At 42.0% G+C, this 1,153,433-nt stretch overlaps 39 protein-coding genes, 6 long non-coding RNA genes and 2 other non-coding genes across 120 annotated transcripts in view; 24 read left to right on the plus strand and 23 right to left on the minus strand.

Annotated features, from left to right (window-relative positions):
- Positions 1 to 23,170: 23,170 nt before the first annotated feature.
- TRNAL-UAA (transfer RNA leucine (anticodon UAA)) lies at positions 23,171 to 23,254 on the plus strand. Its single transcript has one exon. It is a non-coding gene; the product is annotated as a tRNA-Leu (tRNA).
- Positions 23,255 to 24,133: 879 nt separating this feature from the next.
- On the plus strand, positions 24,134 to 105,412 carry LOC124221491 (uncharacterized). Of its 2 annotated transcripts, none has more exons than XR_006883832.1 (3): positions 24,134 to 24,694; positions 45,184 to 45,300; positions 105,248 to 105,412. It is a non-coding gene; the product is annotated as an uncharacterized lncRNA (long non-coding RNA). The 2 variants fall into 2 exon arrangements; XR_006883831.1 differs by having other exon boundaries at positions 24,134 to 24,690.
- Positions 47,304 to 148,088, minus strand: LOC124221490 (fibroblast growth factor 18). Of its 4 annotated transcripts, XM_046631555.2 has the most exons (6): positions 101,272 to 101,935; positions 100,323 to 101,172; positions 57,816 to 57,861; positions 55,941 to 56,073; positions 48,996 to 49,102; positions 47,304 to 48,812 (listed from the first exon to the last, which is right to left on the minus strand). In XM_046631555.2, exons 2-6 carry the CDS (start codon positions 100,340 to 100,342, stop codon positions 48,441 to 48,443), a joined length of 678 nt encoding a protein of 225 aa, XP_046487511.1. In that variant the 5' UTR covers positions 100,343 to 101,172; positions 101,272 to 101,935; the 3' UTR covers positions 47,304 to 48,440. The 4 variants fall into 4 exon arrangements, with proteins under 4 accessions (XP_046487511.1, XP_046487513.1, XP_046487510.1 ...); XM_046631557.2 differs by lacking the exons at positions 100,323 to 101,172; positions 101,272 to 101,935 and adding an exon at positions 147,840 to 148,088; XM_046631554.2 differs by having other exon boundaries at positions 100,323 to 101,935.
- A 17,930-nt stretch (positions 148,089 to 166,018) lies between these two features.
- On the minus strand, positions 166,019 to 214,448 carry LOC124222494 (uncharacterized). Its single transcript, XM_046633520.2, has 10 exons — positions 213,884 to 214,448; positions 213,042 to 213,117; positions 190,440 to 190,471; positions 189,323 to 189,410; positions 185,804 to 185,883; positions 174,786 to 174,829; positions 170,833 to 170,893; positions 170,388 to 170,434; positions 169,667 to 169,793; positions 166,019 to 168,499 (listed from the first exon to the last, which is right to left on the minus strand). The coding sequence occupies exons 1-10, from the start codon at positions 213,952 to 213,954 to the stop codon at positions 167,707 to 167,709; spliced, it is 1,419 nt and encodes a 472-aa protein (XP_046489476.1). The 5' UTR covers positions 213,955 to 214,448; the 3' UTR covers positions 166,019 to 167,706.
- A 7-nt stretch (positions 214,449 to 214,455) lies between these two features.
- LOC124222343 (protein DPCD) lies at positions 214,456 to 215,675 on the minus strand. Its single transcript, XM_046633163.1, has 4 exons — positions 215,612 to 215,675; positions 215,199 to 215,404; positions 214,647 to 214,880; positions 214,456 to 214,560 (listed from the first exon to the last, which is right to left on the minus strand). The coding sequence occupies exons 1-4, from the start codon at positions 215,673 to 215,675 to the stop codon at positions 214,456 to 214,458; spliced, it is 609 nt and encodes a 202-aa protein (XP_046489119.1).
- Positions 215,676 to 215,897: 222 nt separating this feature from the next.
- Positions 215,898 to 241,999, minus strand: LOC124222493 (uncharacterized). 10 transcript variants are annotated; one of them, XM_046633513.2, is made up of 10 exons: positions 241,731 to 241,999; positions 228,131 to 228,482; positions 227,983 to 228,062; positions 227,142 to 227,376; positions 222,783 to 222,900; positions 222,220 to 222,367; positions 221,476 to 221,635; positions 219,492 to 221,132; positions 218,845 to 218,990; positions 215,898 to 218,636 (listed from the first exon to the last, which is right to left on the minus strand). In XM_046633513.2, exons 2-8 carry the CDS (start codon positions 228,440 to 228,442, stop codon positions 219,945 to 219,947), a joined length of 2,241 nt encoding a protein of 746 aa, XP_046489469.1. In that variant the 5' UTR covers positions 228,443 to 228,482; positions 241,731 to 241,999; the 3' UTR covers positions 215,898 to 218,636; positions 218,845 to 218,990; positions 219,492 to 219,944. The 10 variants fall into 10 exon arrangements, with proteins under 10 accessions (XP_046489469.1, XP_046489467.1, XP_046489475.1 ...); XM_046633511.2 differs by having other exon boundaries at positions 228,131 to 228,487; XM_046633519.2 differs by having other exon boundaries at positions 228,131 to 228,203; positions 241,731 to 241,988.
- Positions 231,832 to 238,255, plus strand: LOC124222495 (uncharacterized). The gene is made up of 3 exons (XR_006884020.2): positions 231,832 to 231,898; positions 237,068 to 237,259; positions 237,864 to 238,255. It is a non-coding gene; the product is annotated as an uncharacterized lncRNA (long non-coding RNA).
- Positions 242,000 to 245,654: 3,655 nt separating the features above from the next.
- Positions 245,655 to 457,258, plus strand: Kdm3 (Lysine demethylase 3). Of its 4 annotated transcripts, none has more exons than XM_046630450.2 (18): positions 245,674 to 246,835; positions 295,706 to 295,957; positions 298,444 to 298,557; positions 304,702 to 304,896; positions 306,650 to 306,734; positions 307,129 to 307,217; positions 319,656 to 319,761; positions 374,968 to 376,831; positions 434,642 to 434,804; positions 444,816 to 445,307; positions 445,564 to 447,888; positions 449,373 to 449,589; positions 450,041 to 450,456; positions 450,564 to 450,789; positions 451,659 to 451,807; positions 452,040 to 453,477; positions 453,697 to 453,952; positions 454,050 to 457,258. In XM_046630450.2, the coding sequence occupies exons 1-18, from the start codon at positions 246,680 to 246,682 to the stop codon at positions 454,363 to 454,365; spliced, it is 8,859 nt and encodes a 2,952-aa protein (XP_046486406.1). In that variant the 5' UTR covers positions 245,674 to 246,679; the 3' UTR covers positions 454,366 to 457,258. The 4 variants fall into 4 exon arrangements, with proteins under 4 accessions (XP_046486410.1, XP_046486406.1, XP_046486408.1 ...); XM_046630452.2 differs by having other exon boundaries at positions 444,831 to 445,307; XM_046630453.2 differs by having other exon boundaries at positions 245,675 to 246,835; positions 451,677 to 451,807.
- On the plus strand, positions 449,878 to 449,947 carry LOC124222586 (small nucleolar RNA SNORD36). Its single transcript, XR_006884047.1, has one exon. It is a non-coding gene; the product is annotated as a small nucleolar RNA SNORD36 (small nucleolar RNA).
- A 1,469-nt stretch (positions 457,259 to 458,727) lies between the features above and the next one.
- Positions 458,728 to 461,121, plus strand: LOC124220971 (uncharacterized). The gene is made up of 2 exons (XM_046630475.2): positions 458,728 to 459,054; positions 459,118 to 461,121. Exon 2 carries the CDS (start codon positions 459,449 to 459,451, stop codon positions 460,550 to 460,552), a length of 1,104 nt encoding a protein of 367 aa, XP_046486431.1. The 5' UTR covers positions 458,728 to 459,054; positions 459,118 to 459,448; the 3' UTR covers positions 460,553 to 461,121.
- LOC124222344 (uncharacterized) lies at positions 460,666 to 463,609 on the plus strand. Its single transcript, XM_046633164.2, has 5 exons — positions 460,666 to 460,671; positions 460,787 to 461,015; positions 461,560 to 461,637; positions 461,835 to 461,967; positions 462,033 to 463,609. Exons 1-5 carry the CDS (start codon positions 460,666 to 460,668, stop codon positions 463,552 to 463,554), a joined length of 1,968 nt encoding a protein of 655 aa, XP_046489120.1. The 3' UTR covers positions 463,555 to 463,609.
- Positions 463,610 to 464,932: 1,323 nt separating this feature from the next.
- On the minus strand, positions 464,933 to 478,524 carry prom (prominin). 2 transcript variants are annotated; one of them, XM_046630459.1, is made up of 17 exons: positions 478,388 to 478,524; positions 477,380 to 477,772; positions 477,256 to 477,311; positions 477,015 to 477,190; positions 476,386 to 476,573; positions 475,333 to 475,428; positions 473,986 to 474,188; positions 471,107 to 471,242; positions 468,428 to 468,598; positions 467,788 to 467,887; positions 466,936 to 467,130; positions 466,529 to 466,748; positions 466,167 to 466,466; positions 465,928 to 466,086; positions 465,677 to 465,807; positions 465,542 to 465,592; positions 464,933 to 465,105 (listed from the first exon to the last, which is right to left on the minus strand). In XM_046630459.1, exons 1-17 carry the CDS (start codon positions 478,401 to 478,403, stop codon positions 465,081 to 465,083), a joined length of 2,616 nt encoding a protein of 871 aa, XP_046486415.1. In that variant the 5' UTR covers positions 478,404 to 478,524; the 3' UTR covers positions 464,933 to 465,080. The 2 variants fall into 2 exon arrangements, with proteins under 2 accessions (XP_046486415.1, XP_046486414.1); XM_046630458.1 differs by having other exon boundaries at positions 466,529 to 466,751.
- Positions 466,012 to 543,262, plus strand: LOC124220970 (trace amine-associated receptor 9). 7 transcript variants are annotated; one of them, XM_069137176.1, is made up of 13 exons: positions 466,012 to 466,150; positions 466,221 to 466,509; positions 467,700 to 467,907; positions 484,515 to 484,646; positions 484,741 to 485,741; positions 501,897 to 502,305; positions 505,819 to 505,944; positions 514,361 to 514,477; positions 522,185 to 522,339; positions 523,622 to 523,769; positions 537,080 to 537,334; positions 537,617 to 537,716; positions 539,714 to 542,231. In XM_069137176.1, the coding sequence occupies exons 6-13, from the start codon at positions 502,090 to 502,092 to the stop codon at positions 539,875 to 539,877; spliced, it is 1,281 nt and encodes a 426-aa protein (XP_068993277.1). In that variant the 5' UTR covers positions 466,012 to 466,150; positions 466,221 to 466,509; positions 467,700 to 467,907; positions 484,515 to 484,646; positions 484,741 to 485,741; positions 501,897 to 502,089; the 3' UTR covers positions 539,878 to 542,231. The 7 variants fall into 7 exon arrangements, with proteins under 7 accessions (XP_068993277.1, XP_068993278.1, XP_046486427.1 ...); XM_069137177.1 differs by having other exon boundaries at positions 467,714 to 467,907; XM_046630471.2 differs by lacking the exons at positions 466,012 to 466,150; positions 466,221 to 466,509 and adding an exon at positions 467,089 to 467,220 and having other exon boundaries at positions 467,367 to 467,907.
- A 4,492-nt stretch (positions 543,263 to 547,754) lies between these two features.
- Positions 547,755 to 554,117, plus strand: LOC124220963 (cytoplasmic dynein 2 intermediate chain 1). Of its 2 annotated transcripts, XM_046630456.2 has the most exons (17): positions 547,757 to 547,992; positions 548,423 to 549,226; positions 549,297 to 549,413; positions 549,502 to 549,680; positions 549,938 to 550,091; positions 550,170 to 550,310; positions 550,426 to 550,566; positions 550,652 to 550,960; positions 551,056 to 551,228; positions 551,339 to 551,445; positions 551,541 to 551,653; positions 551,724 to 551,875; positions 552,000 to 552,148; positions 552,227 to 552,285; positions 552,463 to 552,617; positions 552,700 to 552,832; positions 552,952 to 554,117. In XM_046630456.2, exons 1-17 carry the CDS (start codon positions 547,981 to 547,983, stop codon positions 553,072 to 553,074), a joined length of 3,021 nt encoding a protein of 1,006 aa, XP_046486412.1. In that variant the 5' UTR covers positions 547,757 to 547,980; the 3' UTR covers positions 553,075 to 554,117. The 2 variants fall into 2 exon arrangements, with proteins under 2 accessions (XP_068993271.1, XP_046486412.1); XM_069137170.1 differs by lacking the exons at positions 552,000 to 552,148; positions 552,700 to 552,832; positions 552,952 to 554,117 and having other exon boundaries at positions 547,755 to 547,992; positions 552,463 to 552,601.
- Tsf3 (Transferrin 3) lies at positions 553,939 to 561,653 on the minus strand. Of its 6 annotated transcripts, XM_069137171.1 has the most exons (17): positions 561,390 to 561,651; positions 560,942 to 561,025; positions 560,363 to 560,845; positions 558,662 to 558,770; positions 558,426 to 558,559; positions 558,185 to 558,318; positions 557,926 to 558,070; positions 557,663 to 557,820; positions 557,458 to 557,579; positions 557,230 to 557,381; positions 556,898 to 557,144; positions 556,673 to 556,821; positions 556,398 to 556,568; positions 556,163 to 556,261; positions 555,957 to 556,072; positions 555,728 to 555,883; positions 553,939 to 554,124 (listed from the first exon to the last, which is right to left on the minus strand). In XM_069137171.1, exons 3-17 carry the CDS (start codon positions 560,427 to 560,429, stop codon positions 553,939 to 553,941), a joined length of 2,145 nt encoding a protein of 714 aa, XP_068993272.1. In that variant the 5' UTR covers positions 560,430 to 560,845; positions 560,942 to 561,025; positions 561,390 to 561,651. The 6 variants fall into 6 exon arrangements, 5 of the variants coding, with proteins under 5 accessions (XP_068993272.1, XP_068993273.1, XP_068993275.1 ...); XM_069137172.1 differs by having other exon boundaries at positions 560,396 to 560,845; positions 560,942 to 561,651; XM_069137174.1 differs by lacking the exons at positions 560,363 to 560,845; positions 561,390 to 561,651 and adding an exon at positions 561,197 to 561,289.
- On the plus strand, positions 554,181 to 557,869 carry LOC138191151 (isoaspartyl peptidase/L-asparaginase). 4 transcript variants are annotated; one of them, XM_069137178.1, is made up of 4 exons: positions 554,181 to 555,107; positions 555,201 to 556,286; positions 556,631 to 556,835; positions 556,962 to 557,869. In XM_069137178.1, exons 1-2 carry the CDS (start codon positions 554,370 to 554,372, stop codon positions 555,699 to 555,701), a joined length of 1,239 nt encoding a protein of 412 aa, XP_068993279.1. In that variant the 5' UTR covers positions 554,181 to 554,369; the 3' UTR covers positions 555,702 to 556,286; positions 556,631 to 556,835; positions 556,962 to 557,869. The 4 variants fall into 4 exon arrangements, with proteins under 4 accessions (XP_068993279.1, XP_068993281.1, XP_068993282.1 ...); XM_069137180.1 differs by having other exon boundaries at positions 555,207 to 556,286; XM_069137181.1 differs by having other exon boundaries at positions 555,225 to 556,286.
- On the plus strand, positions 560,498 to 570,071 carry LOC124220967 (major facilitator superfamily domain-containing protein 6). Of its 3 annotated transcripts, XM_046630468.2 has the most exons (13): positions 560,498 to 560,850; positions 560,937 to 561,047; positions 565,376 to 565,446; positions 565,519 to 565,820; positions 565,926 to 566,322; positions 566,632 to 566,819; positions 567,220 to 567,356; positions 567,552 to 567,667; positions 567,759 to 568,004; positions 568,096 to 568,248; positions 568,320 to 569,685; positions 569,790 to 569,897; positions 570,040 to 570,071. In XM_046630468.2, the coding sequence occupies exons 3-11, from the start codon at positions 565,380 to 565,382 to the stop codon at positions 568,403 to 568,405; spliced, it is 1,692 nt and encodes a 563-aa protein (XP_046486424.1). In that variant the 5' UTR covers positions 560,498 to 560,850; positions 560,937 to 561,047; positions 565,376 to 565,379; the 3' UTR covers positions 568,406 to 569,685; positions 569,790 to 569,897; positions 570,040 to 570,071. The 3 variants fall into 3 exon arrangements, with proteins under 3 accessions (XP_046486424.1, XP_046486423.1, XP_046486422.1); XM_046630467.2 differs by lacking the exons at positions 560,498 to 560,850; positions 560,937 to 561,047 and adding an exon at positions 562,745 to 563,857; XM_046630466.2 differs by lacking the exons at positions 560,498 to 560,850; positions 560,937 to 561,047 and adding an exon at positions 564,374 to 564,657.
- On the plus strand, positions 569,698 to 571,519 carry LOC124222345 (F-box/WD repeat-containing protein 4). The gene is made up of 7 exons (XM_046633165.1): positions 569,698 to 569,897; positions 570,040 to 570,318; positions 570,405 to 570,543; positions 570,658 to 570,818; positions 570,914 to 571,042; positions 571,139 to 571,286; positions 571,376 to 571,519. The coding sequence occupies exons 1-7, from the start codon at positions 569,698 to 569,700 to the stop codon at positions 571,517 to 571,519; spliced, it is 1,200 nt and encodes a 399-aa protein (XP_046489121.1).
- LOC124220962 (uncharacterized) lies at positions 571,515 to 584,349 on the plus strand. 3 transcript variants are annotated; one of them, XR_011177458.1, is made up of 9 exons: positions 571,515 to 573,387; positions 573,959 to 579,450; positions 579,640 to 580,123; positions 580,219 to 581,188; positions 581,398 to 581,631; positions 582,727 to 582,948; positions 583,227 to 583,409; positions 583,497 to 583,977; positions 584,090 to 584,349. XR_011177458.1 is itself a non-coding variant. In XM_069137169.1 (9 exons), exons 3-9 carry the CDS (start codon positions 574,334 to 574,336, stop codon positions 583,790 to 583,792), a joined length of 7,506 nt encoding a protein of 2,501 aa, XP_068993270.1. In that variant the 5' UTR covers positions 571,515 to 572,850; positions 573,268 to 573,387; positions 573,959 to 574,333; the 3' UTR covers positions 583,793 to 584,349. The 3 variants fall into 3 exon arrangements, 2 of the variants coding, with proteins under 2 accessions (XP_068993270.1, XP_068993269.1); XM_069137169.1 differs by having other exon boundaries at positions 571,515 to 572,850; positions 573,268 to 573,387; positions 583,497 to 584,349; XM_069137168.1 differs by having other exon boundaries at positions 574,013 to 579,450; positions 583,497 to 584,349.
- Positions 584,350 to 584,870: 521 nt separating this feature from the next.
- On the minus strand, positions 584,871 to 629,891 carry LOC124220972 (transmembrane protein 230). 3 transcript variants are annotated; one of them, XM_046630477.2, is made up of 5 exons: positions 611,865 to 612,197; positions 611,334 to 611,499; positions 585,862 to 585,977; positions 585,568 to 585,690; positions 584,871 to 585,500 (listed from the first exon to the last, which is right to left on the minus strand). In XM_046630477.2, the coding sequence occupies exons 2-5, from the start codon at positions 611,353 to 611,355 to the stop codon at positions 585,363 to 585,365; spliced, it is 399 nt and encodes a 132-aa protein (XP_046486433.1). In that variant the 5' UTR covers positions 611,356 to 611,499; positions 611,865 to 612,197; the 3' UTR covers positions 584,871 to 585,362. The 3 variants fall into 3 exon arrangements, with proteins under 3 accessions (XP_046486433.1, XP_046486436.1, XP_046486434.1); XM_046630480.2 differs by lacking the exons at positions 611,334 to 611,499; positions 611,865 to 612,197 and adding an exon at positions 628,423 to 629,891; XM_046630478.2 differs by lacking the exon at positions 611,334 to 611,499 and having other exon boundaries at positions 611,865 to 612,195.
- Positions 613,641 to 630,404, plus strand: LOC124220968 (uncharacterized). The gene is made up of 4 exons (XM_046630469.2): positions 613,641 to 613,995; positions 616,765 to 616,893; positions 621,899 to 622,018; positions 623,662 to 630,404. Exons 2-4 carry the CDS (start codon positions 616,777 to 616,779, stop codon positions 624,757 to 624,759), a joined length of 1,335 nt encoding a protein of 444 aa, XP_046486425.1. The 5' UTR covers positions 613,641 to 613,995; positions 616,765 to 616,776; the 3' UTR covers positions 624,760 to 630,404.
- Hsc70-5 (Heat shock protein 70 cognate 5) lies at positions 629,932 to 635,819 on the minus strand. Its single transcript, XM_046630465.2, has 11 exons — positions 635,539 to 635,819; positions 635,163 to 635,224; positions 634,458 to 634,603; positions 634,221 to 634,344; positions 633,825 to 634,133; positions 633,466 to 633,628; positions 632,698 to 633,154; positions 632,202 to 632,498; positions 631,940 to 632,127; positions 631,554 to 631,694; positions 629,932 to 631,418 (listed from the first exon to the last, which is right to left on the minus strand). Exons 1-11 carry the CDS (start codon positions 635,629 to 635,631, stop codon positions 631,329 to 631,331), a joined length of 2,070 nt encoding a protein of 689 aa, XP_046486421.1. The 5' UTR covers positions 635,632 to 635,819; the 3' UTR covers positions 629,932 to 631,328.
- A 1,480-nt stretch (positions 635,820 to 637,299) lies between these two features.
- Chi (LIM domain-binding protein 2 Chi) lies at positions 637,300 to 748,453 on the minus strand. Of its 8 annotated transcripts, none has more exons than XM_069137108.1 (11): positions 748,279 to 748,453; positions 742,279 to 746,643; positions 740,894 to 741,551; positions 659,368 to 659,443; positions 648,587 to 648,689; positions 648,195 to 648,367; positions 647,663 to 647,908; positions 647,362 to 647,494; positions 646,413 to 646,537; positions 646,059 to 646,301; positions 637,300 to 645,675 (listed from the first exon to the last, which is right to left on the minus strand). In XM_069137108.1, exons 2-11 carry the CDS (start codon positions 742,301 to 742,303, stop codon positions 645,574 to 645,576), a joined length of 1,884 nt encoding a protein of 627 aa, XP_068993209.1. In that variant the 5' UTR covers positions 742,304 to 746,643; positions 748,279 to 748,453; the 3' UTR covers positions 637,300 to 645,573. The 8 variants fall into 8 exon arrangements, with proteins under 8 accessions (XP_068993209.1, XP_068993208.1, XP_068993203.1 ...); XM_069137107.1 differs by having other exon boundaries at positions 659,368 to 659,461; XM_069137102.1 differs by lacking the exons at positions 740,894 to 741,551; positions 742,279 to 746,643; positions 748,279 to 748,453 and adding exons at positions 690,255 to 691,409; positions 691,885 to 693,493 and having other exon boundaries at positions 659,368 to 659,461.
- A 3,257-nt stretch (positions 748,454 to 751,710) lies between these two features.
- LOC124221236 (uncharacterized) lies at positions 751,711 to 846,511 on the minus strand. 2 transcript variants are annotated; one of them, XM_046631008.2, is made up of 7 exons: positions 845,182 to 846,511; positions 825,806 to 826,057; positions 760,373 to 760,874; positions 758,222 to 758,494; positions 757,126 to 757,276; positions 756,768 to 756,987; positions 751,711 to 756,681 (listed from the first exon to the last, which is right to left on the minus strand). In XM_046631008.2, the coding sequence occupies exons 1-7, from the start codon at positions 845,194 to 845,196 to the stop codon at positions 754,507 to 754,509; spliced, it is 3,588 nt and encodes a 1,195-aa protein (XP_046486964.1). In that variant the 5' UTR covers positions 845,197 to 846,511; the 3' UTR covers positions 751,711 to 754,506. The 2 variants fall into 2 exon arrangements, with proteins under 2 accessions (XP_046486964.1, XP_046486963.1); XM_046631007.2 differs by lacking the exon at positions 845,182 to 846,511 and adding an exon at positions 831,578 to 831,634.
- A 1,304-nt stretch (positions 846,512 to 847,815) lies between these two features.
- LOC124221243 (phenoloxidase-activating factor 2-like) lies at positions 847,816 to 855,916 on the minus strand. 3 transcript variants are annotated; one of them, XM_069137109.1, is made up of 7 exons: positions 855,767 to 855,916; positions 852,311 to 852,626; positions 850,622 to 850,930; positions 850,032 to 850,300; positions 849,484 to 849,647; positions 849,194 to 849,409; positions 847,816 to 848,600 (listed from the first exon to the last, which is right to left on the minus strand). In XM_069137109.1, the coding sequence occupies exons 2-6, from the start codon at positions 852,604 to 852,606 to the stop codon at positions 849,212 to 849,214; spliced, it is 1,236 nt and encodes a 411-aa protein (XP_068993210.1). In that variant the 5' UTR covers positions 852,607 to 852,626; positions 855,767 to 855,916; the 3' UTR covers positions 847,816 to 848,600; positions 849,194 to 849,211. The 3 variants fall into 3 exon arrangements, with proteins under 3 accessions (XP_068993210.1, XP_046486997.1, XP_046486995.1); XM_046631041.2 differs by lacking the exon at positions 847,816 to 848,600 and having other exon boundaries at positions 848,705 to 849,409; positions 852,350 to 852,626; XM_046631039.2 differs by lacking the exon at positions 847,816 to 848,600 and having other exon boundaries at positions 848,705 to 849,409.
- Positions 855,917 to 858,572: 2,656 nt separating this feature from the next.
- On the minus strand, positions 858,573 to 861,237 carry LOC124221244 (phenoloxidase-activating factor 2-like). Its single transcript, XM_046631042.2, has 5 exons — positions 860,682 to 861,237; positions 860,117 to 860,422; positions 859,765 to 860,027; positions 859,493 to 859,677; positions 858,573 to 859,408 (listed from the first exon to the last, which is right to left on the minus strand). The coding sequence occupies exons 1-5, from the start codon at positions 860,903 to 860,905 to the stop codon at positions 859,202 to 859,204; spliced, it is 1,185 nt and encodes a 394-aa protein (XP_046486998.1). The 5' UTR covers positions 860,906 to 861,237; the 3' UTR covers positions 858,573 to 859,201.
- A 735-nt stretch (positions 861,238 to 861,972) lies between these two features.
- On the minus strand, positions 861,973 to 865,055 carry LOC124221242 (phenoloxidase-activating factor 2-like). The gene is made up of 6 exons (XM_046631036.1): positions 864,901 to 865,055; positions 863,518 to 863,871; positions 863,077 to 863,457; positions 862,722 to 862,990; positions 862,469 to 862,632; positions 861,973 to 862,369 (listed from the first exon to the last, which is right to left on the minus strand). The coding sequence occupies exons 2-6, from the start codon at positions 863,808 to 863,810 to the stop codon at positions 862,172 to 862,174; spliced, it is 1,305 nt and encodes a 434-aa protein (XP_046486992.1). The 5' UTR covers positions 863,811 to 863,871; positions 864,901 to 865,055; the 3' UTR covers positions 861,973 to 862,171.
- Positions 865,056 to 867,294: 2,239 nt separating this feature from the next.
- On the minus strand, positions 867,295 to 872,296 carry LOC124221238 (uncharacterized). Its single transcript, XM_046631024.2, has 7 exons — positions 871,733 to 872,296; positions 870,358 to 870,710; positions 868,909 to 870,224; positions 868,635 to 868,794; positions 868,261 to 868,532; positions 867,933 to 868,150; positions 867,295 to 867,823 (listed from the first exon to the last, which is right to left on the minus strand). Exons 2-7 carry the CDS (start codon positions 870,675 to 870,677, stop codon positions 867,704 to 867,706), a joined length of 2,406 nt encoding a protein of 801 aa, XP_046486980.1. The 5' UTR covers positions 870,678 to 870,710; positions 871,733 to 872,296; the 3' UTR covers positions 867,295 to 867,703.
- A 144-nt stretch (positions 872,297 to 872,440) lies between these two features.
- On the minus strand, positions 872,441 to 879,172 carry nanos (protein). The gene is made up of 3 exons (XM_046631044.2): positions 878,718 to 879,172; positions 876,702 to 876,918; positions 872,441 to 876,064 (listed from the first exon to the last, which is right to left on the minus strand). The coding sequence occupies exons 1-3, from the start codon at positions 878,857 to 878,859 to the stop codon at positions 875,917 to 875,919; spliced, it is 507 nt and encodes a 168-aa protein (XP_046487000.1). The 5' UTR covers positions 878,860 to 879,172; the 3' UTR covers positions 872,441 to 875,916.
- Positions 879,173 to 879,528: 356 nt separating this feature from the next.
- LOC124221237 (uncharacterized) lies at positions 879,529 to 917,948 on the minus strand. Of its 13 annotated transcripts, none has more exons than XM_046631011.2 (12): positions 917,061 to 917,461; positions 901,921 to 902,401; positions 891,959 to 892,190; positions 891,545 to 891,813; positions 887,966 to 888,115; positions 886,992 to 887,288; positions 886,796 to 886,879; positions 886,468 to 886,516; positions 886,115 to 886,370; positions 885,759 to 885,854; positions 885,461 to 885,529; positions 879,529 to 885,263 (listed from the first exon to the last, which is right to left on the minus strand). In XM_046631011.2, the coding sequence occupies exons 1-12, from the start codon at positions 917,387 to 917,389 to the stop codon at positions 884,717 to 884,719; spliced, it is 2,859 nt and encodes a 952-aa protein (XP_046486967.1). In that variant the 5' UTR covers positions 917,390 to 917,461; the 3' UTR covers positions 879,529 to 884,716. The 13 variants fall into 13 exon arrangements, with proteins under 13 accessions (XP_046486967.1, XP_046486966.1, XP_046486973.1 ...); XM_046631010.2 differs by having other exon boundaries at positions 886,983 to 887,288; positions 917,061 to 917,460; XM_046631017.2 differs by lacking the exon at positions 917,061 to 917,461 and adding an exon at positions 916,032 to 916,175 and having other exon boundaries at positions 886,983 to 887,288.
- Cog7 (conserved oligomeric Golgi complex subunit 7) lies at positions 915,996 to 921,615 on the plus strand. 2 transcript variants are annotated; one of them, XM_069137028.1, is made up of 11 exons: positions 915,996 to 916,280; positions 918,470 to 918,559; positions 918,686 to 918,871; positions 918,946 to 919,077; positions 919,152 to 919,335; positions 919,411 to 919,610; positions 919,700 to 920,194; positions 920,276 to 920,396; positions 920,471 to 920,644; positions 920,758 to 921,216; positions 921,295 to 921,615. In XM_069137028.1, exons 1-11 carry the CDS (start codon positions 916,011 to 916,013, stop codon positions 921,465 to 921,467), a joined length of 2,484 nt encoding a protein of 827 aa, XP_068993129.1. In that variant the 5' UTR covers positions 915,996 to 916,010; the 3' UTR covers positions 921,468 to 921,615. The 2 variants fall into 2 exon arrangements, with proteins under 2 accessions (XP_068993129.1, XP_046486981.1); XM_046631025.2 differs by lacking the exon at positions 915,996 to 916,280 and adding an exon at positions 918,020 to 918,304.
- A 10,807-nt stretch (positions 921,616 to 932,422) lies between these two features.
- cnc (NFE2 like bZIP transcription factor cap-n-collar) lies at positions 932,423 to 1,051,995 on the minus strand. 8 transcript variants are annotated; one of them, XM_046632526.2, is made up of 13 exons: positions 1,051,627 to 1,051,995; positions 992,258 to 992,440; positions 986,725 to 986,812; positions 967,470 to 967,780; positions 967,156 to 967,362; positions 957,137 to 957,377; positions 956,640 to 956,867; positions 935,284 to 935,572; positions 935,033 to 935,181; positions 934,717 to 934,896; positions 934,468 to 934,566; positions 934,002 to 934,366; positions 932,423 to 933,829 (listed from the first exon to the last, which is right to left on the minus strand). In XM_046632526.2, the coding sequence occupies exons 1-13, from the start codon at positions 1,051,735 to 1,051,737 to the stop codon at positions 933,662 to 933,664; spliced, it is 2,619 nt and encodes an 872-aa protein (XP_046488482.1). In that variant the 5' UTR covers positions 1,051,738 to 1,051,995; the 3' UTR covers positions 932,423 to 933,661. The 8 variants fall into 8 exon arrangements, with proteins under 8 accessions (XP_046488482.1, XP_046488481.1, XP_046488480.1 ...); XM_046632525.2 differs by lacking the exon at positions 1,051,627 to 1,051,995 and adding an exon at positions 1,048,971 to 1,050,490 and having other exon boundaries at positions 957,137 to 957,338; XM_046632524.2 differs by lacking the exon at positions 1,051,627 to 1,051,995 and adding an exon at positions 1,048,971 to 1,050,490 and having other exon boundaries at positions 956,640 to 956,840.
- Positions 948,275 to 951,180, plus strand: LOC124222007 (uncharacterized). The gene is made up of 3 exons (XR_006883916.2): positions 948,275 to 948,489; positions 949,069 to 949,209; positions 949,306 to 951,180. It is a non-coding gene; the product is annotated as an uncharacterized lncRNA (long non-coding RNA).
- On the minus strand, positions 951,235 to 953,759 carry LOC124222006 (uncharacterized). Its single transcript, XR_006883915.2, has 3 exons — positions 952,253 to 953,759; positions 951,818 to 952,167; positions 951,235 to 951,573 (listed from the first exon to the last, which is right to left on the minus strand). It is a non-coding gene; the product is annotated as an uncharacterized lncRNA (long non-coding RNA).
- Positions 952,058 to 956,275, plus strand: LOC124222004 (ATP-dependent RNA helicase vasa). The gene is made up of 4 exons (XM_046632531.2): positions 952,058 to 952,255; positions 953,143 to 953,198; positions 953,625 to 955,442; positions 955,618 to 956,275. The coding sequence occupies exons 2-4, from the start codon at positions 953,151 to 953,153 to the stop codon at positions 955,699 to 955,701; spliced, it is 1,950 nt and encodes a 649-aa protein (XP_046488487.1). The 5' UTR covers positions 952,058 to 952,255; positions 953,143 to 953,150; the 3' UTR covers positions 955,702 to 956,275.
- Positions 1,051,996 to 1,054,633: 2,638 nt separating the features above from the next.
- On the minus strand, positions 1,054,634 to 1,072,547 carry LOC124222002 (endoplasmic reticulum aminopeptidase 2). 3 transcript variants are annotated; one of them, XM_046632519.2, is made up of 15 exons: positions 1,071,713 to 1,072,547; positions 1,066,690 to 1,067,499; positions 1,060,335 to 1,060,487; positions 1,060,038 to 1,060,123; positions 1,059,873 to 1,059,969; positions 1,059,636 to 1,059,718; positions 1,059,357 to 1,059,562; positions 1,059,092 to 1,059,272; positions 1,058,530 to 1,058,755; positions 1,057,875 to 1,058,437; positions 1,057,537 to 1,057,768; positions 1,057,041 to 1,057,446; positions 1,056,818 to 1,056,960; positions 1,056,381 to 1,056,733; positions 1,054,634 to 1,056,261 (listed from the first exon to the last, which is right to left on the minus strand). In XM_046632519.2, the coding sequence occupies exons 2-15, from the start codon at positions 1,066,814 to 1,066,816 to the stop codon at positions 1,056,106 to 1,056,108; spliced, it is 3,012 nt and encodes a 1,003-aa protein (XP_046488475.1). In that variant the 5' UTR covers positions 1,066,817 to 1,067,499; positions 1,071,713 to 1,072,547; the 3' UTR covers positions 1,054,634 to 1,056,105. The 3 variants fall into 3 exon arrangements, with proteins under 3 accessions (XP_046488475.1, XP_068993130.1, XP_068993131.1); XM_069137029.1 differs by lacking the exon at positions 1,071,713 to 1,072,547 and adding an exon at positions 1,068,091 to 1,068,411; XM_069137030.1 differs by lacking the exons at positions 1,066,690 to 1,067,499; positions 1,071,713 to 1,072,547 and adding an exon at positions 1,062,527 to 1,063,436.
- A 513-nt stretch (positions 1,072,548 to 1,073,060) lies between these two features.
- On the minus strand, positions 1,073,061 to 1,075,890 carry LOC124222346 (sodium-dependent nutrient amino acid transporter 1-like). The gene is made up of 12 exons (XM_046633167.2): positions 1,075,726 to 1,075,890; positions 1,075,545 to 1,075,656; positions 1,075,355 to 1,075,486; positions 1,075,029 to 1,075,290; positions 1,074,834 to 1,074,966; positions 1,074,635 to 1,074,772; positions 1,074,313 to 1,074,544; positions 1,074,134 to 1,074,246; positions 1,073,897 to 1,074,025; positions 1,073,628 to 1,073,828; positions 1,073,422 to 1,073,565; positions 1,073,061 to 1,073,228 (listed from the first exon to the last, which is right to left on the minus strand). Exons 1-12 carry the CDS (start codon positions 1,075,888 to 1,075,890, stop codon positions 1,073,061 to 1,073,063), a joined length of 1,929 nt encoding a protein of 642 aa, XP_046489123.1.
- A 415-nt stretch (positions 1,075,891 to 1,076,305) lies between these two features.
- On the plus strand, positions 1,076,306 to 1,077,447 carry LOC124220973 (high affinity copper uptake protein 1). The gene is made up of 4 exons (XM_046630481.2): positions 1,076,306 to 1,076,426; positions 1,076,596 to 1,076,729; positions 1,076,820 to 1,076,882; positions 1,076,966 to 1,077,447. Exons 1-4 carry the CDS (start codon positions 1,076,418 to 1,076,420, stop codon positions 1,077,162 to 1,077,164), a joined length of 405 nt encoding a protein of 134 aa, XP_046486437.1. The 5' UTR covers positions 1,076,306 to 1,076,417; the 3' UTR covers positions 1,077,165 to 1,077,447.
- A 1,690-nt stretch (positions 1,077,448 to 1,079,137) lies between these two features.
- LOC124221046 (uncharacterized) lies at positions 1,079,138 to 1,080,723 on the plus strand. The gene is made up of 2 exons (XR_006883718.1): positions 1,079,138 to 1,079,748; positions 1,080,398 to 1,080,723. It is a non-coding gene; the product is annotated as an uncharacterized lncRNA (long non-coding RNA).
- Positions 1,080,724 to 1,088,343: 7,620 nt separating this feature from the next.
- Positions 1,088,344 to 1,098,583, minus strand: LOC124222413 (prion-like-(Q/N-rich) domain-bearing protein 25). 2 transcript variants are annotated; one of them, XM_046633337.2, is made up of 13 exons: positions 1,097,919 to 1,098,583; positions 1,092,563 to 1,092,742; positions 1,092,363 to 1,092,503; positions 1,092,149 to 1,092,289; positions 1,091,903 to 1,092,067; positions 1,091,655 to 1,091,783; positions 1,091,369 to 1,091,491; positions 1,090,983 to 1,091,270; positions 1,090,242 to 1,090,358; positions 1,090,045 to 1,090,167; positions 1,089,733 to 1,089,903; positions 1,089,514 to 1,089,651; positions 1,088,344 to 1,088,530 (listed from the first exon to the last, which is right to left on the minus strand). In XM_046633337.2, exons 1-13 carry the CDS (start codon positions 1,097,920 to 1,097,922, stop codon positions 1,088,457 to 1,088,459), a joined length of 1,794 nt encoding a protein of 597 aa, XP_046489293.1. In that variant the 5' UTR covers positions 1,097,923 to 1,098,583; the 3' UTR covers positions 1,088,344 to 1,088,456. The 2 variants fall into 2 exon arrangements, with proteins under 2 accessions (XP_046489293.1, XP_046489292.1); XM_046633336.2 differs by lacking the exon at positions 1,097,919 to 1,098,583 and adding an exon at positions 1,094,100 to 1,094,367.
- Positions 1,096,262 to 1,097,839, plus strand: LOC138191191 (uncharacterized). Its single transcript, XM_069137396.1, has 2 exons — positions 1,096,262 to 1,096,507; positions 1,096,621 to 1,097,839. Exons 1-2 carry the CDS (start codon positions 1,096,423 to 1,096,425, stop codon positions 1,097,268 to 1,097,270), a joined length of 735 nt encoding a protein of 244 aa, XP_068993497.1. The 5' UTR covers positions 1,096,262 to 1,096,422; the 3' UTR covers positions 1,097,271 to 1,097,839.
- LOC124222414 (uncharacterized) lies at positions 1,097,952 to 1,101,941 on the plus strand. The gene is made up of 4 exons (XM_046633339.2): positions 1,097,952 to 1,098,873; positions 1,099,427 to 1,100,692; positions 1,101,001 to 1,101,147; positions 1,101,265 to 1,101,941. The coding sequence occupies exons 1-4, from the start codon at positions 1,098,849 to 1,098,851 to the stop codon at positions 1,101,561 to 1,101,563; spliced, it is 1,737 nt and encodes a 578-aa protein (XP_046489295.1). The 5' UTR covers positions 1,097,952 to 1,098,848; the 3' UTR covers positions 1,101,564 to 1,101,941.
- Positions 1,101,942 to 1,103,260: 1,319 nt separating this feature from the next.
- On the plus strand, positions 1,103,261 to 1,112,634 carry sosie. The gene is made up of 5 exons (XM_069137398.1): positions 1,103,261 to 1,103,345; positions 1,105,432 to 1,105,617; positions 1,109,342 to 1,109,491; positions 1,110,157 to 1,110,291; positions 1,110,833 to 1,112,634. Exons 1-5 carry the CDS (start codon positions 1,103,276 to 1,103,278, stop codon positions 1,110,910 to 1,110,912), a joined length of 621 nt encoding a protein of 206 aa, XP_068993499.1. The 5' UTR covers positions 1,103,261 to 1,103,275; the 3' UTR covers positions 1,110,913 to 1,112,634.
- A 53-nt stretch (positions 1,112,635 to 1,112,687) lies between these two features.
- On the minus strand, positions 1,112,688 to 1,114,643 carry LOC124222416 (EEF1A lysine methyltransferase 2). 2 transcript variants are annotated; one of them, XM_046633345.2, is made up of 5 exons: positions 1,114,499 to 1,114,643; positions 1,113,757 to 1,113,822; positions 1,113,569 to 1,113,667; positions 1,113,075 to 1,113,493; positions 1,112,688 to 1,112,992 (listed from the first exon to the last, which is right to left on the minus strand). In XM_046633345.2, the coding sequence occupies exons 2-5, from the start codon at positions 1,113,807 to 1,113,809 to the stop codon at positions 1,112,898 to 1,112,900; spliced, it is 666 nt and encodes a 221-aa protein (XP_046489301.1). In that variant the 5' UTR covers positions 1,113,810 to 1,113,822; positions 1,114,499 to 1,114,643; the 3' UTR covers positions 1,112,688 to 1,112,897. The 2 variants fall into 2 exon arrangements, with proteins under 2 accessions (XP_046489301.1, XP_046489300.1); XM_046633344.2 differs by lacking the exon at positions 1,114,499 to 1,114,643 and having other exon boundaries at positions 1,113,757 to 1,113,925.
- On the plus strand, positions 1,114,280 to 1,116,913 carry FeCH (ferrochelatase, mitochondrial). Of its 2 annotated transcripts, none has more exons than XM_046633342.2 (8): positions 1,114,280 to 1,114,820; positions 1,115,011 to 1,115,209; positions 1,115,276 to 1,115,497; positions 1,115,560 to 1,115,661; positions 1,115,750 to 1,115,915; positions 1,115,992 to 1,116,099; positions 1,116,168 to 1,116,332; positions 1,116,545 to 1,116,913. In XM_046633342.2, exons 1-8 carry the CDS (start codon positions 1,114,778 to 1,114,780, stop codon positions 1,116,740 to 1,116,742), a joined length of 1,203 nt encoding a protein of 400 aa, XP_046489298.1. In that variant the 5' UTR covers positions 1,114,280 to 1,114,777; the 3' UTR covers positions 1,116,743 to 1,116,913. The 2 variants fall into 2 exon arrangements, with proteins under 2 accessions (XP_046489298.1, XP_068993498.1); XM_069137397.1 differs by having other exon boundaries at positions 1,114,281 to 1,114,445.
- A 1,503-nt stretch (positions 1,116,914 to 1,118,416) lies between these two features.
- Positions 1,118,417 to 1,153,433, plus strand: part of Invadolysin (leishmanolysin-like peptidase, invadolysin) — a 206,404-nt gene continuing 171,387 nt past the window's right edge. Inside the window, exon 1 of the mRNA XM_046633335.2 lies at positions 1,118,417 to 1,118,639. Within this exon, the coding sequence (XP_046489291.1) occupies positions 1,118,472 to 1,118,639 (168 nt within the window). The 5' untranslated portion in view covers positions 1,118,417 to 1,118,471. The remainder of the gene's footprint in view (positions 1,118,640 to 1,153,433) is intronic.
- The window catches only part of LOC124222419 (uncharacterized), a 174,541-nt gene continuing 163,193 nt past the window's right edge, over positions 1,142,086 to 1,153,433 (minus strand). Inside the window, exon 3 of the long non-coding RNA XR_006884008.2 lies at positions 1,142,086 to 1,142,392. This is a non-coding gene — a long non-coding RNA (uncharacterized lncRNA). The remainder of the gene's footprint in view (positions 1,142,393 to 1,153,433) is intronic.

Below are 1,153,433 nucleotides of genomic sequence, written 5' to 3' on the forward strand. Positions count from 1 at the left end.
CCGCTGAAAAATGTCGAAAATTCAGGTTTTCGTTTTTTGGCTGTAACTTTCGATGCGTCGATCGCAGCATATTGGGACTGCGCCCAATCGATTTCTCTCGCAAAATTACGTCGAAATAGTGCCTGAAAGAATTGATTCCAGCACTTCCGAAAATCGCGAAAATTTTCGTTAAAAATACAAAGGGGTTAACCTTCCTTTTTTTTTGACCATAAAATTTTTCGTCTCAGAATTGATTCGTATGACTCTTTTCCGACCAATTGGACGCCAAGGAACTCAGAAAACGCAGCAAAAAGAGCGTGGGATCAACGGGAGAGCAGATACAAGGAAAAAAGCACCCGCTGAAAAATGCCGGAAATTCAGGTTTTCGTTTTTTGGCTGTAACTTTCGATGCGTTGATCGCAACGTATTGGGACTGTGCCCAATCGATTTTTCTCGCAAAATTACGTCGGAATAGTGCCTGAAAGAATTGATTCCAGCACTTTTGAAAATCGCGAAAATTTTCGCCAAAAATACAAAGGGGTTAACCTTCCTTTTTTTTTGACCAAAAAATTTTTCGTCTCAGAATTGATTCGTATGACTCTTTTCCGACCAATTGGACGCCAAGGAACTCAGAAAACGCAGCAAAAGGAGCGTGGGTTCAACGGGAGAGAAGATACGAGGAAAAAAGCACCTGCTGAAAAATGTCGAACATTCAGGTTTTTGTTTTTTGGCTGTAACTTTCGATGCGTTGATCGCAGCGTATTGGGACTGCATCCAATCGATTTTTCTCGTAAAATTACGTCAGCACAGCGCCACAATTGATTGATTCCAGCACTTTCGAAAATCGCGAAAATTTTCGTCAAAAATACAAAGGGGTTAACCTTCCTTTTTTTTTGACCAAAAAATTTTTCGTCTCAGAATTGATTCGTATGACTCTTTCCCGACCAATTGGACGCCAAGGAACTCAGAAAACGCAGCAATAGGAGCGTGGGATCGACGGAAGAGAAGATACGAGGAAAAAAGCACCTGCTGAAAAATGTCGAACATTCAGGTTTTCGTTTTTGGCTGTAACTTTCGATGCGTTGATCGCAGCGTATTGGGACTGCGCCCAATCGATTTTTCTCGCAAAATTACGTCGGAATAGTGCCTGAAAGAATTGATTCCAGCACTTTTGAAAATCGCGAAAATTTTCGCCAAAAATACAAAGGGGTTAACCTTCCTTTTTTTTTGACCAAAAAATTTTTCGTCTCAGAATTGATTCGTATGACTCTTTCCCGACCAATTGGACGCCAAGGAACTCAGAAAACGCAGCAATAGGAGCGTGGGATCGACGGAAGAGAAGATACGAGGAAAAAAGCACCTGCTGAAAAATGTCGAACATTCAGGTTTTCGTTTTTTGGCTGTAACTTTCGATGCGTTGATCGCAGCGTATTGGGACTGCATCCAATCGATTTTTCTCGCAAAATTACGTCAGCACAGCGCCACAATTGATTGATTCCAGCACTTTTGAAAATCGCGAAAATTTTCGCCAAAAATACAAAGGGGTTAACCTTCCTTTTTTTTGACCAAAAAATTTTTCGTCTTAGAATTGATTCGTATGACTCTTTCCCGACCAATTGGACCCCAAGGATCTCAGAAAACGCAGCAAAAGGAGCGTGGGTTCGACGGGAGAGAAGATACGAGGAAAAAAGAACCCGCTGAAAAATGTCGAAAATTCAGGTTTTCGTTTTTTGGCTGTAACTTTCGATGCGTCGATCGCAGCGTATTGGGACTGCGCCCAATCGATTTCTCTCGCAAAATTACGTCGGAATAGTGCCTGAAAGAATTGATTCCAGCACTTTTGAAAATCGCAAAAATTTTCGTCAAAAATACAAAGGGGTTAACCTTCCTTTTTTTTTGACCAAAAAATTTTTCGTCTCAGAATTGATTCGTATGACTCTTTCCCGACCAATTGGACCCCAAGGAACTCAGAAAACGCCGCAAAAGGAGCGTGGGATCAACAGGAGAGAAGATACGAGGAAAAAAGCACCCGCTGAAAAATGCCGGAAATTCAGGTTTTCGTTTTTTGGCTGTAACTTTCAATGCGTTGATCGCAGCATATTGGGACTGCGCCTAATCGATTTCTCTCGCAAAATTACGTCGAAATGGTGCCTGAAAGAATTGATTCCAGCACTTTCGAAAATCGCGAAAATTTTCGCCAAAAATACAAAGGGGTTAACCTTCCTTTTTTTTTGACCAAAAAATTTTTCGTCTCAGAATTGATTCGTATGACTCTTTCCCGACCAATTGGACGCCAAGGAACTCAGAAAACGCAGCAATAGGAGCGTGGGATCGACGGAAGAGAAGATACGAGGAAAAAAGCACCTGCTGAAAAATGTCGAACATTCAGGTTTTCGTTTTTTGGCTGTAACTTTCGATGCGTTGATCGCAGCGTATTGGGACTGCGCCCAATCGATTTTTCTCGCAAAATTACGTCGGAATAGTGCCTGAAAGAATTGATTCCAGCACTTTTGAAAATCGCGAAAATTTTCGCCACAAATACGAAGGGGTTAACCTTCCTTTTTTTTTGACCAAAAAATTTTTGGTCTCAGAATTGATTCGTATGACTCTTTCCCGACCAATCGGACCCCAAGGAACTCAGAAAACGCAGCAAAAGGAGCGTGGGATCAACGGGAGAGAAGATACGAGGAAAAAAGCACCCGCTGAAAAATGCCGAAAATTCAGGTTTTCGTTTTTTGGCTGTAACTTTCCATGCGTTGATCGCAGCGTATTGGGACTGCGCCCAATCGATTTCTCTCGCAAAATTACGTCGAAATAGTGCCTGAAAGAATTGATTCCAGCACTTCCGGAAATCGCGAAAATTTTCGTCAAAAATACAAAAGGGTTAACCTTACTTTTTTTTTGACCAAAAAATTTTTCGTCTCAGAATTGATTCGTATGACTCTTTTCCGACCAATTGGACCCCAAGGATCTCGGAAAACGCAGCAAAAGGAGCGTGGGTTCAACGGGAGAGAAGATACGAGGAAAAAAGCACCTGCTGAAAAATGTCGAACATTCAGGTTTTTGTTTTTTGGCTGTAACTTTCGATGCGTTGATCGCAGCGTATTGGGACTGCATCCAATCGATTTTTCTCGCAAAATTACGTCAGCACAGCGCCACAATTGATTGATTCCAGCACTTTCGAAAATCGCGAAAATTTTCGTCAAAAATACAAAGGGGTTAACCTTCCTTTTTTTTTGACCAAAAAATTTTTCGTCTCAGAATTGATTCGTATGACTCTTTCCCGACCAATTGGACGCCAAGGAACTCAGAAAACGCAGCAATAGGAGCGTGGGATCGACGGAAGAGAAGATACGAGGAAAAAAGCACCTGCTGAAAAATGTCGAACATTCAGGTTTTCGTTTTTGGCTGTAACTTTCGATGCGTTGATCGCAGCGTATTGGGACTGCGCCCAATCGATTTTTCTCGCAAAATTACGTCGGAATAGTGCCTGGAAGAATTGATTCCAGCACTTTTGAAAATCGCAAAAATTTTCGCCAAAAATACAAAGGGGTTAACCTTCCTTTTTTTTTGACCAAAAAATTTTTCGTCTCAGAATTGATTCGTATGACTCTTTCCCGACCAATTGGACCCCAAGGAACTCAGAAAACGCAGCAAAAGGAGCGTGGGATCAACAGGAGAGAAGATACGAGGAAAAAAGCACCCGCTGAAAAATGCCGGAAATTCAGGTTTTCGTTTTTTGGCTGTAACTTTCGATGCGTTGATCGCAACGTATTGGGACTGCGCCCAATCGATTTTTCTCGCAAAATTACGTCGGAATAGTGCCTGAAAGAATTGATTCCAGCACTTTTGAGAATCGCGAAAATTTTCGCCAAAAATACAAAGGGGTTAACCTTCCTTTTTTTTTGACCAAAAAATTTTTCGTCTCAGAATTGATTCGTATGACTCTTTTCCGACCAATTGGACGCCAAGGAACTCAGAAAACGCAGCAAAAGGAGCGTGGGTTCAACGGGAGAGAAAATACGAGGAAAAAAGCACCTGCTGAAAAATGTCGAACATTCAGGTTTTTGTTTTTTGGCTGTAACTTTCGATGCGTTGATCGCAGCGTATTGGGACTGCATCCAATCGATTTTTCTCGCAAAATTACGTCAGCACAGCGCCACAATTGATTGATTCCAGCACTTTCGAAAATCGCGAAAATTTTCGTCAAAAATACAAAGGGGTTAACCTTCCTTTTTTTTTGACCAAAAAGTTTTTCGTCTCAGAATCGATTCGTATGACTCTTTCCCGACCAATTGGACGCCAAGGAACTCAGAAAACGCAGCAATAGGAGCGTGGGATCGACGGAAGAGAAGATACGAGGAAAAAAGCACCTGCTGAAAAATGTCGAACATTCAGGTTTTCGTTTTTTGGCTGTAACTTTCGATGCGTTGATCGCAGCGTATTGGGACTGCGCCCAATCGATTTCTCTCGCAAAATTACGTCGGCACAGCGCTACAATTGATTGATTCCAGCACTTTTGAAAATCGCGAAAATTTTCGCCAAAAATACAAAGGGGTTAACCTTCCTTTTTTTTTGACCAAAAAATTTTTCGTCTCAGAATTGATTCGTATGACTCTTTCCCGACCAATTGGACCCCAAGGAACTCAGAAAACGCAGCAAAAGGAGCGTGGGATCAACGGGAGAGAAGATACGAGGAAAAAAGCACCCGCTGAAAAATGCCGAAAATTCAGGTTTTCGTTTTTTGGCTGTAACTTTCCATGCGTTGATCGCAGCGTATTGGGACTGCGCCCAATCGATTTCTCTCGCAAAATTACGTCGAAATAGTGCCTGAAAGAATTGATTCCAGCACTTCCGGAAATCGCGAAAATTTTCGTCAAAAATACAAAAGGGTTAACCTTACTTTTTTTTTGACCAAAAAATTTTTCGTCTCAGAATTGATTCGTATGACTCTTTTCCGACCAATCGGACCCCAAGGAACTCAGAAAACGCAGCAAAAGGAGCGTGGGATCAACGGGAGAGAAGATACGAGGAAAAAAGCACCCGCTGAAAAATGCCGAAAATTCAGGTTTTCGTTTTTTGGCTGTAACTTTCCATGCGTTGATCGCAGCGTATTGGGACTGCGCCCAATCGATTTCTCTCGCAAAATTACGTCGAAATAGTGCCTGAAAGAATTGATTCCAGCACTTCCGAAAAACGCGAAAATTTTCGTTAAAAATACAAAGGGGTTAACCTTCCTTTTTTTTTGACCATAAAATTTTTCGTCTCAGAATTAATTCGTATGACTCTTTTCCGACCAATTGGACGCCAAGGAACTCAGAAAACGCAGCAAGAAGAGCGTGGGATCAACGGGAGAGCAGATACAAGGAAAAAAGCACCCGCTGAAAAATGCCGGAAATTCAGGTTTTCGTTTTTTGGCTGTAACTTTCCATGCGTTGATCGCAGCGTATTGGGACTGCGCCCAATCGATTTCTCTCGCAAAATTACGTCGAAATAGTGCCTGAAAGAATTGATTTCAGCACTTCCGGAAATCGCGAAAATTTTCGTCAAAAATACAAAAGGGTTAACCTTACTTTTTTTTTGACCAAAAAATTTTTCGTCTCAGAATTGATTCGTATGACTCTTTTCCGACCGATTGGACCCCAAGGATCTCGGAAAACGCAGCAAAAGGAGCGTGGGTTCAACGGGAAAGAAGATACGAGGAAAAACGAACCCGCTGAAAAATGTCGAAAATTCAGGTTTTCGTTTTTTGGCTGTAACTTTCGATGCGTCGATCGCAGCATATTGGGACTGCGCCCAATCGATTTCTCTCGCAAAATTACGTCGAAATAGTGCCTGAAAGAATTGATTCCAGCACTTCCGAAAATCGCGAAAATTTTCGTTAAAAATACAAAGGGGTTAACCTTCCTTTTTTTTTGACCATAAAATTTTTCGTCTCAGAATTGATTCGTATGACTCTTTTCCGACCAATTGGACGCCAAGGAACTCAGAAAACGCAGCAAAAAGAGCGTGGGATCAACGGGAGAGCAGATACAAGGAAAAAAGCACCCGCTGAAAAATGCCGGAAATTCAGGTTTTCGTTTTTTGGCTGTAACTTTCGATGCGTTGATCGCAACGTATTGGGACTGTGCCCAATCGATTTTTCTCGCAAAATTACGTCGGAATAGTGCCTGAAAGAATTGATTCCAGCACTTTTGAAAATCGCGAAAATTTTCGCCAAAAATACAAAGGGGTTAACCTTCCTTTTTTTTTGACCAAAAAATTTTTCGTCTCAGAATTGATTCGTATGACTCTTTTCCGACCAATTGGACGCCAAGGAACTCAGAAAACGCAGCAAAAGGAGCGTGGGTTCAACGGGAGAGAAGATACGAGGAAAAAAGCACCTGCTGAAAAATGTCGAACATTCAGGTTTTTGTTTTTTGGCTGTAACTTTCGATGCGTTGATCGCAGCGTATTGGGACTGCATCCAATCGATTTTTCTCGCAAAATTACGTCAGCACAGCGCCACAATTGATTGATTCCAGCACTTTCGAAAATCGCGATAATTTTCGTCAAAAATACAAAGGGGTTAACCTTCCTTTTTTTTTGACCAAAAAATTTTTCGTCTCAGAATTGATTCGTATGACTCTTTCCCGACCAATTGGACGCCAAGGAACTCAGAAAACGCAGCAATAGGAGCGTGGGATCGACGGAAGAGAAGATACGAGGAAAAAAGCACCTGCTGAAAAATGTCGAACATTCAGGTTTTCGTTTTTGGCTGTAACTTTCGATGCGTTGATCGCAGCGTATTGGGACTGCGCCCAATCGATTTTTCTCGCAAAATTACGTCGGAATAGTGCCTGAAAGAATTGATTCCAGCACTTTTGAAAATCGCGAAAATTTTCGCCAAAAATACAAAGGGGTTAACCTTCCTTTTTTTTTGACCAAAAAATTTTTCGTCTCAGAATTGATTCGTATGACTCTTTCCCGACCAATTGGACGCCAAGGAACTCAGAAAACGCAGCAATAGGAGCGTGGGATCGACGGAAGAGAAGATACGAGGAAAAAAGCACCTGCTGAAAAATGTCGAACATTCAGGTTTTCGTTTTTTGGCTGTAACTTTCGATGCGTTGATCGCAGCGTATTGGGACTGCATCCAATCGATTTTTCTCGCAAAATTACGTCAGCACAGCGCCACAATTGATTGATTCCAGCACTTTTGAAAATCGCGAAAATTTTCGCCAAAAATACAAAGGGGTTAACCTTCCTTTTTTTTGACCAAAAAATTTTTCGTCTTAGAATTGATTCGTATGACTCTTTCCCGACCAATTGGACCCCAAGGATCTCAGAAAACGCAGCAAAAGGAGCGTGGGTTCGACGGGAGAGAAGATACGAGGAAAAAAGAACCCGCTGAAAAATGTCGAAAATTCAGGTTTTCGTTTTTTGGCTGTAACTTTCGATGCGTCGATCGCAGCGTATTGGGACTGCGCCCAATCGATTTCTCTCGCAAAATTACGTCGGAATAGTGCCTGAAAGAATTGATTCCAGCACTTTCGAAAATCGCGAAAATTTTCGCCAAAAATACAAAGGGGTTAACCTTCCTTTTTTTTTGACCAAAAAATTTTTCGTCTCAGAATTGATTCGTATGACTCTTTCCCAACCAATTGGACGCCAAGGAACTCAGAAAACGCAGCAATAGGAGCGTGGGATCGACGGAAGAGAAGATACGAGGAAAAAAGCACCTGCTGAAAAATGTCGAACATTCAGGTTTTCGTTTTTTGGCTGTAACTTTCGATGCGTTGATCGCAGCGTATTGGGACTGCGCCCAATCGATTTTTCTCGCAAAATTACGTCGGAATAGTGCCTGGAAGAATTGATTCCAGCACTTTTGAAAATCGCAAAAATTTTCGCCAAAAATACAAAGGGGTTAACCTTCCTTTTTTTTTGACCAAAAAATTTTTCGTCTCAGAATTGATTCGTATGACTCTTTCCCGACCAATTGGACCCCAAGGAACTCAGAAAACGCAGCAAAAGGAGCGTGGGATCAACAGGAGAGAAGATACGAGGAAAAAAGCACCCGCTGAAAAATGCCGGAAATTCAGGTTTTCGTTTTTTGGCTGTAACTTTCGATGCGTTGATCGCAACGTATTGGGACTGCGCCCAATCGATTTTTCTCGCAAAATTACGTCGGAATAGTGCCTGAAAGAATTGATTCCAGCACTTTTGAGAATCGCGAAAATTTTCGCCAAAAATACAAAGGGGTTAACCTTCCTTTTTTTTTGACCAAAAAATTTTTCGTCTCAGAATTGATTCGTATGACTCTTTTCCGACCAATTGGACGCCAAGGAACTCAGAAAACGCAGCAAAAGGAGCGTGGGTTCAACGGGAGAGAAAATACGAGGAAAAAAGCACCTGCTGAAAAATGTCGAACATTCAGGTTTTTGTTTTTTGGCTGTAACTTTCGATGCGTTGATCGCAGCGTATTGGGACTGCATCCAATCGATTTTTCTCGCAAAATTACGTCAGCACAGCGCCACAATTGATTGATTCCAGCACTTTCGAAAATCGCGAAAATTTTCGTCAAAAATACAAAGGGGTTAACCTTCCTTTTTTTTTGACCAAAAAGTTTTTCGTCTCAGAATCGATTCGTATGACTCTTTCCCGACCAATTGGACGCCAAGGAACTCAGAAAACGCAGCAATAGGAGCGTGGGATCGACGGAAGAGAAGATACGAGGAAAAAAGCACCTGCTGAAAAATGTCGAACATTCAGGTTTTCGTTTTTTGGCTGTAACTTTCGATGCGTTGATCGCAGCGTATTGGGACTGCGCCCAATCGATTTTTCTCGCAAAATTACGTCGGAATAGTGCCTGAAAGAATTGATTCCAGCACTTCCGGAAATCGCGAAAATTTTCGCCAAAAATACAAAGGGGTTAACCTTCCTTTTTTTTTGACCAAAAAATTTTTCGTCTTAGAATTGATTCGTATGACTCTTTCCCGACCAATTGGACCCCAAGGAACTCAGAAAACGCAGCAAAAGGAGCGTGGGATCAACGGGAGAGAAGATACGAGGAAAAAAGCACCCGCTGAAAAATGCCGAAAATTCAGGTTTTCGTTTTTTGGCTGTAACTTTCCATGCGTTGATCGCAGCGTATTGGGACTGCGCCCAATCGATTTCTCTCGCAAAATTACGTCGAAATAGTGCCTGAAAGAATTGATTCCAGCACTTCCGGAAATCGCGAAAATTTTCGTCAAAAATACAAAAGGGTTAACCTTACTTTTTTTTTGACCAAAAAATTTTTCGTCTCAGAATTGATTCGTATGACTCTTTTCCGACCAATCGGACCCCAAGGAACTCAGAAAACGCAGCAAAAGGAGCGTGGGATCAACGGGAGAGAAGATACGAGGAAAAAAGCACCCGCTGAAAAATGCCGAAAATTCAGGTTTTCGTTTTTTGGCTGTAACTTTCGATGCGTCGATCGCAGCATATTGGGACTGCGCCTAATCGATTTCTCTCGCAAAATTACGTCGAAATAGTGCCTGAAAGAATTGATTCCAGCACTTTCGAAAATCGCGAAAATTTTCGCCAAAAATACAAAGGAGTTAACCTTCCTTTTTTTTTGACCAAAAAATTTTTCGTCTCAGAATTGATTCGTATGACTCTTTCCCGACCAATTGGACGCCAAGGAACTCAGAAAACGCAGCAATAGGAGCGTGGGATCGACGGAAGAGAAGATACGAGGAAAAAAGCACCTGCTGAAAAATGTCGAACATTCAGGTTTCCGTTTTTTGGCTGTAACTTTCGATGCGTTGATCGCAGCGTATTGGGACTGCGCCCAATCGATTTTTCTCGCAAAATTACGTCGAAATAGTGCCTGAAAGAATTGATTCCAGCACTTCCGAAAATCGCGAAAATTTTCGTTAAAAATACAAAGGGGTTAACCTTCCTTTTTTTTTGACCATAAAATTTTTCGTCTCAGAATTGATTCGTATGACTCTTTTCCGACCAATTGGACGCCAAGGAACTCAGAAAACGCAGCAAAAAGAGCGTGGGATCAACGGGAGAGCAGATACGAGGAAAAAAGCACCCGCTGAAAAATGCCGGAAATTCAGGTTTTCGTTTTTTGGCTGTAACTTTCGATGCGTTGATCGCAACGTATTGGGACTGCGCCCAATCGATTTTTCTCGCAAAATTACGTCGGAATAGTGCCTGAAAGAATTGATTCCAGCACTTTTGAAAATCGCGAAAATTTTCGCCAAAAATACAAAGGGGTTAACCTTCCTTTTTTTTTGACCAAAAAATTTTTCGTCTCAGAATTGATTCGTATGACTCTTTTCCGACCAATTGGACGCCAAGGAACTCAGAAAACGCAGCAAAAGGAGCGTGGGTTCAACGGGAGAGAAGATACGAGGAAAAAAGCACCTGCTGAAAAATGTCGAACATTCAGGTTTTTGTTTTTTGGCTGTAACTTTCGATGCGTTGATCGCAGCGTATTGGGACTGCATCCAATCGATTTTTCTCGCAAAATTACGTCAGCACAGCGCCACAATTGATTGATTCCAGCACTTTCGAAAATCGCGAAAATTTTCGTCAAAAATACAAAGGGGTTAACCTTCCTTTTTTTTTGACCAAAAAATTTTTCGTCTCAGAATTGATTCGTATGACTCTTTCCCGACCAATTGGACGCCAAGGAACTCAGAAAACGCAGCAAAAGGAGCGTGGGATCAACGGGAGAGAAGATACGAGGAAAAAAGCACCCGCTGAAAAATGCCGAAAATTCAGGTTTTCGTTTTTTGGCTGTAACTTTCCATGCGTTGATCGCAGCGTATTGGGACTGCGCCCTATCGATTTCTCTCGCAAAATTACGTCGAAATAGTGCCTGAAAGAATTGATTCCAGCACTTCCGGAAATCGCGAAAATTTTCGTCAAAAATACAAAAGGGTTAACCTTCCTTTTTTTTTGACCAAAAAATTTTTCGTCTCAGAATTGATTCGTATGACTCTTTTCCGACCAATTGGACCCCAAGGATCTCAGAAAACGCAGCAAAAGGAGCGTGGGTTCAACGGGAGAGAAGATACGAGGAAAAAAGAACCCGCTGAAAAATGTCGAAAATTCAGGTTTTCGTTTTTTGGCTGTAACTTTCGATGCGTCGATCGCTGCATATTGGGACTGCGCCCAATCGATTTCTCTCGCAAAATTACGTCGGAATAGTGCCTGAAAGAATTGATTCCAGCACTTTTGAAAATCGCGAAAATTTTCGCCAAAAATACAAAGGGGTTAACCTTCCTTTTTTTTTGACCAAAAAATTTTTTGTCTCAGAATTGATTTGTATGACTCTTGCCCGACCAATTGGACCCCAAGGAACTCAGAAAACGCAGCGAAAAGAGCGTGGGATCAACAGGAGAGAAATTGAGAAGAAAAATACACCTGCTGAAAAATGTCGAAAATTCAGGTTTTCGTTTTTTGGCTGTAACTATCGATGCGTTGATCGCAGCGTATTGGGACTGCGCCCAATCGATTTCTCTCGCAAAATTACGTCGGAACAGTGCCTGAAAGAATTGATTCCAGCACTTTTCAAAATCGCGAAAATTTTCGCCGAAAATACAAAGGGGTTAACCTTCCTTTTTTTTTGACCAAAAAATTTTTCGTCTCAGAATTGATTCGTATGACTCTTTCCCGACCAATTGGACCCCAAGGAACTCAGAAAACGCAGCGAAAAGAGCGTGGGATCAACAGGCGAGAAATTGAAAAGAAAAATCCACCTGCTGAAAAATGTCAAAAATTCAGGTTTTCGTTTTATGGCTGTAACTTTCGATGCGTTGATCGCAGCGTATTGGGACTGCGCCCAATCGATTTCTCTCGCAAAATTACGTCGGAACGGTGCCTGAAAGAATTGATTCCAGCACGTTTCAAAATCGCGAAAATTTTCGCAAAAAATACAAAGGGGTTAACCTTCCTTTTTTTTTGACCAAAAAATTTTTCGTCTCAGAATTGATTCGTATGACTCTTTCCCGACCAATTGGACCCCAAGGAACTCAGAAAACGCAGCGAAAAGAGCGTGGGATCAACAGGCGAGAAATTGAGAAGAAAAATACACCTGCTGAAAAATGTCGAAAATTCAGGTTTTCGTTTTTTGGCTGTAACTTTCCATGCGTTGATCGCAGCGTATTGGGACTGCGCCCAATCGATTTCTCTCGCAAAATTACGTCGGCACAGCGCCACAATTGATTGATTCCAGCACTTTTGAAAATCGCGAAAATTTTCGCCAAAAATACAAAGGGGTTAACCTTCCTTTTTTTTTGACCAAAAAATTTTTCGTCTCAGAATTGATTCTGTGACTCTTTCCCGACCAATTGGATCCCAAGGAACTCAGAAAACGCAGCAAAAGGAGCGTGGGATCAACGGGAGAGAAGATACGAGGAAAAAAGCACCCGCTGAAAAATGCCGAAAATTCAGGTTTTCGTTTTTTGGCTGTAACTTTCCATGCGTTGATCGCAGCGTATTGGGACTGCGCCCTATCGATTTCTCTCGCAAAATTACGTCGAAATAGTGCCTGAAAGAATTGATTCCAGCACTTCCGGAAATCGCGAAAATTTTCGTCAAAAATACAAAAGGGTTAACCTTCCTTTTTTTTTGACCAAAAAATTTTTCGTCTCAGAATTGATTCGTATGACTCTTTTCCGACCAATTGGACCCCAAGGATCTCAGAAAACGCAGCAAAAGGAGCGTGGGTTCAACGGGAGAGAAGATACGAGGAAAAAAGAACCCGCTGAAAAATGTCGAAAATTCAGGTTTTCGTTTTTTGGCTGTAACTTTCGATGCGTCGATCGCTGCATATTGGGACTGCGCCCAATCGATTTCTCTCGCAAAATTACGTCGGAATAGTGCCTGAAAGAATTGATTCCAGCACTTTTGAAAATCGCGAAAATTTTCGCCAAAAATACAAAGGGGTTAACCTTCCTTTTTTTTTGACCAAAAAATTTTTTGTCTCAGAATTGATTTGTATGACTCTTGCCCGACCAATTGGACCCCAAGGAACTCAGAAAACGCAGCGAAAAGAGCGTGGGATCAACAGGAGAGAAATTGAGAAGAAAAATACACCTGCTGAAAAATGTCGAAAATTCAGGTTTTCGTTTTTTGGCTGTAACTATCGATGCGTTGATCGCAGCGTATTGGGACTGCGCCCAATCGATTTCTCTCGCAAAATTACGTCGGAACAGTGCCTGAAAGAATTGATTCCAGCACTTTTCAAAATCGCGAAAATTTTCGCCGAAAATACAAAGGGGTTAACCTTCCTTTTTTTTTGACCAAAAAATTTTTCGTCTCAGAATTGATTCGTATGACTCTTTCCCGACCAATTGGACCCCAAGGAACTCAGAAAACGCAGCGAAAAGAGCGTGGGATCAACAGGCGAGAAATTGAAAAGAAAAATCCACCTGCTGAAAAATGTCAAAAATTCAGGTTTTCGTTTTATGGCTGTAACTTTCGATGCGTTGATCGCAGCGTATTGGGACTGCGCCCAATCGATTTCTCTCGCAAAATTACGTCGGAACGGTGCCTGAAAGAATTGATTCCAGCACGTTTCAAAATCGCGAAAATTTTCGCAAAAAATACAAAGGGGTTAACCTTCCTTTTTTTTTGACCAAAAAATTTTTCGTCTCAGAATTGATTCGTATGACTCTTTCCCGACCAATTGGACGCCAAGGAACTCAGAAAACGCAGCAATAGGAGCGTGGGATCGACGGAAGAGAAGATGCGAGGAAAAAAGCACCTGCTGAAAAATGTCGAACATTCAGGTTTTCGTTTTTTGGCTGTAACTTTCGATGCGTTGATCGCAGCGTATTGGGACTGCGCCCAATCGATTTTTCTCGCAAAATTACGTCGGAATAGTGCCTGAAAGAATTGATTCCAGCACTTTTGAAAATCGCGAAAATTTTCGCCAAAAATACAAAGGGGTTAACCTTCCTTTTTTTTTGACCAAAAAATTTTTCGTCTCAGAATTGATTCGTATGACTCTTTCCCGACCAATCGGACCCCAAGGAACTCAGAAAACGCAGCAAAAGGAGCGTGGGATCAACGGGAGAGAAGATACGAGGAAAAAAGCACCCGCTGAAAAATGCCGAAAATTCAGGTTTTCGTTTTTTGGCTGTAACTTTCGATGCGTTGATCGCAGCGTATTGGGACTGCATCCAATCGATTCTTCTCGCAAAATTACGTCGGCACAGCGCCACAATTGATTGATTCCAGCACTTTTGAAAATCGCGAAAATTTTCGCCAAAAATACAAAGGGGTTAACCTTCCTTTTTTTTTGACCAAAAAATTTTTCGTCTCAGAATTGATTCGTATGACTCTTTCCCGACCAATCGGACCCCAAGGAACTCAGAAAACGCAGCAAAAGGAGCGTGGGTTCAACGGGAGAGAAGATTCGAGGAAAAAAGCACCCGCTGAAAAATGCCGAAAATTCAGGTTTTCGTTTTTTGGCTGTAACTTTCGATGCGTTGATCGCAGCGTATTGGGACTGCATCCAATCGATTCTTCTCGCAAAATTACGTCGGCACAGCGCCACAATTGATTGATTCCAGCACTTTTGAAAATCGCGAAAATTTTCGCCAAAAATACAAAGGGGTTAACCTTCCTTTTTTTTTGACCAAAAAATTTTTCGTCTCAGAATTGATTCGTATGACTCTTTCCCGACCAATCGGACCCCAAGGAACTCAGAAAACGCAGCAAAAGGAGCGTGGGTTCAACGGGAGAGAAGATTCGAGGAAAAAAGCACCTGCTGAAAAATGTCGAAAATTCAGGTTTTCGTTTTTTGGCTGTAACTTTCGATGCGTTGATCGCAGCGTATTGGGACTGCGCCCAATCGATTTCTCTCGCAAAATTACGTCGGCACAGCGCCACAATTGATTGATTCCAGCACTTTTGAAAATCGCGAAAATTTTCGCCAAAAATACAAAGGGGTTAACCTTCCTTTTTTTTTGACCAAAAAATTTTTCGTCTCAGAATTGATTCGTATGACTCTTTCCCGACCAATTGGACCCCAAGGAACTCAGAAAACGCAGCAAAAGGAGCGTGGGATCAACGGGAGAGAAGATACGAGGAAAAAAGCACCCGCTGAAAAATGCCGAAAATTCAGGTTTTCGTTTTTTGGCTGTAACTTTCCATGCGTTGATCGCAGCGTATTGGGACTGCGCCCAATCGATTTCTCTCGCAAAATTACGTCGAAATAGTGCCTGAAAGAATTGATTCCAGCACTTCCGGAAATCGCGAAAATTTTCGTCAAAAATACAAAGGGGTTAACCTTCCTTTTTTTTTGACCAAAAAATTTTTCGTCTCAGAATTGATTCGTATGACTCTTTTCCGACCAATTGGACCCCAAGGATCTCAGAAAACGCAGCAAAAGGAGCGTGGGTTCAACGGGAGAGAAGATACGAGGAAAAAAGAACCCGCTGAAAAATGTCGAAAATTCAGGTTTTCGTTTTTTGGCTGTAACTTTCGATGCGTCGATCGCTGCATATTGGGACTGCGCCCAATCGATTTCTCTCGCAAAATTACGTCGGAATAGTGCCTGAAAGAATTGATTCCAGCACTTTTGAAAATCGCGAAAATTTTCGCCAAAAATACAAAGGGGTTAACCTTCCTTTTTTTTTGACCAAAAAATTTTTCGTCTCAGAATTGATTCGTATGACTCTTGCCCGACCAATTGGACCCCAAGGAACTCAGAAAACGCAGCGAAAAGAGCGTGGGATCAACAGGAGAGAAATTGAGAAGAAAAATACACCTGCTGAAAAATGTCGAAAATTCAGGTTTTCGTTTTTTGGCTGTAACTATCGATGCGTTGATCGCAGCGTATTGGGACTGCGCCCAATCGATTTCTCTCGCAAAATTACGTCGGAACAGTGCCTGAAAGAATTGATTCCAGCACTTTTCAAAATCGCGAAAATTTTCGCCGAAAATACAAAGGGGTTAACCTTCCTTTTTTTTTGACCAAAAAATTTTTCGTCTCAGAATTGATTCGTATGACTCTTTCCCGACCAATCGGACCCCAAGGAACTCAGAAAACGCAGCAAAAGGAGCGTGGGTTCGACGGGAGAGAAGATTCGAGGAAAAAAGCACCTGCTGAAAAATGTCGAAAATTCAGGTTTTCGTTTTTTGGCTGTAACTTTCGATGCGTTGATCGCAGCGTATTGGGACTGCGCCCAATCGATTTCTCTCGCAAAATTACGTCGTCACAGCGCCACAATTGATTGATTCCAGCACTTTTGAAAATCGCGAAAATTTTCGCCAAAAATACAAAGGGGTTAACCTTCCTTTTTTTTTGACCAAAAAATTTTTCGTCTCAGAATTGATTCGTATGACTCTTTCCCGACCAATTGGACGCCAAGGAACTCAGAAAACGCAGCAAAAGGAGCGTGGGATCAACGGGAGAGAAGATACGAGGAAAAAAGCACCCGCTGAAAAATGCCGAAAATTCAGGTTTTCGTTTTTTGGCTGTAACTTTCCATGCGTTGATCGCAGCGTATTGGGACTGCGCCCAATCGATTTCTCTCGCAAAATTACGTCGAAAGAGTGCCTGAAAGAATTGATTCCAGCACTTCCGGAAATCGCGAAAATTTTCGTCAAAAATACAAAAGGGTTAACCTTCCTTTTTTTTTGACCAAAAAATTTTTCGTCTCAGAATTGATTCGTATGACTCTTTTCCGACCAATTGGACCCCAAGGATCTCAGAAAACGCAGCAAAAGGAGCGTGGGTTCAACGGGAGAGAAGATACGAGGAAAAAAGAACCCGCTGAAAAATGTCGAAAATTCAGGTTTTCGTTTTTTGGCTGTAACTTTCGATGCGTCGATCGCTGCATATTGGGACTGCGCCCAATCGATTTCTCTCGCAAAATTACGTCGGAATAGTGCCTGAAAGAATTGATTCCAGCACTTTTGAAAATCGCGAAAATTTTCGCCAAAAATACAAAGGGGTTAACCTTCCTTTTTTTTTGACCAAAAAATTTTTCGTCTCAGAATTGATTCGTATGACTCTTGCCCGACCAATTGGACCCCAAGGAACTCAGAAAACGCAGCGAAAAGAGCGTGGGATCAACAGGAGAGAAATTGAGAAGAAAAATACACCTGCTGAAAAATGTCGAAAATTCAGGTTTTCGTTTTTTGGCTGTAACTATCGATGCGTTGATCGCAGCGTATTGGGACTGCGCCCAATCGATTTCTCTCGCAAAATTACGTCGGAACAGTGCCTGAAAGAATTGATTCCAGCACTTTTCAAAATCGCGAAAATTTTCGCCGAAAATACAAAGGGGTTAACCTTCCTTTTTTTTTGACCAAAAAATTTTTCGTCTCAGAATTGATTCGTATGACTCTTTCCCGACCAATTGGACCCCAAGGAACTCAGAAAACGCAGCGAAAAGAGCGTGGGATCAACAGGCGAGAAATTGAGAAGAAAAATACACCTGCTGAAGAATGTCGAAAATTCAGGTTTTCGTTTTATGGCTGTAACTTTCGATGCGTTGATCGCAGCGTATTGGGACTGCGCCCAATCGATTTCTCTCGCAAAATTACGTCGGAACGGTGCCTGAAAGAATTGATTCCAGCACGTTTCAAAATCGCGAAAATTTTCGCCAAAAATACAAAGGGGTTAACCTTCCTTTTTTTTTGACCAAAAAATTTTTCGTCTCAGAATTGATTCGTATGACTCTTTCCCGACCAATTGGACGCCAAGGAACTCAGAAAACGCAGCAATAGGAGCGTGGGATCGACGGAAGAGAAGATGCGAGGAAAAAAGCACCTGCTGAAAAATGTCGAACATTCAGGTTTTCGTTTTTTGGCTGTAACTTTCGATGCGTTGATCGCAGCGTATTGGGACTGCGCCCAATCGATTTTTCTCGCAAAATTACGTCGGAATAGTGCCTGAAAGAATTGATTCCAGCACTTTTGAAAATCGCGAAAATTTTCGCCAAAAATACAAAGGGGTTAACCTTCCTTTTTTTTTGACCAAAAAATTTTTCGTCTCAGAATTGATTCGTATGACACTTTCCCGACCAATCGGACCCCAAGGAACTCAGAAAACGCAGCAAAAGGAGCGTGGGTTCAACGGGAGAGAAGATACGAGGAAAAAAGCACCCGCTGAAAAATGCCGAAAATTCAGGTTTTCGTTTTTTGGCTGTAACTTTCGATGCGTTGATCGCAGCGTATTGGGACTGCATCCAATCGATTCTTCTCGCAAAATTACGTCGGCACAGCGCCACAATTGATTGATTCCAGCACTTTTGAAAATCGCGAAAATTTTCGCCAAAAATACAAAGGGGTTAACCTTCCTTTTTTTTTGACCAAAAAATTTTTCGTCTCAGAATTGATTCGTATGACTCTTTCCCGACCAATCGGACCCCAAGGAACTCAGAAAACGCAGCAAAAGGAGCGTGGGTTCAACGGGAGAGAAGATTCGAGGAAAAAAGCACCTGCTGAAAAATGTCGAAAATTCAGGTTTTCGTTTTTTGGCTGTAACTTTCGATGCGTTGATCGCAGCGTATTGGGACTGCGCCCAATCGATTTCTCTCGCAAAATTACGTCGGCACAGCGCCACAATTGATTGATTCCAGCACTTTTGAAAATCGCGAAAATTTTCGCCAAAAATACAAAGGGGTTAACCTTCCTTTTTTTTTGACCAAAAAATTTTTCGTCTCAGAATTGATTCGTATGACTCTTTCCCGACCAATCGGACCCCAAGGAACTCAGAAAACGCAGCAAAAGGAGCGTGGGATCAACGGGAGAGAAGATACGAGGAAAAAAGCACCCGCTGAAAAATGCCGAAAATTCAGGTTTTCGTTTTTTGGCTGTAACTTTCCATGCGTTGATCGCAGCGTATTGGGACTGCGCCCAATCGATTTCTGTCGCAAAATCACGTCGAAATAGTGCCTGAAAGAATTGATTCCAGCACTTCCGAAAATCGCGAAAATTTTCGTCAAAAATACAAAGGGGTTAACCTTCCTTTTTTTTTGACCAAAAAATTTTTCATCTCAGAATTGATTCGTATGACTCTTTTCCGACCAATTGGACGCCAAGAAACTCAGAAAACGCAGCAAAAAGAGCGTGGGATCAACAGAAGAGAAATGACGAAGGAAGAAGCAACTGCTGGAAAACGTCGAAAACACAGGATCTCGTTTTTTGGCTGTAACTTTTGATGAGTTGATCGCAGCGTATTGGGACTGCATCTCATCGTTTTCTCTCTCAAAATTACGTAGGAATAGTGCATGAAAGAATTTATTCCAGCACTTCTCAACATCGGGAAAATTTTAGCCAAAAATGCAATAAAGTTCAGCCTTGCCTTTGATTTTGCTGAAAAATTTCAGGCCTTCGGTATACTCTGTGTAACCCTTTATTCATCAATGGGACCACCAGGATCTAAGAAAACTCCATGAAGTAAGCATGGCACCAACAGCAGAGAAAGTACTGACGAAATCTGATGCCTCCAGACGGAAACTTCTGATCTCTTGCTCGCAGTACATTTAAACGTCGCACAATCGATTTTCCTTACAAACTTCCGGCGTTATAGCTCATCACAGAATTGTTTTCAGCATTTTTCAACGTCGTAAAAATCTTCTACAAAATTCAAAGCCTTCGCTATTTTTCATGCATAAATTTGTTTCATGCAGAATCCATTTTTCCACTTTCTGAAACGAATGAGACCTTCAGCCACGCAAAAAAGACAGATGCCACAGCGAAAGGTAAAAAGCTGATAAATACAAATGAAACATGCGAAAATTCAGTCAAGAATTTATTTTCATTCATTTCACATAAAATAGTGACAATACAATTTTACACATAATGAATTGTACTCTGCTGATCTGCATTGCGCTTGTACGCATGTCGCAACCTGAACTGTACTTACAAACTACGATAATCATTCATTGATACAATATTCTTTATATTTTGTTAACGATACTATATACTTCTTCTATCTGTTATGCAATAATCAGATTTCTTAAGTTACGTTTAATTGTATTTTTACATTACTTTCGTCTTACATTTTTTTACTATTTGGCAACTTGTTAAGTCACAACACACTGACACTTGCTCACTTGTATCAGAATTCAGTCATACGAAATATATAACTTCGTATCGAAGAGTTTAAGAATATTTTCCTCCTTATTGAAATCCCTCCGTAAATTTCAGGTATTTTGGCGGTAACTTTCGATCCGTTGTTCAACTGGTTGAGCCATACTTTTTCAAGATTCATGAACCCAGAAATTTTTCCAACCAGAATCGATTCACACGATTTTGATTGGACTGATTGGACCCCTCGATATATATAAAGAAGACATCTAGAACAGCGTCGAACCAACATCTGATACAATATTGAAAAATTTTCTTGTTTCACGCTGTCTCAATGTCATGGATTGCGAATCGACTTCAATGGAGTAAAAAATCCCTAATCTAGAGTGAAAACAGCACAATTTGAAATTGGATGAATATTTTATTAGAACAGAGTGGATATTCACTCTAATCAAGTGAAATTTAGAGTCACTTTATGGAGCATCAAGGAATTGTTTACTCTTATTAGAAACCAAGAATTGCAAGAAAAGCATTTTATATCATCGTAGGATCAACAGCTGCGAAAATACCGAGAAAGCACAGTGATATTTTTCGGTTTTTGACCGTCTATTCAGAGTTGTTGATCGCAGCGACTCAAGACTGCGCGCAATCGATTTTAGAATATATTTTTAACTTATTGTCACTCCGGAATTCGAAAAATACGCCCAGAACATTATGACAAAATACCGTAAATTTGTTTCCATTTCGGTTTCTCCACAGCCTTCTAGCGCATAATTTTTCATTTTATCATTCCGAATCCGAAACTAAAGCTTGTTCATCGAAAGAACTCTGCAGAATTCCACTACGCCACTCCACTTTCGGACGATTAGTTCACATGGTGTCACGTTACTCCAGTCGTGTGCAGCGCGAGTCCCAGTCGCATTGTTACAAGTTTGTTTGCCTTATTAGATTTAGATTGGCCGGCACGTGTCTGCTCATGGTCGGTGGCGATGGAGGACTGGGACAATACAGAAGACCCTGACAACCCTCTGAATTTTCCCGTTCTACATCGATCGACCAGCACGTGGCAAAAAATAAACCTGATTTGAACGGGCACTTAGTCTCGCGGTGCTCTTGCGTGTTACACTCGCACGTAAATATGAGACGTTAATAAGCTGTAGCCACGGCCTGTCTGGAAACAATTGAATCGAATATTTTTTGAGAAATTCTATGACCCTTGTGCCTGCTAGCAGCAATATATCATAGTAGGATCAGCCGCATTTTAACTCAAATGTGCAACCGATTGTGAAACTCGTTGGGTGTGTTTCATTGTGATTTTATTTTTGTTTCTATTTCGCATCGGCTTCATATGCGGCTAAATAAAATTGATGACTGTACAGTGAGCGGAAGTCTCACGATTGGTTTGTAAAAAGAGCGTGAGCACCACCTTGTTTCTCTGTTTTGGATTTTTTTATTACTAATCTGAGTAGATAAACGCATCCCGGCATGCTTTTCAGTAATCCGTGTACTGTGTACCGAAATTTGATCGGTACTCCGGAATGTGTCGATTGTAAACACAAAAACAGTTGACCTTTTTTGAAAAAATTGTATTTGCAATAGATTGCGAAAAAGTTTGTAACGGAACGCCATACATACAACCTGCAATGTAATCACGGATGAACCGCAGGCTGCATTGAACCCTGAAGAGGATTAGTTTCTGGGAACGCAACAAATTTTCTTCTGCAAACTCAAAAGCCAAACTGCAGGAGGGCTGTCGTGTTTCATCTCTCGAACCCGGCTCGGCGCCCTTCCGTTGATCCCGATCAGTTAATCCACCGCAAAACGTCGGCTTACCTCCCAGCACACGTGCATCGCCACCCTACTTATTACCAAAACTCATCACATGTCGGTAGGAGTAATACGTTATAGATGCAGCGGAGCAAACGCCGAGCCTGTAACAAATTTCGAAAAAAATTAGGGACAAACAGTACTCAAAATGCCCGAAATCAACGGCGGTCAAGCTGCTCTTAGCCTAGAGTTATAAGAAATCTAAACGAACCATAATTACTTATCCAAAATAACTCGCCCGCGGGGAAATGAGGGGAAATTATTAGGCAGGGGATGAAACGAGTGGACTCGATGCATCGGCTGTATATGACCATCCGAGATATGAGCTGCACCCCTGACGAGGGCCGATAAGATCTGAGTCGAGCCGTCAACCGAAGCTGGTTCGAATTCTGTTTGTGAGATGATGGGTATGGGAGCAGGGGCGTCGCCTTTGAGAGCTTTGTGACGTGGAGCTTTGGGGGATTGTTACCATCTGGTGATTACTGGTAATCTTTATTCAACGATCTCGTGATGCAAGCCGAGCCGTCCTGCGGGCTGCATTCGCTGTGCCCTATCCTTCAGCCTCAATCTGTACTTCGTACGCAAAAATAGATGAGGCGTTGACGGTCGCTAGGTGAGACTTTTCAAAGATTTCGAAGTGCATGCTGCGTATTAGCACGTGGTTATATGAGGATGACGGAAAGGAGGTCGATATTCGCATTGGCAACTTGTTTTATACGGAAAACAATGCAAAGCTGTTGTGAAATTCAGAATAAAAATCGCCCGAGAGAAAAAAAAAACAGGATTATAAATAACGAGTTCGTACAAAAATAGAAAAACGAATCGTTGTTAATATGGTCGAATTCAATCTTCTTGAAATTTGAAATGCAGGTCGAGATTCGTATTCCAATACCTAATTAGTAATTAGCTCTGAAAGTTGATTTTGAACTGGATTATATGTATAAAGAGCAACACAATGTACATTCAGTAATATAAACAAGAAATTATGAAAGTTTACAAATTTGATAACCAATAATCGTAAATCGGCACTTTTGACGGTATGATTAAAAAGCTAACACTCATTATCGTTAACGATATCAGTCGGTTCGTATCGGTTGTAAACGCACGCGGCGTAATCAATAAAAATAAACGCGTTGTTTCCGAATTTGCAATTGCGTCAATAGTCGGCACCGGTTATCTGTGACGTTTGCGGTGGTATAATAAACCATTCCAAACAAAGACATCGAACTTGGAGCTAAACATACACTTACCAGTCTTGACAATGACTGCGGAATGAGATGAGAGCGGCGCTTGAGTATCTGTACTACATCGATTTCCCTGAATCCACGCAGCTAGGTTGGCCGAGCGGTCTAAGGCGCCAGACTTAAGTTCTGGTTCCCGTCTGGGAGCGTGGGTTCGAACCCCACACCTAGCAGAGTTTTTTTTCTGACAACCATCGTAAACACACTTTTTTCGAAACCAATTATCTCCCAATTCTGTTCAAACGTCACCGACTTCTCTATTAAGGTACGTGCAATCATGATATCGGAGATAAGCAAAGCCTGATTGCGAAGTACTCCGGCGATTTATGATGACTGAAGCTTTGAGTCTTGCAATCTAGAATCAATCGATACTACCATATGAAACCATTACGTTGGCATCGATTGCTTATCGACATACTGTCACCGAAAATGCGCATCTCGTTAAGCCGTTTCAACAGTCTTTGACATCTCTAAACTTTTCGTCGGAATATTTAATTTATACAGGTAAGTGACCACTTCCATGACGATGCAGATTTTTTTTCGTGCAACATTCAGCATCTCTTTCGCGTGTCAATCACGATGATATGAATATTTGGATAACATTGGGTTTGCGGCAATCGAGGATTTAAATGTTTTCACCGCGTTTCGGAGGATAACTTGCAATTTGGCAACAAAGACAGAATCAAAAATTATACAACTTGCGTTGGACCACAAGCGAATCTTTATCGCGAATTCCAAGAAGAAAATCTTCGCCGTTTGCAATCGAGGTTTGAAATTCTCACAATTCAATTATCTTGAAAATCTAATCTACTTGCAACGTTTCCGAATATCATAGCTAAACGGTAGCTCTGATATAAAATCTGAGCACTTACCGGAGTATTTAACGAATGTACGTCATCGTCAATATGGACCTGAGTGGTGGGGGGAAAACATCTACGTGTGAGTATACCCGTAATTTTTTGGCAATGACAGTATTGATATTAATACGGTTGACTCAACCGTAGATTTGCGATAGCGAAGCTGATACCGATATCGACGAGGCAGAAGTATACAGTGCGACTTAGAACTTCGCCGGGAGCTTGCAAAAATTTCTCGGAAAGAAATGAGACCCCCGGTCTCAGAGAGGAGGAAAACTCGTCCCAGAGTACATCGCACTTCCGGGAACTCCGGTAATCCTTTGGACCGTTAACAATTAGCTTCGTTATTCTCGGAGGCTAGAAACCGCTAGTCTCTGCTCCTGTCGCACAAAAATTTTTGCAAGCCATAATTCGCAACCAAGAATCGCACGTTTGCTCAGCCGGAGTTAAACGTCCACTCGAAATGCAAGTCAGTCGCAGTTCGGGTTTCTCGGTGCCAACTTCGAGTCGCTTATGCAGCAGTCGTTTATAAAGATGTTCGCTGGAACCGGAAACCGGAAGCCGTGCGTGAAAATCTCCGTTGTGATAATGTGATAACGCGATTAGTGCCAGAAAATCGATCAAATTTTTTCAAAACTCCAGTGCAGTGCGGTGAAGTGAGGTTCGCGAATTTCTCCCGCGGCTGCTGCAACCGCGTGCAGATTACTGCACGAGATCGGATTAGGTCACCGCTATCTTAGCTTGGCCAGCTCGTAAGTAAGTTGTGTATTATTTAGAACACGTTCCACTAGCACTTTCAGAGCTACACTTGAAAATCATTTTCATTTCCAAATCAATTTGTGGGAAACAAATAAACGCTTATGATTACTCGTTGTACCGTTCCACTGAAATTTCTGCTTGGTAAGTTCATCACAACTTACTTACCGTGAAACTCTGTTTTACGATTGAATTCGTAGATTGAACCTACCCGCCATTATGAAGGTACGGGCTTAAGCCATTGAAGGTAACTGAACCATCTACAACGCAGATTCCCAGTGCGCCGGTAAAAAAGATACCCATATTGCCAACAGCCACCACGTGACACAGAAGAAGCTTATTTCCACGTAACCTGCACAAGATGCGTTACGCGAACTGAAGTTCCTTCTCTCTGTTATAGATGGCGCTGTCTGTTCATTTACCTGGCCTTACACCGTGTTGCCTTCCGCATGTTTAAAAACTTAATGTTATCGGTTAAATAATAAGTATACATTGAATTTTTATTTATTTTTTCTACAAACACAAAATTTACTTGACTAGATTAAACCTTATCGTCTACTTTGAAACCAAGAAAATCTGGTTTGCTTAGTCAGTTGACTGAAATTCAGCATTAAGAAAATCTGTAATCGCTTTATTTGAAAGTGACCACAAATATTAATACGTATACATAGTTCAAATTACTGCATCTATCTATATATCTAGTTATGTGAATAACAAATCTTATTTCATACACCTGAGCAATGAATTTTGTATAAGAGTAAAACTTAGAATTGAATTTACCTGTAAGATTCTCTTGTCCCGATCTTATTGAAACTGTTCAAATCACCTGCCAGTCGGGTAGCCATATATTTAGTGAAATAGATCGAACAATTTTGTATTAAATCTGTTTGTGAAAAAAATATTTTTCATACGTATCCTCAAAGTGATTGAGACACGAATCAATTCGTTCCTTTGTCGAATTTTTATAAACGAAATTCCCTGACCGGAGTTTCGTGATTGAAACATTAAATTTGTATTTGATGCAATTTGAAGCAACGGCTTGGTGAATAAAGGATCTTCGAATTTTATATTTTCCCACTATTCCGCAAGTATTCGTTACGAGTTTTAAATCTCCGTAGGTATTTTCGTGTTATTTTTGTCTTAAATTTGTCCGCCTATTTCCCTCGAGTCTCCCCAAGCCGGCGAGGTGCTAACTAGGCGTGGGTGGGCGATTTCCAACGAAACCCAAACCCCCATTTCATAAATATATATACGCGCCCATGAGTACATGCGGTATAGTAGTTACACGCATACATACGCGGTCGCAGGATCGTAGTCGTTTATAACGCGTCATTAGTATGGATCGTAAATAAATGATACATAAAAGAGAATGAGGAAAAAAGAAAATGTACAAATAAATGAATGGAAGAAAAATTTGAGGAAATAAAGAATGAACGAAACAAAACAAACGAAAAAATGAATATAAAAATTAAAAAAAAAAAAAAGGCACAAGGAACATAGTCGAAAATGATAATATTAAATGTATATATATATGTACATACATGTACGTATGTACGTATGCATGCACGCGTGCGTAGCTACGTTCCACCGGCTATTAACGGGTCGACGCGACGCTCGCACGCGGCGACGTACATATGAGGCAAAGTTGTGAAGGGAAACCTCTTTGAATACAAATTGCATTCCACTGCCATACGTTTGTTCTCTCAATATTCTATACTTACATACACGTGTACCCGTTTCACATATACAAACACTCGGGTTCGTGTGCGCGCACAAATTTCCGTACGTGAACGCGTGCGTATAACACGCGTTAAACGACACGGGCGTTTATACCGTACCATACCCGTGCATGGGATAACGAAGCAGTGGGGATGGGGAACGGGGAATAAGGAATAGGGATAATATAATACGTATCTACACGTATAGGCTGGCGGTACGCGGCACGGGCACGTGGTAAAGATCGCAGCTCGCAGCCGAGTAATTAGTAATTATAGTAAATTAGCCGTGAAATCGCTCGTTAATGAGAAGGTTATTCTTTATAACAACGTGAGCCGAGGTCCGGATCGCCGCATCGGGCCTGGCGCTCAGATCTCCGGACTCGGAATACGCCTGACTACTGCAACGAGGAATTAGTGGTCCAAGGCGAGCGGGTGGCATCCCCGAGTCCTGCGGGGCCGCTTGGCTTCGGGCCTCTTTATTATGCCTGCGCCTAGGCCTAGGCACCGTTTATTCTACAGGTACATACGGCAATGTGGATATATCTATATATATATATATATATTTATACATGTATATCTGAATATCTGAATGTATGTACCTGTGCTGACGCAGAGTCGGTATACCAAGTATAATACGCTCCTAGGGGCCTTCTAAACCTTGGACAAAAACCACCGATGGGCATCAGGATTTACCTGCTGGTCAAGAATGACATGACAAAAGACGAAATAAAGAATGATTTTTCGTCATAGAGTGAAGAAAAATTTTGGCTGTTGTGTTTGTATTGCGAGAAAAAATTCTTGTAACATCGGTACATATCGGTTCGGATTTCATTGAAATTATGAGATGATTGTATTCAGTGTCTATATTATATTTTTTCGGGCGAGGACCTTGACATCGATTTATTGTTCTACCAACATCAAATTGTTATAATAGTTGACATGCCTATAGTACAAGTGACCGTGACCAAAAGGAATATTAATACATACCACAAGAACGCATTTTCATTCTGTATAAAAAACTATGCCGTTTGGTTATGCTGAAAAATCGAAATAGTTATGGAGAGTTTAGCTATGAGAGGTTGAGAATGCAAGTAGTGTAAATCAGTTTGAGCTAAATTTTCAGGACGAAGGAATTCGGACCTTGGTAAATCTCAAATGCAAATTTCTATGCCCGGAAAAATTATATCACATTAGGTCAAAGGTTGAATTTGAGATTCGCCAAGATCCAAATTTCTTTGTCCTAAGAAAGGAGGTCAAACTCGCTTATACGATTTGCATTCTCTTTTTCTGTTTATGGAGAATGAAGTATACCTACTTACGCTGTATACCCATGTCAGTAATGTATAGAAATATCAAGCAAACACGTTTTTTCTTTAAGGTTCACGTGCAGGCAAATGATATAACCGAGAGGCAGCTGCACTTGCTTGGAAATCCCTTGAATATCGTCAATGTTAAAGAGTAGCTCAACGTCGACCGATTTCCCTTCGAAGAATCTTCGAATCGTAACTTAGTGCGGGATGAGGAATAGCTAGGATCGATTTTAACAACTGGATGTCGAGTCCCCGGAACCACGAATTATGAATAGCTCCGTGTTCCCGGCCGGCATGATTCCCAATCTCTAATTCAATATAGCTGATAAATCGTATAATTTGACCGTGCAGTAATCACATGGTTTCTCTCGGTAGTAAGTTGAGCCGAGTAGTGCCGAGTGCAGGCCGTTGTCTCGGTCGAGAAACTCCTCGGAAGCGCGGGAGAAGAGCCGGCAGAAGAGGCTCCCTGACCCAAAAGAGTGAAACTCCGACTGTGTGAGGTCCGTTTGGGCCTCATCGACGCGGCCACGTCTCAGGACCGTCCGTATCCTCGTCCAACGTCCCTCCGTTGGGCCAGCCGCGGTCAACTGCCTCGTTCCTTTCGAATTAAAGGGTCTTTTAAATCCGTATAACGTTTCGCCAAGGGGAGAGAGAGGAGAGATAATCACTCTGAAACGTAAAACCAAATTAGCGCTTCGGTACTCGCTCGGCTGCACGGTGGCGTGCATAACACTCCTATTTTCGACTTATGTACACGCTCGTTCCGTCTCATCTTACCCCGCCCTACCGCCAGCTACCACCTTTCTCATCTCGGTATTTTTATGGAATTTTTATTCTCGTTATTTACGGTCATATTTCTGATACCGATACTACCGTCACATACCTGCCGTCCTCCGACAGGGCATAAGACTACCGTCCGACATCGGAGATCGGTTTTGCACTCGAACGCGTCTTATCGGCACCGTTCCATCTCATACCACGGTCTTAAGTTTCGGTAATTTTCAGATAATTGGTATTTACATCTCTTCCGAGGATGACGTTGAGCGTCCTTTTCCTTGTCTAATTTGGTACCTTTAAGAAACACTTTTCGAATCGATATTGTCAAAGATACCGAAATTCCAGGCGTATTGGAAACCTTAAGATTCGTGGCACCTCATCAGCTCCGATACCAGCAGGAATTCGATCGGCTACGAGGCGTCAATTGCGATTCGGGGTGTTAGAAATTCACAGTTTCACGCATCGAGCGGAACTTGGCACTGCACCGAGTGTCTGGAGTTCAGGGTTCACTTCGTGCTGGTTGAAATCAGGAATGACAAACTCACGGACGGCAAAGACTCGAGGCTGGAGGACGCGCGAGCGAGCTTACCGAAGCCAATCCGATCTTCACACGCAATAAATCAAGACCTGGCATGATCCACGCTGCGTTCCTATCCAAGATGGTGTAATTACCGTTGCAACTTCGACCGAGAGTCGACCAGTTTATCGCCGCACAGACGAGCGTGTCACGCGGTGAATCTTGCGATCATCCAGCCCTTCGCCGAAAGGGAATATCGCGAGGAAAGGACCAACGGGATGACCCAACTTCCGGCGGCGTGTGGAAAGAGCACTTAATCGGTACGAAATTCGAAGCCGGGACAGTCGTTATAGGCTCGGAGAAATTTAAGACTCGATAGTAAAAATTGATCGTGACATAGTTGATTTCACCGAGTATATTTCAATGTTTTTTCTTCCACTTCTCTCGGTCTTACCGCAGGCATGGCGCTTGGCTGGTGGTGCCGGGCGTCTTGAGTACATCGGATGAAACTGGTTATATCGTGATAATCTGAAGAAGGATGAGACGGACATAAAAATAAGATATTTTTACGGGAGAAAGGTCGTCGCTAATATACGGTAATACTAGACGGTTGACCATAAAACAATGTCGAATACACACGTGTGTATGACGAAAGAAAAACGAGGAAGAAGAAACAATTGAGAAAAATAAGGGGAAACGATATCGAGAAACTGAAAAAAACCGAAGAAAGAAGTCAAACACGAGCAACATTCTTGATCGGTTGTATATAGGTCCGCGTGGGCGGAACAACCGTGGCGGCAGGTAGAGCCGAAACTCTCGGAGAGGCTGCTGGCCCCTGCTTATCGTGTAAATATACGATCATAATACGTACATAAGTTTGTGAATGGGTACAGGGTGATTCAAAATCCCGTAATGCCTAATAGGATTGTTTGCCTTTCGGTTCGATTATCGGCCATAATAATCGGTAAATTCGAGGCCCAATCGCGGCTGCGCTCCAACACAGATTCACTCCAAAGTGTTTCGAGATTAATCTTTGGCGTGTCATTAATTTCGTCTCTTACCGTATCTCTCGTGGAATGCACGACTCCCGGTCTTCCTTTCCGAAAACAACCAGCTCGAAAAATTTCCAAAAAAACGTCACCAATGACTAGGATCTACAGACCGAGTCACGTGTTTCGCTGCACGTTTGTCCTTCGGATTAGCACTGGATTCGTCCGTACGCGATCAGCGTTACCGTCGCGGAACGCGGATCAGAAGCCGGTGGTTTTACCGCGGAAGACGACTTTTGGATCACGCTGTGCCCGCCGAAAAGGGAGGTCGTACAACGTAACGGCATGGCGCTATACACCGATAATCCAAGATCCGAGACAAGATCGAGAGATCGATAACCTCCCCTTAAAGGGACACGGTACAGTCGGACGCGATTGCCGATTCGAAGCAGCGGCGCGGTCCGAGGCTCAAGATGGAAAAACTCCTGCCCCCCTGCGCCTGCTTTTGTTAAAAAAAAAAAAGAAGAGGATTGATAAAAATTCATCTTCTCTGAACTCCACGCACAGCCAGGCTGAAAGAGTTACGCAAGACAAAAGTGGATGCATGCACATATTAAACATATATTATGTCCGTGGCAGGTATTATACCCATATACGTGGATCTCCGATCCTGGAGCTTGGGCTTCATCTCGATGGATAAATCAAAGACGAACCTCTGGCCAGGTTGTAAAGTCTCGAAAATTGATCTTCCCTCGAGGGCACCTCGCTCCGGGGTGTAAAACCCACCGAGCGATAGTCAAGTCGGGGACCGGGTATGTGACCGTAATTTACCCGCACCTACGGACAACGCGGATTCGAGATCGAGGCCGAAGCTGGAAGAAATAATTGGCGAACTTTTGTCGCGTATATTTGATACCGGTACCGAAACTCGTAGCTCGCGTCCCCCGCTCAGATGGACGCCGATTGCAGGGAAGGTTTAAGGTAGGTATGTAGGCACGGTACCCCGGCCAACCAGCTGCCTTAAGCCGAGAGGTTCAACTACCGACCATCACTTCTTCTCCCCACGGCCGGAACGATTTCGTTTTAACTTTTAGAACTCGGAAATAAAATACTGGCCACCTTATAAGGCCTGCGCACGCGGCATTCCCGGTAATTTATAGAGCTGGGTGCCGGTCGACAGCCCGGTGGACACTGCCGGGAATTTTGGGTGTCGACTACCGAGCGCGCGCTGCGCTGCTGCTCCTCAAAAGAGCTACTAACGAAATTTCGTTTTATCGCGTCGTACAGTGCGTTATATGCCTCTGCTCGCAGGACGCGGGGGACCCGAGTAGACAAAGCCTGTGTTTCGTTACCCACAAAAATACCACCCGCGTCATCCGAACGCCTCTTCAACGATCCAGAAATTCAATTCCATCATTCACCGTCGTTCGTTCGATGATGTTACACGCTATAACGCCTCTTGTTGGACTTCCGAGTCCTTTCCACACCAATTTTACCGTTGCACCGACAGACATTGACGCCGCTGGTCACAACCCAGGTACTACCGCACCGTAAAATTATTCTTATTCCCGAGTGTAGCGACGAAACTTTAACGAAGGTGACACTGAAGTGATACAGCCGGACAGTGCTGTTCACAATCCAGGCACACCCCTATAAAATTACACGTACACAACACCAAGTGTCGGGCTGCGGTGTAGCGTACCATCAAGATTGTAGCGCGTACTATCAATTTCCTCAAGTACCTAGACGAAATAATCACGTTTCCCTATCGCAACGTGGATCGTTTTGCACTCTCGATTAGCTTAAGCGAGGAACTCTTAGCGAGCCGCAGGGTCACGTAAAGCGAGTATTTTAGTGCTAAACTTTGCCGCGATTACCAAGAACCCGTAAGCCATAACCGCAATCACCGAGCGAGCTGATGATGTCTTAATTAAACCTTGCTGCCGACGCTTTCAAAGGGATTCTTTTCGCCGCAATTACTTTATTACCGCGGTGCGTACAGCCGTGGGATGTAAACGGAGGCGTATGGCGTGTACCAACTCCCTGCACTGCGCTTACTTCACGGAATCTTAAACCGCGGTGTGGATACCTCGGTGAACTAACGATACGGACTTGGAGACTTGGAATGGTATCGTTGACGTAGCTGCGTTGGCCAGAGAAAATTACAAGAGAAATTATAACTAGGTACGCGCGTGTTATATTTTTGTTCGCACCTTGAAGCAAGGCGGGTTTTTAGGCTGCCAAGCTGTTACAGCGTGATTGAGACACCACGTAGCCATATTTAATTACCGTACCCCAACCGTAAAATCCCCCGGGAGAATGCCGAGACGTCAGAATTACATGTCGAGAGGATATTAGGGGCGGAACTCTACCAGACGGGAAATTCGAACGACGCCGTGAAATTTCCTGATCCCGGTATAAGGCGCGGCTAACGCCTTTCTCACATCCCTTACGCGCCCCTGATGAAAGCCGAATTAGATTCGCAGGTACGCGCGAGCGAAAACACACCCGATCGCAAGTCCGAGCTTAACGAGTTACTCCAACGTCCGGTGACTCGTACATCTTCATCTCAACACTTCCAGCAGTTACGGCGACAGAAAAAGACGCACGAGACACGCTCCCCGAGGTTCCTGTCACTCTCTTGTACGATGCAGGTTCAATCCTATTAATAACAATGTGACGGCCTCCAAGTAGGAAGAGATGCGGAGTATGAGGAGCAATTCGTTCCTCGGTGTAAAAAATGAATCTTCAAGTTTGACCGCGTTGTCTCGACATCGACGAGAGCACCAGTGTTCCAAATGACAAATTGTGGCTGTCTGTCCTAAGCCCTGAAGCGGTTTGTTCCGCTTTTCCGGTCCGGAACGATATCTAGATGAACGAGTGTTTCACGCGATTATTCGAACACCCTGTAAGGTTTGTGATGTCCGACGGTGGATTCTTTGGGAAGGTGTTACAACGTTCATTTTTCCCTCGTCTTTCGCGGCCAGTATGAACGAAGTTCCCAGTAGCGAACGGATACCAGGTCGAACGTAGCAGGACCAAGAGGTTAACCGCCCTGGCGCTGCGCAGGGTCGTAAAGCCCGGTTTGGGCCGTAGACTCCGAGCAGGGTCCTTCAATCGGTGGCACGGTCGCGGGTTTGAGATTATTCCCCTTTGTTGACGGTTGAGGAGCGGCTGGAACCGCGGGAGAGACACTGACTCCAAGTGTATCACATTAGCGGCAGTAATTAGAAATCGGTGTGGGCCACCGCCGCGCAGCTCTGCACCATGATGCCCCATTAAACCAGCTCCTCCGAGAGTGAAATGCTTCTCTCGCAAATCTCATTCCGCAAGGCCGACTTGCAGAAAATTGAGCCCCAACCACCGTGTCGCTCAGCTCTTCTCCGGTTGGAGATTCACGTCTTACCAGCTCTAATGCCGGACACGATTCGAGGCTTGGTCTGGGAATTGATAAAGTAGATATTTACCACGACTGCCTTCGGGCTCGGGATTCCTATGGGTGGACCTGCTCCTAGGCTCTGACCCACGTCCCAATCCTAGCTCCGCTTGGACAAGCGAACATGCGCGTAAGCAGGGCCGTGACAAAGGTGATCCAAGTATCGGATCCCGTGGTATATTGCTCGTATCGGTGTTCCAACGATATCACGGCGGTATTTCGTTGCCGGAGGATTGTTCTTGTCCGAACACACAGGCTCGGCCGGTGGTCCGGAGTTACCGTCCGGATTGGTTTATGCGCTGCTCTTTGTACGAGGATAAATCTAGCAATCACGATCGACGTTCGACTCTGGGTAGGTACGCGTTTTCACTCCAATGTTTCGACGACGATCGGGATGGAGAGAGAAGGCTTCAGAGCTTTCAAATTTCCGCCGCGCCAGTGGCGATTTCAGGGAAGAATGATCGGGTAGACTGAAAAGGGCATCCCGTGCACCGGGTGAATTTCATCAGACTTGATCAGACGAGACGGGAGGACGAAGGCCCGTTCCGTAGTTGTGCGTGAAACGAGTAGTGCGAAATTTGGATAGTTAATTTTAATCTGCAATAAAAACGGGAATAAAGATAAACGAAGCGGTCGGCATTGATTGCGAGTGACGTGAGCGCGGCTTATACTTCGTGCACGCGCGTTTTACCTGCCAATAAGGTTGGCTACTCGTTCACTCGTACTTGGCCGAGTAATGCTAATAAATTATCTTGACGGATCCTCGGCGTAGCGTTTCCGTTGGCCGGTTCGTGCCTTCCAGAACAACGCATATCTGAGGAGAATAACAAGTTTATGTCTTCATCTGGACAGCCGTGGGTTAATCAATAGCTTATTACATAAATCACGTACAGCCCGTTAAATTATACCGCGGATTACAATCCCCGCTCTCTATCGTCGAAACGAAAATAATAAGAAATTTCGGGAACGTGGGTGCAGCAGCAGCAGCAACAGCGCGAAGAGATCGATGGACTACCGTACCTCGAACGTTCGTCAAACGGATATCGCTTCAATCATCGAACGCCTCAGTTATAATCAAGATTGAAAAAAATCGGACAATCAATTTGATCGCCAAATTCGTGATGAACCAATTTTCTCACTTGTCAAGGAATCGTTAACCGTGGGCATAACCCGGTTATCAAATGAGTCTCTGCAATTTACGGCCGGTTGAATTCGCCTCCCAATTCCTCCCGCAGGCGTCGGCTTCCGACAGCGAAATACGGAAATGGGAATTCGCAGATGCAGGGCGTACCCCTTCTTTTCCAGGAACTACTCCGGAGTGGCAAGAACGAGTCGAGGGAAAGGGCGAGAAGTCTCGACGACAATCTGGTCAACTGATCCGGCGCCCTACTTGGTCCAGATTTTACGCGTCGAGTCGTGGGCGCTGACCAACCAATGGGAGTCACACCTAGTGAAATAAATAACAATAGAGAGACCATTGAATTCGGCGGGAGCCAGGCGCCCTCACACCGTCTGTGACATCATACAGCTGCCACGCCTCGGAAGGGTCGCCGCCGCTCTGGTCCAGTTATTCTCTCGGTAGACAAGTCGATTCGCGCTGGACTCCGTGACCAATCCATTTAGAAAAAGTAAGATGAAACCTCGGAAGACACCGGGATGAAATTCGTATTCGGCGTCTTCCTCTCAGGACAGAGATATTCGTGCGGATAGAAGGGGGCAGAATTGGAGAACGAAATAAATCGCTGAGTCATTTTTTTCACACGACTGCAGTCACTGGTTGAAAAGTGATGTGTAAATATTCCTCACTACCCTGACGTGGATATTATCTTAACGATCGATCGACCCTACCATCGTGTTTACGCTCGGGAACTCTTCTTTCGATTTTTCATCCTCATCTCGTCCCGGAATTTCATTTGCGCCTGACCTTTGATTCGAGATTTTAATTGTGAGTTATACGCTGCTTTTCGTCCTCATCATCATCTTTCAATCTGATCATTATCACTTTCACTGGTATCTCTGTACCGCGATGTTTGCCGTACCGTTTCCCTTCTATATTCATCGGGTTTTCATAGTGCCTACTTTACAAGCTTTCTACAACTGCATGTTTCAAGCGTAATACTCGTGAGTGCTTTCAGCGCGTGATTGATCTAGAATAGAGTAAATATATTCCTCTTCTTCACCCGGCCGGAGTGTCTTCACTTCACCGGCAAAGATTCTACGCTGAATTATGAGGAGAAGTACCGACGCTTGTTAGGTAAATATTTGACTCTCAAGGCACGCTCGACCGGAGGGATAATTTTCGAATATCGATTCCGAGGCGATGGAGAATTGAAATATACGGCGGGTTTCTTGACACGCGACGACTTCGGCAAGGTGAGCCGATAGACAGGCAGATATACCTGCCTCTATTTCATGCACCAGCGGATGGCTATGCGTACATATTTTGACAGGCTCGATGAAGACGGCACAATACTCACAACTTTGGTAACCGTATCGTCGTTTCATCTTTCGACATCAAAGCCGGCGGCTAGCGTCGAGATGAAATTCTGCATCGCCTACCGGCGCTAATCTCGCGCGTAGATCTCGTTCGGCCTCTCTGAGAGAAGGAGAACCGTGTACCTATACCCAAGACTGCAGGCACTGCCGACGAGGGATTTTTAATTGGAATTTTTATTGGCTGAGTTTAAGAAATGTTGATGAAAATTTTCTTAATTTGTCGCCGGTTAATGGACGCGTGTGTTAAACGCGGTGCTGTACACACGCGGGTTCTACAAGGTAGAACCTACGTAGGTACTCCAGGCAGAGCGCGGGTTCTTCTCCTTCGCCTTCGAAATTGACGTCTCGAGGATATTCTTATCCCCGCTAGCCGGGATTCTCCCACAGTGTTCTCCGGCACGCTATAATTTTATTAATTTATAAATTTCTCCCATCCACTATATTACGTCAATTCGTCTCTGATCCCCGCGGTATGTGCCTAAGCTATATATGCGCGGCGCAGTGACTTTGGCAACTCCTCGGCTCCGTCGCGTGCCGGTTTAATTGACGTTATCTAACCCGAAGACCCCGTCTGATGTATTCGTTTCGTCCCCGAGGACACCGGGCTCGCGTTGGTCAATTAAAATTTAAAGAAACGGGAGAAAAGCACGATGCCGAAGAAAAGAAGTGGAGGAAAAAAAAAAAAACGCCTACGAGATATACGCATTTAAAAAATTATCAACCCAACCTAGCGTAACTCCTACAAATGGGACTCGACGCGTCTAGAAGTCGCTACCGAAATTTATCTACCCTAACCATCTTTTAGACGCACGCACGCAAGCACCGCGCATGCATTAAAGAGTCTTTTGAAAAATCGCCACTCCCGACGTTCTCTATCGAATTTCCTGAATCTGCTTATATTTTCAGTAAAAGGAATTCGTCAGCGATCACGCGCTTGATACTCAACTACGATTCGAGATAAAAAATTGTACATACGTTCCTCTTTTCAAGATGTACCTTCTATACGTGTCTGTCATTTTTTTCCATTCTTCACATTTGACCTTACAACAAAGATGAAGGGGAAAAAAAACGTATAATCAACAATTTGTACTCTTTTTCTCCATTCTTCATCACGTTGCGACAGCCCGCCACGTCCATCCTCGAAGTTGACAACCGGAATTTCGGAAGGGAGCCCCTTAATTAACAGGGCCCAGCCCACCCCCAAAGGGTTGCCCTTGTTTCTCCCAGGGATTATTATCCGACGTCTTAGCGCGCGCACGATTTCCTCGACATTGTTGCATCGCTTTGGATTGCCTCGTGGCCGAGGCCGTTGTCTCCGACAAAAATCTGTGGGAACCCGCGCGTCCCCGGCACAATGGCGGGCTTATTAAAATTCCAGGTTGTATTTTATGTGCACGAGAAAGAAGGAGTTACAAGGGGCCCTAGCTGGGGCAGACCCGGGTTTCGGGGGCGGAGGGGGCGCCACGCGACTCCGCGGAGGAGAGCGTAATCAAGCCGCATCTCCGTACGCCCACGCGATCCGAACCGGGTCTCCTCTCCGATCTTCCTCGTTTTCGATACGATGGTGGATTTGAACAATTGTTTTGATATTCCGTTGTTTCGCTTCTTGTTTTTTTCCTCCATTTTATCTGCCAGAATACGAAGAACGGTGATGGCTGTCACTGATTAGTTTAGCACTGGCGATCGTTGGTCATAAAACAGCCTGTTCCGAATCCTGAACCTCTCGAGCAAACGACCTCTGTAAGGAATCGGAGGTATTTGGGTTGACGCGATAAGGAGAAGCCTCTCGGGTACTTAGGTGCCGTGCGTACGCAGGTCGGTACACAGAAAACGTGCGGTTCATTACGAGGAAGATAGTAATCACCGAAATTAATTACCAACTTTCATGAGCTGCTGCTCAGGTTCAAAGGCTAAGAAGACATGCGTTTTGTAGCCTACAGAAGTTACGATACGTACTTCGGGCGGGGTCAAAATTCCACTGGATTCTACCTCCGCACTATTCTACTTTACAGGCGCATTCGTGTATTCATGTAATTACCCCAGATCGTTCGCCCTGTTTGCGGAAAAGCCAACCGACAAGATGGAAAAATTTTAGCATAGCAATCAAAAGCTGATGAGTTTAGAATACAGAATACGATACCTATGCAGGGAAATTCTGTACGAGTCGTAGATAAATTTTTATCCCGCTAATTAACCAACCCACATCCATGTTACTTCTCCATTCCGAACTTGCTCAATCAACATCAGTAGCTGATACCGGATGCTTAAGTGCATCGCAGGTTTGGAGGTACCGAGAAGATTGGAGCACGCCAGTTACAGTGCTTCTAGTTTTCACCGATGTTCTTATTTTATCTCTGATGTAGCGGCGTGTCGCCCAAGCTTTTAGCGTCACGGTGCTGCGCAGGATTGTAGAAGTAAAAAGAATCAGACATTCATCGTATGCATCCGTCTCACCTGTCGATGGTGTTCCTAATTTCCACCTCAAACGCTGAAGCCCATTCTTCCTATCTAAGCCCGAATCTGCGAGCTCCGTGCACGTTTGTTACGCTTGGTTCCCAATCTGATAAACTGTACCATAAAATAGACAGCTCAAGTACCGCTTCTGGGATAGACTGTCGCCAAGATTCCAAAAGAAAAGAAAAAAAGCGAAAAAAAAGATGAATGTAAACACATCGAAACTTTCCTAATCAATGATTAATCGCATCTGTTAGCACTCGCGCATATGTGCTAATAGGTACGTGCATGCGTATACGCGAGATCAGGCTTGCGGTCGGAGGATGATGGCACCAGGCGGATATTCCGGAAACGCAGGAATGTCGTGGTGGCGCCTCCGCAAGGCCCACGCGACGCTGCGGTCCACCGCAAATCAATTCACACTCGGTCCTCTCGTGTCCGTGCGGCTAAAAGGCGCGGCGGCGACGGTCTGACGTACGCAATGCGGCGCGGCTTTGACAATGCCTGCAATGCACATGTGCACGTAGAAAGGTTGTTATTCCGGAAAGCGTTTTATCTGATCCACTCGACGGGAGATGTCGGAGCCTCCTATGACCGACCTGCCTTGATCAGGCTCGACACGCTCGACGATTGCTTTGTAATTTCATCATCGACGTCATTCACGTCGCTCGATAAACGGACCTTATTCGGTATTGTGACACAAAAACGGCTCCCGAGCCTGATTGCGAAATTTAAATCGAATACGTCCACCTTGACGCGGATCGAGGACCCTCTTGAGCTTACACGCTACGGGAGGATTCAAGGACCGGCTTTCAAGCCGAAGTGGTACTTGATGTGAAATTGGAATTTCGGGGTCGGTCCACCCTCTAGCCAAGGGAGATCTCCAGGAGTTCGCGTCCCGCGGGCGAAGAATTCTGACGAATTATCCAGGTTCGAAAGAGAATAATTCGACAGTCCCTCCCTCAAATCACGATGCCCGCAACCCTTGACGGTGCCAATTACGATTTCGTCTTCTTCTTTCTTCTCTCGCTGCATCATGCATCGATTGTGTTCGTGAAAATTAATGCGAACTGGTACATAAAGGCGCTGCCTGTAACGCAAGGTGTCCGCGAAAAGGTACGACGGGGTTACGGGATAAGGGACAGGCAATTGTGCCCCGGTTTACGACGACGAGAACTTAAGCCAGCGCAAAAACTAATACCCTGCAAATAACAGACATTACTTATACTTGCGTACGCGCGCTTGCCGTCGCTGCTGTTCATCTGCTGAACCATGGTTTGGACATGCCGGACTTGACATTGGACCGCGGATATTACATTAGCCGGGCACGATGTACGCGTTCATTTATTTTACACGCACCTTTGATGACCTCGCCTCCCGAAAATGTTTCACACCGATCCCCGTTTCACTTACACAGCTGAATAAGTAGTCGCATAAATTGAGCCAAGCGAGCATTGTTTCACGTTTCCGCACCGCGATTTCAGTCCCTGCGTGACGCTGCAGAGTACAGAGAGTAAATTGTTCGTTTCACGAGTTATCCTCGAGGATTTTTCTTTGTTTGAATTCGGGCAGCTTGGGAACAGGGGGCAAGATCGGTGTGCAACCGTTTAGGATCGATATAGCATAGCGTTTCCGGACGTTCGAAAGGTCGCCATTACGGATAATGGTCAGATAAAGAACGATTACCAAAATCGGAGCATTTCATTCCGTTCAACCAATTAACTCCCGGCGGGCCTCAATCAGGAAATTCCTACGTCAAGATTTATCTGTCCTCAGGACTTGCCGGGCCACACGCAAAATCAATAGTCCTCATCCCTCGCCTTTTGCGTCTTCGAGTTTCGAGCTCTCTCTCTCTCTCTCACTTTCTCTCATTCTCTAAGATTTCTCATCCCTACCTGCGGCCTCGCGTTTGGCGATGTCTTAATTTCACCCCCGAATCCTCAATTTCCTAATTGAGATTAATGGAGGATGAGGTTCCGAAAATTGGCGGTTTCGAGTCAACGGCTAACCCGAAAGAAACACCGCTGTCGAACGACAATCACTTACGTGCCTGCGGGTGGAGGGAATCTGTCTGTCCGTGGTAGCCAAATTTATTTCACGCGAGTACCTTATAAAACAGATTTTCCCTCTTCCACGTACCTACGTGCCTAGAATTCGAACGCAGAGCGGCGAATGTACAACCAGCGCTGGGCAAGTTCCGAGCTTGTTCTCGCGTCGTCGAGCACGCTTCGTGACTTCAGGCAGCCGACGTGGATGTCAATCCGTCGAAGATGAGAGAGAGATAGAGAGAATAGGACATATTAGCATACCCCGTTCCCCACTTGGTATTCATCTCACGAGAACGTGGTACGTCTCAATTTAAGCACATTTACGGGTCAGAGTAAAAGAATGCGACGCTACAGTTTAGGCATGCGAGCATCATCGTGCACGTCAGTCGAATATCCCTTTTTTTCGGTCTTCATTTTTCCTCAGCGAAGAGCGGAGAGCGAAGAATTCGAGGAATCGGTATCACGATTATAATACAGTTCCAATTAGTCCCATCAAACATCCCACCGGCTACCTTCCATGTGATTTTTAATTGACCATAAACGCACGGTGTCCTCGACGTTTCGTTGCTCTCGAGGAAGATCTGTGTCATTGCGTCATTCCGGATGATTAAGGAACGTCCCCCCTGGCAGGGAATCGGCTCGACGATAATTGATGGTACGCGCTTGATCGGAATCTCTGACAGCGTCGTAAGTATCCTCACCTAAAAAGTGGCGGCGATGTAAATGCGACTTGCAAATCGTTTAACGTTACGTGGGGCGACTCGAAGAGCCATAAATCGTCCATTCAAGTCGAAGGCTGCATATAAACTAACACTGAACCGAATAGACCCTGTTTTCTCAATTCACCCTGAACAAAAAACTTCAGAGTGTAAAAAATCTTCTATGCTGATCTCGTTGCATTGCGTCTTGACAAGGATCGACAAGCTGAGAAGCAAAGAACCGAATAAAACTCTCTTGGAATACGCGATTTCAGATTCTGTGCGGTACGCCTTACATTACTTCCTCGACTTTGCTACTTTATTAGTTGGGCAATGCGGTCTCGACGGCAGTTCCAGAAGCGAATAATAAATTCAGCGGTGCGTCACCGTCATTACTGTTATCTTCTATACGTATAGGTACGTGTGCATCGTGGAAACTGGCGTCCCATGCAGCTTGAGAATCCACGAATTTAAAAATTGTACTTATTCCAGTTCTTGCGAGCATACAACGCAGTTAACCCAAATTCTTATCGCGGTTGGAATTGCACCGACAACTAACGACTGGTGCTTTGAATTTGAGATACTCGAAATGTGGAACTCTTGGAAACGGCACAATTTCTTCACCGCCGAATTTCACCTACTAGACTCCCTTGCAAACCCATTCATTGAATCAGGGTCAAAGAAACTCTTACAGCTTTGTTCTCAACACGATGCTTGAAAAGGCTTTTTTACCTTGCCGACTTCCGACGTTTTCCGAAGTCCATAAAATCTCAGGCACTGCTTACCCGTATTGCGTGAATGACGGGGTGTTCGGCCTCAGGAACGGTAGCTGAGGCTCTCTATTCTCGATATCGCGATACACGCAGCTAGCTAGACAGCCGTCGCTGTGTCCAGCAGGAAGTTGAGGAGGAACACAATGGAGGGGGTCCAGGGATCAGGACAATGCGTCGTCCTGACCGTAAATATTCGGCGACAGCCCGCAGCATTGTCGTCCGGGGTTTTTCTCTTAATTGTCACAAATTCGTTGGTTGGTATATTTATGAAGGTTTTGGGTGGTCCAGACGGCCCCGCCGAATCACCGGCGCAGTTACATATTATTCATGCTTCGCCGCTATCGAGCTTGCCGAAAAACCAGAAACCAGGTGCCGATTTCGGTGCGAGTCTTTGATTTTTTCGAATCGCGTTCGGGCAGCCAAAGAGGACGCATTGCAACGACGTTTCGACGGCGCGGCGGTTCGAAGCGACCGAGTCCAGGGCGGTGCAGAGGGTGAGAAAGTAAGTCCGTGGGATAAGGGATCGGGATGAAGGAAAAAGATGCCAAGATATACCTACACGTATATCCTCGACGATTGTACCTACATCCACGGATGTCGGTACGGTATAAGACTCGGTATAATGCCGCAGGTTGAACAAATAGCAGATAAGATAAACTAATTGCCAGCCTCTTAATTGGAAGCAAGTCGGCCTGTGTCACCAGGCATATTGTACCTTTTGCTCCCGGTCCCGTTGTCCTCTTCTCGTCCCGCACCGCATCCTAAATTCAGTCGGTCGGTGAGTCCGGCCCCCTTCGGTACAACTCGGTGTCTCGGATCTAAACTAAATTTAATTAAACTTATAATCCGGCCGCCGGTCCGGGCCGCTTTTATGCCCTCGAATTAAGATATGGAATACAGAGGCAACGAGAGAGCCGAGTCCGTTAACAATTCGTCTTACATGAACGAGAATTCTCCCCCGAAAGCTAATTGCTGTCGGTTACCACGAACCAATGACCGTAATTATCGTAAGTTTAGAAGAGGAACGAGTTATCCCGAGGTCCTTAGGACGCGGAGCACGTTTTACTCGGTTTCTTTTTTCTTGTTTTTTTTTTTTTTTTTTTTCTTTTCCTTTTTCTTCCATCTTTTGAACCTAGAAAAGAGGCGAACCCGAGTCTTTGAAAGTGTCGGGAAAACCAAAAACCGATTTACTCGGCGCGGTGTACTAAAAATAAAATCAAACAGGCCTACTCCTCTCTTATACCGCAGCCCCGATCCCTGCAGGTCGAGGGGACATTAGGGCGCTGAAGGGGTTGGGCACACACCGCGGCCCACGCAGACCGACGCCGCGACGCCCTGCGCCGGGCACTCCAATTCCAACCGTTGATTTCCTCCGGAGTGGGTCTCGAGGGCTCCCCAAATAATGTCAAAACTCACCCGAGCTTTTCACCTCCTCGTTGGACCCGGCCGCCCAGGACGGGCATAAGCACCGGCTCTCGGCCCCTTCGCTTCCTTCTTAACACGCTCGAGTGTTTGATCTGGAAATCATGAGTGCAAACCGGCGCGGCTGATGCGGCGGCGACCGTTAAACTCGATGCCCCGTGCATTTGGTTCCTAATCTCTTTACAACGTGACCAAATTTCCTTCGAGCATTGTCGCAGCTGTGTACGAACGGCGGATTCGACTTGATCACAAAAATCGATTCGAGCTCAACGTTTCGATCTGAAGTTACGAAAAGAGAAAAAAAAAAACTGTTTCAATACCCCCAGAAATGTTAGTTGAGGCAATTGTAATGAAGATGAATAAAATAAAATCCCTTTTATACGATAGAAATAATCATATTTAATAATAAAGGTACCGTAATTGCTGGATATCTTTTAAACGGTATTCTTCTCTTTCTCCATCTTTTTATACAGATAGTCCAGCCCAGTCATACTGAAATTTTCAATCACCGCCGATTTTTTTTCTCTTACCTTCGCGATGACCGTTCCGATTTACAAGGATTGGGACGAAGGGTTGCAGAGAACACGATAAATAAGACATCAAACTAGCAGTGTATGAGCGTGTATTTGACAGTGTTTCGTTTTATCGTTTTGTTATTTGCAAATTTTTCCTCTTTCGAGTATATTATTATTATATATAGTGGCACACATAACACGCACGCGCATCGCGATTCGTGTTGGAATGTTATATGATTATCGTTATTGCTAGCACCGAGAGGAATCGCGCCGATTCGTACGTGTAATTAATTTCGGCAAAAGTCTAAATTTTTCAACAACGAAGCGGTCCGCGTACCTCGATTATCGCGTTACTCGCATTTTCATCCTGCAATTCCTCCGCTGTCGAGTGATTCTTGCCCAAATCGAACCGCATCGCGTTCCCTCCCGTTTATCGTTTGGCGCGTTGCTCGTTTGCATCATACGTCTCTTTCTTGTATTATAAATTTATAGATATAAAATGCGCTAAATTCTACTCCAACTTTTTTGATTCCACGGATCCGTAACCGCCGTTTAAATGCATCGTACGTTTTCGAATAAAAATTGAATCACGTTGAAGCAAAAGTTTGAAAAAATAAAAACTTTACCCATAATTACGCACGACCCGCACGCAGTACGACTTCGACGAGCAATCGCGCCGCTATTTATTCATGACTCAATCTCCGTATATAATATATTGGATAATATACAACGCGAATAAGTTATTACTTTGTTATCGATAGTGTGCCCCACGTCGGTATTTAAATATCTTACAATACACATCTTTCTATAATATTTCAATTTCAATTTATTTTTACCTTTTTTTTTGTTGCTTTTTTGCTCCTCGATTTTTTTTTTTCTCATTCTCATTATAAGGTATAGGTACTATCTATCTAATGTAGTCAGATTCATAGGTTCTTTTTTTTTATCCTTTTATTATTAGTATTATTTCGTTATCGAAATTCGCTGATTCATCGTGACGAACGTATAAAAAAATGATATAAATTTACCTTTATTTAATTTAAGAAGAAAATTTGAAAGTAAAAAAAAATAATTAAAAACAAAAAACTTTAAAAAAAAAAAAATAATAATAAAAAAACTAGATGATGGATTTTCTAACGTCCGAGTCGTCGGCTTGCGGTTCTCTTCTTTCCCGGGTATAAAATGAGCTGTTATCTCTTCCTTTTACTCTCTCTCTCTCTCTCTCTCTCTCTCTCTCTCTCTCTCTCTGTCTATACGTCAAGAGATATTCTTATGACTTGATTATCTTTAAAATATAAGAAAGGGCGACTACCAAGACTTTTGTATGCAATTTCAGACAAATCCGGAAGTAAACAAAATTACCTGAGAATCCGAGATGTAGAACGCAACGATGTCCCCGAAAAAGAAGCCCGACCGCAAAACTCCGAAGACCCGACCTTACAAAGTCTACTTGGTGAGTGTGAGATTATGCATACATATACAAACGATTTGGGGTTAATTTTAAAGGGAGGTTGGCGTTACAATACCATTATTACAATACATAATACATTACACGTTATATTAGTTGTCTGTTATTTTTTAAATTCATTAAATTATAAGCGTCGAGTTTAGGTTTTTTTTCATTTTTTTTTCATGTTTTTTTTCACATTGTGGTCAGCTGGACTTCTAGCGCGACATTAATACATATGTATGTACATATATAATATATATATACTATATGTGTGTGTGTGTGTGTATATATTATACGTATATAGCTCAGCTTGCTCGAGCGTGCTGAAATCGGTGACGTTGAAATTTGAGCACGTTTCTTTCTCTCCGTCTGTTTTCGATTACTGCTCTGTATTTTTGACGCGCAGTACGCTATTTTTCTTTTGTGAAGCCCGACTCTAACACGACGATCTTTGTTGTTACAGCAAAAAGAAAGAGAGAAAGAGAGAGAGGGAGAGAGAGAGAGGGCAATCAAAGTGTCACTGATTCTAGCACGGTGTTTTCTACGCTCCGCCATATGCATGGATTCGTTTTTCTATTTTTAATTTTTATTTATCATTCACTCCGTAATATTCATACAAACACCTCGTGTCCCATGGCCCTCGACGCACTTTTAAATACTTTCAACGATTCACGATATAATAATTATAGGCATGAATTTGTTATTATTTATTATTATTGAGTATTATCAGATTCAAACGAAGAAATAGAAGAAAAAAAACGAAATGAAGATAAAAAATGAAGTTGAATAATGTTCGTGAGAATAACTAATAACGGATAGTTTTCCGTTTGTAGTTTTGTTTCGGATTTTTTTCTTCTATCCTCAATGAATGTGTATGATTTTTGGATGACGGTGAACGGACCTTATCGTTACAAATACGCATTATATCTTGCAATGAATTACTTTTTTTTTTTTATATATATATATATAAAAAAGAAAACAAGAAACTGAACGTAATACAGATGCCGTGCGGGGGTCACCGGGGTATATAAATTTACATAATAACGTCTATATGATTATGAAATGTGGAGGACGGGATAAAGTAGAGGATGATGAAGAGATATATCTATAGTGAGAGAGAGAGAGAGCGAGAGTGCGAAGAGAAAAGTGGGCGGCAAGGGGGATATAGACATCAAGAGAGCAGCCCTTTTCACTTTTATACACATACAACGTCGTTACGAGGATGAGTAGATGGAGAGAGAGAGAGAGAGAGAGATAGCAGGCGGGAGGGAGGAAATGAGGCTCATCGTACCTGTCAGGTTAAGAACTAAACATGATTTCAATAAATAAACTACCTAGGGGAGCGTTTTGTGTATACGGTGCAAGAATTCTCCTTGCGCGACGACTACGTGAAACATTGTACAAGACTTGAGAAAAAAAAGAAGGAAATAAAGAAAATGAAATGACACGAGATGAAGAGGGAAATTGGCGTACGGTGTCGTTCGTTATATTCTCCACTTCTAGCTTTTTCTTTTATCCGTTTGTTATATTTCTATTTTCTGGAGCTCTCGTTAAAACCGCGATGAATTTAACAAGGATTTTAAATTCAATTCGTAACCATCCGATCGAAAGTTTGCTGCAAAGATTCATCGCGGTACGTTGTAACACCAACGAATGAATGAAGAAAAGAGACACACTGGTTTCGATTGGATGGAAACTAAGTGGTGATGGGATGAGAAGTAGAGTTAGGGATGAGGGGGGGGATTCATTCCTCGAGTCGCCACCGCGTCACAATATTACATAACGTACCTATAACCTAGTAATACAGTCTGCAGCAGCATCCTAACAATTAAATTCATTATCGTTATAATAATGTAATATAATATATGTAATAATAATATTTTACACGCACTTTTGCATCTGACACAACGTAACAACAAACACGGCATTCACCATCGTCATACAAATATTCTCGTTTCGTATTTATCCTAAGTGTACCTAATCTTTTTCGTTTTTTCAATTTCGCGTTTATACTCTCCTTCTTGTCTCGTTTTTCGATTTTGAATTCATTTCAATGTATTTTTTTTTTCTTTTTTTCTTTTTAGTTCATCGTTATTACTTAATACTCATTTTCCTGTCACTGACGACTATATCAGCGACGTCGTATCAAAGCTCGATATATATATATATATATAGTCGAAAAACAAGAATAAACCAAAAAAATAAACAAAAGAATAAAGAATTGACAAAAGTTAAATATATTCTCCAGGGTTTCGGTCTTACACACTTCCTCTCGATCCTGAGTCACAAATTCTCATCTTACAATCAGCAGGATTTCAGGTAAAAACTGAATTTCGATTCCGTGCGGCGGGAGACCAATCGTAACGATTCATACCGTCATAAGCCATAATCATATATCCTGATCATCGTACGGTAATCGAAACCGTCGTTAGGGTAATCATTCATATTATTATGGCATAATTTTTTTTTTTTTTCTCCTATCCTTCTCGTTTCACAATCAATTATTACAATAATAATTTTATTTCCAATTTTCTTTTAAGCGCGTTTACATTACGCACGCTGGCACGCGGTCTAAGACGACGATATATGTATATATATATTATTATATCTATAGAACGCGAATGTAGCACACTGCAGCTTGGAACAGTACAGCTATATATGGGATTTAGAAAACGAGTTACGAGAGAAGAAATAATAATAATAATAATGATAATAATAATAATAACAACAATAATCAAAAAAAATTATTCGAAAAAAAAAACAACACGTTAAAACGTGAAAAAATACTAAAATGAAGAAGGAAAAAAAAAAAGAAGAAGGAAAGAAAGAAATGACAATATATCTATATGTATGTATATATAAATATATCAGTCAGTCGTCTGATCTGTAAGAGCGCGCGCGCGCTGAACACAGCTACTACAACTTTTTTTTTTTTACTTACTTGGCAGCGACACGACATTATAGCACGACGCGGCATTTTTAAAGGGGCGCGGGCGGGAGGGGGGGGGGCACACACGGGGGGAGGGGGGAAGAGGGGGAATTTTGTCCCCCCACGCGTACGACGTAAAGTGTCTCTATGGCTCGAAAACCTCCGTTGAAAAAAAAATAAAAACGGTAGGAGTCGGGCGACAGTCTTCGGTAGCTCAGTACTTCTTGGCCTCGCGAATTCTACCCGCGAGTCGTCTCCGAAGTAACGGCTGCTCGTGCATCTTGCCGCGATTGTGTCGATGGTGGTGGTGCCCAGATTGGTACTTTTTGGGCGTCCTGTGCATCACCGGTTTCCTCAACTCGCCGCCAAAATTACCGCCGACCATTATGTTGTGCTGATTGATGTTGAAGAGCGGGTTGTACTTTATGAAGTTTAAACACTGGTCCCGTCCCTGGGCGTCCTTCAGCGGCATTCCCCGCTTGTTGAAACCCAGGTAGTGAGTCTTGTCCACCGCGCTTCTGTACCTCAGGTACGAACCGTTGTCCTCCTCGTAGAACTGGCACATCGGTCCTTTTCGTTTTCTTGGCTGAAAAGGGGACCCGGTATCGGTCATTCTCACCTTCGATATCGAACGGGTGAAGGACTCGGGTGTGAAGACGCGTTTAGGAAATAATTCAGGATCTCTTTACCACGCTTGGCTTCATGCCCGGTCCTCTTAACGTTCTTCGTTCATCCCCTCGCTCTTATTACTCACGTAGCGAATACTCACCAAGCCTACTAGCTTCCATCGTTTGTTGAAACATATATATCGCTCGCTTTCCTCTGCAAAGATGTACAGCTTCCCGCTGAAGTCGTCGGACTTTGTCGTTAGCTTTTCTGTAATCAGAAATAAGACGGAAGGATAAGAATTACGCAGGTGGCAGAGGTTGAAAGGGTTTCCAACGGCCCGTACGCTTCCGAGAATGTACGAACCGAGGGTGAGAAATTGAGAGAGCCGATCAATGATGGAAACGGTTGAAATACCGAGGAAGAAACGACTGCAGCGGGCCGGAGGAAACGGTATTGAAGGTATTTCGTAACGCGGCGACAAACGATGCACCGGAGGTCGACCGGGGTCCAACGGCATCCGCTAAGTGGCGAGGCACACAGAGTTCGTCTGTGTCTCCATGGTTTCTCTTGGTTCATCTTCATTCTCCTTCATTAGCACATCAAGCGAGCTGCAGACTCTTTCTCGGCCGTTTCTCGCCGGTCCGGCATCACCGACGTAGGTAAAACACTCCTCCCGCCATAAAGTTCCGGGAGGAGGTAAGCCTTCTCGGAATAACGGAGGAGCCACGGCTGCATCCTGAAGGGGTCGGTAAAAGGTGCTCTTACATCGGAAACCATGGGCAGCAGCAGCAGTAGCCTGAGAGACGTAGGAAGCGGAGCTTCCTCGAGGAGCGAGATATTGGGAGGTACCGGTGAACGGTTGCAGTCCTCACCGTCTGCGAGATCATTCTGAATGTTTGGTGGACCGTCAGAGCTCTTCGCCCACACAAATCGTCAACCGAACCGTTGATTGGATTGCGACAGGCCCTCACGAGTGCCCGCCTCTAGCTATAAACGACCAGATGGGGTGACGACCGTTCCTGACGATGGTCGGCGATAGTAAAACTAAACGTCGCTGAGCGATACCCGGCTGCAGGTGACTCGCCTTTCGCTCCGAACGAGGCGGGACTGCAGGGACCACCTCTTGTTTCTCCCAGCCGAATGACGAATCGTCACGTCGCGGCGTCGCCGAGTCTCGACGTTGTTGCGAGCAGCCGAGGTACGAGCGAGGAGAAGAGGCCCTCGATCGCGATTCGAGATTTAATTAATTAATGAACGCGTGGCGATTAATTGGTGCGGTCCTCGGCTCGGCTTCGGATTGAGACCTCCCGTTGCGGGGTTTACGACGCGGTTCGGGGACATTCTTGATTTCGGTCCCAGAAGAGCAGGCTCTCCCTCTGAGCCCGAGGACCACTTCACTTTAACGAGCCACCCGGAACGGGAGAGCGGCCACCCTAGGTTGGTTCTGACTCCGGTTATTTTTCCCGTCCCTGCAGACCTCCTCGCCGATGGGAATCGCGTTTGCACGTTACAGTTGTGCCGATTATGAGCACACGCGCGTGTTGTGCTCAAACTAACGAGACAAGACCTCCATTCGCTGAATACAAGTTCGACTATGAGAGAATTCCGACCTTATCCACGCCAATGAACAGATAGCGTTTCAATTGTGAACAATTCTCCTCCTTTCGGACAGGGTACCTTGTCACGTTTGTCGAGTATCGGAGCGAGTATCCCGAATCGATTCGGACGGGTCATCGTCCGCTGCCTGGGGCTAGGATAGGTATCTGATTAACTCGGATCAGTTGTGTTTCCATAAGTCGGTGATAAATAAATTTAGATAGGGAGTTATCTCGGGTACACGTCGAGCGTCCCCTTTTCTGCCTCCCCAAGCCACTATCGCGTCAATTTTCTCACCAACTTAGTTTCCCATATCCGTCGGATAGGCAATGCGCCACGTCTATATTTTACACCAAAAGTCGAGTCGGTTTCGGATGGCGTACCTACTCAGCCTTCTTGATCCCTGTTCAATGCGCGTGGCAAAATAAACTACGAAGAGACAATAGACGGGATAAGGGTGAGGCGGCGAAGGTGGATCAGGGGGGCGACGATGAGATGCGAGATCTTTGATCGGGGAAAAAGGCAATTGCCATCTCCTAATTGGGATTAAGCGGCCATTAAGATGCCGCAGAGGTGACGAGCGGCGGCTCGAAGCGTCGCCAAGGACTCGCCGTTCCTCCTCGAGGGGCGGAGATCCCATTAAAGGACAGACCGAGAGGGGGGAATTCCTTACCCATGCCACCTACTAGGTATTTAAATGGTCCAGATAAGGACGCCGATTTGAATATCGAAGCCATTGTTCAGATCCATTGAGATTACAAACCTCGGCACGCATGCGATCGAACCCTGTCATCCACTGCGCAGGGCAGACAGGTACCCCATCCGTCAACCGATCGTAATTAACTTGGCAGACCCCGACGCTTGACCCCGGTAGACGAGACCTAAACTCTGCCCCGGAAGACCTCGACGCCAAGTTATATCAATTCAGCTAATTACGTTAATATCAGAGAATGCCGCGACCATAGCTGCTAGATTTTAACCTCCATACATATATGCATGCGTAAAAGCAGGCTCGAACGTCTCTGGGCAGGCCGAGCTGGATGATTTATTCCACGTAGTGTCATTCGCTGCTAAACGACGGAGATCAACTATCCCGGTATTTCTGACCCGCCAAGACCCCAACGGTTTCTAATGACTGACAACCTGACGAGGCAGAACAAAGACAAATTAGGTATACCCGGAATCCGATTGGTTCTTTCGTTCTCGAAATCGATAGAGCTTTGCAAGTTCGGAACAAAACTTTTCAACATATTCCGATTTTGAAAACCTCGATCAGAATTCAACGCTAGGCACAATTGCCAACGTTTAGAATATACATATGATCCGAAAATACCGAAAAATTACGGAGAATAAGAATGGAATTCCCGCGCGCTTGTCATCTGGATGAGAACGGAGCTGTCAGAAAAATGTGTCTAATAAAGCGATACAGGGACAAACCAGACATCGCCACGTGTTAGGCGAAGAAACTCAATTGCTGTGAATCATCCGCGTTATATATAAATGTAAATATAAATTTTTCCATCACAATCGCGCAGAATGAAACGAACGACACATGTGTCACGTAACCGACGATGCCACATTCCATTACACGTTGTAGACTTAGGAAAAGACAAGTGTACGTAATGTGTGTATTACGTGATAAATAAAACGAACGTCGAGAATAATTCTGAAAATACATTTCACTCTCTATTTCTCGCTTGAGTGACAAATTGACAACCGCAAAATGCGTCATAGTAGGCCAGCAGCTCGCCATATTGTGAATCGAGATACTAGAAGCATGGTCGCATTCCACGATTATTATTCACTGTGTCAGTGCGGTCCGAGTGCAGACGGACTCTGGTTGCTCCCCGTTCTCCATTCCTCGATCGAGAGGTACCGATGGTCCCCGAGACCGCGTCAGACGTATCTGTACCAGGGTATATAACAGTGAAGCAGTAGTTGGTCGACGTCGTCGGCCGATAACGCCCAGTAATCGCGCATGTATAGGTGCACAAAAACCCGTAAAGTGCGTAACGTACATGCACAATATCAGTTATACGATTCCTCGCTCCGTCTGGGAAGTTGCCAGACACGCGACGCCGTCCCCCGGCCTGCATTCAAGCACAACTTTTGCCCCGGTACATGCACGCATCCTCCTTTGGCTGCACCAACAGAACACCACCGCCTGTACAGTAATGTGTGGAATTTATTCCTGAGAGTATAAAAAAATATTGTGATTATACTATCGGCACTAGTTACGAGACGACGATAAGAGATTCCGATCACTTCCCGATTGATTATCAAATCAATTTCCGGAGAAAAACATGCTACGGTTTTGATAAGCCAAGTTTTCACTCGGTACCCTTCCAAGCCAACGTTATTCCACGCAAGTATTATTACTCACCATTCGGATCCTGGGTAGTTCTGAATTCAATACAAGTCGATCAACGTGATAAATGATTTTTGCAAACCTTTACAGCTATATGTTTGTTTACCGTCCAACTAGTGACTTCAGTCCACTTCATTGGTTCTTGACGGATTTACTGGACCAGGTCTTGCTTTGTCCTGATACTTTATCCTGATCGGGGTGTTGGGGCAGATCGGAAAAATGCGTAAGACATTCGTACAGCGTCAGCAGTAACTGGTGGCGGATCTACCTCCGTCTTCAACCACAACGGTGTTACTATGCTAATCAGGAGGTATTTTCATGACTAGAAGAGTGTTATCTACCTGCTCGAAAATGCATGTTCCGTGATATATTACAGGGTGCGTGCGCATATGACCAGCCTGTCGACTAGTTACAGTCATGGACACTGGTTGACTGCAGGCGGCGGCGGAGGAGTTAGGCGTTTGGAGTTTGAGCCGCGTCTATAGCAAGGTGAACGCGGTGTGTGATAATTAACTGTGACCTCCCGAGGTAGATGGTCATCTGCCACGGAGTAATGGCACCACTAATTGGTTGTAGGGCGACGATGCTCGCGTCTTCATTATGCCCCTGGAGTCGGTGGCCTGCTCCATTACCCGCCGAGCACTTGAGCGCCTCATTCGTCTGTCCTGCACCTCAACCCACGACTGTCCCCCACATTATTAAGAGATGGAAGTGAAGCCGGCCATGATCGGGGGTGAGGAATAGTCTTGAGAAGAGAATCAGCCGCAGCTGCTATTGACGCGGGAGAAAAGCGCTACCGCTTTGGTGGCTAGGGGCTGTTGACCAGTCTGATGAATGCGCATCGCTGAAGATCATCGGAGGGCTTCCAGATCAGGGGATCCAGATAAATGAGGAGCAGTGAGGCGTTCGGGTCCGGATCCGTTTTATTACACCGTACAATTTTAGAGGCGTCACCAAATATTTAGAAACTCTCACCTTAGGACGACGAGGTTGATGATGATGATGATGATGGTGATGATGATGATCAGCAGAGAAGGAGGAGGAAGTTGGCATTTTATCGTATACCACTTGGAATTTAATTATTCTCGTTACAGGCTGTGATTATCCCGTCATGCTGTAAACTAGGCTTCACCTGTCCCCGCCACGTCACGACGATGGGATGATCTCGAGAAAGAGATACGGAGGTATAACTTTTCAACCTACGTACATACCTACGTACGGGCACGGGCTCCAGCTTTTTTCCTCATTCTCGCCTGCTTCTCATTCTTCTTCACTTCATCCCGACGCTACTCAACATCAGTCTCACTGTTCCTTCGACCACGAACTAACCGACTACCAATAGACTGAACAGAACGCCCGGGCCAATCATGCATTTAGGTGTTAATCATAGGGTCAGGTTAGCGCGGGTTACAACAAGAGCAACATCTCTCGCTTACGTATATTATACCTTTCATATAACGCCGACGCTCTTTGAACTGAGGGTTCTCAACTGGCATCGTCTCATCACTCGCCTCTAATTATCCAAGAAAAAGTGTCTCGTCTCAGGATTGACAAACAAAATCGTACAAAAAAAAAGAAAAAGGCAGTCAGCGTATTTTCGTAGTTCTCGTCAATATTTTTAATTTTTTTGCTTATTGAATTTCTTAAACTACACTCAAACTGAGTAGGTATGAAGAATAATTCCTCGAGCTGTGAACTGATCACGTGTCGGCACTTCGCGCGACTGAAGTCGAGTTTTCTCATTGATCGTGTAGCGGTATATCGATATTGGATACATGGTCGGTGGTACTTACTTTGTAGCCAACTTGAACGGAGCCACTGATATACGAGGTTCGTCTCTCTCTCTCTCTCTCTCACAGTCATATCCAATAGCCTATCGCGCCTGAGTCTCCGCACCCGTTATTACCGACAGTAATCGGGTCTAAAAGGCGCACAGCGGTGCCGGTCTTGATTAAAATTGGCTTTTAATTCATTTGACGGCCTCTAATCTTCCGCGGCACTATTCGGCACTCTTCTTTTCTCTTACCCAGACCCCATCTGCCCGCCTTGACTCTTCGTTGTGGCAAGGTAAGAGAGAGGGGAAGAGGAACAGTGCACGTTATGCATAAATAATAAATTCCACTTCGCGTTGTGGTGTAATCATTTTTAACGGGTACACATGAGCTGCTGTACTTGGAAAAATATCAACGAATTTCCGGGCAAAAGGGGACCACTGCAAAAAGACCCGCGGAGGGTCCGCACCCCAATTTAACGCAGCATAGCGTGAGAGTCTTCCTCCCACTAATTGGTGCCGCTCATATTATCAAAAATATGCAAGGGCACGAACGGGAGGATCAGAATTCTGACTAATGGAACTTCCAGCCTTCCAAAAACTCATCACAAATTTGATGCTTCATCCTTTTTTCGCTGCCTGACAAATTGTATTTGAGTATTTTCACTTTTATCCGCAAATTGGGCGCCTGATTTTCAACATGAAGAAAGAGACAGAGTTGGGCAGCAGCCCTGGAGAGCTAAGATCACTTGATACACTGAACATATCCCAAGCGCCAACGGTATGTGTGTAATCTTCATTGATTTACACCAGCTGAGAATAATATAATATGTCTACTACGTACTGTGGCATTGAAACGGATATGGGAGTCTGCTGAAATACTTTGCGTCTGGCTTTTAACGGACGAGAGCTAGAAGGCGGTATGAAAGTGCCGGCCGTATAAATTGTGGTCTGAATAAGGCGGGCTTGGAGTTATCAGTAATATTGGGATAAACGTAACGTAGCGCAGTCTGGTCGAAAACAATTTCCATGTATTGACATCGTAACTCACGACTAACGCGAACGCACCTCGGCATCAGGGAAGAATCTTACGAACGAGATAACGCCCGGTTATTAGTTCATAAATTTTGGAATACCAATGATCTTCGAGTAAGGCCTGGTAGCGGTCTCGCCAGATAACCGTAAACGAGGGTAGAGATACCACATCCCGTCTCGGACCCCATAACTCAGGCACTTGGGGAGGCCCGACCTATAAACGGGCTTCTTTATATTGTGCTGGACCACTTCGTCAAGTTCATTTCATTCGTCGGGTCTCTCGGACTGCATGTTTGTCACGTTGGGGATTTTGAAAATGATCGATATATACTTACGGTAAGCTGAATTTCTTTCGGTTCGTCCTACTGCCATGACGGAGCGGTCTTGGACAGTGACATTTCCGCTGCTGCAGGTCGAGTAGAGACTCACGGAGCGCACCATCGCCGGCACCGCTCCGCACATCACCACCTGGGAAACACAAAAAGCCCATAATTAGTCATTCAAAGCTGGATCCTCAACCCCAGAGCCGATTCAGGTGAAGGGGCGTCGGAGCTTGTCAAGAGTTTCACCTGAACACATTTGTAGAAGACTCGGAGAGACTTTTGACAAACATGCAGTGTAATGAATACTTTGTGGTTTCGAAATACACAGACTGCCTTGGCTCGAAAAGTCGTATGGAATTCCAAAGGTTCCCCACATTTCATTCCATAGCTTCTTGAGTCTCTTTTTTCGTGACAAGTATGACATTTTCACAGCTCCTTGACGAATTTACGGTTTCGAATAAAAGCGCACGTCTTGCACTAGTAGTTCAAGATCTCGGGATCGCGGAAAGTGGCGAGTTTCGCAAACCATTTTGGACGATTATCTATCCCGTTCATCTGACCTTTCGGACCTCGCAATATGCAGATCATGCAAATTGCACTCCGAGGCCGAATAAAGGGCTCATGTATTTTTTCGGTACGGTCGGAGGTCGGTCGTACAAGCGTAGTGAAAAAGGTATCACAAGCGACCCATTTTTCGCTGTCCGGCACGTGGGTATGAGAAAAATAATATCAAGGGAAAAATCTCTGGGGAATCAGTTTGAGCTCGGTGCAAGCACAGCAGCAGTAGCAGTCGTAGTACAGATCTGCGGAATCAGCGACGAGGCTGATGCGAAAATTATGCTAACGAGAAACGAGGAACCAGCCGCTCCTTATATACTAAACTTTATAATCCCGGACGGTTAAGAGGTTAATATTTTGCTACCGAGAACTGCAGCTCGCTCTTTCCTTCTCTCCTTTTCACGTATGTAAAATACACATGACTACTTGTCGACTTCACGAGGACGATGATCGTTCCCCGCACATTCAATTGCTTCACTCTTATATACAAAATCGCCGTTCTCTGTATAAGTTTAATTATATTCACGTTTCACTCGCGATTCCATATATATGTATATATTACAAATTTCAAGGAGGTCTTATCACGGGTACGTTCGACGAGGCGCATTTTACGACACGGAACTAATTAAGCTGCAAGAAAAATCAACGATCGACGGAAATGAATTTATAGAAAGTACTCGTTCCGATTTCAAATACCGACGGTTTCGGAAATCGAAAAAAGAAACTGCTTCTTCATTGGGCAAACCGATATAACGACCACCCCCGAGCTGGTGAAATAGATGCATAGAAACGGCGTGTAGATAGTGCGTTTGATCGTTTCGACTTGAAGAGATACACCATGTCAGGTATTCGTAGAATACGAGGTAAGAAATTAACAGGTTTGGTTTTAATAGCGAAAGAGGACGCGATATTGTTATCACGTTGTGCTATCTGACCCCGTCACCCTAGTTCATACCTATTCTTATACTAGGAAAACGTCGAGAACGAAGTGATCGTCGTTATTGGGTTTAACAATTTCGAAAAACAATTTCGAGTAAAACCTGCGTATTCTTGCGATAATTATTATTGCTGAAAATCAATTAGAGAAGGTCCCAAGACTCAGAATCCGCCCAGAACACCGTAATTGTCGTTATAAGAACAAAAAGCTGATAGGTGAATTTACGTATGGCATAAACAGCGAGACCGAGTGAAAGATGCGAGTCAAGAGGAAATCGATAAAAAAAAGATGGGACCAGGTTTCGAAAAGGAGCTGCAAAGTGACGTGTGAAATTTATTTTTTCCTTCTTCCGGAAGGAGATATGAAAGTGAATAAAAACAATCGTGACTTACCATCAGGAGGCACAAAATCTTCGCTAAGACGGCAAGCTGTGGTAACCTGAAACAGTCCGTAAAAGAGACTCAATTAATTTGTTGTTTCCGTATAATGCAAGAAAATGGTATATTATAAAAAAAAATACACGAGACGACCACTTTATATGAGAACAGGTAAGATGAAATATTCAAGAATTCAAGAAAATGAATTCGTAGGCTGAAACACATCGACTTTTTCTGAATAATGAGACTCTGGTGTGTTATATTACCAAAATGAAAAGTTGGTCAATTTGCAAACTGTCCGATGACATCGTATGCATATCTATTTATATACATACGTACGTATATATATAAAAGAAATTATTTTATTCCTTTAGGTAAATTCTTAAACGAGTTATTGGATAAACTCGTGACGCGTGACTCGGCATGAATTTAACATGAGATATACATATATGCTAAGTGTTTTGGGGGGACACGGTGTTAAATGTCCACCTATAATGTCACCAGAACTCGAGGAGGAGTCCAGACGGGTATACGGTCGACGTTGCATCCCATATCTTGGATCCTGATAGTTTCAACGCAATGATTTTTCCTTTTTCGATAAAAGTGAATTGTGAAAAAAAAAAAAAAAATTACGCGACGTGAGGAGATTACGGAATTCCATTTGCCTGGGAGTTTCAAGGAAGCAACCTCGAGCAAGTGGCCGATTTTCGGTATACCAAAGACCATCGTTTGTTCCGAACAAAACTTTAAGTGATCGCGCGGGATTTTTCCTCTATCAAAAGTGTCGTGGGTAGGTGTATCTATGTACAATTCCGAGCTTGACGTCCGCCGACGAAACGATGATCGTGGGTCGCGGTAGCCGGGGATATTATTAAAATTCCAATGTTCCTCGGCAGATAGGATCGCACCAAGCCTAGAGCCTAGATACCGTGTTCTATTCTCGAAGCAGCAGCAGCAGCAGCGGTAATGAGCTAGTTATAATTTGTCCCCGGCGTAATTACGTCGTAGATTTAGTTTCATGAGGGGCGCTCGCTTCTTTCCCGCGTTTACATCATCTTCTCCTTCCTCCAGCAGCTTCTCGAGGTTCCACGATGTGTCCGACTAAACGGGCTGGTACCCCCAGCGTCCTCAACCTTCGCCTCATCCTCGCCTCGAAACTTCCTCTACAGCCTCTAATTTGTGCCGCGGGAGCTGCTGTGAGTTTTTCTCGTTAACCAACCACTCCCGACATCCGATACTCCTTTATTATTCCCCCGGACTTTTGTTGTCTTCTACGGGTTGCTCGAGCCTCCTCGAGTCCGGTAACCCCGCAGCTGGAGTGCCGATCCACACGGGGTATCACTACCGTAGGATGTTATGAAATACAGCTAGCCTGCTCCACGGGGAGGTACACCGCTGTCGATAACGTCTGTTGGACAACGATGCTTGGATCCCTTAGCTCACGTGGTTCTCCTTCGGTCTTTGGGAGAGATCTTCTTGCAATCTGGATAAATGATCGTTATCATAGCATGACGAGTACCGGGCTAGCGAGTGCATTGGTACTCTTTGCTCTAACCCAGTTAGAGTCGAACCTGCGTCCTGCGGTCAGTCCGCAGCCGCTGCCGTGACGCAACACGAATCCATCTCACGTTACAGAATCCTGGACGACCGCAGCCAACGCTTTCAGTCACACTCATTAACCATTCGGCTTGACCCGACTTGGCTCTCGTCCTCCGAGTTGCGTTTCGTTTGAATCTGACGCAACCCGCGGCCACGCGACCATGCAGTCGTGGAATCCACTGCAGGGTTGAGGGTGAAAAAAACATTCCAGCGTCGTGGAAGATGTTCTATCGAAGCTGAGAACGGAAATTCTTGCTCGTGGAAAATAGTTTGTTTTGTAATCATACCTAACAAGTAATCATAAGCCGTTCGAGAAATAGTTTGACGCGCACATTAAACGCGCAAGCTTGCGCAATATGGGGAGCTAGAGGCGTAAGCGGGAGTTTCAGTTCTCATGTTACAAGAATTTAATTGCGTCGGTCAGCTGAGGCAGGGTTGAACGTGCGGAGCTCGGCCAGCGCTCGCCGTGTGGTGCGCAAGCGTTTTTTGAACCTTGTTGCAGCGCTCGGCAGTTAATCAGTCTAATTTGCGAGTGCAGTGTTCGAGCCGGCTGCCCGTTCCCGAGGCCATACACTACGCGTTACACCTCAAGAAATTTTCTCACACTATGATGAGGAGGAGTGGGAAAAATTTTATCATTAGTCAAACAAAATAGTTGCTTATAACGAACCACGGCACGTGTCGTACAAAATTGTCACGTTCCGTAGGTGCGCAGTCGAGCTGAGGTCAGATATATTCGCTGCGCATGGAACGGGTAAAAATCGTCAAAATTGAGCAGGAATTTAGGCGACAAATAAAGAGTGCATTTAGAGGAACACGTTTCCGACTCACCTGCCACGAGCACAAAACATTTCTTAACTATTCGCGTCCCAGCAGACTGTTTGGATCATATTTGGAGCGTCTAAGGATACATCCACCGATTTGAGATGTCACCGGTAAGCCACTGCGTCGGAAAAACGAAAACACTACCGATCATGGAGATTTTCACACCCGAATCAACACCATTGCTTTTCGGAATTCGCACAAAGCTGTAACACCGGGACAAGACTCGGTTCACAACTTGGCGCAATATAAAATAGTGTCGGCGAGGCAGAAAAGATTAGATAACGAGTTGCGCGGCATGAGGTTAGCAGTTGGTAGTAGGTGAGGCGAAAAAAGTTGACTGAACATTAAAGCGATCAGGAACGGAACTGTAATAGGATGATTCCTTCGCCGTGGGAAGTCACGAATGGAAATGGACAATTGTCAATAGCGAATATCCTCTGATCCTACGATTTCGGTATGCATGGGTGGGGGAAGATTCGCTCCCAGTTCCCGCGACGGCGGGCCTCTGGCGAGAAAATCCAATGCTGACCACGAGGATGGGCCGGAATTCTGGCACGAGGTCGTAACGTCTCCATTCAGGGAATTGAAAACCGCAAAATTTACTACCATTGTGCGGAGGCGACACGAGCCGCAATCGATTCTCGGCCGCGTGCTGCCCGCTCGCTCCGTCCCTCCTTCTCCCTCTTTTTCTCTCCGCAGAGAGGGAGCCGAATCACCTGGAACACCACAAAGCCCGTCGGAATAACCATCGTCATCACCATAGTCGGGCATCGTCGCCAACCCCCAAATGTTTCCCAAACAGGCAGAACAAATCGCGACAAATCACCCATGCTCAATAGATTTTCCCCCCAACCCGCCGAATTCCCGCAACCGCCTCCCTCTACACCGGTGGATCCCCTCACAGGACGATGAGAAGAAAGACCTAGAAACGACCTGGATACACGTACAGAGTGCGACGAGGAACGAAATAGAGAAGGGGAGACAGGGGAGACAGGGGTGAGTCCGGCATACAACCAACGGCGTGTAATTGCCCCGATTTCGCATCGACCCACTAAGCTGCCTAAACGCTCACTAACGACCGTCTCGAATCGCGTCCGTCTCAATCGTCTATTTTCACGGATGTCAGAGCGCCAAATTATTGCGATTCACACACGGCCCGCTGCGCCGTCGATTTCGCCCCTCTTCCTCTCCTTCTTACGACAGTCCATTTTATACCTAAGCCTTTCAGCTGGATCTTTATTTGGCTAAAAGTTGAACGAGAGTCAGTTGGGTGATTTTGGATTCGACTGTCCGAGTTACGATGGTTTCATAGATTGTTTGATGACAGTTATTTGTGCCCAATCACAGAATTGAAAACAGCTGTTACTCATCGAGTCGCACCAATGATCCCCGATGTAGAAGCAGCCTTTCCTGAAGTGGTATAACGAGGAAACGTTCAAGTCCAATACCTTTCAGATGACTTTCGACCCCGTACATTGAGCCGTGTACTACGGATACGCAATGAGAAAAGGTGCATGCGCATAAAAATGGTAACATCAATCACGATCGGGGGGTAACGGACGATAAGAGGTGAACGCGGTTGGGTACGTGGAGTAAGTTTGCTCGTGTGACTCTCCGCTTCTCGGTCGTCGACTTATCGGTGGAGTCAAGGGGGATTGAAAGTGCGAGCAGCGTTGGAGGCGTCGGATCACAAGCGTAGCGCGTTGCAACGAACGCGCACGTAGTAGGTACATTGTATGCACGTTGTATACATACGTCGGTGGTGGTGCATGCGTACCTAGCACTTGGGAAAACGGGTAAATCGGCGTCACGTTTTTTGAACGAGGAAGAACAAGAAGTCCCGACGTCCGGACGGCCGTCGCGGCGGAATTGCAGCAGAGGGAAAAACGGGTGCAACGGAACTATAAGAGAATGGAAACACTGCGGGGAGGATCGAACGGGGATCGATGACGCACTGGTTCGCCGGAACGACTCGTACTTCAAAACACTTCAGCCGCGGGACTTGATTATCGAAATGAACTCTTCGTTCCATTCGCGTGTCCTTAAGCAGCGGTAGCTTAAAGCGGAACAACTTAACCACTCGTCTGAAGAACGGTGTCACATTTCATTCCATTCATTGACAACTGGACTAGAGCGGTGGGCGGAATTTTTATTTTTGTCAACACCGGTTCTTTTCTCTGTCGTTATATCCTGTTCTTCCTTATCCTTGAGGAGCTTTAGTGGATTGTTTTCTGTAGCTCCATCAAGAGTGAGCTCACGATCAGATGATGCAGCCCCGAGGATGCTGTATGAGACACGTGACGGTGGGTGGGCCAGAGCTATGGGTATTTAAATACCCATAGAGGCCATTAGAGATTAGGTTCGAACAACAAATAGCGGGACGGATGGGACGAGGCGAAGATCGGCCACAAGAGAGTCGGTGAAACAAAACGTCCCCTCTCTCGGATATTCTCCCGGTGGTTTAGTATACGTGAAAGAGGAAGAAAGAGGGATGAATCGGAATGAAAGAGCGTATACATTTCCCTGTTCTCTTGATCCTTTTTCCTTTCTTTCGGTTCACTCGATCTCTCCGGTTAGGGAATAATGCAGACGCTAACGAAGGTGGTACGTGATCCGTCGGCCAAACAATGGAAGATGCATTATCTCCCCTCGGTGTGCATCTCGAGGTTTCTTATTTTCTCCTTTATTGCTTTCCTACCACTTTTTTGTTTACGCCTGTAAATCAGGGGACCACTTAAACAGGTTTAAATTTTCCTTGGAGTAATTTCTCGAAACTGCCACAGTCAAACGCCCCGAGTTCTTTCATACAAACAAATCCACGGACTGTGCAGCAGCACAGCTTCGAACGGGAAGCGAACCAAGACAAATTGCCGCTACATCACCCCGTGCAGATGTCACTCCGCGACAGGAACGTTTAACCGTGCAACGTCCACGGGGTCTTTTGTTCGAAACCATGGCCGAGGTGCGCGTTGTACGTTTTTATGCGGAGGACCGACATCGACTTTGACGTCACGACGGTGCGTGAGAAAGCGAGAAAATAAGAGAGGGAGCCTCGGGGCGAGTGAGACGAACTCGATGCGATTGGCGCCGCGCGGACACCATTTAGTGATAATCTCGTAGACGACGACTTTACTTTGCTTCACTTTTCCATTCTCTTCTCTTTCCTTCGTTCCTCTACCGATCCTCTTCTTCTTATACCACCGACCTGACTTACGTGTTCCGAGATGATGTCAACGATTCGGTTGACACGAGACAGCACGATAAACTTCCACCACAACAGCGTCTGTCAAATTTTCAACCCTTTTCCATCCTCCAGCCAAGGTGAGTCATTCCGAGGCTCTACGCCAAGGAATCGATCCACACCGCTGTTGTGGTCCGCGCCATTTTCTTACGCTGTCTCGTGATGCAACCAGTGTATAAGGTAATATACCACGCGTGGCGTAACGTCAATGCGGCGGAGGATCGATCCGTTCTGTTGTTCTGTAGAAATAAACCATGGTCTGCAGTCAGGAAACAAAGCGCCCGGAGTGTCACGGCGTATCTAGACCTTGCGGCGAAGAACGGAACTCCATTCATCGGATGGGGACGTTCATGGTCGATTAATTCACCTACATTCTCTTTTACCTTTCAACTTCTTCTAAAGAGGTGGATTCTAAAGCCAAGAACGAATCGATGATAAGTTAGGAAATGGAAACCGAAGTAGAATTTTAACAGATTAAGATTGAGACGGGGTTAAAGGAAAAGTTTGATAATGCGTCACCCTGTATACTTTGCTCGTCGAGCATTCCTGGCGTTTTACTTAAATCCAACTACTTAAAAGGGTTGGATGGCCGGGACCTTTTAAGCAGGATATCGCGTTGGCAGACACGCGCAACGGGAACTGGTCGGTATAATGACAGAAAAGCCGATCTTCGGGGTTCGAGGATTCATTACGCCCAGCTCTTATTTATTTAATGCACTTTTGAACAGCTGCGGTTAATTGAGTTTTAGGAATTCATTTTGGGCGCCGATAGCGCAAGGAGTAGACCGCGTGGGTACCGGTATAATTTGTCTGGGAATTCGTCGGTCCCAGGGGCCAAAGACTGGCGTACAGAGCGCCTAATCGGAGGAGCTTTCAAAGATCCGAGATTCAACATTGAGAACCAGAAACCCAGTTATGACTCACGGCGAGTCGGGTTGTTGAAACCACGGTGGTCACCCGAAACCGACCGGCGTCGCAGCGAGCCCTCTAAAGTGCCGCTGCACTTCTAGGGCAACCCTGATGAGCAACCCGATGTCCGAGACCCGCGGATGCGAATCGATCATCCGAAGAGCCCGTACTCATGGCGCTTCCTAAAAACACCTAATCCGTCTCTCATCCACTTAACCTCGCGAGGTCGATTGATCGGCCAGAATTGAACATGGACTCGCGAATGTCCGTTTTCCAGACACTCTCATCATCCAATCTACCGTAGGAGACTTTTGTATTATCCCGGTCTATCCACGTAATGGGAAAGGAGGAAGTAAGTAGAGTAATAACGAAAACGCGCGTACATTCACTGCCCACGCAGATACGTCCACGCGTGTAGGAGTTGTGGGTAGGAGATGTTTGAGAAGCCGGCGACGATTTGTTCGTATTTATACGTACACGAATAGCGGCGTAGCTACTACCGAGATGACGATAAGCTGCAGTCAGTCCTCTCCTCGCTGCACAGCTACGTTCACGAGCCCTCAAAGTTGAGCTATCAGCTCAGCTCTGACCGTTTTCTGGGTTAAGCAAACAGTATTTCCCTCCTGCATATACCGAACCGAACCAAACCTGCATGATTTACCACTCTGTCAACATGTCGCGATGCTCATTACATACCTGGACAACCGTGTATTACTATATGATCCGCCCCTTCTTCTTCATTGCGTCGTATCTGTACCAGTAAACTACATCATGCGGTACATCATTTCGATACCAACGCTACTACTGGTCATTTCACCGTGATACGAGTATACGTGAACACACGATCGAAACGTCTCAATAACCAACGTTGACAAGTTGTCCGGATGAAAAAAATAAAGACAAAAATGGGACCGTTCAGTGATCGATTCTTTCGATTATCACTACCACGTTCAGAATTGCTAATGCTGTAACTCTGTCACTAAAATTGCACGATGATCGATATTTTTTCGATACATGCAAAGCTCTGTATAAGTTCCGGGAAACACTTCCAAAATTGTGATCTCTGGAACCTCTAAACCAGCAGTATTCCTCACTGTCTCACGTGGTCCTTCATGCCTTAAATAATGTATGAGGTGTAGATTTTCTCTTACGGTGCAGTGAACCTCGAAGTTCACCATGGTCGACCATACAGACCATGAGGGTCCGCGGCCCCGTGGCTTACCTCCGGGCATCGAATGGCAGGTAAATATTTTGCTTCACGGGTTTCTCCGTCCGTTTTCCTGCCCGTTTCCGGTCTCGAGTGTCACTCGTCTTGATCCGACTGGAGGCAGGCAATGCACCACCTCGTCGGCGGCTCTCCCTTTGAGTCTCGGGCTTGCGTGGCGAATGGGATCACACTCGGCTTATACGAGTCGCGTCGTCGTCGTGGTCGTCTTGCCGTGCTCACAGCCTCGCCTTCCATCGAATCCTCGCTCGTGCGTGCGACCGTGACAAGACGCCATGTGTGTAGGTCCACAATGAGCGTCTGTCAAACAAACCTACGCGGCGCTCGAAGCTTTCAGACTGACGGCGCGCCTGACAGAGACACCTGAAGACTCGATTCTACTCGAGAAAACGTCGCGTCACCGGACTTTTGACGATCATAACTCTCCTCTTCTCATCAAGAATGGGAAGACGACAGGTTTCACATTGATCTGACAAATCGCACTTAGCGGAAGGTGTGCACCTGGTTTGGTATCCACTCGAATTAGTTTCCTTCCAAATTTCAACAAATTACGATAAATCGTAGTCTCTTTTCGAAATGCTGCAGCTAAGTAACGAAAAACAGGGCTCATTCGAATAAGATAGTGACGTTTGAAAATTAAAATTTTATGAAATACCTTGAACCCCCGATACTATTATAGAATTATGAGGACACGACTGAACTCCATTTTTCAATTTGCAAGATAGTCATCAGATTTGGCTGCTAGCTCTGACTGCTAGCTTCAGTTTCGTAGTTCGCGACGATTGGACCTATGGAATGGATCAGCTGATGGAGGACGTAGGTGGATATACAGGCGCATATGATGTCGGCTACCTCTCACGCCGTTGCCGCGATACTTTGGCGAGCCCAATTAACCAACCGCTCTGAAGAAAAAGAAATTCCATTCCGGAGCGAATGCTGCATGGCAATAATGGAGAGCGCTTAATACGAGTCAGACTGGTTAATTAAATAAGATACGTTTATTGCTAATTGGTGCCAGTAACCTGCGAACCAGCCTTTCGCCCGTGCTCAAACCTGCATCGCCGGAGACCGACGAACCCGATAAGCATCGGTTATAGATTGATAACAAAAATTGCCCCCTTTTTCCATCTGACTTTTTCGCGCATTTCTGCGGTTTTCACCACAGCGAAACATTCCCCGTCAATGAATGGAAAACCGCACTACTACTTCCCAATGTCCGTTGTTGCGAACGTACGGCGTAGCAGTTGCATTGATATTTACTTGCGGTAGGAAGATAAGAGAAGGTGTCAACTGAAAACTTCATCTTCTGCAATACTAAATTGATCGCGTAAAGGGTCGTCAAGCGCTTGCAGCCGGTCGATCAATCGACTATAGTTTCATTGCAGTCTGAAGACTTCAGAGCGATACTTTGCTTTCCAGAGGCACGTGGTGTTACTCGCAAATTCCATCGACGACAGGTCAGCTTTACAAAGACCCGCTCAAGTGTACCGCCAGGTGCTGTTTGATTCAGTTCTCTGTACGAAACGAACGGGGGTTGCCAACCTCGTCGATTAACGGCCACTTACAAACGATCGATCAATCGATCGATAGACCGATCGATACCGCCAATGGGTTAATAACCACGAACGCAAGAAAAAGGGATACAAGGCCAGTCCAGCAAACAGGATGCAACATTGAAGCTGAAAGGATAAAAGGAAGATCAGAAATAAGCGGACAAGTTAGGTTACTTACCTACCTACGCACACCGAAGAATGAATCATATTATATGCAACGGCAGGATAATAAATAATACGTTACGCCGCGTCTCCCGAGATAGTATCTCACTAGGAAGAATGGACTCGGTGTCCTAGTTATCACCCCCGGGGTTTGTTCCGCTATTTAGCAACAATCTTACCACTATCTGTATACGTTCTTCGTAGTATTCTATAATTTTTCACCTTCAGCAGGAAACGTTGCATAGCATAAATTCCACAACTAGGTGTTGGCAAAAAACTAGTTAACGATCATCACCGTCATTCTCCTTATAAAACGATGATCAAACACGTAGACCCAGAAGCTGTGCAGAGATAACCATCTTTCAAAATAGCACGTACGTTGCAAAAAAAAAAACAAAAAAATTAAAAAAAAAAAAGAAAACCAAGAAACGAGTCGCACATCGGTAACTAGGTATACATAAATTACCCAACCGACGACTAGCGCCAACTTTTCTCAAATAAATAGGTACTCGCCATCAGGCGGACGACGAAGGGATCCTGTGCATTCGTTGAGCCAGTATAAGCTGTCGGATCTGCTCGTGTGCGGGCTTGGCTGACGCAGGAATTATTAAACGTCGCGGTGAGTCCGGGGAGTCAGGCTAGGCGCCCATTACACGGAGGCAAGATTATAATTATACCTGTACTCCCTGTTGGGTATATATCGCCGGCAATTAGCAGCAATCTGTATCAGGATTGGAGACGGTTTCGCATGGGTTAATCCGCGCGATCGAAACCGGGATCCAGGGCCGCGTTCGGAGTTGTTCAGAGTGCGGAACGAGAGGCGGAGGCTCAAGTTTCCTCCTCCGCAACCGGCAAACGACTGACTTACTGACTGCGGCCTTCCTAGCCACCTAGATGACCGCTGACGGACAAGCGGGCTGCGCTTACGCGAATCATTACTCACTCCGGCAACTCACGCTCAACTCGCTAATTACATCCAAAACAACTCAGCTGGCTAACTGCACCTCGCGCTGCGCTCTCCCTGCGCGTAGGTATTGCAGTTGCGATTTGCGCGCACGCTGCTCAGCGCTAACGCGAATCTGGGCCTGCTCTGTGGACGCAGACGGGTGGCCGTTAACGGAGCGTGCTAATGGCCCCTCGATTATGTATATTGATGACCGACCGAACCGACCGAGAAAACGTCGATTGATTCCGGCGCTAATTGTGCCTAACCATGCATTCGTTATTCCTCAATGCTGATTTGTTCACGTTTTGCTGAATTTTGTTTTTTTTTTTCACATCATTTGGGCAACCCGTTCACCAGCGACGTTCGACGATTCGTATTTTCGTAAATGACTAATTAAATTCACGGGGAATTCACATGTTAGCAATCATTTTTAATGAAATTAGTGATCGCATTCTTAACTAATTTCATTTTTTAATTACTATTTTCAAGTTTTGGCAAAGTAAGAGCAATTGCGAGACTAGGAAAAATAATATCACCTTAGGATTGACGATATTGGCAAGTTTTTATCCGATTGCAGACTTAAAACGTCAGTTCGGAAAACAAAATGTGGACGGAAAAAATATCGTCGCAACTTGGACGAGAGCGATCCTTGTGACCACGGTTGATTTCCGGGCCGAAATTGTTTGTACGATGTGTTGCAAGCTGTCAGGCGTAGCGATTGGTGGAGAATGATAAAGAGGAAGATGATGAGAGGGATCACTTAAGAAGACAAACAGGTGAGTAGAAAAGAGAAAAAATTGAAGAATACAAAGAAAAAAAAAAAAAAAGTAAAACGAAAAAGAAGAATAATAAGAAATAGGTAAAGTGAAATAATATACAGCCTTTCGAGTTCGCGTAGGCGGTTCAAAAATTAATTCGTTGACACGTGCGATGTGCGCTGATGACAGACAGGCGTATAATGAATACCAGGGGAAAGGAGGGGAATCACGCAAAAGTCTCTTTCAGTCGCGTTTTAGCACGTCACGTGCCGGCGGCGCCAAGAATTCATTTTGTAAATAAAATTTAAATTTTCAAGGGGACAAGGTACACTACATCCTACATCCTCATACATAACGTTTACTACGTAGGCATGTGGCACACGTACACGTGACTATCATTTTAGGTTATTCTTGAGGTTATTGTTTTTTTTTTTTAGATATAACAATTAAGCGTCCAAACAGACGAAGCATATCGACGACGTTGAGATTTACTTAATCGATGCTATCTATAGATACATGTATAATCCCAGAAAATATGTAGGTATAATTATTCAACGGTTTAAATTTAGTGTCTTTTAATTATTTCGCAATATTTTAGTGGCCCCCTCTTCCCGGCATACACAAAATTCTGGAATTTTATAAGAGAGAAAAAAAAACACACACACACACACAAAAAAAAAATAAAAAAAATAAAATAAAAATACTGGTTTATGCACAGACACGAGACGCGTGTGGACATATTTTTATATTTCTATATACCATGTAGATATAAACCCAGCAACGAAATCACCACTCATCATACTGTATCCTCCTTGCGATAGCATGCCTCGCGTCGATTAATTTCGTTTTACTGTAATAATTTTCTCGTTTTATTATTAATTGCCGTGCGCGTGGTGCATGGCACGGGGTACGGGTTCGTCAGTCTTCCCATAACGAGATGGGTATTAAAAAGAGCTATTAAATGATCAACAAAATGTTTAAAGAGACAATCTCGTGTCTAATAGTTTTCTCCGATTATGATTATTAACGCTTCAAGTTCCGAAACTACTTGGACCACCCGCGATGCTGAGCAGGCGGCTTGGATATTATCCTTATATATGTATATTACAAAAACAAATCTTGAATCCTCAATCAAGCCGAGATAACGCCAGCGCCTAAGTCGCCATTCTTCCATCTCAAGTTCTCCGCAAGTGTATACGAGCAGAAACAAAACTGTTAAAAAAAATTAATTATCGCCATTCGATGAAATACCAGGATATCCGTAAGCAACTCTACACTTTTATATCTATTCAAATCGTATTAATACACGGGAGTCTATAAAATTATTATACGATCGTACGTCAGTTTAAATACTGATGAAAATTTACTACCACTGATGAAAAAAAAAAAAAAAAAAACGAGAGAACAAAATATTTATTTAATTCAAATTTGTATCATACCATAAACCTCAAGTAAAATTTGAAAAAGAAAAAACAGGTAAACTTTCTTACCGAATACCAAATCGTAAAACGGATCAGGAGCATAGCGTCGCCTTGTACATTTTCCAGTCAGTTTTCACATTCAACATTCACGCGCACATTGCAGTTTTGCAGCCGCAAACGACGCTACAGAAGGTTCGAAAATTCCTGGCGTGGCCGCGAATGTATGAATTAAACATCCGCGTTTCGGGTAAAATTTGCATCGTCCCGAGATTCGAGTGGCCATCATTCTGACAGCAAGTACAAATGCCCGAGATTTGTTTACGATCCTCTCGTCATCATCCTCCATCGAAGACTACGACGACTACGATATGCACCCATACATCGGTTACAGATGTACATATAAAGTGCCGGTGAAACAACGGATCACGAATCCGCAGTGACCATGGACGAAGGATCAATTTTCGCAAACGCAACGCAACGCGCTGACCGAAGTGATCGTATGAAGTGCATTACAGTTTCGAGTTAGGTATACGTATACATTTTTCGCAACGTGCGCAAGTAACCACAAAGAGATCTGCGAGAGGCTCGACATGCACGCGGAGAAGAAGTGAGAGAATATTTTTTCAGCTGAATGAAAAAACAATTAGCTGGGGGAAAAAAGAAAACAACAAAGAAACGAGTTAATGAGAAGCATAAAATTTATGAAAATCAGAAGAAAAAGAATTCGTCTGCGCACGCGCGAACGAAGGAGGAGGAGGAGGAGGAGGAGGAGGAAGAGGAGGAGGAGAAGGAGGCGGCAGTTGACGCGTGATAAATTATAAGCAAGAGATTAGGCATACATGAGTGGTGGTCGTCGGTCTCGGGTTACATTAGCAAACAAACTAGACATCGAGACACGCAAAATATTTTCGACCAATTAGCATATATTTAATACAAGCCTATTGTATTTGACAAACAGAGCCGCTTCTTCTTTTCTCTCTCCTCTCCTTCATCGCCGCGCCGCTCGGATTCGTTGACGTCAAATTATTCCCCGCGGATTACATATCATCTCCGCCTCATCTTCGTCGTCGACGTCTGCAGTGTTTCTACGTCTGACCGCGTGTGCGTGTATGTGTTGCGTGGAAGACGTAGACAAGTATTTCGCTCTTCACCTCGATAATAATACATCATAATCATAATTTCACGTCAAGGTTTTTCTCCGCTGCAACAGCATCAGCGCGCACATCGGTATCTCTTTTAGCCATGCATGTGCTACTTTACAGACGTACTGGAGTGTATACGCGAAGTGTGCGTCTTGCATTGCGTCAATCCCACAAAACTCTATTCTTACGTTGTATACGCGGGCACAATTAGCGGCATTGTTGATCGTTCGTTTCTCAATTTTTTTTTTTTTTCAATTTTTGTTCTATTTGTTTGTTCTCTTCTCATTAGTTCGTTTCGCGATTTCGTCAAGAAGTTATGATACAAAGTTTTTAAGCAACGCCGGCGTGCTGTGTGAAAAAAAAATGAATAAAATACGAAACGCGAATGGATTGTGACGCACCAATGTTTACAATGATGAGAACGCATCGAGTGGTTCTGAGTTTCCGTTGAACGATTGCAATAAATGTGGATAGGTATCTAACTGCGATAAAACGTGGTAGTAAAAAAAAAAAAAAAGAAACTTTGATGATACGAAAATCGAGGCAGCGCGGTGAGGAATCGAGAAATAAATCACAGCTCATTCCTCAGCAGCCGAAGCTTCCGTACGAGAATTTATTGATCGATATCGCATTAATTGCATACCTATAGTGGTAACTCCAGTTAAATGTATACATATAATTCCTTCTTACGAATGCGCAAGGAATGCTGAATCGAAGGCAATGTATATGTACAGGTATGTATACATACTTATATATATATATATACGGTTCAACGTGCATAAAAATTGGCATCCGAAGCACGCGGCTGATGTAGGTATAGGTATAATATAACATGTATGTACAGCGATTCCGAGATTCGCGACATCGGCACAAATCGAGGCAAGGAATTCAAAATAATGTGAGAAAACGACGGAGCGTAAAATAAACATTTTTATAATCAATTAGTATTGCGGAGCATGGATTCGAATGTTGTTTTTTCAGTGTACATATATAAGGGAGACGGCGTTGCGCGAAAACAAGAAAAAAATATAACACGAAGCGTTTCACGACCCTTCAGAGACTGCTTGCGGCAGTGCGGCGTTCAAGGGTTGAATCGGAGGAAAGCTTTTCGCCCGAAGGAGGCACTCAAAGGCCAATTACGACGTTGGTCACAGCTGTAACAGGTACTTGGTACCTGTATATATACCGTGTATAAAGAAGAACTGAATGAGGAGGACGGTGAGAGCGGTGGAAAAAGGCGAGTGCCCGTTTCTAGCCGTACAAGCATCTTCCATGATCCACACACAGATCAGACACGCTGCAGCACCTCTCAGCTTAGAGTATATAAACCAAGTGGGAAAAAGAGGAAGAAGGAGAAGAAGAAGAAGAAGAAGAAGAAGGAGACTGAGACACGTATAGAGAAATAAATGTAAGAAACAGGAAGAAAGTAAATCGTAAAGACAAGAGAAAAAGGGAAGAAATACTGCGGCGAGCGGTAAGAGAACATCGACAACGAGAATGTGTAACAAGAGGTAAAGAATGAGCTGGCTGTAGCAGCAAGGATCGAAAAGAAGAAGAAGAAGAAGCGAGATATGCCGCAGTGTATGAAAAAGAAGAATTACAAGGAAGGAAAAAAAAATCGTAACTCGAGTGTATAAAAAAAAACGTTAAAAATATAAAATAACTATACGCAAGGCTGAGAAAAAGGTGAATGGGCGGAGCGGCGGGCAGTCAAAACAAATAACGAGGGACGTTTCAATCTCGGTGCACGTGAGAAGTAGGGTTGAGAGATAAAGAGAGGCAGCAAAAATCACCGAAACCCCAAAACTGGCTAATTGTTATAAATTACACCTGATGGAAAGAACAAGGGGCATGGCGGCGTTTAGGGGTGTAATTGATTGCGGCAACTCGGTTTAAGTGAAAACCCGAAGAACGACGACGACGAAGACGAAGACGACGAGGACGGCAGCGGCGGCGGCGAGTTCGAAGGTATAAATTATAATTGAATTAGCTTGAGCTCTTAATTAGTTGAGGGTCCCGCGTTAATGCTGCTGCAGGTAATCACGCTTGTACAACACAGCTAAAGGCACGCACGCACGTATGTATGTAGGTACATCGTACAAATAAACAACTTGTAAAGTAAGTTGCAGAGTTAAATTGAAAGAAGATGGAAAGAAGAAGCGGAAAGAGGGGACCAGGTATTTAGAGGCAATTGCGACGGCCTTTCCACTTCCTGCGGCATTTCTGTCCGCGCAAAGACTATTTTTTACGAATAAATTATTGCATATCCAGAGGCAAAAAAAATTTCCGCGACGAATAAAGATTGGCTGTACAGATTTCGGAATCTTGCAAAATATTTTGTATTCCTTGTACAGGAAAACCCATGTTTCAGGAAGTATGTTCACTTCTGACGCATGCATGCCGTAGTTTGAATACATTGTTCGAAAATCGTAAGCATCCTCTTACGGAATGAAATTGTGTGTTCGAAAAAACAAAAAAAAAAATAAGTAAATAAATAACTTTAACGCGGTAAAAATCCACATCTACTTCTAATTCGCAGCGCTATTAATAGCCTGCGGAATTTCGATGGTTCGGGGATCAAGTTTCGCGCAGACTCCTCTCGGATATCAAATTCCACGATATGCATATATTTCCCGCAAAAAAGTTCGGATGACAACTGAACGAGGAGTGAACACCCAGCGCATGACCCGCTGCGCGTTTCTGGTTCTCCAGCTCGTTCTTTCGAAAGCTGCAGGATGCAGACGCCGGCTGCTGCCTTGCCTGCGTAAGGACTTGAGGAGTTATTCGTGAGGTGGGCATAACTTCTTGAACCGATAGCGCCGCGCCGCGCCGCATCGTCTTTCCTTTAACTCTCCTTCGCGTTCGTTCGCCTTACCTCCCGCAAATGTAATTTACAACGGGGGCGTCGCCTGCATCGCATGTCTTATACATACGCTGGTAAAACTTTTCCTCTGAAGTTTGTGCGGCGCGGCGCGTTACAGCTTCGGGAGAAAATAAATAAAACGAATTACGCGTATATCTGTTATCATGTTTTAACACGTATACGCAGAGTTACGTTGTTTGAAAACCCTCGTTTAGCAACGAACACGAGTAGAATAAAGTTGTAAAATTTTCTGATAGACGATCGCTACAGCTTCGATTTCGATTTTGGATCTTCAAGTGTGATTGTCTTCGAAAGATAATGAGAATAAAAATTATCCTTCAAGTTAATTACCTTATACCGATACCGATAGCACAGTCTCTCTGAGGAAAGAAAGGATCTTTTTAATCGGACCGATCGCTCCGGTCCGTAAAAATTTTTTCGGGAACTCTGGATGTAGGTATGCGGAGGAGCAGCACGCGTGCATCACTCGCAGCCATATGCCGGTGTCGAATGATTTGCATAAATTGCCACTCGCGCAACTAGTAGAGACGACGGAGGAGAGTCTCGATGTTTGCATAATCGTTTAGAGCACGCGCGCAACAGCATCGGCATCGCGATTATACGGTTCTTTTTTATCTTCTTCTTTAAAATATACACATGTCGTATATACCTACATGTGTTTGTTTGTTTGTTTGTTTGTTTGTTTGTTTGTTTTCAAGGGATTATTTATAGAGATATTCTAAGCGAACGATCGTGAAGCAAGCATCGGTACAGCGAAGCTGTCGCGATTAGGTAATCGGCGGGGGTGGCTGCGCGGTTTACCCGCGATATTTATCGCGATGAAACAACGCGTGCACAGTGTGTATAAAACGCAAGTAATCGAGAGAACCGGTCGATGCGGTATAATCGCGGGCATAAACCACCGCCGACACATGGCTCGGAAAACCCTGCAAGACGAGCCGAGAATCAAGGCTGCAACAATCGCCTAGATGATCAGTATAACCTGCATCGACGCACGTACGTGGTGAAATTCGATACTTGTGTTTGTATGGAAATGCATAGGTATCTACGACGCTGTCGACGTATACGTACAGGACGCGGAAATCAGACCGGAGAACTACTTTCCGAAGGACGTTTAAGAACCGATTGCGTACATTGTGCGATTCGCAGCTTGATTGGGACTCATTTGCAAATGTCGGATTAGTCCGGAAATCCTTTCGTTTTTCAACGTCATCGAGATAGTTATCAAATTATATATATATATATAAGTACAATTCAACGACTTGACGATTCGTTATTGTTTATCGATATATATACTTTGGAAAATTTTTGTTTTAGTGTAATTAATTGATTTTTTATAAAAATCTCTGCACAGATGATTACACCGTTTGACGCATGAACTTGGAGATTTGTTTTAGAGCATTTCTACGGAGAGGCTGTTCACTTCTTAAAATCGTTGAAAATTGCTTGAAATTTTTCAAATCTTGAGCAAAAATAATTAACAATACAACGAAAAATCGCTTGAAATCGTTTGAAATCACCGAATATCTTCGAAATCGATTTAGAGTTCATGAAATTTTTAAAAAATCATTGAAATCTTTTGTCCCTTGATCTGCAAGCGAATAGCTTTTGGATTTCTACCTTCGTCCACCGCCAGTCAGGAAATCGGCATGTCGTAATTTCGCGCAGCCAGAAGATCGTCAACCCGAATCGATTTAACGTCGTTTTTGGCGGTCACCTGTGAGACTGAGATACCTGTAAAGGAGAAGAGAGGAGAGGAGAGGAGAGGAGTGGAGACGAGACGCGATCGAGGTTGGCCGAAGAGAAGGTTGGGATCTGTACGGCGTGGTACCCTCTCTATAAATACATTACCTTGTTTGAGGAGCACTCAGGAGTCAACGGCGTTTACCGCAGGGGAATGCGGTTCTTACTGGACTCGAGTAAATTTGAAAAGCGAACTGCCGTGCGCCTTTTTTCGTATCGTCCCGATTATTTCACGATGACGGTACAGGAGCATAAATTACACATCGTAAACCCGCCCGGCGTGTCCCACGGTCAATATCGGGAGTTTCCGGAACTCGATCACCGACACTATTTAGCGAGGTGGACTGCCGATGAGTGAATCAATCGATTCTGCCGATCCGTGAGTTAAAATGAAACACAGTTCGTTTGAAAATCGGTAGAGAAATCGGCGAGGATCTCACCGTCAATGACGAGATATTATTTCGTGCAGGAAGGTTAGCTCGAGGTTTTTATTTCGAATTAACTGCAGATACGATTGTCCTAATACACGGTTCATTTCTGGTGCGCTAAAACACGTTGCACGAACCGATTTCCGACGTAGGAACCGTAAAGTTGATCCGAATCATTCTGATCGTTGAACCTTGACTCGAGATCCTTGAAAACGAGATGATTGAACACAGTGCAAAGGGTGTAAAGTAAGTGTATATATTGGTGAATTTTCGTGAGCGGTCATTGAAATGTATAACGTATATTTTCGTTAACGTAAAGTAAGTATACCTACTGTGAGTTTGCGGGAGGTATTGAAGGACCTTCATCGAGACGTCCATCTCCAGGACTCGAAATATCGTACGAATTGTAAAAAAATCTCGAAAATCGGTGTCGATAACCTGTGTAGGTACATCAATCACGATAAATGAGACGCTAATTTATGTGAGCGTGTACGTACAACAACGTACGTGGAAATTCCGATAGGCGAAACACGTCGGTGTTGCAAGATAGCGGCATCAGAATCGGCATCGGTATCGGCACCACCAGCAGCAGCAACAGCAACAGCAGGAACAACGAACGGCGATAAGGGCACGAGGCGTCAAGATTTCGCTAAAACATTATTGCCTTGAGAACGCGAAACCGATTCACCGATACGATTGTTTTCGCGCGTATTATACGTGCATATTTGTAACACGGCATATCGCTCTTATAATATTATAACCGTATGATTGTCCAGGTGGTCAGCCTCTTGTTATATGCATTTTTACGACCATATTCCACCCGCTCTACCGACTACCGATTAATCCGTACTACATACAATCGTGTAACGTGCGCGTGCGGGTGTGTGTGTGTGTGTATTTAACGCACGTGAAACCGCGGTTGCAAACCACGTGACCACCGTCCGTTCCTATCAATGGAACTCGCCAATTATTATTCGCTCAATAACTCGGTGCGTCAACAGCTGAGCAGCTAGAGGTGCAGGTGAGAAGAGTTCTCTCTTGGTTTTCTTTTTTAGTTAATTTCTTTTTTTTTTATTCCTCTCTTTACACACAGATACTCAACGCTAATCGTTAACGCGCACTTGATGATATCGCGGTGCCACCGAAAAAAAAATTACCATTTTCAAATTTGCACAAATTCTTTTAGCCGTGAAGTGATCGTCGGGATGTACGCGAGCATTGCGAAGGTTATTATACCGATTTAGTCAAGTTTTGCCGGTCTCGACGTTCAACCGCGTATGAACGTCACTGAAGGTGTTATATTGACTGTCGCAAATTGGTGACTGCCGTAATTATAGCTGCACTAAAATGACCGAATGACGTTTTGTCGAGAAATCGCCTCCGGGTAGAATAGGAATTTTTTTGTATAAGTCGTTGAAACGCTTCGAACTGAATTGAGACTCTACTTTATCGACATGAGGAATTGAGAGAAAAAATAGGAACAGGACAGGCGGTTCTCCTTCTCCTTCTTCTTCTTCTTCTTCTTCTTCTTCTTCTTGTTCTTGCTTTTCTTCCGGTGCAATAAAACGATAAAACTCACCGCTAGCGTGAGGAATAAAAACAATTTTTCATACCACCAAAGAAGAAAAACGAAAAGCCTTCTCCCCGTACTGTATATCCTGACGAATCACGTCCTGCAAGAACCCAGAATCTCTAATCCTTGGCCCACGCACCCTGGTTCAATCCCTGCCTACGTAACCGCCATTTTAGCCTACAAAAACGACAAAACTGATGCGCTTGTTACAAAGAAGACGAATTTATAGAGTACAATAAAAGTGGCGGTGACTCGAAAGTGAAAGTTTCCGTTTGTAGGGTTGAGGAATTAGGTACACGTGAGATAGATTTTCTTCGTGCATGGTTTTGTGAACCAAGTTCCGACCTTGTTTACGTCATTTTTTACTACCAGGCAACAAGAGTGTACGATAAAATTTCAATCCAAAATCAGTACCATATTAGCATACGTTACGTACCTGACAATCTCGATGAATCGACTACCTGACAATTAGCTATACCGCGTGCGTTTCCGTTGTCGAAAAATATCTCGATAAGAGGTATGTATGCATTATATAATACGTGTATATATGTATGTGTGTATATATATATATACATATGATTAATTACATATCTTTATATAACGATTATAATTGCGGTCCGTAGAATTATCAAAACCAATAGAGCAGCATTGATTACTAATTAGTGAACTCGTCGGTGAATGACAGTTGTAAATTCTTCTCTAATTTCTTTTCTCTCTTCATCTTTCCATCGTCGTCGTCTTCGTCGCCCTGTTGTCTATGAGACGGAGAAATATAGACGTTATGCCTATGCAAGAGGGGCGGGAGGGGGGCAGGAAGCGGCGCCGGTTCCAGGCAAGCTGAGGAGGACCATGGGGAGTGTGGAAAAGAGAATGCTCGTCTTCATCCATCATTCGTTTAAGCCGGGTACGTCAATCATCAGGGAAAAGTGACAACGCACGCGATACACGTGTGACTCCGTAGGTATATATACATATAAAAATGTATATGTATAAAATGATATGTATATACACGTACACGTATTCGGTATACGAGAAGACGCAGAGATAGCTGACAATTACGGCTCAATTAGCCGACGCAAAGAGAGAGTGTGATGAGATATCATTCTGGAATGACCGTAATGGAACCGATTATATATTGCGTAATATAGTGCAGGTTCTATACAGGTACATGGGTACAAGTATGTGATATTAAACGACGTCGGATAAGCGGGACCACGTGACTCTCTATACTCGATAATTCCCGGACCTAAAAATCGTCGCGCAATTCTCTCGCATAGATCTAACGTGATTAACCTCTATCCTGAGATTTATTTTCGACTGAAAATATGCGCATTTGGTGATGCGAGATGAAACAATTGTCACGTATTCTTTTCTTTTTTCTTTTTTTTTTCTTATTCAAAGTTACAATTGCTAATGTAATATGTGTAATTTAATTTTAGGTGTTTCTGCCACGATACATTCCTTCGTAACTTTGTCGTTTTCGATCAGACGTACAAGCTATTAATAAATTTTTGTTGCAATTGGAAAAGGATAAAATACGACCTAATTAATTTTCCGTCAACTATTCGAGTGCGTGGTAAAAGAGATTGCAGAAAAGAAAAAAGAGAAGAAAAGTAGAGGAATGAAACAAGTAGGATACGACCCAATTACGCACACGCGTTAGGCGTGCCGCAAAATTGTGGGCCAAGAGCAAGTTCTGCATAGCGAATTCCTCGCTTACGACATATCCCGGTATTTTTACATCTCGCCGAGTTCTGTCTATCGATTTGCAGATAAGATAATTGTCGCTAGCTCCTCGCCGCCTTCGACAAACCGTCATCGACACGCTTCGTACACAGTAGAATATACGTAGATATAACTTTTGTATCTATCTTCTCGTTATATGTATATTATATATATACCCCGATCAGGCGCCTACGATTAATCAATTATCAGACAATTATGCCTATGTGTGCGGCAAGTCGTCTCGCAATCTATACACGAGAAGAATCGACGAGAGTGTGAGTGTTTTATTCGCGGAAAAGAACCTGCAATTCTGCAAATGATTAATGCATAAGTGGAATTTATATCGATCGAATCGAAGCTGGAGTTTATATCTATATACTTTTATACGACGCGAAAGATTTGACAATGAGATCGATTCACGAACCCGGCGAAATTGTAATTTTCATAAGCTAAATCGTCATATATTTAAAGGACAATGATCGATAATAAATAATTAGCTAGCTCCTTGTGCAGGCAGCCGATTCCGATTCAATCATATCGCCGGAGGCGTCGTGACGACGACGCCCGGACGCTTCTTGCAAGATGCATTCGGAGCAGTTTTAACGAGCAAAAAAGATCCTTTGATTTCTTACTTTGTTTTTTGAGTCTTTTTTTATGGTCTAATTATCAATTTTTGGTATTTTTCATACGTATATATATATTTATATATATTTTTTTTTTTTTGTTCATGTTTTAATTTCACGCGTTTCACAATATAACCAGTGGATTCAGAAAAGTGTTGGAAAAAGAAACTATACGAGACCTACCTAAGGCTACGTATTTTTCTGGCTCTCGAATCGTGGGTTTCGAAAACACATGTATACCTAGGTGTGACAGTTTTGACAGTGGGCAAACGGCTTGATCGATTATATACGCTTGTTGGTCGGGGGAGAGGGAGGGACGGATTACGTGACAGTGTTGAAAAATGAAAAAAATTTAATCGATCGTTATATGTCAATACTGTACATTATACTAGATTGCCCTTTGTTACACTTTTTCGCACATTATTTTATGCTGTGCGATTTCTTTGACTCGAAGTTTAGTCATTACGAATGGAGAACACTTTCGTTCTCTTAAGAGGGAATACCTACATTGCCCTGCATTACAGTATGCAACATAGAAAAACTCTGATTAACAACAAATTCAAGATCCATTAATCGGGTACGAGATAAAAATTATTAATTCGAAAACAATGTATAAGACGTAGAAACGTCGACTGTTTAAAAAATGAGAAAAAAAAATACTGCTGTATTGATCCCAATTTTAATTAATAAAAATTAATAATAATTTATACGAGTTTCGAAAATTTATCACCATCCTGTCCGATTATACGGATCCAAAGTATTTTCCATTACGTTCAGTGCAGACATATCAAGAAATCAATATACATATGTATAGCCGTATCGTAAATGATCAGCCGCTAATAGAATGACTGTTGTAACAATTTTCAAAGTAATAATCAAGCTCGCAGGTTCATAACGGGGACGTGAGAAAAGAGAAAGAAAATGATATCGACTGCTACTGGGTTATGTTTTTCAAAGCCTGAAAGAGAAAATGGGCCAATCTGGAGACTGTTGCAGTGCCCACCGATGTAACAGTAAACTGAGAGACCGGAAACCAATTAATTATTGGAAACGTGTTTATGGTTACAGATGGGCGGGATCGTGATCAATCAAGCTCGCATTGTCACGCCGTTATCATCCTCAGTTTTCATGCACTCACTATCCAATAGCACCGATCGTACGAGCCAGACGCGCGATTTGAGAAAAAGAAAGAATCTGGGACATACCTACTCTATCTCTTCTCGATAATATGCAGCATCCGAAAGCATATTGTATATTAACAGTACCTGTGCATCAATTAACCAATTAACCACCAGAATTTGTGAGTCCCAATATTTAATTTTGCGGAAAAAATGTGAAACCAAAATTTGAATACATTCTTTCAAAATCTTTTCTTAAATATATGCAAAACAAGAAGAAAAAAAATTCTGTTACCGGTAGTATAAAATTTTTACAAAGCGACGAGAACGAATTGGTTTTTTTTTTTTTACAGTCTAGCAGTTTCGTTTCAGTTGAAAGGATAGGGAAAAAAAAATCTTAAAAAATGCGGCCGACTCAAGTCCTAGTTTTAAATCTTAGCCAGTGTTGTAATCGCGACTCTTTTTTTATTTTCATCAGAAAGTTGTGCACCACGAAAAAGCTTTTTTTTTAACCAATTGCCATGACCGTAATTTTAAATATCTTTAAAGAGATAAAAAAAAGTCACCATACCATTTTTGCTGCAATTAAAAAAAAAAGTACGCTTTCAAATTTATTTCGCTAAAAGCTTCGAACACAGGTACACGTGGTGGCCGATGGCGGCTTGGCATCGAGGGGTTGGCGGAAAAAGGCCCGAGGCTGCCGGCTCCCAAAGTGATTGTAATTACCAGATATTTTCTGCTGATCACACTTTGCATAACTTATATATACGGTACACGATATTTATGTCCGAATTATGTTCGGAATGTTAATTCCGTCTCGCGGAGCGAGGCTGCGCTGCACCGGCAGCTCATCTCTAAGCCCTGTAGCAACTCTTTCGCAACGCGGCCGAACGCCGCTCTTCCTCGTCTCAAAATTCTGAGTCTCGAAACACCTCGACCCTTTCGAGATTCATCGTCCGGTATTTCCTGCACGCGGATACTCCGCTGACAATTTGCAGGAGCGATTTCACACCGTCAAAATTCCCCGCAACAGCATTTTCGATTGCGAGTATGTCTGACCCAGATTGTGGCAGTAAAAGGACCAGTCATAACGTATCGCTCTAAACCCAGACGCATGCGGAACGGTTTGAATTCGCGCGCGCGAAACGCGGCTCCTCCGATCTCGGGATTGAAACAGTACTTCAAGTATAGATCTATTTCGATAAACATTTGTTATTGATAATGTACTGTTCATTTTGAAAGTTAAAATCAAAGAAGGCAGCGAGCAGAAACATCGACTTACCTAAAAGTACCAGTCCTGGAACTTTTGGGTGTTCCAGTTATGTAGTTTCGAAAATAATGATCGCACAGAGTTCAATATTACGTTAAATAAGAAAGAGAGAATGTAATTTCTAGTACTAGTGCAACATTCGTGAATTATACGATTCGGTTGCCGGTAGTGTTTATTACCTCTTACACTCTCACCGTATACTTATAACATCCCGATTAAGTACAACGCGCACGTGTGCAGCAGCAGCGGCAGCAGCAGCAGCATCAACGGGAGAAACGGCAGTTGATTCGAATCGATGGACGTGGTAATTACGTCGAAATCAATTACTTCTCCTGCCAGCATCATCTCGCCGATCGTTCGATGCGTTCGTGTATCAACGTATCGGCGATTCCGTTGGAGAATAAATTCAGTAAGATCGGAGAGGTGGCGGAGGTTGTTCGGCTCGTAAATCTTGCTCGTTGAAGTAGGAACGAGAAGCGGTGTGCGAGAGATCCAGAAGAAGGAAGAGAGATCGGAGGAGAAGAAGAAGAGCCTGCCGGGCAAAGAGATCTGATTCATCAAGACACCCCGACCGGGTTGATTACCAGTTACTGAACCACGACGAACCCCCGATCGATCGATCCATCGATCCCGATCCTCGCACGGGGTTATTATTTCTGTATTATCGGCATTCGCGGCCTCCGATTGAACTCTTGTAATTGCCACAAAATAACACCAATTACGAATGGACCCGTCGCTCCAACGCGTGAGCCATGCGTACGAAAGATCCAAGCGCGCTAGATTTTCAGAGCCACAATTCACCAAATTGATTGCTAACTATCCGATGTATCAATAACGCCTCTCGTGCCAAGACATCTATCACCTCGTGTCCGTAGTGGGTGGTCACCGTTACTTCATCCTCCAAACCTCGTTCGAGTGTATGCGCTGCGATTACCGCTGTCTGTCTTTAATAAGAGCGACTACTCGCCGACGACTAAATGTGAAGATTCGCGATTTCGATCATCGCACACTCGCCGCACCATCGCGTGACCTTCGTCGAATATATTGCTCTGGCAAAACGGACCGAACCACACTAAGGGGGGAAAAAAAGAAGTAAGATGAGAGCTGACTGATTGCGAAGAGATCAGTTTTACATGCGGCTGTGTCGAACGTTATAATATATGTGGCGTAAAGCACGTATAATCGACTTGTTTTCGTTGATTTTGCCACGCTGCCGTTTGTACAGAGCTCGGAGATATCGTTCCGGCCAGCGTGACGCCCCAGATAAGAAAGAACCATTCGCCCATCGGTATGTTATAACCTACTCCAGCAGACTGCGAGCCTGCAAGCAAAGCGCGAGCTCGCGATTTACGTCAATTGATTTCGCGTTTGTCAAAACGGCTTAATCACTGCCCACTCGATACTCCTGGAGGCATGATATATGTATAAATAGACGCTACAGTGGTGGCGACTGTTCAAAGTTTAAATCTTTTGCGATTAATTCAGCTCCAAATGACATGGTCGAGATAACCGGTATTCTCAACGGCCCTGTTCATTCTTTCGAGTCGAGACTTTGCACTCCTCGGAAATCTCGAGTGTCGAAGGTTTTTAGGAACGCTAGAAACCGGGAACAAGAAGACACCTGTGCCTACTATAAATCAGGAGTCTTGAAGCAAGTGTCGGGACCATTTAACACCAGCACCACATTTTCTGAACCCTGATTGAACCGTGCACGGTGATTCCGTATAGCCCGCTCCACCACCACCCCAGTCATCCGTTCGACCCGAAAATACGGAGTGCGAATTGACTTTGCCGAACAGTGAAAGAATGGGTTCGACGTCGCCTCGACGCTCTCTATCAGCCTGCAGTCGCCAAGAACTTGGACGACGGCGCCGTTCCGTTTCGTCTCGTCTGGTTCCGTTCTATTCCGTTCCGTTCCGTTCGATCCGCGAGAGAAGAGAAACTTTTACCGCTGACCGGCAACTCGTGTCGACAAGAAGTCGGATGATAAAGAGAAGAATCGCCGAGTCCGTCTCTTTACTTTGTCGCAGTTAAAGCTCGGCGGTTCCGCAGAAAAGACGAATCACGACGGCGTGACGGAGAAGGAGGAGGAGGACGTCGAACTCCCGATACTCCGTTTCTCTTCACCGGGAGGAGGAGAAGGAGGATCAGGACGCGAGACGATCGCTCGGATCACATGTCGAGATCCGGTGAAGCAAGGAGACGACGAGGAGCGAACGGACGCCGCCTTCACGACTACGAGTAACGCTAGAATAATGGCGATAAGCCGTAACTCCTATCCTTGTAACCAATATGCAACCATCTCTTTCTCCTCCCCCTCAACCTCCAGTCAACCATTGCAAATGCGAATGGGGTTCGATTCAATCGCGCTGAGCCGGGCGCACGGATCCCAGTGACGTAATCGGAACGAACGGATCACCGTTCGCGCGTTTACCAAGCGGCAAAACATTGGGGCAGGTTAGTTCTCGAGGTCTAAATATTTAGAAGACGTTCCCGCACATCTATGGGCGTAGTCGCCTTTGATACACACCGACCGTCTCGTTATCCAATCGCAGTGGACGCTACCGCAATCACGGAATGAACGCCGTGAAAGAGTAAAAGGAAATGTTCGTATTTTTTTTGTTTTTTTCTTTTTTTTTAACCAATGTTGCGTTTGCTACGATTGATAAGGATGACGATGAAGCGGCGTCGAGTGATGTTAAGGAAATGAATTATATATGTAATTATTATTTTCCTGCTGTAAGGCTGGGTTATGTTGGGAAATACGGAAGAGGCGATAGGGAGAAGGAGAAAGAGAGAGAGAAGAACGAGCTGAGCGAACTGTTGGCGAGAATTAATGGCGGCGAGGAGAAGCCGTCATGTTTACACGCTCGCTAATGTCCGTCCATTTATCCGAGCACCACCGATCCTTATTTTCTCTTTGCACGCGGTTTAACTTGGTCTCTCTGTCGCGCGGTAGGCGGATATACATCATATGACGATGATGAGGTTGATGCTGGTAACGTTACTGCAATTTGATGGATGCTTACGAAAAATCGTTACTTCGTTGATTCGCACTTTTAGGATTGTCTGAATTTCGGTAAATCATAAAGAAAAGAACATGCTCATATTTTGAAAATTCAACTCCTGTCATTTGTCATTTCTCCTGATCTTTTTTCAACAGTTTCTTGTTCCCACGTTAAAACCGTCAAAATCCACTTTTATAGCACTTGTTGAAAATAGTGTTAGAAACACCGTGAAATTCCATGAAGTGCTCATAGAAATATCACTTAAAATCTACCATAAGTGTAAGGTACACAAGAGTTGAATCTCTTTGCAATAGATATCTCTAATGATTCTATGAAACCTTCTTCACTATGGAAATCCCACTAAATCAAATTGTAAATTCAAAGTACGTGACTTCTCAAAAATCATTGAATTCACTTGAAACCACATTCGCAGTCACGTTTAAACGTTGAAATCTAAAAACAAAAATAGAATATAAGCCTTTCGTTCAAGACTCTTCTGATTTACAGTAGTAGCACAGAGCTACGTTCATTCAGTCATCTCATTCGGTATTTCCAAGTCAAAAATCGCCGAGCCTAGTTGACATTGATCCGGGGAAAAAATGCCAACGAAAACGTCTCGCATGATCTCCGAATTCCGTCGATATATCCCTGTTATGTGTGTGAGTGGAAGCTGTGTCAGACGGGCGGGTCGGTTGATTGACTTTTTAATTGAACCGTGCACGAGAGCGAGGAGCAATTATCTCGACCACCATGCCGAACAGAACGAGACTACCATCCTCGAGCAAGGTACGAACGATCAAGCGACTCCCGCGCGACTCGCCAATCGCGTCCTGCGTCCACTAACTCCGTCGCGTACCTTGTACCACGATAAGTATGTAGGTTTTACCAATCAAGATACGATCCGACCGATACACGCGTGTGTACGAACGTGTGCAAGCGACGCGTCACATCGAAACTCGCTCGCCTCTCAAGAGACGGGATATATATTCGACAAGGGATTGAAATTAATAAAAGGAACAGAAAATGGGAAATCAAGGTCCAACGATCGTCCAGGAATAGACCAGAGCTGAGACATCGTAACGCAAATTACTGCACGCATTGGGTCATATAATGAGGCGAAACTATCGGCACCGATATGAGAACATCATGGGGAACGATTTGTTTAGATGGGATTGGTTTGGGGCTACGATAAGAGAGGACGACACCATATGCTGCGTAGATTGGAACGATCAGTGACGGTGTTGTCACCGATGAAGAAGTCAACGAATCGTTGATCTGCTCCGTGAGCATCGTTTCCGCTTTATGGTTCCCAGCTGCTCGGTCTTCGTATCCCTGTTCAAGCCATCCGTTGAATCGAATTATATACGAACTAGGCGTGATGGTCTAATTTCATCCAAAGATATCTAGATGCTTGCTCTTCGAACTACGTGCGGTTGGGATTTCTTAATTGAATCAAAGTTAAGTGGGCTCGATCAACCAACGATAGGCATCAGCGGACTGGTCAACGAGTCCGTCGCCTGAACGGCGTACCTTCGGGTACTTTATTCCCGATACTATGAGTAAAGTGACTTTATAAGTGTTCGTCAAACGGTCCGAAATCCTCGTTACGTTCCGGCTGTTCCTCGATTCTCCAAGTGACGCAAGCACTGCTCGTGTTAATTGTGGGGTGAAGGAACCGGTAAATGAACATTTAGAGAAGACGAAGCTCGAGTGATCCGAACGCGACTGTATAAAAGTGTCAATTATTCACCGGCTAGTATCATCTCACTGGCGCCTCAGCCCGAAACTGATTCACATCGAATCATTATCGTTCCGACGCCGCAGGTCGCCGCCTCGGTCCGAGCCTACGATCACTATCTCAACTCCGAAAAACCCATGACCAAAGACAGCCAGAGGCTAGAGATGAGGAGCCCGTTCACCAGCGTGCGAAATTGCGTGGGTATAACAGTTGATCCATGCAGGTATAATCGACATCCATCGTCCGCGGTCAATTTCATTTGGCATTGCGTAATTCTGGTAGCGCCGGCGGTATAAATGAACGGTGTTTTGCATATTTATCTCGTCTCTTCGCGCTCTTCGAATGGCCTTTAAGAGGCCATGCGCTACTCAGGTGGTGAGAAGAGAGTGGGAAATTCGGTGAACGCTTGGCGGATCCAAGAATAATCGCGCGGACGGCGTGGGTGCGAAATCACAGAATCTGCACTCTAATCAGTCTCGACGATACGAGAACGGAGATAAGATGGCGAGTCACAGACTCCCGGTTATTATCTTTTTCTCGAACGAGAATCGCACGCTTCTTTCTCTTCCTGGCTGGGTCTGTCTTGTTAGCGACATTCCCATGACTCCCGTGTATCGCGTCGAGTGCGCTAACCACGTAAGTGGTTTAGAATTGATCCCATCCGATCCTCTCTTAGAGTATTTCACGTCAAAGATTTGTCCAATCCACTTTGTCAACAGTTAGACTTCCTTATCGTGCAAGCGCTTTTTGCGACACTTGATGATTATTATCATTGCTTGTTGTTTGTTCTTTGACTTGCTGTCAGTCTTCCAACTCTCTTAAGGCATGAGGAACACTGTCTTAAACCGCTCTGATGTTACGTACTGATTTGCCAAATCGCAAAGTAGGCGTATAACATTACAGCGAGTGATTTCTTAATGTTGAATCAGCAAATTGTCGGCCGTATAACAGGTATTACATTTCGATCCTTCGCGTGCAGTGCAAATAATTTATCGCAATCGATCCTCGCTCGGACGTTACTTGTTCATATGCGAACCGAGGACTACCTTGTGACATCGATCTATAACCACACACGCAATCGTCTAGCTTTTATACTGTGACAAGCACGCATGAGAGAGTTTTCTCATAAATCTTACAGTAATTTGCCTCATTGTTAAGATTCTAATTCCATCATCATAAGTCTCGGTGATTCGCCGACAAACAATAGAGAAATAAATTACAATCTCTACTTGTGAATAATAAAGCTCCTTTTTACCAAACGTCATAAAACGTGTAAAAACAATATATCTGTACCGTTTTATTACACTACCGGACTAACCCTGAGGCCGATTTTGAGCCATAGTAAATCGCACAGACAACGTTAATGTTGTCAAATATTTGCAATGGCAATAACGAAGGATTTGTCTGTCATATCCGGCACTCTTAATTCCACGGTATTTCACTCATCTGCCTCTTTCTTCTCTTTAACATTTTTTATTCTTCCAATATTTATTTGCCTAGTTTTTCTTTATGAAATTTTATTTTCTAGTGGCTTCAAGAGACGGATACGCGCGAGTAAGCGTACTTAAAATTTGGCAAGTAATTGGGAAAGGTAAGACAAAGCCCGCGGAGACGAGGTAGGTGCCTGGAAAAAAAAAACTACACAATATTTGCACGCGCAAATTTAGTGCTGTACGGAATTACGCAACGAAGTGCGAAGCAGCACCAATATCGTTAATCTGCACCGTCATGCTACGCCTCTCGCGAACCACTTTCATCACAGCCGTTATTGGCAAAAATGACTGCGTGCGAGAATCGCTGATTCTGATAGCGAGAAAAAAACAGGGAGATCATAGAAGATCGCATGCCGGGCGACACTCTGCAAATAATTCAGAGATAGCTTGAACGATGTAACGATAAATAATGTAAACGATGAATAAAGTAGACAAGCACAACACGGTGCAACTACTGCAGGAGAACCACTCGCTGCAGTCTGCGCAAAGCTTTGAGCGCGAGACTGTACAGCGAGAAACGAAACGAAATCCACACCGGATACGCGTGCAGAAAATGCGCGAACGCAGCCAATTCTCATCAAGAAATTTTATCCAACGATTATGGAAGTTCGTCTAACAGTGCAGTTCGTTATATTTATATTACACGTATAGCTCTGCAGAGCGTGAATTTAAATTTACTTTTTTATTGCACATCTTTTGCGTTTTTACAACAAGTATTTTTATACTATAATTACGCATGGAAAACGTTCGTTGACCGTTGCGCCTGGTTATTTTCATACCAAGAATGCTGGTTCGAAAAATTCGTTACGGTGTTGGAATTCTGAAAATCTTTGAACCGCGCGAATTAATTGAATTATCACACAGCTTGACGCTTGAAACCGCGAATTGGACGACAAGATTGTAAAATCGCGCTTTGCCCCTCTCTCTCTCTCTCTCTTATACATATATTAAATATCTTCCTTTTTTTTTTTATTATTTGAGCGCGCGTAAAAGGCGCCAAGTAAGGCGGTGGGTCAGGTTGGTTCGAAGAACCTACGGGACACGTCCAATTTCGCAAGTATACGCGAAAATATGTGTTGTAAATAAAATTATAATTTGTTGTGCGTATGTACATATTATATGCGTCGATAAATTGCCGAGTAGACGAAAATAAACGCATATGAAATTCTTGTCAATTATACCCCGAACGAAGCGGTTTATAACACAACACACATGCAGCCAACCAGCAACGCTTGTAATTAACATTAAACTATTCGGTGTGTATAACGAATCGTCGCCAAACATAATATAACGACATCGCCGAATCCGTAATCATCGGGCCCGTTACAACGAAATCTCTGCGATCCAGCGTACCGAATAGAACGGAATATCCCAAAAATTAACTGTCGTCACTCTCACCTAGCCGGCCGTTTAACTGCTTCGATAATTACCAGCAGACGGCGTAATAGCTTCACGTCTGAATCGACGCTATACACGTATAGCTAATTGTTATCTCATCGCAGGGATTCCCGAAATTTCAGGAATGATTGATCAATTGAACAGGAATTATTTCACTTCGCGCCTCCCGGATCTATACAAGCGATAATTAATAGATAAATTTTGTACTACAGGTGATAATGATTCAAACTAAGGTATTATATATGGGCTATTCCGCGTCAACCGGATCAGTCATCTCTCAGATATTTTTTTAATTTGGCATGTGGATTGTGTGGGACGAGTTAGATTTTTGTGCCAAAGCGCGAATCTCATAATGCAAAATTCGATTTTTTATTAACAATAACAAATTAGACTCCCATTTTTTTCAAAAATTCATAACTTCGGCAAAAAATTAGATACAATATATTTTTTTTTTTCAAATTACGCGGAAAGCTCCATAGAATTTAAAAAAAAATACGAAATGGTAAAAACAAGTTGTTATCAATTGTTTATTTAACAATTAATTTTTCAAAGATTTTCAAAACAGTGACTGACACGATCAAAAAATTTTTTTAAAATTCTGACATGTTCCTTGAACTGTACTACAACCTGTGAATTAATTCCAGAGGGGTGTTTTTCTTCGTTTTCGAGTAAAAAATCATTAAAGGTGTCGATGCGCATGAAATTGCGGCCCGCCGAGTCTCTACGTAATGGCGGGCGGCCGGTTGCCGTCCACCGCTACACCGCGGTGGCGTCGCAGCGTTATTTTAGAGTCATTTTCACGATGTAGGACATGATTGAAGAATCTGAAAAAAATACTGTACCTTCACAAGGCCTGCTCAAAGCGATAAGTGAAGTTTCAAGAATGTGTTTTTATTTTAAAATAAGTAGCAAGTTATGTAATTATTATCATTTATGTGCACTCTCATGGTGTGTAACCGTTATTTTGAATCTCTGTAATAAAAAAACGGTGAAAAACACATTCCTGAAACTTCACTTATCGCTTTGAGCAGGCCTTGTGAAGGTACAGTATTTTTTTCAGATTCTTCAATCATGTCCTACATCGTGAAAATGACTCTAAAATAACGCTGCGACGCCACCGCGGTGTAGCGGTGGACGGCAACCGGCCGCCCGCCATGACGTAGAGACTCGGCGGGCCGCAATTTCATGCGCATCGACACCTTTAATGATTTTTTACTCGAAAACGAAGAAAAACACCCCTCTGGAATTAATTCACAGGTTGTAGTACAGTTCAAGGAACATGTCAGAATTTTAAAAAAATTTTTTGATCGTGTCAGTCACTGTTTTGAAAATCTTTGAAAAATTAATTGTTAAATAAACAATTGATAACAACTTGTTTTTACCATTTCGTATTTTTTTTTAAATTCTATGGAGCTTTCCGCGTAATTTGAAAAAAAAAAATATATTGTATCTAATTTTTTGCCGAAGTTATGAATTTTTGAAAAAAATGGGAGTCTAATTTGTTATTGTTAATAAAAAATCGAATTTTGCATTATGAGATTCGCGCTTTGGCACAAAAATCTAACTCGTCCCACACAATCCACATGCCAAATTAAAAAAATATCTGAGAGATGACTGATCCGGTTGACGCGGAATAGCCCATATGTATAGTAATATTCTGACACAGAATCGTTGAACTTCAATATTTTATCAGGCTGAAGTTTGTAACGTTACTGTAATGATGCACCCTTGGAAAAAGTCGTTATTTTGCAATTTTAGAATTATACGAAATTTGTCAAACTGTTAATACAGCATCAAAAAACTCAGATTTTGCAACTTCGAGTTCTTCAAATATGCCAAATGTGCAAAATAGTAATTTTTGTTTCAAACTTTCGCTACACGAACGTTACCGCCAACTTCAGTCTCGTAATTTTTTCTGTCAAACAAAATTCTCCGAGGGTCCGCATGTGCGAGGCACGAAATGCAATCGTGCAATCGCAATCCAATCAGGAAAACGGAGTCGGCGTAACGGAATTATCCAAATCGCGTCAAAGGCCGATGCTACTCGCAATCAAAGCCGCGCAGAGCTTCCAGGTGCAGGTACGGTAACGAGCATCTATCTCTATCCGTCTATAACCCTTCGTCAAGATAGATCGGAAAACTGATATTCTCGAGACACGCGGTGAGATGAATCGAATCGAGTGAATTTTCGTTTCGTTGAATTACGGGATATCGGCAAAAGATCCTCGTGATTTTTCTTCCCTTTTTTTCATCGACGGAAAAAAGAAAAACAAGAAAATCAACGCAGCGTTCGTCAATGTTAGGTCGTATCTGCTACTGATGTTGCTCTTGCTCTTGCTGCAGGCGGAGAACCGCTACGGCAGGTATTTGTGTCAAATGCTTCCTAGAAAACCCAACAACGACAACGACGACGACGACGAGGATCGCGTTGGTTCATTCGTGCAACGAACGAAACTAACCTGGGAAACCGAGGAGAACGACGGAGTAGGTAAAACGTAGGTATATAACACCTGCGGTACCTTGACTGACCTCGGGGCACACCGTAGTCCGGCGGTTCAGCATCGCTGTGTTGCTGCTACTCGGCTCGACACAGGTAAACGCGTTATTACCTGCAAAGGCGTTCTATCCGAGTGCGAATCATCGGAGAGGATGATGCGAGAAGCGTCAAATGTTCGCAAATTATCCTGCATTATGTCGCGCAAGTGTCTGCGGAAACAAGACATGCGGGAAAAATATCTCGAAAAAAGGCTCGTTGGATCTAAAAAAAAGAAAATTTACTTTTGAAACGAAATTTTAGGTTATTAAACAGAATCGATTTCGAAAAGATGATATTTATTTCCTAAAAAAAAATGTCGAGAAAGCAAATAAGACAAACAGACTTCGTGTTATGGGCAAATAGAAAAATTCGGTAACATCGTCACGACTAGTCAAGAATTTCGATCGATCAAATTTTTGACAAAAAGTAGAATGATATAAAAACTTTGTCACTGAAGAAAAAAGAGGAAACAAAGAAAGTGATTTTCAACGTCGGTTTTCTACTTGAAGCAATTCGAAAAATTTTCTTTCTATTCTCCCAATTTTAAATTTCAACCTGTCATGCTGCATCTGGCAGCTTTCACGGGCAAAGTGGCATGGCATAGTGCAAGAGCGGAATAAGAGGTAGAGAAGCATGTCTAGGCGGGGCCGATGATCACGACTATCGTCTCATGCGTGCGCCTCAACCGCGACGATGGGGAAATTACTACTGCAGGCGTTGTTCGATTCGGTGCCCGATTATTATATTATACCCAGGCGCGTGTGAGATAGGTAGGTGCAACATTTATCGATTACGGTCGGGGATATTTGACAAGGTGCCAGTATTGTATATACATACCTATATTATATACCGTGTATAACTTGATATGATAATGAATCGTGCTGCGAGAGCGTTTACGCTTTTACGTACAAGGTATGTATATGAGGATAAGGGATAAGGGATAAGGTATAAGGTGCAAGGTGCAAGGTACGAGGTATAGGGTATAGGGTATAAGGTAGACGCTGTACCTATACGTAAATCTGTACACCCGTGTGCTGTAAATGTACGAATGTGTTAACCCGCTGGTTTACTTTACGCCTCGATATCACGTATACATGCATGTAAAGCAAATTATTTTTCTACATTACGGGTTATTACATGGAAACGCCTGTGGTATACTTATAATATACCTATATGAGAAGGCGTGTGCATACACCGTTCAACAAAATACATACAGATTACGTTGTACATATTAATGCGGTGTAAAACCTGCGGCACCTCCTCCGATACATTAAACCCTCGAGCTATTTGCTTCGGATAGTCTAATCTCGAATAGAAAGTAGCCGGGGAAATTATTTTATTACAAGAGTTGAAAACCGCACCGATCGATCCGTGATTCATGATTACGTGATTATACGTATCACTTTCGTTATAGCGAGTAGTTTTATTTTCTTTTCTCCGACAGGGATAATTAAATTAAATTTTCTTCCTCTTCTTTTCGCCAATATTGCCGCCGGAAAAACATATTTTCAATTTCGAATTATGCAACAGATCTGACGTCTGATTCTTTTTCTCGAATGTTCGATCTTTAGTCAGATTCATTAATTATTTTATCACACCCTTGAAAAATTCACAGTATAATTTCGCCAAATAATACATCGGCCGGAGATGAAGTACGGAGGTAATATGCGTGTAGAAGGGTAATAGGTGTAAGGTTGGTTCTTGAAAGGGAGTGCAAAGCGAGAGTGACCGCAGAGTGCAAACACGCGTGAAGGTAATTCAACGCCCGGTTGCAGCAGATCGCGACTCGGCAAATTTTTCTCTACCTCCTAGAAGTCCGTAACAACTAAAAGAGGTTGAAGTTAGTAACGTTGTCGCAAAGAAGCATTGAAACAATCTCTATTTACTTCATTATTTTAAATATAAGTGTGTTTTGTTTTATTACGATTTTCCTGAATTTCAGGCAATTCCAAAATCGCGAAACAACGCATTTTCCTCAGCATGAATCGTTACGATAACTTCACTAACTTCAATACGATGAATAACTAAACGTAAGGTGATAATAATTTTCGCATTTGCGATTCGCTGAAACCTCAACGTGGATATTATTACCTGCGCGTAGGTACGACGATCAAGGAGTTACGCAAGACTGAGAAATCTCTCCAAAGCGAGAAGTCTCGGTGAAAAAAATTGGCGTGAGAAAAACGGCGGAGAAACTGCGGCGTTTCAAGCTGCTGTGATAACAGCGACGCTGAATTTAAACATGCGTCGTGTTGAATGTAATTATTGTATTCTTTCTTGCTGTTGTTTTTTTCTCTCGTTTTATTTGCTTTTTTGCTCCCACGTTTTTTTTTTTTTTTCTTCTTTCCAAGTACGCAAGCGCGAATTCCAGAGCAACGTGGACGCCTTGCACCCGTTTTGCGCAGCGTGCGGAGCTGCGGAACCGTGCGAATGTAAATATAATTAATCTTGAACCACGTATACCGAGTCAACAACCACCAACCTCCCTGCCCGCTGCATTCTCCACTTCTGTAACAGCGGAGACATTATAAAACTGCAACACCCGCCGACAAACTATAAGTGCAGAGAGAGTACATAACGAGTGTAGGTACTTCCGATGATAAGAGACGCGACCGTGCGTTTCAGACGTGTCTGAAAGCGTCCCGAAATTGTAGACCGAAGCGTGAAGAATGTTCAAATACGTGTGAAAAACAATAAAACTTCCCACCTACGGGAGTGATAATTAATAAAATCATCTAATCGGAACGAAAGTAACAATGGTGGAGAGACTGTGAAAATTAATAATCATAAGTGAAATGGAATGAAAAATGTAGACATATTTTTACAAAGACAGACGTACTTGAAGGATAGAGGAAAAGAACTCTGAATATATGTACAAGAGATGAAATCTTTTACCTGCACGAGATTCATGCAGCAATATTATAACGAAACTTGGCGACTTGTCTTCTTGCGATGTCGAGTGGAAGCCGCGGTTTATCAAGCAAGAGAGGAGAGAAGGAAGCAGCAACGATGACGAACATGAAGAGTATAAACGTAACGCTAAGATATTTCTTGTGTTCGTTGTTATTATTCATCATATATTAGCACATGTGTCCAGAATTTACAATGTTTGCTTCTTCATCCTGACATGGTGGCACGGCGTAGGTCGAGAGAAAACCGTACCTACGTTGTTATTATACCGTTGTTGCTGTTGCAACGTTGTCGGCGGTTCACTTTGACCCTCCGAATGACGCGCGACGTTCGCCAATTTTCTTTTCAACATATTTGTGCAATGGAAACATCGTCTTCTTTCTCGGGTAAAACTGCGTTTCAAAATAATAACGAACAAGATATTACGAAACTCATCAAATTCGACGAGATTGAAGGGAGTAACGTTGACGTAACAAAAAGATTAAAACAGAAACCATTGATTTACAATTTTAGAACGATTTTCAAGGGGTTCAGTCTCTGTAATGTGAGTCGGTAAGTTTTGCTTTAATTATAAATTACGGAATTTCAGACGATCCTGAAGTTGCGAATTGACAATTTTCTCTTGAAAAAACAAATACAAACTTCACGCCTGTTAAATTCGAGAGTTGGCAATAAAAAACGGTATAAACAAAACACATCCAGTTTGGTCGAAATTTGTTTCAACCAAGTGAATTTGACGATACGTGATATGCGACAATTGCAATTATGTACTATTTGTTCGATTTCGACAGCGTGTTGTATAATTAAACACTAATTTCCTTTCAAGAGTGGTAACTAAAAAGCATACAAAAGAATAAAACTAAAAAAGTCTTTCGACGACCGATTGGCGACTCATTCTCGAAATCTAACACCTGTAATTCCGCGATGATTTCCGAGGATTACAAACGTCAATCACACACTTACAAATCTCATTGCCATCTGATTTTTCGATCGCGATTTAAAACGAATCAACGTCTCTCACGATCTGACTAAAAATAAGTCGAATAATCATTACTCTCGTATGGAAAAAAACAACAAACAAGCAAACAACCGAGTACATAGTTTAATTCTAATAATTCACTTACACTGAAGAATATATTTCAATCGGGTTTTAAATATGTCAAATTCAAGTGTCACAAAAATGTATTCAATTATAAATTTTAAATACATCTCAATATTAATATACGCTTGAAAAAATTAAATAAAAATTTCTTTAATTATATTTCTGTCCTGCGTAAAAAAATCAGGCTACTTTCTGTCGAAATAGAACCGTAAAATACTTAAACCGAACGACATACGAGTGGATAAAATTTCGGACCACCGTGCAACGACGACGTTTATCTGCAAAGAATGTCACCCCCATTTTCCATAACTTTGAAGTAAGCGAAAGCGCTCACCTTCGATGCAGCGGCTGTGCAAGAGCAACAGAGGCAGCAGCAGCAGCAGCAGCAGCAGCAGCAGCAGCAGCAGGTGCATTGCGGCGTGATTATAGGAGGTACAAAGCGCGGCAAGAGGAACGTTGAGGGGGGGGGGGGGGGGGGGGTGGAGGCGGGGTACCAGCAAGCGTCGTAAAGTCGCACGCCATGGGAAAGTACCGCGGCAGGGGGTTAGTAAAAGTAAGTTGAGCCAATCTGTTTGTTCACGTACCGCGCAGCCTGTATATGCATAGGTACAGGCAAGCTGGCTGGTAAGACACTGATTCTGAGTCCTGTAGGTAGGTATGTAGAAGGTAGGTAGGTTGGTAGGTACGTACCTACGTACCGGACTGCACGCGGCCAGCGAACGAGGCTCTGCATCCTCACAACCTCGGGGCGTGGGCGGAGTAAACTGAGTAAACTTCTTTCCGTACACAGTGGCTTACGTGCCTCTCACAATCGAACTGTCATATGTATTGTATATACGACGCCTCGATCCTCGCCTCTTTCCTTCCCTTCCTCGCGAGCTTTGAAAGTGCTTTTTAATAATTCGGTAAATTTCCTACCAAGTAATATTTGTTGTATAATAATGTGGTAAGATTTAATAAGGATTTGGTTTACACGATTCAACGCTCATTTTGTATTAGCAGATTAAACACACTCTTCGCTCTTCGATGATTAAAATTTCTTATTATCGTACTTCGGCATCGTTGGATTCGCAATGTTTTTTTCCATCATTTGACGGGAGGTATTTACTCTCCGTATTATAATACTTCCATCGTCTACAGCGAGATAGCAGTAGTAATATAATTCGGTAATTGTGTACATGTTTTTTTTCTTTACGAAATCCAGTTTACGAATCGATTAACACAACGGGGGATTATTGAATTCTGCACGTGTATCGTCGCAACATTAGTTTCATTCAAATTTCGATGCAATAATTGAGCAGAAGTGCATTGTTTAGTTTAACCGACTCGGCTTATTAAAGCTGGAAATTTTTACACGACTTAATAATACTGGCAATGTACAGGTGTTAAAGTAAATAATGAACTACATTGTGATAATAGTAATAAATGATTCGTCAAAACCAATATTAACGAATGAATAAACGAATATAACAAGACTCCGACACGTTACACGATCGAAGAATTGCAACGAATTGTTGCGTCGTCCGCAAAGTGCAACGTCCGCAATATCGGTGAGAACCTTGTCGAAATGAGCCAGACCCTTTTCAGAGTATTTTCGAAGGGGTTGTAATATAACCGCGAGAACTGCAGTCAGTCAGGTCGACGAGTGAGCGAATGAATGCGTGAATAAGAGAATAAAAGAAACGGCTTTGTCTCGGCTCAAAGGAGGCTGCGTGCGGATTATCGGCAGATCAAACACACGGCTGGGGGATTACGATCCTCGATCAGAGCTCGAGCAGGAGTAAAAAATCGAGGATGGGAGCTTGTGGGAGAAGACTAATGAAATTCACGAAAAAAATTAATGAAAATTGCGTGTCGAGAAAGAATAAATTTCGCTGTAATTTAGCTCAGATACCTATAACTCAAATATTTCACTTCCGGCGTTTTCTTGTCTGGTGTTTTGCCTTGCTTTAAAAATTTTCGCAACAATTCACCATCCTCGAATAACTGGGAGGAAAAAGCAAAGTGAGACCAGACTGTAATAAAGATTTTCAAACGCACTTGGAAAGTTTCGATCCAAACGACTACAGGGTACAACAAAAACAGACAGGGTGTCGTTCGAAATGCAAGGGATGAACTGAGGGAGGGAGGGAGGTTGGTCGAGGGCTAAGATCTTGATGTATGGTGAGAAATAAAGGGGTGAATGAGAAATGCGGCTCCCCTGCACGATGCACGCATGGATGCATGAATTCGAGGCATGAAATTACGAACGATAGAAAAGAACGGAAAGGCTCGCACCCCGACTTCTGGTTTCGTAACCCGAAGAAGAAGCGGATTAAGAGACGACCGGCTGCTATTTTTCCTTCTCCTCTCTTCCTTCGACTTTCATTCACCGTGTAATTTTTTGCCTTTTTCCTCGTGCCTACTTTTATTCTCCCAGTGTTTTGTCCGATTCTTTTACGTCTCCTCGTCTCCGTCTTTTATCGTATGATGCAAAAACTGCAAGTAGCACGCCTCGTTACAATCGCATCCCCCGATATGTTTTCTCTCCTTTCTTTGCCTCTTCGGGACCTGAAATCACGCGGGGTTGCTCGACCCGACTTTCGTCTCGGTTTACAGGCTCGAAAACCGTCGTTGAGAACCCCTGCAGTCCGCAAAGGGTACCGTTATGCAACCACTGCATTCAAATTCACACCGTAAAAGGTGCATTTTCAATGGCGGACGGAAACACGTTGAAAATACGCAATCGCGCAAGTTTCAACAGGCTTAAACTCATTGTGGGTCTCAACTTCGTCAAAGATAACGAAGATTGAATTATTGTCTTGGAACTTTTTTGTCACGGATAAAGCTGCCCGTTACATTACCCGTTGATTTACCCTTAACAGACGAGTGTGACTTTTCACACTTACAGAATAGTTAAGGGAGTGAATTGATCAAGTTTCGAAGAAGTTGAGGTTAGTAACGTCAACGTCGAAATATCAGTGCATACATCTTGCTTTACAACGATTTACGAAAATTGAAGTAGTTAAAAATCATGTAACCAACTTCAATTCCACAAGCCAAAGACTTGGCGACTTGGCAGAGAAACAAACGTCTGTACAACGCGAAAATGGAGAAACTGAAAAAGTAGCCAAGGTTGTTTGCCGTCTTCCTCGTTTCGTAATCCACGGCCAATTGTACCTACGTAATAAAGAAAGAAAAAAAAAGACTCACGTGCTTAGAGTGAGACGCATCCAGGCGCGTTGCGTCAGCAGCGTCGACGCATTGCGTCGGGCTGGCCTCCAAGCTGCTTTCAAAAACCGCACATCGATGACGTACCGCCCTTATTCTCCGTCGCCCTTCCGGGTAGCAGTGTGAAAGACGTCGCGACGCTCGCACCTCCGACGGAGAAGCTCGGGGGGGAATGAAAAACTCGGCTCGAAGCGAACCTTTCGAGCTTTTTCGGAGAGTTTCTGTTTCTCCTCACTGTCGGCTGTTAGCTCCTCGCAATTCGTAATAAATAATTATCCGTCGGACTTGTCTCACTTTATCCTTTTCGTTTTTCTCACTTCACGCACTGTTTCCGGTCGACCGAACGAAAGACAATCGGATTTTTCCCTCCCATTTTCCGCTCTACATTAATTTCCACACCCGCGTTCACCGACACGTGATTCGCGCCTGCGTAATACCGCCTAGCAGTGTTCCTATTTACCCACCGATCCGTTTCGCCGTTTCATCCCGATTCCGCGCGTCAGCGGAGTGAAGTTGAACGAAGAAGGGTGCGGAACGGATATATAATCGATTTTCGTCCCTATTTTAACGCGGAAAATCCTTCCGATTTTCCTTCTTGAAAATTCTCTCGCACGTGTTCGGCGGGTTTCACGATGATAAATAAAACTTCTCAATCGTTGCACGTGATCTCTCTTATCGCAAAGAAATTTCGATAATACTCGATAGTAATAAACACAACGTCGACGTCACACTGTTCCCTCATTTTATATTTTGTAATACCAAGTTCGGCGCACTATTATCGATTATTATTTAACTTTTTTAAATCACCACTAGTATCCTTTCACTGTCAGAACTGTAACGGAAAATAATTCAATCCCAGGTATGCATGTGTGTGTGTGTGCACAAAGCTGCACGTGATACGTTAATTAATCCACATCGAATCGGGGCTCACATTTGCACAATATCGAATCGAAGATCGATATTATCTTTGTAACACGTTCCTCGTACAACTTCTCCGTTTATTTTCCCCGTCTTCGCCGTCGTTCACAAACAATGTAGTTTTAGTACAAGCAGCCACGAAAACAAGCCACTCGATAAAGAGAACGGTAAATACATAAAAAGAAATCAGCATCAATCACTGATCGATGTTTCTTGGCATGTTACTCTTTTTTTTTTTTTTTTAAACGAATAATTTCACAACAATATTAAACATCATTCCAACATGTCAATTTATATACTCGTTGAGTGATTACTTTTTACCAAAACAACCAAAAGAAACCACTACCACGATACAATTATTTCACGTACACGAAACATTTCTATAGCAAATGCGTAAAATTTTCATTCACCGTTTACGTGTCGCATGTTTCTCTTTTTACTTATCTTTTCTTTGTCTTATCAAGCACCGGATCAACTCCGTCCGTGACCAACAACCACCGATTTAGTTGCGAACTTTTCACACACCGTTCAAACGCGATCTAAAATCGCGCGGTAAGCTGACGGCGAAGAAAACGTGATAGAAAAAAGGATCGGGTCATTTAGACACTGGGAGTGGAAAGGGCATGGTAAAAAATATCCGAAGCGTACGACGGCACTCGCAAAGTGTTGGAAAAAAGATATAACAAGAAAAAAAAAAAAATAAATAAATCAAAAACCACCAGTAAAATGAAACGAAAATTCGAGTAATCCTTTGAGAGAAAAGGAAGTGAAAGGTTAAAAAAAAAAAAAAATAATAATAAGTCGCGAGAAAGAATTTTCCTTCCTTCCGTTATTCCTTCTTTTTTTTTTTTTTTTTGTTTTATTTATCTTGTCGCGTTTTTCAACCACGGCTGTCGAGTCGCGAGGAAGGAAACAAACCGACGAGGCACACACCACGCGACAAGAAAAGGAAGAAGAAGAAGAAGAAGAAGAGGAAGAAGAAGAGGAAGAACAACAACAACTCTCGGCGACGACGGCAAGGACTCTGTAATTCCCGGTGGTGGTAGTGCTGCTGCTGCTGTGATCACGGTTGAACGCGTACTGACTCTCCCCGGGCTCCGGTGGGGATCACTGATTTTCGGTAGGCGCTCTAGCGAGGCTAGGGTTAGGCGAGTGATCGGTGAGCCAACTGCCAACCAGTAAGTTTGCCGGCACACACGGCACCCACCACTAAACTCGGCGCTGGCCAGGCGCGCGAGTCCGAAACCCCCCCCTCCTTACTTACTACCTACTACAACCTACCGTCGACGCAGTGCCTTCGCTCTTTCCACGTCGATGCCGACTCCACTCCGCGCCGCGCGGCTCGACGAGACGCACGCTTTCGCTCCTCTTACCAACGGGGTCCGAATCGGGAACGAGATCGAGATCGGGATCGATTTTCCCCATTATCATCGGCGCGTATACTTGCTTTCAAGTTTTTTGCTCCCAGATTTCTCTGCCCGTGCTTAGACTGCACCTCGTCTCATGTACACACCCGTTGGTGGCTATTTTTTATGTTTGATGCGGTCCACCGATTCCACCCTTATTATTATCGTTGTTGTTGTTGTTTTTATAACGAAGTTTCGTTTTCTTCTTCTATGCTGGCGCGCAGTTCATGGCCGGCATAGAGCACGGAGTTCACTGAGTCAGCGGACTCTCCGTCTTGATTATGTACTCTTAACTTGTACAGAAACTGGGGGAAAACTTTATCGATGCTCTTTAGACTGCTTTTACAATGCTGTTTTAACGACGAGAATCCTTTGCCACGGACGGATTGACGAGGCTTTGAAAAGTCGCCGAGTCGCTCCGTTTGCTGGGGATCACTGAGGCCGCGGTATGTGAGATTATCAAACATTTGAATAAACAAAGTAATTATAACCGCAACCATTTACGGTCTGCTTCTTTTTTCTTTCCTGCCGTTCCCTTCCCTCGTTTTTATTAATATTCCTTATTCTACGAACGAGAATGTAGATACGCAAGTAAACAAATATAATTTCCGTCGCACGTGGATGTGACGTTTCATAGCAATCGTCGCGGAATTTTTCACAACAATCATGAGATTATTCCTAATTTCAGATAACCTAAATACGTGTAACGTGATTACGGATATCCCACGGGTGAAATTTAAGACGACAATATACAACTACGCAAGAATCATTAAAGAAGAAAACGGAAATATATAAGGAAGAAAAATTTATAGCTTTGGATAATTTAATGAAGATTTCATATCGCCTAGACGCATTGACAATATAATCACACCGTTGCGTCAGAGTCAGTGTATACATAAATATTATATGTGAACCGTTTACTCAGCCGCGGCAGTGAAATCCATAATTATTTATTTAACGTCACTTACACAACAACATTAGAGATGAAACGGTTGTCTATTACTTTGCCGGGGGAACTAACGAGCCGAATCAAACCCCGGCCCTCGGAGCAATGCGTATACGACTCACTCTCGCACAAGCACCGACGCACGTGCAATTCGCGTAGTGATTTTGCTACGTCTCGCGATGTTATTCGCACGTACGAATATGGCACGCGAGACGCCCGAGACGTTCGACACGCAACGCCCGCCGCCGCCTGTACTTTGTTCGATCCAGAGAGAGAAGAGAGGCTGCACGCTTAGGTAAAAAATCGATTGAACATTGCCGCGAAATTGATTGTGCATGCATTGCGAAAGGGGGAATGATAGCCGAAGTGATGTTGGAGACGTGGAATTGGCGTGCGATAAGACAAACGACAACGAAAAAGCACATCCCGAAATATTGAAAGCATTACACGGTAGATAATCAATTATTCCATTACACAGGTCTGCAAAAAAGAGATTTTAAATTACATGTTGTCGAGTGTGCTGAATCCAAAAATTACTTCCATTTCCCTCTATCACGTGAAATATTCTTGCAAAATGCAAGGTGTTTGCATAAAAAAAAGTATAATAATGAAAAAATCACCGTTTTGCACAATGAACTAAACAATATCTCTTATAAAATTAAACGAACAATTTCTTTATGAAACGTATTTAGCATTTCGTGTTCATTCTTTTCATCTACGAAACGTTTTCTTCTTCTCTTTGATAGACTTCCGAACACGCTTCCGCTTTCCATTTTCTGTTTCCCTGTTTGTATTTACTCTCGAGTCTAACTCTAATACATATTAAACAACAGGAAGAAATCACTTTTGCATAGGATTTTTAGAATCAAGAACAGGATACCAGATTTCGAATTAAACGGGATTTTCACTCTAAATGAGAACTTTTTGAGTGTTTTTACCGTTTTCGGTAAAATCTGTAAGAAACAGTATGAAAAAAAAAATAAGGAGCGCGATTTTTTTGTTGCAGACCTGCGTTATCATCATTATTGACTTCCGATTATTACCTTTCATCGTTCTTTCTGTCTTCGAACTGCTGCACGATATCCGTTGCATCGTCTGAGCTGCACGCCTGCGTGCAATTACGTGCAATTTTATACACGTGGACAAGTATTGCACGACCAGCGGAGCTATTATATTACCTCAACATACCTTGTATTATTTGTACCACCGTACGATACGAATAAATTGCTGTCTCAAACTTCCAGTCCCCCCCCCCCCCCCCCCTCTCAATTCGTGCCTCGCCTCCTCCCACGCACGCATACAGGCACGCATGAAACGCTGCACGACGAATGCACGCGTGCATGGATACACAATCTACCTACGTGAGGTATAACGTCACACACGTAAATCGGCGCGCATTTCACATGCCTTGCGTCGCGAGCGTAATACTTCGTTTTATCACACTTTGTTAATTAGTTTCAGTTTTTTCTTGGTTTTATATTCATTCGTCACATATTTTCGTTTCTTTTTTTACGTGTAGTGTGCGACATGCGAAGCGTTTCACGTACGAGTTTCTATTCCGTTCCATGACGACGTGTAGCAATATTCTTGATTACAAATGTAAACTGAAATTCAAGATTGTCTTTTTGACTTTTCAGATTTGCCTCGGATCGTTGAAAACTTCTGGACCTGGGTCGGCTGTGTGGGCTTAGAGTCTTAAGCTCAGGATTAATCGCAAAATATACAGACTTGACACCAGTTCGTAACATTTTTGTCCATGATGAAAAATTGTTTGATTAATTAATAAACGTTTGTAAATTGTATCCTGAAAATGTAAAACAAAGTTTATCCTCATTCCAGTCCGCGTATACACATTTTTTCCTCCTTCTTTCCAGAAAGAAACATAAATTTATTCTTCCCTCTCTGTGGACCGAATTGGATTGATAGTGAAAAATAGATCCGCCCACTTTCTCCATAATATGAAGAATTCAATTCCGATGATGTGACCGAACTACCCGAAGTGTAAAATGTTTTATCGGTTCGCTCGATCGTTTTCAAAGCATGTCACGGACGTCGTATCGCCACGGATCTAGACCAAACGAGTCTAGTCTGAAGTTTCGGCTCCCTGCGGAGAGTGTCGCATGCACACATACATACCTAAGTATAATAATAATCTACTACAATATAGACAGACGAAAAACTTGAAAAGAGGCAAAATTAAGGTCCGCAGACTCGGAAGCCGAGAAGAGAACAACAAGAACACGAGGAAGCCGAGGAGGGGTTCGAGTCGAGGTATAAGATAAGGTCGGGCGGTCTGCAGGTACGCGAGCTATGCGGTTTTGCAGGGGTGAGAAAGGCGGGAATTAGGGTCGAGTTTAATTACCGAAGGTGACAACTGTCGGTACTTGGGAACTTGTTGCATGGTCAGGAATAAGGGAAAGCTTATTTAAGGTACCATCGGACTATGCAAAGTTGCGCAGTATTGGGTACCTGCCGTATACCTTTGAGCGTGGAAGAGGTGCAGTTTGCGTAGCAACTACCTGCCACCGAGGCGGTAAGCGTTATACCTCCAAGTGTAAATCATAGAAAGACGCCTGGCATCCTTTGTTTGCCTGCAACTCCGTAAGCCCTGCAGCTCGGAATCCCGACGCGCTACGGTTCCCGACGAATCAACCGACGTGATTATCGATATTGGAATACGATTTGCGTCAAGAAATCTGACGATATTTTCGAAAGCTCGATTATCTGATGATTCCCGATTCGGTTGCGCCCTTTGGAGGGGCGAAAGGACCGCGAAAATAACGAAATTAGGGCACAAAACTGCAGCGCAGAACCGCAACTTGGACGAGACGGTATCGAAGAATATTCTGAGCGTTATCTGTAACCAAAAAGTTGTTTTTGCTTCTCCTGCTCCTCGTCTTCTCCTTCTTCTTCTTCTTGGCACCAGCTTCACCTGCGTTTCTTTGTATCGTTTTTCACGAATTTTCAAAAGACATGTAAAAACGTGTGTACAAATTGCAGGCAAATCGTGATAGCATTATACGAATATCTATCTTTCATTCTCTGGTGTAAAAGTTTCTAGTCGAGATCATTCCTGCCGGGAACAGGATATCACGGACAAGTAAAGAGGCGCAAGTTCACAAGCCATCCTTTAAACTCGCAGTCGGTTAAGAGAGAATGTACTTTTATATTATGTGCACGACCGGCCGCAAGCTCTTTCGCAATTACATTACACACATGTACAATATCGTGAGCTATGCACCGAATGTGGAGGAACTGCGCGTCAGGCTTTTCTACATACAATCACGGCTGTGACACACAACTGTACGAAAGCGAGTCAAGTTCCATTACTTCGTAGCGTAGTTATTACAGGTCTACGACGTAACTAACGGGGTGTAACGTCCGTTGCGGTGCCCTGAGACCTCATTTAATCAGCTTGCGGTCGGGAGAGAACAGCCAAGTTCAGGCGGCGCAGAGTCGTAACGTTACATAAATTGAAAGAATTGAAACGGAAGAATAATTATATAATTATATTATATAACTTAGAAGAAGCAGAGAAGGTATAACTTGCAGCGCTGTTAACCGATGCGCCGATTTTTTGGTAACGTAAACCCGACTTTCGAAACGCGTGATAGGCACGACGATATTTCGTGGAAAGCGAATAAGAAGCTGCGGAGAAACGAACGAATTTGAAATAAAGTTCGAAATCCCCCCGATCTCTGGTGAAATAATTCGAAGGAGGATAGGCGGACCACACAGGCGTAGGTTGCTGGGTCTCATCACCTCCTGGACCGCGTTATGACGTAATAAAATGTACCTGCAGGACCCCGTCCTATTCGAGACAAGTCTCCGGACCCTCGAACCACCGCTGCCATCAGGACCAGGAGACGGCCGCGTTATGCAGCGTGTGTATACCTTCCTATATACCGTTAAATACGGAGCGCTATTTAATTAGGCATACCGAACCTGCACCGAACCCCGATTCAGGGGACGACTGGGACGTCGATCTATGCGCAGCTGTTCCATCGTGCAACGACTCACCGAATCCCCGTCGAAATCCATTGCCGGAACCCTTTTTACCTAGCCAAGGAGCGAAGGTTACCAGGCGTTGAAAACTCGTGTGAAACACGTGGGAAGCAAAAACAATTTTAAAAAATAGTAAAAACTAAAATAAGAACATCGAAGATTATTATAAATAGATATGCGCTTATCGTCAGGCTTTTTTGGACTGTAAACTTTCACGGGTGTACACTGAAAATGTAAAATTATGTGCGACGAGATTGGGAATGAAGAATGAAATTGAGAGCAGAAATTTTTAAGGACGTTGGTCAGCCAAAAATCGATACTTTTCACTTTTTTTACATACAAAATTTGGTAAAATATTTTTTTCATCATCTTCGTATCGTTAAATAATCAATTTTAGAGCACTGAACCGATATTGATTATCACCGACAAACGGTAATATCGAAAATAGTCTCCCCAATGTAACGATGTCATCGTATAAGAGTAAAATTGAATTAATTGAAACGTGTAATTGTCAACTCTTGTTGATACAATTTAAACATTTTATATTTTCAAAGTATTCTTTGTAACTTAAGAATATAAAAGATTTGATAAATATTCGACAACCGATTATCTCGTAACGAAATTAATGAAAAGAATAGATTTCAGTTCCCCCAACCCGAGTAATCTACAAATCAAATCAAGCAGAGAAGTTTCGTGATTTGTGGTCAATTGAGTCACGGCTCGAGTTTAAGGGTACAAGGATAAATAACGTAACAGGTGCACCGATGCAATTGAAATCAGATGCGCAAGGGCTGCGAGGATGCAGGCGTAGAGAACACACCGAAGATAATAGAGATAATAGAGATCCGTGCAAGTATACGAGCGATAAATCGTCGTTAGTGGGGGCTGTCGAGTTTTGATCGTAACTGGTACCGACGGCGGTTAGAGGGTTCATTTTTCAGTCGAATTCCATTCACGGAATCAGGGGTGAGACTCGCGAGGACCGCGAGATATTTTAATTATAATCTCGAGAAGACAGAGGTGTTAGTTTTCACGTCGACACCTCAATTTCATTGGTAAGTCATGCGTGCCATGGGAAGAGAACAGCCTCTCCGCATGCGGGTCCTAAAATCAAAGACTCGAAACGATCGCTCGACCTAGCCGAGTAAACCGGTGACCCGATCCCCCGATCCGCGCAGCTATCGCTCCTATTAATCGCCGTACTAAACCGCACTCTTTATGCCCCACTAAATACTAATTGATTTACCGCAGATCGTCCTGCTCAACCGGAGACTCGTAATCGGAGGATGCGTCGTCTTCTTCTATTCTCATGGCTCGGAGAGAAGAGAGAGAGCAGATTTTACTCAAAACTGCAGGAAAAGAGGGAAACGTAAAAGGGCTTTTGGTAAAAAACTGTCGACTAAATTTTTTACCATAAATGTAGCAGGTTTTAATCTGCATAGAGCGGTTTTCACTGATTCCAAGGTAAATTCTTCGTTTTGCGAATTGTATTTTTCTGCAGCTTTGAGGAAAATCTACTAAATTTTATTCTCTCCGTGTTTGGGTACGAAATTTAAGTGATCTGTCAGTCCTCCTCGCTTTCCTGTCACTGGATTTTTCCAGGATCTCGAATATGTGAGAATGCTTCTGGACCCACCGCGATGCTCAAGTTTTCCTTACAACACACCTCGAGGTAACCCTGCAATAATATTTGCGTCTCTGCAACTATACGACAACAGTTCGCGGGTTTTTCGATGCGGCGCGTCTCGAGAGAGACGATCCAGGTAGGATGATCCTTCGAGACGTTCTCTTCGTTGCTACAAAGCATCTCTCGCGCAATAATAACACTTGTACACTGCATGTGTGGTCGCCTTTTGCATAGTGTTCAGCCTTCGGCGCGTTGCAGTGGTTTTCATACTACGTCGCGTCAGCTGTTGCGCAAGAATATGAGAAAACCTTGCGGGGTTTAAACGAGGAATTGAAATTCACGGCAGACCTTTCGTTTTTGGACAGTTCAATGTGAGAACTTGAGTGTCGGGAAAAATTTCGCTTCTAGGTACGCGAACCTATTCGCGTTTTATACGCTTCAGAAATAACGATGAGAATTCAGGGTCGCTAAACCGCTATCGTCGATTTCTGTGTATTACATACATTTGATATATTTTTATAGCTTCGGAAGAATCTTACATTCACTGGGATACTTTCATTTTTTTACAATCATACATTTGTACCCGCACCTTAATTGTGCCCTTTTCATTCCTTCTTACGCATCGACCTTCGGTCGTTGCGAAAAATCGGATGATCGATACATTTTCTGGAACTCACGCGTGCGAATAAAATATACCCAAATACATAATCGCATTCTCCGAAATCATAAACAGGTTTAGTAAAAGAATTTCAATCAACTTGACTACATTTAATATTATTTTAGTTTCATATGCTGACAATGTAACTCTGTATTCGTAAATTTCTTTAATTTTTACTTTGAAATACGTGTATAAAAGTTTATCACACGTTTCGTCGATGAGTGACAGAGTCTCAGAATAAAAAATATCGTTATTCGCAATACCTGTCTAGATTAATCTACATGTAATAAACTAGACAAGAGTATTTGAGGAAGTTTCCTTATGCGGAATCGTCTTATCTCGCGTCACGATTTCGGAGGTTAGACAGAATTACGCACTGCAGCCCAAATATAACTGACGTAATTTTTATAGCTGTCCCTCGTTGTCAGAGCCACCGGTAATTAGAGATCGAGTCACCGTATTTTGGATACCGACAACCGTGCGAGTTCCGCAAAATCGTGGCGTTAAAGATTAGAAATCGACGGATATTGGCCGAGATCGACGATCGCGAGAAAAGCCGACCGCGAGGAAATTTCCGTTGGTCAGTTGAAAATTGTGTAAAGCTTATACTTAGTTTTTACCTCGCTCAGCAGCTGTTCCCATTCCAAGACAAACTACTTCTTGCCTTCTAGTCTCGCAAATATTAACCCTGTAAGTTAGCAACTTCGTAATCGGCTACGCGTACGTGTCGCGATTTTTTAAAATAAAAAACCGCAGTTTTCATATCGTTCTAGTCACGCCACAGACAACGCAACGTTATCGTAGCAGTGAACCTCTAATTCCGGTTCCGCGAATCGTGGAGTTCTTAATCCCGATTCTTATGATAGTTTATTCTTCCGATTAATGTACCTACAGCTTCGACGTCATCGTTTCATTGGATAGTGAATCATTCGAGTATTAACGGGAACGGGGTCAAGTCAATTTGGAAACTCGGTTTTTCTTTTTTCTCCACTTTCGTTTCAGCTATTTTCAGAAACTGCTTTCGCGAGTCGGTCAATGGCATTCCGCTCAATTGACTTTCGCGTATTTTCGCAATTCATCCGCTGTGCACTATTCTTTCTGCCGGCTTGAATCGATCGACAACGTGCTGTGTAAAAAAAAAAAAAGAAAAAAAAAAATAAAACATCAATTTGAGATTGGCGGTGAACGATTGGAACCAAAGGAAGGTTAAAGAAGTCAAATTGAATAACAAGAAGAGGAGATGTACGTCTAACGATAAGCAAGTGAGTATGTGACGAATTAAACGGATGCGTGTCGTATAAGCAAGAAAAGCTATAACGGTACATTGTTTTCGGATTTTAATAGCTTAGGCAGCAACATGACGTGTCAAGTAAATATCATTTCACAAGAAATTTTACATAATTTTACCCAATCATATATAATACCGCTTCGAGAAAAGCAAAAGATATGCAACATAAAAAAAAAAAATGGAAAGAAAAAGAAAAGAAAGAAGAAAAATAAATAAATAATAAAAACGAAAAATGAAATAAAACCAACGCAATGTTTTCATCGTACGTACATAATTTAATCGACCACCACGCAAACGACAGCGAGTCGTAGGACGATACCAGGTCTTTTTTATAAACTAAACAAGCCTTTCTAAACGGCAGCTGGTGAAGTTAGAACGCGAAAGACTGAAGGTCCCAAATGCCAAGCCAGAAGTTCGTTGGCTATTCAAATCGATTCATTAGTCACTTTGTACCGGATGATTTACGTCGCGGCTCACTCCACACTACCCGGCATCTACATCGCAGCTCCATCGACCCGTATTTATATAGGCGGACGCGAACTCTTCCTAGAGAGTAAAAATCCAGTCCTCCTCCGCCTCCGTCGGACGTCCGAACGATCGAAATCGCCGAGCTGATGAAGCGCCGGCGTTTTATTACCAATTTTTTGAAAAAAAAAAAAAAAAAAACAAACGCTAACGAAAGATGAATAACACAAAGCATGAATTTCATTCGAATTTCTAGGTAATTAGACCGCTTCAGCGAATCGGCAAAAAATCGGTGTCCTATTTAAATGTTCAATTTTATTCGGTTTTTCTTATCTCGGGAGTTGTTACATACGTTAATTAATTATTTGGCCAATCGCCCCGCTTTAAATCACTCAGAGAAAAGTTCGGACGCAAAAGAGATGCGATTTACGATGAAAGAGTTCGCATATTAAGCGATAATCTAGACCGATAATCAGGAGTTCCGATGTCGTATATCGTCCGGTCGTAAATTAGGGGATGAACGTTGGGTTGTCAATTAAAGTTTAACGTACGTTGGCTGCCATGCCTGCAATCAGCGGCGCCGCGTTGCCATGCTTGTGAATTATACACCTTCGCGTCGGACTTTTTTCTCCGCGCATGATAGAAACTTTGAATCGAGCTGTTCGAGAATTCGAGAGACCCGGTCAGCCAGCCACCCGAGCAATAAGGCCGCGTCATAATCCCCAATTAAATTGTTCTTACCGATATCTCTGCGGCGCGTGAGATAACGCGTTCTTCGTCTTTGCCCGCAACGCAACAGACTCGTACATACATAAGTAAGTAATATGTATATGTATATATATATAGGCGTCAGTATCCGCCGGCTTGCGTAAACACGGCTATCAATTAATTATTCGAAATCCACTCGGTCGCTCTAATTCCACGGATCACAATATCAAGTCACGGATCCTCTCTCCTTTAATTTATTTTCTTTTCTTTTACATCTCGTTATCTTCTTCCCGCAACACTCCGCGCGAATCTTGAATCGTTAGAAAAAAATCGGGTGCAAACTAATATATGGTATATATAATGCATGTATAATGTTATAACGACTGATCACAATATCGTTTTTCTTTCTTTATTTCTTTATTTCTTTTTTCACTTCACGCAATGGAAAATTATTTTTACAGCAACGATCGGCTCTGGCGATAATTGATTCAGTCCAATCAACTGTAATCGGGACAGCTGTCCGCCTTGTTCTCGTATAGCGACAAAGAAACGTTTAGTTACCGATTAGACGATACCCTGTAGCCGTGTGTATTATAAATACCGACTCGATAATATTTATCGCTAGAATTTTTCAATCGTACCTGCAATAATCGAGCTCGAAGGAAATTCCGCGACGTGCGATTTTGATTCAGACGGGAGCGAAACCGCGGTGAAAATATCCGAAAAAAGAAAGGCCTTATCGCGTTCACGTAAGGTCTTCTGGCGCCTCGAGAAACCCGATCGTCGGAATAATCGAGATCTAGGTGTGTACACCGCATACCATCGCTATCAGCAAGCCGATGGTATTCCATCGGCTCGCATCTTATCAATATACAACAGAGTCGAGTCTTTTTCATAGTCGATCATCCGGTACGTCAAAACAATTACTTTCGATGATCGTCCGATACGTACAACTAATTGCGGGAGTGGGCTCGAGGATGATAGTGCCCGGCTTTATCGTAAGGGCCGTTTTCTCTCTTCGTTTCTGTCCTTGTTCCTGCAGCTCGTCTCTTAAACGTTTAAGGCACCAATAAATTTCCCCAGCAATTTTTCGATCGATCAATCGATACATTTTCGTCAACCTGGGACAAGATACCAGCGGACCTGAACTCGGTTCTGTAAGACCGAGAGAAATGACACTAGGTTTCGAGTAGGTTGCCGGTAAAAGTGTGCATCACTCACACCGTGCACACAAATGACCGCGAAGCTGAGACGACGCTTCTTTTGAAACACCTTCACGGGACAGAGAAGGGCTGTGCACGTTGTGGGAACTCGTTGGCGAACCGGTGCTAACGACGCGCTCTGAGAATCCCCTTCGAGAGGCCTTCTTCGCCCTCTTTCCCGCGGTGAACAAGGTCGCCGCGATTTTCAAGGTATCGTAGCTGGCGGTTGATCGAGTTCAATTATTTGCGATAATTTTTTCCCACCTCGAACCGCGAATTTTCAAGCATCGATTAAGAATGTTCGGTAAACCGCCCTTACGTGGTACATATTTCCCGCACAATATCCCGCGTTCTCCAGGAAGAATAATATAATCTTACAACTATGGGAATAAATTCGATATAAATCTAGCGAAGTTTCAGGATGAATTTTACGAGGCGCATTCGTCGCCGGTTACATGCAGCGTCAACTTCACCGAGGAGTTGCGTCGACAGTAAATCGCGGTGAGAGAAACGCAGTTAAAACCAAGTGCAGCAATCTGCGGTACCTACAAAGTATAAAAGAGAAGAACTCGTTAAAATTATACCTACTTTAAAGGTCTCCGGTGGCGCAGTGCGTATGAAATGAAAGTACGGTTATACGTTTTTAAGAAGTTTTCCTTCTCCCTTTGCACGTTCTCCACGCGCTTCGCTCGCCCGTGACAAAGTACTTGGTAGAACGACGACCCGCAGGTGCATTTCGGAACCTCCAGGCTGCACAAACACCCCGGGGTTATTATTCCTGAATGCCTCTGAGAGACCGGCCGGCGACAGTGACGAATTTTCTACGTATATCAATACACGAGTAGACTCACGGTACGTATTCGCACCCGCTAATTTTCGCGGGTACGCCAAGATTCGAGATCCAAGAAACAAGACACTTTTTTCACGGAAATACGCGATGCCATGAGTTTGGAATTCGTTTGCCCAGCACTCCGTGTTGCGAATACCGAATTCGGCGGTAATTACGTGTATCGTATCCTTCTGGCAAGGTTCGTGCGGCGTGGGAATGCGACCTTGACCCAGTAATTCAAGGATCGCAGGCTTTCGTTCTTCCGGCGCAATATTAACTTCGCTAGCGTTGATCGCGGAGTTTCGGTTAACGACTATTTATTTTTTCCCCTCTTTGCTTGCAAAAGTATTTCAAACATTTGCACTCTCTCACGCTGCCGGAACGTGAAATTATACAATATTTTAGAGAAAATGAGACAGGCTCGAATCGCTTTTGGCGCCGTTCAAACTCCCACGCGTCTGCGCGCAGTTCTCGCTCGTGACGTCAGCCCGGCTCCAGCCAATCGTGATAGAGGGTAAAGATGGCGCCGAGGGAATCGCGAGGTCGGAAACACCGCGGCGGGAAGTTCAAAAAAAAGACAACAAACTCTGAAGGGAAATGAAAGAGAAACCTGGGATTCGAATAAACTCCAAACTCCTCGCACGTTCCGGTTTACTGAGAGCCGTATACGTGCACACGTATACCGGGGGGGAGGGGGGACAAAAAAATGTGTGTATACACAAAATAAAATTAATGTGTGTCTAATGCCGAACGAGAGAGTGACTCCGGCTTTTGTCTTTTGCTGACAAGGAGGGCACATAGATGAAGGGATCGGGGAAACGGTGTCTGGAGTCGGGGTGCCGGGGAACCGAGGGACGAGACCGGGCGTCACGGCGTGTGTAAACACTATTAACCGGGCATCGCGCCTGTAGTCTTGGATCTTGACGCGGGAGTCCCGGCGTGCACCGGACCGTCCGACTTCTTCGGGGCCGACGAAGACCTCCCTCCTGTTTGTCTAGATGCCCGTGTTTGCCGGAGACATTCCTTCTACAGTTGTACGGTTCTCGGTCTTGCTCGCCGAACCTCCGGGCGTCAGCGCCGATTTCCGTGGCCGCGGCGCCGTGGCTCCTTGATCGGCTTGCCAGAAGAGCCGTCGAGAATGTAAAATCGACGATGTTAGACAATTATACTTGACATTTGCGAGGCGTACGGGTTACGGGAATCAATTTTCTTGTACGATTTCTTGCGACGAAATTCCCCGGCCTTCTGATGACTTTTCGTTTATGCTCAGGCACGAATCTCTGCCCACGCAATTCTCGTACATTTGGATGCATACACGGTGGCCCGTGTTGAACCGTAAATCGGTAATTTCAGACAGCCTTGTTTTCGGAGAAGATCTTTGTTTACGGGATTGTGATATTCGAAAATACGAGTACGATGTATAAAAAATGGAGGCGGTTTCTGCACAGCAGTTTAAATGGTGTGAAAAATCGAGCGTCTCTTAGCGTACCATGTGAATGTAAACGCAAAATTTTCACCCCGTATAGTTAACATGCGGCTGTACCTGATCGTTCACCAAGCTACCTCGTGTACGCGGTCACCTAATATACACGGTGGATCGTTTTACGACTTATTGACTCTTCCTCGCGTGTTTACCGGAATCAGTGTGACCAGCAACGCGGCGCCAAGGAGAATGCGGCCACCTCCGACGCAGTTTGCAACCGTCAGCAGTACTGGAATTAAGTAATCACTAGCTATAATAGGTATCTGGAGATTTACGCTCGAACGTAGAGTAGGCTCAAGAAAATGAAGTTTCATTCTCATCATAAAACATCATGGGCAAATTGTCACCCCTCAGCTGAATATGAGACTACAGACTATTTATCCACAGACTTCTACAAACTCTGCGAGAATAAGAAATTTCGGAAATACTGATCTAGAACTTCCGGTTCAAGGTGCATAGCTCCAAAAATTCGTTACTGAAGCGAGCAAGAACTTCAGCATGACAGCTCCAAAATATGATGTGAAGTGAATTTCCATGGATTTGAATTGTTTGCTGATTTTTCCGGAAATTCAAAGAAAGGACTGAATTTCGAATCATTCTGTTCTTCAGAAATGACTCAAATCAGCTTTCACCGATCGCTTACACCAACAATTGCTGAAATCGAGATTCCTGCTTTTACAACGTTACTTTTCTCGGAACGCACGATGCACTGAAATGAAATCGCGCAGTGCATCTGCTGCAGGACGTGCGTCACCATTTGCACAAGCGGGGCTTTTGCGTTCCCGTGATAATTTCAACCGCCAAAAGATTAGTCGACATCGCATTATTATCGTCGCGATAATGATTACTCGGCCCGATTATGTATCTATCGTTCAGCAAACACGCGCTGAGCATGTTTCCCCCACTTTTTTTTTTGATTCCTTTTTTTTCATTTACATACCTCTTATGCACTTCAAATTATCAATGGAATCCCTCTTCGACATCACCGGAGCACCGGAAGCTCTTTGGTATTTTTACGCTATTCCAAGTATACGGGAAAGTTGCGGTTCAATCTCAAAGTCACCCGAAACTCCAATGAACGGCATGTAAAGAGCGACGAATTGAGTGAATTGAAATTAGCCAATAGGTTAGAAAGATGGAAATATTTGACTAGACATTCTGTATATTATCTCAACTAAGTCCTCTTGATGCGGAGGTGAAAGGAAGGTCCTCGAAAAAAGAACAACCTCATTTTCCACTTGGCATCGTCAGCCACCTGCAGTCGGTTCTTTTACGTATTCTGCAGTACGCGAGGGTTTGAAACCTGTAGAGGAGAATGGATGCTGAAGGAATTACGGGCGCGTTCAACAAAAAAGAAAAAAATAGCAAGATCGCAAATTTGTTGACAGTGAAAAACAGTTGTAGTTGTTCCTCGTTATTGCGGGCAAGGAAGAAATTTTGAAATATATACTCCGTGGCCTCTTCCCTTTATTTCGTTCCCCGCATCGCGCGTGTGTATTTCTCTCCTTTTTCGGCACCTTACACGTCCTTTAAGTGGACATAACGTGGGCCTGTACGTAAAGAGTGTTGGGAGAATTCGAGTTGATGGCGGCGATAAAATTGTCGCGGTTGTATATTTTTCAATTTGTTTTTTCCGGGAAGAAGTACAAGGGTCGCCGACTTATAACAGCCCGCACGGCACGGCATGGCTCCGGAGCCTGCAGAGAACGCAGAGATCGGAGAAGAGTGCTCTGAAACTTTAGAACTGTAATAAAAATGACACCATGGCGAATACGCCGTCAGTCCTGGCTATAAGCATACACCTATAGCCACTCATATGCACGGTCGCGTTATTATTCCTCCGGGGAAAACGGCGAGTGCGACTGATGTGAAGCTGCCCATAAATTTCGCCGCGTTCGACAACGCCTTAGATGCCCTCAAAAAGCATTCCTCGGACGGAGGGTTGGAGTCGATTTGTCGATTTTTCGATTTCCGAGATCCACGATCAGCCCAGGCTTCGGCATCGGGTTCTTTGACGAGACGCCGGATGGTCGCTGGCGCAGGGTCGACGACCATGGTGAACGAGGAAGGTAACTGCAGTGGGTGGATGTGTTATTCGCCCGGCAAGCCGCAGGTCCCCGGTGAAGAAGGAAATCGTAGTGAGATACGAGTTGTAAAATTCAGCAAACGCGAGGTACATGGTCCGTGACAGAAGCGAACACAACACATTAGTCAGGAATGAGTTGCGCCGAGGAGAGGAAAAGGCGGGCGGTCGTCTCTGCGGAGTCCCGGTATACATGTAACGTCCACCTGGGCGCCACGCCGCTGGTACGTTGGTATGTTTACGACTATTCGCGATCTGTCTGCCAATTTGTTTCATAGTTTGATAAATACCTATGTCAGAACGCGACTCCCGCTGCACCGCGGTTCAACAAACTCACTCCGTGCGCTCTACGCGTTTCGAAATCCGACTGGTGTGTAAAACAAACTGGGCCGGGTGCAGAACCGCGACGGAATATCCACTCGAAAACATCTCCTCCACTCAGTCAACCGGGACACACGAGCGATGAGATTTGGTTTCCGCAACCATTTGGGTTACTAAAATGTAAACAAATTTTGGCTGCATTCGGAGCATCGGATCGATCACTGGGACAGCTTCAGCATCCCCTCGCAGACTTCGGTGGCTTTGAGCTTTTCGGAACGTGTTGGTAAATTTCTTCAGCTTCGTCATCGACGGAATTTCAGATATTCTCTCGGTAGGTAGATACTGACGTGAAGGTAGAACAGTAAACATCAATTGCAGTCGTCGTGACTCACGGGGAGATCTGCCTAACACGTAGAAGGACAATGTTGGAATTGACGTGCGGTCGATTTCAAAACCTTAACGACTATTTGCAAATTTACTCAGTCTCTGCCATAGGTACCGACTGCATTTATAGCGCATCATCGTGACTCGGGCGAAACCCAGATGTTTCGTCACTGCAGCAACGACGCGTGTAATTCTTTTTCCTCGGAATGACGATATCGGTGTGGACGACTCATCCGCGATAATGGGGCCTGCATGTCCCGGAACCCGGGACGCGGTGAAGGAGAATATTTGTGACGCGGTCCGGGAACCGAGTCCCCGAAGTCAGCTGGCAACTACCACAGTCGCAACTCCTTTTCTCCCAATGGGAATAAGGCGCTGGTTCTCCGCCCTCTTTGAGCTCCGAGAAGCGGGCGAGGATCCGGCGTATCTTAATTGTAAACCAGACATGATACCGAACCGCAATTTGTCCCCCCGTCGAAGGAGAAAAGAGGGCCGCCTCACTCCCCCGTCGAGGTGAACCGGCCACTAAGTCTTTGCTAATGGAACGCCAGTCGATGCTGGAGGCAGTTTGGCCCGTTCTACTATCTTAAACTATCTTAAAGGGGAACTGGTTCCGTTTTAATGGGAACTCGAACTTCTTGATTGCCTGATATACTCTCAGCTGGGTCAAGTGAGAACTTTGAGCTTTTTCCCAGGGATGTCGTAAGGACGTTGCGTCCTTCACAGGAAGCTGAATCCCGCCCCGACCTTCCTCCTCTTTCACCGTACCTGCAGGATCATGGCTCTGCGTTTCCCCCAAAGCCGGAAATCCCGCCGCTTCCAGAGGCCGGTTGGTCCCAACTGCGTTAATGCTCTGGCAACGAGGACAATTGACAAAGAGCTGCCATACCGGAATGGGCGGGTGCCACAGCCGTGTGGAAGGATTTCCTCGACTTAAGCAGATTAAATTAGCCACCGCGTTAAACGTAGTAGGTATTCCGCGGGACTTAATCCTGCACCGACAGAGGGACATTGTGACACTCGCCGACAGCCGTGGGCAGTTAAATGTGCTCACCGCCCCCGTAGAGGACGGTTTATACTCAGCTGTATTTCATAGCTATAAAAGAAAATCACTTTGTCACATTCTCAACGATAAATTGATCGCTAATAAACGTTTCTCATCTGCCTGCGACACTCGGGAACTATCATCCTCGAATCTCGACACTCGTGCCCGTTTTGGCCACGATTACCACTTTGGTTTAATGTTTCGGTCGGAAGGCGTGAGAAATTGGTCTCAAATCTGGCAGAAGAACCTTGAAGCGTTAATCACGAATCAGGAACAACTTGTGCGCTTGATGAGGGTGACGTATGAAATTTTACGCCAGTTGTTAAGGAATGCCTGCTAATTTCTCTTCCAACGTTGACAAAGAAACTTTCTTAGTTCTCTTCTTGTCGTACCTTACCAAATGACCGTTTCGACTCGAGATGATCCGAGAGCATTGAGTCTCGGTTAGTTGTCAACTGTATATCACTCTACGATGAGCCGTCAATAATATATGTGTACACTCGCTATTGTCACGTATGTATATAATCCTGTCATAAAATAGGATTGATACGTCACGAGTCGACTGGTCGTTAAGGGTACTAGAAAACAGATATTATTATTTATTACCAACCGCATTGACTCACCTCGGCGGTAAACACACACGAGTTAACCGATGTGCAACACGGGACGAACTCGCATCTCTATAATAATCCTCCCGTTGGTCTTCTCTCTCATACACCAACGACGATTTAACGGGATTTCTGGGTTCCACCTCACGGTTTCACCTCGATCCGATTGGCCGACCGGAGATCGTAGAAAGTTTGGAGGTAAAGAAAAAGAAAAAACAAAAAAGAATATGCGCGGCAACTAAAAAATGCGCTGCACAGTCGCAGCTGTTGGAGATGTTGAGGTTCCGTTCCGTTTTCCTCGTGCGGTTAAACACAAGGGACCATCGCATCGAGCAACTGCTTCGTGGGTGGTCCAACTCGCTTCTCCAGGTCCAGGTAGGCTCGAACAATCACCGTTCTCGTGTAGCACACCCGTTCAATCCGATCCCTGGAGACTCAATCTCGACCTGTACCAAGGCACTGCTCTCCCTGAGAACGAGGAACAATTCGCCGAGCTGTAGCTGCGCTCATTTACTCGCTAACAAGCAGCGTGCCGAAATTATGCACCGGTGTGCAAGAGCAAAAAATGAATTCTCGCAAACATAGAGCCCCTTCAACCTCGGAGCCTGCTAATAACCGAGCTCTAGAACCGCGGTGCAAAGGCCGCTGCTCCTCCCTCGGAGGTCCACTCCAACTCCCGAATGCATAAATTCGCTAATTTAGACGCGAGGTGAGCTCGGGGACGTCGTCGGCGCCGGTCACCGCCAAAGAAGTCACAGTAGCCGTACCGAAGCTGAGTGAGCAGCCTCGACGAGGCCCAACTTTTCATTAATCAACGACTAAATTGTTTTCGCTCCCACCCGGCCATGAAGTCAAACTCGCTTTGTCCCTCAGGAGTTCCCGAAGAATTTGAAAGACGGTTACTGCTTTCGAAGTTTCACCTTCCCGCACGTTTTTTGCCAATCGTCTAGACTGGTACCTTTGGTCGATATTATCGTTGTCAGTACTCTGAGACCCTGAAGACACTGTAACAGGTTACACAGATGTGACGAAACCAATTCTTGACAATAGCACGTTTTCTATCAATGCGCCAGGATTGGTAACGAACGGAAATCTCATTTAGAACGAAACGTTAAAAATCAGGATTGCAGCAGGTGCCGATTTCAGTTTCGAACGTAGACAAATGAATCCACTAAATGGCCATAATTCCGTATGATCAGAACGACGAACGTTACCATCCCATGTGAACGTTGCTGAAATTCGAAATTTGAACGATTCAAAATATTGGCCATTTGGAGTTTTAGAGATTCGGAATTACGACCGTTCGCGTTCGGTCCAATGGTCTGTCTGAACTTTGACCGTCCGAACCTTCCACTGTCGCTCCATAACCACTTTCGGCATGGTAATCGGCTACGAAAGCAGATGGTACACGACGGTGCGGGAGCTCGTTTGAAAATAAAAATCGGTGTTTTTGCGCGGTGCTCCGGATGTCCGGCACGTGTCGGTGTTCGGCCCGAGGCTGACAGAAACCTCGCGTGCCACAAATTGCTATATAACGGAGTACACGAGACGTTCACGCGCGCCTCTCTCCGGTCCCTTCCTCGCCGCTCTCCCTTCATCTCCGTCGATGCGGAGCTTTCAGCATGTGGCGGTGGTGCCGGCGTGCCTCGGTATATTACACGACCTTCCCCCGCCCCTAACAAGATAGCACCGCAACCTTCCAGCACATCGGTTTATTGCACACGGTAGTCGAGCGCTTCATTGCGTTCTTCGATACCTACACCGACGACGGCGCCGCCGATGCGCCATCTCCTGGTCCCGTCCTCCGGACGGCGAGGAAAAGGAGCGGGCGATCACGGGCCCACCGAATCGGGAGTTATTTGTTTGTTTTCGAAGGAACCAATTCCATCGCGTCGCGGTTCCTTCCTCCCACGCTGCAGCGCGGTGCTCACTTTCTGATCGATTGGTCTCACCCCGGAAATCCCGACGTTGAGTACACATTCCCCGTTCACTAGGCGCCGTCTGTCGCGATATTGCCAGCTCAAAGCTGCCGGCGCATAGCGAGCGTTCGCCACCCTGTAGCAAATATACGAACGCTCCGAGTGAACGGAACAGGATCGAATCGGTAAATGGTTGACAGGAGTTGATGGCTCCTGCAGGCCAATGCAGGGGTTTCTATTAAAAGAGGCACCCAACTCATCGCCGTAACCTCATGAATATGCAGAATGCCACACGCTGATCGATCAGTCATTCATTCCCGCACAAAGGGTTGGCGAGGCGCTCAAACACCGGAGGTGTTTATCCATCGTCGGATGATTTCGTTTTTCAAACAATTAATCAGAGCCGCCTGAGAACCGCTGCAGTCTGGTCGAGAGCCGAGTGGCCCAGAGCAGATAGCAAAGGGGTTTCATTATTTCTGGTCTGGCACCTCGCTATGATGTGCGAACTCTTTTCACAGGCGTGAATGCGTAGACCTGCACCGGGCCACGGGAGTGCCGTTTCAATGAACACGCTCACTCGACGATTTTTCAAAGCCTTAGAAGGCCCGGTAATGATTTGAAATTTGCGAATTGCTATCGGCTGCACCGTTGGGACCACCATTCTTTCCACTATTATTTCAACGATAGCGTGAGGGAAATGTGAGCAGACAATACATTATGCAAATTGACGAGCAGTTACGGATACACCAAAGGAGAGATGAAATTGCAGCGGGTTATTCGAATCGCGTTTCATCTTTTTCTTTTTCTTTTTGCTCTCTTTTCTTAAACAGTTCCAGTGGAATAATAATTCGCTTTGCTCCAAACACCTCGCCGCACGACGCAACGCACGTACGAAGCTCGTTGCATTTAGGAAAGTCGCGACCTTAGCGAGTAGAGGCCTCCTGCATCGATGAAAAGCGAATATTAAGCGTTAAGAGGGACTCAGAACCAACGCTGCAACCGCTGCTAAGCGATCATTACCCCGATCTCACGGAGCCCGGTAAACGTTGTGATTACCTCAACTTAATTCGCCAGATAATAGAGACGTAGGGCCCTCAGCATTACCGTCGCCCTCCACACTGCGTCCCGGTGGGCTGCGAATATCTCCTAATTACTATATAAAAACCCCGTTGGAAAAGAATAGAAAAGGAGAAAAAAAAGCCGAAGACATGAAAAAAAGAAATGGAACGAAAACGGCGCAAAACGACCATCCTGATCCGCAGATGGCGCCTGCGATCCTACGCGGTGAGACCCTTTTAGTGACTGTAACGATCGGGGAACTTTCGGTGCGCTGAAGATGGACGTTTATGAAGGAATTAACTAATTGGCGATGCGTGAGCATTCTTATTACTTCGTAGAGCTGCTGACCACGGTTATAGCTTCTAGCGATTTTGTGGAATGATTGCCCAACGACGCGAGACTGGAAAGATGGGAACAGAATGAACACTGTTGCTCGCTATATAATTTCCACACCGTACAATGTGCGTCAGAGAGTTTGCTCAACGTTAACTCGTGAACAAATCGAGTGCATAAGAAATGGACGTGTCCACCAATCAATCCGTTACTGTTCGTCATGCACAGTGAGAAACGCGAACGTTGACCATTAACCGTTTAAACATGTCCCGTTTCCGGCTGCTGATCATTACATGCAGCGTGGCACTTCGAGGTGTTATAATTCCACATGCCCTTCCCGCTGTCCAGGGTGAAGTCGTAACGAAACCAAAGTACCATAATCAAGCCAAGCTCAGTCCAGCGTTCAATTACACCTCGAGCGCTCCAAGATTACCTGAAATATACCCACATTCGGATCAGCGTTCCTCGAAGTCTGGCCAACATGCGAGGATGCAACTTCTGCTAGCCCTCCGGTAGGCGGTACAGCGGGGCGGCTTTCATTTCAATCATTCGCCAAGCCTCGGGCAGACTCTAGGAATAACGAAGCATACCCGTTGCAATCGGCTTCCCGGCTCTTCAACGCTCGTCTTCGAACCGGACAGGATGTTCACGCTGGTCCTGGTCCGGGGGCGTAGTTTGGCAACGGTAAACAACGATTTTTCTTCGATATAGTTTTTTACCGAGAACCAGAGATTCGCGATACTCTAAACTCTACAGGGTGGAACTCTGGGGCTATAGAAGAACCCACTCGGCTATTACGAAACGCTGAATCACGGTCTTTCCGAACTAGCATCGGGAGTCAAAATTCTGGAACTTTGATCGACCCCTCCGTGTGAAATTAAATCGATACTCCCATACTCTTTCAACCTCTTCCAGACACGCTGCACAGTCGGTTCCGGACACCCTCTATACACGCGGCTGCACGCTACGTTCTTTGGGAGCTCGAGGTTTGGCTTCGCCGAGGTGATCTTAGAGATTCGCGTCCCGCCCACGCAACCTCGCACGACCCTTCATGCCCCCGAGTCCAAAGGCACCGCCGAATCGCAAAGTAAACGCTACCTGCGAAATCGCTCAATTTATCGCAGGCCTTTGAACCACGACACGTATAATAACACCGGTCGTTGGGTGGACCAAAATGGGTTGCAGAATCCCTCTTCTCTTTCCCTCCATACCTCAAGTGACATTTCCGAGACAGGTTCGACCTTCGTTGCGGTTGATCACTGCTTTTCTCAAGTTCACAAGTCGGTCAAGTCACGATGAAAGAAGACGGAGAGACACGAATTCCAAACGAACTGTTCACGAGTGGCGTTCGGCCGGCCGAGACAGACTAAAAAGGAGATCGAGGTAGTACTGTGGTATACTTTTTGGATCGCAGCGGTAGTACAACCGGATCAATTTGTACATGAGATGGTATAAACGGCGCGAGTACACGAGGAACAGAAGGTACGTGAACCGCACGTGTGTACAAGAGCTGGTCGTATAAGAGCTGAGAAATTGATTGCTTCGGTTCGCCTTCTCCTCTCTTCTCATCTTTTCTTTTCTTCTTAGTTAGCAAAGCCATAACTAACCGCTCTCCTCTCCTTTCCTCTCCCCTCCTCTCCTCTCCTCTTTCCTCTCTACTCTCTTCTCGTCGCTCCGCGCGGCGCTCTCGCAAGATTCGGCCCTCCCTGCGGAGCTGCTTGTAAACATTTTGGCGCCACAATACAGCACCGTACCTTATTACCGGTCCCTGCATACATCGTCGGCTCGCCCTTTGCCGCGCTTCTCGATACTACACACTTCGCCTTGATATCCTATATTTACTACTTTTTATGATTAATCGAACCGCCTCACGTACCTACCCGTAACCCATACACGCTTTACTCCTCGGATTTAATCTACCTTTGGATCGAGGCAGATAAACCAGTATTCAAAATCCCATCCAACCTGTAGGATTTAAAAAATTTACCCATTTCCTTTTCAATCCAACCGGTAGATTAATTCTTTCAGGGATCGAAGCGATTTCACAGCGGTCCACCGCGTGCGTGTACAAATTTCACACAGGCTTCACCGATTTCATGGAATGACGGATATGTTGAAACAGTTTCGACTTTAACGATATTATCGAATTTCAATGATTTCAAGCCAGAATTTGTGAAACTTCACGGGATTCAATTGAAATTTCATCACCCGTTTCCAAAAATTTTATACGAATCGTGTGCGTTGGTTCACCGATTCCATGAAGTCACTTCAGCAAGTACCAGATTTTTCAACCAAACAGATCTTCCAAGGAGTATATATCGATCAATCCGTTCCCCCGTATCAATCCATCATCTATACTACGATCCCGAATCGACATCTGCGCAAAGTGATTGCGCGTGTTTGACAAGCATATAAATCCTCAGAAGCAGCGCGAGATTGTCTTTAAGCCAAATTCTTCCAATTTCCATGCACTTCGTTTACCGATAAAAAAACACCGCTCGTAAATTTCACGTGAACACCTACGCACGCGTATCGAAATCCTATTTGTGAAGGCGATACTGCGGCTGCGGTCCGGCGGCCCGGAGCGATCGAAATAGGTACAAGAGTGAATTGCAGGGCGTACGGCGGGGAAGGATGATCGGTGATCGCCGATCGGATCGGATTTCAATGAAGCCGCGATCTCTTCATCGCTTCTTGGCACACGCGCGGCGTTTGCTCTTGAAGCCAGCGATCTCTCGATGGATCCGACAACGACACGTCGTCGAGGCTGCGGAGCGCAGCGTACGGCCTGCCGTGCAGCAGGAAACCTCGCTATCATTACAGCTCACTATACAACTTTCTGAATAAATTTCATCGATATTCTTCGATTAAATCTTCAACTGAAGCCAAGCTGGAGTCCATGCTTTCTCTTGTAAAAATAATTACGGTCTATACGCACGCCCTGCTGATTAGCCCATAATCATGTTTATTTTTACCTCTAATTTCTTTTTTCTTTACAAACTCTCCGTTTCAACCGTTGATATTTCCCTCCAAGCACGAGGATAAACCGAAATCGTTTGAACCCTATAAGAGATGAAGAAACAAAACCACAGGAACCGATATTAGTACCCCGCACGCTCTGTTCGTTCCACTTTACACCCTCTTCCAAAATTCATGACGATCCCGTCGATTACCGTGACCCGAGTGATCCAAAGCTAACACGGCCATAGTTCAATGCGTTCGGTATCGTTGGTTACAACGCGTCCCACATATATAAATAGTTAATTATGCATTAATTAGCCTCGAATCCCGGCCGGTAGGTTGTTTTGGGTCGTGTTGATCCGGGGGCGATTAGTTTGCGCGGTGCGGAGTCCGGATTACCGAGGTGGACGGTAATGGGTGATGAGGATTCTCACCTATCCCCGCGGTGTGTTTCGGAATTTAAATCCGATTCGAAACTGTCGTTACCCGCGGTCAGCGGGCCGTGGACGATCGGCGGTTTATACGTATCGTGGAAACGGAGCCCGGCCGCAGCCTCTCTAAGAGCTGCAGGGGCAATTGGCTCTGCATGGGAGTTCGGGCCGGTTCCCAAAGGTCGCGCCATCCAGCCGGGGGCCCCCGACCGCTTATTAAATTTAATTATTCCCCCGACAAATGATTCGGTATTAATTGGTCGTAGAAAGCCGGCCGTTACGGGCAAACAACCCAAAAACTGTTATACCCCGAAGACACGCGCAGGACGCGTCTTAACTCTGACGATGAGCGACAGGAGGGGAGGGGGGGCAAAAATCGTTTGAAAAAACAGGCCGAGGGGAAGGGAAAAAATGAGGCAGGTAGGGTTATGCGTGCGCCGACACACGCCTCTAACCTACAAAAGTAGGTACGGGACCCGAGACGCGAGAGATCCCCGGGTGTTATTATTTTTAAGAGTGGTTGGATTGAATTTTTATAGGGTTGTTGGCATATATTAACGGCCCCGAGCGGTTCTCAACCGGGGTAAAAAGTGTCGAGGGATTGTCCGAGGTGAGGGGCGGCTGATGAATCGGGGTTTGAACACCTCGGCAGCCGTCGCGTATAATGAGATCCGTCCTACGTTGGCAACCCTTCCGCCACCTAGCAACGATATCCTCCCCACGTACCACGGTGCGTGTATACGCTTTCTCAGCCGCGTTAGCATATGAATACCCACCCCGGCAGCCCCGCGCCCCGGAACGGTGAAATACAACTAATAAAAAGTTGAAAGGAACCCGGCGATACACCACCATTATACTCGGACGCATCGGTGAACGCTCGGCACCGGAGCAGGGGCCTGAATCGGCTCGTATAATAAGCTATTCACTCGATGATACGGTGTCCAAGGGCGTTGAAGGGTGTTGTTAACAAGATGACCACCGCAAAGGGTTGCCTTGTACATCCTTGCCGAAACACCTTGGGACTTTACGGATTTCTCCGTAGAAATCGGACACATTTGCAGGCTTCGACTTTACAGACGCTCGTCTTCACTTTCAATTTTTTGCATACCTCGCTGTGGCAAACGGCACAATATGTATACTTCACAACTGCGAAATGGGACTAAAGTTCATTTTCTTCAAATTGAGTGGTCCTAATTCTTATCACGCAATAGTAGATTTTCTCATTGCTTCGCGGTCAGAACTTATCGAGATTTGAATAAATTCTACCTTCACAGACCATTCCTATTTTCCTATATTATTGAAAGTTCCTGAAAGCGTTTGAAATCGTGCGGCGCCACGCGGCCTCTCGAGTCAGGGTATAACGAGGCCCGACGTCATTATCTTTCGGAACACTATATGCTTTCGGGTGATATAAGAGGTCACGAAGCGCGATCAGCTGGTACGAGTTCCATTAGGTTTCGACATTGAACGTGAATGATTTGCGCGTGATGTCCAGGGGTTAATAGCTGCGCTTAAAAATTAATTTGGTTGATTAGCCGAAGATAGTAGAGCTCGACGAGGGTCAGAAGGTCACGGGCAGAGCGACTGGGCTGATCGTGGCAACGGAACTTGGCCTAGAACGACACATTTAGATAATACGCCGGTTGTGGTAACGGACGCTGCGTCGTTACGGTCTACGCTACAGAGAATCGCTCTCTTGTATTTTTTCCCCCCTTTTTTTATTCTATCAGCTTCGCTTTTCCCTCTCTCTCTCTCTCTCTCCTACCACCAGGCGGCAGTGCCCTTCGATAACTGCGCAATTTGTGTAGGAATTCACGCGCTGCTCTCGCTCTCGAGTGTCCGTGACGAGTGATGCAACGCCCGACGTCCCCCTTGGCCCTTTGCCTTTCAACGGCACAGACCTAACGCGATAATCACGGACCCGGTCCTTTCCTTATACCCTGCAAGCTGCAATTTAAGAAACTCGCGTACGTCGTCGAAGGTACATACCTACTTGTGTAGGCATGTTGCACCTTACATCTCGGACGGTTTTCAAATATGCCGCGCTCCTAACGCTGGGAATTGCTTTGCGTTGGTAACCAACGGTAATTCATACCTGGTAAAAATATGACTCGATCAATTTTCGACGTCAGGAAAAATTCAAAGCGTATCACGATAGCCTGAACTAAATTGACAGCGGTAAGTATAAAATTGAACCAATTCACATCGAAATTTGTTTTCCTTCGGTCATTCCTTTGACCACTTAAGGTGCGGGAACGTTTTCCCTCCGTCCGCTGGTAACGCGCGTGTATAAAGACGAAGGGAATAAAGAGCCCAGCGACGATCACGGCGTCTCATTGGGAGACCGGGGCGGATAAAGGGGGTCTGATTGAGCGGCGTCTGACGGAGGCGCCGCCTCCACCTCCGTGTCCGATGCGGACGATTATTAGTAAGCATTACTCAGGCCCGTCGACGTCTCATTGACACTCGTCCCGGCGCTTCAGGGCTGACTGCGCAAAGTGGCGCAAAGCAGCTTCGTGTGGTTATTGTGCAGCCGGGTATATAATTTCGCCGGAATGCGGCCGTGTGATTGATTTAAACGCGGTGGCGCGCGCGCGCCTTTCTCGTGCACGAAGAGCCGGCTGTCATGTCAAAATATATGTTGGTACCCCGTAGGCGGGGTGCGGGGGAAGGAGATCGGCGGCTAGGAGAACGGGGATCCCGTCCGAGGATCGCCGCTGATAGAGTCGTCGGTTTCTTGTGCCACAATTTCGCCCGTTTACGATCGCGTATATCAGAACCGTGGGTCCGCGGAGGAGACGCGAAACCGAGGTGTCCCGGACACCGCAGTAAAATGCATTTATGCATAACCCGACAACGCCCCGGTTATGAAGAGACTCTCTGCTCGCTCTGGGGCGTCGCAGCCCTAGAACGTGCGTCGATAGTGAGCTCGATTTTTTAACGACCCTCAAAGAAACAGCTCGCCGGACTCAACGTCGTCTTCGAGTCGTTACCGGGATCCCGGGAGGTCCGTTCCCGACTTTTGGGTGCAGTGCGCGTCGCGTAAATCACCGTCCGCGTATACCCGTGTATTTGCTGTAAGAATCGGCGGATTTATCGATCGCTGAGATTCGTCCCCCGCGATGAATTGTCAGGCGATCGGCAGAGCCGAGATTCGAGTCGCGTGGCTCGGGGGCTAATCAAAAATTACTGATCGTCGTGCTTGGTCTCGGTTCGGTACCTGCGACGAGCCAGGTCCAGGTGATGCGGGATGGATATGAAAGCGCCGGTTGTTCGGTCATTGTTCCAAGTCATTCGACAGCTCGCCCGCTCCTACACGCGGCCTGTAATTTCACGGACCGGCGGCAGCCGAATCACCTCGGTTATATTATATAGAGAGATACCGATTAAATTTGATGCGAACGAGAGTGCTGACAGAGTGAATTGGGCGAGGTCAGGACCCACCGATCTTCGCCACTCCCCCGCCGATCGATAGATCTCGGATAACGCGATGCCACCGAGAAGCGATCGCGCGTATTGATCTCGGCTAACCGAACAGGCACGTTTTAATCTACGAGTATAATATTTCAGGTGGCTATCGACCGAGAATAATTCTCTACGTTCTTACCGATAGATATGCGTTCTCCGGATAGTCCGACGGGGCCCGGGTTGGATTCTAGTCAAAAAACACTCTGGTTAGACTGCGATTCTGAGCCCCGATTCGATTCTGCTGAGGAAAACACAAGCTTGAAGATATTTGGAAACGTGGAGAAACGCATCTACAGCACAGTGTTCACGGTGTTCCAGCAGTGGGTTGAAAAAATCCGAGAGCTGGTGCGATGATTGATACTTAGTTCGTAGTACAAACACAGCGAACGATGGTAAACCACTCGTCTGAATAGGGGATAAGTGTGTAGATGACAAGTCGGGGGTTAGGTGACGGGTGGACCCCTCGACCGATGTAAATGGTATGCAGCGACGTCGGGGTAGCGAGATACCGCGGCCCGTGTACGGTGAGACAATGCGTCTAGGTGACGGGGCGAAAAGACGTAGTCCGTAGTTTGTTCAAGCTCTTGCCGACTACTTGGGGAAGAGGATTAAAGCGAAGCTGCGCGCCCGGCGCCTTATTGGGAAATTCTCGAGGCGGAAGGACCGGAGACAATAACTCAGAAAGGCGAAGCTGGGAACTGAGGCTAGGTCAGGGCGGCGGTGATAAGGAAATATACGGGCCAGTGTCCAGGGGTCCGATAAATCGAACGAATTGAACGCGTGAGAACCTGCCTCGAAGACGTCATCGGTATGTGATTAATAGCGGGCGGCACGATACCGCGACGATGTACGAACAAGGCTCCCTCCTGTCCTGGTCCTGTCCTCCGTGTCCTGTCCCCTGGTTCATACACGGTGTCTCATAACCGTCCTGCGTGACAGCATTAAGGCCCCGACGTTATCGGTCTCACATCGATCACAACCTCGCGTAGATATGTTTTATGTAGTAATAGTGTGTTGTACTATCCGAATGTAAGTCCCGGATGTCGTGCCTACCTCGTTCTCTTCGTGCTGGCCAATGAGATGTACGTACGAATTTTCAAGTCCCGCGATTTATTACGGCCACACGCCACCCAACTCTCGATCATCGACGAGGTTAAACGGTCCACCGTTCTCATATCTAATCACACACGCACTTACTACTTGTATTTTAATACTGTTTGTTGTTATACGGTAAGAGCAATCGTAATAACAGAACTATAAATGAAAGTAAGTGTGACGTAATAACGACAAGTCACTTGGCCTAAAGGTATGAGGGTAATCCTACGTGAACTTAATTTCGCCAAACTTAATAAAAATATCAGTGTTTGTCCGTATAATTTCGGTCGACGCGAGGCACTGGGTCTTTCCTGGACTTTTTCAGGCGCTGAGCCGCCCGGTAAGGACAGACCTACTAATTGAATAAGATCACATTACCGAGATGTGTCCAGAAGATCGGACTCTCGGAGCGGTTCCAGAGTGCGTGGGCGAACGTTCACACGCCACGAAGGCTCGCGGTGAGGATGAGAGGAAGACGGTCCGCCGCGGAGAGAGAGAGAGAGAGAGAGAGAGAGAGGGAGAGAGAGAGAGAGAGAGAAAGAGAAGGGAAGAAAGGGACAGAAGAAGTGCAGGCGGAGAAGGAATCCCAAAGCCGAAGATTCCAGCTCGCGCTAGTTCCTTCCCTCTTATTTATGCTCTTGTTTATTTATTACTTGTCAAAGAACGCCATAAGCTCGTCTTGAAACGCAACGCTGCTGCGGCTGCTGCTGCACCGATATGCAGCGCCCTGCAGGACGTGGCGTGCGTGTGAGGCTGCAGGGTTGAGCGGCCGTCTGCAGACCGGAGATAATGAAAATTCTTATTATAAATTTGAATATAATTCGCGGCCATCGCGCATTTGGGCTCCGGGTGAAGAGGTCAGGCCTCGAGAAATTCCCGTTTCGGCATAGTCCGGCGGAACGCGCCGCAAAGGCCGGGACGAGCTTTATTACAGCGATACCGAAGCCGCGGGACAGGGTGAAATTTAATTTGTTGTTTCGGAAGTGTTCCTCGTATCACGCTTGCTCGGCATCTCCTCGGCCAAGAGTCGGCTGTCCGTCGTTTCCAGTCGCCAAGGGCGGGTTTCGGCCACCTTCGGACGTGGCGAACCCAGCGACGCGACGCGTCTCCGCCTCGGGCTCGACCCAAGAGCAAGGTGCGCTCCGGCGGGACGGAAGAGGAGGCAGCCAGTTTTGTAACTTCGAATTAAATTTCACAGCTCGTGAACCAAGTGTCGACTCGCGACTGCCGGCGTGATGAACAAGACGCGCGCCGCCCGCCGCAGCCTAGCCGTCCAGACGCGCCGCGCCGCGACGACGACTAAGGACGCTCTATACTCATTATACACATGCCCAAACGAATGACTGACACTCCGACAGACTTACGGCATGGTAGTTGGAACGGTGCATGGACGCGCTCGGTGAGAAGATCCGCCGACACCTTCCAATTCCAGAATCACCTACGTTCCGGAGAATTTTTACGATTATTATAATAACCCGCGTATATCTTCTCCATCCAGGCATATTACACGTCCGCGTATACGTGCGCATGTATGTCACGTGTGTGACGAAATTTAATCGGCATGGAAAAGATGGCGCGAAGAGAAATTGAAGATAAGAATCAGGAACGGAGACGATGGCTCATATTTTTACGCCATTGGACCAAGGCTTGTGCAAATACGTTAAATTGGTTCGCTTCGGTTATAAAAAATTCAACTTGACTCCAGATATAATAAATACCCTTTGAGGCTTGTTAGTATCTTCGCTTTCCGGTAACGGTAAAAAACTGAAATATGGTTCAATTCTACATAACAAATAACGTCAATGGACGGTGAGAGGCACGGCGCGATACATCACGTCGTTCGTTGCAAGCACTGCGATTGTCTCTTCGGCCATAAACGTAATCCGTGTAGAGTTGAACCAAATTTCAGTTTCGACCCGATAGTACCGGAAGCGAAGACTGACGTTAACGAACATCGCTGTACGCATCACGGTGTTTCTGAACCACTGTACTCTGCTTAAACCAACGGTACAAACTTGCGGGTGAATAAAGAGAGTAAACTATCATGCGGTGTGTCACTTTTTGGTATTTTTATCGTTGAACCAAGACGCGATGTAAGAATTTCAATTTTCTTAAGCGAACATTCCGCCACCTCTGTCGTTGCGATGATACAAAAAGAGACCGTAAACCCTGCGGAGGAATGGGCGGACCTCGGTTGTCGTGTGGTACCCAGTTGATGCGCGTTTCGCGTTTCTTCTTATACGAGTTTCGGACAAGGAGGGAAGCTGACTTGGCGTGGAGTATACATGTACCTACGTTCGAGAAATCGAAGAGCAGCGAGAAGTGAAAGAGGCGGAGATAAAGACAGAGAGAGAGAGAGAGAGAGAGAAAGAGAGAGAGAATGCGCCGCGGCGTCATAGGGACGCTTTAAAGTGTAATTCCCTGTTATTATATGGCCGCTCTCGCGCGACTCGTACGGTGTATACGCGCATCTAATAAATAAAATGGAGGCGAAGAGGTCAAGAGGTAAGCCGGGAAACCCATCGCGGGAACGAGCCGAGTTCCGATTATCCCAACGTTCGATTGGACGCAGCCGTGTCGCTTGAAAATTTTAATCGCGGCAACGTTCCGATCGGCCAAAGAAGTCGCGAAATTATATAAATGCTCGTCCTTGACGAAGAGGGGCGGGAATGTGGCGCACGACCAGTTTCGTTCACGGCTATATCGTGCATTCCAATCGATGGAATTCTGCGAGGAGAAGCATCCAGTCGACAGTAAAGTGTTGAGCCGATTCCGTCCGACGCGCAAGGCACGCCTAATAGTTTATGCTCGTGAGAATAGCGCGGCCACGGAGGAATTTCCGTCCCTCTCCACCCTCTAATGTCGCAAACTTTATTCAGCTTATCATTTTTATATCGGCACCGAACGCCGAGAAGTGACGCCCCTTTTTAGGGCCCGCAGACGTCACGCGATTTGCATACGAAGCCTGGCGCCGAAAGCACGCGGAGGAAAGGAACGAGGCGAGGGGTTCGACGCGCGGCGAGAAAGACGAGTCGGATTGATTTAGGATCTTCGATATCCGCACCTACTCATCCTCGAGGAAGTCGGGGGAGCCGAGTTCACCCGGTTCATCCAGGATGGATGGATCGCCCGGCCGCCGTGAGCGGGGGCGAGTGTTTTGATACCGGGACCGAAATCAATCACCGATGGAGCGGAGGCACGCGGCGGGTGCAGCCAGAGGTCAGCGAGTCGAGAGAATCGGGAGAGAAGAGAGGAAGAAACACATCGGTCCGGAGGACTTTGATGTATGTCGACAAGCGGCGAAGCTCCCGACCGAAGCCTCGGCTTAACTGCGTTTCGAGATCCGACTTCGTGAGGAAATCCTCTCTAGCTTGTCAAGAACTTGTTTCAAGCTTCTTCGCGACACCGCCACCTGGACGATTTTCGCCTCCGACGGGGTTACTTTACGATTATCGCGTGGAGTTTTCTCACGGAGGCAGGAAGGACGCGAGACAGGTCGAAGTAAGACCGTTACGCGGTAACAGGATTAGCCGGACGATGAACATTCGGGAAAACTCGATACCGTGGTAAATTGAATGGTAAGCCGGTGATCGTTGCGAGTCCTCCACCCCGTATCGCAAGACCCGATCTCACCCTAATTGTAACAAATTGTCGGACAACAGTGTCGACTTTGTGGAACGGCTCCATTGGAATCGGATCTCCGGTCGTCTCTCTCCGGCCGGGAAGAAGAAATCGAGTCGTTTTCTGTTTTACAGGAAAAGGAGCGATCGACCGACGCGCGGGATGAAGTCGTGGGCCGGCCAAAGAGCAGAGAGAGAGAGGAACGCGTCGGACGGCCACTAAATTAATAAGTAGTAAACGACAGTCAGACAAAGGCCGCGCGTCACGCGTCGCTCCGTGAGTGAGCAATATTTCAGTTTTTCGGGTAAAGGAACACGAGAGTGGAATCGTCATTTTTAGTAGAACCAGAATTACGACCACCTCCGAGACGCTATTGCGACGATAGTTATCTCGGACGGATGGGACCCGCCACCCGACCGCCGCCTCACCTCGCTGTGATCAGCGTCCATTCAGCTCCGGATTTCAGCCCGACTCGGGCGTCCGGAGGGAATTTATTAACCAACGCCACGGAGTGCAGGGCCTCTCGTACCCACCGTCACCTTTCAAGGCTTGCTGCCCCTCCCAGGCCCCCGGGCGTTACTCTTCCTCCGATATCTTTACCCGAAGAGCGTATAACCCGCTTCTCACACTTTCTTCGTCGCATCGCATCGCGGATGATTTTTTTCTCGAGTAGCCGGGCGGTAGCCGCGCGTTCGTCGCAACTGTTCAACCGTTCATTTTTCGCGCCTATTGCAGACGCAAATTGCCCCCGAGCAAACGCGCGTTCCACTCGAGCGATAACGAGGTGACGGGGTGAGAAACGGGGCCTTAAACCGAATCAATGATAATATTTCAAGCGGGGCTGCTGCCTCGATGCACGTGCCCTCTCAGCCGGCTCGCGAGGGAGGCGGAAAGGGAGTCTCTTCTTTTCTGGTGTAGGTACGCGCCTTTACGAGCGAGCCGATCCTATCTCGGTCATAATCCCTCGACGCTGACAGACCGACTTAATTCCACGACCGTTTCGTCCAAACTCTATTTAAACGGACTCGCGAAAAGTCAGCGTAAATAACTGCCCCGTCTCGGGCTTAAGGCTCGCCTTACACTCGTTAAGGAGGCGTTAAGCTCTCGTTAGGATTCCCATAAATACCCGCTCGGCAGATCTTCGCCATTCGTTGACTCCACCAGCAATGAACAACAGGTTGCTACATGCTGCCGGAAATTGATAAAACACTTCGCATTCGCCTTGTTTTCACGCTTCGAGACTCCGACTATACGCACCGGATGAGAGGTGGTGCATGGAGACGGACTCGGGATTGAGACTCGAGTTTTGGAAAGGCGTGAACCACAGTGACTTAGGGTCCACCTTGGTTATTTATTTGCTATTGCCTGATTTGACGCTCTTTCTTACGTATATACCCGATGTTATACGCACAGGCGGTAAATTAATTAAGCCAAGGTAGGCGTTGTTAATTTATGCACTCTCGTGCCTTGGGGATCGATTTCGGTTTTCTGTTTTTATTTTTTGTTTATTCGTTTATTTTTATTTTCATTTTTATTTCTCTCGCAGCACAGCGCACGTGGGAACAGTTTCTCATTCCCTCGACGATCATCCCGCGACAATCTCTGACCTATGAGACGTTTCTCGGTTCGCTTTTGACCGGGCCAAAAAGAGAGAGTCGTGCACGCGACGACGTGGTGGGAGGATAATTAAGTGGAATAGACAGCTGCAGTTCATCAGATCCGTTGCGAATTTCAAGCCTACAGGCGTCAAGCCGCCTCTCTCGCGTTTCGTCATTCATAGGTATAATAGGTACAAACAAAATTCCATCTTATTTTTACTTCCAAGTAGATGCTTCGTCTACGATGATAAAGAGGCAGCAAAGTCGTGAGCTGATAAATTTGTCGCACCTTGACCCAAAATCCTAGAGCGTTCTACAATCGCGGGTAAAAATTAGGAGCGATTACAGTCTCGAGGTTTGTTGCGGGGTCACGCGAGGTCGGCGAAAGAGGTCGAGACGCGGCGCAGATCGGTTTGCGCGATTAAGCGATCCTCGACACCCGGAGGAACGCCGCCTCCTCGGCTTCGTCCTGGGCGTCGAGACACGGATTCGGGATTCGGTAGTCCTGTCCCGGCACAAGCGCGCTCCTGTAACCCGATACCGGGCGATATCCATTACTCGAGCTGCACCGGGGAGGAGGGTGCGGGCGAAAACCGGAGGATATGACAAGCTCACCCCGTGCGCTTCGTGGGCGACCCTCGTCCTCCTTCTTTCGGATGAAATTTAACACCATCGAGGAGGAGAACTGCGATTCCCGTTGTCTCGGCACGTCGCTCGTTACCTGCGAGCAAAAATTTCGCCGAATTCGTTGCCCCTCGTGATATTTTCACAGTTTCTCCCGTGGAACGAGCATATAATTCGGTTGCGGAGGCCCCCGATTTTGTTCTAACTCGATCTCGAAACCCTTTTCGAAAGATAAACCGCTCCCGTAACTTTCTCATGTCTACGATTCCGTGTCGCATTATCACCGAAGGCTGCTTGTTTACGAGCAGCAGCTCAAGACAACCGCGGATGCGTCGCTGCAGTCTCATCGTCTCGTTTATCAGAATGGGGAAAGTGTTTTTAAAACAAATTCAACCTCCGGCCTGATCGAGTAAAAGTCTTGTTTAGTCAATGGCTGGAACCCGATGAGTTTGCCCCATTTTAACGACGTATCATGCGTACAGTCCACTAAAAAAAGCGGTGAAACGGATGACTGAAGGAATAAAGGTTTAAAGATTCAGTTACCGAATCAATTTTTCAAACAATTGGAAATGTGATTTTTCATTCGAATAGTTCCATAATCAACAATCCGAGACTAATTACACTGTCGAGTACCGCTCGTTGAGGCCAAGTTCGTAAATTTCCAACAAGCCTTCTTCATGAAAATTAGTGTTTTTTTTCAATCAATTTATCCATATTCAGAGGTATGGTTTAAACCTAGTTCAACGCGACTAATTGACCTCAGCTACACTCGTTCAATTAGCTTTATTTCGTAACTCTTTCGTTCGAGAAATATTTTGAACGGACTGTATACCCGATACATCCTCAACTCTGTCCGTTTTAAGAAATTCAACGGTATGGTTGTCTTCTGGACCCGACCGGTCGTACATCGTTTAACTAGAGTAATGAAAATGTAAAGGATATCCTCGCTAGGCAGTGACGAAAAAAATGTCCAGGGCCTTTACGACCATAATGAGTTGCCACCTCGAAACCCAAAGAACTAGCCATGAAAACGAGCTAACGTGAGGGGAAGACGACTCGAGTCCCGATCGAAGGGTGTTTCGGCAGGAGAGGGTGAAGGATGGACCTGTGTTCCAGCCACGGCATTGTCGTGGAAGTGGACGCGTTCGGTGCGGGGGTATGCGGGAGGATTGTCCGAGTTTCGAAGTTCCGAGAGGACATCGAACTCGCGGAGGATGGGTCCGGGTGTTTTCGCATACCCGGGGTGTGCAAACATTTGTCTAAATTTGCGAGATCGAGTGGGGAATCGATAACAAGTGGTTTCAACCTGGAAGGAGGTCAGTAGTCAGGCTGCGGACGCTGCAGAGCCGAATGGAGGACCGGTTTGCAGGAGATTCGGCAGGCGAAGAAGGAGCGACGCCGCGTCGCCTATTTGCGTAGCAGGCATAGAGTGTCTGTGCAAACAATTTTCGCCATCCCCGTTGCGGGACGGCGAGGGTGTCAGGACGCGGCGAGGACACGCGTTGCGAGGAAAAGGAGCGGGCAACGCGCGGAGAATGTTTGGAGACGATGTTGACACGGACGTGAAAATTTAAAAATACAACGGTGCGCGGGTAGCCGGCCACCGAGTGCCGGAGAGTGAGTAGCTTGTACATACGTCTACACGTATACAAATACGCGCGGGGAAAACGCGTCGGTGAGTTTCCGTCCGTCTTGCCCGTGGTGCACCTCGTGTCTCGGTATTGGTGTATCATGCGCAAGGTGATCGTAAGTTTTCGAGTCCGCGGAGGCGAAGCAGCAGCAACAGCAGCAACAGCAGCCAGCAGCACACGGGTGAAAACTTGTTCCCACTACACCGAGCACACGTCTGACTTACGAAACCCGAGGACATAATTATTGATATTAATTTGAATATTCCTATTTATGTTATTTTTTATTAATTTTCTTCCCGACTTCTTGTCGCTCCTTTTTCATTTACGTTTCTTGTTTTTTTTTTCTCATCTCCACCTTATACGTTTTATATGGGTGTACACCTCTACCGCGGCATGGCAGTGACATTCCGGCAGCGGTTCTTCTCCCTTTACTCAATATCTTCAAACCGTATACGTGCCACGTTATCCGTGGCTCGATATTAATCGTCGATTTAGAACTCGTTCGCGGACGCCCAACGATATGATGCGCGCGCTACTTGAGCGTCGCTTCATCCATCTAGTGTTGCAAGCCACGCTCCACGCCCACGGAACAGCTCCAGGTGCGTACGCTGCCGCTCCGTTTCGGTACACCGAGGAGAAGACCAGACTCGGACAATCACCATGCGAGTGGTACCTGCTCTCCTAATTAATTGGATTCCAAAAGTGCAGCCGGTTAATGTACGATAATGTTTGATAATCGATAATTCGCGTTTTAGAAAATCGTAGTACCAAGGATCATTGTCTACTCGTCAAAAACAAGGTCGTCCAAATATTTGTTTCGTATATTTTTCCAAACGGTTTCATTCCGAGCGATTAACTACTTTTGCAATCGGATGCGCAGTTTACAACAAGTGTTTCGAAGTCACTCAAACAAGTACTTCAATTTGACGAATATATAAGCACGTTCCGCGTAACTTGAAATTCATTGTGATACAATTCGCTGTTTCCAAAACCTTCCAATAGCCACAACTGTTAATGACGATTGCGGTGAGAAGCCGCGATCAATCCGTTCTCCACGATGCTGGTACCTCGTGCGAAATGAAACATGAATCTAGATCCCGAAGCAGGGCCGACACCTGTGCTCTAGTCAGGGTGTAAACGAGGAGAAGGGGCCGCGGGAGGCGTAACACGCACCAGAGATGGTGCATCGTACGGCAAAGGTGAGAACGGAATGCGTCGGTTTGTGCTCATTAGCTTTCGTCGAGCGAGTTCAATCAGATTACGAGGGCCGCGACGACGTGCGTCTGGGCAGAGTTGGCCGGTTGTTTGGTCGGGTCCGCGCAGCAGCCTCACCTCACCTATGGTAAGTATTTTATCTACCGGTCACCGATCAAAACGCATCGGGATGATTTTATTATTTGGCGCCTCGGAGCTCGGTGCGAGCCGGTTGTCATTGCTCATGGTCTCTCATTCCTCCCAGCTCCGGGACCCGAAGGCAGCTGGCCTCGTTTTTACGATGAATTAATGGACTCGCACCCCGAGCTGCCCGGCGCCAGGGTGCAGCGTAACCTGGAGTACCTTTGTAGCGGGGCAAGGCGTAGAGCTTGCGTGTGCAGCACAATATCACAGCGGCATAGCGGCAGTAACCGACGCTGAGAATTAGCCTTAGGCAGCCATAAACCATCCGGGATGCTTTTACGGCCTGTGTTGTGGTCTTACTCGTAATACTCTTCGTTCCATATCGAGCCCGAACAAGGGCGTGGTGATGGACGCGGAATAAAATAGAGAAAGACGTAAAAGGAGTAGCCGGCCGCGGCCTCGGCCCCATGAAATCAGCTCCGGATCTTCGCAGGTTGATCAATTATGTCTTGTATATATACGTATGTGTATATGCCGGATTTAATAGACAAGTCACGACGGCGGGAGAGAGGGAGGAGAGCTGATTCCGAACCATAAAAAATATATCCCAACGAGGGAACTTCCATCTCTCGCTTTAACGTCAGCCACTGAATTATTCACTGGTTAGAATTACTGCCACGGGATGACTCGGTTCAAATCGTTAAATACCTACAACGAACGGCACAGTCAGCCTGGCTCGAAATATGTATACCGAAGTGAATATGACGAGGTGGGATAGAAGTTGGGAAAAGCCTTAAAGAGGAAAGGTGGCGCCCCTCCCTCGTCCCGATTTGACAATGTCGAAATCGCCTAATTACCTCACGCGATCAATTACACTGGAACGACGAGACGCGGTCATGGGAGATGATTGTGAGAACCGATATACGCAAGGAACCAAAACACACGCGTGATAAAGAAAAAGTAAAATAAGAAATACAAGATGAAAAAAAATAATAAATATATCCTCTGAAATATTTATCGCTCGGAATAACTGCGGAAGAACTCGGTATAAATCGTTAAAGATGAACGAGGAGACAGGTTCGAGAGTCTCGCCCAACAGGCTGCACCAGCCAAACCAGCCCACAATCCACATACTAGGCACCATTTACCAACACCAGGCCGAAGCACGACTCCGTCTCTTTGCCGAACCGCTCTTCTTGTATGTCAAATTGGTGCGTCGTCGTCGTCGTCGTCGTCGTCGTGAGGAACGGAGACCGTGAGTTGCACTCCGGAGACGGGGACCGAGTATCGGGAGAATAAGTGAGAACCGATCAATCGCTGCCGAGTGACGCTATCGCTGGCATCAGCCCGGCGACAAGTGCAGCCCATCCCGACGCCTCGACGATCCGAATTGCCCCTCGGGGGACGTGAGCCTCGCGACCGGCGCTATGCGATACGCACACGTGTTCTACGCGGTACCGGTCCACCACTCCGAGGCGTTCGGTTCCAGGGTGATCCAGGGTCGCCTCGAGGGGGGCCCGGGGTCAGAACCCGAAGATATAATTGAAGGGGGTCCATAGGTTTGTTTGAAGAGTGGTTTTTTAATCGACCCGCGACACCTGCCACATCTATAAGAATATTGTGAAAGTTCAACTGGGACTTTACGATCGTCAAATATGCGTACGAAACGCGTAAGAAAGGGACTTACACTCCCGTTGCTTTGACGCACGGAAGGTTATTACGAGAAAAGGGCTTACTCAATTATGATGCATCGACTGCGCGGTAATGCTTTCCATTTCCTCCAACGATTGAAAATTTACACTCGCAATAGGGGTTTGACTCGAATAATGGCCTGTCGTTGTGCTTGTCCAGCGACAAGCCACGGCTCTGACACAAAGCGACATCGACTCCACGAAAAGAAGATAAAAAAGAAAAGGAAAGGTGAGGACATAAACAACATTTTCCGTAACTCGTAGTTCTTCCTCGAAGAGTTCGAAGTGTGACAACCGGTTGTGTGACGATGCGAGAAGAAAAGGACGCCAATGGAGAAGCGGAGGACCACTTGAAGTGGCCATTACTCGATGCTATGTTGCTAGGATAAATCTATCGATGCACTTGTATCGGTACATTTAGTTTGATCTACGGCATATTCTCGGCCAATTTTATACTAGACAATGTGGATAGGCCTCCCACCGAAATGGCTAACTGCGGTAGCCAAGTTGTCGAAACAATGCGATGCATTGTAGGCTCGCGAAAGACGCCGCGCTACTTTTTCCTTTATTTATATTATTGGCAGCAGAAGTCGTAAAAGTATCCTCCATCCTTCCGGAGGGCTCGCTTTAACCTCGGTTGTCTCTCCTCCCATAGACGCGCTCTTTTCCAACCACCTCCACGGTTCGGGGTCAATGCTCGGAGCATCGGGAGCGTGTCCAGGGTGGCGCGGGATCTTCTTATACCGCCCCTAGAACCGAGCTGGGTAATTTTCGGTCAACCCTGGTACCGCGGGTCCAATTAGAGACGGCCGCACCGTGGCCCGGGATAAGTTTGGCGAAAATAAAACTCGGCAGACGCCGAGTCTGGTACCAGACGGATTAATGCAAAGGTGCCTCAGACCTAACAAGCGAATCATCTTTCCGAGATATATTATGTCGCTTCACGGGTGGTTAAGCCTGGAGAGTGGCTACCTACCAAGAGCTCGACAGTGCTTGAGAAGCTCGAGAGAAAGGAGGACGGAACGAGGAGACGAGGGCGAGATTCATCTCGGCGAGTCAAGATCCAGGGAGAGGGGATGATGCTGCTGCTGCTGCTGTGGCGACGAGGACGTCGGCGTGCCTCTTCGGTAATGCCTTGTAAGCCGCACTAATCTCCTTGCCTCTTATTCTTACCTCTTTACCTCCGCGTAAAACTTTCTCCCTCGCCCTCTCTCTCTCTCTCTCTTCTGATTTACCGAGATGTTTTCATTGTCTCTGTTCCCCGGACTATATACCCATACTCGTGATGATAACAATCTCGCCGACTCTTTTTGGTTCTCCTTCACGTCTACTCGCCTTCATCCGGCTCTCAGGCTCCAGCCGGGTTTTTACAACCGGGAACGACTCGCTAGGCGGATAGATATGCGCGTAGTTGCGATGGCAAAAATTACCCGAAGCACGATCACCGCGGCTGCCGTTGGCCGAGATTGGATCGGGAATTTCCCACAGAGAGCACGAATAACCGGAATCGCCTGCTGCAGTTTCTGCGGAAATAAACTTGGAAAATTTATGAAGCCCGGGCGCAGGGAAAAGGGTGCGGAAAATTAGCAGTCCCTCATCTCAGCGGCAATTAACTGATTATCCTTTCAGGGAAACTGACCCATTTTAAGGTGAACAAAGTATTACAATAACGAGTTTCGTCGTCGACAACACTGCAGCGGAGCGCCGAATAAAGCCGGGGGTGACAAATTTCCCGGGTAAACGAAAGAGAGTGAACCGTGGACCCATGGAAAGAGGTGGGCCGGAATAAAGCTCTGTCCTTAATTGGAACAGTGGCTTAGTGAGCCGGGTGTAAACAGGAGCTTAGCGCGAGGGACGTGCCGCTGTCGACTTACAATTAGTACCAGATGTTGACGAGCCCGCACCCGGGTCCAGGAAACCCCGAGACTCCGCAGGCGGCTGTACGTTCGCCCCATTATATTTTGTCAGGAATAAAAGTAATTCTCGATCGACAAAAACCCCTTTCGAAATGCAGACTTGACGCTGTTTCAATGCACCATTAAAAGCCCTGTCGCTCCGGGCGATGGCTGCGAACCCCGGGGTCAAATGCCCGCGTAATGATCAACCGATTATCAGATATTTCCACACAAAGAGGGGAGCGTCTACAGTGATTGCCGCCTCGAGCCTCGGCGACATTGTTGCCTGAGTCTGAGGTGCCAAATGCACCTGTAGCTTGTTAGCGTCCGTTGTAATGCCTCGCAATTTGCATTCTAATTCGTTCCTCGGAGTCGTTCGTGTTGAAGAAGAAGAGGGTACATTAACGAAAATGCACATTCCGCGGTGCCCTTTGGCATTCCTCGAAGAAGTTTGCGGTTCGCGAAGTTCCTTTCGCTTACCAATCGCGGGCTGAAAGGCAGACGGGTACCTTGCAGTTCGAGTTAAAGTAGAATACGAAGTAAAAGGAGGTGCAGTGACCCCGGTTCGGCGTTGCGTTCAGTGCTCGATAAATCGGGCAATCAGGAGGGATCCACGCTCGGATAAACTTTAAGCATTTTACGTGATTAAAGTTTTCCTACATGCGGACAAGTTTTCCTTTCGGCGTACGGCGGCGACTCGATTCTACCGGCAGAAAAATATGCGACACTCCCACTCGCCCGGCACTTCTACCAAAGCGATAGATACCCCCCCACCGACCCGAACCGAACGGACCGACTTTATCGAGTTCGACCCGCCGTCAGGACAAATCGCCCAAGTTTTAAGTATTTTCAAAAAGAATTCCACCCGCGAAAATACGCCGGTATACCTAGACGTACCAAATACCTATGGGGACATGGGGGTATAAGGTACCTTCGAGGCAATAAAATATGTCTGCATGGATGCGTTTACGGATGGACGGACTGACTCACCGAAAGGGTGTGGTGGGGGGATAACTTTCAAGGGGTTGCATCGCACTTGTAGATATTTGTACGTCCGTGGACCGGCAGAGGAAAAGCTTCCACCCCTCTTTGCGGATCACGTTGAACCCGGTTTAATCGCAAGTATCAAATTGAAAATAACAGTTAACAGACTTGAACGCGGTATTTCACAGTTGTAGAAAGGTTACGAAAATTCGAAGGAGCTTGAGAAGAATTTGAGAACAGGAAGGTAACGCTGCGATCACCATTAGTTTCTCACGTCCAACGATGACGAGGTGATTCTGGAGCCTCTCATTATTCCGAAAGCTCGAAAATGGGATACCAAAAATTGCGCTAATCCCTTTAAAGTGAGATCTCTAGGGTCGAGGGGCGAAAGAGGGAGGAAAAGGCAGGTCCGTCTAACAGGTAGGTTACCCGGCGTCGGATCCACGCTGTCACGATGCACCCATGGAAACTTCAAAGAAGCAAAGAACAAAAGATTTCTTTTCCACTCAAGTTCTACAGGTGCTCCGCACCCCCTCCGTCACTCCCCCCCCCCCCCCCCCCCTTGTCGCTTTCTCTCTCTTCAGTTCTCGCGGAGGTTTTCAGCGGTTTGGATAACCCTGCACGGACTCTAGGTGTTAAAGTAAACACCGAGAGCAGCCAGACTTTCTAACGTCATTCGAACGCCGACGGGCCCGCGGCTGCCGTTGCCGCTGGAGCGTTCCGAAATCTTCCGCGTTTCCTGAAAGGCAGTTTGGACAAAAAAGGTGAAAAGATTCCCGCGTCGCTACCCGTACCTGGCGGCTTACTGCTCCTCCCGCAAGTTTCACCCCTGGAGGCAGCTGGTAGCGCAATGCCATTAGCACAACTCCTTTTCTATCGCGTTTGAATTTATCTCGGCTCGTGGAGTGGCGATCAGCTTCGACAGCGAGGGGACCGATAAGTCATTCTCTGATGTAGCCCGGCGGCGTTTGCGTTCACGGTGCTTCAAGTCTAGGTCTGCATGAATTATACGCCGGATTATGGGCCCTCAAATTGCCGTGCATTACAAGGAGTCGGTACCACGCTGGCCCGGCCGATGCGACGATGGTAGCGTTCCTGAACCACGGAAGCAGGCTTCTTTTACGACTGCCTACGTGACGGGGAATCACGGATCGACCGACGATTATCCTACGCCGATCAATGAACCGGGGTATGCGGAGGGTTCGTTGGGTTGCGGGATTTAAAACCCGCGAGTATTTCCCTGCCATGCATCGAAAGCAACTCCGTTTTTACCAAGTTTAAGGAGCAGCGGCTGCACCTCTTTAATCCTTGCTAAATATTCGTTTTATCGTTAACTCTGACAGCCTCCAATAGCTGTTTTCATTTTTTCAAGATTTACGAATGAAAAATCGGTGGAGCAAATCCCACCAGATTCACGGTTTGCGTCTGCTCACTTAACCCAACTCGAGTCGTATATTAATTTGAAAATTTATTACGCTTGTCATCTCACGAATATGCCGACGTAAAATTCCTCCTATTTTCAGCCGAAGGACAAAGTCTCGTGACGCATTTTTACCGTCTTATTTTCCTACTACGACTACCAACCTGCTTTTGTTTTATGTAGGTACCGAGAAAAGTATGATGGACTGAAATGTTTCTTAGCGCGTAGCTCTTACGCGAGACGCCCACCATTGCGGGCTACGAAATGTGCACGAAAATATAACCTGATGAATATTCAAAATTTTCACCGAATGTATATGCAGTGGTGTATGAATAATTGGCTTATATCTTCAACGTCATGTCAATGATTCCACACCAAATTTATGCTCTGTCGGCTCCAGACAAACTGCTGGAATTTAATGGGACCGTCTATAGAATTGAGTTGTCAACCGCTACGGCGCTTTAAATACCGCCGATTTGAACCCAGAATGAGATTACCTATCGTTCTCAAATTTTATTTGTCGTCTAACTTTAATTCACAAGAAACGTGAATCAACTATAGAAAAAATTGTAAGATTAGTCTTACACCGTTCGAGGATATGGATTCTATAAAACAAGCTCCCTGATCACTGATCAATCTTGGATGGTGTAACCGTTCACTCAATTGTCCAGTTTTATAAATCACCCGTCAAAAGATCGGAGGAGCAGGAATTATACCTACAGCTGTTTCTCTGTAATCAAACGGTTGTTTTTCCGCGCGGGCAGAGCTAAGCTTACACATCGATCGATTTTTCCCCATCCCAACTGCTTACGTAAAAGCATTCCGGAGCATTCTTGAGGTTGAATATTTTTCAACGAAGGAATGCAAATCTCGAGTGAATACACTCGACGTATTTATAGCCACGGTGGTGACACGGTACTGAGTTGAAAAAATTCAGCGCTTTCGCGATGAAGCTGAGGGAAAGAGAGAGAAGTAAGAAACAAGGAGAAAAAGAATTAGAATAAGAGGCGGATGAGGAAAAAGGACGAGCGAAGCGGAGGAGGTCCTCCGCGAGGACGCAACGACGGCGACGTAACCGCATTTGTCCTGTCGCGCGTCGTCGACGGAGCCGTCCTACGGTTGTCCACTTGTCCGATGAGCCGGGCTTCAAGCGACAAAAAGTAAGTGTCAAGTGGCCAATGACGCCGTACAACTGACGCCGGCGTCTTCTTGTAGGTGCGCGAGGATGAAAGTTATCTCTAAAAGTGTTACACTTTTTACAATTGTTTTTCTCCTAACATTTTTTGCTCCCGATTAAAAAGAACATCCCTGCCGCTCGCCCCAATATCGTAACACCCAGAAACCGGAACTGATCCGCGGTACTTCGAAAGTATCTTAACCATCGGCGAACAGCACAAGTCAAAATGGGAAGGATGTCAAGAACGAATGCGTTCAACGAAGCTTTTCAGCACTGACCTTATAATGAACATGTGTATCCCGTGATCTCTGGATGGGCAGTCATTGGTCTCCGGCAGTGAAGGGAGACGAAGTCAGTTCCTGGAGGGTCCGGCTGCGGGATTCCTCGATTACGGAGGGTGAAAACGGCACGAAAACTACCCGGACACGTCGGCGTTAAAAAATTCGTTTCGCAAGGTGAACCGGCCTCGTGGTCTCGCGCGGGTCTCGTGGTCTCTCGTGGTCCCGTCACTCGGACGCTCGTATCTCGTGGCGGTGGTCGATAGCGCGGCGCTCTACTGACGTCGCGACGCCTCGCTGTGTCGTGCCGGCCCGTCGACGCTCCTGCCGCCCCCGACACCCCCGGCGTCCTCGACGCCCCCCACGGAATCCGGAACAACCCGGAAACTAACGAACACCCACACACGCGACCGACCAACCGACCGACCGACCGACGCCCGGCGCCAAACTACCCTTGCCTCTTTCCACCCCTTTCCGCCCCCCACCCTCAGACTACGGCCCACGCCACGCGCCACGAGCCGCGACGTCACCGTCGGCGGGGACTTTGAATTTCGGGGATGATTCACCCCCGAGTGATGTGAGAAACCAATTGACCAATTGACCGAATCGCGGAGCGTGCTCCGGTCTTCGCAATGACACCGAGTTTCTTGTGCGTGAGATCAGTGCGTACGCCTCGACAGTGCAGCGGTCCACGTGGGTCCCCCGCTCGCCTCTGCAGCGGGTCTGCGGCCACGTGCCAAATAACTGAGTTGGCACATGTAAACAGAATTGCCCGACAGCAACTGGCCCCTGGTATAATATTCCATTTCATCCTCCTTCGTCAAAACGTCGTCGAAACGAGCTGCTGAGCAAAGCTGCCCGTCTCGTCATAGTAAAACCCGTTCACTCACTCACTCACTCACCGGACAACGCACGATGTCTAATTCCGACCTCCTCGTATCTTTCTCTCGGTCTTTCCGCCTCTCTCACTCTCTCGAATTATCATTTTACTCACCGTGTTATCGTTCGCCGGATTGTCTGTCGTAAATTATACGCTGCAAAGTGGAAGCGAAAGAGCGGAGGAAAGAAATGGAATGAAAAGAACGAAAAAACAAGTTCGAACCAGTTTAAAGCCGCGAGATTAGAGGTCCCCCTGCTCCCTGTAACCGCGCCGAGTTCGAACGACTCGTGCCCGATGTTAATTGAACGACCGGAGCTGTTTGCTTGGCAGTGCAATTTTATATGCGTGTTAGCGGTTGCTTCTCCCTTCGAGGCCTTGTTTTCTTTAGCTTTATGTACAACGCCACCGCCGCGTCGACACCGAAGCGTCGAGTCTAGCGGGGCACTTGGCTTCCGTATAAGAACGCTTCAAATGGGAACACTTAACTCGCACCAGAAGCGAGGGGATAATGTCGCCGAACAAGTTGAGCAGTTTGTGTAAGAGACAAGCGGCGTTAAATGTCACGGGCGTTAGCGGACGGCTGATTGAATGATAAAAATAATGGTAGTATTTGTATAATATAATTGCGGGAGGGTAGCGTGAATGATATGCAAATGGAGTCGCAAATCGCTTCGGTGATAATTCGAGCGGGACCCGGGCCACCCGTCTAGCTCTTCTCCATTCCGTCGAATTAAAGGCCATGTCTATCACACTCTTGTAGATATCTATATGTATACAATACGTATATCGTGGTATTATTTCGACATTGAATCGAATTTTTTAAATAAATTCGTCCCAGGCCAACGCAGAGCTGATTTACGATTCGACTGATACCCGTGGACGCGTTGATTAATGCCCCGCTGTTAAAATATCACTCGTCAACGTGACTAATAAAATAGGATAAAAACAAACGAAAGAATAAAAAAAAAAATAATAATAATGCGTTATAATTAAGACCCCGCCGGAGCCTGGTGTCAAATGCACCTGGTAACGGTCTTAATCGCGTGTTTTTTGAATTGACCTACAACTTCTTTTTTGTCCTTATTTGTTTTATTTATTCACACTTGATGAATTCGCCGTGAAAGTCCTGAGAGTCTATAACGGATAAAGTGATTAAAATGAATCAACGTTATTAGATATAGCCGTAATGGGCGACATGGTTGATTTAATAAATTAATACTATTAAGTCGAGTGTATACGGCGTAAGCGTCTTCTTCGTTGTATTTATAATCTTGTATGGAAATGAAACAACAACGAATATATGTATATGTAGAATACGATTTAAGCAGTTGCAGAGTAGAAAGCGTCAAGGTTGGTATTATAATAATTATTTATTGACCAAATCCCCTGAACTCTATCCTCCGATGCATGTACCCCTATACCTTATATCGCCGTAATGATATTCAATGCTATTTTTCATCGGTAGGTACCTCACCTATCTTTTTATGGGCTATAGATAAGGTGATATAACGAACCGTTCGGTATTTAGGTCCGAACATAAATGGATCTCGGAGTTTTTTTTAATTACTATCTAATTACTTAATTAACATGTCATTATAGAATATTAATAACGTAATAGATTATAGATTCGTAATGCCGAACATACTTCAAGAATATTTCATAACTTTTTAACCGGGCAAACCATCTCTTCTTACTTTTCCTTTTAATTAATCCTTTTCTTTCTACTCGGAGAACGCCACCCGTTCCCCGTCGATCCTGAAGATGAAAACTCCTCAAACTCAGACTGTACAGGGCGCTCTGAATAAAATATACGAGTACGATAATGATGGGAGGATATCGGGGAAAACTCGGAATTGGCACACCGCCAATCCTATTAAGGCATCACTGATTGGCACGGAATTCTTCGGTGGGTCGAGCACTCGGTTTCTATTGTCAACAAGTCCGAGTTCCCGGTAAGAGGTTCAAAGAAAGGCGATGATCGGGATGTATCGCTCCTCACCGCACAATACAAACTAATTTGTTGAATTTCTAAGAGTGCAGCCCACGAGTTCCGCCTCCGCGACATCAGCCACCGTATCGCGGACCCTCGGCTCGTGGAATCAGTGTTGTAAACTCTGTTATATTGCCGAGGCTAAACTTAGACCGAATCGGTTCACGAATAGACTACAATACCACGCGATAGATACGCCTGACGTAAAAATAGAGACAGCTTGCTTAGAAAACAACACCCGGAGGTTGCGGCCTTCTTCGTCCTCCCACACTTTGCCGCATTCCTCTCATGGCCGGCTCTGAGACGAACCGAGGGAACGAACCCGCTTACACGTTACACCCTGCCGAGAGCTTCGCCACTTCCATTTTCCCTTCGGACACAGCCGCGATCAAGAATATCGCATATTTACAGTCGGTGTACCGATCTTTCAATCATTCTTCATTAATATCTGTGGGTGAGTATCTACGTAAATTAAAAACTCTCATCTCACTGGTAGATTGACACGAGCTGTTAGACTTTGCAATTTTTGATTTGAATGAATTCAACGAACTCGTCTAACGTATCCTGTCTAATTCCAATGAACATCTTCTGCGACGGAGGATTTGGCAAATTTTTCTGGTCCGACAGTCACTCCAAAAAAGCGAAAGTTGTCCAGCGGGATAACTTTATTTGAATCCTTTCATTTCTTGATCGTTGATTCGGACTCTCACTTTCAGCCTGTGAGAACACCGACTGGTCGGAGCTTTACTCTAAATGCAAAACAGTTGCGATTTCGTGAGGACGCACCGTGTATTCGGCAGATACGGTGCCCACCGTCACCGAGAGGAAGGGTTCGAGCCACGTGTAGTCTGAAAAGAGAGAAGGAACGGGTCCTAGGGAGCGGATACGTACCTATCGGGGCGTGCGATCGTCAGGAGGACAACAATGCAAAGGTTATTGACGATGGCAGGGAGCCAAAAATAGCAGACGTAGATACGTAGATACAATACCGTATCCATACCGCCGCGTACCACCGTCATATACGATAAAGCCATACACACGTGTACCTACACACTAACGTATCCCCCGGCAAAATGGGTACGCGAACGAGTCTAAGGAGTCTTTTATGGTCTCGGAGACTCTGACGTAGACGCCGCTTTGTGCTGATACCAGCCACGTGCTCCCCGAGGCGGCGTTCCTCCGTCAACCGCATCTTCCCAGACCCTGTGCCGCTGGATCGAACAAATCTGACGCAAGTTCAATTCCGGAACGTTCGTTATCCGCGAGACGAGCAGCGGAACTCGCCATTACAGTTCGTCGATATTAAAGTGTTCGTAATTTGGACAGTGAATTTAAGGTACCGAGCAGAACCCCATGGTCGTAAATGCCCATGGTTCTCCTGCTGTTACGCGAAGAATAGGTTGGACGTTTGAAAAGATGAAAATCCTTCTTCGCTTCATCCGCACTCCTCTGTTTGTGACTTATGAGGGTGTCACAAGCGACACATTAAAGCGTACCAGGCTACCTCGCCCTATCGCTTAATGTTCACGTACCAATAACCGCTTTCTGACTTCGTTCTATTCGCGCCATTACCTGCCCCATTTCTTTATAGCCCTGCAGTTGACGGTTAATTGGGGACGTCAGATATAGAAGCTCAACGCGTAAGTAGGTAGCCGATGATGCAGTTACTCTGGAGCTACCGTCCTACAAAGGATGACCATGACAGTCGTTAGAATTGTCGCGAGCTAACGCGTTTTACGGCCGATAAAATTAATTGCTCGACGATCTCTTAATTCTACGAACCGTATTAGTCTCATTTATCATCCATCCGGCTCCCACCAAACTCGTGACACACATTCGGGCTCGACTACCTTCACTAATCAGACCCTCTTCCCTCAACAATGACCTTTATATGGACATTACAGGAGACAAGGGGAAGAAAAATCGCTGCTCCCACCCTCCGTCTGCACTGACGTAGATGAGAAACTTTACCTTCGGTTCGAGCAGAGCTCGACATTCCATTCTAAGAATCGATTCACTCTTCCCCAACCTCACCGCAGTTTCCAGCGTGACTGTTTCAGAGTTTTTCCAAACCTCGGATGATGCATAAAAGTGATAAAAATATCCAGTACTTTTGATAAGCTATTGTTAGATGTATACAAGATCGCGATCAATAATTTATAAATCAATTCTCTTTTTAACCCTGAACACACCTTGTAGTGTTTTTTGCCAAGTGATCTGCCGTTGGACCTCGCAACGATTTCCACAGGCGCAAAATTTTCTCTCGCACGTACAGGTACGCACATAAAAGTACATGCAATACTTAGCACGAAAAGCCGATGGACGACTAGCGTCGACGGAGTGCATAGGCATTGTGCGGCATTCTGCTATTATATTCTTTTTTTTTCTGTTTCAATTTTTCTTCACTAGTGAGGCGGCATAACGAGTCGCGACGTCGAAGTATAATGGCACACGGAGCGAGCATAAAATAAATGCACGGGGTTCTAGCGTTGTGCAGGCTCACATTGCATCCCTCGCGCACGAGCGCGAGGCATGCGCTCGCAAATAACAACACTCGTTCCACGCCTAGTGTCGCTGAGGCGCCGTGTACGCGTCTGCTTCACCGAGGTGGTCATGTATACTCACTTATGTTAAGACGCCTAACTATGGGAAATCCCCCTGCAGCCACAAGCCCACCCGGAATCGAATAAGATGAGATTATTTCGCCCAGAAGTACTTGTTACCCAAACATGGTCTATGTCAATGTCCAACTCCTCAGTGATCGTTGAACACATCTCAGAAAAGTTGCTCCTTGTTCTTAGGCTGACCGGAAGTAGAGTGAATTCTTGGCGATTTTACGTCTGGATCATCGGCTGATCCGCCCACTGCGAGGCTTGGTACTTTGCGACCTTGAATCACCCTCGATCATTAGAATCGGTGCAAAAGTCACGTAGACTGCATCGTAGCTGTGGATATTCCTAGATCACCGCGTGATTCCGTACCGCAGGAATTCACCACGTGACGTTCGAATAATAGGTATGGATCCTGAATGAGAATAGAATCTCGCAATCATAGAAAATAAACGAAGCCTCTGATTTATCCATCTCTGTTGCCAGAAATAGATTCTCGTCTATTTCACGGCCGGTCTGGAAAACAATGAACCAAAATGTCCGACTGAGTCACTCTCCTGATATTTTCTTCGGGCTCCAACACAGCTCTGCCTCTCCAACCGTCTTATTTCGCTCCAGTCAACGATTCCATATTCGGTTGGGAGATATTGTCTTCTTGGCCTCTGGTTGTTTTTCTCTCTGGATATTCCAACTTCCGCTGAAGTTGCGTTCGAGTAGCTCGTTTCCGCAGCCCCTCATAGCCAGATTCTCACTGATTTCATTGACTGGCAAGCTTTCATTGAGAAGCAGGCCCGATCAATGGGCACTATTTTTGGCAGCGGTACTTCGTGTCCACAAGAAGACGGTATTATACGTGGCCTCTGTGTGCTTATGCAAAAATCCCATCTCCTCTCTGTAGGAACAAACAGAGCGACGAACAAACACTCGACTCGGTCCCAGGCTAGACGTGCACCGCGTTATTGAGAGGTTTCTACGAAATATATTTCCGCCTCGCTTCATTTCAAGACCGTGTTCGGTTAAGCTCCTCTTGCACGATCCTTGGTACGACGATAATACGAATATAATAATAAGAACGAGCGAGAGAAATAACATTGGATAACAGGAAATGCGAGCCAGCTGCCGGGCTGAGTATTTTCTACCAGGTTAAGCGCTGTTAGAGTCACGTGGATTTTGAAAGAGCGGCAAGCAATCGGCACCTGCAGCATTGAGAGGCGACCGGAGAAACTCGCACTCTTAAGAGCGGAGCAAAAAGCGACCCGAGTTAATTGATAAATCACCGGCTTACATAATTTCACGGGCTTCAGCTGCGAACGGAGCTCAAGAAGGAGATAGCGACTTGTCTACTACCACGGCGGAATGCCTAGGAGGAAGAGGATGAACCCTGGACCCGTGTCTTGGACCCGTCTGGCCGCGGTCTCGCACGACCCGCGAGTGTCATTTGTTTGTACCACTGCCCTGATAGCTCTTAATGAGTCTGCAGCGGCGCTCAAGGCGTCAGGACTTCGGAGAAGGGTCCGGTCCGCTGCTCGATTGCCATCCGCATCGATCCTCGGCTGAGAACACCCTCGAACATGTCCCCTATAATGGATAACTACGCACAATGACGCGCTCACGTATCTCTCGTATTAATAACAGAGGAATGCGTCTGCTCTTTCCTTACACAGGCCTCCTCGGCAATGCACGGACACGAAACCCGTGTAAAGACGAAATAAGTACCTACACGCCATCCAGCCGAGCCTCTTCGACGCTCGGATGCGCGTTGATGCTCCTTCGTCTGGAATCAGTTGTGGACAGATGTCTTTCGGGCATGTACAGTTAGTCGAGAAATATTGTCGAGAGCAGGTTCAAAGACGCGTTCAAAGATTGACAGAAGTGGTAAATTACCATACACGGTTCGAAGGGCAGAGGCTACGACGTGTTTACTCTGCCGCCCAGACCAGACTTCGGTGTTCAAGATACAGGGTGACCAGCGAAACACCGTGCTGCCTCGCTTTCTACCGTAATGTCGTGGTTATTTGAGAAAGTATTCGTCTTCGTGATTACTCTGCAACTTTATTATCAAAGTTAACCATATTCTGGGACATTATCCTTGCGATGAACCCGGGCGAAGACGACGTCGCCAGAGTCTTTGTGTCCGCAAGGGTAGAGTTTTGATATGCCTCTACCTGCCAGGTTTATCTGCCTGCGTCTTCATTTCATAATTATTCAATTCAGTCGGTTAACCAGTCCCTACCGCTAAGACTAATGTATGTACCTGGCTGCCCGTGCACGCGTTGTGGTAATTTAGTGCCTGTTATATCGTGTGGCTTTTCAACGGGCTCTCCGTGGACTCGAGGGACCAACGAACGAGAGGACTGTTATTTTTTCTCGAGTACAGCGCGAGCTAGAAACGATACTCGATCGAACAGTTTCGAACAATTAGAATTGCGATAGTTTCTTCTAATCAATCCCATCGCGATTCGGTCGGACGCGATACAAATTTCTTCGGCAATCATCCCCCGTGTGAAAGACAACCGGGCTTGGCAGTTCGTTTGGGATTTTTCTTCTCTTTGAACGCGTTTGCTGTCAGCTCGCACCTTTCTCTACTCCAAGAAGCAGCGCAACCTCTGACTAAACCTCAGGAGTGGAGACCGGAGGCTGGGGGCGGCATCGCGTCTCCAGGTTCGGGGAGTTGTTTCCATTGTCTCAGAAGGCCGGTTCTCAGTAGTGTCGCATCATCCCTCGAGGTGTGCACTCCCCATCTCATTCATTTTCATTACGCCCAACGAAGGAAGACTCGCCTTTCGGCTCAAGCAGAGCAGAGTCTCTGCGCTCGGCTCGCCCAGCCCTCTCGTCGTAGATACAGAAATTTATAAGAATCAAAAAGATACGGTACGAATGCGGGACGCCTGGCCTGGTCAACGTCACAGTCGTCGTAGATTCGCCCTGACTTTTAAACGGCCGCTAGGGAGGGCCGCATCTCGATGTCGGTCTCTTCTCTGAGGGACGTCTGGTTTAACTCTGGTAGAAACCGCGGCCTGGGCATTAAATCAGTGATTTAAGACGTTTATATTCGCCCGCTTACCGTGCTTCTGCAGAGTCGCTTCTTTTCGCTTCTCCCACACCGGAAAGCCACCTGACGGTGAACCTACGTCTGCACTTGTAAAAGAAGCGCAACTGATCGATGAAGTGGGAACATCGGCTTCTCCAATAGCCGACTGCACGTCAGTGTCGATACGACGATGATCCTCGGCGTTTTTACAATTGGTAAGACTGTTATTCTCCTAGGTACCTGGACTCTAGTAGAATAAAATTGTTTCACTTCGCGTCTCGTTATATTGTCATCTGTGACAGAGCCCTTATCGTTAATTTTCATCTCGGGTCTAATAAAGTTGTATTTATACGCACGAGTGACATAAAAATTCGTGTCATGTATTCTCCCGCAGTTTGAGTATGCGTCTATAAAATCTCCGTCGCCGTCATGATCGCCGCGGTTGAGCATTGAAGCGTACATAGTGAAATGGCACGGTGACTCCCAGCACCGCAGCCGAAGAAACTCCGAACGACGAGCTGGTTCTTACGACGTGCTTCGTACCGCATCCAACATGACAAGGCAAAATCTAATTTCGATCGGAGCATTACAGATGTAGAATTTATGCGCAGCTAAGTGTGAGCCTTAGAGATCCAGAGAATAAACCTCTCCGTCTCTTCGCACTCTCTCTCTCTCTCTCTCTCTCTCTCTCTCTCTCTCGCCAAGTACGCGCGGACTTCGAACCTCGCGAGCTCTCGTACCCGAGGCTTGTCCATCCACACCGTCTAGGCACGTGCTAAACAATGTACCGGGTACCGGTTGGTATTCCGGTACAACAAGGTCCCCTGGATCGTGGGCGGATGCCGATTGATCGCCAACCACTTGCCTCGCGAGCATCGCTCGGTTACTGTAATTGCCCGTCGCCAGAGAATCCGGGGAGGAGAAGAGAGATTGATTTATAGCACTCCGGTCAGTGTCACCAATAATCGAAACCCAGTACCGGCAAAATGAGGACACAGGTGGCGAAACGAACTCGAGTTATGGAAAGATCCTTTCGGCGAGGACTTTTCCCATGGACTAGGCGGTCCGTCGTCACTTTTTCGCTTCAATTAGGGAAAACTGGAAGAACACGCCTGGCGCGAGAGTTCCGTCTGGTATAACCGGTCGCGTGGCATCCGCTGCTCGTCGCGGGATCGGAGTCTCGCGGAGGTTGGAGGCGGTGGATGAGAAAAAGGAGGCGGCGGAGGTGAAGGAGGTGGTCGTCGACAGTGAGATGAGCGATGGCTCGTCAGGCGGCATGGCGTGACACCCGATGACAGGGCGCGTACACGTACGCACACGAGTTCGCCATCCGAGACCACACACAATAGGCCCGGGATCTTTCTTCGCGGAGCCCGCGGGCCGCGAGGATTCGTATGGTAATCGCGCCGCGTGCTTTTTGCCTTTATTAACTGCTCGCGGTGTCTGACCCATTTTGCCTGTCAGTACTACCTCCGGAAATTCCAAGTCAACTCGTCTTCCACTTTAAATACCGCGCGCTATGCCGCACCGCGGGGAATCAATAACTCGATCCACGAGAAGATGAATAAATCTGCAGTCCTGGTGCAGGCCAACTGAGAGAGCCTCTCCGCTGTTTTCAAGCATCAGTTCAGCACCAGCGATGCATGGACAATCACTCTTCGCCACGGCTGAGTGTAGACTTGGTCAAGCCCGGTGTCGCAAGCGTTCTCCGGACCGCCCGAAAGCGTGGAAAGAGTGGTCAGCGTTGGTCCATCTTCCGCCTAGAGTCGCTTGATCAAACACGATGCACTGTTTTCACTGCTCGGCAGAGCGTTCGACGACGAGCTGCAGCGAACCGACGAACGTTCAGGGAAGCCGATGGTGTACTTACACTCACAATTAGTTAGACCACAAGGCTCTGGTAGAAGGCGGCAGAGAAGGGCGGCTGAAGTGTCTACCTCTTGAATGACTAATTCGGTCCGGGCACCATGAAAACGGAATACCTCCGGGAACGTGCGCGGTACCTGTATACGCGGGGTCAAGTGAAGACCGCCGGATGATGATGGGTGTTCGGTGGTTGAGGGCGATGTGGGACGTGGGGAGGAATGTCATAAATTCAAACAACAATTAACATTCGGAGAGGTGAACTGTTCCCACAGGCTCGCCGCAGCGACGCGGTATCGGTATCGCCGACGGAGCGCCGCGACGCGCGCGCGTCCCTCCGTATCCGTGCTATCCCATGCACCTCCACCTCTCCGACTTTCCTGTAGACACGGAGTTCTTCCTTACACGTCTTACAGGCCGCGCACGCCGCGTGTGCGCTGTGCTGCGCTACGTCGTGGATATACACCGTGTGTATAGGAGCGGGATGCATCGGCCTCGGGTCACGGGTTAAACTGTTCTCTCAACGCCATCTTTGATTTATTAATCATCGCCTCCGCCGCGGGCTACCTATACGATATTGCCTTTCGGACTTTCCATCTTCGCTTTTCATCCCGTTCCCCATGCTCTGTCACGCACACTATTTACTGAGACACGGAGTTGCGCGGCTCGATACGGTGACTGGAAAAGACTCTGGAATCGAAGGTGCGGACGCGGGCCGAGTAAGACTGTGGTCCAGCGACGCATCGCATTCGATTAGAATAGAGGCGGCAGATAAGTGGATACAAATGAAGGGCGACAGGTCAAGGTTGCTTGAAATCGCTCCTTCTCGCCTCCGTATCAGATCTGCCAAAGGTAGCGTATCCAGCGGAGCGAATAATTGAAATCAATTCCGTGGCGCCAGCGTATAATAGGAACCGCTGATGGTAGGGCCAAGATATATACTATCACGCATGCGCTTGTTCGAGCTCTCCCTCGTTCCAGCATCTACTTTTTATCTTCCCTTCCTCCACTCTGGTCCTCCTCCTCCTTCTCCGCCCCTCTTCCTTCTGCTTCCTCTCGTGCATCTCCGCCGACACGGCTGCAGCACGAGTAGTTATTCGTTTTGTTAGCGCCACTTTACAAGCATCAATCGGTCACTCGTTTTTCGTTCGACACGCGCGTGTGCACACGGCCGTATGATACGTACGTAGATACTGAAGGCGTAGGTGTAATATTCCACGCACATGCGACTACCTCAAACGAGTATTACGTGCGATGAGAGAAAAAGAGAGAGAGAGAGAGAGAGAGAGAGAGTCAAGAGACCGGCGTCGATTGTTTGCGGTGTTAATAACGCAAGGTAATTACCGATTACATGGTTCTTTAATTAAGCACTGGTACCCCAGCGTCTCTATCCAGCGTCTTTTCGATATTCGTTTACCGCTGGGAAGAGAAATCTACATGGGTAGAGATACGAGCGACGACGGAGGCGCCTTATGGGAACCACGCGGTCTCGGTACCGGCGCTTGTAAGAAAAATAAAGGAACAAAATTATAAAAGAGAGAAAACGGAGAAGAGAGGACCAGCTGGCCCAGCATTTTTTAATTTTCAAATTATAAAGGGTCCCGACGATTTTTCCCAGCGGTAACGTAACAGTAGGTACAATCGATCGATCGCATCTCTCCAGCGATTGCGTTACAGCGAAGATCGAGTCTTCTTGTCCGACTCGTAAGATTATACGCACTGAAAATACTATCAGGAGCACAAACTGCCCCGTAGGAATTTCCGACGAATTCAAGCCTCTCCGAATAATGTGCAGCTGGTCTCGGATTCCTCGGTTCGAACCCGTTCGACCAGCAGTCACTCCGGACTCACAAATGCTCTCCTCCCACGAAAAGGCACGGAAGAATACCCGCTTCCATGATCGCCCATACACGGAGAACGCTCTGCCGGAAAGCCTGAATTTCTGTCGCGGCAAAAGCCTCGGCGAAATCCAATGCATCAGGAATGGTGGAGAGAACGAGTTGATTAGGCGCTGCAGAGTCCCTCCTACGAAGCCTATAGGGATCGCAATTAATCTCTGGCGTAGGTGAGGCGGGAATGTCCACGAGGTCCGCGCGAGGCAGCAGACACCGTACAATAACTAATGGTCAATTTCAAAATTTGGTAATTCCTTAAGCCGGTGATCTATACGCTTTGACGCCGGTCGTCTACTCGGCTCATTTATCTTCCCCTATTTCACATCTACGGATGGGAGCCGTAGCGCAACTCGCGACATTTTGACGGCAGGGAGTGCACCGGACGTAAGCGACTTAATTCTCCTCCTCTTAAGACGTCTTCTCCTTCTCGTTCTGCGGCATATTGATGCCCCGTAACTCGAGAGTACTGCAACAGATTCCCGTGGCTTCTTCTCTATTACGAAACACCCCGACACCTAAGAGCTCGACTTTACCACAGAACTCGCACTTCAAATTCAATGTTGACCGTCCGGCCAATTGACTCTCGGTTATATCAGCCCCGGCTGCTTCACGAACTCGAGGACCCGCCAAGAAGCTAAATGTGTGACACCTGCGAGCTCGAGAGGACTGACTTGTAGACCCTGCCTTGTGCAATCGGTTTCCGGTATTCCACTTGCATCTCGGCGCGGTAGTTAGTTTCAGACGGGCGATTCAAATTCATGAATTTCCCCGTAGTCTTTTCGAATCAATAGCTAAAACGCTCGAATGGTCTGAAATAGGTCAACGCAGCATCCAGCTATACAGCGGGCTACTTGTCGCGTCACCGCGAGGCAGCCAGCCCGACTGGAGGACACTGACAACTGTGTTTCCTCGTCCGTCCTCCCCCCTTGGACTCCCTCTCTTCCTCACCGCGTCGTAGTCGGAGTAATATCTCGACTGTTTTTTGGGCGAAAGTCGTTGTCTGACAACCCACGCGGCCATAAACTGGTGCCGAGAGTAGGTATACGGTTGCGCGTATACACGCGCGTCGCTTTGCAAAGGTCACCCAAAGGACGCGCTATTGAAGAACATCGATGCCATAGAGGTCGGCTGGCATTAGATAGTCGAGGAGTGTGACACCGAGACCATAAATCGTCGGGGAAAAAAACTGCTCATTCCAAGCCACGCGTGCAATCGCTGTTGGGCGCAAGGATACCTCGGAAGAAATCGAGCCTCGAATCAGCTAGTCTCATGTCTGGAGAAGCGCGGAGTCGATGGATGCGGCGCCAACGCAGCCGCTGATGCAACACGTAAGCATGGTAACGGCTGACGATACGTTACCCGGGTATGACGCTAACGCGGCGTTATCCTTGCAAGCTCTCTTGCGATAAACCGAAGCCCGATTCGTCCGCGAGGCTAATCCGCCTCCGAGTAGGGTTGAGTTCCCCCGCGATACCCTTCGAGACGACGTTGCAAAATGAAGCGCAAAACCGTGCGTGCAGCATCGAGTCTCGCGTGTACACCGTTGAGCAGGTCTGGTAATAAATATCAACCGATTAGATCTCTGGTTACGGTGCCGGCCCTCTCTCGATGAGGAGAGACCAGCCTGAGCGAGGGAGGACGAGGGAATGAGGTGGGCCAAGAGCAGGGGTAGCAGCAACCTGCAACGACCAAAGGGAGCGACTATCAATCACTCCGTGTTAATCAAGGTGCTCGCTAAGTAGGCCGAACTGTGGCATTAAAGTGCAGCGCCGTGATGCCCCGGGCTCGAGTATTGGTACTTTGGAGAAACGAGAACGAGCCGGACCTCAAGGTGGAGTGAGAGAATGAGGAAAGAAAAAATGAATAAAAAGGAAGGTAAAGAACAGGGAGTGATAGACGCGGGGGAAGAGCGCTGCTCTCGGTTAGCAGTCCTGCTTGGTGCCACTAGACTGTATAGTCTCTTCTCCTCCTACTCATCGAGCTGGGTCTCCTCCTCCTCGCGTGGACGCGAGGCTCGACCTACCGCAGCGGCATCAACGTGCATTCCTCAATTTTCGGAAATTAATCGGGACTAATTACCGTGTCGGGACCCCCGAAGAGTTATGGGTCTCGTTTGCTCCTGCAGGCTCTTTTGCAAATCTTTGTTTGTACCTTTTGGCAAACCGAACAAGGCGCCACTGTGGAACAGCCAGGATTAGGTTTTTAAACGAGCGGAGCTCGGGTCTAACTTTAACGAGATTCGGGAGAAGCTAAAAGACAGCTCGTGCAAACCCGTTGACACATTTTGTTCGCGCGAGGTGCAGGCCCTACTCCCCCAGTGGTATTGCGGAAAGAGCGATAGAGTGGTAAAAAAAAGGAAGTAAGCCCCTTGGATAAAAATAAATAAAACCTTAAAGGACGGAGAAAATATGTCAATAAATCTAAAGTCTAGCTGAGATAGGTTGCATAGGACATGCGCTGAGGGGGAAGAACGTTGGGAAGGGAACTGGTAAATTTTTGTCCCCGTCAGATCCTCGAGAAATACAGTAGGGGCGTGGGTGTCCGGGTCGATTGTTTCCAGACTATAATTCGCGTCAACGGACCAGAAGTAACTTTCGGATCGTCTCAACGAAACGTGGACTGCAGTTCGGGGGGCGTCTTTTCCCGGTTCGTCGGACTCCAGGACTTAGTGAGATGGTGGGTAGGAACCTCTCCTTAAAACTTTCTTACGTGAGATCCTTGCCCCGCAGCCCGAGCAGCATCTGAACAACCGTAAACACCTCGTTCCGAGAATTTAATTGCTCTCGCAAGACGGTAGCTCCCGCAACTCTTAAAGTATTCATCGATAACACCGCGAACAAAGTTCAAGAAATCGCTAAGCGAGCGGTAAACACGTGCGCAAATCAATTGAAAAATCCGAGTCAGCGCGGAACTCAAGTCTGTAATTTATCATTAGGACGATTAAGACGAGTCACGATGACACTGACGTTCCGTCTTTATTTCGTACAGTGAAAACTGGGCTCTGATCTCTCTCCGGTTACAATCTGAGAATCACTTTTATTGTGGTAAACCAAGGAACTACGCGGGAGCAGTGCGATGGCTCAGAGTGCAAAGTTCGTACGCCGTGGAATCTCGAATGTCTTCCTCTATGACCAAGGCAAAGGAGTAAACAGGAGCGCAAATCAATTCTTGGTCGAAGTGGTGGAAGGAGTATGGAGTACGTGTATAGTAGGTGGCTAGTGTCGCGCACGTTGTTTCGGAAACAGGGAATAACCTCGGAGTCGATAATCGATAAGCGATCCTGGAAGTATCGCCGTACGTCGTCGGGCGTCACACCTCTTTCGCGAAGAGATGTAAAACTTTTGCATCACAGTACCGGCAGCAGCGGCGAAGGAACGAGTTAGGAAGGACGGCGACTCCTCCGCAGAGAGGAGTGACTTTATGGACTTGTTTGTGCCTCCTTCAACTTTTTAGAAATTATTTGAAAAGTTAAATTCCCCCCCCCCCCCCCCCCCCCCCCCCCCCGAAGTTATCAGGCATATCAGTAGAGGCAACGGCAACGCGGTTCAACCGGATGTAGAAGTAAAAGTGAGAGAAGCGAAAAAACTACACTGTACCGTTTTTTCTGCACTGTCATGCTAAAGCTGATCTCGCAGCCTTCTTCGCATTGGATTATAATATTGCATGATAAAGTACAATGAAATAATCACGCATGTCGATAATTTTAACAAGATACGACATCATCCGGGTTCTGCTTGCCTAAGGAATGCCGACTATGAGGTCAAATCCCATTACGTCATTCCTGAACTAGGAACTACTTGAAAACATAAAAGAATCGAGGAAATTGCGATGCCGTTAATCATGCAGATGAAAATACACGCGCGTTGCGGTAATTATAAAGTATACACACCTCGATACTTTGTTGTTACGTGAGACAACTTAATATCGGTATTACTTGAAAGTTTGAGCAATCGAGGGAATTGAGTGGTTAATTATGTTTAAACAACCTCCCTCTTCTAGGAGCGTACGATTGAAAACAGGTAAATTAGAGATACATCGGTCAGTGGTCCTGGGCTTGCACCAAGGTGTCTGCTGACGACCAACCACTGAGCTCCAGCCACCGATTAGGGATTCGTCCCATGCGTGAAGCGCAGCGTGCCGTGCGTGTTACCATACATCACTAGCGCGCGCGCAGTACAAGTATATGCGCGTATTTATTACTCGACAAATTACTGACTAAATTGATATTACGTATTAATCAACGCTTCCTAGAACCTGGTACTTCAGATCTGCCCTTACCCTGGTCAGTTTTCGACCTAGAGTGTCGAGAAGCTGAAATTAAGAAAGGAGTCGAGAACGTACCTGCCGGTTGTTCTTCTTCCTTTTCTTCTTATTTTCTAGCGGAGCGTTGTCGGCCCTCGGCGAAGGCGCCAAGTTGCGCTCAGGATCACACGGCGCACAAAAAAATGTTGGGGAGGGTTGACAGAATAATAATTTTAGCAATTATGCAGCGACGTTGTGATATCCCGTGGAGGTCGCGGCTGTTCCACGTCGGCGAGCCAGCCGATTTATGCGTCAAGGAAGATCACCAGAGTGCAATCCCGGCCATTAAGCAACGCTATTCCCCTCTGCATTATATTCTACCGCACGATGCGACCGCACTGATTTAATAATATCGATACACTGCCGAGAATTGAGCGAGAAATATCACACTAAAAAAGCAAGCACGAGCCGGTGAAACACTATAGCCGTAAACCGACGACTCAAGACTAAGAATTCAATTTGTCCTCCTCGCAAGTCGACCGAATTCTGACTGTCTCGGATCAGTTTCGAAACCTCAACGTACCGACGATCGTACGTTTACAAACAGAAGATTATACAAACACGAACGCGGATGCCGTGTTTACACTAGCGTATCAACAGATCGATATTGTTCTGGTGAAGTGTGAGAATCTATGCGAACAGCACTTACCTATCAGAAGTACCTACATACTTTATTACTATTAGGTACCTAAATTTTACGTCACTGTTGACGAGATTCCTAGCCACCTTCATTCTCAGGCGAGTATAAGGTGTGGATTATTTCGTTGAAATGAATGGATGTAAGGTATAGGTGTTCGAATCACGTGAGAACGGTAATTTACAACCGAATTTTCAGTCGGAGTGCCGACGGAAGAAGAATTTCTTTGTTTACCGATGCTCGACAAGTTGCTCAAGTCTTCTCAGCTGTTGTTCTTCTAAACTGTGAATACGTGTTACCGCGGCGATGGGCAGTAGAGACGTACATACACGCATACATGGGTACGTCTATGTTCAGCTAAAGGAATGCGAGGTTTATACGTATAAAAGCGTTGGGCGCGTTCGATGCAGGATTTGTTCGCCTGTAAACGAAAACCTTTAAGCTCCGAGTCCCAAGTTTTTCGGACATTTTTCCGTGTTGGCATATATTTGTGGGTGGTTTTTAATGATCCGTGTCAAGTTTGTTTTATTATTGTATTCGATTTCCCAGAGCGAGAGGGCGGCGGAGAATGAGGAGAATAAATAGAGATAGGGGGAAAGAGAGAGAGAGAGAGACGAAGAGAGAAGGAGAGTTACGTCAGCGACGACGTCCGCAAGTCAACCGGGCGGTGGTCCGTGATATATGGACAATCGGTCGCGAGACGTGTACCACCTACACGCCCGACCTTTAACCCCGTACCGAATATTGAATCACTTTAATATCTCGTCGAGACGCGAGTCGACGGGCGTCCAATTACAAGCAAGCCGAGCACCACGTACGTGATCTCGTTGAATAAGGCCGTCGACTAGGGGCGCCGATGATCCGGTCGCCCACGACTCCCTCAAATCTAGAATCAAACTATCACCAAGAGATTAACGCAACGCAACAACAACAATTCATCGATTGACAGCCGCAGAAATAATCAGCAGCAGATTAGGTTTTAAACGTTTATTATAGAATAATTATTGTAATAGGTGTACTATAATTGTGAAATATTCCGATGGTGACGCAGCGGTAGGTTTTTACAACAGCATTGCAGGCACGCAACGGTAATAAAGGTAAAATTAAAGACTAGACGTTAGGAGTAAATGTTTAAAAAAAAAAAAAAATAACTAAGAAAGATCGAATATGCCTGATATTGAGTCAGAAAACGAAGAAATAAAAGTTACGATTTCAATAATACTAACAATCATTTTTATTCTATTTACCTTAATCGTGAATAAGTGCGTCTCGAACAATTCTATTATCCCTACAATGACAATGGTGACTTTTTATTTTTATTTTATTTTTTCTCCTGCCTTCAAACGTTTATATAAATTTTTACTATCATTATTACCTACTTTTTCTTTTCTTTTAATTTTCTATACTCTTATTTATAAAATATTCCAATTTGTACCCTTGCACGGTCGGTCATAGTTTGTACATATTTCACTGCGATCATTTTCATGTCCAGTATATGTATAATAACCGATTCTTTGCAACTTACACTTCGACGGTGGTCTAACTAAATAAATAACTGATCACACGTAGACCGAATCCACTGATTCGTACGCAGTATGTACGAGAATGGAACAACAGGTATCACGTTGCAGTCAATTATTCCGGCTGATTTATATCAACTGTGAGAAATAGGAAGATAGATGGAATAAAGATAGATAGATAGGCAATGATAGAGAGAGAGAGAGAGAGATAGAGAGAGAGAGTAATGTAAAGGACAGATGCAAGAAGAGAGAAATACAGTGAGAAAAGACAAAATCCTTGAGAACTTCACGCCTAATAAATCTCTTATCTGGATCACTCTTGGCCCTAAACCCTCCCTATCGACACATCACGAGAAAGGTCGAAAAGGTATTGTAAAAAAATACGTACATTGTTAGACAAATTCCAGGCGCGTTAATCGCGGGCACAAGGGAAGAGGTGTTGTCGAGTAGAAAGATCAAAAGTTGGCAGCGAAAAATCTCGTGCGCTTATATTTAATTATATATACGTTTTTCAGTTTATTTTTCCTTTTTTTTTTTTTTTTTTTTAATGAACTTACTTTTTTGTCACTTTGACGCATCTGTTTATTCATTTATTAAATCACTTGACGACGATTGTTACACTGCCGTATGCCCAAAAGCACATGTCACTGGCAAGAAGCAGTAGTTGCAACCACGGTTGGTTAACTTTTTTCGTTAACCAGACAGAGGCGTAAACATGCAACGTCGCGTGTGCGTCGAGGGCACGTTTTCAAGTATATATAATAAATGTAAGGAAATACAATTAACAAGGATGGTCAGATATATTGAATACCTGCTTTCTTAAGTCGTTGTTGATGTTATTCTCCTTCTGGTTAATCCTCATCTTGATAATATTCATTTTTAATCTCGTTGTTATACAGCTGTCAAATATCAGAAGCCTCATAATCGCCCGTGCGTCGTCTCTTTCGGTGCCCAAGAAATAGTTCCTTTTCTTTGTCCATTTTATCATCGTCCACATACATAGAAAACACAAAATTACGCAACAACGTCATTATGTATATCAAATCTGATTCCTGTCCTATCCATTATCCACAAGCGACCATGCGACAATGAGAAGTTCTTAAAAATTGTCCGGTTTTTCTGCTAATCGGCACGTCGTCGTCACTTGCCGCGATTGGCCCGGTTGTTGAACCTCCCTTTGTTCCGCCGTTTCGGTCCCCCCGTCACAAGGGCGGCTGGGACCGTTGGAACTGTGGACAGGGCAGTGGCCGTCAAGTTCTCCTCGAAGGTATCAACAGTGAAGTCCTGCTCCCCGTGAAGTCTCGGGACGTGGATGGCCACCTCGGACGGTTTCTTCCTCTTCACTACATGCGCGTTCCGCACTCCGTTTCCATTCCGCAACAGCTGCTTTTTCTTATGCTGCTGCTGGTACTGGTACAGCCCCTTCATCATCGGCGGCATTTCCTGGGGTGGACCACGCTGCGGCAGCCTTGGCCCAGGGCCCGGTGGACCCATGGAACCTGGGGGCGGACCCATCGGCCCTGGGGGCCCAAGGGGGCCAGGAGGGCCTGGTAACCGCGGGGGGCAAGGTGGCATCGGCATCCTCGGGGGGCCGTGCGGCATTCGGGGTGGAAATCCGAGGCTTGGATATCCGCGGCCCGGTGGTGGGCCGTACCTCAGGGGCCGAGGGCCGTAGGCGACTCCAAGAGGCGGAGGCATCGGAGGTCTCGGCGGCACCGGCGACATCGGGGGCCTCAAAGGCCTTGGCGGCCTTGGTGGCCTCAGTGGCATGAGAGGGTTGAAGGACGGAGGTCCATAGCCGAAGTGGTCCAGATGCGGCGGTGGAAACGGTCGCCCGTTTGGAAAGCCTCTTCGAGGCGGGTGGAAACCCGGCGGTCCCGGCGGACCCATCGGTCCTATTCGTTTCACCCTCTTTGGAATCCGCTTGTGCCCCCTGTAGTTATACAGTCGTGAGAAATATAGAGCGCTCGAATTATCGAGGAATGGGACGGTCTACCGTTCGATACAATCACAGGGCGTCGCGAGCCTTGGCAAGCTAAAGTGTTCAAGTTTTATAAAATAGATAGAGGTTTTCCCACAGACAGAATAATATGGTTGAGAATTTTTCTGATGCATTGATATACAACAAAAATTCGACAAAGTAGTAGAATATTTTTTCAACTTGATATGGAATGTCTGTATAATCTGTATTTGTAGAGGCCCTAGAAAAAATATACGACCAATAAATGTCGAAATAAAACACCGAACAGCGCCTATATTAACATCAAAATGCTGTCTGAAATACGAGACAATATATCGAACCTCTACACGTTTCAAGGTCCTTAGGATTTTCAGATTTTACAGGTCCATAGACGCCCCGAATTATTAGGGGACACATGCAGCTGTAACATTGGTTATGAAAAATTGTACAATGCAGCAGTCCAGTTTTGTATTAAGAGGACAAGGGAGGCTTGAGGTGAGAAAAATTCGTTAGCGGTTAATTGTCCATATGAAAATCACGAGTGAATTTGACACTTTTTTCTTTCTAAAGATGATTGCTATGACATTAAAGACTACGAAAATTTATTGAAACCAATGTAAAGATCAATAATATCGATCCTCCAAGGAATTGAAATGAGTTAACTAAAATCTGGTTATGCAACGATTCCGGTGGAAAAGATCGACATTTTTTGAAATTGTTAAATTATAAAAAATTTGCCTTCTCTTTCAAGAGCCCTCTATAGAATTATACCTGAAAAACAATTACTAATCGTCATCAACAAGATGGCTTCTAAATAAAGAGAGTTTTTTAAATATTCAATTTCATTTTTATTAGAAAAGTAAGAAGACAATTTTTTTTCTATCGTATTTCGCCTAAATAAGTTGAAGCATCGATACTATTGACCTTGAAATCAATATGAATGAATTTTCTTACTCTTGAATGTCGTAGTAAACATCTTTAGAAAGAAAAAAATTTTATACTCACTCCCAATCTTGTTATGAATAATTAAACTCAAAGGATTTTTTTTCACTTCAACCCCCCGCAGCCCCCTCAATTGAAAACAGCCGGGTTATTAGGAACAGAAGAAAGCTAAGTCGGCGGCGTTGAACGTTGGCATACCTGAACGGCATGCTAGAACTCTCCAAAGTGACTTCTTTGGTGTCCAACTTTTGACCCTTCGGTGTAGTCTTCAGGTCATTAATGTAGACATCACGTTCAATGGCATATCCTCTGGCTTCCTGAAAGGCTAAAATCAGAAGGAGAAACCCTCGATGATGAATCGAAAGAGAGCTAGTGGGCCGAATGAGCGAACGGAATTATTCCACACCGATTCAATGCTCGGAATATTATAACAGAGTCGAGTCCGATCTGGGTCAGGGTCGTCGCGACTGCCCCGAAGAAGATGGTATCTCGATCGTCTGGCAATACGACTAGGCGAGTATACGTAATAAAATGTAACTTGTACCGTAATCCTAATTAAGCGCGGTCGGATTGTATTGTCCGATCGTGTAGGCGCCGCGACGCATCCAGATCTTATCGATATAAAAAATGGATATCTCTGTACACCGATGTTTTACCAAGTATAATTATCGCCGGCGTATAGATTCAGGGTGGGTGAGGCCCCGTGCAACCTGGGCATTCCCTTGTCTCAACCTCGACGTATACAAGACGCGAGTGGGTACAACGCCGACAAGAATTATGGAATATAAATATCGCGGTACCGTTGAAAATGAGAGAGAAAAAAAGGATGAAAAAAAATCTTTTCCCGTTAGTTGGAGAGATTTGACGACCAGACAAAAGCGGAGCTTTTTCAACTAGGCGTATAACTAGCCACGCTTACCCGTGATAGCTTCCTGATTCTCCCATCCTAGCTGCTGTATGAGGTACCTGAAACGAGAAAGAAAAAAAAAAAAGGAAACGAAATCACGTAGATAGCTCTAATCATACTCGTAAACGAATGTCTAAAGTAGCTTTGTAACGATAGAAAAGGCAGTAGTTGAGAGTAGATATCGTGTACGTACGTAGGGGCGAAAGGTGTATGGGTACCGAGAGAAGAGAAGCGAGGTATGCTGAATGATCTTGATTCGTGACATACCTACCGAGTTCTAAGGACTACCACAAAACAGAGTACGGACCTGGGGCCGTTTCAACTGACCAGAGAGACGCTCAGGCATTCCTAACTCGGTTATAAATACAATTAGCTAATTAGAGTTATAGTTAGTAATAATTAGTGCTGCGGGCGAAGAGCTCGAGTCGCGTCTGGCTGAGATTCAGTCTCGACTTACTTGCATATGAAGTATCCGGTGCGGTTGACCCCGTGAGTGCAGTGGACGCCTATGAGTTCGTCTGAAACAGAGCCATGAAGGAGCGGTTGAAAAACGCTGAATCTTCTTAAAAATCCCAATCACCATCGGAATGGTATTGATTCGAAGAGACACGGTTCCCGGCTCGGTCTCTCTTTCTCTCGCTCGCTGGTCTCTCTTATCGGTAGAAGACGTCAATTAGTCGAACAAGGTTTACGATATTACGAGAACGAGATAAAGCCGCAAAGATATAATTCCGGTTAATAACACATCGAACAAATACGCGGTGCGGTGGCGCTGATCACTGGACACCGAAACCCGTTGATCTCGGTTTCTCTTTTTCCCCTGCAACCGCGTGACCAATAACTCGGTTAATTTGGCAACGGCTCTTTACCGACTAGAAGCCGTCGTACGCTGATCACTTCCATACGAATTGCAACCACGATCGTCACTTTCTTGATGCTCGAACAACGACGTACGAAATGTAAAAAAATCGGCCTGACCGAAAGTAACGCGCATTAACATTACATGTGTGAAATCCGCGGCTTTGCTCGCTACACGGCCGACTTCAGGCCCCGTTGTCGTTGTGCAACGTCGTGTTCCGAGGCCTTTTTATTCTCGATGCAACAGCGAACCACGTCGCAGAATAACCGCTCGCCCGATTCAACGGGTCATCAATTTGTCCGCGGGCTCTCACGGTCACGCCGGTCAAACCTGACCAAAGACTGATTATAATATTACAGAGGAAATTGCCGGTGAAAACGACGACTGCGACGAATTCTACCGGACAACTGAACCTCCTCGACCGCAGGGATCCACGACGAATATATCGGTCCCACGTTGCATCCGAAGCTGCGAAACACACACCCTCGAAATTGTTCCGAATTGAATATCAGGAGAAACCGGAGTGGTGAAATGATCGAAACGAAGTCCGTGAGTCTCGCTGTGTTGCCGAATATGTATATCCATCCACCAGAGTGGAATGTTTGCTCGGTCGATTTTAGCAACACTTCGTCTCGTCTGTAACTCGAGTGGCCATATACGGAGGATCGACAACAACAACAGCAACAAGTAGAAAACCCCGATATGGGAAGATAGTCCGGGCGCCGATCCTTGGAAGGTGTCTTGGTGCTGAGGTAATCCGATCTGAGAGACGGTGCGAGGTCGGTACAAAGAAGCGAAGAGAGTTCGGTAGGTACTCGTTGAGTTGCTCCAGAGTCTGAAGTTGTTTCGAGTAACACAAGTTGCTCTCGTTTGCAGCAGGTCCGCCGTTATCTTCTTTGCTGAGGTCATCTTCGCGCGTTGTTTTGTTGCTTCATGGTCCGGAGGAGCTCGTTCCAGGAACAACGTGGCGAATCCGCGGGTCTCCGACTCCCGGACAAGATGTCTGATCGAGGGGCGGCTGCCGGTCGTCGACGTGCGTCGAGTGAGGATAACGCCGAGGGGCAGCGCTCGAAGACGAGTCGACGAGTCGAGGAAACCAACGGGCTGCCTACCACCTGGGTAGCAAATCAACATATCCTGGTGAGATAAGATCAGGCGGTGGTAGAGGCTTTGATGGAAGCCGCTTGATCGACAGTGATACCAACCGCTGCAGACATAATTGTTTGTACGCTCAAGACGTACGAGTGGTTTACGTAACGGGGCGGTCTCCGCGTGCAAGCCTCCAAAGTATTGTCACCCGGAGGCGATAGCCTGTCGAACAAGTCGCACGAACGAAGGAAGAACCCGGTCCCAGAGCCCATCGACGCTGTCGACGAACCCGGATGGTCATCGGGTAGTGAATCGTCGATGCAGATCTATCGTGCAAGAGCATCCGCGATCGACGAACAGTACCGTCGCGACGCCGGAACGGCGGTCAGTTCTTCTGCCGGCTGGTTATGGCTTCCGTTGACTGATGTTTGATTTCAACTTGGAAGCAACGGGGGGTCCCGCCGATCCGTTCCGGCGCACACCGACGCCTGCAGTAGGTACCTACGCTCTGGGAGTGCCGGTGCTCCGTACAAACTATCGACCGTGGTTGGTCTCTTCGAGTCCGTAGGATCGGTATCTTCTTCTTTCCGGGCCTCCTCCGCATCCTCGATCCGTGCATGTTCGTTACTCGCCACCCATTGCTTCGGCGCTCTCTTGTTCTTCGGGATGAAATTAATACCGGACTAATTTTTACGGGTAGAGCCGCGCGCCGACGAGGAGAACGATGATGCTCGGCCGGCGGAACGGACGCCTGATGGAGAAGCGCGCGCATATTCGACCGTCCTCTTGCAACACACTGCACCCAATTGCCGGGGGAAGAGGAACGAGAGTAAGCGGGAGGCGCTACCGCGCGTTAATATACGGCGTGTAATATACTCCTATAACGAATCAGGGCGGAGGTGCCTCGGGCCACGAAGGAGGCAGCACCGACTGCCAACGAGACCCTGAAAAGAGCCGAAAAGTAACGCGGCCTCTGCCTCCGGCCGAGATCACCGACTCTCTGCCCCCGCGCACACGCCTAACAGTTTTCGTGCTACCATGGTAGCTTCTCCGCCAGCGTACTCCTGTCCCGGAGCCAATCTCGGAAACTTAATGTGGCAATATGATGTATACACGCCGGGATAGATCGACGAGTAACACTTGCCGCCAGCTCTGGTACCGCGCATCGTTTAGCCCTCCGCACTTACGACACCGCACACTTCTTCACCTCGATTAAAATACAATCTCCTCGGATAGACAGTGCGGACTTTCAATTCCTTTGAGCCCGAAGCGGGATGGACGAAAATGGAGCTCCTTTAAATTGAAACTCCGCCCAAGGCAAGGTGAACATCGACGAGCCAACTGCCAAATTATCCGAGGATTAAAATCTGCGTCCTTTGTAGCTTGCTTTTACAAATCGCGCATGAATAGGTATTCTGGTAGTTCGATCATGTGTGCATTCCACAGTTGAATTGAATCAAGTGTTTCATCGAGTTTCAAGCTGGTCCTTGCGAGGAAACGATTCTCTGACGTTTGCAAATTATATTTCCGTTGGCAGCGTGCCTTTTCCCGGTTTCATTCAGAACCAGCGACTGTGAAAATAACCGGAAAGAGAAATTGTATTCTTGTGCGAGCCGCAAATGAAACTCTTTTGAATTATGATCTTTGAAAGTTGAAGCAATCGCCTCAACCCCTGAGAGCTGATTTTTTCACCGAGAGAGAGTCCCCGTAATGATCATGTGAAATCGACAATCACACCGCGCAGGAGGATCCGGCTATACCTGGTTCGAGGAGCCAGTCGACGACGAACCTGATGACTGCGGTGAAGAAGTGGGTTCCAAAGTGAGATAGACAAGTGGAATTGGAGGGGCGAGAGACACCGTTGGTATCGTTGAAGGAGGAGGATGAGGAGGAGGAGGAGGAGGAGAAGCAAAGACGGCGACGTCGCGCGTCTAGAATCGAATATTGATAAATGCTAAGTGGCAGGCGATGGATGGCCAGCAGCGGCTTCTTTGCGTCGGAATGCGCCTCGACCCCCGCAGCCTCCCATCCCTTGCCAGATCATTTTCAGATTCATTCTTTCGAGTGAACCGTATGGCATTCCACCGATCAGAAATCCCGAGGGAAAAGGAACTGGTAAAGTCTAAACCAGGAGGCTGCGAAAGAGGGACGAGGAGCGTTCTCCATTTCAACAATTTGACGCGCGTAAAAAGCTGCGGAACCAGAGCAAGGTGATATTATTTTTTTCTCGCAGGACGTCGCGCTCCGTCTCGCCGAAGGGAACTTTCCTTTCGCTCGGCGTTGATGTACGACGTCAGATAATTAACAGTGCTTCGAAACTCCGCGTGGGCGAGGCCGAGTCTCTTGGTCATTGCTTATACGGAAGCTGGAGCGGTGCAACAAGCGCGGATCTCCGGTAAGTGTAGGGCCGCGCAATGCAGACTGGAAGAGAATATGTTTACCAAAAGTCGATTAAAACTCACCCGCCTCACTGCTGGCCGTGAAGTCCTCCACTGCCCTGAAGAATCTGCAACAGAGAAGATGAGCGGAAAGTTTGAGACTCGAAAAATGCAGAATGAACCGAAAGTTGCAACAGCGTAATTTAAAACGGTTAATGCAAACATGCGGGGTATGAAAATTGGCGGAATGAGATAATCTAATGAATTCATGGGGCGGGTAGGACGAGGGCTGGTACGGGGCGTGAATAAAGCCGAGATGGAGGTACACCGCGATTACGATGCAAACGCTGCAAAAGTATCCGGTGTCCCGCCGCGCGAATACGAGCATTACGCAAATGCCCGGGTGCCCCTCCGCTGCTTGCGGTTTTTGGTCCCGGTTCGCGAGCCGAGTGACGCCTGAGTAATAATTTACCGTGTTCTCTTATTTATCTTTGCGATACTGCTAATTTTAGGGTAGCCGGGTCCCTCCTCCTCCGTCCTGCGGAAGAGGACGAATGGGGGAGGGAGAGGCAGCTGCGGATCAGAAACCGGCCAGAGGCAGCCTGATCAAATTTCTGTCGAGTTAAAAAAAATAATAATCAGCTAAATAAATATTCAAATATGGTAACTGCCCGCTCTAACTGGCCGTGTAATAGCTCTGTAATAGGTATGCATGTAATGCGCCCCAGCGTTGGCCCACCAAGAGATATGGTAACGAGATCCGAAAGTGTTGCTACACATTATAATACAGGCACGAGTGGGTACCTCGCTCAGCTCTTTTATAACACGGCAGCAACGCGACGACGACACGCCACGATACTTCCTCTTTAATCTTCCGCTAATTCGGACTGTAAACAACATTCGACAAATCCTGCATTGATAAGCTTACGCCTCCGTCTGCCGATGCCAGGTTCAATGCCGCAGCCCTTTTCTACCTAGCCTGTCACTTCACGAATTGAAATTGTGACAATCGACGTGTGAAAACGTAACAAAACATCATTTTTGACTTATCGGAATTGTTGGAAACTGGTCACGAGAACTCGACTGGAAAGCTATTCACCGGTCATTTCCAGGATTTCAAGATTACGAAAAAGTTCGAGGGAGAGAGAAATGAAAGATCCTGCACCATTCCGAGATGAAGAAGAACCCTTTTGTTTCCCCCTGTTGAAAACCACGTCCCGGGTTACATCGTAAGATATTTGAGGTATCGGAGAGGAGACGGACGAAGATCGAGGCGGGGCTGGAGGAGGGAAAAGCGAGACCCTTAATAGTCGGAGCCCATTACGCTAAACGATTTGATTAGAGATTCGGCGAGAAGGCCGAGAGCCGCTGGCTGCTCCTAAGAAGCGCGGCGCTCTTTGAGATCACCGAACAAAATATCTGCTCCTCGCAGATTCGAAGATAGCTTCTCTACGGGCGCTCACAATAATTCACGGCCGAATTCCACGCGTTCTCATCCGATGCCGAGGGTACGTATAACAGCGTGTCTGCTGCTCGCTTCGCGTCTCCCTCTCTCTCTCTCTCTCTCTCCGAGTTATTAACGGTCAGATCCGAACCGACAACTTGTCGATAAATTAGCACTCGCCGTTTGGTTTTTTCCCAACTTTCCCGCCACGTTCTCTCGGTCCTCTCGAGGTGCTGCCGGTCGATTCGGTTTAGCCTAAGATTATCCCAAGTAAGTTTCACCGGATTCTGATCATCGCTTACCAAATTTCTCAACACTTCTCCCGCCCCGTCAAATAATCTACGAGTGTCGTTCTCCCTAATTATCATTATTTCTAACTCGATATCGGGTTTCCCTTTCCCTTTCTTTCCTCGCTCCTCTCATCGACACGCCGAGTTTACCAACTTCACGGCTCTCGGCTCTCCCTCAGGTTCGGTGGCATTGTCCGAGTCCCGATTGCGGGGCGTATTAGCCCTAATAGGCCTCATCCCTTTCATCTTCCGGCCTCACCCACGCCTGAATGGCACCTCCTCGCCCCCTGCAGGACCGGCCCCGATTAGCCGAACGTTATTATTACCACTAATTCGTTTCAGCGGGTGCATTCATTCTAATATTAACTCGCCACACTATCGAACGGTGTGGTACCTGTTAATGGCCACGTGCCCTAGCCTCCGTAATGATCCTCGAGGGCGATTATTCTCCGTCGTTATTGTGCGGCACGCTCGCCGCTCAAGAGATGAGAGAACAAATTGTTTATCAAAATTTCTCCCGGGAAGTAAAAGAAAGAAACAAAATCCCAAACGCCGAGCGTGATGAGAGTGTATTCGTTTCCGCCTAGGCAGTAGGACCGAATTTCGTAAAAGCGGCCTGAGACAAAGGGTGCAACGGTGACTCGTGATTGGACGGAATACAATATGCGACGGTATCGATCAAGTAGAGACAGGCGGTCGAGACTCGGAACTCGTAGGAAGAAATATCGATAGGTGGAAAGAGGCTGCGGTCTGGCGCGGCGTGGCGTCCGGCCAAAAACCGCGTGAAAAATGACGCTAGTCAAATTAATTTGAGTTAGATTTGAATTACAAATTTTCTCTTTCCCTACCAGCAGCATCAGGGGGCAAGCTGCAGAGGTGTCGGTGAACACGGGACTTCACGCGCTCGTCACAGTGGGTAGCCCATGCACAATTTTCTCCCCGAAGCCCCGGATCAGTTCTTCTTCGGCACGAGAAACCGCCAACACTCTGACTCATCTCGATCGCGAACGAAACGTTTAACTCTGCAGCGTCATCAATATTTATGCATGTGCAAAGAAGTGAAAAGAGAAACAGAGAGGTGTGAGGGGAGGAGCGAGGAAACTGAGACGGAGAAAGAGAGTGAGGAGTGAAGAAAAACCAACAACCGTCCATCGATCAGCTACGGGAATTTCCATAGACCGCGTGAACGAATTTCAAACAAGAGACTTGCGCAGCTCAGCTGCAAGCAGCGGACGCTTGCATTTCCAACTCGATCGCGAAATCGAGTAAATGTATATAATCCCTTTTCATTCAAAGATATCGTATTTTTTTCTAATTGACGATTATTAATTCTCTGTGGAGATTCATTTTTTCTCCATTGTTTCGGATCAATTCTCTATTAAGGTTTCATCGTTACCGCTGTTGATTTCGGCTTATTGCCACGGCGTGGTATCAATTCTCCTCTTTGTTTCGAGTAATTCGAGTTCCTCCGAGCCGCGGTTGAGAAACTTATAAGTGAAGAACGCGAGACGTTAAATTGACTTAAAGGAAACGTAGACAATTAGCGCAGAGCCTCCAGCTCCGTTTCAACGCCGGTTTTTTGAAGAGGCATATTATACTCACTCGGCGCGTGCAGCGTACGAGCTTATATAGACGACACTGGTTCGCTCATTTGAATATCACCGGGGGCCTGCAAGCGTGTGGCCTTCGTCGTTCGTTCGCCCGTTCTCCTTAAAATAATATCTTTTATTATACTCTCCCCGATTTCGGCTGTACAGCTAGGATGAACAACGAATGAACTCGACGCTGAAAGCGCCACGCCGACGTTCGCGTATCTCATTCAAAATATATCTCCAGATTAATCGCGCTGTATTCACCGATAAAAAACCCTGTCGCGCTATTTATCTCCCGAAACGGGACCGCGGGCGGCGCAAGGATCAGGACATTTACATCGAAATATGGGCGTTCGCTTGTTGTGCGAGATTAAGCCCTCGTCGAGTTTCGATAAGCCCGGCCGTAGCACCGCGAGACGACTTGTGTAAATAACACTCGGGTATGATAAAAAGAGGAATCAATGCGTTCGGAGATCTATTTGAATTACATGAAAAGAAAATGGTTGCACCGGTTGAAAAGTACGCAAAAAAATTGGACCAATAACGGCGCTCGATTCGCCACCAGTCTTGCAGTTCCTGCGGTGAAGAGAAATAGACGAGACAGCTGTTCGTAAGAAAGCAGCGGCTGTTCTCCAAAAGAACAAACGGTGCACGCGAAGCGGTTAATTACGGTTCAAGATACAAAACTGGTTCCGAAATAGTCACATATGTCTTACCGCCTAAAACCTAACCGAACGGCCTAGCAAGGCTATTGGTTTTTAGCCTCTTTCCTGGAATGAGAAAGAGAACGAAGCGGAGGAGCGAACAAGGGGCGGAGGCGAAAGGGGGAGGATGACACATTCGCATCGCGCGTCCGGCGCCAAAAAGAAGAGCAAGAAGAAGAAGAAGAAGAAGAAGTGGCGGGGCGAAAAAACTCGGCGCGAATTTACGTAACGGAAAAAAAATCCCCGGGGTGGTCCAGGCGACGCGCATGCAAGAGGTTGACCGTCGTGGCCGCGACGATCCCACGGAACCCGTCGCAAGCTCCGCTTCGCCGTGCCACTTTAAGACGCGCGAGGTAAGAAGTAAGACGCGAAGCGCGTTATGCATATGAGCGACCGTGACGACCTGCCACCCACGTCCGATTCCCCCGGTCCAACCCCCGAGAGACTTCGGAATCACGGACAAAACCACGTCAAAACATTTGAGTTGGGTGCATCTCCCGACGAGCTACGCTGTCGCGCTCGGTCCATTCTCTTGGTCGTAGTCGAGAAGGTCCTTCGCCAGGATCTACTCGGAGGGAAATTAAGGATGGCTACGTTTCCTTCGTTTTCAATTTCCGATTCACTCACAGTCGGCTCGTGCGTATTCAAACCTGAATTAGGTACACTTGAGAAATCTTCAAATCACTTCACAACTTCGGAATCATGAAGACTCTGAATGGTTTTATGAGTTGGGGAATGAGTTGGGATCACTTTCGGAATTCGAACGAGTTCAAAAGACTACGAACGATATCGAAAGTTCGGAATCAACGAGAGTTCGAATGACTTGATCCGCCTTCGAATGACTTTATGAATCCAAAAGACTTCGTTACTTCAAATGACTTCGAATCACATGACAAAACTTGTTTCCAAAACCCGTGATTCTCTGACCGATGACAAACTCGAGTTACATCTGTGGTTGGTCTTTTTAATTAATTACATAAATATCACAACTCAAAGTGATTGGCGGAACAAGTCGACGTGATTATATTCTCATAAAAAATGGAGAACCAGAGAAGACATGCCAACAACACACCGTTCTTCCCTACTCTCCGGCACAATCGGCATGTTTTCCCACCGTGTAGAACAAGGGAGCTCAAACGTTGCACGGTCTCAATACAAACGATCGTGATCTTTTTTTTCGCGGGCAAGGAGAGAAGCATCAGGTTACAACCGGGCAAACACTACCCCGAGGAGCATTGTCTCGCTGCGCTTACTCTCGACAACGCTACGCTTGTGTAGTTATACGCTATACGTGTAGTACATTACGCGAGAGCAGCGAAGAGTCGACAGGAGGAACATAGGTTATATGTTCGACGTCTGGCGAATAAAGACGTCGAGAGCCAGGCGCCATCCTCCCCCTTGCTCTGTCGTCCTCTGATCCTCTGATCCTGCGATCCTCCCACGCGACGAACAGCTCGCCTGAGTCGCGCGAGACCGCAATCGCGTTGTTCAGTAATTATTCATGGGGATTTGTTCGCCGGACGAATTTTTTATAAATCGTATATAATAATGATTGGAAGAACCTATGATAAATGTATAATATAATAAAGTTGTTGCGACAGTTAGCCATAAAGCGCAGGTCATCGGAACCAAGTAAGTTCAAAAAGTATTCAACTACTACTACATCAAATTGTTGTCAAGTTGCGTATAACAGGATTTCATTCTCAAGTGTAATTTTGCACGTCTTGTCGCATCGGGTATCCAGGCACCGCATGCCTCTCAAGATGCGCCGCGTGGAAAATTTATCAAAACCGCAAGTCCCCGGGGTCCGACTGTCGAGGATGCAGGCAGGAGAATGTACGCCTGCATCTGGCAGCAGTGAAACATACTCGAACGATCGAGTCGCATTAGCGGGTTTGTATATTTCAATTAGCACCGCATTCCACGTGAAATTGCTCAATCCGCAGCGGGCGTGCTATACCCTAACGAGGCTCTCTCTCTCCGGGTTCAATATCTCGGATTATCACCGCCATCAACCGGCCCAGGACGCGACGGGACGCTGCAAACCGGCCGCGACATCCGCGTCAAAAGGTATTGAGCTCCCGCCAGGATTCCCTCTTTTATCGGTTACAGATTGGCCGCGACTCTGCGGGTACCGACGACTAGACGCGGAATCTAATCCCCCCACTGATCCTTGCTAAGGCTCTTCCTTCGAAGCCTGGCCCCAAAGTGACCGCAAGAAAATCACAGTCCAGTCCAAACCAAGCAGTCAAAGATTTGGGACAGTATCCGAACCGCTGTTAACCGTGAAATTAGACGCATAATCTTAGGACACTAACCAATAACTACTGCAGGGCGTTCCATGACCAAAAAAATCGGATATGGTCACCTTTTTTTTCAAATCGCGTCTCGGACCAGCTGCAGCGGCAATTAATTAGTTATATGAGTCAAGAGAACTCGGATCGTCCGAGTGTGAATTACGTGATGTGACGACCCATGATGGGATGTAACGAGAAGTGTGGCGGCTGCTTGTCCAACCAACACGCGCCTAACAATTTTTTTTCGCATCCTCGTGTTGCACGCGAGTCGGTAATCAAATTCTCTTCGTTTTTTTATTTTTTCAGTCCCTCGTCAACTTGAGCCAGCAATTCCACGATGATTATAACACAGATTCCTAATTAATTATGATCTAAGGTTACAGTAAGAAGAGAAAACAGTGTTGGACGAAAAATATCTCAAGTGTCTTATGATTGTGTTGTGAATCAGGATGGATTCCGTGATTCTGCACGGAAAAATGTTTCATGTAGATATTACATCTGTTTTGGTGAACACATGGACGGCACTTTTTTGGTGTCAAATCTACATCAATTGTGGTAGATCTACCTAAGCATATCGCAACTCTTACTATTGGTTTTCTAACTCTTATTATCGACTTGGCAAATCTTGCCACAACCGATGTAGATTTATAACTCCTTAAAAGGTGATATCAATATGTTCACCACAGGCGATGTAAAGTCTACAATATTTTTCCTTCCGCGTGGGGTTAACATCATTGCACGTATCCACGTCCCCTCGATGATCGGAACGTGAACACACGCGGATCCAAACACGCAGCTTTGAGGATTCGACGAAGAAAGTGGATCCTGATTAGCAAAGTGGCGTCGTCGCAGGGAGAGCGGAACAATTCGGTAACCTCGAGTCATCCTCCATCTCCTTGAGGATAACGTCGTAGCTGCGTGGGTGTTTTCGGCACCGAGAAGTCGCGCGACTTGACCAAGTAATCGATTCGGAGCCGAGCGCGCACGGAGCGAATGGTTAAATTAAATCAAGAGCTAGCCTGCAACGGCGGCGCTTCGGATCAGAAAAATGAACAAAAAAAGTACCGGCGACAATAATCACCCGATCAATTTACATAAGCTCTATCTTTAACACAAGCGGGCGCAACAACCGCGCGCATTCGATTAACCCATTTTGATCTTAGGAATATTTTTTACCCTGTTCAGCCGGGACAGGAATGCGGGTATAAAGTAACGCAAAGCAAGGAACATTGACACGAGGAAGAAAGAATTCCAAAGCGTAGCTGCTTGTATATCCGCATTCGGTATGTATAGTGAATTTTTTTTATTTCACTCGTGTTCCACCTGCATCACGAGATACGCGGAGCGCGTGGGTAAATATTTTTTAAAACTAGGCGTAATATTAATATAACGTATCAAGGCACGCATAAGGTAATATATGAATATCCATAAAAAATAAATAATAAAATAAATCGAATAAACGATCGGCGCAAATACGTGTGGACACATCGGGACGCGGCCATATCCAAGTTATAGGCGTGCACGCGGTGGTGCGCGGGTAAGCTAATTAAATACGTTAATTAAAAGACCCGAGAAGCATCGGTTTACGCGTTTGCCTTGCGGGTTTTAGAGTGTCGCGTATACACGCGCGGGTTCAAGGATATCTAGAATATTATGTGGCGCCTAGCTTAACCTCTGACTCTTTTTATCGAGTAAACCAATCCGAACCCATCAAGGATGCAGTTAATTATTATGCCTTATACACCGACGGCCGATGAGAGTGTGACCACGAAGCGGCGTCGTCGCCTCGAGGCACCGTGAAAGATTCGAACAGAACGAACCCGCAGCTGGAAACGTGAATCACAGTTTCGTTTCGGAAGTTGGCGACATTCCTTGCTCACCTCCGATCATCGCCATGAACGGCTAAAGCAATCAGGTATAATATAGCAGCAGCGACTGCGGATCCTTTAAATCCGCCTTCTTACCGTACTTCTGTCAAGTTCGCCACCACACTCGGAGACAAGTTGTTTAAACTCTTCTTTTCGTACCTACTTATACTCCTCTGGACTCGTGGAGATATTATCGAGACTATAAACGCCGATTGGATATACGTACCGAGGGATTCCCCGGCAGTCGATGGGTTCTGCATAGTTTGACGACGTCGTTCCCGATAGTAACGACTCTGAGATTGTTACTACTCGCGTTCCATACCGCTTTTTCACCGTCGTCCCTCTCTCATTCCCATAACTCATCATTTACCCGCTCGTAGATAAGCGCTACGGCTGTATAACCGGCAATTAAAGATAGTCAGCCACACGCCAATCGGTTATTATACCTTGTATACTCAATTCTTGCACTTTGATGCAGCTCTGACGCGTTACAAGATATGGTATAAAACCAGACAATTTTGCACAATTCAGATAATCATTCAAGCTAAATTACTATTTTAATTCTTTTCTCATCAGCCTGTCCGGTCAAAGATTAATAAAAGTTCGATGTTGAGCAGCTGAGAAATAAAACTCGTTTCTCAAAATTCTAATCGACCATCACATAAATTTTGGCTCGAATTCCGCACCCGACAAATTAAGGTTCCGGTTTACTCGAGATTGAGGATAACAGCTAATTGAGAATTTCGATGCGATGACTGGTCATCGCCCTGCACACCATAAGTCTGATACGATGAAATATGGTAAAGTGCCGAGCGTCAATGATTTGAGGGATGTTTGACAGGCCTTGGCATTCAAGGCATACAGGATGTATGATCGTAATTACGAACGTTCAGAGAAGACGTCTTATTAGTAGTTGGCCGAGTTGCCCTCTAGGCCCTAGTTGCCCTACTCTCCCCCGAGCCGGCCATCGGCTTTCACCTCTCTGAGATGCCGATCGCCTAACGGGGCGCACCGAAAATCTGCAATTACGATATATTCCATAGTGTCGATATACCGAGAAGAAGAAGAAAAATGTTGGAAACCCGAGACGAGGTTGCACGGCCCCGGTAGCGTCGTCGATGCGGCGTGTGTAAAGTGGGTTCGGTTACCGGGAGATGATAAATTTTAATTTATAATCATTATTAAACCGATCGGGTAGGAGGCTCGGCGTTCGCGTTACGTCCAATCTTAAATTCAGTTAAAAAGTATGAGAAGAAAATTATAAAATAAGCACGTTTAAAAGAAAAAAAGAGAAAAAATCGCTTCTCAAGGCAGCGCTGCAGCCCGAATGCACCAAATGAAGACCGTACACAAGACATACTCCAGAAGAAGAAGGAGGCTCCAGGGCGGACCTGCGAGAGATAAGAGAGCGAGAGAGACAGTGAGAGGAAGAGGCGGAAAAAAAGTAAGGGGGGCAGGAGGAGCGGGAATATGCACGAGACCTCGTTATACGCACTCTACGGTAACGAAAATGCGATAGTGACATTGAGAGGCCAGTAAATAGCCGTGATTTAACCTCTGTATCACGGGCAAGCCTTCTTCCCGCGCTGCACGATTATGAGCAAAGACAGAGGGAACTCGCGCGCCCGTTGAAAATGGTCAATTCGCACCGGTACCATCTTGGACAACGACGCAAGGCGACGGTTCAGGCTTCGGTAAATCATCGGACGTTTATTGCAGTTAATTACCCGAGCCGGCAGTCTGCAGCGGGCCTGTTTTGCATCCGCGAAGGAAGGCGCGCATGCCCGGCGCCGTTTCTGGACTCGGGGTTAACGCGGTCCCGCCTCATCCTCCGTCTCCTCCGAGCTCATTCTCTTTCCCGCAGGCGAGCGAGGGAGAGGAGGATGAGGAGGAGGATAAAAGCAAAAAAAAAGCCAAAAGAGAAAGGAGAGAAGAGCCACCAATGTGCGGTGTGCGGCATAGCATGGGCGTTCCGGCAAATCGAATGTCAACTTGAATACATGCGTGCGATCGTTCAAGTCGGCGCGGTTTGACTTCGGCTTCGATGTGCCTCAAGTTAACTATCGCGCCTTAACTACTCTCTCCTTCCTCCCTGCCTCACTTTTTTTTTTTTTTCTCACTCTGCGTATTATCGTACACAAGTCGACTCGTACCCAAGCCACGCGATATAATGCTACCTGGAGTGTCGGGTGTCCGCGTTGTATACCAGTCAACGAGCCCGCCACCTAGCTACCAATTTCTTCCTTCCCTCAGGCCCGCTGCCCACGAGGATGAGCTTTTTTTGCTACGGCGCCTCGGCGTTTCGCTTCTTCAGAAGCTCCATCGCTTGTGGCAACCGCTCTCTTACGCATCGATACCCGCTAAGCCTGAAGAGAGTGTGGACAAAATTTCCACATTCGTAAACCGCGTCCAACCGCGACCGGGTCAGCGTTTCTACCGATTGTGATATCAAATTGTGGCGGGTGTTGGACCAGCTCAGTTTTCAATCAACACCGTAAGCCACAAAGAAGATATGGATATTCATTATTTCCTTTCGACTGCAAATTGTGTCAAATTTTATCCCGAAAAATGTGCTAATAGTATGAAACCGAATTGATATTCCGGGTGTCAGTCTTAGGTATTGAGCAAATTGATGCTGAATATTTTCGCTCTTGAATAGCTGAATAACACCGACTTATCCAGTCTGCAGTTTTTCATCATTGCGTTACACTGGTGCATTGGTTGGAATTTACGTAAGTAATTGACGACTTGGAAAAAACAGTCGTACTGAGTGCAAAAAAGATGATGACCAAAATATGGTTGGGTACATGCACTGTATACATATATACAGGCATACCGAAGATTCGAAGTTCGTTTTTTCGTTATTTGTAATAACATGCGGTGTGAGAAATGTAGTAGCCAACTTACCTCTTGACAAGCTCGATAGGTGGAATCAGTCTTCCGGGAACCATGATTTTTAAATACTTTAGACCAGCATCGGTGACCTCCTGTAATAAGAATAATAATAAAATATACACATGGGGTTATTAGCGTTGAAATTTACGTGTATTACGTTACTCCTCGTTATAAATACACGCGGCTGCAGTTGGAGTGTGTGGAACGCTGCAGGCATTCAGCCAGGCGACGAGATGAGGGAAGGAAAGGCGGGAAGAGGGGGAGAGGAGGAGGAGGAGGCCTGAGAACGCGCAAGGATAAGATTATATGAGGTACGTGAGCCGGCGAGTAAGTTTGGTAGAGACGCACACACGCGTCGGTTGCCGTAGGAGGGAAGAGGGAACGCGCGTAGAACATGTAGGACGGCACCTACGAATCAATCATTAGCCGATAATCCGTATCGGGCAATATATAGCCACCAATCTATCTGTACCATATATCGAACGCGAAGAGCGGGCGAGCGAGCGACTGGTTGTCTGCTATCCGGGTTGGCCAACCACGCCGCTAATTACCAGGGCTAATTATTACACAACCTTTGTTAATTATGAATAATTATAAGCGGGCGTTGTGCCGTGACGACGACTCGAGGAGGCCCGGGTATCTCGTACGTTGTTCGAGAGGATCCTGCGGCTGAAGCTGCTGCCAAGCCGTGAACGCCGCGGCGGCTCAATTTCTTTGAGACACTCTCTCAGCTCTCGGGTACCTTAAAAGCAACAGATCCTGGCTCCGTCCGAAATGGTCGTTGAACAAGAAGAAGGAGAAGAAGAAGGAGGAGGTGGCCGGACTCTCGAACAGAGACATCTCCCCCTTAGCTGCCGCGCAAGAACGCGTATAATATGCATATGCATATCCGTATGCATATGCATGAGGCCGAGGCCCCCACTACGCGTTATTATCTAACGGAAAACAGGTTCTCATTACGCTCTTTCCACCTAATCGACAACGTTGCACCTGATCCGTACCCCCGGCGATGTTGCCTCTTTACTCAACGCTGTAGCAATGCTCGACCATAACCAATGACTCGTGTCTCCGTAAACCTGTAAATTCATTTTTTGAGAAGAGGAAAGACGATTCATCGGCTTCGCTAATTCCGTGACCCCAGTTTCGATCAATTTCGATATCTTTGGTATCTTTGTACCGGAAGAAGCTGAGCGAAATGTCGCGGGTGATCACAAATGAAAGCCACTGTCGTAAGTCTCGAGATTCCACCCTTTTCTTCCCCGCCGGCGTTCTTGTCTCGGCGCGGGTTATATTAAACCAATTATATCCGGCCGATAGGTAGACGTGACAGTGACAGCAGCGATAGGTGAGCATATATATGTATAATACCACCTTCACCCGAACTCGTTGTTGAGGAGCCACGATGATAAGAGGCGGGGTTCGCCCCTTCTTGGAGGAAATTTTTATAAACAAAAAAAGAAAGGAACGAAAACTCTCCCTCTCTCCAACTCTGGAACTGCAGCGGTGTGACCGATCACGCAACGATATCCTTCTTTCCTATCTTCTTCGTTGCTGCCTTGCTAGAGCTGGTAAGGCGTAAGGCAGGGTACATATTCCGGGTTTCTTCTTCAACCCCTTAGGCGAAGAATTAGACCCGATGACGAGGCGTTTTTGTACGCCTAATACATCCCACCGCCCTGATCACGCAGGGATCAACATTTGTCATAACATCGCTAAGGGTCTCTATGAATATCCACTTGACCGGTTGATTTCATACAAGCTTATAATACCAATACGGAGAGACCTAATAGGTCGCTTTCAGACAGCGATGAAAAGAAATTTCGTAAATATTTTTCTGTAGCTAAGAAGTGGCCTAATTTCGAAGGGATAGATTCACCGAGAGACAACGCGTGGACCACTATCTTTTTCTTCTTCTTCCTCTGCTTCTTCTTCTTCTTGCGGGTGAGATGTCTCGACGCCAAGTAACTTTATTAAGACAGCAAAGCACACTAGCCTTGATACCATCTCTTCACGGTTCATTATAAGGCCCTTTGTTTTAGTGAATGAGTCTTCTCCTCGGCCGGCTCTCTCTAGCTCTCCTTTTTTGTGTTCAGTGTTTTCGGGCGGATCACGATGACAGATCAACGGGCACCGGCGTGGGGATGAAGGATTCATTAAGTAATCTGCTCCAATTAGGCGGGGGTGTGACACCAAGGAATTTGTACATTAATTATTGATGATCATATAAGCTTATTGATACTTTTATCTTATACCGCCCAACGATCAGACCAGAACAAACGATCGAACGAACGAAACACGAATTACTATAAAGAACTCCCGCAAAGCGATGCAATTGCGAAATGCGCACGTGGCGGAACGGCAGTAATTAACATGCCATTTGTCTACAATTAACGGTCTTGCAGGCGAAAGGCCAAGTCGTATGGATATTTCGTGAACGAGTTGTAATTTTATTTATTCCCTTTTCTTCTCTTTATAATCCTCGAATAAAATTGAACCTGTTACCGAACCGATCGACCGTGTAATAAAATTTCTCCCAAATACCAGTCCGAATTTATTATACGTGTGCCGGTCATTGGACTTTACGTAAAAAAACACACACGAAAATAGAAAGAAGAAGTAAACCAAAAAAAAAAAAAAAGGTCCAACTTTGGTGGACTAGAAATCTCACTTTCCTTACAAGATAAGCTTACGTTTTTTGTTGAACCTGTTAAGAGCGAGAGAAAGAGAGGAGCGGGCGGTGCGTTGAGAAAAAAAAAAGAGGTGTAAGAAAACCGACTGAAGCCAAGCTTATTAATATAATTGATCGGTCTTCCGTTCTGACAGGTCTGACCTAGAAAACCCAGAGTTGTAGTCACTTGCTCGAATGGCTCTTAGGCCGTTCCGTAAGACCGCGAACAAGTGTTTCTTGGGGCCGGATAGGACGAGCTACAGGGCAAGAGAGATAGCGCAGCTATTCCAAAAATCTAATAACAAGTTGATTAGCCCTTGGGTCGTTCCGGTCCCGACCACAATAAGCTCCTTGTCTCCGCGAGTCTGCAGCAGACGGGAAGTTGAGGACGAAGAGTAGAAAATACGGAGATAAGATTCTTCTCCTCCGATATCTCTGGTGCGCATCTGGGAATGCAGCCTGCTGCAGGGCGGTTGACACCGATCGCGCATTGACGTTGCGCTACGAGTATTTATATAATGTAATAAATAAAACTGTTGACTGAATTCGATCGTCGAGGAACGAGCGAAGATAGATCGATGGTTCGATCGATTGATCGATTTCAGGCCTTGTAGGATAGCAGATATAGCCGAAGCTATTGCTCTGCCTACCGCCATATTACGGGAGCAATCGGGTTATCTTGAGAGCGATTATGGTAGACGACGCGAGACAGCGATCGATCGACCGATCGTGCCCGATCACGTTGGTTCCGTGTAACCAACAACTTGCACAAGACGCTTCACGTGTTCCTTGGCGGATCGGAGTATAAGGCGTGGCGGTCCCGCTTCCCGGTTACCCGACAAATCATTGACAAATTTACTCACCCTTTGATCGTAGTAACGGTGGGTGTTGGTCAGGTCTATGACGTACTTCACCTTCGGCATCGCTTCCAGCAACATTTTCAGCGTGAATCTGAAACCGAAAACGCTCAACGATTATAGACGTTTTTTTCTTCGTCTCTTTTATCGCACGAGCGTTATAAGAGCCTCGTGTCAACGGGTCGGGTCGAAATATCAGTCACGAGAGGTACGGCGGCTGAGGACGCTATGACTCGATGACGTATGTCTGACCGGAGGTTGGAAAGGGCGGGGGTGTCGGTCGAAATAGTTCCTCAGCCCCCACGATATATCAAATCGCCGGGCGGATGAGAGAAAGAAGAAGGAACAGGGTAAACGCGTCAGGCAGGCAGACAGGGAGGAAGGCACGCGCATACCGAACCCCGTGGAGCAGCCCCTTTGTCTTAACGAACCACCCCATAAATAAACACCCGCTGTCCCTGACCTATTAAAAATGATAATAAAATGAAAAGAATACATCGAAAAAAAAAAAAAAAATACGAATACAAAATAAAAATCGGATATTATACATAGTAGACAAAATTTATCGCAAGGCTAATCGATTTAAAATTCACTAACGAACCGCTAATGTGATATTCAGGATTTATGTTGCAGCCCCGTCAGCTGACGTTATACTACTATTTAATCATCGGAAAATATAGGCTAGCTAATTCCACATATAGACATATATCTTGTGCGCCCGACTGCATAGGGTTCAGAAGAAAATAATGTCCGTCGATTTTTTCCTCGAAAACACGGAGGCCCACTCCGAGAATTAATATGGTTTATAATCAGAAAATTTTTGGGCCAGACGCAGACCGGACTTTATCATTTCCGACCCGTTAGATGGTTCGAAAATTAGTTGGATCTAACACAATTTCACCTCGGGTGTAATTGGATCAGCTGTATAACTAAGAAGATACAAGAGTTGTTGAGTTATACGGATACTGTCGGCAGGAAGACAGGTGTTAAGGACGGTAATCGAGGAAGGGGAGGAAAGCCCACAACTCAAAGTAATCGCTGGGGTAAATAATTTGAAAATTATTAATTAATGATCGTCGCCGAGTTTAACGAAGCTGAGAGAGAAGAAACATTGCAAACTCACCGCTGATCTGGCTCCAGATTGTTGCTCACCGTCTGAAACAGAGAATAAGAACAAGATGTTGAAAAAAAATAAAAAAGGGATATATTATATATATATACATAGATGAAAGAAGAGAAAAGGGAAAAAGAAGTGACAGCTAATGAGAGCTAATGAAATCGTGCTCGAAATAATTAATAACCCGGTATCCCATAACCCCGACTGGATTAACATGTTCCTTAGGCAACACGGAGAGGAAGGCTCCATCATTTACGGAGTTGGCACTAAGACATAATCCGTGCATGCACAGGTATAGAGCCAGGAGCGCGGTAAACCTCTGCGTAAGAATACACCCGGGGCCCTCATCTGAAACGCGCGTCATTGCCTACAAGTTTATATAATTAATCGCGCCAACCTGTCGTGAACGGCGGGCGCGGGGCCGCGGGACGAGATGATAATTAATCACGCGAAAGGCCGAGATGCCGGGGAAACCCCCTGCGGGGGATAGGAGCTAAAGATCGGGAGGAGTTGGAAGTAGAAGAAGGTGGAAGAAGATAGAGCCGAAATTTTCGCTCTCTAACAAACGCAAGCTTGTATATATAGATACCTGATATCGACAGAATCTGCATACGGAATGATTAGTTGCATAATTACCTGAGAATATTGTCGGCGAATGAATGAACGGATGAATACATATCTATTCGCGCCCGGGTGACTAATAGGCCCGTAACTCGCCTAACCGAAAGCCGCGCCTTCGGGCCATCGTTTATTTATTTGTTTCCATATGTATTTAGACACTGGCGACAAGCCGTAGAACTGAGAACGGTATTTATTTTCCTATTCCATTATTGTCTCGATGTATAACGCACGATTTCGAGATGAACGAGATACATTCTTTCCAGTGACCCCGCCATGGAGCCCATCTCGACGATGTGTTTTTCAATTTCAACACCTACCTGAACCCGCCTGAAGATAAAGATCGACGTTCGGTATTCTCGAACAAGCGAAAAGCGAATTAGCGCCGAGTTCTGCGAACGGGAAGTTGGGTCGACTGATCAAGGTGCAAAGACCGACTCGGTGTAAAAGTAGATACTGGAGAATTAATAGAGGAGGACGAGAGTAACCACGCCGCGATGCAGGGCTTGCCTAAGCTTCCTCTCCTGGGAAGGAGAAGTCCAAGTCGGCGTTACACGCGAGGAATGCGCGTTATTAATTACACCGTAAAACTTTCATTCGAATATCATCATCATATGGGTGGGCTAAAAATAATTACAGGTTACAGGGGCAGGGGGGGGGAGGCATTGCGATTGGTTGGGCGTGTACATATCGAGGTGAGAGAATATCTCATGCAGCTGAGCTGCACCGAGTCTCGTTCGGCTCTCGGTCAAGTTTCGTCGCATTGATCCTCCGACTCTGTAATGAGACCCTTTTCTCGCGGCTGTGAGAACACGCGTTCTTCACCGAATCCTACACTTATATGTGCGTCGTCCAGGAGTTTCGCCATAGACACCGAATCCCAGGATTGGAAAAATCGGACCTCGGGTTCGAAAGAACTTGAAATTGTGTCTGAAGATGCGTTAAGAGAAGGCGACTTATAAGGCGGCCATACGTTATCCGTATGTACGCAATAGAATGAAAACCAGAGGGCAGCTCGTAAATCTCGCCCAAGTTGAACGGTTCAATTTTTTTCAAGTATAAATAAATTCAAAGTGCTCGTGTTATAAAGGGTATAGGTGGTGTACGCACGATGATGCGTTTCGGTCAGAGACGATTGAAACTGCAGTTGTACAAGTCCCCCTGGTATCCTTTGTAGGAAAGAACGAAGGACGAGATAATGCGTACGATGTATGTATAATTTGTAGCCAGCGACAAGGATCGATCGGTGCATGCGAATGATGGAAATAAATGGCGGAGGGTATCGCGGCTCCCCTCTCGTAAATGTTCGCGTCCCGTTGTCGGCGTTCTATAAATACGTATTTACATGCGCTGCAGAATGTTACACCGTTCGCCGGGGCGGTCCGAGGAACACGCTGACACAGTTCTCCAGGAGTCGCATGACCCGGGACCCTCTCGACCCGGCAGCGGCAGCCTCGTCCGAGGTAAGAAGGCGTATCGCGCGATATCGGGCACGGGGATCAATTTGTCCGACTGAGCGCATGCATAGCTGTGGACATTGCTGGAAATATTGTTACGCCAGAGTTATGACCCCCTGCCTGCCAAGAGTCACGACGTCGCTTCCAGCGCGCTGGAGTCTCTTAAAAATCCATGTGCACCCGGATAATGTCCGAGTGGATTTCAACGTTGCCAACTATCCCGGGAGTCTCAAAGGGTACAACCTTGAGATACCAGCCTGATGTAGTCGAAACGGTTTGAAGATTACTGCGTGACTTTCGATCAGAGAAAAATACACTGGCAGGTTTAATGCTTCATTGTCAGATGAGAAAATTATACTCTCTTCCCGAAAATTGAGTTCAGTTGTGGTCAAGGTCACAGATTTCCTGATCAAGAGTTGAGGCTGAAACGCGATTGTTGATAAATTGAAACCGTTTTCCGATGTTTTTCACCGACCTCGACCACGTTTTTGCTGAATGAAGCAGCACAGCACGTTAGCGGTGAACACAAGTCGTGTTGGATCTACTGCGTGGGTGCAGGTGGGAATCCTTGACCCTATGCGAAGTGCGTCGCTAGTGAATATGAAGAGTCCTTCCACTACAGCCGAGTGACCGGCGATATTCGCGGGCAGTATTTGCTTTCGAAGGCATCCGCAGAGAAGAGTCGACTCGAGCCTTCGCCCCGTTGAGAAGGTACGAGCCGCGGCCCGGAGATTTACAGCTTTCTCGGGGTAAGAAGGACTATTATGCTCCTCGCGAATCTTGAAACGGTGCCTGGGCATATGTGGAAGATGAGTCGAAGAGCCCACCTGCAAGATTTACTCCTCTCGTCCGAAGTGCAGTCCTGCAGGCAACGTACTTCTCCTGTTGAACGAGGCGGCGAGTCACGCGCGTTGATTCTACTATTCAATTTCACGATCCTTAGCCTAAAATATGACCGTACCTAAATCAGGATTATCGACCGTCGAGAAGTGCATTGTACACGGCGTGCGGCACACGGCCTCAGCGGCGCCTCCGTCAGGAGTACGGATCGTATGAAGTAGAGAGATTCTCTCCGGTCCGCAGTCTTCTTCGCCCCAAAGGAGAACCAAACAAGGTTCTCTCGTTTCCAACATTTCGTCTACTGTGGTTGAACGCTCGTCATATTTTCCATCCTATTCTTCTTGATCGTCCGTCATCATGGTTAGATAAAAAACAAATCGCTAAACACTCCAGTATCCTACGTCGAAAAATTCTTTGGTAGTATCTTAAAAAGAATACTTTCCAAGGTGTACCTGATGATGTACGTGTGTCCTTTAAACCGGACTGTTACAGGGACGCAAATAATGTTCACCTGGACGTAAACGATCTGTCGAAATATTTTTACTGCCGAGCATTTCCTGGATTTTTCGAGTGGTGAGTAGTGCCGGTCTTGCCGGTCTTGCCGGTATTGCCGAAGCCAAACTGAGGCGATTCGAGGCCAAGGATCGAGCAGCTTCGACATCGCGCGTATACAAATTTGGCCGGTGGATGTCGCGAGGTGACATTAAATCATGGTCCCATGTCCGCTTCTCGGTTGTCCGGAGGTAAAACGAGACTTGGCGGGCATCGTATAATACGATGCATTCGAGAGTCCTGGTTCTCCACTTATCCGCCTGCACGAAGCGACGGCTCCGAACTTCCCGGTTTCACACGGCGGTCACTAAAACTGATCGCTCGTCGCGGATGCCGAAATTCACCGGCTCTGCTCTCCCACGTTAAAAATTCCCGATCGTCCCCTCGGCCAACGAAGGTCGACCCGGGTGCAGGGAATGGTGAAAGAAAACCGTCGCGTTTGGGAAGCTGACTTTTGCTCGCGAGATCGCGAGGCCTTCGCTGCGACGTGGGCGCCGCCGAACGGTGGCCAGAATATCGGTAAAATACACTCCTACTTCTCTCGCATTGCTGCAGCAGCATGGATATTTACGAGGCGTTTGAGGCTGGCCGTGTTTTGGCTACTCTCGATCGCGCGCGATTTTCGGTGCTACGCGTTTGGACGGACTAACGAGGCCGAAACCTGCAGGGTCGGCCGTATTCTACGGCGTTGAAAAATTAATGGGAAGGTAGCAGAGCGGGAATTCCGGTGCCGCCGTCGGCTGGAGACGCGCGGGAGAGGAAAAAGATTTTCTAAAAAGTTCTAGCTAGGGTGCACTTTTAATTACCGCAGTTATCGGCGACGGGATCGGCACGGAAGGCAGAGGGATGACAGACGGACCGACGGACGGGCTCCGAGGTACATAAATAAAAGTGCTGCAAAGTGGGAGGGAGGGAGACGCGGCCACTCCAGGAGCCTCTTCTCGATCCCGAGACCGACGCCGAGTGGAGGATCGATCCCCCGCAGCTCGAGCTGCCATTACAAGAAGCTCCGGGTATTCCTCTCGCAGAAACCGCCGAGAGAATATCCGAAAAAGTCAGCTGCGCCTGCGGAGCGTCGTAGGTTTCGAGCGGAGCGCAACAGATGGCAGTTTCGAATACCAGAAGGTCCGAGCTGGCAATAAACTCGTTTGAAGTATGTTTCCTTGATGATATCTTCAAAATTGTAATGACCAATTCAACGGCACAATGGGACCACCACGGTGCCGCGGTGGAGCGAATCCAGGAAAAAATTAATTTATACCCCGGCCGGATTGGACGAGCGGAGAAAAAAAAGGAGAGAGAGAGAGAGAGAGAGAGAGAGAGAGAGAGAAAGAGAGAGAGCAACGAGAGAGGCTCGAGTTCTCGCCCACCCTTTTTCACTTTTCGACTCACGAAACGAACGATATCTTTGAAATCGTAATCGGTCGACCATTGTGCCCGTAGATTCTTTTCTTCGGTGTCCATTTCCTTCTGTGGGATCGTTTAGGAGCATCGGAGCTGAATCACCGCGTAAACGCACAAAGTGCCCACGAGATTGATGATTGATCCGTAGGCCATCGAAACTAGATTTATGGAAGAAAAAAGAAAGAAAAAAAAAGAATAAGAATTCACGCTCCAAACTCCGCACGGCCATGTTCACGCTTCGACTGATGAATCCTCCGGTCAACCCATTATGTTCATTTCGAGGACAACGTCGTCTGATACACGGCATGATAGAACGGATACATGCACTGCACTTTCTTCTTCTCGACGGACACACGGCTCGTCTTATACACGCACGCAGTTCTCTTCGACTACCGATCCCAAACTGCTCCACTTGGAAAGATCATCTCTTTTCGATTTTGGTCCAAGATACACTCGACGACAACCCCTTGGTCCGGGGTTCCCGGTTCGGAAAATAAGCCTCTTTGATTGTGATAGGATCGAATTTCCCAGTCAGTCAGTCCGTGAATAAAGAGCAGTGTTTCAGTGCAGGTTAAAGAGGCATCCAGGAGGCTGGGTCAGTCCGAAAGGACGAGGCAATTTATCTGCAAATTCCGAAGCATCCCCTCCTCGGCTCGGAGTTCAGGGCGCACGTTGTTGCGTAACGAGGGACGATTTGTCCGAAATTTTTACTGTTTGGGGTAGAATTTGGCAAAAGGTGGCGCTAGGAAGGGGCGTTTCAGTCTTATCTCGAGGCAGGCAAAAACGCCGTATGGTGGATCAGCAGCACACGACCGGGCGACCGGCGATCGGCACCGGAGACCCTGCAGCCAGCCAGCCGAGCCCCGAGAAGAAACAAACATTTGTTTAAACGAGCCCGACAAGTCACGACCGTAAATGCTCGAGGGTCGTTCATCTTTCGACTCTCCTCGTGCTGGCGGTCGCTCGTTAATATAATGTATTCTCACCCCCGTAGCTAAAACAATCAGCGTCGGGTATTTTAAAAAGTGCTCGAACCATCCGAGTCCGACTTATACGCTCCGCAGGTCTACACCCTATGGTCGACCTCCACTTGCCACCCGGCCTAACCGGACCAAAAATTTTTCTTTAGAAATCAATGCTGCAGCTCGTTAAGAGGCAAAGTTGCCCTCCAGGTAACGCAGAGCGATTTTTGACCGCGATTGAAAAACAAATACGCCCCTGCTATTATGCTGTGTATAACTAATGGGAATGGAAAAATCGCGTGAAAAGAATCACAAACCGTGTGAAAAATGAACCATCCTAGGACTCTGAGACTCGGAAGAACTTCGCAAGCATCAAAGTAAAATAGGAAACTACAAGTCGTATGATGGAAAAATAATAACAGACTGTAAATATCCGACGAGTTTGAAATAAAATATTCAATTTTTTTTTCTTTTTTCTGTCTTTTTCTAAATACCGCACCGCAACAAAGACCAGAATCAGCATATAAACGATTGCTGTAATACGAAGAGGCTTAAATAACATTAGCATAAAACAAATTCAAACTACCAGCCAAGCTGCAGCAACGGCTCGCATGGGGTATCGGCGTATAGTGTAATACAAAGCAGCGTACAATTTTTTAACATAAATCTCTTCAACTATTTAGCGTAACTCCTTTCGCGCAGTTTCTCGTATGGTACCTATCAGGCGGTTTCCACGCTGAAACTCGGAGTGAATTTAGATCCAGCCATAACTCGCCCACGCGATTCTCGATCACTGGTCGAGGACGCCGAGGAAGCCGCAGCTTCCACCTTGAGACCCGGTGCTGCCGAGTACCGACCAGCGTGCACGGTGTCAGCGGCGATAACGACGACGAAGCGCCGACAAGAGAGATGATCCGCTTTATATCGATGTCGCAACAATGTCGCGAGAGCGGCGTCGAGATGCGCGCCTTATTCCTCGCGAGGAAAGGTAGCCAGAAGGATGAGGAGGGGGCTGGGGCGAAAGTAGCACCGTCTTCGAAACCATCGTCGCCTGTTTATACGAGCCGTGATCTCCATGTACGGAGGAGATTGTCGCCCAGAGGTCATATCCGAGGTCGACTAAGGTCATCCCGGGTCGACTGCATCGGCGTGTTGCATCAGACGTCAGATACACTACCCGAATCCCCGCCCCGGGTATCGGCTGTCAGAGTTTCCCCCGCTCCTCGAAGAGCGATACCGCATTCCAAAAATTCATTGATATACGACCCTATCGGGCTGTACCTCGCCTTTGGAATTCGTTCAGACACTCGAGAAGCTCGTAGAAGTGGTAGACCGGAGACTCGTCATCGCCGAGTCTCTCTCGTATCGGTTTAAACGATCATCTCGAGGGTGAATTTCGCCGGTTTTACCTTCACTTTCACGTTTGGTATAACTGATAAAACGATGAGAAGCAGGTGAGACGGCGCTGTTGTTCAGCTGGTGTAGCCGGTCTTGGAGCCCCGAAGAGAGCGGGGACCCCCCGAAGGGTCGAACCCGCCCCTAAGATATTTTTAATTTTATTACAGCCTGTAATATGGAAATACCCCAGTCCCATTATTAGGTGTGAATTGAATTATAGCGGCAGTCGACGGTCTTATTTTTTATAAAACTCAAAACATGATGCAGGATTCCGTCCGTTGCAGACGTAGGTGGGTATGTTCTCATGTTTATTCAAAGCACGGCTGAATCGGGGGTGGGTATCCTCATATTCTCGACCCCCACACCTCCTCTCACACACGCGGCACAACTCACATCAGTCGGAATTCCTGATCCGCGATATAAGCGCACAATGTGCTACCCAAGAAGGAGCAATCGAGGGTCGCAATCGACCAGATGCGGTTGTTTGGAAACACCATAGGATCAGCGCTATTCATCTCCTGCACCCAGCAGCATCCGAGGTCGAAGAAGCGTAACGAAACGACGAAGGTAAACACGGTCGAAAAGAAAGCCGCGTGCCATGCGTTCGACTCGACGAAGGGTACAATAAATTTGACTGCAATTTTTCGACGCACGCTCGAATGCATTCGTCGAGACTAGATTTCGTGACGGTATAAACACAGTTCTGACAATCGGAGAAAGGAGGTGCGCTGCGGCCTCAATGAAATGGAAGAGGAAAAAAAAAACGTTGCCGGGGAGAAAAGCGATGGGGGAACCAGGGGGAAGGTGAACTCTCGCCCGATCGTTCGCCTTTCAAGGTAATTTATGTGCCAAGGGCATAAAATGCGGAAGACCCCATCGTCGGACCATCGAAGCCATCAAAACCGGTGACCACAATATGCGTGCAGCGACAAACATGCACTGCATGAACGTAACGCGTAGGATGCAGCTTCGGAAGGTACGATAAAGGAAGCAGTGATCATCGTCAGGGGGTGTGGCAGCGATTTCCTAAATAAAATTGCGTCAAAAATGACTCGAAGTTTTGAACGAATTGAACATTAATAGTACAGTGAGAGGTCCAGCTTTTGGAATATACAGGCGTTCGCTTGTTCGACTTGAATTCTGAAAGTGGAAAGGAAGAGCCCGACCAATTGAGACCACCTAATAGAACAGTGGGACTGTTGAATTCTTGCATGACAAACAGCAAGATTCCTGAGCCGAGAAACTCTGCTACGACTGCTCGCGCGACTTACGGCGAACTCGAGGCGAGGGAGGAAGGATCGGGGACAGATGGTGAGGCTCGATAGTCTAACGAACCAGTGCAAAATGAGACCGGCGAAACACGATGGTCCCCCGGATAAGAGTCTGCTACCGCGGAGCGCCATGGTCTGATCTCCAGTGTTCTGTTTCCCCAACTGCAGGGTGACCAAGGATCTGTCCCATGGGTTCCGGGAAATACAATATGAGAGGTTGGAGGGACCGAGAGCTGCTGCTGCTGGCAGTTTCATCTATCCAAGATACACCGGGAGAAGAGAGAGTCACTTTTCCGAGTTCGTCCTTCGTGTATCTGATGCGACGAAAACGTACGACCAATGCCGACACTAAAGTACCAGACAAAAGTGTCCTCAATCCTAACAACACCGCGAGGGATCGTAACGCAACGCTCATAAGAGCGGACCCATGTATGATGCCCAATACCCGGACATCGTATGTGCAGCCAGGCACTGTGTAGGTACTCATCATGCCGTACGGCAGATGGCAAGGTACCGCATTAGACGACGACCATACCGATGCATCTGTCACACCCGGAAAACTGATAGATTTTCTGTTCATTGGAGGGCGAACCTGAGGCTGAAATGTCAGTTGGCATCGATGCACCAAACGAAATTACGTGAGTAAAAAGAAATGATGTCAGTAAGATGGTGTTCTTTGGGGTAACTGGACTGATTGTATCGTCCATGGTCCGAATAATTCTCGGTCTTTCCAACTTCAACTGTTCTACATGAAATCGGTAATCGGTAAATGGCCAGTATGGTTGATGCTTGAATTAAACAAATTGTAGCATTTGCTTGTTCCAACGAAATACGTTTGGTGGAATAATATCATTCACCGCTTCACGAGGCACACTTTGTTAACGACGAATAATTTACTAAACGTTCAACCCGTGTAACCAGGTTTTTATAGTACCTGTCCTGTCGTCGATTGTGAGTGACATGGTTGTTCCGACAACGTTAGGCAGGCACTTGTCACGGGATTAGAAATTGAGTTTCTATTTCTGATGTAGTCACGGTTGACGATTTTATGGAAATGTCATGGATGTTGATTTTCTGAAACTCGTCGGCATGGGAACGTCAAGATTACGGAAGACAATATTCCCAGTAATACTGGCTGTAAAATGAATGTTAATATACCTGCCTACCTATTATCCACAACAGATTCACAAATTAAAAATTATTTTTATCTACACATGAGCTTAAGTAGGATGTGTATAACCGTATCTCAAGGAAAAATTATTTTCAGATTCCGTACAGCTGCACACGAGGCTGGTGCAGAGAAAGGAGGAAAATACTTGAGAGTGAAAAAGAAAGGGACGTATAAGAGGCGAAGGACGAAAGGTAGTATAGAGAAAGAGGAGAGAAGAGGCGAGGTGAGGCCAGGCAGAGTGAGTCAGGACGTAATGGGAGAAAGTCAGCTTAATTGTACGTCTAATGTTTCGGATAAATCTGACCTTTGATGACCGTAAGTCAAAAATAAGAAGAGTCTACGAATTAAATTAAAATAATGTAAACAAATATGGAAAACTATCAAAAATCGGAAGGAGGGGGATAAGGAGGAAGGGAAGAAATTCCTCTATTCTACCATCGGGAGTTCAGGGCCACTCGGAAGCACTCGTCGTGAAAACTGCTACCATAATTGGTTCTAATTAAAGACAAAAGTCAAAGACGAAAAAGAAGGAGCCTGTATACTTTTACTTTTCATACAGGCGCATGGGCTGCAGCAGAGCTCGTCGAAACTACCGACGCCAGGTGGACGTCACGCGGTGTCCGGAATGTAAATTCATTCGTCGGCGGTAAATATACGAGAAAATCCACCCCCGTAACTGGGAGAGGTGAAGAAAAACGGTATACAAACCCCTATATTACGTTTGAAAAAATATCAACTGACTTTTACTAGATTCTTTTTCAATAGATGCCTGAGCATTCCATGCACGCCGGACAATGATCTGTCTCATAAGTTTACTTTATGGCGTCTTGCATGGAGTATCGAAGAAGAGGAAAAGGAAGGACCTCAGTGTGAGAGGGAATACAGCTGAGCAGTATAGAATTTCGTTCCGTTCGAAGGAGGACGCGGAATGGTAAAATTGGCACAATCAGTCGCGCGGGATCATCCAGCCACCGAGAATCGGGATACTTGATGGAGTAGGAATGGCTAAGGTGCAGGCGGAGTCGGAGGCGCCAGGCATCCAGAGTCGAACGAACCCAGGAGAAAAGGAGGACAGTACAGGGGTGGAAGTGGCAGGAGCGGGATAAGATCTCATCCCAGTTTAAGAGTTAGGAATCGGGGTGATATTTCACAAAGTCATCGAAGTTGTGCGCCAAGTTGGGCATAAATAACGATTTCGAAAGTTCGACCCCTGAGAGAAGAACGAACGAACAAACGAACGAACGAAGCGTTGCGGGATCCTCGGGTGGATGGACGGCTATAGGTAGAACAGCATCGGGGGATGCTGACGGAGAAGGGGGAAGGGGGAAGGAAGAAGTGGCCGACGAGAAGAGGAAAACACCTCCCCAGCTGAGGGGCGCTAAGCAAACACTTACCATTGCTAATCGGCGTGTGAAAGAAAGAAAAACAGCGTCGACCCGCCCCCGATTCATGGAAAAACAATAACTCTGAAAACGCGAGGGCGGGACAACGACGCCGGGACGGCGGCTTGCTATGCGAGACAAGCTCGCTCCTTTGCCGCAACTTATCTCCCCGATGCATGCGTTAACCATGACGTGCCGTTAGTGCACGCGGAGAGGAAGATGACAAAGAGGGAGAAGAAGAGGCCCGCAGCCTACTTAAATACCGAAATAAGGCAAAGGATGAAAGCGCACCGTGTAACTATAAGCGCCAAACCTCTATCTTTTGTGTTTTTTTGCCCCCCCCTCCCCCGTTGGCTCTTGCGGCAAGCCTGCTAGATGCGCGACGAATAGGCGGAGTCCCACGACGACGACGACATCGCGCCGTTTAAGTCTCGTCAACGTTTTCGTAATAGAGAACTGTCCGTGTCCTCGAATTCTACATATATATGTATACTCAGATTTTTTTTTAACGTTGTATTAGCTGATAAAAATCTTGGTTGAAGAATGAAGGAGGAAACAAAAAAAAAAAATGAATACACCTTTCACGAACAGTATATCGCAGGAGGAACAAACCGTCGTAGTAGTAAAGAATTCGGCGGATGTTTATCATCCTCTTATTGATGTGAATTACGATACAGTCAAGCCGCATATCAAGAGATGGGCTATAAAGGGAAGTAGACTAGCGGGACGACCGCCGGACGATGGGTGTAAGAAGTGAAAAATGAAGATAAAAAAAAAAAAAAAAATGGTGGATAAAAAAATAAATAAATAAACCGTCGGAGAACACAAACAATAAAGCCTCAGATAATGAAATTTGTGAATGGGCCGCGACATTTACGCCCCCCCGATGCTAAACTGATATTAAACGATGCTTAAATCATCTCTTGATTGCAAGTGACGTGCGTGGCGTACGACTTTCAGCTGTCTCTCTCTCTCTCTCTTTCACTATGTCATTTTCAATCCGTGTGTATCCTCTTCTCGTAAAAGACTTCCACAATATACAAAACGAGAAAATGTCACGTATGACCTACGTATTGAATACAAAAGGCGCATGTTCATTACGGCTCAATTGCATCAGATTTCGAGTCCCTTATTACAACTACGTATACCTACCATACTCCTAAGATCCAATGTTCCAGATTTCTGTCCTAACTATTTTATGACAAATGAAATATATATTTATTCCCATGAATCTTGATGAATTTTGATGTTGAGGTTGTTCCACAAGTTTCAATTCACTCTCAGGACTGAAATGTCCATCATTGAGTTACAGCGGCACTTTCATCAACATTTTTCGGAAAGATACTCTGAATCGTGACAGTAAACTTTAGTTTGACCAAAGAAGTTTTAAAAATTGGCAATCATATCGGGCGACTTTGAAAGGCGATGTTTTCGTCAAGCGGAGGGTGAGTCTCTTCAATTCCAAAGGAGAGATGACAGGAGCCGAATAGACAACGACGCGAGTTTGGTAATGCATGTTTTGTCGTCGATCCCACGTATTTCGTAATAAGACGCGTATAGTATAGATATAAATTTCGTCTGTGAACCACCGACCGCGACGGTGCGACGTTCCCTCCGCTCCATTCCTCTCCTCTCCTCTGATCCGAGCTGCAGAGGAATAATCTCGTCGAAGGTGAATATAAGTGGTGAAATCGAGTGTTTGTCGGACGGATTAGCGCCTCGAAGGTAGCGAGCTCCACAATGCGCCCTGCAGCTGGGCACTGCATTAATTTCTGAAGGTATAGGTATATTAGTTAACCGTAAACAACCGAAGAGCGTAAACTATGGGGCCGGTGACGGTCCCTGGGGCCCCATGGACGTCGAAGAGGCAGCCAGGCTGCAGCGACACCGTCAGCGATGAAAAAGGGGGGAATCCGGGAACGACGCGCTTTGCTCTTCATAGTCACAAGATCCGGTATTAAGGGAACAATGCCCAGTTGACAGATGGGGAAAATAGAGACTCCGCAGCCGCGTTGTTGGTCGGCTTCTGAGAAAACTTCACCTCTTTGGATTACAAACGAAACAAATTGTGGATACGAACGGGTCCTTGGACTTTTTGAAATCAATTTCAGCTTGGTCATCATGGTCTGCGGTTGCAATGATCGACAAAGTTGAACAGTTTCAAGAAAAATCCGGACAGCGACTTTTTCTCCAATCCCATAAGAACAGACAGTAATAATTGTCAAGGCTAACACACGGTGCCTGTCTTCGCCTTAACGACCGGAAGAAATACGGAGCAGACCGCGTCCAGTTGCGCATATATTCTGGATCGGCGTCGCCTCTTCCTCTCGAGGAAAGCCTCGTCTCTTCTCGTTTCTTCTCTTCTCCGCAGGCATCGCTAGCAGTTCGGTGAACAAGGTACAAGCCCGAACGCTCCTCCCGGCAACCTGTCTGATTAATTCCGTTATGATAACCCTGGAATGCACGCCGCGCTCCACCCTCCCTTTCCTTCCTTTTCTCTTTCTCATCCTCTTTCTCTCTTTCTCTCTTTCTCTCTCTCTATCTCTCACTCGCACCTCCACCTCCTCTGGACCCGGGAATCTTCCCAAGCCTGCCTCTGTCCAACACGCCGATGTCCCTCCGTGGGGAGTACTTTCCTTCGGGCGTCCGTGTCCCGGATCATCGACTGGGAAAAGCTCTCGATAGTTTTCCAAAATTGGTCAGCGAAGTCAGGATATCTTGCATCGCTTGACTATCGTACCTCTCATCGATTGCGGGAGGAACGCAATTGGTCATGAGACAGAAATCACGGCCAAATTTTCGACTCGACACTTGAATGTCAAGTCAAGCCATTTCTTCTCATAGCCTAAGTATGGATATCGGTGTATATTCGTTGCATTGCAACTCTGCGGGTGGGAAATGTACGCATGGATTGTACCGTGGGGTCCGCATCCTGAGTTCGAGAGGCGGCGCTTCAGGATTATTTCTGCACGAAAGGAATATTAATGCGAGGACGCCACTCGACGGACAGTCGGCCCTGAGGAAGGATGGATCACCTCTCGACGTGGGTGATATCTGTATTTCAACCCCCGTCTCCCGGGCCGCGCGTTCAGATCTCTATCAAGCAAAGTTCTCGGTTACACCGACCTTCCTCGTTCCCGCCTCGCCTCAGCGACGTTGCGTTTTTTCGTTTTCCCTTCGTTTCACGTTTTTCCGTCCATCTCTCCTCTCCCCTTTCACAGTATTTTCTACCATTTTTCCCTACGTTCTTACCAAAGCGCGATTTTGCGACCATGATAGCCGTTGCCAAGTTCCGGGATTCCAAATTTTTCGCGTCTACTTTACAGCTCGACCTTAGCTGAAGAACCTCGCGAACTGCACGCGGTAGATTCGAAGATACGACTGGACGACGATATAACTTAAGGGCGTAAACCGCGGTTTAAAAATAGTGAAATTAATTGCCCGATTACACACGGGTAATTAAAGACAGGCGGTCGAACTGCCTTCGCGAGAACTGTTTGCCTCATCCGCAATAGCCGAGGAACAGCCGGTTGATTTACGTAGCTGTAGGAACGGACAGACGGACATAACGCACCGTTACACTTAGTGAGCCGCGAAGCTCGCGAACCCGAAGGGACAGCAAATGTCACAGAAAGTACGAAGGTACTCATTGTCAGAGTAGGTCCGAATCGAGCTTTGTGTACGTCGCAAGCGTCCGCAGCCGTCGTCTCGAAAGACTTCGAACCTTAAAGGTATAATTATCGAAGCAAGCGTCGGGGTCGTTCGATGTGACCTCAAACATCCGCGCCAGTTTGATTTATCGACCGATTCGTGTAATTAAACGAAAAGTTTAGACTGGCCCCGTGGGCCTCGTGTTCCGTCTCTTCGCCTCGTCGGGCCCCACGTACCTACACCGGGCCCATCGCCCCTGCAGACCAGGACTTCATGGGTGTCCGGAGACCTTCTCGCGTTTTGATGCCTCGGCTAGGCAGAAAAGACATGTGCTCCACTAATTGTATTTGCCCGGAAGCAGGGACCTTCAATCCCTCGAAGAAGAAGGCAGCGTGCTGTTAAAAGTGATTTGTGTACGTGTTGAAAATTTCTCGTGTTTGAATTGACGCGATTTTAAACTTGATTCAACACTCGGTACTCGGGACTGTTCTCCAAAGACATTTTACGTTACGGTATAAATCGTTGATCACATGTAGATATTCCAATTTCAGTACAATTCACTCTCGGAAATATGAAGGATAAATTTATCCCAGCAAGTTTTAGGATTATCTTCAGTTCGAATGGTACGTATGGTGTACCGTGCTCGAAGGACGAGAAGCGTGGAATGAGGCAGGAATCGAAAGTCTAAAACGGTGAACAGAATCGACTAGCATGCCTTGTGCAATGAGCATAGCAGCATCGTTTAGCGGTGTGTAAGCAGGAGGTCTAGAGGTGACTATTAGCCGGCTATTAGTGAGGCCTGACAAGTGTGCGATGAATATGAATTCGACGATGATGATCTCGACTCCTAAATCACAAACTGTGGAGGAGGAGACGAGCCTGTAGTAGCGGACAGGCGGTCGAGGAAGCGTAAAATATAATAGGTATCGTGTACAGATTTGTGTGGCCATCTGGAGAATTTTTCGTGCATTAGACCTATGTTTCACGAAGAATCGGCGGCCCACGCGGGTTTTCTTTCGCAAATTATTGCGAAAGGGTGTCGAGGAAAATAATTTGAAACGGAAACGACGTGTGAGTTCCGTAATATAAAACTTTTTCTCACCGCGGGAGGAGAAGAAGCGCGGATTAATAGACCCGCGTCTGATTAATAACGTACATTAAATTTTATTAATTAATAAAAACATATGTATAATATTATTCAGACTTACGGCTTATTGTTGGATCGCTTATGAGTGATATGACGGTATCGTTGCTAAATCCACGATTTATATCGCCGTTATAGAAAAGTTTTCATCTAACGGGTGAAAAATAATTCGTATGATGTTTTAGCAACGCGATTGAGCTCATCATAAATTCACCACACAGCCGAATATACGAATACGTGTACATACATTCATATATACAATACATGTACCAGTGTGAGAAAGGTGAAGTTTCTCATACCCATTAAAAAACCTGTTCTTCTCATCGTTCGAATAGGAATGGAATATATTTAAGGATTATTGTCCCAGGCAATAATAATGCTGCCCGCGGGGTACAGAATAAAGATAAGAGAATGGAATTGAACAGTTTGCAAGAAAAGTTCCGTTTTATGGCCCGCACTAAACATACGATCGTGCTCGATATCGCAACGTTATCTACGCAACGACCATAACAATTTTCGTATCTGAAAGAATTCTGCAAATACCTCCGGCGTGGCTCACTGGGTTTTCGGTTTAATTAACTATTTATTTTTTGGCCACAGGTTTAATGTATGCAAATTCAGACACGTTCATTTAACTATGTTTCGCGAATCTGACTCCATTATCCTTGTAAGAAGTATAATAAATATCGGTGAGATAATTTCTTGCAAATTCGAAAGTCTCGAAACCAGTTAACACCGAAAAGCTGTACAAGGATACTCTTCGAAATTTAGAAATAATACGTCTGTATAATTTCCACTAATTATATCTTCGAAATTTCATGATTGATAAATTGAATATTGAGAGGTCGAAAAACGGGTTTATAACGAAGTCGGGCTTTTTTGTCGTTGAAACCCAGGAAAATAGACAAAGTTTCTATCTCCCAGCTAACAATAAGTAGAGAATCGCATCCGCACGATATTCCCGAGAAGAATCAACCCTCGACATCCCCAGCGTAGATCTAGATTCCGAAAGTTACAACATACACATTCGCTGATGTACAGCATCCGGTGCTCTCATCGCAACCCCCAAACTCTGATTATACCTGCGCCATAACAAATCCTCGGTGATCTCGAAACCTCGGTCCAACCCCAACCGAGTTTTCAGTGACGTTTATTGATCTTTAATGATCGTGGTGGTGGGTCGGTTAATCGTTTAGCTCTCATCGCCGGCGTGAGCAGTCCTGAACGAGGATCGGATCCGTTGTGGCAATCTTCAGCGACTACGGATCGAGAGGATCGTAAATCGATCGACGCACCTTTTTCCCCGTGGAAATGTCAGAATAGCAGCGCTTCTACATGTTCGAAAAAAAGCAAATAACCGGTTGATAATTGGGCTATTTGCGCGCTTGAGAATCGCATAATTTGTAAAGGTAAAAACATCTTTTGAGAGCAAGAGTAGATTCTGGCGAAAAAACTAGGGTAGGTATAAATTGATCGCTTAATTAACTCGTGTGGTGTACGTCAGCGGTGAATGATTTTTAAAAATTTCTAAGCCTAGCTGCCGTCTAAAAATTATTGTCTACTGGTCGCCAAACCGCGTGTGATATTTTTCTTGTAGATACACGTTGCGGAGCCAACTTATAATATAAGTATATTTGGAGACGAGTCGGAGTAGGGATCGAGCTGGGAGGCAGCGGCGGTGGAATATCTTGCAAAGCGGGCATTAATATCTCAAAGAGAATATAATACGGGAGTCGTAATACCCGTGCTCATTCATATATGCCCGCAACTCCTTCGTCCCGGCGGAATAGAATTATTGCGACAATGAGAGAGACTCGCGTCGTAGTTACTTAAGTCCTAAAGTCCTAAATAATGACTTACTCTCACGATTAACAGTACTTCGGTAATAACGTCTATCCCCCGCGGTAAAAGATAACGCGGCGGTATCCCCGCACCTCATCGCGGTATGAAAAGAGTTTAATGGGGGGACGGTAAGGGGACCGGTGTCCTCCCCCTTCGCGGAGTACCACGTGGCCCTGCGCGGCGAGAGGAAGAGCCCTGCATCCCACCTCCTCACCCCCCGCAACCTCTTGGGTAGGAAGGAAGGTAGGTATAAGGTACCTAATAAACCCAGAGCCGAGCAAGATAAATGTCGTGTGGAGCCACGATCCTAAGAACCAATTGATTATTATCATAATCCTCGTTATGCCTGACAAATCGTCGGATTATATTCGTTCTATCTTACCGCGTGCTGCTCCTCCGCGCAGTGCAACCTCCTCCTCGATGCTGCCTGCTCGACCAACTCGGGGGGAAAGAATTACTCGTTACATCGGAATCCGAGAGCGGAATCCTTGCAGGTGACGACCGAAATGATGATTTCTCTCTATCAATTGGGCGCAGGTTGATTGAAGATTGATAAGATTGGAGAAGTGTAGACTCGATGAATGAAAGTGCTCGCTGTCGTCTTTGCAGGACAAATAAATGTTTCTCTTGACTCGTATCCTCGCTATACATCCCCCTGGGATTTTCATCCTGATATTTATTCGAATACCGACGTTTTTCAAGACCAGTAATTGTAATCAATCAACGTTATACTCGTCCGCCTGTAAGAATTATGGCTTCGGTTCTCCGCGCGGCTGCTTGTGCAAGTTGCAACATAGCATCAACGAGAACGTAGAAACGAACTTACGCTGCAGGCACACCGACGCAGAGAGAAAGAGAAGGAGACAAGTTGTGAAAATGTGTAAAACGCCGTTGTAATGAAACGCGGCGTATTGTGTCTATGCTAATGTGCTCCTTTTTCTCGGTCCATGCATCGCATGGGAAAAGGGAAGAGAGAAGAGACAGACCGAAGGGACATACGACAGATTTGGTGGACAACGTGGGCCCCGCGCTCACGCGAAATATCTATAAATTTGAGGACCAAGGCTGAGAATGTACGTTCAAAATGATATACCTGCCTACGCTCGAGGAATTTATGGGAATTCGCTCGCTGGAAGCGCCGTTTTTCGGATACCGTCCGCCGCACGGTTCGAGCGCAACCGAAACCCTGAGGGGGGTTTGGTTTTCGGACTAAGAGCTCATGCGACAACGATGTGTCCCCACCCCCATCATCCGAAAAGCTCGATTAATTCGGATCGTCCGAAGGAGAAGAAGCCGGTGAGAAACGGGATGAAATTCCGAAAAACACACCGCGAAGCGTCACTAGATCAAAGAGAGCTCGAAACGCGCGCCTCCAAGAAGACTTGCAGGGCTGCAGCGCGATCGGAGCAGGGGATGATAACGATCGCTTTAGGATCATACCAGCGATGATTCGGAGAGAGGGTGAGGAAAGTGCCCGCGAGTGTCTCGGCTTCGTCCTCCCGGTGATTCCCGCCTCCTGCGGGATCTGATATCAATCGAGAGGCCAAATTGGTGTATTGTTGACCGGGGAACCCCCCCCCGCGTTATAAACAAGCGTGATGTATGCGCAGAGTCTCTTTTCGAAAGCGGCGAATCACAGGGACCGTTCTCTCCTCATCCTCTACCGATTTTTTTCTGGTAAATAAGAAAAGAGACGAGAGGAGAGGAGACTCTGCGAGTCGAGTCGAGTCGGTGATCTATCGCGCTCACGCTGCGCTCACCGAGACGGTTATTGAAATATTGGAATTTCTCATGGACACCTCGTGCTGCTCCCCCCTATGCGTATACCGTATACCTCATCCTATCCGTAGTGACGGCTTACTCAACACCGCTCGCTTACTAGCCGCGACTAACTCGATCCTCGACTCCTCGCCTCCAGTCAAAAGGAACCTCGAAATTAAGGGGACAAGCATCATATGCCAACTCTGACAAACGAGGTATGGAACCACGGTTCGGGTCGAGATGTAACCATTTCGACGATGGAGCAAACACTTCGTTGTTTCGGATTGAAATAATCGATTCGATGCCGCAAATCGAGGCTGAATCGTTTCGAGACTCGTTTTAATTTGTAACCGATTATCGGTATTTGGTAACAACTTTGAATCGGCGTGAAAGCAAAAAATTACTATTACGTTCCTTTTGTTAGCAAACAGCAAATAGACCGTTCAAGTCTCAGTTCGAATCCAATTATAAGCTGAAGCTTTTTTCGGATTGGTCGAAACCGTCAAGTTGAACCTTGACTGGAATACTGAGCCGAAGAATTTGGAGGACCCTACAAATTCGAAAGTCTTGAGATATAACTTGAAATCTTTTCAAGTGACGTATTCAACAGAATTATTACAACTTCGAGTGACTTTAAGTGATTTCTAATTACTTCATGTACACGACGACTCCAAGTGCGCAGGCCTCGTATGATTTTGAATAAATTTTAGCATATCTTCAAACGAATTATCGACTCTCTTAACGCATCGAGGTGGACACGTGGTTTCAAAAAGTGTCCACCCCTTTCAAATTGACTGTTAGTCAAGTGCAACGATGATAATTATACCCGAATCAACGTTTCGAGTATCGTAATAAAATTGGTAGTTCGATCGAGAACGCGGACAGATTTACTAATTTCGAGCGAAAATACCGAAGTTGAGGGTTTCGGAAAGGAAAACGAGCGCCACGAGTGATTTTGGTGACTGCTTGGCGAGTAAAACGAATATGTTAATGAATCGGTTGGTGGGAAGAGAAACAAGGTATAAGGTACGTTTGCCTCACAAGTCCCGCTGCACTCTCTCGCCCTAATTGATGAGAGCTCAGTGCTGAGTTTCGCAGGGCATAAACCATTTTTATACCTCACCTTGGCTTCAATGGCTGTCCGGGCATCTCATTAAAATTCGCCTCCATGCCTACTAATTGTGTGTAAGCCTGCCCGCGTGCATGTACAACTTTTGTGTATACCTGGCTAACCGCGGTGCTTTCTCGCGTACTGGGTGAAGAAGATTTTCCCAAATTTCCTCATCTTCCTCCTCCATTTCCTCTTACATAAATCGACAGAGCTGCAGGTCGCACCCAAGTAAATCGTCTACTAATATCGAATGCCACGTTACGAATGCAGTTGAAGAAAAAAAAAAAGAAATGGTATACGCCGGAACTTCCGAGTCCCGGTAAGTAAATAAGTAAAAAAAAAAGTGTCCAAAGCGGGAAAATAAGGCCGCGTTTCTACTTGGCGCTAATTGATTTTGGCGCCGGGGTCGCAAGTTTTACACATAAAACAAGGTGCGACGAATCCGAGAGGCTGCGTTGCTCCTTATTCCTTGGACCGAACAGATGGAAGAAATGTGCGCGTTGTGCCGGGTTTCTCGAGCCACCACGGGGAGCCTTCCCCTCGTTAATAGGGTCCGCCGAAAAAGTTGGTCGGTGGCCGTACGCGGGCTCGTGCACATACGCCTGGTGAACTAACACCAAGATGTTTTTGGACAGGCAACGATTAAATCGGTCGTATCTCGTGGCCGCGGCTCTCCTCGACGGGCGAAATCTCCTCTCTCGTAACAAAAGAATTATTCTTTCGCCGACCGCTGCGTCGCATCCGTGCGGAGATGAAGCTTTGCAACTGCACTGCACAACGGCGCGTTTCTCAAACTGAATAAAACTGCCTCCACCTTTTATCTCCGGGCTTCTTTTACTGGACGCAGGCAAAAGAAAATTGATTTACGTCGATGTAAATCACCGAGTTGACGCCGGTGTCGACGGACCGTCGAATATCTTCGCGCGTGAAATTACACGCATCGACGGAACGTAAAAATGAAATACCGAAAGGGGGATGAGAGGAGAAAAAAATCGAAGACAGATAAAAGGAAGAAAGGGGGGCCCCTGGCGGTTGACGCCGTCGTTTAATTTTTTCAGACTCGTGTTTTCGCTGGCACGTGTAATGGTATACGCGGATATTTGCTTGAGACTATTGTCAGGAAAAACTTCCTTACTAGTCGAGGCTTTTTTAAAATTATGTAGCTATTTCGATCCCGCCGCAAGATTCGTTGAAACAGAAGTAATAAACGGCGTTATCGCCACGCGATATTGATTCTCATTTGATCATCACTGTAACTTTATGCGCACGTCGTTCGCCCTGAAATCTATCCCAATGAAAATACTTCGAAACGGCGTGCAGGAATAATAAGGTAGAATCTGAGGAGCGGCGCGGTAAAACGACAGGGGTCAGCGGCATCCCCGCGGTCCGCGTAGGGATGTGGTAAGGTAGTAAGGTAGTAAGGTAGTAGTTGGATAGGTAGGCAAGGTACCTGTTGCCTCGCGGCGAAGGGTGGAGCGCGAAGGGGCGAGGAAAGAGGGAAGAGGAGAGAGGAGAAGGGGCGGACTATGGGGCATCGGAAACGCGTAAATCACGCGGAAGAATCGTGACAACATTAACGCACTTTTCGTGGTTTACGATTCGTTGAATCCGGCGCCGAGGCCGGCCCGGCGGGGGTCGCAGATGAAAAGGACCGACGCCCCGGCCCGGCAGTATTTTCGGTTATGCGCTATAATTCAATATTTTCAGTGCTCAACGGTCGACGCTTCGACGGACGCCTTCTTTGCCGTCGTTCTTATATATCCGATGCGTCTATCGGCCTCATTCATATCCACGTGTATTATCCATAGGCAATAGTCATTTGTCGATTATTCATTCGTTGTTCATTATATTCATGCGTGTAACGATCTGTTCGAACACGAAGAAAGGGCTATTCACTCGATTCACCAAATACATTTCAACTGAAACAGCTCTGCTTTCGTTGCGGTTATCGATGACCGGTGGAACAAACGCTTTTGCCCCTCATTTCTATCGTAACACGTGTATTATTAAAGTTTTTGAAAAATTCGATTGACGATAAACTCACCTCCTTCAGCGGGACTTTGAATGCGACTATTTTTGTTCCCTTGATTACATCACCGTACGCCTTGTACTCCAACCACCTGAAAATTAATCAAAGACAAATAAATAAGAACACGTTTTCATTGATTAGTCGGGTCAACACGTCAGAAGGTGATAAACGTGCGTACTCTGACATACCGAGTGTACACATTGAAGCAGAGGATAATAAAACAAGCCTACATGTCTCGTACTTTTCTATTCCAAAAATAAATCCCAATACGAACATTTCGTCAAAAGAATTGTTCCTAAATTTTTTCTTTTGCACCTAGAAAAATTGTAAATATTCTACGAGATGTGTATCTGGGTAGCGAACGCATAGATATTAACGTTTTTTAAATCGGCATTCCCCCCTCCGATCATTTGCGTCTTCGCACCACGTGGCCGAGATGACAACGTTTATACCTAGTGTCGCCATCTCGCGTCGATTTCCTCGACATTTAAGCGGCGTGCCGGTAAATCGGCCGACTGACGCTCGACGAGCCGCCAACATTAGCCGCTCAAGCTTTCCCTCCACGCTCCCGATTGATATTTGCCAATATATTTCAGACTGTGTTAAAGAGCACGTACGATCTGATTAGCGTACGCCAACGGAGATGCGAAGTCGAGTGCGAAGGATGAACGGTATTCGTTTGTCTTTTCATTGATGCCTAGCCGCTGTGAGGGAGGTCGAATAATCGGCACAAAAACATAACCTCAATACCACAATTGACCTCCATTTTCTTTCGGGTAAACACCGACGCATCGTGGCCATTGGCATTTGGCACAGTGCTAATTAATTTGGGATTTTTATAAACAGTATTTACTCACCTTTCCGGCACTGATCTCGACATGGCTGTATGTGTATCACGGCTCAATGTTTCTTCACAGGATAAACTCATCACACCACCACCACCAATCTGATAGACACAACACTGCCAACAAAATTACAGCAAAAGCCACAACCACACACACGCGCGACAGCTGCCTGAACTGTGACGCGAGCCACGTTCGATATATCGATTACATTGTTGCGACGCGCTGTCCGTTCCACGAAATACTAACTGACGTTCGAAACGCGGCGCGAAACAGTTACTCTAATATATTAATCCGAGAAGCAGACTAAATCGTTTAGGCGTTCTCGGGCCTAGGGATGAAAAATACTTAAAATATTTACGAATATGTATACTGATTGAACAAATTTTCGTGCAAGTAAGCTTTGCTTACCAATTAATTAGTTTCAGATTTACGGGTAACGCAGTTACGTCGAAATTTTGCTAACGTTTTGTCAACCGACGAAGTTTATAATCATGGAATGCATTGATCATTTTTATTTTTTATGTCATATTATTCGGTTATTTATTTTCTTGTCTTCTTCTTTGCTTTTCCTCGGCTGTATTTGATCAGCTTGTTGGACATTGCACGTCACTTTCCTTTCTCGTTTTCAATTGCAGGATTTCTTGCAAAATTGTTTTCTCCAGGTCGATGAGAAGAGGCGGTTTTTTGTACTGTGATTGAAAAAAGAAGAATCAATGTACGTAAATAACAGAATATTCAAGAATTGCTCAAGGCGTTGCGACTCTATTGTCCCTACCGTGATGATCAAAGTATTGAACTGATGCGTGAAAGAAATTCTTTCCTGCTCTGGCTTCAGACCGACTCGTTCCAAGTCGGGAACACTTATTTTTTTGAAATACTTTTTATTACTCGTTCTGACGGTTATAGTTTTATCATTCTCCGCTGTAACAGAATACACGTCTTTTGGATAGGGTAAATTCCTGATCCTCCACTCCAGGGATACCTTTGTGATTCTCCTCGAGATGATTGGCTGAAATCAGCCAAATCATAAATCAATCTTACAATTTACTTTCAATTTTACTCTCTGTATCTTTTCACCAAATTTTCATCCAATAACTAGACCCGATTTATACAGAATTATATATAGGAAGTGGTAAGTTCAAACAGTACTTGAATATGTGCAATATAATTAAACTTCTGACTATCTACACCGTTATCCGATGAATAGAAACTCCGGCGATGTTAATTGCAGGATTGCGAGCCCTGATTCAATGTGTATTGAATATTTTTACACAACTAGGGAAAAACAAGCAAAAGTGAAGATTGAACAGAGAAGAATTCGACGTACCGTGTTGGAGCTTTCCCTGATGCCAGATACCTCCAGATTGTCGAGAGGTTTGGGATCTGGATCGCCAACCTCTACGGCCCACCCGACATCCTGTCCAAGCTTGCCCTTTTCTCTCCAGGCTCTGCGCGTCAGAACATTAGTATCCAAGTGATACTCCTCTACCATTTCCTTCCCATCTCCCATCATGAAGTGGACCTTTCTCTTCCCTAAATTCCATCGACACAGTTATAATTCGATCGATAACAAGCCGACGTGACCGTGACATAAAGCCCGTTGACATTTGACGGTTAGCAAGTGACACGTGTCCGTTAAATATCAAAACCGTCGATGTCATTCGGGGTATGTTATTCTACTAGAACATGTCAACGCTTTGCGGCTCGACGATAAGATCGGGAGGAATTTTTCGCGCTTACCATCCTGAATTATCGCCGTTTTTTTAGCCTCTTGCACAGCTTTCAGCCACTGTTCCGCCGCCATTTGTAAATAATTTAACCATCGATTGTTCGTTGCTACGCAGCGGATACGACGACGCGACGCTCAGGTACGTGAAGTTGGCTTCAAGTCCACGAGCCTCGACGCCTTTCGTGCGTATCTGGTTGCCGTCCGAACAGTGATCAGGCGCAGAAACGATTTATGATGATTTTGTACAACGGAAAGCGTTGGTAATGGGAAAGATGGATGAAAATTTGTCGTTATAAGTAAAGAGTAGCATTGTTTTTATTAATCAATGATCGATAATTTCTGTCAGCCGTAAATACGTTGAAGGAGAATTTTGATTTTCGATCGAGCACTCTGCAAGCTTAAACAAGTTGAGCAATAGTAATTTACAAGATCTCGGAATAGAACCCATCAAAATTGACTTAAATTTCTTTCAATTTCAATCTCACATCATAAGAATTTTTCAATCGATCAATTTGTTTTACTTTACTGGATTCCACGATTAATCAACACAGACGTCAATCATGCGATGTAGATAAATATAATATGGTTTCGCACGATACGGTCAAACAATTCTTTCAGCAGCGATGCCGTTTGTTAAATTGGCTAATTTTCATCGGCATGTGTATAAAACGAATTGTAATTCTTGCACAGCACCACGATATTATGTGTAATGGTAATACTTAGTCATACAATTACAATTGTTACTAGGTAGATATAAGAGATTTCACAACATACGATTCGAATAAAAAAAGAACACGATTTTAGAGTAACATTGTAAGTAAACATTATTCTCTTATATCTTGTACCGTAAGCTCTTTTTACGCGGTACACTGCTCTTCAGATTGAGCCTATCGCCTTTCATTTACAATGTTGAAGAACATTATTTACATCATGTACTAAGTGAATACGAAAAGTTTACATCATACATAAATACTTGTGAATTACAGCCAAGGAAATGTCAAAATGGTCAACTCGTCGCAAAGAATTTATAGTCGTTGTAGCGAGTTTTTAATTGGATTACGTTGACTCGTTTCGAGCGTAAAGCTTGCTGATTGGCCTCGTACGCCGTTAATGTTAGCCAAGCCCCTGCTACATGGCGAAATTTATGCTACACCTATTCAATTAGTAATTACAATAAGATAAAACGAATATGTACTAGTATAATATAAACTATATGAAAAATTGATTCAACATTATTAAATAAATCATCTATAATATAATTCGCAATAATGATGCTGCACGCTCTGTCAATTCCGCGCAAAGTTATAGCTATGCATAGATATAATATGTATCGTGTATCGACATTGATATCGCCCAGCTCTTCAATCAAGGCGCCAAATAAATTAATCATCGTTAATACGAGGGAGAGAGGGAGTATACATATAGGGACTTATACGTAAGTATAATTCGAAACAAGTCTAGTCATTTGCTAACGCGAAAATTGTCATAAAACAGTCGAATAGTAAAAGTATATCACGCTATACAATGATTATTATTCACAGATTAGTAAAAAAATCCGTACCCACATTCGATAAGAAACGGCAAGTTTCCGCGATATTATAAATCAGCCTCAAAACATTATATCGCAGAATATCAAACACTTCATATTATACATCTAAGACTGATTTTCAACCCTTTTCACCCAAATTATTGGTGGAACATCAAACAAGGTAAATAATCGTCAACCTAAACATAATCGCATCTGATGGATATGCGTAATTCAAAAAACTTTTTTATTATAAAAATTTGTTGGCAAGAATCGAGAACATATTTATAAGATAGAGTGCGGATTAGCCTCTTTTTGCACCTGAGCATGTTATAACGAGAAGATAATGCAATCGGTATACACACGTATTAGCAACCAAAGAATACGTGGAAAACAGCTCAGTTTCTGCATATAATAATAATTACTGTTATAGCAGTAATTCAATGAATACTACCTAAATTACGTGGCACAATTTATGTGTATAGTTTAACTATATCAAACTGATCACTAGATTATCTCGTTTAAAGACCTTTTTGACTAGAGTTCAATACGTAGTAGGATGTTCCACATTTTCCAGATTCTTTGAATTAACGACCGTTTAAAATATCTATATACCTGCGCACAGGTATGCACTATATTTATTTATCACAATAGGAATCAATCGTTACCTCTGCAATCATAGAATTATTCAACCAATTGATATACATATGTATAGGTAAATAAGGTATTTGTCATGTATGGAATATGAATATCGTACTGACGTACCTAACACATTACAATATCACACGCGTTGATTAGCAGAACGTGAAATATGCATGACTAAAATCTACCAAAAAAATCCAAATTTTAAAGATATTCCGAAATAAAATAAGTTCAATTGTTCACTCTCAAAAAAATTCTACAGTGCGTAATAAATCATATAGGTATATCCTCATAGGTCATGTTTTATGCATGTGACGTAATTCCGAGTTTTTTCCGAGATAATTGTTCCATAGAGGAGAAAGCTAATAAAATGCATGAAAAAAGCAAGGAAGTAAATGACGTAGAGAAAAACAAACATTTCAATGAGTACAAACGGCGTAATGTGCGTGATTTTGCGTGGCCAGGAAGTTTGCACGAATTTTCGTAAAATTTTTTAACGATCAAGAAGAAATTTCCGAAAATTAGTAGTAACGATTCGCCTTAGATTTCACAGCAAATCGAAGCGATAGTGGCGGCGTTACGCAGCTGGCAAGGTGTATAATGGTACCAAACGATGATCGCACAATTCGCAAAGTATAAGATAATTTTTTCGTCATTTATAATGCATGGGGGTCGCTGCTGACCATCAGACTGATGTTTTTTTACCAGCTTAGCAGTTAAGCGAAGGAGGTTATTTGCGTCAAAAATCGTCGCGACGAAATTTTCAATATTCAGTCTAACTCGTTGATGCGGTCAGCAGCTGGCAAGTTTCATTGGACCTTTTTTTTCCCGGGCTTTTTGGTGCGAGGTAATGTTGCGAAGCTTGTTATCTGAAAGTAGAAAAAACAACGAGTAGAATCAAAACGCCGGAAATATCTTCAAAGCTGTATAAAACCTAATCCTATACAAGAATAGTGGAAAAAAAAATGGAAAAATAATAGAGGAACAACGCAGGTTTCGATATTGTTTAATATGCTACTTGCAGATAATGGCGATCAATTCATTTAGCGTGTGTTATGTTATTCAACACAAACAAACCTGACTCGCGTGTACGAATATGGCAGGCAATAGACGTAACATTTTATCAAAAATTTCTGCGCTCAAGCGATAAATATTTGTACACGTGATTTTTCTCTCTTTTCACAATACACACGATCCTTCAAACTTCCCACTTTTCACTTTTCCTGCAACAAATAGGGATATTCAAGTGACATGAAAATCTTCCGATTAAATCCAACAAACCTAAAGGCATCATTCGTTAAAATCTGTAACGCTGGCACTTTGTATTAATCACATCAAATCTCAATCTGTACATCGGGGTACTGTTATATTATCATGTACAAAGAAAGTTAATTTACGTAAATTCGGTGCACAAAATCAGCGACAAAATAATAATAATAATAATAATAATAATAATAATAATAATAACAATAATAAATAAATAATTTCAAACTGAAATTTGGAGAATAAAAACTGGTGGGTGAATTCAACTCTGAATGCGCGGTTAGGTAATGGTATATTATTATCATTACTAATCTCACTGTTACGTGTATAAAATTAGGGGTGGGTACGAGGTATTCCACTGCGAAACACGTATTACAAACAATTATTAGACGAATCGCAATACGGCAAGGATCGTTAGTTGATATCGAAATATCCATTACATTAATGTCCATTATGCGTACGTGTTTAATGTAACCACATCCTTCGTTCTTCAACTCCCTTTCCAGCTAGGTTTGGCGATCCACAGAGGCGAGCATATACGCAGTATGTTAGGATAGATTGAAGCAGGATAGAGTTTCAAGAAAAGAATATGACTTCGAGCTCGAGGCCGGACGATCATTGTGGAAAAATATAAACAATTTTGGCAATTTTTTTCTATACTTCCATTCCGATTTTTACCGATATTGTAGGTTCGAAAGAAAGAAAAAAAGAGTTGAAAAACTGCGATCGATTCTGTAAAAGATAAAAAATTCAACTTGTGCGCTGATTAGTATTTTCGAATTTGGTTTGAATCAATTGCTATAATTTAATCCTAATTACTGTCGCTCTGAAAACACTTGATTATAAAATAAAAAAAGAATACGATTTCGTAGAATTTTCAATCCTACAACCCCGGGGTAAAAAAAAATCGCTTCTTAATCAATGCTATCGAGGTACTTCCTAGCACCGCGAATCGGCAAATGAGACGGCTCTCCGAGGGTGATTCGCGTCTTATCCTGCTCCGTATCAAAGTTCGTCCCCTCGTCCTCTTCGGCAGGATCCTTTCGCTCTGCTCGCATCTTTTCCTCATACTCCCCGCGTTCGTACGCTGTCCTATCCTGATCCTCGCTCTTCGATTCATCGGAAGGATAGCTGTCGACGCTTCCGGATCTAAGATCGATGTAAGTCTGAGCCTTCGAGTCCAGGGCGACATTGAGCAGCGCGGTCTGAACGTCGACGGGCCTCGAGACCGACGTCGAGGTCGCTTCGTCGCCGCCCTCCGAGCCCCTCGACCCTCTGCTGACCGACCGGGACCTCGATCCCGATCTGCTGCCACCCCTGGAGCGACTCGGACAACCAGGATCGTCGTCCTTGTGATGAAACGCGGTGTGGAATATGGTCTTCGGGATGGTGAGCAGCCTAGACAGCCCCTCCTTCGTCTTCGCGGCCTTCGACTTCTTCCCGTGGGAGACGAAGACCTCCTTCGGGGTATCGACGCAAGCCAAGGTCCGGACGGTCCCGGTCTTTATCACCAGCCGTGCCTTCAGGGCCGACTCGGGTTGGACCTGCTCGAGGTTCTCTTCGCTCTTGGCAGCCGGTACGAGGGGCGCCCTTTTTTTGTTGTATCTTCCGGCCCTGTCGCAAGAGTCCGAACTGCTTCTGGAAACACGGGGAGATCCCGAGGGCGGTGAGAGAGAGTTTTTCGAGGGTTCGTCGAGGCCTTGGACGGCCCTCGTAGCGCCGTTTAGCAGTGCCCGAAGCTCATCGAATTTACTCTGACAAATCTCGGTGGTTATTTTCTGAACATCGATGCCGATCTTCTCCGGCTCGGCTCTGATAGTCGCGTCCGGAAACGGATCGCCGGAAATCGAGTCCAGGAACTCGGGACTCGACTCCTTCGACGAGGATTCGTCCTCACGGTTATTGCAGCCGACGATTTCGGCCGATTCCAAGACGCGGACGCGGCTCTTGGTACCGATAAGAGAACCGTAATCGACGCCATTTATTTCACTGGCGTGCGATAGCGCCAGAAAAAGCTCGAGGGCTTGGGAGGGTGGAATGGGAAAAGGGATTCCCGGATAAAACAGTGCTGGGAACGAGTCGCTCGCCTCTTCGTCGCTCTCCTTTAAATTGCACGACAAAATTTTCTCATTAAACTTCTGGAATATCTTCGTTAATGACAATTTTTGCACCGGTGTATGAACTTCAATATTCATACCGCGATCAACGTGAGCTTTTGAGAATCAAGAGAAAATGAGGAGCGAACTCATTGTTTTTTTTTTTTCACCAACTTTTAACGATACATTCATTTCAGTTCGGCTCATCTTTTTTAATTTCAATCGCAACTCGTCAATTTATTATACTGCGGAATGTTTCGAGGTAACGAAAAACCGACTATAACGATTGTAAAAATTCTAATTAGCGAAAGTGCGCCTCCGGCTTTTCCGATTTTCTTACTATACTGACCTCGGGAGTCTTCTTCGTGGTTGACCTTGGCTTTGGGCGAGTCCTTGCGCCGACGCTCGACGTCCTGACCAACGGTTCGACCTGGGAACCGGCACGATTGGAGTGCAGAGCTTCCCCGCTGCTGTATCCGCTGGATATATCGTCGGACGACCTAATATTGCTGTAACATTTCAAGGGAAGAAAGCGTGGAGGGGGGGATGAAGAGAGACGAAATGAGGGAATTCTGATTAGCACTCCTGCACAAACATGGAGGATCGTTTATAAGGACGAATGAGCCGTGTCGTCGGATCCAGAAGGAAGAGAAAAGAAACGGTTTCAAAAATCTTCAGCGTCATATAAGTTTGAGCAAATTCGAATAACACACTAGATAAGATATGAACATTTTTATAAGCAGGTTTCATTATTCAAAAGTCCAAGAGATTAAACTCCGTTGCTTTTGATCCGATTCTAACGTCAAGAAACATCGCTGGAGAAGTTTTTTTTTCTTTTTCCTCAAGTTTTCAAATCAGACGACACGCCTCATTTGTCTATTAGATCCTTAAGTCTTTGTTCACGGAATTTTCTCTGCCAACTTTATCACGTCTGGCTGGTTAAAAATTTCCAACGAGTCAGATCGAAAAATCTGAACCAAAACGTCGAATTCCGTCAAATTGCATAATTGTTAAACAGCGTGACGATAAAAATGGCCCAGTCGACAGACGAAAATTCTTTCAAATTTTAGGTGAGTGACGGCGTTTGACGTACGATAAACTAGCTACTGGTTCCCGAGGCCTGGGTTGTCTGACGTCGACGTCGACCTCGGAGAAGTACATATCGACTCGATTGCTGCCTGACTGGGTACGGCGAGGGCTGTACCCCCTTCTCCCGACGTTCTCTCTGCGGCGAGGTTCTACTGTAGATCATTCAACACCGTTAGTTATTCGACTTTATTCACATGTGTTATGAGCTTTAAATGGTTTTCATTTTAATGATGAAAAGGGATAGCCGGCTTGTAAGCTTGAACAGCGGAGGTGTGAAAATGTAGAAATACCAGAAACGCGAAGGGTACACAAACGGTGAATTTCCAAAAACGTGAACGTCTCTATCACAGGTGGAATTTTTAAATCTAGAACGGTAAAGTGTTGAGAACCAAAATATAGAATTATCGAGACTACGACGGTTCCACGTTTTGGCTTCCTGTGACACTTTGACATTTTTACGTTTTACGAAAAAGGTTTTCATTTCTTTGAAAATTCTACATAGAGACAGTTCTACTTCGGCGCCTGATCTTTCTACATTTCAACTCCCCATCGAACTTGACGACGAACCTTGCATATCTATCTCGTCCCGCATGTCAGGCGTGTTTCGGTTCTCGTCCTCCTTTTCACCCGTCAAATCGCTCAGGCTGTAGCTCTTCTTCAGCTGTTGTACCAGGCCTCCGCCACCCTGTAAATTATCACAATGATACAACGGTGAGATTTCGATCTCCTGCCACAGGTGAGCCACGGATTTGCAGCTTTTTCAGCATTTTATTTGAAGTGATCTCATCTTACCAAGTTGAAATATTTGTTAATTGTTTTTGTTTATTTCCTATTAGCCGACACCAATTCAGGATCCTGTATAATACGGAGCATTTAAACTCGACTCGACCAGCCTTAAACGCCAAATTTTACTTTCGCGTTCTTCTTTAGATATTTATTTACACTATGGCATTATCAAATTCGTCGTAAGAATATCATTCTGAAAATTTGGAGTTTTTCGATTATAAATTTGAAGCATTGATGGCTGATTGAATCGAAACGAAAATACCTCACACATATCGATTCCATTTCACGAGGATTCTGCGGTATGTATCTTTCGATCCTAAGAAGCACTGTTATATATGCAGATATATAATAATATTACATACCGATGGCAAGCACAGAAACTTAGTGGTTTGCATAAACTTAGTACTTTTACTTGCGTTCGCATAACAGCCGTAAACTAGATCTGAGAGAAGCTTCAAGGTGTTTGATTAGACATTGATTATTTGTTTTTGTTTTTTAATGCGAACTGTTACGTGTAATATTTCAGCGACAAATGTACGCAAGGTTAGAAAATACTAATAATAGTAATAAAAATAATAATAATAATAATAATAGTAATAACTATAATAATAATAAGACAACGGTAATAGTAAGGGAGCGGGAAAAGCAGTGATATATAAGGCGAAGGGGATGAATTAAACAACTCGGCGTACGCGTGTAAAAATTAATTTGTAAAAATAAACGTAAATGAAGGGAACATAACGAAGAAACTGATGAAAAAATTATAGACATTTGCAGCAACATAGGTGTATAAGATAAAAAATTTTATTTAAAAAACTTGTAATTTCGAGGATCTTTGGAGTAGTATATGTGTATAATGTATATATATATATATGTGAAATTAACTTATTAGCTACAATATTCTACAAGGCTTTTAAGCTGTGAAATTTACGTGTATGATATATACCTCCTACACGATTTATATTATGGAAATAAATAAAACATCTTATTCTTCATCTAGTTTTCATCTATCTTTCAATGATTCAAAGGCACCATGTATATATTTAATGTATATTCGGTAACCGGTATTATCACTTATAAACTTAGAACATAGATATAAGTATACTCAATTTGTATCACACAGTCTTAAATATTCATGTACTCGTATAACAATACGATGAATAAACAACAATTGACAAACCTCTCTGCATATGAATTGTAGTGTGCCAGACACGATAAAAAATAAGGCTGTGCAATGAATCCTCGGATTGGTACACAGAGGGCTCGTTAAACTACAGAAGAACCCTACGAAAAATGTGAAACACATCCAAACAGAAATTCTACATATGGCAGCATGAGGGATTACGTTGTGACAAACGACCGGTTGCGTAGTTTTTCTATCGTAAAAATTAACACTAATCATTTTTGCACCTTTAGAGTCAAAGATCCATTCGCAAAACGAGATTGATTGTTACAAGTTTTCCTTTATCAACGGTAAAATTCTTCTCCTCAATCCCAAATACAAGAGGTGCAATTTGACTGGTTTTTCGCAGCAAATTTGTCAGGCCAAAAAATAACAAAAAAAAATTAAATAAAATAAATAAAAAGCAATGCGCACCGTGACGTTGTCATCAACTGATCGACGTTTATAGTCGATTGTGAGAAACGTCGACTGGATCGTTTTTAGAGGCAACGAATAAAATGTATATAATCATAAAACCGCAACGCTCATCAGTGACGTGTGTACAAATATTTGTAATATCCATAGTAGCAGCAACTTAAAACTTGCAAAACGCAGCATCAATTTTCTTCATCGCATAAAGTAAAAACGAACAAATTCTGCAAACAATATATTTTATGTTTCTCTAGTAATCCAACTTTCAGACCAGACTGCGAGATTCTCGTGGTTTACTTTTTAATTTCGCTAAACTATACATGGGTACTCATCCGCAGGTTGAAATGTTGTACCGCGATAATTCGTTCTATATAGATTTCGCAACGTCGAGATAAAAAAAGAAAACGAACAAAAAAAAAAATACAAAATAAATAAACAGAACCGAAAAGAATTCTAAAATCGTCATCGAGCCGCAAGAAATTGACGATCAATTTTTTTGCGTACCTTTGAGAGACAAACGATTCTTAAATTTTAGCACTATGAAAAATCTCGCATGTTGCGAATGCGTGTACAACCGATATTAAACCTCCGTCACTATAAATTGCGGATGTCGTGACGTTTGCAAATATACTGATTGACACGTGTAATAAATTGTAACAATCAAAGATCAATTTAACGACGTTCTCGATACCGTCTTGACAATCACTAGTCTCAATTCGCGAGACGAGCAAAATTAATTTCACGATTATAAACAAGAATAAGCAAAAATGTGTAGGAAAAAAAAAAATTAGAGAGACGAGGAAAAAAAACAAAAAAACAACCAAACCGCTCCTACAGTCTTTGAGTCTCGTTAACCCGTCGCGAATTAGCGATCCGCAGTCTCATTCACGTCAGTCGAGATCAATCTCGTCGCTGAATTCGGGTTCGATCGAGTGAAGATGAGGCTTCTGGCTCCTTTCCCTGCGAGTCCTCGTCTTCGCCCTGGTCTGCATCCTCTCGGTCTTTCCCCTCTTGGGCTTCTCGTTGTCGGGGGATATTTTCAACTCCCGTCGAAGTTCCATCGACGCATCGTCGTCGTCGTCGTCGTCGTCGGTCGTCACCTCGCGGATGTCAGGCTCGAAGCCCGGAGGTGTCGAGTCGTAAAAAGAAGCGGGTGTCGATTCGCTTCTAACGCGTCTTCGAAGCAAGAGGGACGAGCCGTCCGGGCTGTCTTCGTTCGCATTCTCCCTCGAAGTTCTTCTCGGGTTGGCTAAGCTAGAAATCGCCGAGTCTGATTGGCTGGCTGCTGGGAGGAGACTCGGTGTGCTGGGTACCACGTTGGGAAAGTTCTGTTCGTTAGAATGCAACGCCTGTTTGTTAGGATTAATTGGGAATCGTGAGAAAAACAAAGAAATAGAAAGAAACTCAGAGTGTGCAGTAAGAGGGAACGAGCGGAAAGAACTAAATTATATAATCAGTAAAACGTAAATAATAAGTTAGTTTTAACAAGCAGTTATATGCAATTGCTCATCGACGTTGTTAAATAAACGTTATTTCGTCAGTATACATTTATGCGTATGTACATTTAGAAATCAAGTTGAATAATCATAAAGAAATAAAATCAAAACAATCGTTCCTGCAGAATCGAATACCTATTATTGGCTCGTTTTTCTGCCAGTTTTTCTGCCAGTTTAATTTCATTCGGTAACTACGGTAGCGAAATAAAGAAGATTCCAAAACCTATGCATTCACGAATATTTTATCTTTTTTGAATTTTCAAATTTACTATTTCTATAAAGCTTAAACTTTCTCAGCACGAGTTTCACGCGTTTGCAGACCTATTTTTGATCCCACCGTTAAAACGTACCGCGAAGAGAAAAAAAATAAATTAAAAGTCACTCACAATCCTCTTATATATGTACCAAACAGTAAAAAAAAAGTCTGAAGATTGTAAATAAGCAGTCTATTTTCGTACTACGGTTCAAGTTCCGACAAACAACGGGGGAAAAAAATAAGAATCCTTACGTTGAAAAACATACGAAAGAAACGCCCACTGAGTGTGTATATCTGCAACGATTTGTCACAAACTAAACGATAAATATTGCTTTGCATAGTTCGACATTTTTTTTTAACATGACAACCATAATCCACATGATAATTACTTTCCACCCGTTCACAGAATGATACAAAAATAAATGAGTGTAAGCCTCGTTGTGCAAGATTTTTTTAAATTGAAAAAAAAAGGAAAGAAAAATCAACTAAAACGATTCGAGACAGTGCGTATCGGAGCAACGGTAATTCCCAGATGTCCAAAACTTGGCAGACATTCAGAATCCGAGAAACGTACACAGTGTCGCTGTACAAAGGCTATGTAACCTGCAGGTAAAAAAGCAAAAAACGGCAAGTTCTCTGACGCGTTGACGAAGACCTCGCGGCTTGTCGATACTTCGATGGATTTTCCGGAGTTTTTTTTTTTTTTTTTAACGGAACACATATTAGATCCGTCGTCGATTAACTTCTTTATCATTTTTCAACCCACTCGGACGATCAGGGTTCTCGTCACTTACCTTGATGGCGGTCTGCATCAAAACGGTGGTAGCGTAGTTTACACCCCTTGATCCGAGGTGCAAAACTGCAGTGTAACCCTGCTCGGTGGCGCGGGCCAAAGCCTCGTCAATTTCTGCCTCTCGTCGGCTGAGAGCGGGATGAACAAACCGACGATAGAGGATGCTGGATCCCTTGGTCGCCGGGCTGAGTAGCCAGAGGACAAGGACGATTTTTATCTCGTAGTAGAAGGGAAACCTGCAGGCATCGGAAATGAAGAGTCGATCATATTATTCGTGGCGACGCACGAAATCGATAGAAATTTTCTTATAGGATGAAAATGCGTGTAGCCGATGTATGCTGAGCAACGCGGAGTGAATAGAAAGAGAGAGAGAGAGAGAGAAATCTGGAACCACGTAGGGCCGGAAACGGGAGACGGCATCCCGCAAAGTGCGCGACGCGTAAGCCGATATCTATTCCACATGCTGTAATTAGACCGTTGGAATTTTCCCCAAGTTTGCCGAACGAACAGCTGCGGGGTTCAAAGAGGGAGAGAAAGTTCGAAGATCGTCATTCCTCGGGAATTCACACAGTAACATGGAAAAGTTTATCGCGGATTCGTGCAAGCTGTTTCACTAATAATTTGAAGTATTTCAAGCTCGACGTGACATTTAGATAATTTTCGAGTGTACCAAGGTGTGAAAAACGATTCATGGTCATGGGTTTTCAATGACTATTTCAAAGAACTTTCTTTGTTTCGTGATAATTTTGACAAAACGAGGCTCTACCATCTATTCGGGAAAAGGTTAATCGAGTCGTCAATGCACTCGGCGTTTTTCAATCACATGTCACTACCCAACTCACCAGAAGCTAAGGAAGACGTCGGTGAAGGTTTCGGCGCACGTGAACAGCGCGAATACTATCCAGTACATCATCCATTTCACCTGAAAGTAGAGGATATTAGATTTATCCCGGTCTCGTTTGGCCAAGATGCGGGGTTGATGCGACTCACGTATTCTTTGACGTTCTTCGTGCGAACAGCTTTGTAGGACGCGTAGGCCGGGTAAAGGGTGCCGAATACCAATCTGAAAATCGGATACACGATAATGTAAGTGAAGGATCGAGGCATCATGGCGGCGAGTGAGACCGTGAAGATCCCGATGTTGCCGAGGGTCAGCTTTATGGGTAATTTCTCGATCGAGTCCCGAACCCGAGCGAGTCTATTTCCGTTCAACATTTTCAAAACGTTCAATCGGTTCGCCATCATCCTTATATCGGCGTCGATCTGTCCGCTGGCAAGAGCCAGTTTGTCGTCGTCTTCCATGCCGTCAGATTATTTCACACCGTCAGCTTCGGAGCGAGATCTGTGCTTTAATTCAAAAACCCCGATGCTCGGTACAACGTCTTTCTTTCGTTAACATAATTTTATTAGACAGCAGTTTCACCTCGGTTAGCAAAATCGTACCGACCCCATGTTTTCCCTCCCAATTGAGACGCATGCCTGAGTCCAAAGATCGGCGAGAGCCTTTTGGACTAATCCAGAACAGACGATGCGGAGGAGATCTTCATCTCAAACGCGACGGGATAAATATCTCCGATTATAGAAACGCGCGGCAGGCAACGCAACGAGACCGACTTCAGACGAGAGACTGCAGCTGGTTAAACCAGCGCCTAAACTCTGCTCTGCAACGTTAGTGCAGCAGCAGCGCAAAGCAACGCTCCTCGTGATCTTGTGTGCGAAGAAACTCTATTTTCGGATTTTCGCTTATCTCAGCTCGACCGAGCGAAAGCACGGAGAGTAGTCGGAATCGCCCGAACTGCGAACAACGAAACGACTGGCAGGATGGGACTGGAGAGAACAGAGCCAGCCGTCCATCCGTCCATTCGTCGGTCCGTCGACAATTGGCAGGGATAATTATGTCCGGTGCAGGTAACGCGATGATGATTGTTTTCAATGTCACGCATTGCATGGCACTGCGCATCGGCAGAGTGAACCAAGGTTTGGTCAGGACCGAGTTTCTAGCTTGCGGTTGGACTAGAAAAGAAGACTGGTCCAGTTGAGATTAGGACCGCGTTGGTAGGGTGGAGGAGACCGTTTCCCTGGGGTCGGGAGCCCTTTTTCAGGGTTGACACTTCTCCGGTTTCCTTCTATTTCGGTAGAGGAAACCACGGGGTTGACGAGGGGCGGAAATGGCCTCGCGACCATCGCGAAACCCGCGGGCTTTACACCTCGCTGAGTAGGTACACAAGGTGGAGGGTTAATTAATTAGTTACCTTCCGGGTGGGAAACAGCGTGAAACCCGGTTCGTATGAATCTCCGGGACAATGGAAGACGCGGTGTTTTTATTGCGCCTTGAAGAAGATGTCATCTCTGAACCGTCGTGCAGGTCAACGTCTGTGATGATCAACTCCCGATGATGCGAAATGGAGATCAATTCCAGCTCGTTAATCATCTTCAATATTCAATGATCAGCGCCAATCGGGAAACCGTGGGGATCCAGAAACAGAGTCTCACAACCAAGAATGCAACAACCAATCGTGGTGCAGTCGCCGGTCCTGATTCTGCGTTCCCTCATTTCGTAATTACTAACGCACATCCGACAAATTGATCATTAACAATCTCCTAATTTTCTCCCAGGTATTTATGCTGTTAGAGTAGGCACCGAGCACCGCACTCATCGTTCAGCCGATCTAGATCTTGAAAACTATCACGTACTTGTCGCTGTCCTTCGGACAAATCACGTAAAAGACCTCCTCCTCAACGTCGTAGAGTAAAATCATGGCGACGTTATTTCTTTTCTCGAATAAGCGGTTGTTAAAATCTATTCTTCAGTTGGGTGAACTGATCCCGAAACTGAACCGACAGATCTCGCGACTCTTTGCACTGGTCAAACGGAGAAATTGCTTTCGAGTACTGACTGAGGATGTTGGCTAAATCGGTCCCGAGTCACTCGCTCGTCAGTTTATTCTAGTTTACTCTCCACTTAACGCGGGTCTACTGTGCCCGACGAACCTGCACCGACCTTTTAAATCATCGTAGAATATGGAGGTGGGGGAAGAAACGGTGGTGGTTTCAATGACCAAAGGAGTAAACCTCTTCAGGGTATCGGGGTTGATGGTGCAAACTCGCTGGAGTCGGTCCAAAACGACGATGAACACGCGCGCGACTCCCACGCACGGTTTGTTTGAATTCTGCATCCGAACCTCACGCCTAGACTTACGAGCTTACGACACGGAGTTTTGCAGAATCTGCGCCAAGGTCGCGACCATCGAGTCAACGAAAATCCAGAACCGCTTTGTCCGCCGATGGGGCAGAGGCTATGATCAGATCGTTCTGTAACTTCTTTTTCCTGAGAAAAAAATCCTATTCGGATTCCAACTTCTCCCACGCGGGCTGATCGGTGCCATGACTGGGTCAGAAGAGTTTTATAACTCCCTTGGCACGTGGACAAATAAATACCGCCCTACTGACACTGGACTGTGCGATTTGTGACAATGACTAATCGACTTCTGAGTAGTCTGTGTACTTTGGAACTCAACTCGAGGAATTTGACTGTTTTATGAGTAGCCGTTGGATAGTATCTCCCTGATTCATGGTTGCAGCGTTCGTCAGTGCTGCAAAGGGTGAAAAACTTGGAAATAGGAAAGTGAGAAAGTTGGAAGCAGTAACTTTCGTTGTGAAACGAACACGTGTGAAGATCGAATGATCTTGAAAGTCGATAAAGACTGACCGGTGGGTCAATTTCAGATCCAATCTGGATAGGAGCCACTCGATAGTCTCCAGAAGAGTATAGGACGTAATTCTAACGAAAGTAAACGTATCTGGGGAAGAAAGGTGTAAACAGTGAACATTGGGTACACACGTAAACAGCAAAAGGTCGTTGGAGAACGATTTATTGGCATGGTAAATACATCTCGGCGTTTTAACTACGCCTAGCGCAACGGCTGAAGAGGAGAGCTACGCTGATTACACACGTGCACACGTGGACGTTTCGTGTATTTTTATGCACGTATGCGACACATGTCGCAATTACACATCAGCGCCCCTCTTTACAACTATATAAATCTACAAAATAGACGCAGCATCGCATAACCTTCGTTGTAAAAACAGAGTCATTTAACCACTACGCCTTAAAATCTTGCTCAATTCTCAATATGTGTGTGTATGTGTAGTACGTTGGCACAATCTTATGTTTCACTATGTTGCGCTAAGTTTTGAAAAACTTCGACAACCGCATAAATCGGAACGAGTGTCGGTGAAAAATAATTGCTGTCAAAGTTTTGAACGTTTGTAAAAATTCAATTACTCGTAGTGACATTTGGCTTCGAAACTTAGCAACAGTGATCGTGTTTGTATCGGTAGTGTCGTAACCGTTTCACTAGAGGCCAAGTTGTAGGTTGCAATTTTCAATCTTTAAATCTGTCGATACGTTCCTCTTTGAAATCCCGTTAGAATGTTATGATGTTAATAAACGTCGAAAACTCGTCTGAGAATTCGTGTGAGCACGCACAAGAAATAGGTATACATACAGGTCACACGGTCTCTTCGACAGTTGTATAACGCGGTTGAATTTTAAAAGCAGAAATTTCATCAGATTTTATATTTAGGCGCCACTAGCACATGGCTGACCTATATATCGAAGAGCGAGTATTGAATGGACTCTCGCACGCGTTCCGTCACGTCGACAGTAAAGTTTCGACTGCAGAAGCCGTAGGAGCCAACTGCGTCCCGCAGACACCAAAGTCCAGATATCCACATGAGACAAATATGAATAATGCGGTGAGATGTAAAAAAAAAATCAAAATCACACATAAACACCCTTGTTATTTCGTCTGAATCTTTATCGGCGAAGGCAGAGAAACGACGGAGGCTGTGCTGACGATGGTAACGGTGCGAAAAATTGGCGTGTGAAAGTTCCTCGTGTAGTATGCGACGGTCGGTACGATGACAGGATCGTTCCTGTGTCCTGGCGGAGTAAAGCAAGTCATCTTGAAGGCTGCTTCTCTTCAGTTCAATGTTTTCCGAAAAGAGTTCGTCGCGATGGTCGGTAAAAGCACTCCTTTTGGCCTTTTCTCCTCCTCTTTGTTTCTCCTTGACGATACCGACAGGCGTGCGGAAGACGTGTGACGGTGTAACTGCACCTCGTGCTCAGGCCAGTTCACAGGGTGTGAAAGACGTTCGACGTTGGTGCCTTCAGCAACTGAGACCAAAGCTGGAGAAGGGATCCCAAGTGGGTATTTTCAACGATCAAAGAGACTCTTTTCCAGAAGACCTTTCGTGGTCGAGATCAAGCAACAAACTGGTGACTCCAGTTGGCGCTGCTTCGCCGAAGAGCTCTTATACTCGGATGATGAGGACGGGGGGAGAGACGCGGCGCGGAGGCGTGTACAAAGCAGCTTCGGGTGGATCCAGGCCACGTGTTGCAGCGGGAATTCGAATTCCGGATGTCAATTACCCCCGAATCGATCTGAAATTAGTCGGATCGTAACCGTTTTGCGATCTGAATTACGACAGTGGGTCGATCGATCGTTAACTGCAATGTGACAGGAACGATACCGATGGATTAAAAAGCATGAACTGTTGCTTCCAGACGGTGCGATGACCCTGCGCACGTTGACGTTCCAGAGCTCACAAAGAACCATGCCGCGAGAATCGCGCTGATGTTCGTGCATGGATAGCCAAGTGACTCAGAATCGTCTACAAGACTTCGACTGCAGCTCGATCCTGACTCCTTTTTGTCTTCCTATACGATCAATGGCACTTTTCTTCCTCGTCCATGGCATGTCCCTTTGTGTCCGGAGTGGTTATACAGCACTCTGAATCTTTCGCAGAAAGTTTGTAATCCGGGCGTGACGATGAAGAAGAAGAAGAAGAGGAAGAAGAAGCTCCTCTGCACAACTTTTCAGAATTCCAATTATAATCACCAACGTGGCCAATGTCGCCAATCCCCGCCAAACCTTGGCTGCAAATTTCTACTTGCCTACGGAACCGGCGTCGGTCGAGGATCTTCAATTAATGAGAAATCGTATCCCATTTTTAACGAGACGCCCGCACTACATCTTAGGATTGACTGTCGTAATTTAACGAGCCGATACCGCCAGGAGAAGTGCAGCAACGAGCAGGGGGAGGATCTTTGATTGTGAGAAGGTGAAATTGGGAGGATTGAACCGGGTTCCATTCCTCCGTCAGAGCTGAGGAGTTCCGGGCTTTGCTTTGTTCAACCCGCTGAGAGAAGAACGGCTTCGTCAACGGTTAACAAGTAATTTATCTTTCTTTGTCCTCACACCGACTTCGGCTGACAATAGAATATCTATTTTACCGCGGGCAGCTGCAATCAGATGTAAATTACGACTACGCCGTCGTTGAAGTACACCGTGATGCGAATCTCCTGCCTCACTCTTGACGACATGTTTTCTTTCCTCCTACTCGGACTTTCGGACAAGGAAAATCGAAGCGTGCTTGCAAAAGTCAATAGTTCAACGCAACTGCGGCTCTGTTGCAAATGTATAATCTACTAGCGGTTTTCACTCGATCACCAAGCTTTTTCCACGTTGTTAAAAGTGCGAGGCTCTTTCTCTCTCTCTCTCTCTCTCTCTGTATCTCCTTTCATCCCTGGTTGGCAGTTGGTCTCCTTTGTCTCGCAACTCCGCAAGCAGCAGCAGCAACAGCGGCACTAGCAGCGAAGTGAGCGGGGTTAAATATAGCTGCGGGTTAGTCGCAGGACGCGAAACACCGAGTCGGTTGAACGACCGTAATTTTGAGCTAAATCATTTATTTTCTGCTGCGATACGGAGTGCAGGGTGTGGATATTCAGAGGCTCCGCCTGCGAGCGTTCCTCTTCTTCGTCTTCTTCTTCTTGCCGCACAAAAGTATTATAATCTCTGATGCTCAGCGGTTTTTCCCGCACTATATCAGTCTCTCATCCCCGACGCCTGATTCAGCCACCCCAGCGCGATTGGTCACTCGTCAAAACTTGACCGATGATATTTTGAGCCGGGATTTTCAGCTTGCAAGATCAACCGGCAGGTGTAGCAACGGAAGGTCACGAAACAATCGTTCATTGGTGAACCGGGAAGCGGAATCTCCCGCCTGCAGGGCAGAGTGACTGGTTTTGTTGGATTTCGCGAACGGAGATAACCCGGCCGGCAACCTGCTGGGAGCGACGAGCCGACGTCCGTCTGTTTCGCTAGCGTCGCGACGCCAAGACTAGAGCCGGCCACTTCAAGAGGGCCAATTTATATTTAAACGAGAAAAGGAGACGCCGCGAAGCCCGGAGCGAACGGAGAGCAGAGCAACGCTTGGCTCCGCCGCTCTTCTCTTCTCTTCTCTTCTCTTCTCTTTTCTTCTCTTCTCTTCTCTTCTCTTCTCTTCTCTTCTTCCTACAACGCATCTCGGAGTTTGACATGGAAGCGCGGCACTATCTCTACCCTCGCTCCATACGCGGGTCATCCCGGGTCATCCAGGGTCGTTCACGCGCACGTGTGTCTGGCCTTGTACACGTCGATGCTTCAAACATTTTCACACTCCTCATTTTGATGCACTTTTTTTTGGCACGTAATTTACCGATTTCCTCAAGCCCGAAACGAGATGAAGAAACCATCTGGTTATCGTGGTCAACGGCTCAGTACCCAGTTGTTGGACCTTATAGTCGATTCGAGTAACAAGTCTTGCAGTTTTGGTAATTACCAGTCTTATGGAAGAGAAACTTACTCTCGAGACTTGCGAATTGTGATGTAACTTCGTGTTTGGTCTTCGTGAACTGAATTGACAGTCATTTCGGTCAAGTGAATAACTTGAGAGATTACAGGTTACTAATGTGGGGGACAATTCCATGGTCGTTAAAGAGAACAGCATTCCTTTGAAATCGGTTCAACTAACGAATCATCGTTAAAAACTACAGATATTGAACAAATCCCGATATGTTTGAGCGCATTTATAGATTAAACATGCTGGTCCACAAAGCGTTCCGCCTTTTCTCTCACTATAATCACTCCTCGCCAATCGCAGGCAGAAAATACCGTTGAACGTTTCCGTATCGCGGTTTAAGAAGAGCGTCGCATGGTCGACGCATAGCGTTGCAGACTGGCGTAAGCCCAAGTAAAGCTCGTATAATCTGATTGGGCCTGACGTCGACTTCGCAGTAGTGACTAAGGTCACCTCGATAATTACCTGGGTGAGGCGGCCACCCGGCCACCGGACACCGTGTTACATCAGCGAGTCGCAAGCTTGAAAACCAAGGCGCGTGCCTGGGACTCGATGCCGTGTGTCGACCGACCGAGTTATCAGAGTCGTAACTACGTAACACGCTAGACGCCCACGTCTAGCCGGATACATACTTTCAAAATTTATCCGGGCACGAGATTTACTTATCCCCTGTAGTGTACAAGGTATAAGTACAGTTGGTGGCAAAACTTTTTTGTCATTTCAGTCCTGCGGCGCGTCCTTCTTCGTCATTTGACGAAGTGAATACGCACACAATCAAACAGTAGTTGCCGGACCTTGGTCCAGTTTTGGCGAAGGCGCATTGCTTTCGACCCAGTTGTTTGCAGGTAGAAAATCCCTCCGTCTCTGGGATAAATCTACTAGAGCAAACAACGACGTGGCTTTTTATTTGTGAATCACAAAACATTTTAGATTCTGGTCACTCATCGGACGCAGTCGTTCGTGATCTTGCGAATTATACGGAATTCTTAACAGCTAATTGACGGTTACATAAGTTTTATATACGTATAAAGAAGTCTAACAGCTGTGAATTTTGGAGAATGTTGCAAATTTAGACTGTGAAAAAATTACGAGTATTTGTAATTTGAACATGAAACATGGTAAAAAAGAAAAAAACTATTTCAGGCATTTGGACAACAACTGAATGAAAATTTAATCAAGATCTTTCTAGACTTCGTGCAAATGGAATTAGCCACGAGAGGACAAAACCGACTCCACGGGATCTCAATAGAGTTCATTTTAGATAATTGATATTATGGACGGTAATGATAAGTAATCAAGCTACCAGAAAACTAAATCTAGTCAAATGCTTGCCAAAATTTATTACTGGTTACTAAATTTAAATTGTTTTAGGACCTAACAAGTTTTCCTACGTGTATACGTGCGACATAATGTGTACCTACAAATTTTAATCACAATTTTGTACAATTTTATGAACAAGAGGTTTTCGAATCTTCTCGTCGATATTCTGCAATTATGTATTATATTTTTATTTCTTTTCAACCTCTTTGATTAAACAATATTATTCAAATATAAATTGCAACCAGTAATATCTTGCCGTATTTGTTGCTTCGTTTGCACGAAAAAAAAACCAACATTCTTCATCTCTCATGTTTTGCCATATTTTGCGATGAGAGGAATAAAGCGCGCTCAGTGAACTACCGTGAGAGAAAGATAGAACGTGAGAAAGAAAGGCATATATTGATCAAAGCACGAGAGCCCGACTTTCGCCTTCGTTAAGAGAATCTCGTTATGCCCGCGAGAAAATGTAAAGAGAAAAATGAAGGGAAAGAGGGAGAGATGAGGACTCTGAAGGTTCCACGACCTCAGCGTTAAGTGCAACAAACAAGGCGTACGACTGACGAACTCTACTCGAGTGGCTCCCAGAGTCGGTGACTCTTATGCTGATCGGGTCATTTCTTCTTGGCTTTGCGTATCGCCGATACATATCTAATGCCAGTAATACGCGCAAGGCAAAGAGGACAAGAATAGACGCAAACCTCGACCGGCAAAATCGCAACATGTCAAATTAAAATCGAACGGATTCCGATTCCGCGACAGCTCATTTCTCATTTTTCTACTCTCATCTTTTTCATCTTCTTCAAAGTGAACGGAAAAAACAAAGCTTTCTTTGCTTGCCGACTTATTTTTCTTTCCTTTTTTTAGACATATATAATGAAAAAGGGCGTGCATGATGTAAAATGAATTTCTTTTTTCCTCTTTCAGCGACTGACCCAATTTTTATTCAAGAGAAAGAAAAGAAACGATGGAAGTATATTGAAACTAGAGATGGAAGGTGGCTGCAGACTCAAAAATAATGTCAAGGATTGTTCTTAATTTACTGGTTTGCAATCTTTCCCGATCCTTGAAGCCCCTGCGAGAGGGATGAATGAACTTCAACACTCGAAGTCGATGTAGGTAGGATTGCGTATAGCTGTCCAATTTTGTGTCGTTTATTTTTCGCAATTGTTTCCGTTTAAACTAGCTCACGTTGTTTGATTTTTATTTTTTATTTTCTTAATTATCAAATCGGTTCAATAAATTTCACCTGAATCAATGTATCCGTTCCGAAATCCGCGCCATACCGAAACAACAATATTCACATAAAAATATACAACAAACAATTGTAAATAATAATCCCAAAAAATCCTGGAAATGCGTGTAAAAGAAGTATTCATCAAGGTGAAGTTTGTAAGATTATTGTAATAATGAATCTCTGGAAAAAGTCGTTGTTTAGGAAGTTCAGGATTACTTGAAATTTAGTAAACTGTTAATACAGCATCAACAAACTCAGATTTTGTAGCGTCAACTTCTTCAGTTATTCTAAAGGTGCGATATATTGATTTTTGTTTCAACGTCTCGATACATTATCGTTACTAACTTCAGTCTCATAAATATTCGCGTAATTGCGTATACGAGTAACTTGAATCTGGTTGAGAAAGATAAGAAAAATAACTTGCACATCAATTCTGCATTTGAAATATAAAAAAGTGTTGAAAAATGTCGAAATCTACACGCGTAGATTTCTTTCTTCTTCCAAACTTGGGAGGATAGAAATTTCGGGGCGAAGGAAGCATCGATCGACCGCGAGAGAAAGAGGACGTCACGTCAGGTGGAGCTGGGTCCAGGGAAAACGAGAAGATGAGGTGGCATCGGGTCGTCGGGCGGCTGCTTTTCAGTCGCCACCCCCGGCATCGATCCAACAACCGCGGAACGCGAACGAGGAGGAGATCCTGGACGAAATGTACACTATACCCTGCTTGCCCGCAGTTTCGCGAGAGAAACACACACGCGAAAATCCACTTTTTGCACGCAAACCTCTCCTCCGGTTGTCCAATGATGCGAAATACACCGACTTACTTCGTACGGGTCTGTTATAAATTTTACATGTATCTTTACTGCGATTGGAAATGGTTCCTTTCTTGATCGTTGGACGAAATATAAACAAAAAATTTAAAAGGATTTGAAACAGATACCCTGACTTTTTCCCCACGCAGCTCACAATAAGGCTACTCAAATTCAAAATTCAATAATATCTAATTCTCTGCAACTGTATCTTTTTCATTAAAATTGTTCGGGAATTGTCATCGTTTCTTTCTTAGCGTATTACACATTTAAATTAAAAAAAATACTTCGCAAAAATTAATATCGTAATCGAATTTTTCGGTTATTTTATTCTCGAAAAAATATAGAACATAAATTTGCGAAACATGCACGTTACCAAGTAATTTAGCGCTAAGATGTAAAATTTCTCGGATCATTTATCGCCTCGAGTCCTTTCCGAAAAAGGCCAAGTCTCGGAGACTATTCCTCAAAAAATGACGGCCAATCTTTCGCGATTTAAATTTCACTTTCGCACTTTCATTGTCTGCCGCGTCAGCCCGAACAATCTGTGCCACGGTAAAAATTTCGCGAGTTCGTAAATTCCGATCCCTCCGGGAGAAGATGACATCACGACTAGTTCCGTTCCCGGATCCTAGGATATTTTGTGCAGGATATCGCGGTGCAGATTATGAAATTACGGCAGCTGTGGTCGGTCCGAAATGAGTTAGACGGTATACTCTCTCTCTTTTTCTTTCTCTCTTCTTTTCCCGTGCCTGGCGTGTCGTAACGCGGCTGAGCATGGCGTTAAAAGGAGACGGAGAGATCGGCGGTTCTGTTTCTCGCGTGGTAATCGGCGTTACGATTGCGCGAGCGACTCGCTCGGGGCTTCAAAGGTAGCTAGATAGAAGAGCAAGAAAAAAAAAATATACAGAGAAATGAAAGATGACGCAAATTGCAAAATAATAACAATAATAATAACAATAATAATAAATAAAGAGTATGAGAAACTGCGACGCGAAGGTAGCCTTGGATCATGACGCGAATATCGTACAAGCCACGTTTGTACGTCTGCTTAGCCAACTTCTCCAAACCCGGTGCGATCCCTGCTCACTCTTGCTGCTTACATGCAACAATCTCGCGATCTGCTTCTGGCAATAAGATCTCAGCCAAGGACGGGCCTCGTTCGGATGCTGATCGTAACGGCCAGCTCTCTTTGTCCACCAGAGATTATACGTCTCTGTAACGTGCGTATAAGTAGACGATTGCGGCAGGCGACCAAACCATCGATATAATTAATGCCAATAGAATTCTATATAGATTTGGTCAAGGGTTTCGCAATCGCAGACTCTGGTAATAGCCTGGGTTAAGAAACCGGTCGAATTTGTTTCGATTATTAATTAATAGGGTTGAATTTTTCGCGATAGTGGGTTGTACTGTAAATACGATTTTTAAATCAATATTTGTGTATTTGAACACCAAATTCTAGATATTATTATGCGTAGAACGAATTTACACGTATGTGAAATAAAAATTGATCGCCGATGCAGGATCGAGTTACTGGACTAAAATTTTTCCTCGTTACAAGATCGAATTCATTTTAATTGAGTCAAGTGGAGTGATTTAATAACACCGCGAAAGGTGTATATATATTTGAAAAAAAATTGCGAAAACCGGCTGACCAAAGAAAAAGAAACGTCATACGACCTTGGCGATTCGTTGAGGAAGGAAAAAACTCCGCCTGCTACACGACTAACAACAACCAAATCTGGGTAAAGGACCATTTCCAAAAAGGAGTCCACGAGCTTGGGAATCGCGAGATAATAATAATGCAAAAAGCGATTCGAGACATGACAACGAGATAAGCAGCGATAGTTGCACGCGATGCACGCCTCGAACGGACAAAGAGAGAAAGAAAAAGCGTTTTTAGCCTCATTGTGTGACGCATCTCGCTCCCAACAGCTGATCGTTCGCCTCTGGGTTCATAGACGGTTATTTAAACGGTTTAAACCCCAGGATTCGCGTTTCTTTGTGTTCCTTTTTCTTCGTCCCTTCTGCCTTTTCTTCTCCTTTGGCTGTCCCCTCGACGATGCGTTTCTAGTTGCATGTACACGTAATGCACCGGTTTCTCTCCTGCACTGTCCTTCTTTACAGCTGCTGCTGTTGATGCTGATGCTGTGAAACTTGCCAAACCCAACGGAAATGGTCACGCAATCACGTCGTGCTCGTTGCGTTTACGTGTATGTAGGTACAGGCTACAATGTGTGTAGGTAGGTATTCATTAGTCTTGACTTTCTTTGTCATTTTCTGCGCACAAACAAGTCTTGCTCAATGTTCAAGATTCTATATTGCTCGCATTGTGGCTCGTTTTCGACGGTTGCAAAATATCGTTTCATCTCCAATTTCGATCTCTTTTCACGTCTCGCATTTTCTTCAATTTGCACCCCGTCTCCAAGCACCGTGTCGAAATCAATTTACCGTGATATATATCGACCAACAACATTATATATTCCACATTGATGAAACGGGACAATGCAAATATCACTTCGACACATACAAAGAATAATGTATATATGTACATATATAAAGTAATTCCTGCCGGATATTATTGATTCCGTCCGCATAAATTATGGTTATTTCAACAGACATTCGTAACTGTATGTACAAACACACGAATTGGTGACATCGTGAGGATTGTAAGTTGAAAAAATACCCATCGAAACTACGACGGCTGTGAGAATAAAATAAAGCCAGAAACGAGTAATCGACAATGATCGGTAGATGTGACGTAAGGTGAGTGCAGAATTTTTTTTCATCTCACCTGGCTGAAAGAAGCGAAATAAAAAGTACGGTATACTCGATGAATACACGGAGAAGTAATAAGTGAAAAGGCTATGCGTCTCTCTATACGTTGCGTTACACGTACAAGATGAAGACACGAAATTCTCAAGAGCCATAAATGGAACTTGGATTATTTTACGGGCGTAAAAGGAAAGTCGGATTTCGAAGTTGGAAAAAAATAACGCCAAGGTGTTAAGTGGTCGGGTAAACATGGGGTATCGAATCGGCGAATTTCTACGACGTTAAATCGTTATTGGCGACCACGTAGCGAATAATACCGTTAATCGAGTCGAGTATAACGAAGGATAGAATTCAAACGCAGGAGTTGTAACGAAAAACGGAAATCCAAAAACACGGGGTTGCGGATTTCGGATACGGTTTTTGACGTCCGCACTCGAACCGAAACTCGAACAGCGCGGCCGACGGGTTGACGGTTTGAATTTTGACTGCAACGAGACGTTTTTCCCGACGGCGCGGCGACCGGGGGCCTCGAATTCGGGTTTATTTTTGGGTCGTAATAAGAACGGCGACTGAGCGCCGCGTCGATAGAAGATCGACGATTCGTCAGAATCTCGTTCGACAGGCTCTCTAGGTGTTGGTGATGTTGTTGTGTATTTTCACCACCCATTGTGATATTTTTGATGGCGACGAAGCCGATCAGAACCAGAGACGATTTCCATGCCGTTATTTACACCGAATAATGACTAGGCAGTTAACCAGTACTTACATGACGAGCCGCGAGACGATCGAAGATATCATAGTAGCGGTTCCGAACTCAAAAACAACGATTGCACAACAAACTAAATCGACGGACAAAGCAGAGAGCCTTACTAGCACCGCCGCTCACAGGTCAGCCATGTTGGACTGGCAGCAGCTGGCCGATCGCTGCTGCTGCGCCTGACGTCACTCTCTGTTTTGGTCACGTGGTTCGTCGGCGAGTTGCGAGGAGTGGGGGAAGCGCGCCAAGATTCAAACCTTACGCCCGGTGCTCTTGCATCGCGAGCTCCGAGTTCAACTTTTCATTTCTCCAACCGCCAACGAATGATGCGATATTAGACGGCGCTCCGGTGCGCTTATCAGCGTCTCTTTCCACAGCCGGTTGTTTCGCGACGCCGCGCCCCGCGGCTGCGCCATCACTCCTGTTTTCATTCGCCGCCAACCTCAGAGCGACGCGATGCGACGTTTTTTAAATATACTACACGTACTGCACCGTTGCGCGCACGGGGAAACTCTCGGTGTGGCCGCTCGATCTTTAACGCTTTCTACGACTTTGAGGAATGCCTATTTTTCTTACTATTATTATTCATGATCGTACCTCGGTAAAACGTTGCGCAAGAACCGAGGCGTTTCCTTTTCAACCGTCGATTCGATGCTACGTTTATATGCTATACCGTCAATGTTTACTGTTATATATGTACATACATACGCCATACGCGAGGTGGCCTGTGTTTGATAATACGCCTTATCGATTCTTGACCAACGGTATCTGATTTTCGTGAATTATAGCGGTTTTCAGAACTACCTATCCGTCGATCAATACTTTCAACTGTAGAGCACTAAATTGTTTCTAATATTCGTCACGCTGCAGGTCATAATTACAGGGAGAAATCGGAATATCGAAATACGCGGTTCGAGGGCCTTCGTGCAACAATAGACTGAACGTTATTCTAAGCACTCGGTTTCACGTTTTTCGGCAACGAGAACAGATAATTACTACAGCTGTTGCTTTCAAGTTTATGGGTTTCGGTCTGTTGCACCGTACGAATCGTTTCGAATTATTTAATTCCCGTTCAACAGACAACAGACGTCGTGAAACTTCGTATCATCGAGGTAAATGTTGAAAAATGCACGTAGATATGTCAGATTTCTGCAGATTTAAGTCAGAGTTACCCATTTACATAAACCAACTACAATGCATAAATGTAAAAAAAAAGAAATCTGGACAATGTCGTCACATTTCCACGTGCGGTATGTAGGGAGTGTGAGAAATGACGCGTCCCTGTGTTCCATTTCAAGGAGCAGCCGCGTTCGGCCAGCTGTTTGAATCAGCCTCTCGCTCGTTTAGAAATAGATTACGCGGTGCAGACATTCACGCGCCAAATATCTTCTGAAATTGTAACGAGCACCTTGCAGTTCCGAGCAAGTGTTATAAATATACACCATGTTCCTATTATACCTGGGAAAAATAAATTAATGGTTACTCCAAAATTGATTTGAGAGATTTCGATCTATTTACCGGGAGTTCGGAAAGTTGCGTTATAAAAAAAAACGGGTGAAAAGGAGAGAAGAAATACAGCAGCGCACGTTTCTTGTGCAAAGATTATTCTCGGGAAAGTGTTCTTGGCTAGGAGAAATAATTTTCGAGCACCCAGATCTTCGGAATAGATTTTTGAAAATTGCAGAGCAAATGAACGGGCATCGGGCCTCGCGTTACATCACATTAGCCAAAACCGATTAGAAAGCCCAGCTTTAATGCCGATCTTGAGCGCCATCTTCCCACGTGCCAACCAAGTACGCTCTGCCATGCTCTGTCGGTAATGTAAGCCTATGACGTCAGCCACAGTGAACCTGTCAAAGCCGTTTCAAAAATAGCCTGCAAAATGCATGAATTAAATGTTTGACTGCGAAGCGTAAATACGAAAAATATGTAAATTAAGCAGATACTTTACGAGGTTAAACAATCTTTTGTTTTATCGTAATATCTGGTATAAATAATACTCTTGTTTATGTGCGATTCTGTAGTACAGGTTACAAGGCACTGAAACAGCATTCATTTTTTTCTATTATCCTCCAAACTCGAGACAGCTTTCAGGAACTACTCGTTAAAAATCCCTAGTGGCCTCTTCTTGCTCGGTGTTCCTAAATTTATTCAACATACAATTTTCATTTCGAACGAACATTCTTAGAAGCATAGGTATACCATGGCATAGAACAACTAGTTTTGTTTTTTCGCTGAAACGAAAACGGTCAAAGCCGTTTCAAGTTTACGCGTGTCTTCGCGTATATATTAGATTTCGTGGCATTTTCAAGATGAGCAAACAACGAGACAAGGACATCAAATCTCTCGCAAGCCATAACAACAACGCAAAATGAAAGAGGTAATTCATCAAACTAGCCATACGTACAGTCATTTAAACAGACACGAAAGTAGCTGTAAGTACGAAAACAACACGGCCTCAAATTTGAATACATATTACGAAAAAAAGAGTAAGTAAGTGTAGAGAGGAATGAGCAGGAAACGGGATCGGGAGGGGATTTCAAACGGCCTTGGACAGGGTGTTTATAGAGCCAGCTAGATGATAGACACAACAAATAGGCGGCATGATCCGCATCACCTCGTCCGAAGATGCGAGCAGAGGAAGGTCGCAAGGTTCGCAACAACACGTATGCATCTACGTACGACTTGCGTAGGTATAAGATATTTTATGTACAGTATGAAAGGCGAAGAGCGTTGGCAGCCGGCCGATCGTGGGGCAAGAGGTAGACATTTCGAGACGATCAGAGTCTCGCCTCCGTACTTACGAATGAATAACTAACCACCCGTCGATAAATCATCCGTGCATCATAGGCGTGATTAATTGAGGCTTGCGAAACGATGATGATGATGATGAAGAAGAAGAAGAAGAAGAAGAAGAAGAACAAGAAGAAGAAGAAAAAGAAGAAGAAGAAGAAAAAGAAGAGGTTGCCGCTCGAAATCTCCCAGGTAAAATCTTGGGATAAAATTCCTGTGGATAAAATCCCCGTATGACAAAATCACCCCTGGCTAGAATAAAAAAAAAAAAATAGATTAATGAAGTGAAATTAAATTAAAATATCCAAAATTGACGATTAAATGTGTAATTTTGACGATTCGATGAAAATCTGGGTGAGAATATAAAATTCTGCAGGGGGAATTTTTTCAATGAGGTTTCATGGTTGTTTTTTTCCGGGGATATTTTTAAAAAGAATATTGTGGATGGTAACTAGTGTCCGACCGAAACACGATTTTCAACTGATCGTGAAACCTAAAACCGTATAACCGAATATTCGATTCCCCTTCTAGTTTCGGCCGAAAGCATAACCGAAACCGAAACTTACGTATCTAATTGCTTTAAAATTTTATTAAATTTTCAATCTCTGGCCAAAACCGTCATTTTTGGTCTAAACTGGCCGAAATAGAAACCGAATCCGAAACTTGGGTCGATCTAAAACCCTTACCGTGCCTTACATGGTTTTCAGTACAGCAATCGTCTATCACATGCAATCTTTCTTTCGCTTCTCACCCTTATTTTCGCTATTCCAAGTGTTCCAAAAATTCTAAAAAAATTCACGAACGTTCTCTCAGGCTTCTAACCGAAGATCCGATACTTTGTTCACTCAATTATTCATTTGGGAGAAAGCCGCGCGCCATCTAGTTTAAAAAAACATAAACATAAAAAGAAATCACGCGATCACCAAAGACAACATGTGATGTGACAGGGTAAAGGTTAATGGCGACCGAAGAAGAACAAGAAGAAGAAGAAGAAGAAGAAGAAGAAGAGGAGGAGGAGGATCGGCGCGACTGGAACACCCACCCCCCCCCATCTCCGCGCCACCTCGCGATGTGTTCCGTAGTGCGGAGTTTCCCCGCCGCGCCGCGCCGCTCCGGTTCGCTTCGTTTCGCTTCGCGAGCGACGGACGGACGGACGGACGGACCGACGGCGAGTTCCCGAGTCTCGCGAGCGCCGGCCGTCAACGGCAGCAGCAGAGGCAGCGGTTCCTACCTCCTTCGGCCTTCTATCCGGCAGTAAGCGCTACGCGATATCACTGCGCGGTCATGTGTGCCTCAGACTATGATTGAGTCGGCCGCGAAGCAACACAACAGCGCGTTCTCCGACGAATAATACGATATACGAGGTTTCCCGCGAAAAAATAAACAAAGAAACAGCGGCGACGAGTGAACGAAGAAAATTGGAAAATAGAGGAGGGAGAAAACGGAAACGAGGTGACGAGATGTGGTGGTGTATTTGCGCCCTTTATTGCACTCTCGGTTATCACAACAATCACTACCAGACTGGAGGAACGGCGAAACAGCGGTAAAAACACCCCGAGGAAGACGACGGAACTGTCAATTTTCCACACAAGAACCAGTTGTTGCCGATGCTAGTGCCGCAGTTGTTGTTGTTCTTCTTCTTCTTCTTCATCCTGTCGTTTGTCGACTGACGTATTTTCAGCGGGCTACCAACAACTCACGAGGGAATCTAGGAGACAAGAGAGGACAGAGAAGATCTATCGCTGTCCAGTTATCGTGCCGTGCAGTGTGAAGTACGAGTTTCATTCTCAGTGTTTCAAAGTTGGTTTTTTTTTTCTTTCTACATCATTTTTTTTTTTTTCCACCTCCGTCATCGATTGTTTTTTGTTTTCTCCGTAACCGCGCTGAGGAGCAAGAATAATAATAACAACAACAACAATAGTAATAATAAAACTAAGAAGAAGAGGAAGACGAAGAAGAATACCTGCAGGGATTTAGTGCGAGGATCCCCGGATCTGTATGTGCGAGTGCGCGTGTGTGTGTTGTGCCGTGTTTCGATCGTTGTACAGTATATTATAATATACACGACAATAAAAGAACAACGGTAAAATAATAAAATCGTGACAGTGGGATTAGACGGATGTGTGGGTAATTCGTAAGGGATAGATCCACGGTACGCGTGTATAATGGCTTACAAGTACCGCGAGGAGATCGTCGGTAAAAGATTTCTATCCGTGAGTGGTTTTGCCAAGTTAAAGGTGAATAAGATCAGTGAGTGGGGTTGGCGTGCCGGTGTTATACGTGCGGCCAGTCACAGGGATAACGCCAACGACGATCTTCAGGTGAGAGAGGATTCTGCTCTATCGATAACGATAATAATCCCTAATCGATATAGGTGCGGAAGATAACGCTGCGTCCATCGGACGATTGATAATAATTAAAGTTAATACCGATCACTGGTTGACGCCTGATGTATGTATGTCTTCTTTTTCGCTCTGAGCAACGGCAAATTTCTCTTTGGCACGAGCTTGAAGTTTTAGCAAACGTTGTCGTATCCAAACATTTAGGGAAAAAAAATTAGTGTTTCGTCCTATTACGATGTATCGAATTTCAAACAGTTCGAGTATTGCGAAATAACGATTTTTTCTCAGCGTGAATCGTTACGATGACGTTACTAACTTCAACGTGATTCTTTGCCGCGATAATCGTAATGACCACCACCTCAAAACGACGCTTCGAACGACCTTTCCGTGTATTATTTCCTAACGATTAGGTAGTTCTTGCCGTCTTTGCTTTCGGCTCGATGGATTATTCCGTAGCGTTTCTCACACGCGGCCGCCGTACCCACGCTTCTTGTTCTTCTTCTTCTTCTTCTTCTTCTACAACACCTTTGCACGTCCTACGTGGCTGTATCTCGTAGTATGGCCTGTGTGTTTCTCTTTGGAGGACGCGGGCTCTATTTATACGTGTAGCGTATATGCTGCACACCCCGTGCGACCGTTGCCGTATTTTTAGACGAGTCAAAAGAAGACGAAGACGATGAGAACGGAGAACGCGATCTTCTATTCCATCGGCTAAGCTGTCTCTGCACGTATGTTATACGCACGAGAAACTGCGAAATTCTATTCTTCTCGGTGTATCCTCGCCAGGATCGCGACGATTGTGTTCCGTTCCTTGTCTCCAAACACTCCGCCGGAAATTTTTCTCCTTTTCTATTCACATCGCCTAATGTTACAAGTGACGCGGTTATGCCTGCCACACCCCCTTTTCGACGAGCAGCGAACGGCAGGTTAGATCAAGCTGAAGTTTGCAACGATGCTGATTTTTAATCGTCTTGAAGTTGGTAACGTTATCGTAACGATTCAAGCTTAGGAAAAACCGTTACTTTGAAATTTTTGAACTGTTTGAAATTCACTAAACCGTAATGAAACCAAGCATACTTATATTTTGCAACCCTGGTTACTTTAAAATCATTCTAAAAATAAGAATATAGTGATTTTTTCGCACCGTTTCGTTACTATAACGTGACTAACTTCAACTTCGCGATTTTCATAGATCTAGGAATTTTTAATTCTTCACCGCCTTTCGAGAGTCCTGTACCGAAAAAGAATTTTTCCCTTTTCTGCAGACAAATAACTGCCAGAGAATATGCAGGCGATTCGTTCGAAGGGATTATGATTGATATTGTCCAAGAAAAATATCGATCGCATACCTAGTGAGATTTTGCAAATAGTGTCGCTGGAAGTGATTCGAGGGTGGCGATAGAGGGGAAAAACCGGGAATAGTCATTTTTTAATCAATAGTTCTTCAGCAGCAACTTCAGCTATGCATCGTAAATTCAGTAAAACTAACTTTCGGAAATGGTATTTCTTCAATATCTAATTATTCTTGTGAAACGAATCGATACTACGTGTCTTTTACATCAAAATTTACATATTCAAGGTGCGCAACTTCTCTTTTGAGCTTTTGGCAACCAGGTTGTAAGTTTTATGAAAAAAACGTCGGGGGATTCGGAATGTTTCGACGGGAAAAAGTCGGGGAATTTTGTTTCAAGAAAAATTATCGCCACCCTGGTTTTGTCTGAATTTCATGCTTGTTGCGGAATCGAGAAGCTGAAATACGAACGTAGTTATAAGTTGCACTACAGACGATCGGCCCGCGTCGTTTCGAACGTTTTCAACCGACAGAACCTTGTCCGACAAACCTTATCTGCATTGTTAATTGCTGTTACACTTGCGCAGTTATAAAATAAGTGTAATAAGGACGCCCACACCAAAGACCGTTGTGTTTCGGTTTATTTACGCGAAGGACAGCCCATCGGCACGGCTCGTAGGAGGCGTGCATTCGTTCGTGCATGGATGTAGGTAGGTACGTACCTACGTGGTTAACGGTCAGTAGTCTATAACGGTTACGAACTTGCGACATTCCAAAGGATCCGATGGAGGCAGGTACACCGGCGCAACTCTTCTTCTCCCGTCCTCCGTTATCTCCTTCTTATTGCATATTATACTTCTTGCTCGGAATAGCAAATTTGTTTTTATACGGATCTCCTACTTATCGGTGGAGGAACGACTCATTATCTGCTGTACAGTTATTACGAGACGACAACACTCGATACCCACGTATATAATAATTATATACAGATACTGGCAAGTGCGTATATATGGGGCATTCCGTGCCAAACGACCTGCATACTCGCTCAACCTCGGAATTTCTAATTTTTACATTTTTTTTTTTCCTTCTTCGTCTCTTCTCGTGCGTGAATCGCGTTTCTGTTACACAACACGCTTCTCCCACCGAAAACTCCGATGAGGTATCTCGGAACGTGAGTTATAAGCCGATTCTTCTTCTCTTGTCCTCATTTTTCGACGCCTAAACTTATATGTTTTAGCGCTACAATTATTTTTTTTTCTCTCTCTTTATTTTCCTTATGGATTATTGTTATACGATAATATTGTGACGTTTAATCGTGCTTTATGTCAACACTTGCTAAGTGCGCGTTAGATTTCTACTATGTGGTACAAAGTTGTTGCGTAAAATCCTGTCGAAATTATGTGTGTGTGTGTGTGTGTGTGTGTGTGTGTGTGTGTGTGTGTGTGTGTGTGTGTGTGTGTGTGTGTGTGTGTGTGTGTGTGTGTGTGTGTGTGTGTGTGTGTGTGTATATATATATATATATATATATATATATATATATATTACACGATAGATACGTGAGATGGTATCTTTGAGAGGAGTAGGAGTCACTGTTCAATCTCGCATATTGCCGGATGCTATTATTAATGAACAGGATTATTTTGCTGCTGAAAAAAGTGCGCGAAGGCTGCAGGTACGATTTATTCGAGTCATGACGATCAGCCTGACGACGAGAAAAAGAAAGACAGAAAGAGAGAGAGAGAGAGAGAGGATTACATTTGCCAGAAACAGCGCCCACGGGACGGGTCTAATCAATGAAACTTGGTCGAAACTAGTGCTTCTATTCCAAACAAAGTCTTTGCGCATGTCAGATTTTCGCGTGGCTGAGCTTGGCCTGAACGACCAAAGTTCGATATTCTTCGTCGATGTGATTACTCGTTTTCAGTTTTAAAATACGAACGAAAAAGTATAAAGAGACAAGCGAGGAGGTGAACAAATAACTGTAAATTATAAAATATTCTCATTGTACATATATACTCTGAGGTTACTGCCTTTAAAAGTTCGATAATTTGTAATTTAATTCTTTGGTTTTTAATAGTAATGTTTACAACGTTTTTTTCGTTTTTGTAAATTTTATTTTTTTTTTAATTTTTATCAGATCATATCTGTGATTGTACATGACTTTTATTTTCTACGATCGTGAATCAGACGCTGAGTCTATCTAGCTTATCTAGTCCAACAGGCTCTCCACTTTTAAATTATGTAACTTGCGAGGCTTTAATTTGTTATACATTTTTTGTCGGTTTTTTTTTTTTTTTCATTTGGAAGTAAATTGTTTTGTTTCTTTCTTGCTATCGTCAAAAAAACGTGTATATGGCAAAGAAATAAAAAAAAAATCTTAGCCAAACTATATAATCTCAAATTATATAATTTTAAACAAGTGCTCTACGAATTCGGAATTTCCCCATCAATTAAATAACATATGGAAGTAGTTATTTTCTTTTCATCGTTTCTTTTGCGAACCATGACCACTCGGTCCCATTTTTAAGACATCAACTTTCTGTTCTGCAAACATATCGTATAAAGAATTCAATAAATGCTGTTACGCATAACTGGTATTTTAATATTTACTCTAAAAGATTGCATCCTTTCGCGAGAATTGAGAAGAAGGACCAAAAAAAAATGCTGCTTCCAAACCATAAACCCTGATGCAGATATTCGTCACAGTTGTTTCGTTCTCTCGACGGTTTCGCGAGGTGAAAGGTAGCTTTAAATCAAAATACGTATCTGTTCATGAGTTTCAAAAAACCGCCCTCTTCTTTCCAAACCGATAATATCGACCGATCGATGCTTTTCTTACTCACGATAATTACGCGTAGATTTTTCGGCACGTGTTCGAAAAACGGAGAAGAAAAAAAAAAAAAATATACGAAAAGGGCTCTTCGCGTTCCCTTCGTCCCGTTACTTATGTTATTGTGTTACGTCGCACTCACGCGCGCGTTTCATTCGAGAAAGAAAAACTGGGTTACGCGTCAACCGGGACAGGAAGGAAGGACGGCTTCGCGCATCTTTTGTGGGCTGTGTAACGGGTAAAATATGTGCACCTACATACCTGCCGCATACCTCTACTAAACTCGATTCTCGCCTTAATCGCGCTTTCGGCTCTTGAAATGCGTAATGCGAGAGAGGCATGGCATTCGTGCAATAACACCTCATACCCGAAAGAAGCTTCTTGGAAATTATAATAATTTGTGCGAATGCGTTGATGATTTATTATAATTTTGTGGTACACGATACGTGCCAGGTTTGAAGTTCTCCCATTAGAAATTAACACATTTTTTCAAACTTCACTTTACATCACACTTCGTACATATAATATTCAATATTCTCAATACATTATACGTAGATTCCACTTTTTATCAATGCACCATTGATCTATAGATTCGTAAAACAGGATCACACAAATTTCAATACGTTCATAAAAAAGTGTCGACTGGAATCTTTACTTTAATTTTCGTCTGGTGCAGGGGAAATTTTTTATTCTCGTGTTCATAAAAAAGTGTCTGTTATTTTCTGTCAAATATTTGCTAAATTTTTAAACCCGCGCCATGAAATTTTACTCGAACAATGTATCTGCATGTATTACATTTGCGTATACATACAACTTTCAATCGTTCGTAACAACCCAAAAAACAATATTCACGGGTAAAACAAACCATGGATACTCAGTACTGCTGAAACGTATTCTTTTTTCTCTTTTTCGCTGTTTATTCTCCGTCTCCTCGTCAGTGTTTTTTCTTTTTTTTTTTTTTTCTTGTCATTCTACATATGATTCTCAGTACCTTACTCCTGCTATGCAGGAACCGTTCAACAACAGCATCAGCAGCGGATCATCGACTCGAACCAAGGACAAATTACGCGCCGCCGCTGCTATGAACTTGAAATTTTGCACCGTTGTACGTGTAGTGATGTAGAAATAATCTTTGCGACTGACGGTGAATCCATGTCGGAAAAAATTTTCAATTCCCTTTCTGCGAGCAATTTGCACACGGTTACATTTCCATTAACTCGCGTTATTGGTACATACGTATTAGGTTGTTTGAAAAACAATAAGGACCTTAAATAACGTTTGAAAGAGTACATTTATCGGAAATTGATTAAGAAACCTACTTTTGATGAGCTTTCAACTCTCTAAAAAAGTATATCCGCGACTTTTCTGTACGTCGCATCGTTAGCTAGTTATAAAAATCAGGAAAAGCAAAAAACGTTTTTCCCTGACGTTGTTATTCTTATATAAATAGGAAAATAGGAAATTGCGATGCGCAGCTTCTTAATGTTAATATCAAGACCTCAAATTTTAACAGGCTTATTATTATACCTAAATGAAAATTTTGAGTTTTTTTTTTTTTAAACACCCCAGCAGATTCGTATATTATACGTAACGTGTGGCATACTTTGCGAATTTCTTTCTTCTTCCCCATTTGAGGGTAGGAATTTGGAGGATAACTGGAACCTGGTCCGTGGTGTCCGTGATTGCGATTCGCGGTTCTAGAGTCCGCTGGTTCAGTTCGGTCCGGTTTGGTTTAATTTGATTTAATTTGATTCGGCGCTTCGTTACCGCAGTTGACGACGATCGTTGTTGCTCGGCGTTTGGCGCTATTCCACACCACCACCACCAGCCACGACTATACGTACCTACTTTACTGACCAACGCACCACGCGCAACAGCCATCGCGACACTTCCGCGTTGTCTCCTCGGCTTTTATACACGCGCGTGTAACGCTTCTGTTGCATATCACACATTGTGCAACTTATCTCGTGGGATTCACATACGTGTGATTACGAATGTGTACGAGCGTTGGCTGCATATTCACGTGACTGACACGAAACACACGCGCATGCACGTTACGAGCTTCGTCAAATTGTGTTACATAAACACGAGATCGAAGTTCGTAACGAAACATCGTGAAAGAATCGAATGTTTTTAAGATTTCAAATTACAAGTACGATTTGGCTTGATACAGTTTACTGAACTTCAAACAATTCTATAATCGCGAAATTATGGTTTTTCTTGGTTGGACCCAACCTGGTGCACGTATTAAACAACAACAACAACAACAACAACAACAACAAGTAAAGAAACAAGAATAATGACAACAATGGAAGTCTAACGTTTGATATCCGTTCCTTATTTTCTCTTCGTTTGGCTGTGTGTGTGTGTGTTTTTTCCTTCTCTTACTTTTCTTTTCTGCTCGTAACTGTTGGACGAATTAGACGTATATTATATCTTTTCTCTCTTTCATTGTATCCACGCACCGACAATTATTGCAACGATTATAACACCGAGATCGGCGTTATGTTACATGATTTTTCAGAATTGGGGTGAATGGAGGAACGGAGAGAGAAAATGACGCACGGGAATATTATAAAATTGAGTATCTTGTCGTGGGTATTATTAATACACCTATTTAAGAGATAACACCAATGTAAAACTGTAAAACCCTAAAAAAAGGCACAATTATTATTGGTTGGAAGAAAAGGTAATAACATAATAATATTTGAATTTGTAAAAACGAAACTAAAAAAAGATTTTTGCGACAAGCTAATTTAGAGATTATTTATTAACAAATAAGTGCCCTCTCTGTGGTTGAAAATTCAACATTTTCATTCAAATACTCGTCAATTATACATAAAATCAATATTTTTGAAATCTGCGCATTTCGGTACCTATTAATACGTAGATCAAGTGATTTTTTTTCCACTTTCAAAGTTGCACCAATTACACTGCGTGCGAGAATGGCTCCGTTGTAGCCATTTTTTAATATTTGTCGATAATAATTTTTTGTATTATACTTAAATATGTGCCTAATAACTTCTTTAAATAATATTATCTTATTACCTTTTCTTCCAACCAAAAAAATAATAAAAAATGTTCAAAAAAGCGGTCTTCTTTTGCTTTTGCAGTGGTGTTAACCCTTAACTCTCGTGGGTTCGGTAAGCTCTCCACAACGTACTTAATGCCTGTCCATTTGCCTTACTGACTGACCGACTGACTGACTTGTTGGTGTGTTGACCTTTGCCCAAGGAGTTCCGGTACGAATGAGTCGAAACCTCTGCTCATTATCCCGAATAGATGGATTTAACAGTCCTCATTAATTTGCAGACGACCCTTGCGCGTGACGTTGTCGACGATCGAAACACCGTTTAATTTTTTTTGTGTCCTTTTTTTTTATGCATAATGCACGTTGCACTGCACAATCAATCGTATAGCGCTCGGAGCGTTGGTAGGTTTACTAAATAAAAAAATAAAAATAAAAAATAAAACGAATACAAAGAATTGCAGTTTTTTGGACATGGAGAAACTCCTCGGGGAAAGTTTATTGCGTGAAATTAATATCCTGCAAACAATTGGTAGACTATTTTTTTGCTACGTTAATACAGGTATATACCAAAGTTTTATCCGTACGTATTCAGAAATGCTATGATGCAGTGAATTGGTCCGTTTGCAATATTATTATACAATTTTTTCATTTTTCTCTCTCGATTTTTCGGGATTTTTGTCTCTCTCATTTCGAATATAATGACGTACCCGCGGGTAAAACGGTTAAAAGTCCGAAGTTCCGTTGCTCGTATATTTCAGCAATACCTCCTCTTCCTCCTCCTCCTCGTCCGTCAGGCTTCGGACAATCTTCCTTCGATCGCTAAACTCCAGACTCACAAAACGGGTATTTACAAACAGGCAGGTATGCAGAAGCGCGTGCCGCGGTTTCTTTAAAGCCGAGTAGGTACCTATCCACAGCGGGTAGGTGGTCGTGTACCGAGACCGAAGAAAGGGGCCCGTACAAACGGCGGGCCTTGTATTCCGACGTAACGATGCCCCTTTTCCTCTTCTACCCCCCTACTCCACTTCGGAACGATGCGCTCCGTTACTTCTGCGGTTGCACTTGGCGAATATCGCCGCCCGCCGTTGCCGCGGGCTGATTGTGAGGTGCAAGTAGGGCCTTCTTGCTCGCTCGCAGAATCGAAGAGGAGAGGAGTCGTTGAACTCTACGGGCCCCAAATGGAATCCCGAAGTAAAGAAGAAGGCGCCAGGACGTGCCGACGCGCCGGTGCAACGACAAAAGCGGAGCTGCCTGCAGGAGAAAAGAAGCGATACATATATGTGTGTAAAAAGAAGAGCCGAGACGAAGAAGGGGGAGGAGGATACGGAGGAGAGAAGGAGGAGAAGAAAACGACGAGGGAACGGCGATACGACCTCTGAAAAGGAAAATAGAGAGTTAAATGCAACCGCGATATTGCTGCTGCTGCTGCCGCTTTTAAACCGCCACCATGCTTCTTATTGTACGGCTATGCCGAAGTTAACGGTACACCCTTATTCGCCTTTCTTTATACACATACATACGTTATGGGTATTGTTTGTCGAGATTTTACGGGATAAGATTCCGCTGCAGGGGTAGACCAGTGAATTTCTCTTCGTTATACGACTCGGCTCTGCGAATTCAACGAGTCACACGTTTGACCCCATTTCGTATTTCACAGGTTTCTTTAGGATCAGGTGATTCCTCGTTAAAAATTGAGACGAAAATCCCTTTGCGAGAACTCTGAGGGACCGATATCCGCCGAGTTAGAGAGTTTCTCGGCTCGACCAATCGGGAGAGCGTTAGCAAGTGCTGCCGCCTATCTGCCGGTACTGCAGAAGCTCGCTGATTGGTCGGTGGCGGAAATTCTTCGTAGCTCGAAAACCGTGCGTCGTACGAAGTTCGCGCAAAAGAATTACCGTCTCGTATTTTCACGGGGAATCTTATCTCGAAATTTGGGAAGTGAGGAACAGAGTCGAATGTACAGAAAAATCCGACAAACGATACTAAAGTTGTGTACGCGTATATATCACACCGCTAGCTGGTATCTTTCACGCTCCTTTGTTCTTCTCGTGTAATCTTGAACATACAACCTATATACTCGATCATACATACATACATGTACGTATATCGTACGTATGTGAATAATACTCGAAGCTTGAAAATATTAGAGACGACGTTTACAGACCGCTCGATAATTTTGTTAACTTTTCACGAGTCTCTGAGATTGCGCGGGAGCGATAATATCATATTTCAACTGTACGTACGGTAGGTAGTCTAAAAACCTGTAATGTTGACATTCCGATACACGTATAGAAAATGCGGTGTGCTGTGCTGCTGCACGTTGTCTGGAGTGACAAATCTGTTCACTCAACAGCAATTGTCGTGAAGAATAGTAATTAACTTCGGTACATAGGTATATACGTATACTCGACTTGGAAGAAGCTTTATCATATTTAAGTGTTGTGTGTAATTTTTTTTAATAATTTTGGGACTCTGATACTTTCGCGTTGCTGCTCTAACAGGTATATAATGCGTTATTTGTTGTGTTGTTTTTTTTTTTTTTTTGTTGTTTACTCATAACAGACGCAGGCGCGAAAGCGTAGGTTTAATCAATATGCATGTAAAGGCCATGTGCAGTCCTGTACCATGCGATGACTGTATTTGTTTTGAGTAAGTTTTTTCTCTTCTCTTCTTTTTCCATTTCGTTCGTATACATGGTAACGTAGTAAAGAACCTGCAACAGCACCATAGTGCGATATATATGCGTGTAATACGGCATTATGATGGCATGTCAAGTGTGTTTTTGTTGCTGGTTTAATATTGTAATGTTATTTATTTATGCAAATGTGTGTATTGTGGAATATTATGCATATATGTACATACATACACGTAGCTAGCGTTGAAGGAAAAACGGACGCACGCACAAAGAAAACGAAAGAGAGAGAGAGAGAGAGAGAGAGAGAGAAAGAGAGATAAAGATAACAAGAAGAATAAAAAAAAATCAGAAAGAAAGAAAAGAAAACAAGAAACACTCGTCATTGACTGCGGTACAACCTAATATATACGTATACAACGACTTTAGGTATATATACACTCACGCATACACATATATACAACGTAATCGCAAGGTGAATGTCAAATTGACACGATACGCGCCGAAATAACGTTCTTGTAACCCAGAGTCATAGGAATAATGTGTCATTCCAATAGTTATAAGGCTACAGGTGTAGCGTATTTGTGTTAAATGCGAATATTTTATCCTCATCTAGATTCCGGTTTCCACTGAATTACGTACGAGGCATTTATAAAAGGCTTCGTTGCATTTCTTCTTAATAAAATTGATGAACTCATTCGAAAAATCGTCACTTTTAATCGATTCAATTCTGCATGAACCGCGTCTACAAACGCGAAACTAAACAAAGCAATTGGAAATTACAATCGCATATGCGACACGAATTCTTGATTAAAAACGATTCAATAATTAAAACGAAAAATAAATAAAAAAAAAAAAAACAAAAAAAACTACGTGCTATCCGTATGTAAAAGCGCATTAATTTAGCTGCACTGTAAATTGAGGCAACACGCATTCCTATTCTTTATTCTCGGGGCTGTTCCGCATTTATTGGCTGCAGTTGCGTAAAATTGTTTTATATTAAGAAGGCTACCCGGTTGACACGCGATCGGAGCCAATTCTTCGGCAGACGAGTCTCGCCGTCTCATTGCAAACTGAATGTGAAGTGAAATTTTCACGGTTTAAGACATGGATCTAAAAAATTGAACGCCATTCATTACGATTATTCAACGATATTTTTCACATTTTTAGAACGATTTTCAAAAAAAAAAAACAGCAAAAAAAATCTACCGGTTATCAAAGTCAAAACAGTTAATCAATCTAAAATTGACATTTCATTTGTTCTTGGTTTTTTACTAACTCTCTGAATTATTGATTAACTATCAATTATCAACGACGGCGTTATTGGTTCTCGACCCAATCGATTCCGCAGCGAATTTCATAGCTGTACAATAGTGACTCAATGCACAAACTATTTTCGGATAATAATAATAATAATTATTATTATTATATTATTTTTTTTCATCGATCGTACCGAGTTAAACTCGCGTGTTTCGCCCGTGATTAATTAACGCTGTTAACTCTCTCACGAATATAATACGCATGTAATATGATTTGTCTTATTTATTCTTTTTGAATACAATTTATGCCGGTTGTAAATTATTATTTCATATAAATATTTTGTGCACATATGTATACACATGTATATGTATATTTTTTTTTTGCCGACCCGACGTGTTTTCTTTCTTCTTCCATTTTTTCAACGTAACTGTACAGTCTCGGGGTTTCTCGAAGAGTTTTTTTTTTGTTTTTTTTTTAAATTTATTTATTTGTTTTTTTTTTCTTCTTCTTTCTCCTCATCACCTACGCGTGGACCGAAACGCACAAACGCCCACGTCACGCGTAAATTACCATGCGTGTAACGTTGAGCCTCGTGACATACCTACAGGTATGCGATACGTATTTAATTTATCGCGCCTCTCTCGGCACGCGTCTCCTTGTTTACTACACGAGCTTTACTACACTCGAGGCGTCCTCGTGTTACGCAATCACGATGATAGTCGCGGCAGCCAGCCGGTCAATCGAGGTTACCAAATAAATATTCCAACTAAAAATATACCGAACAAACGTGGCGCGTCTCTCTTGTGATCCGTGTCGATTAGATACGACGAACAACCACGCGATGATAGAATTCGTAGAAATGTTTCTTTTTAAATTTTTACCCTGCTGAGCGATTTTTATTTTCATTTTTCTATTCTTCAATATTTTCTACCAAGAATCGTCGACGAATCTGTTTCTAAATGATTTCCTCCGTCATAATTTTACAAGTACAAATATTGAGTGGAGTTTTTTTTCGAAAATTTGAACGGTCTTCGAAATATTTTATACCTACCTACAACAGAATATTTTTTAAATAAATTAATAATAAATTAAATAAATAGATAAATTTTCCAAACATACGAGATCTTTGAATTATATTTGGGTTACAGACCCGATTCTTTACGAAACTAGACGTATTTCTACACGTGGCTTGAGACGTGTGTTAGGTATGTTATAATATCTATACCCGAGCAACCCAGCAGCTCGTTGAACGACGCTCGACGACGACGTCGATGCCGACGGCAACCTTCCTTTCCCCACTCGGATAACCTGTTCTTCTCTCTTCTTCTCCGGTCTGCAGTTATTATACTTACATACTTGCAAGTCGTTGCTCGCCTTGCTCCGGTCTTGTAGTTACTCGGATCCATTCTTGCAAGTGACTGTTGCCGCCGAATATGCGCCAATGATCGTTTGTCAAACGGTTGAAAATGGGGCGGGGTTGAAAATCCGAATTTGTAAAGTTTCAAAAGCGCCAGATTGCGAATTTTTTTTTGACGTTCAAAGTTCCGAAAGTGCGAAAATGAAAAGATTTAACAATCTGAAACATTGAAATTCTGAAAGATGGACGATTTTCAGTTCCGTGAATTTCTGGCTTGGCGAAATTTCGCCACTTTGATCCGTCTTTGTTTTGGATTTTCCATGTTCTTACCTCCAGAATCCTGCTGATTCTGATTCTCGGTTTTTTTGATTTCTTACACCCATTTGTAGATTAAACTACGCTGTCTGAATATATTTTGATTTTCGGAACTTTACTCCATCGAACCCTTATTCCTCGGAATTTTGCTCTATCGCAACCCGAATTGTCAGAATCTTGCAGTAAGTTCGTAATTTTGAGCCGACTGGTTTCCGACCATTCGCAACTTTGCTGCTACGTAAAGATTTGATTTCTTCACCTCAAGTTTCGCCATCAAATAATTCGGAATCAGCGGCTTTCGGAAGTTTTCAAATTCGGAAGTTCAACGTCGCCCCTTTAAAACCGTGATTTTTCAAGCAAATAATTAATTGCCAGAGGCGATGAAACGCAGATCCATAGCCACGTGTCTGAGATCGTAAGATACCTGGAGAGAAAAAATAAATAAAAAATTATGCGCAAGAGCCGTGGTTGTAAAAAAGAAATTGACCCACATGAGTCTTTAATAAAGCGATAAAATGTTGAATGACTCGTTCAGAGACCCGCTACTCCATCAGTACACTTTATTATTGGCCATGAAAATTCCTTTCCGAATACTTTTCTGACTTTTACAATCTCAAATATATGTTGTGCAGGTGTACACGTATGAAATATTATCATAATTTCACCAGTCATATGTAATGACATCGTTCAAGTAGATATAGGACAACGAGGACGATCAGTCGGTATTATTTTTATTTTTTTAAATTTATTTTACGTATGAACGACTCCCGTACGGTTTACCAGAGAACATTCTTTCTTTCTCTGTTCTACTACTATCATCGGATGCATGTGGCGAATGAATTCTGTATCGTCAAAATGAAGTGCAAATACGTAATAGAGAAACACTGCATTTGGATATCGGAGACAATTTGGATTCGTGTTACTTCCGTTTTACCTGATTTTTCTTTTCTTGCAACTGTTTCTTGCAAAATTCCGGTGGAAGTACGTTCCAAGTGATTTAAGACTCATTAATAAAGGAATTAAAGTACAGCGTGGCGCGCTAGTGAATTAAAGGCGACAGACGTATATATGTAGGTATATGTATATATGTGCGTACGTACAACTTAACATGTAGAAATGAACGTAAATCGTATACATCCAATTAAAAGGCGGTAGGACTATAGCTCACCTGTTTAATTAATGGCTGGTTAATTTTAACCGAAAATTCACTGGCTCCGTGCCCACTTGCACAACTATTTTTTCAGTCCCGCGTAAATTCTAATCTTATACAAATTCGCTGTTACGATTTTTTGGAAAATAATCCGAATTCTAAATGTTTGTATTATCAATATTTTTTTTAGAATCCTTTTTTATGTATATATATATACACATATATATATATATACACACACACAAATGTGTGTATTACGTTACATGAAATACAGCAGATAACTTATCTCAACTGATTACCTGCTCAGGTAGTTCGCGTATTATCTCGAGCTGCTACAGATGCCTCTAATAAATCTATAGAAATGCCCTAAAAATCAACACTTACCTTTCTCCTCTGTACACGTGTATACGATATACGAGGTTACGTTTGTAAAGTAAACTCGGACGAATCGAATGACTCGACAATTAAATGTTCCCATTATCCACGTAGTTGTGTACTCGTGTGACTTTTATCGTTTCAGACCAATGCCCGGTAATAAGTAATAACTGTACACGTATGTATGTACAACTATTGCATATATTCTTCACGCACTATCGTAGCGATGATATTCATCGTCACCAGTGTCATCCACAACGCGATAAGACGTCCTTGTGCAGTTCGAATCAATTTCGTGATAACTAGTCTGTATTTATTATGATTATTTCTTTCTTAGAGTCGGTTAGACTTAACCTATTTAGAAGTTTATACGTTTTATTTATCGTCGCGACACATACAGTGGTCAGCAACAGTTTTACAACCTGTTAAATAAAACTACTCGTTGTAACGTTACACGATAAGGGACAATCAAGGTGTGGACAAAATGTGTTACAGAAGATGTCTTGTATTTTTTAGAATTCATCGCGATGCAGGAATACATGCACGATGTGTATTGGTTTTTGATATTATTCCTGAATGGCTGTTAAATTTTTAATCTCCAGAATGAGATGAAAAACGAAAAAAAGTCTTCATCTCGATTCTTGTATCCAGTGATTGATAACCGGGCTTGTTTGTTTATTCGTTTGAAACTCTTTTCAGACGTCGCTTCGTACGTTACGATTTCGATATTTTCGACATTTATATTCTATTTCTAAATTACATACTCACGAGTCGAATTGAGACGGAGGGGAGGAAAGATTCGAGTATAAAACAAACAAAAAGAAAAAGTAAAAGGAATTTCAAGGGCGTCGCAATTGGATTGCCAAAATCGAAAGAACTGCTTTGACAAATTCAGGCGTCAACCGCAGGTCTTATGTACAGACCTATATGTAATGCGGCCTAATGGAAGACGTCGAGGCAAACATTTTTCTCCCCGATGTTTTTTCCCTCTTCCTTTATTTTTGTTTGTTTCCACTTCACTCTCCTTTCCTTCCCTCTCGCTCGTTGTTTTTTTTTTCCTCGCACTTTTTTTTTTCTACTTTGTTACCGCTGTATTGATATTGATGGCGGCTCTTCTGCCTCTCGTGTCCCCGTTGTCGTTGATCGTTACGACTTATATACCTGCATGGTTGCGTAACGTGACGATGTCTTACGCGTTTTTTCACACGTGTTTTTCGCACACAAAGTACCCGTTTTTGCGACGGTCGAGCGAGTTTGCGAATGCGCATGCGCGGAGTGCAGAAAATACTACCTTTACGTCCTGGAAATGTGAAAAGTGGTATTTTCTGTACCGCGCGCAAGCGCAGTCGCGAAAATATCTGACATTACGCGAAACTAACCTCAATTTGACGAAAAAACGTGCAAGATACTTTTGTTGTGTATAGAATCGTGCGCAACAAGGAGGCAGCGGTCTTTTCGACTCGCGTATTTCCAATCTGTATTCGTCTTCGACTCGCCTACGAATCGTATTGCAAACTTACGCTTGGCCCAAAAAGACCGAGTTTGCTTTCTTGTGACACAATGAATACAATATTGACGCAAACTGCAAACCGAGCGCAAGAAAAACAAGCCCTAAAGTGGTTATACCCAAGGAACTAAGTCAACCTTTCCGGCGGCTCTCGAAAAATGACGAGCGATATGATTTTTTTTTCTACCACTTTCGCATCTTCGTTTCTCTTTTATCCGAATTCCAAAACCATAAAATTTGGTTCACAAAGCACCAATGCGCCACTTTCAATCGTTTGTAATATTTCAAATTTTAATGCGCCGCTGATGCGTTAAATAAACTGCTTTTCAAATTACCCAAGTTTTTCGGTTTTGTTTCTCGATTTCGATGCTTTCAATGATCACTGTGCTGATCGCGAAAAACACCGCAATTATGTACAACAATACATCAATAATTTACAGAATTGCAATTTATTTCTTTCTTCGTTAATCCAGTTCGCGTGGACGTAGAGCCACTAATATGTACGTTTCGTCCGCGCCTTCAGACACAATCGTATCCATATGCGTACAGACAGTACACTGTACACGATATTATTTGATACGGTACAAAGCCCGTCGTATGTCTATCTTTTCGCTATAATATAAATTATATGCATGTGCCAAAAGCCACGCAACATCCCAAATATATATAACGTAACGCATCTCGGCATTTAGGTCAGTCTAGGTACGCATCCGCCTAACAACAACTCCATTATCTACCCGCAGATGGATCTACGTAGACTCCGAACCAAGTCATAGAACTACGAGTTATTTTTGAGGTTTTTTGTTGTTGTTATTATCGTTATTGGTATCGTTGATATACTGGCAAAGAGCTAATGGCACGGGTCTTTAAAAAATTATTGTCCGCGTTATAGTTACGTTAAAACGTAGCTTTGCGAGTTATTTCGATGTGGGTGATTTTTCATGCCTGATGCGCACTGATTTACATCGACTTTAAAACTGTATACATATACATATTATTCTAGGTACAACGTACGTACATACATGCATGCAATTTCTGCGCACGTCATCATTTCGTCAGACGCCACGCCGAGTTTTTTTTTTTTTTTTTTCTTTCTCTCTTTCTTCTTTTATTCCCTTTGCTTTTTATTCAATTTATTCTCTGACATGCAATTTCGACTCTGATTTAATCATAATAATAATAAAGAAAGAAAGAAAAAACGCCAGTCTTGTATTAAGCTTTTTCTGCTGCAGATTGATTCGGTATATGTATAGTATATGTACATAGATACATGCTTGTGCAGTATTTCATCCTGAGTTATTGTTGCTACAAGTAGAATGTACTTTCGACATTGAATTCAATAATTTATTTCGAAATTTCATGCTACGATATGTGAATTCCCATTTGTCTTTTACCGAGTTAAAGTTTATTTATCACAGCTAGCCTTTTCGCAACAACCGAACGTCGAGAATCAGACTTTCACGTCGTTCCAGATGTTGAAAATTTCTAGCAAAATACATACCAATTCACCGGTGATGATTTAGTTTTTAATGAATAATTTCAGCGTATACGTACATGTATACATTTCATGGAAATTCATCAATTTATCGTTTGTACGATCGAATATTACGTTATTAATAATTATTACTCAATATTACGGGGATATTAATGGGATATATAAATCCCATCGTACGTATGAGTTACATGCATAAAGTAAGAGGGGTGAACCATTCGACTGTAAAACCTAAAGCCGCGTGTGCCGCGGAATGTGCGCACAAAATATATACGTCTAGGTATTCATGATAATGTAAGTGTTCCGTCGTGTGCGTTTGTAGGTTATATAATGCAACGTGCGTTACACATACGTGCGCATGCTACTCACTTTCATACGCAAGGTGTCGATGTAGGTATTTAAAATACATACGATAATACTAGCAGCCCGTCGGGGCTCCGTTCGTTAATATTTTCGAATGTTTCTTGCGGAGAAAATTCCTCAACGCAACTTTTCTTTACTACACGTAAAAGTACAGTCAGCGTTCGCGCAAGTATGTCATCCCCTTCCAATTTCTCTTTCACGAATATCGTTATACATCCAAAACCATCGATCCGAATCTAACGAGACAAACTCTAAAATCTAGCCGAACGTTGTACCTATCGGCAGAAAAAACAATCGTAAAGATCGGTTCTACAGTTTTGGAGTTATGAGCGGACGTATAACGGATGGACAGAGACGGACAGACAGCAAGTAAGATGTTGAGTTTTATACTTGTGAGGAGAATAATAGAAGAAGAAGAAGAAGAAGAAGATAAAGAATGAAAAAATGTATCGCAGGCACAACGTGTACACCTTGCTCGCATATGCGAATGGTTGTCCGAGGGCTGAAGGGAAAGGGAAAGAGGAAGGGGGGATCCTCCTTTCCTTCCTTCCCTTCCTTCCCTTCGTTCGAACGCACGTATCGGGGTTCTTCTCTCCTCTCGGTGGTCAGTCGCAGATTGGGGTTACTGACCCTTGGCGTGCGCCTGCAGCATCCGTGGTCCACCATTCCGGGATCCCCCAACTTTTCGATCCCTGTACCTGCTGCAATGCGAGTGTAATTACACCGCTGCCGCACCAGCTGCGGAGAAAGGGTGATATCGTAATTCTCTGTTAACCCTTCTTCGACACGCTCACTTCTCGCCACGGTTTTGACACACCGCGGGTCAATTTTTCACCCGGATGGTGCTTCGTCGTTAACCTGTGATTGACAACCCTTTAGTTTCGATACTTTGGGGATACAATTTAAAGATTTGTCGATATGTCTGCAAAATTGAAATTCGGAAAGTATGAAATTCAATTGTTTGAAAGGAATCATTGGTTGAATTTTCAGTTAAAATTCGGTCAAAGTGAAGGGTTGAAGATGTATGGAATGTATGATTGGGATGTCGAAATACGTGTAATTAAAGGAAAGTTAATTCGGCTAACTTGAGTGAGCGCTCTGTATATGTATCTTCAAATATCGAAGTCGAATTCTGTACGCAACTCGAAACAAAAAAAACTCCAACGGATTTTCGTTTCAAGCAGAAATAAAGAAATGGAACGAAATCTACGAATTTACTATTGCGATTTTTTAAAATCCGTGCCATTTCTTTATTTCTACGTCAAGTGAAAATTTGTCACAGTGTTTTTGTTCATCGTCAGAGTATCGACCTTAGTTGGAGATCGAAGACGATTTTTGTAATCACATTTCGTTTCGTTTTTCTTGAATCGAGTATATTCGTTTAGCGTATTTGTAATTTTTACGACGAAGTGCAGGCTCCGATAACTATCTTTGAATATCAATTATTCCCTAAAGTCTAAAAAATTTATTCCCTCGGCGTTTTCTATTTTTTTTCTAAACCATTCGGCTTTTCGAACCTTAAACTGACGTGTTTTATTTAAGATTAACCGCATCGGGATGACGAGTTTCAACTTCTCCGAAAAGTCTGGGATTACCCACGCGGTAATTGGTCAATTTCTGAAAATCGCAAGAATGAAAAATTGTATAAAAATAGCAAATTCAACCGACTTTCCTCATTTCATTGTAGAGCTATTTATAAATCCGGCAGACTTGCATCAGCGCATCAAGTTTCCCAGCCTCTTGGTTTTAACCGCACGTGAAGGATTCTGTCAGTGATTCAGCAGACACGTTACGTATTATAAATGTTGCGAAAATATTGACACTCTGGTATTTTCATAAATGACATTATGCCAAACTACGTACACATAACGTGCAGGAGAGAAATCCTGGGTGATGCGTCATACTTTATTTTCGCGATAATTTCATCCTCGCCTTTTTTCCCCCGATACTGATAATTTTACGGAATTTTCAATTTCACACACATATAGATATATATATGTGTTACTTTAACTCGATTATCGCTATTCTGCAATATTATATTGCACACCGAAAGTTGAATCGTCGAAATAACAATTCCACGAAGTAAGTTAGTACAAAAAACAAAAAAAAAAAAAAAACGGGATTCATCGTGACACGCGATTGTGAAAATAATACGCGTACAGCATAATTTACGCATTATTTTTGGCACTAATATTATGCGGAGGTTACGTATACGGTAATGAGAAGATATACGCGCGCGCGTGTGTGTGTATGTGTGGGTATATTAGAACCGCTCGCCTTTTATACACATGTTACATTAACTCGTTCGAGGTCGACTTCTTTTTAATATAAAACGTACAACTGCTTTCACGTCGCGCTACAACTTCGATATTTTACACCTTACTTGCGCTGGGTGGAAACGTAAATGAGGCAAATGCAACTTGGCCGCATCGTTCGTTCGCCAAAATAAACAATTTTTACCAAATCAATGAATACGATTCTTGTTCTATTACGTACGAGGCGTTCCATGTCAATTTTATCAGCAATTATCTGCAATTTTTTAATACGTGATAACAGAGTGAACGACACGATTTAAAAATTTGAAATAATCCTGAAAAATTATTTGCGCTGCATCAAAATTTATAAACTTTGAGGCAGAGTGAACGGAATATTCTTTCTAATTTGAAAGAAAGAAAGAAAGAAAAAAATTGGAATCGAATTGATTTAAAAAATGTCGAAAGTACGGACGAAATGTATAATAACCAGAACTCCGAAAGCAACGTCCTTTTAATCGCAGATCGAAAGTGCGCAATACTTATAAAACCGTTAGTACAAAGTCACTTGGATGCATTGAACTTATTGTGAACGTGCATACATATATACCTGTACAATTGCAGATGAATGCACGACGTGTGCAGCGAAGCGGTATTTATCGTTTCCACAATCAATTCAACCGCACCTTTTGACTCGGCTCATTTCCGCGGTACCTAATCAAGCTAGTCAGTCAGTCGAAGCTTGGAATTTTTAGGGAAAAAGAGGGCAAGAAAAAAGAAAATATAACAAACGGGAACGTGAAAAAAAAGAAAACACGAAAAAAGATATTCGAAAACTAGGTAATGAAATCTGGCGAATTGTAAATCTTTTATACGGTTTGAACAACCATTTGCACTGAAGAGGAAAAAGTAGAAAGAATAAGTCGCATCGTTGTGGGTAAATTTTCAATTTCCTCGAACGTTTTTGTACCGGCCGATAATTTGAATCAATTATTTCCGGAACAAGCTTCATTCAGTCCTCATTCATTTACATAGGATAGGTGTATCAAATGTTACATTGTATTTCGTGGATCAATTTTTCATCTATACGTAAACCTTAACTCTAATTTACATACGGTTCGTCTGTTCCAAATCATATGGAAACTATTGAAATATATTTTCCGAGGTTCGGTCTGTGAAAGCTTGTATGTAATTGTATAATTATATTTGAAAAAAAGACTAGTATTTTCACTGCTGATTGCAATTTTTTTTTCAATATAACTCAACTACGCCGAAAATAAATATTCCATTTATCCAATACACAATTATAATACACAATTTATAGAACCCATGAATTTGAATCTTTGATTACGATTTCGCATCAGTTTACTTTCCTTGACAACATCGAATATCCTATGGATTTATATACGGTGAAATTTTTCGTTTTACCGAACAAGCAGCCTCAAATATTCCGAAAGTTTTGCGAAGAAAAATTCGCAAAAAAACGAAATAAGGGCGAATTTTCCATATATAACATGGAAATTATATAATTTATCTTATTATACCTGTATTCGAAAAAATCAGCAATTCAGAACGCAGCGTTGCTGCTGGTGTCACGAATTATATACATATACTTATGTGCGTCTGTGTGTGTGTGTGTGTGTGTGTATTATATATATATATACATATAAGAGTTTCGGACCTTGGATATAAACGTTTAAGTGCGCCGCAATGTTCTGTGTATATATATATAATACCGAGCATAGTGAGTCAGGTGTTTAGAGACCTTGCGATAAATTAAGTTTGAGAACGGCGGGTAAACTATTGATTTTCTCGGCCCTTTGCCCTACATACCGAACTTCCGACTCTCTCTTTCTCTTTCTCTTTCTCGCGCACGCGTTCTTCTTTCCATCCTCTGAAATCCCTGGGATCGTCTCTCTTCTCTCTTTCTCTCTCTCGCTTGCGTAGATCTGCCTGCATTCTCCACCCTCACCGAATTTCCGCGCCATCGATCACCGATTGTCTTTCAGGCTTCCGTTTCATCAATTTCAGCCATTTCATCCGAGATATAAGTACACAGGCATACGGCAAATGTAATTATATGTGATATAATACCGTTTTCCTTTTCAGATTTTTCCAATTTTCTTTCTCTCATCTTGTTTAATCAGAACCATATTAATTGTCTTGTCTTAAACCTCGCTTCGCTCATTGCCTAAAAGAAAAAACTGAAAGAAAAAAAAAAAGAAAGGAACACGGCAAATCTCTCGAGAGATCGACGAAAAATCATCATGGTAATTTTTTTAAATCTACGCAATATGGAGAAAGAGACGAAGTCAGTTTTTAAATAAATCGCGTTGCATTAAGAAAATTTTTAAATCAGTTTGACGTTTATTAATGTTTAAATTTATTAAATATTAAATCTAAAATTAGCGCTCGAGGATTTTGTTAATGCAATGCTACAGTAATTTTTCAATCAGGCTGCAGTCGTAAATATAATTAAAAAATAAAAATTCCCATGACTTTTGTCATATACCGCATGTAGTATCCATACAGCATATAAACATATTATAGATATATCCATGCATGTAACAAGGTTTTATTGCTGGGTTTAACCTTGTACATTTATTATACTTGTAGCCGCTTGGTACTGCGGGAATGTGGAACAACTTGTCTTGATTATGTCCTAGTTATTTCGAGTTTTCGTATTTCTATTTTTTTATTTTTTTTATTCTTCCTTCGTTCTCTTATTATTCTTAATTTTTCTCGAGCAATCGCGTTGATATGGTAAATGTTACGCGGTCAATCTTAATTTTTTCTTTATTCTCTTTTAACTTGTATCATTTTTATCCAAATTCTAATAATTCGCAATAATTCGCCTCTTCATGTGCGAAGAACATCTATTTTAGAAGATTAATTTGAGAGATGAATTTCTAATTTTAAATGCTTTTTCTTCGGAAATTCTTGTATCATACGTATATGCATGTATAGGTATATATTTTTTCGGATGCGTGTGTTGAACAACTTAGCCAAGCCTCGCAACTCACGCATCGCGTATCGCGTATTTACGGTCAGTCTGCGTCTAACTTCAAGTGTAATCCTAAACCGGTGCATCAGCATCGCCAACAGCAGCGGCAGTCAGCCGCAATGGCCTAAAAGCTATTAAAAGATTTCGACACTCTCCCACCCAGAGATGATATTTTCTCTGCTGTTGCTATATGTGTATACGTATGTATATGTAATGTAGCAGGTGGAGGAGAAGACCCGTTCCTGCATAATTATAGAAATACATTTCGTATTAATAATGACCAAAAATGATCGATTTTCGATTAAATCGTTTATTATTTACAGATTGATAGAGTATAATAGATTATTTTTCCTCAGAATCGGTTTTTGTTTCTTATTCCCATCCACGACGCAATACAATATCAATTTATGTGATTAGAGTATTAATTGTTATCATCGTCTTACTTACCAAGTACCTATTTCATGTAACAAGTCAAAGATAAATGAATATTTTCACCTGAAATTGAATAATATTTTGAATGAAACTGTAAATTATCAAAAAACTTTTCCGCTATTAAGACTACGTACTGAAATTTACGAAATTTTGATGCATCGATTATTTTAAGCTTAGTCGCCATCGCTGTTTCGTATAATATATTACAGTTAAATAGCATATTGCGTTTGCGATATGGAAAATTTGTTTATTACATAATACCCACATCGTTATAAGTTCGTTTGTAAATAAAAGTTTGACGAAATTATATTTCCGTTCTGCATCGTCGTGCAACTTTACCGTCCGAAAATATGTGTACTGTATCAATTTCTGTGCAGTACGATCAGGGATGGCAAAAAAGACATTTGAAAATTTAATCGAAACTCGTGCCCGTTTCCTCTCATACACTTTTCTTCTCCGACGACTCCTCTCCTATAATAATTGAATTCCGGGGGCGCGATATCTCTCCAAGCCATTTCCTACACCCTTTTCAACCCCTTCGCCACTCGTTCTATAGACGGTGCCTGGCGCCTCTTGGTCATTTTCAATTCCCCCGGCGGGACTTTATTCTGCAGGAAATTCTATTAATTCTATTCGCCGGCCGACTGACTGACTGGCTGACTTCAGGCTTGTGTTAATGGCGCAGCAGCTTGAATTTCAAGTTTCTTTTTAAGGATCGGTAATACCGTACGTTGAATAATTGCATGAAAATTATTTCAAAGTCATAGCTTATAATCTGCACAACTTGACGAAATTTTTGTCCTACAACTTTTTCAATTTTATTTAACCTTGTACAAAATGCTAAGTAAATTAATGCGAGATATATTTTTTCTTTTTATTACATAATAGGCCGATTTTTCAAGATCTACCTCAGAATGCATTTTATTTTCGGGAAAACCAGACTTCTTTTCACGCGCAAAACATTTGAGTCGTATTTTTTCCGCCGACAAAAACCGCCGAATACTCAAAGACTGAGGTTTAATTAAAAGACCAAATTGAAAGACGACGTATCAAAATTGCAACCGGATCGAAATTTGGACCTCGCAACAAGGATTAAAAAATTGTAACGGCGGTCTGAAACGTTTCCGATGCATTTTCAGACACGTGTATTTTAAATACGCGAGTATCTCTCGCTCTCTCGTTTTTTTTTCTCGACGTTAGCGAAGTATCTGGGCATGGGCAAGGAGGTTCACGTTATGGGGTCGCGAGTGAATGACCGTTGGAAATGTTGCAGCGAGGTTATCTCGGCACGGTGAAGTACAAAGGAGAAAGAAAAAGGAAGAGAAAATATCGTTAAAATAAAATAAGAGGCCGTCGGCAAGGAAGAAGAGGAGTTTCGTCGAAAGTCTCTGATGCACTGCATCCCGTACGGACTCCCGCAGCGTTTTAGCCCCGCTTTTGGAGCAAGAATCTGATTCGAAATACAAAATGGCAGCCGCCAAGTGTCTCCCTTATCTTTCCCAAGCTCGGTGATTACCCTGAAACTCGTCGATTCGTGAAACTTTGCACTAAAGACAAAATTTGTACAACCGGCAACGAGAGAGAGAGAGAGAGAGAAAAAAACTACATGAAGAAGGAACGTGAAAAAAAAGCATCAGGATTACAAAGTTTTTTTCAATCTTCCTTTTGCTGGCTGGGAAAAGTTTTTCGAAAAGTAAGAAGAAGAAGACGAAAAAGAAACATTTGTAGAAGAGGAGTTTCATGGGGCTTTTCATGGTGACTTTGAAAATATCGACAAGTTTTGCCTTATCGTGATATACCGCATTTCAGACATCCCTGCAATTATGAAATTAAAATGATTTCTCCGAATAGCAAATTATTAAAATAACGTTACTAACTTCAGCCTCACGCTGTTTCTTCCCTGCAGTTTTTTCCCGTAAAGTTGAATTAACTATACTTACACCTCCAGGGGACGCAGCGTAAAAATCTTACGTACATAGACGTATTGTATAATGTTAGATACGCGGTACGTGGAATGATCAAATATTTGATTTTCAAATATATATACTAGAAGAAGCGAGTATGTGTCTATGCGACTTCCGACTGTCGTCTTCTCGACGTCTCGATTATAGATGGCGAGAAAGAGGGAGAGAGGGAGGATTTTGTTAACCTTGCAAGAGGAGCTGGGCTAGCGCCGCGATAAGGCTGCTTTTTATTATACACCGACTTTGGTATACGGTGGATGCCATAAAAGTTTTATACGCCTGCATGTGTGTGTTATACAACCGTAAACAAACATACCCAGCTGTACCCGAGTAATGTCACATATACTATAAGTAAAACGTATAAATCTGCTCGACTGTTTCATCTTGGATTTTTCGGAAACTGGAATCACGAACGTTCGACTTTGGAGGGCGGATTAAATTTTAAGAGATGGCGAAAAGAGTTACAAAATTTTTAAAGAAAAAAAATCTAAGGCGCTAAAAATTATCAGAATTTAACGAAGACTGTACATATAGAATGGAATTCGTGGATGTTTAGTAGGGATTTTCCGTTGAAATTCGCGGTTACTACTCCTACCTTTACCGACCGAGTAAACTCACCCTTTTCTTCCTATATCGAATAAACAGACTAACGGAAAGGGTTAAAATTTAGACGGTGCATCGCTCTTTTGTAGCGGAATTCAAGAAAGAAAATCACGAAAAAGTTGTGTGGTTTTTTGACACGTGTTACTGTTCTCGGATTTCCCGTATTTCAGGGGCGAAGAAGTGCATGGTTAAGATACTTTGTGCAATTTCGTAAAGAATGAGGAGTAAAATAAGCCGCTGTGAGATTGTTTTCATTCAGTATTGACGTCGCTAGACGAGAACTAAGAATCACAATAATTTCGTAAGTAAAAGATGCTCTCACGACACTTGAAATGTGGGAACAGTACCGCGTGTCAAAAATCCACGTATTTTTTTAAACAATTTTCAGAACATCGGTAACTGCTCCGTACGCTGCCACCAAAGATCGATGCACCGTCTAAATTTGAACCCTTCTCGTTCGCTTATTCATGTAACGTAGGAAGAAAAGGGGCGAGTTTGCTCGATCGGTAAGGGTAGGAGAATCACATGACCTCTTGAACGAGCGAGGCGAAAAGACAAAGCAACGTACAGCCATCGACCAGATTCGTCGTCGTCGTCTAGACTCTGAGAGTTTGCGGCAAAGACACGTGTTGTGGTTTTCATTTCGTATTATATCTAACTCTTGAAACGTGGGAGAGCCGTGCGTGAGGAGATGAATATAAATAGAATACCTGGCTAGGCGGACGTATAATATGCGTTACGCAACATGTGGAGTATGCGTGTACGCTTACGTATGTATGTCGTAAATACGTATACCTATACTATTGCGTGTAACGTGCCTGTCTTCCTTTGCAAATGACTTATCGTATTTACGCCTGGATCGCCGTAAAGCTGTTCTGCAGAAACCCAGAAAGACCTTCGTCTCTGTTTCATTTTCGCGTCTCCCTCCCCGTCGCTCGAAACTAAGCTTTCCGTTTGTAACCGAACGTTCGTTTTCGGTGGAGAACATCTTTAATTCTCATCATCTCTTAGATTCGTTACGAGATACATTTTTTTTTTTCTTAATTTTCATTCTATATATACGTAAAACGAAAATATGACGACGCGAACAATTTTCGCCATCTTGAGAAGCGATCTTGAAAATATTATTCCGGAGATGTCTATGGTTAGCCGAGAGTCTCCGTAGTATCTGAGATCTCGTGTAGGAAAATAATCGTTTGAATCTCATTATGTTTACTTAATTCTAGTGTGCAGGTGTTGGTTGATTTATTTGTTCGTGACGTTCGTGTATAAGTGAACGATTATTTCTCAACAACGGATGCATAAAAAAATTTGGAATAATGAATATAATATGGGATATGTGTGTAATGAAGGAGCGGACAGAACACGACACGTGTTTACTACCTCACACACGTGTCGATAATTTATTTACACTGCAGTCGATTCAAGCGAATATAAATTAAGAGTCGATTTGCGTTGTTAGAATTATACGATAATTCCATACCTGTAATGATTATGGGTGTAAAATGTAAGCGGACAATATTTATCTATTCAAGATTATTTAACATCTTTGCTCGGGACAAACAAACGATGATATAATACAGATAATCGTGAATAAACAAATAATTTCCAACAAGCATCGAGTTTAGACCCTTTGTATACGTATCGATTCGACGTGAAGCAGTTTATCGAAACAGAAAATGAAAAAGAAACTTTCACGTCGAATTTGTCTTTCAAAATTTGCTTTCTCCGTTTCTCTTTCCTTCCGCACCTTTTTCCTCGAGCTATTTTACCGGCAGCATGTGTTGCCGGGTGAAAAACTTTTCGCACTATAGGTAAATAAAACAGATATGAAAAAAACCCTCTCTCATTTCCACAACGACGACGATGATGACGGTGATGATGATGATGATGACGATGATGATGATGATGATGATGATGATGATGATGATGATGATGATGATGATGATGATGATTATGATGACGACGACGAGCGTCGCTTCTGCCTGTTTCTTCTGCCCACGGATACGGCGGAGCAAAAACCGTGGCACTAGTTCTGGCACAATATTTCCCAGCTGGTGCGTATAATACCAGCTGGGTGAAACCGTCGCTTATATATCCCGGTTTCGCGCGTTGAAGGTGAACAAAGAAGAAGTTTCTCTGTCTCTCACGGTTGTAAGAGATATATATCTATATATATATATAGAGAGAGAGAGAGAAAGAGAGAGAGACACGAACCACAACACCCTAGAACGATCGAAACGCTTCGTTCCATTTTGCACAGTCCTAGTCATCGTTGTGCGGAGATGCGAATACGCTGTAAAACCAAAGTTGTTCCTCAGGTGTGCGATGCGCGGAGGAGGCTAACAATAAGGTGTGGGTGTAACGACACCTTACCACTTCCATAACTTCCTTCGCGAGATGAAGTTCGTGTAGGTACAGCCTTGTCTAGTGCCACTCCGCCCCTCGTACAACTTGCGTCGTGTAGGCAACGAAACTTCGACAGCTACAACAACAACAACAACAACGTCAATGTCAGATAAAACTTTTCGTCGTACCTTACGAAACATTTGCGAATACTCGTAGCGACGACGTTAAAGAATGAGGTGGAAATCGTCTCCTCAACCGGATTGATCAGGTGTCTCGCTTTTAGCTTTGACCATTGGAAGTGAGTTTTAATGATTTGCAGTTTCCGGTCAAGGGTATTAACCGCACGTCGAGATTTATTTTTATGCAAGCTACGCATGTTTATAGATTTTTTAATCATTTTTATGAAAATGAATAACGTATGTAGTAAATATAAAAGTGAATTTTTATTCTTTTAATAAAATTAACAACGTTAATTTTGAACAAGGATTAAGAGACTGGATAAATCAAAAAGACTTGTGATATCTTTTTCTACTTTCTTCGCAACTCCTGTTCAATTTTTTTCTCTTGTACTTACGTAGCTCTGAATATCCTTAAAATCGCCGTAAACAACAGCTAGTGAGAAAAGAGAGAAAAAAAAATTCTCACAAAATTTAAGTTAAAGTAAAATTAATGATGATTTTTTACAAGGTGTACGGCCTCGCCCTTGAACTTTGAAACCTGACGCTCGGCGAATAGGTCAGTTATTGTGTAGAATTGCCATGGCATAGATTGTGATTAAAAATCATTGAATGTCTACTCGGGAGAGGAGACAGAGAGAGAAAAGGAAAGAAGCAAAACTTACTGTAATTACAAAGACGAGGGAATGAAGAAATATATTCCGTTCACCTACCGCGAAGCGTACGTGAAAATAAGTCAAGTTTATCTCTTACCGAGAATTCCTTTCAAATCACTTCAAGCCGTATTATAAACGTGAAGCGACTGACTTACGGACTCGGTGCTGTGACTGAAAGTCCGAACTGTTGGTTTTGTCTCGGATTTTTTTTTTTTTTTTCTCTCTTTTTTCTTGCCAATCATTTCGGCAACGTCATTAGTCGACAAGTTACTCGAGTCATCATCGCGTATAGAATCGCTCGAAGGCATGCGAAGTACGATGTAGGGAGTTTAAATTTATGCGAGTTCACGTTGGATGGTTCAAAGTCGTTTATCCGTTCAGAATGACTGGAAATTGTGGGAAATGAAATCGTTTATATTGCGAAAGCTGATTTTTAAATCAGAATTTATGCTGTCGCGGTCGAGGATGCAGAGAGAGAGAGAGGCCGGAGAATCGAGCAGACCAAGAAGCAAACATTGTTGAACAACAGACGAAAAATGTCGAGTTCCAGAGACTCTCGTAGTCATAATCCTTGGCCGCAGGCACGAGCACCGTACTCCACGAGTCAAGGGCTTTGGGTCATTTGAGTAGACCGAAGCATCTCGGACGGACAAAAGAACACCCAAGTAGAGTATAAGGATCGAAGGATGCGGATACAACGGAGTGGTTCACCGGTCTACGTATTTTTTATACCGTTGCAGGCAAGCTAGTTTCGTAAGAAAGTCTCATATATTATCTGAAAACGTGGCTACTGAAAAGGAACCAGATTTAGAAAACCTGAAAATTTCAGGGGACTTTGAATTTCGTCATGGAAAAAAACGAACATGTCAGTTTTTGTATCTTGGGAATGAGATGTGATTTTTTGAGGTAACAAGTTTAAGCTGAACGATTCAGCTTTTAGTAATTTACTAGAATTGGGAAAATCTCAGGGAAAAGTAGGTTTCAGATCCTGGAGAACCTGGAAATGTCATGGATTTTCTTTTCCCAAAAATTGGTGACAATCCTTTGGTACAACTTTGATGTGACGAAACTCTGAAGCGAATATCAGTATATTCCAATGTTGGAATGAATTTGCGGAAATCAACTTTCCGACACATATGTATAAATAAAATTTTGCCTTCCTTGCGGTTTATTCAATTTCGGATTATCATAAAACTGCGAAATTACGATATTTTCAAAAAACTAATCGTCACAACCTTCGATCCCACGAAAAAGAAACATTTCCATATGGTTTTTCTCTAGTTTTCGTTTTCCCTCTCAACCTTTCGGCATAAATATCGGGATTGTAGCTTTGCGATGCGTCGTCTGGTGGAAAAAAATCAAACTAATGCAACCAGGCTGACAGCTGACCGTTGACCCTGTTTTTTCGCGTGTGGATGGTAGAGTAGGTATATTATTGATTATGCTTAATTAATTTCTATGACATGAGTAATTTGAAACCCCAAGAACTACGATTTACCTCCATTAAAATTAAAAACTTAGGTTATCCGGTCACAAAATGGCGCCGATAACCAAGCTCTGACGTCATGAGGACATTTTCCGGTAGTTATAAGGGTGCGAGCGAAATTTTCCCTCGCGCGGAGATATTCGAACGGATTTGTTTGATTTCTTTTCTTTCCTTTTTTTTTTTTTTTTTTTTATCTTCATCTTTCCAATACATGGTATACACACCCAGTACGATGTTGTACGTAATACGAGGTGCGCCCTCGTTCAGCGTCAGATTAACCGAGGCTTGTATGTCTCCTCTGGGTATTTCAAGTACGACACGTGTATACATATTGTAAACAGCGAAGCTGGCAGGGATTTTCCTTTGACATGTAGGTATAGCGTATATACATCATATGCATAGCCGGCATTCCATGCCAAATCAGTAAACGGTTGTACGTGACATTTTTTAATTTCACTAACTTGCTAACCCATCTCACCTCTTCAGCCTCGCTAAAATCTTCAAAATAAAGAAGAAGAGAAAAACACTATAGAGTTATTCGCAGACATTTTCCACTTTGCACAAAATCTCTTCTTTTTATCATTAAATTGCAATCACAGAAATCACTGTAGTGGCATTCTTTTCTTTCGTTTTGAAATTTTTTTCATATTCCATGCAATATCTTGAATTTTCTTCGCATTTTAAGGTAACGGAATCGCGTGACGGAAAAAAGGGTTAAGGGAAGGTCGACCGGGCCTTCGTAATATTCATTTTTTGTTTACCTTGTACCCCAAAAAAAAAAAAAAAAAATTACCATTCCCTCCGCGTGTAACCGTCCACATACAAAGCTTTGTTATTTTAAGTGATCGCCGCGCGCTTTATTCCGGAAATTAAAATTTTTTTTTCCCCTACGTGTTTTTACAACGTTTCAGCCTCGGACTCCCCTCGGGATTTTATTTACAATTATGCAGAGTCCGTATCTATAATATAACGGTGTTTTTTTGGAGAAAGCAAAAAAAAAAAAAAGAAAGAAAGAAAGAACAAAGAGAGAAGAAATTGCAGTCAGAAATTGCGAAATTGAAACAAAGCGAAGAGAAAAACAATTAACAACATAGCTTTGTTAATAAATTGTTTATATAAAGCAAAGGAGTCTGTCGTACCCGAAGAAACTGCATGTCGACAAAGTCCAACGACAATTTTCGAAAGGATACATTTGCTCCCAACAAAGTAGGAAAAAAAAAAAAAAAAAAATACAAACTCCCTCAAGGATTTTCAACATTTGTAACTTCTCTCTCCATACGCGCTTTTCTCCCTTTTCACGCGATCGCGTAGTTTTGTGCTCGGTAATCGAACCGCGGACGGTGAAACCTACCATATATTAATTTCCCGCTCTCGATATAGTTATTATTATCCATAATGTAAGTCTGTCCGAATTCGCGAGGGTGAGATAAAGCCGAGGTGGTGGTGGTGGTGGTGGTGTTGGTGCCTCTGGTATTCAGTCTCACTGTTCTCCGCGCCCTCGCATCCTTCCCGAGAGGCATTTGAATGGTCCACCCCTTTCTCCCATTCCTCCCCCGCCTCTTTCACCTCTTCCTCCCCTCGGTCGCCACCCCCGCAGCCCTTGGTGTCGCCGTTCGTTCGTTGCCAGGCAACAACGAGGCAGACTTACAACGGCCTGTCCTACCCTGCACCTACCAATCCATACTCGCGAGAACGGGGACAACACCCGCACTTTTTTTTTATCACGTGTCGATCATGTCGTATCTCGCATACGTACCTGCATGAACGCAGGTTACGCGTCGGATACAGAAATAAGACTTGTTTGAATATTGACGTATGTAGAAAACTTTACCGAGGTGGAGTGTTTCGATAATTACGGTATTTTCAATGATTCGTGTACAAAAATTATTCAAGTTCCGATCAATTTTATTCCAATCAAGAGATTATTTAGCGTATTCATTCGGTACGCATCAAATTATTTGATCACTCCTTATCGTTGGCCAATATTTACTTGTTGTTAAAAAAGAAAAATCGAATCGTACAACCGTTCCATGGATTTTAAGTAAATTTTTTTAGATTTTTTCAAGCAAGTGAATAATCGAATAACACAAATCAAGGTGAACAAGTGAATACATTTACCTGTATGATATTTTAAAGAAATTTTATTCTTCATTGTGGAAACGCGGACGGCATGTTTCTTTTTTTTTTTTACCCAAATTCAATTAGTTACCTAAATTTTCGGTGTAATCAGCTTTACGAATCGAGGAAAATCGATTTTATTGTTTATTACTAAATTTCTGTATCTACCGGTCCCAGTTTTTTTTTTTCTCTCCTACTTCTTCCACATACGCACAGCCATGTATTTACAATTTCCTCCTGCGTTCTAGTTGAAACTATTGAGTCAGCGGATCAAAGTGGAAGGAGATTGGACGAAGAAAGTAGCACATATTGCGATCTCTTGGAGGTTTAAGATTTCTAATCAAGGGTTATCTCGCTTCTCGCATACGAATCCGGTAGAAAAAACACGATGAAAAAACTAACGTACTACGACGCAATCATCGTTATAGTCTGGAACTTTTTTTTTTCTCCACAATAATGCAAAGCTCATCGAATCATGGTTGAAATTTCTTCTATTTTATTTATTTACTTTTTTTTTTTTTTTGTTCCTTTTCACGAAATATATTCGATCATCCCAGATGTGGACACGGGAAATTTTAGTTGCGTAGTCGATTATTTATCACGCCGTTTGTTTGCATTTTGTGTAAAACGAAAAAGCAGAAGAAAAACGTTATTCTCGCAATTTTTTTCTTGAAACTTTTGCCTCTTTCTTTCGTATTACACACATATTTAAACACAATATCATCGGATTACGAAATATGACAAAAATACGACACGAATCTCTTGATTTCGTAATTTCTTGTAACATTCATTGTTACCATAATAATAATAATATTAATCTCGCTTCTCTCCCCCCCCCCCCCCCCCCCCTCCCTTCACCTCTCCACTCTTCATCGCGACTCTCGACGTCGCAGCGCCAAAAGGGCACCACGACGAGCACCGATGCCTCGACTCTCCTTCGGAATTGGGTCGCCGTTGAACGCAGCGTTCGTCGACGTAACGTCCGACGGAGAAACGAGGTCGACGAGGCGCTACGTCAGCCTTGTGCGTTACGCGCTGCGAAGCTGCGAGGGGATGATTTCTGCTCTCTTTTCTCTGGCTCTTTACCTCTCTTGAACCACCACCACCACCCTCTTCTTCTCTTCTTCCTCGTCCTCCAACGCTCATCGACGGATTCTAGGAGAAACGTAACGTCAGTGATACGGTTTCGCTGAAAATTACGCGAGTTTCCGCATCGGCGGAGAAACCAAATATAACCGGATCGCATCTTTTCTTTTTTCAATTCGAAGAAAATTCAAGCAAACACCCCAGATCGAAAATTACGTGCCGTTGATTGGATTTTTTTCTTTGTTTTTCCCCCAACAAGATTTTTTTTTTTTTCTTGTTTTTTTTTTAATTTATCGAGATAACGATCGCACGGATTTATTCACACAGAGAACACATAAGCCGTGTAACAACGTTTGCAAATAATACATATAAATTGAAATTTGGCCTCGTTAAATTCCCGCGTCACGCGCAATTTTTCCACGGGTATTACAACGAGTAGTATCACTGTTATATACGTACGAGTATATATAAGTCGCGTTCACGTCGGTGGATTTGGCATTTAATGGGGTTTCGGTAGGAACCTGCAGCCGCCCGCTCGGCCCTTGATATACTGGGGTTCGTTAAAAATCGCAACCTCGGTCCGTATTCGCGAAATACGTTAAATTAAGGCGGTCCCGAGATTCCCGGCCCGCCTGGTGAGCCAAACCGATCATAACTCAGGCATAAACCCGGTGCTCGAGTCGCTGAGACGCCCCCTAGAACTCCGAACGACCAAAACCTCCTCCTCCCTCCTATCCCCCAAAGGACCGCGAAAAACCCCCGTCGAATAATTCTCCGTCTCCCGTGTATTATACGTATACATATACATATATATATATATAGATATACATTGTACATAGGTACTCAATACGTGGGTGTAGTAATGATGCGTATAACCCACTGCGGGGAAGGTATACGTCATCTTTTCCTCTCTCTCTTACAAATTAGCCCCGTGATCATTTTCTATCATTCAACATGCTTTCATACTTCCAATTTGTCAAATCCCTTTTCCATGTTTTACGGAATTTCGTGCTGCCTTTTGCCCAAAATTCGGGTGAAACAATCGACAATTATTATTGTAAACGGGACGAAATAGAGATTTTCGTAATAATACATCGTGTTGGTTTTGAACGGTTTTTCAGTACCTGGAATACCCTGGATGGAATTGGAAAAATTATTGATATTTTCATTAGGAATAAGAAAAAAAATCGCTCGTTATTTAAATAAAAGTCCTTTACGTTTCTTCGGTTTTTCTCTCGTTTTTTTTCGGCTTCAAGTTTGAAAAGTAAATGTATAAGTAATAAAAGTTTTCATCAACTGCTATAAAGTTGATTACACAGTCGTAAAATGTAAGCACACACACTTTTTATTATTCAATTCTATTCTAATGATTCTTACTCACGATCAGTGTTATTATATACCCACGTCAACAAGGTCACCAAACACGTGGTCGACGTCGAGTTCGTTCCCTGGTTCAGTTTCCTACCTTCCTCTTGTTCCTTACAAAGTTTGTCTTTCTTTGTCGTTGCTGATTTGTGTAGTGAAATTCAAAAATGTTGCACGTTTCGTCGCTATTTATTAATAAATCAATTTCACTGTCAATGGAACCCCGTCAATTCGATTCCATTTTTTGATTCCTTGAGATATTAATTAGTCGCAAAAATTCATTACTAAACAAGAAGGTATTTCGGGGCTTCGAATGTAGTGAAAACGTTACATAATTGTAAGCCTAGCTCTGCTCTTGATTTCTGACCAAATTTTGATTGATTATGAAAAACTTTAGTATTAATTGTATATCTTGACAGTATCACGATCTAGTATTGCTGACTTTATTGGATCGGTAGATACCTTGTTTTTTTTATTTTTATTTTTTTCTTTGTTTTTAGAAAAAAAGGATTTCTAAACAAGTGAATTTTGTCACTTGGAAAAATATTTCGAAATTTAGTATGTATCGGAATAATTTTTTGCAATTTCAGAGGATTTAACTCGTTTATTTATATATTATTTATAAAGAAAATCAATTTTCGTTGAAAAAGCAAGCAAAAGGTTTTCTCCGAGCTCAGTGCGTATCGTAATTACTTATTGTATAATACACGTGAATTTGGGAAGCGTACGTCGAGTTACTCCGAAGGGGTGGATGGCGTAGTTAAAGGGGATATGCTTTTCCATCGCCGACGTCTAAAAGCGTTTCGTCCTCGTCCGCGTCCTTGCAGCGTTCCAGGCATCGCATGTATTATCCTTGGCAAAGGACGCGAGGGATTCCCCGTCTACTTCCAATACAATATCTATACTCGTATCAGTTTCGTCTGATATTTTTAGTAATAACATTTCTCTTTATAACTCGAAATTCAAATTTAAATGAGAAAAGTTTCTTAATAAATTGACCACGGCGTGGTTTTTTAACTTTATATTTTTATTTTATTTCAAGGAATTAGCAACGCTTGAAATTTCCTTAGATTAAATTCTTACTTCATTGAAGTTAGTTTTTTGTAAAAACTTTCTATCGTTGATAACAAAAAATACTTGTATATATTATATACTTCGCCAAATTGATCCATGCTCGATAAGGAGATTGAGAATATATTAACCAAAATCTGACGACGATTGAGAATATTAGTAAAAATAGAAAGATTTTATGACGTTGCATTAAATTTCAGACTCATATAAAGTAACCGCACATTTACACGTTCGAAATATTATTACGTAATACATAAATATATTTACGAACGATGATAATTTTGTTATTGGATTTATTTTTCATCACATTTAACGTATTCCGACAATTCTGCGTAACTTTTTCTCTCCGTACTTCAACCTTTCGTAAATTTTATAATATATATATATATATAATTTTCCGTCTTTGAAAAATTCGACGTTGTAACCCTTTTGCTACTTTCTCCATTATCTCAACTTCTAACCCCAATTCCTTGTATAAATACGGCTGGCATAGAATATCGATAAACTTGCAGAAGTGTATAAGAAGGGACGGATCTACGTTTACAGTGTACTCTCTACCGTACGTGTTATACGCGGATCTCTACCGCATCGGGGGACATTATGCTCTGATACGTACGCCGATAGGCGAACCCCTCACGGTTTTCAAGGGGGTTCAACATCGACGGCGGCGGCGAGCGAGGCTAGAGCTTGATTAAAGCCAATCTCGCCTCTATTTTATCGGGCAACGCCCTACACCCGTTCGGTTCCCCGGCTAGCAACTCGATCCGCTTGTTTGTTTGTGTTTATGCGTGTCTGCGCTGCTCTGCGCATGCCTCTCCGCTGCATGCAGATATTTTTAAGCACATTTCTCACCCCGAGGAAAAACGTTTTTCTCGTTCTTAAGGGGATTCGCGAGTGAAATTCCAGCACCTACGATAAACATGTCGTACAAAGCCGCTGACGTTTTCATTTGTACGTGATTTTGGATAGGAAATAATGCCCGAATGTCGAAATCGATATTTTTCAACGAAGAAGAATGAAATTTATAGCAATATACAAAGTTCATTATTATAAAAAATAAATTCGACTCTCCCGTCTCACGCCTGCTATTTCCGATAATTCTATATCTATATCTCGTGACAGTAGAAGTCATGAAACGTGAAATTGAGGAGCTTGCTAGCACGAAAAATCGGTCTTTTAGTGGTTTTGTATTTACTTAAAACCTTATTAAAAACGTATCTCCTCCTTCGATACTTGATATCAAGATTCGTCGATTTTTTACACATGTCCTGCTGACGTTGACTATTTTGAACAACTTGACGCTTGGATTTTGCGACATTCCGCGAAGACTTTGCCGAAATTATTTTTCTACGCGAGACACAATTTCTTGACCAAAACCGCGCATAAAAAAAAAAAAAAAAAAACTACGAGTAGGTGTATATTTATTGTGCGACTCGTTATTTTCAGTTTCGCAAAATTAATTCACGCACGCCACCCACGTCATTGTTTCGACACTCTATAATTTGACAATTTCTACGTTGAACCATACGTATATTATACAGCATGCGTTACATATTACACAAAAACTTGGACTCTCTTCTCAATGAATTTTCACACGACACGATATACGAGATTTGGTTTTATCCCGGCAGGTGCGCGGGTCTCGATTTTAATTTCAAAGATGAAAGTTGCGGAATTGAATCCTCCCGCCGAGCCCTCGCCGTGCAGCTTCACCCGAACGCGTCTCCTCATCCGGTCCGATGATATAATAATAAGCGGGATTTTCTGCTCGGCCAATTTCATATACCTACACGAAAATCGTTCTCGGTGTTTACGGCATGTACACGGGTGTAATATACGGCATGTGGGCAGGCACACGTATCGACCCTTTAGCGGCGGGAGCGGAAAGCAAAGACGCGGATAAGCACGCGAAATAGACGCAGCACGCGAGCGGCACTCCGGCCGGAAAGTTATTGTCTAATTACCCTGCAGGGCCTCCATGTACGTGTGTGTGCGGCCTCGTGCATGACGCACGTTAAGTTTCTCCGTTCCTTGTTTCGGCATCGGGTATATCACGTGCACACACGCGTACGTGCACGCGTGCATACACGCGCAAGCGAGAAGGCGGCACGGGCTGATATATTTCCCTTGATTCATAAATCAGCCCAGCCCAGGTTGACGCCTTCTTGCCTCGTTTACGGGATCAAAGGGCTCGCTCCTCACGCAACACATACTCAACTCTGCAAAATGTACAATTATTGCAACAATACGAGGGAAGAACGTCAAAGGTATATGGATATATATACGTTGTACAGACTCGCTCTTTTCAAATTATGTACTTGCGTTTCGGTTGCTTCCGTGTCAAGGTTTTCTACGGTCGAAATGTGCCACAAGGGTTGTTGCAGGCATTAATTTTGACGAAAACTGAATTCACGCTGTTTTTCTTTTCTTTCCTTTCCTTTTTTCATTTACTTGAAATTCATTTTTAATCGATTTATCATCGCATACGTTTATCTCACTTCTTAAACGTGTAGAATTCAATTTAAAAAACAAAGCTTTGTCGTTTGTACACGGAAGATGGGGTATACATTTTTCATAGCGCGATAGCGCCCAGATCAATTTATTTCTCACAGGATTTGTCATTTCGCATTTTCATTCGATGCTGATCTTTTTTTTTTTTTATTATAAGGATGAAGTCAGTAACGTTACCGAAACGATGCACGTTCAGAAGAAATCGCTAATTGGCATTTTTGTAACTTTCCGAAATTTCAGTAAACCATTATAAACAATATATACACTAATTCTGAAAAACCAAAACCTTGAAAGTCGTCTCAAGATTGTCTAATAATAATAATTTTATCTCCCGATGTATCCTTATGTTAACGTTACTAACTTCAGTCTAATCTTTTTTTTTTGTTCTTCTTTAGACTGCAATAATTCTCACAGTTGTTTTTTTTTTTGTTTTTCTATTTATTCTTCAATTTTCTCTGAACAACCTCTATAACATTCCTAGGCTATCTTTATCCTATGTATCGGATGTACATTCTAGAGTAACAGCTGATCCTCTAACACCGATTGTAAGCTTAAAGCTCACGATCAGCATGGACGATGATTTGAGAGAAGTTAATAATGAGCGTTTACCGCGCTTATAAAAATAAAAACTCAAACCTCAACCGTATACGTGCATGTGTAATAAAGCAAGTACACTCGTCGTCATAATCCATAATCCATCCTTCCGTCGTTGCCATCTCTTATGAATATTTCATCGTGACATTCGTCATGCGGGTCGTGCTTCCGATCGATTAAATACCTGCCCTGGATATCTTCGAAGTATTACACTCGCGGTTCAGAAATTATAATAGAGTTCGTACAGCCTGTCATAATACTCATTTACGCATCAGCGCGAAGCTTGTTAGTAAACGTAGCAATCATCGTAAGAGTAACTGCAAAAAAAAATAAAATAAAATAAAAAGAAAAAGAAACGAAGCGCGGTACGAAAGATTTAATTTTATATAATTATATATTCTCTACATACGTCGCGCCGGAATCGTCGTTTCATCTTATTCAATGACGATATATTTTTAAAATGTTTGAAATATAATCCGGCGCAGAAAAAATTAACTTGCGAAACGAAATAACGCACGCGGTAAAAATTACAAGAAACAATCGATTGTTTTTTTTCCTCACAATCGGTTTTTTTTTTTTTTTTTTTTTCTACTTCCACGAACACTTTGACCCGATTAATCGATGCATCGATTCTTTTCAGCTTTTAGTGGCCATCGATAGCTCGCAGCCGCAGAATATCTCTGAGAGTCGGAACTCGCGTTGTTCCATCGGCTTGAATGGCCGTATTAACGTTCCGGACTGTTAAAGGGGTCCATATCCGATCTCGAGCACCGGCTCGGTCATCGAGAAAGTTTTGTCCCCGGTGTTGCCGCCGCTCCGCTGCTGCCAAGCCGCATGCTTTCGGTGATTCATCGTCCGCTGCGAATGACACACTCGTGCAAACTTTCGCGCCATTTTTCTCGTCACACTGACAACAATATTCTACCGCGAATTAACGGATATTCCGATACTCGATGAATTGGTTTGCGACAATATCGAACCTTGTATCGATCGTCTGCCGTTTAGTTTCAAGATCATCAATCGACGAGATTTTTATACCCGAATATCGCACAGCTCTGTGAATAATCACACTTGAGAGCGTAAGAATATTTTCTCGAGCGAAGACGCGTGGATCAGCCGACAGAGGAATGAGAAAAACAAAGAGAGAGAGAGAGAGAGAGAGAGAGAGAGAGAGAGAGAGAGAGAGTGAGTGAGAAAGAGAAACTGCGAAATGTAATGAAAATCCGGAGGCGCCGCTATTTTTAAAGATTCCGAAATATCGGTGGCTACCAGCCGGTCTCGTTTTTATCTTCTTCTTTCCTTTTTTTCTTTTTTAAACTTGTGAAACGGAACGCGCCTCCTGTACCGTTCTCTATGCACACACACACACGCGCACGACGATGATAATTTCTATGAGAAAGTCGACGAGTTCGCTGTGTGTATCAACTCGGCATACCCGGAGTGGTCCCGATTCCCGCACAGTGTTATTACAGCTGTGCAGCGAAATACGGAGTCGAGCACTTTCGTTTCTTTTTACTACGATTGACCGTTACGAGTAATATGTCTCTCTGCATCTATGGATCTATGTGTGTGTATGTATTACTGCCGAGTGCGTGAATTGTCCCGTGTAGTAATATGAAATTTTCGTTATTTACTTCGGTAATTGTGTTACGAAAGCGCCGCTGTGTATAATATGGTTGAAATTACAGTGCCGAGTTTCATTTCACGGTTTATGTATAGTTATTATTCGTATACGTATATACAGCCTCATAGGCGAATCGACTCAAGCTATATTCGATTTTCTCGCTTACAGATGTGTATGTGTTTAAACGTAAATTGTTTTTTAGATAATTTCGCGACACCGATACAGAGATTATAAATCGTCATTTTCGAGGTTGAATTTATACGTACGTTGTTAAAAATGATTGCGAATTTACTACACATTCACCGTAGAAAAGAGTTGTCAAATCACGAAATCGGGTTGCACAATTACAAATCCAGTGTAGCTACGTAAATTATTGTGTATTTGCCTTAAGTTTACGATACAAATGTTTGATTTTACTAAAATTTATAAGAAGAACGCAAAAAAAGTAATTTCTTCTTACCGAATCGTGTAGGAAATATATTGTATCGGTAAATTGAATTAACTGGAACGTATGGCGAATGGTTTACTGTTTCGTATCCGAATAAAACTTCCAATACACACCGTAGGAAGTTCTATACAGAAATTTTTAACAGCGTAGGTACGGCCAATTCTGTCTGCTATCAAAGATGAAGAACCTATACAGCTGATAGATTGCTTCTTGAAAGTTTTTTTCTTTTCAAAATCGAACGAATTTCGTGCTGTTAAGTATAACTGTTTTTCGACCTTTCGTCATGCTTCCCACCTTTTCGGATGTGCCGATCCAGTTTCGAGCTCACTCGATTTTTTACTGTCAGATATAGAGCCGATCCGTGTACGAATACGTGTAACACATAAACGTATCCCGTCGAAAGCGGAGCCAAAGCCAAAGAGCCGGCAGACCTCGCTTTCAAGTGTCTAAATTGACGCAGATTAGATTAGGCGACCCAGTTTTTCGGCTGTACTTCGCTGCATTGTGACAGAAAATTGGTATTGTGTTTCGATTTGACGGTAGCAGCCATATTGCTCTTTCGATATTTAACCGTTAGCTTCTGGTTTATACGCACATTCGAAAGTCGTTACAATCCACCGTTTCACGGAGTTGAAATTGCTTTGCGTTATGGAAAAATACGTATAATCACAGCCGACAAAAACTGCACCTACTTGCTTAAAGAGTGAATATCTATTAGGTTGAAGTCGGTAAGGTTATTGCGATGATTAACGTTTCGGGAAAAACCGTTATTTTCCAATTGCAGTAACGCAGTATAAAATTCAGTAAATCGTAATGAGGCAGAACTTGTTCATATTTTGAAAACTCGGCTACTTGAAAGTCGCTATAAACTTGAAGAATAGTAATTATTCGTCACGTTAACTTTATTATTAACTTGAGTCTCGTGAATATCTCGGTTTCTTTCATTTTGTTCTTTGTCCTTTTACTTTTCGTTCCATTTCTTTACTGGTGCAGCGAACACAGCGCCGCTGCATAAAGGTCCGTTATTCTCTCGCTTAGTTCAGTTTCTCCACTTCGGGGGTCGGTCTTTGGGTCAAGTTACAAAACGAGCCTAAATTAATACGTACTATATAACATGCATACATACGTCCATCTACGTCAGGGAATTATTATAACCATCTCGACGTTGTACATAGTCGGCGTATTTTTTCACTCAACTTTCTTATTTACACAAGCATGTTGCGTAGATACGCGACCGGAGGTTCAAAGCGTCCCAATCATCGACTACAAGTCCAAATCCCATCCCCCAACGAATTTTCTCGGACACGTGATCGTGTTTTCCAAACTCGTCAAGTATTTTTGGATCATTTTCTTTTTTGACAAAAAATTAAAATGCAAAAATCACGGTGTAACGGAATTGCTTGCGATCAAAATGCCAAAGCGTAGAAAATATCGTTCGGCGTATAAGTCTCGGACATTGTGAAAGAGAGCCTCGCCTCGGCACCTGTTAGTTTTATGCGTTCGAAACGCCGGCTCGTCCACCTGCCCAGGTACAGGTGCGTAAACTGCGTGTCGGGCAAAGTCCTAACGTTGTACGCGTACGTAGTTCGTCATTTGCGAGGAGAAGTCCGCGTGGCTCCCACCTCCCGAACGAACCTTAAACGCCTGTCGTATGTAGTCCAACCAGCGTGCAGCCGTCGACGCTTATATACGCGACGCGGCGACGTGTGACAAGGTCAGCAAGTGGCCTCCAACTTCCGGTGACTCTCTCTCTCTCTCCCTCTCCCTCTCTCTCTCTCTCTCTCTCTATCGCTGTCTCACTCTATCGAAGGAGGGGGGAAACGCGTCCTCGCTCAGACGTCACGGAGAGACCAACAACGCCACGCTGCACCTCGGCAATCACACGCGACGCATGACCTCCTGCACATGGTGCGAAGGGATCGCCAAGGTGGTAACGGAAATCGGGTGCGTGCCCGCGGGATCGTTGGATCGAGCGATTTCGCCTTCACGGATGCTACGTTTTTATTTATTTTTTTTTATTTTTCTCTTCTTTTTTGTTCGGGTTGTTCATTTCTCAAGCAACGAATCAACGACAAAGAAACACGCTTGGAAGTTTCAGCAGAATCCGTGATCCCGAGGGCTGATACTCTCCTTGCCGGACAATTCTTTGGCAAATCACCGTCATTCCAAACACATTCCTGTACAAATATATAGATTTTAATTGATTCTCTGAATAAGCTCGCTTACCTGCATTTTTCCGTAACGTCTTAACACGTTACAATATGTATAACACATATTGCACACCTATTATGCGTCCCTGAATCGGTTGAATCTCGTGTATTTGGTACGTACTATAATTTTTATTATCACTGTACCTGACAGTCGTATAATCGTTACAATAATTCATGTTACGGCTGTCCTTGGGGCAGACGACACTGTACAACTGTATGATAGAAAAATCTTTCGTCCTTGGGAGATTGCAGAAGATTGCAATTCCTTGCCTGTTAATTCCGCGACGCGCGTCATACCGCACACCATTACCTGCTGCAATCCAGTCTTCGACGGTATCTTCTTGCGCTATCTTACATTATCTTACATTATGTATGTACCTACGCAGCTACGTGTTGTTGCCTGTCGTAAATCTGCGTTTACCGCACGAGCTTAGTTCTGCTGTTATTAACTGTATCCTATATTCCCGCGTCGTGACGCGCGTAAATTCCGCGATATTATATAGATGCAGGAAAAAGCTCGTTACGCGACGGTGATTCGAGTTCAGTCATTACTCGCTCATTGCGATCCGTGCGGAACTCAATTTTTCGTTACGATCCTTTGCATCAGGTATCGTTGTTTTATACGCCTATTACATTGTCCATCAATATTGTTGCACGGGTTACACACACGTTACCTACCTATTTAAAAATAAAAATTAAATTCATTAATTGGAAATCGGTATTATGTATACATATACCTAACAAAATTGATGCAACAATTGCAACAAGATTTTCGTGAAAGAATCTCCGTTTGACAGATGTTGAACAAGCGATCGGTCACATATAATGTAAAAACGAGGTTGGGTGTATAAAAGCGACAGGAAGTGATCGATCACATTAAACCTGCGCGCAAATGAAAAAAAAAAAAATCGCATCAGCCTTTCCTGACACTTCCTTGACTGACACCGCCTCGCGATTTATCGCGAACATTTTTTTGTACCGACGCAAATCGTCAGTATTTTCTCCAATTTAATTTTTATTAACAATTTTTCTTTTTTCCTCTCCTTTCCTCCGTTTGATCGAGTCCAACGCGACTTGTGCAGCAACGTATGCATTAAATATATAAGAGAAGCGCGCTCGCCGCACGGAAGGACGTAGGTATAATGCATGCAAGCTCATTCAACGCGGAGCGTTTCAGAAAGGGTTTTGAACTCAGCTGAGCTGCTTGCAAGCACTCGAAACACGCTGCACGGTACTCGGCCTATTTCACCAGCGGCACCAGCACCAGCTGTAGGAGGTGAAAAATATACCCGAGTTCTAGATTCAGAGATTCCGCGTACGCGGAGCTCGGCGATGCTGTTGCTAGCTGAAAAGCTCGGAGCTTTGCTAAGCGCGGAGGGGGGGGGGGGGGGGGGGAAGGAAGGTAAAAAAGTGGTAAAAATAAATACGAAAAAACTGATTTTGTTGCCAAGTGCGTCCTCGCCTATCCCCGAGGCTTCGTACCAACCTACCTACCTACTCTACAGCTTCTGAACTAAGGCTGGCGTCATTTGCAGAGGAGAAAATGGGGCTGCTGCTGCTGGTGCTTGGAGAGAAAACGAGGAAACGAGAACGGGAGAAGAAAAGAGCTCGAGGCGTCCGCTAAATTCACGCCGTGCTGCAATAATATTAACGGAAAACAAAACGTATACCTTCACCGAGATAGACGCCATGCTGCATGGCACGTATAGCATCCATTCTAGGCTAGCCGTTGTTCTATCCTGGATTATATTCCACGGGTTCGATAACGTTGGGCTAGCTGGAAAAGCTTTTTAGTCTTACCTGCACCTACGACGTTTACTACATTTATATTTTTTATTCCGCTTCTTATCGTTTACACCGGAATACCCGGAGGGTTGTTCGTCTCTGAGACGAGTCTCCGCGTTCCTGCAGCTTCTGCGGTTTTCTTTTTATTAATACATGTATGTGTTGAAGAAAAAATGATGGAAGAAAGTATACGTTTCACATCGTATATTTGCAGCCGCGTGCATGTTTTGAGACAAAACAACAGATGGTATCTATATACGTCATTTATTCATTCGCGGTTTGTGGAGAGAGTTATACGTGATATTGGCAAAGTAAGAGGTTGAAGTTAGTAACGTTATCGTAACGAAACATTGGGGAAAAAGATTGCTATTTTCTTTATTTTACTATGATTTTTAAGGAACTAATATTTACAAATATGAGTATGTTTTCTTGTATTACGGCTTGCTGAATTTTACAGACAATTCGAAAATCGCGAAACAACGATTTTTACTCAGCACGAATCGTTACGATAACGTTACTAACTTCAACAGGACGGCGAGGTACCCGCACAACAAGTTGCGTCATCTTATATCGCTGATTCTTGGACCCTGAGGTTAAAAATCAAAATTTTCCCAATATTCCCTCAATAATACACTTTTTGTCAATTATTCATCAATCGTGCAAAATCAACGAATGATCTTCACGTCTTGCCGCTAAGCTGGCAATATGCCAACAATGCAATCGATTGATGGAAAATTATTCTAACCGTGTGGCATTTTGTGTCGAAACACGATTCTGTTGTTGTCATTTACTGTTATAGAACACACGAGTATAAGAAGCCTCGTTTCAGTACCAATTCTTGGCGATTGTTAGACAGCTTGAGGCATTTCTCAGTTGCTCATACATATATGCCATTTCAAAGTTCTGGTGCTCGGCTTTTGAGGTTTAAGTTCAACCGTCGAGATTCGCTTCAACAAATACAAGCTGGACCCGCTTATTTCGATTTGCTTCTTTGCCCCAAGACGCTTGTATAATATACGCCACCACAAGTATACGTATATTACGTATACGTGCATAGAAAGACGTTCAACTGTTTATAGTGCTGAATTGCTAGTCATAGTTCCGTACACGCGTACCATCTGTCGACTATTTCCGATTGGTCAAGGCCACCGTCACGAGTTTCGTATAGTACACCTACACTGCAAACTATAACCGTCGGTGACGTGCTTTATTCGCTTGCACGGATTTCCCGCGCAATTTTCACTCGTAAGTATCTCTGCACTGCGTCATCGTCTGCCGACAAATGTATGTGTATTTTAGACACAAGAACGTATAGTATCAGCTTTCAACTAACAGGCTTCAACCTCGATAGCCTTCTTTAGATAACCACGAAACATTGAGACGAGTTTATATTTGAATGAAAAAAGGTTTTTAAATCCCTTCTATTATCAATAGTAAACAGATGTATAATGCGTTTGGTTGCGGATCAGTGAAATGAAAATGAAATAGATTGGCAGTGATTTCTGGAAGTGATTTGAATTCGTCTGGACCAATTCGTGAACCATGAAATACGGACATCTTCATCCGCAATTCTGGTGTACTTTCATTTAAAGTCAAGACTAACTACAGTTTCATTTGTTGCGTTCATTCGTGCGCGTAAAATAGTCGCAAATTTATGTTTACTGGAGCCTCAAGGGTATGTTTGAGGCTTTCAAATCGCAGCGATTCTCTGCAGTACTCGAGTAATTTAATAATTAATTTGATTTTGAGAAAAAAAAAATACCGAAGCATCAATCACTGGAGCAAGTCACGGCATGTGGTATAGTTACATTCGAAATTGCTTATCCCATCAGTAACGCGTCGCACCTGTTCCCGCGCGAAGAAGAAGAAGAAGAAGAAGAAGAAGAAGAAGAAGAAGAAGAAGAGTAAGAAAAGATAAACCTTAGGAATTTTCGGCGCATGCAGCGACGTTGACGATGAAGAGAGCGAACCTGCACCTCGGAGTTCAACATCCTCTTTAAGCTCCGAGTATAGCTGAAAACGGGTCGTGACACCCCTCGGTTGACGGTAAGAGAGACTGTGGATGAGCCGGTCGCCAGACAAGGAAGGTGAAAAGTTTCCTCCCGGTTGGAGCGCTGCTGTAGCTGATGGCGCTGCTTGGAATAACGAGGAGAAGCAGGAGAAGCTGGAGAAATGGTGGGGAACGCTATCCAAAGAGTAGGAGGAGGAGGAGGAGGAGGAGGACTCCGATCACTCTCCCGCGTCCCGCTGCTGCTGATTGTGAGGAGAGGTTTGAGGCAGGTCGCGGAATTGTCGTCCGCTACGAAGATGGCCGCCATCCGTTGCCACGGTAACCGTGAGGGCGGCCCCCGCCGTCGAGGAGGCGGCGCCGCCGCCGAGATCGTCGTCGGCCATTCTGGTAGCCGACTCCGATAGCAGCCGCCATCTATCCACGGCGTCCTGAACCGCGGAAGCACTTTCGTTTGGTTGCGGAATCCGCCGTCACACGTCCATGCTGCACTTCAAACCCGTTTAATGGCCGGGTCGATTCGGATTCTTATTGTTAGTATCTTTCCGGACGCTCATGCATGACCCCAGGACCTTAAAAGTTATGGAAACGTTGGAACTGGTTCCAGCGAATGGACGGAAGTATCAAATCACCGGTTCTATAGAAGGATTTTTATGGAATGCGGAGCCTCCTCGTCAGAAGCACCTCAAATTTCCCTCGGGATCAGGGGTCTTCGCACGCCGGCTAGCTAGCTCTGGTGGTCAGGGACCAGTTGCGATTCAAAATCAGATCTGGCGCTGCGTTATTGCCGACGATATTGGGGTCGTTGGATATCGAATTGAACGGTGTTCGTCACCTGAACAGGCACCATCGTTGTGGGCAAACCGAAGTCCACCTGTTACCAAGAATCTGGTCTAATCTAATCCCCCGTTTTGACCCTTGAAATTCATGAATCACCATTTTTTGCCGTGTGGTCCAAATACTCGTTCACCTTGCTGCGTCGAAATCGACGTTCAATGAAAAAGCAATTACGATCCGATATCCAGACCATCTCACACCTGTGCAAACGTTTTCTGTTTTCTCCTAGCAATATTTTTTATACATTTGTGTTCGTCAACGCGAACAAGTTTCAACTCATCCGTCATTCTTTCACTGGAAGCCAGGGTCGAGTTCCTGCTTAATTTCTTCTTATCGTCGCTCCATTTTTCGCTCCATCGTTTTTGTTTATCATTTCGATGTTATTCCCGGATGATCGTGCTTGCGTGGCTGTATACATGCATCAGTGGACCGAAACGTGCAGGCGTGACGGGATTTTGTCACGCGTACGGATCACTGGAATAATGTGTGACGGACACGTTGTACCCGTGACACAGTACACGATTACAATTCCACAGAATGTGCTCACTGTGTTGTTTCCTTGCACAAACTCTCTTCGTACCGCATTGTCTAATCGACACTAATCACCGCAGCGTCTAGAACATACGAACCACAGATAACAACGAAAATTTTACTTTTCTGCTTCCAGGTTCTCGTAGAATACGACGACGTCGAGTGGCAACGAAGAGAGTGGCTCTCTCCTTACCGGGATGCTGTCTTCTCCTTTTTTCTCGTCGAGAAGGCCCTTTGCTGGGCAGACCGACCCGACCCTCGTCACCCCGGACTTGTCATCAACCATCCGAACAACAACCATCATCATCCTCCTCACAGGGTGAACGGAAAACCACTGAGAAGCACCACCGCACCAGTCAGTGCCTGCAGCGTGGCTTGGCCTGCACTTGTAAGTTAGACCACATTAATATGAGTCAAGAGGAGTATTCTGGATCTACTGCAGCGATACTTGTGGATCTCTTAGTCTAACGCCAGATACCATAGACCCGAAACTTGATATAACTCTAGATATTCCGCAACTTGTCATTGTTGCAAATGAAGCGTGCAACGCATGCGTTATTCGGAGGTATATAATGGAATCTGTTTCACAGTGCAGCTGACAGAGAGTCGCCTAATTTGCGGTTTGTTTGTCAACTTTTGTTGGGATTAATTGATATACAGGTATATACGGTAGTACTGTACTACATTATGTAGTTCGGTGTAAACTATAGTGCAGTTTACAAACTCGCCCTGATACGTACTATTCAACGTGCAGAGCTACGGACGCTTCGCTTCGGAGCTCTACAAGTTCTAATTGTAATTAACGTCATTAGCCGGCTTCTAATTACCGCTAGTAGACCGTCCCGCTCAATTAGAGATCATTCAACTCTAAGGACACTGCGGGGAATGGAATGGATGTGAGGGATGATACGTGCTGTTTGAAATACGTGCAGGATGTAGAACTGTTCACATCGGCAACTGCAGGCAACCGCGTTCAATTACACAAATACGGTATACTCAATGCTCATAGTACATGGTATGGATACTTGTCGAGTTTTGATTGCGTTAAAACTGGGACGCCTGCAATTATCATTATTATTATTATTATTATTATTATTATTATTATTATTATTATTATTATTATTATTCGTATACAATTGTACTTGCACGTACATCGTTGCAGTTTTTCAAGGTCATTTTTCGGTTCACCTACCGTCGGTTTTGCGGTTGAGCCGCAATCATCCAAAACCGCACCACCTGACGATGATACCTGTCCATTATAATGTACAGAATGTCGACGACTGGATTCTGACACGCGGTATGACCTTATTTCTACATCGTTTCGTGCAATGCTATAGATTTCAGTAATAATAATTTCAATGTAAATAAAAAATAAAAAAATAAAACCGTAAAGAAAAGGAAAAATGTAGACCGCAAGTTGGCTTCTGAATTTTTTTTGAACCGCGTATCGCGTTCGAGTTATCGCTCCATGTTATTCGATGAGGATATTTTAATTCTTATTGCGCTATTAATTTTCATTGATATGCTGTTATGGAAGGAGAATTCAAGGGAAAAAAAAGATTAACCATTGCTTCACGATTATTTAGATCGAGTTTAGCGGCGTTTTGTTAGTTAAATATAACGCATTTCCGTACATTGTGAAGTTTGGAGAAGCTTGTATTTCGTTAAGAATAAAATAATCACGAAGTAACACATTTTGTTGTAAACAACAACGAAATAATGAAGAAAAATTCTCTTTCTCGCTTTTGTACGACTACGTTACAAAACAGCTTTGTAACACGGAGTAAGTATTTGTAAGTCGGTCGTGGCGCAGGCGGTAAAACGGCCGACTGGTATTCTGGGTAGCGAGAGTTCAAACCTCTCCCGGGACGATGACAGTAGGTGGAAAAAAGAAAAAATCTGAAATTGCATTTTACGAATGAAATTCTTTCCAGTCTGCGATCTCCGTTTACTGAATTCAATATCCGGAAGTCGGTAGAAGCTCTCGCGATGGTATTTGGGAGGAAACTCTCTCTCTCTCTCTCTCTAGGCATACCATAATAAATAATATCTCGAAATGTATCGAAGCACCGACGAAATGTCCACAGCCTTGCGATAACATTCGCCTGGGTGTTCCTAACAGGTGCTATAATAAAATGGTCGCTTGGCGTTCTCAACCATCGTAATGTCAATCGGTGGAAGGGGGTATAGCGACCGCACAAAAATATATCACATATCGTCGACACACATGACACACGTGCGGCAACTGAATCAAAGCTGCACACGATGGGGACAAAACTGGGTTCGAATAGCGGCGGCTTTTGTAGCCGGTTTAGTATTACGATATGAAAAAATTCGAAAAAGAAGAGAAAAAGAACTGGTGACTTTTTTAAAAATTAATGTTATGCGCAGACGGGGTCGCAACGGTTAAACGGATTCTCAGAAGTATTAGGATAAGATATTGAAGAAAATAAAAAAGCGGAATGTTGTGTATTAAAAAAGTACCTGTTGAATTATTTATAACCATACCAATGTCAAGATTGAATTATAATCAGTCTTGCGAGCGAATTTTCGATTACGAGATAAGTCTTATTATAGGCGAAAATATGGAATGTGAATGGAAATAAAAGCGTCAAGATCATTAATCATGTGGTGATAAGATCTCACGTTCATTCGGGATGAGTCATGAAACCGAAAATTCGACGTTTGTTTACAACTGTAAAGCAATGCCTGTAGTATCGTAGATTGAAGGTGCGATAAGTTGACAAGTTATACAATGACGCGTAGGCGTTGCTGCTTATTTATCTCACATGTTCCTCATAATTAACCACGGCCTCGGTAAGCGTCGGATTCAACGATAATAATCGTCCCGAATTTTTCTTCTCTGTTTCGCAGACCTTTTATCCGTTGGTGGCACGAGCTGACTTACCCGATGACACGATGCCGGTTGAATTCATGCAGGACCGTCGCCTGGACTTCGTCGATTACTCAAAGCTCAAGCCATTCACGGTAAGTAGGTTACATTTAAGTTAGGGAATCACATGGATGACGGTTAAGGACGCGCGTTGTGTAACCGATGTAAATGTTGTAACGATAAAGCGATTTTACACCCTGCGTCCAACACCAACGATGATAAGACGAACGTGTTGTGTGTACAACTTCTTTTCGTCCAACCTGGCCAATTATCACAACCTACTAGCTTGCGAAATGCAGACGCCTCTGTTATCAACATTCACATATGCACGAAACGCCCGCATAAAATACCCTTTAAGCTGCTGCTGCTACAGTGACCATAAACTTTTGCTTTACGACCGGTGCGAGTCCATTGTTCATGCTTATCGATCCCGGGATGCGGTCCGCTCACTGGACAAAAGAACCTTTCGTGATTCTCCTAGGGATCCACCGACCTGCAGACGTAACGTCATTTGCACGTTATTGTTACTGTTTCACTTTATGACTTGCTCGCGAAAATTTACCGAGTTAGGTTGTTGTTACCAAATTGTTTGCTTGACGTAAGCAACAAGAAGAAGAAGAATCTAACAATAATTTTTTTTTATTTACCATTGGGACAACGAATGTACGGTCTGGAAATTATGTAAGGAATTATGTACTCAAAATCGGACACGTTTCGAAGCGACGGAATTCTATGGACAAAGAAATCGAGACTGTTTATTCGCGACCGTGAGATATTTGAAATGCGAAAAGTATGGAAATCAGTCGGGACTACATTCTTCATTTCATTACAGTGATTTACCGCGTGAAAGGAAAAATCTGCATGAACGACGATTGTGGAATATAAGGACTCAGCAGCTATGCCCCGAGGGCAGTCAACGGAGTCGGTGTAAACGAGACTAGATTGCTTGCGGTAAGAGAACCCGGTTCGGGGCGTGGGTATTACGGCTTCAATTTCAACGACAATGAATAACTCGGTTTTCTAAAAAGACTGGAACGAAGGAAAAATAGAACTGCTGGTGAAATGGCGCGACCGAGTTGGCGAGGGATTCTCCCTCTCCTTCTCTTTCTCCACTGTTGTCTGCCTTGTGTATCTCTAAACGACGAAGCCTGGGCTTAATTTTCCGCTATCGGGAATGAGGAAATCGTAAAAGTCAAAGCCCGCGTCGTGAACGGAAGAGCGGTAACCGGAGTGGAAGGACGGACGGGAGAAGGAGATGAGAAGCTTCGGTCCAGGGATGACGAGGGAACGGCGAAGAGGAGCCGGAAGGACTGACTATAGACACGGGAACGCCCCGGGAGGTGGAAAACGCCGTCCGCCCTGGATTGTTCCCAAGTAATTAAACCGGACCAACTTTTGCCGTTAAAAGTTCGCACCGCAAAAGCCGGGCCCCCCTTCCACATCCCCATTATACTCGATTTCTGCACCCCACGCTCAGGGCTCGGCTCCTCGTTCGGTTATACTTGTATACGTACGTACGATACCCTGCCTAACGCCGAATTCCCAGACCCTGCAGGATCGCAAACGATTTGTCGAAAGGGACGTTGAAGCCCCTGCAATTTCGACGAAAAGTATCAGCAGCCGTACCTCCGAGACGGTGAATTATTACACCACTTTTTGTTGGAAATCCATGCGAGGAAACATACGGAACGAATGCCGGGAAACAACCCGTTCAATAGGAAGACTTCTTTCAACCTTGGAAAGGCTGAACGTTTCTACGCTGTGTGCAAAGGGTGTCGAGAAGTTTTATTTGGAACGAATCGAAGACGTCGTATCGCGAAAATATGACTACACCGTTGCGGTGTTACGGCAACGTTTGGTATTTGGTTTGGAGAAGAAATATCGCCAAACGGAGTTTATACATCGAGCAGTGCCTCCTGCTTAATACCGATCGTGAGTCCGATCGTCGTCGCGTCACGGTTACGGTGTCATTAAAACAATTACCCACTGCCCTGTGATTTGTAATTCGAGGTGCAGCAATAATCGGCTTGTGACTGTGAATAGGCCGCGGTTGGTGTACGAGAGCTGAATAATTTCATTGAATTTAATTGCGGAAATGACGCGGCAGCTCGTATCCTCAATTGGCTCGACGTGCACTTTCTACTCCACGAGGTGCCGCCGTAGCTCGAATCGTTCCCCTCGGCAGCCTCCGAATCGGTCGTTGCATCTTCTTCGTCTCTTCGTCACCTTTAAGGACCGCGGTCTTCGGATTTCACGATCGACCACCGACGGTTCGCGCTTTACAGATTCTATTTCCTACTCTTGCTCGGCGTCGCTCCGCAGGAACCGTGCCAAATAATTTTTAACCCAGGGGAATTCTTGCCAATGAAACAAGAACGAAACTATTAACGGCCGTCCGGCTCCCCCGATGCGGGGTTGAAAGGAAAAAACCGAGTTCAGGGTCGGCGAGTTTGACCTCGTGGTACAATTGCACGGTTCTTCTTTCGCCGGGTTCGCAATACGTTTTTCTTGTCGACTTCCGCTAGATCGTACCGCTCCGCAGGAAATTCAATTTTCTTTACGACGCCTCGGAGGATCTCTCATCGCGTATTTCGAGGTGGCGATGAATAAATAATGCCTTAAAGGACCCGAGGAATTTTTCGTACAAATTTTCTTCTCGAGATCTTTTTTCGTTCACGTTAGAACGCGATTGAATTATCAAGTACTTTAGGCTACTCGAATGTGTCTCACTTGGTGCTGGATTTGTTTATATCGCTCTGTAGGTGTGCAAGAACCTTCGTACCTTTTATGAGGAAGGAAATCGAATCGTGAAAGACGGCAAGTTGAGTGGAGAGAGGAAAAGTGTAAACGAGAGTGGATATATACAAGAATTGAACGAAGTGGAAAGGGAAGTTGAAGATACGACAGAGGAATCTCTTTGAAACTTTAATTTCCATCCTGTATTTATGCCACATCTGGTGATTCTCTAAAGGCAGACTTTAAACTTGCTCGAGACTTACAGAATATTCTCGTGATTATACTTGTCGCAGATTTTTTGCAGTTCCTTTTTTACCCCCGGTACTGTTCAAGCATCAGGCAGGTCAATCATCGTAACCTCCGAGCGGATAGAGCAATTTACCGGAAAAATAACCCCATGTAATTATGTGAGGTAGTTTTTCCTCCCACGTAATCCACGTGGCTCCCTAAGGCTGGCTTTCATGGGTTGACCGCGATTCGGCTCTGCTATTTTCGTCCCTCTCATACGGTAGACATTTTCCATGACAATCTCTATCGAGAGGGAGAGAGGCACGTGGTGAGCTCTCACAATGCCTCAATTAACCTTCTGAACTATTCTTCGACGTTCGAGACGCCTACGAGCAATACGAACACGACGACGACGACGACGGTCTCTGATTGGAACAGATTGTTCGAGCGTTTCGTAACGTGAATAAGAGCAGCAGAGAAAAAAGAATTAGGCGAAGACGAAGATGATGATGATGATGATGGTGGTGATGGTGGTAGCGGGGATGAAACAGGGTGAGAGGAAACGCGAAATTCGGCGGAATAAGACATTTTTCGAAGTTTTCTCGTCAGCTGTTTAGAATTATTATACACGCTTTAAAGCGAGAAACGGGTTATACAAACCGCCTCAGCGATGGCTGCGCAACGTTTCAATAGATCCTTCGCACGACGGCTGAGTTTGACTTTCTAGAATCTAGACCATTCGTGACATTTACCGATAACCTGATCGTAAAAGTGAAATATGAAAAATCTGGTGGTAAAATCTACTGCGCTTTTTCACATACAAATATACGCCAGCAACCGCAGCACAGCTGAAAGTCGTTCGATTGATTCTGCAGTGTAGAGTCAGCAAATGCGTATGCCGATGGGTGGAAATAAAAAGGCTGACCGACCGATCAGATCAACCGGAATATAAACGCGGTGACAATTTTATCACTCTGCATCGAATGCTTCACGAAATAGCTGCTGCCACTTCCATCGGTGAAATCAAGCATATAGTTTTGCTTTTGTGTTCGGTAGGTGTTTAGGCATAGATGAAAAACCGGTTATTTATTTATTTATTTATTCATTTAAGAACAAAATATCTAACTACCGAACCCGGGGAAGGCAACAGTAATTGCCTATAGCCCAATATTAATAAAGTAAAATATACATACATGACGTATAAACAGTCTGAAGCGTTGAAAGTAATAAGAAGAAAACAAAAATAATTGCAAAACAGGTTATTTCGCTACGTACAGTCGTATTTTAATCTTCGCCCGATATTTATGGGTATCGATTTTTCTGTCGGAAATGGAGCTGAACATAGTTTCTTCTTCTATTTTATAATTCTCGAGTGGTATCAACTTTTAATTGCACAAGAATATTCAATTCCAATTATCTCCGGTCGTCCGACTCGCTGCGGATTAAAAACTACCGAATCACCGAGTTACTACTCGTCGTAGCGTCGCCGCGCGGTTTGTCGTAAACCGCGAAAACTAGTTAGCGTCAAACTCTGGAAAACTTTGAAACTCCGGTAATACGGGATTTACGAAATTTCCTTCTACCAACGGGGGATCGGAGTTGGTACCAGACGGGAATAAGTTCTCCTTCGTTAGCGCCTGTCTCAACCTACCCCAAGCGTTCAGTTATTATTATAGACCCTCGTTATTCGCCGCTGGTTATTCTTTTCAAAGTCATTCACAGGCCAAGGAACACTTGCGACGAATTATATTTTCCTTACGCATAAGCATAATTTGTGTTCAGCTAACGGTCGATAAGTACGCGAATATACATTTTTCAACCAGGTACTTCCGAAGCGGCTACAACGCGTGTTACTTTATTCGAACAGTTTGAATTTGCGTACCGTGGCAATAGCCTGGTAACAACAACTGTCGGTAATAGGTAACAATCAACGCCGTCGTTTCTTCCCGCACTGCTCTGGCACGCTGCAGCCACGATTAACGATATTATCCCAATTACTTTCTCTTTCTCATGGTTCTTGCTGCGGTTCCCTTTTTAACCGCAATCACGAGCTTTTGCCAGGCGGATTCCTGACGGATAAAAAACACGTCCGTCGATCTTTACCCGCACCTCTTATCTCGCTGCAATACGCCTCGAGACGAAGCCTTAATCAATTTCTACATTCACCGGGATGTATACATATATACATAAATCGTAGTTATTCACGTGTGGCAACACACACGTTGCGTGTTACGCGTCCAGCTCCTCGCCTTCCTGGGATATATTAATGAATCAGCAGTGTCATGGTCTATGGTTCGACTCTGGTTATCGGTGGGTGTTCCGTTAAACGTCGTACCCACACACGCGAGCTGGTCACCTATGGTTGGATATACGTTAATTACTCGGTCAGGTGGGCTTGCGGCCAAGAATTTTACTACCGCTCGCCTAAAACGTCCGCCTTTCTGCGTGCCTCGGCGATTGTATACTCCGACGATGCAGACCCCCGCCGCATGGTCTGGTGATGATAATTTTCATGCCATGGAGGTAAAAACCGCGATCAGCACGTTACGCTGCGCTGAGCTGCGCTGGGGAATTAGAAATCTCTCGACGATGACGCTTTGTTATGAAATATCCTTATCCATCTTATGTATCCACGAAACGCCATCTCATAGAAACGGAAAACGTGTTTCAAGCATTCTTCAATGAGGTGAAAAAGAATACGATGGTGCACGAGCATTATTGAAGAAAAATTTATAACCCGTAAACTTAGAGGTGAGACTGGATAATTTTGCGTGGGAAAAAGCTTTGCAATGCAAATTTTAACCCAGTTACCTTCTCCGTCATCTTTCAACAGCGGATTCGATTTTTGCACGTCGTTCTCTATGGACTCACCGAGTAATGATCGATTACGATTTTCGACGTTTGCTGTAACCTTTAAAAATTTTATAAACCACGGTAATTAATTAGGAGCAATTCAAACTCAACGCGATTTATACAGGTATTTTTTTTTTTTCCAACGTTGCGACCAGTTTACCGTTTGCCAAATCAAAGATGCGTATAACTCCAGAACTCGTTTGAAATAAATAAAAATCCTGCATTAGCGTGACATATAATTATACGAAAATAGATAAAATCTGGAAACTTATGATTTTAGGAACCCCTTAGAGAGTTGTCGTCGATGTCGACTGGAAAGTTCGGTTTCACTGCGTTTAGACATCGCGACAAGAAAAAACAGGGTCACACAGTGCTGTCCGATGATTTAACGATTGCATTTTTTCCTTTTCACCAATTCACAGCCCGACTGGGAACTCGGCAAAAGTTCACCACCTTGGGCCAGCGCGGTGAGAAGATGGGCAGAGATGCAGGACGGGCAGAGAATCCTCCTGACGACACCGAGCGTCCTGGTTGGATTCCGGGTCGAGGTTTACCGGGCCGAGGGTACGACGCAGTGGTACACAGCCGTCATCGTCGGCTACAACGAGGCCACCAAGGTGCGTATAATATCATCGAATTAGGAGAAAGGAAAATAATCAAACTCGTGACAGGGGTGGAAAGTTCGCCGATACTTCAACCCCGAGAAATCTCCTCATGCCCTTGGCTGCTCTGCCCCTTTTTGTTCCTTGTGGGCGTGTATATATGTATATATATGTATGTACAAGGTCCCGCAGGATGACCCGGGCCAGACCGGGATCGAGGGGATGAGGAGGCCAGATATCGCGCAACAACTCCAAAACTTGCGGGGGATTGCTTGCCAACACCCAACTCGGTTATTTTAAACTTTGGATTTATTTGGCCAAGGCTGCGAACTCTTTTTCCCTTCTTTTTCTTCTTCTTCTTCTTCTTCTTCTTCTTCTTTCTTCCGGTCTTTCTTCTCCCACGCTTCTTAGCCCACTTCTTTCATCGTTATACACCAAGTTTCTTTCAAAGTTGCGCAGTTTCTCTTCTTTTTCCTTTTCCACCCCCGGTTCCAGTTTTCATGCCGCCGCCTGGCCACCTCCAAAGTTCTCTCTCTCTACCCGCCGCTCAACCGAGTTTCTTCTTCCCTCACCACCGCTACGAGGATGGGTGATTCATCGACGCTCGTCTTGATCCTATATAATACCAGTCAGGGTGCAAACCTTTGCGGGAACGCTTTTTCTTCCCCTCGCCCTGAATCTCTTGAGGTCGTAATTTTCCGCGCCTCCTTTCCGCTGTTCTTCACTCTCCGTATCTTGTCAGACTTTTATTTTATATTTTTTCCTTACTCGTTCATTAGTCACTTATACAGTTACGCGATACGCGTGAAATTTATATACCAGCAGCGTTCAGCCTGTTACACGGAAGTCTGAGAGAATAAGAAGTAGGTGTAATAGGTAATAGTTGAAGAATCATTACAAGGTTGAAAATAAAGCAAATCACCTCTAAGCATAAAATAATTGCATCCTGCTCGTGACAAATCGTCAGCGTTACAGTAAATTTGCGCCCGCTGGATAATTCTTCGCGGACCTGTATAATACATACATGTATATATATATATATATATGTATGTATATATGTATATAATCATTAGTGCCGATAATAACAGCGTGAAAATTTCCTATCCACCCACTAATATCGTATTATATACCCTGCATATAACCATTGTTATTAACCCACTGACGTTTCGAAAAACTAGCATCGTAGATATACAATACATACATATATCTACGTTTTACTTCCATTTCTGTTCTATTCCATTTCCATTGACGAATGGAGCGACAGCTTCGTAATTCAAACTCTGCGAACGACACGTTCACGCAACGGTAATGAACTAATTATTAACGGCCCGCATGAAACTGCGGTGAAAGTTATTGTCGGATGTATTACGTCTATATACACTGTATGCATATAGTGCATCATACTTTTACGCTCTATCCACTTTACCGATCACTCAATTGACCGAACAAACATTCAGTTGACTTTGTATAGAGCCTCAATTGCGATCGTACACACAATGTGCGTTTACAGTTGGCACGGCTTTATTTGGGCTTGCGTGTTACTAATTAATGCTCCCAACATTTGCTCGGGCGTCTCTTCGTGTCTGAAACTATGAACACCGCTCACGAGAATCGGTATACGTATAATGTCCACAGCGCCAATTGATCTCGAAACAAATGTTACAACGGCGAAACACCCAAAACTGATAATTCATTTCATTTAATCGGTGACATATATATGCGTGTGTGTGTATATATATATATATATATATTCTTAAATTTATTTCAGGATCTCACAGTCACGGACGATACCGTCCTCGAAGATCACAACGAGGATCCAAGTCTGGTGCAGATGCGTTTGATCGGTGACGGAGGTGAGTTGATCCTTACTGTTTATTATGTATTTTGCTAAGGGACAAAAACAAAAGAGAAAGTAGTCTTTATTCTTCTCAGTGAGGAGACTTCTTTCCCTCCCTCAACGAAGTTGTTAACTCTTAGTAGACGAGTTTTATCGATCTGTTGTTGTTTGTTCCACGCAAGGACGTGAAACTCTTCGTCTAAGGAAAAAAAACAAATAACTTGAAAAAGAATCATACGTCGTCGCAGGATTGGACGATAGCCGTTATTATTTAGTCGAAAAGTTTCGGTCGTCAACGTTCCACACGAATTTTTCTCGTGTTTGTTTGTTTTTCTATTTTCTGTTTTTTCTTATCGTTTTCTCGCGTTCTTCCTCTACTTTAATAGAAAAACAAAAATTTCTCATTCCAGTCGTCGAAAGCATCATGAGAGGCGAAGTCGTCGGTATGACGCCACGGAGATCAAGATCGTCGACGGCTCTGACGCACGCTCTTGCAATGGTGAGTAGAGACAACGCGATCCTCAAAATCTTTCTCCGCCATTGAATAAAATGCAAAGATTTTAAACAACTCGTGCGTAACGCGACTATCAATCGAACACACCCCTTGGATCGAGGATCGGATTTTCACGACTATCGACATCCGCGCGTAGGGAACGTTTCCCTTTAAACGGGGTAATCAATAGAGTAGGTCGGCTCCCGGGGGTCGAAGTGGAAGTGGAAGTGGAAGCGGCGGAGGTGGAGGTGGAGGTGGAGGTGGAGCCGGCGCCTGTGGGGGAGAAAAGCGGGGGGCGAACTTCGAGAGGGTTTAGCTCGATTTTCCGAGGGGCTGCCGAGGCTCGCCGAGGGTCGGGCGTCTCTCAACTTTTTGGGGTGGGGGCGGGGATCAGACCACGAATAGCGTCTGTTGCTACGTTGAAGAGATTCGCGATGCCAGTTCGCCGACTTCCACTTCCGTCCTCGTCCTCGTCCTCTTTAGGACCAAGCTCCTTTCCTCCCTCTCCTCTCGCTCCACTTTACCCGACCCCGCTTTATATCCCCTCTCCGGAAATAATAACGCGACGCTCATTTTCCCCCAGCCAGTGTATATTAATATTTAAAGAGGTCAACCGTGTACCGATAACTTATATTATTACACGCATTTGCATATTTCAGAGAGAGCTTTATACCTTATTCTCTGCATCTTTGATATACGTATGTATAGATATACGTATACCTACATGGTTGTTAATTTTGCCAGTTGCTTTGACTTAAATCTTCCGACTTAAGAATCGCTCGATCTCGCGCGTTCTTTTCTTTATTTTTATACTCGTTTGTGTAACGAGGAGGGGGATTTTAACGCGAGAACGAGGCAAGCTGCGGTTACGATTTGATATGAAAATTGTTTTATGTGTAATACCGTTTTGCAAATGTTTCACCATCGCGATGATGTTTCTCCTGTTGAACGTTCCTCAGTTTTCAAACACTCGAATCGACTTATCGTGGTATGCGGATAACTATCGTAGACTATATTAAAATTGACGGAAAAGAGGGTAGGTTTATTGTTCCGAGATCGAGATTCATGGCAAAAATATTCTTTTCCTTTATTCGGGTCTACCGATAATTCACTGATACACCTTTCTAAGTTGACGCGCGTCAGTTGAATTGGCCGATTAGAATTCTAGATCGCAATTTCATTGTCAGATTCCTCTCGTCTTGGCAATATGTCTGCCACTATTCGTGATGCTGCTACAAGGAGACGCCTCTTTGATAAATTATATCGCGTCCCCGAATAAAAGGAAGAATGAAAAAAAAAACCGTTGGGCGGGATAAAGCGAAATAAAAGCGAAGAAGCGAAAAGAGAGAAAGGAAGATGAATTCGTCGCTTTGAAACGAGAAGGAATGAAGATGGTATCTTTGTAATGCGAAATATACCGGCAACATATCCACGCTCTACTGCAACTATTCACCAAGGGGTGTGTTTCGAAATTTACTGCGTATTGTATATTTATACTGCTGAAATACGAAGAGTGTTACCCAGAGTAGAATTGTCTTGTCTTGATACAAAGTCGGACTCCTCCCCGAAATCCATTCCGAACACTATGAAGATGAATTTAGAAGTCGTTTCTGTTGAAATAAAAATTTTCAACATCAGCAGCGCGAAAAATACCTTTCTCAATTCACGTCCCTTCACAAACATATGTATAAAAATTCTCCGCCGACTACAGAAAAACTGTAGGTATAATAAAATTCTCTTAGCATTTTTTGCATTCTTTGAAGACTGGTTGGTAGCTTCGGTGTTTACACAAGCAATGTCACTCTCAACGTATCGCTTTCGCTATCCGCCTCGAGCGGAGGAGGGTGACTCTTCGATTGAGTCAATTAAATCCCTGCAGTCTCGGTGCGACGTCGTCTCGAGTCCACGCAAATATCCCTAGGGTCAAAAGTGATCCTTCCCTCCGCCTCGTCGTCGGATTCCATTCACGGAATTTGAGAGCGACGCCAATGCGACGAAATTCGAGCAGGGTCGAGTGCCTTTGAATACAGCTGTATACGCCGCACCGAAATATCGTGCATGCGTTTATACACCGAGTCGGCGTGTCAAGTGTCCGACAGTCGAGCCGACTGTAATTGCCCGGCGAAGTTTCCCGACGTCGCGAACCTGGGCGAGAGGTGCTTTTCTCGAACGCCAGTCTCTCGACATGGAACCTCAAACTTACCTCTGACTCCGCCAGCCACCCTTCGTTGCAACCCTCTCTACCTCTCTTAGCGAGATCCAGTATTCGCGCTTTCTCGGTGTCGAGACGAGGAACGACGAGGAGAAACCCCGGCTCGTTTCCCACTGGCCGCAATCTCTGAATGCTGCCCGATCCGTCGGCATCGCGTGTTCGGTATCGGAACCGAAGTCGAAACCAAGATCGTCGAGGGAGATGTGTGCAAGCTTCGAGCTCCGCGTAACTTGCTTTATTTGCAAAAGTCACGAGACCATCCCTCGCGCTCAAGCCTCGATCGCATTATCGCACGAACTCGAATTCCTGATTCGCTTCCGTTTAGCTCCTATTCCTCGGATTATCTGAAAGGGAATACTGCGAACAGTGGGTGGCCTGATTTGCGAAAAAACGAAGTCGATCCCGCCGTTCTTCGAGGGTGAGTCAGCCAGTCCATTGGGTTTCATTGGGGCGGGATTATCGGTCCAGTCGAGGTGGGATACCGTTTTTTTTATTTCGCGCACCTTGGTTCTTACGTTCATACTTTCTCCTCGCCACCTCATATCCCCGGTTCTTTCGATCCCATTTACCGGATGACAACTTGACATCGAACGATTATCTTCGCCTTGTTACCGCCTCGCGGCACCCGAATCGCTCACCCTTGTTTCGGGTGATGTCAGAGCGTAAGTATCGTATCGGCTCGGTGTCGTAGAGAGAGAGAGAGAGAGAGAGAGAGAGAGAGAGGGAGGGTGGATCAAAGTATGTTCTTGACTCCGTTGTTTGTTTGACTCGCTCCGAAACACGTCGTAAATACATCAAAGCGTCTTCATGCCGAATTACATCCCACGAACAAACAACACCGCACCAGTTTCAGCATGCCTATCACCCCGCAGGATAAATACCCGGCGTGTATAAACACGCAAACGTCGTTCATTTCTTGAATTTTCTCCCTTAAGCGTGCCGGATCTCGTTTAATCACTTATGAAAATTCGCCATCGCCATCGTGATTCGGCTTACGACTTCCTACCGCTGTTCAGTGCTTTGCAAATTCATCCCTCGAGATTCTCGACAAAACGCCTCTTGTGCGTTTTCGCTAGTCAAAACTACAGGAGAAACTATACACCGAATTGCTGCGAGACTCCAAAACCAGCAACGGTCCAATTTCCCGTATCGTATACCTAACCACAACCGGGGTGGGTTCGACACTGAATTTTTCCCCACGTTGTAACGTTTGCCTTACGTCTTCTCATCTCTCAAGAAGATAAAAAATTTCTCGCACATTTATCAGGGTACCCATACCTGGGAAATCTCCAAGGCCGTAATTATCCTTTTAATTTTAACGTTCTGTAATATTTGCCAGACGTATTAAGCCTCGGTTTACAACATTGTGCAGACAGGAATCCGAGGCACATAACCGGGGCGGGGGTTGGAAAAGAGAAGAACGGATCGAGCGTGAACTTTTCAAGGTAGTCCAATTTACCCAACGTTCCGAGGCACCCTAATCTCCCCTAGGCGTACACAGTTATATTTGTTCGTCAGGGGCGGGAAGGGGACGGTGAACGAGAATGAGGATGAGAATGAGGATGGGGATGAGGATGAGGACTGACAGAGGTGGGGGGGGTGGCGGAGGAGGGTTAATAATTCCCCGCGTTTATACATATAATGGAAAGCTCGGCAGGTCGTTTCAAGTTCAAAGGCCCCGGAGCCGGCCGACGGCGAAGAGGCGGGCAGGCGTCGTCCGGGAGCACCGGCCCGAACCCACCGACACCCGTGATAAACAGTCCCCTCGTCCAATCGGCGGAGGGCTTTACCTCTCGGTGCCGGTGGACGACGGGAGCTGTATTGATTCGGGCCGAGTGAGACGGCGTCGAGGGCGTCGGGGGCGTCGGCGTCGCCGACGGGGCTGCTCTTCGTGTGCGCGTGCGGTATATAAACCGCTTGCCAATTCATCCCTTCCCTTTCCTTTCCTTCACTTCCCTTACCGAATCCCGTGTTTACGTCCGCGACGGTTAATAGCCTCTCATCCCCGCCACTCGACGACACGACACGACACGACGCGACGTCGTCTCGTAGACGATATACCGCATCTGATAATTTCTATGCACATACATCGACGACCGTGTATTGTTGTTGTTGTTCTTGTGTTCGACTACGACTTCGAGGTAACGGCGTAATTGCTCTCCGTAAGCGCGGATTCGATATGCTGAAAACATTTTCAAGGCGTCTACCATACCTGTTACTTGAGATCATTCGAGTCGATTTATCTTCCGGTAAGTCTTGTACGCGTATGGCGGATGGAAAAAATTATATCTTTGAGGTTAGTTGCATTGGAAGCCAATGTGGCCAAAATTATGGCGCCCGTTTTCAAGCGGCACTAAGTTGGTCGAAAATTATGAGAAAGACGATACGACAAACTAATCAGTAAGTCACGATCATAACGCCAACCTTAAAGTCGTTTCATCTCACTTTGAGGCACTGCTGGATAACGGTTTCAGGATCTAAGAACCATTCGTATCCTCCACTCGAGTCGAAGCGTCGTTGGTATCATCGCTGTTCGGGAAACTATAAATTGTAGGTATACCGATAGACGATCCAACTAAGGATTCCCTTTCCTTTTCTCAATTGGCAAGCAAGTATAAAAACAGAATCTCGCGCACCCTTGACGGCCTTGTGTTTTCCATTCATCCCAAGCAAATCTTTTCAATACCAATCGGCACGAGCTTGAGTTATACGAAGGCCGTGCCGCGCGGGGTTTTGTTCGATTGTTCGCTGGGGTCGTGACCCTGTGACATCGTCGGCGCGTGGTTGGAATCGACGCGCCGGCGCCGCTTTACCGAACCTACATACGTATAGAGAATCCCCTTTTGCGGGGGCGGTCAGGGGCGGCCGCAGCCGCTGTTCTCAACTCGGCTTCTCATCCCTTCCCATCCCCCACGAATACCGACCCGGCCTCCTTCCACCTGTTTGGCAGAGAGTTCTTCCCGAAGTTTTAGTTCACGACAAAGTTGTTCCAGTCGACGCGCTACCCTTGTGTCGAGAATTACCGTAAATCGTTCAACTCTCTTTCCGATTTATGCAACACCCAGGATCTATTATAAATAAACCCGATGCACCGACTCAACTTCCTATCAACGCCGTGAATTCTTTATTTACAAACATACAAATATACACGTACATATTATGTGTGTCTATTTTCGATATAACTTTTTCAATCTCATTTTAGGCGTACAGGAATTTTCAACTCTTGATTCCTACTCGGCTATTATCATCGCATCACTCTTAACGGTTTTCGTATAACGGCTTCGTTACCCTGTACCAACCGTTTATCACGTCGTGATAAATCTTGGCATCGAATGAACAAAGACACCCGCACCACCTCTAAACAAGTCTGATGCCCCTACGGGTAACGTTTGACTTCCGGAAGAGGAACGGCGTTGCAGAGACTCGATCACCATTCATCTCTATTACGGGAATCGATTCCTCCCTCCTTCCTTTCATCCTTCGCAAGGTTGACGCGACGTTTCTCTTCTCGCGCTCCACCGTGAACGGTGCGCAAAGTGGAATTTTTACCCCCACGGTCCCGTTGGATGAAATTACAGGCGAGGGAAATAACGGGCCGAGTAGTCGAGAGACGAGACGGGGAAACTGGAACGGCATTGAAAAAAAAAAAAAGTAAAAAGGCGAGCTCCTCGCACGCCGACCGGAAATATTGTCGTAGAATGGAAAGCGTCTTTTCTGTCTTTCCGGGCATCCGGCAGCCCGCCGTTCGGGGGCGGGGGCGGACGCCCGGGTCCCGGGGGTGCAGGGGGTCCACGATCCCGGCGAGGTTCCAGTAGGCGGCAGCACTGCGTCCGGAGCATATCGCGCTCTTAGCCTCCCAGAGTCCGCCAGCCAGCCAACGTTGGTTCGCCGACTGTGCGGAATTTCGCAGCCGGTGTTTGCGACATTCTCGACGGGAGTTTTCCTCCGATCGCGGCTGATCGATCGATCGATCATTGGCGCAAACGTTAGCCGCGTCGGTTTTTGTCGGTAATTCGCGTTGATTTTACAGCACCGTCGAACGAAAGCCAAGATTCGGAGAGGGAGGGAGGGAGGGAGAGAAAGAGAGAAAGAGAGAAAGAGATACCGGGAATCTTGGTGATGCGCTGTGTTGTTCGAGTGTCGGAGGTGGTGGAGGATATCGAAGCCTGTTAAACTGCAGCAGCTCGAGTTGCGCCGACTCGATGAAAGCATTGTTGACGCGTTGCGCAACGACAATTAAACCGAGTATATTTATTTTTCTTTTATCATCGTACTAATTGGCACCGATGATGGAACAACGACGTTTCGCCAAGCGGACACAGCGGCTCAATTAACGCGATGTAATTATAACAATTTTCGAATACTCGTTTCACTTTCACCCGGTACTCAGGTGATTCGCGTATCCACACACGCACACAACAAAAACACCTTTGAAACTTTTCCATTCGGTATTCGTCGATTTTCCTGTCTTCTTACACGTACAGCATCGTCGTAAGCGAGCAGCTTTCTTCAGGCATGTTTTTAAGACAGTACAGTTTCATTAGGAGTGAGAAGTATGATGAAACGAACGATCGTGTAGCAAAACGATGCCGACGACGCGTCACATCGATAAGTGTGCATACGGTTTAGTGACTGACGATCATCGCTATGGATAATACCCGGAGAGTTGTGAAGTTCTTCAAAGCTGTGCGTGCATCATCGGCATTGGTTTGAGGACAGCACAGCTGCTTTTCTACTACCAACGTCGACATCGGTAACTCACCGCGTGAGTGTGTCACTTCATAAATTTATTCACTCTTCGTCTGATGAACTGAACCGAACTGGAAGGACGTGCGGTCTGAAAGTGGTCAGAAATCTGCAGAATTCGTTCCAGGTTTTGCTTTCGTTTCTTTTTCTTTTCCTTCCTTCTCTTTCCTCCTTTCTACTTTTATAATTTCTACAGCGATTTCGCTTCAAAGCGAAACTAGAACGTCGTTAGAGATAAGATCGTGATAACTTCCTCAAAGGCTCGTTGAAAAGCAGGCCGCTGCCGAAGCGATAACGCTCCGTACCGGTATCACATACATTATATACGTATAATATAGCGGAGTTCCTCTTTATGTGGAATTATGAATGAAAGAAGCGGGCAAACGGTTCATCGTTTTAGATAAGATCCGAAGCGTATAATCATCACCTTGGCATCTGTAGCGGGTGATCAACGGCAACGACATCAAGTGACGTTTTATACTCGCACTTAATTATTGTTATTATAGTAGGCACTACATGTATTGTCGCAACATCAAATTGATGCCGCATGTATAATTTTTTATTCCTCGCCTTGGTAAAATAGCAACGTGTTTCTCTGCACCGATCGATTTCCATGCAAAGTTCTCGTTATCATCAACAGAAGGCAGTCGAGCCGCAGAGAGTTTATATGTATAGTGTGCGCTTGATAAGTTTGTACGAGGTGTATAATTTGCGCAGTGTAATCGTAGGCCTGTAAATCTCACCTGTGTAAAGATAAAAAGCGCAGCTTTTATTATTATTATTATTATTATTATAACATTTTTTCTTTTTCGTTTCCTTCATTTACCTCACTTCTGTATCGGGTACGTGGGTCTCCCTATTTACGCGAGTCTAGACGCGATATTGCAGGACCCGAGAATTCGCGTTATCGGTGAGAATTTTCATTGTTCTTTTAATCTCGTTCAGGCGAACAAAGAGTCGGCCTTCGTTTTTTGCCGACTTAAAAAAAAAAAAAAGGAACGAAAAATGTCGAGGACAAGTGCGTCATTGAACGACCGTGACCGCTGTGTTAAACAAGGCGGCATATAGGCATATTACGTTATACGCGACGGTTATACTTTCGGGGCTTGACTGTTAATTAACCACTTATCCGGACGAATTTCCGCCGTCGCTATTACGCATTCTATAAATAAATGGAATACCCACTTCCGCCACATTAACATCCCGGTATTTTTAAATATACGCACAAATTACCCGCTTCGGTGTTTCCTCTGCAAACAGCTCTTTATCTACTGGAAATCGCTGCGTGCTCTCTCTCTCTCTCTGTTCGACTCTCAGTTCAGATTTCATCCAATCGCATGCAGCTGTAAGTCAAGAAAATACATACGATAATTAATTTCTTCTCAAATTTCACCGAACTAAATTTACGTTCATCCAAATTGCAAAATCAGGGGATCGTCGCTACTCGGTCAGCGAGCATTGGTCGTGCTACTTAAACAGCTACGCCAATGGGAATTGCGGTGTCTGTCGGGTAGGTATGCACAACGTACCGGTATAACTAGTTTCGGTCAGGTTTCATTTCCGACAGCAGTTTGGAACGGACGAGCTTCACGCGTTCGAATCTGCAGCGGCATACCGGCTCTTAACGTCTGGAAAGATACGACAGGGAAAATATTTGTCGTACGATTGTCTATCCGTCTGCGATTTCAAGATCGTTGAAAACTCTCTTTGATTTTCTTATTTGCGTAGAATAGAAGAAGGGGCGTTTAACTTAATCTGCACACGGCTGTGATCAGCAATTGAGTATTTGTGGTAGCACTTGTTAAATGTTATTCACAGATTAAATTGCGAAGTGGTGGGTGAACTGGAAATAAAGAGGAAACGAAATACACCGGGATATGCGAAACTCAGTGGCCTTGAACGAAATCTCTGCCATGCATCAAGATCTGCGCGTCAAGATAAAATCCCTCGCGAATTGTTGATTTTTTTTTTATCTTCTTTTTTTTTTATCTTGTTCTCTTTTCCCTCAGCTTTTTTTCTTCGCCGCTGCTCAGCGAATGAGAAAGAGGATTATCAGATATACGGTAAAACCGTTCCATGCGAAATTAAGTCAGCGAGTACTTATTTTATCCCTCTCTGGTAGAAATATACGAACGATCAACTGAGAAACTGCTCGTTAGCATGCAAATCAGGCGAACACGATTCTCCTCGCCGCGCTGGTAATAATAATAGATAAAGGTGTAGGCAACGAAGGAAGAGAAACGTAATATTGACGAAAATCTCGCAATAAGTACGAGAGGAATTTTATTTCTCCGCTCCTTGATTTATCGTCGCAAACACTTTTCGCGTGACCTACTTCATACATGTATACGTATATAGCCCTCTTCTCTAATTTGGCTATAATCATCCTTATCACAACTGTCACACAGCGTGACACGAGTTGGGTGTATTCTCGGTGATCTCCGTATGACGACGACGACGATGATGATGATGATTATGATGATGATGATGATGATGATCAAATTACCCGTAATTCAAGCGAGTATATTGTATTTTCGTGCTGACAATCAGCGCGAAGTCTTCATCGTATCGCGCGATTCAAATTACCGTCCCGGCACATCGATGCAGATTATAATACAATCTATAACAATCACGTGCGAGAATTAGCAACCGCACTCTTGCCTCACTCACGTGCACGGCAGGGTACCCTGATATCAGTGATACATGTATATACACGTGTGCGTGTACGCATATAAATATATCGTCCGAATGACAGATATGGAAATTGATCGCACGCCGGTCATCCTCGTCCCTCTGACATTTGCATCGTATCTCCCGGTCCTTCTCCGCATAATGGGATCGAAGCCCGCATAATGTCAACGAGCTGCTAACCTCCGGCTCCTCCGTGTTATTTCGTCGTGTATAATCGCCGCGTAGCAGCCAGCCAGCGGTGTTGGAATCGTCGTGTCGGCCCATGCCGGGTATATCTCGCCAATGACGACAGCGGCAGCAGCTGTCGTGTGTCTCTTTAGTCCTCTCGAGTATAGAGAGTAGGTACCTATTCCGCTGCTGGCATCAATGCATATTTTATTATAGAATCCGAGCCGTTTCTCACCTTGGTATACATGTACGTACGTACGTACTTACACGCATACATGCATGCATGCATGTTTATGGACGTAACTTATAACACGGTACCTATCATCTTATACACTTGCTTACGTAAGTTCACATGTACCCGTCAATCTACATTCTATGAATATATTCATTGGGGCATGAAAGACCTAGGTGAGCTTTGCGATTGTTGTGTAGGTAGGTGACTCTGACAGTTGCAAAAATTTTAACCACTTCGCGCGAGTGTTATACTTGACGTATTTGAAATCGTTCTCGTCTCGGAAACCAAACCATGACGTTGGTGGGTTTCAGAAAATTCCTGATAATCCGTTGATACAGATAGGCGGCGATACTGTTTCGTATCAGAATTCATTTATCAGCGTTCAACGTAGAGAGGAGGGGAAAAAATATCCTCCGAAAATATACCAGTCACGAATTACAGACCTGCTTGGCGGGCGGATTTGAAATTCCTGTCTCTCCTTCGTAATTTGTTAATATCCATTAATCTCCTTTATCTTGACTCGTTTCGCTCCCTTCAGGCGTTCTCCTAAAACCCTGCAGCAGCAGCAGCAGCAGCCCGAAACCACGTTGCATATTCTCACCGTCACGTCCGACCGATTATCGATTCTCCGACCCCGGCGCTATCTATGCGCATACTTGAATCGCATTACGAGTGAAACGTCCGCATATATTTATATCGTATACCTACGTATTATATACATAATTTATTAGGTACGGAAAGGTGATTTCACGATATTCCGATGAAAAGTTTCGCTTCGACGCGACCCTGCGTGCCATTTCCGAGTTCACCCTGAACACTACCGTGAACAATTTGTCATCCACGTCGCCAGGGGGATGACGAGTCAGAGATGAATCAGAGATAAATCTTCCCCTTCCTCGTTTTCGCAGTCTCTTGAATATTCTCTAAGGCAAAATACCGAAGTCGAGACAACAACGCTGTCGCAGTTTCTACTGGTTTGAAAACCGTGAAGGTTGAACGACGCGTTGATAATCAATCATTTTGACTTTTATTCCGAGGCATAACGATGTTTCGACGGGTCACGTCTCCTGCGGCTACTTGGACTGCGGCGACAAAAACAGTTGGCCCAACTCGCGATATCTCACTCTTGTAATTCAGGATGAAAATTTTTTGCCCACTACGTGAACTATCTGTCGTTCCATGGTCCATGATTGCCCGCTAACGGCCGAACGATCCGGTCATCTTTCCCCCCATTTTCCCTCGTGCGGAACGACCGGGTCTTCGGAACTTTGGACTTGCGGGAAAGAACCGGTGAACGGACGCCGTTCTTCTGCAGAGTCTAGCCGTCCACCTCCGGGGTGGAATGGAACCTGTAGGAACAACTTGGAACGGGGTCGCGATAGCCGCTGGTCGCGATCAACCACGGTAATAAATGCCCCGGGTCTGAAAAGAAACGAAAAAACAAAGCACTCACCCACTAGTTCGTTCGTTGGTTTCTTCTTTTCTTCGTTTCTTCGTTTCTTCGTTTCTTCGTTTGTCCGCCTTACGATCACCGACGACTAGGCATTGGGCTGGTGAAGAGGTCTAGGAAAGTGAAAGGGAGGAGGAAATATGGATCACTTGAGAAGCGTGTACGGTATAGTAGACGTGGATGTTGCCTTCGCGAATCAGCTACCGATTATTTCCGTACAGAGAAGAAAAAATAAGAAGAAGAAAAAGAAGAAGAAGTTACGAAGTGGAGTAAATGTAGGTACATATATCTCTCGTGGAGGCTCTCTCAAAGTGCCTTCCCGTATATCGTACACTCTACGCTGGGTGAAATAGCGTTTCTTTTTGTCGCCCAGTCTTGCTCCCCTGCATCGCAGTGCACCGTTCTATTTTTTTATCCTCGTGTACGGTGTTTTTTTTATTGTTTTTTTTTTTTTTTCTTCGTTTTCTATTCTTTCTTCTCTCCACCTTTTTCACCGCTGGCCGTTCACGTTGCGTTGGAAGCTTTTCAAACCTCGGGGACAAAAACACAACCCAAAACCAACGACCAAAACCATCATCCGGCTGTTGCGGGAGCAACTAGCGCACTTTAGCCTGCAACTCCCGGTCGCCGGTCGTGAGTTTCAAAGCCGGATGTATAAATAGCAGGGCAAAACCCCGACAATCGGAGCGATCGATACGCAGATTTATACCTCGCCGTTCCCATGGTAATCCTCGTATACCACGTGTCGTCGTATCTACGATGTCGGAAGCTTCTTCCGTCACTTAAATAATCACGAAAGACTGACGCTTCGAGGTTCCAATCTCTGACCACTTACCTCAATCACTCCAATTTTTTATTTTTTTTTGTTCTCTTTTCGCAATCCTTCAGCCGACGACATTGTACCCCGTGACTAACGATTCCATCTATTCTTGGGTGTTTTAGCCACGAGTTGGCCGTAGACCCCGGGGACGTCCAGGTGCTACTGCTCACCTTCAACCACCGACCGGGTCGGAAAGCCCGCCTGCGATTCCACAGCATCTCGAAAAAGGTAAGTTTCGCCAAACGTGTATGTCATATCATCATCGTGATTCCGAAGGACTTCTTGGTAAAGTCGTTTCGACGATGTGTTCTGCAAGCAGCTCTACAACTTTTACCTACATGCCTGAATTTCGTTCGGTACGAGGCAACTGAGAGGGCTGAAAACGGTCTTACAAACCCATGGATCGTTATAGTTTGAGTAAAGTCTTATCGCGCGGTTTCATCTGTAATCACAGATTGGGAATTGGAGAGATTTCCAATACGCAGCTCAGTCGTGAATCAGGCCAAAACGATCTCCTTCCTCTGCAGTATGCGCGCCGCGGTTGAAACGCGAACGGCACGACGGCGATCAATTGCCGTAATTTTAATACCTCTTTTGAACCCAGGCTAAAGTCATTCCGGACGACACCTAATTTAGGTTCTCCCCCTCGTGCCTATACCGTGCGTCCATTCCGTTGCGTGTCTACGCGTGTTCGAGATACACGATCGCATATGTAACACACGTTATTCATTCAGGAGGTTGCGGTGTGCTCACATTGGTGCAGCAGGCCAGCAGCGTGGAATTGAACGACCGAAAAACGACGACGAACGCCGGAGCAAACGAAAAGGAATTATCCGAACGAAAGCAGCGGAACCGGCGCGCCGTTGTGGCTTCGGGCCCCGGGGTAAAGTGGTGTAAAATGAGAAATAAGACGAAAAAATTGAAAGAAAGAAAAAAATACTCACGTCGAGAGTAAGACGGCGAAATAAGTCCTCCAGAGAAAGCAAAAGGAGTCGCCGCTTAAGGAACCCGAGGTTACAAACGATTCGAGGAACCGCCAACCGGTTCGCGAAACAAAAGATAATAACTCTCTGCTCTTGCTCGATCATGGTTTTTCGTTTGTGACTCGGTGTATTAACCTTCGTTTCACTTTTACCGTACCTATTTGTATCACGCGCGTAGCATAGGTACCTACATCCATGTTTCGCTGGTGCAAAGTTAAGACGGGGTCAATGTGGTGCAGCAATGGGGTAGGGATTGTTTTCTTCCGGAGAAAGGGGGGTAATGGAGGGAAATTAATGTGTCGCCTTCTTTTCTGCAGCCACTTAATACTTTCAGCATCCGAGGTTGGAAGGAGGCGTAATTTCTGATCGAAAAAAAGTTGGACTCTAAAGGCGAAAATTGTGCTACGATGCTCGCGTGTTTCCAGGAAATCATACAATTTCCTGCGAGCGACGAATCGAGGGTTACAGCCGAGGGGATACAGGGGGTGAAGAGGAGGACACGGTATAACTCAGCGATTCAGCTACCCGGGTGAAATCGCCGGTTATCGGGGCGCCGGAGTGGCTGCGAAGCGTGGAGAGAAGAGATAGAGATGAATGGAGAATAAGGAGAAGAAAACGGGAGGAAAACGCTGAAAGTGGAGTGAAGAAAAAAAATGTTGGAAAAAGGCTTAAGCAACGTTTGTGTAGGTGTGTAGGTGTGGAAGTGTAGGTATAAGAACGCGATCGACGCTGAGTCAGTTGAAAGATCCGCTGGGTAGAAGAAAATAGAAGAAAAAGTAGGGAAAATGGAAGGAAACAGCGAGTCTTTGTCCTCCGTGAAAGTCGCTTAATCTTCACACCTCCGTTTCTCTCCCTCTATAATTCCTTCGTTCGTCGTCTTGGACATGCAGCGACCGACATTCTCGAAGACTTGAAAATACCCTGAAACACATCGCGTGAATGCGAAAATAGAAGGAACAGCGGGAACGGCGAGGCGAGGTGACTGCACTGCTCTCTCCGGATAAAAATTGTCCCATGCCCCGCTATTACGGACCGGTTGTTTTATTGGAAATCAAAAAATGGCCGCTGACGATCTATTTCAAGGCATCGCGGAATTGAGGTAAAAAAAAAAACACCTCAAGGGTCGAGGCTTGAGACGTCTGGGAGTTCATTAAAAACCACTCGGGATATCTGCGATATTAATCGTACAGTCACGTCACACTTGCTCTGTTCTCATCTCAGAACCACTCGGTTTGAAAATATTTGAAAAGCCATAACTCGGCGGACGAAGCCGACAGTTTTGTACCACCTTGACTTGAGAGCAAACACCAGTGCCCTACTTCTCTGGCGTTCATATCGTCGTGTATATCTTAGATATTTCGTGAACTGGGATGTATATGTGTGTATACATACCATACCCACTTCCAGAAATCCTGTATTTACACGAGTTAAATCGATCCTACTCGCCTATAGCCAAGGGAATATTATTCTAGCCTAGTGAAACGAACGTGTCCAACGACCAAACGTTATTCTCTTTCCCACTTGCTTGATCGTTTGCGTTTCATCGCACGAAAGCATCCGTAGCCACAGTTTTGGATTGCATAATAGCTGCAGCAAAGCGATGCTGATGGTACAAAAACCCAGCTTTTAACGCACACCGGGAGACAGGTGCACAAGTTGATTTACCAATCTTAGGATATCGACTAACCTCGTCGCAGCGTTGGATCCGGCTCAAGACGCGGAGCACTTTTGGTCTCTTTGCCTTTCCTTGTGGCTGCTTCCGGTAAACTCAAACGACACGCGATCTCAAGATTCCTCGAAGCTACCAACTCCATAGGCTGATTGCAAAGCGCGCAAAAGTATAAGCACCGAGATATAGTATCGAGAAAGGGTGGGAGGGAGAGCTTTGTACTCCACGCGAAAATATAACGCACCCTTTAATTTCATTTCGCGGGGATAAAGAAATCGCCTCAGGAGTTACTCCCGTCCTCTTGTTAATAAATCAACGTCACCTTCTCGACAGATTTTTTGACGTGAATACCGCGACCAGGTGGATGGCTTATGCTCGAGTTGATGATCCGCCTCACACGCGACATGCCTGCGTATACATCAAATTTCAAGGAAGGAGAAAGACCTTCGTGCAAATTTACGGATCGCAAAATGATAAACGGGAACATTCCCCGGAGGGTTCAGTCAGTCAATGTATAGAATTTCCTCGGAGTCGTCGCTCGTACAGATATACATATATATCATTTATCTCCGGTTACTGTTGGGAATAGTTTTGGAACCGAGTAGAATTCGCAGTTCGATAGATAATCCGGATGGGAATTAGCCGGCTGGAAGTCATCATCGAGCTCTAATCACCGCTCTTCTCTCGCGGTCCTTTGTTTTTCCCGCCGCCGTTAGCGCAACCGAGAGGAAACTCCGATACGAACTTCTGAAATGGGCTTGTCAGCCGCGCTCAGCGAACTGCGTTTGACGCGACACGGGTATTCGCAGCTCTCGAATGCCCGAAAGGATCTAATTGCAAGGGCAACACTCCACGTAAGCCATTGCCTTACGTCGAGATCTCAGGGGAGGCTTTCCCCGAAGTTGTTTAATTGGTTATTCTCGTTGACCACCGTCCCCCGGACCATCGGCCAATATCGTCCTGAACTAACTTCGGAACGGAGCCCTTCGTAAACTAGTCGAGCGTTATCGAGCCCTCTTGATTGTTGACGGAAGTCGCGAGGGGGATCGGAGAGACTAGACGTAACGTTTGGATAATGGATTCGCGGGGCATCCTAGAGTCAATTTCAACATTCACCGATGCGGCGAGAAGGTACTTGTGTACACCGTTGAAGCAAGCAAACGGCACGTCCTCCTACCACCTTAGCAATTTCCTCCGCGAGTTTCTCCACCTCTCACGAGATGCCCTCGACGCAACTGACCGTCGCAAATTATTAACGGAACGAACGCACGGTTCGATTAGATAATCGATTGCGACTCTGCGGTATACACACGTATACGATAGTCGACTGTGCAACGGACGGAGAGTGGAGTTGCTGGCTCCTAGCTTCGATGTTGCTGAACCGAACACCCAACTACCGATTGTAACGAGCAACATGCGCTTATCCGAAACTTTACGATCGCCTGTTACGATCGTCGGACACAAAGTTTCCTAGCTAACAGGCAAGCTAGACTAAAGCGAACCCTGTGCACACCTGAACCACCCACGGAATTTATTACCTCGTTTCGTACAAACGAACGGTAAACGTTGAGTGCCCGTGTAGGTTATGTGCCTCTGCTCGGTACCCTCGAGTAGAGAAAATTTACTCACAAGTTTCGCAACCGTATTCTCACCGCCGCTCAACAATCTTATAACTCCTCATCGAATCTTGTGCTTACGGACAAAATAGCCGCCATCGATACGATGTGGGTAAAGTCTGCAAGCTTCCTATCGCAGTCTCCGGTACCTTGTGTGTCTTGCTCGTTACAATCGAGGATGATTGGCGGTCGCAAAGTTCTCGTGATAATGATAATCGTTGCTCCAGCGCTTCGAGGCAGTCACCGAGTCCATTTAGCCTCGAGGCTTTCATGTTCGACGTTGAATACCTCGTAATACCTTATTTTCAATCGTTAAATAACTCGTAAGAAAAGTAACGATTGATATAAAAATCACACTTGTCTGTGGGTAGCAAGGTCATCGATGAGTCGCCACTGAGCCATGTTTCTTTCCCACTGTTATACAGAGGAGGCCGAGAGCCGTACCTCCTCTATTCGGCCAAAGGTGTAGCTCACCTAGGGCAACTCTCGGCGTTCAGCATGTATAATGGCGGAATGAACTTGCTGGATTAAACGCTGTTAATTACTCACATCCATTTTGCTGGTTAATTCCAGTCTGCTGGATTTTGAGAGGTGTGGGCGTAGGTTTAAATAAATTTTCATCATTTTTCAAGTCCTACAACATTCTGCTTTCCGAGTTCCTCCAGGACCGAGCTGATAAATGTAAATTTGAGCGTGCCGATAAACGAGCAACTCGGTCTAATTTAAACTTTTCTTTCACGCCCTTTTTGTGCGGACAATTAGAAACTTTGGTGGCACGTGACTCGGATTAAACCGCTTAATTGAAAGCGGTACCGTCTCTTACAGATCTTCTACCTCTTATAAAATGATCGTTCAAACCGTTGATACCTCGATTAATAATATTTGAGGAATCGCGGTTACCTTTACGTCTGTATGGGTACTCATAAATTAACCTAAAATTGACATGGGAAATCCCTTCTTCAAGATCTCTTTTCGCACGAGGGCTGTTTTGTGAAGCGTGGCTCTTTCACTCTCAGGTCATTCCGATAAAATACAATCTCGATATAACGAAGCACAATGGTAAAAGAAGGTGGATCTTTTTTCGCATCAGCGCAAAGTTATTGGCGTATCAATTTCTGGGTGTGGATGTTCAAAAAAGGGAGATGGATAACCATTCGGACGATCCTTGAGACACAGCGTGACTCCTTGGTTCGAACTGATAAGTGAACGTGCCGGATGGCGTAAAATCGTGGACCATCGTCTGGAACGTCGTATAAAAAAAATACAGTAAAGCTGGAACACGTATCAAATCGTACAGCCGAAGAAATCCTACGGACGGTGATAAACAAGACGAGCGAGTTTCTTCGTCATCGTCGGGAACGAGTGTTTCCCGGAATCGTTGACGGTTTCTGGTCCGTAACTTTTTAGATTCCTTTTTCCGTCGTCCGGAAGATGCTCGCCGAGGCCGAGGTTGTTGCCAGGGCGGAAATTTCCGGCACGCGTCTTTTCAATGCCGTCGAGGGCGTCGCCATGGTGACCCTGGTAGCCCCTCTGGGTTACCGAGAGGCGTAGACTCCGTCACACCAACTCTCCTGATCATCGGCTGATGTACTCCCGAATATTTAAACTCCGTTACACCAGCCGACCGACGATCTTTGCAACTTTACCTCTGCACGTATTCACCCGGATTCGGCGATCGGCGCTGATGCGTGGCTGCAACCTTGACTTCCAAATTCCCTCTTCCTCCTATTGTCGGCAACCATACCGGACGATTCTCACTGGCATTGGCCGCTTTAATTCGACGCGCTGCCGCGGCGCGTGGCTCACAATCAGACTTTTTCGCCTCTTTACACCTCACGTTCCATCCTCATCCTTGGACCGTTCCTGGAATTTCTTGCGCCGGATTATCACGACAAAAGCGTCCCGGGGTCTGCAGTTGAAAGAAGTAACCAAAAAGGGGGAAAAAAAAAAGAAGAAGGAAAGGAAAAAGGACGGAAAACGGGAGTAGGATCAGCGGTGCCTTTCAATCCCAGGACACGTAGAATGAAAGGTTATTTCGCATCTGAGCTCTGTATGAGCGTGTGTGTGTGTGTGTGTGTGTAAATGCCGGAATGAAAGTGACAGTGTTCGGCGTCCCTCGTCTCACGATCAGTCGAAACGTTCGGATTACCGACATTACTTATTTTCGAACGTCGATCGAGCGTGGACTGTTTCCTATGGTGTGGAAAACTATTGGATTATTGTATCACTGGTACCCAGAACTATGTTTCCTCAAGATCGTGGGTTCAAAAACGAGTCGATGCTTATTCTCAAATTTCACGCTGCTTTTGCGACCCAGACGTCTAAACCTGAAGCCCTTGAACCCTGCAAGGTGCCAGTGGATCCGAACAGTTCTCTCAGTCTCTCGGCGAAGTTGGAAAAATCAAAACGGTCCTTCCTCGTGAATTTGAAATGAAAGTCAAATAATAGATTCAACTCACCGTGCTTTCGATTTATTTATCTCTCCGTTTCCAATCAAAACCATCACCGGATACCTGTAACTGCAGGTATAATACAAGGTGGCACATGAATTTCGCAGAACATTGGCTCGATAGACTGTATAACAGTTGCAGACTTACGGATGGACCGCGATTAAGTAACCCGTTCATGTTATACACCTACAGCGTACAATCCATTTTCCGAATGCTTGCGTAATCAAACGTCGGATCGGTAAGCTCGGCTCATCACGCTACTCCGGCACGAATGCTTGTTACGAGATACCTAGAGTACCGTTAACAGAATTATCCCTCTTCCCGACAATGCTGTAAACATTATACGCGCATGTCTGCCCACCTACCAGTCCTACACAAATATTCCCCTCTCGTTCCCCATTGTAGAAGAAATTCGATCGGATCTCTCGTCCCTTCCATATTTGCTCCCACCCTGTGCCCTTCCACTTCTGGCGCATTTTTCTCGTCTCACCACCTGTCGCTTCCGACGCCGCCTATTCTGTGAAAACGTGAAAAGAAACTGTGGGTCGTGCGACTCGAGGTTTTAGAATTACTTCTTGTTTCCAATTAACAGTCGAACGAACGAGAATGATACCTGGATCGTATTTTTTGGAATCCTTTTTCGATCCCATCGGGAATTTTAGATAACGGTAGGAACTTCGAATAAATGTTCCCACAGTTTCGATATTATATATTGTAAACATTTTGGCTTGAAACCTGCGTCAAACAACTGAAAAGTGACGTCGAGATGAGTTCTTCGTTTCTTCTACTCCACGAACGTGACGATTCCTCGGTAAATCGCTTTTCTCTCATATCAGATCGTATCACCGTCTATCCCCTTGACGCGATCGTTGCTCTTGATCTTCGATTTCAAGGATCTAAGATCCGGACTTAGCGTCCAATTGAACTGGACGTATACCAGACTCCGTAACTCGATACACGAGGAGGTATAGCAAAAAAGCGAGATGATCAACACGCGTCGTCCACCTGGCGGTAAAACGCCGCCTAAATCCCGTGACGTCGAACGCACGCGGATTATAAAAAAGGGATAAAAAAAAAGCCCCGGAGACTCCGGAGGGCAACCACCCCGAGTTTAAAGCCCGAGAAACGAGCGATCTGACGAGGGGTGTGGGGACCCCGGGTTTTCAAAGAGCTTGCGGCCAGTCACCGAAGGTGTATTGAAAGCCACAGCTGCTGTCCTTGTCGCAGTCGATTCTTCCTCCCGATGATCCCGAGACCTCTTTTCGAGCGGCGGCGGCGGTGGGAAAGGGGAGAACAGGTGCCGACGAGACCCGCTCCGCTTGCAAGCAGGTGGGAATCTCTTTATGCTCGGCAAGAAAACGAACCTGCGAGTCATCATTTCTACAGGGGTGAGAAAAAAATAGTTGCGCTTTTTTTTCTTCTCTCTTTTGTGTGTAAACACTGAAATTATCGCGATGACAGGTCATCGTTGCTGTCTGTGGCAACCTAGGCTTTTTTTCTTATTAAAAGCTCATTCCGAGACACTTATCGCGCTTTTTCAACGGCGATGGTAAAAACGGCCGAATAACGATCAGAGCCAATTTCTCGCATGACGGGAATTGATGGGAAGAAGAATATCGTCGTCTGGCAAGTTATCACAGGCACGTAACTTATACGTGCAGGACAAAAGTGTCGAAAACTCGATTCGACGCGTATGTCCGGCAGATACTATCTACTCTCTATGCAAATCGACATCTCGGTGCTCCGCGGCAACTTGGTTCGTTAACCCGGGGCTGTTGCAGTCCTCCGTTTGCTCGGATCCGGCACCCGGTTTCCTCAATTGGCAATTAAACCGCACGGTGATCATCATTATATACGGAATTAGAGAGTGAACCGCAGAGCGAAGTGGTTTTGGTCGTGATAATTTCGCGGAATGACGCGCGTGTAGCGAGAACGGCGAACAACCCAACGATACGTCCGTCATATAAATTTATAACCTCGACACATTTTATTTCTTCGCTTCGAAGAGCAGGTGAGATCGATGCACGCAGACGCTTCTCGAATTTTCGAGGAAACTCGGAGATGCGTTCTGAATCCAAATTTTATTCCATTCCGTTTTTTTTCTTTTTCAGTTCTTTATACCCTCGCCAAGCATCGTGAGAGAAATCGAAAGGAGACGAATATTCCGATTTTTTATCGACCGCTGACGCAATCGCATTCACGGATATGCAATCTATTAGTTATTTACGTACTGTCAAAAGGTTTTCGTTGCTTCTCTTGGATTCTCTGTGTGCGCAAGAAACTCATTTTACGGATCTAAAGCGCAGATACGCCTAGGTACTTAAGTATATTTCTACGCTTCCGCGTATTCCGCGTGTCTGGTAAATTCTAAAGAACCTCCTTGCCATCGGACTTACATCAGCAATAAACTTGGGTTAATTCTTGCACAGTCGTTCACCCGTCGAGTTGCGTAACGAGACTCCTCGACAGCTAGGCAGCGGCTTTATACCGTTTGGCCTCGTCGCGTTAGGCGCCCTCCTCTCCTCTCCTCTCCTCTCAGTCATGCCGGGAATAATCAGGCACGAGTCCGTCTCTCGGTGGCCGACAATGAGATTCCGTATTATATGCCACGGCATAGAAATTACCTCGGAAATTTCCTCCGCAGTGGAAATACCTGCCGCATATTATTCTAGAGAGAGATACGTAACCGGAGATGAAACTGGGCGCTACGAGTTACGTTGTCAAAATTATACACCGCGGCCTGAAGTTAAATTCGTCAAACCCAACTTCGCTGAGGTTCTTATACGTGTGTGTGTCTGTGCGTGTGTGTGTACCCTTCACCTCGGAAAGAAGACCAACTTTGCCGGCACGATTCATTTCACTGCCTCACTAGACGCCGGTGCTCGAGTTACCGACACTCGTCTCGTCCTCGACGCCAAACTTTCTTGCTCGGCAAACTTTACCCAAAAAAGTTTACCCCGTACAAAAAAAAAAAAAAACAGAATAAACTCTCCTCACACTCTATTACAATCAAAGAAATACTCGCGATAAAACGTTTCTAGGGATCGTTTTCACCAACAACAACAGCAGCAATAAAGAATAAAAACTTTGCACTGTACATCTGGAGACGTAGATAATGAAAAATCCTCTACTTTTACCTTACAGAATACGAATTACATGGTTTTGAATAAATTTGATTTTAACTTATCATCCAGCGCAATGAAGAGTCGAAAAATTGTTCGATTTCTCTCTTAGTATATCCAAGATTCCACGATGCAGAGAGACAAACGTTAAGGACGGCTAGGTCGATTTTCATCCATCCGGAAACTAGACACTCTCGTAATTGAGGCAGCAGACCTCGGAATACTTGGAGGCGGTGGGCGGAAGTGAGGCCACCCTTTCGCCACCCCCTAACGCGCTTGTTGTCAACATCGAGTAAATACACATATCCGGGACACGTGCCTGCGTGCACAGCGAGAGTTGCGTAATTTTCGGGCTTATCTCTGAAGGTCGAAGTCAGGATCAGGAACGGGGAGTAATTCCGCCCAGTCGATATTCGGCAAGTATTTTTATTGTTTAAGGAATTTAAGGCGCGATGACATGCGGCAATTATGTGTCGGAACGTCCCGAGTAACTGGACAGACGGTGTTCAGTTTCCTCAGGCTCCATATATGGATATATGTACATAAAACTGAACGCCGAATATACACGAGACTCATGACTTATGCATGATCTTCCGAAACAACACGATGCATATTTTTGACTCGTATTAAAAAGCGCGGCTGATTGTGAGTCATAAATGCTTCGCGGGGAAACAAGTTCTCTGTATGTGTACCGTGATACGTTGGTTATGTGAACCCGACGCTGTGTATCTTTCTTGTGCAACCGTTCCTCTCTTTTTGAATAACTCGAATCGACCGTTTTCGTATTTTCGACGAATCTTAAACTTTCGACTGCCTCGGGAATTTCGATGGATTATAGGTGCATTAATTATCGCGAGACCGTTAATCGGCGACTTGAGCTGAAAGTCAAGGATTTATTAAATTTATCCGATGCCTAGGGGAAAAAAAAAGTGAAATTTTACTCCGAACGCCGAATACCAGCTAATTTTTTCCGGATTAACTTCGATGTTGATGTCTCAAGAAATTTTTTACCTGTTGCACTTAATTTCGTCGAGAGTGCGATGAGTGACGCAGTTTTTGCGAAACGTAACACTTTTATTCAAAAATTGTAAAACTGATCGGTAAATTAGCTGTGCTTTTACCGTGCAAGAGTCGGAATCAAGTTTTTTGCTGCACGTCAAATCTCGAATTGTGAAAAAATTAAAACTCGGTGATTAATTGCCGATAAGTAAACCGCGGACGGAATCTTGAAGTCTTCACTTTCAACGTCTTGTCGAAATCTATTTTACACGAAACCGGAGAAGCGATGGCGTAATACTAAATCGCGGGTCTGGCACGGTTCATTTTTTTTCACTGCACTCGATATAGCGCTACGCCCGATTCTCGTACGATTAGGTCGAGGCGACGCGACGCCGGATGCTAGACGACTTCGCACGTGTCGTTCGTTTCCGCAGTAGCAACGACTGAACTAACGCAGACACGGACATGCTTTCGCGGATTGAATAACTTTCGGTTTGCATTAGCGAACGAGTTTAAGACGGTCGAGTGTTTTTAGTGCGATCTTTCAGTCATGCGGAGAAGAGGAGATGAGAAGACGGCGTGTTCAAAAAAGAGAGACAAACAGACGCCGGGAAGTGAGCGTCGAAGAGTTCGCGTCACGCTTGGAACTCGTCAGTCGCGTCTGTATTGCATCCGCGAAATTTTCACCGCGTTTATTCGAACAATTCACGTCAACGGTGATCTCAATATCTCGCCAGCTATTGCACCACGGAGCAGCGAAGCAACACCCGGGGGAATAAATTGACAACCGTTGGATATTTGCCAGGATGTGATTCCATCGAGAAAATTTCTACGGTAGCAGCGGTCCAACAGCTTTGGACACCGTCGATTCATCTTCGCGGCACGCGAGCTGATTTCTTCCCGGGTTGAAAGAACCCGAATAAAATCTCTTAATTAGTTTTTAAAACCTCGTCGAACTCGCGCGTAACCCGGATGTACCGGAATAGTGGACCTCGCTTCATCCGCAAACGCGGGAGAAAATCTTACCGAGGGAGATGAACAACTTGGCATCTCGGTCGTTACTTATATATACGTATATACATCGACGACGGCGACGAGATCGTCGAACCAGTTTGCCAGTTGGCGCTTTGCCCGCTCCTGATTCAGTCTCAAAGTCGTCCGAAAGCTCGACTTGTACATCCGTGTTCTCACTTTCGACTGGCCTCTGGACCCAGCGAGGAAACTGTCCAACTCGCGATCGATGCCTCCTTGATCTTCGCCAAGGACGAGCCTCGACTTTTCAGTTCGTTCGAAGAAATCACCAACCTTACGATTAGTCGAAGACTATTTTACATGGGTATAAACTATTACGTATTTACGTAAAGAAGTTACTTTTCTTCCGCTGAAAATCTTTCGGACGATGATGATGAAATTCACTATCGAAAGTTCGACGATATTATATTCCCTGTGAATTACGACAAGTGTTATCATGTTTTTTCCTAGACTCTATATTGCGGAGAATTGCGAGCCAAAGGTTGTCCAACGCCGACGACTGTTGTTTATGGGGGGCTGATACTCACCGCGGCCGATATGACGGGTTGCTTGGGGTTATCGCTGCTCTCTGAACCACATTGAAATATCGCAAGTTTCACAATAGATTATAGAGTACGCGTAACGCGGATAGAAACTGTCGGAATTCATCGAGCTGTTGTTGAAAATAACTTTAACAGGTTCCAGCATAACGTCGATGAAAGTTTGATACTTTTTCGAACGTATGTATGCATGTACATACACGTGGATATTGCTTTAATTGTTTATTTTCGTATAAATTATATTTTCTTTCGTTCTCTATTTAGGGTACACAAAACTGTTAGACATAGACAAACATTCGATGAACGTATCAACGGAATTCGGAATTCATCCGGGATACGAAAAGGTTCGGCGGAGTATTCCGTCAAACAAATATACCAGAGCTTTGGATTTCGTGGGGGTATGTTTTGTTAACGTGAGGTACAGAGAGGCGGGTTCGAGGTCCGAACTAGCGCTCGCGTTATTAATTAAAACAGCCGCCGTCCGGTATACAGGCAGCGAAATCAACTGGGGAAAACGAGTATCAACGAAAAGCTCTCTACTCGCTTTGCAGCAGCAGCAGCACCAGCAAGCGGCAGACGAGCAGGCGAGGGAGAAAAAGCCCCGGATTAAAGTACGGGAAGAAAAGTGGAAAAAAAAACGGAGAAAATGAATGAAAAAAAAAAAATCGCTGACAGGGACGGGGGAGAAAAAGGTGAAAAATGTAAAGCCCGCCGATGGCGACGACGTCGCTGGGATCACCACCCGGATCGCGAGCTCGAGCTTTTGCCGACGGTTGGCAACGCCGAGTATAAATTGGCTGAGGGGAGGGGAAACAATTCGAGGTTGAATTATTGCAAGAATAAAAGTATGTTGTGTAGAAATAACAACGGGACCGAGAAGCCAGCCGAGCCAAAATAGCGCTGGTTGAATAAGTTCGTTCTCCGAATTTTCACACTCCCACTGATATCTGTAAATCCGTCGGTCTTCTGTTTGTTCAAATCGCAAAAGTAGGCAGGTACGCGCGTACGTGCACACCTATACATTGTCCCGCAGGATTTCCACGATAAATTATTACAGCGAATATAGATTTGCAAAAGCTTGGAAAGAACCGTACGGCCAAACGATGATTGTCTGTTACGTATTGTACGCTCGGTTAAAATTAAATATCCACTTCTCACGGGCTGTCGGCACTTTTCTAAAAACAGACACCGTCTCGCATTTGATGGTCGTTAAACGGCTGATATATTTTACGATTCCTTAACTCGAGAATTTGGGCGTGGGGAGCGCGGAACCACACGGAGGAAGAACCGAACGCAGCTATAATACACCGGCGTATTTATTGCAGGCCGTGGCAAGAATAGCGCGATAGCTCTAGTGTCGGTTCAGGAATAGCCCCGCGGCTATATAACGTTATAACTATCAAAGTTATACGTGTCCGTTTACCTACGGCACCAGCCAGCTGTAACGTCGTTAACGTAGCCTAACCCCGACTCGCACGGTATCCGCGTAATAAGGACCATCCAAGGTTTCCGCAGCGTACCTTCGTACGTAGGTACAATACGAGCTCGCGTATTAAATTTCATCGCCATCGCCGGCCGGAATGTTTCGCCGTTGAAACACCTCGTGGAAATCACACGACGTTCCTTCTCCGGATGACGAGGAGACGGTTTCGATCGCTGAATAGGGATTACCACTTCGTTTCGTCACGTTTTTATTAGTTTTTAGAAATGTTGAGTCGAGTTTGAAATGGAAACGAAAAGTTGGCCGCAGGGTCGGAACGGTTTGAAACTTTGATTGATTCGTGCCCTGAAAGAAAAAATATGGTAAACATTCTCGTCGGCCGTGACTGGAGTTCGGGATAAGCGCTGATAACGTCATCGTGACCGTGTAGATTGTCGAAAACACGATATTTTTCGTCGGGGAAGCCTACACGAATTAAGGCCGAGGACGCCTTGACAACCGTGTTCCGATTTTCGTTTACAAGTGCCTTGGAGTCAAATGCGACAGCGAATGACGATATGTTTCAATAAACTTGATACGGCAACGCAGTGTGATCAGTCATCGTGACTAACGTATCGTTTGCACGAACGATGGTCCCAGACTTTTCGAAACGTCCGTCAACGATGCTTCTCCGGGAGGAACGTTGACGTTGGCTCGAACAGTAATAAAAGCTTGGAAATGTCGTTCCACGCTCGCGTCGTTTGATGGTCCACAGTTTAATAACTGGCCGGAGGCCAGACGGCGGGCAAAGACTCGAGCGTTGGATCGCAGCACCGTCGCTGTCCATTAGTGTGTAAATCGTTTATACACGATTAGCACATCGCGTATATTATTTATTTTGCCGCCCACGCTCACCACCCTAACCAACCGACACGCAACCGCGAATCACCGGACTCTCACAGTCATACCCTCGTCCCGAGGGTTCGATTATCCGCCCCTCCGCATCCTCTCTTTCCGTCCTCCACCGTTCCCGAAGACTTCGCATCCGGCCTGCAACGGCTGTAGATGACTTACCCGAGACTCCGACAGCGTGAAAGTGATGAAAGGAGAAGCCGAGGTCGAACTGGGTCGTTGCCACTGAGACGGAGGCTGTCCTCGAGTAAACCGTCGACCTCGCCTCTTTCGTCGCCACGAACGTCGCGGTTCGACGCGACGCCTCGATTTCCGTCCGACGTCGATTGTCCGCATTTCACCCGGTGTCGTCTCACAATCGTCGGATTGTAAACAGGGCGACACTCGTCGATGTCTCCATTCGCCAGCAACGATGGGAGATGAGGCACGAAACGGATCGACGTTTGGTGATGAAAGAAGGTTCTCTGGTAGGTAACGAACCCTGAAAAACCCGGCGGCGAGCATGGTCCGGAGTGGTCCCCGTGGTCTATAATTTGTTAGCCGGCAGAACGGCGACGTAGATTGCAGCCGGTGGAACCTGTTTCTCTCACCGCTCGTTCGTTCGTTTATTACTACTCGGTGAAAACCGAGCTGTGCATCAGGTTTGGATGTGGGCTAAGGGAGGGGTGAAGGGGGGGGGGGGGGGGGGGGGGGGTAAAGGAACGGCTGTATCGCGAGGATGGAAACGAAAATCGTCGAATTAACTTCGCCGCGTATAATGGGTATGATAATGGGGGCGGGACGGTGGTGAACGCAAAAACACGGGGGAGAAGGGGGACTGCCGTAAATTCTATCCTCGTGATTTTCACCGCGAACGATGCCTGGCGGAAATTTGTTAACTGAGGAACAGAACCGCTCAACGAGTAACGGTGATTTTTCAAAGTTGCGTAATCTAATTCCGATAAGTTTGTCATAATGCAACTGGTTTTCAGATTTGGACAATTGGTATGATGATACAGTGTTTCGTCATGGAAACTAACGATTTCGGTGATATTATAATCGGAAAAGAACACAGGTCTGGAGCCAATAAACTGCACAGGTTTTTTTATACTATTTTTTGTAGATTTTTACCCACCGAAACCGGGTAAAACACTCAAAAAGTTCCATTGCGTTAGGTTTTTTCTTGAACTCGTGTTTGTAGTTTCGTTTAGAGTGAAACTCCCGTTTAATTCGAAATCTGGTATCCCGTTCTTGATTATAAAAATCCGATGCAAAAGTGACTTCTTGCTTCCATTTAATGTGTATTAGAGTGAGATTCGAGAATAAATACAAACAGGGATCAAAGAGAAGAAGAACGGGTTTCATATAGTCAAAAAGAATGAACACGTAATGTCAAATATACTTTATAAAGAATTCGTTTGTTTAATTTTATGAGAATTATTGTTTAGTTCGTTGTAATAAAAGTACGTGATGGAGAGAAATGGACGTCATTTTTGGATTCCGCACACTCGATAACATAACATTTACCAAAAACATCCCATGCGGCTGAAAAAGAAATCTTTTTTTTTTTTTTTTCTGCAGAGCTGTGCAATTTGACAAAACGTGACCGAGTCTATGCTTAACCTTAATTCGCGTGTAAAATCGAATCCAACTGGTTCCCTCAAATTCAACTTATCGATTATTCCAAGCGCTGTTGATGTGCCCACGCTTATGTCAGTTGTCATTGGTGAAAGTTGATGAAAAAAAAAAGAAAAAAAAAAAAATAAGATAAACACAGATAGAGAGAGAAAATTGCGCGTGCGCACCTGATACATTCGTGTAATTAAATCGTTAACCTCGTTCCTCGGCATAAGAGACCATCGGATGGACCATTTGTACCTTATTATGCGGCAGATGGTCGCGACACGTTCTCCCCTGTTCGGACCGGGAATACGGGGGACACTGGCGTGTCTTTACACACACATCTGTCCGTGCATATTCATACCCGCGGGTATGAATGCGTACAGACGTATACGGACATGTGGCGGTGGCGGCGGCGGCGTCTAGTAATGAAACGCATTAAATAAACAGCCGTTGCTGAATGGACTCTTTGCTCCACATACCGGGAACGCTCGAGTATTGGTGGCGGTTTCGGTCCTCGTGCGGGATTTCCACCTGCGCCTGATACCGCCGTGCATCCTCTGTGTGTCTCTGTGTGCCTCCGAGCATTTACGTACACCTATGTACCTCATGTACCACCATGGCGCGTGCAGGGTATGGGTTACCCTGCCTGTGTTTCCGGAGGTTAACAAGGGCGGGACGGGACGAGAAGCGGGAGAAGAGGGGAAAACACGGGGTGGAAAAGAAGGAAGGGTAGTTCTAGACGCCGATATCGACCGCCTCCACCTCCGGGTTATCATTTAAAGGGGAACGGCTCGAAGCGCGATGCTTTGGCCGGGTTAAAGCGACCGTTTCGCTTCGCTTGCGGGGCTTTAAATTCTTATCAAGACGTCGCTCTGCAGTCGTAGGGTTTTTCACTTTCGCATTGGGGTGTTGGACGTTTCGGTCAGACTTCGCAATAACCATCGTTACTCCAGCTGTTATTGTCGCGCACTTGGATTCCGGTACCCGGTTGGCTTTCGGAAATCATGGTAAACCGAACTTCCTCCTTGAACCGTGACTCGTCCAGTTTGATCATATTCCGCTTTCCCGCAACATCCCCGGTTTCCAAGGACTCCCTATGGGAATTATACTTCGTTACAACCTTGGCCGAAAGGGATTGCTGGATTATTTCAGTATCTTAATCACGCCCGCACCGATCCATTAAATTGAATTCTTAGTTTACTCTTCTTCTTCAATGTCTACTCTACGATTGGTTTCGAAGCCACGCGGTGCGGTTCGACTCGCTCCGCTTTCAGGCCGATGGCGTGACCGCAAAACGCAACCGGTTCGATAATATCGCTGGACGGAGATCGGGTTACCCACACGACATCTTGGCTTTTGTTATTGTGTACCAAGGTGAGGTGAGGCGATGCAGGCCTTCGCATGCAATGTCTGCGCCAGCGGTGAAATACGCACGCGCCCAACAGGGAGGAACGACTCACGCCTACCGCGACCGTTAAATTCGAATTACGGTTTCCGGTATCGAAGAAAAAGTTTCACGATTATACCGGGAGAATTAACCGTGCGCCGGGGACATCCGGTGAAGGTTCTCACTCCGCGTTGTGTGTTACATGGTAAATGGATACAAAATCGAGATGAGGATGACGTTGGTGCGTCAGACTCGAGATGGAACTCAAGAAGCATGCGAACTGAAATAACGTTGAAAAAAATCATTATTGTGCAATTTTAGAACGACCTTTAAGGAGTTGGTTTTTCAAAATATGAATATGCTTGGTTCGTTATGATTTACCGAACTTCAGACAATCCTGAAGGTGCGAAGTAATGAAGTAACGATTTTTCGTATACATGTAATAAAATCACAATAAAAATTCGGAATCACGGTTTTACCGATGGGAAAGTGTTTACCGACTGAGAATGAGAAGAATGAAATTTCATTTCGTATATCTGAATAACCTTGGGTACTCGAATAAATACGACATTCGAACACAATATTCTATGTACTCTTTGAAAAGAAAGGAAAAAAGAAATATCAAAGCACCTGCAACAGTGTAGGTACGTAGAAGTGAGTACACGAACTCTTCCTATCCGTGAACTCAAGCCGAGATGAAGTTGACGCATTAATCAGCGGGCTTGTACCTATACTTGGAGAAGGACAAAAAGAAAGAGGGAGAGAGAGAGAGTGTTTTTGCCCGCTCAGCCATTCGCCCGTCGCCCACGAGGTAAAAACCACCACCCACGTAGGTAGCCCGGTGCTTTTGAGAAGGGGTAAAAAATTTGTTACCCCATGTGTGAAACGCGCACACGCGACTCTATCTCGCGTGGTGCGACCTACTCCCATTCTACGAGCTTAGCGACCGCCTCCCGACCCCCTCTCACCTCTTCTTATTCATATTCAGATTCGGTTTATCCCGAGCTGAAAGCCCGCGGAGATTGAATATCTAATGACGAGCAATTCGAAACACGAGACTTGAAACTAACGACTCTGGGCTCTCATTCAAACGACTTAAAGCTCAGACTCAAACTTACAAGCCTCCTCCTCACGCGTACGATTCGAATGTAATGGAAACGCGAGGGTGAATCGAGTGCGGAACACGCGATGTGTTATGTATGATTTTTGCTTGCCCTTTTATGGTAATTATTTCGAACTCTACGGGTAAGCCTTCGTTAAAATAGTAAGCGAAACCGAGGTAGCAAATGTCCCTGGAAATTGCCGCGGCCATAGCGATAGAATTTTTTTTACCGCCAAGGGAATTTAATCAGTTGCGTGTTTTTCTCCGTACATATATACCCGTGTACGTGTTTACGTATACATGTACACCCAAATATACCCGGCGATCCGTGCTCCGCAGCGGCCGATAAACACAGCAGCAGCCCTTGCGAAAGCATGCGAAACGACTCGACGTAAAACGCGGGGAACCAGAAAGGCCTTTATCGACTCGAGCGAATCTCTGCACTGGCCGGTTTCGTTCCGATCGAATACCTGACTGCAGAGCTCGATACCTGCGCGTCTCGCTTCATCGCCCTGTTGGAAAAGAGGAAACGCTGTAACGAACGGGCGTTCATTTATTTTCGCAGATATACGGTGAGCGAAAATGCCGCTCTTCGACTCGACGTGGTTATCATCGTCATCATCGTCATCATCGTCATCATCGTGGTACTCAGTTGCCAAAGAATGCGGACAAGTGGCTGCAGGTGTTACCAATGAAAATTCAGCGTCCTTTGTAAACACGCAATGAGAGTGGGTGGAAAACTTGGAAAAAGGAACCCTGATCCCGTCGAGAGGTCTGAAGCACTGGACACGTTCCGCAAACATTTGCACGACCCCGGCCTTGCTTTTGCAGTCTCCTCGGAGACGCCGCTGGGCGTTCTTTCGGCCCCATGGTGAAGACTAGCGAATAAGCTCGTTCTTTTCACTCTTCGTTTCGTTTCGCCGATGAAAAGAAAACGAGACCGTTACCGCGTTGCGTTTACTCCACGCGTGCAGCGACGCCTTGACCTTGCGTTCGAACGCAACGGCGTGTAATATCGAGCTTTTATTCGCAATTAACTCGTTTCGCAAGCTGCAAGCTTATCGGTGGAATTAATCAGCTACTACTGCCGGTGAAACGCGACCGCGTGAAATTCTTTAATCGGCATTAATTTAACTCTTGGCAGATTTATCTGACAACGAGGCGTTTTTATCGACGGAAACGTTTTCGAGTGACGATCAGAGGCAGCTGTTTATTCAAGGGACAATGAGCGCCGACAATCGCGACGTTCCGAAACTCGTAGGATCTTATCGTTAATTACGTTATACCAAATGAGAGCGAACCTTGCTAAAATAGCCTCGGGCCGACGGTTTCACTTCCACTTCACTTCCACTCGCATTACCACTTTGCTAATGGCGATTTGCATTTGTTTTGAATTCACGGTCCTCTTTCAAAAGCAGGCAAAGCGTTCATTGTGCGCCTTTAAGAAGTTTACTCAAGGATTCCTTCCCCCCCCCAGCCCTTCCACCCCCTTAACCCCCCACGTTACGCAAGCCCAACAGTCAACGTCGTCGTCGTCGTCGTCGAGCAGGAGTCCCGTTTCAATTTCCCCCGCACCTTGCAAACAATCAAAGAAGTTAATTGAGCACGGATGTGTTATCAAGGCTTTGACTCGAGCCAAGGTTGTTCAAGGATAGTAAAATATCGACGAATCGAATCGTCCGACTGTAATTTTCTTAACGGCTGTACAGTTTGAAAAACCTCGCTGCGAAAAACATTCGAACGGAGTTTCCACGTACGTGTGCAAACTCGGGACGATCGTTTTCGAAACGCGAATCCCATACTGGCAATAAAATTCAAAATATTACCTCCGACGTCGAGAGCCATAAAGAAGAAACCCGGATTCGGCACGCCGCGCAAACAACAGGATAGAAAAGGGTCGCTCTCCCGATTCACACAAGGGTGCTTTTTCTCCGGCGCTAACCGTTCCTACTTTTATTTTTATTCCCCTCCCGGTACATAAATATTGGCATAAATATAACCGGCAGAAGATCGGAGGGTCAGAGTTTCGGATGTGGAACTCCAGGAAGGGTCGGCTGCCAAATGGAAGTCGAATATTTGTTTCAATCGACCTAGTCTCCCGCCCACCGTTACCGAGCGATGATTTTTTGTCTCCCCTACAACGGATATCGTTCAGTACGACTAACGGGTCGCAATATTAATATCGAGGTCATATCGATTCCTGAATCACGACAAAATTTCGTATTGCAATACGGCGCCGTCTAAACTTTCCGCCATCTTGAAAGCCTTGTTGTCAGTTCCGAGTTCATTTTTTTCTCAATCTGATTTCACGCAAGGTTAAACTGGAAAAACAGGACGGCAGCAATTTGGTGTTCCTGACTCGAGTCTCACGGATTTTCCGGAGGTAAATTCAGATCTGACTAATTTATGCCGGTTATATCTGAGAGGAGTTTACGGGTGTCGTCATGTATCAGGTGTTTATACACCTGCCTTCTCTCAGGCTATTATGTTATCTTTCGTCCCTCCTCGTATTATACACTGTTTAAAATTCCGCCGATCCCGTTCGGCGTTACGTGCGGGTTCATTATATTCCACGCGCGTATCTTCGCTCCTCGCGTTTCTCCCCTTCTCCATTGAAAACACGACAAGGTCAAACAAGGCGCCGACAGCCGACTTTCGAAAATGCTGACAGATCGCAGCTTGGACTGCACGTTTCTTCCCACAGTCGACCATGAACTCTCTATGCACCCGCAACGACTGCGACAGCTAGCCGCAGAGTTGCGTGAACGAAGGTTTAGGATATCTCCCGATACCCGCAAGATTCAATCTAACGCGGTGCGGTCCCGCACCGCGTTTCGCTGATCCGTGAAATTCAATCGAGTAGGAAGTGTTCCGGCGTCGTCGGTGATCGCATCGATTCGCAAACCGTAACCGATAACTCGACTCGTTATTCACCGCCGTTCCGTCATCGCGAGGTGAAAAATAACCCCGCGAGCTTGCGGCGAGGTGTGCTTGAATGCGCCTGAATTGCAGAAAGGTAATTATACCGACTTACACGTGGCCGGGTCGGCAGCTCGGCTCGAATCGACTTTATTAATGACCACTGCCGGCACCCAACCTGCAGGGTCGAAGTTATGCAAATGTCCGTACGGTACCCTCGACCTGCACCGATGCCTGCGTAATTGAACGACACACACGCTGTCACCGAGTAATGGCGTCTACGTGGCATGCGTGTGCACACCCGGGAATATCGCACCGTTCCCCGAACCGTCGGTACCTAACCAACTATGTACACCCCTACCGAAATTACGACCCTGCCGCACATATCACCCCACCTTTATACATTCGCTTAACCCCAACGCCAACGCCGCCGGCTTGCGTAACGATAAGTAGTCTTTTATGGATGTCCATACATGTCCGTACTTGTCAGGAGCCCGGGACACGTACTCGTTAATCGACTCGCGTAGACAGAGTTCTACCTTATACTCACATAATTCGACTGTGTAAAGTTCCCCTCATTGATTTCAGTACGAAGGATGGACCAAACAAGCTTGGTAACATAAATGCGCGATAAAACTCGTGAACAATCCGCAACTCACGCGTCGATTTACTGATGTAAAGTTCTATAAACCGTGTGAATTTTACACTAGAAATCGCATCGGTCATGATATTATATTTTTCATAGATTTTAATTCGGAGAAAAGTATTGCCGACGACAATAATAGACAATTTTTTAGCCCAAGTGGATCATACTACATAAGCTCAATGACTTTCGAACGCGATATACTTTCGTCGCAGCGTCTTATTTTCACACGAATGCGGAAATTTTACCAACTTTGGTAACAGCCCTGCAGCGAGTTCTTTATTACCCGCCGTTATATTGACTTGTGCAAATTGAAATTCGCTAGCGTGGTGGGAGAAAAACGTGGTCGTCGACCGACGGGTTATTAAAAACTGTTCCAGCCGTCTCACTCTCGCTTTTCATTCTCCTTTACTTTCCATTCCTATCCTTTCCTTTCCTTTCCTTTCCTATCCTCACCTCTTCCTTTTCTCCTCATTTTTCTCCCTCTGCAGCGAATCGCTCGAACGACACGAATTGTTTTCAACGTCCGGCTTTACGGCCAAAGCGCTCGTCCTGTGCAATTACAGACTAGTCGGCAAAACGCGAGCATCGTCACCAAGAATATCGAAGGTTGTTCCGTCGGCGCGTGCTGCACCCCGTGTACATACATACATGCGTGTTATCTGCAGGGGGGATTGTTGGATACAGGGCTGGTGGCCGGGTCCCATTGTTCGCGAAAATGTTCGAATGCCTAATGCTAGAGCTGCCGCATTGTGCAGCCTGTTTGCTAGTCCGTTCAGCCCAACGCTTGTTTGCCCACGACCACACGCACCCTTGGTCTCTTTGTATATACCATACATATACGTACACGCAAACAGACGTGTGCTAACCACGAACGAATGGCTTTTGTTTCAGGTAAATATCCATCGCCAGTTGTACAGGTTCGTACACCCTCGTATACCCGACAAACGGTCACGCACATCCAAATGGTGGTGAGTTTACCAGTCGAACACGTTGCAATAATACCACCGCGTACAATTCTCACGGGCGTGGTCCACAGGTGTGGATTGTGACAATCCAACTACCGCTGACTACGGTCTGATACGTACGGACGTGTTGCGTTACTCTTCAATCTGCAGTAAAATCTTGGTAACGTCACTAGGGCGGTTTGGTAGCGCAATTTTTAATTGAAAAGCACGCTATCGTGTCAGGCGAACTTGCGCTCTCGTGCGGTAAAGTGAAATCAATAGCGCGGATGCAGTGCGGGTAATTTATGCCTGGGCGAGACTGTAACGAGGATAGGTATAAATGTGGAAGAGTTTGTTGCGCACACGCGTGTGTCCGACAGCAGAGACGACCATGCCCGACGTTTAAACATTCGCGAGTTGTAATATCGTTTATACACAAATGGTGTAAAGTTTACTGCGACCACATTACACAGACCGCCAACCATCTCGGACCGCTGCTTTAACTTTTAACTTCTATAAATAAGTACGGAGCGTGTTTATTATGTCTGTCAGCGATATCGGGCTATCGCGAAGAACCCGAGAGAGAACTTTGCCCGGCTTTCTTTGCCTTTGTCCACCGGCAGTTTCGCTTCACGTTTCACCTACACGTCTCTCTAGTATCCTATGATATCTATTCGCGCATGTGTTTGCCGGTATAACTATGCAACCACCCACATGACGACTTACTCACACCTCTCGTTCACGTTACGACCACTCTGCGAGTCCTGTATTCAACCGTGCGCCAACTAACTCGTTGCAAAACAAACTTCTCCCGCCCGCGCCACTGCGAGCGTATTATATTATTCTGACGTCTGACTTGCAGGTGCTTCTCAATGTTTATCCAGTATCTACGGAATTTGGAGAGCAAACACGCGTAGTGATCTTATCCCGTGCCGTATTGCAAACCGAGCATTCTGCTCATCGTCGTTTCGACAGCTGTATCTCGTTTTCGCCTCTTTTCTTATTGCCAATTTTTCTCCAGTCTGACTCGGAGTAAAAGATTGACGGGCACAGAAATTGCTCGACGATATCGAACCCGAGATGACAAATAAGAAATTGACCTCCTACACACCGTCGTACGATAACAAAAAGGATCTCTAACGTACCTAGTTTCACCGACGTGACGCTTTCACTGTCGATCCGACCGACTTGGTGAACTCTTGAACTCGGATTACGATAAAAAAGAAAAGAGACACCGAAAAAATAACGTGATAAATACAGCTGAGTCTGAGATATAGAAAAGTGACCGCCTAACGTGACTTCCACCGTCCTTCGGTCGACCGCTGACTCGTTCGCATTTCGCCCGCAGAGGCGGAAATCAGCGGCACTCATCAGGCACAGGGACGAGCTATTTGCCGACGATAAGACTGGATAGCTGAATAGCTGGCTCGCTATCGGTAGACGACTCTTGTGGCTCGTTCGTGTTCGTTATCGAGACTGGTTATCGTGATTCCGCTAAGGTCCGTGTCTAACGTTAACGCCACTGAAGTTTGGACCGAGTGTCGAGCCGGGACTCGAAATACGATTCCAACTAATCGAGGTCGCGATAATCATTTGTGGAAATAAAACTATCGCCGAACGTTGCGTTATGTAGATTCTGGGTCAAATTCGTATGCGTTTATCCTTCTCTCGGCCTTTGGCCATAGTTCGCTACGCGATTCGTTGTAACGGTTGAGTAAGCTACGTGGCGTGGATAAACAATCGGCTATCCGTAACCTCGAGCACCGAAGGAAGAGAGAGCGAGAGCCTGCGGTACCGTGCTCGATGCTAAATCACGACATTCAGCAGCAGCAGCAGCAGCAGCAGCAGCTTACAGCATCGAGCAGGGACTTATTATACGCGCACACTCGAATGCACCGCGCAGGATATAGTCGGTGACCTACCGAAATGACCTCGTCGTTACGTAGGTACGAAAATCCGTTACAGGGAACGCGGAATGCGGGTGTAACACAGACGCACACACACACGCGTCGCGGTTCTCCCGCATCGACTGGCACGCGATGATTATTATCGTTCAAAATACGAACTGCACGCACTTGACGTGCGACGATTATCCGTGCACGAAAAGCTTCACCCGCAAGGGTGTTCGGCCGCCCGCAGTCGAAGAAAGCAACGGATCTTCCATCGACGGACCTAACGAGCTATCGAGCTCGAGGGAACTTCATCCCGTTAATCCTGAAATCCTGCAAGTCGATAAACACCGAGTAACACGACCCCTTCTGCATGCCGATGCTTCGAATTACCAACGCTTCGGCCTGCTTCCAGGAATCCACGCATCTCGGCTCCGACTCATTCCGGCCCTTTTCGCCCTGCGGGAGACGCTGGACCCTGATGCCCGAGGCCCCCGCTGGGTTATTCTTCTTTCCGAGTATTATCTCGTCCGGACCTGCCCTCGTACAATTCACGGCTAAAACATGTCGAGCCAAAGGCCAGGGCGTGTTTTTCAGCCTTAAAATCGGTCCCAGAACGAAAAAATGTCCCGATGGTGATATTGCCTGCGAAAAGGGAAAACTTTCAGGTACCCTGCCACGTTTCTCCTCTGTGATTCGTGAATGGCTCGGGGTATGGAACGGATGTGTAATTGATTGTGTGCACAATCGGACATGCCATCTATCGATTAAACTCGCGTCGGGATGCCGGTCGTGGCGCTGAATAAGTAATTCGAACGCGCCTTTGAAAACCGGTTTTTCAGCCACCCTCCGGTGTCGGGGTTTGACCTGGACGTCGACTCGCGATGCTGCTGGCAAGGGCGAGCAGGGAAGACAGGGATATTAATAGCCGAGGGGTTGACCCGAACTACAATGAATACGCTTCGCTCTTATACTCCGGAGTCCCAAAGAGCCGAGTCTACGTCTGGCGGACCCCATTTGTCTTGGTCTCGCCCAGCTCCGGATCGTTTAACCTGAGATGACTGAAGGTGGGAAGGAAGGGGCGAAGAGGTGAAAAGGAGAAAAAGATACACTCGGGAGAGATGCGATCTACGCAGGGCCCGAAAACCTCGGGTAGGTGCGTCCTTGAAACCCACCGCTCCGCAGCCTCGCCGACCTTCCGTTAATTTTCACTTTTTACTCCTCCAAGGAAACTGGTATTATTCGTGGAAAATTGATATTAATAAAAACTGTGCAGTCGGAGACGAGTAATGTCTTCCTTCTCGAGTTCGGCGAAAGCGACGACAACGAATTGAGCTGGTCATTAAAAATCGTGGTAAAAGATACGGACGTAAAGAGGTTGAATCGATCGTTATCTCACACTCGGAGGGGCGGGAGGGGTGCGGAACGGTGACTCGGCGAGTCACGTCCCATTGTGTAACACTATGGCAAAACTGGTGGTATTTAATTCAAGGAGAACGAGGAGGAAATTAGAGAAAAAGAAAGAGAGAGATAGAAAGAGAGATATAGAACGGCGTCCGACGGGGTCGCCGTCGAAGAATCCTGCCGCACTTGGAACTCGGTTACTTTGCGAAATTACACCCGGTGGAAAAACCGCTATGGCCGACCGACCGACCGACGGCGTGCAACCAGAGTCTATTATAATTCTATTATCGTATACCGTGATCGGCGCACAGCGTTGGTCTGCAATCAGATCTGGCACGTGATGTTTTATTCCAAGTATACAAGTGTGTATAATATATTTATGGCGTAACCAGCCTCCCTGTTTTATTTCCATCCGATGAAAAGACGAGGAGGAGAAGCTTTGCGAGCAAGACACACACGCACTTGTACATACCGCGGCATGCACAGGATCGAATCGTGATCGTGAAATCACTTTTCACGGATAACCCCCACAGCCGTGAATCTTCGATACGTCGAGGAAGAATTACATTTCGGCCCAGGTTCCATACGCGATATCAAGGCGGGATTCGTTCCCGAGTTTGCGGAGTTTATTATGCCGGTTTATCTTGGTTTAAACACATCCGCATACACAGTACGAATCGCACTGTTGCCGTAGGAAAGCGGCGGCGTACCGTTATTCATTTGAACGATTCCATGAGACACCCTGGAACGCGCAGCGTAAACACCAAAAACGAACGAACCAAGGTACACGCTGCTAGATGAGTCTCGTTCAAGACTTGTTTGTTATCCCTGCGTATAAATAACTCCGTTGAAACTCCGCGGGAGAGCCGCGGGGCACAAAGTTACCGGCATAACTGGTGGAACCCCTCCTTCTCTCCATCCATCCATCCCTCCTCTCGACCTTCCTCCTCCCTCCCGCTGTTCCCTTGGGAGATCCTCTTCGGAACGTCAAGCCTCGAGTGAAATCAGTATGAAACAAGAGACCCTGACTATACAGAGTCGTATTTTGTTTGCTACCTACTTGTACACGTAGCACGTGGGACCCAAGGCGGATGGTTCGCACGTGTTGACGAGGATGAGATTCTTCTTTAGTTTTAATTCTCGTTTTTTCCCTCTTCCAGCTTTCTTCTACATCTATTTTCCTCCGTTTCCCTTCACGGAGCACTTCTATTTTCCACTATACAGAGTCGACCTTGGGTGGCCCTGTATACACAGAAACACATCTCGTATCTCCTTCGGGAACTGAGCTCTGCCGGCCTTTCAGTCGTCGCAATAAAGGACCTCTTCCAAACTCCTCCGTATATCGTGCTGCCGTTAAATTACCCAGCCTGGTGTACCAGTTCTATTATCTGTATGCACGCTTGTGCAAATATGTACGTACGATGAAAATATACGGGACGGCTATTTTCCTTCGAAATCGCTTCGGTTTGTCAAAGCGAACCGAAAAGAACCTTGTTCGAGTCCAATAACTCGATTAAGATCCTCCTCGTTTCTTGGTAGTATACTCTGGACTCGATCGAAGTTTGGATTCGAGAGGGACGGTGTTCGCGTCGTTTGTTATAACTTTGCGAGTCGAAGAAAGAACTCTCTTGTCTCGTTCTTGAAGGTGGTTGGATTTTCCTGGAAATAAGGAATCACTCGCGCACGTGGAAAACTCGGTCCATTTCAATGGAATATCCCCGAGTTCAAGGTCGAAGAGAAGCTCGCTCGCCTCGCGTTTGCGCGATTCGTTCCATCGTCGGCGTCCATGTCACCGCATAATTACCCACCATGCACTCTCGAAATAAGAATGTTCGAACGGTAACTTTTGGAAATTTCTTGCTCCTCACCCTGCTATTGTCGGTCCTTGAATTAGGGCGGGGCGAGATCCGAGATCGGAGATCCGAGGCAAAGGACGCGACGAGGTAAAGCGGTTCTGTTGTTTCGCAATTCGGTCCCAAAAAAGCGATAAGGAGACGGGAAGACTGGCCTCGATAATAACGGAGCTGCAAGGGCACATCTGACTACGCGTCGCATGGATTATGTAAATCCAACATTATAACGAGGCAGGGTTACCAAATCAACGTTCACCGGGCCGAGAAGGGCCGACAACCAACTTTTCCACGTTGGAAACGTTTGACTAACCCGGCAATGCAGAGCCAGAAGGTAAACTTGGCACTCGTTTCCCTTTCGCCAAATTTCACCAAGTCCAATCTATATTACTTTCAATTAGGCGACGGGCTGAGTTTGAACTTGATTTTCTACCGCGGTTTCAAAAGAGAACAGCGACTCGGTTTATGGACATCAAGAATTCTCGAGATACGTATATAAATCGGTTTGATCCGATTATATTCAAACGAACGCGATGGAAAAAAAGGAACAACCCAAGATAGATGTGCTAATAAAACATTCACGTCAGACGTTCTTTCCCGACTATGGATAACGTTGAAATACATGGATGGACTTTTACAAGATATTTCACCAAAGTGTGTCACCTAAAAAAGTTGGAACCAAGGGCAGCCACACTCGGATCAAGTGCCTGCTCAGAAAAGTGGAGAATCTCTGAAGTCACCATCGTGCAGGCAATTCCTCCTTGTCTCGCACGTCTCTTTTTGTCGCGTCGGCGGATGTCGAAGGCACATTCTCTCGAGTTCTGGTTCCTGGGTTTCCAGTCAGGTAAACCGAGTTCTCCGCAGGTATACGAACCTGCACAAACCGACACACCTGCATCCTGACGATGCGCACGTAACGATAGCGGTCTTTCGCCTCACCCATCTCGTCGAGAACTTCCCACGCCGCTGGTCGACATTGTACCGCAACTATACCGTGCCTTGTACCAGTGGTGGATTTTTCATTCCTACCCGGTTTCGCGCTCTCTCACGTATGTAATTAATGCGTTCCTAGAGCAGCGAGGAAATACCTTTGCGTAACGCGTTTCTAAGCGCGAGCTGGATGAGAGGAAGAGGAAAGTGACGTGGAACGTCTGGCTGGCGTTACGTTGGTAGGTGGTAAGGTATGCGTGTAAGCGGTCAACACGTGTGCGAGCACGAAACCAGTCATTCTCTCTCGGCGTTACAAGCGAGCCGCGCTAAGAAGTGTGGCGGATATAACCGGAGTGAAATATCGCAGAGACCGACCGACGGACAACGAATGACTCTGTTCCGAGATACCAACGGACTTGGCGCATGCAGCTCCCAGAAGACACGACTTGAGACCGGGAAAACTGGACGAGCGGTACTCGAGTTTAGCCGAGTATTCATGCCTACTCAACGGCGGCGGCGCACGAGTGCAGCTCATTATTCATCATTTCAAACAAAACCGAGAGCCGTTCTTCCACGTGGCACCGAAGGCGAAGGACTGACTGGAGATACCGACGAGCGTGCTCAACGTCCAAGGACGAGCAAGGTCACGCGATGCTTCATCCACCGCGTTATATACAACAAATTCGGCGGGAAGTTGCGCCGCACGACCGCTTCTTCTCCTAGGTTTCACCACTCTCCGGATGATAATGTACGTACACGGACCCCTTGGCTTATCGCTTCGACGTCCTGCAAGGATATCGGCGTACACCGATCCACCCACGAACCTTGGAACTGCACGGAGCACGATGCACGTATTAACACAACGACAGCGTCGTGCGGTAACCCCTTTATCACTTATCGCTACCTTACCCCTCGTCTCTTGGCGTGTCCCGGCACGTTTCCGGATCCCGCCCCAGGCGTAACGATGACCCACATGCCGAAGGGTCATAGGTCGACACTTTCGTGTCCGTGCCACCGTCGAAAGGTATCGCAATGCGTCTTTGTTTTCAAACAAGGTGAGCGACATTCACACCACGACTTCGATCACCTCGGGCGACGCAATTATCAACGTTGACAGTCGAAGCCGATGGGCAAATCGGCTTACACGCTTACGCCTAGTCACGATACGCCTAAAGGCCCGTTACTGGCGTTACTCGATTTCATTTCTCGTAATTCTCCCTCAAACGGCGATCGACGTGTATCGCTTGGCGAGCCGCGGCACGTGGGCGATGTCGGTGTGTCGGAGTTACAGGCTGCCCTCGGGCGTTACTCAATTATAAATATTCCGTTAATTGCGGTTAGCGGCAGGGTGATAACGACCGATGATAAGGTCCGGAGTAACGCGGTGAAAATATTTTTGTCGGTGGAGTTAAGCGGTACACCGTAGGTAGGCAGGGTCTTTCCCTTCGAGCTTGCGGGTCACAGACGCTTTATTCGTGTGCACGTGGGTAATCAAACTCGTCGCATGTGTGCGTCACCTATCCGCATCGCGGTTGGCTGGATGGCAAACTTGCTGACGCTTGCGTGGGCGTCCGCATACTTTACTTTACGGGCCTGGTTGTACAGCGGGCGTGTTTTACGCTGCGGCGAGCCTGTTCTGTCGTGGTCCGCTTTTAGAGCCGGCTAGAACCGGTGGGACGAAATGGGGGCGGGGGAGGGGGAAACACGCCGAGATTAAAAACACTCAAACGTCGTCGACCGGAACGTAAAAATAACTCGTTAATTGCCCATGCCTCGTACGCCTATACTTGATTGATTTTTAATCGCTCGACGCGCTGTATTTTCCGCGTGCATCGCGTCCTATCGTCGTTCTGTCTTGTAATATGCCTATATCTGGCCAATGCCAACGTGTGATATAAGTATCTCCGTGAAAAATGCATTTACGCATTGCTCGCTTAAGCGACTTGTAATTATCGACCGTTGATCGACGCGCAAAAAAATGCCTTGTGTACCGTATCACGTAATGTTACGTTGCGTGCTGTATTAACGATGATTAAATACTCGTCGGCAAACGGGTCATCAAAGGTCACACGATACGTACTTACCGCATCTCCATCTTCTTGCACGTGGATTAGCGTACCTTCTCGCAAGACGATCACTTCTTCTCGGGGAAATTTTGCTCTCCCTGTAACGAACTTTAGACAACCTACGTTATTCCATTCTAGGAGTTGACACAGCCCAGTTTTGATTGCTTTTTTTTCCAAATTGCCGTGTTGACCTTGCTCCGAAAATCGAGGTAAAATAAATCCAATGCTCATAGGTTTTACCGCCACCATGGGAATTCGTTACGATTTCTTGCACGACACTTGCGAACGCGTATTTTGTTCCGTAGCAGCAATTCACGGAACGTTGCCTGCGCGATGACCAAGCTTTGCTTAATAACTCATCGTTATTTCAACGTTGCGCGTCGATGAGATACCGCAACGTACCTCGGTGTTGTTTCCAATACTTACTTACACTTTTGCATCGATAAATATTTTTTCAACCAGTTAATCGTTAGGTAAATGCAAGCTGTTCAAGCCCGCGGTCCTCAACGTCATTTCCCTTAACGATTTCGACGCTTCTCGATGGTTCGATCTGCCCCGGAGTGCTTCTCCGCGAGTGCTTACTAGACGATCGTTGTTATTCAGGCGTGTACGCGTTTCGAATTATTTCCACAAATGGATAATAAGCGGGAAATCCACGCTGCGCTGATCGAAATCTCGACGATGATCAGTCGTCCTTGAGATGGCGATTATCGGTTCTCACCCCCCCCCCCCCCCCCCAAATTATTCGCCAGGAAATTCTAACGAACGTCGACGTAACAAACGTGTTCCGAGAACGAAGAACCTGCGCCAAAGTGATCGGGGATGCGGGGATGAGGTGTGAAAAAGTTTGAATTCCCCCTATAACTTGTTGCTGGTGGAGCAAGTTTCGTGTGCACGGGTAGACGGTATGATACACGGACAGAGGCGCGCGCCGCGACGAGTCCCTCTTTCCCTCTTTCCCCCTTTCCCTCCTTCCCACCTTCCTCCTCTCATGTGGCACCTCCACCGTACATCCAACCTCCTCCCCGTCGGTGTACGGTGGTTCTCGCACACACGGGCGAAAACGCGTCCATGCCCGTCGTTGTGTACCAGCCGTGAGTTTTATCGTCTCGCCGCGTCGCGGCGCCATCGTCGAGTCGTCGAATCGTGCTGCCGAGCCAGTCCTTTGTGCGAGTCCCGGGAGGCAACGCCGCGCGCATTATACTCACCCCTTGAAGCTACCCTTACGGGTTTGTGGTAGGACTAGGCCAGTGACTTTTGGCGGAATCGAGTGCCGAGAGAGAACGACTGAGAAAATAGCGGGGTTCACGCGGACGCAGGGAAAGGGTGGGGAAGAAACGTGTGCTAAAACTCGGCAATTTTATTTTCTAATTTTTTCCCTTTCCCCACCCATCACACCCCCCGCCCCCCTTCTCCCCCTTAGCGGGAATTCGGCCTTCCTTACTTTACTTATTCGTTTTCGTATCTCTTTTTTTTAGATCCTTATTTTACTCATTTGTTTTTTTATCGCAACCTCACGCGGACGGATCGTAGTAAACAATATCGCGCCGCGTGTGCTTTTGCTATTGTGGATACTGGATGGTTTTTTTTTTTTTTTTTGTTTTTAATTTTATTTTGCACTTTTCTCAACGACCAGCAATGCGGTAGAAGCACGAGACTTGCGGTGAAATATATTGTACACGACAATTACGAGGGTGAAATATATTATTCGTGCGCAGTGTGGGACGAAATAATTGCTGTATGATGGTACACGTTCACACTTTAACAATGGATACCTGTGCAACGTCTGGCGTGACCAATCGAGGTGCGACTGTATAAATGGATGTAAAACAGGTGAGTTGTGGAATTTGGCGGTGTAATCCCCCCCCCCCTCATCTCCCGCCCCTCTGACGACCCTCTTTGCATCTCGATTCAATCCCCTTGATTTGCACTCGAATGCGACCAATCGATTAATTCGTACAACGCTTATACTGTCCGCCTTCTTTACACGCATCACCGGCGCAGTTTTTGTAATGATTTTATCATCGTAAACATGTTTCTTTCCATGATCGTAGAAAACTACGACACTTGTGAGTGTTGGTAAGGAAGCCATTACCACTTAGTTTATTATCGGTTCTCTGGAAACGTTTACTGCCAGTTCTCTCGCTGTTTCGAATACACACGGCACGGAGAGGCGTTTTACACGCGATTGTGTTTGCGCGTGTGTAAGAGGGTAAAAGGAAAAAAATAAATAAATAAAATAAATAAGTATAAAAAAGTTTTCGCGTATATATAGGTGTGATAAGATATTCAAATCGAACCGCACGTTTGTTGTTTCTTTTCTTTTTTCCACTTTTTCCTCTCTCTCTCTCTCTCTTTCTCTCTCTCTCTCTCTCTCGGAGCGCCAGCTGCGTTGAGAATTCGAAACCACGATTTAAAATGAAATACCTACATAGTTCGCTCGTGTGTGTACATACAAACGTTTCTCGGAATGCTTACAAGCTCCTTATCGTTACCCAAGGGGCTCCTCTTATCGCTTCTGGGTGGCACATCCTGACCGAGATAAACCGTTTTCAAGCAGCGAACGCGAATCGCGTTGTCTGACCGGCATATCCGCGCGGACTACGTCGTTCACATACAGCATCAAATGTGCAACGTCCTCGTTTATCATCGCTCGTTGTTCCCTTGCGCAATTGGCTCATTCGCTCGTTGTTTCGCTGCCGCTTCGAATCGTCGACGACGATGCCTTCTTAAACGACGAGAGACAGCCGGGGGGGATTCGATCGCTCTCGCCGGAAATTTATTGCGAAAGGCTCTTTTGACACTCGCGTCGTACGATATAAATCTCTTGAAAACCGTTTAATCTATATTTAAACTCCGCGTATCATCGGTCGGATTGGAAAAAAAAATAAATAAAAAAAGTTTGTAAAAAAAGATACACAAAAAATCAACATACGACCAGATTTTTTTCCTGGCTGATCGATTAATGTGTTTTCAGTACTTTTATCTAGGTTTTGTTTCGCAGTAATTACACTGAAACTTGGACCGTTCGTTTTTCATTCCGCTCCCTCTCTCGCCGCTAAAAGCACTTAAATTTCCATACCGGTTGACCTCTGGATCCACTGTGACCACTGATCATAATTACCCTGATATCGCACCGGCTCCATAATTACTTACGTTCTCTGAATATTTCCCTTGATTATACCGTATATATAATATGAGGCCTAGGTTAAGATTGAAGAATAATTCGGTGCCTCAATTCCCCAGTTTCGTTTCTTTTCTTTTCTTTTCCCTTCCCTGCAACTTCCTTCGTCCTTTTCTTTTTCCCGTATAAACCTACGATAGCGACGAAAAAAGAAAAAAACACTGCGAACTCTTGGATCTCCCGACGACCCTGAATTCTTTCCACGATGTCTCCTGGCGCAAGTTTGTAAGACGATATCGTCGTTGATTGTTTTTTTTCTTTTTATCTTTTACTTTTTTTTCTTCCTTCTTCTCCTTATTTCTTCTCTTTTGCGGGGGCATAATATCACTCGGAAGCCCCGGGAAAAGCTGGAGAGACTCATCCGGTGAACCCGGGGCTTGAGAACGAGAGAAGAAGCGGCGTCGAGGCGTCGAGGCGGCGCCGGGAGAGCCCGGAATGACATAACGGATGTCTGGGTTTCCTTTCCGTTGCCAAGTGGACATCCACGCCTCGAGGCTTGCCCGACTCTCTGGAAGTAGCGTGTGTGAATAAAACTCGGCCAGCTCGGTAAACCCACCGTGGTAAAATCCTAAGAAAGAATTACTCGATGCGGGTATGCATGTATGGATTAATTGTAAGTGTGTACGGGATGCGAGTGAACGTGTACGAGTCGGTTGGCACGTTACGTATGTTTGCCCGTAAAGCGGCTCACGCTTTTCATAGAATTTTTACGATTCTGCACGTACGGAGATATATATATATATATTTATAGTATTTTACATATATATATATGTGTGTGTGTGTGTGTGTGTGTGTGTAATTGTTGTTCGAACGGTAGGAATAATTTACCGTCTCCAGTTGAAAACCCGTCATTGATATCGATCGCCGTATATAGGTGGCGCGGTCGGCAGGTGGGATATTTTTTTAGTTCCTTTAGAAAAAGATGAGTGAGAAGGAAGAAGAAAAGAAAGAAAAAAAAAAAAAACCGCTCGGTCTCGTATACCTACCGGCGTGTGTTTGAATAAATAAATCTGAAGTGAAGAAAGTTTTTTCTACGAATTATTTACCTTGCGTTTTTCTTTTTTTTTCCATCTTCGTTTCGCGCGATGCTTGAATTTTTTTTTTATTTTTTATTTTTATGTCTGTTTTTTTTTTTCATCGTCACGATGACTTCAAACTCACGTTGGAAAGTTTTCAACGTTCGCGAACGCGACGGACGAAAACTATACTTTCGTTGAAAGGTCATTACTATTCACGGTGACAGGTATATATTACACACAGATATCTATCCATCTACCGCACGGTACTTTACATACCGTGTATGGAAACGCGTTTGTGCCTCTGCAGGCATATAATGTGGAGGTAGTCGATTGAAATTTCTCGTCTGTCCTCTCGCGTGTACATCGATAGGCGCGGCGGAACGTATGTATAACGGTGGCTGTAGCCGATGCACGTAATTGTCGGTTCGATTACGATCGTTGACCGACCGGAAATGGCATCCGTCATTCAAGCTACACGCGACTTTGCGTCACCTCTGCAGCGTCGTCCTCGCTATCGATAAAGAATTAGGTGTATCGTCTTCTATTCGCGATTCGCACGGTTCTGCAATTCGTTGTATCAACACACCACGTCCATTGCGTGCGGTCTGAGGTCGTCAGCCAAAAACAGTCGATCGCTTTGAACTATATACGATAAATACTGTCAATTTATTCCAAGAGTATAAAGTGTTCCGGTATATACGATTGAAAATTTCTCCTCACGGTAAAAAGTTGCTCCGAATTGGATTTCAGTCACGAATCGATCGGTAATTGAGGGACTATTTTAAGAGCAAAATTGACGCGAAATTTCATCGCAATTTAATTCGTACGTTACGCAGGTATCGCATGTATATACGCGCACCTTGCGACTGACCTAGGCTAATTGTAAGGTCGGCCTTTCGTTGCACGGTTCCGCAAACGTCGACAAACGAACGGGCGACACGCATCGAGGGATCCATCAGGGGTCAGAGTCGGAACCCCGAAGCCAGCAGCAGCAGCAGCAGGTGGGAAGCGAGAGAGAGATAAAGATAAAGAGAAAGAGAAGGAGAGGGAGAGATGGAAAAGCAAGAAGGCAGACTGGCGCTTCAAATTCCTTCTTTCGTCCATGCAGCTCCTCGGCGTTGGGATTCTGGGTCATGGAACGAGACTGGAATGAGATGAGAGGGGGGTGGTGGCCTCTCAAAGCGATCCTTGGCGAGCGGGTAAAAAGGCGGAGGTCCTATTATTACTGCATCGCAGGGGTGAAACGCCGCCGCCGCTTACAGGACGTTTCTGTCAGCGAGACTGGAATAGCGGCAAGATGGCGGCGGGGGAGTTAGTCGGCCGTCTTCGGACTGTATATTTTAATGGCGGAATTCATTCGCGGCGCGTACACGAACCACTCGTTATCCTCGATTTATGGCCGAGGGTGCCCTGAATCCTTATGCGGTCTTCGGACTTCGTACTGGTTTCTCGGACCGGTAATACTGGCTCTGAGAGGAGGCAGCCGCGGCCAGGCAAAGGCAACTCTTGCGACCCGTTCCACACGACAACGCGATCTTTCTCGAGAATACATTTACATCCATCCTTGCGTACCGAGAAAGAGAGAGAGAGAGACCTGCATCGCAACAAAAACGAATCCAGCCAACTCCTTATACAGATCGATTTCACTCCTTGGCGAGACAATCGCGCGATTCGACGATATGAAGGCAACTCTGTCTAATGCCTACTTTTATAAGCAATGTGCCGCGTGTCTTACCTAAATATCGATCGTTCAATCGATTCCTGAATGCAAGAACCAATCATACGGAAAAAAAACAGTAAAATAGCGATAGGCACGTTGATAAACGTTGAAATACTTCTTCTTCCAGTCTTTTACGGAGGATGCAAGCTCTGCTTGGAGAATACGATATTTTTTATGATTACGTGATCATAGTTCTGCGATCAGGATAATTTTCAATTTCTTACTTCACTTGGTTCTTGGGGTACTTTTTTCAAACACTAGAATTTACGTGCGTATGAAACTATCGGATAATTGTTGGAAAAATATAGGAATTTTACTGTCGCTACGACCCGAATGTGTGGTATCTATATTTATAATTTGTGGAACTGAAGTAATGATAATGCAACAGCCGCTATACAGTAATTTTCTTAATCACCCAGCGGCACGGTTATTCCGTTATGGAAAAACTGTGTCACATACGTTTATTGCGAAATCAATTATACTGATATAAACGTAGATATTATACGAGTAATGCAAATTGGAGTTCTCTCTTTTTAGGTAGATAATACATACTTCATCAATCGTGCATCATATATTTCACCCAAAAGTTGATCGAACTTTCTTATAAAACGATAATAAAATCTCGGAATGGAATTTGGAAGTTGAAATTTCATCATTCTTAATTAGATATCGTATTAAAGGACAAAACAAAGAACCAAATCGTTAATTTATGTAACATGTAATCTGGAAAGCCCTGAATTCCATGGAATAAAATATCGCTCGGGACACCGATTTATCCAAACACGACCGAAGGCAAGTCCGAGTCGATATACAAGATTGATCAGCGATCAATGCGAACAATCAGTGTGGCACAATTTTCTACCCGTAAGGAGCATATTTTTTTTTTCTCCTTTCATTCATATTAGGGGGAACACTTGATCAAATCTGATTTACTTTATATACATATACGCAATGCGCGATTAGATTTAACTACCGCCGTACAAGTTGTTGTTACTTTTCCATCACTCGGCTTGTCGTCCACTTGGCCCACCGCTGGTGACCGGACAAAGGCGATAAGGCGGCGTTATCTGAACGCTGCGATAACTCGGGCAACCGATAACACCGGATAAACAGTATCAATGCTTGTCCGTGTGGTGTACCTGTAACATTATATCGCTATATTTGGTCACGGACCTCCTGCTCCGCATTTATGCTCGCACATGCCGGTCTCTCGCACGTGGGTAGCACGCGATAATTCTCAGCTCGTCGGAGGGTCGCTGTTTTTTTTTTTTTCCTTTTTTTTATCGTCGCCGAGAACTCGGCCGTCGGATAAAGACGACAGTTTATTTTTACGATCGGAAACGGAAAGCGTTACCTTGGCTGTAACGTAATACGAGCTGCGCGAAGTTAGCTCGTTCTTCATACAGTTCTTGCAGCTCGCGTCACGCCGAGGAACTCGAGCGCGAAATTTGCCTCCAGGGTTTAATTGGCTCGCGTTAAAGATTTCCTCGATCCGGAAACTCGGGGAATTCAGCTCTTTCGTGCACTCCGGGGGCGGTGTGTGCTTTATACACGTATATACGTGTCTCCAAGCCGCGACTGCGAGGAGAAGGAGAACGATGGTGCAACGGGCTCAGACAGCTGCGCGCATTTAACTGTAAGTGTACCATTGTGGGGGGGGGCTTTGTAATTTACAATTGGACGAGACTCTGTAGCCCAGACACGATTATCCCACCTCCTCCTCCACTGTAATGGAATTAATTCTCCATGGCTAATTGCTGCAGCCATTTCCTGCACGGCGCTCGGTTCCCTGACTCGGATGGCATTTTTGTCTACGTGTTCTTCTTCTTCTCGGTCCTCGACGTCGGTGACGATCGCGTTTAGCTGCACTCGGACATTAATGAATCGGAATTCTTACAATTAGTTGCAAAAGTGATTAGATCGATTCGAAAAATTTCACTGTTCCACGCATGCTCTCGAATGCTTCTCGGAATCTGACAGCGTACAATGGGGTCGCTCATTCAGGGATGCGGAGGTGGAGAGAACGGGATTTGAGCCTGCAGGTTGTCCGGGAAATTCGTTCCTGAATAATGCATTCCGGCTGCTCGACCTGGGACATGAATATCGCGTCGCATGGCTCTGGGATCGGAAGGCTCACGGACACGTGCATTTTACCCCTGAAGAATCGAAGATCCCCGGAGGATCGGCTAATGAAATGCTGGCTGAGCCTCGCGTTTTTTTAAACTTTTCAGAAAATAATTCACAACTGCGGATAGGTAGATGGCGATAAATATCGGGGATAGCTGGAAGAAGAAAGAGTCGCGTTACGCAAGGAGAAAGTGCAGAAGCGGTCTCCAAACGGCCGGTCGCAAGACGACCGACGACGGTTACTTACGTGCTTATCCAATTTGCTCGAGATATTCGACTCGCCGTAGACTGCAGTTATCTTTCTGCCGAGGCGTGATAAGATCATCTCTAGAACCGGTTTTTCCTCGCGGAGATTATTTATCTTGACGCATCGGAGAACACGCGAGGACATTCTCAAACCTGATTATTCAGACGCCGTCCGGATGCTCGAAAAGCGGCCAATTGCTTATTCACACGATTCGCAATGAAAAAGACTACCGGACAGCCGATCGTTTCTGATATTTCATTTTCTTTAAATTCATGTCGAGTAAAGCGATAAAGCGATTCTTTCAAAGGCCTGCTCGACATATCGCGGTACACGGTATATTCATGAGATCCTCTTTCGGTCAGAGGTAAAACTACGAAGTAACGAAACGAGACAAAGAACTATATAATCTGGAATTAGACGTAGCCTCGTAAAATTGAGCTATTCCCGCTTCGCGATGGGTTAATATTGTATCCGTGGCTCGATAATAAAATCAACGAATAGCGAAGCCAGGTTTATCGCACGGACAACACTCACCCGCTAAGCCTCCGTCTGGGGCGAACGATCGAGCTGCTCGCTTCGTATATGATTAATGATTTCCTGGGCTAATCCGTCGGTCGTGCTACGCCGGCTATAAGGTGTAAGGCAGCGGCTGGTAAAGTGGGATAGGTTGATAGGTGCGGTGGTAGGTTTCTACGCGATGAATAATTCCCCGAACCAGGCACCGGTTTACGGCCCCCGGAGTCCCTGGTACGCTGGAGGGGGCGGCTCGTTCCTCGCGAGCTAATAGAACACGCATTTGTCAGAGACGTAGGTCGTAAACACCTTACTCATCCTGATCTATGGGGGCCCGGATGCTGCAATAGCTTCAAACTCGAGCTCGGTTGATCATCGCAAACGAACGTTCCTTCCACCCTCTCAGAAATCTTTCGAATATCAATTGCGCAGTCACACGACCACCGCAGTCTTCCGATGTCGGTCAAAGTTCAAGCTCTTTGATACCTCTGCCTCAGTCTTGGGCGCATGGATGGATGGATGGGTTGATGGGCACTGTTGCAATGACCCGCAAACCGGTGCCAGTTATTCACATTCCGTACTGTCGTTCGAAGTGGTGACAGCGGACTGGAAACGTGCGTGTCCAGCATGAGAATCGAGTAAAGAGAGGATATAAAGGATTCATCGATCGTTTCTGATCTTTGCCATCGTCTTCGTCGTAGTGAGGTTGTCCTGACGAAGAAGGAACGAGGATTTGTTTCTTCGCGACGCGATTCGTGCGACTGTGACTAGAAACCCCCGCGAGCGGGAGACTCTCAGGACGACGATGCAGGGTGTAATGTCGGAGTGAAAATTAGTACCGACTAAACCAACTAACGTCAAAAGTTAACTCGGGCAATCAAGTTAAACTGCACTGTATAACCGTGCCAACTCGCAGTAAGGAAGATAGGGGTGCTCGCCGTTGGCTTATGTCGGAGGCGGGCTTGTGGGTAACGGGGGACCAACGCCGACGGCCACATGGCCATTAACGAGTTCGACACAAGTGCCAAAACTTTGTTTCAAGGGTGGTGGAGGAGGATACGAGTCGGTCGGCTTACACGTGCCCTCCTCGTCCCCTCCGGGGAGATCCTCATCCACCGTTGTGTTCGCGCGTGAATGAGGGAAAAGTAACGGGGGCTTAACGCAGTTCCTTGCGACTTCGGAACCCGTCGAACTGCTGCGGAAAGAGCTTCTTCCTCATTTCCTGCACTGAATTACGAAACTTTTTAATTGATTTCATTTTATTCACGGCTGGCTCTCTCGTCGTCCCGGATCGCAGAGCTCGAGCCGACGTCGCGACGATGATATTGGCGACGAAGCGGGGGCGGGAGCAGAAGCCCGGTGATTTATTACCGCGAAGGCGGCAACCTCGAGGGTCCGAGAGACAGACGGACGGGAAGTTGGTAACGGTTCTTGACTCAGCGATTTCATACAGCGTTTGTTCAAAGAGTTTTCTCTCTTCTTCTCGCCCTTCTCGTCCTCGTCGTCGTCGTCATTTACCGTTGATCGAATAAGGCAACGGAAGATGAGAAGAATAAGAGGGACCAGATGAAGAAGATCTCGTTGGGTTAAGTCAGGTTAGGATTTGGTGACGCACGGCTCGAAGAAACAAGCCATGCTTCAGATCGCAGATAAAGCAACGCGAGGATCGAACCAGACGTGGCTGTTTCGATCCAAACTCGATCATCGGTTAATGGATTTCGGTCGATCGGCGTCCCGGAGGCGGCAGTCCAAGTTCCCAGGGTGCGTGGAACGCAGGTTACGCCTGAGTCGTGACCGGCTGAACAACGAGCGGAATGCCGTGAGTCGGGTCGATCCGTCGATAACCGGCTGCGGCTCTCCGCGTTCTTCTCCTTTCGTTCAACGTTTATGTTTCCACCGCCCTCCTCCTCCCCCCTTCGCCCCTGACCCTTTTTTTTCTCTCGTCGTATATAACGCACACCGCGTACAACTCGCCGTAGAGGCTACCGCGACGCGTGGGAATTACAGAGTCTAACCGTGCGCAACAACTCGGTGCACGGCTTCTGGAACTACGACGACCGCTTGAAATGCCAGCCTAGTACGTTTTCCTGATGATAATTCTTGGTGATATTGCTGAATCGCGGTGGGAAATGCAACTGTACAGTACCCTTGGATGTAACGCTTTTGTCAGTCTGAGGCTCGGACTTTCTTTTACAAGGTCCTAGCGTTGTACGTTTCGTCATCGTGTCGGCTATTCGAGCATACGGGAAAATGATTTGTGATTCGGTGCTGGATAGAATCGAGATGATGTTGACGAAACGGAAAATTTCTCGGCGTCGAAAAAGGACGCGATTTCATTGGAAGGCACCGGTGTCGCTTAATCGAATAAATAGCCGAATAAACAATTCTTGGATTCGAGTGCAGAGAGGCATAGAAAGAGTTTTATGAAAGAGAGACAGAGAGAGAGAGAGAGAGAGGATCATGTAAATTACGAGCAAAGGAGAAAAATTGTAACGGTACCTTGATGGAACGATGAGAGTAATATACAAAAGGAACAAAAGATACAGGGTCTGAGGATGAAGAGTGTGCAGAAATCCGCCAATCTTGAAATCAAAGGGTCTTTCGTTTGGCGAACGTGTTTTTCCAGGTTCACATTCTGCCGCTTTCTATAACAGACGAAAATGAAAAAAAATGCTAAAAGGACTCCAAGGGAAAACAGACAAACGTACCATTATTGCCAGCGTCGGTTTCTCTTCAGGTTATTTTTTTTTTTTCTTCAATTTTTTATCTCTATCAGTCAGACTGCCGCAGAGATAGTTTTTACACAGTTTTCTCGATGATTGTACCGTTTCAATGCGGCGAATCTTGAGGGTGTGAAACCGCAAAACGCGCCGTGACTATTTCTGCAATATATTTTGCATACCGGTCCAGTGCATGTAACGTAGCCTTGAGTAATAGACCCATTCTACTCTCGTTCATGCGATAAACGAGGGAGACTTATCTCGTCTTTCGGTGGGAGGTTACGGTTTGTCTCGCACATACCTACCTACACAGTATTTATCAATTATACCGTTTATATCTTATCGCGCTCAATTTGCACGCGGTTTTTCATACCGTATCGCGCATGATAACGGACCTGCGACCGACGTTTCATTGCCACGGCTTATGTATTGTTTGCATCAATTGTCATCGCGTAAACGTCGACTATTACAATACGATTACGATCGTACCTATAAAAACTAATTAAATTGCGGTGCAGCGTGATCGTTGTTGCTCCATGAATCAGAGGTGTCTTTATCTGTTTGTGATTTTCTTTTCTTTCTTTCTTTCTTTCTCAATTCGCGCAAAACTTGGTCACGATTACAATTGATCGATCGATCACTCAAGCGAGCCTGCACTGCGGTTGAAAGGATTAATCACTCCGCCCGCAATGTTTCCTAATCGCTTCCAACAATTTATATTCTCCGTTGTATACCGTATGTGTGTATAATAATTTTTTCCCTTTTGCAATTGTTTTTACATTCTCGAATTCTCATCTTTGCACCGTTTCAATTCTGTTCCAGGTAAGCCCGACGTCCGGCGGACTCATAATACCAAATTACCTACACCCGAAACGAACGTCTTGCGTGAGCACATATGTACCTATGTATATGTATACATATACCTATGTATGTATTTTTTATATACCTGTGTGATTACCTAATTAAAATATCCGCGAGTTCACGGGCGCCAGGTTAATTATAATTAGACATTCCCGCGGTGAGTCGTAACGGCAATTCTCTTCGACGCGTCGAGTATGTATCTGTGCGCATGTTTGTCTCTTTTTTATTTTCTTTCACTCTGCTATTTTTTTTTTTTTTTTCTCAAACGTTTTTTATTTCTACTTTGTTTTAATTCTCCTGCCACGTTAACCTGCGGCGATCTCACGCGAGAATTTCGAAACACGTGGCGGTGCGGCGCGGAGAGACTTCCGTTTGCATATTTATTACATATAACGTATACGTTATGTACACAGTGTGGGTATACATATATTACACAGACGAGAAGACTAAACAAATCTATCTGGAATTTACGGAAACTGGTTGAATTCTTCTTCTTCTTCTTCTTCTTCTTTTTTGCCTTTGCCTTTGCCTTTGCCTTTGCCTTCGCCTTATTCTTTACTCGCACCTTATACGCGTTGTATTACGAAACTTCGCCTTGAAAGAGCCGCGCGTTGTAATAAAATGAAAATGAAAAAGAGAAACGGAAACGTGTGTGCGCAGCGTTTATATACGAGAGACCGGGGTTATAATAAACTTTACGGTTTCAAAGGTCCAGGAAACGCCGATAAGCCTTTCGAGCTCGGTCAGCCATTTGGTCGCGTATCTCGCGGTGAAACGCGATAACCTCTATCTTGAACTCCGCGCCAACTACTCCGCACCACGCTAATTCTTTACCTATCTTCTTTTATTCCACCTTGGATTTCGATCTTCTCTCGCGACCCTTTCCAACGGATCGTTATCATTCATCAACGGTTCGTACGTACGTGTACATACATATATCCCATATTCGTATATGAAAACTTTGCGTAATCTGCATTCTTGATATATCCTCGTTTCCATTAATAGACGATCGTTTCCCAACCGGTTTTTATTCCAACTTGAAACAGGCTGTACATACAAATATGTTTATGATGAGAGAGAAACGAACGAATACATCGTAATATCCAGAAAGTTTGTTTTGCACTATGAATGCCGTGTTATGCATAAATAACCTGTTTATCTTGTGTGTATACATATATATATATATATATATATATATATGTATATTTATCTATCTCAATACCGGACTTTGACATTAATTATAATTAACTCACTGGCGGGCAGCCAGCCATTCCGATTATTCTCATTTAATTAGCGACATTCCTGTGCAATCTGTATGCAAGAAAATCTACACGGTACAACGAAACGGGCTACTTATGTACATAAAATATATACATACACGTATTAAACAGTACCGAAGTGTGAAACGAATATCGTAATCATTCCGTATCTCTCTGGTTCTTTTCTCGCTCCTCCGATTCTCCCACGACAGTTTCGTGTTTCGCGAAACAATTCATGTTCACCGCGTAACGATGCGCATCACAACGCGCGTAGCAACATGTTACAATACTGCACACTGTGAAATTATTTAAGCAGCTGCGTCAAGACGGATCGCTATCGCCGCTCGTGCTTTTATCGGGGAATGTCGCTGTCCGGTTAAATTCTGTCTCTACATAGCTCGATTATATGCAGTATATAAAAACAGACCACCTACGCAAACAATATAATCTATGCGTGATATGCCGATGAATGTTGAGCGTGACATATATAGCTTCAGGATCTATTTTTAACAACGGTTTAGAAATAGTATATACGTAACGTAAGGTGTACACCGTGCTTGTCTTACTACACCGTATCCATCAAACGAAAGCATCCGCGGTGCGATACGTATACGTATATATATATACATATATATATTATAGGTAAAAAATTTCATTTACCGCAAGTCGACAATCTTTTCTTCTTTTCATGCTGTTTCCTTTTAATTACGCATCCAGCGATCAGCCTACCCTCGTGGTAATTTCTGTTTTGAAATTCACCGGATTTGACGATAACGAAATAGTTTGCAATACTAATCTTGGCGGGTAGCGCGGGTTCTGCAGAGTGTTTATCATATAGGTGTGTATACGCAAGGCAACGTTGACGTTAATCAGGGAGTTTCACCAGCGGTAGCGGGGCAAAGCCACCAGTCGTCGGTCTGCCTAGTAAAGTCCAGGCTGATGCTTACGGGATTACGCTACTGTATATAGTTTCGAGTGGCTAACCAGACCTCTTGACAACCGGTTATTTTAGCTGGCGGAATTCCAGACTTTCAAGAATGAAAAATGCTCGCAATACTCACTCTGCCCCGGCACTCTGTTCTACGCCTCGAACGTGTTTCTTCGACTCGTTACCGCTGACAGTCGAGTGCCAAAGAGAGGCAGGGAGGGCGGGGGATGAGGGGAAATGGAAGAAAAAAATAGAGGAAACGGAAAATTCAAACGAGTCACTGCATTTCATCCCGTCGCTCTATATATTTTCGTCGTAAACATCGCCGCTCTCACACACACGTGCACGCATCGCGTTTCTCGGAGAGGGAACTTTTCCGAGAGCCGCGCAAGAAGTCGTCACAGTATTTCTCTCGTTATATGTCGGATTTGTGGAAAACGAAGGCGAGACGAATACCCCCGGCGGAATTAGAGGGATAATTAACTCGGAACAAATCGACAAGGCGGCATCGGGGGGTTCTTTGATATCCTTCCGGGATAAAGCTGCGCTCTTCGTGTGTGTAAAATCGACAGAGGGATACCCCGCGTCTCGTAGCCTATCGGATACAACGAAATCTGATCGGATTGGAGATCTCGTCTCTCCTCCACTCGACATGCGGTTTGCGGATAGGAATATCGAAACGCCGTGGCCGACGACGCACAGCTGCACACGACTTAGCACCTGGTTTCAACTCTTCGTGTTTGCGCTCGCGAGCTGCGCTGTTGGGTGCGTGTAAGTGAATGATAAATAATTTATATCTCGAAGACCTGGGGAAGACTGGCCTCGGGCCAGAAGTTTTGATCGTCGTTTTATTAGCTTCGTTTTACTCAACTTCGTTCCCCCCTTCCCTTCGCTCTCGTCGCCGTCGTCGTAGTTATCATCATCGTCGTCATCATCATCATCATCATCATCATCATCATCGTCATCATCATCATCGTCATCGTCATGAGTATCAGTAACAGCATACCCGCGTTCTCTGTGACCGGAATTCTTCCCTCGGCGTTTAAGAGGTGCCGTGTTGAGAGAGAGAAAGAGAGAGTTTATGTGTTTGGCAATTAGAGGTTAACCGAGGTCGGGCGGGATTAAAGTCCGATGAATTATTTGCCAAATAGGCAAACACGCTTCTGCATGCGCGGACGTACTAGCAACAACCGCGTGTCCACATTTGTCAATCGTCGCGAGTCACCAAAGCAAACAGTTATACTGTAAAAATTTGCGTAAATCGATGTCAAAATCGCAATAACTTCTATACTATCTAATTTATACACATTCGTTTACTCAGATTCTTGGATTGTCCTAGTTTCTTTGACGGATCCTCAAAACCGTACGACGCAAACGCGAAATTAACTCTGGAGTACGGAATTTCAATCGATTCTGACGTCGTGAGGCGCTCCGTTTAGTACCGCGTGAATTGGCTTTTTCTCTCTTTCTCTGTGTTCCGAATTACGTGCAAGAGTTGAGCCAAAGAAATTCCGCGTACAGAGAAGAGAGTGCTGCAGAGAAAGGGGGGGGGGGGGGGGGGGAAGTGTTGTCTAACCGCTGACTGTGCGGCATCCGTTTCGTCTTGACAATGGCCGACGAGGGGACCGGAAGAGGCACCGTGTTATGACGTCACCGTCGCCTCACTGACGCTGGGTAATCAAGCGGAAAGTCTCGCGGTCCGGTTGGTCTGACAGACGTGGATGCAAGGAGGTCTCGGGTGTTAATTCTCCGATTCATAGGCGCAAATTACTCCACGCAATTCTATCGTACAGCGTAGGTATAATAAATATAAAAATTCGCCAACTAACTGCCTATTGCCGCCCGCGGGAGCGATGGGACGGGATACGGGAGTCCGCGAGGCTGTAGGAGGCGGCAGAAAACGGAGTTTAAAGAAACCGGTTCGATCGGTGCCCGCGGAACCGGTTCGCCCGGTCCCAAAGCCCTCCGCCTTCCCTCGGTCCCGCTGCAACGCTGAAGGTGCAGGCAGACCGGGAAAAAAAGAACACCGAGGGCATTCGACCCGCTCCCAGGCTCCCCCGCCTCACCTCTCCTCGCCTCTCCTCTCCTCTCCACTCCACTCCTCGCCATCTCCTCGTGCCTACGAGTTTAGTAGTTGCATATCCGAGCGACGATCGTTCGAGACCATAAACCCGGCGACCGCACGCCAGCAGCCCTCCCTCTCTCCCTCTCTCCCATCCTCCTTCCATTCCCTCTCTCCATTACCGCAGCCCGTCTATTCTCACTATCGCGTTGCAAGCGATCTTCCTCCTAGCTCTGGAGTAGAGTCACCGTGACCAAGAAGACCGAGCCCAGGCCTACGCTGCTGACCCACTATTTCCATATACCTACCTACCTACCTACCTACCTACCTACCTACCTACGTAACTACCCGCCGGCAGCCTCCGCGTAACCCGATAACGATGCGATCTACCTTCCACCACTCCCGGACGAGTTCCACTTGGAAATAGAACGCCGAGTGCAAATGCTGCTGCATCGGTCGACTTTGCGCGACTCGCGGAGACGGAGAGAAAGAACGACCTGCTCGCTAGTCGTGACTGCTGCAACAGTGTTGCATCCTCGACCGTTTACCACCAAGGCCTGAGAGCCAACGAGATTGCTTCGTGCTTCCAGACGAACGGCGGATAAGTTGGAAGATCGGTTGAGAGAGACCGGGTGAATAAAAGCTTGAGATACTTTGCGTCTTCTTGTACTACTCGAACCTCCCGATCCGCCCGCACATCGCGAGTCGTGACTCACTCGCCGGTTCCAGGGCGTAAGTCGTATACATGCAGAGGTCAAACACACCGTGGGTGTATATAAGTATACGTGGTGCATTAGGAGAGAGGATCGATCGACGTGGGTTGAGCCGAAGGGTCTCTACTTCCTCTTCCACTTCTTCTTCTTCTTATTCTTCTTGGAAGAAGAAAGTAGGAGTACCAGACACCCGAAGCTGGGTCATCGTCGTTGTATTCATCGATTCGGCACCGCCCCCAAACCATGAAATTGAGAGGGAAAACTGGCTGCATTCCTAGCCGCGTGTATCTTTCCCCTCTCTTTTCACGGTACTAGATATATGGGTATAAGGTACCGTTGAACTCTGGTTCACGGAGTGCAGAAACCGTTTTCAAATATTTTTCCCCCTTGATGCTACTGCGTAAGATCGGCCGACAAGATAAGCAGGTGAAAGCCCCGCCATCCGATTATTTCCGACTCGATTTAAAAGTGCCCTGCACCGCGACCATCGTTATCCTCGGTCACAACCCGTCGGTGACGGTTATCTCGTGAATTACCGCCGTCCGCTCCGAATCCCTTCAGCCTTCATTCTTCCTCTCTATCTCTCTCCGGGTTTCTCTTGCCTGCAGATTTTTCTCGAGTCTTCTTTGTCCCTCGGAAATGTTATCCCGAATCGCAGAGTGCAAGTCATTATACGTATACTGTATACATACACACAGACAGTTATCTACCGGTGAAAAGATTTGATCCCAAGATTAGTCGATCTCGAGCCATACTCATTCCGATCAATATTTGATCCTCTATGGTCTGGTGCCTTATTGATGAGACCCGTTACGCATGTAGACAGTCAGCGCTTGTACGAAGCATTGATCTTTGCATTGTATACTCCCGTCGCTCTACGCAATTATCGGAAACTGTTGGTGAGTCACGAGCTTGCGGTATCGGCCATGATTTCGCTCATCCGTTACCGGTTTCATCTCTGCCAATTTCATGCTCGAATCCAATGCGCGCGTTGCTTCGCTTAGGTGTGTACGTATCAAAAGTAAGCGTCCGGGAAACATGCTGGCTCAACCAAGTCACTCCTGCGTACAAGCCTGAAGCATCTGTCGTTAATGTGCGAAGGAAGTCTCGACATCGGAGAACTCGCGCCGATGCGATTCTTCTTCCACTTGTTCCTCTTCTTCGCGAAAGCGTATAAAAAACGAACGTGGCCTTGAGGACTCGTTAAACTCGCAGTGCCATGCCATGCCTTGTCGAGTAGAGGCGGGGGCGTCTGTTAACCATGTGCCAAATTCCCAAGCGTGAGTCTCGACGCTCAGGAGCACTCCTTGCGTTCCTTCCTTGGGTCAGGTTGATACGGTTCTCGCTCGATCAGCTCTTGGCTTAATGGCTGCTCGTCGTTGCAGCCAGGTACGTGAATGTGTGAGTGGTGCTCCGGTTACCGGGGAAAAAAAGAGGATGGAAGAGGAAAGAGGAAAGAGAATAAAGAACCGAAGAAAAAGGAAATGTAGAAAATGGAAGAAGAAAACAACACCGGGGCAGTCCGGTCGTAAACCTCCGCGACGCATGCCCCTGTAACCCGACCTCTCTCTCTCTCTTTCTCTCTCTCTACTCCAGCTCCACATTTCCACGCCTGCAGTCATTTTACTACGACATCGACGTCCAACCGCAGTTGAGGTATACTCGTACTGCAATTTTTACGCGGATACGCGTATCGTTACACTGTTCCGAAATATCGTCAAGGTCATCATCTGGTGGGGCACAGCCGACATATGCACGAGCGGAAAACGGTCACTTCACTTTCTTCACTTCACTTCGCTCGAGTGACTGAGCAAATGAGTTAGCGAGTGAGTGAGCGAACGAAAGGTGCGTGCGAGTCTGACCTTGCCAGCGGTGTTGCGTTCTTCCGAACGAACACTCGACGTGCCGAATGGAGAACGTGGTTGGTGAGACATTTCGTTTGTAGGTGTACCAACCGCACCAAGAATACCGTTCCGTCTCATAATTCATCGCAAAACTAGGAACAACCGGGTATACCGTTAAAGATCGTTTTACAATATCGATATACGTCGGCGGTGTTCGTTGCAGACGTGACGAACCTCTTCGATACAATGTATTCGTAATTCGAATAAAGATTGGTGCGTTCTTACAGCGAACGTTGAATGATTTACACGTGCGAGCACGCACGCTGCACCTGCGTAGCTTCCACGCGATGTAACCGAGCACTGTATACACTTTGTTCCGCCGCGTCTCGCAGGAACCTGCACGTAGTGTAATTACCACTCCAGAGACCATCTTGCCATCTGTGCAAGCCGTTGTGTAGGAATCGGGTATAGGTAGAGAGGCACGTAGTATCCGGCCGTGAAGGGCTGTTCACTATCTCAGAATTCAAGTCTGGTCGAGACTCGAGAGTCGAGTGATTAATTCAATGATGTGTAGTCGGGTCTAAAAAAGGTGTTATTTGAAGAAAAATTCATCGACACAAGCGAGCATGTCGCTCGGACATGAGAATTCCATTTGAATTCCAAGGACTTGAGGCTTTTGGCTTTAAATGTCGTCGTTCGGTAGTGAGATCCGCGCTTCTTCCTTCTCTCTCTCTCTCTCTCTCTCTCTCTCTCTCTGTCTTGACTATCGACGTCAAAGCGCGGCTGCACCTTTGCACCAGCAGACGCCTCGCCGACGTCTTGGCATGGGGCCCGAGAGTCTAGTAACGAACGCTGGCCATACGCCAGAACGTTTTTTCCCCCCCCTGAGGTCCTACGACTTCCTTCTCCGCTCTCTTCCATATACATGCCTCTTTCCCTTTCTACGTCCGACTATCTGGCATCCGAGCGCGTCGAGAGTAACGGTGTCGGAAATAAGTTTATCAACAAACTTCTACGTAGAAAAATGTTCAAAGGCTCGCGCTGGCGAAACCGGCCATCTTCCTCCTCCTCCGCCTTCGTATCCTAGGTCCTAAAAATAGAGGGAAAATAAAAATAGCATTCCGTGTGCAGGAACGCGAAGCGGGAGTCCACAACCTCGGGGTTACTCCCCGGGGAGGAGGCGAAGGGCGTAATCCGAGAAAAACTAGGCCACAAATGCACAAACTAACTCAGCTCCGCGTTTCTACCCCGCTGAGAATTTCGACATATCCGCGCCCCGTTCATTCGGAAAATAAGAGGAGACGGCTGTTGGAAAGTTACGCGACAGCATAGTTTACCAGTTTTCGCCGAACGGACAGAGCACTTGGCCGAGATAGAAAATTGTTCCACGAAATCTTTCTCTCTCTCTCTCTCTCTCTCTCTCTCTCTCTCTCTCTCTCTCTCTCTCTCTCTCTCTCTCTCTCTCTCTCTCTCTCTCTCTCTCTCTCTCTCTCTCTCTCGTTCTCTCTTCAAGTCTTGGGTCTCGTGTACTTAGCTCTGCTCGAAAGAGCCGATGAGCGGGTGATTCGAGCGGCTAAAAACGAAACGATGATCGAATCCCATTACCAATCATGCCTAATTATAACACCCGGTGCAAAAGTTGGATGGCATCCGATCTGAAAATGCGTTTATTCACCGCAGGGTGGTGAAATCCTCTTTAACTGGGTTAGAATATCACGTATGCGACGGGATGCGTTTGTTGCGACTCGCTGCACGTGCGCGACTTTGTGCGTATTGATTTCCCGTCATTTTGTTGAGCCCCTCGTAGGGTGCAATCAACGGATGTCCGCATAGCGGATCATCTATAATCCAAGCTCGCATTCTGCAGCAGGGTTGCACCGCGTCTCTTGACCCCGTTTAAGATGTCGCGGGACACCAGTTGATGTTCACGTTCCTACTTTCGAGTACCTACCGAGTCCGAATCTCGTCGTTCCTCGGATCGTCATCGTTCTTAAATTCGACGCGTGGATTTTAGAACTTGAAGCAAGCTCTCTCGGTGCTTGGTTTAAATACCTTAAGCTTCGTTCCTGCGAGCTAGTCCACCACGGTGCCGGTTGCACACCGTAATGAATGGATTGGGAGCGCGATTCCGATTACCAGCACGCGTCTGCAGAGTGTAAGTTATATTGACTCTGCTGCTAACGCATACCGGATAAACACAATCGTGACAACTGAACGGGTTCCACCTGTTCCAGTAACTCTGGGTTATTGGAAACGCACCTGAGTTTTCGTCTCTCTGGTTTTATTTTCGACCCGTGTTGCGCGACTATGATCACATCGCTTTTCGAACAGAAACGTAACACTCCGGACGACGATTGAATGGATCTCAACGTGGTCTCAATTGGCTCGGATCACTTCCTTCCTGGCGTGCCGGGAATCGTTTCTAATTCCATACCGTTCAATCGGGCTCTCGGCGTTTTACGCAGCTGAAACTTTGCTGAATAGCGGCCGTCTTCGAAGCCGGTTACCATCTCGGCTTATCAACGGAGGATCACGTAATCCTTTATTCTCCTCGCAGCTCTCGCCCACGCGGTTGAGATTGCTCGTGCGGAATATTTTTTTTCTTTTGCCAAAAAAGTTTCGCCAAGATATTCCGGGAGAGCCGCTGCAGGGAAGTTTCGGTGTAAAATAACGAAGCAAGATAAAAACTCCCTATCTCACTTTCCAGCTCCTGGCGTACCGCCTATCCCAACTTTGTTCGTTAAACACTGTACAGACATATCACCTCGCTGTTTGAAAATCATCAGAAAAGATGTCACGTATAAATTCGAACTTTGAATCGGTCCGGACTTTAGCATTATTTACTCCTAAACCGCGTCACAATATGCATCAGATCTGTAACCCGATCCGCGCTCGGTATAGTAAAGCCGCCTAAACGTGATTCCGTTTTCTTCTTGTTTTTCTTTTTCATTGTTTTTTGTTTTGAAATAACGACAGTTTCTCGTCAAACGTGCGCTTATGCGTTTATGTACGTTGCAACGGCATTAACAGCTGACCTTCCACCCCCCACGCCACGTTCCCTTCCCCAGGGAGTCGGTACCCGTACAGTAGTTGGCATTTAAACCCTTTGTACCAAGTCCCTCTTTCTCCCCCTGCTCGCCATTACATTCCCAACCCCGGTCAGGATTCGCCCTTCTTTATGACGCGGGATATTCCGTACCCCGATTTTCCATCGCCTCCGCAGTATACCACCCTCTACGAAACAACATTGCGCAACGTGTCACGGACCGCCACCGTTAACGCCGAAAGGGTTACTCGTATATCGAGGGTTAGGGGTGCTGAGAATGTATGTGGCAAAGATACCCACGCCTACTTGTTGTCAACTGTACAATTGAAATATTGCGCGCATCGTCGACGAGGATTAGGTACACGAATATTCGTCGACTGGATTACGGACAGGGTCTCTTGTACGAACTGTCGCCCATTCGTTCGTCAATGATATATTCGACGCGAGTAGACTCGACGAGAAGCGAACCTCGAATCTGTTGCTACTATAAACTTCGAATCAGTCACATTTGATGTTACTAATCAAAACTTGAAAGAGTTGATATTTCGAAATTTCACACGTACAAAATAAAATGATTGAAGATTTGTAACAATTAATCTTTCGTCACTTTATTTTAGCATTTTTGCAATTTTCATGTATCGACCGTTCGAAACATTGACCCTTCCAAGTTTTGACCTCCACTCAGTAATTTAAAGTCATTATCCCGGATCCGAACTCGCGGAGCTGTAAACTCTGATAATGTGAACCGACCTTAACGCTCCTTTGATAATAATCTATAACTTATCTGAGAACGCATTTTTACCGTTATTTCTGTTCTTCCTTATTTAACGGTCATGAATATACGTAAAGATAGGGAGAGAAAGGGGCGAGCGCGTTCCGGCGTGTATATGTAAGCACGCGTTGGCGAAACCTGCACCACCATCGGCGGGAAATAGCCCGGATCGCCCGTTCGCTCTCGGCGTGCCGATGCATAATTCATGGCACGCATTTAGCCGGGATATTCCAGCGTGACGCGTCGTATGGATACCTATCCACTGCGATCGTGAAGGTGGTGGTGGACGTTGAAGCGCGTGTAGCTGCCACGGCGCCCCTTCGCCAGGACGTCACGTAACACCGGTAGCCATCCCATCCCATTCCATCCGTGCTTTGAGCCAAGCTCGGCAGTCCGACTGGAAAAAAAAAGAAAGAACGAAAAAAAACGTGGTATAAATGTGGAAAACGTCCGGGTGAAATGAGAGTAGTGGAAATACGCGAGCGTAAAAGGATTACAAAGAGAGCGACAACGTCCTCGCGAGTAATTGCCGGGTCACCGTGTAGAGATGGAATTCCTCGCGAACCAACCGCATCGCTTCAAAAGCCCGGTAACGCTGTCTGCCATGCAGCAAAGGACGTTCGCAGGGGGACAAAGTACGGGTATATTATCAAGGGTGCGGCAGATCGCGTTCGCCTGCAGTTTCCTACTCCTGCATCGGCCCTTAAATTCGTCGGTCCTCCTGGCAATAACAGTAAATCCCCCTTCCTGGCGTAAAGCTCATCCCCCAGCAGGATTCTGTTGTGAATTGTTACTCCTGTTCCGGAGGGTGACTGGACGAAGTACCCGGTGCACCTGCAGGGTCGCCGTTGGACACTCGATCGAAACGGGCGATCTATATTCTACCGCAGGCGTCTTACAGAGAGACCCGAAAAACACTTTATCCATTTTTGTTACAGAAAAACAGAGCAGCGTCCGGGCTAACCGAAGAAGGCAGGTCAACGAGGGTAGAGGGGCCAGTCGAGACAGAGATCGGGTGGGTGTCGCGGGGGTCGGAGAACAGGATCAGGAACAGCAGCAGGAGGACAGAGAGAACAAGGGGCCGGGTAACCGGGCGAGTCGGATCGTCGTAGAGGATACCGGTGGTAAGACAGCGTCGAAACTTCGGCGTAGAGTGACGGCTGTGAAGAGTTCGCCGTCGCCGGATAGTTTTCCGGCTCAGAGATCGGCGAGGAGAAGACTGAGGCCGCAGTCGGGCAGGAACGCGGCGAAGGAGACGTTGACCGAAATTGCGGAGAAGCCCAGAGCGGCGGCGGATACAGCCTCCGAAGGAGAGGCCGAGAAGGAGGATTGCGATCCGTTGATAAAGAGGCTCAAGACAAGTCTCACGACTTCGCGGAGAGTCAGAGCCGAGGCGAGAAAAGGCCGCGAAGAGGAAGCCGAGGAGACGCTATCGCAAGAGGAGGTGAAACCCGCGGGAGAAGAAACCGCCGGCGTTAACGACCCGGGGGCCGAAGACGAGGAGTGCGAGTCGAGAGAACGCGACAGGGAACCGGAACCACCGCCTCCCGACAAGGTTCACCAAGGAGGCTGCCGGGAGGAGCGGAAAGAGAAGAAACCGAATAACGGGGATGATCCCGCGAGCCTCTTAGTCGCGTACAAGCCCGAGGAGCAGGAGGAGAGATCGAGGGTGAAGCGGGAAGAGGGCGAAGAGGCAGAGGAGGAGGAGGAGGAGGAGGAGGAGGAAGAGGAGGCAGACTCCGTCGAAGAGGACGCGTCGAGTCCGACCGAGGCGGTGCCCGGCGCCGAAGAGAGTACAGACAGTGTTGGAAGCCTGAACGCGGTGCGGGCGGCCAGCGTTGAATCGGTCGTCGAGTTGGTGGAGTCGAGCAGTCAGGACGGCTCCGTGCTGGAGAGGCTGAGTCCTGTGAGCAGCGGTGCTGGGGGACGGCACGGGCTGCTGACCGCGGAGCAGGAGCGCGAACGGCACAACGAGAGTCCCGTCATACTATCGGTCAGACTGAACAAACCCCCGCCGACGGCGGCGTCGACACCGGGATCCGGTGCACCGGGGCACCACCACCAACTCCTCCACCACCACCACCATCAGCAGCAGCAGCAGCAATACGCGACGAGCAACCTGCGGCACTACTCGAGCGGCAGCAGTCCGGTGGTCCAGCACCAGCACCACGGGGTGGTGCCCCACAACGTCCAGGCGGCGAGCGGTAATCCCCGTCACCTGGTAGTCGGGGGATCGGTGACCGAGTTGCACCAGCAGCAGCAGCACCACCAACACCAGGGGAGTAACCCGCGGGTCGTAGCGACCGTCGGCGATGAGGCAGGCCTCATGGAGGTGGAGGCAGGGGCCGTCGGCGTCGGGGGTGTTCTCGGTGGCGTCGCGACGGCAGGCATCAGGGGCGCCGCTTACGGGGACAGCGGATCCGACAGCGGCGTTAGCTCGCTGAGGAGCGCCGGTTCCGGCGACGAGAGAAGCGGCAGCAGGAGCTCGGCCCTCAGTGCCGAGGAGACACCGGCCGCCGCCGCCACCCCCGCACGCGTCTGGCACGTACAGAGCGTTCAGCACACCTCCCTACTCATGGCTCATCCCCAGCAGGGACCCCCGCCTAACCCTGGTTCCGCGAACACCACAGCCGTCGGATACCAGAACCCCGCGAACCAGCCCACCCATCATCATCCCGCCGTTTCTAACGAGATGCTTTGGCGACCCCCCAGGTACCCTCCGCCGTCCCATTCGCTCATGGGACCCGCCCAGCAGAGCCCTGAGGAAATGCTGGAGAGGGATCGACACGAGAGAATGCTCAGGTGAGTACCTACGATTTTTACTCGACGATACAAGGATGACGCGATCAATTTTCATCCACTGCTCGTACCCATGTTAATTAGGGGCCAATTGTTAGAGGTAGATTTCTTTGCCGAATTCAAATTCGGTATCGGATCTGCTGACCAAGCTCTTTTCAATCCAAGTGACAAACTGTACTATCCTCGATACTCTGTAGAGAGTGAACCTAACCATTTATCGATCGTCTTAGATACCGTTGGAAAATTCGACCAATTGGTTAAGTAGCGAAATATAATTGTCGCACTAAAGTATCTTTGTAAGACCAAAGCGTTCTCTACTCCGTCGATAAGGACAAAACGATGTTGAAACGCGATCGCCGATCGGGGAACAGAGATAAATTGTCGATCGTGATCGTTATAGAAAAGCATAAGTCATACAGCAGTCCGTAATATGCGTTCAATTTCTATGGATCACAGACGTTGAGCCGGCGTCGGTTTTAACGTAAAAAAAAAGAAAAAGGTATTTAAGCTCTTGGGAGGAGCTGAGACACGGAGAGTGTGGGGTGGACCGTTAAACAGATGCCGGACAATGCTCCTCGTGTATAAGTTACGCGCCCTCTCAAGTCCCTCCTCTTCGCATTCATCGCCGCGAGACTACTGCATGTGCTTCTTGGAAGGGGGAAGTATTTTCATTGTTCGAAAAATCTCGCGTGATCTCAGCACTCTGCACAGCACAGCTCAGCACAGCGCAGCGGACGTTGTTTCCGGACGGCAGATGTGCCCGGTCGATCAGCGATGCGGTTTCCGCTCGATTATTATCGGCTTCTTATAAGAGAAAGAGAGAGTGAGTGTGCAAAAGAAGACATGCAGAAGGTGGATTAAATGAGAGGAAAAATGAAGGAAGAACTTTTTTAAAGCGGAGAGAGGATAAGGCATGCTCCAATGATCTAGGGGTGGATTTTCTGAGTGAGGGTGAGCAAAAAGGCGAGGTTAACGAAACGACGAAGCTGTTTGAAACCCGCAGGTGCCGTTCGTGTGCGTTACGCATTTTCGGAGAAAAAAATTTAATATAATGTTACGTCCGTGGGTAGAGTTTACTCCTGAGCGGAAGGAGTAACCTGGTTGGCTTCGCTTTTACGTTACAGGTCAACCGGAAATCAGGATGGGATTGAATAAACTGGAGTATGTTGATACGTCGATTACAAGTTTATTCCGTAGAACATAAGATAGCGGTCGGAATGAGTTGTGTGTTGCGAAAAGATATATATATAAAGGAGAGATGTGGAATTGTCGAGTGTCAGAATAGGAGTGTCCCTCGAGACGTGAAACGGACGGGTGCAGAAAAGGTGTCACAAAGCTAGGAGTAGGGAATGGAATTTGAAGAGTAAGCGTGATAGTGAATAGCGTGAGACTACGTAGAGATAAGAGGACAGGACAGAGACCATGAGATTAATGTAAGAACTGTGGGAGAGTTAGCGAGTAGGAAAAATAGAGAGAAGTGGTGTGCTGGACGTAACACCCCCCCCGTCAGAGGGAGCATAGCGGTAGGTATGGTCCCGAATATGGGAAGCAAGAAGGTGGAAATGTGAAACATGATTTTAAAGTATGTGCTTAAAATTAGTTTTACAATTTATCTTATTATAGGTAGTGTATGGTTTATATTCTGGATCACGAATGAGCGTAAGGCATATAGTTATAATACTATGGTTACATAATGTTGTTTAAAGCTAGGCGCCTAGGGTTAATGCGCATGGAAGCGGGTTAGTACACTTAAGACTAAACAACAATGATTTCTCTGATTAGCTGGGTACTAAGTAATACTATATTTTTTTTTTTCTTGATATATCGAGATACAGAGTTTGACCTATTCGTACAATGATATCGGTTATGAGTGTAGATATATTTTGGGCTAATTGTAAACTAAGGGTATAAGATCGTCATTACAATCATTTTAGTGCAGTAGTGTACACAAGTATTTACTTTACTTGTGTCTGTTTGACAGCGCAACAGCAGATCTTGGTAGCAATATAGTAGTTGCTATTGAAGGGGTTAATGTGGGATTTTACTATGTATGTGCGATTTTCAGTTTATTGAGATGAACTATTTTAGTTTTGTTTAGAGTGAGGTATATTTCGGCGTTAACGTCATCTATTATTCGTTTGATTACATACGGGCCTTTATAATGATCTTGGAATTTTGACCTTGTTTCGTTCAATAGGTAGACAGTTTGTCCTACTTCAAATCTTTGTGGGTTAATCGTTCTGTCGTAGTGTTCTTTACTTTTCTGTTTAGCTTGTTTCAGGTTCAACGCGGCGCGTTTACGGATGTCTGTGAGATTCGCTATTAGATCGAGGAGGAATGTATCGTATGTATGCGTGGATGTGTTGCTTAGTATCGCGTCTGTCGGTAGTTTAGCTTCCGAGCCGAAGATCAGCTGGTGAGGTGAATAATGTGTACTGTCGTGTTTTGCTGTATTATAGCAGAAAATGGCGAAACGTATGAATTCATCCCAGTCTTTACCCTCGTTGGTGTAATGTTTGATGTATTCGGTAATTACAAGGTGACTTCTTTCTAATGAGCCGTTTGATTGCGGTCTATAGGCGGTTGTTCGTAGTTGTTTAATTTTGAAGAGTTTACAAAGTTGTTTGATGACTGTGCTCATAAAATTCTGTCCTTGGTCTGTAAGTATTGCTCGAGGAGCACCGTAACGTGTAATGTATTCTTTTGCGAATGCTGCGCCTATAGTTTTGGCGGTGGCATCAGGTAAAGGGATGGCGTCCAGGAATTTTGTCAAATTGCATTGTATTGTCAAGAGATATTTGTTGTTCGATTTAGTAAGGGGTAGAGGTCCAACAATATCTAATGCCACTTTGTCAAAGGCCTCTGCGGGCGTGTCAGTGATTGCCATGGGTAATTTTGTTTTGATCCTGACTAGTTTTTTCCTCTGGCAACTGCCGCAAGATCTGATGATATTTTGAATTTGCTTTTTCATATTTGGCCAAAAATATTTTTCTCTTATTTTATTGAAAATTTTTGTAACGCCTTGGTGTCCTCCGATCAGTGACTCGTGGTACTCTTTGATCATGTCTTCGCGTAATCGTTCGTCTGGTATAATTGTAGTATTTCTACAAAGTGTTACTCGAATGTCTGAATCCGCAAAAATGTGATAAATCAGTTTTTTAAAGATAGATCGTAGAATATCATCAACTCCTGGTCCTGACATGGGGAATGATATGGACCGAATGTCTAGTCCGGACAAGATAATCCTCAAGTTAACTAACGTGTAGAAAATGTCGTCAAGTCTGCCCGGGTCTGATTGACGTGGTTTCACTACGAGGGTAAATATGTATTTGTTGTTTTTCAACCGAGTTTTAATTACGTCGGATATTTCTGGATTCTGGTTTTGAAAGGATTCCATGCTTACTAGATTTCCGTCTATCAACTGTTTTTCTAGTCCTTCTGTCCAACCACAATTAGCTGATACGAAATGAGCGTAATTGTCGCACAACATGAGAAGTCCGTCATTAGTTTCGGTTACGTTGGGTGTTGGTAATATGTCATTTTGATTTTGTATGAAGTAATCTAAGCAACAAAAGTTGTCATTGTCAATATGGGGGCGGTCCGGTTTTCGCTCTTCGGGATTCTCGCGACGTTGTGAGCCTAAAGGTGGTAGCGTTGCCGTAGGTACAACGGAGGCATCGCTATCCGTGTCTTCAACAGCTGACTCCGGATCATGTGTCACGGAGTCACTCTCCGAGATATCAGTTGGGTAGCGCGAGGGAGTAGAAACCGGAGCATGTCTTGGAGCTGACCTAGTGCCGGTCCGACGCATTGGCCGACGAGTTACAGGGGGAGCAGGGATTCTGGGTGTTGATGCGTCTGCTTCAGATTCAGAAGATGTCGAGTCATAAGTCGGGTTTTGATAATTACAAATGGTGATCTTTATGTCGGAGTCTTTAAATATGTAATGGATCATCCGATTAACAAGGTTCCAGTCTAACTTATCTAAGCCGCAGCCTAGTCTTGGAATCGAGAGCGATTTGACTTTGTCTTGTTCTAAGCAATTCTTTAGATTTACTAGGGCGTTGAACAGTGTTTCTTCAGTTGGTTTCTGGTAGTGGTATTTTTTGGTTACTAGATTGTAAATGAGGCGGTTACCATGTGGCAGTGTCAATACGTTCGTTACTTCAGGGTCTAGTTGTTGTAGTTGATCTCGGGTGATTATTTTCCTATTGATTAGTTGTCCCGCGACTCCTCGTGATGTCTTGCAGTCTGCCGAGATGCAGTGGGCTAGGTTATCTTGTCTGTCGAGGAGATTGGCGCGTATCTCTTGAATAAATTTACTATGCGTTAATGGTAGGTGGTTAAGATCTGTTACGAATTCCGTGAATCGAGGGGCGTAATTTCGTCCTTTACTGGTAGTGGCTTCGGGTGTCGGCTTATTCAGTGTGTCGGACTGTTCTTCACGTATTTTAACACTACGACCCTGGGGCTTACCGGAGTTTTGGTGTGATTTACATGAGGTGAGTGGTTGAACTCGTTCCGTAGTTTGCTTGATCGTTTTATCGACCACGATCGGTGCCTCCGTTGCGCTGCTATTGTCAGTCATACTGGCACTTGAGTCAGAGGTAACAGTAGAAGTCGAAGTGTCTTGTAATGCTTTGTTTCGTCTTCGTGGGGAAGGGCTGGTGGATTCATGTGCAGATCCATGCGCTTGTATTGGGTGTTGGTCTACATGTTTCATTCGTTTGTGAGCGCCGGTAGATGAAGATAGCGTATCCGGTTCGCGAGCACGTGTTGGGTGTTGGTGAGCTATTTTGGTGCGTTTGTGAGCGCTGGTAGACGAAGATAGCGTATCTGGTTCGCGAGCACGCGTTGGGTGTTGGTGAGCTACTTTGGCGCACTTGTGGGCGTCAGTAGATGAGCATTCTGTATCGGGTCGTGGCCGTTTTGAGGTAATAGGTAGAATTCGGAAAGAGTCGCTAGGTGGATTTCTGGATAGCGCGTCCGCGTTAGAGTTCGCTATTCCTTTTTTATGTTTTGTGACGTACGAATATTCTTCCAACTTCAGTCTCCAGTGCATTAAACGAGAAGTCGGGTCCCGTACGTTTTTGATCCACTTTAGTGGTTCGTGGTCTGTTACCAGAGTGAAGGTTCTACCGTAAAGATAAGGACGAAAATGTTTGACGGCATAAACGACTGCTAAGAATTCTTTTTCGGACACCGAGTAATTGATTTCGGCCTTTTGTAACACCCTCGATGCATACGCGATTGGTAAATCCTCGCCATCTTTGTCTTGACTAAGTATTGCTCCTATTGCATACTTTGAAGCGTCGGTTGTTAGGACGAAGGGTTTTTCGAAATCTGGGTACTGCAGTATTGGTTCTCGACACAGACTATCGCGTAGTGTTTCGAACGCAAATTGATGTTCTGCTGTCCATAGGAAAGGGCTATTCTTCTTTAGCAAATTATTAATAGGTCTAGCAATTTTTGAAAGGTTAGGAATGAATCTTCGGTAGTAGCCTATCAAGCCTAAAAATTGTTTGATCTGTTTAGGATTCTTGGGAACTGGGTAGTTTTTTATTGCTGATATCTTCTCCGGATTAGGTTTCAATCCATTTTGAGTGATGACGTGACCTAGGTATGCTACTTCTTTACGCAGAAATTCACATTTATCTGGCTGCAGGGTTAGTCCTGCATCAGACAATCTCTTCATGAGTTTCCGAAATTTGGTTTCGTGCTCCTCCAAGGATCGGGAGTAAATGACTATATCATCCAAATAGACAAACATATCTGTACCCTGTAATCCCGATAGAACCTGATCTATTAGACGTTGAAAGGTGGATGGGGCATTTTTTAAGCCAAATGGCATTCTAGTATATTCGAAATGGCCGTGAGGAGTCGAAAAAGCGGTCTTTGCGCTGTGATCGGGATCCATTGGAATTTGGTGGAACCCAGAAGCCAGGTCGAACGTTGAGAAATATTTTGCGGAACCTAGCTGATCTAGGATATCGACGATATTTGGTAGCGGGTAAGCGTCGCCAATGGTTTTTTCATTTAATTTCCGGAAGTCAATGACCATTCGCCACTTCTTTTCGCCGCTAGCATCTGATTTCTTGGGGATGATCCAGACCGGAGAATTGTAAGGAGATGAAGAATGTGTGATAATGTTCTGATCAAGGAGTTTGGTCACTTGTTTTTGTATTTCGTCTTTGTGTACTCTTGGGTGTCTGTATTGTTTGGTATGAATTGGTGCGTCATTGGTAGTAGGGATCGTATGGCTGACTAAGTTTGTATGTCCCAGGGTGTCACCCGGGAGGAAAAATAAATGGTTGAATTCGATAGCAAGATTAACTATTAATTGTTTTTCTTCGTCGTTCAAATGATCCAATCGTAAGTTTTCTTTTAAAATCTCAAGGCGTCTCGAATCGTAATTTGGGGATGTGGGAAGAACGCGATTCTCGATCCTTTTTTGTTTTTCGTGTAAGACCTGTGCTAGTAAGACCTGTCCGCTGCTTGCAGTACTTGTATGCGTTAGGTGTGTTTTTGCACTGAGCGTGGCGGTGCTCGCGAGTTCATCGACTTCTTCTAGTGTTACGACTGGTCTTCTTATTTCCACAGCTGATTCGTTGGAATTTATTGCATAAACGTAAGCAAACCCTTGTTGGTTGGTAACCAGGGCCTGTCCCAGGAATATGTTAGCGCCTACTTCCAACTGTTCTATGAATCCCGTTTTTACAGAGGGATTCGAAATTTTTAGTGCAATCACCTTGGCCGTTCGTGGTGGTATCAATATGTAGTCTTCGTTTAGGAGTTTGAATGGTTTGCTAGTATTGTTCGGTATTATTTTTTCTGTATCGAAAGATATCGTTGCATTTTCGTTCCGTAAAAATATCGATCCTAAGATTCCGTCTTCTTGTATCGGAAACAGATCGTCGACTATATGGAATATATGAAGGTTGTCACCGATTCGAATGCTAGTTGTTCCTACTACTTTTATGGCTCATGTATAGCACTGGTAACGTGGATCTGATCTTCGAGTAATTTACACGGAACATGCGGATGTATTGCTCCGAGTTTAATTATGTTTACATCAGCACCGGTGTCAACTATAAATGTGCTGGGTTGTCGTGTGAGTTCACCGGTGGTTATTCGAACCTTCGGTGTTTGTGTGACAGATGTTATGAGGATACGCGGTGGTGTTTTTGTGTTGGTTCTATGATTGTTAAAGGGAATAACGCCGGTTTCGCGAGAGATAAGGTAGTTGTTTTTGAAACAGATAGTCGCCTTTTCCGAACGTAAAAAGTCTGCACTCAGTATACCGTCTTCGATGATAGGGAAGGAGTTATCGACAAGATGGAATTCGTGGCGTGTATTAGCTAACTCGATGTAGAGACTTCCTATTGTTCTGATGGATTCTTCCGTTATCCCTGAAATCTGCCTAATGTCCGTCTTTGTGACGTGGACTCTTGGGTCGATTTTATCGATTTTTAACAAATTAATATTAGCGCCAGTATCTATTATTAGTGTCACGTACCCATTCAAAGATTGCGGGCATTGTGTTCGAATCTGTGGAGGGCCAGATTCTAATTGTACGGAGCTGACGTTTGGTTTGGACGCTGCTCCGGTTTGAGGGAGGTCGATGCGTCCGCGCGGCCGTCCCTGAACTCGTTTAAATGGTTCGCGTTGCCTGAATATTCGCGATGTTGCTTTGCTTCGTATGAAACTTCTGGGTGGATGCCTGTATCGCAATTCTCGTTCGAGTAGTCTTGTGTTACGTAATTAACCCTGAAGTTCGATCGTGAAGTATTTGGTGTGTTATACTGTTGTGAGCGTTGCCTGTCATCTCGCGTCTGGTCTAAAGGTTGGTTTGTCGGGTCTCTTGCTCGATATTGGGTATTGGGATTGTTCTGTTGTTGACGATTAGTGTTATTTTGGAAAATCCTTGAATCTTGTTGGAATTTTGGATTCTGGGGATATTGGGACCGATTTGAGCGGCACTTATCGTTTGAGTGGCCTTTGCGACCACACTGCGTGCAAGTTGTGTTGTTGCGCTGTCTCGTTCTGCACTCCTCTATACTATGACCTGCCTTCTTGCAGTATCTACACACTACTAATAGGGAAGGTTGTTCAGGACAATATTTGTCGATGTGATCGGTTAATTTACATATACTACATTTTATGTGGTTTTGTGTTTCGTAGTTAGTATCACGGTATGAGGCTAGTTTAAGTCTATCTGATAATAGTTTTTCAGTCTTGGTGGCCGTGTCTATAGCCATTTGTAGGGTTTGTGGATTCTCGTGAGCTACTCTTATTTCTAATTCGTCTAGTAATCCTTTGATAAATCTTAGTCTTGCGGTCTCTTTGATATTTTTCTTTAGCACTTGAGCATCACTGATAGATTCTGAGGCATCTATTGATTCGCACGCTTGTCTTAACAGATGTTTTATTCTAGCACCGTAATCCAGAACACTCTCGTTTCGCCTCTGTGCCGATTGTGCGAGGTCTAGCTGGATATCTGGGAGGTGTTGTTTAGACGCGTAGGCCTGTTTTAGGCAGTATAGCAAATCTCGAAGAGAATCCGGATTATCTGACTCTATATATTTACTCGCGTCGCCTTCGATTTTCGTGCGAATGAGTGTGGAGAATAAATTCAGTTCTCTGGCTAAGACAGCTTGTTTTGCGCATTCTACTTTAGTTATGAATTCGGATACGGGCATATTAGTGCCATTGAACGTGGGAATCAGAGCTAATGCATCTTTAAGAGGCAGGTGCGGAAAAGTGCCTTCGGTAGCCATGTTGTAAATTTTAATCTAGGATTTGTCGACTTACAAAGTGAAGATGAAGAGGAGGAACGGAATAAAATGTTGCATTCTTCCGTGAGGATGTTGGTCCAGCGATTTCGTGTCTGTAGCCGGTGATGACGTCGGTGTGCGTTGTGTCGTACTAGAAGTCGTGAAGAATGAAGATGTCGTCGTAGTAGCAGCAGGAGATAGTCTTTCAGCAATATCGATTTGGAGATACGGATTTGTCTGTGACGTTCGTGTGAATCAGAGATCGTTGATTGCGTTAACGTAGAATATGGCTTTCAGAGTGTCTTCAACACTATCACACAGTGGTATTACTTTTTTATTAACATCACTGAGCTTGCACACTTCAGAACCGGTCTATCAGATGGCACTTCATGCGTAGCACACACGTAAAATTGTATCACTGAATTTCCGGAAAGCGAAGGCCACCGCTGCCACCAATGTTACGTCCGTGGGTAGAGTTTACTCCTGAGCGGAAGGAGTAACCTGGTTGGCTTCGCTTTTACGTTACAGGTCAACCGGAAATCAGGATGGGATTGAATAAACTGGAGTATGTTGATACGTCGATTACAAGTTTATTCCGTAGAACATAAGATAGCGGTCGGAATGAGTTGTGTGTTGCGAAAAGATATATATATAAAGGAGAGATGTGGAATTGTCGAGTGTCAGAATAGGAGTGTCCCTCGAGACGTGAAACGGACGGGTGCAGAAAAGGTGTCACAAAGCTAGGAGTAGGGAATGGAATTTGAAGAGTAAGCGTGATAGTGAATAGCGTGAGACTACGTAGAGATAAGAGGACAGGACAGAGACCATGAGATTAATGTAAGAACTGTGGGAGAGTTAGCGAGTAGGAAAAATAGAGAGAAGTGGTGTGCTGGACGTAACAATAAGATCATTTTTTTCCAAGTGTTACCCGGCCGCCTCCCTTTTCCGTCATTTTCTCCCATCTTTTCGCTTACCCTAAATCGCGAGCCCTTGTGTAATAATACAACCGAACGAAGAAAGGGGAAAACGGCGCCGCTATGCAGGGGTGAAACTGGTTTGACGGAGGGGTAGAAAACGGGTTTCATCGACCCGTAGCAATTAGCTTTATTATACCTCGTACCGGGAATTTCAGCCTTGTCTCACTACAACGCGCAATGTTGGTACACGGTCGTGGAGGAAATGCGTCAACCAACCGTCTTATAATTAGCGGACTAGGAAAACGGAGGTGCAAATGAACGGGCCAAATTTCAATGCCCCTGTTACGAGTGACGCGTTCGCAAGCGCGCGTTTCACTTATCCATCTACCACTCTCCGTTTTACTTCTTGATTCCATTCGAGAATTCTTATTACCAGTGGCAATTGTACCGTTCTCGGTTTAAATCGGACGGAGGTTCGCGCATCGTGCGAGTAACGAAGTAAATGGAATATGAGAATAAAAAACTGCAGCAGTATAAATTTCTTGTTGATAAATTATTCACTCGTGACGAGCGTATATCACGTATATACAAGGTATAAATTTACTCTCAAAGTCGTCGGCTGAAAAGAAAAAACAGATTTCGTAAAAATCGTCAAATCAAAATGTACACTAATGCGGCATCGGCAATAACAACAAATTTCAAATTCTCGACAAGATAACGGTGCTGTTATCGGTGTGTAAATATCCGTTATCAAAATACAATGACTGACATTGAATAGCAGTCGGTCGACTGAGGAGAAGAATGACGAGGAGGAGGAGGAGGTGATGGATAAGAAGAACACGAGGCGAGCCGATGAATAATAATTGATAAAATACTTACGTTACAAACCTACGAGATAAGAGAATTCCGCAAAAATGATTTACACAACGAGCTAATAATTCACCCGCAATGAGCTGAATGACCCGCGTTGATAATCAAGTTTTACATATCTGTATGTATAACGGTAGTCGTGTGTGTAGCAATAAATCAACACCGCGCATATATACATTTGCAACGTGTATTTGTATATGACGCCATACATCATACGATGATATAGCCTGTCTACGAGTAGGGAAAAAAAAAATTGATAAACAACCCGAGGAGCGCGGGGTGATAAAACGAGAGGAGAAAAAGAAACATTTTGTCTGCTCGTATAATCTCGGGGCAAGTCTCAGGGAATTGGAATGGGGAAATCGCGATTGCGAACGTATCGTGTCCTTATCGATCACGGTCTTATCTATCGCAGCTACGTGTAAAAAACAAAAAGAAAAGAAAAGAAGAATGATAAAAAACGAAAAGAGAAAACAACGAATCGCAATCTCGAGACGGATAACAAACGGAAGGAGTGCTAAAAGCGACACCTACTGTACTGTGCTCTGTATTATACACGTCATATCTATCCGTGTGTGTGTGTATGTTATATATATATATATATATATATGTATATATGTTGTATACACATAGCTCGGATAAATAAGGAGGCGAGCGGACGTGCCGTGCCTTCCGGGGCTTTTACTCGTGCAGCAATGTACCTACTAATATTACTATGAGTAACCGGAGCCGAGGAGGAAGGAAAAAGGGCTAGGTGTTCACCCCTTTTCATCCCTTTATTATTTTTCATTTCTATCCGCAAACATCGCGTGTGTCTTCGGACGCTTTTGGCGCGACAGGATGGATCCTTGTTAAATTTGAAAGCTCAATTCGATTATATACGTCCTGACGTGATTCGAGGGATTTCGATTATAACTTTACTGTATTTTTATTTTTAGATGAATTTCAGATAATTTACAGAATCATTCTTATCCTCGGTATATCCGCGGAGTTAAACGGCTTCTTCTCTTGGTTACGATCCGTGCCAAGGTTAAATATTCTCCCAAAAAGGGCAAGACACACCGAAACGAACTAAAGTGTTACGCGAACGACGTCGCTTCTGGCACTTCTTATAAGTGTATTATTCGTAAAATGCGATTGTATGGAATATTGTGGAAAATAAATATTCGACTCTCGACGCTATGCGGTGGGAGGAGAGCAATGGGAGATAAATGAAAACAGACGATGCGAGATAACGTTTGATTACACTCGTTCTTATCAGTTGCTATTGCATTATCTGTGAGTAATTATAAATCCCAAGCTCGCCCCTATCGTCGCCTGGTTTTTTCTACACAATTTTATTCGTGATAATACAACACGTATTACGTTATACGTGTATGTACATCTTTACAAATCCCGAGAGTTTATTTATACGTATTTACGCGCGGATATATATATATATATATATATATATGCGTCTGTATGTGTTTGTGTGTATATGTACAGCTTTAAAAACGACAATAACAAATTGCTCAACTTCGAAATGGCCCGGAGACTCGGGTTTAATAAACGTGGCTCATCACGCGTTTGCATAATTTAAAAATAATACAAACTCCGCGCAGAGGTCGGAAATTGTTCGAAATTTTTGCGTCTCGCTTTCGTTATTAATGAAACGACAACAAAGTAAAAAAGTAAAAGTGAAACTTAAGATTATACTTATAACAAGAGGAAGAAATTCCCTCCCAAAGTGTGTCTATTATTCATATATACGACCTCGAATCCGTTACTCTCCGAAATCATTTCCTCTACTTTTCTCCTGGCACATCTCAAGGTCGCAACAAATTGCTACCGCCTTTTTTCACCGCTGATCGCAACGATCGGAAAGCAATAACGTGAATCACGTGGGTGAAAGGTCGACTTGATAAACTTCCCACGTCGGTGTGTAAAATTGTAACGGGGGGGAAAAAGAAAAGAAGCAACTTCACCGCTATCGGAATAAAATTATTCGTGAATATTTATGGATAAAATTTCAGTCAATTCGGGGAGTTCCGTCGGGTCTGCGGAATTTTCACGAGGCTTTTACCGGAAATTAAAGATTTCACGCCTCGGAGTGTCGCCAATAATCGTTCCGGCGTGTTTCATTACACACACATTACACATTGCTCCGTCTACGAATCCGGGTCGTTACACTCGTATCTTTCTCTCTTGGGTCATGTTAAACGCCGCGGGCTGAATGATCGTGACGTAATCGTGGCACCGATTGTGAATGACCGTGCGAATAGGCCTCGCCTTTGCGATTTTCTAGCCCGACCTTGAGTCCAATCTTTCTCTCTCTCTCTCTCTCTCTCTCTCTCTCTCTCTCCGTCTAGCCAGTCGGCTTATCTATCCGCCGACTGCAACGTGACCTATGAAAAAACTTTCAGCGACGAGCAGGAATCGGTCGTGCCGGAATTTTGCGTGAGCAGTCCTCGTCACCGCTCGATTGGATTCTAAAAATAATCAAACCTCGACGGGGGATATTTTATACGGAAATTGGAGAAGCGGAGACGTTTCTTGGCCGACCGAGGAACGACCGGCCGCCGAGATTGCGTGATCGAAATATCAATCGATTCGTTCGACGCCGGGTGATGATCTTACGTAACGAGCAACCGCAAACCGGTACGACTGACGTCTTCATTGGCCTTTGAATCGCGACTCGACGTTAATTACCCCTTATTTTTAAAGCCTCGTCTCATTCCGCCTTGTAACACCGCAAAAAATCGCTTTCTTGGACAATTTGGGAATTAATTATACTTTGAAGCGTGTTCGACGCAAAGTCGTTGAATATCGTTTGAAACATGCGGTTTTTCTTTACTCTTGTATTCGCATTTCTGCGCAGCTTGACATCCGAAACTGCGAATACCGCGCGGCTCTCTTGCACCCGGAACAATTGGTGTTGGATTTCGCTGTTACGGTGTTAAACGAAACCCCTGCAACTGCAAACGCGTGCAGTCCGTACGAAAAAAAGCATACACATCGCTGATCGCGTTTTTACCTCCCAGCAGCTGCTTGCAGTCCGGCGTCTCTCTTCGCGCCGAGGATGAATAAATTTCTTCAGCTCAGTTTAAGACGTTCGAAATGAATGAGTTTTATCATTTATGTCACGCTTTTATTTTTAATTCGGTAGATATGATATAACTGCAACGAGGCAGAATTATGACAGATACGCCGGTTGTATAATAATCACCTTGACAGAGATACTTGAAAGGCCTTACCTCTCGGATATTGCATTATTCTACACACCCCGCCATTCGTGTTACACGCGTGTATATTATACGCAAGTTCAAAATTGCCACTTGAGCGCGTGAACTAGAAGTGAAATCGGAACATTATAAATATTCAACTCCACGTTCCAAATCGCGAAAACCCCGTTCGCCACACCAATATATGTATATTTATTTTTTTATTACACATACGTGCAGCTATTATTACGTACAAACTCGCGACCAAATATCGTTGCTGTACGTTTTCAATTCCAAGGACAATATTCGCGATCTCCTTTCTCCGAGTAGCGCAAAAAATCTCCGGACGAATAAGATTCGCCGATTATGCTACAGCACGTCAACCCCGACTTTGATGAAAGGGACAAACACACACTCTCTCTCTCTCTCTCCCTCACAGCCGCAGGCGGAGGGCCATAAAATTCTCTACCGGAACCTGACCGCGTGCTCGGCGCGATTTCGATTCAAATATACGTATATGTATATATATATATATGTACGAATATCTACGCGTATACGAATTCTCCAGAAAGTGTCGAGATGGTCGATTCCTTTCACTCGCGTAATTTTTTTCCACTTCGTTTTCTCCACGCTTCCCGCTCATTGATCGTTGGTCCGCAATAAAAATAGGCACACTGATCATTCTCTATCGATATACGTCACCCAGGAAACCTAATCGGAATTTATGCAACGAGGTACGCTCACGTTATACGTTATATATAATTCGCATCACGGAGTTAATTATACAGATTTTTACGCTCGTTCTTTTGCCCAATTATAAATACTCGCGCGGCAAATCCTAGAGCACGTACCTTATATCTACCTTATACCTTACAACTTTTAAATGCAACCCGTTTCTTTCTGGGACAAGGTTACGATCGAGGAGCGTGTTAAAACTCGTCGTCGCGGATCGCGACCGATTTCCGTTAGCCAACAATCTTACCAAAGTTGCGCAAAGTTTGCGCGCGACGAGTTAATAATTCACGATGTTTAATTCCTGGCTCGCAAGTTTCCCTTCTTACGCTTGATTTTTTCTTCCATTGTCTTTGAATATTCTTTCTCTCTTTCTATCTCTTTAGTTTGCGGTATGCAGACTGGATAAAAGATTTTTTCCACCCGCTTCTGACGGCATTTTTCCTCGTTCAAGGCTCGGTAACCGCGGTCCGTTGTCTCCACGTTTCAAATAATTTGGGTCACTGAATGCGGTTTGTTTCGCGTATACGTGTATAATACTAAAAGAGCGAAGCACAGGTGTGAATAAAATCTGTTTCGCAACTTAGCTGCGGCTCTTTTTATCACTCGCTTTATTCGCCAATTGATTCCGCCCTCCTGATCGACTCGTTTCGTTCAATTATAAAACCGATCAGCCAACTTCCTGTAAGAAAAAACAAAAAAGAAAAGAATTTTATGCCTCGTGTATTTTCACTGCAGACGATGACGTCACTCGGTCAGCTCTGTTTCGGCTTGCTTAGTAATGCTGATACAGATCTACACTCGTAGACTCGCAGGCGAGGACAATTATCGCTCACCTCTGAAAAATTCCTCTGAATAACAAACCGGCATCGTGAGCTTCGTGGGTATATACAAATTGCTAATTATCGCGTGATACAATTAGCCTGTTACTTCAACGATTAATCACTGACAACGGCCGAGAGTTTACTAATTTAACACACTTGTGAATACGTGGTCACGATAGAAGCCACACGCTGGCAACGGTGCGTGCAACGCTTATAACTTAACAGAAATCAGTGGTTGACCTTGTGCTGAATGCACGTTTGTAAACCACCTCGATATAACGTATCTACGAACGACTGTATGTATAATTTATACCGCTTAAACGAACAATCATTTAACCGAAGGTTCCTCGCTGATCCCCGTTTCTTGTTTTACCTACTAAATTGCCTATCGTGCGAGTTCTCGGCAGCAATTAGCGAACGTTATCCCCGTGTTAATACCACTCAGCGTTTAGGTGTCCGTGCCTTATACGCATGTATGTCTCGTAGATCGCCGACCGAGTTCAATTCAATTAACGGAATTCTAACCAATCTTTTAGAGTGCAGAGATAAATGCACAAATTTTATGTAAATTATACAATCGACGGACACGAATACGTACTTGTAGATTCTTCAATTATGCGTTGTAAATTATTACGCCTATCAGAATTTGCGTTATCACCGTTTCTACACCCGTCCGGCATACAGGTATACAAAATCTCGTTAATTTTCAAAGGTTGCCCTACCGCGACCCGCCTGAAAGCAGCTGCATGTGACACGGGGTGGGTGATACATGCACGGTAGAACTCGAGGTAGTCGGAGGTATCTCATCCACGGAGAGTAAGCAAGGATGATTGCGAGGACAGGAATTTTTACGAGGTGAAGTTAAAGCGAAACGTGCCGTAAACCCGGCGGCTGCAGTCACATATACATATGTACAAGATATATGTAGGTATTAGGTACCTATACAGACAGAGACAGCAACCCCCGACGGTCGTAAACTTCGCAACAAATTCCCCTGCCCCCCTTTCGTTTCTCCCTACGCGTGCAGAATCGACAACGGTGAGGAAAGTTGAAAGTTCGACGTCGGTTTTGACAGCCGATCATAGCGTGTAGTCGTGATTCGGTGAACATTTTGCGCGGGAAAAAAACGATTTTGCATATATCTGTCCGTACAAGACCTATACCCATTAATACAAGAGAAGAGTGTATACGCTCCGAGTTATACTAATACGTTGGATATTTTTAACCTAATTTACGACACGGGGGCACGACGAAGCGCTCGACTCTGAGAGAGAGAGAGAGTTTGGGTATCTGTTATAAATATCAACGAGGGGCGGGGTGGGAATGCGGTTCTCGGTCTCCTTCTCGATCCGCAAAACCGCGCAGTTTAGCCTCCGAAACGCGCCTGCACTAGACTTCTAATTCCGCGCCACCTGCTCGGACTCGTCAACTACGAGGCCCCCCTTTTTACCCCCCATTTCGACCGTCGTTGATTATTAACGTCGCAAGTGGCCGCGCCGTGACTCATTCAGCCCCGCTATTCCCTGCCTCCAGCTGTCCCGGGTTGAAGACCTTTGCGCTTGCACGACCGATCTACGATGATTGCCCCCTCCATCCATCCATACATCCATACACCCATCAGTCCCTGTAACCCTGGCACACACCGGGAACACCGCGTCCCGTCTTCTTTTATATTATCCCGGTAGAAGCTTTTTTACTACTTCTAAAATGCACGTGCGACCGCGTGGGCGAACCAGCTCTCCACTCTTCTCGGTCATAGAAGCTGTGATATCCTTTTCCTCTTACTCTTTATCTTTGTTGGTTCTCTTTCTTTATATATGTATATTTGTGCACATTCACGTTCCCTGCACCGCGACGACGTTGCACCCACTAGGAATATTTTTGTATCTTAGTCGAATCGCGGCGCGGCCTCCTTTTCGATTTTCAGACATTTCCGGACTTTGAACTCTTTTTTTTTTTGAGAGAGAGAGATATTTTACCGACGCAATCTTGCCACCATTTACGGATCTGGCTCGATGCCGAATCGAAATAAACGCGTAAATGGGTTACGATTGGTATCAAATATTCCAGAATGAACATACTCGTAAGCTATAGGTTAGGATTTTTTTTATTTTTTTTTGCTGTAAATATTTCTCGTTTAGAATTTACGGAAAAGTGACTCAGCACGTCCGTATTTCACCAGAAGAGCTTTACTTTGATTCGAGGTAATTGATATCGCTGCAAAAATTGCGGATTTGTTTGTTTTTTTGGTTATTTTCTTTTTTTCTTATTTTCTTGCCTCGGTGAAAATCACCGAGGGTATGTAACATCTATACGCGTATACGAGAGAGGAATACGAAAGGATACAAAATTCTACGTTAGTTCGTTGACGGATTTATTTTTCAATCGGCGATATAAAACTGTATTACGGCGAAGCTTCACTGAATCCCTGCCAAATTTTATCACGGAAAAGAAATATAGAGAGAGAGAGGGAGAAAAAAATAACGTGTATATACATCGCCAAGTTCCACGTGGCACGGCTTATATATACAGCCGTGTACAAGGTGGATATTTGAATCTTTAAAGATCGTGCGAATATTATCTGTGTGTACGAGTAACCGCGGTATAACGAAACGAAACAACTTTGAAACCAGTTTATAGTCAATCAGCCGGCACGTAAGTTGGTATAACCTACCTGCTTCCCACGCCAAACTCTAAAATATTCTCCAAGCATACGGATTCCACCCACTCGATCATTTCACTTACACCCTCAACGATGAAACAAAAAGTAAACCATTTGTAGCCGTCGTAAATGACTTTGGAATTGTTTGCTCGTGACAGTTGGCATAACAAGCAAATGCGTACGGAGTTTAGTTGCATTCCGCAACATCGAGAACTTGCGGCAGTTTATGTTAAACGCGTATGTATTCCCTGTATGTGCGGTAGTTTATGGCGGCGTTCCAATTCCCGTTACACAGATTATTCGCCATTTTCCACTCGGTCTCTTTTCATTTCTTTCCTCGACGAGTTTCTTGGCAAGTCGGAACTTTGATCTTTTCTACGTCGCGTCTAACAACCTTTGAACAGTCAAATGATACCAGAGTTATCCGTTAGCTGTGTTCGTTATCGCGTCACCGTCACCGTCATCGTCATCGTCGTCGTCAGCAGCGGCTCTTCGCTTTATTTCCAGCCGCGTTGACCTTTGCTTCGACAAACACGTACGTCCTTCCTCCAGTCAAACTTCTCTTTTAAACTCGACCTTGATTACGCAGGTTGTGAATTCCACCCACCGACATTGCGTCGTACGATTATACGCAAAACTGCACTCATTGTCAGGAAAGAGCCCGTAACGTGCAATAAAGTGGATAAAAATTGGGCGTGATTTCAGTTTGTCACGGTTTGACTTATCTTAAAGTACGCAAATCTATAACGTAACTAGTCCGAGGTTTCGGTGTGTATCTGTAATAATCGATGAGAGTAGCCAAAAAATTGTTGATAATACAATGACAATGATCAAGTCTATCTTGTTTCATAGATGAAAAGAAACTGAGGTTGGGAACTCGGTCTCTATTTAGATTTGTGGTTAACTTACATTAGCGAATATACCACATATCCATACGTATTATACCTATACGGATAATGTAACCAGTTTTTCGAACGGATATGAGTCATAGCACCGAAAAATTTCTGTAGAAATAACGTGGTTTGTCTGCCGACGTTTCGATCGCAGAAATGAGATAATATTATGCATGTTACGTGCGCCGTTCTTCTAGGGAATATACTTTGATCGCCAGAAGTGTCTGTAATGGCTGTTGGTCGTATGTGCGTACATGCTAGCATCATGTATGTAAATATTAAGCATGGCAGGGTGATGAAATGAAAGAGTTTTGCGTCAACAACGATATCTTTTATATGCATTATACGGTTTATTATACATCTGTAGAACTACTATATACAATGTTTGCGAAGCCAAAAGAGACAGAGAGAGAGAGAGAGAGAAAAAAAGAAGAAGAAGAGTGTGATATCGGACAAGTAGGAACCCTGCAGCATTTCCGACTCGTTTTTTCTTCTCTGCGATTCTGTAAATTATGTAGAACGTTTCAATGCTCTCTCTGATGACAATTTATTCAGTAGAATTCGTGTGCGATTGATTTTCAACAAAGTGTGTGTGTGTGTATTCGTATTCAAGCCGTTTGCAACGTGGCGAAAGAATTTAATTCGTCGCCGAAAAAAAAAAAAAAGAAAAAAAAAAGGACGAGTCATTCCGCCATTCCTGAAACCAACCTATAGAGCTTGTTTCGCCTTCCTATTTCGTCTCACGTAATCCTGTTAGTCTAGCTATATGCTCCGTTACGCTCCGAACGGATACTAGATTCTTAATTCCACCTATAAAATACAAACAAAAAACTAAATAAAACGAAGAGACTAAATGTGAATAGGTAGAAAAAAAAGCAGACGGCGTACACGTGCAATTTTGTCATCGGCGGACTTTATGGGTTACGTGCGTCGAACTTGCCACGCAGGCATCGAACTAACACCCCCTTGTCCCTACAATCCCTGCGGGTATACGAATTTGAACGCGGTTGCGTGTTTCGAGCACACTTAAGATGTACAAGAGTTTACAAACCGACGAGGAACGAGGGAAAGAGAAAAAGGAGGAGGATATTCTTACCAGTGATTACAGGGTTTCCGAATATTTTTTTAATTTATAGCTACCTCGTTTCCTTTCCTCCGTATCAAATTTTTTTTTTTCTATCGGCTACTCGTCGTTTGTCACGCGAAAGGGTCATTACAGCCTAGAGAGACCCTTGAGAAATAACGCGATGTTATTCCATCTGCATCGTAAACGCGTCGCGTAGTTTCGCGCCCTTTCGTTTCAAATTTCGAACGATGTATTCCGGATTGCGAATCCCTCGGTAGCTTGCGATTAGCGTGGCGGCGTTGCCGTCGCGCAGGTTGAATTTCAATTCGGGTTACGTGGGCATTAATTCACCGAGCGAGGTGTACGGTTAAAATCCCTTATCCCTTGTACACGTATCTTATATATACCTACCCACGTGTAATATACCCGTATGTATACCCATTTCGAAAATAATTAACTGCGGGGAACTCGACACGACAATACCCGCCGTTCGAATTAGAACGCGGAATATACGAGGGCGGTAATTCACGTGGATCCTTGGAAACAAGGCTGCACAGTAGGGGAACATCTTAATTCGAGAATACATATTATCGTCGAGTGAAATTACCGTGGGGAAAAAGAGTTGTTGGGAGTCGCAGACGGGAACGGGAACAAATCGCCTGGCGGCCGATAACCGCGAGACGAGACGAGACGAAACGCGCCTGCACGCATGCATTCAGGCACGCAGGGTTCCGGGCATCACGCAACTCGCTCCCGGCGGGCCCAGCCTACGCGGGTTGCATCGGGAATGCGTTTCGACCGACGCGCGGAATGCCCGCAAGGGTGCCTCGCCGAGGACGCGTCGTCGAATACGTTTTCGAATACCAAACGGCGAACGGAGCGGGGACCAGTCATGGCCGACGGGACCCCGACGATTATTCTACCTATTCCTTCCAACGGCCAAACCGGATTTTCTCTCACTCTTGTCAGTGTCCAGGTTCGGGTCGTCTTCCACGAATTGTACCGGTGTCCACAACGTCTCCAGCCTTTCGCCGACGGACACCGATTCCGAGTTCTTCTCTCATTATTCCGCGCCTCCGTTTCTCCGACGCCTCATGCGTAATCTTTTCACTGTCCTTGTTGTTGCATCTAACATTTAATATTGCGTGAACTCAGTTGCGTAAGTTTCGTTGAGCGAACTTCCCGTCACTTTTTGTAATCAAATGATTCGGGGGAGTTTAGAGAAACCTTATAGTATGTAAGGCAAGTGTACCAGTTATCGACGCGTTCAGACCAGATCGTTGACACTTTTATCTTAAACAATTATAAATTTACGACATAAATTGTGAATTTATCGATCAGACTAAAAGCAATTTTTGGAGGGTTAGACACTACAAATTTATTTCTTGGTTATTTCAGAACTAAGGATCAAACCGATACAACAAATAAAGATCAATGATTAGGAGAGGGTCAATAACTGGTACACTTATACCTTATATCTTTGAAAATTTCTTCGCCTTCAGCTTCGCCCGTGGTTTCTTTCATCCTTACAATATGTATCATCTACAGACCGCGTATTACACGTTACGACATGTGTGTATGTAACTGCATACTTATCACCGTGTAATTCGACCACTTTGATTCTTTCGCCGCGGGTCAATTATCGTATCATTATACTTACTCAAGGCCGCGGCAATGTCTGCAGTCCGCTACTCGGTCATCCGTTCTCTAAGAGCTGTTATTACATCTATACGCAGAAGCAATGCAGCAGGAATACCGGCTGTGGAAATAATTATGCTGTCTCTGAAAATCACGGAACGTTACTGTTAAGTTGACTCGTCACGTATGTAAGCATAAGTGGTTTCCGACCGATTACTTTAGTAGTAAACTTTCACTATCGCATTCTTAAGCGTATATTTCTTCTTATCTAATCGAAAGTCTGGAAGAATCCGTCGTTAATCCGTATCATTCATACATTGTAAGTAAATCAAGTCGGTCTCTCTGCAATCTTCATATCCAACAATTACTGTAGAGGATATTTTTTCCGGTTTTTATATGTAACGTTACAGAAGTACTTTTCCAAACGGGGCTAATATCCACCGTAGGCGTCGTGGCTGTATACCAAACGTCCAAATCAACGTTTAGGAACAGAAAAATCGAACTCGTATTAGCCTGTCCCTCGTTAATTATTATTGAGCCTCTGGCTAATTATCTCTCCGACTTCTATATCTCGACGCCGATCGGGGTATTACTAACCGTAACAGTGTTGAATGTTAGGTGAAAACAAACTGGACAACCGGGTCAGGAATATTTAAACTATTTCGACAGGCAGTGCGTATAATAAACCCCGACGATACTTATTTACACTTCCCGAAAATGTACTCAACCTGTTGAATACATCGCTTTCATTCCACAACCAAACTTGACCCAACGGTTAAGCTAAATTTCGAAGCTATCGCGAGACGATTACGATTAGAATACCACGTCGACTCGAAACTCGTCTTGAATCCGAAACGAAATCGCGATCGTCAAGAGGAAAAGAAAAGTTAGCATAGCGATAGCTTTGGAAAAGCTCGTTAAAAGTTGTCCCGTGAAACATTGTACGTACTAATACGTACGCGCAGAAAGATCGGACATGCGAATTACGAGCACATACGCTCAGTTCTTTAAACCACGAGGGAATAAATTTATTTCACGCACATCGTCAAAAATTAACACGCCGACACCCGTTTGCACAAGTTTTAAGATGTTATACGTGTATGGAGTTGGGAGTGTGAGAGAGAGGGACCTCGGTGTCGCTTAATTGACAATGTTCACACGAACCGTGAGCTCGCAGCGGTACAAGCGAACCTCGGCATCCTGACACAGCGTACCGCACTTCTCTCGGTAATGCAAGAGAGAAGTCACGGTTCACAAAGAGAACATGCCCGGCGCTGTATAATAAGGTCCCCATACCTACATATTCATAATCCTTTCTTCCTTTCCTCGCAGTGTCTTTTGTCCGCACATCGCGGTTACGCGCCTACCTATCCGGGTATAATAAGTACAATGTCCATAATCGGGCATAAACCAGCAACCGACTCGGTCTAACGACGAGAAGATGGAGATAAAAAGAAAATAACAAAAAAAAAAAAAATTAAATAAAACGAATCTCGCCGAGAGTGAGGACCGCGGAGGCTACCGTTCCCGAAAACGAGCCTACGGACGAGAGTGAAGATCAGCCAGAGGTCGCTGCTCGATCGTCTCTTAGCCCCCCCCCCCCGACAGCGACGTAGTCGGCGTATATCGCTTTTTGCCCCCCTACGAATACACCAGTATTCGTTATACACGTGGATGTGCCTTACATACACATGTAACATGTATACGTGTAGGTAGGGAGAAAAAAGAAAGGTGGGGAGGGGGGGGGGGGGGGGGGACAGGGAACTAAATAATACATAACCTAAAACGTAGGCAGGCGCTACATGGTCAGGTAAATAAAAGCCGTACCTGCCAGACCGGTTCTACCTGTTCCCGTAGTCGTCGTTCCCAACCCCCTTCCATTTAACTCCGCGGGTCTCTTCTCGACCGGTGGCTTGGCCGCCTGCCACGACTCTCCTTCCTCCTCCTCCTCCTCCTCCTCCTCCTCCTCCTCCTCATCCCTCTGCCCTTCGTTCTTTACTCCCAGAAGTCTATCTCTTTTTCTCACTATGCAAGCTGTGCAGCAGGAATATATATAGGAGGAGGTATAAGGCAGTTCAGCCGTGAGGTGTATACGCGTCTCTTTGTGCGATCAGCGCGCAAGTATGCGCGTGTTTCAACAGTGTTCCTTCTTCTTATTCTTCTTCTTCTTCTTCTTTTACTTCTTATTTTTCCTAGAGAGTGGTGATTTCTTGTAGAGGGAACACAGCGCCAGACCCTGATGTTCTCACTGATCGTACAGGGTTGGGTTAGGTTCGCGGGCTTCTCTAACTCCTGAAACTGCAGTCGACGAATGCTTTTCCTCTACCTCCTCCTCCGCACCCCTTCCGCTTACACTTTTATTGTACCTATAGACTCACGCACACTACCGATCAAAGGATAGCACGACTCGATGAAAGAGGGTATCGCCCAGAGTGTATTGTGCACTTATACACGTACATGCGTAATATGTATTTATACACAAAACATCGGCGCGACCGCAGTAATCTTTTCTATTTTCTCTTCAGCCTTCCGTTTTTTTTTTTCTCGTTTTTCCTCATCTTTTCGTTATCTTTTCCCCTTTGTATTCCCTGTTTTGTCTCTTTTTCCGTTTTCACCGCTTGTCACCGAGTCTTCCTCCTCATCGTTCTCCGTTCTTGAACCGGCACGCCTTATTTGGCCGTCTTCTCTTTCTCCGCGCTCGCTCGTCAGTGGTCGCCGATCCTAGCCGAGCGACCGACAAACCGCTTCGTCTTTTTCATCTTCTTTTCCGTTTTCTTTTTCTTCGTATTCTCGTTATTCCGCCGTACGATTTACCGCACGCCTCGAGTATTCGCGCGCGTTTCCTCCATTTACACGGGAATATCACCGAGACCCCAGCGAGGTCTTCCTCAGCCACGGTTTTCCACGCTGTATAAGTGCACGGTATATTATTATATGGATATTATGGTTAGTGATGTAAGCGTGATTTCGTAACCGCGGAAACTCGGCGTAGATTACATCCGCGCTTTAAAAGTTACACATGCCCGATTCCCGACACTGAAAATAGCAATCTTAGACCACCTCACATCACCTGAGCGTTAACGCGTTGAATTCTTAGCATCGCGGTCTGTATCCCGATATACTGTACAATTATACATACGTATTTTACACCGCTCGAAGACAGGCTTCGACGCTACGTTTGACCTTGATCCGGTCTCGAGAAAGTCTTCTCGAGTCGGTAGACGATGAGTTATTATTATATATAGTTGCCGATGGAGACGTGTAACGCGTTAACTAGGTACAGACTCGGCGGCGTGATTCGTTTTCGTATACCATACAGTATATGTGTATACGTACGTACGTACATATTATACATCAAGCATCGACGCGGAATTATATTCACGTGCCTCTGCAGCAGCATACGTTCACTCTCTCTGTGTGTGTGTGTGTGTGTGTGTGAATGCTAAACATTTTTCTATACAATGGAAATGAAAACGATGACCGCGAATTCGTCTCTACACACATACGTGCATGTGTATGCATGTGTGTATAGTGTATGTGCGTCTGTGCGTAGATTCAAACCTGTTGGCTGAAGTGTCGAAGGCGACCTCGTTACAACGTCGCGAGTAGTAGTTTGGTAAACGTAATAGCATGTAAATGCCTGAACCACGTCGGTCCGCGTTCTTCGTATGACTGTACAGACAAAGAAGCCGCTTAACCGTCGCTCAAATTATCACCGATTGCGCAATATCTCGTGGTTTCTCTTCCGGACAAGTTGTCTCGCGATACCCGTCGCCGCACATGCATGTATTACTTACACACTTTACCAAATACCACATATCGATTCGTTCGACATGTAACGCAAGCGTTACAGAGATTCATTCGTTGGACGTATCGCGTGACCTCCGTATAACCTTGCCCCAATCTTCGTTCTTCTCTCGTCTCAAAGCATACAAGAATATAATAATATTTGTTACGTGTTCTTATTAATGGGATATCCTCGGTTCTCGTGGTAATTTTCACGCTACACATATCTCTGTCTTCTTTTCTATATTCGTCTGATATGGATATATTGGCTAACGTTGTACCGTCTGTTACGAAGATTCTTCTTTTCCTTTCTCTTTTATCGGATCCGTCGCTTTTGTTTCGACCTCTTTAAAGAGTCTCGGCGAACTCAAGTTCGAAAGTGATAAACGCATATATAGGAATATCTCGAGGTATTCTTAGACGAATATTTGGCCCAAATATACGTATATGTAAACACAGGTATGAGAGAATAGCTGTTTCGCAACTAACAATAAGGTATATATATACATGTAGATACCTACGGAACGAAAGAACAAAACGAGGAGCAGGAATGACTGATAAAAACATTGTTCGAACGGAATGGTAAAACGGTGGTAAGGCGTCTCGGCGTTTCGGAAACCGTAAACCGTAAACTCTGACCGAACCGATTGTAATTGATTCGCGTCAAAAGCTTTCCTGGTTGCTGTCGTCTTTCGGCCTGGTTTTACACCGTTCAGTTGCGTTGACAAAGACCAATCCCGATTCGCTCCTCCGTTCATCCGGCTTTTCTCATTCTCTCTCTCTCTCTCTTTCTCTCTCTCTCGTTCCTTTGCCGATCGTCGATCGGTCAACACTGGACACGAAGCAGCGGTCAACGGTTGACGTTCCGTTTCAAGGCAACTCGCGTGCTTTGCACCCCCTTCGTCCCCCTTTCGGTTCCCATTATTTTCCTCCTCAGGTCTATCGTTGCTAATAGTTAGTATACACGTAACATATTACGTATATGTGGAATACGTAAATACGTACGTTGTGTATACATGCGGTGTATACAGGTTGAACATTATTCAACTCTCTGATGCGAAGCCGCAAATGTATTATACATGATTATGTACGTGTGCATGCCTGTATACGGTATGTAGTTTGTCTATCCTCTGCGAACGGTATATTTATGTACATACATACCTATATATAAATAAATACTCAATTTATCGAAGGATGATTTCTTGCCACTCTAAATTGGTATTCTGACCGTCATCGTGCGTTGATGGAAAAAAAAAAACACCGAAAGCAAATAAGCAAAAAAAAAAAGAAACGGAACAGAATACGAAGTGAGGGGAAAAAACAACTACACTTGCGGTCCTAGATTCCGATGGACATAATATAGTTCTCGTTCTTTTTTTTCCTCTTTTTTTTCTCGTTCTCATCTCTCTCTCTGTCTCTGTCTCTGTCTCTTTCGTTTACGTCTGTCTCCTAGGTTTTTTTTTTTTTGTCTTTTTGTACATCTGATCCGTAGAGCGGATATCTCAGGTCGTCGTCGTTTTCGCGGTTCTCCGCCGTTGCGTCGAGACCTGAATCGCCGTTGTCTCTCCCTCTTTCTCTCTCTGGCTCTCTGTGTCTCTTTCTTCATCGCAGCGTCGCCGGTTACGCAACGGTTGTAAATATCACCTTCGCGTTCACTGCGGGTACAAAGTTTCCATTCGTATTCCCCACCGTGCGTCGAACGCGCGCGGAACGCGCTTTATTTTTCATTCCTTCGTGCTCCCCCGTATCATTCAAATACGAGTTAAATACACACACACACACACGCGCACACATACTCGATGTACAATAACGTATAGCGTATAATGTTTGCCTATCAACGATGCCCGTCACCTACTTACGTACTCCGTGGGGATAATCGCGGGGCTGTCGAGCCAGCAAGCCAAGCCATATACCGGGTGTCTGTCAAGTACTTCGAATTCTTTCAAACTCGGCCAAGGCAGCGCTCTCGTTGCACCCGCAAACTGCATTGTACACGATGCAGCGACGATACGTATTTTCTACACCGGACCACGCCAATTTGCATAGAATTACCTGCGGCTGCTGACCTTAAGCGTTTTAATAGGAAAAACGATCTTGATACTGTATCCGGATCCGCGTACATGTATTTTTATACACATGTACGGGCATTATCTTATGCTAGTGATTTAGCGGCTCAGGCAGCTCACAATCATTAGAACCACGCGAGGTGCGCGTTTATACGAGTAGTTATATTTCTTTTACGATCAAAGGCCGTTGTGCATATTTCACCGATTGAATGTCAATGCTCTTTGGTTATATTTAGACGAATCGTCTTCTTCGATTCACGAACGATGCTGATCACATTCTCATCGCAGGAATCCAATTCCGCTCGGAGTATCAATCGCTGTGTCGTTATTATTTTCTGAAACAGTTTACATCTTTATTACTTCATTTGATTCCTACGTATAATTTTTATTCATCCGACTTATCGAATTTCTTGCACGTATACCGATTGTCCGAAACAGGCGTATGAAAGGCGTGATTCCCGACTGTGACTCTTCGATTCGATGATCGGTCGTCACGCAAACTGGCTGCACCGTTTCTTTACCTAGCCTGTCCGCAATGTTCTGTGTTAACCGTTTACCGCAATCCAAGCCTGGAACGATGGTTGCCTGTTCGATAAATTGTCGTTGCTATGATCGCTGCCACAGTCACGAAGATCATTTTTCTTCACATATTTTCAAACCATTGGCAGCACCTTCTTCGATTCAATATCAATCCCAGGTTATTCCTCAATACAGGACGAAAATCCGCTGAGAAATTAGAACAATAATATGATTGCAACTAATTATCGTCAAACATATGCATATGTGTGCAAGTTCAATTAACCGCGACCATATCCAATACAGCAATAATCACGAATTGAAACTTGACAAGCAGGCGTGCCTCTCAAAGAGACGAATCGATGCGTCTCTAAACCTAACCTAACCTAGAATGGCGGAAATCTTCACAGTCCGTTATTTCGGGACGGTTTATAATAACAAATGCGAATCAGCCGAGGGGAAATACGAGCACATTCGTTGACCGCGATAAGCCGCGTGCTCCTTTGTTGCTTCCGAGGTCCACACGACCTTCACCACCTTCAGCGACGTTGTTCCTCGGTAACGCAATTAATTGCTCGCAGGTGCGTGCGTGCCGCATGGCGCCCGTCGTTCCATTTTTCCTGAACAACGACGACGACGACGAGGAACGGGCGCCATCTTTGAACAGCTGGGATAATTATACTTTTATTTATCTTTAATCTTTGTTGTTGTTGTTCTTGTCGTCGTTGTTAACCGAATAACCGATCCGTGGTCAGTGGCACCTGCGGGTCACGCGGGTCCCGGTACACGTGCTGGTCTCTTTCTGTTTCCCCCTTTCTCCGCAATTTGCGTTGGTATCACTGCGGCGTATTGTCTCCGTTCGTGACCGTCATACGTCGCAACCTAACCTAGAAAACCAGACGTCTTTCCGATCTTCCTCGCCGTCGCGCAGTGGGTAGTGTAAATATACTTTTTGCAACGGTTTGTAGGTACGGGGAAATAAAGAAATGACGGCACGCAACCGCATTATACCTTATACGATACGATATGATGTGATATTGTACGAAGTAGAATATTATACACCTAACTTGTATGCGAAAGTAAACCGCGAACGCGGTAAGTCACTCCACTTTTCTTATCTAATTATAACACGTGTACAACGTTTTTATTATATCTAATAACCGATGATTAAATAATCATACACGTATTATAGGAAGACGTACACATATTTACTCAACGAGTCAACATTCGTGCGACTAGTCAAGATCTTTCTTGTTGAGGGCATCGCTTTAATCGTAATAACTGGTTTTAGCCGTGTATACATATATACGTACACCTGATTATTATTATTATAATTATATTGTACATCCGGAGAATATGGAAACTCGGTCGAGTTTTAGTCGTACGAATGTTCTCTCTCTCTCTCTCTCTCTCACTCTCTTTCTCTCAGTGTGTAATTTTGTGGAATATGGGCTAAAGTCTTTCAAGGAGTTCACGTATTTACTGACAATGAGTATTTGAAATTAAAAACGCGTGACATGTTGTCCACGGTTTACACAGCAACGTTTCAACAACCTACCGATACGGTAAAATTCTCTCGTTAAACCGCGATACTTGGCGATGCTCGGAAACAGCTGAAGGCAAAAGCAACGAATGTGCGGTTGGAGGATTTCTCCTTTGCGGATATTGTGGTTGCGGACTCGGGTGAAATGACATTACGCTGTGTACATATCATGTATGTATATAGGAATAGGAGGATATATATTTGCGCAACTGCAGCAGTTCACAGAACGGAATTAAACGCATAATCGTATCATCCTGCAGTCTACGGCAATGCAAATCGATGATGGCGCGCGGTTTGGTTTGACGGCACGATCGGGTTACTCTGATCGGTTTATCCAATCGAAGATCGTTCCTAACTAAAGATTACTGCACGATGCGTCATTGGTTTGCTTTGATACAACGTCTAGAGCATCCGGATCATCTGATCTCGTAGTTGTTAGACGGCGATTCGGAATTCATTCTTCATTCCTTTGACCTTCTTTCATAACGTACCGCTGAAATACTTATTCAGCCCCTCCGCAAGCAGATCGTAACAGAGCAATGATATCTTTGTGCAAACAAATAGAGCACGACTGCGTTAGGTACATGACCTACGTGGTACTGTACAGATATAGGTACATCCGTATATCGTAGGAATGAAGTTAGTAACGTTAATATAACGATTTATGTTTAGGAGAATCATTATTTCGCACCCTCTAAGAATGTCTAAAATTTAGTAAAATATAACAAACAAAACAGACTTATATTTTGAAAAGCCAATTTCTTTAAAAGCATTTTCAAATTGCGCAACAATTATTTTCGCCCAAATTTACTTGGAAATGTCCTTGAATTTATTACGAATTTTTTACCGGACACCACGTCATTGTATAAATGTCTACCCGGGCAGGTAAATCATATACCCAGGGTCAGGAGGGCGGTCCCCTTCACGTGTCTGATTCACACGAGAGTTTTCGTGACGTCGTGCAATGGTGGAAAATATGCAAGACAAATCCCCGAAAGTCATTTTTACCTCAGTTTCCGGAAATACAAGATTTGGTGGCTTGTCCGGAAGATTTTCTTGTCGAACAGTTAACCTGAAAAAATCAGCCGATCAATTTCCCCGCCGCCATATTGCCAAGTCCCGCCCGGCTGCATTCGTTCGATCTCGGTCAAAATTCACACCTCGGTCGATCTGTATCTGCTTGCGCCATTATTGGTACGAAAGAATGCGAGAGGGAGATGAACGTTGAGGATTAGACGGGGGATTTTTACCTACCTGTGAGGTACCAAATGATCCGTTTAACCTTTACGGTTGAAGGTCACACGCCCGGATTTACATAGCGTGGCAACGCCCTCGCATATTTTACCGAGGGGAATCGATTGGTCCTTCGTTTTCGTGTAGCCTGCGTGCCTGCGTATTACAATACTTTAAAAGTCGAGCCGATTTCCGATTGCTGTAACCTATCATAACGCAAGACTCGAGGTGTGAAACACGTAACGGAAGCTCACCGCGCATAACGTTTGGATGTAAAAAGTTCAGAGGTGGAACGATTGATCTTGAATATTCTATATCTATCTATTATAGTCTATCTATTATATGATCTATTATATATTCATCGATCTTGAATATTACGAGAGTGCGGTATTCCTGGGAAAATTGTTCTTGTAGATATACATATAACAACATAACGATTCATATTACTGGGAAATTGTTATACGGTAAAATTGACTGGCGACGAGCGCGACTTGCCCTCGTCAATTAATCACACTTGACGTTAATTCCCATTTGTCTCTTCTCTAGCGTCAAATATATACATATCCACCATCCGGTGTATTTTAAGGCTCAACTCCCTCGACTCAACCGCAAGGAATGAATATTCACACTGCGCTCGTTGAATAATTTTCGGTCACTCCTTAGTCCGAAGTCTCCACGTGTATGGCGTGTTTATACACACTTGCCTAATGACTCGCAATTACTTCGCGTTCGGGTTCTCCTTCTCCTTTTCAAAACGATCGATCCACCTAGTCGTTAGAGTAAAACGTTTTTCCAACTGCCTAGAACATTAAATCAATGACCTCTTCGTCCTACCGGATAATGGGTTCAATCCTCGCTTTTCGGGGTCCTCCCTTTTCGTTCGACAAATTCGAAGCTTCCGAAACTCGTCTGGTAGAATTCTGCACTCAAATAAACCGGGAACGTTTCAAAGTTGAGACAATTATTGATAGGATGTTGCCAAAAACGTCCGACGTTGCTGCGATTGATCAGTCCGATATATTTCACCGACTAAATTGCCTCAACTACCGCTTGCGCAAGGCTTATTAATTATCAGGGACTGATTACCCGCTCCCGAACGTACAGTTTCGTAATCAATAATTGACTTCGCGAACGATTATCGCGTAGTAATCCTACGTAACCTTCGCTTCGCTCTCGAATTCACCTCGATTGGAACGCAATGAATATTTTGCATACATTACTACGGATACGAGTCGATGTACAGGCGAGTGGTTTTATCCTGGCATGCAACGAGGGAACAGGTTTCCACCGTTCTTTTCTCCTCGGTCCGTACTTTTTTTTTTCCACCGATCTCTCTTATGCCCGCAGCCCGCGGCTGGTGAAGCACTGCGCAAACTTGTACGAGAAATAGATAACAGGGCCGGTTAACCGTCCCGCGGGCAAAGCCTGTTATAAAATCGAAGCAACAAGAGAGCAGTACTGCAGGTACAAAGTGAAATAAACAAGCAGAGTTCACTCGCGGGCATGTAGTGTGTAGGTATGTATATTATGGTAGGCAGGTACCGGTTGCTCTCTCGTCGAGACCATCTCGAGGCTCCGTCGAGACTCTTGACGAACTTACTATAAGCGCCGCCCTGCAGGTTTGCCCACAAGTCATTGACGACTCGGAACATCGTATATAACCTGATCCGGTTTTTACATCCTACGACGACGACTACGATTATGATGACGATGATTATGGTTATGGTTATGGTTGTGGTTATGGTTATGACGATGACGACTCGTGCAGGTAGGAATAGGATTATTCGAGTCAAGCGATATTCACACTTAATTCAATTCAGAAATATTTGTGACAACTTGACGTAGAATCGAATCAAACCTTTGAACGATCGTGCCGACTATCAATTCATTCGAGATAACACGGCGCGAGTTCCTTGCGACAACGTGAATTTTCTGTCAAAAAAAATGTGTGATCGAAGCGAGTTCAAATTCGATTGAAAGCAACCGAAGCGTTGTGTTTTAAAAATATGAAATTGTTTTAATTCATGTTTCGTTTAGTCGAGAATCGAATGGTTGAAATTTCTTGTCACAAAAATCTTTCTCATCGACCGAACGGACTCCAAGAACAATCGGTTTTGCTGGTTCGAGAACTCCTTTCCCTCCGTGTATAGAAACTGACGCGGATGAAATTATAAACGACTCCGTATCGTTACCTAGATATTTTAACTGCCGCTGCTGTTGGTGGCGATGCAGTTGAGTCACTGGCTCGCAAGAACGCCCCGCGGCTCTGGTGAAATGTGAAATTAGTCGGAACGCTAACGTTGAGAGTTGAACCTAAAGCGAACTGAACTCGGCACGAAGAGACGCGACTGGCGCCGATAATGATCTAACCGTCGTTTCGCTCCTCGGTCGTTTATCGGTGTGCAGGTTACACACGTAAAGATATTTTTTCATCACGATATTTACCGGTTTCCATTTACCCTTCAGCCATTCACTTGCATATACACGCATACACCCGTGTAAGCTCTCTCGGTTATTAAGGCCACTGGTACTAATGGTTCCAGCTAATTTTAGGCTCTGGGTGCACGGCAAGTGTAAACCCCATGCACGTATTTACTCAATCTTACGTATTTCTTTTCCGAAGAGAAAAAGAAACGAGTTATGAAAGTAGCTCAATGCTCAATTGACTCTCGGTACGTGGAATGGCCCTTTTTGCGAAAAGAGGTTCCTTTTAAGGTTTCGCATAGGTTAGGGACGCAGGCGAGACGCGGACTATTGATCGGTGCCTCCTCGCTCTGGTACATCCCCTTTAAACGATTCTCCCCCGAAACTTCCTCGCCCTGAACCACCGGCACATCCGGGATCCCGGTAACCATTGTGCGCCGTTGTTGGACGGGCGTCGCGACGCCTCCAGCTCCTTCGACTCGCTCGCGCTTTCGCCATCGAGGAAGCGAAGCCTTCCTCAAACTCGTTGCTCACGATACGTTTTACACGCGATCCCTTGGGCATGATCTCCGGTGTCGCGTCACGCCGTCCGTATACCTATACGTATGTACGTTACACATACCTAAGGTATATACCTATATACCTACGCACCTACACTTACCGCTGTTATCATTGTGGGGAATATCTTTCCTCCGGCGGTTTTAACTCGGCTTCAAACGCGACGACGTTTCAGTCCAATATACCTTTGCCAGCGTTCGTGACCCTGATCGCAAAACTAGGGGACATCTCTTAATACATAGCCAATATTCAAAAAAAAGGTAGATGCGGATACAGAAAGAGTGGGAAATACACGTACACGTAGCTTTCGTTTATTTTCACATCTCGAGAGGAGGACGTACCCACTTGAGTCGAGATCTGATTTTAGATGAGCAAATAATTTCTCAATCTATGATTTTCTACGTATAAAGTAACACGCGTTGCATTTGATTTCATCGAGTAAAAATAGCCTTGCGGAAAAACACGGTCGAGGTGAAATTACCGGAAAGACGCTGTAACGTGCTCGATTTCGTTATCGGATTGTTGGTTGCCGTTGTTACTATTATTGTTGTTGAATTTAATTTATAGAAACAAACGTTCAACTTCCACGCGTACGACCGAGTCCCTTTTATGCCATGTTCATTAAAAGAAAGAGGGAAAAGAAATAAAGAATGGAGAAAAAACAACATCGAACAAGTTGCAGCAGGCTGGAATTTAAGTTAAGAGTGGAGTGTCCCCCATACGGGCATGCATGCATGCGTACGGTGAGATCGAGATAACGCGACAGAGAGAGAGAGAAAAAGGTTATAAGATAGAGGGGAAAGCCAAACGTATGGCATTGCAGCTGTCATTATCAGTCGTTGCTGCACCAGCGGCGCACCATTGCATTAAACATGTATGTATGTACGTACACACATACCTGCGTAGATGTGTGTAACGCACTTGAGATTGTTTCGAGGAAACACGCTATTCCGTGCCTACGTATAGCAGCCGCGTTCTTTAGACTCTTCCTGATAAATGATAACTCGAGCCCGGGGGAATGATAGTACATAGCAACAATCGCACACGATAGATAAGCATCGCATGTAATATGTATCTCGTACGTACCTAAACAACTCTTTGTCACCGCGTATATGTAAATAACCGATGGTAAAAGTAACCTATAAAAGTCCACTCTTGATTGTTGTTATCAATTTTATTGAAATTATCATTGGTATTTAAAATATTAATGTGAAACGTATACAACATATCTATATAACATGCGGTAGACTTTGAAATAACGTTATCTACTTTCTCACTTACTTACTTACTTTACACCCATCATACACGCGTATTCAGCAGTTGTATATATATATAGGTATGTATAATCGAGCTTTTATCAAACCAGCAATATGTGCAGAGCAGGATCGTTTTATACATCGATTATAGATTAAATATTATTTATGTACACACATGTGTCATATTTAAACAAAAACTCGTTTGCGTCGGAAATTTTTATTTTTCCTCTCCTTACACTCGCGTGCATTATGTTCTGTGTATATGTATATATATATATATATATATATATATATATATATATATGTATATATGTATGTATACCTAACTACTGCATATTGTACCTTATACATTCTCGCGTTTGAAAAAATATTTACTGATAAGATAAGGAACATTATAGAGGTCACTAGCGTCCCCAGCGATAACTTACAATCGGCTAATCTTTTTTTCACTCGCGAGGCGGTTTCCTTTCTTTTTCTCCTTTTCTTTTCCAACCGACACGAAATTGTAATTGCGTACAACGCGGCAATAACGTGTGAAATGTAGAGATAGAGATTCGTATATTATTATCGTCACACGTGCGATTCAATTTTACGCAGAGATTTTGTGCTTGTGTAATATTTGGATAGTATTGCCGCCGTTGCTGTTACGAAGAATTCGTTTCAGGATCTAAATGATTGATCGATAATTTCTAATGTTGAGAAACCGGATCCGGTGGAAAGTGGCAGAAACGATTAATGCATACGTGGAATTTGATCGAAGGAAAAATGACGAAAACATATTAAATAGATAATTTTTCATAAAACAGACCTTGAAAATTTAGAATCGCGCGGAAAGGTTTTGTACAATAATATATACACGCTGTTATAATCAGGCATGAGAAATCAGCTCCGCGATGTGGATGGCTAAACTTGAATTCGTCTGCCGTGTACGTTGTTCGCAAGCCTATTACGATCCCGTTTAAATCCTTCGCAATTGTTTTCTCCGCTGTTTAGACGACAATTTTACAACCTTATGCGGTACACGTAAATGGGTATCGCATACAGATAGAGACATGCTCGTGCGTTTCTTGTGTGCATATTGTCTATGTATATATACGTATATGTACACGTATATCTACTACGAGGACAGGATACTTTGGCCTTAGTAATTTCTCCGAATCACTGTTACACACCCGTGGGCGCTTCTGCTGTCTGTTTTCATTATGTTTTCATCCTCCCTGCGGTATATACGTATATCCATACATATACGTGTATATATAATATATAATATATATAATTTATAATATATATATGTATATCTATATGTATATAGAAAAAGAGAACGAGGAAGAATGAAAAAAGTGATGGAAAGACGAGCACGCGCTGCAGTTAAAATGCGAGGATACGCGTAGAGTTGCAGCGTAACGTGTGCCTGCACGGGGTGTGCGTATGCATAATGGAGGAATACATTAATGACGATGGCTCGACTGCGCTCCTCGTACCTCGGAGCCCGAGGCTTGCCTGGCGGTCTTTCTCCTCTCTCTTTCTCTCTTCTCTCTTTCTCTTTCTCGTCGCATGCGGGATGATGACGGAGAGGCTTGTGCACAGCGCGTGTGTGTAAGTAAGTGCGCGACGGAACGAAGCCAGCCGAAGGCCTTTGACCTCCCGCGTCTCCGTCTCGAAGTCTCACCCCTTCCTCGGTGACTCCCACGGCGAGTTGACGATGACGATGGTGCACGGCGGTGAACCAGGGTCCGACCTGCATTCATCCCCCTCCTTGGTCGGTTGAAACAGCTCGCGAACGAACGCGACAAACCGGCAGCGAGAGTTGCTGCACTGCGGCGATGAGAGGGCGGGAGGGAGGGAGGGAGGAAGGGAGAGCCGACGCCATGTGCATTGCGTGAATGCGTGCTGCATACGAGAGCGCAGCGCCCTCCTCCTCCTCCTCCTCCTCCTCCTCCTCCTCCTCCTCCTCCTCCTCCCACTTTGCGCAGGCACCGACCACCTCCCACGTTCTCTTTCGCCTCACCGAAGTAAAGGTCATGCATGCCTCATCCATTCGTGTGCGAGAATTGCTTTTTATTTATGTACCTGTATACCTATATATATATATATATGTGTATACGGTTGCACCGCTTGCACACGATGTCGTATTTACGGCCTAGTCTCTCTGCGAGTGTGTGTGTGTGCGTGTGACGGGGTATTATAGGCAGAAGCTGCTCCCTCGACGCTTGGTGCACTTGGCCTGATCGAGGACGATCGGATTGAATTGCTATTGAATAATTGCCTCCGGCTAATGGCCCGGGGTCTCGGTTTACGGAGAGGATGATGCCGGCGCATTTCCTGAACACGAATTACTCCTCAATGTATACCGTACACGCAGGTATATCTGTATTATGCCTGTCCTATATATACAGCGAACATTCTCTTTCACCCGTATAATAGCTATCACGGTACCAACTTGCGCGTTTCGAATTGGGTCGACGGTTGTTACAAGACATTTGTGACATTTGTGTAATTAAAAGTAAGAAAGAAAAAAAGAGAACGGATAATCGAGTGTATACGTGTATGTGTGATTCGGGGTTTGTGTAAATCGAAGAAAAAAAGAAAATTCGACCGATGAATCATTTATTGAAACGACTCGCGTACATTTCACCTTTAGGCCGAGTAATCGCTATGTAACCTTGGCAGAGGTCGAGGCACTCTCCTCCCAGCGGGCGGGTTGTAAGAGCCGATTGACGAGGCTTTCGGAGTCGAGCCAGAAAGCCGTTAATTAACTAATTTCTCCTCCTCCTCGGCCTTCTTCTTTTCCTTCCTTTCAGCGTTGTTACGTTTTCTTTCTTATTTTATCGCCTGTCAAAGTTCGAAGCGACGAACGCGGAGCTTATCGTTTTGCCTATTACTCAACTGCACAATGCACACTCTCAAGGAGTTTGAAGGTAACCGCGATTTCATCGCAAAACTGGGGCAACTACTCCGTGTCGTCGGTCATACTTATCTATCGCATACAGGTACGTAGGTATAAACTTTGTACATACGATACGATGCGATACTGTGTAAAAGGAAGAGGTGAATAGTTACGCCACTTCAAAGGCCTCCTCCTCCTCCTCTTGCTATAAGTCTGTATGAATAACCCGTGGAAATATGCAGTATTATTATATCGCGTCTACCTACAACCCGAGTCGTACACAACACACACACACACACACAGACGCATGCATATCTACACAAGTGCTTCAGCATATACGTTATACCTATATGTATATATACACACGTATGTGAACCTATGTAACAAGTACTATTCTTAGGTCGCTATTTAAACGCGTGTTCGTCATACCGATGCGCACACGTGGCGCTACACTGTAGGTATTAAATCTGCAGCTGAACTTTCGCATTTGCAAAATTGCATACCTAGAATATACGTAGATAGTTGTGGATATTATATTGTATGGAGCGCGGATGTGTGCAGTTTGTAAAAAAAAAAATATCGGATCATGTTCGTAAAATTATTTCTACAGCTCCGCTCGCTAAACCGATAAACTTTACCTCTCGCCATCTTTGTAATACCCGACCCGCTTGCCTATATAATCTACTCAGACACGATTTGTTTTGCTGTACATACACGCGTACGTATATACATATATATTTGGGCCGATCCATTATATCAAGTATCGGGATAGCCATTGGACCGTGTGTGTAGAATTATACCGCGCATTGTTCAACCTGTTGTAAACCGGTTTTCACCGTCTAGTTAAACGAACGTTGATTTCTTTTTTCTTTTATTTACTTATTTATTTATTTCAATATTTTTTTTTAGCTCTTACGTTTTTGCTGTTCGTTTGTTTACGTGTATCATTCTCATTTATCCCGGCTGAAACAATAGTACGATAGGATACATAGGCCTATTTTAACCCCGACCTTGAGCCGATAAGAAACCTTGCCTCGCCTCGGGGAAAGAAACGGCAGCAATTTTTACACGGAATAGCCGTTGCACAACCGCCTTGTGCCTTTGTTCCCGAATGGTTACATACCTATATACCTATAACGCGTTCATAGTCGGATGGATTGTTACACACCGCAAGATACGCGTACCACAGTGTGCGTGGTGTGTCACTGCTAAACGGTGACAGAACAATCACTTGTGTGTACATAGGTGGGCATCCTCCACCCGCGCAAGATGTTTGTTTACGATTCAACGTTTAGAAAAACGGTGAAACTTGAATAAGCATCGGGACGACGAGGAGGTTTGAGGAGGAGTAGGGGGGGGGGGGGCCGTTCGCACCAGCGTTCTTGCGTGCACAAGAAACTCTGGTACGTCTGTTGTGTAAAGTAATAATCTATAATGTGTACATGGTAGGTTTATACAGTATATCGTACATGTGTGTATACATCGTTGAATACGAGGGCATAATTCAAGAGCAGACAACGCAGCTGCGATAAGGCGTTAATCGTTCGTCGTCTGCGGTCACGCGTTGTAAGAAGTGCATGGTATACAGGTATGTATACACGTATTGATAATACGCATTACGCACCGCTTGCATCCACAGTATAAAATAACGTAAATTTACGATTCCTCGAATTCACGTTTGTCTAAATACATATACCTATATGTAGTGTAATACAAATGTGTAACGTGTATATCCGGCCCGTATTATATTATCAGCATTGCACGATGACGTTATTCATGCGTATTCACGTATAACGCACGCGTATAGCTCGTTCATCGGTTTGCAAGATATTCCGCAATAATTATTTGTCAGCTACGGGAACGTGCGTAGTCGGCGGTTTTCATTTTAATTGTTTTTTTTTTTTTGTTTTGTATTTCTACGTATTCGCTCTCTTTCTTTCTTTCTTTTATTCCTCTATTTCTCTTTCTCTCGCTCCACCCTCGCGGAGGTCGGCGGCCGTGCAGTTTGCGCACTGTAAGTATATACGTATATATGCGGCGCTGTACACACGATGGCACGGACAAATGTGCACACATACCCACGTACATATATATATATATGTGTATATATAGACGTACAATGTGTGGAATGGAGGATGAACCATAGCCATGGGTAGGTGCAGCCCAAGTTTAACATGCGGATCTGCATCACTGCACACACACACACACATCTAGCTGTAACAGCCGAGAGCGAGCGTAAACCGGCGGCGGCGGGGCAGATGGATCGTTATTCGCAAGATGGCCGCCATTGCCACGTGACCTCATGCTGCGAGTGTTACAACTCGCGGCTGAAGCGGTTATTATAACTGTGGCTCTACGGTGTGCGCGTACAAGGGTTTGCAGCTTTACGTGTTTGCGCGCGTGTGTGCGTGCGTGAGACGAGCTCTTTCGCTCTCTTCTCTTCTATTCTTCCGTCCTCGTCTCTCCGACGCCTCGTGTGAGTGCGCGCATACCTGTATGCGTGGAACGCACACGTGACGCGTATCCAAGAATGAAAGGAGGGGGAAGGAGGGACAAGGGTTTATACTTGGGGTACTCCGTGAGTCTCGCCCGAGCGGACCGAGGGAATCCGTTTTATTATTACTATTTGTTGCCTCGTACGTGTTTCCTGCCCTGCAGACGTCGCCCTTCCTCTTTCTCTCCCTCCTTCTCTATCTCATTCTACCGCTCCCTCCCGTTTGTCGCACGACTATCCTGTACCGTTGTGTACAGTATAACACTATGCGACCAACGTCTATATTTTATTTATTTTTTATTCCCGTGTATCATACGCGTTGTGTTTTTAATACATGCTGCACAACGTGTTACGAATATCTCTCGTCGCAATTCAGACTTGAGCTTATTTCCGACGGGTGTAACAACGGATTCTCGGCCTAGGTAGGTACAGATATCATACGAATTTTTATCGAGGGTCTAACTTTTCCTTGCCTAATAAGACTTTCAATTTCCCCTCTTATACCGTATAGGTATATTCTATTACTCAGCAGGTACGGTCGATTTTATATCTCGACCTTGAGGTTGGAGCTCGTTACTTCGCCTCATCGTCGACGAAAGTCGTTCCACTGCGAAACGCGCGTTACAAGCGCGTAGTTTCGTGTTACGGTTATATGCAACGTAACGACGACGAAAACGACGGCGACTCGAGTTCGGTTAATTGTAGTAAGTTTATCGTGACCCTGACGTGACCCCGACGTCTCATCCGCGCCGTGGAGCCAGAGGTCGTTTAATCCGCGCAACAACGGACCGTGTGCCAGCTCTCCGAACCGCCCACGCACACTCGCTCCGTCAACCCCCTGATTTCACCCGGTTTCAACCTTATTCGAACCTACACCAACGCGAAGGGCGCAACGACCCTCTTTAGGGCACGCTTACGCCGCCCTCGTGTACCTGTGTACGTGCCGTATAAAGGCGAGGACAAAGGAACGAAAGATTGAACCGCTGAGTTTCCACCTCCACCTCCTCCTCCACCCCCTTTTCCTGCAGACGCAGACGAAACGGTCGTTCGGCGGGGGGTGGTATCGGGCACCCGGAAGGTGAGCGCGGCAAAACAATACCGACTGCAGCGGCAGGGCCAAAGAGGAGGGGGCTGGAGTAAAAATTCTCCCGGGCATGCGCTTCGACTCTTACACCATGCCCCTTGCCCTATACCCCTTTCGTCGGCAAGTTTCTCGACCGACCTCGACGCCTGCGAGGGCGTTCGGAGGGTTGCCCGCGATTCGTCGTGGACACGTTCCTTTGAGGATGCGATCCTCCTCGTCCCGGAGAAGATACACTTGTGTGTAAGATGTTTTGTGCGCGTGTACGTGTAGTACATGGCTATACGCGTGTGTGTCCATACGTATGTACGTATGCATGTGTGTATACACAGCCTAGCCGTATAAAACGGAGGGGCCGTGTTGCCAGATATAATCAATACGGGGGTTGCGCAAACAAGTTTGTACATAGGGTAGGTTATATACCTATAATATAACCTGCGGGGTTACGGGCGCTCGCTCTTGTGTGCGGTCGGTTTCAACCCCTACACAAAGGCCAAACCACGCGCCGTAGTTTCTTTCCGGTGGGATGGGTTAATATTCTAGATTACCAGCCGTGTTCAAGGCCGACGCGCGGAAACTCTTTCCTTTCAGATTTTGCGAAATTTTATTGTACGTACATTCGGCACGTCTGTGCGCATGTGTGTGGGGTGTAGTATTTTCAACTCCCTGCAACACGTACATGTATAACGTATTTTTCATCATTTTATTTCTGGTTGCAAGGGAACGCACTGCGCATAGAATTTATCGAATTTTAATGAACTTGCTACATTAATAGCTCGCAGTGTTTCAAATGTAACGGTTCACGCTTCTAGCTCGTGGACGAGTTTGCAACGCGTTCGCAGTTCTCTCTTTATCTCTCTCTCTCTCTCTCTCTCCCTCACTCTCTCTCTCTCGCTCACGCTTCTTTCGCGTTACAGAGAACTCGTCCGTTGCCAAATGCTATTAGGAGTGTAGCAGTCATCGTCTTTGTATATCCCCCTCGGGTACACAAGAAGCGATCGCGTAATCTGCGACAACGATTTATATAAATCCAACGTTATTATTAATACGTCGGATGTGGATGTGTGTAGATATAATTATAACGTATGTCGGAGAGGTGAAATCCGTGGAAAAATATTGTAACGATCGTTTTTCCTTCTTTGCTTGTTTTTTTTTTTTTCCTTTTCTTTTCATTTCTCATCAGGGAGAGAGTGCGACCCAGCGTTCTCAAGGTCACGCGTATAAAATATCGTCGTCATTCATGCCAGAAACTAACAAGCCTACGTTCAAACATGTTTAATTTTTCTCGCATAACGTTATACATATCTCCGCAGTCTAAAGTTGTCCTTTAATTTTCGATCAGTGCTTACGCCGTACAACCCTTCTTGCATGTGGCCAAGCGAAATAAGAGAAGAAGAGACTGTAAAAGTTTTATCGGCCATGAGAAAAAGAATCCTCGTCATTCAAAGCCCCCAAAATTAAGTTATAACATGAAACTAATCGATTTAATCGTAGCTCGGCAAAGATTCGAAGAACGTCGCGTTTACGCAACGCCAGTTTTGCACCCCCGTAAAATAACCGAGAAACGAAAGGGAACCGGGCCAGAACCCACCCCACCCCTCCCCCCTTACGGCATTCCATTCCCGGTTGTAAGTGTAGGTAAACACCGAACGCTTGCCCGCACGCACATGCCCACACAATGTACGTACGAACATACGTGTGTGTATATATATATATAAATATATGTATCCCGCACGAACATCCGGTGCCTGCGTGCAGTGTTTCTCGCCCCGTCTAAACTCACCCGACGCACACTCGCATACTTACTTACTTACTAGCAGGCACAGTCGACGGAGCGAGAGAAACGGACAGACAGCAGCTCGGCAGCAATGAGAAAAAAAAAAAAAAAAAAAAACAGGGAACAAACGTTGTGTGCGCGCGCGACACGCACAAAACTGGTATGCGTTCACACACGCGTGCGCGTGAGACGTGCCTCTGCATAGGCAGGCGATGTGCATCAATCCCCTCGCCCCTCAGGCGCGTTGCGTCTCGGACCACTCACCTCCTTCTCTCCGCGTTCCCTTCTCCTCGCTTCTCTTTTACTCTCTTCTCAACTGTTTCCTCTCCTCACTGCTCGAACTCGCTCAAACGGGTCGGGCGGCGGCGGGGGTATGTATTATTTTTTGCCGCGTTGTGCTGCTTGAGTTGGTCGGACGGTTGTGTCGGTCGGCTTCGGTCACGGAGCTTCGCCGAATGGCGGGGTGGGTCGTTCGAGAGGGGAGGAGGGGCGGACCCGCGGAGGGGAAATCTACTCTCCCGGTTCCGCCGACGCGGCGATCGACGCTATACGAGGGGAGCGACGGAGATTCCCGAGCTTCGTTGGAGGCGGCTGAGCGGCGCGGTTGGAGCGGGGGGGGAGGAGACAAGGAAGGGCAGGAGGGGGGAGGCGGGGAGGGCCGAGAGCCCCGGTTCCCGCAGTAGTGTAGCGGCCTTTGACGCGGATTGGTGTGTCTCAGAGCGATAGCCGAGAGACGCCGTTAAATAAGAGCGAACGATTTTTATAATTGACCCATTTATTATATCGCGTTACGCGTGCTTCGTTTATATCGTGTGTGTGTGTGTGTATATATATATATATATATGTATGTATGTATTACATACATATATATCTAAATATATGACAGTGTATACCGATTCGTACATGTACACGTACGTACGTATATAGACGTGCCAAAGGATTTTTACTCTACAAAACCTGGATTACCGTTATCGACGTGTTATATTGTAATATACGTGGGTACTTCCCGTTGCGTCGCATCTTATATATCCTTGGGAAAGAAAACGAAAAATATATATATATATATATATACATGTATACGTGTGTGTGTAGAAACATATGAATATATAAAGATAAATTGCTGTATCGTGCATTTTTACCGTGTATATATTATACTCGTGTGGATTTGTGATTTAATTCTTATGTGTAATTGTGGGTGATGACACATTCTGTGGGGATTAAAAAAAGAAGCGATTTATATTCGTTGCAAACGGCTAACCCCGCGTGTCCATCTACGTGATATTTAAAACGCAATCACGTATTAAACATACATTTAATATACACAGACACACGCGCGCGCAAACACATCGAGGATTTCAGTGCTGCTGGATACTCAAAGTGTTGTCGGCCCAGGCGACTCAAGGTCTCTTTGTTCGTTCGGTTGTGCGAGTTTTGCGCCGTCTTGACTCCGTTTTGCAGACCTTGTTCAGTTTTCCTTTATTTCTTTATTTGATTTTCTTTTCACCGTCTCCTCTCTCAGCACATAATCATGGAAAACTATTCTCACCCGATTATCTCGTCGTCGTCGTCGTTGTTCGACAATCCGCCGACTCGTTAGAAAATCTCGGCAATCGTTAGACGAGATAGTGATAGTAAACCTGCTTTTAGAATTGGACGCTAATTGTAAGTGAAACGGGAACAAAGGAACGTAAGTGAGAGGTGCGTGGTAGTGGTGGTGGTGAATGTGTCGTTTCAGTGCACCTCGAGGCGACGACGATATATGTTAATGAAAACGCACAACGGCGAGTGAAGAAATAAATACATGTGAAAATATTGATAATTATCTGGAAGAAGGAAGAAGGAACAAGGAAACATACACCGTGTATCGGGGGATATTTTGTGAAGTGAAGTGAAAGAGATAACCGAAGAAGATAGGCGGTACTCTTGAAAACAGTTTGGATTTCGATTCGTTTCGTTATTAATTAAACGAGCACTGATCGACCGGCGCGGTTCTTCATTGTTCTCGCAAGTACTCGAAAGTGTCTTTGACCCCCTCCCCCTATTCGTCGGGTGTCGTTTATCCGTCGTCATAAATCCTCCGGCTCGGACCGGGTGTGAGAGAGATAGGGAGGAAGAGATAATAGATCGAGACTGAGAAAAGGGAAGAAATGCAACAACGGTTGGCGAAAACCGTGGCGTGTGTTTCAATAATGGTCGTTGAGTGCTGCTGCGAGTCCGGCGCCCCGGAAGTATGCCACCAGTGCTAGGAGGCGCGGCGATGGCGGTGCTGCCAGCTAGTCCGCAAACTGCCACCCAGGGAAGTCATCCGCAGGGACAAACCACCCAGCTGCTAGGTGCCAGCACCCAGTCATCTCATCAGCAACCACAGCTGCTTTATCAACCCTACAACTTGATGCCAGCCGGTGCCGTCGGTGGAGGCGGAGGCGGTGGAGGTGGACAAACTAACGCCGCCGCCGCTGCTGCCTACGCTGCGCACCATCTCGTCTCCGTACAACAGTCAAATTTTGTGCCGGACTCCACGAGCCCCGGCAACAACAGCCTCGCCCTGTAAGTTTGTTCTTTTCGATATTATATCGACGAGAGGATTGGCGAAATTAACGTGCGATATTGTAGAAATCGAGAAAGCTCGACGATGTTCCTATTTTCAGTCGTACGGCTGGATGTTAATCTTTTCCTACGGATCGTAAGAATTTCTCAACTAACGTCGACGGTGAAAGCCGAGTCGGGTTGTTTGTTTACTTCTCTTTCTCAAAGACGCGGGGTTTGTTTTTTCAATTTTAAATTTCTGGAGTTACAAACGGTTTTTTTCGATACGCGGTAAGGGTACGGCGGGAGGAGGAGTAAGCTCAAGGTCATCGCGTGTGTCGTCGACGAACAATGGTGGTGTTCGCGCAAAGCTTGGGATGATTATCGTAATTGGAAAACGAGCGGCGGCAGGTGTAGAAGGGAAACGAGGAGATAAGGACAGTGTCGAGGAAGAGAGAGAATGCGGAAGTTTGGTAATCGTGCGAGGAACTGGGAAAGAATTCCGAAGCACACGTATATATGTATGTTCACAGTAAATACCTGTAGCGGCTGACGAGATAAGGGGAGGAAGAGTGGTTTCTATAGTTTTTCTTTTTCCTGTTCCATATTTTGTCGGTTGATAGTTTTATAGACCCATCGGGGGTCTCTTTTTCTCTGCCAGGCAGGTACGTTAATAGTATTACAGGTATTATAAAGGTGTGTGAAAAGACGGTAGTTGGGTTTTCGTTAGTCGGTGGCGTCGTATTCTCTCTCTCACTCACTCTCTTTCCATCCTTCTCTCGTTTCGGTCGCTACATTGTGTAAAGATGAGATTCCTCGTAGCAGACGTCGTTCCTCCTCCTCCTCCTCCTCGTCCTCCTCGTCCTCCTTCTCTTCCAACTCATCCTCGTCATCATCATCATTCTCCTTATTCCCCGCTGCGCGTATCGTCGACAAAGGGCTCGGAGAGAGAAGGAGCGGATGAACCAACTCACGAGAGGCGATCACCAGACCGGGAGACGAAGAGGAGGAGGATGAGAAAGCCCCCCGGGACCCTCGCTCCCTTTGTTCGACTTCTGCGTGCCTGCCTTCCTCATACCTGCCTGCGATGCTTGCCTGAAACCCTCGCTCCTTACTCCTCGTGCACAATGTTCCATTCTGCTATGTAGTGACTGATTGTGAAAAAAGGAGAACGGAAAATAGAGAGAAACAGAGGGTGAGTGGAGTGGAGTGGAATGGAATGGAATGGAATGGAATGGAATGAAATGGAGGGTTGGGTTGGCAGAGCAAATAGCCTCGGCACAAGTGTTGCCCCCCTCCTGTTCCTTCACCATTTCCTTATTCTTCTTCTTCTTTTTATTATTATTATTGTTATTGTTATTATTATTCTACTCCCTGCCGCCTCGCGTATAATCTAATCAGGGGTAGGGAGAAAACAGCGAAAGAGGGAAAGGAACGGAATTTTTATTACGTATACGCACATAAATATGTATGTATGTATATACAGTACATATACGCGTGGTGTAAAATTCTCTACTACGTTTGACGGTGATTCCTCGTTGTACCCGATACAAGGTCATCCAAGGTCGTTACTCTTGGACGTGTGACTGACTGTGTGTATGTGATGATACCGAAGACCTGGTTAACGTATTATCGTTGTTGTTATTATCATTATCATTATCATTATTATCATTATTATCAAGCGTTTCTGTTATTACTCTCCGTGTCTCTTCATACGTGCGTGAACGGTGCCGTATTGTTCAGTAATACGAATTACCAGATGGAAGAAAGAACTTCGAGAGTACCTAGTAAGTACCTGAACGGTAACTGTTTCCATTTAATAATTATGGGAATTTTGCCCATGGCTTTTCAATTAGTCTCTAACGTACCTTGTTACGATACTTGGGCAATGTTGCATACAGTAAGCCTACGTAGTATAAATTATACTCTTGTATTAGGCACTAGATCGTCGCTGCCGATAACATTTGTACTCGCGCAATTAACCCTCGAGATTATTACTGTTACTATTAATTATTATTACTAGCCATGTGGAGAGAGTGGACAACCGAGTCGGCGATACTCGTGACATTAAACTACATCAGTTTAAATAATCGAATTCATTCTATTTCTTTCTTTACACAGCATATGTCAACGAAAAAAATTTCCTCGGACGAAGTATCATGTTTACATACTTACAAATCATGTTTACGAAATACCGGGTGGTATTCCCGATGACGATGAACAGGCTTATGTTGTATCGTTAAGCTGTTTTATACGTAAATCGCCCCCCCCCCCCCTCCCCCACCCTCCAAGAAAAAAAAGGTTACGCTATCAGCAGCGATTGAGACTGCTGTAATCGGGCATTATTATCATAATTATTATTATTATTATTATTATTTTCTTGTCCTTACTCATATGCCTTTTCCACGATCTTGCAAACCAGTTTTTCTTGTTTGTCCTCCTCGTTCTTAACGACCACACCTATATTATATATTTATTACGTCGCGGGTAATTGCAGTTGTATATATTCATTGCGCGCGATTCGACTTGCAAATTACAAATTATCGGCATATTATTATATTTGCACAATGGTGTGTACAATAATTTACTTAGGCACACAATACACGAAGTCAGTGTCTTTGCACGCAGCAACGTTGGGGTTTTGTTTTGTTTTCTCTCCTCTCGCCTTAAAATAATGTGATGTTTCCTACACATGTTCAACGTTCGTCGTATCGAACATGTACATATACCCGGGTGACTTTTATAGTTGTAACGTATGCCATGGTATCATACTTGCCGAGGATGACGGTTGTGCGACGCACGTCGTCGTTGAATCAGAACCGCAAATATCCTCTATTCGCGAAAAGACGTTATCCGTGCTGAGGAAAAATCCAACTCTCGAAGTTGCGGATTGTCATTGCAACGAGATACGATTGTTCCTCATTCTCTCGTTGTTAATCTGAAAAAGTAACGGAAGGCCAACGGAGTGCAACAGAGGCGAAAGAATTTTTCCCGATGACGCTTCTCTTATCGTCGTCGTCGGTTTTATCCGCCATAATATTTTAACGCCACCGTCGCGGCGCCGCGCGCCCGGAATCTAGGTCAATCGTGTAAAATCAGCTGCGATGACGTAAAGATCGTGTATACGCGATACGTTCGTACACAATGTGCACACGTGTTTAATGTATTTACCTGTTACACAAACACACGCGCACACGGGTATACGTACAACGTGTCAGTCGTTAATCGCTCGAATAATTTATCTCTCAACATCTGACGATGACGACGATCATGATGATTATTATTTATAATGACTACGGCGACGACGTGCCGATGTGTGCGTGTTGCGTGGGCGCAGGTGTGCCGATCTTATCGTGTACGCCGTATATCTATACACCTCGACGGTGTTGTAACGCATGTATTCCCACATACGAACACCTAGCAGCTAGCTGACAATTCAGATGGCGATCGCGTTCTTGGTTCGCTGAACCCTGCGCGATGGCGGTTGGATCATGGGGAGGGGGGGGGGGGGGGATTTAAGCGATATGTGCTGAAATTCGCGCAAACGCGGCGTAAAATCCCAGATTTCGCAGTTCCTCCTTCTTGTTTTTATTTGATTTTGGTTTTACTGATTTTTTTTTTTTTTTTTTTTCTTGCTTCTATTTTTTCACTCGCGAATACAAGACATTCCGCTCGTTGTCGAGAGTTTTCGTCGCTCGTCGGCGATCGGCAGATTAGTTTTTTATACGTCTTCCGCGAATTTTCTAACGTTCTCTATCTCACTTTTGTGTTAATTGTTTTTTTTTTTTCTCTCTTTCTCTTTCGTTGTTTTTGTTTTCAAGTCTTCCGCCATGACGACGGTATGTAACAACGCTACTCGTATCTCTCTAGTTAACGACATAACCGACGACTGACGTTATCGCGCTCTCCGTTCACAAATACCTTTTATTATCTATAGGCAAATGGGCGTTTGTTTGTGTACGCGCTTTGCACGACTGGACTCGAATCCCTCTATCTCTGTCTCTGTTTCTCTTATTTGCTCGTTAGCGAGTGAGAGAGAGAGACGGAGAGAAGACAAGTAGAAAATTTATCTCGCAGTGGTGGGTTTTTTTTTCTTTTTGTTCTTCGTTTGTTTCGCTAGTTCTGTTACGCACGATCTTCCCTCGACTCATTGAATGTTGCGCGTGTGCATGTGTGTGTCATGTGTTTTTTTTCTCTTTCGTCAGACCGACGATGATGTTGGTGCGTATATTTTTAACCCACGTCAGTTTATTGCTACTGCCGCTACTTAGCGAGGGGTTAACTTATTCATTTATCGGGTATACGTTTCAATCAATCGTCTTGCGTCTCTACCGTATACATACACCTACGTACGCACATACATTACACATAAATAACGTGTAACGTGCACGTATGCATTTATATTTGCAGTGTGTTAATAACATCTTGCCACATATGTGCACATATATATATTTATGACATACGCATATTCTTGTATATACGATGCACTTGTTGCGCAGGGCAATTACCGTTGCCGATAATGTGTAACAAATAATGTATAAATAAGAAATGGAGGAAGTGGAATGATTGTAATGCTGAACACGTGTTTCTCTTTTTCGGTCTCCTTTTTTTTCTTTCTTCCCCTCCTTTTTTTACGCTGTTTGTATTTGTTGTTATTATTATTGTTATTATTATTATCATCGGGAGTATATCGGGTGTGTGGGCAGCGATTATAATACCATTACGAAGTTCGGTGCCGATCGGTCAGTACTGAGAAAATCGTTTGGATCAAAGTTCGAACTACGTGTTGTTGGGCTGCGGTCTTAAATACTTGTATAATATATATATATATATATATATATATATTTATATATATGTGTGTAATTGCACTCGTATACGCAAACGGTTGACCGTGTCCAAATAACAAAATAATTAGGAACATGATTTTTCCACGACGACGACAGCTAACGTTTGGTATCTATTAAACTTGTCGATCGGTCAAGGTTATTCTTCTGAAGAAGAGAACACTGTTCGTTGTTATACAAGTTTGATGATATTGAAACTGCGGTAGTCGTTATGTTGACGATGAAAAAAATTCGATCGAAGAATTCGAAGAGCGAGAGAGAGAGAGAATGAAGGAAAAAGTAAGCTAAATTCCGTTTCTCTTATCGTTCAGTCGTCGTTTGAAAAACGGTATTATAAGAGATTAATGATAAACTCGGCGACGATTTACTGACTCCTCGTTTCGTCCACGCCTCTTCCTTCCTCCTTCTCTTCTCTTTTCTTTCACATTCCCGTAACACTCGCTACTCCTCGTCACTGCTCTCGATATACATATATTCGTGACATCCAATCCAATCCATGCGCGAATTGCTTGCGTAACTCTTTCTCTCTATCTTTCTCTCTCCCTCTTTTATTTTTATTTATTTTTTTTTAAACCTTCTACGTCGTTTGACACGCATGCTTTGCCTTTGAGTTTGTCGGTTGGTTAGTTATAGTTGGTTAGTCATATAGGTTCACTGTACGCCAACTGGCACACCGCTATGTATGATAGGTATAACTTACTTGTAGGCATTTGTCACACACGCCTGCTAAATTCGCCCGCATGTGTGATGTGTGATATAATATGCCGCTTGCTTATACGATCGTTCTCTATTCTCATTCTTCTTCTTCTTCTTCCACAAGCTACGTACGTGGCAAATACTTCGTTATCATTTTACATATCTTCTTTTCTTCTTCGTCCCTCTTTTTATAATATAATTTATGATCGATATTATATTATTTGTACGTTTTGTTGGGTATTATAATATACTGCTACGTAATAATATGTGCAGAATTTTTACGATTTGTTAAACGTACGTATTCGGAACTACTAGAACCGTCCTCATAAATACTTGTCATAAAATGTCTTGGGTTTTTCCCCCTCCACTTCCATTCTTTCTCTCTCTCTCTCTTTCTCTCGCTGTAATTGCACAGTTTCCCTCGTTAAACACTATCAAGAAATTCCACTCGATTACTCGAAAGAAAATAATTACAGCGTATAACACACGGATAGATGAAATTGGCTGGTGTTTGTTGCACAAATACACTTAAGTTACAGAGTTCACGTGGTTTTTCAGTGACTGCTGTGTGTCTTTCTCTGTGTGCGTGTGATATCCTTCTCTCTGTCATATCGATGCTGCTTGCAAGAGGAAGGTCAAGGAACCTGCGTAATACGAATACTTTCTCTTTCCCTTTCCCTCTTTCTGCTTCCCGTATCTTGATGAAAAATATACTTCGAGAAAAATTCTGTGCACCTTCGTCTTACGCACTGCGGTGTATACCTAAATGCAGATCGACGTGTGTACTTGGATGTTTTTTTTTTTTATTTGGTTCTTCACTTTTCACTTACTCCGAATCCGGAAATTGCGGTAAAGAGAGAGAGAGAGGAAATTATGTGGTAAAAGAAGGATAATTGATAATACTTACAGTCGTATCGGATTCGTTGGAATTACTTCGATTAATTGACGTTAATTCGGTAAATATTCTTCAACTTGTCTGCATTTTATTGCTAGAGCGAGTTATTCACAATCGTTGATGAACTAGAAGGAGAAAAAGTGTTTGATAAAGAAAGATATTCGTTCTCTTTCGGTTACGAGCCTCTGAAATTTTATTTATGTCTTTATATCGTTGTAGGAAGTCATCGTTAATTATTTACGCAGGTCTGTTTACATTAGAATTGCTTGGTAAAATCATTAATGTTCAACGCTATGCAGAATCAGCAACTCCGAGAGTTCATTGCTGATTCTTCTATCTATTGCGATGGTGTTTGTTAATATAAAACGTAAAAAAATTCATTTGAATTTTTTACCGTTATCAATGTATGTGCGTTTTTTTTTTCTCCTCTCTTCACATTGCGTTAATATCATTTATCCGCTTCAGACACGCACACACGCTTTGTTTGTATCCGATGCGTTTATTATACACTTTCTTGAACTGTGAAGATAATATGATGATTTATATTTTATTGGATATTATTTCGACTCGTCTGGCATTGTCTTTTTTCGATCTCTATTTTGATTTTTCAACGATCGTTATCAATAGAACTCTCTTATCTGTTCTTAATGCTCTTATGTTGTTTTTATGCTCGATACGCATCGTCAAAGGGCGGGAAAAACAAATTATTGTTACGGATACTTGTTGTTAGCTGAATAGACAGGGCAAGCCTTAATGTTTCTCGTATAGTACGGCATGCACGTTCAATCATCCTTCAGCTATGTCCTATATGCGTATAAGTATAGGTAGGTACTAACTGCATCGTGTAAACAAATTAAACCGCCTCTCTGCTATAATACATATACCCGACATAATCACCCGGATACGCTACGATCAAGCCGGATAATCATCGTAATTATTTGCTGTTATATCGTTATATACGGGTTTGTAACTTACACGCGTTACATTATATATATATATGTATATGTATGTATGTATGAGCCACGGTACATATGCATCGCATCACATGTTCAACACGTGTTTAATACACGTACCGCCGCTGCAGGCTTTTACGGCCGGAAGTAGAAGCTTGCCGGGACAAGCGGGTGTTCGTTGGTTAGCTTATTTATACATACTTTATGTATCTTTGTAGATATTATATGAGTGTATAGTTATAACAATATATTTAATGCAACATGCTGCGATCAGCCCTCGTTACGGAATTGTTGAAACTATTGGCGGTGAAGATAATTTTTTTTTTCATAAATTTGTTCGGTACTTGACACGTTGATTTAATTTAATTCAACAAAGTATTGTGAGGGAGAGAAAAAAAAAACATACTCAAAATGAGAATGAAAATTCTACGTAACTGTCGTTTTATATTCTTTTGAATGAATTTTGAGTGATTTTTTGAAATTTATAAAATTTATATATGGCTGTTTTGTTTTTTTTACTTTTTCTTCTGATTGTTGAACTTGGGCGATTACACATGATAATGTAATGAATTATACAGTTATATAGCCGCTTATGTAATTTAATCCGGTGATTTATATAAATACTTACTCGAATGAATAATAAACGGCTTTCTTTCTTTCTTTCTTTATTTTTATTTTATATCACACAGAATTAGTAAATACATGTGCAAATACATGATTAACACACGAAAAAAGAAGTCATAGGACAAACTGCGTTAGTTCTTTCTTTCTTTCTTTCTGTCTTTCTGTCTGTCCTTTATTCTTATTCCCTTTCTTTTGTTTCAAATTTAATACGAATTCTTGCGCCTTAGTCGCAACTACACCGCCCTTCCGGCCTTCTACAATTCCGGGTATTTTGAGAGAAAACTGCGATAAAGAAACGACAATAAAAAGATGTGGAATGAAAAAAGAGAAAGTGAATGAGAAAAAAAAAATGTTTCGTAAAGAAAGAAGAAATGTGAAAAAAGAGAAGAAGACTAAGGAGAAGAAACAGAGTCTTTTTTGGCCGAAATGGCGAAAGCGAAAACCAGAGACGACAGATTAGGTTGGGTTAGGCGAAGGGTCGTTCCTGACTTACGGGTGATTACTTACGCCTTCTCTCTTCGCCCCTCGACCTTTATCGGGATGTGCGCTCCTGGAGAGAGAGAAAGAGAGTGAGAGAGAGAGAGCTTCCCCAAAGGCTAACCACCCCCCCCCCTTCTTCGCCCCTTATTCCCCCCTTCGCCAGCTCCCATTCACCGTTTGCAAAGCGACCGCCATAATCCACGCCATCAATCAATGATACGACCCGAGGATCGGACGAGGGATGCTGGGATGAGAGAATCGAACCGAACCGTTGGACCGTTCGCTTCTTTTATAACAGACGTCCCACGATTTATCGACTACGACTCACAATCAGAGAGAGGGAAAAAGTATAACTTTTTCCAGGGTTTTCTTGCTTTCTTGGACGTAGCTTTTCTTCTTTGCCGCTCACTCCCAAAATCTCAATCTCTGATGAATCGGCTTGAGTAGTTACGACGATACCTTTGAACTTGTCCTAACAATTGGGATATTATTTACAAACTATTTCCTCGTATTCGAGTAGATTATTCCAACTGTTTAGAGAATTCTGATGTTGTTTTGATTTTTGTTTTCTATTTTATTGTTGTAAGTTTAAATGGCCAAAGTTTCTTTTATTCCATTTTTCTTTTAAACCACCGACTGTAATTAGGTTCGCATTTTCGAAATCTCGCGTGTAACGAGCAGCGGTAACCACAACAATAATGACAATGATAATCAAATTAAACGGAAAAGTTGTAAAAATATTTTGCGGGTATTTTCGTTGGCGAACGTAACGTTATATTTACACGCAAAAAGCGACTCGTGTGTGGGAGGAGAAGAATTTAGGTCAAACCGTTGTGTATGTACATATTATAATGTATATTTAAAATCTTCGCAGGATCTAAATGCCGGTTGAAAAATAGTCGGTGTGAAAAAGTTTCTTTTATTATTACATATTTATACATACGTATGTATGTAAACACGCTGGCGCTGTTATGCCAAACACACGTACAGCACGTAATATATAAGAATTAACAAACACGCAACAGTCGTCAATGTTTGACGGTGATATTTGCAATCTCACTTCTCGGTCATGTTTTTTTTCTTTCTTTCTTTTTTTTTTTTCCTCCTTGTAACACGTATGCATATGTATCGCATACGTGCAAATAATTTCTTTCAACGTTGACGAAGCTTCGCGGAATTTTCGTGTCCGTAAGTGCCGCATATATTTATAGCCAGGTAGTAGGAATTTTTTTTTTTTTTATTAAAAAGCTTTTTTCAAAGTTTAATTTTATGTTAGGATAACTTGCAGTCCTGTTTATACATATATATATAATGTTGCGATAAAATCCAAATGTAGTAGATGTGTTATTTGTTTTATATACGCGTAGGTTGGTCAGGATGTCGTGAAACGAATAAAACTGATTCGATTATCGCTGGATTGTCTTACTCGACTCGTGATGCGGATAAAATAATGCACATTATATAGGCTTGCACGGTGAGGAGATGTACGAGATTATAGATACGCCTGTAATTCAGTAGTACATATAACTACATTACGTATAGGAAAATTCGCATGCACGTTCTCTTTTTGCGTTTGTCGAAGCGTTGAGTAGCTACGTTGTGTCGTTGAATTGCGTAAAGCTGGATATTCTATTGCGTTATAAAAAACGAACGAGCAAGGAAATTAGTTTATTAATTAATCGGTGAATATCCGTATGCATTCATTGATCGCATATCGCCTATCTACCCTACACTTTGTTTTTTAAATCTTAGTTTCCTTCTTTTTGTCAACTTTTGACTGTCGTCGGATAGAGAGATTTTGGGATTCAGGATGTACGAAATAATCTTCGCTTCTTTTTCTCTGTCTTTTTCTCTATCGCGGCTTGCTACAAGCCGCGTGTCATAATCGCTGATTTTACCTAATCGTGTATGCATTATAAATTCATGACTATGAAATGCACACTTGATATCGTTAATGTCTGTGCGTGTGTGCGCGTATCGGAGATAAGGAGACGACGTTATCTCCTCATTCTTCGTTAATCTCTCTCTCTCTCTCTCTTATAACAGCGGTGCAAGGTACATGCGCGAAGAAGAAGGAAAAAAAAAACATGAAAAGATCACAAGTTATCTGGGTCACGGATTCCTGACAGTCATCGCAGAATTATCAATCGAAACAACGAGGATCGTTCAACTGTACACAACGGATGTATAATAAAAATTCATTCTTGCCAATGTTGTGTTGGTTGTATGATTAATTTGAAAATAATGCGCAGCAGCGTCGGTATTTAGAGTAACGAATTAAATGTGAATCGTGCGGTTATAAGAGGAAACGCGAGCTCATTGACACTGTCACTGTCACTCTACCGTTTATAGATTTAATTTATTATACATACTCCAAGATATTTCCCCTACATTCGATCTGCGCATTCATGCGTTTATATGGCAAAAACTCATACATGTGTATATATATACATATATATATTTTATATATATACTATGGCCCCTGTTTCGTTTGGCTTTAACTATAGACATACGTTGTCCTTATTAATAGGCACATGTATGGAGAGTCTGAGAGAAAAGAAAAAGAAAAGAAGAATTATCGTATTACCCGTTTGGTTAACATCACTTCGTATGTTTATTGAGCGTTTAATTTTTTTCGTTTATTTTCAATCGTCATATTTTTTCCTCTCTTATTGGTAGCTTTTTCGATACCAACGAATTGTTACATCTCTGTATGTTCCCAAGAGCTCAGATTATATACTAACTTATTGATGTAGACACGGAGGATTTAATTGAGTAACAATTAATTATAAACCGAGGCTTGTCGGATCGTTTTGTAATTCCACATATCCATGCGATGTTAATTTATTATTTATACGTACGAATATTTTATTTCGACGATTCTTCGTATGGTCGAAAATTCTTTTGAATCGATTATTTCTTGCAAGATTGCATGCGGTGTTTGTTTTGTCGGAAATTCGTTGAATTATATGCGACGCGAAATGAGAGAAAACAACAACATGTGTACGTGTATAAAAATAATGTAAAAAAGTCGAGAACGAATCCGACGAAAATAACTTAATTTTGCGGTAAATCTAGGCTGCTGTGAGCGGTCGCAAAAACAATTGTTTATCTTTTGAAACGTTTGTCGACGATTTGATTGCACGACAATTCGTTATCTGACTCAATTTTTCGCAGATTATCCAATGCGTTATATACTTGGCACGCTGTCTGTTTTTTTCGTATTACAACACCATGTTTGACGAGATCGCAGAAAGTTACGGTTCAGATTATTTATATAAAACAGCCCGAATCAACAAATTGACACCGTATCGAAATCCCAATTTTCTTGTACAGTTCGACGATACGAGAATAATCAATTGATTTATGAAGCAACTCGATCAATTGGTAGATTATTTTTGAAGTAAAGAACGTGTCTTTTTGTTTGTTTTCGTTTGAGTGCAGCCCAAGTTGACCCAGCGCAATTTTTCGCGATATAAAAACGAAGGAATCTCTTTGACGAAATAAATTAACAAAGATAAATGTAATTCTAATTTTAATTTTTCGAATTAAAGCAATATTATTACTGACGAAAAAATTTTTTCATCTGTGATTACAGAGAACGACGGGAAGCTGAAGTTCGGGAGATCGAGAAACGTGAGAGGGAACGAGAGAGGGAAAGCAGAATGGAACGAGAGAGGTTAGAGAAACTGCAGAAACAGGCCGCCGAGCAGGCTGTTCATAAACATTTTGAGGAATCCCTAAGGCTGGCGCAACAAAAGGTGAGCCGATATTTCGTATTTGTCATTTTTTTTTTATACCTCTCTTATCTCTTTTCTAATTGAACACAATTTTGACCCTCAATTAATTATCGAAACGAAGAGATTTCAAAATTTTTCTCAGGAAAAAGTCAGCGACCGATTTTATATGTGTGCTTGTCTTTTCGTCTTCATAATTTTTTTTCTTTTCTTTGCACATCACTTTTCACTCACATGTCGTGTTGTTTGAAATAATTATATTGTATGACAGCCGGATGACATTTCGAACGACTCGTTAAACCGGTGTGTCAGGGCTTTCTCTCTCTCTCTCTCCTTCTATGTATATATGTATGTATTAGAGAGTTGAACAGGTGTAAAACGCGTGTCTCTCCTCACTTTTCCTCACTCACTCACTTTCGGCATCGAATTTCACACGAGAAGTCCGGCTGACAAAACCGGGCCAAACCGCGAGAAATTTTTACTACCTTCTTTTTGCTCATTTGCCTTCCGAAATTCAACTCGTTTTCCCCACTCCAATCAGCAGAAAAATAAATATATTGTTACATATTTGGAACGAACCAACGCAATTTTTTTTTTTTTTTTTCGAAACTCGTATTGATTTTGTTCTTTAATCTCGCTGGTTAAAAAAAAAAGAACAAGTCACCTTACTTCAAGGATACCTCTCAAGTGTTGCGTTGCGTTCGTATAAATCGTCGTTGATTCTCTCCTCGCGTCGACCCCTGTTCATTTGTAATTGTAAGCGAAGAATGCAAGGAGGAACATCATCAACAACGATTCTTGTTCATCGAAAAAAAATTCAATATCTCGTTCAAATTATGTTTAATATCTACGAATGGATATTAATTTTATTGTATACGGATAGGCGTATAATTTTTATTCATTAAAAACTCGAGGCGATCCAAGTTGATTATTAATTTACGGATTATACCGATATGAGTTAGTTGTTGCGTATTAAATAAATAGTTATCTCATTAATACACAGCGTGTGATATTAAATTAAAACCCGTTACAATTTTTCTCTCTCTCTCTCTCTCTCTCACACTCTTTATACGTTCCCATCTGTTTTTATCACGAGCGTGACAAGGCATCGGCTCTCCGCCGCTGTTGCCGTCAGGAACTTGTATATAATATAATGTGTAGCTAGATGTCCTCGAGGGATTTCGTCCGTGTACGGTTCGTGGTGTAGGTACATCAGAGTCGGTTGAGATCTAATTAAAAAGTTTTAATCGAATTTATAACAAGGTGGAAACTTTTTCTTTTTCTTTTTTTTTCTTTGTTTACTCGTCTACTACTTTCTCTTTCGTTATTCTGCAATTATTATTTATTAATTTATTTATTTTATATATTTTGAAAAATCTTTCTTCAAATTCATTCGACGATCCTTCTATTTTCCGTCGGATAACGTGCTTATATTTTTGCAATATTCGTATATCGAAATATTTCGGTCTGTTTTTAGGAAGTAATTGCTGTCTTTGGATGATTAATTCTTTGCGTAGTTGGTTTATTGGTAACCTTGGGTAAATTGAAATCCAATTCTTGCTGACAGAAGTTTAATCAATCGAGCGTTTCGTTACGCTTGAATGTATACTTTATACGTGACTATGACTGTTTACACATATCTATTGTACGTGACTCGGTGTTATATATTGTACTAGATAATAAATACAGTTGTTCAAATATCTCGCGGCCCAGTTTCTTGTGTGTTTAATCAAGTGCATGACGCGACGATAACACAATATTATGAAAATTGAAATTTATTATCTTGCGTCGATACTGCCGGATAGTTGAATAATCCGTTTCGTTATGGACGATGATCATCGTCGGTAATCCGACGTTGCGTACAAAAATGCTTGAAAAAGATTTGCTTTTTTTTCTAATTTTTATCTTTCCTGTTTATTGTACGATCGGAATGACGATCGTCGTTATAATGACGATTACGACGATAGGCTCTGGTAATGATATGTTTGTACAACTTTATGGAAGAACGTTGGCATTAATTATAACGATCTGAACGTCTCGACCGCGGGCTACGAAGTTAAAAAATATTTAGAACGACAGATGTGTTTTAAAGATTGTGGAATAAATTTATTACACTGTGACAAACGTAGGATCAGGTTTGAAATTGACTGAGACCAGTTGTTGCTTTTTCTTTTCCTCAATTTATGTTGCATTTCATTTTGTGATTATTATTTTTATGTTTCAACGTAAACTTGAACGGATTCGTGAAATAACCTGTCGAATTTTGTTGAAAAGATAAGACGGAATCGAAAATCGAAGCCAATACAGTCGACGATGAATTCTCATAATAAACTATCAAATAGCTAAATTGATTAAACTCGCTAATGCGAATGAATTTTTTTACTCAACTCGGTGAATCGAACATTAGATCGATAAATTCAAATCAGCATAGATATTAGGTAGTGAATATATAAATTCGTTTTAAACCAAGACTAACGTCAATTCTGTAAAGTTTTCCCTCTTTTTTTTTTTCACCTCATCAGATTTGTCTGTATGATTTTTGTAAATCCATGCCACTTCCGCACACGTATATTTATATACTCGTTAAATCTGACGCCGTACTGCGAAACTTTTTACACAGTTAATTTACTCGGCGATGTACCTCTGTAATTTCCTCATCCGAAAGCCCGATCTTCTCTGTAGATTTTGTTATCGTCGTTCAATTACTAGAGGTCAAAGCTTTTCCCCCTGAGTCATTTAAACGCCGTGCCGTAGTCGTAGGTATAATAACGGTGTTCGATTGAATCCGAGAAATTTTCCCAACATTCATTTTACTGTATTGCGAGCTGTAATAGCGTTACACTTGACATCGAATCCGTATATATATAAATCATGGACGAATATCAAACGCCACTATGTCTGGCTAAACGAGCAAGGGATGATAATAAATTTGTCGAAGTTGTGAAAGGGATGAGGGGACGAATCGAGAGTGGCAAACCGGACCGACGGTTCGATCGAACCTCACAAAATTTGAGGGTGGGTGCTGCGCTGTGGAGAAGGGAAGGGAGGAGAAGAGAAGGGATGGGTTTAATTACGAACCGCCATTTGGGGGTGGGGAATAACGGGGAAGTGAAGGGATGAATCAGATTACCCGATAACAACTGTACTCTATGTGAGTTTGAGCGTCCTTTGGTCAACGGTATAGAATTGCGGGTCAGAGCTTTTGTTATACTTACGTAAGTTTCGAAATCGATAGATCGATCAAGCCTGCTTGGTCAAACATTGAAATCGTCACGAATTATTATATATCGGGTTTCTGGAATTAATTAAAGAATATATGTCATTCGTTGGCCGAGGTTCACCGTTTTTTTTTTTATGGTCGTCATGTTTGCATAGAAATGTAATTGGAAGTCAAGAGACTAAACTAAATTGAAGATGGACGGTTGTATACAATTATTTACCAGAAATAAATGTCTCACGTATCGACGGTTGTAACCACAGTGAATTGTTGATACTTTTAGCCTATTTTCTTGTAATTGCAACAGAAACGTTTAAACGTCATTGTATTTACTTTATAATTAATAATTCATTCCTGTAGGTCGTAGTAATTACTGCGGTGTAACGAAAAGAAATTTCTCACAGTTTGTAAACTATGATTGAACGGTAACGTATCTCGTATAAAACGTTTATTTAACGGTGCAGTATACGGTATAACTCAAAAAAATAATAACTCAAGCGATTACGTATATATATAAATTTTATATATATATATATATGTATAAAAAGCTGTAAAAGACGTGCGATATGTGAAATACTGCAGCTTTCTAATCTCGCGTTGCTTCTACACTTTGGTATTACAAATTATGGAAACAGAAGAAAAATATCGAGGCTCTGTCTTATGCTCTATACGTACAGTGCATGCGAGCTTGAGAAAAAGTTTCCAGAAAAATAAGTAAAGAGATGGCGAGAGAACGAGAGTGAGAGAAAGAGAAAGAGAAAGATAAAGATGGAAGATCAGCCTGAAAGCGGTAGCGATTAATTTTAATTTCTCGCTTCGTCATCACCATCATCATCATCATTATCATCGTCATGTATCCAACTTGATCGTATAACGGTAGTTATATCAACGAAACGATCCAGATGTTACGAATTTGTTGCGACTCATTATTATTGATCATTGGTATTACCGACAGTCGATCGTTGCACCGATCATATCGCTTCGTATTCCCATGTACTACCTACTGTGCTGGTCCACTCGATGGCGTGAAGAAAATAAATAGAGAAAAGACAGATGGAAAGAAAGAGGAACAAACACTTTCACCGATTTAACGAATGTAACAAGCGTCGTCTTCGTTACTGCGCTCACTGATTGGAGTGTAGTAAATAATGACGAACGCGAATGAATTAACGTGAAAGAGAGAGAGAGAGAGAGAGAGAGAGAGGAGAGATGGAGGAAGAAGAGATTCGACGACGGTGAAATATCGTAAAGACAAAAATACCGCATTGCTCCACATAGAAAGTAACAGGAAAATCGAGTGTCGTTGCATCAAGTGGATCGTGCGTGTAATACTTGCGACATAAACGATAGAAATTAGAAACGACATGCGTAAAGTTTTCAAATTGCTTGGTCGTGTGGTGAGAAAAATATGGGAGAATTGAAATTTAAATGAGGACGCATATTTCGTGTTTAACAAGAAGGTAAGAGAAAGAAGAAAATTATACACCGCAGACCGAGTCTCACTCTCTCTTAAATTCATGATTCATTCTTACTTGTAGTCGGTTCTTCGGTTCCACCACCACGTTCACATCTCTTGTCTCTCATCTTTCTCTCTTCGTTATGTTTTTTAATATAATCCTTGGTTTTTTTTCTCTTCTCACCCGAAACGCACGTCGTGCTCTGTCCGTTTTAACGGGGCACTATGGATGCTTTCTTGGCATCAGACTACAACTGTCTTCTTATTATTCTTGTTCTTGTTTCTTTTATTGCATTTGTCAGTTTCGTTTTATTCTTGTCCATCTTGGTAGAAGTTAGAGTCCACGAGTATTTCTCTCGGTTTTTTTTTTTTTTTACGTACATCTTCTAAACGGAGAAGATTTCTACCCGCATACGAATTACGTGCAATTCCGATGTACACATATGTTTGTACATCTTTTTAAACATTTTTTTGTTCTCCACATTATGCAGTGTCCGATATAATGCAGTTTGAACTATTTTTTTCGAAAAACTGTATCAATACATGTTTCTCGTTGATTCGTCAACTTTGAGGTGTTAATTTTTGTATATAAATTTAATTACGCTTACTTACGATCCAGGATTTATACCGCGTCGTTTTGCATTACTGTAATCTATATGTGCACGTTTGTGTATAAAACATAACGGTGATGAAGATTACACGCGACATCGTGAAAGTTTTCTTTTGCAAAAATTACGGGAATGAGAACAAAGGAAACTTACCGTAAATAGACTCAATTATATTGCTGCGTATATACTTGCATGTATTACGCAGCAGCGGGAATAGCGGGATTTTTCATTTGGTTCTATGACACCGCAGATCACAAGTTGAATTTCACTTTATACATTGCAAATGTGTGAAAAACAAAAAAAAAAAAAAATAAATAATTGAAAACAATAATGGAAAAATTCAAATCGACTCGAAAACACGTCGTAACTAATGATTTTTGTATTATTTCTGGCGAGGAAAATACGTTTTCTCTCGATTTTTTTCGTCGATAATTATGAATGCCTGCGGCGCAAGAACGATCAATCTTTCATCTTTGTCTAGATATTCTAAAATTGCATACTCGTACCGATTGATCAATGTCCTGGATGTGTTAAATTTTATTCTTTCTAAGATTTATTTATCATACCATGCATAATAAATTTATATATCGATGAATTCAGCGATAATCCGTTTATCGATCTATCACTAACGATAAGTTCTAATTTTTTCGTTCTCCATTCTATTCGGACTTACATCGTGTCGCATTACACTAAAAACTAAAAATTCTAAAAAAAAAAAAAACGACTTTTACGATCATACAATTACCCGATATACTTGTGCACCCGGGTTTATAAGTGAGACGCGTAATATCAGACGACAGGTGATTCAAGGTACTTTCCTTGCTGGTTTATATATGTACGTATATATAAATCACTGTATACATTATACACACACATTTATATACAGATAGTATGTACACAGGGATAACGACCCGATAAAATTTATGCTATCGTTAAGTAGAGAATCCTTGTTTCGTGCTTTTGTGGCTACATTTTTTCTTTTTAGTGCATTATTATACGTGTGCGGTTCATTATAGCGTGCGGGCAGGTAGATTCATCGGATGGTTGGTTGGTTGGTTGGTTTGTTGGTTGCTACGGCCCTTTCGCAGAGTGAGTCACCCTCCTCCTCCTCCGCCTCCTCATCGCCCCTACATTGCAGGTTCAACTAAATTCCTCGTGATTCAGCTGCCCGAGAATTTCGTCACGCTTTGGAGTTCTCGGTTATACATGTACATATGTAAAACTAGCTATGTATAGCGGTAGCTGTATCTTTTACATACGTTAATACTGTTGCTAGACACGATCGTGACTTCCTGTTTCACCCCCCTTCCTTACTCTTACTGCACAGAAACGATGTAATCGTGGTTGAGGATCTGCCTTTCGACGACGACCATGACGATGTACAGTCTGTTCGAAAGACAGATTATTGTTAGTATGGTATATTGATGGAATAATGTGTCGTCGAGGGGAGAAAAGATTTTAAAGAGAAATTCACGATTTGAGTTTCCAAATAAGATGGTAACAAATAATAGAGAAGCAACGTCCTGTTATAAAAATCTTGTCTGAAAAAAATTAGACTGTTGTGATTGGAAAAAAAGTTTCCATCGTAAAATACATTTTTAATAAAGTATTCGGAGATTTGTTACGCGTGATGTAATTTTTGACGGAAGGATTTGAAAACCGAGCGATAAGAAAATTATGAAAGTATTTGCACCCTGTCTTAATATCTTCTATCTTCTTTTATCTTATTTGTTTTTTTCGTCGAATAGTGGGGTGAAAATAAATTCGCAGAATGGGTGTGCGGCAGAAAAGTGGCTACGAAAGAAAAGGGAGCGGTGACGGGGATAAGAGAGAGAGGGGGAGAGAGAGAAACCTGACCGCGTCGTTTCTGCGCTGTGTTATTATTACAGGGCGCGGTTTTCTGGGGGTTGAACGGCATCGATCCAAGGTTACCAACCCCTTTGTTATTTCGTTTCCGTCAGTTAGCAGCCAAACGTGTTGAACTTTTTTGGAAATAGAAAAATGGAGTTCAGTCTTATCCTCGTAATTTTGTGAAAGTATCGGGGGTATTAAGTTCGAGGTATTTCACAAAATTTTGATTTTCGGACTTCGGTATCTTATTCGAAGGAACATCAGAACGTTCCGCTGCTAATTTTGGTTCGCTTTTTTATCCCTCTTCATCTATTCGTCTTCCCACTTTTCCTTCCTCTCTCGCTTTTGCGATGGTTGTCCATAATCGTCTTATTTTCGACTTCGATCTTCGTACCCCCCCCCCCCCCCCCCCCCACCTCCTTCTATTTCGCAAGAATTTATGTACAATTTAATTGCATCGTTGTCCGATAACGTATCGTAATTATAAATATACAGTTTAATCGAATCGAGCAACAGCTTGTTTTTTCGTGGTTTTTAAAATCGTAAAGTAGCGTGCTTATTCATTTTTTTTATTTTTTTTGCCTCGCATAACGACGTCGATAATCGAGCGAGTCGTGATGCGAACGTAGACGCGCATGCAAATGATTATTAATGTACGGTGATATACGGTGCGTAAAATGGCATGTACGCCGACGATAACCGTGCAATTTAGTTCTGTGTGTTGGCTATATACGCTTGTGTAATATATGTAGAAAATGCTCGACCTCACCGCGCGCAACTCTAATACACTCGGCTATACGTGTGTAACGCATGATGTAACGATACGCACGTTTATACCTATTACATTTATACCTACATACCTATATACCATACCCGCATACCGCATACCGTATTTATATTACCTTACCCACCTATCTTGTAAGCATATATTACATATACAGATTGTCATTCACGTTTCACCGCTCAATTAGCATAGTAATCTTTCCTGTTATAATTAGACGCTCAACGCTAATGGCAATTTAACGCGTCTAAGGAGCAACAACTCGTCAACTCGGCTCGTGCAATACACGCGCAAACACGTTTTATACCTGTAATAAGAACGTTGACATTGAGTAACCAATTCCGTTTTATTTTTATTATATATATATTTTTTTTTCTTTCCACCTCTTTTTCTTCGTGTGTGATTCGATCCTTAGGTGGATATACAGTTTTTTTTCACGACCTCGTTCTTTTTGTTTACTTTTTTTTTTTCTTTTCGTTTTTTTGTAATCTTTTTATTATTAATATTATTACTACATATACATGTTGTGTACCTATTAACGACCGACAATGTGTCATCGATCATTGAGTGGATAATTTTTTTTCCCATCCATTGTACGGTACGAGTTTGAGACTGATTGTGTACATTACGCTTAGATTTTTTTTTTTTCATCTTTTTATCTATTGCAATATAACGTACTTGATATTCGATGTCGAGGTTATAGTCTCCTTTTTTTTTCAAGCCTGCCTAAACCGCTTGCACTAAATATCAGAGTTCAAGCATTATCGTATGTTAATTGTGTACGGGAAATTGTATTAACTGACGCGATTTGCGAAAAAAAAAAAAACAAAAAAACAGTGTTGAGAATTTGAAGCACTAAAAATCCGTAAACTGCTTGATTTATTGGTTATTTGCGAGGGTAAATTCAATTTGTTTCTCGTGCGATTTGCACATAAATGATCCATAGATCCCGAGTTCACTTCGTATATCCATATTATTATACCCACGCGTAACGCGTCTGTAAAACCGCAAAAATTCCACGTTACGACGAGGTGACGGGAACTCGTTGATGCGTTATGCATCTAGGCACACGTACTCCGCCTGCATAGGTTCTGCAATATGTATGTCAGTGTACGTTTAGACTGATCGATTCTATGCAGAGTACGATATTGAGAATATGATATGGCGCTATATCAATTCAAACGGTCGGAAGAACCTCGTATTATGTGTAATACATGAGTTACCTCCATACTCGTGGCCCATACTGTACGTGACCGTTATTGAAAGAAATCCGCGGAAACGTTAAATACGTAGACGCAATATGTCTCGGTCAGAGAGGAACGAGCATTGGGCAACCACATAAATGTGCCTGTATATGAAAGTTGTCAGACGGAGCATCTGTCAAGCCGTGTATATATATATATATATATATATATATATATATATATATATATATATATATATATATATCCCTTACTCACTCACTCACTCGTTTGCTTTTTCGTATCGCAGACTCGGGCAACTATTATACCTTTGTTGAACATTGTTCGCGTGCTTATATTGCGCATGAATATTTTAACCTACCTGTGTGCGTTTTACAATCAACTCGAGCAACTCGCTCGCCTTCGAATACCGGTGAAAATGACTCACCGTGAGTAACGTGTTATTACTGTGTAGATATAATATAATCGCATACCATTGACATCCGACCTCTTTCTTTCACCCAGTTTTAGTACTTCAGGACATTTTGGCGTTCGGTTTTATTCGTTGGTTTTTTTTTTCTTCGGATATTTGACTTACGCCGAATCAATACGGTATCGTATTAATTCATCGTCGTCGGCATTTTAGTCGTAAAATAATGTCGGGAATATGGAAGATGTTTCTTGCGAGAAACTTTTGGTATATATAATGTGTCTTTATGGAAGATAAACTGCGTAGAGCGGTAGAGACATCGAGTTTATTGATCTACCTCCTACGCTGTTTCGAACAATTTTCTTGTAAAATAATGCAAACCGCTTTCAACGATTCCGTACATGATTTACAAATACGTAGATTATTATCGTGTCCATATATATATATATATATATAAACTTGGCAACCCATTAACGATGAATGTAAAGAAGGGCAGTATTGATTGAAGTAGGCTTATGGTTCGCAGAAAAATATTCAGCTGTCGAACGCTGCGTGGGATTTGGTAACCCTTCCACCTCCTGGCAGCAGGTCGCACGGTGTTCATCCCGCCCTACCGACCCATGGGGGTCATCATCATCCCGGAGCTCCAGGAGCTCCCCATCATCCCGTTACCGTTGCTCAACAGCAGCAGCAGCAGCAACAGCAGCAGCGGCAACAGCAACAACAGCAACACCAGCATCAGCATCAGCATCAACAGCAGCAGCAACACCAACACCAACACCAACACCAACACCATCAGCATCAGCAGCAGCAACACCATCAACAGCAACAACAGCAGTTGAGGGAAAGGGACGAACGCGAAGCACGCGATCAGAGGGAACGCGAACATATCGCTGCTGCTGAACGTCATCAGAGACAGGCTGAGGCTAGGGACCAGGTTTCCGCTCATCAGAGGGCTTATGCCTACGTCACTGCCGTTTCTGCGTCGCCCTCGGTTCAACAGGTGTTTTAAAAATTGAAAAGTATTATTAAAATATCGTTCAGAAAGTTGGAAAAGAAAAAAAAGTAGTTCTTGTTATTTGTAATCTTTTTTTGACTAATTTTTTTTTTTTTTTTGGAAAGTATATAGAAATTTCTTCCAACGGAGACACACGTTTGATATTTGCACTATAGAATTTGTTGATTTTTGGTGTAATTGTGAGAGTTAGTGACTCGATTAACCAGTTTCTTTTTTTTTCTCCTTCGAACGCTTGCCTCAGGTATCGTCTCGGCCGTCCAGTGTACCTGTAAAAGTGGAATATCCACCGCCCCCCGCTCATTCCAGGCAGGCGAAATCGTCGCTGTCGGTGTCCAGTCACCACGATAAACCACCGCCAGGTGTGGGACCGCCCCATCCCGCTCTTCCCAAGGTTGAACCGAACGTCGGTTTATTCAGTTACACGACGTATCAACCGCAGCCGCCTTACATGCACGAGATAAAAGTAAAGGCGGCCGATCATCAGCAGCACAAGCAGCAGCAGATGTCCGGCGGTGTTAAGAGTATGCAGCAGGCGGCACTCGAGAGAGATCCTCACGTTAGAGAAATGCTACCAAATCCCCCGCCCCTTCTGCCCGATCCAAAGAGCTCAGTTATCGTAAAAAACGAGGGTAGGGAACTGCCCAAGGCTCCGCCATCCCATTCCCCGAGTCCCAAGATGATGCCCGGTCATTATCACAGCGCTGTTGCACCGCAACACAAACCCCCGACACCGTACGATTACCAGAGAACCTCGACGCAGAGTCCCCACCATCTTCACCACCTCGACAGTCTTCAAGCAGCCAAGAGCATTCCTCCCCAAGGTCATCCCAGGGTGAACGCGAATCAGCTACCCAGTCCTCACGGTCATCCCACCCATCCTCACAACAGGCAGTCGCCTCACGCCCCTCACCCTCATCAGACCTCTCACCCCTCGCCTCCCGAACCCAGGTACGCGAGCAGGCTTGAGCCTGGGATACCGTACGGGACTCCGAAGTCAACCTATCCGTATCCTCACCAGCCATCCTCGTCGCCAACGTCGCATTACGCGGCGTCGCCTGGGTCCAAGCCGAAGGTCAGCAGTCCGGCACCTCAGCATATATACGGGAAACCGAACTCCGGCATCATGACCGGTACGCCGGTCTGCAGGGCATCGGAAAACACGGCTCCAAGCCCGATGCCGCTCACATCGAAGACCAACAGCTCACCGCTCGCTTACCAGCAAGTGCCTCATCACCACGGGGCTCCACCGGCACCGTTACCACCCCCGGCTCATAGCAGCAGGTCAGTTTATGACAGCCGGGGTTACGTCAGCTCTATACCCGCCTCTAAACTATCTCCGCCGCCCCTCCATCACGGATCGCCGACGACTGCCGCCTCCGCGCCTATGACCAGGCCTAACTCCGTTCACCCGGGACATCGGACCAGTCCTCATCCCAATCAGCAAATACACCCGCAGGCAATGGCGCCAGCGATACAGACTCAACCCCTCGATCTCGGTGTCGAAAGATCCGGATCGCCAAAGAGGAAAGCACCCACGCCTATCGAGGTGTGCGGCGGACAACCGGTCTCTCTCGAGCTGGCGTATAAGAAAAGAAGGACGCAGGACAGTATCATCTCTCAACCTATGTCCCTACAGTGCGTTGGACCCCCGGTATTGTCAAGGGTCAGCGAACCCAGTCCCCTCATCGCTTCGGCCGCTACTTCAATCACCACTGTCGTTAATACCGCGCTACTACCGCAACCATCCGGCCAAATACCCAATGTTCAGGAACGCGGAGTCGTTTCCGTCAGCCCTCTACCCAGGACGGCAAGCGGCGACGGATCCGTCAGACCCGCGAGCACGGGCAGCGTAAGCTCTCTCAACAACCCGGGCGTAAGTGCCGCACCGAGTCCTGCACCGACACAGAGTCCTGCACCCTCGGCTGCTCCTAGTCCCGCACCCAGCGCACCTGGGACACCGGCAAAGGCCACGCCCAGCGCTGCGGACAGCGAAAAGTCGAACAGTCCTGCCCCGAGGCCGCCTAGTAGCACTAGGAATCCCGTCCACAAGCTGAAGAAGGCTTGGCTCCAGAGGCATTCGGGCGAGGATGGGACTGAGGATACAACTGGACTCGTTGGTAGCGGGTCTTGCGTTACGCTTCCCTTGACTATTGCTCAGGCACCTTCGCAACCTTTGGCCAAGGAGCGAGATGGAGGAGGAGGAGGAGGAGGAGGAGCAGGAGCAGGAGCAGGAGCAGGAACAGCAGCAGGAGTTGGTGGTGGAAGTGGAGGTAGTGGTACTGGAGCAGGAGCAGGAGCAGGAGGAACTGGAAGCGGAGGAGGTGCAGGATCTGGCGCTACGACGACAAGTTTGCCGAGCGCTGTTAATTCGATACATAATATAGGCAGCATGGCTGTTAATAGTATAAATAAAAGTAAAGTAACTGGAAAAACTGGTGGGAGAAAAGCAAACAGCAAGGAATCACTCAATGGACATGCTGCTGCTGTGGACGTTAAAAGTATACGGGAAGATTCGTCCAGCAGCGATCCGGAGAGGAAGTCTCCCCCTAAAAGGAAACCACCCAAGGTATCTATTTACACGACTCGAGAGTAGCGATTATGATGGTGGTATGTTTTTGTATCTTGTATCTACACGAAACAAAGCCTAGTTTTTAGTTGGTTGCAAATTATTAGTTTCTCTATTTTTCGCACATTCTAGGTAAGATTTTCATATTTTTTGATTTAGTTACCGAAGGTATCTCTTATTTTTATTTTTTATTTCTGTAGATGTATATTAAAACGTGTACGAACATGGTTTCGATATTATCGTATTAGTTCAGTGGAAAACTAACGCTCGCATCCAAACTAGCTGGGTAGATAATAATTTGGCGTATTTCCCCTTGAAAACTCCAATATAAAGTACTTTTTCACGTAGCGATATTCCTTACCAGAAAATACACGAGTAATGAATGTCGATTTACAACTCTCGATTGGTAATTTGGTCTGTTGACAATGCATAATGATGTGTTATGCAAATTGTCTGTGGCGTCAACGCGTAATTACTACACGTTGTAGGCAACGATAGTAAACATACCCGCGTTGTTATATTCGAATAGCGCGCCTAACACCGGGTCAGGTATTTCCGATTGGTCGAGAGCTGTTCGTGCGTGGTCGACAGCGTGACACGTTTCCGCGCAGCGCTCTAGTCTGTCTCACTCTCGCGAGCCAGCTTGTTCGGAGGGTTCGTACGTGCCGTTGAGTAAACCGAAATGGCGTCAAACCGGGCAGAGACGACGCAGCGTTTGGTTAACGTTTGTCGGCTTGATTTTTACACCCCGCGTTCGATCTGTATTTTCAATTATACCACCGTTTAGCGGCATCCGAAGTGCGTCGGCAGCTCTGTCGTACCACGCCGTTGAGCCACATATGCAGAATATTGAAATGGTAAAGTACAAAGGAAGCTCTTTGTCTCCCCTCTCAATAACCATTGCGAACCGTGGACATAACCTCACTTTATTTGTCGTCGCGCTCACCGCAAGTTTAGACTCCCGGTACTTCGTGGTGTTTTCATTTCTCTCTAGTTTTCCTATGCACCAGTTATTTGAACGTGACTCGTGCATAAATTATCTGGTGATTAGGTTTTAGCTTTCGATACATGCAGACACACTTGCAGCTGTTTCGACCTCATGTTATTCTTAGTATGGAAATGATATTAACCTGGGTAGATTATCGGTATCTAATTGGAATCTACGCCAATCCAAATCTAAAAAAATCTTGCAGTCGTTAATTAAGAGCAGTCTTTGTTCGATGGATTGAAAATTGAACGAATTTTGATAGGAAATGTAGATTAGCTTTGACTGGCTGATAATTGTTCGACAAGCATGTGTTGGTAATTTTTCATCGCGTATTTAGGAGCTTAGTTTTTGGATCGATTGAAAATTTGTATGTAAATAAGAAATGATTTTATTTTAATTACTGCATGTTAATGATTTTAATGCGTGCGCTTTAGTCAGTAGATAGGACCACGGGCATGAACTTCCTGACTACTTAATAATATGTACCTTGTGGTAGGTAAAACGAAAGAAGGGAGCCGCACGGAGGCAGCAGGCAGTCACGGAAGAGCACAGGAGGAGGAAAGAAGATAAGAGTGGAGGTGCCGGTGCGGGAAGTGAGTCCAGCAACGAAAGCGAAGCTGGCTCTGCCAGTGACGCTAGCGAACAGTTGAGTTCTAGCCAGCCAAATTCTAGGGCTAGACAAGCCACCGGTAACTCCAATTCATCTGGAAATGGTTAGTCTTTAATCAATTTATATTTCCTTCATACTTTGGTTAACGGTATAGCCGAAAATTCATTGAATCACCAAACCGATGAAATGATTGATTGTGAGAAAGGGTGATTGATCACAGTGCAATTGCATTTTTATAGATATACTGTTTGAATGAAATTTTTGTTTTAACCATTTTCAATGCAATACCCTTTAGTTATACCATCTTGCCGATTCAGCAAATTTTGGCTACAACTGTTTGCCTGATATCTTTTTAAATGTAATTATGCAAATCAAAGAAACAACACAGACTGCAAAATGATGAAAAATTATTTATTGAATAACCGTGATATCGAATCATGAGCTTTTTAACACTGATTGCTGTTATTATTCGTTTTTTCAAAATATGTCTGGAAAGTGTTTCCTGTTCGAGGAATGGGAAAACTATTATTAAAACTTTTCTTCGTGTCTTACAGGTAACAATGTTAATAAGGAGCCAAGGAAACGTGGTAGAAGACCAAAGACGTCAACCAAAGGCAGCGAATTAGGTGGCGAAGATCCGCAACCAAGACCTAAGAAAGAACGAAGAGAAGAAAGTGCAAGTGGAGGAGGGAGTGGACCAGGAGGTGGTGGTCGAAGTGATCCATTTCGAAAGCCGCCGATAGCGCAATTGAAAAAAACTGGGGAAAGTTGGCTGCAGGATGGAGCATGCTTTGAGGTTGCTCCGAAGCTGGCTAAGTGTCGTGAATGCAGATGGACGCCTCATCAACGTTCAAAAAACGTAACGCAGAATATATTCTGTAGGTTTTATGCATTTCGCCGACTGAGGTACACGAAAAACGGGCAGCTGGCTATAGCGGGGTTCAGCGATCCGCACAAGGATGCCTCCGAGGTGAGTAGAAGATCTTGCGTCTCGGCAATGTTTGTGCGCAGATTATTCTTGATTACTATTGTCATCGCGTGGGCGAAATGAGGCAGCATAGCGTTGTGTTGTTGCAGGAAGACCTGCGACTCTGGTTACCTGTTAAGGACAGTCAGGAAGCGGCAGGTTTGAAAGATGAGAAACTGGATAAAAATGACAAGGATAAATCGGAAAGGTCGGACCGAGGGGACAGAGAAGATCTGGATTTAGAGATGGCTCATCGATTACTACGTCAGGTCGGAGATCAGTTTTGCGATCTACTTCATCAGGAAAAGGATGCTCTTCAGGAACACGTGGCTGAAGGTATTGTATAAAAAATATTCCATAATATTCTCTATGGAACTCACGAGAAGCAAGTGAAATTTATCAAAAGCCACTTATTTTCTTGTCTCCCTATTTCTGTTGCAAGTCACAGTTGTGACAATATTGTCGTGTGAACGTAATTTTATAACCGATGATAATAAAGTAATTTCACTTCATGAAGGTATTAAAATTTTCCGCAAAATAATCGTGAAAAGCTGAATTATTTGTTTTAAATCAGCAGTTTGGTATAAATTTTACACGTGACTTTAAAGTGAAATTGATTTGTTGATGAATTGATACTTCTGAAACTGCACCCATTTGTTTTGTAAATGTATACCTATTCAATACGAAGCTAATTGCATGGACTATTTATGTGGCAAACGGATGATAATAGTTTATTTCATTGGTTTCTTAATTAAATTGGTCCTATGTATATCCTTATTGGGTTCGTTAATCATGACTGCAACAGTATTCAGATGTCCCCTGTACAGCACGATGGGTTACTTCTATCTAACATTAATCTATATAATACTAAGCTTGGTCTTTAAGTGTTTGGGAAATATAATTTCAAGTTCTGAAATGACTCTTGAAAGGCCAATTTCTTACGCTACTTTTGTTACTAATATTTTATCGTCAATTGGTGTAGGCCTCATTTATTCCGCACCATCATGTAATCATTTTTTACGTCATCTCCGACTGTTACTTGACATTGTAACATTTTCATTTATTTTTCCTTCTATTTTTTGTTATTAAATATCCAAGTGAATCAACTATTTTCCAAAGTTGGCTACCATTATTATTTTCGCTCGCATGATATGCTAACGCTTGCTCTTCTTGCACCCTGAACATTGGCATTATGCCCTCTACAGCGAGTTCGGGGATTACAGACGGAACAGTAGCTTGGAAACGTGTCGTCCAAGGTGTACGGGAGATGTGCGACGTCTGTGAAACTACCCTATTCAACTTTCACTGGGCATGTGCCAAGTGCGGCTTCGTCGTATGCATCGACTGCTACAAGGTTAGTCACTGCGTCACCCAAGCTGCTTTGCAAAACGTGTTAATTATTTCAAATACACCGGTCGAATAGATTAATTATTAACGCGAGGCTAAAGTGATGTAAATAAAAATGAAACATCAACCATTTTTTATAATGTATTGCACAAAAATAGTGAGAGGAAGCAGTCACGCGACGAAAGGAAACTATAAACTTAAGCTCTGACACACTAACGTATAATTACTGTTGTTTACAGGGACGCAAGAATGGAACGATAAAAATCTGGGGTGAGAGCGGAAAGGACAGGGACGACTTCTCGTGGCTTCTATGTACAAACAGGCAGGTGCACGAACCAGAAAGATTGATGCTAACGCAGATAATAGCCGGTGATAGTTTGTCGCGTCTTGGATCGCGGCTTCACGAGAGCCGTTGCGAGTGGGGAATACCTCAGCATTGCTCGTGCAGTTTGGCGACATCGTCGCCGGTTAATGAGACACTAAGAAATCTGATAAAAGGTGAATCGATGGGCGTTTTAAACGGTAGCATAAAACAGGAGTCGAAGGTAGATAGGAAAGAAAACGAGTCTAACGGAGCTACGGACAAAAAGACAAACGGTGAGGATAAAAACTCGTCACTCAGTTGGCTGGCGAATGTTGCTCTCCATAATCAGGAAAAAAACGACTCCGGGTCCAGTTCGGACTCGGATGAGGATAGGGACGGAAACTACTCGACGTTGAGAGAACTACTTATCAGGCCGTCGCATAAACCAAACGGCAGCGGTTCCCGGTCGAATTCGCCGACCAACAACTCCGGGAATTCCAACGTGACGAACAGCACAACGCAAAACAATGTCGTCGCCAAGACCGGAAAAAAATCGAAGATGGACACCCTGGACGAGGTCATATCTAGCGTTATAGAGCACAGCGCTAAAAAGGAAAGAGACAGCGGACTCGTCGACGAAAAAGCTTCCCGTGAACTTAAGCACTTTGTTCGTAGGTATAAATGGACACAGAGGGGAAGAGAACCTTTGCCAATTAGAATAATGACTCTTACCGAAAGCAAGAGCCTTTACCCCGATGTACCTCATTCTTGGCTGTGCGACGGCAAACTGTTGAGACTAAACGAGCCAAATAACCCTAACAATTATCAGATATTCCAAGATCAGTGGAAACGGGGACAGCCAGTTATCGTTTCTGAGGTCTCGAAGTCGCTGGATATGAATCTTTGGCACCCTGACTCGTTTGCGCGTGACTTTGGGGATGTGAAAAATGACCTCGTCAATTGTATGACTGGTAACTTGGTGCCTAATCAACCGATGCGCAAGTTTTGGGAAGGTTTCGAACACTTCTCTAAGAGGTTAAAAGACGATAGTGGAAACGCGATGCTTTTGAAACTGAAGGACTGGCCTCCGGGGGAAGATTTTGCCGAATTACTACCATCCAGGTTCACCGATTTAATGAAAGTATTGCCACTCTCAGAGTACACGCATCGAAACGGGAGATTGAATTTAGCGAGTCGATTACCTGACTGTTTTGTCAGGCCAGACTTGGGACCTAAAATGTACAACGCTTATGGATCCGCGTTGTATCCTAACAAGGGAACCACTAACCTTCACCTCGACATATCTGACGCCGTCAATGTCATGGTCTATGTTGGTATTCCCAAGGACGGTGATAGCGACGAACACATTAAAGGTACGTTCACTTTTGTGGGAATTCATTCGCTTTTGTCGAGCAGCGAGAAAATAACGCAGCGTATGATGTAAAAAAATTTCAATCGAGAATACAACCGTGTTCGAGAATAAATTTATAACGAGCTTTTTAACACTGACGTGAGATAAATTCGAAATTGCTTGACGTTGATTATTGTTACGAGCAACCCATCAAAATAATTGTATTTTAACCATCTTGCAGAGGCTCTCAGGGCAATCGACGAGGCCGGCTGTGATATATTGACACGTCGAAGGGTTAGAGATCGCGGCGAGGCACCCGGAGCTCTTTGGCACATCTACGCGGCTAGAGATGCGGACAAAATTCGTGACCTTTTAAACGCGGTCGCAGTTGAACGAGGTGTGCGTCTCGAACCGCACCACGATCCGATTCACGATCAAAGTTGTTATCTCGACGGTCCTTTGCGAGAACGACTGTACCGTGAATACGGGGTTGAAGGGTAGGCACGAGTGGAGTTATTATTATTGAGAAAGCAAGTTCGTACGCTGTTCGTAATTTGCCTTTGGTTCAAACATTATTTTATCACGATCTTTCAGGTACGCCATAGTGCAGTGCCTCGGTGATGCCGTCTTTGTGCCCGCTGGTGCACCTCACCAGGTTCGAAATCTTCACAATTGCATTAAGGTCGCCGAGGATTTTGTCTCGCCTGAAAATGTGTCACACTGTTTTCACTTGACCCAGGAGTTCCGTGCTTTATCCGACACGCATACGAACCACGAGGACAAGCTGCAAATAAAAAACATTATTTACCACGCGGTTAAAGACTCTCTAACTGTACTTGAGAATGTGAAAGAGGAAGTTGTCGTGAAGATTAAACCGAAGAATGAAATTAAGATGAAGGAGGAGACGTAGCGGTAAAAGTCGAGCCGCCATGATCTGAGGGATTGCTTGATTTACGACTAAATCTCGCTAATGATTCGAAAGCGGGTGCGAGGCCCTCTTTTACTTTTACTTCGGTTCTTGGCGGCTTCTGAGTCGTTGGTGATAAGTAAAATAGCTAAGAACAAACAAATCGATGGGGAAAGAACGGGAGGGTGTGTGCGATACCTTGGTCCGAAGGTTGGGAGGGAAAAAGGAAGTGAGGGCGACGTTTTATCTCAGGTGTTTGGTTAATAACGTCGCGGAAGTTTGTTGTGATATTTGATGAGTAGCTCGAAACGTTTCATTTTTTGAATTGGCTGAGCCAATTTTCTGGTTGGTTGTTCGTTGTATAATTTCAGTTTGAATACAAATCACTATCCTATATTAATGATAATGATGATAATAATGATAAAACAGTACATACTTTGTGGTCGGATATGAAGTCCGTGAGATTTATTTACTTCGATTGTTCGTTTTCTTTTGTAATATTGTTCTTCGTTTAAACGTGGATCGTGACTGCTCGACTGCGCGTATCCGTGACCGAATTGAAAAAATATAAAAAATAAAATAAAAAGAGAAGAAAAAATTTGCGAATTTGTGATACCAGAGGAACTTCGGATCATAATTGTTTGTAATTAATTATCGTGCCTGTATCCAATACACACTTGTCTATACTATATAAATGTAGATAAAATTACTATGTAACAAATTCCTAAGAAAAAGAAAAAAAAAATTTGAAAAAACAGTTTACACGTATACAAACACTCTTATACATATAGATTAAATTTAGTGAATGTAAAAACATATATCGGTAAGGAAGAGAATGAAAGAAGAGGGGAAAAAATGTGTGCAATTAGACGTTGTAATTATTGGCCAAACATACCTTTGTATTATCGATTTGTCGCTTGCAGTCAATGAATTGAACTGTTTTACATAAATAACAAATCGATTGTACCGATTTTACTAATTAGATTAAACCGACCGTCTTGAACCATTTTGTGGATTAAAAGCTTGTTTTTTCGTCGTCGTATGGAAGGGAACACTGTGTAAAAGTGGTAAGAATCAATTATTTTTGTCAAATCAACATATGAAAATCGTCTGTTCTGGAAATAAAAATGACTTTATTTTATCAATTACAGCCATATTATATTCCATCAAATGATCCGACGATGGTAAAAAATATTTAGTTGAAGAAACGACAGTAATGTCTAGTCGTGTATTGCAGTCATTTTCAAAGTGCCAATGTTGTTCGATGTTTGTGGGATTGGTATGTTTGAATGCTCAACTGATTTGACATATGCGAGTTATCTTCCTCATTCTCAAACAGCATTGTGGCAAACAGCAGGTCGAGTTTCTAAATAAACATTGAACCGAATAATCCGCAATTTGACGATTATTCGTGCTCTTATAAACTTTAATTTGTTGTAGTTTTTCTTTTTCGCGAGTTGACTCTGCCTTAGCTGGATATTATTTCGTGGCATAAACAATTATATTCAAATAAGAACAGACGTATGGATGGATGGTTTTTATTTCTGTTAGTTTTATGAGATTTCAATTTGCATTTAGCTTGAAGTGATCCGGTTGATTTTACATTTGGCTAATTAAAACATGTTCTTTTTGCACATCATCTTTGGCGTGAATTAGCGTGATAGAATTTACGTGGAAGTATGAAGAGCAGATGACGAAGGAAGATAATAAGACGGAAGTGGAACGGGTAAAAAGAAATAATAAAACAACAACGGTAATGGCAAAGCGCATAAGAAAAATTCTGGAATTTGCAATTTCTTTGATCTCAATATTCGTCTAGCATACAACGACTTGAGTAATTAATATTTAAATACGATTAACGTTAATTAATTAAAGATAATTAAAAAAGAATATCTTAGTGTTAATAATATATGCATTAATTATTAAAGCAATTTATGCATACAAACATACAAAACTGAAAAAAAGTAAAAACAAACAAAATCGTAACAATAAATAAAAATAAATAACCTAACGTAAATTAAATACGATGAAAGAAAAACATCTCTGAAATACCTATTTCCTACAATGGGCGCTGTATAAAGTTCTAGAAACGTACTCTGTGTATTATTACTATTGAATACAAAAAAAAACCGTTCTTCTCTATATTATATATACATGTATATACATATATAAATAACAATAATAACGTACGCTTTCGCGTATACACCCATGCATACATGTGCATCTATATACATGTGTGTATATACATCTACGCATCCTGCGTTGCGCGCGGTATACACGGTGGTATACACGCACATTTAATTGAAAAAGAAATTATAATAATAAAAATAATGATAATAATAATAACAACAATATTAATAATAATAATTTTAATAACGAACAAACAATACTTATATAATTCGTTACGTATATATGTGTATATATATTATATGTAGGTATATAATAATATCGAACACACTTGATTGCATCAACACTAGATTTGTAGTCAGGTAGTATATACATTATTATTGTTATAATATCCTCACCATCATCATCATCGTCATCATTATTATCATTATTATAATTAAACATTACTATAATTAATTATTGGTTATTAATAATAATTACTTTATTATTATTATTATTATTATTGCTATTATTATTATAAGAAGAAATATGATATTTAAATGTTGCTGAGTATAAATGACTAAAGCGAAAAACGACAAAAAAACAAACGCAAGTGAAACAAAAAAAAGGGAATTTTAAAATTTTTAAACCGAACAGAGCGATAGAAATATTTAGAGTGCAAAAGAGATTCCGTATGAAAAGAACGGGAAATATTGGAAGAAAGAAATTGGCAAAAAAAAAAAAAAAGAAATTGAAATAACTGGCGAATGAATGAGAGAATGAAAGAGAAGAGCCGTGTGCTGGGGGCGGAATGGAATGGTCGCTAATGTACAGCCCTTAAAGTCCTCAACCTCCCTATATACACCCTCGATGTTCCCTCACCCTCCCCGCCACCGGCCGCCCTCAGTCATAGCAGTTATGAAACCGCGAGACAGCGGTTTCGAGTATAATTTTTTGTACTGTGTAAATGTAAGAAACCATACGTTTGAATAAGAAAAATGTTTATATTATGAGAAAATTGTCATTTCTTTCGTTTACACAACCTCTGTCGTGTACGCGTACACTGTACATATAACATGTAGGTACATAGTATTCAGGCTGCGTAAGTAATAACTGAAAGGTTGAGTACAGTTACAATTTGGAAGATTACTTTTTACATTACTTATTCATCGCCAAACTGCATAGTTTTGCGAAATCTTGTTTGTAGTAATTTACGACTTCTTTTTCTTTTTAATTTAATGCTGATTAAACAACAGTCAGTATGATTTTTTTTTTATTTTCAAAGTAATTGAAACTATTCAATTCCCCGTCACGGTAATTCCTTTAAAACTTTGAATGCCTGTGAGAGTTAATTTTTCTTTCGATGCAGTAAAACACATCCTGAAGTTAGTTTAATAAAATCGAAAATAAAAGAATACCAGAAGAATCGCACGAACCGAAGTCGAGGAGCGTCGTCGGCTTCGGGGACGCGATGAGTGGAGGTTGTAACATTTTTTCAATGATATAATAGAAATATAATTGAGTCTAACATGTGCTTGGTAAAATGTCTGAGTGAATAGCGAGAAAACTTTTAATAGCGAAAGAGGTGAAGAAAAAAAGTGATGAGAAAATGTATTTTTCAATGGATTCGCACAGTCTGAGGTTATCCATTGCAGAGATAAATCAACCGTGAATGTATGAATCTGTTACGAAACTTGTCAGTCGTTAAAGACACCGATAGAAGAGGCGTCAGGTCTCGCCGAAGTCGAAGCGCGTATAGAATGTCCTGCAGCGGTGGAAGCCCTGCAGGACAACGATCACCAGGGACTGGATGTTGTGGTCAGTTTAACGTTACAAGAAGTGCCAAACTTTCACGAGTATTATTTATTTTACTTAATTTCTATCTCCATCAAACCCTTAGCCAATTTCGAGACCGTCAATGCCAATAGCAAATCATCCAAATATTGCGATATAAGAATTTAGCCTAACATTTAATTACTTACTAATTTAAATCGGGGATCAGACTTCTACGAGGTAAATGATTATGATCAAAATGGGTTAATTATTAAGAAAGCAGCAAGGGCGAATTTGTACGTTTTTATGTTCATCTCTATTTAATGACTGTGTATGCATAATTTTAAGTTTCCATATATTTCATACCGCTGAAGTCTAATGACCACACAATTTATAGATTATACGGTTAATTAAGATATATTCTAATGAGAAAATCGGTTTAGATGTCAATCTATTCCGTAGAAGTTGAAATATCTGTTGCAAACTATGTTCAACGGGAAATTTTGGGGCAGGAACAAGTTGCGCGAGTTCGAGAACCGGATGCGCCGCATCGGAGCCCCGAATTCGGACGTGCCTCTGCCAGAAGAACGTGGGCTGCCTGGACCGTCAGGATTGCGGAGGATTCAGGCCCAGAGGCACAGCAGAGACCGGAGCCTGTCCAGGGCCGTGTCAATGCGAGGTCGAGGACTCGTGGAATCGAAACGTGCCGCCGAAGCCGAACTGCGAATGGGTGTCAAACTTCACGGAGCTCCGTCGTCAGTGGAGCGATCACGGGCGACGGGAGTCCTGCAAATGCTGCAACTGCCGCCCCAGGTAAACCCGAAATTCTCCGGATTCATCGAGCTCCGTAAACTCTCTAACTTTCGCCCCCTTCAGCCGGCCCAGCACCCCCTGCCGCCCTTGCATTCCCTGCCCGCCTGCGACCCCCTGCTGTTCGTCGACCTCGGTATCTTGCCAGAAACGTGATCCTTGCCAAGCCCCGTCAGATCCTTGCGCCCGGACCTGCTGCGAGGGTTCGCGACTCGGTGGCGGCGGGTGCTGCTCTTCTCCAGGGAAATCGAGCTGCTGCCCCTCGGAGTCCAGCTCTGACGCTTGTCCGCCTCCGAGCTGTTGCGGTCAGGCTAATCCCTCTTGTCAGCCTTGCTCGCCGCAGCCCCGACCGATCCTGAAGAAACGGAGCTGCTGCATATGCGCTCCGAGTGGCTGCATGTGCCAGCCGATGCCGAGAAACTGCAACTGCCCGCCCCCCGTACAGATTGACGCGAGAGCCGACGAGGACTGCTCGTGCGACTGTCCTTCCGCACCCGAGTGCGCCTGTCCACCGAGCGAACGCCGGTTCTCCAGGACCAAGGTGAAGTGTCCCAACGCCAGGATCTGCTGCCCCGTTCCTCGCCAGCCCCCAGGAACACCTTGCTGCTGCATCGAGTGCCGACCCTGCCTCCCGCCGCCCTGCGACCCCTGCTCGTCGACCAGATGCCGCCCATCGACGCCTCGGACCAAGCCCTGCAGGCCGGCCTCACCTTGTCCCCCTAGCTCGCCCTGTCGCCCAAAGCGAAGCTCTCCTTGTCAAAAACCGGCACCACCCTCGCCCTCTCGATCCTCCGCTCGCTCCTCGTCCCGGGGATCAAGTTGTTGCTCACCGTGCAGAGCGCCAGGTCAGTCGTCTTCAACCTGCGATGATAACGGCGAGGTGGTCGAGGTCACGCGGGCACGCGGAGATGACGGAGAGCGATACTGCGCCGGCGATGCCGATCGGCGTTCAAGGTGTCGCTGCGCTCACGACGGGAAGGGTTGCGTCGATGATTGCCGCTGGCGCTGCTCAAGGAACTGCGCCGGCGAACCCTTGACAGGGAGCTGCGAACGGCCGGAAGAACCGGGGAACAACGAGGGCCGGGCCCCGAACGTATTGCAGGTTGCCACCGGCGTCGATAAATCTCTTTCGATCGATCACCGTCAGGTGGATCATTCGGTGACGAAAATTGAGGCTGCTCCTAAGCTGCGTGCCGCAACTTATCCTGGCAACGCTGCTGCGGTCGGAGCGCCTGGTGCTCGCGGTACTCGCGGTACTTCCGGTTGGAAGGTCTTCCCTCGCAAGGTTTCGCGCAGTGCGGTTTCACCTGTTGGTGGAACAGGCAATTCCCTTTCCAACGTGATCGCCGCACGGAAATCGGCTGCCACCCCCGGTGTCAACCGCACCCCGATCGGCACAAACGCGTTGCACGCTCGTCTCGTCGCAAAGAGGATGGCTCCTGGGCGATCGGGGCTCGGTGTTCAGACCCATCCGGCTTCTCGCGATTCGTCCAAAGGCTAAGAAGAATTATTAAATTGGGGCGATGTGGGCTTCGAGGAGAAACCAGGAGTCGGAGGGTAGATTGGTTCAAATTTACCGCGATATCGGTTTCACTCACGCGTGCGCGTAGAAAAATGACTGTCAGAAATCGTTGATACGATTACGATGACGATAGTGATTATGACGATTAACTATGTGAATGTCGATTTAACGTAAATACTGATGGCTGTATGTACCCCCTTGTTATGACTAAAGGTGTGTGACGGTGTGGTGCCTCCAGTAGGTGGCGGCGACGCGGAAATTCCCTCGTGCCCTTGCGTGTCCGAACGGGAGTGCTGCGCAGGGGGTGGCGGCGAGTTAATCTCGTACCTCGGTGACATTGGCCACTCCATTCTCGTACCCGGTCCTCTCACCCTCATTTCCTTCGCCCTGCTGATACTCGTTGCCGTTACCTGGGCCTTTGGCCTCGCCTTCTACCACCGATGTTTGTGTGTCAAGAAAGTATGTCTGAGGTACTCTGGTCGGTGATGCATTTATGGAAAACAGATCGATGTATACGATAAATACGAAAAACAAAAAATGCGACATGAAAAATATCATGGGTCTTTTTATTTATTCAACGAATTATTATTGCGAGTTACGAGGATCTGAATTACATCGTTTTCGTCATGTGTGCTTCGAAATATACGATAGTGACCGGAGACGCGGGAGCTTTTTGCGACTCGCATTTGATCACAGTGAAAGTCACAGAAATTGGCAGAACTTAGCTCCGTTTGGATTTTCGTAGAAATTGATTATTCCAATCAATCGTGATACGTCCGACACTTTTTCGCTAACAAGCAACGTTTGATCGTGTTATAATTTTTCATCAATATACCGTATGCCTTTCTCAGCTTTAGTCATTCGTCCAAATAATTCACGATAATTCATTTTGTGATGAAGAATTGATGTGATTTCGGAGCACGTAAGATGAAAGGTCGCTTTCACTAGGTTTTACTATAAATGACAATATTTTCTCCAATTTTCAGCTCAGGCTCCGAATCAATCGGCGAAGTTGAAGATACCGCTCGTTTTCAACCCTGCCGACAAGATCTCGTCACGTGACGGTAGGAAACTATTTCGCAACAACCGAATTCCAACGCGCCGAGTTCAGTTCTAATTTCGGAAATATCCTTTCTAAACGCGAGACAAGTTTCGAGTTTCGCATTGAAATCAGAATTGAAACGAGTACAGCAAATTAACCAATCGACGGTAGGTCTAATTATGCTAAAAACTAATCCACCAGTACGCATCGACGTTTCAGCCAATTGCAAGACGTCGCAGCGTCGTTGTGGTACATCCGATCGCGACAAGTCTAAGTTCCTCCGCGGTTTCCGGAATCCAGTCCGGCACGCAACAGACGACAAACACTTGATGCGGAACGTCAGTACTCATAGGTAAACTCATCAGTCCCCATCCGTTCGCGATATAAATTTCTTTATAGAATTTAATCTGTTTGCAGTACACCGCAAAGTATCGGTAACGTCACCTGGCACGAATTAAAACGCGCGTTTTGTCTCCAGCCAGCCAACTCGCCAGGCCGTAAACGTCACAGATCTCCGGCCGAGCTTGCGCTCGCCTTTTTTTCAAAAATCGACAAGTCGCGATCCCGCCAATCAGCCAGCCGATGCATCGTCCACTGGTGTCAACCTCCTCTCCGCTTTACGTCGTCCCGAAAAAGCTCACCGGCATCCTCCTGCACCGAGGCGTTTTCTCAAACATCAACCGGCAGTGGGAAGTCCTGTCAGTCCGAGCCTCCGATGCCGTTATCAAGATCCCGTTACTCCTTGGCAGGATTAAAAACAGGGCCGCGGCAGTGCTGCTGTGGAAGTCAGGATAAAGGATGCGCCGAGGACTGCAATTTCTGTTGTTCCCTAAACTGCGGGATGACTGGAACGCCGGATGGTATTAGAGCGGGACACTCTGTTCAGCAGCGAGTAAGGGATCAAGTGGTTTTTGCAAGCAGTCACGGACTCCGAAGGCCGAGCTTTCACGATAAATCCTGCGCACGTTCGTTGGAGGATATAGCCGTCCGGATTACGAAAAGCACCGGAATTTGCACCGAGTCGGAATCGAAGCATAGCTTGTTATCGAGCGTAGAGATGTCGATACAACAGGATCGCGAGATTCCTTTGACGAATCATGACGGGAATAACAGCGAGGGAAATCACAAGCTCCGTGGGAAAGAAAATGCGGTGGATGAGGTCGGGCATAACGAGTATGAAGAAAAGGAATTTCCGAAGGAAAGTTGCGCGGAGAAAATCATGCAGAATTTAGGAGGTGACGCTCCTCACAGGCAGGATCTCAGCAGTACCGACAGGACTCGCAAGCACGAAGTTCACGATGCTGCGACGGATATCGTAAGACATTCTGCGCAGACAATTTATCACGACAAGGCGGTGGGTGACGAGAAAGGTATTCGCAGGCATCATCGCCATGCTCACGAGAGAACAAGGGACCACCGTCGAGGCCTCGTAGAAAACGCTTCTCGACACAATTTTCATCTTGACAAATCAGTGGGCCACGAAGGGGAGAATCTTGGGCTTATTTGCCGCGAGAAAGAAACGAACGAATTCCGGGAACATCCTGCCGAAAGGAGAGGACTCGGAGCCACTTCCTTCCAGGAGCATCTCGAAAATGGAGGAATGTCAGACGCGGAAAAAAAGAGGATCAGCGAAAGGGACTGTGATGGATCCATCGACCGATCCAGGAGTAAAATAATTCCGGAAATCATTACGAAAAGTGAAGTTGAGGATTGCACTTGCTCCGAATCGGTCACTTCTGAGATTCTGTTGGTAGGGAGCAGGGCGAAAAATTCTTTATCGAAGATCAGTGATTCTAGCAAAATGTCTTTCGTTCTTGGCGACGAACGGCAGTATTATCCTTTCGGTATTTCCGACCGCTCAATAGCGACAAACACCTCAGATTCGTACGTCACTCGCCGATCGCAACGGCGACACGAACGCGCGTCCCGTAAAAAATAGCCGATTTTTTTAGTTGGTTAATATTTGTCGTCGTTTATTTTGTCCTCTTTTATAATGTCTGTAATAAATTGATCCCATCGTACATACAAGTATACCCACTGAAATTCGAAAAGAGGTATTACTCAACGACGGCTTTCACTGGAGTAATGCGCTTCATTCCTAGAAGGTGATTGAATTTTTTCGTCACTACTTTCGCAACTACAAGAAAAATTACAAGGCTTTGTAGTGCAGCAATGCATGTCATAGTGTATACTGAAAATTTAACTGTCAACGTATAACAGAGTGCCCAATTATCGTTAGAAACTATAATTGTTGTCCGGACGACAGAGTGTCGTCGACGCAGACCTGGGGGTATATCATTTATGTGCACGGGCGTGTGAGCGACAAATTGCAACTTACGCGTGTGTGCGTGTGTGCGTGTGTAAGCACATTATCGATGTACATGTCAGTGACCTGATGTTCATTCGTTCAGGTTTCACTTCGTTCCGTTAAATTCTTCGGTGCGTATAACGACGATAAATTTTCGCCTAGCCGACACCGAACGCGATGAAACAATGAAACGATGACAAGACGAGACAATGGGTTGATTAATGCATTGATACGCGTCGAATCCGCGCAGATTGCACTTTCAGTTTCGGCTCAGAATTTCCCGTTTAACCAAAAAAAATATACGTATACTGTACCGGAATGACAATTTTTGAATAGATAAATTGATGGCAGATGGAAAAAATTACCATCTATCTTTCACTTCGTCTCTAACAATTTCATTACGTTGCCGTGAATTTCCTGATCTGATTTCCCAACGAACTAGCTGACTCGTTTACGTGATTCCTTCTCTGCAGAACGAACCGCGTCAAGGACTCGCCTGCAATCCTAATCTATTAGCCAATCTGTAACAAACTCTGCAGATCCCCGCTGGAATGCTTTATAACCTGATCGTTCGATGCATTCGTCTTATCCGGAATACGAAATTAATCCGGACTTCAAAGCATCGTTTTGGGAATATGCTCGTAACGCTCACCTCAAAGTTGTTGATTGGCACCTGGATGAATTAGTTCATGCATGTTCCAATCCCAGATGAGCGATCGGCAACCGCTTCGCGGCATATTTGACCCCCCATGTGTTAATTCGGTGAAACTTTAACTAGTACCTACGATGAACAGACTCCCATCATCAGGAACACGGAATGGTGACGGGGATGAGAAAGGGAATGAGAAAGTGAGCCCTTGCGATTATTTGATTTTGCACATTGTGAATTAACGTCTATTTCTGAGTTTATCATGGGTGATATCAATCTACGAGCATTAGTGTCGAACTGCTTATAAAAGTAGGGTTGAACAAACGAATTCGGGGCGATAAAAATTCGAGAGGCGCAAAAGGATTGGCATCAAATTTTATTAAAGGTGTTAGTTTCGTCATAAAACCATATGTATTCAGTGTATATAACTATATTTATTCTAGATGTCTGCTACGCAAGACTGGTTATCGAGGAGAAATTTTCCCGTATAATATATGCTCCACCATGATCACCAGCCGTCAGAGGGTGGTGTCCTGAAAAGAATATTTCATGTTAAGGCTTGTCGTTCGTATAATTAGTTTTGAAAGTTTTCTTTTTAAACCGCAGAAACGGTTAGTCAACGACAAGCGCAGGGTATTCAGTAAAGAAAGAGAGGGAAAGAAAAAAAAGGGGGAGAAAAAAATTGAAAAAGTGGGGGTGGCAGTAATAGTCTCAGATTGAATAACGTTTCCCACTGGGTATCAATCATCTCCTTCTGACGGGCTATAAATCGAACGTTATACACACACAGGGGGGGTGGGGGATGAGGGGTAAGGTTATCAATTAGCGTCAGGACGTTTGACGTAAGGCAAAGATCGGACGTAGTCGAGGCATTACGTCGTGAAGAATATATTCGGCCGCCTAACCTCCGCGAACATATTAAACATAATCGAAGACTAGCTTCGATATGAACTATATATGTACACTCACTCCGGAGTGCGCCAAGTTTCCCGATCCATAGTTATGGTGTCTGGACTCTCCCTGCACAGCGTGGAAAAAACAGTGTTCACTTAAAGACGACCACACTAGAACTGACTTACAAAAGTACCAACGAGTCATACTCACATCCTGGAGGGAAGCAGTACCGTCTCCTTCTTCATGTCTTCCGGTTTGTGCACAGATGCGAGTAGATGGGCAAGAGGAGTGCTCGCCATTAGCACCAGGGCGCAAAGTACAGTGGCAAACCAAAATCCATTCTGCAAAAAGATGAGTGAAAATTGATATTCAAGTCAACATCTAGAATACACTTTGATGAAAGATCGGGTACTGCAGAAATTAATTCATTCCATGTTACTTTTTTTTCAAGGACGTCTCACCAGAGGACCCAGCACGTGATGACACAGGAGAAGGCGCACTCCGTCGATGACGTCCCAGAGTGGACGACATCGAGCAACTCCTGTTCCCATCTCCGCCAGGACGTGAACTCTCCACTGGTCTAGGTAACTGCCGATCCTGTCGACGTACGCCTTGGTCTTCTGCGCTAGGCACGATTGAGCAGAGAGAAATAGTGAGAAAAGTTCACCTCTCGAGTCAAATACGGTACGTTTGAACTGACCATCTGCGCGATTTTTTCACCCTGGTTATCGATGTAGAACTGGATCGTTTTAAGGTGCGATATCGACTGATTGACTTGCCGCTGAAGCGGCTGGAGCTGCAACTCCAGAGTGGTCAGCTGGTACACCAGATCCTCGTGCATTTTCATCAAGGGTCTCACTTTGCGGTCCAGCAGGCTCCGAGCCGTTGCTGCTATAGCGTCCAGGTTTCGAGCTGTACTATGGTCTCGGATTTGCCGCGCCACGTTGTCCAGCTGCTCGGACAACGCGCTGAGATCCTTGTTCAGGACTGGTCCTTGGATCTGGGAGTGAGCAAGTGGATTTGAATTTCGGGATTACGAAGAGGTAAATATTCCAAACTCACTCTTGTTCTATGTTCCGTCAGATTCGACCCCGAGGCATACAGGAGATTTTGCAGTCTGACCTGCAGGTTTGGCGTTAGTATTCTGAGTCCTTTCAGATCGACCTTGAGCTTGTGCATTGCTTTGGCTAGTCCAGGCCAAGTCCAATGAGCAGTGAGGTGTTCCAAGGTCGTCGAACCGCCGAGATGATAGACGGGATAGGCGGCCTGGTTTTGTTCGCATCTGCTATTGAAAGACAGAGAAAGAGGAGAACTGGGACATCTTTCAATGGGCAAGAATCAGTTGGGCGTCGGCTGCTTCGCACAGTCGAGCCTTGGTGCCTAATTAGCGAGCCAAGGATGTCTGGTTCTTAGATTTTAACGGGGTTCAAAGTGGGCGTTAATGGTGGTCAGAAGTGGACCCCTTTTACCTTAGTAATTCTTTGAGAGGGACGCCTAAGGGTTTTTCTAAGAAACCCCGAGTTTCTAGGAGCGCTTCGACCGTCCGGTACTCCGGATCGTGGAGTGGCCGGCAGAGCAGCATCTCCGTATGAGTTGCAAGTGTGAGGTCCGCCAGGATGACCGCCCACAAACCGACGGAGACGATGCAGCTCAGGATAACAGCACTGCAATCGAATTCAGATCTTCGGATAAAAACTTTCGCGACTATTGTACAGTTCAGGAGTAAAGACAGAAAAGTGAATAGGGATAATAAGGTACGTTCCAAGCCGAAAAACGTTCTGTTTTGCATTTTAAAAAAAGTTGTAGAAATTTTGAGCAACGTCGATGGCTCGTTGAGTTGAGCTGGAGATCTCGGTACAATTGGTTATACGTATATGTACACTTGTTGAATTTAGCTCAGAAGCGAGCAGCAAGAGAGTAAAATAATATTCGAAACAGAGCGAGAGAGGCAGAGAAGGTAGGGAAGGAAGGCAACGAGACCCTCAAGTGCGGCGTTATTACTCTGGGTACAGTGAAAGTACCGAGATGCGTGTAATCTTCCGAGAGATTTGCAGCTCTCGTGAAACGATGCCTCGAAACTACGACCGGGATACGTGACTGTGGCGAGTTGACCAGAGTTTAAAGAGACTGGTGTGATTCGAGTTGGACCAGATGAAAGGACGGATGCATCTTCGCTAGTTCAACAACTGCTTTCCCGTCATACCTATAATAACAACTTTGTAACACGACGTAGTTTGCAAATTCCAGACAATTACCAAACACTGGTTCTCTCAATGACAAAGGCTGGATGGACTGGACTTCCGCTAACTTCTCACACCTACCTCAGTAACGTAGGTCGCACCTTGTCCTCCGTGGCTCCACATCGACAACACAGAGCGGAGAGAAGCAGCATCCAAACGATGAAGACAGCCAGAACGGTACCTGAACATTTTGAGATTTGGGTAAGTGTCGCCAAAAATTGTTTCCCTATTCATCCTGACCCTGAGCAACCTTTTTTTCGTCGAAGCAAAAATTAAACGGACAGTCACTCGGGTTGAATTATTCTTCAAACTTAAATTCGGTGGGAAAGTCGAACTCTGATAGCGTCTCCGAGGCGTGCTGTCTATTATAAATGGTGTAAGCGTATATACGTAACTAGTTGACACGAGGCGCGAACTTACGGAGACGGAAAATAATTAAATCCGAGCCACCTCGAGTTGGGGGAGCGGATTCAACACCGAAATTTGATTCAGTGCCCCGCGTGTATAAACCTAGATTCGAAAATTGAAAAACTTTTCCCCCCACCTTGATCCTCTGTCTTTTACACTTTGATAGAGATGGTCTTGGTATGAAGATTGATTTACGGTTCGGAATAATAACACCGCGAATAAATGGTGATAAATTGCCCGTCTTATAATTCGAAATTGAGCTGGATTGCACCGAGTTTGCGTTGACCTTACTGAATTCACCCTGAAAACTTACCGATGCCGATCAGCCAACGGGTTTGCTCGAAGGTGGCCAGGTGAGGAACCACTTCGTTGATCACTCTTCTCGCCGTTTCCAGGTGTTTCGAAAGCTCGGTGCTGCTGGTGTCCAAACCGCGAGCTTCCTCGGTCACTCTGTTTCGGGCGTTGCTTATTTCGCGTCGAATCTCTACAATGCCGATAAGTTTTTATTCTTATTTTCTCTTCGTAGGAACGAATTACGTATGGGGGCATTTTATTTATCATTTATTGTTTTTCCTTTCTTTTCTGACTTAGACCGTATACTTCTTTTATATCGTGAAATATCCATCAACGTATAAGGTCCGCCCGGCTGACCTCTCTCAATTTGCTCGGTTTACCTTTGCGCGAGCGTAGACGTCGTTGGTCAGTTTGAGGGAAAAGCAGAAGAAAACAAATGTGAAAAACGACTATTTCTCTTTACCCCGAGGTTATTGACTGAGTTGTTTTTTCTCGATACAGTGGAAGAGTTATACTGATGGATAGAAATATGTACAAGATATAAAGATTTCTGTTTACGATCAGTGGATACAAAGTAGCGAGTCAGACGAAAAGGAACCTGATCAAGTCGAGTGCAAAAATGCGTGGGTCAGGTTCACCGGTTTGAAACTGTAAACAATCGGCGCTCCTTGGAATAATAGTTACAACGAAATCGCTAGAGCTTAAGCAGAAATATATTGTGAAAAACCAGAGGGGGAAAGGTAGATAAACAGGTGAAAACTTTCGGGGAGTAGCGGAAGATGAGGATCCTGGCGAAACAGCTACTTGTATAACAAAAGATGTTAGAGCAGACAGGACACGTTGTCAACACGGGATTTTCGTAGCATCAATCACCCTCGTCCGTAGCTCGACCCCGTCCACTCCGATCCTCCCCTTCATCACGGCTCGACTCACCCTCGGGGGAAACGTCGCAGAACGCATTGTTCGGTTCACATGTTCGATAATTAAAAGCCCAACTCCGGTAAGCCGAAGCTTTTGAACTAAATTAGCGAAGGCCGTAGAGGACCCCGGTTAAACACGAGCTCATCGTCGAATGCTCGATTGGTGTGAAATTAGCCTCATAGGTGTGGAGGTTCTCACGGAAAAAAAAACCCTCAGCTTGGGTGTAAATTCGTACCCTCAACGTTTTTCTTCTGGAAATTTAGCATCGTCTATGAGTCGGGGGTACGAATTTACATTCAAGTTGAGGGTTTTTTTCCCTAGGGGGTAGAATTTCAATTCCAGCTTTCTTTTTTATCATAAGATCGGTATTCCACACTCGGTTAGTCGCGGTGTAGAATCTTGCTAATCTTGCAGATCGCTGGCCAAAAATCGCTTGACCGTGCCAACTCTGAAGCCATTTAGATTCTCGAAGGTATATCTAGTGTGCAGTTTGACACGGTTGGCCAGCGTGCGTGTGGTATTGAAAAGTCAAGCTCGCCGACTACGAAGTCGGCTAGACTAGCAAAAAATCACAAAGATTATCGGCTCTGAGTATAGGAGAAACTTCGGGGCGGGTAGTGCGTGGATGAACGGATGAGCCGTCGGATGGATGGATAGAGTTTGAAAGTATTTGTGAACGGGAGGGCGAGCGAACCGGGGCCATGCAATTGTCAGAAAATTAATATCGACTCATTGAACCTGAAAGCAATGAAAATGCTTCGTCATCCCCGCGTTCTCGTACACCGTCAAAATTCTCGGAGGGGTATAAAGCGAAAAATTTAATGTATCACTGTACGCAGACTCCTGACCCACTTTCGGTATAATCACGATCTTATATCATGCATGTATGTACAACGCTCGCGTACCTTTTATATACATCGTAATTCGTGGAAGGGACGTCGGTGGGAGGCTACTGATTGAGCCATTAAGTTCACTTTTCAAGCAACGCATATATCTTGATTACGTGTTCTTTGCCGTTGGTTTGGCTAATCAACCCGAGTGCGCGTTACGACCCGAAAAATCGCCGGACGCAATTTTCGAAGACTAATGAAACTCGAGCGAAAATTGATTTCCATCGGGTTTCATGGCTTCTCCGGATCTAACCGTGAACCTGCAATTTTAATATTCGATTCGAAATCAGCAACGCTAAAACTTTAGCTTATACGTCCAAAGTGTTTACATTCAGAATTTCTGCTCATTTATAGGCTTGAAACAATCCCAAAGCTTCGGTGCTCCATGAATATCGTGTCGTCATCGTACCGACAAATTTGATTCCGTTTCGCTCCGTCGTCATTTTCGTCGCGAGATGTTATTTGGCGGGGAAACGATTCGATGGATGAGAAACAGGGTAACTCCGAGTCGCAGGTGGGATTTGGTGGTGGGCCTGGTAGCGATAGGGATAATTTCTTAGCCGATCGGAGTTGGCTGGCGGTAGCATATCAGCCGCACGCGCGTGTCAAGCGGCGTTTGAAACACGTGTGATAGTACGAAACGTCGAGGGATAATTTCTCATCGCATCTGTGTCGCACCAGATGTTACCCGGCTACCTAACCATGCCACCGCGGAACTCGCACCTTCGCCAAACACTAAAATATGTCGCTGATTTATCGCTCAACCATACGATCGGCTCTTCCTTCCAGCTACTGAGAAACTTATGGAATAAAAAAAAAAAAAGATAAAATGAAAAGTGCACAGAACGATCAGAGGACTTCCGGACTTGGAAACGCCGCCTACTCACCGTTACGAGCGTCCAAGGTTGTTCGAGCCACGTGATGAGGCACGTAGAGGTATTCGCCTCGAGCCTGACGCCCGGATTCCGTCAAATTTTCTCTTCCGGTTCCCCGGAGTCGGAGGAGCCGCTCGTCCTTCAGAAGCTGAAAAGTCAAACGAGCTTTATCAGAGCCCGTTTCGTAACTGCGGATGAAACTCGGTCACGCACTGCAGGGACGCGATATGTCACCGCGACTCGAATTTCACGTGCGGTTTCCCCGCTAACCACTTTCCTGAAGGGCGGAAGGCAGTTATAGGGGCGGTGGAGAGTCGGGGAAGAGGGAAATTCGTCTTTTGCGGTGCGCATCCATCGACGAACGGCGAATACCTGCAGACGGGTATTGGCTAACAGATGTTCAATTTCACCTAACTTTATTTCCTACACTCGGAGTCCGCTTGCTCGCGTCTCGTTTCACTCGTTCGATTGTGGTAACGTTGCGCGGCTTGCCTCACAAAATTTTCTTGGCTCGGTCGCAAAGGGGATTCGCGAATGTCTCATACCATCTCAAACCGTGAATATACGTCTAATTTATGCGCTTGCAGACGGATATTTGTTCATCAGGGTTGTAATCTAGCGATGCTTGGGTATATGTACAAGATCTTGAGACGCCTCCTTTCCGCCACTTTACGCGATTAGCTATACGCAATCCTCCCGGGAACTAGAAATCAGAATATCAGATTATTGATCGTCACAATCAGCCTCTAGAACCGCAAATATTTACTCAGGCCGGAATCAGGAGCCTAACAATTATGTCTACTAAGCTAAAAGCAGCGTGGAATGGAATGGAATGGAATGGAACGGAATGAATAGGAAGGGATAGAATTTCATGGTCTGGGATAGCAGCGTCTCATATGCGTATACGGCGTCCTTTTACGCGCGTTTTATCCTGTTTTTAACCCCCAAAAACCATTTCAAGACACAAGTTGCGTGTGTCTTCTACTTGTGACTTTTCAGTTTTACAGGGTCGAAACTTTGCGGATCTTGATACAATAAATAACCGCACTGGTTATTTTTGGACCGTGAAGGGTCTTTGGCTAGCTATTCGGTGAAATAAGAGGGTAGGTTTTTTACCATCCTGTTCTTTGATCAAAGAGAAAATTGTTCCGGGAAAAGCAGCGAGACAGAACGTATTCCCAGTACAGTTTGAACCATGTTTTTTTTTTTTTTTATTCTCACGTGCTGAGCGGTGATATTTACTCAGGTCAACCTGCTGAAAACTCGTCAGCGTTTAGAAAGAAAAATTGCTACGTGACCATGACGTGCATCGCGGAAAGAGAGACAAAGCGGTGAGACCACCGGGTTAGATGTGCTGGTCTGTGATGCGTGAGTATAGTTTTGTTTGTCTTATTCTACACTCCTGAAACTTTCAACCCGAGTTTAACTTTACATAGCTATGAGACTCCGTCGTCGTACAGGTCTTTTGTCAAAATATTTGCCTAGGGTTTTGCTCACGCACCTCAAACTGGCAAACATAACATGCTCCAGAGCAATTAATAACGTTTAGAGTAATCGTTAAGTTGGTCCCGGTAGGGAGCCGCCTAATTACGTGGAATTGTAGGTGAATCCTCGAGGAGTATGAATTGTGAAGCAAGTGGAATGGGACCGCTAGATTTTTCGCGCACGTTGCTACCAGCGTGACCGAAAATTCAGGCATTGGTTGAAGACCGTTTCAATCCTGACCAAGCAGCGTCTTGAGCCCATTTTCAAATCTTATGATCTGCTGCAAATTCAACTGATGGAACGAATTTCGCACAACGACCTGCAGGCGCGGTCTTATAATTGGAAGTTATACTTTTTGGCCCGATTCCCACTGCTCGTACTCGCCCGCTGTCCGAGTCTCGGTTTTCCTTCCTTATTCACTTGTTCCATCGCATGTGAATGCGCAGGTCGCAGCGGTGGCCGTAAAAGATATTATAAAAATCTTGGATAAAGATTGCACAGCAAAACCAGCCCCACCGTTCCCCCCTTCAGCTCCGATCACACACGCTTACTCAGCTCGAGCTAGCCGGTTCGGCTCAGCTCAAATTTCTCACCATTTCATTCGGCGGCTCTGAATTGTCATCGATTTTTCAACCCGCCCGAAATCCCGCTCCCATGACATTAACCGGGTCACCGTCTCATTTGCGTTCTCACCGCGGGAAAAGAATTTTGAGTATAACGTCGAAGAAGAAAAAATTGCACCTCATTCGCGATGAATTTTCGCCGTAGTTTAGAGATAATAACTTCCAGACGTCACAATATGTTAAACTTTACTTGCCGAAAGAGGTATTTCGTCTACATAAGCTGGCAATTGAGTAATTAATTACCAGACGAACTCATCCAATTGTCGAACGGTTTTATGGACATGCTTTTTACAAGTCCAAGACGCATTTTGCAAACCCCTTCAATTACAATTATTATCGTACTCGCGGATTACACCACCGGCTGCTAAAATTGGAATGAGAAAATAGCAAATTCATGTAACGCGGAGGGTTTGAAAATGGCTGCAAAATTTCTCCTTCTATTTTCAGGGTGCAATTTTTCCGTCCAATTGAGGCAACGCGCAGTGTAGGGTGTCGGGTGAAATTTACTAGGTCCGCAGAATTTAAACCCGCGAAGGTGCAGCACGCCTCGCTAGCGGCGACAATTGGACGCTCTCCTTTGCAAGAAGATTTATCGCCTCGGTGTGGGTATAGATCCGACCGCGAAGAACAAAAGACTCGAAAATTTCAGGGCTCGCGACGGCGTTTCTAAATCGGCCGGATTTTCGCGGTATCGAGGAAGAAGAACCGCGACGCCGAAACGTCTTTCCGTCCTAATTAGGGGGTGCAAAAGGGTCGAATTCAGCCTTAGCCTGGTCTCCTCACTCGGTCCAGTCTGATAGCCAGGTGTAGTCCTGAGGGGTCGAGGGTGGCGCAGAGGGCTCGGTCGGGAGGCGGACATCCCCTCGCGGCCGTTTCCAGTTGTCGACGAAGTTCCCCAGCTTCTCGACCCACTTCTTCTCCAGACGTTCGCGCCTTCTCCGTGGTTTTGAAGAGGGTCTCGGCGCGGGACGAAAGTTCCGTCGTGGCTGTACAGAGGCAGATGTAAAATCAGACAGTGACGGGGAATTGCACACGTGACGGTCGCAGATAGGAGAGAAAACTCGAGCCGTCTGTCTTGAAACCGTGCATCGCACAATGGAAGGCGGTTTCATTTTGAGAACACGGAAAGATAAGCGTACCTGAGGGTTTGAAAACTTGTGACTGGATATTTGTTTTCCAATTTTAGTGTATTGGAAGAGTTCGACCTTTTTTGGAAATCGTACCTACGACGAAACTATTTCAAAGCGTTGTTTTCATTTCGTTAAAATATCATTTTGGAACGAAATTTGTTTTGTAATTGAAAGTCAAACTAAAAACCCGGTGGGCATCTAATCGAATAAAAGAAAAAGAGAAGAAAGAAAAAGAACCACTCAGGACGAAGATACGAAGTTTTGCGAAGTTTCACGTTGATGGATTTTTCGCTTCATCTCAAACTTCGCCTTGAGGATTGGCTTATCGCAGATTCGTCCAGGTTCCAGGCTCAAGTGAAGCCTCGGTCTGCTCGCGTCGCGCAAAGGCAAACTTGGTCGCCAAGTGAGCCCGTGACATGGTAACACTTAGTAAAGGGGAGAGGACGTTGAAGTTCTTAACTGAAAACTAACTAAATTAGTGTAGACATTGCTTGGAGTCCTCTCTTCTCCCCTCTCCTCGCCTCTCCTTTCCACTCTGCGGTTGCTCCTGGCCTACCGATATCGATGGTAGACACCTCTTTGAGCTTTGGAACCACTCGGTGATGCCTCAATTACCGAAGCAGCTAATGGCTTCCACGGTCACCCCATAACGCGTCTTGTAAACTCTTTGATCTCGTCGTGTTTCACAGAAAATCATAAACCCGAAGGACCCGAAGGGATAGTCGTCGTGTTTTTTATAACGGAAATCCAAAGTCTCGCCTCGAAACTTTTTACACTGCATCCGGGTGAAGTTTTACCCGCTTCGTATAACAGTTCCTCAATTTTTATGCAGCTTCCTTCTTAGTTGTCCGACACTTTGTTTCCTTTTTTCAAACACTGCTCCAGCACTTGGGGATCGGTGGGTGTCGTTAAAGTGCCTCCGTTCGAAATACCCGGTACTCGACTCACTTCCCCAACTTTGTATACGAGGTAGGAGAAGAAAAAAAATTCTCGCACTCACCGTTTCCTACGTCCAGAAGAGCGTCCAAGGCAACGTCGAGGCCCGTCTGTGCCGAGAGTTCTTCTTGGACCGGCTTCCCAAGAAGTTCTTCGACGTCTGCGAACCAACGAAAAAGCAACAGCTCGTTCAGAAAACTACCAGCATGAAAGTTAGGAGCACGTTTCACATCCGATCCAATTAAACTTTTGCAAGCTGTGTGATCGTCCGGCACTAATCGCAGGGTGACGATCATCAAATTTTTTTTTATACAATTCTCCAAGGTGAAGAATGACGGTGCAGCCGAGGAGAGACAACCCGTCTCCATTAAACATAAAAAAATTTATTCCACTCATAAATAGAATCCGGTGGGTCCAGCCTTTGTATCGAATATACGAGGGATGTCCTTGAACTCCCGAAAGCCTTGAGCTTACCTCTCGTATTCGTCGCACGCGCGGGGCTCGGCGATGACATAATAGAATGGTAAACAGGTCCAGAGTCAGCAGGGTCCTTTTCGAAAATTGTATCGAGGCAGGGACACACACGGATGAGGGAGAAGTTAAAACCCAGGGTTCTTAAAAAGCTGAATTTTTGTTAGTCGTTCGTATTTTTTTTCCATCCCTCCGAAATGCGTGCCGAGCGAAGTTAAACTCGTAATCGCGGTTCCCATTTCCTCTCTTACGCCGTGCGCCGTACGAAATACAAATGACCAGAATGATCGACGAAACGTTTTCAGCCCTATCACTCGTATCGAATCCCATTTCCTCCTGTCGACTCTCATTCCACAAGCTTCCAAGCTGTCCTCTTCTCCCTGTTCACTTGTTCAAATTGGTACAATCCAACAATCTACCGAACCCCTTCATGACTATCTGTTTCGCGTCTCAAGGTATGAAATCCGCGCACCCCTGACCAGGAAAGCGATCTGCACACCTTGGAAAGAATAACCAAAGGTGTTTTGAAATTTTTTTTTCTTGAAGAAAACAACCAACTTACCCCGAGATTCAGCATCTCAAAGAATTTACATTTTATGGCCAGACAGAGGGAGCTAAAATAGAATTGAAAAATTTCTAAACTCACTGTCCAAGTCAGCGAGGACTGCCTCACTCGCGACGTCGAGACTCCTGGTTAGAGTCAACCTAAGCTGGGTGGTTGTGCCGGTGTGATAATGGCCGAGGTCTTCGAGAGCGGTTTGCATGGTGGCGGGTATCTTCTCAACGGCAGCGCCGGCGGTCTCGTTGCAAGCCATCATCGTGAGCATCCCAGATCTGCACCAAGAGCAATTCGGAGGGTAATATATGTACGTACATTTGGTACCGTGCAAGAGGGGTTTGCCAGAGAGTTGAAAGTTTTCGGAAGCTTTGGCGGTTGTCTAACTTCGGTAACTCAACGCAAACCGAGCTGCACGTCGGGGACGACGACGAGGACTTTTCGCTTGTATTCAGATGCGGAATCGCTTCAGCCGTTTCCAGGCTTCGCTCTCTTCGTCTGTTGGGGCGCAACACCGAGTGTCGTTTTAATTTCCGTTACACGGAGACAAAGTGACACCAGCTACATTCTCCGTGAAGCGGGAAATCGACTATAAATTATGGGGCAAGGGACTACACGGTAAACTTTTCTTTGACTTTGAACAACGACTCAAAATTAAACTCGATGGATCAGTCCCGAAGCTACGTTGGATAGGTGTTATTTATCGATAAGCTAGCTACCCAAGGACGGAAACACAGACACCGAGTAGAAAGGACAGGATTCCTGGATGCTGCGAGGGCTCGGAGTCCAGGTGAGACGGTCTGCAGGTCAGCCATATCTCAGTGGCTGGAATCACGGTGGCTAGAAGACAGCAGATGCCAACCAGTGCCAGGAATCCAACCTCAACGTTGGCCGACTGGAAGACGAAATGCAGACGAAGTTCGTATTGCGCTTAGGAATAGCCAAGGGGGCTGGACTCACCTGAGAAACGAGCTTGGACACGGTTAGTCCGTCGCTGAAAACATCTCTGAGTAGACCTGGAATTGAGGTATCTGCAATTATGACTGTACAAAATTTGGAGGCGTTTAAGATGCGTTTGGATTACCGATCGGCACGTCGTTCGGCTGAACCATCGAGAGAAAGCCTCTCAAGAAATCGAAAACAAATAACCCTTGGTCGAGGTGAAGGGACACCATTTTGTAACGATCATCCTGAAGCGTCTTCGGGAATTTGAGTTTAGGTATCCGTTCCCAGTCTTTCGGCAGGTCCAAAGTCTTCAAGTGGGACACGTTTGTGTTGTCCCTCGTATCGTCGGACAGAGTTTCATCCGGAATCGAATCCTCGCTTTCCTCGTTCTCCTGAAGGTCCAATTCGGTCGTCAGATTGCGCGGTACGTCGAAATTGTCAATGATCGAACAATTATTGGAAGTTATTAAATCGAGCTCGTTTGTATCCTGCGATGCGGAAGACTTTAACGACCCGATAATTACGATGATCACTGAAAAATTTATAAACGTCAGAAGATAAGGTATATATATGTTGTAGGTTCGGAACTGCTTGTAATGGTGAAGTAATAAACCGGTCTTCCGTGTAACCTTCGCTTGAATTACGTATATAATGGTTATCGGAGAATTCCTCCTCCCCAAATAGAAAAAGTAACGAACTAAATGAAAAATCTGACAATTTTACACCCGAGAAACGTTGCAACCGGTTCAATCGTTTCGTCCGGTTTACTCGCGGTAGAAGAAAAGGTACAAAAAAAGAGGATTCAGTACCAGCGTGTACGTATAATAAGTCACCAGTAAAGTGCACCGCGAATCAGAAATTTATCAATCCAGTCACTCCCTCTTTTCCCGTAAACTTTCCCCGAACGTGCAGGGAAGGAGGAATAGAATGGGAAGAGAGGGGGAAGAACTTGTTGCCGGAAGTGACTTTATTTATCTCGTTCGTAATAAGCCCGACCCTTTTCGCCCGGCGGGTGAGTTTGAAACGAGATCATTCACACGACATTGAATCGAGGGCGCGGCGGAATATCAATGCTCGACTCTCGGGGTGACCGTTATACTATGAAACGAGTGTCTTTTAGCGTATAATTGATGGGATTATCCAGTGCCTTGGAAGAGCAGCATCCCGTCCGGCGGTTTCGGTCCGAAGCGAACTTGTCCGCGAGCGGAAATCCGGCATTAGTTGTAAAATGAACGACGATGAAGAAACGTAACGCGGGTTCCGTTCCATCCGACGATGGGCAGCGACTGTCTCGCGCCCAGCGTTTCCGCAATGGCTTCGTCGAAGCCGTAGAACTCGCGGGTGTTGTCGAACCCTAACCCGGGGTTTGGCTGGGTCGACTATGCCTGCGACAAACGGGAGTAAATAGGTTACGTGTCTTATGTATAAGGAACACTCTCGAGCGAGGGACGGAGGGCCGAAGTAAATTGAAGCCCCGAGCCTCGTTCATTCATATCGAACTTATTGACCGCGGTTAATCCGTCGTATTGCTAACCTATCGAAATCTCCCCAACCCACCGTAATTGTCTTACAGGCCTAATGAGCAGCTCCGCAGTTCTATTTGCACAAATTATACCGAACGTATAAATGCGAATCAGTTACAAGAGAAAATTAGTGTACGTGCGTTGGAAATCAGTGATACATCAGTGACGATTAGTCACTGAATCGTCGGTGTATGTATACGCGCTGGCTTTTCACAGTGGTATACTTATAACTGGAAATCAGTGAATTTTCACCGATTCAAATTTAGAGAGCAGTGTTTTTTGAAATTCAGTCATTCCTTTCACCAAATTCAATGGAATGGACGGATATTTATATAGAATTTCACGGATATAATGGAGGATCTTGTTCTCTTGAAACCGCGGAGCGAACAGTCGAGTGTTTAAAAGTTTATGTTTCTCTACATTGGCACAATGGAAGCACGCGTTACACATATACTTATCCAAAAAGAGCATCGAGGACACACCGAGACATAGAATGGGCTGTTGAAGAGGAGCGAGAGAAATGTATGGTAGGATGAGAATATCGCGCCAAGTTTAGACGGTGAGTGTAAGAAAGAGACGGAGAGACAAAGAGAGAGAGAGAGAGAGAGAGAGAGAAATAAAGAGCCTCAACTACAGGGTAGAAGCGTGGAACCAAGAAATCATGCTTGCCTGCAAATGGAAATCTTCCTGCGATTTTCTCTCTCTCCGTTTCTCGCTTTCTTGAGAACGGTTATGGTCCCGACAAATAAATCGCACGCTCATTCGCTGTTTTATAATGTTCATTTCACTGCTTACATCGCGTGCATTTTTCCTGTTCTTTTCTTGCATGTCCATTGTTGGGTAAGGGAACGATACAATCTTCAACGTGTGCACAAACGTGAAATGAAAACAGCGTTACTTCCCGCAGTAACAATGTTGGAGCGTGGGGGTTGCGGTGAAGAGAAAGTGTCGAGTTTTGCGAGTATTTTTTCCTCCACCTGCAGTAAATTCTCCAACTTTTTATCGAAGCAAAACATAACTACAGTCATTCTTCCGTTTAAAGTTTGTTAGGGAAATTTTTTACATCATGGTAGTTTCACTCTATTCGTTGTAACTATCAATTCTACGGCACTTGGTGCAGGAATCTATTCCGTAAGTCGGAAGAGAGAGAGAAAGGGAGAGGGGGAGGGAGGGAACAGACAGAGAGTGAAAGGGTGGTTAACGGGTGCTGCGGTGAGCCACTTTGCCAGAGCAAAGGAACGAGCCGAAGGCGGCAGCCAGCTCTCTCTCTCTCTCTCTCTCTCTTTGGGATTCAAGAGGAGAAATAATTTCCAGAGTCTGAAGCGTAGGCATCCCTAGCTTGTATCTGGAGCCCGGATAATGTATCGTATCTCTATAAACCAGGGAGTGACTTATCGTTGGCACTATTCTCGACCATACTCGATACGTATACATACGTGATATAGACATACGTATAAGTTGGAATGCGTCGAAACTCGGTGTTCGAAAACTCTCTTAAGAAGGATATCCCCTTATACGACTTGTGATATTTCTCAGGCATGACTCTTCGCATCGAACGATCAACTCCGCGTATAAATGTATATCCATATGGATGATACACCAACGTGTATTATTGCACGCGTACCTTGCCATTACCATAAGATGGCTGCGGTTTTATTGGCAATAGTCGATATTCGTAGCGGAAGTATCCAGCAGCGATATTTTCTAGCGTAGAAACGCCTCCGATCGGGTTATGAAATTTGCAATTTTTCTTTATATAAAAAAATATTTCACCGCCAACATTTTTTCCCCTTGCATAAAGTTTTTCGAAAGTGTGTAATTGAGTGTAAAGTGTACGATAGAATTAATAAGCATGAATTATATAAAGAAGCTTTCAAAATGTTTCGACAATGGCTAAAACACTTTTTTCATTTTCATACGGCACAAAGTAGTCGAAAATATGAGTGTAAATTACCCAGACTACGTTAATTATCACATTAATCTGAGCAAAGGAAGACCGGCGTTTTTTTTTTTCTATCTCACTCACGCCTGGGAAGGTATAATAACAATAATTGTAAAGGGAATTTTAACATTGAGCTAATTTGCAAGGAAGTTAGGTATCTGGCTAATTGCTCTGTAGGTGAAGGGAGTTTAACATTCTTTAGTTAATTGTAATACTTTGACGTAGCGGAGCAGTAAAAAGCTTGATGTTCTTCAAGACTCTCTCTATCTCTCTCTCTCTCTCTCTCTCTCTCTCTCTATCTCTCACTTTATCACTCTTCCTCTCTTTCTGCTAAACGAGAATCCGGTGCTATTATTCGGCTTCCAAGTTTCTTCCGGGTTGCGGAATTCCTTCCGGAGGCAAAATGCCCGGGTCTCTGTACACAATATTCTTTGGCCAACAGCAGGCAGACCGGCTTATGCAGAGTGACATTTCGGCTACCCTCCGTCTTCACGGTCTAAGTATACCTTGTAATTTGCCACAATTTGGGCTGCAGGCACTTCTTTAATCCCGGCTGGCAGTCCGCAATCTTCGAAATTTTCCGGGATGAGAGAGCAAGACTAATACCCGCTTTTGTTTTGAGAAATTGTACGATTCAACAGCTCGCAGCCCGAAATTACGGTCGAGTTTGCGGTTTATTTTTTACTCCACGCGTATAATCTGCAAACAAAAAAAAAAGAAAAGCTCGACTTTGCGCACTCGGGATTCCACAGATCGTGGGAAAAGAATCCACGAAGCTTGACATTTGTCGCGATGTTACGTACATGCAGCAGCAACGCAACAAGGGTTGTGAAAAATCACCCGGGAAATTCTTCCAACAGGTGAATTATCGTCTGCCTTGTGATTCAGGCTCGACTCCGCGTCACAGGGAACAAAATTGTCCTGATCTGGAAGTACATACCGTGAATATATTTTATCCCGAGATTTTTCATGAAAATATTCAATTTTCGTCGCAGAAGTTTGACGGGAGGAAAGAGAGGAAAACCAACGTCTTTAAAATGGCGATATACTTATTCCGGCTACGCCTTTCGATCCCTGCACAGAGTCAATTTGTTCCCGCAGGATTCGAGCTCCGCAGGAGAGCCTTGATCCGCGATCCTTGAGCCCCGAGAGCCACGTGCACATCGATTTGCGAAACGCCCGAAGGTGTCAAGAAGACAGAGCCCCGGGTATTGTACCTGTAAGCTTGTCAGCAGGCTCTGCCTTATCGGAAAGGAGATTATCCGCGATCCGTGCATCATCAGCCAGCAGCGGTCTGAAAAGCGCGTTTCTCAGTATCCAGCTCGGTTATTCATTCGACGAGTGAGATTATAACTAGGGTTTTTTTCGCGGCGAAGAACGCGTTTTTTTTTTTTGTTTTCTTTTTGTACTCTTCTTTCCTCGAAAAGGCAATTATTACCTCCAGGTTGAATCTTATATACGCAGGTACCTAGGTATTTCTTCAACTTCCTAAAAGCATCCTCGAAAATCTTTTTTCACCTCCAGACAGGTAAACAAAGGAGATCTGGTACCAATGCTCGTTCTTTTCACGTCGATACTCGAGAGGCGTTGTATTATTATATTATTATACGTAATAAAATGAGACCGTCTGATATATACCCATTCATAGAATCTCTTCGGGGTGAAATGAAAATCCTGACGTTAAATTCAGGGCGGAGTGAGAAGAGCCGTCTGGCTCGTGAGGCCTTCGAGAGATCTGCTCCGCCACTTCAGACCTGAATTCAGGATCACGTACGTACCGAACAACGCTCAATTCACCGCCAAAAAAGGTTACTCGAAATTTTCACCGCACTCCGGCTGCAGAATCAGATTTGACGTTCAGCACGTGTTGTCGAATTTAAAAAGAAATAATTTTTTTCACTCGAATTTAAGTCGCAATGTCAAATTCTGCTCCCTGGATCCACCGAATGATCAACAGCGGTGAACGGCTAACATTTATAATGAATCGACTATATCCTTACCAATTTCGAAGTAATCTAAATTGAAGCATCTTAATTCGAACGTTTTTTAAAATACGATTTCATCTTACGAAATAAATACTCTATGCGCGACTATCTCGTAATGAAATTGGCAAAAAGTGTGAGTTTTTCGCCAAACAACTTTCCTAATTCCGGAGGGGCGAGCGACAGAGGAATACGAGTACTCGGGTCGTTCGGCAGCGATGGATGGCGTTGATCGAGTCGTTGGACTTTATCAGAAGATTCTGATCTTCGGCTGTCGGCGGCTAATCGTTCGATCATACGTCCGGGTGAAATTCCGTGGTCGAATAATGCGCCACCGCCATAAACTCGAGGAATCAGATGAATCGTGATAATCCCTGATGTAATAATATGCCGGAGATTCAGTGAAATTATGCTTTTCCCGTTTCCTTTTTTCAAAAATCGTGCGTTTCGCTGTACACCTCGAAACGCAGTTCTCCGGATTCGCATCCCAATCCCTCCCCCCGAAGTTGTTTCGAAAGCTGCAGCAAGTTTTATAATCCCAGAAGCCTGGTTTACACGCGCTGCGGTAGCGGAAGCGAGACCGAAACGGTGATAATGTTAATTAAATTAGTTAATGCGGGTAGCCGGAGAGTTTCGAACGGATATAATTAATTCCAAGCCAAGTACCAAATTACGAGAGCTGATATACACTCGCCCCTGTCTCCGGCACCCGGTCAAGGTCGCCAGGGGTCATCCCCTTCGGCAAAACCTCCGACCGACGAGCACTTTCGACCAATTTTCCCCGCTTTGACGGAGCGAAATTTTCGCTCGTCTCAGTCGCGTGTCTGACCTTGAATAATTTAGGAAAATACATTAATTAGTCCCGTAATTTTTTGTCAACTTTTATGCAGTCTGGATCTTTTTTTTTTTTGAGATAATCGTCGCAACGGGACTAATTCCTCGTATCCATAAACTCCCCCCATCGAGCGGCGAGATTCGGTTTAGACGTGTTTCTATTTTCCTCACGCTTGGCCACACGTGCAATTTTCCCGGCTTAACAGCTCACCAACTATCGACAAAATAATCCCTCGCTCTGCGGAGATGTATGTATACAGTTTTGCTAGGATGATGGATTCAATTTCCGGTGGAACCGCGTCTGTCTAAGTTCCGAGTCTTGCCCAACTTCCCAGATATAACGGGATCGCCCGATAATTCTTTTCTTACTTGTTTTTGTTATTATATTTTTTTTGTTGATTAAAATAGAAAAATTGAGACTACGGAACAATGTGTTAATCACATTGAAACTGCGATTGAACTGGTTTGTTCGAAATTGATTGGTTGACATGAATTCGGTAAGAGTAGAACGACTAACTTTGATCGATGGGCTGAAAAGTTTGATGGAACTTTTTTAAGACGATTCAAGTTTAGTTACAGAATGATGTTGAAATACATTTATGTGTGACAGACATTTTGAAATTTTATCGGTTTTTTATTTTTATTTTTTAATAGTTTTTGTCTTTGATGAGATAGAGATTCTGGTCATCGAGACGGTATCAATGATCGAATCGGAATTACGAGTAAATTTTGTGAAAAACAGTCCCCATTACATCGTTTTTAAACAAGTATCGTAAATTCCTGACAAATGATAGGAGATAAAACACAGTTTCATAAATCTGAAGTTTTTTTTTCGCATCGTGTGACGTCAGAAATTTGTTTCGCAGGTCTGAAAAATGTGACTTTTTTAAATATGAAATAAGGACAACGCGACCGAGCTTATATTTGTCCCATTTTTCAAATCCAACTCATAACGTACACGTGCTTCATGGGAGAATGAAATTTTCTTTTCAGTAACGTATACGCGTGTATACGTACGTATATAAGAAGATTGAACGATACGTTTTTTCTCCTCAAGACTCCCGATATCGAGGCCGCGTGACACACGACTTCGAATAAATAAATATAACAAAATATACCTAGAAGGTATGTATCATGTATCCTGTATATACACCGCCATACATATAAGCCAGAATTCAGGTCCCATTGTGTCCCTTCCAATCACTTGGAATATCGACAGAATCGTCGCGAAGGTCTCGAAGGTGCAGAATGAACGAGAAGCGGCAGCAGCAGCAGCAGAAAGAAGGTGAAAGAAAAGGGAGAGCGAAGAAAACCGAGGAGTCCTCATCTCGGATGGTCTTGGAGAAAAATTTGACGAGTTTATATCGAGATGTGCAGGCGGACCGAGACCGTGCAGCGTTTCCTGTAATTATAAACTCGGGCGAATCGAACCTCCGACCCCGTAAACACTTAATGGGATTCCAAAAGCCATTCGGGAATCGGGGGCTCATCCGTATTCGGAGGATTCTGGCTGCGGACGATATCGAGTCGATTCGACGGAACAATCGGGATCTAACACCCCCATTAATCGACCACCGGTTTTCCGACGTGTCCTAAGGCCCAAAACGACACCCTTCCAGGGCGAGAGCCGCGGGCAGCGAGGAGTCGATCAGCGGTATACGGGAATATTCGTTCCTGACCGCGCTTCGAAACGCCGCTAGCAGTTGAGTCAGTGCGCTTTCAGCCTTCGCACCGTCGCGACGCTCGCTCCTCATTCGGCAGCGACGCCTCGCAACGCGACGCGACGCAAAGCGCCGGATGAATTTCGGGCGGCCGATCGGCGCTCCGCGGATCTTGTAACTCTTTGTTCGCGAGTTCGGTGATCGAGTGCGCGAGATCTTTTTTTCCTTTACTCTCTTCCTCCGATTTATCAATTTCTGTAAATCTATGTGTACGCAATTAAGTACTCCGCGCTTGTGACTTGGGGAAGTTATAGTGAAGATCGAAATTTTGTTAAACAAAAAAGAGAGGAAAAGAAAACATCGAGCTTGTTTCTTGAAACTGCTGAGTTCGATCAAGTTTACCACACGCGCAAAGTGCTTCTTGTTTGTTTTTGGTTTTGTTTTCTTTTTTATTCTTCGGCTCGAAGGACCAGCAACCAGACGATCTTCGCGTGTTAGGAGTTTTCAACGGATCTCTCGTCGGCCACGTCTCTAACCCAGTTTTGGTGTTTGAACACAGGTTAGTACCTACACGTGTTATTTGTCGAGTGTTTATTTACTGGATTGTACCTGTTAATTCACCCTTCAATACCTACTTCGATTCTTGTTACAAACAATCTCGACTCCGAGCTCAATTATCAATGGTGTACAATTACCCGTCGATATTGAACTCCACATTTTTATCCCCGTTTCGGGTTCGATGAAATTAAAGGGCGAGTCGAGGGACGGAAAAATGCTGCAAACGGAATTTTAATGCTTTGATAGGGGAATTTGACGGATGTTAATCGTACGTTGATAACAATTAGTTGGTGGAGGTGTTACGGATGTTCTTTTCATCTCGCTAAACGACTACCCTTCTCTGTGTTTCTGTGTGTGTGTGTGTGTGTGTGTGGGTTACATACTTGCGCCTCAGCGTATTTCACGTTCAAAAATTATGCGTATATGTAAGGACAAACTTAAGTTTTCACACGTCACTCTAATTAGTCACCAATACGATACGTGGATTATACCTATTCTCACAACTTGGATTTCATCTCGTGCTTTAATTTGCGTCGAAATCATTTACGGATTCTCAACAATCAATTACCAGGTATTATATCAATTTTATATACTCGACGACTTAATTGATCGGATTGAAACGTAAGGTTGGAATTTGCGAATTGATACGTTTCTGATACTGACAAATTTCAGAAAACTGTTTTAAAGGAAAAAATACTGATATTTTTCAAACTCGACACTTCAAAGCCTGCGTGTCGATGTTCCAACACACTGATTAACTTTCAGTGCTTTTTTATCACGTTGACATTACTTACATCAACCGTGTTTTTATACAACCTCGTATTGTGCAACGCAACGCGAAATCGGAGGAAAGATTAAAAAGAAAGAAGAATGGGTAAAAAGGGGAAAAAAACTTAGTCTGGGAGAAAAAATCGCTTCCAAATGGGGTCGCGTCACCTTCTTCTTATTCTTTATATTCCTATTCTTACACTTCTTTTTCTTCATTTTCTCATTCTCATTCTCTTGTCTCCATTTTATCGCTGCAGCGTTACATAAATACTGAAGATTTCTTATCCCATTTTCACTCGTGTATTATCGAGAATGAAATATTTGTTTGCACTCAAGGGTGACTTTCACACAGACAGCTGTACGTAGGCGACCACTCACGTTGCTTTCGTTTCGGTTTCTGTTTACATTTTGATTTGAGGTATTCCCGGCATATCAATCAATATAAATCAAGTCGACAAATGGATGTACGTATGTACGTATAATACGTCCGATTTGCGCACCGGTCTGTAGAAGCGTAACGGAATAACACGAGATTGATAAATCCTCGGAGGAATCCTCCTTATAAAATTTTACCAATTCAAGTAGAAAAGTTTCTCCCTACTGCAGATATAATAGCTTTGTATAATAACCAGGCAAGGAGTTAAGAACTAGGGAAAATACGCGAGAACTATTTTCATTCTCCATGGATTATCTATCCGCGATTAAATCATCGTATTTTATTAACCCCGTCTCTGAGTTATTAGATCTTCTTCTTCTTCTTCTTATCATCCTTGGCTCTCTGTCACTTTTCGCGTGATGGATGAACGTGCGGAAAAGCTTTTCCTCTCTTCTACTATATATGTACATATAATGGCTGGCACGTATAATATATGTATATATATACCTCGGAAGAAATTTGACGCAAATACATCTCGAAGACATTTGAATTTCGAGATTACACCGTACGTTTCCACCTTTCATCACTATTCATTCATAATTCCGTCCATGCGTATAAGAGATGCGATCTCCCGTGTATAAACGTACACGTATAACGGGCTTTGAATTTCACGCTAACGGCGCAGATTATACGAGGTTTCATTTTTCTCTCTTTTTCTATATCTCTTTTTTTCTTTCTTTTTTTGTTTTTTTTAATTTTAAATCCTTGCGTAGAGTACATTAAAAGGGTTTTTCGCCCTCTTGTAATATGTATGTAAAATGTACATGTATGAAAATTTGATTTACGAACACTATATTACAACCGAGGAGAGTATGCGGAGCGTATGTAGATATTAAATTATGATGAGATTCATCTCACGGTCTTAACTTAACGCCCCGTTTGTTTTACGACTCGTTCGTTTCTCCCCACGCGCACAGAAATCTCGAAAAGTTATTCGATAATCAGATATTATTCGGCTGGCAATTCTCCCCGGAGGATAATCCCGCAACACGTTTATAGGTATAAATGTATGTTCAATATTGTAATTTCTCCTTCACCGTGAAGGAAAAGGAAAAGGAAAAATAGAATTAACTTCAAGCGAATACCGTTTTTATTGAAAAATTTCAACGCGTGCTCGGTGTCTGATTATCTCGGAACGTTACTACTCCGCGTCGGACCAAACGGCGAACAAACTACTGCGGCTGTCTGACCGGGACAGGATTCCTCCACTTCACTTCTGACGCTCGTCTAGGAAATTGCACTCTTCAATTCACCGCCAAGCAACGTTGGCTAGTAGTTTCTTTGACCATTCTTTGAGTTGATTTGTTTTCATCCGATTCTCCGTGATTTTTCCTCCGTAATTCGACATGTCGTATGCATCAAATATTTCATCGTGTTATTATACGATCCTACGCATAATGACGAAATTTATACACAACCCTTGTACGCAAATCCGTTGGAAACGTTATTTAGGATACCGAATTACGAGAGGTGTGTTATTCTTGCATTCACCTGCGAAGGCGACGTGGCCGACGTTTATCCCTCAAAGAGAAAATGACCCGGGCCTGGCGGCTGGGGCCGGTAACGAAAATAGGCTCTGTATTTTCACTCTACTCGATCGAACGGTTACTGAAAATGATCAAAGATCGACCCGAGTTCCTTCGACGTTGCTTTGATGTCGTTTTATACCGTTAAATTACGAACGAGGTGCAAAGTTTTTGGTGGTCCGTTGATCCGCTCTTTGAAAAAGTTTTGCCACGCGGTGGAAGTAATAATAAAAATGAGAAAAAAAGGCGTCGTCAAACTTATTTTAATTTTTTAATTTTTTCCTTTATCTCTCTTCTTTGCATTTCGGAAGGACGTGTCATACGGGGATATGGGTCAGGATTTCATTATCTATTTTCTCTGTACTTTTTGGTAGAGTCGGATTGCGTGAGGAGAAGAAGAAGAAGAAAAAGAGAGATGACAAATCTTGAGCGGGAAAGAGAAGGAGAAAGAGAGAGATAGAGAGAAGGACGTAATACTCGTGGCAGACGGGAAAGTAGAAAACGGGATGGGATGATTTTTACGAGCGTACGAAACAAATTAATGACTGAGACAATTGTCGGCCTGGCTTACGCCGGCTCTATGTCACTTCCTCTGCTCCAATCCCCGCCCAGCAAAGCTCTCGAAGGACCGACTCGAATTCTCTCCCCTTCGCGGATCGAAAATCAGGCCGCTCAAATCAACCCTCTGAAATTTACGTCTCTTTGATTTCACTCTCGTATCCCGTTGTAGTAGCTGAATTTTTTCTCCGCATTGAAAAACAATTTTATACGAGTCAAAATAAAGGGAAGCGCTATGAAAATTCTCTGTACTTTAAACAATTGTCGTCGATGTCAGATTTTTGATCTATAGTCACAAGGGCTGGAGGAAAATTGAGCGATGTTACAACTGACAGGCAATTATCGTTTTTAAATTACCACACTCTGTTTGGTTCGTGCTTTTCGAAACGGTTTTTAAGCTTCTACCGACCCAGTATCGCGACACGCTGATTCGGAAAAACTCGCTCGAGGCTGATCAGCCCTTGAACGATATAAGATGCCCTCATTTAAAGCGCATAGACTGAGGCCCTTTGGGGAAAATAGGGAGCCAGGCTACTATGTATAGTATAAACTTTTACAATCGTCCATACACGCAGAGACTTTTCATACCCATGTTTATATAATTGTGATAAATAGGTGGTGCAGGTTTGCAAATTACTTCATATTCGGTTACAATTTCTTCTACGAATCAGGGACTCGGGGACTAAAATTTGGCATGCGTACTGCAAGAAAACACAGCTTCTTTACTTTCAAAGTTATTTTTGGAAAACTTATCATTTATCCCCATCACCTTTTCACACTCTCAATTGTCCAACAGTAAATGCTAATGTTTTTAAACGTACAATACTAACTCTTGTTCGTCAGGATTATAATTTTTCATATAAAAATATGTACTATCATCTCCTATTATCGTAGGAATGACTATTACAGTACCTTGATTATCTCTAAATTCGTACATTTTTTCGTAGTTATCGATAAACAATAAAGCAAACATCATGCCCTGTACTGTCTGATTTTTGCATAGTCAATCTTACAATTGGTGCTAGCCCAACACTCTCAAGCAATTTAAATTGTAGTTCAAGGTTGTGCTGACCGAGCAAAACCGCCGCAACAATATTCACCTTGACACAGCTGCATTGCTTGTCGATATTCCTCTTGACTCGCGCACAAAGCCAAGCTTTTGTTCCTACTCGCGAATTTGGTACGCGAGGTCGGCGGTAAATCAAACTTAAAGAACGACGATCGTTAATTGGAGGCTTATAGTTTGAGCACCATCACGTGAAAATTCCCAAAAAATTCAATGTTCTTTTCCAGGGAACACGAAACACAATTTGCTCCAATCATTGAGGTTAAAATTCGCATCGCTAACGTAACGATGCATTTTTGCAAGAAAACTCGTTGTTCGCAAACTCTGAGCTTGTCTGAAATTGCATAAACCGTAATCCACCATTTAGAAATTTATATTTCACTAATTCACTACCCACCTTAGGAATTATTTTGAAGTTTCAAAATAAGTGATTATCCGTCCTGTAGAATTTTGAAATGTAGAAAGTAAAAATATGGAAAATTGGAAATTTTTAAAAGGGTCAGAATTTTGCTGATGCAATATTTCCGCATGGCATATTCTAAGTCATTTTGACGTTTCTACGCTCGGACTTTCTACGTATTAAAATTCTGTTAAATATCGTAAAACTTCGTGTCTTTGAAATTTGATATTGCGACCCAAATACTACTCTCTGATATTTCTACCTTTTGACCTCCACCAACTTTTCTTTCAACATTTCGTGACGTTATAATGACAAAAACTTCAATCTGCTCCAATCATCCCCCAAAATTTGACTAAGAAGAGAAATCAGCCCGACTCTCAGCCTGATCTCAGACTTCCTCCCACCAAATCACGCGTCAGTTGTCTTGTTAGATGTCAGCGAGCTTACAAGAACGTTTCAAACCCAGGAGCCCAAGAATTTCACATTCTTGATACAGGAATTTCGGGTTTGGTTTAATCCGGCGGGTTGGGACGGCTTGGCAAAGCGTGTAACAATGCAGATGGGCGTACACGCGTCTATAATAGTCGGGCGAGTTTATCTCCGAGTCCCACCGAGGGTACGTGCAGATGTAATCGCATCGGTTCAACACGCCGCACCCGGTCTGCAGAGTTATCACTGTGGCAGACAGGATTCTCACATAGCGGTGAAAACGTTTCAAGATGCCGCAGAGCACGCGTCCTTACCTTTCCCGCATTTTGATGAAAAACAACGCTCATTATACCGTGCGGGGATTTGTTTTCCCAACTCATTGTAAGTGCGTAAAATTTCACATTTCCGCGCTAGTGCAGAAATGAAATAAAAATATTCAGTTACAATACAAGAAAAGTTATCTCGATGCAATTCCCGCACTAGTGTGAGAATGTATTATTTTGCGCACTCAGTTAGGAAAAATAGTTGTGCGCAACACTTGCGCGTTGGCGTCTCCCTCGCTCACCCCTTTTGCGCACTATTCGCGCAATCTAATATACCGCCATTTTCTCCACTCCACCAGCAAAAGCTCGAGTTGTTGAAAATATCACACGTGACGTGTGGAAAATAAAATCCTGCAGATAGCTGGTTTCCCGGTTTACATTATACCTACGTGCCGTCATGGCAAAAGCTCAAAGGCGAGTCACGTCGAAGGTGAATTGCATTCGTCGCGTCGTACTGTCGCTTCCTATTTTCTTATTCCATTCGTGCTTTATCCCTTCAGCTCTGCAGCTGCACCCGCAGTGTCTCAGTCTATTTTAAACTCTACACTCCTCACAATCAGCAGGTCGAATAATTGTCTCCACGTAACACCTTCAGACTTATGAAACAATTGGTTGAAAATCCTTCCGATCTCCATTCAACGTTTTCAACATGTGGAACGTTTTGAAATGATACTGTCGAAAATACGGTGTGGAAACTTGAGTAACCGTCGTTCTGAAATTCACTTCTTTTCCCTGTTTTTCAATTTTTTTTCGTTTCTGTAAGAAATCGCTTTATTCCACCTCTTCCACAGGGACAGCTATACGTATTGTGCGTGTGTGTGTGTGTGTGTGGACTTTCAATATGGTGAGCGTGAATATTTGTTGATCCGTGCGGTCTTCGCGGAATCGCGGAGGAGCGGAAGGGAGAATTTCCCCATTTGCCCATTTCCCTATTTGAATTTCATCGATTCCCTTTTGCAAGGATACTCTCTCGCTCTTATACCCTACAGATATATAGACACGTATAATGTATAACCGCGAATCGCGATGATGCCGCACGTTAGTTTCCCGACCGTGCCGTGCAGTCTCTCGCGGGTCCCTCGCTCGTAAATCGATGAACAATTTATTCAGAGCCTTGCGATAACCGTCGCAACTATCTGTTTTCGATTAAGGGCTGGTAGGTATACCTCATACCTACTCCGGTCCTGGGAACGCCTACGAAATGGCTCGACAAAAGGGCTAACATGCGAAGAAAAAAAACTTGCATCTTATCCCGATAATGTCCCGGCAACGTGACGTAGGTACGTAACTGCGCCAGCTGAAGCAAAATTTCGACATTTTTCTTCATCACCTCGGTGATTTATCGTAATAATATTTTATCAACTCTCAGTTATTCCTTCATCGCCGAAATCGCACGAAGAAACGAGAAAAGGGTACAAGTTCGCGTTTCGTACTGTTATTTCAGCCGTAAGATGTAGCTGCTTGGAAACCGCATATTGTGTACCTTGATGAAGTCCTTCTTCCAACATCTTTCCAAAAGTTAGGTAATCCAAGTTCCAAGTTCCAAGTTTTCACCGTCTGCATTTTGTAGCCCCTGCAGCTGACTAATTTCTTCCTCCCAGACACACGATTGTCTACTACGGGTGCTGAGAAAACCGTGTCTCTGCACATTCTCGCAAAACTTTTGGCAAGACTCGTATATATACAAGCTGCAAGTTTAGTCGACATTTTCTGATTTTATAGGCAGTCCGTTGTTTCTAAATTTCATTCCATTCCCCGGGAAAATTTACCAAACTTTTTCCCACACGTCACACTTCACTTTCTTCTTTCTCTTTGTTCTCGTAACAAATCCTCTCGCCGACTGATACATGCCGCGGGAATTTTTTTCAGCCACTCGTGCAGGTGATTCGGCAGTCCGCGGTGTTATATCATCGGGTCTCGGGACGCAGAAGGGATCGCGTAATGTTACGGTTCTCTCGGAAAGGGCGGAATACTTTGAGAAAACGAACGGGAATAACGAGGAGCTGCGGAAAGAGAATCGTGCGTGTCTGGCCTCTCTTCTTCTTCTTATCCTTCTTATTCCCTTCTTCGCTCCCGCGAACCTTTTCGTTGACATTGCGGAGCTTTTCACAGCTGAGAGAAAACCTGCCGTCTTTGCGCTTTTCTCATACCTATTATCCTCTTTTTCTATTCTCATTGTCTTTCTCGTCGTTTAGCCGGAAAATAAGGAATTTCTAAATCGAAACAATTAGTCTGACATATTTTCGTTACTTTTCGAATCCTTCCGCGTTTCGATACCAATTTTTTATCTCCATTCTTATACGGCATAATTCATGATAAATTACAGTACATAGGCAGGATTCAATGTAAGATTTTATTAATTTTAAGAATTTATTTTTCCGAACTGTCTGTGTGTATTTATCTCTGTTCCTGTTCTTTTATACTTAGTCTCGTTTTTCTCTTAAACTTATTTGCGAGTTGTTCTCTTTTTCCACCCCACCTCGCCCCGTTCGATTGTTTCTTGTAATTAGTTGAAGGCAGGGGAGTAAAATGCTTAGCTGTCCGTACCGGCCTGAACCGCGCAGGTAAATTAAATTGGCAAAAGTTCACGGAATATACACGAGATGAAGAAGTAAATTGTTGCCGGTGCTGTTCCGTAGCCATGTATTCGCGTATAGACGAGTCTATCCGGATTTTGGTACACACACACATAGCTACTTAGGTACCTACATAATAGACTTCTTGATGCCCCCGAGTCTATCCCAAGACTCGCCTCCTCTACTGCACAACCATCAAAGCTCGTAAAAAAAAGTTGGGGAGAATTGCAAGTTTGGCTGTGGCTATTACCGCTGCCTCCTTCTTATATTCTACATACTTATATAGGTATGTATATGTACGATGTATATATGTATATACAATATCGTATAAATTACCTATATTCGAGTTGAAAGTCGGTTGAAAATACTTATTACCGACAGTGTTTCTTTTCGCCCCCCATTTTACGTTTCCGACGTACAGCCTGAGCAAAGCGAAAAGCTTTGAATATAATGTGACGTGACATCTGCATCGGGAATGCACAGAGTCACGAACACGTTGACACGTTTCGTGGAGTAAATCCCAATCCATGGATTTCAGCATCACATTCATGATCCAGATTTATAAATTTCGTTTATTTGGCTCTCTTTTCGACTTCATCTAACCTCCTCCTTCCTCAGTTCCAAGCGGCACGTAGTTTTCGATACGTCGACGATCCGACGACGTCCGGCAATATGTGAGAGTACCTGGGTAGACATACCACCAGTCCTGTAGACGAATAAGCTCGAATAACATGCGGCATCGGAATCCACGTGTACGTATCGAGGGGTTATATTGGACGGCCGAGGTACCTTGCGAGTCTTTTTCACTTTCGGCCAATTTCATTCTACGGGGGATCTACGATGCAACCCGTACCAACCATTCGAGCTTTCTTCGTTTTCCCGCCTTATTCTCGCCCTTTCGCAATAGACTCGGATCTGGAGTCAAGAGCCCGTCGCGTCGTCGAATAATGACGTCTTTTCTTTCTACGTGTATATATATATATATATATATATATATGTAAGTTTGAGACTAATCCAAACTACAGCGCGACTATCAGAGGTCGTCCGCTCGGCACACCTACCAAGCCAGAGACAGCGGTCGTCATGCTGATTAGTCGAAATTGCGTAATTCAAACAGAAACACGCAAAAGGCTCGTAGCGCTTGGCGCTAAGGTTTATAATCAAACAAAGTTAATAATTATAAGTACTAGTTGTTGATTCAGGTAATCCTGGGCATAATTCCATATTGTAATTATCTGAATCGTTTTAACATGTGTAAATAGTGTAAATATATTTCAGTTATTACCAGCATCAACCGCAGTACTTTATTGAAAACAAGATAGCCCTTAACTACGAAAGATAAGGGATTGACTTATATATATATGTATCCATATCTATGGTCTATTCGCGAGTATAAATTAGTAGTCGGCTACCTACCCTTGCACGGACCCGGCTTTGAATAAAAACCGTCTAATGTACCACTCGGCGACGCCTGCGGACCAGACGAGACGAACAGACGCATTTTGGACTCGTGAAATTTTCAAAACGTGCAAGAAGAGGCTCTCGGGTTTGTTTTTTATTCCGTCCCCTTTATTTTTTTACTCACCTATTTCCCCATCCAGACGAAATAAAAAACCCCGTTTATATATGTAACTAGGCGAAAAACACTACAAGAGCCCGAGAGGACGTGTAATTTCTGCTCAACGTGCTCCGCTATCTCTGTTCCTCTTTTTTTCGTTACTCTGTTATAGTTTTTTTCCATTCTCCTCCGTCTCTTCGCTTCTTAAAAAGCTATTCTTTCTCCACGTAGTCTCTTCGCCTCTCTCTCTCTCTCTCTCTCTTCCTCTCTGTCTTATCGTGTCGCTGCTCTATGCTCGCGATCAAGTTCCAAGTTCCCTTTATGACTTCGCAGGGTCCTGCCCTCGGCTACAGATCTTGCGGCTTGCGGCTTTAACCTCCCCGTCTAAGATTTCGAGTGGTAACTAATTCTTCGCCCTAGCCGCGGGTGTTTCGCGCCCTGAAATGTGAGCCACATTTTGCTGCATGACTCTGCTCGTTTTCTGCTGCACGAATTATTGCGCAACTGAGCAAAGTTTTTTGGACGTTGTAATAACATACACAATGCACGTATCGAATGTACGATTATATGTGCACGAAGTTTTCCGTGAAACTAACCGTTCAACGTACCTACACGCTGCTATGCGCATTGAAAATGTAGTTTCAACGAAAACTTCTGCAAGCATTATACTTTTTATATTTCACTATTGCACGTATACGGACACGTATTTCACTATAAAATAATTACACAACGTAAGCGCGATTCGTCTGGCGTAAAGAAGACTCGAGAGGAGAAGTAAGATTCGAAAATGGCGGCGTCAATCCCGGGAGAAACGGGCGACTTTGCTCAGGGTGAAATGAATGAAGGAGAGGATTTACCGGGAAGTTGAAGTTGACGGTTTCCTTTACGCGGGTCTGAGTTCCTTCCTTAACACATATCCGCGCTGGTCGAGAACGAACGAGGTCTGGAGGAATACCGGTTTGCCAAATGGTTCTATCTTTAAAGCAGCGATGCGTTTCCCGGCCCGTGGAGCTTTTATGCTTCCTTTGGGCGGTAGTCGCGGTCGGATCCGATGGCGGGATACTAAAACCACCTCGTACCTATCCGCACACCACACACACGCACACATACCTTGTAAGGTCGAGGCCGGCCGTTTGAACGAACCTCCGCAAGCTCCGGGTGTCGAATTCGAATAACGAATAGAAGACGCGTAGATAAAGCCAATGATCTTCACGCCTTCCGGCGCACTTTTCCCGCATCAACGGTATTTTATTCATCCGGGGAAACACTTCACTTCCTTCTAAATATCGCACGAGCTTTTGCTTATTCGCAACGGTTGCTTTCTTACTTCATGTGGGGGGGAAAAAAAAAACAACCCTCTTGGTTACCGGATATCCCGTATTTGATTCGAAATCTGAAAGCTCGCGAAATGATTTACGGACACTCGGATTAAACCAGAAGCCTCCAACTTTCTCGGACTTGTTCGAAACTCGCGGAGCGCCGAAATTTAACAGCGGATTATCACAGGTCATCTCCAAGCATCGTGATGTAAAAGCATGAATTCGACCCCACTTGACACTCGAAAATTTTGTCAACAAGGATTTTCTCAGGGATCTCGATGAATTGTGAACAGGCCGTGGCTTAAGACAAGAGGCAACGAAATATATCAACGACTATAAATTTTCGCACCTCTGTATAATGTTTCGCAATCGTCGAAATATTTTTTTGAGTAATACTCAACGGCAGACGGCATCTAGAAATTGTCAACCTTTTCTGTACCCACGTGTAATGTTAGAGGAAAAGTTTCAATCGAAACAAAATTTTACTCTAAACAGTAATTTCGTTTCGTTGCCAGATTCCTCGACCGCTGAGCTTGCGTGCACGTATTTTGTCACACGTAATTCTTTCGTTCCCTGCACTCCGCTGCGCGGCTTTGCTAGTCGTTGGAAAAAATTCTAATTTCATCATCTAAATGCAACGGGTATAACGCTCGCTGTCCAAGAGAATGGCGCATACCTACATGCGGGTGCTGAGCCGCCCCCAAGTTTTTGACATAATAAACCCGTTTGCGCTTAATCCTCGGAATTTCACCGCCGGCTCTAACTTCTTCATCCTGGGTGGCTTCCGCGGCATTCACGCCGCTCAGTCAGCCCAGCCAACTGAGCGGGATTACCGCTAGATGTACAAAAACGATTCGACTCTCTTCTTATCCCGGCGAAAGGACGCTTTTATCCGGCCAGTCTTCCCGATTCAGAGAACGAGTTAATATTCCCTCGAATTTGGTATCGAATACTTCGTGGTCATAATTCTCGGTCAGTCACGCGATTGACTTTTCAATTTCGGAGAGTCAGAGCAGCTGTCAACCGGTGGAACGAATCGTCTGAGCCTTTACTCAACAAACCCGAGAAACAATTTAACAATTTGCGCTCGTATAGCCGGACAAACACGGCGATAAGAAATCCGATCAAGTATTTCGGCCTTGGTGTCCGTCCATTTTTCAACTAAATAAAAACTTGCAGACCTGCGGATTCGGCTTAAAAGTGCAACCGGACTCGCGACGGCCAATCGGAGAGGAGAATTAAAAAAGGCTGTACGTGCTATTTTTTTTTTTCTTTTTTTTACTTGCTTTTTCGATATCCCCTCTTCAATTTCTCTCCGTTGTCCGTCGGTCCTGCGGGATTCTGGGCTAAGGTCCCGGGCTTTTCACCTCGACGTTTTGGGACTGCCGTGTAGGATACTTCCGACACCCCTCGACGAATTGAGATTAACGTACCGGAGGGCGATATGTGTCGACCTCGAATTTCACGCCACGTAAGGTGCGTCTGTTGTAATTTACATTTTACCATGATGAGGTGTTTTACGCCGCTTCCGGAACGATATTACCTTTTATGTACTAAGCTTACCTGCCCTGAAAAAGCGTGCCGAAGGAAAAAGTACTCCGCCTTATAACGCGGATTCACGTGTAGTTCGTAAATTTTATGTAACGCAAACAGGACATTTACGTCGGGGGCTATTTTTCCTCACTTTCTTTCTGCGAAACGCAATTTTCCTTTGAAATATCATTTGATCATAAAATCACAATATTAACAGCAAATTTAAGTCATACTTCTTCGTGTTCTCTGTGAAAAACTTGCAAGAAATTTGAAGGAATTTCGCATACGTAATCTCCAATTTTCTCTCGCCAATTCAAGCCCGTTAAGCGTTTGCATAAAATTTGCATCAGCCGGTGGGATATTTATGCAAATTTTTCTTGTTTCGGGGTACATGAAATTTTCGCGAACTTTTGTACAAAGGACTCGAGACCTTTATACATTGTATACACTTGAGAAGTTTCGAAAATTAGCCGAGTATTGTGATCAATAAACTAAGAATGAAACGAGCCTCGAGATAATTTTTATAAAAATCAAATTAAAGAAAAAAAAAAAACACCACCTTTTCGAACCCATAATCTTCCCCGTTTGTCAAGTATGCCAATCTCTTTTAATTAAAACATGTGCGAAGCGGATACATATACACTTGAAAAAAATCTGATTAGCCTGGGGGAATCCGATTTTTGCGCTCAGTTGTATACAGACTCGCGATTGCGTATAATTTTTTTATTCCTGGACGCTGGATTGGGAATATACTCCCTGGAATAACAATTTTTGTTTCTTTTTTCTTACGCTCCGTCATTTTTTCCCTTCATCACGAAACGAAAAAAGGCTAATTCCCGTCAGTTAGCCCGACGCGGCTTGGCGTAAAATGAAATTCTCTCTCTTTCTTCTCCGTCTATCACTATCTCTATCTCACTCTTCTCGCACAAAAAGCGTCGCGGGGATTAAAAAGTTATCAAAGGCTGCTCTTTTTCGTTTTTTCTCTTGTGTGTTTTTTTTTTTTGTTCTTTTTCTCTCTCTCTCTCTCTTTTGGCGCTTTCTTTCGTCCTTTCTCCATTTTATAACCGCAATCGCCGGCGAAACTCGGCCGGGGGCAGGAATAAACTGTCAAAAAATTATGTACGACCTACGGAGCATGGCGCAAGGGCTCCTCATACAAAGTTACGGCTAACGGTTGCTAATGGCTCGAGTAATTAACTCGTCATTGTACGCTTTCATTATTCATTCAATCTGCGCCATCGCCTCCGTCAGATTCAACTCTCTGCTCATCGAATACCGCCCTTGCTTCTATGCATCCCCTCCCCCTCTCTTCCTTATCGCAGATTAGTCTTTTCATTGTCACCGGAATTAACTCTGACAACAATGCAACGCTTGTGTATGAAAATGAATCTCATACCACGTATCTGTATATGTACAATAATAATACGATTTATTTCAATAAAATAACGACTTACAATTCTTTATAAAGTATAATTACCGCGATATTATGTACTCGCAGGGCTAATTTCGCAGCGAGTTGAGATCATCGTTCATCAGCTTAATTTTTCGCTAGTTCCATCGGCGAAACAGCCGCTGAGAGTGAAGTGCGATTTGTATTCAGAGGCTGGAAGGGAGGGCGGTGATGGACTGTGTGAAAATTCTTGGGGGGCGGGGGGTGGTTGAACGAAGACGGGTAAGGAGCGGTTGGATCAAGAAAAGTAATAGGCAGGCCTTGAATAATCGCGGCTTGGTGAAAATGATAAAATAAATGTATGCGGAATCGCTGCCGCTGGCGGCCATGTTTTAATTACGCTGAAACGCCGCGATGAGAAATTCAGCTCTCGCCGAACCCGCGTGGCTCGTTAACTTCCTCTCATTATCTCAATCTTACATATACTCTTATGTACTCACAATCGCTTCTGGAGGTAGTTGAGCCCTCCCATTGAGCTTTGGATTTTCCAATTAATCAGGTCGTTATTTCGAGTCCGTAAAACTAGACGCCGTGGCTCGAATCGACTGAAAATCATTTTTATTTTATTTTTTTCATCAATGCCCATCTTTCCCGGAGCGGTAGAAAAATTTTGCAGTTAAATGTATTTGAGCTTTTTTACTTCGACAACGTAAGTAATTACCACAATAATGCGTTCACGTCGGGGTAAAACGAACTTTGATGTAATTAGTCGTTTCTGCTATGAATTTTATACGTTCCTATCGTATTTGCCTCGTATTTTTACAACAACCTCAATTAGCTTTCATTTAGCAAATTTACCGGATAAATTCCGGACGGAGAAATTGAGGGTGAATGTGAATTGTGTTTGCGAGCGTGCTAATTGTAAAAATTAGCTTTTTCCCCGCTAGCGGGATGAACGAATTAAACGTAGGTATTGTTCGAATTCTTTATCGATAAAAATGACCTGGCGATTCGTGAAAACATTTTACGTTTTACGAGGTATATTCTTAATTTAAAGCCGAAAAGCAGCTCTTACCACGGTCTTTTCGCAATCAGAGTTCAAGGCGAGAATCACGGGCGAGTATATATTTCGGAAAGAGATCTTATCGGCTTCGGGATAGCGTGGAAAAGAAGCGGCGTATATCTGCCCGCATCAGCGGGTACTTTATTCTAGTCGCCGTTATATTCATCGTCGGTTGAGAATCGCGTCGTCGTCGGTCCGGGCGGGATGAAATTAATTGCACCAAACGTGAAGATGAATTGAACGCTCCGCGGTGTAGGAGATAAATCGTATGAAAAAACGACTTCGCAGCCCCCATGCAAATGGCTGCGGAAGCTTGTTTCCTTTCTCTCTCTCTCTGGTTTTCTCTCCGCCTAATTGCCAAGGGAGGAAATTTGAAAAATTACCGCTCAATGATAACGCGTCGTAGTATATGTGAAAAAAGTCCGCGTCGTGATTTTTGGTAGAAAAATTTTTCTCTTTCTTCTTTTTTCTCTCCTTCTCGCAGACAAGGCGAAGGCGTCTCGGCTAGTAAGTAAATTCCGAAAACAGGATGAAAAAGAAGCCGAAACAAAAAACGGTGCCAAGTTTCTTTCCCGCGTGCCGTTTCGCCGGGAGCTTTTATGCAAATTCAAACAATTTCCCAGGACATACCGACGATGTTTCAGGTATACGGTTATACACACCGGGGTTTAAGTATTGAGAAAAAAAAAATAAAGAAAAAAAGCCCTAATTAATTATTCATCGGGGTTATAACGCACGATGTACCCATCGCGATGTACAAAGTTATCGCAGACCGAGGGGTAAAAAGCTCTGTTTCGCAGGCGCGAATATTTATTACGATAAATTCAACCCCGCGTCGTTGACGCTGCAGCATTATGTTACACTCTAACTCTCGTAGAAGTTCGAACAAAAGCTGCCCCCGGCAAAAGAGCAACTAAACACAACCCCCGCCATTAATCATAAAACCCTCACGGCAAGGCCGCGTGCTGCGCACAACAGGACGCGTCAAAACTCGGTGTAACCGAAACTCTGAAATTCAGGGGGTCTGGTAAAGGGCCCAAAATTCCGGGGAAACTCTCATCGATGACTGGTCATTACACTCTCCGTATTGTTTCTGCGGCGCCGCTATGCGGAAGCCGTTTTAAACAATGCGGGGCATTTTCAAGCCCCCCGATTATAACGTACGTCAGAAAGGACGCGCTTACAAGGAGAATCGATTTTTTGTTTTCCAGGATGGGAAGCGAGGCCGGATCAACGGAACTCTGGAGCTGACTGAGCTGCCGGAGCTGAACTACTCATCGGCAGCGATGCAAAGTCTTAAGGATTTCCTCGAGGCCTCGTTGCTGCGGAGGCCAACTCACGGCCGACGCTCCTCTTAGCGATAATAATCTGACAATCTGCCGGCCCGAGGAGCTCCGCCTAACCATGCTCGAGCACAAGCAGACTATCCTCATGCCCCCTGCCCTGAGCAACAGCAGCTGCTGGCGTAGCGGTCCCATCACCTCGTGGTCTGGACCAGGTCCCGGAGAGCTTGTACGGGCCGCTCTCATCCTCGCTCTCAGCCTCGGCATCCTTTGCGCGAATCTACTCGTCATATGTGTCATCAACAGCCGGAGGTACAGCAAGTACATTCACGCTCAGGTGAGCCTTGTTGCTTTTTGTTTTTTCATGTTTTTCTGATTTTTGTTTATCCGTCTGGTTAAGGTTAGACGGTCAACTTGACTAGTCGGATCAAAGTTAGCTGGCTAAAGTAATTTGGAATTCGGTCGAAATAGTTGAACGGTTAACCGGCTAAGATGGCCAAAAATTGATAATGAGGTAATTTTAACCGGCCGAACCTAAAAATGCAGAAAATCGAGAAGCAAATTAATTTTTTGTTCTTTAGACTCGAACTTGTAGTCGAAATACCACGGAAATAGACGTTTGTCATTTACAATCAGTGAGGTTTTTAAACGAATTTAATTTTAATATAATTGAATAACATACCAACTACTATTGGGATATAGTAGTGTGCGGATCTCAGTAAGCTACTTTGAAAAGTTAACCCAAACAAGTATCACGATTTGACGGACGTTAATTTTTATTCCTATTGTTAGCTTGGCTGATTATTATAGATTGATCAACTATTCAGGCACCTTGGATAATCGGATGACAATAATTCTGTCGAGTGAATATAATAAAACTTGTCCCAGCTGCAAGTTCGATTCCGAAAGGTGAAAAATTCATTTGCATATCGATTTCCTACATTTTCAGGTTTAGCGGGCTAACCGGCTAACTATTTCGGCCGACTGTTTGCTTCAACCAGCCAATTTTTAGCTAATTAGCCGAGTTAACTGTCTCGACCGACAAAGCGCGCTAAATCATACATCGCTAGTCAGTAATATGGTCTTCGAAACGGTATGATAAAGATAAGAGGTTTACACTCTCGACCGTGCAATCACGCAACTTGTATCCAGTAAGACGTACCACCACCCGTAACGTGGAACGACTGTTCAACCCGCGACAGTCACTCTTCGCAAAGTCAATGGAAGGCCAATATCGAGTCTCTCGACATTAAAAGGCATCGTTCAGCCTCCCGCTGCAGCCACCAATCGACAGGGTCGCTATGAATCAGTTTGGAGTCTGAGTGTTCGGCGAATCGCGAGTCGGCTGTACGGAGAGAGAATCACGGTTATAACCGTCTCCTAAGTCACTGAAACGAACTGATAGTACCGCCCATAACGAGCGCCCGTAAGACAGTAACCCCGTGATTTGTGCCTACCTACTAAAGAGCGAGAGAGTCGGCGAGACTGAATGTAGGGGGATACCTACTCGCCGCTTTTTCCGTCTCTCTTTATCGACCCAGTCGATATATCGCTTCGTTATCTCACCCCCTTTGCAGAACGAGGCTGTGTATCTTACGGTGACTCTTCGCACTTTCAACCGTTTCATACCGGGCGCTGATAACACGAATGCAGATTGCGAAAGCTGGCGAAACGGCGGACAGTTTGTACGGACCGCAGGATTCGATGCTGGGCGATCAACCTACGGAAAGTATAAATCCTAAGCGAAATAACGCTCGGATGAAGAGGGGTTTTCGAGAATTCACGGAGAAAGTTGTTCGACCCGTGAATCCCGGCTTCGGGATGTATTTAAGTGTATTTAGTATAAGGCTGTTGGTGGTGGCCCTTTGCATATGCATGAATCCATCTCTTGAGGCAAAGTACAAGGAGTTGGAGGAGGCGTAGAAGAGATACGTTGCACAATAAGAGCTGGGGTAAAGAGGAGGAGGAGGAGGAGGAGGAGAGGGGAGGACGAGGTAGTTAAAACGTGTAATTTGATGCTAACGAATTCATACCGTGGTGGGTATCGCGGAATGGAGAGTCGAGAGAATTGAGAGAGCCACCAGTCAAGACTCTCGAGGTTTGCGCGACTGTTCGCTGCCGCCTGCCTTGGCTCAACCTCGGCTCGGCAACTTGTCCTTAATTGTTTGATCAAGGATGCCTGTGGCCGCGGGCTCTTACTTCTTAATTACGCAAACTGAAACCAATTAATAGAGTCCACACTAAACCTACGATTGATTTAGCGCCGATGCAGCCAGCGGAGGATCTCCAGAGATGGAATTTGCCTTTTTACCTTCTTCTCTATTCGCATCGAGGGTTGAAGAAACACAGACGGGAAATTCGCCGAATTCCACATGCGTCAAAGACTCGGCGAAGAATTTTTTTTTTTCTCCTTTTTTCTTACCTTCTTCCAAGTACTCTTCAGACTTTTTCCTCAAAGTCAAGGATCCTTCTTCACATGCGCATGACACGAAACTATCGCTATTCGACAAATTCTGTAAACCATTCCTTTGTTAACCTCTCGAATTTTTCCACTTTTCTTTGCCGAGTTTTTCGGACAAGAAAATGTTACCATCGTTTTCACGTGTTTTTATCTTATTGTACGATTGTACCTTGATTTTTAAAAAGGTTTGGTGAAATCTCGAGAATTTTATACACAGGTTATCAAATTTCGAAGCGTATTATGCAATCGGTGCAGCTGACGTTAATTTGACTACCCTTGGTAGAATCTTTTCATATTTTCACCTAAATTTTATAACAAAACTCACGCATCAAAAGCGACCTGAACCATGCACTGTTTTTACTTTACCGCGAAGAGGCACAGTTTTGTGGATATATATAAACATGAAAGATTCTACACATGATAGAGAAGCCAATCGATTTTCATTCGCCATTTGTATCCCACCGTAGAAAATATGACACAGTATCCCAGGTCTCGGAGATATCAGGCAGTAAATATGCCGTCGCAATTTTCTGTGCTTTTATCTTCGCGGATACATCATATACGGATATCCTCCACATTGCATACATCCATTGGTTTCGATGGCTCGCCGCCTAAAACCCGATGGATTGCCGGTCCGATTGATCGGCAGAAACGAGTCCTTATGCTGACGTATAATGATAATAATTGAATTTTAACAAAGAGAACGGAATACAACGCGGAATCGAAGAGAGGTGCAAGGTAGTTTTCCGATGAATAATACATCCGCATTGATATGCATGTGGGGAATTTCGTGCGAACCCGACCAACGTCTGACTCTCGATATTTCTGATTTTGTTTAAAAAAATTTATGCGATTCTCTCAAACATTTATAAATAATCGAGTAGTTGGATAAAAAAACTGACAAAAATTCAGGCTACTGTTTCAGAGTAGGGAGAATTGCAGAAAAATTAATGAAGAAAATCAGTAAATTGTGAGGGTCAGACGCTGCTTGGGTTCACATGGAATTCCCCATACACATTCATGCAGCATTCGGAAAGCTCACGCGGAGAAGCGCTGATGCAATTAAGCCGCGATGCACGTCCGACCTTTGCTACTGTAATATCTCAATCCAGAAGGTTATACACTCGCGATAAGCTAAACCGTTCCTAGGAATCTAGACTAGGTATAATACGTATCCGTATTCAGGTGATCGATACTTGCTCGACCCTCGGGATTAGACGTCCCTTAATAATAGCCGGATAAATAGCCATTCTGTGCCCTATTTGGACAAACTAACGAAAATCCTCCTAACAATAACGCGTAACTAATTACTTTGCATAATCTATGAACGATTTTGTCCCTTATCGATTTCTTAACGATAAACATGATTTACCCTTTTTTTCGTTACAGCCGAGATACCTTCTCACGAGTTTGGCAAGCAACGACCTTGCCATCGGTCTCCTTGTTACACCCTTTGGATTTTTACCCGCCGTTTACGGATGCTGGCCCTACGGTGAAGTCACTTGTCAAATACAGGTATGTGTATAAAAACTGTGTTAAAGTTTCGCTAGAACAAATTTTCGTCTAGAATAGAGGCGCCGGATGACATTTTTTCGACAAGAATTGATGGCTGTTTTTTTTCATACTATAATCTTGGTACCTCTACATATGTATGTATTACAGACGCAGTGAAGTTTTTTTTTTTTTGTTTATTCTTTTATCCTCTCTCTCAAAGATTTTTCACTTTAAAATATAACGCGCAATAGCGAACGATCAAAATGTGTGTGATAGGTGCAATCCTTCTTCGAAGTCTTCTTTCCTCCCTTCCGTAATGTGCTATTTCCTTGAAACTCTACTACGGATGTCCCTTAAATCTAGTAGATCGCGGCTCGATCCTCGTTCCTTGAATACCGTATGCAATCCTGCAAATTATAACTACAACAGCGTTTCGCGGAAGAAATAATTCTGCAAAAAAGCTCCATACGACTTATGTCATTTCTGTACGGAAGAATGAAAGGAAACGTTTGGGTTGTTCCAATTTTTTCGGATAACGAATTACGTTGGTGAATAATTCGACTTTCAAACTTTACGACGTTTCCAAAAGTGATGGAGGGGGGGTAAACAGTCTTCGATGGAATCTGACCGATGATTATTATAATATGATAAATATAGAGGACATTTCCGGATCACGCGGTCAGGCGTAACATTTCTAGTATGATGAATAAAAGCTCTACTAGTCTTGTTTGTTGAGCCGTTTGAAAATTGTTTTTATCTTTATTAATTTTCTCTTGTTTCTCTTTTTCTTTTCGCGTCGCTGTATCGTATTATTTTCTCTTTTTCAACGTTATAAAAACTTTGTCTCACACGAGTGAAAAAGAAAACGTTTCATGCGATCCATTCGGTGGTAGAAAAAAGACTCGATTATTTCGACGCGTCTTCTGTTACGAAAAATAGTTTGCGGTATGTTTTTTTTCCAGCTTCCGCGTTTGCGTAAAATCCGTTTCTCTGGGGAATTTAACGCTGGCACTGCCGCTGGTTGCCGCCATTTTGGTACACGCCTCAATCTTTCCCACCGGCGAACGTTTTCAGATACTGGAGCACAGGAAATTGCTGTTAGATCCGCACCACTTCCGTTCGCGCTCGAGTTATGTGACATTATCGGGTTCCCGGAGATAATCTTCACCTCTAAACCCCCGCCAACCTTCTCACGGGTTCGGGTACGTGTGTGATTTGTGTCCACCGCGCACTATTTCTTCGTTTTTCGATTCCCACCTTCCTCACTACTCAAAGCTTTTAGCCCGAAGATTTCGAGATGAGGAGGTACTGTGTAAAAATAAAAAAAAAATAAAAAAAATAAAAAATAACGCACCCATTCTCTACACACGCAGAATTTCATGATTTTTTAATCGATGTACCCTTCAAACAATTTCCACTCTCTTTACAACTGTTCCTTCGATAGTAAAAAACTAATCACTGGCCTTGAATCGCAGTGGAAATACGGGGAAAATCAGAACCCCCGAACTTCTTCGCGCAAGACGGATTTTGTAGAGTTTGCTGAAAATTTATGTACATGCTCTTGCCACGTAGAGGAAAGGGTGCAGGAAATTAACGGATCAAATCTGCAGCGCGCTGCGCGGCAGAGAAACGGAAACCCTCGTAGCTGGTAGTTCACCTAATTCTACTACAGCCCCTTACATCCACGTATATCCACTTATATGTGCACACACATGCATATATATGTATACATATATGCTTGTAGTTTCGGAATTTAGGAGTGCAGGGTGAACTCGATTCACCCGAATGCACTTTCAACCCCCTCAGCGTCCCGCACTTATTCCTTCGATGCAAGGCTCGTAAATTTCGGGGGCGTATCCACGACGACAAATCATACCTTCGCGGCTTCTACCCCCACGTTATACCCATCCGATTTTGTTGGTACCATTCCAAATTATACCGCGTGGGCCGAAATTGGGTTTGGGCCATGTCAGCTGGTCAATGGGTCAAAGATTGGAATAAAACGAGAGATGAAACTCATTCGTTAATTCTACGCTGAACGGTTTGCGTTAGTCCCACAGTTCCTTGTTGTTGAAACGGTATTTTGATGTATTTTGCATTCTGCTATAAATTTCTAGTAACCGTTGACAGAAAGTGAAATTTTCTTTCCAAGGAAACGTTACGGAATTAATGTCAATTTTTCACGTGACATGAAAATTGGAAGTATTGTTTCAGCAAAGTTATTTGATCGAAAAGATCTGCTGGTTATGGGTGATTCGTTAAAGGCGAATTGGTTACAATGCACAGTCACACGCGTTAGTACTGTACCTATGACACAAATCCACAATTCTAGTTATCGATTTGGAATTAGAACGACTCATCGGCCTGTCGGATTCAACCCGATATTGGATCCGATGTCACGTTACAAGACATTATTGAGCATGAGTCCGATGTTGTAGGATTAATGCTTGATTGTGGGTGATTGTGGGATCATTTGGCAATCGACGCGGGTGAGTTCACGGTCCATTCAGGGACTCGGACGGGATATTGGATGTTCGGAAGACAGAGATGTCTGATCGTTAACTAGAGCAACGTGTCGGTTCGAATTTAAAATCTCTCTTACGTCCAAACTTGGGAGCGATTTTTATTCGCGCAGTGCAAATCGCCCGAAGTGTTTTCCACTCAATCCGGATTTCGTGAAAGCGCAACTTCAACGATACAGTTGAGCACACGGGTTCTACGCAAACGCGTGCGTCTGGAATATCCGTATTATTTCCGGTGAAGTTTGCATCCCGCGAAGCCAGTTAACTCCGGTTCCAAACTCCCCGAGGGTGTACGTACACTGGTTTGTATACAAATGGACTCAAAGTCAATGCCCGCAACAGCCAACGTATCGCGTATTCGCTATCCGAGTAAGTCTGACTGGAAATCTATGGGAAAGTTTGCCCAGAATAGCAAACGTCAGACGTTAATTGTTGAATCTCCTTGATTGATGCACTGCAACTGCAGTTGCCTAATTTTGTTCACCAAATTTAACAGCAAGGTCAAAGAAGATTCGAACGCCGAGTAAGCCCTCTTGTACGTGTCAATTTTTGCATCTTGGCAAAGATGAATTTTTTATTTTTTTTCTCTTCTTCGGATGCAATATCGAACGGTATTTTTACGCGACATGCAAAGTAGGGCAAAATCATTCCATAAAGAATCTGCTACGTAGGTAACCTTGACCTTGACTTACGGGTATGTAATTTCTGAAATAATATTTCAAATTTTGACTTTTGCAAACTCATTAACTTGTATCGGTCTTCTCGAAATTCTATCGCTTCTTGCCCATATTTCACTAATCCGTCATGATTTTTAACTGACCGATAGAGCGATGCTGCGTCCTTAAGTAAACGGACTAATAATTAAGGCCCAATCGACCGGAGAGACGGGGTTGATGAAGAACTTTTGTACGTATGTACGTGTATGCGTATAACGCTTTTCGTGTCGCGCGTTGAGTTTGAAATATTAGGTGAAGGTCTCAGGCAGTATCGAGTAGAGGAATGAAGGGCGAGGAAAGAGGAGGAAAGGAAAAGAAGGAAGAAAGGAAGGGAAAGAAGGGAAAGAAGGGTGCGGGACTCGCGGTTCCAAGTCCTTCAGATTATCAGGAGCTTTTTCTTGGCTGTGAGCCAACGGTCACCATGGCAACGATCTTAAATGTCTTTCGCGTGATCCTCTCCTCCTCTCCTTCTTTTTCGCTACGTTAAATATACGTACAGCTATCATGTATATGTATACACATACACGCGCACTCCTCGTATAAAATATAATGTACGATTATGCACCCGCTCTATAATGTATCCAACGACAAATTCATCATCCCGCGTAGCGCTTTTAGTTTCAAACTTTTTTTTGACCCCTTGTTTACAATTTACGCGCAGCTTGTTCACTTTTTGTCATTTTCTTTTCTTTTTTTGTTCATTCGTATCGCGCTGATTTTCCTCTTTTTTAAATACATAATATATAATCGCGTCTTTAAGTATGGTGTGTGTATATGTTTATGTAATACGGTACATGCCAATTTTGAAGTTAGTGACCGTGGACGATGTATGGTGGGAAAAAATTATCCTCGAGGTCGGTCATTGTAGAAATTGTTTATTAATGTAAATTTTGATTCTTGCAACGTACGTTTCGAGTGGACAGCAGCCAATCGTTTTCAGGCTACTGATGACAAAATGGAAAAACAAAATTGTTCGACATTGTTTCATTTTCTTATCTTAATCTGTCTTACGAGTTGCGAACAATCTCATTATGTAAGTGACTTAGATTCTGGATATCGGAGCTCTTATTTACCGTCGTATTATTGTTTTTACTAATTTCAATCATTTCTTTGATGTTGCGCTTATACCAGGTTTGTTCAGCTGTTAGTACGTCAGAGTTTTTAAAATGAAACCTGCGTCCTAAATTTAAACTATGCGATGCAACCGTGCAACTGTAAAATTCGTTGTTTTTTATTTTATAGCGATGACCTGAAATCCTGTTTTCTAGGTGTTCCGATCATTTTCCTACTTATACTTTTGGCAGTCATTGCACTTATTAATGTGATAGACGGTGTTAATTTTTTCGAGAGTAGGATTGACGGTTTTTAAACAGGTAAACATATTTCTTGTGCCATTGTTGATTTTAAATGTGACATTAATTCCTTCTTCTTTTAGTATTTTTTTTTTTTTTTTGACAAATAGATCATACACGTAGATACATCCTTCTTCTTATTTCTCCCATGTAAGGGATACATAGATCTAAATCTTTCGACAATTCTCGTAAATCCTCAAGCTTCTGCAGGGTAGAAATATATATTTTGATGCGAAGAAGAAGGAAAATAAAATACTTGGAAAGCACAACAAGAGATATCGTTAATAACACCACTCCACACATAATTCCGGAAAAAGGATCAATTAGATCTTCTTAATCCTTGACAAATCCCTGTAAATTTATATTATACGCATATCGCACGTCTTCGTAGATTTTTCGATAGCTTGAAAATCCCATTTATTCTACATAACCTATAGAATTTTTTTTCATCGAAATTCAATTTGTAAATTATATCTCATTTAAAAATTTCCCAATAGACTACAATAAATTGAATGTCGAATGAATAGACGGAAAACGCAATTCGAACACTGGTCGAAATCGACTGTCGGTGTTTCAACTTCACGAACAGACCGTTAATTTGCGATTCTTGTCGATACACGCCATTCAGCCGTAGCACCGCTTACACTGCAGAGTGCACAAACATTCAGGTACATCGAAAATCAAACTACACGTGTGCAAAGCTTTCCCGCGGTGGTGACAATTGTATCCGCAGTGTGTTCCGTTGTCGGTATAAGCACCGCGGTAAAAATTCCCAGAGTATTCCGTTACCTTTGTGTAACAACGCACATGCAGACACGCGTGGAATGGGAAGTGAGAATTCGGCGATAAGCCCTTGCTACACGGAATTCACCTACTTTAACGTACAATTTACACAGGACGAAACCACGGCACGGAGGAAGGGCGATATAATACCTGCCGCGGGGTGAAGGGCAGGGGAAATAATTATCCGCTAAACGCGTGCCTCGCACTTCCACTTCTCTACTCGGGATTATACTCGGCGAGGAATTCAACTATTTGCGGTACGCTGCCGGTGATTGCCTCCGCCCCTTTTCAACCGATCACGAAGCCAAAAATTTAACAACAAGAAGCGGGAAAGCACAAACGAGCCAATGAAACTCTATGCTAATTGGCGTACAATCTCGTTTCAAAATCTGATCTTCTTGATCGATAGTTTTTTTTTTTTCTTTCGAGTGTTCGAATCTTGTGACTGTAGATACGTAAATATATTCTCAATTGAATTAAAACACAAATTCTGTACTTGTACTTTATGGCTTATCGTTTCACCCGAAATCACTCGAGGAAGAAGTTTGAACACTTCACAGTTTCGTTAAACCCGTATGAATAATAAAGATGAACTGGAAACTCGTCGAACGGGTTCAAGAGTCAATTTTCGACAATTTTCTTTCACGAGGTACATTGCCGGACACGTGTAAAGAGATATATTTAGGCGTCGACGCCTTGCCCCTCGGCTGAAGGGTCCGACTCGGGGAAGAAAGGGCGAGATATCAGAAACGGTCCAGACGCCTCAGGCTGATATATTATATTCGCAGAGATTGCGAGGCGAATCGTATATACATACACACCCACACATGTATATATATATATATATATATATCCATAGTATCCTTTAGCCTTACCGCCAGCAGCTAGCCGCTCGCTCATCTTCTCCCATAGAAATAGAGGATCACGTGTGCAGACCTGTACGTTTATAAAGGAGGCCGCGACTTCGCGTGACGCCGGGCGTGAGACGGATGGAATAGCGGTAATGAAAAAGAAACCGAATTTGATCTTAGTTGTACCCGTAACTGGTAAAAAAATTGCGGCGCGATCGGTATCCGTAAATTAGAAATTTTTCTCGATGTAAAAACTGCGTTAGATTATAAAGTAACGCGTTTGGATACGAAGAGAAATTGATCAGATTGTGAAAATGTCGAAGAAACTAACTTGCGGGTGTATAACACGCACGAATGACGTCGATGAAAAAATAGATCAGAAATTGGACCGTCGAGTGTGAGGAAAAATTGAGAAATCGATGAAACGGATCGAAAAAACGAATAGACGTGGGAAGGTGTGATGATGGAAGAAAGGATCGGAGGAAGGAAACACCGAAAGCTTGTTCGCATCGGTCTCCGATTCTGCAGATTCCTTGCGCACAGCTTCGTTTATACGTGGACGAAAGGCGAGCGAAGTGGCATAAGGTTCGTCGAAGTTGGGTCGCTCGGGTTGATCGAGCAAAGGGCGAAGGGCGAAGGGTGCTGCGGGAAAGGGCAAAGAGGGAACCGGGAGCAGGTTCGAACGGTGCGGAACTAATTAAATACGAGCCTACGAGTTGGAAGGAGGTCGGTGTGCGGCTGACTCGGGTTACCGAGGCCCCCGAACCTGGGACAAATTAACTTCAATTCTCTTCAGACGCCTGCTTGGAACGCCTTATATACCTGTATCTTGGAAGCCTGAAAAATTAGCACTAAACCCCGCACGTGATATCGCTTCCGGGATATAGAGACTCCGTCGCACGCCTGTGTATAAAATAAAAGGCTTTCCCAATTCGCCGAGGACACGACTTACCGTGCGTTACGAGCTTTCGAACTTAAGGTTACGTTGTATTCCTACCCTTACCGACCGAGAAAACGCACCCCTTCTCTCTCTGTATTAAATAAACAAACGAACGGAATGGCTTCAAGGAAAGTTAGTTAATCGTATACCGAAAATCGTCGCACGAGATTTCATCTTAATTTTGAGGAACTGTTTCGTTTTTACTCGACACTTGACACTTGTCGTTCAGTGTCTGACTGCAAGTTTACTCGATTACTTCAAGGCGGAAGTTCGCAACCGTTATCGAAATAGAAGCCACTGGAAGCTAGGTGAGAACCAGCCAGCGAGTCATTCGGGGCGAGAAAAATGCTTTGACTCGAATTGGAGAACTCGCGTGTCTATCTCGGCTTACCACGTTTTCAAACCCTCGTCCAATCAGGGTTATACCTGTAAGTCGGTTTTATGCCACCTCCTGTAATCAACGAATCTCGGCTCCTATAATTCTCTCCCCTAAAGCACTTCCTCAGACCTCTGGATAATTAGGGATCTCAGATTTAGTCCACGGTAAACCTTCGACGAACGAAAACGCGAGGCGTCTTTTCATCTCCATCAAAACGTGAGAAATTTTCATAATATTCTTCTTTTTTTTTTTTTCTCCTTGTTATACTTTCTTGAAACCATTTCGATAATTCGATGCGTCTGCAACGGTAGCTTGATGTCAAGCCCTTGTTGATGTGAAAAAAATTATCGACAACTTCAATGACGGTAAAAAGTTACTTGTACCCAAATGTCATATAATATTAACAATAATAATATGTTTTATCGACTTATCGACGTAACGGTATCCGTTTTACTAGAATTTTGTTACACTAACCGTACAATGAGAAATGAAAATGACTGTATATGTATATTATCATGTCTCTCAAAATTCTTGCAACAAATGCAATAACTTGACGGATCGTACGAATATCCCGAAAGCTACACGTATCAGGCGGCCGCGAAATCACTTCTTCACGTGCCATCTCGGCCTTATTATTTTTTCCGAACACCACCGAGAACCGTTCCTTGTGTTTTACGTATCATACATCCATGGTCTACACCTATATCTGTCTAACCGAATATTATCGGTGTCGCAGCTGTGCCAGGGGGATGAAAAACTGCCTTTAGTACGGCTTGCTGCACGGCGCAGGTAGAATGAAAAGAGAGAGAGAGAGAGAGAGAGAGAGAGAGAGAGAGAGAGAGAGACGCAACGTGCACTATCTCCTCCCAGCTGTAAATGAATCGATTTTTCCAGGCACTTTTGAGAGGAGCCTTGACACAGCAGAGCGCGGTAATCCTGGTGTGCATGGCGATCGACCGTTACATGTGCATGCTGCATCCTCACCACTACCACAGGCACTCGTCAAAGAAGGTAAGAACGGAGATTGCGTCTCCTTTACATTACGGTATTTCAGAAAAACAATTTGTCATTTTCCATCATGGCACCCTCTACTAAGTTTACTTGGGTTGAAAGAACAGTTCTAGCAAAACATGAGCGTTCTAAGTTACGTGGAAGATCGTGTTCGTTTGATTTTTCACTTTTATGCGTTTTTTGTTGCTTACATCAATCGTGATATCAATTCAATCTCACAACATAGCTAGAATTCAATATGAACTTTTAACTTAGGAGAATAAGATTCCCGGTTGATACATCGTTGTGTTATGGATCGTGATACTTGGGTCGAATATAAATGTCAGGAAAGAGATAATAATTGAAGTGCACACAACGCGTTTCTTCACTAATTAACAAATATGTGAAAAAACAGCGAACCAGCTCGTCTGTTTACAGAATCATTCTTTTCAAAAATTTTGGAAAATCGCAAATTATTATTTCCTGAACCACCCTACGATACACATATCTCCTCGTCATAACATTCGGCCCTCGTCAATTAGACGATTTATTACCGCAGGACCGATTCGCGTCGACGAATTGGCTCTGCGATAAAATTACAGGGGCGACGAGAAGAGGAAGGAAAAAAGTAATAAACCCCCATTCCTACCCCATAAAACTTGAATGTATTACGCTATATTTAGCGAGAAATCAGAGACGACGCCGTCTTCATCTCCTCAACCGAATGTCACGAGTACTTACAAGTTCGTATATTATCTGTTCAAACATATCGCGTTTACCTCCGTGCCGAAATCTCCGATAAAAATAAATACATACCAAATCGTCACTGTTTGCCTTGCGTGTATGAATCTACGTGTGTATGTATGTATGTATGTATGTATGAGGGGGACTCGGGCAATCAGCAAATATCACCCTCCATTACGTCACAGTCGTTTAGCTTATTTGTCCAGCTGTTTATTATACCCTCCGTTTTCCCAAACGGGACATTCAACTCCTCTGATTTCACTTCGTCGAAACGAATAATATCACCGATCGAAGAGCGCGTGAATAATAATTTGACGAACGAGTTGATAGGCAGAAATTTTTTGCATTCCTTTTCTTTTTTAATTTAATTCTCTTTTGAAAAATTAATCGTTACTCATTGGGGGGGTAAAAATCGTTTCCACGTTTCGACACTTGTCTGTACACGAATAATTATAACCAAATCAATTTTTCATCACACTTTCGACGTCGCAAACTTTGTTTATTACGAAATAAAAAATAGAAATAAAAGAAAATGGAATTAGCCTCTAGCGGTGTAACTCGTCCTGTCCAACAACCAGATCCAGGCAGGCGACAAATTTTGTCCGAGCATACTTATAATAATATCGGGCGTCGAAACGGTTGACGAAGAGCTCCCGCTGTTGGGAAATCCGTCCAGATTCAAGAGCTTCCTGCGAAGCTTGTTTTGCACTTGCGTTAACCTGAATAGAGAAATTATATTTGGGACATTGCCTGCGTGTGACGCGGTGAAATATATATATATATATATATATATATTCATATAATACATGTATTTGAGTATGTGCAGCGGTATGTATATGTATGCGTATTATATGTATATTCGGGGTTAAACCGTAAACCATCCCCGGTGTCCAACCGCTGGGCTATAAATATATTTTCACGTCTATCCGCAAGCCGGGGAAAAACCGTGAATAGATACGGGACGAAGATTTGGTGTAGAAAAACTGCAGACGACCTGATATATATCGCCGGTTGCAGCCTGGATTCGAGTCGATGAACTCTAAGAACCCGAGTAGGAGGTTTTGGGCGGATGGATTTTATTCGAGAAAATCGGTCAGGGTGCCGCAACGATTTTCCAACATTTTACCGTTCAAATCGTCGATTTTCCTACCTACGCAACTGAAGACAAAAAGGAGACGAATATATCGGCAAAAAGGGGGGAAAACGAATTGACGACGAAATCGGTTCCGGTGAAACTTAAAGAGAAAAAGAAGAACGGAAAAGAATGGGGGAAAATTAGAATCAGCGGGTGTCTGGACGCTTTGTTATTATTATTATATGTATAGGTACCTACCGTAGAAGCAGAGGAAGAGAAAAATGGTCGAATTTTCCTCGTCGGAAAATCTCGTTTCCGTCCTTGCACAATTCAATTTACTCGATACAACTCTTGTTACACGGGAAACTATCCGGTATTTTTTTTTTTTTTTTTTACGAATTCTCTTCTCTTCATCTCGCAATAATTTACCAGTAGTAATGCGACAATTTTCTCTTTTCATCGATCTTTCCCTCCTTCCACTTGTGGTGTTTGCTTTTCGGTCTATTTCACACACGAATTGTTGAATTTTCATATTTTTTTTCTTTCACCGTGGTATTCGATTTTAACCACTGCCAATTTTGGCAACCTAAATATAAATCAATTATCCCTTGTTCGTGTCTGTCTGTACGTATAATATACACATATATATCGAACAATTACGTCAGCATTAAAATTCCAGCCACGCCGATAACATAAACCGCAATTCAAATTTTCACACCCTCGTCGCGTTTAATTTTCGTTCGGCCAATGATTTTCGATCATTTTTGCAACTGCGTAATTCTATCCTCGTTTATCGTTAATTTATTTACTTTTATCTATTTATTTATTAGTTTTTTTTTGTCGTCGTCTTTACCCGTATGTCGAAAAAGTAGGCTGTTCGGTTTTGGTCAAACGGGAAAATACAAATATCTCCGTACAAACCCGACTCTTCGAGTTTCGATGATTAATTGCATTCGGGCATAAAATACAGTTATACGGCGGGATTTATTGCTGGGTAACTAATTTATCATACTCGGTTGCACACGTATGTAAATATGAGCAAATTATATTCGTATATCTGTATTATTATTATTATTATTATTATTACTATTATTATACGTACATTTATCGTGGCATGCATTTTTACCACGAGCTGTGGCGTCGTTCTGCACCGATTCCTTACAGATTTATAATACACATCGTGCAGTAGGAGGGAGAAAAAAATAAAATAGAAAGATAGAGAAATGGAAAAATTAAGATAATATAACGGCGGTGATGATGATTTTCGTATTAAAGTAGATGTACCGGAACACGTTACGTACACCTATAAGCGTAGAAATAATATTGTTTTCGGCGGAAACAGAGAAACTGCGGAATAACCTCGCTTTCTTGAAATCACGTCGCGATTTTAGCCCATGGCGCCATGTTTTATAACCGATTCGTTATCACAGATAGATATGCGGGCACGTGTATGTTATATACGACGCGGAGCGTAAAACCGTGCCAACAAGTGCCTCGATAAATGTCTGGCATGAAAAATGCTGCCGACGACAATGAGTCGGTGTTCGTTTTTTTTTTTTTTTTTTTCTTTATTGCTTCCATTTTTTCCCCCGATATCTCTCTCTCTCTCTCTCTCTCTCTTTCTTTCTCTTTACACCACATGTACATACATGTACGTGTATAGGTAGAAAAAGAATTTGCGATCGTAACACCCTTCCCATCGTCTCTTTTATTACCACCTCAGTACTTTTATTTCATCGTTACGGTAAAAGAATCTCAGAAATATTTTCAGGTCAAGCGTTTCTCTCGCTAAAGTGTTGTAATAAATTGATATTCATTCGTTCGTTAATACACTATTTTATAACTTGTGTGAATTTGTGAAAAACGATAAACATCATTACCAATGATTGATGATATTCGCGTCTCTAATTTGAATAATTTTTTCATTTTTATGTTGACATTTAATCTTGTTATTTTTTTTTTTTTTTCACTACCGCTTCCCTTATCTCGTCGCATTTAAGATATCGCGGTAATGACATCGTGCAAAGAAAAATTGTCCGCTGTAGCTATATTCGGTTATACGTATGCAAACGTATATATATATATATATATATATATATATATATATATAATATTTATGCATATGTAGAACTATAACAACAAGACTCGGGAATATCACTGTTTTCAATATACACGTACATATATGTATATGTACATACCTTCTACGAACAACTTATACGGAACCCGGACGGAAGTGGAAAGTTTTGGCTCGGCGTAAAGTTTCACTTTATCTTATCTAGGGGAATAACTTTGGTGAATTTATTGGAAACCTATCAAGCGAGTTTCAGCCATCTCTGCAGGCTCTGCTGCACGTGGAAATGCAAAACTATTGAAAATGGAAGCAAATGGACAGTGCGCAGATCAATACGAAATATATAAATCAGAAAAATGCAAATTAACCCTGGTTTTTTTTGGATCAAGTTTGTTTTTTTTTACCTTTTTTTTTTTTTTTACTCTTAATTCATTGAAACGTGTCGGAGTCCGTAAATTATTCGGCTAATGTCAATATTAAATATTGTACCTCTTATGTTACATATTAAAGCGGAAAGTTTTCGCGAAAGGGAATTTGCAAAATCCCGCATCGTCGCCAAGTCGAATTCAAACCTGAGTCGGGGGATTTTGCGACAATGGGGCGGGTTTAATGACGTGTCAACCGAGATTATTCGAATAAAAAGCTGAACCGCAACCCGGACTATATTACGCTCGGTACATCTTTCTTCCCGAGGTTTTCCCGCCTCTCTTTCTCTTTCCCTTTCCCATCGCTTCGTGTTCCTTCAAACTCATCCGAAGACGTCGCTCCCGTTTAATTCTCGTACGAAAGGGTACTTTCTTAGGCTTAAAACGCTGATTTCGGTTTCTGTGTCTTTCAAGCATGCTTTGTCCCTCGTCTCCGAGATGAAAATCCTCTCGGGATGTATCTCGTCGAATACGAGTTTTCAAACAACAAGAAGAAAGAGGGACGAGATAGCGAGGAAAGGGTTGAGAAGTAGCCAAATTGCGAAACACGAGGTTTACAGGCAAAGTTTGAATATATATCTTTACACTTTCGGTTCTACCGTTGTTATATTTTCTCCGTACGTATCAACGTAAAATTTCTTTCAGCCAAATCCCACCGCTGCCGATTCAATCCCCGTAACACCGTTCGAATAATCAGCGACAACTGATGACTAATTTGCGCTCCGCTAATTACGCCAACTCTGCGAAACGCCTCTCGCGGTAATTTTCACGCTGCAGGCATTACTATGGCTGCTATTTTGGGAAAACGCGACGGGACATGAAAGCGAAATCTGTATAATATATTTCGATTCGTGGTGGAAGAGAGAAAGGGAGGGAAGAACGGACGGGGCGCTTAGATTAAATCTAACTTTTACCACACCCCGTATAGCTAGCCAACTCGGAAACATTCGAAAAGGGAAATACCCGACCCTTAATGAACCGGAATCTTGAAGGTCCAACTTCCAGCGGCCAAGGAAGGCTGCTTTCGCGGTAATTAATCGAGCCAATTAGGCGGTATTTGATCCTTTCGGATAGCTTTCGAACTCCAGCGTCAATAATTCACGGTGCTTCCTTGCTCCGCGAACAGACCATTTCAGGGAGACTTGAGCCTAATAATTATTTTAGTCGAAGAAATCAGTTGGATCAGATTTTTGTCAGGTCTATATACGACGATTCGACGATTTAAATTACAAAAGAGCCGTTTTTGTAACTATAAGCGCAACGAAAACACCTTCGGATTAATTCATCGCCCCCTTTCTTCCTAGCCATCTCTCTTTTTAGGGGCAAAAGATTCATCCTTAGAATCGTCTCACATTCAGCTCTAATTAATTTCTACCTCCTTCAGGTTCAAGGACAATATGTAAGACTTTTTGCAATATTTAATTCGCGGAGTTCGCGAAACCGTCTCTAGCCAAGAATGTGGTACACGTAGAACTACTTGGTCTTTGACTTGGCTAACTTCGCAAGTTCCAACCTCCAATTTCAGTAGCTCTGTATGCCTCTTAAGTTTTTGCTTAAACTTTTCACTCCTGCCATGCTTGGGAATCTTGCGAGATTTTGGCTTAACGAAGTGAACGTAACTTACGTTATAGTTGTAATATATAAATAACCTGCCTGCATTTCGTGCGATCGAATTTCTTACTCTACGAACTGAAGTCGGTACACATAGATGGATTGATATTGCGGCTGCATAACTAGGCACATAACTTGCGAATTATATTTTATATGTAACCAGGGATACTTCGGTCAGTATCTGTGCATCTGTGCCTGCGATATCGATGTGCGATAAATTTTATGCATGCACCTGGTTATGTGTCATGTATACGTGTCTGTGTACGTCTGTGTAAAAATACATAGTTTGTGAAAATCGTTTCGATCCGTGGCTGTGCAATTCGGAGGATATTACAACCGGTAAAAGCTTATCTCGTTGCCCACCCTTTTATCGAGTATTATTTCATGTCGCGGGTATAACGTCATATTTCTGTGATGGTGGTACATTTTTTTTTTTTTTTACTTTTTGGCCTGTAAACCAGTAATCGGAAACTTATATCGCCTTACGCTTCACACGTGTGATACTGTATAATGTAGGTGATTTTTACCGGTTTAACATACTCTCGGGTAACTTATTAATTCATTTATTACACTGTACTCGGTTGACAGTTAGAGAATTGTGTGCTTTGCGAAAAGATTTAGTTGATCTGTAAGAGAAGTAAATAAAAAAAGAAAGAAAGAAAGGATTGGAAAAAATAAATCTGAAGTGATTGAATTATAACTCTGGTATTGATCTTTGAAAATTAATTAATCGTGGTTAATTAAGACTCGTGTTGTATCTATACTCGGTATAGATTACGATGAATTAACGAAGTTAAGATATTGTTTAGTTGGGAGAAGTTTAGAAGTTACGGAAATATATTTTTCTCTTTACACTTTAATCGGATTTATTGTGGATAAAAAATTACACAATCTTCGGCGTTCCAAAGGATGCAAAATTATTTCACCGATACACCCGAATGAATTTTGGAACAATCCCTTTCGGATAAATGATAAATTTTTTTAAGCAGTTTAATCAGCATCTGTTTACACACGTCGTTAAATTTGAAAATTTGAGAAATTTATAACTAACTGAAGAAAATTTGCAAATTCGAACTGAAACGAGCAATTTTTATTAAACTCAACGCTAACGAGTGACACGCGTATCGAGAGGCAGTTGCTATCAAATTTTTCATACATCCAAATAATGTTCGACAGAAATTTGTTTATAGTTAACTAATCATATTTGGCTCAACTAAAATTTGACAATAATAACGAAAGACTTATTCCGTCGTTAACATTTATTTGCAGGTAAATCTTCCCGTCCTTCTTCCCTTTGTAACAAGAATTCGCATGTCGCAGATAATACGCTCCGCGTTTCGCATTCCGAATGCTGCTCAGACGCCCTTCGACCCTCGGTTTTCCCTCTTTTTGCCGTTTTCCTCTACTCGCGTAGCCCGCGGCTCGGCGGCCGAAATGCGCTCGTAAAACGGCCGCGATAAAACCTGTTGGAACTTATGACAGTCATCCGTGAACCGGATAGAACGACACTCGGTGTATTATCACCCCGGCTATAATGGCACTTGTACCGTTTTCTATGTACACCCCCCGATTCGTTCACCCTCTTGTTTTTCCTCTTGCCCTCTAATTCCCCGTTTAGCCGTTTGACGTCTCTGCATACTTGTGAAAAGTGATAGAGAAAAACGAGAGAAGAGGATGCGGAAGTCGAAGAAGAAGAAAAATAGCAATATTTTTTTCAACTCCAATGCGGCCATAAATCTACAAATCCCTTTAACTTTGTAATAGTATCATATGTAAAGTTTCTTTTGTGTGTGTTGACGCAGTATTACATGCGGCAGGGTTGCGTTGCAGTGATGTCGACGACCTGGATAGCCAGCGTTGCGGTCTTCGGTGCCCTCGTTCTTCCCAGAGGAGGCTACTACTTCAACGGATCCGGTCTTCTCGCCTGCGATCCATTTTTCGCCAGGGCATCCCTCAGGCAAGTTTCAAATCCATCCTGTTATCCCCTTGAATCACACGTTGTTGTGCCGAGTCAATTCTCTGGTTTTTCGGCTCGCTGATTGCGAATACGAAATCAAATTTCAAAAATCCACCATGACGGATCCGGTACGGCGGACGAAAATTTCAAATTTTATCGAATCTCGTGATATAATTATTAGAATTAAAAAGCGCACTCGATCATCCCGTTGCGTCGCAGGATTACAAAAATTATTCATTTTTGTCAACGTCGTCTTTTTTTTTTCCACATTCACTCCGCAACGATCGATGTAGAAAATATGAAGAAGTTGCTTCTTTGGATTTTACTGACCGATAAAATAACGTTTATTAAATACTAATATTCGCGGAGCAAGCTATCGTAAAAACAAAAACTGTTAAAACTTGGCCTGCCCGTTTTTATACTAAACTTGTCGAGTGAATTTCACTTTTTTTTCGTGCTCGATGTTTAAGGAAGATTGTTACGTACCTACGGATATAGCGTGGAAAAAAGATTCTTAAGAAAGTATTAATTATGTCGAACTTATTTGAGGATCGATGGAAAATTTATCCGAACGACATGCCGTAGGTATATAATCGGCTTGAAGAAAAAAGAAAAAAATTTCGCAAAGACACGGTATATATAAATATTCTCATCCTTCGTCAGAAAAGTTTCTGGTCTAAAGTAATTACATGCGTACAATTTTGATTAGAGAAGGTATTTTTGTGGGTAAAGACCACATTTTCATTGTACTCGGTGAAAGGTTTTTGAACTAGAAGTGCTTTTTGGGGGGATCTACTCTTGAGAACTGGAGAAGAACGAGAATTTTTGAACGAACTGACGATTTCCGAGATGTTGGAAATGTTAGACCTGGTATATTTCGGCTTTCCGTGCATCGGTCGTATTGACATAGGGCTGGAATGAAAGCTTTTAAAATCTAGAAACGTAAAAAAAATTTCAAATGTCGAATTTTATCCCGAGAGGGGAGAAATATGTGACGATACTTTCGCCGGGGAAGATAGAAGGCTTCTCATCGCGATAAAATATAGTCCGTCAGCTCGCGTGCTTTAAATCTTTTTGTTTTTTTCAATCAACTTGGTGCGTTCGGTAACCGCCAATCTTGACGGTACACACTTGACGAGCTAACGTAAAAAATAAATTCCGACAAGTTTTAAGAGCAAAAAACGAGAAACCTTGTATCACAAGAATAAGAATTTGTAGAAAAATGGAGTAAATCCAAGGATGTAAGCCTCCAAGCACTGCGACTGAACTTTCGATATTACAGGATATTGGCCTGCTGTTGTTTCTACTTTCCGACGACGATGGTACTGATGTACTGTTACGGTTCGGCGTTTCACGTCAACAAGCTGCGACTGAAGAGGGTCGTATGCGTAAACGCACCGGAAGTCGTCGGCGGCGGTCACATCGAAAGGGTGAGTTTCAAGAGTGAAATTGACGGTAATACCTGACGGCGATAATCCGCAAAAGGATAACCGAAAGATTGGTAACGAAACGCGGAATAAGAAAACCGCCCGAGTAGGAAAAGAGAAATGGGTAATGGGTAATGGGGAAAAACGCGGCTCCGTGTCGGGAGCCTTTTAGTAGTAAAGTTCGAGGCGGACAGGGAGAGACGGGAAAACCGCGTCCCGAGGGCTCGAGGCGGGTCCTTTGGGAGGTCCTCGACTCTCGTTGAACGTAGAGAAATTCCCATGCGGCTCTTTAGCGCACCGCTCAACTTTCTTTATGAAATATCCCTTCGAAGGCGGCTGCATGCGCGCAAAAAGGTTGTGTATTTACCTACGATGAATACGGCACTACGTACCCTCACGCTATTTTCCTCCTCAACCTCTCTTTACTACTTGCGCACGATGAAAGAGCTGGATCGATGCATGAAATTTAATATCTGCACTCACGTACGTATAGCATGTGTGTGAAACGATGATGCGCGAAAATCGTTCTTCGCTTCTTTGATCGTTTGTTTATATAATGAGAAACGGAGAACGTTTACTGACAAAGAAACGTCCGAGAATCTAACGATAAGTTTTCTGAACAAAATCATTTTACACAAAAAGAGAGTGGGAATAGAGAGAGAGAGAGAGAGAGAAGTAAAAGGTAGAATCTCATTCGAATAAATGATGATTGATCGTCGTTTCGTCGTAAACAAAAAATTGAACAAATTCGTTCCGCTTAGTACCGATTTAAATTCAATTATTGATGAGAGATAAAATGTATCGTTGAACGGAAAGATATCGTTGCGTGACGAATGATATCAAACTCCTCCCCCGTGTAACAAAGCGTGACGATTTTCTTGACCCATTCCCCCCTTCGAGTACGATGCTTAATTTATGGAAGCTCCCTAAACGCCCGCGTACAAACAAATTTCAACCTCGATTAGCAAACGATCAAAATTCTACGATGCCAGGACTATCACGGGCGTGTAAATCGCGTGCCTCTGTAATCGCTGTTATAATACCGATGCCGCTGAAACTGGAAATTACAAGCGACGAATCCGTATACCACCTACCCGTATTATTGTAATACCACGCATGCATTATGGGAGGGCATGGAATTCACGCTCTGTGAAATTTGAACTCCGACATCAAATATAATTTACGCTTCACAGGATCCTATAATTAAATAGGCAGGTTACCAACCGTTTTCGATATTTGTAACGATCGGGTGAAATCGATCAAGCCTTTTACTTCTTTTTTTATTCCTCGCGTCTGTTATTTTCCTTTCACTTCCCGCGACTCCTCGAAACATCGCGTCTCTCGATTTTCAACAATTTTTTACAAACCGAGAACAACGGCCGCGAGCTTCTGGGGTTAAGGATCTATATTCGAGTAGCGGTGAGGTTACGGATAAGGATACGAACGCGGGACGAGAAGCCTCTCGAGTTTTCGATCACGGGGGTAAAGCGATGGGAAAGGTACAAGGCATGTCCATCTTTCCTTTCCCGCATCCTCGTTCGCTGATTTCACAAGTCTTTTCCATAGAATATAAATAATGATTTGTTCTATCGACCAACTTGACGCGAGAATATCCCCATCTCTTTCAATTTTTTCTCCCTTTCTCTCCCGCTTTCGCTTTAAGAACATTATATACATATATACATGTATCTATTTACGGTCCGTAGGGTGAAAAGAAAGAGTAAGAAACAGCGCGAGCGGGAGCAACAAAAAAAAAAAAAATAATGAAAGAGAGAAGAGTAAATAATATATAATACGCATCCATTTGAAAAAATCATAAAGTCAAAAAAAGAAATAGAAAAAACGTAAAAGGGAAAGAGAATAAAAGGTTCGTACGCAATTGTTATACAAACATATATATATATTTTCGACCGTTGTATAATGTATATTACTCAGAGCCGATGAAAATTCGACACCACCTTCTTCTTCTCATCCTTACTTAGTCCTTTTTTCCTTTCGCCACGAAAGCCTCGGCGAGTAATTATTGTGGAAAAAAAAAAAAAAAATGTTTGCAGTACAATAGTAAGAAAGTGACGCTGCTACTCTACTTATTTTGTCTGAAAAATCTCTGTTTCATATTATAAGCACAACTTTTTCTCTATATCCGCGGTAATTTAATATCGTGGGCAAAAAAACTTTCTCCATCAAAAATACGTATAGTCAATTTCTTCGCGACTCGTCGTTTAATTGCTGTTGCATAAAAAAAAAAGAGTTGAAAAGAGAAAAACGACCTGCGAAACCTTGACGAAAAAGTTATACCTTTTCCTTATATTTTTATACACTTTACATCGAGCATCCGCGTATTTTCTGCTCGGTTCTATTTCTCTTTTCTTTACTTCAATTTTTTTTTGTTTTTCTTTTTGCTTCTCAACTCGAAGCATCCATACCACTTTACATGCCCCAGACGCAATTTTATACATGATACAACCCGCGATCCTTCCGAGCCGCATATTAAAGTTGTAAAACCATTATCGCATTCCCCAAATTACTTCCGACTTATATCTATAAACCCGAAATATAGCTATTTTTAGGGGAATCAGTTTAAGTTCACGCCATGTTCGCTGTACATATCTGTAGTATAATACAGTTCAATCGTGCGCTCCATGAATCACACAAAAAGAAAAAAAAAAAAAAAAAGAATTCTTGGAATTTCTACTTGTTATATAGGCATAATATACGTACCTATGATATGCCTGTACAATGTACCGCTGTAATGCATAGAACTAAGGCATTCGAGCAGCGTATGACTATAGATGATTCGAAATCGTCCTTAAATCATCCCGCCTCGGTTAATCCCGAGACACACAATTCACGCGAGCTTTAGGATTTTCGATTCCTTTTGTCTAGGCGCGATTCAAACTCTCTCGTTGTCGTGTATATAGGCCGAGGCGTACCTACGGCTCGTTAGGTCTTAGCGTGTTACAGGCTCGTATATTCGCAGGGGAACGATGCCGACGAAGGAGGAGCAGAAGAAGGACGAAAAATAGAAGTAAAGTTGAACGAAGAAGACGAAGGAGCCGCTGCTGGGTGGGCAGGAAATTGCTAAAGATGGAGCTTTCAGGCTTTTTCGCTTCTTCTCCTCGCCAGCTTTCGATTTTTCCCGCCTTATAGCGGATTTCTTTTTTACCTTCGTCTTGTTTCTTTTTCTCTCATTCTTTGTTTTTCTTGCCTCATACTTTATTCACTTTTTTCTTATACCCCGCGAACAATGAACCGGCACCCGGAAACCGGATACCTTGACCGATATCCCGGGCAAGATGAGTAACCGAAAAAACTGCACCGGCGATTTTTCAGGGTCGTATGTGTGAAAAATTTCATCTCCCCAACGAAACCGCAACGCCGTAAAAAATTTGCTCCAAAACCGCTGCCGCATGCTTCCGGGGGAAATTTTTCCACAGTAAAATACCGCGGAAATTTTCTCCCTACTCCCGTTTCACGGCTCGAGGTAAACTTTCTCGATTCTTGTGCGCGCGTGACGTCATCGTCCTCCCTTTTTAAGTCCGCTGAAACTCGAGGGATGCGGTTGGGATTTTTTACGCGGCAATAGGGGGTCGAAAAGAGGGATGAATTATGTCTGGTTAATTTAGTGGGACACTCGGGGATCCGAAGTTTGCGGGGAATCCCCGTATAAGCCATCGTCATCCGGTTTTACACCGCTGTTATAATGCCCCGCAGTCAGGATACGCGGTTCTCCGACTGCGATCTGGCGAATTTAACGTAGCCACGAGTATCTAAATCCTTACGTCCTTTGACGAGAACGAAGTGAACGAAGAGAATGATTCTCGCTCTCTCTTTGAACGTCCCTGAATGACGAAGGATTATGCAACGTGTAGCCGTGGTTGGAAGATCTTTAACGTTTGACTCTGAAGTTGAACTTTGGGCTGCGGAATGCGAAACTTGAGAGCGAAAGTTTCATTAGATATCGCGATGTCTCCTGTACTCAAAAGAGAGAGAGAGAGACGATCCGGAGCCGAGGCTGTGAATTGAATTTCAATCTGGAACCAACCCGCCATTCCGCGTTCCTTATAACCGAAATTGGCGTCCGTCGTTCCATTGAAACAAACGTTATTGCATCGGCATCGGGACGTGACGTATTTCGCCAATTGTATCCTGTTTGAAGTTACATCTTTCGCGGCATTTCACAGCGACCTAGTTCTAATTTTTCTAATCAATCGTCCGACTCGCGAAGCGTAAAATCCGTGCGAAAAAAGGGGTGGAAAAGCTTCGGGAAAAAGGTCACGCGTACTCTTATGTTGGAAATCCGAATTACAGGTGTAACGCAAAGTGTGTTCACCGAATTCTCGGGAGTAGAGGAGGATATCGTGTAATCTAAGGGAAAGTGAAGAGCGCCGGCAGCTTCCCTCGTTTAATTAAAAACCGTTGGAGGGTGCAGGCGTTAAAAAGTTTTGAGAGATCGGTAGGTATGCGTAGCCGCGTCAAGGAGCGGGAATGATATATTGGTAATAAGGTGAAAGTTTTCATCCTAAAATCGCGAGAAATATTTGCGAAATTTTAATCACGAAAGCTCGTCTCGCGTTCGCTGCATAATTTCCGCTCGATCTTCCGTTCTTGAAAACAATCAGACGTTGTTTCCACTCTCGTATATCTCGGATCAATTCGCGGTTGAACAAACGGCGGAGAAGGCAAATACATAAGAGCTTATACCCTGCCTGCCCTCGAATTCGCTTCCGCTGATCTTGCGAGGAGAGGGAGAAGAATCGATTGTGAAATTTGGCGATGCGCGGAGAGACGATCGGTTCGCGAGGCTTGACAAAGGGAAATGAAAACAAAAGAGAAAAGGAAACAAAGAAGCAATACCTAAAACCGGACCTCCGACCGCCATCTTGGTCCTTCTCTTCTCGATCCCCGCTTCGCTTTATCCTTCTTTTCTCATTCGATCGCGCCTTATTTTCACGGACTCTTTCGACTTCCTCTTTTCACGTAACGAGCATCGAATCCTCTCCCTCTTTCTTCCCTCGGGAATTGGCTGCCGTGCAGTCGTTGTCGTTGTCTCGTTTGATCAGCGGTGAAAAATAAATTGGTCCGCTGCTGCAGCTGGTTGATTTTCGAATTCTGACTCGGCGATGGAATCCCGGAATTCCGTTGCCAAAGTTGTCGAGTATCGATTTCGCGTTAGTTTTCTATGAATTTTCATCAAAACAATTCTTTTTTCCCCACCTCTACATTCATTCTCACCGTTCGCTAGGGTTTTATATTCTCTGAACGTAACCGGAAATCGCGTACACGCGTATCTGTGTTGTCCGATATCCGGTGCAAAAAATTTAAACAAAGAAACGGCACGGGAGTGGAAAAAATGTTTTGGCACACTCCTGATCAATTCTCTTCCTCCGCTCCCTTCGCTTTATGACTACACGTGTGTTAATAATTTCACCTCGACCGATAAAACAGATTCGATAATTTATTACTCTCTCCCGCGTCAATTGAGTAACGCTTCTTCGTCACATGCCCCAAATCAATGATTCGATCGGTTATTTTTGTGTCGTAAAGTTCACGGATTTTGCTTGTTCACGCGTGGTTACCTTGTTTTTTTTTTTAATTTATAACCGTGTACAGCCATCCGTGAAAATGGTTTTCTCACATGGAAAAAAAATACATCTCTTTTCCAGATTAACCACTGTTAATTGTTTTTCGAAAACCGTTAATTCGACTTTTTCCAGTCCTCACTTATCACTTAATACACTTCGAAAGCTGACTACTCACAGGCACCGGATAATTTCTTTACAAATACGGTTGATCGCTGCGCCAATTGTCTCGGACAATTAAAGAGAGTGGTCTTGATCCGCGATTGGATTTCGCGTAGTGGTTGAAATTCGGCTAAATAGCCCCAAGTCCCGAATACATTTCGCAGGTACCTACCAAATCGTAGAGAATCGTCGACCGCAGACCAGGGCTTTCGTTATACGTAGTTATAGAATATACATAACTACACATACACGCGAGGCGTGCCTGCAGCTTTCCTAGAGTAACTGCGTTTAATCCAGATTTGCATATTCTAAATTAAATAATTACCATATTTTCCCGATTAGTTTAATATTTATAGCGCGAATATTAACGCGCGTAGGTATGATATGTGTAGAGCGTACGTTGTACGTTTAATCCTATGTGATCGTAATTACAGAGGATCGGAAAGGAACCCACTATATTACATTACAAGGTAGTAAAAAGGAATCGCTAAATAACGCCGCGGGCTCATCACTCTAATTTCAATGTCAACGTTAATTTTAATTTCAATTTTTCGCGACCGAATCACCTCTGTGCACGCGAACGCGTGAATCCAAAGACGAGAGCTACGGGATTAGGGAGCTCGATAATTAGCCTTTGGTCCTCTAGTCGGGCTGAAAAGGATTTTCAAAGGAATTTTATCAGCATGAAGTAAAAGAAGGAGAAGAAGAAGAAAAAAAGAAAAGTAAACGATCCATCATAATTCGATTTCCGAAGGCGTCGGCGTCGCTCCCTTGAAAGGGCAACTAAACCGTCGCCTCATGAGCGTACATCTGATTACGGAAAATACGATTCGAATGAAAGGTCGTCTCCCGAACGGCGGTCTGCTTTTATATTCGAACATTTCCCACAGGGTGGAGAAAAATTTTTAATTGATTTAAATAAAGTATTTCCTCGCTCGCGCCAATCGGTAGAATATTTCACAAAGTTAACGTACTCGAGTGAAATCTTTTCATCGTCAAAAAAAATAACGAGGCTACGATTACAAGCTAATCGCTCACATACCGTTGATTTCCTCTATCCGCCGGTAATTATAGGGTCGAAACCGCGGTGAAATAATGAAATAAAGAAAATATATTTCCAAGTATGATTCCCGAATCTGGGTCAATTGATGTGCACGAATGTCCCATCCGAAGAACCGCTCGAGTATGGCTCCTCGCACAAGCTCAGATGCCTGACAGAGAGAGCGAAAGAGAGAGAGAGAGAGAGAGAGAGAGAGGGAGGAACGGAGGGCGAATAGCGACTGGGTTGGGTGGTAATTAACCCACAGAACGGGGAGAGAAAGGGAGGCCGAGGGACGGGGGCGATATTTCAAGGCTGGAGCCGGGAGGATTTGAACGGAAGCTGCACAGGTACGTCCGCCGTTTCCCGATTCAAAGGGAAATTTCAAATCGTTCAACAATGCGGGGATGATCGTTCGATTGGCGGTAATAACGGGGCCGCAGGACTGAAGCTAGCTGACTAATGAATCGCTGATCAATTCATTATATTGCGTACCGTGGCTATACACGTTCGGTATGATGTGTAAAAGCTTGAAGAGAGCCGAATTTCCAACAGAGACGGGGGTGATTAATCGATACCTAATGACGCGGATCGGTTCGCCTTGTGCTGTAGTGATCTCTTCGCGATTGTCGTTCAAAGAGTTTGACAAAGGTGTTCTCGTCATCGGAGGTCTCTGGTTCTTATCGTAGTCGTTGGGTTAATTCGATGTCGTCGATTAAGGATCAATTATTAATTATCTTGTGTATTGAAAATTGGCGATAGTGAGGTAATCGTTTGAAAATCTATAGCGATGTTGCTACATTTACGATAATTTATAGAGTTGACGTGAGGAAAACCAACATTTTTACTGTAAATATATAACCCCAATGAATTTCAGTAAAATCTGTACAAATGATGAGAAATTTTTTTTCTCCCAGTCATGTTTCTAATAACATAACACATCGATCCGTAACGCAGGATAGGAATGTGAATAATTTTTACGTATCAACCTTTTTCTCTCTGATAATTCTTCGAATCCTTTAGCTAAATTTTCACGCTAGTGGGAGTTCGGATATTATATCTTATAAAAATCCACCGCCTTACAGAACGCGATCGATCTGTAAACATTTATTTATCAATACGAAAATTTTTTACATACAGTTGTAATTTTATTTCGTGGGTGATAAAAGTGTACCAATTTAAACAAAAAAAAGTTTAAAGTAATGTAAGCCATAGATTCAAATAATGCTCGCATTTCAAAAAATGTATCGTCACGTACAATGAATAGAACACAAGTATATTTTATACCCATATGAAAAAAAAAAAAAAAAAGAAAAAATGCGTATCGAGAAATTCCTTTGGCTATTATTTACCTCGAGTGAAAATATCGCATCGGATATATTTCGCACATTGTCACGGGGTTGGATGTTTCGCTCGAATTGTTACACGCAAGAGTGTGGGTAAAAGGTAAATAATAATCGCGCGATAGAAAAACCGGACAATGGTGTCCCACCCTCGAAATTCGAGGTTCAAATGTATACCCGCCTATACGCACAACGTATACCTGCAAACGGTTACGTATTATTCTTCAAGTTATTGGATACCGGGAGGGATTCGTGGGGCTGTTCAGAGATAAGGAATCGGGGGCGGGAAAAATCGAGAGGGTAAAGAGGGAGGGGGGTGTGGACGGTGATCGACGTGGCAACAGTATTGACACATATTCCACGTAGCAACTGTGGTTCTATCTCTCTCTCCTAACACCCAACCTGCAGGTGGTAAGGCTCGGAGCGTCGAGAATAAATGAGGGAAAAAAACCCGAGGACGTCCCTTGAACGTGAGCGTGATCACCTCTAATTTTACAGATGTAGGTAGCCCTCGTTTCTCCGCATTTTTTCCTCCTTGGAATTTTTCTTTTTTTTTCACTCTTTCCCTCTCTCTCTCTGCTTGTCTTCTCCTCTCCTTCTTCTTCTTCTTCTTCTTGTTTTCTTCCGCCTTGTTTCGTCCCGTTTGTTTCGCATCGTGACAAATTACATCCCCTTTCCTAAAGCCGCGGCGAATATCGTCGCCAAGAAATTTGGAAAAAGACGAATGAATATTGGCAACGGTTTCCCTCGCTTCTCTCTGACATCAACTAATTCCGATACAATGGAATCGATAAAACTGTGACACATGCGTGTGTTTCTTATCTGTTTTCAACGACTTTGTATACCGATTCGGGGCGATAAAATAGCCGACGAAAATTGCTAGTGTTTCGAAAGACGAGGATACATGGCGTGTTTTTCGTTTGGTTAGAATCTGCCGGATCAACGATACGATAATACTTGCTATATTTTATTCATCTTGATGACGGCCGAAGCATTATTTAAAGAAACGAGAATAAAACGAACGGTCTCAACGTTTCAATCACTGCTGTGCTCTCCGTCGTATTTTTCAGCAGCATTAACCGCGATCTAATCTCTCAATTTGATAAAGGAATCGTACAAATAACGAGCGAAAAAGTGGGAAACGCGTAAGATGGAAAAGCAACAATTTCTGCTGTCGGTAAAAAAAAGAAAGTGTTGACTTGTATACCTGTGATAAAATTTTATCGTATTTCTAACCGGGTAGTGCAGAATCGACACTTTATATACCCTCGCTGCAAGCTTCATGCCACTGCACCGGAAGTCTCGGGCGTTGGAAAATGCCTCGGGGGACAGTAAAAGGTTACGCTGCATAGGCCATCGAGTCTTTTTACTCCTTAACCCATTTCTCCCCATCGGCCTCGTCCCAATCCTCATCCTCAACCTTCCACCTCCTCGGTACCGATAATTCTGCCAAGAGTCGTTCGCACGGAATTTTCATCTCGGTTTTTTTGACGCCTCAAAGAGCACGCATTAACCCGGATTCCGGTCGTCGAGATAATACGCAGATACCCAGTTTTTGGCTCCCTGGCCAAGACACAACGCCGGTCCTGCAATGGCCGTACTTACATTTGTAATTCGTTTATTGTATTGCCCAGCCGAGTCCAATCGCGAGGATAATTCATTTCTTCTAGGCATGGTTGAGCGAGATGTGTGTCGGAGGAAGGGAATAAATGCGCAAAAAATGCGAGTAATATGTGTGCCGAAGGATGGATGTGTTCTTGGAAAATGAATTATTTCGTCTTGGATAACCTTTCTAGCTCTATCGCGAGTGTAATTATCCTCTCTCTCTCTCTCTCTCTCTGTCTCTCCTTTTCTCTCCACGGAGTTTAATAAGGAAATTTAACGACGTCGTTGAGACTTCGCCGGGAGGAGTCGAGACCCGTCATTCTAGGGATATAAGGTTGGTCCTGATTCCGGGAATCGTGTGGGTGACAACGAATCGGATGATGAAAGCAGCAGCAACAGCAACAACAAGAAGAGAACAAGCCGAGGGTAACGGAGAAGAAGATAATAACAAACATCATTCCGTGAGAAACGGAAAATTTAGTGAAAGGCCTAACAGGTCGTTTCAAATTTCCCGCCCTCTCGCTCTCGCTCGTCTCACTGGGAATCTTGGGAATGTTATGCAGGGTGGCCAACACAAGCAGGTTGCGGAAAGTGCGCGGGATGAATAAATACATACCTATACACACACACACACATATATATATATATATATATAGATATCACGTATATATGACATAAACGTCCGTGTTTAAATATATTTTACGAGCGAAGATAGGCGTGAGCCCGGCACGTCGAATCCCTGAGCGATAAAATGCTCAACGTGAATTCGAATGGTTGTTTTAATTTTAATTTTTACCGCTGTACTTAACTCTTCGACTCCGGGTTATAGCGTCTTTATACCTATTCTGTCGTTACTGGTTTATAATTCAAACGTTCATCGCGTACCGAAGGTTTCAAACCTGTATTTCTCGTCGACATTTAGTTTTCATAAGACCCCAGCTATACCGAGAATTAATCAAGTGAAACGGAACAACGCGGTATAAGAATGTAATTTAATATTACTGCCGCAGTTTTTATGTCGTTTAAATTTCGCGCGCAATTTATTTCTGACGTACGTCATGAGCGAAACGCTGGGTTTTCCGAACACCGCGGCGGGAGATTGAAAAGTGACGAATAATCGTGGTCAGTTTAAAACATAAAAAAAAAAATAGTCTCCAAAATTCGTTCAAATTCTATTTCTGATGAGTTTTCGTTTATTTTTTATCCTACGACTTCGCTGTTTTTCATTACTTTCGTCGAGGTCAGCATATCCGCGACATATAATACATATAAGCTTCCGGCGAATGGTTGGAGAACTCTGCATAAACTTTTCCGCGAATATAAAGGCGAGCATGGGTAGCGTAACGACGTCGAAATACAAAATATAAAATTCGCTTCACGATATGCAGGATTGCGGATTGACTATACGCGTATAACGCGGCGGGAGTTTCGCTCGTATTGGGGAAGTTCAGACGATAAATCCCGCACATGCTAATGTTGGTAGAGCAGTTTGTCTTCGATGCTGCCCTTCCGCCACAAGCCCCTATGCTAATCGCCCATTTTCATATTTGAATTCGTGATATAAACGTTTTCCTGCGTGCGCAGAACCGAGCTTGTTCATTTTTTCGCAACCCCCAATTCAAGTCCGCCCTTACAAAGTGTAAATCCGAGAAAGATGGCGGCAAAGACAACCGCAGCATCAGCTGACCCGTATTCGGTGTTAAATTATGCGAATCGTATATACCTAGGTAAATCCGATAAGTTAAAAGTCTGTTATTTCGTTGTACAGCTCGGTTATGAATGAGTAGAAAAAAAAATGGGCAATGGAATCACGGTTTCACTCTCAAATTATACGACTGGTGATCGTGTATGTACGTACCCTCAAGACCCAAGACCCCTTATCGAATTCTTGAACACCAACGACCGTGAATCCCGAGTTCAGAACAGCGGAGGCGCTGTTTAAATTCCTGCAATACCCCGTTAACGGTGGGTAAATTCGGTAAAGGGCGTAAGAACAGACCCTTGATTAAACCATCCTGGAATTAAGCCGAGGGTGCGACAACCCTCGCACGAAGAAACAAGCTCTCTCACAAACCGGAACATACATACCTATACCTAAATATAAAGCTAAAGTCAAGCAAAAGTCTCCTGACGCCTTCCCCCGGAGAATTTCGAAAAGTGGGGGGGGTTACACTTGTACTACATTAACCCCAAACCAAACGGGGTGGTCTCCCACACTTACTTACCCCCGATGTTGTTGCGCATCGCGGTTTAAATGTGATAAAACACTGCTGCTTGGTGGATAAAAGAGGTAGAGGGAAAGGGGTGGGGGATAGAAAATTTTCACCAAATGGGTATAATGTATATTCCCATTGGCATTATCTTGTAATCGCCTTTACGCCCACCTCTTATTCCCACGAGTTTTCCTTATCAACGGAAACTTTCGCCAACCAATATCACGACCCTCATCCTCGTCACAAGCCGCAAATCCTCCCTCCGAGCTCTCGGCCTCATACAAATACAGGTATACGGGGTTCTATTTTGGGGTTGAATTATACCTGTAACATTCGACACGTGCAGATCACCGGTCGCATCTTTGGTTACAACACCCCGCGGGGTGGATGACAAAAAAAAAAAAAAAGAAAGAAAGAAGCAAAAAAACGAGAATTTAACACAGCCGTATTTTCGCCTTATCGTCCGAGCAGTGCCACCTTTGACGGTTATATAGGTACACACACACACACACACACATATATATATATACACGTTTTTCTATACCTTATACGAGGTACTTTCTCCTCGGTGGAAAAGCCGCGTTTAATCTGGTAACGACTACTATACGACAGGGTGGGAAAATCTCTTCGAAAAGAGAGGTAGATGACGGAGAGATTTCGGCGAGTCTGGGAGAAGAACTTGGTCCAGGCCATTAATCCTTATAGCGTTGCACGAGAGCTAGTTCTCGCCTTCGAGAGGAGAACAGTTGCGTAATCCTACTTCCCGAGCTTTTTGACGCCGTGCCGACGAGATTACCCGGCACTCTTCCCCCATTTGTTTCCCTCTCTTTATTTCTCATTCGCTTATTCTCACCGTGAAAGCTACGAGTCTCGTTTGCTCCGACGTAATTACCACCTGCAGTTGGATATCAGTTTCTGTTTATTCTCGGAACGTGAAAATCCCATTTAGAGTTTACGAAAACTGAGTTTCCTGAGCTTTGAAAAGATCGAGGGTGAGGGGGGTCATCAGCGATAACGGGAGGAGAAAAATGAACTTTTCATGTACCTACGGTCTACGTGCCCGATATTAAACTGTCGTCTTAGGGTGACTTTTCAACTCTGTGTCGTGATGAAAACGCTAAAGCTCCCAAGTTTCCTTGCCCCCGGAATTGCTTCCGGTACAACAATCGGCGTATTGTGACCGGGTTCGATTTGACGAAAGAAATAACGACAACTCGACTCCGGGATCGAGGGGTTTTTTTTTCACCCTCACTAATTGTCGAATCTGCACGTTGGTCTGCTTAATTACCGTACGACGATCGAATGGAAGCGGTATGAGATCCATGCGAGTAATTCCTTTTCGAATGATTTCTGATTTCTCTGCTCGCAGCTGGTAGCTCACGAAAGACGATTGTCCACCTCGGCTTCCCGGACAATGGCCGCGATGAGTTTGGGTTTCATTGTGATGGTTACTCCGTGGACAATTCAGGAAGTGGTAGCGGCTTGTACAGGAAGCAAACCGCCCCCCTTCCTAGATTTCCTAGCCACATGGCTCGCCCTTTCCAACAGCTTCTGGAACCCATTTCTCTACTGGCTGTTGAACAATCACTTCCGACGCATCTCCAAGGAGCTTCTATACACTAAGGTAATATTTTCTCACCATTGCCCGCTCTTGTCTTTCCCCTAACTTAAAAAAGACGATTATATGTATATCTAAGATTCGTTACAACTTTCAATACTTTTTTCGGCCGAATTTAGAGCTAGGATGATAGTGACTTTTTATTCTGACTGAGATCAGAGCTTTCGAAAATCGTTTTCTTATAGTTCGGAAAAATTTTACCTCCTTGCTGTGTCGTCTGTCAAATACGAACAACGATATTTTTTTTAATTTATCTAATTTGTTTTTCATTGCTTTGCATTTCTACAGATCTTATGCAGACCAAAGCCCCTCGGTCCGAAGCAACACTGTTGTGCAACAAGTACAGGGGGACTGGACATCTGTAGTATCGGTGGCTTAGATCTGTCTGGTAAGAGGAATAAATTTCTCTAAACAAAAAATAAATCGCTCTATTTTTTTTTTTTTTTTTATGGTTTTCCTTTTTTCCGTTTTTTTTTCACGTACGTACGATCGACCGAGGCGAAAAGTTGGTTTCGTTGTATATACTCGTGCCTTAAAAGTTGAAGGGAGGGTTGCAGGAAGCGTGATGAAACTTTTCTTTCTGTATTGTACTTTTATCAACGGTGCCATCAAGATAACAAAAATAAATAAATAAACAGTAATAACAGTAAATAAAAAAAATACGAAGTGGAGAAGTTTTATTCCAGTACTTTATATTATACTTATATACGTATACATAAACACCTACCGACTTCTATAAATAGTTGTTGAGATTATAGTTGAATCTTGATCAGCCATAGCCGTGTATATAGATTCATTCTATTACACGATGTAATTACGTTAATTAGATGAACCCGATAATTGTACACTGACTTTAAATCCTTCTGAAGGCTGGACGGTGAACTGCCGTCTCATTTGTAAAGTAAAGTTTCCTGGAATGACGATAATTTTTCTCAACCCTTCTTGACTTCCCCTTCTTCTCATTCGTCATTAAAACGACCACGCAATCACGCTTGCGAGTCTTGAACGTTAAAATCGACGTCGATTATTTCACGAATTCGGTATGTAATATAAAATTTACCTTTTTTCAGCAACAGCTGATTATTAAATATATAATTATATATACCTGTATACGTTGTATATGTGTGTGATCATTGGCCATTCGTAGTAAGAATTTATGACCTGCGGTATTGAGGTATACATTTATACATATATATATATATATATATATATATAAGTGTTCCATGCATTCGCTGTATGTATATTATACTGGCAATTCCAGTCACATGCACCGCGGTCCATTAAGTTCACCGTACAGTAAAATAGCAATTAATTAATGCTGCCGCACCGCGATGTCGATGCAAAAACCGATATTAAAAACCAGTTTACCGAGTCGTTCGTATTTCTATAGCATTGTTCGACGCGATAACCGAGTGGCGTTGTGTATGATACTCTCGTTTTATTTTCATTTACAATGCTAATATACAGTCAGTCTCTCGATCGTTGGATTTATTTTCATACGGTCGTTCATTTTATCGACATTAACTTGCGAACTCAAAAAAAATTGATTCGTTAACAGGTACTTTGGAAGATACAAAGGTTTTTGATAAAAGCGGATCCAATATCGCGGTTAGAAATTAAGAAAGCCTAAATAATTATTAAACTTGACGATCACATGTCTTCCACATTTTGCACAGTTATCGTGAAATCAGAAACGAAGCGTCGTTATATCTCCTAGTGCATCGATTTTGAAAACATCTTCAAGTCGGTCAAAATTAACTAAAACAATTCACTTTGTATGGAATCGATCACAGCTTCCTTTCTACCTCCGACAATCAATCGTGCAGATTTTGGAGTGATTTATTTGATTTCAAGTCCCCTTGAAGCTTTGTAATTAATGAAAATCACGAAATTCATGGATGTAAAAAAATGTGGACACCTTTATCGCGGAAATTACTGATTCTTGGGACTTGTGTCTATGAGAATATGTAAACTGAGAAAAATTTCATTTGTTACGGTAACTAGAAAAATTCAGTAAAACAGGCATCGTTAAAAAAATTGTTTGAATATCGTTGGAATTACGAAAAACGAGATACGCCTAACCATTTTGCGCTATCGTCGATCCTCTTTTGGTAATTGCAACGCAAAATCAGTTTGTTCGGTTTACTTTACTTCTTTAGTTAAACAAAACTTTAACATCAATTTGTCGTTGCACAAGCATCAAATTTTCCACCTAGAACCATATTTTTCGATTGTTGTAAAAAATGAAAATAGTTAAGGACCGAGCGGTAACCGTAACTAAAAATTTCTCCCACAATCAGCGTAGGTATAACGTAATGAAAATCCAGTTTTCTGGGTCCTTTAGATTTCTCGAGTTCGGTTGTCGAGGTAAATATCTGCTTTCAGGCATGGAACGATGCTCGATGGAGAGGTGTTCAATGGGGCGATGTTCCTCCCTCTCTTTGGCGACGACGCCGCCGCCTCTTCCTTGGGAAACGGGACCGTCTTGCGTCGGCGTCGGCGTCGGCGTCGGCGTCGGCGTCGCTGGTGGAAGAGAAAGCCCGACGTGAGTGCGGAGTGTCGCCACGCAGACGGAGGACGAGCCATCCTCCCCTGATCACTGCAGTTAGTACTGCGTGGCGGCGCGACTTATCGATAATTACTGCACTCGCCATTCTCATCCTCATCCTCATCCTCATCCTCATCCTCATCCTCATCCTCATCCTCATCCTCATCCTCATCCTCACCTTCGTCTTCGCCGCTGCCGGATCGAAAGCTTACCCGACTTGCTGACGCGGACTAGTAATCAAAATTCAGTTTTGCCGGAGGTTTGAAGAAGAAGAATTCTTCAAATTTAGTAGGGAAAATATAACTGTAATATAGACATGAAATTCAGGAATTAACAGCTCACTGACTTCATTCATTCGATAATATCATGCCAAATTTTCTACCCATTTACTTTCTTTTTTTTTTTGCTATATTCTCAGCAACTTTCGAAGAAACGTTTGTTTATTTAGTTATTTGCTTTTGTGAAAGCCTGAATATGATTATACATTTGTGTCATATTTGCCGAACAAAAAAAAATGATGCGTGAAAATTAGCACTAGCTACATATATAAATCGCGTTTTATATAAATATATTATATGTAATACTACGATAAACAATATTATATAAAATAGTAACGGTTGCCAATTTCGAAGCGATAATAAATTATTGAATATATTCGATATGACGTATACATTATGTAAATAATAATATATAACGGAACATATAAAAGTACGTATTATGTAAAAAATCAATCAAAGTATGTATATGTAAAAACTCTAGTTGTATACGTTCACTCGTACATACATATACTGGAAATTCAATTTCGAAATTTTTAATTACGATTATTATTTACAATTTGAATTATCGTACCTATAAATATTGGTTCAGAATCTCACGGTGTGTGAGAAAAAGTTAACGCTGGGTCGAATTGTGTTTCGAGGCGGGAAAACAAGGGAGAATGAAAACAAATTGATAATTAGATAATGGACCAAATGGACTGCGTGATTATTTGTAATCTCATAGTCGCGTTATAAATTTTATTTTCGTTTCTCATTATATAATTATACGTGTAATATATACCTCTGATCTCGCATGGCGTAGAAAATTACTAAGATAATGTGTTTTTATTATTGAAATACTTGTATCGTTCCTCAAGACACAAGAGAGAGAGAGAGAGAGAGGGAGGGAAAAAAAATGTGTTCATTAAACGTATTTTAATTTAATATTCAAAGTGTCTTGAACAGTTTTAGACTTTTTGCCAGAATTAAAATGATCAAGAACTGCCACGTACTTTCAGAAATTACGTTACTTACGAATTATCCCTCTTCTCAGCACATTTCCGCATAATCACTTATCGCACTTACTTTTGTTCGTCGGTCGTAAATTATTACATTACTGATGAATTAATGAATCAATTTCGCCAAGGCACTTGTGAAATCGGATAATGATTCAGAATTGTATTAAAATTGCGTATAACTTTACGGCTCGGTTGAAAATGATTAGATATAAGTGTATAAAATATAATGTATAATTAAAATCGTTATCGGGAGTTGATTATCGCTGCAGAGAATTAAAACCATATTAAATTGAGCTGTGAAATGTGTACGTGGAGAAAATGAGACGGTGTATTACGGTGTCTGCAGATGCGGAAATAAATTTATAATCCTCGGATATTCATTCTTCGTTGTTATATATCATGTGCATATAAATACATCTATTTTACTTTTTTCGTATTACTTATCTAGGTAAAAAAATAAATAAAAATCAACGTAATCGCGAGTAAATTGTAGCTAGCGAAAGAACGAGATAAATGAATAAATGTGAGAGAATAAAAAATAATTATACAACATAATGATAAAATAACGGTTGTAGATATAAATTTGAAACTTTTGTTACAAATTCGTACGTAGGTTCATATTGTCTTTATATTCGAAATATTGTTACGTGTACGATGTTGCGCGTGTGCTGCAAGAGAAACCTGAAATTTTCTAACCGATATAGGTAATGCAAAAAACTTTGCCGGCGATTACATGAAAAAAAAAAAAATAAGAAGAACAATTAAATTTTAATTAAACGCACAAGCATAGATCGGCGGATAATTTTTAGATAGCAATTAATCCAATATAATTATAATCTACATAATTCAACGTGTAATAATGTAAAACTTTCTCGTACACGCATAATATAATACGAATCAATTACCTTGTATATAAGATTCATCCCAAAGACTCAAGCAATATCGAGGCGAATTGACGTACAATCGATATAAATACAATTTTACGAGACGATCGAGATTATTTTCCGTCTCTCAATTTTTATTAAAAAAAAAAAAAAGAAACGCACAACAAACCATCGCATGTTATTGCAATAACATCTGATGATTGTTTTAGTGCAGTTTCATTTTCCGTAGATTCTGTGTCTTGCAAAAGATTCAATTGAAATGAAAACATGCATACGCCTCAACGCATTTCTCAATAAGGTTAGTGATCAACGATTTCCGATTGAAAACGCTAACGACAGATTACAATGCGGGTAATGCCATCATACAGATCGTCAAATATCCGAATCGAAGAAATTAATTATACACATACATCCGATATCGTGTTTATGTATCCTGTAAAACTGTTGTTCTGTATAAAGAATATAAAGAAACATAAATAATAAGATAAGACTGCACGCGTGCAGCGACGTGTTTTGGCGTTAATGAACGTTTAATGAAATAATCAATTAATTAATATACATATGTATATCCACACTATGCGAAAAAGAAGCACTGTTATATCAGCATAATTTCAAACAATAATATATACGAGATTTTTAGAATAAATGTTCCGCTTTCATTTCTTTCCCGGTTTTTTTTTTCTTGTCGTTTATTGTTGCAGATATTCAGAATAAAGCTAATCGCGCGGGAAAATTTATCAGAATAAAAAAAAAAAATCCAACGTACCGTACAAGGTACGTATGTATGTGTATACCAGCACGAATTTATTTTTTTTTTGTGAAAAGTAATAAATGAAGTACTTTTCTTCTCGCGCACAGTGAGAAATCCGTAAATTGGTCTCAGTGCTCGAGTAACAAGACTGAAACTCGGTTTTTACCAATCGAAAAATAGAGACTCGGAGAGCGATAATGAAAAAAGAAAAATAGACGAGGAGGAAAAAAAAAAAAACTCCATAACCGAGATATCGACGCCGGTGAAGAAATATTGGTTCAACTTGTTTATTTTTCAGGATGAAATACTAGAGGGACGGTGTACAGCTTCGAAGAAAACGACGCCATTACCCATGATAACCCTGGATATGAAAGTGCAAACGTATAATATTCGGTATTAAATCCGCAAACAATATTTATCGCGTACGATGTACATTTCGACGAATCGTCAAGCTTGCATGAAAAAAAACGCAGGAAACTTTCTGAGTGAAAAATTCGAGTGTTGGAAGAAAATTGTAACACGACCGAATGATTACGCTGATGAGCGACAAGATTTTTTATTTATTTTTTTTTTATTTATACATATTTCCTTTCTTGCTGTTATTCTTTTCCCGGCAACAACTTTTCCCGCGATACAATCTTTTGGGCAAACCAGTCGGCGTCTGCTTGTCGCCCATATTTTCGCGGACGAGCGAACAAACGCCGAGGCCAGAGGCGTCGTCACCGGGTAAAGAATGCCTTCCGTCCATTTTCCACCAGCATCCGGCCTCTCTAATCTCCGCCCCTTCGAGTCTGCAGATATTCCCGTCTTCTCTCACCCCTCCTGCTGTTTTTCTGCTCTCTTGTTTTTACACCCCCTCTAATTGTTTCTGAAACGTTCGGCCCGGATAGACCGCTCTCTGCCTATACATATACTCACTCTATCATCCCCAACCCTTACACTTATACCGCAGACGCTCCATCTTCTCTCGTACAGTGATTTATGCGATTTGTCACGGAGTGACCAACGGAATTTCTACTCCGGTAGGGCTTTATTTATTTTTATTATACACGCATATTCGAACTTGAACAGCTGTGTATGATTAACTGAAAAAAAAAAAAACAAGAGAAATTTTCTTCGGTAAAGAACAATTTCATCACCGTATATGTATGTAATAATTGCGAGACGTGCAGAAAAATGTAGAAAAACGTTATTTTCTTTTCTTCCAAGTCGAATTTTAGAGGGTTGTACACATTTTCCTATAGCTGAGTAAACTTTACTCACGCAACTTACTCCCTTACCGGTTATCTCCTTTATTTTTTCCTCTATCTCTGCCTCGGGTTGTGTCTGTGAATTTTTCCCGAGTCGCGATACAGAGTTTCAAGGGTGAATAAAATTTCACGGAACTCGAACCGCGAGCAAATCTGCAAAAGACGTACGTCATGGACGATAGAATCCCTTGGATATAACTTTTAATTCGAATACAGCCGTTCACTGTACTCCACTCCTCAAACTTGTGAAATTCTGTTGGACAGTTTTGGAAAAGTTAAAATCTAATTCGCTGGTAAAGATTCAGTCTCGTACGAAGACTTAGATCCGATTACTTTTCCTGCGCCAATCAGGATAAACTCGTGAAAATACTTTGTCGTCTCGTTCCGTGATTTGAATAGTTTGAAACGGGATCCCGAGCGTCAGTTTTCCGCCGAAATTCTGCCGCTGAAATCCGTCGTAACAATTACTTCATGGATAATTGACGCTGAATTTGATACGGGGGATGAAATTTATTTACCCGCGCTGTGTTAATGGAGACTTTTGCCTTCATCCCCACGTCAAAAGTGATGATAACGCAGCGTTACACTTCGGTTATATAAGTTGACTAACGTGCTTAATTAATTGCAGCTCGTCAAGCTTCAGTTTATACAATATATGTATAATATGTATATACGTATGCGTAGATACAACGTAGGTACTAAATTCATTCCGACTTTCGTAAAGCGTTGGGGTTGAATCATTTTCGGAAAACGTGGCCTGAATGTTTACCGAGTTTCTCGCTACGTATAATTTCTGATTTTCTTTACACACGAGTGAATTTTGTAAAACCTTGCAAATCGCGAATTCTAATTCATCGTTAATAATTACGCCATTGCATTACGTTATATAAATTTTCTTCACACCCCGTCCATTTATCTCGCTCTTGCTTTTATAATTTACGAGCAGAAAAATACGAGCCGAATTCCTCGGGGTGCGATATTGCCGAAGAGGTGAAACGACTGGCAGGATCCGGCTATCTGCTTCGAGCAGCGAGAAACAGATGCTCTCCCTCGGGATTCCGAAGTCTGATTATCGACGATCGAGTCGCCCGATATGATATTCGGACACACAGCAGCCGCTTTTTCGAAGGACTCGTGTCTTCTGCAGGGAAACACGGTTCGCGTCGATTTTCGCGATAAACAGTAGCAGCGATTAGTTTATACGTGTGTGCCTTTATACCGGCATTAATCGATTCAGGTTGGATTTTGTCGGGTGGTTCTTAATTACCTTAATTATACCGGAGAAGTAACAGCCGTTGAAGCATAAATTCATAAATCACGATAACAAAGGACCTCTTCTTCGGTAAAAATTTTAAACCCCTTTTAAAAAGAGCTTATCGTCTCACTTTCTGAACCAATTTAACGCCCCGCAGTTCGATGTTAATTATCTGTAATTAACCGCGGTAATTTCTATCGCAAATATCAACCGCACCTTTCAATCATTCGCCTCAATTTACCGAACCCTGTTCTTATTGACTGGCTATTCCACGGCGTTTTCACTCGAGTCTATATCCAACTCACGCGGAAAGGCATTCACACATACCTATACTTGTATACACCATATGAATTATTCATTTCAATCCTGAAAGAAACTCCCTGATCGCGACCTTTCGTCGATATTTCGATTACATTGCTGGGAATAATCGATACAGAAATGAAATAAAAAAAAAAGTGTGCAGCTAGACGTAAGTGAAAATAGATATTTTCGTACTGTTACAGTATACGCGAGATCGTCTTTGTCGGAAACGATATATTTTATGTCAAATAAAATCTATGTAGGGACTATATTTCTTCGTCTCGAAAAACTATGGCCGTATTCCGCGTTTTTGGGGGCAATAAAGTTTAACCCCTGTATACGTGTACATTCGGCTATATCACAAGGCCGCACGTACAAACGTACATACATACCTAGCATCGTTCAGCAAGGGAAACATTTATTCTATTATGGCAGTTCGTATCCTTGCCGTCCACCCTTCGCTAGTGGATCCATAAGCATGCGAATAAAATTTGAGTCAAGACTTTGCCGTCCCATTTTCCCCGCGGTAACAGCGAAAAGAAACTTTACACGTGAAACCGATTTACATCCTTTTAGTCGAGTAATGGTCGTGAGATCTTTAACGTAAAATTAGCGTCGCTGCAGAGCAATATGACGGTGAATAGAGAGTAATCAGAGCAGATCGTTTCAGGTAATTGTAGAGACATTAGGGGCATCTAAAGGCTCGTGTAGGCTATTTGACTTTTGTTTAGCTACATTCAGTCGATATTCCGCAAAAGCGGTTAGAAAAAAATTTAGTCCCATCATTAAACGCAGGTTCCTCAATTCGCAAATTTTTTTCCGGAAGACGACGTCTTTCCGAGTCCGAAGAAGTACTTTTTTTCCATTCGATGTTCCGTCCATATTTTAGTTCTGTGCTATTACCGGTCATTTCCTATTTTCTATATGAGAAAAAAAAAAAAAAAAAACAACATCAACAACAACAAAAAAAAAAGGTTCAAGGCTCGTACAGGTCGGTGGGAATCGCAGGTTTGTAAAGTAAAATTTGAGCTTGTCAAACTTGTCGAATATGTTGAGGTTTTTTGAACATCGCAGATATGCAACGTAAGGAATTGTTACGCCATATTTCACCAGAAACGCGACTCGACGCGGAGTGAAATATTTTCTGTTTATTCAGTCGATGGCTCCCGGACATGAGGAGCATATCCTGACCCAGGAGCCTCAGACCGAGGAACGAATATGATGGATATAAACTCGGACGTTCAGCGTGAACGGGGGCATATTTCACCCGGACGATCCGTGTCTGTCCATTCTACAGTATCTCGAACTCGGTGGGTATTTTTCCCAAAGACGCAGGTCGGCTTCCGGGTCGAGGCGAAGAAGGTGCAGCTTGGATGGGAAGAAAAATCGGGCGAGAAAACGGGGAAAAAAGAGCGAGAAAGAAGCGGAGGATCAGGGAGGAAGAGTCATCGTCCGTAATCGGTGGTCGTTATCTCCCTTTCCTTCTCTTCCCTTCCCTGCATCGCACGATATTCCCCTTTCCTCGTTCACCACACCGTTCACCGTAAAGTGCTCGTAAACACCATAAAAATAGTCATTTTCCTCCATCAGAGAGTCCTGCCAAATTCTAGGGGCTTCTTTCGACGGAATGAAACATTCAGAGAAACGGACTTCCCGCATTTATATACATACATACTTGCCGGGGAGAATATCAGGATCAAGAAAATTTTCCAATGCTTCAATGCGAAGTGTCGTATGTACATAAATAAGCACCGAGGCTAATGGGACGATAAAAAGTTACAGAAATTTCGAAATTTATGTTATAAGAATTACGCATCAGTGGGCCTCGGTTTATCATCTAAAATATCAAAGAGAACCACACTCTGATATATAATCAACGTTACTCAAAGTGATAAAGTTTCTTGTAGAAGTATTGAAATCGTGTAATTAATTTACGTAACTACATATTCCAAAATTCGAATTCAGAAGGAAGAGGAATTAATCGATTTTAAACTCCCAAAGATTTTGAATCAAGAGGAACTCGTTTGGAAGTAAAATCAGTTTTTTTTTCTCCACCTCTCACAATAAGGTCGAATCAATTCCATTGAATTGAAAATCTTGTTAACTTTTATGTATAATATGTTTCAATTTCGTCGATTGATCGTTTTTTGCAGATGTCTACATCTGTAGTGTGTCAACGGAAAAAGGGTTGCAAAAAAAGGCGTGTAAGCTCAGTGGGGTAGTTCTGACCTTTCTACCCCTATAGATCGGTAAAAGAAATCCCTAAGCTACCGAGGGAGCAGAATATGTATTGCAGTGATATGAGACCGTAGATGCACGGCAGTTTACAATTTACATCATGGCGACCTCACGACTGTCAAAACAAATCAATTAACCACTTACCACATAATGTCAAGCAAGGTGAGTAGACATAAATATATATTTTCGATCTATAACAAACACGTTGCTAATTGTTTGAAAAACATATACCACACTATGAATTGCTGTGACAATATTTTACCGAATAACCTCTCTTCCAATTTGAATATTTTATTCCAATGAACATTCATGGTGAAAATATACCTATATTGAGAAAATTATGGGGATAAGAATGTTAAAGTATTTTAACAACTCTCAATCATTTTTCTAAGCAATTCTCACAGTTGGATTTGCACGTATAATACAAATAAACTGATGTAATATATTAAACGGATTCTCATTGCTCTATATACTTATATCTGTAACACTGTGATTATAACAATAATAGTAATAATAATAACAATAACGATGCTTAGCCAGCGGTTAAAGTATTGTGGTTTGTATTATTTGTTTTTTTTTTTTCATTGACTAGGGCGCAATAAAGAAAACTGCCGGGTCGAGTACCGTATTAAAAACAAAGAACAGACAAGCAGGCGATGCATCTTCCGATGTCTTGGCGTCGCCCAACTCGAAAGACTCAAAACTTACGAAACTCAGAGATTCGAAGATACAAAAAACCCCACAGAACTCTTTTAACAAGCTGGCATCTAGCAGGATTAGTTCCATGGATAAGCCTGTTGGTTCTCAAACCAAATCAATCAGGCAAAATGGTCCTGGATCAACATCTATATCCAATACTGCTGCCAGCTCTCCGAGAACCGGAGCCCAGTTGACGAGGAGGACCACAACCTCGGGAGCAAAATTAGATAGGCAGAAAATAGAAGTAGAGAAAAGGCTGAAGAATGTTCCGCCAGCGGAACGGAATAAATCAAAAGAGATGGCGAGCAAAAGTTACTCGGAGAAAAGAGGATCAAGTTCGATATATTTGCCAAAAACGATTAGAAGCTCTAACGCTGCTACAACTAGAACGTCTAGTCAAGTTATTGCATCGAAAACCAGTTCGGTGTCTACTCGCGATAAGCAGAGAGAAGGAAAATCGGAGAGTCCTTATAAATCAGCTGAGAAGAAGCCTAGACGAACGTCAAGAGAACGCAAAAAATCCAGAACTCTTAGTCCTAGCGAAATAAAGATGTTACACCAGGCTATGAAGACTGATAAAGCAGCAAATGATAGTCTGTCAAAGAAAGACAATAACTTGGTAAAATCCCACGGAGAGCAAAATCGTACCGCGACAAACGACAATACTGATGATTATGAATACGAAGATGATTTTGAAGTAATTTAAAATTCTTCAACTGGTTATTCGTAACTTGGTCTAGTTTTTTGTAACATTTTTCTATTCATAGGATTACGAATCGGACTTTCAAGAGTGTACTGATAGCGAAGTGTCAAACGTTAGCGAGGAACAGGAAATTTCAGAGAGTCCTGAACCTGAACCAATTGAAATGCAAAGAGAAGAGCAGGTAATTTCAATAGATCGTGAATTACTTCCGATGATATAAATTTTTTTCTGTGCAGACATAAAATTACTGAAGATTTCCTTACTTACAGATAAAAACAATAAACAGTGCAGATGGACGACGGAGCGAAGAGGAGCATATGCTAGATTCTGGTCACTATGAACTCACAGAGGCTAGAAAACGAGCTGCACGCATAGAATCTATGTCAATGAATCAGTCGAAGGCACCACCATTGCCAGAATTAAGACAGCCCATAAACAAATCATATAGGTTCGCTATAGTTAAAATTAATTATCAAAAGTAATAAAGCTACTCACGAAAAACTGTGAACGGTTGCTTTATTTTAGTAGAGAGAGTATAAAAAATCGTATAATGTACACACTGCAATTTTTAATTATCATTTTTAGCACAAACGGTTTAAATATTATCGATTCTCGGTTAAGAAATGGTCTTACGTATAATATAATCAAAAAGCTTTATTATTTATTATTACTTTCGCTAAATAATATGAATATTCGTTCGGTCAGGCAAGAGAAGACACCCGAAAATAAGTCATTACCGCCATCGTCGACGGACGAAGGTTTTGAGGATGGGAGATCTGGAGATTTTGCTAAATCTCCACCCGTATCACAAATATCTTTCATCGATTTTCAAAAACCAAAAGACGAGAAAGTGCAAAAGGTGAGAATATATATTATTACGATATAATCTTAAAAAATCTACAAATTGACTAACAAATCTAATTTTGTTTAAATCTAGAAATTGCTGTCAAAATCAAAAAGAGGAGAAGAATTGTTGAACATGATCAAATTGGACAATGTCGAATGGTCTCTCATTGAATACACGCCTATAGCTTATGAAGATTTTATACTGAATTATGGACGATTAAATACTCAACAGGTATGAAAATTGAATAATTAAGTCTACGAAATTTTCACCAATGATTGAAACGTATTCTCTGTAAAATTTAGCTTAGTAAAAACCAATACTATGGTGCATTTAAACACTTCTGCAGATCTCTGTACAAACCAACGAAGATAATCCCGAAACAGAAACGCAAACCGAGAGTATCGAATTTATAAATAAATGGACCCAACATCCTATAACGTGTAGAAGAAATTTGAACAACAGTGAAGACGTGAAATTGTTTAAATTGGTAAAGTTTTGTTCAGTTTTATTAATCGTTCAACTCTGCTAATGATACTATTCAATACAGTAATGGTGAAATGTATCTTTTTCAGGAACAAATCGGTGTTGGCGAAGATACAGACTGTGATGAAACGAACACACCAATTGTACCGACTTACGATATCCTACAGCTGAATGAGTTTTTGAGTAAAGCAGGAAAAGTCGTGCTCTCGTTGTTAGAAGAAAAAAAAGTTGGAGGAAACGTACTTCGGTCTAATTCGCACGAGTTACCCTTCAGCGAAGGCTTCATTAAGCTTGCCGTTGATTCGGTATCTTTTCTAGTTGATAGAACAGTATCGCTCCTACATTACTCAGAGACTTTGAATAAGATGTTACTGTCAATACACGTTCTGAACAGTGAGGTAAAAACAAACATATTTTATACAAGCCATTGAATTTTTTTTTATCCTGTCAATCAAAATAATGTCAGGTTCTTAAGTTGACAAAATTATAACAGGGAATTGAAACTTCGAACAAGGAAGATTATCTAACCGACTGTTGCATCGGATGTGTTTGGAGTACCTCAGAACCATCGAGGCCAGTGAAACTCTTTTACTCATCTTGTTCTATAACAGCTTGCTGTTTTCACTCGACGAATTACAACGTCGTATTTGCAGGCCTAGAAGACGGGTATGTAAATTCAGTTTTATTAAAGTACCGATTAGTTGTACCAGATGTGGAAAGTTCAGTCCTAAAAATGCGCTAATGACTTTTCATTTCAATGTTTGATTGTTCAACAGGTCAATAAATCTGTGGGATCTTAGAGAAGATGCGATGTGGCATCAAAAAGTAACTGATAAGGTAAATGAGGTGGACTGGGTGTTGCGATCACCAACTTACACTACAGGTAAAGCAGAGAATTCTCGTAATTCATTTTAATTCGCACATTTTGCATATTCTGTGTAATGCGCATTTCCCCATAATTTTGACTGCTTGTTTCAGCCGACAGTGTCAGTGATAATTATCACAGTTCCGAAATTGTCGCTATTCGTGTTGTATCTTACATTGAAAAAGACACATCAAATGCAAGCAACAACAGACTTGCACCGATTCAGGTAAGTTTAACTATCCTCACGTTGAAAAAACTGTTCACTTTGGTAACAGTACGTGTGATGTAACTTTCAGATTTGCACTTTAGACGAAGAAGGAGAGTTAATTGTTTGGAGTGTATTATACACCATGGGAATTCGCACGGATGATTTAGGATTGGCTCACTGGGGCGACATTAGACTTCAGAAAACCCAACAGATTGCAATAAACACTAGAAGGGATAAACTGTAAGTGAAAGACTGGTTCCCCATTTATTACTAAAATTTCCTTCAATAGCTAGACCCTAAATAAATAAACAAAACTGGATTCTTTATCGCTGAATACCTAATTTCGTATCTCGATATATTTCAGGGAAAAGATTTACACCGGCTATTTTGATATGCATGTTGATAGCGTTGATACTAACAATCTATTTCTGGCTACTAATACCAATAGCATCTTGCATGCAACGTGTATTGGCAACAAAGTTGCACCCAACATTTACCGAGGGAATGAAATTGGTCAGTTACGCAATAATCTAATATTATCAATTTAGAGCAGTTTCAACATACTCATTTTTTACATGTGCTGAATTACAGAATTCTGTGGTGGTACTCGATGTATTGAAGGATGTCCTTTCAAACGATCGTACTTTCTGGTAAAAATTCACATGATTTTCGTTCGTGCACCTAGATTATTTAAACCTCATAATTTTATTAAAACTCATACTTACTTTAACGCTCGTTGGTATATCTTAAGGATATTTGCAAATAATTGAAAACGTAATGTCATTTTTCAATTATGTTACTTAAATATCAATTTTCAATTCCATTAGGTGGGCTGTGACGATGGCACTATACGACTTCATTCGCTGAAGATTGAGCGAGCTCTTTTGCAATTAATTGACGATGAATGTAAAAACCCAGTTAAATCTGTACAGTGGTCAAAATCCAAGCCGTTTACAATTTTCGTTTTAGACAGTGCCTCCAAGTGAGTTGATTATGTATCTACATTTATTCAGAGACCAGAACCTTTTTTTCATATTGCAAATCGTCCATTTCCTCAATTTTAGAATCCACATATGGAACCTGAGCAACAGTGATATATATCCTATGTATACCATTTCAACAAAGAAATGGGGATACGTAACAAGTATGCAATTATCCCCATGCAAAACTGATCACGATTTGATCAACCAATATTTGGTAAGTTGTAATTTATACTCTGTCAATAGTTTCGGAAGTTGTTTTATATATATGTGGAAATTATATTTAATTGACTTTAATAATATGGCTAAATTAATTTCGAATATCCTGAATTTTAGGCTCTTGGAACGGATAATGGTCGGATTGAGATTCATAAGTTGAAGAAGGATTTCTGCTACAGTCAAAGAAATGAATCCGACCAGGAGCTCGAAACGTTTTCAAGATATGTAGATATTTTGTAGTTGCTAGTCAAATTTTAACTCCAGGTACTGTACGATAGGTATGTTTTCAACAAAAACCGCCTCTTCTAATCTTTTATTTATTGAATCGATTTAGTCGATAGATCGATTTCAAATTATTCGCGAATATCAGGTACGTAAAATCGTTAGGAGTTGAGTGCAGAAAATCATGTTCGAATCACGCGTCGTTGCCGTCTGCAACGAATGTGATGGATAATTACTCAAATATAGTTTAGAATATATACATACGTATATGACAATCTTTATACCTAACGAATTGTAAGACTGGATATCGGCTAAACTTTAGAATGAATCTTTGATTTTTATTATTTAATTTATTGTAATTAGTGCAATGATAATGAAATATCATGTCTCGGGAATCGTAGGAATTGCGACAATTATGTACCGAACATATTCTTAAGTAAAAGTTATGTACTATAAAAAGTGGTCATAACATCGATTTATGCACGCTATGTCCGATAAACCGTGTTCCAATGATATGGGTCCAATATCAATCTTTGCAGTTCGCATATATCTATTTAAAATCTGATTAATGTTCTTTTATGAATTGTTGAATTCCCCATGTCGGGCCTGTGTAAAACACTAATGTAAAACAAAAATACTAATCACTGTTATACCTGCGAGTTCTACTAAGAGCTCCGAATATCACTCCGTCCATTAAGCACAGTTCTTAATACAAAAGCTGTAGATATTAGTTAAGAATAGCTGTAAAATAAAATCACGTTTATGATAAAAAAAAAAAAATAACCGATATTTTCGTAAACAGAATTTATTAATACAATTACAGCGCATGGAATATTTTATTCAATTCTTAAGCTGTCGTTGCCGTTTGAAATTTAATATAAATTATTGATTCATTACACGGTTTATAATGCTAAGTACAATACACATTAGACACAATTGCAAAAGGTCGAAATGCAATTTTCTGGCGCTACTTTGTGGTGGATTCGTTATCAAGTCTTCTATTATTTGTACATAACTTCTATCAAGATGGACATGACTGATGTCACTTTGCAGGTGTTGTGTTTGCTTCTGTATAAAACAGAAAAAAAGAAAAACGTAACTATGTGGATGGTAAAATGATAAACATTTGAAATCAGCTTTAAACATCTTTAATGACATGGCTGAAATGAGATGCAAGCTACAGACTTTTCGAGATCCTTTTCTTCAATCTAAATTCAATGACATTCATTTGAGAGTATAAAACAAAAAAAAATTATTCAAAATTAAACCTGAAAATTGTTATCTGAATTCGATTAAAAAAAGGCAAATTAACTATGTGTGACTTTTGTACATGGGTTAACAAAATCAAAGCTAAAGTAAAAACAGAGCAAGGTGCTTTCGATGGATTGGTAATACCACCAAGAAAAGACCCTGTCATCATTGTTCATGGTGGAGCTGGTAGAATTCCAAAAAAGAACCGAATCGCCATGCTGGAGGATGTGAAAACAGCAGCGATCAAGGCGTACACGAATTTGATAAGAGGTTCACATGTGCTTGATGCAGTGGAGGAAGCTATTTGCCACATGGAAAGTCAGAAGTACTTCAATTGTGCCTTCGGTGGTTCTTTAGATTACACTGGTGACGTTGTTATGGATGCAGGCATAACGGACAGTGGTTTTCAATTTGGATCTGTGGGTGCTGTTCGAGACATAGAACATCCCATAAGCTTGGCACGATTAGTTATGCACAATACGGATCACATTTTACTGGCAGAAAAAGGAGCGCAAAGCTTTGCTGTGGAATCACGGATGTCAATTCTGTCGCCAGGCTCGCTTATTCCCACTCCAACACCGTCTCCGTCTCTTAACTGGGAGAATGAAGAGGAAGAAGAACCACAAATTGACTCAACCACAAACATCGAAGCAAATCTTGCAGGAGATAAGAATCCTAAGTATGAGACCCTCGTGTTGAAACGCTTTCCACAGTGTAGTCCCTACTACGGTCAAATGATCGAAGAAAAATGCGAAACCCAACCAAATTTAGTCAACATTTTTGAACCAACTCTATTGGAGGTATGTAAATACTTTTATTGATAGACTTAGGATCTCATCAATGCCTTAAATGCTAAAGTATTCCTACATAACTTGATCTCAGTTAATTGTAAGTTGCAGTATTCTTTATTCAACAAGGTAGGAGGAGTAGGAGCGGTGGCATACGATAGAAAAGGAAGATTGGCTGCCGGTACTTCAACAGCAGGTAATCAAGGGAAACTGAATGGCTACATGAGTCCAGCTGCGACAGTGCCTGGCTGTGGAATATTTGCGGATCAAACAGGCTGCGTATCGATATCAGGTCACGACCAGACAATATATGCTTACGCACCAGCACGAATGTTTATCAAGAGATTAAATGCCGGTGAAATAATTGACGAAGCATTGAATATGGAACTTGACGAATTCCAAGACAGCATGTGCCAATCGAACATCGGCGCTATCGCTCTGAATTCTGATGGCAAGCCAGCCGTTTCCTTCAGAAGTCAACATTTTCTATGGGCCTACTGCGAACTTGGCTGGCTTTATTATGGATGGGAAAAGAATCAAGTGTTCTCAGAAAAAATTGAAGGACTCGACAGGCCCCTGGATTGTATGTGCGAGGGTGTTATATAATTCAAATGGATATTTGAGTTACTCACAGGAAAAATGATGCTGTGATTTCCATCGTAACTTCCATACAACAAGAAAGCCGGAGTCTGTCCATTGTATGTTTTTCCAAATAATTGATCCATCTCAAGTAACGTGGAGTATATTTCTTCAAATCTTATCGACGATATGTTTTGATTAACCATTACCTGAAATTAATCGTTATAAGGCATGTGGCTATGAAAGGAATGCTCTGTATGTTTATTATAAGCATCTACTCACTGAACCAAGCGTAGTCCAAGTGAGAAAACACGAATCTGGGTCTGATTCTTTGAAGCAAATTGGTTTGAAATCGCTACCTTTCAAACCATGAGCCCAAGTCTGTTGATTTTGATTTCCTAAACGTTTGGGAAGAATAGTTAACGTCAAAGTCAATATATAATTTCCATATTTCTAATTCCGTTTGACTGATATCCACGAAATCTTACCAGTGTTCTTCTTCACAGTATCTGGACTGATAAATGCAACATCCCCGCCTCCATTAACGAGGCACCTGAAAGCGCTTGTTTCATCTTTGTATTCCGCGCCTGTTCAAGCGTGCAAAATTTTGAGGTGAGATTGCTAGCAAATAAGTAACTGGTTGAATAAGTTCAATTCAGACGATATTCTGATTTATGTTGATGATGGTTTTCATGATTTATCGTAATAGACTGTCTGAATTACCTTCTTTGCATAGAGAATATAAATTCGAAGGAAATGTATGAATTTTGAAGGAGTTTTCTTTCAATCCCGGAACACAACTTTCTTTGAAAAAATTTGACACGGCTTTTATGTCTAACGGATCCCAGTTGCTTCCAGACATATTTCTCATTATTGATACGAATGCGTTCCATCCTGTTAAAATGTAAGACACTTTATGTTTTTTCTAATTTTTCATCACGATCACTTCGTTTCAGGTTAAACAGTCTGCCTCTATTGAAAATATTCGTGATATTCACCGATGGTTTGGTACCCAGTGAAACAGGCCTTCAATCCTCGGAGCTGCTCCAGATTGTTAATTTTTGAATCTCTTCTGACCACTGCCGCTACTTTGTTCACATCTTCTATCTTGTTTGTAAATACATGAACGACACGCTTCAACCCTTTCCTGGAGAAAAAAAGGTGAAATTAAGAATGATCATGTCGATTACTATTATATTATGTGCGAATCAAGTTCTCCTCACTGTTTAGCTACTAGTTCTTCGTCCGGTCTTATAACGAACAATTCGGCTTCTTGCTGTGTTACAGCTTCCATGCACGCCATCCTACTTGTACGTGCGATGCAAGATAAGTTTGGTTCATCGCCATAAACTGAAAGAGCTTGACGAAGCCACATACACTTTCTCTGTTCAACGTTTGACGAGACACACCATTGGATTGTTCGAGATGGCTTACAAGGAGTATGGGTATTGGCGCTCAGAAATCCAGGCACTTTTACAAAGTAAATAAAATTAGATCTTCATAATAGCTACGAACCTACACAGGGATCAACAAATAATCAATACAACTCGCTTACCTCTCCTCAAATAATCGCCTGGCGTTCCAGAATCGTCGCGATTTATCTGTGCCAAGTGATAGTTTTCTAAAAGTCTTACCAAAGCTCCATGCCATGGTACGTTCTGGGTATCTAGGGTCATCATGAGGTTGAAGACCTTCTCATTTTGATTACTAAAACCAGTAACAAAGAATATTGGTGAATTTGAATCAAGAAGTTTGGAAATAGTCTCAGAATACGTGTCGTTACCTGTTTGTCACGACAACTGGCCAAGGTTTTGCTATCCACGGACATGGTTCCTCGGTTTGCATTGACCGTGTTGTTCCATCATAGCATAAGTACCTGTAGTCGCCTTTGTTTATACCTTGTGTCTAAAAAATTACACCAATTGTCACAAGCGGAAATTAAAAATTAACTGTGAATACTCTGAGGAATGGAAAACTGTAAATATTACTCGAAAATATTCCTGTGCATCGGCTATTCGAACCCAAGCAACGTCACCAATGCCATCGGCCAGGCACATGACCGCTCCTATTCGCCCATGATATTTATCATCCGAATAACATCCCGCAGGATTGTCGCAAATAGCACAAAGGTTTCTGTACCGTGATTCTGTATTCGCATAAAAAATAAGTATCAAATATATTGCGCACAAGTTTAATTTCAGTGTTAATTGCACCTGTAAAACTTGACCTTACAAATATGGATTTCACTAACTTAATTTACTGTCCAGGTTCGTATCCGTTGTCCAAGGACCAGGCATGCAGGCAGCTCCGAAAAACTTTGATGCTGCTGCGACGCGATTCTCGATTAACGTCTTGTTCGGATCGCATTCTTTTTCAATAATAGTATTCTCAAAGTACTACGGAAATGAAAAATGAAAAAAAAATTAATTCTACATTCGTTATCACCTGGGAAGATTCATCCTCGATCTACGAATTTTTGCAAAGAAATATAATGCCCTTGTATAACTAACGGTAGCTAGTACTGGTGTCCAGTCAATGGCGGATTCATAACCAGGATGGCAAAATTTCTTTCCCCTAACATCTCTCAGATCTTGAATGCCCGAAGTGGTACGGAACAGTGCGATAATTTGATACTGGTACTTTTCTACAAAGTTATAATAACTTTTAATAGATAAATAACAATTTGCATGTTCACGCTTCAATAAGGTATTATGTAAAAATGAATATGTGTTGCGACGAACGATTCCTTACCTTCGGGGAAGAACTTTAACTCGTTTGTGACTAGAATATTAAATTCTCTCGACGATGCAGCTGCGGCTAAATCTTCGGGTCCCAAGACTGTTAGATCACTGAGCTCTTCACCAACTTTTCTAAGACAATCGAATCTACAGTATTCGATAATGATTAGTTTTTTTATACTAATTCGACGAACCGGAACAGTCGCTAATTTATTCCATATTTAAAGATATGAATCAATATTCACTTGCCTATCGTTTGTTATGACACATTTTACTCCACTCTCAGGCTTATCTAACATCGGACAGTTTTTCTTTATCCTATTGTCGGTGTGCTTCCCTGACACCATGCATAATCTTACTGAAAATTATGTAGAAAATAATGAAAAAAAAAAAAAAAAACATATGGGATCATTTGGCATATAATTATTTCAATAAATTATCCAACTCTTTGAAGGTAACACAGGTCTGAAGAAAATATTTTATCTCAGCTGCATGGGATGTTTTTGGTAAATATCATGTTCAAGTGTACGGAATTCAAAAATGACTTCCATTTCCCTCCATCACGTACAGTATTTTTGCAAAATACAATGTATTTGCATAAAAAAAAAAGCATAACAATGATGAAAAAACCATCATTTCATTATAGAGGACTAAACAATATTTCTTATAAAATTAAACAAACGATTTCGTCGTGAAATGTACTCAAAATTCCTCGTTCATGCTTTTTTTCTATGAAACCTTTTCTTCTTGTCTTTGTCACTTCTCCGAACACAGTTTCGCTTTTCATCTTCTGTTTGTATTTATTCTTGAGTCTGACTTCAATACATATTAAATTGAAGTAAAAAATCTTTTTCACAGGGTTTTTAGAATCAAATACACGATACCAGATTTCAAGTTAAACGGGAGTTTCACTCTAAATGAAACTACAAACACGAGTTCAGGAAAAAACTTGACGTGATGCGATGTTTTGAGTATTTTTCCCGGTTTCAGCGAGTGAATATTTATAAGAAATAGTATTAAATAAACGTGTAATTTTTTGTTAGCAGACCTGTGTAATTAGTTCTGCACAGCGAATGAAAGATTCGATTATCATAATTTGCCTGCATCTCTGCATGGGAGTAATATGAAAGATATTTAACAACGTGAAATCAGACTTCTCAATATCTCGCAACCGCAATCCATTCAAAATTGGGGTCAGTCGTATAATAAAAAACACTGCGAAGAGTTTTTAAATTACATACATACGAGAAACGGAAACCGCGATATTCGCGAACGTGAAATTGTCATTGAACCGCGTCGGACTGAATTAAAAGTAGCGATAAAACTTCCGGCGTGCAAGGATATTCGGTGTATTGTTAATTACAGGCTGAAAAAATGTTCAATCTTTCTCTTCCATGTTTCGTTTCTTCCATATAGGCATACTACCGGATGTAACAAAATATATGCAAATGATGTCAGTGCAATGCAACGTTATAGCTGGAAGCTCTACATAATTATCGATAAGAAACACCGAGATAAACACGCTCGCCGTATTCACGCATCTTCTATCACTTACTAATTTATTTATTAATTCATCGTTCGCGCGTTCAGATTTAGGAAAAGGACGCTGCTGCATACGGATGTCGAGGAAAGGATTAATTTCCTGTTGATGGCATGAAAAATAAAAAAAGAAAAAAAAAACAACATGCCCAGATAAGAGAAGACCTTACACTGCCCAGCAAGAACGATTCCGAAAAATTATTAAACGTGCAAACCGGCACTGCCAGTTTCGCAAGAATGCGCTGTAAATTCGTCAGTCTAAGGACAGCCGGTTAACTGTGTTTACTATGCGTGTCGAGCGCATCCTTTCATGGCACATATGTATCTTGCATAAATACATATATGCGTACAGATTATTTGCACATGCCGATTATGTCGACGCATTACACAGACATGTACGTTCAACTGTACCTTTACGTTTATTATACGCATAACTGTACACACTTGTAATTATGATCACACCAGTCAACCTTGCCATTTGCCATACAAGATTCTAGCAAAAGTCAGAAGTTTACTGGCGTATTTATAGCCAGGTTTCTACATGTACCTATGCAAACATGCGCGGTACTAGTGACAGTTGTAATTCGGGCTTTCAATCGTGCGTTTTTTAAATTGACGTAATATTATTTACGATCTTTTCCGGTATACTTTTTCCTCGGGACCTGTTGATCAGGTATTCTGCAAATCTGAGAACGCAGTTTTTCAATGAATCTGTAACGGCTACAGGAAAAACCCTGAGCTATAAATACAGCCACTACATTCTGTCGGTCACTTATTGTTAGTCATTTGCGACGTTGAATCAGTGATATCCAAAGGTCGGCCGCGTTCCTATGTACTTGTATTGAAACGCCCCTGTGTTTACGCCGTCCGAATTACCGCCTGGCTGCAGACACACTTCGGTAATATTAAAAAATAGGATATTTACTCCCATTCATTTAATTTACACCTCTAGTCGTGATATATTCTTTAATCTTTCGAATTCCAGCTTACATTTGTCGTCGGCGTTGACGGAACCGTGGTTCAAAAGCAGAGCCAGAAGAGCGAAGAAAGCCTGCAGTAGTAGCGAGCTCAGCCCTTTCATCATGAAATAAGAATGGTACAATTCAATATAATTTTATATCCTCCTCTCGTCTTCTTCGCAGATTGACCCCCGACAACTTAGGAATTATAGATAAGCGTGAACTGTTATTATCAGAACGAACAATAACACCGAGTAAACTTATATCACAGAAAAACCACTTTTACCGCCGGTCCGAGTTAGCTCCGTGATTTTATTGTTGTGGGTATAATTCTTTGAACGTGCGCTGCGAAAGGCGGCCAGTGTAGGCACGTAAAACTGATTAGTCAACGGTTATAATCACCGCGCATGCAATGATATATAGTGTCACGTGTGAGTTCAACGCGGTTGTGAAAATTTGCATGTCCCTATTATACGTACTTACGTATGCCACCAATTAACGCGTTAACATTTTATTCGAGAAAATTTCTTTGGCGCCATTCAGTCGGATAATTAAGCCGGCCCTAATCACGAGGGTGATCGCTAATTCCTTCCGGGTAAAACGAGCGATGCGTTGCCATAGAAAGACCGTTTGACTGATGAAAATTGACTGAATAATCGCCGATTAAATTGCAAAACAAACCGCGATACGTCCTACCGCAATCTCCACTCGCAGAGGCTGACCGAACGACTAACCAACCGATGAGCCAACAGACTAGACCCCCAGGCAGATACAAGCTTATGTGTGTACAGTTCTCAGACTCGATTGGGCGAAAGAATTCTGGCTGAACTTGAACGCAATGCGGCCTGGACGTCAAATTCGTCGCCCATTGGCAGAGATTTTTAATAAAATACCTCTCACTCTCTGTATAACTCTACCTGATCTTTTTAGTTTCGTACGCTCTGATCGTCATTCACTTGGACTTGTTAAATCGATTACTTTTTATATTTACTTTCTTATCTCCGCATTCCGGTAGAAAAATTATAAAGGCATATTATTAGTCATATGTCGATGAAGTAGAATTGCTTATGTTTTGTTACTTCGGATAGAGATTATTGTTCAGCTTGCGATGGGAGAATGTGGAGGCATAGTTTAGTTGAGAAGCGATTCGTTGGAAGGAGACGATTACGCACGCTAGATTCCATGTATTCCATACGGCGTTTTGTTCTTTTGTGCTTAATTAAGTCTCGACTGGGTGAATTTTTTGCAACGATGTTGACGCCAATGCAGTTTCTTTCTGATTCAAGCACGCGTTAATTAGGTTCGTACATAGATAACCGTTATAATTATTCCGTCGAGGGGCATGGATGAAGGAATTTTGCCCTTGCCCGCACATCATTCGATTAATTTAATGCTGCACCCCGCAATGAACTATTCCATTCTCGATAACGATAACAATAATTAAAACGTATTTATCCTTGTAACTCTCATTGGTATTCCGAAACTTTACGATTTGTTTTTGTTTTTTTCAATTTTTATCCGATTCACACGTTCGGCAAATAAGTTTTAAGTTCCTAACGGCATTGTGTACCGAACATATTATATGTATGTATATTCCATAAGCTAGTGCGGTGATAATTAAGTTGTATATCTCGTAACAGATATATTCATTATTTTCTGTGAAAACTATTCAACACTGTAAGATCCTGCTTGATAAATACAGCTGAATTCGTAAACAGTATTTTCGTGAGCAAATAATCCGGTTCAATTCAAAATCGTACAAACAAAGTACAGAAATAAATTACACAGTTCTTTGTGCAATAGAGTCGTATTATTTAACATCCTACAATTATGATGGTGTTTAGGTAATACATACTACGTACATGGTTATATATCTATCTATAAATAAATGACATAGTACAGAATAACGGTACAAGTTGTAAGCGTGTAATACGTGCAATTGCCGCACAGTCATCACTCGTTATAAGGATCTCTCTAATTGTAAGCTCGACGACAGTGCTTTCAAAGTTCAAAACCGTGTTGTCCAATCGTACATCTCGCGTATGTAGTTCACACCTGAGTTGAATACATCACCGATTCGACACACACTTAGGTATATGCGATATCCGGTAGTAGTAGTTAGTAGTAGTAGCAGCAGTAATAGCAGTAGTAGTAAGTAGTTGAGCGAGCCGTATCATTTACAGCATATCACAGTAGCTCCGGTTAATCTGCGCTCATAAATACACGGTTCATTTGCACAAATGTCTAGATAAAAGAGCATTTGTCACGATATCAGGTTGGAGTTAAACGTGGATTACAATTGTACATCTCTAGTCAATTTTCAAAGATCGGGGAAAACTCGGTGATAAAAACTTTATAGCTCTTGAAGAGCACGCTACCTAACCCAGTGCGTTGCAGTCGTCAAAGCTGCGAAGAATCTATTCCGACGCTACTCCCACTCGGAATAATAATTCTGATTAAAAATCTCTCGGCATCTCGAGAATCTCACACACGCAATTGGAACTTCGTGAGAGTTCGGAGCTCTTCGGTAATCCTCGGTACGTGTTTTCGGTGTTCGAACGAATCTGCCGCGTGTGGCTGACATTTGTCGCAGTGTGACCGTCGTAGCCTCTGTTTAGGCGTAGAGCGAACACTTGTAACTCAGGGTCTTGTGTAAACATTGGTGCAAACCGCTGGGAACACGATTGTTTTACGGATGCACGTGATGGTGGTGACATAGCGATGAGATAAACCTTCTCCCAATATTAAACGGGAATTTAAAGCGCTTGAAAGCTCGAAATTGCTCTGCGCGTGCCCTGCAGTGTATTGGATCACAATTGTGCCTTATTAGAATGCGTTTCGTGGCGCCAGAATTGAACTCCATCCAGTGTCACCGTCAAGCCAGTCACTCCCTGCAGGATCTCGACTGCTCTACAGCTACGGGGAATCGGGAATCAGAAAATTGACGGTGAGTTTGACTTTTACTCGTAGCCGTCATTGTTCAGCAAAGTTTTCACTGCTTGGGTGAAAGTTTTGGAAAATTTTTGGCTGAATATTTTTGCTGTGGTTATAACCGTGGTTCTCTATTTGATCTTGTTTTCCATCGAGATCGAGGATTTGCATATTACAATTTTTATACGCAATTTACTCAGTGGCGAGTCTTTCTAACAGTAACTTTGCGTATGGATAGGATGCGACGAAGCTGAAGCTAGCAGGTAAAGTTAGCAGGCGAACATGTTAAACTTTTTGGAATTAGAAAAATTCACTTGAGTTTTATCCTCATAAGTCTATAAAAGTAACGGGGATTCAAGGTACTTCACAAAATTTGTATTTTTGGACTTCATTATTTTATTCGAATGAACATTAAAACATTTGCCTGCAAATTATGGCTGCTAGCTTCAGTTTCATTAAGATGTCCATTTGCACCTAGTATAAATATTATTTAACATTTAACAATGATCTGAAGGTCGATGGCCATTGCCCCGTACGTATTATCTTATCACGATAATTCGATTGCGCGCATGTGTATTAAGACGAAAGAACACACGCACAGTGGATATTATGATGTGAAATTTTTCAAGTTATCAGTAACAATGCGATTCCCCTACTCGGAAAATTACATCCCGTGCAGTGAGGCAATGAACACGTTTTGCGATAATTTTAAAAATTGAAGACAGACAACCGAGCCACTGAAGGCCAGATTTTAATATGCTGTGTGCACTTGACTTCAAATTCGCGCCAATAATCTACATCTTCGAGACGCTGCATGTAAGTTTTTTCAGTCGAACTGTACTCAATAGGGTGAAGTAAACTTTCTCGCTGCTACCTGAAGTCACATAAGTACCATCCGTAGACAAAATTTTTAACAAACCTTGTAATTCGGGTCTCAGTTGAGTACTGAAAGGTAAGGAAATCTCGTTCTTGTTACTTGTGTAAGTCATGCATACTCTCGTTCTTCTTAACATCACTAGACGCAACGAGCATCACTTGAGGCAAGTTGATACCAATTGTGCCTAACTTTTTTCTGCTGTATTGTAAGTGATTGGAGAACGGTCAGGCATTAGGGTAGACCGAGGTTGAATAGCTACCCTGAGAAAAAAGAGGAAATATAATTCTACATCATTTTTTACTTGATAATCTCCAGAATACACACACCGTCACTTTTACTCGATGAAATGCTAAAAAGTCAATCGAAACCGCGTGAAATGGACACCACAAATTTTATACAAGAGACGTGAAATTAAACTATCGTTATTACTGATATACTTATTTCGTCACTCACTTTTATAAAAAATCAATAAAAATTACTAATTATAAGGAATAAACCGAAACTTAGATTCAATGTTGTGTTGAAAATAGATGAAAACAAATAAATGAAAGTATAAAGCATCAGGCGTAGGTTGAGATGAAATTAAAGATTATCATTTCGGCATAGTGACATTTAATTTCATTACCAATTTAATGTCATTATGGGAATATATTACAGGAAAATGGCCAGGTTTAAGTTGAATTACAGTCAGCTGCCGGTGAAGGCGCACTTCTTCTTCTTCATGGCCGGTACGTAAAATCGGATAAGTATGTGATCGTGATCGATAGCCATTTTTAAAATCCTCTGGTGTTCTGTTTCAGCGATGGGACCGATCTTACCGTTTCTACCGGTTTACGGAAAACAGTTAGGTGTATCGCCGGTAGTGATGGGCAGCATAACTGCTATTCTGCCGATTTTGTTTATGATAGCAAAGCCGATGTTTGGTCTGCTCGTTGACTACTTCCGCTCTTGCCGGAAGGTACTCTTCATCGCTCTGCTTGCAGCGACCAGCTTGGCTTTCATGTTTCTACATTTCCTCCCTAGCCTACCGGGGCCCATTTTACCCGAAGATCATGCTTTCCGGGGAGTTTCCTGTTCGACAATGGACGCATGCAATTTCCAGGTTTACGACAAGCGAATACCATTACACTTACGATTAAATCTCGTCCTATAATCCCGACTTTTAAGTACCTGCATACTCATCGGACCAAGTTTTGGTATATTCCAGGAAATCGAAATACCAGAGACCTGTTTTTCCGGACGAATTATCAACTGCAACTGGACTTGTTCAGACAGTTTCAGTTTCACTCAGCCGATCTACTTCGCCGGCGATCACAGAGGGAATTTATCCCGAAGTTCAACCTGTTTGGCAAGTAAACGGGTCAATGTTGATTATATTAGTTCCGAACGTCAGAACGAAACGAAAATTGATTGCACTACGATCGAAAATTTCGATCGCGACATTTGTAACGTAACTTGCGAACGACTGGAGGAGAATCTCGAGTTGTCAAGCTGTCTTTACACCTCGGCAACGTTTTGGGGATTCGTGCTTCTCATGTCCCTCGGGAATATCGGCTTCAACATCTCCAACTGCGTCAGCGATGCAATCTGCTTTGACGTTCTCGGCAAGTTTTTTTTTCTTCTTCTTTTATGATTTTATATTACGCACGAACTCGCAGCTATTGCACATGTTTGTTCGATGATTGCAATGATATATTAATCAAACTAAGCGTGATGTTCGTAACGTTAGTAAAACATTCAAGTCGTAGAGCTGCAGCAACTGCACATATCATGTGACAAACACCAGTGTACCTACAGTGTTTCTTTCTTCCAGTATTTAGATTTGACAAAACGCGGGAATAATTATTATACCTAACGTTGAAATACGGATCTCACGTTTCCTTATGCACGCGTTTCTTTTCTTTTTTTTATAGGGGATGACGGACAGATGGGATATGGAAGGCAAAGGGTATGGGGAACGATTGGATTTGGTGTCGCAGCGTTTCTCGCTGGATTTGCCGTGGATGCGTGGTCTCAGGGTCAGACCAAAGTTTACACACCCGCCTTTATCCTCATTTTTATTTTCACCTGCTTGGACCTTGCTTGCTGTGTCAAGTTGGAGGTGAGTTTTGTGGCGAATAACTAAATTATCTAACTAACAGACCGAATTTCAGCTCCTTGTTACAGAAATAGACTTTTAATCACTTGATTCGAAAGGAAGTCTCGAAAAATTTGGACCACCTTCTTTTTCCATGGATAATCAGTTTCCAATCAATGTATAATGCTAATGCAATTGAGGCAATACTCTTACAATTAGGAAAATCACGAGATTTATATGTACAACAATTATTGCCAATGTACGAGGGTACAAAGTGTGTCGAGATGTATTGCATAACAGTCATCTCTTGACTTGTCACAATCAACTTTATCAGAGTTGATACATCGCATCAACGTTGTAACAACGCTAACCAAACAAAACCTTTGTAATCGTGTAAAATGATTTGCATTGTCTTTTATTGCAGCTACCAATCATGTCCAAATCGGAGAACATCTTAAATGACGTATGGAAGCTATTGCGTCATAAGCCAATTGCGATATTTTTGTGCTTTGCAACTCTGGCTGGAATTCTCGACAGTTTTGTCATATACTTTTTATTCTGGTCAGTACGAAAGTCTTGAATATTTAACTTTTAATTCTAGCCATCGCATTTTGAAGACCAGATCTATCCGTATCATTATTGTATCTTATTGTGTAATTTATATTACATCTTGATTGCTGAAATTTTCGTCACTCTTTGTAAAATGTACATTCCTAAATACTAAGTGATACTAATGTCTACAGTGACGTTAAACAGGTATGTCGAGGATCTAGCAGAGACAACGGGTGACATGGGACAGATAAAACTGATCGAGGGTTTGATTGTAGCTGCTGAAACTTTGGGAGGAGAAGTTATCTTCTTTTCCCTGTCTGGTGAGATTTTGCACCGTTTGTTTATAAGTTCTCAACTTCACTTTTATCTTGTCGTGTTTTCCTTGTAACACAACACCGTTATACGCTGCAGGTGCAATATTGAAGAAAATCGGGTTCGGGTACAGTTTTGTATTCTGTTTCTGCTGCTACTCGCTTCGACTGGGTCTCATCTCCCTGGCACCGACTCCTTGGTGGATACTTCCAATCGAGTTTTTCATGCAGGGCCCGACTTACGCTCTCTGCTACACGACTATAGTCGCTTATGCAAGCGTCGTATCGCCCCCGGGAACCTCTGCAACAGTTCAAGGCATAGTTGCTGGAATGGACGACGGCTTAGGTGGGATAGTTCATTTTACCTACTCTGCGAAGGACGAATCTTTGAAAACTTGTTCAGTCTTTAACTCGCAATTTACGCCACCACTTCACAGGATTCGCAGTGGGAAGTCTAGTCGGTGGGATTTTGTACAAACGAATTGGCGGATCTCGAACCCTTCAATTATACTCATTAGGAGCGTTAGTTTCGGCGTCTGCATATTTAATGCTACACTTGCTGTACCTGAAAGATGCAATGCCCAAAAAAGGTAAATATTTATTTAGTCGTTTGTTTTGTACGGACAATCGTTATGCTTCAATGAATTATTTTTTTCTACAGGTAACCGAGAAGGCATTGAATACAAATGTCCAAACGATGCCGAAGACTCGAATCTAGATGAAAAAGAAATAACAATTTGTCAATAAAACGATAAACATAATGTAAATGAAATTAATGGTTTTGATCGATGAATTATATAACAGGGTTGTCCGAGCTAATCCCACCAACTCTCAGACCGTACAACCTTCAATTAGTTTCTTTCGGTATTTTGCTGTATCGTGTCAGAAAATTTTTTATTTTTTCAATTTTCCACGCTCAACATTTTCGAAGCGTATTGAGTCAAAAGTTGTCCATTTTTTGACCGTTATATTTCGGAAACTAATCGTCATGCGACAAGAAACCAAATGTACAAATTTTGGAAAATTGAACGAACTATTCAATACAAAGTGTTTCGTAACTTCATTTTCAGAACAACATCATTTTTCTTTCGAAAGCTAGACCATTTTTATTTTTCAAGTTCTTTTATGTTGATTCCTTGGATCCATTAACAACTACCAAAAATATTGCATTCTGGGTAAAAAAAAAATTACCCAGTCAGAATGTTGTATGTATCACAGTTTAAGGAGAGGATCAGTGAGGGCGGCAAATAAAAGTAACTGTAAAAAATTGCCGATAAAAATATTGTCAATTTCTTTCTGAAAGCTGTTCGATGTTCTAAAGTACATGTGCTTTGTGACACACATTTAGACATTTGAAGCTATTTCAAATAGTTGAATTCGAATCTGAAATTAAATTTTCAAATTCAAAGTCCCAAGAAGTTTTCTTACACACTACAACGAAATACCCAAAGCAAATTATATCGAAGGTAGTGAGGTCTGACGGTGAGTCGGTTTAATGTAGATAGCCCTGCAATAGACTGTATTTATTATAATTTACAAGATAGATAGCTAAGTTACACACACAATTAATTTTTTTTTTTTAACTTTACTCAATTGAGTTGCTAATAACAGTTCATATTTTTTGCCTTAATATAGTTCTATGAATTGTAATACCATTACCACCGCAGTTTGTATCTTTAGATTTTTCAAAATCTCAGGCAAAGTTTGATAATTTTGTTGTTGTAATTTTAATTTTTTTCATTTTTTCATCTTTCATCGAAAAAGAAAATGATTATTATGGAGTGAGAAAATACAATAAACAATTAATTTTGTAATTAAATACGAAACCCCTGAAGTGTAACTGAATCGAAGGGTAATTTCGCTATTTTGAATCCCAATCACATTCAAGTAACACATTTAATTCAATAAGAGAGATAAGTACACGGAAACAAAGACCCGACAGTTACTTTTGGACAATCTATTGAGATCCGGGGATCCCCCCACCGACTAACTGCCAACGGAAACGGTGAAAAGGAGGAAATCACGTGGTGGGTAATAAAATGACAGATGTCTTGCATCTGGACGAATTGCCGTCTGACGTTTTGATCATAATATTTGATTTTTGCCATGCCTTCGACCTGGTGCGCCTCAGTGAAGTGTGCACACGGTTCCACGATATTCTCAGGAGCGACGTGTGTTGGATTAAAAAGAGTAAACGGGCACTGGTGACCAACCAGTCCTCGAAAAGATTCCGCGAAAGGTAAGTTAGGTTATGTTATGTCACTCGATCATTCCACTGCTAAACAAAATCAAATCGATATCCACTCACGCTAATCCTTTCATCTTTGAGACACGTTTTCATCCTCGTAATATCGCTCTACAGAATTTTGTAAATTTTTCAGATGCTACACCTTACTTCCTCTGCGAAACAAATGGCACGTATCGCAAAATTGGAAAGATGGAAGATACGCCAAGCGTACTTATCTCACTCAAAAGGCTAAGTTGATGCCATGGCTTCAACTCACTGCAAACACTCTGTGGTGGGGTGCCGGTACTCAGATTTTCGGTTTCAGACGTTACGCACGGTTTAATCCGGTTGATCCGATATTCAAGATTGATACGCACAATTCAGACGTCTGTCGATTTGTTGTGAGGGACTGGATAGTGCTCGCCGGATTCAGGTACAAACATTTTTCTTATAATGTCAACCTGCATTCACCAGTGTGCAACAAACTGTTAGTTTGTAATAAAAAATGGTATTCTACAGAGACGGCAGCATACGTTGCTGGGATGGAATTACGAACAAAGAAATATTCAACGCGCAAAATACTCATGCCTCTGACGTAGATGCGGTAGACTTGACCTCGGATGTGATTATCACTGGTTCAAGAGACCGAACTGTTAAGGTTTATTCATTTGTGCAATTTCAAGTATTCACCATGTACCAAAGTATTTGATTAAGAAGACAGACAGCAAGCTGCAACTGAAATATTATATCTCTCATCGCTCTACTTGTTCAGATTTGGCCAACTAGGATCAACGACAACAGTTCACCGTTGGCAGCTATTAATTTATTGGATAGAATTTGGTCGATAGCAGCAGATCCAACGGGTCATACATTCTGTGCTGGTTCAGCTGGTAATAACAACGTAGCACCTCTACACATATTTGACGTAGAATGGTGATTATTTGACGAAGTTTCAAAATATCACAAACATTGTCACTTGTCTGACTTTTGACTTTCTTTCTTGCTATCGTTATCTCTGTTTCTTTTAGCGGGGGGGAAGTTAACGTATTTAGACAACGGTGGAGAAAAGGAGCTGGTATTTTGGACATTATTTGGAATGATCCTCAGACATTGCTCACCTGTGGTTATGACACGTGTATCAGAAAATGGGATATCAGGTACTTTTTATTTTACTGAGTAATAATCTTTTGTGATAGACTTTGTATTCGCCAATTCGCAACTCGAAATTTCAATCTTATTCCTTATTCTCACAGATCAGGAACCTGTGTAGGAGCCTGGGCAGATCCAACTGATGCTACAGTTTATTGCCTATCAACGGATTACCGCTACACCATGGTTTCTGGGACACAGTTTAACGGAGAAGCTGTGCTCTGGGATCAAAGAAAATTCAAATACATACAGGTAATTGTACAACAAATGATGATACATATCTCTCGACGTTGTACAATAGTGTAGGGATATTTTTAGTGAAATGTGATATGTTTCTTTAGATGTATCAGCATCGCTGCTCAAGTCCGGTGTATAGCATATCTTTCGACAACTGTTACCTGTATGGAGCAATGGACCAGTGCCTGTTTCAATTAAAATTCTCTGGATACGGATACGAAGAAAAGAATTATCGTAACTTATTTTGACGGCAAAACCAGAATTAATCGTCATGCTGATTCGCGTTTTAGATATAAGTTGAGAATCGATTCACTGGTTCAGAACCACTGTAAAGATAATTGATAATTGATAGTGTAAATATGTGCGGTAGCGTGAATAATCTGATATGACTAAACATATCGAAGAAACTGCAGAGTTTGTTTCAATTTATTTTTGTAAATACTGTATATTTGGGAAACTTACGTTAACCGGAACTTGCCACACGTCCTATGTTGAAATGACTTCTCTAATCGTATCGGTTGAAACGAATAAAACTATTCTTGGAAGCATGTACAGTACTTATATAGTTATCTCTTTAATTTTTGTCATTTTACCTATTCACTAAATAGTTTTTGTATATTATTTATAGATTCTATCAGTGATTGTCGCTGCATATGAAATTGATTAGAGGATACTTTTTTTTGCATAGACTTTGGCGAATAAAATTTCAATGAAATCCGTTGACTGAAGATTCCTGAGTCATTGCCGAAACTGAAACATGAAATAGGAAAAAGTACCTAATCGTTAAAAGTTTTGAATCACTAATGCAACCATATTAAACTTAAAGCGGTATAAAGTGCAATTAGAACAAAATCACAAGTACTAAAAACGTCTACTGAATCGGTGAATTGATTGAACAATTGCACGCAATTGCGAACACAGCCGCATTCTGGTCAACGGTTAGAATCTTGAAATAACTTTTATATTTTCGACAAAATTACCGAAAGAATTACCTTCGATTAAAAATTGCTAATTGAATTCTATATTTATACTGAAATCAGTGAGAAAAATTATATTTCGGCGGAACTGTCATTGAATAAACGGGCAGCGCACAAAGATTCGACGTGTGGTTAAAATTGGCGGTTAATCATGGCTGCTTTTGGCGCTTTGATTGTAGTGGTCCCTAGATTTCCACTAGAGTTCATAGAACTTCTAGACTTCCGCGTGTCAGGTGAAATTCCCTAGACTGAATAGTGGAATCTTACGTTGGCTACCATGATTTCGACGATTACTTTCGATAACTCGGAACACCGAACGACCCAGAAACACTTGAATATTTTCGCGGCGTACAGTCTTGGACTGAGATGCTAAAGTATTTCGACCATAATTTTAGGTAATCTGAACACTTGAGGAAGATTTTTCGAATTCGCGTATAACTACTCTTCCAGGCCTCATCGCACTGCGTATGAAGTCGATTGGTAATCCAACACATCACTAAAAGCAACATAGTTAGGCTATAAATATTGACCCTAAATTTGGTACACACGTGGTGGAGAAGGACGCTTAGACGAACGAGCCGTGAGGAATTTTTTCATTCCCCGTGAGTTACCTTTAATTATTTTTCGCCATAAGATTTCAGATGAAAAATGGTGATTATTATCACCACGTAATTTTCAGACTGTTCGCATTATCAAACCAATAAATACTTATATGTAAGACAGTGGAATCGTAAACTCGACGTTGGCACAACACAATTTTTTAACCATCCTTACTTCCATCGTCGTCTTTCTTTCAAGCCCGCAGCTGTCACTTGGATACTAGTAAATTTTCAACTTTCATTGTGATTATTCAATTGTTTTGTCGGCTTTGCACGGTGTAAAAAATTAATTGCTCTAACTCTGTCGACTGTTGTGGCTTGGCTTTGCTGACAGTCTTTTTTTATACTTATATGTACCATAATTGTAAAGTCGGATAAAACGCTAAGAAGATTATATCTTTTTTTCTCTGGAATGTATAGTCGGCCAAATTTCCCAGAAGAAATTTTTCTCATGGCAAATAATAAACTGCGTAAGAGATATACACCAACATTTGATGTGAAATAAATCTTAGCAGATTGGTCAACTAAGTCATTCAACTGGTACGTAAATTGATTTCACGTTACAAAAATTTCGATACACTCAATTTCGTCGTAATACTTATTAAATTTAGTCCTTAGAATATGCAACACAGCAGACTCAAATGCGTTGAAAATATTCTCATGGATCTAACCTTGTGTTTCTACACGGTTGTTCACCCCTATTATTTAAGAAAATGATTTCAATTTTTAGAGTGCCCTATAACTGCCTAGTTATTAGTGATATTTTATATTTTTTTTACCAAGTTCATTCAGCTACAAAAAAATTGAATACGATAGTTATGTAATTAATTCTAGTCTATTATCATGGAGAAACTTTGACAGAATCGACTTCTTATATTTTTCCACTGTATTGTAGATACTTGTATAATTACAACACAAATGTGTTTAACAATTTAAAACATTTTGAGAAAATATGCACCTAAACATATTTATGATATGGATTATCCTGCTGCCTGTTGAATTATTTAGTTATAATCCTTCTATCAACAAGTTAAATGTATACATTTTCTTTCCATTTGCCTTAGTTCTCAAATGCTTGATAGTTAATAATTTTTATGCCATTTTAATTTAGCCGAACCAAGGTATTGATACAAGCAAGGTTTCGTAGGAGTTATCTTTCCTTCAGGAACAACACTGGGGCTATAGAGGTCGTTAACAATAACGTGGACCAAACCACATCAAAAAGCTGGTAAAGATGTAATTGTCGGAATTAACTGCAACAAAAGAAGATTATACAAAAATGAATGATAGAGCCTGAAAAAATGCTGAATGGTGCTGACGATCACCCGAATCTTGAAGGTTGAAAGGCCATATTATAAAGATTATAATTTTATTATTATAAGGAAACATTTAGAATATCAAGGACAACAGAGATATGCAATATTAAAGCTTTATGGAACGTAGATCTTGATTAAGTTAGCTACGAATTGACTCAACATTATAGAACATGGCACCAGTCAAGAAACAAAAGCAACAACTTCACCAACTTAAACAAGAAACTGAATCAGATATGAAGGAGGTAAATAATAACTCTGCAGCTGGGTGTGAAAAAATTATTGCACTTCCGGCATGGACACCACCAACAATATTTAAGTTGAAGAGTAAGGAGGATGAAAAACATGTTCAGAAATTTTATGCAGGCACATCACAGCAGCAGACTTTAGTCTCATTGGTAACTGCAAAGACACATGACGATGTATGGACCTCAGCAACAGTGTTGAAATTAGATAATCAGGAGGAGGAAAAACATGTTCGGAGTTCTGATGCAGGTACATCACAGCAGCAAACTTCAATTTCATCCGTATCTATAAAGAAACGTGATGATCTTTCACGTGGAAATGCAGAATTGGATATACCGACTCCAAAATCTAGAACAAGAAATAGTCTACCAAAAAGATTAATTGCATCACAGCCATCGGTGATAGATAGTGAATCACCAAATGAAGCTACAAATATCACTACCGATTCGATATTAAAGTTTATTAAGCCTCCACCCGAATGCAGCTATATCACACGCAGCCTTCTTAAAAAATTGAAAGCATCGAAACTTAGAAATGTGAACAATGATGATTCGGAGATCAACAATAAAGGTACGCCAACTGTCACTTCAGCGAAAACTCATTCAGTACCTGAGGTAACAAAAGAGAAAACTAAATGTACATATATGTGTGGAGAAAAGCTGGCGAAAAAATCACGAAAATCAAAGTCAGTAGGGACAAGTTCTAATGCTTCAGCTGACTCAAAAGATTTCAACTTTACTAGTTTAAAAGAAATGGATTCAACACCAGAAATGGGGAAGTTAAACTCCAAATGTAATCGCAACTGGAAGGACCTAACATCATGGAGGAAATCACAAAAACTGCAGCCAAGTGATAATCTTGATACAGCAAATGATGATACAATGATAGCATCTCAAGTGAGAAATAATTCCATGTCAAAGACTGCAGTATGCAAAACTACTTGTACACGTGAATGTAGAGAAAAACTTTATGATCATTGTGGCGACTCATTATCAGACAGTACAAACAAAGTAGACTCAATATCGACATCTATAAAATCACAAATTGAATTTATGTATGAAGAAACCGATAAATTGCAAGGCAACCTTGTGCAATCTGAAATAGTGAATATAAGTATTACTCCAGAACCTGAAGCTAAAATAAACGTTTCAAAGCGAAAGACAGTGAAACGTAGATCTATAAAGGTGATTGACAAACTAAAGAGCTCTGGCACATTGATGGTGAATAAAAATTCTTCAGTTCGCTCTGTAGATTTATCATCCACCAGTTGCACAGAATCAGATTCAACACCGCATGTACCGACGGAAAAAGTCAAATGTACACGTCAACCAAAAAATAGAGTACAAAAAGATCTTATAAAGACAAATCAATTAAAAAGGCCTAGTATTCTCACATGCAAAGTTGAAAATAATTATCCACCAACTAGAATTATAACTGATTCAACATCAGAAACATCGAAGTCTGAAACAGTGATGACCGAATGTTTACCAAAGCCTGTAGTCAGTTCTGAAAAAATGCTGTTGTCGTCAAACCAAGAAGAGATGGGCAAAGTTGAAAACACGTATCCAGCAACTGGAACTATAACTGATTCAACATCAGAGACATCGATGTCAGAAATAGTAATGGCTGAATATTTACCAAAGCCTGTAGTCAAACGTCGTAAAATGCGGATGTCATCGAACCAAGAAGAGACAGGCAAAGTTGAAAATATGTATCCAGCAACTGGAACTATAACTGATTCAATATCAGAGACATCAAAGTCAAAAATAGTGATGTTTGAATGTTTACCAAAGCCTGTAGTCGAATATCAAAAAATGCAGATGTCCTCAAACCAAGAGGAGATGGTCGATACGCATGTTGTTAAGGATTCGGTGTCTACAAAAATGCCAAAGCCAAATATTCAAATGACACATGAATGTCGAGCAGCCAAGGCACAGACGAATTCTCAGACTCCTGAAACAAATGACGAGGCTTTGAGTGAAATCGTGTTTACACCTTCGAAGCACAGTACAAATATTGGTATAGCAATAAGCCCAAGTAAATCGACAAGTACACGAACCCGGAAATGGATCAGAGTACAAAAGAACTTGATGAATTCGACAGTCGAAGGGATGGAATATCACCCTGTAATTAAGACCAAGGGTTCTGTTTGTGAGTCAAATAAAAAAAAATATTCAGCCGAACTTAATACGAAAGATTTAGATAACGATGAATGTATATTCACTAAATGTAAAGAACGATTAAGTTCAATTTCCGATGTAGTAAAAAATGAGGATCTATTACATTCAAATTTGTACCAACCAAGAGTTTTACTCCGTGACATCGCTTACGACAAGGAATTGCCACAAAAACAAAGGGACATATTATTGAAAAAAAACACATCGCGAGACGTCACCGCTACTCTGAGTACCAAACAGTGGATCAAATGTAATACTTCTGAAGTTTTTTCTGAGTCTTTTAGTGAAAATGATCAATCACTTACATCTTCGAATACCGATTTGATAGTCCATAGGCATAAATGTCCGAATCTTCAAGAACAACAACTGCACACCCCATTTCTATTAATGGACCCTGGACCAATAGAGCCTGTACGTGGTACAAATAGTAGTAGCACAGTAAGTGACGCAGATGGTCTGTCTTCATTGATTGAATATCCCCTAAAAGGACAAAAATTTTCTGATGCGACTGGATTACCTTTAGAACCATGCAGCCCCACTAAGATACATAATATTGAAAAAAACCTAACGGAACCTATTGTGACTGATCAAGAAAATAATCTAACCGAAGCACTTTTTAAAAAAGGGGATTTGGAATTCCCATTGGACTTGCGTGTCAATGCTTCCATAACTTCTGCGACGAATGAATCACAATTTTTACCATGCAACGATAACTCAGTTAAATTAGATACCTCTGACTTCAATTTAACAAATAATAGTGATGAATGCAACAATGAAAAGCTAATGCCTTGCCATTCAATTCTACAGGTCGCAGAAAGTATTCAAGTAAGATGTACCGACTCAATATGTAATCCAAATCGAACGCCTGTAAAGTCTGAGAAATTGAATTCCTCAAATGGTCTGTCATTAAAAGTATCGATACCAATATGTTTTACAGACACAAATTCTGGGCAGGTGGTCAAACTTTTAAAGGAAGAAAAATTGGCACTAGTTAACAAAAGTGAAACTCATAGTTCTCTCAAATTGTTAGAAATCCAAGGAGTAAAAAAAAGTCAAGAGACTAAGGAGATAATTTTGGGTGAAAAATCTAACGTACCATTCGACTTGATAGAAGATCCCAAATCAGCAGGTGCAGACAATAATTATGACAATATTGGGTTAACAACAACATTAGACCTAATCAACATAGAAGATGATAACAGAAGCTGTTTTGCAGAAACACTGAAAAACTGCAGCACCGATATTTCCTCTGTACCAACAGTAGCAGAACAGCCTATACATCAATCAACACCTATTGGAAAAAAACGGCCCAAAATTGTCAGTGACGAGATTCTCCCCAAAGATACAATAACATTTCCTTGTAGCAAAGATGTGTCACTAGAATTATTTAAATCTGACACTAACGACAGAATGCATCAGAATGATTTGGACGATGTTGGCAAAAATCAAGATTGGCTAATGGCATTTAACAGTCATTCAGCAGAACAGGATGACAAAAATAATATAAAGTCAGAACATAGTTGGGGGAAGAGAGATACAGACCCAATTCCTAGCACGGGTGCACAACCTTTTGATCCCTCTAAGTTATTGACTTATTATTGTCCTGAGTTAGCTACATTTTATTCCATCAATGATTCTACCAAGAATAACCAGAGCGAAATTACATTACCAGATCCTGATGTCTTTAACAACAATAGCAGACTGAATCACAATGCTCTGTCAGTGCCAAATACAGTGGAAACTGAAACAAACGCGGGCAACACTGACCTATCGCTAAAAGATGATGTTGGTATATCTAAAGGTAAAACCGAACTTGGGAATGCTTTCGGGGGTGTCGTTGCTTCGAGAGTTGATTATGTTGATAATAAAATGGATACGGAATCGTCTGAAATAATCGATACTGAGTCAACAAGCAAGCCATCTCCACTTATTGCTGAACTAACTATCGCTAACTTGAGAAATTTTACAAAAATCTCGAATACTACGGCTGAGTCTGAACGCACCTGGTGCGTTGAAACACATCAGTATTATACGTCGCATAAAGACGAAAAACGCAAAAAACTTCCGAACATTAATGAAGTACCAGACAATCGTAATGATTTAAGCGAGGCTACGAAATCAGAGCTAGAAAATCAAACTCAATCTCTTCCGATGAAAATGAAACAGCGGAAACGGAAATGGATAAGTGATAATAGTAATAAAGCTCAGGATCCTGCACCATTGAGTGGGAAAAGAATACAACTGAAGAGAAACAGATGGAGCGTCAGTGGTCCAGGAGATCTTGAAAGTACGATGAATTACCCAAAATCAAACTCAGCTAAATCAAATACTTCTATTGTTTCTACCGGTTCAAGCACTGTTGCGCAAAATAAACAGTCATCTAAGAACGGCAGTCCAATAAAAAAATTTGTTGTTCCTACAAACGACGAAACTCAACAGCTGGAGCTAAAAACTGAAAATTTACTGCCAAATATGAATATTCTTCCTACCTCTTTTGGCAAAACTAATATTGATAATAATTCTGAATCATCTAAATATAGTTTTTGTGAAGGCAATATTTTACCAAAGTGGCCTTCGACATCCCCAAAAGATACTGAGGGTTTTAATTGCAATAGTGACTTCAACAAGAATGGAAATTTAACAAATTCAGTATCAGCAAGCCCATTGTCTTCTCAAAATTCGGTACTGAATATTCGGGAGTCTGATAGGTCTACTCTGACAAAAGAAATAATTGGCCAAAACCTGGGAAAAAGTGACATAGGACTTGATAAAGGTCAGTCGACAAATGAAAGCGCAAAAGAAGATTTGGACTATGAATATGACGATTGCATTTCTTTATTCGCAGAATCTATAGTGATAACAAATGTGTAAGTGCGAAAAATTTTTTTTATGCAAGTATGTTCTATTGGGCAATTTGTATTGCAATTAGGATTGTTCGTATTCCATTCATGTATTTTTTGAAAGTATTATTGGTATTGTAGAATGCAGTAATATACATACATATATTTTATGCAGACATCACTAAATCGCTAACTCCTACTGTATTCTGCTTCTAGTGATCAGAGCATAAATTTCATGGATGGTGCCAAGACGTCACCTTGTAAAACCCAAAATTCATCAGAAAGATCATACGAAGATATAAAAGACTTTGCTGCCTATTATAACAAAAATCTAGAAGAGTGCAATGCAGCCTACGAATTCGGTTATGAAACTGAAAGGAATGGCTATACTACTTCAAACATTATAATACCGTTTGACACTAAAAATAGCAATAATTGCTTGAATTTTAATAATAATTCATCGAATACGATTCCAGTGCCTCAGGTGAACACACAATATTCTGAAACTGAATTTTCCTCAGCAATAAATCCCCCTATATCAAATCTTAATAGTTCGTCAAGTATGAGAGGTAGACTTGGCATTAGACAAGAAACACAAAACGCAGTCTCTACTTTTACATCAAGAATCTTCTGGAGGCATTGCTTTCACATTCTAAGGTTCGGTTACTGTAAGAGAAAGCATTGCCATTTTATACATAATGTAAGTAACTTTCTATTACATTTTCTTGAAATATGGTGCATTATTTATAATCATAAATACTGAAGATTGTTTCTCTTTTATTATCATGCTTGTAGCTGACACCAAGTCTACAGAACCTTGATCAGAAAGATCTGGACTATATCGTCGAAGTAATAGCTTATTCCAAAATCAATGGTTTCACACATCTGATCAAAAATGTATACCATCAAGTTGTTACTCAAATGGATGCTCGTAATATCATTGAATTGTTCCATAAATTATACTGTAAAAGACAACTTAACGAGCACCTCGTAAACTGTACAGTACATGCTTTGATCTCAACTGGAATGTCTTTGCCGAATATTTTTAGTAATATGGCATTACTGCTTGATGAAAATGACAGCGGTCTAATAGAATATCTTATAGAATTTATCGGTGAGATGACCCAGCCAGGCACCTACTGGGATACATTTCGCGATTTCCTGATCAAAATACCCCCTTCGGGGAGAAGAATCGCCAGAGTGATACATGAATTGGTCGATATCAATAAGGATAAATCACATATTGAAGATGTGTACAGAAACTTTATAAACAAACTTAGTCTAAATCAAGTATCAATGATAAATATCAATCTTAGAAACCGGCTCAATTCCATACTCATGAAAAATGATATCATTCACAGAAACATTCAATATTCCTATACTCCAGTTTCTACTCAAAATGACAGCTCAAATCTTATGTTGGAAACTAACGTCGGTAGAGACATTAATAAAGAACTAATTGAGATACCTGGCATACACTCACCGGATAGTACACAATATAGCGACAGTGGATTACTATTATCTCGAACGAGCCAGCGATCTAGCTTACAAGGACCTGCTAACACATCGTCCTTGTTCATAAGTCGAGATGATAGCCCAAGAAGTATGGCAGCTGATCCAAACGTTTTCAATCAGAAGAGGAATGCTGGAATACGAAGCAATCCTCTAGTTACAAAGTTCTCAGCCACCTCAAGTAGCAGAACATCTGAAGCTGAAGCTGAAGCTGTTGATTTAACCAGTGATTCCTACAAGGTCCACCTTATAGGTAGATATTAATTATATTTCTATTCTAATCGAACTTCAAATTATTTGTGTAACTGTTTTCGGATTAGATTAAAAGTTCTTGGAATATGTGTCAACAATATGTAAAATTTGGGGAAATAAATTTTTATGGATCATTGGAGATCGAAATATAATAGTGTTGTTCAATTTTTTTTTTTTTTTTTACAATAATTGCATCACAATTAATTTTAGAAAATTTGAAAGAGCCACAGTCAGTGTACAGAAACCGTCACTGGCAGTTTCACCTTGATATGACCATTGTAAAAGAATCGTTGAAGCACCAAGATTACGAAGGGGTTCTAAAAATCCTCAACAAATATTCAAATGTGGTGGGAAAAACACTCTTCACTACAAGCTGTTACAGGATGTTACACAAAAACGTGATTATGTCAGCGTATCATATGAAGAATATGATAAAGTTGTCAGGTAATAAACACTTTTAACAAGCAGATTGGACATTCTTTCTCGTACTATATAACTCACTTTATATACTTGGACTTCACTGACAAAGTAATATTATTCCTCAAGCAATCAACTGAAATACTTATTACCGCATAATTAAGAACTAATAAAAAGAAATCTAAAACCCTGGTGAGTTCTGTGATACTAACAAATGTATTAAAGATATTCGTTAATTGTAACTATGGATTGACGAAAATTTTGTTTCCAGCTTCAATATGTCGTGACTTAAATCTTCTTTCTTGCTGTACACAATCAGTTGAACGTTTTTCAATTTTTCAATATTCAACCGTGAACTTTCAAGAAATTAAAGTTGGTGACAGCGTTTTGGTTTCAAAACTTTGACTTTTCTGCAAGCAGAAATAATTGAATGTTCTCAAATTTCAGCAGAGTTTTATTGTGAACGATTTGTCATTTTTAAAATGAGTCTGTTATTTCAGGATTATTATTAATTAAAGGCCATCAACATTTTGTATTATTCGGATATACATGCTGCAATGTATTAATTACCACAGAACACTGCTCAGCAGAGATTTTTAGTCAATAAATCTTGATTTTGTCTCAGACGATTAGTTTTTAGAAGGACAAATCCCATGCATTTAGATAACGCATTTAAAAAAGTTAAAATAATCATCCAAGAAAATCGTCTCTGTTACGTCAAATTAAGTAGATAAAATTCTATGTACATCGTCTTCTTTAAAAACATATCTGTTGTTTTTTTTCTTTGTAATTTTGAATTATAGTCGCATGGACAAATACTGGTCATAAATTTCCATATTTTTAATTTTATCGATGTATGTACTTAGGAATCGAAGCGGCAAACATCACTATATTTATGTAACAAAGATTCTGGTTCATCTAATATCATTTATTGATTTTTTTTTTACTCAATCTAGATGTAATTATATACAGCTATTGATAAAACTTGCAAAGGCTTCAATACATAGAAGAAGTTTGACACATAATGTATGATATATTTATACAGTTAATAAAACTTTATATTCAGTAAAAAAAAATGCTGTCTTTTCATTCACCTAACATTTTCATTTTTGGACTTTTCAGTCCGGATGGGGGTCAATAAATCCCTGAGTCAAACGTTATTCTACTTGGGAATTTACACGATGATCGAGTTGTGCGATGCTGGTGCATGGGTAATTGCGTACAGTTTATTCAAGCCCTTGCAAGCCACTGGCTTAATGGAAAATATTGCCGAATATGCACTGATATCTGCTGAAATCTGTATAGCTAACGGACGTCCGTTGAAGGCTTTCACCATATTGAAACGTGAGTTAGCAGCACACGTCTTATTCCAACAACTCAGAATCTTTAATGAGTAGAATAAGAAAATATACCTCTATGTAGATTTTCAGACGAGGTGCATGCTTTAGGTGAATACCTTTTCCGCCAAATTTTAAAATCCCATCTTATATTGACAAAATACAACTTATCGATGACATTTTATCTCACCGATCATTACCATCTTTTTCACAAAAATTTGATGACTACTTGTTAGCCGTACTGGTGGGCCTGTATACCTAGTGCTATCTAATACTATGTTGCAGAAAGCAACATGTTTTGTACAAATCCAAGCAAGTGGCTCGTTACTAGCAATCCAAATGACGAACGTGTTAGAGTCATGATAATAAATCTGTTGTTAGATGTTTTGTGTCAGGAGTTGCCTGAGCAGGCATTTTATATTTTCACTTACCTGCTTGGAGATCAAAGTCGTATTTATCATCCCATAGGTGAGTTTCTTATAACAGATCAAACTTGAAGAGACCAATGGTAGTTGCGCTATATGTTAGAAATTGATGGATTATCTGTTTTTCCAGATCTTACTGCATATACAGATAATCTTGTGACCGGTATTCTAAATGGAAAGTGTAATGACTTAGTGCCAGAAATAGCAAAAATAATTATCGAAAATAACTTCTCGCTGAGCAATTCAGTGTTCCAATCTCTAGTTATAAACTTATTTAAGAAGGATTTGAAACGATGTAAACAGCTTTATCGTTATGGCACATGGCTTGGAGTGTATCCGATAGTGGGGGTAAATAATATTTGGAATATCAATCTCTCTTTGGACTGTCGCGAAAAATTTCATGCATATGAGAATGTAATTTTTTGAAATATAACATGTGATTATTCGATTACTAGTTGACAGTTCCCCTTCGCATATTAATAAAGACAAATTGGATGAGAGAAGAAATATATTTGGCAGTTTTAAACTTCTTAGAGACACTATCTGTGGAGGTAGGACATGCCGTTGATCAAATTCGTCCTCATCAATTTTCAATACATTTAGTTTTTGAGGTGAGTTGGTGGCTACAGCAATGAATTAGCTTTCATTCAATCGAATTGTGGGAATTGTTACTGCTCCAAGCAATTACATCACAAGAATTTAAATCCTGGATCTTTTTGTCAGCTCGCCCCATTTAAACAGCAGCTGCCTGACAGTGAAGATCAGATTTGTAACAGCGATGAACTGAAAATGAGTAAAAAGCTCATGAAAACTGTTTTACAAGAAGAATTCTATCCCCCGTTAAAAACAGGGTGTAAGGAGAGAGAAAGACTCATGAAATTACAAAGTCGTACAGTTGTCAACTACTTGAAATGTATGAGTGCACTACAGTGACCTGTTCTGCATTTGGATTTGTTTCTAGGAGTCAATCGAACCTCGAGTTCAGTATGAAACTGAACCATTGTGTTCAAGCATTGAATGTGTATTAAATTGTTTGGATACAGTTTTTTCCAACAATAATTCACTAGAAAATAATTGAAGAAACCGCTGCTTTCTTGGAGCATAATCATTTATTTAGATTTACTCTACATGTTTTATAATTGACGGATTGAAATTCTTAAAAGTACTTCAGATGCTATACAATCATTTTTATTTTTGTTTATGTCTTTCTGTGATACTGTATTCATTAAATTTAATCCGCAATTTTTTATGAAATGTATGAATCACTGTTATAGTTTATTTTAATCTAGTTTTCAATAATTATAGACTTGCAAGTACGGGCATATTCTTCTGACACTAGGATTATTTGCTTCTCTTTCCAATACATATTTCTACGCAGAGAAGCAAATAAGCCTACTCAATTTGACTGTTGATCACAAAGTCAAAGAAATATGTTTTATAACGAGTACACCAATATTAATCAAACTCATGGGTAATAGTACATAATTAATAAAATACCAAGTACTCATATTGTAAGATTTCACAGTTTATTAGTTATTATATAAATACAAAGCCAACATGTTACATTATCTATGGACAATTAATTATTTTAATGAGAATAAAATTATATTTTCAATAAAGATATCGACGCGTATTCTATAAATGCACCAAATTCGGTCCCGATGCCTCAATGCAGTTAAGTTACGATCATTTTCCAATAAACTATTACGACTTTCTTGAATTACCAGTGGAGTAATTTACAAGAAACAAATGGGATTCAACTGATGCTCCAGGTAATACCTTGGTTGCAGCAAAAGTTGGGCACGTTAGATCAGTCGTTTCGTCATACATTTCCAAATGTACACGAGAATTAAGTATTGAATAAAAATGTTTGAATATCTACTCAACTCTGTTCAACACGCTAGTCAATATTCATTTGAAAATTATTTTGTACGCACTATTCAAGTAGAATGATTAGAAAGCACGTTTGGTATATTACATTAGGTACAAAAGTATTCTACTCGAATTCGGGGATATCATCAAAGGAATAGCCCGGCACTTTTCGGTATGCAAGAATTGCCACTCTGACATGATAAGCTCCAGGAATAAACATTAGGATACCCAGAATAATCACTGGCCACATTCGATCCGCATACTGTGGAATGAAAAACAAGGTTTGTAGAATAATAAAGAGTATATAAATGTTGCACGTTTCTGGTCACCTTAGAATCGATATGCCCGCTGACAATCAGGCTGCCTACAATGAGCATGACAGTTCCTCCGACGAACAGAACTGCTGCCAGGGCAATAGCCTTCCATGGTATCTTCACCGGCGGATGCAAGAACTGAAAAAATTGAAAACCATGTTCGTTGATTATCGTCAGTTTTCAACGACTGCACGTTGCAATACAGAAAGTTCTTTCTCTCAGTTGTGTAATGTTCTGTGAATGAAATGGGTGATGAACAATGCTCAATTTACCGGTTGGAGGTTATGTAGGTAAATAAATACATCATACCTGTGCGTCTACGAAACCGTTGTCGGTTTCGGTGAGTTGTGTGTAATCCACGTTGTCGAATTGTCTTTCACCTCTACCCTTTCTTCGGATCATGCTCAGTCTATCCACAATGGTATCTGAAAAAATAAGTAACGATGTACACTGCAGGAGTCTACTTGACAAACAGCGACTTTACGAACACGTGATAAGACTATTAGGAACATTGGCAAGTTGCCCGGAATACTCGTTCGCCTTCATTTTATTTAAACAATGACCATGTCGCAATAGGTGTAGAAAATGAACGGTGAAGTAGTAACGAATAACGATATTCTTTGGAATAACGTAGGAATGACTAAACATTTGTAGGCATTAATTGAAATTACTGCACAGCTATTGCTATTTGATTCGGCATAATATTTTACACGAAGATTACCTGCAAGCTCACTTGATGTCAATTACAGAAAGACAGAGTTTGTCTCTAAATTAATTATGATAAGTATGTTCTAACTATTAATGAAGAATCCTTGGACATTACAGAATGATGACAGAGATTCGATTCTACAGAACCCAATCTGATAGAATGGAACGAGTGTCAGTACACGACAACTTTATGTGCATCCTGAAAGCTGGAATAAGTTGGGTTTAATTTTCTATAAAAACGAACTCTCCGGAATCGATTATACTGTTTTTACAGTAATTGATTTCCCAGCGTTCGTTTCGACAAAAAATTACGTCGATGTAGTGCATCAAAGAATGGATTCCAGTTTCCACCATCATTCAAAATCAGCAAATTTTGACCGGAAAAATCCATTGGTCTTAGCTTTTTTTCTTTAATAACAAAAACTTGTTCGTCTCACAATCGATTTGTATGACCCTTTGTGGACTAATTAGACCCCGCTAGAAACGCCAAAAAGACACCAAGAGTAGCGTTAGGCCAACCGCTAAGGATATTTAAAGAAAATGTGGAGACATTCAATTACTTATTTATTTTATTTCAGGTTGGATGAAATGTTAACAATACAATATTATACATAATACAATATCACAAATGCATAATAATATGAATAATAATCGTACATAAAGAGGGACATTGGGCTTCAGGGACGCAAGCCGCAACTTCAAATATACTTACAAACTACGTCAATTACATTTTAATACAATAGTTATCATATGTATTCTGCTCGCGCATATATTGCACTTCTTTTTCCTCCTACAATAACCAGATTTCTTGAGTAATGTGTATTGATAATTGTGCATTTCTTTTTGCTTTCACTTTTGTACTATTTGACAACTAGTCAAATAACTATAATACACACTGCAACCTGAACACCTGTTACAAAATTAAGAAGCATTAAATAAACTGAGATTTCGTAGCTAAGTATCTGTGGTTTTTCTTCCTCACCTTTGTGACATCCCTGCACCTATTCCAAAATTTCGGCCGCAAGTTTTTATCAGTTGTTCGCATAGGTAGGCTTTTTATTCGGGTAGGGTTTTTTGGCTGTAACTTTCGATGCGTTGATCGCAGCGTATTGGGACTGCGCCCAATCGATTTTTCTCGCAAAATTACGTCGGAATGGTGCCTGAAAGAATTGATTCCAGCACTTTTCAAAATCGCGAAAATTTTCGCCAAAAATACAAAGGGGTTAACCTTCCTTTTTTTTTGACCAAAAAATTTTTCGTCTCAGAATTGATTCGTATGACTCTTGCCCGACCAATTGGACCCCAAGGAACTCAGAAAACGCAGCGAAAAGAGCGTGGGATCAACAGGAAAGAAATTGAGAAGAAAAATACACCTGCTGAAAAATGTCGAAAATTCAGGTTTTCGTTTTTTGGCTGTAACTTTCGATGCGTTGATCGCAGCGTATTGGGACTGCGCCCAATCGATTTTTCTCGCAAAATTACGTCGGAATAGTGCCTGAAAGAATTGATTCCAGCTCTTTTCAAAATCGCGAAAGATTTCGCCAAACATACAAAGGGGTTAACCTTCCGTTTTTTTTGACCAAAAAATTTTTCGTCTCAGAATTGATTCGTATGACTCTTGCCCGACCAATTGGACCCCAAGGAACTCAGAAAACGCAGCGAAAAGAGCGTGGGATCAACAGGAGAGAAATTGAGGAGAAAAATACACCTGCTGAAAAATGTCGAAAATTCAGGTTTTCGTTTTTTGGCTGTAACTTTCGATGCGTTAATCGCAGCGTATTGGGACTGCGCCCAATCGATTTTTCTCGCTAAATTACGTCGGAATAGTGCCTGAAAGAATTGATTCCAGCACTTTTCAAAATCGCGAAAATTTTCGCCAAAAATACAAAGGGGTTAACCTTCCTTTTTTTTTGACCAAAAAATTTTTCGTCTCAGAATTGATTCGTATGACTCTAGCCCGACCAATTGGACCCCAAGGAACTCAGAAAACGCAGCGAAAAGAGCGTGGGATCAACAGGAGAGAAATTGAGGAGAAAAATACACCTGCTGAAAAATGTCGAAAATTCAGGTTTTCGTTTTTTGGCTGTAACTTTCGATGCGTTGATCGCAGCGTATTGGGACTGCGCCCAATCGATTTTTCTCGCAAAATTACGTCGGAATGGTGCCTGAAAGAATTGATTCCAGCACTTTTCAAAATCGCGAAAATTTTCGCCAAAAATACAAAGGGGTTAACCTTCCTTTTTTTTTGGCCAAAAAATTTTTCGTCTCAGAATTGATTCGTATGACTCTTGCCCGACCAATTGGACCCCAAGGAACTCAGAAAACGCAGCGAAAAGAGCGTAGGATCAACAGGAGAGAAATTGAGAAGAAAAATACACCTGCTGAAAAATGTCGAAAATTCAGGTTCTCGTTTTTTGGCTGTAACTTTCGATGCGTTGATCGCAGCGTATTGGGACTGCGCCCAATCGATTTTTCTCGCAAAATTACGTCGGAATAGTGCCTGAAAGAATTGATTCCAGCACTTTTCAAAATCGCGAAAATTTTCGCAAAAAATACAAAGGGGTTAACCTTCCTTTTTTTTTGACCAAAAAATTTTTCGTCTCAGAATTGATTCGTATGACTCTTGCCCGACCAATTGGACCCCAAGGAACTCAGAAAACGCAGCGAAAAGAGCGTGAGATCAACAGGAGAGAAATTGAGAAGAAAAATACACCTGCTGAAAAATGTCGAAAATTCAGGTTTTCGTTTTTTGGCTGTAACTTTCGATGCGTTGATCGCAGCGTATTGGGACTGCGCCCAATCGATTTTTCTCGCAAAATTACGTCGGAATGGTGCCTGAAAGAATTGATTCCAGCACTTTTCAAAATCGCGAAAATTTTCGCCAAAAATACAAAGGGGTTAACCTTCCTTTTTTTTTGACCAAAAAATTTTTCGTCTCAGAATTGATTCGTATGACTCTTGCCCGACCAATTGGACCCCAAGGAACTCAGAAAACGCAGCGAAAAGAGCGTGGGATCAACAGGAAAGAAATTGAGAAGAAAAATACACCTGCTGAAAAATGTCGAAAATTCAGGTTTTCGTTTTTTGGCTGTAACTTTCGATGCGTTGATCGCAGCGTATTGGGACTGCGCCCAATCGATTTTTCTCGCAAAATTACGTCGGAATAGTGCCTGAAAGAATTGATTCCAGCACTTTTCAAAATGGCGAAAATTTTCGCCAAAAATACAAAGGGGTTAACCTTCCGTTTTTTTTGACCAAAAAATTTTTCGTCTCAGAATTGATTCGTATGACTCTTGCCCGACCAATTGGACCCCAAGGAACTCAGAAAACGCAGCGAAAAGAGCGTGGGATCAACAGGAGAGAAATTGAGGAGAAAAATACACCTGCTGAAAAATGTCGAAAATTCAGGTTTTCGTTTTTTGGCTGTAACTTTCGATGCGTTAATCGCAGCGTATTGGGACTGCGCCCAATCGATTTTTCTCGCTAAATTACGTCGGAATAGTGCCTGAAAGAATTGATTCCAGCACTTTTCAAAATCGCGAAAATTTTCGCCAAAAATACAAAGGGGTTAACCTTCCTTTTTTTTTGACCAAAAAATTTTTCGTCTCAGAATTGATTCGTATGACTCTAGCCCGACCAATTGGACCCCAAGGAACTCAGAAAACGCAGCGAAAAGAGCGTGGGATCAACAGGAGAGAAATTGAGGAGAAAAATACACCTGCTGAAAAATGTCGAAAATTCAGGTTTTCGTTTTTTGGCTGTAACTTTCGATGCGTTGATCGCAGCGTATTGGGACTGCGCCCAATCGATTTTTCTCGCAAAATTACGTCGGAATGGTGCCTGAAAGAATTGATTCCAGCACTTTTCAAAATCGCGAAAATTTTCGCCAAAAATACAAAGGGGTTAACCTTCCTTTTTTTTTGGCCAAAAAATTTTTCGTCTCAGAATTGATTCGTATGACTCTTGCCCGACCAATTGGACCCCAAGGAACTCAGAAAACGCAGCGAAAAGAGCGTAGGATCAACAGGAGAGAAATTGAGAAGAAAAATACACCTGCTGAAAAATGTCGAAAATTCAGGTTCTCGTTTTTTGGCTGTAACTTTCGATGCGTTGATCGCAGCGTATTGGGACTGCGCCCAATCGATTTTTCTCGCAAAATTACGTCGGAATAGTGCCTGAAAGAATTGATTCCAGCACTTTTCAAAATCGCGAAAATTTTCGCAAAAATTACAAAGGGGTTAACCTTCCTTTTTTTTTGACCAAAAAATTTTTCGTCTCAGAATTGATTCGTATGACTCTTGCCCGACCAATTGGACCCCAAGGAACTCAGAAAACGCAGCGAAAAGAGCGTGAGATCAACAGGAGAGAAATTGAGAAGAAAAATACACCTGCTGAAAAATGTCGAAAATTCAGGTTTTCGTTTTTTGGCTGTAACTTTCGATGCGTTGATCGCAGCGTATTGGGACTGCGCCCAATCGATTTTTCTCGCAAAATTACGTCGGAATAGTGCCTGAAAGAATTGATTCCAGCACTTTTCAAAATCGCGAAAATTTTCGCCAAAAATACAAAGGGGTTAACCTTCCGTTTTTTTTGACCAAAAAATTTTTCGTCTCAGAATTGATTCGTATGACTCTTGCCCGACCAATTGGACCCCAAGGAACTCAGAAAACGCAGCGAAAAGAGCGTGGGATCAACAGGAGAGAAATTGAGAAGAAAAATACACCTGCTGAAAAATGTCGAAAATTCAGGTTTTCGTTTTTTGGCTGTAACTTTCGATGCGTTGATCGCAGCGTATTGGGACTGCGCCCAATCGATTTTTCTCGCAAAATTACGTCGGAATGGTGCCTGAAAGAATTGATTCCAGCACTTTTCAAAATCGCGAAAATTTTCGCCAAAAATACAAAGGGGTTAACCTTCCTTTTTTTTTGACCAAAAAATTTTTCGTCTCAGAATTGATTCGTATGACTCTTGCCCGACCAATTGGACCCCAAGGAACTCAGAAAACGCAGCGAAAAGAGCGTGGGATCAACAGGAGAGAAATTGAGAAGAAAAATACACCTGCTGAAAAATGTCGAAAATTCAGGTTCTCGTTTTTTGGCTGTAACTTCCGATGCGTTGATCGCAGCGTATTGGGACTGCGCCCAATCGATTTTTCTCGCAAAATTACGTCGGAATAGTGCCTGAAAGAATTGATTCCAGCACTTTTCAAAATCGCGAAAATTTTCGACAAAAATACAAAGGGGTTAACCTTCCGTTTTTTTTTACCAAAAAATTTTTCGTCTCAGAATTGATTCGTATGACTCTTGCCCGACCAATTGGACCCCAAGGAACTCAGAAAACGCAGCGAAAAGAGCGTGGGATCAACAGGAGAGAAATTGAGGAGAAAAATACACCTGCTGAAAAATGTCGAAAATTCAGGTTCTCGTTTTTTGGCTGTAACTTTCGATGCGTTGATCGCAGCGTATTGGGACTGCGCCCAATCGATTTTTCTCGCAAAATTACGTCGGAATGGTGCCTGAAAGAATTGATTCCAGCACTTTTCAAAATCGCGAAAATTTTCGCAAAAAATACAAAGGGGTTAACCTTCCTTTTTTTTTGACCAAAAAATTTTTCGTCTCAGAATTGATTCGTATGACTCTTGCCCGACCAATTGGACCCCAAGGAACTCAGAAAACGCAGCGAAAAGAGCGTGAGATCAACAGGAGAGAAATTGAGAAGAAAAATACACCTGCTGAAAAATGTCGAAAATTCAGGTTTTCGTTTTTTGGCTGTAACTTTCGATGCGTTGATCGCAGCGTATTGGGACTGCGCCCAATCGATTTTTCTCGCAAAATTACGTCGGAATAGTGCCTGAAAGAATTGATTCCAGCACTTTTCAAAATCGCGAAAATTTTCGCCAAAAATACAAAGGGGTTAACCTTCCTTTTTTTTTGACCAAAAAATTTTTCGTCTCAGAATTGATTCGTATGACTCTTGCCCGACCAATTGGACCCCAAGGAACTCAGAAAACGCAGCGAAAAGAGCGTGGGATCAACAGGAGAGAAATCGAGAAGAAAAATACACCTGCTGAAAAATGTCGAAAATTCAGGTTTTCGTTTTTTGGCTGTAACTTTCGATGCGTTGATCGCAGCGTAATGGGACTGCGCCCAATCGATTTTTCTCGCAAAATTACGTCGGAATGGTGCCTAAAAGAATTGATTCCAGCACTTTTCAAAATCGCGAAAATTTTCGCCAAAAATACAAAGGGGTTAACCTTCCGTTTTTTTTGACCAAAAAATTTTTCGTCTCAGAATTGATTCGTATGACTCTTGCCCGACCAATTGGACCCCAAGGAACTCAGAAAACGCAGCGAAAAGAGCGTGGGATCAACAGGAGAGAAATTGAGGAGAAAAATACACCTGCTGAAAAATGTCGAAAATTCAGGTTTTCGTTTTTTGGCTGTAACTTTCGATGCGTTGATCGGAGCGTATTGGGACTGCGCCCAATCGATTTTTCTCGCAAAATTACGTCGGAATAGTGCCTGAAAGAATTGATTCCAGCACTTTTCAAAATCGCGAAAATTTTCGCCAAAAATACAAAGGGGTTAACCTTCCGTTTTTTTTGACCAAAAAATTTTTCGTCTCAGAATTGATTCGTATGACTCTTGCCCGACCAATTGGACCCCAAGGAACTCAGAAAACGCAGCGAAAAGAGCGTGGGATCAACAGGAGAGAAATTGAGAAGAAAAATACACCTGCTGAAAAATGTCGAAAATTCAGGTTTTCGTTTTTTGGCTGTAACTTTCGATGCGTTGATCGCAGCGTATTGGGACTGCGCCCAATCGATTTTTCTCGCAAAATTACGTCGGAATGGTGCCTGAAAGAATTGATTCCAGCACTTTTCAAAATCGCGAAAATTTTCGCCAAAAATACAAAGGGGTTAACCTTCCTTTTTTTTTGACCAAAAAATTTTTCGTCTCAGAATTGATTCGTATGACTCTTGCCCGACCAATTGGACCCCAAGGAACTCAGAAAACGCAGCGAAAAGAGCGTGGGATCAACAGGAGAGAAATCGAGAAGAAAAATACACCTGCTGAAAAATGTCGAAAATTCAGGTTTTCGTTTTTTGGCTGTAACTTTCGATGCGTTGATCGCAGCGTAATGGGACTGCGCCCAATCGATTTTTCTCGCAAAATTACGTCGGAATGGTGCCTAAAAGAATTGATTCCAGCACTTTTCAAAATCGCGAAAATTTTCGCCAAAAATACAAAGGGGTTAACCTTCCGTTTTTTTTGACCAAAAAATTTTTCGTCTCAGAATTGATTCGTATGACTCTTGCCCGACCAATTGGACCCCAAGGAACTCAGAAAACGCAGCGAAAAGAGCGTGGGATCAACAGGAGAGAAATTGAGGAGAAAAATACACCTGCTGAAAAATGTCGAAAATTCAGGTTTTCGTTTTTTGGCTGTAACTTTCGATGCGTTGATCGCAGCGTATTGGGACTGCGCCCAATCGATTTTTCTCGCAAAATTACGTCGGAATAGTGCCTGAATGAATTGATTCCAGCACTTTTCAAAATCGCGAAACTTTTCGCCAAAAATACAAAGGGGTTAACCTTCCGTTTTTTTTGACCAAAAAATTTTTCGTCTCAGAATTGATTCGTATGACTCTTGCCCGACCAATTGGACCCCAAGGAACTCAGAAAACGCAGCGAAAAGAGCGTGAGATCAACAGGAGAGAAATTGAGAAGAAAAATACACCTGCTGAAAAATGTCGAAAATTCAGGTTTTCGTTTTTTGGCTGTAACTTTCGATGCGTTGATCGCAGCGTATTGGGACTGCGCCCAATCGATTTTTCTCGCAAAATTACGTCGGAATAGTGCCGGAAAGAATTGATTCCAGCACTTTTCAAAATCGCGAAAATTTTCGCCAAAAATACAAAGGGGTTAACCTTCCGTTTTTTTTGACCAAAAAATTTTTCGTCTCAGAATTGATTCGTATGACTCTTGCCCGACCAATTGGACCCCAAGGAACTCAGAAAACGCAGCGAAAAGAGCGTGAGATCAACAGGAGAGAAATTGAGAAGAAAAATACACCTGCTGAAAAATGTCGAAAATTCAGGTTTTCGTTTTTTGGCTGTAACTTTCGATGCGTTGATCGCAGCGTATTGGGACTGCGCCCAATCGATTTTTCTCGCAAAATTACGTCGGAATAGTGCCTGAAAGAATTGATTCCAGCACTTTTCAAAATCGCGAAAATTTTCGCCAAAAATACAAAGGGGTTAACCTTCCTTTTTTTTTGACCAAAAAATTTTTCGTCTCAGAATTAATTCGTATGACTCTTGCCCGACCAATTGGACCCCAAGGAACTCAGAAAACGCAGCGAAAAGAGCGTGGGATCAACAGGAGAGAAATCGAGAAGAAAAATACACCTGCTGAAAAATGTCGAAAATTCAGGTTTTCGTTTTTTGGCTGTAACTTTCGATGCGTTGATCGCAGCGTAATGGGACTGCGCCCAATCGATTTTTCTCGCAAAATTACGTCGGAATGGTGCCTAAAAGAATTGATTCCAGCACTTTTCAAAATCGCGAAAATTTTCGCCAAAAATACAAAGGGGTTAACCTTCCGTTTTTTTTGACCAAAAAATTTTTCGTCTCAGAATTGATTCGTATGACTCTTGCCCGACCAATTGGACCCCAAGGAACTCAGAAAACGCAGCGAAAAGAGCGTGGGATCAACAGGAGAGAAATTGAGGAGAAAAATACACCTGCTGAAAAATGTCGAAAATTCAGGTTTTCGTTTTTTGGCTGTAACTTTCGATGCGTTGATCGCAGCGTATTGGGACTGCGCCCAATCGATTTTTCTCGCAAAATTACGTCGGAATAGTGCCTGAATGAATTGATTCCAGCACTTTTCAAAATCGCGAAACTTTTCGCCAAAAATACAAAGGGGTTAACCTTCCGTTTTTTTTGACCAAAAAATTTTTCGTCTCAGAATTGATTCGTATGACTCTTGCCCGACCAATTGGACCCCAAGGAACTCAGAAAACGCAGCGAAAAGAGCGTGAGATCAACAGGAGAGAAATTGAGAAGAAAAATACACCTGCTGAAAAATGTCGAAAATTCAGGTTTTCGTTTTTTGGCTGTAACTTTCGATGCGTTGATCGCAGCGTATTGGGACTGCGCCCAATCGATTTTTCTCGCAAAATTACGTCGGAATAGTGCCGGAAAGAATTGATTCCAGCACTTTTCAAAATCGCGAAAATTTTCGCCAAAAATACAAAGGGGTTAACCTTCCGTTTTTTTTGACCAAAAAATTTTTCGTCTCAGAATTGATTCGTATGACTCTTGCCCGACCAATTGGACCCCAAGGAACTCAGAAAACGCAGCGAAAAGAGCGTGAGATCAACAGGAGAGAAATTGAGGAGAAAAATACACCTGCTGAAAAATGTCGAAAATTCAGGTTTTCGTTTTTTGGCTGTAACTTTCGATGCGTTGATCGCAGCGTATTGGGACTGCGCCCAATCGATTTTTCTCGCAAAATTACGTCGGAATAGTGCCCAAAAGAATTGATTCCAGCACTTTTCAAAATCGCGAAAATTTTCGCCAAAAATACAAAGGGGTTAACCTTCCTTTTTTTTTGACCAAAAAATTTTTCGTCTCAGAATTGATTCGTATGACTCTTGCCCGTCCAATTGGACCCCAAGGAACTCAGAAAACGCAGCGAAAAGAGCGTGAGATCAACAGGAGAGAAATTGAGAAGAAAAATACACCTGCTGAAAAATGTCGAAAATTCAGGTTTTCGTTTTTTGGCTGTAACTTTCGATGCGTTGATCGCAGCGTATTGGGACTGCGCCCAATCGATTTTTCTCGCAAAATTACGTCGGAATAGTGCCTGAAAGAATTAATTCCAGCACTTTTCAAAATCGCGAAAATTTTCGCCAAAAATACAAAGGGGTTAACCTTCCTTTTTTTTTGACCAAAAAATTTTTCGTCTCAGAATTGATTCGTATGACTCTTGCCCGACCAATTGGACCCCAAGGAACTTAGAAAACGCAGCGAAAAGAGCGTGGGATCAACAGGAGAGAAATTGAGGAGAAAAATACACCTGCTGAAAAATGTCGAAAATTCAGGTTTTCGTTTTTTGGCTGTAACTTTCGATGCGTTGATCGCAGCGTATTGGGACTGCGCCCAATCGATTTTTCTCGCAAAATTACGTCGGAATAGTGCCGGAAAGAATTGATTCCAGCACTTTTCAAAATCGCGAAACTTTTCGCCAAAAATACAAAGGGGTTAACCTTCCGTTTTTTTTGACCAAAAAATTTTTCGTCTCAGAATTGATTCGTATGACTCTTGCCCGACCAATTGGACCCCAAGGAACTCAGAAAACGCAGCGAAAAGAGCGTGAGATCAACAGGAGAGAAATTGAGAAGAAAAATACACCTGCTGAAAAATGTCGAAAATTCAGGTTTTCGTTTTTTGGCTGTAACTTTCGATGCGTTGATCGCAGCGTATTGGGACTGCGCCCAATCGATTTTTCTCGCAAAATTACGTCGGAATAGTGCCGGAAAGAATTGATTCCAGCACTTTTCAAAATCGCGAAAATTTTCGCCAAAAATACAAAGGGGTTAACCTTCCGTTTTTTTTGACCAAAAAATTTTTCGTCTCAGAATTGATTCGTATGACTCTTGCCCGACCAATTGGACCCCAAGGAACTCAGAAAACGCAGCGAAAAGAGCGTGAGATCAACAGGAGAGAAATTGAGGAGAAAAATACACCTGCTGAAAAATGTCGAAAATTCAGGTTTTCGTTTTTTGGCTGTAACTTTCGATGCGTTGATCGCAGCGTATTGGGACTGCGCCCAATCGATTTTTCTCGCAAAATTACGTCGGAATAGTGCCCAAAAGAATTGATTCCAGCACTTTTCAAAATCGCGAAAATTTTCGCCAAAAATACAAAGGGGTTAACCTTCCTTTTTTTTTGACCAAAAAATTTTTCGTCTCAGAATTGATTCGTATGACTCTTGCCCGTCCAATTGGACCCCAAGGAACTCAGAAAACGCAGCGAAAAGAGCGTGAGATCAACAGGAGAGAAATTGAGAAGAAAAATACACCTGCTGAAAAATGTCGAAAATTCAGGTTTTCGTTTTTTGGCTGTAACTTTCGATGCGTTGATCGCAGCGTATTGGGACTGCGCCCAATCGATTTTTCTCGCAAAATTACGTCGGAATAGTGCCTGAAAGAATTAATTCCAGCACTTTTCAAAATCGCGAAAATTTTCGCCAAAAATACAAAGGGGTTAACCTTCCTTTTTTTTTGACCAAAAAATTTTTCGTCTCAGAATTGATTCGTATGACTCTTGCCCGACCAATTGGACCCCAAGGAACTTAGAAAACGCAGCGAAAAGAGCGTGGGATCAACAGGAGAGAAATTGAGGAGAAAAATACACCTGCTGAAAAATGTCGAAAATTCAGGTTTTCGTTTTTTGGCTGTAACTTTCGATGCGTTGATCGCAGCGTATTGGGACTGCGCCCAATCGATTTTTCTCGCAAAATTACGTCGGAATGGTGCCTGAAAGAATTGATTCCAGCACTTTTCAAAATCGCGAAAATTTTCGCCAAAAATACAAAGGGGTTAACCTTCCTTTTTTTTTGACCAAAAAATTTTTCGTCTCAGAATTGATTCGTATGACTCTTGCCCGACCAATTGGACCCCAAGGAACTCAGAAAACGCAGCGAAAAGAGCGTGGGATCAACAGGAGAGAAATCGAGAAGAAAAATACACCTGCTGAAAAATGTCGAAAATTCAGGTTTTCGTTTTTTGGCTGTAACTTTCGATGCGTTGATCGCAGCGTAATGGGACTGCGCCCAATCGATTTTTCTCGCAAAATTACGTCGGAATGGTGCCTAAAAGAATTGATTCCAGCACTTTTCAAAATCGCGAAAATTTTCGCCAAAAATACAAAGGGGTTAACCTTCCGTTTTTTTTGACCAAAAAATTTTTCGTCTCAGAATTGATTCGTATGACTCTTGCCCGACCAATTGGACCCCAAGGAACTCAGAAAACGCAGCGAAAAGAGCGTGGGATCAACAGGAGAGAAATTGAGGAGAAAAATACACCTGCTGAAAAATGTCGAAAATTCAGGTTTTCGTTTTTTGGCTGTAACTTTCGATGCGTTGATCGCAGCGTATTGGGACTGCGCCCAATCGATTTTTCTCGCAAAATTACGTCGGAATAGTGCCTGAAAGAATTGATTCCAGCACTTTTCAAAATCGCGAAAATTTTCGCCAAAAATACAAAGGGGTTAACCTTCCGTTTTTTTTGACCAAAAAATTTTTCGTCTCAGAATTGATTCGTATGACTCTTGCCCGACCAATTGGACCCCAAGGAACTCAGAAAACGCAGCGAAAAGAGCGTGAGATCAACAGGAGAGAAATTGAGGAGAAAAATACACCTGCTGAAAAATGTCGAAAATTCAGGTTTTCGTTTTTTGGCTGTAACTTTCGATGCGTTGATCGCAGCGTATTGGGACTGCGCCCAATCGATTTTTCTCGCAAAATTACGTCGGAATAGTGCCTGAAAGAATTGATTCCAGCACTTTTCAAAATCGCGAAAATTTTCGCCAAAAATACAAAGGGGTTAACCTTCCGTTTTTTTTGACCAAAAAATTTTTCGTCTCAGAATTGATTCGTATGACTCTTGCCCGACCAATTGGACCCCAAGGAACTCAGAAAACGCAGCGAAAAGAGCGTGGGATCAACAGGAGAGAAATTGAGAAGAAAAATACACCTGCTGAAAAATGTCGAAAATTCAGGTTTTCGTTTTTTGGCTGTAACTTTCGATGCGTTGATCGCAGCGTATTGGGACTGCGCCCAATCGATTTTTCTCGCAAAATTACGTCGGAATGGTGCCTGAAAGAATTGATTCCAGCACTTTTCAAAATCGCGAAAATTTTCGCCAAAAATACAAAGGGGTTAACCTTCCTTTTTTTTTGACCAAAAAATTTTTCGTCTTAGAATTGATTCGTATGACTCTTGCCCGACCAATTGGACCCCAAGGAACTCAGAAAACGCAGCGAAAAGAGCGTGGGATCAACAGGAGAGAAATCGAGAAGAAAAATACACCTGCTGAAAAATGTCGAAAATTCAGGTTTTCGTTTTTTGGCTGTAACTTTCGATGCGTTGATCGCAGCGTAATGGGACTGCGCCCAATCGATTGTTCTCGCAAAATTACGTCGGAATGGTGCCTAAAAGAATTGATTCCAGCACTTTTCAAAATCGCGAAAATTTTCGCCAAAAATACAAAGGGGTTAACCTTCCGTTTTTTTTGACCAAAAAATTTTTCGTCTCAGAATTGATTCGTATGACTCTTGCCCGACCAATTGGACCCCAAGGAACTCAGAAAACGCAGCGAAAAGAGCGTGGGATCAACAGGAGAGAAATTGAGGAGAAAAATACACCTGCTGAAAAATGTCGAAAATTCAGGTTTTCGTTTTTTGGCTGTAACTTTCGATGCGTTGATCGCAGCGTATTGGGACTGCGCCCAATCGATTTTTCTCGCAAAATTACGTCGGAATAGTGCCTGAATGAATTGATTCCAGCACTTTTCAAAATCGCGAAACTTTTCGCCAAAAATACAAAGGGGTTAACCTTCCGTTTTTTTTGACCAAAAAATTTTTCGTCTCAGAATTGATTCGTATGACTCTTGCCCGACCAATTGGACCCCAAGGAACTCAGAAAACGCAGCGAAAAGAGCGTGAGATCAACAGGAGAGAAATTGAGAAGAAAAATACACCTGCTGAAAAATGTCGAAAATTCAGGTTTTCGTTTTTTGGCTGTAACTTTCGATGCGTTGATCGCAGCGTATTGGGACTGCGCCCAATCGATTTTTCTCGCAAAATTACGTCGGAATAGTGCCGGAAAGAATTGATTCCAGCACTTTTCAAAATCGCGAAAATTTTCGCCAAAAATACAAAGGGGTTAACCTTCCGTTTTTTTTGACCAAAAAATTTTTCGTCTCAGAATTGATTCGTATGACTCTTGCCCGACCAATTGGACCCCAAGGAACTCAGAAAACGCAGCGAAAAGAGCGTGAGATCAACAGGAGAGAAATTGAGAAGAAAAATACACCTGCTGAAAAATGTCGAAAATTCAGGTTTTCGTTTTTTGGCTGTAACTTTCGATGCGTTGATCGCAGCGTATTGGGACTGCGCCCAATCGATTTTTCTCGCAAAATTACGTCGGAATAGTGCCTGAAAGAATTGATTCCAGCACTTTTCAAAATCGCGAAAATTTTCGCCAAAAATACAAAGGGGTTAACCTTCCTTTTTTTTTGACCAAAAAATTTTTCGTCTCAGAATTAATTCGTATGACTCTTGCCCGACCAATTGGACCCCAAGGAACTCAGAAAACGCAGCGAAAAGAGCGTGGGATCAACAGGAGAGAAATCGAGAAGAAAAATACACCTGCTGAAAAATGTCGAAAATTCAGGTTTTCGTTTTTTGGCTGTAACTTTCGATGCGTTGATCGCAGCGTAATGGGACTGCGCCCAATCGATTTTTCTCGCAAAATTACGTCGGAATGGTGCCTAAAAGAATTGATTCCAGCACTTTTCAAAATCGCGAAAATTTTCGCCAAAAATACAAAGGGGTTAACCTTCCGTTTTTTTTGACCAAAAAATTTTTCGTCTCAGAATTGATTCGTATGACTCTTGCCCGACCAATTGGACCCCAAGGAACTCAGAAAACGCAGCGAAAAGAGCGTGGGATCAACAGGAGAGAAATTGAGGAGAAAAATACACCTGCTGAAAAATGTCGAAAATTCAGGTTTTCGTTTTTTGGCTGTAACTTTCGATGCGTTGATCGCAGCGTATTGGGACTGCGCCCAATCGATTTTTCTCGCAAAATTACGTCGGAATAGTGCCTGAATGAATTGATTCCAGCACTTTTCAAAATCGCGAAACTTTTCGCCAAAAATACAAAGGGGTTAACCTTCCGTTTTTTTTGACCAAAAAATTTTTCGTCTCAGAATTGATTCGTATGACTCTTGCCCGACCAATTGGACCCCAAGGAACTCAGAAAACGCAGCGAAAAGAGCGTGAGATCAACAGGAGAGAAATTGAGAAGAAAAATACACCTGCTGAAAAATGTCGAAAATTCAGGTTTTCGTTTTTTGGCTGTAACTTTCGATGCGTTGATCGCAGCGTATTGGGACTGCGCCCAATCGATTTTTCTCGCAAAATTACGTCGGAATAGTGCCGGAAAGAATTGATTCCAGCACTTTTCAAAATCGCGAAAATTTTCGCCAAAAATACAAAGGGGTTAACCTTCCGTTTTTTTTGACCAAAAAATTTTTCGTCTCAGAATTGATTCGTATGACTCTTGCCCGACCAATTGGACCCCAAGGAACTCAGAAAACGCAGCGAAAAGAGCGTGAGATCAACAGGAGAGAAATTGAGGAGAAAAATACACCTGCTGAAAAATGTCGAAAATTCAGGTTTTCGTTTTTTGGCTGTAACTTTCGATGCGTTGATCGCAGCGTATTGGGACTGCGCCCAATCGATTTTTCTCGCAAAATTACGTCGGAATAGTGCCCAAAAGAATTGATTCCAGCACTTTTCAAAATCGCGAAAATTTTCGCCAAAAATACAAAGGGGTTAACCTTCCTTTTTTTTTGACCAAAAAATTTTTCGTCTCAGAATTGATTCGTATGACTCTTGCCCGTCCAATTGGACCCCAAGGAACTCAGAAAACGCAGCGAAAAGAGCGTGAGATCAACAGGAGAGAAATTGAGAAGAAAAATACACCTGCTGAAAAATGTCGAAAATTCAGGTTTTCGTTTTTTGGCTGTAACTTTCGATGCGTTGATCGCAGCGTATTGGGACTGCGCCCAATCGATTTTTCTCGCAAAATTACGTCGGAATAGTGCCTGAAAGAATTAATTCCAGCACTTTTCAAAATCGCGAAAATTTTCGCCAAAAATACAAAGGGGTTAACCTTCCTTTTTTTTTGACCAAAAAATTTTTCGTCTCAGAATTGATTCGTATGACTCTTGCCCGACCAATTGGACCCCAAGGAACTTAGAAAACGCAGCGAAAAGAGCGTGGGATCAACAGGAGAGAAATTGAGGAGAAAAATACACCTGCTGAAAAATGTCGAAAATTCAGGTTTTCGTTTTTTGGCTGTAACTTTCGATGCGTTGATCGCAGCGTATTGGGACTGCGCCCAATCGATTTTTCTCGCAAAATTACGTCGGAATAGTGCCTGAAAGAATTGATTCCAGCACTTTTCAAAATCGCGAAAATTTTCGTCAAAAATACAAAGGGGTTAACCTTCCGTTTTTTTTGACCAAAAAATTTTTCGTCTCAGAATTGATTCGTATGACTCTTGCCCGACCAATTGGACCCCAAGGAACTCAGAAAACGCAGCGAAAAGAGCGTGAGATCAACAGGAGAGAAATTGAGGAGAAAAATACACCTGCTGAAAAATGTCGAAAATTCAGGTTTTCGTTTTTTGGCTGTAACTTTCGATGCGTTAATCGCAGCGTATTGGGACTGCGCCCAATCGATTTTTCTCGCAAAATTACGTCGGAATAGTGCCTGAAAGAATTGATTCCAGCACTTTTCAAAATCGCGAAAATTTTCGCCAAAAATACAAAGGGGTTAACCTTCCTTTTTTTTTGACCAAAAAATTTTTCGTCTCAGAATTGATTCGTATGACTCTTGCCCGACCAATTGGACCCCAAGGAACTCAGAAAACGCAGCGAAAAGAGCGTGAGATCAACAGAAGAGAAATTGAGAAGAAAAATACACCTGCTGAAAAATGTCGAAAATTCAGGTTTTCGTTTTTTGGCTGTAACTTTCGATGCGTTGATCGCAGCGTATTGGGACTGCGCCCAATCGATTTTTCTCGCAAAATTACGTCGGAATAGTGCCTGATAGAATTGATTCCAGCTCTTTTCACAATCGCGAAAATTTTCGCCAAAAATACAAAGGGGTTAACCTTCCTTTTTTTTTGACCAAAAAATTTTTCGTCTCAGAATTGATTCGTATGACTCTAGCCCGACCAATTGGACCCCAAGGAACTCAGAAAACGCAGCGAAAAGAGCGTGGGATCAACAGAAGAGAAATTGAGAAGAAAAATACACCTGCTGAAAAATGTCGAAAATTCAGGTTTTCGTTTTTTGGCTGTAACTTTCGATGCGTTGATCGCAGCGTATTGGGACTGCGCCCAATCGATTTTTCTCGCAAAATTACGTCGGAATAGTGCCTGATAGAATTGATTCCAGCTCTTCTCAAAATCGCGAAAATTTTCGCCAAAAATACAAAGGGGTTAACCTTCCTTTTTTTTTGACCAAAAAATTTTTCGTCTCAGAATTGATTCGTATGACTCTTGCCCGACCAATTGGACCCCAAGGAACTCAGAAAACGCAGCGAAAAGAGCGTGAGATCAACAGGAGAGAAATTGAGAAGAAAAATACACCTGCTGAAAAATGTCGAAAATTCAGGTTTTCGTTTTTTGGCTGTAACTTTCGATGCGTTGATCGCAGCGTATTGGGACTGCGCCCAATCGATTTTTCTCGCAAAATTACGTCGGAATAGTGCCTGAATGAATTGATTCCAGCACTTTTCAAAATCGCGAAACTTTTCGCCAAAAATACAAAGGGGTTAACCTTCCGTTTTTTTTGACCAAAAAATTTTTCGTCTCAGAATTGATTCGTATGACTCTTGCCCGACCAATTGGACCCCAAGGAACTCAGAAAACGCAGCGAAAAGAGCGTGAGATCAACAGGAGAGAAATTGAGAAGAAAAATACACCTGCTGAAAAATGTCGAAAATTCAGGTTTTCGTTTTTTGGCTGTAACTTTCGATGCGTTGATCGCAGCGTATTGGGACTGCGCCCAATCGATTTTTCTCGCAAAATTACGTCGGAATAGTGCCGGAAAGAATTGATTCCAGCACTTTTCAAAATCGCGAAAATTTTCGCCAAAAATACAAAGGGGTTAACCTTCCGTTTTTTTTGACCAAAAAATTTTTCGTCTCAGAATTGATTCGTATGACTCTTGCCCGACCAATTGGACCCCAAGGAACTCAGAAAACGCAGCGAAAAGAGCGTGAGATCAACAGGAGAGAAATTGAGGAGAAAAATACACCTGCTGAAAAATGTCGAAAATTCAGGTTTTCGTTTTTTGGCTGTAACTTTCGATGCGTTGATCGCAGCGTATTGGGACTGCGCCCAATCGATTTTTCTCGCAAAATTACGTCGGAATAGTGCCCAAAAGAATTGATTCCAGCACTTTTCAAAATCGCGAAAATTTTCGCCAAAAATACAAAGGGGTTAACCTTCCTTTTTTTTTGACCAAAAAATTTTTCGTCTCAGAATTGATTCGTATGACTCTTGCCCGTCCAATTGGACCCCAAGGAACTCAGAAAACGCAGCGAAAAGAGCGTGAGATCAACAGGAGAGAAATTGAGAAGAAAAATACACCTGCTGAAAAATGTCGAAAATTCAGGTTTTCGTTTTTTGGCTGTAACTTTCGATGCGTTGATCGCAGCGTATTGGGACTGCGCCCAATCGATTTTTCTCGCAAAATTACGTCGGAATAGTGCCTGAAAGAATTAATTCCAGCACTTTTCAAAATCGCGAAAATTTTCGCCAAAAATACAAAGGGGTTAACCTTCCTTTTTTTTTGACCAAAAAATTTTTCGTCTCAGAATTGATTCGTATGACTCTTGCCCGACCAATTGGACCCCAAGGAACTTAGAAAACGCAGCGAAAAGAGCGTGGGATCAACAGGAGAGAAATTGAGGAGAAAAATACACCTGCTGAAAAATGTCGAAAATTCAGGTTTTCGTTTTTTGGCTGTAACTTTCGATGCGTTGATCGCAGCGTATTGGGACTGCGCCCAATCGATTTTTCTCGCAAAATTACGTCGGAATAGTGCCTGAAAGAATTGATTCCAGCACTTTTCAAAATCGCGAAAATTTTCGTCAAAAATACAAAGGGGTTAACCTTCCGTTTTTTTTGACCAAAAAATTTTTCGTCTCAGAATTGATTCGTATGACTCTTGCCCGACCAATTGGACCCCAAGGAACTCAGAAAACGCAGCGAAAAGAGCGTGAGATCAACAGGAGAGAAATGGAGGAGAAAAATACACCTGCTGAAAAATGTCGAAAATTCAGGTTTTCGTTTTTTGGCTGTAACTTTCGATGCGTTAATCGCAGCGTATTGGGACTGCGCCCAATCGATTTTTCTCGCAAAATTACGTCGGAATAGTGCCTGAAAGAATTGATTCCAGCACTTTTCAAAATCGCGAAAATTTTCGCCAAAAATACAAAGGGGTTAACCTTCCTTTTTTTTTGACCAAAAAATTTTTCGTCTCAGAATTGATTCGTATGACTCTTGCCCGACCAATTGGACCCCAAGGAACTCAGAAAACGCAGCGAAAAGAGCGTGAGATCAACAGAAGAGAAATTGAGAAGAAAAATACACCTGCTGAAAAATGTCGAAAATTCAGGTTTTCGTTTTTTGGCTGTAACTTTCGATGCGTTGATCGCAGCGTATTGGGACTGCGCCCAATCGATTTTTCTCGCAAAATTACGTCGGAATAGTGCCTGATAGAATTGATTCCAGCTCTTTTCACAATCGCGAAAATTTTCGCCAAAAATACAAAGGGGTTAACCTTCCTTTTTTTTTGACCAAAAAATTTTTCGTCTCAGAATTGATTCGTATGACACTTGCCCGACCAATTGGACCCCAAGGAACTCAGAAAACGCAGCGAAAAGAGCGTGGGATCAACAGGAGAGAAATTGAGAAGAAAAATACACCTGCTGAAAAATGTCGAAAATTCAGGTTTTCGTTTTTTGGCTGTAACTTTCGATGCGTTGATCGCAGCGTATTGAGACTGCGCCCAATCGATTTTTCTCGCAAAATTACGTCGGAATAGTGCCTGAAAGAATTGATTCCAGCACTTTTCAAAATCGCGAAAATTTTCGCCAAAAATACAAAGGGGTTAACCTTCCTTTTTTTTTGACCAAAAAATTTTTCGTCTCAGAATTGATTCGTATGACTCTAGCCCGACCAATTGGACCCCAAGGAACTCAGAAAACGCAGCGAAAAGAGCGTGGGATCAACAGAAGAGAAATTGAGAAGAAAAATACACCTGCTGAAAAATGTCGAAAATTCAGGTTTTCGTTTTTTGGCTGTAACTTTCGATGCGTTGATCGCAGCGTATTGGGACTGCGCCCAATCGATTTTTCTCGCAAAATTACGTCGGAATAGTGCCTGATAGAATTGATTCCAGCTCTTCTCAAAATCGCGAAAATTTTCGCCAAAAATACAAAGGGGTTAACCTTCCTTTTTTTTTGACCAAAAAATTTTTCGTCTCAGAATTGATTCGTATGACTCTTGCCCGACCAATTGGACCCCAAGGAACTCAGAAAACGCAGCGAAAAGAGCGTGAGATCAACAGGAGAGAAATTGAGAAGAAAAATACACCTGCTGAAAAATGTCGAAAATTCAGGTTTTCGTTTTTTGGCTGTAACTTTCGATGCGTTGATCGCAGCGTATTGGGACTGCGCCCAATCGATTTTTCTCGCAAAATTACGTCGGAATAGTGCCTGAAAGAATTGATTCCAGCACTTTTCAAAATCGCGAAAATTTTCGCCAAAAATACAAAGGGGTTAACCTTCCTTTTTTTTTGACCAAAAAATTTTTCGTCTCAGAATTGATTCGTATGACTCTTGCCCGACCAATTGGACCCCAAGGAACTCAGAAAACGCAGCGAAAAGAGCGTGGGATCAACAGGAGAGAAATTGAGAAGAAAAATACGCCTGCTGAAAAATGTCGAAAATTCAGGTTTTCGTTTTTTGGCTGTAACTTTTGATGCGTTGATCGCAGCGTATTGGGACTGCGCCCAATCGATTTTTCTCGCAAAATTACGTCGGAATAGTGCCTGAAAGAATTGATTCCAGCACTTTTCAAAATCACGAAAATTTTCGCCAAAAATACGAAGGGGTTAACCTTCCTTTTTTTTTGACCAAAAAATTTTTCGTCTCAGAATTGATTCGTATGACTCTTGCCCGACCAATTGGACCCCAAGGAACTCAGAAAACGCAGCGAAAAGAGCGTGGGATCAACAGGAGAGAAATTGAGAAGAAAAATACACCTGCTGAAAAATGTCGAAAATTCAGGTTTTCGTTTTTTGGCTGTAACTTTTGATGCGTTGATCGCAGCGTATTGGGACTGCGCCCAATCGATTTTTCTCGCAAAATTACGTCGGAATAGTGCCTGAAAGAATTGATTCCAGCACTTTTCAAAATCACGAAAATTTTCGCCAAAAATACGAAGGGGTTAACCTTCCTTTTTTTTTGACCAAAAAATTTTTCGTCTCAGAATTGATTCGTATGACTCTTGCCCGACCAATTGGACCCCAAGGAACTCAGAAAACGCAGCGAAAAGAGCGTGAGATCAACAGGAGAGAAATTGAGAAGAAAAATACACCTGCTGAAAAATGTCGAAAATTCAGGTTTTCGTTTTTTGGCTGTAACTTTCGATGCGTTGATCGCAGCGTATTGAGACTGCGCCCAATCGATTTTTCTCGCAAAATTACGTCGGAATAGTGCCTGAAAGAATTGATTCCAGCACTTTTCAAAATCGCGAAAATTTTCGCCAAAAATACAAAGGGGTTAACCTTCCTTTTTTTTTGACCAAAAAATTTTTCGTCTCAGAATTGATTCGTATGACTCTTGCCCGACCAATTGGACCCCAAGGAACTCAGAAAACGCAGCGAAAAGAGCGTGGGATCAACAGAAGAGAAATTGAGAAGAAAAATACACCTGCTGAAAAATGTCGAAAATTCAGGTTTTCGTTTTTTGGCTGTAACTTTCGATGCGTTGATCGCAGCGTATTGGGACTGCGCCCAATCGATTTTTCTCGCAAAATTACGTCGGAATAGTGCCTGATAGAATTGATTCCAGCTCTTCTCAAAATCGCGAAAATTTTCGCCAAAAATACAAAGGGGTTAACCTTCCTTTTTTTTTGACCAAAAAATTTTTCGTCTCAGAATTGATTCGTATGACTCTTGCCCGACCAATTGGACCCCAAGGAACTCAGAAAACGCAGCGAAAAGAGCGTGAGATCAACAGGAGAGAAATTGAGAAGAAAAATACACCTGCTGAAAAATGTCGAAAATTCAGGTTTTCGTTTTTTGGCTGTAACTTTCGATGCGTTGATCGCAGCGTATTGGGACTGCGCCCAATCGATTTTTCTCGCAAAATTCCGTCGGAATAGTGCCTGAAAGAATTGATTCCAGCACTTTTCAAAATCGCGAAAATTTTCGCCAAAAATACAAAGGGGTTAACCTTCCTTTTTTTTTGACCAAAAAATTTTTCGTCTCAGAATTGATTCGTATGACTCTTGCCCGACCAATTGGACCCCAAGGAACTCAGAAAACGCAGCGAAAAGAGCGTGGGATCAACAGGAGAGAAATTGAGAAGAAAAATACACCTGCTGAAAAATGTCGAAAATTCAGGTTTTCGTTTTTTGGCTGTAACTTTCGATGCGTTGATCGCAGCGTATTGGGACTGCGCCCAATCGATTTTTCTCGCAAAATTACGTCGGAATAGTGCCTGAAAGAATTGATTCCAGCACTTTTCAAAATCGCGAAAATTTTCGCCAAAAATACAAAGGGGTTAACCTTCCTTTTTTTTTGACCAAAAAATTTTTCGTCTCAGAATTGATTCGTATGACTCTTGCCCGACCAATTGGACCCCAAGGAACTCAGAAAACGCAGCGAAAAGAGCGTAGGATCAACAGGAGAGAAATTGAGAAGAAAAATACACCTGCTGAAAAATGTCGAAAATTCAGGTTCTCGTTTTTTGGCTGTAACTTTCGATGCGTTGATCGCAGCGTATTGGGACTGCGCCCAATCGATTTTTCTCGCAAAATTACGTCGGAATAGTGCCTGAAAGAATTGATTCCAGCACTTTTCAAAATCGCGAAAATTTTCGCCAAAAATACAAAGGGGTTAACCTTCCGTTTTTTTTGACCAAAAAATTTTTCGTCTCAGAATTGATTCGTATGACTCTTGCCCGACCAATTGGACCCCAAGGAACTCAGAAAACGCAGCGAAAAGAGCGTGGGATCAACAGGAGAGAAATTGAGGAGAAAAATACACCTGCTGAAAAATGTCGAAAATTCAGGTTTTCGTTTTTTGGCTGTAACTTTCGATGCGTTGATCGCAGCGTATTGGGACTGCGCCCAATCGATTTTTCTCGCAAAATTACGTCGGAATAGTGCCTGAAAGAATTGATTCCAGCACTTTTCAAAATCGCGAAAATTTTCGCCAAAAATACAAAGGGGTTAACCTTCCTTTTTTTTTGACCAAAAAATTTTTCGTCTCAGAATTGATTCGTATGACTCTTGCCCGACCAATTGGACCCCAAGGAACTCAGAAAACGCAGCGAAAAGAGCGTGGGATCAACAGGAGAGAAATTGAGAAGAAAAATACACCTGCTGAAAAATGTCGAAAATTCAGGTTTTCGTTTTTTGGCTGTAACTTTCGATGCGTTGATCGCAGCGTATTGGGACTGCGCCCAATCGATTTTTCTCGCAAAATTACGTCGGAATAGTGCCTGAAAGAATTGATTCCAGCACTTTTCAAAATCGCGAAAATTTTCGCCAAAAATACAAAGGGGTTAACCTTCCGTTTTTTTTTACCAAAAAATTTTTCGTCTCAGAATTGATTCGTATGACTCTTGCCCGACCAATTGGACCCCAAGGAACTCAGAAAACGCAGCGAAAAGAGCGTGGGATCAACAGGAGAGAAATTGAGAAGAAAAATACACCTGCTGAAAAATGTCGAAAATTCAGGTTTTCGTTTTTTGGCTGTAACTTTTGATGCGTTGTTCGCAGCGTATTGGGACTGCGCCCAATCGATTTCTCTCGCAAAATTACGTCGGAATGGTGCCTGAAAGAATTGATTCCAGCACTTTTCAAAATCGCGAAAATTTTCGCCAAAAATACAAAGGGGTTAGTCTTACTTTCTTCTTCATTTTCGGGGCCAAAAATTTTATTGTCTCAGATTTGACTTGTATGACTCTGGTTCAACTAATTGGATTCTGCGGAATGCACAACATACTATGAAATACGCGTGGAGTCAACAGCAGAAAACCCACCAACGAAATCCTATGTTTCTGGACTGCAACTTTTGATTCTTTTGTTCTACCGTTAGAATCATTCTGCAAGATCCTCAAGTCCTCAGTTGGACCATCAAAAATCAAAAAAGAACCACTGCGACTTAGTATGATTATGATTCGCGGAAGTATAACAGGCCATTCTAGCAATTACTGGTATTGTGTCGGACCTACAAACGTTTTGAATGCAATATCACAATTGTATGTGATTCGTCATGAGAAACCAAATTAATCTTGTAATTTCGCTGGTCTATTGAATGCAGGGAACGAGCAAATTCTTCAAATCATTTATGACTTATATCACTTTAGTTACACACAATGCTGTACAATTGATCTTGAAACTCTGTAATAGGATCATGAAAGTCTGTTAAGCTGTACTTTCGCATTCCTTAATTACAACTTATTTCACTTTCGAACAACATTCTACCCATGTGAAATTGTTTTCATGCCAACTTAAGAGACAATCATAGTTTCAAGCCCTCAACCCTTTAATATCTCACTTATACATTTCAATTTTGTTCATCATGGAGACCAGTCATTCGAATTTGCTCTTATTTACGAGCTTGCTCGCAATCAACACACATACATCACGAAACGCATGCGCTCCGATTCACCCAATTACGCGCACTGTTGCACGAAATCATATTCGTTGCGCCCAATGTGGACTTCACATCAGATGAACTGTTTCGATGTATCTAAGTAGCAAAAGTCGAAACGCTGCTACGCCATAGACTGGTTTCTGCAATTATTTTACGTAAGTCTTTTTCCGTGGGATGTAATTCATTCTAATCTTTATTTGTACAGTATTATACTAATCAACAGGACAATTATTCAATAAGTGCCGTTGAAATGGTCAAATAAAAAAGGTAAGTGCGGCAATAGGCATTTTACAAGGTACTTCAGTTACCTGTACGCAACCACCTCCACATTCTGGGAAGTCCTTCGAAATAATCGAACCAACCAATCCGTTGGTCCCAGTCGTTACATCGAAGACGAAGCTGGTTTACATTAAAAGATAGGCTAACCGCTCTCCAAATTTCCTCTCATTTCCCTCCCCAGGATGCGTCAATTATCTGTGCACGCAAATCATTAGCATCAGTTATTAAAACCGCAGGATCTATTGTTCCGAAGACTTCAGGGTCAACATAAATTGATTTTGCTTTCAAATTTCCGTCCTGTGGATTGTAGGTATGAAAAATCAGAGTAGAACATTGAAATAAAAAAATAAAAATGTAGCTAGATGACATGAGGTGATAATTGCGCGCAATATATTTCACACCGTAAAGTGTCCGGAAATCTACATCGAATCGCAAGAGCATATAGAAATGAATAGGAAGAAAAAAAAAACGTCGTGTACGCGATTAAATTACAACGCATATTTTCTAAATTCAATAATTGTACACCAATGGAGATAACGTATACGACAAACTGGACTTACGTTTCTTTTATGAAAATCATGTTCCTCGGAGAATGTATAAAGTGGGGCAGAAAACGAGCCCTCGCGATGCTCAGGTGTTCCAGGTATCGATGTGGTGGGTGTATGAGGTTGAAAATGAGCTTGGCGGTACGCGATGAACAACCCTGCGGATAGGCGAGGCTAAACTCGTGGCTGACTGGCACCCCTGTTTTCGACGTGCGAAGGGCGGGGGGAAGGGTGGAGGCGGAGAAGGACGAGGATACACGGAAAGGGGTACAGAGGAGGTCGCGAAGCGAGACCGGAACGACGGAGGGCGTCCCGACGTCCACCTGCAAACGCCTGACACATCCCTCCGTCCACGCTGTACGTGCACACGACGAACATCGGCCGAACCCGGCGGCCAAATTTCACCCCCTCTCAGTTCCTCCCGTGGATTTCCTCCCCTCTCTCCTCTCTCCTCTCTCTCCTCTCTCCTCTCTGTCTCTCCCGCGGTTGTCAGGGGACCGGAGGCGAATCGATGCCCGAGGCCGGGAAAGAAGCTGCGAGCTTTACGCCGACCCACGCCGACGCCTGTGCCACTCCACGAGTCCGAAGGGGTGCGTAATATGCGTGTATGCACAGGTATTCACATTGCGATTCAATCCCGTATCGCGCAGGTGTTTACGCGAAATCCATTCCACGTGTATGTATAATATCTGTAATTTGCCTCGTATATCTGGACATCTCGGCAGGCTTCTTACACACATCGTCGCGCAGCAACCCTCGGCGATTTATCCTGTATGCCCCTTTGTCTCTTTGATACAAAATCGGGGGATTCGCATCCTCGTTAAATGATTATGTAGAGGTAAAAGCTGCTCTTGACAGCTCTATCAAGTGCCAGACAATTGAAATATCTACTGAACAGAATCGTTACTACGTCATCTGATTATTTGATATTGCAAATATTTGTCCAACACCGAAACTCGGTGCTTTGTGTCCGATCGATTTGCTTCACGTATTGTTTGAAAGGTAATTTATCGGTTTAACGTGATTAAGGGAATTCAGTTCTTGTAACCCCGTGTCCTTTGCTCATGCTTGTAATGTATTTATATCGATCATGAAGAAGAATTATCAGAAGACATATAATTTTCGGAAGAATACCGTTTTAGCGTGGAAACAAACGTTCCCATTTCACAATCTCAAGCTCAACGTCGACGCTTGTACCAATCGGATTTACGCCGTTAAGCCCGAAATCATCATGCGTAGTTATATTTGTGAAAATTTTCGTGATAAGATCCTGTCAAATTGTACAAAGTAATCGAGACTATGACAAGAAGCCAAGGATCCAAGGGAAATTAGCTACACCGCTGTCAAAGAACTGGAAGGTGGCCCGAGTACCGAGACACGTTGAAACACAATTTTCGATCAAATCCAATCTCCAAGATGAGCTCTAAAATATAATATCTGTATGTAACTCTTTCTTTTTGCATGCAATGTAAACGGCGTACCGACTGGAGCGCACTTTTTAATTTTCAAGCGGCGTTCTATACGAAGCAATAGCGTTATATCACGATTGATGAATTCGTTACGATCAGTGTCCAAAAGTTGAAACGGCCAAGAATATTAGGTGGTGGAAAGGAGGTATTTCCATGTCTGTAAGGAGAGCTCTCTCGAGTCTCGAGTAATAAGGAGGATGCAGGCGCAGGCGTTGCGATTAGAACTGCAGTGTGGGGCGCGATTCTGCGCCCTGACATCGTACGCCTGGAGGACTTCGGGGGTAGGCAGAGGAGGTCAGGGGCGACAGTGCGGGTCCTGGGGGCGGCGCGGGCGCATGGCTCCGTTGTAACAATCCCTGAACGCGACTGTCGGGACGTGGTTTTAGTCGCAAAAGCCGTCGTCGAGCTTGCAGTATCCGTCTCACTCCTCGCCCGGTGTTCGGCCGTTTTCGGCTTGGGGGTAAATTAGTTTTTCTGCGGGGAAACCGAGGAAGGGAAAAGCACGAGACGTCGAGTAAGAGAGCCGTGTTCGTCGCGGTGGCCACGGCCGATATTTTCTCAGCAACGGGAAATCCCATTCCAGGACAATTTCCCTGTTGCCTGCGGTATACCGTACGCGTATATTACACACTAACGCAAAATTTATATCGCTTACGCATCGCAGCTATTAATCACAGGTAAATCGATACGGCTGTAAAGCCCTTATAACTACAATTTCCCTCCCTACGCGTATATAATTATTGTCGGCAGTTTATCTGTTCAGCGATCTGTCTCGGTTTAAATCATCCAGTTTACTTGTACATACGAGCGACGTTGTTATTAGGATGTTTCAATCGGGTGCAGTTTTTTATTGATCCCCATCCTTCGGGTTTTTGTACTTCTATTTTTCCAATGATCGAAGGGATATTCATGCCATTCAAGCCGGCCGGAGAAAGCTCAGAGCTTTTGACAGCTATGTAACTAGCTGACTATGTTATATAGCGCCAGCTGTTCGACCGCGGTGCCGATGTCGCATGTTCGACAACGGAAAAAAAACCGCGCTTACTTTTTTTTGGATTAAAAATTTTCACGGACATCGTCGCCATTCTTATCAAACTTGCTACTTCACCGAGTTTGTTTCGCGGACGAGTTTGAAATCCCGTGAGACTAGCCGGATGTTCGAACGAATTTAATATCTATTTCACAATTTTATATTCAAATTGATTCAGCATATCGTAAAGTAGAATAATAGTAATAACTGAAAAAGAGATTGCTCTAGGACATGTGTGGGAAGACATCTGAGCACTCACCTTTGCGAATTTCAAAACGACGAGGACAAAATCACCTGCAATAAATTATCCATTATGGATGATCGAAAATTTACTCAAGAATTAAACACGATACTGGAAGTACAAATATAACCATTGCTTGACGACTCGCAGAGCTCGATGAAAATAAAACCCAATTATAAAGAGAATAAAAGCTCTGATTAGAGATTCGGCGAAAAAAATCTAACTCACGTGAAAATATAACTAGATTAGTATAAAATTATTATTATTAGTATAAATTTCAATTCCGCATGTTTCGCAAGCCACAGTATCACGTTTCAAAACAAGTACCTACATTAAATGTGAGCTAGAACGAGGACGCGAGGATCACGCTGCTCGAACCGATTACTTATCAGCTTGTTACACGAATATTTTATATTCTTTTCTTCTTCCCAAAGTATAAAGCACCTCGTAATCTTCGGGGTTTTGGTCTCCGATCGATTATTCGGTCTAATTAATAACACCGGTGTTATAGATTCTCTTCAAAGCTGATTAAAGCCCGGCCGAAACGAGCTTACAGAGGGCTGAAGAACCAATACGCTTCTCCATAATCTACGGGAAAATTTTTTAACAACAATTACCACTAGCATGTGCATGTTCGCTGGTCTGCGCTCACGCCGAAACGAACATCCCCATCCTGTGAGGAGGATGCACGTGACGCTCTCGTCCTCTCGTCTCCTCTTCGCTCCTCATGGTGTGCGAATACGTTTTTCGCAAAGGTTAGAGCTGGCCAGACTGCCGCTGCTGCTGCACCTCGCCTCGAATCGATAAACGTTTAGAACGGATACTGGACAGGCAACCCTCTCTGTTGCCGGTGAAAATTTCACGTGATTAGTTTCCACGCCGATTTCGCTGCTGCGTAGATTAGCCATTGAAAAATAGGTGGAATCATCTCGCGACGGTACGAATGCCTCTGCGAATCGCGTGTTTCGCACCCCTGCAACATTTCTCTACATACTCGTACCTGAGGGATCGATCAAGGGGCTTTTACTTTCTACACCACGACAGGAATACACTCTTTTCACTTCGCCGGAACGACCGAGTTTTCATTAGTAAAATCGCGCCGAATTAAAGCTCTATAAAAATCGTACTAGTTTATTGATCATCGGCGATTGACGATACGTGTTACAGCTTTTTGGAATGTATACAGATTGCCAGTTGGATTGTTCCGCTCTTATTCTGCCGGAACGACTGACACTTATACCTTGTGAGAAGACAAAATCAGACCAGTCGTAGACTTGAAAATTGCGTCACGAAGCCAAGGAAAGTATCTTCATTCGCGTGATTGATCGTTTTTATCTAAATACTAATAAAATCAAATCGAAAACGTCAAAGTTAACTGGTACCGATCCCCTTGAACGGTTCAAGCGTCCTGCATCACGCAACACCTCAAATGACTATAGTATTTATGTCAATGGCTTGTAGATGCGCGTACACATACGATTGAAAATTTGTTGTAACCTTTGTATCTTATGGTCCTCAGGAAGCTACTGCTCTAGGATCAATTAAAACTTTTCATCTATTTATCTATCTACGTAGGCGAGATTAAATCACTTCGAATACTCGAAAAGATGGAGGACCGAGTTTACAACCTATGAAATATTTCGTAAGAATAATTGAGAAAAAATGATGCTAGTGACGTGCGGATATGAAAGTGCTGACAAAATGAGCTGTTGGATATAGACATAGCGATACGGTGTTGAGTTTAACGATACCCATTTCAGGTGAAAAGTTCGTTTTCTCAATTAACGAGAGGTAATAATTTTTTACGACGGGGGTAATTGTTCGTTTTTTTTGTTTTCCTTTCTCTTTTTCATCTTCTCTTTTTGGCTGCGATAAAACGAGGCGTCCACGATGGGCAAGTTCCGATACCCGCAGTCAGCTATTACGGATATCGACTTAAACCGACAACGCCACGGCGACAAAAGACGTAATTTGCGCGTTTGTATCAGGGGAGTTTGGGATTCATGAGTAGGCGACTAATTGTAGGCATACAAGATCGAAGCGTCGACGAGGAGGGTATGATACAGTCGTATCTTGACGCGGTCTTCTCCCCCAATTATTTAAATCCCATCACACGGCGCAGACACGCGAAAGTAGATATTATTTTCAAGATAAACAGATTTCATTCCATTTCAGTATAGTGGAAGTATGGAGCGTCCTGAGGAGGCGGTTCAGGAACGCGGTCGAAACTTCCGATTACTTCATCCCGAAGAACTGCCTCAACTTCTGGACTTCCTCACCGGATATCTTCCCGAATCTCTGAAGGTATGCGCCGATTTATACTTTATTAACTACTCAGCTTCATATTATAATAAATAACCGCTTGGATACCATCTTCGCCGGAGACAGTAGTTTGAGCAAGAATTTTTAAGGTTGCGAATTTCCTTCCCTTGCAAAATTTCTAGCGTTTACGAAAATCGAAGCTTCGTTATATACACAGAGAGAAACAGCATGGTTGAAGAAGCGCTCCTCGTATTGTAGAAAAATTAGGTACCTAACGTTGTTGAAAAATTGCGTTTTAAGATGAACGCCAAGTTCCAATTTACAGGAAACTCATTGCCAGCTGCATTCGCACACGAGACCATCACGCAATGCTGCGAGACACGTGTTACAATTCTAATCAATATACGTGCACAAGCTGGTCAACGCGGTTTTCAACTCGTTAAGCATTTTAGACCTCGCGGCGTACTGTAGTTACTCATATTTTTATGCGACATATTAACCATATAATTCTATAATTAACCGTGCGATAATTCTATACTATTTCACGAATAACTCTGTAATCTCTTAATCTATTTATTGCGGGCGAACACTGGACGGTTTTACAGTCACTGTGACTTGATCGATCTGGCACGGCTTTTCGCCTTAGAGGTGAATCGAGCAATGGTTAATTGCCGATCGCGTATTTTCTGGTTGACGAACTGTTTCTCGGAAAAATAATAAATTCCCAAATTCCTGAACAAAATCCTCATAGCCGTGAAATTTCGGGAGAAAATGTGAAAAGAAATGCTGCCTAAATAATTGCTCACCTGCACCGTGTCGTCTTCTTTCCGTTTTATGCTCCAATGAATCGATTCCGCTGGTTTTTGCATCGGTTTTCGATACGTATGATCACTGCAGGTCAGCCGCCACGATCTCGCATAGATCACTCATGCAGAAGCTTTCCAGAGTTTCATCGCTTAGCCGGAGATTCTAATACAAGCGGTCACCACTGGAGGATGAATCACTGAATAAATTCGATGCGCAATTCTCAAACGGCAGAAAACAGATTGAAGCTTGACCGCGCTTTTCACCGATACTGATATTCAGACGAGTCAGAAAAGTTTGATTTGCCCGGAACTGGCAAACCGTCCATTTGGCTTTGAAATAAGTATATAAATAAATAAATAAATGAATAAATAAATAAATAAATATGTTTTGCCCGAAGCGACGGAATTGGATTTTCCATGTCTTTTCTCTCCCTCTATTAGATCCCGCTGTCTTGATACTGAGAAAATGAAGCTTTTTCTCCGTCTCTCGTCCCGATTTCCCAAGCCTTAGCTAATCATCACCCGAGCAGGGATGCAATTTCGCTCGTGTTGTCATCGCCGACAGTTTCTCGCGCAACATTGTGATTTGCGGACGGTTCGGTGTCGCTCGCCATCAGCTTTCCTATGGCTTCGCATCGCGCTATATACCATTGTAATATTATCCAGGGTACACTATTCCGCCCCGATAATAGACATTATACTCGTAGTCGACCGGTTCGCTCGATAGCTGCCGGGCAAATACCCCTACTTTCGTAAAACATCATAATTCAAGAAGCCCGTCTCGGTGGCGGTGAAGATGCGACGGACTTGGCTCAAGAGTCATGCGAGCCGCTCATCGCTGCGCGGAAGATTGATCCGAAGAATCGGGTACGAGCCACGTACACGGAGCATAATTGAATCGAAAATTTGCCTCGTGGAAAATGTTGAAAGGTGGAGGAGGGAGGCTCCTGGTCGTGATCCGGGGACATTCGACACGGCTGGAGTGCGGAATTATTAGATCGTTGACACGAGGCGGACTCGGGCCGATTATCAGCTCGGGGTGTGCGTATCGTATTAAATCGCGATTCAAATATGCGGCACGTAGCCGCAATAAGATCAAAGTTGCGTGTGGCAGTCGAGGCTGAAATAGTCCAGCTGGTATATGTGGGTCACCGCAATGCCGTACTGCTGTCTTTACCCCCGACATTGCCGCACTTTTCAAGGTCGCCTCCACTTCCCCAGGACATCCGAGGTCCTGAGGGATCCGGGACGAAGGAAGAAAGAATCCCTCGAAACCCGTCGCGGCTTTTCGAAACGAGCTGCGAAGGGGAGGACGACGATGACGCTTTTCATCTTTCAACTTTTGGGATAACCTTAGACCTTGTTGGGTGCCGATATGGGAATAACAATGATCGATCGTTTACACGATACTGAAAATTCTTGCGGTTACGACACAACGTCGACAAGCCCCCCCTTGCCCCGAGCTCGTGCGAATTGTGCTTTGATCGCGTGATTCAACAGCCCGCGCGAAACAACGAGCTTTAACAACAACTCGAGGAATAACTTTAATAACAGCGTTCCCGAAGTTTCTTTCTTTATCATTCTTATTCTTTTGTTACGTACACGTCGTCCGGTTTTACGTAGGGGTGCGATTACAGGGAGTCGGCGATTTTACGTCGTACAAAAGTTCAAATGTTTAGCTGCAACGTATTTACGTCGCATAGCGATATTCGTGATTCGTTCGTGTGCCGGCACGTATAACGCGGTACATGTTCAAAAATTCTGTTAGGACGTATTTATTCAACGGGTTTTTCAAATCTAACAATTCTTTTACTATAGGAATGGGCAAAGCTGCGGCAGTCTGCTCAGCGAGCTTTGAGGTGCACGAACTGTACGTATACAGTAATTAACGAACACGGAAAAAATACGAGCAACAGCTGGAAGAATAACAAGCATTATAGGTGTACACGAAAAAAAGAATAGAAAACGTAAAGTACAGTTTATACCATATTTATTACATTTGTTTGGAAGACCGCGTTGCATAAATAATATTGTACGCAACCATGCGAGCTTCCGTCATTTTTATACCGTCGACTTTTAGCAACCGTTTAGACGACATAACCAATTTATGGGAGTATTTAACAGCCAATATCGAGTGTATCGGTGTACTTATCGTGGTTTGGGGAAAAGCTATTGACCGGTAACGAGTTCAAAGTATATCAACGTACCGAAACATCAGAGGCGTGTACCCGAACCCAAGCCCAAAGACTAAACGGGTTCCGTGAAAAGCCGAGGGCCGAAAATAGCTCTTGGAAACCGTCATGTAGAGTTTGTGCTTTTAGTGATATCGAACATGCAAGCTTCATTGATTAACGCGATGATGTGATAAAAAATGTTTACCTGCATTCAAGGTGACCCTGACCCTCGGTCCTTCTCATTCCTCCCTCTCGTTCCAGCTTCTCTCCATAACGAATACCTACGGCAATTCATTGCAGCCGAAGCTGCATGCGATTCACGACGATAAACTGCTCAGCATTAGGTATACGTACGTATTATGCAATTACACGAAGGGAAAAAATCGATTTTGCGTTACCACGTCAAACTACGCGTTCAGGCGCCAGTCTGTTTTCCAACGTTTCGTGCACGTCACTCGGAGGAACCTTCTCAGGATTATCCCTAAACTCACGGGCATAAAGATTCCTTAAGCTCGAAGTTCGAACCTCAGCACCGAGCGCATATTTTTCATCGTATATAAATTGCCCTGCGAATTGTTCCCGATTTAAAAAATGTTGCGTCAAGGGTTGATAGGGTGAATTTTTGAGAAGCTGCAAGCTGGGCTGTGAAATCGCTATTTCTGTAATACATGGCAATATATTCGTATGCTGATTCACGTGTCTGTGAAAACACGCGTATATATGGTAACGACCTTTTCGGCACGGGCTGCAGCCCGGGCGATTTGAAGACCAATTTTATTGAGAGTGTTTTTCTCTTTCGCAAACGGGACCGACACCGCCTTTGCTGCCTCCACGTCCGCCGGGGGTTTCAAATTAAATGCAAATTAGTTCGAAGCAAGATGAACTTTCGAACTTAAGGCACGGGCCTAGGACGTTCTTTTTCCTTCTCACAACCCGAGCTCGTGAAAAAACATCAGCAATTTTATCTGTAGTAAAAAAAAATTTTATACACGCATCTAAGAAATCTGATTTCTAGTCTGACAATGAAATTTATAACGCGAGTATTCCCGGGCTGCAAGCTTCAGAGTCGTAGCAGATCGCACGTTCACTCTTTAGACAAAACCTTGAACTTTGTCCAAGAACCTCCGCAGTAAATTATCGCCTGATAAAAAAAACCCGCAGACATCAACCCCTCGACGTTTTCACTCGGCTCACAGCTTAAATCTCGCTGTGTAAAGTAATTGCGAAACACGTGGATGTATACGTAAAGTATGCTCCAATTGTTGATCCTTTATGCTTTTTTCTACTCTTATTTGGCCGAATAAATTTATCGTTCTCCGAGCTTTTCTTTCCTCTCGCTTTTTACCGCCGGCAATCATGTGATTATTTCAGTGCTTGATCGGTCTCTGCGTGTATGCCTTGGGTGTGGCTTGTACGACTGACTTGAGTAACATTCGTTTCACGTAATTTTCAATGCCACGGAATAAACATCGGCGAATCCGATATGTCAAATTGCCCAGAGTTGTTCGTAAAATTAGGCATAATTAACAGCAGAGAATAAAAGAAAATATTCACTGATTATGCAGCACTGACTGCCTTTGACGAACTAATTATTTAATCTAAGAAAAATACAGCAGACAAATTCACTCTCGGGTAAAAGCGCTTGAAAATTTCGCGAAAACTTCAAAGAGGTTTATGCCTATGCATAAATTGCTGGAATTTAACTAGGGATTCGGTATGGACTTACACTAATGACAAATAAACACTGCAATGTACCGAGTCAGCGTTATTCAGACGGTATAGTTGTTTTAAAAATGGATTACTGCTCAGCCTTACAATTTTCGGAGAGCTTTCAAGGCTTCCGGGAGACACGAACTAGACAAAGAACGTGAACTAAAATGATTAGCCTTTAACACAGAGCATTTAAAGTTGGCAGACCGAATGGAAACTAATTCTAGCTTATCGTTAGTAATTTTTTACTACCACTGACGCATTCCTAACTCCACGTTTATTGAACCCTTTTTCTTGAACATACCTCCGCAGGTTAAAATGCCAAGTGCTAACTTTGATCACTTGAATATATTTCAGTTTCATCAAACTCTTTTAACGTACCTGGAGGAACGAGTCTGGGAATTTCATTTTTACGTGGCAGACGGTTGGCCAAAGCAGTCCCCAATCTGCCTCCACTTCCCAGGAATGACATTGTCCGTAAGTATAACCTTACGGTGAACTATTCTCCGGAATACGATATCAGAAAACTGTCGGGGGACCCCCAAAACGGCTGGAGGCTGAGCAAATGGTAAATTTCAGAAACTGCCTTCGGCATCAGACGCTTTCAGCGCTGACCGGGTCGCAGCTTTACTTAAACTCAAAGCTCCCCGGGGTTGTCACCTTTGATCGTTACCACCGCTTTCTCCCCCGGCAATTTTACGTTGCAAAATATGATCACCGTCGTCTCCGATGTTCTTGAATGTTATGAACCTACCGTGACAAGCGTTCGCTCCCATTTTCACTTTCAACACTTCACAATTCACCGACTTTTATCGCACCGTCATAGCGTCCCTTCTACATCCTCGTAGAAGGCAGTGATTTCGGTAACGTTAACGCGAAGCATGTAATGAACGGCACTTCTGCACTATCACCCTTTTATATACATACATGTATTCGCTCGCGTGATGATTTGCAGTCCCTTTTTCGCGTCGGAATTACGGCGATCCTTTCCCGCAGAATACGAAAGCTCTGCGAAAGCTCAACCAATTGAAAAGAAGGATTCAAACAAATGCTTCGCTAGGATGTGTCAATGAGAGAAAATAAAATAAAAAAAAAAAAAACAGAAAACTGATAGCCTGTACGAAAGTGTAGCAAGAATGAATTGATCCATCGATTTTCACGATCCTGAAGGAGGAGGCAAGGATCAGTGGCGAATTGACTTTTGTACACGTCAAACGCAAACGGTAACTCACAGGCAAGAGAAAACGTCGACGTATACAAATCAAAGGTGGCCATTCGAAATTCGAACACGCGTATTACGGTTTGAAGTCGCAGGAGAAGATGGACGGGCGGAGGATTTGACATGGGGGTGGAGGGGGGTGGTGGCCCACATCCCGGCCTGGCTCGGGGCCAACATTTCGCCAAACTGAACGCCCCCGCATTCCACCTGCAAAGTGGAAAGAGTCCAGGGTGCCGGCATATCCGCAAAACGAACCCTGCCGGCCGATAATTCCGCGCCTCAAACTTTTACCCCGCAATTTTATTCCGCCTCTCTGTTAGTCAATTCCGATAATTACCAACCGCGAACACATATAAAGCTTGGATTATATATGCATACATACTATTTCGCTGCGAAGTTCGCACGCATTGATTATTCGCACAATATATGCCGTAACTATAATCGGTGAGATTCTAATTGTAAGTAAATTGCTTTTTCTCAATTTTCTAAACGCGATTTTGGATATTCCGTGCATGTAAGACTACATTTATGTAAAAGCGTACGGATCCGGAGCTTTCAGTCGATGTAGGATATAATAATCAACCCCGTAGAACTTGCGATTCAAGCTCTGCTGGAATCAACTTGCTCGTTAAAATTCTGCGGTATATAGAGATTGCGCGATAAAATTCTTCACAATAACGTAAACAACGAGCATTATACTCTGCACGATCCAATCTCCTGCAATCGACACGATTCAATGAACCCTGTGCCGATAAGAACAATGCCACTGTAATTTCGTAAGACAGTTACAATTCAATGTTTCTCCGCAACGTCCGCACGCGACTGTAAATGGTTGTGAAAATTACTTGACGGATATAATTTGTGCAAGATTGTCTGATCGATCGAATCTTCTTTCCCCCAGCCCCACGGTACTCTCTACGAAAGCGTGGGAGTCTTCTGTCCCGGCGACAGACTGGAGTTGCTGAAGCTCCTGCGAACGGAAGACGTGTTGTTGGACTGGTCGCGTCCCTTGTACATAAACTTCACGCATTGCGACATAGTCGACGAGTTGGTGCGGCTTTACGAGGGTACGGGAACGGTGAACCGAGTCCTGGGTGATATCTGGGCGTGCGAGGAGCCCGAGAAGACCGTGGAGATCGAGGAGGAAGCTGAGGAGAGCCAGACGGACGTCAGGGTCCAGCCGCTGAGGCCGGAACACGCCGAAGGAATCCACGAGCTTTACACGGCGAACGACATGGAGTGCCACGAGCTTTTTTTACGACTTATAAAGACACTCCCAGCGGCGGGAGTGTTCGCGGGTGATCGACTCGCCGCTTGGATGGTCCAGTCCTACTACGGAGCGATGTTCTCGATGCAAACGCGGCCCGAGTTCCGGCGGAAGGGTTACGGCACGAAGCTCGCGAGGTACCTGATCAAGGCGGTGGCCGACCGGGGCTACAACTCCTTCGTATTCATAAGGCCGGAGAACGAGGCGAGCCGGAGCCTTTACACAAAGCTGGGCTTCCGAAAGCTCTACCAAACGGCCAGGGCGATCTTCACGCCCGAGGGATGGGAGGAACCGGAAAGCGAGGGAAACCTCTTCCTCAGAGAGAACCTGGAGAACGCTGTCAGGCAGCTGAAGCACAGGGTGGTAATGGACGCGATCTGCGACGAGAAGGAGGAGGAAGCGGAGGAGGAGGATGCGGAGGAGGAGGAGGAGGAGGAGGATCAGGATCGCGTCGCGATACCGACCCCGGTTCTCGGCTCGCCCGTCGATTCTTCCGCACCACCGACATCGAACAAATACGCCTCCGAGGAGGACGTAGACCCCGGCACAGCGAACGACGAACCCGTCTTGCTCGTCAACGGCAACCGTCGCGTTCCTCGGACCGAAGACAAGGAATCACGCTGCGTCACCGACCTCGATAGGGAAGACGAAAAGGAAACCGTATGCGCGCCCTCGGTCGAGGACAGCAACGAAGGTGACGGCGGAACGGAATTCAGCGCCGGTAGAAACTAATTGTTTGTCGTATAATTTCATATTATTTTACGGTTATTATGTTACGTTATTATATTATATACATACCTATAAAGCTCGTTATTCGACGCACGCGATTTTACTTACAGTTAGGATTACGTGTATATCGAACTAATTAATTAAACGGATGTACGGAAAATTTGGGAAGAAAAAAATTACGAGGGAAGGCATAAGATATATATATATATATATATATATATACATGTATGTATATATATCTACAACATAACCGTGAGTAAAATATAATATATAGACGAGAAACACTTGTTATGAAATACGTAACCCGCGGCTTGCGCTTGGCACATTTGACAGCGGTAGCATTCGGAGAATAAAACATTCCACCCTCGCCCTTGAATTACGTAGTACTTGGTATAATTTAAGTTTAAGAAGTCAGAAAACGAAATTAAAACTAAAACGTAAGAAGGAGAAATAAAAAAGAAATTACGAATACGTACCATAAGTACATACGTAAAATATTGTATAACATCTTCGTAAGATATCGGCTAACTTGTAGGGATGCAGTTAATTCTGATTTCGTGCGAATAACTCGAGTTAATAAGTATGTTTAACTGTACGTATATAACACATGTATAGATATTGTATAGATGTAATATTTACGGGAAATTTGAAAGGTCTTCGTTACTCTTCAAACTCTTCATATCATATAAATATAGTACTAGGAATTGAAGCGTTGAAATGATTGGCTAAATTCAAAGATGCGAAGCTTCAACGAGGGGATTTTAAGCGATGACCTAACTATCAAGACAAAATCAACGTGAAAAAATGTGTGGAAAACTTTTTTCTCTTCTTACTGTCGGACGTTTTTGGAAAGATTTTGCAAAGTCGCTGTAACGTGATGGTTTAAATTTCACTACAGAAAAAAAAACTGATTGCCTACAGACAAATATTAATATCATGTAATCGTTTCAAATGTCAAATTTATCAACATGTTAATTCCCATTCAAACGGCATTTTGCAATATTCGCACGAAAATGCTTAGAATGAAAAGAAACCTCAGTTTTGCAAGCGTTATCAAAAAGAGTAATATACATATATATATACAAATTGGCAAGTGCTCAACGCAATTGGTCGAGTTTCGCACGAATCTTACGACATGCATCTTTCGTATAATAAATATACCTAATATAAAAATGAATATATATATATATATTCATATATATTCATATATATATATATATGTATATATATATATATATATATTTGAATAAGATTGAATATCTGATGAAAAGAAAAAAAAAAAAAAAAGAAAAACAAATCTCAACATTACTATATTAACTGATTAATAATATGAAATGTATTTACCGCGCAGAGGGAGCCCCGCCGCCCTAGATCGACGTATATACAACATACATATGGATATGTTGATACAAAAAGAGACACTGATATAAATTAGTCGCGTTAGACATGTAATAGAAGATAGATAGATAGTTAGATAGGCATTGTATAATTTTTTCTACATTTTTAGCTATCGAAATATATTTATTATATTGTTATGTATAATAATTCGGGGACTGACTGTGCTGTTCAAGGGGCCAGCGGCGCGGCGTAGCGATTTTCGGGGCGGCAAAGGGAGGGGCGAAACGGGCTCCCCAAAGGCCCCCGTTTTTATTTTAAACGATCGGGGGCCAGCTGTGATACTACCTGACTTAAAACCTTACAAAAACTCTAGTGAAATATATATTATTAAAGAGAGGAAAAAAAAATTTTAATTTTAGTCGTACATATATAACATATACGTATACGTTGACGGAATCAGACTTTTAAAGACGGTCACCCCGATGGGGATTTCTATGGCTTATGGGATATGTGCGCGTTGAACCGATCTCGCCGATAAAGGTAAACTACAGGATCTATATATAACACGGCTTCTTGTGGCCGAGGTCTTGCCACGAAAATTTACCCGGGGGTGAAAACGTCTTAAAATTCTTCCGCCAATAACGCAAAGAACAAACGGAACGTACATCAAATTACATAAAAAAAATAAACGACGATCATAAAAAAAAATTCACCTTTTTTGCCAGCGTGTCAATATCTACCGTACAATATTCGTGAACTCTGATCGACTACGTCGCATACGGATGAGGCGTGTGTTATACACATTAGGGTAGTCCTTATTCAAAGTGTCGGCGAAATTTTTCCGAGCTGCCCTCCAAATCAACTTCAAATAATTAAAAAACAATTACTCCACTTTTCACACACGTGTTTCGGCCACGTTCTCAGTATATATTTTATTGTAAGCGTAATAACGTTAAAAATGTTCTGCAACTGCAAAATTTTACTGCTCATTGGTCCAGCTATCTGATAAAAGATTCACATTATCACGCCATGAAATCTAGACAAAATGCATATTATTGTTTTTCAATTATTTGGGGACGCTTTAGGATGGGCGAATGACAAAAAATTCATCCGAGCCCTAAATAAGGACCACCCAATTACGCATACAGATAAACTACTAACGATAATTAATTCGAAATTGAGGGAAGCTGACGAAACAATTGGTGTATGATCTATCAATATTGTATAATGATTTTGTGGTGATTACGAAAAGATATTCTAACTAATTGTTAAATATTATATATTTTGTACGAGTTGAAGAAATAAGAGGAGGAAAAAAAGCTATAGTGCAGAGAAGAGATTCGGTATGATGTGTGTATATATAGGTATACATTTACACTGTATGTACGTAAAACCAAATATCTAATTATACATACTAAACGTATATGCGGTATGATAGTATTCACGTCTAATATTATAATTGATAGCGGCTGACTCATGCGTTACAGTTTATTGTTAATTGTAATACTTTTCAAATACCCATTATTAATTATTATATGTATTGTACGGTGCGATGTAATCTCGAAAGTGTAGAGATTGCTTTCCGTAACCACCATAACACATTACATCCCTATGCATATACAATATACATACATTAATACAATTTATGACACCTCCCTATTGCAACTATATATCTATCCGCGGTTTCGCCGTACATTATACTTTTCCAATTGTTGATTATTTAATTGGGCAATCGAGCTTATATGATATATAAAGAAATGAAAAATACAAATCGCAAATACTGCGTTACACTAGAGGCCCGCGGCACAATTTCTCGTTAGTGTATACACCTATTTAATACACAATAAATCATTACTGTACGATGCAGCTATATGCTTCTTTGAAAACTATAACATTATAATTGTACTAATTATATTTAAATTTGCTTCGTTTCCGAATCGATATATTTAATGTGTAATTCTCCAATAGATAACCACAAGATGCGCGGTTTTCGTTCAAAAATTTTCCGCTGTTCATTGAATGTATTCTCCAGTATAACCGCCTGTATAATCCGTTCACAGCAAAAGGCATATGTATTTAATGAAGGTTGAAAATTTACTTGCGACAGGGAGGAACGGCTGAATGAGAATAATTATGTGTGTAAGATATGGAACGAAACGGAAAAATCAGAAAAAAAAAATAATATTAAAACCAACGAACAAACGGCACTTCATATAAATTCCAAGTGCTACCTGTTACAATTAAGCTACAATATTAGTGCTTAATGAAACCGTTTCCTTGCAAATAGGCCTAAACAACAACAAAAGAAAAAGAAAAAAGATCAATTACCTTATTCCTACGTACGCACTACTCTTGTAAATATAATCTCTCTTCCTTCCGCTATCTCGCACGTTGCTGCTTCTCGGGCTGCAGCACGCTCACTGTTCCTACACAATATTATTATTCCAGGTGATTACATGTTTCCTCTCAAGGAAGAATCGATACTACACGGCGATCATTCACGCCTTGATTCAAATTTAAACCGATTGCACACGGACATTAAAAAATCACCGATCGCAAACAGAACAAGTCAATTGTTCGCGTGCTATAAAAATAATGTAACTCTTGTACGATTAATAATCAATACGGCACTTTACGTTTAGACCCCTGAATGAATACAATGGAATTTAAATATTGGCCGACCACCAAAGGAATTTACTACGCGGCGCGCTGTGCAGAAGAATAATCCGTCGGGGAATAGATTTCGGCTTCGATTTATTTTACTGTAATCGATCATGATCATTGCCCAATCGTTGTGTTGTGATTTATTGCCATTTTTTATAGAGGAAACGTGTCACCGTTCGGAAAACTTCCTTCTTCAATTAAACTGGTCACCGTTTGCATAGAGACAAATTTTAATTAATCGCACGATATTTGTGCATGATAAAATTGTTATTGTTGACTATTATCAAGGAATTCGAGGATTAATTTGGCCCTTTTTACATGTTATTTATATACATTAGTTGTGTGTTATCATGATTTTAGTATTAAAACAAAAATAAAAGTAAATACTTTGTTCGATACGGTTAGATAATATTTGATATTCCGAAACAAGGCATTCGGTGTGAGAATTTGGATGAAAAAGAAAATCCTGTTTTTTTTCAAATGACACATAAAATTCTGATTCCTGCAATTAGTTTAGTTTATAATTCTAAATATGAACACACATTTCTTGATCTGTCAAAGGCCTGCAATGGACACATGTTTATATCCTTATCCCGAATATGCTTCCTGCCTATTCTCGGAAAATATAGGCTTACCATCAAATGACTATAATAAATCAATAAATACCAATTTCAAAAGGCTCGCCTGTACGAATTATCTGTACAAATATTGTAATTAATATACATATTATAAGACTTTTGAGTGCAATTTTCAATTCACAGGCTACAACTTGATCGCAAAGTTTGAATATCACATAGAAAACAAGAAAAGCATGCACAGCTGCACTTTCTATCTCTATCTTGTTAATCATAAGCCTCGTCAAATTATATTTGTGTATAGAATTAACGATAATTAGAATTGCCAAATACAGATATTTGCCTTCCTTAAATATTAGACGTGGCAGTATTTGCGAAAGAGAAACTAGAGTAGGTAATTCGATATCGCGATACTTACTGATTGTGAGTCAATTTGTCTAGAGATAAATCGTGATTGACTAAAGAAGTATGAATGACAAAACAGGCAACAATGGCGTTACGCTACAATGCGAGATTAACATATCACACAGAATTGAAGATAATATAAAAATCGTTAACATTACCGAAAGAGGTGATCATTCGATTAAACGCACAGAAGTTAATCCAAACTTTAATCAAAGTTTGATCATTTTATTTATGAGCTCAACATAACATGTATATTATGGGTTGTGATACGATCGGGGATCTTTGGAATGGGGGAGAGGGTGGTAATAAAAAAAAAGAATAAATTCTGGATTGGATCATACATATAGTTTAGCTTCTATAATATATAATTATATGATAATTAATATAATTCTTATAATAGTCAACGTATTATTTTGATGTTTTTCGTTTATGCTGCTGCTTATTTCAATCTTTTATTAGTTAAGAACTATGACTAATTTTCTCCCCTCTCTTCTCGCGATCTCATATTTATCCTTATCATATCGCTCCGATCCCGCATTTCTCTTTCTCTCTCTCTCTCTCTCTCTCTTTCTCGTGAATGTATGAAATATCATTTAACAAGTACTCTGCTACCCGCAATACCACCGCATTGTCGAGTCCGAAGTCCATCCGTAAAGATATTATATCCGCGGGTAACGAAAAACGACGTAAGACAGACGGTCCAAGGAGTAACGCGCAGGCTACAGCGGCGCCAGCCATTGTATGCATCAAACATTCAACCCCTCGGAACATGCGGCATTAATATATTATTATGTACACAATTTACATAATTTTCGTTTTTCAAGCGACAATCGTGTGTATACTTGATGGGTTTTTTTGTGTCTTGATTTTTATTACAATCATATGTATGAAATATCCCTAAAATTCTCTACATGGGTATATAAAATACAATGGAGTGATAACAAATATCGTCCAACAGACGACCGATGCTATGGTATATAAACTATTTAATTTCAACGTAACGCCAACATTCAGATATTTTCCGATGTTTACGAGAAAGGTTTTGTTAAATTGATATTATTTCTAATTGAAATCGGTTTTATTTATCGAGAAGTTTTCACGACCGTGTTACACGGAAACAGTAAGGATTAAAAGATGGTCGCTTTAATTATTATCGATAATTATTAAACGGTGTTTCGCCTGAAAGATTTGTATTCCTTCATAGCAAAGGTCTTCTGTTTGCATATTACTTACTTGGCAAATGCAACTTTAAAAAAAAACTTGTAGCTGCTGTAGCTTGTTTTTTCGTTTTGTCTTATAATTATAAACCACGACTCGCTACCTCTACCTGTGACTACACTTATCGATCATGGAACGTCAGAAAAGAAAATTAGCAGTAATGATGATAATAATAATAATAATAATAATAATCAACAACTACCTACCTAAATAATCTAGAAATACAAATAATGACGTCTGAGACAACGTAGCGCTTCTTTGAAACTACGTCAATTTTGTTTCCTGAGTTTCATGCATCTGATAAACTGCTGTAGCCGAGAAGTGCAGCCCAGAGGCTGTTTCAGGTTCCTTTGTATACTTGTATTATAATCTTTAATTCTTCTCTTCCTTCTTTTTCTCCTCCTCGCCTTCCTGGCTACTCTGCTCGTTGCTACCGCTGCTAGATTCACGCTCGGCGGCCATCTAAATAGAAATGAGTAATACACACCTAATGTTTAACCAGAATCTCGATATAGCAATTTTATCATTACATGAATTTCCAAACAATTTGACAAAAAAATATTCTACCCATTTTCATCCAGGTTTACAAATGCTTACCTTTTTGTAAGCCATTTCAAAGAGCTTTAAGCTAGCTTGTTGAAGTTCGTTCGTTTGTTTCTTGATTTCTTCAGGATCCGTGTTGTCTTTATTCGCTAATGTTTCTCTGACTTTGTTCACCAGCTCCTTCAATTTATCACACTGCGATAATCGGAAAATAACATCAAAAGTATTAGTAATGATTTGCTACCACACTAATTAACCTTGGAAAGACCAATCTTTATCTCAGTAAAAATTGTCCACATATCAGCTTTGAGAGACGAAAAATATTATAACATCATATACCACTGGCTGAAAAATTACTATCTTTAAGTGGCAGTGAGTGAAAATACTTAAATAGGCTAAAACGGGGAGAGAATCTTGAAAGATTAAATAAATATGCAAACCTCTTCAGCCGGCAATTGAGACTTGAACTCCTCCATCTTTGCCTCTGTGTCATGCACGATACCCTCTGCTTGGTTGACAGCCTCAACTCGATCTTTCTTTATCCTGTCTTCCTTAGCGTATTGTTCGGCTTTCTTAACCATGTTTTCGATCTCATCCTTGCTCAAGCCACCACTGGACTGGATGACGACTATAAAATCATATCTTGTCACACAAGTTCGATGTAATAACCAACGAAAAATTATATAAAAGATAAAAACTTACTCTGTTGTTCTTTGCCAGTACCCTTGTCCCTTGCAGAAACGTGAACGATACCGTTGGCATCAATGTCGAATGTAACTTCGATCTGAGGAACCCCTCTGGGCGCTGGCGGAATTCCGACAAGTGTGAACTGACCGAGTAGTTTGTTGTCATTAGCCATTTCTCTCTCACCCTGATGAACTTTGATTTCTACTTGTGTTTGACCATCTGCTGCTGTAGAGAATACCTGACTCTTCTTAGTCGGTATCGTAGTATTGCGACTGATCAATCTGGTGAAGACTCCTCCGAGAGTTTCAATACCTAAATGAAAATTGAGTGGCTGAATGAGAGATCAAGTGGACGCGAATAGTCAAAAAGTGAGTAGTAACCATAGATGAATGTCAGTAAAATCTTGTCGTCATGTTTAAATCTGAGAGAAGATTAGTTATAAGCATCATTTGAAAAGAAAATGAAATTGCGTAGCACCATTGGCGTAAAAATATATTCTCAAAATAATCACCCAGAGAGAGTGGAGTCACATCTAGGAGAAGAACGTCGGTGACATCACCAGCAAGTACACCACCCTGCACAGCAGCACCAACAGCGACAGCTTCATCAGGGTTCACAGCCTTCGAGGGTTGGCGGCCGAAAATGTCTTGTACAGTCTGTTGAACTTTTGGCATCCTGGTCATGCCTCCCACAAGTAGAACCTCTCCGATGTCAGACTTTGTCACTTCAGCGTCAGATAAGGCCTTCTGGCAAGGCTGGAGTGTGCGTTTGATCAGGTCACCGACTAGATTTTCAAACTTGCTTCGCGAAAGTTTCAAATTCAAATGTTTTGGTCCACTGGAGTCCATGGTAAGATACGGCAGATTCACATCAGTTTGGCTTGAACTGGACAATTCAATTTTCGCCTTTTCAGCTGCTTCCTTAAGCCGTTGCATAGCCATTGCGTCCTTAGTTACATCTATTCCTTGCTACAAAAATGAGGAAATAAATGATTATCTACCGAATACAGATTTTTTATTATTCCAGTGAATCTGTGGATATTCAATGATGTTTCTCAGGTCCGATAATTTAATGAAAGAAAACAATATGGTACTGTAACTGATAAGTTAATCGGAATTGTAGCAGCTTTTGACTTATCAGGAAAATGATTGACCCTTGGATCCCATGTAGTAAGGTTCGAATCTCTGCCATGAACAGACTGTTGTAACTCATACTGATGAATAATTATTGAGCAGTGTAAAGTAACTAAATGGATATCAAATGCTAGGTGTACACTTACGTCTTTCTTGAACTCTGACACCAAGTAGTTGACCAAGGCATTATCGAAATCTTCACCACCTAGGAAAGTGTCTCCATTGGTAGACTTGACTTCGAAAACTCCCTTTTGAATCTCCAGAATGGAAACGTCGAAGGTACCACCACCCAAATCGTACACAGCGATGCTGATAATAAGAAAAAGAAAGGGTGAATTAATCTATACAAACAAATAGTGCAGTTAAACGCTGACCAGCGCAAGAATCCCTCAGAAATATTCTCTCCACATGTGTACGTTGTACTTTAAGAGACGAAAAATAAAAACATCATTGAAAATTTACTGCATATACAATTTAAAAACTAGTTCGAATATAATTAACTCACATCTTATCGTCAGTCTTATCCATGCCATAAGCTAAAGCAGCAGCTGTTGGTTCGTTGATAACTCTGAGAACGTTGAGGCCGGCAATTTGCCCAGCATCCTTAGTTGCTTGCCTCTGAGAATCATTGAAGTAGGCCGGAACCGTGACTACAGCGTTCTTAACTGGCGTGCTCAGGTAAGCTTCTGCTGTCTCCCTCATCTTCATTAAAACAAATGCTCCTATCTGACTTGGCGAATACATTTTTCCATCACCTCCCTGAACCCAGGCATCTCCGTTCGAGGCACGGACAATCTTGTATGATACTGATTTCCTGATAAATGAAACATATCGTCATTTACTATGAGAGTGCAAACCATGCTGAAAACGAAATTGATTTCACAGCCGCTTTAATACTTACATTTCTTTTTTCACCTCTGCATCATCGAATTTGCGACCAATCAAACGTTTTGTTGCATAGAAAGTATTTGCAGAATTCGTAACGGCCTGGCGCTTGGCTGGCATACCAACGAGGCGTTCTCCTTCTGTAGATTTATTTCAAGTTTTAATTAAATATGTGTTAATTGGCGGTTAAGGAACTCAAAATTGTTACTGATTTAAATAGAAAATGAGGTATTACTTATGGTTATTCACAAACCTTTGGTGAATGCAACGTAGGATGGAGTTGTGCGGGAACCTTCAGCATTCTCGATTACTTTTGCTTGTTTACCCTCCATTACTGCTACACAAGAAAACGTTGTGCCAAGATCTATACCAATTACCGCACCTTTCACACCTTCCGATCTATGTAACGATTATAAGGAACCATTAATTTAGGTTCATTGTTTTGAAATGATGAAGTTTTTTTTATTTATAATCAAAGCAACAGAAGTCATTTTAATCATTGTTCATTGTAAAAGCTTTCTAGATTCTGTATTGCTTCGCATGTGAACATAATGTTACATATTGCATGAGATTAGGAAATCAAGTTCTGTTCATATATTTGGCTATTGCAAATATCTAACAAGCAGCTAGATACAGTTATTTGGGCTACAAAAATGAAATTTGCTTGAAAATTTCATGAAAATGAGAGTCGACCAAGTGTGGAACTATCATTTTTTCTACCAGTGCAACCTAAATGATTGAACCAACATTCCGTTCGATACATGTTCATGGTTCTTCACTAGCAAACAAGTCCTGCGGTTGAGCAAGACTCATACATTATTTTGTAAACTGATAAATTTTAGCATGATAATCTTACATAACTTAAAAAACCAACAGTATTGGAAAAGTTTCCGACAAGCCAATGAATATAAAATTTTCTGATTTTCAGCTAGGCTAAGAGGAATGAGATTATACTCACTTGTATCTGTACTGGTGAAGATCGGTTTGTCTCTGCGAGAGAGATACGGTCGGAGCGGCAGCCTAAAAAAGAAACAGTGCATGAATAAGTGAATTTTCTGGAAAAATGCCGGCTTTTAAAAAACGCACATAACCGGCAGGACCGCGGCGACCGGCTCGAAGTAACGCGACATGACTAAATGCGCAAAAGGAAGAATCGAGTTTGTGGTATAAAAAATTGTAACAGATTCCGAATGTACAGTGAAGCGGTGAATAAATCGAAATTTAAGACCTTATGGAAGATGGAATTGACCGTTTAGCCAGGACTAGAAAAACGCGGTTATAAGGAGGGTCGGGAATGATTTTCGGGATGATTTGCGGTACCGTGAAATACTCACATTTTTTAAGATTGTACTGAAGTTTTGCTTCCTCGAAATATCTCCAACGACTCCGCTGCACCCTCGGCTCAACAATCTCGCTGCGGTCAACATTTTTCACCAATTATTTCGACGGACTTTGGAGAAATTGTAATCGAAGACGAAACCCTCGACTTCACGTGTAGTGATGCAACTCCCGTGGGGCTAGATTCTCTGTCTCTCCGCGCAATCGCGATACGCACTTCACGCTATTCCGTTAGACGATATGACGTCCGTACTCCTCAATATCCAATAGCTATACTGTTTCGACGGAAGGCTCCAATCCGGGTATTTATACGTCTCCCACCACTTACGTAGAAGCAAGAGTGATCCGGAATGTTCTACAAAAATCGGTCAAAAGCACATCTCATTGTTGGCGGCAAGCATACTACCAAGGAAAGCAAATTGAATTTGTTGAACGGCGTAAATATTTTCACTGTATTTGCATTTAGTGTTTACAAACTTTTGAACATCACATATCTTATATAGTAGATAAATGATTGCGTTGTACGTTTTCCGCCGTGCGTCATATATATGCACGTGTGCCGACCAAAGGCGGGGAAGCTGAATTTATCATTCTCGTTTATTTAATTTTGTTCGTTTCGAGCACGATACGTATGACGTAATATTACCTCGTGTTGCGTCAAGGCAGAGAAACCAGTTTTACACAATTAGTCTTTCATCTGATTAAAGTTTTATAAATTGTCATGACAATTGTTCGTCGTTCGTTTGCTAATTTCAGTGGTACACATATCAGACAAACACAATCTCAACTTTAAATAATCAGCCACTAATCGTAAAAATCAATAGAATTTTGATTCAATGTCAGACTTGGGGGATTCTTCGCGACTTAGTAAATTCCCTAAATATAGCGGACTCGACTGGAACTAGTTTTCGCGCCGCACTATGTATATATGTCATTGACTGAAGAATCTCAAGATGAGTACACATGCGGAAGTTGATTGTGTGACAGCTAATTTTTTCCCTAGTCGATTATGTTGGCAATAAAAAAACATTAGCTAAATCAAATTCCGCATGTGCACCCCTGGGTAAATTTTCTTTGGGCCCAAGGCCCAAGTGGCAGGTGGGATTCGAATTTCAAGCATAGAGAATCTTGAGGCCGAAAAACGGGAAAACAAAGAGATAAACAGCACCGTGCGCTGATCTATAGATCGGTGGGATCGTGATTGATATCCAAAAATGCCAGAGCCCACGCTCGCGTTTCATTTTACAAATAACCTGCAGATTGCTGAAAATTTCTGGGGACAACAATCCACGGGTATCATTTTAAAACAAGGCACGGGGGTAACAACAGTGCCGTACTCCCTTATATTCGGATTACAATGGCAATCGAGTCGGTACGGTAGATAATTTCTATACCATAGCTTCCCGCAAGTTCCTTCGACTATTATTAACGAGCTTTACATCCCCCGTTACAAAATGGGATTCTGGAACCATCCCGTATTTACCACGACAAAAGCAGCTGATAGTACAGAACATATTTACCATAAAAAATTGCTACTACTGTACATAATTGTAAATGAACAAATTGCAAACATTAGCAGAGTAGGTAATACCGTAGGCGAACGGCGTGTTGTTCTAATACATGTCCGTTCTTTTTTTTTTTTTATTAATTATTTATTTCATTTTTTTTTTTTTATTAACGTTTTTCTCAGTTACAATTTTGATTACATACATATAATGCGGATTTTTTTTAACACATGTTGCTATAATACAAATGACGAGGATAAAAATTTTTATATACTTTTTTTTTTATTGTTTTGTTTTGATGTTTTTTTGTTTTTTTTTTCTTCATTTGGAGTGCGTAAAAATGTGTAATATAATTATAATAGATGAAAATTTTTATTTTATTGGTCATGGTAATGGGCCAACTTTGAATGTACATTAATATAATATACCGAGCTGGCTCATATCCACTTAGAGGTTAATAATAATGTAAATTTTTACTTTTTTTTGTTAGCTCGCATACCATTCCTAATTCACTATTCATTTATTTTATACACTATATAAGGGTGCACAATCCCTCACGTATGTCAGCGCTGGCTCAGTATTTTTAGCGACTGCATGCAAATACCGTTCCTTCTATTCCGTAATAATAATAATAATAATGATGATGATGATGATGATGATGATGATGATGATGATGATAATGACAATGATAATATGTAAGTCAAGCCAAATGTTTCTATATCCGTTCTCTATGGAGCATGTTGATAACAATATAGTACATACAGTATTTATATTATAATTTAAATTACAGCCAGGCTGATATAAAGCACAAATTAAATAATCACTAACGACACGCGAGCGCAGAATGAGCAGGTATCCATCTTTTTTCCTGTCAACAGGCTACCAGAGATGCCCGGATGCGGTTGTGAATGCAAAAAAAAATTGCCTGAACCTCCGAAAGTCAATTGAAAGAAACTTATAACTCTGCGACGAATGAGGAGATGTAACAAATCAATTTCAATGAGATCATCTACGATATCTTACTAGGAAAACACATTATTTACAAAAAATGACTGCTCTTTACCAAAAAATTTCCACACGATTCAAAACCGTCCTCTATTTGTTCGTGCAGGTTTCACATGTCCGGAATCATTATAATAAGGCCTAATATGAAATAATGTTTTTTTTATTGCGATTGTTGAATTCTGCATAAATTAATTAAATCAAATGTTACGCGCCGTGTTACAACGATGTTCTGCATTTGTATTAAGAATGTTAATGGAGTAGGGGCGGTATAAAAAGGAATTACTTTCAACTGTTACATATACACCGCATTTTATTTAAACATTTAAAATGTTACAAAATGCTATATATAACCGAGTTTTTATTTATTTATTCTTTTTTTTATCTTCTTCATCATTAATTTTTAACCAGTTTACAATATACGTAAAGGAATTTCTCTTTATACCATTAACCTGGAAGTAATCACTGACCATCATACTTCTGTTTTCATCATTATTCATCAAATTTCATCGGAGTTGTCTTACATTATTTACAATAAAAATGATACAATTAGATTTTTTTAAAATTGTTTAAATCAAATGACAAAGCCGCGGACGATACGAACCGCGGCGTAAATTTTACAGCACGTAAAGTGCAATAAATTTGATCAAGATCAATCATGATTATTATATATTATTCATCTTTAATTATGTTGACTGTACTCATCGTAGGCTGCTAACTGCACGGAATGATCTAGCGTGGGAAATTTCTTTTTCCTGTCTGATAAAACTCTTCTGACGTAATTTGATCAAAACGACGCAAATACCAAATTTAACGAGCATTTTCACTCTTTTATAGATAGATTAATCAACGTGATAATGTGTTTATGTATCTTACAGTTGATACTTGTAGAATTAATTTTTTTCTTTTTTTTATAAAAAGGTAAATAGAAACTGGAATTTTTTCAGCATCGTACGATATCTTTAAAAATCTTTTGTGTTCTTTTGCGTGATAATAATAACACGATTGTGTAACTAGACTCGATTTAACATATGCAAAAGAAAAGAAAAAAATAAATAAATAAAAATAATCGTGGGACCCCTACCTCGTAAAATACGTGCGTAAAATGAATTGCATTATAAATGAAGCGGCCCTCGCTGCAGTTTTATACACACGACCATAGCTTTCCACGTGATAAATTGTCACCACCACAATTTATACTTTCAATATTTCTACTAATCATAATTGTCATTAATTTACATATTTAAAAACTAGTTTGTATGATTCCGTTTCTTGGGCTAGATCGCAGCGGTGTCAGTTGGGATTGGGATCCAATATTTACTGGTCTATTTGTTGTTTGAGTTTGACTTGAGAAAGAATAACCATTCGGCACGTCAATATGGTTGCAGGATTATTTCAGGGGAAATCACAGTCATTGAAATTTGTTATCTTTTTCCCCCAAATGCGATCGACACACCCCACGGCGTCGTTCGTTTGAACGAAACGCATTTATACAGACACATAAGCACTTTGCTGTTTATGCAGCTAAGGAAGTTTAACTGCAATGGCTATCGTGGACTGACTGCGTCTCAAAATTTTTTATTATTCGATGGTAAATGAATCGAGGTAAAACCTGTACGACAGAAATGAAATGAAACAAGTATTGAATTTCATTCTTGAAGAGAAAGTGAAAACCGTATTTACGTGCTTAATTAATTCACGTTGTACACGGAAAATAACAAACTGTGAATTATTACATCTGCGAAGTTCATCACTTTCCGAAACAAACCCAATTCTTCGTATAATGTTTCTGAGATTGGAACGGTTGTAAGAAAGAAAGAAATACAATATACATATACACGTGCATCTCTCTTTAATTAATTACAACTTTTGTTACAACAGTCCCACTCAAATAAACAACAGTTATACTTTTATATATACCTATAATTCTGAAGACCGGAACAAATATGTATATTACATACCCTTAAACGTAAGCTGTGATAATTTTTCCGTGAACAATACTCCCATGATTCGCCTCACGATAATTAATACGCAGCGGGGGTAGAACAATTTATTTATTTTTTTCTTCTTTAATTACCGTACTGTTCCGAATATACGACGAGGTTTTTTGTCGTTGACAGCACTCGCCGAAATCGTCCTCTCCTTATACGCGGGCCCGTGTTGTGTGCCAGTAACTAAGAAAAAAACCCTGAAATATTGTCTCAGAATTGGGGATCGTCTTATACTCGGAACAATACGATATATATTGTGAATTCAATTTTTTTTTTAACGAATATATTTCTGTGTTATTTTTTTGAGTCATTGTTCGCACACGACGGAGAAATTGACATTTAATGTTTCTCATTTGAAACTTGACACGTTACAGAAAAAAAACCAAGTAACGTAATTCGGTATGAATTTTTAAAGTCAAATATACTTTATTTTTCCACAGATGCATAAAACAGCCAACTTCGGGAATGCGCGTTTCGCAACGTACTTAGCAGCTTAAACATTTCCAGTGCTTATATCTTTCCGACCTATCCTCCAAGTGGATCAGCAGTAGCTATTGCATTTAAACTAATTTTTCTTGTAATGTCGGCTCTGTGTGCTTTTGCTAACAATTAAAAATTTCCTATTACTTATTATTAATGTTTTTTTTTTTTTCTTTTAAAATTCAATTCACATTATTATAGTATATAATAATTAATTAATTGTAATAGTGTCATTATAATTCGTAATAATATACAACATTTGTCAATAAATCATTTATCCTAGAACCCACAACTCTCATTGATTTTTACTCATATTCTCTCGCTCTCTATCTCTCGCACTCGCTCATATCTTCTTCTCATTTGTTCCTTCCCTTATACACATACAATTGTTTTTGTGTCGTATTTCTCTTTTACTTCTTATTACACACGCACACATATGTATATACATATACGCATATATATATATATATACAATATATATACATATTTACTTTCACACACTCTGTGGGACTGTACTGGCTTCACACGTGGCTTATCCAAATAATTCATGAATTGATTTTTATGTGTATGTTTCGATTTATATATATATATATATGTATGTATATATGTATATACATACATATATATATATATATATGTATGTATATATGTATATACATATGTCACGGTGGTCCGTATTTAGAATATTGGTGAATACTTTCGAGGCCACACCCCCAAATCAACTTTAAATAATTCAAAAGCAATTCCCTAATTTTTTCAGATATTTATCTTAATTCTAACCCTTCTCGCCAACAGGGTGGATTTGCGCATTTAAAATAATGGTGTTCAAAAAAATCTGTAACTGCGATGTACTAGTAGGGACTGGTGGTACTACCTAATAAAAAATTCACATCATCATACTAGATAATTCAAAGAATTGCACACCTACTAAATGAAAAAGCAGTTAAGATTTCGAGGGCTTGCAATTCCTCGAGATTGCACGGTATGATGGTGTCAATTCTTTATCGGATAGCACTAATGCCCACTAAAACCTCGCAGTTACAGATTTTTGTGAACATTATTGTTCTTAAAATAAAATATACACTGAGAATTTGTCCTCAACACGTGTATTTTAAACGGGGTATTTCTACCATGTTAGCGGAACGGTTAACGTTGAGGTAAAAAACTGGAAAAATTAAGAAATTGTTTTTGAATTATTTGAAGTTTATCTGGGAAGCGGCCCGGAATAAAATTTGTCACCACCATAAATAACGACCAGCCTAATATGTATACATATAAATGTGATTTCCCTCATTTTTCAATGCATATGTTATACCTAAATTCGCTTTTATGTATAGTATGTATACGATTTTCGTTCTTTATTTATTTCTTATATACATAAATCAAAAGGACACAAAATGATAACGTTACTATACCACGAGGGAGAGATATTAAATATGTACTGTGATGATTAAACGCTGTGTATGTGTTTATACCTGTTTCCGCGTGCTCTACGAGTAAACAGAGGTGATGCTTTCAATGAAAAAGTGATGATTTTGTACGTAAAATTGTCCGTAACAATTTAGTTGACATCAACATTCTACGAACCTGCTCAAATTAGTATCACCTTTTCTTTCTTGGATTATTTTCGTGGAATCAATACTTCAACTTATTCCAAAAAGAGCGAAACAATACAAGAATTTTTTCATCTTTCTAGTAAATTGAAAAATAGAAATAAAAATGATGATAAAATTTCAGCACTCATTAAAACACCGATAGAACAGATTAATATACTTCAAATTGGTGAGTGATGAGATTGAGAATAATATTCAAGTCACAGCGATTTAGAATCTTGTTCTACTATAAATTAATTACAAGAATAATATATTCTTTAAAAAAAAGTAATTTTCTGTGATGCATCAGATTTTCCTGAGAATCTATGATCTATTTTTATTTAGAACATTTCGTTTCGCGTTTTTCTTATTATTAAGTGGTGACCCAGGATCATCGATATCAACACATTCAAGATAAAACGTTGTTTATGCACGGAATATATTTACGTTCAAATATATAGAAATAAAATTTGTTCGACATGAAATATCAAGATCCATGTTCACCAAACGAAAGAATTTAACTTTAAAACAAAGATGCTAGTATGACACATTTTTGTGTGTCTTTGAAAAGAAAACTAGCGTTCAATTATGTTTTTCTCCGAATCAGACCAAAAACTACTAAAGTTAAAAATCCCATCACCGAACAAGCGACTCGTGATTGCAAGCAATCTTTGATTATTCCATGTTGAACAAATCAGATTTTCTTCAAAAGAGCGTATGTGTGTATAATGTATGTATTATATAACTAACTGGGCAATTAAAAGAGAGCTAACCCAAAGGAGCATAGAAACTGAGAACACAACGCGTTCATGAATAGTGTAGTAAAAAAAAAAAAAAAAATAGGAACAAATACAACGAGGAACATGTACAGCACATACAAGTGTTGCAAACACACACAACATACACACGTATATACATATGCACGTATGTATGCATGTATGAATATGTGTATATACATATATGTTTGAATGTGTATGCATATATATAAATATATATATGTATGTATGTGTATATTATATACATATATGCATTTACGTACGTGTATGTATATAGACAACAATTTATGTATGTGTGTGTGTATATATATATATACATATGCGTATAACATAATTCGCTCGTAAGGAACTTCGTATTAATGAGTTAATTAATATTTATAATGCGTGTTGTTTGTGTTGGACGATTGATGATGAACGTATGTTTGGGCCACCACGAAAAAATATAGTTTACGAGTTGTTACTGTTTATATTTATTTGGTTACTTTTCACGAATTTCACAGCAATGAGTATGAGGAACGAATTAATCGTGTCACGTATGAATGGCAACGTGTGTGATGAAAAATTGTATAAAGTAATAATGCCTCCTGCCATTCTGTCGATCTGTTTTCTACACTGTCGCATTTTAATGCACTTTTGCTCGTGTTTGTGTCTTTTTTTCTTTCTTTCTTCTTCTTCTTACTTAATAATATGTAGATAGCATTTGCAATCACGTATTACCCTCAAAGAGAAGGGTTGTTATATGGAAAAAAAACAATGTAAAAATACCCTCATGCGTTTGTAATTGGTTAAATAAAATTTAAATAAACAGAGAAGGGGAATAAAATTCGTCAGTTAGTTTTCTTCAACTTTTTTTCGTTGATAGAGTGTAGTTTTCCTCTACCTTTCTTTTTTTCTCGGGCAGAAAGGCCTATAATGAGTAGCGTCCACTTGGGCAAGTTTACCTTCTGCCGGAAAATGGGAAAGAAGAAACGGAGAAAAGCTCCGTAAATCGTTTGAATGGGTCTCTTTCTTTCTTTCTCATTTTCTCTCTCTCTCCCTCTTTCCAGTGCTCTGTCTCACGCGCGCACTCTCTCTCTCTCTCTCTCTTTCTCTCTCTCTCTCTCTTTCTCGCTTTTTCGGTCGCTCATACTCTTGCAATTCACAATACGTACTTACATGCTAAATCTCTTACGATATTATATTTATTTATTTAATCTATAATTATATCAATACTGTTGACGGATAAGAGATTCATTCACAGCTCGCGCCAGAGCGGGAATCGTCTCTGCGACGTGCATATTATTTTTACTTTTAGTTTTATTTTTATCTTTTTACTTCATTTTATTTCTTATTATTTTTAATTTTCTTTTGTCACTTTAGTCACTTTTCGGGTTTATCACACGCTAATAAAGCTTACCCTCACTACCTCTGTCTTTGAATTTGTTAATCTCCAAGCAGCAGTAGAGTAAGCACCATTTACAATAATCTCCATCAGAGGCCAGGTTGCTTCATTCGTAATTTATCGACCAGACCAGGCCAAGCAGGCAGGCAGGAATATCGTCGTAGGCAAGCATGTTATCTCTCGTAACTTGATATATTGTTCCCAATATTTTAAATATATTTACGTGTATCAATAACTCCTCGAAAGAATATCTTATTCACGAACACATATGCATGTCGTATGTTTTGTTCAAGCTTCCTCGGGTTTGAATAGACATTTCGTGACATGCATTACTGTTTTTTTTTTCTGCCAGCATGTTTAGAATCTTCAATTCACCACTGAGCGCAGCAAATAATAGGTATCAGTGGTAGCATGATTTGTCGAAGGATTTCACATGGATGAAATACGGATGATTAATTCATCATAGATTAATTAAAATCATCATTGAGTTTATAAAACTTTACTTTCTTTAGTCGAATAATTGAAAATGTATGTTTTCATTTCTGTTATCCTATCTCGACTCCTGGAAAGAATACTCAAGTTACGATGACACTCATGCTTGTTCCTCGTTAAAAAAAAAATAAAAATACTCAGGAGACGAATGAAAAAAAAAACTATGATCACTGAATCCGTTGTCTAGCCCTCGACAGTTGGATGTAGAAGAAGAGAAGTGAATACAACGGCGTTTGCGTTGTCCTCGCTGTTGTTTTCCTTTTTGTACATATCTTCATCCTTCAAACGTGACTTCGCTGTGCCAATAAATACTCGAGTTGTAGGTAGAGCAGCTGTTGCACCAAACTCTGCAGAGGGGCCTGACCTTGTCCTTGACCTTGACCTTGACCTTGCTGAATCGGCTGCGTCAAACCCCCACCAGTAGGCTGAGCAGATGGCGACAACGTCGTACCTGGCCCAGACTCGGAGAGCAACGGGTGTTGCTGCACCTGAGCCAGTCTCGAAGCTTCCATTTCCACGGCAGGAGAATGCAGAGATGGGGGAGGAAGAGGTGGAGGGGGTGGGGGAGGAGGGGGAGGAGGAGGAGGAGGCGGTGGAGGCGGTGGAGGATGATGGTTGCTCTCAGGGATCGCCGAAAGGTTTTGAGAAGGATGCGGAGGTATCGGAGGGAGAACACCGACGTGTGACAGACGATGATGAGATGGACCTAGGTAGGAAGGAGAGATGTGAAGGTTCTCGCCCCGCTAGGGAGCCATGTTCTTGGGCCTGCGCCCCCGTCGCCCCCTGGTGGGGGGGCGCGGGGACTCCTGGCCTCACTGACTCACAGCGGGGCTTTTTTTGTCTTGCTGTTGCTGGTTGGCATCCTGCGAACCCTGAACTCCAGCTCCGCCGCCACCCTGGGACCCTTGAACTCCCTGGAAGAAAATCAACAGTTTTCTCCGTTTAACTGATATGCCATTTCAGTGCCGAAGAACATTAGAAATGGATAAAAAAATACCGGATTTTTCAATCACTTTGAACGTTCTAACGATGAACCTTTCTCAAATTATTCATATATCAGATCGTTTCATTCGAGCTCATAATCATTGGTGCAAATAACATTGCTGTAGATTTTTCAAACGGTTTCTTCTCGTTTCGTGACTTTCGATTTAGACTTTGAGGCCCATTCGTCGTTAATCAAGTTTTCAATCACGGTACGTAAACCAGACGAATAACTTTTGTCTAGTTTATCAGGAGTTTGAAAATTTCCTGGCATTCGGAACCGCCGCAATATCAAACTTCATGACATTCTAGTTACCTGATTTCCTGGACCACCTTGTGGCGGGCCTGGACCGCGATCTGGAGGCCAAGAATTTCCGGCATTTGGCTCGGAGTGAAATTGGTGAGGATGCGGTGGAGGACCTCCGGACGTATCGTGACTGTGGGGATCTAAGCTATTAGCCGCGTCGTATTGCGTGTTTTCCAATCGTGTGATTAACCGTTCGTCTTCGTCGCCGAATTCACCACCCATCAAAGAGGGTTCACCCACGACCATTACGTCCTGCGAATTGAGTAAAAAAAAGTTTGTGGTTAGTCAGTGGATGGAATATCGTCCATTGTGAAAGTGAATTTCAAACAATTACGGTTAACCGTGAATTATTGTTTTCCGTACCTGAGACGCCAGTGAAAAATTAGGGCCTGGGGACCTTTTTTTACTAGGTGCTGGTGGCGCGTTATTTCCTGGACCAGACGCGCTGGCCTTTCGCTTTCTTCTCTTATTCGCCGGCCTCTGTGACTCTGTAAATAATACCTGTTTAGTACATCACTCACTTGTATTAGCTACGGGAAAAATAAGCAGTTACTAATACAATATCACTACCTAGCTGTGGACCTTTATTTCAATCAAAGGTCTCTGATATATGCTTGTTAGTTACAGGCACACATGCAGCGACAAATAGATACTTCACGTTTTATACGCCACACAATTTTACCGATAATATATGTATATTTATATACACAAGTGCGCATTTCTAATATCGCGGTCATGCCGTATCGTATCCAAGGTTCCAAGATCTCATTCTCTATGCTAAACGAATTTTTTTTTTTTTTTTTTTCCAAGTTGACCAATTCAACACAAGTTTTCTTTTATTCAAATGATTGATACAATTGAATGAATTTTCAGATACAAATACCAAGACTTTTCGCCGATAAACCGATGTTGCAAAACTGTAGTATTCGGTATGGAAAAAAGTCTCATCGTACGCACTAGTCTCGACAAAATAAAAAAAAAATATCCGCTTTCAAGATGTACACAGTTGGTAAGCGTTTCTCAGACCGGCAATATTGACAATAACGTTTGATAAACAACAGAGAATGTCGCTAATAGATATTAGAGTAGGAGTAATGAAAAATGAAAAAGTGAAACGGGAAGAGAATGGCTCTTGAGACCGAGTATTTTCGAGTTACAGGTATAACAATTTATCCACGCGAAAAGAAACATATACGCAATGTACTCGTATATTAGACTAATTGTAAACAAATGATGGTTCACAGTTTGCAAAATTGTAGTAGTATATGGCCCAGCGGCCAGCTGTTCTCATGTAAAGCATCTGTCCGTCTACCTCTCTTACCCGGCGGGGCAACCATCCTCTGCCACTTCTGGAATAAAGTTGTCTTCAGACAGTCGCGAGGCGATAACGCGTAAGCTTTGTGCCTTGACATCAGTTCCTGCATCGGTTCAAGTATGACGCATAACTGTGAAAAAGAGAAAAAAAAAAAAGAACGATCAAATGAAAAATCAACGATAAAACCATAAGTAGATAAGAGTTTTATTGGAATTTCGAAAAGGTGACGTTTACAGGTCATTCTCTGATTTATCCATTCCCGTAAAACGGGCGATCGGAACGATGCTCAGATACTTACCCTTAAATAATTGAGGGTAGAATTCGTGATGCCTTGTCTCGTGATATTTTTGCTCAACTGTTCAAGCATCGTGGGATCCTGTTGCGCGGTGTGCATACTGACCACAGATCGGGGAACTAGCTCTCGATGTGTTCTCACCGACATGTGCCACGACTTTATCCTCATCAGGTCGTCGAATGTGAATTCCAATATTAGCCTACCCTCTGTACAGACCTGGAATACGTACATTTCAAATTGCATTTCATCCTACGACAGAAAGAGAAAATCAGTGTTTATTCTATTCAATCAAGACAACGAAGTTCAGCACCCTCCGAATTTATCCATTGCCCGATAATTATCAACTGGGAAACGTAACATTTTAGAACATCGATGTTAATTTTTTTCTTGTTCTTTTTTTTTCAATTCAAACATTTCAATTGTCTTTGCTAAACAGTAACAAGGGCGAATAATAAACGTACAACGAAGACGATAAGTACATATACCAATGATATTACATACGATTAAATATACAATACACAAGTAAATTACACACCTTAGTGAACATAGGTTTCCCGTGATGGGTGACCATGACACAGTGATCACAGTCCAGTGTTATACTAGTGTTGTGAAACGATTCCTTCGGGTGTTTCATATTATAATAAAGCTCCGTAACACCGCCCTCAAATATCGAACGGAAGTACCTCGGTATTAACGTCCTTCCTATCGCTGTAAAAAAAAATTAGAAAAACGTTAGTTAAAATATCAAGAATATTGTGAATTGAATTCGTCAAAATGCGATGTCTAGAATTTTCGTCAAGAAAAACTACTCCGGGCTGCTATCGAGCGATTCACTAGTGATGATTTTTCAATTTCATGCACATATACTAGTAATTTACGAGAAATGTCTCAACTCCTCAAACGAAGGTTGTTCATTTTACAACTTACTATATCTCTTAGGTCCATCTTCTAAACAAAACGTCAGCGTGAGCGTCGCGTCGTCTTCAAAAAACTCAGTCGCAAACGCGTCCCACCAAAGGTTGTCGCTTTCCTGAAAAATAAAAGAAGAAAAAACGCAACGTTATAAAAGAGACGTAAGGATTGTCTTATAGATTCTTTTGGGTGTTTTCACCTAAATCACACAAGTGTCTGGTAATAAAATTCTATCGACACACATGTACGATGCATAGAAGGAGAAGGGAGAGTTTCACCGAAGTAAAACGGCAAAAGTTGGGAGGGTAAAGTGAGCCGCGTAGATCACTTCCAACTCGGTCCTGAATAACGCATGAGTGACCTACACGAATGTGCAGTCTCGATCGAAATTATGATTGGAATACAACGAAACTCGGCGACATTCGAACCTTTAAGGGTGGTTTTCGCCGTTTCTTACGATTATTGCTCTCTTCTCTCTGCTTCGAGAAGAATAAAAATCAAACGATTCCTCGTTGAGCAAGCGGGTAATTTTTTGCAAGTTCTTGTAAATTTCTCTTCAACGAAGAGACGAATATACATCGCCAAACTCCAATTACCTATTGAACACGGTTACCTATTTCTTACACATAGTATTGGTTATACAATAATTTATCGGCGAAAGATCGCGGCTACTGCCGCTGGTAGGAATCAAAGGGCAAAGGTGCAAAGGTCGAGAATTGCCGCTTTATATGTTAACGGAAGCTTATATATTATAAAAGAAAAAAAAAAACACCAACAAGAAGAAAAAGAAAAACAAACCAAAAACAAACGACCGTCTGTAACGTGGTTAATAATTAACCAAAGTGAGTAACATACATATTAATGCCGTAAATAAATGTGTATACATTTTCGAAGAAACTGTAATGGATGAGTATAATAAAAAGTATGTAAAGCGTTGGAATAAAAATAACATCGATCAAAACGTCAGGCTGGTTATCGTCGTCTCGGGAACTGGATATAGCATAATTTCACGTCTTACATACTTACGCGTGTGTTGGGCAAAAATAACTTATAAAAAAAAAATAAAAAAAAGATTTATATCGAGTAACGCGTACCTGTCAACGTTTCTTCCCTTCGCGGTACTTTAAAAAAAAAAAAAAAAAAAAATTCCCACCGCACGTCGCGCGGTAATAGTACAAGTAATCGATTGCATATTCGATCACAACCAACACCGAGTACCTACCAGACTTTGAAAATGTACACGTCGCGAAGCGTATTAGGGGTACGGATACGAAGGTACGTAGTTAGGCGATGTGAAGTTGTAGGTAGGTAGGTACGAAGGCAGCAGCACGGCACACGGCTGGGTCGCTTGCTCGCGAGAAATAACTTTCCGCGAAGTAGCTAGCCGCCTGGGTATATTGCGAAACTCTGGTAACAATCGCCGCCGCCTAGCACAACGACTACGACGACTAGTTTCTTGCGGCATGGTAGCGCCTCTCGATGCTTTGCCCCGGCAGAGCTGACATCAGATTTTACTCTACTTTCACATATTGAGTGATCGCGATAAAATTCTCCTCCTACTCCCCCTCCTTTTTCGCACTTGACATGCCTTACAACTACGATCACTCGCTACAACATTATACCTATAGATCGTATACGTGCGTAGATGCTTAAGCCGCCACCGCACTGTCCTAAATATCCTCCCCGCCTTCTTACACCGCTCCAAAAATTACGTTCGCACAGGTATATTGTATATTAATATTATATTCACCGCCGTTCTCGATGTTACACGCACTCCGTACGTTATGAATTATTAACCGAACCGGATCTTTCTACAGGAGATGTAAGACTCCTTCATTTTCTCTCGCTTTATATACGCGTACGTATATAACGTATATTATAAGCTAGTCGTCTCCCTTGGCTCGGAATCGCCGGGGGAGGAAAGAAAAAATTCACAGCCGGAAGTTATACATATTTCTGTATCACGTTATAATACCTAATTATATATTAACATTGTCACGACTTTTGCAAAGAATTTTTTAACCGATTAAAGCGGAGTTGAGGTGCAACGTTCAGAAAAAAAAAAAAAAAATTTTTTTTTTTTATTTCTATTTTCTTCACCCTCATTTTCATCGACTCGACGCAAGAATACTAATTCTGAATCGTAGTACCGGATGTCGCTTAATAGCGCAACGTTCTCGTGAGAAATGGAACTTGGGAAAATTGAAGCTCAGAAAATCAATTGTCATTTTATTTGTCGCTACATACTTAGAAATCGGGTAATAGATTATGCACCGTTTAAATTGTTCCCGACAAGCATCGATCTTCGGTATTTTTGTGACAGAATACCGATACTATAAACGAACAACTGCTTTTGCAACAGCGGTGAAAGATTTTCATACAATGACTACAAACAACAACTCGGAGAATATTCTTACGACTATAAGAATTAGCTGTGCGATAAGTCGAAAATTTCGGCAGCCTTCGGGCAATTAGCCGTAATAGGATGAACGTGTGTGTTAATGCAGTATACGTATCACGATAAACAATTTTAGAAGTGAATATATACGCGATACGCATTATAAACGGCAAGAGCCCTGTGTATGTTTGTACATACATACATACATACATACATACATACATCCATATATATATATATATATATGTAGACATAACGTACAAGTGATATGGTTATAATCTGTAACTCGGTTGGAGATATGCACGGATTACGTCATTGATAACGCTGATAAAATGGCGGTATTTTAATCCCGATAAATCGCCAAGTCCCGCAAAATCCATCAGCCCATAATTTACGCGAAACGATCGGTAAATATAAACAAATACGATGCATTGGAATAAGGCACAATTAATTATATATATATATGTATATACATACTCACGCATACATGTGTGTGTGTGTGTGTGTGTGTGTGTGTGTGTGTGTGTGTACGTGAGTTTGAGTTGTGTGCAGACATTATGCTCTAGCTTCAATATTTCGCGACTGGCAAAAAATTTCGTCGAGATATAAAGGAACGGTATATAAAGAACGTTGAATATCGATGATAAGGAATCCGACGACGTTGCAAACGCGATTACGCGATTACACTCGTATATACGTGTGTATGTATATATATATATATATATACGCATATATAGATAATAGACACATTAAGAGAGAAAAGAGAAGGAGCAAAAAAGAAAAAAATTTCGCTCGCCGATAAGCAGCGTAGAAAAGACTTGACCGTTACAAGCGTTAACGGATAGCGTAAAATACTGAAACTGTTGAAAACTTGACCGAGCCTTCGGCGGTAATAAATCTTTTGCCTGGTAAGGTTTGTACCGACGAAACGTTTCTGCTCGCGTACCGAGTACAGTGTTATAAATAATCACGCAAAGTCGGGTATATTAATGCGATATTATTAATTAAATAAAATCGAATTGAGTAAAAAATTTTGTCGCTGTCTGTAGCGGGTGGTTGGAAAATTTTTCCCCAAGACTGTACCACCCCACTGTTGTTAGGGGGAGACTAGGGGTGGTATATGATCATGTACATACCATGCCGGATAACTATTGTCGGCGCGGTCCGCCTCTGGTTTTCCCTTTTAAAAATCACTCCTAATTCTCGCCTTTATAATTAGATTTAGAAAAATATATGTAAATAACGGTAAAATTCGTGGCCGTCGACCCACCATTTTTTCAAAATTTATCATCGCCCGTTCGGCCGATATTGAAATACGAAAATCCGCCTCTTGCCCCAAGAACACGGACAGAACTCTCCCGGTTCACCCGAGTATATACAGCCCAGGGGCGGCTGCGAGGAGGATCGGGGGAGGGGGGGAGGTAGGACGGGGGGTACAATATGGGTTATCGAGGGGGCCCCCACCCCCGGGGGAGGGCAGGGGTCCTCATTTTATTACCCGGTATCCCGCGAGGGTTCTCAACTTTCTAAAAACTTTTACAGAATATCAGTGCCAAACATCGTCTCCCTTTATCTCTCGTTCTATTATTTATTATGCCTGCGGATCTTCGTATTCCGTGCGTACAAGTTTCAACTGCAGGTTCCAAGCGCCTACGGGCTTTGGAACAATGCAGCAACGTGTCTCGCACGTGAGCAATGTCAATAATAATGGACAATAAAAACGCGACGGGTTGGAATTTTGCAACCAAACGTCATAATTTATGCCCTATACGTGCACACGCGGTTAAATCTTGCTGCGGGCACGTATGCGTGTTACGTTGCGCTGCCTTTGATTTTCACCGAAAACTGCAACAAACTCGGTCTTGACCGTGGTTAAGAAATTGTAAAAATATTATACGTATATTGTACAATCGTTCCTTAATTTCCCTGAGGAATTGCGAATTGTTTGACAGACAGCTGATATGGGAAATTGCGGTAAAATGCGGAGTTCTCGCCTCACCCCGAACTGCGAAACGTAAACTGTGTAATATTTGGTGACGAGTATCGTTGAAAATGAATGAAATAAAAAAATAAAAGATTGAGAAAATTGATCGTTAACAGAGAAAAATAAATTGTAAAATATTTAATACGATATCCGTGTAAACAATTCTTTTCGGTATAATGTAAGATTTTCGATTCGTATGTAGGAGGGGGAAACATTGAAAGGTATCGATACGCAAGATCATTGTCGAGATCATAAATCTATTGAAAGAGACATAATTTTTTATAATCTGGAATTTTGGAACAATTATTATCCCTCCCTCGTAGAATCTCGTTTGCACAGAGACGTACGAAAGAAATGTAGAAAATAAATCGATTACCGTACAAGTATCACCGGACAATTTTTGATCGATAAAATTCATCGCTAAAACACCTGCGAACACTAACAACAAAAAATACTCAAATACTCAACTCAGGTTGAATTAGCGAAATACAATTAATCGATTTTCAACGATATGTACAAATCATCACTGTGTCGAGAATATCAGTCAATTTCAATCGCACGATTAATTACTACCATAGAACAACTTTTTCAAAATAAACGGGTAGACGAGTAATTTCTACCAAGATTATTATCAATCACCGCAGAATGATACTAAGCGAGGTTAAAATCATCGTCTAATTAAGCATCGCAGTGGATATATTTCAAGACCGGTTGAACGAATAACAGTTACGCGTTATCGGATAGCAAGATTTGCATTGAAATGCATTATGGGTATCGACGGAAACGAGATGAGTAGGTAAATAAATGTGAAAATAAAACGAGAATGGTGAAAATGAAAATTAGCAGGGAATCGAGTAACGAACGAGCGACCGAATGAACAAATAGAGAAGGAAATAATAAAAGATAAAAAAAAAAAAGAAAAAAAAGAACAACCACCGTCATATATAATACGTGTATACGTATCTGTATAAACGCGGAATTCGTATACCTACACACGTACTATATGTTATACATATATATATACATCTATATATATATACATATATACACACGCAGTACCGTTTCTATACCTTTGCTGTTCGTCTGCGCAAACGTGGAATTATATTTCCAGGCTGATTTTTCAAGTACGCCCCAGCTAGGGATCGATACAGCGAGAGAGAGCAGATTCACGATGCCGGAGCGAAATGAAATTCATTTTATTTTTCATTTTTTCCATCCCTTGTCATTTTACCTCTTCTTCAACTCCGCGACGATATAATAACTCGGTCGACAAGAGTTAAAAAAGATATTTAAAGAAGCCTCGCCTTAACAATCGTCGATTTTTTCGTTTTTTTCCTGCATTCTCCTCGCAATCGTTGCAAATTTGTCATATAATATCGTGATAATACTGTGCGAATGCTGAATTTGCCGAACCATCGTTGAGTATTTTTTCTTTCCTCTTCTGGGCGAACAAAATAAAAAAGGACTAACCAATATTTACATATATATATATATATATATATATATGGGGGGGGGGGGGGGGGGGGGGTGTAAAAGAAAAGGTCCGAAAGAAAATTCTTCCGCAAGGTATAACGAAAGAAATTGGGACAAGCAGCTGTTCCTGTCGGCGCTCTTCGTTATGAACTAGATTTCAAATTCTATGCACATGTACCTTGGAGGTGTGCGATGTACGTACATACGCATGTGTATGCGGCATAGCCGAGCTGGAGACGCCCGAGAAAGGGAACAATTCGAAATCGCCGTGAAAGTTTGGAGAAAGCATCCATCGAGACTAAGTTCTGCTCGGTCGCGCGTTCTCATTCGCAAGTTTCGCGGTTCGCATTAATTCTTCTAGTTCTTCTCTTCTCCACCATTTTCCACATCTCGCGTTCTTTTCATTCGTTTCTTCGTCATCTTATTCTCCCTCCGGTTATCCCTTCTAAATCATTTCTCGCTTGATACTTCGAGATATATTTCCAAATACCGCGACAATTTTTTTTATCGTTGTTATTGTCCGTAAAATTTTTCAACCCCGATCCAAAATCGTTATTGTAACGTGTAACGAGATTCTATAATCCATACAGTATATCATTACAAACACGTATACGTGGGGCAGTCCATATCATTTCGACCTGGGTTTGACCCTTGACCTCTCGGACGGAGCCCGCGATTTTTTATATGATTAATCTCACTTTGAAAGGACACAGGATTTTTCAGTATTTTTTTCAGATTTTTAAATCGTGTCGATCAATAAAATAGTTGTAAAAAATTGTAGAAAATTCAAATCGAGTTGAAGAGAAAAAAAAAAACAAAAAAAAAAAAAAAAACCGAATGCCTTTCAAAGTGAGAATAATCGTGTAAAAAATTGTCAACCCCATCCGAGAGGTCAAGGGTCAGACCCAGGTCAAAACGGTATGAATTGGCCCATATACACGTATGTTTCTGTGCTAAGATGCGGAGAGCCGAAAGGAAGAGGAGAAGAGAAGGCGAAGGAAGAAGAAGCTCGTCGATGGCGAAGAGAGGGATTCGCGTTGACATGACGGGATCCGGAACCGGGTCTGTACACTTACAGGTGGAAGTCGCCTGGAGGATCTCTTAGTTCGTCGATATACATTGGATAACGAGAAAACAAAATTTTCGCAAAAAGTACGTGAAAAAGAAAAGAAAATCGGTTCACGAGAAGAAGGAGGGATCCTAGACGATTTATTCATATTCATCGTAGCTGTGAAAATTTGTAGAAACGGTCAACCATCAAAATAAAATATATTAAAATAAGCCACTTTAGATTTAGTAAATTTTTCTAATCATTTCTATTTCATCAGATCAACGTAATATATTTTTGACTGATGATAAATTTTTAAAAATATATAAAAAAAAAAAAAAAACATTATCAAATACACGTGTAAAGTATAGATCGAAATTCTAAAATGGAAAAAAAAAAGAATACCAAATTCGGAATCTGCAATATATTTTTTGTATAATATACAGAAATAATGTATGAATAATGAAAACTTGAAACGGTTGCTGCAGCTGTACAAAGTATTGACAATAATCGTTAAGCCGTCATATTACATATTTCAATATTCAAACACGTTTTCGTTCATAGCACTTTATCATCCATATTCATAATTTCTTAGCTGTACGTACGGTAGTGTCCAACAGTTTTTTCTTTTTCTTTTTTTTTTCAATGTACCGTTACACACGTATTATATGTACATATATGCGTACGCGTATACATATAATTTACGTAGGTGTATTTCACGAGTACACAGTACGATTGTATGAAAAGTCAGAATTTAAGACTCTCGTCGTTTATAATAATAACAAGGTTATAGCGCGCTGCTGGGTAAACTGTTACCTTGTAATTTTGCCAAAAAATCGAAAACGCGATTTATTGTCATCGTTTCATCCGTGCAAGTGAACAAGTGATAGAAACAAATACCTCGTGAATTTTGTCGGTTGAATGGTTTTTTTTTTTTTTTTTTGGATTTTTTTTCAACTTTTCAAAGGAAAATAAAAATAGGGGATAATAAATTGGTATGACGAAAGAAGGAAATGTGCAAAGACTTTAAATGCATACTACGATTTTTATCGAGACCCGCAGTGTCGAGACGGTGATAACCCTTGAGCAAGGATACGTGGAACGATGGGATGGGATGGTTAAGGATAATTTGCCTGGACACCGTCAAAGTGTCCTGCACGCCATTGCAGAGAGCATGGGAGGTGGTGGTGGTGGTGGTGGTTCAAGCGTTCCAAGATTAATGAGCCAAGAAGCAAATTAGTCCCGCGTTTACGTCGAAATATACGCACGAGCCAGCCGGCAATTATACGTGTAATATACTGAAATATGCGTGTTTAAGTTTCTAAGAACGCGTGTAAGATTTGGAAATTCGCTGCAAGAATCGGACGATACACGATTAAAATTATTTTTTTTTTTTTTTTAAATTTATAATATAAAAGTGTAACGCGACACGATGTCGATAATAAAAATGACTCTAATTTAGAATTTTTATATCATTAGTGAATAGTTGGGGTACATAGGAATAAAGGTAAAAAATATACAAAGAATTACATCATCCGTCGCAGCGTAATTTATCGAAAGGTACGATACCTATAATATACTTAATCATCGATCTCTCCGCGTGATTGTTTTTCCGATAACCTTCTAGTCGGATAATAACGTCAAAAACACGTCGAAAAAATTGAGAACGCAATCAGCTGACATATTTACGTTACAATTCATATAATTCAGGGTCACAATTATCTTTTAGGATAAAAATCGACTCATTTTTTTCTAAAACCAATATGTATAAAATCTTATACGCGTGTAACGGCAGAATTGAAAAAAAAAATCCAAACATCGAATCAACGATCGATTATTACGTAGATTCAATAAATTATCACGCCGAATCTGTGATCTAACGACGATGACAAAAAAAAAAAGAAAAAAAGAACTCGTACAAAAATAGGGATAGAGATGAGAAATGAAGTGACTATTCGATTAACACGTGAGTTGTATTTTTCACACTTTCGAGATTTTGTAACCATGGAATAAAAAGAAGAAAAAAAAAAACCCAAATTATTAATTACAAATACCAAACAGTTGTTAATTGTGCTGTCGAATTTTCTTGTACAATTTAAAAAAATATTTCTAACGCGTTCTACTTTCTTCTTCAATTTCTCAATATACAATAAACTACAAAGAAAATAAATTAAAGGCAAAGAAAATGAAATTTATCTCACTGTCAGCATCTCTCTTTCTCTTTTCTTTTTTCCTCTTCAATAAGAGTTACGCGTGTACGCATGCATCGTCGGGGCATACCTATGTATTACTAGATATATACGCATAGACAAACGGCTAATCGCGATTCACTCCACACCCCGAACGGCGATGATGACCCTGATCGAGATTCAAGTATACCTCCTCCCTCCACCCGTAATGCAATACCGTTGACGATACAACGCATGCCTTCGATACAACGTACGTACGTACACGGTACACGTGACGATATGAAATCAGGCGATTACGTAAGGAATAACACGACATAGGGAAAAATATTTCCATACATGTGTATTACAATTGACGAAACGTCGCCGAAACGAGGAAAGAAAAAAATTATCATCGTCTAGATTCGCGGATTATTTTCTTCCTCTTTCTCTCTACCTTCTCACCGCAAAATTACATTGTACGTGCGTGCAATGCGTGCAGCGTGTAGTTATTATTAACACGCGTGATGAACGGATCACGTTAATTATCGACGAAACTTAAATACATATATATATATATATGTATGATTTGGATATTTGCCTTCGTTGCGGGAATATTGATAAATTCTGAATGTCAAACGGTACTGAAACAGTGATTTCGATCGTATAATTATTGAGTGAGGAAACGGGAGAGAAAAGAAAAAAGAGAGAAGATAGGAAACAAAATTTTATACTCTTTCCTCGATCCGATTTTTATGAGTCCGTTATTTTCGACCTAATTTTATTTACCGATCGATCGAAATCGCTGCGATCCACATCCCGAAACGGCTGCAGGCTATAACCGTGTATTGCATCAAAGATGGCTGTATAGATCGTCTGCTAAAACGTATAAACAGAGTATTCAACCTCTATATATAAAGAGCTGATGTTGCTGACGCTCGCACGTGCCTCGAGATAGGATTAGACCGACTGTCCATGGCCCGGATGATTTTATTTTCCAGGAAAAAGAAGCGCGAGAAAAAGAAGGAAAGGAGATGGTACGAGAAAAAATAAGAAAAAAAAAAAAAAATGCAAAAAAAATTGTAAAACCAAAATAAAAGGATAAAAAAAAAAAAAAAAAAACACCGACGAAGAAGATACGCCTGCACTCTATTTATATATCTATGCAGTATTTACGGTCATCCGAGCGAGAAGCTGTGGAACTTCTATGAATTAGGTTCTATTTCTTCTCTCGACATTTTTTTTTTTTTTTTTTAAACATGTGTGTACATATGATATACATACGTATATATAAATAAATTTGTCTACCTAGTTCTTTCTCTCTTTTGTTCGCTTTTTTTTTCATACCGTTAAAATTTACAACAAATTCTTCTCCGCAGCGGCGACGAAGAAGGTAGGAAGAAAAAAAAGAATTTTCGGTAATAAAAATTGTTATCCTTGATCTAGAATGCCATGAAACGACACGAACCGTTGCTTTTCCTTACCTACCTTCGTTAATTTTTTTTCCTCTTTCTTTTTATATCCAAACAATTTTACTCACGAATCATTATTAGTTCACGGCTAAACACGTGAGATTCTAGTCATGATCCAAATCCTCCCCCCCGCCCCTGTTTCATACGTAGCAATATTGCATATATATATATATATATATATAAATGTTGTTTTTTCGTTCACTACGTGCAAACCAGAGTTATTGCTAAATGGAATGATTTTTTTTTCTCAACTCACCTCTGTCCGCTGCTGTAACCTCTTGTTGAGCTCGTAGAGGCGGTAGTCAGGCTGGCCAAAGTACGGGGTGTGCCTCCTGAGGACAGGCAACGATCTGTGAGATCAGACCGAACGGTCATGTTAGGGTGCAGTGTCGAGTGTGTGAATTTTCGTTTATTTTTTTTTTTACAACCCCCCGACATATCTTTGTTTCTTCTTCCAAGTGTGTGAATAAGTAAGTGATCGCCACGGGTGTAAAAATTGTTGATCATTAGAATACATATACATATATACTGTATGCACGTACTATCGTACAGTGTATAAACAAGGTAAATGACTTTGCTACAGATATAATGAAACATCGAGCGAGAGAAAGCGAAGGGATCGGCAAATGAATTTTGAGAGTGGATACTGAAAAACATCGAGTTCCTGTTATTTTGTATTTCATTCTTTGTAGTTTCTTCGCCGAAATTCAATTTTACTAAAAATGATGTTTTTTTTTTTTTTGTTTAGAAAAAATACAAGTTTTCAACTCTTGCCCCTGAAAAGATGAACTTGCGTTCGTAAATCCCACCGATTCTAAGGATCTTCGAAATTTTGTCAAGTAAATCATTTTTCCGAGTAGAAAACTTCCCACAGCAAAAACTGTAGTTTACAATATTTCAATGCTTGTCCATTCCACTTTCTCTTGCCCTGAATTTCTTGCCAAACAAACTATTTAAATCAGCATCGTTCGTAATGTGTGGTAAATTTTCATCAAACCAAGCCTGTAAATTCCAAAAGGACGACGATTCCCTTTTCTTCGTCATAGAATAATATCGTAATTGGAAAGCTCAGATGGTTCACCATCGATTTTCCACATATAAGCTCGGACTCGGATTAGTATTTCCGGATTAGTAGTTTCCACGTTGAGGATATCGCGATACGCGATTGCGGTTACATCTCGTTCTTGTGCGCCAGTGCGCACGAAGTGCACGAGGCAAAAAGGATCGGCAATCAGTAGGTAAAATTACGAAGGACGTACGTTACGCGAATGCACGGTGCAGGGTGCGCGGTATGGCGTGCAAATGAAATCCATATACATTTCCAATTTCTTATCGCGACAAAAGAGGGGCGGCCAAGAATGCAGAAGAGAAGAGAAGAGAAGGGAAGAGAAATGGAGGTCCCAAATGCATCCGCGGAGCTGCTCTACTCCGGAGTCCTCTGCCAGGAGCAAGGACGAAACGTGTTTCACGATCAGAGGCTGCACCTACACCTACACCTACACCTACACGCCCGTCATATTCTACCTAGGGACATACCTGGAGTTTGTACACCACCTACGGAGAATATGCGGAACTTGAACGAGCGGAGAAACTTTTTGGACAGCTGTGAAATATGCACTTGGGCACGATTTATCCTGCGTTATTAAAGAATTCGCAAGGACATGCGTTACACGTACGTGTATGTATTAATAAGTAGTCCCACGGATGTGTATACATATAAGATGCGTATCGTATGGATTTTACGTCAAAGAATGCAGCATAGCAGAGTATTACGGTGTAATACTTTTTTCTTTTTTTTTTTTTCAATATTCTACCGCTTGTACTTATCGTGGTCTTTATACACGTACTTGGGTCATCATGTGTAATGTGCGCATACGTATGCATAAAGGTATGCAAACTTTTCCGCGAATATTGACGATTCGTATGGCCACAAGTTTTATACGGTAACCTCGTTAAATTCTCATCGACCTGATTAGTCAGCGTTAAAGAGAAATGAAAAAGAAACACCTCCGTTTTCGTTGGTCAAAGGTAAATTAAGTTAGAGAAGAATGCGAAAAAAGCCCAAAAGAACAACGTACGTTTAATAATTTCGTGACGTGTTCGCGATTAAAGGCAGGATTCCGCATGTCGTGTAATATTACTCAAAACAAAGATAAATCGTGGATAATAGTTAGCGATTATATGTATAGAAGTAAAAAGAAAAAAAAAAAAAAAAAATTGAAGTGACGTGAAAACACTAATCCGCCGAAACATCAGAGAGATGTGGGTTTTGACTTGAAACACAACGACCACCGCACTTGCGATAATCCGAATTGACACATCAATTAGAAAAGAACAAAAATACAAAAAAGTATAACGTAAAGTGATGATCAATTAATACGTCTGCCGCAACATCGGCAAGGGGGAAGGGGAGGGGGGTGTTTGTTACTAATTAGGGATGAGAGAATGAGATTTTTGTTTCGCATTAATGCGTCCGGCGTCACGTGAGATACGAGAAATACGTACCCCTACCAAGGTAGGTGGGTATAGTTGTTACAACTAACGCTGCGAGTACTCGGGGATCATTAAGGTGGGCGGTGATGTGATTAATGGCAGGTGGATATCGCTAATAGGTGCGACGAGGAGTCCCTGCCTCTGCCTCTGCCTCTACCATCCATCCATCCATCCCGTCTCTTACATTACACAACTTCGTCTCTTCTAGCGAGAGAGAAGATGAGGCGCCGGATCGTCTTTCGCCACGTTGCGTCAGCAGCGTTTCTTGGCTGTGTCTGTGTTTCCGGAATTAAGACATGTCCGCGAGGTAACGTACCGAATCTACGTATTATCGTGAGGATAAGAAGAGGAAAAATTGAAACTTGGAACACTTTCTTCGTCGTACGACACGAATTGTATACCCTGAACACGATGATTTCGCGTTACGTGTTTAATGGTTTAACGAATTTCCTCCGTGTAAAACGATACTATGCGGTCTTGGAAATATTACACATGGACACGGATGACGATAATACAGATAAGACGAAAAAAAGAAATTAAGTTGACGAAAAATAAGGCGAGTCTATAAATATGGCTCATACGTGTATATGTGTATATATATCGAACCGCCGCGATGATGTCCTTGCTGATTTTTCGCTCAGTCTACGGGACTAATATAATCTACCTGCCTGCCAGCCTATCAGTAATATTGCAATATTATACCTGCCGACTAATAGAGCTCGAACTTCTCGTCGTTTGACCTTGAATATTTTTAAATATTTGAATAAATTAGCTAACCTCGCGCGACGACGACAACACCTCGTTTTGTCTGATCGGCGAGTATACGTGCGTGAGACGCTTTGAAATAAGATTTCACGTGCTTGTACGTATGAGAACGGTGAGAACGAGAAGAGAATCTCTGGCAAGAGGACCTTGAATTTTTACGTATACCAGAACCGATAATTTGGAGAAATTTATTTTCTCAGTATCGGACGGATCTGACGACGCGACGATTAGGAAATTATCGATAAATTATTCCAGGCTCATTGGGATTATCATATTACATACATGTACGTCGGTATGTCGACCACGAGCAGTGACAAATCGTTCTGTTATATAATCGGAATCTAAAACGAAGCCTGGACCAGGATTTCTGTCGTTCGTCTTTCCTACCAATACAGTCTCGACGATGTGTGAAGGTTGAAAAGTAAAATGAAAACGCGGCAGGATGATCCCGGTATCGAAAATTCGAGAAATGCGAAATGTTTATTAATCCTACAAATTTCATAAAATTTATAAATCCCAAACCGCATTTCCAGGCGCGATCAGAAAATTCGCAGACAATGCAAGTGTAAAACATACCGTAACATTAAAAATTCCTCGCTATACGAATGTGGAAACGCCGGGCATCGATTCAAATTCGTTAGAACCGTACACAAGGTGACTGAAAAATTTTCGAGAAAAAACTTTCACGTCATTTCCAAATTTTCCAGTACCTAGAACCAGAATCGTTCAGCATATTAACTCCATATTAATTAGTTTCAAATACAATTCGAATCGAAGAAAGATACGATGTAAAATAAAATCAGTTTGAGCCGATCTCTTTTCTCAACGAAAAAAAAGTACTCTCGTTACATAAAAAAAAAAAATGATTTCTAATTCCCAAGATATAAAATTTTTTTCCAAAAAAAAAAATTAAAAATTCCCCGACAATTCCGGGTTTTCCAGGTTTTCCAGGTTTTCCAGGCGTGCGGCCAGCCTGTCGGACATTGAGCCCGCGGTAATGAGGCGAGCCGCGGGTTTGCCGTTTAAACGAGGACCCCCGTCTGTACGTAATGCCGTAGCTGGGCTGCGACACGCTGGTAAGAAATCAGCTGACGGCCAGCTGACGCGTTGAGAACCACTGCGACCGGTGGGTCGCCTCAGATTGGGTTCATGGGGAAGGGCGCAGCAGCTCTCCTCCCTCTTCACCCTTCGCCGCCCCCTCGGCCCCCCTTAACGCCGCCCTGCGGAGGGTGTTATTAGGGGTTGCTCATGGGGTGAAAGTGCGATCAATGCCTGCGAGTCATGCTAGTCCTCCCTTCGAGTCTCGGCTCTCTCGCTCTCTCTCCGTGGCTATGTGGTATAACTGCTGTGTAGTACATACTACATCCCCGTATGTATACATGGAACGCTTGCCCTGCACCTACGGGGTGCTCCTTGCAAAATCTACTCTACAAGGGAACCTGATTTTCATTTTTGCATTAGTATCGGTCGAAGATTTTTACCTAATCGGTATAACGCGAGGTTCGAATTCGTCTAGCGTTCATTCCGAAGGATGCGCGTTTATCGGGAAATTGATAATTTTTGATGAACCGTAATGAAAAAGCAATGTATTATATCGGTCATATATTGAAATGTCAACTCCTTGCAAGGCGATTCTAAAATTGATGAACAGCGATTTTTGTCTAAACGTTTCGTTTCGTTCACTTTAGTCAATAATTAGTACAAGCCCCATCACTCATTTTTATAACAAGACAATTTCTTCAACGGAATAAAAAATGTTATCTAGCCTGATCGACGTTCCATATTTTAATATAGCTGTTTTTTTTTTTTGCACGTACAAAGCGGTGAATTTTTCAGTGGGGTTGGAATTCGACTAAAAGCCCTTCGAAAAAATCAAACAAAAAAAAATCATTGTAATATCTTTCAGTGATGCAGCGAGTGGGTCATTTTGTAACGATAATTCACTTGGAACGATGCACGTTATATCGAAATACTGATACGGAAAGATAATTTTTTTGATAAGAAATATGTACTCTCCGGTCGAGACTTCTTACCAACTACGCGCAATAAGTCATTTTACGTAAAAGTTTCGATCGGCTGTTGAAAATCGGGCGCATAATTTATATTTGAAAATTTCACGACGAGTGCAAATATACAATATGCATCAGAGTCACGTAACAACGTGAACTTTGCGTAATCCTTCAAATTCAAAAAAGTTCCTGTACTCTTCCGTCACTGATATCGAATCAATATATCCTGGCTGCAGTGTTGCGTGCAGAAATTCGGAATGACAAAATGCGATACAGCGAGAAACGGACGCGTCGCTGGAGCAAAGTTTTGGTTTTGCGGTTGATGTGTAGAATGTAGGTTTGGTCAGCAGCGTCACCGAGCCTTCTAAATCTCGGTATTCAGCGCGGTTTCGCGGCTAGAAACTTTTGGAAACGCGTTGCGGACCATAAACTTCCGTTGCATGCGTGAAATTTTTTACATCAACTTTGGAAAAGAAAGACTGTACCGTAAAACGAATTTCAATAAATCATACAAGCGAGTTTTGCTTCGTTAATGAATTACCCACAATTAGCCTAAACCGAAGTTTCTATCAAGTTTACGATCATTATAGCAGGTTGCATTCCATAAGCTGATATGCTTTTTTTTCAAGTTTTATTTGTCTGATCAAAAATCGATATCAGCTGAATCGTCTGAATTTCATACACGAACGGAACAATTTTACGATTTTTTTTATTGAAATTAGCCAAAACTACACAGATTTCACATTATATTATTAATTACTCAACTATATCTACAAATAATCGCGGTTTTTAATTTTCTTGTTACGTAGATACGTATAATATACCACCAAGGTGAAAAATTGTCGACAATAAAGCTCGTCGGAATTGGGATTCGGTTACCGAATCTTATCATGTACCCTGTTCCTCACGTTTTCGACTGGCGATTAAATCCGACGCATCCTCAATTGGACGCAACTGAAAGAAGAAGTGAACGCGTATCGCTGATTTCAACCCGATAGCAACGAACCAACGGAGCGAGGTGTTTGTCGCGTGTTAGACAGCTCGGCGATGGCTAAAGAAGCCTGGGGGAAAGGGGGATGGACGGTCAGAGATGCATGTGGGTTTGGAAATCAATCAGAGCGAGATAGAAATCGCGTCTAAATCACCCTGGCACGACCAGCGAGTTCGTCGCCAGGGGGATGGGGAGGCTTATCGCCCGGCTTGTATGTGCTCTATATAATATACCATGTACTCCACACACGCACACGCACATACATGTGGGTATAAATACGTACCAAAACATTAAACATACCATGTATGTGTGTAAGTGCAGGGTGTTCTATTAAATCGATTCCACCCCGTGGTATTCGCTCAAATGTTAAACGGCATCGGTATCCTGCAGGTATTAGATTGAAACTGTTTTCTTTTCCTTTTCCTTACCCTTATCCTTTCGTTACATTTTTTATTTTTCATTTTTTTATTCCTTCTCTACCTTTGCTTTAGAATTAAGCTCTCCGTATTGACGAAATATCATTTTTATACATAGCTGGGAAACTACGACGATTCTCAACTATCGAGTGGTGAAAAAAAAAAAAAGAAAAGAAATCGTTCAATCTCGAGATTATTATACTCACGACGCGCGAGTGTGAACGTCGTAAAGATACGGAATACCATTTAAATACTCTTCGTGTTTTTATTCTAATTCTCATTGTGCCGCGGTAAGCAAGAAAATACCGCACAGTGCCAGGAGTGAAGAGAAGAGAATATAGTTATGTAAGGTAATGAAGTTAAATAAGAGAAATTAACGTCGTAATGATAATAAAAGTAGAAAGAAAAAAAAAGAAAAACAAGAAAGAATATGCAGCGTTGATATAAAATAGTTCGACTAATGCTGGTAAAAATTGACACCGTACCTACATTTGTTGAAAGAAAAAGAAAAAGAAAAAGAAAACAACAACAACAACGTCACAGCTCAGTTGAAACACACTGCTGATTTTTGAGTGAAAATATTCGAACCCGAGTGATAGAACGATGAAGAGAATCAGGCATTGGAAATTAACATAATGCGTTATACTACATCGGTATGGAGGAAATAAATCTATCCGATAGATTGATCAGTGTAAGAGAGCGTGGTAATTGAGCCACGCGACCAGACAGCAACAGCATCACATCCCTTATAAAGGAATCAATCGGACCGCGGATCCGGAGATCAAGATTGAGTCATTATGCCGTCTTAAGGAGGAGAGCCTTCGCCGCCGACCTTGTCTAAGCGAAATGTAAATTATCCTCAAGCTCGAGAACAGAATTTTAATCCCGGCTGACATAAGTTAGGTGGCGAACGCAGCAGCTTCTACGCAAGTTTCTTACAACATATTTCAAAGGCAACGAAATATATTCTCACCCACAGACGCGCCATTTATACGTCATTAGGTAAAATATTCCACCGATTGAATTATAATTGAACAGTCGTTGTAATGTTCGTTGGTAATATAGTTTTATCGAGTTTCTAACACTTAAATTTTAGATAAGATTCATAGACGATTCGTTATCAAATTTCGTGCAAATTGTTTTGCATCAAGTATTGTAGGGTTTTTTTTTTTTTTTATTTCGATCGCGAGTAGCGGCAGAAATTAATATCATCGAGAGAAAATTAGTTGCAACTCTTTGTAGAAAAAAAAAAATTTTTTTTCCCTTCGCCCCAATTCAAACTGCCGAAATTATATTGCAAATCAAATTGTTCTTGCAACAAAGATCTCAACTTTTTTCTTTTTTCTCTTCCTTATAAGATATTGTTTCAATTATAATATCATTGCGCGGCAACAATTTTCGCGAACATTGTACAACGTATGAAACCCAGTCTTTAACCGGATGTAAATTTTCATCGTCGTTCCTCCGCAAGTAAAGCTTATAATAAATATAACGTTTGCCCGAAACAAGCGTTGAATAAAATCTATCGAACAAGGGAAAATAAATAAATAACAACCGAACGAATAAGAAAACGGAAATTGAAATTTGTCCAACTTCGCAACCTGCGTTATACATTTTTTACAGACAGAAACGCGCGGTGCCTAATTATTTTCCACCCGTATTGTAGATATGACAAGGGATACATCTCGCGAAGACGTGGACCTCGCACGCTGCTCATATATTATTGGCAAGACAGAAGCTTCGGTTCGCAAGCTAGGCCATGTAGCTCACCCTCGTCTTACTCCCTCCGACCACATTTTGCGGAAGAACAGAGCCGTCAACGCCACCGTCGGCGACGAGAGACGAGAGACGGTGTTCGGTGATATAATTTCACTTACATAGCCAAAGTTCCCCGGCTCATTACCCATCCACATATTCACGTACGTACGTATCACACCGTACACGTTCTAAACAAAAGTAAATTATACATTATACCGTATGTCTGTATATGTGCAGGTTACGTGCAGACTGAATATCTGCGCAACGGAAGAAAAATAAGCGAATGAGGTCAAAATAACCGTTGTATTCTCCGTTTGTTTCTTTATTTTATTTCATTTCCAGAATTCATTTCGGTTGAAAAACCGGCGAGTACGTCAGCCGGTGGAGGGGGGAAAAAAAAAAAAACACGGAACAAAGAAATAAAATAGACGACCTAGTATTTTACGTTACAAATTACACCCACCCCGAATCAATTTCGCAATGAATTCTTTAGTCGGTACAATAAACACGACTGCAGTTCTGTATTGTACGCAAAATTTGTAACGATAAATGTATACGACTGACCTTTTAGAAGGAAGATAGATATTTAGATAGAGAGAGAAAAAAGGAGAGAGAGAGGGAGAGAAACGATTTTGTCGTAGTGCAGAGCAACGAAGAAATGCCGGTTGTTTTTGACCAAAGGACGGAATTAGCCGTCGACTCTACCGCCATAAACTTCTAGTAGGTATACCCTTCGGAACCCTAAATCGCTGCTCGATGTATAAACATCGCTTGCACGATGGTAGCAGCAGCGTGGCAGAGTCCAAGTTTAGAATATCTAGACCTAGAGAGAGAGAGAGAGAGAGAGAGAGAGAAAGAGAGAGAAAAAGAGAGAATGAGAGGAAGAGAGAGTCCGCCAGCTCTGTGGCCGCTCGATTCTACACTAGGTGAACCAAACTCCGTAGAACGCGTGTCTTCCTATCAGGGATCCGGATGAGAATTGAAAACAAATAAATTAATCCGAGGCGAGAAACTAAATGGAATTCGTTGCAGCCCATTAGCGCCATGTGTCGAGATTTCTTTGAATTCGTAGGTATCGGGTCGGTGGAAGAAAAAATAAATAAATAACAAAAAGAAGGAACAACAGACAGGAATCGAAGTAAATTAGAAAATTCTGTGATTATACTCGTTGTTTAACGTTGCAGAATGAGCTTTAATTTCCGAACGTTCGTTTCGACGAAGCTATGAACTGACCGATTGTAGGCGCAATATTGCGTGCCGTGCTTACGCTTGTTCTGCAAAACCATTAAACTGCAAGAAAAACTCGGAAACTCCATTTCATTTTCAGCGCCGTGCTACATACTCGTATCATTATACTCACGATCCACGAGTACATCCACTTCAGTGAGTGGAAACATTAAAGTTCACGAGTATTTGGTTCACGTCCGACATAACGCTTCAAAATGTTCAAATCATTCCTGCTTTCGGAGTAATTTACAAAAAAAAAAAAAAAAAGTAAACGCACGCAGGGATGACAAGAAAGACAAAAATTGGTAGTCTTGTCTAGGCATTGGATGTAATACATATTTCACCACCAGCTACAACCACGTGTCCGTGTATGGATGGATACACAGGCAAAAGGTTGTGCTGTATACGATATCGGCCACGTACAGATATGTACACATAGGAGGCACATAATTACACGCGTCCATATAGATAATAACGGGGGACGTTGCTATTTATTGTTACGTCGATGTAGGTATAGGCACAGGTATAGGTTGGTAGGTAGGTAGGTAGGTAGATAGATAGGCAGAGGCAGGCAGGTATAAGTCGATAGGCGTACAAGGTGCTTGAATAATGTTAAACCACTCCAAGCACACAGGTCACCACGTATCGCGTATCATACGTTTATTAAAACGCACGGTGCATCGTTTAATAAATTACGAAGGCGGACATTTGACCTCTAAAATATTTCTACTATATCACTATGATTGTTATTACTATCATCACCATCATCATCATCATCATCATCATCATCATCATCATCATCATCTTCATCATCATTATCATCATCGTCGATTAATGATTATTATACTTTGGACAGTAGGGTACACCCTATTCATTTTTCCGTACGCACGAACGTTAAGCTGAATTTTAATTAAGCTAAGTTTACCAATTATTGACCTTTTTTGGTTGCATATCCGTTTGATCCTTGGTGCTAAAATTACCGAAAAATAAATTTCTAGTGTCTAACCCTCTAGCTATTGGTTTTAGTCATCGAGAAAATCACAATTTCTGCCGTAATTTTATAATTTTGTAAAATAAAAGGGTCAATAATTGGGTCTAAGCGTTTCGATAACTGTTACACTTACGTTACAAGGTATTGTAGAAAAAATAACCTTGTAATTCGAGGAGAATCATTTGAAATGCGTGTCGTTACGAGTGATTTTTGATTTAAGTTTATAGTTTCACGGTCGAATCTCTGTCTCGTTTTCTCTCATATTCTCTCTCATAAAGGTAGCTAGAGTGGGTATACGACTTATATAGACTCATTGTCAGACATACGAGTGAGATGGGTGAATAGAGAGAGAATGGAGGGAGGGCGGGACGGGGGAAGGGATGGATACCTCATGCCGGACCCGCGTTCCTTGCATCACTGAAACTGGTTTTCACCTCCTCGCACCGAGAGTCGGAGGGGCTGCTGCTGCTGGTTATATTGCCGGTAACCTGAATGTAGGAAGTTGGGCTTTGTGGCGGTGGCAACACTTGTTGTATAATATACCCAGGGCTCAGCCGTTGGCTACAGTTCGTTAATACTCGCGCATGCACAGCTTGTACCAAGAAGGCAGCCTTTCCCGCCATAATGATCGTGGTATCGTACACGCGCTGCTGCTGCTGCTGCTGCTGCTGTTGCAGTGGAAGAAGAAGATGAAGAAGAAGAAACTCGTTGCAGCTCAACGTTTTCGTTATTCTCGTCGTCGAAGCTCAAGTACTCTTCCACTCGATGCATCGATGCATCAAAATTGTACGATGTAAAATTCACTCGCGACGAAAATATTTGATAAACTTGACGAATCGCCGAGTTCAATTCGTCAAGCACCCCTCAATTGCTCGTAAGATAATCTTCTTCGAAGAATATTTCCAACTCGACTGTATTGTACTTTTAAACTTTGTTCCGTACGTAGGAGATTCGATACTCGGCTCGTTGCGATCGAGTTATAATCGGCTCATTGCCGCGTCGGTAATTAGTCGTAATGCGACTTCCGAAATTCATATCCGACAAGGCAGCCGGCAGCTGAAGTAATTACGTGAACAACAATTATACGCTTATAATATAACGTCGTTGCGCCGAGCAGAACGAAGCAGTTGGTTAGTTACTTAGTCAAGTATTGGTCGCAATTAATAAAGTACTTATAAGTAGGTATCGGATTGCGGGTGAAAGAGTTATCGACGTTGACGTTATGATACCCCTGCCACCGTCAAGTGTCTCGAGAGTTTTTAATCACTCGACAAGATCTACTCCCGATAACAGGATGGATCTCTCAACCCTTTGAGGAAGAAAAGACCGTGAAATCGTAATGTTCTCTCCAACCCGAAGAAGAAGAAGAAGTAGAAGAAAAATGATATGAGGAAATCATCTGGAGTGTCGATTTTAGAGTAAAAATTAAGAGAAGCGAGGACATTTTCGACTCGAAGAAGAAAAAGGGTGACGAGGGAACGGAAACGAAACGAAATATCGCGTATAACGGTAACCCAAACTGTTCAGGCTGATGTACCAGCTCACCTCTTCTTCCAGACGTACATCCTGCAAGAGTTATGATTTAGCGCAGAATAATCGGTAAGCGGCAACTAGCGCTAAAAATACCCCCGAGGTAGTTCTGCACCCGCGTTAAGTCAGCCTCAACGCGTTACTTACAGCGAGAATTTGAATTCATTGGATTCGTTTACGATATAGCGAACCGTAATAAGCGACCTGGACACGTATCGTTAAAAATCCAAGATCGTAAAATAGATGTACGTAAAATTTGAGGGTAAGTATTAACCGACCTGTGACTGACAATTTCAAGCGAAGTGATCCGAAGTGTGAGAAGGTTTCAAGCAAGCCAAAAACTGCCAAGGTTTCAACCGTCACAGTGTAGTAAAACCCTTCGGAAAAGAAGCCGGTGATGAAGCCGACCATGAAAACGGTCGTTTCTCCAACGTGAACTTGACTTCATCGCACCAGTACGGTTGATGAAATTTGTCTCGGGATGAAATGAGCACCCTGGGTCTGTGTACCAGGCGACGCGAATGCAGAGAGAAGAAGGAGAGGATAGAAAGAGGCGGATACACGCACTCGTAGCCGACAAACCAGACTCCAGAAACCTGTGGGGAATTGGGTAAGGCATTGTGGCCTGGAGGACTGGAGATCCTGAGCGGCAGGACGAATGGATATTGGTGCACGACACGAAGCCGAGAGCGCAAACGTGTCTGTACCCAACGCTGCTGCGGTGCAATGGTACTGTTAGCGCTGTTAATGACGAGGCTTCTTCTCCTCCATCCTAGCGGAGAATCTAGCAAACGGTACATCATCGTCATCCGTGCGATGAGCCACGGGCTGTCCGTCCGTTGTGTGCGAGGTATAAACGTGAGTCGATAATTTACGCAATTGATCCAAAGGCAGCAGGTAGCGGAAAGGTATAAGGAGGTATACAGAGGTGGATCCAACTGACGTTCGAGGTTCGTTGGTACAGGGTGGTGTATCGGTGTATCTCTCTCGAGAGTGCCATACAGTATTAACAAAGAGGATCCGGTGTTGTTAACTACTCGTTAAACTTCACCACCACCTCTTCTTTATTCGAGATCTCAAACGCGGACTCACGCGGTCAATTGGGGTTGGCAAATTACTCGGAAGGTTAAAAAGAAGAGGAAGACGACGATGACAGAGACAAAAAAACTAAACCAGCCAGTTTTTACCTCTGGCTTTTGGGAAAAGAATAATCACGCTTCGTACATTCTCGCCGAAATGAACGGTGTTGCTTTCAATTCTGGGCACACATCAACCGCCGCATCCGTCTCCTCTTTTCTCGTATAATTTAAGACATCTATATTTCGAAGACGTAGTATACTGTCGGAATATAACTGTTCCAAAAATCTAGGTTTCCTTTTAAATTAACAAACTGTATACTCGTTCAACGATTCCGACACCTGCAGAAGTCGAGAATGACTTTTGTGTAGGTAGATAGCCGAGGTGGCTGACTGACGACGACGCTTCTCTGATACCTGTACAAGTACCCGAAACACGTATGCACGTATGCGCGTATGCGCGAAGGCTGAAAGAGAATAGAAGCAAGAAAAACGGATCTCCGAGGAAGAGAGAGAAAAAACGAGACAACGCCGTGAATAAATAATTAAAAAAAGAAAAACAACAAACAATCTATGAATAAACAAGATAAAAACGAATGCAAAAAACAAAAAAGTAAACTCTCTTCTCCTCTCCGATCTCTCGCAGGAGTTGATCTCCCCGTTCGCGTCGTTCGCTTCGTTCGCTTCGTTCGCTTCGTTCGCTTCGTTCGTCGTTAGATACACGAGGCACTGGGTACATATATATATGCATGCCTGTGCACATACGTACCCATATGTACGCGTCTGGTCGCTGGTATTACGCAACCGAGTCGACCCGCGCGCGTGACGCCGGGTCGTTCTTTTTTACCGATCTTACCCAATCACCTGGCTGACAATTGACGTATAGTAGCCTGCGTATGTACACACATCGACGCATAGACACGTAACCGTAACGTCTGCGGATGGAAATTTTAATATCTAGCAGTAGCGGCCCGACAATGAGCTTCGGGATGGTTTTGCGGAATTTTTCTACCCGTTGCAAAGCGGAATTGATTGAATTTTTGAGCTCAGCTAGGACAGCAGAATTTGGATCGCGACATTATACTCGGCGTATAGGTATTGTTGATAAGTATAATTAACCGAGGAAACAAACCGTGTTGTGAAATTTTCATAACCGTACACCTCGCGTGTATTCGCGACCTTATACCATCACTCTGCTTTGCTGGTTGGGCTACTACATCGCGAGTAAAACAAGTCCTCTGTGTGTGTACGGTAATTAGGATAAATACACAACGAACATACAAGTACGTAAACGTGTGGATGTGGCATGCTTTTGTATTTTTTAACTATACCGGGTGGTTCGATATGCGTTTCGTACAACATGATTTTCAGTTCCATCATCGCAACGAGCGGTTCCCGCGCTTTTTATAACTACGTATCTGCGTAGGATAAAACTTACGATCCTCTCTACGAGTACACCATACCTACACTCACGCGATATGTGTAAATAGATATGTATAAACGTACGCTATATTTATAAACCTCTCGATGACACATGCAGCGTCAAATTCGCGATGCGTGCATCAATACGTACTCGCCCGGGTATACGCGTAGTCGAAGAGTAGAAAATATAATAATACACCTCTACGCGAGATACCTGTGACTGTATATGGTGTATATGCTGCAGTATGTACCTGTACGTAAGCACATGGACTATGTACACGACGCGTACCCTGCGATATTTCTTTTTCTTTACTTTATTTCATTTTTTTTTTTTTTTTTTTATTATTTTTAAACTCTTTTCATTATCTTCTTCGCTAGGCGTAGAAGATATACGTAGGCTATGTGTCTACTCGTTGCACGCATAATGGACGTTACGTATATAATACCTACCTATATCCCATACCGTACATTATATACGATGCATAATGCATGTACCGACATGTGACAATCGCCAAGTAAGATACATCGTGTAATATTGGACGACGCTTGCACAGTTCCTTACAATTCACAGGTGCAGGCTAAAAGTTGAAACCACCGTTTCGGCCTCATTTATTAGAGATTATTTCTTTTTTGCCTTTTTTTTTTTTTTTTATCAATTCCTTTCTTTTACTCTTAATTTAACGGGGGATAAACGTAGTAATCGATTGACTCGTGTGACTGAAAAATATATCATACGCAAGCATAATAACACGATATTTACTCTTTTCTGTTTCTCAATTTTCTGCGATAACCTTCCCCCCCAACTCTTACAAGATGGATAAAACGTTTTCCTCTCTGCATTGAAATGAATTCTCATTATTCTTCGTCGATACGAGTAACCTGAACGACTAATTCCAAGTTATTCACCTACATCGGGTATAAAAAGTATAAGAAAGTGTTGAAACAGAGACAGCAACGGGATCGTGAAATTAATTAACGAAAAATAATGAATCTTCCTCGACGTACGTAAAACGCATGGGTTAGATCATCCGCTGGTTCGTATCTTCGTATCGGTTTGTTCGTCGTCGTTCGGTAGTATAATAGTTGGTACAAGTTTAAATTCGGATCAGCGAGACGGGAGTCCGACACGCGGGAGGGCGAGAAGGTATTTTTATCAGTCTAAATATAGGTAAACCTCCTATACGGATCCTCCTCCTCCCCCCCCCCCCTTTCCCCGCATACCTATACAATTCTCCTACGTTATACATATGCACGCATATATGTACCTTATACTCGCGTCGATGGGGGAAACTTGAGCGTTCGTTACGTTATACGTGCCGCACGATTATACGCGGTATGTGTTTCCTGATAGGTATTGACCAACTTCCGAATCCCCGTGACTGCAATGGCGGACGACGGTATTGTAACGATCCTTTGCTTGGCGTACCCAGGGATTCGTCGAGAAAAATGCGGGATAAGTTCGAAATTCCATAAAATTCCATCCGATGCGCGACAATTATCGAGGGGTTAGGCGGCTGGCTAGGTACAAATAGACGGTCAGAATGTATTCGAAGAAACGTTATAGACGCATATTTATATATATACTTAGAAAAAAAAAGTGGTTTAAAAATAAATCAAAGACACGACTAAATTTCGAAGGAATTCTATACTGGCCAAACGGCCCCGGATTGAAATAAAGAGAGAAAGGGAATCGCTGCCCGCCAAGAAATACGACGTGTGAGAATTGTTTCGTGACGTGCTGAGCTGAGAAGATGAAGACTAAGAAAAAAACGAGAAAGAAAGATATAAGAGAGAAATGAGAGGGGAGTGAACAAAAAAAAAATGTTAAAAAAAGAAAAATATTTAAATAAAAATAACACGTACCAAGTGACGAAGAGGCAACGAAAATTAAAAAAATTAAGAACGATTTTCTACATCCATTTCAAGTACCTTTACACGATGGAAATTTTGTAGGAGATTCGTCTCCGTTCGGGGGAAACGCTTTTTTTTAAATATTATTTTTTTTTTTTCAACGCAGTGTTTCGCTACAATCGGAAAAGAATGGAAATTTCGTAAAGCTGCATTGCTGACCGCGTATAGTTACCTATACTTTACAAAATAAAGGCAAAAAAAGAAAACTTACTTTCCCACATTACACCCGTGACCATAAACTCTTCGATTGCGTTAAACGATAAAAAAAAAAAAAAAACAGTCAAAGACTGCGTAACGACTGCACACATGTACCAAATTAGAAATTTTCCTCAAAGGAAAGCTCGACGAGTCTTTTCGTTGCATATCGTATGTCTGTAACAATGCAAACGTTTTACTCGCGCGACGTTATACCCCATTGAAGAAAGAAAGAAGAAGAAGAAGAAGAAATAAAAAAAAATAAAATAAAATAAAAAGGAAATCAGTTATCGTCACCGACGGACGGCGATTAATCATAAAACGTTTCCTCGGTCCGCAGCAGCGTAGGTATGTATACCCTCCCAACCGTTTACACCCCCCCCCCCCCCCCCCCCTCCCCTCCCCCCTGTCTTCTCTCCGCGGGTTTGAACCCGGCCAAAGCGATGGGCACGCGTGGTGCGGAGTGAAGTTGCCGGTGGTCGAATGAGAGAGATATCTCGGTGCAGCGACTCCTCGCTCCCTCATTCATATATCGAACTGGTCCTCCAGAGGGCACGTGGACCTCGACGAGGAGAACGCGAAACTCGTATAACGACACAATGTTAAACGCGTGGTTGCATGGATGGTGGTCCTGCGACCCTGCTTCAACTCTTGCTCGAGTTAAGCACCCTTAACTCATTTTCTATGCAAACTTGTAGTGGTGGAAAGAGCAGAGTATTTGCAGCTAGTTGTTTCAAATCGATTTGAGTTGTCGCGATACGATATTTTTTACCATCATGTCGCGAGTTCTTCAAAATTTTCTTATTCGATCGAAAAGCGTCGTCGTAATTACTCGTCTGTGACAAAATTTTGAGGGATTTTACTAGACAAAGGAAGTAAAAATTGTTGCGTACAACTCGCCGTATTTGACATCCCCTTGATAATTAATTCGACGAAAGGAGGAGGATTTTGTAAAAAATATGGTCGGATCGATGAGCGACTGTTAGAAATTAAATGAAAGTATGATCTTCAATTGACGATTATCGACAGACTGAATCTTTTTTTTCCCTCTACCCAGAACGAACAGCAACAACGGTAGAACACAAGAATCTCCATCGAACGGTTGTTTTTCTCCATGATTTGCAATGAAATAAGTCGATGAATCGATACTGGATTACAGATTCGGAATGAAAATAAAAGCCAAGTCTTGCGACAGACTTCCGTGTATAGAATGGCACTTGTGTTTTATCCACGATGTAATACGTACCAACATACTATTAAAGGCACATAAATAAGGAATTAAATTTTTTATACACAGACTGTGAACCTAAGAAGGTACAGGGCGGCGGTTTTATTTTTTTTCTTTCTCTTTGTTCACACTGCTGACTTTTCCAGTTTCTTTGACGCTCAATCGTGGGAAACGGCACAGCGAAAACACATAAAACCACGCTCGGACAGGTGTGGATACTTCCAATAGAACGCGAATCTCCTTTTTACACAGTTTTTGCACCGTCGATCCTTTTCCGATGTTTGTAAGTGACCCGTAGGCACGCACTGCTTCGCACTGATAATGTAAAGCGATATTCTCGCGTGGGTAATTGAGAGGAGGAGATACGCAAGACGCGAGTAAAAAAAGTAACTGCAGTCACGACGCCGACCTAGTTTTCTGTATTTGGTGTCATCAACCGCGTCCAGTTTACTCTGATTTTCTGCACACCAGCCTTCTTTCAGCAACGGCACGCAGCAGCGGCGTCTATGAAACGATTTGCGAACCTTTCGAGTTGGAACGAATAAAATTAAATATTCTTCATTGTTGATATGATATCGAAGTCGAGGAGATTGCGGAAGAAAAATGGAGAGACTTAAGCGACTTTGTTAGGGGCTCTGATTCCTGTAGCCAAAAACAACACGCGTGTCTCCGAAGCGAGACTTTCAAAGGTCTCGAGCAAAGTGCAGCGGAACGCCGATTTCATCTTGTCTGCGGTCAGGAGAATCACGTGGGAACGTAATCAAAGATGGGGAGGAGGAACCGAGATGCCGAGGAAACCGTAGTAGACGCGTTTTCGTCGTGGGAATATATCTGCTTCTTATTCTTATTCTTCTTCTTCTTCTTCTTTGTCGCGTGGCACGTAAAAAGAATCTATATCCCCGACCGTGAATAAAAAACCTGCTGCAGCAAGGTTGTGAAATCGTCGTAATTCCTTCGAAGAAAAGCTATGGGGATAAAAAAAAATTCAGCCACCATGTGCGGACAAAAAGCAGAAGTTCTCAGATTTTTTGTTGTTGCTTTTTTTCGCTAGCCAATTTTATTACAAACTGCATTCATAGTCAGGAAAATGATAATGAATCAACGACGAATCGTCGAACAGGGAATAGTAAAGGAAAGGGGAAAAGAGAAGAACGAATGTAAGAGGAATGATCAACGCGATATTATTGTCGCAATTGTTAATTGGGCGCGAAAATAATATACCGCGAAGGAACGTTCGGGTAAAAATACAATGCCAAATAACAACTTCGACACCCTATCTTTGTAAAGCACAAGTTACAACGAACAAAAATCATTGGAACGTCATCTCCATCTTTTCATGCTGAAGACAGAAAGAGAAAAAAAGAAGAAGAGAAACCACGACGAAGGGTGGGGAGGTGGATTTGTCGAAAGCATCCGAAAGTAAAAGGTCGTTGGCTCTCCCGTAATAACGATAAAAAAACAAATATATATATATATATATATATATATATATATAGTGGTACCATAGAAAAGGAAGAAGTCGAGAAGGAGGAAAACGAACTAACAATAAGAAGGAAAAGAGAAAAAGAGTAAGCATGATAAGAAAAAAGAAGACGACAAAAAACAAACAACAACACCTATCTCTTTCAGGAAGCTTCTCGCGTATATAAATCCGTCACGGTTTGATGATGGATGGTTTTGGTCAACCCCCCCTGCAACCCCCCATATAGCATCTTATGGCATACGCGAATGACGCGTCCCCCGCTGGTACGTAACGGATCGCGACCATAACAGTTGACCAATAACTACCCACGGATGAATGCCGTGTGCGTATGACATACCATAAGGAATGCGGTGTATAATTACGTATGTAATAAAAAAAATAAATAAATAATCTCAGTGTATATATAATACATACGGTGTATAGGTATTGATAGCCGAATCGTTCGGTTGATAAATGGATGAATTAATTGTCGAAGGATATTTTTGAATTCTCTCATCTTCAACAAGTTTGTTTCACACCCTGATTTTTCCGGATCAGAAGAAGAGAAAGAAATGAAATTCAAAGAAAGAGAAAATACGATCGCTGTGACGTGTAATGATATGTATAAATATATATATATATATATATATATTTATACACACACATGTACAAAAGCGGTGACAAATAATTAATCTCTATGCCCGATACAATGAGAGGCTGTTTCAATTCCTAGAAACCATCATCAATCCTTTCTCGATCGTGCGCACTGCACTCCGTGTGTATAACATACGCATATACACAAGTATAATGTATAGCGGTACAGTAGAGAAGGTTGTATAAAAAGAAACTGGCCGACTGGGCTTAGGTGGCTACGGATCGGTCGAAATAAAGAAGAGGAAAAAGAAAAAAAAAAAATAGAAAGAAAGAAACAAATGTAAAATATCATCGATACATAACCCGCGGATATATTTGGGGTCTTTGAACCGTTGCACAAGTCATTATACCTTATACGGAAGAGATAAATAATCGGAAACCAGATTCTGGGCAATTATTTCAGACACGATTGCAGCTGTGCGTTGTGCGTGAAGTTGATTTCCGATGATATACGAGTGGAATCAAAACTGGCATCGAATCTCTGCAACGCTTCGGAGTTCATCCCTGATATAATAACAGAAGGCAACACTTCTGGACCGCCACTTCCGAAGACGAGTATCCGAAGGCGGTTGCATTCGCGTCGCGTCGGAGTTCCCACAGGGGCACAACACCGATTTACGCGCACGGCACGATGGATGACAAGAAGAGGAGGAAGGGCCCGAGGGAGGGAGGGAAAGCTGTACCTGTACCGCATAGAAGAGGGGGAGGAGAGAGGAGGACGAAGGAGGCGGCCTTGAGAAGACACGAGACGGTGTCCATGCAGCGGAGATCGAGAGGATAATAAGACGAGCAAGAAGTCGAGGTATGTATGAGAATAAGAAGAAGATGAAGAAGGAGAAGAAGGAGAAGGAGAAGAGACTGGCCATCCCGTGAGTCGAAACACGAACGAACGCGGAGGCTGCGGCACTCACTCGCTTCTTCACTTGGTCGGATTCGTTATAGGTTGGCAAATAGACCCGATAATGTAGGTAAGGTATAACAACACGCGAGCGATAGAGATCAGAGTGCGTTGCGGTGGTTGGCCCAAAAACTACGAGCGTCGTCGGGTGTAGAATTTCATTTTTCCATCTGACAGCTGGATTTTCTTCAAACAATTTGAGAAAAATAAACCACAACAACAACTACTCGAGAGATAGAGATAGAGAGAGAGAGAGGCGGCACAGAGTGCACATCATCGTGACTTTCAGTGAGTTCGTTGGACCCGCTGACCGTGGTTTCTCGGCCCTTGAACGTGGTGGATCGAAAACTCGAACGTGATAAAACGACGAATACAATGAGAACAGGTGGGTGCAGCGACTTTCTTGAGTATCCAGAAACAAGGTTCGACCCGTTAATTCGCACGAGGGTGAAGTTGGTAACGTTAGGGTAACGACAACGATACATCGGGTGAAAGAATCGCTGATGGACAATTTTAGAATGACTTTCAAGGTGTTGGCTTTTCTTTATATTCGACTCGTAAAGGTCCGAATTTAGAATTAATAATTTTACCTGAACCCGCATCGTTGCCGACTTCATCCCTTATTATCGAGACAAAGAAGTGATCTTCGCGAAGAGAATAAAAAGAGCAGATTTTCATCAAAACTGCAGGGACATAGCGATACGTCAGGTTTTTCATTTTGGTAAAATATACTTTGTAAAATGCAAGATTTACTCTATAAACAGTGAAAACCACTGTGTGCAGAGTAAAATCTGCTACATTTGTATATACCATAAAATATAGTTGACGCTAGTATTTTTTACGAAGAAAACCTGACGTGTCCCTCTTTTCCAGCAGTTTTAAGTAAAATCAGCTCTTTTTCTTTTCTCCGTGTTAATTGTTTGAATTGCCACAAGAAGCGTCAGTAATTGATATTTTCTCTGCATCATGTAAATTGACCGATCATCAGCGTTAAAGAATAACAATGTTGCAATCAAGATTTCTAAATGTCTGCACGTTCGTAATAGTTGTGACGTAACGAAAGAACAACGACTGTTATCTTCAATGAAAAAGTAAAAGACAAATTATTTCTATTAAAAAATTAACACAGCATGCAATATCTGTTTTTATTTCAACCTAATACATCGACAGGTAAGACAATCGTCGATCATCAATGATCACGGATCGTGAGACACCCGATGAATTTATTACACCTTTGTATCTGCCGAGCTGAGTTAAGATTCGCGACACGCGCGTAGCCGGTGAGGATTTCTCGACTCTGGGAGACAGCCTGTCGCGATTGAAGTCGAGACTATCCGAAGAAGCAGCGTGGTGGTAAATTGTTTTGTTTACTTAAATCATTCCGTTCTATTTTATCTTTTTCTTCTTTTTTATTTTTTTTTTTTTTTTTCTTTTCCTTCTTTCGTTAATTAAATTTATTTACAATACACAACGTACGACGTAATATACATTATACAAATCGATCGAAGGCGACATGCGACATCGTTTTACGACTGAATCATAGGTGAAGTTTTATCGGGAAATAATTGACTGTATAAGGCGTAAAAGCAAGAGAGAGAGAGAGAGAAAGAACAATTTACGGGATCTTGAATTCGAGTAATTTAGCTGTTTCGTGTGTATCCGACGATTCGTAGATAAATATCTATTTAATAGACACGCGCGTGGGCACAAATTGATTTCGTACAGTAGAAACGCGCGTTGGCGACACGAGAAGAGTGTTTCGGTGAAATTTATTACCGAACGACCGATCGACCAACCGCACCATGCAGCAGAATCAGAGAATCATTGCATTCTCGACGTGTATAACGATACGAAAGAAGAAATCCCGAGGAGAAAACTTGTATTCGCCGATTAGTAAATGTCTGGACGTGCGCGTGTGCATGTACGAATGTGTGGACATACGACGGAAAGCTCGGTAATTACATGTTATCAGGACAAACGTACGTACAACGCGTAATGTGTATCACCTCGCGTCAAAGTCATCGGCTGCCGCCGAGGCTTGGACGCTTCTGTCAAAACGGCATTGCCGGCTGCCTGCTTCCTCCTCGCAGTACCAATGACGATGATAACTGAGAAGCGGAGATTTCAATCGGCTAATAACTCGGTTACAACACCGCCGTGTAATACCTACTACACAGTAACTAATCACAGGTGCTGTCTAATTAATGACGGGGATCAATTAATTTTACATTCGAGATCTCGCCGTGTCGATTATACTCCCCAGGGTGTGTAGACACCTTGGTGTTTGTGTTTGTAATAAGACATGCCAAACGGTCACGGTCGTGTGATACTCCGTCTTGATTTACGGTCTTACTGACCAACCTCAACAACCACTATCATACGCTTAAACGTCTTTCATATAGTTATAAAATAGCTGGATAGATAGATAGATAGATGGATAAACAGATACAGATACGTGGTATAAAAGTAGATACAATTCGTTAACGATTTGCTATTCATCGTTGGTATGTAAAGGTGACGATTAACGATCGTTGACATTTACTTTTACTTCGTCGTTGTGTATATTCACGTGATGCGGATCCTCGCGAAACGATCGTTACACCTCTATGTTCGTCTACCAGTAGATGAGAGATAAAGGATTGATTAGTTTCGTGAAAAATCGTAACAGATCTAACCCGGTTACCGCTACGAAATCCTGACTATCAAACAATTCGCTCGATTTCTCGCAATCGTACAACCCTCGTGTTCTCCATTGAATTTATCGCAAGCAAATGTCGAAATTCAGTGAACTGGTAACATCGAGCTTCCCAATATACTCGTACGGACAACGTGTATTTGAATTTGCACCCGGTATACGTCGTTGGACAAGGGATTAAGTCCAGGCAAGAAAAGAAGAACAATATCTCGAGTTCGAAGAAGAAAATCTATCCGAAAAAAGACTCTAGGCTTAGGTAGGACAATGCTGGCAAATTTCTACCTGTTCGTAAGAACGCGCACCTGCATCGACCTTGGGGTGGTTTTTCCACGTTTCCAAATACAATGCGGAAAAGCGATGAAAAGGTGTACCTAGAGCGAGTGCACGAATATCAACGGTATACAAATTAATAATCCATCTAATTCTGTACGAAGTTTTGCACGTAACGAAGTAGTGATAAATCGTGATAAATGTGATAAACGTGATAAATTATCATGAGAAAAAAAATTGATAGAATACAACGTCGAGTCAGCGTCAAAATGGTATGCTCGGTTCTCGTCGTATGTCACAAGGTGGCTGCCTGCATGTCGCGATGAGCCGTTCAAGACAGACAAGAGCGCGATGAGCGAGGGAGGAGACTGTCTCTATTAATTTTCAACAATTAATAGACCGGAGGTGGCCATTTAAACCAATTTATACGATTTCTCGAGACTATGGAGTGAACAACGCGTCAACACATCCACTGTCCGTTGAACGTCCGACATAATCCCGTGTCCCAAATTCTTCGATAAAATCAGTTCTCGAGATACGTTAGATTCCTTCGACATTAAATATGTTTGCACCACATCACACCGAAACGTATCGATATTTCTACCTACCAATGTTTTCCTATCACTCAAGTGGGTATAAAGTATACTTGATCACATCGCGAGGCCCGCCAAATAAATCCCTATCTTTTCAAACGATCTTTCCAACAAGGCGATCCGTAATTTATCAGTTACGATAGCCTTGGCCGGCATCCCGATAAGAAGAATCTAAAAAACCTTAATCTACGGTAAAAAAAAATCTGCTCAAAAATTGAAGAACACAAAGCGAATCCCCCGGTATAAACGAAGATAAGACGAAGAACCCAAGCCACGATCGAGTCGCGTAAATCCGTGAAAATTTCACCTCGCCAAAAATAAAATTGCCGGTCGCAGGTTGCAGCCGTTGCATACTTTGGATGGTGGTCGGAGAGGCGGGGGGGGAAAAAAAAAAAAAAAAAAAAGACAGAGCGGCGTCAAGAGTGGTCGAAAAATTGCACCAAGCCGTATGCTGGGAGCACCCACGCCTTCGCATTTTTGAGCGGTGAACGAACGGGGGCGGTCTTCGTTTTCGTTTTTATGGGCATACACCGCGATGCCGGAGGGCTGGTATCTCGTTGGCGGGGCGTCGGCGTCATCGTTTCGCCTTGAACCTGTCCGTTGCATTTTGCTTGAAATTTAATCTCCTGGATATACATGCACATTATATACTCGGTCGACTGCTGCTGGTGCAGGAGCACCACCGGCAGCTAGCAGTCTGACACACGATCTTGACAACCGCGGTTATGCATGCACGTGCTCATGGTGTACGGCGGATCGTAATTGCAGCAGCAAGTTTCAGGCGGCAAAGTACGTAGGTTCTTGATATGTATTGTATGCAAAAAAAAAGTTACGGTGGTGAAACAACGATATGTAGTTTTCGCAAATCTCAACGATATTAGGATGATCGCGGTGGTTGGTACCTGATAAATTTTCTCAATGATCGTAACGCTAATCTGTTTCTTTTCTTACCACCCGAAACACCATGGATATTAGGAGAATGTGATATTTTTTGTCAAATTAAGGTTATAGCGTTGAATTTTGTAAGGTTGTGTAATTAAAACGGGATTAATCATTGATCTAGACTTCCCGACACTTTGAATTAATTCAATCATCTAAATCCATATCGATCAAAGACAGTTTCATAGGCGATAGAAAATTGCCTTTGATACCCATCTTTGTAAACTTTACATCCGTTTCCCAAGTAATCGAAGGATCGAAAACTTCCTCAACGTATTTATTTATTTCAGGTATCAGATGATTCACCCAACCGACTGCAATTTTACAACTAACAAACATAATTAGTGCAAACTAACCACACGAACCTGCAACACAGTCCAGGAATGTTTCGTCCGTACAACGTGAAAGCGTTTCAGCTACGAAACAAGGCGGAAAAATTAATGCCAACGTGAGTCAACTTATCGTAGTGGGTCGACGTTATGTTGGCAACGATAAGCAGATAGCGATCACGGGCAAAGTGCGTGCGTGCGTGTGTGCGTGTGTGTGTGTGTGTATATATCAGAGATATATATGATATATAAACTTTTAGCTCTTGAAGAGCGGATGCAGAGCTACGAGTTACGTCGTCGTGGCATCGGCGATGCTTCATCGTCCGCTGGTTGAGGTGCTGAAGGTGTAAGTGCACTGAAGTGGGAATGAGCGAGTCACGGAACAAGAGAGAAACAGAGAGGGAGAGAGAGAGAGAGAAGCGAGGCTGGGGGAGTGGAAATGGGCGATCAAGGCCTTCTTATCCTCGCAGAGAGGCAGCGATAAGATAAGGCCTTTCCCCTTTTCCCCGTTCCTCGTTACCGTACGAGCGAACAACGGGCGCCAACTTCCGATTCATCGCTCCTCGAGTTTGTTAGAATTTTGAAATTGAATTAGCCTGAATTCCCCAGAGGCAAAGTACAACGAGTATCTGCAACATTCGACGGTTTTTACCGCGGAATCAGAACTGGGTGATAGAACCGTGTGAACAAAATACGAAACCCGTCCTTCTGCTCGGTGTATATTATGTATAATTATATTGTATACTTTTTACAACACATGTCAAGCCGGGTGTACGTACACCTATGTAATATTTTCGGAGATAATCTTGTTGACAGATTTCCACTTCGGTGATAACGTCATATTTTATATATATATATATATATATATATATGTATATAGAGTACGGAGGAACGTGAGAGATACAGGTTTTGGGTTCCGGCCCAACTCCTCGCTCAACGAGCTTCCTATCTTTCGCTTCAATTTTTGAGGCTACCTTACGGTTCACGGACCCACCTCCGCGACTTCCGGTAGTAAAGGAAACATCCAAGATTATACGTCGAGAAGCTTAATCGTTGGGTCGGTTTTAGCCGCTTGGCCAAAACCGAGAAGCAGATCGCGCATTCCGATCGAATGAAATCGAAAGAAAAAAGTATACCTATTTCTCGATGAAAGGTAGTTAATTTTTTTATTTTTTTTATTTTTCCTTCTTCCTTTAGATTTACAGTAACGTTAGGACAACGCTGTAATTACAAGAAAATATCGCAGTGTCAACTATCGTCTGTGTTCATAGTCGTTGATCGCGTTGAAGTTAGTAACGTTTTTCTTCATTTTTTTTTTTTATCGAAAACGACGCGTAATGAGACGAAACGTTATTTCGCAAATTTTTCAACTTTCTGAAATTTAGGCAAACCGTATAGTACGGCAACATGCATGCTCATATTTTAAAAAATTTCCTCCTCCAGTCATTCTAAATATGGAAAACAGTGATGAAAGAAAAAAAAAAAAATTTCTTCAATCTTTCGTTACGATAACGTTACTAAAATCAACCTCGGTAGTCATTGACGCAACATTTTTCTCTGTATTCCAAAAAAGACGACAACTTGACAACCACAGAGAATGGGATTCGAATACATTCTCTCTCAATAAAGTTCAAAGTTCATTCTAAAGAGAAAGAAGAAGAGGAAAAAAAAAAAAAAAACACGCGATTCTTTTTTATAATTTCCTCTCTTCAGGTTCAGACTCAGCCACGCGCGCGTTTCTCACTTTTCGTCATCATCTTGTTTCCGGATTCGACTCACCGTCATTGCGCATGAAAGAAAATGTAACAATAATTTGTAACACCGCGGGTATGAGCAAGCTTGATAAATAATACCGGTGGAGCCCGGGTTAGATGAACGACGGTCTCTAGGCGTCGGCAACTATGTGAGCACTCCTCTCTCTCTCTCTCTCTCTCTCTCTCTCCGTGTATATATACACACATATATATATATATATATACATATATCGCCACCTGTAGACACCTGCGTTCACGGACAACGTCGCGTTATTGCGGCCTCCTCTCTCCCACCTGCACCGAGCACCTGAACGCAAACGAACCAAGAAACTGTCTAGCCAACTAACGAAAAAAAAAAAAAAGAGAGAAGGAACCACGAATTTCACCGATATCGTCAACCGCACCCGAAGCCTCGTAGTTGTACTCCGATCTTTACAAATTATCGACACTCGTTTTTGTTGGTTTTTTTTTCATTACTATTCTTCGCTTCTCTTCGTCTTTTCCTTGTTCAAGTATCTTTTTTTCCTCTTCCAATCTTATCTCCATGCTTTCGCGCCAGTTTCCCACAGTTTTCCCACATTCTTGTTTCGTCGGTTTTGCTTATGCTCGTTTATTTATTTATTTTTTTTTTTCTTCTACCTCTTTTCGTTTCATTCCGACATCGCGAAGCACCGCAATCCGGTTCCCCAAGCTCTCGAGAGATATTCTACCAAGCGATGGGCGGACGTCTGTCTACACAACTGCGGGCAGGTCAGCTTGCTTGCAGAAGGACTCGACGTCCTCGCAGATACATACTTCACGTGTATGTATGTGTATACATAACGGGCACACATGCGTGCATACGCAGATATAAATAAATGTCTACGTGATTTTTGGGTCACTCACAATGAGATCACCCGCGATTGAAAACTTTGTTAAATAGATAACGAGGTTGAAGTTGGTAACGTTACTTCTCAACAATGCATGTTTAGGAGAAATCGTTACTTCGCATCCTTACAGGATTATCTGAAATTCGTCTAGTTATAATCATGGCAAAGAAAACGTGTTCACATTTTGGAAAGGCAACGCCTTACGAAAATATCTTTCTAAAATTTTACAACGATTTATTTCATGACGTTTCCTTACGTTAACGTTACTAACTTCAGACTTGTAATAGATATGCACATGTATACATGTGTGTTACATCCGACGCGAGTTTTTTTTTTCTTAGTTCATTTTAGAAGAGAATTTTGAAAATTCATATATATATATATGTACATTCAGCCGTTGAAACGTAACGGACTAACAACCGTTATCTGTACATATTACGATTACAAAAGTTATGATGACCGCCATTTGCAATATGTATACCCCCTCTTTCTCTCTCTATCTTTGTACCTGCGTTATCTTCGGACTCTTGTTTCTGTAGCATTATTTATTTATTTTATTTTTTTCTCGATCGTATCACTTTTTGACATTCTTTTCTTACCTCTTCCATAAAACTCGTTCATTATTTTTATTCGATAAGTTTTGCTCTATCTATAATACTTCTTCCATACATACTACGTGCATAAAAACAGGACAACTAAGGTCAGACGTACCGTGTGACAACGTCTGCAAAAAGTCTGGAGAGAAAAAAAAGAAAAAGAAAAGACGAGTAATAAGAATGAAAAGGAAGAAGCAGACGAAAGGAACGGGGGCGGAAAAAAATAGATTTTTGCGATTGTAAAGTAAAACGAGGAAGAGGAGGAGGGAGACTTTTCAACAACTTCGTAAATTACCAAATTAGAAATCATGAGGAGACATGAAAAAATTGTCGTTGTATATATATATATTGCAATATATATATATATATATATATATATCGCAATCTCTTTCATCGATTTCGATCGCTCAACTCGTTCGTTTTCATTTTTTTTTTACTTTTTTTTTCTTTTTTGTTGTTACTTTTTCGGTCTTCTTTCTTTTTCAAGTCTTTTTTTCGTTTCGCCGGGGCAACGCGCGCAAATTTTACCTCGGATCTTGCCCCAAGGCCACCAACGCATGGCGCGCGGGTTTCGACGAGCCACACGGACTTGGCTTGGCTTGGCTTGGCTTGGCTGGTTGGTTGGTTTGCTGGCGTTGCCACGACCGATAACGGCATCCTGGCCTATACTGTTATTGTGCCCACAAGAATATATCCGAACAAGAATCACATGCTACGACTGCTTGTGGGAGAGAGGGAGGGAGAGAGACCGAAGCTATTCTCTATCGGTGCACAAAGAATTCTTTTGCGGTTTTGTCTACTCTTTTGCGTATCTGTGTAGTGTACTCGTGTGACATCTATTCCCCCCCCCCTTCTTCTTCGTCAATTTTTACCAATTCGTTTATTCACGCGCTGTCAAAAATCCGACTTGGTCGTTGCTGCCGCTTTCGCAGACAGACAAACAAATAGACAGACAGACAGAAGAACATTGTCGTCGCAGACTTCCGGAACATCTCTAATAATATGGCTACAACGATTATTTTTTATTTTCTTACTTACATTCTTCTACGTTTAACGAATTTATCAAAGTATATTCGACGATGTGCGAAGAAAGATAAAAACAACGTATGGATTATAAGATTTATACTCAAACACCGTCACCAACAACCGTGGATAACTCAACAAATCGTTCACCGACTTTCCTGCCGCATTCGTAACTATAAATAATATCTTTTGAAAGAAAGATTGCTCAATCCTGCAGAGGTCAATTTATCCGATATTATAAATCGAAATCTTCAAAGAATTTTTAATTAATATGGGTAAAAGTAAGATATGGTTTTCTCTTTCGTAACGCAAACACTGAACAATTTCCCCCGTCGGCGATAACGAAATATCCTGATATTTTCGTGAGAAACATTTCTGAGAATACTTTCAAATATTTCGAAGCTTTTCAGCTGTACTTTCTCTCCCTGATTTCTTCGCCCAGTAATATTGATATTTCTAGGAAAAATTTTCCGATTTCCTCAACCAAATTCTACAAATTCTATTTTCACCGTTAGGTTAAAACCAACATTTCACGACTACTTGTCGACACACCGAAGTATCCCTAATTCTACAAATTTCACCTTCCAGTACGTTCGACCGACTCGTTTTTAATTCCCTGACTACATACATCTGGATAATTATATAAAAATGCGCTAACCTGGGATACGACGACTGCACCCTAAACAACAACAACTCCACAAGATGAGAAACCTGGGTAAGAAAATACTGAAATAACCGATACAAAATCCTAATCCAAAACAACGTCGCAACCATAAAATAGAAAAACATGGATACTTGCCTAATCATCGATACAGAGTTAGAAAAAAAAAAAACCAAGAATACAACTCAACTAATTCGACTCCACCCAAATTTGACTCGCGGGAAGGTTTCACAATAAGACGAGGTATCAAACACCGCCTACCCTTCTACCAAATTACAACCGACGTACCTAAATAGACGAGATCAAAGATGCGTGTAAGTTTTCCACCCCGCGCGGTTCTCAAAAAGAGGTGTTGAAAACCAGAGATATAAAATCTAATAAAATTTACCTGTAATACGGTGATCCGAAGGGTGAGCAGTAGAACGGATCGCTGTGCATATGAGGCGGTTGTCCGGGAACGCCGGGTCCCTGGGGATGCGGATGAGGTCCCATGGGTCCGGGTCCGCCAGGTCCGCACATGCCGGGTCCACCCTGCGGGCCCTGCATACCAACGGGGCCCCCGGGCCCCATCTGCATATGAGGGGGTCCGCCGGGGTGATGCGGCGATCCGACCATGTGCGGTGCGCCGGGGTGATGGGGGTGGGGCGAGGGCCCACCACCCCCCATGTGGGGGTGGGGGTGAGGCGAGCCCCCCATCATGCCGTGGGGCGGCATGGGGTGGGGGCTGGGCGACGCGCCGTTCAAATGAGGCCCGGAAACCCCGTGAGGCGTGGGGGGCCCCCCACCCCCGTGGCTCGGCGTCGTCGTCGGCTGGGGCGGCGGGAGGGAGGGGCCGCCGGGCCCGCTCCCGAGGGGCGGCAGGGGCCCGTTCGCCATGTTGTTGAGCTGGGTCAGTGAGGCCGCGGCCGACGCCATGGCCTGGAGGGGGTTCGCGGCGCCCGAATTCACGACCGAGCCGAGGGGCGGCGAGAGTATCGCCGAGGGGGGGCCCCCTAGGCACCGGCCCGAGGTGCCAGACACGCCGCTCCCGAGGACGGAGTTCGGACCGCCGCCTCCTGCAGGGGCGGACGAGACGCCGGAGTGGAGGATACCACTAGCGGGGCGCTGCGCCACCCGCACCGGCATCACTCCCCCCTCCAGGACGCTTCCTGTCTTCGCTTCGAGCCGTCGTCGTCGTCGTCTTCCTCTCTGATTTCGAGGCAATTTTACCCTTCGCGTTATCCCTCAGGGCGGAGAGATGCCTACGTGTAACCGCTACGCCCCTGGGGCCACACCGCTCGACGACCCTTCTTTATTTACCGCGCGATACGAATTCCCGCGTAGATTTTCCGTCACCTGCGATCTTGCGATGAATAGAGGAAGGAAAAACAAAAACAACGACGACAAAAACGGCGACGAAATGAAAAAAAAAAAAAAATAAAAAAACACGTCGTTTCCTTCGATTCCGCACTCCAATTACAGGTACACGCGAAATCAAGTCTCTCTCGTCGGAATTATCATCCACTTACTCGGACAATGTTTATTTCTTATTATCCTCGAATTTCTATCAACGAGCAAAAAAGAAGATGATATAAGTATGCTTTCTCTTATGTTTTTCTTTATCTATTTATCTCTTCGTCATTCACATATTTCACTGATAAAAAAAAAAAAAAAATTTGTTTTATTCACATCGCCATCGCGAAGACACTCACTTTTTTTAATACCCCTCACTCTTTTTCGCTATCTCTCTCTCTCTCTCTCTCTCTCGCTCTCTCTCTCTCTCTCTTTCTCTCTCGCTCTCTTTCTCTCCCTCTTTCGAAAACAACGAGCTCGATACGCCTTGCAAGATTCACTTCACCGAATCACTGAACAAAACTTTTTGTAGTTTTTGTTTTTTTTTTTTAATTTATTTATTTATTTTTTGTCTAGTTTTGTGTTGCTTCGTCTCCCCACCTCTCTCTCTCTCACTCTCTCTCGCTCTCTCTCTCTCTCTCTCTTTCACTCTTTCTCCCTATCGTCACTTTATCACAAAAACACACCGTTATCGTCGTTTAGTTATCCACGTCGTAGTCTCATATCTTGTTCGAAAAATCCTCGCATTCCTACATACACTTGGTAATCGCAAAGCGAAAAAAGAGTGAATAAGAGAAATTTAAAAAAAAAAAAATCGAAAAAAGTCACCGCGATTTCCAATATTGTTGTTATTATTACAACAGCAACGCGACGCGATATAACTTTCGATAAATTCCTCCGTTTCACGAATGTCGAACCGATAAACAGAGGCTCTCACAGAGATTAAGAAACGAACCACCTGCACGTTTTACCGTTTTACACGACGAGGAATTTCACCAATCCACCCTTAATCACCGACCGAATACATCGGATTACTCACATCACGCACACGACGTACGGTCGTACGGTATAGAAATAAAACAAACATTTCAATTTCCACAGGTTGAAAATTCTCATCGTTATTCGCCAACGACAATGACGACTACGATCGACGGTTGGTCCGACTTCCTTTTCGTTCCTCGGCTCTCTCTCTCTCTCTCACCCTCGTTCCTTAATACCACCCTCCGACAGATCTACCGCGTCGCGTGTGTCGTCTCGTTCTATGCACGCGGTTTATTGCAACGAACGAAGCCGGTGCTCGTAGCACGTGGCTGTCACGTCGTCGTCGTCGCGACGTATCGGCCGCTGTCGGTGGTGCAGCAGGGTGTTACTATCGGCGTGTATTTATCGTCCCAGAACGATCGCGCGACGCCGAGTCGACCGGGACCGAAGAACATCGTTGCGTCGTGACGTGGTTGACGACGACGGAGACGATTATCAACGTAAAGCGATCTGTCGCTGTCTCCGCAAATTCTATCATTCAGAATTCGTCAGATTTTAATAGTATCACCATTCCCTCTCCGTTCTCCGTCTTTTTTTCCTTCATCGGTTAAAACCGCGCTTCTCTTTCTCTTCCCATTACTCCGAAAATCTCGTACGATCGTAGAGTTTTTCTGTCATCGATCACGATCGCAGACACAAGAAACAAACGACTTGGAATTACACTTGCGCGGGCGATTATTAACCGGCGTTTAATTTTATCCCGCGACCCCCGATCATCTCGAATTTTATACACCGATATCGGTATTCTTCATTTTATCATTAACAACCACTGAATCGATAAATCCGCACGTATATTCTCACTTTGCTTTTACAACTGGATCGGGACGAAACGCCCCAACTTTCAAAATAAGTATCGAAACGTTGTAACGACTGTAATTGCAAAATAACCCTGGCCCACAATCCCTTTCTATAACTCACTCACAATTTTCTTTACTTTATTCTTCCCGCCTCACGAGCGTGTTTTCACGGTTAATTGTTTTCTCATTTTATTCTTACAAACGTTCTCACGTTCACCCGATTACAAACAAACAACGAAATAATATCAGTGCAAGCGTGCGTAAATGGTTTAAATTCGTGAAATGCCCGCTGCCCTCGTAGTAATAAAAATTCCTTCACAATTGTACAAGTATATGGTAAACACCGCGTCTAAAACCATCACCGCTAATCAAGTAGAACGTAACAACGTCCGCCGCGGCAAACTCGCTACAGAAAACCACCCTGCCTCTTTGGTCGCGTTAGCATAACTGCGGCAGCGGCGGTACTGGAGGCGCCACCGTCGAGTCGTCGTCGTTGAGCGAGAGAGAGAGAGAGAGAGAGAGAACAAGAGAGAGAGGCGATGGGTGGGAGGAGAGAGAGCAGGCTAGAAGAGACGGGAGCAACTTACAGCCGAGGGGAGAGAGCGAGAGGAGAGTAGTAGCTATGCGCGAGGGTGGCGAGCAGGGAGGGGCGGAGGGGGGAGGGGGGGAGGAAGCAGCGGAGGTGGGGGGAACACACCAAAGTAAAAAAGCACGGGAGAGCGGGAACCGAGCGGCGGGTAGGGGAGGGGGGGGAGCACGGAGGAGCGACTGGGAGCTCTCCGGTTAGCTCGTTCTCCCTCCCCCTCGTTCGTTCTCTTTCTCTCTCTCTCTCTCTCTCTCGCTCTCTCTTACTCTCGATCCCAGCACACGACGACTGCTTCTCTATCTATCTGCCTCTGCGCTCGCCTCTCTCGGCTGCGAATATTCTCGGATGGGGGAAACCCACGTGAGCAAAGGACGCGTTTCGTCGTCGTTCTGCTCCAAAAGCGTCTACGCTACACTTCCACAGACATTATATTGCCCCGCAGACCACCCCCGTACCTCCCACATATCCCCCTGTTTTCGCCATCCCTCTTACGGTGGAAACAGGGGGGTTAAAACAAAATAATAACGAGAGGGTAAGTATGACGAGAGAATTTCTTCTTTTTTTTTTTTTTTTCAAATAAAAACAACAACAAATAAACTACCGTAGACTTGGGAATCGGATAGAAAGTATAACAGAAGAAGAAAAGAAGATTTATTATTTTAAATAATTGTCTTATATTCATTCTTTAGTCCTGATATTATGTAGAATAAATATCTACTGGATTATAGATTGCATGTAAAAACGATAGAATTATCTGCGATATTTCTAATCTATGAGTTTCGCGTCACCCAAACCCTGGAGTAAATCTTACGGGGAGCGCGTGCATGATCAATCGGTGTTACAAATATTATAGATTCTAATTTTTCTATCTTTCTTTCTTCCACTCTCCCTCTCCACCCCCTCCCCATCTCTCTCTCTTTCTAACTATATGTTGCTTCATCATCCGTTTCTTCTGTTACAGATGAAGATGTAGAAAGTGACGGAGACCGAGTGATCAAACAGTATTGGTATAAATACGTAGGTATCTCTATTGACGGACATCGTGTATATATATACAGCTATGTTGTACAAACTATAGAAATAGACAAGCACGGTGATCGATGAACGTGATTTGATTAACGAGCGACAACCTTGCCGCAATGTGGATCATCGATACAGGTGTGAGAAGGAGAAAAGGACAAATTAACAACCCTTGCTCTACAAGGGAGTCGGAGTTGTATCCCTTTCGTTATCCACGTGTCCGATGTTACATCGTGTACGAATATGCGGATTCGATCTTTCACGTTGGATAGATCTTCGATCTTCGAAAAGATTTCTTCTTTACCTACGGCTAGTTCTCGTACCTTATAACACGGATCTTTTGTTGTTCACGCGACAAGACTGAAACCTTTAAAGAAATTGTAAAATGAAGAAAAGAAATACATCCAGAGAGAAAATATACACAGTACGTCAATTTTTCCCGACCCATAAAACCACTTGTGCCTGCGTTGACATTTTCTAAACGCTGCAGTTATTCCGTACAATTTCCGTACTGATACGCACGCAGATACAGATCCGTATTGCGTGACCCTCTCGAAAAATTCTTTCAACTAGATATAGGTACAAAAATGCATATTATGATTCACAGCATCACCGCTACCGTCCAATATCATCTCGTTCGACTATCCAGCCTCTCCAATTACGATCGGATAGTGTCGTTAACCTTGCGCGTAACGTAAGTGTAATATAATGCGTAACAGAGACCGTGGTAACATTTATTGTGTAGAGAAAGAAATTTCTTCTCTAATTAACACACGGCGAGTGAGCGTGAAAATCATTCGTACATTAAACAACAGCAGCAGCAACACAGGAAGTAAGAATAATGCCCGTAAATAGATCCCCAGATCATACGATCTCGAAGTGATATAAAGTAAACAAAGTTTAGCCACCTGAATATCGTTCCCGTTTATTATACCTTGATTCATCGTCATTGTCATTATGGCCGTTGGATATGGAACCGCAAAAACTACCGTTTAGAAGTGGTGAAATAGCCGTAAGGATAAACGAACGAACAAACACACGGAGCCAAGTCCAAACGGAGAAAGGTAGAGAGACGAGCTAAGCGAGGCGTCCAATTTCGGGAAACCATCTACTCGTGTCCAAACTCCAGAGTCTCGACAGCGCCTTAAGAGAGACTGGACATCGGAGCGTCGAGGGAAACCCGGGTTAACCTGCAGGTAACCAACGCGGTACTCGTCGAAGCCGCAGGTAGAAAAGAGTAGAAGGAGAAGGAAAAGGAGGAGGAAAGAGAGAGAGAGAGAGAGAGAGAGAAAGAGAAGCCCGGGAGTAAAGGAACAGCGCTACGCTACCGTACCGAAGAGCAGCAACGATCCAGAATGGCCAGAGTCCAACTTGGGACCCTTGGCGACAGTCCTCGAACCGTCAAAGGTCACGGGGCATAATAACGAACAACAATAACCTAGAAAAATGTCAATTTGTTAAAACTGTGCCCACCTTCGGACACGAGTACACATCGAGTGCGATAATAGTTGTCGTTTCTAGCGAGTTTCGTCAACGGAAACGTAAATCTGTTTATTCATTTGCCTTTGTCTCAAACAATCCCTGAGCATCGATTTGTCGTTCTACAAATATCGAATAACCATCGCAACGGTTAGAATATTGAACCATACGAGATATGGAATACCAACAAGACACGTCACAAAATTTTCATTCGGTATTCGTAAACGGTAACGTTTGTCGGTTGGAGGATGAAAATTGTCAAGTAATACGTGTACGGTAACCGCGATAAGAAATTCTCACGTCGATATAAAGTAGAAATATTCTCGAGCCACGTGGCGACTCGTCATCGGCCGATCGACGCGTTTCGAGGGCGATTTAAGCATCAGCCAATAATTTCCAACCAAGAAAGGGGAAAAATCGACAGCAACTTTAACGGGTGTACACGCACGCCAGGGTATACGACCTTACGTCTTCGGGGGCTGTGGATTTGCCGCCGCCGCCGTTCCGAGACATACTCGTCGACTCTAGACTACCAAGAATTCCCCGGGACCATTAATCTACCCTGCGCGACACCCCACACAGGTATATTCCTCCTGCATTCGGACCCAAACCTGATCCAAAGAAACCAACGGCATTGTCCGAAGACCGAGTAATACCCACCGCCGAGTAGTAGGAGGAGGAGGAGGAGGAGGAGGAGGAGGACGACCTGGTATGCGTGTGTACCCTATAACCCAATCTGACCTAACCTTGCCCAACTTCAACTTAACCCAGCTCACGGTGGACTTTGCCCCAAAGACGGTCGCGACGCGATGCACTTTAGCGCCAAACTTGGCCTCCCTTACCGCCTCGTCACCTATTTGTGCAAGAGGATGAACTCTGTACGTGATTCACCATTGCCAATTGACCCGGTTTCCCGACTACCCGCGATTTTAGTCATCGACTTTTCACGAAAACAGATTAGGTTCGACAAATGGACTAATCGGGATGGACATTGTACGTTTTCTTATATTCTTCTTATTGTTACACCGTGTATAATAATTTAGTAAAAAGTACGATGAATCGTGAATAGAAATTTCTCTCGTTACGAGTATCGCGCGTACGCACCGACCGTTCTTAGATGAAAAATCAGAATCGCGACTGAGAAAATCGAGATGAAAATAATCCGTCGAGTAAATAAAAAAAAAACACCTAGTACAAGAGAGAGAGAGAGAGAGAGAGAGAAAGAGAGAGAGAGAGAGAGGAGACGGAAAGAAAAAGAAAAATAGAAAAAAAACCTCCACGTTCCGGAGAAATTCCCACGCGGAATTATTATATGAGAGGAGGCTGGCAACGCCCGCGCGCGATATAGAAAGAGAGAGAGAATCAAGAAGAGAGAACTGAGCCGAGCCGAGCTGAGCTGAGCTGAGCTGAGCTGAGCTGAGCCGAGCCGAGCTGAGCAGTGCAGGTCGGCCGGTCGGGGAGTATATAATAATTATACAGGCCGAATATAAAGAGTCCTGGCGGACGGACGGACGGACGGACGGACGGACGAGAAGGAAGAACTGCAGTCACAGTCGAGCGGGCTCCTCCGTAGGTATATACCTGTATGATTTTGGTCACGCCAGACGCCTGTACGTTGACCTCCCGGGCCCAGAATTTACTCATCGTCTTATTCCCGGGCCTCCGACGCAGTCGAAGAGAAGTCCCGTGTAAATGATGCCCCGATCCGTCCGGGATTTTCAATAAAATATCCGTCATACTCGCGGGCGATCGAGATTAGGCCGGTGCAACAGCGGTCGGTCTTTGCCGATCGAGTAAGGGTGGGGGGGTGAAAAACTAGGATTGATCATTGGTGGAAGAAGGACCGGAGTGTCGGATTTTCACAGACGCGGATAGAAATTTATTCGTAGTATTTAAAAGTGTCGACATTTCAAGTATACGGAAAATTGAAGACATACGGAACGACAAAGTGTAGAGAGATCGAAACATGGAACGGCGAAATCGATAATCTGTGTATTGTCGAGAGGAATTTTGACGATTTTACAGTTTGGCATTTCCATGTTCTGACCTTTCTAATCTTTTACTTGTCCGTACTTCGACGTTTAACATTATTAAATTATACATGTTATGATTTCGCTTTTTTATAAATTCGATATTCTGACCCTTTACCCCTACCCGAGTAAAATCTCTACCTTATTATCGACTATAATTACACAGCATTTTATTTTTTATGCCTGTATTATCGAAGCCCGCGCATCACTGATGTGAAAATGGCGCGGTTGGCGAAATTCTACAAGATTGAACGCTGAAACAAAATGTCTAAGAATATGTTGTTTTTTTTTTCACTCGTGAAAAACGCCGGGAAATTTATTCCCGCTATATGAATGCTGATTAAATTAAAGGACTTGTACATTTCATGGTATTATTTATTAATTGTGTGTACGCAAAAAAAAAAACTACGGTATTTGCACATCAGCGATGCTTAGACTTTTTATTATAACAGTAAAAATAAATGACATAAAACGCGTTCGTTAAAGACATTACCGTTGCATCGGCTTAAAATTAACAAAAGGGAAAGAAGCCGGGGGATTAGTCGACTAATTTAGCAAGTATGCATCGATTATATCGCGACGAGTGTACACAGGGTAGATAATCGTTTCCGGAAAAAGTAAATTTTCCAACTTTCAACATTGCGCAGGCTAATTGTACAAGACTTCTTCGACAATATCAGATTTTGAGTTACGATGTTTTCAACTCAATTGCGTATACGATTTTGTAAGAAGTTTGAATCATCGAGAAACGAAGAATAAAGAAAAGTGGATGGAAAAATTTACTGCCGAAATAAGTTTTCACCGTGTATTGCGGTGTGCGATATAAATGGGAGAAAGGAAGTCGAGTACCCGAGGTTAAGAGGTTGGCTAGAATATGCTTTGGTAGAGGTGTGCCTGCGTACTCTACGTATTTGGGGAAAATAGCCAAGTAGCTTGTAGCGGTATTGGAAACCCGTAGTTATTAGCTGGCGTAAGCCGTGCCTTTAAAATCCTGTGAAATTCAAGGTTTCGAGATATCCAACAACGAGTAAGGTAATCAGATGGGGAAAACCCAGAGTTTTGGTACAACGCAAACCTAAGTAGCGGTACACGCGAGTACCTTTGAGGGTTGGAAGCAGGTATAAGAAAAGTGCTGTACGGTCCACTTCCGGTCTGCGCGTGTAACAAGCATATTATACGAAGCTAGCCGCACCATGCATTCTTTGAAAATACGTGGATATAATTATTGCGTACACTTGAGGTATGTTCAAGTTAAGAATTACCAAAAGTAAACGATTTTAGATTAAATTAATTATTTTTCCTCGCAATCAATTTTTGTCTTTTATTCCCATGAACGACGCGATACAATATCAATTTATGGATCAATTATTATCATTAATCATCAATAAATTTAGGCTTATAAAAAGAAATTTCCATCTTGACGATTATACGAAAGATTGAGAGAAGAAAAAGAATTCAAAACAAATTTCACTATTCTCTAATTATAAACGATGTATACGTTTTTTGATCGATCAAGATTGTCATCATTATTACTGTACGGGACACAGCTGTTGCACGTCTGTGAGTATGTTTCCTGACACAGGGGGATATGATAACGTGTGGAAACCATAATTCCGATGCAACGATCCCATTAAACCGTTTAACCGTTCCCCCATCAATTGATTAGCAGAGATTTTTACGCTCCGACTGTAACATCGTGCACGCTACTCGTATGATAAGTAATTCGTAATTATTATAGGTGACGAAATATTAACAATAACAATAATAATAATATGATTGCTTGTGTATAAACAGTTAGTTGCGAATGCGCTAAAAAATTATACCTCAAAGTTTATATACTGTGATTATTATTTCCTTTTCTTTATTTTATCCAATTGTTACTCCTTCTGATTTCGCTTTTGTAATAACCAAACCTACACACAGAGATCCGGATGAAATGTACGTTATGTCTAGTTCCTAACTGTTGCATATAAATTTATTGTACGTTATTTGTATGATTTTATTTCTAATAAATAAATAAATAAATAAATAAATAAACGAATAAAAATACTGGGTGACGGAGAATCTTTTCTACAAGCTACCTTCAAACTGGCCGATGGCAACCGCTCTCTTCGTTATCTCGTTGAGAAATTTAAGAGAAATTAACACCACCGAATTAAGAACGATTGGTCGTGTAGTTCATGCGTGTAAACATTATACACACACACACACCTACGTATTTTACGTGGACGCGCAGAGATGCGATAGGTATAATTAGATAGTCTCTGAAGATGATAACACGATCTGGCGCCAACTTAACTCCGTGACGCGTGCAGGTCGATCAGCGTGGTGCAGGCGTTTTTGTATATATGTATATATATATATATATCCTGATATCGGTCACACCTTCGTGGGTATGATACAGACACCGATCTGTAGGTACCTGAAGTCCGGCCTCTGATGCTGCACGCTCTGATCGTTCCCCGTAATCAATTTATATATACACAAGTATACGCAAGAAAGCCACATTGGGGGGGTGGGGGTCAGTGATTTGTCCTCGGGTTTAATGAATTCTGGAATAATCCGATCGGCTCGATGTTAAAAAGTAACTATTGCAACGATCTGTGTTTGTGAGAACGCCGCGCGAATTGATGTAACGATAATTTTCACAAAATCTAAGCGTAAATTCGAAGTATATATTATTTGATAGAAAAAAGTTGAACATTTTTAGGATTAGTTGATAAAAAAAAAAAAAAAAATGTGTAAAAATATAATAATTACAACATGGTCAGAATTGTATGTTGCTTCTTAGATATTCCCCGCGTGTTTCGATTTACTGTGCATACGTTTGGTATATTGTTTTAAAAAAAAATTTTCTCTGAATTACAATTAACAAATGACTCCGGGAGATGCTTTTCCTTTAATTTTCAGAATCCTCGTCTACGTCTCGGGGGCTTCAGCACTCGGCCGAATACTAATTCGTATTATAATCGCATTTTCTTCAATTTCTAAAACGCCTGCAGGTGCACGGTATGCGGAGAAAAAGAGAAAGAGAGAGAGAGTTTGCATGCAAAAGTACAGTTAAATATCAAATTGGGCTGCGTTTCATTAGTCGCAAGAGAAAAACAAAAAAAAAATTAAAAAAAAAAAAAAAAAAAGAATATCGATCATCATTATTATCTGTGTTAGGCACTATTCTCCAGCGATACTAGCCGATCGTTAAACCGATTAAGAACTCGTGACTGCCGATAACAGTTTCGTAATAGTTTCGTCCTGTATAAATGTGATAAAGGAATTTTGAAACCGTAACCTACAAGGTAGTCATCTGCTGTCTTACGTGCAAAATTATGTGCGACTAATTATAACGAACGCGAATTAACGACGACGACGTCGATCCGTTCTACACGCGATTTGCAATCACGTGGCGTTGCTGGCACGCTTGTAATACAGACGATCACGTGTCCCCGACGTACGCATGACAATAATCGCCGACACTCTGATACGCGGAAGTAAAAAAATTGGAAGAGACAAAGAGACAAAAGCTGAAAAGAAAATTCAAAATAATTCCCGAATAACGACGGATGAGGAGTGAAGAGAAAAGAAAGGAAAATAAAGACGATCGCTGCGGAATGATTAGACTGAAGTTGGTACGTTTCGGGAAAAAAGCGTTATTTCACAACTGCGGTAACTTACTTAAAATTAGTATAAAATTCCGTATATCATAGTAAAGCGAAACGTATTCATATTTTTAAAACTCGGCTACTTCAAAAATCACTATAAACTTGAAATCTAGTCATTTTTCGTTACATTAACGTCAATAACTTCAGCCTCGTGCGGGATGCAGTTATACTATTGCAATAATACGATGTATGAAACAGATAAGCGGAGGAATGAGGAAACGTTTAACGGAGACGTTAACTATGGCATAAACGCAGCAGCAGGTATCTTATCACTAATTGTAAGTGAAATGCCTCTGTGTATATATATACATATATATATACATATATATATACATATAATGTACTCGCCGCCCCCCCCCCCCCCCCCCCCATGCATCACGCGCATAAAAAACACACGTGAGTTTTTCAGCACCAGCAGCAGCAGGAGAGCAACGTGTCTCTGGAAACACTTCCAAACTTGGACGGTTTTTCGCAACTTTGTAAGAATTGCGCGTATGTAGGTATGTATATTGGTGACGGTGTTGGAGGAAAACGATCGTGTCGATGCATACATGTACATGCATATAGATAACTACGTAAAGACGGTGTGCAGTGAATTTGCAAATAACCAACCATCTTCTCTTAATCTCATTTCTCTTCTCTGCTGTAGCCCGTCGGTTCAATTAACTTGCCTAATTTATTTCACAGGCAACTTTAATTTCAACGCCAATTAACAGTTCTTTCTTTTTTTTTATTTTTTCATTTTTTCTTTTTTCATTCACCCCAGCCACCACCCCTCCCTCTTTATTTCATGCTTTCTTCTTTTTACGAGCGTTTAAACGAGGGTAAATTCGTCTACTGTTACACCTTCAATTTTCTTCTTTTTCGGTTTTTTGTCTTTGCTCTTTTTTTTTTCCCCCACCCCGACCCTGCATCCAGGACCTAGTTACACCCATCTTGCTCATTCGAAATATTAATATTTCGATCTGACCCGAATGCCACGATAATGTTTTCATTATTGTTTCATACTTGAAATACGTCGCGAGATTATTGTTTCAGGTGAAAGAAAAAAAATTTTCTTCCTTCCGCACATTGAATGTTAAATATAAATAACGTGTCAAATTTTCGTTGTAACTTTGCCGTATCATCCCTGGTAAAATTGTTTCAGCTTTTACAGAGATCGCAGCAGAATTTATATCTTCCTACACGTACATATCGCACTACACATATGCCATACAACCGAAGTTAAAATAAACACCACACATATGATCTATAAATACGATTCGTTCAACAGTTGGCGTTCGGCGATGGCTTTTAGCGGAATCGAACGAAGCTGCGCTTATATATATACATATACATGTACCGTCAGTATATACGTGTATGCGTGGCAGGTACGCGCAGCGTTATACGTACACCGATAATTAAGCACGTACAAACACAGAGATTCGATTAATTTAATCGGTAGGTACCTAGGTACCTGCAGCAGCTATCCGTGTAGCCACGGATTTGAAGATCTACGAATCCGTCATTCAAGCGGATCTACATGATATATGGATATAAAATTCACAAGTTATTCATCGGCGTTCGATCCGCGAATTGCGTCTCTCTCTCTCTTTGTGTGATGTGAGCAGCCGATAACCTCATTTTTTATTCATCCTCTCCATTTATTCCACTTTTTCATAGTTCGTCAATTATCTTCACCAATCAATTACCTTTTCCTTGAATTATACTACGATTTTAGGTGGGACATGATTCCCGTATAGAAAAAAAAATAAGGAAATATCTATTTCGGAAACTTTGATATATATATGTATATATCATGACTTTGAAGGGGTTAACTTCACAAAGTACGAGCAGATATTACATGTTCCACTTTATTACGGTTCAACGAATTTCCGATATTTACGTAAAAGGGTGACGAAAATTTTGTTCAAATAAAATGACCTCACTTATCCCCGTTAAAAAAATTTCCAAATTCCCTGACGTTTTACCACGAAACTTGGGTAATGTTGGTCGGCTTTTCTGACTGAAAGCTCCAGAATTTGTCCACCTTGAATACATGAATATGAATCTAAAGACACATAGTATTGCTTCGTTTCGTACAAATAATTAAAAATTGAACAATACCATTTCCGAAAATTAGCTCGAACCAATTTTACGAAACGAATACGTCGAAGTATGAAAACGATTTATAAAAGAAAAAAATAATTTTTTTTTCTATGGTCCATTATAATTCCCTGACTATTCCCGGTTTTCCCAGTCTCTCGCCACCGCGTGTAAATTTGTAAAATAACGACTCCTCGTAAAACAAGCATCGTTGTATCAAAGTAACGAACTAATTCTACCTAACGAAGTATACAATTCATTGACTGTGATTCTTAGACTCAACGAAACGATCATTCGATCCCAGTATGAAGAACTTTTTATCTTACAATCGACGTATAGCTGACATTTTCGAATAATTGGCATTTCGGAAACTTGAAAACAGAGAAGAAGAAAAAAATACGACAAGATTGCAACTTTTTTTTCTGCGCCGAGTTCGATCCATTTAGAATGAATTAGCTTATAACGATGATTTTTTTTTTCAATCAAAAAATAATGCATAGTCCCGCTTTCGCGGTGAATCCCAACGACGGAACCTTTCGGATTTTAACATAAAAAATTGTTCTCTACAAAAAAGATCGGTAAAACGTATTTGTCAAGTGTGCATAATAATAATTTAATACTTGTGCTTATGTCAACCACAAAAGTTCTTCATACGACTAAAACAATTTTAACTTTCAAGACTTAACACCATATCTATGAATACTACCTACCAACCACCAACATGCGGACCATTTCACCTGCATAGTATAATACACACTGTATTTACCCGTATCACAGATGCGTGTGTGTGTGTGTATATATATATATATATATATACGTATGCATATATACATGTTACCCACCCACATAAATGAATTTCTGTAGGTAGGTACGAGTAGGTGGGTGGGTGAATACATAGGTACACGGATATAATATAATACATAGACATACACACACACACACACACACGAGGGGAGGAGGGGAAAGCGCGGGGGTGGGTTACCGATAAGAACAGCGGCAGTGATTCCCAACCCCGCAGTAACGGTGTTCGAGCCCCTTGGGCGGCGGTCCACCCTTGACATCGGCGAGTGTCGATCGCCCCGGAGGGCCACTGCCACCTCTCCAGCGGGGCCGTAGCACGGGGATTGGTGCCAGGGTGGGTTTTGATCAATATCTCTCCCCCGCCACCGTCACCCTCCTCCCCGTCCCTCGAACACCCCGCGGGGGTCGTTCGCTGAGTATAACCCACCACCTACCCCCCCATCATCCTCCTGCAACCACCATGAATATCCAACACCATACATACACCGATGTCACTGGGTACGAGGCGTGTGTGTGTGTGTGTGTCGAAGCCTTACATCCGTGTAGCTGATACGATACAATACATATGTATGCATATTGCATATGTATCTAGGTGTATACGCAGAATCGAGAAATCTCTAGCGCGAAAGCGCGAAATTTAAATATTATCCTCGATCGGTAATTATATCGATGTGTATACGTGCATGTATCGCGCACATCGGACGTAGGAGGAATATCAAATACAGATAGCGAAATCAGTTCTACAGAAATATTTTTCTGCAGATTGTGTTTTGACACAACGCGAATTCGGAGCAATTATCGAATCGTCTCATAATCATACGTTCAATCGTCAGTTTCGTACATTTCGATTTAATTTGATAGAATTTAATTTAGTTTAATTTCATTTAATTTAATTTAACATAATTTCATTTAAATTGTTTGTGTTGTGTCGTACGGGTATTGTGTTGAAAATTATTCAGAATTATTTCTGATGTGAATCTTGAATTCCTTTCTGCAGGATAATATTTCTGTAGAATCGATCCTCCTCCGCGAAAGAAATGATTTTTTTTCTCTCAAATGATATACTTGAAAGGTCGTTTGAGATTGCAATGGAAAAAGAAAAAATTGCCGTGATGTAAGTCATTTTAATTAATAACAAAACATGTTCGGTGAGTACGACGATATTTTTGATTTTTATGTGTGGCGTAATGAGCAGCACGAATGTCATTGATAAAAGTATCTCAAGCTCGTTTCAATATCATTCTTTTTGTAATGTCTTGTATATATAGTCGAAGCTTAATTCTAACCTGGACAACGTTTGTTTAATCTGAAGATCTTTTATCGAGGACGAATTTTCGATAGATATTTAAACCCGCACAAGATCGAAGTTTATGGGGAAAAAAAGTTTAAAAACTTCAAACTCTGAGGTCAAACTTGAGTATCTATGCGCAAATGACGTTTCGTATACGATACTGCAATGAATATTTCAAGCCTTACGAATATATATTTTTCATCATCCTTCATCCTTCTTCATTTTTCACTATTTAATAATTATGATTACTACAAGTTTTGCTCTGTTCCCTAGTTTCTTCTTTTCCTTTAACTAATGTTTTTTTTCTTCTCTATTCCTTACGTCTCAGACTACAGATCTACAGATCATAGAGGGAAAAAATTTGCTTCGACATATTTTCGAGCTCACGTAATACTTGGAAAAAAAGGATGAAAAAAGTAGGAGCAGAGGAAGCGGGAGCGAGAGCGGAGAAAGGAAGAGAGGAAAAAGTATAAAGGAAAATTAAAAGTTCCTCAAACGAAACGAGATAAAGTATATTCACATACATTTTGTTTTTCATTTTCCGTTTCTTCGAACGAAACTCCGCGATGCTAACAATAATTTGTATAAGTGGCTTTCTTAGAGCGTTGACGAATAAAAAAAAAATAAATAAAATAAAATTTAAAAGAAACCAAGTAAAGAAAAGAAGAAAGGCTTTTCTCACAAACTAACAATGTACACATAGTGGTACATAATGAGCACGGCTATTTATTGTATATTTATGATAAATAAAAAAAATAAATAAATATGAATAATCTGAACGACCATAAGACGTCAACTTTCTTGACCTTTGTCCTCCTGATAATTACGCGTGTAAAGGAGACCGGTGGGGCCACGCGTAGTTTTCAACTTGTGTAATTCGAGGTCGAGAAGCGACAGCGGCGGTGAAATATTTCTTGATTAACTTGAAAGATACCCGCAAGTCTCAAAACGCAAAACTTCGCAATCTTACCCCAACCCACTTTCGGTTGTTCAGTTTTCACGGTCAAAGTACGGTTCTCATTAGGCGTATTCAAAGTTGTGAAAATGATGAAGAATTTTGAACGAAAATTGCGACGAGACGATCGGACTAAAAATCAATGCTGTGTATATGTAACGTTGATGATAATTGAAAAATTGTTAATAATTCGCATCTTGAGGGATGTCTGAAATTTAGTAAACAATGACAAATAAAATATACTCATAGTTTGTAAAGTATAAGATAGCGAAATAACGATTTTTCATTAAAAAAAAATGTATATCAAGTTTCGCGAAGATTGTGTAAACAATTTTCAACCTCATTGATTAAACGCATAAAGGGCATAAAGATGACCGTCTAGGTTAACCAAACTTTTGACACGTATTATATATAATTAATGGTTCGTTAAGACTGGGCAAAGGATGCACTCGTAATTAAGGAATTTGAGGATATTTTTCATCCACTTTCTTGGTCACTCTCGGATACCACTGACATTGCATAACTGGGGAACGTTGACTTTGACTTACGTGATATCTACTTAGACGTGGGGTTACCCAGCCGCCATATTTCTCCTTACACTTACGTCTAACTATTACAAGTCCGGTGTCCAGGATTGCCAATCCAACAGTCTCTGCACTGTTGTGAAAATGTCGAGTAAACAGAAAAAAATAAATAAAAAACCTAGTCACGCAGTATCAAAAGACGAACGAAAGACCGAAGATCGGTAACCACTTGAACGTTGGTATCCCGAGAAATCGGAGGCGCGGGATTTCGACAAGGCCCTTGGGGAACGAACGATACGTGTAACGGCGTACGAATGCTTCGAAACGAAAGTATTAACAGAGGACTGTGAGCGAAGGATCGGAGCATTTGAGGAATATCGGGATACATGCAGCACGCCTTTGCATTTGCCCGAAAGAGATCGCGTAGCCGCTGAGTTTGCTCCGTAGGCAAAATTCGGGGCTTACAGGTATTCGTGTATCTACATATAGGTGTGTATATGGCACGCACGTATTAACGTACGTGGAGACGAGACAGAGAATGGAATGGAATACAATTCATTATTATCCATGATAATATTGGACGACCTTAGCGGATAGGTACGAAAAGAACTAGATGGAGAAGATAAGGAACGAGATCGAAGAGGTCTAATAAGAGGAATACATATATATAAATATATATATATATATACACTGTACGTGTGTATGTATATATTTTTAAAAAAAGTGGGGAAAAAATAAGGAAAAGAATTAAAGAAAGGAAACAAAAAAGAACGCGCTTTTTCTTTCTTATTTTACTTTTTCTTAGATTTCTGTCCCCTAGCTACTTTTTTTTATTTGTGTCGTATTTTTTTTTTCTCTCTTTCTTGCTTCTTCTTCTTCTTCTTCTTCTCGTTCTTCTTTCACTGCCGCTGCTGCTTCTTACATCTCTTTTTTTTTATTCCTTTACTGTGTGAGAATCGAGGGAAGAGAGGCGCGCGCGAGAAGAAGAAGAAGAAGAAGAAGAAGAAGAAGAAGAAGAAGGAAAGATAGCGGAGAGGAGACACACACCGGCAAACAATGGCAGCGCGTGCACACGTTCCGCTCTCTCTCTTTCCCTCCTTCTCGCCGACGCTCTCCGTCCCGTTCTTTTCACCTCTCTGCAGCTCGTCCTGTCTTTCTCGCACAGTCTCGCGCGCGCCGAAGAGAAACACGAACAAACTCGGACTGGGTAAAGGGGGGGAGGGGACGACGGGGGGGGGGGGGGGGATGAGGGGGAGGTGGAACAGGTTCCAGTCGCAGTACAGAGGAACGGGGGAAGGGAGGGGATAAAGGAGGGGAAGGGAGGACTGGAATCCCGAGTAGCAGCGGCGTAGCCGCCGACGAACTTGGGTTCAACTTAAAGCGATGGATCACGATTTGTATGTGTTTAACATTAAACACAATACGGGTTATAAACCGCGCGTTCGTGAAGTTGGTGTTAAGATTGCAAACCCCGCGCGGTGCGTTATTTTTAGGTACCTATATCTTACCGTTCGCAAAAATTGTCGTTCTTACGAATTACGTCAAATGCGCGTTGTCACAATTTTCAGAGAAAAAATCGTTTCGGGAAATTTTTCAAATTTTGCATTATATCCTTAGATTTATAATCATTCCGTTTTTATTCGTGTTCGTTCCGCATATTACATGTATTCAGTGAAAATCGTATTCAATGTTGACAACAGATGAGAATCGCGATTGCGGGATCATTTCGAGAAATCTTAGAAACAAGTAGTTCGAAATAAGAATTGAAATTTGGCAAAAACAAACTTTGCAAAAGTGCAGGAAATCTTGCGAAAAGTTGAAATCGTTCAACTTTTAAGTATTTCAAACAATTGGAATTACCTGTGTATCTGAAAGATTTCGGTAAGCTTCTCGACATCCGAAACGCGATTCGAAACTGCGCCGATCACTCTCTTACATATGGGTACCTATGCAAGAAACGATCGATTGCGAAATAGTTATGAGAAAATTGTATAATTTAAAAAAAAATCATTCGAGACAGATAGTCGTACAGGTAAGGCAGACTAGAAAGTATGTTTTCATTTTTCAAAATTATTTTTCTAAAGATAACCGGTCCTCGACCCACAATCGGTGGCGAATTAATTACACGAACCGGATAACGATAGAACAATATTTTCGGTGTAACGTATACGCAGAAAATTTGTATTTAAATACATAGTTTCGTATCTAGGGTATTTGACTTTCCTGCAGTCGATCGTTTCTCACCGATCATATTTTTTCCCCACCTTTCTTCCGCTAAGCAACGTTCGAAGAGGCGACGACAAATACGACCGCAAGTGCGGGAAGTTGTGTATGACGTAATTAACCGAACGACTTATAACTCGTACAAACCGTGGAAATATACGCGTGTATGTGCGCCACATATTCATATGACACAGGACGAGAATTCGCATAAAATGTTTTACACGTGGTACTCTATATGGGGTTGGTGGTATGGGATATACGTATAATATGTGGCGGTGTTTCTCGTTACATTCGAAACACTCAAGAGCCGCTACAATTTCCAGTCTGTGCTTACTTATAGATACCATGACGCAGTGCCGTCCCTTATATTAGCCCCGGTCTAGGATATATAGCCAACCATGCATTACATACTGCCCGCAATACCGTCCCCTCTTTTTTTTTCTGCTAGTTCATTATTTCTTTTCGATTATGTGGAAAAATTTCAATTTCATTTCAAACTTGGTGTAGGAAAAATTCTCATGATGCATAGAAGTGAGCATCGGATTAGTGTTCACAAAGAATTTGTCGAAGACGAAATATGGAAAATTTGAAATATTAAAAACGGTCGGGTCTAAGGTCTGTAAAAACATTGAAACGTGATAAAACAAATCTTCGAACTGTAAAATGTATCAAATTCCTGCATCCGAAAAACTACGTCATTCTACAATACGGTCGTGAAAGTTTGCTCAATAAGAAATGTGTCCCAGACGAATTGAATCGAAAATTTATTTATGAATACGACAAGCTATTCTTCATTTGAATCCAACGTAATAATAGCAATTTCTCGATTATATAATATTAGAAACACACGACTTCTCTAAAGTTGTTAATAATAAGTTATTTACAGTTTCAATACATTGCTCTAATTTTTTTTCTCATTACTTTACCGAGATGCTTTCTTATTAGAATATTAATAAATTAAGCTTAATGATACGTTCGGTAACAATTTGTAAACATTTTCTTCGTCACGTTTTTGTAAAAAATTGGTCTTCCAACGATATCCTTACAGATCCTCGAAACCTTCGGAAAAGCTTCAAAAAAAATTTAAAAAATGGAGGCGCTGGGGTGGGGGGGGGGTAAACTTTCTACAAAGCGAACGGGATAGTATTTGTGGAAAAAAAAAAAAAAATGTTGTATAATCTACAGAGAGAAAAGTCATCGGACATCTCTTTAAAACTCCTTGCGCTGTTGTTACGCCTATGAAGGAAACGAAACGAGGGGAGGAGGCGAGAGGGTCGAGTGGCAGGGGGATGAGGGATTGGGGGGAAAGGCAGGGTTGACGGGAGGGTGAACTCGCCCGAGTCGGAGTGTAGGGTGGCAGGCCTACATTTCGAATACTACCATCCACCCTCCTCCTCCTCCGCCGGCGCGATCCCCCTCCTCCCCCTCTTGCACCTTTTTTTTCCTCCCTTCTTTTCTTTTCTTTTCTTTCTCTCTATGCTTCTCTCTCGCTCTCCCGCTTGTTTCCCGCATCGGTATAGGTGGGTTGGTGGTGGGTACTACTCGTGGCGTACCTCTCTCTCCCTCCCTCCTCTGCTCTCTTCTCTTCTCTTCTCTTCTCTTCTCTTCTCTTCTCTTCTCTTCTCTTCTCTTCTCTTCTCTTCTCTTCTCTTCTCTTTTCTTAGTCTTCTTTATTTTCATCCCACTTTTGGTCTATCTGCGTCACCCTTTGGCCCATCCTATTTCTCTCGGACATTTCGCTGCTTTACTGAGTTTTTTTATTCCCCTTCATCTTTCCCTCTTTCTCTCTCTACTTCTCCCACCTTTCCGATATTCTCTAGCTTTGTCTAGAAGGTAAATGGACTTAGGCATGCCTAACACGATAGACAATCGACGACAAAAAAATAAATAAATAAATAATAATAACCAAATAAAAGAATATCAGGCAATTAAAAGGACAAGATTTGAAAAAAAATCCTTGCACGTAATGAGGATGACGCGAAGGAAAGTCCCGTGCACACGTGAGCTAGTGAGCCGGATCCACGACTCGAGCGAAATGTAGGTCAGAATACAATTTGGATTGATGACGAATAGGGAATAAAAAAAAGAAAGAAAAAAAAATTGACGTGATGCAAATTCCGTCAACACGACGCTGATTGAGGAAACTGCACCACCTGCTGCACTCGGTACTATAATCGACAAGGATCGTTAGAGAAAAATAGCCTTGGGGAGTGGATCAGACGCGTCACCCGAGACGCGTATCGTTCCAACCGAAGACTCGGTTTCTTTAAGTTGGCTGCCACGCAAAAGAATTTTAAAGAACTTTGAAGAAAAAAGTTCAGTGTTTTATGGACAATTTCAAGTATTTAGTATCATCCATTTTTCCCAAAGACGAAGAGTAACGGTCGAGCATATATATGTTCAATTGTTTTTTTCCCCGTTCTCCGTTAAAAAGACTTTCATTATTTATATGTCGTTGTTGTATACCCAGCGATAAAAAAAAATTGACTATAAGTGGTGGAAAAAATCTACGAGTATATGGCATAATATGTGCCACTGTTGTTGCAGAAGTGTTAAATAAATAAAAATATAGTTCACAAGCAGTCCACCACACATCTCCCAATATCTATTCTATTTTGGTCCACATAGCGCTGCCTAAGAATGCGATAATTCGTTGACACGAACCTCAACGGATGTTGACAAGTTCAAGTTTTAGAAAATATGAACACCTGTCAAATCCTGTGACAACTTTCGCGCCTTCTTCTATACCCGGTTGAAAGAAAAGAGGGGTGAAACGGATTCGTGAAACGAAGGATGGTAAGCGAGGTGGCATCATCATCACGATCATCGGAGCTCTTCTGGATCACCATCAACGACGCGAAGAAAGTTGCGGTGTGTGCAAACGTGGAGACAGGGTCATCCCCTTTAACTGGTGGATTGAATTTTTCCCCCAACGAAGAGGGAGAGAGCTCCTGGCAGTAGGTGCCTCCCCCGGGCACGACCGCCGGCAACGGTGGCTAAGAGAGAAAGAGAGCAAGAGGGACACGACTTTGTCAGTGTCGACGGAGGGTTGCCATGGGCAACTCGCCTGGGCTGAATCAAGCGGCGGCGAATTCGCGATGGAATGAAATTGTCCGAGTATTACACGACTCAGCGAACGCGTCGGAGAAGAGAAAAGACGAGAAGAGACCATGCAGGATGGGCACCGCGATCACCGCGCGACTAGAACCGAGATCTGCACCACCGTGGTTTCATCCACCTCCAGAGTCCAGATCGGCTCCTTAAGTGACGGTAAGGATGGTGAGGAAGAGGCGATTGTGGCCACACGGTAAGTTCTTCTTCAGAAGGTAACTATAACTACCGTAGGTGACGTCAGAACAACAACGCGATGACGAGGAGACCGAAAACTGTACTTGTGCTTGAACCAAGGGGGCTTCCATCCATTCACCTGCATCATCATGAGCAGAAACGGTGTCTGTAGACGCTGGGAGAAGAGCAAGAAGCGAGGGAGAAACGGAGGATGAGGGTGCGCCGGTGCTCCAATTTTGCGAACGCTACCGAGGACCCTTCATGATGATGGTGGTGGTGGTGCTGCTACTGCCGCCGAACCTTCGAACCACCGATGCCGGGCGGTGTCAAAATATTCCATTGAATTAGCCGACGAGGTTCAGGATCCTCTAGGAGTCGGAACAAGTTCAGCGATCGAATTATACCACGGATCATAAATTCGTGTGTGCCCCCTGTACGGTTGTCTCAGATGTCACTTTGTCTCCCCTAGAACGTTCATGACAATGCGAAAACAGTGGCGCAGAAATGATGACTGTTTTTCCCCACCGTGAGAAGAAGAAAAGAAAACTTACGATTAGGAGTTAAAGACACCTTTACACCGAGTAGACTATGATTTTTTTATGGTTACTATCATATTGATAGGCAGTTGTATAGTGAAATAGGTTTCGTTTTACAATAATGTTTATATATTGTTGGAATAAAAGATGATTTTGTAAAATTGACATTTCTTCATTCAAACAAATCTTCAACGTCACTTCGTATTCTTGTACCAAGATCAATAAAGTCAACCTCTTATGTAAAACAAGTAATATCTACGCTCTACATCCTCTGTTCCTTCCTTCTTCGTCCCCCATGATTCTATCAGGCGTTCCCTAATCCTACACGTCAGATGACCAAAGGTATAAAATTCATGTCTTCTAAGAACGACCGAGCCGAACAAAGTAACCAACCAACCAATAGTCCAGCTGCATCGCATACTTAAGTACATCTAAAGCTAACTGAATTTGACAGGTGTCAAAACACGGTATTATATAGTCGACGTTAAAACCCGTACGAAGTAGCATCGATGATGTCTTGGCAGTCGATTGGCTCGGTGCTTCATGCCTGGTCATTTGTCCCGACTAGGAACCCAACCAGCGTTGAAAGCTCCTATCCAACAAACCCCGTAGATAGTAGGTATGTGAACAGACACCCACAAAACCGAGCTTTACTCACGGCTTATCCCAAGGAGTCTTCAAACGATTATGGGTTTGTAATTGATTTGCGCGAGAGTCGACGAGAAGGGCGACTTGAAGGAAGACAATGATTTGGAACGAAAAAGATAGTTGATACCTAGTGCAGTGAGATCTCGCGGAAACCGTTCGAAACCATTTCGTCAAATGTGAATGAAGAAGGAGGAGAGGTGGTAGAAGAAGAGATGACGAGAGAATCTGCATTGAACGATGAAACCCTCCTTCGTCTTTCCAATTTTCACTCGTCTGGTGGAATAAAAATGACCGAAATAACACGCGCCAAGGTAAAGCGATTCGCTTCGCGAATTTTACGCACCGGGGGACCATAACTGATCGCACGTGGTATATATGGGTTACTATACGGTCTCTCTGGCACGTGCCTCGAGTGCTGTCTCTCGCTACGCTGACAATATGAGTGATACTAAACGGTATACGAGGGTGGCGAACGCCGCTCTTTTGTCCCCTCAAGAATAGTCACAATCATTCTTCAATTTTCATTTTTTCCATCTCGCTTCCGTTACATTCCACCGTTTCGCAATTACTATGTTTAAGGTATATGCTCTACATTCACAATCAGTATATATTTATGTCACGAATATATACAATTTTTATTTAACCAGTGCGGCTCACGGCCTGACGAAAACGAAATTGTTTAAACCACGTTGTATCAAACAAAAAATCCGGTCGAAACAATGTTCGAATCGTTTTTATCGTAACTTCGAAGTAAAGATTAAACGTGCAAGATATGCTCGATGATATAACCTGTCACATAGATTGTTAATTGCACACAGAACTAGATTTCGCGGAAGATTCGCAGTTTCGAATTTCTTTCAACATAGATACCACGAGAATAGTTCTCTGATAAAACTAATCAAACCTAAAGTTCATTGTAAGTTATCAATTTCAAGCCTTAAAATTAGGTACAAAAAACGTTCCAAACTACCTACAGATTCTGAATTTCAAAAACTTCGTTCACGTAAAAAATTCTAACCGGATAATTCCCCTACAGCCCCGCGACCGTTCTAATAACGAGAACGGAGCGAACCTTCTTCGAATCCATTCAAAATCTACGATGTGAAACAGAGGTACCGAGTGGGTTCGTCATAGATGGTTGAACGTGGTTGAACGTAGTTTTCACGAGCAGGTTGAGAGACCCTGGGGTGAACGCGTACCCGCGGACAAGTGTAGTCGTGGGGGCGTTGTGTGCGTACCACGCCGACGACGACGACGACGACGACGCCCTCGACGCCGACGCGACTCCTCTCGGCATAACCGGCTATATATCTATGCATGTATGTACAAGTATATACATATATATGTGCGAGTATCTACGATTCTACATAAATATATTACAGGGAGGAGAAATGAAGGGTGGGGAGGGAGTGAGGGAAGGCGGGGCGGTAAACACAAGGGGTGTTCAAAAATAACAAAAAACAAAAACCTTATCTCTCTAAAAATCGCTGACATTGAAACGGGCGTGCGTCAAGTTTATGCGTGTAGATATAGTAAATTCCTGACATACCTACCATGGACACCTTCGCATATTCGTACATCGATAAAATCGATTAACGGTTGACTGAAAGATAAAAGAGACGACGGAAAAAAATAAATAAAAAAACAAGATAAATTAAATAAATGTACTGTTAAATACAAAGAAAAGGACAAGACCTTCAGAGTCCTGTTTTCATACGTGAGTATACATTGCACACGTAGTATATTATACACTTTAGAATGTTTTTAACGATACTTTTTATACGGTATGTACATCTTTTATGCATATATACCTTGATGAAAAAATTCAACTGTATTTCATACAAACTATACGCCACGGTAAGATCCAGACGCATCTAAAGTGCTAAACACAAACAATCGCAGTTTTTCCGACCCTCCCTCTTTGATTCGTCTTCATCGCCCGATCGCAATTCTTTTTTTCCCTTATTTCAGACAAAGATATTCGTTTTCTTCGTTCAGAATTTTTCTCGCGCGTGTTCGCCCCTCGTGATACTTAAAATATTACACACGGTACGACAAAGTGTATGAACAATTTAAAGCAAATTTCCTACATGGTCGGTACGTCGAAACTGCACGTCTCTCCTGGCAGCTGGAAATTTCCTCCCGCGAAATTTTACGTACGAAAGGATGCAAAAAAAAGAAAAACTGCGCGGTATATACGTACAAATATACATAAAGCTTGTACCATACCGATGACGAAATGTCCCACACAGGTTGACGTCGTACACTTGCCTCGCCACCGTATATATACATATATACGTATACATGCGATACCGAAGGTGAGCATACGTAGTCTATGTGCTACTGGCACATCGTGCATACTATACCTTATGGATATACCTAGGTAAATATACTACATATGAATTATATAATAAGCGCACGTGTGTGTATAACGTATCGAACGTGTACATACACCGTATAATATACATCGTGAGCGTCTGTATACGTGAAGAGACACACCGTATAATACACATAGATGTACAAAAAGGCTCGGTACGTACATAGGTACGACACGTATACGTCGATAAGTACATAGTGTGACAGGTATACGCGAAGCCAGGAGCGCAGGGTGGAGTTAGGTTATGGTTTGGTTGGGTTGGGTTCGGAGGCAGAGGAAGAGAGGAGAAACACGCTGGCCGGAGGCAAAAGGCGAGAGGAGAGAGGGAACGACGAACCGGAGGGCGCGGCGTAATAATTGTCCAACGAGCTATTAAACCGTCGAAAAACAACTGACAACGAATCTCGCTGCGAGGATAGAGAGAAAGAGAGAAAGAGAGAGAGAGATTGCGCGACACGAGAAAATTCAAAGTGTAATTACGTACGTTCCGCAATAGAATTACATATATATTATAAATATATATATATTACATTCTTTGATAAGTGTGTAAATTATTATGAATATACATATTGATAGAGTTTGTTAAAATACGCGTGACAAAATTTCGGTAAATCGCACATTGGAATATTTGGCAAATGTCAACTTCTTTTTTTGTTCTTGTCCATTTACCAAAGCTACTTTTCAAATTTCATTCGTCAGATTGCAGTATCGAGTAAAAACTTGAATACGATTCGCGTAAGACAGAGCAGCGACGAGAAGAATGGAAATTGAAGTGAGATACACATACGTTAGAAACATAATGACGGAATATAGGTATCGCGGGTAATACAGAGACCTGTACTTACACCCCAAGAGATGAGGGTGAAAAATTTTGGGGGCGTCAGTTCGGGGGCGGTAAAGGAGGACAAAATTTATACCGGCAAGAACTGAGTGAACTTTTACATATTCGGACAGTATATTCGCAGGCAGGCAACACCGCGATGCTTGAACTGGCAAACTGTTGTCCTGTTTACTCCAGTTCGCCCTCTAAACTCCGTTTCTCTCTCTCTGTCTCTCTCTCTCTCTCTGCCTCTCGGATTCTCAGTTCATCTCAGTTTCCCCTTATTTTTGTCTCTCTCTCTTTCTCTCTATCTTTCTCTGAAAGTATCTCGGAGGCCGAGGCTGGACCCGAGTTCCAAGAACGCATCTACATCATGAAGAATAAGAAAGAAGAAAGAAAGAAAGAAAGAAAGAAAGAAAGAGAAGAACGCACCGGATTTTTTAATACTCTCCACCTAGGCGGCGATGATGAAAAAAGATGGTACGCTATTTTTGTACCAATTATAGGGAATAAGAATACCGAGAGAAAACACGAAGCATCGTTTATGTATACGGGGTATATGTATTACATGTTGTTGAATCGTGGGAATAAACTGGTATAAGGTAATAGGTACGAGGTGAACCGAGTGGAAGAAAACCAGATTCATTCATTTCTTTATCTCCTCTTTGGTCAAAAACGAGACGCTGGCATCACGGACAAAGACCCTGTAACCTAACCGAAAGGGAAATTAAAATTTTTTATATCGAGGGGTGAATGCATACATTTTTTTTAAATTGCCGCGTTAAAAACGATCAACGGAATAGCTCTTCACCTTGGAACTTGATGCCGAAGTCGAGGTGCAATTGTCAATATCTCTAAACGGTACCACGCAACATCGAATAACTTCGAGTGACTTTATCAAAGTCGTTGGACTGAAAGTCAAAAAATCCGGGACTTGCAAAGGCTAGATTTAACTTTAACCGATTGTTCGATCGAACCCCAAGTAACACGGTGCGACATCGAACGATTCTTTCCACATCCGACATCAAAGGGTCGTCAATATCCACAATAACTAAAGACTGACAACCTTTGTAAACTTGTCATCCGACCTTGGAATCAAAAAAATGTCGACAACTGATATCGATTCTACTTCGTTTTTACCACTTTTTTCATCGGTACCCAGAATGTAAAGAAGATATGATATTTTCAAAGAAAAAAAAAAAAATGTCTCGCACCCCACTATTGAAAATTTTATCTTTTCCAACGGTAACCGCTTCAAAATCGTTTGTACCTTCCTCTTAGTTTCCTTTCGTTTGACAAAGTTAACCACGAGTATTCAAATAACTTCAATGCACAATTTAGTTATCCCATTTATCATCCAGGTATTCGGCTATAAATAATGGTCGACGTAGGCGCAAGACCAGTGAAGCAAATCGGCGATAAGGACCGAAGCAACACACGTCGAGCGTGTCGTACACGGAAAGTCATGCAAGAGATAAGTCGCGCAGGCGATCGAGAAGGTTTGAGGAGAGTCAGGTGCGGGAAGAGATGCCGCCCATGGACCCGGAGCCGTGACACTCTGCAACTCTGTGCCGATCCGTAGGGTTAGTTCTCGCTTTGGCGAGCTTGTTACACACATCCATCTTCTAGATCTACGAATGATACGAACCGACAGAGCAGAAGCTTCCACTTGGGAGTCTACACTACACGGTCCTCGACGACTGTTTCAATTTCTCACCGTTACCGAAAAATTGCGCTAATGGGTGGAAAACGAAAAATCAGTTTTGCGTAACTTTTAACCAGTAAAATCTAATCCGTTTCACCGATCTTTTTTGATACAGTCATGTTTGTACTGTACTGGAATATTGTGACTGGTGTGGTGACTTGAAGTTGGTGGAAGAACAAAGCGACCTTAAGATCATATTTAATGTGACAAATTTTCATAACAGTTCTATTCTTTTTGTTTTTTGTTATCTTTTTTTTTTCAAATTAGAGCCATTTTTTCTTTCTACTGTTACTTAATACTATATGGCGGACTGTAGGGTGGCACCTACGCATTATAAATTAATGAAATTCCTTCCTGAAGGTTATAAAATAAAGACGGTACGAGGTATCAGGGGTTGGGGCGACGAATTGGTAACGTTGATCAGTAACGAGAAAGTACGTTTCCATGGCGACTCTCGTCGTCTGACGTCACGAACTTGTTAAAAAGCTGCTGCAAGGCTGCACAAGCGAGTCAAGAAAAATCATTTCTACGTCACCATAGACATAAACGACATAATTGCTTTCCCCAATTTGCCCAGCAATTTTTTTACAACTCAAGAAGAGAATGAACTTCTGCTTCTCTTCTAACTTCCCTCCGAATGTCTCTAATACAGTATAGATACAAGAACGAAGTAAGGGTGATTCTTTTCGACCGCACGAAACGACCCTTTCAAAGAACTTCTTCAACTCCGCACAGCCGGCGATATCCTCTCAGCACCTCCTTCCCAAAGTACCACATACGCGAGAATCAACCGAGTAACAAGAAATTCAAAGTTTAATTTTATTAGATACTTCATTTTACTTTGTGCGAATGTTATTTACCGTTTCTCTTGAAATCACGATGACCATATTGTATTATTCGCGTGTGTATGCGTACGAAAAAAAAAAATTGTCGAAAACGTCGACCGTGCAGGTACATTTTTTCGAAACTTCAGTCGAACAGATGAAAAAATAAAATTCAACGATTCATACAGAAAACACGGATAGGTAATATTTCCAAAGCTAGAAATGATCGCGATTTTATAAATTACGCAACCTGCTCCTCTAGAATTTCCTGCTCCAAGCAACGATAAGCAAAACTTTTTGACACTGTAAACCCGAAAAGGTATAAGTATGCCATACACGAGTGTATAATTACATATGTAACGCACGTATATGTATATTAAACAAGTTCATTAAGCACAACGATTCGGACACAACGTGTGTAATCACCGTGACGTTGCTCAAAGTTTGCCCAAAGTAGGTAGCTCGAAATCCGGCTGCCCCAAAAATCGTGTTGAAAATCTACAGGCGTGTTAAAATATATGCAACGTACTCGGTATTTTCACCCAAACGCAGCGATTCAAAATTCGTACAAACGGAAAATACATCAAAAATAGAATAGACGGAATGAGAATACGGATGTAAGTATGGTAAATGCTGCATCGTAGTCTTCTCTTCGCATGCATTCGTCAAGAGTGGGGATCAACCTGTAAGTATTAAACGAGTACAGTACGGGGTAAAAGTTAAAACCGCTTTGGCGGTATTTCGCGCAGATTCACATTCATTTTACCCGCACCTGAGTTGCGAAGCGAGACGAATGCGGAGGAGCAACCGATAATGATCGTGTAACGAAGTTTACTTCGCCACCTGTACCGCCCATTATGTATGTATACTATACATACTGCAATTTACTCCAACTATGGTGAAGAAAAAATTAACACGCGAATCATCATCATCGTCATCGTCGTTTCAGGATGCGGGTACAACGCAGTTTCTACAAGATATTCCGAACGTCTACGGAACGATTTTCTGCGACAAAAATGTTTCGAGCATATCACCAAAGGGACAAGGTTGCGATCAATTCGAGCTAAAGTTTTTCAATTGAAGCAATTCATATCGTTCGAATCAGCCAAACTTATCGATCGTATTCTCTTCTCCGAGAGTGTATAAGAGAATAAATTTTACCGCGAATTAACGAACGTTGTACGAAACGTTACCCACAAGTGTTTTTTTATACCCAAGGTACAAGACTTTGGTACGTTGTCCATTCAGGCGCGTATAATATTAAACTTCCGTGATGGAAACACGTACACCTGCATTACACGTGTCGATCCATCGCAACCTGTAACGCCCGTTACGAAGCTTCAAATTTGTTATTATAATTGTCCCGGTCTCCACGGTGAGACCTGACGTCACACGGCTTTGAGAATTGCGCGAGATGACTGGCGGATCTTCTTTCTTGAGGCTCCGACGATCTCCGCGCATGTGCGAAAAAGGAACTGACGAGTTTGGAAGAGCGAATAATTGAAAAAAAAAAAAAAAAAAAAATTCCTAGTCACGAAGAGACCGCAAATTGGCAAACTGAGGGGAGTCAAAATCGGTCAGTTTTATTTAACGACGTCATGGAAGTCCTCTGAAAATTTTCCAAATGAAATAAACCGATGCGAATGAAAATTGAACGAATCTACTTGTAGATTAAAAGAAAATATTATACTAAATACCTCTAACCTAAATTTGTCAAATTACAATCGAGCCTTACGAAGCCGGTATTTGGCGTATGAATCAACGACGTCATCGAAGTACCTGCGCAACGATCCCTAAATACGATAACAAGGAGATGATAAGCGGATAACGCGCGCTATTAAACGGACGCAGTTGGACCAGTTTGATGGTCAAGCATGGACGAATGCAGGTTGGGTGGTTGGAGCACCAACCAGCAGCAACAAGCAACACCGGGTATAGAGAACACGGTTCAAGCATCAGTGCCGGTTTGTGTTAATTGGCGGTTAACTGAGTGTAATTAAGTTAACTCTGGCGAGCGCGTGGGCGAAGCCTTTGTGTGTGTGTGTGTGTGTGTGTGTAAGGTTTAAACCGAAGTGGACGAAGGTTTGAACGCGATGACCATATATTATGCGAGCAGCACGCGCGACATTCGCAATTATGCGCAATTCGTCGCATAAGGTACGACTTCGACGATTGATGCAAGTTCATTTCGCCGACGTGATTAACGAGAGATTGATTTTTCCAGATAAAAAAACAAATAAAATAAAATACGAAGCCACCTGAGGAATCCGCGTGCAGTTTTATGAGACGATATTACGTTATAATGTACACAAAGTACATGAGCATAAACTAGAACACTGACACACGTTACATGCAAGCAGCATTAGCTGGCTATTCGCCAAACTTACACGGGGTATAAGTATCGTCCATAAACTGCTATCATCCGATGAAGCAATGAAGAGCGGGCTGTAACAATTGCTTGAAAAAGAGTGGCTCAACAAGTCTACAAGAATGCCAACGGGACATCCGAAAAAAGGATTTTTTGTAACAGTAAATATATAAATAAACGAACGCATAATGGTAAAATGAATTTGATTTCTTACCATTAAACCGCTAGAAGGAAAACGAGTGCGAGTTTGAAAACGTTGAAAAAATATCACTCGTATCATAGATGTCGCAAGTCTGAGAGAATTAATTGATACACAAATCTGGTAAATGTTACAAAATAAAATATCGTCGAGTGCCTAATCGTGGGTTTTACCGAATTTTCGATCATTTCAAAGCAACGAACTTTGACCCCGTCAAGTTTCTTTTTTCTTTTATTTTTTTCCTTTTTGTTTCGGACGAGGCTCTCTCCTCTTCCTCCTCTTCGCCGGTTCTCTCGACTCTTCCCGGCAGCCGTTGTCTGTCGGAGTTGCAGAGCAGCGGCGATCGGGAATGCTTGGTGTGGTCCGTTGACCCTGATCCCCGAGAGGCGAGAGAGAGAGAGACGAGGGAGGGAAGAGGGAGAGACTCGTTTGGGACGTTACGCTCGTGTACTTGTACATACGCGCGTACATATATGCATATATACCTAGCCGTCCACCAGTCTATCCGCCTAGTCTCTCTCAAGAAGCGGCGAATATAACTAGGCACATATCCGAGGTGTCCGGCTGCGGCCCGATCTCCCGGTGTAATTAATTATTCGAACCGAGCGTCTCGCCTGACGCGGCACGCGGTTGTTGTACAGAAAAACCGGAACCCCGGTCGCGGATCAGGCCGGTCCGGACGATCCGTCAAGTCGTCACCTAGCCGATTCGTCAGATGTCGGTAAAGCCGAGCCCTAAAACTCGGCTCACGATAAGGCGGTGCGTTCTCTTTGAAACAACCTCTCGACTACGCATACACCATAAAACGAATGGAACCGATCACGAGCGGCAAAACTCTGCTCGTGACAATGATTAACGTCTGCATAAACGCGGACCGTAAGATTTCCTCCCCTCGAGTTTGAAGAGCGACGTCGAAAAACGACGGAGGTTCTGGGTGATCGAATGCGAGATGAATGACTGCAAAGAAATTTGAAAAAAAAAAAAAAGAAAAAAAACAACCACACGTGATCCTCGATCTATCGATCACTTGCCAAAAATTATCAAACGTGAAATAGCGTATACGTATATCATCGTTCGGGATGAAAACCGTTACTTCGATAAAGTTAATCGAGGCTTCGTACCGCAGAGGGTAAATTTCCGGGAGTGAACCGCTGCCAGCATCCGTCATCGTCATCCTCCTCGACGTACCATCGAATCCGTGTATAATTGTAAAACGAAGCGCGACGATTGGTGGCGGGGCTCGATTACAGCATAACCAGGCACCAAGCCTAAATACCCGTAAGGTATTACATGGACGGACACGCGGTGGCAGACAGCAAGGACATCGACTAGGATTGTATGCGAGTTCAAGTTGCGTGAATAGGAGACATTCACATGCATGCTTGAAGCAAAGGAGCGCACGCGCGCATAACTTATGCAAGTTGAAACTTAGCCGGCGCGTTGCTGCGGGGCCAGCTGACAGCCTGTTAAAAAGCCAAGCGCGGAATGAATAATATAATCCATGATTAATGGGTCGCTAAGCTGTTACCACCTTGCGGGATGAATGAAACCAGTCGCGTCGCGTCGCGTCTCGTGGCGGCGTCGCGACGTCGTCGTCGTTTCTGCGCACGATCGGCGAACCAACGAATCGCACTGCCATGAATACCGCCGAGGAGAAGAGAGGTTTAACAAGACCGTTCCGAACGGACCCGGCACAAAGTGCTGACTTACTCTTCTCATTGTGGGTACGCACCTAACTACCGCGCGAATCGATTTATTGCACCCTCAGGGGCATCCCGCGATAAATTCGATGATCGAATAATCCCCGATGCTCTCGGAGGTCCGAATCAATTTGCATCTCACGTGTTGTTGTACAAGGTACCCAAGCCGACCGTGATCCTTAGTCCGATGACCATTTTGCAACGTGGGGTGCACAACGTGTGTGGGCCTCGTCGTGTGCCTCGTATCCGGAGTTCGGATAATTTTCCACCTCGTGATTGAAAGAGACATGACGTGACGTGACGTGACGTGACCTAACCTAACCTGACCTAACCTGACCTAACGAGAGACGATACGGTCAGGATCTCTACTCTACCACCAGCTGCACAGCATCGTATCATATTATACACGTTATACAGAAAACACTTATTGTCGATTAGATTTTATCGTTGTAATAAAAGCGTCCCCAACCCGGGCATACGGTATAAAATCTTTCTTGAGGTATAGCAATATAAACCGTCAGGGAAGAGAGACACTTTGCTCTGGAACTTGATCGTTCGTTTGAGGCAGCAGCAGCTACCGCGGAATCGAGTAATGACTCGGGTGAGTTGAGCATTAAACGTCTCTTGAGGCGATCAATCATCCCGTAGAACGTACTTACAGAGTATAGGTAAGGTAAGGTATAAAACTGTTGCACAAGTTCACTGCTGGAAAATGTGTCCCGCGACCAGTCCTGCAAAGATGTAGTTAAAAGTAAAAACCCGTCTAAACTGCACTCTTTACAAGTGTCGTGAGTGAAGAAGGTATAAAAGAACAAAATAGGGGGATGAGGGAAGAGAGGAAGGGAAGCACGTCCGCAGCAGACTAAAATCCGAAGAGATGCCTGCCGCCTGTACATCGCTGACGAAAGTGGTTAGGCGTAATTCTTACGAACACTTCCACCAATGAATTGACCAATCTTCAACTGATTTAGACACTCAATGAAGAGTATTAAAGTACACTAGACACACCAATTGTGGACACTGTAGGTACCTGATGCATCGATGCATTCCATTGTTTACAAATCCGTGTTCGCTTGCTATTAGATCAAAGTACATACATTAATACAATTTGTCGTTGCTATAATCTTAGATTCCATGCAAAGAGTATAACCAAAAAGCTGACACCGAGTCAGTACATCTACTTGCATCCCTGAGTTTCAGTTTCGAGCAGAAATAAAAACGCGATCCCACTCGGTCAGATAGTAAGAGGGAAGAGAGACTGGGTGGTCTTGTCCCTTCGAAATATGCCGAATCCGTAACGCCGATGACGTGCAGCTGAGAACCAGAAGCGAGCGGGAAGAAGGAAGAACACGTCCCTTCTCCACGTCGGCATCCACAGGTGGTCGACGGGTTGAGAGTTCACGCGCAGCTGAGACCCGCTCCGCTTCTCCTTAGGGCCACGGCTCCACTCCACCTCGGATTGGTTTTCCACCCCGATTGACCCGCCGATGACCCACGCCCAGAATTCGCGCTTCGCGAACACGCGACGATATCTGTCTCTGATAGACCTTCGGATGGATTATCCAAGGAGCGTAAGGTAAGCGTGCCGGTCATTGATACGTTTACAATTAGACCGAATTACTGACCCTTTTATTTCCCAAAATTATAACCTTGCGGTACAAATAGTAAATTTCTCGATGACTAAAAGCAATTGCTGGATGAATAGACGCTACGAATTAATTATTTGGTAATTTTAGAATCAAGGATCAAACCCATGAAACCAAAATGGGTCAATAACTGGTTCATCTATCTACCTTACGGGATTGAGAAAAGTGCGGGGTTAGTTCTGTCACGAGCTGTCTAAACTCTTAATCGCCGACAGCTGTCTAGGCCAGTGGCAATCTTTTCTCCGACTTCTTCTGTAGGTACGGAAATAAGGAAAAAGAGTTTCCGACTTGTCCACTACTTTTATACGAGTATTAAAATATGGCGATATTTTTTTCCTTCAAATTATCGTCACGTCAACTGACCTCAATCTCTTCAATTCATCGATCGTGAACGCTAATTAGCTCGCGCTTTGATTTTCCCACGATACAGAGAAAGACAAGCAGACTCAAAAGTTTAACAATCGTCGTTCAAGAACAATATTCGATGATTACAGAACAGTCTCAAGCCTAACCCGCGTCGTTGAAAAACGAAAAATGCTAAAATATTGAAAAGCTTTAAAAGAGATAACCAAATACATAATATGGACTTACAATTAGAAGCATGGAAAATGTCTGCATCGATGTGCAAAAAAGTTATCCATACAAATGTAAGTACCAAGAGTAAGATTCTCATAAAATTCCGGGATGTCTTTCCTTCCGCTATATACATATTGATCTCCATCTTCATTTCCCCTCTTCCATTCCCCCGATTTTCTTTCCCTGCTAATAACTGCTGCAAAGTTGAGCGTCTTTTTTTCTCAAGGTGGGGAAAAGGTACGAGAGAATTTAGCATTGTAAGCAGAAATAGATCGCCTTCATGTACCTTATACTACGAGCCATGTGAATTATTATCGTACCCTCCGATTTTTTTACTCCGGCGTGGGATGGTGAAAAACCGCGACCGTGCGACCGACCGACCGAACCGCGTCATCCGTAAATCGCGAATCCCGTGTCCGCGGGAGTTTTGCTGAGCAAAAAAATAAGGACGAGACTACGGACAGAGGCGAGTGACGTCACTGCAGGACGAACGGCGTCGCCATGGAAACGCTTAGGAAGCATACATACATATATATACAAGCGCATCCTTATTCGGTATTTCAAAAGGATCCTCATCGTCGGACCGCCGTTTTAAAGACTAAATGAAACATCTTCATTGTTGCTTTTGTATTACTTGCTTGTAATCTATGTAAAATATCTTGCTCGACTGGTACGATGTGCGCAAGTGTACATCAAGTCCCGTGATAATTTTCAATTTTAGTTGAAAACCCACGGCAAATGAATATTTTAATTATATACAGATACAGTTGTGCCACGGTTATACATCGTTGAATCCCATTTACGTATGTAGTTCGTTATATCTTACAATTAATTTTCTGTAAATTGCAGTTATTCGATGCGTCGTCAATGTTGAGCGCGAAACTTCGGCTCCCTGTAAACTTTAAGCGAAAAATCTATCGGTCTGAAGTTATGATCCTCAAGTTAAAAAATCATCGTTATTAGACAGTTAAAAAATGACTTTCAAGAAGTTCTCTTTTCATAGTTGAGCTATATTTTCTTTCCAATGGTTTAAAAATGCTAAGTAGCGATTAATCTTAAACATGCATCGTCACGCGGTAACGTTACTAACTTCATCCTCGTAAAAATTCCTCCCTTTATGCAACACCGAGTCTATTTTGTTGTTAGATATATCAATCAAACTTCGCGCCTTGTAACCTCCGCACTCGCACACCCTAAGATCTCGCCGCCGTTGCAACAGGCTGCTGACTATAACTTAGATGTATTGATTCAACCGCATCTGATCGTACATATTGATTCATTCACTAGATCGAAAATTTGATCTTCGCGTACCGCGTGCGGTTACCAAATAATTGGAAATTATAATTTAACTCAAACTGTACCTATTGCAATAATTTACAGCGTGAGCGAAGCGACTAGTTTTTATTTACTCATCAACTTTGTTAACTCTATTTGTTCCTTTTACTTTCTTCGAGCATATATACTCTATTTTGCAAATATCTCCACTACATAATTACTATTATTGTTATCATAATCATTATATTCGGCTGTATAATCACCACGACACATACGAACGTGATACAAACGCGTATTACGTACATGATGGGTATAAGGTATAATTATCTGCATCATCCAAGAGTTGCGTATTTTCTTTCATATATATTACGGTAATAATACCTACAATTTTCAACGCTGATATATACTCTGTAATTAGATACTGTTACATATAATACGTGTGTACCTATTGAGATCTGCACGGTATATTATATGTTTTCAACAGAGTATTTCGTATGAATTTATTTCAATTAAAAAAAAAAAAAACTATCGACCTGCGGAATATATTTTTCCGAACGCTGTGCAGTTAGTTCTGTATACATACGTATACGCATACCTGTGTAATCTTCAAAAATCTCTACCTCAATCTTCATATGTTTTATCGTTAGATTAAACCAACGGTTAAGAATACAATACAGTCAGGCCAGAAAAGTGTTGCGATGAATTAAGAATTAGAAAAATCTCACTTTCGAGGTTAATCGTTATAACAACTTATCGAACCTCAGTTTCGAGACAAATTTAACCGGACCGTACGTCAATAGTAAAATACTTTACAGAAACTAAATTAATTTCGTTAACAATTTCACTTTTCTATGCGGTTAAAGCGGAAAAATCGCAACAATTTGAGTGTATAAAAAATAACCCGTCTTCTGTAAACAACACATCGAGCCAATTACAACAGGTAGTACAGGTACAATGCATAATATTCGCAACCGCTGAACCAACCAACCAACCAACCCTTCCGGAGAACGGTGAAAAGGGTTCCGCGTATCTCGTGGAGAGAAGATTGCCGACTGCGCCGTCTTTGAAAATGACGAAGGATCGAGGCGAGTACCACCTACGACTAGATACTCCGATCGACGCGCCACCCTTCGACTAACCGCGTTTCTGGACCTCACGCTCTCTCTCTCTCCCTCAGAAATTCGTCCGTCGATCCGGATTCGAGGGTTGCGGTGGTCGGCGGCGGTCGGCGGCGGCGGTTCTGCGGTCGCCATGGCAACTCGCCGCCACCGCTACTACGAGTCGTCGATGTAATTATTTGAAAAACGCCCCCCACCCTCCGCGACCAGCCTTCCAAACTACCGCCGCCGCCGCCGCCGTCGTCGTCGAGGGATGAAACTGCGGAGGAAGAGTCGGAAACCCCGGAATAAGAGAAAGAGAAAGAGGAAGAGGTACGGGGCGAAGTGCAAGAGTGGAGTGGAGTGAAGTGAAGTGAAGTGAAGTGAAGTGAAGTGGAGCACTGCGAGTCGAGTACACCATCCGGCAAGAGTGGGTTTCAGGTTAGGTTGTATTATACAGATCTAGGTATATGCTTCTCGTCCTTTTCATTATTGCTATACATACGTTACAATCTTTCAAATTGGAACGATATTTTTTTTTAGTTTTATTTTCCCTCGTCTTCGAGACAAGGTCTGAATATTTAGTTCGCGTTGTAAAAACGAAAAATGGAAGAAATACTTCCGAAACATTGTATTTTTAAAGCTCAAGGCTTGAGAGATCGCGGTGGTGGTGATGATGGTGGTGGAGGTGGTGCCTCGATCAAATAACGGGCAAAAGAGTCTAATTCTAGTTTACTTCGCGGTATTTTCCAAAATAAACGTAAACGTATACGTCTACTGACTGATGTAAATAATTTAGGTACGTACAAATCGTGTGTATAGTTAAACTATCATCAAAAATGTTAATATATAAGATTTTCTTTTACATTGGAATAAAGAAATCCTGCAGATGTTAATAAAATCAGGACTTATTTTGTAACATTATTCAATATTTAATACACTTTGGAAGAATTTTGAAAATTTTGATTCGGCAAAAAGGTTTAGACCTTGTCGAAACAGTGAGAAAAAAAATTCTTTTTCAAACACTGCCGTAATTTGAAATAGTCTAATATACCTACGCATCTATTTGTAATACATATATTGTCATTGCTTGTTATTCACAGGCCACGGTTGATCATCGTTGCGGAAATTTATGTGTCTACAATCAGGAAACATTACGCAATAGTCGCTTTTGTATTGGACGTGTAATCATTCTCTTTATTTATGAAAACATGTTACACGCACCATTGTTGTCGAGTATTGCGCACCGCGAGAATCGAGCCGCGGATTGTCAAGGCTTAAACACGAGTGGAGCAAAATGGGAAAAAAATCATTCATCCAAATAAAATTGTACGAGACCTTATTAATTGAAGAGAGAGGTGGAGAAAGAAAGAACGAGATAAATATAAAAATACCACAAATTTCATTTCGACGCATACGGGCTGCAGACGAAATTTGCACAGGTGAATTTGCACAAGGCAAAAAAATGCGCGCAGTCCATTGTACGATGTATTATATCATACGCGAGCGAAATTATCGTGGGTATATTACGTACAAGTAAAATAAGAAGTGAATTTTACTCGTTAAATTCCTGTACTCAGGTACAATAAAATTCGAGAATTACACAAGAGGTGATATATCGAAGACAAGACGAGTGGTTAAAAAAAAAAAACAAAAAAAAAAAAAACAGCTAAGAAAGGATATGAAATGTGACCAGAAGATAAAGAAAAAAAAATGAAGAACAAGAAAAAGAGGGACTGGAGTTTGTGGTCTTCGACCATCACGTAAAAAACAAAAAGGCAAAAAATACAAATAAAATCAACATCCTACCTACAGGATTGTTTCGCGACAAGGTAGAGGAACACACGGATAGGGGTGAACATGTAGGAGAGAGGATAAGACGAAGAGAAAGATAGATAGATAGAGAGAGAGAGGGGGGGGGGGAGGGAGAGAGAGAGAAAGAGCGGGACGATGAGGTAGGATTGCGGCGACTGGCGATGCTCACTTGTTGCTTGCACACGACTAATTGCCTAGTAATTGCTCGATGCTTCTGCTTCTGCTTCTGCCGACTCCTCCGCGCAACCCATTCCGTTACCTTCCTGCCCCCCCTTCACCGGCACAAACCTCCTCATCCTCCTCCCCCCCCTCCCCCCTCGGTCATATAAACTTTGCCCAGCAGCAATGCCGCCACTTCCTATTGTCTTACATAATATTAAACAATTAAACCATCCTACTACCCAAGGGACCAACAACGGAAGACCAAGATGAGCTGCGTGAAAACTAATCAATTATCAATTATAATCTAAACCGAATTCGACATTTTTCATATTCGTAATCATAAGTGGAAACAAATCAAAGTGGTCTCATAATTATGAAAACATCGAAGCAATACATCTTTACAAATAAAACTGCAAGGCAACTGACATTCCGTGAAAAAAAATAAATAAAATAAAAGAAAAGATACTAAACAGAATTTTTCAAAAAAACCCACAAGGAAATAATTTTCTTTCGCGTATCCTTTCACGATCTGTGCTCTGTGATTATCTTACTTACAATTAGAGAAACAGCTTTGTTTGTTCGGTACATTATACGTATGGGCAGGCATAATAATGTAGGTAGAAAACAGTGCGCTGTAGCAATTAGCAAGCTTTCAGATTATACATAAAAGCGCATCCCATACGTAGGTTAATTATACGCACAAGGAAAACATTATCGAGTAAAGAATGCGGCCCATTACTCGGTCCTCGCAAGTATTTTAATTTCGTAGAGATTTTTCGCCTGCTAAACGTATGCACGTATATGTATATGTATATGTATGTGTATGCTCCTCGAAGCCACCGCGGTTATTGTTATTTTTCTTGAAGTGTTGTTATTGTTGTTACACATGTGTATATACATACATACATATATATATATAAGCGTCGAAAGCATGCCAGGGAATCCTTGGAAGGATAATAGTCCAGCATGCCGGCATGCTGCCACGGTATTAAAAGGTTGAGAAAACGAGAAGCACGATATACATACCGAATTCCTCAAGTTCTTTCTTTCTCTCTATTTCTCTTTTCAACGTACCTCTATTTCTACAAACATGAATGTGATAAGAACATTTCTTCTCATACAAAAATATCAACGAATTGCCTGCTGATGTTGTACAAGAATTTCGTGATTTGAATCCACGCGCGGAAGAAATTGCAAAAATTAACACACCCGATGTTTAAAGTACTGCGCAAATAATATCAACTCAATTTATCTACTCGCGCTCTCAAATCTCGCCTAAAAGTCACGGTGCGCATCTGACGACTATAAAATATTCAACAACCACCGGAAATATTGTCTCCCCCGTTTGTAAGATATAATTATACATAATATTTTATACGTGCACCTGCACAAAAGGCCGCAAAGTTCTGCAAACATTCAAACATTCAAACCTTCGTCATTTTTCTCTCGTTTCTCTTTCGATGTACGCACAGGTGTATCGTATACGTATATGTGTATACAGGTGCACGATACGGCGTGACATATCGAAATCTGCAATTTTACACCCACTTTGTATACCTGCATGTAAGAAATTGTTCCACGTACGTGTACCTACATCGTGCCAGCTTATCGTTAAATCATATCATGTACTTGTTCCAGCTAACCTGGGCGGCGAGTCGAAAATAAAAGAGAAGAATTGAAAGAACATTCAAGTGGTTGGGAAACATTTTAATTTTTTTGTTTTCGTTTTTCTTTTCTCAAAATTTTTATACCGCACGTCCCGACTACTCTTACGTTAAGAATCAAATTTTAAATTTCGATTTAAATCCAGTTCTTTTTCACATGCACTAGAATTATTCCCTTTATACAAAAAAAATCTTACTACACAGAGAGAGGAAAAATGTTGAGATTTTACTCTCAAAACTGCAGGAAAAGAAGGTTGTTGGTAGAAAAAAAAAATAAATATATATATATATATATATATAACCCGTGTCAACTATATTTTTTACTATATATTTAAGAGATTTTACACCGCACAATAGTGGTTTTCACTGATTATACAACCTACAGTAAATTCTGCATTTTACGAAGTATATTTTAGCAAAAAAGGAAACCTTTTCGACGTGTATCTCTCTTCCTGCAGTTTTTAGTAAAATCTGCTCTTTTCCATCTGACCGTGTACACTGCACGCGTGTAACTCATTGCCGTGTAAAGTGGTTCACGTCGATATTGCAAATACGAACGAAACAAGTAGAAGGGGTGGTGATGGTGGTGGTGCGACAAGAGCAGCGAGGAATCGAGTACCTGGGTCACGAAGGGTGAAACTCTACAAATGAAAATGAGTCACCCCCCGAAAGAAGTGTCGTACAATGGGACATCTGTCTCCCCCCCCCTCCCCCACCCCTCCCTCGCCACCCCTTTTCGCCCTGTTTCAGCCTCCCTTACAGCCAATAATGTAACGTACAGTAACGAAGTTACCGCTCGTTTCTTCTCTTATTACTACTACAAACATACCGGCATCAAACTTCGGTTTTACTTCCGTAAATTTGAATTGAATTTTTTTCTTTTATTCTTTCACGTGTATCACATACATGCCTTCATCGTCGTCGTCGTCAGTGAAACGATAACGCTTCGCGCAACGTGTTTACCGCAAAATTTCTTGCTTATCGTATAATAATTGTATCGGACAGAAATAAGAAAAATTGCGTAGCGAAAAATGAGAGTGGAATAAAATTTCTTCGGATATAATATTAAGAGTAGTAATTAAACGTCGGTTATGTAAATTTTCAGTTGTAATACTGATCAATAACGAATTGTAAAATTCGCAGAGTTTACGGTGTAAGACTGGAAACAAGAAACAGAAAAAAAGCATAATACCAATTAAAGAAAATAATCAAATTGAACCACATGGATATATTATAATGTAAATAAATTTCTTGTAGGTAATGTTATTTAAAATTCTGTAAGAAAGTCCTCGACCGTCTTTCGCAAATTGTTTTCGCAGTTTTCTACTTTATCGGTTGTAAGCTGATCTACTGCATTATACTTCTCTTCGATATAGGTACGCTCCACGCTTATTTTTACACGTTGCACAGAAGTGCAGATGAATATATCATTCACACCTTACATATCATCATCATCGTCATCTTTTGTATAAAACTTTTCTCAAACGTGGCGGTTGAATTTCTAGCGACGCCAAGCGGCGACTGGGTGAAAACTATACCTACGAATTAACCGTACACATACACATATACATATGCATATATATACAAGAAGATCACCTCTTCATACGTCGGTATTATCGCAAACGAATACCGAAAAATCCTGACAATCAATCATGCGTAATGTGACGCCAGCCACGTTTCGGGGTAAATAATTTTATCCAAAGACAATTGCTTTTCCGGCATCGGCATCATCATTATTTAATCATTATCGTAACCATACACCGATGTAGAAGAGATAAAACGAAACCACAAAATCGCGATCTAGCATAGCATAGCATAAATTTTACTACATTGCGTATCTGGCAGCAGGGAAATCGAGTAGCAAGAGTTTGTAAGTGCCTACATTCAATTTTTTATTATTATTTATACCCGTGTTGGCAAGAATTTTACGAAAAGCTGTAACTCTCGAAAGTTATTCAAGATTCCTACGCTTTTTGGAATCTGAAATTACCCGACTTTTCCATGTATTCTAAGTATACGTACGAGATTTTTCCAGTAACCCTTCAAGAAATACGTCACTGATTGATGACAATTTTTTTTTTTTTTTTTTACGCATCAATACTAATACCATCAATATTACCTAGTAACTAAATTGCTGTCTGACTATTAATTTACGAACAACAGCGTGCGATTTTCCGTAAGAAAAAAAACGAAAGCAGGTTCGGTATTAAGTAATATGTAACATAGAATGTATAAAGTGGTACGACGAATGAAAAATCTAGAGAAATATATTCTTCACAAACTGTGAAAACCTTCATTTCAAGCGAAACTGAAAGAATAACATGAAACGTATGGCATAACGAGTAAAAATTTTTGTTTTTTTTTAAACAAGATCGAACAATGTAAAAGGAGGGTAGAAAATTTACAAAATATTCTTTCTTACGTATGCAAACCTACATGTATATTACAGCGGATACACACACGTACAAATAGAAAATCGGAAAGAAAGCGTTAGGATTTTGGAAAACATATAGCCACCTCCTTAGCATACAAACTTCTTCCCCGCGACTATCTCAGGTATTCAAATTTCCCTTATTCCGCCACCTCCTCCGCTTCTTCTTCCTTTTACTTCGCACACCCCATACACCCGAACGAAATTCGTACGATTTGCAACGATGATGCAGAGAATGGGGTACCTAGACGACGAGGGTTGGTAATTGTGGTGAATGAAAAGAAGGGATGAAGAGGGAGGAAATAAAGGTGGGAGCGGGGGGGCGGATTAGGACGGGCCCGTGATAATATACCTATCCAAAGGGTGCCAGACGAGAGAAGGAAAGACGGGGAAAAAGTAACGAGAAACGAGAGAAACAGAGACAAAAAGAAGGATGTACCACGCGACGCCGTAGCGAGGATGATATTCTACTTAAAAGAGAAAGTATTCGCGTACACAGAATGATAATTAACCGAGAGATCATCGGCGACAACGAGATTGAAATGATAAGTCGAGAAGCGGAGAGATGGAGAGAGAGAGAGAGAGAGAGAGAGAAAGGGAGAGTAAAGGCATATAGAAGGGAGGATAATTCCACGGCTAAATATCGGTAAAAATCAATACTATCTTCTCCCTCTCCCGCCCCTTCAATCCCCCTGCCAACCACCCCCGTACACGCGGTGTTATACATAGGATACCTATATCCATACACACGTCACTCTACCTATGTACATACATACATACATACATACATACATATATACATACATTATATACATAATATATATATATATATATAAAACATCGAATACAGCCAAGGAGAGAACGATTAGGCCAACAGAGTGTCTATGTACATAGTATGTGTTACAATACATAGGTAAGGTATTTACGTTGGGTTAGGTGATGTGAGGTAGGGTATATAATATGTGCCATACTTTTGTATAAATATCCTTATATCGCCCGTGTATTTATTCTACATATACTATGTACCAATACTGATCGGTAGGATAGTTGGATACTATTTTTGAAACAACAACGATGATAATAATAATAATAGTAATAATAACGCGCAACTTTTGTCGAACACGACGATTGCATCGAGGTAAAGAAAACAGGGTAAGAAAAAAAAACAAATACGAGTCAGCGACAACAACACGAGAAACAACAATCCCTCAACCTTTGATCCGGAGGAAGAGATCGATGTACAATTAGTCTGAGTGTATTTTCGGGATGATAAGATTAGTTCTTGTACCGAAAGTTTGGCATATGTATAAAATTACTGGACTAACGATAGAGAAAGTAACAGGGTAACGTAATGTAATAATAAACAACTTTCAAAACTGTTCGGCAAGCTCGGTAAAATTAACGAAACGAAATTTTTTTTTCTCTCCTTCTTTTCATCTCACGATTTTCCGAAATACCGGTATTAGATAAATATATAATAATAAATTACGCAAATGCATATTATCAAGTATACGAATGATAGATATGCTAGTGAATAAAATACCATGCTGTATAAATCTCTGAATAAAATTCTCCCCCAAATTGCCAAAAAGGGTTAAGACAAAATTTCTCGTCTTACGTTCGCTTGCGTTTCCATTGATTCATACATCATCGCCCCGCACGTTGTTATCCGACCTAAAAACGTGCGGTGCACGTGAATCGATAAGTAAAGTACAACGTGAAGAAACGGCGGCGGATCCACTGGTCGTATATTATATAACATATAATATAATATGAACAAACCCTCCTTCCCCACTTCAGAATAATATACATACTTGACGAGAAGAGTAAAATATCCTCTCTTCGTCATCACGAGCACGAGAGTTTCGGTGTATCGTAATATAAGTTAAGATTAGGAAGCGAATGAATTCTTCTTCGCCCGATATGCAGAGTAAACGTAATATACGTTACAATTACTACATACCGTATAATACTTGTGTGAAATATCATAAGTGCACGTGTAATACTGTAGATCGTACGAAGAAACAAAATAAGTTTTGAATATAGCTTTAAAAACGATATTTCACCGATACGATACGTGCAGAGAGAATAAATACATATATACGCAATACGGTTTGAAACATACGTACGCACATATTTAGGTAAGCCCATGCGTATAAAAAATATTTAAAAAAATACATCGTGCGGACTAAAAGCAGCAATTACCCAACATATGAACGCATTAGCGACCGATGGTAAAGCAGCATGGACACGTTGTAATTATACAAATTTAGTTTCCTCCCTTTTGCAGGAATATGTAATATACACTATATACATATAATATAATTCATTTCCTCGAACCAATGAGAACGTAAAAAGAAAAAAAAAAATTTTTTATTTCCAAACACTGGGTTGAGGGGGGGAGGGGGGTTAAAAATTGTTGACGACGACAGGAGGAGCTCTGCTTTGAGGTGGTGAATTGTAATGTATCGTACATTCGCCGCACACACCACACCCAAGTAATATAATAACAAAAATGTGAGAAAAAAAATCTCATCCCCCTTCATGTTTCGTTTTTTTTTCTTTCCTCTTTCAACGCATTTTCGCCAATTCCGCGCACGCGAGTGAAACCGACCCGCGAGGATGTGTCGGGTTTGAACGGAGGTGGCGGACGAATGGACAGACGGACAGGAATCCTCCTCCACGGTTCGGAGAGGAGAAACGACGCGGAGAGAAGAGAGAAGAGAGAAGAGGGGAGGAGGGGGGAGGGAAAAGGACGAGTCCGCAGGGGTTCCCAATCGGTACAATATATGTACCTGGGTACGAAATACTCGTTAGAAAATATTTCAACGAAATTTTGTCGTCAAAAATAATTGCAAACAATCACGAGACAAAAGTTAGCACCGTTATCGTAACGAAATATTGAGAGGGAAAAAATCACTTCTTTATTATTTTCACAATGACTTTGAAGGAACGAAGATTTCTAAACGTGAGTAAGTATATTTTGCTTTATTACGATTTACCGAATTTCAAACGGAATCCGAAATCGGGAAGTAACGGTTTTTCCTCAGCCTGAATCGTTACGATACAAACGTAAGTAAATTCTTAAACGTTGCTATCTTGTATCGTCTGCGCTGATAAAATTGCTCAAACAATTACGTTATTTTTATCAAATAACAAGGGGTGTTTCACTGAGAAAAAATTGACACCATGATTACATATTTCATGATTACCTAACGAGCCAAAAATGATGATGATTAATAAACAAAATACGAAGGAATGAAATCGAATAGAGATGAAGCTGAAGGTAGCAGCCAGAGTTTTTCAGCCAAACGTGTTAAGCTTTTTGAAAATAGAAAAATGCACTTCAGTTTTACCCTTATAATTCTGTGAGAGTATCGGAATTTCAAAGTATTTGACAAAATTTTGATTTTCCGACTTCACTACTTTATTCAAACGAACATTAGAACGTTTGGCTGCTAGCTTCAGTCTCGTCGAATGGACCTCAAAAATCATCCTTATATTTTCATGTAAATATTACAGGAGAATGAGAGACATTGCCCTCCCTCCGCGTAACGTGGTTGTAGTAGTGGTGGTGGTGGTAGTGGTGGTAGTGGTGGTCGGGAGTGGTTGGAGGAGGGAGAGAGAGAGGAAGGGAGAAAAGAGAGGTACGCAGAGCGGCACAAGCCGAGTAAGGGGGTGGGGGTGGATCGCGTACAGTAGTGTACGAAAATATCCTCCCCCACCACCCCCGCGTCATAATGCCGCTGAAGTACAAGCAGTGGCAAAAGTATTTGTTGAAAGATTCCTTTCTTTCTAAATAGTTTTTATAATTATTTTCTTTAAATTTATTCATTTATTTTTTTAAATTATTGCCTTGTAACATTATACACGTAGATCTGTACACGCTGTACTTCCTATCGATATTACCGTATATGGTATATAAGCGTTTGCCGCTTCCGGAGTATTCCTGCACCATATAAGATTATATAAATAAAAAAAAAAAACCCGTTGCTTCGTGGTTCGAAAAGTAAAGGAATGAAAAAAGAAAGAAAAAAAAAACAGACGAACCTAATCTAATCACAAGTAAGGAACATCGATTTCTCTTGTTTTCTTTTTCGGCTATCTGCAGGAAACGAAACGTTATTTCTAAGAAACGTATCTCGCGGAAAACGATAAAGCAAAGTTATAAATTTTTCAATTTTTATTGCACTGCACGGTGGCAGGAATTCCTCGGCGGCAAAAAGCAAGGCGACGGCACATCCCTTAAACGTGGTTTGGAAAAATAGCGATAATGGTCCTTTGGTCGTGAAGCGTCAAGGCATTGCGTTGGCGGTGCAGGTATACGCGAGACGAGCAATAATAATTGAGACGAATTCTCCGGTTGACCGCGCGAGAAGGAGAGACTCTTTCGGGGTTATCAACAAGAATGCGGACCGGGCAAGGTTCACGTATAATAAATAACATCCGGTGTGTACTTTTGTATGCGTATCGGTATGCGTGAGCGTGTGTGTGGGCCATTCGACGTAGAAGAGGTGAAAGCCTCGTCGAATAAGGTATGAGTGTTGAGGTGCGGATGGATTGATGGATGGATGGACGTACGTGTACATCGAGCTCATCAAAGGTATGAGAAAAAGTCGACCCCTCTCATCAACGCAATCGCGAGAAGAGAATAGAACAGCAGAGGACTGGAAAGAGAAGAAATGCACCAAGATGATACCCGATATCGCGAATCAGAGACTTCTCAAGAGGGCGAGTTGGCTTTTGAATAAGGGTATATTACATATATATATATACATATAAATACATATATATATACTATATGTATATATTTGTGGATTTGTGTTCCAACTAAACATGGTTCAATGTATATATTTGTATACAATATCGTTGGTTTATCGTCGATACATTGTTTTCCATACATAATTATACAAACTATACGGCAGAAAGAGCTGAAACCTCTCCCGGCACTTTAGACCCCATACAAATCTCTCTTTCGAGATAAACAGAAATAGAGAGAAAGACCAGCCGCACGTTAAGTCAATACGTACTTACTGTCCTCTAGAGTGGCCATATAAATCAACGAAAACCGTATTAAGTACACCGTAAGTTAGTGCTAAATATTTATAAACACATGTTTACCCTTGGTGAATATGTACATGTATTACACAGAATGATTACTTACGCACGGATAACGTTCCGGCAAAAGTACGCTGCTATGACGACGGAAACGTAACGGAGAGATGTTCGTTGCGAGAATAAGAGACGAGATTTTGCTGCTTCGAGCTAGTCCACACTTTAAATGAATCTCCCGCTATCACCCGAGACAGATAATTGATTTGTTTTTCTCTTACACCAAATTTTTTTCCCTTTTTTTCTATGGAGATGAGAAATGCCGACGGTGTCATTAGTGTCTCTGATCAACTTTACGGTCTGTCGTAAATCTAACGCGCGTGGTGAATGATTTTTTACTTCCGAGTGATAGGTTTTTAATATTGACACAATCGTGTGTCGTCAACCGTTGATTCGATTTGATTTTTTTTTCTCTCCTTATCTATATTTTAAACCGCCATTATTTACGAACTGCAAATTCACAGCGCGAATAATAATCATAACAAGTTATTCAAGCAACTATCTGAGTCTGAATGTTGATATCTGTTGCACGGTAAACGTTCAAATGCATGTAAATGCAGCTTCTTTTCAGAACACGTCGATACTTCTGGGCCAGTGATCGACTGCTACGATCAACTGCTACGAAGAAAGTTCAGCGTAACATTAGTTAGACGTTTTGACAAAAAGTCAGAAGGAAAGACGGAAAATGAATCATAGCTTCGGATCTCCTCGTTCATTAAGCTCAACACCAAAAACATTTGATAGGAAGGGGCTTGTTGTCTTAGATACAACCGATGCTGATTTAATTTGTGACTATACTTGGCGTACGATTCACCATAGCTCAAACTGACAATAAAACATCATTCGTTCCACCGTACGATGCGATAAAAATATGTCTGAGGCCAATATTTTTCCTCGCTTTAGTATCTGGTCCAAGTTTGAAAGCAATGACGTAGGTGTTTGTTGAAAAGTAAAAACTCACCCTTGATCCATCCTGTCGACGGGTCCACCGGTTCCCATCATCGCAGGATGTCCGGGGCCTATGGGACCGCCCATGGAATGTCCGCCAGGTCCGAACGGGCTCCCAGGTGGCATTCCATACTGCGGACCACCGAAAGGTTGTCCTGGTGACGGAAAGTGAGGATTACCTGCACCGGGGGGCACAAAGGGTGGTCCGGACGAACCCGGTCGTCCCACAAACTGCGGAGGTCCTCCGGACGGGGATCCAAACGGACTTGGGCCCGGGCCATTGTAAGGAGGTCCGGAATTGTTCGGCGGGGGTGGAAATCCCGCAGAATTAGGGGGCGGCACTGGACCGGGAGTCGACGAGCCGCTTGGTGCGGGCGACGCGGTGTACTGAGGCGTTCCGGAGCCTGGGGGCGGCCCCTGATAAGGTGGGGCCCCTGCCGGACTGCCCGCCCCACCGGGGAACGGGCTGGGGCCCTGAAACCCACCCGTGTTGCTCGGTGGGCCTCCCGAATTATTGTAAGGTCCCGAACCTGGTCCTGGTCCTTGACCGACAGAGTTCGGCGTGAACGGCGAAGCCTCCGATCCGGGCGGCGGGCCCTTCCAGGAGGCAGGTGTCCCTGGGTCCTCCAGCGTGGTGGTCGCAGCCAGTGGCGTATTCAGACGGCTACAGCCTGCAAAAGAAACGATGTAAATTAGTCAATTGTTACATACTTGAGAAAACGCAAGAAATTTATGTCTCAACTTGTTTTTCTTTAATTGTCTTATCACAACAGAACTTGTTGAACCTCAATTTGCATAGTTAGCGTATTACCAAGATATAGGTGAACAAGGCGTGCTGCTCCTTACAATTAATACTCAAATTTTGACTTTCTCATTCAACTGTAAGTAAAGTTCTAGTAAAAATGTGCGAACCGTTTGCGAGTTTGTATAAAATTAAGTGAGAACAAATTACATCGAGTTATAAACTTGCTCGGTATTACAGAACAAAATGGCAATAATTTTATGTTTGTTCTTATATTGTACTTTCTAATCTAATCTTCTAAATACTAGTCACCTCAATGATAGTTAGGTTAACTTAAATTCTCAGTTACTCGATCGCCCATCTGTTCCCACTGATATTTTCCGACAAGTGCAGGAACGATACACAGAAGTCTCGGATAATCTCAAGCCGTCTCGTATTTACTAACAATCCCCGATCAACATCAAGCTGTTGTTTCGCAGCGACTGAGGGTCTGAACTATTTTCAAAGCTTGGTAAGAATCGACGATAGATTAAGGTAAGTGGCAGAGTGCGATGTTCATCCAGCAACGAAGAATTAAAACGTAAGGAAAGGGGGCAGCTAAGTTATACTCGTACAATCTAAATCTTATGGAGTAAGTAAGAAAATGAGAAAATCACCATTATTCGTTCCATTCGCCTTCATTATTTGGTCATCAATGCGTTCATTCCGTAACGTAGTCTCCTGATTGGCGAAATATAACCGTTATATTTTCGACGAAGAGACGAATAGATGAGGATGACGACGATGGTGAGAGAGGTTATGTACCGGCGGCGACCTAACCTCAAACGCGCGTAGATACGCGTTGGTAAACAGGCGAGGTTAAATATCCGTTGGGCACTGTTAAACTCTGCTTTCGTACATTATATTTAACCGCCTCGTAACGGGGTTAGTATTTCCATCGAAGCTCCGTTTTACGCTCGTTTTAATAGACGAAAAATTACCGCATCCCGTTGCCGGCATTTTTTTTTCCTCCGCACCGTCGTCTCACTTCCATTCGGAATTCCCTCTCTCGCTCTTCTCCTCTCACACGCTCTCTCTCCGCGTCTCTAACTCTCTTTCGCTCCGACTCGTCAAGCCTCTCGTCTCGTTTCTCTCCTCCGTCTGTTCCTCGTTATTATCCTCCTCCTCAATATCGACTTACTATCGACAGCGGCCAAACAACAGTTCTCACAATCACGCACCACTTCCTCGGCGATAGGTTAAAGAAACGTGAACGTAGGTCGCGTGGATAATCCGCCGTCACCGTGCCGCGCATCGCTCTCTATCAGCGAATATATTTATCACCCTTTTCATTCATTATTTTAACCCGAAACTAACCGTCACACGCCTCGCGACATACGAGTAGTACCAAATATTTTTTCGCGACATGCCACACAAACACTCGACACACCACACAACAAGAGGCGAACTCCCTCTCACAATCGGAACGTTTGGCTGGCGGAAGGGGGGAGGGGGGGGGGGGCGGCCGAGAGGGAGGGAGACGACGATAGCCGTCGGAGGAGAGGCTAGAGCGAGTAAGTAAACACCACCGTAATCAAAATACCTTCCGTACAGCGTAGGAAACTTTCGACTCTCGAGACACGAATGCGACTGCGGATTCTTACTCCGAGATTTTCGTGTTATCGAGTTGTTAATTCAACCGACGCTCGAGTCCCTCGGCCGATCAGAGTTTTGACGTGACGGATAGGTGTAATTCAGTATCTTGACATTATCGAGAAGGGGGTTAAAGATGAATGTAAAAACAATGAAAATTCTCACTGAAAAACAGTGGCAGAAATAGGTGTATACACAGGATATTACGTAAACGCGTCGCGGATTGTTGTTATTATTATTGTTGTTGTTGAGTTGTTGCAGCCGTTGTTGTTATTCAGGCATTATAAAGTTCATCGCTTGACTAGCTAGCCCGCGCTTAGGAATATACATGTTACACCGTTGCACACAACCAACAAATCAAAACAATGAACACTTCGCGGCGAGAGAGAACTTTCGTCAAGCTGAAAATGACGACCCTTCGAACACGCACTTCGGGCCGTACGCGAGTTAAGAGAATGTAGGAGAAAAAACAATGGAAAGAAGACTGAGAAGTAACAAGCGAACGCTGATTCGAGGTTGCGTAAACTTCCTACTTCAAGTGCAGATATACGATGTGTATTTTGCGCGGATGAAAATAATTAAATTAATAAAACAATCTTCAAAGTGTTTCGTACGAAACAATTGTTTAAAGGGTTGAAAAGAATTTTTTTTTTCATAAACGCGTATTTTTAATCTCGCAATACATGTTTGAATACACCTATACCATACAATGTGTGGTCGGTGAATAAATTTACACTCGCGTACATATATCATATATATATATATACATCACTGTTGTTTATTAATTTTTTTCTTGATTAATATTTTCGTTTTTATTAGTTTCACTGTCAACTAGTTATTACATATATTATGTATACGTATACCGATGCACTTGTTTCCGCCACCGAAGCCTGATGTATAACGTATAAGTTTAAAACGCACCTACTAATTGTAAGAGAGTAAAAAATTTTCACCAAGGTACTTTACGAATAATAATATACATGTATGTACGTATGTATGAACAGTACAACTTCGAGGCTGAGTATGCAAACTATATACGTTGCATACAGATATATAAATACAACCGTACGCACGTCGCGCGATTACCAGAGACGAGTGATATCGTACCTACTACATACGTATAACAAAATCTACGTACGCGTGTACTCGCGTAGGTACGTAAATATAAGCAGGCACAGCACCTCACGCACTGTAAATTAATTTATCTCGTTTGTACGCGCGAGGGCCACGTGCGCCGTTCGTCCCTTGCGCCCAACTGTCAACTGGTAAGAGGAGATTTCTTTTTAGGTCTTCGGCAAAAATTATCAAGCGAGAAGCCACCGAGTGCTGCCATTTTTAGCGGAGGCAGTGGCGACTCTCGACGCTCCGCGGCGACGTTCGAAGGCACCACATGGCGCCCCCTCCCCTCCACGCCCCTAGCCTCGCCTCCCTTCACGTCCCTGCCCTTCCGTTAACGCACCGCCACCGACGCCTTTTTCTATCTTCTATGGTTACGCCGCGGGTTTGACGCTTCGTAAGAGAGGGGTAGTCGCGTTACGTCTCTCTTATATGCACCGCGCGTCAACGTCACTCCGAAAGCACCCCCTGACGGTGGTAACTATAATCCTGATCCCATGCAGACCGCTTCATGTGTCTCGGGATGCGTGTTATTTCACCGGCGAACGAGAGGCGTACGAACAACACAATTTACGTGTAACCGAGAGTACCTGCGATTTTCGTTCAACACGTATTTCACAACGCTGCAGTTGTCGACGAGTTACGTCGCCGTCTTTCTTTTACAGTCATCGACGGACGGACACGGCGATTTCTGTTTCCCTATTTACTTCGATCCCGACGCTTTATAACTTATTCCTCCACACAAGTATAATCGCGTCGTGTAACTGCAGGATTGTCAGATTCGTAGAATTATATCTATCCGAGTCTAACGTCGCTTCGGGGTTGGTATGCAGGTAACTTTCTACGTACTGCGTTGCAACGTGCGCCGCGGCGTCACTAGTTTCGCGTCACCGGCGCCGCGTCATATTCCTTCTCCCTCTTTTTTTCTTTCTTTCTTTCTTTCTTTTTTTTTTTTTTTTATTTTACTTCTCTTTACCCACCGCTCGTTCTTTCCTCCTCTATTTTTCCCGCTTGAAAGTCTCCCATCGCGGGAGACTCAACGCCGGTTGACAGTGTCACCCTAAAAATCAATAAACTTCGACTCCGAGTCCTTCCCACTCCCCGGGGTCCCTCTATGAGGGCTCAGGACCGTCGGTGGCTGCCTGGGACATCATTTTATTAGGCTACGGTGCAGCGGCCGGACTCGGGACTTCTTCCATCTCGACTCCTAGAGAGACGGACATCGGCTCACCGAGCATCGACCGTCATTCGCATCCGGATAAAAAATTCTCGTAATATCGGGACGTCCGTCAGCTTCTGTCAAGTTGTAATAATGTAACGAGGACCGGTCGGATCTCCGTAACTCTGCTTGTCGTTGATAATTTCGATTTTTTTAGCCTCTACGCCTCTTAGCCTCCAAGATGGTAGGCTGGGCGCAGAGGACGTAGAAGCGTATAACGCGTACAGTTATGGAGGCATAACTCGACTGACGTACCGTGTACACGTAGCATTAAAACATCCGAAGCATCAGACACCTGGCAGAGGGACCGCCGCCTTACGCCGTGCTTATGCCTCGCATTGCGTTGCGTTGGCTCACCACCTCCACCTCGCGCAATTCCTTAAGGTTCGTTTACACTCGGCAGTTTCGTTCAACGGGCAATCCTGAGGCCGCCAACATGCGACAGGAGCTGATTGTGAAAGGCGAGAGCGGTTCTTGCGTTTCGCCATGCCGCAGCGATACTACTTAGGATCGCTCGCGAGTGATTTTTCACAAAGAGAACACCGGAGCGAACTACCGTAGAAACCCTCTTTCAATCGCGCGCGTTCGATTCACCCCGCCGGGAGCGAAATTCTTACCACCGTGAAACTGAAGACGATCCGATGAAAAAAGGGATAAACTGTTCCAGGCCCACCCGGGGAGTCGTAACAATGCTGCGAACTTGCGAGGGAAAGGGTCGAGTGCGGCTCTTGTATATGTTTGAAAGCGTTCTACGTACCGGGAATATTTTTTTATCCGTAACATTGCACGGAGGCGCGTGATACGTAACTACGTTTAAAAGATTATCCACACGCAGTCCGTGATTGGCGAACGTCACACGCGAAGCGGCAAGTTGATTCGCACGTACGTGCACGATAGGCCGAATCGCGACCTGGGTCATTGTACCAGACGTAGGACGCCGTGCGTTGCTCGTGGTAACGAAACTTGTTCGAAAAGCCGATTCATGCTCAATTTGTGTATAATACACAAACCCTGGATGCGAACTTTCCATTCAGTGGAAACTTTCTCGAACTAGCTGAAACAGAGAGTGAATCAGACTCCGTTACAGGTCGTTGGCTGCATTGTTCAAAGTTAAATAATAATAATAATGAAAAGAATATCCGATCAAAGACGCGACCAGGTTTCGCCTACTGCTCGGCCATCGTCGCTCGTCGAATTGCCGTTTCAAAGTAGGTGGCAGGCATATAATGCAACGACGAGATTGTGAGGGCTAAAACAATCCGGTCGCGGGATGAATTTCAACGGCTGAATGTCTATGAATCAGGGTGGGGAGAGACCGGGAAAACCGGGAATAGTCGGGGAATCATGATGGACCACAGGGAGAAACGTACTTTTTTTTCTTTACAAATCGTTTTCAAGCTTCGGTGATGCTTCGTAAATTTAGCTAAGCCAACTTTCGGAAATGTTATTCGTTCAATTTCTGATTACTCGTGTAAAACGAAGCAACACTGTGCGTTTTTTAGATCCAAATTTACATATTCAAGGTGCGCAGCTTCCGGAGCTTCCTAATGTAACTACTTAAGCAACGTTCGGAAGATGACGCGGCCGATGCACAAAGCGGTGCAAGCCGCATTGCACGAGAACGTCGACGGTCACGGAGCGTTGAGAACGAAGGTCGTTCCTATGTATGCGAATACGAGCTATTTTAATTGTTTGACCTTGCAGGCTCGACAGTCGCCACGCAGTGACCGTTCGTTTGACGGGCTGATGGGCGATGGTTATCTTCTTCGTTGCACGTATCCATATGCGATACGTACACACGCAGATTGCAGAAACGCATATCGGCGCGGTTTGATAACCCAATGCGGCGGGGTCAGCCGGCCGATGCTTCAGAGGCTTCGCGTGGTACTTATTTACCTACATAATACGTTGCAGAAATATCCTCTTGGCAGAAAGTTTCGGTATATAAAACTCTGCGACGCGCATTCCTGGTCAACGCGATGAAGCGCGTTAGCCTCGCGTGTATATTACAAGGGAATGAAATCCGCCGAATCGACTTAGAAGGCTGCGTTACGCAAAATTGAATCGTTTTTCGTTATTCCCAGCTGCAGCCGCAAGCTGTTCTACGTTTACCGAGACGCAAATTTTCACCCTCGTACCCTGTACACGATGCACTGTTATTATCGCAGTAAATATTTGCGCAATCAAAGTTTTGCGCTCGGCACTGCCGCGCGTTACGGTCTTGTTTGCAAAATGTGGATTATATGCACACTGATATACATATGTAGGTGTGTCAAGTCGTCAACCGTATGTGTTATCGTCGGTTATCGTCGGTCGTCGTCGTGGACAAGTAATATTGTATTTGCGAAACGTCACATTAACGTCGGGCAGTGTCTTCATCCTTACGTTGTACCGCGTACTTCGCCACGATAATGAAAACGGGTCTTACGTACATGATACACGTACACGTACCTTACATTGTTATTCAAGTATCAAGGATAATTTATACGCGAGTGATCCGAAATACAATTTTTTGCGCATCGGAATCTTGGTAACTTGAGTTAATTTTATACCTCTGAGAAATTCTATCGGCAATCGTTGTACGATAAGTACATGCCTGTATCAAGCTTGAGTAACATGTACATTGTTCATTGCGGGAATGTCACTTTCGAAATGGCGAACCCGGATTTACGTTATGCGAATAACTCACGTTAGACATCCGCGGGATGAACTCCTGGTAACAAGCCTGTCACGTGGTCTCGAACTTTAGTTTTGGCAGCGAGCATGCCCGAGTAAACTGGCGGACTGACTTACCGCTTGGCGCTCGGAGATATTAGGATAAGCTTCATTCATACAAACTTCGAAACAAATCTCGACCTTCGAGGACTGGCCAACGCAGCGTAGCGTAATCTACAAACGCCAAGCAAACGCGCCACGAACAAAGACATGATCTCAATGTGGAGTATTTCCACAATACGGATGTTTAGTCGATTAACATTAAAATAAGGATTATTTTCTGAGAAGCAGAGGAAGACGAAGAAGAGGATATGCGCGGGTTTATCGCACTACGTATTGACTTTGCAAAGGCGCAATAAAAATATAATATATTTCAGCTAATCAAACAAAAAATGTCAATTTCGTTTATGCTTGCTCTTATCGGTACAAGACAACGAATGTTCACTTGTTTATCATTTGGGCGGCGCGATAGATATCTCGATAAATATGCAGTAATGTGCCATCGCGATGTTTTTAGACGGTGCTTGTTTAAAGAATGACGAGCATTTCTTAACAATTAACGGGGTCGGTAAACGAATTCATGATTATGTGAATAATATTTTTAAGGTCGGGATTTCTGCATCATGTTGAAATGAATAAATAAATGAAAATCGCACGGTATCCGAGGAATAAATTGACCTCGTTCGGTTTACGTTCGTCGTTATGTAATACCTTTATATTTAATACCTAAAGTCAAAAATTTCAAAACAAATTACGAAAGATATTTTCGTCGACTGACTGAAGAATGACCATTTATTGAGTATAACAAGATGTAAAATTCAAAAATATTCCTCGAAGGTTGCATATTAAATCCCGCATGAATCGCTGTGCTTTAAACTTCAAACGGTTTAATGAAATTGAAAATAGACATCACGTGTACACGATAACAAGTGGTTGTTCGAATCTATCGCTAGATGAAACTGGGAGAACCTTGAGTTACACCGGTAGTGTTGAACCCGTAAAGAGGCAACGGCGGCGTGTCGGCGTCCAGAAGGGTGGCCAGCGTCGTTGCGGTGGGTGTACAGAGAGAGAGAAGGAGAGAGTGTGAGAGAGCGAGACGGGGAACGGGAACGAGAGGAGAAGCGGTAGTAGAAGGAGGTGAGCAAAGCAAGTAAGCACCGAGGGGATGAAGGGCGCCGAGGGCGTCGAGGAGAGGCTGGCAGGGTGGGAGGGAGGGAGGGCGCTAGGTCGATACGGCAAACTATTGTCTGGTGGGTAAAACTCCTCCGTAGCCGCTCCGGGTTGTCGGGTCTCGCTCTCCGCGACGCCGACGCCGTCATCGCGTTCGCATTCAGCCGTCAACGCCGCGCGATATTCTGCACCGAGTAGCAGCCACCTACCGCATCCCCTTCCCCCCCTCTCCCTTCGCCATCCAGCAACTATCCGACTCGATGCAACGCGTCGTACGTTACATGTACAGTAGGGTACCACCGAAAATTAAGACAGCGGGATTTGGAGCGGCGTCGTAGGCGTTTTCTTTTTTATCTTTTCTTCTTTTTTTTTTTTTTTTTTTTTTTGTGGTAACCGACAAACCCTCGCCATCAAGTTTGAAATAATGTTGCAAATGAATTATGGAATCGCTTTAATAAATTTTCTTCCTCGTCCTTTTTAACTCCGGTGGTGCTGCTGCTACCTCAGGGATATCTGGACCGACGTGAATTCACCTTCGGGGTGGCGGGCGTGGGAGGCGTACGTATGTACGTATGCATGTGCGTGTGTAGATGCATAGGTAGAAAGTTGGAGGGACGTTACGTTAGGTACGAAGGTAGGTACGTATAATGGTACAACACGGCGCGTGACCGTGGCGCAAAGGTATAATACGGTATGCGGTGAGGCGCAACATTGTCGCGGGGGTGTATGTATGTTTGCCCGTTGCCATGGGGGTGGAGAGGTAAACACAGCGTCAACCCTCCCGCGCCGCGACGCCGCCCCCTCGTACCCTTCTGCCCCACCTGCCCCTCCCGCGTCCGTTCTACGTACACCCCGCGAACCTCGTGACGCCGCGGCACCGCGACGTTGCCAAGCGTCGTCGGGTTGCACGCTACTTACGAAACTTTGTTCCAATTTGTTCGTGATGTAGGGGTGGAAACTGACGACGACTGCACGGATGGAGAAAATGAGGGACTGGGGGTAAAGGGGGGCTCTCTTATGCAGAGTCGCTCGAAGCGAGGGGCAATAAAGATGAATATTTATGCTTCACAAATATTATTGAAAGCGGCGGCGAGCGGACAAGAAGGAAATATGTCAAGGACGATAATTTCTTTATATTTGAACGCCGGTAAAATCGTGTATGCATGCATACTATGTGTACCTACACGCGCGCGTGTGTTGTGTTGTACACACAACTTGCGTGTGTGCACACGTGTAACCCCCCCCCCCCCTCAATGTTACAGCAGACTTTTATTATCTTACACGTTTCTTTCGTTATTCCGAACTAATTCCTGCTCACCGATTCTTTTAACCTTATTCGTGCATGTTACGCGTCACCGTTAACGTTTTTTTGTAACCACAAAAACCGTTAGAAGGGGTTCACGGAAAACATGATGAGAATTCGCGGATTACTTAACTCATCGAAAGTGCAATATCAAAGGCATTTATACCTACTTTAATCGTAAATTCTTGAATGACGAGCGGGTGCTGCTGCGGCTGCTGCTACCATCGCAAAATCAGTAAATAATACCACATTTGTTGGTACACATGGCACATACCGCGGGTGTACATTCATATATACGTTCTACGTTCGGTAGGGTAGAATTCTGGCTCTCTACAGAAGGAAGAAGCCCGAGAGAGTCCGCAAACCGTTTTACGTGTCCCCCTCATTTGGTAGCAGCGCCTTTTGATACAGGATAGCTTTTTGAAACTAATTTCCGAGACATCCTTAACGGTAAATGCAGATCCCTTACCGACCGATACTCTACCGCGCTTAATGTCACAATACAGTGGATAATACAGAGCATCTTTACCACAGCCAAGTAAAAATTTGGTAGTCGAAACTGATCAAATGACAAAAAATATTGCCTGAAGAAAGAGCTTGCATGCATACATATACATAATGGAAATCGCACGTTTTCACGGTTCCAATAGAGTTGACAGAGGTGGCGATAGAATCAAACTCGTATTTTGTTTCGGACCGAGAACAAGTTGGGTGGAAAGGGAAGGAATTAATAAGCATTACTGTACATACGTCTCTACATTGCATCAAATTGCATCCCAATAAAAACTCGATATTATGGTAGATATTTTATTTCCAACTTAGGAACTGAAATGCCCATATTATATATAATAAAAAATATTTTATCGTACGAGAATTATAACGGTAAATTGGGAGGGGGGGGGGGGGGGTCAGAAAGTTGAAACAAAAAGAACGTGGGAATAATGGTTACTCTTTATGTAATTCTAAAATCGCAAACATTTTTACAAAAAAGAAGAAGAGAAAAATAACTTCCAAACAGGAATACAAACACGGAATTCTCTTTTTCTCCCTCGTATTCAACCCTGCGGAAAATGGCTCTTGAAATCTGATATAAAAATTGCCTACAACAGTATGAAAAGTCAACGTAAATTTATCCTCACAGACTCGCTAGTGAGAAAATTTCCGTTGATTTCTCATACTGCCGTAGGCAATTTTTATATCAGAATTTACGAGCCATTTTCCGCAGGCAAGTCTCATTACTAGTGTACTTAGGTTTCTGATTAAAATTTTTCATATCTGTGAAAAAAAAACAGGTAGCAAACAAGGTGATAAAAGTCTTTGACGAATCTGTACGAACTCTCTTTTGCCGTTGCAAATATGTAATAGTTGTTGTTTGTTACCAGGCTCACGAAGAACGAAAACAATAAGAAATACTCTATTATTCAAAGTATTTTTTACTACCTTATAATATTGTAGAGCTGTATGATTTTCATATCCAGCTATACAAGCATTTCTTATTTTTTTATTTTTTTAAAGATTTTAGTTTTTGTATGGCACATTTCTCCCTCACAAGCCCTTACAATTTACATGCATATGTGTGTATATATTGTTAATATGCATTCCTTTTTCTTTACGACGATAAATTCACAAATTCCGAAAGCGTGGCTGTATATGATATATTTATACTGTAACTCTTCAGGATATTACTATTAAATCGTGGCAGTAAAGGGCACAAAATACGAGTACACTCCGCGTTCCATTTCACCAATCCATCTATACATTTTTAACATCTCATTAAAAAATCCAATATATTCTCAAGGAATTGTGTTCCCGATCGCCATATATCAAGAATCGAGCCGCCGGGTACGATTTCAATTCATTTGAATCGTCACAAAAATATTCACAATAGTATTTCAAAGACACAGATTTCAAAATAAACATTTATCAACATCTGTTCGTGATAATTTGCGTTACGATTAATAATCGGACCGTACTCGTAAAGAAACGCCTTACGTTCAAATAATTAGACATACTTATATATTCGTTATGTATACTAATTATTATAATTATACGATGAATATATTGTGATAATATATATGTTTATACGTATATATATATATATATATATATATATTGTTCAACAAGTATGTAATATATTTATACGTGTGTATATATACATATATATATAAATATATATATATATATATATATATAAACACACATACACATATTTATATTGTATACATACACTAATCTTATTCATATAATAATAATAATAATATTAACTACGAATTAACTGATTAATAATAATAATATTCAATGATAATGCTGAATTTAACTAACTTAAAAACACGTCATTTATACCATATATACATTATATACATTATGCTATTGTATTTATAATATGTATACTGTCTACGTTCATCAATACAAACTACAGCATTCTGAAGTATACATATGCTCCTTGTTAAGAGTTTTAACTGCTATTACACCTTGTACACATACAATATTCTAGAGTTCTATTCTACATCTACTCTAGTCGGTACATTGAAAATCAACTAACTTAAACACAATTGTAATGATAATAATCATAGTGATAATAATAATTATAATAATTAAAGAACGAGAAACTTGCACCTCACGAGTTCCGCATTGTTAAAGGAGGCTATGGCCACCGTTATCAATTGTATCATATCACATTACGCGTTTGAAAATTGTTAAAAAATTAAAAAAGAAAAGAACATAAAATAGTGGAAATTTCATAGTTCGCGGTAGTTGCCATTTCTCTTTTTTCTGACACATTCAAGAAAAAAAGGCCGAATAACTACTGATAATACTTCATTCAACCTTTTTATCACAGGGTTTTTAAACTGAAAAACACTATTTAAACTCTGACATACCAAAAAAAAAAAAACTAACAAAAAAAAAACAATAAATTCAACTTGTTAGATTTCCGCCAATCACAGACTACTCTAAAAATACACCTCGACGAAAAACTACTTTTTCTTTTTAATCCAATTTCATAACCAGATCTTGTTTAGCAAAAAGCAAGAGAAATCAAAATGTGTTTCGCTATCATTTGTAATGCAAATATTGCAGAAGTATTGAAGAAACTTGGCGAATGAATTATACACGATCGATCAGAGGCGGACAAAGCCAGTACCGTTTAATCTAAGCCATGTATCTTCAAAAAGTTTACATTTTTTTCTCACCTGCTGTCCTTGCAGGAATAAAATGGTATTGGCTACAATTGACACATTGATCAATTCCATGGTAACGCAGAGCGGTCATTTACGTTTCACACACCTTTTGTATGAAACATGATCACTGCAATCTTTGTCATAGAATTGATTATCGTCGGTGTTGAAAAACTTTTGTAATACAACGCCAGTAACAAGCCTCCCCTGCACTATCATTTCACCAAGCATATTAAAAACGATAATGAACGTTCTTCTGTTCAAAAATATTAATTACAGTAATGACGCGGGTAACAAATTGACTTATTAAATACATACGCGAGTTGGATAAAAAAAAAAAAAAAACACTTTAAAGAACAGTAACTGTAGCTCTGTCTCTTGGATGTGCAGAGCAATGCAATTATTTCATTCATTGATACGGATTAGAAAAAAAAGTCAAAACAAGAATGGAGAAACACAGGTGAGAAAAAATCTCGGATTCTTTAAGAACAGTACAGTTTCACTTTCTTCTCGACCAAACAGGAGAGCATCTATCTTTTGGAGATCCCTGGGATTATTTTGATGTCGGGACAGTGGGCTGTCCTGCCATCGCCAGTCTTGCAGGTTGATCAAGGAATTCCTTATAATAGGCGCTCAATTCAGGAGGAAAAAACGTTGCTGACGGATGTATCGGTAATGGAAACACACCGTTATAAAGTGCAGAATAATACATTGGGTCTAGCATGGGTAAGAACTTTCCGTGATTAGGTAACTGTGAGAGAAAAGCTGAATTAGGTGGCATAGGTGGTAAGGGATGGAAATTGGAAGCGGAATGTCTTTGCTGCGCTTCTCCTTGTCTTTCGCACTGTTCTTGCTGCTGTTGCTGTGTTTGTGGCTGCGGCTGTTGTTGGCCTATCATGCATCTTTCACTTTCGTTTATCCTACAATGCTCTTTCGGTGCTTCAGACTTTCTTCGATCCGCAACGAGCTGTTGCAATGTATTTCTAGCGTATGGCGAGTTGGCAATGTTATTTAGATGATTGAGGCTCGGTACGTTTGGGATATTAGGTATTTTGGGTATCACCATGTGATTTGGCTTCCTCGGTGTGTACGGAGACACCGCCTCATTTCTGAGAGGATATTTACCATTAACATGTTGCTGTCTCCTATGTTGAGGAGAAATGCTATTCTTTACATGTTGAATCTGCTGTGATATGTGCTGATGCTGTTGTTGCTGCTGTGTCACCGCAGGCTGAGATTTCTGTTGACTGGGATTAACTAGCGTGATTTCTAGGTTGTTGGACACCATGGTTCTCGAGTCAAGCATGTTCGGATAATTGATAGTTTTTTTTTGTGTTTCCAATTGCGCTTTTTCCGTATTCTTTATATCTAAATTGAGCGGATTGGGTCTCGGGACAATCGGAACTCTAACAATCTCTAAACTAGGTCTGGAAAACGCCGGCTTTTCCTGAGCTCGTCGAGTCAGGTCCAAGACATCCAACGAATTATTCACCACATTATTTTGCGGAAGCATAACGGGCACAGGCTGATACTTATTAGGCATCAAAATTTCCTTGGGATTTCCGTACACCATTTTCTCACTGTGAGAAAATATTGATCGAGATTGCGTCACTTTCGGTGGTGGTATTCTTCCGTTCGGCGGCTGTTGACCCGCGAATATATGCCCATTGTTATTCGAGGGAGTGACGTTTGCGTTAGCGTACAATTGTAGCAGCGTTGAGTTGTTGGAACTCCCAAGATTTATCACCCTGCTGTTGACAACATTGTTATTGCTCATAGAAGTATTGTTGTTCGTAGGTTGTTTAGGTGGCTGCTGCTGCTGCTGCTGCTGCTGCAGTTGTGGATGTATCTGTTGCTGCTGGTGAAGCAACTGTGATTGCAGCTGTTGGTATTGGTGCTGCTGTTGATGTGGGGTATGAACACAAGGCTGAGAACTTTGATTATCTTGAGGCGATGGTAGCATGTGGCTAATGTCTGGAGTTACCGTAACTGAGATTAGCTTAGTGCTAGAATTATTTACTATCGGATTAGCAATGGCGTTAACAGTCTTTTCTTCTATAGGCTTTATCGTAGGATTGTGGACAACGACAGGTGTAATCGTCGCTTGAATAACACTGGGCCTTGACTCTAAGTCAACGGCGGTTACTTCGAGTCCACCTTCCCTCAATATCTCGAGTTTTCGCTTCTTCAAGCTAGGAATGATAATCTTATCTCTACTCGAGTCTGTCTCAGTCTCAAGATCAATTACTTCCGGTGATCTTGGGCTGACTATTGTCTTTTCACCGAACACCGGTATATTTTCCTTTCCCTGTGCCAACAGGGACGTTTGCTTGGGGTCAAGCTTCAGTTCTTTTATATCCTTCTCCGGTGGTGGAGTCAGCGTCACGACCGCCGTAGCATTCGTATTTGCACTATTGACATTGGTGACTGGTAGGCTTGGGGGTGTTGGCGAAGAAGGTACTTGGTGAAATATTAACGGGCTGTTTAACTGTCTTTCCAAAACGCTTTGACCGTCATTCGGTGTTGTCGGAGGCGGTGTTGTGGGCGTTGTTACAGGCGTGTTGGAAGACGGCGGTGGACTCGGTAGTTGGCTAGATTGGCTGCTAGGTGTTACTGTGTTTGCTATTATTGTATTTAGCGATTTAAGCCGTTCAGGTTTCACCCTTACGCTACGTAGCGAGGAGATTTTTCCAACTTCTGCCTTCGGTTTTTCCCCAGGAAGAATTGGCTGTAAGAATAATAACATTTTTTTTAATGCATTGCATGAAAGTTGAAAGTGAAATGGGTCCATTCAACAAATAATTTATAACTTACCGTTGAAAGTATTGACTGCAAAGGTGGAGTGTCTGTCGGCGAAGTTGGAGTACTCGTGGTGGTCGTGTAAGTTTGTGTCGTTTGTGAAGGACTTGGTAATTCTGATTCTTGTTTAACTTCAGCTTCTTCGGACATGCTACTAGTTTTCGACCGCCTGCCATGCGCTGGTCTGATTTTTATCTCTTCTCCTCGCTGATGCCGTTCGAAAGGTAATAACAGCCTGTTGGCATTTACAATAAGCATGACATACAAAAATTGAAATCAGTAACCACTGATTACACATTAACAAATACTGAATGTTCATTTTACAAAAGAACACCATTCTCTTTTCGTCAAAGTTCCATATAATTTATGTTACCTTTCGTAATGTCTCCTGGTTATGGTGGCAGCGCTGGTCGATCCTGTGTTTCCACCAATTTCGTCGTAAATCGACTTCCACAATCTTCCAGCACTGACAGACTCGTATCCGCCCAGATTTCGAACTTTTGTGTAAAATAAGAACAAATCGACTGTTGAAAAAGAGAAAGAAAATCTCATTAGATTAAATTCAATTCAAATTCCTGATTCTTTTTTGTCAACCACACCAAACTAGTAGAAACAATTTTATTTTCTGAAAGTTTCTTCTCCATCCTCCGAGTTATTACAATCTGTTTCAGGAAGTACGGTAGGGTAGGTGCTTATATGCATGTGTAATCAACATAAACCTTGTTTCTGATTACGCCTACGTTCTGTGGTCAAGTTATTAGTCTTGGAAGGAAAAAAAAATACCTGCTCGATAAATATACCGCAAAACTTTGCTCGGCAATGAATAATTTGTTGCACGGGAGATGATAACGATAAAAAGTATTACTCATATAATTCGACAACTTGACATGTACGGGTAATAGATACACATTCCCTTGTTTTAAATTAAATTTTATAAAACGCCAACATTTTTTAACGAGTAATTTCAAATTCACAATAATATACAATCAATTGGATTGGCATTAATTATTCTACTAGTTACAGATCAGAACGATAATTAACTATAAGAGCAGAGAGACGAAGAGTGAAAACGAAGAACAAGGACAAGTATAAAAACAATAAGCTTTCAAATAATAAACATTCAAACGGTATTTCAATATTACAACGTTGGGAGTGCGAAAATAACCGAAAAGGAGTTAATATTCATTAGCATTTGTCACACTCAGGACAGCAGCAATAAAGTTTATACGACCTCAGCGGGTCATGCGGATTTAATCGGGTGCAAAGGCGTCGACCGTCGCGTCGGCCGTCGCCGCGTGCCTCTCTGTACATATATACCGATAAATATTACACGTTTCGCAGGCCTGTCTATAGGTGCACAAATGTGTATCAATTTTACATTAAATATTCCTTTCTTTAATAAAAATATTAAATCATGGATTTGATTCGTTCGTTTATTCAGACCTGGATATTATTACGCAGATACTTACTTTGTTTGTATCCTAACAGCGGCATCTTCCCGACCGGCGTTCCCCGGGAGTTCATGAAGGTTTGAACGTCAGATATGAACCTCTTCTCCTCACCGCTGGCCTTCCGTTCGCTTCTTCGCACCCCGGACGAAGGTGGTCGCAGTCCAGGGACTATACTAGCGGAAACTGTCTTCGAGGTTGAGGCGACCGAAGCCTCGCTCTCGTTGCTCGACTCTCCCGGTGACGTGCTGCGTTTTTTTCGTTTTCTTCGAGGCCTCCCTTTCAGCTTGGGCGCTAAAATTCGAGAGGAAAAATAACGGTACAAAAAAAATGTATAACAATATCAAATAAATGTATACACCTACGCCGTTACCTAATGTCGTTTGTTTCGGCTTATAAACCGCATTTCCGCATTTCTCTACATATATCGCAACACGCGATGCGCGTGTTTAGAATGTTCGGTGCAAAAAATTCCGGCAGCATTTTCATCGTACGTACATGAAAATACATACATACGTCGGGACGTTGCGAATTGGAACGTTATGTTACGACAATGTATGCAAATTAACATGAATGTAAAATCCATTATAATACGCGTTTTGACGCGATTCTACCTACACGAGTGGGGTATTATTTTGAAATAGGTAATGCGATAGTCCAGCAGAGATATCCTCATTAAAATCGGCATCGCGTTGCTAGTTTGATCGACGATCGGCGATCCACTGAACTGTTCCTGCCTTCCTGGTCTTCGATTTTCGACGTCTTCTCGAACTGTCCGTGGTCAAGTTGGCACGCATGTTCCTACTATCCTCCGACAATGTGTAATGCAGCGACGACCACGCGTAAACAACTAGACGCGCGCCCTGGCTTGATCACGGCCAAATTCAAGCCGTGGACTGACGAGTAAGGGGCGCGAGTCGCGGTTTAGCTGTTCCTACTCCTCGACTCCTGGCGATCGGCATCAAAATCACCCGAAATAAGGCCCTATAAGAGGGGGGGAGGGGGAGAGATAGAGGCGTAGGGCCGCCTTGCGACTTCAGAACACGAGGCGTCAAAACGCCACGCCGCTTTGTTTACGTTTCGTAAAAGACTTTGTCGGGCCGAACGACGGTCTACATTTACATATTACTCATTTTTCACGGCGTCGTTTTACTCGAATATTTAGTCACAACATAAAACTGTAGCTTCTGCCGCTCTTTTTCAATATTAGAACCAGAAATAACGATCAAGCATTTATAGGAGAGGATAAGATATTGTCGATCATCGACGCGGGATGAGAATTCTATAACGACTTTGCGAGAGTTTCAATTTACAGCGAATTTGCTAATACGAGTCAGGAATTCTCTCATCAACATTCTAATACTTAGGAAATTTCTCTAACAATTTTCTCGAATCTTTTCAAGCACTCTATACTCTGATATGCATGTACATACACACACGCAACAGCTTTACTTTCCATTGTGTTACATCGAAGATTTCTATAATAAAACTATAATATATATTATACAAAGAAGTGCAAATTACGAATAGCCGGTATAATTGACAAAAGGGTCCTGAATTGAATGAAGACAGACAGATTGCGCTGTTTTCGACAGCCGTCGAAAACAAAGATTTTCAGTCTTCAATGTAAAACTTGACTCTGTTTGAGATTTCAAAGGTGAACGTCGGTCGGTATTTTTTTTTTTTTCTGTGTACTCTTGTTTCTTTTGCTTGCTTTATTTTTTGTCACCATGTTTTGGGTCGCGTCGAGTTTGTTACGCCGTGGGACAATTGAACCCTTATGGCGATAGAGAAACGTAGGAAAATGAAAAATAAAATAAAACAAAGTAACGTGGGATAAATAAATCGGGTACAATGGAAATTGACTTTAGAGAGACCGTGTTCTTGAAAATCTATCAATGAATCCTTTCGATTCGTTAAAATCGATTTTAACCAACTCATCGACTTCTACATCGCAAATGTGATTTCGTATCGCACAGAATCACAGGATATCAAAAAAAATTTATACCGTAGATTATAGTTATACAAGTGACTCGCAATGACCTCAGCAAGCTCTACGAATTCCTCGTTATGTAAAAGAATATTATTCCAGTAATTGCAGAGCGACAGCGATTAAAAATTTTCTTCACGACTGTCAAATCGACGACTTAATCTCCCGATCGATGCGCTTACCCAAGTGATTGCAGAGTAGCTCGTGGGTCTCGAGGTCGGGGTAGTCGAAGGTGTCCCTGCAGAAGAGAACTCTGGTACCGGGGAGAGCGGTGAACCCTCCGAGAGCTGCGGCGACGGGAGAGCAGAGCCAGGAAGGCTCGGCACCCTCGAGTCGACGAAGAAGGGCCCGATACCTGCAGTATCTGGGGTATGAAAGGACGACGACGCGGGTCTGGGCGGGTTGCTCGTCGTCGGGGTTCTTCCCGAGGTTACCGTAAAGGCTGCTCTCGTACTCCTTCTGCTGCTTCTCGACGTCCGAGAAGTCTATGCCCGGGTCCGTCAGGACTTGGGGTAACGGCGCGTTGTCCTCCTTCCGAGGACTCGTCTCCCGCGACGACGACGTCGTCGAACCCGGAGGCGAGACGACTTCCCGTCCCCAGGACCATTCCAAGGACGGGGACAACCACGTGACCAAATCGTTCACCCGGACCACGACCTTCTCCGATATTGTCAGCACCTCGTCCTGAAAAAACACAAATCAAATTTATATTCCTTGGTTTAATTGTATATAAAAAATTTCTATTATAATATACAATATTTAGATTCATCGAAATTGAAGCAGACGGATAAAGAAGACGAAAAGTGTACCAGATATAGATTTTCTTCGTTCCAATTTGTTTATTTTCCAGCAGCAAAATTAAATTAATCTTCCGAAATTCAGCGCGAATAACGGTATTACAGGTACCTGCAGCCAAGGAAAAAGGCTTCGGTCGATACCTTCTTTGCCGACCGAGCTTTCAACGACCTCTACAGCCCTACGGGATGACGATATCGGCGAGTTCTTTTTACCCTAGCTAGTATCGTGTGAACGCGTAAACTTGTCCACATTCGGCAATAGGTGGAGGAATACTTGCGCTAAAGTAACGAACGAATCACGACTGATAAGATCGAACCTCACGAGCTGAGAAGTCCGGAGAACGATAGAAAATTGAATTTGTTATTTGTTAATGGGTTAGGGAAAATCAAATCTGTTATTTGAACGTTGGAACCTCGGTGGGAACAGCGTGTTTCAATGTCTATACTTAAAAATTCTGAGAACGAGTTGAGATAACTAAAGCATTGAACTTTGATTACAAAAGGGAGGATGAAAGAAACAATAAATAAATAAAACTGGAGTTTAAGGTAAGTAAGCGATCATCCCTTCCTTACAGCTCCGGTACCGCAGAGCCTCGTTATATATGATTAATTTATAGCTCTCAGGGAGGGAAAACTTTCCGACAATTTTTCACCCTCTTCTTAGGGGATTCCCCTTCATCCCCTGAATCAACCCCCATATCCTCATTCTCCGTCTCTCCTCAGTTCTTCTTACTCCTCCCGCTTTCCCGCAACTTTCGTCGACCCCCCGGACTAAATCGATATAGCATAAGAAAGATATCGTCCTTGGAGCAAGTGTTATAAACCTTACAGAACCACTTTCGGCGAATAAAAGACCAACGAAATTGAGAAGAACAAGACAAAAAAGAAAAAATTCATCGTTAGTGTTACTTACAAACAAAAGTATTAATTTTTATAATTCTTCCTCAATTCGCCCTAATAACGTAATTTTCGTAATAAAAATGAATGCTTATTAATATAGTTTTGCGAGGTGTTTTTTTTCTCTTTTCTTTTTATTGTTTCTTGTCTTGCAAAATTTCGAGGATTCTGACAAATAATTAATACCTTCTCGCCTTCGAACGCGTGTACATATTCTGATTTTTATTTCCACCGCTTTGCTACTCGGCGTCAGTTATCCGATCTTCTGGTTTCTTTTCAACGACGTGGAGATACCGGCGGCTTCCCGAGCCGCCAACCCCGTCCATCCCATCTCGGATACGCGGCGTTCTGCCGTTTTCCTTTTAACTTTTCATGCACACGCGTTCTCGTCCTCCCACATTTCCCCATACCATTTCCACTTCTATTTTCCTCTCTTTTCAACCCTGTGTTTCTCTCTGCTGTATGTACGCATATACCGAACCCCTTTCAACCCCTCTTTCTTTCCCCCGGGCGTTCTACCTAACCGTAGCTTTTATATAATACATACACACATTAATTCGACTATATATTCGATTATATATATATGTATGAAATAATGTGTGTGTGTGTGTGTGTGTATTATATAAACGCATGTATTTAATATATAAAAAATAGCCGAGCATGTGACTGTTAAAAATGGCTAAATTACATAAACATCCATGTAACTATTATCGATATTAATCGATAATTAATTAAAGGGGAGCAGAAATTCGCGTGCAAGGAAATTGTCACCTCTTCAATTACGTGTCTGCACTGTGCATCCGGAGAGGATAATATTATACAAAAAGCCGATTTCCATTATAAATGACCTACGTATACCAGATATATGTAGAATATTTTTACAGCACCGAGCATATATTATGCTCGTGTATAAGAAAGTACGGAACACATACGTACACACATTGTTTGTGGGTCGCCAAATGTATTCTCTAAGTCGTACACATAGGCATATTAATTACATATAAATATAGAACGCCTTTTATACGCAACTAGTATACGGGAACATACGTGACAATGATTTATACTTCATACCCAATGTTACGGCGAGCAAAAATCGAAGAAATTATTTTTAACACCCTCACTCAACTTACAATTAGTATGTACGCATGCACGTTTATAATCCTGATCAGGTGACAATGAGTAATCGAACATATCAATTTCCACTTCCTTTTCTTTTACGAGTTCGACAACATACCCTATATGTGGTATATTTTCAAAATCTTGCACAATTTATTCCCAGTACGCGTTGCTTCCTCAGAATTTATATTATTATTATTATTGTTATTGTCGCTGTTTCTGTTATAATTATTATTACTAATGGTACTGTTACATACAATCTAATCCAGTCGGACAAAATATCGCCCACAATGCAGCAGCTGCAGGTGCTGCGTGTGTAAATCCCTGAGAGATATTCGCCGTGCATTTATACGTAGTCGGGTATAATATGTACGCACCTATATGTTACACGTCTTTGCCCCCCCCTCTCACTCTCTCTCTCTCTCTCTGTGCGCGCGAGTGCGCGTGTGTGTGTATTACGCATACATACAATGTATAACGCATAGCGCAATAAAGGCAAAAGCGGTTCGTTCGCAATTTCGAACTAGGCATCTATGTACGCACACATACCGTTACACATACGTGTGTACGTGGATATAACATACGTATTATACGCGTACGTATGCAACGATGATAACAATACCGCATAGCGTTTATATACCGTCGGCAATGGAATGTGTATAATATCTACCAACCCGACGGCGACACGGTGCAACCGTGTTTATACGCACATGGGTACATACGTATGCATAGATCAAATGACACATTTGGCCACTGGTTAATAGTGTTTGTGAATTGATAGGTTATCGATGTGTGTTAGGTCGGGGCGTCGAGGGAATGAACGCGGGGGTGTGAAAGGGTCGCCATGGCAACACCGGAATACATTTTCAATCTGTTACCACCGATGCTGCACGGCGGCAATCATCCCTACGGTATAGCTGTATGGACAAATACACCTACATATGTATGTATACTTTGTATACAACAACAACAACAACAACAATAATAATATACGGCATACGATACGTACAAACGAAACGTTGACAATTTTTTACAACGTGATATAAGTATGTACAGTAATGTGAAATTTCTGTCTTGCGTCTAATTTTTATCGTACATGTACCGTATAACGCTATGTTTTTTTAATAGTACGGATGAAGAGAAGAAAAAATAAAAAATAAAAAACAAATAAATAAAATTAAAAAAAAAAAAACAACCGACCTGTGGAAAATAATAAAGAACGCTTCGAGATAGATAGAGAGAGAGAGAGAGAGAGAGAGAGAGAAAGAAATTTAATTTTCGTAGACGCCGTCGTCGAGGAAAAGATATTCGATGTGTAAATACACGAGATGGGTAATCGGCAAAACCATCAATATCAATATTCATAAACGCCTGTCCCCCTCCTCCCCTCCCCCTTCCCGCGATTATTATCGACTAAGCTTCAATTATGCACCGAACGCCGATGATATTACATAAGCTTTACAACCACGCGGTAAGTTTCATCGAAATTTTATTCATCCTCTTTAAATTGGTAAGATATTTTGATAAATTTATATACACACATCGTGATAGAATTATTATCGTATAACCTGTATTTAATAATAATTTTACAAATAAAAAAGAGAAATAAAAACGATTGCAAATGAATAGGTATACCTAATAGGTAATAACGCTGAAAACGTCACGCGAACATTTTGAAATACCGTACTGCTGCGCGTATATATACTGCACAGGTTCCGATTATCATTATAATATATGCGAACGCTGCATTATAACTTCGTTGCATTAATCACTCAACTGTGGCGCAACGCATGTACGTTTTACATATGCATGTATATAAAGTACATGGACTAGACGTGTATACAATGTATAAACGTATAAAAATATATTTAAAAACGTCGATATATAATATTATAACTTGGCTCTTGACGTTGTACGTGAAACGCGATTGGAAATTATTTAAAAAAGAGCTGATCAATCATGTATACAAATAATATAAAGTATACTGGACTACATATTCACATACAGATATAGAATGAAAAGTTGTATGGCGTTAAAAAAAAAAAAAAAAAAAAACAAATAAACAAATAATCACGTTACTAATAATGCGTGAGATAAATTATAAATCTGTTTAATTATCTGTGCATATGTACGAAGGTTTGCTCGGTTCTTGAGTCGCCTTCGTAAAGGTGGGCATGCACCGTATGTACAAGGATGCATGTATACGCGATACGCTTCGTTTCCTTCTCTTCCTTGCACGTAAAGTGTAGTTAGTTACATACCTACGTATGTATATGCATTTCCCACACAAGCTTAGCAACGTATCGCACGGCAGTGGCTCTCAGCATTCAAAGTCGACTGTTACAGCATCGACAAAAAATTTTATCCGTGTCTTCGGATGACGAAATTTAAATAGTGGAACAAAAAAAAAAAAAAAAGAAAAAAAAATCGCTCGCATTTGTTTCGATTCGTTTATAATTTGATTCGAGTGGTCGCTTTGTTTTTTTTTTTTCTTTTTTTTGTGGTTTGCAAAAAGAAAAACCATACGACCGGTAACCTCGACGGAGGCGAGAAGAAGCGGGTAATCAAACAACGAAAGAAAGGATCGATTATTCCGTTTCCGCACTAACGAAGTTGAGATCCCCGGCTGTTAGATATAAATCATTGTTAGATTAAACCCGGGAGTATCTGCGGCAGCGTAGAATGAAATGGAGGGGAGAGCTCGCGTCTTCGGGCAAATATACACACACACACACACACACACACATGTATATGCGAGAGTTGCATCCTATAAAAAGAAACTTCGTGTGCGTATGGAACGAAACAATGGGAAAAAGGTTTGTGCGAATTTCCGACTTTTGAACAGATCGTGAATTCGAATGGAAAAGAACGAACGAGAAAATAATAATCATAATAATAATTGAAAAGAAAAGAAGAAAAAAAAAAAACAACGAAAAGATACAAGAATTAATTTAAAATATAAGATTACAATCCGTATGATTTTCGTATTAATTTCAGGTATCACGAGGCCGAATTTCGTAACGTCAATAATGTATACAAGCGATGCGTTTTTAAGATAAGATCGTTATTTCGCAGTTTTGGTATTGCCTTGACTTTTTGCTAAAAACTAGCTTGATTGTACTTGGTCAGAAGCACTCGGTAGAGTTTAAAAATAAGAGTGATAAAAAATATTTTCATTTTTCGTTACAATTAATCTTTACCAACTTTGTTATCGTCAGATTTTCTACAGCGTGCTGTTGCTTGCTGTTGCACTGGCGATGCGGTATATTCAGTAAATCAATGAAATTTCACAATCACGCTCGTACATACGATATATACCTATAGCCGTGCACGTGTGTATGTGCGCGTTGTATATACGTCTATGATCTATGGATAGATATATATATATATATATATGTGTGTGTGTGTGTGTATATATATATATATATAGAGAGAGAGAGAGAGAGAGAGAGAGAGAGTGTTGGCGAAATTGAACTCGTACAGTCGCTGGTGTAGGTTTGCCGGGCATTTATGTATGTTCGTTGGATTACAGTGATCGATAACAAAGGTGAAGCATAATAATATTGGCGTATAAACGAAAGTATCCCGAATAGCTGCTGCGATGCAGTCGCGCCATCATTGCATGGGTAAATAATTGTATTATACATATATTGACGACAAAGAGAGCATCGAAATTCCTTTTCTCTCTTTCCCCCGAATCCAAACTGTGTATAATAATAAAAATAATAATAGTAACAACAATCACAACAACAACAACAACAACGACAACAATGATAATAATAACGACAATAATTAATTCGACGAAAAATTGACAACAAGAAGCTCTCATCGCATAAAGTTTTAAGAACAGAAATGATCTCAAAGGCCGCATCGTAATTCTTCCATTAATTATCTGCGTTCGTGTAGCGGCAATATAGGTACCGATAATCACCATATTATCACTAACAATAAGTATAATAGCTTCAGGTAGTGTATCGTGAGTACCTGTTAGTTTACCATTCTATTATCTCGTATATTTTGTTTCCTCTACCTTGTACAAGATGCAAAATTAACGCAAAACACACACACACCGCGGACTAATTATCAGTTTATATAAATATAGGGAAGGAAGTGTAAAGGTGTCACAGTTTCACGGACAAATAGAAAAACAAAATATAAACATTCAATGGTAAAAACCATATTACGCCCCGCATCGTCATCCCCGACGTGAGAAATCCTGAACCCCATAAGACTGGCGGCACACCCGGATAAATTTCAAGTAGATTGCACATGGATATCAGTAGCATATGTAGAAGTTACAAGCAGCGCATTCCGCAACGTTAATACATATATATACATATCGTAAGTCTCGTGTGTGTGCGCGTGTGTGACTATGTATGCGAGGAATAAGAATAATTGTAAAAAAACCAAAAAAAAAAATGGAATATTAGGAGATGAAAGGAAAGAAAGAAAGAAAGGAGCAAATATTCATTATATATAATATATATGTATATGTATATAATACCTACTTCGAGGCAGGCGCGAGACTCGCCCGAGTCCTCTTGATCATTATTACCCTCTTGTATGCGCTCGTAGTATTTTACTGATTATGAGGCGCACAAAAATATACGCACACGTACACGCAACGTATACTTGTATAATATAATGATATACAGAGGGTAACTGTTGGAACGAAAATAAAAATGTTCAATTATTTCTACGACGATGCGTACGTTTTACGTACACGTACGTCTACCTATACCTATACACGAAGGGGAGGGTTTATTCCCCCCACCCATTTTCCTTAATTCCTTTTATTTCCCTTCTTCTCTTCTCTCGTTTTCATTTCACCCGAGATATTACAGGCCCGTCGAATTCTTCTCTTAATTACGGATTATATACCCGAGCGGATTTCACGTGGGTATAATATATAAATATATACATATATACACGTATACGTATACATGTTATACCTATACATATATATATATATTGAACGAAGATGTAAAGAAAAAAAACCAAAAAAAAATAAAAAAAAAGAGAGAAAAACCCACACTTCCACGAATAACTCCCGAGGATCTTTAATGAGAAAACGTACGTTTTCATTCTAACGTTAAATTTCAATTCAACCTTTAATTTGAATATTAAAAAGATTGTTATACGTAAACTCTTTGTTATAAATCGTCGTTTCTTTACAAAATTCCGCCGCTCCGCGTACCTACGAATAATTGTCCTCGATGTAAACCTCGTACATATTATACCATACATGCTCACGATATGTCTACTTTGCCGAGTCAGCTGACTGACGTGTGAATCGGCACGCGTTGATATATGTGCATCTACACATACACATGTATATACATGTACATGCATAATGCATCTACACGACCCCGAAGGAATTCTGGTCTTCGTTCTTATTGCATACCGGTTTTGCATTTTTAATTCGCTTTTTCTCCCCCGTTGTTCCTTTTGGTTTCTCTCGTCTGTTTGTTTGTTTAAACCTGAAACTCGAAGTGGCTCGCACTATACGCGACTATTATACATACCTGCACAAAGAGACGGTGCGCGCACTCAACTGTAGAATTTTATGTATACACGTAACTGCGACTGAACGTAACTTAACCTTTCGCGAATAAAAATACGCCGCCTGTCCGCAGCTCAAAGTTCCGCAAAATTTTTTATCAGATGTGTGTATCAGCGATGGGAAAAAAAAATCTTGTTACAATTATCAAACGATACGTCAGTATGGAATAAAATGAATGCCGAGTGTAATAATCGACAATTTTTATCGTTATTAATCTCTTTCATTTCTCTCTCCGATTGTCAGTTAGCCCTGTGTTAAAATTTTCCTACTTGGCGAAAAATTCACTGACCGTGTATAAAACGAAAGTTACCGATCGAAGTGAAAAGTAGAAGAGAAAATTATTACAGTAGAAAGCATAAAGGAAATAAGAAGAAAAATAAGAAGAATAAGAACGAATATATCAAAGAAGGAAAGAAAATCGCTCGGAAAATTTCATACTCGTTGCGTAAATCGTGCAGGCTTAGTTGTGTTATCACTGCAGCAAATTACCTACGTGACGCGACATATACGTATACCGTAGATATAAAAAAAAAAAACTAATTTCAACGTACCAATTTTACCTCGCGGTCAGCCAACGCAAATTCTTCCTCCCGTTACATTATACCTACATATTAATAATAATAATAATAATAACAACAATAATAATAGTAATAACGTACAAGGAATTATAATTAAATTTTGATATTATATGTATACGTATATTATAGTCGACAAACTTTGCGTGCGTATTTATACACGTAAATACACGCTGGATTAACGTGCACCGTGAATTAACGTCATTCTATATTTTATACGTATAATATTATTATCGTTTTCATTATTAGTAGCAACTCGGCGAGAACGTTCTACGAAAATTCAATATCGCCATCCAAGGCGTGCAATATCGGTAATGTTATTCCAAGAACTCATTTTACGATGTATACTTAATACAAATGAAAATACATGACCAAGGATGTGAAACAACGGAAATATTTCACGGGGCGATGCAAAAAAAAAAAAAGAAGAATTTGTAACTCGCCGACGTCTTGTGAATTATTCAACTATAGATTGAAAAACTTATTTTCCGTGTATTTTCTATTGTTATTACCATTATTGCTATTATTATTATTATTATTATTATTATTAGTATAAAGGTATTGTAGAAAATGCAATGTAAAGGAAAAAAACAAAGAGGAAAAACATTCATGGCAATAATTGGGAAATGTCGAATTGTTTTATAATTATACTCTACAGTGTAATTGAACATTCGTACAGGTTAATAATTCGTTATCATTTTCGTTCCGCTTCCTTATCACACGGTTGAATACCCGCATCACGCATCCGGAGTTATTAGTTGGCGTAACATCGATCGGATCCCGAGGGGAAACAGGGAGGCAAGGGGGATCTGAAAGGGGTGGAGGTGGAGGTGGAGGTGGAGAAGAAGAAGAGTGGAGAGCGGCGAGGGTGAAGGGGCGGGGATGACGGAGGAGGAGGAGGAGGAAGAGGAAAAAGTTTCCATAAAGCGGAAAGTTAAAATTGATATACACGCACGCTGGCGAATACCTTATACCTAACCTTATACCTACCGCTCTATCTGCCTCTTACATGGCCGTATTACATATGTACCTATATCACGCGTATACATGTATATGCGTGGGTAATATATATTTATAGTACGCGCGGTGATTCAAGGGTGGAAGAATACACCGTTGATATATTTTCATTATACCTTCATATATAAAACAACAATTTTATACACTTAAACTATTAATTCGCACGTGTATTCATACATATTTGACATATGTATATATATGAATATAGGGTATATACATATATATATATACACACACACACACACATAAATATATACATATTTCACGGCACGCGTACCTTTATGAATGTGCGTGTGTATGGCGTGGTCTCCGCATGCGATCGGAGGTATAATTAATTATGTGTATGCAAAGGATAAAAATAGATGGAAACATAGAGAGGAGAATCGATGAAGAAATCGAGGGTCGAGTGTGCGTATGCATAATATTTATACGAAGGCAAAGAAGAAGGAGAGAAAGTATAGGAAGGTGGACGATGTGGTGAAAGGCGAGGAAAATCTGAGGAAATGAGAAGAGAAAGAGAAAGAAGAAACGAATTTGATAAGTAAAATAGGAGAACAAGCAGCCGAGAAAAAGCGGTCTGGACGCCGCGCTCGAAAAAACTAAATCGGATACATTATATACATGCATATGTATACATGTACCTAAAATCGCGTTTATTGATCAGATGCCTGCTGCACGCCCGTACTATACATATATATATATATATACATATATATATGAAATATATTACACGGTCTGTAAAATATACATACGTATACTTATATATCTCTACACAATGTACATAATATTCTAGTTGTATCGCATATGGTGTGTGTTTTGTAACTCGCAGGCGGTTTGTTTTTAATTCTAAATTATTTGTATCCCAGATTAACCTGACATATCGAAATAGATTGTCGTCTAAGGGTATGTGTAAGGGTTGTAGAGTGAAAAAAAAAAAAAAATAATAATTTCTTATCTAGAAATCGCGTTAGTTTGTGGTTCGCTTGATTCTACAATTCTCCTCAGCGCGATTTCATGATATTGTAGATAGACACGCGTTAGGTTGTATAATTTAGTTATACCAAGTTTCTCGTTCGTTCGTTCGTTCCTCGTATATCATCAGCTGGCTGTTCGCAATGGCGCAATAACGCCAAATCGTCGTACAAGAGATCGAATAATACATTCCAATTCAATTTCATTCCCGTTAAATCTATTCCACATCGAAAGGTGAAAATTAATGTATTTTCCGTGGAAAAGGAAGAGGCGAATTAAGCTACGCTTACGCCAATGGTTTTCTATTGACTTTCCATTTCCAATAAGAAAAAGAAACGCGGCGTTATACATACCATGTGTATATAATATATATATGCAAGGGCGGAAGAGGACTTTAAAACTACTTTTCCCCATTCAAACGTGAACCTAGATCTACGCGGGGGAATTCTTCTTCGCGTCACCGAAAATTCACGATCTTCGTGAACAAGGAATACACTGTATATGTATATATATATATATATTTATTACGATGGAATTAATCGCATTTATTATACACATCGTACACCCACACACACGCGCACCTTTACACCTTGGATAACTTGTTATTCCAAAATTGATAACGAATTAGTTACGGTATAACGACGGTGCGGAGAAATAACCGCGTCAATCGATCAATTTTACGTTTTTTTTTTTTTTTTTAAATTTTATTTTTTTAAGAATCTCTTTCCGACCATTTATCACACACGTACCTGTACATGTGTGTCGCAGCTTCGTAGCAATCCGCAAAAATCCGATAATATGTATGTACGTACTGAAATTAAGCGATACGCGGTTATGTACTTACAGGCGTACAAGTATAATAAAACCCAACGTATATGCAATACATAAAGATATATCGGCAGCTGCAAGCATGCGAACGCGGGTGTTTAAATGTAAATAGTCGGGTGAAATTTGCAGTGCGTGAAAATCCTGCTCAACAGCGGCAACGAAATACACGGACACACACGCACACAAATATCTACGTTGCATGACATACGTTTACTGTATGGATATATATACCGATGACGAGTTTCGTACCCATGTGTTATATACACACTCGGTCTATGATGATAATAACAATCATGACAACAACGAGAATAAAATAGCAATAATAATAATAATAATAATAATAATGGCAATTACAACTACAGCGCGATGAGAAACAGATTGGAAAATTAATCACATACTTATTTATATACATTCGGGCTGACCTGCATCATATGTATAAATACATGTATAATATATGCATAGAAGGGCGAATACATCCTTATGATTTTTTCAAATTTGCGGATAAACATTTTTTTCAACGGCCAATACAATATATGTATATAAATGCCTAACGGGATATTTTTTTATTGATGAAAAATGCATGAATCTACGAGACGAGAGAATTTGCGTATAATTCAATAACATCCGTGAAAGTGCACAACTTTTTCATACCTATATACAATTGTTATTTACCGAGCGACGTTATTATACATATAATATATATATATATATATATATATATATACTAAATAACAATAATAATTACACGTACGGGCTATTCCGCGTCAACCGGATCAGTCATCTCTCAGATATTTTTTTAATTTGGCATGTGGATTGTGTGGGACGAGTTAGATTTTTGTGCCAAAGCGCGAATCTCATAATGCAAAATTCGATTTTTTATTAACAATAACAAATTAGACTCCCATTTTTTTCAAAAATTCATAACTTCGGCAAAAAATTAGATACAATATATTTTTTTTTTTCAAATTACGCGGAAAGCTCCATAGAATTTAAAAAAAAATACGAAATGGTAAAAACAAGTTGTTATCAATTGTTTATTTAACAATTAATTTTTCAAAGATTTTCAAAACAGTGACTGACACGATCAAAAAATTTTTTTAAAATTCTGACATGTTCCTTGAACTGTACTACAACCTGTGAATTAATTCCAGAGGGGTGTTTTTCTTCGTTTTCGAGTAAAAAATCATTAAAGGTGTCGATGCGCATGAAATTGCGGCCCGCCGAGTCTCTACGTAATGGCGGGCGGCCGGTTGCCGTCCACCGCTACACCGCGGTGGCGTCGCAGCGTTATTTTAGAGTCATTTTCACGATGTAGGACATGATTGAAGAATCTGAAAAAAATACTGTACCTTCACAAGGCCTGCTCAAAGCGATAAGTGAAGTTTCAGGAATGTGTTTTTCACCGTTTTTTTATTACAGAGATTCAAAATAACGGTTACACACCATGAGAGTGCACATAAATGATAATAATTACATAACTTGCTACTTATTTTAAAATAAAAACACATTCTTGAAACTTCACTTATCGCTTTGAGCAGGCCTTGTGAAGGTACAGTATTTTTTTCAGATTCTTCAATCATGTCCTACATCGTGAAAATGACTCTAAAATAACGCTGCGACGCCACCGCGGTGTAGCGGTGGACGGCAACCGGCCGCCCGCCATTACGTAGAGACTCGGCGGGCCGCAATTTCATGCGCATCGACACCTTTAATGATTTTTTACTCGAAAACGAAGAAAAACACCCCTCTGGAATTAATTCACAGGTTGTAGTACAGTTCAAGGAACATGTCAGAATTTTAAAAAAATTTTTTGATCGTGTCAGTCACTGTTTTGAAAATCTTTGAAAAATTAATTGTTAAATAAACAATTGATAACAACTTGTTTTTACCATTTCGTATTTTTTTTTAAATTCTATGGAGCTTTCCGCGTAATTTGAAAAAAAAAAATATATTGTATCTAATTTTTTGCCGAAGTTATGAATTTTTGAAAAAAATGGGAGTCTAATTTGTTATTGTTAATAAAAAATCGAATTTTGCATTATGAGATTCGCGCTTTGGCACAAAAATCTAACTCGTCCCACACAATCCACATGCCAAATTAAAAAAATATCTGAGAGATGACTGATCCGGTTGACGCGGAATAGCCCGTACGTGTAAATGGATTGAAAATGGTCGAATTAGCAGCTTCGAGGGTGAGGTAACAATAACAAGAGGCAGGCACGGACTATACCCGGAGTAATGGTCACGGTGTAAGCCGTAAGGTATAAGATGGTGATTATTAACGTGCAGAGGGCTGCTCGCACACGCATCAACACCGGCTCAAAACTTTGCTCATAGATAATTCCCCGCGCTACGCACACGCGTTGAGAGAGGGAGAGAGAGAGGGCCGACCCTCGACACATAAGCGTACATACACTGATAAATACATAGCCGTACACAGAGGCAGAGAAGCACCAGCAAGCAGCAGCAGCAGCAGTTATTCCTGCAGCACAAAGCATTAAACTTGACGCAGTGACGCTCAAGCCGAGGTGCAAGAGATGCGGCAATTGTAACTAATTGCAAGTGTACTGTGTATTATTCAAGTACACGTGGGTAAAACAGACCTCCGAAAGCTTTGTAATACACAATAGAGGAAGGATCGTGAGCAACCCTGACGACGACTTTTTCCCTCATCCTAATACGCCACGTCATCTGTGCTTTATCTGCTCCATTTTTCATTTTTTCATTTTTTATTAATTTTTTTTTTTTGTTTTTCTTACTTCGCCTTGTACCGCGGATAGTAATAATGATAGTAATTAGACACGTAGAACGCCGACGATTAAGTATTACACATACACGTGTATGATTTGTTTAATTGTTGGATGCGAGGTGCGCGAATATGAATGAGAATTCATTACCAGACCAGGTAAACCGACCGAGAACGATGAAGCTGTTTGAACACGGTGAAAATAAGAAATAAATTGAAACGAATCAACAAACAAACTATAACCAAAGAATAGCGATAAAATTGTAATAAATCTCTGCGACATTCCGCGTTATACGAAAGATACCAATTATATATTTAAACTCCTAAATTTTAAGTTCGAAATTGGACTAAGCCTGCACAGACCGTCGGAGAAACGAGGGGTGAAAAAACGAAGAAAGGGAGGGAGGCAGAGAAGTGGGATGATATCTCTGCAGGTTGACCTTAATTCGGTTTAAACTTATTCAATTATACGAACACGCAGTGCAGTTGCTCCTGTTAAAATTCCTAAATATTATAAGACCAGATTCGTCGAAAGGTGGATGGATGCTGATCGTGCGTCTAATTCCAATTCTACATCGTCATTGGTAATTTAATTTTTTCTCTGCCGTTTCTCCCCCCCCCCCCCCCCTTCGTTTCTTTAAAAATAAATCCAACGCTGAACAATTCGGAGTTTGAACATGAAAATGCGGCCGAGGCTTTTCACAGATCGCGGTTTATTTCCTACGGAGACGATTTATCGAAATTTAATGTGGTTAACAAGCGTTTGTTTATGAAACAACTTTTGCATTTGTGAATATAGATATATATATATATATATATATCAGGGTGTTTCGGGAAGATATAATTTGCGACTTTCTACCATGGCAACCCCTAAAAAGTTTGTTTGAGTTAAAAGAAAGATTCTTGAAAAATAACGAGCGTTCCACGTTATATGGAAGATTACGTTCAGTTGATTTTTCACTTTTTATAAATTATTTTAAAATTTATGCAGAATCGTGATTAACAATTTTTTTTTTCTTCATTGCTTACATCAGTCGTAACACGAATTCACGTCACTAAGAAAATCCACGCTTGTAATATTAAATATCCAGTTGATGTTTGAAAAGTGCATCTGAGGACTTTTTCATTATTAATTTAATCTCGTAAAATAGTTACAATTTAATACGAACTTTTGATTTAGTTGAATAAGATTTCCGGTTGATACGTCGTTGTGTTACGGATCGTGATCTTTGGGTCGAATATAAATGTGAGGAATGAAATAACAATTGAAGTGACGCAACGTGTTTCTTCAAAGATTCGGAAAAAATGTGAAAAAACAGTGAAAATCAAGTGGAACGCTTATATTTTTATAAAAATCTTTCTTTCGAACCGAACAAACTTTTTAGGTGGTGCCACGGCGGAAAATCGTCGGTGTCTGTACATATATCCCTAAATTAAAACTCGTAGGACATGTTGTACAGTATACATATATTTATACTATCTCAGCAGAGGTCGAGAAGTTATTTTTACGGTCAGGTTAAACCGTACGACACATGCGGACGAGTAGTTAAAATATATGTAAAATACAACTGTGCGTAACACATATTTGTACATCGGTAGAAAACTAGCGTCATTGTCTATAGTGTTCCAATTATTGTATTTAATAATTACTTTTCGGTGATACGTGAAAAAAAAAAAAAGAAACGGATTTTATGCAAGACAGATCTTGGAAGTACATGTATATTTATTGTGCATACATATCCATTATACGTACGTCGCGAGGCATTCCAATAAAATTAAGCTTTTACTGCAGCAGAAAACGGGAATATATGTGTATACAAGACGACGACTATAATTCGATCCTCGGGTCGATACCCGAATCCAAATCAAAACCCAAACTCCCTTTTGCTCCTCGCATCGCCGACATAAATCTTTACTCCACCTCTCCTCCCTTCCTCCGACTGACTCTCTATTTCTCTTACTCTTTTCCTCTCTCTCTCTCTCTCTCTCTCTCTCTCTCTCTCGGGTATTACTCGAAAGTCGGGAAATATACGCGATTCTTCGATCTCTATTATTCCTCCATATATATATATATCCATCCCTTTGTGTGTACGTGTATGTGTGTGTGTGTGTGTGTACATATATACATTTATATGTACGTGCGTAGGTACATACACATATACGGGCACGGTTCTCGAAGAATAAGAAAATCGATGATATTGAAATGTTTCAAGATTTTCACACAATATTTTCCTACGCTTCCGTACATTACTATACATGTACACACCTTGGCAAGTATTCGTTGAAATGACGATGAAGAATTCGTTGTTCCTGTTTTTCGAGGAAAGTATTAATTACTACATCCGTCATTCATTTCCAGGACACGAGTTTGCATTATTTGTGCGCGCGTCTGGGTATATGCGTAATTTAAGCGAGATCAGAAGTGAAACAAAGAGATAAGAAAAAAAAAAATTGAAGAGAGAGAGAAACAGAAAGAAGAACAAAAAGGCGTGAAATGAAAAAAATTACATACAACGCGAGTACCTGCTTTATCTACCGTTGGTACAAACGTTTTCAGTCCGAGTTGGACGACACGTCGTCCTTGGAATCCGCACGAATGCTACATACCGTTGCACATACATGTAGTGCATGTACACTATAGTTTATGTAATAAGTAGGTGGATACACGTTACGTACGTACATGCAAATATCGTATAAGTATCGTACGTGTGGGTAGATTTGCTCTTTTACCGCGAGTAAACGAAATCAAATCAAATCAAGAAAAAAAAAAACAAAGTATGAAAGAAAAAAATTTTCCTTCACTTTCACATGTACGGATAAATAATAATAACAACAACAACAATAATAATAATATATCGGTATTTGAACCGCAAAACGACCGCTGCAGAAGGATTTAAGACAATTCGTGCGAATAAAGCGTTAATAACATAATCTAAAGCGATACCCTGAAGATATTCGATCACGTGTGGGTGCGTGCCGCGTACGATGATGAGTATAATGCGAGGTACGCGCATCTGCAGCAGCGGCAGCTAAATGTAATTAAGGTGAATTCCGATTTCATAATCAAGGACGCATAGAACGTAATTATTTTCCCGCGGCCCTGTGTCAGTTATTAAAACTTTAATCATTTCTATATCACCGTACAGTCGCCGACAAAAACTTCCACATTCCCCACCCAAAGTTCAACTCTCGTTTATCTCTCTCTCTCTCTCTCTCTCTCTATCTCTCTTTTTGATTTTTCAAGTAACAATCGGAATTATCGTCAAGCTGATTCGTTAACGTGGGTTACACTCGTCCGCGTATTAATTTTTCTTCAAAAATATTCCACGGTATAACACGTAACACGATCACACACGAATACCTTGGAAGTTTCAATACGCATACCTACATGTGCGTACATACATATCAAATTTAATATTCGCTATCCCGATAATGCCGTTCTACTCGTCGAACCATCAATTTTCCACGTCGTACTTGTCGGATTCTCGGTCTTTTTATTTCGTGCGTGCTTTTTCCCCCATTTCTTTGGTTTCCTTTCTTTCTTTCTTTCTTTGCCTTCGGAGTTGCATCGTACAGGTATAACAGAAGGTGAAACGCGGCCGCCTGGCTGTCTGTGCTACGCGACGTTGGCGTACGATTGACAATAATTATCCACGTTGCGTTACGCCTCGTATCTATCCAGACCCGCGTATATGTATACTTATGAGAAGCTTTGAAATTAAAATCAACGAATACGCTACGCGTAAATTCTAAACGATGACGGTACGACACTTTACAACGTACGGTACGAAGACATGTATTTATACGGCTGGACGATATTAACCATCGATTTGCCATCGTGTCACTATTATTATTATTATTATTATCATTGTTGTTGTTGTTGTTGTTATTATTATTACAGAAATGAGACCGCCGTCTTTCCTTAGATTGTCAAAAATATATTTAGAAAGATATATTTAGACTGCGATTATATGGCCAGATAATTCTTCGTAATAAATGATACATAATTATTGCGGTATTTGTATATAAACAAGAAATAGGATCGTTAAAGACGAACGTAAAAACACTCAATTACACAAATAAAAACAGGTATAATATAACGTTCGCGATATGATATGTACCGGGTCGAAATAAAGTCGAATAAGCTATAATTCGACGAAAAAAAAAAAAAATTAAAAAAAAATAAAATAAAATAAAAAAAAAAAATACACACTTCAGGCAGGTGAACGCGACTGAGAACGTGTGTGTGTGTATACGGTATAAATCCTCCCCTCCGTCCCCTTTACTTTATCGCGTGACATCGTTGTCGTCTTATCCCGCTTGCGCGAACTGTAATCACGACGAACGTTCATCACGTCACGAAGAGCCTCGGTTATTCTCATCTTTTTCACTCCTCTCTCTCTCTCTCTCTCTCTCTGTTTATTCTTTTTACACTTGCAATTTTCTTCGCCTCGTTTCTTTTTGTCTGCAGATATATCTTTGAACGCGAAATAAACATTACACGTAACATACCGCAGGGGTAATGATAGTAATAATAAAGTTATAAAATGAAATTCGAAAGCGTAATTACTCATACGATTTTGATACGATTTCGATATAAATTTATGCACGATCTTTACATATAACGTTGAATATTTATATTGTCATACGCGTATACGTTGTAAAATATTTAACGGGCTAGAGTAACAAGCTTTGCGAATTAAATTACGTATTAATAATGATAATCATTGTCATTGTTATGCGAAAAATACACGACGACGTGGCGTGTATTTTAAAACTTTTGAGTATTCTCTCTTTCAAAATTGCATAATAAAATGTTACTTTGTCACGGGATTCGCGTGCGATATGCAACTTTACGTGTACGAAATGATATGTATACATATACAGGGTAGTGCAGCGGTACGCACCACCACCAACATGCGTAATGTAACAGGAAAGTTGCGAGAAATCTGAAAATCCACGCCACGACTGCGCACGGCAAACGTTATCTACGAATCCTCTTACTTGCGCACATATACGAATTACACCGACACGGCTGCGCGAAGTTTGCATTGACGAAAAGTCAAAAGAAGAAAACGCGCATGTTGAAAATATAAAAGGTGAAAAAAAATCCCAAAAAACATAAAATCTCGTTAAAAGATTGATAAGGCGAATTTCGATACTGCAGGGATATAAAAGAAAACGAAGCTGAAGGAGGGGGGGGGGGGACGAGAGAACAAATAATAAAAAGATAAAGCGAGAGAGGAGAAAATGTAAAAAAAAAAAACAACAAAATCGGTTATACGTGTAGTACATAATATGTATGTATTATATATATTGTATCGGTGGCGATATATCGCGAGCGTTATTCCAAGCTAGAAAATAACGTTTCGATTTCACCTGCGCGTAATGGGGAACGTGTACTTATTTATAACGCCTTTCATTATTCACACACAACGCGCGCGTTTATCGCCGATAAAACAATAGAATAATCGCATCACGCCGCAGAGTGGTAAGGAGAAAATAGATAAAGATATGAAGGAATGATAAAAAAAAAAAACAAAAATAAAAAAAAAAAAAAAAATAAACAAGAGAAAAAAAGGTTAGATATATTGTATCCTTTCTAAAAGGATTAACCTACGCTACGTGTAGAATAATTTTCGTACAGATAATTAGATGTAGTCGATAAAATATCGCGTATTTATATATAATTACGGGTGTAAGTGTGTGTACTATACGTATCTTTATAATGTATTTGCATATATTGTAAGTATATACAAAAATTTATCACGCCCGACGGCCGATTTAATTAATTAAACGAGCATAATGTATCGATTCGTTGGAAAGTATAAGTCGGGCGCCTCTTGTAACACGGACTGCATTCGGTGGCTATGCGGACCCGAGTAGATACGGAACTCGATGAGAGGGAGAGAGAGAAACAGAGAGAGAGAGAGAGAGAGAGGGTGAGGGCGAGAGGTGGGGAAGAGAGAGGGAGGATCGAACCTGCTCGCTGCAGTGTTTCTCAAACGATTTTTTCCTAACCCTTTACCTGCCGGCATTAACAATACGCTAAGAATAATCGATGTATCGATTAATCGAGTCGAAAAAAATAATCGAACACGACGCGATTGAATCGGTAAAAAAGAATCGGTTATTTCGTACTCATTTTTTTTTTTTTATAACACGGCATTCGAAACCAATATCTCGTAAATGTCTTAATAGCGGTAAAGTTTTTTGACAATTTATAATTTCATTAAAGATATTTTTCAATCGCAGACGATAACATTCATTCATCTTTCACTTGTTGTACGAAACATGTACTCAGCAAGTGAAACGATGATAATTATTGAGACTTTAATCGCGTAAATTGATATTTTATTGCGTCGTTCGTGGGAGGGAAAAAGCGAAAACCGATTGTGATGAAAAATAATCGAATTCAATCGAAAATCGATTACTTTTTTATCATACTTACGACATCATTTTTAACAAGAAATAAAGGTTAAATTTATATAATACGATGATACTATGTATAAGGAATTCCGGACAATAACAAGTGTTATTAAGCGACAACTAGAATCCGTTAGGGAACGAATAAATAAATTGTCACGACGAATCGCGCGTGCGTGTGCGTTTGTCGTACATGCCTCTACCTACACGTAATAACGTCAATCTTTTATCTCGAGCATTGGACGTAATTGGGTCAGTAACTCGGTATTACATTAGATTTGAATACATATGAATCATCTTGCTCCGCATGGCGGCACGTTATACAATTCACCCGCAATGTAACAGATCATTTGTACTTTTCTTCCGGCATTAATTTCAGAATATTCGCGGACTTGGATTATTACGAATTACACCGAATTATTAATATTTCGAAGCCGTAGAATCTGTTCGTTCCAAGTTCGTGTTTATTATCTGCAGTGTATGTATCGAAGAAAATATCACAGACGTAAAATCGAAATTATTATAGATAAAAGCGCGCCGTGGATATATATGTATTCATATATACAAATATATATATACATATTATATATCCGTATGCATATTTAACACGCGAGAAATTATTATCGGTATTACGGGCGTATACCAATATTGTTATTGAATGAAACGTGACGAAGCGTCGACGTTGTCGAAATTTTGATCTGTCTCTCTCTCTCTCTCTCTCTGATCAGCGCTGATGATACGTCCACCGTATAGCTGTGTAATATAAATACAACGCGTGTGTATTGCACTATATAATAATAACAACATCGCCGCAGATTTTTCAAATATTCTGAATATCCGTTACACGATAACCGACAAATCAGAGGATTAAACCGCAAAAATAAAAAAATAAAAATTATCCAGCATCGTTACAACACGGGACAATATAAGAGTATAAATTATAAACAAATGACTGAACTATTAGAAATGAATATGAAACTACAAGTAAAAAAAAAAAAAAAAAAAAAAAAAAAAGGAAAGAAATCGGTTCGAAACATACAATTCGAAGCTAGTATTGATTAAGCCGTGCGTATAATTGAACCGAGAATTAATCATTGAGGTTAAGCAATCGAATAACTAAATAATATTGTTATACATTTGCAAGTACAACGTAAATATGTATAAATATTAAATGAAAATGATAAATTCCCCCACCACGCGCGCACGTAAATACATGCGTATTTTGCATTACGCGCGGTATTTACGTACCTACGTACGTACATACAGTTATACACACACACACACACACGCGCGCGCGCGCGCATATCGTACATATATGCATATATGTATATATGTAATGTATATATACACAATAGTATCGAAGGCAAAGGTGCATTGTAGGGTGGACGGAGGGAGACGATGTTACGTACGTACGTACGTACGTACGTACATACCTAGAACGTGCAAGGGAAGCGAGTAGTTTATTGAGAATTACTGTGATAAATAATGTGATGTTGGTGCGGCGGGGGTGGGGGTGGGGGGGGGTGGGGGGGGGGGCAGCGAGAGAGGTTATTCTCGTATTACGGTGAGGAGAGGTCGGGTCGGGGCAGGGGAGAAGAGGGGCGAAGAGGAATGGAGAGGAGATCGGCGACGGGAGGGGATGACGGAGAGGCGACGAGACGCGAGGAGGGGGGGGGGGGGGGGGAAGGGGCAGGCGCACACACACACACACACACACACCTATTTGCACAAAACTCACCCATTTCTATGCGTGTAACGTGGTATGTAGAGGTAGATGTAGTGATACAGTAAATGGCGGGAGGGGGGTCAGAGTGAGACGGCAATCGCTTTCGTGTTATACATACGTATACACACACACACACACGCAGGCGTGAACGCATGCATATATATATATATATATAAAAAAATAGATACATTCGGTTCTGCCGCCTGCACGTTCGTCCATAACTAACAATAATTTCTCTTACATACCTGTAGGATGATAATAACAACAACGACAACAACAATAATAACAATAACACCGCCATAACCCGCCCATCGAACTTAGTTACAGGAAAAATGTGATTGCCCCCGTGTACGTACGTGGATAAATACGGTTATTAATTATCACACTTTCTCAAATCCGAGTATATGTGTACAAATAAGATATAATTTCACGAAACTCTCCGTACCTCGTAAAAATTAGAATACGTATTTCATTTTTGTTTCGTCGTCATCGTCAACATATGTTATACCTACGTGTAAAAACGCGGTTGCGTTACGCGGAGATACTTTTCGTATCGAAGGTTGGCAACTTTGTGCATTTTGTATGTATAAATATACATATATTCGATGCATGGTGGGAAAAATCAGGAAATGAGTGTCGACAAAGTGTAAAAAACGAAGAAAAAAAAAAAAAATGTCTTTTTCGTTTCCGTTCTTACCGCAGTAGCGCTATTTTGTTAAATAGCGGTAATCATTTATTATTATTATTGTTATTATTATTATCGTTATTATTATTGGCATTGAATTTTATTCCGTTATTTCTGTCATCGTTAATCGTTATTCACGTCCACCGACCTTGGTACAGGTATAACGTATATTATTTGTACGCGCAGAAGTGAATCACTTTAAAACGCAGATACGCTGCGCGCGACATACGTATCCGATAAAATATAATACAATATAATACAATATAATACAATAAATTGTAACATACATTTGTATATCCCTAAAGGCGTGCAGAAGGGTATCAAAAACACGAGTACGATAAAAACTCGTTATTATCATACCCGTAAACGTTGCATGAAATTTATTCCAGAGACATTGCAGAACGTATACACGTACTTGTGCCATACCTGCACGTTATACGTACATGCATACATAGGCTCGAATAATAATAACATCAACAACAACAACAATAACAATAACAACAATAACAAAAACAACAATAATAATAATAATAATAATACGAACACAGAAGAAACGTTACGAAAGATTTCGATCGTGATTGTACGCATATACGATATTAGTACAAGTTTAGTATTGTGAATATTTAGTATGATCGCGATGACGATGCCAAATAGTGTGTACTCTTTAAATTATAAGCGTTACGTCAAACGTACACAATATAGGTACGATACTTGTATATACCATACACACCCGTTATACATGTGTGTTTGATTGTACGAATAATATCCCCGCTATTGATTAGATAAGAAACTCCATATTTTTTAAATGCGCGCACGTGTGTTAAAACGTTGGACAATATTTTCATTCATTCGTTTCGTTTCGATTATTGGTGACTTTGTTGTATTTTCGTTTTTATTGTAACCGTTGGATCATTTGTTAAAAACAAAAAAAAAAAAAAAAAAAACACGATACGACGGTAAACTTATTACACGCGTGCAACGTATAGGTGTACATACATGCCTGTAAATTTAAACACCTACGTGTAATGCGTACAGCAATATAATGGGGGGAGGCATGCGCACGCAGCGACAACAGTTGAATTCCGTGCAGGGAATATGGCGGCTAAAGGAAGTTGGATTTTTCAAGAGAACGCGCCGCACAAATTTACTATGCATAGAAATGAATAATCGCGGTGACGATAATCCATTGAAATAATTACACCGAGTCGCGGTCTGGTATACAGGAGCAATAAAAATGGAAACGAAAAGAATGAATAAATAGATTTGCAAAAAAACGATAAACAAATAAATAAATAAATAAATAAATACACAGAGTCGACGATCCGTTAATTTGTCGGATATGAAACGTGAAATAAAAATAAAAAGTCTCGACACGATTCGTCTTTCCATCCGTACGTGCGGTGGGTATAAGCCGAAAAAAAACATTTTCATTCTATTCCTGACGATATTCCGTCGAGGTTCAAAGTTTAAAACTTTTTAGGTAAATTTAATTCAACAAAAGAAGAAAATCAACGGATACCAGCTAGACAACTGTTTATCATATCCCGAAAAAACCCGAAGTCTAGCGAGTGAGAGAGATGGATTGGGGCGGGGAGGGGAGGGGGAGGGGGAGACGGAGAGAGAGAGAGAAAAAAATAAATAAAATAATAAAAAATTCAGAATCGTTTCTTCCGTCGTTATATTTCTTGTTTTGCCACGCGTGGTGAAATGCATCCGAGCGATCGTCAATATTCTGACAAAGCGAATTGTATAACGTTGAAATCCGCAATGTATTGCCGAGAATAAACTGTATCATAAAAATGAAAACAAAAAATAAAATAAAAAATATAATCGATATGTTCCTCGTCTCTCTCTCTCTCTCTCTCTCTTCCTCTCTCTCTTGTATTTCTTCGCAGTATACAAAAACACACATTTCAGACACGTAATCAGTTTATGTCCTCCCCCTTCCCCACCCTCCCCCCCCCCCCCCCCCACTCGCCGTTTCCCCTCATCATCCCCTCTTTTCCCCGTTCCCTCGTCCGTCCGATCCTCCCCCCCCCCCCCCTTCCCGCCCCTCTGCTGGTTAGCGAGGCGAACGAAGTTCACGTTACACGATGAGAATTCATCGCGTATTAAACGAATCCGCTCGTACCTGCACATATATATATATTATAATAAATAATTGCACTGGCATCTGCGACAATGTCCGTTGAGCCGATTTTTTCTTTTCTTTTTTTTTTTTTAAATTATTTCGATTACGTTTTTCTCTTTCTTTACAAACACTTGGTTGAAATTCGAAACTGAACAAAAGTATGAAATGAAATTTCTCACCAGGCGTGGAAAACGTCGATGGAAATATATTTAGGATACATAAAAATACACAGAGACGCGTAAACGCTTACATACGTGCATATGTTTAATGAACAAAAACACGACCGTTTGGTAATTTTGCATCCTATATATGTAATTTTTTTTTCGAATCTTACTATTATTATCATCCTTATTATTTTTTTCCTCATCACGTCAAGCTATCCTATTTTATCGTGACGCGACGGCTATTTGAATTTACCAGCGGTTAATCGTCGAGGTGGCATATTTTTTTTTTTTTTTTTTTTTTTTTAGATTCGCGTATTATAAATACTTGATACCCGTTTTATCCGTTTCACGGAAGCATCAAAAAATCCCTCGTAGAACCGCCGTACCTACGTACATGACGTATGCGCGTACATTAATTCTGAACCTTTTTTTTTTCTCTCTCTCTTTCCTTTCGTTTGTTTTGCTTTCGTTATTTTTTATCATCATTTTCCTTTTTTTTTTTTTTTTGTTTTTTTTGCATTCCATTTGTCAAATTATCCTGTTGAAATAAAAAAAAAAAAAAAATAAAAAAAAAAGGTCACTCTCTCGTTTGCGTTTTAAACGCATCGTCGCGATCGTTTCGGTTACATTGGTAACGGTTTTAAATTCACCATCGCTCAACGATTGCGAGGAAATTTCTTCAACGTATAAATATTTGTACAAAAAAAAAAAAGGTATAAAAATGTATCATTCATCGCGTGGGATATGCAGTGTGCGAAGCGTGAATAAAATAAAACTGCGACACGCCTCGTGTGACGGAGACTTTGTCAGTCGATTTCATATTCAGGCAGAGGAAAGTATTTTGCATAATTTAATTTAATGCAATTTATTGTTGTTCTTATTACGATTATCATTGTTTGTTGTTTTCATTATTATTAATTCCGTCGTCTGGCATTGTTATTATTATTAATATTATTATTATCATTATTATTATCATTATTATCATTATCGTTATCATCGTCGATTCAACTATAGTTTATAAACACCCACGGTGTACCTAAGGTATTTCATAAAGTGTAGATTTGTCGTCGTTTCATTATTTTATTCAATTTTTCAACCATCGGTCCTCTTTCTAGCGAGATAAAGAAAAAATCCTCAACCATAGCGTTGTAATTCCAAAAACACACCTTATCTACCGTATACAACGCATCGGCCGTTACGCTTGGTTTGTTACAAATACGTTGAATATGTTTTCGATTTTCTCTTTATTTGACGAAAGCGTATCCTTATAAAAATCCACCATACACCGGAGCGATCGTAGGATTTTAATAACGATAAAAGCGCCGTTATTACAACCGCGTGCTCAAGGTTATAAGTGTCTGGTTTAGCTGAATATAACAAACATAGTTAAGTACCTATCGTTGTTACGATTCTACCTATTCAAACGATTTTTAACATGTATCTATTTCTGCGCCCTTTCGCGTATAGCAAAAATCGAACTACCGTCACCCGATTAACATAATCCCGACATTTTGCCGTTCTAATTTCTTTTTCCTTCTTCAATTTTCGTTTCGGTACGATTAATCTCACGTACAGTTATACTATACTTGAGTAAAACAATCGTCACACGTTACTGAGAAAAATATTGCAATAATAACGTACACAGCTACGCGTTATACGTTTATCCGTGAATAGAGGGCAAAACGAGGAGAATAACGTGAAAATACAAGAAAAGAAACGAACAAGAACGAATAAAAAGAAAATAAGAAGAAAAAAAAAAACTTCAACACTTTTCGCAATTTCGTTTATAACACCTTAAACGGCGATAATTAAATTTGAATATACTCAACGTATATTATACGTATATACGCGTATATTTTTGGAGAGAAATCAATACGCGCGCCGTGCGGCACCGTCGAAATTTGATTCTCCAATTTAACGTCGTCCGTTGGTTAGGTTCGTATACACGCCTATACGTGACACGTGCATATATATATATATGTAGAATACGACGTGCCTTGGGTCGGGTTGCTGTAGCGTAAATTTGTACGTTCATACGCGAATGCGGTTTAGATGCGTAAATGTATCTACGCGCGCATATATATATTTTTTTTGTAAAGCACTTCAACCGCTACGGACTCGTGTCATTGAATTAATTTTAAACTGTACATGGGAAATGGAATTACGAATTATAACGCATAATGTGATGTACCGCCGTTATTGTAATATCGGATGTACGAAGCATGACGTCACCGTTTCTCATCATCGTACGTATAAATCACACGCCACAGACGCGCGTACGTGCCGCAATTCATTTCATATTTAAACTTATGCATACGTACAATATGGATTTGATCTAATCTATAATTATTTTTCATTTCCTGCCGGTGTTTTCAATATTATTTGTTTACATATTTATTTACTTTTTCTCGCAATATTTCTATATGAAACGTAAATTGATCAGAAATTCATTGAAACGGTATATTTTATACACATAATCAGCAATATATATATATATAAATTACACGCTGCACGTTATACATACGTGTATACATATTCATATCATTACTTCGCAAATATTTAATCAATCAAACGCCACGCGCACGGCAGGGATATTCGCGACGAATTCGCATGAAAAAAGGAAGGGCGAATCGATTTTTAGACACGGTTTAAATAAATTATTATACCGGCTTGCAGATATGTATATATATGTTTGATACAAATTATTATCCATAAATCTTGGTCACCGTACGCGTTACGAGAGTTTTTAAAGCATGCCGAGGGAATCGCGAAACTGTGGTCCCCCCCCCCCCCCCCCCCCCCTTCTTTTGCAGCCACCGTACAAGATATGTATAGACATCGTATATATATGTGTACGTATCGAGTACATGGAATATACAGTATAATGATATACTTTTTGTTTCAATATTTTTCTCACCGTCGTTTTAACCTTGCGTTAATTGCTATAATAATAAATGATCATTCGCGCGCAAGGTTTTCCCATTTTAGATTTCTCCTTTTTTCTATATTCCGATAAAATATATGTATACACGTGCGGTAGAAATAATATTATTTCTCTCGGTTTCGAATATTTTTTTTTTTCACGTCGCCTGTGTTTCTTTTTCTTTTTCTTTTTTTTTTTCTTCCATTTATGCGTCAAACAAGGATAATTCGTTCTACGTGGAATATAGGTATATACTTATATATATGGGCCATTCCACAAAATTTTTTGTGTCTAGTTTTTTTTTTTTTTTACTTTCGACGAGTTCTTTCCTCACATTATTTAGGTGTAAACAAAAAGATTTCTCAGGTGTGATGGGGGTTTTCGTAATTGTTAGATTTTGCTTCGAAATTTTCCAATCTGATTAAACTGTACAAAAAATGCCTTATAAAGAAAATAAAAAAAATAAAAAATGATAAACACGGTTTTTGAACGGAACTTTTGTCAATTTGTCGAAAATGATGAACATTTTTGAAAAACAAAAAACGAAACTTAAAATGTAAATTCCGTCGTGTTTCCCATCGTTTTTTAAAAATTATATCCACTGACCTGAAAATTTAGAAAATTTCCGATGAAAGTCGTGTCCAAAAATTTTCCGCTCGTTTACCTCCAACTCACAGTTTCGGTTTGAATAAAATTTGAGGCCTTTATTAACTTTCACCATTTTTCACCGACATTATACACTGTTACGAAAACCCCTATCAACTAAAATCAGAAACCGTTCATAATCGCGAAATCTCTTTGGCGACAGCTAAACAATGTGAAAAACTCATTAGAGAACAAAAAAAAAAAAAAAAATCAAAAATTTGAAGGCCGGATTTGCGTAAATGATTTGTTGGAATAGCCCATTACACACGTAACACTTTGCAGCGCGTCATAAACAAGATCGTTATAAAATTATTAATCGCTCCCATTATATACTCGTACATCGTCCGTTATATTATACCCACCTTGTCGAAACACAAAAAAAAAAAAAAAAAAAAGTCAACGGGAAATGAAAAAGAAAAGAGGAAGAAAAGAAACTAAAAATGCTTGAAAAACAATTGCACAAGAAGTCCGATTATACAATTTATATACCCATTTGTAATGTACGCATCAGCTGATTTTACAGTATACCTAAACGATATTGTTTAATTATTCAATGCTTGTACACAGATTATATTATGTTTATAATGTACATCGTACACTTTCGTGTGAGCACATAAAAATCGAGGGCGTAATTTGTCGGTAGGCATAATGTGTATAAAATGATAAAGAGATTAGAATCGTTCGATAAGAACAGAGCGCGAACCTTGGTATTGGTACTTGGTAAAAATTAACGATATTCGTACGATTCGTTTGTTGTAAAATAAAACGGTATACCTAGTTGTACAAATAATTTGATCAAATAACGTCAATTAAATGTGAAATAAAAATCAGCGCGAATGAGGCTACTTTGCAATAAAATTAATCCGCAAAGAGATATTGGCAAATGTAAATTGTTCGGTAATCAAATTTCCATGTTTCGAAACAATTGCATACTACGACGGAAGAAAGAAATCGATTAATGTTTGTCAAAATGACAAACGTAAATTTTCCACTCGCATCAAACTTCAACGTCGTCAGCAGCAGTTGATATACATTGTGAATACAGACAATACTTGTTATATCCATAGGTATGTGAAACGTGTATATTGTTACATACCGAGTTAGCGGCGGTACGAAATACGGTTTTATAAAAAATTTACGACATCATCGCGTTACGGTAAAATATCACGGGATCGTTATTTTCGCTGATACGTATTGTAATATATTATTTATTCAAGTACGACGCACGACTCAACGAAATTCCAAGAATAAATGAAAGTTGAGCTAGTGTCAAAGTTGATCGAGCAACTATTCAATTACAGGTATGAAAAAACCGTCGATACGGCAAAAATTTTTGCACATTCGAATAATAAATTAGCAGCGATATTTTTCCCGGAATGTTAAAAGAAAACCGTAGCTCGATTTTTCATTCGTTTCATTAATTATTTTCCGTTCTCTCTTTGTTTTATAAAAAATTTCACCTCATTCGTTCGTTTCTCCATATTTATACACACATACATTATAATTTCTATAAATTTTTCAACGTTGTATCTGACACGCGGTAAAGTGCAAATGATCATACGCCGCATTAGCATTATTTTGTACGTTAACAGGTAAGAGTAATTAGGTATCAGAATTAGACGATAAACAAACAAACGTCTCTTGCATTTCTGTGCGCGCTGAGGCATGCCTACGTAAAAGGGGTTAAGGCGAAGCCCGCTTATCCGAAAGTCGATCTCTGTAATACCGATCGAGATAAACCGTTCCTTCTCGTCCTGACTATTTGCATTCACGTGCCCCTTCCACATATTTCCCTCCCTCCCTTCGTCCTTCGACCCGCCGAACTCCTCATCGTCGGGAAATAACCGTCCGTTTCGAGTTTGTCGTATTATACATATATACATATATACGGAAAAGAAATTAGCTTACAGACGTTAAATTAACTTAATGTAAAACAAATAAAACTCATTATATATATATATATATATATATTTGTATACTGTAACTAAATGTATAATAATTGACGAGATACGCGTCGTTGAAACGCAAGTTGGAGGAAAGTAAAAGAAAAAAAAAAAAAAAATACAATATTAGAAAAGGAGTAGAAAGAGAAGGAGATGGAATAAAACGAAGCGGCGATTTTAACGACTATTGGATCGTAGGTTGAAAAAAAATCTATATACGTGATATCGCCGTAGAGGATTACAAAATTGTTTTTATAATAGAACGTACAAGAGCATAGATTTTTATAAGATAACCTTTGTACATCGGTTAACTGTACGTGTACGTGTGTGTACAATGTTTCCTACATGTAACTCTATGCACACAAGATATTATCGAATGCTTGATCGTTCTTTGTAACACACACACACACACACGCTTACGTCCACTTATAATCAGCGTATCGATTATCGTGGTTACTGCACGCGTATTTATTACATAGACCTTAGGCTGCGATATGCACACGCGTGTACGCGAAACATCAAACGAACATGGCAATGGCAATTAATATCTACTCTTCCCCCCCCCCCCCCCCGCCCCCCCTCCCTCGCTCTCTCGCTCTCTCTTCTTCTATATTACAGTCCTTCGTATGCGTACGTGCGTGCGTCTGTGTGTGCAGATGCAGATGTAGAGTTGTGCGTGCACATACATTATACGTACGTAACAAGTACATATATATATATATATAGAAAAAGCACACGGATGCAGGACGAGGTGTGTTTGTCCGAGATAACGTACATAGCCAGCGGTGTTGAGGGAATGGAGGAGGAGGAGGAGAAGGAGGAAGGTTAATGACAATCGGTTATCTCCAGAAATACGAGACTCGCGTTTACACCGGGAGGAATTTATCCTTCGTTTATTTATTTTATTTGATTATCTCGCTTGACTTTTCTTTCTTTTTTTTTTCAAATTTCTCCTATTTTTATCACCCCCTTTAGTTTCAACGTATTACGTATATTATATTATACAGCATTTTTAATTAAAATTTGACTTTTCATCTTTGCGTTATTCGAAATATTATATTACATGTATTATACATACGTATACATATATATATATATATAATGTTAAGATCTTACTATCTCGATGATTAGAATATAACTTCCTTTGTTCTATTTTGTTTTTTCCCCCGGAAAAAATGTAGTAGCCTAAAGTTAAAAAAAGAAAACATTCGAGTTCGAAGAGCGCTTGAGTTCCGTTTATTAAAACAAAGTTAAAACCGGAATGTAAATTCAGGAAACGATACGACCGTTCTATGTATTTTAATTAGTTTACAAAGGATTTGATCGATCTCTATATTATAAATAAATTATACCATACGATTCTTATTTATACATCAGATGATAATTTGTATAATAAATAAGTTAAATGATGTGATTCTTATTCATAAATAAAACTGTAGAAAATTAGTAGTGAAGAATGTAATTGCGGCGGGGGGAAATAAAAAAAAAAGAAACGGGGAAAAGAGAAAAAACGTTGACTATAAAAACAAATGAATGCATAATCGAAAAAGAGATAATATATTATACGTGTATAGAAGAGCGAGGAAGAGGAGGAGAAAAGAGTAAAACGGGGGGAAAAACGAGGAGGTAAGACCAAAGAAGAGCGTGGAGTGGGGGAAAAAAAAAAATTAAAAAAAGGAAAAGAAAAAAGAAAAAAACAATGAAAAAAGCAAAAGAGAGGAGGAAGAAAAAAAGAGATGACATAGAGTTGAGAACTTGGGAGTCGAGTCGTTGCTATAGCAACCGGTAAACCGGCAAAATATTGTCCTTCGAAGGCTGTTAAGAACGGCGAGCGAGGAGAAACCCTCCGGGAACCGTAGAGAGAGAGAGAGAGAGAGAGAGAAGGAGGTGGGGAATATGGAAGAGAAAAGGACGGAAAGGTGAAACGAAGAAGACGTATTTATAAATCCGTAAAATATAGTCAGGTTTATTTAAAATTGATTTTACAGGGGAAAATTTTTTGCCTAAACTTTTTGTTTTTCTCTTCCATTTCATCTCTCCTCTTTCTATTCATATGCACGCATCTTTTCATATTTTCAAATGCGATGAAATTTTTCCCACCAGTTTATAATCCAGATTTGTTCCTTGCAATTTTTTTCTTTTTTTTTTTTTTCTATACATTTCATTTCGGCGTTACGAAAATTATGTAGACGTGTGTGAGTGTGTGTGGATGTATTATACATGTATAATATAATCTATGTATCCATATTTTATATCTTTAATTGAAACGGAATGGGGAGAATATATTTGAGAAAATATACATATACATATATATATATAGGTATATATATATGTATATATATACGGTACATATTGATGTTTAATTTGGACAAAGGCAATAGTTGATTAAACTGCCGTTTGTAGAGATAAACCGCGTTATATGCACGAGAGTTTCAGAAGTGCGGGAGAATTTTATGGGGCGTGAGAGAGAAGGACAGATAGCGTGAGAGAGACAGAGAGGGAGGGAGGGAGGGAGGGAGGGAGGAGAATAGTAAATTGCTAAAGTCAACGTTGCACGAGGCGTGGAATTTCGCCGGGAATTGCAAGTAAATGTACATATATACATATGCATAAACAACGTATATATTCAGAAAACTGTTCAATTTGTTTACAGCCTTTCGGTGTCGTGCTTGGATCTCTTTTAAACGTCTGCGATTTATTTATTGGTAATTGATGTTACAATTGTAATTATGTAAATGGAAAAATCACAGATCACGAAGCGTATGGAACGAGATATAAATGTTGGACCGATATGATTGATATGAAGATAATACGCGGAGGGTAAATATAATTCACCTAAATTCTGAACTCCATTAGAATATAATACGGATGGGGATATAATAATGTTTATCAACGATAAGATTTACTAAAATTCGTGGGAATATATTATCCGTTCAAATCTCGCATCGGGTAGCTATTGCTTTTCTCTTCCTCTCTCTCTCACTCTCGCTCTCCCACAACCCAGTGAATTCAATATCTGTTTCGTTATCTTCTAAACCCGAGAGCGGCCATCTTGGTATCTGCTGCTGAGATCGTATTTCCGAACGAGGACACGCGATTAAGATTTTTTTTTTTACTTTTTCGAACCACCTTTCTACGATTTTTTGGTAAATGGATAACAAATTTTTTTTTTTTTTAGACGAATAGTACAAACTTACACATTAATAACGAAATAATCGAATACATACCATATAAATATACACATACGTTGACTAGTTTTAAAGATAATTTTTTCAATTCTCGCTTTCATTTTTCACAAAGCTTCTTATAGGTATAATCACACGTGTAATTTTTTAATGCACTCGATAAGCTGAAAGTACTGTTCGGATAAAATATTTGTTGAAACAAATGACATTTCTTTGGAATAATATTAAAAATAAAAAAAGAACATACTTTCCACATGCTTGATTTTCGTTTCTCTGTTCATTTGTCAAATTTCACAAGTTCTTTTACAAGTGCAGCACGATCATAAAGGATGTTTTGCTTCTGGCAGTTATAACGGTGTGATTAACGGATCACCACGTGCAGAATCGCCTTCTCTACACGGGGGTTGAATAAAGTGAACCTGGATTGCGGGTGATTTAGCGAAGCATTGTATTTTCTCCAAATCCCGCCCTCAAAAATATTTCAACGTTTCATGAATACGATTTTTTAAAATTTTCATTTCGAAGTGTTATTTTTATTTTTAGTCATCGTCTACGTTTTCCAACCTAATCAAGTTTATACCGACGAATAATTTTCATTATATCTCTTTTAATCCCTCCGCAACGATCGTAATCAATCAACATCGATGCAACGTCGTATAATTGAACATTTAACGACCCCAATCACATGATAATAAATTTAAAGAAGTAGAATTAAATCAAACGAATCAACTGGATTCTCAACCAATTTCGAACGCGATTTCAAACGGTTGCATCGGTATTTAAACTCTTGCATAAAATTCCAGTATTTTATACATGCATATTTATAGATATATGTATTAAGATGAGATGCATATTATTTTTAAACAGATCACCGTATATCACAGGAACATAATAATTAATAACATTGCGTAATAAATATCCCGTATAACAAATGAAATCGTATTTTCGTCCAGCATCGAAGCCTCCTCAAACGTCGTAGGTATTTACCCTTGACTTATGTGTAATAGAGAAGATGATAGAAAAATAGATATACGTACAGTCGCATACATACATGCACGCAGAGAGAAAGAGAGCGAGAGAGAGACTCAGAGTTAGTCGTTGAAGAGCCAACCGTCGTCGCGAACGGCAGGAGAGGAGAGGAGAGGATAGCTGGAGAGGAGAGACAAAACAAGTAAGTAGACGTGGGCAACGACCGGATACTCAACCGTCCCATCTCTCACTCCGCACTCGACTCTCGTCTCTGTTGCACTTGTTATGTGCGGGGATAGACGTGGAGGGACAGGTAGATATACCGAGGCTGCCGGCCAGGTATACGATATGTGACTATACGTGTACATATCGGGATTTTTACTTTTTCCTCGTTTTCCCTCTCTTTTATTTCCTTTATCGTTCCCCCCCCCCATTTTTTTTTTTTTTTTTTTTTTTTTTTTTTATTCCCGTTTCCTATACCTCCACCATTGTATACCCCCGACAACGTGTATCACGCACACATACACACATTATACATATATATGCGTATTACAGACACGCGCGAATAAGGATTATTGTGTATTACAGGAAAGTCTGCGAATGAAAAGAGTAAGGTAATAAAAATATAGAAGAACCGAAAGAGATAAGAGTAGGTACGCACAAATTATTCAATTTTTGTTTTTGTTGTTCGACTTGTTATATTGTAACGTGATTGTTGATAGTTGAAAATCAATCGTGTTTATTTGTACAGTCATTTGCATAAAATAGAGAGAGAGAGAGAGAGAGAGAGAGAGAGGATCGAAGAAGAAAAAAGAACACCTCACAAGTCTGAATTTTCGTACACCTTTGATTTTTCTTTCGTTTTCAGTTTCCCTTTTTGGCGTTATTTTATGCGCAAATGTGATTGACAACGCCGCGTCGTGAACGAAAAATTTCAAAAATTATTCGACGGATTATGTGTTTCATTCTCATTTATGGTAATAATTTATTATTCCGTTACATGTGTATACTTATTCCGTCGTCGTATGTAATATACCGAGCGAGCGAGCGAGACGTGCGTCGTCAAACATAATGTGCCTGATAGCGGTCTATATTGGTAAATTGATAAAAATTAATCTTAATTAGACGTTGCATACTCGTGCCTGGCGGCAAAGATTCTTTCGCTTCAAATTTCTCCACGAGTAAGGTATACGACTATCTAGATCCGCGGTGTATTTTTTTTTTTTTTTTTTTTTTTTTCCATCTTACGTTTCAATACCTCAATTTGCGTATATTAGAATACTTATCACGCATACACGCGTGCACACTTCCTTACTTACGGATTAAGGTACTCGGTACAAAAATTCTAATCAAGACGCGCCTTACATTTTAAAGATAAAAACAACAATACACGTTACGTACAATATCTGGAAATATTCGTGATGCATGTATATATCCTCATACGTATATTGAATTGCGAAATAAATCGATCCGTCGACACGATAAATTTATTCAGTTTGTAAATAAGAAGAAAAAAAAAAAAAATATATGACCTATTAATTTATACCTATAATATTAAACGCATAGTTTATAAAAAGATGATCAATTAGCAAGGTTTGTTTTAATCAACGTATAACGTGATGTATTACGAATACCGAGCTTACAAGTTGCAATGTTGAAGAGTAATTGAAATTAATTTGATTGATTGCGCATGTATTACGTTAATTGTATAGCTGTATATTATATTTTACACACAGATATTAGAAGCTTCATTACATATGTTGATATAACTTCAATGTACACGCATAGCTAGTGGATATAAATTGATTTGAAAATTTTCAACACGTGGTACAAGTCGCTATATGTATATATATTAAAAGTATTATATTGAAAGACACAAAAATCTATAAGCGGTGTTTTAATTAAATCCAAAGCTTGAAACCGTCCCACGATTATTGTAAATAAGTTACATACGCTTATAAAGTTTGGTATCAACGCGGCCTCTTTAATACTGACGAGCAACACGGCGCTTCGTCTTCTTCTCGTAGTTTACACACTCGCATGTGTGCGGGGAACTTGTGCTGCACAAGTTATAAATTCAGTCAGAGGTTCTCATTTCCGTCGTAAGAGGTTATCCATCTCTGCTTAAAAATGTTGGGAAAACGAGAGGTGAAGAAGGAATAGAAAAAAAAAAAAAAAAAACACCAATGATAATGGAACAAAAGTGGAAAAATATCTCGATACGCGTAATCAAAACCACGAGTCGTAATTGAATATAGATGTTTCTTTATTTTAGGTATAAAAATTATTAAAATCGCAACTTTCAAAATGACGGAGACTCTCTAGCGTTTTTGAATCGTTTTTAATATTTTTTTTTACGTGGGATTGTTTACTTATTTACTTTTTTTTTCTTTTAGCATAGAAATAGGGATTTTCGCATTTGTCGGTTTTTTTTTACCGAGACATTTTACCAAGACAGAACAATCATTAGAGTACCTCATCAGTGGTTGCATACCGATGAAAAAGAATTCGTTACTTTCTCAAATGTAAAATATTGCATACACACTTTCTGGATAACTGTACGGTATTTTGACGCGATGAATCAGCAAATATTTGTATACACGTTACACGCGCTAATATCTGCAAGTGGAAGACGGTAGCTATGCGTCAAAGCGATTCGTTATCTACAGGGTGTTCGTTTTCAAGTAAGCGCTGCTGGGTAGGTGGTCTGTTTTACCGACATTTGTTCCCCGCGGCGATAGGCAACCCGGCATACCGCGGCGTTTGCATCGAATGTAAAATATGTGAGACGCACAGTGTGTGTTTCTGCATAACTGCACGGTGTTTCGGCGCGACGAATCAGCGAACATTTGGAGGACGGTAGCAATGCGTCGAAGCGAATCGGTATCCACAGGATGTTTTCGAGTAAAGCGTTGGTAGGTAGGTGGTCTGTTTTACCCACGTTTGTACCCCTTAGCGGCGGGCAATCCAGCATACTGCGGGTATTTACTTGGAAACATCCCGTATCTACGTACCACATGCACATACGTGTGTGCTAATTGGCAGACGAATCAGGCGTATATACCTGAATGCATATAATTTACTAGATACATGTATGTGGGTACTCCGGGTATAACAGCTTTTGCTTACATTACACGTATACCACGATGGGATAAACGTGAAATGCAGCGCAACGTACATGACGTGGAAACAGGAATCGGAGCTACGGAAACGTTTGTATAATGTATTTCATACAAGCAAAACGATAGGTTAGGTCGCGTTACGTCAGATTAGTACATCTTCGCCTGTCCAAACATTATATTAGGCAAAGGTTGCAGTGCGGGGCGGAGAATATATTAACATTAACATTATCATTATCATTATCATTATCATTATCATTATCATTATCATTATCATGAGCGTTATCATTATTACCGTAGCGAATCTCAGTTAAATGGATTTACACCGAGTTTGTGTGACTAAAAATTACGTATTCCGCCTGCATATTTTATACAATATAATATGATACGGTAGAGGATAAAATTGCTCTGCACATCCATTTAGTTATTTGCATTTGGGGGGGGGGGGGGGGGGGGGGGGACAACAACAACAAAAAAACGATTAACGAAAGGAAGAAGCACAAAAGAAAAAGAAAAGACAATTGTGAATGTTTGTACCCCACGCGGCAATAAATAGAAAATTATATGATATTTTGGCACGTGGGTGATGTTACATTGCAGTATTGATTTTAAATCTGTTGTATTTTTGCGAATTTTCGTTCAATCGAATCGAAGAAAAAAATATAATCGAACTGTTTTTAGCTTTATCTGTTCAACACGCATGCGTGTAGAATTTTATCAAGCAAAGGTGAAAAAATTATTGTTAGGTGCGCGAATCTTTGTATTGTTGCAAGTTGTGTTCATTGTATAATTTATCCCTACATACGTAACGTGTAACTATGTAGAATGTTATGTTTATATCGCACTCGTGATTAACGCTAATTTGAAGAGAAAAGAAAACGTATGCAAACGCAAGACTATAACAGATTTGAGATGGTTAACTACCTATAAAGTACATACGTGATCGATCGATCGATTATTAGACGGAAAACAGACCGATCATAACAGATCGATAAATCCATCGCGGATCTCGGCCATTGTGAATACAAAATTTACGTAGGTGCCGATAACATTGAAAAATCTCGTTCTTCATCTCGACACTGGGATAAACTTTTCCTCATTATCGATATTAGGTTATTATTATTATTATTATTACGATTACGATTATACCAAGCTGCGGTATTTTACCGGTCATTGTTGTATTGTTATGTATATACACCTAATGTTATCAAACATTAGCGAATGCGTAAAGATTTTGAGTTCCGGAATGATTTTCGCACTTCTTTAAACGCGGAATGCAAATTTCAACATCTTAATGCCTTGATTAATTCAGGTGCGCATAATAATTATTCTGATCTGGCATATAAACCAAATTTGCCTCAGACGTGTACAGTATGTACAAATACTCGAAGTTAACAACGATATGCGAAATAAACGAATGCTATCGTCAGTTTATTTGCATAAATTGTTTTCCATCAAAATTTTTCATCGATAATATCACGACTCGCACATTGTGTTGGCACTTAATGCGACCGTGCGAGCATGTGAATACACGTACATCATGTGTATTCGATGCTAAACAGGTAAGTAAAGTCGTACATCATGGATATCCAAGAACAGTGTCACGTAATTCTCTAGGAATTCTATTATACACGTAGATACGTCCATACGTGTATTATGATACACGTATAATTCGCGATCACGTGAGCAGTGCTTTGTAGGTAATGGTTTCTAGATCCTCTCCCCTCGCCTCACTGCATCTATCTGTTATTCACCAGCCGTGGGAACAGCCGGAATTATAAGCTAAAACATTGCTCATCATCAGACGAATTACCGAATTGTATAATTCGTGGTATTTCAAGTTTGTTTTTTCTTTTCGTTTTCTAACCGATTCCTAATCGTTTTATTTTTTTCTTTTTTTATATTTGTATTTTCGTTCCCTCGTTCTCATCTTCGTCGATCGACGATTTTGAACGTAGATACGTACCTACATCTATATATAAAATCGATTCAACAATGTTTTCTGCGCCGCGTCTCGCCGAGCATAGAATTTACTCGTCTAATATATATACATATATATACATATGTATATATATATACACACATATACGTATAACGTAAACTAATTTTAAACTCTCGAATATATACGAGGTGGATATACATTTAGCTAAATAACTGTACGTAAACGAGAATATCGTAAGCTCGATGTTCAAAGAACTGAGAAGCAGCTAGTCATTCAAAACTTTCCCTATTCGATATTTTCAAATTAAAAATGATGCCGTTTACTTACATTCTTCGTCATCTTCTCTTTCTACAATGTACACACGTAATTTACGAATTCAACACCCATCTTGTACATTATACATAGATATACGTATAAATATTTGCCGAGAGTCAAGCATGATTCCGATAATTTGTCAATCTGTGGTGAGTATTTATAATAAACAATTTTATACCATCACTCATTTTTCTGTTCTTTTCACACGTCGCACATTTATCGTGAACGCAGTTTCTCCCTCTTTCTACATATTTCAAATATTTTACTCTTATCTCCGGCATTTCATATGATTTTCATTTAAATAACTTCTCTTTTTTTCTATCTGTTTTTCATTTTTTCCCAAACACCCTATGCTGTTAACACCCGTAAACACGATTTCAAAAGAAACAAGAACCTTATACAAATTTACATGCAAAGGAATTGATCAAAAATAAATAAATAAGCAAAAGAATTCTTTTACATCTCTCTAAATTTCCTCAGAGCGAAAACTGCGCAAATCGCATGACGGGATTGAATATTCCACTCTTTAAGGGGGAACTTTTCTACACCAAAAGCTTCAATTGAATAAAATCACTCTAAATATAACTTTCGCTCGATCGGAGTGAACTCTTACTCGAATACATTGCGAGACTGGATTATTCTTGTCCTTCTTCATTGATCCGAGCATTTTTTTCCAATTATATTACAATATATGTTACATGTACACAGAGCGATAACCCAACGGTCAAATGTTCTAACGCGCATACGCAAAAATTCTGTGGTCAAAGCAGTTGCTTTGTCAATTCTACCAACCGTCGTAAATTCTACGAATTTAAGCGCATTCGCGTTAGAAAATTTTACAGTTAGGTAATCACTCTGTGTATACATATACACACACCGGTTGTAACCAACCGACACAAATGTACACAAGCGATAGAAATATTATATTATTTCTTCAAGGATCACGATTGCCCGCATGATTGTATGCAAGTGAATTTCTCTCTACTGAGTCATACAGTAATATCCAATAATCTTGTGTACAAGGTATACAATGAAACATACACATGCATATTTATATCTACTCTACAAATCCATGAATCATCGTGACGTGTATTTCACTACGAGTATAATAATCTAGGAAATCTACATGTTATTGTTACGAACACGTACATATCGATAGATATTTGCCGAATATTTTCAGTTCGGTTGTTTGATCGCTGCCTTCCGATCGTGTGTTTAAAATATGAGTATTGTGATTGCTATTGTTATCATTATAATATATACAGAGTTGAATTTGAATCAATTGACAATCGATGTAATACACATCTATCTAATGTATATAAATATCTAACATATATATTTATGAATTCAGTTTGATATTAAATACCGTCGTGCCTTTGTCTACAACCGCACGGTGATTATCGCAATATTACGTCATGATAATGAAAATTTACGATATGTGTGTGTATTATAACAAAGATATTTATACCCATGCGTACAGATTTATACGTCTTTAAATTGCGGTGGGGTTTCAAATTTTTCTCATCGTTTCGTATCAAGTGTAACAAATGATTGCTCCGATTTATGCGATAGTAATGAGACATTAAGAAAGAATACAGACGGAAAGAAAACGACGAAGAAAAAGAAGAAGAAGAAGGAAAGAGAAGCAATTTCCGTTCTAATCTCGAACCGTTTTGAATAACCTGTAGCAGTTGAAGAATTCGAACGATTATTTTTATTATTATACGAGTAACAAGAAGAAAAATAAGAAAAAAAAAATCCAAGGAAATACATTAAAAAAAAAAAATAAAAGAAGCTGAAAAACGATGTAAAAAAAAAAAAGAACGGACAGAAACTTAGCGGGGTAAAATTTCTGGAAATGGTTATTGGTTGACATTCGATTTTTCTTTATATTTATGTTTTTTCTTCTTTTTCATCCATCTTTTCCTTCCCCTCCGGCATATTTACAACAAAAAATTGATGCCTTACGTATACGATGAGAGAAAAAGTTGAAAAAAGACCCAGCAGCAGCAGCAGCAGCGACAATACAAGCACAATATTGAAAGAAATAAGGAATGAAATGATCGATTTTTTTTTTTCAAACCTACAACAATAGCTACGCATGTACACCTGTACGCGTGGATGATGTACGCGTATACCGTACCTCAAAAATACTTGATACGGCATACATATACTACAGGTATGTAACCTATCCAACTATCCATCACAACATTCACGTATTATCACAACGACTGATCTAAATACAAAATAAAAAAAAAAATTCTATTTTTAACCGTGTGTACAGCTCGTGCGTGTATATACAACACATGCATCGTGCGGTGACCACCGTTATGTACATTTTGTATACATATATGTATACCCAAAGTCAAAAATATACATTTGGGCAATCCAAGAGGCGATCGCTTCGATAACCGCCGCACCTTATACATTTTACATTATACATTATACATATATTGTACTATGTACGACGGTGATAAATTTTCTTGTCCCAATTATCGAAATATATTTATACTCCTCCAACACGTTACTATCATTGTTATTGTTGTTGTTGTTATTATTATTATTATTACTATTTATATTATCGTCACAATCAAAATTCAATATCCTCGATCGATATACGTATGTACATAATAATAACAGTATAAAAAATAAATTTTCAACTGATGCATGTCATTTAATGTATAATACAGTATATATATATGTGTGTGTGTGATACGTAGGTACAATGATGCAACGCTATGTGACAGTCAGTTTGAGTGATTATAATCGCGAGCGGGCGGTCTTGGCGTTATTACGATTATTATCGCTGTTATCCTTATTGTTATTATTAATATTAAATTAAACGTTCAGAATCTTTGCGGAAAGAGAGCAAACGTAGAGAAAGACGAAAAAAAAAAAAGCACGCGACCGTGATAGATTATCGTAATTGTATGTGTATTATATTAGCGAGAGAAATTAATGCCACGTATACAGCAGGTATGTTAAGCGTATGTATGTAGTTACAAATCGTGCACACATACGTTATACACGTATACAAGCTGTGTAATAAATAATAATACAGCAAGCCGCGTTTATCTCTGAAATTAGAAAGTGACGTATGTAACGTACGTGGTGTCGAATGTGTTACACGCACCTACGTACGTATCGTACGCGTATATTAAAGTCAATTTGTCATTAAAAATTATACGGATACTTGTGTACGACGGTAGAACGAGGGGCGGGGGTTAACGAAGAGTTAGAATAAAAACAAATTTATTTTATCCAAATAATGGAATAAACATTTCACGACGATGGAAAGAAGTGGTCCCCCCCCCCCCCCCTTACCCTTTTAGTTGTGTGTGTTTTTATCGCTTAAAAGTTACGCAATGAAACTCAAATACTCAAGATACTCATACATAGATATAATATACAGTTTTAACATTTTATATTCTTAAATATGCCCGTATATTGAATATTCATGTAAATACATGTCTGGTATATAACGCGAGGCCATAAACGAGACTGTGTGCCTGAACGTGGAGAGGGGGGGGGGGGGGAAGAAACGCGAAAATATTGATTTCCCGACCCGACGAGAAGTAAAAAATCACAAATATATTTTATTACGCTACGTATAGATATGAAAAAAAAAAAATCCCTCCCTCCCTCCACAATATATTTTATAATACAACGAACATCGCAATGAGATTAAAAATACTCGCAACATTTTAATAAACTGTTGAAACGTAAAATTAAAACATACGTGATATTTTAAGTTGAAAAAGGTCAACAATAAGTTGCAAATTTACAACGATAATTATTCTCGCGATGATCGAAATAATGAAATAAAAAACAAATAAATAAATAAATTAATAATCCCGTCGAGTATGATAATAGAATAATAATAATAATGATAATCCGTAATATAATCACCGTTCATTCATCGTACAAGTATTTTATACACGTACGTCACATACGTGCAACACGGTGAGATAGGCGATATCACAAAGCGATACATATATATATATATATATATATATATATATATATTATACGCATATATACATCCATGTAGCAAAGTTATATACGTACGGCGTACATACATAAATTGATACAGCAATATAAATCAGGTCTAAACCCGCTATACTGCTTATACAGCAATGTGCGGGGAATCCATGTGTGTGTACGTATACATACGAACACCTGGAGTTTTTCTTCCGTTGAATCTATCATTTTCTTTTTTATTTCTTCTACTCTCTCTCTCTTTTTTTTCCGTTTCCTCAATTCACCGTAGAGCAGAATTCGCGCTACGTGAGTAATAAAAATTACTTTCATGCATGCGAGTCTGAGGTAAATATGGTGTACGCACATGTACGTTGTACGTGTGTAACTCAATTTCAGGATTGTAATATAATTGAAGATCCGTGTCACGAATCGATTAATCGTAAAGTCGGTAAATTTTCTTACTCCCTTTTATTTTCTTTCATCGCGTCTTTTCGACGTGCGTTTGTCATTTTCCGTGATTAATTACTTTTTGTACGAATTACAGGTGGTTCGGGAAAGCAAAATAATACGAAAGGACGATCCAAGGCACATCTTGCGACATAGTTTTATACTGTGAAAAATTTCGTTTTCAGGAAATCGGTTTTTAATTGCAAATGAAAAAAAAAAGAAAAAAGTGGAAAGAAAAAACCAAAAATTTTTGAAAGAACGAAAGAAAATCCTATATTAAATTATATAAATTGACGTAACAAAGAGAAATACGAGAAGTTGCGAACCGCTGCACCGTATCTCAATGCCTCGTCTCGCTTTATAGCATACATAAGTTTAAGCGAACATGCCGCCTACTCTGCGCATACCTACAACTCTACGTATACGTGTAACACACGCGTGTATTTAAACACACACACACACACACCTTCACGCGTTTGGCAGGCACGAAGGAATAAACATCGAACAGGGAGAAACGCACACACGCGCTTGTTACATGTATAAATACGTATATTCATACAAAGATATTTCTATGTACGACGATAAGAAAGAAAGAAGAAATTTCCAACCCAGAAAATATCATTTACCTTAGAAACTAGACGACCGAACGTTGAATGCGGGACTTAGGAATCTTCTTACTATAGTGAGACGCAAATACGCGGTGTATTTGGAATAGCATTATATGTAACGTGTGACGTCACGCGTTCCATCCACGCGTGTTACAATTATTGTTGATACGTGTTGAAAAAAAAAAAAAAAAAAGAAATAAACGACGACACAAGGAAGCACATTTTATATAGTTGGCGGGCAGTTATGTATACGTGGTATTTAATCTATATATACGGCAAGTATACATACGAGGATGAAGAAAAAGTAAAAAGTGAGGAAGATCAAGACTAAAAAAAAACACTGCTCATTTAGCATATACCAATGTTACAATATACTCTCTTCATCATCGCCACGCCCGCCCGAATCCCATCGTACTTCGTACATTATTATCTTACACGTATATAATATATATATATATATATATATATATATATATATATATATATATATATATATATATATATATGCAGAGTGAATTCTCAACTACTGAACGGTGACCGTCCGTCGTCTGTTAAAACTTAATGCGCATTCGGTAAAATCCGCGAGCAGTTTTTTGCCAGGTCGACCAACCGTCGCGAACGTAACCTCAAAAATTTTTACATTTGTCACCGGCATTTGCCTTCGACACGGACAGGTGTGTTCAAATTTTGTTATCAATATAAATTTTACGACGATTGGTCGCCCTGACGAACAACGTCTCTCGAATTTCAGCGCATGCGCGTTAAAAAATTTTAAACAAACAACGAATCGTTTGGTCGTTATAAATTCACCCTGTATATAAGCCGTTATTCGTCTATCGCGGATACAATAATAACAATAAAAATACAAACAATGCAACAACAACGACACCACAATAATAATAGGAAAAAAGCAACAGGGGAAACGTATAGTATGTATGTATGTATGTATGTACAGATTCGAATTCTGTTTTTAACACTGCTGCTGCTGCTGCTGCTGCTGCACGGATGTTCGAATGTAGTAAATACGTTATACTATAAGCGGAGGTTATAATTTTATCGTTCGCGCACTATGAGTATAATAATAAGTGTTGCGGTAATACGTTGAATAATAATCAACGTTTCGTTCGACGTGACGTGTATTACACATACATACAAACCGATCTACGCATATTACATTATCTGTACTTTTTCTTTTATTCTACGTACCGACAGATTGCATACGTGCGGCCGCACACATTCTACAGTTTGTGAGAAAAAATTATTTATTTCTAGATTCGACGAATTGTTGTACGTATGTATGTATATGCATGCATCTGCATACCTAATATACGCCTGTACTGATATTATAAATGGATCTATATACGTATATATTTACATGTATACAGCTGTCTCGATAGGTGTAACAGAACGAAGTTCAACAGAAGCTTTGGAAATATGCCAGGGAAGTTTCTTTCTATTCTGTTTTCCTTATATACATATACGTAGGGTACTTCACGTCGTCAATTATAGAAACACATTTAATTAGGTTTCTAGGTTCAAATGTGTACGTACCTATATATATATATGTATATATATACACACATACATATATACGCATATATATATTATATGTACACATGATACGTATACTTATAGACGATCAACAAAATAAAATAAAATATAATAAAACAAACGCAGATACTTTATATCGGTTGAAATGCGATACCATTTTAGGTCAGGTGTACTTTATTCTTCGTTCTCTACTTCTTTTTATTTTTCTTTAATACCGACAATAATAATAAATATTTATTATACGTAAGCGAAAACCTGCCTGTGATAAGTAAACGATAATAATATCATTATATCGTAGAATAAATTTTGCCGTTGACTGTACCGCGTATAATACGTATAGCTCGCCGTGTATTAAATATGTACCCGTACATAGGTATAATATGTATGCATATCCACGCGTGTACAAAACCCGGTATACGCAACAATGCACACAGAAAGAGGCGAGTGTACACATACACGTATACCTATGTAGGTACAATGTATACCATACCTACACATTTACCGAGTCGTTGCTGCAGAGAATCTAATGTAAGTATAAATAACTTTTAGTGGCAAGCCAAAGGTACAATAATAATCTCGCATGCGGTGTGGGGGCATAGAGGCAAGAAAATTATGTGACCGAGATATGTATGTATGTATATATGTATATATATATATAATGAATGCTGCACGAATGCATATGTATATAGGTATAATGTATAATCACGGGCATTCGAAACTTTTAATTTATTTTATTTTATTCATAACATTCCAATTTATATTGACAAGTGATTAACGACGTACCTAGGGAACACACAGACACGCATTTATACCCACGCGTATTGGTGGCATGATTGTGGCAAAGTGTCGAAGACGTGTAAAAATACGCCTTATAATAAGAAGTAAATATTTCAATACTCGAAAACTCGATAAATTATTCTTCGCGTAGATGTGTGAAAGGTCCGCGATTTCGATGAATTGAAGTTATTTCTAACGTGTTTCATCAAAGTCTCGGAAAAGTAGAACGGAAAAAACGCGATTCGCTCACCGTGCAGATGAATTCAACCGATGAAATACTCTTAGTACACGATATTTTATTGTTGCTGTTGTTCTTGTGATTTATTTAATAGAAAAGTATCAATTTTTTCTTTTCATTTTCATCATTTCATACATGTAACGGACAAACTGTACCGAGGCAGGGAGGGTGATAAGAAGGTAAACGAAAATAAAGAGGAAAAAAGTGAAGAATGCTCGTGCTTGATGTGGGAAGAAATGGAATTAAAAGGGTGAAGGAGAAAGAGAGAAGGAGGTATTGGACTGGGCGGTTAAACGCTTAACCCGTCGTTTTAATGCTCCGTAAGGACGAAGGTTCAGGAGAGCTCGACGCTCACAATCAGCGCTTTAATCCGTGCCTCTAACGCAACGAGAGCGAGAGAGAGAGAGAGAGAGAGAGAGAGAGAAAAAAAGAGAGACTCGAATGTACCCTTATTATATTATTATAGCTGTGCGCCCGCAATCCGAAAAATCAGCTTAAGAAGACTTAGGCATTATACTTACATACATAGGTAAGGCGAAAATACCCATCGGAAATGAAATTATCGGTGCGAGAGAACAAAAATATGGATTAATGAATTATTGAGTTTACATGTACCGGTCGGTAATAATAGTCTTTATGCAATGATTTGCCAAACTTTGGACGATTTGATTTACAATAAACGTATCGTTGATGACATAAAGTAAAGAAGAAAAAAAAAAAATAAAATAAAAAGAAAAGGAATTAAGAATATTCATACAACGCTTGAATCGTTACATCTTACAATTTTATATCCTTTGATTATTTCACGGTGGATTTCCCTTCCTTTATATCGCATAGTTCATTCTACATTTTCGCATTTTTTTTTTCTTTTTTTTGTCTCTTTTCGTTCTCGAACGAATTTAAACATAGTACTCCGTTTATAATCTCGCCTACAGACGATGTTTAAACATTGCAACGTATTAGAATAGATATCATACCTATACGTAACATAGTGAAACGAGTTAGAGAAGGAAAACGCGAACGATGAATAGCAACCGGCGTTTTTTGTACAATCAATCACGATGTCGCGAAAAATCGGTTTTCTCATTTTTATCCAATTTCATTTTATTATTCCCTGTTCTTTTGTCTCGCTTCGGGAAAGAACAAAAACTGGCATCCACTGTATTACACACATCCTACGCTGTATATCCCAAGCAGCGGACATATATATATCCACCCACCCACCCACCTATGTACTAAGCGGAAAATATACTGACCGTTTAACGTCGACAAAATTCTCAACGAATTTCCGACGATTTATTGACAATTATTAATCCGTCCCGCAGACTTTTCGTATTATATTATACGCTGTACGCTGGTATACGAGCATCAAGGCCAAAATCCGTTGGCGTCGACCTTTCGCCGCTCCGCAAAGGTATGACAATTATTCACGTATCGGTGACAATAATAATAATAATAATAATAACAATAACAACAACAATAATAATAGCGACGATCGTACGATAGCAATAACGATGCAAAGATCTGGAAATGTTCAAATACCCAAATTTAAATTTTTTTTAAATTCAATAACTTAATTTAACACCTTCATCCGAAGACGAGAAATTTTACGGAGCGATCGTTCTTTCCCGATTTTTTTGTTTTTTGTGCGTTACATGTGGGTGAGAATATAAATCTACAAACGATAATTTTCAAATTTTGTCGACATTGAAGTAAGCCAATTGATCATTTGCATTATTCCCTCCCAAAATTCATTTGTTCAAAACGTACGATACCGTATGGATGTAACGATAATTTTCCCGTCTCGTTGAAATTCAAACGATATTACTTCGAATGCGTATACATGTATAATAATAAAAAGATTATCATTACATGCGTGGCTCTGGAAAATAAAAGTGAAAAAAAAAAAATAACAATAAAAATAAAAAGGAAAAACGAAAAACAAGAAAAATGAAGTAATACCAAGGTAACACGGTAGAAAAAGCAATATCAGGACAGAAAAAGGAAAATTACAGCAACATATAATAACGATTGGGGCGCGGGACGTCGGGCGGGGTGACGGGGGGAGGGGGAGGAAGGAAGAAGGCAGGGGGAAAAAAAAAAAAAAAAAAAAAAAAAAAACCAACATTCGCGAAACAGAAGAGCGAAAAGCAAAACACGCGGCGGGGGAATTTAATTAACTAGAGGAGAACAATCGCCTCGTCGTCAAACATTTTCCCGGAATAAGGTTAGCGAACAGCAGCAACAGCAACAGCAACGGCTTTAAGGGTAAAGTAGAGGGGAGGGGGAGGGAAAAACTCAAAGTAAAATGCCTACCCGACCAGCCTCGTGCACACACGCACACACGGGCACGGAGGTATACGACCTACCTGTAAGGTGTGTATAACGGTCGTGCCTTGGCTTACATATGTACGTACACAAATGCGTACTTTTGTACAATATTGTTGCTTGCTCCGAAACTTTGACAAATCGTAGCACATGCGTTAAATGTTAAAATTATATACCTATATATATATATATATATGTGTATATGTATGTATACACACAGGTGTATGTATACGCGTGGTATAAAATTTAGGAGGTACGTTAAAAGTTTATTTTCCCTTTTATGGACAAAAATTTCCACGACCGTGATTGGAGAGATTCTTTTCAAGTTTCAAGGTTACCAAAATTTCACCATTCCGGGCCTCCGATGAAAAGGAGAAAGGGAACAAAGAGAAACGGAATAATTTTAGTGCGAACAAGTTGTACGATTATTGCTGCCGCTTGCAGCGCCCGAAAGACAAAAGTTACGGAAATATTTAATTAACGACCCGTCGTTTTTCTCCATACTCATTCATACGTACGTACATACGTATACCTATACATATATGCAATTGTACAATATTGTAAAATCAGCTTGTCTAATTATCTATTTTTACGTCTATGCATATAAGCGAGTTGCAGTTTCTTTCGCGAGAAAAAACGCCACCTTCTTCCAAAGCTACGTACGCTTACTATCGACATACACATGAATATATATATGTATATATATATATATAAACACATCCATACATATACCGTAAATTGTACAGAGCTATGTACATACATACATACATACATACATACATACATAATACAAATAGTCATATATCACGAGCACAGTTTTCCTTCTCTTTTATTTTTTTTACCTCCGCCGAGGCCGGGAGAGTTGCCTCTATTTTCATTTTTCTTTTCTCATTGGCCTTTTTTTTTGCTTTTTTTTTGCTCGTTTTTACGTTCTTCGTCGTCGGTTATTATTGTTATTATTATTTCTTTTTTTTTTTATTATTCCTGCTCGCCCCTCATCTTTTGTTCCATTTCTTTTTCAACGTTTCTTTCATCTTCTCTTTTTCGACTGCTTTTCACCGTGAAACTACTTCCGACGTATATTAACGCTCTTCAATTAGGTATCGTGTGAAGCCACCCTTTCGATCTGTGTCGTCGTGTCATGTTAAAGGACGAAAAAAAAAAGTTCATTTTTTTTTAAAAACGCATCAAAATTTCGTTACATAGAGCATCTCAAATAGAATATCTCAGTCAAAATTCGAGCTTTTAATATTGATATTCAGGGGTGCCTGTTTTATTTTTTTCCATTCTCCAATTCGATAAACCCGTAGAAAGGAAACGGAAAATTTTAGAATTTCTTCGTCTTTTTTTCGCAACTTGTACGTGACTTATGAACTGTCTAAATACAGCTTGTCGTAGGAAATTTCAAGCTTTATAAAAAAAAACAAAATAGTGGCGAGATAAAATTTTCCTAACTCTAAACGATTAAGAGATATTCGTCTATAAACATTGAGTCATCTACTGAATATCTCTTAACTGGTTAGAGTTAGGAAAATTCTATCGTCAGTATTTGTTTTCACAGAGATTGAAATTTCCTATAAGAATCTGGATTTAGATAGTTTATAAATCGAGCCGGTTACGAGTAAGAATAATAGAAAAAATTTCCGATTTTTATTTTTTTACAGGTTATTTAAATGGAAAATGGAACAAATAAAATAGCCACCTCTAAATATCAATATTAAATACTTATATTTCGATGAGATATTCCATCTGAAATGCTCTACCGAAATTTTGAAGCGCGTTTGAAAAATATAATTTTTTTTTTTTTTCTGTCACACCCTAACGTAACATATTCACATATTTATACGATTCGTTAGACGGCACGGAACAAATCATACGTACGACACGCACATTAGCGAGAAGAAAAAAAAAAACAAAATTATAAAAGAAGAAATGTAGACATATAATGTAATGAATAATTGTGCGCGAAAAATTTTTGGCACATCTTGCGGTTGCGTTCGTCTATTTTCGGCCACTACATATTCCATCTGAAATATAGTTTCTCGATGCGGTAAAGATAATACGACGCTCGCGCGATCGCCTTTAACCAATTATTCTCATTTTTGATATTGAATGTACCGTCAATTGTTTTACAGGACGTTGAAATACGTAGCGAAATTATCTATAAATATACATATAGCGAAGAATTGATTTGCCAGTCGAATGAATATAGAAAGCTGAATTGCAGAGATCATGCGATATATATATATATATATTTAGGCGCACACACACACACACACACACACACATATATATATATATATATTCGCGATTTTGGTTCTTTTAACTTTTTTTTCATTGTTACATTGTTCGTTTTCTTTGCTTATCGTTTTTCAATTCCTTTCATCGCGCACGAATCGTCATCGTTAAAAAATCAGCCAACTCACGATGACTATCGAATAAAATGTATTTTAATAATAACAACAAGTTTGTGAACTTACATAGAAGATGTTGAATAATGATAGTAATTCATCGTTTCCGCTTTAACGCAACAGTAATTATACCTCAACAGATATATTTTCTACATATTATATGTATGCTTAATGCGTGTAATATCGATATTAAAATACTTTTAAAACTATATTATGTTCAATTTAATGCGGACCGATTTCTTTTTTTTTCTTTTTTTATTTGTAATCCAGAAAATAATATGCACAAACATTCGCAAACGAGAGAGCAAAGAGAGATTCAAGGCGCGTCGCGAAGAGAAAATTAAACATTCAAAAAGGATACGACTGGTGTTAATTTTGTATCATTTTATTGATTTATCTCCGTCGTTCGCGTATATTACGCGCAACGAGTTGTGACGAATGTGTAAGTTTATTTATCATTAACAACAAAAAATAATAATAAATTAATTAATTCAATCATTAATTTCGTAAAATCGTTGACGATCCTAGTGCAATTACGTCTACAAGTTTTACACTTTGAATTACGACTCGTTCCCGCGTACATATCATTATACGTACGCATAGATTTACTCGCGTATTGTAGACAAACAATATACGTATACATGTGTATACATGCAATGCATGTAAGGCAACCGGCGGAGGGAATTCAACGGTATTTTACCCGCGTAGCCGAATAGAAACGGGAAAATGGCAGGGAGGGAGGGAAGCGACGAAAGCTCGTTAAGCTTTTGCAAAGCTCTCAGCTCCACCCTCCCTTTACCCCCTTCTTCCTATCGCCACTTGCCTAAAAGCAAACTGTGAGCGTGGAATGATGTGGGGATTGTAAATATAACGCAGAATTGAAAGCGAGGTAAGTTTAGAAACGATTCGACGCTAATTGTATACAATAGCTAAAATTAATTATCCTATGATACGCACAACCGCGTGATAGCAACAAATATTCAATGTTACGTGTAAAAGGAAACGTCGATTTTTAATCGATTTTTTTATTGTATCGAATAAACTATACCTGTACACTCGAGATAACAAATTGTTACGTAACATATATTCGGAATCGATTTTTTTTTATAAAGCGACCGCATCGTCGTTCGTAGTAAATGCAAGAAAGTTTTGAACGTGTACAACAACAACAACAACAACGACAGGAACAAACAAAAAAAAAAATAATAATAATAACAACAATAATGAATCGCAGTATAATACAAACATACGAATTTTACGGAGGAAGATAAAAGAAAAACGATTTCGTAAAAGGTAGAAAAGAAAGAGTGATGAGTGTATATTGAGGAGAGAGAGAAATGGGGGAAAAAAAAATAAAGGAATGAAAAAAGAACGAGGATCGATGATGGCGTATTGTTTAATCGTTCAGGCCGGTTGAAAAAGAGGGAAGAAATTGAAATGGGGGCCCCCATGCACGGATCTGGAGGAAAAGGTGAAGTCGGTTCAAAGGTTATACTCGAGAGTAGCTGAAAGACGGATTATCCGATTTTCCCGGAAATCGTTATTGTAACTTTTATATACATATATACATATATATATATAACAACTAGGTAAGTACAAACGTATGGGGTAAAACCATAAATTTATTGGCCGAAAGCAGAGACGTAATTAAAAGAAACGACTTGTATACGTACAACATAACAAGCAGTTAAATGCATGGTAAAAGTTTTGTATATACATGGGATATCCTTATCTAGCAAATTTAGACAAAGCTCCTCGGCTAACGGAACTGGGAAATAAGGAAATGTTTCGGGGTACCGCTCGGCTACGTGTACAAACTTAACTTCGTAAATTATAATACGCATGATGCATAGTCGATGATGTACGATAGTTTCTTACTTTGCATGAAATAATTAACCATAGAAAAATATACGATCGAAGCAGCCTTATACATTATACGTATAATGTATGCATGTACGTACATAAATTAAGTAAAGAGGGTAAAGGAACGATAACAATTAGCGCGCGAAACGAGGGAAGAGAAGATGAAAAAAAAAAAAAAAAAAAGGTACGTACAAAACGAAATCGAATATATATCGAATAGATCGAATCGAATAGAAAAAAACGAATATATAGTGTGGTTTTTTCTCTCTCTCTCTCTCCATTTCTCTTTCTTTCTCTAAAGAGAGTTCTTTTGTATGTTTTTCTTTTTTTCTTTTTTTTCTCAACTTTTGCGAGATAAACCTTATACACGTACGAGCCGAATTAATTATTTCCTCCATTCGCTGAAATGCAATAATAAATGATTTAGTCACCTCACGTTTCCCCGTTCCTCCAAGCGTATTGGTATGTTATTACCAATATTGTTATTATTGTTATTATTATTGTGATTATTATTGTAAATGTTTGAACCTACGCCACTTTATATCCATGCGACAGCGAGCACACGTATGTATTACATACCTATGTATATACATTATACATGGGCGTTGTCTGAAGTATTCAAGAAAAGGGAAGGTCGAAAACGAATCAAAGTTTTCCAATAATTCAACCGAATCCAATCGCAAACGTAGGTACCAAATTCACGCACGATCTATACATACGTATATATTACATAACAGTAACAATATCGTGAAAAAAAAAATTGGCAAGTTTCCCGTGAAAGTGAAATTGAATCGTCTGCTTTCAAAATCGTTTTTCTCTCTCTTTTTCGTCATTTCTCGAGAACGAAATGCTCGAGGAAATAGAAGATAAAAATAATAAACGAAGAGAAAAAAAATGTTGAAGAAGAAGAAGAAGATGAAAATAAATCGTGGCAATTCATTCCACGAGTGTAAAATAAATAACGAACAACTTCCTTCTGATCGATATTCTCAACAATTCTACGAACTATGGAGTAAAATAAATAAATAAATAAATAAATAAATAAACAAATAAATAAAAAAATAATTAAACAAATGTAGAAAGAAAGAAAGAAAAGTAATAAAAAAAAACTCGTAGAATGACGACGATCAGGAAGTGGAGGAAGAAGAAGATGATGCGGCGTAACGTATGTCAAACGTGGGTATGTTGTATAAATGATGTTGCGAGCCTGTTATATGTTAGAGAACATTACACTAGATCATTCCCGCGACGTTATAATTATACGACGCGTACACGTAAAACAGATCCACGGTTGCTAGGCCGGGTAATTCTATATACATAATGTATCGCAATCGTCGCCATATTGAGTATCTTGACTATTACATCCACCTGCATATAACGATACACGTTCTTGTATACCGGGCCATTACAGTATTATACACGTATTATATTCTGCTGCACTTACGCCAATAACGTGTCTTTACATCCCGCCCGTCAAATTATATTACACGATCATCGCTTTCTTGCAATAACGCTCTAAGAGTTTCAAAATTGCCGAATAGACTTGGGCTCTTCGTCCTAGGAGAAACGAAAATAATAGGAAAAAAAAAGAAAATACGAGTTTGGCGTCAATTATTTTCTACCCGATAAGTTGAAAAATTTAATGCGCTGACAAATAATTTTTTTTAACGTCACTAATATACGCAAGTATGTATAATGTGTATACCAAATATTTGCTGGACATAAAGATCCGAGATTTATGTAATTATTATACACAACTAATATTATCGTCAAAGATATCAAGTTAAATCGTAATGTTTATACACACACACACACACACACACACACACACACATATATATATACACACTAGATTGTCGGTCGCGTGGAATGCGGCTGCTAAATTTAGATTTCATCACCTTATATCCATTGCAAGTATATACGTACATTATACATATATCGTGCATATACACGTATCTGTAAAATATAATATATATATATATATATATATATATAGGTTGCACAGGTATGCCTGCAGCAGCTGATATTATACACAGGTATATAAAAGGCATAATCTCTATTATTTATACGTATATACATAAATAGCTACCATAATCATGTACCTGCAGTGATATTGTATGTATATATTTATAAATACCTGGAGTTTTCTGTGAAACTCGCCACCCGCCGCTAGACAGACAACCGAAGCTAGATATTTCTACTACCTGTGTATCAAGATTCTACGACGATGTCTTACAATTAGATTGGGTTTATGATTATTGTGCACGAAAGTGCACGACGAAAAACGCAATCGCAATATTTTTCAGAATTTCTCGACCCAACGTGTTTGAAGTATGATTTAAAAACTTGTGGTTAAAAAAACGCCACTTTCTAAAATCTGAAGAAAATCAGAAAAATCTTGTAAAATGTAATTAAATTTTTCACATCTGTTAGAAGATGAAGATTTCACAACTTCAAAAGATAAATAAGAAAAATAATTCAAGAGACAAATTATTATTATTATTGGATTGCATTTTTCACATAAGAACGAACATACAAGCTCGTTATTTTTACATTGATTAGAGATATTTCTGAGTTTTTACAGATTTTACAAACTGAGTTTTTGTTTTTCAAGTATCCTAATCATACCTGACATAATTCTGTAAAAAATGCTATCGCATTTTTCGTCACGTAATTTCATGTGAGAAAATCATAAATCTAATCCGAGACATCGACGTGAAAGAATCGCGATCGAGGTGAGTTTGACAGAAAACTACCGACACAGTATCATTGCATAGATCTGTAAGGTTGGCAGGTGTATGCAGGAAGGTCGTTGGGTACGTGTTACAGGTATAAGATGAACAATCCCTACATACGATAGGTTTAAACAGCCCCCAAAGAGGTTTAGTTACGATCGGACGATATAAATGCATTTACAGGTTCTTCTTCTTTCTCTTCTTCTTTCTCAGCTCCCTTAAAATACATTGCACAAAACTTGGACGAAATAAAATGAGAATTTTGCCTCCGCCGCATCGTCGGTGATAAACGAAGAAGAAGAAGAAGAAGAAGAAGAAGAAGAAGAAGAAGAAGAAGAAGAAGAAGAAGAAGAAGAAGAAGACGGCGAGGGTTGACGACCCTTGCATAGTCACGACTTGGGATTTGGAGAAGAACGTGGGAGATGAAAGGGGGGGGGGGGGGGGAGTGAAGGATAGAGATAAAAAGGTTCCAGGACCGAGTTATAATACTTCGGTCGAGAAATTTTCTATTATAACGAAAAACTGTGTGTTTACACGCATACACGTGCACATATACGTACATTAAACATGTACGTACGTATGCCTCTACGGTGGAGTATATACGAGGCTTTTACAGCTGCGGAGCGTAATTGCGTATAATGGCAGTATAACACAACCGAAACTCGAGGAGGCCGAAAATGTTTCTATGATTTATTAAGCATCGGGCGTGGAGTTTCTACCGAGGAATAACCTCCTCTTTCTACGGCATGGGCCAAATCTACGTAATACAAGCTTGTAAAACGAACTTATACCTGTATACGGCTACGGATCGCCAGAGAATCGAGAGATTAAAATTTATATTTTCCATTTTCTGCACATTTCGCACCTAACATAACCGAAAAATACGATATGGGAATGATATTGCAAAGCTTGTTTGTATTCGATAATCGATTCGCGAACAGAAAATAAATAATTAATCACGATTCGTAAAAATTCGAACAATAGTACTGAAATTATAATTCATCCGGGTATAATTGTGTGCGACCGAGTTTCACGATGTTTGAATTTTTCTTTTTCTTTTTTGTTCTACGTCTACTTTAACGGTACGTCAACTTTTATTCGACACCGGATAGATCCTCGAATTCCCGTTTTAAATTTGTTCAATTTTCAAAAAAAAAAAAATAATCCACAACACGTATATCGGATCAACAGAATATCGCATTTAGTATTTCTACATAACGTTCCGAAACCTCGACTTTTGACCATCTCTATCTTCAAGAAACATCAAATTCAATCCGACGTGAAACGTGTACATATATGTGTGTGCGTGTGTGTGTGTGTAAAATCGAATACTCTGTACTCCCAAGAGTGATATCAGGTATTATAAACGCTGCGCTGCGAAGTTAATATTGTATTTTCTAGTGAGCAATTCTCGTGTGACCGGTTTGTATCGGATTACGTACAATGACCAATAATAACAAAAATGGACAGTCCGACGATGTTAATACACTCCGTTCGTCGCTGCTGCTGCAGCAGCACACAAGGCAGAACCAGCGAGGCTGGCCTTCCTTTCAACGGACCACCTCTCCACAGTTTTTCTCTCAACTTGCCAGTTCTCTCGTAGTATACATACTCGCGGCACCGGCGGCAATAAATAAATGCATACGTACACGTATGTGTTATATAGTTGGTAGATGATGCGTTATACGTATGTACGTACACGCGTGTACTGTATCGACGCATGAAAAAGCCGGAGAGATAGAGATAGAGAAGGAGAAAGAGAAAGAGAAAGATATGCGTTAAAACTTGCACACATTTTTACATGCATGTGTTACATATATAGATACGTCGTTATATACCCGGTGTCCCGATATTATAAATAATCGTACAATACGATAATTATACACCTATGGTTTTTATCGATCTGTTAAATTCGTGTTTGTTATTCTCAACTTTCACATATAATCAAGAAAGTTTATGTAAATGCCTGTTCTTTACGCGTACGTACTAACGGTGGGTAAAAAAATTATGTGTATATTGAATATACAGAATAATTAAGGAACGGGTGACAAAAATAAAAATAAATAACCTCATAATTGATTAATTATACTACCTGAAAAAAAGGGGAAAAAATATATATTTTCTTTTTTATCGATGATAACAATTTATCGCTAGTCATCACCGTTTTCACCCGTGTTATTGTACCGAATTATTTTTTGCACCAATTTGCAAGTCCACATAATATATGTATATAATTTGTACAAACCGATCACCGGGTATAGAGACTGGATACTAACCCATAAACACATTCAACCGGCAAGTATATAAAATAAGCTTTCACACCGCGACTAGTAGAAGATGAGGAAAAGAAGAAGAAGGATGAGGAGGAGGAGGAAGAGGAGGAGGAGGAGGAGGAGGAGGACAACGAACACGCATACATGCCGAAGCATGAGCGGCAACAGAAACGAGACACACACGGCGCGTGCTTTTATATAATATAATGTAACATGTGCACACACACATACGTACCATGATGTGTATGTAAATTTATGTAAATTGAAGCGCATATAAGTCAAAGACATCGCGTAAGTAATATAATCCATTCATTTAATAATTTTATACGTGATCGATGTTGTTGTTGTTGTTGTTGTTGTTGTTGTTGTTGTTGTTATTTTAATTATTATTATACGCGATATCGACTTTTCTTTATTAATTATTGATGTTTTAACATAATAATCGACGTTACAATTTCGATCAAAAAATTGGCACATCGCGGGAAAGGAGGCCATAAAATGAATTATACATTATTACACGCATTACTGTGAATAAATAAATTTCTGCTGCAACTAACCCGGCCCTGCATCGAGTTACACACGCTATATTATACGCAACATGTGCGTGTGTGCGTGTATAACACGATATACGTGTAGTATATGTACGAGAGTTATTTAAGCGCGGAGGATTGAACGCCGAAAATAAAACGGAAATGCCTCCGACTACGTATATATATACACATGTGTACAATCATACATACATATATATGCTATGTAACACGGAATATGTATATATATATATATATATATATATATGGTGAAATAGAAGGATTGAAATGCGGAAAATTTTAAGCCCTGCGAATGCCGGAGAATTTTGTGCGACTAAATTGGATTTGTTGGTAGTTTTTCTTTCTTTTTTTTTCTATTTTTTTTTTCAATGTAGTTACCCGTAGCGTTATTATACATTAAAAATGTAACCCACGTGCAACTGTTCAGCAAATAAATTTCTACCATTATATTACGCACCGGTATGATTTCTTTTCCAGGTAAACAATAACCGTCGTACAATTATGCGAGTGTGAAAATAACGTGCAAAAATATGTTGTACCGATGTTGTTATTATTATTAATAATACAGGTATGGTAATCACGTTCAACAACAAGTCGTGCATTCGTATATCGATAAAAAGCAAGAAAGGAAGAAAGAAAAAAAAGAAAGAAAGAAAGAGAGAGTGAGAGAGAGAGAGGGAAGATATTAAAAAATTTACCCTCGATTTTATATACATTACACGTGTATATATTTTATTTCTTTAAAGTCTGCTCAAGTATTTGTACAATACCTAATCCAATTTTATCGGGCTTGCGAAAAACAAGGTTACGCTTGTTTATGGATTTGTATACGCGTTTGTAGTACAGAGACGTATATACATGGTATAATAATTACGAAACGGCAACAATTTATTCCGCGAGACCTTGCAGCAGTAGCAGCAGCAGCAGCAGGCGCCGCTAAAGCACAAGTTTCTCTAAGCAACATCAACGTTACATTCGTTTCGTATAAAATTTTTTAACGTTGGGCAATTGAACGAACGATCGAAACCAAGCAAAGTTTGAAGGGATGATTGCGTATACACGGTTGTTTGAAACGTGTGTTGAAAGAAGAATTAGAATTAATTATAGCGTATAACAATAGCGTAGACGGAACTTGAGTTCGAGACTTCTGAAGTAACATGATTTAGGCATTAAAACGCACATCTTACATCTACGTACGTATGTACATAACATAATATCGTAATATAAATTAGAACCGTGACACAGCGGGTTATCACGTTCGCGTTATTATACATCTCGAGCAGGCGGAATATAATACAATACGATAGCGTAGTGGGAATGCATGTTATATTAACGAATGTGTGCGATAGCATGGGCGTGAAAATCGCGACAAAGCGTTATAACTGTAAATAGAAATGAAAATAAAAGAAAAGAAAAATGTAAAAAAAATACCGGGTGAGACAAGAAGAGCGAGAAATTTCGAAGTATGAGATATGAAAGAAAGAAAGATAAAATCGGAAAATAACAAAAATGGCAGGAAAAAGTACACGTCTTGTTGCGCGCGATGGCGGGATAAGTGAGTATTATTGTTATTATTGTGGCTACCAACCGACGACGAATAAAATTCCGAGGCATTTCCGAGAGGTCGAGAGCGCTGCAGCGATTGGTAATATTCGTTGACGGTAAAACAATTCCAACCGTTCTTCTTAAATCGAATTCATTTACTTCGACATGTACACACATACACGCGTGTATTCCTCCCCCCACCCAAGGCTATGTTAATTCCGTTTCTTTTTTCTTTTTTTCCTCCCCCCTTACTTCCTTTTATTTCACGATTCGAAGAATCAACGAAATAATGTATCAGATATAGTTAAATGTGACACGTAATGACAATATAGGCCGTTGCATGCGGAGGGGAAAGTCGCTACGAGAGAAATTCGTCATCAATCACGAATTCGATTTAATTCGAGAATACGAAATATTAAAAAAAACACGCGATATTAATATTACACATATATATATATACACATGTATGTAATAAGATATATCTGCCAGAGTTGAAAGTATGAAAAACAAAAGGCAAATCCAGTGAGAAAAAAAACAAGATTCTTCATTTATTTAGCATATATACGACTCGAGAGCTCTCTGCACAAGTGAAATAAATTCAATCGGTTTAAGCGAATAATCTTGTGCATAAACAAGAAAAAAAAAATAATAAAAGTATCACGCGCCTGCATGTACTGAAAATTTTTCTTCGTTCGTTGCGTTAAAAAATTCATCGACACGAATTCAACCGGATGTGAAAATCGTACCAATTTTTCGTGTATAATCTCAAGACATTTTTCTTCAAAATATTGTTCCCGGTTTCGCGACGATAAATATTTTGCAATCTCGCAACTTACGCCGCTCCGTTTGATCCTCTGTTTCGTTTCGCGAATACCCCTTGAACGAACAAGGAAGAAGTAAAAAAAAAAAATGTTAGTCGAGGAAAATAAAGAAAAAATATAAAAAAAAAAAAAAGATATCAACAAATATCGGGCAGTCAATTCGTTACACGTTGTGCATTGTTATTACACCGCCAACGCGCATGCGCGTGTGAGAATAACAAGACCGATACGCAAGTCACGCAACGGGCAACGAGAGAGAGAGAACATTAAACAACGTCTAAATAGAATTGGAATAACGGGTCCGCGTCCCTAACTTTTCTCCTTTCCTTCCATTTTTCCCCTCTGGTGTTTCACCCCTGTTGCCTCGCGGATCCCGGCAAAGCTCGAACCCTAATGTTATCATGTGAGGGTTAGCAATATTCTCTTTGCCTTCGCACACAGGTAAGGTAAAAAGTGAGCCTTCGTTGCTCGCTCGCGATCGCTATAAGCGTAAACCCGAAGCTTCTGCTGCTGCCTGCAGCCTACCAAAACCCGTCTAACGGGTGACTCCGAGACGTATTATCTCTGTTCTACGATAGTCACGTTATCGCGGACAAATTCAATTCACACGATAAATTCTGTACGTATACGCACACACACACACAAACACACATATATAAATCACGGATCCCATTTTCCAAGGTTTTTATCTTTTCTTTCTTTTTTCTTTTCGGCGCGGCGATCCGTCGTACGATTGGTTTACTTTTTATAGCTATTGATCGATGAATTTTTTTTTTTTCATACTTTGTGTTTTTGCACAGTCTCGCAAAACGGATATAACGAAATTGCATTAATTTTTTTGTCAACTGACAGATAATAATGTGTGTACGTATAGTTTAATAAATCGATTGTGCATTGGTTACGCGTGTAACGATAATAATAATAGTACCATTAAAAGATTGTGCGAAAAAAAGAAAATTGATTGATTGATTGATTGATTGATTGATTGAAATTTTGCTATTATACTAGAATCGAAATATACGATATTAATTGTTTGTAAAAGTGTATATAGGTATATAACAAAAATGATTTTCCCGTGTTAGCTATAAATGTATTTATACACATCATATATCAATATATACCGTATAATATAATCACGCAGAAGAGTAACTTTGATTATTTTCCACCGTGATTCTGTCGCGCAATTTCAAGCTGCAAATATTACCGATACCTATCGATTAATTGACGTTGAAAAATCTGCAGATTAAGAATATTTGTCCGTGAAAAGAAGAAACGAAGAAACGTCGAATAATTTTTAAACACCCTGTACGTATCGCATGTGATACACTGTGCTGTATATATCCCTCTTTCTCCTTTCTCCCCCCTCGCCTTACTCTCATTTCCTTTACTTCGTCTAGCTCTCGTCCTCTCTCTCTCTCTCTCTCTCTCTCTCTCTCTCTCTCTCTCTCTCTCTCTCCTCTCTCTTTCTCTCTCTCTCTCTCTCCCTCGCGCTTTTGAGTAAAACTCGGTCCAAACAACACGACCCACATCGAAAGGCTCCTCTGTAGCCAACCAGACAACCAGCCTCCCTCTCGTCGAAAATCTGCAAACTGCCTCCCTCCCCAACCCTCCTATACATTATATTATTATACGTATAACAGTCACCCCGAAATTCGTTCCACCGAGCGAAAACCGTGAAAATAGAAAAACAAATCTAATATACCTGTTGAAAAAGTACAATACTTTCACCCGAAGAAAAGAATAAAAAAAAACTGCAAAGATTTTTCCAAGTAATCGTTTCGAACATTGCAGACGAAAACATTTTACAATATTGCGGATAAGAAAAAAAAAAAAAAAAAATTGACAGGGACGGAGAGAGAATGCGAATCTTCCAACTTTACGTACCTCCGACGAATTTAATCTTCTCAACATTTTATTGTTCGTTAAATATTTTTCTTTACCATGCTGTGTAGATAACTTTGAAAATTCCAATAATTTCCCCCCCCCCCCCAATATTTTTTTTGAAGGAAACTTGAAAAAAAAAAAAAAAAAAAATGAATTTCGTCACCAAATTCCGAATGAACAAATATTATACAATATGTAGATAAGTATATTATATCCACGATTCGTGTAATAAAATTCATCAATCGCTGTAATGAACGTTATTAAAAATAAAAAGTGTTCCTTGAACTTTCACCCTTTCTTTGTAGTATGCGTAAGTACATTTAGCGCAAAAATAAAAATCCAACACCAAACAAACACACACATCCATGTAAGACGCGGGATAATCAAACTCGGCGTCATTCGATCAATCCGCACCGAATTGGATTAAAAACTTCGATCATCGACCAAGACTCCTCGACGTACGCTTTGTCGCTCTAACCATCTATCTATATAAATTACACACGGGTATATAAATGCATGTACTGCACCTCGCCACCCTTCACGTACGTACATACGTGTATATATTACCTACATGCATATCCTCCACTCTGGAATATGTATCCCCCCTTCCCTGAAATCCTCTCAAAAGTCCGTTGAACCGAGTGCAGATTTTCTATAAGCTCAGGTACTTTTTTCGCAATAATATTCATTTTATTTTATATCTATCGTTATGAAGAAGCAATCTTGTAGACGTTAATACGTTTATTGAAAAGAAAAATCATAAATTTGTTCGTTTCATTATTCTCCTTTTTCTTGTTGCACGATAATTTTACATACGTATTAAAATTAATTGGATATTCTTTGGGAAATGAGGTTTCGAGAAGAGATTGGTAATGAAAAAAAAATAAAATAAAATAAAATAAGGAAGGACAACGAACTCACCTCTCCGTGAGTATCTCTGCGTCCGTCTGGAGTATTTTCCGGTAGAAAATATAGTCTGAGCGAAGCGAGAGGCTGATTAGGACCCCGACTATCGAGCCACAATAGCTGCAGCTCGCCGATGCTAACCAAGTCAGCATCGTTCCAAAGTTTGGTTAGGAAGAAATTTCCCAAACGAAGCACACGACCGTCGCCGATCCTCACTGCTTTGTAGAATGTGTAAGGTCCGTGGCTAAAGCACGCACCGCCAAGGAGCTGAAAACAATTTGACATTTGTTAGAGGAAATTATTAACATTTAAATTTAAATCCCAAACAAGTCCGTTTCATATCGAGATGGATATATAATATAGGTATAATAATAATAATAACAATAACAATAATAAAATGAAACGGTTGATTTTATTTCTTCTTCTTTCCTTTTTAACTTTTCTTTACAATCAACCGACGCAGATTACGATGACTAATCGCAAATTTAAAACGTGTAATTACGATCTGTCAAAGTATAATAAAAGAAATGAAAACAATAATTGATCAAACAGCAGGCAACGTTAGATCGCATCGACGGAATTAGAAGAGAGATCTGAAAATAAAACTTTTTGTTGGCTATCATCTCGTTGCCAGGTTTCTTGGTTTTTTTTTTTTTTTTTTTTTTTAACTATATACTATACATAATTGGAGTGCGCGGAGAAGAACGGTTGGCAAATGATTGAGAAAATAATTTCGAATTAAACGTTCAAGTAAACGACGACAAAACGAACGTAAGAACAAGCGTAGACAAAATCACTAATAATAAATGAATGAATGAATAAATAATTAAATAAGGAAATAAAAGAAAATATTTGTTAACACATACATAAATATCGCACAGCGTTTTGATTTACCGATAAAATATAATTAAACGAACAAACAACCGCAGCGTGTCGCGATACGTATTTATTTGATTAATAAAAATACCTCGAACAACAATGTAATAAGAAGTAAATCGAAGGATTGAAGAAAAATTTCGACAAATTGTCCAAGCGGGTAATATTCCCGCGTATTGAACGATTAGAAGAATATACACCTACATGAGTATAACAATAGTAATAATAAAGACAACGATATAAAAATCGTGTTAATATAATCGATTAAAAATCCATCGACACAATTTTTTTTTCTCCTTTCTCAAAATGTTGTATTTCATCCTGCGTAAGCATTGCGTACTCGACGATGTTATACCGCGCTGCGCATATACGTATTGTATAAGATTATAGGTGTGCTGTATATATCACGCCGAAACGTGTAATTCCAGTTCACTGCATCGATATAATAAAATTGATTGGCTTTGCGTCGAGAGGCAGTCGATTGCGATGAAACAAAGCGTGACTCAAAAGGAAAGTTTATCGTATCGTGTCAGAACCACGCCAACCAACTATATACCTCACTGTACAAGACAAAGTACACCAGCGATTGAAAATAATACACATACACATACACGTGTATATATATATATATAGTACGTCAATATAATATATAGTATATTATAATATTATATATACTGTGGCAAATTGCGCACCGCCGTAAACCACAAAAACAACACAATACCGGGCGATGAGAAATAAGAACGAAATTGAAGTGAGAAAAGGAAAACTAAGAGTAACGCGAAACAAAAATAAATTTAAAAAAATAACGCCGGGACAACGTACATGTATGTAAAATGAAGTGGGAGTGGGGGTAAAAATTGAATCAGCGAGACTCCTCGAAATATCGCAAATAAATATCTGCGTAAACATTTGCAATCGAACGCGACCGTCATACGTAATATAATAATAATTTAACTATTAATAATAATGACAGTAATGGTAACAAAGATAATCGCAAATAATGGGAAGAAATTCCTGAGAAACGTGCAGCAGATTGATCGACTGTCACCATGTGTACATGATACGTCCATTATTATTTTTGTTGTTGTTGTTGCTGTTGTTGTTACACGTGTATATGTATAATATATAATGTACTCGGATGTAAGGATGTAACAGGCATGTGTGTAGATGAAAATGAAATGAGGGAGTGACAATTGAATACCGGTTCTAAGGTGGTGGCGTTGCTGCTGCTGCTGGCATGGCTCCTCTCCTATCCTCTCCTCTCCTCTCCTATCCTCTCCTCTCCTCTCCTCTCCTCTCCGTTCCTCTCGACTCCTCGGCTATCTTGAAGCCCCGTGCATTCGAGTTCTCGGCCGTTTGCTTACACGACGCGCGGGATTTTAAGTAAGTATGTGCGTGTGTGTGTGTGTGTGTGTGTGCATTGATTTTTAAGTGGCTCTTACATGCACGAATGCTTACTTAAAACAAGGCTTATCTGCATAGAAAACTCCTCGATGGAAGATATAATGAGATAGAAAGAGAGAATAATTGGTGTTTGAATAAACGAAAATGGTGAAACAATACTCAAATCTTTATAATCCATGCCCGTGTTAGTTTGTTCTTTGTTTTTTCCTTTTCTTAAAACAAACGATCGCAATGAAAATAACAATAACAATGATGATGATGATGATGATGATGATGATAACCACAACAACAGCAACAATTTTTACACGTATAATACAAAATATATCCTAACGGAAATTAAATTCGAGATATTTATCAACTGCAAAAGCGTCGAGAAAGAGTAATTGCATGTATTTTAATTGCAATGCCAATTTCAATGCCGGAAATTATATTTTCTACGTACGTACGCTGTAAAGTGATTAAGAGTCCGTTGTTATCGTACATACATCGCATGCAATACGCACACTTGTAACAACTTTTATGACACTGCGCTATTTATAAATAATCAATTATAATTATACGTATGCACGTATAACGAACGTGTGAGAAAAACTCGGGTTTTTAGACCACTGATGGTGTGATTCTCGCCATTTATTGCTGGAGAAATTTTCATTTCCACTTTTTTTTTCATATCTTATGTACGATGTACACGTAATATAGATATACATGTTGCAGTATCATGTATTTACGCGTCAGGTGAACGTTGAGAAATATAAAAAAAAAAAATCAAGAAAAACCAAAGGAAGGTAAAAATATTCAAACCACGTTTAGAAAAATGTTCAATTAATTAACTGAACAATCGTATCAATTATTGGCAGTAAATTTCACATTCGAAATTTGTTCATTGTATTTTGTACGAGTTTGAAGATAATTATTTAAATATATCTATTCGGCGCAAGACTAGAGGTATATGACGTACAATAATCTATAGATATTCGTATAATAACATCATTCTTTGACCTCGTTTTCTAACCCGACTGTACATCATATCCCCCCCCTCGCGCCCCTTCACCTCTTCCGACCCCGCTCGACTCGATCCATCCATGCTTTGCAACGATTTTGCCACTTCTTCTTCTTTTGCTAATATTCGCGCCATATTCAGGCCTCGGGCACGATTTGAAATTCAACAAATTGTTTTTTTCTCCCATTCTTTGCATTTGGTTTTTTTGTCTTATTATTCTCACTGTTTTCAAGGTTACTATAACGTATCTAATATCACATTCCTCATCGTCACAATTTTTCCAATACATTAAATCATTATCATTTATACCGACAGATGGGTCATAGTATCGTACGTATAAAGATTATAATTGTAGAATTCAAAGTCAAGTAGCAGCGTCGATAACGGTAAAAAATTACAAAAACAATAGAGGAAAACTTGAGCCGGAATTGTATAATTGAATAATTGTAAGTATACCGATTGTTAGATGCGAACCGCTGAAATAACTGCATGGTCGACGAGAAACATAATCAAATGAGAACCACTGTCATAACTATTTCCAATGTCTTGAAGAGTGGGTGTACAGTCAGCGCAAAGAAGTGCGACGATGGAGGGAAAATAAGGAGAAAAAGAAAATTTGAAAAAATTAAAAAACAAAGACACGCGCACCCGTCCGCGTATAAATATATGTATGTAGATAATATTCCCCCGAACACATACCGCCGACATTAGCATTTATGGCGTCAATCTTCATTTTACCTTCCCCCCTCCCCACCTGAGTCTCTCCGCGACTGCTTTTAGTTCTCCCTCCTCCTCCCTCGCCGCCGACTCAACGTTTTCTACCTACTTCGTTGTGTTTTGTGTTCATGCGCAATGTCGTGGAACCACGCTCTTTTCACTGTGTCGAATCTAACCCACATAGACGTATTTTATAATTTACACACACACACACACACCTAATCGTTTAATCTGTACAATACGAGTATACGATTCTATTTCCATATGTAACACATAATATACTTCACGAAATAATAATTATAATAATGACAATGATGACAGTAATAATAACAACAACAACAACGAGATACGTATCAACGTAAAGCGAGTACACGATCGAGGAAGAAAATAAAATATAAAAATAAATGAAAAGAAAACAAACAAACAAACAGTATGTAAGAAAAAGAGGAATTGTATCTTGTATAGGGATAATATTACATGTCGGGTTGTGCATGTGTGGGTACGACAAAGATAAATTAGTAATTGTAGAATAATAAGTATTCGGTTATTCTTTATTTAACCCTGATGTTAGCTGCACTGTACCTATATGCATAGGGTGTAGATATAATGATAATAATATAGATCGTTCAAAAGCGTAATCGTCATTTATCTAATTTCCCCCATTCAGCCAGCAAGCAAGCAAGCCTGCCAGCAGAACGGCAGACCAGCAACAGCGGCAGCCGTATATAAGACAAGTTGAACGAGCAGTAGAAAAAACGAACAACACGCCGACTCGGTGTGTTATGCATATGCCAGAGTAAACAGACAGGCACGTATACACGCGAATGCTGTATACAACAGGTACAAAAATGATTATAAACGTCGGCGGATAAGTTAAATTTTACGTTATCAATATGTACGAAACATTCGAAAGGAAAAGAAAATTTGAAAAAAAAAAAAAAAAATTGATAACGTCCGAACAATCACGCAATTACACCGGTATTATATATAAATGTAACGTATCGCATAGGAGGTCTAAAAATGTCGAGAGAAGTTTAGAAATTATCGTACCGTACGCCGCTGCGTCGATTGAGCGTGTGTAGGAAGAATAGGAGAGTTACATAAATACGCAGTGTATGGAAGAATGAGGAAAACGAACACGTATGCATATGTAGATATAAAATACAAACAAATATTTGTTGAGAAGTTCAAGATTCATTACTCATTGACATTGTCGCTGTTGTTGTCATTGTTATCATCGTCATTATCTTTATAATCGATATAGTTCACGGCGAACCAACAACTTTGCCCTCCTTATCTGCCTTATTGTGCGGCCCTGTTGCACGAGTAATCCTATAATCCGTTGTCCTATGTACGACTATACAACACAAACACTAAAACATACCGTACGCGTACAATACGTATATACAAGTGTAATAATAACACGCGAGTTTGTCAAATTTCCTTCTCACTTCACACTTTCCAATACCACGCAAACAAACACACACACACACACACACACACACGATACTTCACCTTCGTTTCTCCGACAATCAGTCTCTGTGTGATTCCTCCGTTTCATCTTTATCTTCAACACCTTTTACCCATGCACGTACAACGTATGCAATTTTTACATTACGTACGTAACGTACGCGACATACGGCAACTTCAAGTTATAGATTAGGTTAGGTTTAAACGAGCACACGGCTACGCGCAGCATCGTCACGTGAGTCAGACAAAGAAGATAGATAAATTACGAACGAGTGTCCGCGTGTGCGCGCATCGTAGAGACATTATACCTACATACGTACATGTGCACACGATAGATGCATTCATATTGCGCTAGTCACCGTTCTCTCTCTCTCTCTCTCTCTCTCTCATCCTCGTCGTTGCACACGTGCGCTGCACGAGCACCAGCCAACCACACGGCGTTTCGTTAGCTTCGCGCGCATTTTATATCTCTCTCGCAGAGTTACGCTAGCGATCTCAGAGAGGTTCGGGATTGACGGTAAGAGTGGGGGTGGATCGAGAGAGATGGCGGGAGGGAGGGTATCGAGGGGAAGTCGCCGCGCGCATGATCCTTGCACACGTCTCTACGCATCTATGCGTGTAGACGTCGCACACAAGACAGTCGAGTGCGTGCAAAGACGTATTACAATAATATGCGTACGCATACATTTAGCATGATCTGTCGTTAGGTGGGGAGATTCATTTGACTCGGGTAGAAACGAAGAGATATGCCTGTAATAATAACGTTAATAACGTTGATAAAAATAATAACAATAAAAACAACAACAACAACAACAACAATAATAATAATAATACGCAGGTATACGCTGACTCTTATGCATACGACTTGTGCATAGATTTACACGGTTGATTCGTCAGCGGCATAAAATCATCGTTGTCGTCATTGTATTATTATTACTATTACTATTATCAACATTGTTATCATTATTATTATTAATACTGTTAATAATATTATATTACGTGTGTATACCTATTATTATATTATACGAATACGCACGTAACAACAATAACTTGACCTCCCTTCATACGTATATATATTGTATGCACAATGTGCGTATATTTCACAAGTCCTCGCGACGCGCATATGAAATTTCTGCAATATACGTGTATCATACGTGAATATATACACGTACAATACCTATCCTACGTATTATATAAATATAGACACACACACACACATGTATATGCGTGCGCGCGTGTATAATAATACGTATGCGGAACATAAAGGATGAAAACGAATTCAAGATCGATCGTGACGCGTATATAAATCACATCGCGCTTTTTTCAGCAGAATCGCAAATATAACAATTATTCTCTCTCTCTTTCGACTAATAACAGTCAGTGATAAATACGGTATAACATGTATACCAACATATACCCATATACATATATACGTATATCTATATATAATGAATATCTATCATACGTATACATATATATATATATATATATACGTACGTATATATGTATAGTCGAAAGAGAGAGAGTGATGATGATAATGATAGATGAAGATCAAATGATACATTTTTTTTCTACAAATGTGTAATGATGACACAAAAAAAGAGGAAGAAAAAAATAATAATTACATGCGCCGCACTGCATGACGAGTAAAAAAAAATAGGTAAAAGAGGGAAACCAATGGTGGTAGAGAAAAACAACAACAGCAACGACGTAAAACAATCAACAGAGAATTGTTATTTTTTTTTTTTATCTCTTATTTTTTTCTCTCTCGCCATCGATCGTGGGAATGAATGAATACGGAGGGGGAGAATTCAGCTTCGGCTTGGTTGCCGGTGCAATTATAAGGAGAGAGGAAGTCAACACACAAGTTTGAGAAATGAAAATAGTAATTAAATCACGATTCCAATTAGGAGGAGCAGCCCCGTTCTACGGTGTTATATATTATATATCCGTGTCTGTACCTATAACCGAGATGGATCAAGTGAAGAAGAGAGAGAGAGAGAGAGAGAGAGAGAGAGAGAGAGAGAGAGAGAGAGAGAGAGAGATGCCTTACCAACGTATATTCAACATAGCATAGGTACGAATCTCCTGCTTTTCCATGCTGCGTATAACACGCTATAGTAAAAATTTATGTATTATATATAATACACGTATTGCCAAGGTGTAATGACGTATAAATTGACGTATGTATAAATTGGCGAAACGAGCGATTCATTGCGCGCTCTTTTCTTACAAGCGCCCTCGTCCATTTATTCACCCGTATCAATTTTATACACACACTTGCGCACGCTTATACACCCATCCGTCTATATTTCCAACCTGCGCCGATCTTTCGCGATACATACATGAATATATATATATATATATATAAGATATTAAGCGATTTTACAAGCGTACATTTACTCGTATATTTGTTTACCTGATACGTATGAGTACGCAACGGGCGCACGGTTTGTCCATACGTATGTAGGTTTATGTGAAGAAGAATATTAACGAAACAATAACAACAATTATGCCGCAGCTGCAGATGCGCGAATTACTTTTATACCTGCTCTGCTACAGTCGTCAGTTCGCAATAATAATTCTATGCAGCTGCAGCGGGGCACAAGTATAATATGACAATTAACAATATACGCACATACGATCATGTCAATCCGCACACTTGTATAATGTACCTATAATACTATAAGAATATAGTTGGTATATACAACACATCCGCATCATCGATGATTTGTGCGATCGACGAACAAAGAAACAGTAAATCTTTAGCAAGGATCGATCGATACTGGCCCAAGATTTTAATGCTACTTATTATACACGTATGTATTTACGTACTTTATATATGCCGTGTGCAAATTGTATATATATATATATAATTATTCAAAACGAGTGTGATGAGAAAATAATAGACGTAATTTGTGTGATAATATTACAATGAAAGATGTACCGATAAGACAACGGTGAAACATTTATCAAGAGAAGAAAAAAAAAAAAAAGTTGAACGATGAAGAAATGTGATATGCGTATATAAATATGAGAAAGTTGCGAGAATTGATTTTCAATTCTACAAATCGTGAGACGAATATTGAGCAAATTTTCAGTGAAATTTGTTTGAATGATCAGAATCAGTTTATTACTATTATTATTATTATTATTATCATCATTATTCTTGTTACATGTATTACATTAGAGGAAGATGGGAGGCGTTGCTGACGCGATATTATAATTATACATTTGTATCCAAGCTCTGCCAAGAGGAGACGGTAAATTGCAGACTCTGATTCTCGGAATAAATTCTGCCGCGAAAGACGCAGAAAAGAAAAAAAACAAGAATAACCGAAAGAAAGAAGGAATGAAATAAAAAGAGACACCGAGTGATTCGAATTTGAATAAAAATGTAAGAGGAATATTTATCGATGGGAAGAAAGACGAAGGACAAAAGTAAAACGATCTTATCTTCTTTGATATTTGCGGAGAATCTAATCGTTACGCGATAATAACACAAGGAAAAAATGTGCACGCTAGGTTTTAAAATTCTTCCGAGATTATCTAAAATGGTGAAGGGAAAAAAAAAAAAAAAAAAAATTAGTCTCCACGATCAACATACGCGTAATGGCAAATCGTAAATAAGAGTGAGGATGAAGAGAGAAGAAAAAAAATCTAAGCATATTAATGACGATAAATTTAGAATGGCAGAAAAAAAAAACCCTGATAAAATATATTGTAAATAGGTCAGTAAAATCTCTTGTAAACATCGGCTGCTCAGCACCGCCAGATTGCAGTATCTATCATTATTATAATTACTCTATGTATACACGTATTTTATCCGTACCATTTTATAAAACACGACTTTCATAACTGTCTGTACAGTATTTCTCCCACATTATTATTATTATTATTATGACATACCGCGAAAACGAATTTTATTATCGGCGTTCTAAACGGACGGTGTTAAAAAGCCAAATGGAGAATAATTGTTTATTGCAATGATATAAATTATTATTTGCAATTTGTGCAGTTCGATATATATGTATATATATTTTAAGATTACGACAGAAACGCGTATCAACGACGTGCATTTCGTTTAATTTTTTTTTTTTTCTTTCCAAGGATATAACATTGCATACAAACTATCAAATTTTTCCTCGCAACACAATATTATACGCATCATATGTATTTGATTAATTTATACATTAAATAATAACAGGAAAATCAGGGAGGATGTGTGAAATCTCTGGAGGAAGAAAAAAAAAAAGAAAAAAAGAAAAAAGAAACGGCAAAAGAAGACGAGAAAATTTCATCATTTCTCTACGGCATTCAATAAACGTGTATACACGTATATACATACAAACGCGCACACAGAGAGACGTAGGTGTACGCATAATAACGATTGAATGAACTTTTTTCTCCTCTTCCCGCACCGCCGTCGGATCCGCCCCTACAGGTATATACTACATTTCTCCATCAGCCCCGTGCCACGACGGTTCCAATAAACTCGGCGTCTATTTATTCTTCTTTCCTTTTCTCTCTTTCACTCTACCCCCTCCGCTTGGCAACTAAGGCAAAGTCAGAAATTGCTTTTGTATACCTCATCCGCGCGTAGTTTCCTCGGTTGGAGCGGCGGCGCTACTAAACTCTAAAAATGGTAAAGAAGAACGAAAAATAAGAAGAAGGAGATAAGGATACGCGCTTTGTATGAAGAGGAACGACGAAGAGCCGGATATAAGAGGAGGAAGAAAGGAAAGAAAATTGAAAATTAACGACGAGCTGCCGCCGCCGATGCGTGTGTGACACGATATGCTGACTAAAATTCACACGTGTGTATAAAGCGATAGATATAATACGTATCAGTGGGTGTAATACGATAATCAATACCAATCACGTGACCCGTTATATCGAGTCTAATAGGAGAAACGAAGAAAGAGAAATATTAGACGGAAATAAAAAAAAAAAATAATATAATAATATCACAGACGATTACAAGATAAATCTCGACGCGCGTGTTTTTATGGATTACGCACACGCGTGTTTAAGTTTACAAACACACGCATCCGCACAGGCACGAGAGGTATATTCGTCAGCAGCGGCAGCGGCGAACTTGCCGGGGGAACATGAATTTAGCATACGTTCAGATTCCATCTTTTCCTCTCTCTCTCTCTCTCTCTCTCTCTCTCTCTCTCTCTTTCTCTCTCTCTCTCTCTCTCTCTCTTTCTCTCTCCTTCATTTTGCTCCTCTCCTGCAGAGTCGAAGAAGAAGATAAAGGGGAAGAAGAAGAAAAAAAAAAAAAGAAGAACGCTTTCCTCCTCTCCTTTTCCACCTTTGACGAGAGTTAAATCTCCCTCCCTCACCCTCTCTCTCTCTCTCTGTCTCTCCGAAGAGAGGATATTGGATTTCTTTCTCTTATCTTTATCCCTCACACGAGGAGGGAGAGAACGCGCATCTCTGTATCTCCGTCCTCGCGTTTCAAGTTGTTCTATCCCATTTTATATACAAATATACATACACACGTATATTATAGGTATGCCTGAGGTGTGTGTGTGTGTGTGTGTGTGAGTGCGCGTTTCTACATGCCGATGTAAATACATATACGGAGATGTAACACGTATATGCATGTGTGTGTGTGCGTGTGTGTATTAAGAGAAGCAGCAGCAGCAACAGAACGCGTTGCACGCTGTTTAGGTGGCTGAAACATGCGAGCCGAGTTCTGAACCGTCGTCGATATGTTTTTTTTTTTTCTTTTTTCCTACGTGTTTTTCTTTTTCTTTGTAGCTTTCTTTAAATTCGAGATAATATAACGCTACGATTTTTTTATCTTCTTCTTCTAACGACATTACCATTTATTTTACGTTTATGTTGACAAGAGTTTGTCCAGAAATTTCAAGTTACAGATATTATTTTAATAAAGAAAAAATCCAGAATAACAACACCAGTAACAACAACAACAACAACAACAACAACAACAACAACAACAACAACAACAACAACAACAACAACAACAACAACAACAACAACAACAACAACAACAACAACAACAACAACAACAACAACAACAACAACAACAACAACAACAACAACAACAACAACAACAACAACGTGAAAATATTATCGCGATTATTCATTTCATTCGGGTTGAAGTAATTCGAAAATAAGACACGTTGTAAGGAAAAAGGAAACAGAGGCACGCGCAAGAAGAATTTTGTTGTATGAGAAGCTTGAAGAAATAAATAAGGAAATGGTATTAGGATAAAGCTGCAAGGAGAATGGAGTTAAATAAAAATATAAATAATTAAAACGAAGAAGCGAGTTTTTCAAGCGACATTTGATCCCCCCAGGTTAATCTAAATTTATGAAGGCTGTACCTATACAGTGTGTATAATAATAAGCTACCTAATATGTGTATACATACACATATATATACATACTGCTAGGAAAACCTATTGTAGTATATATATACATATATTGTAACGTTCTATGACGTTGCAAAAATAAATATAATATATGCATATGTATACAGATGTTATTACACATATGCACACATTTGCATACACATTCGCACAACACAAGAGGAGAACGAAAGAGGATGAAACTTTTTGAAAAGGGTTTACACTGCTGGGATTGACGGCGTAATTGGTACATAAAATGGATTGATATGTGTATATACATATATGTATGTGCATGCACATGTAAGTTCGTTTTGCATTGTGTTAGTTCGGTATTTGTCCGGCAGAGCGCACGCGCGCGTTTTACGACCTTGCATGAATGATAAGTAGATAGACGCGCTTAAATAAACATACTTTATACATTATGTGCATAAGATGAACATAATAAATATATACATATATATGTTGTATGTTTGACAGTATCCAAAATGTCGGACATTTTTTTTTTCAAAATTCAAGTCGAAAATATTGTTTGAAATGACGGGAAAAAAATGCTGTCCAGGTTTCAGATTTTAGTACCAAGATTTAGAGGTGCCTCGTCGCAATATTTATTTCCCATTTAAATGACGTGAGGAATCGGCTGTGTGTGTGTGTGTTTTCTTTTTTTACTTTGCAATTTTATAACTCGTCAAAGCATTAGGGTACTGATATAACCAGAATATATCTTTTTAGGGAATTGAACGCTCTAAAAAAAAAGTCTCTTATCATTTTATGATAAATCTACTCTTTCAAAAGTTGTTTAAGGTCAAAAGGTATTCAAGGACTTCGATATTATATATATATGGGTATATATACAGACATATATACACAATGGACAAGTATAACAGTAAGCAAATCTTTTTATACGCACTCGCGCATTTCGAAAGAGAATACATATATGCATGTTTTTACTCCATAGTAGAATAATAGCAACAAGGAGAGATAAGTAAATGACTGAACGTGAATATATACATATATATATATATATATAAGTGTACAGCTGTTGCGTGCATTGCATTATATCTGAACATGCATAATCATCGAGTGGGCTGTTTATTGACTGCAGGAGTTTTAGCGCGATTTTCTCATTCTCTTCTTCTCTGGCTCTCTCTCTCTCTCCTTCTCTTATATTACCAACCGGTAATTTTCATCCCCCGCCTCCAGTCTCATTTACGGGGTATATACATATATGTATATATAAGGTAACCCCGCTACCCTTACTGTGGATTAAATTAATCGGCTAATTTCGAGAGAGAAGTTTACTCCCACCCTTATTTCATTCCCTCGCCAAGCCGTTTGCGCAATTAAACGTCGTTTCGGTATTCAAACTATTTATACGCATAAATTGCAGCACAACACAGAACAATGTCGAATAAGAATTATTCGTATGAAAATAAGGATTCGAGGGTCGAATTTTTATATTTTTTCTTCTCGTCAAAGACAGCTGGATAATATTTATTTCATTTTTCACTTTAATAATCCTTGTTTGTTTTTTTTTTTTTCTTCATTCAATCTTCTTTCATGTTACGATCAATTATCCAAATATATTACAATAATCCGACAAATATAGCGTATAATAAATGCGCCCTCATTTAAGCGGCTCCGCAAAATGAACCCCCCCCCCCCCAAAATCCTATCTCATTCCTCTCCGTCGCTCCACGCTATTATCCGCGCGACAACGTCGACGACGATTCTTTTTTTATTCTTCATTTACCTATTTTCATCTTCTTTCCTTTTTTCGATTCATAGAACTTAAAGAGCGAACCACCGGTTGGCAGCAGCCAAACGCTCAGCTGACAATGAGAGTTTCTAAAGCCATTCCAGCCACCACCACCACCGCAGAATGTCCGAACCATCTCTACCTCTCTCCCTCTCTCCCTTCTTCCTCCCTCCCTCCCTTCCCCTTTCTTCTCGTAGCCCTCGTCGTCAAACGTCGGCACTTATCCTAGACGCCGCCGGTGTATATAATTTAAATGCCGGCGTATCAGTGAGTAAATCGGTAAATCATTAAGTGAGTGAGTAAGTAAGTCAGTCAGTCAGTCAGTCAGTCATTCAGCAAAGCTGCTCGAAGCGATAAATAAATATCTCTAAGTACCATCTATACAACATACGCAAATTTTACTTTACGTATGCCTGTATGCATTAATTATACCTTAACGATCGGATTGATTGGATTTATCATCATCGACGGTGGTTTCGTTTCATGAATACTGATGTTTATATGCGCGCTGCCGTTGCGCTCGTGAAATATATTGAAAGTAATGCATATTGTTACACGCACACACGTGTGTGTGTATACACCTTACTACACAGGTACTCGCGGAGGTCGGTGTGTCGTATTTTGATAACGATTAAATAACACATGCGAGGGGGATTTTGGATGGGAACAGGTTGCGGTAGCTGTTATTAATATCCGCGTGTTCTCTATGCATAGTAATTGATTAATACGCGAATGCACCGCACGCGTAACGACAAGAACAAATCAATATTTAACCAATAGCAGGTTTCTGTTTAATAACGGAGTGCGAGTCTCGACAACGAACGAATAACGGGAATTATTGTTTCGTCATGTATGTACACGATACCTATGTTGACCGGGGTACGGATAAGAACAGAGATTTATTATCAAATATCGGAGTTTAAAAATCGTCCATTCGTACATTTCTTCACTAATTTTTACATCCTCGCGCGTTTCTGTGTTCCATTTCGATCATCGTTGTGCAAACCTATATTGTTTAGTTATACATACACACATCCATACATATACGTATGTAATGCACGGAATAAATTATAAGGCGGATTTATTCATAGAAGGGAAAGGGGAAAATGCTGTGAGCGTGATAATTCCAAGCAGCAGCAGCAGCAGCAGCAGCAATTTCGCTTTTAAGAAATTCTGTTTCATAACTTTCATCCGAATCGCGGTCAGGCATTAACTTCCCGAGTCTACTGTACCGTGCACGTATTTACACGCCTTATATACATACGTAGTTGTACACATATTATTAAACTCTCCCGACTAATTTTATCTATCAAAATTTTAGTTCGACGCGGAGATATGCGTAGACAAGATATACATCGAGTTATATACAAAACGGAAAATTTGTTCTTGTGGCTGAGGATGAAAGTGTGTATAGATAACCATGTGTGTGTGTATACACACATACATATGTATATATTTCTTGGAAAATGTATACAAAATAATACAGCAGCATTCCTTCTCTTCTTCTACTCGAGGCTCGCTTTAGTCACATTATTCAATTCCGGTATATTTATAATCGTTCTTCAAATACCAAAGAACTCCGCCATCGGGTCGGCCGAATTATATTCGACAATGGTACAAGGGTACGCTCCTCGCTCGCCTTTAGGTAACGTAAAAATAATGAGTAGTGAGTAACTACATTATCCTCACTAATCCTCGCCAATGCTGGGTACTTTCGTTTACTGCTTCATTATTATTAGCATTTGTATACAGGGTGTCCCTAAATTGAGGGACACGGACCAGCCAGCGTGATACCTGACTGAAATGCAACCGAGAATTTCTTTACCGGAAGCTCGTCCGACGCATAGTTTTTGAATTATAAGCGATAGCGTTAGGCCAATCAGAGTGCACCATTTCATCTGGATTTGCCGCCACGGAAATTGCTGTTTTGTTCGCTGGGTGAATTATTATTATTCGGTTACAAAGTAAATATCGGCACCTCTCCTCACTCGCTGTTGTACCCCTTCTCGAGCGCTGACCTCGGTATTGTTGCCGCGGCACACGCTGCCGGCCGCACACCCACGGACGCACACTCGTGTGTGTGAAAATAAGCGAATGCCCAGTTACACAATACTACGAAACACACATCTACGAGTGAAAATAAAAATAAATCTCCAAATAAATCAGCGGATTTAAGATTTAATGTTATAAAACACTTCCAATCATCGATGTATGCATAAAACTAGAGATTTTAGATGATTGATATGCCGTTAGGGTTCATAATTAGTCATTCAATCAATCTGAATTATGCTTTCCGAACATTTTTTGTGTCTTTGCAACATAACTTTTCCACTAGTTTGAAATTCATCATTGACATCCGATTTTTCAATAATGCGAGGGAACAACAACTCGCTGAATTGACGTGTCAATAGGTTTGTAAATCACTCACGATTCACCTGAGTTAACACAAAAAAACTGAATAAATGAGAATTCACTGAATCACTAAAAATGATAACTGAAATCTGGAGAATTATTTGAGATATAACTGAATTAGGAAGAGTTGTAATAAGTCAAGTTACTTTGAATACCTTTAGATTCGTCCCGAAATTTTATGTTTAGAGAGAAAAATAATCAAATTCAAATAAAAAAGTAATTTCAAATCAAGAAGAAGAAAATTCCCAAATACCTGAATTCAAATGAAGCAATTTCAATTTAATAAATCTATCTGAATTTGAGGAAAAAATAATTATTATTATTTGGAATAGAAAAATGAAGTCGAATTACATGAATAAATTCAATCAATTCAACTCAAAAAAATATGGTGTCATTCAAATTCCTAGTTATTTCCTCGTCGATTCAATGTGGGTCTGGAGTGGCAAGTAACGTTGAAATTGTTGAGATCAATGCTAGTGATGGACACTTATCTGAGAATAATCGATGTATCGATTAATCGATTTCAACAAAGTAATCGGACACGGCTCGATTAAATTGGTAAAAATTAATCAATTTGGTAAATTTCTGCGTGTAGTCTTAATATCAGAAGAGATATTTGGATAATTCATAGTCTTATTCAAAATATTTTTAAGTTTGACAAATTTTGAGTAATTGATACTTAAATCACATACACCGATACTGTATTGCATCGTTCGTATGAGTAAACAAGCGGTTCCAGACCCACAATGAATCGACGAGGAAATAACTGGGAATTTGAATGACACCATATTTTTTTGAGTTGAATTAATTGAATTTATTCATGTAATTCGACTTCATTTTTCTATTCCAAATAATAATAATTATTTTTCCTCAAATTCAGATAGATTTATTAAATTGAAATTGCTTCATTTGAATTCAGGTATTTGGGAATTTTCTTCTTCTTGATTTAAAATTACTTTTTTATCTGAATTTAATTATTTTTCTCTCTAAACATAAAATTTGGCACGAATCTAAAGTAATTCGAAGTAACTTGACTTATTACAACTCTTCCTAATTCAGTTATATCTTAAATAATTCTCATGATTTCAGTTATCATTTTTAGTGATTCAGTGAATTCTCATTTATTCAGTTTTTTTGTGTTAACTCAGGTGAATCGTGAGTGATTTACAAACCTATTGACACGTCAATTCAGCGAGTTGTTGTTCCCTCGCATTATTGAAAAATCGGATGTCAATGATGAATTTCAAACTAGTGGAAAAGTTATGTTGCAAAGACACAAAAAATGTTCGGAAAGCATAATTCAGATTGATTGAATGACTAATTATGAACCCTAACGGCATATCAATCATCTAAAATCTCTAGTTTTATGCATACATCGATGATTGGAAGTGTTTTATAACATTAAATCTTGAATCCGCTGATTTATTTCGAGATTTATTTTTATTTTCACTCGTAGATGTGTTTCGTAGTATTGTGTAGCTGGGCATTCGCTTATGTTTCACACACACGAGTGTGCGGCCGGCAGCGTGTGCCGCGGCAACAATACCGAGGTCAGCGCTCGAGAAGGGGTACAACAGCGAGAGAGGGGAGGTGCCGATATTTAATTTGTAACCGAATAATAATAATTCACCCAGACGAACAAAACAGCAATTTCCGTGGCGGCAAATCCAGATGAAATGGTGCACTCTGATTGGCCTAACACTATCGCTTATAATTCAAAAACTATGCGTCGGACGAGCTTCCGGTAAAGAAATTCTCGGTTGCATTTCAGTCAGGTATCACGCTGGCTGGTCCGTGTCCCTCAATTTAGGGACACCCTGTATATACATATATAGTTTGCGTACATACACACACGCATGCGTCGAGTCATACGTATAATTCAACGTGTTAATGTTCGTGCAAGCACCGTGTGTATGCAAACGCGTATAATTATGACCGATTTCTACGGTACGAATATACAAGAAGAAAGGGTCGGAAAGAGAGGGAGAAAAAAGAATTAAGGTAAAAGGAAAAGGAAATTATAATGGCCTGTTTACTTTAGATGAACCGTTGGAAACAGCGATCGATTATATTATATATACCTGTAATAATATGAAAAACATAACGGATATTTTTCACGTCGCTGCAGTAAATTGTAATTATAAACGAGGAAAGTTTTTATACATGCTTTTCTCGATGTACAACGCGTACGTGAATTCTCGGTAATATTTTCATTTGGTAGGAATAAATGAAAATAACAATAATAACAATCACGAATAATGACAGCAGCAATAATAATAATAATATCAATAACAACGTACGATATCCCTGGAATGAAATTATTGCCAAGTCGGTACAAAAATGAGACAATAAGTGTCAGCGAGTGGATAATTCGAAGAAGGATGGGTTTGAAACCGCGCGCGGCTAGTTTAAAACTAAACGAATGAAGGCAATGTTTAAATCGGGTTAAGGCACTGCTATAAATACCCGACGATCCGAGAGAGGAGCGAGCGAGAGAAAAAGAGAGAGAGAGAGAGTGAGAGAGAGTGAGAAGAAGAGGGAACGGAACGGCCGGGGAAGAGAGAGAGAGAGGGAGAGAGAGGAGGAGGAGGAGGAGGGGGAGAGATATCAGCGGAGAGGTAACCAGTTTGTATAATAATATCGTCGTTCGTTCGTTGGTTCGTTGAGGAGGTAGGTACATACACACAATGGTATATGAACGCCAGATGTCTTGCTCGACGATTCTCTTATTATACATGCATGCATAGGTGCCCACATGGATGCATGTGTATAAAAAAGGCACAACGAGGCATACAACATAATGCAAATTTGCATTTACGTGTGAATTCCTACGGTAATACATTTTAGGTAAATTATACGTACTTCCTTTACTTCGACGTTAAAGTATAACCGCGCAGTAATACAGCCGACGCTGCTCCGTTCATCCGTGAGAAATTGTCAAAGCAATTATACTATTATCGGTCGACTGCTTGCAGCCATTTGGTAATTTATTAATCAGTGCTCGACTTTCACTACCTCTCTATCCGTAGTTGTCGGTGAACAAGCGACCAATAACTAATCGAATTCGTGAATTGTTTGTTTTTCTTCTTCGTATTAAACGGTAAAGTATAACATGCAGTTACAAAGACAAATAATTACGAGGTTGAAGCAATTAACGTTATCGGAACGAAACGTTGAGATAAGAAATTACTATTTTCTTATTTTTACAATGATTTTGTAAGTTACCGGATATGCACGATACGAGTATATTTCCTTTTATTGCGGTTTACCGAATTTCAAACAATTCCAAAACAGCGAAATAACGGTTTTTTCTCAGCTTGAATCGTTACGACAACGTTGCTAACTTCAACATGATAAATAATCAATCACTCACCTCGATTTTATCCATTTTTAGCCTTTCGCGTGTCACACTGCACTAACTTCACATTCATCTATATCTTTTTTCTCTACGTATTTACAATTAATTAATGTTACTGATAATACGATTATTATTATCGTTACAATTATTACTATTACTTATATTTCATTTACAAATAAACCGTGGTTATATTCGATTCTATCGTTTGTGTTTTGTTTTCATTATTATTGCTATTGTTATTATTATTGTTAACAGCTTCGCGTATTCTTTTATTTCGAAAAAACACTTCGCCACGGATACATTTACAAGTGCGAACGAACGAATCAATTTATTTTTTGAATTATTTATTTGTTTATTTATTTATTCACAACTACCTATCTATCTATCCATTTGTCTAACTATTTGTAATCTATCTACCAAACGGTGCACACGTCGATTTATCCACACATGTTTCTTGTTTAGTCGTTATCGTTGTTGTTGTTGTTGTTGTTTTTTTAACCCTCTCGTGCGTGTCCCGGACGTCCCTCAATCACCCCCCTCCCCTGTCATCGCTAAGAGCGCGACGAAACGACGAGCACACGGAGAACTTTTATATCACAAAACTACACAGAACGGGAAGAGAAAATTTCACAGGACACAGGGTAGTATACCGAATGATATTTGTATTGTATTATTATTATATTATAATATAAATAATATCGCGAGAGGCTGAGAGAAGACGAACGCTTCGCCGCGCGAGATGCGTCGGGGCGATGTATACACACACATGCACAGACACGCACGCACAGAGGAGAGACACAGACACGATGTGACACGGGGGAAAGACAGAAACACAACACCGGCGACGTTTAAAAACACGAATCGACGCGCTACGTTACGTTGGGTTACGCTCGGCACTACTCGGCCGTATCACCCAAGTCCTCTCTTTCTTTCTTTCTATCTCTCTCTTTCTCTCCCTCTCTTTCCGTGTTGGCGAAAACCGAGCGCTGAGAGACGCGATATAGGTGGAGGATTGACGCGCGCGGACCAGCGACTCACGGTGCGGCGCACGCCGCTGTCCCATCAAGACTACTTTGTATTTACTCTAATTATCTGACGTCACGGATACACTTTCCCCCACCACTACGGGCCGGCCGACTCCGTGACGACCGATACGCTACCGCTCTGCGCAGCCAAGATGGCCGCCGCCTACCGCCTGCCTCGGATTGCCGCCGCGGCGCTCGATCGAGTCTCATTCCTCCACCGCGACTCGGACCTGCGTCGCGAAACGTCGTTGCATTAGCCGTCTCTGGCCTGACGGCTGCAATCACGAGGCACGGAAAGGAATCGAGTACGCGGCGTAACACGGTAGCGAAGATCGTTCGATGAGAGAATTGAGAATTTTGAATTCAGAATATCCCGCGCTGACTGCGTTAATCTCGCAGTCACGTGGTTGGTATAAAACAAACGCGGCGGGTGAAGAATTTTCTGTTGTTCGTCGTACTGAAGTTAGTTACGTTGTGGCGTTATCGCAAGGGTTCATGCTGAGGAAAAAAGCGTTGTTTCGGCAGTTTGGAATTGTCTGAAATTCAGTAGACCGTGATAAAACAAAACACACTCGTATATCGAAATCTTTCTTCTTTGAAAATCATTGTAGAATTAAGAAGATGGTTATTTTTTCCCCAATGTTACGTTACGATAACGTTACTAACTTCAACCTCGTAGTTGGTCAGTGCAGGTATGTTCAATTTTGAATTTAGAATGTCGCACTGACTTGTCATTGTCGTTGGTTTTTCCGACTTCCGATTTCTCTCCCGGCTATAATTGACCACTTATCCGAGACCGAGAACGTGTTTTCAAACTGCAAGCTGCTCCACCACGCGACAATTATTGTTCTTCGCGTTTGGGTTCACGTGACGTGATTAGTGGACGAAAAGTGAAACGGTGTGGTCACTCTTAAATTGAACGGTAAAAACGTCAAGTTGAAGCGTTGTAAGGATGCATGCTGTCGAAAGGAACTTTGGTTTCGTTTTATTCTTTAAAGACTGTTTGATGGAAGGGAGGGAGAGACACTTTCGCCGGGGCTGATCTGCTGTGTTTATTGTTAAACGTTGTTTGAACAAACCGTGGCGTGTTATTTCCATTTTACGTAACGTGTATTACGTGATATGAAAACCGGGCGTAGCGAGGGTTAATTTGTGGATTAAATTATGTTAACTTTTCATTTACTTCCAACGCCGATCGATAAAGCGTAGCTGCTTGACTTGTAATAATATCAAAAATTAATACGAACTCTCTGTCGATTGTTAATTCAAGATCGCCGCGAAACAATTGAATATACGAAGTGTTCATGACGGCATGAATTCAATGGAAGATCTTCTTCATAAAATTACGTGCATCTTGCGGAACCTCAATTCAGGCTGCAATCATGCATTCTTTACCTGTTTGTTTTCCTCCTACTAAAATTACAACGATTTTACATTCTTACGTTATAAGCTCCTTTATTTTAATTTCCTTGTCGCTGGAATCAAGTTTCAAAATCGAATTACAAAGTTCGCCGTTTCCTTCAATACCTACGCGATTAAACTCGCGATGTTCTCGATTGATGAAACGGTCTCCAAATTGGTCTTTCGATTTTCCGACTTCCGCAGTTGATTGAGCACGCGAAAATTGTCTCCTATAACCTTATTTATTACCCTGTACAATTCCACTCTGCAATGACATTTCCACTGGTCTTTTCGCATGCTTATATTCTAGGAAAAAAAAATATCGATAACATGTTTTGCTTGCAGTAATTATGCGCGATAATACAAATCACTTCTGCAAATTGGAGTCGCTTGTTCGTAAATATTATAGCCAGTGTGTTTCGGGAACCTGGCAAGCTTTTTTCAGATCGAAGAATATTCATATCATATTGCTTCTTCGGAAATAAATCGCAGAATATTGAATTTTCTATGCCTTTAGAACAACGCAAGGGCTTTATTTACGGACAATTATTACTTATTATCATCATTAGGCCGTTTTTCGAAACCAATCATCTACCTTCGCACGTTGCTGTACGAATGTCCGTATTCATAACTGTAAATGCCATTTTTTAAAGCTGATTACCGAACCTTTGACCCATTTTCACCCACCGACGTTGCCATGAATCTACACATTTTGAATGCCCAGTAAATTTGTATTATCAATAATTACCCCAATGAATCGTAAAATTAGCGTTTACTGTAATTTGCAATATCTCATTTGTACCGTGCATATGCAAACAAATATATACGTACGACCTCCGAGGCTCCGGGACCGAAAATTATTTATTAACTTGTACGGTTGGCTCGTAATAAGTGAGAATGAAAGAACCATGAATATTGCACTGCAGAAACGGTGTGCGTGTGTTCGATGAACAAAAATTGCATTTCCGTGTTTCTGGCGAAGAAATGCAGTGCAGTGCTCATCGAAATCTGCGAAAATAAAAATAACAATTGATACAATGTTGTTTTGCACAACCTTTCCATCGTGTACAGGATCCAGTAGATAATTCGAGACATATATTAATTGTACACGATTCGCATTTGAAAAATGGTTGTTATGTTTTATTGCATATCACAAGATCCACGATAAGTCGGCTCGACTTTTTTGTCAGCAAGATTTATCAATTTTCCATCGAACTCGTCGTTGTACATCGTTTTTAAAATTATGTAATATGAGGTACACATCGTTATTTCCGCAATTCTAACCGAATAACACCCACAATCGCCGTCTCGTTGCGAGCGAAAGAAAATAATTTGAAAAAAAATACCAAGAAAAAAAACCTACTCCAGTACGAGAGGTAAAATAAGGCGGTAGAAAAATTTCAACTGTAGCTGAAAAAAAATTCGGCATTAAAATAGTAAAATTACCAATATTACAACAGGTATCGAATCGATTATGCAGGGGTGAAAATCTAGTGCAAAACTGCATCGTCAACTAATCGTCTTCGTTAAAGTAAGAGATTTTGATATTCGATGATAAATATTAGCAAAGTTTTCAGAACGCATGGGTACAATGTAATTACAGATATTCCGAACGTTGATTAGGCCTGGTACGTAGTGATGTCCAAGTTGTTGTAAACCATCTGCTCATCGATCCAGGACCGCAGACCAGCGACGTTCGCGTAAACACCGGGAATCTGTTGTTCCCCACAACCGATTCCCCAGGCGACAATACCAGCCTGGACGTATCGCGTCGGGTCACTCTTCGACGGACATACGAGAGGACTTCCACCGTCACCCTGGAATTATTTTGGTCAATCGTACGTTTCCCCAATTTTTTACTCTTGGACCGATTCAATTTTAGATATATTACCTTGCAGGTGTCCTTGCCGGCTTCTCCGCCTGCGCATATAAACGACGGATCCAGCTGGAAGTACTTCCCGAGGCGGGTGGTACGCAGGGTAGTTTGGCACAAGCCGTGGGGAACGACGGGAAGATCTATTTTCTTCAGGATCACCTGATAGTGGCCTTCCTTACCTACGGAAACGTCATTATAACCGTTTAATCAACGATCGGATAAGTTATTCAAACACGAGACAGTCAGTATACTTGCTACTGTGTCTTTTCCTGGTACCTGTTATTCAAAAAGTCCAATCCAAACTGTAAACTTTGGTTTTTTAGCATTCAAATTCTGTAATTAAAAAGGATCCAGCGAATTCCAGAAGTCTCGCATTCAATCTCTCAACCTTCCCGAAATCATGTGAATTCTTTTCAAGCCGCTTGGAATGAAATTACAACTACGATAGTACTGAAAGTATTTCAAAGTCATTTTCCAGACTCTTCGAGTCTCCCGCGAAGGTCATGTCGCCAATCGAGGATGTCCGAAGTGACGTGATCGTAGTAGGTCTTGGTGACTCTTACCGAAAATGTCCTTGCCCCATCCGCTGGCGTAGCACCGTGATCCATCGAAGATCTCGTTCGTTTGGGGTAGGCAGACTAGGTCAACATTCTCGGCAATATTGACGGGTTCCGAGAGTATCAAAAGAGCAACGTCGTTGTAGAGGGCACCCGAGTGGAACTTCTCGTGGACGACGACTGTAGAGACTTGTCGGTCCTGGTGTGGGAATATTTCGTTCTTCGTCTGGGTGTCCCATTCCCCGGCTCGTATTTTCAATGTTGAGGCCTGTTTCCTGCGCCCGTTTTAAAAGTAACAAAAACTATAATAGAAAAGGGCCAAAAGGGCACATTTCCTCCTATGTAATCAGGGTGAAAAAATAACATAGCCAATAATCAGCGATTACGGTGAGGAAATAATTTTGTAATCATGAGACTGATTTTTCACCGGTCCGTCTTAGCTCGAAACAGTGATAGACAAAAGTGATGGCGTGATTGGTCTATACCACGAACGAAATCAAGTCATTTGGTGTATATACAGTTGTTGCCACAGACTTTGCACCATAGCGTGATTAGTTTCTCTCCATTTCCAATATTTTCATGATTCTGATACTAACCCATTAACGCAGTGAGCAGCGGTGAGGACGACCCGAGGGTGGATCAGGGCGCCACCGCACTGATAAACGTTGAGCGGCGTGGTATTGCCGCTGATAATTTCCTCCCTGAGAATGGCAACCATCCACGGAAACTCGCCAAACTGAGCCTCGTTATCGGTATGTCCGGTTATCCTGAAACCAACACCGTCCGGGTGGCGTTCACCGCATCCTCTCCGCACTGTCGGCGTCGGTTTCATTGTTTCGTTTGCTTTGAGAAGGTCTGGTGGGTTGCAGCATACGTCCAAATAGTTGTCGCAAGCCCCCCTCAATCTGGGAGATAAACGTGGACAAGACGTTTTAGCAAACCGAAAAGAAAAGAATGAAATTTCACGCCATTTTCCATAATGTCAGTGTTCTTTGTTGCATGCGTCTGCAGGGTATGTCGCGTTAGCCGCCGTATCGTAGGGGTGAATACGAATAGTTATTCCTCGGTATTGATGATTAGTCGACTAATTACATACTAATGTTGAAAATACAAATCTAAAATTAGCGGCTGGACTGTGAAACGCGCCTCGATTAGTATAACGATTAAAGCACCGTGAGAAATGTATTTGCGTGCAATACGAGCAGAACGTGTATACTAAAAAATCCTGAGAAAGGACTTAATCAGCCACTTAAAACGCGCAGTGATAGAATAATTCAATACCGCGTGCAGAGGATTGGTCATCCGTAAAAACAGCATTTTATGGGTCCAAGGAATTGCGAATACAATCTTGTGCGAGTTAAGAATTGATACTTATTCAAGCTGAAACCCTGGCGAAATATCAGTTAAACGGAATGTATCGTAGCAGCCGGACATTGAAGGATCGATCACTTTCTGATGCGGGTAGATAGTGCGGTGCGCTTCCAGATATGTAGTTGGATAGTTTTTCAAATCGCGTACAGACGCTCAACGATGCAGACATCATGCTTACAAGGTTACGTAATACAATGACATTCAACGTACTAGAAGCAAGTCAAGAATGTAAGTGTCCTCCAATGTCGATACTCACCAAATGTCTCATGCGAGGAATTCGATGACATGCATCCATGCATTACCGATAGTGTACAAAATCGCGTTTGTAACTTTTTTTCACTTCATCGTCATGATATTATCCTCAATTTAAAAAAACGTTAAAGATTCATGGTTATTTTAGGCGAAAAATACGTTACTTACACCCCATAGACAAACGAACTAACCAACATGCTTATAATCAGGTCGTTGAACGACAAATTCGGAAAAATTCCATTGGGTCTGTCAGATAGAATTACGAAACATAATTGCTACTTATTTTTTCTTTCTTCAGTTCAATGTTTATCAACAAAGATATAGCCAGTTGAATTTGCACGACGTCATAACGTCATAATGTTCACATTGTCGTACAACTATAACTGTGCACATTTTGACTTCACGCGTCAATTTCTAACCGTTACATCTTTGTTAATAACCATTGAATTGAAAAAAGAAAAAATACATGTCAATTATTTTTCGACGTTTTGTCCGACCGAGCTAACGGAGTTTTTGATTCAACGACCTAGTCGTGCAATAAATAATTTTTTTGCTGCAATTTGGAAGGACACAGCTCTTTACTGCATGCATACATGTATCTGGCCGATATGTCGAGACGCTGAATCCTCTTCTGGACTCTCGAATCACCGGAGGACACTTACCCACTCGATTTATTTGTGGCAGGGTTATTAACACCGGACCTGATATCAATTATGCCAATTCCTTCGGTGACTATCGTGTTGTTTTGGCACTGATAGTACGGCACACATTCGCATTTTTCGTCATTAATCGCCGTCGGACTTCCACTGGTTGTCGAGGATGTTCCCGGTGACTTGGCCACGTTGTCGATCAGGCAGCCCAAGCCACCATTCGCGTTGTTGCACCCTTGCTGCTGCGCCGCGACAAAGAATGCGCCGAAAAGCGCCGAAAGCATCGTCAATCTCGTCGTCCACTTCATCCTGATGCCGATTTAGAGATCTGATAAATATGTGGAAAGAGAATTAGTCGTTAGGTCGATCACTGGATTCGATTAGCGCTGAGATTGATATTAAAAACATTTAGACCAACGCCACCTGAGACTTTCAAAGAGTCATATTCGACGATGAAAGCGGATTTCTATCTTATTTTTTATTTTAAATCGAATTCATGCCACGAAATAAACGTTTCCCCACTCACACGGAACTCTCTGTCGCCCCATTTTAACATAATTCAACTTAAACAACTTGCTCACTTATTGTATTCAGCAGTAAGTTGTTGTTTGCGAGACGAGGGTCGATAACATTTTAAACTTCGCAATTATGCAACGTTTCGATTTAAAAACGAGTCGCCGATAAAGTGAAGTATTTATGTATATAATAACCATACTTAATACCGTTGTAAAACATATTTCCGTGCCTCCAAAACACACAATGCATCTGTTGTTGAAGAAGAATTTTGAATCAGCTCAGGAATATAGTGAAAATTCAGACATTTTGTCATTGTCATGCTGTAGTGTTAATATAAAAACACCGCCACTGTTGTTACTTGCAGAGTGGAATATTTTTAGATACACTAATCACCCGTTGATTCTGCGTTGGAATTACAAACCGTAATAAAGAAGAGCATTGTTATTTCATCCTCGGACAGTTGTGATCATGAGAGTGACTTCACGACGTATTTAAAAAGATATTAAAATTTTAGCTACGTTAAATGATACTATTTTCTTGTCCTGATGCACAATATTTCATTGGAAAATTATCTTGATTATTTCCTTACACTTCTCAAGTCAACTAAGAACATTTCTAATTCAAAGTCATTCTCTCGTTTAAAATTAGGGAATTATGGGTACTATTAATTTTATATTAGGCAAATACATTTGTTGCATAATTTAAATTTCAATTGGTAACGAGATTAGAATCGCTGTATTTTTTTAATCCGCATCCCGAATTCTCGGTAGTGGTTATTAAGTTTTATTTCATGCCTTGGGCGGAATTATTGATTCTCGCCAAGCTTTATAGATAGTCAAACTGATGATCCAGTCGTCTTTTTTTTTCCATTTTCCTTATGAAGAATCAACATAAACTTAAAAAACAACGTAACTTGAAAATTTTATCCTTGTTGCAGTAAAATGACATTCTCTGAAACGGAATTAATAAAACGCAATATTTTTTTCCTATCGATTCCAGGTATTCGAATCAGCAGCTTTTTGCAAACCTTCAACCATCGATCAAGTTGACTTGATTTTAAACCGTGCCGGGACTTGACGACTGTTCTCATTGTCTTGTCTGAAGCCGTGATCAATGGCGTCTCAAGAAGCCTGTAACGCTGCAATTCGCCGACCGTGAATATCCGCGCAAAAAATGAAAAACCAATTTACAATATATTATGTACTGTATATACATAAATGAAAAATATGTTGTCGATTAATTTTAACCAGCCTTGTCCCTGGAGTTAGACCATCTCGTACAGTATATATACCTATGTATACGATACGTGTATCGCAGCTTCCGAGATGTTGAGGAATAAACGAAGCTGATTAGCATACCCGTAATTCTGGCCTTGGTGTTCGTCTCCAAACAGGTATACACTGACAATAAATATCTTCGCACGCATCCGCGGAGTGCCGAGCTTCGAGCCTAGGTTTAGGTGGATAGTTAATTGCGCCCGACATTAAATAAAAAATGTATCGTGCATAAGAATAATATAAATTAGGTTTAATTGCAAGCGAGACTTTTATCATAACTTGTTGCCAGGAAAAAAAAATCCTTGACTATCTTCCGAAAACAAATCCTATACGTAGGTATAAGCTTGAATAGTGGTACTTTATGCATAAAATAGAGAAAGAGCTTTTACGAGCAAATTCCGAAAACGAGTTCTCGCACGGCTACAAGAACCGGATGATCATTTTTAAATTACGCGCTTGCCGAAGTGCCGAGTCATTCACCATATTACGGGTCTGATAAAACTGCGATCAGGAGCCATGAACGCCGGTATTTTCAACTTTGATGTAACGAGGGCCAAAATTTTCAGATATTTCTAGTATCGTAATAACGAAATCGCGACTAGTTTGAAACTTCGTACAATCGCCTGTTCCGTTTTCCGCATAAACTGCCTTGACACGCGATTCCTCTTATTCTTTCACGGTGCTCCGCACTCTGAATTACTCATCACGTATTCCAGCAAGTTATATACGGGGTCTTCAATATTAATTATGGGAAATTCTCGTTCATCGACAGTTTGCGACTTTCCGTAGCTGCGCGTTTTACTGTTTTTTTTCTTTTCGCGCGTCCTTCGCCCTCGACAAAATCGCGATTGTATAATAATATGTGCCACCGGAAACGAGACTTCCGAATTTGCGCAACTTTGTAGAATCCCGCTCCAAATTTCTACGACTACAGACCGGCGGTTCTTGACAGCGTTAATTTCCCGGATCCTTCGAGTTCGCTCGTGTGCAAAGTTGAAAATCAGTTTCAGAAATCGCGACGTCTCTCATTTTCGATAATCCCCGTCACGCGATGCGAATACCAATTACTAGCCATACAGTATTGACAGACGGGAAATTCACCAATGAATCACCACGCGCCTTGGCGGTTTTATAATGCACCGTGTGTACTATGTATTGTTTACGATTTCATCACCTAAGAATAGACAAGGTCGGTCTATTCCAAAGAGCGGGAAGTCCGATCCTTGCAGTGTTAAGACTCGTGATTTTTATTCGACGTTTGCATTTTCGAGAAGTGAGTTCAACCGTCACTGTAACCGTTCGTAAACATTTTTGTCCATCCGTAGCCAGGGAGATAAAAATTTCGAAGTCGTGATCTTTAACCCAGTTTGTCATCCGTGAACTAGGCTTCGCTTACTGATATATTGAAATACCACGACGTTAACGTTACGCATATACGAATGGATGTAAAAAATTCTCGTTAATCGAACCTAATTCTATTCATTGGAAAAAAAACCACACACACACACATACACGATTTAAATGAGAATTACGATTTCTTAATTTCAGCTTTCGTAGAAAAAAAAAAAAAAAAATGTTCACAGTAGGTAAAATGATGTACAACTTATTTGCAGTGGCACGAAGTAAAGAGGAAGACTGCAATTATTTTTTCCATATTATAATTACTGTAACTTACCACGGCCAATGCAGAAGAGTAGAGTATCTCCTTTTGTCCCCTTGCTTTCTTATCTTATTGCGAAACCAAAAACTGATTCTGAAGTGTTGACGGTCAGAAATAGAATGGGACCGTCGATGAAACGACGAAGGCAATAACGCGCCGCGCGGCGTATATCCACGGTCATCCCTTCTCCCTGGCATTTATGTCAATCTCCCCACCCTTCCCCCTTTGCCCCCCTCACCCGCCCCGTCCAGCCCCGCCGCCTCTTAGGAACTTACCGGCTTGCCTTTCATACGACATATTATCAAGTGCTGAACTTTCCTCTTCACCCCGAGTGCGTGCGTTTCTTTTTGATACCCAGGGACAATTTCCCCGTAAATGGATAAACGACGAATTGACGATTTCTTTTGAAATTGGTGACATATTCATAATCATTTCTCAAGTTTATTGTACGCACATGAAATTGGATGATGTTGTTTGTTTTTTTTTTTTTTTTTAATGTTATTTTGAAATACGAACTCAACAAAAATTCAGTCAGAAAATTAATGCGAACATGGATTTTTACGGCACCCGGAATGTCTGTAAGGGTCACGCTATAGCGTTGCCAACAGAAACAGTATGGGTTACTATGCCACCACGGTTCACTGTCACTAGAAGTTACGGGAAATTCAGTGACACGTGACAAGTGATAATCGAATATCTCATCTCAGAGTCAGGTAAGTATGTAAATAAAATCAGCCCGTTAAAAACTGATTTTTGCATGGAATTGGAATTGTATTTTAACCAATGATGTAGCGAATTGACGTTACACGATAGATCCGGTCGTTCAACTGTTAACATCAATTAACCGTTAAATTCAATCTTAAATTCATAAACCTCATTTCGGTGATTCGAAATTTTTTTCTTCCGATCACAAAATTCATTCGACGTTGTCTCGAGCATCTTAAGCAAATTACAAAACTCTCATATAAAATTTGCGTCAATTCTGTGGGTAAGGCGATGAATTTCTACAGCTGGATTTTTAGACGTTGAAAAAACAAGCAACGCTCAACTCGACATGATATCTTTATAATTACAAACCCGTCCGGGGATTCACTCTTCGACTGACCCGATCAGGATTCCCATTCGTGACGTCTTTTGCAACACACGCCTTCTCAAGGCTCGAGAATGACGTCTGCTAAAGGTGTATCTACACTGGTTGCAGTTTGAGAAAATTGCTAGGGTTATCGACTAAGCAGATATAACGGTGCATAAATTTTTCAGCGGTACCCGATAACTTTGCTCTCGGCATCTGTTCCTATTATCGTTACCTGACGTTACGTATAATTTGGATGTTTTTCGCTTTACGATTATCCAACGCGAAGCAAAGTTCGACCTTCTCATTTACCGATTCCAAGAATTTCTTTTCACGTTTATTTGCGCACTCGATGACGCACGCGATATCCCCCGGGTACAGGCGAGAAAGTCGAAGGAAAAGAAGTAACGCACTTACGATTTGATCCGTAGCCTTGCGTTGTAAATTTTCATTTCTCTCGCGATCTTCTCGAACGCGTAAGTGTGCAGAGATGACCGCGCTTCGTGGAAAAGTAACCGTGGTGAAAATATTTGCACGATTATTTGTAAACAACAAGTTCCTACGTCCGTCGGTCTTCTTTCCCTTGAATCACTAAATTTCTAATAAAAATAAGCTTTATTTTCACGCTGCTTGGTGACTCCCCGACCACCTTTCACCGTGACAATAGACCGCGACATCCTTCTTAAGGTCGTTCACGGTTTCCCATTGTTTCGTAAATCGTTCCGCGTCTCACTCTTCGCATCGCGTGTAAAAGTTACGCCATCAACATTTTGTCGTTGAATACCACATGCGCCCTGTTATTGTACAAAAGACGGAATAGCCAGTCGGCCGGGATTCACCATTATACCTTCTCTGGCTTCGGAGTTTACTGACCCGCACGATTTTCACACTGTACTACGAAATCTACATAATATACACATGTAGGTATCAACGTATAATAATGTACTCACGAATGTGGTGAATCGCCGGTTAAAATCCAGGCTTTTCCTCTTCGGTTCCAATAATACCCGTGTTATTAAATCAGAACCGAGTATTGGCGCTGTTAACGAATTTTCGGAACTAACGGACGTGCAACGTAAACATGGTTTTTACATAAGTATTCAGCCTAATCTCCCATTCTACCGTACATCGGTTTTCCAGCGTGACTGTCTCTCTTTCTCGATATTTTGTGAGTTTCGTGTGACGAGTGAAAACGTTCAACGTCTAGTGAGTAATTGATTCGATAACGATATCGGCACCGCGTCCGTCTTCCAGCACTTCGAGAAACTTGAACGAAGTTTATATTATACTTTGGAATGAATTATTATGCCCGCTACAAGGTATAGTTAGCGGTCTCACCTTGTCAATTTAAACGTAACGTATAAGCTTCGAATAGCGTTTTTATACATTGCGAGAAGTCGTTATTCGTACGGGATAAATCTTTCAACGATTCGAAGAAAAATCCAGGGTCGGATTCTCGAAATACCTTGCACACCTGCACCAATCAACGTGATGCAATACGCGTATTAGGTATCGTATACTTGTTGCCTACGATGAAGTTGGAAAATATACACTCATACATCTATGATTCGCGTTTTTGGCCAACGCTTTGTAGTTCTTTTACGTCCTTGACGATTCGGTGTTAAGGACAGCTCATTCTAAATTTGTTTATCTCGAAAAATAAGAAATAATAATGCGTGAGCGAGAGAGAGAGAGTGAGAGATATGAAAAGGAAAAGGCTAATGAACACTGGGTAAAAGAGAAATCAAGTTTGCCTACAATTTGACTTATAATATTGACTATTTACCGCTGTTTTGTACATCATCGAGCGGATGAACGCCGTGACTTAATCTTGTATAAATTAATGATATTTAACAATTTTCTGGAATTACTGTATATGACCGTGCTGGAGACAGTGGAATGGCGTTTCAGGTGACCTTACACCGATATTGCTTCACGGTCTTTTTGTGTCTGAAATATATACTTGCGAGGTCAACCCCTTTGACCGATTAGCAATTGAAAAAAACAATTTAAACAACACTTGAACTCACTACTTTTCGTACGATCGTGTATAGAAGAGCCATGAGCCTAGTCAATCAAAACAAAAGTTCAAGTTAACAATCATAAAAACGATTATTCGAATTATTCCTACTTTACAAAACCGAATGTCCGGTTGTCTGTATTCAGACGCTCGTGGAAGCGACTCTGAGAGGTAAGAAAAATAATGTTTTTTTTTTCTAAACGCGTTTTTACGCTCTGGGCGTACTAAAATCGAACGTGATTTATATTTAGATTAATGATCGTATGACAGGAGAGTCTTGACTTAAATGGTTGAAAATTAATTTAGCAAGTAATATAAAATCTAATGATGCGATTCCGTTGAGGAGATCAGAGATTCTTCAAAGTTTAGGCGCTTTGTATCCCCAAGTGCCAAGATTTGCTTTCTTCATTTCGCCGTCGATCCACCTCCGCAGTTCATAAATACTTGCAAAAATGTTGGGCGTCTCGAAGTTGCCGGAGCTGATGCACCATGAGCCGATACCCAACTGAACGAACCGATTAGGATCGCTCTTCAAAGGACAAGCCAACGGTGCGCCAATTTCACGCTGGAATCGCGACAAGGTTACAAGTAGAACAACTCGCGCTCAAAGCCAATGAGACAGGGAGTGGAATCGCAAAAATTGCCTTACCGAACAGAAATTCTTTCTCGCAGATTGACCACCGGCGCAAACCGAACTATTGTCAAGTCTGAACCTTTTGCCAAGCGGAGTTTTACGCAAAGCTGTGATGCAAGTCGATGATTCGACGTAGGGTTCGACTCGTTTCCTCAGCATGTTGGTCTGACTACGTTGGAAGTGGACGTCCTCTGGAGCCACTATAAAAACGGTGCAAAGTTTCAAGGTTTGTGCAACTGGTTTCTATTCCATGCACTAGGTAAAAACCTCGTCTTCTAAACTCTTACAAAATTTATCCCATCCGATCACCAAGCAATTCTTCTCGTCAATGTCGTCGGTGCGATCCGCCAAGCAGGCGATGTTGACCCGCCGGTTGATGGTCACTGGGGTCTTCAAAAACAGCAGGGCAATGTTTTTGAAAAGTTTGTGCGGGTTGTAGTTCTTGTGGAGAACGGTATTGCGCACCTCACGCTCCTGGTACGGATCCTCCTCCGGAGTCAGCATGGTGTCCGTTTGTCCGACTCGGATCCAAAAAGGCTCGGACGCGTTTCTGCGGAAAACAAATTACCCTATAATTACTCTTGTCTCGTTTTTTGCTTCAGGTCTGCAGGATAGAACCCGGAATTACAAATCTCTTACTCTGTGTCGTGGACGCATTGGGCCGCGGTCAGTACTGCGCTGTCATGAATGAGCGTTCCTTGGCACTGGTACACCTTGACCTCCTTGGTCTTGTTGTTCCGCTGGACTTTTCTCGCCCGAAATATGGTTACCATCCATGGGAATTCTCCGGATTGAACTTCCTCCTGGTCCAGTCGAGGTACGAACGGTTCAAGACTCTGAGACTGACGAAGTCCACACGTGCTGGTCTCGTTCGGCTGCTTAGGAAGCATGCAGCAGACTTCCAAGTAGTCTTCGCACATCGTAATCACCTTCTCAGACCTACTTCTTTAGGATGAGAAGCGATTGGTAATTGCCCTAGGTTAACGACCATGATAAAACGAACATACGCAACACGCCCTGTTAGCGATGGACTGTCTCATCTAACCGCACATCAGATCAAAGGTATATTGCTCGAAATGACGTACCTAAACTGTTAAAGTAAGTAATGTCTAATTGTCGCGAAAGGTAAACGGCAATTGCGAAGTCAACATTGGCAACATTCCGGTGTGCTATTAGTGCAGTATCTGTACGGTGAATCGCTTACCGTGCATGCCGGATGTCAATTTCACCTTCCCCGTTAGTGATGACGATATTTTCCGAATTGCAGAGATAATATGGCACGCAAACGCATGACGCGGATGCGGAGGAGGCTGCTGCTCGCGTCTTTATCAGTGTCTCGTTGGTAGGCCATGACGGTCGAAAAACATCCGCCGAAGAAAAGGACCCAGTCAACGCCAGGACAACGAAGCTGAGCACTGCACTCCCCATGTCACCGATTGTCCACAGTGGGTTACCGTTTACCTCAAGGGACGGAATGAACTGGTTTAACTGTTCTTTCGGACACTGGCAAGCGGTCGCGTAGCCAGCGCCACGGTCATTTGTGAAATCGCTATATCAAATAGATTATTAACACAGCGGGAGAATGGCAGGCGTTCTCTGGAGTAGGGGATTCATATTTGGAGTTTTCAGAAGTACTGTTCCTTTCATTCCGTCTACAAGGTAGAAACCCATGATCCTCGTCGTTGATTCATTTCGATTTCTTTTCGCGATGCAAATATGTGCTCTCCGTGCAGGGTTTCGTCATACGACTTTCATCTACAGCCGACCGATCGTGCCGCCCACAAACAAACGCAACAAAATGCACGTCGATGGGATTTTCAACTCGTCATCAACAGCGATACCACACCCCCCCTCCCCCCCACATAGATGATCGAACAAAGCAGAATTGGGGATCGCATAAAGAGCGTTGCGCGCTAGACCGTGAAGCGAAGTCATCATTATCTACCAATTACAGTAGAACCTCGATTATCCGAACGATGTGTTGATTTATCCGAACGCTGGGTAAAAAAATACATTTTTGATGCGAAATATACATTTTTGCTCGCTGAAAAATTTGAAGCAGCCGTTCGTCAATTGACAATAGACGACGGTATAAGACCAAAGTAATAAAATGATCGTTCGATGTTTGAAAGGGGTTCGAAAGGTTGTTTTGATGTTTAATACGGACTGTTTGTCGATTTAAATTTATGTTATATATGTATTATTATACCCGAAGATGAAAAATGAATTTCGGCTATCCGAACTTTTGACTATCCAAACTAGACTCGGTTCCAATTAGTTCTGATAATCGAGGTTCTACTGTAATGTGTTTCTGTACTTTGAACTGCAATATCATTATGCTGCTGCGTTGTGGCTATTCATACACACGAATGTTCCAAGCTACCTATCTGTTCTCGGAATTGTGACCTCAACACGCACACACACCAGCATTTATAGTATAGATTCTTAGCTGAGATAATAAGTTTAGGGGTCATCATTAAAACATGAGCACACAATGATTATGTAAATAGTTGTTATTTCATTCGCACACAGAACACACTGTATCTTGGTCATGTGTGGAGTAAACGAGTTTACACTTGTCGCTATTCACGAAAGACGTGAAAATAAAAAAGCAAATACATTCAGAAAAAAGTCTCCCTCCATCGCCAGCACGGTTTATAGCAGTCTGCAGAAATGCCTTCTGTTTGACGATCATCATGCCAGGTACGAAGACGTGTCAAGGTTGTACTGAGCCATTTTGCCGTCGATCCATCGACGAGCCTTACTTACGCTAGCGTAAACGCCAGGTGTTCGATCGGCACCGCAACCGATTCCCCAGGCCACGATACCAGCCTGAACGTATCGGTCTTGAGCATTCTTCGAAGGGCAGACCAATGGACTGCCACCGTCACCCTGTGGCAATCAAATCAATCGTTAGTTGGATAATTTAAAAAAATTGGTGTGTTAGTGGAGACGGAAAAACATTCTACTCTTTGAATTCAGGGTTCTAACCGTGCAAGTGTCCTGTCCAGCCTCTCCGCCGGCACATATGAAACTCTGATCGAGAATGAAAGCGTTTCCAAGTCTGGTTCGTCGCAAGTTAGTTTGACAAGGTGTGTGCGGTACCACGGGAAGCTCGATTTTCTTGAGAACAGCCTGGAATCGGCCCACTGCTTCTGCATTGGGTCCCGGAAAAAGAAAAACAAATTATTACGTTATCTCGCTGCTTCGAGGATCGAAGGGCGAGTAAAGGCAAGTCGCTGACCGAAGGTGTTTTTGCCCCATCCAGTGGCCGTGCACCTGACAGCGTCAAAGACGTCGTTCTCCCGAGGCAGGCAGACCGTGTTTACACTCGGCGTGATGACGAACGGCGTCTTGAGGATCAGAACCGCAAAGTCGTTGTGAAGATTATCGGTGTTGAAGTTCTCGTGGAGAATGACAGCCTCCACCTCCAGCTGCTGGTGCGGAATTGGCTCGGTTCGGCTCAGCGAGTCCCAATCTCCAGCTCTGACCACCAGTTCCTCGGCGCTCTTCCTGCGGGCAAAACAATCATCAACTCGAGTTGATACCCAACCGCCGCCAACGCCCTGCAGGGACGGTTTTGCGAGCTTATTACTCACCCCTCGATTGTGTGGGCGGCGGTCAGGACAGCCCGGGGGTGGATCAACGAGCCACCGCAGATGTAGCCGCTCTGTTCGGTGCCTGGAGGCGGTTTGGTGAGGACGGCTACCATCCAGGGGAACTCGGCGAACTGGGCCTCGTTGTCGCTACCGGTTATCCTGACGGTAACTCCCTGGGGATTGCGGTATCCGCAGCCCGACCTTACCGGGACGTTGGGCTGCAGTGGCACCGGCGTCGGTAACGGCTTCTGCGTCGCCGTCGGACTCGGCGTCGGCATCGTCACCATCGTCGGCGCCTGCGTCGCTCTGTCAATCGGGCGATTCAGGATAGACGACTTCGGGCAGCAGACGTCCAGGGTGCCTGAGCAAGTCTCGCCGAGCCTGGGGAACCGGAAGTTGCCGTTAAAACGAACTTTCTACCATCGGGAATCCGGTACTGACCTTTTGTCGATCACGAACGATCCGTCCGAATTGGAGACGCTCTCGCTCGAGCAGAGGTTGTACAACACGCATTGACAGTCCGATACCTGGACTTTAGGCAACGCCGTGTTCAGGGGTGGCGGCGTCGACGTAGACAGAATGTTCAACGAGTCGCACGGGGCGTTGAAAATCTTCCGGCAATTCTCGACCGCCGAGTTTACACCGTTCTGACGCTTTTCCCGCCATCCGTTGGGCGTCGCGACGCCCAAATCCAGCAGTCCCAGAACCGTGACAAGCCATCCCAAGTACTGCATCCTTGATTTTGGTGATCCTTGGTACCTCGTTGACGAACAGACACTGCGTTCGCGATCAAACCTGTTGAATATGTTATAATTGTATTCTTGGTCTCTCCCTCTCTCCCTCTCGCTCCCCCTTTTTCTATTTCAACACCGGTTTTCGTACCAAATGGACGTCATGTATATTTGTCCTTGACTCGCGTATGCAGGTAGGCAGGTCGGTCTATGTATATAAAAATAGTGCGTAGACAGACGACCGCTCCGTCCCTATCGTTGTGTTTCTCTATATATTGAAAGTCTTCTACAGGTATTTATATATTTCGTAAAAATTATCCCTAGAATCATACACTATATACCTAGGCTAATAGCTGCGTTTAAATATGCATACATATTCAGCGCGCCGCGAACGACGTCAAGGATAGATTTATATAGTCCTTCCAGAGATATTCGTTAAGGTTTCGTTCGTGAAACAATTAGATTTTATTTTGCTACACGAGTATTAAATAAATCATTCTCATTTCCAGGTATTATCGCGATAAAGAAAAATGACTTAAATTATTTTTGTTTTTCGAAAGTCGAAAGCGCCTCCTCATTCACCAGTAAATTCTTTTTATATACGTTTTTTCACCGTCTACTCAAAGTATTATCACCTAGTTGTTATTTACTTATTAATTTTCTTCCACTGCGATGTAAATAAAAATTTATTGAACCAGCTTCTGTAATTCGTAAACGGTAAAACTCGTGGTTCTTGCTTAGATTATTCGCTCTGTAATATCGTCAGTAACTTACAGAGATACCGACAAGTTGCATTTTGCAAGTGACAACAATTGTAATCTTGGTGAGGCGAAATTTTACCGAAATCGATTATATTATATTCAGTACATATTCCTTTTTTTCCTGCTTTTCGCAAATTTTCAGTACATATCAATACTCCAATTGTTGTAGTAATTTTTAATTTTTTTCTCTACGTCTCTTTCACCAATTTATATTCGATTCTTTTTTTATCGAATGAAAAAAAAAAAAAAATAATCGTCGTTGAAATTTATCGAGGCAATCGGGAAATTTTTTGTGCAACACGCACACCTTGTTATATAAATTTATTACTCACCGCAATAATTGTTATTTGTGTATATCGGCAAAACTGCGAATTCACTACTATGAAGAATCGTCCGAAGCACAACTTGAGCGATCGGCCGATGTTTGGTGACTTGTTTCGAACCGACGTCGCCGATCCGTAAACCTCGTAGACCGGTCTTTCCTCCCTCTATTCTGCAGACCACTCACAGAGTTGTTTGTGTATCGCCATACCCCTCGAACCTCGGGCTTTTCTCCCACCACGGTAAAACCACCGTCGCGACGTCATCCGTCCGTTGCGCAAGATTTATCATGGTGAATTCCTCGTGCGTTGCGACTTTCACGAATCAGTCTTCTCGCAGTCTCGTTGCTGCAACTACTATTTTTTCTTCTTTTCCTTACATTTAGTCGTTTATTTATATCCTTCATTTTATTTCCGATCAGGAGATTTGGTTACTGCGATTCAATGACCGCTAAATCTTTCCTTATTGTGCGCTGTTCGTTCGACGGTGTTTAAATAATTATTCAATCTCGACAGCAATGCTTAATTCAAATCGAGCCTAGACCAATAAGGAAAAAATTTGTCTCGTGCGATTAATTATTGATCAATGTGAAAGACTTTATTTTTAAATTACTTCTCGGTTGATGTGTTTCAGGAATTTTCTTTTTTAACGCTTTCTTTTTACTCAAAATTTTTAATGAGTTGAAAATTTGATATGCGTTATAGGTACTCGTTTAAATCATGCGCGACGCTCGCGTGAAACGCAACTTAAGGAAAAAAAGCCAGCGACGGATGATCAATTTTTAATAACGGGAATCGACAGAGGTTATTACACTCTTACGTAAATTTCTTTATCACGTATGCGAGGACGTTATTTCCACGCTTGTAAACTTTCTGCGTAATATTTTTTCCCTCGGAAAGTTCCTTCGATATTTAATCGCAGTGTAATTATAGACGTGTACAAATAACAAGGTCGTTAGCGTCGATCATCTCTTGAAGTTAGAACGTGTAGCCCGATTTGCTTCGATTCATTTAGTAATCGATCGATTGATTAATAGCCGCTGCAGTCACCGGATATTTTCGAACCATGAAGTATGCATCTCATTATACGACTTAGTTGTAATTCGTGTGATATAACAATTTAATCACCGCATCAGACAGACCGAGTCGTTCTCTTCGTCTCATTTTCTTCAGACATATTAGTATACCCGGAAATTCGATGATAATCTAAACATTAAATTCCCGGTGCAAAGTAAAAAAAAAGTTTATCTTGCACGAGAACGAATTCACTGCACAGGTATATACATAGGTGTGGTTTAACATTCAGGTGCGCCTCGATAAAAATAATTTCATACCATGTCTAATACTGTGTCTGCGGTTGTCTCGGGTGCTCAAATCACTATTTTTCACGATTAATATCGAGGTTGAACGATGAACTGCGACGTAATTGCGTGAGATAATTGCACGTACTGATTGCATGAAGCCGAAAAGCAATCCGATCGACAATCGTCTCGGCCATAACCATCGCTGCTGAAAGAGAACGAAGTCTTGTGCAACTGATACGTTAATCGTGCGTTTATTAAACTTTTTTTTTGTCATTTACGTAAGATACAAAATCCGCAGACCAGGGTGACCGCGGCCTTGTCGATAATACAAAAAAGTAATTAAATTATTCCGAAAATTCTATTTGGATAAATTCTCGTTATCCTTGAATACGCATGTCACCTGGTGAACGAACGCTGTGTGCGACATTGAAGTGTATACATATACACACACACACATTGGCCGATATGAATGCAGCATTGAAAAATAATCTCTGAACAAGTGAAATTATTATATGTGTACCTCGATCAGTTGGCACGCTGCGTATAACAGGAATATTGTCCGAAGCTAAGCAAACTTTGCCCGTTCGTTCTTTCCCGTGCGATAATTGGCAATAATGGATGTATTAGTCACGCTGTTGTGCATCACGACTCATTCTATGTGCCAATGTTAACGTTGTACAATTAGGTCGTACCTTCTACCTGCCTACAGCCTTTGGCTAACAGGGATTCGATTCAGCCGTAGTAATTAGTCAGAGGTTCAATGCCGCAGGAAGTATACGAGTTAAACGTACGAGTTATATAAAAATTCGTAACTGTACCTATACCTAAACCCATCGGATTACCGCCTGCAATTAACGCGTACACTTCATGACTCACGCATTAAAACTGTGTGATAATAAGAATATTTCAGATTCATGGCTCATTGAGGCAAACAAATAACAGCATTTATAATTTACCAACACGAGCTTGCGCCGCGACAGGCTGTCTCGAAATCTTTAAAATATTATACCTGGCTATTTCCAATAATTTAATTACTCGTTTATAGATTAGCCCTGGATAAGTCGAGTGCACGGTTTACAAATAATTCAATTTGTCTAATGAATTATAATTTTCTGACAAACTTTATTCTCAGGTAGTTTCACACGTTTATTGATGTATGTAATAATAAATAATGCATAATATCGACGAATTGAACTTTAGTTTCTAGGGAATTCACAAATAGATTTGTGACCATTCATCTCCTACGGACGAATCATGTACCTCGATTATTATTTCAATCCAACAAAATAACAACCTTCCAAGTCAAGCAAGTTGGTGCTAAGTTACGCGTTATAACTTAAGAGTACGACGGTTGTAAAAACAGAATAATAAATGCAGCTAAACCGCACGTTTATAAGTAAATAAACCTACGTAGGACTAGACGTGAAAATGCGTGCATCAGCAGACTTGAGAAAATAGGACTTTACAAATCGACGACACCAACTGTGTAGTAGTAATATATAATTCGTTGCTCACAGTACTCCATAATTAGCTAACTGCTGATCGATCCATTGGCGGTGCTGAGGAACGCTGGCGTAAACAGCGGGTGTCGTTGATGACCCACAACCGATGCCCCAGGAAACGACGCCGACCTGTAAATATATAGGTTGGAAATTTTAAGAATCGTAATATTGGATGTGATTAGTTAAAAACGAACGGAAGATGCCGTCGCAGCTAGTTCGAAACGTAGCCCGTACCCACCTGGAAGTACCTTCCGGTGGAAGTTGGGCACACCAAGGGACCTCCTCCGTCGCCTGTGCAGGTGTCCTTACTCGGTTCCCCGCCTGCGCACATGAAGCTACCATGCAACTGGAAATACTGGCCGAGTCTTGTCGATCGTAGACGGTTTTGACAATCGGATCGTTCGACGATCGGCAAGTCGACCTGTCGCAGAACGGCTTGATACTGTCCCTCGACTCCTGGATAAATCATGGTATGAATTAGGAACGAGCGAACGATCTTTCAGTTCGCGGGCCTTAGAAATACTTCCGGCATGAGATCCACCTCGTCTAGTGCGGGTCATTCTTACCGAAGGAATTTCGTCCCCAACCGGTTGCATAGCATCTGACTCCCGGAGTGATGGCCATTCCTTGTTGGGGAAGACAGATCGGTCGAACGTTCGTCTGGTAGTTGACTTCGGAAGTTAGTATCAGGACGGCTACATCGTGGTAAAGACCACCGCTGTAGAATTGCGGGTGTTTCAGGATAGTCTGGACTCCAGCTTCTTGGTAGGGTAGCGGTTCATTGTTGGACCTGGTGTCCCACTCGCCGACGCGTACCACGAGCCGGCCCACTTCTTGTCTGGGGATTTTTAGTAAACAGAGTTACCAACTGCCGGATGAGTATATAATGTTCCGGATTCCGAATTCCCAGTGGATTTGTTACTACGATGTGCTCCCTTACCCAGCGACGCAGTGTGCGGCGGTCAAAACCGCCCTCGTTGATAGTAGGGATCCACCGCACTGGAAAAGCAGAGGGTTCTTGGTCTGTCGAACCAGGAGTGCGACCATCCAGGGAAACTCGCCGAATAACGTCGCTCCGGGTCCGTCTGCCCTTTGGGCACCTGCTCAGAGAATCCTCGAATGATGACAAAATACCGGCTTGCAATATTGGATAGAACCAGTCGGAACTTGATTTTTGTTCGACGGATTCTTTCGCGATCCGCTTGACAACTTACCCGCGTTGTAATCGTTGCTCCTCATCCCGCAGGAATCAAATTTCGAACCTGTTCCACCTGCAGTGACGACAAGGGTGTGTCTCCCGTTCGACGGTAAGCCGACACCCTTGACCCCGACGATGCCCTGGAGCTGGCAGCAGACGTCGTCGGGCATGGGGCAGATCCCGAACCTGGGGTCAATTATGCCCGCGCCGTCCTGGCTGACTACGAACCCGTCCGCGCACCGGAGAGTCTTCACGCAAATGCAGGCGCGATCCGTGCCAGGGTTCCGGATGGGCCCCAGGCCCCCGGAAGGGTATGGCTGCATTCCGTTTGACGGAAAGCCAACGGCCGAGTCCTGACCGTTTGCTGGTATTTTGCAGCATGTTTCATCCGCAGCTGAGCAAGCGCTGCCCAACTGACCGAACCGACCGATAGGAAATCGAGGGTCGATGTTTCCGGCTCCGGAGACGATTACGTACCCCATTAAGTCGCATTGCCACGTTTTGACGCAGACGCAGAGTTGGCTAGAGGGAACTGCCGGCGACATCGACGTCATCGCAGGCATCGATGTTGGGAAAACAACAGAAGTTGGAATTCGACAGCAAACCTGCGTGGCGATTGGGCAGAGTCTTTGGTTCTGCCGTCGAGGGTCGATCACACCGGCACCAGATATTATTATTACACCGGATGCATCGCACTGATACGTCTCGACGCATAAGCAATTCAAAGAGAGCGATGGTGTCGGGAATACTGTTATCGGTGCCGATGTAGGCGTCATTGTCGACATCATTGATGGTGCCATGGTTGGCATTGTTGCAGGTGTCATGGTCGGTGTCATGGTAGGCGGCGTTGTTGGAACCGCTGTTGGCATCGTAGTGGGAGCCATGGTAGCGCTCGTGGTAGGAGGCATGGTCGGCATCATGGTCGGTGGATGGGTAGGCGGCATTGTCGGTGGCGCTGTAGACATCATTGCAGGAGCCATGGTCGGTAGCGTAGTAGGCATCGTTGTTGGTGGCATAGTAGGCATCGTTGTTGGCGGCATAGTAGGCATCGTAGCTGGTGGCATAGTGGGCATCATGGTTGGTGGCATAGTTGGCATCGTAGCTGGTGGCATAGTGGGCATCATGGTTGGTGGCATAGTTGGCATCATCGTTGGCGGCATAGTAGGCATCATCGTCGGCATCGTGGTTGGTGGCATGGTTGGCATCATCGTTGGCGGCATGCTTGTCATTGGCATCAAAGTAGGAGTAGCGGTTGAAATTGGCATAGGAGTTGACATATTGAGATTAGGCATGTAGCAACACACTTCCAAGTCCCCGGTGCAGGGTCGAAATCTGTAATACGACATTATACCGGTATCGTCAACGGGTATAGATTAATAAAGGACTCATTCTCGATGGAGACACCGAGTGACCTTCTCAGAAATGTGCAGAATAGAAAATAAGTAAACGAATTTTGTAACGCTACCTGATGTCGATCACACCAATTCCAGAAGTGATGATGTTATTGTTCATATCGCAGAGATAATAAGGCACGCAGAAGCACTGGGAATGTGACATCGGAGTTGTCGTGACTTTCTGGACCTTATGAGGATTCAGTTTGTGCTTCAAAATGTGAAGCAAGAAGAGAGGGACTCTGCCGGGTGAAGCTGGGGTAGCTATGGAGAGATCTCCAGGCCATACGATGTTCTTTCCAGGTCGCAGAAAATGTCCCCATGTTGCGCTCGACGCTGTTAATGCAATAGCACCAACAGCCACCACCAGCGCAAACTGCACGCTGTTTCCCATGATACGCCGAGACCAGAAGCGAGTTTGCAGTCTCTAAAATGTGACGCGAACCTTTATGCCTGGTAGGACAATGTTTCCGGACGTTGTCGACGCTGTTTAACCGCGATGTGAGAGCCTGCATGGCACCGCTTAACACTGTGACAGCTCCGCACGATCCGGACATTAATATGAAGCACGTAATTGTGCCCATCCAGCGGAGCTGCGCGTCGTCCGCTCGGAAATCTAAGGGTCTAAGTGGGACACACCAGGAATGGAGTTAGGCCGGGAGAGATGACATTTTGATGGAGCGAGATTCAAAACGCCGAATGAAGCAAAAAACAATATTGCAGCCGGACGGTGTACCTTGGAGTTTTTTGGTACCGTGCTCTGGAGGTCGAACAAAAAACCGAATCTGTGAATCGAATAATGGGAAACTGCGAGATGCGTGAAGCAGGTGAATGCGTTTGACCTACATTCTACTCTACAGTAGTGGCAACAATAACCTCATAGCTGACCGGTACTCACAAACACTCTAGCTATTTATAATGACCAAGTGTGAAGTAGGATTTACGATTTCACAATGCAACGATCTGTTAGCAAGCATTTCTTTGTCGATTATCGAGTTAACGGATTGACGTCAATGCGATCGGGGTAAGTCCTAGATAGTCACCGATACAAGAAAATATAATCATTCGGAAAAGGATAGATCGAAGCATCTGGGCTCCTCTAACCATGCAACTTATTCACAGTTGTGCGACTATTGCGTGCAGCATATCATCGCGAAAGGATATAGTAGTGATATTTAGGGAGTGAAAAAATATTATGCCATTTATAAATTTTATTGACGTCTGTTTGGCGTAAAATAAAAAGCATCTCCATATCATCGTTACGTAACTCTTCGAGCATATGGATAATGAATTCATAGCCGATCTGTATTGATTGTAGTGTAGCTTCTGTACACATTTTGTCCACCCTCGAATGATAATAAGTTATAGTCTTCAATTCAATCAAAGAATGAGCACCATTTCGATAAATATGATAATTATTTTCAAGTGTAGTAAAATCAGGCAACATACCCCGATATTATTTTATCCAATTATCCCGTACAATCTAGGCAAAAACGGCAGCTGATCTGAGGTCAGCGACGATCACGACATCAGTGAATACCGAATTGACCAACTTTCAACGTTCTGTTTCTGTGCTCGACTGTTGCACGGTCAACGTTTTTACCTATCAGTTGTATTAGCTTCGTGCCAGCATACGCTATTTCAATAATTCAGCATTGATTTATCGCCAGATATACAGGATCGCGGACAAAGGCGTGAACATTCAAACAATAACTAAATGCAATTCTCTCATCGTCTACAAACATCTTGACGCACGTTCCTAATGATTCGTTATTACTATAGAATGTAAGGTATTCGCTGAAACAATTATATTACGTATTCGATAATTTTGGCTATTCGAAATCTAAGGTTCTCTTCCTCTGCAATTTGCCTGTATAGCAATGGCAGTTTCTAATCAGTAGAATGAGTGATAAAAATTCGTAGAAACGGTGGTATTTTTAAACAGCATTTACATCTAATGATTGGCACTGAATTGTACGTGATGAGGAAAAACTGAACAACATTGTATTATGATAGGGGTTAAAAGACTGACAGTGTGACGCCTATGCCGCAGCTAAGTAGGGCAACGATGCGAATCCAACCAATCGTTACGGGAAAATGATGTACAATTATTATTCTTTTTCATTGTTATTTTGACAAAATGCTTTTAATTAAATATCAATCGTCGTGATATAGTTTCACACACAAAAAGACATACGGCTAAACAATAATAATATTAATACTATAACAATATAATAATGTATGTAAATCAGGGGGACAGAGTACAAAGCAGAAAGAAAAAAATTAAATTCGGCATTGCAATTATGAGAACGGATGAATCAAAAATAAAGAGAGAAAAAGAACAGAAACAGAAAAGAAAATTATCCAACTTTTATAACGGGCCAAAATTGAAAGAATTAAGCAGTCTGTATTTTAACTAGGTTGAGAAATATTTTACCTCACCTCAAAAAATGCCGAAGAGAATTACCGTAAAATTTTATGTGCAGAAGCCGCTATTTTTTATTGTATAAATATCCGGTCAGCAGCTGTGAATGGAAAATTAATTTTTGTACAATTTTGTAAAATGTGCAAATTATAAACGGACTGTGAGTTAGGGTGTAAAAATGAAATTAAAATATTTTTTGTAACTGTATCATCGACAGGAAGAAAAACGATACTTGCGGTTATATCTGTCTAGTCGTACCCCCAGCTACTTATGACCAACGTCTTGCTCATTTGTTTGTTATGTTTGAGCATCTAAAAGTAGTCAGACGAGATCCTAAATACCTAACACACTATCTCAAAAATTATAAACTATGTAGGAACATTTCAAAGAGTAATTAAACATATCATTGGTATTCATTAACATCAACAATCATCACTTAATATCTAATTAGGGCATCCAACATTGACCACCACAAAAAGTGCATTTTAAAACGATAAACGTCGACGCTAATCGATACATAGATCCGTCAATTTATTTCTGTACATAAAAGTACAGACTTTGGTATAACATTACTGTAATCAAGAGCATTGATTCTGATTGCGAGAATCTCTCTTCCGACCATCAAAAGGGTGCAAAGCAAGCCTGTAAAAATTGACCACGAAAAAAATGTCGCTAGAACCAGGTTGCGGTACAATGCAGCAGCACAATCCTAGATGTTTGAGACTAGTATCTTTATCGAGAGGGGAAGATCCGCTGTCCGGATACAGCGAAAAATCATATTGAAATTTCGATGAAATTCAATTTTGTTGGTCGCAAATTTTACGGAAATTTCCAAATGATTTTCGGTCATCGGATAATCTAATCCCGATTACTCTGATTCATACGACAGAAAAAATTACATATATTTAAGTCACTTTGCTCGTGTATTTCAAAATCTTTCGGAAAAATAAACGAAATTTATTTCAATTAGAATCAACCCTCTTTACACAAATGAATCACCGGCACCACGCATTACTCGTTATTTATACTAAAACGCTACAAAATAATATCTTTATGCTTTTGTATGATCAAAATTGGATCGCTCCGTGGTATGTAACAGAATACGTATATCATATAAAGATTAGGAAAAACAATAGTGGAAAGTATGTTTTTAACAATATGGTACATATACTAAAAAAAATTCTCCCCATGTGCGTCTTTGGGGAGGAAAAATGTAACGCCTTATAGTTTCAATATAACGTATCGTACGATAAGAAATGTCTCCTTTGAAATAAGAATTCCGTGAAACATCAACTTTCGACTTGTTACCTCGGAATAAAGACCGCTTATACATTTGAAATAGAGGCCAGCCAATCTATTTGAAAAAATGTAAACAGTCCAAACTCAGGCCATCATCGAACTGTCAGAATTTCAAAGGAGCGTAAAGCGAGACAAAAAAAAAGAAAACAAAACAATAGAAAACACAAGACGAAATGTCTCAGATTGTCCTCAACAGAAAAAAAAAAAAAAAAACTGCGAACGGATTCTAAGTTTGAATAGTTGTCGCAGTCCGCGAAAGTTTTTCTTAGAAAAAATATCACCCATACCAATACAATACTTTTGATTTATCGATTCCGCTTAAACACGAAAAGAAAAAACACGTTTACCCTTCCCATTACAGACTGCATCAATCGCCACGGACTAAGACGCAAGTTGACATTATTTAAGGGATGAAATCAGAGTAAAAAATTCACTCAATCACAAAAGAAAATCGTCACTTGATAAAATCAGGGGTCGTGGCAGGGGCGGGGCAGGGGGGGGGGGGGGGGGGGGACAAATGGGGCAAGGGATTCGAAAATTGGCCATATTTTCGAACGGCAGCGGAAGATTAGTGGTGGGACCGAGGAAATGGCGATTTGGGAATGAGAATTTTTAAACCCGATTTCAATGGTAGTAATATATATATATAAATATATATATATATATATATGTAATAAATATTATAACATAATAAATAAAAGAACAATACCAAATCGCGTCGTTACTCCGCTTGCGCAATAGACGATTGAAACAGAGGTCGTGATTATTTTATTTTCTATCTTCAACTTGGGTTATTTCAGAGTTTTTTCCAATTTGAGAGTAGAATACTGTTCAAGTTTTTGAAAAAAAAAACTGGTTATGTATTTGTGGATGATGTTTTGATGGATACTTAGCAGCAATATCGCGCGCGGTGTTGTGTACATATGAAAGATTCTCGATTTACTATGACTGCAAGCACAGGCATGTGTTCTGATCTGTACGCGCGATTTATGTAAAACCTAGCGCCCTATAATCATATGGCGTAAGTACGGGGAGATTGTAAAATCATGATTAGAATGAAAGTAGTATGTATTGAAAAATTATCAAACAACGTCGTGATTGTCGCTCTTTTCTTGTCATGTTGTAAACCATGATCAGTTGTTGGAAAAAAATGTTTTTAAATGTAGAAAATCTTACTTATATGTCATAAAGATAGTTGCGTTCTTTAGCTATTCATCATAATAAACCTTCGATATTTTGTTCTTTCTATTTTGCATAGAAAAGTAACGTAACGAAAACTACTGATCTTAACGTTTAAAAGATGATGATACCTGATTGGTTTCGAATGATTTTCGAAGCAGTTTTTTTTTTTGTTCACGTATATGCCGTAGCCCAGATTTGACTATCGGACTCGTATGTTCGTATTTACAGCTTCGCGGACGTTGTCGTGTGAAAATAATAAGATTAAAAATAGTGTGACAATGAAAACAATATGCCAGCGAAATTTATCTCAACCCATGATTACTGAAGATAAATAAGAAGTCGAAATGAATCAAGGTTACAAAATATAACTACAGGAATCAACCGTAGGTATATTTCGAACTTTATTCATAGGCGGAAAGGGAAATAAGGCGCACCCAGAGTTCCGAGATTTTCGCAATTCGTTCGAAATCCTAAACCATGGCATGAAACGTTTTTGCTGAAGCCAAAGCAAGAGCGTTTCACGAGATTGTAAGATTGCGAATGATTATCTCAGCGTCTCAGGGTAGTCTATAGACTTCGAAAAATATCTTTGGTTCATGCTCGAGGTAAAAAAAATAAGGCGAATACTGCAGTCGCTGGTCCAACAGAAAGAAGGTATTCACACGGCAGCGCAGCGCGACTCGTTCTTCAGGATGACGGTGATGCGGATGATTGGGGGATCTCGAAGCTACTTTGAACGGCGTTTTCCAGTCGAATTTCGCAGCACTTTCAACGCGTTCACTGTCGCCACTGCCTCCGGGTTTTTGTTCAATGGACAATACTTGATTGTGTGAGCAATGTCCCCGCACGCACCGCATATCGGACACGTGTAAGCCCTGCCGGTTCAAAACATTAGAATTAGAGTCGTGTAAGGAGTTTTTTGTTAGAAAGATTCATTTCAAGGAGATGATACAATTATTTGTCACGAGTCAAGTTAAAGGTGAACATCACTGAAAAAACTCATCGTTAGTTGCGGCAAGATAAAACGACTCGGTAAATCGTGCAAACTAATCAGGCACGCAAGTTGAGTGAATTGTATTTCTAGCGGGAGAATAATTACCGTAATTTTGCATCAAAGCTTCCTCGGTAACATTAGAGACGTGTTAATAAGAAGCTTGTGGGATAGGCGATCGAATAACTCAGAATAATAAACGCGTCGATAAGCAAGACGAGCGTACGTCGGTATGTAAACATACTTCAGTCGAGCCGCGTTACTGAAAGGTTGCCGAAAGTCGCGTAAATAGAAGTAAGGACCATTATAGTATAGGTACATATATCGGCGACTTCCAACAAAATGCGCGACCCGCTGCACGCACCGAGGTACAAACAAAGAGCACGAGTGGTTCTGTTGACGTGGAATTCGAAGAAAGTGGCGATCCGTTGTGACGAAGACGGCGATTGCTTTGAGTGCGTGAATGGTGCCGGAAAAACATGTAATGAAATATCCTGAAAATACTTTAGACAATTTCTCACCTTAAAATGGGGCAGTTTACTCGGCCGTCGGCATCCTTCAGCAGATGACCGCGATAGTAATGTGCTTCCTCCCCGTTGTTCTTGCAAAATACGCATTCTGTCGGCAGCGGTTTCTTGTTCTTCCTTCTGCGCGGATTTGGGGTGGGCACGGCACCAGACTCCAGTTCCGGGCAGTATTCAGAATCATGCCCGTTGTGCTTGAATTCCTCCATCACATCTTTTCGCAGTTGGAAAAACAAAACCAATACATATAAAATTCGTCGGGGGATCAAGGGAGACGCTTGGCTCGTGTTTAATAAAAACAACGTGCTATTTACGTGTAACGTGAGACCCGGATCGATAATGTAAAAAAAAATTTCGTTTTTGCTCTCTGCTGCGACGCGACAGAACAGCGGTTTGTTTAGATCAGACAAATTAATAGGAGCGCGATGCCTCGTCGCATCTTTAACGTCATCTATTGTGTAAATAACACTCCTCGAAGACCCGACAGTCGGTGTACAAACAAACAATTTCGATAGAATCCTTCGCTAGCGAAGGGTCAAAAGATTTAATAGGTACTTATCTGCGATAGCGCTGTAAAGATTACGTAGAAATACATTGACATATAATGAATAAAACAAACCCTCCTCACTCGCAGTTTCCATCTCGTCTACTCTTCTAGATTCAGCTAATCGAATATGAAATATTAATGATACGAACGATGAACAGTGGAATGGTGAGAAAAAAATAAATAAATAAAGAATACTGGAATCGTAATAACATAACGATACGTCAACTGCTTTAGTACAGTTGTAAAACGTTACAATTGATCGATAAGTTAATGCCTGCGATTACAATGCGGCATCTCTGGTAAGAATTTTGGGAAGGCCGCGGCGCGGTGAACTATCCTTTGTACGAGCAACAAAGTAAGTCGTAATTCTCGAGCGGTGTACCGATCAACAGGCTACATATTTTCATATGGTGATGATGCGCACGTAGCTCTTGGATTCTGGCTAATTAGTGTGTTAAAAAGTCAGGCGTTACTGCAGCACTTTCTGCAACGGTGATTTATGGGGGTGTCCTCTGGTCAATTTCGACGTCGTCGTGGCGTATCTCCAAATATGGAAGTCTACGTATCTCAAACGAAAAAGGGTTTAAAAAACCCATTCTATACGCAATTCTGAACACAAAAACTCTTATAAATTTTCATTTGACGCAGAAATAAAGAAATGGCATGAATTCTACGAATTTACGATAGCGATTTTGTAGAATCCGTGACATTTCTTTATTTATGCGTCAAATGAAACATATAGGAACCAGGCTGTAGCTAGCAGCCATAATTCTCAGCCAAACGTTCGACTGTTCGTTCGAATAAGGTTGTGAAGTCCGAAAATGAAAATTTTGTGAAACATGTTGAAACCCAAATACTTCTATAGAATTATGATGATAAAACTGCATCTTTCTAATTCAAAAAAGTTGTCAAAGGTTTGGCTGCTGGTTTCAATTTCGTTGTATTAGAATGTTTTTGTTCAATATTGGTATAGAATAGGGCTGTCAAGTCCTTTTTCTGTTTTGAGATACATGAACTTCGATATTTGGAGATATATATGTCAACGTTGAAATCGATCACGGCAACCCCTAAGTCCCGTATTTCCATACCTATTTGCGGGGGAAAAAAACACTACGGTAAAACATCATATTAATTGATGAATAACCAGCAAATCTCATTACGTTTTCACCAAAGAAAATCCACTGTATCGCGAAATGCGCTTCTCTCTGAACCAGATGATAAATTACATCACGATTTTCTTCGACGGGTGAAATTTCAACAGGTAATTCAAAATCGTCTCGCTTGCCAGGCTATCACATAATTCATATTTCACTGATCGTGAGATGCGAAACTTATACACACGTAGCTCATACCTATACGATGTGGAAAGGATAATGAACCGCGAGTTCTGTCACGGGATTAAATTTAGACGAGGTAATACTTGTTGAATAGCGGTCAGCGAAGAAACGGAAAGCGTCTCTACTTACCATTACGCTGCGTGAAGACATCGGGGCTGATAGTGAAATCGGCGAAAAGTCGCTTCAATTCCTCTTCCAGGCTGGGGTTGAATGGAAAAAAGGAATTCGACACATTCGGCATGGGTAGTTGCTGAGGCACCAGAACCTTCATGATGCTGGTATTATGTAAAACAACTTGGTCGAAAAGTGCTCGATGCGTGTGCTTAGAAATGTAGAGTAAAACACGATAGATATGTATATATATTGGTTAAAATAAAGAGAAAAAAAAATGATTATAACGAAAAACAAAGAATGAAAAATCACCGAGAGGTGACGCAAACCGCGACACAACCACTCAGCGCGATAACTCGGTTGAAACTGATTCGAGCGGGCGCGTTGCCTCACTTGAGATTTGAGGACTTCCCCGCCTTCCCCCCGCCGCCAAAAACGCGGCGCTGGTCACTTGGAAGACGTCGACGACTGTCGTCGTGCATCCCTGGTAAGTTTCACAGACATAAAATGAGAATCGCATGGAAGAGGCAGATCCGTAGTTTGAATTTTGTGAATACTGTTTCGTCATTGGACGCGAAGACAGGGCGTGCAAATTCCCACGAGGCGCACGCAACTACCTTTTGAATTTTCGATCGTGATTCGTCAATCGGGCTTGCCGACGGATGTATCAAATCCCCCGGGAATCGGGCCCGGAGAGGGGCAGGGGGGGGGGAGGATGTAAGCGCGTCAGGGGCGTAGCTGGGCAATAGTTTCGAGGATCGTATATAAGGAAACCGATGGTGTTAATTAAATTTTCTTGAATCGATGAAAATAAAAATTAACGAGACGATATCACTAATCTTCATGTTTATTATTACTGTGTAAATATGTAGGCACTGAACAAATAATGTTTCATAATTTGTTTACAAACATTTACAGTTACTGATTTTTTTTCATATTTGTGTTTATTGTTTTTCATATTTCTGTTTTTTTGTTCAACCAAGGAATGCTCTCTGCGAGCAGCCTGATTAGCTACATATCGCCATCTAAGCTGCTTTTACACCATATTTTTTTCCTTTAACGTTTTAACTCTCCTATAATTCCATTCACTTATTCGCAGCATTTTATGCACTTCCTTCCATTATTCTGGGCGCGATCTCAACAATATTTTATCAATATATATATTTTATTTTATTTTATTTTATTTTACTTTACTTTTATGTATACTTTAATTTCTATACGCTAATATATTGTTCTCTAATCTAAAAATTACCACGATTATAATAATATATACTTCGAAAATAATAATAATAATTATAATTACTAATAATTATTAAAATAACTATACGTCAAACATATAATATATCGTGTGTGATAGAATTAAGAGTAAACGCAAAACCTAACTTTGGCTAATAATTGATATTTCTTAATTGAAGAGTACGATTCAAGCTATTTTTTCTTCTTCCTTCTACTTTTTAACACATTTTTACCATTTATTAATATCATGCTCTTGAATCTTGAAATATCAGACTAAAATGAAGTAAGGTCAGTATATGTATGAAACTGTATGAAGGCTCGGTGTTTATCTTTTTTTATTCTTGTATTTTTTTCGCTGGGATTGATTACTACTCTGATTTGCGCGAAAATACATCCGGTATTTTTCATGCTATACTGAATTTATATCATGAATTCTTATATGCATTTGGTGTATGGTGTATTCTCCCTTGAACAATATCGATGTCTCATTTTGCATCTCGTGTATAAAACCGTTTCTCACAAGCATGAGCAACATCTAGGTACTTTATCGACTACAACGCAACAAAGTTCCTCGATGAACATGATCGAGTGTGACAATAATAATACTCGTTTAACTAAATAAATTAAAAAAACTAAGAATATGTTAGTCTGCGATTGAATTCGGTACAAAGATGTATGTTACGAGTGGAAGAAAATTTTCAGGTATATGTTACGCTTAAATCATCAGGCAACTCGAGCGATGCCAATGATAAAACATGATTAATTACACGAAAATTAATGTTATAGAATGGTGAAATATTTTCATAAACAGTAAAAATCTTAAAATACTTCCACTTTATGGTGGTTTTTCCTGGATAAATATATTTGGTTGTATACACGAGACACACTTTCTTTCTAACGAGTTCTAGATGATTAGATCAAACAAATGTTCTAGTCTCTAGGTGAAAAAGATGCACGTTATCAATGAATTTATTAATTTAATGATCTCGGTATATGGTTTTTTGATGCTGCGGTGGTCCGTTGTAGAGTAATTATAATTATTATAAATATATAATATAGGTCCATATGTGTTTTCATGTGTGTATAATGTATGTATGTTTGTATTTATGTATTTACTAAATGTAATGTATACGTAATTGTGTACATGAGAGAGGGAGAGAGAGAGAGAGAGAGAGAGAGAGAGTGAAGAGTGTGTGTATACTAGGAATGTACATAGTGTACGTAGTAGTTTATAATTAGATTTGTGTATAAAACGATTGATTATACGTAATTATATACTCATTACTCATTTTTTTTTCTTTTCCTTTATATCAAACGACACATGTAATTAATGATATCGATATTAGTCTCATGGTGTGATAGCCCTTAGTAAATGGCAATCTACATTTGCCAATAGGCTAGTCTTGTCCTGTCTTCTCGTAGTACTATGTCAATGTGGTCACGCGCATGCATCACAAAATACACAGCACGTTTTTTTTCTGTTTACGTGACAATCAATACAGAGATTTTCAAGCGAGTGGCCACATTTAAAAAAATTTATAACTATCATCGTCGAATAATTTATTTTTTTTTTCTTTTTTTTTTTCTCCTTTTCTTTCTTTTACACCATTTTGGATAAATAAGAACTAAAGTGCTCCTCTTTGTACTGAAAACTACTACCTTATACCTTGGCTATAAAGTAACATTAATGAAACACTTAATCGTAAACAATTATTTGCATTATTATTTTAATACAGCTTTTTCCCCTTTTTCCTTTTCTTTTTGGAAATACGATACATCATTACTCAAGTCATTAAGTTTAAATAAATAAAATGAAGACTCGATGGTTGCTTCCAATTATTAATATTATTATATTACAACGAATCTACCTAAATCCGTTCTCATGTGTTTCAATTAAAAAAAAAGCACGGTTACTTTGTAACCTGTTAAATTTTAATTGCGCTTTTTTACTTACATACAAACTGACTAATCTCAGTTTACTTAATTTGTTGAATTTGTGTCAGAATTTGCAAATTAAACAGAATAGTAGATGCGTTAGGTTGATGATTCCTTGCATACATTCATTGTGAAAATATATGTGAGATTTAATAACATTAAAAATGCGACGGTGAAGTTTGAAAGTTGGAGTTGTTTGTTCGGAATAATACTAAGTGAAAATCAATTATGAAGAAGAAGTAATAAATAAGGAATCTTCTCGTTTGTTTGTTGTAAAATAGTTTTATAGTATGTATTATATCTTAAATAGATCACATGCAAGCGTATGTTTATATAATTTTAAAAACGTAGCCATTTACTTGCGAACCGCTGTACTGTTCATTAATATTTAATATTAATACTTCTAGTCGTATACTCTTGCTAGAGTAAAAGTGGTCTTTGTGCGCCCCGATATAACTAATCTTCGGGGCGTGTGTAGGCAATACAGAGAGCTTCAGCATGTATTTTCGCTCTCTTGATATGCGATAGAACTATCCTAACAAAACTTGTCGTTACATTTTTCTTTCATTTGGTATGTCTTAGTCTTATTTTATTCAAAAAAAAGAAAAAAGAAAATATTATTAATAATAATAATAGTATTTTTATATTACCATGTACTTAATACATTAAGTTCAATGAGACGTAATGAGTTTGTTGAAATTTAAATTAGTCGTGATGATGAGCAGATCTACTTTTGTATTTAGGCAATCGATTGAAGATTGAATTGAATATGATGAAAATAGTAGTTAATTAGAAACTTATAACTTAACGTGACCGGTGTATAGTATTCGTATAGCAATTGAAAACACGTATAAACATGTTAACAACAACAACAACAACAACGGAAAAGCACGCAACGTTAAAATACAAGAATTTATGAACTTTACTTTCACATCACCAATTTCCCGATGAAGATAACATTCTGTTCTTTGTCTATTTTTTAGGCAGATGTTTCATTCAACTTAAGAACATATTCAATTACAGGTACTTCTAATTCTTAGAAGTATTTGCAATCGAAAGAAGAAGAAATATGAGTTATACGCATATCTGGCTTTCGCATTAAACTAACACCGAGTACTTAGATCGCTGTAGTATGATTTGAAAAAATCTTGAATAAAAATCATATTCAAATTGGATGTAAAATGAATGCAGCTGGTTTTCAACTACCGGATTCTTTGCTTATCTAGCCAACTACTTTACGTACATCCCGATTATTGATGTTCAGAATGTACGAAAAATTTGTTTTGCTTTCTATCGTTAAAAATATCAATGTGCTATGGAAATACCTCTATTATATTGTTATGTCTTATTATTATTCACCTTTAGCAAGCAGGAATACTCATATCCAGTCATTATCTCGTGAGTACGGTCAACGTGTGCTTCGTATATTGAGCATCCACGTTGGTAGATACCAAATTCAAATGAACACACACACACACACACACAAATGAAAATATTAAGCCTAATTTGAAATGCGAGTTGGTAACCCCAACAAGTCATTAACAACGATGATCAAGATATACCTTGCCAAATATAATGCAATAACTTTTTTTAAAAACAATAATAATTGCATGATTAAAAGCAGGTATATCTTTTCTTTTTAAAATAGCATTTAAACACTTTGTGACAAAATAATATTAATTTTAGGTTTCACTATTGCACCGATATTTACAATGGACGTTACTTATGCTTCGTATCGTGTCAAAGAAATTTTTATCTTTGATACCAATGATAATCAGTAAATAAAAATCACTTAAAATTTCTATAAAATAAAAGCTCGCGTTTAGTCTTGACGATATTACTAAACGTCTGAGTGCGGTATTTTAGCTTGTTATAAGCGAAATAAAAACTTCAACGATCATACGCGCAATTAGTCAAAGTTTTTTTTACATGTTACACATGAACATGGTCATCATTACACGTAAGTTTAAGTTCAATTTGTCAAACTACGAGATTGCCTTCGTAAAAGTGCGATTTATACAATCGAAATTAAACCTATCTGTGTTTTCGTAACTTGGTCAATATTCCCCAAGCGACATACCATTCCATTTTTTAAATGAATCAATCTTTCTTGAAGAAGGAATTATGTAAAACATATTTAAGATTTCTATTATTTAAAGCACTCATTCATATCAACATTCGGTTGACATTATTTCTGTATTATTTTTTTTTATTACGTGTGGCATGAAAAAAAATTCAGATATTGACATGCCATTGAATTATTGTTGCGACGCATAATTTTCTCAATGCTTATCGAGTTTGAAATGATGATTGACATAAATTTTCTTGATCAAGATCGATCTGCGTAATCAAAACATTAGGCATACAAATTACAGCTAAGGGTCAACAAAAATTAAATTAGTTTCAATATTACTTGTGTCAAAGACACAGTGAAAAAAAGTTTCTCAGCCAAAGTATCATGATTGATTATAACTAAAAAACAAACAAAAATAAAAATAGCGCAAATCAGACTAAGCAAATAAGTTATCTCCGCAGCGATAAAATATCTGTCACTGGATGTAACTAACCATAAGCCATTGCGTTTCATACAATGTAACACAAGAGAATCCCTTCAATCAATGAAGTGCAAAAAGACGGAAAAAGAAAATTAAAATAAAAACATTAAATGCCGTATGAAAAAAATAATAGGTAAGTAAATGAAGTCAGTACGTCTGTGGCTAATTTAAATGAAAATTGGTTAAAAACCTGCTAAAAACATTAGAATAAAATCTTAGCGGACAAAGCTCGTATGCGTAGCTGGCATTGGGCGTGATGGGATTCATCGGGGCCAAATAAGGCCTGAATAGTTAGGGTTTGATGTTGTCACTGTTCAAAGATAGCGAATCGGAGAGCTTCTGTTGCGACAGTTCGCTTACACCGCCACCACTCATTAATTTAGCATTGTTATTCTCTGAATTTGGAACTTTCGAGTATTCCCGCTTGCGAGGCATACTTTCCGTTTTAACTATAGTTATATCAGGATTATTTTCAAGAACCGAAGTTGCTGCTTTAGTAATTGGTGTTGGAACGTCCACGAATCCACCCCCTTCCCGTTTTATAGGAGTTGCTGTAGAAATGTTTGGAACGACCGAAGCGACGTTGGCATTTATTTTCTGAAGAATATCATTAACGGCATCATTTTCTGTTTCACTGCCACCGTCAATCGCTGATATGGGCCCAGCTAGTTCTCCTGAAAGAGACAGCCTGTCTGGTCCTTGCAATGTAGATAAGTATGTGGCAAGTGTTTGTACAGTTACATTGAGGTATTCAGCAGCACGAAATAAGGTTATTTCCTTCCTTCGTAATTTGGCCAACACTTCGGCAGGGCCCGGTTCTGCCCAGAAATCTCTCACTCTGAAAATTTCAAAAGACTATACTTGAACAAATTAAGACGAGGCTTTGAAGCATAAAAAGAAAAATAGAAAACAAATAAAATGAGAAATAAAAAGTGCTCTAAACACGATATAGCATAGCGGTTGAGCTGAAATATCAAGATAAAATCTGTATACGTTTATGTTGAATGAATGCAGTTGTATTTACATATCACGCACCTTTCACTACTACAGGGTTCGTACGCTTTTTGGAACTTCAAATTCCCTGACTTTTCCAACTGATCCAGCCTGAAAATAGGATTTTTTTCAGTAAACTTCCAAGAAACATGCCGCTGATTAATAATAATTTTTTTGCATATTAATACTAATACCTTCAATATTACCTAGTAAGTAATTTACTGTCCGACTACTAATTTACAAACAACAGCCAGCGATTTTCAGTAAGAAAAAAACGAAATGAGTTTTGATATTAAATAATGTACGTATAAGAACGAGTTTATTTCTTCAAGAAACTTACGATTCCAGTCTCATCTTCGAAATTCCCTGACTTTTCCCTGACTTCTCCCTGCTGTAAGAAACTCCCTGAGTTTTCCCTGTGCGTACGAACCCTGTACTACCGAATTTATTTTTATCTTTATCGTGTACAAGAATTTGAATTAATGAACATTGATAAAGCTACGTAATTTGTTTCAACTCTATTTACAATCAATACATAATTTAAGGGATAACGTTACAAATAGACAGAAATCAGAGTTCAGAGAGCAGGGATAGACTGATGAATCAAACTTATTTCAATTAGACTGATGTAACTTATGTTTAATCTTTGTTCGTTAATAAGGAAAAATACCAAGAGAGCATAAATAATGTACAAACCTGTATGGGTGTTTAAGGCAACCGTAGCTGTCACGGTATCTACCGTATAGAGTTCCATAAGAGACACCGAGAATTTCAGCTGCCGTTTTCATTTCCAATTCCTTGCTTTTAATAGCATCCATGACACGTCGTGTGAATGGTTCCTCCCAAAATTCTTGGCGACGTCCGGTTGTCAAATAGTCATTCATCTTTACCACATCTCGGAATTGCTCTGGAATTGCTGGGTTAGGAGCATTGGAATTAGATGTCACGGATGCTGTAAGAAAATAAATGTATAGTATCTCATTTTGATTCAACTAGACCAGGATAGAATGTTGATAAAATTGAAAACAGAGGCAACAAATTCTACTCACGTTTCTTATCGTCCGGAGCGGCGGAATCATCTTTAGACATGTAAGATAACTGTAAAGAAAATAACCTCGATTGAATAATTTACAAAAAAGATAATATGTAGACATATTTTAAGTCAAACTAAACGAGGCTTTAAACCGTCAGAAATGTCAGTGAAATATATTTTCATAGTAAATAATTTAAGGAAAGTAACTAATTGTAGTAGTCATTGAAGACCGTGTACAAAAAAGCAGTCTTGAAACAATTTCAGTTACGATAATGAGAAGCTTGATGCTTCTGCGTCCTAAACAATCGTGAGCTAGGATCAGAACTAAAATTCAGAAAACGCACCACTGGTAATGGGGTTTCGTTATTTTCAGACAGCACCATATCACCATCCCAACTCTCGTGGTCTCCTTCGCTCATCATTTCTTCCTGTATACGAAACACAATCATGCATGTCAAAATTGAAAAAAGCACATGGTGATAAATACTTGAAATTTATCAATAATTATGGTTATAGACGAGCTGCTGAAACCTGTGTTACATTGAAGGTATCATCCGAGCCAATATTGCCAGTAACGCAGGTGACCTTTGGTGTAAAAACATCGTGTGCAGATGGGGGATCGTCGAGAGGTGGACGTCCTCGGCGTCGTTGTTTAGGTGGTGAAGACTCCTCTGCGTCACCTTCCCTGAGAACTGTTTCTACTCCTGGAGTAGCTGCTCCTGGGCTGTGACCACTGTTGCTCATATCATTTTGTACCGAATCACTGCGCCAGCTGACCTCGGCCAGACCCTTGATGTGCAAATCTTCTGCAGTCTTTAGTAGAGATGATAACCTTGTCTACAATGTGGACGAGAATAATTAATAATCTTCGAAATTGCATCAAACGTACAAAAACGCGTTTTAATATCTCAAAACTGGAAAAAACAAATATTTCTCATTCATGTCCTCTATTTGTGGCTAATCGAGTACGCGGTATTTTTATTATTGATGATTTCCTACTTATCAATTTTCTCTGAAATACGCTCTAGCCTCTGAATGCTAAATAATAATATGCACTTTCTACAAACAGCTTTCTATTGCTGACTGAATCGGAAAAATGCTATGTGGGTCACCAGAGTAAGAAGAATAATGTACTTTAGAAATGCGTACTTTCATTTTTTTTTCTTCCATTTTTTTTAATAACAGAATAAACATGTGAACATTGATGCAAACTTTGACGGTTTTTCTTACTGACGCTATTTTCTGAAATATCTTATATAGGTTATCACATACTCTCCATAAACTTAACAATCATGTTAACAAGATATACACACTAGTCTCGATTCTATGTTTCCGGAAATCGTTTTGAAACGAAGTAAACGATATAGGTATATGTAGTACCGAAGGAGGTAATGCCAATTTTTTACAAGCGCTGTTCAATGTATTGCCGGTGAAAATGAAGCATCCGAATTTTTAACATTCGCTGGTTCGGCGAATCATCAGATTCTGACTGAGTAATGTGAAATAATACTTACATGGTCGATGTTTATCTCTCCTTTGTACATGAAGTCAACGAGAACTTTAATATCGGCAAACTTAACGTCGCGCATGATGACAATAGGATCCCTTTCTGCATATTCTGATAGTATAGTGTCAAAGTATGTGCTACAAGCTGATAACACCACCTGTTTATTGCGAAAAAAAAAGGAAATACAGAAATTCATGAATTCTAATAAGTATTATTCAAAGTAGATAACAAACTGAAAAATTATCTTTTCAAATTCGACATAGATATATAGGAACTTAAACTAGGATTTCAATATTTTAATGGACTGTTGCAGACATACTGGCTAAAAGAGAACGACTCATCGAAACCCACTACAAAATTTTATTAGCAAGGCTGTTTAATTATAGAGTCGAGAACGTAAAATATTAAAAATAATTCCTACGAGTAAAGAATTTGGATTCCACATTTCAGATAGTATAACTGATCGCCGAGAATAAATGATATGCGAGGAAAATATCAGGATAAAAAATGATGATTGGAAAGTAATTATTATTCATGTGTTGAATATAAATGAGTCTTGTTCATAAAGCCTGACGAACGAAAATCAAGGAATTACATTTAAAATTCCATAGTTTGTGATATTATTATTATTAATACTGGATTGAATAGTCTTAAACAGATTCCGTATGAGACATGGAAGAAGACACAAGAATTTTTTAAATAAAGAACACACGAATTCTTATTGTATCACGTGATTAGTTAAATACATTACTCTAGGTATAGAAAAATTTGTCAATATGTCAGTTTTATTCGACACGCGAGGTGATAGTTTAAATTGAAGTTATTATTATTTTAAAATAGTAATTCAAACTCTTGCAAAATGATATCTTGGAGGGGCTTGGAAAAAGTGAATATATCTAGTGCAGCCCCACCCAAGTTCTCCAGGCAGTCAATAGCCTGAATATTTAATATCTGAAGTTGGTATTGATTTTCTCAATTTTTATGTCTCCACAAATAAGGTCATAAAGCCAAGGCACGTTACTTTTCAGAGCAGCTATATACTGGTTTATATCCTGGAAAGCTTTTATGGGAAAATATATTGAGATAAAAAATAAATTATATTTTTCATTTTATATCCAAGTCATTACTTCTGCGTTGTATAAATTTTTTTTATTCTACCGACTTTTATTCCACGACTTTAAAACCTTGCATTAATATGTGCTACTTACTTTTGTTACGATTATTTTTATTCCTTATAACGAACGTAAAGTTAAATAAAAAATTGAATGTAATTATGAAGAAAAAAGTTAAGAAAAAAAAAAAAACTGTACTGAAATGCAGAGTGAACTGAATAAAATTGTTTGGCAAGTACCGCTTACATAATGGAAATCGCTTCTGCATGATCATTGCGGTCACCGTTGAATAACGTATAATAGAACAAAACTGAAAGCTGACAAAGTTTGAACAATTCTAGAGTATAAAATACCATCTGCTGATGTCGAAAAAAATGTCTATTTCAAATAGTTTTTTTTTTCTAATTCATGTACATAAATTGATTAGTTTCGATTATCGTTTTATACATAAAATATACAGTAAGCTGCTTGTATCAGGCCATATTTATAACGTTATTTGTATTGGATAGTGAAGTAATCAACAATCTTATATCTAATGCTCATGAAAGATACGTTCAAAGTATTTCACAATGACCAAGGATGAAAATACTGTATTAAAGAAACTAGAGAGTGCCTCGTAGCTCAAAATTCTAAGAAACCAGTCAGCTGCGAAGGCCAGAGCAGTAAAAAAAGGCATTAAAATTTTCGAATTTCAGCTAACAGTGTAGGCACAAGAGGAGTAGGGAACAGGAACTGGAATGGTGAAGGGATATGGAGGAGAGGGGAGACAAATGGTAAACGTTAGGAATGACTCAGTAAAGGAGTGAAGCACGAGCACAAATTCAAATACATAAAGACAGACAGAGAGGTAGGAGTAGCAGCAGCACCAGCAACACCAGCAGGGAAAAGTACTTACTCATACAAAAATATTGATTAAACTTTTTTTATAGCCCACTTCGTAGAATTAAATTTTAATTCAGTAAAACGCTGGATGTTCCTTTTTACTCGTGTTACAGGTATAATAAAATTTCATATTCATCTCTCACTCCGCCTTTGACTCTACATCTTCCACAATGTCGTGGAATTAAAATACCAATTTTCTATACGTCGAGAACACAACAAATATCACTAATTTTCCTAAAACGAAGCATATTTAATTCTCATTTACATTGATCACCGTATACTCATACATTTAGAAATTGATAAATTCATTTGGATTCTTTACACGCATTTATATAGCGTGCAATTTAATTTTCACTAATGGAAAATAATAAATAAGGTTTCTCGAGTAAATTGGTATTAATGTGAAGATTTATAAGACCTAGATTCGGCGAAATTTCAAAGACGTTCCTTGGAAATCGGTTTTCGGACCAAGCTTGAAATTAGAAAGTCTAACGCAATGACAGTAAATTTCTAATCCTGTTTGAAAAAAAATGAAAAAAAATGAAAAACAATAATTTCTACTTTTTCATTACGATAATAACCTGGATGGTTGTACACCTGGATGCAGGTGCTACTAGATGAGGAAACAGCTGCCCCCCTCCCCCCCATCGAATAATTTCCCCTATACCAAGGTAACTGACACATCCTTTGTTTATTACGAATTGAAACAAAATTTTCTACCGAGAGTGTACTCCCCTCCACGACGCCCCCCATTATCATTTAAATACGTCATACTGTAGTAGCGAGGAAAGCAAAAACTCTTGGGCTGCTTCTAAATTTAGGAGGAAGTATTGATTTTACAATTTAGACCCCTCCCAAAGAAAAAATAAACCAAGCCAAATGTACTTTACTTTGATAAAGTGCCCACTGTACATGGCCATTTAGTTCAATGCACAGACAGTGTGCGATATGACATTTTTTTTTTTTTCTACCTTTATCGAGAATGAATAATAAAGGGGCCTTTGTATTAACGATCAAGTGAGAAACGCGAGGATACGAAATTCAATTACAATTTTTCTCTTATAACTCTTTACCATAGCGTCTTTCGTATGTTTTATACCAATTTACCAATCATTTATTTGATCACCATTTTTCACAGTATTAGACCGTCCATGACTTGAAAAATTAGCACTTTAGCTAAATTCGTGCATATTCACAAAATGGACCCCATGAGCTAGTCAAAATGCTTCGAGTCACTAAAGTTTTGTATTTAAACCTGGACTGTGGAAAAAGTATGGCTAATGAAAAATAGAAGCTTGAATACAAAAATCTTAAGACAAGCCAGAAAGAAAACTTATGCTCTGCGTATTATAATGCGCTACAATTGTGATGCAGATTTGAAGCTTAAGAGTCGTTAGTTAATATAACAACGTAAGAGCAGGACTGTTTAGCGCGAGGACTGACGACAGTTTTCATCTGCAGAATATATAAGAAAGCCTGTTTAAAATGGCTGATGGATAAGAACCTGCAGTTAGACCAACGCAAAAAGGAGAAAAGCTTTATAAATTGTCGATTCCTTCCATAGACCACCTATAAACTCGACGTATTCTTACCTTGTGTGCACGCAGGGTTTGTCCCTCGCACGCAAGCGTCACGTCACAGTAAGCCTGCCGCTCTAGGAGCTGCGAGAACATGGTCTGTAGGTTGCTGTGATGATATTTCCATCGTAGACAATATTGTTGAGGGAACATGTTGCCGTTGGATGCTGATGCTGACGCTGACGCTGAACCGCCTCGTTGTTGCAGCATGCGCAAGCTGGGCACCACTTCTCCTCCCTTCCCTCCGTAGTTCACCGTCTCGTCGCCTTCCTCTGCCCCAGTCACTGTGCAAAAAAAGAACATGTCATTGTTAAGAATACTGTTCTGGTTTAAGTTTTCAATGGCTTTTTTTCCCCCTCTTCCTCTATCTGTCTGCGTTAATGACGATTCCTTTCTATTTTTACATGATCTGCGTGAGGTGAAACCTACCAGTGCCCTCGTCGCCTTCCTCGTCAAGGTACGACCAGTCGCTTATTTGATGTTCGAATTCGAACCTGTCCGAGTCTTCGAACTCGTCGATTTCTTGAATATCCTCTGCCTCGAATAGCTCCTCCAAATCTCCTTTTAGCCACAGTGAATCTCCTCCGTAATTGCTGCTGTTAGATTTCGCACTACCGTCTTCTTTACCGTCAAGCTTTTGTCGAACCACCAATTTATTTTCCTATAAAATAGAATCAAAACAGGTTTTTTTTTAATTTACTTCTCGCAGGCTTGGATAATGTGAAACATTACAACCATTTTAATTTTTATGCTATCCGATGTTGGAAGCAGACATTCTTATTGAAATTATATATTTTTATTAGTATTAAGTAGAAATTAATGATGATTCAAGAATTTTTTTTACTATTATTCGTTGCTACTATCAATCAGTGGAGTCACTGTCATTGATGATGGTTTCCGCTAGCATTCGTGGCAACAAACATGGTATCCCTGTGTGATGCAACGTTAAAATACATTATTATAATACAGTAAGTAACCTGAATGTGAAAGACTAGTTTTGATACGATAAACGAACGACACGTCACAGTATATAACATATATCAATGAGCGACGATGTCACTTTTCTTGAATTGAAAGAGAAGGAAAAAAAAAAGAACAATAAAAAAAGAAAAACAAAAAAAAAATATGAGAATAAAATTAAACCATTAAAAACACCCGACAGAAAAATGAAAGCAGTTATTCAACGTTCAAAATAAATATGACACAACCTCTTCAAATTCTATACCGGTATGATACTCTCTGTCAGAGGAATATTTCACTGCCCGAAAGTTCTTGGCAATATATATATATATATATTTGTTTTTTTAAATTTTATTTCGTTTTCTTTCGTACCATGACTTAATAGAATTACGTTTACGTCTAATTTTTCTTTACCTCATTTTTATTTTCAAAGATATTATATACAGCTATAAGTCATAATGACACGTGATTTTTTATTTCTTGTTGACGTATCTTTCTTCATTCTTACATGCTCGATCTCTCTCTCTCTCTTCCCTCTACATATATTAACACAATTGAAGGCCGGGGATCATGAGCTTAAAATCGATACCAAGAATCTAGAAATGAGTATTAAAAACTGCTGGTTGTTAGAAATTTTGAACTACAAAGTTTGCGAAGCTAATTTTAGTACAGCCTGAGAAACGAACGTTGAAACATATTTCAGTATTTTATTTTTATTGCGTATATAGAGGTACACATACATAATCACGTTGAATGAGTGGGTACGTAAAATTTTGAATAAACAAATATACGTGTTTCGCGATTACGTAAGCAAAGGAAGAGAAAATTGTTTTTTTCCTCTCTTTTTTCTTTTTTTTTTTTTTCTTGAGCTAATTAAATTCGAATTGATATGAAAACATAACTTATTTGTTGAAACGAGAAAAAAAAGAGTAAGAAAAAAAAAACTACTACGTCGCTTCGACATACGTAAGTTGAGAAATTTTTCGCGTGATTCAAGGCTTATACAGCATCTATATTATTTTTGCTATATTTGTCTATACACACGAGATTACGATTCATACATACGTACTATGTGAAGATAATTCGTGTGGAATACAATTCATTTGAAATAAGTTTATTATTCAAATGCGTGCGAGAGAGCAGGAGAGTAAAAATTGATGAGTGATAAATTACATAAAGTTCTATTTTTATAGCATGATGAGGATTTGAAGAATATATATATATGTGTATATATGTTTTTTTTCTTCAATTTTTATACATCGCCTAACGCGAATAGTCACATAAACCGTAATTCACGCTTCCCTCCGACAAGCCTGTATATGTATGTACGTACGGTACATAAACGAGTATGTAATCTCTGTATACGCCTGTAATAACAACTGCAATGCCGAACAGTATAGTAATTATAATATCGCTGACATGGGAAGCGTATTCAAAGTTTGAAATAATCGTATAGAATTCTGATAAATCTCAGAACCGCTCCGCTTTGACGCGGCGTGTATCGAGATGTGGTTATGAATTTATTTTTATTTATTTTTACACGTTGTGTTACGTTCTTCTTACATTATAACACATGTGTACAACAACCTCGCCTGATACGTAATTACAAATAACAACAACGTATACGCTTGAAATAATATTGGCACAATATTTCTCTCTCACTCTCTCCGACATTATTTGTTGCATAAATATGTCTTTAATATAATTAAATAAGGATAAATAAATGACGGTGTGTATCGTACACTTAAAACGTACCTAATAAAATGCGGTATAAAATTGTTGAAAATCGCGAAATCGTTTCGATTTATTATCAACTGAATTATTATTATAACGTGCCGTACAGCATTGATTGTACACGATACAAATCAAAATGTGTAAAAGATGAGAAAAAAAAAAAATAAGAGACAAAGACATCTATCCACGGAAAATTGTTCAATAAATCACTGATGATAAGTTGACCCGCACAAATTTTTCCAGATACTTATCAATGTGAGAAAAAATAGTTTTTTCATATCCTGTGGAACAATCATTTCCACGTAATATACATAAATGTACATTTATTTCTCAGAATATATCGATAACAATAATGATGATGGTAATAATTTGACCGATATTGTATAGAAACATTGCGTATATACTGTATTATGTACACAGTTACCGAAAACTGAATTATCATTACACGTTGACCGACCTAAAAATCTCGACAAAAATTATTCCAAAGTTTTAAACATATCGTATAGATAAGCCTACGCAAACATCATAATATGCGTAATTGATGAAACAAAATTTCGAACTTTTATATCTCGAAGATTCGGTAGACCTGCACACACTGCACGGAATTCCGTCTAATCGTGATAAATGAATGAAAAAGAAACAAAAAATAAAAAGAAATCAAACAACAACGCAGAGATTACGTATAAATACTTCCTAATTATCTGCGTATATTATAACTACCGATTATTTTCCTTCTAATAATATCTGTCTTTGTCTCAACATAATACAGACATTAAAGGTACGCACATATGATAGATAATACTCCTAATGCAGGGTTCCTCTTTACCTCGGTAGGCGAAAATAGACATACCCACGTAGATGTACACACGTATCGTAACGACAACACCGACAAAAAAAAATAAAAAAAATAATTTGATTTTCGTCTCAACCTCTTCATCAACGCTTTGATCGAATCGCGGGATGCAAAGGACCCTGCCGCCGATTAAACCTTTGTATTGAAGTGTATATATGTGCGTATATATATATATATCGTGGCGCTGCAGCAGCAGCGTGCTGCTTTGCGTTGCTATTGACAGTAGGTGATAGAATGCCATTATTATATAGGCATTCTGATGCACCGGACCGAACCCGATACTGCACGAATTTTTCCGTTTTTCACCACTACAATTTTCCTTTTTCTTTTACGTTTTCCTTTCCCGTTATTACGCTTTATTTTGTCATTTCCTATTTTCGTTTTGTTTCTTTATACAACTGTTTTTAATCCGGCGCATGGCGCGCACACACAGTTGCCCTATTTGTTTGACACTATAAATTGACGAGTGAAATCGGCGCGCGCGCGTGCATACGTGTGTGTGAGTGCGTGCGCGCGTATAATGTTTTGTAACGTAGAGTGGTGTTTCAATATTGATATAAAATTTTATCATTCAAGAATATGTAACCATGTGACGAAAAGATACAAAATCGTTTACGCGACCGTCGTGCGCCAACTGAAATAATACCTAGAAGAAAAAAACAACAAAAAAAAAACACCACACACACACACTCGGCAAGGATAGCTGATTATTAGTTCACTTGACACGGTTGACATAGAAATTTGGAGAAAATGTGAAAAACTGTGATAAACATAATAATAATCACGTTTTTTTTTTATATAATCAACAGGTATAAGAGAGAGAGATGGAAATAGAAAAAAATCTAAGATATAAAACGCTCGAAAACAAATTTATAACCTTGGTCAAAGTATCCGATTAAATCTAAAGGCGAAAATGTACACAGCCGCAACACATTCGAACAAAGTTAGGGCTTTATCGCTCAAGTTTCTAACAGCTAAGTCACATTCGCATAGAACCAGGACAACGCCATACTATTTATTACACGCGTGTGTAGCTTGTGCATCAGCATCAGCATCAGCATGAGCAGCACCACCAGTTAAGAGAGTGCACGGCACTAAACGACGACGTTTCGCGCACTGTTCGTTTAACATCCTGATCCATGAACGGTTGTAATATTCGAAAAAAAAAAAAAATAATGTAAAAACAAAAATACGTACATACGACACAAGCACAGTGCACAGATTCGATTTATTGTTTGCATGTGAGAGGAACACTCTTTCATTTTAAATTTACGCGCAACATGTCAAATGATTGTTAAAAGATATCGCAGTGTCGTTACGTTACGTTATCATTGAAATTATCACGATTTTTGCGTGTGTTGTGAAAAACTTACTTCTCGTCACTCCTGGCGAATGGATTTTGAAATTTGTTAATAAGGACGATGATGACAATAGTAACGATAGTAATGATAATAATGATAATAATGCAAGAGAGGCTTCTCTCCGTATCTCTCGAAGGTGCATTGACACTAGGGAAAATTAAGGAGTTATGTTATAAAACGCAACGACCTACAATGTGCTTCAATGCTACAAATGCTACACAACTACCCCCTCCATCCCTCCCTCCTTTTGGCTTTTGCCGCCGCCGCCGCCGCCGCCGTTCCGAATCCCCACACTGCAGCCCAACACCACCATGCTCAGCCCCTTCTTAAGGCCAACGTTCCCTCTCCAACGGCGGCGATGCCCCCCTGACAGTAACGTAATAAGAATTTTCAGTACCCCCAACTTCCGAAGCTTTTCTCTCTCTATATCTCTCCCCTCTCTCTTGCTCCGTCTTTTTCTCTTTCCATTTTTCGCTCTCTTTCTATCCCTCCGTCGGGCGAACGCTGACGCTGTGTACCAGAGCTCTCGAGGCCGACGTTTTTAATCGCGATGCGGATCGTGGGCGGAAGAAATTTATATATCACAGCATATTTGCCAAAGTAATTATTGTTCACAGGGTTTTCTTTTACGATCGGTTGTCCCTGTTTTCATCATTTTACTATTTTGTACCAGATTATACTTTGAAATTGTTCGCAAATGAGAAATTATTGAAGGTATGCCTGTGTGTGTATCAGGAGAGAGAGCAAGAAATAAATACATTATAACAATATAAAACACCTCGAGATCGAAATATTCAGGAGAATATCCTAATCAACGAATATTTAACGTCAGTCAAGTACACGATAAAATAACGTTCTGACTGTTGCGCGTAATTCGATCTACAGTCGAAAATTCATTATCAATTTATTCTCATTTTAAATTGAGAACATGATATTTTTTTTTGACAAATTTTCAACACCGTAAGTCAGTCCCTTAACGTGTTATAAGCTTGCCGTCTAGCGTCACGGTTCAAAGCGCAGCACTCTGGTTATACAGACACGTACATACACACACCCACACGCAAACGTACAGCGGTGTAAGTAACTTGGAATAAAATCACGTGACGGAAAATTACTCCAAAAGTCAAGTCACCGTGTATACAAGTGTTGGTATATTATAATGTACAAGTGTATAGGCGGAGGCTGGGTTGCTTGTGACGTCATTCTTCCTTTACGGCTTTTCATAGAAATTTCGAATTTTCAGTAACGATTTCAGGCCTGCTGCAGTCTCGGTTATTCGCAGACGGATGTCTGGCTATATGTCGCATAGGTACATACACGATATATACATATGTGTGTGTGTGTGTGTGTGTGTGTGTTTATATACATAGGTATATATACATGGTATATGCCTCTCTTTATTTCTTTCATTCTCTCTGTGGATGCGCGCGCATTGAAAAGATTCCATTGTTACGAGTATAAGAAATAAAGAGAAAGAGAAAGAGATGAAGAGAAAGAAATTACATTATATACTTTATACGTAACATATTTTTATGTATTTTGTGTACGTTACTAGTGCAGTAATACATCCATCCATCCATCCATCCATCCATCCATCCAACCACCCACCCACCCACACACACGCACACACACGGTAAGACGGTGAAAGATTAACGCGGCCATATTGGACTTAATGTAACATAAGAAACATCTGTTTATAAAGACCCTCTAAATACATGATAAACATGACGTCAACGTGAGCGGGACGCGCGCGGTTTTGTATTATATGGTGACAATATGATGACTCGCATTGCTGAGAGAATTTGATGAACGAAGCTAAAACGAAGCGTCGAGAGAAGGCCAAGGGGCATTAATGGAAATAAAAATTGGAAAAAAAGAAATAATAATAATAATAATAATAAAAGAAAACACCGTGTAAAATCGGTGTCCCGTTTCTTTATTATAATTTATATCCGCGAATACTCTAACGCCGTTGCGAAATTTCGAATCGTCAGAATTACCCCCCCCCCCATATATATGCATTATTATGTGTATACGTATTACACAGCTGCATTGCTTGGAGTAGTATGGATACTGCTGCAGCGGCGGTAGCGCGTTATTATTATATATTATACTGCTCGATTCATTCCTCGTGCTTTCTCTCGCCCCTTCTAAAAAGCCCTCTTCCTCTCCTCGCCTCTCCTCTCCGCTCCTCTCCTCTTCTCTTCTCTTCAATAAGTATTCACCGAGCAGCAACCATCCGACAGAGCTTGCTCGTTGCAGTAGGATAAAGGTTCACATGCAGACAATTCTCAAACGGCACGAGTAGATTTATATCTATGTACGTATATATACGCACGTATAAAACACACGCACAACATCGCGTCTATACCGGGTTCAATCTTGCCTCGGCATTCTAAACTAATTTAATTTCACCGTTAACGATCATTTCACAACTTGTTACAACCCCGCGTTGTTTATAAAATTACTACGTTTGTGCAGATTTCTGCTTCCACGTGACGGGTCGACGCTTCGAGTGTAAAATAACAAAGAGAGAAAGATAGAAAGTAATATCTTGCGACAAGATTGTCTTCTCACCCCATATCGCTGCATAATTATTATACGATTTAGCTCCAAGACGTACCTACAACAACATCCTCGGGTGAAAAAAATGAGAAAATGCAAGGCCCTGATCAAAGTGCATACGGTAGTGCAGCTGCGGCTTGCATTCCCCTCCGACGCCTTGACTCTCCGGCTCGTCGTACCCCGCTGCATGCAGGGGACCGTAGACAACCGGTTCCACTGCACAGTATTCACCCGCTTTTTGAGAAAAAATTGAACCCGTTTGTAAAACGAAAAAAGCTCTCTCTCTCTCTAGTCCCACTCCCCCCCTCCCTTTTTCCCTCCCCTCGTCGTTCCTTCATCGGTTTCTTTCTCTGGATCTCCTCTCCGCGGACTTGAGAGCTTGGGAACCACGAGACGACGGCGACGGCGACGACACGACGACGACGTGCCACGGAGGCGACCCGCGCGTCTCTATAACACGCGTATAGGTATACCAAGAGAGAGATGGAAAGAGAAAAGGTGAGAGAGAGAGAGAGAGAGAAAGAGAGAGAGTGCAGTGCACCTCTCCGTCGAGAATCGAGGTATCTCTCTTTTACCTTCTCTCTTTCTCTTCCTTCCTCGCCGTCCCGGTCGTTCTCTCCTTTCTTCTCTCGCTCTCTCTCTCTCTCTGTCTCTATCTTTCTTTTTCCCGGCCGCACACATTACTGCACATAACTATACACACACGCGCGCGCACATAGCGTATGTACCTAGTATTCTCTTCTTGGCTCGGCAATGCTCTAGGAGTGAGAGGCGTATTGAGCATCCCTTCAGTGCACCCAGTGCAGTGCACGGACCCTATAATAATACAACGACCGCATAATGCGCGTATTCGAAACGATTGTAACTCGGCGCAGCGAATACTCCACAACATTTATGTGATCAACAGCTATAATAAACTATATCAAATCCTCTATATTTTTCGATACCGACGAATTCGACGATACTGTATTTTTATAAGGATCCTTTTTTTTCTCTCTATTACTCGTCTTGTATTATTAACCACGAAGAGAAGAAAATGGCCAAGTTTACCGAAAACACCAGGAATAGAGGAACGCGACAGATTTTTTGATAATACTTCGTAAAATGCAGAATTTACTCTATAAACAGTGAATACCACTGTATGCAGAGTAAAATCTGCCACATTTATAGTAGAAAATATCACTGACCAAAGTATTTTTTAACCAAAACCCGTGACGTGCCCCGTCTTCCTTGAGCTTTGAATAAAATCTACTCCATTTTCTTTTCTCCGCGTATTACGAACTTGGAATGAAATTGGAAAAAAAAAAAAAAAAAAAATGCGCGCGCATGCAGCGAGCTTATTATTATTATTTATTATCATTATTATTATTATATCCTTCGCGTCGGTGGTGCACGTTTATCACGGTTATTGATTTTCGAATCGTTTCACAAAATTTGCATAATATATGTATACCCAAGGTGGGGCAGAGAGTTGGTGGGGGAAAATTTGAACCGTCATGGCGGCCGCGACTGCCCGTTTCAAACTTGGCACAAAGTTCACCAACTCAAAAGCCTACCCATCCCGCTCCCAATTCACCCTCGCACCCCTCCTTCGGTGCAATCCCCGACGCCCACCCCCCGCCCGCCACCGGCCCCTTTCTTTTCCACCCCCTTTTCGCCCGCAATCTTTTTCCTCCCCTCCTTTCTCCGTCCATCGTCTTACGTTGATTTTGGCTGCCATAAAATGGCAAGGCGGTCGCCTGCCATACCTAAACGTGTGTATGTGTGTGTATAATGGGTACATGTTATAACGTATAAATTCCGCCCCCCTCCCTGCCCGGTTATGTATAATATTTATAGGTATATATCGACAAGAAACGGGGATTAGGTACCTGTGACCTCGATGTTCGATTGTGAGTTTCCAGGGTTCGAAGAATGACTGACAATGGCTGACAATATTATTTATCGGGAAATATGAAGGGACGTGTAATAGTATGACGGGGATGTAATCGCGAATCGTAGGTATGTTTTTTCAACGAAGATTTTTGGCGAAACAACGAGTTTAAATAATTGTCTAGTATCGAAATGTGGATATCCGCAACACCGAAACATATCGAGCACAAACATGGCGGTTTGGGTATTTGTACAGTTTGTATATATATATACACCTCTAAGGTACCGATATTCACGACGATCAAACAAGTGTACCAGGAAACGGCGAGTATTCAACAACATAAATTGTTAATGCGCACAGTGGGTGAGTACACATTGTATTGCGGGAAATAGATGACGCGGTGGGTATATTTGTGATATCACTAATTGATGTCACCGTCGGAGGAGAGACAAGAATCTGCGTTTCAGAAAAATCGTCAAATTTCCAGTTTGAATAACGCGTATATTACAAATTCATTGGCGTATTCGCTTGTGCGCATGACCATGTAAAAATGTAAAACGAAACGAAAAATTGGAAGGAATCGTGACGGTGGTCCCCCTCCATGTCACGAAAATTTAGCCAGAAGCAGTTACCGGGAAAGTCCATTCTCAAATTCTTGCCGTATCACAGTTTTCTTGGTAAAAATCAATGCGCGGGGCACGTAACGAACTTTCGTTCCTGCGACTTCAGCGACTCGGAGAAGCACGATACGAAAGATGAGCAACGCAGGCGGTATAAATCCGCACCTCTCTCGAATGACGTCATAAGACCGGAGAACCTGTCCGCACGGGATTTTTGGAGATTATTTTCAAACGTCCTCGAAGAAACGAGGCACGCGCAACGGCGGATGGACCCGTTTCGCGGCATTGGAGCGAAGGTAGAGAAGAATAAAAGAAAAAAAGGAAGAAGAAAAAGCGAAAAAGGAAAATCTTATCCTGGAAATTGCGTGGGAATTTAATACGCGTTGTCGAAAAGACGGATGTAAAATGATTATTTTGAAAGAAACCTTGTTGAGGCCGATTGCGCGAGGCATCGATGTAGCTTCGTCGGGTCTTCGTAGGGCTAAATGAGGATGCAGTCGAGCCATGAATCCTCTGACCCATTCTATTCCCGCTTTTCCATCCTCGCCAAACGGATGAGCGAGGTTATTGCGCCGGGCCAATCGGAAAGCAACATCGCGAAGCTCGTTAAGTTCGAGACCGGAAAGTTGACCCGCCATTTTATTCAAACGTTGAACAAGCTCGGCCTCCTGCTGTTCGTTGAAAACACGATTGCCGGATCCCGGGGGAGTAGTTTTCTTTAGCGCGGATTCTGGGCTATCTCGCGTCTTCTTAGCGTGGCGTTCCAGGGTTGTTCGAGGTACGTGAAATTGGGTGGCAGCCCTTTTGTACCCCATCGAACCGTTAAGAACCGCTTGAATCGCCGCCTGCATCGAGACTTTGGACCACCGTTGTCGCTCCACCTTCTTTTTATAATTTCTCACCATTCTAGAAGAAATGTTTTATTTTACCTTTATTCAAAAAAATTAACGAGAAAACAAAATCGAGGCAGTGAAATATAATTAACAACAATTCAGAACGGTCGAGCAGTGAAGATAACGAGCCGGGGAGCAACGTCATCGAAGATAACGCGATTGTATGACGGGGCAAAATGGGACACCGTCCCGTTATGCCCCAGCATCGCACGCTTTTTAGGTTATGGCATCGTGACGGTGATAATACGGTGCGTGAATGCTCCTCTCGACGAGGTAAACAGAGAACGCGCGGAACGTTCAATGAATCCGTTAAAGCTACGCCTCACGCGCCGCGTACGCGTGACGGTGAAAAAGGTGGTAAGCTGGTCAATTCGAGTAGGTCTAATATCTACTTACTTTCGTACATGGGTATAGGGATCGGTCGAAAATGGCAAAACACGCGTCAAGCAATATGGCACAAAATCCAAGTATGCGACTGACGATAGTTTGGTATGTACTCGCGATCGTCGAGCGCCGGCCAGCAGCCAAGTATAGCGCGCGATAGTAGTTGGTAGTAGTCGTAGTAGATTACGGAGAGTACTGACGAACTTCACAGGAATTCCGGTAGATTGCACCACCGGCTGTCGAAATAATAGACCTCGTTTATAGTATCCCGCATGCCCGATTTTCACCGACTTGCGGAAAAACAAAAACCAACCAACCTGCGGGTCGCGTTCCTTTTCACCCCTCCTAGCTCTTCTCAAAAACCACCGAATAGAACCACCTCGGCGAGGGCTAACTGCGAAGAGTGGGGGCCGAAGGCTGGAGGGGATGTCGAAATGGGGCGGCGGGTTCGTTCCGGGTTCGTTGAAGACATTAAAGTGGCATCAAGCGAGAGAGGTTCGATATTTTTTTTTTTCTTTTTCACTTTTTTTTTCATTTTTTTTTTTTCATAATACGTATACGCGTGTACACGGTCCACCCTAATACACATGCATACATACATACGCACGCACAAAATAGCTGGTATCCAATGCGCGTGCATTCATCATTCTCGATGAAAATCGATGCCGCGAAGGGTGGAAAAACGTCTTACGCGTATAATGTAATATATATATTGTATACCTCGTATAATCTATACATATTATATGATACGGGTTGTGTATAGTATACATATTAGTATGTACTCGAAGCCGTGCGGCGTATATCTTATATAATACGGCCAAATGTTCGAAATGATAAAAATATTGCCTTATTCTCACGCTGCGCACCGCAGTCTTGTATCCTATGCTTATGATATTGTACATGTTGTTATTCCGATAGGTGTATAATATATGTGACTCCGTAATTCCAGGCCTATGTAGAAAATTTTCGAACACCTGCAGACGCGCGCTGCTCTTTTCTATCCCGAAGCGAATGTGAAATTTGGAAAGAGAAAATTTTCAAGTCTCATGCCGCTTGGGCGTTTTACTTTCTTCCGGGATATATGATATCGTACATATTGTAGAATTTCTGCACACTGTACGGTTATTCGTTGCAATATGGATTTAGGGAGGATGAAAAATTCTGACTCGCGAATCTGCCGCACAAGGCGTATTCGAAGATATGCACCAACCTTTACTAATCCATGAAAAAAAATTTCAACCGAGTGGAAAAACTCTGATAAAGGAGTCGCGAATGATTATGCTTGTCACGTGGTACATACTTGATCTATGCGAGATCTCCGTAAAAATGGCGGACGAGCAATATCGCAAAATTACAATACGATCACCCACCGCGCAAACATTTGTGCGCGTATTACCGTACATGACATCCGCGCGTGAAAATGCGAGCCGGAGAAGAAGAAACACGCGGAAATACGACGCATCCGCGTCATTCGTGCGGATTTGCAATATCATCTCGTTTTGTGTACGTATGTATGTACACAGGTACCTACACCTAATAGTTGAAGTCGTAGAATCGAATTAGTCGAATACAACTGGCGGAACAATTATCGGAAGATAAATAAAACAAAAGTCGGGGAAAGACCGAGGTTTTCTCGCTACGTGGATACAAGTTAGATTTAATTTTCATTAGCCTTCCTCGTGATCCAGAAACTAAAAAAAGACCTGCGACCATCCTGTCATTCCGGGGAAAAAAGCCAAGTGGCAAATAGATGCATTATACATATACTATTTACATGTTGCATCGCATTGTTGTATCATAGGCACGAATATACAAACAATACAAAAATATACCATGTTTGGATTTTCGTATCGAATTATTTAGACGATAAAAAATAAGAGCCTGTTATTTCGCTGGTAATTTTCTTGTTGCTCTTTCCCGCCATTTTACCATTACGTCTACGGAAGCTTTGGAGCAAACAACAATGAGGAACAAAAAAACACTCTACTAGACCTCACCTTCGTTTAGCATACCTATAAACAATTTAAATGAAACGTTCATGGTGTCAAGTATATGCAATATATATATATATATATATATGTATATGTATATATTAGACTGCCTCAAAAAAAAAAAAAACTATTTTTTTATTCGATTTCCAGCTTCACGAAATCATAGTTTATAACATAATATTGAACCTCGTGAAAGGAAATCGCCGTGCGATTTTTTTAAGAGGTGCCGCATCGAGATTTTGTTATTCCCATTTGATTAACACGTAAGAAATCCAATTGTGACGGTTGAAGGGAGATAATAATTTTTCTATGCAACGAACGGAACTCTAATTGTATGTTCTCTCTCTCTTATGTATTTCCTCTTCATATGTGTAGAGTTCCGTTCGTTGCATAGAAAAATTATTATCTCCCTCCAACCGTCAGAATTGGATTTCTTACGTGCTAATCAAACGGGAATTACAAAATCTCGATGCGGCACCTCTTAAAAAAAATCGCACGTCGATTTCCTTTCACGAGGTTCAATATTATGTTATAAACTATGATTTCGTGAAGCTGGAGATCGAAATAAAATAGTATTTTTTTTTTGAGGCAGCCTAGTATACATATCGCGACCCTTTCAGTACTACACGTAGAAGTTATACATACAATACAATTGCGTGTATACGGTTCTCGGTAAGTCTGTGACAGTTAACATCGTAATGATGTGCGTATAATAAAAAAAAATCGCTGCTCTAACGTGTATTCCAAATTTTCCACTATATACACACTGTGTATTGACGCAGACTTTTTTTTTATAATTAAATGGTGGCACAGTTTGTTAAACATTTATGCTTCGGGCGTCGCCGTGCCGATGGAAATCATAGATTCATGAATTCTATCAACGCAACAATTGACGAATATAAGAGTTGGTAACCGTAGGTATGTAATTAGATTTTTTTGTTTCTATTTTCATTCGTTGGTCTTTACGATGTACGTACATAAGTGAACGCGTTAGTTCCACGTATGACAAACACGTGCGTTTGTTGTTACGTATCACATTACTGTACTTTTTTGTTTCATTCAATTTGTTTTTACTTTTATTTTTATTCCAGCGCAAGATGCATTGAATAATGAAAAATCCTCGCGTCTCTATGATGTATATTGATAAGCAGGCGAAGCTTTTCCCATCATTACCTCTCGACTTTCGTTGCAAGTGGTTCGACACGGTGATTTTTTATTAATAAATGACTCTTGTACAGATCAGGGAGTACAGAGTGATAAAATTTCACACACCTGTATGACGGGGAAATTTCACGCAAGGGGATAAAATAGAATAATAGAGACAAAACAAAAAAATAATAATAATTGAGAGCCGGTCAGTCGTTGTTATAATTGTCGTTACTGTTTACGAATACCGGGAAAAATTCTCTTCGGAATTATTTTCGTCTCTCTTTCAGCGATTTTTCTACCTCTCTTGGATTCTCTGGAAATGTTTACAAGTATTAAACGTTTGTATACGAACGTACGCAAGCTTATACACGCTGTACATAATATTATACACGAGTAAATAAATGCACACATAGACATGTACTAATCGTGCCTTCGCCGGTTGATACAAGATATAAAGTCCATTAATTATATTGTTAAGAAAGATACTCCTCGCGCGTTCCTTCGCCGCGTTGCCGGGCTGCTGCTGCTGGTGCTGGTGATGCTTGACGGCCGATCGTTAGAAAAATATTTTTTTATAATCTACCCTTTCCCCAGGAAAATATATTCTTCCGCCCCCCTCGTTCATGTGTATCCACGTATATGTATTATACGCGTAACGGTGGTCGTGCAACTTACACTCGAGCACCGTATAGCCCAACGTTAATTTAAACCCGGGGAGGAGATGACGAACAGGAAGAAGAAGAAGATGAAGAAGAAGGAGGACGAGGAGAAGAGGGAGAAAAATAAGGAGGAGGGTACGGAGAAGAAACTGCAGAGTCGAAAAAGAAGAAAAGGTATCGAGGGAAAGAATTAAATTTTCTTTGCAGAAATATCGAGCGAGCGCATGCGGACTTTGCGCCTGCGGTTTTTCCAACCGCAATATTTCTCTTATTTATTTTATCATCTTTGCTCTTATTATTATCATTATTATTACTTTCAACCCCCCCCCCCCCCCCCCCCCCCTCGCCCCCTTATTCCATTCTCTTTCTACTTTCATCAATTTTATTTCATTACGCACACGCAATCCCCATATATATATATATATATATATATTCTGCAAAATGTGCAGCATATGTGTACATACACATAGGCATATGCATGTGGATAACTGCAGCAGTCTGCAGTCGTGAAAATTCAAAAGTGTCTTTGTCTCACGGAGAGCGATAAGTCGACGGAATACGTATATACAACATACATGCACGTAAGTACATACATAAACAGAGAGAAAAAGAACCACTGTCCCGCATGCGCGTATATACATACGTATATATGTATATACGTATACATTTACTAATATAATACCAGACGGGACTGTACTTCCAGAGAAATATGTTTGACGTGAAAACATTTGAAATATTCGTTACAAAGCTGAGCACGTGAGACTTCGAGAAGTACACTGTGCCGCACAGGGGCAAGCGCGAGCCGAACGTATATATACGCATACAAGTGCACGCCATGTCCCAACCGTAGGTACTTAACGTACATGCAGCAAGTACACACGCCGAATACGTTTCCGTCTGTGTGTTTACATATATATATATATAAATATATATAAATGTATTTACGCGTGGATATATATAGATATATATATATCGAAAGTCCGCATCGGAGAAGTAGAAAACATTTTACATTTTCGAAATATAAAAGTTATGAAATATCGCCCGCTGTAAAACTTTTAATGCGAAGCCGTTGGGATACGGACATAACTTTTTTATTAAAAAAGTTCTTTCCGAAAAAAAAGTGGAGCGAAAAAAAAAAAAAGAAATGAAAAAAACATCCCGGCAAATGGAAATATAAAAAGCGAAGGCAGGGAAGAAGTGTAAAAAAAAAAAATAATAATAATAATAGTAAAAATTCGTAATATTAATAATAATAATAATGACGCGGGAAGGAGGGGCTACGAAAAAAAAAGATAAAAAAAAAAAAAAAAAACGAAAAAATTTCCCCAACACCCGGAGGAGCCCGGCGACTAGGTGACGGGGGGCTCAGAGGGCGGCGAGGGCGTCAGGGAGGGGGGATCTTTATCAAAGTCAACGTACGCCCGTCGCCATAGCAACGAAATTGGATTTTTTTTCCAAGTTTTTTCGGCCCTTTCGTTGCTGCGCCCGGAGAGAACGGGCGGGGGCCTTGGGGGGTGAAAGAGCGCCGGTGGTATAGGGTGGGGTTAGGTCTGACGAACGTCGGCTACGGCGACGTCGACGGTGGGCGAGGCGGGTGGAAGAGGGAGGAGGGGGAGGCTATATACGAGGGGGGGTGACGACGGGGGGGAAGCCAATAATTCGAATTGAGAACAGCCAATGGCCGTGCATCTGATTTTTTGTCGTATCATCGCCGAGGTCGTCCAGGAACGAACGAACGAACGAACGAACGGAGGGCGACGGGGAACGTCGAAGGAAGGATGAAGGGGGAACGAGGGAACGGCGGGAGGACGGTGGGGGGCAGGGGGATCGCCGAGGGAAAAGGGGGAGGCGAGCGGGCCTGGTTTTTGTAAAATCTTCTCCGATCGCCGCACGAAACTCCGCGCGCCGTCTTTTGTGCCGGTTAGCTCGAAAGGTTTTACAATAATAATATATACGTATACGCGGGCATATTTACATGCGGTATTTACGCCTGTGTGCGCGCTTCTATGTACCGCGTACATACGCGTGTATAATAATTTAAATATGATACAATTTGCGGTCTGAACAGTCTTGATAATAACAAGATCGTGCGAAAAATCTCCTTTTTCACAACAATTATTATACACGACGATACGCACGCAGGCACACACCTTATACGCATATCTGCTGCGTAACATGTATACAAACATACCTAGGTGTATATAAAGAGTTCGAGTTACCCGCGGTAACAAACCACCCCCTCACCCTTCCCCTATCTATAGGTATCGACGATCGTCATTACAAAAAGATGTATAAAAACAAATTTTTGCGACTGAATACCGAATCGATATCCTTCAAATTTTACTCGTTTTCCTCATCCACCTCTTCTTCGCATCTTTCCTCGCATACATTTACGTATGTAAAATACATGACTAAAATTTTCTGACATATCGAAGTAAAAATACGGTACGTATGCACATGCACGCGGATGAGATGTAGGAAAGGCGCACGGGGACCGGGCACCATACCATACGTATAAACCCATCGCATCGCGTACAACGAACGCGTGCAACGACGACGGGGAGAACAAGCGCGGAGGCAGCCAGCGGAACAATTGAGCGGCGTTGAGGAACGGGGCGGGGGGGGGGGGGGGGAAGCGATGGTAGGAAGAGGGGGCGGAAGAAGGAGGAGGAGGAGGAGGAGGAGGAGGAGGAGGAGGGAAGAGTGTTGCGTTTGAAAGAGGGAACCCCGAAGGGAGGGAGGGTGGGAGGCAGTGCTCCAAGAAATACTGTAAAAATCGAATGTCAGTTGTTTGTAGAGCTGCTTAGTTTAGATCCTAACGGTATCATTCGACTGACTAGAAATAATTTCCATTGTATTTCATTTTACATTTTTTGTTTCTCAATTTTTTTCTTTCATCCTATTGTTATTTATTTTTTATTTTACTTTTTTGTTTTTCATTCCTCGTCTTTTTTCTTTCCATTTCGAACGAACTGGGTATATTGAAAGGGTACAGGCTTTGAAACGCAATGAGAAATCGGGTGGGAGAGAGAGAGAGAGATAGACAGAGAGAGAGAGAGAGATGGAGAGAGAGAGAAAGTAAGATATATACAGAATCAAGAGACGTATAATCTAGATTCTAGAAAATTAACTTTTGGTGGGAGTTTACCGTCGTAAATTAGTCTTCTACGACCTAATTGATGACGAACGGACCCAACGGTTAGATTCCGCTTACTATAATATACATGACTTACGCGTGAGTATTATACGTTGATATTTTTACACGTGTGATAGGAATTCACATCTCATTTCGCACAGATGTTTATATATATACGTAAAATGTACGTATATCATATAAAAATAGATATATTTGAAAAGTTTATATGATCCGAGCAATATACGAGGTTCCGTATACGGACACGGATGTGCGGTGAACGGTAAAGAAAAAAAAGGAAAGAAAAACAAAATTCTTTCATCTGAAAAACATTAGTTGTCGATAAAAGTGTTGTTGCAGAGCAAAGATCCGCAAGGTTTGATCGTACGGAATTTCTTCTACGAGATAAACAACTTGAACCGAATTTTATGCGTGCTGCACATATTATACAATACGTCGTAGATGGCATATGTACGACGAAAGAGTGCAATATGGTGCAGCAACAGCGGTAAGAATATTATTTTTCTTTCATTTCACGTATACGTATAATTATTGTATCCCGTCAATGTTATCTGCGACGATTTATCGGTTTTCATTTATTTCTATTTTTTGCATCCACCTTTTCTTTTTCTCATTTTGTATTTTATTTATTCGTCTTTTGTTTCTTCTAATTATCTGACAACGTATAGTCAACGACGAGTGGAAGGGAGGAAATATTATATGTCTCCGGATCTATTCGCATTATATATTAAGAGGGTGCGTCGGTCGACTTTGACATCGACGTATATGTACCTCTAAATATCAAAGTCCGGGCATCTTGAAAGCGACAAAGGACTTAACAGCCCCGTTCTATACGCAATCAAGAACAACAAAAAAAAAAAAAACCAACGAATTTTCATTTGACGCAGAGACAAAGAAATGGCACGGATTCTATGAAATCGCAATAGTAAATTCGTAGAATTCATGCAATTTTTTCGTTTCTGCGTTAAATGAAAATTTGTAGGAGTGTTTTTTACGTTCGAGATGCACGGACTTCGGGAATTACAATTAGAGCATCGTAATATACGAAGCTTCGAAAAAATCGACCAGGACGCCCCATTAACAGGTTGCAAACGAATATCGTTCTTACTTGTGATTGATCGGCGAAGGAGCCTCTTTTTATTCCGTGCGTTCAGTACACGTATGTATATACATATATGTGTGTATGTATACAACGACGCTGAAACTGGCGGACAAATTGAACAAGATTAAAACCGGAAAAATCGTATTAAAAACCACGTACGCACACAGCATGCGGACGGAATCAGACCTATAGAGTACCGCGTCGTTCGAAATCTAAATACGTATAATGTGTACTATACGTATGCAGATACACATATTACGTATGACTGAAAACAAAGCGCGGCAGCGGAAAGAAGATGAACAGCTCATAGGTATATACACACGTGTGTGTGAGTGAGGCGAGGAAGTAAGATGGAAAAAAAGAAAAAATGAAGTAAAAGAATTATCGAGATAGAGAGAACAAGATGTAATATCGAGTGCGGTATACCTGTCGGTTTATATTATAACACAGTTACGTCGTACGCGTTATAACTCTTCCGTGTGTAAAACACAACACAATACTCACGCACGGAGCTATGTATCCGTAATAAAATGAGTATTCAGAGAAAAATGAATGCGCACGGGATTCGGTATATTAGCTGCGCGCGCACATACACATCAGGGACGCTCGCATTGGCGTAGCGACTGATTGGAAGTATTTTTTATTTTTTTTTTTTGTCTTCCTTTCTTTCTTTCTTTCTCTCACTTACAATTAGGAGGATAACAGACGCCGCGGATGGCAGAAAACGGACGCGCGATAAAGAAAATAGGCGGGATTATCATAAGAGTATGATACAATGACGTGGTGATTTGTGAAAACGAAAATACGGATAAATGACAAGTGGTAATACGAAGTAAACGAAAATGACGGATACGACGTCGACATTCGGTGTACATACTTGTACGCAGGTATGTTGCACCTACCTATGACGGGGGTGGTGGTGGGTGCACGTGTCGGCGTAGGCGAGCGAGCGAACGACGAACGAAAGAACGAAAGCACGCGGTAAACACGCAGAGGCACGTATAGGTACAACGTACGTACGGTACGCACGCACGTACGGAAGACTCGGTATACCACCCTTCCTTCCTCAACCGTCGACGGTCGGTCTTTCCCCCCGTGACCCGCGCTCCTTCCGCAGCCGCCACGCGCACCTTCATTCAGACACCCGCTCGCACTACGCACAACAAACCGAACCACGCGGCGGCGGCGGGCTGCTTCTCTACATGCCTAGGATAGAGAAGTTAGAATAGGCGCGACTCGACGCAACGCGACGCAACTCGACGCGACGCAACGCAACGTTTCCCCACTTCACGCACGGACAGTCGAACGAACGGTTCGACGATAGTGCGTACAGGCCGCATCTCTCGCACGTTGCGTTCCGCCGCGGCAAGTTGGCGCGTGTTGCAGCAGTGCGACCGAAGGAAGAAACTAGGGACGAGTCGACGTCCGGACCTCTGCGAGAAAATAAATCTCTATCGTGACTACGTACATGCATACACAAACGTACACACATATATAATTATATTATACACATACACATGCAGTCGTATTTTATTCACCCGAGAAGGTATCGTACAAGGGTACGAGAATTTCTTGTCACGGTACTGCAGACCTCGCCAGTCGACGCTCAGGCTTACACTCGTGTTTGTGCTTGTGCTGCTGCCTCGCTTTCCTCGGGAATTCTGTTATAGATTTACATTTTTTACAGCGAAGATATTGATTGTTGCTTTTTATTAATGTAACATTAAAGTGACGCTACCCGGGTGGGGGAAGACCTCGGAATGGGGCTACGAAAGGTGGGGGAGGTATAACGTGGGGCGGAGGGGAGGGCGAAGGCGGCCCGCGAGTAGCTTCGAGAGGGGAGGTGGACGTAAGACCGGAGCGAAGCTGAGCGTTGGTGGGGAACAACGGCGGATTGAGGTGGCCGGAGGGGGTCGGGGGGAGGTGTAGCGCGGAAATGGCACCATAAATACGAACATTTTTCAGTACCGAGGGGCAGAGGGGGGCGATCCCTGTTTTGACAATCATCCCCTCTACAAGATACTTCGTCAAGGGAACCAACCCCCGACCCCCGTTTCTCTGAGCGCCCCCGGACCCGCCGTTGGCGGACTCGTCCGCCATCCCCCACCCACCCCCGTTTTTCGCCCCCTGTGATTCCCCAAGGATTGCTCGGCCCCGGCTCGAATCCCCTGTATAGGAGGATATTTCGTATAATATATTTCTCGTTTTGACATTTTATCAAAGTTAAGACCGACTTATAAGTTTGAGAGTAAGAAGGATAAAAAGAAGATGAATAGAAAAAAAAATATATGAAACGAAAAAGAAAAAATTCAACACGTTTCTTTTTTTCCATTTTCTAAACGAGATAACGGCATCGTGGCGAGGAGGCGTCCGTCGTATACTTCCCAAGATAATATGTGTATATATATATATATATATGTGTGTGTGTGTGTGTGCGTGTTTTATAACGAAACACATCGTCGTAGAAAACTGAAATTCAACTTGCGTATTATACTATATGTGTATAATTGTATACAAAATAATATAGACGATACGAGGCAACGAAGCTCTCCTGTGTCGTTTATCAATATGTATTAAATCGAACTGAAATAAACCCTCTTATCGACACCTTACCCGCCGTATTCGTAATTCGTTGTAACGATATGCACTTACATTATCTATATTATCATTCGGGTGTTTTATTTTCTCCGCGCTTCCTTCGTATCCGTTCGTTCGTTCGGCCTTCCGACTCTTCCGATCCCAATGCGCGCGGCTTGCCGGCGCGGGCGAGACGACGTGAGTGTGACGCGTAAGTACGAAAATTTGAATGAAATTATAGCTCGGACCGAACTTATCTCTGAACTGATAGCGCTGGAAGAGGAAGCAAAAACGAAGAAAAATAATCGACGGAGTGGAAAACTAACTCACACGCAAGTCGTGCGCGGCGTCGTTTCTACCAGTTTTTTTTCCGTTACGTTCTTTTTTTTTTTTTTTTTTCCTACACGTATACACATAATTTCATATTTTACGTACGCGTAAGCTTCTATTTACGGGCTTGCTCTGCATTTACGTGGACTACGGGAGACGTAGAATTGTATTTCTATTTCGAAGATGAGTATAACTGAAATTGTTATACATGGACGTGTTTATATATTATTGTTTACGTACACAGATACGTGCTTTCAGTGCAAATACCAGTTGAAAGGTACAAGACGAGAACGAGGTTACAAATAAATGTTACACCTGGTGGGTCAATAAATTTCACCGGTATAAGTATAAAAGTCACGATGGAGCGCAAATCAGAAAAACAGAACCAAAGATCGGGCACGATTTCAACGCCAAGTATAAGAAATCGGATTGTCAATTTGTTACAAGCCGAGGAAAAGAAAATTATCTCTTCTGTTTTGAAATGTGAAACACACACATACACACACGCGCACGCACATGTAGTCTATGGCGAACGCGTGGAAGTGGGACAGCTTTTTTTTGGTATTATTTTTATGCAATAAAAATATTGTGTACTCGTTACACTTCGAGTACGGATATATCAGACTGTCCGTGATGAAAATTCAAGCGGTGGTGTGCAACTCGGAAAAAACACCTTCGTTTCTAAAGTATTTCGCGGAGAGAAGAAAATTCGTTGTAAACGATTAAGCGTAAGTTTTATAACGTAAAACCATCGTCACGTCGAATTGAACGAGAGAAATAAAATGAAATCGCATAGATGAGACGAAGCGTTTTACCTGGAACGACCGTTCCTATTGCGACCGGCGTTGTTTTAATTGGAATAAAATCAGATCCGTAAACGTATAAAACACGGGTGTACAATGGTAACGGCAAATGCGTGATACAATATGCACGAACACGCATACTACGGGTTAATGTATATATTTCAGGCTGATGCTAGGAGGAGCCTTCTTTGCAATACATTGCTGTTGCCCGATAGAATATCGCCGTGCGGGCTCTCCGCATAGTCAAAGAAAGAACGGTTGTCGTTTAATTACAAAATCAATTTATATGATTTGTTTAAAACAGTAGTGGATGACGTCAGCACGCGACAGGAGGGGTGAGCAAGCAGTGGCCCGCTTGTCACTTGCCTCTCCACGTCCGTCTCTGTCTATCTTCCCGTCTCTCTTTTTCGCTCCCTTTCCCTCCCTCCCCGGCCCCTTCCTCGTCCCGTGGTTTTTTAATACGTATAGATACATGTATTTACGTACGTATCGAATAGATGTGTAAACAGATACAGGCGTATCGCTGGTGCGCGCAAGTGTAGGTATAGATATTTTTTTGTCCCTTAACCGACAATTGCAATAAAATGAAATAACAAGATATAAACCCGAGCTAGCGTTCTAAAATACCCAAGGTTTTATACTTCCATTAACATTAATAACGGTGCTGCCTGTGACTGACTGAATGCCGACTCAACTCCTTAGGAATTTTAAGTTTTTGTTCGAGAGAGAAAGCTGTGACGGTGTCGTTGGTATTTTGAAATTCGATCTACTTCACACTTATACAAAGTTTCACACGCATATATTTACACGTAAAAACGTACCTATGGGTATATGTATATATATATATATACATTTACTATACATATATATATATATATATATATATTTATGGTGTGTAACACATTTCGTCATACTTTTCCTAACGGTTGTAAAAGAGAGAAGAAGCAAAAAGCAAAGAAGAAAAAAAAAGTTAAATGAGAAAAGGAAAATCCAAGCTGGGCTGCGTTGTTTTTTACTTTACCCTGGTGCAGCCCTGTTTAAAAATCTTTAACCAGAACTTCGATGAAACTGCCTTTCGATACGAATGCCTTGTCTAACACGTTCTAACGTCCTGGACCTAACGGGCATTATTTAGAATTGCCAAAGTACAGTTTTGTTCGAGCGGGCAACGCGGCTCCGACACGCGATTCTTCGATGCGAGAGTAAAGAATAAGAGCGTCGTCGGTTATACGTTGAAAAGAGAGTGTCAGAACGAGCGAGGGAGCGAGCGAGAGTGAGTGAGCGAGCGAGCGAGTGAGTGAGAGAAAGAGAGAGAGAGACAGAGAGAGGGAAACGAGAAAAGCATGGCTGCATAGAGAGTAACGCGAACGTAGTAACGACGGTAACGAGGTGTCAACCGGTTTGCGTAAAGCATCGGCGATGGGATTAGTAAACTCACGCCCGCATAATAAACGCGCACGTTTGGCCGAGCCGATGAAGCAGCGAATTACTCACTCAAGCCAGCGGTGCTCGTGCAGCACGCCACTTCGACAAGCAAGCAGGCAGGCAGGCAGGCAGGCAGGCAGGCAGGCAGGCCGTTGCTTCTCTCACACACACGCTTGCTTGCTGCTTCTCGAGGCACTTGTGGTCTCACACTCTTCCGACGATGTCAAAAGAAACACCGGTACGAACAGTCCTGCTTCTCGCCGATGTACGAGTACGACGACAGTACCGTCGGGACACTCGGAAACGATCGGTGTGTCGGTAATAACCTAGTGTCAACCACAAAACTAACAACGTTACAGATTTCGCGCACTAATATTTCGCCAAAATGGCGTTGCGCTTGCACTCGATCAGGTGGAAAATGCCGGAATGGTACGAAAGATCGACTGACTGCCGAGGTCCGCGGCCCTAAGTGGTTTGACGTTAAGAACGGTGGATGAAGAGAGACGGGATGAATTTAGAGAAAGAGAGAGAGCGAGTGCGAGCGACGCCGTGGTTGGCGGGGAAAGGGAGACGTCGGCGGCGGCGGTGGCGGCGGCGGCGGCGGCGGAGTAGGTGGAGACGGTAGACGAGATGAGGGGAGCGCGGCGGAAAAGGAGAAGGAGAAGGAGGTGGGGGTGGAGGAGGAAGAAGCGGTGAACTAGGAGAGGGAAACAGCGACTCCACCACCGCCGTCCGTTCGCTTCGAAACCCTCCCGTCGTCGTCGCAGGGACGCAAGCAGGCAGCGGCCAACAGCCTCGACCCCCCCGCGTTCGCGTCGACGTTGGTTCGTCGTTCGTACTGGCGTTCGTCGAAGAATTTGTAAAAATCAATATACTCGTAATAAAAGGAGGTATATACATCGGAGATAATAAAAAGAGAGGAGAGAAAAAACAGAAGGAAAGAAAACGAAACAACAGAGAGCGAGAGAGAGAGAGAAAGCAAACGACGGAAAAAAGAGAAGAGAAAAAGTGAGAGGGCGAGAAAAAAGAGACAATAAATGGAAGAAAGAAAAACAAAAAAAAAACAAAACAAAAAAAAAACAGAAAAGGAGCATTTACCTGCTCGCTGAACTCGAGATCTCCGAGAGAGTTCCTTTCGAGGAGCAGTTGGTGGACCTGATAGGAAGTACCGGGAAGTAGCTGTGGCTGGGATTGAGATGGTTGCAGCAGCAGCTGCTGATGGTGATGGTGGTGGTGGTGGTGGTGATGATGTCCTGCTCCTTGGGAAGGGACCTGATCGGATTGGCTAGGGACGTCGTCGGCGTTCCCGATTGTTGCTTGAAGGCCGATGTGACGTTTGCCCTTCCAATGGGCTCGCACGTCGTGCAGGCCTCCGTGGGCAACGGAAAACACCTTGTCGCAGAGCGCGCAGTACGCTTTGTGATCATCACCGCGAACTGGCGTTAGCCAGGTAGCGAATTGCTTGTGGGACAACCAAGTTCCTATAAATTTGCATCGGCGTCGTCGTATCCGTGGCGCAGACGCCATATTATTTGCCTCCTGCTGCTGCTCTTGTTGCTGCTGCTGCTGCTGCTTCGTCGTCGTCGTCGTAGTCGTCGACGTAGACATGATATTTTCCTCAATTTTAAAACACGCTGCTACGTGGTTGGCTACGTACGTGCACGTAGTCACGGTACGCCCTTGTGCATGTACGCGTATGCCGGAGGATTGAACTAGAAGATTCCTCTCGAATCTGATTAAACAATCGCTGCTAACTAACCTCAAATTAACTGCTACTAATTAACAGTTTAACTCGTCGTTGGCCAATTGTTGGAACGTGCGGTTGTGAAGAGAATGTAGTCGGTTTTCAGTAATATATTCACCGTTGCATAGAAAAATATCATACTCTACCTCCTGCTTCTAATATACAATATATTATTTTATGTAACGCGTATTAAAAATATATACTTGTCAACGGGATCAATTATATGATAGTATGTAGCAAAAATATATAACAAACGTGAACCAACTACTGGCCGTTTTTCTTTTTTGGTGGTCTACGGGTTGGGGGGCGGAGAGAGGTAGGGGGGAAATTCGGGGCAAAATTCCAACTTCCAACTGTTGCGCAAAACACGATGCGCATCTCCGGCGGCGACCCGGAGGCGTGGCGCCCACGAAAGACCTGCTGCTGCTGCTGCTGCTGCTGCCGGAAGCGATAACGTTGTCATCGTTTTGTCATCGTCCGTAATCAAACACGTACCAACATTCGCCCCGACTGACTCAGTTTTGACCAGATTGAAACCGTCGTTTGCCATCGTTGACGGAAAGCCGCCGCCTCGTCTCCCCTTCATCTCGCCACAATGGTACACCTGCTCCTTCCGATGTTGCATTAATTTTCCGTCATTCGGCCGAAGCTGGACCCTTCGCTGCTCCGCCACCAACGCGATTTACCGCACTTGCATGAATACGAACACGGCGACGTAGGTTATAAGAGCTGCGTTCATAACCTCAAAACATACTGTTTCCAGGACGTTTCCGCCTTTTCCGATGACAACTTCGACGTTAAAGACTGGATCAATAAGACATTCAAGTCCGCCGAGGCTCAGGAATACAAAGATGTGAGCATTTCATTATTCTTGTTTAAACTGACTTCGATGTTCTGTGTTTTCATATGATGAAATTGAAATCAACCTCTTGTCATCCTTGTTGGCTGGTGTCAATTTAAATCTTCGTTCTATGATCAGGCTTTCGTTTCGTCGCTCGTCATGAAGCTGCAGTTGTACGTCCAGCAGGTCAATGGAGCCTTGGAGGAAACTAGTCAGTCTGTATTGTCGGGATTGCCACGCGTCTTGCGAGACACGCAAGTGTTGCAGCAAGAAGCGTTACTGCTTAGGGAAAAAATGGTCGCTGTCAAACAGGAGATTGCTAAAGTATGTCCCACATTTCCATCAGTACTCACCCTCGAGTTCATTCGTACCTCAACGCCAGCTCAATTTCTCTACAGGTAGAAAACGACACCGGATTGTCCATGGTGACGTTGGAAAGGATAGATAGAATTAAAACAGATTTACAAACAGCAAAGCAAGGCTTACACGAGGCCGACAATTGGACGGTATTAGCAACTGACGTGGAGGAGGTATATTCTGCTTATGATGCTGAAAGAGTAATTCCTCGGCGCTCGGGGTATGATTTTCCTCGTTTCGTTTACAGGTGTTTGAATTGGGAGATGTCGAAAAGATTGCCAACAAACTGTTCAGTATGCAAAAGTCACTAACAATGCTAGCTAACGTACTGGACTATGAGGATAAAAAGTTACAGCTTGAGGGATTGAAAAATCGACTCGAAGCTATGGCTAGCCCCAGATTAGTTCAAGCGTTTACGGCGTCAAGTTTAGGTATGAGTTTCTTGTTACAAGTTCTGTACTTCTTGACAACAGCTGAAAACATCTTGAACCCTAACCCGTTTACAGAGCAATCAAAGATGTATGTCAACATTTTTAATAAAATGGATAGATTACCTCAGCTTTTAAAATATTATCACAACTGTCTGAAAGTATCTTTGGGCCAAGAATGGAGAAAAACAATTGAGGAACAGTTGGAGCAAGAAGAAACTGTTGTCTGTTGGTTAAGAATTTATTACGACAAATTATTATCCACTTGGCTAACTCAGGTATAAAAAGCTGAATAGTCCCATCTGCAAATACTCACGGAAATGTCCAGTTGAATCTTGCCAAATATTTTCAAAAATTTTATTTCCAGGTGAAGTGGTGCAATCAGGTTTTTCCAAATTCGTCAATTGACACCCTTGTCGATGTCTATGCCGACTTATTACGTAGTCTGTCACCAAACTTCATAGAATGTATAGAAGGGGCTTTGAAGCAAGAATCAAGTGATATTCATCTGGCCACTTTGATTCTTCTCAAAGAAAACGCTAGAGAGTTCGCTGTTAATTTGAACGGTGCTATCGAGACCTCGTCTCAAGGAAAAGTTTTGAATCAAAACTCTTTGTTTTTATTGGCTGAAGCAATCTTTGCGCCTTACGTTTCATACGTTGGCAAATACAGCGTTTACGAAACAGCAAAATTATCTCATGAAATTCAAGCGTTAGACTGTATTCACGATGATCTGAGCGACACGATCAATTCACTCTCACTTAGTATGTCACGGGCAATCGACAATGCACACAGCGCCAATGGAAGGTGTAAGATTTTCACCGCTGGCTGTGGCTATCCCGGACTATTAAATGCACTTGATGTGAGCATCAGTAATTATCCACTGAGATTGAACATGAGTAAAATTTTACTACAGTTAATCGATGGATTGATCTTTTTATAGGCGTACTTCAGTCAGTATTTGGACACTTATAAGATTGGCATTCGGCAATTGGAAAGAAGAAAGATCAAGCAAGAAGATTGGAATTTGTTCCAAATGTGTTTGACATTGTTGCAAAGCATTGGTAATTGTTTTAAAATATTCATATAATTTACAAAGCAGTCATCTAAATATGCGTTTTGCATGCTTGTTTTACAGGTGAGCTTTTAGGGCACATTGAACAGTTTGAGAAAGTGTTGGTGGCAGATATTTTAGATGCAAATAACAAGTTGCAGAACACGAATACGAGTGTTTTTACTCGGTACAAAGAATTGTTACTAGATGCTGCTGGTCGAAAAGAATTCGATAATCTAATAACATCTTTTCAAAAAGGTAGGCTTTGATAGGCATATGGTATTGATTTTCTTTGGGTATATTAAACTTTCTACCTATTTCTGTTCAACAATTTGAATGAAAAGTTGAATCTTTTCATAAATTTTTTGCAGAGGAAAAAACTATTTTGGATACGATAACGCAATTGATCCACAAGCTTTGCTCGGATTTACACAACACGACTTACGAAGTAATTTTCGCGCCAATTTTTACGCAGTTATTGTTGGTTCAAAAAGCACCCGCATGGTCATCGGAAGCAAACAGAATGGCAAATTTAAGTTCAGATTTACCAGACTACAGTTTTGCACCCCAAGAATACATAACACAGGTTGGACAATATCTTATGACCTTACCTCAACACTTGGAGCCTTTTTTGCTGAGAGACAATCCAAGTTTGACGCAAGCCCTCAGAGCTGCTGATCCCCAATACGCTCAAGGATCGAGTGAGTCGGGATTCACGGACATTCTTTTGGGTATAGTGGCCAAAGGAACCTGCAGCATGTTCCAGGATCAAACGCTGGGAATCTGCGAGCTTAACGCCGGTGCATGTAAACAATTAGCCACAGATATAGGTGAATATAATAATTATCAAAGTGCAGATGCAAAATGAAAGAGAAAAAGTTATTTACTCTTCTCCTTCTTTGATTTAGATTACCTAGGAAATATTTTGGAAGAATTGGGCCTTTCGTTGACTGAACAGTTACAACAGATGTCTATCTTGCTAAGACTCAGCCCCGAAGATTATCAGAGCGGTAGTTCTGGTTGCAACGCAAGGGTTGTCGCTGCAATTAGACAAATGCGAAATATAACTTCGTCGGGTTGAACTTGGATATTTTTCAGAAAATGTAACTTGTCGGTGAAAGTAAAAAACACGACAGTGTCGATGATGGACTAAATTTCGACACTAATGTCGATTATTGTCAATATGTGGCAACGTATGTATTTTGTAAATAGAACATTTTGCTACAGAATGTTTAATTTATGTCCTTCATTCTACCTTACCTGATATAATAAATTGTCCTAATTCGGAAAATTTTTATCTATAATCTTACTTACAATTAGCTCATTCTGAATTATTCGACTGGGTTCAACATCGATAAAATTTATGCAGCCCACAATCGGAGATGCAAGAGATTCCCGCCCTGTACGCCGCAAGACGATTTTCAACCAGCGAAATTATCGACTGGCGCCGTCTTACGGAACTTCTATAAGCTAACGAAATACCGATGAATGCGTAGTATACAAGTTGAATAAAATAAGGCGTATTCGTGTAGTGTTCAAACTTGAACATCAGACTCTGTTGTAGTACTTATTGTTAGCACATGTGTGATGAGTGCAGTTGACTGAAGAATATAAAGACAGTTGCCCTAACGGGCTTTGGTGTGACAACCAAAAATCGTTGTGCGCTTGTGCCCCCTGAGATATTCCAACGGTAGGGTTGAAAACTTATTGCAGAACATCAGAGAGTTACCGATTTCGTCTTGATGCTGGCTGCATTCGCCTTCCGAGTAACACAGTTTTCGCAATGGTAAGTCCAAAGACTTTTATAAGTCTATGGGTAAGCCCAAGCCAGTACTTAACCTGTGTGTACTTACTGGCTTGTCGGTGATGCAAGAAATTGATACTGAGAACAAATTTCTTCCAATATTCGTAGCAAAACAGTGATTTAATTAAAGTATAGGTACCCGAGAGAAGAATGTATAAATAGATCATAAATAATAATAGATCAGATGTAATAATGATGCAGAGACCAAAAAGTATATAATAAATAAAAGGATATAGGTATGTATGTGCGGTCCATGTACGATATTGATAAATATGACCCATTTACGATTGATACGTGATGCATACTGCAACATTTTATAATTTTCCAGGAGACGAACTAGATTGTTTACAATAATTGGCTATGACATAAAAATAGAAGAATTATTCATTTCGAAACGGGAGTCTATTCGACGCGCGCTCGATGTATTCCATAACAGTATTCATAATTATTCCAACAACTTTTCATTTGCTCTCTCGATCTTGAATTTTCATAGGCATAGAATCGAAACGTTGTTTTAGCTGGTCGCAAGTGAAGTATCTGCGTTGGGTAGAGGAGCAGAATTGTTTTTCGAAAAGTGTTCGGATGGAAAAAAATTCAGAGTAACTGTAATACATCACGGATGCGCTAATTTTGAACGAGATGAAATGGATGCTTCGTATATGAGACGGTATTTAACGCTGCGTAGTGGTTTAAAGACCTAGAAAGGTGATAGGGAGAGAAAGAACGACGCTTCTTAACACTTCGAGTGTATTTTAACACACATTTGAAAGATACGAGCGAAATTTTTCATCATCCAACTGTCGCAGAACGACAGCGTTATTAGCCGACCCGTTCACTGAAGAATATATCTTCAGTCAACGGCTGACCATCGAAGGGCCTGGCCGCTTGAGTCTGGAATCGGCAGGAGAGATAAAGTGTGTATTTCTTGTATGAAATGTGAAAGCTAAAATCATTACACATCATATCATATCATCATACATCATACAACATACATCATACATCGTACATCATACATCATCATACATAGTATCAAAGTTCGAAACCATAGTTTGGATGTCGGATGTTCAGAAAGTGACGTCACCAATTCAAAATCAGCTAGCCGAATTCCTCAGTCTGGAAACAACCGCGCAGTAGAGCGGACGGATGAGAGTCGCGCTCCGCAAATTTCGAGTACCGGGTTCCCAACCTCCCGGATCCCGCGCTTCGGGTCCGCTACGTATTTCGAGTACCGGGTTCTCAACCTCCCGGATCCCGCGCTTCGGGTCCGCTACGCGGTGAAACTCGACTTCCAGGATAAGCGCTCCGTTGTTCCTGGTTCATGTTTACAATAAATTATTTCAATTCGTTTTTCGCGCAAGCCCAAATTCGGTAGCTGTCAGTCCGCTAATAAAATTTCTCGACTTCCAGGATAAGCGCTCCGTGGTTCCTGGTTCGTGTTTACAATAAATTATTTCAATTCGTTTTTCGCGCAAGCCCAAATTCGGTAGCTGTCAGTCCGCTAATAAAATTTCTCGACTTCCAGGATAAGCGCTCCGTGGTTCCTGGTTCATGTTTACAATAAATTATTTCAATTCGTTTTTCGCGCAAGCCCAAATTCGGTAGCTGTCAGTCCGCTAATAAAATTTCTCGACTTCCAGGATAAGCGCTCCGTGGTTCCTGGTTCATGTTTACAATAAATTATTTCAATTCGTTTTTCGCGCAAGCCCAAATCCAGTAGCTGTCAGTGCGCTAATAAAATTTCTATAACTTTACAATCTTCTCATAATCTTTTTGGTAAAATATGTCGATAAAAAAATTATATCAAACCTTACACATTATTTTTGATTTGTTCTCACGCTGAAAATATTTATTAGTATTCGAGGTATAACTCGAGGTGGTTGGCGGTTTTCGTTGGAGGTAGTTAGGGGTGGTTGCGGGTAATCTCGGTGATTCAGGAGGAGGGGGACGAGGATTTGTGCTCGGTGAGTAAAACACTTTTATAATATTTCATGGCAATTGTAATTATATTTCATCTGAAATATTACAAACTTGTCACCTTTACAATAAATTATTTCAATTCATTTTTCGTGCAAGCACAAATTCAGTAGCTACGAATAAGCTTATACAATTTATTATATTATTAATTAATTATTTAATCAATGACTCAATTATATTAATCCTTACACAATATTTTCGATGTGTTCTTATACTGAAAATATTTATTACTATTCAAGGTATAACCTGAGGTGGTTGAAGGTGGTCGGAGGTGGACGAGGAGGACGAGGATTTGTGCTGGGTGAGTAAAACACTTTTATAATATTTGATGGCAATTGTAATTATGTTTCATCTGAAATATTACAAACTTGTCACGTTTACAATAAATTATTTCAATTCATTTTTCGTGCAAGCACATATTCAGTAGCTATGAATAATCTTATACAATTTATTATATTATTAATTAATTAATTAATATTCTTATAATATTTGATGGCAATTGTAATTGTATTTCATCTGAAATATTACAAACTTGTCACATTTACAATAAATTATTTCAATTCATTTTTCGTGCAAGCACATATTCAGTAGCTATGAATAATCTTATACAATTTATTATATTATTAATTAATTAATTAATATTCCTATAATATTTAATGGCAATTGTAATTATATTTCATCTGAAATATTACAAACTTGTCACCTTTACAATAAATTATTTCAATTCATTTTTCGTGCAAGCACATATTTAGTAGCTATGAATAATCTTATACAGTTTATTATATTATTAATTAATTAATTAATATTCCTATAATATTTAATGGCAATTGTAATTATATTTCATCTGAAATATTACAAACTTGTCACCTTTACAATAAATTATTTCAATTCATTTTTCGTGCAAGCACAAATTCAGTAGCTACGAATAAGCTTATACAATTTATTATATTATTAATTAATTATTCAATCAATGACTCAATTATATTAATCCTTACACAATATTTTCGATGTGTTCTTATACTGAAAATATGTATTACTATTCAAGGTATAACCTGAGGTGGTTGAAGGTGGTCGGAGGTGGACGAGGAGGAGGACCAGGATTTGTGCTGGGTGAGTAAAACACTTTTATAATATTTGATGGCAATTGTAATTATATTTCATCTGAAATATTACAAACTTGTCACGTTTACAATAAATTATTTCAATTCATTTTTCGTGCAAGCACATATTCAGTAGCTATGAATAATCTTATACAATTTATTATATTATTAATTAATTAATTAATATTCTTATAATATTTAATGGCAATTGTAATTATATTTCATCTGAAATATTACAAACTTGTCACGTTTACAATAAATTATTTCAATTCATTTTTCGTGCAAGCACATATTCAGTAGCTATGAATAATCTTATACAATTCATTACATTATTAATTAATTGATTAATTAAATTAATCCTTACACAATATTTTTGATGTGTTCCTATACTAAAAATATTCATTACTATTCCAGGTATTACCCGAGGTGGTCGGAGGTGGACGAGGAGGAGGACGAGCTGGACGAGGAGGAGGACCAGGTGGACGAGGAGGAGGACGAGGTGGACGAGGAGGAGGCAGGGTGGGTCGTGGGAGAAGACCTCTCCTCTCCTCAGAGGAGGGGAGGGGGAGGGGCAGGGAAGGAGGAGAGGCGGTCGGGGAGGGGGAAGGGAAGGGAAGGGAAGGGAAGGGAAGGGGAGGGAAGGGAAGGGGAGGGAAGGGGCGGGGAGGGGAGGGTGGCGCGGGAGGGGGAGGGAGGGTGGGAGGGCGGGCGGGAGGGAGGGCGGGAGGGAGGGAGGGAGGGAGGGGGGAGGGAGGGAGGGAGGTAGAGGGAAGGGGCGGGCGTGTTCTGCTCTAGTAACTCTAACGGGCTCGCATCGACATCCGTCCTCCACTCCCTCCCTCCCTCCCTCCCTCCCTCCCTCTCGCCCTCCCTCCCTCCCTCCCGCCCTCCCGCCCTCCCTCCCTCCCTCCCTCCCCCCCTCCCCCCGCCACCCTCCCCACCCCTTCCCTTCCCTCCCCTTCCCTTCCCCCTCCCCACCCGCCTCTCCCCCTTCCCTGCCCCTCCCCCTCCCCTTCTCTGAGGAGAGGAGAGGTCCTCTCCCACGACCCACCCTGCCTCCTCCTCGTCCACCTCGTCCTCCTCCTCGTCCACCTGGTCCTCCTCCTCGTCCAGCTCGTCCTCCTCCTCGTCCACCTCCGACCACCTCGGGTAATACCTGGAATAGTAATGAATATTTTAGTATAGGAACACATCAAAAATATTGTGTAAGGATTAATGTAATTAATCAATTAATTAATAATGTAATGAATTGTATAAGATTATTCATAGCTACTGAATATGTGCTTGCACGAAAAATGAATTGAAATAATTTATTGTAAACGTGACAAGTTTGTAATATTTCAGATGAAATATAATTACAATTGCCATTAAATATTATAAGAATATTAATTAATTAATTAATTAATAATATAATAAATTGTATAAGATTATTCATAGCTACTGAATATGTGCTTGCACGAAAAATGAATTGAAATAATTTATTGTAAATGTGACAAGTTTGTAATATTTCAGATGAAATACAATTACAATTGCCATCAAATATTATAAGAATATTAATTAATTAATTAATAATATAATAAATTGTATAAGATTATTCATAGCTACTGAATATGTGCTTGCACGAAAAATGAATTGAAATAATTTATTGTAAACGTGACAAGTTTGTAATATTTCAGATGAAACATAATTACAATTGCCATCAAATATTATAAAAGTGTTTTACTCACCCAGCACAAATCCTCGTCCTCCTCGTCCACCTCCGACCACCTTCAACCACCTCAGGTTATACCTTGAATAGTAATAAATATTTTCAGTATAAGAACACATCGAAAATATTGTGTAAGGATTAATATAATTGAGTCATTGATTAAATAATTAATTAATAATATAATAAATTGTATAAGCTTATTCGTAGCTACTGAATTTGTGCTTGCACGAAAAATGAATTGAAATAATTTATTGTAAAGGTGACAAGTTTGTAATATTTCAGATGAAATATAATTACAATTGCCATGAAATATTATAAAAGTGTTTTACTCACCGAGCACAAATCCTCGTCCCCCTCCTCCTGAATCACCGAGATTACCCGCAACCACCCCTAACTACCTCCAACGAAAACCGCCAACCACCTCGAGTTATACCTCGAATACTAATAAATATTTTCAGCGTGAGAACAAATCAAAAATAATGTGTAAGGTTTGATATAATTTTTTTATCGACATATTTTACCAAAAAGATTATGAGAAGATTGTAAAGTTATAGAAATTTTATTAGCGCACTGACAGCTACTGGATTTGGGCTTGCGCGAAAAACGAATTGAAATAATTTATTGTAAACATGAACCAGGAACCACGGAGCGCTTATCCTGGAAGTCGAGAAATTTTATTAGCGGACTGACAGCTACCGAATTTGGGCTTGCGCGAAAAACGAATTGAAATAATTTATTGTAAACATGAACCAGGAACCACGGAGCGCTTATCCTGGAAGTCGAGAAATTTTATTAGCGGACTGACAGCTACCGAATTTGGGCTTGCGCGAAAAACGAATTGAAATAATTTATTGTAAACACGAACCAGGAACCACGGAGCGCTTATCCTGGAAGTCGAGAAATTTTATTAGCGGACTGACAGCTACCGAATTTGGGGTTGCGCGAAAAACGAATTGAAATAATTTATTGTAAACACGAACCAGGAACCACGGAGCGCTTATCCTGGAAGTCGAGAAATTTTATTAGCGGACTGACAGCTACAGAATTTGGGGTTGCGCGAAAAACGAATTGAAATAATTTATTGTAAACACGAACCAGGAACCACGGAGCGCTTATCCTGGAAGTCGAGAAATTTTATTAGCGGACTGACAGCTACCGAATTTGAGCTTGCGCGAAAAACGAATTGAAATAATTTATTGTAAACATGAACCAGGAACCACGGAGCGCTTATCCTGGAAGTCGAGAAATTTTATTAGCGGACTGACAGCTACCGAATTTGGGCTTGCGCGAAAAACGAATTGAAATAATTTATTGTAAACATGAACCAGGAACCACGGAGCGCTTATCCTGGAAGTCGAGAAATTTTATTAGCGGACTGACAGCTACCGAATTTGGGCTTGCGCGAAAAACGAATTGAAATAATTTATTGTAAACATGAACCAGGAACCACGGAGCGCTTATCCTGGAAGTCGAGAAATTTTATTAGCGGACTGACAGCTACCGAATTTGGGCTTGCGCGAAAAACGAATTGAAATAATTTATTGTAAACACGAACCAGGAACCACGGAGCGCTTATCCTGGAAGTCGAGAAATTTTATTAGCGGACTGACAGCTACCGAATTTGGGCTTGCGCGAAAAACGAATTGAAATAATTTATTGTAAACATGAACCAGGAACAACGGAGCGCTTATCCTGGAAGTCGAGTTTCACCGCGTAGCGGACCCGAAGCGCGGGATCCGGGAGGTTGAGAACCCGGTACTCGAAATACGTAGCGGACCCGAAGCGCGGGATCCGGGAGGTTGGGAACCCGGTACTCGAAATTTGCGGAGCGCGACTCTCATCCGTCCGCTCTACTGCGCGGTTGTTTCCAGACTGAGGAATTCGGCTAGCTGATTTTGAATTGGTGACGTCACTTTCTGAACATCCGACATCCAAACTATGGTTTCGAACTTTGATACTATGTATGATGATGTATGATGTACGATGTATGATGTATGTTGTATGATGTATGATGATATGATATGATGTGTAATGATTTTAGCTTTCACATTTCATACAAGAAATACACACTTTATCTCTCCTGCCGATTCCAGACTCAAGCGGCCAGGCCCTTCGATGGTCAGCCGTTGACTGAAGATATATTCTTCAGTGAACGGGTCGGCTAATAACGCTGTCGTTCTGCGACAGTTGGATGATGAAAAATTTCGCTCGTATCTTTCAAATGTGTGTTAAAATACACTCGAAGTGTTAAGAAGCGTCGTTCTTTCTTTCCCTATCACTTTTCTAAGTCTTCAAATCACTACGCAGCGTTAAATACTGTCTCATATACGCAGCATCCATTTCATCTCGTTCAAAATTAGCGCATCCGTGATGTATTACATTTACTCTGAATGTTTCTCCACACGAACATTTTTCGAAAAAGAAATTCTTCTCTACCCAATGTAGATACTTCACTTGCGACTAGCTAAACCAGCGTTTCGATTCTACGTCTACGAAAATCCAAGATTGAAAGAGCAAACGAAAAGTTGTTGGATTAATTATGAATATTAATATTATGGAATACATGGCGGAGTAGGGGGTCGAGGAGGACGAAGGCGGTCGGAGGCGGTCGGAGGTGGTTAGAGGTGTTCGGAAATGGTAGGAGGTGGTTGGCGCTGGTAGGAGGTGGTAGGGGGTGGCAGGAGGTGTTTGGTTGTGGTCGGAAGTGATCGGCGGTGGTCGCGGTGGTCGAGGACGATGAGGGTTGGGGAGGAGGTGGCGGTCCGGACCGTGGTTGACGAGGAAGACGACGGTGGTCGGAGGTGAGAGGAGGTGGTTGACGGCGGTCGGTGGTGCTTGGTGGTTGTTGCGGTGGTTGGCGGTGGACGCGGTTACGCTTCTTCCCACGGGAATGATCGATCCGATCGACATTTCTAAGTCGCAGTCGACAAGTAGTCTTACGTACTCACTTTGTACCGACTCAATCTCAAGCTTCCATACCGACACTACTTTGGCCACTACGAATGTCGGTGCGAGCCCGTTAGGTAGAATCGATAGAGCAGAACCCTCCTACGTCCCCAGGCCCATCCGGGCCCACTTGCCCGCCGCAAACTGATCACAAAAATTGACGCAGAGTATCCGTCTTTATATTAATCAGTCAACGTAAGTGCTAAATATCCAATCACGTGCTTCATCATACACTTTGCTGCTCGTTTCAAATACAAATTATGAAATAACTTGTCGGATCTGGACAGAAGGACCGAGTTTTCTTTGCGTAAGTGGGATTGCGTAACTTTCAATATTAGTAGAGTTCAGTTATGCGATAAATGAAAATAGAAAGGACGAAATTCATTGGCTTATCAGTCTTTGCGATGCTCACGACTATTCAGCTCTCTGTTCACTTCATGAGCAACAAACTGACATTTCACCGAGAAAAAATTCGGCTTTCTGTAACTAACCGTCAACAGAGAGGCTCGATCTTTTATCATTTGTTCATAAAAATTTCGTTAAATCAGACAAATGCCGTCGACATAGATAGAATTGACGTCGTCGAATTGGCTCACACGGTTAATATTTTAAGATCGTCGTTCGAAATTGTACCGTCACTTACCCAAAATTAATCCAAAACTCACATGCACTGCTTGGATATATTACATATATATATATATAATAATATATATACACATACATATAAACAAATACCACGCAATTCTACCGCTAATAGACTGTAGCCACAGATGTGACGCCTTCTCTTTCGGTTTGCGCAACTTAAAAACTGAATTCTTGAATACTACTTACCTCGTCAGCAATGATAAATTGTCGTATTGATTATCGGGTTGATATTTACTCAATAAGTCGCAGTGATAGTATGATGAATTTTGATGGGACTTAGTGAGCCAAAGCAGCCAAGATTCACTCCTTCCAGAGTCGTATTCAGCACTGGAACTGGAAGTTCCACGGCCAATAGCTTAATATCATACCCATAGTATCTAATACGTATATAATCGTGGATTACAGATTAGTAACTATATTGAATGATGAAGAGGAGATCAAAAACTTTTTTTGGATCAACTTCTGATGAAAATAATTCTCTTACAAGCTATTAAATAACAATGTTTATTCGCGTATATCAAACTATCTTACAGAGCAAAAAAAATTGTGACGTGATCATAAAACCAATGAGGTCTTCATTGAGAATAAGTATTGTGGAATACGGAAATGCTTTACGTGTTAGGAACAGATAAAACTCCAGAAAAGGTTTAAAAGTAATAAGGTTTTCAATAAATCAGTATTAAAAGCTTATCAACGAAGCTAAACGTAGAGTTTACAGATGTTAGTAATAATAATAATAATAATAATAATAATAATAATAATAATAATAATAATAATGATGCATCCATTTTACTAATCAAGTTATAGACTTCGCAATAAGCAAAATTTGCAAAGTTTGAGTACAAAACACTGGATCTACAAAGAGAGAGAGAGTAATATAATAATGTATACCTATGTACGTAACGCTGACAACTGCAAATATAGCATCTTAGTTTATAGTTTTGCAGTTTTATAATTAAATGGTATTAAAGGGTTGTTGTTTAATTAATTATCATAATTAATTTAGCTGTGACATTTTAATTTACATAACTTATTCATCCTATATCTATATCTACAGCGCGCTTAGAACAGCTCACACGTTTACGTCGTGGCATCTTTCATATGATGAACAGGCGTTTAATTAATCTTTTTGATCTTATTCTATGTTTTTTTTTTCTTTTAACGAACTTTTGTTCGTCTATTCAGTTATTTATCCAGCTGTGTCATCTAAAGGTGAGTACAAAATAACTTTCAGCTCATCGAACGATCGATTAGACTAAAGTGGAGGGGTTCTAAAATATCACGCACATACAAACCATCGCGATATAATTTTATTTCCCCAGAGGTTTATTATTCCAGCTTTATTACACAATATAGAAACTCGGCGGTGGGTAGAGGTATGAAAAGATCAGTTCAAACCAAATTCGAGCAAACCGTTTTGTACTACGAGATATAGTATCTAGATTATACCCCATCTGTTGCCAATTAAGTTTACAATTCAAACCTCTTCCTACCACATATGGTACGCAGCCATCCTACACCCAGTCGTACGTATATCATTATTATGTAAACCTTAGCAAACAGTTAATAATTAATAATTATTGATAAAACCGCAATGTTTTATTATTATTATTATTATTATTATTATTATTATTTTTCATTTAACATATATTTATTTTATTTCATATATATATAAAATTATACTAACTACATCAATATATACATAAAAAGGCAAATGTGAAATACCTGAATGTTTTTTATGTGTTATATTATAAAAATATGCTTTTTATTACGTTTATCAATATAATCGGTACATACTTATGTATTGTAGCAATATATCTGAGCTAATATATTCACATAATCGATTTTTTTTCTTCTTATCATATTATACATTATATTATATTAGTACTTTGTGAACGGACGTCAGTCTCGCGTGCCAATTAAAGCAAAATAATTGCCTGTGTTGATGTTTATATTTAGAGAAAAACAAGTATTATTATATTATTGTTATTAATATTATTATTAATATTATTGTTATTTGTTTTACATCTTTCATTATCCAGGCAACACCTCAAGCATTTGCCTTTTATCAAACAACCATAATTTCTTATATTTATAATAACTGCATATAAATGCATTAATATGCATTCGATGCAACTTTAAATAATTATTATACGAATATTTCAAGTCTTGTACTTGAACAAAATTACACACATTACGTTTCATAAAGTAATGGGCATAATTTTAATTTATTTTCGTTACTTTTAAACTCGCGGTGAGTTTACTGAAGTCAATTACATTTTTCCATCTATCCGAAGAACATACTGTAGTTTCGAATATGTATACTATTCGTAGATCATTTTATTCGCATAAAACTATAAGCTTTCTTGTATTTAATATACAATTAAAGTATTCTCATAATCTAAACTTCTAAAGACAATCTCGTTAGTGTCGTTCTTTCATTGTAGAAAAGAAAATCACATCTCTTTATCAAGCATACAAACAAGACCATTTGGGAATCAATAGAACCTTGATAAAATAATGTCCCGGGTCATTGATCAATAAATTTGACTTATCCAGGTTACTTCAAGTTTTTTGCAATTATATTTTACTTTTTGTAAATTTTTGAATTAATGATCTGTCGATATCAAATACTTTACAACACCTTTCCGAACTAGTCGAAAAGATGAATTTGAAAGGGAAAAAATTCGATAATATGAGCGCTTGTTTTCATAAACTAAGACATAAAGAAGAAATCGCAGGCTAATTTGTACGTCTGATCCTTTCGACTCGACAGTTTTATCTGGATACCATTCTCGCGGCAGTATTTACAGAAGATATTGATTAAAATCATTCTACCAATTTAATTCGTTGTTTGTAAGGGTATTCGCAACGTGATAAACAGTGTGAGGTGGCGTACTTCATTTCACAATCTTTATCATCTGCTGAATTTGATAAAACACGTATATATCGATAGGTATGTATATACCTACATGTATCAATATTTTCAGTGGCCACAGATTTTAACAATTACACAGTCAAGTTTCTGTTTTCATTGTGTTCAATCACTTGGTAAGAACATCTTGTATCTTTAAATTCGCTTATAGTCTCTAGAAAATTCACTCTTTGTGTTCTGGATCTGGTTTGCTTTTCGGTTCTATAGCCGAATTGTGAGGATGATGGTTATTTGTTTGATTTCTGGGCACCAAAAGAACGTTTCCATCCGCTGACTGTTGAAGGCTGTACTCGTAAGGATGATACTGATTGCCATCTGGGTCCCTAAGGGACTGGAAGAAAGATAAAAAAAAAAACTATCGTTAGTTTTGGGACCATAAACAGGAATTTACATACTGTCCGAATGAATTCACTTTATTTTAGTACAAAGCAAAGCTGCATTGAAAATCGGATTCAGATTTTCCCCGCGTAGGTCGATAATCAGTAATAAAACGTTCAATTCACCTGAAAAACGTGACGATACAGTTGGCTGAACTTGTCCTTGACACGCTGCCTTTCTAGGAGCATAAAATCACGTTCTCGAATCAATCGCATTTTCCGGTCACGCATCTCTTTGACTTGGTCTGCCAGACTGACAATTTGGTCAAGTTTTCGTTTGCGGCAATTCTGTGCGGCGACTTTGTTCTTTCCACGTCTTCTGATATCGCGTATCAAAGATAACTGTGCCTCACTAAGATCATATTTGCTAAGACGTTCGTTGAATTCGTCCATTGGTAGATTGATAATGTCGTTAACAGGGATCGGTACGTTCAATGCCCTTGCACGTTTCTCATCACGGGTCAAGTGTTCTTCTCCTTCAGACTTGCGAGCTAAAAGTATTTTTTTTTCAACAATTTATACTTGAAAATTCATGCTTAACTCAGCTTGCGAGTAAAAATATTATCAGTAGATTTCTAAACTGTTACTCTACCTTTCTTATCGCGTGACAAGCAGCGATGCATTGAACCAGAGCTTTCGGCTGGCATGTGGTACGTATGGTTGTGCTGGACATGTTCGATAGCTGACCTGCCTGCAAAACAATTAGCGATTGTTTAGAGCTTTTTATTCTGTTGAAAATGGATCATTCACAAAATTTTTTATTCCAGTTCTCCTTCAAGCAATGTTGTTATACTTAGTGTTGAAAAAAAAGTATAACTGCTACTTGACTGTTGAGACTTACCAGAATGGTGACGAGAAGAGTCAAGGCTGCAACTGTACTTCATTTCGGATTGAGGACCTGCTGCGCCCTCGATGGGGCCAGAGTAAGCGTTTCCAGGTGCTCCAGCACCCACGCTTTGGCTATCGTTGTATTCATATTTAATTGGAGTTGTTGGGTGAGCAGTGGCTCCTAAGGATGAGCCTGTTACGTGAATGATAAAATTACATTAAATTAAGAGCGGAATAAACTCCAAGGTCATGCTGAAACGTCTTTGAGCATGTTACAATAAAGCTTATGCCAATTCTCAAGCAATGATTTGGTAATTAAAAATACATACCAGTGCCTTGTTCCTGGAAGTATCTCTTGGCAAACATCTGGTGTTTTTTCTGAGCTACAGGTGGCATTGCACGTTCAGATTGACATCTCGGAGACGTGCCGTTTCTTCCAGCCGCGGAATAGCTGTAGTCATACGGCATGCGGTATTTGCTGCAATGTATATTACGTCAAACGTCTGGATGAAATATTCGTCCGATTGACAGACTGGTAAAAAGAAGAAGTGTCAGAATTGGAAAGAAGAGTATTATCCACCTGGCATAATCCATCGAGTAATGAGAGTCTGCTTGAGTGTGGCTAGAGTTTGAACCAGTCTCCATCCACTCTCCGTCAGAAAGGGAGGGAACGCGTTCGCTTCCCATGCTGCTGACTGCGCTGTCGCTAGAGGCATCCATCCTTTCGTCGGTGACTCCACCAAGGGTTGTCACACCAGGAGTACCTGTCGCTGCACCTCCAGCTGACTGCACTCCAGGCAATGCGGCGGCTCCAGTTGGTCCCGAGGCGTTGTTGCTGTTGTGGTCCAACATTCGCATTGTGTACATGCCTGGAAAAAATACGAAAGAAAAATTAAATCACTAGTTCCGCAGTGCAGAGTTGTACAGCGAAAAGTGGGAGGAGACGGTTAAGCATTGTTGAACCCAAAGAAAGTGAAATTTTCTTACAACGCAATGCAAGATATTTATCCTGCAACGTTCTCCAATATTTTAACAGAATTTAAAATTCTTCATCAATGGCAGAGATAAATCTTTCAGGCACCTTTGCTGAAATGATTGTATAAAACTAGTTCGAGCGATTTAAATGGAGTAGCTGTAGTGGAACAAAAGGCATTTGCTCAATGTAATACTAATTATACGTATCTATGTCAATCTTTATGTGGCAAAGATGGTACAATCTAAATGCATACAGTTGAAAATATTTATATGGCTATGAGATTTTAAACAAGATTACAGATACGGACCACCAAATGGATGAAAATTTGGGCGATGAAATTCCTCCTGATTTTATTGTAGGCGATATATTTAGGCACACATATAGACATATATGTGTGCCTAAATATTGTTGTCAAAATTAATTAGCGCGATTACTCACTTATTTGATATAACGGAGATAAAAAAAAAAAAATTTCGCGAACTTTCGATAAAATTTTGCTGATTCAGGTTGAATTTCAGAAACTTGCTATGTTCACTTAGCGTGGACAAATTACGCGTTCGAAAGATCGCCGCGATAGTGATATGAAAAATATTTAATACGCGATAACATTGAAAGCTAATGCAACCGCCGCTAATAGTATTTTTATAACATTACAAAGTACTTTGGTAAACATAAATACCGGTTACCGAAACGGTTACCGCAAACCAAGTGAATGAATCCTACATCGTATGAGGATGACGAGACGTTAATTAAATAAAAAAAAAAAACTCCATTTCTACACGCGTTGCATTCCAGTCGAACAGATCAGTCATTGAGTCAACCGTAAATTTTGTAATAGCAGAGAAAAAAAAATGGCGGCCGCCAGATTACAACACATCTTTCATTGTTTAGCAATAGTGTATATAGTCTGTATATAGTCACGTTCGTATGTGCATACCTATATACATACACACATGCGACACATGTATCGAGAATTGAAAGTGCGTGGATGTTTTAAGAGATAACGAAATTCCACTGGAATGATACATATCGCATCGCCTTCCGTCCGATCGCTGGTGAAATAAAAAATTCCATACAGGTTGTACGTATTTGTTTTGTTAGTTTTTTTGTTGTTGTTTTTTTCGGGGAATGAAAGACGCTGACAACAATCGCAGCGTTATTGAAAATTTCAATTTTGAATACGTAAACAATTAAATAATGAATAAATGAAAACACGCCGCTGAAAGAAACATGCACTAAACATATGACAGAAAACAACTTTCGAGGCCTGAGTGAATGAGCCGACGCCTCGACAGCTCATATATGTATATATGTACATACATATACACGTATATGCCTAAGGCGAAATATATTTATTATAGCGACGTTCTTTGCTCTCGTGTGGAAATATAGGTATAAACATGCTCGCATACATACATTATAGGCATACGCTCTTTTTTGTATATGCATACAGCACGAGTGATGGAACATAGGTATGCATATAAGGTATATAAGGTATATAAGTATAACGTGACGCAGGGGCTAAAATTATTCTTCTTCCGACGAGTAATAAAGTTTTATAGCACTACATACTTTCAATCAAATTCTTTATTTTTTCGCTCCCCCCCCCCCCCCCCCCCCCTCATCGTCAACAGCGACAAGTCTGTCACAGTGTCTCACGTAGTTTTATCATCGTTGAATATTTCTTCACGTGCCGACCGACCATTGACTCGAAAACTTACGGTCACAGATATACTTTCAAGGGACACGTATTGCAGATACGCGCGTGAAATGATTTGACGATGACTACGACCGTGTGGTTTTGATGATTCGGAGACTCTGTCTTACCCGCTCTGGCTCATGCCACGTAAACGCGTTACACCGTTTCCGGCTTTACAAAAATAACTCCTCGAGGGCATTGCAAGTCATCGTGCGTGACTTTCAAAAATTTACAAAACGATACACGTCTGAATACATGGATTGTGTCTACGCGTGTACGTACTACGACGCTGCTTGTGTCGCCGAGCGTTTCTTCGTTTACTTTCGACCTAATTAGCATGCATTATATACCTAGAGCATGTGCGCGGAGGCAACGAACGTACGTCCTCCGGGTGAATTTTTTTTCACTACGATTTAACGAAAGGAGGAGATTCTCTACCCGGCTAAACTATGTGATATTGTATACTGTATGTAGGCTTGAAAAAATCGGTGATGCATCTATGACGTATATATATATATAAAAGTATGCCGATGGCGGAAAAAATGTTTGAAGGAACGACGGGCGCTGTAAATTAATAGCCCGGGGGATGGATGGGATAACGATTTTAGAACGTAGTACGTTAGTTTTAAAGTACCTAATATACCTACTCGGTGAGTAAACAATGACTCCCATGGTCGCCATTCACGCTTCCTGAGAAGCGACAGCCTTCCGATATTATTTATATTGACGAATTTTAACGTCGTAATCCTCTAAATAATTGTCACAAGTTCTTAAAAGACACACCCGTGTCAAGTAGTTTATACGCGTATAATAATTTTTAGTGTCCACGATCAATAATGATCGATGATATTAATCGCCCAATATGGGTGACTCGATATATTACACACACTAGCACCTACAACAATGCAGATTAATATACAACCGACTCGGTATGACTGAGATTCGAAAAGTTAGGGAGTGAGAGATAGAGAGAGAGATACGTGGTAGGTAAAAATGAGGCAGAGTAGATAGGCGAGAAACTGGAGTGGTGAACAACAGCCGCAACAGAAATATTCTCCCTGCAGCGTTCGAGATAGAGCAACGGTTTGGGTGTTTTTAAAAATTTTTTTCCTCTTCCAAGTTTCAAGTTTCCTCCGCCGTCCAGGTACTAAATCTCGAGTATCTTCGCCGTGTAGTAAATGCTGTAGTGTGTGTACCGATACATATTTCCCAACAGTCGATATAACCGCTGTTGTATTTATGACGTTCCTTTATAAAATATCCAGCAACGATTATTCTCGGTGTCTCCAATATAAACAGCGAGTCGGTCGTCTCCTCGTGTGACGTGACTTCGCATATCAACGTAACTCCACCTCTCGACTGGCGCGGTGTTGTTGAGTCGCCGTCGAGGTTTCGGAAGCGACGATGTTGTTTGTTCCCAGAGTCTGTTTCGTTAAATTATTATCGTTCGTTCCTCATATCATAATTTCTCGCAATAATCTCTCCGATGTCAACACACGAAATCGCAGGCAAAGCGAATTTTTCCACAATCGTTATACACGTGAGCACTGGTACAAAGCTGTGAAAATGATCCTGGACTACCTCGTCCTACTCGCCGCCTCCCGTAGCGTACCCGTGCACTTGGCAATAATTGCGAATAATATTATTTTAAGAAGAATCCAAGAATACGCATGTGAGACCCGTCCGCGGCGCGAGCGAGTGCGTTAATCGCGTAATCGCGTAATCGCGAAGAGCGGTCGGTCTCGAGTTATTCGTGACTTGCCCCCGTAACGTCGCGAGCTCTAATGAAACGAATTCGAGGCACTCCGCGAGTCCTCGGCCAGTTAGACGCACACACGATTTTCTTCTCTCCCCGGAGTGATTCTGCCGCGGTCGCGCGCCGATAACGTTCGCGTATAGTATAACACAGCGACGCCTCTCTTGTCCCCGCGTATGTGCCAAGTGGGGAAAAAAAATGCACTTGCCATATAATACACGTACATACGTACATACGTCGTGCTTTACCGATAAGACGATTAATATACGGCTCCGCGTCACTTCGCCGCCGCACCCACGAGCCAGACTTTAACCGAGTAATTTAATCGTTCTTTCTTGCGGCGGGCCGCAGCGCGAAACTTTTACGGAGATTCTTTTTTCAACGATACATCAACCGGTCGGAATATCTGCGGGTGCGGTGTTATAAAATTACCTACCGTATGCATGCTTTCGACGCGCGCGCGACTTTACGATCTTGTCTTCTTTTTTTTTTTTCTTCCAACACGCGTCGCCAAGTATAATTTCGCGGCAATATCGCCCCATGATTCGAACACGATCGCACCTATGTGTATACGTATATATACGCGACGTGCGAGTTGCGAATGTTTCCAATAGGGGAACACGTAGCTCGATCTATTTGATCAGAGAATCAGCAGGCGAGAGATATAAATCCTTACGTAACCGAAGATCAAGACGCCGGCCGCTTTCGGGGAGAACTGACATGACGGTGTCTCGGAAACGTCATTCGATGCGGTTCACTTCGGTCTTGGACTATTTTCTTTTTTTCCACGTCCCTTCTTTCCTCAGGCTGCAATCGTCAGAATTCCCGATTGATAAAATGTTGTTCCATCCGGCGTGTTTTATTTCGCATGCCTTATTTCGCGCTACTCAATCTCGATTTCATTCGTTTCAAACATTTCTCATGCATATAAGAAACATCGTGCAGTGATATTTTATACTTTTCTTCTTCTCTGTTTCTATACTCGCACCTCTTTACGACTAGGTTTGTTTCAAAGTGTATACATACATTGGTATTATTATTAACAGAAAAACGTACCGGTTGACTATCGTGCCTTGCCTGTATAAAAATACACCGGAGCACTCGTATCTGGGTAGGAAGAACACGAACGGCTGAACGAAAATTAGCGCTCAAGAGCACAGAAGGCTATCTCTCTAGTTTTTATTTTTTATTTCAGTATTTCAGGTTTATTCGTTCACTGATATTAGTCACAACGAGGAAATTGTAATATAATACGGACCGGTCGAAAACAAATTATACATATCTACGGACTTTCAGTTTTCGGTATTTCAGAACAGGCATTAATCCTTCCTCGAAGCAATGTACCTCGAAATTTAACACAAATATCGATCATCAAATCCTCCGTTTTATCGAAATATGTTCATATAATTCGCTTGTCAACCGTACTATACGGAGGTTGGTAAAAAAAAGAAGAGTTATTTCCGTTGCAATTAGTTACAGGTTTTCTTACAAAACTTATACAATAATTGGGAAATTATTATGCTTTTTTCACAATACATGTTCCTAGACATTAGCTGGTCGCGCATATAATGTAAAATTTTCCATGCTGATTCTGATCATGATACCGACGTGATTGTTATCCCTTTATGCGACCATTCCTATGATACGGAACGATTAATTTACCGTGTACAAAATATACAATACACATATCTATATCAATTTCTTTTAATATTTTACCACGAAACATGCGTCGTGCATCACGTACCACGTACGCATCTCTATACACATAAATGTGTACGTATAATATTATTCAGGCTGAGAATAGGAGGAGCAGTAGCAGCCCGTCACTGGGTATTAAACTGTTTACACTCGAGACGTATGGTTTTATCTTATCGTCACATGTAGCAACGTGACACTGATAAGGGTCTTTTACGCTTTTTAGCAATCATCATCGGCATGCAGAATAATTTCATTTCACTTGAATTTTTCTTCTTTTTTCTTCCACGCAATCGTTAAGTCGTCTACCTTGGATCACAATACATATTTTTATGAATATTTTTCACATAGTACGCTCAGTCTACAGAAATTCATCCGGAGGAGGCAGAAGTATGATTTAATTAATAATATTATTTATTTTACACAGGAAAATGATGAATTAAAATAAACCGTGGGGTTTTCCAAAAACATGAGACGATATTGAGCAAAGGAAATCTGACCGAGATCAATCGATATTAAATTTTCGTCAGCGGCAAAAGTATAAAGGACGGTATTTAATTCGATTCCAACCTTATGCAGCCTTGCGGTCTCTCAAAGTGCCGAGGTCTACGATACGTGTAATGTATATAGTAAGTCTCTGATAGCGTCACCTATATGTATACTTTTGTTATTCGTCTTAATCATTTTCAAGGGCTGTTATCTTCTTCACATCCGGATCACTTCGGTATCAAGCCGACAATGAGCAGGTATTCGCGTTGCTTCTTTTTCCCCCGGTTTCATTCACAGCAACATATGATAAATCCGCACACATAACTACATGTTATATTGCAAAAAAAGAATCTTTTTATACTCCATGATGTGATTATTGAAAAAATAGTACAGGTCCCGGGAATTGTACGTATTTAATTATTATTACGATGATATTTTTCAGTTGCTTCAATGTGAATTTTTAGTCGCACAATACCGCGATACTTGTAATATTTAACAGTGAGTAAAATCGTTTCACGCACGTATTGATGTCGTATTATGTAACTGAAAAAAATTTTGCATGAAAATAGAGAAATTTAAATTCAACGCCGTTACAGAAACCTGCGGTACTGTCTAGATTTGAGATAAGAAGTAATATTTCACCCGACAGTAATAAGTGAATTAATTATAATTTTGATAAATATCATTTGATTATTTGACTAGAGAATCGCGTGCAAAATGTTTTGCGTCACCGTTACATTTTCGCCCGAGTGATTTCTGATTATACGTCAACATTGTGCATACACGTGCGGCGAATCACGTAGGTACATGAATATATCTCGTATATAATATCAGCTGAGTCATACATCGAGAGAGGACTTTGCAGCGCAGAGTGATCTGTGATACGCCTAAGGATTAATCTGTGCCTATTAAAGAATTTCTGCCTTACACGTACGTCGTCTAATTAAAACAGTTTTCAATCCGCGTGAATATGCAACAATAATCGATTCTCAATCGGTTAAAAATCCATGCAACAAACGGTGCAGTCCATATTTAGAATTGTTAGGTTTCAACCGATATAAAAAAAATAGTTGCCTTTCGAATTTCTGTTCGGTGTAAAAAATTCTCACGATTCCCCGATAAATGATGGATTTTTAAGCAGGAAAATCTAAAATGACAGAAGTAGGTATACTTTCGATTTCGACTCACGGACAAAGATGGTACAAGCTGCGCAGGATTCGTAGCTTCTCGACAAGTATCGTACACGGCACTTGTCTTGCTTACTTATGTACATATAGTCAGATGTTGTGCGTGCATTTACAATATGGTCATAAGTGATCGCAAACAACGGGTAACCTCATTTGCGTATACGATGGCGATAAACAAATATTTGAATATAAATCTGTACGAAGACGTCAAGACGGAGTGGTCGGGTAAGGTTGGGAGGACCGGAGAAAAATAACGATAATGTCTGGTCTGAAAATTGAATCAAATTAATGTAGTATTATGCAGTTCACCTAGCGGTGGGAAGAAATCTCGTTGCAAAAATTGATACGTTTTGCATAGAATGTAAGGGGGTACGGTCGATTGTAAAAAGAAACATAGTATACGTGTATAACAGAGCGGAATTGTACGAAGATAGATAAGGCAAGAAACTGAGATGACGGTCTGACGGTAGGTATAAAGGGAACTGAAAGAGAAGAACTTGGTCGGAGGTTCGGTGTTTCACTGCGGCAGATAACACGCGGTCGGAACTCGATATTCAAGGTGGTTTTCGCTTACTCCGCGTCTTTGGCTGCACAACGCTGCAGTGACGGATTACCGGGAACCGGAATCATCGGCTAATCAGAAATTCGTTGCAATTAATTCTTTTCTCGAGCAACGTACTGTACACGTGTACGTATAAAGACACGCAAAGCGCGCTTGCGTCGTTTTCCCTTGACGAAGATACCGCTAAAATAATGAGTTCCGTTCAATGCCGAGGCACGTTTCGACGGCTGACGAACAATCGCAGATTACACGTTTACGGACGATAATCTTTGCCGCTTTTCCATAATATTCACACACGGCAGGCACACTGCTGCGCAATTTTCACCATGTGAAAAATAAACCGTGGTTTTACGTGCGCGCGTGTAGGTGCTACGCGAGCACGTGAACGACGTTTACACATTGATATACGGCATATTACGGATCGCCACGTTGAGGTATCCGTGTAACATACGTCAAGATGTTTATTTGTCGATATCGATGGCATATATGATACATACAACCAGTCAGAGAGTCACGTTGAAACGACAAAAGATCAAAACTGTCGGATTATTTATCACCTACGTGACTCACGTGACTAGAATCAGGGTGCACATTATACACGACTGTACTAGGAATGTGAAAAAGTAACCTTGACGAGGGAGAAAAAACGAAATAAAATCTCGCTGAAAGGAGTCGCTGTTGCTGGATGCGTGAAAAATAATCGGCTCCTTTGGTTCCTTTGGAATAATTTCACATCGTGTCTTTCTGCTCTCTTGTTTCATCTCCTATTCTAAGGTTACGACGATACGCTTTGCAAAACGATATGTGTAATAAGGTACATATACATTGAAGCTGAAGCTGAAGCTGACGGTGAAACCCGAAGTGAGGCGAGGCGATTCGAGGAAGTTGGCGGGCTTTTTGCTACAACGTGATGTACGTGCAACTTGTATATGCAGGCGGTAACTATGACGTATTGCGTATGTATACTCCAGCAACGTGTGACACGCAAGCTCTTTGTGAACGGATCATGTCACGTGACGCCGAATAAAACCACGCGACTCGTACGCTCAACTCGACTCAACTCAACGAAAGAAACCAGATTTCTGAGTCAGTCTCATCGTCGGGCAGCCAGCAGCGTAGCTTAAATGACTCTTAGGCCGCGTTTACCCGTCTCAAATAATATATTATAATATATGATAATATGCAAGTACGTATGATATTTGCACGTCTTCGTAGGCTTGCCGAAAACTGCGTTCAACTGTATAATAATATGCATAAGCAGGTAAAATGAAATAACGCTTCGGCGATAACAATTAGCCTATTGGCGGAATGAGAATCGTACGATCGAGACGAGAATCGAGTTACAATAATTGCACGTAGTTAATTTCCCTCCCCCCACTTCACCGATTCCCGTCCACGTTGCTGCGGTGTCCTGTTCTCACGCGCTATTTTCGTCGTTTATACTTACTATTCTTTTTTTATTTTTTTCTTTTTTTTTTTTCCCCCTCAACCACCGCCGGCGAAATTTCGTGATCGTCACTGAAAGTCTGCTGACGTTTGTTAGTTATTAGTCGTGGAGTAGGAGGAAGAGAAGGAGAGAGAGAAAGAAAGAAGGGAAAAAAAAAACCCCGTTCGTAGACAAATTCTTGTGTCGTACGACGCGTGACGCAACGTGTGTAACCCGAGTAGCTTGTGTCTCTATGGGTCTTACGATGTAAATACGAAGCTAGACACTTACGTGTATTAATCGTACTTACGTACCACCGACGCCCTGAATATACCCAACCATGAAGACTCGCGTGATTCGAATGAAAATACCGATCCAAGTGTATATCCGTCGATACGTGTACTAATACGCGTATGTATGTCGTTTATTAGTTGTCTCGATGATATCCGGTCTTGAGTGAGAAGTAAAGAAATTGCCCGAGAGAAGTGAAACCTGCTGCTAATTAGTTGTAGTTATAGAGATAAATTATTAGTGTTTATTTTTCTTTTGCATTCAAGAAGAAATAATAATTGGTAATAGCAAGGATGCGGGTATGATCTGAAATGAAAAATATGGTAGCGTTGCGAAAAATTAGGGATAGACAAGCATAGGGCAGCGTTACGAGAATTCAGCAGCATCGTTGCTGCGTCGTTTCTAACCCTCCACCCCTAATCATTCCCCTAAGGCGGTCGTAATTGTTGCCTCCTCAAGAAAGATGTTTGACTTAAAAAATTGAATCAGCGTGGAGTAAGCTTATTAATTTTACGTGACGACGTACATTGTATACGTCAGCAAAACGCTAATCGTCGCAGGTGGAATTGTCTCGTACCCCATTCGGTTTCCATTCATTCCTTTATCTATCCCACCCACCATCGTCAATTGGCATTGACAAACGACGATTGAATCGAAACAACTGTATCAACTGTACATTTTATGAATGATAAAGTACAGTCGGTATAAATATTTTTCCACGCGCTCATCAGGTACAACTGATTGCGTGTGGCTAAAAACAGCAGCGATCAACGATTAACCTGTTGCCTGCATACATATACATATACGTACATACATACGTTATATCTTACCGTTGGTTCCATTGAAGGCGGTAGACATATCCAGCCCCATACTTTCATATATTATAATACACATACGTGTATATTATTATGGGATAGTAAAAGTCTGACCGGGTTAAATTCACAGTGGATATACCCGTAAATATCATACTTTGCCACTGTCTCTACGCGTGATGTTATTTATTGGCATGTCGTTTAGAAATTTTATAATATTAGGATTTCCTTTTCTCGTCTTGACGGCATATACCTGAGTTTCTTTGTAGTACGGTTAAACAATACAAATGTTTTTCACACTTGAGTTTTGACATGATAATGCATTCTTTCACCATCGTTATACAAGCGTATTATACAAATGATCTGCAGTTTTTACAATCATCCGTTGTTACAATCCGTGATTAACTCGTTACGACGACGAACGACGCGATGTTTTTATTAGTCGGATCACATCCCCGGTTAATATGATTATAAACGTTTGATACGAACGTACTCTGTGTCGATGGAAACGTATAGACGCGCCTGCGTAATTTATGTACTGTAAACACCTAATCGTTCTCGATATCTTGAGCAATTAACGACGGCATTTATTACGCTAGGAAAATCGTCAAAGATGGCGAATTTTTTTCTAGGCACAAAATAATTAGGTAAATTTACAATCAGAAGACGATTGATCTAGAATTGTACATTACGTATGTACGTAATGTGAACTATACACGTATATATAATGCGTGGGTGAATAATCACTCGGTATCATAGCTCTTCAAAGTTCAATCATTCTGTTCTCATTTTCAGCTTATCTTGCAAGCGACAGCGCTATAAACTGACTCGGTTGATTCTAACAAATACGTTATTTTGTATCCACCTTTTTTTTATGTACGTTTTATACGCTGCAGAAATAGCATCTAATTTATGCGGCGATAAAGAAAAATGGAATAGTCATATGTACATATATATGTACCAACGTATGCATAATTCTAGAGTTCACGCTGCATGTGCTTTGACCTCTGGAATTACAGAAGCAGTTACATACGATTTATTATACAATGTATTGTATTTAAACGAAATTCAGTCAGGAATTTCTGCCCGACGCACGATACGCGAGTCACTTAATAATCTTTCTTGTAAACACTCGATTTTATTATACATATATTCACCGACAAGCATTTGAATATCTGTTAATGCACGAGTATTCCTTGTTTTAATTATTTTTTTCCGGCTTGTGTATGACGGGGCGAAAACTCCCAAGGGTCCAGTTTTTGCAACCGCGTCAATGTACCGTGTATTATGTACACATACATACGTCTGAGGTATTCCCAGACGTCGTGATGATGAAAAAAGTTATCGCGAGATTTTATTACGGGTGCTTATCTTCATTGCTCCAGAAAAGGTTAAGCTGAAATTATGGCAAAATCTTGAGGAAATAAAAGAGAAGGAAAAATATAATGATAATGCCGAATATATTGAACGAAACTGTCGACTGTTAATATTTACATCAATGTGCGAAGTACTATTCTGTCTCTAATTAATGAATCCAGATTGTGATAACATCTAATCTTGTTATCAGGTAATAGATATAAGTGACGGGGTTAAGGGGAGGAAACTTGCAACTTGTTTCACCGCTAGTCGAAAAGTCAGGGACTGCAAACTGTAAACGTATAACTGTCGTGAAAAAAGATCAATGCACGATGCATTCGCCAAGTGCATAGCGATAAGACTGCAGTTGACGAGTTTTTGCAACTTATCGCATCGAGTTAATGAAATGAGAGAGAGAGAGGGAGAGAATATGAAATTTACGAGGAAATAATCAGTGCCCATAATTTATCACGAGAAAAATAATAGATCTTTCGAAACATCAACGGCGGTTATACAGCGCCGTTAATACGTAGAGGATATTATACGTAAATTTTTATTTGAGTATACGTGGAGTGTACGCATTTATGTACCTACAATATTTGGCGGATGTGGATTATAAGTTCCGAGTAACGAATCACGGGGTAAGTTGATCCAACTGATTGTAAAACTACGGTAAACGCCGTAAAAGCTATCAGTATAATAATGTCCTTGAAGGAAATTAAAAAAACATTTATTTTCGACGAGATTTTGTTGAAGATTATAATCCGGAAAAACTGTACGATATAAGTATAAATAAATTTATAGCATGTATAGATGGCGAAACTGCGCGGAATTTGTATGTATATTTCTGAGAGATGTCTGAAAAAGGCGATCAATGTTGGTGTACGTAATTCAACGTTTTCAATCGACTCTCTTTCGAAGTGTAATCGGCCAAGAGTTTCGCTGATAAGTCGTTAAAATTTTTCTCACAGAGTAATTCTACGTCATCGATCATGCAAGCAGGCAACTATTCGTATTACACTTATTGATAATTCTGCACGATGATACCTACGTGTGAATGATCGGGTGGAACCGGAGATCTCGATACGATTACGCAATATCAATTGCAGAAATTAGGGTCACTGATTATCGCGATTAAGCGAACGATACAGAATTAGCCAGAGCCGATCGTTGAGCGGTATCGTGTTCCGTTACAATTCAATAACGAACGTCGTTTCTATTTCTTGAAAGTAAGCGAAGGGCGAAAAAAAAACGCCGACGGAGGTTTAGCTTCATGGTAAATTAACAAAGGGAAATATTCGGAGGGTCTGCGGAGCCTTGGACAGATTCCGCATGGCCAGAGCCAACTTTTGTATACCCTCCCAATTGCCCTTCAAGAGGCACTTCGCATCCCAATCTGTACGCATGCACATCGCAATGCCAGAAACCGAAGGAACGTATATTTATATGGGTGCCTGGAAGCAGACCGAGAAACGCAGAGCACGGTTTCACTTTCAAGTGGCTGATGGGACGGACACGCTTTGTTTAAAAATCCCAAGTAAGTACATAAACCGTAGTTTTCCCATAACCCAAACACTGAATGATTTTCGCTATGCCCTGCAGTGGACGGTAGATAAGGAGAAAAGAAAACGTTCCTTCTTTGGTTCCTCCATGTTGTTATTATTACCATACCGTACTTCTCTTCAACTTCCGGCAATAAAAAGGCCTGCTTATACGGGTTTGAAATTCTGCCGTTACTTTTTACGACGCAGTTGGTTGAATTTTTTGATAATTTAGTTTACTGTACAAGTGGGTGCCAATAATCCTACCCAGATTATACATACGGACACTGGTTGACCGAAGCCTAAAAGATAGCACACATGTCTTCGGACGATATCTTGGATGTATTTTTTTTTTTTTATTTATTATTCTTTAAATATTTCTCAGTCTTCATTTGCTTCTTCTTCTTCTTCAGTTCCTTACTTTTCTTCTCGTGTAAACGAATACACGCGCGTAGCTGAATAAGACGAACGAGATTTTGCGACACGTTTTTAACAAACACCGCAATTGCGGTAATAAAGTGTGAATGCTAAAACGTGGGAATTAAGTTTATCGATGGTTGAACGATTTTGCCTAGAATTCTGTGTCACCCACGATCAACCTTGTGTGCAACACTAAAAATAACGAAGCGTTATCGAGTAAGCCGCGACTTTGGTTGGTTCATTGCGCACTTTATCATCATTCGCCTCATGTTTGTAAAAATTATTCTCCTGCAAACGTGAGTATAAAGTAATTAGAATTCCCGGGTTAAAATACGCTTATGATTTTAAGCACAGAGTGCAACGGTAAAATACGTTTTTTGTGATTCTATTAGATCGATGGCCATTTACTCAATTGTTAAGATCGATGATACGCTGATTAAACTGGGGATGCGAAGATGTTAGTTCGACACCAAATTTCAACTTTTTACATCGAACATAGCGATCCTGTTAATGAAGTCACCGCCCGCGTTCACCACTTCACCAGTCAACGATGGGACTGCAGTAACAACTCGCGCTCTGTCATTTGGCCAACCGCAAGTAGCGAGTGTGTGCGAAATACTGAATAATTTTAACGTTCCAGGCGATGAGAGTTTGTGAATACAGTCCGCGCAGTGGAACAATATTTTAACTATAGATCTACCTATGCGTGAAGGATTCGAAGACCGATCGGTGCCGCAATTACATTCATATTCGATTTATAAAAGATACGCAATGTTGCACGACACTACTTATGGTTGACAGCTGTTCAAACGATATTATTATACTAATAATATAACGCGTTGTAATAATACATACATGTCGATGACCGAATCAGAAGCTTAATAAACCGGCTGAGACCCCATTTATTGAACTTTGAAACAAATTCTCAATATTTTAATAAATTCATGCTGGTACAAATTAAATATCATCGCAAGTATAGAATAGTGTTGAACCAACTAGTTGAAAAATACAGAGCCATTGCCTGCCCTATAAAAAAAATATATGTATTTTCTGATAACGGCGTTGACCGATATCTTACTTCTCATTCTCGCAAAAACATCAGACTGCCAGCTATTGTCACAGTTATGAGAATATGCAAATGGCTAACGCTGTGCTTGGTGTTCGTTATATAGTAACAACAACAACAACATATTATAGTTTCTCCTTGTTTAAGTATATATATATCGAATGATTTCCCATGCAGTATAATCATAATACGATAATCAGCAACTTTGTATGCAACGTGAGGCTGGTACTCGCAGTTCTCTTGACGTGCTGTAAGCTTCAGCTGAAAAGGTCACGAGGATATCTGTGGTTAAAGATAGCGACAATGTATTGTCGCTTGAAATAATCGCGTAGGCACTTTGAAACGAGAGCTCCAATAACTTCGGCGATATGGGAATAAAAAATACGCGAGAGGAAAAGTGAACATGAGGAGACATATTTTTTTTTCTTTCAATCAAAGACGCTGCATTCACCCACATTGTTTACAATACCGTAAGCGGCGTATACTTATCGTGTACAGATTTCGAGTAACGACTGTACCTACAATCTTCGCCTTACCGAGACTTTGATGTGATTACTATTTGCATATGCGCAACATCCCAACAAACATAGAACTGCAAGGACATTGCGGCCTGCGAAGCGCATTGTAAAATAGTACTGGCAATGAGTCAGCATTTTATGTATGTACGACAGTACTTCTACTGTTGCCGTGCAGTGCTTCTCATGAAAGATAAAAATATGAATTACTTAATATGACCCTCCCCCACCCCCCGATCCTCCCCCGCCTCCGCCGTCGCTTGCCTCTCCAAAATTAATGGCCCGTTACGAGTTCAGTTAAGGATACCCACACATGATTCTGGGTACATAATCTATGTTACGTGTGATACGTATTCATACAATATAGACCAATTCGCGTAAAGCTGTTCAAATAATTGTAAACAGATATCGTTCGCTCGTCTCTGCCTATTTTTTCCTCCAGACGCTACGTGAAATTGTGGAAAAACGTTATATCATTCTTTGCATTACGTTGTTTAATCCAGAATTCAAATGCCAATGGAATAGTTTTGGGGCTCACTGTTTTACGCTTATATTACAGATCTTAAATCGTGTGTGAATGTAAATATATCGATAAAAATTGAATGATATATAATGCTCGATTTTATCTTTAACGGTTTAATTTTTTTGTTTTTAGAAAAATTTGCGTGATGTTATACAGAAATAAAGCATAAATTATAAGACAACTGATCCGTAGATCTGAGCTGTTATGAATATTTGACCAAATTTACGAAATTCAAAAACATCCCACCCTACAAATGTTCAGCTCACAGTACACGAACTGTAAATAAGTTACGTTTACGAGTTGACGGCCTCGTACGCTCAATTTCAGTTGAGCACGATACTAATTGGGTCAGCCGATCTGGTTTGAGGTTTGATAAGAAATAACCGATTTGCGTTCCAAGTCTTCCATCTGATTCGTTCATGTAGAATAGAGAGAGAGAAAAAAGATCGGGGAGCCATCTCTGTCTCTCTGGAACGACGTACGTCCTACAGGAAGAGAAATTCGTCTCTGATCTTTCTTCTCTCTCTATTTATCGTACGCTTCAGCGCTGCCACACCTATCACAACAACCATAGTGAATTCGTTATCCCGATATGAACTCTGCACGATGGAAGCTTCAGCAATGATAACAATTTACTAAAACACAGATCTTTCAGCAGGATCCAGCTCCGATGTCATTGATATATCTATAGCGATATATTGCAACGTTTACTTCGAATTGATTTGATTCAGAAAATTTGTGCGAAAAGATAGTAGCCGTTGTAGTTACGATGAGAATTACTGTTTTTAATCGGAAAGTACCTTTAGGTAGATCCAGAAGTAATTCTCGATGTTGATTGGGCGTTATTCTCATTCAACGGTCCGAAGTATGGAACAGAATATTTGCGCAGTGCTGAAACGCCTCCGTTAGCGACGCCCTTGCGGCATGAGTCGCAGTTTGGATTCACGCATGCGCAATACGGCGTTTGGGAAGGTTCGGTGGGTTCGATACACGGCGGCGGGAACCGGTTAAGCCTGAAGTTGCCGAGTCAGATTGGCTCGACGCTTTGTCCGTTGAGCTTGTCTTTTTCTCCCGTGAGACGTTGCGAGTTTTGTTTGCTGTAGGACCGGCACAACACTACGTCTACGCTTTCGGAAGAGGAGGCATCTATCTGTGAAGCAGATATTATTTGCCAGTTGACGACCCTGTTAGCTGTAATCTTATCGAAAAACATTCTATCTACGCGAAATACACACCTAGTAAGTACGCCATCATTGTTTCCTAAAATACACCAGGTGCAGTGCCGAATCGAATGATTTCTTCCAGCACGTGTTGGCATCCTTCTCGAAAATTCCACGATTCCTCACCCTTCCGTCTTTCGAAAAGTCGACACTTCTCACGATTGATCCTTTTATTTACTATCGGTTATTATAAATCACCACGTATAACCGTGACTTGACCGGGTTGATTTTCATCAAATTCGGTTTAGTTCTACATTCTCAGGTGGTAAAATTTTGCAAGATACTTTTTGCCCTTTGCGATCGTGCTATTTTTTCAACCTCCGCGTGTCTACTAGATAATTATAGAATAAAATTATTCAAGCTGATTGTACTGCGAGTCAAGCCCATACGAAACTATCGAGCGTGTCAACCTCTCACATTATAATTCGCGATTTTTAAAACTAGTACGACGGGTTCTTGAAAACGAATGTTTTTTCGCTGTCCCCCCACGTGGTCCACTTGATACTTTAGCGAAACGTACGCGTCATAGAATACGAATTTGTTGAATTGTTAGAAATCTTGGGTCAAGTGAAACTAAAAATACTTTGTCAATCTCTGAGTATCATCACGACACATCAAACGATAATCGGTATATATTGTCAGTGAAAAATTTGTCAAACAGATGATGAAGCTAACGTAAAAGAGAAAATTATACTTCATTTGTACACATTTGAAATATTCACCAAAATAAGTTAATCCGATTGTGAAAAAACCACTATTATCTTCTGTGTACCAAATCACGATTTCGATAGGACTGTGATTATTAATTAACATGCTTGAATTTGGCTAACTTCTCTTGATAGTGAATCTTGAAAATTTCATCAAAAATTTATTTTAAAAGTAATTAATTTTTCTTCCCTCGCTAGGCTCAATAATGGACGAGTGGGACGATAATGACTCTACGCCAGTATGTACTGGAGAGGTGAGAATATTCTCTGAATCTGTATTAATGATTGGGCTTGATTTTCAAAAGGTCTTAAAAGTCAAATGAAATTAATTTAAAACAAGTTAAATGATGATACAACATATATTCTTTTGATATCTTATAAAGTTGAATTCGCAGTTGGAAAGTGCTTGTTAAGCAATCTACCAATGTGTATTGGGAAGGGAGTCTGGCATATCTTGTGTATATCGGGTGTGTACACCTCCTGCTGTTCTGTTTTTCCTTCTCATTTGCATTGAGTGTGATGAGCTTGGAAGAAATCTAAACCCTGAGTAAAATAGTCTGCAATTTTTTATTTTTCTTTTCATTCCGTTCCTACAATATTATTCTCATGCTTATCCGCAGCCATATGTGCAACTTTGTTCAAATTTTAACTAATCCCAAGTTTTTATTTTTCTGAATTAGTATACTGACGAGGGACGCAGCTATGGCAAGGGTCGTGGTTTCAAACCACGAAGTAATAACGGTGAATGGGGAGGAGAAAGCACCAATGGATTTGACAATGGAGGGGAACATGAGGACTCGGACAGACGTGGTGGTCGAGGTGGAGGCAGAGGACGTGGGGGTGGAAGAGGCGGTGGTGCTTACAGAGGAGGCCGTGATGGTGGAAGTAGATATGGAGATGGGGATGATGACAATAACGGTGACGATGGAGGATCCCGCAGAGGAAGAGGTGGTTACAGAGGTGGTCGCGGTGGAAGTAGATATGCCGATGCAGATGAGGATGCTAATGGCGAGGATGGAGGATCTCGCAGAGGAAGAGGGGGTGGGAGAGGTGGAGGTCGAGGTGGTAGGAGAGATGACGACAATGGTGGGGGCAGTGGCGGAGAAGAAAATGGAGACAAACCAGCACCTGTTGTCTATATTCCGCCGGAACCATCAAATGAAGACGCAGACATTTTTGGTACTGGCGTAGAGATGGGGATAAATTTTGATGCGTACGACAAGATTGAAGTAAGCGTTAGTGGTGAAAATGCACCACAACCTATAAACACTTTCGACGAAGCTGGCCTGAGAAGCCTTCTATTAGAGAACATCAGGAAATCAGGATATACAAAGCCTACGCCTATTCAAAAGTATGCGATACCAATAGTCATGCAAAATCGAGATTTGATGGCCTGTGCTCAAACTGGTTCTGGAAAAACTGCGGCATTTATGGTACCAATTGTGAACACACTATTGAACGAGCCGAAAGAATTGGTGGTTGATAACTTCCATTGTGAACCACAAGCTGTCATAGTCGCGCCTACACGTGAGCTTGCTACGCAAATCTTCGATCAAGCGAGAAAGTTTGCAAAAGATTCCATTCTGAGGTGTGTCAATATTTATGGAGGGACTGCAACCAGTCACCAGAGAAGCCAAGTGCTCCGTGGCTGCCACATATTGGTTGCGACAACCGGTCGACTAATGGATTTCGTCCAACGAGGATGCGTGAAGTTCAATTCTGTGCGCTTCTTTGTTCTCGATGAAGCTGACCGGATGTTAGACATGGGTTTTATAGGAGACATAGAAAAGATTCTGGATGACGAATCTATGGTAAAAGGAAAAGATCGACAAACTTTGATGTTTTCTGCTACATTCCCTGCCGCGATCCAAGAATTAGCTGGCCGATTCATGGATAACTATTTGTTCCTTGCTGTCGGGATAATTGGTGGAGCCTGCCAAGATGTCGAGCAGAACTTTTACGAGGTTAGCAAGTTTAAGAAACGAGAAAAATTGAGGGAAACCTTGGAAGCCGAGAAAGATAAAGGCGAGATTCAACGTACACTAGTATTTGTGGAAATGAAACGTACGGCAGATTTCATTGCTGCATTTCTATCAGACAACAATTATCCAACGACTTCTATTCATGGTGACCGTGAACAGCGGGAGAGAGAGGATGCACTTCGTGATTTTAAATCTGGAAAAATGCCGATTCTAGTTGCAACGGCCGTTGCTGCCAGAGGTCTTGATATCAAAGGTGTGGCCCACGTCATTAACTTTGACATGCCCAAGGAAATCGATGAGTACGTTCACCGTATTGGTCGTACTGGGCGTGTTGGCAATCGCGGCCGTGCAACGAGTTTCTTTGACTCGGAAACAGATTCAGGGATCGTAGTTGATCTAGTCAAGATTTTGAAGCAGGCTAACCAATCAATTCCAGCGTGGCTCGAATCTGGCGGTGGAGGGGGCAGCTATGCTCCAGGCAGATCCAGCAAGTTTGGTGGCAGAGACGTTCGCAGAGTGAGTAAAAATTATTTTAGGAATGTATACAGCAATCTGGGTTTTGACTAGAACTGGATAATGAACGTCAAATATTTAAAAACGTATTAATTATTTTTATAAACTGCTGCGGTATTCAAGTTTAAAGAAGTTTGTGAAGTACTTTGATCTGATTCGAAATTTTGTTGTTTTACAGTTTGAAAATGATGGTGGAGAGGGGGACTCATACCCAGAGAGCGCTTACGCTTCAGCTCCCGCCGAAGCTGAAGAAGCATGGTAGTGATACATACCAAGTGATACATACCAAGTGATACCAGGAATGTAACATATATTCCACATTTAGATCTAGCCAATAAGTCTCATTAGGTATAAGCGATTTGAGCAAAGACTAAATGTAAAGCTATAAACACTTAGCTTTACGTGACAAGTGGATGGGTGCTAGGCACTAAATTTACCATTAAACGTACAAAGATAGTATTTTAAGATGTTACGTTAGTAAGCGAGTCTGGATTTGACCGGCTAAAGATTGATAAACACATTTTTTTGATTTGGGCTGTATACATCTGAAAAAAAAAATTTATTCAAGGGTCTCGTGTCACCACAAACGATTAATATTCTCTTAGTTTTATTATAACATATTGACTCATTACAAAATTTCATTTTAAAATGAGAGTTATCTGGTGTTCAGTTAAATAGAGTCAGTAAAAATCTGGCGACACATGAACAATTTGAATGAATTTCTTTCCGCGGTGTATCATAACCTCTTCGCGTTGACAAAAAATATTGTTTTTTTGTGGGATTATTTTTATATACCTTTTTTTATGATAATAAAATAAATTTTCTTTTATAATTAATGATTCGTGTCTCATGATTACTTTCATTTCAAATATCCTTTCCCAGATCGCATTATAAGTTGTATGAAGTGAAAAATTTGTCGACGTATCAAAAAGTAGTTAATCAATTGATGAGTTGAATGAATTTTTCTTTCAAGTTTTGACACAAGATAAATTCAAGTTTTACATTACGATTCAGCCACTTTGAATTTCATTCACGTCGAGTGATTATTATTCACACAGTTATTTCTGAAAGAATCTTATCCATGCAATCAAAATTCCCAATTTCATCTCGTTCAAAAACATCGTAGATACTGGTTTTTCTCACCACTTGAAGGATTTTTAATGCTGTTTGTATCATGTAGCGAAACACAAGGGTACTTACCATCGTTCATGGCCATGTCCATGAGGTGCAAGTCCTCATCGTTGAGGAGCGACGAAAGGAATCCATCGGTGGTTTGGTTAATGGAATCCGAGGAGGGTGCATGGTAGTACATCATATCGTTCGGCTCGGCCTTGTAAGAACCAGAATTGTCCGCTCCACCCATTGGTTCACTGCTGTTGGTCAAATTCATCGAAGTCGCCACTGCTGATCCAAGATTCGACGGACCCCCTGCATCAGTAAGCAGTTTAGTTCAGACAAAAGGGAAAAAAAAAAATTCAAACGAAATAGCAACGTAAATTTATTCTTTGATTTTTTCTTATCGTTAGCAAAACCGAGTTAGTATCGTATACTTTGATTACAACATTGATCGTGGATATTGTTGAATACTTCACTTGTTACGAGGGACGGAACTCTTCTTAAATAAAATATTTTCAGGGAAACGGAATGCTGATTTTGTGTAGCGATACGCTGCAAAATTCAACATCGACGATACTCACCAACATTATGATGAGGATAAGGTCCGGTTGAGTTGAGATCTCCGACTGGTGGGGCGAGAGTTGCATTGTGCAGCAATACGTTTCGCTGTGCCTCGTAGTGGCTATGTGATATACCGTGGCCTGGATATCCTGGGTGTCCCGGATGAGCGAAGTGGTCCGGAGCACCCGGAAGCGAAAGTAGTGAAGCCAAATCCTGCCATCGCTGTTCCATGCTCATTGCGCGCACAAAGGGCATACGGCCCTGAAAGCAAAACAGTTTTTCCTTCGATCACGCAACAGTTTATTCATTACAAGGAAGTTTATATTGTGCTTAACCAAAATTTCACCGGTCTAGATGGAGATTCCAAAAACTCGGCGGAGTATCGCGCCAAGTTATTTCAAACTATGTAGGATGTCTTCGGCGCTGCGTGGAGGAAAGCTTCGAAAGAGAGAGAGAGAAAGGAGAGAAAAGAAGCTACGAGAGGGATGTGAAAGAGACGAGTGCAGAGACACATGTCGTTGTCGTGGAGGCATCAAAGCAATCATATCCGCTCATTTCTTGTTGTCTTTTTCTTTATTGTTTTATACCTTTTTTAGAAAAACATTTTTTGTCTCGGTTCAGACATTCATCTGTCACCTGTCGTACAGTAGAATTGATGTCGCGTACAGCGTGCGGGTCACATGACGCGTGTCACATCCAGAAACGCCGGAGCTCTGAGTATCTTGGAACCCCGCTGTTCCTCAGACGCATGCAGGAGTTTCGGGAATACTTCGAAAGATACGCAGGAAATGTCGGCCGAGTTATTCGATCGGGGAACCAAAGGAGGCAAACTCGAAGAGTCGCGCACATTGAAAATGTCCAGAAACACTTTAGACGCCGGATTCCTACGCTACTTTTTAGTGTCGAGTGAAAAAAACCAGTTTGTTTTTTCTCTCTATTCTTGCTTATCTCTAACGTTTATTTATACCTTGACCATGAAGCGGGTATTCCCCGGTTGGTTATAAAACCGACGTCAACCGCCGCCGTCGATCGGTAACGTCCTTGATGGGTACCAAGTCATACCGTCGCTCCTATACATGCCATATAATAATTTCTATCCGCGTACCCTTTCTCTGCCTGTATGTATATTGTATATATACAGGTACCGAGTTCATCTCGGCAATCTTCCTATCTACCACGCAAAAAAGAAGATGGACGACCGGTAGCAGGTTGCATACCCTGGGTCAAGATGAACGACTGACAACGTTGTAATCGGTTGGACACGTACTTTGTCTCGTCGTTTCCTTATGACAACAGCTGTATGGGTATGTAATACGAAAATTTACTGTAGCAGAGAATTCTTGTTGACTTTACCGATGGTAATGAAATTGCACGGGCGATGATCCTGGGGCCCCTTTAATTTAAAAGCCCTGTTTCTGAGTACAGATTTTTGCTGTTTTCGACAGATTTATTGCATGTTTTTTTTTTTTGTTGTTTCACCTTGCTTTTGATTTCAACGAATAGACACGACGTACACAATTTTCAAATCTTCAACCACACAATTTTGAAGGATTTATTTGTTTAGTTCGACCGCAACTGTGCAGCAATGGGCAGATATTAGCATTGCGGTTGGTCACAGTTTTTTTCTCGCACACAATTTTTATCTCGTCTTTGCTTTTTGCAATTTTTTAGTATTGCCGATACAAAACACGTCACCCAATTACGGGCTTTCCGTGTTCCTACGATTAATTGCCACCGGAGATGAGTAAAAACGGAATAAACCGTGTCACTTTTTTTTACCGAAATACGACTCGGAAGACCGCGTTCAATTACCGAAAATCGTATGATCTCTCATCGGTTGGAACAGAATCTCACGGGCTGTTTTCTGCTGTCTTATACTGATACAAAGTCGCGCAGCAGTCAGCCGTCTGTGTTTCCAAGGCATTTAAGCCTGTTTTAAAATAGTTATGCTATAACGAAGTTTGAAAACAGTACAAAGATTATGGGCTCAGTTTACGTGTCGTCCGTGTTTCATAATACTCGGCACTTTTCGGATCCCCGTTTTATTATGGAAGGTATTCCTATCAAGTCGTCTTTCGGCATAACCATTGTCCAAATTGTCGGTCATCATCATCGCATTCCTTCTACGTTTCTTTGTTTTTAATTTAATACTTCTGTTCTAAAAAAAGTCCTCCATATTCTGACCTTGTTCAACATTGAAGCATCATGGCGTTAGTTAACACGAGTTATCACTTCTTCGCGAGTTCTTAAGCATCCTTACAATATCGTGGCCGATTACTTACTGAGGTAGATTTTCAGGGTTGTCAATAGTTGCACATACAGGTTTCGCTGTTACAACCAGGGCTAAAAATTTGCGCCCGATTCTATGTTCTTATATCTAGGAAACTTAAAATGGGCCTGTAAATTAGTACCTAGTCAGATTTCTCGAGTCGTTTTTAAGGCGAGTTAGCACCAGATGTAAGTCTGCGATTATAGACGCGATGGAAAAAGTCCTAGACTTTTATTAAAGCGTGCACAGCACACATGATGCGAAATTTGAAATAAACTGTAAACGACTGCAACTGGCATGGAATTGAAGAGGAGGTATTTCGAAAATAGTGATTCCCAGGAGAATAACTGCACAGTTGCTGGACGTTTTCTTATTTCGCTCGGAACAAGACAGTACGCTACTTTATACCTAATGACACGAGACTGTCCGGTTGCTGTTGCATGCCCGCAAAGGTGCCGTGCCGCGTCGTCAGATGTTTGGTGGTGAACACGTTGGCCTTAATGACCACTCGTAGAATTCGTCTCAGAGGCATCCTTGATCATTCGGACATGCGAACATTATACATTTCACACTGCATAAATCCAACAACTGGTTGGAATTCCTCGTAGTTGTGAAATTGAGAAATCCGAACTGTGCAGTGGCAAATTCCCAAGGTATACTTTATTAGTTTACTTTAGACCGAATCCACTGTATTTTGCCCACTTCGTCAACGTCAACTCAGAGAGTTCTACGTTATTTTATTAAATCCGTTTTCCTCTCTTCGGGCAGAATTGGACCAAGGGACAAATTGAAGCAATCACGTCCTCGATCGAATGGAAAAACCATGTATAATTCTTTTCTCTCTTAAATTTTGGCCGAGAAAAGAGGAGAGAAAAGAGCCCGTCTAAGTTTCTACCGACAGCAAATAGCTGCGGGCAGAAGAGAGTATGCGGTTTACTATTTGTTGGCACGAGTAATAGGTACAGAGCACGTATAGGTACAAGTATAGAGCGCGGAATACCGCAGCTTCTCAACGCTAATTACTGCCTCGCCGCGTCGTAACACCACGGCGTAGATTAATTTCTCCGATTAATCATCGTTCGTTTAGTTCGACTATGTTACCGGTGGGAAGTGAAGTTAATTACGCGACGAGAGTCGATCTTCAATCGAATAACACGTCCATACGCTTGGTGCAGCCCTGCAAAGTTATACCTATACATACACGTACACGTATACATCCATGCGAAACGTAATCAAGAATTTATTGTTTGTCAAACACTGTATAACAGCAACAACGCACCGACTTGTTTATTTTACATTTTCTAGTAATAATAATCTATTAGGTAAAGAGCCTTGACCCGTTCACTTTCAAGATCGTGTTCCATACTGTTTCGAGGATTCGCCCTCGATCGAGGCGCTGAAAAGTTTCATAAAACTTGACCAAGTTCCAATTAGCCAATGCCAGTATCGTTATACCCTTCAATCGTTGAAACCCAGGAGCAAAAATTGGTCCCGTGAGGTACACGAGACCTCGTAAAGGTACACATCCGAGAAACCTCGCACCTCGTCCGATTGTTTTACCGCGCAAAGAACGCGTCACACTTACACAGAGGCGTAAATTACTTGAAATCGAGAAAAACGACAAGTGTACCCATCGTCTGTCGCAACGAGCGCCTTTACTTGCTCCTCCTCGATAATTGTTCCTCACCGCACTAAAGCTGTTGGCTAGCATTTTGGCAAAAACCAAGCCGTTAATGGTGCGGATCGCGATGGCTTGCGAGTCTCGAGGAGGAGGAGAATAATAATAAAAAGATAACACTCCAGTGGTGTATGCCTAGGTGTCGTTATGGCTATTTGTCATTCGTTCGGTGTTACTTATTGCCAGCCTGTGAGTAATTGCTCCCAGCGAGTAATAATCCGCAAAAAGTTTGCTGTCTAGATGCCTGTTCGCGCGGCAGTGGTACCTTACACGTATACCTGGATGCAGCGATACGCATATTTATTACCAGAAAACATAATTATTTAATAACGAAACTCAAACGTAGCCGCTTCCTCGTTACGTGAGTAGCAAATCGAATTGACAATTTCTTAATTAATCACAACCGAGCAAAGAGAAAGAAGACAAAAAAACTTACCGTTCGATTTACCACATCACCGACAAAATCAGACACTGGTAAAATTTTAGTGATCCGAGTGAAATTAATTCGGCGAGAAGCAAATGCTGCTCGGGAAACTTCTCGAGTCACGTTGGACAACAACGGAAATGGACACAGGTGATCGGTGCATCAGATTTAACTTGTGTAATATCGTTAAGCGTTTAATAGAAGCCTGGGATCTGTTTCTCCGTATTACTGAATCGTTTCGTACCTACAGTAGGGTGTTACGTAAAAGAAAAAGTTGCACAAATTGCAGATTTAAATAGGAGACAATTTATTCCGAGCTAAATGAATTTCTGCAGATTGTGATATTTCACTCGGGCGCGAGACGTGAAGAGGATTGTGACAATGAGGGAGTTAAGAAATACGCGAAAGGTAATGAAATCTCAGATTACAGTTCAAAATTATCTAGCCAATTTCCGAAGAAAAGTAAAACCCGTTAAGTCCTGTTTTACTTCCATCCCCCAATTTGTCCGACGACCGATTTTACGCGACCAGACTGTCCTTTTTTCACGCACAGGGCTTAAGTACCTACTCAGAATTCTGGGTTCGTATATTCGTGCCTGTCTTCCTCTCGAGCTAAGAGTTTTGACGGAGAAAAGACCCCCCACAGTTGTTGCATGGTCGGAACGGAACGAAATAAGTGGGTATAAGGTTTGGTAGCGTACAGACCTACGTCGGGAAGTCGCAGTTTTTCACTGTAGCTCGGAGGAAAATATAACATCGGTGAAGTTTTCGAGATGAAAATACATCTGCAGATACCGGTTTTGATTGCACGAGGTGTATAATGATTATCTTTTTACGATTCATTACACACTATCAAGGATAGCGTCTGATTATTTTTCTTTTTCTTACTGCTGAGATCATCGAGATACATTATATGTTGAAGGCGTTTTAACGACGTTTGCTTGACGGCAGCTTCCTACAGGTAGTGTTGTCGTTTCGCAACGTACTGAACGGAATTTAATTTCGCACGTTGCGATGACCTTGAAAAGGTTCAAAAACGAGAACAACCGTATATGAATTTTTCCCTCGCTTGGTAAGCTTCCAGCGAGGAGTTTCAATGCCGTTTAATCGTCGATTAAAACGGATTTACCGTTGGCAGAATACGGAATGAAAGAATTTTTTCAAACTTATTAATCCTTCACGGAAAGTGGAAAGTATAGCGTAATTTCGCATTTGTGTACGGCAGGCGACGATCAGACCCTTTTTCTCTCTTGCTCGTAGCTATTCATTCGGCATGTTTACGATACTCTCGGCTGCTTGATGGTGAAATAATTTCTGTAACTCCCATTTAATTATACATCACGTTCAAACAGGCACTCTGCGCTTGCGGGCTGCTTTGTACTTGTAAGCAGCTTTTACCGGTGCAGCGGCAGCAGTGGCGGCATTTAATCGTTGACGATCACCTTCTCGACTTTGAACATGACTTCTGCCTGCCGCTTGTGATACGGCGGACTTTGCAGTCCACGACGATGATATTTTGATCGATAGAAGAAAACGTCAAGTGTGAACATGTATAAGATTGTAAGCCGCGATTTCGAACGTTGGAATTGTTTGCCACGGCAAAATTACTTTTACAGCGCTGGAAGATTGTTATCAAAGGTGAGGAATGAATACGCGAGAAGTTGAAAACAAAGTTTGAGTTTAGGCAGGAATTTGTTCAAGTACGACTTGAACTGTTTTTCACGTATTCATTATCGCGGAGAACTTGACGCGTGTATAACGTCTCAACTATTCTTACGATATATATGTAGTATAATAAATAAAAGAGACGAGAAACGGAAAGAAACACGTTGTAATTACGCAGGCCAGTGAGGTCAGTGTTAATATGCCAGTCGCGTGAGAAGCAGGTTCCAAAAATGACACGTTTCAGTACGTACGACATCGCTTACAGAGGTTCCTGATTGCCGCGATTTTATAGTTGCGTAACTGCGTCGTGATGTTCTCGGTGCTTCGCGGATATCGAAGGAACGTTCGTACCTCGTCCGTCTACGACGCGTTTTCACAAAATTGTGGAGGCGGTACTCACCTCGAATATATCAATTTAGCACCACTCCGACCAGCAGAACTCAAATTACCGTCTCACCGGTCGACGTAATAACGAGTCTTAGGCGTATGTCCGTCGAGGTCGTTTCATTATAATACGCGCCGAGTAATTATCCACACGAATTTTCAAACTCCCCGACTGTGCGTGAGCCGCGAATGAACAACAACAACAGCAACAACAGAGTTTTGCCGAAATAAAAAATCAAGGATCAAACGCCGCAGCGTCTGGGCCGAAACTCGTCTATTAATGATTCTTAACTTTTTACCTGGAAAAGTCCCTCCTCGAGTATGAGCCTCCAACATTCTGGGCTCGGAGAATTTTGGTACAAGTCGGGTGTGGTCGCCGATTGATGCTGCACTTTGGTCATATATAATTTATACGTGCGCGTTCCACCTGCAGCCAATGCAGGACACGGAATGAAGAGGTGAATATTTAAAAAAAATTTTTTTACTCTTGCTTGTTGTTTACACTTCAGAATTCTCGCTGGTCCATTCCTTAATCTGTCCAGCCGTTACCTGACACCAATTTACCGCTCCATCCACCTTCATATCACACTCTACTGACACTCGAATGTTTTCTCGGCCGACTAAACAATCACTTCAAACTCCCCTTTGTAAATGAAAATATTCATTCGATTTTCGAACGTTAAGATTTTCATCTAGCTCTCATTCCTCCGTCCTTGAGCTTCAGAGGTTTCTCTTACGCTGGATTAATCGTAGTTTGCAAGCAATTATCGCGATTCGAAAATAAAACGTAAATTAGTTACAGAGATCCAGAGTCAATGAGAACAGTAGTTTGTTTTTCTTCACTTATTCGGAGCCCCGGAGCGAAACATAATTGTCGTAAAGGTTGCGTCGTTGTATCGTTTAAACGAGTAGTTACTTAATAATTATTATTCCTTTCTCACCCGGCAATTACTATTCGCATCGATGATTTGTTTCCCGTCAGTACAGATGTGACAGCGTTGGATTCATCGCGGAACACGACAAGATTTCGTCAAAATCTCAAACGTTCCGTAAAATTAACCACTTTCCATTTTCCGCCCGAGTGATTTCTGGATTTGTCCCGCACTCTGCAGCCCAGCCACCTTCTTCTTCTTCATTAAACTTCCCAACCGCCCTCGTCTAACTCGACTCTCAGAGACCAAAAACCACGGTACGATGCCTCCGTATCCTCCGGCTCTGCAGGACCGCGCGATATTTCGTCCAAGACTCGCGTGCGCCAAGACTAGGAGATCGGACATGTGCTCGGCAGAGAGAGGCGATCGTTACCTCAAGAGAGGGATACCTGTACTCACCGAGTATCTTCACCGAAGCACCAAGGAAGGGGACGTCTCCTATTGGTTAGCCCGACAGCTCGGTCGCTCTGCGGGTAAGCAGGAAGCTCGTTTTCTCGATGCTTCGTGTTCACGGATGACCAAGAGCCTGGGCATCGAACACTTTTCTGATAGGTATTCGCCTCGGTATATGCATGCGTGCATGCAGACTGTACGACTTGCCACACGCGAAGCGTCTGACATAGAAATAGAAGGAGTAGACCGTCTGCGTCTTTTTTTCTGTTCTGCAACAGCCGACCAGTCGGCTATTTAATCGCCCATCCAGACAGACTGACGCTAGAGTTATTCTGTAAATCATGATACAATAATCGTGGAATTCAAGGTAGGCGAAGAATCTTCAAATCCTCACTCGGCAGTTTGAGATTGAAATTTAATTATACCGCGACTGAAGAGAATCTCGAGAAAACTTTGTCGTGATCATTGTGCGACTGGTATAAAGGATGGATAAAACGCGATCCTCAAAGTTCTTGGACGAATTTAGCCCGAACAATTTTCAGCTGTCCTCGAATGTCAGGGATTCGGTAGGTAATGCGCATAAGAATAGGGTTTCGACGACGAATAATTGTTCGGTAACATGTGGCTGCACGAAATCTGGAGGTATAATACGCACGACGACTGACAATGATAATTGCACAGGTATCCTAGGTAGGCAGGTATGTGTGTACCTGCTACGCGTATGTAAGTCAGACATAATCCGTACACACGCACGATGTATAAGCCGCATTGTTAAGTGGCCGTTGTAAAGTAACGATCTCTGGCTGACAATGAAAATAAGAAAATAAAAAAAAAAAAAAAACTCCCACATCTGTATCGTTGCGTAAGTTTCAGGTACCTACGTCTAAAGTTAGACCAGCAGGTTTCCAACGAAGAAATTGTCGCTAATATTCTTAAATGATAACGATAAATTATGCGCCTAGGTTCATTTTGTAAAGTACGAGTATATCCAATATTCACAGTATATGTTTTACTTGCGTCTCATAGTTCCTTATGTTTGCAACATACTCGTGGTCAAGCGGATCTCCGTAGGTATTATACTTGTCCTCATAATTAGTATGAATTTTACGATGCAGGCGATCGAAGATCTCGACATTTATGCCTCTGACCACGTGGCAATTAACAACAACTAGGCAGGCATTACGTACTTTCTCTAAGCCGCGAGGCGTGAATATTTACAATTAATACGAAATTATCAAATGGTCGGAGCTGTAATGATACTGGAATATCTTGGTGGAAGAGAGTTCGCTGAAAATGATCAAATTATCGATCTACGTATCTAGATCAATACCGATCTACGTCTTCAAGTTTTGGATGTATTTATCGTGCAGGTTAATAGATCACCACAATTTGTTCAGCGCGTGCTACTTCAAAACTGCATCGTTTCATTCCGTCGGCGTAATTTTTCCCCCCACCTCTTCTCTTTCGCAAGCCATTTTCAACGGGTTAGGAGGATTTTAGTATTTTTTTTTTTTTTTTTGCACATGCGATTCCCGAGTTACGAGGTACAATTGCAGGTTGTGTGGTATAGTCTGCGGTCTTGTTCACCGCTACGAGTTCCTCCTGCAACTGGAGATCTCGTACTTAGGTACTAAGTTGTAAATTATAACTGCCCGTTTGCAGATCGTAAACACTCTCGAACATCCAGCAATCCTCACATTTTTCATAAGGTTTGAGCTCGTAACGTTAATGTAACGATGCATTTAATTTTAGGAAAATTCACCTTATTTCCCAACTTTAAGATTGTCGGAAATTCAGTAAAACGTAATGCGGCATTATGAAAGTTCATAATTTGCAAATTCGCTGCCTTTAGAGTTATTCCGAAGTTGCAAAACATATATATACATATTTATAATGTTTCTTTCAACGTTTCGATATGTTAACTTTGCTACAACTTCAACCTCGTATTTCTTCATCATCCAATTACAGCTCGTTTCCTTTCTTCGTCAGGTAGATGGTAACGGACGAGCAAATTTTTCACATTCAAAGTTGATGCAAGCATTAAACACGCGTTTAGCATAAAAGAGAAATAAAATATTGAAGACTGTCTTGCTTTGAACCAAATTTCGATCTTGGATCCTAAAATCGTTTTTAACTTGATTCGTCGTGTTTATTTTGTGTGAGATATATATATCATATATCATCGCATATCCTCCGCTGCATCTTCGTCCTTGTTTACCTCTCTTTCTTCCCCATTTCGCGGATGTACTTTATGACAACCAGTTTCCCGTGTAAAGTTGAATAACGGGACTCACCTGGAAGCCGCGGTGATGAGGATGGTGCGGATGATGAGGATGATGGGGATGGTGAAACTGCGGGGTATGAATCATGTCGGCGGCTGTTCCCGAGTCTTCGCTGGCAGCTTCGGAGGGCGACGGCGAGGCGCTTTCTCCAGTCTCTGCGCTCTGCTCCTGGCTACTGCCGGAACTTTTTTTCTTCTCGTTTACTTCCGGCTTGTTTTTCTGCGGGCATAAGAAATTCTATAGATTATCGCAAGGCGATGAAACTTGGAGGGCGCTTATCTGGATCGGTGCTAACGAAACAACAAGGGTGGCGGTAAAAATCATACCTGAGGTTGAACTTCATCGAGGCCGACAAGCTGCAGGGCTTCTTCGAGGCTGAAACCGTCGGGCAGACCAAGAGAGTCGTTGCTTAGAAGGTCTTCGACGCCAGTCGAGCCTAGGAGACTTCCACCCAGCAGTGCGGATGTGAAATCATTCTCGAGGCCCAAGGTGTCGTTTAGCGCGAGAGAATCGTCGTCGAGGAGATTCTGTTCATCCAGGTTCAACGGGTTGCCAAGTAGAGGTTCCTCGGTAGTTTCCGCTGCGCCGTCTCTTTCGCCGCTGTTCGACGGTCCGCTCGACTTTAGGATGTACTCACCTGAAATGAAGAGAACGTTCTCTTTACTCTTCTTTCATCTCGAGGATCGTTGGTTTATATAAATAATAGTATGTTCAATTTTTCTAAACGAATTCCGCAATGCAGCCAAGACACGACGATACTTTCCCTGTCCTCATGCATTTATCTTGTCCTTATTTTCATCGTAGAAGAAAAAAAAAATTAAAAATTCCTTTGCATCGGGTGACTAACCGCGTTTCCGCTGCAGGCTACCGGGCGTAAGGATTTGTTTTTGCTAACGGTGAGATCGGGTAATTTCGTTTTAATCGTAGGTATAAGGCAATCATACGTGCGGATTATTCCTTCGCTTCGGGACCCGGGTCAAGGTTTATCTACGTGTACCGAACAGAGAAGGAGAACAAGCGAACAAATCGAAAAATAGTACAAAATGAAAATAAAACAACAATCTGAGGTCGTATTGTGAATTGTTATTCACCTTTCGGAGCTCTTGGGTACAGGTTGTATAGATAAAATGGAGATCATCGAATAATCCAAGAGATATCAGATGCGACGAACGATATTCGACACTGTATATCGGCGTTGCCATTGAATCGCGGTACATCGTTTCACTGTTTTATTTATTGGGCGGATCCTGCATGCGGTTACAACGAGAAATCAACTCGATAACGAACTGTGAAATCAGTGCGTCCTTTCGGGACAAACTCTGTTGCACGCTGGCCATGTTTTTAGTTTTTTTAGTTGTTTTTTCGCCCCGCAAAACCAGAATACAATCAAGTTGACGGAGAGAGTAAGAAGAAATAAAGTATACTGCATTCGAAGCGTCTGCAGTTCCGGCAAACTGTACGTTATTATTTCAAAAGCATTTCACATTCTTCACCTACACAATAAGCTATTTTAAGATATCTCTTTGCCAACTAAATATTTCATTTCGACACACTGCCACAACACTTCAAGTAATACGGTACCGGGACGTTTCTGCAGGTCATTGTTATTAAACGTTTCGATGAAACCCTTCTTTCGCGTATTCATGTAAAGCGGCACTAATGCGGTGTTCACTGAAATTTTATCATCACGATCGGTACGGAATTTTATTTTCCCGCGCAGGGAAAAATCGAGCGCATTGAAAACCGTCCGCGTTAATACTGGCTCCGACTGTCGGCGGAGTCAAATTTTTTTGAGGGAAGGATAGAAAGAGAGAGAGAGAGAGAGAGAGAGAGAGAGAGAGAGAGAGAGAGAGAGAGAAAACGTGTAGGAAAAGGACGAGGGAAGAAGAGAAAGAGAGGCAGAGAATGAGAGGGAGAGAAAAAGAAAGAAGCAACAACGCAGGGGGAGGGAGAGACTGGAGAGGCTCGAAGAGGAGAGAAGGACCGAATGTAGGATGGGAAAACGAAAAAGAGAGAAAGAGAGCGAGGTGAGCGAGTGAAAGAAAAACGTAACTAATTGAGAGAGGAGTGTAAAGGGTGCGAGGAGAGATCCATCCACCTGCTGGTCCCTCGCTCGAGTCCCTTAACCTCCCCGTAGCAACCCTCGTCCGAGCCACGCCCTCGACCAATCGCATCTCTGGAGGAAGCCCTGCCACCTCCACCCTACTTCGTTCGCTCTTTTGAATAGTAGAAAATAATTTCGCCGCACACCTTCCACACTCCGAAAATTTCATGCGAACAACGATGTCTTCAAACGAAGTTTGATTTATCCGTTCACCGATCAAGCGCCGAAGTAATCGGGGTTTGTTTGACCGGAATTGGGAAAAACATTATCGAACACTTTTCGATTAGAAGCGGAGGAACGACTGCAACAGCCCGTTTTCAATGGTATCAGAGCATAAGACGAGTGATTCTTTCGAAAGGAGTGGAATGTTATCCTTTTTTGCCTCTCTCTTCGTTTTCGGGTACGACTAGGTTAAAGAATTGAAAGAATGGCAGGAAAGCTGGCCGAGGGGAAATGTTATTTGAGATAATAATCTCATATAATAATAACGCCTCCGGTTTAGGAACCCGCAGGAGCCATCGGGCAGAGGCACCTGCGGTTGACTTTTAGTCCGGTCTTCAGGCCTCTTAAAGGATCCTGGAGGAATGCGTCTACTGTCTAAAGCACGGAAGGTGTGCTGCTGGCGGCCTGGGACGGCTATTAGATTAACAAGTCGAACCCGCGACGCCATTGTCTGGCCCGAATTCAACCCCTGACCGCACCACAATGGCTGTCGTAATTTGAGGGAACTTCAGACCGGCATCAACCGCCTTCGTCACTTTGTACTCTAAATTGAACCATCCCTTAAACCGCAGAGTCTGAACACGGTTAACCATTCGGCAGTTTTGCCATTTGCCCCCGTTGCTGGGGGGCGTAAGTTGCTGGTGAAGACAGCTCAAGGATATTAAGGACAGGCTCTGCAATTCGACCTGATCATTTTAACTCGTGTTTCACCCCGAAACTCTTGCAGACAGACATTTACGCGGCTTTGATTAATACGGGAAAGAAATCGCACCTACTGGTCATGATAATCGGTTGGTATGAAAAGGCAGCCTACCGTCACAGTGGAACTGGCACGAATAAGTTCTACACTGAGTACAAGGCGGTACAAGAAGTAATCCTGTTATATCGAATGGAATTAGGTATGTATCAAAACTTTTTCCACTGCAAAATTAACAGTACGTTCGAAGATTTTTACGGGTGAAAATAATCGCTTCTTCCGCTGATTAAAAAGTTTCTTTCGTCACCGTCAAAATCAATCATTCAAAATAATTCATTCAGGTGAAGTTTCTTCTATACCCGGTGGGCAATAGAAGTTCGGATTTTCTTTCAATCGTTGTCACAAAGAGAAAAAAAAAATAAATAAATAACAAAAGAAAAAAAAAAACGTGTAACTACGAGTTACAAAAACGCACTGCAATGCTTCTGCTCGTTTCGAAACGATCCCGAAAATGGAATGTCGCCGCTGTGTTTCACCTGAAACGTCATAATTCAGTGTCCACTGTCCTATACTAAATCCATTAATCACGTTTCAGATAAACAGCAACCCTTACAACCTGCGCTTCCAAGCGCCCACATCACATCCACATCCACAAACCGTCAGCTAAACTCTGAGTTTCTATCTTCTCTTTCTGGTTAGTCGATATCACCAAATTTTCTCTCTCTTTCTTTAAAAGTATCCGAAAACTTCTCAATATCTTCACAAGAAAACATTATATCTACCACGGGCATGATCTTCTCGGGTGTTATTTTTTCAACGGGGAAGCGACTTGCGATGTCGAGATAATATTGTCGATCATTCCTGACTACGCATAGTCGGAAAACGTTATTTAATTATACGAATATCTTCCGGATTTTCGGCGAGGGATAAACTAAGAAATACCGATGAAGGTAGATTGTGTGGAAGAAGAAGAAGAAGGAAACCAACTTATATCCTGCAGAGGCTAAAAGCGCAAGCTCACGGTTCATTCGCCGATGCAAAAATCTCTTTCATTTTTAAGGTATACGGTATGTGTAAGGGTGGTACCTTTGAAGTTATGCCTGCAACTACTTCCTAGACATGAGATTCTGACAGATCATTTCTCATATCTCGCCATTGTTCGACTAATGGCGTTTTTCTAATAATATTTCTGGCATTACTTGGCAAAATTTCCAACCAATGGCCAATCTTCCGCGGGTCGAATGAACCATCCAGTTCGAGCAGGGGCTCACGTTATTCTTTGCACACGCGTTTGACACTCCTATGTATCTATTTTTCACACAGACAGAGGGGGGGAAGTGCATGTGTAAAAATACACACGCGCGCTTTACGGTAGTTTCATTGGGTCCTATGGAGGAGAACTTTGGGCCCCTCTGAATCGACGGCTCACGTTCCGATCACGATCTTGACAGCATTGTCCCACCGGTTGACAAATATATCGATGACGATTGTACCGGAGTTAGCGACGAAGGCCCAAAATTATTCACGAGCTCAGAACGGAGCTTGACATCTTACTTTTCTGCACTTTTGCGACTCGCTCGTTTGTTCGTTCCCCGCCGAGTGTGAAAAGTTCAGTTCTTGTCAACAGGCACGAGTTTCCGCACCTGGCAGCACGAGCAGTTTGAATAGTGCAATTGCGATCATTAATATTAATTATTTTTACAGCTGTCAACTGTTTTATTAGACGAGATTAACGGTGAGAACTTCCCACAGTGTGAACCGCCTACGTTAGACTAAACCACTAAATTTTGTACAATTTGAAACCCGTTTTACTAGCGAAGAAATCAATCGACGATTTTATTTAGTCTCTTCTGATTCAAAATTTGTGTAATGAATTTTCAGATATCTCTACAATTAGCGATCTGGTTATGCAAAATTTTTACACCTACATACCTGGGTGGAAGTAGTCCGAAAATAGAATAATCCAAGAAACGGTTCAACACCGTTCGTATCACAGCACAACTTTATTCAGATGCAAACTTTTCTTGTCACTTGAAAAATTTATCGGTACATGGATTTTAATATTGTTCCCAATAACATCTACAACGCTACAAACATTCTTCGAGCCAATATACGTCCACAACGGTGTCAATATATTTCAATGAGAGATTGAAAAATAAAGCCATTTTCAAAATACACCTGCCCACTTGAAAACTAAAAACTGTTTATTCAAGCTGGTCTCAAAAGTTTTTTAACATCCGCCTTGAACGTTCCACCAACGTTTTGATATTCCAACAAGAACCACCAACTCAAACAGCCATTTCTGTAGAATCAAAAATGTTCAAAACTTGATAACACCAAATTCAGCAATTCTGACACTAGACATTTTCACTGTGTTGGATTATTAGCACTGATTGAAAATGGTTATTTTCTTGCTATTTCTTATATTCTCTACGCTGTTGATTTATTTAGCGATAGTATAATGTCAGCGAAGAAACTTGATGTCTGTCGCACGACAAACTGCAACTGTCAAATAATTAAATGTGTCACTAGACCCGATTCATAGATGATTTTGATTGGACCATCGCATGGAGTTGACTGATAGACTATCGCGAAGCAAAGCATTGCCTAACTGGAGCCAGCGGAGGCATTGTCCCAGGGCCGTGGCTATGCTGTTAAAGAACCAACCAATCACGTCAGGGTTGGCTGTTATTCCAATATGGCTGCCAGACAATGTGAGCCGGAGGACTTCCAGCTAGAGGGGGAAGGTCTCTACCCATAATGCCATTCTCCGACTCCCCGCTGAGCAGGGAGCGTACCAAGGCCTGATCGGTCGACGTTGCCACACTGCGACAGGCAGGGGTGCATCGCTTCCTACCAACCTCCGAGTCATCGAGGGGCTGAATCTACCCTTGTCGAGGACTTCCTGGGCCTCCGAGAGACCCTCGACATTTGTAGACGATACCCTGGCTCCCCGATCTATAAGATCTTTCTTTTTTCATCTTCATTCGGATTAGTTGAAACAATTCCCAGAGAAAATTTGTCAAAAACTTGTTAAGCGTTACATGGTCCTGAATTAAAATCAACTTTAGGTGGTAGCGTAGGGCTTCGATACTACTTCCTTCATTCAAGTACTATATTCGAGTTCAAATTATCAATCAAACTGTGATTTCAAGCATGTATATCCAAGTATTGGCCATGTCAGAAATTATAAACTCTTAGAAGAAGTAGAGTTTCCAGTATTGGATGCGTACAGTTCTACTTTCAATTGGAATATGTTTACTATTGAAAAATTGAAACTAAATTGAGCGTTATAAACACAATTCTAACAGACGGAGAAATAAACCAACAAACGAATAAGCGAGAATAAAAAGAATCACTGACCTATGCCAAGCCACTGAATTGGTATTGATCTGAAGGGCCATAATAGTTCTGAAATTGGATGCAGCATATAATCCCATAAAAAGACAGTGGCCAGGTGACTAGCAATTTTTAGAGAGCCGGCGGAGGGGCAGAGACCCAGGCGTAGATAAAGGTTGTAAACCACTGCTGTTAGATGGTATCTAAATCCTGTCAAATGCCTCCTCTATTGATACCCTTTATTCTTGTGTCGTCACTCTCACTCGCACGCTTGATTCAAGATACTTTGCCCACCACGCCGCGAGCTTCCATCAGATTGGCTAGGTAATTACCACCAATAAGATTGTATTCCAATGTACGTAATGTACGCTGGCATAATGTTATACACGGATACCTGTTAGACCAGAACGAGAATGCACAGCTTTTTACACTTCATTTTCTGCCTTACCTTGTGATTCCTTAGCTATGAGCGGTTCTAAAATTCTAAAGCCCAGCGTAGCGTGAACTGGTATCGCCATGGCGCAGCGTGTAACATCCTAGTGAATATTTTTTTTTCATAAGATACTAGTCGACTCTAACAGTGCACAAAAAATTTTCTAGACCTCAAAAACAGTAATCACACCTTGAGTAGAAAGCTGAGGGAGACGAAGACCCGGCAACGCTGAGTGGCGCAGTCTGTTTGACAAGGATATAAATGATGCTGAATATTATGCGGAGAACTTAAGAGCCTGCTACTATCTGTTACCACCGACATCACGCACCCTCAACTCTAGACTTTTATCTACATAATCATTTCTGTAGAATAAATTTAACGCTAGATCTTCTCGTCCGGGAGCTGGATTTCTATTATCCTTGACGTAAGACGCATCGCAGTACAAAATGTGAATTATTTTTCTGCAATAATATAGCAGAGTTTAAAAATTTTGCTAATAACATACGAGTCGCATCGATTGGAGAAGGAGTTTCATTGATAGGATAATAATTATACGGTGAGGCTGAGAGATGGTGAGCTGCGCAGCGTCACGGAGGCTGCGTCAAGCCTCAGAGAGTGCCTCGACATCTATTGTTCTCCGATCACTCAGCCTTTGTCTGGTCTCTAAGATATTCCCACTGGTTTTTTATCCCACTTCTTCAGCTCTCCTAGACCGCTTTATTTTTGGGGACCCCCTAAAAAACCTCCCCAACTCCCTTATATTAATCACATTTTGTATACCTGTAGAGGCCAAAATATTTTAATCCCCTGATTTTACGCCTTTAGACTTTTTTTGCTAAATAAAAAGAAAATGTTGTTCTCAACTTCTGAAAAAAGTTAAAGACTATTCATGTAGTTTCAAGGTAGACTGTACGTTTTTCTTGTTCTACCAAAATCACTTTCGACGATTATTTCTTCAGGATTTTACTCATCTCTGGTACGATGGACATATAACTTCATACGATTTTGGAAACAATCTTCTTGGTGGCTGACAAAGTAGAAAACATTATTTCACATCCAAACCCATTAATGATTCTTGAAATTGAATAGCCGACTTGGTTTAATTGATCAAAAGTTGTAGCTTGAGGGAAGATTTGAAACTAGCTTCACATAAACCTGAGAAATAAACTCTTTTACAAATCAAGTGTACCAAAGTCAGTAACTTGTTAACGTCAACAAGTTATTTTTTTCCTCCACTTTTGCTAAAGTAAACCGAAATTATTCATATTGGTGGTCCACTTTGATATTCATATGAATAATTCACGAGTAAGCGGTATCGAAGTTCTATACTTTCCATAATACTATCACGTGGGGAACTGATTTATTAACTGATAAGTGCAAATCACTCTATGCCTGTGCCTAGGCAATAACTAACATAACAAAGCCATGTTAGGTATTGTTGTACCGTTGCTAAAGAACAGAGAGGACACCCTGCGCTGGTAAATAATAGTGGGGGCATGAAGTTGTGCTTTTCCTATACATTGTTGGAACGTTCTATAACACAAAATCAATGATAGATTTCTCAAAGGGATAATAGGGCTTTGAATATCTAGTGGAGGGAATTTTTTGGCTGCGACGTTGATATGAATTTAGATCACAGATGCCATGGTAAAACGTTAATATTCGACGCGATAATTTCAATATGCGATGTTCACACAAAGGGTCAGAGTTATTTCAAGATTCTCAGTTTCGCCTCGTCGATTATTAAACTTAATTTGAATTGACATCAATTTCCTGGCTGCGAGTGAATAACGCGATGTATCTCACAACAGAACTGCGATAACCGAACGAGACCGACAATTGCAGTAAGAATAGTCGACTGTAAGTTTATACACCGAATTGTTAACAACCCAATATAATTAGGAGAGTAATATCTGTTAGAAAAGTGTCGGTCATTGTTGAGACTGGACGTAATGTACAAGTGAATAGACCTATAATGATATCACACGTTGCCTGCCAAACAAACAGTCAGCAGATTTGTAAGTCGAGTGTGTTATGGTCCAGTCACCACGATAGTAAATACACACTGCTCCATAACGTAAGCTGTAAAACTATACGAGACATTTCTATCAGAGTGTAAGATTTGAATTGAAACGAAGAAGTCCGAAAACTCGTTATCGCTCAAAAAATTAATTGACAAGTGGGTGATCAACGAGTAAACTAAAGTCGGAAAATTACTTCAATTTGATCACAATTCTCTCCGATGACTTTACGAAAACGCGTACAGACAGAATATGTGAGAATGTATAACATCGTTTCTCACCTCTGACGAATGATCGAAGCGATTAGACTTATACGTGCGTGAATCCCAAAAGGTGCCTGATTAGTCAATTAGGAAATCGGATGATATCGTCAACAGCGGTTGGACGATCGGGCGGACAGAGTGCCTCCGCCACACGTAGGTCTGTCTAGGAAATTTCTGTAAACCGGGTCAAAGACCCGAGGATAGTAGTGGCTTACTGGCACAAGTCATTCTGGATTGTTGTGCCCCGTCAATGACCATTGTTGCCACCTCATAGTATGACTTACACTCTTGGGATGTTGCGCTTGCATTTTTAGAGGCCGTCGGAATGTTCACCTTTGATACACATAGCTGGGTCATCCCGAGCGGAATTGGGTCTCTTCGTATGCAGTGGTTTAAACTGGTCCAACGGCGTTGTTGGATTCGCGATTGCTAAAAATACAGCGATGAAACGAAATACGACTGGTGAAAGAGATCCGAGATATTCGTTTCGTTTCACTGTCGCTTGTTGCGATACTTTACGCGTAACCTCTTGCCTCGCGCAAGATTCAACCCATTTTCATAAATCCTGCAAGCCTATATAGCCACACTTCGTACACCGTTCATGTGCTACAAGCTTCCTTCGGCAGCGGCGCGAAGCGAGAAAGGATAATACGTGGATGTTACAGCTCCGCAAGACCTTCTGCACGAAATTACCGATAAACCAGATAACTTATTGGGCGTGAATAGTGGTGCAAAATGGTGTAAGGAATGCGCCGGCTAAGTTTGCTTCTTCGAGTTTTCAATTCCGACAACGATTTTCCATGTCGAATGAAGAAGCGCTCGGGATACGTACTTTTCACCAGCGACTGCGAATCATTGAATTCTCTTTCCACCACCGTGCGATCAATAACGAGTGATCAATAATTGTTACAACAGTTAATTAGAGATCGGTTGAACGAGGAAGCAAGATTTACTCAACGAATGCGGGGCGCAAAAAGTGATTTAGATTATTTCGATTCTATTACCAATAAAAGTATCAGCTCGGATTGTGGCGTAAGAAAAGTTATACCTACAAGGTTGTAGCCTTGATATTCGCTGTTGGCTGTTGGAGTTTCAAGGTGAATTTTCACCTCTGTTTGTAAAACGCTTATGTACACGTGAATTCTTCTCCTTCTCTCTTTGCCCACATCCAACATTGTATACTATAGTTTGTATAGGATGCTTTGGTCAAGTACTTGAACTCAGAAACTCCCGAGTTCAAGGCACAATGAATCTGTTACAGCTTCTCTGTATTCTCGGAACCTCTTACGGAGAACCCCTTAAACAGTGGATTATTTTAGGAAGGTTGAGACGATGAAATGTCATCCATTCTTCTCACGTTTCCGCGAAGGTATTCCTTGGCAAGAATTGGCGTTATGCTCACCGCGCGATCCGTTGTGAAGTCCAACCGTTCGAGTTCACAACCGATTCATCGGCATACCAACCGTACGAAAATCAGAGTCAGTGGAACATCGGGCCGTCAATTAAACTCGGGAAACCAACGGGAGGGAAGCTGTTTAGCTCCTGGATGGTTCGTTACTTTTTACCCCGTCGGCTGTAAGGATTTCTTGGGAAAGTCTTCGGACAAAAAATTGCCTGATGCAATAATGACAGGTTGGAGCTGGGTGGAGAAGGCAGGGCGTCTGAAAGGGCTAATGGCACTTGAGGTGACAGGCTGACCTCAACCCCTCTGCCTGATACATATCTATCCTAAATCAACATGGTCGGAAGGAGTGGGAGCTCTTGATTCTCATTGTTTAACGTTGGGCTTTGCATTCTTCGGTGTTTTGTATTTCTAAATTTACTCGTACAATATTATTTTTGGTTGATCAAATACGAAGCTGGTAGCATTCGGGTGTATCTGTATCGGGATTTCTATGCCGGACTGCCGTAGCTATCGCCAATTTTGCCGACACAATTTCAATCTCCGCGATCGTGTATGTGGAAAGAATTTTCGTGCTTGAACAATACGAAAGCGTTAGGTTTTATGTAGAACGAAACCAGCGTGTATTATACGGAGTGGAAGGTATACGTCTAGTTGGCGGGATGGTTCGGAAAGGTGGAATCACATCCAAACCCTGTTAAAAGAAACCTTGAGGGACTAGATGAGTTGCAAAATCCTTTCCAACGTTACACCGTCGATCCTGTCCAGGTAAAAAGTGGAATTTACAAAAGGTAAAAAAGCATTATAACACTAGAAGTTGAAAAAGCTTGACAAGTCGAAAGTTTAATTTTTCATTGCCCGCATTGACACATCATCATTTATTAGGACTATAGAAGAGCGTACGGCACGTACCTACGTCCCTTTCATAATATGGGTTTTATGTAAATGTTTTAATCCTCGGGGAATTGAAATGTCTTTGATACGACTCAGCTGTCCACGGGGTTGCCACGCCATCCCGTGCTCCTCGCCTTGGCTGGTTTCTCAAAGCAACAATAAACTTATCGTTCCTCCCTCGCGGTATACGTTGCACTCTAATTACGCAGCGACGTGCGTTTTATCCTCCGTCCAAATCTACCTTCTATTAAACCGAATTAGATGCCGAGCGTCTGTGTAACGTCGATCTCGGGGAAGCGAGAACATGTAACGAGATAACGAGTGGGCGGAATTAAGGAAGCGTTACAATATACATCCGACTAATTTAAACCCGGGTTAAACACGCTGCTTGCACGAACTCCAGGCCGCGCAGCCTGCAGTCTGGATACCTATCAACTCTTATTGTTAACGACGCCGGAATCCGGAATATCGTCGAATACATTTGTGCCTGCCCCATCTTTCTTCGACTCGCACAGAGGTTGGGCTTGAATTTACACCGCGTGCTGAGCCATGATATGAGTAATGGTGCGTACTCCTGTAGCAGGGGTGGTTGTCGCAAGTCACGCTCCCGAGCACCAACCCCCGAACGGTCTTTGCCAAGCAGCTGCCCCCGAGCGGGCGAGCGTAACCCCGAGGGATTCTAACATGGCGGAACACGGATAGCTCCAAATATTGATTCTCTCGTGGGACGGAAGAGTGATCTGAATTGCAATGAGGCTGTGCCGGGAAAGTCTGGAGCCGTGGTTCCTTCCTGCCCGGACAACTTTACAGCTCAAAATGCGCACGCGGCTTTTTTAATTTCCAGGTTCCGCCTCCGGATTTCTCATCGTCAGTCCAGAAGTATTACACAGACGACGAAACACGCGAGAAAGACAACCACTCGGATAAATTTTTAAATTTGATCCAGTTTCGTGTAAATCCATGACGCGATATAGACAGAGGGTGAAATTTCTAGCGATATGAAAAGCAATTTCCTTAATACATTTCATGGGCGTGGCCTGCAGGCGGCTACGTGGTTGTCACGTGCGCGTCGTTTATAATTTCCGACAACATATTCTTCAACGCGTTGGCCGAATATATACCATCGCTGCCCCCTCGAGTTTTCGACTATTGTATCGTTGTGTTCGCCGGTGGTATTCTTCTTCCAAGGACTGACAATTTGGGTTGGAGATACGCCGACGCTTTCGTTGGATTACACGCACAGGCGTACGAATAGCCCAGGGTTACGACAAAAGTTGAAAATAAAGTAAAACCCATCCGGGCCTCGAGGCACGCGAAGAGATAGTAATTAAAACATCGTTAATATTAATAATTTTCGTTGTGTCGCGTCTCTTCCTTGCCTTTCTACACACGCAATAAGCGTAATATCACAGAGTAATTGCTTCTAATTTTCGCATATTACGTGAACGGGATGTTGACTTTGTTACGTTTAATCGTTACGCAATTCAACAAACGAAAAGTACAAAGGCTATTAGAATCCACAGAAACGTGGCGGAGTAGAATGCGATTCAATTAAAAAACTCGGTACCGCACGACAGAATGCAGAGAATGGATAAGCGGCTAAGAAATACGTGCGGTCAGGCATTGGAACTGGAAGTTGAAATTTGAAAATCTGTACTATACTCGTCGAATCCGCCACGGTTTTGAGAACGTAGGAAAAAAAGAAACAGTGAAAAGAAAAAACTCTGCGGTAAATCGCGGCTCAGTTTGAATCCGCATGATGCCTGCAAAAACTCAATTGCATAAGTATTTGACCGAAATAATCGGTATTGATCATTGATCACCGACACAAAATTTACGGCTATTATTTATAACAAGGATTCATTTAGCGAGTTATTGGGTTTTTAGTCTTTGAAAGGTGAAGAAAGGCTGATCGTACTACAACCGAAGTCTCTTCTTGTGGCGAAGAACGATTTTTTCCTAAACTATTTTCGCGAACAAAAAATAAATAAACCAAAATTACGCGATACTATACACACGAAACAGAAGTCTCTAATTATTGTGCGTGGTGAGATTATATTACGTGCAATTTATCACCGACCATATTTCAATTTCCTTTTCATCGTGTAACAGAGAATTAACTGTCCGAACTGCCGCCTCTGTGGCAAAATGAAGAAGAGGAAAGACGGTAACGGAGAGAAAAAAAAATCGCGTCCCTCAGTTCGCCACAAAGACCGTAACGAACACGATACAAGGTGGATTTGAAATTTCGATACAGACGTTCGATCCACGTTCGCGAAGACCAGATAGCCCCGGCAAAGTACGGCCCAATAGTCAATCGCACACATAATCCATGACTAGTCAATATCAACAAGCCGCAAAGACCGTGACACAGAGTTTTAGCAAAGGATGTAGTCGTCTAAGACGCTCAAGAGGAATAAACCCGCGTTTATGTACCTCGGCAGAGTTTATTCTCCTTTGGTTTTTCGACAGGTTAAAAAAAAAAAAACGTCCTGCTTCCTACGGGATTAGCATCACCCAAGAACTGCGAAGTACTTACAATGCTCACGAATTCTTTGGTTCACCATTCCTATTCCATTCTACAGAATGTAGTAGCGAGAAGCCAGATGTTGAAGTTCAATTGGTTTCCAAAGCGCGCACCGTGCGGCTGTCTCGCTCCTCTTATTTCGTCGAATGTTTCCTCTCGAACTTTTTTCATTCCGCTTTTTTGCCGCCGGTGTCTCTTTCCGGTTCGAGGGGCGAGCCAAGCACGATTAGTTATTGTCCTCTACGTCTGTCCGAAGCTATTACACGCGATATAGACGACGCGCGGTATTCCGTCTATCGATGCCCCATGCACGCACCTTCATCGGAGAAGGCGGAGACTAAAGAACCGTACGCCTATGATAATTTATTCCCATATCACCCTCGCCGAGCCCCGTGTTATATACGTATATAACAATAGGTACAGGCAATGGGATCGTTTCTCCCTGCAGTCAAACCGAGCCATCGAATAAATTCGTCCCCCTCGCTCTACGATCTAATCCGAATTCAGAAGATACACCACGAATGGTTGTCGCCATTTTGACCGTTTGAATTATCTCGGGAATGGAAGTAAGAGAATTGATATTGGTCGCATTTTTTCGTTAATTACGAAAGGAAAGTTTTGCCCCCGGGATTGAATGAGAACAAAGTTCCTTCGCCATTTTCCTCGCAAATTGTGAAGCTTTCGTTTGAGCAACTTTAGAAAGCGGACTCTTCGCTTCGAATATCACGGCTTCCGAGCCGATGACCGACAGACGGAAGACGACGGCGTCGTGGGTGGCTGAGATTTGAGATTTTACACCGTGGCACTGCTGTTTACCGATAATCCATCAACTCTCTGTGTAAGTAACGCCGCGAGATCCGCAATCCATTGTCAGATCCGACCGACAAGGTCTAGCTATCCGACGGACTTACGTAATCCGTATAGCATAAAGATATTTAAGGTAGTTGGGTATTATACGTCGGCTCAGGATATACCGCGACAATTTATACGTGGGTTCACCTCGCGCGCATATCCATATTTATCATTGTTTATAACTAAGACGCGGAAGATGCCGCCTGTTTATTTTTCCTTTTCGATCCTGCAGCCTGTGGTGTCGTACGAATTACACGACTTTGTACAAGTACAAGCGGACATGAAAACAGATATCACGATACAGTCGTCAAAGACTTTCGAATCGAAATTCGATCCGGATTTTTATGTTTTTATTCTTCTGTTTCATGCGATTTTTAAAAGACGAAATTGTTCGTACGTTCGAGTGGAAATCGTCGTCCACAAAACGCGATTCAACCGTACAGCCGCACGTGCAGGTGTTTCGGAAATCGAGCTTACAGCCGGAAATGGCAGGAAACTAACCGAAACCCCGAAAAGTTAACCATAGAGCGATCAAGCGTGGAATTGGAAAACGGAAAATGGCGGCAGGTTCTTGGGCGCGGAGGGAAGAAGAACATCAAAGGAGGAAGAAAAAAATGACCGTTCGCAAATCGTTCGGACGAAAATTAATTTAGAAATTGGTGCTGTGGAAGAATGCGACGGTATAATCGATTTTCCAAAACGAAGTTTTGTGATAATTAGTTTTTCGAATCTATTTTCGATGGTGAATAATACGTTAACGTTCGTATACATATAAAGCAGTCGTGGATGCAAATTAAACTCGTGTCTATCAATTCGAATCTGAACGGTGTATCTATAATCTCGTTACAATTCATTCGACGTGTCTCATCATCAATTGGCATCCAGTTGCAAAAACAAAAAAGCACGCGAGTTTTATATCTGACGAGAGTATAAATTTTTTGCCCGAATATCATTCTGTGAATACGTGACCGTATAATCACTGTCGTACAAAGTTACGCTTCATACATCCATGTGTTCCGTTCGTATTGACAGAGAGTTTACCGCAGACCGCATCGATCCGCACTTGATCCAATCTTGATACAAAAAAAATTTTAAAAACCACGCAGGTGGTGCCCAGCGAATTTCAATCTCAATAAAACAGAATCATCCAAATACGATCTATAAATTACAAGACTGGTCCGCGGAATCATCGTACATATACCAACGTTTTTTTTCCTTGTTATTGTCTCCTTTGTTTCGTACTTTATTTAATTATTGTTGAGAAGCTGTAACCATACCGAGAGTAATAAATATACGATGTAATTGATCACGTCGTGAGATTTATTGCCCGTATCTTTTACCCCCCTTCCCGCAGCCTTGCAATGGAATTAGATATACACACTGCATTAGGATAGGCCTATAATCCTATCACGGAAAGAATATTTGCCGATTCCCTCGAGGCAAGCGCAGAGCAAACAGCGTTTGTTCTTACGATGCGAAAATTGAACGTTCGACAGTTTATACGTATGTATAACAAGCCACGCTGTAATTATAAATTGCAACGGTCGAGTTTCGATTGCCGTTGCACCGGACAATCGTGGGGCAATACGAGTCGCAGGATCAGCTTGCACAAGCGCGATACGATCTAACACAGCAGCATTTTGCTCCTTCGGTATTACTTGTGTAATAATGTATAACGCGTAATGTTGATCCGATCGATCGATAGCCGATACAATTCTGCGGCATGGCGTTGCGGGGGGATGTAAATAGGTATAACTGTAATAAATGAACAAATTTTACAATCCAACCATCATCGCATATCGGCCGACCGGCCGGTCGGCAAGCCCAAGACTCATTACCCGGCAATCTGTGCGCGCCGATCAAATCGGTCTACGTATAGGCGATTGATCTCTCTCTCTATCTCTTTCTCTCTCTTGCTCTCTCCCGCTCTCGCTCTCTCCCCATCGTGTCTACAATATATAACGTTCAGGTATACATATACGTAGGTGCATTTATTCAACATGGCGGTTGATTAATGGATCAATGGTCTTGCCCGAAAGGTGTAACAGCGATAGATAGCGTTTTTTAAAAATTTTTTTTTTCCATTCCGTATCGTAAAGGCAGCTGCCGAAGCCGCACACACATAAATATTGATACAAACATCTGTTAATACGGCGGGGGCGATGCTGCGGCGATTGCGCGTGTGTGGATGAGTATACCTATAACCGAATGTACGAGGCCTCTTCGACCAATTATAAATGCACCCATACTCTATGAAAGCAGGTATTCCGTATTATTCCGTATAAACTGCAAGATCTTCGCGTCAATCGCGACGATCGGCGGTAACGTCGATTGCCAATGAGTTAGGGTCAATAAATCGAGGCTCTTACACGGAACGCCTTATATTAGACGTATCGGACATAATATATGCATGTGATTCGTACCGTCTCGAGATAAGGTCACGTGGTGGGGGTCTATAATTAAAAAGCTAATCAACCGACAACTGTTGCTAGATACGGTGTGGCCAACCTCCCTTCCCGCCCTATTCGTGTACAGGTACCATTATTTAACTATCCTATAAAGGATGTACAATGCCAGCACAGTGCGATCGAGCAAGTTTTTGCTTCTAAGATCAATGTGTGCGTCGTGTTGTTTTTTTTCTTTTTTGCCTATTTTTTTTTTCCTTCCTTTTCTAGCTCGCCTAGATCCGCGTAGATCTCAATGAATCACTGAACAATACGTGAAATGAACGGAGTTCCAGTTAGTTATTAGTGAAAGTTGAAAAGTCGGCTCGATTTCATCACAGATTCAAATAATTTGGAGCCTTCTTCCGTGGTACGAACCGATGAAATTTTGTCGATAATCGGCAAATTTTTCCATTTAAAGTAAATTAGGAAAAACAAGAGTGCGGATTGTTTGAAAGAGACGACGCATCGTCACCATTATTTTCGGAATGTTGAAACTTGAATCCGAAAAAAAAATGAAGTAAACAAAAAAAATAAAAATAAATAAGAAATAAGAACAGTTTATGGTATGTACAACAATAGTATAATAAAAATATACCAGATCCCGGGTACATTTGTCGAGGGTTTAAGTCGACATCGTGAGACGAACGCGCATCGTTACAGACAAGGTGCGTATTATAAGTATGAAAGCCGAGCCTGTCTGGTCTCTAAAGTAATTAAATGCAGGGGGAGTGGGTGGGGATCGAGGGGACCGCGTGTAGAGCCTTTGCGGCGGCAGCGGGGTGGGGGCGGAGGAGACTCCGAGAGAGGAGAGGAGAAAATCAAGGGTGGGGGGAAAAAAGCCCGGCGAGAAGGGGAAACGGGGAGAGGAGAGGAGAGACGAGAGAGGAGAGGAGAGGGCGTTCCTCGAGCCACTCCCAGCGTCATCCGGAACTGCGCGCCCAGACTCCGCAGGAGGGTCCGGGTTCTTCTTCTTCTTCTTCTTCTTCTTCTTCTTCTTCTTCTTCTTCTTCTTCTTCTTCTTCTTCTTCTTCTTCTTCTTCTTCTTCTTCTTCTTCTTCTTCTTCTTCATCATCATCTTCCACGCATGTTGATCATACCGCGAATAGTTCGAATGAAATATCGTCTATTTTACGCATGTGTTGCACCCTTCGTTTTCCTAATTTGCACCGCAGGTGATGTTGACATTGGATGATGATTTAATTGAAAAGATAGTCGAAAGTACCGTGGAAGATACGTTTGGAATTACGTTTTGAATATAATTCGGAAATTACGTTGACTGGTTGAAACTTCTGCGCAGGTAATCCCGGATTGATTCCCGGAAACAAACAAACCACCTGTATCGGACATTCGAATCTAGATATGTCGACACTCTCTCTGGACAACGGGTACCATGACTGACTGCATCTTATTCCTTCACCAGTTGAATTTTTCTAGAAAGCGAGGTGGTGCAGGTGTTGAATTTTTTTTTTTTTTTTTGTCAGCGAGCAATAGATACTACATGCTTGAAAACTTCAATTCGTGTGATATTCCAGGCTTCGTTACACCGATATTGTACAACGCGAAAGATATAAAAAGAATTCCCGAAACACGCCAATGTACGGATTATAATCTCAAACTCGAGTTAATTTACTTCTTGCTCTCAACATTAACCAATGTCTGCGTTCGGCTACTCATCAACGCCAGTCATTAGAAACCCGAATAAAAAAGATTTAACTATATCGCCGATTAAACGGTCAACCTACGTTCGTCTGACTTGACCTCGCGTACGGTTTATGGATATAATATTCACCGACACCGCTGAGTGGGGGAGGAGTGGAAACAGGAGTAGGTGGCTCAATCGAACCACCGGACGCACGATGACTTTATAGATCGAACTTTGGCTCATGGGTAGAATAATCCTCGTGGACATGATTGGGCAATTGGCAATTAATCGAAGGCAGGGTCTACGATTCGCGGACAGATCCTGACTGCGAAGAGTACCGATTTCGAATTGGCGACCGGAAATGGCGATGGTTGCGAGGAATATGTTCATGTCGAGAATGGAGGAGGAAAAAGAAGAGAAAGAAGAAAAAAAAGGTGCAACCGCCAGGCCGGACAATCCTCTTTCCGGGTACAACGAGGTTTCATCGTGTTTATGGTAATGGGTGTGCAGGGCGCGGTCGCAGGTGCGGACAGTTGCCAAGCCAGCGAAGAAGAAGCAGGTTGTAACAGCTCTTCGTAACTTTTGTACCTACAAATTACTGCCTTAATTTTACATGCATCCCGCGCAGCGTGCGGCTGCACTTATCTTGCTCCCTAGGCGGGCAGTGATGCAAAGAAAAACGAATAAACGAATAGAAAAGAAAAAGACGAAAAAAAAATGAAACGAAGCTTAACTCACCGGTTTCCAAGTCTATGGTGTACGGAAGACCGGCCCACGGATCTGCCTCCTCGGCGCGGGCTTTTTCGACGTCTTTGGCGATGGATTCCTAAAATCATAATTCACAGTTCATCGTGTGCAATGCCGATCAGCATAAGCGAGCCGGTACTGATTAAAATGGATATTCGTACGCTCCTAGATACACGCGCGTTTTAGAAACGTTTATTACTTCGCTGGCCAATCGACGTTCCGGACTGACCACAAGTCGGGGTACGTCAACCAACGAATTGCCTCGGGCACCCGGATTCGAGCCGCGTTAGTCCAGCCCCGATTACAGGGAACACATTAACATCCTCTGTGACTGGTAGGTTATGGAGTATGGGACGTAAGACAGAGTGTAGTCAATGGCGGACGTCGGATCGCTCGGTGGGATGGTTTGGTTCCAAAAAAATTTATTGATCAACCGTTTTCACTGCGACCCATTACGACAGTGTCTACGCATTCGTTGGGTTCCAGGTCTGGTCGATATTCCGATCGAACTGGAGCGTCACGGCGATGCTGGTCTTCGATCTTTGGGAATGGAGGTTGGTCTCGGGACTGGCGCTGGCGAACAACGAAGGTACAAAGTAGACGGGCATACGTGACGCCGCGTTGACGTGGAGGCTCATCGCGGGTAGACAATCCGTTCTGACGACCTGCGGACGACGATGACGAGTCACAGGGACGTCTGTTGCGAGAAAGAAGGTTCACGAATCACGATCGTACACCCCCGGCGGTGATCGTCCCTTTTTGGAGACAAGGTTTTCCAGCCAAGGTGGTGGGTACTGCAGTGCCCGGCGTATAGATGATTGCACGTATTGTTAGCCAGTCGTCGCTCTCAAAGCTCACGGTTTAGGATCCCATTCGACAATGCAGGCTAAATGCACACATCCCGGACTGACTGACTGTTCGACTGTAAGGTCCGTTAATACCACGTGTGCCCGTTCTGCCCTTCAGGCGTACACAACACCCGTATTGCTGGGTAATCATTTCGACCAATTAAAATACACTCTCGCCTTCAGTGCGCGACTGTCGAAGCGACAATACCTCGTACACAAACCCCGAGAGAGCTTCATCGCTCTACACGGTTGGAGATTACGAGGGAGGAGGTGGACTGGTCGGTAGATGCAGCCTTTACAGACGCTGCAATCCACTTGGGAGTGTACACAATATGAGGCAGGCCGTGAAATGTTTATAAAAAATAAAGAAGTAAGCAAAATTCAACATTGACTAGGCTGAGATTAGCAGCCGAACGCGTTTCCGTTCCAACCAACACAACGCAGCAACGTTCAGGAATCACGAAAAGATGATACTTTTGTAGCATTCTAGGAACGAAATTGTGCCGCGATGTCCTATTTAACCGAGCAGTTTGGCGTGTTCAGCCGCTTATAGTACGGACGGTAGCTTTTGCTTCTCATCCCGAGGAGTCGGTAAGTCTCTTTGTCTATCAGTTTGAACCAGCGGCCAACTATAGGCGTTCCAAATTCGAATTCTGGCGAAGTTGGCAGCTTGCTTAGATGCCCGCAAGCCTTGTATACTAATTATTGTGTACACGACGGGGTCCTCGATATCCTCCCGTCAAGGTCCGCGTTATCCGTCTTTTATTTCTGGGCCTCTCCTCCGCCCCCCTTCGTGAACCCCGCGAGTCCATGGCTGCGGCCGGCCGCGTACACGCCTATACGTCGGCTGTAGTGAAATGAGTTTAATGAAAACAGCATTGTGTCGTGACCATTAATCATAGTCGGGTTCCGATACCATCCATCCGACCGTGATGTATTGTTGCGTGCCGCGCGCAGACCTGGAGGGGTTTTTGAATACGAAACCACCCTCGGATATTCTCACTCCCCCGCTGCAACACTCCGCCACTCTGGCACTCCGCCGCTCTCTCGGACTCTCAGCCAGCTTTGAACGGACTCTCGTTACATTGTAATTACACCCGAAATTCATTACGGAGGTAAAAGCCGACACGAAAATTCCGTAACCGAGTTGTGAGTGGTACAGATGACTGTGCCGATGGTGTTCATATCTCTCACGCCGAGAAGCACCCCGTTCGAAGTTTGGAAAAAACGTTTGGACTCACATCGAAAGCACGTCTTGGCCGTCACTTTTGAAGTTTGCAGGTACAATCGTGAAACGTTTGAGGCATCCTTCGTCGCCAAAGACTCGCAGAGCAGATACGTACGTCCCAAATTGAGATCAAGATATACCGAGGCTGCGTCGTTCCGGTTTCGAAGGGGAGCTACAGATTTGATCTGAAGTTGTTGTTACTTTGCTTTGAATTATCATCATTACGATTGTGATTATCATTTCATTTCGGTCCGCGGTACAGACTCGACAATGGAGGTCTCTGTCGTCGGCGAGCAAGACGTCCAGACATTTCTGGCATAGCTCTCAATTAAGGGCCGAGGCTGACTATCGGCCTGTCAGGAGGACTCGGACGCCGACGTCGACGAGGACGCGGTTTCACCGACGAACGCTAACCCACCTCAACCTCCCGGCCCACCTCCGTATATAAATATACGAAATCAATGCCACCCGTTCTTTGAAACCGTCTGACATACGTTCTTCATCCCCATCGCGCACACCGACGCTGTCATCGAGGGTACACAATGCGCGACGATCCGCGTGTGTGCGTTCTCAAACCTCAGGAAAATGGTGCCAGTCACGGTTCTACGGTGCCCCTGTACCCCCTTGCCGCGACGTCAGGAGTACGCGAGCGAGGCTTGTCATACGATAGGCCACAGGGTGAAGGCTACGCGCTGTTACTTCGTATCAGTTGAGGGCGAGAGGACCACCCAACCACCTTCGACCTCACTTCTTTCATGCGCCGAAAGTGACACGCGAACCGTTTTCTTTGGTATCAAGGTATCTAGGCCGGGTGGAATTAAAAAAAACCGTGATATAGAGACGAGCTGTTGACTGTGGGAATTGGCTGTGAGAAGAGTTACGATGGATTGAGTCGCGTTTTTGAGAAAGACTGGTCCGAGATCCTAAATGTTTCTGCAAACGAAACAACACGTTGAGCGGATAATAACGATGATTAAATATTCCGAGTGGTATGACGCTGTAGAATTTTGTTGAGGTGCAGGCTGTAGGATGGATATTCCATAAGTGGGTTCTACGATGCTAAATGATCGCGATACTCCAGCATGACAGAATTACATTCCCTCAATTTCTCCATTAGACTCGGTCTCTCCCGCTTCTCTAGCCTTTCTCCGTTTCCTTCCATTCCTCCACCTCTCAGCAGCTACAACTAAACCCTGCGAGTTCCGATTCATCGATTTGCGACGGGATAACAATCCGACAGTAGGTGAACAAGCTTTGGCGTATTGGCAGGCGCCGTTGGCCCCCCTCAACCATCGACACAGCGAATCCGTTATAAATCACGTACAAATTTATATTTATGCACAAGAATAATACGTATTGAAATCACTTGCGAGATTTCTCGCGGTGCGCTAACGCAAGCATAACAACCAGTGGCGCCCGTTCGGTTTTTAGGGTGAGAATTCTCGGGGGAAGATGATGGACGAGAGGCATGGACCAGTTTCGACCCCCGCATGGCATCGGTAGGAGGGAACGTAGACGCATTAATGGTCCTGGAAATTGAAAACGTGAGTGGGCGTCCTTTTGGCCCCATTTTTCCTTCGTTCTTCACGGTTCATCTCCCTTCTTCTCTCCCATCTTTGTCTCCCATGCACTCCCATGCACTCCGGTTACGTTCCCCCGGGGGGTGCAGATCCGTCCCGAAAATGGCGGTCGCCATATTCCGGATGCTCGACTTTACTTCATACGTCATCGATCCTCGGTCCAAGCTGGATTTCCGGATCGATCGGTGGTCTGAGTATTTCACGACGTTTTTAGATCTCGATGGCCACAAAATTAAGCTGCTCCAGTCAGATTCGCGACTCGAGATCACCGCCTTAATCTGGTACGCAAGTCCCGCGGTAGACTGGACGTCTCTCCTCCATTTGGTACCTCGTTTCCTTGTGATCGCGGTTCTCGATGGTAAACCGAACCCAGAAGACTGTGAAGAGGCTTCAGCGGCGGCGAACGGCGCTCGCACAAAGGTGGAACTCGGTGAACAATGCCTTGCGGCGAGAAGGAGGAGGACGAATAAGAATAAGAAGAAGAAGAGAATACTATACGAACGAGAGAAAGAGAGGCAGGAACGGGGAAAGAAAACGGAGTGGAAAAGAAACGTGAGGAGTCGAGGCTGCGTGCATGATGGGCGACCCGCCCAGTCCGCCGACGCAACGTCATCCTCAGGGTCCGCACCCCTGGTGCTACGACGCTGCCACTCTGCCACCCTACGATAAGCCAAGGATCGAGTAATGCTGAATTCCGTCGACGAGCGGCTTTGATAAAAAAAAAAAAATAGAAATGGAAACCAAAAAAGACACCGCGACAATCGCCTTGAACATTGGAATGAAGACAGAGGTTGAACACGCAGTTCCTTCGTTCACTTTGTAACACTTTGTGACACTCCAGTACATACGATACAAGTACTTTCGATAAAAAGGGGGTGGAAAGCAACTCCGCAAAGAGTGTAGAGATACCGTGCCGAGTGGAGTCGTTCTTTTAATCAACTTTTTTAATTGCGGTCTAACAGTATGATACACGCGGAGACTGTACCTCATGCCGACAGTTGTCCATTCATTCGTAATGGACGGTAGAGCAATCGCTTTGACAACTGCACGCTGCCCGACCGGAGTCTGATTCTTCAATTGGACATTTATTCTTGTCCGGCCGGTGCTGCGGAGCAACACAACATCAGCAAAAGCGATCAGCGCAATGGTCGTTCGGTCACGTAGTGTCGTCCCGCTTTCGATTCTACTTTGATCAATTTTTCCGATCGATTTCGTAAATGTGTTTCAAGTTTCTAACGGAGTACATACACATTCATGAATGCATAGATCCGTGTTGCATGGACGGTTACGTATACGTTTCAATAACTACAACAGGCTACTGAAGATTCTCACGATGTTTGTTCAAGGCAAAATCCTGGTATATCTGTTTTTTTTTTTTTTTTTTTAAATCAAAAGAGAGAGAGAGCAAAGACAAAAGTAAAGTAACTTGTACGTTCACTAAGCTTCGTAGGATTAAGTACTATACCAAAAAATTTGCATAGGCAAGTAGCATATCCTTTTCCTTCTTCAGACATTTGTCACGATCAACTGATTCATGACAATCGATGATACGGAATTGTTTTTTATTTTTATACTTTGATTTCCACTGCATCACATTATTCCTCGGACAAATTACGGTTCGAAAGTATTGACAGTTCGTCCAGGTAAACACTTGTGAAAAATCCGTGTCTTAAACTTAAATTAGCAAAGAGTTTTTTTTAAAACCCTTTCTTTGAACGATAAATTTTATTGCCGACAAAACTTTTGTAACGTAACTAGGTTTTTGGCGACACTGAAAATTTTTGTAACTTGGCACTCGATCAACCGATGCAATTTTTAAAGATAACGAATTAACTTTGTATAGGTGTAGTACGAAAAATCAGACTCACCTGTACTTCGGTATCATTAGCGGCCTCGAGGGATTTGAGCTTTTCGAAATTTTCATCCGGCTTTTCGGGGTCCTGATCGTCCGGGGATGAAGCTGACTTTTCGGTAACAGAAGTGACGGATTCATCCAGGCTGAAACCCAGGTCCACGTCTTGCTTCCATAGAACCTCGATAAGATCCATGTCCTGAAAGATCAGAATAAAATTAGCGATCAATTACATGATACATGTCAAGCGTGTAACGAAAGAAGTCGTCGAGTATAATATGCTAGTTAATTTTTGTGCAAAGTTTTTCCCGCGTCGAAATTGAAATACAGGTCAGACTTCGTTGTAGGTATATGTATACATGACGGGTAAACCCGTCACTTTCTAAATCCCACGATACGATCTACCTGGATGTAGAAATGTCTGATTCCCGTGAAATGTACAAGAGTCTGCAGCCGCCTCTCATTTATTACCTTTGTTAAAAAAAGGCAAAGCAGTTACTGCTGAATTGTGCAGGAGCCATGCAATTTGCATTAACCACATACAACCATATTATACACGAGTAGCTATATGTATCACATATAGGTAAAAAGGAAAATTCTCCGTTCCGCGTCGTTAATAAAATTCATTTCAACGTATCTTATACCGTTTCATAAATAATTTTTTCGGTACTTGGCAATAATTTTCGTAAATTAATTTCTGAATTACGTGTATATTCGCATATACAACGATTGTAACATGATTAATTGGAAAAACTAATTCGGCACAATCTGATTAGAATTGCGATTTCTTTTCCTGGTTGTACCTTCGGGACATGCGATGCGAATATCTTGATCACCGCTGTGAAGGCTCCGCCATTTTGTGCGTGGTCGCGTGTGCATTTGTATATAGATGGTATATGCTCGTACGGTTTCTGAACCAGCAAATATGGCGCCTGCGCGACGTCCATTTACGTATATGTATCAGGAAAAGCTTGACGCGTGCACGTGCGCAATCTACGTCAACGCACATTTTCTCGTCTCACTTACATTTTATTAGCCGTGCCGTGCGCCACGGCTTCTGGCGCCACGTCGTTTTCGCCGAATGTTGTAGGTAGGTGTAAAACGGATCCTCAATGGCGGTAGAAAAAAAGAAAAAACAAGAACAAACAAAAGAGAACAAAAAGAAGCCGTGTTAATAATCCTTGACGGGAGTTGTCGGGCAATCTTCGAAATTTATCACGCAACAGTATTTTCTATACGTTTCAATATAAAGGTGTAATAATACCTATAAGTAGAATCGTAATTCAGATGTTATAACTTCTAATGCGAATAGGAATGATTTTCATTGGATCTATAACTCGTCGGATACAAAAGCCTCCGTAACGTATATGAAAAGGGGAAATTTCGAAGGTGGTTTATAGTTTTTAGACAGATTTTTTTGTTACCGAAACAGTCGACTCTTCGACATCGGAATTGAAATATTTTTGAAACAAAAATTTGATTCAAAGTTTCATTTTTTATACCTGTAAAATAATTTTTCATCTGGATTAGCAATCGATTAAAGATGACGAGGAAACTAAAGTAAGCCCCGGAGAGTCAGGATCATTCGATGATGTATCGATTGATTATCTTAGTGTTGTTGAAAAGTAAGCGGCGAATGCGTATTAAAGTACCGTTTTTCAAATTCTTACATATCTTTCGCCGAAGAATGGTGTAAGTTAGTTACAGACGAAAATGAAAAACTCGATTGATATCCTCACCCCAAAAGGGTCGTACAACTCAAAATACAAAAGCTCTTTCTGCGCGGGGATAAAAATCGGAGTATTTGAGTGGCAAAAGGATACGGTAAACGGACGAGTTGAGGGAGAGAAACTTCGGTACAAGGTACACCGAAATGTGAAGAAACCGTGTAAAGAATAAAAAGAGCGTCAGCCTGGGTGACCAGGCAGTTATTTCAGGGTCCGCTGCAGCTGGTTGCGTATATGAAGGAGAAGAAGAGCTTTGAATTCTCTTCGTCACAATTCCGATCATAGGTCGAGGAGCTGCGGGAGCACGCGGGAATTAAATGCGCGTCTGTCGTACAAAATGTGGCATCAAGACGAGCCGTAAATACGGTACACAGCGGCATGAACCGACTTCACAGCGATGCAGCAGCTGTAATAGTTCCCCACTGACAATCGGCCAATTTGGTGGATTCGTCATAGTCCGGCCCGTTATCCAATCTCTGGATTTTCCTCGCCAATTTAGAACCGTTTTCGAAAGTACTATTAGATCATCGCACTGTTATAGACGATTACAGTTTGCAGCTTCTCACTCATCGTGCCCCGCCCTGCCGGTGTCGATTCAATTGTGGGAAACGAAGAGAGTTTACTCAACAAGTCATTCGATGGATATATTTTTTACAGATATCCCTACTGGTTACAGAACTCCAGATGAAATCAATATAAAGTATTTCACAACTGGATAATGACTCCTTGACGTCAAGTTATACGGTATTGTCATCGGGGTTGGAGCTGTTTTTACATCGTCGAACCAAAAACAAATCAACAACTGATAAACGGACGTTCGCTTCTTCGGACACAAAATCCGATGCGTATCCATCGAAAGATACGTGTGTTCAATTTGACGTGGAAAAAGACAATTTCTGTCGACATCTTCTCAAGGATGAATTAGGGGTAATATAATTTTAAGATAGATCATCGATGACATCCCGGGAGTGAACTTAACCTTGTTCTTCGTCCTCTGCAGCCGGTAGGGAAAAAAAAAATCCTAAACGCACGGGTAACGATGGGTATGGTTTTCCATGCAAATATTTATTTCCGGAGGTTGATAGCCGGCTTGGCACTCCTGAAAACCGAAGTCGAGGACGAGGGTCGCTGTACGAGCCAGGAACCAGCGGGTCGGGGTGGGCGCGGCGCTACGATGTCCCGCTGGGTGATTCAACATGGCGGCGAGAGTGCACCACCCACGCCTCAGGAGGGCTGAGTTCCGTTGTTAGGCAAGAGGCGATCGTTATATTTTGTGGTTTTCTTTTTTTTTTTTCTTTTTTTTTTTTTTAACATATATTCCAAATTTTCGTCAAAAATAAATTGGAAGGGAACGGCTTCGTATTGCCGACTCGTTTTACGATCGCAGATGTATTTTCGGAGGTGTGTCATTGGGCAGTGACAGAACGGCATAGGTACGTATACCTGACACAGGTATCGGCAGATCAGCAATTACATGCCGATGATGGGAGTCGATTTATCTCGCATCTACGTTTCTCAGAGTTTTATAGGGGCCAGAGTTAGCTGACGATGAGCGTATAATACCAGTCGATCACTGGGGTTAAAACAATGGGTCTGAAGATGTTTGGTTCGGTAGGCAGATCGGCTGGAGTAAGAAGTAATTGTAAAATCTTACAAGAGGTATTCGAAGCGGTATATTATTGCCGTTTGCCTCTAGAATTTCGATGAATTTACTACCCTCCAAGCGATTCTTGACGAGAAATTATTGCGACTGTAACGCAAAAAATCGTAATAGTTGAAAAAGTGGGATTTTAAGAAAGGACTGTACGGATTCCGAAAATTACATTGCCGCTCAGAAGTTGCAGTGGTACAAGATCTGAGACATGGTGTTTTTTTTTTTTTTTTGCATCGGACATCATTCACGAGCAATAAATAAAAACTTAAACGAAGACACGCCTTCTTAACGCACGAGGTGCGATTAACAGGAAATTTTGTAATTCGAATGATCTCTTACTCCTACAGCTGAAGTCTGGAAAAGTAAATACTAGTAGACGGATCATAATGGATTTCCTTTTTTGCTTCGCCGCACGTCCCGGCGGTGGTTTAAAATATTTATCGAACCATCGGCTAATTGTTTGACAAACAATTCTTACTTTTTTCTCTCTTTCATCCCGGATAGCGGTTTCTGCTTTAATTTGCACGCCAATGCATCTGCGAAAAGGTGGATTGTAAAAATGTAAAACGCGTGTGTTTAAGTGAAATTCTATTAGATGCAATCTTTTTTTCTTATTTTTTGGAAAAAAGATTACGTCAAATTAATAAAATCGTTGACATTTCAGAAGAGAATCGCGACGGGAAGATTTTTTCATCGCAACAGACTTTTCATTCGGTTCGCTAACAAAAAGAATTACTAACATCGAATCTTGACTTCGGGGTTACACACAATCAAGAATGTTTAATCTGGATTTTTCTACGGCTACGGTAAACAAGAAATCCACCGATTCTAGATATCTGTAACACGAAAGAAGAATTGTATAAAAGTGTATGGTAAGAAGTGTATAATCATAAAGCAGGAATAAGTTTCGCCGAGAATTAATTGGAACTGGATGACAGGGTATAGGGATATGCCTAAAAACCGGAGCAATTCTGATTTTATTTGACTGAAAATTGGATCCGAGTTGTTACACTCGGTACGGAGTTGGCGAGCGTTGGGTAGAAATTGGTCTCACAGAGAAATCGTGGAACAAACGTCGTTCCGCAATACAGCTGCTCTCATCAGCCACCGAGCAGAAGAATTAGTGTTTTGCTTAGGAAACGAACGGTACACCCTGATCATCTGGACTGCGATAGAGCCAATTCATTCGTCGACAATTACGCGTATAATGCCGGGTGCACATACGGAAGGACCGCACGCGTTTCGAACGAAATATCCCAAAGACAAGAATGAGAAGAATCATATTTTTAAAGCTCGGAAAGCCGCGGAATGTTCGCGGCATTCGTGGATGTTCCTTTATTGGGGTATGATCCACTTGTTTTCAGGGTCAAAGGTCGTCTCGTCTCACATCCCGTGACCAAACTTGAATATTCACGGTTCTGATGACTGCGGAGGCGGCGAAAAGGATGAAACCGTGATTAGAAACCGGGATCGAAATGTTACCGCTGAAGTATTCCGGGAGATTTCGTCTCAGTTTTGAGAACACCGTACCTGCGGTATAAGAGTAAATGAGAGTAAATAATGAGCCACGAGGTGCGTTCTTTGCGTTTTTGTGTCTCCTTTCGTTTTCGTCTGATGCTCTTTCCGGTTTCGCCCTCGAACTATGGAAGAAGGTCTTTCTCAACTTACGTATAAAATCACGAACTTTCAAGCCAGTTAGGTACAGAATTTTTTTCCAAACTTCCGATGGGCAGATTGCTGCAATAAGGAAGCAAACGGAAAAGGGGTTGAAAAATTGCAACGCAGGATTCTTGTGAGACCAAACTTCTTCGTTCAGACCACCAAATGCTTCGGTATCGAGTTTCTTCCACAGGTAGGTACTTATGCGGAATCTCAGATGTGGGAAGATAGAAAACGTTGGGACGTAAAGTAGTTTGGTGAATTTAAGTAAACTAGTTTTGTAATACCCGCACGTTATTCTCGTGATTTTGACAATATGAAAAAGCCGCCGATGTGACACGAGTACTTATTACGATAGTATCCCGCAAAGAAATCGGAACGTCGATTCGATTGGATAAATTTGACGCCAAAGGGATCGAAGTGTCGCGCGAGGATCGTAATTCAGTCGGAGATATCGTCATGGCTGAACCGTGGAGAAGAAATAAGAAATAGATGTTTTTAATTTTGTAATCCTTAATGCGCTAGTTGCATGCTACCACTTCGTTCCGTTCGGTCGTCTCACCGTTTTTATAACGGGTTTATAATAAAAAGTGTCAATCTTCCACGCCCGCCTTTTCGTTCCTCGGCGGCATCAGCGGTTGCAGCTCTGACCGGATCGATGATCGCTAAGGAAGTTGGACAAATTTTCATTCTACTTTAATTGGGTCGACGAATCGTCTCACGACGTCCATAACGAAGCAGAGAAGATTGCGGATTCCACCCGTAGTAGAGAATATTGTAACGTCGTGTTGCGTATAAAAGACGCGATTTCGTTGAAATAATGCAGCAGCTCATTAATGGACGACTGGTCGATATTTCGCAGGGATGGTTAAGCGAAAGATGAATTTCCTTCGAAGAAATAAAACCTCCGCCTCGTTTTTCAATGCAAAATTTAGAAATGACCAATTATCATTTAATAAAATTCTGTAGAATTCTCTACAAAAAAATCATTCCTATCAACTTCTTGTTCCCTTTTCTTTCTTTTTTTTTTCAGTTTTACGTCAACTTACGAGTGACGTGACGCGTCGAAGTGTTCGTGGCATAAAAAAATTTGTTCAACGGATTAAGAGGTGAAAATTTCTTTGGAAAATTAAAAACATAACGGGAAAAGTAGTTAAACTATAATTATTTCAGAGGAACCATTCTCCAGATATTAAAGAAACGAAAAACAATGAAAAACTAATCGCTTGTCCGCCGAAAGCGTAAAGTTTAACTACAGTCAAATAAAAAGTGGGGCCCATTCTTTGGCTAAACATAAACTATTAACTTTAGTCGAATAAATCTTGCTGACTCGTTTCATGAGATCCAGCTCAAGGGATTCAATCTGGCTTAATTATTTGCGGTAGATTATTTGAATGACGTTAGGCAAATCTTTTGATACAAGAAAGGAGAGATGCCAGGATTTTTATCTTCCATTACAACGATGCGGCATCGCATCGTGCGTATAATGAAAATGCGCGATGATCATAAAATCAGAGCGTACAAGTTTTTACACGCGACGATGATCAATCGCAATTGCGGGAAGCATTGAAAGTGTTACACCTTGTAGATGTTTCTCACTAACGGCTAATGGTAAATCGTATCATCCGTAAAAAGAGTAACGAATTAACTAAAAAGTGATTCGAAGATGTGAAGCAAAGTTTTTCACCGACAGATATATGCTGGCATTTAATTGGATCTTTTTGCGGTTTTTTGGGGATTTGTAAGCTGTATAATTGGTAATTCTCCGCACCGTCTGGTACATGTGTATTCGTATACATGTATACATGTACATACAATGTGCACGTATGCGCAATCGCGATTGAATAAATAATATAATAGAAATTTGGAAAGCAATTACGAACGGATAGATGAGAAGCCGATTAGCGGTGGAAGATCAACTTTGCGGGTTTCCTGGTTGGCTTGCAAATCGGGAGGATAATAATTCTCACGGTATTTTGTCGCTCCGGTGAATCAACAACGTTTAAGAGAAAGATTTCCCGAATGAGAAAGTGCAACGGAAACTACGTCGCGTTGTATTATTATTACAAAAGCCCCGATTAATTTACGACAATGATAGAGAATTAGGGGGGATCGCTGCAAGAGTCAATTAATATCAACAGAGTTGGGTGGTTTTTTGCCTGCAAGTGAACGATCCGACTGAAACAAATGGCCAATCGATCTTTACAACAATTACACATGCCGTATTTGAAATTTTTTGTATATTTTTTTTTAAATCGATTTTGAGCAAACTCAGGTGCATAGAACGAATGACCCAAGTCTAAGTACGTAATAATTTTCAACCGATCTAACAAACTTTAACAATAATTATTATTAGGTCGATTTTCGCCCCAGCAGGACGACAAAAAATGGGCGTGCCTGACGCAGCGGCGGTACTAATCCTTACAAATTGGTTGGTAATCTGGTTACGAAGTGAACACAGCCGCAGGTCTGGGCTTTGGTTTTCTCTTCCCAAACAGGGATTACCAGCTATACTTTGGCAACAGGGTTGGCTGGTTCGCGGCTCGTCCTCCTCGGACATCGTTCGACTCCTTGTATTTTCGAAATCCCTCAGAGTCGGAGTCCGGCTGACTCGAGGATGCGGAGGGTTGAGAGGAAGAACGTCGAGCTCTAATGGACCGACTACCGTTAGGGTCTTTCGGCATTATCCCTGATTTCCACGCCACCCTTTAATACTCGCCCATTACTTATGCCGCACCTAGGCACCTAGTCGATGGTCAGGCGACAATGCCTCTCTTCAAAGGGCAACAAACATGCGATAGGTTCGGAGATAACAAGGCGCTGGCTCCTTACGTCGCGCGTCGGAGTAATCTGATCAAGAATTGTACGTTTTATCGGAAACGTGGAGAACGGCGTCGATCGGTCGAGAAGAGCGACACTTGAAACAAGTAATTTGATAACGATGTGTTTGAGGGACTTCTTGGGGGTCTTAAATACTTCTTCGAGTATTAGCTATCGCTTTTTTTCCAAATTTTTGCATCCCAATCCTAGTGATAACGATTGGTAACGTTTGCTTCTTGCGTCCACTACTGTTTGCTCGATAACATTTGATAACGTTTCTCTGAATGGCTTACCCCTGTTTTAGCCTTAGCTAATACTTGAATGATCCCTTAACGCTGACGTTTTGTTCTAAAAATACTCGGAGATGCGATGGCTTCTGGAAAATTTTTGTCAACGATCGTCACCCCACTTTCGTTTTAAAGAGGATTTACGGATTATTTTTAAAATGTTTAGCATCTATTACCGCGTGCACCGAGTAGGTTACAAGAGCATTTGCCTCGAGTTGATCGTTTATACAGCAGCTACCTGTTTCCTCGGAATCATTACTACACATGATGCGACGCTTTGATAAGCGTATCATAAACGAAAGCTGCGGCGTAGGCTGTTCGTTTGGATTTTCTATCCCCTTTCCCAGCAGCAAGTGTCTATGTTTGTTATATATTTTTTCTTCTCATCCGTGCACGGAATTGAGATGAAACATGAAAGGAAAAAAAAAAATAGGGTACATTTTGAATCTCTCTGTGACGTAACCCTTTGGAAACGGGACCGGCTTGAGATTCCACTGGAATAACTAATCCCTCCCTAGGGATTGTAAGTAGGTAAGGAGGGTCGCGAAGGAATTTATACCGCAGGTTGTGTGCGCGGCTATGCGGCGAAGAAGTCGAAGAAGAAGAAGAAGAAGAAGAAGAAGAAGAAGAAGAAGAAGAGGAGGAAGAAGGCCCCGCGGATACTCAGAGGCGGAGGTAATAAGACGCTTATCGGAGTATCGCAACCACGGGGGTTCCTCTCTGATTCCCGACTTCGAGCACCCGACAAACCCGAGAAAACCCGATCATCTCGCGGCCTCGTAGGGGTTCCTCGTTTGTAACTATCCTCGAGCTGGGCGTGTCTGCACTAATCTATACTTAGGTCCAAGAACTACCGAGAATCCAAGAGAGACGGGGTGAAAACGGTGCAGGAGCTGCAAGTCTGCGAGGGATCAAGGTGGACGCTGATCAAACGAATTATTAATTATAAAATTTACGAAGAGAGACAAAATTTGCCGGTTTACGGAAAGTGCGTCAAGTAGCTCGAGTGTCGAATACCTCACGGGCACCGAGAATTTACGATAAAGGAAGCCAGGAGGTCGGCCTTGCGTCCAAGAGCCGCATACAGAGAACTCTTGATTCCTCGAAGGTGCAGGGTTACGAGGATGGGGGAGGTGAGGCCCTCGGTTTCACCCTTGTTTGCGGGTAGGAGAGTCGGGGATCCCCATGAGGATAGACGCTTTCTTTCCCCTCGCTGTATATCCCGCGGGATCATTAATCAAATCCCTCTCCTCTTCCCCTCGGCGCTCGACGACGTCGTCGTTCTCGAGGAGGCGCAGCCGCCATTATGGAGCGGTTGCGTGCGCGACGCACTAATTAAAACTCGGGGAGAATAAATGCTCCGCGTACCTTACCGTGTACATTGTACCTCGAATTCACGCCGAGGAGAACAACCAACGAATAATACTCGAAGAGCATATCGCGGGGAGAATAAGAGAGCAGATTTTACTCGAAACTGCAGGTAAAGTGGGACACGTCAGGTTTTTTTCAGAAAATATACGTACTTCGTAAAATACAGAATTCACTCTGGAAACAGTGAAAATCACTGTGCGCAGAGTAAAATCTACTACATTTATGGAAAAAAATATATATTTGACACGTGTATTTTTTACTGCACTTTTCAGTAAAATCTACTATTCTTCTTCTCTCCGTGTACAGAGCATCGAAAATTTCTATCAATGCGCCGTATGCTTTATACGTACGGTTTAACCGGGAAGATTTTTTGAGTTCTCGTAAACAGATTCGATCGATCGAAAGATTCAAATCGAATGGTCTCTACTGTTGAAATAATCGTTGGTGGTTTTTTATTTATCTTTTTTCTCGACGACAGATTAATGCGATTTAATTGTGAACGAGTTAACGGTTTATACATTTGTGCAAGGTTTTACTATACATCCTCGGTTATAATAAAGAAAGTTAGTGAACATTCTTTTTCGTCTACAACCAATGTAGCAACCATCATCTCCATACCGTAAATAATTTTCGGTACCTATACCTATTTACAATTTACGAGCGTAACGGCTTTAGAAATTGGAATTACGACCCGTTAACAGGAATAAAGTCCTTGCGGCGTGGCCGAACAACAAACAAACAATTGGCTGGCTGTCTCGTCGGAAATGCACGGTGACTCGTTACCCTCGGCTCGACGTTCGAGGGGTACGCGTACGCCTCGAAAAGGGAGAAATTTTCGAGTCACGGTACCGCGTCTCGGTGTAAGAATGCGTTTAAGTATAATTAGGTGAATGTCAGTCGCTGTGAGCCGTGGATAATCGTCGCTTGATCCAGTCAAGTTAAAAGGCGGGTGCAGTGGCAAGGTGCGTACGATCGAAGAAGACCCTTCAAATTTGTTTACAATATTTTCTTTTTTCCCTTTCCTTGCTTCAACTTTTACCGAAACGTCCAGCGTATCGTTCAGCACCTTGCGACAGTCGTTTCCACTTCATCTACATCCATTCGACTTGCGCGACGTACCGCTTCCAAAAAAGATTAAAAATCACGAGCGACGAAGAACCAACTCTTTGAATAAGCGCTCGTTCGATTTGCAGAATACCGAAACATAAACCCGTTGACGACTCGCAGGGCGACGATTGTTGTAGGAACCGTCGACCGCATCGTCAGGTTCTCTTAAATATTGAAAATACCTGTCCCGGCGTGCAGCTCGGCGTCCCAAACGGGTTCATAAATTATTTAGTATTCGGTGTATTCAAGTATTTAGAAGAGACTTGGACATTTGCGGTGAGGAGGACTTAGTCAGGGACCGCTAATGGGCCCCAAGGGTGCCGTAAGAGTAACGCCCACGTCCATTCTTCTGTTCTTGCAGGGACCCTTTTCTTTGGCTATTCGGTTCTTTGCTTTTCAAAGGTTTGAGCGGGGCGATCGTCGGTCCGTCAGTTCCTCTCAATCGGGGCACTCGGAGCTTTCGAATCTTAAAACCGAACTGGATCAGAGACGAGGAGGTGTGTAGAAAGATTTCACAGACGCCGAGTCCGCGAATAATCACCGTTCCAGTCGAAGTAATTCTATTCTGGTCGATTTTCCATCGCTGGTTTATTTAATCGATCCTCAATTTGTTACGATTTCAACGTTATTCATCAGCAGTCCAACGATGATTAGGGTATATTCTGCTGACACTTCCTACTTAACCGCCATTCGCTGAGCTCTGGCACGGCACGTATTTTCATCCGGCACATGAAGACGCCGAGACGTGACGTGACGCGACGTCCAGACGCCCTTTTTCCCGTCGACGACGACGTCGGGATTTCGGGATCTAGACACGCTTTGCTATTGTTGGCTCAGACTCCGACACCGCCGATGTAAATTTCTGTGAAATTCGTCTACGAAAACATCCACCGTGTTGAGCTGGTCTCGGGCAACAATGATTAGCCATTGTTGGTCGCTCGGGCGAGATCCGTCCGGAGCGTTATCCTCTCCCCACGGCTTATTTTCAATACCAAGAGAGGATCGAAATGTTGCAAAGAGTTGTCACTTGACGCGAATCAAATTCGCGAAGAAGAAGATTCGACGATGTTTCAGAAGTGTATAAAATCCAAATTTCAAAGTAAAAACCTTACACCCACCAATTTCATTCGGGTGACGAATACCCTTGGCGGTGTTCGTCCTTCCCAAATTCACCCGTTTACCAATTGATTCGTGAAATCTTTTCGACCCATGTTCAGACTATTCTACTATTCTAAATCATTTGACTTCGTCGATGTTCAGTCACTTCTATCGACTACTCGTATCGCGAAGCGGCTCATCCTGGGGTCTGAAGCCAAAGGTTTTCAGCGCAAGCTCGGAAGAGTTGCCAGCTAACTAGGATTGACCAAAGCTCCGCCGGTTATCTCCGTATTGTGTGTCGACACAATCAAAGGACGCAGCGGCCATTGTGTATCGGTAACAACTCGCGCCCACGAAGGGTCGACTTCGGGAAGGAAGATCCAATCACGGGAGTTTCATTCTCTTAAGAAGCTGGATGGGTACGTATAATACAGGGGATATACGCAAGGCGGACCAGAGACGTATCCCTGCTGCGTGCAGACGGGGAAGAAAGCATGCAACGCGGTTCCGAAGGGAGCGAGGAAGGATCATCGGAGAAGAAGCGACGACTGGAGGAGAGAGAGAGGAGGAGACGACGAAACGGCGAGCCGAGGGTTGCTGAGAAAAGATCATTAATCAACCTCAGCTCGGTCCAATCGCGGCTCGCCTTCTAACCTCTCGTTCCGCTATCGGGTTTTCCCCCTTTTTTTATGCTCTCCCACCAACTCCCCCCTCCTCTTCCTCGGGATCCTTTTCGTCCGCGTGTCTTATCTCTCCCCATCGGAATAATGCAATAAATATATATGTATATATAATATTGTAAATACATGTGAAACGGATCAACTGCAGGGAGAATCGAATCGCCGCGCGCACCGATTAATCACCGTAGTTATAGGAGCTTGACGGGTTATTTTTGGTCATACACCTGTACCTACTGTGTACCTAGATAAACAAGGCAAGTAATAGGTGCGCCGTAAGATAGATCCTGCATTGGCTTTGCCAAGGTGGAAGAATTTAAACTGTACCTTAGTGTCCAGAAAATGGGAAATTTCACGGGTGAATCGAGAAAAAATGATTGTAAATCTGTTCGTTGGCTCAATAAAGTTGATGAAATATACTTCTTTTCCTCTGTATACCTATAAACTCTTTACGCCAGCCTTTCTAACTGCGTGAGTAAGATATTATAGAGCGAACAAGAACTGTTCGCGTAAGAAATAATATTGGAATAATACAAAAACTTTTGTATTTGATGTATAACGGGGATATTAAATGCTGCGGGACGAAAAATCACACCGAATGATATCTGTATTAGTTTGCCTCTATATACCGACTGAAATATACCGCAGTCAGTATACAATTTGTTCTTGTATTTGAACTGCGGTTATCAAAGATATAACGGCAGGTGATTTCGGACACGGTAATTGACTATTTCTATCAAATTAAAATTATCCCATTCCTGCAATATCGCGCAGTGATATTTATTGCACCGCGTTAAAAGAAGAAAAGAGAAAAATTCACTGTATTCAATTTATTTCGCAGGACAGTACAAAAAACCCATAATTCATCGTCACATTGTCCCGTCATTTCCTATCGATTTTTCTAGGACAATTAAAACAAGTCTGAGTTTGGCACAATATTGCACTGAGAGAAAAAAGTCATTGAATCAACTAAATTAGCGGTCCAACGGAATGTATCGACTAAAAATTTTGCTAGACCAACGAATCTTGAACTGACACAAATAAATGTTTATTTCGCCGGTCTTGACCAAACATTTAGTAGATTCAATGACTTTTTTTCTACAAGGCAGGTGCGATTGGCTGGATGAGTGGGAGACACGTCGCGATCATACCTACGTATTTCTAAATCGCCTGACCTTTTGGCAAAAGCTCGCGGACGTGTAATACTGTATGTATTGTATAACAGCGGGTTTCAGTACCGCGTATCAGATCGCTGAAGCCCGTTGTTTCGATTCTCCACGCGTCTTGAGAAGATCGAGTCCCTGGATAACCTGCACGTGGTGTTTATATACTCGTTCGGAACGCGCGACGAAACCGCCATGCAGGGTGGTTATAATTCAAAGATTCGTAATCTTTCCTAGTAGGCGTTTCCGACCCTCAAACGCGTACAATTCACACCTTCGCGTATAAAAAGTGACTGCAAAACTCTTTCTCATTCTTACAGATTAAAAATTTCAACGGTCGATGATAAGCTCAACTTTACATACAAAGGAGGTCAGGTTTTTAGTTTAAAAATCATTACTCATACCGATTGTTGACTTGTGATAATCTAAACGACGTGGACAAAGAATCGATCATTTCCACTAGCCCTTTTTTTCCGCATTCGCAACGAAGAATCTCAGCTCAGAATTTGTGCGACACCTTAAACAATGACAACGCGCATTCGTATCGCACTGCGTTTTCCGTTGCGTGAAGTTAAATGTTCTCCGAAGTAACAGACGACGAAACGGTACGTATGAGCGGACTAAACTATGGAAGGCACGAAGAGTGGGGGATTTGTTTCGGTGGATATTAATATGATAATTAGCCAAGAGAAAGAGAGAGAGAGAGGATCAGAGACGGTCCTAAGAAGGAAGAGCGCGATCGAAAAGAGGAAACAAAGAGGAGATGGATGAACGTGCGAAGAGAAAGGGAGACGAGAAGCTACGAGAGCGTAAACCCGCGGTCTGTAGAACCGCTCAAAGCTTATTGGAGCGGGTTTCTGATTGGCCAGCCTGCCGCACAGCATGGCGGGTTGTATTCGGCGCCGCGACGGTCTGGCGTCCCGGCGCGGCGTGAGTGATCATGCGGCGTTCAGGCTGCCGCAACGCCGCTTCTGAAACCAAAGCTTATAGCCGCCAAGCACCGCACTGGCATTTAACACGCTTAACCGGAAATTGAATTTCTATGATACCTGCGACGTGTTCGCGGTGCGTGGCGCATGGCTAAGTAACGCGCTTCCAGGCACATCCGCTTTCCGCAGGCAAATGGACCTTTTTACGTTTGCGGTGCGAACGTAGATCGATACAGATTACGTCGAAACACTCGATACGTATCGACCGATCGGAGATGGAACTGCGTTAACGCAAAAATAAAGAAATGGCACGGATTCTGCGAAATCGGAATGGTAAATTCGCTGTACAATTCGTACAATTTCTTTATTTCAGCGTTAAGTGAAAATGTATTCGAGCGTTTTTGTTCAGAATTCCTTATAGAAAAGGGATGTCGAACAGTTTTTCGCTTTTGAGATACGTGGATATCGATATTCGGAAATAGGTATATGCGAGAACGTTGAAATCGACCGGAGTACTCCCTTAAATGTGCGAGTGTCCAAACAATTCTAACAAAATGTTCTATCTCAAGTTCACGGACGTCGGGCATAGAATAAAAGCTAGACTAAAAACAGGCACACGAGTGTGCAACAGGATTGTGACTATACGAGGCGTCGGACCTTTGTGAGAAGGAGAAGAGTTGGATACCGGTTTTTTTTCCCCCCCTTCCTCATCCCGAGGGACGATCGGGTTCCTCGCCTAATTACAAGATTCGAGCCAATCTCGAAGGCCCCTCGGTCGAAAATTCTTCATCTTTCTCCGCGTGCAGGCTGTCGCCATTTTCTTTTTCACGGTCTCGTATCGTCGAGAATTTCCGAACGGAACGAAGATTCTAGCGTGGAGGATAATCATGCTTGGAAAAGTTAGTCGCTCGTTCTCAGAGCTTCGAGTCCGACATCTGAACGCGCGATAGATCCTCTCCTGGGAGATCGCATCGATCAATCCGATAAATCTTGGCTTGTCAAAATATTTTCTATGGGGTTATTCGCGGCGGTATATTTTTACGGTCGGTCGTCATAGGCGCCCGGATAGGAAGCATCGGTATTATGGATATTGTGGGCACAGGGCGGCCTCCGGATAATATTTATCCTCCTTTTAATCCTGTGAAAACATTCATACTCGCCGTGAACCGCCACCTGGAATCTCTCTGGGGACAATTCGATCAACGAGATATGCCCGGTTTGACTTCGAGCCATTAGATTCCCGTGGCGGGAGAAGGACCGCGAGAAGAAAGGCTCGAAACTTTCATTTTTTCATATTTACCGGAAGAACTTCGAGTTTAGAAATTTGTAACGAGAGGGACGCGGCTGCAGCCGTTATAAAAATGAGGTGCGGAAAGAAAGAAAAAGAGGGATGGATAGATAGGTTGCTTGTTGTGTCCACAGCGATGTTGGGCAACTACGTAATGATACATAATGACAGAAATTAATATGCGATACAGAAAAAACAGAAACATATAAGCAGGTAAAACGGACAGAAAACATGACTTGAAATAGGTAAAATCAAAAAGGAAACAAAGATAAAACGATGAAATCAAAGTATAAGATTTAAACAGCGGAGAGTCCGTGGCAATACGACAGGTTAGAGACGAGGGGTGGGATAAAATAAAATTCAAGTAAATAAAATAAAGTCGTCTGGTGGAAAAAAATCAAACTAAACCAACCAGGCCGACAGCTAACCGAATTTTTTTATTTCTTATTTTTTATTTACCAAAAATTACGATTTCTCTCCATTATTATAAAAAAAACTTGGGTTATCTGGTGTCAAAATGGCGGGGATAACCGAGCCCCGACGTCACGAGGACATTTTCCAATATTCCCGACGCACCGTAGCGCAAAGCGTCACACTGTAAAGCTGCAAGTAAATTGGAAGACTCGGGTTTGTAGTTAAATTACACGAATGGTTAAAGCACCTGCTTGGAAACACGTCTTAGAGACGGCCGCGCTGCGTATAGGCTATAAAGCACAGAACGCGTCCTATCTAGTGTAAGAATAGTAATATACCAATGTATATCCATACCTAGGCATGTGGCACAACATGGCACAACAAGGCATAACATGGGGGGGCAGGTGATCACGTCGATCCCGCAGCACCGTTGAAGGTGACAAATGAAGATGCGGCATCCTTTTGAAGCATTCTTACAAACTACCTTGCTTACAGTCGGCTGTGACAGACATCCGCGTGGGAGTCAGGAGAGAAAGAGAAAAGGAGAGAGGGAAGAAGGTCGAGAAGCGGAGAGAAACGCCATCCGAACATCGGAAATGAAGAAAAATGAAGGAACGAGTGAAACTGTACAAGTTCAGAATTCGTCGACAAGTACAACCGACTATAAACAACTTTTGATCATAGGTCCAAGATGCAGTGTAAAGAGGTGTAGGTACGTTAAACAAACAAATATAACGACACTTTGCGCGACGTCGAGGTTCAAACGACTGTTAGATGTGAAAAGTTGCGGGCATTCTTCGGCCTTTCTTTCGTACCTTTCACCCATTTTCCCCGCGTCGGGATGAGCGGAGTATCAGATACATCCTAGATCCTAGACAGTCGAACGCGAACCATTAGTCACGGGTTGTACGGGGCATCTCCTGGCTGCCTGGAGCTATTTTCAGAGAGGACAAGCAAATCTCCGTTCTATCTCTAAAAGGCGAGCGACGGAGGTGGTCGAGGTGTTTATGATAATCCTACGAGACTTTTCTCCTCCATTTCTCCGACTCCAAAGGCGGTCTCGCGGCTCTCATTCTTTCTCTCGTTTTCACGTCCCGGTCAATTTTAACCTCGGTTTAAGGGCGAGCGTTCGGTAAGAAGCGGAGGTGCCTTGAATTTGACAGATTGTCAAAATGAATTATACCTAGACTGGACTCGGTCGGAAATTTCATCCCGTGTTTTACAGCCGGGAATAGAGTTCGTCGAGTAAACTATTTTTTTTCCCTCGTCACTTTTACATGGGGCTCGGTTGACCCGAGAACCGATTTTAACGTACAATTTCAAAGCCAACGTGCTTGAATCAGGATTGTTTGCGCGAGTAAAATGAACAACGATTGAAAAAACTTTGGGGTCTCAGAGACCCCGTGTACGCATTGCGTATTGTCTCACTTTTTTGCTCCAAGAATTTCTCCCACATCCTCCATTGTTTTTTGCTAAAACTTACAAGATTGGAGTCTATTTTTGAGTTCTTAAATTATTCTCTCATAATTTGATTCAAGTCGTAACGTAATGTTGCGTACGGTAATCAGGTTCCATAATTGGCCGGGGTCTGGGAAACCCCGTGTAAGTAACGTGGAAGTTTCCGTAGGTTCAAAATACACTCTCCAATAATGAATTGGAGAACATTCACTGATATCCATCAATGATGATAAAATCTGCGATAACTTCCGAATGTCTGTAAATAGAGTTTAACGTTACGCAGGAAAAGCGTAGAATAGTTAAGCGTAAAATACGATTTGCAGAATATCTCGGCACGACTTGAGTTCAGACCAAAGACCGCGGGCATTTGGAATTCATTATAGATTTCGCAAGTATAAGGAAACAATGACAATTACATCACCCCTTAACTAATTGTAAAGGCAGGTACCACAAAAAATTCTCCAAAAAATAACATAAATTCTACGACAGTAAAAGGAGTAACGACGTTGCGGAATATATCCTTTGAAATAGTCAAACGGGAACGAAAACGAGACGCGATGCTCGCGAAAAATGAGATCCTGATCCTGCAGGCGAGGCTTTTGGTCAGTCAGACTGCTGTCCATGCTGGATGGATGGTCCGTGGTCCTTGTCGTGAACATGACAGTTTGACAGGAGGACGACGCCAGGACCACCTTCAGTCCCGGAGGCTGCGTTCCCGTCTCTCTTTTTCTCTCTCTCTCTCTCTCTTTGCCTCTCTCATCTCTCTCGCCCACATCTCAGCTATTGACTATCTACTATCAGCTATCGACCTATCGGGCATCAGGAACGGGTCATCTATGAGCGGCTTATCGGCTGCTGGTAAACGCGTCGAGAGATCCACGATTTGTCAAACTGTGCCACACGACTTAACATTACCACCGTGATTAATCTCCTCTTCTCAACATCGTTTTTTCTTTTTCACATCAGAACCGAACAGTTCGGAGATATGATACGGACGGTAATTCTTGACGGTTTCTTTTGCTTTCCTTTCTCTTCTCATTTCGAAACGACGGGGTGGATGGGAAACTGTGAGTTGAATCAATCGCGTTAAACGATTTTAAAGTCCAATTTACTCCAGAGCTTGAAACATTTCCAGCTGTATTTGAAGAATATAATTAAAATGTAAAAAAATATACGTACTTTTGATCCTTCTTTTTAATATAAATTTCGTTTGGTTATTTTTAAACGAGTTACGAATATGCATCACGCGATTGAATCTAAACTTGGGTAAGATACGACAGTCTAACATCATTCGTTCAACGTTATCTCTGCTCTGTAATATTATATAAAAAGAATCGTACTACACCACATAATATACTTTTATCTGTACGTAGATACCATTTATATAAAGTGTTTAAAATCACGGTACGTTATATAATAAACGTCTCAAGGTTTAGGACACTTTCCAAGCGAAATAAATCATCGTTATTTTGCCACAAAGAACATCGTGTCCTCGTGTCCGCAAAAAAGATTAATTAACCAATATATGTTTAAATGAGAGTTAATTGAAGCTTCGGAGTGATAAACTAATGAAGTGAACGACTAATTATGTAAAAAAAAAAACAACGATTTGGTCCATGATCGCAGTTTAATCTTTCAACTGAAACATTCGGCAATTGAGAGGGGGGGGGGGATTATTTTATTCGGTACGAAACAAGTTAAATTAAACAATAAGCAAAATATAGTTTAAGTAAATGATCTCGTTGGGAGTTTCACACTGGCGCCAGCGACAATGATAGCTAGAAAATATAAGAACCATTCAATTTCGATGCGCCAGGTGTTACCGTACCAGCTGTAGGTCGGTTCGTTTTACCAATGGTAAATCTCTACCTTACCGCCCGCAGGCATTTCCCGCTTCTCGACAATCAGCAAGAATGGAATCGCGAGACGCGATGAAAGAGCCGTTGCGGCGACTGATGTTCGCCTCATAGACGGTGGCAAATTTTCCACTACTTTTTTTTAAAAACAACAATGTTAGGAAGTGATTTTTTTTGTTTTTTATAACCGTCCCGCAGTCATCGAATTAACTAAAAGGCTTGGGCGGCTAATTTTACAATTGGGTAATTGTGCCTGTGGCGTGACAGAGGTGTCAAGAAAATTAGGTTACGTCTTTAAGTGGCGACAGTTTAGCGCGATGAAGTTTTTAACCCTAGACTAGAAGCGCAGACAGTATACACGTACGATTATCTCGAGATTAAATTGACGCAGATAAGAATGGTACTTTCTTATACGCTTGTAATCAATCTTCTCGTTACAAACACGTGTATCGTGGGCTAGAATTAACTTTTTACAAGTTTTACAACCTACATGTATACCGATAAAGTGTTTATATATGTGTTTATCAATATATACATATTTATGAGTCATTGAAAACCGGCCGACGGCAGGTTTTTTCTTGTACATCATAATTTTAGTAAAAAATTATATTTTATACATCTTCTTTTTTTTTTCTTCGCATATCCGCTTGTGCAACGATCATGTAACAAATATGACTACATAGATGATCTAAGACAGGTGCAAATAATACATGAAATGTACATATATACGTATACACGCACACACACACGTATTTATTTTAGCTACAGAGATACGTGTACGTATGTTCGTAATTATTGGATAACTTATTGAATTACTGGTTCAAAAGTATAGTTGATGGGAGTTGGAGGCTGAAACGATTTGTTGACGTAATACTTGCGATTTGGGCAATGATACGTCCTGATACGTACTAACGCTTTATTTATTTCAACCATCGCAACAGCAGCGGCACGAAGCAGAGCCCTGTTGTATATGATATCATAGTACGGGAAATAATAAATTTTCATCAAGGAAGTCGAACACTATTTTATACATATATATAATACTGTTGTATTTGCATCAGACATACGTGTATAAAGTTAAACCATCGTTTTGGAATATGAGTAGGATTCATTCTGCAGTTTGAAAATTAGATTTTGAGGGAGGCTATTGCAATAGGTACGTACAAGATTTCAACAAGTCTAGATATATACTGCCGGAAGCTATGCATCGAGGCATCGGCGATATCGGGCTGAAATCGAAGCTAATCGGTTAGGCAAATGCGTAACACATCATCACCTTTCCCGCTATCGTGACTAAGCATATAGATATTACAATATTACTCAACAAACAATATGCAGACTGTACCGAATGAAGAAAAAGATGTGAAAATTTACGGTGGTGTTAAGTTTATCCGAATTGGACGCGCCGTTTTTTATTTTTAATTTACTCGATTTTTAGAACGATTCGAAGATATGAAAATAGTTATTTTTGTGGCAATTACGCGCAAAATGAAAAGTTCTCGACTTTTTCAATCTTATTGTAATCTTATTGTTAGCATGATCATTTATTGTAATCTCACAGAATCTTCCGTAGAACCTTTTTTCCGGCATGCTGTTGCGGGTAACGAGAAAAACGGAAAACCGCAACCGCATTTGCGGCGTGTTCAATAATTTGTTGACATCATATCTTCCGTTGGCAAAATTTTAATGTCATACATATAACATACGTACAACGTCAACTTTACTTCTGACATCATTATATTTAAATATACTTGAATAATACGCGAGAAGGGTAAAAATTATAAAGGATACTTTAGAATTACTCGTTACGTTTACCTATAACGTTGCATATAAATCCATACAAGGATGATCGAAGCGATTTGAACAACGTTTCCAGAATTGCTCCTTCGTACACCGAACAAGCAGGGTTATTAGAAAGGTGTGAAATATCGGGCCCATTGAATAAAGCTGCGACTTTGAATTGAATGAGAAATTCTAGAAACAACAAGAACATTAAAGAATTCCTGACAAATAGCACGTAGCCGTTTTACGATTACACATTTGTAATACAGAAAATACGGGTAAAAGAGTTAATGGTTTTAAAACCTTCTTATCGTTAGAAATGAAATTTTTAAGTTGATGTTCCCAAGTTACAGCCACCGGTGCTTTGCACCGTTCTAACCAAATGGGAATCCGATAAGAGAATATTTTCCCGCTACATTACAGAATTTTGAAATCGGCCGGTTTTATGCGGCCCGTCGATTACGCTCCGAAGAAAAACAACCTCTCCTGTACGCTTGAGCTAACGATGCGATCCAACAGAGACTCGGCAATTACCGAACCACTTTACGACATATAAGGCCCTGGTATAATTAGGTACTAGGCGGAGTAAAATTTCCACTTCGAAACTATCTAGTGTGGAAAATATAACGGTTTTACAACCAACAAATAATCGGAAACAATGCGTAGGCGCGAGCGTCGTTATACGCATATGTCTAATGCAATGGGCTTAAGATCAGAGATAAAAAATTTAGTTTAGTTTACAGGCTCCTTTTCCTTCTTTTCCATCTTTTCCATCTATCTTTCGTTCTTTTTTTTTTTTTCTTTTTCCACAAATACCTTTACTAGTTTCTTACAGTGCATTGTATGTATAATAATGTACAGTGCGCTACAGCTGTCTGTTATAACGGTCCTAATTGCTTTCATTTCGTAAGTTTCAAGGTTGTTCCTTGTGCACTGTAAAGTTAACTTACATCGCGTATTTACGCTCCAACGAACTGATATGTAGCAAGATTTTACCGCATCAAACAAATAACGAAGGGAACGAACTAATTAGAGCGAGAGGGACGTGATATCTCAAATTTATGCGCAACATTCAATTGATCCTCAAGATCGCGAACGGAGTGTGTTTCGGTTTTTGTCTTTATTCTTTTTTTGTTCTATTTATTCATCAATTACCAACACGCATTTATGTAATTGGAAGTGTCATCTCATACGAGGTAATTCCTCTTTTATACTTGCTTCAACATCCTTGCATATTATTTACACCAATATGTCTTATTTTGTCAAAACCTATTTGTACATTATTTGATTTTTGTTCGTGACAGATATTTAAATAAAATTGTTCTGAGGAGGGCCCCCACCAGGGCCGAAACGTTAACACGATAAAAAGTGTTTTGAGTTGTGACCTTCATATCCAAGAATAACAGTAATCAACAAATCTCCAAGGTCAAGATAAATCGTCTTCGATCCTCAAGATCATTGGTCGACGATCATCAAGGTTTTCATTCGAGTAATCGAATGATAAATTACAGCTCTAGGAAATTATTTATGCCTAGGAGATTTTGTGATTACTACAGATTATGTAATAACCACATACATACTGGTAGGAGATTATTTTGTTTGACAATCCGAAACGAAATAAGAAGTTACGCAACGGTTGAAAATAAACAAAAAAAACATTCTGTACATACAGGTTCTTCAACATTAGCAGAATTTTTTCTCAGCAGTCTTACCGATTGAAAATTTTTACAATCGCTTGCCTCCTTGGATTTAAAATTTATCTGTATATCTATATAATGAGACGTGCGTAAAATAAATCTCTGTAAAATGAGATTCCTTATAATTTTCAGATCTACAATTTTATTTCAACTCTCGAAATTCGCCAGCTGCTTTAGAGCGAAGAAAAATGAGGAAATTAAGATAAATAAAAAAGAAAATAAAAAAAAAAAAAAAATGCACGAACTGTTTTGTATTGAAATACTAGAACGAAGACTCGGCGTTTATCTATGGTTTGCAAATATACATCCGTCGCGATCAGATAACGGTAGGGGGGAGTCGAAGGTAAAAGAAAAAAATTTTCAACGGCGTCATAAAACGGAGCGTCGAGACACCTGAAATATTGGAGATGTGAATTAATAAGCCTGTAACGAGAACTCTGAACCATGGACATTAATTTTTGTTCGCGAACATAACGAAATTTGGGTGTGGAGTGGAAAAAGAAGATGAAAAATAAAAAAAAATAAAAAAAAAAAAAAATAAAATCAAGGAAGATAAATTAAAAGGAGATTTGGAGAAGAAAAATTAAAAAATAAAATGTAAAAATAAAAAACGCGGTCACACGTAGTTCTATATCATTATCGCAATTACGCAAGTGAGAATTCATACGATGTTTGTTCGTCAACATGCATGGAACGACGGACTGTCATGTGGTGTATAGTGTAGCGTGGCCTACAGTGTACACAGGCATTTGCTATTTACAATTTTAGGTGTACAATATAACCGTGCACACACATGCCCAACGTCTTTCACGCTCGTAATTATCAAACTTATGCTTGTCGGAGGCAGGACAGAGGCAGGACTTCTTTACAAAATTATACTGCATCGTATAATCGTATCAGGGCGATGAACGAGGACGAACAATTTAAGAACTGTGCGTAAGTGGGGGTATAATATTTATAAGATGTTACGGTGTTCGGGAAAAAAATAATTTGCGATTTTCCACCGTGGCACCCCCTGAAAAGTTTGCTTACGCGAAAAGAAATATTCCGTAAATATATTAGCGTTCCACGTTATGCGGAAGATCGCGTTCGTTTGATTTTTCACCGTTTTTTAAAAATTTTTTTGAAGTTGCGAAGAAACACGTCGCAGCACTTCAACTATTATTACTTTCCTGTCATTTATATTCAATCCAAAGATCATGATCCATAACGATATGTCAACCGGAAACCTTATCCATCTGAATTGAAATTTAATATTAAATTCTAACTATTTAATGAGATTTAATTAACAATAAAAAAAGTCGTCAGATAGACTTCTCAAACGTCAATGGAGACTTGATATTACCAGTGTGGGTTTTCTTAGTAACGTCAATTGATGTTATGATTGATGTGAGCAATAAAAAAAAATATAAAAATTCATTCACGATTCTTCATACGTATCAAAAAACTGTATCAAAGTGAAAAATCAACCGAGCGTAATCTTCCATATAACGTAAAACGCTCGTTATTTTGCTAGAACCTTTCTTTGTACCTGAAACTTTTCACGGGGTTCTATGGTGGAAAATCGAAAATTATTTTTTTCTGAAACACCCTAATAACGCGTATACAATATACACGATAAGTGACATTTCAATTCGCGTATTCTGCCTTTTCGCATACAAATTGCGTACATAAGAGAACGGAGTCTTTTTTGTTCACTGGCAATTATTCTCATCTTTTCTCTTTTTCGCTCATGTCGGACAGGTTTGTTCAAAGTTACGATTAATTTGGTTATTTCTGTTTCTTTTTTACTTTCTCACTTTGCCTTATTCGTCTTGTTAATACTAACGCATAAATAATCGCTAGCCGCGGGACACGTGCGAAGTGTTTACCTTTTTCCCAATGGCCGGATTGTCATAATTTCTGTATAATGTGTACCTCACACGTGTCTGCGAACGAACATTATCAAGGTGGGATTCACAAAATCAGCCCGTACTAGAAATCTAAGGAAATACGCCGCGAGACGCGGTTAAATTATAGAAACTGGTCAAAACGACGTTCAAAATCGGATAACGACTATTAGCTCGATTATAAGAATTACCGTTTTACACATAAAAAATTTCAAACATCTTCTCGCAACATTTTTTAAACATTTGTCCGTATTAATACCAAACCGGTTGATCAAGTTGTTCTCGTTAACTCGGTGCAATATGTTAAAATCGAAGACAATTTATGAATGTATTATATTCGACTATTTACCATAAAAGGTTTTATCAATTAGCCGTAGGTGAGCACGGTACGACTATAAGTAGTTGAGTCGTCGTGGTTTATCGACAGTGTCCATCGATAGGTTGAGTGAAAAGTACAATGCTTTCAGAAAATGGAAGGCGGCACGATATTTGTCACGGGACAATAATTGTACAGGATCGTTTACGGGCAACGCCAATCCAACGCAGTTTCGAAATCACTGCAATTTTCCTCGCAAAGCCGACATACGTAACCACGATTCGTCATCGTCACTTCTACCAAGAATAATATAACATATCGTACACAACGTACGTGTATTGTATGAATAATGCATAAAACCAAGGAAGGACACGTCCTTTGGTCTGCGGCCGCACCAGTTTACCGCATATAAGCAAAGAGCGATTGAAAATACTTGAGAAAATTTTTTTAATTTGTCCCTGTTATTTTGCAAAGTAAGAAAAAAAATAAAATAAATTAAAAAAATCCCCTCTTTCTCCAAACACGGGTGTTCGGGATATCTGCACATTCTTTGCGAACAATAATATCCGAGGGTTATTATACTGTGAGAAAAGAGAAAAATCAAAATTATTGCTCGCGGAAATTCGCAGAGATAAAATTGAAGTCAAGTTTTTTAGTTGTATTTTGAGTGTCAGGTGAAATATTTCAACGTTGCTCGTAATTAAACACAAATATGAGAGGAAAGAAGAATCTTATATTTTGGCGTTGTTTCTTCCTTAAATATTTAAAAATAATTAAAAGTCCGTGTAGATTTATGAATATACGTATTGCGTATAAACACATATCACACATACTGCATATATATGTATATGTATATGTATGTGTACGCAGTGAAACGATTATCTCGGGAAAAACGATTTGGGGCCCGTCAATTTTACAATCTTATCACCAAACTCCGATTAAATAACGTGTCCCAACGATCATGACGAACGCGTAAAACGGTAGAATTGAATTTTCTTTAGGCTCGATCGCTTCAACGCCCATAACAAACGATGATTCAAAAAAACACTTGGGTTTTCCTGTATTTTTTACTGTACTTTGAGAACGTTCCTTTCATAAATCGGGAGAAAAATATTGACTCGTTTGAAAAGCCTTGAACTTGGAACATATGAATTATCTCTGGTATTGTATATCTTTTGCGCGCACAAGCGTTCGCTCGTATAATATTGTAAAATAAAAAAGAAAAGAAAATAAAAGAAAAGATGAATCGAAACGCTGCCTCCTGATGTTGAAATAATTTTACATCTTTTTTACCATAAGCATCGGAGTTAATTGTATGCCGGAGGTAAGGACAAATAAAAAAAAATAAAATAAAAAATGGGATAGCCGCAGATAACGGATCGTGGCTGTAATTTGCACAGTCGACGATCGTAGTCGGCAGGATATAACAGATGGGTGCTATAGTCCGAGAAATATTTCATATTCTCACGTGACGAGCACGAAGGTTTGTACAATGTTTCGCGTGATTTATGCGAAACTCGTCACCGGCGTTGGAAAACTGGTTTTGGGTTTTTTTTTTTGTTCGATTCTCTTCCTTTTTTGTTTCTCCGAATAAATCCCCGATGATGATGAATTCGAAGATGATCTTTTCAAGTGTGTTTTGGTGTAAACTTATCGTAGTATTACCTTTCAGAATTTTGAATGGGAAAAAGTTGGAAAAAGAATTGAATGAATCTGTTAACCTTCAACTGGAAAACATTACGTTGGAGTATTCTGTCACAAAAATAATTTTGGGCTACGATCTTCGTAGATACGTGTTAAGAATCATTTTCTTTAAAAAGCACGTTTCGTTTCTAAATCGTTTCAGCTAGATAAATATCTACATCCAATAACAAACGACCAATGATTAAATCTTTTCCCACTTTTCGTCTTTGGAATTTTCACTGGCCATGTAATTATTAAGCAGTTGAAACGACGAGAGTATCGGTCGACCGACTTAGATAAATATCACGTATTTTATCGATCAATTGGAGGGGCGAAGGAGAATTTTGGAAAAATCGTGACGTCCTTAGAAAAAAACACGAAAAAAAAAAAAAAAATAAAGAAATTAAAAATTAGACAGGACAAATCGATACACTTTCACACAAATTCTGTACGACGACAACCGCGATATCGGCACAAAAAAAAGGTAAGTAAATTTCTCAGGTGTCAACCGCGCTGTTCAGACTCAAATGCACCAATTTGCTAATTAGTAAATACGACCATGTGCGAAAGTTCTCAAATGCCAAATTTAACCGTTGCCTGAAATATTAGGTTATACATTTTTAAATTCAGCGTGTATACGTGCATACGTTGCAAAGAGGTTTGAGAAAACTGAAAACGGGGTTGAAAAAATTCTGGTAAATTATTATCATCCATCAATTTCATCGCTACATTCACATGCAATCCAACAAGTACTTGATTTCCGATCGCAACTTGCGCAACGCGTTATAAAAATTTTTATTCCGCAAAGCCAATACCGATAACCGCGTATGTGGACCAAACGAACGAACGTAATTTATATACCTACGATTGTAAACAATTAACTTTACCGAGCATATGTCATTGCAATATCCAGTCGGTAAAATAATTGCAGTCCTGCGCCGATTATAGTCTATAAAGTTGTTTACAGAGATTCCAACGCAGGGGCGTTTAGCACGCACGAGTACAACATGCGTATATATATGTATGCCACTTAAGATGTCCAGTATCAGTGAATAAAGACAGAGATAATACGCGGTTAGAGCGACGGTCGTGTGTGTGTGACGTCACAGGACAACACAAACACCGACAACTTTACACACACGTAAAGTATGATGCGGAAGATGGGCGCGAAGAATTGGCAGCGTTACCTGCCGTGCAATTTTACGTCCGGCGCCTTGTATCGTGATTACGACTTACGTGCATCGACAAAATTTTCCTACGGCGATTTATAAACAAATAAATAGAGAAAATTTTTTAGACAAAATTTTCGCATAGATTTTCTTTACCATTTTTTACGTATGCATACATTTCTTGACACGGAATATAACTTCGGCGACTGTAAATTAAATGGATCGGTATATATTTATTTAACAATGCCTAATAATATAATATAACAAATGCATCCGCGCTTGTATGCACACATATATAAAATTACATATCTTTCGGCAAATATTGCGCAGCTTTGATATGTGTATGTGTACAGTATCTACGTTATCGTGCATACATGTACGGATGATTACATTTGGTATTATATGTAGATATAATTTATACTCGTACAAGCAGTCTGATAGTTGTTACGATTTGCGATGAATTTTTCACACCGTACTCTTCGTTTTTCTCGAAATGTTTCGAGAAAAAAGTGAAAAGTACAAGATTAAAAAAGAAGAATGAAAAAAGTAAAAAATAAAAATGACAACACAGCGTGCAAAGTTGGAAGTTGTAACAAGTAAACACACAATTCGTGAATATCCATGAAATTGGCCTTGTCGAATGATTATCAATACGCGCATCGATAACTTTTTGTTCACTCACCTAAGTAAAGGAGATGCCGCAGAGGCTTCTGTGCCGGATCTTATTTTATATCCAATATATAACGTGCTGTGTGTGTGTGTGTGTGTATTTGTACACATAAAATATATATTTCACCTTCGCGTGGTGAAAAAAAAAAATGAAAAAAAAATTACATAATATCGTCACTTATCGAATCGTTAAATTCACTCAACGTATGTCTTTTTTTTTTTTTTAATTTTTATTTTCAAGTTCAAAGGACGCGCGGGGTGGGGGGTGGTCGGAGGGGGGGGGGGGGGGATTGGGGGTCGGTGGTTTTTTTCCCTTCCGGTTACATTTGACCTGATTTACATCGAGGAAAGTTAGGGATCACGGGGACAGCAGGAGTTTCGCGACACTTGGACACGGCTAACGTAAGAGCTTTGTAACTTGGCACTTGGAGTTTTGAAAGCAACTAACGAAGAATGTGCGCGAGCGCGTGCGGCGAGATAACGAGCGTGTATCTACTTGGTTGCCGCCGCCTCGTTTAGTTATGAATTTACTCGCAAGATATCGCCCAGGGTTTGACATCGTGCCTCTGGAAACAGAGGCAGAGAGCGATGTCAACAGTGGGGAGGATTAACAATTTTCGAAACCGACGATCCGGTTTTCCTCATCAACGTTTCTCGGCATTTTTCGCACTGATATTTTCGTACTTGAAACTTGGGTATCCGTTCATCGTACGAATATCGTGTTAAAATGGTCGTTTTTGAATTTCGACCGGCACGCCCACCAAATCGGTTCCAAATAAGTCAAAAATAATACTACAATTTTTTTTAAGTTTTTACATCAACTCTAACCCGTGCCCCAAAGGGGTCGGATTTCACCATTTAAAATACACGTGTTTCAGACACATTCTTAGTGTGTATTTTAGTGTAAGCGTAGTAATGTTGAAAAAAATTTTTAGTGCTAATAGGTATCTGAGAAAGAATTCACATCATCGTACCAGGCAGTCTAGACGAATTACACAACCTTGAAATCTAACTATTTTCCATTTACAATAAGATATATACCGAAAGTGTTGTCGAAACGTAGGAATGAACATATGTTCATTTTTATGTCAAAAATGCGGGGTTTTTCTTTCAAGTTTTTAAACCATACCTGGGATACGCTGGGTTTAAAAATTTTGAAAAAAATTGCTATACCATTTTCTGTCGCGTAAAAAATATTATAAAGTCAATCAGAGACGTCGACGTAGAATCTTGATCACGATGTCACGGAATGCCCCATATAAATATACACACCATTACGATCGGTACATAGGAACGCGAAGAGCATGGCAATTAGCTGTAGGAACATAGATAAGAGGATGTTTTTACCGTCTAGTTCTTGAACCTCGGGGTCATATATTCCCGCGTCAACTTATACACGCGTACGTACGTACATACGGTATGCATACTCGCAGGTATGTACAACATCTATCGTGCAATGTATGGCTTGGCGCCGTGATTAATCACCCTGCGAGCAGCGCGCGAGTTTGTATATTAGTCAATAAACTAAATTTATAAACTCGTCAAACATGCGCGCGTTGTACATTCTGTACGTAAACGTGAACTTGTTTAAATATCTAATTGTAAGTATGTATCTTTTCTCCGCATCTCCTTCTTCTTCAGCTGTTTGAATTACAAGACTTTCCGTAGGTAATGTGTTCGTCACACGTCTCGATTCCAATTTTACTCATTTTCAATTCGACGGTTTAGGTTTATTTTCGATGTGATCCACTTGTTTTGTTTTTTTAAATGATCATTTTACTGCTTCGAATTATCGCACAGTATGCCGTTGTTATTCGCAACGATTTTCTTCTTGTTTTTCTTCTGCCAAACCGATGCGTGAGATGAAATTACTCTGGATCAGTGAATAGAGGGCCGATCCGTATACTATGGTCTGCGACTCCGAAAGAGTCACTTGTTACTTACTGTGCTATACCTTCAAGGTTCTTACGTAACCGGCGGTTACGTAATCTAAACAACGTAATATAACGTAAAAAATCTAATATGCAGCCTTGTGTGCCAAACGCACGGACACACAAAGGCGCGAGTATCGATGTATAAATTTTAATTTCTTAATTACGGATATACCGCATCACGTGCCTACATTGTACGTCTACCTAAGAGGGTACGTTGATATCGGTGTGTAATAAGCTGTATTGTGTTTGCGGAAGTACGCGTTGGCCTACAGGATACCTTAACGGTTTAACCGCTAACGAGAAGATTGTATTCGTAGAAGAGAATTCGTAAAAACGTCAAATGAAACGGAAACAATCAACGTCTGGTAAAAAATAGCACAAGTTCTGGGTTAATTGCGTTATAATTGCCGGCGATATATATTATAGAAATTAATATCTAATTATATATTGTATCCACGTATCCACATATTATGCGAAGATTGAAATCGGAAAATGAAAAATCAACACGCGAGTCTGTGATATTTCGAATGATTTTAAGATTTTGTTATTGAATTTCGCGGACAGAATTTGTTTCGACGTAATTTTGACGTCGAAATTTGTTGAGGAGTCTGAAAGTTTTACAATTTTTTATTCCTGATTGATGTCTAGTGTCCAACTATTTGTATAGAATATATACGTATAATTGTAATTATTCAAAATGTCGGTAAGTTGCATTAACCAAGAATTCATTTACGATGATAATCAACGAATCTCATATTATAGCATTGAAAATTGTTCTTATTGTTTTCGTTTTCGACAATATCCGTATGTTCCCTATGAAATGAAAAAAGTGACAACCATGTACAGTGCTGCGCAAACTTTCATGAATATATACATATGCTGGAAAGTAGTTGCTTGCACGGTTAAGAGCATTGCGAATGGATCGTCAAACATAGCTCAAGAAATTTGTCAATATAGCGAACGTTTTAAAGCAGCTAAGACGACGATGATATATATTTTGGGAGCGAGAGAGAGAGAGAGAAAAAAAATAATGAATATTAAAATTACAAAAAAAAAAAAAAAAAAAAATTAAAAATTACAGCTACGAGTCGAGTTCTGGAACAGGATTCGCAAACTCAATTACGTATTGCGGATATTTCGTGATAACCGCAAACATTGAAATATCCAAATCAGTGATTCCAAAGGCACGTGGATGCAGGTATTTTAATGATGACGGCTGACACAAAGGAGGGACTAATTCGCCCGTAGGTGTGGCCTATCTGCGTAAGTGAACCAGGTTTGCCGGCGTTCTTTCGTAAATTTTCCTCTTTCAATTAAGAAACGAAAACCTCGCGCAGTTTTACCGCTGGGTAAGGGCAGGTAGCTCGATTCGATTGCGTTCTTTATTACCGACGGTGCAAACGGGACCGAGACAAAAAGACTTTTTACCGATTGAGTAAGTGAGGTTAATACGCAGAACCTCTGTTTTACCGACATTTGGTGAGGAGGAGAATTTCAAAAAGAAAACCAACCATCAAGAAATTATCTCCAAGATCTTTCCGCTCGTTTCCACATCTCTTTTCATGCTCTGACTAATTGCATTACCTTCGATCGCTCTCGTTCACAAGTTGAAGGCTTTTTTTATCTACTGCGGCAATTTTCCTTAACGATCAAGGATATATCGTAGTTTTTACCGACGGAGAAAATTAAGGTTATTCGACGAGCGAGTAAGCCGGGATTTAGAAATTAATGAAAATATTTCATCAGAACGACGTTAGGTCGGTACAAAATATCGGAGATTAATCGCGAAGCTACAAAAATGGATAAACACATCGGGTCTATTGGATAGAAAGAAGAAGAAAAAAAGAAACCGTTAGCATTGGCTATTTCGTTTGTTTTTTAGCATGGCCGCGTGCTCTCGAAGAAACAAGATAATGACGTAAAACTAGCCGTCTACTTTTTGTTTTTCACCTTGTTCATTGAATCGTAGTATACCTATATATATATATATATATATGTATAATAAGTAGATAAAATAAAAGATAAAGAAACGAATTGGGTAAGATATCGATGCGCGGCCGTAGGAGGAAGGCTCTCGAATTAGTGTCATCGGTTTAAAACTGCTGCTTATATCGCTGGATACCATCACAGCTCGACGGATATACCAACGTGTCTGCTATGTGTATATATTTATTAACGCGGTAAAGAAACCCGCGCGAACGATCGAGTCAATGACCCTGTAGCTCGCCGCAGTGCTTTAAGCGTAAAATCTTTCACACACACGTGCATACGTGTGTATATATTCGCGTTGAAAATTCGTAATTCACATCCGCGTATATCCATCTTTGAACATAAAAATCATACCTGACCGACGATTAAGAATTCGTACGAATTAACGATCTGTTGAAATGCTCAAGCTTAGTAAGCGGACGAATAAAGTGACGAGAGAATTTTGCGAAAAACGATATATGCGCGTATAGCTTGCAAGTTGCTACACGCTTGCAATTAATTAATTGCTGCATGTTTGTTGTTTCAACTTGTGTATAAATGACTCGTGTAGGTCATCGTGAGACCGCGGTCGGTCCCACATTACGTCATATTCTGTGTATGACCGACGACGGATGATAGCGCGTAGAGGAAGAAAGGTCGGTCCATACCGGGGAGCTCGGATTATAGAAATAAATTTTTTTCCTTTGCCTATTTATACCCGATGATCGTATCGTTCGCGGTTTCGGACTGCACTGCTATACACGCATTACATTATACATGTACATACTCATACATATACATACTCTCTTTGTTACAGATGCGTTATAGTTTATATTTGCGAAGATGATTTATTTTTTCGAGTATCTCGTTTCCGCGCGCATATTATTTTTTACAATTTTACAAATGTATATATATATGGAGAAAGGTCAGCGGTTTGTTGCTCCGCGAAAGAAAAAACGAATACTAAAGAAATAAATGAGGAAAAAGAAAAAAGTAATTTGAGAATCTCTGTGTATTGCTGCTGCTGCAGAATATCTATCTATACATATACGTTATATGTGGCTATTTTTACAGTCATTGCATTCGCGACGTTAAACTTTGCAGAGACAGGCGAGACGATTCGAAATAATTCTTAGCGCCGAGGTATATTCGTTTTTATCCTCGAGTTTTACCACATTTAGCAATGTATCGAAAGAAAGATACTCAGCATTAGGAATCGAGTCGACCCAATTTCTTGACTCAACGGTCGGGTGATTCAGAAGATGTCTTTTATTTTGCGGAAAAAGTACTGAATTTAAGTCTCAATAAATCCATGCAGGAAGGAAACATTAAATGAACGCATAACACGTTAAAATCAAGATGTGTAAAATGATATTGATTGAAAAATATTTTTATTCCTGTTATACGATTTAATTCTTTATCTCTTTTCTCTCTAAATTTCTTCCGGCTTTGAAATAAGAAAGAAATTCGAATAAACGTAATAATCACACCGTTACAAGATGTAACTTATTGTACTCTATAGATGAGTATAAAATAAAAAAAAAAAAATCTTTGCACGTCACGAATCAAGATTTAGCGCGAATCGTCCGCACATATTGCGTGTATAAAAATTTTAATAAATAATTACAGCAGTAGCAGCAACAACAACACACGAATTTTCGCCGCATGTAGCGTTCCTTAATGGGCATAACGTACGTCATAAAGTAAACGTGTATAATCATTACGAGCTCTGTTGAATTATTCCGTCGTATAATACATCCAATATTATACAGAAAAATGAGGAAAAAAAAAAACCAGGTAGGAACGGTACATACATAAAGGCTTGGCAAGATATTATCATCATCTTTGCGCACAGCGTAATCTCAACGAATTTACTGTAACCTGAACGTATATCGAATGTAACGCGTATTATATACGCGGCCATACGCGTCCGTTAAATACATATAAATAATAACGTTGCATAAGCACGAGGTTGAAGTTACAAGTAACGTTATCGGAACGAAACATTGGGGGGAAGATAATAATTATTTTCTTAATTTTACAATGATTTTCAAAGAACCAAGATTTCGAAATACGAGTGTTTTTTGTTTCATTGCGGTTTACCGAATTTCGGGCAATTCGAAAACCGCTAAATAACGGCTTTTCCTCATCACGAATCATCACGACAAAGTCGCTAACTTCAATGCGGTGCATGTGAAGCACAGAGCCGTCTCGGTTGCTGATGAGACAAGCGAATTAAAATTCGTAAATTTATAATACATTTGTTTATAAGAGATTGACAAATTTATCGCCGCATTGCGGCAGACGCGTCAAGCAAGCATCGTAGTGCATGTCGCGTGTTGTTATTATACCTATACGTTACATTATCGCGTATACGTATATACAATTATACATATGCATGTATATAAATATAAATATAAGATAGGCGCATGTAAATAGGAACGTAGGAAATTTTCTTCACTCGATTTGAAAATAGAACGTGAGAACAAAGTCCTTTCTCGCCTCCTTCGCGGTTTACTCGCAGAGACAGAGAAAAGCAATCATCCGAAATTCCCTGCAAAGAAAGGCAGGAGAGAAGATACCATAACTATAACTGCTAAATCGCCCACGCGTCCTTCGCTGATTCATCCGCTACTTTCCTCTTGCTCGTACCAAATATGCGATACGTAACGAAATAATTATTGTCGCCATTTATTTACGGGGTAAAGTTTAGATACACCTGTAAGACGGACACTTGTCGATGTTTTTTTCTTAATCGAAGGATCAGAGAACGATAGTTATAATCAAATTATACAAAAATGAAACCGATGAAAATTTAAAACTTGGTGCATTGCGTGCACGCATATATTATATTATATATGTATGTAGAACACTGAAAGCGTGATGACAGGGAAATTTTCATCTCCTCAGGGCTCACACTATGTCCAGTATAAATGTAGTTTTTCATTACAGGCGGGGGGATAAAACGTTATATCGGATGATAGTAAGGATGATTTATACTCGGTGAAGAGAATGGGATGAAACGAGGAAAAGAGGCATGCTAAATTGGGAAATTTAGTTTGCACGGATGTCGAGACGACGTTGAATCTCGTGAAATTGCGCAGTGAGTACAGAATTGTGTAAATAATAGACAAAGCGACGGCTGACTAGGCAGCGTGACAGCGCTATACGCTATAACTATATATTATACGATACGTAAAGGCTACGCGCTGGATTAGTTTCACAATTTATTTTGAAGGCGTTACAAACATCGAGCGGTTGAACTGATAACTGAATTTTAATTTATTTCTAAAATTGATAAACCCCAAGGCTGCAGTTGAGTAGCCGGGTTGCGACATTGTAAATTGTAAGGCAACGCCATCTCACAACGACGATAAGCAACGCACACACATTGCATCGAGCTTTGAAAACTGCGTCAAAGAAGCAAGAATTTTTGTTTCAACTGGAAGGCAGATAACTCGAGTTATTTAATTAACAAGTATCGTTTCTGTCATATCTTCAAAGACAATGGATAATAGTGAAGTAATAATCGAATGATGTAACCGGCAACAAAGATGTATACTACGTATGCTTTACAAAAATGAAAAAATCAAGTTTCATCTACCACGGTATTTAATGTACAGACACGATCGGTCCAGCATCTCGAGGAAAGAATGTAGTTTAAGTATTTTTCAGATCAAGGAATCCGATTGTGACAATAGAAAGTTATACTTTCCGCGCATTCGTACAGTTCTGAGCCCTCGAAGTTGACGAATTGTTGACCATTTTCTCAAACGGCGAGATGGAACAAACTGTCATTTTCTACTTTCGGAATACTTTTTTTTTTGTGTTTTTAAACACTGAATGAAAAACACTAATTTTGAGTCCAAATACGCAGTTTCACCTACAGGAACGTCATAGCCTTACTTACCAATCCAACTGGAAAAGTTTTTTCACAACGAGAAACGATAAATGTAATTTTTGTCAATTGAAAAAGGAAAGAAAACAAAAAAAAAAACTGCCAAAGCAACCTCGTGAAGTGTTTGATAGCAAATAAAAAAATAAAAAAAAAAAAAGAAACGCTTCTTCGTCGATCGACGCAATATTCATGAGTTTTCCAAAGCTAATTTTTCTTAATTAATCCGTCTGCTCTCTCGTCTAGCTCGAAACATAACATCTCGACAACAGAGAAAGAGGAAGGGAGATATTTCGATCGGTGAATTAGGTAAATTTAATCACCGAAGGGGAACTGCGTAACGGATTGTTTCGCCTGCAGAGCAGCCGGCACTACACAAGTAGCGACGGCTGTCTTGCGAGCTTAGGTAACGAACTCGTATTACGGCTGTGACGTGGATTCGCACGGACTTGGAGGTCTGGGAATTATTTGAGGAAATTTTACTGACTGGAGGTGAATAGCGTACATACCCGATTCCGATGAATACATCGCGGAGATGAAGGAGGAGGGGAGAGCCTGACGTCTCTTACGTTATAGACTGGCACCGATTGAGGCGAACATATAATGATAACGTGTTACATACGTACCTGGAACAGAAGCAGAAAGAAAAAATGGGTGTTTAGTCGATTTCGAGCTCGATATACAAATAACGATATTTCGCTTTACGTAATTTTGTGACGAAATTTTGAACGATCGTATATAAATTGCACGAAAAGATTGAAACTACGCTGTAACGACATCGAAATTTTGTTCGTTGGACAATATTACAAAATTTCTGACAACGAGAGACCTGTAAAATCCACGGCTGTGAGGACGGCCTTACTTACACCGTCCTGCGGTTTGATCCTTGGATCTTGGACTTTTTCGTATCAATTATTACACGCTTGAAAATCAAATTTTAACGTTGAAAAATGAATTCAATTCTTATTCTAGTTCTACAAAGATTGAAAGGCCGTACAGAGCTTTCCTTTTCCACTATAGACTTTTTTTTCCCTTTCCCAGAGACACGGGCACTTTCCACTAACAGCTGAACAAACCAAACGTGCAGGTGATTTCGTTTTCGAAAGAACCGTACAAGGTGAAACAAGGCCGAAGTTGGTGACGTAAACGTAACGAAACGTCACGGAATAATTCGTTTGTATAATTTTAGAAGGATTATCCGAGGCGTTGGCTTTTCAAAATATAAACATATCTTCTTCGTTACGACGTACTAGCTGAATTTTAGACAATCCTAAGATTGCGAAGTAACGATTTTTCTGAACACGAGTCGTTGGAGTAACGTTGCCAACTTCAGCCTCGTAAGGTAAAGTCGCGATTATCAAACCCACGTGACAAGGTGTCACGAAAAGAGTCGAGTCATGGATTACAAAGTACCAAAACAGAGCTACGAATAATTCGCAAGTTCTGAAAGACGACGAAGACGAAATAAGGCAGGTAGGTTTACCGTTGGCGAACGGCTTAATATTTGGCATATATCGCATACATCGTCAGGAACGAAGACCGAGATCATCATTTTGTTCCTCTTGCGTCCCATTGGCCGTTTAACGTGTTCAATCAATCTTGGAACCCGGCCGATCGACGCCGAACGACGGATAACGCAGGATGGTTTTGCATGAACCGATATCTATCCGCCGTCACTGATAGTCATTGGCACAAAGGTGAGCTGCACTGCGTCGACCTCCGTCTCCACCATCACACCACCTCTCCACCGACACTTCCACCACCGCTATCGGCGAAATCGAGTCTAGCCTAATCGCGACGATCGTTCGTCGATAGAGGAGATCCTACGAGTAACGCGACGTAGAATCCTGCGGAAAACCGTTCGAAGAGCGACACTGCGACACTGCGATAACAACGCCGGTACGCCGCTCGGACGTCGGTCTTCGACAAAAGTCTTTCCATCGTTATTTCTAGGCCGCATTTCCCGTCGACGGTCTTCGGGTCGAATCGGTTGACTTGACCGATCCAGAGTTAGCCGCTAACGTCTGCGTACAATGCTGATTTATGGAAATTATTCCAAGCCGGCTCCTTCGGTGACGGCAACATTGTTTTCCACGAGAATGACGCGGATAGGTGGTCGAGTGACAAGTCGATGTTGGGGTCAATCGATTCGCTGCTTAAAAATCAACGCCGCGATTTTACTTTTATTTTTTTTCCTTGTACAGACTTTTTCCGCCACAAAGAAGGTGGCGCCGATTTTCCTCGTTCGGTTTAGTTTGCCTCGAGGATGCGATACCGTGTTTCTAAATATGAATACTTTAACCCTGACTAACGTGAGAAATGGGTACACGACTCTTGCGTGCATTTGCCAGAAAAAATTGCGAAGCGAGAACGAAGAACAGATTTTCGAAAGGTAAATAATATTAGCTTGGATGTGTTTTTATCGGACCTCAAGACACACCTCGTGAGAAACTGTTTCGTTACACGGTTGAAGAACTTTTCGAAAATGGTAATTTTCACGAATCTAAAACTTCGTAATATCCAGAAGCTCGACCTTCCTCAGGTTTCTTAATTACGGTACAAAGTCACGTTATCGGATCGTCGCGGCTGTCGGATTTGAAATTCGACGTTCGAAGAAATCAGTGTGTTTCGATTCGGCGCGATCATACATAAATATATTTTACACCCATTATTCGCTGGCTGATTTGAAATTGAAATGATTTCGGTGTAATCGGTGTATATTTATCGGTTTGCCCTCTTTGCTTCTTCTTCCTCTTCCTCTTCTTCTTCTTCTTCTCCTCCTTCTTCTTGTTCGTATGTTTTTTGAACATCACACCGTTTGGCACCGCGACTCACGTCACGTATCTTCTTCATCCATATATGTAGTATACGAGACAATATTCCCAGCTGCCGTATCTCAGTTATCTACTTGACAAGACGCGATCGCTCACACGGCGTTGCTTTCCTTGCCCACAACCGACCGGGCAATTCAGTCCAACCTTGTAACAATTTTTACCCCGCCACGCGTTATTATACCCACAGCCATGTGGCATGGGCATTTATTTCCCTGTACCCAGTCCTCTACAGCTCATTACAATTGCGAATTCATTGGCGAGTAAGCAGCGGCGTTCAAGGGTCGTCGAAGAAGCGATTATGCATACTTTTAACACATAGACCGAACGTGCGTAAGGAAGCAACGTTAATGCAATATTCAATAATGCAATAGAGAAGAGCGCGGCAGTTGGTGAAACTTGTTTTTCTTCGCGGCGAACACGACCGGATAGATGCACGTTTTGCCGAATTGAAAATAGCGTGTTTCTTTTTTTCCTTGGCAATGTACCAGCCCAACGTTTATCAATTCAAACGAAAGTCACCCCGGTTATCTTATCCCCCTTCAAATCCTGCCGCGTTCAACGGTGTTATAATTTCTCTCTTATCTTACATACCGACGACCGCGTTTCTACGAAATAATATATACTGACCTACGATAACAATTGGTACGTTAAATGTGAGCCTTGTTGTCTGACAGGCGCTAATAAATCACCCACCCACAACCGACGTGCAGCCGGTGTGATTTGCTAATCAGCAATATCAGAAATTCGAAGGAGTGGAATAAAAGTTTTCGACAATTTTCAGTTGGAATAAATTTGAAACTGCGTCCTCGCCAAATCTCCGCCAAAACTGTCTCTGCGTAGCAATTATACTCTCTCGTTGTCTCTCACGCGACCCTGTCAGAGCGGAGTCAGCGCTTTTCTTGGCATACGTGTCTCCGCGAATTCGCCACGTGGACAGAAACTGACGTAGGTATGTATGCACGTCGGTGTACCTTTGCCCACCGCCTCGCGGCATGTCGCGTATTCACGGTTCACCTACGAAGCACGAAAGAACGCGACACTTGCGAGATGGGTCTTGCTTAACAATCGGCCAGGATCTTATCTAGATGTGTCCAACGGCGAGCTCGGTTCCTAGATTAGACGATAGTCGGCCCGCAGCGCTACGAAAAACATGACAACAACAAGCTCGCTAAATTTATCCAGCAACGTATAACCTACCGCGTACACAGTGGACCGTAACTCGGTTACGAAGCCTGTGCATAGATCGGTCTGGTCGACGTTGATTCGCGACTAGGTTGCACACGGAGATACAATGTCGGGTCAAATACAACGGCGCATCGACGTTGCGGTAATTGGCAATGGACGAGCAATGTCAGTCGACTCTGATACCGAAAAGTTTGTCGTCTACGCTTGGCAGCGTAGATTTGATCCAGTTTACAGTTACGCCATATATCGGAACGCCCGCGTTCTACTCTTTAATCAAGTTGTTTGGCGACAGTGAGTACAGGATCGTTTATCGACGCGTCCGTGCGACGTCGCTCTGGGACGTGATTATTTTTCAAATGGTCTCTCGATGTACAACCGAGCCGGTTGCCGTTATTTGCAGGCCAGGTGGACTCCAATTCGCACAATAGAAGAGCCCCTGCTTTCGATTCCGAAATTTTTATGCGGGTCCGTAGGGCCGTTTTTTTTATACAAATAACTCGATCCAACGCGGTGCGTCTTCGATCATTGTAAAGGAAACGACTGTAATGTAGTCCAATTTACGGGCCTTGACCCCCAATCGACTCTACGGACGATCCATGAACCGATATTCTCCAGGGTCAACTAGCCGGACACCTAGTAGATAAAAAGTAGATGAGGAATACTTGCCGCAGTATCGGACCGTCCCTGTGTTTCGGGAAAAGTTTTCTAGAAAAGGTCGCTTCCAGGCTGCATCGTTTAGCTGGCGCGAGAATGCGTGAAACTATATTTGGAACGTCGCGGTCAAGATCAAGCTGCGTGCATGCAGTGCTCGTAGGCACCTAAATCGAGAGGAGATGTCGACCGCGCTACTTTGAAACTTTGTTACAAATGACAATTGAAAGAAAAGCGATTTAGATATCATGTTGTACAAGAAATTGGAACGATGATCGGTAACCTGCGGTGCTCTTGAAATTTTCAATCGACAGTCACGAATTCCCCACCCTCGGAGATCAGTGGTACATTTTTCAGGAATTGTATTACAGAGTGTCCAGCGACATCAGAATTCAAAATTCACTTATATTTCCCGATGCACGCTTCCACGGCACGCGTTAAGTACGGAGGCAAACGAACAAAGTCACAGCGGCGTACACGTTTATCCGTGTGGTTTAAAAATTTTTCTCGCGCGTGAGAAACCTCGAGTCTCCGAACAACGCCGGTAGCGGAGAACAGAGCGAGATGATTTGGTAAATTGGGACTTTAATACGGAGTCAGGGTCCTGTGATAGCCGGGTTTCACGGCTTGCCGAATCTTCTTACAACATTATCGAATCGCGTTACTTCCTTCACGTTGAACCGCGCGCGGCGTAAACGCTAATTTATTCAGTCCGCGCGTAAGGTAGTCGCTCGCCTTGAACGGAAGAAGGATTCCAGTAGTGTTAGAGAGGCACGATAATTATCGACAATGGCGTCAATCCGTCGGAGAGCGCCTCGTATCCATATCGTTAATCTCAATGCCCAAAGAAAGCGCGGCGGCGTCGGTGTTTCAACTAATGCACGTCAACGGGCATGTGTGATAATCTTCGGAAAACAAGAAAATTGAAAGAAAAAAAGAAACAAAAAAAAAAGGTATAAAATGACGAGTCCGACGATTCTCCGACTTGCGCTAACCATGAAAATTACAATAATAAACGGGGCCAAGCAAGATAATCACCGTGGGCAACGTCATTAGGAGGTCCTTGACTTTCGTGTACGTAATTACGCTGCAGGCAAACAAATTCGGGTACCTGTCTAGTATAATCGCGGCATAACGCGGACGATGCTGTAGTGCGTGTAATACGCGGACTCCAAGATGCAGAGTTTGGTAATTTCGATATATAATATGTACGCGCGGTATAGGAATGAAAACTGACCGCGGACAGACGTCACGATTATTAATAACTATGTCGAATATGCTGTAATCGGCAATCATGGTGCCCGTATACAAATTTATGTGCACGTTCTCCGAGCGAAGAAAGAAGTGGCGACTATTGGACTTTGATTGACCAGTGGTAGATAAAAGGAATAATTATGCACATAACATTTAGGAATATAACGGTGAATTTTACTGAAAACACGTATACGCGTTTGAAATTGTTGCTCGAGGGCGTTTGATAAAGTAAATCGTCGATAAAAATACATTTCGAAACCTGTAAAAGGTTCGGTTCGAAGATCGTGAGCGAGATTTTCACCGGATTCCCACTCCTCCGGAAAGATAAGGGTCACGGAATACGTTTAAACGGTGAACGGTTTTAACTATTCCAATATGTTAAAAGAGATATCGTTAAGCAGATTTGTGCCATGTTTATTTAACGATTTTTACAAACGATATAATTACGTAATTCACTGTAACATAATTACGGACGTACACAAATAGGCCTGGATTAATAACTGCACTCGATTACTGAATGCGGTGGTCAGAAATAGGCGGTGAAAAATATGCGTTACGAATTTCGTAAGAAAATTCCCTAGAAAATAATTCCCTAGCTTATGCGCAGAGCATTCCTGTCGGTGTTTAGAACATTTATCGCGCGGACTGTACATATATTTCACGCACCGTAGCTGCGGATATGTGGACACAAGGCGTGTTGGGAGTTTATTTTCTCGCTGCAAGAAGAGATCAAGAGAGAGAAGGCGGTGGGAAGGAGCTTTTTTACTTCTGCAGAGCATTCAAGGTCGATTGGAATAGACGCGAAGAGCGAGAAAACAATTTGACTATTTCTACCATTTTGCATGTTTATACGTTAAAGTTACTCGCTTCGTCTCGTCGATCGCTTATTCGCGCTGCAACAACGAGTCTATTACAGATATCATCAGCTTATCGAATCAACCGGTCAGCCAGCCGGCCGTTGGCCACCTAGCCAATTTCTTCCTTCTTCCTCTCGTTTCTTTATTCTTTTTTTTTTTTTTTTTTTATTTTTTTCTTACGTGGTTCTCGTACATCGCGTCATGTAAATTCAAGGTTTTTGCGATTTCTTCTTTTCGTTCTTACAGAGGATTTCGTAACGAGTAACAAGAATAATACAGTGCGCGAAATTAGTCGTCGCGCTATTGAAATAATGCTTTATTTATTTATTTTTTTTAAACCGATCCTCCTATCGCAATAAAATATTCCAGATATTTCGTTTTCAGGATATGAGATATAGCGATTTATATCAGAATTGTAGTTTTCCATTATTCTCTGTCTCGCTCTGCGTTGTTTTAAATTTGTCTGTTTCTCTAGCAGTAAATAATATTTCGGAAAAATACTGCAAGTTAGATTAACGATAGTTTCGTCACGGGGAAACGAATGCAATAAACATTCGACGGTTTAAAAGACACAGACTTAAAAACAAACAAAAAAATTAAGCTAAAATTGAGAAAGAAAAATAGAATAAAATTTCCGATTAGAGATCTAGAAAGGTGAGTCATAAAAACATTTTCCTCCCCCACCGTAGAGGCATATTACGTGCGTCACCGCCGGATGATTTACAGGTATAATCTCAAACACACATCGTAACGAATTTAAAAAAGATTTTCTCAGCTGATAGAAGAATTGCAGGTTTCGCTGCGGCCAAGAATGCGAGAATCGTAAATTATGATGTAGAGAAAAACGCTAAAAGATGTCGAGAAAGAGAAGAGATGTGGAGTAAAAAAATAAATAAATAAATAGATAAATTCGCAGCCGGTATCAATTATCATCCTCTACGATCGGAGAGTCTTTTTTTCTATCCGTTACAATCTCTTTTCATCCGCTGTACGCGTATCAAGTCTTGCATCGTGTGCGTATAACGAGTTCTGACGATGCAAAAAGGATACAATTCGAGCAGAGTGGAGAGTGCGGAGTGAGGCAGGGAGGAAGGGAGGAAATCACGAGGGCGGCTCGGCAACGAAATTGCTAAATTGATTATCCATCCGGGCGAATGTTTAGACGAAACAGATGCGCACGGTATCTACGGACAGACGAAGGTCATGGTCGGGCAACTAACCTATCCTAACTTAACGACCGACGTCTGCCTACGCACAGAATCCCGACGACGAGACACAGCCAAATTTCCGAGGTTATCCGTCCCTCGAAACCACGCAGGGAGATGGACGCGTGGGCGAGAGGAAGAGAGAGAGAGAGAGAGAGAGGGAGAGAGAGGGAGGAACAATGGAGTGTGTCAGGAGCGAGGATAAAAAAATCGCGAGAGGTATAGTCTGAAAAAAATATATGCCGAGTAGAAAGAGAAAGAGACGAAAAACTCCCAATTGAACGAGCAAATGTTGTTATCAATTTTCCTTTCTTTATTTCTTTTTTTTTTTTTCCTCATACAGTTGTTAGTCTAGGAGCGATTCTATCAAATTCTCGACTAATTCGGTTTCACGTAATTTTATGATATTCTTTGTAGATTTCAGACGTAATTTATAGATTAAGAAGAAAGAAATTAAGGTGGAAAGAGACGTATAAAAAAAAAAACTATGCAGTATGGGGGAGAAAAGTTGTGCTGAAAATTTTGGGGGTACGATTCGAAATTTGTAAATTTAATAAGGAATCGCACACGGCGATGAGGATAAGTAGGTCGGTGGCAGACGATGGGTTTGTGTATTTTATAAACACGGGCTCGTTGGATAACGTTTTTAAAAATTCCGAGAGAGCCGGCTCTCTGCAGAGATATTGCGAAATCGTTCGTCAAACTCGCGACTGATAAATAAAAAGAGAAATCTCGATCTCGATCGCGAGAGTCGATATTTAAATACGGCGACTCAATATATATATATATATATATATACTGAAACTTTTTTCCCGAGTTTGCAGACGTGTTTCAATCATTTGAACAAACTGTACATCGTGTTGTATATTTTTATTGAAGAAATGAATGCTTTGACGAATTGATGATGATTTTTTAAACGCAAGTTTTCAATTTACACGCTAGATACACAGTTTAGTAAACTTCATATTTCACGTTGTCGGTGATATTTTTATAATATTTTACTACCGTCCCTGCGGCGATTAAATTATTTATTTAAATTTTGACAACGAAGATAAAAATGGAATATGTATCAGTGTCACTTTTTTACACCTCCCTAAATTATTATACGTTAAATGCAGCGATGAAATTGTATTCTACAGGCCCGTCGTATCTCCGTATCGTCTGAGCGAAGAGTTAATTATTCAAATTTAAATTAACTTTGCCTCGATCAGCTACGAGAGAGTCATGCAGGCGGGTGTTTAACGCTGTAATTCCTACAGCGAATTACAAGCAGGTCACGTTTTCTGATCGCGAGACAGATATATGTCACGGACGGATGGATTCATCAATCAATACCGAACCGATACTTTCGTGAGAGATTAGTCGACCTAATCGGCTGACTGGCATCGTCATCGTCATCGTCATCGTCATCATTATCCTCCTCCTGCTTCGGCTTCTCCACACGGGGATAAAAAACCGTCGCGATTTTTCGTCCCAAGGAAAATAATTCAACGCGTCAGAACCACGGATTACAAAAAATTAGCGAGGAATTAAAACCGTTACGCAAATCGCAAATAGTCATAAGACTCTGCCGTTATTTAAAATAATCAAATATTCTGTGCGGAAAAAAATTCCTGCCGTTTCGTTTCTTCGATTCGCTCTAACGCCACGTGGAGAATTGGCGGTAAAATTTCTACAGGATATAATCGGACGATGCAGAAGCCAAAAAATTTTTCGCAATTCGGATCTCAGATTTACCGCTGCACATGCTGTTGAGGAAATTTTGGCACAAGCCAAATGTCAGTGTCGATGTTTCGAATGCCCGACGCTTAGCGCCGCCTCTTTCCTCTCCTCTTCCATCTTCTGCTCACTTCTCGAATATATGATCTGGGTCAGGATCCGCTGCTGCTGCTGCTTTTGCGGTGTTTTCAAATTTCACGCAAGGTATACACACCTTGAATTTTCGTCAGCGGATTACCGAAACGACGATAAACGGATCACCATAATTTTGAATAAATAAATCCGTTACGCGCGATGCGACGTCGCTGCTTCTTCGATGACCCCGTTATATTCTGCGTCGTTATTTTACGTAACCTGCCCGGCTACAAACTTGACAATTCGGAGGAAGAAGCCGCGAACAAACACCTGAACAGGAGTTTAGGAAATTTCTTATATTAAGGGGGGATTACATGTTTTAATAATTTTTTAAAAATATAAAAATGGAATTATTCTTTTCATAATTCAAGTATATAAAAGAACAATATTTGAATGTTATTTTATAAAATTGTCATTCAAAGATTTTGAACAAAGGTTTCGGAAAAACAAGTATCCTCTATTTAGACAGCTTTGTTTTAAACTAAAATAAAACCAAATATTTTCAGTTAGTAGATGAGTATATTATAGCTATAGTGATTGAACGAAAGATTCTTGTTTTCTCACAATTTATTTTACAAGGCAATACTTGGTCTAGATTTTACCGAAAATTGTACTTTTTTGCATACGACTCTGCCAAAAAGTCGAGTTAAAATTTTTTTAAGAATCCTTTGTTCAATCACTGTAGCTATATTCACCTACTAACAGGAAATATTTGGTTTCTTGATTTCGGATGAAGTTATCATGAGTTATCCTGGACACCGCAAGTATTTTTTATTACATTAAAAAAAAAGGAATTAGAGAAAATGTCTTGTTTTTTTTTTTTGCGCTTCCGAACCCATAAGAAAATATATGGTTTGAAAAACGTGTTTTGAAACGCTTCGAATTTCTCGAAGAAAATTTGCGGTCTGATTTCACGAGCATGTATTGAAAACGCGTTCATTCGCGTCTGAAACAATAAATAACAATAGTTCGCAGTTCACTGGCAGCAGATGTCAAGGGGTGTGTTTCACCGAAGCGATCGAGATGTCGATATCATTCGTGATCGTTTCGTCATCTCCGAAATCATATTGTAATCATATGATGAAATTCCGCATTAATAATCGTCGAGTTAATCATTGGCAGTCATGAGAAATCTTTTAGGGTTACAGGAATCTCTTAGTAATCTTGAGAAATAACGATAAATCACGTAATCAGAGTAAGATTTATTTCTCAAGTATCTCCCGTTGGAAGATTGATAATTAAGGGATAAGGGATAATTGGGATTCGTAATTTTGCAAAAAATCGAGCATTAATACACACGAGGCCGTAGAAAAGAAATTAAATCTTTTCGTTTAAGCCTAAAGTTTTACGGGATGGAACGGTAATTTCGGCTCTCTAACGTAATAGTAACAATTAGGAATAACTGCAGCTGTGACGCAATGATTTCCGCAGATTTCTCCGACAATTCGGCCTTTACTACGGACATATCCTTCGGGAAAACGACAAAATTTACGTGGTAAACCGTCGTTGAAACTCCGTTTAAAGAAAAAAAACGAAACTCTTCTATAGCAAATGAGACGCCTGACGCAGTCCTTAGAAATTCGCGCGCCTTTTAAGGAGAGAAGCGTCAGATCGACGCGTCTTTGTCGTCTTTGGTGCGGAATGGACGTTGTTTAGCGTCCTTGCATCAGCCCTGACCGACACTTAACCGGTGTTCTCCGGATCTTTGATTATCACGAGGAATAAAACGCCGATTTGCGGATTTTAGGTGACTATTTTCGACTTGCTTTTTGTCCTCCCGGTGACGAGCTATAAAAAATTAGAGTATTTAAAATTGCTAGGGTCAAGAGTTATAATCAGAAAGTGTAATCGATTGTGCGAGGTTGGAGGTGGAGATCACAACTGGCCCTGATTGTAAGACGGAATAACGCGTATAATTTAACGCGAAGCGATAAATCCGAGAGCAAAGCCTTGGTTTCGCCTTCTTAATCCTTGGAGTATTTGGCTAAATTTAAGGGTCCTCGAAATTGAGAATATTCATTTCCATGCATTGCAGCGACGTTAATTTTGAAAATCGAGGCCAAGCATCTGTTTCTCGCCGCGAAGTCTTTTCACCGACTTGCGTCGTTTTTTCCTCCCTCTCTTACACGCGTTGTTCACATTTTATTTCACCAATTTTATCCATCGCATCCAACGCTCCACTTTGTCCGATTATTTTGGTTATCGAGGTCAGTGTGCATCGGAGGCTGCAACGCAACGAAGGCAACGGCATCGTAAGAATTAATTTGCATTCTCTGACAGATGGATCGCGATCGTATGTTTGACCACGTGTCGCTTGTACAGTCAAGGCGAGACGTGTAAAAATTAAAGAGTCTAGAAACGGACGCGAGCCAGTCAAGTTCTGACAAGTTTAATCGGAAAACGACAATTCCTCGGCAAACAAAGAAACTGAGAACCGTGAATTTCGAACGAAATAGTCGACGGGTTGCATTATCGGGCACCTTTCGCATAGTTTGTTTAATTAATTTCAATCAATAATAGCTCATAGGGTTTGAGAACAAATTCTGCACAAGTCACCTGACACGGATGTGGGAATTATCAATAATAAATAAATCTTGAAACGAGCATTATTTACATATAAAATTGTAATCAGATCGATTTTTCGATAAATTTGGTAAATAATCCATATTATATGCAAGAAAGAAACGCGGAAAGCTACGATTTATCGAAATTGGGCATATTTCCTTCGAAAAAAGGCAGTACAATGGTTTTGGTTTCAAGTTGGTGAGCTTATTGTTAGCCGAGCTGTTTTCGTTCAAATAATAATAATAATAATAATAATAATAATAATAATAATAATAATAATAATAATAATAATAATAATAATAATAATAATAATAATTCGTTTGGTTTTTAGCTTTCAGATTACTCCCTATTGACGGGACGTTATTTTGACCTGACTGAACTTTGTCAACGTGATTGTCAACTAGAGTTGTTCGGTATTCGTTTCGTAATTCTTTCCTTTATACATTTTTTCGACATGGATCGTAAACTTGATCATTTCAGCTTCCGGCACAATTCAGGAATCAATTCGCTCACCCTCTCAATGAAATTCAATACCGCTTCTCTTTTCCGCATTTAAGAATAAAAAATTGTTTCTTCAAAGAGAGAGAGAAAGAAACGAAGGGACAAACAACTGGTTTTCCTCTCTTCTGGTTGGGAACTTTTGCATTTTTGCCGGAAATCGTAAAACGCCACGATCCGACGCTGCTGAACATCGAGTGCAAAATACGGCATATATACCCTGTGTGTACATATAGTTCTGAATCATCGTCCGAATGCAGCGCACGTGTGGTGCAGTTTGTTCGCGAAGGACGTTTGCAGCGCGACACCTCGATGCCTATAGCTGTCCTACTGATCCAGATAAGATACGTAGGCGAGGAGAAGGGGGAGGAGGGGGAGGAGGAGGAGGAGGAGGAAGAGGAAGGTGATCGTACCGCACTGGAGTGTTTTTTTTTTTTTGTGCTTTATTCCATCATAGAACGGAAAGAAACAAGCTGCAATGCTCGACGATGATAATTGCGGGATTATAACAAGAGAGAGAAAATCAGCGATGAGTGTCGATGTCAGAGTCGTTTGCTTAATTTTGTAAAGTCAAATGTCGACAAATTTGAAATATTTCAATCCGGAACTCTGAATGAATCAAAATTCTTTTCTCATATTCTGAGCCCAGTTTTCACGATTGCTTTTTCGTATTATCTTTTATAATGTACTGCATTAGGCAACGATTTTTCCTCAGCGAGTGTTGCAGTATAATCGATTATTTTTCCTCACAATCGGTTTTTGGTTTTTTTTTCACTTTCACGAACGACGCGATACGATATCAATTTACGTGATTAGAGTATAAATTATCAACATTGTATTACTCACTGAGTATCTATTTCATATAATAAATAAAAAATAAATGGATATTTTCAACTGAAACTGACAAATATTTTGAATGAAACCATAAATCATGAATAAACTTTTCCGCTATTAAGACTACTTACAAAATTTTCAATCAAGTCGCGTTCGATTATTTTTTTGGAATCGATCAATCGATACATCGATTATTATCAGCTTGTTGTTATTGGGCATCGTTAGAATGCACTATACAGAGTGATTTCAACAAAAGTCCGTGACCGTGTCGTACCGAACGTATATACCTATACGTATTTTTCTTATTATTTTTTTTTTTTCTTTTTATTAAAGTAAACAGATTTATAATAACGACTGAAAATGAGAAAAATGAAAGTTGTTTTCGACAAACGCGAAGACCCGAGTCGCCTGCGACTGTTAATTGTCGTTGATAAGTGATCGCGTATAAATAGTGCAAAAGAATTTCAATACGGAGGCAATTTTAGAAAATGTACAAGTCTGGAGTTAGTAACGTCAACGTAACGAAACAGATGAATTTCAGACAATTCTAAGATTGCGAAGTAACGATTTTTCTAAACATGCACCGATAAAGTGAACGTTACTAACTCGAACCTCTTTAATACGCGAGTTGAACAAATGTAAAGAAAAATGAAATTCGATAACCGTATATTGACGGACTGAAAGAAATCTACAAACGAAAGTCAAAGGATTGGGGAAAAGAAACGAATCGATCACAGGTATCAGTTGGAATGCGCAAAACGTACAAAAACACAGACCGAGGAATTGATCGTCACGTCAAATGAATATTCAACTCTGCACGTTGCGCTAATTCCTGCAATCATTCCAAAAGCGTAAAACCCGTCGTATTTTCACACTTGGTCGAAAGTCGATCGCTCAGGAGACACTTGCGGTCTATATTTGGCAAAGGGATCGAGTAGATGAAATGCAATTGGTTACAGCCTAGATCGAGATACGGACGAGTATGGCTCGTTTTCGCTGCTTCAATTCTTCTCGTCTCTCTTTATACACGCGTACATTTATTATACACCTGCGCATAATCACTTCCAGTGACACAGAAGCGAGCCGTAAAAGTCACGAGAACTTACATAAATACCTGTGTCTGACTTATACGGTTATACCTCTCTACCTTAAGCGCGAATTGCGCGAGATTCGCCTCGGTATGCACCATACGCGTGCATATTGTAACACGCGTCGTTGCTTGTGAATTTTTACTTACGTCACGCGATTCGAAAATAATCGTTACGTCTCATCAATTTCTCTATCGTTTCCCAAAGTATCTCGAAAGAGAATGAAAAAAAAAAAAAAAAATTAAAGAAACCCTCTTATTTTCAGCAAGTTCTCGTTATTTCATCATCATTATCGCGCCTGATGATTATTTAGATAAGACATGAATTCGCGCAGCGATACGTTACATATACGATATACGTGTAATTATTTGGCACATGAGTGAGTTAATTCGAACTGTAAGGATTTTCATCGCGAATTGCATTATCTTACGTGTTTAGATGCGGTATGTGCATTGTAGGTATATACGTATGTATATGCCATTCTGCACGAGGGACAATGACACTTACAATGTCAGTTGAAGAAACAAACACGTGTTCTTGCAGACGACGCGTAAGAATGCAGATCGAATATAACTACTTCATCCGTGTTTGCAGCCAGCTGCTGTATGTGTGGTAGATAATGCACGCGTACTTTTTGAAACGTTTGCAGCGACGAAAATCGAAAGTTTGGTATAGATGCCGCGGAAGATGCTTGCCAATTTCGTAAAAATAAGTCGGAAAATCAACACCTGCCTGCCTGCCTGTCCGCCAATTCTTCTAACTTGCTAAGCGGCGTTATTGTAACACGTGGAAGTAAACATATTACCGAGTGCGATGATGATGACGATGATTATATTTTCCTTGGTGTGTCGCAATTAGACAGCTTTTCATGTAGAGCTCGTTTTATATTACGCGTCAGATTTGTGACAAGAAATAAATTTCGTCTTGAAATACGTCAGACGATAGAAATGTCGGGGAATGAACGAGTGAAATCGCGTAATCGACGAATAAAAGTAACAGAATTTCGTTGAATGTACGCAGTCATACTTTTTCCTCTCATTTCTTCCGTCACTATAAACTATACGTTCTTGGTAATTGAAGTTTCAAATCATAACCGATAAAAAAAAAAAAAAAAAGTACGATGATTCCGGGCGAGAAATGAAAATGAGTTTCGCAGTCGCGGTAAGAAAATTTTATAGTCACATGACGTGTCGCTATTATTTTTGGACACAGTCATGTCTATTACTTTTTCTTTACGTCTGTTGCGACAATGCGACGTGTTCGTGTGGTAAAATTAATCGATATTACAGAGGCCTCAATGATTTGACTGACAAAATGTAGCAAGGTAAAGAAACACGATTATCAATTCTGCAATTAAAACTTCGAAAACAAACGGTATTAACATTAAATAATTATTTGTAGCAAATTTTCTTATAATCATAGAAAATTTATTTATAAACGTCATTGTATTGCCTCAGTACCTGTACAATATTTCACTGGGTAATTTAGTTTCTGCCAAAATTCAGAAACTGCGCGCAGTGGAGCGGAGAAGAAGAGAACGGCGATTATAATTGGCACGGGCAATGGGAAGGCTGGATAAGAAACGCACCGCAGGGAATAGAATGCGATCCGCACAGAAGCATGCCGGTGCAGCAGGGAATTAAAGATACGTCGTCGCGAATCGGACTTTGTTATATTTTCGCAAGGTCGCGTCAGGGGACAAGAGCGAAGGTAACGCACTCTCGTTTAGCGATTGCCTACGTCTATAGTCTACCTCCTCCTCCTCCTCCTCCGCCTCCGCCTCCTCCTCCTCCTCCTCCTCCTCCTCCTCCTCCTCGTCTCTCTCCGTCCCTTTCTCTCTTCGTACCGTGAGGTTACCAGCGGTTGTAAAAATAAATTCCGCCTGCACGATACCGCCGCAGAAGAAACGGCGAAGAGGAGGAGAGATTATTTTGCGAGAACGAACGGTGTACGATGTCATCGGCCGCGAACTTTCGAGAAAAATTTTTCTTTCTACCAGCGGTACAAGATACCGGTCCAAAGAACACGGCGAATAAGAGGAGAAGATCTCTAGAGGCTGGCTGAACAGATTAGGTTGAAAAACTTGGCGCGAAAACAAAGAGAGTAAATTATAAACAAAACAAAATAAAGAGAGAAAGAGAGAGAGAGAGAGAGAGGGAGAATAAAGAAAGAAATACTAAAAAATTCGCATTATTATACCCGTACTGCATATGCACAACATATTTCTCCGCTCACCCGAGTTAGAAAACTAGTTTGTTATTTTTACAATTTCTAATAGAATATATATGCGTGATAGAGAAACAATTACTTGACATTGCGGTCTAACAAGGTGAGATGTTAAAGAAGCAGCATAGATTTTTCACCCAAAGACTCTGATGACGTAGACGCAGATGCAGATCGTCTACAGCATCTGAACTCAAAGTGTGCTTACATTGTTTACAAATAATTTTCTATCTGCCGGCGGCGCCACGTTTTTCTTTCTTTTATTTTTCAAATTTTTTATAATATTTTTTTACTTTACTTTTATTCTCATTTGGTTATGTGTGCAGATCGGTTTTACACAGTCTGTTGCAAAAGAAAATATCAAATATTTGCACTCGTTTACATACACGCATACGTGATGTTAGCTGTAAGTCGTCACTTGCGCGAATAGAAGCAGAGCGGGGCACAAAGGAAATTTCTTTTATTACCGTATGTGAAATTTTTATTCCCAAGAAGACGTGCGTGTAATTCGGCTGCAAGGAACTAACATTGTTTCGTCATATTTTAACATGACGCACGATTGCACGGCGAGTGCAGCATCACCGTAATCATTGAATCGCATGTGAAACGCGTTTGAACAATGATTTCGTAACGTATACGATATAAGCAACGATTTCGCGCCGTCGAAAGTTTAGATTTTGAGGAGAGAATTAGAAAAAAACAGATCATTTATTTTACCCATCCACAAAAAAAGTTAAGTTTTCGAATAAACAACCGCGTGAACGCTCAGCTCATCCTCATTTTTAAAACTAGAATAGGTGAATAAGTGTAGAAAATTGAAAACATCGAAATTCGACATACAGAAAGGTCATATTAGATTCCATATTATCGAGAAGAATACTGATTTTAATTTTTTACCTATCCATACACCGACTTTCTGTATGTTTTAATTCTATGAATTAAATTTTTCCTACCTCTCTAAAACTCACTGGGCTGAAGTTATTAACGTGGAAAAGTTGAATTTAGAAAATTTGATCTTGTTCCTGCTTTATTAACAGTTTCCTAAATGTCAGATCGTCCTAAAATTGCAAAAATAACGAGTTTTTCTAATGTCGCATTGTTACTATTTTAACGTTACAAACTTGACCCTGATAAAAACTCGACATTGTACCCCTTCTACCTCTACATCTTCCTATAATTTTACCCCCACGACGCTTTACGAATTGAAACGCTCCTCAGCCTTTGAAAATTTTTTTCACCGCACCCCAACGGCGGGTTTTCAGACTCGAACAAGGCTGCCGTAGGTTCGCCACCCTCTGAGGCGTCGGCGCCCCTGGAAAAGGCCCAGACAGGGTGAAAGGCCGATGAACGCTGTAGTAACCTGTTGGACGGTTGTTCAACCTGAAGGGTCGGTGCAAGTGTGACCTTTTCGTTCTCTTTCTTCTCCTTTCTCTGACACGGCTCGTCGCGCGTCGTCGCGAATCAAATTGGAAGGGAAATTGTACCGCAGGTTTCTTTCAAGCTGTGTAATTTCTTTCTCCTTTTGTTTTTCTTCAAACTCCTTCCAACATTTTCGCAGATTTTCCAAATCATTGATTTTCTTTTTTTTCGCACGCAGAGAATGTAACAAAGAATATTATCGGATCTGAAGAAACTTTTTTTATTTCGTGAGTTAAAACTTTCGCTCCATTGTTATTTGAATCGAATTTGATGAGAAATAAATGATAATTCACTAGCGATTATCTGCAGCCCTACCGAAATCTATTCGTTCGATGATTTAATGTTTAATTAAAAAAGTTTGCATTGTTTTGTCCACGTTCAGGTGAAGTGAACGAGCGTGGTGAATTTGGTGGCGGAGTGTTTTTTGAACCGAATTACGTTCGACACGTTATCTATAACACAAGATAACCGGATCGTTTGATGGATAGATAATTCGCGATGGAAACGATACAGCGATAGAGGTTGCTTATATGGAGAGGAGTCGGACCGCAAGATATTCATCACCTATTCTTTGTTTACAATCTGTTAAGCGGTGGGTGTTATTTAAATCGATAAGGATCGAATCAACCAGCCAATGACTATCCACCTCAACGTGACATCTAAATATATTGTACACGAAATCCAGACACTGCAGGCTCTGTGTTTGAGGCTATTATCTCGCTTGCAAAAGAGCGAGAGTGAAAGAGAGAGAGAGAGAGAGAGAGAATCGCGATATCGGTAGAGGTGGGTATGTAGGCATGCTAATTACTGAACACGAAAAACAAGAGGTGAGAAGCAAAATTCCAACACCTTTTTTGTCATCTTCAGTGTCTCACGATGTGATTAATCTACATATTTGAAAACGAAGATCGTTGAGATTTATCCTAATGTCTTAAGAACAAGGTTTACGATGAGACTATTTACAAAAGAATTTTGTAAAAGAAAGTGTTTATACTTTTCTGCCTCAGGTTCTCTTGATTTTAGTAATTAATTAGCCGCTTGAAATAGTCGATCAAGGAAAAGAAATAAACTTATGTAACGACTGCAAGAAAGAAAGGTCGATAAGTTGATAAAAATACGTAAAAAGTTGGGTGATTAATAGAAACACAGGATCCAACCAAACAGTAAGCAGTTCAAGCCAATGTTCAAAGAAGAAGTAAGAGAATCGAGCCTCTAGGATATTGACATTTCGTCTTTAAGTTGTGTCAAGACTTCTTATTCATTTTTTTCTACAAAAATAATTTACGAGGAAGTCAGAATTTTCATCAATGGTTTTTCAAGTGACAGTGTTTTAAATTGTTTGAGTCAGGCATCGTCGCTTTGGAGCCAAAGTCAGTTAGTTACAGTTGAGAGTGTATAATTTCCCTAAAGAGCGATCGGCTGTTTATCGGTACCTTCTAAAAACGATTCGTTGTTCAAGTGAAATATTAAACAGTTGTTAAATATCATCAGCCAACTTCTTCACAAATACAAGAGTGAAATTGACAAATAGAAACAAACAACTTTGCCCAAAAAAATTCAACAGAATATCGAATCTGAGTACGCGGCTAAGTTCAAGCGTAGCCTTTGTCAGCCGCGATCGCTATTCTTGAGAAGGAAATGGACCTAAACGAACCGAATCGAACGTCGCTCTGGGTACAAGTATCGAGCCAAAGAAAACATCGGCTGAAAACCTGGAAGAAATATTGTTGAGGAAAGAAAGCTGTCGCTTACCTCCTGGGTAAGTTCAGCAGCACCGACGGGACTGGCGGGATTATTGTCGACGCTGGGAGGTTCAGGGACGGCGATAATCCTGGCGGGATCATTAGAGGTAGATAGGACGCTGGGTCCGGCGACGGCGACGTCTCTTCCGGTTTCCTCGACGTTGAGAAGATAGGCGTGAATGTCGTTTTGCTGGGAGTTTATCCTGTTGTAGCGACCGAGGGAGTTCAAGTCTTCGAATAGGTCTCTCTCGTAGTTGAGCAGCACCGAGTCCAGGTTCTTTGGGTGTACGAACATGGGACGATGGACGATCGTCTGGGCATCGGTGTGCCATCCCGAGCCGTTGTGAAGGTCCAGAGAGCCGACGCCGATCGTCTGAATGTCCAAGCCTAGGTACGAGTTGGGATCGACTCGGAGGAGCGAGAGGAGGAGAGCGAGCTGGAGCAGCTCCTCTCGGTAAAATTTTTTCAAACACAGCATTTTGTTCCAGTCTGTATAGCACCTCGGGGAGTCTTTCGCCTTTTAAAACAGAGTCCGACGAGGAGAATGAAAAAAGGATTTCCAGTCCTCGCTCAGAGCAGTCGCACAGGCTGTGTTCCGTTGTTAAGTACGAAGCGAGGGACAAGGCGGCACATCGTCACCACTCACGGTATTAAGAATAATGTATTATCACACTCACAATGGCAAATAATAATCGACGGTTTATAACGGGAGGCACGACCTCCTGGTTCGACTGTCAGATCGGAAATAAAGCCGGAGAGGAGCAGCTCCCAGCAGCTAGTCATAGGTCAGTTACTCGGTATCTGTGCCCAAAAATAACCTCAAAACACGGGGTACGTCAAAGTAGGAATTAGAGCTCGCCCGCATTCGACGTCCGCGGTTAGCGTAATTTCGAATCAATTGAAACAGCGTAAGTCGGCGAAAAAAGAACTCGAGCGAAAGAAATAAGGAAATAAAGAAAGAAAGAAAATCAAAAATACAAAGAAGAAGAAAGTGAAGGTAGTCACAACAACACCGTTGATGACAGCTATTCAAACCGACAGCCTTTTCTTTCCAGTTTAAAAGGACATAAACAAAGGAACGTCCTCGCGTATTTTCCCGCTAAATCCTGAAACTCGGGCGAAAACAGGACCGTTTATCACTCGAGGCCGGCGAAACGGAGCAAGGTGAGTAAATATTCGACCGATAACTGACAGTTCGTTCGTCGGTTCGCCTGGTCTGGCTGGCAGCAGCGGAGCCGGCCGCGCGACGAGCCGTGTGTTTTAAAGATTGCAAAGTTGAGGCTTGCGTCGACCGCACAGTTGTACGTTTCACTAAACCATCTCGTGTCGCGATTTGTCACTGGCCCGTTGTTTAACACCTCTATGCCGTTGTTACGCTCGGGTATAAATTGCAAAGGGACGTCGAGACACCCCTTTAAACGGCCCTCCTCGCTCCTCTCGTCACTGGCGTCGATTTCCTTTTATTTTACAGAGAAACGAACCGTCGCGCACACCTATGCTCGCGGAGGTATCGCTGACGATATGTGACTCAGCAGACGGAGTTACGGCAACGCTGTATGTGCGCGCGGCCAGGGACGTGCCAACCGGGGATATCCCCCTCTCCGAATATACGATGCTCCGCGCCGCTAGGCGGACGCCGAGGCGCCAAATCGACCGATCGAGTCGTTCGCTCGGATTTTTTTACTTTTCATATCGATTGAACCGGCCGATCGGGGATTACGCGTCGTTACCGCTTTTCGTTTGTTATTCGATATTTTCACTTCTGTCTGTACGTCTTACCGATCAAATCGCTGTTTCATTGTCCGACGAGCTTTGCGACGACCTTCGTCATCACAGCATCATTATCAGGGAAAACGTCAAGTCACGAGATGCGGGTGATATGCGATGACATGTGGTATTCTACCAATTATCCTCAGAGCGTGTATGCCCATTAATATTTCCAAAGCTGTGTACAAATTAACAATTGTCCTCGATTAAAATTTATCGTTGTTTGTTTCGACGGGCCGATATTTCTCGACGTTTATATTATAGATACGTCCGTGTGTCGAGTGTGTGAAGTCTGATTTCAGGCCCAATCTCGTACAGATAAAGTGTTGATATGGCTCGATTATTGCGTCCTATGTATCCCCTCTAGTGAGTTGTTACAGGAATTCCGGAAGCAACGATATCCACGGTACTTTGAGATCTTTCGGAGTTTCAGAAATTCGATGGGGTCTCTTCGCCTATTTGTACGTCTATGGGGGAAGATCGTGCAGCGTGACCAGAAGAGCAGGAGCTTTAAACGTGGCGGCGCGAAGAGAGGAAAAACGACGCGGATTTTCTTGCAGCGCGAATGTAACGTAGGCGAGAATGAAGAAGGAATAAAAATTATCAACCCTATCGCGTGATCGTGTATAGTTGTTGCACTTAACGATGCTCAATAAGAGCTGGTCGGTCCTAGGGATTTTAGCATAATACGATACGCGCCGCTCGTCTCCGTCCAACCATCGAGCAGCAATTTCAAATAATTAGAGAGCGAGCTGTTTGCCGTCATCGCGAACTTTGCCCGCGATCATGTGTTGCAACCAGCGTTGCCAATTTTACAAACGAAACCGTGAATTACGCAGGTACGCGAATTTATATCGCGAGCGTGGTGCCAGGTATTGCAATTGATTCGCGTCTCTTACCTTAAGCGACGTCATTCTTCCGCTCCGTGGTGCTGCTGCAGGTGATTTGTCGACTCGAGGGACGGATTGAATACTAACGAATTCTTCCAATTCTCTCACGATGTCAGCCATGGCAGATCGGGCGGTGATAAAGTAATAACCGGCGGCGAAATGTTGTTCGAAACACTGCGCTCTAGATCGCTTTCCCTACGTACGTATTTCGTGTGTATTTTAACCAGAAAAGCAACTACGCGTATGGCACTTCCACTTCACTCTGTCACGTTTTCACAGTGCTTTTTCACCGATATTCTAATTTTCAAACGTCTTTCTAATCGTTGTTTGTTTATCGATGGAATTTCTCAGGGTGTTTCGTCTGATAAAATATAAAATATGAACAGTGAATGGCAGCCGCATACGTCTCCCTTCTCCCACCAAGCCTGACCATCGCGTTACTGACGTCATCCTCTGATTTCACTCAGTTTGAATCAGTCCCGCGTTCCCGCGCGTATTTCGAACGCGTGTTTTAACCGCCCGGCTGCGCACTGACTTGACTCTTCGTTTTCTGCGCATATCCTTAACCAATTCTCCGTCCTTGACGAAATCCAATTGGCTGAATAAACAACCGGAGTATCAAGCCTAGGATAAGATATTGATCGCGAATATAACCGTTCGCTCCGTTGAATAATCGTTGAATTTCTTATCCTCGTTTATCTGACTCTTCGTACTTCGCTACTTATCTACTCGTTGTAATGAATTCGGATACCATTCGGCAATTCATTTTTGCATTTCTTTCTTTTCTTCATTTTATTTACACGAATTGGAACGCACACAACAGTTTAGACACCAATTTTGTTCAACTTCACTTTTCTCTTGAGCGAAATCTCACACGTTGCTTTCCAAAAGTTTTAAATAGCCAACTTTAAAGCGTCTGGTTGAGTACGATTCTGTTCGAGTTAGAAATAACGCTCGTAAAACAATCAGAAAAAGCATAATTTCAGCCTTTGTTTTACCACAAATGTTGTGCTTGTGTGAAAACGCCTGATGACAAACAACCCAACGTACCGTAATGAAAGCTCGGCTAGCAGGCAGTCGGCGCTCGAGCTTCAAACAGATTTTTGATTCCTCTAATGTTGCGGATGATTTTCGATAAACTATAGAAAATTTAATGGAATCGAAAAACAAATACAGAGGGCTGAATTTCAAACGTTTTCCAATGGGTAAAGATTGCTTGATATTAATTTATGACTGTCTATTTAATCACGCAAGCACTCGTTAACGTGTTGTTTGGTTGTAACTTGATCGCTGTCAGGATTAAATTGTAACAATAGCACTGGTGAATTAGAAGGCAAGAATATTCCGATTGTATGCAAAGATTTGTGACCTCCGGTTCACCGGATCCCGAACGAAAGCTTCTCGTTATTTACATAGAGCCGTCGTAAGACTTTTGATTGAGCTTAATTAACCACAGTGAATGATGAATTATTGCAATTTATTGACAGAGTGATATAACTATTTTTTACCGAATTTGAGTGTACGAACGGAGGGTGATTCAATAGTAAGAAGCATTTATATTTTAAACATATAATATATACATATATATATATATATGTATATTATATTTATTTGTACGTCTTATTGTGTATACGTCGTTTAATTTGTTACAACAAAATATCTATGACAACAGTATACAGTAGAGTACAGTAATATACAATTTACACGTATAGGGTACAATGTGTCGCGTTTCTTGTCACGGTGCGAAAATTGAGTGCGGCACACTGTCCACTTCGTTTTGTTTATACAGTTGCGATGACAACACTTTACCTGTGTTGTTTTCACGTGATTGATAAACAATTTAATCTTTGATCTCTTCATCATCAGGCTCTGCAGTCTTCATTTTGTGTAATAATTTTTTGCATCGCCGTCAGCGTGTAACGTCTTTGTACATAGGTATATATAATCACGTGCGTGTAAGTATATATACATAGATGTAATGATCATAAGTATGTATATTGCGAAAAATTTCAGATGACAAAAATCGTGCGTGCAGTAGTTTCCCTTTTTTTTTCAAACGTGAACTCTTTTATTTGTCAAATTTACAGAAATACGAACAAAATGTTCCGACAAAAATGTCCCCGAATATATCTTGTGTGTAATAACAGTGCTCGGATAAAGTTTTTATAGTAAAACGCAGGCGCGTATGAACTAGAAAATAAAAATTAAAAAATTTCTAATCATTACCATAATATGTCGTACAAGAGAAGATTGTTTTGTGAAAAAATATGCTATTTACATCGCATTTCCAACGTCGTTAACCCTTCCTATACAGCAGAAGTGGGCATAGGTCTATAAGTTGTGCGTAAATACGATAATAATTTGTCAAAAATATAGCCGTGTATAAAAATCTATCGAAATGAAATATCATGAAAAACGTGTTCATTTATTTACAGTGGGAAAGAAGAAATTATTCATGCTGCCAGCAGGAATTTTTTTTTCTTGAGCTGCATCACATACGAATCGATCATAATTCTTGTTCTGACTTCGTGCTCGGTTCTTTTTGTTCTGTTTTACAGTTTAAGCTTCTTACTGCCATTTCAATTTTATAACTAATTACTATAGCAATTAATTCTAAGCACACAGTAAATCTTACCTTCAATTAGTAAAGATTTTTTCTGCTTGACGAACATTCAACGATGACACACGACAAATTTTTTTACTACAAATATTTCAAACTCGATCTTTTTTTCTTGTTATTTAATAAGGACAAGTAAGTACGTCAACGACAATATCCCGTCACATTAAGCACACGCGTATACCCGTACAGAGATACTCTTCACGTATCACTTTATGTGTGCATTGAAATTCAAATTAGATCCTACATCTCTTAGTTTTCTTTCGCCAACAATTACTGAAAACAAATTCTGAGAATCGTTTCTCGTCGGTCAATTACTTTCATCATCTGTCAAAGTAAATAATTATGATATTTTCTCTTTAAGAGAAAGCAAATAATTCGTAAAATTAACTATCAGGCCTTTTTAATTAGGCTGTACGGATTGATTTCAGCAACATGAACACATGGCGTACGAAACCTATTTAAATTTTTTTTTTTCCTTCAACTTTGCTTTGATTTCAATTTTTTTTTTTTTTTGATTTTGACGTTACAGTTTCATTTACATCTAATTTATAAGTCTAATGCATTTGGCGCTGAATGATTAATCAGTTGTTGACTAACGTTTCTATACCTAAATAGTGTCACAACGTATGACATTAAATGTAAATTTATTCACTAACTGTATATATAATATAATATTATATATAGATTTTGTTTGATATGCTACTTAAGTTTTACCAAAGCTAAAGTTCGTTTTAGACCTTTTCACACCCACGGATTATTATTGTTATGTGTTATTGTACATAGGTAGGTATACAACGGGTGTACGTACATCTCTTCAGCTCTCTTCATAGTCTGCAATTACATACTAAGGACTTGACCCTGATTCAGCGTCTGGTATTGGAATATTTTCAGATAGCAGTGTAACCTTTCATTCGTAACGCTGCAAGTGTGTTGAATGATATTCTAATAGGTCCGGTAAAGTTACACTTACAATAAGAATAACGTAAAACCATGTTTGCCTTTTAACTTTCGTCGACGTTAGACCTAATCGACGTATTAGATACTCATTGCTCAACCGTTATTAATTTGGATGGATTCACATCTACATCGTACAACTTCGACCGCGTTAATATTAAATTTTCATTGCTAAGTATGCGATTCATTATTATACATTTCGATCGGATCGATTAATAAGATGTTTTTAATTATTACTTTTATTTATCTTTGATGTCGCCTTACCTCGTTAGGAACGACAAAATAGGAAGTAATTTTATTTCAGTATTCAATCAACTGATTAATAATTAAACATATTTTGTTTCCAGATATGCAAAGTGCATTTTAAGGCAGTACTAGCGATTTCGCAGGTCCCTATGAATTTACTTATCGATTGACTTAAGATTTTATTTATTCGTTTAATTATCATTAATTTTTTTTTAAACTTTTTCTTTATAATTCAAAATAAGCATGCCGTTTGGGAATTGACAGTCGAGTGATGAGAAATATATGTGTAGAGCACTTTTTTCTCTCTATACACTCTCTTAATTTTATCCTCAGGCAGGTAAGGTTGTATAACAGGGAATTCTCTACATATTCGAAATAATCTACTACATCATCTCATTAAACACAACGACCGGACGTTTTTTTTTCTTTTTTTTTTTTCATCTCTCATAATTAGTTTTCAATCTAATATTTATTTATTCTGATTTTCATCGTAAATATAAATTCGCTATTGACCCTCACATCGGTATCCGTAGAGGATAGAAAAATTCTGGACTAGCTTTATCCACGTTGCTTACTTTCAAAAATTTAGAGTGAATGAATGTTTCCGCCGTTATTCAAGGCTTTTAAAATAATTTATACATTTACCTTCGCTCGCGATAATTCTTCGCCTAGCTTTTATCGATTTTCAAATAATTGTGCAGCCACTGATTGATGGTCTCCGCGTTTTCCTTCACCCAGTGAATATTCAATCTTATAGTCTCCAAGCTCTGTTCCAAGGCTCGCTGGCCGCTGCCCACTTCAACCTTTTTGAAATACTCCGAAACCTGACGATTGCAAATGAAAAAATAAGAACGAAAGGAGAATCGGAAGGAATTGGAAAACCTTTTCCATCCAACCGTCTCTTTCAATGTCCACTGATTTACTTTTGAACAATATCACTCACCTCCTGGAGATCGTACTCGGTGCAGAACGTTGAAGTAACAACTGTAATGAATCCGCTGAGAGTGAAGGTGCCGTTGCCGAACATGGTCTGAAATCTGGGCCAGTACGCTTTGAGATGTCGCCACGCGAGGAATTGGCCCTCCGGATTATGGGCGACGACGGCAATTACGGGTTCGACATCCTGCGGCCTGATTTCCTCCCTGTCAAGGGATGCGAGCAAGAAACGTTGCAGGATCCACGGATCCATAGACTGACCGAGCGACTTCAAAAGGATGACCTTTTCGCTCGGAATCTGCGTTTTCTTGTACATGTTCCAGCAGTAGTTCCAATCCTTTTCCCCGCCGTATTTTATCCCTGACGGATTGAGAACGAAACAGTGAGATTCGCGTTCCAAGTCAAGTACATAATCGCAAAGAAACAGTGGGGAAAAAAATTTACCAGCGGCGTAAACGAGGTCTCGAAGATTCGGCGGTATCCGAGTACCCTTTTCCATCCAGTTCTTGAACAACAGTTTTGCCGGCTTAACCACACCCTCGATGTTCGCGATTAACGCTGCCTCAAGAACGTTGCTCCGAAGCAGCCTGAAAACGTTTGCGAAGAAGAAAAGAGTAACGTTATCCTTCTCTTTTTCTCAAGACGGTATCTGACTTGAGTCTCTGACCTGGTCGAATAGGATCCCGTGTCGTTGAGACCAACGTACGCGGTTACGGGTCCCAACAACGTCTTCATGAACGCGATGTACTTTTTGAAGCCAGCGGTCTCGCTCATCATCTTGGACCAGGACTCCAAGTGCTCGATGGCCGTGGACCAAGGGACGAAGTCGCGCTCGTTCAAGAGGTAGAGCGAGAGCTTCAGAGGGATAGTCGCGTTCAAAATCCCGGCCCTGCAGAGGGTGAAAGCGTCGTCTATGAGGCTGGCTCGATCGGCGGGTGTGAAAACGGTGTGGTTGTTGTGAAGCGTCGTGATTATCGAGGTCCACATATCTTCGGAGTAATTCACCCGGTAAAATCCTGTCTGATTAACGTTAACCTTGATCCATTCCACCGCCGGAGGAACTTCGAAGGACACTGTAATCCGCAAAATAGAATGTTGCTCAAGAGTCTGGATGTCCGCCTGCTGTCTTATCGCAATGCTCGATCACGCTTGATTATAGTTACCGTCTGTCAGGTTCATCCAAACGTTCGTCGTCACTCGGGGCTGCAAGTTCGTGTAATAGCTCAGCGGAACGTACCACTTGTAGTCGAACGGCGATTTCGGCGTCAACAGATCGGTGTCGTTCTCACGAGGTGATAGAAGCAGTCGTTTTTGAGTAGCGAGTATCGCGTTGCCCTCGCGACTGATCGTTATCAGCGGAAAGCCCATTTGCTGGGTCCAGGTGTCCATTATGCTCTGAAGAAGAAAGGGTTTGGTAAAGGTCTCGCTCCCGCGAATCTGCCAGCGTGAAATTGCATACGGGGGGGATTCTAATCCGCAGGGATAATACCGATGTACCTACCTTGACATCGAAAGAGTGATTCGCATGCTTGGTGAAAACGGCCCACAAATCGTTGGTGTCAGCGTTCCCGTATTTGTGGGTGTTGAGGTAGTCGTTGAGCCCCTTCTTCATGACCTCCTCAAGGAGAAACTCCTCCAGCATGTAGAGAATCGCGGCCCCCTTGTTGTAGCTTATGGTGTCGAATATGGCCTCGATCTCCGAGGGGTCTTTTACCGGGACGCTGATCGGGTGGCTGCTGGCCAGGGCGTCGAGGTGAAGGGCGGACTGGGTCTTGTCGAGGATGAATTGGTTCATCATCCCCCATTCGGGAGCGACGTGGTCGACGCCCTTGTGCTCGAGGAAGCTAGCGACGCCCTCGTTTAGCCACAAATCGTTCCACCACTTCATCGTGACCAAGTTGCCGAACCACTGATGAGCCAACTCGTGGGCAACGACGATGGCGACCCATTGGTGAGCCGCGGTCGACGTTTCTTCCGGGTCGTAGAGGATCGAAGTTTCCCTGTAGGTTATCAGGCCCCAGTTTTCCATCGCGCCCGCGGCGAAGTCGGGTATCGCTATCAGGTCTGGAATGCAAAAGAGAGAGAAAAAATAAACAAATAACGGAGCGGATAAGTCGAGTCGATGAAATCGTTGCTTAGTTCCATCGAGGTCTTACCCTGCTTAGGAAGCGGGTAATGGATCCCGAAGTAAGCCTCGAAATAGTCCATTATTTTCGCCGCTGTTTTAACGGCGAACTGGGCTTGCGGCAGCATCGCTTCCGGTGCGTAAACGCTGACGGAAACGTTTCTCGAGGTCATCTCGGTGACCCGTTTGTAATCGCAGACCACGAAAGCGACGAGGTACGTCGACATTTCGACCGACTCTTGGAAGTCGTCCCGGAGCTGTGAGAACGAGTTGTTCTAAATTACCCGGGTGCAGCGCTCGGTCGTGTCGCATGGTGCTCTTGATGATATTTATAATGAACGATAACATTCGGAATAAATTGTAATATGGGAGTTAGAGAAGGCGTTGTAGCGATAGCGATGAAACGAACAGCCACGCAAAGCTTATTAAGACGGCATTGTACTTCGACGGAATAAGCGAAACGGAGACGATTGAAGCAGACGTATTTTTCATTCAGACTTCGAGGATCGTTTAAAATTTCACACCGCAAATTATTGTGAGCTTGGAAGCGCGAGTGTTGAAAGTCGCTTGTTAAACCACTTGATTGGACTTACCAGCCCGGTTCCCATGTAAAATCCGGCGTCCTCGGTATTGACGACGGGCATGTTGCACAGAGCTATGTGAAACCTGTCCCGAAATATGGACATTTTGAACTTTGCCTTGAATTGAGGCTCGTCAAAACAGGGGAATGCGGATCTTGCGTAAGTCGGCTCGAAGTGCGTCGTTGCTAAATGCCTGCGAAGCAAGAAAACGTCAGATGGAATGGTAAAGTTTAGGAATTCGCCAATTCATTTCGCGCATGCTACTATTTGGCTTCACCTCTTATCCCCATCCGCCGTAACGTAGCTGCTGAGATAGAAACCTTCGAGCTCATTCCCGAGCTTGGAAGTGAACCTGAGGTGCACTGTATAATTTCCTCTCTTGCGAAATTTACTCTCCTCTAATTCTAAGTAAAGCTGTTGGTGTTTCGGGTATTCTAATAGTTGAGAAATCTTGAGGCGGTGACCCTTGCGGTCCTGGATCATCTGTAAAATATTACGAAGATTAACGAGGTCCGGTCTCGGTTGAAAAACCTACATTTTCAGGGCTCTCCCTTACCTTTTCATTTATTGTCAAATTTTTACTATGGAAGACGATGAAATTGGTCTCTTTGTCGACGTAGAATTCGATGGTGACTTGGCCTGGAATCAGGAATAACGAACGTTGGTGAAAATTATCAGTGGATAGTCGACTAGTTTGAGTCATACAAAGTTTCCGGACTCTTCGCAGAAAGACGAGAGCTTTCCGAGCGCCGTTTTATTTGCAAATAGAGGTACGATTGAGAAATGTATTCACCCTTAACTTCCAGTGTCGTTAGATTTGGGTGAATCGTGATGTTGTACCTCGTTGGATGGGCAAAAGTCGGCAGCCTGACGTTGTTCCACGGGAACACCTGAAAGATAATGGGATTTTAGAGTGTTATCGATCCCTGTATCAGAACGTAAAGAGAAGGGTTATAACCTCTCCATTGGTAGCGAAGGGACCGCCGTCGTCGCCCTCATCCTCAGCCTCAAGATTCGCTGGTTTTTCTCCGGCACAAGGACAGTCTATGGCGGTGAAAAGGTAGAGATAAAACAAGATGCAAGAAATCTGGCTAGGCATTGTGTAAATGAATAAAACGTGCAAAACGACATTTTCAAAACAAGTGCGAATTCGATACCTCGAACTAAAATAATTCAGTGCGACAATTTTCACCTGCAGATGTTTTACGTAAAAATATCTGTACAGCAGAAATCTGCAACGAATCATAATTCTCACCGTTTTGCGGACCGGCGAAAGCGATTATGAGAGATACGGCGAAGAGGATTGCAAAGACGACAGTCGCGATGCACAATGCTCTCTTTTGCGAACACACGGCAACTCCATTTTGCTCATATATGCTCCGTTTGTGCAGCCCGGTGTTGCTGTCCCCTGTATAAAGAGTAGAGGAATGAAAAAAATTAGCGACGTGCCAGTGCGTGGACTATTCAACTCAGGCCTGTACCTTCGGTCAATCAATTTAAAAGCTTTTCCTTGTCATTACTTTCACCGTTTCATTATATTACGCGCTATATCGATCCCAGTATTCGTGCGCCGAAGGACGAGATATTTGCAAAACGCTTTGGCACTGTTTCGTACAAGAATTGGTATAGTGGACAAATTTTTGTGCTGAAAATATGCATATATCGGTGTTTTCAATTTATTTACAATAATTTTTGAACTTAATGACGGCATAGAAGCAACGCGAAGGAGCGCGATAATGTCTTCTTCAGCTTTGACAAGGTATAATATTGACACTGAAACAGTAACGCGAGATTGGTATTCGACGCTTCGAAATTGGCCTGTAAAGCGAGGCTTGCGGCAAAACGGATAAATTTACCTGCCTTGGTATTAGGAGAATGCAATGGTTCTATGTTCGAACCGCAATTAGATAGATATGCACGATTTACCCAAGACGCCGTAGACAGCACGAAGATCGTATCAGTCACGGAATCATAGATCCAGCGATTAATTAATTCGACACGAAGAGTGAGAGTAACAGGAATGTGTTGAGCGTTAAAATGCCAGGCTGCGCAAGGTCTGCCCTGGTCGTTGTTATCAAATATTCACGACGGGAAATGGCGTAATAATTATCCAACTTACGCAAGCCCGTTCTGTTTCAAACGACGGACGTGAATCGGTGGTTTTTACCCTGATGAAATTTCGGCATCGATTAATTTCGCGGTATTAGCACACAATGCTCGGTGAGCAGGTCTGGCGTCTCAAAAATTTCCACCTTGCAAAGCTCATCTGCATAATTTTTTCGCGCACTAAATATTCGCATCAATGACGCTCATCGCGGGTAGATTGAACGCTGTACGGTGCATGTTGCATTTACACATAGGATTGTCAAAACTAGGTCTATATACAATGCGCTAGACGTGATATTGATCGTCTGCACGTGCTCTTCGCGTCTCCTTATCTATAACGTACAAACGGCATGTCGAGTACGGAATTAATCGGTCACTCGGCCAGCGATCGCCCCTTTCTTTTTACGCCACCAGTTTATGGTATTCTTTTTCGTTGCACCATCTCCAGGCGAGCCACCCTTGCGAGTGAAAATGTCTGCTGATCAGCTCTTTCGAAAAAAATTTCAACTTTGTCGCATCGGACGGAGAAACGAATCGCGCAGTTATACAGAAGAAGGTCGAGTTGTAATGGAATAAGGAACAGTGGACGACGGGTGCAATAAGAGCGAAGCGTGTCAATTTCGATTACGTAATTACGAACGGCTGTCATACTTTTGTATTCTGCGATCTCTGTCTCCACGCGCTGACTTCGATCTAATTAAACTCAAGTTCAAACCTACCGTATTATTATAGGTACGCGTAACTTGAATTCAATGACTTGACACGCGGGTCGACCACTGCTGGGTAATATTTGAAATGGTTTAAATTAAAATAGGTTTTTAAAATGTAAATGACATTTTGTATTCAACATTTTAAATGTTCTAAAACGTAACCATTTACATTGAACTATTTAAATTACGTTTTCGAAAGCATTTTACCCAACAGTGTCACGTACGATACGCCTTTGCCGTCACCTGCACCAGCGGAACTATTGTTTTCCTACGGTTCTGTGTTCGTGCGATCCAAAAGGAGAAGCATGAACGATGACACGTTCGAGAAGCAGTTGCTCTTTGAAGCAAATACTGCATACATAAAGTGAAAAGAAAAAGAGAAACAAAAACATAATCGACAAGTGCTCTATTGCAGATGAGATATAAAAAATGATTTCATTATGTGAACCATTTTAAATACATATCGTCCATTTTTCATTTTAACAGTTGTCAAAGTAACCATTCGTATCGACCCGTTTAAATTATGTTTTTCGAAGCATTCTTCACTCTTCATTTTTCATTTTAAACGGATCTATCGAAGCGTTTTACCCATTTTGAGTTGAAACGCGGAGGAATATCTCTCAGTTCTCACCTGTCAAGAAGGCAACATCATCGACGTCCTGTTCACTCATGGCGAATCGAATGGGTGGTGGTCTTTTGTAAACAAACCCCTTGACGTTTCCCTCGCTCAAGGCGTAGGATATCTTAATGAGTGGCTCCCTCTGTTCCGCCACAATTCAACGCTCGGTCACTTTTCGCGCGAGCCTTAGTCCCGGTTCCACCAAGGTCAAACCAAGGTCGGCGTCGGTCAACGATTGCCGCTCTTCGGATCGGCGGAGGACACGACTCTTCTTTCCCCGATGGCGTGTCGAGGAGACTGCGAGACTGGTTGCTGCTGGATCTGGTGCACGATGTTGCAGCACTTGCAGCTTGCATGTAGGTCAGCGGTGCGCGATGGGCGGCATTCCGGGGTAAAGCCGTCTGGTTTTTGCTTCTTATTATTTTCGACTCGAGTTTGCTTATTTATCGAGAAACGTGCGGACGTACATCCGGCTACGCGAAACTGCATAAATCCATGATGTATCTTTCCCAGTTGGACGTTGAACGGTGTTACCCACCGTCAGGGATAATGGAAAGATGTTGAATCCTTTGAGGAACCGTCGTTTTGGGAGCAATTTTCGATTCGTCACAGCCGATTCTTTTCACCTCGACTAATTCCTCCTCAGAATCCAACGACGAGCGGGACACGACACTTTGGCATTCGTATGGTGCGGCATGAAATTATTGAGGATTATGAAAAGCGGTGGCGAAACGAGCTCGAATTTCGATCCTGCACACTGACCGGCCCCGGCGCGTTTTTTTCACGAGTGTGTTTTCGGGACGGTATCGCCGCGATTAAGAGTAACAACGCACGGTCCGCCGCTCCTTGACATTTCATTGATATTCGCGTTCTCGCCACCGATGCGATTTAGCGACGTTGCGGCGGTGAAGCTACAATGGCGACGCACGTCGATTATATTTCACCCTGCAGTCGAGGCTCTCGGGGGTGGTTCGAGCTTTTGGGGTGGTGGCTGGTGCGTCCCCCGATAAAAACCACCCCCCGTTTCGCAACGGGTTGTAGTGTTGCCATCTCCTCGAACCCCGGCGAAGGTCGTTCGTCGAATCGGAACTTGATTCCCATGGAACGAGCAAAGCGCTCCGTTTTACCGACCGCCGACCGACCACCCTCTCTGGGAAATGGATTTTCCCTGGTAACCGGCTTTGATCCTCGGTAGAAGCCGAAATCTCACGGATGTCGGGTCGTGCTGGTTATACCGACGAATTCTTGATCGAAATCGACCGCCCAGGCGCGTCGCGATTCGACGTGCAAAAACGCGTCGACTATTTTGCCCGAAGAAGAAATGGCTCCAGATTTTCAGGACTCGGCTAAAGCTCGTCAACGGTGTGATTTGATCCACTTTTTCAAATATCCACAACACGGTCATGGCCTGAAGAGAATCTTCATCTTCCAATGTCGTTGGCACGGCAGATCGAATCCCGATTCGAAACCTTGGATCGACAATTCGAGGTATCGAGGAATTGACGCAAGCTTAGTTGGCCAATAATCGAATTCAAGTAGCAGTCCTCTTTACTCGAAAATTCGCGTCAAAATCGGCATGAATCGATGAGTAGTTTTTCTCACGTGACTAATTGGCACCGAACCAACGATGCTCGTGCCTTTTCCATCTCCCAAGTCTCGCGTCGTTCTTTGTGGGGAATATTTCTGCTATTAACCATCGAAGCATCGCATCATCTGCAGCCACCCCTGATAGCGTGGCGTCGGGGTCGTCGCGACGAGAAACATGAATCGCGCATCGATCGGCGTCTAACCGAGTGTGTTTCGCTCCCCTCGGCTCCGCTCGGTCTCAGCTACCGTTAAGCCGAGCCACCGATACTTGACAATCGCATTTTCCATCGTTTCAACGGCAATAAAGCAGTTTCACGAAGTGAAAATCACGTTCGTCGGGCGACCGCGCGTCGCCCCTTCAGGGACTCGGCATTTTCGTCATTGGTTAAAACACCCTCTGAAATTGGTAGCGAGAGTCATTTTAGCATGACTTCAATGCCCCCGAAAATGGATGAGAGATTCGCATGCCGGAAGGCTTCGAAAAAGAAATTTAACGACAGGGACGATGCGTTGAAAAGGGACCTCCAGCTCCGTTCACGACGACACGTCTGAAGCTGCGCGTTGTTATCATCATCATCATCGTCGTCGTCGTTGTCATACGTATGCTGATTCTCCTCGCGCATACATCGTACAGTTTTAATTTAACGCACGAAGATTTTCACCGCGATCCCGAGAACAATGTTTCACAGGTGAATGCGGGTCAAGAGGTCATACAAATACATAGATTAAACTTGTCAGAGTTTTCCGTTATTCACCTTAACATAAACGGGCAGCCCTAACGGGTATATATTTCCACCTGCGAAGCTTCGTAACTCGTAAAGCTGCCTAGTCTAAAGCCATCCTGCATCATGGGATTCGAATGTCTAGAGCATCGACTCCAGCCGTGAATATACAAGGTTCTCTTATTTACTGCTACAACTTTCGCATATTTCATCAAACGAAAGGGAGAAAAAAACAGGTTTCAAAAGTCAATGTCGTAGTGAAAATTTTAGTTGAAGATTGTAACGTTCCTTCGGAAAATTTTGCAATTTAGCGTTGTTGTGATCTTGGATGATCCTTATTTTCCAGTTTATCGTCTGGACCTGCACGCGGCCAGTTAATGACAGTACAAATAACTATAATTGATACTTGACTCGACTTGCGTTACGTGCTCATTGCGCAATCCACTGATGTGCACGCGGTGTTTCAACGACGCGTGGCCTTACAGGCATGTATGTACATCTGCCAATTGTTTGTACGGTGACAGAAGCGACTGCGTGCACTTAATTATTTATACCTTTCCGCGCCGCCGGTGAAACAAGAATTCATTACAATTGTGGTTCACCCGCGTGTCCAAAAACAAATAAATATTCATCGATGAGAAAAACGGCTGTCACCCTCGGTTTACAGCCTTTTGCTCAATTTGCGTAACTATTGTGACAATTCACGCTATATTTTAACCATCGCGTACGTTCTCCTCAGATCTCATGACGGTGTATTTTTTTATAGTTACGCAAGTCTCGGATGCAAGAACGTTGCGCAATTTGCAGCGCATTTGCGCCTGTGTCTTCCGGCAGAGTAATGCGATTAAAGTATTCATGTAAGTTACTTATAATCGGAGATCTGAGTCGTTCCGACAGATTAATATGCGATTTGAGGATAAAACTCTCGCTCTGGAGTTACACGACCGCGTGTATAGGAATAACTTATTAATTTCCAATATTTCTGAAAGGCTGCAGAGGGCGTGTATTTTCGATCACGGTTTAAATATTGACACCAGTTGAGCCGAGAAAGGCAGTGCTATAAGGCGATAAGCTAAACTAGGCGAAACATATTTTATGCCTGGGAGGCGAGATCGACGTTGGTTTTCTATACCGTCGGTGTGTACGGCCATTTTTGCATTCGCGATGGAAAGCCGTCTCTGTAAGCTTACGTTGTGTACGGAAACCTTTTTCTTTCTTTATGTAATTCCTCGAGACACGTTTTTCAATTCTAGTCTTAACTGGAAGGTAGTTTCGCTACTGAAAAGAAAGGTATCACAGGCCAATCTCTCCGATTTGATTTCTTTTGTAATACGTTGTGATAGACTAAAAACCAAGCGAAACGTATTTTTTTTTATATGCCATTAAACACTTTGAGGGGGTGAAACCACCCTCCAAAGTAAGCCATATCAAGGGGCGATTTGGCAGTTTCACTCACAAGAATATAATATTTGTCAATCAATCCAACCGGAAAAGTTTTCACATAAAGAAATATGAAAAAAGTAATTTTGTCAATTGAAAAGAAAAGAAAAGAAAACTGCCAAATCACCCCTTGACACGGCTTACTTTGGAGGGTGGTTTCAGCCCCTCAAAGTGTTTAAAGGCAGATAAAAAAAAAAATACGTTTCGCTTAGTTTTTAGTCTACTAAAACATATTACAAAAGAAATCAACAAAAATTCCCTGTAAGAATTTATAAAAAATGAATATTCGTTTCAATCCTGGAACTACTCAATGCAGCTGCTGATTCCGAGTTCAATATTCTAGATCATTATCTCTTAGTCGAGGGTTCTCACCGAGGTCAGTGACTCGGGGATAGTTCACAAATTGGAATCGTTGTCATAGCTTACCTGAGTTTCCCGGTATTTCCGTGTTCGCATTTCCGTTCTGGCCCGGAGGTCTAGAAGCGGAAGTTTTCCCGAGGGAGTCCATGCGAATTGCCTCGGAATCCTGCCTCAACGCGGCTGGAGGCGGCATTTCTTCTTCCTCGTATTGCCGTTTTAACGTTATTACTTCGGTCTGGTTTCGTTCAGGGTTGGTACGACTTCGGTTTATAATATTTTAAAGTGCGAATTAATTCACCCGCTCGATGATTACCCAATTAACGAATTGGCGAATCTGCTTATTATTTATTACGGCCTGATATTTTCACGCGATTGCCACTGCTGTAATAATTATCGTTAAGCTCGCTGAAGAATCGTAGAATTGTATATTACATGTATATTACTTTCAAAGCGCTGATAAAGTTCTTGGTCCCGTTGCAGGTATAAATTTTGAAGTGCCTAAGAAGCGTAGATTAAATAATCAAAGAGTAAAAATTTTAGCAAATTTTCTATCTTCCTCTTCTCCATCCAAAAGCTCGAGTATAAAATCGTCCTCTACTAATAAACGCCTAATCGCCGTACCGTGACTCTTTCGTGCACCGATAATCACTGACTGAAACACTTTTCAACAATCACTGGATCATTCTACGAGTGCAAAATCCGCCCGGAATTAACAATGGTCATCATTCGGTTAAAAATTTCGACTGGATCCTTGCGATTCTTCCTGAAAGTGTCACTTTGTGTTGCTGGAGTTTCCAGAACCCCCATTATCCTGTGCTTTGTTCAGAACTGCAGACGCAGCTGCTTATCCACTTCAGGGTCCGTCGAAAGCTGAGCCTGAAACGAGAGAAACGATTCGATGAAACCAAGATCGATAATTGGCGTGGGTAAAAACTTGAAAAACTGAATTTCGATTCTAATTTTCCCCTCAATATCGATCCCACGAATTTCTTCTTAATACGAAGATTTTAACTAGCATTCAACGATAAAAATCCAACCTAGAAAACATAAGATATTTTTTTCTCAAGTCATATCCGCCGATTCTTTGCCAAGGTTTGAATTTCCCCTGACTTTCTCGGAGCTGAGTATCAGGGCTGTAAAAATACAACGCTCGGCTTTCAGGCGTAATTTTTTTCTCTGGGTCAAATATAATTACGCAGCTTTACAGAGGCGGGGAAAATTACGGAGTCTCACGCACTGCCGTAAGCCGTCAAAGTCGTATTTGTAAAAATATTGGAAACCCAAATTGTCTGGTAATTCTTCGCTCGCAAATAATACCTGGTTCCGGGATTTAACTCAAACTTCGCAAAGTTACGATCGTACGTAAATTGTGAGCTTTTGCAGCTCCTCGAAATAATTGGCACGGATTACGTAACAGCTTTCAATTTACGGGCGACTAATACCTGTCCACTTTCGTTCTGTTATTACCTTGGTTCCGAGTAATCTCTTTTTATCACTCGCGAATAATGCACCAGCAGTGGTTAATAACGATCGCCGGCTGCACGCGGCCGTGGCTGTGAGCTTTCAACCATCTCAACTATCCATTTCTGTGCATCGTTTTCACTCCGCGGGCATTCTGTAAATGTTTTCATTGTGCAGAACTACCGCAATTATTTCCACGATCAATTACCTGCGTCTGATGAGCGATAAATCGAACTTCAGTTCAACCACACGGCGTTGTATAAATTCCGAACAAATAGGGAATGATTTCACGCGCACCGTGAAATCTTTTGGTCTCAATATTTCGTTTTATTGTTCAATCGAATCTCACCAGTGAGGAATATTTTCGATGGTGAAAGTCCTCCAGGGCTTTGTAACAGATACTACACGCGATAGATAAAATTAGAAACGAGTGATAGACCGCTTGTTGGAATTTGAAAAGAATCGCGCGGCGCTCGTTGGATTTGGTTGATCGCGACAAAGCGACTCGGATTGACTGAGTATAATTAGCCAGTGTTGTGGCCGATGGGTATTAGGCTAGACACGAAAGCACGGAGGTGTGTGCTATGACCTGGCAGAAGTCGTGTCGGAGAATCTTATAATTTCTCCCACCCTCGGTGTTTATATCGGGAGCGGTTGGCAGAGTGGCGATCGAAACTCACGGTTTAATTTAACGCCGTCTTTTTGAACGCCAGACTCGTAATTATCGGGGAGGTTATAACATTGTGTTTCGTCGATAATAACGCAGGAAAGAAAATAACAGGAAATGAAGAAGAAAAAAGGAACAACAGAGAAATACAGTCACGATACCGATACGACTCGTGCGGCTGTATGATTGTCTAACATGCAAACGAGCGGATTCATTAACAACTTAATCCGAATTCGTAAGATAGAGAAAAATCGGGATACACGATTAAAAAATTTTCATCCCACTTTGCGCAAAACCTTGTCGTTCACTTTTTAGCGTACAGCTTTATTGGGCGTAGTCTCACATTTCACTGACGTTTTTTAATCATTTTTTTTTTCGCCCTTTTACAGTCACAGGCACGAGCCAATTTTCTTACCGGCACGTGTAGACGTACTGATCGCATCGTGATCCTGTTAGCCAAAGTCGGGCTGCTCCGGCTGATCGAAGGCTTCTCAAGTTAATATCAAGTTCCACGAAGAACCTCGCGATTACAATTAGCCGTCTGCACGGCTCGGATAGTATCGAACGGCAGAAAATATCGGTAGGGTTCAGTTGCCGTGCAGGAATTACGACGGTCGAAGTAACCGGACGAATTTTGGGGGTTAACGAATGTCGTAACCGTGCCAGAATACTACACGACAATTAATCCTACAATGTTTAAATTTTCCTCAGCCGTGTAAGCTTTAGTTGCGAAATAATTCGTTTTCAAACTGAATCGCAAAAAGTTTACTCAGAAAGTATGCTTAATTCAGGCGGCATAATCGAATTTCAAAGTTGAACCAATTAATGTCATTTACGTAACGAACTGTGGACGTAAATTAACTTTGTAACATGATATTTTTATAGCTGTAGAATCTGCATTTCCAACCGAGGTACGAATTACGTCGCTATGAGGCTTTTCTAAATTCCTATTTGATTATACAATGGATATATTTACAATGGCAAGGAAAAAAAAAATCCGTTTTCACTTACATATCGAATAAAATGACTTTTATCAGACGCGACGTAAATTCCCGTTCACAGATAAAAGAGCTTTTAAAAAGCAGTTTTTTTTTCGCAAAAAAAATGCAACATTTTAGGGGAATAAGTTGATTCATGGATTTGCATATAGTTCAGCTGTCTCAGCGGATATTTCATTGCGTTCTGCCACTGCAACATTTGGCAGTAAAGCTGAATTTTCAATTATTCTGTTTCGGATCTTCGGAATTGATCGTGAAAATCAAGAGAACTTAAATAGCGGAAAGATTAATACGGAAGCTTCTGTCAGCCAGTGGAAAGGACTTCTACATTCTATAAATGTAGGTGTACAGATCTATATGTTCCCTGATCCATATTCAGGTCCAACGGGCAGGGGAACGATCATTTCAATAAACTCTTCAGGCTGGGTTCTCCGCAGTAAAATATGGCAGTAACATGCGAGCTGGTGTGCGTGCGGACAAAAACGGCGGTGTATTTGAGGGTGGAATCGATCGAAGGTTGAAACGGAGTTACGTATCGACAGCGGTGTGCGTTTGGAAATAAGAGGATGGGCTGCGTTCTCGCAACGTTAAAATGCAATTTTAGGAACGGAGGCGGAATGCCCTATACATGTACTCTGCGTGGCGGTTATTAATTGAGACTTTACAGTCGAGTTCTTCACCTTCCAATTATTATATTATTGAAACAAACCGTTACGGAGAACATCGATGTTGATAATGTAGGAATGGAATTCATTGACTTGAATTTTAGTAAAATAATCTTTCCTCGTAAAAATGTGGAGAACCTGAAAATTCATGTAACACAATTCACTTTGTTTTTTTTTAATGAAATTATAGAAAGATATTCACATTCAATTACGATCGAGGTTTTTCGTTGTAATTTCATGGATTTCATATATTTTTTTACTACACAGTAAGGAGATACCGTTTTTAATCAATTCAACACATCCACGTATAACGTATAAATATCATGATAATTTTCATTATTGTCGCAGGGCAATCTTTCCGTCACTGTTATTTCCACAATCGCAACAATATTGAGTAAACATAAAGTAATGTGTACAGAATTTGTGTATAGAAACGGCCGTCGAGGGTCAATGGGAAGATAAAGTTACACGACGAGCGTCGCTCGCGTAGGCCTGATTGAAAGTAAGACGCAATCTCGGTAACGAAGATTATAGTGGATTTCTGACACTCGTACTCGACGGGAATGAAATAATTGTCGGTTACGCGGCAATTTGTTCGTCGAGTAGAAGTTCATCTTTTAGGGTTAAATGTTATCTACTTGGGGACAGCCATCAACGTAAACTATACAAACTTGTAGCCCGTCACTGAAATCCGATTGCGTACACATAACGTACCAAACACGCTCCTTTACACGCGGGAATCTGACGAAAGCGAGGTTGTGGATCCGGGAATGCAATTATCTCTCAATACCGTGTGAGGTAGAGAAATTCGGAATTACGAATTGGATTTCAAGACCGCTTATTGTTTTTGACCCTCTCCTGAACTATTCGAATATCTCAATGATCACAAACAAATCAAATAGGCTGGAATTATCCGAAGATCGAAATCGGTGCTAGAATTTCTTACTTACATATCTGCTTCCAAGCAAAACGTGCTGTTTAAAAATTACGGAAATGAGGAGTGAGAGAAAGGATCTGATGCATCTTCAAATACCGAGGCTTGATCCTCACGCGAAGAATCTTCAATTTTACTATCATAGAGATTATCCTGAACACACTGTGGTATCAAGATAATGCAGTATGGATAAAAATCGTTGTGGCTTTAAGCCCCGAACCTCGAATCAAGCAGTAGTAAAAAAGCGAGTCACTCCGGTAATAATCCGATCATCGGGAATCGTGCTTAACGTAGTTACGCTTATCCTCAACTCCAGATCTGCATGAGAAAAAGTATCTGCCAGTCCATCAATGTAAATAATTACCTCAACTAGCGGTGATTCGCGATGCTCCGTGTAATTCATTGTTTCCCGGGGCTTTGTTTTTCCTCAACTGGTGGACTCATGTCTTTCCCAAGTTATTTTGCTCCGGGTCACGCTGCTGTGTTTGTTACTGGCGGCACCGTTACATCGGCAGAAGCGTAACTTCTGTCCCACCAATCTGCCAACTACAAACTTCGAGGCCAGAAACTCACTCGTTGTCCTGCTTTGACAATTTTTCACTCAGTACCCTGTGTTTACACAACTCAGAAAAAGACTGCACTATACGAAGGCTACGGTTTCGAACTTGGTATCTTTTTTATCGAACTTGTCAGTATTTAGAATCTACAATGTATCAAAATTTATGCACCCGAGAGTATGGAATTTTGCGAAATTTGTCCACAACAACCAGCTTTCAAGCTGTTCCTTTACATCTTTGAACGCTATCACCTGTTACGTCTAAAACGTGAGGTGGTGCAGCAGGAAGTAGGCACGGTGTTCCGATTAGTCCGCACCGCGTGGATGATAGAGTTCCGGTTTCGATGATGATTTCGACTTTGTTTCCCACGAGAACGGTGGTGATTTTCGTCTTCGTGGGATCCGGGTGAAAAATAGAGCGTCGGGACGTCGGGCGTCGTCCGAAATCCTGCCGCTCATAAAGTGACTCGGGCGAATGGACAACGACGACGACGAACCTTCATCACCACCAGGAGAAACGCTGTCGAACGATGATTTACGAATGGTGTTAAATCCCCTTCTGATCTCATGCAGAGTAACCCGGTTTGCTGGCGTGGAAGCGACCGACCCGACGATGCGACCCGTTCGAATCTGAGAGTGGCACTGAGCCTGGCTCACCGAGAACACAGAGCGTGCCGCCAACTTCCGGCAAATGGGGATCGCCCCCCAGAACACCCGACAGCAATTCGCGGCGTCCCGGCCCAACCCGAGCCACAGGTTGCGCATCTGGATCCTCGGTTTGCTGGAGCGACGCGAGGGTGAGCAACGGGGATGGGAATCGAGATCTCGCTATGGTTTTTCGCGTGCAGCTGTCCTGGGGTCGTTAGTCCCTTCAAGGCGCAGGCGCCAAGGCTTAGGTCGCGCTCGTGGCTCGACGGGAGTTTTCTCGCTCAGGGTTCATCCACTCCACCTTCGTGCACCCAATTTTCACGATGGACCGGAAGGACCCTGAGAGGGTAACATTAATGACGCCACTTTCAACGTTGATTCGGCTTCCAGATGACGAAATCTTCTGAAACAATTGCTCAGTCAGTCACACATTGGACTCGCGGCATGTGGGCTGATAATTTTTTCACCTTTTTCTGGGGAAGATGATAATTGCGATGATGAAAAGGTTCTATTCTATGCTTAATGCACGTATCGAGCTGCGAGGTTTCACGTAATTGACGGTGCGTTCCGGCTGAGAACGGATATCAGTTTTTGGATTGAATTGCTTCCTCGCCTTGCGCACCTCCTTGTCACGGGGACCCCAGTCAAAGACGGGGTTGAATAGGTACGTCAGATTCTGTGGGAGACGTTGTTGATCCGTCATTTGATGAAAAAAGAACTGATTACCATTCATGATTCGAAGGATAGGCATCGAACCGTCTTTCAGCTTCCAAGTGAGGCTGCAGTAGTCTCAAGTATTTGTCAATAAGCGTTAATGACTTTGAAATTAACAAAGGAAAAAAGAAAAGGAAATTGGTGAATACCCTTACCTCGGTGTACACAGCGTACGTAATTTGCTTCACTGCAAATACCGGAATTATTGCGATCAAAGCTGCTTTCAGTAGCAAGAAGGGTGTGCCGAGTGATGTAACGCCATTTTTTAATTCCGTGACAAGAGAGGCCACGTACAGTGACTGGGAAACAGGGTCAATTGCATATTATAAAAGAACGAGGTCCTTACGTTCTTTGCACCTACCAGCAACATGAAGGGAAGAAGTTTCCAACAGAAACGCCAGAAGAACGATGGCGGGGATCCGTACATGAAGTGAACGTCGTCGATGAAGACACCGAGACCGTAAATGAGTAGAATAAAAATCGATTCCACCAACGGCATGAAGGTAAAACCAGTAAAGATGATGCTGGAGTAGATGAGGTTCAATGATGGCAAGGCGGATTGCTGAAAATAATTTCGGAACGTTGCCGCGTTGCGATACTTACAGTAAAATTAGTGAAATGTTTTTCTACCTCAATGACGATGACGACGTTGATGATGCAGGCCGTGACGCAGTACAGACCGATAAAGTAGATGCGAAATTCCTTCCTAACGTTGTTCTTCAGGAAGAAGTTCTCAAGAATAGCCTCAACCACCATTGTCTGGAAAGATGAATGAAAAAAATAAAAAATAAAAAAACAAAAGGATAGACAAGACGGTATTACAGGGTTACAGAGTCGCTTCCGCAGACCAAATGGTTAACAACTTACGGACTGGAGCCAAAGAACGGCGTATCGCATCGCGAACCAATAAAACGTCCACATAAGTGGCATCGGCAATGTGCCAAGGTGCTGGGGTATCAGGGCCAGTCCACTGCTTCCGCCTATCGTGAGCAAAATTGGTTAGCGAAGGTGTCAGATGAGAGGAAAACGCAAGATTGGAAACTCACTGTTCAGCGTTAGAAGATCAGGGTCGACGTTCAACGCGTCGGCAATCAGACGCCTCAGCGCTCCGCGGGTGGTGGTTTTAAACAAGACGAGAAAGAAGGTAGCGAAGCTGACAATAATTGCGCACCAAGCGATGCTGAACTTCGAGTCTACTCGAGCTACGAAGCTCATCGTCAGAGGCGGCGTCGTCACGTGGGCACGCCATATCGTCCCGATGTATGCAACAGCCCAAAACTAGAGCAAGAAAACGGTGGTAAGGTAATCGGGTTCGACGAACCTCACTCAATATTCGACATTACAGGAAAGGACAGGAAAGACACTCACCTCTTTGTTCACAAAGTCCGCGAGACGCGTGGGTCCGAATGCTATTCGTATTAGAGCGGTCAAGTCCACCTTGTACAGGATGTAGCTTAATTCGAGCAGCATGAAGACCAGCACGGCAATGGCTATGCAGTATATCGCCTAGGTTTGCGATAATTCCTCAGTGATTACGGATATTGATAAGGGCGAAGCAATCCATTACCGTCCCGAACTTGTAGATGGTTCGCGCGGCGCTCAACGTCACGATCAGCCAGTGAGCAATGGAGCACAGAACGAGCTTCCACTGTGTGTCCAGAGGCGGACGACCGGTGCTGGAATTCACCTTGTAGCGAGATCTAGGCATGGAAAGAGCATCGATCGCGGTGATCACGGACATGAAGGGATATTCGAATCTAACTTGAACCAATGCTGAGCCGAGAAGTCGAAGGTCCCTCGGTCCGGGCACGAGAACAGAGTGGTATTTTTGTCAACTTTGCAGTCTTTGGACAGCTTAGTCTCGCTAGTCACGACTAGGCACTTCGCGCCCAGTCCTGAGGCACATCTGAGCCAGGGGGCTTGGTCAAAGACGGCTTCTATCAGGTAGAGTAAGTTACGGCCACAGAAGACCGTGTCCAACCACGATTGTAGAATCGAATATGCGATGAGAGCGTAGCAGTAGCCTGGGGGAATGCGCGGATTTATTTGCCAGGCTAAACCACTACCAAGCGGTCAGCTGTACGTTACCGAGGAAGATTGGGCATATCTTCCAAAGGTTAATCGGAGGCTCCTTCGTGTATTGTGCCACGAACATTTCCATGTAGTTGATAGGCAGGTGTATAAACACCATTACCAAAATAAAGTGAATGGCTAGTAATCCTGGGGGGAAATCACGACTCAGAATGTTGATTATCGAATTAGCTTTAATTAATTTTACCTTGAGTGGGTGCATTCTGGTACCAGTCAGGGGTCCAGTAACGAATGTCAGTGGCCATCACGAGTGCAACCAAGCAGTGGTAGTACGACTGCCAGACACCATCGGTAACTTTCTAAATTTGTAAGGTAACGACAGTAGAGTAAACAGTATTTTATTCATGGTCACGCCGTTCAGTTCACACCTTCTCTTTAGTGCCCGTGAGCTTTTCGAGTCTAGCCGAGGTTCTCGACTCGAAAGATTTCCGCGAGTCTTCAGCTTCAACCTCTTCAAATACGTTGGCATCTGATGAGCTCTGCGAGGCAGACGGTCTTGATTCATCTTCTATAGATTTCAAAGACGATGCCATTATCCAGATGCACGTTAGTTGGCGGTAACCGTATCTCTTCAGACCACGTCAGAAGTTGCTGACGATCGCGTATTTTGTCATCTGAACATGGCTGAGCAACATGCGAGGAAATCCAGTTTTTTCATCTCCATGAAATTTACAACAGGTCATGGTCATATCCAGATGCATTCGACTCAGTGTTAGACAAGGAATGCATCGTTCGTGGACGTTGATTGTCTACAATGTACAAGTCTAAGCTTGCGGATTATTGGAAGTAGGATCGTCTACAGAGGGGAACAGAGTACACAAAGTATGATAGCCTCACAGGCAAACAGGCAAACACGATTGACCAATAATCGCGGTCGATTAATGTGTGTGGTACTCAAGAAACCGACGTTACCTCCTCGACTTTCACGTTAAGATAAACGACCATATCTTATCAACGTGATAAAAATACTGTCTTCAAAAGTCTAGGAGGCAGCCCCGCGTCTGCCAGGCTCTTCTCTCAATCGTCTATACCTGCACCAAACGGATTCAGCACCGTCACCATGCACTCTGTAAGTCGTAAATGAATATAGAGCTACAACTAAGTGGACATTCTCCTAACGAAAGATCGTATACAGAGCAATGCATTATTGGCTGGGATAAATATGTAATTTCACCGTAAAGTCGAATTCGAACGATGCGATTAAATCGTGATTCCTACTTTTTTTGTTACCGTTATAGATGTCATTCCATTTCGGCGTCGAGGAGACCATCCTCTTCGACGGCTGGGTAACGTCGAACTGGCAGGGTATCGTAGGTTCGGTGGTTGGAATTACCCTCTTGGCCGCCATCTACGAGGGTCTCAAGAATTACCGGTAGGTTTTCGATTCAGTTATTATCTAAACAACAAAGAGCAACCGAATGTTGAGCCGTCCGACTGACCATCTTGCATCTTATATTCTCAGCGATTACCTGTTTGTCAACGCGTCCGCGCTTCATCAGGGAAATGGGAAATGTCCACCCAAACAGTAAGTCTCCGATTTCTCTACTTGTGTCACTAAATTTTCCAAAGCTGAATCCATTGTTCTTGACGAAATGTTCCGTGTGACAGGCCATCGATGTCCTCTGGAATCCATCTCTTCCAAACGATCCTGCATATGATACAAATCATCGTGGGTTACTTCCTCATGCTGATTTTCATGACTTACAATGTCTGGCTCTGTATCGCCGTCACCGTAGGTGGTGGTTTTGGTTATTGGCTATTCGCATGGAGAAAGGCCAGCAGTGACATTACCGATTGCTGCAATTAGGGCCGCTGTTGAATCGCCTATTTTACGACAAATACCGCTGAAGATACATGGAACACGTGGATATGGACAAAAGATGAAGGGGACAACCCGATTGGCAGTTCCAGAATTTACCTCAGACTTCCAGCAAAGGCCGCGCGATTGGGAAGACTTACTAATCAAAAGAAACACTGTTTAAGATCTGTATTGAGCTCGTCTTGCCCGATTTCGCTTGCTCGCGAGAACTCTGGCGTGAAAGTCTATCGCCTCGCAATCGGTTATTCAATAAAATTATCAAATTTCGAATCATAAACCAAACGTCTTTCCTTTACTTCATCCCGTGTTGACTGTAATTTTTTAAGGTTATTCATTTTGCCCAAAGAAAAAAAGAATCTGAAAATTGGGCAAGTATTTCAGAACAATGAATTCGATGAATAGCAATGAATCGTCAAAGATCATTAGAGCTAGATCTCAATATAAAAAATTTAGATATTATAAATTACGATTTCATACACTGCATCTACTTTTGCTTCTGAGATAAAAAGTGTGTTGAGTCTTGATCATTGTTTCTAGTCATCTTGAGCCACCTTCTTCAATTCCATCATCTAACGAAGTCGTCTAGCGGTAGCTCCAGAATCAATGATTCACTGAATTTTCTTATCGTACAACTTAAGTTTACCTGATCCCGGAGAAAGGTCGTAATTTATTAGTCGTTACGTATAATTAATTGAATACACCACCGGTGACAGAGTGCCAGAAGAAACGATTGATCATGTAGAAACCTGGATTACAGACAAAAACTCGTAATTAAAACGCGGTATTAAATCTTTACCGATGAAAAACGACTCGAGATCCACGCTCGTGATCTCTTCTCACTGCATTGTTGCTATTAACTACAATTTTCTAATTCCTCGAAAAATGTGCCAATTACAATTGATACTGATAACAGATAATTGCAAATAATTTAGAGGTCATGGGCTTGTAGGTGTGAGTTTAATGCAAATCGAGTTTCAGACGCTATCTTTTTTGTCAGCTACGATGATCCATCGTTTCTGTACCTGATTAATACGGGTGGATCTTGATCGTCCGTGATCATCACGGTGCAGCGTGTTGTAGGTATAAAAAAAAAACTTTTCTTTCTCTCCTCCTTATTACCGTGCGTAATTGTACCAGACTTGGCACACTCGAATCGAAATTTAGTAATAACAAATATGCACCATGTATACTTTCGATGTGATGTTTAGGCATTATCTACCAGTATAATTCTAGTCATTTTGTAGTTTTCTTCATTTTCGTTTTGCGCTACATGAAGTCACAACGAGAACTGCGCAGAGGAATGGATTGGTGTGAAAACAACGTTAGGCGATACCTTTCTATCTCTTTCTGTCAGTTCGAACTCATTTTGTATGTACAGATACTATTTAAACAGATTAAAGTGGCGTAAGTGCAAAAACGAAGCGCAAAAAAAAAGAAAAAAGAAATCATATCATGTAATATATACGTGACAGCAAAAGACGGAAAGCAGATGTAGATTCGGCACATTAAAACCTTCGTGTCTGTAATATTGTTGTTGTTGTTGTTTTTTTTTTTTTTTTTTAAAAGAGGATTACGTCGCAGACCTGTGTAATCAGCCCTGAGACTAGTCCGTATTCACGTGTTTCCGTCGTGCAAAGTAGGAAATATATTCTTTCATTCAAACTTGACCCAGTCAGGATGATTCTCACGGAGTGGAGATGCCAGAGAAGAATTGGAACGTATCCAAGATATGGGATATCGAGAACCGAGGTTGGGGCTCTGGCGTTTGGTGAGAAAAGTTGCCAAGTCTCATCCCGATGCATCGACCTCAATCGCCATTTGAATACAACTTTCAAGACTCTCGTGATATCCGAGTAGTAAAGAACCGCTGTGAAATTCCACTTTAACTCGACCTCTCGTTCACTTGGGATCGCTTCGTTGCACCCAAGTATCCGCTTGGTCACTCGAGCATAACTTTTTGACGAAGCATTTCTCACTTGAAAAATAATCAGCTTCATCGTTCATCCGTCATCGGCTTTTGTAATATCCTCGAGTTAGCCTGATGCATTAGTCGTCTCGCGAAAGCTGGAAGCCATGTACCATTTTTCATACCCTCTAATCTAGACAGATGTCAATTTGTCATAATTTTATTTCAATGAGTAGATAGTGATGGATGCTTCGGGAAGATAGTTGTAATCTAATCGACTCGGGTGATTAACCGCGCGTCTTTCAGGGGGATTATATAAGACAATGCGAACGAATTTCATATTTTACAATACGGATTTTTGCGCAGCGCGAATATGTCGACCGATAGTACTCAGGGAATCTTCGCCGGAACCGAGGCCGGAAATGCAGGGCCTAATCGGAGATCTCGTCAAATAATTCTCGGTTGGGACCGGTTCAGTTTCTCGACCGTGCTTGCACTTGCAGGGTCCTTTCTCATTTGGGGTATCGTCTACTTTTCCTTCTACGAACCCGGGGAGGTGGAGCCTTGTCACTGACGGGAGGAAGTAACGTGTGAACGAGGAGGAGAAGGATGGAGTTTTGTTTCACGGTTATTCAACGCCCGGAAGTCACGATACCGGCTTTAATCGTAAGCATGAAAAAAATGTTTGCTTCGACGCTAGATCGACGCTTTCGGAAGGGCAATTTGTCGGCTAGTCCTGTCGGTCTGAATTCCAAGCGGGGGAAGTTTTTTTTTATATTCCCATTTTGTTATCGATTTATTCAATTTTTTTCATACACTTGGCATTTCTAATTAGAACCGAATACGCGATAATTAACGATGACGCTAATTGCGACTTCAATTATTGAGTATTTTCTTATCTGCTGATTTATATGTATGTAAATAAAATAGTGAAGGATGAATAAAAATTTGCAACATTATACAAATTGTGATGAAATTTGCGGGTTCTTGTAGGAGATAAAACGTTATTGTATTGTGATTATTATTATCATTGTCATTGCTGTTATCGTCTTTGCGTGGGTAAGAAATGCGGCATGATGATGCAAATTATACTCGGATGTTAAAAATGATTGCTTGTACGTTGGAAAATTGGGCGTTCTAAATGTTACATAATTGTAACATTTAAACTCGTGTCAACATACATGAACCATGTACGCATTATCGGGTGCCGATGATAATGTGAATGTGATAACAACGCGTCTTTTTAAATTATCGAATTACAACGTATCTGTTTCTTTTTTGTTTTATGTAATTCATTGCATTCCATCCGTTACAGGAGATTTGACTATCTCTGACGCAGGCGGGCAGTTTCCGAACCGAAAATCATCGACCAGTGATAACTCATCGAAAATCTAATCCTCTTCTCATCCCCTCGACGAACTAGGCGCGAAAAATGGATCATCTCTTAGGATTACTCGATGCGACGAAAGTTACGCGGAGGACAAATGCGCGATAATACGGAAAGGGAGTCAATTGAAACACTTGAAACACTTGAAGCACAAAATATGTAAGACCAAATCCCAGCCACGCCGTATATTCATGGATTTGAATCTTTCGACTATTGTTTAACGCTCGAATAAAGTGAAATAAGATAATCACGAACGTGCCTATCCTCGATCCTTGCCCGGAAACAAGTTTTTCCTGCCCTGAATATCAAGCGAGAAAATTTACGAAAAATCTTTTGCACGATAATTGCACCGAAGTTTGAACCGCAGAGATCGCATTGTGCAATTACTCGCCGGTGGGGGACGAGTTGTTATCAACCCCTAACGACGACCCTTCCAGCAATTGAGAATGGAACACGACGGAGAGTTTCGATCGCTTGGAGCACATCGTTTGGTCATTAAAACACTGCGGCTTTGCTTTCGCTCTGTTGTTCTCCTTGTTAAACCGCATGTGGGTTCTATTTGCGTTCGATTCACGCATGCTATCGAGCCCTGTTTCCTGCAAAGCTGCCGTTTGCAGATATACTTCGCAAGCAGGAGAAACGCACTGAAAGACCGCAAAGTCAGTCAACCGTCACGACGGCATGGGTTTATTTTTTGACTACTCGCTCTTGGTTCTAATTAATTAGTGGAATTTAACGCAACACGTTTATAACCTCAAGGGATTATACCCAGTCAGGAGACCGAAGACAAGCGATTTTTCAAGGACTTTTTACGAAGAGACATTTCAATTTATTTGTATCAAAGTTTATATACTTCATTCTGATATTTTTTTTTTTGTAAAAATAATGATTTTTAAAGCTGTTGTAGATGATCCCCGAAAGCACCTTTAAAAAAAGGCGTTTTGCGGCAAGCAAGATATGTCTGGACTGGATCATTCGAAGTGAAGAAACAAAGAAGATTTAGTTAATATAAGGTATTATCTGGTCTTTAATCGAAGGAATAAGCGATATATTAATTTTCAACAAAACAGTGGCTTCACAAAAAAACAATTCGATTCTCCACAACAATTTTCCCCATGATTTCTTTACACAATGGAAAATATTCGTCAGCGAAGAAAAACCTTCGATCAAGGACTGAAAAATACATTTATAAAGCTTGTGTAAAAAATTGAGACTGATCGGTTCCGCCGTTTCCGACAAATCTTGCTCACGGACTTGGAAAACATAATTTTGAGGAAACCGCGTTCAAAGTTTCAAAAGAACTTTATACGCTGCTACGGCGTTTCTGAAAATATCCGTAATTTTCGGTGAACGACATTCCTTTTTCGTCCTTATCGCTCCTTACCGGCGGTATAAAAGTACTCGCTAGGTATAACCAGAAACAGGGTGCGCAGTACGGATACAAATTTGAAATTCACTACAAATTTCCACTTTAGCAAGTGGGCCCTGAGAAAACGGCCGAGATCTCAAGGGATTCGCGTTCGGTCGAGCTGTATAAATTTACCCGACATCCTCCCCCCTCTATCTTTGAATTATAAATATTTCTGGTCGCCGAGTTCGGGTGGCTCACCTGACAGCCGCCCTCATTTGACCTCCACCTCGACCTCGGGCTTAAACTGATGTACCGTTCCCCGGAAGTCCGGAAAACGGTCGAATAAGCATCAGGTGAGTTGCAGTTTTTTGCACCTTTCAAACCCTATTTCGGGCTTCACTCTCAGCCGTCATTGGCGGTTGTTCACCGAGTAAATCGGAGTGTGGTTTGCGTGGTTGGTAACTGCTAGCGTGAGCAGGGCTAGTAAATAAGCTCGCGAATTTTCGAAGGTCTCCTTGACTGAATAACCGTAAATAACCTGTGACCTGGCCTCTTTGAATGCGAGGCACAGCTCGACTGGATAAAGAACGACGAGCACATCGGTTGCATTTACTCCCAGCAACAGGGCAGGCAATAATTCGATTGCCTTCTGACTGTCATCGGTAAATTCAGCGCACCTCGGACTAGTTCTCACCGTATCGTGTTGTACCTTTAGTACCACTCTGGCTAGATTGCCTCGAGTTTCATCCTTCCGAGTCTAGGTCAGGTGAAATAATTCGGAACTTTTGCTCACTTCTTTGCGCCGGTTCGCAATAAAGTTCCTCCACGCTTCATTCGACAATTCGGTTCACGCTCGATGCTTGTCCCTGTAACGTGTCATTGAATTACAGCATGCTGGAATCGACGTGGAGAGGTTTGGTCGAAAGTACAAAAGTGAAAAAAGCCAAACCGAAACCGCAAACGCTCATCGAATTTTTCTTCATCCCTCACCGCGTGTTCTTGTAGTCTTTACTGACAAGGGAATCAACGCACTCGGTACAATTTTTTTCAACCAGGGTGGCATGTGTGAATAACGATTTTTGCTGGGGGAGAGAAGATGAATCTTATCGAGCGACCCATGATTAGTCAGGGTGTACGGTATCCCCTCGAATAGACTACATATCACGGGCCTTTCTTCGTCGAGAACAGAGATAACCGCCTTTGTGCCAAGGCACCGGAGGTTGAATAGAATGAAGATGAAAAGGAGGGTGCAGAAAAAACGCTGACTTACTCGTAAATGAGAAAAGATCACTTGACCTTGGCGACCCAAGTACTTATCATCATTTTCAGAGGAATTCAAAAAGGGTAACTCGTTGAATACCGCGCAAGACACGATTCTACGTTCCTTCTTGTCGTGCGATAAGTCGAAAACCAAAAAAAAAAAAAAAAAAAGGAATAACTTGCCAACTTTCAATTACACTTGCCTAATACGAAAGAATTTCAACCATTGATTTACATCAGCAATAAAACAGTGACACGGTATAAAATAAATTCACTCGAATCTCCGTGTAGAGTGAAAAATTTGTCGATTATTCCGATCGACAAAAAATCTAGGATGAAATTGTGAAGTAATTCAAATCTTTTCTGGAACCCTTCGACCGATCTAATTCACACGTTCGGTACCGAAAGCTCAGGCTTCGCCGAAGTTCTTGGAAATATTCTGCTAATTGCACGGAAATCGTCCGCGGTTAGTAAGGCAGATTTTTACAAGGCTGCGGCCGGAATCATTCGCACGGAATTGTGCTTACCCAGTGCGGTGCTATCTACAACCAGTTCTCAGCTATCGGTAGGAGAGTTGAGCATCGATTTTTGCGCGTGTAGCAAAGATTCTTCGGCCTCTTTCTAGCGCCTGCAGACCGCAGCACCGTCTTAAGCAGGTATGGGCAGCCGAATACCGACGAACTGTACAGAAAATACCGAATTATAAAATGACCTCGTTTTTAAGCAAATCACGTGTAAAACACCTCGAGTATTGATTATCCTATCACGTTATGCGTGTTCCGAACACGCCGCGTCATTCTCACGTTCAGCAACTGCACGCCCGAAACCGATCCTCGAAATGTTAAAAAATCCATTACACCCCCCGCCCTCAAAAAGCTCTGCAATTATCAATATCATACCTGATCAAACTTTGTCGTATTTGTTCGAATTCGAGCATTCTGCTTCTTTTGGAATTACGTGACGTTGGGTATAAATTTACGAGTATTCTCGGCCCGAGGGAAGTGAAAAATTGCTTTGCGAACTTTATCACACTCTGCTGAAAATACACCGATTCCACATACGGACGGGGTGTTAATTTCACACATGTTAGATATGTGAGTGTGAATTGCGACCGCGGGTGGGGAAAATCCTGGATAAGAATGGGCCAATGCTGGAGATCGAGACAAAAATAGCGAGGTGCGAGGTACAGATAAGCCGGCAGTAAATGCGAATATGGTATTCGAAACGGATACGCGTTTATTTTTAAATTCGTATAATAAGGCGGATTTAACAACCCAGCTTCGCACTTTTCACTACTTATGAATATCATTATGACGCAGGTAGCCGGTGTATTAATAATTACACGCTGCGGTCGCATTTAGCTAATTGTTCTTTTTCCCGCACGTTCTTGACTTTCGATTTCTGACCGCCTCGCGATAAAGTTTTCCTGCCAGGTCCTTGCATTATCCATACTAAAAATTGAAATCGAGGGATCGTAGAATTTCAGAATACCGAATCGACGAAACACGAACCTCTCTGAAATACCTGTAAAACACTTTGAAATTTACATCCAAAAATCGATTCGAAATTTGGGACAGTTCCCTCGTCAAAATACCGAGGTCGCGGGCATGAATTTTTTTTTATTTACAGTTCACATCCTTATCTTTGGAATATTTACAGCGTACGGTTATCGCGATATCTTCACGCTGGGCCAAGGGGTGCCTTTTTCACGTAAAAAATCTAGGCCAACCGAAGACATTTTTGCAACATCGACCACACTGTAGGTTACTCGATTCGTTACGCCCCATGAATAGTTCAGAACCCAACTAGCTGGTCTCTTTTCTTTCACTTTTTTTTTCTGAAACAGTTTTTTTCCATCCCCCCATTTTCTTTCGCCGTTCGTTCGAAGGAATTGCAGAGGCTGGCCTTGACCTCAGTCGTACTACTAAACATTACAAAACACACAGGAGAACCCTCGACTTGACACGCGAGCCTGGAAAGACTCTGCACTCACCTGCCTATAGATATGGGGCATTCCATGGGCCCACGATTTTTTGTACGATGGTCCTCGCTTTGCAAAGCACTCCGATTTTTTCTTCAAATTGCAACAATTTTTTCAAACGATTTTATTGATAGACATAATTTAAAAATCTTGGAAAATTCTTGAAAAATCGTATCACATATCAAAATTGTTAAGCTCAGCGTCGCAAAAAAAAAAAAAAAAAAAAAAAAAACAGAAAACATTGAAAAATTAAAAGTGAGAGTTATTTTACTATGGATGATTGCTGAAACATTTTCACGTATCAAACCGGACGCGTGAGAATTTTTTCGGTTTATAAAATTGTGTCGATCGACAAAATCGTTTGACAATATTGTAGAAAATTCAAATCAAGTTGAAAAAATATGAAAAAAAAGAAACGGAGTACCTTTCAAAGTGAGAAAAATCGTATAAAAAATCGCGGGCCCAATACGAGAGGTCAAGGGTCAGACCCAGGTCGAAGTGGCACGGAATGCCCCGTATGTGCTCTCCGAGTAATACACGTTCTTCCGAGGCGTGTATGCAGCTCTATGTACGCCTAATGCCTTTGCAGCCGCAGAAAAGGTGTGCGTGCGAATGTACAGGGAGGGTGAAGGTGTTAAACTGCATGGCGGACGAATGCCGCGAGTATTATACCGGGGGAGTCGTTAAAATTATGCGGTCACCCTCCCCCCCCCCCCCCCCCTGGCCTCCGACTTCTCCCCGTCGGGCAAGGACGTTACAGTTTTATTTTATTATTTCCGCATTAGCGCGAACCTGCAGCAAGTTTCACCCTTCGCTCACCCTGCCAACCTTTTCCACGGTTCTAGCCTCCGTCGTTATTTAGATATCCGTTTATCGCGGTGATCGAACTGCTGCAAAGGCGATTCGATCGACGAAATTCCGCTCTAGCCTGAACAGGGTTGATGAAAAACGAACGTCGATCAGTCGAATGCTTCGACCTTTCGCTTTGTAACTGAGATTCGGCGGAATAATTTTTCCATCAATATACAATTAGTCGGGGAGCTTTCCGATAGCTACGATAACCGATCCCCGACCTAGTTGTCATTTTTTGTTCTAATCATCAGTCCTGACTCAGGTGTAATCAAAAGAATCGCCCAAAACCACTCCGTCAAACGATTGTGAAAAAATTATACACAATCGGACCGCAAGCGGCGAACTTTCGGCGTAACTTTTTCCCGCCCTTCGTCTCTGCTGTGACAGCGAAGCTTTGAACCCAGAAATCTTTCGGAAGAACATAGAATACCTGGAATAGGTAACCTTAACAAGCAAGGACTACGTGGACGGTGCCGAGTCTTTCCTTCCTTCGGCCGAATGAAGTTGGGCACATGTAAGAAGGAAAAGAGGTCGCGGTTCGTGGGCTTTCTATCGGCGGCCCATCTGCTTGGCGTGTGACCTTTTGCTTCTCCGCCGCGGCTAATCTCGACCAATATACCTTATACCGCTTCTCCATTTTCAAACCCCATTTGCCGACCTCTTTCGACAATTTGTTCTATCCGTTCAGGCCAATAATTAACGAGCCTTATCCCGTCTTTGCGCTGACCCTTTCTGTCCATCACATGCCGGGGGCTTTTCCCTTAAATATTAAAACGCTTTAGCGGATGATTGACCCGTGGGGAGCTGTTCGATCCACTGATTATTTTACTTTTATTTTTTCTAGTATTTCGATCGTAGAAGCAATGCTTGAATTAATCATGAAAATTCCCAAACCCATCGCGCGATTCGACTTCCCGAATTTCCTGGCTTACCAGTAGATCTCTGGGAGTTGAAAAATTTTTTGTGACAAATGGATGTTTTTTCTTACACACAAATTCCATCTCGATTACCATCACTCGCGTGCGTACAGGCAGTTCTGTATGTGCAGCACAATTCATGTCATGGTCCTTTTTATTTCGGCACTAAATTATACTCACGTCTCGAAAAATCCTCAAATGTATTATTCTTGCTGCGAATTCGAGGTAATTGCCGTTAATTCCATTCGGCAGAGATAACGAGCTTATTGGATCGACACGCGTGCGCGCCTAGCGATTAGATACTTCTAATCGTCGATAGCCGACGTTGATTGTGTATAATTTTTTTTTTTCCCCGACACCTGACACCTGGCAAATCTTCGCCCAAACGTTTCGTTCTCTTATTTATTCTCTATTTGTTTTTTTTCTCACCTTTTTTTCTGGAGATACGTAAATTAGTCGCGAATTGGAAAATCCGAAGTTGGTAGCCGAGCTTTTTCACCCCTCGGATTGCAGTACAGATAAACCCTGCTCTATTAAGCGCGCCGTTTCACAACATGGCAGAGGTCAACGGAGGCAGGGATTAGTAATGACGTAGCCGTGTCACAGGTAGCAATCAACACCAGAGACCCGGTTAAAAAACGGCAGGCATGACGTCGCTGATCCTGGCAGCCGCGTAATCGATGACCACATCAACTGCGTAGGTAAAAATCCCCGCGATCTAACAAAGCCTTCTTGGCTTTCGAAGCGGAGCTTTTGATGTGGCGGTGGCTCAAAGGTGAACCTATCGAGTTTGCGTTTGCGTGTCTACGGCTAGTTTTCGACCCGTGTTCGCTCGGTCGAAACATCGGCTACAAGACCTCAGAAATTGCCGGATTTACAATCGCCACGAACGATTAAAAATTCGCAACTTCAAAGAAACTCATCAACGCTATCGTTGTTATTACGAATTATTTTATCGAATCGAATCGAAGTCATTTCGAATATTTTAAGTCTGAGGGATGGAAATAGTCGTAGAGGGATACGGATGATTGCAAGGACGGGAAAATGATAGAACGAAGCGATCGAGAAGCTCGAGGTAAGTTGGCGGTAAGTTAGTCTTCGTGTCGGTGAACAATTTAGAAATTACGTCGTCATCTATCGAGCCGTGACGTCATGACCGGGCTAGAGGGAGGTTCTCCCAGTGATTTATCAAAGGTGGGCGAGTCAGGGTGGAGCTTTAAGACGGTGACTTAAATCTACGTTATTGCGAGCCGTGGTTTCGGGCTGAAGTTCAGTTTCTTCTCGATCAAGATTGACCACGCGGCTATAAAGAATATGCGTGATGCTATCGTAGCGAATTTCATAAACAGGTGATCCCAGAAAGCCGATCGTGAATCGACTAGGAAATTTGATTTCCTTTCATCGACGTTAGTGCATTGTAATAGCAACGATCTATACATATATATAATAGCTGCGCCGAGACTGAGATTGAGTGCCTACTTCGAAAAATTCGATATGAAAAATTAAACGTCGGTAACAAATAGCAAGTGATTATTATTCGACAATCAGTTATGAAATATTCAACATCGGCTGCCAGCACGCAGAATGTGTGTTCTTATTTAAGAAGATAGCAGTCGTCAGCGTTGATCAGACTAGACAAATTTTAACGCTGAGTAGAATCAGACCCAGCCAGGTGGACAGGAAGAAGGAAGCCGCGTCACCTGTAGAAAAGAGATATTAATGAAAATATGAAGATCGATAATCATGCTGAGTGTGGCTGAAGGTTCGTTAGCTAAATTTTGCCCAGTGCGTTTCATTTTGCCCGGTCATTGACCGTCTGGAGTGTTCCCTCTTTTCGAGAGTTGCTTTTCGCTCGTTCTCCCGACGGTTTGTTGGCCGTATCTAATTTCTTTTTCAACCAAAAGTAGGGGGGTCAATACACGTGGGGCAACGGAGTCGCGTGGGCTCGGGGCGTGACTTGGACCCGCGAATATTTCCCACTCGAAGAGAGTCGAGGGGTGGCTAAAAAGTAGGTGTACAACTTTCTACGCTGGGGTTGGCAGAGCGAGCAAGATGAAGAGGGAATTGCAATAAGTGTGCCAACCGCTGATGGCAATCGGACTTCCGGGCTAGAGACGATAAATAATTAGCAGTAAAACGGGTGTCCAGAATTTTTGCCGGGGTCGTAGGACCCGAAGTAGGCTTATGAGGCAATCTTGGTCATAGCGGAGGGTGGAAAAACACCGAGTCGATAAATGTGATGGAAATTTCCTTTCAAGCGAAGAGAAGTTCTTTAAATCGAACCCTTCGGCACGGACAGTCGGTTGAAATAGTCGATTGAAGAACGACGGCGGAACGGGATTGGTTACAAGCGAGCTGACTTGGGAGACGAATGCAGCGTTAAAGATTGCGTGAGCCAAGTTTCAGGTGATTGCGATTGTTGCACAGAGCTAGACTGCGCAGCGATGTAGGACCCGGTGATTAATTGAAATGAATTCAAAAGTTGTAATCTACGTAGCGACACGTCGTTGATACGCCTGCACGGTGTGCTGGGTTCCCGCCGATCCTTGTCGTTCTTCGTTTGCGATACAAAATGAACGTAGCAATTAACGTGCACGTGCAGAAACTGGTATCAAACACGACGACGAAAGAAACGCACGCCAGCCCTCGTCGCTGGAAATTCATACCTTCTTCGAATACTCACTTGTGCTTATAACGCAAGCTGTCGTAGAACTTGCGGTAGCGTCCCAGGTACAAGCGCAAACTCCGCTACGGCAGACAACGTATTCCGATCCAGTTTCCACGTAGCAGTCAGCCAGGGTTGAACAACTGTCTCCAATCGCTGTCGAAGATGGAACAGAAAGTCAGTGAGGATTTTCGAACCAATTTCTACGGAACCGCTTTTGAGGAGGGTACGACTCACCTGATTTGAGGTAGCATGCTCCGTAGCTGTAATGGTAGTCGGATTCACAGTCGCAACTCGTTGTGTTTGTCTCTACGGCATCAGTCGTCGATGTGACGACTGCGCAATAGGTGTTGCTCAGGGTGGTCGAACACTGGATGTCCGATTCGCAAGATTCGCCGTAGGTTGCCACTGATTCGAGATAAACGGTTAAAAGTCGAACTCTGTTTCCCAGGTCAAGAAACAAGCTTAAGTAGAATTCTCAGTGTCTCGACAAAAGGACAGAATTCTCTCTTGCTAGAAAAACTGCTCCAAGTATAATAATTTTATCACCTGGTAAACAAGAAGTGCTCTCATCTGACACGAAGTCGTCACCGCAAGCACAGACCAAGTCATCGGTGCACGTCGAGTTTGCCACGGAACAATCGCTGTCGGAAGAGCAGGTCGCGTTTATCCCTTGAAAAAAGTATACGTTCATGGTGAAACCTTCCGACCTTCGTCATCGGGCAAAGTAAAGAGCTGATTCTCACCTGCCGCACAAGCTTCGTCAACCTCGTAATAGTAGTCGGGACAAGTGCATACCAAATCGACGCAAGCCGAGTTGGCCGCCGTGCAGTCACTGTCCTCTTCGCAAACATCGCCGAGTTCTATAGAAAACATTGTGAAATAGGAAAAGAAAATGGAAATAGGATAAAAAATTTTTACACTGTTTCTTATAGATTTCTACTCACTGAAACCGGGAAAAATACCAAAAAAATACCATCACGTCAGGTTTTTTCTTGAACTCGTGTTTGTAGTTTCACGTAGAGTGAAACTCCCGTTCAACTCGAAATCTGATATCCTATTCTTGATTATAAAAATTCTATGCCAAAGTGACTTCTTACTTTCTATTTGTTTGTATTAGAGTGAGACTCGAGAATGAATACAAACAGGGAAACAGAAAATGGAAACCGAAAACGTGTTCGAAAACATATCAAAGAGAAGAAGAAAAGTTTTCATGAGCAATAACAATGAACACGGAATGTTAAGTACATTTTACGAAGAAATTGTTTGTTTAATCTTGCAAGAAATATTGTTCAGTTAATTGTGATGAAATCGTGTATTTTTTTTTTCATTATTCTCATGCTTGTTTATGCAAACACCTTTTATTTTGCAAAAAAAGTCATTTTCGGATTCGGCACTCTCGATAAAATAATATTTACCAAAAGATCCCATGCGGCTGACATGAAATATATTTTTGCAAACCTGTGTAATCAGAGAGAGCCACTGACCTGCGTTGTCACTTTTGCAGAGCGTGTTGTCCGAGTTGGCACTGGTCCCGTTGGGACAAGTGCATACAGAGTTCGAGCAGGACAACTCGACGTCGAGATCTTCAACGTAGCAGTCTTCGTCGGCCTGGCAAGACTCGCCAATGCCCTTGTTCACCCAGCAAAAAAGCTCTTCCTCAACCCAGTGAGAGCCTTCGTCACAGAGACAGCGTTTACTTTGGCAGGAAGCGTCGGGACCGAATATGTAGCACTGTTCGTCCCACAGGCAAGAATAGTTGTAGACTTTGGTAGCTGCAAGAATTTTTTCGTTATTTATAACAAGAGCGCGGAGCAGGGTCAGATTATCGTGAACAACGGGCAAAGCACCGAAAAATAACACAACAACTCACTTTTTCTGCATATCTTCTGAGTTAGCGAAGTCACTGTGGAGTAACCGCAACTCCAGGTACCGTTGCGGCAAAGAGAATTCGTGATCGTCACGTCATCGTCGTCGCTGCACTCTTCGCCGATTTCTGGACTCGTCGTAAAAAAGGTAAAACATCGATAAGGTTTGGTAAAGTTACTGTAACGTCGTGATTTAAACTCTCCCTCCATCGATTGTAAACTGCCAACATTTTGCGCAGCAGGAAAAGCGAATGCCGAGACGTCGGGATCGTTAATAATGGGTATACTGACCTGGTACGCAGGTGCTCAAGTCGCTGGAAGCGAAGTAGGCTCTGTTGCAGATGCAGGTACCAGCCGCACCGCATTTCGAGTTTGCAAGGGTTGAGCAATTGTCGTTTGACACGCATTCGGTGCCAACCGCTGCCGGATTGATAAGAAGAATTATCGTTTCTCGAACCGTTGAACTCGTCTCGAAGGCTCGTTACGAGTTCTCGAGGTCAATTCAAGAACTACGAACAAAGTACGGAAACCATGCTTACTGGCATTCTCGTCGTCACGGCCCAGACTCCTGGTGACGCGACCCTCGACATCCAGTCTGGTTGTCGTCGTATTGACCGTTGTATCGTAGGTGCAAACGTAGCTGCTGTTGCAGACGCCGTTCTCGAACTGACAGTCGATATCCACGGCGCACTCGTCACCCTCGGCTGGGGGAGATCGAAAGAAAGGATTTTAGGACTCGGTGATGATGTCGGTAACCCGGTAAATAATTCGTCAGTAAAACTCACAGTAACCCCCGCGACGACAGGTACGATATTCCCGCTGGTAGAAACCGTCGCTACAAACGCAGACGCCGTCGACGCAGGATGTTGCCTCGTTGTCGGCGTTAACGTAGCAGTTGACGTCGGCCTCGCAAGCCTCACCCAGTCCTTAGAACGAAACAACGCATAGAACCCGAGCATGATAGATGGGAATTGTTGGTCAATTGGGAAAGTGGCTCACCGGAAGAGGCGTAACACCTTCCATGAATGTAGTGGTAGCCGTCACCGCACGTGCAGACCGAATCCTCGCAGACTCCACCGGTCAGAAGATAGGTGCTGCACTGAAGTATCTCGGTACACGAGTCGCCGTAGGCTGTCGCGACTTGAGGAAATTGGCAAAGATTCGTTAACGGTTCGAGGCGATACTGATCGGGTTCTTACCCAGAATGCAGGACGTCATGTTCGCGTTGTACATGTAGCCACCCGCGCATTCACAGTAACCGTCGACGCAGGAGCTGTTGGAAATCGTGCAGTCAGTGTCCGACGAACAGTCCCATGTAGACACTCTGCTCAGAAGTGATGATTCAAGATCAGAATCCGAGCTCGCGCTGGACACGGATCCTGGAAATCGGAGCATGGTGTAGTAGCTTTCGAATCATGCCGATTTCGAATCATTCTCTGTGTCCCAACAATGGGAACGTTTTTGTTCTGATTAGTCGATCGCAGGACGGACTGAACTCTGTTGCTTTTTGTAACCGATGTAATTGCAAGATGTCCAATTTGGGAACAGCGACGAATTAAGCTTCCAGTCAGATGTACTTTGGCGATTTTCGAGCAAGGGTAACGGAGAAGCAGTTTATGAACCAAGGTAAGTAAGTCGGATCGACTCGATAAGAATGACACCTTTGCCGTAATCGTTGTGTCAGTTAGCCGCGTATAATTATTTCGAGATAGAGGCGTACACATGAAAGACGTGCAGGTGTTTCTCGTAATCGGCATGAAACATTATATTACAAGTTAATAATCTCATCGATTGACAGGTGGAGTTGTGTCACGATCAGCAATTTCTGGCTTCGTATCTAATTAAGAGATTAATAGTGGGTCAGTTTTGATTGGTGATCAAAATTTAAACCGTATCCATGACCAGGCCTGTAATACTGCCTGCGTGAAATTTTTTTTTTATCGAGATAAAACGCGGACCGAGATATTCTCGGAGAAATTATGGAAAATTCCCCAAACTTGATGCAGCTGGATTTGTCAGAATTTTCAACACTCTGATTGAATTGTTGAAACGACGCGAATCGGGTGGCACGCGAGTCGAAGGCGTTCGTGCAAACACGAAATAGAAAAAGGCGACAGAAACATGAGACCGGAGAAGTGTACGGGCATGGATATTAGGTATGGGGACGCGATTGAGGGACGTTTAGAAAAGCAGAGGTGTGCGGACGATGAAACGGAGCATCGTGTCGCGACGAATGTTTCAGTCCAAAGGCCCGAGTCACGAAGGGATTGAGCACTGCACGAAACAGACAGCCGGTTGCGTGTCGGAAACCAGAAAACTGATGAATATCATCTAATAACTAATACACCACCCGGTGCCTTGTGATTTATCGTGAAAGACGGAACGAGGAACGAGAATCGCACGTAAAGAGCGAGAAAGAGAGTGAAGGAACGTAAGGAAAAATTGCGTAATGGGGGAAACGATCGTCGGGGGGGATTCGCCATGGACATGAATTTTTATCAAACTCGAATTTGCGCTGTTGAATAAAATTAAGACCTCGAAAACGATCGCGCATTGAATTTTTACACGATTCGAATCCCTTGGCGAATCATCCGAGATCTCGGTAAACTGGCGAATCAGAGACTCGCCGAAAGATTTCCTGCCGAAATAAGGTCAGGGTGAAAGATTTTTCACACACGCTACTCCTGATCTTAGTTAATGGAAATCGCGAGTACAACGATATTGAAATTTACAAACCATTGAGCAGCAGCAAGGACTCCAGAAATAAGATGAGGAACACCGAGACGTGAGAACGCAGCCACATATTGAGATTATCGGGCCACGAGGCGCTCCAGATTCACCGGCTGGAATGGGTTCGGGTGATCAACTAATTCTTATGTTCTACTGCCCGCAGATAAGCGTATATCAAACCGATTTATTATCACACGAATTGCACACGCGGTCAGCCACCTGCGCCGGTATCAGATACAAATAACCCCGATACAGCTGGGCTGATATTGCCGTGGCTTTCGTCGTCTCGGATAATCTAATCCCCGAAAATGTCCGTAGCGTTCATGGCGAGTTTGTGCACGACCGTCGATCAGAGTCCTTGCAATTGGAATCCAGGAGAAGGATCGGAAGTCCTGGGCGACGCCGTTCGATTTTCAAAACGATAAGAATTCTGGAAACTTTTAATGTACTTTGGAAGTGATTATATCGCGTTTACATGAGTTTCACGAGATTACAGCTTACTTGTTTGTTTGTAATACATGTAATGCGAAGCTTTTAACCGATGTATGTAGATTTCGTTTCGCTGGCAGATGCAGTGACCCGGTCAACTGAAATTCGCAACCGTTTCGGGGAAAAAAAACGTCAACATCCGCCTCAGTTTCACAATCGGTAGAATTCCTTTGACACTGAGTAAATCGTCTTAAGATAGGCATGTTCTGAGATAAAACTTTTAGGTTTATAGACAAAACCTGTTTCTGGAGGCAAATTTATTTCGAGAGGATTTAATTTTTCGTCCAAATAACCATAACAAATCGAATAATTACTCTGAGATTGAAAATAAATTTAATCGAATAAAACATATTTATTTCGGTAAAAATTTCACTATTGATGAATTAGTGAATTTAGTGAAATAATATTCTTTTGTAATATGAATAAAGCAACCAAACGGCCTTTGATAGATTTAATTATATTGATTCGTTTAGTTTACTAGCCTTATATAAAGTTCACCAAACTAATGGATTAATTGGTTACCGCAATAAGATAATATATTGTCAGACCTTGCATTTAAAATACGTTTGATCAAAGTGGCGAAAAACCTTTATTTGCAAAGGTTAATGTAGGTTGAGCAGTTATTAGGATGGGCTTACAACACAACCGAATCATTGGTGAGAAAAACAACAATTGTACGGTTTTCGGAAGAGCATAAACCGTTTTATCTCCGAATACATTTGTAACTTTTTTCCGGCTACTGGGCATCGCAGACACTTTGGAATCACAACAAAAAATCGTGGTATCAACCGCTGTGAATATACTGCGAATTCGTATCCATACAGCAGCGATAAACGACTGCAGAATGATAAAATCTTGAGCGTGTCTTTATCACTCGTATCCCTGGAATTCCCAAGAGGCGAGAAACCACCCTCGCGAATTAGCAGTCACGGTCGTAACGTCAGCTATAATCTGTACAATTCCGATGTGATCACGAAGAAAGGCCATCATTCCAAAAATAGAGCAGCTTCGCGATACATTCTGATTCTTACACACTCGGCAGAGCTGTTCTCGACAAGGCCAAGACTGTACCCCAGGTTGTGAAATTTATCGACTTTCTCAGCACACCATACGCCAGGATTGTAATTATTTTTAACGAGCGGTGGTTATTTTTTAACAGCGGGAACAAGGAATTTGATTAATACAAAAGCTGCAATCTACGGTCTGGCATATCGTTGGTAGATACGACTTACGACGTCTGAGAAAACGATACTCGTTGTTATGTTTTGAGAAACGAACACGCGGTTACCGCAATGCCTTGACAAAACTCGTGTTCAATGAAAACTGCGTCAGCTGAATTAACAACGAGCAGCCGCCTCGTTGCTGAATTTAATCAATATATTCTCAATTCGCGATAAATAAAATCGATCGTGAATTCTAGCTCTGAAGATTTCGATCATCCGATTTTACCGAAATACTTGTTTCACGACGTGATTGACGGTGGTCAACGTCGGTGTCAAACGTTCCCTTTGAGCGAGCCATCATCGCGTATCTATTTGTAAGATACAAGCTCGTGACCGAACCGTAAACACAAACCGCACGAAACAAAGGTTTTTGTTTAAGAATGTGATGGTGAAATGGAACCGCATTTACGTCATTATAATTTTTATCGCACGCTACGGGAAACAGTCGCATCGTATTAAACCAGGCAGAAACAGGCCTGTGGAAACAGTTGTACTTGTGCTTCGCAGTGGAAAAGTTCAACGTAAATCATCGGAGCTGAAAATCCGATTTGAATATATAATTAAAAATCGATATCGACACGGTGAAAATTGACGGTTCAACACCGTAGTCGCCTATTATGGTGAACATGGAAAAAGGTGTGGATTGTAAATCCATTGCGCATCGATTGATGATCGATATGGAGAAGGGTCAAAACAAATACGGTGAGTTCTATACCGCAAGCCTATTTTTCTTCGAGTCTCTTCTATTCCTGACAGTTTCTCACTTTCCACACCCATCCGGAATATTTTCTCAATCTGAGTCTGTCGGTGCGCAGGAAAGCTGATGGAACCCGAGGAGCGACACGCGTCGGCGTCGAAGAAGAAAGACTTGGAGTTCGAAGAGCTGGTGGCGTTCGAAAGGAAGTTGGTGAAATATCTCAAGTACTTCTTCGCCGTTGCCCTGATCTTCATAATCATGACAATGGGATATTTGCTATGGTCAAATTATCACGCCAAGACGTCGGCACTCGTCGAATCGGCGCGGGCGCCAACCTCGGACGTGTTGAAGAATGTTTTGGAAACCGAGACAATTACGCAGCCGGAAGAAGACGCGTCTCACGGAGAGACGCCGTTTGACAATTCGCAATTATTTTTCCGTTCCGATCCGTTTTCGTTTTTCAATCGATTCGATAAACATTACGATAACTCCCAGATTCAATTGAAAATAACAATCGTACGTGACGAGATCACCGGACCAGTTGCCACGGAAAATGGAAGTGGACAGACGGAAGTTCAGAATTCCATATCAGACGATGATACTCGTAAAATGAGCGATGGGATTTTCCGCTCTATTATTTTTTCTCTAAGACCTATGGGAAACGGGATCGATGATGCTCGTTTCGCGATTATTCCGGATGACATGCCCGATTTCGCATCGTTTGAATTCAACCCGCCAAAAGTCGAAAAGGAAGAAACCTTGGATTAAACGCTACGAATTCTAGTAACTAGCGATAAGGAAGGATGAAATAATAGAAAAGACGAATCGGAGAGGGAGATGTCGAACTGAGCTGAAAAATTATGGAAGAATATCGGCGGCTTAGAGTCCATGCAAAAAGCTAATCAAGGGTCGATAACGTCGCTCTGACCACTGATAAAAGAATTTTGTTTACCACTTAATGGTCGCCAGGCTAATTACACAATTATTATTAAATTGTTTTTCATTTAAAATTTCCAACTAGCTCCGTATTCAACAGTCTGACTGTAATATTGTTGTACTTGTTTCGTAAACATGAACTAGTTCTAGTATTAATGATGATAATAATAATAACAAAAACAACGATAATAATAATGATAATCATAACAATCATAAGGAATATTATCTCAAGAGTGCATATTGTATGTTGGCATAACTTTTAAGTCGAATTAGCATTCACACGTTTCAGTTGACTGGACAAATAACGTATATATTAGCCATTTTACGCGTTATACATATATTCTGTATTATCTTGTTCTCTCGTTGATAAAAGAAAATAAAAAGTGTTCGTACGTGGTTTAGACGCAATTTTCCCTGTATATCAGATATTCCGTTTCACGCAATGTTCAGCAAGCTTGTGCAATGTAAGTATAGACATACCCATGCGCGTATCCGTCCATCGGCGTGATTAACCGCGATAAACAGCGGTGGATGTGTCATTTCTCTTTTCTTGTGATATTTCCACGCCCCGTAAGTCGGGATAGGTGTAACACATATTAGATTTCCTCCGACCGCAGTGTTTTTCCGAATACCAAACGCCATAAACAGACTCGGAAGACGGATCCTTCTTACTGGAAAATTCTACAAGCAGGCGGAATGTGAACGGCGGGTTCGCATTTACGCACTTTTCGAAGAACGCACGCAGCAGCTATCGCAAAGCTTGTTTTCGACGAACATACTTTAACCACAGACCTTTGCCTTTGCGTGAAAAAAAGCAACAACCAAGTCCGATTGAATTCTCGTGTGAGAGTCGGAAATAATTCGAGTTTAAAAAACTCCGAATGATAATCAGAGAAACTTAGTAACCAGATGCACTTTAATCGTCGAAGCATGTTGTGAACCGATAACGAGGAACCGACATTTATTTGGTCACTGTTTACGTCAACAAGCTTCGAAGATAGGCGGAATAGCGGAAAAAACTTGTCGAAACAGATAATCCAGAGGGAATTTCGGGGAAAACGATCGGCGTCGAAACTAACGCGGGATCAGAAGTGATAGTCGGATGCTTAAAAGCGGCTTGATCGATGCAAGCGCCGCATACTTCGATCACAGTTGTCAATTCGCGAGCTTCTTTTAACGGGACGATACGCGGTGACCCGTAACCTTGTGTCGCTATCGCGGTATCAAACACTACAAACCGCTTCTCGGCTCGAGATTTCTTCGTTTTAATTTATTTCCAGTCTCCTCTCTTTACCCGTATTTTAGTAACGAAACGCCGTCGGGTCGAGGTGACGCCTATCTTGAGAATCCTTCCTTGCTTGCTCAGCCAGCCATACTCTACAGTTTACAAGTGATCATTCGAGGAAGAACATGGAGCCGAGTCAGAAAAGTTCTGGTGAGTTTGCACTGTTCGAAAAAATCACACGCATGCTTGGGATTCAATCGTGATCGTTACCTGCCGGTTCGTTTAAAGTCGAAGAAAGCTGTCAAAATTGTTTTTTTCAATGCATTTCATGAGAGATCATTTTGCGCTGTGAAATGGAAATTACTCATTGATCATAAGTGTAAAGGATTTTCATACAAACTGAACGTGATTTACCCGTGATACAGAAACTGTATACCCGGAATCTAGCTAGCGGATTTTTTTTTTTTGAGCTGCCCGTATCAACCGTGCAAATCTAATCCGATACGAATATACGATATACTCGATTCGCCGGCTCGTTGCATTCAATTTACATATCTGAATGCATTTCTCATTCCCGGCAAACAATATTGGATACTCTATTTGCGGCTACACGCCCATAAGATCTGCAATTTTGCGTTTGACAGACGATTGCTAGAGTTCGAAATTAACGAGCTTTCTTTTATTCAATCAACTTGGCGATAAGTTTAATCGGTCTTCATTTCTCTTGCGGTTAATTAATTATTTTCGATTGATTGATGCGCAGACAACTTATTGGTCCTTGAGGACGGGTTAGCATGGCAGAAGAAATCGAAGGATCAGCAATTCGTCTCGGTTTCAAGCTATGAGTCGAGGGTGTCGAAATGCTTGACGTTCTCTTTCATCCTCCTCACTATCGCGCTCGTTGGGATTGTGGCCTATGAACTTCAGCAGGCGATTCGAACCGAGTACTTGATAACCGACGCCGAAATCCGGGCGATGGAAATATCTGAGGAGAATATTGAAAATGTATCAGTTTCAAGGAAGGACTCGGATTTTCTCATTCCAAGCTCTGAGCCTACAACCACGTCTTTTTCCGATGAAACTAATCAGGACGCGAAAAATTCTCAATCGAGCGAAGAGAGGAAAGAGGAACAGATTTTCGAAGAAACCGGTGTGAAGACATCCGGCGATTGGGTCGACGAAACGTCCGACTCCTTGAAACTGCTTGAGGAAGCACTGAGAAATCTGAATTTATACCAGGAGGAGAGTTTCGAACGGCTGCTCGAGAAAATCGAATCGATTGATAGAAAAACGGAAATAGAGAATCCTAATTCCTTACCCATATGGGACAAAATCGCTTCGCCAATAGACCCGAGCGTGGTGGGTCAGATTCCCGAAGAAGACAGAAGCACCGCCGTCTCGGCTGATGCGGGGATTGAGAATCCCACCGAAAAACCCGACAAATTTCGATTACCAACGACGGACGACTGGATGAAATTGTTTCTGGACATGTCGAACCAAAAGCACGAGGAAATCGATGACGACGACGGAATAGATACAGTGTTAGAGGAGGACAGCTTCGACGATTATGCGTACGAAGACTCCTACGAAGACTACAACGATTATTACTCGATGGAAGAGTTCGAAAGTGCAAAAGGGACCATTGAGGAGCCGAGGGTGACACCGGAAACCATGGAAGCGAAAAAAGAAGTTACGGAGCCTCTAAATCAGGAATCGGATTCGATCTGTGTAGCCTGCTTTGACACGTGGGACGAACGCGACAACTTGGAAGATTTTGTTCTCTCTGATACGAAACCACCAGTCACCGTTGCGACAGGTCCCGTTGGACTTGACCAGGAAGATTCTACCGATGAGAATCCGAATGAGCCAACCGGATCCGAGAATACTGTTCAAACAACCGACGGGGGAGGTGATCCTCCAAAAGGTAATAATCTCCAAAACCTGTGGGAAATACGGAACGATGATGCTAAGAACTACTTTAGCGACAATCGGTTTCGCTCCGATCTTATGCAATCCTTTTTGGAAACCGGTAAGTCAATTTTATTTTTTTGCAGTACCAATCCACACACTTGTCGGTATGTACTCAAGGACCCAAGTTTATCTCGTTTATTCGCACCTTTTACCTCTGGGTTGATTCTGACTTCGTTGAATCGAAAAGCAATTGATCCCACTAAAACTGACTTCAGAATCCTTTGGTGAGATTCAGTGAACCTTGTACGCTGTTCTAACCGAACCTGGAATAGTCCTGTAAACATCAAACACTCAATTATCTCAAACGCCATTTACCAAAGACCAAAATCCACGCTTCAATAAGCACTTTCCTGACCAATGTTTCAGCATCATCCAACAAAGATGAAGAAATCATCAAAGCGCTCCGCGAGATGTTTGGACCGGAACAGAACGCATGGGACGATTACGGCTCTTACGACAGATTTTCCGATTACCCAATGGTGAAACGCTCCATTTCCACTTCACCGGTAAACGGTGAGCCAGATATTCATTCGTAACTGTTGCTGAGAAGGAACGAACAGCGAACGGTTCATGCCTGTCGAGGTGTTTCCATGACGATCTTAAGTCTCGTGTACCCTCGGTATGTTTCAGGGAGACTAGACGAGTCGCATTCGTCACCGGAAAAGTCAGCCAGGCTGATGGGTGAAATGCGGAAAGCGATTGACGAGGAGACCAGCGCACTCCACGACCTTGTCTCCGTGGCCTCTGGGCCGGTGAAACCCGTCCTCGAAGCAGAATTAGACGACTTTTACAAACGGATGGAAGCCGTCTCGGCTCACATCGATCGGTTGCACGAACGGTATCTCAGACTTAACGAAGTGACCGACGACTACGTGTCGAAGGAGTTTCCTGCGTCCGAGGAAGCCAACGACTACGGTTATAGATACTGAGGAACCAAGGCCGAGGACAGTATCCTGGATAAACCTTGCGAGCGACACGCATCGCGCCGATTTCGGCGTAAATAATCATGCACAACGTCATTCGAGTTCAACTCAGTCAAGGACTTTTCGTACCGATTGTAAGTCAGCTTTGTCGAGCGTATAATTTTAGGCTCTGTTTCCATCCGACCGAGTCGATGTACGAATATCTTGAATACTGCACTGAAAGTTTCTGTCAACTATCTGTTATTTAATTTATACCTATTATGTGTATACGTATGACATGTACCTAAGTTTAAAGTAAATAATAACGTTAAGCAGAATATATCGAGCGAAGATGTATACGATCTAAACTGTAATAAAATATTGACCGAAAGCGTAAGAAATTCATTCATAGCGCGTTTTTAATAACGTTCGATTCTCGAGCGTCGATAATTTTCGGTGTCCCTGACCCTTCCTCGTCGTTACGTAAACTCTTCGTCTTACAATCAGAAATGTTACAGTAATTCTTTTTACGCCTCGGCGTTTCGATCTATACGTTTAATAAACAAGAAGCGAGCATAACACAGATATGCATATAAAGATATGTGTTTTACGAGCTCGTTGCAATGTTAGTCCGCATTATCGGGCTGTTGTTGACTAAGAAAGGAAGATATATCTCGACGTAATATTTATGCATATCAGAGGCGCAAAAGAAAGAGTTCGCAAAGGTCACCCGAGTAATTATGCGACTCGTACCGTATAGCTCAACATCAACTCACAATCTATCCGTCAATCCACACATTAAATACCTCGACTTACACGTACACACTGTTCCTCGCTTATACATCGGCGATCACGTGTTTCATGCGTGGAAAAAAGCTTGCTGATTTACCGTATCAGTTTGCAACATTGGCGGGATTTTTTAATCACGAGCATGTGGACCATCAACATCTTGTACACAAAATCGTTAAATTTTCAATGACATACATCGGGTGCTTCGTTCTTAGATGTGGGGAAATTCCATCGGCACTTCTTATCTTCGCCGACAGAAAATCGCAGCTATTCATATATTTCCGCGGTTAATCCACATTCCGACACATTTTCAACATACTTATCGCTGCTTTGCGACTTAATAATTGGTACGATAGACTGTTTGAAATTTATAATAAAACCTGTCCGACGAACACACTTCGATTCACGAAGATTGAACGTCGTTTCAGTTTTTTAATTACATCCTCAATAGTTTGACTTTTAATTACTACGTTTTGACAGGTATTACATGCGAATCCCATTCTTGACGACGCACTGCACTGAACATACCCTCGTTACGGTTGTCGAATATTTTGCTTCTTGCTTGATTGTCGTTCTCATACTGGATAACGTTTGAGTAATTGCTAGTAAATACATTCGGTCAGCTTTATTGCTAGACGATGGAGAAATCAGAGCTTAAACGCAAGTGCAGCGCCGCCTTAAGCCAAGAAGGTTTTCCGGGTGAAGTTCGTATTATTCTGCAGTTTTGTAATGCATGCAGTTTACAAGCTGAATATAAACAAGGGCCATTACGCTGTTTCAAATATACGATTCCAGTGCTCCCCGGTACCTCTGGCACTTTCGATCGCAACGTCTTTGCCGTAATTCCAGAGGGTCGGTTCACTGTCGAACGACGCGGCAATTAAAATCTGCGGGGGATGGGCGAGGGTTAGAGGACAGGAGGAGGAGTTAAGTGCGGAATTAACCCTCTTATGGTAAAACAAATTGCGGAGATTGCGGCTGAGCGGGAAGCAGCAGACAGACATCGGTTCGGCACGAAAGGTTAAACGATTTACGACCTTCCTCCGGGTGTTTTACCGCCGGGAAGCCTGTCGCCGATACTTGATACTTAGTTCGTATCTTCCCCGATGCTTCCAAGCTTAAGGAGGTCGGTTGAACGAAAATCGATACTTTTTATCAAGTTTATCACAAGATAATCGACGTAGCTCGAGTATTTGTCAAATTGTTATATTCGCAAGCTACGAAGGTCCCTTCAAAAAGACAGAAACAGAATATATTGGAATTTGAGACAACAGCTTATAGACATATCGATGCTTCGTTTAAAAAGCGATTCAAAGCTGTGAAAAATTCAGTAAGTTCGTTTGATTCCACTCTACGATGATTAATTTCAATCGATCGTAATACTCATTTCTACAAAGTCACTGGAACAGATTTTTTTTTTTTCCTCGCTAATCAAAATCGCACGAATCTACCAGACTTACAACCGCCTTGAAGCAATTTCAAACGAAACATCGCTGCATAAATTTCCGTTTATATTTCCAGTAATTTTAGTTTTTGTACTTTGTAAAAGATGTTCGTAGCTTAAAAACACACAAATTCTGCAAACGTTCGACGTACGAATACACCGTAATAAAAGTAATGAAAAGATATCGATTTCGGCCATCAAGCCGCGTTCTGGTAAACTCGTCGGACTTGACGTCATCGTTCGGACTCTACGATCGGTCCCCTCTCGCCCCTTCGCCTTGCACGAACAGGACTAAATGCCCTGGTGTAGTAACACGTATATTCGACGACACGGTTCGTGATGCCGGACTCCGTCGCACCGTCGTGACGTAGCCGTTGGCGTGACGTCGAGATTCACGGGGCGTCGCGATTGCCCCCCATTGTATCGTTATCGGGAATCCGGAATCTCAATAGGTTGAACTCGATGTTACAGCGGTTGTTATTATACTCAAGGATCGATCCTTAACACCTCGGAATATCGCAAGGTTTACGACGTACGCCTAATTCATTCGGCTATGGGGCGACTATTTTAAAAATTTTTTTTATTTAACCCTCGATATCGACTTGATTGATGCTGTTGAACTGAAAAAAGGAACAAGAAAAAAAAAACCTGCATAGTACTTTTTTGTACATGTAGACAGTGATCGATATCCTTTGCTCACCTTTCTCTAACCGCCATCGAATAAAGCTTTACCGTTAATCGTACATACCGATAAGAATTCGAAATCGATGGAAGCTCCTCTTTCTCTCTTTCTTGATGTGATTCGTCGCGTGAAATGTTCCGTATTCCAGGAGTTGTAGTTTGTTCCAAATGATCGAAGGACGACCGACGTATTCCGATGGCGACGCTTCACAGATTTTCCAAACGTTGGTCGATTCGGAGCTTTTTCTCTGTACGCAACCCCGTTTTATCCTCGGTCGGGTAGGTAAAATTGAATTATAGGAACGTAACGCGATTTCCGATAAAAACGTTCGTCGACCCTCCTGCTATTATCCTCGTTCTTCCCGTCGCGTCGTCCCGCAACGTTCTTATTCGCAGGAAGGAAGAATAGAATCTCTAGGAAATCGAGCCGGTTCACGCAGAGAATTGTATCGGCAGGAGTTTCCGCCGGAAATCAGATCCCGCGGGTCGTTGGCTCGCCTTTTCTCCTTAGGGATAAAAGGGTGGAATACTCGGGTGGCTCAAAAGCGTTTCGACAAAATCCTCCCTGCGGTAATCGAAAGTGGGGGGGGGGCAAAGGTGCCTTGGCCATGTTTCGGGGCTACGATTCGGGTGCATGGTGGGGTAAAAGTTGCGAGCAGCTGGAGGGGGTGGCTGAAAAGGGCATATAAGGTGGGACGGCTTCTTGGCGTCACGCAGTCGAGAAATTACCGAGTTCAACCCGCGAGGAACGAGGGAGGCTCGATAGTTCGCACGAATACAATTTTTTCGTCGGTCAACGGATCGCATTGAAAATCCTCGGCAGTTTCGCGAATTCGGAATTTTTATAAACCAAAAGTGTGCGCGGTTCCTCTCTCATCCTTTTGTGGTGGTGTCTTCATTTGCTTTGGGTCATTTTTTTCAATCCTTTGACGACCGTGTCGTTCTTCTGGATTCTTATTCATTCCGTTTCTCAACCGGTAGGCGAGTCGAGCGTATATTTATCGAAATATCGAGCCCACGCCATGAGGGACACAACGGGGATCCAGATTTTTATTATCCTGCCAATTTTGGGCCTCATCATGACGCCGACCATCAGTGCTCTCACTACCTTTGGCAAAACCAACCCTCAGAACCAGAACCAAAATCCACCGCCACAGCCTACTCCAGGTAAGATTCCTTCATCATTATCATTCAACTGTTATCGTCGAAGTTATTATTCTTTCGAGATTTGTTTCTGGCGGTTTCAATTCCAGCTTCCGTTGCACTGATATGCTTTCTCACGACAACTATAATCCTGGTTTCTCAGGTGATTAGCAGATATACGAAACAGAACATTCGGACCAGTATAACCGTAGTATCACTGTACCGTTTCAACAGAAACGCCATTCATGTACGAATTATAGAACCGAACGTTCTCCGCATCACAATTTTTACCGAAGACAGGTAGCTACGAACGATAATTGTGCTCCCTGTTCCTATTATAATACAAAACATCGCTTCAAGCTTGACTTTCGATCCATTTTCGTGCATGCCAATGACGGAAAATTTCAACAAAAACGCATTTTTTTATTTTTACTAAACGATTGGCAGAAAAGATCGACGCACCAAAGTAAATTAACGTCGGAATGAAACACCATTGATCACAATTCGCTCGATTATATTAATATACCAGCAGCTGACATTAATTTCCCTCACGACAAACGCCGGCAGTGACACTGTTACCCATGAATTTTTCTCAAATTTCCATGCTAATTGTATACAACGGAAATTACTGTAAAACATAGTTACAAGATAATGTATAAAGCACGTTCATAGCAGCTGAGGTTTAGCAGAATGATGGAGTAACGTATACCTAGGCGAGTACATATATACACGTACGCACGTAAATAAATAAATACACCAGGGACATAATTATTTTTTTTCACCTCATCGCACTGAGTGAGCTTATATTCCCGGCGGGCGACCTTCCGGTTTAAAAATCTCGCGTGATGCGATGGTGATGATGATAACAACAATAACAACAACAACAACAACAACAACTACAGCAACAACAAAAATAATAATGACAGTAATGAGAATATTATTACTAAAAAGCGTGTCTCATTCCCTTGAGAATGTAAAGGCAATATGCATAACGCAGCAACATTCTTCTGCACTAAGAAAAATTACCTGACAGACATGCAAGGGTGTGTTCTGTATATTATATAATTATATTGAAATGCTAGACAAGCGTGTCCTGCATTTTAAAATAAACAAGGTGCTTAATTAGCGAATTATCATCCATTTGGTAATCACGTACTCTGCAACTCGGCCGGACGGACTTGAATCACGTTTGTTCCATGCGGTTATAAACTGAGTTTAGCCGAATGGCTGCAGTGCAGGCAGAGCTTTCAACGCAATCGGGATTTACGGCGTATCGTATCCGAGACTTTATAATATCTGGTGGCAGAAAATACAATTATTCACTTCAAGATAGGCGTATTTAATATCATTAAGGTTCTTACGAGCACATTTTTTATTTCACATTGACTTGATGAGATGAGGTGAAATTGAAATTGAAAAAAAAAAAAAAAAAATTACACCACAGGCCGCAGCTGCGCGACGATTTTTATATCGTGTCAAAGTTTTCGTTTCCATTCTATTCTTTGAAAATGACTCGAAAAGGCAAGGAATTAACAGAGATGGAAATATTTATTTTCCGCCGATTCCTTTTGCAGGCAAATCAACTACAATTAAATTAAGTTTCAAATCGGTTTGCTTACACAGGAGGCACGCAGAAAGGTGGAAAAGGAAGTGACGCGACGCAGATAGTTACCTGCAGGTTTGCGGCGAGCAGGTTACCCTGGAATGTATGATAATCGGGCTCGCCTTGGCGAATTTCGGGACCCGATAAATTATAAAGCTCCTGGTTGGCGTGACAGGCAGGCATAAACGACTCGTTCCTCTTCGCTTTAACTTTCTCTAAGCTGAGGCTAATGATTTCCCAAGTCGACGATGCGGGCTGCTCACTACTAATTGACACGCGAAACCAAGAACTTGAAAAGATCGACACAAATCGTGATCAGCGCCGTTCGCCGATCGCCAAGCTGCAAGTAGAAAAGGTCGCGTTCGGTCAGCCACACCGAATAAAGTTTGATCTAGTCTTCCCTGCAATTCTGAAATTTATTTTCCCCTGAACTTCTAGTTTTTTTGCGGAACAGCCTTTCCGTCTAAGTACGATCCATTAATTTAAACAAGAATGATGAAATGCTCATTATTCATCTGCAAAATGGTCGGTGATGGGTAAATTTTGTGTTAAAAAAAAAAAAAAAAAAAATAAAAGAAACGCGTTTTATCGAAAGGTTTGCATTTCTGCCAGAATTTAATTTCAGAACTTTGAGATTATCTTTGATTTACACTGCGATTTTTGACTTTGGAAACTCGGAGTTTAATTTTCACCGGAATGTCGGCGTAAACTTACAACTTCGCAAAACCTCGTCGAATTATTAATTCTAAGTGACATTGAGCACGGGCGTTTTTCGCTACGAAAAAATCTATTTTCAAGCTCTCGACGACTATTACAGCGAACAATATCGCACAATAGTGCCAATTCGAGTTTGGAGCGAAATCTGAAAAGGTTATAGAAAAATTGTACACCCACAGACGTTGGCGGTGAAACCGCAGCTTTGAAGACGTGTCAATTGAAGTAAGTAAAGCGAAAAATGAAAATGAAATTCAGGGCACCATCGTGATTATCGTCGGATCGTATAATACACGAGCGTTTTACTATACCTCATACCTTATGCGACCTTATCGAGAAAGCTCCCGACGTATTACGCAGGTCTGGTGTATAATAATTTGAGCTCACGCTAGCCGTTTCACGAAGTTGCAAATATGAAACAGCATAACGAGACTGGGACATATAATTGTTTTAGGCTCACGGTTTATGCGGTGGCCGGTATTTTTATACCCGTCGCGATTCATAGTCGCTAATTAATTGCCCGACGACTGTGTAATAATTAATTGATGCCGCGAAAGCGAGCGTCCGATTAGACTTCCGTTGCCAGAAATCGAAAATTGAATACAGATTTTCATTCGACGAGTGTGATTTCTTCCAGGTATAGCGACTGAATTATTTAACCGTAGCTTGAAAGAAAATGGGAACGCGTTTCTTAAACGTGGCACTTGAATAATGATTTCGCCATTAGGAATAATAAAAGCGGGCTTTTCCCGCATCGGAAGTAAAACATTTCCCGCTCTAATCACACGTTTATGAATTTTGTAGGAACTTGAGGGGCTGACTCTATGCGTCCCGTCTATCAAAGTCAAACTATGTCTCGAATAATAATTATAACAATAAGAAAGGTAAGCGCTGTGCCGAACTAGCGTGGCTAGACTCGCCATGAATCAGGTAATTCCATACTTCCACGACCAAATGTACTATTTATGTGGGTCAAGAGGGTTTCAAACCGAGCGTGTCTCCCTGGCGTTAAAAAAACACGACTTACCCAATCGCGCTGCAACCGACCTCACCCCCCCCCCCCCCCCTGTTAATTCTTTCTTACAGACATTTGTTGAAAACTTTTTCCAAGATTTAATCGATCTGATATGAGCAATAAAATGGGGTCAGCTTTTATTTCCAAGTTCCCATATATTGCACCTAAATTGGAACAGGGTCAAGCCTACTCTGCAGTGAACTGGGAGACAAATTTTTTAAACGAATAATGATGAATAATTCTTTTAATAACCGTTTGAAAAGTTTGTCTAATTCCTAGCTGTGCAAATATTTGTAAACTCGAGTTTCAGGGATTCATATGTGCAGACTTTTGTTGATTTCTTAAACTTGTCCAATTTCCAGCTTCTTAGACACTCGAAACGCGTGACATTCAAAATCAATGACATTTTTTTTCAGTTGGAAAATCACGCCTCTGCAAGCTCGAGTCCGATTGTGCGGCGATCCAGAACACAAGTTGCCTTTCGGATCAGCGGGATGGACACACTCGCTGTCTTTGCGCTGATTATTCAGCCCCGATCAACGGCGCCTGTACCAACGTATTAAAGCGTAAGATTTACCCTCTTGAAGCATGGAAATTGCAGTGAAAACGTGCCGAAATAATCCTGAAAATCTCAGTGTTGTAAAAATTGAATTTTCAGCTGGAGTTTATCGATCAGCGATATCCACGCGGGTCTGTACATCGTACCAAAGTATTAAATGATTTCTGCAAAATTTGATTCGTGAATTCGGATTTAGATTCTAAAACTGTTGACAGATAAGTTGAAACTTTGACGTTTACCACTTAACGTCGTAAAGTTGAACTATTCTGCACAGTTTCAACGCGAATTAAAAGATTTCACCTATATAATGTATTTGTAGAACTCTGGCCGCGGATGTGCGAAATGCAATCGCATAAACGGCGATATATTGCAGTGCCAATAATTATTGAACGATTATACAATCTCTCGTGCCGAATGAGTTATAAATTTGCCACTAACACGCGCCCCAATTGTTCCTGGGAATAAATGTATTATTACACCCACATATAATATATAACACACCATTTTCGGTGTGTATAATAACAACTCGAGTAAAGTTATTCGCGTGCTTATGCCTAATTAATTCGTGTCCCTATTGATTGTAGGCAGGATAGAAAAAAATACACGTTTCATTAGCCGTTTTTTTCCTCCAACTAAATCGAGAAATTTAAGGATAAAAAACTATTTTCCTAGTGGCAAGAACCCCGTGCAACGAGGACTCGGAGTGCATCAAGGGCGCTCACTGCTCCCAAGGAAACAGCACGATGCCGGAAAAACGTTGTCTCTGCAAGCTCGGCTACGTTGAAAACGCCCAGCGTTTGTGCAGCGGTAAAGATTAATTAGATCGTTGTTTGTCGTACAATTAATTATTGCCGGAGGTGGTAATAATTTTGCTCGAATAAAGTTCCCTCACTTTTCCCATGAAAATAATTCCGGATTCCCTGACGTTTTCTCACCAAACTTAAGTAATGTCAGGCAGCTTTTACGTACGAAAGCTCCGGATGTTGTCCACCTTGAACGTATAAATTTCTATCTAAAAACACACAGTATTGCTTCGTTTCACACGTATAATTAGAAACTGAAGAAATACCATTTCCGAACGTTAGCTCAACTGAATATACGAAGCATAGCTAAAGTTTGAAAACGGTTTATAAAAAAAAGGACGTTTTTACCTATGGCCCATAATAATTCCCTGACTTTTTCCGGGATACATTAGTCTCGCAAGGTTTTCGGTATTATTGTTTTTGAAGTTGAACGTTGTTTCTTTAATTATTGTGAATTAAGAGACGCCAAAGAATTTTGCTTCCATCCATTTCCTTTCAATCTTTCGACAAAATTTACCGACACCATTTTTTATGGAAAATTGCAGGTAGTTCACCGATCCTGCGAATTTCCCTCGCAACAATCCTAGCTGCGGTTACTCTTTCGGGGAAATACATTTTCCTGTAATTAACCGCAGCAGAGTCGTTAACGGCGAGTCTACGCGGATTCTCTATCGACGAGTGTGCCCTGAAGAAAACTGCGTCGTACGGGTGAAAAATATCGGAGACATTAAACCACGGTCAGTCAAAAATAACTGGCAACACGCAATAAGGAATTTACTCTCAATCAGTGTTCCTTACATGTAAAATTTATACTGAACCGATTTCAGCAAACACGTATAATACCGGGATTATTTATATCTGCGGTAGTTCGAATTAGGTGCTAGTACCAAATAACGGTCGTCATTGATTTCGTTATGGGTAAAAAATATTTATCAATTGAAACGTAAAAGTAATTCAGCTCGATATTTTTGACTAACGGTGGCAGGGTTTTGGCGATTTATTATACAACTGTATGTATTTAATCATCATTTTGTACTCGGCTATCATTTACCTTACATACATATACCTATATTGTAGATATAATTCAATGATTATATATATATATAATAACGTGGCACAGACTTGAAATTTTTTGAAAATATTCTATTCATCGCATATATTCCGCGAATATATCCTATACATGTATGTAATAGTGCCTATTCCGTAGACACCTTGAAATTGATCTATGAACGCCAATGCATGGAGATTGATGACTCGTGTCGTAATTTGGTGACAGTTATTGTAACACTTACGCGGTCTTTACCAAATGTCCGACAGATAAGTATCGAAAGATTAATCATCATTTGTCCTTTGTGATTTACAGACATGCGTACATACAATGTGCTTCTATATTAAATATCACACACGTATATTTATCTGTACGTTCGATCTAAACTTCTGCGAGTATGATTAGCGTTAATCTTCGGTATACAATCAAATTATGCAACAACAAATTACGATAATGAATCTGCTCAATTTATAGGAACGCTTTGAAACTTTTCTTTAAAAATTTCAGTGAATTACCCCGGCTTCTTAATTATATTTTCTAATCAAAATGATCTTGGACGATGTTGTTTACCTCGACGGACAAGCCATTCTAATTAACGATTCTAAGCAAATGCAGATTGTACAAGCGAGTGACAAAAACAAGTATACTTCAAAGAATAACTAATTGTACGTAAGGAAGAGAGAAACGAACAAACTAATACGTGATTGTAGAGAATAATAAAAAAAAAGAAAAAAGAAAAAATGCAAGCGTGCCTTTCCGTTTGACATTTAAATCGTTCCATTAATGATGTGAAATTTAAACGCGTGCCTATAATATATAAATAATCACGCGGTTTTAAAGCCTAATCTTTGATTATATTATAATTGCGAGCAATGAATATTTACCAAGATAATTATACTGTAATTGCAACTGACTATTCTGCCGCATATACGCCAAGAATGCCTTATATATTGAGTATTGTATGAAAAAAATTGGCTGCACTAGTCTAATACAAAGATCTACTTATACTTTACAAATATTCTAAAATATACCTATAATCTAAAATATACATGAATACATTATACCGGCATATTGCATGTATACTTACTGTACGATACCCATAAGTTGATAGCGTATTTTGTAAAGTTTGTATGTGTAACAATTATATTATAGTACAGAGTATGTATACGTACATCCTACGCATCACGACAAATACGCACTATATAACGATTTCTTAATTTGTTATACATATCGTTTTAAGATTGATTCATGTTTTGCGCACAATTAAAAGCTGAATAAAAATAATACCTTAAATAAGAATTTCAATGGGTTTTCAATTGCTGATAGAATCTTGTCAAGAACACTGTGAGAAATAGATCCTTTATACAAAACTTTATAGATTCGTTTATACAAAACAGATTTGTGGTTGATAAGTCAGATCAGAACATGCGTTGGATAGAAAAAGAACAATTCTTAAATTACATAATCTATGAGGTGTAAATATTTCACTGTATACTTTTCTATTCCCAGGACCTTATTAACAGTTATGAAAACGTAGCAATTTTTCTCTACAATAAATTCGGTCACCTTTTTCTAAATACTAAAGAACTGATCAAGTTTCCGGTTTGTCCAGCAAATCGGAACGACGGTGTAGGAATGCTGTGAAGTAGTTCGAAATCTGGAACAATCAAAAGTAGAAACATTAGAAAACACGTTTACGAGTTTTATGTTGCGATTCTTGCACCGCGTGTAACGCTTACAGATCTTGAAATGGTTAATTAGCTCATCTTCGGTCCAGTTGCACGAAGTGATGATTAAAATACCCTGAGGATCGAGCATTTCCTTGACATTCTTTATATACTTCTCCCTCTTCTCCTTAGGATTATCGGGATTCAAACTAACTGCGTCATAAGTTCCCTTATCGTGAGCAACTCTGAAGGTCGATCCAAGATCCGCTATGTCATTCTCCAGGATGTCAAAGGTCTGCAGCGTTATGTGTGAACGGCTTTTATCTCTCAGGACTTGGGAAGCCAGGTCAATTGCGTTCTGCGAGTAATCGACTCCCGTCAAGTTGGTGAACCCCTCGTCGTGCAGCTCGACCAGCATCATCCCGTTGCCGCAGCCGAGGTCGATTATCCTGTCTGTGCTCGCGACTAGCTCAGGCTTGGTACTTAGCCACCTGGAGAAAATTGCAAAGCTTAGAAATAACGCAGCGATCGAAGAGAAGAAACGAATAACACAAACTCCGAGTTACCTGACTATTCTCAGAGCACTGTCCTCTCCGAACCAAACTTCCCCAACGTCGCCGTGGTGCTTAAAATTGTTTATTTCCAGGGAATAAGTCTTGTCCCAGCTGCGGAAACGGTTTTAACAGGTTATGCAGGCTAGTTGTAAAATAACGGTTTCTCACGCTGCCAACGTCAAATATTAAGCACAACTCACTAATCCTGCGTTCCAAGTTCTGAGGAATCCAGCTCCTGCTCATCTTCCGCCATATTCCGAAGCTTTCTAAATCGAATAGGTGGGTATATTACTTTGATTGCGGTACGTATTTGAATTACACGAAGTCACGCGGCTTTACTGAGGCATGTGTACACCGCTTGTGAGAAAACCTAACCTAATCTGAGTGTCGTCACGATGGATCTGAGTTAGGTTATTACCAGGTTAGGGTGTATGTGCCATGCGTGAATGATGCACTTGTTTCGTGTAAGGTGTGTTCCTGGTTCCTGCTTCACACGCAACTATCTCTGAGAACTAATCACGTGATCTGCTGTATGACGGCCATCTTGAATTTACAACCAATCGCATTCGAGATCCTTTAGCGCACATCAGAGAGCAACGGCGCTCACTTTAAAGTGTGACAATCTATGCTGGAAATCTACGGCGTCGACTATATTTTTACTTTTCACTCAACGGCATACACATCACGGACGCAGGAAACACCTATAGCAACGTACATTCTCAAGATGGCTCTCATATCGACGGCGCAGAACGGGACGAAACACGTCCGCCAAAGGAACCCGCCTTATTTTCTTCGTGACTGCGTGTGTGAAATGCTATTCATAAGAAAACCTAACCCAATCTGATTCTCGGCACGATGAGTTTGAGTTAGGTTATTATTAGGACAGAGTGTGAGTGAAAAGTTCTACTTTTGTAGAAAGCTGTATAACCTCTTTTTACCTACCTGCTGATATTTTCGGTAGCGAGATAATGCCTCTCTGTGTGTGTCGATGATCTGACGATTTATTTCGCCATTGGTCTCAATAAATGAGCCGCGTTACGCTTAGTCGAGTGACGGCATCTGCACAGAACAAACCGGTGCCATAATCGGTCTGAAAAAATTGACTTGTCATTCCCGGTTCTACAATAACAATAAATCAACTGTGAAGTGATTTTTCGTTTTTCAATTCGGCTTGGAGTCCAGATTGTTACACAGATTTTTGCTCGAGTTATTATTCAAGTTATGACCACCGGATTAGCCAGCTTTTCAAGCATGCTTAATTTTGGTAAGCATACGGCATGTGTATCAATAATTTATATTTAATTCTAAAACAAAACTGGGATCGAATATTTCCATCTTACTTTGGATTTTGCTTCCTACTTGGTAAATTTAATTAGTTTTTTCTTTCAAGCAACGCTCATTCCTCAATTTTTTCACGATATCAATACAATAATTCAGTAACTTGATTTTTACAGGAAGAAAATGTGTCGCTGCACCGGTATCGGCGGTTCGTCTGATGTCAGTCGCAGCTCAGCCAAGAGAGAGCTCGACTCCAAAGGCAAAGACAGGTATTCTGATGCTCAACATGGGTGGACCACAAACTACAGATCAAGTTCATGACTATTTGTTACGTATCATGACCGACAGAGACATGATACAGTTGCCAGTTCAAAGGTAGGCTACCTCAGGCTCAACGCTCATTTGTCACATTATTCCACCAGTCGTTATATATTTTTACAGTCAGCTTGGCCCGTGGATTGCCAAACGACGCACCCCCGAAGTGCAGAAAAAGTACAATGAGATCGGCGGTGGATCTCCTATTTTAAAATGGACCAACATCCAAGGAGAACTTATGTGCAAGCAGCTGGATACAGTCTCCCCCGAGACTGCGCCGCACAAGCATTACGTTGGATTTCGATACGTCGATCCACTGGTCGACGATACTCTCAAACAAATCGAAGAGTAAGGAATTTTAAGTAAAATATTTTAATACCCCGTAATAAAACGATGTAAATTTTTGCTAGGGATGGCATCGAGCGCACTGTCATATTTTCACAGTATCCACAATACAGCTGCGCCACTTCCGGATCTAGTTTCAATTCAATCTACGATTATTACAAAAATAGGTGAGCGGTGACGGTTTGCTGAAAGTACAGTACCTATGACTGTTCTATGATTTTGTTGCCAAGAATCCTAATTGCATATCATCTTCAGGAAAGTACCCAGCAACATGAAATGGAGTATAATTGATAGATGGGCTTTGCATCCACTTCTAATTAAAATCGTTGCTGAAAGAGTCAAGGAACAGTTGGTACAATTCCCAAGCAATGTGAGGAAGGATGTACTCATACTTTTCTCTGCTCACTCACTTCCTCTTAAAGTTCGTAGGTTCAAAGGCATATTGTTTTTCGGAAGGCAACACGCGAGATGATAATTTTTAATGTGCATTTCTTCAGGCTGTCAACCGAGGAGACGCTTACCCTTCGGAAGTGGGGGCTACTGTTCAACTGGTTATGCAAGAGTTGAAATACTCTAATCCCTACAGTTTGGTTTGGCAATCAAAGGTTAGGACTTCAATTTTATTATATGAAATTTCCCGCAGTCTCTGAAACGTGCAGACATTGTATTTTAGGTCGGTCCTCTACCCTGGTTGGCACCATTCACCGACGACGCTTTGAAGGGTTACGTTAAACAAGGGAGAAAACATTTCATCCTAGTGCCAATCGCCTTTGTCAATGAACACATAGAGACACTTCATGAAATGGACATCGAGTACTGTCACGATTTGGCTAAGGAGGTAACAAAGCTCACCCTAACCACTGTGCATTGACCTAATTTCGCTGTGTTTGTTTCCAAACTTTTATTTGCCTCTAATCAGCCGCCAGTATGCTGGTGTAATTAAATCAAAGGCAAACATAAAAGAGTTCCCTGATCAGAGATGTATTCGATATGGAGTCTGAATGCTGGGAATATCTCAGTGCTAATTCATTAATTTCGAACTAATTTCAGCTCAGAATTGAGACTATTCGCCGAGCAGCCGCGCCCAATGATCATCCGATATTCATCGATGCTCTGACAGACATCGTCGCCTCACACCTGAAGTCTAATCAACCGATAAACCCCAAGTTCCTGACACGGTGTCCCCACTGCGTAAATGCGAGATGCCGTTATAGCAAATCCTGGTTCGCAGAGCTGTGCAAAGTCTAAACCGAGGATTTCTAGAGTGATGTGAATTATGTGAAGTAAGAACATGCCCAATCTAAAGCCACAAAAAATTCAATTTGCTGAATAAATTCTTGAAGTAAGCTGCAGCTTCTTGAGTAGCAAGGCTAAGTTTGTAACAATAAAATAATTGTAGAAGTTTTTAACTTCAGTTTATACACGCATTTTCAATTATATATATAATATATATATGTTTTCATTTACAAGCCGCATCAAAATTGTCGATTCTAATTTGTGGTATTTTTTCACAGATAATAATCGATATGGATTTTGATTTCTATCTAATAAAAAATGCTATCCACCATTTTTATTTGGGTGAATACTTTCAGGTGACGAAATTCACCGAAGTTCAGGCCACCCCGTCAAATCAATAAATCTTTCTCTCATTCCGCCGTTTCAACGTGGTACATACATATGACATTTGTTTGATTGATGATCGTATGCTTGATGCCCATTCAATTTCAAAGGTAACATATTTAATCTATATTCAAAGAAAAAAAGACAACACATCAGCTCAAAATATGACTTTTGGTAACTTTACACAAAACGACATATTTTCCATAAATTATTCATTTTTATTTCAATGATATCAGAGTTATGATAAGAGTTGAAGATGCTGTGATTCTAACTGTTTTATGTTCGCCGTGACCTAGAATTTAGAATCGTCAATATTACTTGATCCGCGGCAATTGATAAACAAAAATTTTCTTCCCATGTTTAAATAATTGTAATTTTCAGTCTTCATAGTAAAAACACTAAAATATCGAGAAGTATGTAATAGAAGTATTTGCAAAACGGTGTTTAATTCAGTGTGAATGCGACTTTTCGAAACGTGAAGTCGAAAAAAAAAGGAATAACGAGCCCATCGGCGAGTGTGTGTGTCAGAAACTGAGAACAGGAGCCTTCCCCGTGAGAAATCGTCGGCATTTGATTGGTCGCTTCGTTGGCACCGCTCGCATCTTTCATGTCGGTATGCGACTGATACTTTGCCGTATTCGACATCACGAGAGCGGTGTATAGTCTGAGCGAAGTACCAATGCAGTGGTCGAAACCAGGATAACGTTATAGAAGGAACTATGCAAACGTCGCGGCATCCTTTCCACGTATACCTATAAGCTCTATAGACACCATGGCGACGTAGTTAATCTTCGATGGACTGACGAAACATTCTTCCCTGTAACGTGTGCTAAACTATGGATTTTCATCGCTCATCGAATTGGATTTCTAGCGCTATTTCATTAAGAAAAACAATCTCAAAAAGGTTTGCAAAAATTACGTTAGGATCTCCATCGTCAATATAATAACAAATGTTTAACGAAGGCCACAATACGTTGATTACACCGCATCAGGCCGAAGAATGAAATTTCGCAGTAACGATTCATGCCCTGGATACAACTATAGGCTGCCCCCATTTATTCTAGAAATCATTTGTTCAGTTTCTATTACGAAGCGGCACTTTGCTACGTTGAAATTGCTTTGCATTATCTACCACGAATAATCGACCTGCATTACCGTCTGTAATGTCCCTTAATTTAGTTCCAAAATGCAATCTCGTAACAGAGGGCGCCACCGATTTCTGCTGTTCCGTGAAGTTGGCCGCGAAACCGCGAAGCGGCGCGAGTTTTCGGCGTCGGTTTATTCGAGCGTCCCGACGCTCCATTCGGCTGCTATGACGTTCGTGTGAGGGGGGGCGACTCGGTCGGTCTGCGTTAGTATGTGTCATGCGTCCCGAGTGCGAGGATCAGGCGTAATGACGGCCAGAGTGCGGCTTAAGATGCACCGCGCCGCGTTGTTTGTCGTGTTTCTAGTGCTCGTTGTGGACTCAGTGAGTGGGATGTTCGAGCACCGTCAATGCAGCCACCGACACCCGAAAGCGCACGAGGTGAGCGAAGCGGCGATGTTTTAACCTCAAACATGAAATACCCGCAGCATGTCACTCGATTTCCACCCTCCAAACCTCGGCCGCGGGCTTAGTTTTGTCGATCAGACATTTTTCCCGTACTTATTTTCCTCGCGTCTTTCGCCCGGAGATTCCGACGTCGCAGAAAAACATTCGCCCTCCCATTGATTAGACTCATTTTCCCTCGAGCACTTCTCGAAACGACGACTAGTCCTTTGTTTTCTTCCGCGATGTATAACGTCTTTTTATTTTCTCCGCGAAACAAGCTTTGGCGATTTTCAAATTGTCCCGTTAGAATAGAGAGAGCGAAAAAAAAGAAGGCACACGCAGCTTGTGTACAAACTAACTGTCAGCTGTCACCGTTCCGCGGTCACGTGACTCGGACGTGTATTTAGATGCTCGTCGGAAAGTTAAAACTCCCGGTTTCGGTTTTCAGCTTTGCTCATTGTTGTAAATATCCTATGTTAGCGATATTTGTACGTTTTTGCAAGGGAAAATAAATATGACCGCCTTCAGTTCGCGCGACACGTAAATCTCTCGATTTGTTTTTGCCAAATAGAACGCTCGTTCTTTGCGTCCTGCCAAATTGCGTGAAATCGGAGTCCTGGCATTGAACTCGATTCTCGACGCCGGAACGAACGCCGGCGTTTTTCTCTCTCTAACTCATTCCGTTGACCTTTACAAGTTGTATCGTATTTTGTTTACAAGGTATGTTTTCAACGTTTATTCTCCGAATTCAAACGAAATTCCGACGTACGTACGTACAGAATGCGAGGTGTATATACAAAGAAAAAAAAAGAAAACATTAAAGTTAATCAAAATCAATCACTTTTGGTCATTTCACTCTCTGTACAAGGTTACGGGTGTTGCATGTTGGGACTAAAGCGCCGCCCAAGTTGTAATCAAGTTTCTAATTTCTTTCGAAAACGAATCACAAGTACAAAACTGATCGTTATACATATTTTATATGATTATATACTATGCTGTATTATATACACGTGTACGTATACAATACATATGTGTGATGCATGCAACAGAAATCTTTAGAACGAAGAGTTTTCTCCGTTATTGAAATATATATTACTTGGGTGTTCGCGATATAAGGAAGTTTATTCATTCAAAAAGTTTGTCAGACGACTCGCGTTGTGTTTAGGCTTCGCAAGTTCTCACTCGACTATTCAGTACTTTTAAGAATTAATTATTAACTGCGGATAAATTATCCGTATCTGTAGCAACAAGTTTGAACGAATATTTATTTCCAATGGTATTATTGCATGTAAACAACCATGTAATCACTGCAGGTTTATAACCATTGAAGTAATTCTTCTCGATTGCCATGTAATTAATTTTCTCCTAGTCAGATATTTATGCGAATGTTGATACGTTTGGCATATACATGTAATTAACGAAATTCTCGCGGGATGCTTAAAAAGATTGAATTTATGACGATGTCACAGAGAGACCAGATTGAAACTAAAATCATTGTTTCGTAAATTTGAAGCGACTTTAACGGAGTTTAATCTCCAAAATATGAATACACTTTGCTTTTTAAAAATAGATTACTCAATTTGCGACGATCCTACAGTTGCGAAATAACGATTGTTCTTAGAAATCAATCGTTGTATGTATTAACGTTACGAATTTCACTCTCTCGCAACGAGAAGGAAAAGGAAACGAGAAAACAAGAAGCCGAAAACTGTAATCGGTTGCTAGAGGAAAAAACCTTGAATGATCGCGTAACGCCCGTAGCGAGAATTGTGCAACGTGATCTTTTTAAGCCTCTTTATCTTAAAACCTGCTGCAGTTCACGCGATGTATCGGAGATCCGCGCAAGGCTGCGATTTACGTATACTAGTTATACATAAAAGTCAATCGGTTATACCTACCGGTTATTTCACCTTGAGTTTCTCCCCTGAACTGTTTCGCTGTCGGTTTTTCCACTTTTCGTAAGGAAACTGTGACTAAGAACGTCATTATTATACACACATTACGTGTCGTATACGCACGATCGTTTTCATAATACCTATACCTACGTAATTTCTCACCAACGATTAAATATTTACGGTGTTAATTTTATTGCAAAATCGTGATAAAAAACAATAAGAAGGAAATTACACGACGAAATCGGATCCGTTGTTACGGGAACTTATATTGCTGGATACGCGTTGCTATCTTGTCTCCTTTTCTATTCGCCTTACAGCTCGGCAGTATCTCTATAGGATTTCGTTCCGAAGGAATTGTCTTTTTTCTCTCTTTTATTTCTCTCGTCGGCAATGAAACTGAAATTTATTACTCAATAGCTTCTCTCCTTTCTCCATACGTACGTACATACATGTGTATAATGCAACACCTATGTATAGTGTACACCTTTACGCCGTACGTGTTCATGTATCTTTACCTCCTATCTCTCGGCTGTCCAATTCTCTTCAACAACGCATTTCAGTCTCTTTCACTTTTGCAATTCTGCATAGGAGATGCAGTCTCGCATGGAGAATCTTTCCTCACTTCTCTGTCGTATATTCGAACCTTGCGCCTTGCCGATATGATATTTCTCATTAAAATTTATTTCTCTCAGTGCTGAAAATTTCCGCGGTTCATTTCGTGTTTACATATATAATATGTAATTTTGCGGTCGTTACAATATTGCGAACGGAATTGCGGAAGCTGGTCGAAGGGTTGCGAACTTTGATCCGACCGGTCTCAATTAGACACCGTCCTTATCCACAGGAATTCCAAATTTCTCGCTTATTATACTGATTCTCGTGGTTATTGTTATACAATTGCTAAACACAAATAGATCGTAGTTTTATTCACTTTATAGTAGAATATTCCGCTTCGATTTGCAGAAACTTGGTTCTACAATCTATAGCTGCTTTGAACAAACCGGATGCTGCGATGGAATCGTCTTAGAATAATTACGATTTTGTTCTAAACCAATTCCTCGCATGTCGAAGTTCTCAATCAATGTTTACGAAAAGTAGTGACATTTCGAAAAAAAAGCTAACTCAGGTGCAAAAAAAATATCTCGAGGAATAAATAATGATTTGGTTATTTTTGTAAAAATGCCCGCCAAATACAACTAACTCCAAATTTTTCTTTTCGTCCTTAATTCTATAATTTTCGTGTTGATTTCTTATTTTTTATAAAAAGTCACGGTATCGTTGCTCGTGCTTATTTGCACGTGCATTGTCATATTGGTTCTTTTCTAATTCGCAATTGCACTTTAATATACTTGGCGCAAGGTTTTTTGCACCTGAGGTGGTGTTGTTTGGGGATTACGTTATACGCATCGGATTAACGAATAATTGGAAATCAAATTGTATTGAATCGAGTTGTGTTGTATAATGTAATTTAAAAGTTAAACATTAAATTTAATTCAAATTTCGTTGGTTTATTGCGTTAGTTAAAGTCGGGAGAAACGTCGTCGTCGTTCTCGTTGTTCGTGCACTTGATGATTCGATTATAACAATTAGAAAACGGCTCAGACTTTAGCGTTATGTATTTGATATTATACATGTAAGTAAATGTGATTAGGTTGAAAATTAATTGAATGACATGATTTTGTGGCGGCTGAAATGCTTTGCGAAAGAAATCCACAATTTTTACTCATAAGTCTAGTATTTTTTTCTGTTTGTCACGAAAAAAGTGAACTCTTACATGATTTTAACTTTGACTTTGAATAACTTTTGAAAGAATTGAGTTATCAAAAAATGATACGAGACCTTTTCTTCTAGAGCATCAAATTCCCTACAAAATTCGGAAATAACTAAAATTATTGTCGCGTGTTAATTAAATGGAAAATAGAAGATTGCGTTCAGGAATCACTAAATATTAACATTAAGGGCTGAAATTATAAGAAGCGTCTTATTTTTTATTCCAACAACTGTTAAAGACGTGTGACTTTGGACAAAATAAACAGTCGATTTTTTTTTAATGATACACCCTAATTTGTACATATGTCGGAACTGTTACAGTTCCGTAATATACTACGCAAGGAAAAACGTTAAGTAAACAAAAGAAAGAAAAAAGAAACCGAACAAATAGCGAAACTTACGCGGGGATTTGTTCAAGTGGTAATAAATTTTTCACGACGTTATTATGTTCCTTATTCCCTTGAAACCCGCAACGGCGTTGTCGCGGATATAATATCAAAAGCTCTGCCTGTGCGATGTTTTATGTTTTATGTTTACTGCTTCAAGTGGGAGAATCAATCCTCCTAAACGGCCTGCTCTCAAAATATGCTAGGCTGCACTGTACTCAGGTATATTAGGTATCGTGCATGTATCAAAGTTAGGTTGAACCGCTCATTGATTATTTAATTTTTTACAACATTTTTTAAATACAAGAGTGTGAGAGATTGTAGATATTATGAAGAACGTGAAGACAGTAAAAATAATTAACGTTACGACGATTATGGCTTATGCACCACAGACAAGAGACTTGAGAGTTAATTAATTTACAAGCATTCCAATGCGATACATTTAGAATCTATACAAGCGTCGGAATTAGAGATGTCGATGAAAAACGCGATGTAAGATGAGAGAAAAGACGTAAGCTAGAGCTAGGGAGAAAACCAATTAAAAAATAAGCGAAAATCAAATTAACACTAACAAAAGTCGTCGCATCTATTCAATCTTCGTCCTTCTTTACCTTGGGGAATTCTGCAGCTCTCCGCAGCAGCAGATAATGGAATTTCAAGGATTTCTCTTGCCTCGAACTTATGCTCTACTCGATATGGGATTGGATGGGTGGGTGCCGTGTACAGTCCATACACCGTATGTCTACCACGTATCTGTACATGTACACTACACGCGATTGTCGAAGGAGGAAAAGAAGCAGGAAGACAAGTTTAGCGAAGCTTTCTTTCACCGCAGCTAGTCACCGACTCGATTTTCCTTGGATAAAAAAAAAAAAAAAAAAGTCAAAACGTCATATTTTCAAACTGTACTTCAAATGTCGACGCAATTGAGCTAATTTACAACTTGCGGCGAATGAACGAGTTGTTTTGATACTTTATGAGACCCGAGGAACTCTAGAGTAGTGCAGAAATTGCTGTGCGTGGGTGTCGAGGGGGGGGGGGGGGGGGGGAATAATAATTAGGGAACTAATTACGGGGCTCTGGATCCTTACGGAGTGACTCGATATCATATTCCCAGAGAATGTTAGTCAAGTTTAAGGACGCCGCTGAGCCAGCTGCAGGCCTCGAGTTGATACACTCGCTCGCGACACCGGCGTATGATTATTATTATTTTCTTTCTGAATTATTTTTTCCAATTATTTCTTACGTAAAAATGTTTATTTATAATTAATATATTTATATGTTGGAATGAAAACAGTCTTTTCTTCTTTTTATCCACATATATTTATGTATGAAAGATTTGTCGAGCAGATTTGAAGAAAAAACAAATGCCGGATTTTATAACGTCGACGCATCTGGATATCGAATAATTATACCGTTTAATGAAGAGCGAAAAAGATACGCCGCGCACTAAATAATGTGATATCACACCCTTTGATCGACGCATCGCGTTGATGCCGCGGATCACGTGTGTTTACACATATCGTAGAAAAGAGCTCGGCCTTCCCCGATATCTGTTTCCATTTGCGAAATGAACGCGAATTTCAAATTTCCGCTCGATTTTGCACCAATATACGTGGCTGGTCTGATGTCAAATTTATTTTTCCTATATTTGTAGGTTTATAATCCACCCTTTTTCGGGGTCGTCAACCGTGACGATGGACACAAAGTTAATTACAAATCTCTCGGTTTTTTTTTTCTCTCAAATTTCTTTTTCATCTCTTTCAATTATCACGAATTCATCATATCCACGTGAAACTCACGCGTACACGATGCAAATGTATATTATACTTGTGCTACACGTACCGCATCGATTCGGTCATTTCACTGTCAGTGTAATATAAGGAATTCCAGTACACGTGTCTAATTATAATATTGTCAGGTAGGTAAATATTGAAGAAAGTACAGAAAATAGGGAACTAACTAATAAAAGTCGCGAATGTATGAAACGTGAAATATAACGTCAAAGACAAGGAAAAAAATGCGGAGATAGGCGCGACCCGCGTTTCGATAATTGATGACGTATCCAAGGTCAAAGTTGCAAAATTTTTAATGTTGGATCCGTTGCAGCGGTTGTGGATGAAAAAAATCGTCATATTTTCATGTAACACGCTAATTGAGGGCCCTTGAATCGCAGCTCGAAATTCGAATTGGACATATTATTACTTTTTTTTCCGTCAACCTAGAACCTGCAGCGTGAGAACGGGAGTTCGAGGGCTGGCTCATGGCCAGCCTAAAGCCGCTTCTCATTACAGCATCCGCACCGCGTGTGTGCGGTGAAATCGGTTAACGTATACGTACATGTATACGTATACACATACACATACGTGCAGTCGAGTGTCGGGTTTCATGCAAGGCGCCTCTTTTTATCGCCCGTGCAATTCAACCTTTCCACCTACTTTTATTATCTACGAACTAAACAGTCCAATTGCGAGTCGGCCGATGAATCGGGGGCTTTCAATTCATCGAAGCTTTCATTATTTTCCGCTCCTACGCGTGTTTCTCGAATGATCCGTATTCACTGCTTTGCGTAGGTATGCACCGTATATTGGAGTGGTTCGCCAAAAAAAAAAAAAAAAACAAAAATCGGATTTTTCAGTGCGGATTCCTCATAAAAATTTTATCTATGACGAATTGAAAAAAAATTTGATTTCCGTCAAGAATTAATAAATCATGTATTGCCCGCGTATTATAGCTTACGGATTAGGAGATTAAGATTTTTGCAGCAGGTACGCAAGGCAGTTTTGCGTTTTACGTTTCTTATCTTTCGTTTGCCGTGCCGAATCTGTCATGATCGCTAAAATTTCTCTACCGAGATTGCAACGGTCGCAGGATAAAAGCCATGCAGGCTGCAGCCAGATCTCGAACAAACCGAACTTGCAGGTTTATATTCTTCCCTGTACCGGTTTCTCTCAATTTAATTCTACCACCTATTCGCGCAGACTATTATATGCAGCTTGGGAATAATTTTTAAAATATTGCGAACATTTTTATACACAGCTGGATAGATTCAGCGATTATTATTTACCTCTACGAATTCCGATGTATGCGCGATATTGATTTCGAGCTATCGCTGCGGGGCTTTGATGCTTTTTGCAATTCGTATTTATTATGGCGTCGAGGCGCTGATGCAGCCAATAGAGCTTGCCGAAAGAAGTTTATAGATTAGCTAATTATTTCAAGGCTTGTGTTGTATCTAGTTTCATTTTTTCTTTTTTTAATTCAATCTCAATTTCACTCTCATCCTTCGCGACGAACGATTGTTTGATATCCGATTCCGAGCGCTCTGTTCCTCGATGTTATCATTCGTCTGTTCGCGTTATTAGACACGCTGCTGTCTTGCAGTCTTATTCTTTCAATCCCCTCTGGCTTTCTCACCGATCCTCCAAACCTTTTTTCATCCACTCCCGAAGTGGGTGTATAATCCGTTTGTTTCCTTGTATGTGTGCGTATATTGCACATATGTATATGTGTGTATGTGTACGACTGTTGCGTATTAGGTAACCCTTCGACCACCTTCTCCTCGTTTCCCTTCCTACGATAAAGCTTCCACCGCTAAATTTCACCCATATATAGACACGGTATATATGTATATGTATGTATATACTGTACGCAACAACGAAGTAATGATTACAGCTGCTGCTGCTGCTACGGGATTGATTTTTTCTCTACGGTCAGGAAGGGACAAAGGCTCTCGCCGAACGCACTGAATAGGGAATTACTGCTTTTTACAATATACGTATTACTCTGCGTGGCTTTCGTATACATACCTATAACGAATGATGAAGGAACGATCATATGACGAAACAAAAGAGCCAGACTTGATGCATGTATTTTCTGTATAGCTCTGTACATGTATTATGTAACACCGACCGACCGACCCGCTTGGGAATCAAATTCGTCGGCAACGCTCGGCATTTCTCTCTAATTGAAATGACCGAATTGCCGTTCCTGCGGGCTGTTTTCATCATTCACGAATTGCCGAGTTATTTGCACATGTATAATTGTACAGACCGTATATTATGTAACGTATTTGTGTGTGGGAATTAATTTCGGAGCAAAATTTTTAATTTTACGCGACACGTTTCGACCGGGTATACCGTAAAAAGCTCCGCATTATCTGCATCTCGTTTGAAAGACATCGATGATCCACATCCAAAACAATTAAACTAACGAAAAAATACTTCCGGATTGTTTTGTATTCTTTGGAAATAAAAGTTTTACTCGTGTAACGATGAGGGCTGCATCTGCTTACGGGAATGGGTTATCAGGAGGAAGAACGAGGGCGAGAGAAGACAGAGGGAAGAAATTACGAGACGCAGGTACACCTCGGTAACCATAGAAGCCTTGTATCTATACATACATCTCAGCCTTCGGTGATCTCTCGGTGGTGATAGAAGGGCGGGGGAGGGGAGGGGGGGGGGGGGATATATTCGCCCTAAAGATGCTGGAAGAGCGAAGAGAGAGAGAGAGAGAGTCTTGAGGGGCTTGCGGAAAAGTTACATAAGGAAAGGGGGGAATTTCAAGTGGATTCACAACCGCCTCGGTCTCCGTGGGGGCTCAACGTCGAATCGTCGAATCGGCGTCGCGACGCGGGAGTAAACCAATCGAACCGAAGTAATCGATCAGATTTTTATTGGCTTTCATCTATTTGAGGAGAAAACCTGCCGGTCGAAAAAAAGTTCACAGTTCAGGAGCGGTTGGATTACCGACATTCTCTTTCTTTCACAAGATTGATTTAAGTAACGTTAACGTCGCGAAACCATCGGGAAGATATTGATTATTTTGTAATCTTAGAATGACTTTGAAAGAGTTGGCTTTTCACCATAATTTACCCAATTTCAGACATTTGTAATAACGCGAAGGTAAGACTTCTTTCTGAACATGCATCGTTACAGTAACGTTACTAATTTCAATCACATTTTCTTTCCGTCCACTCGTCGTGTCGACCCCCAAATTTTTCTGTAAAAAAGATTCAGAAGAGGTCAAACTAGTCGGAAAAAGAATGAGAATCAAACATGTGTAAAATATTTATCACATAGTTGTTACTTGTACTTGTGCAACGAGCGGGATAATTTGTGAAACATGATTGTGTTCCATTATGGATTGGTCCGATATGATTTTTAACGTCGTGCATGTGCAGCCTTTGCTTTAATCACGATCCAACCTTACAGGGTTGCATTTATCAAAAGTTGAATTTAAACTCTTCCGACAGCCGATCCTTCAACGTCTTTTCGCGGAATCTCGCAACATGCTCGCCTATCGGCTGTCTAATCGGCGACTGATAACAATCAGCCGTCCGAATACTTGGCTCGTTATACTTTGGATCTCTTTCCGAGATCTGCGCGCTTTCGTGCAACCTTATATTATGCTTTTTACGATCCAAAGTCCGCACATCGAACTGCGATCTTGAAAGATATTGGAACTGTTTCTTATGCAGGGTGGCCACACATCTGGAAAAACTGAAAAACCTGGGATTGTCAGGGGATTTTTAATTTGGAAGCGGAAAAAGCTGAAAATATCAGTTTTCTGTCGTGGGAATTAGAAATGACTTTTCGAGGTTACAAGCTTACTTTTTATAGCCGAGAAAAGAAATTGGCTTAAACCGACATTTTTTTTTTTTGTAAATTATATTTTTCTCCAATTCGAATTGAACTTTAACCGAATATAGAGTTAAGAAGCTGAGCGATTTAGGTAGTAGTAACTTACTAGAACTGGCAAAATGTCAGGGAAAACTGGATTTTAGGTCCTGAAAAAGCTGGAAATGACATGGAATTTTTTTCCCAAAAATTTGTGACCACCCTGTTTATATTCGTTGACGGTAAAAAGGTCTGTTTCAAGTCAATCGAGTACGGCAATTCAATTATGACAATTATGAAAGCCTGCCGGCAGTAAATGTCGTTCCGGGTTAAATCAGGTCGCGCAGTAACGTAATTTCAGGCGTACAATTTTGCCAGTGCATGAATATCGCACTTCGCTTTAAAGCGAAGAGAATGACGAGATTTTTATTTCACTGGAATCGGTCGTGCGCAATTATCTCACGCTATACTCTCACTGATTCGCTTTCGTTGCCTCTCTTTGAATACAGGAAAGTAACATTGTTGAAAAGTTATCCGTCGTTTTCGTCGAGAGCGTAGAAAGAAAACGGCAATCTATCCACGAGGTATTCCACAATTCCATAACGTATCGCGAAAAGTCCCTGCGGTAACAGAAACTGTGCCACGAAATTTATCACTCGTTGGTAAGTCGTTTCTCTAACTCACAGGTATTTCAATTATAAATCACTCGGATGACAAGTTTTAATTTGCCACTAAATTGCGATTCAATGCGTGTTGCTAAGAATTTATGCAAAAGTACAATATCACGTGCAGATGTAGATTTGTTTGCACGATAGCCACGGGTTCGCTGGCATTATTATATCTACGACCACCTCCAGCCTGCACGATGTCTCGGGAAAAAGTGAAATTACTTCCAACTATATTAATTACAATTCAACGGAGAGGGTAAAACGGCCCGCGGTGATATAGTTGATAATTACAACCAGAGGCGAGTGAATATGAAAGTGAAAAATGAAATCATGTCGTTGTATGTAACAAAAAATCCAACTCTCGCTACTATCACCTTCTTCACAATTCATTAATTTTCTCCGTCCTTGAGATCATCGATTACATATCAACTGATTAAATAAATTGCACCGCGTTTCTCCTGCCGTCATTTATTCTTGTATTTCATTCTCGTACCTAATCAACGTCGTTCGCAGACTGTACAAAGTATCCTTTCACTCTGAAACAGCACGTTATTGTTGTTGGTAAACCGTTGAGAAAATATACTCATAATGTCACGACGAGGAACAAACGATGAGACGTGAACCTCGTTCTCCAATTGTATCCATCCATATTGAAACTGCGGCAGTTATATCGTTGAGGTTTCGCGAACAGAGGTGAAGAGGGAAAGGGAATGGGCAAGTTTAGCGGCCTCTGGGGAATAGTCGGTGTAGTTATAACCCAAGAGTACCTGCCTGTATACATATATATACATATATATAAATCTATCTGTAACACCGGGCAATAATAAGGCGAACCAGCAACAGCATGCCGGATTATAACCAGAACGTGATGGATGAAGACGATGGACTCGTCGAGCCGATGTTAAGCCAAGGAGAAACCAACACCTACCACCAAAGAGAGAGAAATTGCGAGACGATCGTGAAGTTGAAAAGAAACATAGATGCGAGCAACGAAATGATGTGTGGTAGAGTTTATGCGGTATTTTGGTGGGAAATTGAGCCGTGTTAAGCTGGATGGATGAACTTCGCTTCACCCTCAAAACTTGTACCCGCGCATTCCCTGAAATGCCACGAGATCCTTCCGCAGCAACGAACGGAAGGAACTTAAACTTGGCTACCGGTGCAAATAGTATTTTCTCCGACCAACTTAACCCGGATGAACTTTTCCGTTGGTTCTTGTACAAGGTATACACTCGCGTGATGTGTAGTCGGTCTCTGTGTGTACGTACCTACCTACCTACGTACTTTCTCTGGTCGATAAAATCGATGATACGTATACTCGCTGGAGGACAGATAACGTCGTGTTTCTTTACAAACGTCACAGGCGACTGCTCGGGAGAGGAAGCACGGATCTCGAGAGTTGGAAAAGATCATGGGACGATGTAGGTACGAAAGACTTTTTGCCGATGAAATCTTCGCGGTCAATAATTCCGGATGCAGTGGATCATGGGAATGGTGCAATGTTAACGTGGCTTATGACCTATAGTGGATATGTTAGGAAGCTCGTAAATGTTGGAGGAAGAAGAAACGGTCTTTGAACTACCGGCGATGGATGCGCTTCCAGCGCTGGCTGGTTTATACCCACGGTCCATCCTTGTTGGAGGATTTATCAAAGAGGAAAGTACAAAGTAGAAAAATCGACTGTAAGAGACTTTGTTCGGCGTTTTTAAACCATTCATGCTCCTCTCCGTCGATTTCTCCACGACGGCTCCTCTCTCTAAGAACTTCTCGAATGGAAACTAGCTCATGGTTATTTCAAACACAGCTGAGCAATGAAGCTCCCTTTATATTTTCCATCGTACGACGTGATGATTTGTTTGAAAACTGAAACGTGACAGTTTCTGATTTCGATTAACGCTTCTCGATTTCTCCGTTCCCCGTTCCTACGAATTCCAATCGAATCCGAGTCTTCGTACGATCACGACGACGGTGAACTATCGCGACGAATATGACGAAAGGCAAGGGTAGACGGTGGTTCGTCTTCCAACTTGGCAGAGTTTCGAAAAAACCTTCGCGTAGGTCGAGTCGTGATCAGATAATTTCGACACGCGTCAAGCCAAGTCCTTTGCGATAAGAGAAGCTGTGCGGGGCGACCCTTGTTATTCCTTAAGGTTTGCCTCATCTTAGCGTTCCTTCGTCGAAGCAAACGGTGATGAGGATGGGGGACGAGGGGGGAAAAGGAAATGTCTAAGGCGCTGCCTTCGAGATACGAGAAGAAGAAGGTCGACCGCTCCGAGATGAATACGAACCCTCTGATGATGTTTTCCCGTTAATTAATCAGCTTGCCCCAACAACTTATGCTGCAGTATATAATCTATAATATCATCTGTATCCGATGTACCGACACACATACGCGTACAAACATTTATACATATACATGCGTGTTACGTATACTCGGTTCGCTGTCTTATAACGTTGAGCCTGCGTGCCAAAAGTGAAGTAAAAAATTCAGCAGGGCATAATGGGAGTTCTCTGATCGTTCTTTCATTGCTCGAAATCTTCGTCTTAACGATACTTTGAAACTTTGAAACTTCTTCGTTGCCTTGCTTTCTCTTTATACGTTGTACGTGTATAAGTATATGTATGAGGCGTTCCACGTCAAATTTTCAACCCATGTATCTCATCTCCCTTCGATTTTGATAATTTTTTAATACGACGTTGCAACCGACCCGAAAGGATCTCGACATTTTTTTTCACATTTTTTCACCCACTAGTTTTTTCACGTCGGAATCGAAGGTTTTTGCTTTTTTTTTTTCCTCGCCACCGCCCAATCTAAATAGATCACGGAATCATGAAAATAATGCGATTCTGCAATCTACTTTTCTAATCTAAAAATTTCGAGACCCTTCATGCCCGATGTTTTATACATCGATACACGACGATTTATAGTTTCAGTATATATAATATCAATGATATGGAATGAATCGGATATATTTTATTTACCTACGTATTACACGTATAATTTTGGTAGATTTCGAGAGTGCTTTGTGCTCGCGATTGCAGGGTAATCGAATTGAGAAAACTTTGTAGAGTGAGAAAACAAAAAATGTTTTGTCCAGTTATACCGTATAGCCGAATCTTGTTGGCTTCTAACGCTTTTTTTCATCCTGCGGACTGAATCATTTCAACGCTGTACGGTGACAAGTAAAGAACGCAGCAGGTATCCGGTTTTTTCTCACATACACTCGTCGCGACAGTCGCTTCACCTTGTGTAATACTTCCGCAAGGAAATGTCATTCGAAAGTTATTCGACCGCGTTTTTGGCCGGCCGTTTGATCACGCCCGCAACGGTATACGTATACATATACGTATTATAACCTCTGCCTCCGCGACGGCACGAGAATGGCGGTCAAGGTTCGCATATGTATAATCGGATTATCGATATGCACCTGTAACCAACCTGGCAGATATCTGTGTATTATATGTATATGTATATGTATATTTATACGTATATATATATATATATATGTATGTATGTATGTATGTATAGCATATAAACGCGTCGCGTGCCTGATTAAGGCGGTCGAATTGTCACGTGGGGCAAAACGAAGCAGCTGGAGAACGGATATTAACACGTCACCAACGAGGCGTGATTCCCGTTTGAGTCGGGTCCGAATTTCATCTTCTTATTTTTCTACTTTTATCTTTTTTTCCATTATTTGGAGGAAGAATGGGACGAGGCGGTAGGATAAAGGAAGGTCGCGTTATAGAAGGTCTCAGTTCATATTGCACGTTTTCCGTTTTCTACTATGTTACGAGGACATACCCGTATATGACGGGGAGGGGAGAAAGAAGGAAAGAAAGAAAGAGGGATAAGGATGTGTCCTCTTGTGCGTTATCATGTTGTTGCGGTGGCCGAACGAGAGCCTTTTCGCCCACGCGTGACGAGAATTTAGATTATTTCCCTACTTATCGGGCGTACCGATGTATTTATACGTTGGTACTGTGGAAACTCACTGGCTTGCGGTTCGACTCGCGATTCGTCAGCGAAAACGCACAGGAAGAAAAGAAAGGAACGCGGAAAAGATTGTAAGTTGAATGCTGTAGCGGGTAGAATAGAACGTGCGTGATCGGAGAAGAAATGGAAAACGTTTATAAATGATTTATAAATGATTAGTCTTACGAAAATATGCGACAATTAATTATCGCTATCGTTACTAATGGCAAGTTCCATCTCAAGCTACGAGAATTTTGACCTGGATGCACAGGAAAAAGATCAAGATGCTCAAATTATGCGGAAGCGAGCTTATTGATGGTTACTTGATTTTCCGTTTTTAAATCGCTTGAACATATTTCGTCTGTAATCTAGTAAATTCGTTCAATTTCACTCTGCGATTATTCATTTATTATTCTGAAGACAATTCGAAAATTTTTTTCTTCGTCATTTTGGTATCGTCAAATATTTCACTTTTGAGTGATTTTATGTATTGTGTAAACGTCTGGGAACAAGCGAGCCAGTAGGAAGGAAAGAAAGAAAGAGAGAGAGAGCGAACGAGCCTCTGAAACAAGGTTCAACGACTCATTTTAACCTGCGTAATTAAATCTAAACACCCGAGTAAATATATTGTTAGCGCTGTAAACCGTCTGCACTCAGGCGTCTCCATGCGCTAGGTGTTAAAAAAACAACAACAAAAAAAAAAAAAAATATGGCGTGTGTTGTGGAAATAAAGAGACCGAATAGTTTAACGAGACTCGTTTAAATATTTTCTAATTCTCTTTCGTTACATTAATTACGATACCGGCGTATAATTATGACGCAAAATAATTATCGTTACGTGTGTTTGTTAATCTCTCCGTTGGTTCGTATATTATTATGTATATCGCCCATTTCGTATGTATAATATAGGTAATAATATGACGCCTGCAGCTCGTTTCTCTAAGGCTATCTTCAAAATTGGTGAAAGAGAGCGAGAGAGAGAGAGAGAGAGAGAAAGATAGAGATAGAGATTCAGATACGCAACTAAATGAAAAAAATTAACAAAAATCGGTCAAGGCTTATATGCATAAACCGAATTGATAGATCCTAATGTATATACAATATACAATATACGTACGTATTTTTGTTACTTACATACTTGTGGTCAATTTTGCATATAGCAGAGACGGATGCAAGGTATAATAATATTGGAAGGTCGATGGCGACGAAAATGGTAAGCGATCGTTTTCATAACTTTTATTATAAGGTCGGGTTCTGATCAATTGCGGTAAAAATGTAAGTGGGGGAGAAAAAAGGAGACAAGGAAGAAAAAGAAAGAGGGAGATAGATAGGGAGCGAGAGAGAGAGAGAGAGAGTATGCGAAGCGTTTGTACTCATAGTGGAATCTCGATAGAAAGTGACCATTCGCCATCGACCCATTCATTTCTACGTGTTTTATTCATGGGGGTTCCTCGGCCGTCCTCCCCCTCCTCCTCCTCCCGCCACTCCTGCTACTCCTTCATCGCATAACGTAAGAGGAAGTGGGCAATTTCTCTTTGATCGATAACGCGCCTAACGTATAAAATCTACTGCATAGGTTCCATACTTACATCGAGGCTTTTGAGGTGGATGGAATTTTTTGTTTTTTTTTACGAGGAGACATGTAATCGGCCGATTATTTATGCTTGTAGTACATCACGTTATATTATAATATCGAGTTGTGAAAAAATCATTTCGAACAGAATCGATCAAGGATCTAAGGAGGAGAATCGAAACGGTGGCAAAATGTTTCAAACGTTTTATAGCGAAGAGATTAGAAGCATTATTCAAAGCACACGCGCCGGATATAAATGGGGCAACTGTAGTGATTTTTTATTTTTTCATGCTCGGCGTTCGGAGAGGTCGAATTATACTGGAAAAATCACGTTTCAGCTGAATATGTATACGTACATTTATTTTAAACCTTTTAATGCCAATTAGTGCAAAGCAGAGGTTATCTCGGAGCTTTTCAAATTCTCGGAATCACGCCCCTGGTTATATCATTATATCGGACTGCTTGTTTGTCTGCTGAGGTAAATCCCTGATTAGAACGGCAAAAATGGTAGCTGTTGCTGTCTGTGTGGACCACAACCGGATTATTACAAAGCGCCGACTGATTATCATTCCGCGTGGTAAAAATTGTCTTTTTTATCTCTTTTTCTTTTCTACTCCCTTCTCTTCAACTTTATCGCTTAATGTTGTAATTGTACGTGGTTTCATAAATCCCTTGTACCACCTACGACGTGTTCGTAGGATTTTTGGCTGTATTTTGCGGATATTGTGAAAGGGAGATTTTTACTCTATCGCATACGTGTCGTAAAAGAAATATTACCAATGAAAATTTGTATACTCCGTTTTAACAAACCCTCGCATCCCTCTTCATATTTCGCAGTCTCGGAGCTATTATAAATTCTTTCGCAATTATACCGCGAGTATCTTTGTAATGAATTTGCGTAATTAATCATACTTTTGTACAGTAAATAGCGAAGGTATTGTTACGAGTTTTCTCCGCACGTTCCCATGTATAAAACACCGTAAGTCTTAAATTGTATGTATCTTTGCCGTGCTTTTTTTCAGCTTCTAACCTTCTTCTTACCTTAACAGCTTTTATTTCTTTCCATTTCTCGCGGTAATAAAGGTCCTTGGAACAATGTTGGTCCCAAACAATAAATATTCGGGAAAGTTTTCATCTCATTACTTGTACAAGTCTTCTCCCTCAGCAGCAGGGCAATTTTGATAACAGTTCCCGCTTTCTCACCGATAAAATCAAGCCACGTGTTATTCAGGGTCCGCTGGTTGGCTTATCCGCGAAACTTTAGAGTTTAGTCTAGTTTAGCTTAGTTTAGCTTAGTTTAGTTTCGTTTGTTTGAACCGTTAATTCTACCTCGTAAAATTTCGAAAAGAAAATCTTGCGCTAACGACGTAACAACTTCACTCGGCCAATTACAAAGAAGAAGAAGAAGGGTAGAAAGGGCTGAAACTGTTTCTGCCTTCAGAGTACCGTAATTAAGGATGTATCAAAGGTACAGTCCGGCCAAAAGGCTTTAGAGACAGAAATATGATTTGAGGAAAGTTTGAAAGTGCAACTGAAGTTAGCCGAGTTAAATTTAGTTGAAACAATAGTCCCTTGACACCGAAAAAAAAAAGACAATGTGAATTGCAACTACAATAGCACAAATATGGAGTATTTTATAGATCGTATCATCAAATTATTTCTACAATGAAAAAATTGCGTCGTCTGACCGACTGTAATGAAAAATGGCTTATTTTGTTCGTAAATGAATTCTTTACAAATCTGTAAAATCAGATTCTGGATGATGATGGAATATTTTTTATCGAGGAATTGGTTCACCTCTTATAATGATTTCATTAATTGTGTTATTTTTGGATCAACTGAGAACTCGAAACAGAAAATATGAATTCATTGATTTCTAACGAATTCATTTACGATCAAAATCATCCTTAGTTCGATAAAATCGTTCGAAGGACACGATTTTTTCACTGTAGAAATGATTTGATCCTGGGATCTCTTCATAGTCATAAATAATTTTCTATCTCAAGGAAATATTGTCCCAACTAAATTGAAGTCAGTGAACTTTAGTTGTACATTCGATTCTTCGTTGTATGACGTTTCTGACCTTACAGCTCTTTGACTGGACTGTACATTTGCAACATCTTCAGGAGCTTGTGCAAGATATATTTTAGGAAGTCGCCAGTGTCTTCCAAAATACAAATCCAAAATATGTTTTTTTTTCGCATTCATTCTCTCGTTTTTTTTCTCATTGTTTCCTTGTACCGACTGATTGAAATCCCTCCGTTTAATTTTGTCGATTTTCACATTAATTTGATACGGTAAAGACTGAAATCGAACAGTCGTGTCGAGGGTGTAATAAATTACAAAGTATCCCGCACGTTTACAAGTTTAAGCAAAGCTTATTCGCAGATCCTTGAAAAAGCACGATGCGATCAGATTGTACGATGTCGTTGCAACTGTAACGCGTCTGGTGTAAGTTACAACCCCCCACAAGGCACGCGACTGAAGCTTATCGTTGGGAGCACGGTATTGTATGGATACATATAATGCAAAATGCATGCATGCATGCATAAAAAAACAAGTATAACATTATAAAAGACGACATCGTCGTAACGCTACATAATGGTATAATACGTAGTAAGATCAAGTATACGTATCCCCCCCTCCCCGCCTCTCTCTCGCTCTCTCTCTCTCTCCCTCTCACTTTCGCTCTTTCCGTCTTTCTCTTCGGGCAAAAAGTGCCTAATTTATTTATTTATTCTCCCGTTTATTCCCACCGCAGGCAGCTTAAGTCTGCACTTAGGTTTACCAAACTAGGTACATACATACATACATACATACATACATACATAAACACATACACATTATGCAGGGGTGTGCACGCTTTCGAATATGGGGCTGTGTGTTACATCTTGTGTATAATATACCTCGTGGAACTTATTTTACGACTTTCCTGAATGACTTTAATAACCCTCCACTGTTACGACCTACTGTCATCATCATTATACTTTGCACCAGGTATAACCTATCCTCGTTATTTATTTATCTCGGCGAAATCAAACCCTCCATCATCGCATTGTGTGCCGGGTGGTGTTCGCGTATAATCGTCGAATTTTTATCGCGCAACCGTTCGTCAATTTATTATTATTATTCATTATAGCATCCGATTTTTATATCACCGACATGTGCAGTGTGTAACGTGCAAAGAAACGACTGGTTTACTTTTTATCTCTCGGTTTTTTCTAGATCTCGTTTCTTCCCCTCATTTGGCACTCGATTCGTGGTTCGGCGAAACGACGCCGACGATTAGTGATGCACCGGTTTGTTTTCGTCATCCTTCTTTGTCGGAAATCAGGTCAGGATGATATACGTGTTTTCGAACCAAGCAATTCGAAGTAAAAAAATTTTTATCTTTATAATCGTCGTCAGAGACATTTGTTCGTTATCGTTCTTTTTACCGAAATTTGTCAGTCTCCGAGAAGAGAGAAAATACAAGGACGAGTGAACCCTGATGCAGAAATTGTGGTGTGGGAGAGGAATGAAGGATGCAGGGGAGCAAGCAGACCACATTTAGCGATGATCGATGGTCGCCGAGCTCCTGGCTTGTCGCAAGCTGCAAGTCGCTTGTGCGACACAGGCGCGGTTCTTCTTGACGACAATATCCTGACGATGAGAGGAGAGGAGAGGAGAGGAGAGGAGAGGAGAGGAGAGGAGAGGAGAGGAGAGGAGAGGAGAGGAGAGGAGAGGAGAGGAGAGGAGAGGAGAGGAGAGGAGAGGAGAGGAGAGGAGCGGTGATGGGATCCCTCTCTCTTTCGCTCGACCGGGCCTCGGGTCGCGGTTTCTTGGCAGTTGACGAGTTCCGCGTAAAAACTTGAAATTCCACTCGGCGACGATGGACGGATGATGGGGGGGAGGGATGGGAAACCGTCTCGACCCCGTTACAACCACCCCCGATGTCGCTGCTGCCGCTGCTTTTTTTTCTGGCGTTGACAGAAGCGTCCGAGAACCAGACGCGACGCTCTCGCGTCTTGATACCTGCGGTTTTATCGGGGAAACGAATTAGGGGTTTGTTTCTTTTTTTTTTTTTTTTTTTTTTGAAAAAACTAGAAAAATAGGGGGAAGAAACTAAAAAGAAAAACAATATCTAGGCGCTGCACGAAAGATCGCGAGGGTTAAACTACCAGATCGAAGTTGGTAACGTTATCATGAGGAAACATCGTGGAAAAATCACTGTATTCTTACTTTTGTAGTGACTTTAAAGGAAGTAAGATTTAAAAATACGAGTATGTATTGTTTAATCAAAGCTTACTGAATTTGAAACAATTCCGATATTGCGAAATTACCGTTTTTCCTAAGCATGAACCGTTGCAATAACGTTACTAACTTCAACGTGATGTTAAACCACGGAGAAACATTCGTTCTGAATATCTATCTGCACTTGGCTTAAATTTTGAAGAATCTTAACACGGGATCTTGTTTCATTTTTTCATGATCAGTTGCATTGTTATTTCTGCAAAATTTTTTTTTCATCCTGTTTTCGCTCCGATTTCTTTTTTTTCTTTTTGCTTACTGCGTATGTACCGAATACTCTATTAAAAATGAATCAAACAACAAACTTATTTATTCATGTGTAGTCAAATGTACAAGAAGTGATATTGCGGTTACAACTCGATGCTATGTCTATACCTCTAATAATTGTACCGCGATGATAATAGAGCATGCAATGGGGCTTGGACCTTTTTTTACAATCAGTCACGCACGAGTTCTCGTACCGTCCAATTTTCAAACACTGTATAAAAGTTCGCTGGAACGAGAGGGAAGCGAATAAGCGCGGTGACGCGACGAAGTTTTGTCTGTTGCCCTTCGGTTCGGTCCATGAATCTCATTTGGAATCGTTGCTTTAGAATTCTGCATTGAAAAATATTTCTTTCCTAGATCACGTTCTTGCGGTTTCTGATAAAAAATTTCAGATATCTCGTCTAGTATATACGTAAATCTAGGCGACGAGCATCCGTAGCAGTGATCGGATACATAATTTATAAAAACATGCAGTAGAACAGTAGCAGTTTTCGATAGCATTCTGATTCAAAATTTATTCATCTATGCTGTCCATTGAAATAAGACACAGTTTTACATTATTTACCCGTGTTGTTGTATATCGTTACATTGACGCAGGAATCAGGTACACGTTATCCGTGTCTATAATTATTTTGCACATGTACAACGTGTATTCGCAAGGTCATAGTTCATGCTTATATTAATTTATCACACGCCTTTTGCGCGGTCTTTGGAATGCTTAAACGTATCGATTAAGGCTCGCCTTGAATGTCTAGCCCATGGTTAAATTTATCGTCAGTTTCTTACACGATTTCGTTCTTTCGATGGTCTTATATAGCTCGCTGAAGTCACCGCGTACATATTTCTGCGATTCGACATGATACGTTGTTGTTTTTTCGAAAACAAAACAAAAAAAAGTAAAGAAAAAAAGACAATCGTGATTTTTATAATCTTACGTAACGGGTCAATGCTACCAGCACCCGGAATGAATAATTTAAAAATCAAATTGCACTCAGGCCATCATTCGTTCAACCGCAAAGCCGCAGTTGATACGCAGACTCGGCAATATCATAAGCATCGTATATGCATGACATACAGAATATAAAAACTTTTACCTTGTCCCCCTTTGTTGTTCAAACCCAGTCAGTTCTACAAAAATTACGATTTAATTGCGTATTCCTATAACTCGTACAACTCATTCGAAACTAATAAATTACTGTAGGATCGATATTTTCATTACTTTTCTTTTTTTTTTTTTTTGTTCTCTCCAAACTTTTCTGAAAACAGATAAAAATCAATAAATAAAAAATAAACTTTGCGATGTATGGTGCTCCTGCCTACGTGTGTGTGTTTGTCGAGCAAACGGTGTGTATGCCTCATAATGCATAACGTGCGAGTGAGTGCCTCTCAATTTGAAAGGGATAATTGCGCCAATGAACATCGATAAATGTCCGAACATATACATATATATCTCATGTAGGAATGACCCTGTAGAATTTTGATTGTTCAGTCTGCGCCGTTGCGGTGAATTCAGGGTGTTTCGTTCGATCGATTCCGACGATTTTTTACCTCCTGCCACTTTTATTCTCGTTTTCGTATCGTTTTTATTTGTTTTTTTTTTATTAGGATTATAAATTTCAAAAACCTTTAGTCTTATTAACCCCGTCACGAAATTTGACATGAATTCTTCTGATTTCGATTATGAAAATAAGATCGATCAGTGGGAAGTAAAAAACTATCGATGACTTACACATTTCTTTCGTTTTCCGTTTCAACTGTCACACGCTTGTCGTCGAATTCGATGGTTTATAATGCTACTGATAAGAATTCTCGCATCGGTGGTTTCTATCTTACCTTTTTCTTCATCTAGCAACAATAGGGTAAAAAGAAAATGAAAAATTGGAAAAACAACGGAAGAAAAAACAACTTTTGGTAATGAAAAGTGGCGCTCACCGCTGCTGCGGTTTTCACCTTCTATATGTAGCAATACATTCCCACGTCTGTTACTCTCTCACCCCTCGTTCATTAGCAGGCAGGTATATTTAATACCGATTACCCTAATAGCTGCACCCGCTGCTGCAGCACCAGTTGCGGAACCAATAATGTATAGTGTAACGATATAGTTGTTCGAAATGGATGAACCAATCGTTGAAATTGTTAACGCTTCGCGTCGCGCAGTTTCCACCTACGCTGTGTTATACCGTATTAAATTTCTGTAACGCGATATCGTAAAATACCATATCATTTTCTATCACGTATGTAAACCAATCAATTATCGTTATTTTCCCATTCCCCCCGGATTCTTTTCCAATAATTTAATTCATACGTCCGATTCAATATTTCATGGTTCAAGCTCCAACAGATTTAATCGAATATTTTCACAACTCTGACTATGTCTGGCAAAGAGTCTTTTCATTATTTGGATAATGCGAATGTATCTGTGAACATTTTTGCATACTTAATTATACATCGGTGAAATTGTTTTTTCTTTTCTTCCCTTTCAATCGAGTCCATAAATTATTGATCGAATCCATCGTGTATATTCTTATTTCTCACGATTAAAAGTTTGTTCTTTTTTCTTCTGATTTCAGGTAAGAATCATCCGAATTCAGTCATCGTGTTTTTCATAGATACGACAAAAGGGAACGACGCGCAATGTCGAAAGTTTGTCTGATTTCTCAAACCGGCGAGCGGTGAGCAATATTTATTCCTATAATATGATTGCTATTCTCAATCGACATAATTTCTCTTTGGAAAATTGAAGAAGAAATTTACCACTCACGATATAACAAGTATTAAAAGTTGAAATAAAATCTCGATAAAAAATGTTGCAACAATATCCGCACAGCTATGACTTCCGGTTTTTGCATGGGATCAGTCGCGTAATGAAACGTAGGTAAATAATGCGAATGGTTTCTTCGCAAGCACCATACACTCTATATGTATACATATTACACACGTAATACACGCTGAAGACAAAACCAAAAAGGCAAAACGGAAATGCAAACAGGGTGAAAATGGTGTTCGGTGTACGCGGTGAGACTATCTGTAATGAAAATCTTTTCCCTCAGCACACAATCTGACGTCGGGAAACTCTGTGTCGTATAAATACAATGTGTGTCTACACATTATTCCATATAGCGGTTTCCGCGGATTTTGCATCATATTCTCTCTGTTTGTATTTTACATACATTGTAACAATGTCGAGGTAATATTTATTTGTAATCTCGGTGCAAAAAGCTGCTTGGACATAATTTGAATAGTGACAAAATTTATAGGTCGACTCGGGCTGCTCCCTCAAATGTCCTTAGATCCTGGAATTATCCTGGAACACAAAAGTTGATCTTTAAGTTTTGGAAAATTACTGGAATACTTCGATTTATCCTGGAAATGTTGACACAATACATTTTTTTTTTGTTTTTTGAAAATTGCGATATTTTATTTGTTATACGATGCCTTGAATGAGTCAAATCTTAGCAGACGACGGATTATAAATTAGTTCGAAATTCATTTAGTATATTATCAAGGTCCTGGAATTCTTTAATTAATTGTCCCAGAAAATCCTGGAATGGTCTTGGAATCTAAATTCTTCATTGCAGTAGACATCCTGAATTTAGTTCTATCGGTTTTCGATTTATTTGTTCACGCTTCCTTATCATCAAGGTTTTTGTTTCTCTCCGCAGATAATTTTTTTTCCTACAATTTGTACGACGCGTGATGCGTGACTTGATAAACTTTTGACAAAGGCAAAGTGCAGGCGCATCAGTTTTCAGATTTTCTCACGAGATTTTGATCAACTTTTCAACATTTATTCCTCCTGTACATTATAATTATTGAAAAAAAATATATTTGGCCAATTATTTTCTGCTTCGAATTTAGTTCAACCCGCGAAAGAAATAAAAATGAAATTAATTAAGCAACAGGCAAGCAAAGTCGATCACAGCTATTTGTCACTGAAAAAAAAAAAAAAAAAAATGAACAACCTTCCGTGATTTCATGTTGTCGAGTAATTTTTCACAAGTACGTACATGTAAATAATCGTTACGTAATAATAACAACGTCGAACACGCTTCGCACGAAACGTCGTCGATTTTCACGGGGGATGAGAGGAGGCGAATAAGTCAGACGGCGCAAGGGCTAAGTGGAAAGAAAAGGGCAAAGGGACAGAAAACTCGTGGCGGGCAGGCGGCCATTCGTCTTGAAATTCCAAGGATTTCTCGGGGCGGCGGCGATTCGCCGCGATCACGGCTCGGCTATAAATTCGGATTTTTACCCAGACGTGGAACCATTCAATTCCACTCAGCTTCTCGCCCCCTGGTCCGTCCACGATCTAATCTTTTCGAAAAACTAGCCGTATTTTCGCATCGCTTACGCGTCTGCTTTGCCCGCACCTTGCCCTTATTGTACCCTCACATGTTGCATGCGGTTTTCTAATCGCATAAATTTTTTGCTTGCTTCAGGAGTATAGGAATACCCCATATTCGAGTAAAAATTTGCTAGCGATGGAGCAATTCTGATACCGGGTTCGGATTCGGCATGTTCGTTTTTTGTGTCTCTCTGTTATTCCAGTTCTTCGTTTGCTTTTCAACCGTCATTTTTTTTTTTTGCTCCCCCTATGCTTTTTCATCACGAGCAGACGTGTGCAGTATTCGTCGAATTTTGAAATACAAGTTTCTCGTTTACAGCAAATATGATAATGAAAATGGTCATTTATTTTTTTCCAACCACGGTATACAGTCGACTCTCTCGATAGGGCCGCATTCCCTCAAGATAGCTCAGTAGCGACTTTGTCAAATACTCTCGAAATCGGGCCGGTAACAAAAGTGAAATGTTGGAAGAAAACAGCGTAGCTGTTATGGACTTTTTGCGGCCCTAATGCGAGAGTCTGAGTTCAAAGCGCGATAAATGCACGTCAAGCTCGTTGGTGGGGGTGTGCTAATTCTTAGAAATATCCTCCCCTACACTCCCATGACCGGCCCTATTGAGAGAGAGTGTCGACTGTAACGTTATCGCGATAGGTGACTGGTTCTTTTAATTTTCTAATATTCATAACGCTACATCATACATATATTCACATAATCATTATCACGATAAACTTTTATTTTTAACACATCGCTGTATTGAGATACATTTCACCCTCGGAGAGTAAAGAGGAGCGTGAAAAACATCAGCGGGTAGTTGGGTAATTCGTATCAGAGCAAAACGATGTACGTTACGTTACATATTTGTGTACGGCAGGGTAAATGTACCCACTCTCATCGTCGTGGTCGTCGTTTATTTTCTTGATTTATGCAAGAAGGATGTTTGCCTGAAAAGGCGTTTCCGGAAACGTAACGATACGGAGATGTAATGTGTTAGGCGTACAGATTTACACCCATTTACTCCTCGTCCCTGACTTCTCATGCCGTCTGCGTAGGTATTCGCCTATTTATTCAACATTCATTCGTTCATTCATTCATTCATTCGTTCGTTCGTTCGCTCGCTCGCTCATTCGTTGCCTCATTTGATTATACACCTCTGCGGCAGCGCAAGCTCCTCTGACAATCATTTATTCCTCGAACCATGCCGCGTCAATTCATCCGCCTGAATTACCATCCATCTCACTCGCTACCAACTCTCGCAGTTTAATGGTCGTACTGTTGATTAGTCTGTTTTTTTTTCACCCTCGAAGCTGCGTTCAGGTTGGCTCACACCTTCTCACTGCTGTTATGTATGAGTACAAGGTGTACAACACGCTACAGCTACTGCTGCTGCTGTATAAACTATTCAAAAGACACTACTTTCTCCTCGCAGCAATGTTATAGGATTCTACTCTTGCTGCAAAGAAACACCGCATATGGCGCTTTGTGTAACATACGTGACGCACGCGTAAGTCATCGTTATGGGTATAGAATAAGTTATTACACACGCTGCAAGCTTAATATACATAAAACTACAGGAGTTTAAAAGTATGGGTGAATAATATTAAAAAAACTGAACTTTTCTCTAATTCCAAGTTTTACTTTACAAATGTGACGTACGATAACAACCCGCGTAATTTCACTGATATTATTTTTTTCATCCTGGAATATTATCGAAAGTTTTTTTATTTATTTTTTTTTTTTTTCCCTCTCTTTATTCGGGTTAGGGATGTAACGCCGCGCAACCCTGATCACGAGGGGACGGTGGTGTGATTTTATACCCAAGACCTTAATTAATTAGCTTGACCGTTCCACCGCTTCACTGTCGGTGTATCCCGCCCTTGATTCCCTCTTCGCGTAGGTACGCGCTCGCTCGCAAACACACACACACCCACATACCCCATTACCCCATACTTTCCGACCCCACGTTTTCCGGGAGCTTAGGACGGTGGTATATAGAAAGGGTCGAATGGTAGCCGAGGATCAAGAGGCAGGGAGGAGGAGAATATCGCATATCGGAGATCGTAAACTGCGTTATGATTCAGCTATATATATATATATATGTATATATGGTATGTAGGGAGAAGAAGCGATCCTATACGTACACCTACGTAAGTCTCATACGTACTTTCTATCCTAGGTATCATACCGATATCGCGTATAGGATCCAGGACATCGTTTATTCAGTGCACGAGGAGCTTAGCTACCCTGTTTTAGCATAATCTTATGCACTTCGAACTGATGAAGCGGATTACAACCCCGCGGTTATTCGCTTCAAGGTAGGCAAGGTATACTGTACTACGCTACTATATGTATACCCAAGGAGTTCGTGACTCTCTCGTTCTACCAGTCTTGGCGTATATGCGGGTGATATCGCGTTATTACATACCCACCCAGAAAAAAAAAGAAGACAGAACTTGAACGAGAAGATTAACAAGCTAGGCCTTCATGTGGATGTGCCCTTGGTGTCGAAGACGATCGATTCCTTCATCCTCTTCTTCTTCTTCTTCTTCTTCTTCTTTGTTTCCTAAACTCTATACACTTTGGGCGCCACTGGTCTTTTTCCTCATTTTCTATTACGTATATATTGGTCGAATTGTCTCTGCAGACGGTGGAATTCGGTCGTAAAATATTATATAATTGGCAAAATTGTACTTGTACTTTGTTCGAATTCAACTGCTTCAGTTATCATTATCTTAATTTATAAATTATACAGACGGATACGCGTCACAAGCCTCAACGTGTACATTTTATAAAGATTTATAAAGAATCCTATACAACATCGTGCATACCTCTCTTCGTTCATCCTACCTGAGACCTTGTATAGCATATTATTATTATTATTATTATTATTATTGTTGTTGTTGTTGTTGTTGTTGTTGTTGCTATTATACGGGCCGGTATACAAGAAGGTGATAGAGCATAATATATATAGCGCATCTATGTACGAAAGTATTTACCTTTGTATTGTAAAACGCCGTGACGCGTTTCACGGTGCTTTCAAAGTGGTACCATCGCTTCGAATGATGTCCTCTTGGAGCCGGCCGGAGTTTACTTTTGTTTGTTTTTTATTCATCGTTTTCTTTTTCTTTTCTTTCTTCTTTACTTTTCTTTCCCTCTTTATATTTCGAGTGCTTTCAAGCCGTGGCAAAGCTTCGACTGGGTGAAAATAGATGTAAAGAAGTAAAATAAGGAAAATGACGGTAAAGGTATCGGGCAGCAAGATTCAACGTGACGCGCAAGCACTTTTTGCCGCTACCGATGCAGTAGACGCAGGGTTCAAGGTTAAACCTTGAGATGAGATTTTTTCGTTTTTCATCTCGAATTCGTTTGGCAACGATTTCTAACGCTCCTTGCGAATGCTTTGAGTTACTTTTTTGCTGCTACTGTGAATCGAGATGTGTTGCAATAGGTGGGTAAGTACATACATGACGTATGTACTTACCCATGACGTATAATAATATCTGTGTCGATTCACGAGGCTGGTAAGAAAATACTTTGGAACGTCACGATCATCTAGGATTGTATAAGATTCCTCATCGATCGGTTCATTAAACTGTACGTAATTGCTTTTTCACGGAGTTACAAAAGTTTTAACTGCAGTCGCGCAGTGTTGTTTCGGATAACGGATTTCAAATCATAATTATTTAGTCAGTATTATACCTATTTATTATTTTAGTCTTCCTCGCGTAAGATTTGATGAAACGTCAGAGGCAAAAGTATATTTGATCGTTGATTGTGAGTTTTTGGTGTAAGATTTTGGTACTTGGTAAAAATTAAAAAATACCATTTTGATCAGTTTACTCGTCGTTTTTGTTTCAAACGACAGACACATAAAGGATCCGGTTCAACACTATGTCATTATCGTTTCTGCTAATCCAAAAATCGTCGGTAGAAATGAGCAATGTTTTTTTTTTACGCCGTTCAGACATCTATGAAACACCATATCGCTTCGAACCTCTGTGAGGAGATTTGCAGATCGTCGCTGCTGCTGCTTCTTTCGATTGTGCATAACCGGATTGTTAACACACGTATAATCGAGTATCGTCCGTGTACGAAACATGCGAAATAGTATTAGCAGCCACGCGGTTGAATGGGGCCAAAGACCGTGTCGTTGGCAGCCATAAGCCACGAGTCGGAGACTTTCTCGCCATGCGGTTCGTGAGAATACCAAGTACCTTCAACCCACCTACCTTCCTACCTGCTGCAGCAATATCTCTTCATAGTCTGCCGTCTTCGCTTTTGTACACGTATGTATCTATTACATGCATCCTCTACAGGCCTGTCAGTGAGTGGAATTCTGATCTTCTCTTTTCTTCTTACTCAACTTTTAACGTATGCGAAAAAATTGCGACCTTTCTGAAAATTCGAAGGGATCCCGCGTGGCTTGATATTCTGGTAAACATGATCAAAATCTTTGGCAGTAGAAGGTAAAATAACGCCGTCATATTTTGGAAATTTTATTTATTCAGGAACGTGATCGAGCTATAATTTTTCGAAATAAAAAAAGGTCTTTCGGTTTCAGACCTGGTAAGGATGACGAATTCCATTTCCTCCTTCTCAATATTCAGCGCTGAATTCGATGGATTTAATTCGTAGCCGTAGATAGTTTTGAATTTATTTTATTTTTGGTATATTTTTTTTTTAATCAACGGAAACTTTTTCGCATTTGTTCTGCAAAAAAAAAAAAAAAAAAAGAACAGAATTTGCAGATAGTTAGAAATACTTTGGGAATAAATTCTTCGGACGATTATTGAATACGATCTCTCTTATTTCCCGGGAATTTCTTGTATATGTATGTATATATAATATATAACTACTATTACCGAAACAACAATGCAGGTAGCCGCTTATATTTCTTCATCATTGAATAATTAGGTTTGCCGGGAGAAACTTATTGCTGCTTCTATTCTCTATTATAAATTTTGTGCTCCGAGTATAACTCAGTTATACGTATTTTAAGTCTTACGATAAAATTGAACAAAACTTTTGCGCAGCTGTACTGCAGATGTCTTTCTTTGCAATCGGGTAATTTTGCAATTTGTTTTGTCCGTTGTTTCTTTGTCCTAACTTCTTGAGCTGTATATTTTCGCATCTCGTTCCTATCGCTTTGCGCACGAATATATTTTACGGTCAATCTTCATTATACCGCGTTATCTGCTTTCGTTTTGAGTACGGAAATAATCTTTGAATTCGTACAACCGTCGAGAGAGAAGAAGAAAAAATATTTTTTGAAATTTTTTATTGTATCGAATTGTATTCATCGCTTTTTCAATTCTTTTGTTTCTTTAGCACCTTCAAAGTTTGCGTGTAGGATATACCGACAGATTGTTATGTACGTAAATTTTACGTAACTATTCAAAGCTATTCTTTTCAAGATTGATCTCGATGGAAACGTGTCTGAAAGTTGACAGGCTTGTAACTTGTGTAAAAATTAAAAAAAAAAAAAAGAAACAGTACGATTCTATCTTTTGCCACACGTCTTTTCGTACGTATAACAATATGAGACTTTGAACCTTTAGTTGGAAACAAACAACGATGAAGATACAAAAATCGCGAGGAATGGGAGACGTAACAATTCTTTCGTAAGTGTTGGCTCTGCACCTATTTGTGTAAAATATTTTCGTCTAACGGGTGGAAAAGTTTCTTGGTAAGATTGAGCTCTCCTGTGGCGCGGTCCACGGGCATAGCTGATGGTAAAGTTGTGCAAAGTGAAGTAAAGTAAAGTAAAGCAAAGTGCAGTAAAGTAAAAATAAAATCAGAGAGAAGTACAGGGCGAAACTACGTGGGAGTAGACAAAGCAGTCAGAGGAAAGTTAAGGTGGGTTAGAATTCCGGTTTGTTTAGTCTCGCGCATTTTGCGCAAGACCGCGTACTCTTACTTTCTTAGGAAAATTCATCTCTTCTCTAATTTCCCTCGTGATTATAATACACAGCGTAAATCTTTGTCTTTAGAAACCTTCGTCTTACCGGCATAATTCGCTTTGGCGTTGAAAGTGTCTCTGTAAGTGGGGTGTAAAAATTTGTTCGCTTCACAAAAACCGTTGGTTCCCGATTTCATCCTTTATCTCTGTTCGTTGCTGCTGTCTGGTGAAATTTCCTGCGATAATTAGCCACTATAAATGATTAGCCGTTAGCCATTTCGTTCACAGGTAGAGGTATGTGAATAATGGAGCATTGCGCACGAAGACTTGCCTTATAGCGAACTTGATGCCGTTATGTGGCAAATAATATGTAAATAGCATGCTGTTGCTTTATGATAATGTCGCGCCTTGCCTCTTTATTCCCAGCGGTGATATGCTCGCGGTACTCTCGTTGTAAAGCCCTGTAATGTCGCGGCCCTGCCCTTGGCCGCAAAAAAAAAAAAAAAAAAAAAAATTACGATCGGAGAGGAAAGGGAAAAAGAAATATTGTGAAAAATGGACAAACGAAAGGTGGAACAGAAAAGATAATGCGATAGACTGGCCTTTGCTTACCAAAGTCTGAGAGGGTCTGTTACTTTTTATTTAAAAAATTCCCGCCGGCCAAACAGCGACTGGAAAATTTATCCATTTTTATTCCAAGGATATTCACGATCAAGAACCGTAACTTGTGCAGGGAAAATAAATATAAATATTGAAAAATTATCCTCTGTCGATGCTCGCTCGGTTTTTTTAACGTAATATTGGATGACCGAATGATTCCAATTATCGAATTTTAACGACTTTTGAAATCTTAAATCAGTGTAAAGAAAAACTTGGATGTCATAACAGCAGCATTTTTCGCTCTACTTTGTAAGTCCGGAATTTTTTCCTTTTGTTTTTGTGTTTGTAAACGAGGATAGATAACGAAGGAAGAAGAAAATTTCCCAACTTATTGTTTAGTCGATTTGTTCCAGATTCCGACGTAGGATATTTTTTTATTTTTTGACATGATTCGACGTAAGTTTTTGATGCGTTATTCTCTGTAATCTCTTGTAACCATTCCACTTCTCAAGATTATACCAATTTGTTCTTTTGACTACGTATTCGTAACAAAGACTTACATTCTGAAGTAAACTTACAGTTTCTCAAAAGGGTCGAGTCGTTAAGAGATATCTGTGTTTTTCTTGCACATGACCTAAGATATCAAGAATCCTTCGAATTCAATAAATTCTCCACGAGGTTAAGATAATTATCGAATTTACATTCCGACTTGGCAAAATTTGCCGGCCACGGCGGGTTATTTGAAAAAATACACGCATTTTCGAAGAGTCGGATACCAGACCCTTTCTAGGCAGGGTTGATCACCCCTAGTTCCTTTCCTCGGGCGGGGTCGGTGTTGGGTTATTTCCTAAAGGGTTTTCCGCCGTATTGAAGAAGCCTGCAGAGTGTGCGAAGCGGACGAGGATTCGCCGATACACATGGAAGCAGCTGCTTCCGGTATCGCCCACGTCGGTAACCAGGCCGCTTATATATACTAGCTATAGATTGCTCGTATAGATAAGTGGAGGACTCGCCCCTCTCGTCTTTATTATTCATCGACCGATATTGTTCATCCCGCATGTAAGGAACCACCGCATAATTCACTCTTTCCCCCTTTTTTCATCGGCGAATTCCATGTCCCAATTTTCATATCCCCTTTATACCGATCATTCGGTCTCTGCGGATACGTGGCGTGAGAATGTCGGATGTAGGTATTCACGTGCACAAATATTTACTCGTTTGAATTCAACGCCCGTGTTCGAGGAAGACAAGAGTCGATAATAGCATCGCGTTCCGTCGTCTCGTCTCCGGCATGTACGGAGTGCTTTGTCCCCTCTAGTTCCTCCTGTTCCGAGATTCTTCCGTTCAAGATCAATTTCAATTGCGAACTTTCTTCCAATTCCGCTTTCAATTTCTATTAACTCAATCGCTCTCTCCCGCTCCTTTGGTCTACTACCTGACCTTCCTCCTTTCATATTGTAATTGGGTCGGCAGACGCGTCAATTCCTCATCTAACGTTGGTTAGAAAATGGCTGGTAATTGCATTCACAGGGTGTCTGTTCACGGTAAACGCTTCGATCGACGATCGTTGCGTGTCGATCTTTTTAGTTTCCAAAATCGTACGTTAGGTTTTTGGCTTGTTGGAACAAGGCTGTGCAGTTGATCCGAATAAGGCGTGGAACAGGTGAGGTATGATCAAATTTACTCTCCACGTCAGCCGTGATCAGCTGTCTTACGAAGGTACAGTACGTTTGTTTCCTTCGGGACAGAGGTCATTCATTTTCTTTGACATCGGAACTAAAGTCAGCTCGACGTGTCCTCGGAACTCAAGTTTGACGAAGGGCATCTTGTTGGATATCTCTACTAGTACTGGTGAATAAGAAAATGTACTACTGTTCCGATCAAATTTCACTTACAGTCAACCGGAAATTTTTCTCTCAGGCAAGCATTCACGGTTACTACTCATGTTAAACCCGGTGTTGGGTATTGTGTTGAAACATCTTTAGACACGATTTGTTCATCCTTGTCTGTCATTTCTGCGAAAGTATCTCTTCTCTCGATAAAATTTGTGTACAATTAACGCGGATGGATATTCATCGCGATGAAAGTCATACAACGCGTGAAACATTATACCTACTCTTGACTTTCGATGTTGCTAGTTGCTGGTTACATTACATCGATCAGAGTAGAGTTTCTATTCGGAAAAGAGGATCGTCAAGTCGTTATCGGCGAATAAAACCATTTATACTTCCATCCATCCATTCGTTACAACGTCGAGTTCAGGTACTACTGTTACCAACGATTTATACCCATTCATTTTCTACACTGTCCGCATCCATTAGTCGAACTATCGCGCTATTCCTTAGGTACCTAGTATAGGTACGGATAAAATGTGTCCATCCATCCATCCGTCTGGCGACAGAACCAGCCTTGCAACGATAATTATACCTACATTGGTAGAACAACGCCGGCGAGTAGTCGTGGGTATACGTATCTACGTTTCGCGATGTGATCCCGCACAGATCCAGTCGAGGGCATGAAGCGACTCGATTCTGCACTTAAGCTTAGCCTCGTAACGCCACCCAAGCCATTGTCTGTCCTGTGCACATCAACTTCGAGTAGGACGAGAGCAGGGCTGACCGGAGATACCGAGATGTCGTCGTCGTCGTCGTCGTTTGCTGTATTTACTCTCTTATTCTACGACCCATGCTGCAGCAGTGTGTGCGCGGTTTAAATTAACCTGTCTCAGCTATCCGACTTTTCCTCATGTTTCATCTTGCGAATTACTTGACTCACACGAAATCGGAAAGGTAGGTCAAATTCATGCCGGGAAGTCAGGCTTTATTAATTCACAGTTGTCGAAGTGCTAGTAAGACTTTCCTACCTATGTAGCGCAGTCTCTTTCACTGTCTTTGATCTTGATATTGAAATTTCTGGTGTTGGTACTCGGAGGATTGAATAATCCGCGTCACCGGAGCAAGTTTTAACGGAGCGCGGAGAAGTAGGGACATCTCACTGTCAGGGTTATAAAAAGCGAGCTGCAGAACGTAAGATGCCCGTAACCGTAACCGTTCAACGAACTTCATCATTAAATTTTTGATCTATGTACCCTTGTTTGTCTTGCATAATTTGACCAGATTTTGAACGCGTCGTCCATTAGACTGCTCTCCTTCTGTACACACACATACACACTCCATAGGAGCAGGTATCGTTCGATTTCCAGACCCTCCCTCTGATTCGTTACTCGATCATTCGAACGCTCCTCGGCGTTCCTAGTCATGGAGTACCTACGACGAGCAATTCCCAAATTTGGTTTACACGTGCTCCGGATGGGATTTCGCTTGTCTGCGGTTTCTGATTTATCGCATCTGATAATTAATGAGGAACGTAACTGATGCACGTCTGTGTGAGATTCGAGATTACAGCACGCGGTGTGGGAGCGAAGCTGCAAGAGTATAGGGTTCGCGGTCCTCGGAACGTGCAGGGACGATGCCGAATACGTTTACGGCTCGCGGGTTTTCCTC

Source organism: Neodiprion pinetum, chromosome 6 (assembly GCF_021155775.2).
Source record: "Neodiprion pinetum isolate iyNeoPine1 chromosome 6, iyNeoPine1.2, whole genome shotgun sequence".
Lineage (NCBI taxonomy): Eukaryota > Metazoa > Arthropoda > Insecta > Hymenoptera > Diprionidae > Neodiprion > Neodiprion pinetum.

Excerpts from the sequence above, each read along its gene's own strand:
- LOC138191151 (XM_069137178.1), top strand. The coding sequence starts at position 554,370 with ATGTGTGACTTTTGTACATGGGTTAACAAAATCAAAGCTAAAGTAAAA. Across the intron at positions 555,108-555,200 it reads TTGAACCAACTCTATTGGAG|TTGCAGTATTCTTTATTCAA; the intron begins GTATGTAAATAC and ends GTTAATTGTAAG.
- LOC124222346 (XM_046633167.2), bottom strand. The coding sequence starts at position 1,075,890 with ATGGCATCGTCTTTGAAATCTATAGAAGATGAATCAAGACCGTCTGCC. Across the intron at positions 1,073,566-1,073,627 it reads TTCTTCCCTTCATGTTGCTG|TCACTGTACGTGGCCTCTCT; the intron begins GTAGGTGCAAAG and ends CCTGTTTCCCAG. Across the intron at positions 1,073,229-1,073,421 it reads CGTACGCTGTGTACACCGAG|AATCTGACGTACCTATTCAA; the intron begins GTAAGGGTATTC and ends CGTCTCCCACAG.
- LOC124222345 (XM_046633165.1), top strand. The coding sequence starts at position 569,698 with ATGACAGATGTCTTGCATCTGGACGAATTGCCGTCTGACGTTTTGATC. Across the intron at positions 570,819-570,913 it reads CACATATTTGACGTAGAATG|CGGGGGGGAAGTTAACGTAT; the intron begins GTGATTATTTGA and ends TGTTTCTTTTAG. Across the intron at positions 571,287-571,375 it reads GAAAATTCAAATACATACAG|ATGTATCAGCATCGCTGCTC; the intron begins GTAATTGTACAA and ends ATGTTTCTTTAG.
- LOC124220963 (XM_046630456.2), top strand. Across the intron at positions 552,149-552,226 it reads TTACCGAGGGAATGAAATTG|AATTCTGTGGTGGTACTCGA; the intron begins GTCAGTTACGCA and ends GCTGAATTACAG. Across the intron at positions 552,618-552,699 it reads GTTTTAGACAGTGCCTCCAA|AATCCACATATGGAACCTGA; the intron begins GTGAGTTGATTA and ends CCTCAATTTTAG.
- LOC124220967 (XM_046630466.2), top strand. Across the intron at positions 566,323-566,631 it reads AATCTGCTTTGACGTTCTCG|GGGATGACGGACAGATGGGA; the intron begins GCAAGTTTTTTT and ends TTTTTTTTATAG. Across the intron at positions 566,820-567,219 it reads CTTGCTGTGTCAAGTTGGAG|CTACCAATCATGTCCAAATC; the intron begins GTGAGTTTTGTG and ends CTTTTATTGCAG.
- LOC124221243 (XM_069137109.1), bottom strand. The coding sequence starts at position 852,606 with ATGAAGTGGACGACGAGATTGACGATGCTTTCGGCGCTTTTCGGCGCA. Across the intron at positions 849,648-850,031 it reads ATGGGGCAAGGACATTTTCG|GTAAGGAAGGCCACTATCAG; the intron begins GTAAGAGTCACC and ends ACGTTTCCGTAG. Across the intron at positions 849,410-849,483 it reads CCGGCAAGGACACCTGCAAG|GGTGACGGTGGAAGTCCTCT; the intron begins GTAATATATCTA and ends AAATAATTCCAG.
- prom (XM_046630458.1), bottom strand. Across the intron at positions 475,429-476,385 it reads AGTCCTCGCTGACTTGGACA|ACGTCGAAGAACTTCTTGGG; the intron begins GTGAGTTTAGAA and ends GTTGGTTCGCAG. Across the intron at positions 465,593-465,676 it reads GTACTGCTTCCCTCCAGGAT|GGAGAGTCCAGACACCATAA; the intron begins GTGAGTATGACT and ends CACGCTGTGCAG.
- LOC124221490 (XM_046631555.2), bottom strand. The coding sequence starts at position 100,342 with ATGCGTCTCACTCTAAGCAC. Across the intron at positions 57,862-100,322 it reads ATGCGTCTCACTCTAAGCAC|GTTACCACAGCTTGCCGTCT; the intron begins GTGAGTCTTTTT and ends GGACTGTTTCAG. Across the intron at positions 49,103-55,940 it reads CGAAAGAAATTCAGCTTACC|AAAAGCTAACGACAAAGTCC; the intron begins GTAAGTATATAT and ends TTCTGATTACAG.
- LOC124222493 (XM_046633513.2), bottom strand. The coding sequence starts at position 228,442 with ATGGAAGACGACGACAAACTGGCTCTTGCCAGCGGACAGATCGACGCC. Across the intron at positions 222,368-222,782 it reads GGACGAGATAGATATGCAAG|TAGAACCTCGCCGCAGAGAG; the intron begins GTTCGTCGTCAA and ends AATGATCTACAG. Across the intron at positions 221,636-222,219 it reads GAACCAGTAGCTAGTTTATC|CAATATTAGGTCGTCCGACG; the intron begins GTACGTCAAACG and ends GAAATGTTACAG.
- LOC124221237 (XM_046631010.2), bottom strand. The coding sequence starts at position 917,389 with ATGATCACAAAGCGTACTGCGCGCTCTGCGACAAGGTGTTTTCCGTTG. Across the intron at positions 886,371-886,467 it reads CGCTCCGGACGATAAGAAAC|CATCCGTGACATCTAATTCC; the intron begins GTGAGTAGAATT and ends ATTTTCTTACAG. Across the intron at positions 885,855-886,114 it reads TGCCTTAAACACCCATACAG|TACAGGGTTCGTACGCACAG; the intron begins GTTTGTACATTA and ends TAAATTCGGTAG.
- Tsf3 (XM_046630463.2), bottom strand. The coding sequence starts at position 561,035 with ATGATGAAAGGGCTGAGCTCGCTACTACTGCAGGCTTTCTTCGCTCTT. Across the intron at positions 558,071-558,184 it reads GGACACCAGTACTAGCTACC|TACTTTGAGAATACTATTAT; the intron begins GTTAGTTATACA and ends TCATTTCCGTAG. Across the intron at positions 556,262-556,397 it reads ATATTCTCTATGCAAAGAAG|GCGCGGAATACAAAGATGAA; the intron begins GTAATTCAGACA and ends ACGCTTGAACAG.
- LOC124220973 (XM_046630481.2), top strand. Across the intron at positions 1,076,730-1,076,819 it reads GAGGGTCTCAAGAATTACCG|CGATTACCTGTTTGTCAACG; the intron begins GTAGGTTTTCGA and ends TTATATTCTCAG. Across the intron at positions 1,076,883-1,076,965 it reads GGGAAATGTCCACCCAAACA|GCCATCGATGTCCTCTGGAA; the intron begins GTAAGTCTCCGA and ends TCCGTGTGACAG.
- Kdm3 (XM_046630450.2), top strand. The coding sequence starts at position 246,680 with ATGGCTTACAAGTACCGCGAGGAGATCGTCGGTAAAAGATTTCTATCC. Across the intron at positions 298,558-304,701 it reads CAAAGCTCAAGCCATTCACG|CCCGACTGGGAACTCGGCAA; the intron begins GTAAGTAGGTTA and ends ACCAATTCACAG. Across the intron at positions 445,308-445,563 it reads CGTCGCCCTCGGTTCAACAG|GTATCGTCTCGGCCGTCCAG; the intron begins GTGTTTTAAAAA and ends CGCTTGCCTCAG.
- LOC124222344 (XM_046633164.2), top strand. Across the intron at positions 461,016-461,559 it reads CCTCGCCTTCTACCACCGAT|CTCAGGCTCCGAATCAATCG; the intron begins GTTTGTGTGTCA and ends TCCAATTTTCAG. Across the intron at positions 461,638-461,834 it reads CAAGATCTCGTCACGTGACG|CCAATTGCAAGACGTCGCAG; the intron begins GTAGGAAACTAT and ends TCGACGTTTCAG.
- LOC124220962 (XM_069137168.1), top strand. The coding sequence starts at position 574,334 with ATGGCACCAGTCAAGAAACAAAAGCAACAACTTCACCAACTTAAACAA. Across the intron at positions 581,189-581,397 it reads CTACAAGGTCCACCTTATAG|AAAATTTGAAAGAGCCACAG; the intron begins GTAGATATTAAT and ends AATTAATTTTAG. Across the intron at positions 582,949-583,226 it reads GGCTTTCACCATATTGAAAC|AAAGCAACATGTTTTGTACA; the intron begins GTGAGTTAGCAG and ends ACTATGTTGCAG.
- LOC124221244 (XM_046631042.2), bottom strand. The coding sequence starts at position 860,905 with ATGGGGAGTGCAGTGCTCAGCTTCGTTGTCCTGGCGTTGACTGGGTCC. Across the intron at positions 860,423-860,681 it reads ATTGACATCCGGCATGCACG|AAGTAGGTCTGAGAAGGTGA; the intron begins GTAAGCGATTCA and ends CTCATCCTAAAG. Across the intron at positions 859,409-859,492 it reads CGAGAAAGAATTTCTGTTCG|CGTGAAATTGGCGCACCGTT; the intron begins GTAAGGCAATTT and ends TCGCGATTCCAG.
- LOC124220972 (XM_046630477.2), bottom strand. The coding sequence starts at position 611,355 with ATGTGGAGGTGGTTGCGTACAG. Across the intron at positions 585,691-585,861 it reads ACGGTTTCGTAGACGCACAG|TTCTTGCATCCGCCGGTGAA; the intron begins GTATGATGTATT and ends CAATTTTTTCAG. Across the intron at positions 585,501-585,567 it reads GCGGGCATATCGATTCTAAG|TATGCGGATCGAATGTGGCC; the intron begins GTGACCAGAAAC and ends TTCATTCCACAG.
- cnc (XM_046632522.2), bottom strand. The coding sequence starts at position 1,049,438 with ATGCTGTGTTTGAAAAAATTTTACCGAGAGGAGCTGCTCCAGCTCGCT. Across the intron at positions 956,868-957,136 it reads TTATCCTCATCATAATGTTG|GGGGTCCGTCGAATCTTGGA; the intron begins GTGAGTATCGTC and ends TTACTGATGCAG. Across the intron at positions 934,897-935,032 it reads CTTCCAGGAACAAGGCACTG|GCTCATCCTTAGGAGCCACT; the intron begins GTATGTATTTTT and ends TTCACGTAACAG.
- Chi (XM_069137102.1), bottom strand. The coding sequence starts at position 690,991 with ATGCCGGTGCGGGTGGCGCAGCGCCCCGCTAGTGGTATCCTCCACTCC. Across the intron at positions 659,462-690,254 it reads TTCGGATCACCGTATTACAG|ATCGTTGCCTGTCCTCAGGA; the intron begins GTAAATTTTATT and ends CTGATCTCACAG. Across the intron at positions 648,368-648,586 it reads AGATGGACCTAAGAGATATA|CGATAGGAAGGACGTTAATA; the intron begins GTAAGTTGTAAA and ends TTTTTTTTACAG.
- LOC124221242 (XM_046631036.1), bottom strand. The coding sequence starts at position 863,810 with ATGCAGTACTTGGGATGGCTTGTCACGGTTCTGGGACTGCTGGATTTG. Across the intron at positions 863,458-863,517 it reads TCGTTCGTGATCGACAAAAG|GCTCGGCGAGACTTGCTCAG; the intron begins GTCAGTACCGGA and ends CCGGTTCCCCAG. Across the intron at positions 862,370-862,468 it reads CTGGACAGGACACTTGCACG|GGTGACGGTGGCAGTCCATT; the intron begins GTTAGAACCCTG and ends TGATTGCCACAG.
- LOC124222413 (XM_046633336.2), bottom strand. The coding sequence starts at position 1,094,166 with ATGTGGCTGCGTTCTCACGTCTCGGTGTTCCTCATCTTATTTCTGGAG. Across the intron at positions 1,091,492-1,091,654 it reads CTTGAGCACCTGCGTACCAG|AAATCGGCGAAGAGTGCAGC; the intron begins GTCAGTATACCC and ends CGACGAGTCCAG. Across the intron at positions 1,088,531-1,089,513 it reads AGCTTGCGTTATAAGCACAA|GTGACGCGGCTTCCTTCTTC; the intron begins GTGAGTATTCGA and ends TCTTTTCTACAG.
- nanos (XM_046631044.2), bottom strand. The coding sequence starts at position 878,859 with ATGAAGGTTCTGGTGCCTCAGCAACTACCCATGCCGAATGTGTCGAAT. Across the intron at positions 876,919-878,717 it reads TGTCTTCACGCAGCGTAATG|ATGTGATGGAGGAATTCAAG; the intron begins GTAAGTAGAGAC and ends AACTGCGAAAAG. Across the intron at positions 876,065-876,701 it reads GTAAACTGCCCCATTTTAAG|GGCTTACACGTGTCCGATAT; the intron begins GTGAGAAATTGT and ends TTGAACCGGCAG.
- LOC124220968 (XM_046630469.2), top strand. The coding sequence starts at position 616,777 with ATGGAGCGTCCTGAGGAGGCGGTTCAGGAACGCGGTCGAAACTTCCGA. Across the intron at positions 616,894-621,898 it reads ATCTTCCCGAATCTCTGAAG|TTTCATCAAACTCTTTTAAC; the intron begins GTATGCGCCGAT and ends AATATATTTCAG. Across the intron at positions 622,019-623,661 it reads TCCCAGGAATGACATTGTCC|CCCCACGGTACTCTCTACGA; the intron begins GTAAGTATAACC and ends TCTTTCCCCCAG.
- LOC124222002 (XM_046632519.2), bottom strand. The coding sequence starts at position 1,066,816 with ATGCCGCCTCCAGCCGCGTTGAGGCAGGATTCCGAGGCAATTCGCATG. Across the intron at positions 1,056,734-1,056,817 it reads AGACCTCGTTTACGCCGCTG|GGATAAAATACGGCGGGGAA; the intron begins GTAAATTTTTTT and ends TCAATCCGTCAG. Across the intron at positions 1,056,262-1,056,380 it reads CCGAGTACGATCTCCAGGAG|GTTTCGGAGTATTTCAAAAA; the intron begins GTGAGTGATATT and ends TGCAATCGTCAG.
- LOC124221238 (XM_046631024.2), bottom strand. The coding sequence starts at position 870,677 with ATGGGAAACAGCGTGCAGTTTGCGCTGGTGGTGGCTGTTGGTGCTATT. Across the intron at positions 870,225-870,357 it reads ATTGGTGTGATCGACATCAG|ATTTCGACCCTGCACCGGGG; the intron begins GTAGCGTTACAA and ends GTCGTATTACAG. Across the intron at positions 868,795-868,908 it reads GAGCAACGATTACAACGCGG|GTGCCCAAAGGGCAGACGGA; the intron begins GTAAGTTGTCAA and ends TTCTCTGAGCAG.
- Cog7 (XM_069137028.1), top strand. The coding sequence starts at position 916,011 with ATGAAGCAGCGAATTACTCACTCAAGCCAGCGGTGCTCGTGCAGCACG. Across the intron at positions 919,611-919,699 it reads TATCCACTTGGCTAACTCAG|GTGAAGTGGTGCAATCAGGT; the intron begins GTATAAAAAGCT and ends TTTTATTTCCAG. Across the intron at positions 920,645-920,757 it reads AATAACATCTTTTCAAAAAG|AGGAAAAAACTATTTTGGAT; the intron begins GTAGGCTTTGAT and ends AATTTTTTGCAG.
- LOC124222414 (XM_046633339.2), top strand. The coding sequence starts at position 1,098,849 with ATGGAGCCGAGTCAGAAAAGTTCTG. Across the intron at positions 1,100,693-1,101,000 it reads GCAATCCTTTTTGGAAACCG|CATCATCCAACAAAGATGAA; the intron begins GTAAGTCAATTT and ends CCAATGTTTCAG. Across the intron at positions 1,101,148-1,101,264 it reads TTCCACTTCACCGGTAAACG|GGAGACTAGACGAGTCGCAT; the intron begins GTGAGCCAGATA and ends GGTATGTTTCAG.
- LOC124221236 (XM_046631007.2), bottom strand. The coding sequence starts at position 831,598 with ATGCATCTATCGTGTGCACAT. Across the intron at positions 760,875-825,805 it reads GCAGAGATACTCACGGAGAG|GACGAGGTGCTGACAATATC; the intron begins GTGAGTTCGTTG and ends GTGTTTTTTCAG. Across the intron at positions 758,495-760,372 it reads GCTACTCTGCAATCACTTGG|CGCCCAAGCTGAAAGGGAGG; the intron begins GTAAGCGCATCG and ends CTCGAATTTTAG.
- sosie (XM_069137398.1), top strand. The coding sequence starts at position 1,103,276 with ATGGTAAAACAAATTGCGGAGATTGCGGCTGAGCGGGAAGCAGCAGAC. Across the intron at positions 1,109,492-1,110,156 it reads CTGTACCAACGTATTAAAGC|TGGCAAGAACCCCGTGCAAC; the intron begins GTAAGATTTACC and ends CTATTTTCCTAG. Across the intron at positions 1,110,292-1,110,832 it reads CGCCCAGCGTTTGTGCAGCG|GTAGTTCACCGATCCTGCGA; the intron begins GTAAAGATTAAT and ends GGAAAATTGCAG.
- FeCH (XM_046633342.2), top strand. The coding sequence starts at position 1,114,778 with ATGACCACCGGATTAGCCAGCTTTTCAAGCATGCTTAATTTTG. Across the intron at positions 1,114,821-1,115,010 it reads TTCAAGCATGCTTAATTTTG|GAAGAAAATGTGTCGCTGCA; the intron begins GTAAGCATACGG and ends TGATTTTTACAG. Across the intron at positions 1,115,916-1,115,991 it reads CTCACTCACTTCCTCTTAAA|GCTGTCAACCGAGGAGACGC; the intron begins GTTCGTAGGTTC and ends GCATTTCTTCAG.
- LOC124222004 (XM_046632531.2), top strand. The coding sequence starts at position 953,151 with ATGGACGAGTGGGACGATAATGACTCTACGCCAGTATGTACTGGAGAG. Across the intron at positions 953,199-953,624 it reads CGCCAGTATGTACTGGAGAG|TATACTGACGAGGGACGCAG; the intron begins GTGAGAATATTC and ends TTTCTGAATTAG. Across the intron at positions 955,443-955,617 it reads GTGGCAGAGACGTTCGCAGA|TTTGAAAATGATGGTGGAGA; the intron begins GTGAGTAAAAAT and ends GTTGTTTTACAG.
- LOC124222343 (XM_046633163.1), bottom strand. The coding sequence starts at position 215,675 with ATGGCGGCGGAACAGTGGCTGAAAGCTGTGCAAGAGGCTAAAAAAACG. Across the intron at positions 214,881-215,198 it reads TCAGGGAAAGCTCCAACACG|CCAATCATCTCGAGGAGAAT; the intron begins GTACGTCGAATT and ends GGCTGATTTCAG. Across the intron at positions 214,561-214,646 it reads TCAATACTTTGATCATCACG|TACAAAAAACCGCCTCTTCT; the intron begins GTAGGGACAATA and ends TTTCAATCACAG.
- LOC138191191 (XM_069137396.1), top strand. The coding sequence starts at position 1,096,423 with ATGGTGAACATGGAAAAAGGTGTGGATTGTAAATCCATTGCGCATCGA. Across the intron at positions 1,096,508-1,096,620 it reads GAAGGGTCAAAACAAATACG|GAAAGCTGATGGAACCCGAG; the intron begins GTGAGTTCTATA and ends GTCGGTGCGCAG.
- LOC124222416 (XM_046633345.2), bottom strand. The coding sequence starts at position 1,113,809 with ATGGCGGAAGATGAGCAGGAGCTGGATTCCTCAGAACTTGGAACGCAG. Across the intron at positions 1,113,668-1,113,756 it reads GAACTTGGAACGCAGGATTA|CTGGGACAAGACTTATTCCC; the intron begins GTGAGTTGTGCT and ends CCGTTTCCGCAG. Across the intron at positions 1,113,494-1,113,568 it reads AGTGCTCTGAGAATAGTCAG|GTGGCTAAGTACCAAGCCTG; the intron begins GTAACTCGGAGT and ends AATTTTCTCCAG.
- LOC124222494 (XM_046633520.2), bottom strand. The coding sequence starts at position 213,954 with ATGAGTTTATCCTGTGAAGAAACATTGAGCCGTGATACACATACAGCC. Across the intron at positions 190,472-213,041 it reads TCAAAGTCCCGCTGAAGGAG|ACGGTGAGCAACAATCTGGA; the intron begins GTGAGTTTATCG and ends TCTCTGTTTCAG. Across the intron at positions 185,884-189,322 it reads ACCGTTACTACGATCAAAGG|GAGGTCACCGATGCTGGTCT; the intron begins GTGAGTAAATTT and ends TTCTTATTACAG.
- LOC124220970 (XM_069137176.1), top strand. The coding sequence starts at position 502,090 with ATGCTCGAGCACAAGCAGACTATCCTCATGCCCCCTGCCCTGAGCAAC. Across the intron at positions 502,306-505,818 it reads GCAAGTACATTCACGCTCAG|CCGAGATACCTTCTCACGAG; the intron begins GTGAGCCTTGTT and ends TTTTCGTTACAG. Across the intron at positions 505,945-514,360 it reads AAGTCACTTGTCAAATACAG|GCACTTTTGAGAGGAGCCTT; the intron begins GTATGTGTATAA and ends CGATTTTTCCAG.
- Hsc70-5 (XM_046630465.2), bottom strand. The coding sequence starts at position 635,631 with ATGTTGACCGCAGCGAGATTGTTGAGCCGAGGGTGCAGCGGAGTCGTT. Across the intron at positions 635,225-635,538 it reads TCAGTACAATCTTAAAAAAT|GCTGCCGCTCCGACCGTATC; the intron begins GTGAGTATTTCA and ends TTTCTTTTTTAG. Across the intron at positions 631,695-631,939 it reads CTCAATTGCCGGCTGAAGAG|TGTGATAAATTGAAGGAGCT; the intron begins GTTTGCATATTT and ends CGATTATCGCAG.
- LOC124220971 (XM_046630475.2), top strand. The coding sequence starts at position 459,449 with ATGTGCCAGCCGATGCCGAGAAACTGCAACTGCCCGCCCCCCGTACAG.